General features: G+C 37.5%; 1 protein-coding gene and 2 long non-coding RNA genes across 14 annotated transcripts; 2 read left to right on the top strand and 1 right to left on the bottom strand.

Moving 5' to 3' along the window:
• Positions 1-311,227: 311,227 nt before the first annotated feature.
• CDH18 (cadherin 18) lies at positions 311,228-853,887 on the top strand. Of its 12 annotated transcripts, XM_030041840.1 has the most exons (16): positions 311,228-311,528; positions 444,160-444,259; positions 535,187-535,272; positions 615,862-615,960; positions 663,304-663,380; positions 683,412-683,892; positions 716,580-716,874; positions 723,512-723,631; positions 782,826-782,993; positions 795,789-795,976; positions 802,512-802,765; positions 817,773-817,909; positions 830,698-830,819; positions 837,284-837,401; positions 847,142-847,393; positions 848,960-853,887. In XM_030041840.1, exons 6-16 carry the CDS (start codon positions 683,665-683,667, stop codon positions 849,460-849,462), a joined length of 2,385 nt encoding a protein of 794 aa, XP_029897700.1. In that variant the 5' UTR covers positions 311,228-311,528; positions 444,160-444,259; positions 535,187-535,272; positions 615,862-615,960; positions 663,304-663,380; positions 683,412-683,664; the 3' UTR covers positions 849,463-853,887. The 12 variants fall into 12 exon arrangements, with proteins under 12 accessions (XP_029897700.1, XP_029897707.1, XP_029897706.1 ...); XM_030041847.1 differs by lacking the exon at positions 615,862-615,960 and having other exon boundaries at positions 663,307-663,380; XM_030041846.1 differs by lacking the exon at positions 615,862-615,960.
• Positions 853,888-1,082,257: 228,370 nt separating this feature from the next.
• Positions 1,082,258-1,083,741, bottom strand: LOC115352908. Its single transcript, XR_003927324.1, has 3 exons — positions 1,083,625-1,083,741; positions 1,083,408-1,083,460; positions 1,082,258-1,082,334 (listed from the first exon to the last, which is right to left on the bottom strand). It is a non-coding gene; the product is annotated as an uncharacterized LOC115352908 (long non-coding RNA).
• A 17,750-nt stretch (positions 1,083,742-1,101,491) lies between these two features.
• On the top strand, positions 1,101,492-1,109,052 carry LOC115353029. The gene is made up of 3 exons (XR_003927379.1): positions 1,101,492-1,101,684; positions 1,108,039-1,108,130; positions 1,108,889-1,109,052. It is a non-coding gene; the product is annotated as an uncharacterized LOC115353029 (long non-coding RNA).
• The last annotated feature ends 44,381 nt before the right edge of the window (positions 1,109,053-1,153,433 follow it).

Raw genomic sequence — 1,153,433 nt, 5'->3', positions numbered from 1 at the left:
AAGACAGGTGTTTCAGGCTTTAAAAAAAAAAAAAAAAAAAAAAAATATATCTATCTATCTACAAAGAGTTGAGAGATTTTACAGCACCAACAATGTTTTGCTTCAGGGAACAGTGGACTCAAAAAACTGAGTATATAGCTTAATGTATTTATTTTCAGTGTAATGATCAGTCCCTACAATGACCATCTCTTGTCCTCTGCTTATTATTATTTTATAGCATTTGAAGTATATGTGCTTGTGCAAGAACAAAATTAAAGTTTGTCTAATATACTTAACATATACTCCAGATACAGTATTTTCCATAAAAATTCATTGCAGGCATTTTTACTTTGAAAATGTACTTTTTAATACCTTAGGATCATTCCATCACACATGCACAATATTTTACTCCATATGTACTTGTACTGAAACCAGTAGGACTACTCATAAGCAAGAAACTGAGCAGAGCCGGCCAAATTTCATCCTTAGATGACTCATATACACTGTCAAAATATTGGTTTTACTAAAATCAGCAAGACAACACCCTCTACCTTCAGTTTGGTCAGCCTTACAGCTTAGTGAAGGCTGTCTGGATTATTCCAACCTACATCTGTTTTCTTTCCTTTTTCAACATCTTCTCACTCCATTTTCATTCCTTTTTTCTGTTTCTGAGTGTTTTAGACAACAATGTATTTAAAACAACATTTTAAAAACCTGACTGTCCTTAAGATGTCATGTTATCCTTTTTTTTTCCTTCCATAAGGCTAATTTCTCCTTCCATATCTCCCAGAAACTGCCTGTTTCCTGTTCTTTATCTCTTACTTGCAGTTTTCTCCTCTTCTGGTAATAATTTTTTTCCATTCTTTTTTTTCCCCTCACAATAGACCCTCAAATTATTCAGACACAAATTCTTTCCTTCCTTTTTCCAGTGCTACACAGCATAATGCCACCACAATTGCTGTGCACACATTCTTCGCCAAATAATGACCATACCCAGAGGAATTTGCTAATCCCAACAGACCAAACTGAGTATAGCACCAGTGATGTTCAGAATACAGATTTACCAAGATTGTCCTAAAATAAAGGGAACAATGTTTGTGCCCTGCACCTGGAGGATTGAAAACAGAATCAAAAAGTGTGTACAGAAAAAGGAAAAACTGGTTCTGAACAGTACTCTGGACTTCAGGAGAGCAGACTTTAGCCTCTTCAGGGATCTGCTTGGTAGACTACCATGGGATAAAGCTCTGTAGGGAAAAGGGGCCCAAGAAAGCTGGTTAATATTCAAGGGTCACCTTCTCTAAGCTCAGAAGCGATGAATCCCAACAAAGAGGAAGTCAGGCAAAAACACCAGGAGTCCTGCATGGATGAACAAGGAGCTCCTGGACAAACTCAAACACAAAAAGGAAGCCTACAGAGGGTGGAAGCAAGGACAGGAAGCCTGGGAGGAATACAGAGAAATTGTCCGAGCAGCCAGGGATCAGGTTAGGAAAGTTAAAGCCCTGATAGAATTAAATCTGGCCGGGGACATCAAGGACAACAACAAAAGCTTCTATAGGTTTGTTGATGGTAAAAGGAAGACTAGGGAAAATGTGGGCCCTCTCTGGAAGGAAATGGAAGACCTGGTTACCTGGGATACACAGAAGGCTGATGTACTCAGTGACTTTTTTGCCTCAGTCTTCACCAGCAAGTACTCCATCCACACGCCCAAGTTGCAGAAGGCAAAGGCAGGGACTGGGAGAAGAACCACCCACTGTAGGAGAAGATCAGGTTCGAGACCATCTAAGGAACCTGAAGGTGTACAAGTCCATGAGATGAGTGGGATTGAGTGCACTGATGAGATCCGTGGATCCTGAGGGAACTGGTGGATGAAGTTGCTAAGTCACTATTCATCATATTTGAGAAGCCATGGCAGTCCGGTGAAGTTCCCACTGACTGGAAAAGGGAAATGTAACCCCATTTTTAAAAAGGGAAAAAAGGAAGACCCAGGGAACCAGTCAGTCTCACCTCTGTGCCTGGCAAGATCATGGAGCAGATCCTCCTGGAAACTATCCTAAGGCACATGGAAAACAGAGAGGTCATTGGTGACAGCTAGCATGGCTTCACTAAGGGCAAATTGTGCCTGATAAATTTTGTGGCCTTCTATGATGGGGTTACAGCATTGGTGGATAAGGGAAGAGCAACTGATGTCATCTACCTGGACTTGTGCAAAACATTTGATGCTGTCCCATATGACATTCTTGTCTCTAAATTGGAGAGACGTGGATTTGAGGGGTGGACCACTCGCTGGAAAAGGAATTGGCTGGATGGTCACGCTCAAATAGTTGCCGTCAACGGCTCAATGTCCAAGTGGAGAGCAGTGATGAGTGACGTTCCTCGGGGGTCAGTATTGAGACCAGCGCTGTTTAACATCTTTGCCAGCGACATGGACACTGGGATTGAGTGCACCCTCAGCAAGTTTGCCAACAACACCAAGCTGTGTGGTTTAGTCAACACGCTGGAGGGAAAGGATGCCATTCAGAGGGACCTTGACTGGATTGAGAGGTGGGCCTGTGCGAACATCATTAAGTTCAACAAGGGCAAGTGCAAGGTCCTGCACATGGGTTGGGGCAATCCCAAGCACAAATACAGCTTGTGGCGTGAGCAAAAGTTCTAGTGCTCACTCTAGCACATCCCCACATGCTTCAGGTTGCTGCTAGGTACAAACTATTCTGCTGAAAGCTTACAACCTCACTTAAACAAATTCCTGTAATCCAAAAGAAGGATTTTATCCTGTCTTCGTTTCTGATTTGGCTGGCTGGGACTCAAAATGCAATTAGCTCTATTCTTCACTCACAGTGGTAGTTATGAGATCTTTTATGCTGCTGAAGCAGTCAAAGAACAAGTTTAGGAGGGAATAGTGAAAAACAGTATCATTCAAAATGTACCTCTGGTCAAGATCTTCCCAAAATACTCACGAGGAGTTTGGATTTTCAAATGATATGTCCTATTCAACAGAACAGTAGGCTAATGATTATATCCTGAAGCCAACTTGCTGTTTCTCTTCTGTCATTCTGGTGATACAGATAACTGGGAAAGTGGTAAGGGCGCAATTGCAGCAGACATATTTTTTAGTCTCTGTTTTTAAATACTGCTGCTTCACCCAGACAGTTTTATATTTTTTGGAATTTAGACCTTGCATCAAAAATTGAATGGATATATCAGTCCTCAGGATGAACAATTTCATGCTTATTTTGCAAGATACTCATATGGTCTGCTCTGGGTGAAAAAATAGTTTGAAAAAAATATTCTTCCAATATTTAGGTTGATTTTTTTTTCTATCCAATACATATAGCAGAAGTATTTTGAAGGTAACTATTTTAAGGTCCCCATAAGAAAGAACTATGCAAAATGAACTTTCAGGAAACACCTTTTCATTGCCATAGAGATGCAGTAGCACCTGTGAAAATTCAGTGTACTGGTTTATTAATGTAATGTATTGGTTAAGAAAATACAAAACAAGCATTCAAGGATAGAGTTACTTGTTACAAATAACAAGACTAATCCCATTCATAACCTTAAGATCATATTTTAATATTTTTCCTCATTTAGTCTGTGTCACCTCAGGACCCCATCTTGACACCTTACTTGCCACTGACAATGTACCTGTGTTTTAGCAATTGCTGATAGGAAGGAAAGGGAAGCTGGGAAAGCAGAGAGATAAGATACCTCTGCACTGCAAACAAATTACATGCCATAAAGCACGATTGTTGATGGCACAAGCTCTTGCTTAGAGTAAATGGAAATAAAAAGAGAACAATTTTGCAAAGTTTGTTGTCTGATTCAAAACTACGGTAGAAGGAAAAAAAACCCAAACCCATGACTGAGTACCTACTCACTGTTTCAAAGACAGACTGTCAGCTGTGTAGTTTTGATTTGGGCTGTGGAAAAGATGCAATCTCTCAATAGGATATTGAGAAACAATCATTCCTTGTTTCACTAGAAACATCTCTTTTTGTTTCTGTTCACACTAAGCAGGACCACATGCTGTGGATCATGACTTACTGTGAATGAGGAACAACTCCTTTTGTAGTTCTCTGATTTGTTTCATGTATTGATGTAAAATAATGATGGAACTATTTCCTTCTTGTATCTTCCCTGCGACTTTAGGAAATAAGTCCCATGACACCACAAGTGAAGGAGCAGTAAGTGATCCCTCATGCACAACCACTGCCACTGTCCTGGCATGCAAAGGGCACAGCGTGAAGGAGCAAGGAAAGTCAAGTTTTCTTTACCCCTGGTTTCTCCTTTGTTGTCTCTTTCATTGCTAGTTATGGGCATACTTCAGCTCAAAGAGAATTGAAGTTAAAATACATTTCTTGGCATCCTAAACACAGCATTCCTTTCCAAAGTCACATAGTTTTTATTTAACATTCTTCCTGACAGAGCCCAAATATTATCTGTGGCAATTCTGACTCCCAATCTCAGTTCTTTTTGTACTTGTACCGGCTACAGTGACACCAGAAATTCAATGAAAGTATAGACAAGATGAAACCACATACAGCCCTAAATTATCAAACAACTGAACAGTGAAATTGCCAGAATCTTTAGAGCAAAAGGAAACTTCTGAGAACCAGACAGCCTTGGACACAGGAAGTCAAAAATCACATCCTCTGAAGCTTATAAAAGTCAACATTTATTAGCTCAGTGAGGGTATACCACACTAAATATGAAAGAAAATAATTTGACTCCTGCAAGTCTCCTGTAAGAAAACATAGCTACATAGCAAAAGAATTCAAAGCATTTTCCTGAGTCTAAATTTTTCTTCATGAAGAGCAAATAATATAAATTCATATAAACATACCTGATTTTCAAATAGGTGACAGAAAACTGTGACAAAATATTATGAAAGCTCTTGCATTTATTGAATCAAGAGAGTAACAGAAGGGCAGTGTGAACTCAGTCTTTTCTGGGTAAAAGGGACGCTTCATCATATCAGATGTAGTTTTCATCATTGTTTAGTGGCATAACCCTTTGGCAGCCCTGATTTTAGCCAGACAGGCTACCACAACCAGAAAAGAATGGAGCTACTCTAAAATCACTTATTCTAAATACTTGCTCTGAATTACAGATTATTTTATTTTACCAGATTTCAGACAAGACCACCAGTAATCTATATGCCCAGTTCAAAGCAGGAGACTGATTCATTTTAGAGAAAGAAACATGTAAATAGCATTTAAAAATAAAATTTTCATTTGGAATAATTATTTTTATGTATGAGTTAAGTCACTTACCCAGATCTTCAGACACAAACATTTACAGAAACCTGGCTCTCTTCACTCAGAATGCAGCTTGCAGTGAGCATGATCCACTCTGCAAAACACAGTTAAAATAAAGTTATTCTACATGCTGGTCTAAGTTCAGGATAGCCTGAACACAAGGCTGCACTCCCTGCTTAGGAGTTTGAAGGTGATGCTTTATCTCCAATACCTCTTGGAGGCATTATTACTCTGAAGCATAATTTATCTTCCATCCAGTGTCATCCTATTTCTGGATAAATAATAACATCTTCCCCAAAGACAGTGCTGATGTTCACTGCTCTATCTCCCCACTCCATGTCTAAAAGTAAGTGGTCAGGAAAGTCATCCTCAACACAGACCTTTCCCTCTTCTGTTATCTTTGAGCTACCTTCTAGATACGGTGTATAAAGCCAGGATGCACAGAAGAAAAATGTACTTGCTTTTGAAACACTGACAGAATCTGAGTCTTTAATGTTATGCAACAGGGTAAGTAGAGTCAGAGACGACTGAACAAAAATGTTCTAATTAAAATAAAAGGTTCTGCTGGTAGTGATCAATGAGCCAGCAGAACCATAACACAGCAGGTGACCAAGTATCTCAGGTAGGACTTCCTTTATTTATTTTAGGAGTCTTTCTATCTAAATCAGTGCACTATCATGAACCTTTGAATGAACAGCTTGTAGTTTGCTAAATTTGGTAAGCAGTCTATTTCTTAACATGCTACTTTAGATGTTTTGACCTGCTATGACATGAGAAAACGTCTGGTAATTTTTCAGTGCAACTTAGTATCTCCAAATTAATGGGTTTTTAATAAAGTAGGGAAAAGTAGAAGTTATATTTCCTTAAACAGCAAGTAAAATGGCAGATACTAAGCTCTCATTAGAATATGAATTAGATTACAGTTTGATTGATAAAACATAACATTACTTACTAGATTGAGTCAAGTGTCAGGGTACATTAAAAAGATCTTTTAAAATATAGAAAACAGTGTTAAAACTTGCTCCTTAGCTAATATAGGGTCATTACTGCTTAATTTCAATGATTACTTGGACATAGCCTTTTCTTCACTGTACAATCAGTCATTTCTGTTTATTGTATAGTCTTCTCAAAGACATGGTAGCCTATAACTGCCTGGTATGTTCAATGCTTCACTGCACACTTACACACAAATGGATAATTCCAGAACAATTTGAGTTGCATGCTACCTCAAAGTACAAGATCAAGCTTCCCAGCCCTCTTGGATGCATGAACCACAACGGCAGAGCCTGGTGCTTTGACCCAGTGACAGTGAGTGTCCTACACTACCGGCAGCAATTTCACAGGTCAACTGAGTTGATGAATCTTGCTTGAATTTAAATCCAGAGGTCGTAGACTTAGTCCTTGCCATCTTCTAGGAGGCCATTCTATGTAATAACTACAAATGTCTGTCTTAGCAAGTAGCAGAAAACTTGTGTTTGATCTCAACCTGTAACTCTATCCTCCTCCCTTTCAAAATAAGTAGATATTAGCAACAAAACACCACACTGTAAAGCTTCTAACTTGCAGAACAGAACATCTGCATTTGAAACTTCTAGGCATTTGTAGAATACATTCAGACAACTTTTATTTTCAGGAAGGTAAGAATCTACTTTGTCTCAATTTTTGAGTTAGGATACTATCCTAAGGTTATCCAATCAATAGCTTAAGAGGGGCTAACAGATACAGGCCAAAAGCAGGGTCTCATTGCAAACAGTAGCAACTGAAAAGAATTGAAGTACAATACAGGTTTTTTACTTCAGAATTTGTGGTCCATTGCACTCAGCTAGTAGCAAAGATAGAACATGTATTAGAATGCATGTATTCAAATAGTCTGACTTCAGAATACACGTGACTTCATGCACACAGAAGTCACCAGATATACTTAGTGTATGCAGGAGCAGGGTCTTAATCACTAACTTAACTTTTATTTGAGACTTAAACTTTATTTGAAACTTGTTAACTTCACAGGTTTTGCTAGGCTTCTGTGGCAGGCAGGCAGGCCAAGATGGCTTAATGTCAGTTCACAGGCCAGCAGTATAGACTTTGGCACAGGTAGAGTAGACTATACAAATATTTTATTGCCTATTATATAATAAAAATCTTGGAATAAGAACTGAGTAAACAGCTTGCTTACAAAGATAATCATTCTCTTCCTACGTAGTAAACTTGTGTAATGATACTTTCAATACAGTTCCAATAATGCTCGTGTAATAAAGCATGAAAAAATAAAATAAAGATATGAGGAAATCTTCATTCTATATAGCAAAATTAGTGGTTAGATGACAGACTAGAGGAGGATATAACTGTATTAGTACATTATATATCGTCTGCACACACAAAACCATTAATAGTGCAATGCATTATAAAGTTTTTGTGCCTTGATACCAGTTCTTTGAGACACAAAACTGTTTGTAATTACCCAGTATATTAGAGACAAAAGGTAACAATAAAAGCTATACAAACTTTAATACTTCCATGATTTATAAACAAATATTCGAAGTTGACACTTGTCTCTTTTATATTTGCTTTACAGTAAGTAAAAGAAGTGCTGCTTAAGCTCATTAATATAAAACTCTAAATCAGATCACTCAGATCCTTTGGAAATCTTGCCTTGACTTAGGAGATGTTCACAGTAAGGATCGGTTTCACAGGGCAGACAAATTAACTGCTGTCTCTTGGATAACAGGATTAAGATCAAATCTGCTTTTCTAGCATCAATATATTGGTTTATGCTATTGAAGACCAATATAGAAAGCTTCTCACCAACTCACATTCTACTGATAACAGAAGTCTATATGAAGACCAAGTGAAACAGTGCAACCAGAAAACTCACTTGAAACTGCAAAACCACCACAATTAAAATTTCTAGCTAAATGACAGGTAGCATTTAGGTCTTACGGAAATGCCAGTTGTTGTGCAAAATAAGTAGTATACTGCACAAAGCAAATTCTGCTGGCTTTCTCTTGCACATGCAGAGATTTCCACAGACAGACTATTGATGTGATTCTGCATCACAAGTACCTAAGAAGGTCAAGTCTTTATATACAAGGAAGTTAATACCAGCTGCGTTGAGTCAAATTAACAAGTAGGAGGACAAGGCTACTTTACTTAGGGTTACAGTTTTTTCTTCCTAGTAGAAAAATCCTTTTTATATAGCCCCCTGTGAAAAGACACATTGCGGAGAGTGGGTATATTAGTTGCACACTACAAGGACAGGTTTTACACTGTACCTACTGACACAATGATAAAGCTACAGCTATAGCAACTTATTCAAAAATCAATTCCTTGTTACAGGCTTTTTACAAATGTGCTAGAAGCATCTTGAAAAGATTTGCTATTCTCACTGCAGGTGTAAAAAGTACTGGCAACTATTCATGTACCTTAGAAATGATAACTAATAAATCACTTATTGCAGTAGCAATAACATTCTTTGCTATACTGACACATGATAGTAGTACCTATCTAATAAGGTAGAGGAACTATGATCACTGTAGGAAAATGGGGTTTAGTATTTATTTTAACAGATTTTCAAATCTTAAAAAAACCTCTGTTATTTTGAAGCCAAGTAAGAAACTCAAGAAAGCAACATGGCAGATGTTACATATTAACAACAACCTGCTTTTAAAAAAAAATTATTATTATAAATAATATCCTATTCTGTGAAACTCATAAGCTTGGTACATTTATATCTTCAGAGAAAACTTCAGCGGTGATAACTTAATAAGAAAGACTTCTAACTGGTAAGGCAACATTCAGTGAAAATAGAAGAATTATAAACGAGAATTTACATCCTGAACCTTTTCTCATATTTCATATTTACACAACTGGTTTTGTATTTCTAAGGAAGATGTATTTACAGGAAAATGTGTGATTGGGTGGGCTTTTTTTTTTTCTTTTTTTCCCCTCTTATTTTCAATCTCATAGCTTGCTATGGGTAAGGAAGACTGTGGCAATAGTATTAAGAAAGAAGATCATAATTACATCAGAGATCATAAAATTATAAATATATTAACTTGAAGTGGATAGTGTAAGCTGCAGGAACTACTACTTGGTAAACTTCACAAAAGATAACACTGAAGAACTGAAGTTGCAACTCAAAATTGTGCTGCTTCTCAGGTGAAATTTTGGGAATGGACTGGGAGAGACGTGCTAAATGCAGTCTGAATGCCAAATGAATTAAAAAAAACCCCATAGCTTTGTGGGGTCATAGCTAGGGGCAGGGGAAGATTTTGAAAGACTACTAAAATTTCAAAGCTGCACAGCAGAAGAGAAATCCCTTTAAAAAGAATGTGTCAATGGAGAAAGAAGCACCAAGAGAAAGGATAGCCCTCCTGGTTTTATGAGCATAACTCTGTAAAAAAATTCAGCCAGTAAATTAACCGTACCTCCAGCTGAAAGCAAAGATAAGGCCAAAGTGAAACAACTCAAATGGCTGTTTGCTAATACAATGAGTTAGGCATTGGTAAACAACTGCTTTCAGAAATTGTTGTGAAAGATATGAAACCATTCATTATAGGAATAATAGAAATGCAAAACAAGTCCATTTGTAACTGGGATACAGCTGGCTGAAAAATTTTACTGTTTAGAAAGGATGGAATTAAGATTAAAGATGGTGGTACAGTACTGCATGCTCATAAAAAAGACTGATTGAAGAAAGATAACGTTCCTCCCCATAGGTAAAAAAACACTTCCTAGGAAGACTTCATGGGGATATGTTAATACGTCTACTGCATCAGGGCTGCAGAATGGTTAAATTTTTTTGTAAGATTATGTGAGATATATGAAGTAGTGTTACTTTTATAATTCCTACTGCCTCTTAGCATTTATCTTCTGATCTGTATCAGTTCACAAAGGTAAGTCTCAGGCATGCTTGGATATGAATATGTAGTAAATTCCTAAATCAATTAGTCACTGGTGCAGTTCTGGTAAACACTGAAGATGCCATGAAAAAAATGTACAAATATGATTCATTTCATTTCAAATTGGCGCCCAAGACAGAAACATCAAAATCTAAGGTACTGGGTTATAGGATGGCAGACAGAAAAATTAGGAAGATGGTTGATAAAATTGACAGAAGAATCCAAAGATTTGAATGTGAAGGTGGAGGCACTGAATTTAAATAGAAGTGCAGTATCTGGAGTCCTCACAAAGAAAAGAGAAAATCAGAAGGCTGACAGTCTGCTTGGATAAGTAAGCAGAAAAGACAGAATTTTAAGAGTAAGTGAAAATATCTATAAACATATGGATAAAGGATCAATGAGTTACATAAATCAAAGTCAGAAATACAAATGTCTGTAAGCTTATTTGAACTGCACTTTTCTAAGGAATTTGAAATAGCAGAAAATTAGTTATCTAAAGATAAGGTAATGGAAATGACTGCATCAAATGTAGAAGCGAGTTTACTTTGATAAAATTGAAGGGCAATAAAATCCACAAACTGGGATATTTATAGAATTCTGGTAGCGAATTTTCAATTAATCATTCAATGTAGAGGTTGTAACCTGGGACTAGCAGATAGAAAGCTTACTACTATTCTTACTGTCAGAAGTATGTACGGAGGAAAAAAAGGAAAGCAAAATGCCTCAGCTACTACAAGCTCATTAGTTTGACTCCTGTTCAGAAACGACTCAGAAATGAAATTACAAAGAAAAGGTAATTGTACATGGAGGGAAGTGGACTAAAATCAACATGGTTTTATCAAACATGAAAATGTGCCTTTGTTGCCTTATCACACTTCTCAGACAAATGCAATGCATTCATGCTAATTCACCTAAATTTAAGCAGAACCTCTGATATAAATGCCTCATAGGAAATTATTATTTAATGCAGAAAAGATCAGGTTTTAGACATGGTCTGTAAAATGAATAAAGAATTGACTAACAGCAAAACCCCACACGCAAACAGAAAAACAACAACAACAAAATCCCAAAACCAAACAACCAAAAAAAGAGTTATGTTGAAAGGTGGGTTATCAGGAAAGAGATACCAAAGATGTTCTTCAATAACTGATCTTGAGACTGACCCCCATTTATTGTTTTCACTGGTAACTTTAGTACAAGGAATTTTGGCAATGACAAATTTCAGAGGCAGTATCACTACTAAAGAGTGTATTATAATCCCTCAGGAGTAATTAGATGACTTCGGAGATTTAAAAAAAAAATGAAAAAAAAAACCAAAACAGAAAAGAGGTGAAATGTAAATGTGCAAGCTGTAATTTCGTGCACTTAGAGAATAACGAGAAGAATGTTTCTCCTAAGATGAGAGAGGCTATATTGGTTGATCCTACTATTGTAGGTGATCATATGACTGGACTGAAAAAAACCAAACTGGTTTCTAACACGCAAGAACTCGTAAGTCTCCAGAGATGGGGAACTAGGTGTACTTATCTAGGTACTTAACTAGGTGCACTGAAAATGCCTCATGGACAACTATTTATACATGTCATACATATTTAAAAATACAAGATTTATCTAAACCAGGTTGGTGCAGAGAAGAGCTTCTAGGCTTATTAGAGGAAAAACATGACATTAAAACAATCTAGCTTTTTCATGCTAGGAAAATGAAATCTGAAATGATGTATAGTTACTCACCAGGATATGACATCAATTTATGTAACTTAGGAATATTAAGCTTTTTTGTATTCAGTAAGAGCCAGCTTCCACTGCTCACTATAACTGTAATTATTCTATGATTCAATGAGTTATACTGAGAATCTTCTTGGGTGATAATGGGAGCATACTATGGTTAGTCTGCTTAGATGGGGTATTAGCAGTTTTCTAACCATCAGAGGTTGAAAGTTCTTGAAAAGCTCATCAACTCAGAGGCAAAGCATTTTGAGACTGCATTCTACAAGTTCATGAACAGTAAAGGAAGAGTAAGGGAGAATATAAGGCTAAATAAGGAATATTCTGGCATGAAATTTTGAGAAAATTAATTGCTGGTGTATTTAAGAAAGTGGCAGTGGATTGCTGTGCATTGTCATTTTGTATTCAGTAGGCTCTAAGCTTCTATGGTTACTGATAGTACTGAGGAATTCTTCAAGTGACAAACAACTATAGAAAAGGAGAAGCTGTGCAGAGATAAAGGTTGGGAAGGATCCCAAGCCCTTACCTCCCCTTTCAGATCAACAGCAGCATTGCAAGTTGGGAAGAAAAGTGCACGTGTATGTGGCTGTTAAGCTTTCATGAGAGCTGACCCATGTCTGAATGGTTCATAGGGTAGAGAGAGGAGTCTGTGTCTGTATACAGCTGCCTAGGTACACACAGAAAAGAAAAATGTCCCAGCAGAACTAAAGATATATGCATGTCTGGAAGACAGGGAGGAAATTTGTAAATCCTGCATCAATGCAATAATATCAATCATTTGATACAAGGCAGAAAATCCGTATCAGACTCAAGACAGTTGCCTGATACTTTCCAAAAAGATTATCTGTAAAAAGCAGCTAATGAAATAGAATCCCTATCTACCAATGCCTTCAGTATTTCCTCTCACACGCATTTCCTTCTATCATTTCTGTAAAACAAACTTACATACATAATACAGTTCATGTCAGTACCAAAGAAAGAGGAAGAACATTCTGAATTCTTCAGGTACTATTGCTACACAGTTCAGAATCTGATTCACACTAGCACAATACTGTCAAGTCTATAATTTTAGGATGACTCTTCATGGTTTTCCTAGAAACTCAGGCTCTGGAGTCATGAGGTAATTATCATGAAGAAAATACATCTATGTGAAGGATAAAATGTCATTAACTTTTAATTGTGAATCTGAGCACCTATGAGCTATCAGTTGTGCTGGTTGCTCACCTCATCACCAACAATACAAGCATACAAAATATATTGACCCGGTCTACATAACAAGATAAAAAAAGGTAACAAAATAATAAAAGCCTATTCAGTTTATCCTTAAAACAGTTCCAAACACACTCACCCAATAGTTCAGGTTGACAAAAAGCAAATTAAAAAAAGAGAAACACTATTTTTCTGGTCAACTTAAAAATAACAGTGAAACACACAGTTAACCTTAATTCTGCCCCAGCTCTTTGCCTACAGTCACTACTGAATAGCAATCCAAGCAAAGATCTTTATATGGGAAAAGTGTTGTATACACCAAAATTTCAAAACCACACAGACTACGGCACACATACAAATCATGTTTTTGAAGCTCAAATTATAACCCTCAAAGTACAAAAACTGATAATGATAGGTTTCTCACATAGTTATATAAGACCTATATGCCCACTAGTGGCTGAATGTACATTAGACCTTAAATTCCACCAGTGCTATAGAAAGTATTTTTATGTAGGATGCAGTGCTATGCTGAAGTGTAGTTCTATTTCTCTTATGCTCCAACTTTACACTTAGCAAAGGCAGAAGGTACAAAGTCTCAAAGTAATTTTAATGGTGTAATTATTTTAAATTATTTGTTTCATCAAGACATCTACTGCTGCTCTAAAGAAATAGAACAGTGAATTTCATAATGCCAAAGTGTTTTGACAGTGAGTAGTCTACCTAGTTTTACACCTTCTGTGCTCTTTTTGCTCCAACAGCTATAAAACAGCTATAAAAATCCCACGCCTCTCAAAATAAGATGTTCATACAGCCAACACAAAAGCAGAATCAAAAATAAGCTTAGGATAAACTCTGGGGTGCCTTTTTGGCATATGGATTTGTATGAAAAAGGTTAATACCTATAGGTACCACAGAATCACAAAATGACTACGGTTGGAAGGGTCCTCTGGAGGTCATCTTGTCCAACCCCTCCTGCTCAAGCAGGGACACCTAGACCTGGTTGCCCAGGATCATGTCCAGATGGCTTTGGAATACCTCCAAGGAGGGAAACTCCACTACCTCTCTGGGCAACCTGTGCCACTGCTCGGTCACCCTCAGTGTAAAAGTGTTTCCTGATGTCCAGAGGGAACCTCCTGTGTTTCAGTTTATGCCCACTGCCTCTGGGCCTGTCACTGGGCACCTCAGAAAAGAGCCTGGCTCTGTCCTCTTTGCACCCTCCCTTCAGGTATTTACATACATTAATAAGATCCTCCCTGAGCCTTCTCTTCTCCAGGCTGAACAGCGCCAGCTGTCTCAGCCTTTCCTTGTAGGAGAGATGCTCCAGTCCCTTCATCATCTTAGTGGCTCTTTGCTGGACTCGCTCCAGTATGTCCATGTCTCTCTTGTACTGAAGAGCCCAGAACTGGACCCAGTACTCCAGGTGTGGCCTCACCAGTGCTGAGTAGAGGGGAAGGATCACCTCCCTTAACTTGCTGGCAGTATTTTGTCTAATGAAGCCCAGGATACCATTAGCCCTCTTTGTGGCAAGGGCACATTGCTGGCTCATGTTCTGCTTGGGTGTCCACCAGGACCCCCAGGTCCTTCTCTCTGCCAAGATGCTTTCCAGCTGGGCAGCCCCCAGCATATACTGATGTGGGGGGTTGTTCCTCCCCAGGCGCAGGACTTGTGGAACTTCCCTTTGTTGAACTTCAGGAGGTTCCTGTCAGCCCATTTCCCCAGCCTGTCCAGGTCCCTTTGGATGGCAGCACGAGCCTCTGGCCTGTCAGCCGCTCCCCCCAGTTTTGTGTCATCAGCAAACTGGCTGAGGGTACACTCTGCCCCGTTATCCAGATCATTAATGAAGATGTTGACCAGGACTGGACCCAGTACTGACCCCTGGGGTACACTGCCAGTTACTGGTCTCCAACTAGACTTCATGCCACTGATCACCAGCCTCTGGTCCCAGCTGTTCAGCTAGTTTTCAATGCACTGTCTGCTCATCTAGCCTGTACGTCAACAACTTGTCTATGAGGATCTTATGGGAGACAGTGTCAAAGTCCTTACTGAAGTCCAGGTCAACTATATCGACTGCTCTCCTCTTGGCTACCAAGCCAGTCACTTAATCGCGGAAGTTTATCAAGTTGGCAAAGCATGAGGTCCCCTTGGTAAAGCCATGCTGACTACTCCTGATGATTTTCTTGTCCCTCCAGGGCTTTATTCCACAGGTCTCTCCAAGCTGATCTTTGAAGAAGCCAAAGACTTCTCTCCTGAAGTCCAGGGTTGTAAGCCTGCTTTTCACCTTGCTCCCTCTCCTCAGGATTCTGAACTTCACCATCTCATGTTCACTGCAGCCAAGGCTACATTTAACCTTCACATTCACAATGAGCTCCTCCTTTTTGGTGAGTAGGAGGTCCAGCAGAGCACCTTTCTTCATTGGTTCCCTCTACCGCTTGGAACAGGAAGTTGTCATCAATGCCCTCCAGGAACCTCCTGGATTCCTTATGTCCTGCTGTGTTGCTCATTCAGGAGATACCAGGATACTTAAAGTCCCCCATGAGGACCAAGGCCTGCAAATGTGAGGCTGCTGCTCTCTGTCTGTAGAGGCCTCATCCAATTGTTCTTCCTGGTCAGATGACCTGTAGCAGACACCCACTATAATGTCACCTCTGCCAGTCCTCTCTTTAATCCTAACACATAAACTCTCATTTGGCTCCTCATCTATCCTCAGGCAGAGCTCGATGCACTCCAGATATTGTCACATAAAGGGCAACTCTTTCTGTTCATCTTCCTGGCCTGTTGTTCCTGAAGATCCTGTATCCCTCCATTACAACACTCCAGTCATGAGAGCCATCCCACCACATCTCCGTGATCCCAACAAGATTGCTGCCTTGCTACTGGTATTACCAGGAGTCCCTGTGGATCATGTCTGTTACTGTCAGGCATTGAACACAGTCTGCAGGATGAGCTACCTACTTTAAGGAAAAAAACAAAAGTTGGTGAGGGCAGGACGGGAAGATCAGCAAAACCATTACTGTGTTTGGTGACTGTTCCTTTTAGAGAGGATAACTATAAGCGGCATCCTAAAGAGGGAAAATCTGCACCTGAATGAAAACAATCTGACTGCATGAATTCTTCCCTTTCAGAACACACCACTTCATTGCAAGAGGCTTTGTACAAAAGCACTGTCCTTAAACCAGCCAGCCTTCAGAAACTGGCAAGCATGGAACTCAAATCATCACCTTTCATGTGGCATTATGCTCTGAAACCATGTGTGTCACAAAACTATAATTTCACTATACAATACCTCAGAGAACTTCAGTTCAGCCTCTCCCTACACCTACTAATAGTTTATGATTTATGCCTTATGGCCTATGCCTTTTCACCATGATCAGAGATGATAAAAAGATGATCATGAACATTTGCAGATGCTTCTCTGCCTAGAAATCCTTTTTGAACAGACTTTTATAACACCTCTCTTTCTTCTGCAACCATTTAAAAATCAGAGCTGGGTCAAAGTGCGGGTCTCATTTTCCTCCTCTGGGATCTTAGTAGATTATTCCCATTTGAGTCAAGGACCATGGGATGGAGGAAAGCTCAGAAAGAGTTTGTAGTGCCTTAGTTTCCCTTCCTTCTTCTCTTCCCTGTGATTTTTTTTGACTTATGACTTAATTCAGACTATGAAAAAAAGAAGATACCCTGGTTAATGGTTGTCAAAAAAATGACTGAAAATTGACCAAGTCACTAGTGTCTTACATTATTCTAAAGATACACAGAGGAACATGGGTCGTCAATAAATATCAAGCAGATTGCCCAATGTAAACTGATGATTTATGATTTACTTTCTCAATTACCATTAAAAATAACCTAAATTAAGTTTCACAAGGTACCATTATTTGAAGCAAGTGATGTCTGTGTTCCAACTTAACTGTTCCAAGTAAATTAAAGGTCAATGTGACTGGAATCAGATTGCTAGCCTATCTGCTTTTTTTGAGTATGATGTTGAATATACAGCCACTAGTATTTTGGAGAAGTCTATTGACATGCTTTAAAAAAAAAAAAAAAAAAAAAAATTATGCCAAAAGGCACTGTTAGCTCTTGACTCCTCAACATTTATAGAATTCTGGCTATTTATTTAGGTGCTTGTTAATTTATTAGATACTTATGAGTTTATGGGGATTCATAAACACATTCTTCAATCCTTAGCTCTTTCAAACACTGAGCATTGTTTTTTACACCATTCGTGACATTAACCCAGAAATGAAAGAAAGCGTGTATCTTTGTGGTTTAATTAATTACCAATATAAAGATCTAAAAACTTTCACAACTGTTTATTTTTTGTTAATTTTAAAGAACAATGTTACAGTTAGGTATCAATTCTTGAAAATTCCTGAAGCCATCTCCTAACCATTTTTGTCAGGAAACTACAAACTCCTACTTTCCTACACCACATTATGTATTTAACGTGTCTTTCTGGTTTGGGGGTTTGTTGTTTTTTTTTTTTTCCCCACAAGTAATTCTATTTTTATCTTCACTTCTTCTGAATTCATACTTTAAGAATCACATATTTCATTTGTCAAATAGGCAAACAGGAAAAAATGTTCTGAAATAAAGCTTTCTTCATATTGTAGCAATAAAAGAACAGTACATGCCTTGCTACAGCTAACTGTTCATCTTTCTGGAAGTGAATAAAAAATTAACATTGTGCTTCCTTATGTGACAGCAGCAGACAGTTGTTGTCTTTCACCAGGCAATAGCACTGAATCCTGAAATCTATTTCCTTATGTTGGTTTTCTGTACACATGCATATAAAGATGCTCTTCTCCACAAGGTCAGATTCTCCATATAATTGCAGAGGCCAGCCTCCCATAGCATTATGTAATAGAGAGGCGGTCTCTCAAATATTACCCCGTTTGACGGTTCAGTGCAACATTTTCATAGCATAAGCCTTAATGTAGCATGTAAAGGTGTAATAGACCATTACTATATTCAGGCAAATCTCCAGATCAGTGATCAGGGTAAAGCCTTAAATGGAAGGCTGCTCAAATGTCTATAACCCTCTTGACTCTCTGCAGCCACAAAAATACTAGTGCGCCTTCAGCAAACAGTTTCTCAACTCTTCCCCTTCAGGGGTATATCTGTCACCAGGGGCAAGCAAATGAACAAACATTGTTCCAATCTTCATTTGGACCCTGTCAGATATGACAGCTGGGAAGGATTTTGAAATGTTGGGGTTTTTGTTTGTTTGTTTGAAATTATAGTGCATGCATATATGCTGTTTTCCAAAAATCGTGCATCTCCAGGTTTCCTTCACCTCATCAAATGGGAGTATGAATGATGACTAGAAGGTTGCTTTTAAATAAGTTGTGAGAGAAAGCATTTTTATTTTCATCAAGGGGCTTTTGCACAGTCAAAGATAACTGCAAGAGAAAGATTTTCTTTTAAGGGCAGTGGACTTGCATAGTCTTGGGAATCGCATCTAGTCACACTTTTTTCTCAGTTCACAAATCACAGTGGCGGAAAATAGAATCAAAGGTTTAAACAAAAATACTAATGAAAAACAAAAGAATACATAGATCATTCACAGTCTAAATGCTACACAGAACAAAAGGGAAAGAAACAAAATTATTTTCTACCAACTCTATTAAGTTGGTAGGAAATTGGACTTCTGATTTCAAGCAATACACTTCATCATTTTTTGAAAACACAATATGTCAGCATATAATTATATTGACACTATGTAACTTGGAATACTGTAAAATAACACACATATAAAATTGATCTTAAAATTAAAAGATTAGTTTGAAATATTTGGGGGTTTCCAGTAGTAAATGTGAAAACCTGAAAACATGTTTACCTACTCTAATACACATATATGCACATAATTTTTAAATTATTATTTGTAAAGTATGTCAAGGTAGCACAGATGTGTAATATAAAATATACTGTAGCATGCTTCCTCTAATTGTAACATATTCTAGTGGCATTCAGATGGCATAATCTGATTCTTACTGTGTGTGAAAAGTAAGAAAGAAAGCAAGCTAAAAGAACGGCTTTAGGTGTGAAAGGAAGGAGTAGGTACAACAGTATAATTAATTCTAAGATTATCCATTTCATCATTCAAAATTCTGAGTCCTCTATGCCGTATATGAACACGACTTACAGTAATTAAGACAATGAATAGAATTCAAAAAAATCATATGGGGAAAAAATTGGATCAAACCAGATTTTTGGTTTTTTAAAATAAGAATAACCAGTACCATTTCTCTTGCTGAAAAATGGTTTCACATGAGGGCAGTTGTAAGAAAACCACACACACTCACAAAAAGGGATCATTCAAGAGAGGTAACTTAGTTACATGTGTAATTTCCTAGATATGATTCCCACAGTATGCAGTAACACAAGTCCCTAAATTCTTTCTAAGTTCTGCAAAGGACTAATGGGCTTCTGACAACTGGCTGTAAACTAAACAATAGTCTAAACCTATTCTGGATTATTTGCAATTATTTACTTGAGCTGGAGTATGCTACACTGAAAGCTAGCTGAAACTAGTATAGCTCATTTGAAAAACATGAAAGGTTGATTGAGACACTGTTATATATTCTTAAGAAATGAAATCCACAGAACGTGTAGCTGTAATAACACTCATGCCATGTATAACGCTGTAGTCAGCCCAAACCAAACTGAAAGATATGGAAGTGGAGAATGCTATATTCTGCATTCCCCTGATCTGAATGAGCAACAGAATGCTCAAATAGGTAATATCCAAGAGTAATTTTGGGAGTATATAAACTACCTAGATAACTAAGTTAATACAATATCTCAACCATACTGGCAACTGGAAGCCATGAAATGTATCTAATAATAGTTTCATCACTTTGTGGGATAGTTGAAAGCAAAAATTTTCTCACTCCCAGATTTTGAATAACATCAAGGAAGACACAAGGGATGTTTTTAGCAGTGATGTAGTTTCTTTGTAAATCTGAAAGAGGGACAACGGCTGGAGTTGTATCCTGGGACTGATCAATTTCTGATTGTTTCAAAATATCCTCAAGTTACACTCTGAAAATATATGAAGTGAAACGTATTTGCTCTGAGAAGATTTTTGGCTCTTAGGTTTTGCATCCTCTCTGAAGTAAGGCATCAAGAATTACACACACACACACACCCCCCCCCCCCCCCCCAGCCCCCAATCACTTCAGGGCAGTGAGGTCTAGTCTTCCTTCCTTTGTTTTGTTCCACCTTTCCTCCCCCCCCCCCCCACATCATCCACAGGGAAGCTTAAAATGGATTTGGGATAGGGTACAAAGATCGCCTCACAAAAGAAAATAATCCATGTATTTTATAATTTCTGCTAAGTTATCTATGCTCTTTGAAAATTTAGTGGAAAGAATGTAAGGAAGGTTACAAAAAGTAATAAATGCATTTGAGTACATACATATTTAGAAATAAGGGAGAGTTGGCAGGAATGCCTGCAAGACAGAAGTGTTGTCTTAAGCATCTCTAGCCAATATGAACGTATGAAAGTGCTTCTGGTATCTCAAGTAATGCTCAAGAAACATTTTTTGTTTCACACACGCTTTGTCCAATCAGGTTTTTGAGTTGTTCACATCACTCAGAAAATCTCCCATTGGGACCCTCCTGAAGGTGACATGAGGAAAGTGCATGAGTTAAAGTGAATGTCTTGAGAAAAACTGCATTGAATCTTCTGGAAAATATATCTTGAAATATTCAATTTTTTGCTTATGATGAGGAATTAAGAATCAAAGCATTCTTCTAGTTCTGCTTACTTGGTAAGATATTAGGGAGGTAAAACCAGAAAATACCTAATACATTATGAAATAAGTTACCTTCAATCAAATAATAACTGCTAAAAGTTAGGATTTTTCAAACAGGGAAAGTAACATGAAAACAAGCATATTCAGATTATAAACCAAAGAAAAAAGGCAAACACTGAAATATATATACACAGGAGATTACTACAGGAGATCATAGAGAGCAGAGTTCAGTGCAGCTACACAGATTTAAGCTGTTTCAGCACATTTTACAAATCACAGTATATGTTAGGCTCTTACATACCTACACAGGTTCGGGCTGAGATTCCCAAAACAGTTATTGATGACTGAGTAAAAATAAACAGGTATGTGTATTGTTTCAGGAAATCAATGCTATCACGAGAATTTATATCATTGAAAGTCTTAAAGATGTGGCCACTGGCTGAATCTCACTTATACATAAGATATTCTCATCAACTGCTTCAGCTTATATAAACAAGTAAACACATCACTGCACTATCAACAGAAATACTGGAAACAGACTAGCAATGTCTTACTAGATATGGCATGGGATTATTCCTCAAATGAAAGCCAAGCAATGATGGTCTCAGCAAGCAAAAAAAAAAAACCAAACCAAACCAAAACAAAAAAATTGGCAGATGTGACTGTAAACTACTTTGGGAAAAAAAAAAAAAAAAAGTATAACATTTCTTACAGTCATTGGTGCTCTTAATGCATCTCAGCCTGTAAACAATTCAGCAGTAGTACAGAACATTAAGCAATAGCTAATTATACTGAATTATGGTACACGTCCTTGAGACACTTTCCCCCACCATTTCTCAGCCTAAAATTTCCAATAACGACTGCATTACACAATTCCTAACATGGCTGGGAATTTTAGCCACATGGATGTCTTCATTAAAAACTCAGAGTCACAGATCTAGTTTTGGTACCTCTAATGGATTACCAGGAACCTGCAATGACTGGAAACCTTTGGATTCATGTTCCCCTGAATGCAAAATATATTATGAAATCTATCTTGACCTATTTATGGGTAAATCTCAGTTTTCCTATCAACTGCGTATTTCCCCCCTTTCTTCCTAAATTTTTTTCAAGATAATTGTTTACTTTTATAATGTCATTTTGTTGTTAAAGAACAATTCAGTGTGATCTTCAAAAACACCAGAAGAAAAAGAGAAATTTAGCCTATGTGGGAAACTCCAAGCCATGTTTTGCTATTATGAGAGACATCTGATGAACATCCATGACATGACATAGACAGGACTCAACTGCCTAGGTACAGGAAGCATCTCGTTTCATTTGAGGAGACCTGGGACATCTCACCGGAGCTCCCACTACTGTTCCCCAAGGGCTCTTGGACTCCAGGATTTCTTGTGTCAACCCACCAGTGCCATGGCAAGTATCTCTGGTATTCAGAGAGACTAATTGAAATACAGTGTTTCAATTCAAACCTCACGTGCTTCATAGCATTGACACATTATTTATAACATAAAAGGGAAAGGAAGATCTTTTAAATAAAATTTGAGTTTGAAATAGTCTGTAACTAAGTTCTTCAGACAAACCTTTTAAATAACTTGTCACTGCCTTGCAGCTGAAAATACGGGCACGTAAGGAGAAGCAAATATGTGAGAGCTAACATTAATACACACACACATGTATACATATTAGCGTAGTATCTCCCCTACTCGGAACTAAGAGGACTTGCTCAGTGCTTGGAGAAAAACAGAATAAAAAGCTTCTGCGGAAAATCTGGGTTCAGAAAGGAGTTGTTCAGGCAAATTGAGAAGTAGTACTACTGTTTAGGACTGTTAATTCTATTTGACTGTTTCAATAGCAAACTTTTCTATGCCTGGATACTGTCTCTCAGACTGGAACATTTTACAGAGTGTTTCCTTCACCTGCTGAAATTTCTGGGCCATCTTTAGATGGAACAGTGGGGGCAGCAGCAAACAGATGGTCCAACATTGTCTCCACATATTAACACTGATTGCCTGATGTAGCTAAGCTGCAGTTTTCTTTGGAAGCTGTCACATGAAACTAGACCAAACTACTTAGAATCTAAGCCATTAGCAACTAACAAGGAAACAATGAAAAGTAAGTGTAGGTTTAAAATTATAAACCAGGACATTATACTCATCACAATTGAACTGGGTCAAGCATTTATATCTGTATTTTCAGAGCATGTCATTTCATATATATTATGAAGCATAACTTAATTTCCCAGCATCATAACAGATCTATTAGTTGTTAGAGAATGTATAGCAGTTTAAGAATTCTTGAATAAGAATAAGAATACCTTATTGTTGCTATATTCTATAACATTGATTTGTAATCTCTGCAGATGTACGTGAGGCAGGACAGTAGCATGAAACCCAGGCTTATCTTTTTGACATTCAGAAAAATGAGGAGACCAGAAAGCAAGCTGTTGAGTCCTCCCTAAGTTGACAAATACCATTTCTGCTGCATTCAATCACCTTGCAACTGATTACAGGCTTCTGTAAGACCTGACATTCTATAAAAAGGAAAGTAATCCTGAATCTGGGATATGAGGGTTTAATTAGAAATCAAACAGTTTAATACTCAAGCAATAGTGTGCTTATTCAATTTATAGCAGCCACTAGTTTGAGTGTCTACAGCTGCACATACCTGTTTTGATATCTGTTACTACAACACAAACTGATATAATCCACACACAAAAAAATCCCTTTGTCTCTTTCCCATTTATATTAAAAAAAATGAGTATGATGCAAGTTAAACACATCTTCATATATTTCTGAATTGCTGTACAGTACTGTTCATGTATAATCCCTCTCACCTATAGCTTTGTATTTTCTTTTAAAAAGACACATGATGAGTTTATTGCTTCATACACAAAATATATTTTTCTACAAAACATACGTTTCTGTATAACCCACATTCACACCAGCACCTGAGCATATGTGATCAGCAGTCTTTTAAATGGGTTTTCTATACAGGTTTTTCTAGGAGAAGGAAAAAATCACCCTAATTATTCTAATGGTAAGCCTGAAACAGTGTAACTGGAAGTTATCCTTCCTTGGCTGAATTCTCCGTGATGAACTCTGAGCCATGAGGTATCCTGTGTTATTAAAAACAAGACAAAACAAGAAAAAAAACAAAACAAAACTACCCGCTTTTTTTTTTTTTTTTTTTCTTTCTTCTTAAGGGTCCATGTTCTCTTAATGATGCTTCTTCCTTGGTGAACACTGCTTGCCTTTGGGGAAGGACTGTTAGAAGCAGAGCCCTCAGTAGTCTAGGATTTACTAAATTACATTCCCTCCTGATATTTCAACCTTAAGTGAAAAAAATTTCATGCTCAGAAATGAGACCAGATATTGGGCGGAATTTTTCTGAGTCCTTCTATACCACGACAAATTTAAAATGATATAAATGTGTATATCAGGTAGCTAACAGTTGTCATGTTTTAGATGTACATCAGCTAAAGTCGGATCATCATTCTAACTCCACTGAGTTGAGTATTCAGTATATTCAACATTAAACTACCCTCAGTAATTTTTGCATTGCACAGTGAAACACAGATTAAACCCAATGCTAAGACCAATTCAAGCTGGTGAAGTCTAGATGGGACAGTGAACTGGGAAAATACTACCTCTGATTCCTATAGCAACATAACTCCACCAGCACGGTGCAAGTCTTGGGCTAGTTATACTTGCCACTCATGGTTAATCAACTACAGCACAGTATAATGCTGCTGTTAACTTCCAATTAGAGACACAGTTCATGTCAAGAGACCACAAACTGAGTCTCTTTATTGTATTGTATGGTAAAGTGCAGATGTGCTCCAATACAGTAGTAGAAACCCACAGTAATACAAGATGCAAGAAACAGCTGCTCTGTAAATACATAGTTAGAGTATATACTATATATGAAGAGTATCTTTCACAACCCCAAGAAAAACTCATGTAAAAGAAAACTAATTCTTTATTAAACTCTGAATTATCATAAATCATTTCCTTACAAACTGAATGAAAATTAGTATGACCTTTTCTAATACTTTAACTTAAACACATTGGAACTGAGAAACAAAACATATAAAAATCAAAATGATTTTCAGAAGCTAAAATGTTTTAATGACTAGGCCTTCATTGAATTTCTACAAACAACTACTTTATTTTTATTGAAATAACTTGCTTCACTAAGAGATTTCAATTGAAAACAATTTTTTTTTTTATGTTTAACCAAATTTAGTGTTTTGGTTTTCAGTTTGTTCCCTTTAATTAAAATGCACATTGCAGAAGAAAATATAGACTACTTTCTGAATACTGATTATAGTTCCCTTGAAGTCTCCTAGGTCATTAAAATATGATTAGCTAAAGGCTTTTCTTAGGAAAAATTCTTAGTGGAATGAATAATACACATCAAATATACAGATCCATTTCAAAAGTCTACAATGATTATCTTATTGGGATTCAGTTAATGAGAAAAATCCATCTCTGTTGGTTCAGTGACATGGGCGAATGGTTCAATTCCCGAAGATGCACAGCATGACAAACACAATTCATGGCACCTGGACTATCAAGTTAGCCACCTCATACTGAAGGATCTGTAAACTACTAAGAAACACACAGGTATTCCTGCTGAGTATATTACCTAAAGTCTCCTCTTCCTTAATTATTTTTATCAGATTACTTTAAATTAGCCCTATGCTGTGGCTTGTTAAAAAATTAATCTTGTTTCCATGGCAATAAATTTGTTTTACCAACTAGTAATAAATGGATATACTAAAACATTTGCAAAAATGGATTTGCATTTCAGTTTAGATGTAAGCAAGCATCACATAAATCTGTCTATGAAGAAATGTGATATGCAACACTACATCACCTATTTAGTATTGTCAAATTCTCCTTTTGGGGGTTAGCCATAGTTCCAGTTCAAAAGAAATGCTGTAATCGTCATTATAAATCTGTATGTAGTTTTAAGGGACATATTTTTATAGTTATACTCAATTAACACCATCAGGGAATAGGGAAGTATTATATTACCCACCATCCAGGGAAATCTTCCACCCAGAAATGGTCTGAAACCATCTCGCCTTCATGGAAATCAGACCACAGCAACACCTCCAACAGCTCAACTTACGTGATGGCATATTCTGAACTATTCTGTAAAATCCTGGTGCTGTCTTTGTATCAAATGGTAAGAGAGAAACCTGAGCATTGCAGCCCCTCCTAATCCATCTCTTTTGGTCCAGCAAGTTGCAATGAAAAATGTTTTCCAGGTCACGTATATGTCCCAAGAGCTCTAAAGGTAATCACAGTAGCTGTAGGATGAGATGGCACATCCCTGACTGTCAAGGCTAAAATTCAGGTATCAACATCAACCACAACTGTAGCATCTGTACTGTGCTGACCACAAGACACTGGGCAAGTAACTATGACAGCTGGGACTTGTATTTACTCTTTCTATAAACCATTTATGGTCTGATAACTGGATCTGGACTGTGCCTCAATAAAACCAGTATACTGAATATTTTTTTATTATGTTCCTACTCTATCTATATGTTGACAATTACAAATCCTCCTCTACTTAGAATAGAATAGAACAGAACAGACTATTTCAGTTGGAAGGCACCTACAACGATCATCTAGTCCAACTGCCTGACCAATTCAGGACTGACCATAAGCTAAAGCACGTTAAGGCCATTGTCCAAGTGCCTCTTTTAGACGCTGACAGTCATGGGACATCGACCACCTCTCTAGGAAGACTGTTGCAGTGTTTGACCACCCTCTCAGTAAAGAAATGCTTCCTCGTGTCAAGTCTGGACCTCCTGTGGAGCAGTTTTGAACCATTCCCACGCATCCTATCACTGGATCCCAGGGAGAAGAGCTCAGCACCTCCCTCTCCCCTTCCCCTCCTCAGGAAGCTGCAGAGAGCAATGAGTCGCCCCTCAGCCTCCTGTTCTCCAAACTAGACAAGCCCAAAGTCCTTAGCTGCTCCTCATAGGACATTCCTTCAGGCACTGTTGCCAGCTTGGTTGCCCTCCTCTGGACGCGTTCAAGGACCTTAACATTCCAATATTAACACATCTACACACACACACCTTGGGGTGTCCTGAAGCTCTCCATGCAGTGCAAGAAGAATGATCCTGATCTGCTCTGTAAAGGCCACAGGATGGACACCACGTAAGGATCTAGGTAAAATGTAACAAAACCCCCCAAATTTACTTTATTGACAGGCAGCTCAATGAATTATACTACGCGTTATAATGGCATGAATGACTAAATATCCAGAAAGTTCTTAAAAACAACCCCCTTGAACTCCATTCTTTTTCAGATTAACACTGCATGTGTGGTAAGAGTCTGCCCAAGAGCCCAGACAGATAAAGCATGGATAATCCTCTAGGCTGCCACGGGTATTCCTGATGAGAGTAGTGTGGGCAGATAGGAGAAGTGTGGCTCTATTTTAGTCAAAGACAGCATTAAAATAGACTGTATAATCAGAGTAGATACAGGCAGTAAGCTCCACACAATTGACAAAAAAAAAAAGAAAAAAAAAGAAAAAGGAGTTGAAAATACTTATCTGCAGATACTTATCTCTCAAGTAAATAAGGGATGAATAAGGAACTCCTGTCCAAGATCAAACATGGAAAAGTGTACAAGAGACAGAAGCAGGGTAGAGTAACCCAGGAGAAATATAGAGATGCTGTCTGAGCATGAGGGATGGGCTTAGAAAAGCCAAAGCCCACATGGAGCTGAATCAGACTAGAGATATGAAGGCTAACAAGAAGGGCATCTATGGATACAGCAGCAGCAAAAGAAGATCAGGGAAAACACAGGCCCACTGCTGAATGAGGCAGGGCACCTGGTGACAAAGGACATGGAAAAGGCTGAGGTGCTCAATGCTTCCTTCACCTCAGCCTGTACCAGTAAGATCAATTTTCAGGAATCCCAGGCCTCTGGCACCTGTGGGAAAGTCTGGAGCAAGGAAGATTTACCCTCAGGGATACAGTATCTGGCTATGGTACATTTAAACAAACTGGACGTAGACAGGGCAATGGGACCTGACAGGATGCACCTTGTAAACACAGAGAGACAACTCTCTCACTGCAAGCCATCGGATGCTTAATCCTTTTTTTTTCCACCCAAAAGTGGCACGATTCTGACACAATGTTTGCATTTTGTCATAAAAAATATAGTACAATGGGCACATATTCAAATACCTATTTTTAAGCAATTCTATCATGACCGTTTTCTGTGGAAAATTAGACAATTCATTCTGTTAGAGAAAATTTAAGAAAATCAATTTTTTTATGGATGCAGATGAATAACAGATGACTGTATCTAAAGCAGATACTAGCAGTCAAGAGAGTAAATTGCAATTCATCTTGCACTTCTGCCATAGCTGTTTTGAACAGCTACTGAGCTAGATAAAGATCATACCTAGCTGCTAATCATTATGTCACTCTAGGTCGAATCTCCCCACACGAGCACACACGCGCGCGCGCGCGCGCACACACACAAGCAATCACTGCAATGTGATTTAAGTTTCAAGTAATTACAGCCTGAAACACTTTGAGAAACAGCAACTACATACAAGTAATTAAGTCTTCAACAGAGTATCATTATAAGTTATTAGATGCCTGCAAAGTGCAGGTGGTTAGTGCAGGTGTCCTGGGCTGCAGAAAGCAGAATGCAAACAAAGCAGCCAGATCAACAGATAAGCAGATACAGACATATAGCACATACACTTACACATGCAAGAAATATATATATTCTCTATCTCTTCAGGCTGAAAACATGACGCATGAGAAATCCACCTATATACAAAATACATCCCAGAACTACTAGTTACAAATCATGAAAGTATACCTTCTTTTTATACCTTCTTATACCTTTACTCATTCTATGAACTGCAAAGAACATCTAATTAAGTCCAGTGATATAACTTACTCTTTTCAATGCTAAAGAGAAGGAATAGTAAGTGATAGGAATAATAAAGAAGCACTAAAGTTCTGATGTTATTATGGTGCATAGAAGGGCTGATAGCAAAATCAATTTTTTAAAAATTTTTACAATACATGAGGAAGTTAGAAGAAAACAATATAAAAAAAAAAATAGTTGGCCAGAATCAGAATCATATAAGAAACTTAGGGGATCTCCAAAGTGATACATCACAACATATATCAGGAAATATAACAACAAAATACTACAGGATATTGAAAAATTGTACTTTTTTTTTCAAAACTGCAAATGAAAGGCTTGTTTTTCTTCATTGTAAACATTGTAATTATGGGCCAGACTCTGACAGTCTTGTCTGAATTCTTTCTTATGTTGAGTAGCATTTTATTCCAAAAACTAAGTCTCATTGAAATAAGTAGCTCCTCTCTGAAAAAAAATCTTAATCAAACTAAGGATGTCAATTAGTAATCAAGAATATCTTGATCCTTTTCTAAAGAAGCTCAATGTCCTATTTTCATCTTACTATGAAAAGATCTACTCAAAACCCTCTGTCCATAAAAAGAAGAAACTCTGCTTCCCCAAGACCACATAACAATATGGCACATCTCTCAGGAGCTTACAAAGCACACAAAAAAGGCTACAATACTTTTTATTGACAAAATGTGATTTTTTTTTTTTTTAAGCTATGCTCATATACTAGCTTTAACTTTCTCAGTAGCTGTCTAGTATACCATAAAATCCATAATCCATAAAAAATGGAAAAAATACATACTTACAATTGAGTCTTGACATCATAGCAAGACAAAAACAATTAGCAAGTGAATTTTGTTAGCTGGGCTCTGCAGGCATTTGTGTTGATGTTGCCCACTGTCATTCAAGCCTTGGTTAACATAAAAATAAGTCATCTGTGCTGGTGTCTCTTTCTGAAAAGGACTGTAATTTGTCTTGACTTCAGCTGTACGATAAAATCTGATCCAATTTCTATGCAAGTTTTTATAGAATCAGATAGCAAATGGCAGACAATAAATGTTCCACTCTAAATTCCTGACATAAGGACGTTGTGTATCAAATCAAGGGACAGAAGGATACAGAACTGGTAGGAAGAAATTCTGTGCTTAGTGAAGTTGATGTACTTTGCCACTGATTTCCCTGGGGTCAGGATTTCATTCTTGGACAGGGAACAGCAGAACGGAATGGCCCAGTGATTTACACAGACAGCACTAGGAGTGGTGGTAAATGAAGAAGAGGTATGAAAAGAGTACTCAGGATTAACAGAGAAATCTAAATTACAAACAATGGTGGCTAACACGAACAAATGTGAAAAGGAGGGAGGTTATCACTTATGATTTTAGACGTGTAATCAAAGCCCTATCTTAAAATGGTTAAGACAGCAGGAGGAAGCAAATACGGAAGATATGTTATCAGTGTTGAGGCGTAACACTGAACCTCAGTTTCTTTACTGTAAATGCTGTAGTTGAGTTCAAGCCATTTAAGCAAGAACAAGAAAAATGCTATCTTTATCTTACTGACAACTTCACAAAATGGTTTCCTTTAAAGAAATGCCTGACATTAACAGTAACCTCTAACAATGCCCATAGGAACTGCAGCTGGACAACAGTAAGTCCATGTAAAAATATATATGTGTGTATGTGCGAGCTTGCGTGTTTATAAAACACATACCACTTGTGTTATTTATATAACCTATTGTTTAAACACCTACAAAATATACATTTAAAATAGGTATTAAAGGAAAACATTGTAGAAACTTGTCAAAAGAAGTATAAGGCTGTTATTTAACACTGTGCTACTTAACATGGAAGGGCTTTTGCAACAGAAATGGAAGCAAATAAAGAGCCATCTGACAGGTAGATCTCCTCAAGTCAAAATTAGCGGTGTCCACGTAAACAGAAGTACATTTAAGTGATAATGTAGGTACACCACCACCCCCCCACAAAACACTAACAACAGTGCCAACAGATTCTTGATAGAGCAAGGAAGTCAAAAACTACACAAAAAAAAAACCTACACAAAAAGAGTGTTACATATGTTATTACTAAACACAGCTCAAAATCACTGACAAAATGGAAAAGACTGAGCTATATACTAGAAACAGTGAGTTACTGGTAATGACAGTGCTGCTCACAGCAGACAATCAACATAAAATCTGACTGCCAGTGCACCTGCAAGTGTGAAGTATGACTTTCTCAGAGACTGCTAAAATGTCTTCCTTAAATAATCTTTACAAGTCTGCACAGCATGTCCTCCTCAGTTTACAGTCTCTGCTGCATCCTAACTCTGTTACTGCTTCCAGTATGTGCTTCCATCTACTTAAATCTGACTTCATGAAAACAGATGTAAAAAATTGTATGAATTTTTCTAACAACAACAAATCTAAACAGAAAGGTATTTTTTTCAGCTTGCTCACATGGTAACAAACCCAACTACCCCATGAGCTGGTTGGAAGCCAATGATCCCAGAACCAGGGATTTGACACAGTTGGCCATTTAGAAGATAGCAACATCAAAGCTTTAAAAGCAAGGAGTCGGTTATGGTCTGGCTCCCTCAGCCTTATTACCTGGACTGAAAGGAAAGTGAGGAGCTGAAGTCCTTGTGTTCTGGCCGCCTGACTGAAGGGAAGGTGAAGGGACAGGTGATGTTTCCCAAATTCCCCAACCTAGCTAGTTAGCGGGCTGAAAAATTCTTTGTCAGTTCATAAACTGACACATAAACTTAACAGATTAAACTTGCCAACAAATCTAGTTAGTCTGACAGTGCTCATACTCAACGTGCAGTCTGATAGGAGTAAAAATTGTGACTACTTCAGAGGGCAGCTGTACAACTTCCTTGTTTACAGCTCTACTGCAGCACGCCAGATTAATCTAAACCTCCATTTCTGTATCTATAATTTTGCGAGAAAACTCCTGGGTAGACAGGTATTTACGTGTGTGATTTGCAGGCTCCTGCAATGCACATATAAGCCCTTCTGTCTACAGGGGTTTCAACAAGATTTATGTAGGTAGCAACCACACAGATTTAGGAGTCTGCCTGCACACATTGCACAGTATAATCAATGCCTAACATATATTTAGACACCATATTGGTCATACAGATAAGTGGGGAAAAATGTCTATTATTTCAGAAAGTTTGATCCTGAGTGTCAACATTTAAAGCAGCAATATCACAGAATATTCACACAGCTGCAGAACCTTCATTATTATTAAAAATACATCCCAATGAATATTATTATTATTAAACATTCATACAAGCCATTACCTTTGCATGATCCTTGAAAGAGATCGTAAAAGGACAAAATCCTTCCCTGGAAGATTTTAAAATCCAAATTAGGCAAAGAGGAGTTAGAATATGCATAAAACAGAAAAAAAAGAGGGATTTAGAAAAGAAGATTAATACAAACTGTGCATATTTTAGGGACAAAACCTTATTAATATATTTCATTGCACAAAGTGACTTAATGTAAGACATGAGAGATGGCACAGAAGGGGAAAATCATGAATATAACTAAGCAGGAAGAAGTGGATTGGTAACCAAAAAAGGACTCTCAGAGAACACTATTTCAAAAGAGGATAGCACAAATACCAAGATAAAAGATACACTCTGAAGAAACAAATACAGTCAGAGCAACAGGAAAAGCAAGACAGCCTGAAAAGTTCAAACAAAAATTAAAAGTAGTTAAACCACTCAGAATTTCCAATGCCTCTTCTTCTGCTACAAGAAGCTGTAGTTAGAAGGCTGATTTTTTTTTCCCCATAGACGTTGTCCTAAATTTAATCCTCCCAAAATGAGCAAACAGCACCATGTTTATCAAATGATATTACAGAGACACTTCCTTCATTCAAAAACCACCTCCTTAGTGCGTGTACCACATAGATTGCTTTTCGCTGACTTCAGTTTCAGTGGAAATATCATTCCATGCTTTACCTTATGCTTATGATTTCCCCCAGGCGTCTGACTTGCACCAGATGTCTGGGAAAAGATACAGGAGTGGAAGAACCTTCACCTGGATTGTACAGAGTTATTCTTGTGTCAAGTCTAGAAAGGAAAAATGAAAGCAGCCATCCAGTATGAACATTAAAAGGGGATATTGTGAACAAGAATTTGTTGTTGTTGTGCCTCCTTCACTCTTCAGAAGAATAAAGGAGACATTAGATTTATTTCTCTAGCCTGCTGCAGGGAAGCAAAGGTTCCTCAAAAATCATGTGTCACAAAAGGATAAAGGATGTCAGGATTTGAGTGAGTATCTAGTGTAGAGGGTAAAGGCCTTGTAAATTTCTTCATCTTGGAAATCTCTTGATTTTTGGCTAATGTAAATTGTTGGAGCTGTCTGGTTTACCACGGTATGTGATTATAAATTAACCACCAAGGCTGCTCACAATGAGAACATGCTCTAGTAGAAGAGTCACTGGAACAGTCCTGAAAGAGCAGAGATGATGACACAAATGCACACAAGTTCAGGTTTGTTGTAATGAATTGCATTTCTACTTAAGTTCACAAATGTGCCCTTACAGATTGACTCATAAAGAGGTGGGGAAATAACTGAATGACTCTCAGGTTAGCACCAATATTCTCTAAATAGTATGAAAGGCATTTCAGCTTCTTTTTCATCACAATTTATGATCATTTTTGCAAGTTACCAATCAATGTAAGAGACACACTTTACACATGGGTGTGGAATGGAATTCAAGTTAAATAAACATTGCATACCCAAAGCAGCTATTCAGAGCATATTCCTGCAGAATACGCTGCAATGTGATGTGCTTGTACAGGAGGTATCAGAAGGAAAAAGAGGGCTGCAAAAGCCAGTGGCAGAGGTGGGGTTTTTTTGGTGTTTTTTTTTTTTTTTTTTCGTTTCTTTCTTTTTCTTTCTTTCTGACCAGTGAGGCAAGGAAGATGGCAACAGCCCCAGGCAAAAAGTGGCAAAATGGGAGAAGCAGCAGGGCACTCCTACTTTCTCAAGGAAGGCTGAAGCTAAATGCTTCGATATATGTTCTTTCTAATGTAACAATGATTTCACCTACCACCCAAAAAGCCTGTGGAAAAGACTTTTACAATAAGTGCTGAAAAACCTTCATATCATTCATTTTAATGTTGTTTTTAAGCAACTTGCACTGTTTAGCAGGGCTGTTAGTATTAGAGACATCAGTGTGGTCCAAGGTTTTCTACAACTTTTCTTTAGGTAAGGTAAAGCACAACTTCAGGTATCATTTAGAACTCAGCACATTTCTTAAAGCTCACTGAAGCATGTGCTTGCTTTCATTTTCAGCTGTCCTTCACTTATGTTTATATTGTTTTGCAGGCCCCCCCCAATATATTTTAATTTGAAGCCTAAATGTTATGATCTGTAAAGTTTATCAGTTCTTTCAAAATATGGGCTACCTTTTCAACAAAGATAACAAATATTTTTGGTAGTAATGGATCTTTATTTTTCCTAGATTCCTAGAATATATAATTACCCAAATCTGGACCTCAAGCAAATCAGCTGCATAAGTAGCCCCTTAAATTACATTGTTTACATTTACAAAAGCTTATACATAAAAATACCCACCAAAATACGAAGACTTCTAAACCCTTGCAGTTCGAAACATTTTACTTGCTACTGAGTTTGCATAGAGTCCACATATCACATTCAAACACCAGAAATCAGTGATTTCTAGGTGGATTTCTCTGACGATGGACTTGTCCCCATCCCTTACTAGAATCAGAGAAACCCTGTGACACAAGGCCTTCTAAAACATACTTGCCATTTCACTGGACTGAGCATGAACAGGCTGATAAATCAGGGCATGAGACAACTGCACTTGCACTTAATTGCCCTGCAGAATACTAGAGAATTAGACTAACTATTCCCTAGTCACCAGCTGGATTAGATTTTTGAGGAAGTGGTTTATTTAATGTATTCTAAGGTACGCATATTACATGTTGACATGCAGCAAAAAGGTTGTTTTTTAATTTAAAAAATGAAAATCATTAACATGTAAAAAATCTATTTCCAATTAAGCAAGACAAGATGTACGTTACTGTAAACCAGTTAGTTTTTTCTCCTACCAATGACTCATAAATCACAGTGCATTTGTTCCTCTCTCTAAATATATATTTATTAGCACCACATGTAGGTGGAACATTATGCCAAGAAGTCTATAGTTTCAGAGAAGCATACTAAGAGGTACAATAACTTGTTAAAAGTGAATATGCTTTCAGTATATTTTTAGCATGTTACATATTCTTAATTACACAGAAGAAATTTTATACACGTAGTCCAGACCTCTGAGCTGCAAAACCCCAAAACTAGTTGGGGGGTGGGGTGTGGTAGAATATTAAGAACTTAAGAAAATAGTTTAGACACTACATTATTTCAATTAGTTACATTAAACAGTATGAAGAATATTTTTGGAATGAAGGTTTGGACTGTTCTTTTAATAAGTTGTTTGTAATTGTAAAAATAAACAAATAGCAGATGTGCATAAAAAAGGGGGCAATTTCATTAGCATATAATGGATAACCCTCAAAGTCCAGAATAATGTAGGTATGTAACACAAATTCCTATCCTATTAACCACAGGAATTATAGCTCCTCACACCAAAAAGGACTTTGAGATTAATCCTAACTGACCTTCTGCAAAGGATCAAAGAATCTCATCCCAAAATTTTTGCATTTACTATCTAGTCTCTAACGACTGCTTCTCCAAGACCTTTCATAAAATGTGAAATTTTTTTTTATACATCTGTATGTTTTTATTTATTCAGGTAATATGATTTGCTCATAATACACACACAGGTGATCTAAATTCAAAGTTCTAAATTTAACCTTTCATTTATATAACCTGCACAGCATGTCATTTGGGGGAGGAAAAAAATAAAATAATCTTTTCCTTTTTAAGTAGCAATGTATTACTAGCAAGCCAACAATCTGTAGCAGTCATTAGCATAAATATCTATTAGTGAGTAAATTTATTTCAAAGGATGTATAATGTATAAAAAAGTCAAATGAAAAATAATCCTGAATATTTATACCAAGCTGCACTATATACCCTTAATGGTTCTTCACCTGGAATGCATATTCCACAGTATTTAACTGTTTTTCCTGCTGTAAAATGTGTGTGCCTCACAGCTCTTGATATATGTATCTTAAACACCCTAGGCACACAGAGAAAAAGCCGTTTCTTACATCCAGCAATGCCCTGTGACTCTTTTAAGCTTTCTACAAGCCATAGGGTTTAAACATATTTCCCCGTGTCTTGCCAAATGCCAGAAAGCCCTGAGCTGTCACCAGCAGCCACTAGAAGACACTCCTGCTGCCTCTGGCCCCCGAGCCTGTAGCTGGCTCATACGGCAGAAGCCATGGTGGGCAGCTGGGGCGCATGTTAAATTTCTTCAGGCAGGACCTACAGAAATCCAATATGTCTTTAAATGGGGAATACCTTCCTTTTATAAGCAGTTACTTAAATCATCAGTAACTTAAAAATGGCTAATATAAACCACAACAAGCATTCATCTATAAAATCCACATCAAATAAAAGTTACAAAGGATACAGGTGAAGAAATGACAGGAGAACTATACCTAAACTACTTACACCAGAGTTACCTCAAAAACCCCTTTCTGTTCCTGGTTCAGCTACCTCGCTGTCTCCCTGTTTCTCCCCCTTTCTTGTGAAAAAGCAGTAAAACGTTTCAAGCTTTGTGTCAGCTGTTCCTACTACAAAGCCTACCAGAAAGCCTACCCACAGGAAAAAATCATCTCCTGGAACACTCCCGTTAGAGGACACCTCCAGTAATACTTATCTCATCCAACTGCCTTGTGGTGAAGAATATTAGTTCTTGTGGCAAATACTCCTTTTGAGATTTTTTTCCTTTGAGACGGTCCTTGCAGACTTCATCTTTCATTCCAAAGTTTTTTCAGCCTCATGCTTATTCAAGGAGAGCCTGGCCAATCCTTTACTTAAAACAAAGATTGCTCCCCTTCCTTAGGAAAGGGTGTTGGCTGAGGACTGAAGTGCAAGACAATTCCACCACACCTCCAAGAAGCCTGGAGCAGAGGATACTGAAAAGTGAAGGGGCCTACTTATGATAATTAAGCAAGCAAAGGGAAGGCAAATGGGAAGGATCAATAATCAAGCCTAAAGCACAGTTACTTTGCACGTGTTGTGTAATGTTTGAAAGGCATTTTTATTAGAAGGAGCGTAGGAAAGTTTTGTGTTTACAGTAATATACAGTTCTAATGCCTGTCTAAATATATCTGGGATACATGGTAACAGAAATCTTTGTTAATAGTTTCCAGTGTTGCAATACAAAGGCTAGAGAAAGAAGAACAAGATGCTTTGGAAAAAGAAAAGCTCTGGCTTTAACATAAGAATTTCTTGTCAGGTAGGAGATAGAGTATTAGGCCATATGGTGCTGTGCTTTAGACTTGTGAACAGAACAGTGTTGATAACACTCAATGTTTTAGCTATTACCAAACAGTGCCTGCACAGCACCAAGGCCTTCTGCTTCTCTGTCTGCCCCCCTCCAAATAGGCTGAGGGTGGGCAAGAGGCTGGGAGGGGACACAGCTGGGACATCTGACTGAACTGACCAAAGAGATGTGCTTTGCACCATGTAACATCACACTCAGCAATAACTGAGAGGGAGTTTTTCCAGAGCAGTCATTGCTCAGAGACTAGCTGGGCATCCGTGTGCCGGTGCTAAGTGATGACTTTTGCATCACTTGGGAGTTTTGGGGTTTTTTTTGGTTTCTTCCCCCTCCCCTTTTTTTTTTCCTGTCTACACCCGCTCTGTTCCCCCTTCACTTATTAAACTGTCTTTATCTTGACTCACGAGTTTTTCTTATCACTGTTCCAATCCAATTCTCTCCCCCGTTCCTGCGGTGGGGGAATGAACAAGTGGCTGGTGGGCACTTAGTTGCTGGCTGGGGTGAACCCACCACACCAGCAAAGCTGCTGAAGTTGGCTAGAATGGCTAACACAGTGAAGAAAGAGATGAGGTGAGAAAATAGGGAGAAAAGCAGCACGAAGCACAGCTAGCAAGACAACATACATAAGGCAGAGGCAGTGGGAGCAGTGAGCAGGGGGAAAAGTTGTGTGAAGCATGGCTAAAGGGATGAGAAGCAGAGCAATGAGTAACACAGAACAGTGAGCAGTGGGACTGGCAGCATGAGAAGCAGCAGAATCAGAACCAGGTGAGATCAATACACTAACTCAGTTTAAATGCAGCCTTAGCCCCCATCAAGACTTCAAAAACCTGGAACAGTGAGTGCCAATTATTACAGGAAAGAAAAAGCAACTAGCTGACCTAGCAGTTGCTTCCTCTGAAGAAAACACAGTAAAATATTATTGGTGTAGTTATGCTTTAAGAATTAAGTACCAGTACTGTGTTTGTTCACAATGTAGGCAAAAAAGGGCAAAATTAACAGAAAGCCATGCCTATTTAATTGGCCTACCAATCTGGTGCTCAAGGCAATTGCCTGCTTTGCTTATGTCAGTCCTAGAAACTGTGATACGGTTATGCAAATGGTAAAAAATCTTTGGATATATCTAGCAAAGCTTTTCTAGCAGACCTACGTCTACCAAGACCATATGACTGCTAGGTGGAAAATCCCATTTACAATGCTGAGTGTAATTCTGTCACACATGTTAATCTTTCTTGAATTTGTATTGACAGATGAATTAAAGAAACTCGGCTTGATTAACCACACCAAAAGCCAAGAAGGAGCAGAACCATTCCCTGCAAATAAATCAGGATGCAAATACTAGGGAGAAAGAGATAATTCAGCTAAACAAAGCGGCTGACAGAAGAACAAGCTAGAAAAAAACAAGCTGGTGACTAGAAGAAATCTCCCAATCATTGATGGTGTGAGGGTCCGAAACAGCTTCTCAATAGGTGCAGCAGGACACAGGCCAACTACAAGCCCAGTCATTTATTGAATTACAGGACATGGCTCCCTATGGAATGTCTTTGTGCACTTGACAGGTGCCGTGGTTTAACCCCAGTCAGCAACTAAGCACCACACAGCCTCTCACACTCACTCCCCCCCACCCAGTGGGATGGGGGATAGAATTGGAAGGAAAAAGGTAAAACTTGTGGGTTGAGGTAAGAATAGTTTAATAGAACAGAAAGGAAGAAACTAATAATGATAATGATAACAATAATAAAACGACAATACTAATAAAAGGACTGGAATATAGAAAACAAGCGATGCACAATGCAATTGCTCACCATTCGCTGACCGATGTCCAGTTAGTTCCCAAGCAGCGATCCTCCCTCCAGGCCAACTCCCCCCAGTTTATATACTGGGCATGATGTCCCATGGTATGGAATACCCCTTTGGCCAGTTTGGGTCAGCTGTCCTGGCTGTGTCCCCTCCCAACTCCTTGTGCCCCTCCAGCCTTCTTGCTGGCTGGGCATCAGAAGCTGAAAAATCCTTGACTTAGTCTAAACTCTACTTAGCAACAACTGAAACGTCATTGCGTTATCAACATTCTTCTCATACTGAATCCAAGACATAACACTATAGGAGTTACTAGAAAGAAAATTAACTCTATCCCAGCTGAAACCAGGACAACTGGTCAGGCCCATCTTGTTTCCTGGTCATACAGGATAGATTAAATCTTTACCTGAGACTGTCCAGCTCTTTTCTTGTCTGGTGTACTGGTTTTGGCTGGGATAGAGCTAATTTTCTTTATAGCACCTGCTATGGTGCTATGCTTTGGATTTGTGACCAAAACAGTGTTGATAACACAGGGATGTTTTAGCCATTGCTGGGCAGTGCTTACACAGCATCAAGGCCTTTTCAGCTTCTCACGCTGATCCACCAGCAAGTAGATTGGGGGGGCACAAGAAGTTGGGAAGGGACACAGCTGAGACAGCTGACCAGAAGGATATCCCACATCACATGGGCATTGTGCTCAGCAATAAAAGCTGGGGAAAGAAGGAAAAAGGGAGGGATGTTCAGAGTTATGGCATTTGTCTTCCCAAGTAACTGTTACACATGATGGAGCCCTGCTTTCCTGGAAGTGGCTGAACACCTGCCTGCCAATGGGAAATAGTGGATGAATTCCTTACTTTGCTTTGCTTGCACACACAGCTTTTGCTTTCCCTATTAAACTGTCTTTATCAACCCACTTTACCCTTCAGATTCGCTCCCCCATCCCAGTGTGGGGGGAGTGACCAAGTGGCTATGCGGTGCTTAGCTACCTGCTGGGATTAACCCAGAACATCTGGTCAGTGACTGAATATTTATTATGTATTCCTGAGCACTGTACTACAGGGCTGGCTTGGGAAGGAAGGGCGGGGGGGGGGGAAAGCAAAACCCAACAAGAAAACGGCTAAGCATGCCTGCCACTAATGATTCCACAATGCTTTATCTTCCACCACCCATAAAGAAATTTTTGAGATCTAGTATTACAATAGCATCTCATTGGCTTGCCACCACACAGGTTCCACTCAACCAAAGCTCTTCTTATTTGCTGTGCAGAACAATGCCCTGGACTACTTGCACCATCAAGGAAACTACCAGGAAGGTGTAGGGGATCCAGCAGCACAGCCTCGTTGGTCAAGGGAAACTTCCAAAGAACACCAACAAGCTTAAATAGCAGCATCCACCAGCTGCCCCTTTGGAGACCCTGGCAGGGAAAGTGCCCAGAAAAGGCCAAGGTGTTCTTCCCTATCGAAGCGATTTTAGCTGTGTGGATTTACCTTTTGAGGTTATTCACTGAATAAAAGACCATCTCCCCGGTGCCTCACATATCTATTTACACATAGATGTGTAAAACACATCTATGCATTCTCCTTCCATCCTGTAGCTGTTGCTCTAGCTGGCCTATCACATGGTCTACATAATATGATAAAACAGGTTTTAACTCAGGAGACCAACAGAAAGAGGAAACGTGATTTGTCATTGATATTACAAACCCTGAACAGAAAGTAATAGCCTAAACTACCTACTTGCAGTGTTTTAGTCTGCATTTCTACTGAGCACAACTTGAAAAATGGTTCTGTTTATTTTATCTTATCACGTTAGCCTGGTATTACTTTTTGCTCATAACTGTTCAGACATGTTTGGCATTTAACATATGCTATTTTAGAAAAGATTTTAATCTGTTAAATAAGTTTTAGGCTTATCTGACAAGGCATTTTTCTTGCATACTGCTATCTGCAGATGGTGTGATGAAAGATAAAAAAAGTCAGAATCTCTCCCTTCCCTACAAGGAGCTCCCACTCCACTAATCTTAGCAGTTACAAGGAAGGGTGGCAGACACCTGGCATAAAGGGTTTTGTACTCTAAATTACCAATTTTCTATTAACACTGTTAGGTAATTTTTATTTTGAAGTTATTAGTATACTGATGCATGAGCAACTGAACTGTAAATTACAGTTCCAATTAGTTTTTTAAAAGAGGGAAGCTCTTCCTTTAAAGAAGAGGGGAAAAAAAAAAGAAAAGCAAAAGAAAAAAGCCTAGGGATATTGTGACCATCTCAGGCAGCAGGCAGCCCCAACACTTCTAGTGATTAGGCTTGTCAAAATCCCCTCTCAGAAACCCCTGCTGCTCTAGCAACAGCAAGTGCCAGCAGGCAGTTGTGTTCCCAGAGACTGCAAACATAAACCCAGCAGAAGACAACTTGGTAGTTCTTTGTGGGAGATGAAGGAAGCCAGACAGACATACTCCCTAATAAACAACTTCTGTGAACTGAGAGCTGCAGGGAGCTTAAGCTTTTATGTTTTTATTTGCATAATGACCAGCATATGTTCTCATTTCACAAAAGGAAATGGACTTTCCTGCCTGGAGCCACCACAGTCTGCATCAATCACCCCATCAAGCCCAGCCTGCTTAAAATCATCACCCCTTCAGAAAAGAAATGCCTTGACAGGGGCTCAGGAGAACTCAGCAGTAGAGCAGATAGACTTGCTATAGGTTAGCTAGAGATTTGCTGAGGTGTGAATCAAATTGGTGAGGTTCTTTAGGAATTAGATGTTAAAACATTAAAAGCCCACCTGAGTTCTATTTATCCAGCACCTTATTTAACTGTCCCAAAGCACAACTGGCTTAAAATAAGCTGAATTAGGAATATGGGCACAGAAATGGATGTAGCCAGAGTATTAACCTAGGTATGAACTGAGAACATCAGCTATTTCCCAACAATTGTTTGTAACCATACTCTGAACTCAGTACAAATACAAGGTACTGGATTTTTTTTAAATTTTTTTTTTTTTTAATTTGAATTGCAATTCTCTGTGTTCACCAGGAAGCAAGAAGACACCTATGGAATTCAGCCCTATGTGTACATGCACTAAGGCACAACTAAGACACAGTCCAATTATTCTTTCTTCCCAATTCCAGCCCAAGAGTCACTGCTTCATTCAGTGCAGAGGGTGAAGCAAGTTTTGTGTATGGGCCACAGTTGCTGCAAAACCAGTCCTTTTCACATTTTCTTTTTGCAAAATTAAGCCCTCAGGGCCCTCATATGCTTCATTCTTATTCTACAGAGAAAGTGGAATTTCTTTGCCAATTTTTGCTTTGCAATCAGAAATATATCATGGTGAATTCACTGCTTCAGTAGTCATTTCTTCACAGAGGTCTATAGTCAAGTACGATAGGTTATTCAGATTTCTATTTCTCACATTAATGGCCCTGACATTCATTACTTCATGGCAATAATTACGTGAACCACCACATGATTCCGAGAAGCTGATGGAAAACAGGAAGATATTCTAGGAAAATACATGACGCTATTTGAACACATGGTGAACAATGCACCCAATGTATTGATAAGGGAAATGATTTTCAAATATTAATTTACAGACTTAAAAACCCCCACCATTGTGATTCAATTACATTCATGAATTCTTTTAGGTTGCTTCTTGGAGGAGTGTTCATAGATTTGTTCTGTGGAAATATTATGCTTCAGGTAGATCTGCAAACACTGGGAGAGTATATGTTGCAGGAACATGCTGCCAAAACGAGATGTTAACCTGCATTCAAGGCTTATCTTCTTAACAGCTGTAAAACAGCTTACAGTATCCAGAAGTTATTCTCAGGTAGGAGTGAAGCTGCTTTAATTTGCTGTATCAATGAATAATATAAGTAATTCAAACCTGGGTGTCATTTTCCCCTTCCAAGGCCTCTAATTTATTCCTCCTAAACAGGCAGGAAACACAGAAGAGAAAAATCTATCCACTAATAAAAGCATCACCTCTTCTGAGAAAGTATCCCTAGAGCTATGTTCTGGTCAAAGGAGTTTCCCCTTGCTATTAGTGGGTGATGAAACTGCCACCCAGACCTTAGGAGATGACACAGGGGCTCCAGGCTCATGCTGAGAGACAGAGAAGAGAGGACAAAGAAAAGACTCACACCCCACTAAGTCCAGGCTTACAGGATAAAACAGTCACCAAACTTTTAGTTTCAGAAAAGATAACAGAATGCCTAGATCTTGATCTGAGTCTTAAAGTGTTATCACAACTATGAATTGTGAACAATAAAACTTATCCTCATTTTGTCCCCCAAAGGGCTCATTTTACTGTAATTTGCAGATGAAGGCTGTCACCAAATTATAGTCACAAGCTCTACTGGTTGAGACAACAGTCGCAGCACATAAGCTTGTCATATTTCAGGTGTCTGCTGGCAGAGAAGGAAAAAAGCCTGAGGTTTTCAAGACTTTTCTGCCCATCATGTTCTCTATGCTCTGTGTACACTGGTACCAAAATGGATGATTCCCCCTCACCCTTCCATTCCTCAGGCTCCTTTAATTCTGCTTTCTGCAATTAGAATTTGACAGGCAGAATTAAAACAGACACAGTATAGTGGACTCTCAAAACAAGCATCATGGGTGTCTACCTCATAATCATCATCCTTCCTGCATATGGCATTATCCCACATAAAGTCTGATAAAGGTATTGGTTTAATCTTTTTGCAATTTAAGCAGTATGATATTCAACACACTAAGTGTGACTGAAGTCACTAGGTTTTTTGGAGGGTTGGAGGGCACATTGCTTTCTTTTCTTTTAAATCTACCATCTTCAACTGATATGGTTCTCCTAACCTTGGGGGGTTGGGGGGTGGTAGGCGTTAATTGTTCCCCCTGGCATTGGGATCAACTGTTGCTAAGCTTTCTATTTGGCATCAAAACGTCACAGAAAATCGCAATTTATTTCCCATGAATCTTGTTAGCGAAAGCCAGTGAATGGCTGTCTTATATATCCTTGAGTTGGCGGGGAAGAACAGTCCTCAACAACATGGAGTGTACTACAGAATGCATCAGCTCTAAGGTAGGGCATAAATACATGAGATAGATAGCAACAAAATGCTGCAACCTAAGGGGTCCTTTAGACTCTAGGAAGAGCGTAAAGGCTGTGGCCAAACAAAACAACTTACTTAGCTATAGTAAGTACTAGGTATTCCTTTAAGGATGGGAAAGGAGCTTACAGCCACTTCAGGATGGAGGGCTTGCAGCCAAGTCTATTTAATGTTCAATCAGTAAACACATATCAGAAATTCTGAACTGTCGGAATAGGCCAAGTATGTACAGGAAAGTACTAGCCTTGGCAAAACACCCTGTGCTCAAGTCGAAAGAAAATGAGTGCTTTTTCTTCTGGAAACTGCAGGTAATTAACCAGAGTCATTCCACCTTGCTTGCACTATTCACAGCACTCACACAGAAGATCAGCCTACTGAAACTAAATCTCAACTGAAGTGGATTTAAGCTTCTAAAAAATCTTTCTGGACATTCAAGAGTAAGTCCTGTACCTCTCCTTTGATTTCAGATAGTATTTTTTCAGATGGATGCCACAAAATGAAGTTTGGGTGCACATCATCCCAGAATTCAGTGAGGAAGAACATTATTTTCTGTTTATAAGCTGGAAGTAATTTCTCTGCGGGAAGGGGGCAAACTTGCTTAAAGGGAGCCTGCCACTTAAATAGCGAGTAGACGTATTAGTTCTTAGGAAGGAAATTCACCATCATTGCAATTCATACTCCACTGCAGTATCTAAACATGACAAAGGATAATAATACAGGATCATGCTGTCGAACCACTACGATCACAGTTTTCAAGTACAACAGATTTGCCCACCAGGAAGCATCCATCAAAGCAGCTTTAATGATCTAAATGTCACTGCAGAGCAAAGAAACTCCAGGCATGTTCTTGTATTATGCCTGGAACAGTCGTGCCTATACCTGCAATATTTAGAAAAGAATAAGAAGAGAGGCTAGGTTCAGCCAAACAGAAAGCAGCAGTGCTTTATAATGAAATTGAGTATTTGCTCAGCAGGTTCCCTTGCTTGTTTCATTTTTTGGTTTGGTTTGGTTTGGTTTTTTAAAAGAAGGTGTACTTGTTGCTGCCAAAAACAAATTTGCACAGAAAGTCCTGAACGCTGACTGTCTTTACCTTTTTGTGAGGTTATATAAGCAATGTATGTCAACATGTACTACCAACACTGCATAGTTCAAGTAAGGTGATTTTACCCCATTTTAGGCTCTAATATCCATTAATAGCAACGGAGATATCAAGTTCATTATTTAACACTGAATTCTTTTTGGAAGTAGTAAAAACATACAAAATATAACAAAGTTGGTTATCAGAAATAAAATGTATGTAGAAATTAACAACAGGGAAGTTCCATGAGTTAAATATAATAATATATAATGTATACTAATACACAAATATTTTATTGTATTATACAACATGCAATCACATATAATATGTGTAATAATAAATAATATATTACTAATATGAACCATTTATTTTAAATTATTGAGATCAACCGGATCATTGCCTCATTTCCCCTTTAGTGACGTGTAGATCTTTCCATACATTCCCAACAGTACTGTTTTTCCGTACAGCCATCCCAGAACTCTGAACTGATATCTATTGAGCACTACAAATGAGTCACCCGCCTAACTCACTAGCTTAAAAATTCAATTTATTTCATTTACTTTATAGCTAGGCATCAGTATGGACAAAACAGGAAATGCCTCTTCATCTTTTAAAAATACTATAAATTACAGACATTCAGATACATTACATGAATATCTAACTTTTTCCCCTGTAAATTTGTTCTGCAATAGTTTGCTGAAGCTGGAGGAAACCATGAACAATATTCCAAAGTCAACCATCAAAAGTACAATAAAGAAATTGAAAACAGTTAAGCAGAAACCATTATGTTCTAATCCATGAAAGAATTTCCTCTTTTTCTTAAATTTAACATGAAATAGAGACCAAAAATTTGAGTTCACTTAAATTTTTTGTTAAATTAATTCAATTCTCTTTACCTAAATATTCTTAAAATGAATTCAGTAGAAAATATATACATATAGCATCCAGCTATATCGTCCTACATTTGAAATATAGGTTTTGAGCATGCATTCTGTGCAGCTATTCAGAACAAGTCTTATGATGGCCAAAATTTCAAGATAAAACTGATGCCACATAGGTTGTTTTAAATCTTGCATTTTTCCTGGTCAAGAATACTTTTCCTAATCAAAACTGCAAAAATAAGAAAATAGTCATGTTTTTAAAGGAATTTAAAGGTAATTTATCTTGCTGATTACAATTTTGCCATCCTGCAAGGCAATTTAAGATCAAGAGCCTAAATTTAGACAGTGTTCCAAGTCCTTAATAGAACTATAACAAAGGCAATAAAGAAATTAGGATGATCATTGTTTATGTTTTACTAAAAAGGCTACATTTATTAATTTTAAAATTTCATATACCATCAAAACCCATTATCCTATTACAAAGCATAGAATACCTTCATATGATTTTTATCTCATGCCAAAATGTTAGATAATTCCAGTAAGTGCCTCTATCATCTGTAATCCACATTGAAATTTAACATCAGCAAACTAGAACTTATATTATTTTCTAAGACAGACATAGATTAAGATTTCTGACATTCTGCGGGTTGTTGGGTTCTTTTGGGAGGGTGGGGAGGGGGCAGCTTGTTCAAGAAATTCTATGTAAGTCATGATTGACATGGACTAATACTGGACAGCAGTCCTAGGAAAGTGGCTTGAGTTTCACATACTTACACATGAATATAGTTCATGTTGTCTTTTTTTTCTTTCTTACTTTATTCTAAGGCAATTCTCCACTTTAGCTGGTTTTCTTCCAGCAAAAAGTGTAAAAGAAATAATTCTGAGACAGGAACGCATAAAAATGACATGAATTTCCCTACATTTCTTCTCAATAGTTGAAAAAAATACACACCAGGGAATTGCATCAATTTAACTCTGTTAAATCAGTATAAGTGAATTATATTGATTTAGCTTAATTCTCTAACAAGCTAAATTAAGGCACTCTAATTCAGGAAAACCAGAGTTGTACCAATTGAACAAAGTCAATTGAGAAAGAGATTTAGTAAAATTCAGTGTAATTTGTGTATGCATGTAGAAAAAGTATATGGGAAACTGTATGCTGGATAGCTTTAGGAAATGGCATCACATGTTTCCCTTCCAGCATGGAATACAGCACCCATTGCAGGAGTTCAAAAGTTCAAATAGGAAGTTCTATGAAGTCATCACTATGAATTCATCTTTTACCATATTGTTACAATTCATAAAGTGCAAGTGTGTGTGTGAGGAGGAATCATGTGGTGCATTAACAAAAGAAAGAAATACTTTTGGATATGAAATACAGATTGTTAATATCACTCTTTGAATACTAAGTATCAAAATACCATGTTTAGCATGAAAAAAATACAGAAAAACTAAGTAGCATGTGTATAATGAAGCACCAAAATGAACAAGAAATCAGCAGCATTAGAAACTACAGAAATCAGGCTTTGGATCTTTTCCCCCCCTTTTAATCTTACTCACAAGAAAGAGGTTTTGTTCTTACTTATTCTAGTAAAAGTAAATAACTGAATGCAGTTCCTGTTAGAGAAATTAACTCATTCCTAGCACCTAAAGTATTGCTTGACATTGCTTAAAGATTGCTTTACACTTCTTTACATTGTTTTCCATGGAACACTTGCAGGGTGAGGTGCCTATCTTTGAAGTAATGGCAGCAGGATACACCCTGATTTGGCTAAAGAGGAAATTCAAATGTGCATTTCTACTATTCTAATTAAGTGACTCAGCAGGACTTTATTTTTTCCAACAATTATGGAAAAAAAAAATAATTATACGATGCTGGTCTGTCCTCCCCCATAAAAATCCAAATGCACCCCCTCACAGAGGAAATTAGTTCCACTAATTTTGCTATTTCCCAGCTCACCTAAAAAGCAAGCAAATGAAACGTGCTAATGTCCATGTGATTCTATTTTAAATGCCCCAGATATACTTTCTTTCATCTTTTTTTGCTTTGGCCACAGAAAGAACTGTCCAGTTTCCAGCTACATCATTGGACAAATGTGTTTGAGCAAGCACTTATTAGCCTATGAATTGTCCATCCTTCAAAATACGCCTTAGAAGTTTGAAGGAAAGAGCTGATGGTTTGTATTTTTCCTAATAAGTTTTTCTATTGTTTTCTATGAAAGGCACTCACACAATCATCTCCTCACTGAAGGAAAGAATAAGAGATACTGTCTTTCTGGAAAAGCTTTATACAGAATTTAAGTCCAGATCTTCAGTGTTTTAATACAGATCAAATTTATTGGCCTACTACAATGATAAAGAAAATAGAGTTTGAACATAATGAAAAAAATGCACAAGCTTTCAGAACAACTTGGCTGATACTATATTTAAAAAGAACAGGGTATGCATCTACAGACTTTTAGCTTAGTGCTGCATTGCAGGTACGTATCCAAACAACTGTGACTTTTGATTCACAAAATATTTCTGTAGTTTCAAATTCTTTCTAAACCTTATTGAAGTGTTTCGGAATAGGCATGCATATGCACACTTCCAGCATCTTCTAAGAAAGTTCTGATTGTGTGATTCATACCACAGATATACACATTAAGAGAAGTGAGGACATGCTTTTTTAAAGCCCTAAAAATTTATTAGCATTTTCAGGGATGCTTGGCAAGCATTAAAGCAGAATTTGGCTGTAAAAATAAATTAAAAAACCTACATACAGAAACGTGCTTACCATGATGCTCACCAGCAAGTCATTTAAATTCAATGATGCTGTTTAAATTCTAAAAATTTAAAAGCTCCAAGTCCCCATATTCACATCCATCCCTGCAATATCCAACTTCCTACCAAGACAAAGGACAACATTTTTCATCATAGAAAACTGACACTGCATGACAGATCATATGCCACAAATAGTAGTGGGACTTTTTTGAAATTACTGACTTGCTGACTTAGAATACTTAGAATATGCTCAAGCATTTTGCTGGCCTGGGATATGCAGACAATTGCATTAACCGTATTAAGCTTACATAAAGCCTCCAAAACCATAGGATTTATCTTGACACTTCTGCGATTAACAGTCTTAAACGGAAAGAAATAACTCAGATGTGCCCCGCACACTGCCATATTTCAGAGAAGGTAAAACAATTTATAAAATGGTCTCTAACTATATCATTGCTTTGGGGTTATGACAGGGTTGAATGATTTACCTTCTTGGTTTGTTTGGGGGAGGGACAGGAGGATTTTATTGCAAGCAGTGCTCTTCTGCCAGGGATATATTTGCTTCCCTTTATTATTGCATACAGAAGAGAAGCCTCCTATAGTCCTGCTTACAGTAAGCAGAACATAGATCACTACAAATTCAAAATGGGTTACACATGACTGGATGTCCAATCCTGCAAGCTCTTGCTTGTGAAAGTAACCCAATAATTTTGAAAGTATCACACAATAATGCCTACAGTAATGCATTCAGTGAACATCTGTATATCAAGCATCCCCAAATTGTATGCAGGGGGAGGAATTTCCAAAAGACTTCAAAGCATAATTCCATGAAGTGTAACTACCATGTTTCATGTCATTTTCCTATCTCCCTTTTTAAAGTGTTTTTATCTTCAAGTAACTGACAAAAAAACCCCAAATGCCAGTAGCAATTTGGCTGGGTAGAACACCTTCACCACTCATTTTTCTAATCTGAGATTTATCTGATTTATTCAGCATTAAGTAACTGAAACTTTCACAGAAAAAGCTTTTATTTGTACTTTCTGTGACAATGTACTGCTGTTATGAATTTTCATAACAGCAGTACATACTATATTTACTCGTAACATTGCTACATACGTTAAAAAGGAGAAACAGCATAGGGTCAGATTTAAAAGCATTTAAGCACTTAATGATGCCATAGGGTTTTAGTAAGATTTTGAGAAAAGCCTGCAAGTTAACCTACCATTGACTTCAATATAAACCAAGCTCTGAGGTATTTTCAAGAAGTTTAAGTATTTAGTTAAATCATCACAGGCTTGAATATCTCTGAAAATCTCACCCTTAATTTTTATTTTCCTTTCCACAAGAGTTAGCTTTGTCAGGGATTTTAAGATTTAACCTACCAAGTCATGAAGTTATGTAGCAGACGACTACTTCAGATACTTGAATTTAACAGTATTCACACTGACATTTCTCTATGCCTATAATCTTTCCTGTCCCATACCTTGTGTGTTTTCTTTTAGCAGGTGGGTGCATGTTTTGGACAGTGAGTTCATTTGTTCTTCTATTGTACCTCTCTTCAGCAAACCTCAGAGATGTAAAGTTTCCTATTCTAAAAAAGGAGGTCTGCATTTTAAAAACAAGAAAAGAACATTCAGTGCAACGCGTCTTGTCACATAATGGACTTGCTACAGTCATTTCTGCATTCTGCAATTCTACTTTAAAGTATTCTTTCTTTTGTCTATATATTAACCCAACAAATAGGCATCATTACCGTACAAGTGGCTCAGCAAGGACAAAACACACTTTTGAAAAAGAGGTATTTGTACAGTGACACTCTTCTATGCATGGTTTCCTGATTACTGAAAAGCTGCCTAACTAGTATCCACTGCCACAGAACAGTGAGAGGCTGCCATCATTCAGTCTGATTTTTCAACCCTTCCCCCCAAACCCCCAAAATCGACGCCCCCCTCCCAACAACAAAAACCCAAACACCCACATTCAAACCCCCAAACCAACCAAACAAAAATTTATTAAAAGACAAGTATATTATCCCATTTATCCACTTCTAAATTTTTGCAATTTATTTTATGTACAGGAAATCAGTGGATGAAAGGACATCAAATAAAGCTTGTGCTTTTTTTTTTAATGCTTTCTGTCACTTATGTGATGCTCAACATGATTTGTTTAAAAGTCTTTGAAAAGACTATCCTTTTCTCTGCCTGGTTTTTTTTTTAATTTTTTTTTATTTATGAAATGGACATTTCTTCTTAAAAAGCGATCAAGCTTTGCAAGAAATGCTTTGTACATAATGTGTTTTGCTCAGCTCCAGCAGTGTGGAGAGCACTGTAAAAGATATATTGACAGTATCTTCCAGGTCACCCTGACTCTTTGAGATAACGAGTAAATCTAGAAATTGTCTGTGCTCCCACTGTGGACACCAGAATCCAGAAACGTCGACAAAAATTTGGCAGCCATTAATGTAAACTGGTAATTGCATACACAATTATCTGATATTTTTGCACAAAAGCAAGGGCTTTGCACATGCAAGCATTTTTTGTCCAACACACTGATTTTATCACTGTCTGAAACATTGCTATTTTCCTTACCATGCTCTCTCCATTCAGCAAGCAACAGAGGATCCAGCTCAAGGCACAGGTGGGCAACAAAAGAAAAAAATTATCATAAAACCAGTAAACATACTTTTCCATTCAGCATTTACTCAACATTTTAGTTTGAAAGAAGATGCAAAACAGCAGCTTAGGAGTTTGTAAAAAGTCTTTATGGAATTACTTGCTCTTCAGTCTACAAGAACTTTGTGTCTGAAGAATACTGTGATGGTAGGAATCAGATAAAATCAAAACTTTGTGTTATGCTATGTCAATACTTCCTTTGTGACCTTGCCAACGCTTGCCGAATGTAAGCCCTTATTTAAAAAGATAATTACATCTGTTAACCCCTCTGGCACAATAGTTTGTAACATATTCTGTATATGACCGTACATTGCCTTGATTTTCTCAGTCTACAAATAGGTACTTTGAACCTAGAGAAGATACAGATTTCCTTTAGCTCAGCAAGTTGCCAACTAAGTTGGTATCAACTGTTGCCCAGACAGTGACTTTGGAACACATCAGCTTCCATCTTCTACCCTTCCCTCTTATACATGAGCCTCCCATACTTCAGAAGCAACCTCATTATTTTCATAGTGGGAGAAAACACATCAACAATACAGACTGACACCAAAAGTGACAGAAGTGAGCGGTCCCATTCTATAAAGTCTTTAGGTTACTATTCAAGATGCACTTGACAGCTGAGAGATTACACATGGCCAAGGGAGTTTTGTTTGGTTTTATAACAGATGATGCCAGCAGGAAAGTCTGTTGATATGGAGGGCTTTCAGTGGGGGCTTGGTTGGTTTTGTTTATTTTTTTTGAGGGGTGTGTTTGTGTGTTTGGTTTGGTTTTGGTTTTTTTTCACCTCCTGCATCATTTCACAACAGCTGATAAAAACCCCAACCAAACACACTATATTAAAGATGGTTATTTAGAAGACAACTATGTAACATGGCTAATAAAAAAAAGTTTGTCTTATAAAGTATCTCAAGTCTGACTATCTGCCCTTAGCTGAAATATTAAGAAGTATCAAACTCCAACAAGAAGTTATTACAAAGGAATCTTGGAGTATGACGGGGGTACTTTTTGCAAAAAGTTTGTTGAGAAACTAGAGCAAGATCAGAGTAAAAAGAATAACTGAAGGACTGAAGAACATGCTTTATAGTCTTTTAGGAGCTCAATCTATTTAACGTCAGAAAGATTAAAAAGATAATTTGTTTACAAGTGGGAAATACCTCCAAGGGAACAGAAGTTTGATAGCAGAGAGTTGGTACAAAAGAGTTTTATTAAGAGCCAACAGCTGAAAAGTGAAGCTAGACAAGCCCATTTAATCAAAAATGCAAAGCAGGTATTTTGATATTGTAGAGGATCAGGGATACTTGAACATCAGCTATTAATTTTACTTGCACAAAGCATCAGCAGATCATTTTTACTAACAATTAGACTTCTGAGGCTTCTCTCTGGTAAATCCTCAAATGCAAAAAGAGCAGACCAAGCTAAATGTATGTCTGTTGCTGTGATCTACAGCTATACTGTTCTCTAGCTTTATACTTCATAGTAATGACATCTGGAGAACCATCTCACTTCATATTTGGGAACAGCATAGCTATTATGCATCATAATGCATTTGGTTAATAACAGGTTACATAGCACTATATAAACAACACAACTCGGTCAAGTAAAGGACAGCTACTCAAGCCAGAAATGTTACTTCCACAGAAATGTAAAAATAACTGGAATTCTCATACTCTACAGCAGTATATTACTTAGTATGGCTAAAATAAAAAAAAATGGAATTGCAGGGATTAGAAAAATGAGCCACTAAGTAAAACTGAAAAGTTAATGCAATGTGCCAGTGCACATATAAATATGTAGATACACATACATATGTATACACACGCACAGTTATGTGTATAGAAAGCATAAAATTAGTCCCTTTCACACTTGTGCCTGAAACAGCACATGTAACCCCATCCTGCAGCAACTCAGAAACCAGAGTCTCAGAGCTGGATGCAGAGAAATGGCAGCTTCGAAAAAGCTGAACACTCACCTCCTACTCAAAAGTGTCCTCTGATGTTGGAAGAAATACAAATTCCACATACTGAATTAACTACTTCTGAGATGCAATACTCTTTCCATTACTAATGAACGCCTGGAATCACTAGCTGCACTGACGGATACTATAACACATGCTTAACATCACAAAAGCAATTAATTTATATGGCTCAAAATGAACATTGCACTGCAACAGGTTAAGACGGCAAAAGCCTTGTTGGCAGCCATGACCACACTTCCACTTACTCTAAATAGCGTCCTCCTTGCCCCAGTGTGCAGGGATACGCCACCTTAGTGCCCTCCCACTGGCGTGGGCTTTCCTTGGGCAGCAAGAACCCAAAGGCGCAATGCCCTTACTCCTCTGACAACGGCTTTTAATGGACTGCCAGGCGGAGGAAGATGCTGCTACCCTCGTCTCCGTCTCACAGAAGGATAAAATAGGACTCATGCAGATTTTTAATCCAGCGGCCCCACCGCCGGACACAGCTGAGCCCCTCAGCTGCGGGCAGGCGCCTCACCACAGACTGGAATTATGAAAGAGCTAGAGCAATGTGTAGCAACATACATACATTAAATGAAGGCTAGGTCCTACTAGTGTGCGATGCAGTATGAGAAAGTGAGATCACCAAACTCATCCCTAAATTAAGACTTCTTCACCATGCACGGCTGGTTTGCTTTCAGTTAGCGATGCTGATCGACAGAACGGATGTAAGGGCATTTATCAACTAAGAGCGAGCCTGAGCTGCAAAATCCTGATCACATTCAGAGCTTTCTACAGTGCCCCTATGGTAGGCTTATGTTCTCAGGCTAAAGGAAGGGAGGATTTTGACATATATCTTAACTTTCCTATTGTATGCAGCTAACAGCTCTTGTTGTACACCAAAGCTAGACAGACACTGGAGATACATAACCTAGTGAAAAACCCATAAAGTTTTTGCAACGCCAAGGAGACAGGCGTACTGCTGTACTTACAAGGTTTGGCTGACATGGTGTGAGAGGTGCTTAGATATAATAATGACAAGTTTGATATTCAGATGGAATTACTGAAAAGGAATTGTAAAAGAGATTCTAGAGAAACAAAGTATTAAAATATGTTGTTATGTACCAGTGGGGCAAAATTAAAGCGATCAATGGATTTGGGAGCTCGGCATAAACAACCAGTACAAACGTAAGGCTTAGCCAGTTGCCTTCACAGACTTTTAAGTGAAGGGGGAGAGTATGAGCTGCTGGAAAAAGTACTGCGTCTAAAGGTAAGCGGAGCCATTTCCAGTAAAGGCAGGCTCAGCTGAGCTCCAACTGGCCCCACCAAAACATGGCTCCCTGGCTCCAGGACAGGCTCCACAGTCCATGGCTAATAAACACATGGCTTTGAATCCCAACCATTCCATGGGTGTATTTAAAAGTAGAAAGATGCAAACTCTGGATGAAATTCCAGAGAAACACACCTGGCTGATCCACACAAGTGCAAATTCATACCTACATAGAAATGCAGTCTCTCTTTATAATGTCTTTCACCACTTCCTAGGCTATTTAAATGAAAGCATTAAACAGACTAAATTAAAACATTCTCTTCCTTGCACTTCTCAGATAACATCCCATATAATCAGAAGACTAGCCCATGGAAGAACTTATCACCTACTCCTTGAAATGTCTTTGTTAGGAAAGAGAAATTTAATCCCTTCACAATTAACATTTTATTTGGGTCATTGAATTTAGGCAGCTTGCTTTTCCCTTTCTCCTGTATATGATGCTATATGACATGGTGTTTCTTCACAGTAATGCTTTATAGAGAAATATAGTAATTACATCCACTCACCTTCAGATAATCTAGTTCAAACACAGATTGTCTGTCACTAATTTTGCAATATACGAAGTCTTTGGAGTTGGCGGAAGTAGTGGGATTAATATTGATTTCAAACTTCTCACACAGCTTGTTTCAGGAAAACATCACAAGCATGCAAACTAACCATTTGCTTCTAAATTTTCAATTTTTTTCAGCAAGTTCACTATTCAAGTCCTACTGACATCACTGGGACTTCACTGGAAGAATTAGCCATTGCTGGCATTACCCATTTTCCTGCAATAGAAGCAACAACACTTGTGGAAAAACGTGTGTGACTGAACAAGACATCACTGATGAAGAGAAAGCAGTGTTGCCGCTGTGGAGTATATAACCCCCCAAAATTGTTCTAGCAGGCTTTGAAGCATTACAGGGCGCAAGGTAGATGAGTTGATTGATCTTGATAAACACCTAATATTTGTAAAGGATGGAAATTCATCACTATGAGAGAGAACAGTTTACAAGACTGACAGAATAAAAGTGTTTCATTCAAGCAGACATTCTGAGTTACAATGGATTAAGAGAGTGAGTCTCAGGTCTGCAGAAAGGCAGAAGTTGATATGGGGGAATAACAGATGAAAGGATGAACAGATGAGACCTAAATATCACATACTTATTATTTAAAAAAAAATAATCCAGAAAGCCCAATAATAAAATAATCAACAGGGAACAAAGCAGTTGTCTGAAGTGAAATATTCTGTCCACAAATCATGACAGCTCCCCTTGAACTAAGTTGATTTACAACGCAGACCTAACAAAAAAAAAATAAATAAATCTGGAAAGGAAAACAATTATATAACTAAAAAGTAAGCCACAGGTTTACTAGAAACACAAAAGACTTCTGACAATCTTTTAAACAGCTCCAAGGAGAGCTTCAGTCTTCTGAAATTGAATTCTTAAGGGTGAAAATGAAAACAATCAACCCTGAAACTTTAGCAAATGGTTTTGAAAAAGGCAGTTTCTAGATTTAATAGAAGTTCTTCCCTGCTTCAGTTTATGACAGCAAGATCACTGTTTAAGTAAAAGATGAATCAACACTTAGATATGCTTTGGAGACCATTTAAGTCAGTAACTGGGATGAAAGTTTTACATATAGCCATATATTAAAGGACTAAATATGTCAAAAGTAAATTCTACCCTAAATATATTGGCTATATGGAATTTTACTTCTGGTCATTTCACAAAGGCATCTTATACTTGTTATGTCATTAAAAAACAGGAATAAAATAAGAGATCTTAATTTTTTAAATGGAAAATATTTAAGCATCTGATTAGTCACTGAGGGAAAAAAAACCAGACAAATTTGCTGAAAAGATTTTAAGATCTTCCCGGTGGGGGTGTGTGTGGTATAAATTTAAGTTAATGACTTTTCACAAGACTAAAATTTGTGAGTACAACTTCATGATGTGTCCGAAGTGTACTTGTAAAGTAATTAAATTTTTCATCTAATAGCATCTGCCGCAGTCCCTGTTTGAGTACTTGAGAGGCACAAAATCTTCAACTATGTGGAGAATAACTATATCCAGTTCTAGTAATTCTCAGATTTCAAACAACCGGCTTCTGTCTTCTTCCCCTTAAAAGGCGGCTGCTTAAAAGAACAGGTAAATACAGAGAACAAATTTTTATGCATCTGAAAGGTATATTCTGTTTACGTGTACACTATCAAATAGCTTTTTATCTCTGTTCTCTCCCCAATCTGAGTTCCATTATCAAACATACTGCATGCATGTTAGTTCACTCTTAGCTTCCATCCAAGGGAACTCACTCTTCCCCTTTCGCCCCAAGACAAAAACTAGGTGAGGCATAGAGCATAGCTCAATTGAGAGACCCAGCCACCAGCAGGATACCACTAAGATTTGGCTCCTACAACATCTACACAGCTCTACACTATTGTTCCAGCAGGTTTTACACACCCAAACTCTCTGTTGGGGGCATACGTGGAACCTAGAGGAGATTGACACACTGGACTGCTCATTATTTATAACTGCTTCCACTCACAAACCCTTTTTAAGAAAGTAAGGTGGAAATTTGATCTGAACGACTGGTTTTGATTTTTGGCTGTTAGAATTTTATATGCTATTCTTAATAAGCACACTAGTAGTAACAACATGAGATAAAATAATATCCTGGTTGCTATTACTTGTTTCACACATTTTTTAATACTTACATATATTCTAAAAAGCCAAATTATATTACATCTGAAACAAGAACAGTTAGTCCAGGAGGAATAAGCCTAATTATTTACCACGTAGGCAAGTATGAACAAGTAGGTTTGGAGTATAGATGTGGAATAAAGGATCAGAACGGGCTACGTTCCCCCCCCAACCCCAAAATGACAAACAGTAACATTAATTTATTTTCTTTATGATCTCAGAAACATAATTGTTTCAAGTGCAACATTAAGGAGTTAAGCCTATTAGTATAAATATACAGGTAAACCTCAATTTTCTACTATTTTTAAACCAGACGGAAATTTATTAAAAGAACACATTTTCTGGAAGAAGGATTTGGCACAGTATGAACCTGCATTTCCCCTGGGTTCCCAACATCAAAAATACAATATTTTTCTGTGTGGTTTCAAGGATGAGCTCTGTTCAGCTTGAGGGTAACCTCTACTTTACACCGAAGGAGAAAAAGATTTATCCCATTTCTGCTCCATCATGCTCTCCACTAGCAAAACCAGAGAGAGTTGATTATCCCTCAGTATCATTTTCTCCTTTGAAATTGAAAAGGAGAAACACAATAAAAAGGAGACAACTGTGGTATATTAATCAAAGGAAGGGGAAAAATTGGTATTTAGGGAGAAGAAAACAACTATGAATAAAACCAACAGAGCCACAATGAGCTAGACATTAAAAAAAAGCAATTGGAAGATCAACAGATAGACATTACCATAATATAAATATGCATTTACATAGTGGACTTTCACACACACAGTCTGACAATCCAGCTGTACTGATAACAAGAATATCTTTTTTCCCTCTGCCCATATTGCCTGGATTGGCAGTGTAAAGTAACATCAGCCAGTAACAGCTGTGGAAAAGTTGGCATCCTTACATTTTGGAATGCAACAAGTGTAATCTATGGAAGCGTATTTAAAAACATAAGACCAACAGAGGGCAAACCCACCTGGACACCAGTTAGCATGTTTCTTTGTCCCACTCCCTGCCAAACTAGAGTTTTATGATTTGATCAAAAGTATCCATCTATTGATACTTGATTTGGATCGAATATTTTTTCCCCAAAATAACTTGTTTACAAAGGGTATCGATAAATCAATCTCCCAAAATTCAAGATCGTGCCATTTTCTTCTATGAAATCTAAATATTTCTATTTGGAAATGGCAGCAAGGCACGCCATGAAAGTTCCAGTTTGTGTGCCTTATGTAATATGACTAAATCTTTTCAGCTACTTTCAGGTCTGCTGATGCACAAAAGACTGAAGTAGGACACAGGATTTGTAGAGGTACTCTTACAAGAATGCCCAGACAGACATGATGGACCAGAAAGGTGTTTCCTTCCTTTACAAAAGAATTTCATGCTGGATATAGAATAGTATCCAATATCTCTTCACAAAAATACTGCTCATAGCTTACTTTTTTTTAAAAAAATGCTTAATGAGTACCTCAGATTTCCTCCTACTGATATTCATGGGCACCATGAACTCCAACTGGCATAGTATTGGGTTCATTAGTAGGTTGAAACAATTTTCAAAACATGTACTTTAATAAAAGACCATTGTATCCAGACTGGTTATTTAGAGCCGATGGGCATATCTGGGGTCTCTGAAGAGCAACTGTACCATCAGACGTGTGAAGTGTTCCCAGCCATTCTCTCTAGTGATTAAAAAAATGAGTTTGCCTCGCTTTATATCTGGAGATTATAAGTTTTTCCTGCATGAGAGCGTTACAGAAACCTATTTATCTATGCCCCCCTAGGGAAAACCAGCTAGCCACAAATGGTGGTTTAAAGGATTACATAACAGTAATAGCTATAAAACCCACAATGAAATCTTCTGACATTCAGACTGCCTTTTATTTAAAGGCAGAGATTTTTACCCCTTTGGAAACCACTGCATTATTCAGCAATATGAAAAACACAACTTCTGCAAGCACTGGGTCGCTTTGTCCTCTTTCTCTAAGACTTTGTGGCTTGCTGAATTAATGGTGAAGAACCATCACCAGAAGCAATTAAAAAAACAAAAAACAAAACCCATGGTTTTGCTTTTTCAACATTAAATTAATTACATGTAAACATATATCTGAGATTCATACAGAGAAATCTCATCAAGAGGTTTCTGCATAAATACTAATTAGGCCTCCACTGTGTGGATTTTATAAAAAATGAGCCACTGAAAGTACTTGTCTATTAGGGTCTGAAATGGGCACGTTAGCATCACTCTAGATTTTATTCTTAGAAATATTTGGTTTTGACCTTTTCTTTACACAACATTACCTAGAAGTCAGAAGCAAGTTCGAGAAGTAGAAATGCTGTTTCCTACTTAAGCAAAGATCATCTATATTGATATCTGAAACCTTAAAGGTTAAAAGACTCTTAAGGACTGCAGGTTTTTGTTTTAATATCCCTAAACATGGACCCATTTAGAGACCAATTAAATGAACACCATTCCCTTTCTAAACCTTTATTACCTTTCTCCATTGTCAATCACTTCTACACAAAATGTTGACTTCTGAATTTAGCAGTGATGAGGTTAAAAACAAGGACACACTTACTGTCTTGAAACACATTCAGCCGCTACTGTCGTGGGTTGGAAATGTTACAGGCTGCAACTTAGCTAAATTTCAAGGATCAGGATTAAAAAAACACTTCATGGAAAAAAAAAAAAAAAAAAGATTCATATATAAAGAAAAAATCCATAAACTGTTATAAGATATGAAGAACCACTTAAAAAATACAACACATTTGCATTTGAAAAAACTAGTTTAGTGTTGTTGTTTATTATGTAGCTATAAAACCCATAATAAAAATCTAATCTTTTCACCTCTGTGTAAATAGAGATTTTATTTTCAATATTTTGTTTCTATAATAAATATTACATTGTTTTATGTAATGATGTGCATAACGTATATGTAATCTACATGCAATGTGTAATGTAATATTTAATTTATTCCATTGTGAATTTTGCAGACTAAGGAAAAACTTAGAATTAGTTATTGACATGCAGTCTTTTCTTTCCAGGCAACATTTTCTTTTCCACTATTTTACCCTTTTTCACTCATCTCAGTCTGAGGATGTCAAGTTCTCAGATGGACTGGGACAAATGGCAAGATGCATTGTTTTCTTTTTTTCTCAAAAGCAGAAAATATGTGAATACATGGGTTTTTTTCCAGCCTTGCTTTGGTCCAAAGAACAAGAATGTGAAATTTTACACACCTGTTATTGACTAGTGACTCCAAAGAAATTCACCATATATCATTCTCAGAAGAGATACATTTGGAGTACCCTGCCTTAAACCATGTTTTTCTTAAATGCAATTTTAGTTAGACAAAAATAAATTTTTTACAAGTCACTTCATTTTACTTTAAGCTGTCGTAAGTTTTGGTTACTGTATAAATCTACAAGTAAGTGACATTTGCAAAAATATATACTTAACTTCAACTCTTCTTTATACTGCACCTAACTGCAGAATCATAAATGAAACTTTATTTTAAATACTGAATATAATACAGTCAGGGGTTGGTAGAAAATTTCAAATCTACTGTAGACTTTAATTGCATTGCCTTCTAATATCAGGTTGAATCCTAAACTAGCTGGACATTTGGTTGTACAATTGTGAGGAACTTTACCATTTTTAAAGTCATTTACAAATAACCCAAAGATATAATCTTTATAATTAAGTCTTCTAGCTGAACATCATTGCTATTTAAAGAGCAGAGTCATACCCACACTGAGAGCCTGCCTGCCCAGACCTATGGGGGTTTGGGAATACGAGCCTCTGCCTAGAGCCATTCACATCTATGTCAGGAGCAGGCTCCTGTTTCAAGCACGGAAGCCTCTCAGCAATCTTTCTATTAGCAAACATGCCAATTTCAAACTGGATCAGAAGTCATCTGCAGATTTCTGAGAATGTTTAATACCTACATTGTCAACTGCAAAAGTTACCTGTAGCACTGTGCTGCCAGTGTTTCCACCATCTCACCAGCTTTTAGTTTCAATGGTATTTTCTCATAGGATAATAACTAGCAGCTCCTATCTGGTCTTTTCTTTCATGATAGCAAATCTCATTTTCTCTTTATTACCAGGAGACCTTTCAGGCAACTTTTACCCATGTTATTTTTCCATTATACATGTATTATTTCTTCCTTCATTTCTGCTCACATTTCTTCAGACAGACAACTCCTGATTCTGACAAAAAGTTATGCCCGATATAGGCTCCAGTTAAACGGGAATTTTTCTATTTTATGTAATATCCTATTCTACTACATGTGAAAACATTTAATTGTATGATTACTGACCTCATTCATCATTATGATAACTCTTATACCTTATCCGTCTCAGCAGGTCATTAGGGATATGCTGGCTAAGACTTACATCATTCTCTTCAGTTAGTATGTATCATTTCATTAACTGCCTTTGTGCTGATGACACAAAACTGGGGGGAGCGGCTGACAGGCCAGAGGCTCGTGCTGCCGTCCAGAGGGACCTGGACAGGCTGAAGAAATGGGCTGACGTCCTGAAGTTCAACAAAGGGAAGTTCCACAAGTCCTGCGCCTGGGGAGGAACAACCCCACACATCAGTATATGCTGGGGGCTGCCCAGCTGGAAAGCATCTTGGCAGAGAGAAGGACCTGGGGGTCCTGGTGGACACCCAAGCAGAACATGAGCCAGCAATGTGCCCTTGCCACAAAGAGGGCTAATGGTATCCTGGGCTTCATTAGACAAAATACTGCCAGCAAGTTAAGGGAGGTGATCCTTCCCCTCTACTCAGCACTGGTGAGGCCACACCTGGAGTACTGGGTCCAGTTCTGGGCTTCCCAGCACTGAAGAAATATGGAGCTATTGGAGAAAGTCCAGCAAAGGGCCATGAAGGTGAGGGACTAGAGCATCTCTCCTACAAGGAAAGGCTGAGAGAGCTTGGACTATTCAGCCTGGAGAAGACTCTGGGAGGACCTTATCAATGTATGTAAATACCTGAATAGAGAGCACAAAGAAGACTGAGCCAGGCTCTTTTCAGTGCTGCCCAGTACCAGGATCAGAAGCAAAGGGCATGAACTGAAACACAGGCAGAACTCTGAACATCAGGAGACACTTTGTTACTGTGAGGGTGACTGAGCACTGGCACAGGTTGCTCAGGGAGGTTGTGGAGTCTCCAGCCTTGGAGACCATCTAGACTATCCTTCAAAAGACACCTGGACATGATCCTGGGCAACCAGGCCTATCTGGCCCTGCTTGAGCCAAAAGGGGTTGGACAAGATGACCTCCAGAGTTCCCTTCCAACCTCAACCATTCTGAGACCCTGCAAATTAATTTGGAGATACGAGAGAATGAATTCTTCTGTCTAGCTTTTGAGGTCAAATATGTTACTCCAGAAGGATTTAGTAATATGGATGCTTATTAATTGCAAGTGATTAGAAACTATCAGCTTATTAAAAAGCCTTACCAGTCAATAAATTAGCCTATCAGCATTATTATATTTGTTTCTGTTCCAAATAGCTATCAACTTTGACTAGATACTGACCTGAACTTTCCCCACTGTTATAAATGTAAAAAAATATAAATAGTAATAACATCACTCATTAGGCTCTCCATAACCTTCATTTGCATACAGCAATAAAACAGGTTCTTAATTATTGGAATAAGGCCTAAAAGTCGACAGTTAAACTATACGGAGGCACCTTTTTTTGGTCATATTTCTCACTGTTGCACTTCTTTTAATAGTTTTGAACAGAATCAAGTTGTAAAACAGGCAAGCAAGAATATTTATCCACTACAGACTTAGGTTTTAGTCTTACAAGTGTTTTTCACTCAACCCTTGTTTTTTACCTGTTAACTTCACTATATGGTTATTTCACCCCAGGCACACTTGCTTTCAGCTATATGTATGAACTAATGCCTTTTCTGTCCTTTAGCTTAGCCCAGGACCTGTCTTCGGATACAAAAGAGATGTGGTGAATGCCCTAGCACTGTCCTAACAACCCTTTCTGAAGGCAAGACATTTTCTCACAGTTGACTCAGCTGCATAGGAACAAATCCCAGAGCACCACAGCACAAAGCAGCAGGGGTAAGCTCCCCCAGGCACACACATACGTTGGTTCGGGGAGAGCAACACACAGAAGGCCTTGCTGTGGGAATACTTATACTCAGGTTAGGTTAAATGGAACACTCTGATCCCAGGACTAATTAGCTGAGATAAGTCTGCAATGGAGATATTCCCTATATAGATGCTCACACCATCAATGTATCCCCAATGCACTTTTTATATTTCCTCTCTGGGACTAATGGGTATTGGATGGCCAATGGTCACAAAACTAATTCTGACTGCTGCGAATGAAACATTACGGAACATACATATATGAATGGAATTGCATTAGGGAAGAGAATTTGAATGGAAAAAATAATGATAAAAATATTAGCTTTTCACCTCTGGCTACCAAGGAGGACAGAATACGTGAGCAAAGAAAGATGAAAATTCACTACAAGGAATGGAGGGGCCAGGAAGCAACTGCCCAGTGCATTGAAAGGGCCAACACAGGTAGTACATGAAAATCGCTTTTCTGTCCTAAGATATGACATGAATATGCTAGTGAAGTTGCTACTAGAAAATGTCTGTTACCTATGTAGCCTTTTAGGGTTGAAACCCTCTTGCTGTTCTTTGAGTCATATTAAATGATTTAAAGCTCAAAACAAAAGCACTGAAGTTACCAATTCAATTTTGTATCAGAGTTTGTCTCTTCTCTTTTGAAAAAAGTGAAAATGGAAACTGGCTTTAGTACAGTCCATGGGAGACATTACAGACACTGCTATTGTTTGAGGGGCATCCTGCTTTGCTCTGTAGTTTTGCTCTCCATCCATCACATCAATTGCAGAGATATGACTCCTGGCATTTACCTACAGAACATTGTGACATTTTGTGGTGTGTTGACCCTGGCTGGATGCCAGGTGCCCACCAAAGCTGCCTTATCACTCCCCTCCTCAACTGGACAGGGGAGAGAAAATATAACAAAGGCTCGTGGGTCAAGGTAAGGACAGGAAGAGATCACTCACCAATTACCCTCATGGGCAAAACAGACTCGACCTGGGGAAAATTAACTTAATTTATCACCAATCAAATCAGAGTAGGGTAACAAGAAATAAAACCAAATCTCAAAACCCCTTCCCCCCACCCCTCCCTTCTTCCCAGGCACAGCTTCACTCCCAGATTCTATACCTGTCCCCGCCAGTGGTGCAGGGGGACGGGGAATGGGGGTTGGGGTCAGTTCATCACATGTTGTCTCTGCTGCTCCTTCCTCCTCAGGGGCAGGACTCCTCACTCGTTCACTGCTCCAGCGTGGGGTCCCTCCCACAGGAGACAGTCCTCCATGAACTTCTCCAATGTGAGTCCTTCCCATGGGCTGCAGTTCTTCATGAACCACTCCAGCGTGGGTCCCTTCCATGGGCTGCAGTCCTTCAGGCACAGACTGCTCCAGCGTGGGTCCCTTCCACAGGGTCACAAGTCCTGCCAGCAAATCTGCTCCAGTGTGGGCTCCTCTCTCCACGGGGCCACAGGTCCTGCTGGGAGCCTGCTCCAGCCTGGGCTTCCCAGGGGGTCACAGCCTCCTCCGGGCATCCCCCTGCTCCGGCGTGGGGTCCTCCCCAGGCTGCAGGTGGAGATCTGCTCCACCGTGGACCTCCCTGGGCTGCAGGGGGACAGCCTGCCTCACCGTGGTCTTCCCCACAGGCTGCAGGGGAATCTCTGCTCCGGCGCCTGGAGCACCTCCTCCCCTCCTTCTGCACTGACCTGGGGGGCTGCAGGGTTGTTTCTCTCACATGTTCTCACTCCTCTCAGGCTGCAGTTGCATAGGTTTGTTTTTTTTTTTTTTTTCTCCCTTCTTAAATATCCCAGAGGCACTACCACCGTCGCTGATGGGCTCGGCCTTGGCCAGCGGCGGGTCCATCTTGGAGCCGGCTGGCATTGGCTTTGTTGGACATAGGGGAAGCTTCTGGCATCTTCTCATAGAAGCCACTCCTGTAGCCCACCCCTGCTACCAAAACGTTGCCACGCAAACCCAATACACATACCCATATGGCAGTCAGCTGCAAGCACAGTCTCCTTTCATCTCATTTCTATACAGGCCAAAACCTGTACAGGTTCTCTGCTCAACAAGAAATGCAGTCACAGGGCTTGGACCCTTCAACTAGAAGTCTCAGATGTGCTAAATAAACAAGGTCTCCACTAAATCTTACTCTACAGGAAGCAGTTGTGGAAAATGAACTTGCTTATGCTGGCCAAGCATATATAGTTTCCATTCTATAAAAAAAAATCTGGCACTAACAGGAGTTTCTTTTTTGGTAGCTTGCACTTCGCTTATCTTAGAATTTCTTCGTCTGATAAGAACATGCAATTCTCCACCTTTCGTTTTGAACTCTAGCATGATGCTGTGTTTTCCGTTCACATCTCACTTGTATGTCCCTTGTCAAAAAAATTTTTTCAACCATGTCACATTCAGTTTGCAGTGCTATTTGTTTTCTGCTTGTTTACTCATCTACCATGTACTGTCCCTGCTGACTTTGCAGCTTTAGAGGTACTGTGGCAGTACGCTTTGCAATTACAGAATAAGGTTTGTGATGACTCTTCTGAAGCCCCATTTCTATGATCCTCATGTCACCACTCCAGGTCTCCTCCGTCTCATGTTTCTGTTTTCCTTACTACTAGATTTTTTTTCTTCACTGTTTCTTTAGATGAGTCTGATTCAGTACTGCAATCTAACAGTTCTGTGCCAGCATCTCCCTATTTTTATACTAATCATTTCAATGAAGTCACATAATGAAGGATTTTATTTTGAAAAGATAGGAGAAGATGACAGCAGTTTAATCTTGTTTAAAAAGATGAAACATATTCTGTTTGAAAGTATTTGCCTTAATTCCTCTCATTCATTTGTTTGCAATGAATTTCTTCAAATGCGTACTGTTTTCTTTTTTACTTTCTATTTTCTTTCTTCCATTTTGGAAGATGGAATTTCATGTAACGCAGCTTAACTACTGAAATGCTTATATATAAAGTAATTCTCCTCAGATTGGCATCCATTGGTAAACCAGATACTAATTTTAGGTGATGGTACTCACATGAACATCTACTGTTGAACTCTTGATAACAATTATTCTTAACACCATATACCATTCCTATGAGAAGCTTAGAAAAGTACAATAATTGATTAATGAAAGCTTTATTTGAGATAGCAAGTATAACTACCTAATGTATATCTAGTTTTATTCTAGTTAGAATTGTCTACAGAGCACAAAAGAAAGAGCCACAGAGCTACTGGGACTTTTATCAGATAGAAATAAAGAATTTCTTTTCATTTGTCCTATACAGAGCCTACACTAAAGTTTTTACTTTAATGTGACAAACTCACAGCAATTGCACAATGTCCTGTCAGTCAATAAAACGTTAGTTTACCCAGTAAGGGTGTTATGAGAAAGAGGACAAAATTGCAGATAAGACTCCACAGCAACCTGAAAAGCCAATTTAAATTTCACAAGTTAGGACCCAACTACAACAGCACATAAAGGGGATTACTTGGTCAATGCCAAAAATGTTCTGCAGGATAGCTCAGTAGATGGCATTATTCTCACAGAAATTAAATTGAAACACTATGAAGGTGTCAGGAAACTCAGGTGTCAGGAAAATTGTTGGAGGTGTGATCCTTCAGATTATGAAGGCAACCAACAACCGGCTCCGAGATAAGCCTTGCCGACTTTAGTAGTCTCACTGAACTAAATGGGACTGTTCAATGCAGTTATTTGGGTGCATTATCAGGTTGAGTAGAAGGCTCACATCCAAACACCTATCACCACTACAGATCTACCATTTTATCTAAGAGAAATATTTTAACCATGAAGTGAAAAATGTATTGAACAAGAAATACTTGCTTTTTGCACACATTTAAGTCCTACATAGTAATGCTCTTATAATTTAAATGTATACTGTATTTATTATAGTCACAGTTCCATCCAAAAGCAAGAATAATATTACAGGGTGATATCAAAGTAGCATAGCCAGATGGATGCATCATTCTGATCCAAACTGAAAAAGTCTTTATTCCTCACATATGTATCAACATCCAAAGGCTACAGTCTGCTAAAATAGTTCATACTTTTAAAAAGTCATCTGAAGGGTTGATGACTGTAAGATATGTTTGATGCAATCTATGTAGACATCTACAGAAATTTTCAAAAATATATGTCTTAACATCCTGTGGAGTGAGATGCTGTAATGAGATAATATACTTCAATGCAAGTGGTAGAAATTTAAACAAAACAACCATGAAGATGTTAATCCCGAACACAGATCCAAGCTGAGATTCCTTCTGTGCTAATTTACTACTGCAAGCTAATTATTGTATCTTTAAGTACGTTCTGTACCCCCTATTATAGCACCAATACTGAAAGAAAAAAAAAAAACCCCACCAACAAAACAGTTGTTTAATTTGAAGACACGAACACCTGCTTTAAAATTAGTCTCACAAGTCTCACTCACCTGGAATAGCATTGCCTTCAATTAGTGCATATAGTCAAGGGTGAGTCATTTCAAGAGTTATTATAAGCACCCCAGTAGCTAATAGAGAAATGAGACTAATTCCCCATTTTGAAGGACAGATTTTACTTCCATAGCACCCAGGTGCAGAAACAGATTGCTATTTGATGAACACAGTTAAACTAGTTAGGAATGAGAACACATCCCGAATACAGGAAAAGCACTGGCATGGTTTCACACCATAATACTGAGTCTTTGAAAAGATTGTGAGGTCATTCTGACCCTACTGAAAGACAGGGAGTTGCATGTTGCCACTGAAGAATGGGACCACTGTATAGAAACATGTATTATTGTTCAAATTTAATGGAGATGTGAATTAAATAAAAGCCTTCTTAGCAGATTGCACTGTTTTAAAGATTGTGCTAGCTCTCTCTCCTTCCTGAATATTATTAGTTGGGCACATCACAGAACCTGATCTTGATAGACCTTGACCAAGTTAATGGAGGCTACTACCACTATTGCTAATGGTAACAGAAACTCCTTAGGCAAAGTTCTGTGTTAGTGAAGTTAATGGAAGTCTTGTCACTGTATTCAACTGGACCAGGATTTCACTGTCATAATTAAAGCCAAAAGTAAGAGGTCTTACTCCAAGCACAGTGATTACAATGAATATCCTTGTTACGTAGTTGATATCAGAGCACCGGTGGAGCCATTCTTCAAATTTCAAATTTTCAATTATTACTAAAACATTTTCTCCCAAATATTTTACAGATTCAGGGATTTTTTTAAATTTTATTTTTATTTTTTAAATGAGACCTGCCAACTCCCAATAAAAAAAAAAAAAAACAACCACTCATTATTATATCACTAATTTTTCCCTTCCTTCAACTATCACTATGTGCATCCAGCTGGAATATATGCTCAGGAAGGTGCGCAAGTGAGGCAGGAAAAACAAGTATGTTGAGCAGTCTGATTTACAGCAGAACTCCAATATACTTTTTCGAGAAAGAACCGAAAGAACAGAAGTGCACATACAGTCTTAACTGCCCCATTTATCAAAGGATAGGCATTGTTTAGAGCCTGTACAAATAAACACAAAAAGAAAATGTAGCTACCCCTAAGGCAGCAGTACCCAAGGAACCTGATTTGTTTTTCACTCATCCATAAAGCAGGATTGAATTCCTGGGAAGGAACTCCCCAGTACAAAAGAGAATTTAGAAATTTCAGACCTGGAATAAGAAATACTGCCTGATGCTTCTCAGAGGGCAACACAGTTTCTTCCACCTGACCTCAATTCAGCTGGCTATGAGATTTGCAAGGGGTAAGCATTTTAGATCTGCAAATACATCTCCACTTTGTCCTTCTGCTGATTATTTCTCTGGGGGAAAAATGTGACCACTGTTGGGGTAAGCATTAAAGCCAATGTTAATAGTTTAATTTCAGTACTGTTCAGGATCCAGAGGCAGTTACAGATTTGAGTGTTATCACCAACTGAGCAATTCTATTAACCTTTATACCCAGGCTTTTGCATAAAGTAATACTAACACAGCAGAGGGAACAATAAGAGAATTGAAATCTGTAGAACAGTAGCACTAAAGGCATATTCAGAAAAATATCCTTAGAGCTTAACTCAAGTAAATTTCACCAAGTAAAGTGCATTTTAGCATCATATCCACTTTGTTTTCCTTTTCTATGTTTGTGGATTTTGCTTTGGTTCCTCTCCTCCCCCCCCTACCCCCCAACAGCTATCCTTAAAAAGGAAGGACTTCACTTAACTAGAGACTTAAAGATACAGAGAAACATGGATGTTTTACTAAGGCACATTTTACATTTTTTTCCACAAAGATTTTTTTAACAAGATGTTTAGTTTCATCAGTAGTGGACAAATCTCACAGCTAAAGCTTTCAAATCCTCCTGTCTCACATTCAAGTCTAAAGGAAACTGAATGACAATAGCCAAAAAATTAACCTGTAAACCTTTACCCAAAAGTAAACTCCTGACTACTTTGCAGTAAGTAATGAGCAAATTGCAGGATATATTTTCCACACTTAAATGAAAAACCTAAACGTGGTGTAGAGAGGAGGAGAAAATAGCAATTCTTTACTAATTACTGTGTGGAAAATCTAAGCACTTCACACTCTGCTGTCATGTTAATCCTGATGAGAAAGAAATCAACTCTTTCTTATGCACATTGCAAAAGGCAACTTCAGTCTAACATGTACTTATATAGGGAGATTTGTTCTTTATTCCTTTATATGCTGTAGCACTTGTGGCTTAACCCCAGCAGGCAGCTGAGCTCCACCCAGCCGCTCACTCAGTCCTCCCCAGTAGGATCCAGTAGAGAATGGAAAGGGTAACAGTGAGAAAACTCATAAGTTGAGATACAAAACAGGTTTATAGGGAAAGCAAAAGCTGCACACACAAGCAAAGCAAAATAAGGAATTCATTCACTACTTCCTATTGGCAGGCAGGTGTTTAGCCACTGCCAGGACAGCAGGGCTCCATCATGTGTAATTGTTACTTGGGAAGACGAATCTAACTGAACATACTGCCTTCCTCCTTTCTGCCAGCTGTTATTGCTGAGCACGACATCATACGGTGTGGGATATTGCTCTGGTCAGTTGGGGTCAGCTGTCCTGGCCGTGTCCCCTCCCAGCTTCTTGCGCACACCCAGCCTACTTGGTGGTGGGGCACCCTGATAAACAGAAAAGGCCTTAATGCTGTGTAAACACTATTCATCGTGCTTACATTCCTGTGTTAACAACCCTGGTTTGGTCGCCAATCCAAAACATGGCACCATTGCAGCTGCTATGAAGAAAATTAACTTTATCCCAGCCAAGGCCAGTACAAGCACCCTTCCTACTGCAGGGAATTTTAAAGTTTCCACCAAAGTAGTTTCACAGTAGTTAATAAAACTCTCAGTATTGACAGAGGAACTATCTGAAAGGTTAAGGACAGATCCTGGACTTTAATTGATTAGTAATTCAATTTGCTTTTACTGTAGCCATTAGCAACCAGCATACTTCAGGGCACTGTCAGGCTGTTGCAGCCCTACTGCTTTCGGGTTGCCTTTGGATGGCACAGGGACAGAGGAGATCAAAGGCAGATCAGCTCAGTCCCGCAGCCCAACTCCCTGCAAAGTTACACTGCTGTCTCCCTGGCTGCACGCAATTATTTAACTCTTAATTCTCTGCTGATCATAGTAATATGTCTGAAGAAGAAGGGGGGAATGTTTTGTCAGACCTGTAGGAAGAACAGACACTGTTAAGAGTTCCCTTCTCAGTGGCTCCAGATAGAGCATGTAGGAGAGGAAGGAAACATAGGAAGGGATTGTTTTCACCTGTTGTCCTGTCTGGCAACTTTCAGCTCATTCTTTCTTTACACTATGTTTTTGCCCCTCGAAAGTGAGAGTAAGAAAACCCTGGCTGCACACTTAAAAGAACAAGAGCACACTTCTAGGATTATTTCATTTAGAGAAATATAGTCATCATTTTCTTACATTTGGTGCAATACAGTTGGGAGGGAGCAATTTCTTTACAAGGTGAAATGCATATAACGTATATTGTGATCAACAGTGGCAAAAAGTTCTTTGTAGAATGAACTATCTAGGACCTGAGAAATAAAAATGCAGCATAAAGGATGGGATAACAGCAGGGGCTTTGAAAGCACAGGCACAAAGAACCAGGCCTGTAAACAACCCACCAATGACCAATTACCAGGGATTAAAGGAATGCCTCCTTGAGAGCTGGAGCTTGTTTGGGGTGTAAAAAAGGAACAAAATGAACCAAGGGAGAAAAAGAGTGTTCACTCATTCAGGATGACCAGAAACAAGAGAACTGAATCAGCTCAACTGAAAAGGGGGCTCTTGTTATCTGACCAGAAACAGAAAATACCTGAGATTAGTACAGTACCTGTGGGCCTCCCCCTTACACCTCCAGGCAGCACAGGCACCCACTGCTGGGAAGGGATTGCTGCTCATCCATGCTGAGCTACTGCTACATATATCCATGCGATAGCTTACCCAAAACAGGAAAAGCAATAACAGCCACTAGGAAAAGGCATAGGACTGAGCATTACTATGTAGTTGTAATTTATGTATATACACATGCATACTTAAACTAGCAATATGAGGATTAACCAGTAAACCTTAGTTAAAGGAACTGCATGGATTGGAAATTCTCTATGGTCTACATATACCTTTTGGGTTGACCATTGCATTGTAACCTAGTCTGGATCTCAGGGGCAAACAAAGTGGTAACACTTTTCTCTTGTACTTCACAAATACTCACTGTCCTAAATCAATGTACTCATTAGCTAGCCATCCCTGCAAAAAGGACGGCTAGGGGACAGCCCTGCTCCCCCAAAGCCATTCAACCAAGCATCAGCATCCACATAAATAGCTTCACATGTACTCCTTAAGATTTCCTAATATAAATAACACTATGCAAGGAACTGCTATTGGCTTATTTTACTGAAAGGAGCAGTCTGGTACTAAACAGCTATCGCTTCATCCTGAGAGACTTAGTACCAGGCCATTATTAACTAAAAGGGGAAAAGTGGATTTCTTGAACCTTACGGCCTGTGCCAACGATTGCTAACTAAACGGAGAGAAGGCAAAGTACAAACACCACCAGAGAAAACTCATCTGCATTCACACTAAAGCCTGTAAGTTTATTTAAGCTATGACTTTGTACAACACCTGGCAGCTCCCATTCCATTACATACACATGGTGAACAATGGGGTGGGGGGGACTGGGGAGGGAAATAGAGTTTATCATCTTGAATTGCTTGACCAAAGCCTTAAATCTCACGATAGCTGGTTTCCTGGATTTTCCATGCTCCTTCACAATTATTTTTGCTCCTCCTCTCACATGTATATAAAATGCCAATATTTTCAGCAAGAGCTTTGAATGAGCACACAGAAGTACTTCCAGTATCTCTAAGGCTCAGATCCCAGAAGTATCAGTATTTTTGTGTTGACAGCTATGTTCAAACTCCCTCTCAACTTTTACTTCTATATATCTGTAAGAACATGTTTAAAAACTAGTTGTTTTTTTTTAATTGCAGTTTTCTAACCTCATTTTTCTCTTTGAATTTGTTTGATATGAGACAAGGCTTTTAATAAAGTCTCTTTCATAAAGAGCCCTGAACTTGATTTTAAATAGACTTAGTCACTAAATTTTAATAAAACACATAAAAGACAATTACAATTGTTAAATGCAAAATATTTAAAATGTCATTTTGTGAGGAAATATAAAAGACAGTGGAATGAAAAGACTGAACTAACAGAATTGCCCCCACAGCAGAAGATCTGATTCCTGCAAAGTTTAATATTTATGAAAGGAGTCTAATAACATTAATACAGCAAGGTGAGATATTTATAGAAACATCCTCAGTGCGTTCTTCAAGTATTGATACAGCACTTTAATAGACAGGCAAAACATACAGAAGCCCTTAAATGTGTTTTTTGCTTGTTTGCACTTATTTCCACATTCGTGATTATGTTTTCAAAAGACAGCAGTAGCAATTTAAGTTAGAAAAATAAATAGTAAAAACTGTAAAAACACAGCAAAAACACAGCCTTTTGGATGGGATTTCCTCCAACTTCTACTTCATCCCTTCTTTTTCTTGATTTAAGATCAGTAATCTTGTCTTCTAAACTGAATCTCAGAAGCCCAATTCCATGTGGCCACATATTCCTTTGACCCTATCAGTTGCCTCTGAAGCAAGATCCCTTATTCTCTTGCCCTCCCTCAGCCTGCTTGATTTCTCCAACAAAACATAACTTCAGTTACTGACCAGTGGGTCACTTACCTCCCTCTCTGCTTTCTAAACTCCCTCCTTTCCAAATGAATGAACTTTTAAGGTCCCCAATGTTAGTGACAAATGTTAGTGATAAGCACTCCGAAGTGGGGAAAATCTTATGAGATGGGGATTAACACACTTGCTCAAATATTGCTCTAAAGCTCAAAGCATTTGACAAATCCACCATATGCATTTTTTGGTCTCATCTAGTCATAACTTAAAAGGATAAGGTAATAAAACAAATTTTAAGAACAGCAAAGTAGCTGAAGAATGGTTTCTGGATTTAGCATATCACCAGTGGGCACTTTGGCTGTTCTAATCTCTCTCATTTGTACTGCTTTATTGTGTAATGCAAAGATGCAACCCTTGACACCACAACAAGTTTTAGCCAGGATATCCCTTCATAAGTTATTCCCAGTCTTGCCCTATTCCAGTCTACAGAAAGAAAAATGGAGCTAGAAATCAGGAATAAATGTATCCTTCTAATTATCCACAACCATACCACTGAAATAAAATCAGCTTAACAGATTCAAATGTACTTCTACTCTGCAGATCTTATTGTAGTTGGAGTTGCTTCAAAATACCTAATTGACACCGAGGATTTGGGGTTTTGGGGTGTGTAGTTTTCAAGGTGGGTTTTTTTGCACGCGTAATCACTGTGGCACTGCCATGCTTTTCAAATCTTTACCACTCTCGCTCTGTCTTGAAGTCACACAGAAGTAGCATGAATTGAGTGAATTAGCATAGCTATATGCCTCCTGCAAGTAACCATTACAGAAAAGGATTCCCTTTCCCCCTCTTTGTTTTCTTACTTCAAAGTCGTCACTGTCCATCATTTCACTCTGCTACAGAGAATTGAGAACCACACTGTGTAGAGCTTTGCCATTTTCCCATTAAAGCACACCAATCTGTATTATGAATTTATTTCTCTATATATTTCTCTATAGGAACACAGTTATTCTTGGGGCATTCCAAAACTATCTGGTCAGCTGAATGAAACTTAAGTTTCGTATTTCTGCAGCTGTGATAGCAGGATAAACAGCTGGCAAAAGTGAGGGAAGTACCTGCTAAAAGACAATACCTTTTCTGTTGACTTATAAAGCAAACTGAAAACCAATAGCTTTATGGGGTTTTTTTTTGCTTCTGCAAGAGCAGAGAGGGAAGATACACAATCTCATTGAAAAAAAAAAAAAAAAAAAAAAAAAAAAAAAAAAAAAAAAAAAAAAAAAGGTCGGCCAAAAAGCATCTTAAGATGACAAGTATCCAACTCTAAATTTCGTTTTTGAAGACTCCTTTATTCAAATGAAAGTAAACAAACCCACACAGATAAGACTTCAGTTCTTTTGTTAATAATTTTCTGCTCTCACTTGAGAGACTATTTCCAGAATCCAATTGTAAGTGGTCAAGTTACCACAGCATAGTTATTTTCTTTACAAAACATAAAAATCACTAATTCCTCTGTAAATAAATATTCATTAGCAGAAATTATATGTATGAACGACAGCCTTGAAGTGGACAATCTATTAGCACTCTCATGATTAGTTAGCACAGTTCCACTAATAACTTCAGAAGCTATGATATCTTGCTTGCCACCATTTGACAGACTATCTGATTTGGGGTGCTGTCACATGAAAGAACCCCCATTATAACAGATGGAAGGATATTACATTTTTAAGATAATTAGTTCTTTGGTGAATAGAATTGTGTCATCGACCATGAATTTCTGCACTGGACTTAATTCTCCAAGACTTTTTGCTTTGGGTTTTTGGGTAAACAGTCTAGGAATAATTATGTGATGTTTTGGAATTTACCTATAAATTCCTCATTCAGGAAGGATACAACCCTCATGTTAAAAATGATCACAACAGTATTTTCCAAGCTTTAGGTTAGTGTCTAGTAGCAATTTCTAATAAGGATACTTTTATCAACACCACACAATTCAAACTGCAGACTTAAGTTTAAATTGAAACAGTAGGTGTATATAGCTCAGTGATCACATGATATGGACATCTCATCAGTGACCCGGTGGTTCCAACTCCACCTATTTTAGGAGTTAATTCAGAATTACCCCATAGGTGTTGAGAAATAACTCACTCAGTATTAGCTTTCAACAGAACATAGAGTTTAAAAACAAAGCATAACATAAATAAATGCAATAAAAGTTGATGTTCAGCTTTATTAATTACTACACAGATAATTTCTGGGATCTGTATTTGGAAGATGCTAAAAAAACCGGACTGGTTTCAGAAACAAGCTGTAAGAATTGTCAATGATTTGAAATAGCTAACCTTTGGTAAGACAACAAATAAAAATCTGTTCACTTTAGTGAAGACTTCATCCCAGTCCAAATTTACACAAGACTACTTTAATAGAAGACCACATAATTTGGCAGATGAGGATATAATGAGATACAGCAGTAGAAAGCTGGGGAGACACCATTATAGAAGCTTTTCTTTTTGTCTTTACAGGTTGTAATTAATCCTTGGAGCTATATACCTGGAGTTTTGTGGATTCTCTGACACTGCAAGTTTAAGCAAAGACAGAATATCGTTCAGAAACACATGCTTTACCTTCATGTTGTCACAGACCAGACAATGCAGAGACTCCCCTCTGTTCTACTACTTAGCAGACTACTCAGTGTCTCTGCAAAATTTAAGAGCCAAGTCATTTGAACTGGACAAGTAATTTTTTGAGGATGTGTTCATTTGTGAGTTTCCTAGTGATTTTTGTCTCCAATAAATGGCATGGGATCATACTGTTCCCAAACACGTTTAGGTGTTTGCTGAATCTTATGTGTATTTCCTTTTAAAATACAGTTCTAACCTCTGAAGTCCCAATCTGGGTAGGTAATATTCCCATTTAAACTTAGTCTATCTGCACAGGAAGGACAATGAAACCACAGACTTTTTCTTTGTCCAGAATCTTTATGAGAAAACAAGCATGGGTTTGTTTTTCTCTTTAAGAGGCAGATTCAAAGGTGATTCAATTAAGACATTGGTCTTTAAAATGCTTTTAGGAAGTTGAGGTTTTTTTCCCCACCTGGAAGAATAAAAAAGTTTATTAGCATTTATCATAAATATCTCTTGCTTCCCCCCCCCCCCCCCCCCCCCCCTAAAATAAGAAAAGGTCTTAAAAGCAGCAAAATTCTAGTACTGTCATGCCAAAGTTCTTTGGACCACTCAAAATTGAAAATATTAATAAAATCAAAGATCAAAATCCCTGAAAGTAGTTCATTTATTCAAGGACTTGCATACTTTGCTGTTAAACATTCTAAATTAGATTTAAATTTAAAATGCAGGCCTTAGGGGGCTTTGATTTTACTAAATTCCGGGTTTTACAGAGAAGTTCAATAACTCAATGTGATTTTTAAGAGAACCAGGTCTCATTTTACAAATCCAATTACTTTTGTCTATGTTTTAGAAATCATATTCTCTAAAAACAGTCACTGCATACTCTTTTCAGTTGGGTTAGCCACAGAATAGGAAACACTTTTTTGCGTCTACATACACATTCTTTTCAGACTAGAGACATGGCGTTATTCCCATGGATGACAGAATTCCCAGAGCAGGCGGTACTTTCTTGTTAAACAAATCTCTCAACTAGTGACAGTGGTTGGTTACAAAAAGGCACTTAATGATGTTTGATATTCTCTTCACTTGTCACCCACATTTCCTATGGCTGTGTTGTGTAGAACTACAGCCCTTAGCAGCACCCTGTTTTTTAAAAAAAAAACAAACTAAAAACCTCCCCTGAAATAGTCATACTCCCAACTGCAGTGGGAGCAAAATATTATTAAATTAGTTCATTGAATCATTTAACTTATGACCCCATATTATAAAAAAATTTCTCTAGCATGGGTCCTCAAACCTGTTTGTCCATTCCTACCATACAAAGCAGTATTGCTATGGCAACAACTGAAATTTCTGGACAGAGAGCATACACAGCCTCCCAACATATTGGCCCTTAATTTGAACTTCATTTGAAGCACTGCCCTGTTCATAGTCCTCTCTGAAGGTCTTCACTAATGAGTGTAAACTACTCATCTCCCAGCCACAGAGCATGAATGAGCAGTCACGAAAAAGCCAATTTTAATTTAATCAAACAGCCCACAAGAAAACAGGAAGGCTGCAGATCAATTCTGTATTGTATTTACAAGCTGGAATGTCAATCAAGCCATCAGCAACAGGCAAATTACTACAAAGATTAACCGACTTATCTACCAATGCAGTATCCATGGAAATGGGCAAACCACAGCATTTGAGGAATCGTTGCTTTGCACTGTTTATAACATGTCATCAGCTTTGCAGTGCTCTTGGGGTGCGTCATTCCCTAAAGCAACAGAGGTAGCAGAGCTAATGTTCCCTTGACGTCAGAAGTAACAGACTTCTCATCAGGGAAGTGTAATAAGTTACTACTTCACCCTGAGAGGAGATATAGTTTAAAACAACAACAACAAAACCCACTCCTCGCCACTCAAAATCACACCAAACCAAAAACTTGTGGTGAACTTGCAAAACAAATGACAATGAGATGCGTACAAAGGAAAAGCATTTTGTCTGGAAATACAAACCTAATAAATTTTCCTGAGGATTACTTTGAGACCCTGTATTCAAGTGCTAGAAAAATAAATATGTGCAAATGAAATTATAGGAGCCACCAGTACTAAAAGGGTCAGACTATCACAGAAGTGTTGGATAACTTTGAGAACTTGTGTAATACAAATCACGATTAAATGTAACGTTCTTGTGGGCTAACTCCAAACACCACCTGTAAGATAATCTTAGAATATACTAGATATGCATAATATTTTAAGCAGAGATAAGGAAGCACTAAGCCAGGAAACTACTAACAGAAATGCAAAAATTGTAGGTCTTGGAACACTGTGCACAATTCTGGTAATGCATTACTCAGGAATGATGAACTCAGACTGGAAAACAATCTGGGAAGAGCTAGGAAGATCATCAGGGACACAAGGGTTTAATCACATGAGAAAGGCTAAAAGACCTTCTCTTGATTAGCTTAGGAAATAGTGGGTGTGCAGTAGCTTACATACAGAGAAACATGAAGGAAAGTAAGCTGTACGATCTATAAAAAAAAGACATGCAAACCCTTGACTGATACTTTTATCAATGTTTTATCTAGAAATTTCAAGGACAACTACTGGTTACTATCAGCCATTAGGGATTCTGAGATATGCTGCCAATAGAAATAAAAGGGAAAAGGAAATAATTTTAAAATGCAGCTTGTTATGCATGCTTTCAAATGCTGATCCAGTAACCTGTATCATATCAAATGAAATAACTCTAAAAAAAGACTAGTAGCCCTAAATTTAAGCTTTTGTCCCAAGCCTTGTGTGGCAGTACATTCCACACCCCCCCATCCTGCCAGCAGGAAACGAAACTTCTCCAGGAAGGAGAAGGGGAAGGAAACCCTGGAGGCTGCAGGTTGAAATTTGAACTGGCCAATCGAGATGCGCCAGGTACACCGAGGTGACCCTCCTGGCCAACAGAATTAAATGACCACAGGTCAGATTCGATGGGTATAAACGGGGTCCCGCCGGAGGACATGTTGGCAGTCCTCCTCGGAGCAGCGGGTCTGCAGTCAGGGACTCCCCCTCGGGCCGGGGCACCGCCCGAGGTAACTCCTCAAGGGAGAGCCCTCAGCTTTTAGGCGAGTGATACGCGCGTTTTGAGACATCACTTTACATCTTGGGGATTCTTAAATCGGCCGTGTAGTATTAATTCTCTTTACATCATTGAGCCTGTGGTTTTATAAAATGTTACCGGACTTCTAACTAACTTTTGCTGAAGAATAAATCTGAGTCTTAACACCTGTTGGATTTGGTTAGTCGTGCATCCGTAACACCTTGTTACCATTAGGGTGCCTTTTTGTAAAAAAAAATCCATTTTCCCTACCTTAGAGTGGAGTGCAAAAAACTAATCCCAATAAGGAAATTCTAATTAGCCCACAGCTTACTTCAGTGTTTCATCTCCCAGAAACATGAGGAGCTGTGAGTGGCATCTGTAACTGTCTAACACCTAATTAAGCAGGCATGAGTCTGCTAGAACCTATGTGAGATGCTAATTTATTAGGAAATGAATAGAAGCAGCTCCAGAGAGCTGTGGCAAGATATATCACTGGTTTATTGGACTAAAAATCTACACTAAGTGCCTTTTTCACTAAACACACACATTGCAGTTTTAAAAAAAGGAAAAAAAGAAAAGAAAAGAAAAAAAGAATGAGGTTAAACTGCAAAGTAGCTGTCACCTACTTAAAACACAAAGGCTAAATGTAAAGAGCAAAAAATAATAATGAAAAACCAAGTAAGACAAATTACAGCACATTTCTCTCCTCACATTCATAGATTTTAATCTGTTCTTTGCTTATTTGATTTTTTTTGCTATAAACCAATATGCCGTTTCTGCAAACATCTCAGACGTGAAAGTGCTCATCAGCAGCAACAGTTTTCAATAAGCTAGGGTTTTTCATTGAAATAAAACACAAGTCTAAGCATTTTTTTCCCCCAAACACAAAAAAACTTCCTAAAATAACTAGTTAATTATCTACACAACACAACTCAGTGTGCAGTATACACCTTAGATTTTTCCAGAAACCTTAACAAATTTCTAATCTAACACACCTAAGAACTAAATTGAATGAAGATGGTTTCAGAAGCAAAGTGGGTATCTTTTGGAGTTCAGTATGTTCTTGAAAAGGAAAAAAAAACCAAAACAAACCAAAACCCACAACTCTTTAAATTAGAGTCCACAGGTCATAAATGGCTTTTCCTTCCCATCTCAAGTCCCTTCTATAAAGGGAAGCTTGGAAAAAAAACCTAACAACCAAACAATAAACAAAGGTACTTCATTTGTTACTTGTAAAAGTTACAAAAAGGCCAAGAACGTTCTTACAGTGAAAATCTCTTTTGTAACATTAACTGCAGAGGTCTTGGCAGGCCTTCATAAGAACATAGGGCAAAATAACACATTTCCCAGGACAGGAATACAGTGGCTGTAGGAAAATAAACACTGCAGGTGTGCATTTACATGATAACTGGATTAATGGATGTGAATAAAAGGAAGCCTACAAGCTGGTTGAACTCCTCTTGCAATCAGAAAAATATCACTGCTTAAGCATAAAGTTAGCTGAATGGTAGTAATGACATGACGAACTTTTAGCTGAGCTTCTGATCTTCCTATACATACCAAATCTCCTTCCAGGTTATTAGCATTTAGTGAGTAGTACTTTCAACATACTAAAGTGTCATGGTCCCTTCTAGAGGGAATAAAGAAGAATGGCTCTGGCTGACATACCAAAACTGTGCAGGGCAAGACTACTAAGGCATTCAAGCATGTTATAGGAAAAATACTGTCTTATTCACAACAGCTATAAGTAACTTTCAGAAACCTAGGTTTAATAAGTATGCACAACTTCAAATTTAAGCACCAGTGTAACAGATACACAACTACTTGGAAACTTACAGTAGCCAAAATCTGTATGCATCACTCAGTGGAGTAAAGGGGCTGGAATTCAATTTGCAAGTATGTTCTAACATGACAGCAGGTTGGTTGAGTGGGTATATTCAACAAATCATTACGATTCACATCAAATATAACATGAAATATGTCCAGTAAGCATTAAATTTAAAAAAAAAAAAAAAATCTACAAGTGCCTCCAAGTCATCCTTCTAGAGAGCAATAAGAGAAGACAAAGCACCCTAGCAGATCAAAAAGACATGACATCCACTGACCTGAACCTATCAGAGTTGCTCAAGAATTAAAACTGAAAAGCATGTGCCTCCTGCAATAGAACTGCTTAACAAAATATGAAATCCAGCCCCAAACACTTGGCGATGGAACAGCTGAAGGATTTGAAACAAGCATGCCAAAGACATAGGACTGTTGGTCCTGCCAACTATTGTTAGAGGGAATGAAAAAAAAAAAAGAAGATGGTCAGAGAAAACATAAAAAGAAATGCTTCCACTGATTAAAAAAAAAAATGCAGAATATGTTTTGAAGATATGCACTGATGTTCTGATACAGACACTAAATTCCCAGACAATTCTTTTAAGTACCCATTTCTCCTTTTCCTGTCCTCATAAGTCTTTCTCCTTCACACCAGGTGAATGTAGTTTTAATTTCTCACCTTAGCTATGCAACACTAGTCTTTCTTCTGCCCTGCCTTGTACCCCTTGGACTTCTTTCTGTGGAAACCACTTATCCTTTACTTTTAGCACAACAGAGTCTGTTGCTCTCCATGCTAGATCTCAGGGATCCTTCACAGAGTGTTTCAAAGCACCCCAGGGGAGGAGGGGGAAACGGAACAGAAAGAACCGTGACTGCTAGAGCTCACTTTCTAACTTGCTTGATTCATCCACATGGCACACAGGACAGAATGATAGCATCTCTCATATTAGTGTCTGACGTTTTATGGCTTCCTTCAGCTCCACCCAGAAAGCCACCAAGAGCAGAGAGGTTTTTTCTCCTTACTAATACAGTGTCCCTTCGAGGGCAGAACACCAATACACTAGCACTGCCACAACTCCCCGCTGTGACCTTGGATGCTCTTCCTGACAAAAACCTACCACGATTGTAAGCTTCACCACTCCCGCCTCTAGACCTGTCTATAATATTCAATTACAAACTATAAAAGCAAGCATGGATCTTATCTAGAAGAAATGATTATAGGAATTGTTTAATGTCCTTTCACTGTGCTAAGAGATCAGTTGCCTTTGTTTCTCATTTTCACCAGGTGGATGCTGAGCCTAGCCGTAATCTTTATATACATTCACACAAATTCAGACGTGCTTCCAAAAGACTTGAGGATTTGCCATAACTACGTCTCATTACAATTTACTGTCTTATTACTGTACAATTAACACTAGCCCAGCTGAAATGAAACATAAATTTTACAGATTATTGGTAAAATACCTCTTAAAAAAAACCCCAAAACCAAAAAAACTCCCCAAAACCAAAAAGAATGTATGCTGACAAATACTAACAGGTAAGCATGGAAAATGGTGAGGCCACTTCTTATCGTACAACTAGGTTCATATAAGACTTAAACTTCTGAATATATTCAGCATGAGAATGTACAAACTCCAAACAGCACAGATAAAATTTACTTGCCAATTGATACCGTCTCAAGTAAAGGTCTGTGAGATATAAAGTGTTAATGTCAATATTTCTATTTCTTCTTGCATCCTTTGAGAAATTTTAGGAGAAATGCCAGGATTATGATAGTAAAATTTCTATTTTTTTATTCCTTCTAAGATCATTAAACATTAATATAAGAAACAATAATTTTATGAGCTAACCCAAAATAAGTGCAGGACAAAATAATCATATGCAATATAATCTGCCCATTTATTCAGTTCTTTGCTCAGTGACAAAAGAAAACATTTTATGAACTTCCAGTTTCCTTCACTTACTATAGTTTTAAGAAGAAAATCCTTATTAGCTGCTTTTTTGCACTTAAAAGGAAAGTCACCCTGCCCATGTGAATGACTGCAGTAGTGAACCTATGTACCAAAAAAATGCATTGATTTTCTTCTTTTTAATTCTTTAAGAAAATGAAGAATCAAGATTCATCATTCTTTGAGGAAGAAAATGATCTAATTTTATCATTGGTTGACATTTAACTCTTAACTCAATAAATCTTAATATTAAAAGTCCATACTGGCTCATTAAAGAGATTCTGCAATTCTGGATGATGATTCCACTCTTCCTGTATTTCTTTCCATGAAATACACATTGTCCTTGACATATAGGCTTCCTGTGCCTAACCTAAGCACCAATTCAACATGTTATTAAACGCATGTCTGATATTTCAGCACGTGGATTAAGCACTTCTTATATAAAATGCTGTCACTTGTACTTGTTTACTGAATCACGGCCCTAGTTTGGTTTCTGTTTGGAGGCAGTCGTAGTTTGCAACATGTGATTTATAGTTGCTAGACAGTAAGACCATATGTACATAATGCAGTAACAGTAATGAATGATAAAACTGCTAAAAGTTTCTGAAAGAAAAATAGTTGTGTGATCTTAAAATTTATTACTGCACTGGCAATTACTCTCATAAGTATTTACAAGACTTTGTAGCAACTGAATCATCACAGACCCTGCGTCACTATTTTATATTCACTGCAAAAGCCTGTAGACTGTGAAACTGTGAATATCACTGGCAATTTGATTGTGTTTTAACCCTGGTGATTAAAGCAATTAGAATGGAATTTTGCTGGCTCACCAGGTTTTCATGTTTGCTGATGCATTCCCTAAGCCCAAAGGGAACACTGGTAACACTTTGGGCACAATGCTTTAACCCTTACTCATGCATATGACAGGAATTACTTGCACCATGGATTATGATTATTTATATGCAATAAGGACTGACTCTACAACACTTTCTCAGGTATTCCATATAGAGATTGCAGATCCAGGTTCTTTTCCCAGACTGGAATTTCTTGGATTCTTTTAAATGACAGTTATGTAGAAAGAAAGGAAACTAAACTCTGTAAGGAAGGGAGTGATATCCTGGCTATTGCCAGGATGTTAGATTTCCTAGTTTATTTAAAATAGACAGTATTTTTAATTGCCCAGACAAGGCTATCAATATGAGGTAATCAATCTATAAATTAATGGAATACATCTTGTAGGATTAACTCTCTTCACTTATACTGCCATGCTTGAATTTGTTGTCCTGAAGAAATAACTTAATTAGACAGTAGGAACCAGAAGTTCAATCATTGCTAATTAGTTTATTGGCTAGTAATAAACATTAACAGTAACATACATCTCATTCTAGTGTTTCAAATTTGGCATTTTATATAACTCTTTCCCAAATCCATAGCTCTGCAGATTAATTCCTCCCTTCCATTCCCCATGCTTACATTTACAGAAGCTAAAGAGACTGCATGCACTTTATGGATTCTATACTGACACACAACTCCTGGCTATGTGGGTTAAAGAAAAGGAAGAGAAGAGACGAAGCAGCAGCAATACCTTCCCCTTGTTGAGATTAAAAAGAATCTTTAAGCATGACCAGAACGAGTACAAACACTATCCTGTGGTCCTCCTTGAGGATGTAGCACAGCAACAGAACCTGCTGGGAGGAAGAGCTATGAATCTCTTAGCTACTCTCCTTCCGCAGCACTACCGTTACAGGGATCCAAAGGAGGAAAACAGTTGCTCAGCTACTCTGCCTTTTTAGGCAAAAGGGACACCGCACCAGCAGAATTCTGTAGATATTGCCTGAACATAAATGAACAAAATAGATACATAAGATATATTGTCCACTAGGAAGCTTGTATTTTTGCATCTGCACCACAGAAAAAGCTTTCTTTTCTAGGGTATGACTTAAGGCCATGAAGATGATGAAGGGCTTGGAGCATGTGTCATACAGGGAGGGGCTGAGAGAGCTGGGATTGCTTAGCATCAGAAAGAGAAGGTTCAAGAGGGATCTCAATGTATTTAAATACTTCAGAAAGAAGCGGGACCGAATCGTCTCATTGGTACCCACTGAAAAGACAAGAGGTAACAGGCACAAACTGAAATAATGGAGAACTGCATCTAAACATTTCAAAAAACAAAAATGAAACAAACTAAAAACTCCACACCTTTTGCTGTGACGGTGATCGAATACTGGAACAGGTTGCCCGGAGAAGTTGTGGACTCACCATGCTTGGAGATACTCAAATCTGAACGAGAGACAGTTCTGGACACTCGACTCTAGCTGACCCTGCCTTGGAGCAGGGGCAGGGATTAGATGAGGTGATCTCCAGAGATCCCTGCCAACCTCAGCCATTTTGTGACTTTGCAAAAAGTATTTGAAGACACTTCTGGAGTAGCAACTCATAAATAAAAAGCAAACTAAAGAAATTTAGTTGCAGAAGGCCGGTATAATATCTTACTTGTCTATATTCCTCACTGTACAATACATTCAGTACAGTCCTAAGTATCCTTTATAAATATTTCATAATAGAATACGTTATTACGCTGTTCCGTTATCACAAGATAGTTGGGAGAAACAGCTGGTTATAGTCACTTTTTTTTGTGTGACTTCTTAAGTTACATACATCCACCAACATCTATGTAAGAATACAGAAATACTGTATTGCAATGAAGAAAACAATAAGTTTGTTTTCTTTTGATAATCCAAAAAGGTATTTGAAAAGGTCTAGCCAGTTCAATGGGAAAAGTAAGGCACAATGAAATTGCATTTCTACTTTTGTTTGTACATGGAAAAAGTAAAAATGTCACTTTGGCTAAGTTAAAAATGGTTTCTCATATTGTAAAAATCTTATCAAACCAGAATAAAAAAAAGGTCAAGTTCATGACTGGATGCTTCACTGCATCTGTTTCCACATGGACTTGCCATTTTATTGAAAATATCAAGCACATAGATCAAGGTTCCATAGAAGTGAATTACTAGACCTGATAAGAAAAACCCGTCTTAAAAAGTTTGAAGGTTGTTGCAGCACAGGTTAATTGTTTCATTACCCATGAAAAAGGGCAAAACCACCCCAAACATTTTCTCCTCAAAAAGCATTATTGACAGCACTGAACAAAAATGTGACTTGAAAGCCACACAGGGATGTAGAGAAATACTCAGAAAAACAATAATAAAATAGAGCAGTGTCAAATACAACAGTTGTTTATAAATATCAACCCTTTGGCTTGGGAAGTTTAATTAGTGTATTCAGATCTCATTAGATTTTGCTTCTTTGGCTTTTTTTTTTTCTGGCAGTATGGCCTGAAGTCAGTGCAAATTAAGTACTCTGAATGCCCCAGGAGATTGGGCTCATAATTATTTCTCACCTTAACATTAGCTAGTTCAGCTCAAAACAACCAAAACATGAGAAAGAGAAGAACACGTTTTAAACAGTCTCATTTGAATGCATTAAAAGTTGTTTATGGGCATGCTTAAAGTGTCAGGCATCTGGCTCAGAAGTTGTAGATAACATATGCTTGCTATAAGTCGTATCAGAAGCACAATTTGCGATAAGGCAGAAAAACGATAATTTAGTTTGTGAAGGGCTTTGGTGTATACTAAGACTCAGACTATGCAAATATTTAAAAATAAGGAAATTTTTGTAATAGTTGTGCTCTACTTCTGCATTGTTTTGGGGGGGGAAGTCTTGGTTTTGGTTTTTTTTTTTTTTATTATAAACTGCAGCAAGTTATCATACACTACACACTTTGGTAATGACTAAATGCATATGAGGAAAGTTTAAATTATGTATTTCTGCTTCATAGATTACTACATCTTGTAAGTAGTGCTTTGTGCATACCTTACCCATTTGGTACATGAACAATGCTACAGTATTACTAATAGTTTTTGTTGTGTATGTTCTGCTGCAGCCACTATAAATTTAAACACATTTTGTATTAATTTTTCCTTTGAAAATTAGATACCCAATACAAAATGCTACTATACTACCAAGATGAAACAGGAATAGAAGGCACTAACCTTGAGTGTTTTAGGATGGGAGATAATAAACTTTTACTTTGCTTGATAAAAACCAACAAAACCCCTCAAAAGACTATTCCACTCCAAGTTATTCTAAATGGGAATGGCATGGGATTTGTCCCTTGGGAATAAAAAGAGCAGAACAGCAAAGGAATGGCTTACGTCCCCTTAGACAAGATGCATTAAGCACAGCAGAATATGAGGGTGAAGTTCAATTCATCTGCTAAGATGTGTCCAAAACAGATACATCTACATCAGATACGGTGCTGGGAAAAGAAGACATGTAGTGTATTAGATGTTGACATTTAGCCTCTGCAACAACATAGTAGTCGAATTTAGTGCATTGCTGCTGAAAACACTGCTGCTGCTTGTGCTGTTTTTCAGGATAGCATGGATAGCCATGCTACCTCATTATGCAGAGGCACAGAACTGCACTCAGGGTCCACAAAAGGGCATCTAAAGATTAGCAGCAAGATTATCTTACCCCAACAATTTGTCCCAGCTGATGAAGGAGAATACTGTGATTTGCTAAATCTTAATTTGATAACCTGAATAAAAAATATGTCAACTATAATTGTTTTACAGGAAGAGGATAGGGTGTTGTTTTCTTTTTTTTTAATACCTGATAGTCTGGGTTTCTCATAATGGGAAAAAAAACATGGAATCAAGACTAAAGTTCTTTCTCCAAGAGAGGAATACACTTTAGGTTGCAGAAAACTTGTCAACAGAATTACAGATGCATCTCATGCCTGCATTAGTCACAGAAGCACGCACATAGATGACAGAAGTTTGCATTGCTTAATTATTTAAGGTAGGATAAGAAGAGCCTAATATGGAGAGATCAAGTCCCACTAAATTAATCGGGAATCTAAGACAGAACAGCTTACAGGATCAACTCTTTCTCTTGTTGAGTACATCTGAAGAAAAGTCTGTTCAAATCACAATAAAGGAGTCAGGAGAGCAACTATTTAGGTAGTAATGACATTTCATCTGTTTTAACCAAGCAGTTTCACCATGCTCCACATGAATTGCAAGTATCAATGACAATATAATTAGTCATCTTTACATCTTTTCCAGCTGAAATGGGTCACCACACAGGAAGGATGCACTAGTACACGAGTTTGATTGATTACTGGACACCTATTTCTTTTGGCCCATGAAGTCTCAGCAGTATAGTACAAAGGGTTAACAAATCACACAGTTTTGCTAACTTGCTGAGCTTGAAAGCTGCTGAGCTGGAGAGCTGCCGATAAACAATTAACAGAACCTTTATTTAATGAGAGCTACAAAAATGGAAAGAAAAAAAAAAAATACCTGCACCTTCACAGCACAAAGCTGTAAGCAAGCTTAGGCCATGCGATACAAAAGCTTTATTGGAGAATTAACAAAACACAAGGTCAGAGCACTAACCGGAGTCTCTCTTGTGCATACATGTGGGCGCATATACATGGGCACACACACACACACACACACACACATAATTAAAAGAACAATGCTACTTACTGAAAATAAGGGGAGTGCTCCCCTGAGACCCTCGTATGTTAACTTGAGGAAAAAAGTGGATAAAATGCTGCAACAGTTTTGCAAATACAAATAATGGTTTTGTCTCCTGCTATACAATTTCTACTATATACGAGACTACAGAAAACCTTATCTCCTTTTATCTCAAAAGAAGCTAAACAGGTGAGGGAGGGAGAAGGGAAATCCTTCACCATTATTTCTTCTTTTCCTAAAGAAACAATGAACAAAATCTCAGAAGTCTTGCTAATCACGTAAGCCAAAAGGATGCCAATACCTTCTTCTGAGGCACACACACACACACCCCCCAAACAAAATAAAACCAACAAAAACCACACAGATTATCCCAATTTACTAGTTTCTGTCAAAAACTATGATATATTTCTGACATTGCAAAGACTAAGCTATGTATGGAAAATTACTCGGATTTCATTTTTACCTCAGTCAACATTAATCTCTCAGGCTTCTGTATAAATCAATAATAGATTATTATTAGCATCAAAATTTCTCAGGTTGTTATGAGGTAAAGTTTTGGTAGAAATAAAAAGACTTTTTGGATGGAAAAATAACTTAGATGACCACACTAAAAAGCACTGTGAACAGTTTGATTAAATATTTTAGATAAACTAAAACTAGTTCATAAATTCTTTGTTATACTGACAGCAGTAACAATTCTGCCTCTACTTCAGATATCGCTCTAGCATAAATGCTCTAACATTTTCATAAATACCAAAAAAATAATGTAATATAATTGGTCTTGAAGCCAATCATAAAAAATAAATCAGACGTGTGGACCTTTGCAGGACTTACAACCCAAAATTAATCGAGATCACCAATACTATACATAAGAATCAAGTGAAAAGAAAATTAGTGGGAATTTTCTTGTTTCACATATAAAACTCTAAGTTCATCTTTGAAATTCAGGTTTTTCTGTAAGCTGCATGCTATGCAAAGTTAATCCTGAACCTTAAGATTGACTACTAAACACATTCTTCACAGTGAAAGGAAATAATATAAATTACTTGGCTAAATGCAATAGCACTAAAGAAAGAAAAAAAGAAATCCCAAACCAAAAAATCAGGATAAATTAAGAAAGAGGTTTAGCAGATTCATTTGCACTGCTCTGAAGGAATAGCCTTTGGTATGGGCTGGAGGCCAAAGTTATCATCCATTCACGTCAGCTCCCTCTGGAGCAACCACACACCTGGCCGCAAGGAAAGGCAGCTCTGAATTGAATATGGTTATCATGGAACACAGACATGGGCATAATCCCTACGGATGCATACCCTGCACATGGACAACTTGACACCCTGTGCTTGGTCTAGCACAGCCACCGATCCCACCTACCTATGTGTGCCACTTGTACATCGCATGAGACAGACAGGATGGTGCAAGGTCTTCTAGTTAGTAGCCCTGTTATGGTTTGCCGTAAGGCGAGATGGGACTTCTAAGTGAGCAGGACTCAGTCTGCATTTATGCTGCCTCTAAGGAAAGTGGTCTGTGAAGCACACTTACCCTAAAGGCACAAACTCCAGGGGAGAAAAGTCAGGAACTACCATGTCCGACTCTTAAGTTAGACCACGAGTGACCTACCCTAACTAGATGGCAGGTATTTTATGACCACAACGCACAACTTCTTTATGAGGGAATAGCAAAGTTCTATGTGGATTACTAATCCATTACAACTGTTTTATAACTGCTTCCTTCTCCCCTTTCTTTTTCAGAGACAGACCACATAGTAGGTACATGATTGAGACAGAACAGGGTTAGGTCCTCAGCAGAATTAACAAAAAAAAAAAAAAACCCAAAAAAAAAACCCCCAAAAAAACCCCCCAAAAAACCACAATTTAGAAAATATCAATGTATAAGCTACTATTCATTATTTCATTATTTATCCACCTCTGAATTTAACAAATATCTTTAGTAATAATGACTAGTTTTCTATATTTATAGACCAACAGCAGTCCATACATATTCAATTTTACTGTTTAGCCTATGTATCCCTAGTTCATATACAACACATGTAAAAAATAGGTAATTATCACTAGACTACTTTACAGTCAAAAATATTCAGAAAGACAGTTATTTACCCATTAAAATGCAAATAACTAAATTCCTTTACCCTTCATGTTTTACATCCTTCTAACATGTGAATAAAAGGACAGAAATGATGGGTTAATTCCAGTGCTAACTGGAGAGTCATCTTTAATGGCAATAAAGGTATTTTTGTTTACATTTCTAGATCACAGTGTTAACAGTAAGAGACTACCAGTTTAAATATTTCATATTTGATATAAAGTAGATATATGTAAACTGTACAACATTACGCTTACTGCTCAGGTCTCTCCAATAGAGCTGCAAAGCTTTGGCCACCCTCCCTTTCTTTCATCCTTTCCACACTTCCCTAACTGCAGGCAATGTTCAGTGGTTTTTCCTCAGAGCCCTGTGGTTTTTGGTTCTGCTATTTGACAGTTCATGGTAATTTCATATAGCCATAATCTAAAGACTGCCACTTACATGCACCTGTTAGAACCATGCTATTAAATAACCAGTTATTTCCACTACTTAACATCGGATCCTATCTGAAATGAACACTCTGTATGGATCGTCAGCATTTAAAAACAGCCTAAACATCCCAATCCTATATTACTGAGTTTTACATCAAATATCTGCCCACAAAGACCTCAAAGTCAGTGCACATAAACCTGTTAGACCTAGATCAGGCTCCTCATGGACAATAACATCCCTATGAACTGTACTGTTCATATGGTTTTCATGTATTGAGCCCACACTGAGAAGGAGTAAGTCTGGATGGTTTAACAGCCACACACTTTGAGTTTTTTATTGCTCAAAACAGCGAGACAAAACCATCCATAGGATGCACACTAAGTGCTCCAGAACATCCCAAGCATCCAAGCTGGAAAGCTGGAGTCCCTTTATAGCGAGGTAAAGGCAGACCCTCTGCAGGACACTTCAGACCCTCAAGTCAGAAACCTGCCTCCCTCCTCCAGCAACAGCACAGGAAGCCTAGCTGCCTCCTTTAGGCACCTACACTGGACAGAGAGTAATAATACTTTTTAGCAACTAGCAGGTGACATAGTTTAAGAGTCCCACCAGTACTTAAGTACAGATGTATTCACTCTGCGGATCTGTGAGAATTGAACTGTATTCATGTTGCTTATAGGAAACTAGATAATAGTTCTCTTAATTCATGAACTTGCATATTATCTTGCTACTAATCAAGAAACAAAAGGAAAACCCCTATTTTTTCTGCTAGTATTGCAGCACCTATCCCTGAAGGCTGTTCTGGACTGTGTCTTATGAAAGACATTTTTAAACATAACCATCTAGAACCAAAGAATAAGTCAGCTTAAAAGTACTCAGTCTTCCGTTTAAAAAAAAACAAAAAGAGTAAAAGGAAAAGAAAATTCCATTTGTGCGGTGACACAGTCAACAACTCCATCTGGGCTGAAACTTCACAGAAACGTAGGAGCCGGAAGCATTCAAACATCACCCAGTTTTACATTTGCAAAGAGTAGATGCTGCCCCAGAATGTGACAGGGAGGAAGGGGAAAGACGCCTTTAGAATCTACTTTGTATTTAACTCCAGTGGTTCTGCAGCTTAGGAAAAGCTTATAAGTTTTCACGTGGTACCTTTCTATGCAAAAGGTGCTTCCCACCCTGCCCCAAGAGATGGAAGAGAAGATAAAGATTTGCTTAAGGGCTGACTCTGCCCTTGCGAGAACACCCTCTTTTGGCACTAGGATAGAATAGACTAGACTATTTCCGTCAGAAGGGACCTACAACGATCATCTAGTCCAACTGCCTAACCACTTCAGGGCTGACCAAAAGTTAAAGCACGTTATTAAGGGCATTATTCAAATGCCTCTTCAACACTGACAGGCTTGGGGCATCGACCACCTCTCTAGGAAGCCTGTTCCAGTGTTTGACCACCCTCTCCGTAAAGAAACGCTTCCTACTGCCCAGTCTAAACCTTCCCCGGTGCAGCTTTGAGCCACTCCCCCACGTCCTGTCACAGGATACCAGGGAGAAGAGCTCAGCAATCACTGATCAGGTTCATGCACAAACACTTCTCTGCACCTAAAAAAAGTAAGTTCTTAGAGAGACTACCAAAACCCAAACCCGTATCTGGTCCTTACCCTAATCTACAACCATGTGGGCTGGATTCTGAAACCTTAGCGTGGAATCTGCCAAAGCTCAAAATGTCCTTCCTAGATAAACTAAAAGGGATGCACATGAATAGTAATCATCTAGTTGTCTCCTAAATTTGAATTCAAACTGAAAACTTCTCTTCAAGTGGTTTGAAAAAAATGATTTGTTAAGAAGCAATATAGACTATTTCACTAGAGTTTATAGAAGGTATTGCCTATGCAACAACAAATTAGTTGGATAGGTGCAGAGGAGAATGACGTTTCTCTGACGAAGTCAGAGAATACAACAGCCACGCAAAGGCTTCTGTAAGTATCATGCTTCTTAGTGTCTTAGATAGTTTTTGATGTATTTGCAGATGATATGATAGTATAACCACAGTGTTCTTCGACAAACTTTACATGAGACTACAGTGCAATAGAATTTGGATTTTAAATCATTAATTTCATTTCAGTCTAAATAAAACAATATTTGACTTGAGAGAAAACTATGGAAGACTCTCTTCTCCCGTTATATTTTTTACACCTATTTTTTAATTTAGTGAGTCATATTCAAACTTCATTTACAACAGGCAAAGTCTGTAACAATACAGAGATGGAAAGGAGAATAATCTACATTTTAAAATAGGAATATTTCTGTATTTGGTAATAGCATCAAAGAACAACTTATCTCCCCAGGAGCAAAGGATAAAGCACCGGTTTGTTCTTTTGAAGAAGTTTGCAATGTAATGACCTCTGTTACAAGACAAGAAAATCAGTGAAGTATAAAATATCTACTAATTGTTATATTCGTCTTGTCAATCTGTTGCCTTAAACCAAATCTCACCCTTCCAAGAAACTACTGCTTTGTGGTGAATATAAAATATATGCAGTAAATGTTCTAGCTTATGGCACTGGATTACAGGCTACTGAGTTTCCTGGTGAGCAAAAAAATAATGGGAGGGGTGTTCTATTTCACAAGATGATAATCCAGTTTGAGCAATAATTTATCAAACAGCTAACACTACATTTCCAGGATGAATAGCTTTCATTGACATGAACTACAGTCTAGTCACATAACTACTGCCACAATTAAAATTACATAATTTTAAATAATTTTCCACTGATTTTCTTTCTTCCTTAGTTTAAAATAGACCCCTCTCGCTTTTACTTCTTCAGCCTATAGCTGAAAGAGGAAAACAGAGGAAAGAAATGCTGAAGCTCAATGTCATCAAGGAGAAGATGATTTTAAAACAAATGTTTTGGGATCCATGTTGCTTGTAGGTTTTTATTTTATGGCAATTTACATGTTTAGACAGAAGAATAGACAACATGTTCCCATATCAGTTCATTTTTCCCCACTTCTAAGGCTTTAGATTCAAGTTTGAGCTATGCTTTATACAAACGCACCAAAACATGATACATTTTGGAACTAAACCCAACATTCTCCATTTGTCCTAGAAAGAAAACTTCACTCCATCATGATATCAAGCATCTTTAATCTTTTCAATATGTCAGGTTCTTAAAAGGCCCATAGCAGCTCTGTGGAAAAAAAACTCCACACCTACATTTCTGCATAAGAGTAAAATGATCCCATATTATATACCATGTGCTCCACAGAGAACACACTGCTGTGGTGGATGTGATCACAGAAGAAGGGAAGGTGGACTGTGGCCTCCACAATGTCCTTAGTTTTCCCTTCCACTCCCAATACAGACTTGCTTTACAGAATTGACTGTTAGTAGAAAGAAAAGATGAGTCAATGAGTTCATTTCAGTCAGTGCCATGCTTGAGAAAAACTTTCATGGCTATCACTTCTGATTTTAACTCCTTCCATAGATTCTTCTCGTTCAGCCTGTCAACTGCACTGTCATTAGAAAATCATGTATTAGATACTATGGGAAACAGGACTTCATGCACAGAAAGGAAGTCTCTGTGGGACTTTGTGGAGCTGTCTAGTCATTAGCTATCTGTCTAGTCATTACCAGCAACTTCCAAGCACAATTTCACGACTCTTGTAATACATGGAAGAACTCAAGATAAATGTTGCCAGTGTGTCTATTTGTACTTTCATTTTCTGTCAGTTTTTTGGATACTGATATTTTATTGCTTCTTATATGCTTTTCTTTTCAAGTTTACATGCATCTTGAGTGTTTTAAGTGTCTGATTAATGAGACAAAATGCATATTAATACCTATCAAAAGCTCAAAAATAACAGCAGCTAAAGTTTCCAGTGTACTGCTCTAGTCAGTGCTCTTGATATGCAATGAATCACTGAAAATTAAACCATTGTAACATAGTTTATCAGATGATCAAATGTAAAGTTGTATTGAAGGAACAAATTTCAAAACATAATACTACACTAAGCTGTTTCTTTATAGGAACATGTAAGGTGACACTTAACATTCAGACACAACACAACCTTTAGAGATTCTATCCTTTCCAAGGGACATTCAAAAAAATGCTGCAGAACTCAACAACATTGATCCAACAAGAAAAGGAAAACTAATATTGGATTGGAGATACAAAACGCTGTCTGAGAGCAAGGAACGATTTACTTTGCTGTAGAGATCTAGCAAGATCCATTTGTCACGCATACCTAGGTTTAGTGGAAACAATCTTTATAACAATTCAAAAAAGTCTTAGTAGTATTAAAGAGCAGCTTTAGCTGTTTTTCCTATAAAAAGCAGCTAGATGCATACCATCCCCTTATTTTTCAATTCCCTGGTACGTAGTCATTTATACAGCAAAGACATTCACCTTCTTCATTTCTTAGTTTCTTATTTAGGTATCAAAATTTCCTGTCCTATTTCCTTCCCATGCTGACTCTCCCTATTTATTAAACTACTTTGCCTTCTTAATATGAATGCTATGAAATAAATACTCTTACACTATTTGCCTCCAAAAGAATTAAGTAGAGTTTTCAGTATGGACTACATGCCAGATGGCACACTTGAGTTCCTAGACACACACAATATATGACATTGCTGCAGTTTCAAATAAATAAATAAATAAATAAAACCAGGCATGAAAATCGTATCTTCCTGTTGTTAAAAAGTTTGTTTGAATTTTGGGGTTTTTTTGATAATAAAGGATGATACAAAATCATTCCTAACTCAGAACATCATAGTACTACCTCAACACATGAAGAAACATTTCAAAAGGGCCGTTTCCTTTTCGAAAAAACTTCTTTTAGGCATTGTATTTGATCTTCTAAAAGCAACCTTGGCTTAACATTGTTAATGTCACTAGGCTAGCTTGCAAAAATAAGATAAAAACTATAAAGATTCTTTTATATTTAGAAAGTGTTAAGATAAAACTATAATACTAGATTATTAGTTCCACAAATGAGCTCTGTAACAAAAAGCCCATTGATAAATTATTTTGAGCCAAATTCAAAGCTAGTAGCTTCGCAAACATTGAGGAAGCTTGCTTCCCCTTTTCAACTGTTCCAACGCAGGATTCTTCCAGCCCGGTGGACCTGCTCACAACGAGCTTCCATTTCATATTCACCATGTCACATTTAAGGGAAAAAAAAAAAAAAACCAACGTATTTTTAGTTCCTCAGCATTCTAAACAACCCTCTCTAATTTTCATAACTTGTTTTATATCACCATATAGTACAACAATATTTGTAGTGATAAACTGTCCTTGCATAAAACTGCTTTTGTGATTATAATAAACTTCAGCATTTTATCACTAATAAAAGTGATTTATTGCTTCCAGTACTCTGTGGGTGAAGCAATTCATGAAAGAACCCTAACACCACTTCCCAATGTTTGAATTTAACCAGCTGTAAAACGGAGATACTAAATTATACTGTCTTGCAGGTTCGAAGATTATGTATGTCCAGTGGTCCATGAAAAATCTAAAAAAAATTTATTTGGTTCTTATTTTTTATTAACCATCTACCTCACTTACATTGCTAAGTATTAATCCAGGAGAATGATGCTCTGTTTGCTTTACTGTGCAAAACCCTAGTTATAACTGTATAAAAATTAAACAGCTATAATTAATGCAAATGCAGCTTGAATGTTAAATAATTTTCTCTTCCTTATTCTGAAAAGGATTTGTGGTCCTGAACTTCATCAGGACTGTTACCTTGCTAGTTAGAGACAGCATGCTGCTTTGCTCTGCTTTCATACTAATTTTCCCAGCATTCTAGGAATAATTCACTGACATAAAGATGAGAAATATCGGATGTTTGAATGCTTGCAAACCAATGAACGTCTAACATGGCAAACCCATTAACAGACTTTTTGTCCCAGGAACTGCTTTGCCATCAACCCACAGTAGTCACTTGTGAGTATTTACTTAATCAGCTACCTTGCTAATACTATTGCTTATAGCTAGAAGCAGTAAGTACAAAGGATCAGAAAACCAGAACATTTTTACTAGAGAAATGAAGACTAGGCAAACTCTATCAAGAATTAGTAAAAATATGTAAAATTCCATATTACTTTTAAGTGGTGGATGTTCAGAGGCATACAGGTCATATTCCAACAGCATCATCCACTTTAGACAGATCTTTATTTTTCCTCTCTTTTCTTTTTGGGATAGCATCCGTATTCCCATTCCAAGTTCAGTTACAGCACTTTGCTCACCTGATGCTGGATCTCTCCTATCCATCACATTCTACACATTTTTTCACCCTACCAGTTTTTCCCCTGCAAGTCCTTTCACTGTAGTTTTTCTAACCTACAAATTTGATCAACTGATTCAAAAACATTTCTCCTCCCATATCTAGGGTAACAGTCCATAACACAGACATTAGAGAATCATTAAAACAAATAATAATTAAAAAACACCACACATAGAAAAATCCCTAAAGAGAAACCAAGTTTCTTCCTCTCATGTGAAAGTCTTATAACTATGCTCACTCTTCCTTTTCTGGCTCAGTTAATCTTGAATTGGTTTTGCACGGTGGAATAGATTGGTGAGGGACATGTTGCTAGGACATGAAAGTTGGGATTTGAGTTACATTATGAAAGAAGTATTTTTCACCCTTAGTTTTCTAGTCCTATTAAAACTGTATAGAGAGGAAGAAGGAGAAATCTGTTGCTCAGCATCGTGGGAAAATGGTCACAGTTTGAAGTTGTAAAGGAATTCTTCTGTCAACATATATTAAGCAATATTCAGAGCATGCCTTTTACCATGGCAGCAGAAAAAGACACCTTTTGTGAATCCCAAGGGGCTTTTAAGTGCAGGATTATCCCTGGACTACTTAATGAAAAAAAAAAAAAATTAAAAAAGTTTAAGAGGAAACACTTGAAAAAGCCTACCTAACAGCAGCCGCTTCAGTTACATTTGAAGTTATGCTCCCAAGTTGTTACATCTTTAAGTGCTTTTTTGACAGTAGCATCACAAAAGTGAAATGAACAGAATTAACACATATTCCATGGTTTTATTCTCCAAAAGCAGTAAAATAAATCCTTAGTTCCCGACAACATCTTCAATAAAATAGGGGTAGCTGAACAAATGTTTTATCTTAAAAAAGGTTTACTGCATATCTAGATATCAAAAGTCAAAATACAGAGGAAAACAAAACCAAAACACATACACAGCACCACCATTATGAGGACAGAACAATGCAAGCAGGCAAGAGAGGCAATGATTTTGTTAAGGGGATACTAGGATATCAGGAGTATGTTTACAGCAAGATGAGTTGCAGTGAGCCATTGCTGAACTACCTCAGCTGGTCTTCCTTACTACGTATGGATAAATATTTTTTATAAGTCTAACTTAAAATAATTGGCAGGTATTTCCTTTCCTTTGAAGGAAAAATCCTATGTGTACTGAAGTTTTGCAATCAGTTTGAATATATGCTAGATGAGGCTACAATAGGTAAGTCTTCTTCCAGTGCACATAAATACAGTAAGCGAGGCTTTTATGTGTGGAAATGACAACGCATATTGAAACCCACCCCTGCGCTGCCAGGCCATTTAAAGAACTTTAATCCAAAGTCTGTTGCATCATGCACTCATAGTACTGCATTTGACACTACTTAAAATAAGTACTTAATAACAGTGTAGGAAATTCTTCTGAATTAAATGGGATAAGCAGTTTGTTCCCATTTTTTAGTTATAGAAATAGTTTATCCATGATATGCAAGTCAAAGACTATCTCTAATAAATGTATTTTATCAATTTGCATACATTCCACTATGCACTTTAAAACTCCTTGATAACCTTGTTCATACAACAAAAATATCCCCAAAAGAAGATTACCAAGACATTTCAAGGGTATCACATGACAAAGTCTGCATTTTCTTTTGTGTTCAGGTGACTCAGGTGTGTCAAGATGATTTTGACTTAATTACCTCAGAAAAAAATATGGTCTATAAACTATGCATAAGTTCTTGTTCAATAAACTGAAAAGGCTGTCCTTTCTTCATGCTATCTCATATTTTCCCTATATGGCATAAATATTTAAAGCTACCAAAAAAAACCCCCACACCAAAAACTGTAGAGTTTTAGGTTGGTTTTTTTTAAAGGAATCTTACGCTTACTATCTTAATTTGAATAATCATTTGCTCTCAGTGTCTACTGAAAGAAACCCTGGTTGATTAACTCAAAGACCATCATATAGCTGACACTCTCAGTTCACTATTAAAATTAATGTTTGATTAGAATTATACATCAGTCATGATAATTTGATGATGAAACCACAGAGACAGAATTATTTCTTATTCAATGGTCTTGTCTTAACTATCTCTGCAAGTGATCTAAATTGACATTCTTGTCTATAAAGTGTAGCCTTCTGCTGTGGTTTAACCCCAGCCAGCAACTAAGCACCACACAGCCGCTCGCTCACTCCCCCCCCACCCAGTGGGATGGGGGAGAGAATTGGAGAAAAAAAAAAAAAAAAGCTTGTGGTTTGAGATAAAGACAGTTTAATGGGACGGAAAGGACAAAAGCAATAATGATAATAATAATGGTACTACTACTAATAATAAAATGACAACAATAATAATAAAATAATTGGAACATACAAAACAAACTATGCACAATGCAATTGCTCACCACTTGCTGACCAATGCCCAGTTAGTTCCTCAGCAGTGATCCACCCCCAAGGCCAATTGCCCCCAGTTTATATACTGGGCATGACATCCCATGGTATGGAATACCCCTTTGGCCAGTTTGGGTCAGCTGTCCTGGCTGTGTCCCCTCCCAACTCCTTGTGCCCCTCCAGCCTTCTTGCTGGCTGGGCAGGAGAAGCTGAAAAATCCTGGACTTTGTATAAACACTACTTAGTAACAACTGGAAACATCAGTGTGTTATCAACATTATTCTCACACTGAATCCAAAACATAACACTATACCAGCTACTAGAAAGAAAATTAACTCTATCACAGCCAAAACCAGGACAACTTCAAACATGTACATAAGAAACATGCATGATTTCTAGCTGCCCCAGACTGTAATAAAGTTTTTTCAAACTAATACTCCCATCTAGTATGGCAGTCAAACTAATGCTTAGCAATAAGAACTACAAAATGGCTTGTGAGAAGATTTTTTCCTTCATTCTTTGGGATTGCTCTAGCAGGATGCTGAGACTGCTGTAGAGGGAATTATACTGTATGTAGCAAGATAGGAAAACTCTTGATGCTCAGTGATGAACTTACTGGTCTGACTCAAGAATAAGTGAGGAATGGTAAAGTTTGGTTTGCATCACACACAAGAACTCCAAATTGTTTTCCTTGGATTTATATGAAATGAAAACAGCAAGAACTGACACATTATCTCCTTTTGCTAATGGCCAAACCGAAATGATTTTTAAAAAAATACCTAGTGTCAGATTTATATCCATGTGTACCTCTCCTGTAATTTTGTGAATGTCACTACATCTTTTTACATTAAATAAATAGCTGTCATACTATGCTCCAACTACTCAGTGTATCAGTAGAATCTAAAATCTGCTTACATCCTGAATTAAAAAAAAACCAAACCAAACCAACAAAAAGTTAAAAATCTTTTGCCATTTCTTAGGAAGTTATTTAGTATTATGAAGCTCAGGATAAAATGGGCAAAATTTAGTATATTCTTGAAAGTGAAATTAATTTTTCAAGTTCATTGAAGAACAGAGGGACTGTACTAACATCTTTCATAATACAGATGACCATCTCCCATAATATAGCTAGTGGTGGCTCTTCACTAAAGAGACCACTTTGTTTCACTTAAGTTTGGCTTTTGCAGCCGCTTTAACATTGCTCATCATATCCATCAATCTGAAGTGAATTGTTTATTGGTATGAGTTAAATGCATTCCCATAAAATTGAAGACAGAATTGTGCATATCAAGAAAATGGACAATTGGTATCTCTGTAGACATGACAAACAAATAAAATTTTTGAATGTTCTTGAAGCGACAACTGTATTTAATAAATTTTTGGGTTCTGCAGGTTCTCTCAATTGCACCAATTATCTAACAAATAAACACCGCTCCTTCAAGAAAGATATTAAGGTGTCCAGACTATGCAAAAGTTGCTGAGGTACTTCAATTTTTCTGGCAAGATATCTGACAAATAAAATAACTGTGTTCATTCTTTGTTATAATTGAGAAGCAAAATTATTTGGGACATACATTTTCAAAGCAATACACTTCCACAAGGAGATACAGAATAACTGCCTAGATTATCATATATTGCTGTGACTCCGTATCCCACCTGCCTCCCTTGAGTCTTATAAATTTTTTAAAATAAACACTACTCTGCGGTATTTGAAAGTAAATTTGTACCATTCAGGTACGCATGTCTTAAAAAAAGAAAAATACTTAGTTTGCTCTGCCCTAATGTCTTTTAATCCCAGATATCAGTGATATTCACATCCTTCTATAATAAGCTGTCAGGATCTAGTTAACTGCCACCAGGCAGTAGCAGAATGACCTACTATAAAATAAATCACAAATCAACCGTATCTGGAGAGTCTATTGAAACTTTTCTAAATATCATGTAAACTACAAAGGAAACCACTTTGTCTTTGCATCCCCTGATCTTTAGGACATGGATGAGTTTCCTGCTGGAGCATAGCACAGTTCTGGCTGTGCAGATCTGTTTCAGCTGGACTCCTCCTGGTTACAGCTGTGCCTCTAACTGAAGAGCAAGATGCTTGCCATGGGAGACCTACCATGCTAATAATAATTTTACTGCAAACAAAGAAAATATTATTAAAAATGTCTTCTGTACACTCTTGGATTAGCTCATCAGCCCACTGATGATATACTTTGACATGATTCCGGTCCTTCTCTCAGGAGACAAACAGAAATTTTGGCTAGATCCCCAAACTTTATACAGTTGTTCTATCTTTTAGATACTAGAGTTCCCAGGTATTCCTTTATTACCAGTCTTCTTCCCCTTAAGGCTCTGACTTGTGGACACCCAAAGACCTTTCTGCATTTTCAATTTTCACTAAGCAGCACTTCCTCACAGCCTCTACTTGCCACATAAAAAGCTGCATTATTTCCTCCACTCCAGAGACTACACCCTCCTTTTCAGTCTCTAACATTACTGAGCTCCAGCCAGCATTTACAAGGCACAGATGGGTTTCTGTCCCACGGACACAACTACAGAAAAGACTTGTTCATAGGCCCAGGCCTCCTGGGACAGATCTCTTAACTTTCTCCTTAAACACTACTGGCTTTCAAGGTATTGATCTTTTCAAATTCTTCTAGGTCAACGGAAACTGTTACCACTTGCTCCTCAAAATGTATAACACTAGTGTAACCATTGCTCACCTCTAATAAATACAACTGCAACCAAAAAGATGCATAGTTTCATAACAGTTTTTAATGAGTAGATATATCCCTTTGGAAATTCCACGTACAAGGCAAATCTATATATACACACTCTCCAGTGGTCTTCCTTGGCTACTGTCAATCCCTTGGGAATATGCTGTGACATACAGGATGAACACCACTCATCAAGACTTCCCAGTACTTGGATATGACTTGTCCTGAATAGGCTGCACTGTATCTGGGACTCAGTTCCTGTATTTGGAGCTTGTATTTTGCAGGTTTTGAGTCTATGGAATGAAATGACACACCTTGGATTTTATTAATACAACTATGTTTGCTAAGTGGCTTAATAAGCATATGCTGAGTATAGTTACATTCCCATCAGGAAATGTAAAACACTATTTAAAACAGTGAAATTACCATAATTGAAAGAACACAGATGCTCTTTAATAATCTAGTAGATTGCGCCCTCAATGGAAATGCTCATTAATTCTATTTTAAGACAGTGTGATTCACCTGTATGTCAGATAATTATCATTGAAAGCTAGGTAAGCAGAAAGGTTACATATTCAGGTTTGATGACTCCATCACAGAATATGCAACATTTTCCATTTGGCAGCAATATGCCTATTCACTCACTTCTCCCATATCATGTCATTTATAAGTAGCAAAAAAAGTTGGCAGGAACATTAAATTCTTCCTCCACAAAAATCACTTCCTGAAGTCAATCTGACTCCAAAACCTTACATTAATTAGTACAATAAAATATCTGCAGTCCAAAGGAGGAGGTTACGATCCCCATAACCTGATTTCCAAAATCCAAAAGTGACCTACATTAGTAGCAATAAATAAGTGCTGCTAAATTGCTGCAATCATGAGGAACATAAGAGTAGCACGCAGTCAGCAGCATACAAGGATAGAACATGAACCAAGATTCTCATTGAGATCTTCCATGCTATTTTGTACAGGCATGCTACGCGGCTCTTCAGTAGTCAAGATCCTTTAACAGATTCTAATGCAACATGGTGTAAATCCATGTTTCAACATTGTTTAAGCAATTACTAAATTGCTGCCAGAGACGACATTTAACCTGTGTTCCTTTTACCTTATATACGACTTGCATATCCATGCTACAAAAATGTTCAAGTAACTCCTTAGTTGTTGGTTTACAGAAATTTGTGAAAACTCCACAATCAAACTTCTGAAGTCATTGGGTGGGGTAGCTCAAACTCATTCATTGCTCACTGAAACAACCAAGTATTTTTCAAATACTAAATCTTTTTCTAACTTGCTTTTGCTTTTCTACATTTCCTACTTCCTGAAAGGAGTATCTTAAGCCTGCACACAATCTGCAGATATGTGCCAAACACTTAAACAGTAAGTATTCAACACCACACACACATACTATTTGTCGCAATCTATTAAAGCAAGTTAACTGCAAACACAGAAGAAACAGAATTTTCCTAAGTTTGTTTTAGCAAATATTTTATATACTTTTAGAATATATTTTAAAATATTTTTTAGGTATATGTAGATATAGAAGAACCTGAACTTTAGCATGTTCACAACTTACTTTGTGCCTCTAGTTAATATATGCTTTGACAAAATGCCAAAGATAAATGGGATATCTCCACTTACCAGGGAGAGTAAAACTCATTCATCTGCCATTTCAACAATGTAGGTGTATGTAATACTGTACTTATCAAACACTCCTAGAGAAGCTGCTTAGACTGTCTCAAAATAGTCTCCCACATTCCCATATGCCAGTTCAACAAAGGTGGTTTTGAGAAATTTATACTTTTCTCTCCTAGACCATTGTTCCTTGCTGGTGTTCAAAAGGGAATACCTCTTGAAGGTCAGACGTTCAATCCACCCCCACAGAGCACCTTCCCAGCCTCCTAATGAAGCTAGGATAATCCGGAGATTATCCAGGAAATAAAAGCTTGTTTCATTGAGCTCTTGCTGTTCCTCACACTCCCCTGCAAATGATACTGGCCTATAGCAACATAGCAAAAGAACCAAGCATGCTCACAATGGAGTGAGAATAATCTTTCTGCATAGCTCAGTCTGATACAGAGCTGGGGATCCAATCATGAAAAGCTTTGCTAGAGAAACTCAGTGATACGTTACAGTTGTTTCATGATTGTAAGCACTCCCTTTAGTTTTTCATATAAAAGACTAATTTTATTCAGATACTCCACTGCATCACAATGTTAACTCTATGCTTAAAAGGCATAAACTATCCAAATTTAATAAATGTGAAAAGATAAGGAAATACAGCAGAGTTCCATCACATTACCCCCCCTTTTAGGTAAAATTAAAAGTAAAATTCAAGGTGAAATTTAACAAAGTCAGAAGTTGTAACCTCATTGATTCCATAAAGAAGCCTCTGAACAACTGGAACTAGGATTCTGGAAAGTTGTTAGAAGGGTTTTTTTTTGTTGTTTTGTTTTAATATTTGCAGTAGTGCACTAAAACCAGGAAAAAACAGAAATATCTGCTCTTTACATAGCAAAGCCAACCAAACAAGAAAATAGAATGCATCTATTCTATGGTTTCATGATCGCATTCAAGACATTTATAATAACGTATAATGGGTTATGAGCCTGACTGAATATACCTGTGGCAATGGTATGTTTCTAAATTCCACAGAGAAGCAAAGTGAAGGGGACAAAAGAAAAAAAAGGAAATTTTTTTCTCTAGCAAAATAAAGACATTTGCTAAGATCCACTGAAGACCAGAGCTGTAGGAAAATGTAAAAAATTCCCAAACAACCCCAAAATAAACCCCCAAACCCCAACCACAAAAACCTGAAGAGCAGTAATTTCAAAGAACAAAAGCTTACGCAAAATCATAAAAGTTTTCAATTTGCTTCTAAAAGTGCATATAATGTCTATGTTAAAGTTGTGGAAACTGCCATACTGTACATGAAAAGATAGTATGTACCAAGGGTACATCAATAAATAAAACCCTTTAAAATATAGGGCATTATCATTAGCTTTAATTAAACTGAAAAATTTTAATTAAAAACCAAATATGAAAAGATTGTGTAATTCTCATTCACTGTGAGAAAATACAGTATAGAATTACATGCCTGAAACCAGGACAATGCCTCAAGTCAGTCTCCTCTTGATACCTCCTGGTTTACTAAATATTTTATAAAATGCAATATCAAAAGTAAAAAGAGTGACTGAACCAATTACTCTAGTATTCAGAACAAAGAAATAGTTGTTTTCAGGTTTTGCCAGTGATCATGGATAACCTAAGCACATTTTACTAAAGTAAAGAGAAACCAGAGAATATGTTATTGTTCTAGGGAAAAGAAGTTAACTCTAGAGTTGCTCAAATACAGCCAAGCATTAACAACATCTGTAGACCATTTCCAAATATATGGGTTTTTTCAGTATCATATCTGAAAAACAGAAGGGAAAAAAAACCCAAAACCCCCTCCTCTGAAACAAACAAACTTACATTCTTCTAGCTTTTATTCCACTTACCTTTCCAAGATGCAAATCTAAAAATATTTAGAATCTTAGTAAATCTTTCTAGCCTGAAATCTTTTTCTGATCCTCTTCCACTCCAGAAATAACATATTCAGAATCTGTAGAGTAGAGTACTAAAGCCTAGAGGTAGTCCTCTTTCTGTACCAGTAGGAAGAAGGGGAAAAAAAAAAAACCAAAACCAAAAAACAACCAACCCACAACCAAACTAAAGACTTTTTTTTTTTTTTTTTTTTTTTTTTTTTTTTTTTACCATAGGCCCACAGGTGAAATTCCTCCTTTCTATCATTTAGCCAGGAATGTGAGACAGAGTGAGCACACCTGTGCAAATGGTGAGGGTCAAGGACAGATCCATTGTTTAGTGTCTACGACCTGTAAGTGACCTAGAAAGGATCAGGCAATTTTAATTAACAATCTAACACTCTTGTGTCTGAACACAATACTACTGATGACTGCAAAACATTCTGTCAAATGCCCTAAAATAAACACATAACTGAAAAACAGCTACTGTCCAAAGAGATTACACTTTTGTATTAAAACAAAAAACAAACACGAATGTTTAGATTTTTCTAAAATGAAGATATGATTCACATCTTGTAGGCTTCTGCCTAATTCCTATGTGGTCCTTAGTTCTAGCAAAATTAAAAGAAACAGCAACAATTCTTTTAGCCCCAATCCTGCTTTGGTAAAGCAAATGTAAAATTTACCAGCGGATATTAGGAATAGCTTTTGTTCTGCTTATTACACATATTTAGGTATGCTTGTTTAATTTTAAATTTCCTGGTTTGTTAACAGTGTTATCACTTTATTAGTATGGCTAATTTGCAAAGCAGCCACAAATGTGAAGCCACAGCTGGGCTTTCAAAAAATAAATATATATACAAGAAGTTGGTCTTTAAGAAAAAGAAGTTCTTCTTATAAAAAGGAACTTTGCAATAATATCATGACCTTGTAAGCTCATTAAAAGAACATTTCTTTTTCTTGACAAAAAGTATGAACCTTACAAAAAACAACAGAAGACTCAGCAGAGACAAAACCACAGGCTTAATATCTCAAGGAGATATTAAACTGTGGCATCACTGAGGTAGGATTCCTTAATAATGTCTGTAAATCAAAATGAAACATGACAGCACTAGTTACAGGTTTTTCTTTATAAATGCATTGCCTCGGCTTCCGGCAGATTTCATCAATGCCCAACAGGACTTTACCCCTCCTAACTTCTTGACCAAGTTTTACTTTGTTGTTACTGTTGGAACAGTACAGCAAGCCAAGCTATACTGCCTGTACTGACCATTACTGTGCTTCAGCATACCAGATCATGTTTAGATAGGAATTCTCCTTTTCATCATTTAAGCTTAAATTGTGAACTTAATCCATTTTAATATATATCTCAAGATAACCGCATCTGTAGGAGCTTAAATAATGCTATGGGGTGGCAATACTTGGTACAACTGCAACTTGTGGTACAGTTGTGTGCAGGGGAAAATGTTTGAGATCAGTCCCTCGGGCTCAGACATTCCAGGAGGAGAAGGTACCTGCAATGCTGTTTTTCAAGACCCTGAAAGTACTGTGGAAGTGTAAGAAAGCACTAGTGAAGGGGCAGCACACAAAACTGACAGTGTAACACTCCTTTCTACCAGTGCAGCTGAAGAAAGAAGTTAAAAAGGCTGTCACACATAAAAAACAACTTTGGTGGTTAACTGTAATCTTACCTGAATGTCTATCCCTCTTGTCTCCAAAGTGTAAGAAGGTAATTTTCATATAAACCCACCCTTTCTCATAAAATCCTCTTGATGAACGCCACACACAACCATGCAACTCAAGTTCATACAACGTTTTTTGAGGCTAAAGGTTCGCTAAAACAAACAACAAGGAAATAGTTAATTATATCCATCCCTGTATTTGTTGGTATTACACTTCTGTTAAGAACACCCCAATTTCAGACCCCTATTGTCTATTTGTTTTAGGTTTGTGTGGCAGGGTTTTGGAAAAGGGGCCACAGGAGTGGCTCCTGTGAGAAGCTGCTAGAAGCTTCCCCGGCTCCAAGTCAGACCCACCTCTGGCCCAGGCCGAGCCCATCAGTGACAGTGGTAACACCTGTGGGAGAGCAGATTTAAGAAGGGGAACCCCCAGTGAGTTGGGGGATTGGGGTGTGAGAGGAACCTCTCTGTAGATACTGAGGTCAGTGAAGAAGGAGGGGAGAAGGAGCAGAGGAGGAGGGGGGGATGCCCACCTGCAGCCCGGGGAGAGAGGAGCCCATGCCGGAGCAGGGGGGAGGGATGCCCCCAAGATGGCCGCCGCTCTGTGGGAAACCCCACGCTGGAGCAGGCTGGGACTGAAGATTGGCCTGTGGGAAGGACCTGCACCAGAGAAGTTTGTGAAGGACTGCAGCCCATGTGAGGTACCCTGCGGTGGAGAAGGGGATGAGTGAGGAGTCCTCCTTCCCCTGAGGAGGAAGGAGCGGCAGAGACAAGGTGTGGAGAACTGACCCCAACCGCCATTCCCCGTCCCCCTGTGCCTCTGCAGGGGAGGAGGGAGAGAGAACCGGGAGTGGGGCTGAGGCGGGAAGGAGGGAGGGGTGGAGGGAAGGTGTTCTAAGGTTGGGGTTTACTTCTCATTATCCTTGTTTTGTTTTGATTTATAGTAAATTAGATTGATTTTTGTCCTTTCCTGAAGTTAAGTCTGGTTTTTGCCTATGACTATAAGTGGTGAGTGATCCCTCCCTGTCCTTGTCTTGACCCACGAGCTTTATTTATATTTTCTTCTCCTCATCCCACCATGGGGCAGGGAAGGAGTGAGTGAGTGGCTTCATGGTGCTTTGCTGCTGGCTGGGCTTAAACCATGACACTATTGTCTTGAAACTTCCAGTTTCAGGCTGTTTGTTTCAAGAAGGTTATTGTCTCTCATCTCCTTAGTTATGGAATGACTAAATCACAAGGCAGTTAGGCAGTCAAGTTTGTCCCATAAAATAGAAAGCTTACATACTTACAAAACACCAGGATCTGCTAAAATTCATAGTGAAACTAAATAAATGGATTGTGTGAAAACTATGCCAATGGATTTCTAGCGCCCCAGGGTATACACCGTAACACAGTGTAGTCCTCTCAAATAAATGGTAGCTAATAGAATAAATGTGTTTAAAATGAGATTACTCATTTAACAATTTTATACTATGTGTTCATTTTTCACATAGCAATTACTTGCAACTATAAAAAGGAGAATTACAGAAAAGTGAATTTAAATTGCCCTGCATGGAACAAAATGCTAATTCACTGCTATAAACAAACCCAAGAACTGTAAATAAATTGGCTTTTTTCATTCTATAAAGGAAGACTACCACTACTGTTACTTCTGCTCCCACCTCATGTATGGAACAGATCACCAAGATGTTGTGTGAAAACTCACTCTGTAAACAAATGACCTCCTAAATTTTGGAAAGGTTGTCAAGAAAAGATGGCCTAAAATGTGGAGTATAACAAAGTGCTGAGGAATTCAAATAGAAATAGCAAGGCATGATGAGTGCTGTATTGTGTGTATTAGATGATTTGACAATGTTGAGAACCAAAATGAGTAAATCTTGTATAAGCAGTAATCTCAAAACACTATACTCAGTGCTGCTTCAGACTATCAACAACATTTTAGTAGTATTAATTATAAAATTCAGTCATGCTGCTATGTGTTCATGAGTCACTGTGTTACCTGACTACCAAAACCAATAGTTTCTCAACATCTTTTAAAATTGACATAGGAGAAGGACATAGAAGGTGTCCACTTTACTGCAATAGTCATTCCAAATGCTGCTCTGTGTCTCTTTCTCTGAAATTTTAAGAATAATCATGGAAGAGAAATGCAAAGAGGAGAGCTATTGAAAAGGAAAGGAGTATATGGCAGAGAGGGAAGAAAGCCTCCACTGAATAAAGTAGTTAAACATGCATATATTTTTAGGCAGATGCTTAGACTAGGTTTTCCAGAGTTTCCCGCAAAACCAAGTTAGGCACAGGCTGTACAGATACCAGATTTTACTTAGTATGCTATTAAAAGTTTTAGGATTACCAGTAACATATACTGTAATGCATTCACAAGATTTACAAACTATTAACGTGCATTGTTAGTCTTTAAAGACTGATTCTCAAATTATAAAAATGGCAGTTAGTCAATCTACTGATAATGGGTTTTTCAAACACTCACCCCACCCATCCCCATAAGGATCAGGCTCAAGGGAGGATTAGGTCAAGATCAAAGGAGATGCCAGTAAGGGTGCTGTTGTGGTAGGAGACTGTTACGGACCACCTATTAGGATGAGAAAGCATAAAAAGTCATTTCCAAACAACTTAAGGTGGTCTCTAAATCATACACCCTGACTCTTAGGAGGGATTTTCATCTTATTGCAATCTACTGGAATGGCAACACAGCTAGAGCCAAGCAACTGAGCAGATTTTTGGGGTGGTGTCAGGGCTAACTCCTTGATAAGAGTAATGGATGAGGCAATTGCAGGTGATGCACAGGTGGATCTGCTATTCACTAACAAGGACAAACTTATTGGGGAGATAATAATTGATGGCAGCTTTGGCTGTGGTGGCTATGAAATGGAAGAGTTCAAGATCCCCAGGGGAGGGAAGAGAAAGTGGCAAGTAGCAGACTACAGACCCTGGGCTCTAGAAGTGAAGAATTTGACTTATTCAAGAAACTGGTAGGAGTGACCCAGTGAGAGGCACCTCTGGAGGGCAAAGGAGCTTGTAAAAGCTGGCAGGTCTTTAAAAGCAATCTCTTCTTAGCTCAAGAATGGTCCCTCCCAATAACCAGGAAAAGAAACAGATTAGCAGATCAGTTTAACAGGGAATTCATGAGACTGTTTCAATGCAAAAATGCAGTGCGCAGGAAGGGGAAGCAGGAACAAGCTACAAGGGAGCACTATAGTAATATTGCCTAGACACGCAGGGGTGGTATGAGGAAAGCCAAAGCTCACCTAGAGTTGATACTTGCAAGGGATATTAAGCACAACAGGACCTTCTAGTGCTATGTTAATAGCAAAAGCCTGGCAAAGGAAAACACGGCTGTATTGTTCTATGGGGTACTTGGCTGGGGTGACAGAAAACGCAAATAAGGCTGAACTAGTTGATGTCTTTCTTGTGTCTTCACCAACAAGATCTCCCAGGCCTCTGTGTGTAGTGAAAGCAGTCAAGGAGGCAAGGAACTACTGGCAGTGGGTGAGGACCATGTGTGGGAACTCAACCCACAGAAATCCTTGTGACCTGACAGACTGCATCCAAGGGTGCTGAGAGAGCTGGACAATTTCATAGAGGCCATTATCATCTTGGAAAAGTAGTGAAGATCAGGGAAAGTTAGCAGTGACTGAAAAAAGGTAAATGCTGAGCATGAGCCAGCAGTGTGCCTTAGGTGGTATTCACTGTGGCACAGCCAGGATGTCCAAGGGAGAAATTATCCCCCTCTACTCAACACTCATGAGAGCACATCTAGTAACTGCTTTCAGTTTTGGACCCCCCAGCACAGGAAGGATGTTGATTAACGGAAGCGAGTTCAGCAGAGAACCCTTAGGGTGATCAGGGGCTGGAGCATTTGTCCTGTGAAAAGAGGCTGAGGGAGCGGGACATGTTCAGCCTGGAGAAGAGAGGGCTTCAGGGTGACCTAACAGTAGCTTGCCCATACCCGTGTGCTAGTTACCGAGAAGGTGGAGTTGGTCTTTTCACAGCAGTCCCTGGAGGAAGGACAAGTCACGGCTGGTAAGGTGTGGACATAAGACAAAAAAATTGCACCTGAGGAAAGTGGAGTAGGCTGCCCAGAGAGGCTGTGTAGCCTCCATCCTTGGAGGTTTTCAAGACTTAACTGGATAAAGCCCTGAGCAACCTGTTCTAACCTTGTATCTGGCCCTCCTTTGCACTGGAGGTTGGAGTAAAGAACTCTTGAGGTTCTTTCCAGTCTAAATTATTCTGTAATTACATAAATTTGTACAAGGAAACCAGGAAGAAATAAGATTGATGAAGGCCTTACAATGTAACAGAAAGAACATTGTGCAAATAAAACTGTTCTCCTTATTTTAAAACAGTTTGTGTGTGCACTGCTGAATGAAAGGGGGTTCTGATCAACTCCACAGCTGTGCAAAGAAATGAAATCTGAAGATTCAGAGCTCTAAAGAAATACCTTTTAAAGTAATTTCTGAAGTGCAATGGGAGAAGACAAATGAATAACTGCATATAAAATTTAGAGTTGTGGTATACATTTTTTTAAAGTTCAATAGATGTAATAAATAGCTTGTGAACAGCTTATATAAGATGAGCCTAGTTGCTATAATAGATGTTTTTCAATCAGACACTTTTGAGTCAGACACCTAAGCAGCTACTTCCTCAAACAGATGCAATTTTTCTAATACCCAAACTAAAAATCAATCAATGGCTATAAGACCTGACCTTGATAAATCATTCTTTCCCCCTCCCTGAAGACATTGTACAACACACACACTATTGTGGCAGTTGAGAAATTTAATAGTATGGTAAACACCACTAAGACCTTTCTGTGCCTTCAGGGAAAGCTGTAAATATCAGTTCAAAAGGCGCTGATGGTAAGCTATTAGGAACGCCTAAATAATTTCTACTCTTAATACCAATTTGTAAAAAATTTGCTAGAATGACAGTGATAAAATTCTCAGTGAAATTGGCCAGAGTTCCTTGGACAATATTAGTGGTAAACTATTCCAAGAGAAAAGAGAATGAAAAATAGGGAAAAAGATGAGTAAAATAATGTATCATGAAGGAAATAATTGATTAAATCTTACTGAAGACATTAATAGTACATATAAACATAAATACCATTGAAATGTGGAAAAAATCTATAATTAAAAGACAATTCATCAAGTGCAGCAGTAAGCCAAGAATATATTGCTTATCTGGAGCATATGTGACAACCAGAGCCAGGTAGTAACTTTATGTAGCACATGATATTGCTCTGAGGATTTGCCAAGGACAGGAAAGGATTGATGGAAGAAATATTAGGCCAGGTGTCTGAAGCCTGTGCTTTTGGAACTAACAAACTGCAAGTTTCAGCATCAGTTCCTTATACAAATATGTTTGTTGTCTGTGTATTGGCTTCTTAGCAGACAAATCAGCATTTTCAAATCCTAGGGACGCTAACTGCCTGACAGGAGGGAAAAAAAATAAACAAGCTATCCAGGTTCGTGATTTCTGTGCTCTATTCCGTCCATGACAAGTAAACAGGTCTTACTCATCTGGAACAGAGAGAGCAGCAGCAGAAATGCATATGCACAGGTAAATGTAAAATGAAGCGCAGGGGAAATGTGCATACGTAAGTGATGTACAAATTAAATGATGGGCCCCGAGCTGATTAGGTGGGGACTGTGGGATTGTGATAGCTCTGTAAAACCAGAAGCTCAGTACTGACTAGCAGTCAAAAACCCAAATGAAATGTTAGGGATTATTAGGAAAGGCATAGAGAATGAAGAAGAATATTATTATGCTGCTATTTAAGTCCTCCAAAGTAAGATCTAATAAGACAGGAAAAGGCCCAGAGCATGTTGGTAAGAACGTTCAGTGGCATTGGACTCTTCCCGTATGAAAAACAACAGACTGGCTCGGCATCTTCAAAAGACTCTTGTCTCTCGAAAAGAGAGATAGAGATAACACAGGACTATAAAATCAAACTGACACAGAGACAGTAGATATGGAGAAATTGCACACTGTCTCTTCCAATATAAGAACTGGGAGCATAATATGAAACTAGTATAAGCCAGATTCCTAACAAAGGAGGCAGTTGCTCAGACAATGCAGGAGTGCCACAAGATGTTGCGAATGCTAAGAGTTTGCAGAGCCTCCAGGGTAAACTGTAAAATTACATGCAAGCAAAACACACTGAAACCCCAGTGTGTTTCAAAAAGTCTTGTGAGCCAAAACCAGTTCAAAATTGACAATCAGTCAAATGAAAATCATTATGTGCTCTGTCCTTATTACTAGACATTTGCTCTATAAGCTCTGATGGGCACAGGTTAGTAGGCTAGACGAATCTTCGGTCTGACCCACAACCACCTTTTTTTCTCTTATATTAATGCCATTTTCTGAACCTTAGTTAATGCATCACCTTTGTGCTCTTAAATTTTAGTTGAGCAAAATCAACATTGACTATTCAAAGTTCACATTACATCTGCCATGTGAAAATTTCCTCTCTGTACCATTGCATTAATGAAATGAAACAAGAAATCCCCACACACCTACAGCTCAGAAATTACTGTTTTACCAGATACACTTTCTCAAGAGTGTAGGGTAACCTTTGTATACTTTTTTAACCTTTAATTTTTTCTTACACAAAGACAATGAAATCCTATTGTGCTATATAATGTGCATATATACACCAAAGGATAGTTCCTCACCTGAAAGGGTTTGCCAGCTGAAAGAAGTCATACAGCAGGTGTGGGCATGTGTATAAAAGAAATCTCTATCTGCATAGAGATGGAAGCAGATAACATGGGATGTAGTGGATAACAAAGCAGATGACAAAACCAAGCTGATTCTAGTTCTATATGCAATTGTTAGACAAAAAGTGCCAGTACCCACAACTAGTTTCTTGTGAACAACTGATTTGTGGTTACAATAAGAACTTACGTTTGCTTTGGAAGAAGGAGAGGAGTTAAGGAGAAACTGCTACTAAATGGGAGGTAATTCAAGCCACTGTAGCATGAAAAGTGTCCTTTTTTTTTCTTTCTTCTCCCCAAGAGGTCTATGAGGTTCCTCTACGGGGGATTTTATATAAATGCATCTATTTATAATCTGTTAAGGTTACTCCTTCATGAAGATCACAGCAGGAACTCATTTCAATATCTGTGGCAAATAAATATCTTTACTATAACAGTATGTTTCCTGAACCCAATTGATCCATACTAAAGACAGTCAAAACCTGAACTACCATTTTTTCCTATGTGGGCTACACATACCACATAAAGTAACAACTGGATTTTAATGGATTAATTCTCAGCAGGTTTCTCCCTATCTGCCCCACAATGGATGGAGAGAAGAGTGTGATGATGCAGAGAGAGTCAGGACTTTTTCCACCCGAATATAAGAGGTCATCTGAAAGTAATCAATTTAGAGACCATATGTACAGTGTTTGTACGGTTTTGTTTGCAGTTTGCTTAGTGCAGAAAGCGCTCAAACAGGCACTGTGGGCTTGGGTCAAATGAGCTATAAGTGAGATACACTATACATAGCATTTCAGAGATGTCTTTGTGACTTTGGTAAAGAAAGATACTCTAGTCCTTGGAAATCAAATTTCAAGGTACATGGTTAATTTGATCTGAGTTATTGATTTGTCAGGTATATGAAATCTCACCTTAAACAAAGTCCATTACCCATACACACAGTGGAAGGGTGAGTTTACTACCAAGAAGATAAAAGAAATTGCACTAAGCATGGTTGACTAAGTTCAAATTGAAGATCCATTTAGGGATTCAGGTTAAAGGGATATCTACTTTTGCATAGGCATGGATAATCAGAGAATCCACAGGAAAAAAAAAAAGGAGTTTGAGAAAACCAGGCATAAAGATCTGTGATGACACATTTTTAAATGGCTTATAATCAAAGTCTGACCTGCAAACATTTTTAGCTTGTTTTCCCATGGAAAACTTGCACTATTTGCCAAAAGCACAGAGATCTGAAATGCATTAGGGTTCTAGCAGCTACATGACAACAGGAAACCTGGCAGAGAAGAGAGACTGTATTGCTGCTTAATGCTCAGAAGGTGGCTGAGCTCATGTGACAGTTTCTCTTCAGACATCAAGTACCTAGCCAGGAAAGAGCTGAATTGCCCCAAAGCATGTTTAATTCAGCATTACACCTTATCAGACATTAGGAGATATAATCATGCTTTGTTTCTGAAGGACAGCGGGCCTAGTAAGGCCCACCACTAATGATAGGGTTTCTTACTTATAGATGTTTGTTGTTAACTCATTTTCAGGTTTTGAAGTTCTTGCTATAAAATTGTCCTGGTTTTGGCTGGGATAGAGTTAATTTTCTTTCTAGTAGCTGGTATAGTGTTATGTTTTGGATTCAGTGTGAGAATAATGTTGATAACACACTGATGTTTCCAGTTGTTGCTAAGTAGTGTTTAGACTAAGTCAAGGATTTTTCAGCTTCTCATGCCCAGCCAGCAAGAAGGCTGGAGGGGCACAAGAAGTTGGGAGGGGACACAGCCAGGACAGCTGACCCAAACTGGCCAAAGGGGTATTCCATACCATGGGACATCATGCCCGGTATATAAACTGGGGGCAATTGGCCTTGGGGGTGGATCACTGCTGAGGAACTAACTGGGCATTGGTCAGCAAGTGGTGAGCAATTGCATTGTACATCGCTTGTTTTGTATATTCAAATTATTTTATTATTATTATTATTGTCATATTATTATTATCATCGTCATCATTATTACTTTCTTCCTTTCTGTTCTATTAAACTGTTCTTATCTCAACCCATGAGATTTACTTTTTTTCTGATTCTCTCCCCCATCTCACTGGGTGGGGGGGTAGTGAGTGAGCAGCTGAATGGTGCTTAGTTGCTGGCTGGGGTTAAATGATGACAAAAATCATAAAATCCTGATAACACACAGTTCTGTCACTGAAATCTTAAGAGGTGTGAGTAAATATCTTTAACCCTGAAGAAAAAGAAGGACAAACAATAAAATCTTTCCTTCCTGAAGATGTTTCATCTCCCTCAAGGCTGAATACAAAAGCAAAAGAGATAAAGATACCGCAGGGTCAACAGGGACTTTCCAAGAAGAAAATCATCACAGACTCTTTTTTTGTACTGCACTGTACGACGTGGTGCCATGAAGAATTACCCGAGAAAAGTTGAAACAACTTTTCTCAGGTATCGAAAGTAATATAACTATGCTTGTGTGGAGATCTGTGCAGAATAATTCACCAGGTTTCTCAGTGGCATAGATCTATAAAGTTGGTGGCTGCAGTTGAATGTTATGGATGCCTGGAAGGAGTATTTGCTTTAGTAGTTCACTGACCCCACTAATGGCTAGATAGTACTTCCCAGCTGTTTGGAAGGACAGAAGACATCCACTGATGTCCAATGACTTTGGCAATTTCATGAGATGTAGGAGTTGCCTCATTTCATTAATGTATTACATTGGCACTTCTTTCCAAAGGCATTCAGATTTCTTGGGAAACGGTTGCACAAAAACCTGAAGATAAGGGAGTTAACATGTTATAAAAGAATTCCTTTCAAACCTCAAATGAAAAAATGTGTTTTCACTTGACAGCATTAGAGTTTTCAGCCCTTCCAAAAGTCATTCTAACCATAGCCACCTGTCACCTATGCATGTCTACATATACGTATCTTTTATTCAGGCTAAAGTCTTACCCTTCAATTATCTTTGACAAGCAGTATCAAATATTATTTAAATTCCATGGGAAAGTTTTTTTTTTTTCATTTATCACATTTGAACCAGTCATATCTAAGTTCCATTACGCCTGTCCTGACTAAGTAGAGTAAAAAGACAGGCTTTGTAACTTTGTTATTGTAAGCTTTTGGTCTAATGACACAGCATTTACAATATTCTTATCTTGTTATAGTTTTGTTTTTCATATCCAAACTCAAACAGTCTTTATTAACAGCATCTGCACTGATAAGAAATTCTGGAGACCTATCATATGTCAAGTAACTTATCACCTATTTAAGTCTACCATGTCACCTTTGATGCATGTGACCAAAACAGAAAAGAACAAAAGAGATTAACAATATGCAGAATTTTACATAATCTGAGATAGTATACAAATGCAAACCTCTTCTATAGTGAATATTCCATTTCAAATGGAAAGGAAAATCTATAATTTTACTATTAAAATTACAAGAACAATAGAAAACAAGACAAATTAACACTGAAAAGGTTTTTACTCTGCCTACAGACACAGCTGGCAAATATCTAGGGAATTGAATACTATATAAGCAAAACAGTGGAGAAAAAATATGCATGGGTAATCTTAATGAATCACTGGAGACAGCAATGGACCTTGAGAGGTTATCCAGTTCATACACTTCCCCAAGCCACAATTAGTTAGAAAAAGAAGAGAAAAATCACTCCAAAATTTCTGAAAACTATCAAGACAGACTTGCATGAACAAATATGTTTTCTAAAAGACAAAACTATCAAGGTTAACGGTGCTGAGAGAACAAACAGGAAAGCTGAAGAAGAAAAATGTGCAGAAGATTTTTGTAAATAGTATTTTTCTCAGTGTCTGGAACTAGTATCTTATTTCTGGCAGTGTCTGACTGGATATCAAGTATCACTGAAATAGCATGTCAGAGCACTGATAGGAAAGCTATTTTTTTTTTTTTTCTTTTCCCTGTGCACTGTGCAGGTAGGAATATTTGATTTCATACATCATTTGCAAATTGCTGTGGGGATTCCAGAAAGCCAATTTGGCTTCACAAAATTGACGAATGAGAAAAAAATACTGCTGGTTTTGTGTCTGTTGTTTTTGAAAGCTGCGCACCTGGGACTTTGGCACACTGGGCATCACTAATGATTCATTGTCACAGCGCTACAGTGAAAATGCTGAAGTTTCTTTCAACCTTCAGGGAACCTGTTCATCAGAACACGTAAATTATTTGCATTTTACTGTTCTTTTACTGGTCACCCTTACTAATAGCAAAAAAGAAACACTACAAAAATGACCTATTAAATCTAAGAAAGCTTCTAAATGAACATGTTCAAGCAGCAAAACATGAGGGAGGATGCAGTCCAGGCTGAGCAGGGGAAGCAAACAGGACTGCAAGGGGGCATGACGTGCAACTGCTGCTGCATCAGGCACGGAGAGCTGGTTCGCATAGCACTGTACACAGTGCTGATGGGAAAGGAGACAGCATGAGACACTAGTCCACTTTGGTTTCTAATGACTTTAACAGAGCTACATTAGATCTAAGTTCAGAAGGAATTTAGAAGATCATCTGATCTATTACATCCACAAGACCTGGAAACTAATTCATTTACATTTTGTTTGAACTGCAGCAATCACCATTTAGCACACTAAATGAAACAGACTTCCATAAAATAGTCAGTGAACTACAAAGCAATCATTCACAATTCAAAAGAGCAAAAATGATAGGCATCCTAAACTGAAAAGTGTTGCATAAAGGTTTCTATGTGCTAAAAATACTGAGAGAATTTTGCAAACCAGAGAGGGAGATTATTTTATATAGAAAGGTGTGTGGTTTTACCACTTCACTGTAAAATTACGAATCTATGTTCTACAGACAATAATCTGCAGTAATTAATTAAAATACTTAAATACAAATTAAATATCTGATATATGTCAGTTCCTTCAACCATAAGTTGAAAGAATAAATTTTAAAGTTATTAAAGTCATAAGGAGAGAGCGAGCAGTGGTGATCATCACCAAGTCACTATTGCTGCTTCCAGCTCAGGGGAAGCTGGTATGGTCCTGCTTGGCAAAAGGAGGCACCTACAGATGTTATGAGACAGACGCTTCCAAAATTGCTATTTTTTAGTCACATCAAGATGAGAAAGGAGCTGCCCTACTACACGTCCATTGGGAAGTCAGTTGCAGGGGCCTGAACAGTTGGTGTGATCATGTGGATTAGCCAGGATCAAGAAAGGATTCCTTTGCATAGGACGTGCAGGCTACTCCATAGCCTCCATGGAACAGTCAGATAACCTGCGGGTTAACACCATAAAACTGTCACGGCTCAGATACACTGTGCACCTCTGTCCCAGTAGGCAGCATTCAGTAGAAGAGAGGAGGACAAGACAACAGGGAGCTCATTTCTGAACAACAACCAGGGCTGAGCCTTCACCAAAGACCGTGTCAGGTTAACCAGTCTCGTTGCCCAGCAGAGGGACAGGACAGATGCTTCCTGCTCAGACTGGTCACCCTTCCTCCCCCATCCCCATAAAACCCCCAGTTTCACTGGGGAATTATCTGGGAGTCAAAAAAATCTTCATCACTTACTGGTTAAAATGCATGTCTGGTTCTTCAACACATGCATCTGAAATTGAAGTCTTTTGGGTCTACTGAAGTGTCTGTGTCCTTTACCTGTACTTCTAAATCAACAGGTATAACTCAGGCCAGCTTCTAACAAGAGTAAAATGGGAGTGCAGCATTGCCTAAGCCTATGCACTGGATTCCGAAGAACAATCCTGACATACAATCAATTAAGTTCGAATACACCTATTAAAACGTACTGAAATACCCATGACAAATTGATAATTATGTAAGCGGTGAAGAAAAACCTTCAAAAATCTAATATGGGAGTTCATGCAACCCTGAGGGTATATCAAATACAATGCCAAAAGAAACCATCACATTACTCCTTAAAAGTTATGTGATTTTCATTTTAAATCTGGACACTATCTTGATATAAAATACAGGAAATGCTTAAAAAATTACTACATGAACAGATATCCATCATCAGATATATCTGCATTAGCAGAAACATTCCTAACTACTTTGTGTATCCTTGAAGTAAACAAAAAACATGAGTGAAAGAATACCACATCAGATTTCATGTCCTTGTTGCACAAACAATAAACAAATAAGTAAAAAAAAAAAAAAAAAAGAAAATACACAAACATCCCCCAGGCCTCAGATATCAGAAAAAAGCTCCTTCGTTCAATCTCGATTTATCCAAGACAACCCCAGAGTGCTAGAAAGTGAAGCTGGTGGGAAAATACATGTCCTCATTCAAATAATATACAAGCTTTCTGTTAAGTCATAGGAAAACAGAAAACCAAGAAGAAGCCCCCAAGACACAAAAGGGCAGCGTCCCCATTGATTTTGCTTCTCCTACCATTACCCCTTTCCCCAAAAAGCTACCAAAACTCTCTCAATAAGCAAGAATAAGTATGAGCTGTGAGTGTGTATTAGGTTTGTGTGGCAGTGTTTCGGTAGCAGGGGCGGGCTACAGGGGTGACTTCTGTGACAAGATGCCAGAAGCTTCCCCTGTGTCTGCAGAGCCAATACCAGCCGGCTCCAAGATGGACCCGCCGCTGGCCAAGGCCGAGCCCATCAGCGACGGTGGTAGTGCCTCTGGGATAATGTATTTAAGAAGTGAGAAAAACAAAACCCCTGTGCAACTGCAGCCAGAGAGAGGAGTGAGAACATGTGAGAGGAACAGCCCTTTAGCCCCCCAGGTCAGTGCAGAAGGAGGGGAGGAGGTGCTCCAGGCGCCGGAGCAGAGATTCCCCTGCAGCCTGTGGGGAAGACCACGGTGAGGCAGGCTGTCCCCCTGCAGCCCAGGGAGGTCCACGGGGGAGCAGATCTCCACCTGCAGCCCGGGGAGGACCCCACGCCGGAGCAGGGGGATGCCTGAAAGGAGGCTGGGACCCTGTGGGAAGCCCGCGCTGGAGCAGGCTCCCGGCAGGACCTGTGGCCCCGTGGAGAGAGGAGCCCATGCTGGAGCAGATTTGCTGGCAGGACTTGTGACCCTGTGGAAGGGACCCACGCTGGAGCAGTCTGTGCCTGAAGGACTGCAGCCCGTGGAAGGGACCCACGCTGGAGCAGTCTGTGCCTGAAGGACTGCAGCCCATGGAAGGGACCCACGCTGGAGCAGTTTGTGAAGAACTGCAGCCCACAGGAAGGACCCATGCTGGAGAAATTTGTGGAGGACTGTCTCCCATGGTAGGGACCCCGCGCTGGAACAGAGGACTAGTGAGGAGTCCTGCCCCTGAAGAGGAAGGAGCAGCAGAGACAAGGTGTGATGAACTGACACCAACCCCCATTCCCCGTCCCCCTGCGCCACCCAGGGGGAGGAGATAGAGGAAACTGGGAGTGGAGTTGAGCCTGGGAAGAAGGGAGGGGTGGGGGGAAGGTGTTTTAAGATTTGGTTTTATTTCTTTTATTTCTTTTGTTTATTTGATTGGCAACAAATTAAATCAATTTTCCCGAGTCAAATCTGTTTTGCCCATGACAGTAATTGCTGAGTGATCTCTCCTGGTCCTTATCTCGACCCACGAGCCTTTTGTCTTATTTTTCTGCCCCTGTCCAGCTGAGGAGGGGAGTGATAGAGTGGCTTTGGTGAGCACCTGGCATCCAGCCAGGGTCAACACACCACAGAGTGAAACCTAAGATCCAGTTTTAACAACAGGTTAATATGACTGGAACAAATCCCTCAGATAGATAAATCCTAAATTTGCAGTTCTAGGAACAAATGCTTTGTATGCGTAAGAACTCAAGCAACAACTGTTACAGGCTAGTACCAGAGCAATTCCTAATGCTCAGCAACTGAGAAAAAGGAATATTCAGCTTCACAAGCCACCTCAACAAGGCATCAAGCATGCTTTCCACTTCAAAGACTGTCAGAACCAAGCACTAAATTAAAATGAAAGCAAAATCCACTCACGCATATCCACTCACACAAGCAATATTGTTCCCCAAGCTCAGCAGCAGCAGCTCCCACTCCTCAGTAGCAGAGCAAATAACAAAACCCCTTAACGCTCAGTAGGCCGGACTGGCACCTGAAATATCAACGTAGAAGTTGCTGGCATGAACAAATCAAAGAAAACAATAGAAATTCTACAGGTCCCCACCACAATATTAGCACAGAAACAGACTACTTTAGCACAACCAAACATGCAAAATTAAGTCAGATAAAATTCAGACTGACCTATCTCAAAATAGGTGAGGGTATAACCAGCCAGCAAATACTGGCGAAATCCTTGTGCCCCTTTCTTAGCTTTAATAAATGTTTTTATGGCTTATTATTGCAATATAGTCTTAATTGCACTGAATAACCTATACTCAAAGACCAAACAGGAGAGACAAGTGTTAGTCCAGTTTCCAGTCTTTTGGGAAACTGGATGGAATTGTAGCACTTCACAAAAAATTCTGCTGTTTCACATTGGTTTTTACACTGAACGAGAAAAGCAGATGTCACTTGAAATGTACCAATGAGCAAAGTTTCAGAAAAAGTGTTTTATATGAGTAAGTCTATTTTTACTAATTAAATATTTTTTCTTTGTTTTATTCCACAGTACTTAAACGAAGTTCCAATGATTATTAAAATAAATGCCCACAAAAATAATTTCACACTCTAACATTAAAATGCCTGTAATATTTGACTTCTTTTTTTTTAACTTCTGCCTTCCTAATTCTGTTCTCTGCAGCTCTGCAAAAAAACCCAATCCAAAACCCCAACAGTTTTTAATATTTTTCTGATTTGTATATTTCAGGACAGCTTACTAATGCCAGGCAAGAAAGGGAAGTGTATGCAAATCTGTTTAAAAAAAAAAAAAAGCCTGTGAATTTTGAATTCCAGGAAAAAAACAGTTATTACTAAGTTTCAACTCAGTTTTTGGCTTTGACAGTATTCATTAAAAAAGTATAAAAAGACCCTTGACTGAACAAAATGTTAGTATAAGTACATGCAACTCTGAATACGGCTTTAATTAAATGATTTGTGGCAATTTTAAATCATAGGCATGAATTTAGAGAGCACGACTCATCAGTCAGAGCAGCAATGGCTACCTCTGCCACACTATCATCCTAACAGTAATAAAGTACAGTCTTGAAACTCAAGATTTACTTTACCTCAAATATGTTTTTTTAAGGATTTTTTGACTAGATGAAAACATTACTGAACTCAGAGGTTAAAATACAGGAGCACTAATGAAGGGGAAAGCAAAAAATAACTTTGTAGACCAGTATCAGCAGAGTTTGCTAAACAAAACAATATGTTTGAAGGAATAATTTTATTTCAATCTACAAATTATCAATATTATTACATGTAGAAACACTGCTCTGAGTCACCGGTGCTTCATAATGACTTTATAATCCATCATGTAATTTAGAAGAGTCTCTTTTAAAATTAAGAAGTGCTGTTATGGCTTACAGCACATGTTAATTAACAACCATATTTTTTCATATCAAAGGTAGTAACAGCTGGATTTTAGAATGAACTGAGGACAAGAAGCATTTGGATTAAATAAACTAGCAAAACTTCTCTCCCTGTCAAATCCCTGACTGTTTCTTTTATTTGGTTCCATTTTGGCTGTATTTCCCCCCGCCTTGTATATGTTAAACTTCAACTGTTGCAAGCAAAGTTTATTTTATTTGCTTTTCATCTGAGTTTCTTTTTTTGGGGCAATCTTATTGTGTTTGAGAAGGATAATCAAGACACACATTAATACACATAAAATAGAAAATTCAGATCTCAGGGCATGTTTATTTTTCCAAGAAAAGCCCAAACTGAAATATGTCATCACATTTGTTAGGTAATTGAAATAGGTAATAACAATGGTTTCTGTGCTATGTTTAAATTTAGATTACTAGAACTGTTAAAAGATGGAAAATACAGTCAGAGAATTGCATAGGCTTTTCCGTGTGTGTTCTTTGAAGGTAAAGCTTGCAGAAAGAAACAGAAAGTTTGTTTTTTCTTTGGTTACCTAAGAACGTTCTAATAATTTGCAAAAGTCTGTAATAAGTAATTTGCAAAAGCAAACAATTTGCAAAGGTTTGCTCTCAATGCTCACTTCAAATCCTTTCTAGAAAATCAACTATATATTTCAAGTCAGAGCTCAGTTCGCAAATCAGTCTGAATAGTCAGTGAGTTACAAATGCTTAGCTTGTTTTAAAATCATTCAATTAATTTGAATGCCAGAAATCAAAAAGCACATTAGAAAATGTTTTGTAACTGCTTTGGTCTTGTCTCAAGTCTTTGTATATTTTTAGGAGCCACAATGTCCTGTGGCTACCAATTCCATTGCTAGACTAACTGATACATAAGGACCTGCTTTCTTTCGTTTATTGTGAATGTGACTCCTAATAACGTAAATTGTTAGGCCAGGTTCTTCTATCAGGAGAGAGAGGGCATAATCATTTCTTTCTGCTCTTCCTATGTAACCCATATGAAACCTCAATAAACCTCTCAGTCACATCCTTTCTGAGACATCTCTTTTCAAGACTGAAGAGTCCTAGCTTACTTAATTCTCAGGTGGAAGCTTTTTCCATATCTTTGATCACCACTACCGTGCTTCCCTAAATTTTCCAACTTTGTATCATTCTTTTCTCTCATGCTAAGGGAGAACTGTACAAAGCGTATATCCTCTGGAAAAGCATGCAATTATACAGTGGCTTAAAGATTTTCTTTGCTCTGATCTCTATTGCTTTTCTAATAATCCCTAATTCTTTTGTGACTGCCAGTGATGAGCAAGCTTACCTTTTTGAGGCTCACTCCTTCCTAACTGAAATCTACCATCTGACTGCAATTATTGGGAATCTATTTTAAATGGCAAGTTAGGTTTGTCCTCTGTCTTTGCCATCAGCATCACCTTACATTTATCTATCCTGAATTCCATTTTATTATCTGGTCACTGAGTCTCATAAGATTTTTCTACAGTTCATCGCAGTCAGCCCTTGTCTCACAAGCAAGGTTTCACTGTAGACAGATTCACAAAAGTCTTCTGCAGCACACCACAAGTTGCAATGCACTTTACATAATCTATGGGATGCAATGTTATTCACACAGTCCTTCAGTGTCCAAAACATCCCAGGCAGCCAGTCCTATGTAATTTAGAAAGCACCCACTAGCTTATAGAAGTCCTTGACGGGGTAAGCAAAGTAGAGAGAGTAACAAAAGGTCTTGATCTATTTGCATCCAGGAAGAACCTTCAGAACTCAAGATATAACATAATTTTCAGTTCCCTATGTTGTGCATAAGATTGGGTCAGATCTCATCTAACCATCCTGTTACTTGTAACATGTCATTTTAAGATTCTTAACATATTCTGTAGCTGCTGATAATAAATTGCACGTTAGGTGACTAGTGACATAATGAGTCACCGTTATTTGTACTTGGGATTGTCACGGTAAACTGGAATAGCTATTTACTGTCATTGTAGGGATTCTTTTGCTCATTTTGTTATCATGCAGTTTCCCTTTTTGAAACTGAGTGGGGATGCAGTGATTTTTGATTGAATCTGCGGGGACATTGAATATAAACTCATCATGCTTATTGTTATAGAGAGACCCTGTAACTGAAGATTTCAGACCTGTTGCATCTTTGCTCAAGGATACAGAATTTCTGTGATTTCATCAACAACAGATACTCTACACTGAATTATGCTCTTTCACTGTTGCTGACTTTACCGTACTCTTAAATTTACATATAAGCTAGTCAGTTTTCAATTTCAAAAGCCCTAGTTCTTCATTTAAAGTAAGTTAACCTCTTTTGTATAGGCTTTCTTTATTACAGAGGCATCCCCAGTCTCTGGAGAATCTGAATTCCTGCTTACCACCCCTTCGGCAGCCAGGCACTAAAAATCTGCCTTTCAGCCAGTTTCCAAACCAACATAGAGTACTATGAGAATTTAAGAGAATGCTACTACAGGTATCCTGGTCTTCAACTGCCTTCCTAAAGACCCATATTATGCTTCTGTAATAAAATGACTAGGGGAAAGCTGTGGATGCCAACTATCTTGACTTTATCAAGGCTTTCAACACTCTTTCCCAAATTAAGGTCTGGATGGTTGAACTGGTAGATGCACAAAAAAAAGGGTGGATGATTGGACTCAGAGTATCATGGTTAATGAATTGTACTCTACCTGGAGGCTTGTAACAAGTGAAGTACCACAGGGGTCTGTATTGAGACCAAAGTATTTGACCAAAATAAAGCATAATTCACTGTAATTGATTAAGCTTGGGAGACCTGCTCTCTTAATGAATGCCCAAAAGGAGAAAAGAGAATGCAAAATGAAGAAACTTACTTGGCAATTTATGTAAGTGGTCCCACACCTGTTTTTCTTATGTCTTTTTCTTTCACCCTTTAATTATTTGAATTGCCTGTACTTTTCTGTGCTTATGGATTTCTCTCCTGATGCTATCTATTGTTTCCAGTTTCTCATTCAAGCCTCTTCTCACTCTATTGCTTTCTAAAAAAAAAAAAAAAAAAAAAAAAAAAGTATAATTTGAGTCCTTCCTTAAAATTGAGATAAAATTTCAAGGAAGTAATTAGAAAAAGAAGCAGAAGCCTCTAGTAAAATGGTCAATATATGAGATTTTATTCTAATACCATGCAGCTCAATCACACTGTTTTGTTTGTTTATTACTATAAACCATATTTCTCATCTGGTTTGATTTGATTATAACTTCTTATGGCAAGACTGTCTTCAGATTTACCGGTCATATAATTATCTTGTTGCTGATAAGTAATTATACTGATAAAACTTTAACTGTAATTGTGGCAATCATCTTCTACTACGGAAAGACTCCCAATGATCTCAGTAGCACTGGACTAAATGGAAGGAATGGAAGTTCTCTCTGTACAGAAATAAATGTCTAGTTTCCTAATTTCCTGATTTGAGAATATATGTTCTTATTTCAGAAGACTACAGTCTATTCTGATGAGATACCAATTCTTCTATTCACTTCAGTAAATTTCTACCTGCTACAGTCACATTTAAAAATGTAAATAAACATTATGGAAAAGAGTAAATAGATTTTCAAGGATTTTGCAAGGTGAAATGCAATAGAATGCTTTACTGAAATCTTCTATTTGCTGGGTATTTTTACATAGTATATTCTGAAAATCCCTCATGATTTTTACACTGGTTTAGCGACCAAGCACATGGCTGTACTTACCTGTCAGTTCGATGTTGTCCATTTGTTTTAGTACCTCCCTATATTTTAAACACAATTTAATTTGACAGGATATCTGTCTTCTTTTCTGATAAAAATGTTTGCAACAAAGTATCTCCAAGGCTTTCACCTAAGTCTCTTATGTAAGTACAACTCCCAGGACTAGTAAAGCAGACCTTTTGGAATTATTTTACATACTGTAGTATTTGTTTCCTAAAAACCCCACACATATAGCTGGTAAATACATCTGTTTTCCAGTTTGCTATATTAATAATAAATCATGATCAGATTTAGTTGCTACAAAGCCGGTAGTAAAATGTAACTGCTGTACTAGCTCCCCATGTAATTTCAAGCTGGGGTAAAGCATGCTATTAGCAACACTTGCAATTTCACATTAAACCTACACAGTACAGCAGAGATTATTTATCATATCTGGTGTGATATGGGAAAAGAAAAAGTATTGTCAACAGTATTAGAACCAGGACTTGGTATGTTTCTAACCCTTAGATGAACTGGTTTACATATTATTTTGAAAAAAATTTACAGAGAATGTAAAAGTTTAAAAGAGAAGATTAAAAGAATTTCACTGATGGATTCTAGATATGGTAGCATTACAGATGGTGGTGCAATCGGTCACAAGAACACAAACAGAAACTAGTTCTCTCCCACTGAAATGCAGTGCCACAACAGGGAAGAAAAACCAAGTATTTCTCATATTATGTGTTCAAATCACATACATACTCCCCAATGTGAATGGGCTGGCTATCTCCACCAGCCCCCTCAATGGGAACATGCATTTTGAATCTTCTGGGCTTGCCTCATAAAGTATTGATTTGTCAATAGCCAGTTGCAAACAGTTTTGGTGCAACCATTCCCAGAAGCATGCTTAGTACAGATAGCCTAATATCTGTAGGCTAACCTCCTACCATGAATTTTCCTTGAATTCCAGCACCCTTGGGAGGTCCAGCAACTGGAGCTAACTTAGATCACAACTGCAGCAAATTGCAAACTCTTGGGAATTACCCTTCCCTCACCTTTACGTGTTTGGTAAAGGTAACTTAGAGCCACCCTTTGGTTTAGAGCCAGATTTTCATCCGACATTTCCTGTAAGAAGGAACAGGTTTTCCGGAGCCGCAGTCTCACCCAACGAGCGGAGCGGGGACCTTATCTGCAGAGCAAAGCCTCCTGGTGCACTCAGGGACTGAAGGTTGATTTCCATTTAGATGTTTAATTAAGGTGAGCTGTTCTAACTAGCTGATCCCTAGTCTCCTCTGTGCTCAAGTCTTTTGCAATGGACAACTCCTTTGCCCACGAGCTGCAGCCTGGACCTGAATGGGGAGGGCTGATCTCATCTGGAAGCTGGTGCTTTCTGCTGCCCTCTGTGCAGCTTCCAGTTCTACCTATTCACCAGCAACTGGGCGCTGAAAACAACCCTGCCTTGAATGAAATACTCTCGGTGAAGCGTTCTACTTAAAAAAGCTATGACAGCCCTTCTTGCAGCTTCTAGCCGAATTTAGGATGGCTCTGTGTGTGATCTCCTGCAATAAAGAGAGATTTTTTTTTTCTCTCACTAAGAGACATACACTTGCTGAGAACACTTCCTTTTTCAGTAAGGTTTTGCAAATGTATTATTAGTTAAATGTGCAGTTTCATACCTGTACGAAAAGTTAACTAAATCTTTGACGGTGAAATTCTATTTAAAAGAAAAACTAAAAACATTTCTGTTGTGATATTTTCTGTCGTGGTTTAACCCCAGCCAGCAACTAAGCACCACGCAGCTGCTCGCTCGCTCCCCTCCCCAACCCAGTGGGATGGGGTAGAGAATCGGAAGGAAAAAGGTAAACCTCATGGGTTGAGGTAAGAACAGTTTAATAGAACAGAAAGGAAGAAACTAGTAATGATAATAATAATTAGTTCAACATCACATAAGTTTTTAAGAGTAACAAATAAAAACCAAATTTGAAACAATTTCAATGTTTTATTTCAAGTAAAAAATTAATGCTTTTTCCCCACAGATTTGGTCATTCACCATGAAAAACTTTCACTTCTCATCAAGAAAACCCAGTACTTCTTTCTATAAATTATATCCTAATTCACCCTTTGAATGAAAAGAACCCGTTACTGCACATCTTTACCTACATACAGTGTCGCAGGCTAGGGTGATTCCATATTTCAAGAAAGAAGTACAAGTAAGTAAAAATTGCTCCTTTCATATCCTCAGCACCCATGCTGTTATGCAGTCAGCATTTCACAGATGAAACAATTTGTCTATTTTCTCTACAAATCCAAATGCACATACAAAAGTCAGTAATGCACAGTCTACTTATAATAAATAACTTAAAACTATTGCTGCTGGCTAAATTGTTCATAACTAAAACACATATATGCTATTAACATCAGCAAGTGATTATCTACTCCAACAGGCTGTGCAGTAGGAACACAATAAAGTAATCAAACAATTATAGAAGCCCTTACAAAACTTCAGTCTTAAGAGTTACAAATAACAATAAAGTCTGCATAAGTTTTGATGACGTTTCTTAATAAGATCCACCTCATGACGTTGTGATCAATCAGACACATATTATGTTTTAACGAACAGATTCTGTATAAAGCATTTCTGTTGCTGAAGGCGGAACAGGAACTTTTTAAGGCATCGCTGAGAATATTGCATTTATTTTTTAAATTGTATTCGGAATGGATTTCACAAGAATCATCTGGAACATGCCCACAAAAAGCAATTATAAAAACAGGCTGTTATACCATCAGCTTCACATGCCAGGCTTGGGGTTTTTTTACACAATCCCCCAGATCCTGTGAAAATTTTCTCTTCAGCACTGTCCTTATAAATTAAAAGATCAGCTAAATAAAATACTCTAGAACACCTAAATCTCAGAGAAATTATGTTTTACCTGCATGGCAAATTGGATTCGCTTAAAAAACCACACCATAATAACAGTTAAAGTTTATAAATGTAAATATTCATAAATAATCATGACAAATTATGATAAAGGTGGTGATCTTCATGTAAAGAAATGATTATAGCAATAGGATCCACCATAAGGCGTATACCTCTTTTGGAGACTGAGTTGTTCTTATGAAAAGAGTATGCTAAATGATTTTATTTTTCTCTTTACACCTTCTTAGCAGATTAGAAATCCAAATCCAATTCAAACTAGCAGGAAGTTCTTTGTTCTGCTCAGCAATCACCCCTCTCCACATTAAATATAAAATGTTATCTTTTTAAAACCCTGTAGACTTTTACTTAGTATCAGTGGCAAACTTGCACAAAGTTTTCATGAATAAATGTATTTCAGGGTGGTTCATACTTTGAATGCAACTAGGCTTTGGTAATTAAATAGCACAAAAAATGCAACATCCCAACAGTGTATTACACAAGCTCAATTAATATATTTTTAGTTGCATATAATGTTATTCTATCTTTTAAATGTTAGTGGAATAAAGGAGAAATCTAATATATGTCTAGATTAGTGATGAAGTTTCTTCTGAAATAACTTTGATAAAAAACTTGCAGTGTTTGTATTTTTCTGCAATGCCTTCTAACTCCCAAAGTAATTTTCTTCAGGAGACATTATGGAACTCTAGATTAATCTTACTGGTTTTAGGCTTCAGTGATTAAATCAGCACGTACTGCCCAGTTACTCAACAGCTCAGCTTGTACGAATGTATTCGTATCTCTGCACCTGAGTAAGGATTTCTAACTTATAATATGTTTTTGTACATCGATACCAAGTCAGAGACAGATTTAGCTCTATGGAAGAGATTACCACTTTCAAACTGTTGTATATAAGCTATGGTAATCTTCAAAATAACTCCAGGTCTACCTCCCTATTTTAAAGATAAGGAAGTAAGAAACAAGGAATTACAGAGATTTGCTCAAGATCCCACAAAAAAACTATGTCAGAGCACATAACACATTCAATCCTCTTATATCTCCACCTCGCATCCCAACCTTACCTCCAGGCTTCCTGTCACTGCTGCGGATAAAGCTGTAGGGTTTTGAGAGGAAAAAGGCTTTAAGGTCTGGAATATAGTCCTGCACAGGTAACAGCTAGAAACAAGTACTCATTTACAAAATAAGCAAAGCTGGAGGGAAGACAGAGGGAGAAAGAACAAAGGGCAAGCCTAGGAACCTAATTTAGAAAGGAACATTTTCAGAAAGAAATATTCAGTCTGTAAAATCATTCCAAACAAGCTTCAAAAACCTTAGCTTAATCAAGTGCTTTTCCACAAATGAAATTCAAAACAGAATTAACTGCTTTGTCCTCAGAATAGACGATCCCCAGGCCAGAGCATCTCTTACCATCTCTTATAAAGTTCAGTGAGAAACTCCTGCTAACTAGCAGCTCCTTATGACGACCGCTTCCGCCGAGCCTTGCTGTACAGGCGAGACAGCAATCTTTGCCATCCCCACGGTCAGGCGCAGGAAAAAAGCACCCAGGTGCGCCTAGGAGATATTCCCTGTCCTGCACTGAATTCGGGCTGGCATCTGCTGAAGTGCACTTTCTGTTTTAAGCACGGTATTTTTCTTTTGAAGTGTAATCTCTATGCTTTTAATACTTTGCAAAAATTTATTTTCTAAAAGAGTGAGATTAATCAGTTGCCCAGAAGTTGCTTAAAATTCGAAGGAAAATGACACTTTGAAATAGCAATAACTATGGATATGTATCAAACACAGGCTACTGCAGCACTGACTTGCCTCGGACTACCTGTAAATTGCCTCCCTGCCAACAGAGAGCCAGCGGAAAGGCGTGTAGCGAGAGCTCCCCAAAGGCGGGGAGCTCTGAGGACACCCCTCTCCGGCTGGCTGCACCCAGGTAGAGGTGCCTGGGCTGTCAGGCACCCCAGCATATCAGCACAGGGCAGAGCTGGGAAGGAAATAAATACATACAAAGCCATACTCAGAGCAGCTGTCTGAACAGGAGTTTGGTTGGGGTTTGTTAAGATTTTTTGGTTTAAGGGGTAAGAGCGTGTCTACAGTCTTCAACTTCCCCTTCAACTGATGCTGAGTTTTGCTATTCTTCTTCTTAAGGGCAATGCTGGATACTAAGCTTTCCCCAAACAAATATCAAGAACTGGATACTTAAAAGTGAGGAAGAAAAAATAAGTATATAGAGCAAATATGATGACATACACTCATCTCTGTACCAATAACACATATTAAAACTTACAGACTGGTAACACTGTGTTTTTTATAACACACTATTAAGATTAATGAGATTTACTAACATAAAATATTTGAAACCAACAAAACACCAAGATTAAAATCAAGATACATTTCTGAACTGTTTTCCTAGCTGCCTTTCTTTCACCTTATTACTGAAAAACATGTAGGTCCCAGCTGTACTTATATTTTCAAGGTTCAAAAATAATTTTTTTTTAAATCAAGATTTCTTTAGCACACTGCTTTATCCCCAGCACTGCCTAACATGAATAAATAAATAAATGAGTAAGGGGGCACTAGATCACATTTTGAACATAATGACTATGCAAAACTGACATGACTTCTCTATTAGATTAAAACATAACATCTGATAGGACTCTTATTCCACTAAGGACTTAAATTCTACCAAATATATACACAAAAGTATCAGCAATGGAGTGGAAGAGGTTCTAAACTTGGCTCTTCCAGGACACATTACTGACAATAACAAACACAACTTTGATGACAATTACATAAGTTATCCTAACAGGATAAATGTTAATGGCTAACTAACAACCAAATATCTTTAAATACAATGCCATTCTATAGTTATTAAGTATATACCATTTTTTAAAAATTTCAAACACAGATGATCAACATGAGTTTCAGATTAAGATGATAAAATCATTCACTGAGAATGTTCAAGAGGCTTCACATTCTAATTGAAATTTTGCATTTATTCTGTTTACTTATTTTCCCCAAAAGGCTCTGAGATAAAACTGAACAGTCAGAATTAAATTGCAACCTCCATTCTAATAATTACTTTTGAATGTAGCATTCAGTAATATAGTAAATTGCAAGCATCTAATATGTGACAGGATAAATATAAAGCATCAGACTGAGAGTGGGGAGGGGGGAAAGAAGCAAAGTCAATTTGCTGATCTGATAGAAGTCAGAAAATTATGTTATGTAAAACATTTTGAAGCTAACCACCAGTAAGTTTGAATCTTACAAAAGATGTCTTGCAGAAATAATAAATACAGGAATGCTGCATTCAGAGAAAAGTATGGCAGCAAAAAAAGAAATGCAAAGACTATGCTGATCAGGAAGGATATCCAAGTGCTGCTAAGGAATAGGGTCCCAAAGTAAAGTGTGTACCCTAGATAGACTTAAAAACCCCACTTTCAATGAGGAAAACAGAATACTGTTCTGTAACCTTGCACTGGAAAGGATTGAAATACTGCTGCTCACTGAACCAACTGAAAGCCAGATTTCTTTATTCTAGAAAGGGAGAAGAGCTTGATTCTGAAGAACTTGAATCAAGAGAAAACCCAGCTACAAATGTCCTCCACTGGCTTTGCTAGATCAACATGATAAACTCCTTTTTGCTATTAAAAAGCATTCCTTACTAGGCAGAGCTTAGTCTTCTTACAGGAAGAGCTACTGTCTAATCCTAGGAAGCATCAGCATCCTGGCACTTAGATGACAATCACTGAAATTCAAGTGAAATATTTTGCTGGTGTCACAAATAAATTTATTTTAAAAAATATTTATCTGTCAGGGAGTTAGAGATTGCTGTGTTGACAGTGTCTAAAAGACTGAACAATCAGGTCACTTTCATACTTCAAAATACTTATTGGATTGACATTCAGTAACAATACATGTTGCCAGTGGATAGTTCCTATTCACTATCAGTCATTATCAGTACGTATTCAAAGCAACTAGTCATTCCAAATGGATTATAGAGCCAGAAAACATAACGCTCTTTGATGGACTCTGACATGAAGAGTGTGACTCCAGTGATACCCTAGTCTCAAGCTCTCAGTGTCGGGACATTTTTCTGTACATCAGTTACTGGAATCTGCAACAGCTGAGGATATCTGCTGGACTGCTAAAAGTCTGAGAGGTAGATTTGGATCGTAGATGATGTGGCCCATGCACCAATTCTGAAGAGTGGCTCTTTAGTTGCAAAATAAGGGGTCACCTCATTTATTGCTGCAATAACAGACAACAGCAATGCTCATTGTCATGAGTACTTGAAATTGCAATGTCTGGAAGAAATGCAGGATACATGTACCTGGCCGGTCTGAGTTTCTGAACACTACTAACATACGATTGACAAGTCTTCACAGTACAGAGACCTTGACCTATACATTCTTCTGGCTGTGCTCCCTGCCCAAGTATGCATGAAGGAAAGATTATGCTGTGGTTGAAGGAGATTCCATGAAAGGACATACTTTCCATACACTGCTTAGGTCTTCTCTTCCAGTGCATGGATTTATGAGTGAATTCACATGTCTATGGAGCACATATGTTTAAACTAGAGCCAAATTTGAAGGGTCACTTTCTTGCACCAAGGGGTCATGAAACTACATACTGCCATGTAGACAAGAGACAGGAGAATCTTTTGTCAATGTATGGTGGCTGGTGTATACAGACAAGATGAGACTGATCAAAGTCCTAGCTGCTGTAGGTTTCGATAATGCTCTTAGGAGTTCTGCCTGCTGAGTGTGCTAGATGTGATTTTTGAACATTCAACCTGCGGTTCAGAGAACTCAGGATTCCTATGGTTTTGTTCATGGAATTCACTGTTTTGGGGAAAAAAAGACTCATCTTCTATCAGCCAGTTATCAAGATAGGGACGTAGCTTTAACATCTGACATTTAGGAATCATAACCTTACCCGCTGTGTCACTCTTGTTCAGGCATCTTCCACATCATGCGGCAAACCCCTGCTATCAGGATATATATGGTGTCCCTGGTGGCCAGCCAGTCACACACAACTAGGGAACGGTGGCCTCCACTGCTTCTCAGAATGGGCCGACCCTCATTCTTGTCAAATTGCTATCTTCGGGCTCCCTGCTTTTTCCTTAGTGTCTCATATATTCTTAGTTTTTCTCTTGAATCCTCGAGCTGCTAACTGTCACCATCTCAACAATTTCAGTTCTGTCTGCATTCTTCCTTTTATTGTCATACATGCTTTAGCTCATGTCCCTTCTCATGCCTTAGCAACAGCCTTCATAATAAAATTGATTCAAGACCACACCGCTGTGCTGCACCAAACGAGGTCTGAAGTGACAGGTTGAAGGTTACAGCATGCTACCACTGGAACTAGGAATGTCAGTGAACACCTACTCATTAAACACCTTCAGTGCCATGTGAAGACCAAAGGCCAGAAGCATGAATGGGTAATGATCCCGGCCTATTGTGAATCTAAGGCACTTACAGTACAAAGAGATGGTAGAGACCTGGAAATAAGCTTCAGATTGAGAAATGGGAACCAGTCTTTTTTCTGGAACAAGGGGATTATCCCCACAAAGTCACTATCCTGAAACTGAATTTTTCAGTACACGTGGTTCAGGTTGCTCAAATCTGAAATGGTTCTTTAATAACAGGGAAGTAGTTAATGTAAAGGGTTCTACTCAAAACACTGCTATGGGCAAAAAAGAAACACATCTCTCATGAAAAGCCAAGATTTAGTTAGTATAACTGAAATCCTAACAGTTTGATCAATGAATTACTAATAGTCCAGTTCTAATTATAGAAAAAGAAAACTAAAAGAAAATAAAATAATACTATTCTATGAAAAAGTCTCAATAATAATACAGTTAAAACTACACACATTTTCCAGTAGCTACCCCTTTTTTCAATGTTATAGTCACTGTCCTGCTCTCCTGCCAGGCCCTAAGGTTGATATCTTCAGTCCAGACTGGGGGGAGCGGGTAAAGCCAAAACACATTATGTCCTTAGTTCTTTGCTGGGAGGTCAATGTCTGTTTATCATGTTGATGGTTTCCTCCTCACTCCAGGATCTGCTTGCGGTCATTTTTATATGTTTGCTAACAAATTCTACACTTTGTTTTCCTCACTGTCTGCAAGTCCATGTTGCATTGAAATTTACCATTTGTGCAACATTTATGTATGTTAAATCTTGTTCTTCATTGTTACTCCTCTAACTGCTTTACTCCCACTCCCAGATCTGATTTTTTTGACTGATCTTTACTGAATGTTTTACAGCCCTGGGTTCTCCAATGTAAGCATGGGTCTGTTTTACTTATCATCCTACATCTGTACACCTCTACACTGTCCCCCCAATTTTAAGACCTCTGCTATTGTATCAAGCATGTATTCCTCTACATCACTGAGTTGTAAATATTTACTTCTACACAGAACTACTTGTTACTGCTATCTATATAAAACCCGTGGCTACACTATGCAAAGCTAAGCAAAAGTAAAACAAATTGGGCATAACCACCTGGTCATTACGTAAACCGCCAGTACAGCTCAACAAGCTAAAACAAAGCTCCAGGAAGGCCGTGGTGAGTTCAGATAAAGCGGTCCTGGCAAGCCTCAGTCCTGACACCTTGCAAAGTCAGTACAATTCCTGCAACCTGTTACTAGCGATGATAATATTTTATTTGTTGGGCTACAAGACACAAAGGACTTTTCCCAGTCTGTTTTGTTGGCTTGTCCATGACAGCTTCAGCAAGAACTGAACTTTAGCCAAAGCCAGTGGAGGGTCCCTGAGAGGGATAGAGTGGGAGACATAGACATTGTTAACCTACGTAGTTGATACAGTTAAGAGGTATGAGCTATAATGCCCACGTGGAGATGAGAGCAAAGTTAGAGGGAATGATCTTGGAAGTAAGGGTGATAGTGACAATGGTGACAGCACAGTGACATTCAGCAACAGTGATGACATTGGCTGTTTCTCCCCCTCTTCCTGGGGAAGGGAATAGGGAGCAGGAACAGATGCTGCTGATGTGGCAAAGTTAACAATGGTTGGCCACTAGTTGTTTTATTTTGATATGCCAGATATGGTCTTTCCAATAAAGATTATTATTATTAATAATAATATTAATAAATAATAATAATTGGAGAAGGCTATCAGATTGGTTAAACATTATTTCCCCTTTTTAAATCCATGCTGACTACTCTCAATCACCTTCTTGCCCACCCTTTTAGGGATTGAGGTGAGTCGGACTGGCCTGTAGTTCCCCAGATTCTTGTTCTTGCCCTTCTTGAAGATAGTGGTGAAATTTGCCTCCTTCCAGTCCTAAGGAACCTTTCATGATCGCCATGACCTTTCGAGATAATTGAGTGGCCTTGCAATCACATCAGCCAGCTCCCTTGGCACTGTCGGTGCTTCCTGTCACATCCCATGAACTTACACATGTCCAATTTGTTTAAATGTTCCCTAACTGGATCCTCTTCCACCAAGGCTGTTTTTCTTGCTCCAGACTGACAGAAAGAAGGCATTGCAAACTTCAGCCTTTTCCATGTCGTTTGACACCCTGGCCCCTGTCTCATATAGAAGCAGATTTTCCCTGGTTTTCCTTTTGCTGTGGATGTACTTGCGGAAGCCCTCCGTGTTGCCCTCCACGTCCCTCACCAGATTCAATTCCAGTTGGGCTTTGGCTCTCCTGAGGTGATGACAGCATAGTGTTGGCAAGTGACAGTAATCACCTTGGACTAAAGTTTACAGAAACTTCTTTTTGTGTTCCCTACCCTCACAGCAAGTGGGACTGGGTGGGCTTGGCCACCGGTAGAGAGAAAATACTTCGGAAACTGATTTTCTGGTCTGACCCAGTATGACTTCCGTCACGTTCTCAGTAAGTTGCAGTGGGTAGTCCATGTGTGAATTCCAACAGGCATGGTGCCTCTGTGAGATGAGGTGTTTCTAGAAGCTGCTTTCAACAGCAAGCTCTTTGTAAAAGATACAGTTTAGCCCAATGCACAGTTTGGATGAAAGGAACAATAGAGATAAAGAAATAATATGTAATATAGCTCCTCAATTCAGAAATATCTGTTGTACAAAATGACCAGAAAGGCAGACTCTGCCCAAACTGGGAGGATAGATCAAACTGACAGGAAAAAAATATGATAGCAATAATTGCTATAAGTCTCCAGGGCTCAATAACGAAACTGGTCAGAGATTTGGGACTGACTTATGAAGAAAGCAGATAAAACATTTATCATAGCAAATTTCATTTAGCTTGACAGTCAGGAGCAAATATGAGATGTGGAAATGTTAAGAGATGGAACATAATTTATTGTCTTCACTGTCCAGGAGAGTATGCAAAACAAAGAATTCAGCCTTTCTTGTTTTTAATGAGAGGGAGATAGAGGGACATTGTTGTATAATACACTGACGTTTATGAATCTTTGCATTTTAAGAATAATTGGAGCTTTAGTTGTATGAAATGCTAGCCAAAGTGTATTATGTTCAGGCCTTTCAAACGAGAAGCTGATTCACACGACCAGATATATTGTCCACATGTAACAAAGCTTCTATTGTAAGATGGTGCCTTACATCAAAATCAGGAAAAAATACATAAATATATAATTATAGTAAAGGACTTACACAGGAAGTATAATAAAATGTGTTTCACTGACTGAAAGCTTTATTTCAATTTATGACATCATTACTAAAGCAATTATATTTGTGGATGAAATGCCTGTATATACTATACTGACTGCCCATTTCTTTCCAAAACTTGGTAAAAATTCTATTTGCATAACCCCTCCCCCCCCCCCCCCCCAAAAAAAACAAACCACCAAAACACTGTAGCAGTGCTACATATCAAGGTGCCGCGATTAGATCACTGGTCGGCCCGGACCAGGGAAGAGACAGATAACACACATGGTGTGAGTGCCAACTCTGTCCTTTATTGCGCAGTTAATTCCTTTTATACTAACAACGGTAGGTGGGATTACTGATATGTCATAGGGAGGCGACAACTAGCCTTCTACCTTTCCGTGACATCGCGAGATCTTCCGAACGCCATACCCTACAACCCACAAAAACCAAAAACAACAGAAGCAGGCAACTCATGTAACTCTTCTGAAAACCACTGTCAACCAGCAGAAGGGGCATGATTTCTCCCAGGAAGTTACCATGTTCCTACTAAAAACCAATAAATAATATTTTTAAATAAGATTTTTAAAGTCTGTAGCTATAGTCCTTATGTGGGCAGCCTCCTTTGGGATCAGCACCTATACATATCTTGAAACCTTTTGTCACTCCTACTTACACTAACCAGTAGTGAAGGTACTGAATTCAACTGGAATGTGTATCACACAAGGTCAGATGTGAAAGAATAGTGAAAGAATAAAGAAAGCAGGCAACAGTAGATCTCTTACGAAAGAGAGTTTTTTGTTGTTTGAGTCTTCCCAGGCATTGAGTTCCACCTTGAGTTAGCTGTATAATTCAGCATCTTAAGAAAATGGAAGCAATCAGACCCACCTACTCTGGCTTAATGGTGAAGCAAGACAAGGGGCAATTGAAAGTTGGTGAAAAAACCCCCTTCTAAAATACAAAATAGACACACACTATTTCTGATGTTTTGTCAACTCTTTTATTTCCTACCAACATTCAAAGATAAATGAAGCTGTGAGTTTTTCTACACTGCTGACTGAAAAAAAAAGGAATCAATGCTTTCTGCTGTGATAGAAATGGATAAATGGATTTTGTAAAAAAAAAATATCTCATCATTTTAGTGGCAGTGATTGTAGGTTTGGTTGTACACGGAATTTTGGGGGTAATTTTGTTCCAGTTTATACAGAAGATAAAATGTAACACAATGTAGTAAAACTGACAATTTTTAAGGTTTTATGTAAAATTTACAGTACAACTGTTAACGTGGTTACTTAATGAAACATTCCAATCACTTGCAAAATCTGTTTGCAGAAAACTATTGTCCTACTTAAAAGCTATTTTGTGCAATGTGATTTCTGTTAATGGATAATAATTATTTAATAATAACAATCCTCCTTAGGGAAGAAATATTAATCATATCAGATAGGTGAAATGCAAGCAATTAATTGTACACCTTAGTGATCTTGTAAGTCCTACCTACCTAATACTCTAGGGTTATATGTGATATAGGCAACTGTTACTCGAAATACATGATGTCATTACAAAATTCAGATATTGTGCTTTGAAATGTTCAGTAAAATAGAACAAAACCCAGATTTTTTTAAACAGCCCACTAAGATTTGTCAAAGTAGTCTAGGTAGCCTAGCAGTAGTCTACTGACTTGTGTTGTAGAAATAAGGTTATGCATCAGATATGTGTTCATACAGCACACTGTTTCATAACTCCTCTTTACAAAAAGGTAGTGAGGGACAGAACTGGATTTCTAGCCCTAACTGTGTATTTTAACTAGCCATATGTTAACAAAAGACTGCAACTATCATGCTTAATTTCATTTCTGTTTTATCAAAAGCCTTCGTTCAGGGTATTTCCTGTATCTATGCAATGTGATGTACTGATGTACCTTTAAATTTTAATAATACATAACATACCCTCCCTCAGGTGAACCCATCTCCAGATGCTTTACATGGCAGCTGCATTTTTATGTGGTAGAAAGAAACATCCTCACAGACTGTGTAAAGTGTGTAAATTTTGAGAACATACCAGTGATAGTGTCATAACTAGTAGATACTTAGATTGAACTATTTATTAATGACCTTCGAACAAGGGTCTATGGGCAAATAGATTTGGCTACTATAGTATTAGTCCTGCTGTCAGGAGACTACAGCTTGAAAGCTCCAGAACTGGGAGTTTTAAGAGGACCACTCAAAAGTACAAGCAGAAGATGACACCAGACACTCTAGGACTTTACACACTGATTACAGGTGGTCAATTACTAACAATTACTACTGATTCTAGGAATACAACTTTGGGAACCAGATAAAACTGGGTTTAGGGATAACAAAGAAAACTCTCCAATGTATCCATAGATAGTAAATTAGGAAATGACGTAGTGTTACGAAGCAATTAAAAAGAATCCCACTTCCTACAGAAGACTTGAAGCTGTCAACCTTAGAACCATACGAGCACTGGAGGGGTAAGAATAACACCAGCAAAAGAGGCAGGCACTAAAAAGTCTATGTAATTTGTGATTCAAAACCAGACTACAAACAAAATTCCTAAAACCTTGAGAAATTCCAAAAGGCAGCTGGGGCTACACTCCACCATTGCTTACTTACATTAAAAAAAAAAAAAAAATTATGTTGCATTAGAAGGCAAAAAAATACATATCTTCTCCCTTTAATGCAACCAGTTTTTCTTGCTTAGATCTTTAATGCTGTCTATGGCCGCCTTCTTTGTAAGTTTTAGTATTAGGCAATCTTTTTGCTTAATAGTCTTCTACATTGTAAATTTCAGCAAAATGCTATCATTCATGCAGTCCTATTCACACCTAAATAAACAAAAATAAAACCTACTTATATTTCTTGGTGAGTTAATTCATTACACTGGACAATAATGTACACTGGTTAACATTTTAAAATGTCAAGCAGATTTGTCTAATTGCACTAGTATCTTTGCAGATAGGAACATGCAATTTTGACCTTCTGAATGGTCATATTAACATTTAAAACAAATCTACATATATCAAGCTATGTAGAATATTTGTTGTAAAGTTCAAAATATTTTGAATCAATTCATGCAAGATTAGATAAGAACATGCAAAGGGCAGAAGGAAGATGGAGAACTGCAGATTCAGCTAACTGTTAATTACCAGAAATACAGAGGTTTCAATCTGAATTTGAAATGTTAATAAAGCATTATCTCGTGTCAAAAATTTACATGCAAGTGTAAAACCAAAATATAAACCAAAACCAAAACCACTAAAAAGAGCTGTTACATTACTCTGTGTAATCTATTAAAAAAAATTGAAACACTTCACCATTAGGTAATGTTAAAAATTGAACTGGTAGGTGTTTTAAGGATTGCCTTTGGCAAAATAGACCATTAACATCAACATGCATTCTTAATATCTGTGCTTGTGCATTAAAATATAAATATATACACCTTGAAACTTCAACAAAGATTATGGAATTTTCAGTGGTTTTATTCACACCAAGTTTCCCAAGTGTATTAGCCAAATTGATGAAAGCCAGTTTCAAAATTTACAGGCCTGGAGGAATAGAGGAATTCATTGAATGCTGAAGCACAAATCTAAACTGAAAAGGAGTAGACAGTGTGATATAAATATTCTAAGACTAAGATTCACAAAGAAGGCTGCTTGTACCTAACAAAGCATGCATCATCTCAATGGTCATGTTATTTTCTATAAGCTTTCATTTTCCCCTTTTTTCCAAAAGAAAATTTTAGGAACATGCTTATCTTTCTTGTTCAGAATGCAGTATACGTGAATATACTGTGAAAATATATGTAAGTATATGTACTATAGGTGTATCATATGTGAACATATAATGTGTTTCTCTTGTAAAAAATTCAGCCCACTGTTATTATATGTACCATGTAAGATTCATCATTATTTACTTTTTTAGCTTGTAGAATGGTAGTCCCCAAAGGCTTTAAGATTTATACTGGGTATTGTACATACTAAAGGATAAGTCCTTACTCTACAGGCATTGTTACGTAAATAAGCAAGAAACAATAGAGCAGGGAGACTAGAGAGAGGTGTAAAATCATTTGCCCACTCACACAGCTGCAAGTTAAAGATGTACTGTGGCATATACCCACACGCCCATCCATAAATCAGTTCTGGGGATTACCTGTTCTAATACCTGTTATTAGGAAAATATGTTTTCCTTAAAAGCTGTAAAATTGTTTGTCTGGTTTGTGTTGCCATTTATGAAGATTTTCTTTCCACCCAGCACCTTTGCTCTCAGTAGCAGATTCAAAGCCAATGCAGATAATAGTGACTATGCCTGTGCCTACAGCTGCCTACACTGCCCATGAATTTGGTTCAAACCAGAATGAATCTCTGCTTCCTGGAACCTCCATTTCACTCCATTCTGTTTAATTTCTTCTAATGCAATATAATCTTTAAACCTCTGGAAAAGCATGCAAAATGAGTGTTTCCATCCTCACCTTTTATACAAATTAATGGCAATCCCAATCTGGCCAGACCAAAGAAACCACACCTATTCCATATTCGCAGTAGCCTGCTGCCTTCTGTACTTACACTGTAACTGTTGAGTATTGCAAGAAGTAGGGACTTGGTTCATCTCAGGGCATAATACAGGGCTGAACAAAGATACCCGAGATAGATTACGCAGTGACAATATGGAGCTCTGCCTAGACTGATTAGCCCTTTAAAAAACAGGAGCCTTCCACCAGACTTGAACACCACACTATGAAAAGACTTAAACTGCTTCTACCATGAGAGCCCTGAATCTGGCTCTGAGCAAACTATTTTTGGTACAGCTCTTTATTGTGCAACATAGACATATCCTTTCTTTTAATTGCTGAATGAAATCCATGGATGTTTACACCAGGTAAAGTCCTGACCATTTGGACAGTTACATTACGACCATAAGAGGAAAACTAAATAGAAACGCAGTTGTCTATACCAGTAGATGATTAGAGCACTCCCTGCTATGATTTTGGCCCCATGTCAACCAGCATTCTCCAAACCAGCTCCTGGGTGCAGTTTAACAGCGAGACTGCTCCAGGAAAGACATCCAAGAGACAATTTCCATGCAGCCTCTCTGTTCTGGATGTTAATAGCATAACTCATGCAGCTTTGGGGTATTTCATCCTGAGGTCCTAGAAACATCTGTGGCATTCCTTAGTAGATGTAATTATATTGCTTCTGTTAGTCTTTGCACCAGTCCATCAATGAAAGTTAATGGAGGCTTATCTGAGGATTCTAAGGACAGCAGAGTCCATACTAAGGAAACAGATTTCCAGAGAAAGAGTATTTGGTGAAAATAAACATACAACCTTAATTTTGCTTCAGTGTTGGTCCCCAAAAGGTGTTTGATTATACCTGTAAATTCAAATTAATTGAAGCTGAGGTTAAAAGCACCAACAATCCTTAATTTGACAGCCTCACCACAAGAGAGGGTTGAGACTGGATAGCTGCCTACACCAAGCATTATTTTTCTTAATCTAATGGGATTCCTTTTAAAACTTATCCTTTAATTTATTGAGTTCATATTACCTAGTTTTGGAGTGTGCATAAGATTAAGGGTTTTTTTTTAAATCTTAAATTACCCATGCATTCTATTAGCAATAGCATCTTAATTTGATTTTCCAGAAATACCTGTTACACTGGAAAACTTCTATGCTCACATTATGATTAAGAGCACTTAGTGAAGAATTCAGATTTAGAAAGTGGCATATTAGGTAAGCAAGTTATACAGTATTTCAAGTAATATTTTCTGATCTCTTGTCTTCTACTTGATTCCATCTATAGGTTAAAAACTGCTTAGGGAATGAGGCAGGTCTTCATATTTTATTTTGTATTTGCATCATTCAGTAAGTACAGCCAGACCTTACTATTTCCCATACTGATGCAGGACCAGGAATAGAACTAATAATTTCCTGTTGGGCTTTTCTATAGTACTGCTTATTGTTGATCTAGATACTCATTTGAGGAGTTTAATATTCACAACACACCCATTATGCAAGAAGGGATTATTGTTCCCACTTCACAGATGGGGTCTTTGTGCACTTAGTTGAAAATACGTTATTTGAATGCCATGAGGACTGAATTCCAAATTCAAAAAGTACAGGGTTTTTTTCAGAATTATTGGTCATCCACAGCTCTCATTCTCAGTGGAAGCTGTGACTACTCATAGCTATGCTAATTAGATCACAGGTATTTTCAGTCAAGAAAGGTTTTCATAATATTCTTGTTCAAGACAGAGAAAAGATCTGCTTGAATGATGCAGGACTGAGTCCAAAACAAGAGAAATAAATATTATGTCCCTCTATCAAATCTTGCTTTAAGCAATTTCTCTTACTATTCAATGGAATTAGAGAATAATTTAAGTTGGAAGGGACCACAGGAAGCCATCTAGTTCAATTCCTTGCTTGGTTGTCCAAGGCCTTGTTCAGTGAAGTTTTAAACATCTCCATGGATGGACAGTCCACTGTCTGTCTTTATAACCCATTCCAATAAGTTTGATTACCCCCATTGGAAAAATTCATTCTATATATCTAATGGGAATTTCTCTTGCTGCAGCTTGTGTTTGTTGACTCTTGTTCTATTACCCTGCACTTCCAAGAAGTGCACTTAGGCACTGAGGTAGAACGCTTCTAGAAATATGGTATGTGATCATTTGCTGAGCAGTGAAGGAGGGGATGACAGAAGTTCACCTAAGAAGCTCTGAAGCTGTTTTGCAGATGAAATGAAGAGCAGATAACTGCTTTCTATCTGTTGTGTGAATTCTAGTGTTGCCTGACTCGCAGTAAATTACTGAGAAGAGATTTAGATTTTCTGAGATAACAAAGTTCCAATTCAGCTGATTACATATCAAAAGATTACAAAAGACAAAAATACAGTAACTGGATTAGACCAAATTTATCCTTCCAAGTTGTGAGACCTGGAAACTAGAAGAATACAAGACCAGGACTCAGAACTCCAACAGTAACGTGGTAGCAATATAGCCAGAATAGAGAATAAAAAAAGAAAAGTTGTCTCTAGCACGGGAGTGTACCTTAGTTGTATATTTATGTCATGAAGGTGAGAAGGCTTTAGTTATTAATTATTCTATTAGTTAGACACAGGTTTGATTTCAAAATGGCTATGGTTTAACTGTATTATAGCTTTAATGACTATAGTTACATTAATCTAGAAAATCACAAACCAATATAAATAATAGCTCTTTAGGAGCCAATAGACATGAAGTATGTAACTATTTTGCAATTCAAAATATTGTCAGAAATAACCACTGTGCATAGCAGTACGAGAACATTATCTTAGGAATGGAAAGTTTCAATTAAAACAATTTGCTCTATAATAGAAGACAATTCCATTGAGAATATAATTTTTAGATAATTCCTAAGCCAAATGATTTAAAATGGGACATTTAAAATTCATGAAAAAATGTCTTCATAATTACTATTTCCCAAATATGGAAATGCCCTTTCATTTAAAAAAAAAAAAAAAAAAAAAAAAAGCATTTACAGTAAGCATGTTTCTGAAAAATTATGCAGAAAATGAATACTGATTTGCAAAGTGAACTATCACATGACACTAACAATACAAGAAGATAACATTTATTTGTATTGAGCTCTGGGAAACAAAATCTCAGAAGATGTAATCTCTGTGAAATTACTTTGGCCTCCAATGCTTTTACCTAATGAGCATGAACAGATTCATTTTAAACTTAGAAACATGTACATAGTAATGGAAGATCATAAGAGATTCTAACTTTAGGACTGCAATACTAATCTTCACTAACTCACTACACACTGATTTTACTAGTAAAGTGATAAAAAGACACCCTTGTACCTAAACTCTGCTGACCTCCTCTTGGTGTGCAAATAGAGCAATTTTAAAAATGGGAGAAAAGTTCCTGAAATAAAGTTTTTTACAACATGGAAGTTAGGCTAGCTGGAAAACCTATAAAAGAGCTCAGAAGTGAGTTTTTTTCCTGCTCTCCATGCCATTCTTTAGCTTCAGGATCTCAGTGTCTACGTAGGAGCTCTTAAATGTTCTGATTCTCACACAGTATGAACAGGTATCCTGGACTGTATGTCCTCATCTAATTTCTTAATACACAAGCACATTTGTGGTCTTGCTTAAACTAGAAGAAAGGCTGTGGTGTTTAATTATGAGAAGCTCTGCATAAAGGAAATCATTACATTTAACAAGAAGCGGTCCTTCTGCTAGAATAAATAGTCATCTAATATACTATACCAGCAATATGATTTCTACTGGAAGTATGATATTTGCGAGATAATATGTCATTTATCCTCACTGTGTTCTATGACTTCTATATTTGGGTATCAGCGATGAAATTTAGAATATACATACATTATGCATGACATGTTTTCTCTCTTCTAAATAGACTTTTAAACCCCTAGAAATTCATTAAAAGGTAACACTGTTGATATAAGAAACAGAAACCTCTAAAAAAAGGAACAGCAATGTTTCCAGAACAACATCATTGTGGATGTTTCCACAGATGAGATGGAAACATTTTATTAAATGACCATGCCGCAACTGATTTTAAGCCTTCCAATTAAAGTTCTTCCTCAAATTATTCCCATGTTTAACCACTGGGGTATTATGAACACTACATTTCTTGAGATTTATAATCCAATCTGTCTCATGAGGCTTCTGATTATAATTCAAGCAACTGCAGCACACACAAAATATGAAAGGACAAGCTTAGTTTGCAAGAAAGTGGGAGTAGATACTAAGCATGCATTTCTAGGTAGTGTATATTAATGATTCCAACAACTTAGCATAGCAAAGACCTTAGTACAATTATATTATTATACCACAGTATCTAATGGACTACCCAATAAATACTAATATCATACTCCAATTCCTATGCTAGGTGAGACCATAAGTATCATTATAGCTGAGTAGTTACCCAATAAAGCTGAGTAAATGATACTGGTCATTGTGGTGGCCATGTTTCATTGCATGCTCATGTTCAATCTGGCATTCCACTCTCTTAGCCTTCACCACTGATTTAATGATAGAAATTTCCTCATAGTCTGATTAGTTACTGGTATGATATGTCACAGTCTGATATGTTAACTAAACATGCACTTTCAATCTCATTCTGCTGATAGAAGCCAGAACACAGGGCAACAAGATCACTGGCTTTAGCCAGCAGGATTTTTATTCATATATACATATATGCATATATATATATATATATGCACACTCTTATGTTCTATGAACCTCTTTTAAGAATTCATGTCAGAAAAATCATTCATGGCATTCCTTCCACACCAAGATATTCTAGTGCCATCTTCAATGTATTAATACTTCCCTGTATCTATGTAAATGTTTTACAAAGACTAAGACTGTGTTCTCACTCTTCATGGCAGCATGACATTGATGACCTAGATCTATGATGTGGTACACAAGAACTCCTTATTAAACACCTCAAGGTCCCAGTCTGCAGTCAATACTCTTGTTATTCCTCTGTAAGTGCTATAGTGCAAAATGTTATGCCACTTGTACTATCATAATTCTTCAGGCTATTCAGTTCTTCCTTGCTAATATTATTATCTCCCTGCTTTGGTAGAGCTTCTCACCTTTGTGCCTGCAGGTATCTTTAGCCCATTTCTACTTTTCCCTCTGTGATGATTCTAAACTGAATATACACTTCCCAAAGAGTCAGTTTTTTAAAGATATCCATTAGGAACCTTCCCCACTAGTTTCCTTTTAGGTGCAAACCCTTGTTGTCTCATATAGCCAGTTCTTCAAGCTGAGACTTGCACAGCAACTGAGTAAGTGCTAATTTTTCAGTTTAATCCATTACTTCCCATTTGACACTATACCAGATGCTTTATGGATGACCAGATTGCCTCTGCTAAATTTAGCTTGGTCAAAGCCAGAAGAAACAGTAGAAGAGGAGAATCTGACATGATGTCTCTGGTATATTTGATTTGTACCATTTACTTCCCTATCCTTTAAGATTTGAGATTGAATTTATATGTTCAAGCCAATCCAATAAAGTCCAAATAATAAAGACATGTGGTATAAAACCCATTAATGCCCTGTCCTACTTCAGTATGACTGCATCCTTGATCTTGTATTTAACACTGGATTTAAAAAACACCTTAGAACATTAATCTTCCCCCTTTCTAATAAAAAAAAATAATCCATTTTAGTTGATTCCACCTTTTAAAATAGTCCATTGTATGAGTTTGGTTACCCTTCGATGCCTTCTTCCTTTTAATATCTTCCTAATGTTGTGTAATTGACCAAAGGCAGCATCAAAGTCAGTCACTTCACTGACTGAATTAATTTCTGCAGATAATACAGTTCAATTTCTTTCCTCTGCTATCGTTATTGTCAGTAGTAATATATGCCAACAAAATGCATATGATTTATTTTCTTATTTTTACTTCAGTAGGCAGGGAAGTCATATTGAATGTTCAGAATTTAAGCTTTTATGTAATGCATTGCAGCTTAGTCCATCAGCAAAGAAGATAAAACACATATACATGCAGTTAATCATTGCCAGTGCTATTTTTGCCAAGTTGTAAACTTATTCACTCAACTTGGTGAAAACACTTGTTGATTCTTACAGTGACAGTTCACTCTTCCCATCAAGAGCAATCCTACAGTCACAAACAAATGCAAGAGAAATGAGGAAGTTCTATGTGGGTATGTTTGAGACGCAGGCAAACTGGAAATCCAAATCAAATCTTAATTTCAGTAAGTTTGCCATCTTACTTGGTGAAAGGCTAAATATACTTAGTATGCCCAAAGTACTTCATCAGTTTTCTCTGGAAAAAATCCACATCTAGCTTCTCTGAATCCACACTTTTTTCACTTCTTCTGCCTCTCATCCTACAGGCCATATACCTAGTTGAGCAACAGAATCCATAAATAACAATCCTGAAGACTGCAGTTGACTAAAGTTCAATGCAATTCCTTTAGCTGTACTTCCTGCACTTGACACAAACCATACTGTTCATAAGGCATGTTATGTACAATATGAATGTAATTCCCCTGAAAGTCTTTTTACTTCCTTTCATTCTACTCTTTTCACTTTTTCTTGGATGCTGCCAACATGAAGGGCTTTATATTTTGAAATTGTGTCATTCTATACTTGATCCTTTACAGAACTTTGATGTATGTTACTCTGTAGTCTGCTCATTTTTTTAAAATGCTATCTGTAAGTGTATATGACAGCTTGCACCAGGTGCAAAAATCATTATTTGAACAAAGGTGTTCAGTAAAACTACTGCCACTGCTCAGCTTTGCAGAACCCATCTTGATATGGCTAATTATAATATTCTAGCTTCTTTCTTCTAGACAGCTTTTGACCAAAGACTCCATCCCAAAATTAATACTCACACTTTTGACCTTTTAGATTAGGCTATGGGACACTTTAATCAGTCTTTAATAAAAGCTAGACTACATTCTACTGTCTCCCTGAGATTTACTTTTGAAAACCTTTCAAAAAACCCTATCAGAAACTTTGACAAGACCTGTTCTTTGTAAACCCATGTTGGCAACTGATTATCTCATTCCCAATTCTTTTTCAAACAGCTGGTCTTTATATCACTGTGGATTATAAGCCTTCTCTGATATTGAAGCTCTCAGCTCATAAATAAAGGAAAAACCTCTTGCTTTTTATGACTTTTTTTTTTTTCCAAAATAGAACTTCCAGTAGGTTACAGATATTTTTTTAAAAAACAAAATTGCTGTATAGTACATGACATTAAAACCTTCAGTAACGGAACTGTATACTCAAAATGTCGCACGTGTATTAAAGCTAAAAATGAGAACATATTCATTAGAACTTAAATGTCAGGGAGTGGCACTTCTCCACACAGGAGGATGAGACGGAAGCCATGGGTGATCCCAACTCAGACAGTGCCCTCACCAGCCAGGACACAACGGCACAATATCCGAAGGCTGTGGGCAGAGCATGGCGCGGGTAACAGGCTGCACTGACAGTCCCAGACAAATCAAAGCAGTGAACTGGGTCCAGAGTGCATCCAGTGAGCCCAGTCAGAAGATCGGGCCAGAAGCACGACTGGAAACAAGACTACATCATAGATCCAATGTTCATCCAGAGGCTGGGGCCAGAGATAAAACTTGAGAGAGGCGCACCTCTAGCAGGGCTCTGACAAGGAGGGGGCACCCAGCCTGACCTGAAGTGGGCTCCTGGACCCGCAGGCAGAGGGTGAAGGGTGCGCCCAGGGGAGGCTGCTCAGGACAGGTAAGGTCTCGGGGTGCACTCAGGGTCCTGAGACTTAACTAAGAGACTTTTTCAAGTTTCTGTATCTTTCTTGGTATTGTAGCCTAAAAGTTCTACCATTCTGGGTTTAGTTAAGTAGCAGATTTGCACTAAGGAAAACCTTAAATGTAATAAATCTTGGACCTCGGAGCCAAATTTTGAAAATATAAGAAGAAATGAAAAAAGTATACATACAAGTATGTGAGTTTCTCTTGATCTCATTCACCAATCTTTTCCACATAGCTAGTTTTTGTACTGCCTTCTAAAACATTCTCTGCTACTGAAGTTCTCAGCCAACAAACAGAACATAATGACATTAATTTATGCCATTATCCGGCTGAGCATTTGTAATCCCACTTCAATTGTCTCTACAGCTTGAACATTTTTTTCTCTGCTAGAGATCTGTTTCATCTTATGATTATAGTTTATCTTTTAGTTAATTTCTTTAAACTCATCAAATAATTATCCCAAATTTTATTCAAATTTTACAACAATCACTGACTACATTTGTGTGCTCTTAGCTTTTCATTTTTTTAAATGCATCCATCTTACCAATTTTGCACCACTTGGGACTTTGCAGTCAATAAAGCTGTTACAAAGGGAAAAGTAGTTGGGGGTTTTTTGTTTGTTTGTTTGTTTGTTTTTCCCCCTGCAGAAAAAATCATGGGCATCCTTTTGTATGAAGGAAATAATTCCACAGAGTTTTAAAAATTAACAGTTTGAAAGTATCTACAAGTAGTATTTACTTAACTTTTGTGACTGTGGTTTTGTTTTTAGGTCTGTTCATCAGCATTTTTTTCCCCTGATATTTATGTGAATAAAATTTTCTTAATGGAAGCACTGTGGAAATAATTTTGATTACCAACTCTCCAAATTACTCTAGGTATCAGGAGGCAAGACCACCAAGTAGTTTTGTACCTTTGACTCTACACAGCTTCCGAGCCATGCAGTGTCATCATTTCTAGATATGTGTAGAAGTGAGTGAGGCATCTGGACAGTATTTTTTCTAAAGAGATCATCTAATATTAAGTATATAGTCTTCATCTATTTAGTTGTCTAAACAAAGGCCAAATGTTTCAAGACTATTAGCTGGTTACCTCCCTCAACTGCACAATCCTGTGCAAACACTGGAGAAACTAGGGAGACTTCTATATTCATGAACACGGAAGTATACTTGCTCTATACTTTGGAAGTGGGAAATTTTTAAGCATTGTACCTTAAGAATGAGGCAGAGACTGGTTTATAGAAAGGAATAATTTAATTACTTTCCATTGGTGTTGCATTACTTGCAAGATCACTGAATTGACCCAGTCTCTCATGCAATCACGAAAGGAAGAATGAAGCAGCACATCTGGCATATTCACACCACCACCAGAGCTCTGTGGCCAACTAGTAGTCTTTCTCTTGCTATCTAACACCTATTCTCAACCTTAAGTCATATTGTTCCAAGAATACCTTGACTCATTAATTTAAATGAATAAGCATTTCAGTCAAATGTCACAAATATGCAGTCGTCTTTGATATTAGAGTTCAAGAACTGCCATATGGCTTCCTTATCAAAACAGAAAGGAAGATGGAAGCACAAATAAACTAAATTAAAAAATTATATTCTTTAGTCATCAATGACATATCATTGCAAGAGTCAGTTACAGCTCAGCCAGAAACAATTTTCTAGTACTAACATTCAGTAAAATGGGCACATTTCTGCTACTTTTAATGGAGCTATGTTATCTTCCTTAGGAAACTGACATTTGTTTCATGAAAAGAGCTTGTAAAATAATATGCTCCTCCATGACTGTTAGTAGCACAAGCTCGATCCAAATCATGAAAAATTTCATTTTCCTCCACACTTAATAACATATACTCTCAGCTCTCCACCTGGACATTAACTTATCAACATAAATACCCAGTTAACAGAAATGAATATTTAAAACTATAAATCAGATCCATGTGACAAGGCCCTGTGATTTAAGCAGGGCTGAACATTAAAATTCTGCTAGGGAAGCTGTAGATTAAGGGAAAAAGTAAGAAGAAAAAAATGACAGAGATTTATGAAAGAGATATAAGAAAATTTGATTTGAAATTCAAAGTGCAAAGCCTCAAAACACAGTTTAGACATCTTAAGTTTCTCTCAGAGAGGGTATTTACAACACATTTCTCCTTCGTAGTCTTCTTTCTCAGGAATGATACATCAGTGAGAGAGCATGACCTGGGAGGGACCACAAGCATTTGGCAGCAGAATGCCTTCATTAGTCACAGATGTGCTCCTCATTTGGGACTGCTTGCCACCAAGGGGATCCTCATGAACACAAGATAACACTTTAATTTCTTTATCTACCACCTGGTGACCAAGCACACAGATAGTCTAGCAGACAGATGAATACAAAGACATGCCAAAAACCCAGTGCCCACATCAAGTTGAAGTACCACATGTGGAGTCTGTAAACAAGTGTATCAAATGCAGGCTTCTGATAAACTACAGCCTTGACATATTTAGGAGTATTACAGATTAAATTTACTTTAATCGCCAATGACTGAAATAATTTAGAACTATAGTTTTTTAATACTCCCTAGGGAAGAGGGCAATTTAATACATTCACACAACTATCCAGTTGTTTATAAGAGCCTTCTGCAGATATGGAGACCTCATTTAAAAAAGAAAGCTAAAGGCAGAAAGTCTAAAAGACACAGGCCATTTTATATACATAGAAACATTGTAATGCTAACAAAGATGTAGCAAAGCTCAATGTAAGATCTTACAGGAGTGGAAGGTGAGTTTATTTTAAAACAAACCCAGTTTTATTCACTCACACTCATGCTCTCTCATACATACCAGCAACCACCAAAACAGTTGAGTCCAAGGAGTCTGGCCAGCAGTTTGGCTGCAAGATGCATGAACCCAAGTGGTCTGGCCAGTACTGAAGCACCAAGACATATATCCAGCGGTCTAGTCAGGATTAACAATGACACTAATAACAAGTGACAAGAGCCATGCAGTCCTGCTAATCTAGGTGCTATAAAAATCCAGCCATTCTTGTATCTTTGTCTGCTGATCTCACAACTAGACATTCCCCTTCTTTCTCTATTCATATCAATCTAACATTTCTATTACAAATGTCTACATAAAACACAGACACCTGACATTTTAGAATTATAGTATGCTTAACAGGGTCCTAGCTACCATGACACGAAATTCACATTATTCTCACAGTTGCTCAACGTCTTGCTTAAGAACATGGATGATCCCAGAATTTTGTGTTCTGTCCAGCTGATGGCCTGACCTGTTATTTCTGAATCACTGATAATTTTTAAATATAATTTTGTTTTATGATGGTTTTAGAATAGCCATAATTATAAAAAGCTCATGTTTATGATAGGCAGTTCTAAGCATTGTCATTAAAGGATTAAATGCTATTAGACTGTGATGTAGTTTCATAATGGGACCATAAAAATACATGATCAGAAAAGGCTAGTAGTGCCAGTCAGATTATACAGACGGACATATAAATTAAACGAGACTCTGCTATCATTGAAGCTAGAAAGAGAATTAGGGTATTGTGTTACTACACAGAATTTATGAAAATAAGTGACTGCACTGATGCCAAAACAAACTACACGTATGTTATGAGACTGGGAGTGTACTGAAGCTAACCATGGTCTGTATAGTTTCCAAAACCTTCTTGGATGCATCCCTGCTACTGATAAAAAAGGAGAGGAAAACTAACCTCCCAACAGAAATAACAACACGAATTTTACTTCCATGGGCTAATGACATCACTGATACAAACGCCAGCACTGGTGTGCATATCTTTCAAGGAACCATTGAAAATTTATACACATTTCCTTTGCGTTTATGAAGTCAGCAGAGAGATCTGTGCAGCCATAGGGTAGTTATATGACCAAAAAAAAGGAGCCTCACAGTGCTAGTCACTCAAAATGCCAAGCCCTCAAATTCTGTCCAGAGCTGATCCATATGCTTGGCACAAATGCAGTCTTTTATAAGTCTTCCTAGCATTCATGCTCTATGGCATTAGCTCTGTAAAACACAGAACCCACTAGTACAAGGATGCTGAGGATTTTTACTTTGAACACTTTTGTGGAAGAATAAAAAAGGAACCATTTTGGTGCATTAAACTGTTAGCTTGACTTCTGCAGCACCATTTGTTAGTGGCATGAGCACTCATCTCCAGCAGGCTAAAGGGTTCTGCTGCTTGAATGGCTTCTACTGAAACAGAAAGTTGTAAATCTCTTGCTATAATACATGTCACTGTATACATTGCAAGATCCTTGACTCCTCCCTAAAGATTGCAGGCTGAATGATGAAACACCTACAATTCAGGTAGGCAGTGCATCACAGAAAACGTTGAAGCAGAATAATGAACAGAGCCATTAAAAACTGTATTATTGGAATGCAGCTTGGCTAGGACTCATTTTGTATTCTGTATTGAACTACAGAAGTGCACGTATTACAATGTACAAATTGCTCTGAATAGCTCTTCTGTGTCAATGCAATCCATTAACACTGCCTGTAAGAGGGTTTATTATAAGCAATTTCTTTTAAAATATTAATTTCAAAGCATCTATTATACTCTTGTTAAGCTTTGACTATATTACTGTTGATAACCTTCCCTCGTAACTAACTATATGGGTTATTTCCTTTACCATTTTCATTCTTTTGTAATTCCATTCAAAGCCTAGTCACAAGGGATACTAGAAATGCAGCACAGCTCAGTTCTTGATCTTTCCTGAATATGTCCCAGAACTTCAGAGCCAGAAAAAAAAAATCTAAATTCTGCAATGATTTCAACAAAAATTAGAGAAAACATTATTTCTGCCCAGGAGTATAAAGAAGCAAAATCTATTTATTCCTATCTTAACTGTTTACACAAGCTTTTAAATCCATTGTTAGTTTCAGGCACTCAGAAGCTGGGAGAACATACTGCTCCCTTTTTCACCTCTTTCCTTCTTCCCTCACCCCCAATTAAAAAGGAGAAGGCAGGTTGTTCATGCCACAGACTTAGTCTTCAAACCTCTTAACAATGGGAACACAACCTTTTTCCAGCTTCACAAATAATGAAACTGCTTTCACCTACTGATTAGTACCACCATAGGTTGAAAGGTTGAACATGCTCCAGGTCACGTTTCCTTTTTTTTTTACCTAGTAGTTCACACTGTTTACATTGATAATTTTCCCGCCCATCCCACCCCCTGTAAATACTAGTTAATTTTTTTCTTTTTATTCCCTCATGGGCTTGTATTCTAGAGATCTGACAAAAATAGATTTCCAGTGTTGAGAACACTTAGTGTTCTCAAGATTTCAAATACCGCTTTGACATTGTTCTTCTAGCCTGTCTCTTTTTTTAGGATGTGTACATTACGGAAAAGGAGTCTCACAAAACTGAAATCATCTACCTGTAATTTCCCCCCAAATAAGCACATTTGGTATTTTCAGAGCTTTGTTAGGAACATTCTTGTTACTTGCACCTCTTGCAAGCAGCTTTTGAGAAAAACTGTAAAACACTTTCATCTATGTTTAGTCAGATTTGGTGTGGTGGTATCAATCACCTTGTCACAAGGGAAGGCTAGCGCAGACCACACATGGATATTCCTCTTTAAAATTGTCATTTGCTTCACCCAGTAACATTGTGAAAGATAGAATTTTATTTGTGACTGTTAAGTCTTTGACAGCAAAAGGTATGAGTCGAAAAAAACACCCGCAAGAGGCAAACTGAAAGCTGTGCTCTTTCTTTACCAAACATGAAGGGGGAACCTGCTGTTATCAGCAGTGATGGGAGGCAGTGTCATTAAGCACAGGAGGCAGTGTGTGAAAAACCTTTCTCTTCTTTTTCTTCCTTCCTCCTGTTCTTATAGAGGCTGCCACTGGCCTTTATACCTTCTTGTTATCTCTCTTTTTGTTTTCACTAAGTCATATTTTACATATACCAGCTATATTTTTTTCCTCCTTGCTGTGTCTGAAAACCAGTTGCACCTAGTTCTCAAGGCTCTATTCCCTTAGTAAATGGTAACTGACCATTTTGTGGTCTCATGCTTTTACGCCTGGGGGCCTGTGGCACCATCTTGGGCTGGTACTCAGAAGCCCTTGTTATGCGCCATGGTTATAGTACAAGAAACAAAGTAGGTGCATCAATGTTTAAATTAAGACTATAACATTTTCTATACACAATAGTCATTAGAACTAATCTATATCAAAGTTTTTAATAAGCAATGTGATGTTAAACTCAGAAGGATTTGAAAGCTGCCCTTCCAGGCTCTCTACACTTGTAACTACTATAGCTTGTCTCTCAGCAAGAAGCATTAGCTTCTGCTTAGTACTGCATGCAGTAAATTGCAGAATATATGAAGCTTATATATTTCACCAGCCAGTCCACACAGCTTCTGTTTGGACAAAGCAAATTCCAGTATGATTATGAAAGGGCATACCCTCAACCTCTTTCTACATTGCACTCCTAGTTCAAACTTAATGTACAGATTTGTAGGTTCACTCTTCTTCCCTCTCCCAAGACAATTATCTTGCCCTTTTTGAGTTAGGAGAAGTTAAGCAATAGAAATTGTGGCGGTGAAAAGGAGAACTCTAGGAAGACTAAGTAATATCCTGTTGAAAGGAGCTAAAAAAGCAAAATTTGGTTGCGCATGTATCTACTAAGAGGAGAGCAAAACCAGCTTTCTGGCAGTAACTACACCAAGCTGGTTTTGGGGACAAAACCTAGTTCCGATACATGTGAGCTGCGAATGAGATGATTGAAGTTCTGTGATCAACAGAGTTCTTGCCTTAATGAACTCTAATCATGTAGAAGAGACGTGAACTTGCAAGCAAGCTTCAATGAACATCTGTAATTGTTTTGAAAGGACCTTCATGATAGAATATTTCAAAATTTAATTTAAAAAAATTCAAAAACTTTCAAAACCCAGCATATTTCAAAAGCTTATTTAAAGTCTCACGCATTTTAAAAACGCCAACAAAACCATAATGAAATAACTTCTCTTTGTGTTAAGAGGAAGTCAAGTTTTAACATGTTTAACAGAAGAAAAAATTATCATAATGTAAATTGCTAATCATCAGAAATGAAATCTTATTGAGTTTCTAAAATGCTACTTTTGAATCATGGAAACATGACTATAATTATAGTACTTATTTTCTGTTGGACATTCCTAGAATACCTCCAAAACTATAATGGCCTACATATTACAAACACCAAACTACTTCAAATTTTTCAGAAAAGGTCTTGAGTTAGCTCAGAGTTCCATCAGTCTCATACAGAAAACTGTAACAAAGCCTACATCACATTTATTTAGGTTGTGTATCTCCACAGGAGGAATGTTGCCCTGCATTCAATGGATTTGCTTTCTCCCCTACCCCCATCTCCCAATAACTAAAGTAATAGACTATAATTTTGTCACAGTTGGGTGTTAAAAGAGATTAAAATTTTCTTATAACTTTGCTTCACTGCACAATTGCAGTAAATGTTCTCTTATTCTAACAGAGCGAGCTGTTTTGTTATAAAACCACTTAAATGACAAAGAGGGAGAAAATGTTTTTTCGCCTTTTTCACATTTCTTATAACACTGAGGAAGTCATTCATCACTGCTGAGATTACTGAATTTAGCTATGTGTCACAATGTATGTGATATCCTATAAATGAAAACAATGCAGAAAGTAAGACCTCTAGATACTCACTTTTTAATACGCAGTTCGGTCTGTAGATTGCCCAAGAGATGAAGAGTGCATTGCAATGTGAAAATGCATTCTTCTCCAGAATTCCCAGAGGTCTAAGGAAAAAAAAAAATCTGAATGAGGACAGTTTGAGACAATATATAAGCACAGAAACACAAACTGGAAGTGATTACAAGGAGCTATTTGCCCCTTTAACACTCTTCAAAACCAGAGTGTTTTATTAAGTGAAGTTGACTTCTTTCTGGAAGCTGTTGAGAAAATTGCACTCACACTACAAATGAAAATCCTCACCATACTTATCAAAAAAAGGAGTTCAATCAAAATTACCTGACCACACATACAGAAGTATATGATATCTGCAATCTTAGGATTTTTCATAGACCTTGATCTTTTTTTTTCCGTTCCTTGTAATTTTCAATCACGCCAAATTGTACACAAGAAATATGTAAGATATTAGTGTTGCCGAATAAAGTCTGCTTTCCAATAGCTGAATAAGTCACTTTACAACAGTCACTAAGTCAAAACTTTTTGGCCTATTGATGAAAAATATTCTGTAAATATTTTTATTATTTCTGAGCAAGTCCACAGTCATCACAGAATAGGTGGCAAAGTAAACTTTGGATATATGACAGCAGTAAATTCACAAATTCAGTTAAGTTTCAGGTTAGCTAAATTTCAACTACCATACTACACTACCAGATACAGACAAATTATTATTTTTTAAAAACAAGATCACTATATCACCTTCAGTAAAACACTGTTACAGTCTCATCTGGTAACTATGAAAAGATGGAGTATATAAACCTGTTATTTCATGTGAAGTACACAGTTTTACCTCCTCTTTGTTGCTTAAACATCTGCCTATATATATATATATATATTTAAAGGTAGACATGGCCCATAAGGCAATACAGATAATTTGCGTAATGGAGCCTGTGTTTGATCTAAATCTACTGGCCTCAGAAATACTTGCAAGGAGCATATAATTTTTCAGTGTTCTCACTTTTAGATTTTAATGCTGCAGCTTCATGACTCTTGTTACATTTAAAAAATTATTTTTGTTTTGCACTCATTTGCAAAGATTAATACCTGAAATCTGCTATTTGCCAGAGGCAGCTAAGAAGGCAACGTAAACTGAAACTATTCCCAAACTGTTTAGACAAAGCACAGCTCTCTCATCTGAAGTGGTCTGGTTCTCGTGGTAAAAGGAATCAATAGCGTTAGTCATGTCCCATTGCTACATATCAAGTTAGGCCTTTGAGGTATAATGAAACGCACTCACACTGAAAATTAATATCCTGTGAGGTGTCATTTTAATGGAATGAATAAATAAATACAAAAACTTAATAAGAAAACTTCATTCCTATTCACCTGATCCTGCTTCTCTTCCAAACAATCTCTAAACTTTTTGTGATTTCAAGACTATCCTGAAAATGGAGTAACTACAGAAAAGAACTTCAAAGATCTGTGATCAGTCTTTTTGGCATATCTTATTATATGTAAGGGGGAAAAAATGTCAGCTGCTTTTCAGATGTAATCTATCAAAACCTCAAAGTTCTACTCTTCAAAACACTTTTTAAGAAGAAAACAAATCAATAAGATAACATTATTCAGAAAAGGGACTGAATTCTAGCAGCAGGACAGTAAGACAGTGATTCAGTTCCCCTTCTTTTGAAACCAAAGACAGGCAATACAAAACAAACTATTACTGAGAAAAATATTTCCCTGGGACTTAACCTTTTAAAAGTATAATTTAGTATAATTTAGTTTGTGTATTGCACACCTTGCCTTTACTCAACTCTTTGACCCTACCTACACACCTCAATGCATTTTACTTTGGTTATGCTTTCCACTTATTTTTTGAATCCTCTGATCTCTTGCTTCTACTCCAACACTGCAAAAAATCACCAATATTGTATTGATTTCTTATTCAAACATTGTCTTCCCTGTTTCTACCAGGTCTTTCACTTACTCCCTGTATTCAGGTAGTCTTAGAACTCCCCTATTTGAAGTCCCATTTGAAATCCCATTCTTCCATCTCTAACTCACTTGCACATTCTCTTCCCCCAGGGCATATAGGTCATCTCATTATATCAAAGAGTTTAAGGTGAAATTAAATCAGTTTACATGGGAAACACACATGAGAAAGCAAAAAGACTGATTAACCCTTTTTTATATCACAGCTGTCCCTTCCGCTATTAATATTGTCAGATACAGAAAGGCATACTGCAAATTCAGTACACACTCAAAAACTTCCGTAATATATCAGTCACATCCTATACAACACATTTCCTTTCCCTGTATTTCCATGTGACCAGGCCACCTTATGGTAGTTATTAACGTGCTATTTTTAGCAGTCATTTTTATTTTCTATTCAGATGGCTCAGAACTTCACTCCACCTCTCAGCATAAGGTTGCTTTACTTACAGAGAATAAGGCAGATTTGTGAAGGCAGATATCCCTCTCTTTGCTCCAAGATAGCTTGAGGTAAACTGCACCAAGAGCCACATCTCTTCTGAGTCTTATGTAAACTCTTCAAGGGCCTGATGCATTTAAAAGATGCATCCTATAAATCCTTTTATAACACACCAAAATGGTAAGGCTACCTAGCTACTTGACATACATGTGGTTTTACAGCATGATGCTGAAAGTGCAGCTGCTTGTTGATTTGTATTGGAGGACTGCAGTAGGCAGAAGGAATGAGATCTGGTATAGTTCTGCCCTTTAAAGTAGCTCCTAGACCAACTGAATCACCCTACATTTTGTCTGGGGGGAAATCTCGCTGCTAGACTGCAGAAAGTATCCTGGGAGTAATGGAGCATTCACACAATATGGGCACCAAAACAGAGTGATCCAATTTGAAAAAAGAAAATACACTGGAAGAGTAAGAAAAGAGCAAGGAGAGAAAGTACTTGTTAGGCATTTGAAACCAGCCATTTTGCAGGCAGAACAGGGTACTGGTGTGCTCCTTTCAGTGAGTATGACAACAAATATTCACTTTTGTTAAAAAAATATGCTCATAGTATTACAATATTGGTATTGACAAAGGAGAACTGCAGTGGGTATTGATTGACATACAGACCAATATTAAAAGTAAACAGGTTAAACATGTTCACAGAAAGTACAGTTTAAGGCTCGGAAATGTAACGACAGCAGATGTAAATTATCAGTGAATCAAGAAAATGCAGAAGAGCACTTTGTAGCCTGAATTCCCACATCCTACTTGCACAGGATTGGGGCAGAGAGGGAAGTTTTGTGCATGACAGAGAAGCATCATTGGGATAATTAGGCAATCAGAAATGCAGGGCGTATCACAGAGGGCACCTGCTTTGAAATGTAGACATAGCCCTTATAATAAGAGAGCCCCATGGTATCATTCTTTTGACAGTTTCCTCATCTGACAGATCTGCTCTCATAACTTCTCCCAGAAGAACTCCTTTGAACTAGCAGATTGACATGGCAACAATACAAACCACTGGACAAATATTTAAGAGTTTTACCAACCTGTGCAGAAATATATATTCTGTGCTCTGTAACCTATGTTTGTGCCTGGTTTTTTGAACAGAGCATGCAATGAAGCCATGTGGTTTACTTGGTGTGCCCAATCAAACTAGTATATCCTGGGTGACCAGGAGCCTTTCTTTGTATTTCAGATTAGCTTTCATCAAAACACTCGGACACACATTACTTCCCTGTTTTCGTAGACACCTTCCTTTGCATTTTATTATCTCCTGTAACTTCCAAGTCAGTGAAAACCACTTTTCATTTTGAATCTTAGTGATTCTAGCCATGTAATGTCCAAAGGCCCAACCTGTTGTTGCATGAAGCACTGATGACTAAATCCATCCCTGTCTTCCATCTCAACACAGCAATTCAGATCAACTTGAAATCCTTGCAGTCAATCTGTTACTGACTTGATAATTAGAAAACAGAGTTCACCGACTATTCAGAGCCTACTAAGAGGTTGTCACAAGAACAGTAACAACAATAAAAGGCAGACACTCCTCACTCCCCCACACCAGTCTTTACGTATCTTTCCTGAAAGAACCAAACTTGAAAAAAAGTAGAAGTCTGTAAAGTCCTAACAATAGCCCTTCTTTTAGAAGTAAAAGATGCAATGCTTTTCATTCAGGACACTTGAAAGACACTTTGGTGCAATACCTGATTTTCTGCAATGAACAGTCTGTTCAGTACTGTCATTTAAGTCCAATGTCTCTTCAAATCTTTCTTCCTCTAAACACCCTGGTTTCTATGTCACAGGCATCCTGTAAGCCTGTAGCAGACTGCAGTGTCCCACCTGAAGTGCAGTCTTCTCTGCCAACCAAGAACATTCCTCAGCTGCTATTTTGTAGGCCTCAAAACCCAGCGTTTCTAGGGAGTCCATTACAGAAGAATTATGTGAATAGCTTAAAGGATAAAATTTTAACTCCTGAAACTTCATACATTTTACACAGCTAGCAAAGTTTGAAACAGTTTGTAGACAAGGAATTTTTGGCCACAGAGTCCATATACCATGGAAAACATGCTGTTTCCAGAGAAGAGTAAAAAAAGGAAGAAAACCCCTGTACACATTAGAGTTCCAGATCAGTTCCAGTTCCAGTTCTAAGAAACTATAGGTGCAGAAGTCTCTAAGTGTTGGACTTCTTTCCCTAAATACATCTTTCATCTGTACCTAGTGCACTAACAAAGAGCACAGCTGGAATCTCTCCTGGCTCAGAACTTGTGAATACAAGCAGAACTGCCTCGCTCTTCAGTGCAACTCAAAACCAGGAAAACCGGCTTAGAGGTATAAACTGGTGTAGGATGTCATGGTTGCTGCCAGTTTTGTTTTCTACCTAAATGATGTAACTGTCAGTTATAAACCGGGATGTTTTCAGGCTATGTGCACAGAGTATTTTGAGGAAAAACAGAGCAAGCAATAATTTATGATCACATAAACATATTCAGCCTGTACTAAAGGCACAGGCAACTACCTCTAATTCATCCTGTTCACCTCATTAAGTTAATTCAGCCTGGAAAAAAAGATCCAAGAAGAGAGCCCAAAGTCATATTCCTACTCAGTCTGTTTTCTGGAGAAAAAACCACTCGTGCTATGTTTTACACAGATATGAATCTTGCACCCAAATATGACACCCATCAATTTTCATTACGAGTTGTGTATTTTGCTAGCTAATGTTTAAAGGGGTTTAGTTCAAGTAGTACATATCTAAAGAATGTAAATATTTCAGAGTTAGAAAATGCAATATTTACAATTATCTCTGCGACCCATGCACTTTCCTTTTCAGATATCAGTTTGTGAACTGAAAGAGACCAGGAACCTGTGCGAAAAGTGTATTATAAGATTAAAAAGTGTGTGTACAGGTGAACTAAACAGAAATAACACTATCAATACTGTTTGCTTACTTCTGAGCGGTTGGTTTTTCAGCATATGTAAGTTTTAGCCTGCATAACATTTTTCAGCATAGAATATACTCTTCTGTTTCAAAATATTTTCCTCATCTAACACTACTAATCTCAAATGACCATTGACTGACCATATGACCAGGCTTCGAACTCTGAATTCATTTGCAGCTTCCTGGTTGAGATACATAAGTGGTAGATGATACAAATATACTGAACAGGATAAAACAATCTCTTCTTTTACATCACGACTGTCCCTGCCAACAATTCTAGGTAGTCTCAGAGCAGAGCACTTTTAATGCTGGAGTGGGACCTTGAGCATTGGAACATCTGTGTTGTGTGGTCATAAACTGCGAACAGTCCCAGCTCTCTCAGCATTTCCTCATAGAAGAGATACTCCAATCCCTTAATCAACTTGGTGGCCCTTGACTCTTTCCACTAGATCCATCTCCCTCTTGTATTGGGGAGCCCAGAAGCAGACACAGCACTCCACATGTGACCTCACCAGGGCTGAGTAAAGGTGAAGAATCACCTCCCTTGACCTAGTGGCAACACTCTTTCTAATGCAGCATCTCTGTATTTCTCCTGGATCCCCTGATCCTGCTTCCACCTTTTTATAATTGAGTTTTCTCAGGAGCCTCTTATTTATCCATGCAAATCTCCTGCTACCTTTGTTTTAACTCCTGCACATCGAAATGGAATATTTTTGTGCTTGGAGTGGTTGAATGTTGAAAATCAACTAGATTTCTTAGACCCCTCTTCTCTTCAGGATTGTATTCCATGGTATTCTTCTAAGCAAATTCCTGAACAGGTCAAAGTCTGTTCTCCTGAAGTTCAGGGTTGTCATCCTGCTATTTGCCTTGTTTCCTTCTCTCAGGATCCTGAGCTCTGCCACCTCATGTTCACTGCAGGCAGCCAAGGATACCCCTCCCCTTCACATCTCTGACCAGTTCTTCCTTATCTGTATGTATCAGGTACAACAGAGCATCTTCCCCATCAGCTCCTTGATCACCTGTGTCAGGAGGTTCCTCCTAAGGCCCAAGGCCTCCAAACACAAGGTTTCTTCCAGCTGTCTGAAGAAGACCTTATACATTACTTCATAATCAGGTGGTCTTACAACTTTGCACATGTTGGTCTGCCCTTCAATCCTGACCCACCAGTTCTCTGCTGGCTCATCATCTGTTCCCAGGCAGAACTCCACGTATTCCAGCTGATCTCTCTCACACAGAGCAACCAAAGGTATTTCACTTACTGTGAAAAGTAGCACACACGTACATACACATACATGACACAAATACCTCTGTATTGTTCTGCAAAAACAAATACAACATTTTAATAAATTCACTCATTTCAGTTTCAATAGATAAAAAGTTTATAGCATAACCCATTAATTGATATTTTTGCATTCAACATATTTTCATCATGAATCATTCCTGAAGTGAAATATCAAACAAAAAATCTTCCACTGAATAAGAATGTTTATAACAAGAATAAATACAAACCACAAGTCAAAATCCCATTGTTCTAGCTAACAGTGAATATCATCTTGTTTCAAAAGTAACTCCAGTGGCTTCAAAACTACTGCACAAATGGCTCTACATGAGAGCCTTTATAATGTCTGTAGCAGGTAGAACAACTTCTCTTTCTGCACCACAGAACACTATTCAAAGCTAGTTTTCCTGCTTTGCTGGTTTTGACAAGCAGACTGTGAAACAGATTTGCAAGACAATATACAAAATCAGGGAACTGCAGAGTTATTTCAGCATCCCTAATTACAATGCAGAGTTGGAAATGCAAGGACTGTCGACGCTTTTCTTCACAGAGCTCAACTATCTATCAGCTGAAAAAAGCCTTGTTATAGCAAAAGTCAACTGGATAATTACAAGTACCTCCAACACCACTGCACAGTAAAATATCTCATGTATATTTCATAAGAAAATCTACTCAATTATACTATTATTCTTAGTAAATCTACACAAGAAGAAAAGATTTAAATTTCAAATTAAAGAACCGATCTAAAGCACGAAAATACACTGGAACTGATTTAATATATGGGAATTTGGTGAGGTCCGACGAGCAGACCACAGACTGAAAGCAGTTTGCCATGTATTTCTTAGATGAAATAGCAAAACGCTGTTCAATTTTACTGCCTTAACAGGCAAACATCTTCCTAATGTGCCTGCTCATAACAGCATTATCATGAGCTTTTATGTTTAGCTGTTGCTCCAGGTAGGACTGTGGACATCCCAAGAGATGGTACATTCTTCATGGCTGCTGAGAGTAGATAGCTGCAAACTTCTTTCCATACAGCAATGTCATTGTGCAAGTCTGGCTAGCTGTATTGGAGATATATCAAAGCAAATCTACGGAGTGTTTGAAAGCTCCGTTTTTGCTGACTACTCCCTTGCTATGAATTTGGGAAAGGACTTAGGCAGAGCACAGCAGTGGAAGTTTAAAATCAAAGTGGCTGAACAGAAATCAGAAAAATGGTACAGTAAAGTTTAAGAGAGGCATATAGAGCAACAGAACTACAGCTATCTCAAAATGAGTGAAGGCCCTCAGCCAGGGTCTGTACTGAATGCACAAATATCTTCCCATATTTGTGAGGGATAATAATAGATCTGCTAAGAGTTATCAATAGAATTGAATATTCTGAAGAATCTTCAGAATTAAATAAATCTCCAAGTCATAACAAAAAATGACATACCTCATCCAAAGTCATCTGAAAACCAAAACAAAACAAAACAAAAAACCAGTAGTCCTCCCCTGAGACAATGGATCGATTTCCTTAACCAATATGCTGAATGATCCTGCTACTGCTTTCCAAGAGAACTCCAAGTAGAGCTTTAAAGTGTTAAGATGCATTGGAAGAAATCTCTATGTGGTGGTGTCATGATGGCAACCATGAGCACCTGAAACACAAATCTTGATAGAAAAGAGGTTTCCTTCAGAGTGCTTCTTTGGATGGGGGCAAGCAAAGACTAAAGGACTGACGTTATAACCCTCCACTTTTTCAGGAACACAACTATCAAGGTTCCCTTGAAGTTCTTTAGTTTTTACTCTTCTCCATCAGCAATTTCCTCTTCACTTCTGTTTCCTGAAAAGTGAGATGAAGAAGCTACCTCTTCTGCTATCTTTTCCTTCTGGGGCTTTATCTTAGTTTCCATATTAATTGATAAACAAGAATTTATGAAATCCTACATAAGAAGGTATTACATCTATTAAAAAAAAATAATAAAAGCTTTTCCTCTGTAAGACTTATGTCTCTCTAGGGATCATTTGCTTTTCCCCCTAACTTGACCCTTATCCATACTAGAAAAAAGTAAGACAAGTTATCTGGATACAATCTTTGACTGACTCTCACTTCCAAAAAAACAAACAACCCCCCCCAAACAAGCCCTTATTTTTTAAAAAAGTCCTTACATTTTTTCCATTATATGTAAGTTTAAATTGATACAAGGCTGCCCTGTCAGAAGCTTTCTCTTCTATCCTTCCTTGCCATCCCCTTGATGAAGCACTGCATCAGGGAAAAAGGGTTTTCAGAACGAACTAAAAGTTGATTGTGAAAAAGTTGGAAATCCTGAACTGGCAAGATTTCTTATATCTAGTGAATAAATACTACAAACTGGAATATTCCTGGGTTGGATCTGTAAGGATCAAGTGATCTGGAATTGATTTAGCTGAGAAACGGAATCACAGTTATACACAACAAAAACAGTAAAGAGATGCTCTTCTCCGAGCATCTGAATATAGCTATATTTCAGGTGGGCAGGAGAGTCTAAAGAAAAATATGTCAATACAGTATGTTTAGTTTATTGATTTCATAAGTCAAATCACGAACTACAAGAGTCACAGGTGCTTTCCAGCAGTTGGTAAAAACATGCCAAGAACTGACCTCCAAGAGATGCTTAGCATAGAAGATGACTATTGTATGGCTACTACAACAACAAATCTCTTCTTACAAAGGAAGAGGTAGAAGAGGCAGAACAGGTGTTCCTTGATGGCTTTCAGACATCATTACTTTAATCATGGCTAAGTATTCAATAAGTAAAAATTAAACACTTCAGGCACAGGAAGAATAAAAATATCTTCACTGAGAGCTAGAGCATAAACCCTTTTGTTAAATAGAAATGAGACAACACAAAAGATTTTACCTAGATGTAAAAAAAATTTCTGTAATAATGCTCTGCTTCTCTTTGGATTTATTTACATCTTGTGATTATTTCCAAAAGGTCACTTGTTCGACCACCATAAAGGGATTCTATTCTTTACTCTATATAATCATGCCCAAGGAGAGGGGTGTCATGCTAACACACCCTTATTTTGTTATTTTTTATTGACTGTGATCCTATTGTCCTCTTTCCAGCTTTATCAGGGCCAGATGACATCATCTCCTCCCCTCTAACTTGAATTACAGACTGGATTGTTTCTGAAAACAAAGTATGAATTTTGGTGCTCCTTTGAAAAGCTGCTTCTATTACCATTAATCATCAGATTTTTCCCACTGCATGGCTATCAATGAACAGCAAAGGAGACAGAGACACTGTAAGGGTGACTGTGGACAGGTGGGCCTAGGTAAAGTTTAATCTCTCCCACTAAACTTGCCTTCTGTATGAAAGGAAAAACTAAGCTTTATATAAATAAAAAATTATCTTTAGTTCCAAACATTGCAACTATTTTCCTTGCACTTATTCCATTTCTTCTTTGGTAGTGCCATGAGTTCCTGGAGAATAAACACAACACTACAGGAAAGCAGAAAAAATATTAATCTCATGTGAACACTACCCAGCCTGCTTTTTAGAGTACTTAAATTGTGCTTTTGCCTTCACCAGAATGGAGAAACCTATAGTAAAATTTCTTCAAGCAAAATGATCAAGGAGTTGCCCGAATTTAGTTCTATTCTGCTGGGTCCTTCCAAATGCAAGGAGCAAGCAGAGGAGAGCTGAAGCAAACAAATGAACAAAAAGTCCTCTGTTACTTCAATCTTGAACAAACAGCAAAGTCCAAATCACTGGCTACTGTATGGATTGTTCAGGTCAATTCTCCTGACATGTTCCTCTGTTGTGAGCATCTCAGCCATGTATTACCCCAGTTCCCTCTTTTCGCAGTAAGAAGGATGAGTAAGGGAGAGAGACCTTAATGCTGTATTTCTCACAACAGCTTAGAACAATTACCACCCATTTTTCATTTCATTTGAGATGCTTGCTACCTTCAGTCTCTATAAACATAACCCACAAGTTTTCTTATACTTTATTGGAGGGAGAAAACTGAAGGGGTTCACTCAGTCCTCCTTCAGTTCTTCTCTAGCCACCCAAAATGCTGAAGCCCTCTTCAAGGGTGCATTTGGCACAATATTTTTATTGTTTTTTAATGTCAAAAGTTGCATCAGAATGGATAACTTTCTGTAAGAGAAGACAAACAGTCTTGTGTTCAGACCTGTGAACTCAGCCTGGGCTTTAGCTTCTCAGTATTGTTTCCCATGAGAGTGAGTCGGGATGTTTTCCACTGAAGACGCAGAATAGGTGTGGTGGGTTGACCTTGGCTGGATGCCAGGTGCCACCAAAGCCGCTCTATCACTCCCCTCCTCAACTGGACAGGGCACAGAAAATATAACGAAAGGCTTGTGGGTCAAGATAAGGACAGGGAGAGATCCCTTAGCAATTACCATCATGGGCAAAACAGACTCGACGTGGGGAAATTAATTTAATTTATTACCAATCAAATCAGAATAGGATAATGAGAAATAGAAACAAACCTTAAAACACCTTCCCTCGACCCCTCCCTTCTTCCCAGGCTCAACTCCACTCCCAATTTTCTCTATCTCCTCTCCCCAAGCGGCACCAGGGGACAGGGCATTGGGGTTGCGTTCATCACACGTTGCCTCAGCTGCTCCTTCCTCCTCACACTCTTCCCCTGCTTCACCATGGGGTCCCACCCATGGGAGACAGTTCTCCATGAATTTCTCCAGCAAGGGTCCTTCCCACAGGCTACAGTTCTTCATGAACTGCTCCAGCGTGGGTTCTTTCCACGGGCTGCAGCCCTTCAGGAACAGACTGCTCCAGCGTGGGTCCCCCATGGGGTCACAAGCCATGCCAGCACAACTGCTCCACCGTGGGCTCCTCTTTCCACAGGGCTGCAGGTCCTGCCTCACCATGGTCTTCCCCATGGGCTGCAGAGGAATCTCTGTTCCGGCGCCTGGAGCACCTCCTCCCCCTCCTTCTGCACTGACCTGGGGGTCTGCAGGGCTGTTTCTCTCTCATATTCTCACTCGTCTCTCTAGCTGCAGTTTCTGTTGTGCAGCAACTTTTTTCCCCTTCTTAAATCTGTTCTTCCAGAGGCACTACCACCGTCATTGATGGCCTCAGCCTTGGCCAGAGGCAGGTCCATCTTGGAGCCGGCTGGCACTGGCTCTGTTGGACATGGGGGAAGCTTCTGGTATCTTCTCGTAGAAGCCACACCTGCAACCCTCCACTACCAGAACTTTGCCACACAAACACAGTACAGTAGGAATGAATATTGTGAAAAGGTTTGAATGCCTTATCTTACATTTGAAATATGTAGTTACCACGGATCAGCTAGTACTTTGTAATTCTACAAGCTCTGGTAACTTAGCAGGTACTTGAACCCTCTTAAGACTGAACAAGTTAATTCATGTTTGGGTGCCTCTCTTTGTTTTTCAAACAAGGAGACGTGAAAGTGTCGAGAGGATATCTTCACTCCTGCTTCAAACTATTTACGTATAAGAAATATTGGCAGCAATAATATTTATTTTTAAAGTACTAGGTTGAGAAAAGTTAGAAACCTTTTAGAAAAGGTCAGCTTTAGTTCTTTGCAATTGAAGATAAACATCTGAAATGTCTTTCCTTCTTGTTCCTTCAAATCTGGTTTGAAGAACCTCTATTTAAGTATCTTGGCTTAAGGGAAAAGTGTACTAAGCTATGCTGAGATAACACAGGTTGTCCAATATCCATTGCTGTTAGCTTATGCATATCACAGCATCAATTCTGCTTCATTCTAGTGCAGTATTAATGACGAATGCTACAGCTGCAGAGATACTGAAGCTGAATGGCTTCTAGCAGGATTCAGATCCTCTACAATAGTCAGATGAAGAAAGGAAGAACTATTTATTCCTTGCTTTAGAAAATTGACATGCTACACAGGCCTGGCTAACATATTCTTTTTATTAATCTATATATAAAAAATATACTCCTTCTGTTCAGCTTTTCCTTCTGTAGAGAAGAAAGGTATTAACTCCCTCTAATTTATTACGGTATCATCCCTTGTGCCAGCATTCTGTTGCTATTTCCTATGATGTTCAGTCTTGTGAAGTCTGAAGAATTTTTTTTTTTTTGTTACACTGAAAATGTTGTTTAAAATCTATTTAGTTAAACAATCACACAGCACTCCCACAGCATTCTCCTGGAGAAACTGGCTGCTCATGGCTTGGACGGATGTACTCTTCACTGGGTAAAAAACTAGCTGGATATCAACGATATGGATGAGGGGATCGAGTTCATCCTGTCTGAGTTTGCAGACAACACCAAGGTGGGCGGGAGTGTTGATTTGCCTGAGGGTAGGAAGGCTCTACAGAGGGATCTGGACAGGATGGATGGAGGGATCAAGGCCAATTGCATGAGATTCAACAAGGCCAAGTGCCGGGTCCTGCACTTGGGTCACAACAACCCCATGCAGCGCTACAGGCTTGGGGAAGAGTGGCTGGAAAGCTGCCTGGTGGAAAAGGACCTGGGGGTGTCGGTTGACAGCCGGCTGAACATGAGCCAGCAGTGTGCCCAGGTGGCCAAGAAGGCCAACGGCATCCTGGCTTGTGTCAGAAATAGTGTGGCCAGCAGGAGCGGGGAAGTGATTGTCCCCCTGTACTCGGCACTGGTGAGGCCGCACCTCGAGTACTGTGTTCAGTTTTGGGCCCCTCACTACAGGAAAGACACTGAGGTGCTGGAGCGTGTCCAGAGAAGGGCAACGAAGCTGGTGAGGGGCCTGGAGCACAAGTCTTATGAGGAGCGGCTGAGGGAACTGGGGCTGTTCAGTCTGGAGAAGAGGAGGCTGAGGGGAGACCTTATCGCTCTCTACGACTACCTGAAAGGAGGTTGTAGCGAGGTAGAGGTCGGTCTCTTCTCCCAAGTAACAAGTGATAGGATGAGAAGAAATGGCCTCAAGTTGCACCAGGGGAGGTTTGGATTGGATATTAGGATTGGATATTAGGAAAAATTTCTTCCCCTAAGGGGTTATCAAGGACTGGAAGAGTCTGCCCAGGGAAGTGGTTGAGTCACCATCCCTGGAGGTATTTAAAGACATGTAGATGTGGTGCTTAGGGACATGGTTTAGCGGTGGACTTGGCAGTGTTAGGTTTATGGTTGGACTCAATGATCTTAAAGGTTTTTTCCAGCCTAAATGATTCTATGATCACAGAGGCTCAACACTTATTCCTAATTAAGCGGTGTTTGTTTTGGTTTACTTTAAATCAATGAGGAATCAGTTGCAGCTAAATCAAAAGAAGCACTCCGTATCTGGACAGGGATTTATAATGTTTAAGTTCAATGGATTCAAAAGCAACTAGTCACGGCCTAGGTTCAAAAATATTAGCAAGGCTTTAAAGTTAGTAAGCACTAACACAATAGTTTCTTAGGCTGTTCTATGTGAACAGCAATTTTGCATAATGAATTCATAACATTCAAAATTTGAAAGGGAAATATAGAACATTTACTTTATACTACTCCTAAGAACAGCTAAAAAGATACAACTGCTTATAGCTACTGTCTTTCAAAATTGTCACGTTGATATTTACCTCCTGAAATAGCTGAAAATAACCCTGGACTTTGGACACTACTGAAATAGTTAGACTGTTGTTTCTTAAATATACATAATTTTAATCATAACTAAGTTGAATGAAAGTATAATTTAGATGTATACATAAGGGCACATACAAGCTGAATTACAGAACAGAACACACACCAGTTAAGAATACTGTTTGAAATTATTCCTTGAATTTTTTCCCCTAAAATACTGTGTGCTATAGACTGTTAATGCTTGAGACTTTAGACTATTTTGCCTTCTTATTAAAAAATTTAAAAATAGGTATATTCAGAAGTCTAGTAACATCCTAAGGAAAGCATTTTTTTCTTTTTCTCTGTGCTTCTTGAGCCTGTAACAAAAGAATAAGGTATAAAAGAAAAAAACCTGAAACCTTTGTGAAAACAGACGCCATAATATAGCACAGAATAAAATGTGTAACTGCTTAACATGAAACCTCCCTTCAGACAATTTATTGACAAAACCACCAGAAATTTTTGTTAGTCTCAGTAAATGCCATTTATGACTGAAGAGCAAGCATACAGATTAAACCACGTTTTACTGAAACAAGACAATGCCAGCGACACAATGTAATCTGTTATGCTAGTATTGTCTACTCATCTTTTGAAGTCAACTTCCACACCTTTTGGTACAATGGTCTATTTTAATATACTTGGACATAAGTAATTCAGTAATAGTTGTCAGATCCCTTAGAAATGCACTCTTCCTACTCAAGCCAGTGCTCAAGGGACAGACATCATAAAATAAATTTCAAAGCCTAATAAGCTTTATTACCTTAAAACATATTAATGGGTATAGTTTCAGACAGCTCTGTAGAAATTAAAACACACAGTACTCTTAGAATATCAAGTTTAAACTTTCAACTAGGGTAAGGATCAGTATCCTTTATCACAGTAACTGTTTGTACTTTGCAACTGTATATCCACAAAAGAGTAAGGAAACGCTAGGACTCATTGTTTTTAAGCACCAAGAGCTGGGAGCAATCTCGAGCTTTCCAATAGATCTAGGCATGCAGACAATAGTCCCAGCTTCTTTGTCTTCACATGCCTCTCCTGTTGTCCAGTTGTTTATTACACTACACAAGTTTTAGGGGCTTTATAAATATGTACCACAGTGAGAGATCAAGAAAGGGAGTAACTGTCTTACTATAAAGAAATAGTAAAAGGTATTAGCATTGTTTTCTTCTGTATTCAGATACTCTGAGAAAAAAAGTACTGCAACTTGCGCCTGCCTGAAGTTCTGCAATTGCATCTCAAAATTTTCAACCACAATTAAAAGGGCACAAGCTTTGTTTACCTTTGTACCATATAGTTTCCATCAGTTCATGACACTGATTCAAATAAAACACATACAGTGCAAATGCAGCAGTAAGGGAACTCAAAATAGTTTGGATAATTCATCTTCCTTCCTGGAAAGTATGTGCATCTTCCTTAATCTGTGACACACTTAAGACAAAATACATTGTTTCTCAGGGGTTTTCTATATAGATTTTAATTATACAGTGCTTAGATTTTAAATTACAATAGAAATTTGACAGAAGACTTGCATGTGGCTGCCATTTTTGATCCATCTCTCAGAAGGAGCAAATCCCCATGAGCCTTCTTAAAGAATAATTTTCTTGAGTTGCAAAGAAGTATTTCAACATCAATAATAAAGCCAAGTCTGTCACTCCAGCTGAGAACAAAGCTTTTCAAGCTTCAGAACTGCCACAGGGACACACTTCTTTTGAGGAGCAAATCCAAAGTGGCACTCAGGATTTCATGGCTCCTGTGGAACAGTGGTGATTGCTGTGCTTGGTTTTTTTTGGTTTTTTTTTTTTTTTTTCCCTCCTTCCAGCGGGGATGCTGCATTTAAAAAGTTTATTTTTTGTTTATTTCCATGTCTCATTGGAAATAGGAAACCATGGGCATTCTTTTCCTCTTCCCTCCCCCCCAAATTCAAGCTATCTCCCATAGGCTTTTTTGTGTTTGAAGAGATTTTTATTTTAACTCAAAAAAGCACAATCGAGTATGGCTGATGCCCTGCGGGGGAATCAAAGTTCTTTCCTAAGTTAAGGCAAACAAGTTACTTTGTCTATTTAAGGGAACAAGGTGATGTACAGTTTAAGAGTAGCAAAGCCACAAAAGTAAATGTGAAGGCTGCACTTCCACCCAGAAACAATGCATAAGAATACCCAAACATTGAGATTAAAAGATATATGTTCTTTAGCTGCATGGCAAATCACAGCACACAATATAAAAAAGTAGCAACATTTTGGTTGAAGTTGATCTCTTACATGACTCTGTTGGCTTCAGCCACATTACAGCAGGATAAATTCATCTGTCTATTTGGCAATCACTAACGTCAATTCACCTTGATGTCTCTTTAAGATTTATGTAGGAAATAGTCAGACAGTTTTTGTTGCATACAAGGTGTATAATAATTTAATACTTAACCTGCATGGAAAGCATTACTGTAAAGCAGACACCTTTTTTTTTTTTTTTAAAATAAAAAATTATTAAGAAGAAGATACAGTGCAGGAAAGAAACTTCACAGGCTGCTTGCTCAGACATAACAGAAGTCTAACTGCACCTCACAGGTCCCAGCTCCCAGCCTTGGCAACTATTCTGCCAAATTCAGCAGAACCTTCCTGATTTACATTAGTTAGAGACCTCATCTCTCTCTTCACTTGTTTCTCCTCTTATTTTTATGAGGAGACATTTTCTGCTACCTTCAACTGAAAGCAAGTGAAAAAGCACTATTTTGCCAGTAATGAATTTTATAGTAAGAAGAAATTTCAGCTGCAATTGATTAACAGAAGGAATGAGTCAGAGTTGATGTGCAACATTTTAAAATATAACTGTAGTTGTGAACACACATAATCACAACCATAAAACCAGATCCAGTGTCTTCCACTGAGGCTTGAAACTTACTAAAAGGTATGAAAGAAGTCCTTTTGCCAGTTCCTCCCATACACATTCTCCCAATCATGTAACTGGGACACATCTCCTCTCCATTTGTATACAAGCTAAATACAGCTGCATTCTTCACTGCTCATGCCCCCAACAGCAAAAACAAACATACCACAAAACAAAATATACCACCATCAAAAAAAAGAAAAAAGAAAGAAAAAAAAAAGAAAAAAAACCCAAGCAGTTTCCACATGTGGTTTGTTTGATTTAAGCCTACCAATATTCTCTGTTGAAACTGAAGCTCAATTATTTTCACAGCCCCTGCTCTCTGTCTTTTAATAATCTCATAATTTACTCCAACCCTGAAGTGGTTGTCGTTTGCTTTACTTCTCACTTCTGACACATACGGACAACGCAGAGGAACTCAATAAAAGTGACAGAGGCACCCTAAATGTACACCAAGGGTCACACTTCTCAGCTTTGCTTCTTGGGAAGACTAGGGCCCTCAGCACGGATCAGTTACATTTCCTATTCTCAGCACATTACAATTGATTTCCTCTTAACATCTTTCTTCCAAGTAGCTTTATCCCTCTCTTGCTACAGGACTCTTTGCCTCTGTGCACGCTTATATTAGCCTGCAGACTTCTACTCAGGCTGTTCAGAGCTTCCAATTTCTTTTCTCTTTCCCTGTTCATAGTTGTAGCTCCCATAAGAGGATGATACTTCACCCTCGCCCCTCTTTTGGATGTATTCAAGAGCACGGGGCAGTGCTTTTTTCCTCCAATAGCTCTATGAGTTGCCAGATTCGGAGCTCTTCTACCTTTGGCCCTGGAAAATGGCTGCCTTAATAAGGAGCTTCTCATGTGTCGACTCTGCTCAGAAGTGAGTGACAAGAAAAGCAAGAAAGAGACAACTAGGCTTTCCATCTTGAAATAGCATAATTGGAATATTAATGAGGTTATGCACCCAGTGCATGTTGTGCACCCAGTGAAGACACAGCCCACGCTCTAAGGCATTCAAGCCATAGTAGACTTAAATGATCCTCTGCATTGAGATTACGTGGCGAGGTGCTGGCAGCAGTGAGGTGCTGCAGGGGCGGCCTCTGTGAGGAGAGGCCAGGGCTGCCCTGTGCTGGACACAGCCGGTTCCAGCTGCATGGATAGGCTGTATTACTCACATTTTAATGTATCTGGAGCCTTAGAGCTGCACAGTCAGCCTAGGGATCTTCTATTTCACAAAAAAGATGGCAACGCTTTCTAGCATTTTATTCTGCAGTATTGCAGAGTTTGTGGCTACAACCAACTTTATAGTTTGACTGCACTTAGCAAGCTGGAATACTGCTGCTTTTTGATTCATTTATTCATGGAAGAAATGGTCCCCAAACAATCTGTCCTTATACTATGCAGTTGTCAGTCCAACTCGTAATCTGCTTAAGATGTCTCTCTATTCAGCTATTCATATATTCTCTGCAGATTCTGTTGACAGCCACTCTTCCTTGCTGATCAAGTTCATGAGCCCTCTTAATCTGCACATATGTTTAATATGAACTTTGAGACTTTCTATATGCTTGGGGTTATTCATTACTGAAACATGGAGTTAATTGAGTGGATCTTCTTCAGCATAGGTGACAGGAGGAATTACAATTGCAAAACTGAGTATATACATTTTGGTGATACTTCTGTTTTTTACTCTTCTTCTTACAGATACCAAAGAATCTCCTTTATTATGTGTGTTTTCTAACACTGTTTCTACAGTTCCAAAACCACAGTGTAATTCACTGCATTTCACAGAAATTCGTACCTTCTGCACAGTGACATTTTCATCTGTTACTAATATACTCAAAAGTACCCTTCTTAAACCACTATCATCAGTTTGCAAAAGAATGACATCTGTACGACAGTATTCCATGATGTTGCAAATGTGGGGATTTTAATAGCCCTCCCTCTCTACTTGAACCCAGCTGAATTAGAAAGAAACAAGCGTTCTGTGAAAGAAGTTTCTCAGAAGCACATCTTTTTTAGAATCCATTCTTGAACATACACTTTCTTCGTGCCTTGCACTTTCCCAATGAGTTAGTTCTTCCATGATAAAGCTTGCAGCTGGAAGCAATTAAACACTATAGAGCTACTTCCTATCAGAAACTATGGTTTTAAAGGTACCATAAATAAAAATAAGTGCAGTATTAAAAAATGAAATATTAACATAATACACAGAGACCCTTTTTATACTTGAAATAAAGTTATCCTTGTTTTCAATTAACTGCCTCTCCTGAGTCAGGATATGAGCATTAGATGTATTATGCCTTCAACCAAAAGGGATTATGATTAAATTTAGATTGTTAAACCTACAAATTTTTTCTTTGTGTATTCTCTGCAAAGTAAGTTCTACTGAATATCAAAAATTCATTGCTCAAAATAAAAACATCAAAACCAAATGCTTGATGAGGCTGTTTGAAATCAAAGCTTGAAACATAGGAGTCAGAGATGGAAAAGGTCAGCTGCCTTTTCTATTTTTAAATGTCTCAAGCAACAGGAATTCTGTATTATTCCTTAGGAGATGAGTCCATTGTCACTCAAACTTTTCCTTATTAACTCTAACTGTAATCTTATTTTATAATCCTTTAATTATAAAACTTAGAGTCAACAAGGCAATGCCATGCATGTATAACATCCTTCTAAGAAGGACATTAGGGATCAATATTCCTTAATCCACTGGCACCCCAGAGTGATTAATTATAACCATGTCTGTGTTCTGTCAAGAGCTAGTGGTAGGTACACATATTTATCCCATTTATAAATTAAGTAAACTTAACGGACTGATATAGAATGCAAGGCCTCATGCAAGTTTAAGACATATTTCCCACTGAGGGGTAATGTCCCAATAGGGAAGAAGAAAGGCTTTTCAGGACAGAAGCTCACTGTTAGCCAAGTAAATTGAGCAGCTGGCTCCTTCTTTAACAAAGATGCATCTGCATACTTAAGAGAAACAATTTAAGAATAACCAGGCTGCCTCTTACAGTAGGGCAGAAAAGATTAAGCTTCAGAAAGAAATGTTCTCTTGAACTTCTTAAAGACTTCACAAGGAGACTGGCAGTATGAACTAATATGTTTGATTAAATAGGAGTAATCTGAGCCAATCCTAGAAATCAGAGAAGTTAACTGAAGGCAAGTTGCAAGGGTTTTTACTGAGGATATCTGGCAGAAACAGAGTCTTCTGGGAAAAACCCCTGACTGAGGCTCCCAAGTAGGCTGTCTGCAACAATGTGAACTAAGGTTTAAGGTATGCACACAGACTGAACTTCTGTTCTTTTAAGGATCTGGTTCAATAAAAGCAATGACATATTTCTAATTTTCTTACTACCATAGACAACATTGGACTGCATTCCAAAACCAAGTTAAAATCAGGGATCTGCTACAGTTAAGTGGAGGTCCAAAGATTGTCAAAATGCAACTGATCAGAACAACAATAAATAGCAGATGTGAAAGCGTGGCAGTAATCCCTGGCTGATGTATCAGTCTACATGAGTCATAGTAACAGTGCAGTGCAACTATGAGAGGAGTCACATCAGAATTCTGCCATACTCAGGCTTTCCATGACTCCTACTAGTGCAAGTGGTAGGATGGAGGAGCAGTGAAATACTGTTCTGATATATTCAATTCAATAGTTTCATAAACCTTCTAAGAGGTCAGTTCACAACTAATTTTGAAAAAGTCAAATCTATTGACTTGTTCACTAAAATAGTGGTCCAAGTCTTATGTATAACAAACATCTTCCTTCAAACATAAACTAGCTAATACACTTGACAAAGGCTGTAAGAGTCACCTGAAGACTGAGATGCTCACACATTTTACATCATATTGTTTGTAGCAGACACTCACTCTATGTTGTCATTTTAACATCAGTTTATACCACTTCTAGTTAGACTAGAAAATATTTGAGGAGCTTTGCTGATATCACAGAGCAGTGCAAACAGATTCTCAGCTGGTTACTTTAAGCACAAATGTAATACAAGCAATAGCATCAGGTTTTTATACACTATTAATAGCTATTCACGCAAGGAATTCCCCACCTGAAACAAAACCAATCATTTAAACTAAAAAAAGAAAAATCATGAAAACAGTAGAACTGTATTCGAAAGCTTAAGTTTTTTCAAAGCAACTCAACATTCTTATTTCCCAGTTCACATTTTTATGAGAGCTTTCAAAATCTCACTTTCAGTAGGTAAATGCAAATTTTAAACAATTTCCCTTTTAGCGTCTTCTCCCTGGACGATAAATCTGGGAATTAATGACTAACTCAAAATATTACTGTTTTCACAATGGTAAAGGCTACTGTGCTCTTACATTTCCTGATTCAAGAGACGTTGAGAATAATCACTATACTCTTTTCCTCTTCTCTTGGCAACTGCTCAAGGCCACTGTTATAAAGATAGTAGGCTATGTAGGATATGGCTTGACACCATATGGCCATTTGAAGATTCTTGTTAGATCATTTCTCTAATTGGGAGATTGGGATGAATTATCTAAATTATTAACTGACAGAAATTGTTGGCATTTTAAAAATTCATCTTTGACTTGTTAGGGCAATATAACTGAAAGATTGGTTTTTGACTGCCAATATGCATATGCAATTGAGCTGTAGAGAGCTCAGTTCCTTCCCTAAGCAAGACAGAAATTTAAATCAAGAAATCTTACTGGTTTCATTTAACTTTATAAGACTGCCCATTTAAATTTTACCTTCCTGTGTCTTACGTATGTCTAAATGAATACACCAAAGGACAGAATCTCTTATGATGCTTTACACTGTTGAATTAAAGAAGATATACCATCCTTCATCAGCTGAGGAGTTAAAGTTACATTTTTAGTGCTAAATTTTACAGGTGCACCACAAAAGTGGGAGTTCATCAGATGGAAGCCTCAGTGCTTTAGGGACTGAATATGATGTCTCATTACTAAGAGACACGGTGATGAAGACAGAAGGTATTAGCAAGGAGATAGACCCAAGTTAACATCATAAACCAGCTGCCAACCACTGTAGAACTTAGACACAGAAGCCTACGGCTGGCTCCCCGCCATCTTTCAGACTTAACCGCAGTCATCTGACTGAGGAATCTGGATTCCACACGGGGAGCCAGGGTCCTGAAATTCAGCTGGGATAAGACTGAGTGTTGCCAGCCCAAACTCCTTTTTTTCTATGTATGGCTTGTGCATTCTTGAATTATAAACTGAACACTTGCTTACAAGTTGTACACATAAACAGTGGGTAGCATAAACACATGTTGAAACCAGTACTCTTAACAGTTCTATTATTGGGAAGGGAAGTAATTATGAGGTGCCATATGAATAATACATATGTAGGGACAACTTGGATGACAGCGCATCTTAGATTATGTGTGATTTAGATGACATAAAATATGACTTAGATAATACAGTGATTCACTGGACAAGACCACTGGGACTAGATTCTCTTCTTAGTTCCAAGCGCTCATGGATTTCAGCAAGTCACATAATCTCTTCATGATTCAGGGTATCCTGTGAAATAGGGTTCATTATACTGGCTCCTTCCGTAAAGAACTTTGAAATAAGTCAGATGTAGAAAACCTCCACATTCAATAGCTTTAGATGCTTTTAGCTTACATGATTTTGGTCAGTTCTCTGACCTCACTTTTAGTAAAACATAATATTCTGCAGCAAGGAGCTGCACAGTTTCATTAAACATATTGTAAAGAAACACTTTCCTTTGTTTGGTATGTAAGTTTCTCCTCATTTTTCTCATGTTCCCTAACTGTCATATTCAAAGAGACAATGGGGTTGATTTTGTTTTTAACAGGATACACACATGGAGACACGTTGTCTCCAAATGTGAAGCAGATGTTCAGTGGGAAAATCTACTCTTCCGATTCAGGATGCAAGCAGATTATTTCAGTAAATGTGTGAGAAATTTGCTACCATTGAAGCCTATCTCATGTGTCTCAGCTGGGCTTTGCTGTGCATGAGGGAACAGAAGCCCTGCTGTAATAATAATGGAAAAGAACATTATTAATGTATCAGACTCCACAGTGAGTCCTATATTCTAGTAAAGGTAGGTTTTAGACAGCAGAGATGTAAATCTCTAAGCAAGCCTACAAATACTAGCCTGCAGATCAGATTTCACTCTAGAAAAACACAATGCTAATTTTGCCAGATTTTGTAACACACTGACAGAATGGATTTAGACCCTCATGTACCATCAGATCTACTCTGACAGTCCTTCTGTTTCAAGTTTTCTCTACAACTTTTGGCTATCCCAAACCCAGAAACAATGATGATGTCATTCTACTGGCAGGAAAGCTACACAGGTAACCCCACAAAAGCTGCTAAATACAAAGGACACAGACCCCCAAATGATGAAATGAGTACCTGCCCTCCAGTACTGCTCACACCAGAAACAGCAGGAGGTTTCTTTCAGGAGTGGCTGCTTTCTCAACAGCCGGCCTTGAAGGGTCGTATGTGCCAAAGCTCCAAACTTTATATTGAAGTTAGGGGAAGCCTTTAAAAATACAGAGACAGATGCACAGGTCACTGCTGCCAGCTGTATTTTGTAGGAGGAAAACCAACACAGTAATAGCTGCAACTTCTAAGATGTATAGCCAAATGTAGATTTAGCATCTGCACTTCCATCTTAGCCAGCACGGTCAGTTCCAGATACTCAAGGTTATACAAGCCTAGAAAACAGACATGTCCTACACAAACAAAAATCCTCTCAGAAAGAGCAGGAAGATTGCCAGTTCCTCAGAAGCAAATACAGTCAATTATATAGCATGGAAAAAGTAATGCAAAGGAGCTGGAGGCTTTGAATATTTGAAGCAACCCAAAACACAGTGGAAGTACACCATATAATGCAGATAAGTAAATGGCAGCTTAAGTTAAAGACGGTGAGATTTCATAGATGCAGACTGGTTTTGTACCTAATTATGGATTTAAAGTATGTGTACTTTGATATAAAAACACCTTCTGAGGGCAATAGTTTAACAGGTAAGGGAAATCCACTTGATGTATGAAAAGCTTGCTGAGCCACACGCAGTGAGGGTACAGAAACAGCCAAGGAAAAACACACCTGGCATTCCTCCCTAAGCAAAGCCAAGGTCCAAGGTGCCGCACAGATCCTGTTGTGCTCAGTAACCAGACACAACACTTGCAATCATTTGTGCTGTGTTACTGGGGACTGGTTACATCCACCTACAGCTACTGAAACCAATGAACTACTACAGTTAAAGAAGAGCTATTATGTTATTAATTGTATCTCCTCAGATACTGGAAAGGTTTTACACTAGTTTACTTTCTGTCTGCAGTAAGACAGTGAACAATTACAACCACTATGTAAAGTCACGGCAAATTGAGAAGTTAAACTCAATTTCTAACTTTCTTAAAGCTTGAGATTCTGACTTCAATTTTATTAATATAAATAATCATCATTGGTACTTGTAACAGTGAAATAGAATAGTGTAGGTACATCTGAGATCTACTGAAACGGTCGTAGTAAGAAATAACACTTCTTGCAAGCACATTTTTGACATCAAACTACTTACAATGAGTTGCCAATTCATGAGATAAGTTGGGTTGTTAGATTTCACTTGCTTCAGTGAAAGCTAGTGGTACTAAAGACTCATGAGGACCTACTCTAATATTTTCAATAAGCAAAATCCAAACAATACAGCTTAACCCTTAAACCTCACTACAGAAAACAAACAAACAAACGTAAAAAAGCCATTACAATTAGAAAATATATTAAAACTAATTGCAATAAGTCAAAAACCCCTGTTAACACTTAACTTTACACTTAATCTAGAAAAGTTACATTTGAAATCTGTTTTTCATTAGGGTTTTTCACATGTTCAACTGCACACACTCAGAAATGTTTCTGACTTCTGTGCATGTACAATCTTTACATATGAATTATAAAGAGATTTACTGAACTGTGTTGAGTAAACGTTCTGAAGTTTTCCAATTTGATTTTTCACGTTTCAAAACTGTATTGGGCAAGAACAAAAATTGCACCTTCTGAAAATCATAGCTTCTGACTTCAGTGCTGAAAATTCCCCTGCATGGAGCTTAAGTATTAAAATTTCACTTAAACTTCCACCATCTTGCACACATGTACATAGAAATTCATATTAATGATAATTTTTCATTATTAGAAATTAAAATTGATACCTGGCAATATCAAATTAATCTGGGGTAATAATACTTTTATTTCATTAAGGAATGACTGTATTAGGTGTCTGGAAGTTCCAATATACATTTAAAACTACTATACCAGAACCACAGTTACAAACTATGCAACATGCAGCCCTTTTTCCTCCTGCCCCATTGCACCTGATATACTCATCATTTGACATACCTTTATCAACAGCTCTCCACCCACAAGCTGCTTCAGTCTTCCCTTTCGTACACATTCAATTTTGTATATTCAGTGGCATGCAAAGCTGAAGAACTTCAAACTGGGCTCCACCAGGAAAATGAGATCTTTCTCCGGCTCAGAGCAAATTTGGATTGAAGCAAATCTAGAAATTCATATGACATTTCACTCACTGTCATTTCAAGAACTTGCACATTATTGAATGAGGCTACAGTTCTGGACCTAGACTGGAACTTCTGTGCAAGCTGATCTTTACTATTTCCTTCAGCTGTCCAATAAACCTTTAGAAGCTCATAAGTTTGAAGATAGACCACAAAATTTTCAACCATGCCCTTTTCTAGAAGTGTCCCTATGAAACAACCATGCTGTTTTCATCTCAAACTTTTTTTTTTTTAAAATGAATGATGAGGTGTCAGTAAGCACAGGGATAGGTATCTGATTTAAAATGAGTTGCTGCAATTTACACAAGACAAAATAAACAAAATACAAGAGAAATTATGACCTAGCAATAGCAGAGAGGGCAGAAAGGCATGGGTGCTTGCTGTCAGGCTTTTAAAAATCCATGGGGAAAGGCTGTAATGCTTTCCAGCAGAATGCTGGGGTTTTGGTTTTTTTTTTTTTTTTCCATCCACAGGGAAAAGATTTTCCTCCAAGTTTTAAGGATATGGAGTTCAAACTTCCAATACTGCAAAAAAATTCAGTCCAAAATGATCACAGAGCCCAAGACATCATGTCCCTATTTGACACACTAATAATTCCAGAAATAATCCGAAGACAGCAGGAGCGGGGCTGATATTCTGGTGTCAATGTCTGTACTGCAGACAGCTGCCCAGACTACTCTTTGACCAATGGAAAGAAATAAGTATGTTCAGTGAACAAGTCACATAACCAAGTAAATGCCCCCATCCTGCCTCCCCAACAGATAAATTGCTCTAAAATTGTTTGTATATGCAGATCCTATAAACAGAGTCCAGATATTTCAGATGTGAAAGTCTGTCACACCTATCTAAAGTTCATGCATCTTACTTGGAAGGGAAACATGGCAAGACTAACCCTCTAATAAACCTCATGTCCACAAGAAAACCATGTCAGCCACCAGCACCTCTGCTGCCTCCTCTGCATACCAAAGTTTGCCCAGCTGGAGTTGCAGCCTGACAGCAAGACCAAAGCAAAAGCTGTCTCTTCCTTTTCCTCAGCTTTTCAATAAACCACACACACACACACACACAAAAAAAAAAAAAAAAAAAAAAAAAGGCGGAAAAAGTACAAGAGTACTTGAAGCACATATTTTTATTTCCTTAAATCATACTGATGTTCTTAACAGTCCTGTTTCTACACACAATGATTTTCAGAGAGATGTCGTACATGTAAGTAATCCTCCTAATTCTCAACTGAACTGAAACCCAACTAAAGTATGGTAGAAAGAAGCAAATAAATCCTAGTAAACTGATATAAATTATTCCTTATAATTTACAATTTGTATGCAGTCAACAAGGAAAATGAATACTTATTTATCAAATTTGATTAGATGCCTCATATCTGTAATTAAAGGTAAGTGTTTTGGATTTTAAATTTGTACTCTTGTTAATTTTAAGAACCATACATCAAGGAGGATATAACCTGGTCTGTGAACTTTGAATATTCTCCAGGGCCTTCACAGAGACAGGAAACTTTTGCTTGGGATTGTGTGTCAGATCAGCTCCCCCATCCACCTGCTTCACAGTGCATGGGCATGAATGCTTAATTTGGGTTCAAACCATAATAATTTTTTGTGGGTTAAGCCCAGCAGGCAGCTCAGCCCCACACAGCCACTCGCTCACTCTCCCCACAGTGGGATGGGAGAGAAGAGGAAGGGTAACAGTGAGAAAACTCATGTGTTGAGATAAAGACAGTTTAATAGGGAAAGCAAAAGCTGCGCACACGAGCAAAGCAAAACAAGGAAATCATTTAGGTTGGAAGACACCTTTAAGATCATTGAGTCCAACCATAAACCTAACACTGCCAAGTCCACCGCTAAACCATGTCCCTAAGCACCACATCTACACGTCTTTAAATACCTCCAGGGATGGTGACTCAACCACTTCCCTGGGCAGACTCTTCCAGTCCTTGATAAGCCTTTAGGGGAAGAAATTTTTCCTAATATCCAATCCAAACCTCCCCTGGTGCAACTTGAGGCCATTTCTTCTCATCCTATCACTTGTTACTTGGGAGAAGAGACCGACCTCTACCTCGCTACAACCTCCTTTCAGGTAGTCGTAGAGAGCGATAAGGTCTCCCCTCAGCCTCCTCTTCTCCAGACTGAACAACCCCAGTTCCCTCAGCCGCTCCTCATAAGACTTGTGCTCCAGGCCCCTCACCAGCTTCGTTGCCCTTCTCTGGACACGCTCCAGCACCTCAGTGTCTTTCCTGTAGTGAGGGGCCCAAAACTGAACACAGCACTCGAGGTGCGGCCTCACCAGTGCCGAGTACAGGGGGACAATTGCTTCTCTAGTCCTGCTGGCCACACTGTTTCTGATACAAGCCAGGATGCTGTTGGCCTTCTTGGCCACCTGGGCACACTGCTGGCTCATGTTCAGCCGGCTGTCGACCAGCACCCCCAGGTCCTTTTCCACCAGGCAGCTTTCCAGCCACTCTTCCCCAAGCCTGTAGCATTGCATGGGTTTGTTGTGACCCAAGTGCAGGACAAACTTCCACTCAGGAACTCAGGGTTTTCACCACCACTCATTTCCCACAAGCGAGACCACCGCTGCCTCCACCAGGCAGTCCCAGCTGCTCTGGATCCAGAGAGCAGTCACCTCCTCAGGAGCTCCAGCTGGGTCACAGCCTCCCATGTGCCCAGGTATGGCGCCCAGCCAGGGACCCAAACCCTGTGGGGCATCATCCCTGCACTCCCACGTAGCCCGGAGCAGCCTCCAGGCACTGCTGCCTGCTCAAGCCTCTGGGTGTCACCAGCCGCTCGCCCAGGCCAAGCTCCCCCACCTACTCACCAACCCCTCCCCTGCAGGGCCCTTTTTACACAGCAACCCACCGATCAGACAACAGCTAACAAATCAAGAACCCACCAATTAGGAAGGAGCTAACATCAATCAGAGGTGAAACTTAACAAGTGGAAATGCCAGATTCTGCTGGGTCACCCACCCACCCACCCTAAAAACATCTGCAGGGGGGTGGGGGGGAATAAAAAGCTACTGAAAAATGAAAATAAAGTAAAAAAAGCCAAACAACAACCCTCCCAGAAAAGTACTGCATGGTCATAGCTCAACTTTGTCCCAGATCCATAATTTCTGAAATAATCACTAGCACACTCAAGTGTAAGTAAGTTATTTCTTCATTTTGACCTCAGTCCCATGGTTATTTGATGCTCATTTAATGAGTTTTAGTTGGCCCCAGGTAGAGTGGCCTCATCACATAATAACAGCATAGGTCCAGTTGGGTTAAAGTACTTTTAGACATCATTTAATTTAGGCTGTGTTTGTCTTTTACTGAACACATAGCCTGGTATCTTTCCTGTAATTCTAATGGTTTCTATGGTGATAAGAAGATTTGGTAGAAATTAGTCACATTTTCTGAGCACATGGGTTGGTACTTACTTAACGCAACTAATTTTTTATTTTTCTCTGTCATTTTCCTAAAGCTGACTTGAAGCAACATTATTACTAACTCTTCTTCAAACAGATTTTAAATATGAAAGGCAAAAATCCCAATATTTAAAGCTTGCTGTGAACAAGCTATGAATATGTTCCACGTTTTTTCTACAGAGCAGATTAAACAGTAGTCCATTTCTTATATTCATACTTGAACCTGCACTGATTTTAGTTTTATATTTTCAATTTAAGCAATACTAAATATTCAGGGTTGAAAATTCTTGCTGCAATTTACCATGAGGTTTATCCAGATCAAAGTTGGTAGTAATCTGTGAAAACATATGTACTCTTTCAGTTTCCTCTGGGACAAAAATATTCAAGATAAAGTCTCTCTCTCACAGTGAAATAATTTGTAATGAAATACTGCTTTCTGTCTAGATCGCATTGCAGAGTAATTGCCAATCACAGAGTTTCTGAAAAATTGTGCCATTTTATAGTTGTCTATAATATTAAGACAACTCTGCATAATTGAAAAGCTAATTCTAATGTAATTTGAATCATCAATCTGAGCTACAGCTGGGAAAAAACTCGGTAGTTACCGTGAGCAGAGAATATGATGAATTTTTATCTTCTGTTTTGCTTTCCCCAAGTTGGACCTTCATCTGGAGTCCGCAGAAAAAAAATCTAAAGCAACCCAAACTTTCTGAAGTTATTTTGACATTTACAGAGAAACTATGTGCAATATGAAAATGTTTCCTTTGGTGCAGACACTCAATTTAATTTTAAATAAAATTTTAATTTCCAGGTTTCTATTGTCATCTGTTTTGTAAGCTTAGGCATTATGATACAAAATCTAAAATTTGTGGTTTTTTCTTGTATTTTTATATATGAACATGTGTTGATTTCCAGACAGCTTAAAAATAATGTTTGTTGTAAGCCACATTTGTGTGTGTGTGTATATATATATATATATATATATACACACACACATATATATAAAATGCTCAGAAGTCTCATAATGGCCTGCTTTCCTCCTCTTGCTTTTGGAGTAGAACTGGTCACTGTGGGTTGGAATTTCACTTACCCAGGTAAATTTTCAGAAATTTAACCAGTATAGGTTATAGGGGTACTATTAAGCAAAATGATAATTTCAGTTTTGAGATTATAATTTGGTCAGACACCAGAAAATACAGAAATACAGAAAGCTGCCATTTGTTGATGTGATGTTGTTAGCCTTGTTTGCTAATAAGGTCTCATGTAAATTGTTGGTGGTTGTGCAGTCTCACTGCTGCTATTACTGAGTCAGTACCTACTGCAGCAGAATCTACTTGGCCCCTTGACAGCTGTTTCTTGGGCACCCATGTCAGCAAAGTCTCTACAGCCACATAGCCCTTCATTGTTGCCTGAGCAGCACAGAGAAAAAACACTTTTTTCTTATGCCTGCTATCAGGAATCTTGCTAACATTGTCAGCTGCTGAGGTTGAGTACAGCTACCAGTACCCTTTTACATGTGCAGGATGGGGTGATGCACTAACCCATGCTATTGATTGAAAGCAAAAATTCAGCCTTCCAAATGGTCTTGCTTCCCTTTCTGAGTTTAACCCTTCAAGTATTGCACAGGAACCGACATACCCTTTCCAAAACAACTGCCAGCCTTTCTTTCACTCAGTACTTGGAGTGAGTTACAATCCGCCCAAGTTTTCTGAATTCAAGCATCTTTAGGTAACTGTTTACTGTTTGACCTACTTTCTCCAGAAGAGTTCAGGTAGACATTCGGCATTCACAGGAACGTCTTCTGTCCTCTAGTGTCAAGATATCGAACATTGCCTAAGGTGTCAGTTGAGCTCTGACCTTTCTAATTGTTTACCCAGATCTGATGGTCTATAGGAAAGGTCTACTAAGCCAGACCCACAGGAAAACCTAATCTAATTTTGTCTTGAAGGACTTTTATGAAAGCTGTCAGAGGGAACTATAGATGCCACTGGAATGCATGAAGCTTATGTGCCATTCTCAACTGAAATATAAATCCAGTTTACACAATAAATTTGTGTCTGTAATTATCCTGAAACAAACTCTCTCTTTTATAGCTCTTGCTTCCTCTGTAGTCTAGAAGACTCTCAGTCTCTTTAAAGCTGTAAACTCTCAGGGCAGGGGATGTCTCTGAGTATGATCAGATAAAAATGAAACAGAGTTTTCATCATTAATTAAGACTTTTAGTCATTGCCTTAATTTACGTAATTATGCGTATGCACCTACAGATACAAAGAATCAGTACTTCGTTGGCATGAATGGAATGGCCACAGACTTCAGCCACTTCAGTAAGAAGTGCTACACAACACTAAAAATAGTTCTTATTCAAAATTTTAATCCAATTTCCATCTTATAATGTAAATGTACTAGAACATTCCGGTTGTTAACATTACACTGTCTTTGAAAGTAGTTCTCACTCAGCTAACACCATCTGTTTATACCCAAATATTTTCCTTCCATTCAGCCAAGTTGAAAGTATCAGTAAAAACAGTCTGCGTAGGGAAAAGAAATGTGCTGATACACATACATATTGACACAAGAGCCATTTTTAATACTGCTTTACTCTGCAGCCAAAAATTGAGCTGTTGCTTTTGAAATTCAGTAAAGGGAAAATTGAAAAAATCTTGTGAACATCTGGAACTGGGATGAAAGCCAAAGGCAGAACTTCCATTTACTTCCACATATAAGCTTCAAGACCCTGATTCAATTCATTTGCAAAGAAATGTTTGCGAAAGTAGAGAATAATTACTACATCATACACACAACATTCATCTCCTCTGTGATAGCAACCTTATGTTTCAGAGCTCACCCTCCATGAACTGAAAAGGAAGAGTCATTTGGTTGGGTCCTTTCTTTTCCTATTTATCCCAATGCAGTTTTTCATCCTCTGCAATCCTACCTTGCGGGGGGGCGGGGGGGCAAGCACTTCTTTCTTTGCAGAACTTTTTATTCTTCTCTTCCATTTAAAAAATACTGATCCAAGTGATCCCCATTCACTGTTCAGCTGCTGCCACTAACCCCAGCTATCTGCTGTTTTGGCTAATCATGATTCTCACAGAGTAATAGACAAAAACCAACAACCAGAAGGATGACTACAAGAAAAGGCATTTTTCTTTGGCAGAGGAAGCATTTATAAATGCTTTTTTAAAACTATTTACATCAAGAGTTTTAATATATCACTGAGGGAAGGACCAGAAGCTCCCTCTGGAACTATATAGACTCCACTAAAGTCTTTTCACGTGGCTTTGCTGTCTGTATTGATTTCTGGTCTCACTTGCATTCAGCCTAGAAGACAAACAGCCCCAGTAATCAGCAGCTCTTTACATCAGTTGCCCTTTTACAAAGTCTCTTTCCAGCTGGAACCAGGAAAATTCTTTCACCTGCAGGTCACACAGGGGAACCTATCTATGCACGGGTGGCTAATAGAACAAACATCAAAATTTATAGCCTACCTTGTCAAAAAAGTGTGTGTTGTGACTAGGCAATTTTCAGAGAAATAGTTCAGGATTTATAGGCTAGTTGGTGTTGGAGTGTTCTTCTTAAACGTCTTTCTCTTACTTATGTACTGTTGAGTTGGTGACAATAAAGGAAGCTGAAGTGAAATAATTTTTCCACTGTTAGAGCACTGAACATCAGCTCACCAGTTATATTCCATGAAACCAGGGTTCTTATACTCTTGCTCCCATAAATTGACTTTTCTATCAGTTTTAGGCTCAGTGCTTTCTACTAAGTTCAGTTAGAATATAATCATTCAATTTAATGAGCGTTTGATTGTCTTGCTCTTGTATGTACTAAATTTATATTTCAGTGTTGAAAATGCTGACACCAAGGAAAAAATGAACTTTCAGTTTAAAATTAAAAGAACATCATTTGAATAAGCCATCACTACTCAGAAAAGGGATACTTTTGCTCCAGTGTTACACATGGCTTTCTTTTAGCATCTGAAAATCACAAATGTGTTTTCAGTGATATGGCTTTGTCATATAAGCAACACCATGTGAGTGACTCAGATTAACTAATTACTCAGGTTAATACACCCTAATACAGGTGTATATTAACATGATATTTGCATATGATAAGATCTGAAAAATTGTAATGATCTGTATCGTCAGACAATAATAACTTGCATTCTCTCACTAATTATGATTTTATAAATAGTCATTCTGTGTGTATAAAGATGGCATCAGTCAATGCTGCAAATTTTTGAGGAAAACAAACCAGAGATACCAAGTGCTTTGGAAAGAAATTCTCTCCTAAGGAAAAAAAAAAAAAAACCACACACATAAACACACATTTACATATATGTATGTCTATAGATATACATATAAAAACCCATCCTAGCTGAACACCTAGCGGGAACATGAAAACTAATACTGACTTTTGTGCTGTTCTTTTTCTAGTTTTCATACAAATGAATAAACAGATGGAAGTGTTTCTACAGGGAGTTTAATCTGCTGATAGCAAAGGCTATGAAAAAATATATGGCAGTTTCCCAGTTTCCAGCTGATAACCAGATGACTCTTTTTTCAGATGCATACAATGAGCTTCAAGAGGCAAAGGTATCAAATAAAAAAATAAGCTGCAAAGTGACAGGACATAGAAATGTGACTGTTCTCAACAATGCGTTGGTATTTATTGACTGGCTCACCAAATATGCAGCAACAATTTATCGAATGGTTTGGAGACCAGAATGATTTCTATGCAATGCTTTGGTTTAAAAACCAATTTTCTTTCCAGAAAGGTTATTTTTGAAGTGTCACTCTGAATTCGTGTATCACTGCTTGAAGTTATTTTAAAATACATTTCCGTGTTACCAGAAACTAAAGGGGCAATATAGCCAAAAATGGAGCTTGACATCTGCCGTTTATAAACAGAGATATTGAGACAAAGCTCTTTGTCCATACCATAGTTAAAACCCCAAACAAGAAACGAAACTAACCGAGCTTTGATTTAAGGCATTATTTTAATAAGTAGTGCTGCATCACATATGTGAGATCACATTCTGTGTGAAGCCTGCTATTAAGAAGAATCTATTTATGGTTGCAAATCTCTTCAGTCAGCTTATGTTTATGAATGACTTAAAATATATTAAGATAAAAACTGTGTAATTAGAATTTGTGTAAATATCTTTGAAGAGAAAAGCACCGCTACTTTAGATGTTACTAGAAAGAAAAGGTATGTATTTTGTAAAACCCCTGTTCCCAGGGATGTACAGATGACACAGACCTTTCACTGAATAACTGATACATTTCTTTACATTTTAAATGGCTTAGACAATCTAGTTTTCAAAGAAAATATAATTGTTTTAAAGGACCCTATAACAAAATACTTTGTTGTCACAAGGACTCATTCTTAAGATTTCTGATAAAGGTTTTCATTTTAGCGTTCAGCACTGGTATTCTAAAGTAAGCTGCTATCAGTTGTACCTGATCAGTAGTAGAGTCAATCTTGCCAGATGTTACACGAATCTTTGAAACACAGAGACATTGGAGGGCTTTCTTTGGGATGACTGGATCAAGACAGTTCTTAGAAATACAGGGGGGTTTCTTTTTTTTCATTGCATTTCAAATAAATGCTAATTTGACAGAACTTTTTGCAGATGAATTCTTCATTATTGCATTTTATGGTCTTCGTTTTATTTCTCAGCAAATATTAATGATTTCCAAACAAGCAAAACAGGTAGCCATCTGGTATATTTACAAAATTGTGTTAATAGAATAACCCTCCCCTCCAAAATGTCAAAACTGAGGAGGTTCAAATAATCTTCCTCTCTTAAAAAAAAAAAAGAAAAATTGGTTAAGGAACATAACAAATTTCCATATTACATCCAATTGGGAAATGGGAATATTTGCAAACTGTTAATTTTACTGGACAGAAAAAAAGGTACACTTGACTAGTGGAGTTGTATAGCCAAATAAATGCAAAAGAGTTATGTTACATTCGTCAGTTAAAGTTTCAGTAGTAATTCAGAACATTATTAAGCTACAAATGAATTTGTAGCACTTGAAGGCAAAACTAGTTATTCACATTTTGTATTTTTAGATGAAGGCAAAGAATATCTCATACAGTATTCAAATTTTTCAAAAAGCTTTAATTACTAAATTTCTATTGAGGTCTTAAGTTGTGTATTGTCTTTGGTTGCTCAGAGAAAGCCACTATTACAAGAGAGCTCCTGTGCTAGTTAGTACATGTGGCATTCGTCTGTTACAATGAAGACTCAGAAGTCCAGAAGCAGCTACTAATATGACATATTAATCTCTCTCTGTCTTGGTAACAAAGATGACTAGAAGAAAAAACACGTATTCGTAGGAATGAACACAAGGACACTTGAGTCTCATAGAGAAGTCATACATTTCAGAGCCAGGATCCTTGCCATTGTAAAACAAAAAGAACAAATTGAGCTGTCCCGTGAGACTCAGAAGGTCTGTTGAGAAAGCAGTTTTTAATCTGGAGGTAGAGCTACAGAGTATATCCCCTATATATGTCCTTGTTCTCCTAGACCCATGAAGATAACGCATTCTACATCCCCCTGAGCTGTTAAAAAATTCAGGGTATTCAGTCCTTTTGAACAGCATAATGAGGAGAAAATTCATGTTTTTCTACTTGAAGAATAATCGTTGATTAAACTCTTCCCAGTAATCCAGCTAGCCAATGTGTACAAGGCTGCACAAGGGAAAAAACTTTCTTGCCCTAGAAAATTATCATCTTGTGATATGAAGCATGAACTTTCATTAGCCTTTATTTAATTTGCACTATTGTGATGTTAGACATACTTCAGGTCTGTCCATCCTACTGGACTCGATCTCTTGAAGAATGAATTAGTCATTCACAGGCTGCTGATGAGGTAAACTTCCTTTTCCCCCCAGCCCCTCCAAAATGACTGTCCATTTGTTTAACCATCCTTTGTTCTTTTATGCTGCATCAGAATACAAAGGATATACCAAAACCAGTCACTATAAACTTAGTAATTCTGCACAGCTAAGTTAGGTCTTCTTGATTTATTTTTATGCTATCACGTGACCCTAAATTTTATCTAACTTTAGATACAAAATTACTTCCATTTCCATGCTCTGAGCCATGTCACATTTTCAAACTGATCCTTCTTAAAAGTCAGGGACTAATTAGGTACATTACTGAATGACTCAGTGTCTTCCGGAGGAAAATACAAAGTAGTTATATTTATGTATATGTTGCTTTCTAAATGTATGTAAGCAAGCATCTAAAATTTTGACAATTACTGTACACTGCACATTTTTATTGAATTATTCACAATTACTCTTTTGTCTTTTTTTTTTCTTCAAAGCTTCCTATGCATTCAAAACTCAGAATATCTGAAAAGTTTAGAAAACTATTGTAAAGGTACACTGGCTTTATACTGACCCAACTGGAGCTTCATCCGCCACTACAGAATGTATATTCCTGTCTCTACATACTTCTTAATGTTTTAATAATACAATAAAATTTAAAAAAAAATAGAGTTAGCATGCTTATAGACATTTCTTCCACTTTTTAATCTAATGATCATGTAACTAATAACATGATGTCAGCCACAGTTCCTAAAAAGACCAAGTAAAGGTAATTCTTACACAGACATCTACTATGGTTGCTTGCACATAATTCTCCACATTCTACAATTCTTCATCATGTTGGTATTAAAACGTGTGTCTATCATACTATTTGCTATAAGAATATAATCTGTTAGGAATGTAGACCTTCTAAACCTGCTCTGAAAAGAGGTGTGTGTGCCCCTGAATTACGCTTCCAACGAGACCGCTCCCTTATAGTCTTCACTGACTATGCAGATAGCAGAGGTTCCTATGTTAGTTTCCTAAAAGAGACTATGCCAATAAAGTAATATAAAACATTACCAAAACATTAGAGTGGGAATCAGGAAACTTTAGAACTCCCAGTCTGCTTTCTAACCCTAGATAATTCTGTTTTCTCTGCAGAAGTACTGGAAATGCAGATATATTCCCAGGCAAAAACTCTATCAGTTAAAAGTGCTATTAAAAGTTTTTGCTATAATAAAAGCATAACCAGGTAAGTTATACAAATTTTCCAAAGCATTTAACACTAACCTAATACTGTTCCCACTCAGGCCACTGACCATAGGAGTAAGGTTATAACATAACTGAGTGCTTCATAAAAAAAACCCAAACAAACAAACAAACAAACAAAAAAAACCACGCTTAAGCACAAGCAACATTCTTCATCTTTTTGAGGAGCTGGAGACTGTTGAAGAGGCACAGATTTTCTGTAGAGAAGTACCTTATACACATTCAGCTCTTAGTCTATTCCATGCATAATCAGATTTCTTTGTCATTGAATCAAGGAAGGCTCATGAGAACAGATTTAGGCAAGGTCATACCTTACAATACTGGAAAGCAGAAAAAGTTACAGGGCTTGGAGCCTCAACTGAGGTTAAATGCATTCTACAATCTCAAGGTAAAAAGGTCCGTATTACTTTACATCGGCTGGTGATCTAGGGCCTTATTTTTGATGTTTACCCATATCAATAGTATTTCTTCCTTCCTCCTGAATCTTTACAAGAATAAAGTAAAATTCTGAGTCTTACAAGAGCACATCTCCAAAATCTGAGATGATTTCCAGCAGTTTGTTCAGTTATTCCAAAGCATCCCCCTGAAATATTCCAGTCATCATATCATTTACACACTAGTCAACAAGCATCTTTGTAAGTAGGAACTTGTTCTATATCCTCTATGCGTTACCCACAATTCAAAGGGAAGATGGAAATATGCAGTCATTATGGAAAGTGTGCAAGGATGAAGTAATCTAAGTTAAGATTTACTTCATACCCAATCTGATCTTTCTAAATTACTGAAGCTCTAGCTGAAAGCACCTAACAGCCCAAAAGACATTAAGTATAAAAGAACCAGGCATCTAGCCCTTGATTATCTTAGAGTAGTGCCAGAAGAGAAAAAAAAAATTACAGCAGCTATCAAATTTATTGTCATCAGCTCATAGCATCCAAGACAGTATGACACAATTTTCTTCTGAAAAAAATAATAAGTACAGCATTTACATGGCACAAATTTTCACAAAAGGACAGTTTTTCCCTTCAAATAGGATAGACCTTACTGTATGAGATAAAGAGGTGCAAACTTGTCTGCTTCAGCAATGTACAAGTACACTGTGAGATCCAGATCCTGGGTCTGAATCTCTGGCAAAATAGAAATTTCAAAAGAAAACAACTACTCAGCATCCATTTACGTACAAGGATATGCTCTGGAGAGTTGCAAGCCAGACCTCTTCACCTCAGGAAAGCGTGACCATCCTCAGCATGTTCGAACGAGCCCTTCATGGAGCCTGCGCAGGCTGGCTGAGGGCGCACCAAATATGCTCCAGCCCAAACAAGTATCAGAACCTCATCCAGGCTTCTCTGCAGCATAGATCCTCTGAACCCAAATGCAACATGGCTAATAGCTAGCAGGGTGGAAGAAAAAACAAAACTCTCGCGGATCTTAGGGCTTTGTTTCCTATCTTGATATTCAGTTTCAACACACACATTTCAAGCAACAACTTAAAAATAACTGATGAGGCTAAGACCTGTAATGAAAAGTGCACAAGGTATTTATATCAGTGGAAATTCAGCACAAAATCACCTGAGGATCTGGACTGAAGTGCTCCCTACCCCCAAATCCTGTAAGAAATCTGTAACAGAGCAGGCACTTTAACCTAGCTTTGAGTTCATACCCTTTTGTTCAGCAAGTAAAAGTATGCATCTTAATTTATAAGCTGCAATTCAGCTTTTGCAAGTGAAATAGCAGCAAGAGTAGAGCCATAGGTGATGGCAATTTTTGACGTAAAATTGGTTTAATATCAGCTTTCTTAAGCAACTGGAATTTTGAATATTCAGCATATAAGCAATCAGTGTTGCTGTTAATTCTTCAGAGATAGGTCCTTTCTGTAGCAGAGGAACAATGCACCATCTGTGCATAAGCTTGACACTAATTGCTAGTACAACAAACATTAAAGTTGATTACCCAGACTTACAAATTATAATAAATACAAGTAAAATTGAAGACAGCCTTCTCATCCCCCCCACTACCTAATAAAGCACAGAATAATTAATACAGAATGAAACATTCTTTTTTAAACATAATTGGTCACAAGTATCTTGAAGAAACTCAGTGTGTTATTGGTCCGTATAATCCCTCCCTGATTATAACCAATGATCATGACGGTATTTGAAGGGCAACGGATTTTGTTTCAGGCTGTGGGAAATGAAAGGCAGAATATGATAAAACCTTTTAATAAAAAAGAAATTCTGAAGGCATTTAAGAAAAAAAATTAACCACGACAAGACTTTTGCATTTTCAAGTCTATCACTATTATTTTTTTAGGGTGGTAAAAAACAATAGTGAAATTTTTGTAGTCTCAGGCTTTGCTTATTCTAGTAAAGTATATATGGCCAAGTCCTAGCCTTAAGTGATGGCATATGATCATCCATACTGCCTGTCGGTCTGAGTCAACCCCTGTACACAGACTGGGGAACTTCATGAGCCAGGGACTGTTGTCAGCAGGCTTTCTGGAGGACATCACCTGGTTTTTAAGGGAAGCGAGTTAAACTATGAGGACAGCATTATGATTTCCCTGAAAAAGAAGTTGTTTGGAATCCGACTCCTGAAACCCACCGCTACTCAAAGTGGCTTGCTGGCATCAAGGTCAGTCTCAGTTAAGACAGGGAAACAGCAACTGAGCTGAATGAGGAGGAGAGTAACCTTTCTTAGCGTAAGTAGATGAAGCATAGTTTCTTCTTTCTTTTTCTATGCTCGTAACAGACATTTGTACCTCCTGTCTGGTTTTATATGCTGTCAACAAATGTTTGCATTAGGAACATTTTGAGTTAATTTAGTCCAAGTGTGATTTAAGATGCCTGGTTAACACCAATGCACTTCTTCCTCAAAGGCTTGCCAAATCTATAATCCAAGACTCTGGAATATTTTAGTATCTCAAAGGGCTACAGCTTCCTATTATTCAATGTATCCAAAGGATAGGTGGGCCAGGTGAAGATGTGGTGCCACTGGGGGTCAGGGAGGCAGACGCATCCCCCAGTGAGTGACTGCTGCTGACATGGACAGGTCTTCGGCATGCAGTAAGATATGAGGGTGCACACATGAACCCCAGGGAATGCAGTGTGGAAAGTGTACACACAAAAGTGGTAGCACGTCACTTGCTGTCACGGCCAGAAAATGAGTTCTAGCCAACTTCATTTACTAACAGGATTGTAGCCTCAGTGAAGTGGAAAACCACTGAAAAAGCTGACTGAGCAACTAGAAGTACTGAAGTATGATGTCAGCCTTAAAATTAAAGCCCCTAAATACTATTAAACTACCAGGTATTATGCTAGTCAAATTTTGGATTATACGATTTGGTCACTGTCATTAATACTCAACACATTTCATTTATCAGTAGTGATATTCAAATAGGGATAGAAATATTTAATGCTAATGCCTGTGTCACAAATATTTTCCACTGACATTGGAAAATAGGGCTGAGAGATACTACAATTTTTGAGTAAAGCATAGGAAAACATCTATTTAAAAAATGGGTGGTCTTTTCCTTTGCTAATGTCTGTAGATTCAAGCAATCTATTTTTACCTATGTGAGCATCTAGAAAAATGAGATATAATTTAGCATCCTCAAATATTCGAACAGATGGGTTATAATGTCAAAAAGAGTTCTAGGATAAGGGAAAGATTTTCAGAGGCACAATGGGCATTAGATGACTAATTACCGTCTGCGTACTTCCAGCACTCACTACTAACTTGTCTTCTCAAGCCTACCCAGATCAGGGCCCATTTTTGTTATTTGAGGTCTGCAGTTAGTATCAATGACAGACCACTCAACAAATGTTTGATGGATCAGTTTAATTCTCTAACACAGCATAAGTACTGGTTTCTCTGAATAATGGTCTCTGTCAAGGACTGAAAATACGGGTGAGCCAAAGTCAGCGATCTCACCACACCTAGGCTATAAAAGCTAAGATACTTGACCAAGCAAAATTATAGAGAAAGGCTGAACCTTTGAACTACCAGCTCTCAGAAAGAAAACAGCAAATGAGCTTAAAGAGTGCGGGAAAAAAATCTCTGTGATGTGTCCTTACAGTACGCAAAGTTGGCACGGCTCTCCCTCCGCTCTTCCCCTAAGCGGTCCCCCTGCCGCTCTCAGGGACAGAAGCGCACACAGCACTCTGTGGGTACACTGCCGCCCCGCCACAAAGCCGTCATCGCCCAGCTGCCCCGAGCAAAGAGCCTGCGGGAACAGGCCGTGGCGCTCTGTGGCCCTGTATGCAAACTCCCCTTCCTTCAGAAATCCCTGGCTGTAACTGGGTCACTGCTGCACCGTCAGTAAGGAATAATATTCAGAAATCCATTCTCATGGGTATCTTCAGCAAGGCCTTTTCTTTGCTCCTAACAATTTCCTGCTTAGTGTTTTGCAGTTTTGGTTCGCAAATGGAGAGCTGCTCTCACATTTTACTCATTAATAAGTCATCACACTCTCAATCTCATGAGCAGTTTATGAGGTGGTTTCAGGTGTATTTTTCCTCCCTGTTTTATTGCCCCCTCTGGTGTAAGGGTGAGGCACTGCACTGAGACGGTACTGTATTTCAGATCAGTTGTAACAATAAGGAGGCCGTACAGTACAAATTCAGAAAAACGTCCCATCACAATATTGTCAGTATTGTCAATACTCTCAGCAAAAAATAAATATTAGAAAATAGAAATAACTACCATGTTCTTCCAGCATGTTCACACTAGCTATTTTTAGTCTCCAAGTAGAATCAGTGTTTATATTAGCCCATTCCTCAGTCTTTTTCTGTTACTATTTCCTGGAAGGTTCCACATAGTAAATTTAAAAATCACCTGGTATTGTTACACTTTCTGCCTCAATAATATGACATAACTGCTTTCCCAGAACTCAAAACATGATTTCTGCAGTGAGCAATAATATCATGTTGTTTCTTTCATATTTGTGGCCATAGGGTTGTTTTACAGGAGTGTGCTTGAATTAATAGGCAATTTCACCCATTGTAAAACGTTACCAATAAATGGATTGTTTATTGTTCTTGTAACAGACGTAGCCTGAAGTGTATAAATGAGGTATGATTTCTGTATACTGCACCTCAACCATCAGGGTCTATTTTTAAAATCTCTGTGTGGCGTGGGTTGCTATTATAATAATTTCTTCTTTAGCTATATTTAGCTAAGAGTTAAAGACAACATGGGTGTCTCATCTCCAGCACCTCTAGACAACAACCCATTTATTTATGCATTGTGTCTTTAGATTTAGTTTGAAATAAAAGTGTGTTTGAACTAATAAGTTATTTCTCCAGATGTTAAAAATCAACAGTAAATCAAAATTCATCAAAACCTCAAATGTCTTTACAGTACAGACTGCATTTGGGAGGTGATGCATGATTTCCAACCTTCTGAAACAATACTTTTGTGAGAACAGGATTGGGTTGTGCTGCAGTATGCAAAAAATACTGATTTTGTTTTTAAGTAAGCTCTTGTGCTAATAAAAACTAATCTATCAAAGACAAATGATTCAGAAATTATTCAACCTGTCACAGCATAAACTTGTTACAATGCAACATATTCCTGAACTATAGCAAATCTTTCTGTTTTAATTGGAACTTGAATCACCTTGACCTTTCCTAGCACAGAGCAGAGTGCCCCTCTGAACTAACGGCAGCATCTGCATCCTCATTCCATTTTAATCAGAGCTCAATTTGGATTTCTATGTCTCGGCAATCAGTGCATTGCAGAGCAAGGAAACTGCAGAAATAAATGAGATGTTGCCTTGTTCCAGCTGATTAAAACATGATTCAAGGTGACTTTTAGGTGACACTACAAGTTGTCAGAACAGCAGTGTACTTTACTTTATGAAGGAAAAAAAATGTGTGAGGGATGTTTATTTCCCCTATCTAAGTGACAGAATTGAAATGCGAGCACTGGTGTGTCCATGAAAATATATCAGTGTTTAAAGAATCCTATTATTAGACACAGTGGAAACTACATCTTGGATAAGCCTCCCACACTGTGGGTAATTATCACAAGCCAGAATGCTAATTGCTTTTCGATCTGCTCTGTGCCTCCAATGAGTCTTGTTGAGGACTACTGGGGCTGTACCAGACACTAACACTTAATGACACAAAGTTTATCAGAGTACAGCATCGGCTATTGCTAAGTGAAGAACAGGAAAAACACGCCTTAAAATGAAAAGAGAAAAAAAAAAAAAAAAAGAGGAAACTAGGGAACAACAAGAAGAATTAAACTCAAAATTGTTTTCATTATACTTTCTTTTCAGGTGCTAAGTAACTATGTCTTCATCACAGTAAGAATGGTAAAAATTTGCATGTTATGGCTTTGTTACCTGAAAAGGTGACCACTTATTCTGTGTTTAAAAATTTGTGCTTTGTTATTCTATTTACAAGAGAGAAGTCCATCCATCAGCTAAGAATTCATAAAGCATTTTTTTTTTTTGACAGTTCCGACTGTTCCAGTTGAGAACTATCAAGGGTGGGATTCTACACATTTTTTCACTTTCTTGTGGAAAAAAAAAAAATTTAAAAAAAAAAAAAAAAAAAAAAGGAAACTATCTTCTGGATAATCTACCATGTCTTCCATGGCAGATTTTAGTTTACCCCCTGAGACTCCAGAAAATATGTGGGATGGGAATTGTACATTTTGCAGAAAGCCTAACGGAATAAAAATGACCTTGCTGAAGAAAAGCGGGAAAATTCCAACATTTCTCCATTTTAAAATATTTCCTTTCTTACAATTAGAACCTTTCCATATACAACCATCAGTCATGAACTCAAAGAACAAGTTAAGCAATTTCCACAGGAAGTATTCCAAGTATCATTAAAGCATGGTAAGATATATTGACTGCTTTAGAGACACAACAATAAAGTCACCCAAGTTTTACTGAAAGTCTGCAGGAGAGGGAGAAAACACAAAGGTCACTGCTTCCACTCCTATATTAAATGCAGAAGCATTCTCCCCTATAAAACAAAGCTAATGCCTCTGCAGAAAGGCAACGACAACAAAATCATGGCTGTACCACCAGTTATTTATTGCATTGATTCATACTTTGTTACGCCTCTTTTTCTAAATCTCTGATTTAGGCAGGGTAAGAAGAAATAATTATAGTAAGGAGGCAAAGAAAGGAGTCTTTGACTTTTGTTCTGCAAAAACCTGTCAGTTGTCTGTGCTGACAGTTTCAAGTGTGGAGGTCAAAAGAGCAACAATGGATAACACAAGTAAGACCAGTAAGCTAAGGACCTCAACAGCAGTAACACTAAATATGAGTCACAACACCTGTGAAGATGAAAGCAAACCTGAGTAATTCAAGTGAGCAGACTGTGTCACAAAATTTGAATGCAGATATCAGTATTTCTGCATGCATGTGTGTGTGTATTCACTCACCTTTAAAAGAAAATACTTTGCCATTCTTAAGTTACCATTTAAAACAGTAAGACAGACTACCTCAAAACAATATTTTAAACCTACTGTTCATAAAGTCTTTAAGTCCTAGTGGTTCACACAAGCTGATGAAGAAAAGCTAGCCTATTGTCAGTAGGCTGCTTTGAGCCTACAGCTCTCTGGACTTCAAAAGAAAAACTTTTAAGGGTCTAATCCAAGCGAAACAGAACAGTAAATCACAGAGCCCACCGATTTACATACAGAAAATAAACATTAAGCTCTTCATCTGGCTTGGATTCTGTTTCTCTTGTAATCATAACTGTAATTACACGATATTATAAACCCTAACCTCTGCTTCTCATAATAGGTGCAAACTGTATTTCTAATAAGTATTTTTAACACCTGAATCATTGTCTTAACCTTACACTGCTCCATCTCTAGGGCAATCTCATCCTTCCACAAAAAAGGTGACCTACTTCCAAGATGAGGTCTAACAACTGGGTTGTTCAGTGACAATACTGCTTTTCTTTTCTTTTGCTTTTCCTTAGAATAGTCTATTTGCCTTAAAAATCCCTTGCCCTCATTCTCTAACTCTTTTGATCCAAGTAAACTTTTGACAGCTTGTCTTAATATCAAGTATTATGGCAAATAAGATAAATATGCCTCAGCAGTGACTATAACATTATTCTCTGAATTCTCAGCACAATCAGTCAACAAAAATGTTTCATTTCATACATCATTTACCACTTCTATAGGAATTGCAGAAGATACTGTGAATGAATTCTAGAATGAAAATTTCATAGTAGCAGGTGATGCATGATGCATGTATAAGATTACCTTTCACCAGTTCTTTCCACCTTTCATCATTATGATCTTTACAATGCCTCCCCTTAGGGATAAAACTTTGGAATGAAAACTACAGAAAGCCCACAGAAAGGAGAAAGAAAACATTCAGAGAGAAAAGATGGCTACATGGTAGATCTTTGTCTACTGCATGGATGAACTCTAACTCATGAGTTCATGACAGGATTTGGGTAAAACAACATTTGAACACTTTAAAAAGAAAAAAAAAAAAAAAAGCAAGCCTCCTCTACTTGGTACAAACACTGCAATAAGGGTATGACTTCAGCCAAAACATTAGCTACCTATTCAGTCATTTTCTTCTTCCATTTTATTCTTTTATGAAATAGAAGCTAACAGCAGTATGGCTGAAAGGCAACAGAGAGACCTTTAAAGGCAGGTATCACACTGCAACAAGAATCTGTGAAGTTTAGAAAATCACCCACCAAGGAATTAATCTCAATCTGATGGGAGCTGTTTTTACCTGCTTACCCTCTAGTTGTGCTGAACATGGCGCCAGGCAGAGAGATGATGAATCTGCTCAAAATTGAAATACCAAGTTGGAAGAAAAAGGCAGTTTTCTCCATCTGTCCTGTGTTCCTCCCTTATTTTCCAAGAAAAATATTAAACAGAAGTGAAATTTTTGTGTATCAGGAGTGATATTTCTTGATATCAGGAAAAATTACAATTCTGCTGAATTCTGAAGGCATATTTTCTTTTATCAGACCCCTGTACATATTTGTCTTGGAGATACTCATATTAGCATGTAAGCATTATAGCAGCTTTTTGGTAGTTTGATTTTTGAGGGTTTTTTTTTAGTATCTGGACAGTGTTTTGGTCATGCTATTCTTTTGGTAGTTACAGTAGCAGCTCTGGTTTGTGCTGTGGACTACTGTCCAAATGCTGTGGGCAGCAGGCAGCTCAGCCCCACACAGCCACTTGCTCACTCCCCCTCAGTGGGATGGGGGAGAGACTGGGAAGGGTAAAAGTGAGAAAACTCCTGGGTTGAGATAAAGTCAGCTTAACAGAGAAAGCAAAAGCTGTGCATGCAAGCAAAACATATGCACTGCATATTACGTGTGTTTCTTTAGCCTACATAAATTACAAGGGGAGTAGTAGCCACGAAGATGATCAGAGGGCTGGAGCAGCTCTCCTATGAGGCCAGGCTGAGAGAGTTGGGGTTGTTCAGTCTGGAGAAGAGAAGGCTCCGGGGAGACCTTAGAGCAGCCTGCCAGTACCTAAAGGGGGCCTACAAGAAAGCTGGAGAGGGACTTTTTACAAGGTCATGTAGTGATAGGACAAGGGGTAATGGCTTTAAACTGAAAGAGGGTAGATTTAGAGTAGATGTAAGGAAGAAGTTCTTCACTGTGAGGGTGGTGAGGCACTGGAACAGGTTGCCCAGAGAAGCTGTGGATGCCCCATCCCTGGCAGTGTTCAAGGCCAGGTTGGATGGGGCTTTGAGCAACCTGGTCTGGTGGAAGGTGTCCCTGCCCATGGCAGGGGGGTTGGAACTAGATGACCTTTAAGGTCATTTGCAACCCAAACCATTCTATGATTCTAGTGCAGTAACAATAAGGGTCTAGCAGTTGTTCTCCTCCTCCTTGTACTCCATAAAGGAGGGTTTAAATACTGTGCACCCTTGCTCAGGATCTCCCTCTGGGTATTTCAGGCAAAATTTCTGTCACATAAGGTGCTTACAGTGTGCTACAGTAGCTATTACTACTATGTAAAGATTGCAGCATAAGAAAGTGAATGAACTCCAAGAAATGCTAAGAGAAATCTTTTAATGCAACAAAACATCATGTCCCTTATTGCCTACTATTTATTAACCACTGGCACAATTGATAAACACCCACAATGTATTTTCCATCATCCAAAATGTATGTACTTAGCATCAGCTGCTTTATTCAAGGCTTTCTGTACTGCAGCAGGACAAAGGTCTGTCGAGATGAGAACTGCAGTAGAAATGGATTTTTAGGAAAACCGTGTAGGAAGCAGAGAGAGCAAAACCATTTTTCCCTTCTATTTCTACCACAGATCCCTTCCTTCCTCTTTTCCATACATCTCCATCCAGAAAATGTTCCCAAATACGTGTCTGTTAGAATTCTCACAAAATACATTGGCCTGCATCATGCAGAAGGTAAGAATCAAAACTCACACCAGTCCCTTCTGATATATGAATATGACACTTACATGCATTTACCTTGAAGAGACTGCTTGAATAACTAGTATTCTGCCTTTTAAAAGGTATTTGGCAATGCTAGCAATGGTGACTATAAACACATGAGGGATATTAGTAAGGTAATATGATTTTTCTAATTATGCTGCTGTTACCCCTCAATATTTGTTTTTAGAGCACCACAAAGCCCTAAAACAGGGTAGAAAGACATCGTACACAAACTATATGAGGTGGAGATGGAGGACAAGGCTAAAATGGCTGAAATTTGTGATATCTGTGTGAATTTGAATTATACCTCACTATCAGCTATGAAGAAATCAGAGGTTTGGAATGGATTTGAAGACTTTGGCAACTTTAGCAGAAAAAACAATTAGAAATTAGTTTACATATTTTACTGAAAACCCTCCAAGAATACCCAAAAAGTTTGCCCAGTTTTTCTCTTTTTGGTCATCTGATAAATGTGATACATTATGATGTCCCTTTGCTTAAGGAAGCCAGTGTTTTGTAGAAACACAAAGATTGAGTTCTGTTACTGTGACCAGATCTACCAGATTCAAGTTACACAAACTCGGAATGTAAGGGGCCACGCAGCCCACTGCAGTAACTTAGAGTAGTTCAGCATGTTTCAACAGAAACACTCTTTTCTGCAGCATCTCATAAGATGACCCAGCAACTAGGACTTTATTTCCCTAACTAATATTGTGGATTTCTCTGTCCATGAAGGCATAACCTCTCAAGTTCCCATATAAGCATTTATTCTGCATTTTTAAAAACATTTAAAGTGTGACAAATGAATAGCTAATATGGACAAGCTTAAGCAATTATCAAGGTTAAAAGATAAGAAAAGTGAAAGGAAAAGTAAGCTAGCACTACTTTGAACTTTATATGTCATGAAATTGTTCGTGCTTTCAGAAATGATAACATTTTGAAAAGGAAGATTGTATCTCTTTTTACACTTTGCTTTTTGAATTCTCTCCAGTGTCCAAGTTTACAAAGGTTAGATGCCAGTATGATCTAGAATAAGACCATTTGTGACTGATTTTGAAAGGTTACTGAGAGGGAAACCTGTGTGAGAAGCCTCAGGGAATGCAGCTGACTCCTATTGTTTCCTAATAGATCTGGTATCCCAACGAAAGACAAAATTGCTGAATTCTTGCCTGGATTTCCAGACAACACATCAGGATATCTAAGCAGTCAAATTAAGAACACATTTTGACCCCTCCGTATTGTGACAGATTTTTGTCAAAATCTGATGCTTGTCAGGGATGCTGTGAATACTACCTGGATATCATAAACAAAATCAAACAAATAACGTGCATTTATTCTCTACAACCACAGAAAACAGTTTAACCTTCACAAGCCCTGCTTACTAAAATAGGCAGTATAATACAGTAGAGAAGCAAGGCCAAAATTGACATTTGTCCCAGTATTTCTGCAACTTTCTACCCTTATACCGTCAGGCTGCACTGATAATCAGGAAGAGAAAATGTTATCCAGGTGTCTGACATAGCATGGTCTAGTCCCATAAAGGGCTTTGAATATTAAAGTCAAAATCCTCACCAGGGTCCCTGTGGGACACCAAAGCAGAGTACAAAGAGCTTCTACCATGTATCCACAGTAACCTGACCTGCTAAACAATGGGGCTGGTGTGCTTGTTACCCAGCAGTTTCCAAGGGAATGTTTATAATTCAAAAGGTACAAACCAAAACAATCAAGCTTAATATATTTGGACTTCAGGAGTCTAATATTGTGCGGTGCTAATCAGGATTGGGAGAAAATTTTCAGATGAATAATTTCTTTGCCCAAAGTGGAAGTGAAAGTCATCTGAACTGTTTCTGAATAGAGCGATTTACTCACAGAAGAAATATGGATATAAAACATCTGCTAATTTATGCATTTCATTTGGGTCAAGTGAGATATTTTGTGTGACTTGCAACAACCCCCCCCCCCAAAAAACAGGTCAATTTTTTATTTCAGCCACCAAACCAACCAACCATCCACAAAGCACAGTTGACATCTGGCAATTTGCCATAAAACACACATACTTTGTACCCTTGATAAGAACAGATACCCCCAAACCACTGTGGAGTCCAGACTAGCAGCATGTAACTACCATTTAGACACAGAAGGGTTTTGTTGCAGGGATCTCGTGTCCAATTGCTTCTTCCTTTCAAATATCATTATCTCCACCTTCCCCGCCATTCAGTTTCAATGAAGCTGCAGATTCTAGTGTGACTTTGGGAAAAGTGGGACAAGATACACCTATACTTGATCTAAGGGAAATACAGGGATGTCATCTGCACAGAAGTAATGGAAACTTGCATTCTCTTACCCCACCTCACAATAGCTTCCTATAAATCAGGAACAATAGAGAGGAAGAAGACTGACTTCAAGAAGAAGAAATATTGCCCAGAATGAAGTGTATTGCTGTTTGTGCAGACTCTTGCAGAGAAATCACATATGATTTTGAAACTCACAGTTCTTAAAGTTTTAAGAATGTTGTTTCTGTACCATCTTTTCTCCCCCATTATAAGGAAAAATATTTTTAGTGAAGCTTTGAAATAGAGAAACTTTTAACTATGATTATTGAAATTGATATCCCATAATAGGTGTTACCTTTAAATTTCAAGTATCAATTTGGGCAGGAAAAAAAAAAAAGTGATGGTACTTCAAGAATCTAGAGACATGTTAACTTCTTGATTTAATTACTATTTCATAAGTTATACAAATTTTCATGATTACTTGGATCTACATAAGTATCTATTTTGGCCATCTAGGAGTCTAGACTGGCAAATGCAAGGTTATGTCAAGCTCCTCTTATCACTGTACCAAAATGTTTCTTGCACTGTGCCTGTCAGTCCAGCAGAGAATGAAATCCCCAGACTTTTCATCCCTAATCTTTAAAAGTAAATTATTTCTGGTAACCATTTTAAATTATTTTAGATAATGCATGATTTTGAAAAGGCTGGAACTTCTTGTTATTATCCTTTCTTACATGAGGAACTTAAAACTACAGCAATAAAATGGTAGTCTATTTTCATGCAGTTTCTTTTATCAACCTAACCATATTTGAGTTTTTACCTTCTGTCTGCCATTTCAGCAACACAAGGGAGTTTGGGACAAGCCATTTTACTTACAGTTATTTCAGCATTTTATTTAGGCTCAGAGGAAGATAAATTAGTTTGAGAACATTCTGAATATTTTATTTTGAAGACTGGAAATAATTACATCATGCCAAATGATTCACCCTCCTGAAAACTGAATTGCACCCACAGTTCTTAAAACAGAGAGAAAGTAAAAGAGCAGAGAACTGAATCTCTGGTTTCCCTGATTTCTCCAAACATTTTCTGAGTGGCTGTGCTGCTTCTGCTGAGAAAGGCTTTGAATTTGAGTATGTCATCTAACCAGGTTACTTGGCAAGATTAAACAAAACCCACAGTGGGCTTATTGTTGCCCAGTCAGGCTTGAATCAGACCAAGATATATCAGCTAGTAAGGTGTTTTGTTAAGCTAACTAATCATACAGACAGGCTGTAGCAAGTGGCAATCTTAAGTGTAGCGCATGAAGAATTATCATAGTTTCCTTTAAACATAAAAGATAAAAAAGAATAATCACTTTGCTTCATATAATAACATAAAAACAGAGTACTATCTTGGTTTTCAGTAATGCATGTGGTATATAAGTCATTAACAGGCTTCCAGATGGCACAATGGTTACATTTTAGCATCTTCGATGGTGTGAGGAAAGCTTTTTTGGGTGAGGGTTTGGACTCCATCTCTCGCTTGGATCTCTGATTGCTGATGCAAAGAGACAGAACAAAATGAAATAAAGCAGTATGCTTCAACACAGTGTGCCACTATAGGGAATTTACATTTATACTGAGTCATAACTTTTATTTTTGTGCTGTACAGAATTCCAGGACATACTGCCAAAGAAAGTCTAGACCACGGTACAACCAAGCTGGATGCAAGCCTGAATGCTACAGGAAGTTCCAATTGTAGAAAAAAGCAAATGCTTTCCATGTAAAGGACCTGTCTATATTCCAGATTCTAAAGAACTTTAAACAAAGATTGATATAAAACTGCTGTATCTAGGCAAAACATTTTGCCTGCAGTAATATGTACTGTGAGCTGCAGACCTATTTCTCTGCTTGTCTTTTTCTGCAACTTCTGAAGCATCTTTTTTGTTCATCATGTAAAAGTACGTTGATGCTGAAAAACTTGGTGACTGAAATTTTGAGAGTCTAGTCAAAACAGGTTTTGGCCCTTAAGGTCCCTTGCCATTTACTCTGATTGAGGGTTTGGTAGTAGGGGAGAATGTAGGACAAAAAAGCATTAATAACAAGAACATTTACATTTAAAAAATCTAATAAATCTAATGAAGAAACAAGATATGCTGCACTTCAGGTGTTTGCTGGAATCACAGGCAGAAGAGAAGAAGCAACAACTAAGGCCATCTAGTTAGAAAACACTTGAAAGAAACAAAGACCAGAAGTATAAGCTCATCAACTATATCTTCCTGGAGACAGAAAATGTTGCTCCCAACAACACAGTGACTTGACAGGAGCTCATGCCATCACAGCCAAAAGGTGCAGTGGTCATGTGTATACATGAGACAAGCTTATGTTACCCCAGAGTTTTCGCACAGCTATTATTGCCAGCTAAATATTACCTGGTCTACTTTTCCTCACCAATAATCAGCAGAGGGCAGTGGCAATGCTGATTAGCACACTGAAGGGAAGGAGTTTTACCTGATATCACGTATTTGCTTTATGGAGTTGGCAACACTAATCTAGATATTATTTGTTAATAAACTAGATTTCTTGGTGATAATTTTCATTTGAATTAATTCCACTGTGGTTTGAACACATGTAGTTAAACAGGACTGAAGATAATTGTATCCATTACTCTTACTTTTCAAGGCACCTGCAAGTTGGTAGGTAGTCATTTGATGTGCTTAACGTGTATGTTATGAAGACAATAGAAGGACTGAATCTAAGGGAATATAGGTTAAACTTTAATTTTAGTTAGGCTTACTCTGCTTATTTTGAAAAATGGTTATGCAGAATTTAAAGTCCAGGCCCCTGTTTTAATTTTTCAGGTAATTAGAAAGTTACCATGATCTGAGATGAACACTACCTAGTGTTTATCTTCTTGCAGCTTAAAAGAACAACTTCAAGTAATGCAGTTATGTAAAAACCAGGATAAGAAAAGAAGTTTCAATTAATATGCAAAGCTACTAATTTTTGGTTTAGCTGTTCCACAGCTACAAACAACCATTTGCTGATGTGTTATGAAGCCAAAGAAACCTGCACAATTCAGTGACAGTAACTTACTAAATAGTTCAGAGAACATTTAGGCATGGTTTGTGAACTTACTGACTTCCACTGACGGTTGAAGAGAAGACATCAGTATGCTTTCATTTGATGACTACTCCAAACATAGTTGTAGAGACTGTATTCAATCTAGAGCTCCTCAGCCATACTTTTTAGTGATATGAAAACCTTAAGGTTATTCTTACATCATAATATGCATATTCATAAGAAAAAGAAAAGCATCCTATTATAACTTACTTATTCAAAAGATATTTGCTTTTTTTTTTTTTTAGTTTAATGTAAAATTCTGTGGATTCATATAGATGGATAGTATGAACAGATGTAGTAGAGACAAGGAAAAGTTGTTTTATGCAACTTGTTTTAGTACTTATTGAAGTTACCTAAAATTAGAAACAATAGCAAATTGAATATAGAATTCATTCTTAACCTTATCTACTTCCTTTCTAACTAGAGACAGACTGTAAGTCAAAGTGAAATGTTCATCCCTCATTTAGAGCTTCTCTTGATGTAACCTCAGCCGGCAGCTGAGTCCCAGTTAGCCACTCACTCCCTGCAGGTGGGATGGGGGAGAGAATGGGAAGGGCAACAGTGAGAAAACTCGTGCATTGAGACACTTTAGCAGGGAAAGCAAAAGCTGTGCATGCAAGCAAAGCAAAATAAGGAATTCATTTACCGCTTCCCATCAGCAGGCAGGTGTTCAGCCATCTCCAGGAAAGCAGGGCTCCATCACACGTAACCATTACTTGGGAAGACAAACACCATGACTACGAATGTCTCCCATTCCTCCTTCTTCCCCCAGCTTTTAATGCCGAGCATGGCATCATATGGTGTGGGATGTCCCTTGGGTCAGTTGGGGTCAGCTGTCCTGGCTGTGTCCCCTCCCAACTCCTTGTGCCCCCCCAGCCTCCTCGCTGGTGGGGTGAGGAGCAGAAAAGCCCTTGGCTCTGGGTAAGCACTGCTCAGCAGTAACGAAAGCACCCCTGTGTTATCAACACTGTTTTCAGCTCAAATCCAAAACACAGCCCCATACTAGCTACTATGAAGAAAATTAACTCTTATCCCAGCCAAAACCAGTAGAGAACTTTACTACAAATGGAGTTTAATTCACATCTGGAGATCCAAATTTAACTAATTGTTTAAAAAATGTAGTGGCAGATCTGCTATCAGCCATTTTAAAGGTCCTGAGATGAAAGGTGAGCTTAGGAAATTAAAAATGATTTAGCTTATGCATTGTTCTAAAATCAATCCATCAGTATAAAATTTTTAGACGTTTTTCCCAGCCATGCTGCACCGATAATAAAAAAAGCTAACAAGAAATGTTGAACATGAGTATTATGAAGAAAATAAAAAGTTGTATTTCAAAAAGAATTAAAAATAATGCAGAAGAGAAAGCATGTAAAATATATAAGAGATGGCCAACTCCAATCTGACCCGAACATCTAACCACTGACAAATTCATCATGTTCCCCAGCTGCTGAATATTTCTTAATAAGGTACATTAAGCTGAAGTACAAAACTAGAGCTAATATAAAGTATGGTTCATAAGTCCACATTAAGGAGGGGGTACACTCGGTGAAGAGGACACACTGAAATACTTTAAAAAATAGTTTTATGAAGTCAAACTAATTCATGCGCACTCTTTTTTATATTATAATAAGGCCATTGTCAAATGTTATATATTTTTAATCTTCAACAAGGTCAGCAGTCTGCCTTCTACTTATTGTAACTATTCCTTTGTGCTGCAAAACAATTTGCATCCAAAGAATTCAGCATTGGTGTGGAGCTCTTATTATAGGACTTCTGAATACATTACCCCTCTCTGTTGTAATTAGTCTTTTAATTGCTTGATACTATTTTGGCAGAAAGAGGCGGTCAATTAATGCGGATGCACAAGTCTCTGTCTACTGTCTGTGCCTGCCAATAGCTTTCCTTTTGAAGCTGCATTCATGAAAACAGTTTTAGTGATTCCTTTTTAGGATTTACAGTGCCTCCATCAAGACACTGATATTTTCAGTAGTAAGACTGCTTTATCTTTGTTTTGGTAAAATTTGAGATTTTGGTTTATTTTGCTACTCTGAAAAAAGTTAGTTTCTCCTTCCATTTACCTTTTGTCTCTTTCTTGGCTCCCCAGAACTAACACACATTCTACATGGACTCTTCAGGCACTTCTGAGTGCCTAAGACATGAAAATGAAGGAGTACAGTGCTCACTTCTTGTGACCTATGACATGGACAAATTATTTTCTCAGGAATGCTGTGTATCTTGATCAGCAAAAATAATCATTACTAAACCCCTACTGGTTGCATGGACTCGAATTCAGTCTGGAAGTAACGTATTTGAACAAAAATAGCAGCAAAAGAACATGTGGCAGAAGGGCACAGTCCCCACTGAAATGCACAGTTAGGTTTTGTGGTCATAAAAAGTGTGACTAAAATGCTACCCATCAAATTTGAAATCAGCTTCCAGGTCTGTAAAAATCTGCAGAAAGTGCTTGAAATCAAACAGAAAAAACCTCTTAGCCCAAGTTCCCAATACTAGGTGCCAAAAAAGAACTATTTAAATTCAAACATGCAGTATTTCTTCAACTTTGTCGTATCATTTGAATTTACTTATCAATTATGGGATTAAGGTATTAATTTTCAGTCACTAATTTGAAATGTCCTTATGGATTTTATTCAAGGTCAAACTGAAAAAGGAATTCTCACTAAATGAAATGGTAATAGTGTTTTCAAAAATAGAAGCAATGAAGAAAAAGAGGAGGTAAAAGAGTTCATTAAAAGTTTTCCACCATGCTGCTTGAAAACTCTCATAATCATTGAAACTAAGTAAAACAAGGATACCATGTAAAGTAAGGTTTCAGTATAAAAGGAATAAGTATATGACTTCAGTAACTAATTCTTCAATATTTTAAATTCATATTATAAAAGAAATAGAAAGAATTTGTGTTCTAACGTGTAAATAATGGCTGATAAGAATGCAATAGGTCTATTTTTATCTAACGGACAGTTAAACAAAACCACAGAATTTTGAAAAATTCAAAATCTTACCCTTCAATCACATAATTTTGCCAACTTTTACAGTGCTCCCTTCTTACTAAAAAGCTGTTCATAAGGAAAAAAACCCAAACAAACCCACAAAAAGAGCTTTTATATCAAAAGAGTTAGGCTATTTCAGTCAACAAAGCAAGCAAATCAGGAATTTGAGTGGCTCATAGGAAAACACCTTTCTTTTAGTTGAGCTCAGGCTAAAGAATCTCTTCTGATTGCCATTAATGATAGCATGTTATTGGATGTGAGACTTTTTTTTGTAGCAGGCAACTCAAGTATTTCTTTTGCTTTATGGAGTAGAAACAAACCCCATCATCTTCACCCAGACATTGCCAGGGCCAGTTTAAATTAATGCTGACGTTTGCAGTTAGTCAGCTGGCATTCTTGCACAGCCGTGTCCTCCAAATACACATCAGATTCCCCGTTACCTGATTTTATACTGACAACAGACACAAGGAACCATCAGAGGAAGCCATATGAAAGGCACAAGAAGCGCCTCTATTTTCCCTTTCTATATATTAGACAGTCTAAATGTAGACTACTACAATATTGATGCAGGAAAGACAAAAATAAGAAATAAAGCTCAGTCGCAGCAACCATAATTTGAAGTATGCCTTGATAACGTACCTATTTTGATCTAGTACAATATTTCTAGGTATCATAAATAAATATGACCTACCAGCCCTTAGGCCTGACTTAGAGACTGTGACATATGGCTGTTATACATACACAGTCCCTTGGTTTCTTACTAAGGCAGACAAAGGTCAAGCAGTCCTGTGCCTTCCATCTCTCATTTACATTTTAGGCTTCAAGAACAAGAGGAGGCCCTCTAGACAGCTATTGCCGAGTAACACAGTGGATGGCTATGTTACAGATCATGAATTAGCGGGGTCAAGAAGTGGTCTAACTCACCCAGATTTTGGAGCAATTGCTTTCATAGATACTTAAATTATTAGGAAATAGCTTAAGGCAGCTTAGCTCAACTTCAGAAATGCCTAGTACATCAAAAGTCGCTTACTTCTTTTCTTCCACAAGAGGTGATCATAGTATTAGTAACACTATTATCAGTTCTTCAAGTAGTGCACAACTAATCTTTTCTGACATATTCATCATTTGCATATTTGTATTGATATGGCTAAGAGCTGTTTTGGTTTTCTTTATGACATATTTCTCTGCCAAAGACAAAATTCTGACCTGTGCCAGTTTTTAGTCTATCTGTGCTAAAACTGAAATTCTAGACCTGGAAAGAAAAAGTAATAACAAGAAAATACCTTTGCTAAATGTGATCTGAATTGTGAGGTATGTTCTTTGTTGTCTTACAGAATCTCAAATGCTAAAATAATGAGATAATCTCTGGCTCAGGCTTGGATCCTAAAGCTTATGGACCCACAGGACTTCATGAACTTCTACAGTCTCACCAAAATCAATAGGAGTATTCATGAGATGAAAGTTATTTGCATGCTTAGGTCTTTTCAAAGTCAATGCCTTTATTATTTGGATTCAGGCTCAAAGTTTTCAGTGACCAACCATGTCAATAGCTCACTCGAAGAGTAACAGACAATTTATGCCTGTCGTGCTGGGTTACCAGACAAAATACTTCCCCTCACCTTCACTTCCTCTTCTGTGTGCCTTGAATATATCAGCAACCTGATACACCAAATCAGCATGCCAGTGGTTTATGAACATTGTTAAAGTATGCTTAAACCAGTATTCAGCAAGTAGAGATTTTTTTATTATTGTGACATTGTTTTATGACTGCTGAAGTGCAAAAACATCATAGATTTTATATGTAAATCATGCAAAAGCACAAAACTAATACAAAAAAAAAAGATCTAGTGTGATGAAGACATCTAAGGTTCAGAGTACAGACAGACATCTAGTAACCTCAATTCACTGAGCAAGAGATGGAGGATGTAGAACAGAGAACATGTCTGTTAATAGGACCATCAGTGACAATGCACAGAAATCTGACCCTGATCTTTGCAAACAGTCAGCAACAAGATGCTGCAACTGGGTAAAGCAAAACCAGAAACATGTCGTTGATCCTTTGTTAGAGAGTCAGCGCCAGCAGAACCATTACAGAAGCACCAGTGAGATGGCAGCGTCTATTTTCTTACTTCCTAGAAATCAAAAGGCGGCTGTCCCTCTTACTTATCTCTTCTGTAACAAGAACTTGAAAACCTAGTGCTCCTGTCTTCTTCAGCTAGGCGTTCCAGATGAGAGAGAAGGACGATAGGAATGCCAGTCACTCTGGTTTTTTGAGAACTTATTCTAGTTGAGACCTTCCAAGGTGTCAGGTCCATCTCTGGACTGAAAGGTGGCTGCTGGCACTGGAAGAAGGGGATCTAAACACTTTCATATCTACAGGTAATATGCTTGTAATAATCCAATCTTTACAACATCAAATTAATAAGACCAGGTGTAGGCTATTTAACTAAGTGTAGCAAAAGCCTTGCATGGGTAGTCAATGTGGTGTCTTCATCACAAGTAAACTTTTAATCATCTCAGTTCTTGCAACAGTGAAATAACAATCCATGATTTCGTACAACCATCCCAGTAACTTCGTAGTTCCTTCATAAAGGAGTAGTTTATGATCACCCTTAGAGAGTGTGAGTCTGCACACATACACATACATTTACTATTGTATAGGAAAAGTAGTAAAGCCTGATCCAATGTCCATAAAAATTAAATTTTCTGAATTCAGTAAAGGATTTCTTGTGTCAGACTTACTGTCAGTAATTTCCCTATCACCTTCCTATCTTTCTGCACATTCTTTTAAAAAGATAATGAGTTTCTTAACTTAAAAAAAAACCCCAAAAACCCACTGAAAAATAGCTTGTTTTTTTAAAAAAAAATTATAGGCTTTTCCATTTTAAGTAATTTTGAAACGTTTACCATTTGCCTGTGTTCAGCCTTTCAGCTACTAGACAAATTCTCTCCAAGTCCCAAAACACGGAAAGTTCCTGTTAAAAAGGTAAATAAATTTACCTTTACTTCCATTGCAGCACAGGAAAATGTTTACATATTTCTAACAGTAAGATCCCTAGTGCATTTGCTCTGCCAGAGTAAGCAAGAGAAGTCTACTCTAAATCAAGAATGTTACCCTTAATTCTCAAGATCTAAATGGCAGGTTAATCTATCCCACTAGGCTTTAACAACTGACTCAAAGTTGGATCCTAAGACCTTTAAAAAAAAATCTTCTAATTGAAAGTGCTGGCTATTGATAATATGTTGCTGTCATATAGTCATTTGCTACTGTATACCATAAATTTCAATTCTTGGCAGTGAAAGAAAGAGTTCCCTTAAAACTCCCTGCATTCATGCCATTTTTTTAAGCTGAAGTATAATATACAAAACTAGTCTTCCATGATTTACAGAACTTTTCTCTTTGTGTAAAGAGCAAAACAAAGTTAAATAGAAGATGATTTAAATTATGCTATTTACAATTTCTCTCTTTTATATAGATCTGCTTAGTATTGGGTATACCTTGCTCACTATTTTACGAAATTACTCATTAAAGATTTTGACATTTAATCCTTAAAGAGCAAAGAGAAATACAGCTATTATAGGATTACTGAATTTTAAAAATTTACTTCCCTGACTTGGATGAATTCCTTTTGCAGGTGAAAAACACAGGTATGTGTATTTGTATGCTTGACGATACCAGATAAGATTATCCCTACTAAATTGCATAAGTAGCAAATAAGAAATACCATAAAGTTCAATGAGCTCATCTTCCCCCTCAAAAAAACAAAAGCAATACCAACAAGAATAGTATATGCAATGTTCTTTGCGTTAGCAAAATTGTAGATTCTGAAGTTCCCAAAGGTGATACAAAGGTGATACATCTAAGAATACTGTTACAGTTGTGTTAACCTCAGTCCTTTAGGAAAGCTGAATACCAAAAAAATGTGTTAAAGAGCATCTCAATGGAGTGTGCCCAAAGCATTTCACAGTATGGAATCAGATTACCATTTATATATATAAACATACAGAATAGCTTAAATCCGTATTTTTGTTCATGCTGTGTAAATCTATATTTCAGCTTTTATCAAATCCTGGTTTTCAATTAAAACATTGTGTATCTATCTTTTTCTCTAAGCTCCAGCAGAATTTTCCTCTTTATTTTCAGTTCATACAGGTTTGCCATGACACACGACTCCATTTCCTGTGACTCTGTCACAATGCAGCCTTAAGTAATCTCTCTGCCATTTGCTCAAATTCCAGTAACTGTTATTAATGCTACTTTTGTACCCAAAGCAAGTAATTCTCACATCAAATGGATTGAGAAATATTCTCTTAATGCTTACTAAATTTCACTGCAACGTGTACATGCACTTCAACAATACAGGCAATAAATGAATTGCAAAATTTCCTTTCCTCAAAAATGACTGGGGTTAATTGTAGCTTCTCCTTATTCTGAGAACATTAAAATCTAGCATGACTATGCAAAGGCTGCATCCAATTCCAGTCCTGATAGGGAAGGAATTTTGCATGGGTCCCTGAATGGCTGATGAAAAAAATGTCATCTTGTTCCTATAGGAGATCCTGTATTTCCTGTTATTCTCCTTCTTTCTCAGAAGTAGTTCCAGCACTTCACCATGATTTCTAGACACAAAAAGCACATGCAGTATCTGGCTGGCTTGTAAAAGCTAGAGCCAGCCGAGTGTTTCCAGCTGAGAAAACCCAGTACGATGACGCACCGAGCCTCAGACAAAATACCACAAACCAGTAGTCTAACTAGATTACCTAGGATTTTTTTGTGTGGCTACCTAGTGAGTAGAACATCTCTACAGCCATTTCTTCACACCTGGGGGACCACAACGGTGTTTCCTCTGTCTCCCATTAACAGCATTAGCTATAGTCCCATAGCAAAAGGAAACACATAAATTGCAAAGAGACAAGTTTGCCTTTGAGAAAAGCTGAAGTACTTCATTCTCCCAGGCATGAAGCACTCATTGAAGACCATGTGAAAGACATGGGTTTTTTTGGAAGGCAATATTAAGTCTGACTGCCTTCAGGAATGTATTACTGAATTACCTTTCCATAAACTATTAAAATCAAAGTTTGCTCAGTTTAATTGAGGCCTCATGCTCTTGTCTCTCTCCATAAAACAAGTATGGGATAGGATACCAACTAACACAGCAGAGTAACCAAGTTTCTGACTTTACTTGCCAAGGTCTTCACAGCAGTCCAGTTAAAAAAAGCTGTGCTGCTCACAGCTTGTGCCAAGACCAAGTGCCCACCTCAAAACCAGGTAGAGTAGCCAAGTGTGAAATGTGAGAGTAAAATCCGTATTCCTATTTCTTCACATACTTTGATCCAGCACATGCAATTATGCCTCCCTCCCATGGCTGGTTGAAGCAGCTACTGTGACCTACTATTGACTTTGAAAGCAAGGAGATGACCTATAGATAAAGGGGTAGAAAGCTATGCTTTTGATTTTGACAACTTCCTCTTTGAGGCACGTTCTTTTTTCCTCCAGGAGTGATACATTACACACCACTGTTTGGCTCAGAAAGGAAAAACTTTTAAAGTACATAAAATTCCCATTTTGGTTCACATTATTCCTTCTTCAGATGTTCAGAGGCCAAATGCTCTTAAGTATTCTGAATATTATGAATGATGAAACTCCGGTCAAGGAATAGTAAAAATCCTATGCAACTTTCCTGAAGAATTAGAGCTAACCAGGCCTGAAATAACCACAGTTCAATATTCTCTGTGAAATATAGTTGGTCAGTTCCAAGATTAAGAGACCTGACAAAACCTTATATGAATAAACTGAGCAATAAATAAAGCAATAGGTAGGCTCAGCTAAACTGACATTAGTGCTAGATATATAGGTAGATAGTTGTTGATATTTTTACGGAAAAAAAATAGTTCACTGCAGAAAGACAGGAAACACCAAATTAACAGTGTTGAGAGAACTGTACACTAATCACAACTGAGGAGAGAATATAGCAGATATAGAGTAGATTTGCAGACACACTTGACTTCACTTGGGTGCTCATACTGTATTTTGAATGTCTCATGTCTTACTGAAATAGTTTGGGTTTAAGAATATAATTACAACTGGTATCATAATTGACAGATGTATATTAGATCAATCTAAGTTCGTGCGTGTGTGCAACCTCTAAAAGTCTGCTCAGAAAGCAGAATTAGGTTTGGGAAGGATACTGAATAATATCTAATAATAAAAACAAAACAAGTTATTTTAGTAGGTTGTGTAATAGGAAACTTTATTAATGAAGTGTCAAGGCCTGTGGCTATCTACAGAAGATACTGAAAATAAATTAATTTAAGCCATGAAACAAAACGCAATATCCTTTGTTAAGCATTAACACTGCATAACTGTGGAAGAAATCGTGGTACAACCAGACAATCAAAAATTTCTCATATAGCAAAGACTTGGTTGGCAAGTGCAATTTAGCAGGTATGTGTCCAGAAAGCATTTTGTGTGGGAACGTGGCTGGGACAAGGAAAAAAGTAACACATTAAACCTTGGGAAATTGGTACTGCGCATAAGCTGAAAGGGTTTTTCTTTATGTCTACCTAAAGGCCTAGAATGACAAAACCAATAAGATCTCGGTAAGACTGAGAAGTTGTATTTACAGAAAAGAGTAAAAAAAACCCACTTTCATGTAACATTTCCTAATATCAAACTGAAAACAAAGCAAATGAGCAGCTCCTTTGAACTGACTGCAATCTTGTCTGGTGTTTTACCTGCATCCAACATGAGCATGTATAAAACATAAAGATTCTGATAGATTTTGCAGCCAAGGCAAAAGGGTATGTAAGGCACAATTACAGTATGAGGTGCATATGTTCTTTAGAAATATAAAGCAGATAACCTCATGGAAAGCTTATCAAGCTGTGATATGAATAGGCATTGCCAGGAGAACACAACTTGTTACAATGTACTCAGCGGTCTTGAAAATTAAGACATGTCAAAGTGGGCACACAGCGCATTGCAAAAAAACTGGGTCCAGTTCCCTGTATATGACCACAAAACTGAGCCTTGAAGCATTTTTTTCAGATTTCTGAGGAGAAAAAAGAACCTGATAGAATTCATCAGGACCAACTGCAAAATACTATATTCAAGCAGAAATCATCAGCTGCATAATTATAGGATAAGGAACAATATCCTAGGCTGCAGCTGTTCAGGAAAAAGAAGCCATGAATGATAGCAAGACATAAGATCAATTGAAGTCAAGATTGCTATAGTGTTCTAACCAAGACAGATGCTACACTGGGAAAATAAACAAGACTGTATCTCATTAAATTCTCAGGTATAATACTGTGAATAGTTCTGAATGCTAAACTTAGAGTAAAATAAACCTATTTGAAAAGCATCAATAGAATCATGTTTCCCAGAACTGCAACTAAAGAAAAGACTGAATGAAGTAGCCTTTCCACTGAAGACATTGGTGGACATGCAACAGATAACATGATGATCGTATTCAAATATGTGAAAGGCTGCTGAAGACAGGAAAAGGAGAAAACAGATACTGAGTGCACTAAGACAGGTGATACGGACCTCATGTACTGGTACCCAAGAGCTTCTTTTTAACAAAATACTTCTAGCAACTGACAAACCATTGCTCAAACTGATTTTCACATCAGATAACAACAGAACAGTGCTGATTAGTCTTAAATAATGTAAGTGGCTAGCTGACCAAATGGTGTAGCCCATCTGAATCCATAATCATGTTGAAAAAACTCTACCTGTAATACCTAGTATTCCCAAATTAATTTAGCTGTGGAGCTGCTAAGATGCTTGCTCACCTACCTAAAATTTCATTAGGTCAGGGCATCAGTTCATCTTCTGCAAGATCTTAAAACACTTGTAAAAGATTACAGAATTAAGATGCCCAAGTTAAGTAGCATTCCTTTCCCATTCTCATTATTTTGATAGCCCTCCCCTGGAAAACACATTGCAAATCAGAATTAAGAGAATCAGCCACCTGAAGTCAACAGATGTGTTTCTCTGGATTTCTAACTTTTAGAATTAATCCTGAAAAAAAGGAAAGGATATGACAGAATACAGCAGAAGCTGTAGAGAAAAGATCCCTCATCAACAATACTGATACTGTGAAAAATTATAAAAAGAATTATATCAGCTTCAGGGAAAAATAACCAAAGTAGCTCAGAAAATAGGCATATATATGAAATGAGCCCTACAGGGTTTAAAAATCAAGAATATAAGGCCAATCCAAATAGAAGTCTGCCTAGTCATTTAAGGATAGACATGACAATGTAGCTCTTCTCTGGCTTTTTTCTAATAGGGAAGTCATATTTCTAAAGGTCAGAATGTACTCCGACTCTAGTCTTCATGCAGAAAGGAAAGACAACCACTCTCCTTGCAGTCCCCAAATACAGCTTTTTTTTCCAGCAGTTTACTATGTGTTTTAACTGGTTAAGAGAAGAGATGTAGACTATAGTGAAGATGAATAAATGTGAGGGTGTTGAAAAACGAGAGCTGTAGCGCAGGCCTGTAGCCCACAAGCGACGGCATTGCCACTGCTAGTAACAGGCCACAGGCCTTGTGTCAGGCTCATGGGCCTCAGGTGGTGTCAGGCCTTGCTTGGACTCATCTTAGTCTGTCTGGAGCTATGCGTTAGCTTTTCTAGCTGTAACAGCAATTATCTAACCATCGCTTGATGGTTATACCCTTTTTTATTTCTAGCTTTTGCTTAGCTTTATCAATTATATTATGGTTATTGTTGTACATACAGCTATAGTAATAACTGCTGGAGCAGCCCTGGTGGGACAGGGGCTGGGGCTCTGACATGGCTCCCAAGCACACACTTCTCACAGCTCATTTGCACAATTAGCCCTTTCACCAGAAGCCTGACTCAAGATCAAACAACTGCATCAAAATCTGGCCCTGACCCCAGACCACCAAAGCCACGGGGTAGGGGGGAAGAGGTTGTTCCCAGGACCTTGACAATAACATAATTAATCTGTGTAGAATGAAATATCTATGACCCTAGAATCAAATGCAAGATAGAGAAGTAGAAGCAAAGGAGGCCCAATGGTCCAATGGACAATTCATCAATGGTCCTTTACTGCTCATTAAAGGAATGAAACCATGGGAGCTGTCAAAAACAGTTTTAAGGGTAGCAAAAAAACCAAAAAGTACCCAGTATCTATGTAAGACACTGTATATAATAAATCTGGATGCAATGGGGAATTATAAACAAAAGAAGAAAGAGTAAGGTGTTAACAGACAGATAAAAATGACCACAAGCAGACTAAGCAGTGAGGAGGAAGAAACCTCACTTTTCTCCTGGTGAAGGACTCTGGATGCTGATGGCTCCCTCTAACCCCATCAGCAGAGTGCAGCCACTGACCTTAATGTCCACAGGAGCAGTGGAAGTGGGAGCAGAACACCACAGAAAGGGGTAGATACCAGGAATTTTGTGTCCCCCATTTTAATGGTATACAATTTGAATGCTAAGTGTTATCATCACTGCAACTAGACTAACAGTAATTCTTTGATTAGAACTTTAAAATGTTAGGCTAACACTAAATTCTTGGCTTTGTATGTAGTGTGTGTTCCTTTGGCCCACAGAATGCACAAACTGTGGTGCAATAAACTGAATGAGCATTTGAGCAACCTAGTCTATAAATTGGGTATTAAAGTGGTAACAGGAGTATTAAGCTTTTGCTGACACTATTTCTTAAAGATACTAACAACTGGTAAGAAGAATGTATATCTTTGGTTTCCTTCTTTCTTCAGTCTCTGAACAAAAAGTTTTCAACGGGTTGCACCGCAGCTCCCCCAGTCCTTCATATCCTCTAGCTTACAAGATATGTATTATCTCATCTTCTTTTTTGTTCATTCTGAAGAATCTTGTAAGGAGCATAACTGAGTGGTTCTCAAATTAACATATTTTCTATCTACACTTGTGGCCACAGAAAATTCACAATGGCTGCCAACTGTCTGATAAATAACTTGTGGTTTTTGAGAACAGTGCCACAGTAAGTGCGAATGCCTCTTTAAACTCTTGTGGTTTCAAGCAAGTATTGTTAAAAACTCCCTGAGTTTTCAATTTAAAATAATTAGATTACTTCCATACCAATTGAGGTACTGTTCTACTATATACTGATGTAGAGCATTCAGCATATGCTTGCATGAGCATCTTTACACAGTTTGTTATAGGGAAAAAGAGGACTATACTAATGTCTGCCACAAGGTTCATATTACTATATATAGGGTTCTTCCTGAGAACTATATAGCATCTAAGACTGTACAACATGTAGCTATATTGCTTACAGTAGAGTAGATCTCTACTGGTAGACTGCCAAAGCAATCTAATTTCAGCTGAATATTGTTCCCATTTCAGTCACGTTTTACTGCACAAGGAATTTTCCTTCTTTGGTACCTACAGTATTTGCTTCTGAGAGAAAATACCTGGATGAAAACATGACAATACTTGACCACATCTATTCTTCATAAAAAGTTTGGAGACAGGCTTCAGAGTTAGACTGAAGGCTGAAATGAGTTATTCTAAGTCTCTTCCTGCCTGTGTTGGCATCCAGTAGCTGAGAAATATCAAAATTTCACTTACAATACTCTGTCATACTTCACAGGTTTTGGTAGGTAAGGTTCCTAAGTAAGGCACTGGAAGCCTTACTTAAAGTAATCATGATTCCAAACGAAATGCAACTGTACAAATATCAACTCTATTGATAACTCTGCTTTGAACATCTATCTGAACAGTTTGTTCTTATGCAGCTTTCAAAACTAAAAATAAGAAAAACTCTACATAAGGTGCCTGAAGCTTTCCTTATGGAAAAAATGCAGACTTATAAATTAAGCATTCCTCTTTAAAAAAAACAAAAACCCAAACTTACATGGTCTGATTCTTTCTTATTCAAACATGAAAAATGTGTGAGTAGAACATGTCTCTCAGCTGTTACAATGAAGAATAGTTAATCAGAACTTAATATGTTGTCATTAGCAAAGAGATAGAAAAAAACAGTGTAAATATTTGTTCAGTAAATCACTGCACTTGACATAATGAGACATTCAAAGCATTGCAGCAGACATAATTGTGCAAAAGCTGTTATTTGTTTAATGTTTTGTCTAGTCTACACTCCCCCTCCCAAGAAAATTACTGTTCCTTTATTTCCTAGTATTGTTACAAGAATGTAAAGTACCTCAAGACAAAATTCTTAAGATCTCTCATTTACAAGTTTGTTCACTGAAATGTAGTATTTCTGCCTTAGTTAGTATAGTACTTACAAATGCTTGCAATAGTAAAACAAAGTATATCCTGAAAGCTGTTTGATCCAATTCAAATCAGAAATTGAGTACATTATGTGATTAGAAGAATATTTATATTTGCAGCAAATTATTTACTTTATATGAGAGACTGCTAGTGGCTGTTTCTCTCTATCCATGTAACTGATGCTAAGTTGTTTCCTTTCATCATCATTCTTGGAGTATAAGGCTATAAAAAAACTATCCATTCACACAGTTTTTCCTACATAGCAAGTAAAATCATTCTACGCAAAACTAAAGTTTGTATGTAGTAAGTAGAGAACTGAAGAATAAATTTAGTTGATGCAAAATTATAAGAAGCTTGTGGACACTGATACAAAAGCTGCTTCTTGAAGAAAACCATAATATTTTCACCCTATACAGAGATTACAGATTGCAGTTTGCTTTTATTACATTTTATTATTACTAAAAATTGCAGGTTTTAAATATAGTAAATATTAAATGCATTTACCTTTGATGAACACCCTCCCCTAGAATTGTGTCCCTTTTGTCCAAGCAAATTATTGAGGCTAAAAAACCTTTACAAAACCCACAATTTATCAATTAGGACAGAATCCTATTCTAATTTCAGCTCTTGAAAATTATTCCTTTCAACAGTAATGCTGTTTGCAACTTAATACCACTGAGAGAGAATCTCTGGCATGTCACATTTCTCCTGGAGTTCATTAAAAGAGTGTGAGTGTCTCCCTGAGTTAGCCAGACCAGTATGGGAGGAGTGAATGCGTGGCCCAGGCTACCACAGTGTATAAAAACTAGACAACTAGTAAAAGAATTTCAAACAGAGCAACAGGCTTGAGCTGGCTTCAGCCTTCATATTCCTTCCTGGTGACTGGAGATGCCCAGCATTGTGACAGTGAATATATTATGGTAATGGGAATCACATTGGTATTGGCATTGAACTTAATATTGCAATTGCTGTATTTTTCTAAGTGAAACTTACATTTGTATTGTGTTTTCACTATATTTTGTATCACTCTGCTAAATCAGAGATCTCATGTGACATCGACTATCTTTAAATAAGTAAATTCGATATTAAATATTACAAGCTCCATGCATGGAACATCTAAAAGAACCCCGTCAGAGAGTATTAGACTCTGACAGTGCCTTTCACTTGAACCTGTGTGTAACTACCAGGTACAATGCTGTACCAGTCTAACGGCAGGTGACTCACAGGAAGAACAGACTGTGTAAATCATGAAGCTCAGCTCACAAACAGACTGGTTGCCCATGTCTTCTGCTTCGGTTATTGACTTGCAGGACGTTTAGCTAATGATTTCACAGTAGAAGCAGTTACCCAGGGTCTGGTTTTGGAAACTTCTATCAGGGAGCAGCAAGAGTGGGGCTGCACTTCAAGGGAGGACAAGGCAGGAACCAATGGTGCCAGCACAGGCAGTGCCTTCACTGCCAGGGCGCCCTCCTGTAGCACCTGAGCAAAATAAGCAGTGCTGGATGGTGACAACAGCAGGTTCCAGTGACAGTCCTGTGATCTTCAGCCAAAGGCAAGGTTAACAAGTCAGGACTGAGGTTAATCCATGAAAGCTCAATGACTGTTCAGGGACAGCTTGAGACAGGACTAGACCCTGGCACAACCACAGTTGTGTTACGTGCTCATGCCTGAGCACCCTGGCCTGAACTGAAATGGAACCTTTTAATGAACTATTTTTTTTAAAAGAGACCAGTAATCCAGCCTCTTAAAGGTTTGATCTTTATCCATAAGCAGATTACTTCATAGCTTTGGCTTTTCAAGAAATCAAGTGGATGGAGGGATAGGTTTTATGTGGTATGAATATTCATAAGAACATCTGCATTTGTGTTGCTACTTTCTGGTAATAAACTGTTCATATTATTTTTGTTTTCTTTCTTCTTTTAACAGAGTTATGGATGTTTGTTAACACATTCTGTAGCTCCATACTATGGCACAAGCTAAGTCCACCACAGAAGATACAGAGACCACTATCCTTCGTTCAACATAAAGGTGTTCATCTTCTGAACGGGACATCTCTTGGCACAGTCAAGCACATTACAGCTGGCCTTATTATCCTTGGCATTTCTCACAATCTGAGTCTACCAACAGATTAAACTGTAACACATAGTTTTTAGATATAATTAGTGACAGAATATTGCATTCATATCTAAGAGGGCAGGAAATCAGCTAACACCAGTAACAGCATCACTGAAGAGAGTGCTGAATGGAGCCTCTGCTTGGCTCTTTCAATTAGATTTGGACACAACTTAAGATTTCAGTTCTGCAACACACTTCTGTGAAGACAGATCCTTAATATTGCACAAAGTCCCACTCAAATGGATGAGGCTTAACCCTGAAATCCATGCAGAGTTCAAGTCTTCTCCTGTTGCCATAGGGAACAAAAGCACAGTCACACAAGGTTGAGAAATTGCACCACTACTGTTAGTAAATACAAAAGGTATCGTGAGTCCCTTTTTATTTATAGATGGCAAACCTTTTATGTTCACAGCTCTTTTTAACCAAACTTTTCTCTTTTTTTTTTAAAGGGAAGCAGGGGAAGAGGCAAATGTTCTCCTATTAGCAGCTTTTCAAGCTCGGCTGGAAAAACCATACTTGTTTCATTCAAGAAAATAAAGTTTCAGTTCACAGGACAGGAATAACAACAGACAATACAATGTCATATTAGGGATCAAGCAATACAAGACAAGAGATTAAAGAAGAACACAAAGCACCTAAAAAAGGTTAGGTTTAGTAATGAACTTCTGTGACAGAACGAGGTGGAGCTTTGTAATTGATCTGCCCAAATCTTGTCCTCAGAGCCAATACACCACAAAATCATGAGAGCTCGTGGAACTAGGCTCAACTCTTACAGGAATTGGAAGAACAACCTTTTTAAAAACATACATCTCCAGTCTTATCAGACAGAAAAAATAAATGGAATTGAAAATCACCCTGCTGTGATCTCATATGCTACATCCTGTCTTTTATCCCCACAGACCACTGGATTTCCAGAAGATTCTCCTTTCTTTCCATAGCCTCACTATGCCAAGACCCTACTTTTCAGAGCAATCTCTCCTCCACAACTCATTACATTGTGGGTTCTTGATGACATCTGCCCGCCTGCTCTGCACACAGCATATGCAGTTAAAGCACCCTGTCCTCATGAACTCGCCCAACATCAGAGCTTTCCTTGTTGACACCTGCAAGCAAAACTTAAATACTAGGCCATGTGTAACAGAGTATAGCATTATGGAGAAGGAAAACAGGGAGAAATCTCAGGCACAGACTTTTAGTGGAATATAATGTAAGCTACAAAGCATACTGTTTCTGCTCTGTTCTCTAAGCAACAGATTAAAAGAAACATTTGGGTTGATTTTTTTTTAGCTAAAAATGACTTAAAAATTTGAAGTTACTTATAATACAAAATAAAGAGTAAGTCCATAGTTAATAAAATTGTCTTTACAGTTTTTCCTGTAAATAAGTAATTTTTAATATTAGTTTATATTATTCAGTATTCTGTCTAAAGAAATACATGGAGCAATACTGTCTCTAAGTGTTAGGCAATCTAAGCCTGCATGTGCTTTCTTTTAAGGCATATTTTACTGAAACTGAATAGGCTTGTTTTTCAGTTGCAAAAGCCACTTCTACTCAAGTGAAATCAATGAAGTATCACAACTTACTCTAGCTAAGGAATTAACTTCATAGCCTATTTATACTAAGGAAGAGTTTTTTTAAAAATATATTTTATAGTTACAATAATTATGCAGCAACAGTACCAATTAATAAGTAGGACTGATAGTCAACCATCACTAAACAATGAGTGCATTAAACCAAAAAAAAAGGCCAATAAGTAGCTACTCTCTCCTTTGATGTACATAACTGCCATTACAAAAAAGGGTTCACATCAGGAAATTTTATATATTTCTCTCTCTCTTTCTCTCAGAAGTTTTATATGTATATAAAAATGATACAGATATCCTATTTAAGAATAATTGTTGAATAACATTTTCTTTGTACAAATAAATAATTCTGTGGATTAATGGAACACAGTACAAAAACCCCTGAAGAACTACATAAGAATAAGGTCAGTTAGATGTTGGTTAGCAGAACTGCCACCTTGGACTTCCAGAGGGCAGACTTTGGCCTGTTTAGGGGCCTGGTTGACAGAGTCCCTTGGGAGGCAGTCCTGAAGGGCAAAGGAGTCCAGGAAGGCTGGACATTCTTCAACAAGGAAATCTTAAAGGCACAGGAGCAGGCCATCCCCATGTGCTGAAAGATGGGCTAGCGGGGAAGAAGAGTGGCCTGGCTGAAGAGAGAGCTTTGGCTGGAGCTCGGGGAGGAAAAAAAAAGAGTATATGACCTTTGGAAGAAGGGGCAGGCAACTCAAGAGGACTACAAGGGTGGTGTGAGGTTATGCAAGGAGAAAATTAGAAGGGCCAAAGTCCAGCTAGAGCTTAATCTGGCTACTGCTTAAAAGACAATAAAAAAATCTTTCTATAAATACATTAGCAACAAAAGGAGGGCGAAGGAGAATCTCCATCCTTTATTGGATGCAGGGGCAAACATAGTGGCAAAGGCTGAGGAAAAGGCTGAGGTACTTAATGCCTTCTTTGCCTCTGTCTTTAAGAGTAAACCCAGTTGTTCTCGGGGTATCCAGCCCCCTGAGCTGGAAGCCATGGACAGGGAGCAGAATGAAGCCCCCATAATCCAAGAGGAAATGATTAGTGACCTGCTTCACCACTTAGATGCACACAAGTCTATGGGGCCAGATGGGATCCACCCAAGGGTACTGAGGGAGCTGGTGGAAGTGCTCACCAAGCCACTTGCAATCATTTATCAGCAGTCCTGGCTAACAAGGGAGGTCCCAGTTGACTGGAGGTTAGCAAACGTGAACGCCCATCTACAAGATGGGCCAGAAGGAGGATCCGTGGAACTACAGGGCTGTCAGCCTGACCTCGGTGCCGGGGAAGGTTATGGAGCAGATCATCTTGAGTGCCATCACATGGCACGTACAGGACAACCCAGTGATCAGGCCCAGTCAGCATGGGTTTACAAAAAGCAAGTCCTGCTTGACTAACGTGATCTCCTTCTATGACAAAATGACCTGCTTAGTGGATGAGGGAAAGTCTGTGGATATTGTTTACCTGGACTTTAGTAAAGCCTTTGACACCGTTTCCCACAGCATTTGCCTAGAGAAAGTGGCTGCTCATGGGTTGGAGAGATGTACTCTACACTGGGTAAAAAACAGGATGGATGGCCAAGCCCAAAGAGTGGTGGTGAATGGAGTTAAATCCAGTTGGTGGCTGGTCATAAGTGGTGTTCCCCAGGGCTCAATATTGGGGCCAGTTCTGTTTAATATCTTTCAATGATCAGGACGAGGGGATCAAGTGCACGCTCAGTAAGTTTGGAGATAACACCCAGTTGGGAGGGAGTGTTGATCTGCTCGAGGGTAGGAAGGCTCTACAGAGGGATCTGGACAGGATGGATGGAGGGACCGAGGCCAATTGCATGACATTCAACAAGGCCAAGTGCCGGGTCCTGCACTTGGGTCACAGCAACCCCATGCAACTCTACAGGCTTGGGGAAGAGCAGCTGGAAAGCTGCCTGGTAGAAAAGGACCTGGGGCTGCTGGTCGACAGCCGGCTGAACATGAGCCAGCAGTGTGCCCAGGTGGCCAGGAAGGCCAATGGCATCCTGGCCTGTATCAGAAATAGCGTGGCCAGCAGGAGCAGGGAAGTGATTGTCCCCCTGTACTCGGCACTGGTGAGGCCGCACCTCGAATACTGTGTTCAGTTTTGGGCCCCTCACTACAAGACAGACATTGAGGTGCTGGAACATGTCCAAAGAAGAGCAATGAAGCTGGTGAAGGGTCTAGACAGCAAATCTTATGAGGACCAGCTGAGGGAACTGAGGTTGTTTAGTCTGGAGAAAGGGAGGCTGAGGGGAGACCTTATTGCTCTCTACAGCTACCTGAAAGGAGGTTGTAGCGAGGTGGGTGTCAGTCTCTTCTCCCAAGTAACAAGTGATAGGATGGCAAGAAATGGCCTCAAGTTGCACTAGGGGAGGTTTAGATTGGATATTAGGAAAAATGTCTTCACCAAAAGGCTTGTGAAGCACTGGAACAGTCTGCCCGGGGAAGTGGTTGAGTCACCATCCCTGGAGGTATTTAAAGACATGTAGATGTGGTGCTTAGGGACATGGTTTAGTGGTGGACTTGGCAGTGTTAGGTTAATGGTTGGACTTGATGATCTTAAAGGTCTTTTCTGACCTAAATGATTTTATTATTCTATGTAGATTGACCAGGTCTCTGTAAATTAACAGATTTCTTCCTAAAAACAAATGGTTTCATGCAAGTTTTATCCTCACTTAAAGCGTCAAACAAGATGATTTTTTCTTTCTACGCAACTGTCCTGGTTTCAGCTGGGATAGACTTCATTTTCTTCTTAGTAGCTGGTACAGTGTATTTTGTATATAGCGTGAGAATAATGTGGATAACACACTGATGTTTTAGTTGTTGCTAAGTAGCACTTATTCTGAGAAGGATTTTTCAGTTTCCCATGCTCTGCCAGCGAGGAGGCGCACAAGAAGCTGGGAGGGAGCATGGCCAGGACAGCTGACCTGAACTAGCCAAAGGGATATTCCATACCATGGAACGTCATGCTCAGTATATAAACTGGGGGGAGTTGGCCAGGAGGGGTGGATCGCTGCTCGGGCATTGGTCAGTGGGTGGTGAGCAATTGCATTGTGCATCACTTGTTTTTTTTCTTTTTTCTTTTTTTTATTATTGTGGTGGGTTGACCCTGGCTGGGTGCCAGGTGCCCACCAAAGCCGCTCTATCAGTCCCCCTCCTCAACTGGACGGGGGAGAGAAAATATAATGAAAGGCTCGTGGGTCGAGATAAGGACAGTTTAATAAAGCAAAAGCAAAGATCGTGCGTGAAAGCAAAGGAAAACAAAAGCTTTTATTCTCTACTTCCCATCAGCAGGTGATGTCTGCCCACTTCCTGGGGAGCAGGACTTCAGTACATGTAGTGGTTACTCCAGAAGACAAACATAAATAATGAATGCACCCCACTTTCTCCTCCCTTTACTTAGCTGTTATTGCTGAGCTGACATCATATGGTATGGAATATCCATTTGGTCAGTTTGGGTCAGCTGTCCTGGCTATGTCCTCTCCGAAGATCTTGCCCACCCCCAGCCTGCTGGTGAGTCGGGGGCAAATGTTGGAGAGACAGCCTCAATGCTGCGCAAGCACTGCTCAGCAGTAGCCAAAACACTGGTGTGTTATCAACACCTTTCTAGCTACCAATACAGAGCACAGCACTATGAGGGCTGCTATGGGAAGAATTAAGTCCACCTCAGCCAGACCCAATACAATGACATTCTTTTTAATTACAATTATTATTGATATTATTATATTTTATTATTATTGTTAGTATTACATTATATTTTACTTTCGTTATTAAAGCATTCTTAACTCAACCCACGAGTTTTACTTTTTTTCCAATTCTCCTCCCCATCCCAGTGAGCGAGCGGCTGCGTGGTGCCTAATTGCTGGCTGGGTTTAAACCACGAGAACAACTCCTTCAATACAGCACACTTTTCATACTGAGGGCTATATCTACACTGAATCAACTAATAGTTTAGGTGAAGTGTATCCTGGCTGAGTTGCTACAAGTTGCGTAACCACACCAACCTCAAACTCATTTTTCCGCTATAATAATCGTGAAGGCTTGGCTGCACCAAGATGTATTGCACACAAAGACTGAAGGAATTTGGAACTGAAACTTTGTGCCCCTATTCATTCAAGCCTTTGTTGTTTCTCTTCTGAAAAAGAATCATGACTTCTGCACAGCTCTTAATTAGCAGTAATTCAGAATTTGGAGGCTATATCCACTAGATTATTTGGCATTGATTTGTATTTGTGACAGGTGAACACTAATTGAATTGCAAGGGCTTTAAAACCTCTCACCAAAAAAATGACATTTTTTTAAAATGGCTAGATTTATGGAATTCTATTTCAGGAGGTGAACTTATCCTAAGCATTGTACCAAAGACCCATGAGGCAGAGTAGCTATCAAAGTCTTATTTCTAGCTGTGGGAGGATTCCCTTGGTTCAAGCACTGAGGAAAACAGCCACAAGGCAACCCACTAATGAGCAGCTGAAAATCTGGCTAAAGGCAGAGCTGGTGAGCCACTAACATGGCTGAGGGTGAAAAAGGTACTGTGGGACTCCAGAGCTTTTGCACAGCATATTGGTACATAAGGCATGCATTACAGAATGAGTTCCCAGGATTGTGTTCTATGTCACAGGCAGCAGAGTAGCCCTGGATTAGAAAATGTAAAAGGGAACTTAAAGCTGCCTTAACTATTTGCCTTCAGCTTCAAGGATGTCTTTCTACATTAGAGCATCAGTAAGTTGTTTAACAGCCTCACAAAACAGTATCCGATGAAGAACAACCCTTGCATATCATAGAAAGCCTTCTCTTGGCATTAGAATGGTTGAACTGAGCTGCCATCATCAGTGGGTACAAAAAGAAAAATATTTTTATTTTATTCCACGGAAACCAAGTTCCTCAGAACACTTTGAAATTAAATTAGTTAAATTTGAGTTTGTGACAACTGAAATAAGCAAAACAAACAATAGTAAAATTTTAAGGACTGGTACTAAGGAGCAATAGATGCTGTTTGTCAACAATTTATCTTACAAAACTATTTGATTAGAAATTAGTAGAATAATTGTATTGGTTTTATTTAAAGTGTTGTTCCTGCCTGTCTCAGAGGTCCTCTTTCCATAAAAAGATATATAAACTGTTTCTCATAATGGTATTCCCCAAAAAACCACTTTTTTCCCCCTAATCTAGGTTGTGCTCTCAAAACAGAAGAGAAAACCTGGAGTGGATTCGTGATATGATGAAAGATGATCCATGGAAAAGAGGCAAAACTTCATGTCTTCTCAGACTGTTCTGTATTCCAATGAGTTTCAACTCACTCTCTTATCAGGTGCCTAGGTGGACTGGGATCCTTCTCTGACTTGTCTTGCATAGTTTACTCTAAGGGATTACTTGTGCCTTTTGTGACTTTGCCCTCTGACTTCCATCAGCTACTTCTAAGGTAACCAATCTTGGTAATCATTTATATTTTTCTTCATTTCTAATCCCTAAGAAAGACCTTTCCACTCCTTTCATGAACTAAAACATAACAAAGAACATATAAGAAAGCATTAAGTTACAATGTATGCTATACACTAAGCTGAAAATAATGTAGTGAGAATTTGCCTTAACACTTATTTCTTATAAGTTGGCACCAGTACATGTTCCTACTAAAAAAAAAAAAAAAAAAAAAAAGTCTTCTGGGTATTATAAATTTATAGATTGCAATACTAAGATTAACAGGGAACACAGAAAAGAAAAAGCAAACCCCAAGGAACTTGAAACTCAGAAAATGCTATTGAACATACTCACTATAAAACAACTTTTTTTTACCATAAAATAATTTCATTATTATATACACATTTGAAACAGAGCTTAAATTTTCACTTCCATGTAATATGACTGAAATGAAATGTTCTACACAGAAACTGCTATACATCTATTCTGCCTCATTTTGATGGCAGACAAGAATTTAATATTTTCTCCCCACCCCGCATTGTAAGAGTTAGTGTCAGACTGCATGGAAAAGAATAAAAAAGCAAAAGACTGTTGGTATGATAAATTTATCCAGCATTTATCCATATTTCATGCTGTCCCCCTGCATACGAATACATGTTCAAGGACAGAACCACTTAGAATCTCCCTTGCAGCACTGAAATGCGATGTTTTGTGAATAGTCTATGTACCTCAACAAAGAATAAGGAGAATGTCTTCTCTCAGGCCTAAGGAACATGACAAAAATGATATCTGGATTAATTACTGCGAAGAAAAAGAGGGCAAGGGTAGATTGACAAGAAGGTCTTAGACTATAACAGAAGACATCAGTGGGAAAAAGAACATAGTGCTGAGAGCTGGACTGGATTGGCTGGGGTATTAAAATGTGCAGGGAAGCAAAGGAAATATTTGTTTAATGAGACCAGAATAAGGAGCATAAAAAGTTGAGAACAAGAACTATCAGTGAACAATTAGATGAGCAATTTTAGGGAAAGCTTTTATGGAACGGGGGAGAAGGGAAATATGTCAAATATACAAGTGTTCAAACTAGCTTATGTGAGTAAAGAAAAAATGGACAAGAAGTTGGAGGAGGTGAAATGAGATATCCATAGTCTGGTAATTACAGAGACAAGGAGAATGAGCCTAGGATAAGAACTACAGATGAAAAGAGACAGGATGGAAACCATTTGGAAAAAGAGCACACCAAGGTAAAATAGGAGGAAGCTTACATTCATCAGCACACCTTCTCTTTCTCATACTTGAAGTAAAAAAAAACCAAACAAATTAGTTCCCTCGAAACCCCCTGTAACTTCATTAACTTAAATGGCAGCAGTCTGCAGTTACTCCCCTGGCTCAGCAGTAGGGTTCCACATGGTGGAGTTTCAGATAAGGCAGAGGGAAGGACATCGGGAAGAAAAGCAAACTGGAAACCACCTCCTTTTTAAAGACTGCATTAAAAATGACAGAATTAGGATTCTAGCCTTAGTTTAGTACTTTTAAAATGCAAGCTATATTTATAACCACAAATACAAAATTCACCTTCACCCGTGTCATGATTTTCTTCTCTGTGGAAGGCATACAGAAAGAAAAGCCATTCACCTTAGCTGTCAGGTCCTTAGACTAAATCATGCAGTCTTCTTCCTTTTTTGCTTCTGTTTCAAGGTATATGGCCTACCCATTTCCCAAATTTCTTTCCGATTTACTGTCACAGTTAGTTTGGAGGTAAGTGGCTGGATTCATCTGTACTATTTTCCCCTAGTTCCTGGTAGCTCTCAATGCTCTCATTAAACTTAATGCTTAGTCAGCTGTTCACTAGCTTCAGATGACTCTTCACATTCATTCCCTTCACCCAGCAAGGTGGCAAAATAGGGCACAAGTGCAGCTGAAGTACAAACTCCTGAGAGAGGCAGCTCCCTTCCTGAACATCCTAACTGAACATATGGTTTACCATTACTTGCTTGCTACCAAAGTGGCTGGAGATAAAAATGATTACAGCTTATTTAGCCTATATTTAAATTGTTGCAACAGAGAATGAACAGAAGCTACATCTTGATTTCTCTTAGTAACAATAACAGAAGTTCCAGCTGCTTATACTTTAACAGCCAATGAAACTATTATGACAATTTAATAGGATATTCCACATAACAGAGAAAATGTTCAACTAGTAATACTTTTTGTAACTTCTAATTGAGTTAGAATATATTGTTTGCAAGAAAACCAGTAACAGTTTAAAGAATATGTCAACTTATTAATGTCCTTTCAGGTTTTACTTAGCATCTATGGCTGCAAGCTCTGTGTGAACTAGAACTTCCAATCCATGGTGTGAAAAATAGCCTTCCTAACTGAAAAGCTGAATAGGACCATGCAGAGGCTATCTGTATTAAAAAGATCTTTACAACTGGAACAGTGGGGCTTCCTCCAAAAGAATCATTGCCTTTTAGCAATGTTTAATCTCAGAAATCTATTAGGGGGATAACTGTGTGAAATATAATGCTTGTGATATACTGTGAAAACAAGTTAATGATCTAATGATTTCTCCCAGCTTTAAAATCCATTTCCTTTGACAATAACTCAATGTAGCATAAAGAGCACCCTAGACTGTGCAGTCTGATTCTCACAGTCATAAGTGTACTATGGATCAATGGGATGATTCAATAAAGATAAAAATAATGTCTCAAACATTCACAAGCACTGGCCTGGAGACAAACATTGGCCCTGAAGGGGAAGGGTGATTTCACAAGATTTCACTTTGGAGAGACGATAGCCTACTAGGCATGCAGGATGAAGACAGTACCTTCATACAGACCTGGTGTGAGGCATTCAGAGCAGGCTAACGGCAGCGTGTGTTCTCAACCAGCACCTGCCTGACCAATAAACTTTTTATTTAGTGCCAACATTGTTAACTCCTAGAATAGAGACCAGAAAAGACCTTCCCTAAAATTTATTCATCCCCCCAAAATATCATGTAGGAGAAGGAGTCTTATGCACCTTATTCTTAATGGCCAAGGCTAGGCTAGTTAATGGTCCTCCTATGTTTGTCAACCACAGATTTGCAGACTGATGAGTATTCAATTACTTGGTTTTAGGAGGATTTTTTCTTTTGTTTTAAAATTAAACCAATATTACTGAAAGGAATATAATGAATATATCTATATTTCGTACAGATATATGTATATACACATCATTAGAATTGTCTAATTGTTCTAGAAATCCCCCCCTTTTAGTGTCTGCTCCTTCTGCTGTGTTACACTGAATTTGAAGTCTGAAAATTTCTGTATTCTCCTCATATTTCAGCCATCTACCAGTGTATATAATAAATGAACCTCTCTGAGCACACGGGCTCAGGAGATGATTGTTTCCATTTAACAGGAAAGGGCAATTGCACGAACACAGAACTGAAGCAGGACAGAGAACCAGGTCAACCCTGGAAGCACAGCAGGAACACTCACTCCACTCCTCAGGATCTTGCTCCTCTCATGTAGGAAGTTTTGGCCCAGATTCTAGTATGTGGATCCATGATTCCACTTTTGGGCTTTCTACAGGACACTGGTAGCAGCCTGGCTCTCATGCTGAAAGCAGCTCCTGCCACCAGACATCTGGAAATAAACATGAGAGGGAAAGAAAGGGCAAAAATTGAAATGACTGTTCAAGCACCTGTCCTGAAAGAACCTATGGTTCTGTCCTAGCTTTTTCCTATTAAGACATTTATACTAATCATTCCACTGACTGCACTTTCCTGATCCAAAATGGTCTATTTCTCAAGTAACCAGTCAACAGAACCACCTTAAAGAATATGGAAGAACAGTCAGGTGATAGACTCGAGTATATTCAGCAGCTGTACTTCCAGGATTAGCCTCAATACAAAACCTACAATCTTCAGTGACTGCAGCTGAGACCACTAACTCCTGTGCTCCTATACTTTCAGCCTAATGGTGATTTAAGCAGAGTATCATTACATGGATCAGTACAGCTTTGCACAGAGAAGTGAGAAATATAAGACAATCAAGCGATCACACTTCTTATTTCTGAGAAGATGGAGGAAAATCTCAAAGGTAGTTGCCAACCACACTCAGAAAAAACAATTTAGCAGATAAGATACTAGGAAGGAAATGAAACAAAATGAATTAATAGAATTAATGGAATAAGAATGAATGAAATGAAAGCCAAGGGGTTCACAGCTGACATATTTAAAATAGGTCTATAATCCAGGGGGGGGCAGGGCGGAAATAAAAAAAAAAAAAAAGACATACTTGCCTACTAAAGATAGCTATAAATAATTTAAGGAAAAAGTCACAGGTCATTTTCAGGAACTTCTCATTTGTGATTCACTCATTTACTTAAAACTATAGTCTCTCAAATTCTGCAGATGGTAATAAGCTCCTGCCTACTGTATGACTAGCCATGTAAAGGAAATACAATTCACATGGCTAAGTAAGCAGAGTTAAAAGGGCAGGGAGATTGTTTAATTCAACTGTCAACATTAAGGTGTTTAGCACCAGCTAAAAAGTCTCTAACAAATTAAACTGAATGAAGGACTCTGAATTCATCCTATGTTTCCTCTTTCCTTCCACCTTCATCCTCAAAGAAAGTTTTAATTCACACACTTCTTCAGATAAAAGAAATACAGAAGAACCTTTACAAAGCTTTATTGACTCACAAAGACGATGAAAGTGAAAGGCACCTCAAAAAGTGACTTTCAGGATTTTTTTTTAAAGGAAAGAGGTTGTATGTACTGGAAAAAACACTGTCAAAAAATTGTGAGCAATAAAAAAAATAAACCTCTTCTCATTTCTTATTCTCTATTCCTACAGTATCTGTTAGATTTTCACTTTGACTGAAAATTCTGTCACTTTTCCTCTATTAACATTTGGAGTTTGCTGCTTAGCCTTCCTTTCTTTTACCGGTTTGTTGGCATGCCAAATCTGTGAAATCTCAGTGACTTCAGATTACACAAAAGATGTTCATCTCTCTGATTCTGACACTGAAATTATGTGAAAGTTTCCTAGTTCTATGGAAGAAATGTCTATATATACTACAGTAACTGATAAAATATTTGGTAAAATGTACCTGAAATTTTATTTTAGACAAGTAAATTCTAATTAGAAAACATCTTTCTAACAGAAAAGAAATTAACTTTCCTGAATCCATGCCATTTTTGAGTTACAAAGGAAAAGAGTCAAGGCTTCTCATTTTAAGTATCCATTTGTTTCATGCTAAGGTGTTAAGAATTATTGATGTCTTACTAATGAAGTTTTTAGCTGCATAAGCATTAGTCACAACTATCTTGAAAGCATTCCTGTTGTGCAAATTCTAACTTACTATTTCAGAAAAAAATCTTAAGAATTTTTAATGGCTGTTATTAAGCCTAGTGGGCTGCAAAATGTCATGAATAGTTTCATTTAAGCTCCTAGCACATCCATCCGTATTTGCACCTCAGAAATGCAGTTCTACTTGCTTGACATTTGAATTGCTTTGTCAGTCAGCGGAAAACAAATTCACACTTCCAAAATAAATAAATAAATAAATAAGTCAGCTTGTACTATTATGTTTCTCCAAGGGTCAAAACATGGAAAAGTTACAACAATAAAATTGTGTTTCATTTATCATACCTAACCACAGCTCAAACCACCAAAGCAATGTCCTTAATAGACTGAATATAAAACATAAAAGTCCTCTTATACCATAACAGAACACTATATTAAAATTAAATATTTACTGTTATCAGGAAATATTACATTAGCTTCCAAAAATAAATGCGATAGGCTATTCTAAGATGCATGTGATAGCTAAATCTTGAAAGCTGCTGTAGTCTTTCTCCCAGCAGATTAGCTTTTTAGACTGTTACATTGTATTGATCATCCTCATCCCATCTTTCATCAAAAATATTACAACAGCTTCTGATCTCTCAGGAAAATAGTTTGATTCTTGTATTTTCAGACACTTGCACATTGTATCTTAATGATAAGACAACATATGTGATGAAACTGTGGAGAGGACTACAAAGTTTAAAGATGCCTGATTGTTTGGGTTTTTTTTAATTTTCCTTGCCAGGATGCCAGATTTCTCAGATTTACCTGATTCCATGGAGTTTTTTTTTAATATTATATTCAGAATACTGTTTTCAACAATAGCTTTAGAAAGCTATTTTGGCTCATTCTAATATTAATTTATGATTACTCTTCAGTGCTGAAAAACTATACGCTTCTGTAAGAAAAATGAACATTAGGACCCTTTATGAATGTAACATTAAAAAAAAAAAAAAAAAAGGAAATTAAATTTTTTAGTGTCCAGTTTCTGATGTCTGTTATACTATAGTATTAAAATAAAGGCATTTCTCTGAAAAAATTTATTTAGACAGATAGAAAGGAAATCAGATTCTCATCCAAAATACTATTATGAAATTAACTAAAAATCCTGCTACATTTCTATGGAGTCTTGGCAAATAAAATGCTGAAAAAGTTGAGAAGGTTATAATCACTTAATATCAGTGCAGCATATGAAACAAACACACATAGGGAAATAATGAGAGATCAAACTGTATATGGGAAATCTTAAGCCTTACCATTTAATGCACTGTTTAAACCCACTGAAAGGTTATGGCTATGAAAATGGGTAAGACAATGTCTGGAACAAAGTAGGAACTGAAAATATATGCCCCTATCTTGTTTGAAAAATTGAAGAAGTTACTGTGGCTCCACCTTGGACAGAGACACAGTTTTATCTACTGTGTAACTTTTTGGTTCATACCCTTGGAAAATGAAGCTATAAATGGTTTCAGTGACCGGTAAAATGGATTCCTGTGCTGTTTTACGACTGCTTGAGTCATCAGTTCTTTTCTTCTACTAGGAAAGAAAATTAATATTCTGTCTGTTTTCACAGCTGTTCTATTGCTTTGCAGAACCATTTTTATTTCAACTACTGTATCTTTCTTTGAAAGGATTTTATTCTCAGAACTGACCATTCTCTAGATGTTTGATTTTGAGGTCAATCTGTTTTCACTCCTAGCTACACCAGATTTTCCTCTGGATACCATCTAGTACAAGATCCCTCCAGTTCCACTCCAAGAAAGCTTTTAATGTTGCCTCCTAGGACACTCTTCATGTTCACACTCTTTTAACAAGCCACATTAATGCAGAAAACTGTAATAAGGTGAAAAGTTAATCTGCATAAGTGGTAAAAACTTTTTCTCCCATAAACTTTTCAGGGGAGTACACAGAAGACAGCAGCAGAAGCAATACCTTGTTTCCAGTCCTACAGAACAGAACAGAACAGAATAGAATAGAATATTTCAGTTGGAAGGGACCTACAATGATCATCTCGTCCAACTGCCTGACCAATTCAAGACTGACCAAAAGTTAAAGCATGTTGTTAAGGGCATTGTCCAAATGCCTCTCAAACAGTGACAGGCTTGGGGCGTCGACCACCTCTCTAGGAAGCCTGTTCCAGTGTTTGACCACCCTCTCGGTAAAGAAATGCTTCCTCATGTCAAGTCTGGACCTCCCCTGACACATCTTTGAACCATTCCCACGCATCCTATCACTGGATCCCAGGGAGAAGAGCTCAGCACCTCCCTCTCCCCTTCCCCTCCTCAGGAAGCTGGAGAGAGCAACGAGGTTGCCCCGCAGCCTCCTTTTCTCCAAACTAGACAAGCCCAAAGTCCTTAGCCGCTCCTCAAAGGACATTCCTTCCAGCCCTGTCACCAGCTTTGTTGGCCTCCTCTGGACACATTCAAGGACCTTCACGTCCTTCTTAAATTGAGGGACCCAGAACTGCACACAGTACTCACGGTGAGGCAGCACCAACGCTTCCTGTAAAGCTTCCAAAACACTGTTCTCTCCTTCTGGAATTTTTCTTTAACTTCCCCCCTGACCAGGTACTCCAAGCATGGTCATGGAACAGCCCAGGTTGGAAGGGACATCGAAAGATCATCTGGTCCAACCTTTCATGGGAAAGGGAGCCTACATGAGATTATATAGCACACTGTCCAGTCACATCTTGAAAACCTCCAGTGATAGGGACTCTACCACATCTCTGGGGAGCTTGTTCCAGTGAATGATTGTTCTCACTGTTAAAAAAATTCTTTCTTATGTCGAGATGACACCTCTGCTGGTGCAACTTGTACCCATTGCCCTCTGTCTTCTCCATGTGGCTCCATGTGAAGAGAGAGCCTCTGTCCTCTTTGTAGCTCCCTTTGAGTACTGCAATACTGTGATGAGGTCCCTCTCAAGCCTTCTCTTCTCCAGCAAAAAAAGACCTACCTCCTTCAGTCTTTCTTCATAGGGCAGGCTCTCCAGCCCTTTCATCATCTTCATGGCCCTCCTTTGGACCCTCTCCAATCTCTCTGTGTCATTTTGCATTGTGAGACCAGAACTGGACACAGTACTCCAGGTACAGCCTGAAAAGTACTGAGTAGAGCGCTTGTAGGGACATACTCTACCATGTCCTCTAGAGGAAAATGTCTATTATACTCTGCCAGCTTCACGAAATACATCTATGTTTTGGGTCTGTCTGACATTGTTTTTTGGAAGAATTTACTTCCTTAACCTCAGTGTTTCAGAAAAATAAAATAAATGCAACCAAATGTAAAACAAAACCAAAAAAATGATCAAGACAAAAAGCATTTCCTTTTCCCTGGTTTTCACCATGGCACTTAAATGCCTCTCTAACCCACAATTTTTTTTTTTCCTTTTGACCCTATCATCTAATAAAGAACAAACAAACAAAAAAAGAAAAATAATAATAAAAAAAACCTCAGAAAAAACAAAACTCAGAAACAAAACAAAACTAAGGGTAAAAATATTCCACAGAGAAAGGATGCATGTTGTGTGCACACAGTTCACTCTGATCCATCAGAGCATGTCTTTCCTCCCAAGACTTGAATGACCTAATCAAACATTTACTTGCTCCCTGAAGCTACAGGATAATAAAAATTCCATACCTCAAGAAGATCCTATGAAAATGGAGAAACACAGGTTAAACAAGCAAACAAGGAAAAACTTCTTTTCGTAATCTACTACCCATTGGTAAAAAAGAGCTTGGTTGGTTTTTTTTTTTTTCCCCCTCTAGTTACTAGACTATGCCATACTGAATGATACCCATATGCAAACAGATATACATGCAAACACAATCATTTTTCACACAAGCACAGACAGACCTCAAATGCATTACCAGCTTCAAAACCAGCAACAAGACATTCTGTTACTAAAAACATCTGAGGATCCGTTTTTTTTGCTTTAAACAGCTACTGCCTCTAAAATATCCCTCAGGTTTCCTCTATTGCACCTACAATTCACTCTAAAATGCCTACAGTCATTGACGAATATACTGATATCCAAATGTATCACAGTGGAATTTCCTTCAAATTCTGATACTCTTGGGTTTCACACTAGCCAGAAGGTAATTTCAGTGCAGAGGTGCAGATCACAGAATGTGAGTCTACTTCTAGATCTAATACCACCTGTTAATAAAAGCACATACTGCATAACTTCTCTCAAAGATTCTTAGCCGAAAGATACCGAACCTCCTCATATGGCAAAATGATCCCTGGAATGTAGTTTACTATTTTCATATGCCTATGTTTGATCCAACATCAGGCTAGTAATACTGATAAAAATTTCTGTTATTTCCAAAGACCAGTCTATTTCATGGAAATGATCTAGGTTGCCCTAATGGAAGCTTTTACGTGAATATGAAAATTTTTAACACAAACCCTAAATTCTAAAATACAGTTACGAGGGGTATCAGCTCTGACAAAAAACACCTCTCTGTGGCCTTGCCAGGCAATAATTAGCACTAGTCTAACTTTAAAGTCCTTCTGAGGTTTAGTATTAGCATTAGAAGTTGCGGTATTAACCAAGATATATCCAACAAGATCACGTTGCTAAAATATAAGGTAGCCTGGGAACCAGTAAGATGATTATAGCTTGCTCTATAAGGGAATGTGCCAAGTTTCATGCATCTGTTATTTTTCAAAGTGATGATGTGGAACAGGACCTTGTCATATGTCTCTTTCTTCCATGTGTCTCCTTATTTTACTATCTGTGGACTGGCAAATCAGATGATGAAGATGAGCTTGCTCTGCATACAGGCTCACACTGATCTCTGCCCCCTACCCTTTGCTTCTGCCTGCTCTATGCTTTATTCTTCAGCCACTAAACAGGTATTATTCTTCCATGTTTATTATTACTTTCTGACACATTAAAAGATACTGCTTTTAGTATGGCCAGGACAATTACTTTATTAGGAAGTGGTCGTAACCTTCATTACAGTAAAATGACAGTGGTGTATTATCCAGGAAGAGGAATGCAGGGAAAGTGGTTGGCCAAATCTAAAGATGCCCGTGTGTCTTATAGCAATTATCAATATGTAGTAAAAGGGGAATCACATTAGAACACATGATGTCTTCATGTATTATTATAGGAAAAAAACTTAGGTTGCATGTACAAAAGCATACTAAAGCTGGAGGGATGTCATTAAAGAACTGCTGGATTTTTCGCCTGATAACTTTAGTTCTGAGCTTTGTACTGAGAAGTAGCATGGTTTTCTTAATACACATCTTAATACACATGTTTAAAGCGCAGCTTTGTAATTTATTATATATTCATGCTATAGGATGACGCTTCAGAATTTTCTTAGGATTCACAAAAGGCTGATTTTTAAACGAGAAGCAATAACCTACTGATCTCAAAAGAGAGAGAGGATTCACAGGCTGTCAATAAACACATCAAAAGAAAGCTAAATCCACAAGCTAATTAAATAAGTCTCTACAGATGAGCAGAGATGGACTAAAGTATGTTTCAGAAGACTCTACATAGTGTACTCATTACTTGGATGTATTTGTTACCTGAATAAATAAAACATTCTTCAGACTCCACTGTTCAGTTCCATTCATCTTCTGTCTGACTAATGAAAGTGAATCCGACAAGCCGAGTAAATTATCCTTGCTCCATACTAACCTTGTAAGTATCCCCAGGAAAGAATATGAGATTTTCATTCAGTGCCTGGGTACCACAGAAACTGGGTTGTTAGAATAACTGGTTTCTGATTGCTGTCAGAAATACTTTGACAAATCAAAGCATTAATCCTGCTTATTGCTTTTCAATATAAGGCACCACATTTCACCTCTGGATGAAGATTTGATCCATAGTCTTTTAAATACCCATTAATTCAAACTTACTTAACTTACTATCATGAAGGTTTTCTGTCTGATCCTTTGTTCTTTTAGTAGAAGCTTTCTCTATTAGAGAAATTTTGGAACATAAGGTTGCCTTTGGGTCAAAGGCTTTGGGTCATGCCTCTGTCTGCTAGCAAAAAGATTTAAAAAATTGTATTTTTCTTCAATAAAGGCTAATACTCACATGTACTTAGAGGAGTCCAAAAGCTAAACCTTCAAAGAAAATATAGAGCATCTTTAGATTGGTGATAATGTTACAAAAACCTTCAGATTTAATATTACAATACTTCAAGAAGAAAGAGTTACTGTGGCTTTCAGCACAGTTCCTGTATTTTTTCACAGAAATGGGCGCTGCAGAGGAGAAGGAAAAAACGTATACAATGCAAGTGGTTTTTGGTTTTTTGTTGTTTTTTTTCCTCATCACTCCTTGACCATTTCCTTAAGACCACTTATTCCCATTTGTGAAAGCTCCCAAACAGCACTTCGGCCATTCAGAGAAAAATTCCAAATCGTCACTTGTCCATTCCATGGCATAAATTCATAAGCCTGATATTTAATAGAAATACAAATACTTTCTGTTATATTGAATACAGCTTCAGTACATGGTATTGAATGCAAACAGAAGACACGCAATGATAACAAATGTAGCATATATTCAGAGATGAACAATAGTAATAAAATATTTCTGCACATTCCAAACCTGAATATAGACATGTCTCCTGTTTTTATAATGGTAGGAAAAGGTAAAAAAAGCTAAGGAAAAAAGCTCTGAAATAAAAAGTATAATAGTATTCTTAAGCTACTATATAAATACATCTGTATTTGATGCAAACTTATCTTTAAAACTTAGAATAGTAGCGTAGAGCAGTAACCCAATAGCAAACAGGGAGTGAAAGCCAAATCAGTGTTGCCAGGTTTTGAAATTACTGCAATCCAATGAGATTCCAGCAGAACTCAATAGATTTATGGAAGCATATACTGGTGAGGTGTACCAGCAGAAGAGACAGAAACAGTAGTCATGGTATGCAGCAGTTAGATAGCATCCCCATTCCAAAGAAGCTGCCGTGGACATTATTCTGACTGAAAAGTAATTCTGTGGGTTTGATCCAGCTCCTTCTTAAGTGAATGGAAAAGGAAAACCTTTTTTTTGTTTTGTAATGTGTTGTTGGTCTCTTAGTTAATGGCCATTTTTGAAGATTGGTCACTGATTGCTTTGCATGTATTACAGCAGAAAATGAAGGCTGGGTAACACATATTTTTTTCTTTCAAACCCCTCCCTGCAGTTTTGTCCCCAGTTCTGCTGATATACTGATGTGCATTTTTGTGAATAAGCTTTATCAAGCATCAGTACAGCTTTTCCTAGGTCACATATCCTACTGCTCTTCACCTATGTGAATGGTGCTATCCAAATTTACTCTGGTTGTGGTTCTGGATGATTGTAAATACTGTACTATTTTGTTATTTTTCTCTACTTTATTGTGTTGAAATGTCAACTGCTGTGTTTCCAGGCTCAGAATTGGTCATGCAGTTGTATTCAGAAAACAAGAGAGGCAGCAGACATCCACAGATCTATATCCGTGACATACTGATGGCATGGAAAAGCCATGCCAGGAGACTGATTCAGTTACTTCAGCAAACTCTAAGACTTGAGTTCAAAACCATACAGTAACAGATTTTAGTCAAGTAAATTAAGGAAGTATTCATACTGCACATGAAAATACCTGATATTACAATGAAATTATGGGTATTTCCTCACTGGAAGAGCATGAAAAGTGTCACAATTTGTACAGGAATATTTATCTGCATATGTTACAATTACATAATCTAACAACAGAGAAAAAAAGAAAAGCTAAAATGTTTAGCATGTCACATCAAAGACTGGCAAAGAGAAATTCTAATCCCCTCCCCCCAAATACTTTAAAAAAAGTGCCTTGAATGAAATTCACTTATATTGGAAAATGATTCTAAAGTGGTGTCGAAATGTTATACCATAAATTGTATTGACTGCAAACTTCACCCTTTCAGCCCTTCCAGACAGCTAAAAAATTCTTATTGTCAATATAACTGGGAAATCTCTCCTACATACAGTAGCACAGGAAGGACAGAAAAAGAACCCAAATACAATTTTGTTGACATATGAGAAACACTTCCTTATTGACTGTAATAAGGGCATGCTTAAGAACAGCATTCAATCAGACCGAAAGGGGAACGAAATCTGTAATACTGCTGTGATAAAGTGTATTGCCACTGTTTCCCCATTAAATATGTTGCAAACATAACTCTTCCTCTGTGATATGAATTTGAAAATTAACTTCCATGTCAGTGGTACTAAATCAGTGTAGATTTGTAGCAAGCATAGAATGTCCAAAAACTTAATTAGTTCACTCACTATTAATTGAAAAATATCAAAGGGAATGGTTTTCCAGTGACACAAACCTATCTTCATCCACTTTGTAGAAAATCTAAGTAATTAAATAAAATTTGAAATATGCCTTGCAATAACATCTGCTGTTCTACTGTATTGACAAGTTCTGCAGAGTTCTGCTGTGCCCACAATTCAAAACAATTTCAGATAGAGGGCCTTCTTCAGGATAAAACACTGGCTATGACAAACATCTGCTCTTTAGGCATAAGACCATCACGGAGAACAATCTGAGTACCATTAGCCAAAAGGAATGGCCTATCAAGAAAATGAAAAAGATACAGAGAAAGGTGAAAATATGTTTGATTTTTGTATTTAACAAAGAAAAATTGGGAAATTACTGCACTCATTTACAGTACAACAATTCATTAGGAGAGTGCTTATTCTTCTGAAGCAACTACCAGTTTTCAGGTAATAATTCACAAATGAGTAGAATGCAGACTGATAAATCTACATTAAGAGAAAGCAGTTAAAAGTGATGCAACGGCACAATGGTTTCTACAAAAGAACAACAATATTAGCATGAGATAATAATGCGCTCTGTGTGATAAAAAAAGAGTTGAATGTATTTAAACCTTTTAAAACCATAATTAGCCCATATTAAGATACCTTGTATTCTTTTGAATGTCAGTCTTCCTGTACCATAAATCCAAACTGATGGAAGCAATGAAACAAAGTTGTTTGAGAAGACAGTATTACCACATAGTTGGAAATGAGAGAGACTTTTCAGTACTGTTTCAGGAGTATGCCCTCTCCCCACCTCCAGCACTCCTCAGCATGCTGTAAATTGTAAGCTTCTTTTTTAAGTCCTTTAGCCTTCTACAAAAATCTGGAGAGGCCACTAATATTTTTCTGTCTTCTAACAGGGTAAATGTGAACTTTTATATACATATCCTGACCCTAATTCATGATTTCATGCAAGCTTGCACTTGTTGCTAATCTTCTAGTACCTGCTTAAATCTCTCCGAAGATCAGAGAGATGCAACAAGTGCCTTTAGATAAACATAGCCTTAACAATACAAACATAGCTGGGATATCAGTCATCTTCTGAATTAGATTCTGAGTTGAGAAGCAGAGGTGTCATGTGTCACTTGAACAACTAAGAGTTAAAAGGTCAAATTGCATATATAAGTTTGTGAGTTATTTTTAATTCTCAGTACTTTACAGGGTGTGTGTGTTTGCATTTACTCAAAAAATATGTAAGCTATGGACCCATATACAAGTATTATAATTCATTCACAGATAGCTTATTAAAAGGCATTGATCTCAGCATATTCATTGACTAGTAGTTGAGCACCATTTCCCAGGTTCAAGTGCACTATTATGTATTTGGGAATGTTTTCAGAATATTGTTGCACTCCTTCAAAAGAGAAAATTCTTTTAGAATTCTTATTATGTTACAGTAACATGTATTTAGTTTATTTTGAAACAGCATGTCCTCTAAAGAATGCAGTTATTCGTCCTCATTATTATAATCTATTATGTTCCATTAGTCCATCATGTGGTTATTTCATTTTGATACTATGAATATGGACCAGGATTCTAATTACTCTGAAATGTTTGCAGTACCATATATTCTATTTTATCAATTTAGCAATGACTACACTTGTGGAAATAAAGTGTATTGTTTATTTCATGTAAAGCTTAGGGTCTCAAGTCAGCGATGTTCCAAGAACTCTGCACCAATTCAACAACAACAGCAGAAACCCTCATTTGGGAATATGTAGGGGTATGCAAAGCCTAATTAAACTATGAACTGGGAGTAATTATATTTAAAATGAAAGCTTAAAAAAGAAACAATTCCTTAATAACAATATTAGATTATTATTTACATAATATTTAGGCAAATATACATCTTGACTTCCTGAGACTTTTAATTCAAGTCAGTCAAAAAGAATTTCAGTATTTTCATGTCAGTTTATTTCGCAGGGCTGAACTGTAGCTCTAAGGAATGCTTAGCACAAAGATGTGATGTCTGAAGGGCAGTTTAGGCAACCTTGGATTATATTATGATTCTGAATCTCTTTGGTTTTTAGCTTCTCTTTTGCTGCAAGGCTGTGAAAGGAACAAAATGTCCTTAAAAGATCATTAGCTTGGTAGAAATTACAGAAGTCCTTTTATAAGTGTTTTGGCTATAATGCACACAAACAATTCACTTTCACTGTTTCCAGTGCCTTCATTTACCTGGGGAATCTGCTCTTACAAATTTAAAATTCTACCAACCATGTTATGCATGGTGAAAATAATTAGACTCCTTGCACTAATTGTACACGTTAATATAATTTTCAGTAGTATTAATCTATGCACTGGTTTTGTAAGGCTAACTGCTTTGCAGGGTTCCTCATCTGATTTATATTTCACATGGAAGCATACAGGTTTTTAGCTTCTGCTTTAGGTATTATGCAACTGGAATGCAAAGAGGAAAGGTGGGGTTGGTGCCAGGAAGAACAGCCAAGTAGTTCCAATTCAGGTAAATTACTCAAGAGGAAACAGCCCTGTGGTGATGTTGCTTTGAATTCTTCATGGGGCTCCCAAAAGTGACAGATGCCTCCCTGCCTCCAAATCAGAAAACCTCGATCTGCTTCTAGGAAAAGCACAATATGTGCTTTTTTGTAGTCTGGTTTCAATGAAAGATAATGCATATGAACCACAGCTACTCAGGTGGAAAGTAGGCTGTTTGTTAAAGGACTACACCACGGGCTGCAGCGACTACCACGTTATTTAAAGCTTCTCTGCTCTATAGTCACCCTTCAAGCTTGCTTTTCTCTTTTTCTTGTCATTCTGAATATTGAATTAAGTGGAACAGGTAACATTCCAAAACCACTTTCATTGAATTTGAACTAGGCTTAAACATGACTAATGTGTACAACTGGTATATGCAAAGTTTTGCCTTATAGGAAATATGCACAAAAATAAATTAAGGTGATTCTACTTAAATATTTTGAAGATTGTATGAGAATGTGAGGCATAATATCTCATTGCAGTTTCTGAAAAGTTGCTTAGACCAACCTGGATGGCTTTGCACCAGAGCATACACAGAACTATTACTCCTCTGAGCTGTAAGATCGAATTGCCAAATCTGGGTCTGTAAGACAGAGGCAGATAACAATTAAACTTTGTCTGTGAATACTGAGAAAAGTGCCCTCAGCGTTGGCCCTGCCCCAGCCACACCAGCCACACTGTCCCCACCGCCTGGCTCGAGCCTGCACCAGCCTTGTTGCTGCTGCCTCACCCGGACATCTGTATTGGGTCTGGCCTGCAGGCCCTAGTTCTGTTAACTTCTGTATCTCTATGTTTTTCTTTGTGGGAAAGGACTTAATCTACCACACCCTTCCTAACTTTACTTGTGAGTGTTTGGATGGGTGAACCTAACAGACAGCTCAGAAATAATAATAGAATTCCACTACCTGTTGTCACAATTTCGCAATTTTTAAATACCAGCAGCATATAAATGTAAAAAAACATAATAAAATACCATTATAATAGAGCTCCTGTAAAGTAAGCCACTTGAAAATCCTAACACATTTAGTGATGTTTTACACCCATTTTTTTTATTGCCAAGTAAATCAGACCAATGAGAATGCCTACCTTTGCTCAAGTCATTGAAACATCAACAACTTTAGCTGAAATTTTGTCTGACCACTACCTAAAAGATTTGAAATTCTGAGGAAAAGTACTTTAGCTGTCTCATATAAACTAATTGTTCAATAAAAATATTCTTTAATGAAAGGGCAAGTGTATTCTTCTAAGCCAAGCATAACAAGGGATTAATTCTTAGCATAAATATCTCAAAACTTCTATCTGCACTGAAAGCATTTCCAACTTGCCATTTCAAAAGCTTAAATATAAGCATGAAATACACATTTAAAAGAAGAAGAAAGAAACGGATCTATGGGGTACACACTCTTTGGAACCAATATAATAATTCTGAGGGAGTTAGAATGACTCCCCTCTACTGGAAAGGGAAGTATGATAAGTTACATTGTCACTCTATTAGTGACGGGCATATAATGAGGTACAAAAAAAATTTGTTAGATCTTCCAAATATGAAATATGGAAATTGTAGTGTCATTTGCATGGATATACCCTAAACACTGCTTATTCCACTACAGAAATATTCATTCTAATTAAATTTTTATTTTCAGAATTTAAGCATTTCTAGGCTATTTTTCCAGTCTTCCAACTGGTAGAAAATACCTCAAGTTTTTGTTTTCTGTTAGTGTTTCAAAATACTTTAGTGAGACTTCTCCATTCTGACCATGCGGTATTATTAACAATTCATTGTAAATGCATTGTCATAAAATACAGAGATCTAGTGTTAAAGGCGTAAGTATGAACACTTCCAAATTTTTTACAACAGAGTTTACAAGAAGTTAAGCAGATGGGTACACGATGAGCCATCACTTTCTATTCCAAACAGGGCAATGCTAGACTTTAATTTGTCTTTCATTCATTCTACATCTGGACTCCAGATTTCTGCTTTAGGAAAGGAGCCAGCTGTACCATGGAACTCTGCATTTATTGATGTATTATTTTATTTTAACATAGAACAGTAACCAGACACAAAGCTTAGCAGTGGCTTCAAACATAATTGTTGAACCATTTTGGTAAAAAACCTGAATAGCTAGCCTGTAGTCATTATACAATAGCTGTAGCTTTTCAGAAAACATGGAGGTTTGAGGAAGCTTTTGATGGCTTGACTTATATTAATTAAGAAGCTGCTACAACTGCAAAAGACAAGACTGCCAAACACAGAAGGAAGTATGTAAAATAATTAGAATTATTAAAAGAGCTGAAATAAAAATTCTGAGATAACGATCTTGGGTTAGAAATCTGAAAACAACTGTCACCTCAAAGTTGAAAGAATTATCAGTATGCAATGACATATTCTGAGAAAAATAGGTTAGATTACAAGATTTCAGAGAAGGGTCTTCTAAACAAGATCCACTCCAGTGGGATATATTCAGGAAGAAACTGGAGGACATAAAAGGAATCCATGAATTACAAGCTCATGCATGTTAAATAAGCATCTTCACTCAGGCTTAGCACACCCACCATACTACAAGGAAAGGCCAAGTCCAGGATTCCTCCAAATTCCAGTTGTTTTGTAGGCTTGTGATTATGGTGCCACCCAAGCATCGGCCTTGTACCAACACCTCAAAACCAGATAGAAAATGAAAGGCTAAACTAGATGTTGTGTTGCTGACAGCCCATACTAAACAGTTAGACAGGCTTATGTTTCTCTCCAACATACCCAGGATTCAGCCATTCCCTTGCACTAAACATGGAAGCAAGACAGACTTAGATTTAAACCCGAATTTAGCTAGATGTGCACAAGGGCCAATGTAACAATACCAGCGTTCAGAATAAAGCAAAGACTTTTTCTCTCCTGGACGTGCAAAAGGAATGCACAGAAGTTTGAAATAACAACTGTAATTCATCCCCTGCCTTGCCCCACAGGTGGTAAGCACACCTCTGCAAGAAAACTGCTCCCTATCCTCTCTGGAGTAGTACCTGCATAGGTACTCCCAGAGCTGTTGCCACAAGTGAAAGCCAGCTGATGGTGGCAAGAGTGGGAAATACTATGAAGAAGTCTTTACTTTAGGTAAGGCTTTAATCTCGTATCTGCTTCTCAGTGACATTATATGCTACTATATACTTATCTGGCCATATAAAGGACTACCAGACAGATGCTTTAAAACACCAAGAAGCTGAGGACAATGTGTCTCCTTGTACTGGGATTGTGTGGCAAGGTTTTGGTAGCGGGGGGCCTACGGAGGTAACAGAAGCTTCCCCCATGTCCCAAAGAGCCAATGCCAGCTGGCTCCAAGACAGACCCGCCGCTGGCCAAAGCTAAGACAATCAATGATGGTGCTAGTGTCTCTGGGATAACATATTTGAGAAGGAGAAAAAAACCTGCTGCACAAACAGCAGCTAAGAGAGAGGAGTGAGAATATGTGAGAGAAACAACTCTGCAGGCCCCCAGGTCAGTGAAGAAGGAGGGGGAGGAGGTGCTCCAGGTGTCAGAGCAGGGATTCCCCTGCAGCCCGTGGGGAAGACCATGCTGAAGCAAGTTGTCCCTCTGCAGCCCACGGACATCCACAGTGGAGCAGATATCCACCTGTAGCCCATGGAGTACTCCACGCTGAAGCAGGTGGATGTGCCTGAAGGAGGCTGCGACCCCGTGGGAAGTCCGCACTGGAGCAGGCTCCTGGCAGGACCTGTGGACCCGCAGGGGACCCACACTGGAGCAGTCTGTGCCTGAAGGACTGCACGACGTGGAAGGGACCCACGCTGGAGCAGTTTGTGAGGAACTGCAGCCCATGGGAAGGACTTACGTTGGAGAAATTGTGAAGGACTGTCTCCCGTGGGAGGGACCCCATGCTGGAGCAGAGGAAGAGTGAGGAGTCCTCCCTCTGAGGAGGAAGGAGCAGCAGAGACAATGTGTGATGAACTGACCCCAATCCCCATTCCCCATCCCCCTGCGCCGCTGGGGGGGAGGAGATAGAGAAAATTGGGAGTGGAGTTGAGCCCAGGAAGGTGGGAAGGGTGAGGGGAAGGTGTTTTAAGATTTGGTTTTATTTCTCATTACCTTACTCTGATTTGTTTGCAATAAATTAAACTAATTTCCCTGAGTCAAGTCTGGTTTGCCCGTGATGGTAATTGGTTGAGTGATCTCTCCCTGTCCTTATCTCGACCCACGAGCCTTTCATTCTATTTTCTCTCCCCTGTCCAGCTGAGGAGGGGAGTGATAGAGCGGCTTTGGTGGGCACCTGGCATCCAGCCAGGGTCAACACACGACACTTCTAGATTTCTGTAGGGTAATGGTAGGATAGTCGGATCCCGTAACAATTTGTGATCTGTGAGAGATCTAAATTATTACTGTAGGTTGGTGAACAGTTAACCTTGTTTCTCCATCTGAAATGGCTTTTAAAATAAATACAGGAGTGATTTACCTCTACAGAGTAATATGCAATCATTCAAGGTGTTTCTTAAAGAGTGTATGTAAAATACTGCTAAATATTTGTGTAACAGCCTGTTTCTATCCATCCTACAGCTTACAAATAGAGAATCTGACAATGTACTGATAAATCACCAGTATGTGTCCTTTGTTTTTTTCAGAAAGCAGTGCAAAGAGGCAACAGTAATGAGGGAACAAGGACAAATGTGCATGGAAGCTGAGAACAAACCTTAATTTCTTGTCAGATATATTTATCTTTCCACTGATTATTCTTTTAGAATTTACAGACATCTTATTATCTGGCATTATTTGTCATTGTTATCTGGCTGTAAACTGCAATTTAGCACTGCACCATTACTGCACAGTAGCCCTCCAGCAGACCTAGCTGACAGCAGATACCAAGCTCAACAAATCTAGCAGCAACAGAGAAACAATAGTAACTTCCAGACCAAAGTGATCCCTGTCTCAAAGACTGTGAGCAACAAGCTACTCTCAGAAGCTGAAGAAGAGTAACAAGAAGAAAACCAAAGCCAGTAAGGGAATAAAAATACTGTATTGCATCCAGTATGACACCTTTCCAGTATGGTTGCCCATGGACTATGGCAGATTAGGAAATACTGCTTATTCTGCTGTGAGAAGCAGGGGACATAAAACCTACATAGTGTTTTATTCTCTCCCAGCTACTATGATGGCTCACTGGGATCACAGAAAATCTCCTGACAATTGCCCTAATTTACATTTAAGGGATCAGCCCTGCAGATAGTCTATAAAACTTATTTGTCCACCTTCTCCATAACACTCATATTACCTGCTACTCCTCCAGAGCAAAGAAGGATAGCTTTTCTGTTACAACTTCCTTGATGCTGGAACTGAGATATGTGCGTAAAAACAGGTCAGTGTACAGTATCTTAGCAGGGACATGCCTTCTTGCTACCTTTCATTCAAAATGCACATTTTCTCTGAAAATATTTTACTGTTGAAACTTCTTTTGCCACATGCGTAACTGTCAGGCAGTCAGCAAAAGTCATGGTACTGCTACATTCAAACACAGAATTTCATCGTGTTGGAGGTTTCAATCCATCTGAAGAAGTAGGCATCCGATTTGAATATTCCACACAAAGCAAAAGATTTTTAAAGAAGATGTGAGTCAGTGGTGTGACTAAGAGTGACACAAAATTGCTTCCCCACACCTCTTTCCCTAGTACATTATGAATAATTTCCTGCTTTTACTGTGTGATGCATGATCCTGTGCTTGGACTATTGACTACATCTGAGAGACACAGGAAGAAAGAGGAGTATGTAAATAATGATGAATTTAATATAATATGAAATTAAGAAAGGGAAAAAATCTTTTGAGAGATGGTTTAGGCTATGTCATAGCAACCAAAGAAATGAAAGAATCTTAAATTCAAAGCACAAAATTAGAAAGAATAATGAATAATCCTGCAATGACAAGAAAATCAGTGGGTTAATCCAACAGGTCTCTTACTGTTTGTTTAAACTTAATTATATTCCACTCTCGCCCTCCCACATTTCATCTCAGAAAGGACAGAGATCTTGTTCAGGCCTCAGAAACACTGGCATGAATCATAATAATCCTTTGTATACTGATGATGCACAGCTTTGTATCTCATTTAGGGTAAGACAGTCTGTTACTTTGTCCTGATAATAATATCCAGTTGACATTCCTCCTCATAAACTCTCTGACAGAAGGAAATACATGTAGTGGCATTTTGTACAAAAAAAATGGTGTAAAAAAAACTCGGCTGACCCTGAGAAAACCTTTCTACATTGGCCCAGCTTTGAACACAAGAGTTGGACCAGATGACCTCTGGAAGCGTCTTCCAATCCCTTCCATTCTATGATCTATGATTTCACAAGTCTTTTTTAGAATATTTCAAGCTGCTCACATTCTTTCAAAGAATGAAGAGCAACACTGGAAAAGGAAGAAAAATGAAAAAGGTAAAGATAATGTTCAGATTTGGTTATAGGCAAATTATCTGAACTGGTCACAAGTCCTTATTTTAATCCTTAGTATTAAGCGTGTCACAATTTATTTCACTGGAGTTCAACAGATCTCACAATGACTGCACCACAGAAATATCAATCTTACAGGAAACAAGGCAAAAATATTTCTCTTTCTTTTTTCTACCTTATCATTGAGCGTGTACTTGATGAGATGGAGACAGAAGGGCTAAATATGATATCATCTGTGATGATGGAAAAGTTAGCAAACCTCTTTATGGACATAATGACCTGAAATAACGTCCCCACTGATGTTTCCTCCACTGAGTGATATTCCTTTCACACATATGATGAAAGAAAATATTTCTTCTTTAGTAGTCTTTCCGTTCTCTTTCTCCTTTGGCAGGAAGCTTCTGCTTCTAATCTGTTTGCCACTGGGTTTTGACAGTGAGTTAATCACCAGCTGTGATGCAGTCATCTGCAGTCTGTGGTGCAGACTCAGATGGCCTAATTTCCACCTAGGGCTTTTGCCAGCAGTCTTCTACCAGCTTAGTGCTTCTAAAAGTCTGAAGCAAATCAATAGCAGGGCACTGCAGCTGGGGTAGAATCTAGACCTCAGTGCATTTCTGCTTAGAGATTTCCTTGCTACTTGATTTCATTCAGAGCTGTGTTAACTTTAACGTCATTGAACCCACAGCTCCTATTATGTAATTTCAAGAAACCTGAACCCACCAGAAGCATGGTTCCTACTCTAAAGTATGCTTCCAGAAGAGTTTTTTTTCCAAGGCCAAACTCCCTCCAATGTGCAGCACAGTCTTCCTTCGCCAGGGACATGAAGAGATTTTTTTTTCACTTCCTGCTATTCCCCCTTGTCTGTGACAGGATGGGAAGTATATTTAATCTTGTCTGAGAAGAAAGTTTGGTTTTAGGTAAAAATTAAATTATTTTCTAAAGCTTTCAGCATTTGATTTCCAGTGGCTGAATTGGAACCCTCACACTCCTCTCAACTCCAGGGTTTATCATTATCAAGTTGGTACTTTTTTGTGTAACATTTGAAAATTTGTAAAGATTTTCAAAACAACAACAACAACAAAAAAAACAAACGTGCAGAGAAGAATTATTTTACTATGTGCATTGTACTGCCTGTAGAATTCCACAGTTAAAACCAGCTTCTGAATTTCCAGGGTCTAAACATCAGAACAGAAAGGAAAGAGAGGCATTTTGGTGAGACTGTGACTCAGTTTCTTTCCTTAACTAGCTTGAGGATATATTTGCACTGCCATACCCAGAAGTTTTCTGAGTGCCCTGGATTCCAGGCTTTTCATCATGTGGTGTCCCAGCTCTGTATCAGAGCCAGAACAGAGCATTTTTTATGCCTCACGCTTGAAAGGAAACCTGAGTACACAAACCAGATGCAGGCTGTTACATGCACTAATTTCAATGGAATTCCAATTCTGATTTCCAAGAATTAACTGGAAATATGATTCCCCCAAAACCTTAACCTAGTGCCTTGAGTGGTTTCTAAGCTCCCTCTTTGTATGAGGAGGAAAATACCATTTTTCCCCTTGCTCTTTATCTGTCTTGTCTATGTGGACCCTTACCTTGTAAGTGTAAATGTATTTGATTACGTTGACACCACGCACAACATCAGATGAACAATGAGACTACTGGGAAGCTTGAAGTTAATCTCCTGCATAAGTGATTCTGGGATGTAGGTCTTAGACTGTAAAAGAGTTCAAGGCAAGAATGCTCTCTTGATAAGGTGCATATTTGTCCAAGATCGAGGATTTGATTTAGTCTAAGCATTACTACAACCAGTCACTACTAACAATGAATCTTACATTCATAATTACATGGAACCAAAACCTGTGCAACTGTATTTGGACAAATCTAATTTATTTGATAATCAGCTCTGTTAGTATTATTAAGTAAGAGTTTTTTGCAAAGGTCAGGCAGGACACAAACTCATTTAAAATGCCTATCTACATTCATTTCTTTTATTTCCCCAAAGGCACGAACAAGTTGCTTGAAATTTTTAGCTTTTCATTTTGCCTGAATAATATACAGAGGACTCATGACAGCATGTTTTATTAATTCTAGAGGTAAGCATGAGTCTAATGCTCTCTCACTTGCTGTTTTTTTTTTTAAACACATATAAAGCTTTATTAATGTGAAATACATGTTTTCATTCTTCAGTATCTGAGGTGTATCAGCTAATTACTCGGTTTAAGTCAATTTTTAAGTATGACATAAGTTCCATTTCACCCATTTGGAGCCTTGCAAGTTGTTTTCTCCTGAAATAACAAATGAGATCTTTTTTCCTTCACAGTCATTGTTCTGATGGTTAAATTGTATGCATGCAGGACACTCATGTTTCTTGTTTGAAGTTTCTTGATTGAACCTGGGTATTTCAGATCCTTAGTATGTGTTCTAACTACTACATTACTCCACATTTTAAGGTCTTCGTCCTTCCTTCCTTTCCATACAGAAGACAGGTATTTCTCTTTTTGTCAAAACACATCCTTATTTGGGAAAAAGTTCAGTTCTGCTATATTTTATTACAATTTTTCATTAACTTTTACTTTTCTCTTTAGCTAAATTTTAATTATGTATTATTTTTCCTATATAACTATATATTATTTTATCTGTTCAAATTAAGGAAAACTTCCTTAAAACTTATGAAAACCAACAGATGTACAGTGAATGTAAAGCAGTTGCATTAATGAATTTGATAAATATTTCAAAGACAGGAATATAATATCTTCTCCCTCAGGATGCCTTGACTCCGTCCCCTTCGTACTTCATACATTTTTTTCTACATATTATTATCAAAACCAAGTAGTGTCACCAGTGGTCAGAGGAATTACTACTATCGGTTTTTTACAATTTTCTGATTGCACATGCTTTAATCATTAATCAGTATCCACTAGCTTACTTTTTTAACTTCCATCAGTCTAGTCTGTGGTTTTTTCTATCCTGAGTCATTTTAATGCTCCTTTTCCAAGTTTTCTATTCTTTACACCTCTTCTCCATTACCTTTTGTGTTCGCTTTTGTTCTAGCCCTGAGTTTTAACAGTTTGAGAGACACTGTATCATTTTTACTGTATCTGTGATGAATGGAGTCCCTGACATACATATCAATTTATTGATATAGAACAATATAGTCTTTCATTTTAAACCAGTGGTGCATTTTATAGTTGACATGTACTCTCTGTGGAAATGCTACTCCTGCCAGTTGTCTTAAGTTTCCCTTTCTAGTGCAGATAAAACTGTTTTCCATGTAAGGTGCTTTGAAGAGCAGTGGACTGCTGCTTTGATGTATGGATGCTCTGCAGTCTCTAGACACCAGAAGACATAAGCACCTACAAAGGATTTTTTTTCAGTTTATACCGGTACCAAACAGTACTCACTTTGATCAAGTTTCATATTCCATCATCTCTGCCCATTTTTTGTCACTCTAGTCAGTTTAGGTATCCAACTTCATGGACAACAGAGTTCAAGTCCAAGCCCAAGGTTTAGAAGGTTGTATGCTATTAGGGAGCTTTTTCCCTGTGTAGGTTAATGAGTCCTTAACCCCTTCCACACAGAGGTATTATTTCTATTTCTGCAGGAAAAGGCAATGCAGGAAAATACAGGTGCAGCTTTTCCTTTGGGTTTCAAATATGTCCTTTTATTCAATAATCAAAGACTGCATGTATGGAATCTCACCCAGTTCTATGGGATGGTTCTTGCTTTCTCAGTCAATTAGCCTCCTTCATTACATTGGTCGCTTTATAAAGCCTCCACAGTTCGGCAGCTCTTTCCAAGGTAACCTACAGTTTCCTCTATTTCTCCACTCACTATATCTAGGCTGTAGGCTTTTACAACAGATGTTTCTAGCTGTCTCTTTGGTTACATAAGGGAAAATACTTAGCTCCTTCATTGCTATAATTGAAATGAAGTTTGACCTGGTGACTCTTTTTGTTTGGGTAACCTTTATTTTCCTTGTTTGTGTCCACCACACCTGCTTATTTCTGTCTAAAATAGGAAAAAATGTTCCCAAAATATTGTGTGAAAAATTTCAGGAAATTATACCTACATTCCCAGAAATATTCAGGTATTTCAGGATCTGTTTTCACCATTGATCAGGATCAAAAGCCAAATACTGTCATTTTTATTCAAGGTGAAAAAGTGAGTTTACACATTCGTAAACAAAAATTGTGATATTAAATATGTCCACATCGACTTGAAATTAGGATGTCCACTTTAAATTGGCATGTTGCTTTCAAATTATATCTAAAGTTATCAACTTGAAATTAAATATCTAGTTCAAATTGAAATTAGAACAAAACAATTGTTGTCAATTGACGCATAACTTCAGAATATCCCACAGAAAATCGTAGTGTTTTACTACAGTGGAAGAAAGGAACTGGAACATAATTCCATGATTTGGGAAGAATGATATTTTGTACTTTTTTCTGATTATCAAGGCATTTCTTCAGCAATGTCATGGCTTCTATGCCAACAAAACTGGACTGCGTAAAGCACACTGTGTTTAGTCTTGACTGAATGCTGTGGTCCCCATCTATCAGCAGGGAATTCATGGGAATTCAAGGTACCCAAAACAAATAGACCAGGTTTTCACGAAAACAGATAAGAAGAATTTACTCAACAGCTAAATGGCACAATACGATAAATAAGCGAAGAAAACAAAGAACATTGCAAAACTCATATGATATGGCAATTTCTTGTGCTACAGTGCTATTTAGGAAACTTATGTACATGATGATTATATAGCTGTGTTGTGGTTTAGCTGCAGCCAGCAACTAAGCACCATGCAGCTGCTCACTCACTTCCTCCCCCAACCAGTGGGATGGGAGAGAAAATCGGGAAAAGAAGTAAAACTTGTGGGTTGAGATAAGAACGGTTTAAGAGAACAGAAAAGAAGAAACTAATAATGATAATGATAACACTAATAAAATGACAACAGTAATAATAAAAGGATTGGAATATACAAATTATGCACAGTACAATTGCTCACCACCCACTGAGCGACGCCCAGTTAGTCCCCAAGCGGCGATCCCCCCTGCCCCCACTCCCCCCAGTTTATATACTGGGCATGACGTCCCATGGTATGGAATACCCCATTGGCCAGTTTGGGTCAGCTGCCCTGGCTGTGTCCCCTCCCAACTCCTTGTGCCCCTCCAGCCTTCTTGCTGGCTGGGCATGAGAAGCTGAAAAATCCTTGACTTAGTCTAAACACTACTTAGCAACAACTGAAAACATCAGTGTGTTATTAACATTCTTCTCATACTGAACTCAAAACATAGCACTGTACCAGCCACTAGGAAGACAATTAACTCTATCCCAGCTGAAACCAGGACAAGCTAAAGAACAAAATTTAAAAAAAACATACTATGGAAAAAGCATGGGATAAAGATTCTTTCACAGAAAAAATAACAGGAAAGTTATTAATTAAAGTAGAAAACTTACCTAATATAAGCACCTGAGTTTCAATTATTTGGGAAGCTGCAGATGAAACCTCTTCATTAGCAGAAATTTAAGAGTAAAGTAATGCAATTGGAGTGTTACACCATCTTTTGCTCTTTTAACAGAAATTATCTTAATCTATGCAGGATAATTAGATATCATGTCTTAATCTAAATAACGTTACTCTTTCTTACAGAAATTCACAGTATGCGCTGTTCTGAGGCCTGCCAGAGAATTAGGGCTGAATGATAGATCTATAAAGCTATCTATTAGTTTTGACAATCAGATAAATACCAATGACTCTAGAAGGAATGCAAAGTGCTAAAAAAGTCTTATTCAGCCCTAAATGAAACAAACATCAGTCAACAACAGGATTACAGAAGTATGTTTGCCAGAGTGTGAATCTGGTTAACAGCTTGCAATAGTTGGAGTTCTAACTGAACTTATTCTACAAAACCAAAACCAAACCAAAACAGAAAAAGGAACAGTGCGAAGGGTTGAAATGTGTATTACAAAGTGTATTACTTATATTAGTATGTCTTTAGGGAAAAATCAATTTGTATTCCAGTCAGAATGCCCTCCCTATCAAGCCTGCAGCCAAATTCCACCTAAAATATCAGTGTTACTAGACGCTGTATTTGCAAAAACTACATGACTGCACAAGCCTGCTACATTCTGAAAAGCTGCTGGGAATGTCAAAAATCTCTGTGTTTCAAATGTTCTTTAAAATTTGCTAGCAGCTGTATTATAATATGGGGTTTGTATCTTTTTCTTATAGTCCACCATAGTGCTGAATTAACTTGCAAGGTTGTAATAAAACAATTCGGCAAAGTATGGAACCTTTGTTATTACCAGTGCAATTAATATTTACTTCCTCATTGCTACAGAAGCTATAGTGGCATCAATACCGAGACAGATTGAGTCGTACTTGTGCGTACCAATATATTTATCTAAACAGCTCAAATACAGGTGAGAGGGACGATTTTTTGAACACATAATGCTCCAGATAGATAAAGGCTGCAAAACTGGGAACTTCAAGAGAAGACTTTCTGAAAGTAAACGTTTTGGACAGCAGGAAGATATCCATTTCTTCCAGCCATGAAGACAACATTATCTGTGTTAAGGATTACAGGTATGAGTGTCCTAAGGTAGATGCCAGGGTCCAAATGAGAGTCACTGTGAACTCTTTAAGAACTGTCTCACAACAGAGGATACCTAGGTATACAGAGATATTCCAGGTGACAGTAGGAAATCCAAGATGTACAGCTTAAAGTGAAAATGGAAGAAAAAAACATAAGAATGGAAAAAAATCCACCAAGACTTCTGCATGCTAGAACAAACTTCACTGTCAGATTCCCCATGGAAGGGATAAAGGGTAAAAATGACTTACTGTGGAAGACAGACATAGCAGGGGCTGAGTCTACATTAAGCGGGGTAGTTCTCTCAAAATGTACTGCAAAGGTAATGAAGATGAACAAATGTGTCATTTCAGTGTCTGTAGTAGTGAGGTGGGTGATATCATTAGTAATAAAATGGTCTTTCAAACCAGCTGGGAGATAGGATGCAGTGATTAGAAAAAAGTAAATGAAATTTGTAAATGCTAAGTCCAGGATCCTGGGTAATAAACCAGACAGAACTACTGCTGCAAGGTATCGTCAAGTAATAAATCATAAATCATTCATCAGATCAAATCACAAAATCATAATTGAAACACAACTATGGAATAATATGTTCATTTTCAGAAGGAAAAAAACAAGGATAATGTTTTTAAGATAGAATTGGGCCATGATTAGTTTAAAAGGCAGCCACAGCAACACACTGCATGTGTTGACCATCAATAAGACTAAGCATTGTGTAATTTTTTAGATCCTTATATTCTCGGATGAACATATGAGAAGAAATGCTTTGAATAATAATATGGCCCAATGTTAGACATGATTGCCAACATTTCTTTACCAGACAATTAATGACAACAACGTTGATGCTATTTTAGCTTATTTTGGCAAACCATGGAAGTTTAAGAAAAAGGAGACCATAGAAAACAATAAGCTTGAGCAAATTGGGCAGATTTGGAGCAAACTAAAATTACCATTAAATAAAATTGGCTTATACGTAAGGGGGTTTTATTATTGTTACATTTAATGGAAGACTGTGAAACTAAGGGATGAAACTCAAAGGCTCACCAGCACTAAGACAAAATCTCTCTGTTAAAAAAGATAGGGTTTTGTACTGCTAGCAAAAGGAAACAAATTCCAGGGACAAGGCCCACAGTTAACTGTATTCCTCACAACCTCAAAATCAGATTGCATAAATGTAGTAGCAAAAGATCAGAAACAAAACTTGTATTTAAGGGGTTAATCTAGTATGGTCACACACAGTCTTGTCTCATATGATGAGGTAATGGACACAGAGACATGCAACCTTCTTCTCTCCTACCTGGCTTGGTGTTTCTTGAAAGAACTAATTTAATTTAGCAAACACTTCAGCTGTACTGCTTCTTACACCTAAATTAGTTTATTCAGAACTAGATTGCACATCTTACACAGTACTAGCCAGAGATTTTTGAAGTTTCCATCTAGACAGTACCATCCATACATTATTTTTTTCACAGAAATTCCACAGGAAATAGTTAGACTTTTGACCTCTGAAAACTGGACTTATCCTAAGATCTGCAGAGCCCTTTGGAAATTCATACTGGTCAGAATCATTCTGAAGAAGGGCCCATTCGCTGTTTCCTGTTCCACAAGCAGAACACTGGAACATCTTTCTCAGGATCATACACACAGGAATTACCACAAAAACCCCACCACCAACAAAGAAAGCATTTTGGTTCAAGCAATAGCTTTTCGTAGAGATACTACAAAAATCAAAAGGGAACAAACATGAAGTAGATGCTGTCTATACTAACTCGGCCATGTAGTTCACTGAAACTGTAAAATAAAAAATGTGTTTCCTATCTGGAGGCAAAAGAAGCACATATATTGTTGCTTCACAGTCTGTCACCTTCTGTACTGTGCATAAATACTTTATGTATTGTCTTTTGGAAGATGAATGAACTCAGTTCTTTCAATTCTATATAAGAAATCATCCACTTAATGGACAAAATCTGTCTGGGTACTTTTCCTCAACTGTGTATGACATAAATGTTCATTCCTTCTAAGGAAGTGGTGGGTCATGTGGTATCCCTGAAAGGAGAAGAAAATACATCTTTCCCTACTGCCAAATTTAGCTGTTCAAAGCAGAGAAATTTCCAGGGGTCCTAGGGTCTGGTAGTTAAAGGGAGGGAGTCAGATGTCTGAAGTTCAGACAGAGACACTTGGCCAGACAGAAAGTTGCAGAAGATCTGAAAGCTTGCATTCAAGCACAGTCTTCTGCAGGCCACAGATGGCCAGACTTGACTGACATTTCTCCTAGGCACCAAAGAAGGCTCTACAGGTTCTGCTGCAATTTAGGAAGCCATTGAGCTGATTGAAGGAAAACCTGGAAACAAAGAATCATCCTATAAAGAATTCTACATTAAATCACTGAACTCTCCCATAATCCAGCAAGTAAATTACTGGCACTGAGTCATCAGTGTAGGTAAGTATCATACTCAGCGACAGAGAACACCTTCCTATACTGCACAAGGGATCAATTCCGAAGAATTGAGGTGTAAAATATTACATGCAAAACATGCTGCTTAAAATTTTTATATTTCATGTTCATGAAACTTTTCTGTAAGAGAGCGAGGCTCGAGGACAACAATTACTGCTTGATTTACACTAAAAGGAATTTGACTTAGGAATTTACATCTAGAATATACAGTTAAGCAAAAGTTACATATTTGGAGAAAAAATTATTAACATTATGAAGAGGTGTTCAGGAGATCTTGGCTTATTCATTGTTTTGATACTGTGTACAGTTACACAAATCATTCAAGCTATGTCCTCAGCAGTTCCAAGACAGAGAAATACTTCTGACCTGGTACGTTCAACTGAAGTTGTTGCCTGCAGTATGCCTCCATACAGGGTTAGAAATGTATACAGACACACATGTCATTTGTTAGAATAGGGTGTCTTTCCTCATTCTGAGATCTACAGAAAGCTCTCTCCTATCTATTTAAACTGAAAATCTGTTTCTGGGAGAATGTAATTTCATTTGGGATATTTAGGTGCCACTATGAATAACGACTAAAATTTATTTCTCTGCTTATACTTGGGTAAGTTGTGAAGGGGGACAATTTGCAATTATTGTTTTGTCCTTTGAAGTATATTTTGTCACTATGCTGCTCTTATTGCTAAACTTTTATCACAAAATGTATGAAAAGTAAAACCAGGGAAAATTAATAAAATTTAATTTTTACTTTCTGAGTGACACTTCAATTTATACAGATGCAGAAAAGGCAGAATTGAACATTTGCAATTTTCAGTTAAGCTAGTTAAAGTAAATATTCTTTCTGGAAGCAATTTATTACAAACATCTTTGAAATACACAGCATTTCAAAAGGTATTTTATTTCTAGTACAGTTTCTTCCACTGAGGGAAGCTCAGGGTCTTAGTGGTATAGTAAATTTTTTGCTGGTTGAGAGGAAGCCAGATGTTCAGAAAGCTTTTAAGAGATAATTTAGTTATGTACTAGAATTAGCAATTGGTATTCAGTAAGCCACTCTTCAAACACCAGTGGTATAAATGTATTTGCTCTAAAAATTATTCATATATGAGAGAGAGGTGGAAAAACATCAACTAATCCCTAGTGTTGTGGAAAAGAAACTTAGTTAGTTAGACTTTAATTAGCACTTAGCAGTCATTTAATGAATGTGGCCTCAAAGCCTAATCCATCAAATTGTAACTAGCATTATCACTGGTTTAAAAAGCTATGTATTAACAAACAGGTTTGGAAAAATGCTACAGAATAGCACCAGGGAACCATGGCATTATGAGTTCCAGGTCTGTGAGTCTGTCAGGTCTGGTTACCTTGGGAAATCAAGTTCTGTGAAGACAACTGTGGTCTGACTTACTATAAGTGAGCTGGGGGTTGTTCTAATTCTTTGGATTCTGAGAACTGTAAGATGAGATCTTGAGTTATCACAGATAAATTTATGACACTTCAATTAACTGTCTGTTGAAGTTCATAGAATAGTTATGAAGATTACCTGTTAATTGTTTAAAATATTTCAATAATTTGTAATTAGCCCTCAGAGCCTTAGTAAAATCATAATACTGACATACTGAGTACTGGAGTCACTGACACTTTTAAAAGTAACTGAAATTACAGCATAAAATTATACAACAGACAAAAAAGATGGATTTTGCAGAGGAAAATCATGCTTTTCCAGTCTACTAGAATCATTGGAAAAGTCATTTAAGAGAAGCATTCCAGAGAATTACTTTCAGAATTTTAGGAAAACAGATAGTGCATTGGGAACAGAGATAATGTGTGTCAATTGCAGCAAAAGCATAGATAGATCTGTTGTACCCATAAAGTAGAAACTGACTAAGCATACTGTGATTAATATTAGCTTGTCTTAGACCCAGACATAAACACACTAAAAGAGCATAATCCCTGACAGTGTTATAACGCTGTAACACTGCTAACACAATAATCAGCAAGAAGCACTTCATAACACTACTAAGTGTAAGAATAATAGGTAACCATGATGAAGTGAAGGGAGACTTCAGGCATAGTTGCCCAAACAGGGTACAGGAAAAAAGTGCAAACTAAAATTTGCAAGATAAGGATGAAGGATGTAAAACAGGCAGGAGAGTCGCATGGAGAAAACAGAACAAAACTGCAGAACAAATAAGGAAGATGCTCATCATCATACACATGCTGGGGTAGTCACACAAAACCATGCTCAGCTGGATTATAAGAACTAAGCAGAACAGTGGTTCAGGGATTCAGGATGATCTCTTTAGATCCATTTGTATCATGGCCAAACATGCTGCAAGAGTATACTAAAAGAATATGCTAAAAGAGATTAATGTAATGCTATGTTAAGAAATTGTACAAATGAAACAGTGGCAAGTTGTGAAAATGAGAAAAACATTAAATTAGTCATGATTAAGAACAAAATGAAACCTAGGGCAATTTCTGAATACTAGTTATGGATCAGTACAGATACCTACTTCCTGTTTTTTTAATATTGAATTGTAAATTACAGTAGAATAACTGATGTCAATTACTCATACATAAGAAAGGATTATGCATTTGTCAGTTTCGTTTTTTCCTAATGCAATAGGAAAAAAATGTCAGTGTGTATAGCTCAAAAATATCTATCTGTACATGAACTAGCTCAAAGAAGGCATCTGTAGCAATAGAAATTATACAACTAGTGGAAAACAAAATAGAATGTAATGCAGGTCCCACCTTACCTCCTGACATGAACATTGTACCTCTAAAGTTTTGAAGAACTAGGGCAGAAAAATAGAGAACAAAATAGTCCGTTGGAAGTCAGAAGAGCATTACCATGATAGATGTTGGAAAAATATTAAGATTGTGGGGCTAAGTAAATTGTATAAGTAACAAAGAGCATGACTGAGACAGATAAATTAGTTAGTAGTAGAGCAAATTATGTCCAACACAGCTAACTCAATTAAAACTGACATAAGGAAGTACTTAAATTAAATTAGTTAAATTAAATTAAATAACAAATAGTTAAATTATGGATCTCGTCAGCACTTTCAGTTATCTCAATCAGAAGTTTTAGGAGGTTACTTACATGTTTAAAATTTCTATATCAAAAGCAATTACTTGAATAAGCTAATATACAGCAAAAATATATAAGAAATACATATTCCCATATGAAGTTATTAATCAACTGCTAAAGATTAGGTGTTAAGGAGTACCTGCAGAAATACACATGGCAATGATTGGGCAGAAAACTTCTATTATTGTGTCTGTGGTATCATACAGGAAAAGGCAACAGGGAGAAATCAAGAGGCTCAGGGTTGCAAAAAAAATCTTTTGGAAGATGTGAAAATTCAATCTCAGTTTTCTAAAGCATAGTCTGATGACTGAGTTACAAACCTACAGATCCTTGAAATGGATCACATGGAAATCATGCTTTACTTGTGCACTTTCCTCATCTCTTCATCATCACTCTTTCTAGTTTTTGGATTGGAGACTAGTTTTAAGCTGAAGCAGAGTTTTTATTTTTAATCACTATAGTCTCGAAACAGACACACACTGAGATGGAAAAAACAAAGAAGAAACAATGTTGGAATTTCATATTTGGCAGATTTGACATTTTTGACAGTGGATTATGCCATAAGCAAGCAGATATTTATCCTGAAGTCTACTTTAGGTACCAGGATAATATATTAGAATTCTTTTTCCTTTAATCTTGATTTTTTTTTCTTTCTTACCTTGAAGCTTGTTACTAAAACAAGATAGGAAGAGTCTGCACTGTAACAAAGAAACTGGACTGGCAGAGACAGCAAGTGTTTTACTATTCTTGGAAGAGATCTGGGCCATTCACAAGGAAGAATATGTATATTCTAACATATTTACTCTGGAAAGGTCTTTTTGAAGATTATTCTGAGGATAATGCAAGGGAACACCTGAATCTCTCTGCTGAAGAAAAGGAATGGCTTAGCTCTGTATTCCTGAGGTATCATGTTAAGCTACTTCTCCTATCAATCTTGACACTTCTTTTCCTTATACGAATGCTCATAGAACAATCGTCACAATGTGCTGCTGTACTTACAGCCTGCACAGCACTCAACAGATATTTAAATGGAATACCACTCTTTCACTAAGCTCACATTGATTCAGCAACCATGGGCACTTTGCAGTACCAGGGTCATAAAATAAAGTATTTATTAAACCATGTTTGCAATATAAAGTCATGGCTACAGGTATGTACTTAGATTCATTCCAAGTGCATCCATCCTTGCAGAACAAGGTGCCACCTATCTATCTAAAACCCAGAGAAGTAGAAAGAGGTGGCACATGCACAAATATTTTTGGCCACGTGTGAAAATTTTATAGAATTTTGGAGCTTATTATATAATAGTTTAGTAAATCACTATTATGAGTAAACTACATTATTTCCTGTATTGATTAATTTTTTTTAAGATCAGCAAAACCAGTACATGTTGACAAAACGTTGTTTTTTAATGAGTTTTCATAGGCCTGATGGTAAAAATGAGAAGATACATATCTTTAAACTTTCTGTCTTGTCTTGCTACACTAGAATGGCGGCATCCTTATCAAAGTCTGCTAACGTTGTCAGTGTTTTGAATATACAGACTGTATTGCATTTTACTTAAACATTTTCATTTCTAAGCTATCTATAACATTACTACTGTATATATTCTTATAGCATAATATCCTCTTAAAAAAAACAAACAAACAAATCCCAAAGAAAACAAACCTGCTCTTAGCAGGAAGGACAGGAAGAAAATATTGGCACCTGGAATGTAGGTTTGTGATAGTGTGAGAATATAGATGACACTAATATGGTATTTGGAAAGAATGGAGGAAAAAATGGGATTAGATATCAAGAAACATCTGTTCCAAATGGTCACTGTTCTCATGTTTCGCTTAAAAACAAGAAAAAATCTAATACAGCCATCTGGCTTTAACCATCTTGAGAATACCTTAAAGGGGCTGAAAGAGGTAAGTGTAAGAGATGCTTCAATGAAGCTCTGAATACTTCCAGTGACTAGTGGCCCCTGAACTTTTGATTCACTGACTAGGATCCTTGCTAAAATCCTCTCTTCAAGACTGCTTCTCTGTCTCTGGATAGGAAATTTAGGAAGATCAGAAGATTATCAACAAAACAGAAGACAAAATATCACTAATCCTGCCTTCCCTTCCACATGCACCTGAATACAGAGTTTGAAGTTTCAGTTTGAAGTATACAACAATGTAGACATCAGGCTAATCCTTAAGGCTGCCTTTAGCCCATCTCCATGCCACACTGAAGACGTACTTATAGTTAGTGTGACAGTTTCATGTGGTGCTGTCTCCACAGCATTCTCATGAGCTCATCTGTCTGAAAAATACTGTGTAGACTTACTGAGTACAGCCTAGAGAGTTTGACCTATATACCCTCCCTTTTAGAGTCTTCATCTAACTCTTATGATATCTAAAATTAGGCTTTTATACACCATCTGGGCAGAATCTCTCCACTTTCACTTCTACAGTTGATTTTTTAGTTCTTTTGGATTCTTTCAGCCCCACAGCTCAATGAAGCTGAGCAGCATAGTGAAGAACTCACCTCAGTATAATGTCTCTTTGAACGTCACTGGCATTTTGGCTCAAGCACCTTAAAAGAGCAGCTGTGTAAGAACATTTCCAGAAAACTTTTTATTTAGTCAAAATCAGAATTGTTTTTCTTTAAATGTGCACCTACAGTGTCTGCATGCATTTTAAAGTCTGAAAACCTATTATTCTTCTGCCCCTGCTCTAAAATCACTTAAGTGGTTGCACACTGCTCTGAGAACAAAGATTTTCCTGCAACTGCTCAAGTGGTATGTCATGTCCCAGTAAACCACAAGGAATTCCACACGCTGAAGGCTGGAAATAAAAGCAAGAAGGGTTCCTGTTGGTCTGATATTTATGGCAGTGAGGGTGGTAAGACAACGTTGTTTAGCTTTAAGAAAAAAAAAAAAAAATCACAATAGCACACATGTTTCTTGATGTGTTTGTGCAGAACACCAGAAGCCAAGATGGTACCACAAGTACCATGACATCACTTCAAACACTGCTTTATCAGAGACTAGTGCACAATCAGCAAAGGTTAGACTTTTTTTCTAAGATCAAGATGAACAGACAGATTTTCTTGCATACATATGGTGTGGACATAATTTGAAGTGTAAAGTAGGGTATATGGCATTATGAAATAGTTAAATAATGCCCTAAATATTACTTCATCATTTTCAACCTGATTTCATCTTTTGTAATTTCTGTTACAGGAATAATCTTGATAACTTCCTGCTGACTTCAGTGGGATGAGTGGTTTTTAGAGTTTACATAAAACACAGTGGCTTTAGCCATAGGTGAGCCCTCACCTTCATACCAGAATCAGGCCACAAACCAGTTGTTTTTCACCTTCCCCTTTCATTGTTTTGTACATGTTGATCATGGAATATACTTTTCTATTTCTTTTTGTCTCCCAGTTGCCTTACACTCCCAACGTACATTTCTAAGAACAATTAAAGTGCTCCCTGAACTAGGTTATTTCAAGTTTATAAAATACCATATAAAACTGCCTCCCCTAAGATCATGTCTGTAGTAGAACTTGGAATGGAATACCGAATCCTGACTCTGAATTCACTAATTTGTTCATTAAACCACCTTTATCCAGAGTATTCAGATTTTTTAAATTGTAATTTCTCCAAATGAATAACTGTCATTCACTAAAATTAACCATCTATAAAATGATTTTATATATAAAAGTTGTGACAAAGCAGTTTTTCAGTACGTATCTGCTGCATGATGCATCCTTCTGTTAGCAACATTCCCATGTTGAAACTTAAATGAAATGTACACAGAGATCTATTGTATTCTTTAAGGACACTTTAAGCACACTAGTTGTAGGCAAACATAGTTTTAACAGTGCGTCTGTTACTAAAGTTAATGAAAGCCCAAAGGACTGCAAAGCTACATACTATCTTGAAAATCCATTCCGTAAAGAACTTTCTTATTAAGGAAAACTACCATGACAGGATGAGCTGCCCAATGAAAAATGAATGCTGGTTTAACACATGATGTTGTGGCAATCCAAAGATACAGCGAGCCTCTCAGTGTTGGACTTTGTGAGTATACTTGTGACCCCTATTATCTGATATTCCCAGTTAAACATTTTGAAGTCAGCAAAGAATTTTCCTGTGCATACCATAACTGTATGGTACTTCTCAGCTAGTTCTTAGATGCAGATTGCCACATGTAAAGAATAGTCTGACTGGTTCATGTTTATGGATTAGCCAAAGCAGACTTTAATATTTAATTGTTTGCTTAAAGCTATTAGACAAGATGATTATTCAGCAAACACCTTCCAATCACATATGCAATTTGTGAATACTTACTGCTTGATGCTTTAACTTTTTTGTAATGATTACATTCTGGTTTGTCACCAACCATGTATTCTGAACACTGGACAAAAGATTTTTGAAATTTCTGCTTTTTTCATGTTTAAAAATTAGAAATAAGTAGGAAAAAGTAATAGTCTATTTAATAGTTTTAAAATATTTGCTATCAAAGTGTTCTGCTAATCTAAAACCTGGAAGAGGGTCTTAGAGCAAGACAGAGGAGAACATGGCACAGCTAACACTTTGACAAGGTAAAGGCACTGCGGTCCCTAAGCAGTTAACACAATCAAAGCAGTGACATGATTTTCTGGAGCATAGTAATGAGAATCTAGGAGGAAATCTGCCTTCTCTTATTTATGACTAAAGTAGTAGTAGTCTACAGAGATTGTTTTGTTTTGGTGGATTTATTTTGTGGATAATACAGATGAAGCCCTTGGAAAGATTCTGAAAGGCTAGTACTTGAACCCTTTCTTTGGCTGGGGAATGTGCTTGCCAGGCTGCATAAAATATCCCCCTCATACCTTTTGCCTGTGATATTTCAGTTTCACTGCACAGAAGGACATTGTGAATTGAGAAGGTTTTTTTATGATTCTGTGGGTACAGCTGATATCATAGAATCATAGATTCATAGAATGGTTTGGGTTAGAAGGGACCTTAAAGATCATCTAGTTCCAACCCCCCTGCCATGGGCAGGGACACCTTCCACTAGACCAGGTTGCTCAAAGCCCCATCCAACCTGGCCTTGAACACTGCCAGGGATGGGGCATCTACCACCTCTCTGGGCAACCTGTGCCTGTGCCTCACTACCCACAGAGTGAAGAACTTCTTCCTTACATCTAATGTAAATCTATCCTCTTTCAGTTTAAAGCCATTACCCCTTGTCCTATCACTACATGACCTTGTAAAAAGTCCCTCTCTGGCTTTCTTGTAGGCCCCCTTTAGGTACTGGCAGGCTGCTCTAAGGTCTTCCCAGAGCCTTCTCTTCTCCAGACTGAACAACCCCAACTCTCTCAGCCTGTCTTCATAGGAGAGCTGCTCCAGCCCTCTGATCATCTTGGTAGCCCTCTTCTGGACTCAATCCAACAGGTCCATGTCTTTCCTATGGTGGGGGCCCCAGAGCTGAATGCAGTACTGCAGGTGGGGTCTCACGAGAGCAGAGTAGAGGGGAAGAATCCCCTCCCTCGACCTGCTGGCCATGCTGCTTTTGATGCAGCCCAGGACACAGTTGGCTTTCTGGGCTGCAAGCGCACATTGCTGGGTCATGTTGAGCTCCACTATAATTAATAGTAATACCTAAGTTTAAGCCATTGAAATGATTAACTGTATCAGTCTGTTCATACTTCTCTTTTTATATAACAGATTTTGTTTTGTGGAGACCTATGACATATAAATCCATGAAGACCAACAGATAACTGTGGTGTTTGAACTGGAAGTGCTGATAACTGTACACCTCAGAGCTGACATGTGGAATAGCTGTCAAGTAAAAGATTATATATATCTCATTGTGCATTAGTTGTTATGTCAATCATCCTCAAACATAACCACAAGATCTAACAACCTAAAGCAAGAATACAAATGATGCCTGCACAGCTATTTGTCTCTGTCAGGTCACTGGTTACCTATATTGTATTTTTTAATTTGTTAGGAAAATTATGTGATAATCTGTTTTCATGTTGCCAGCTTGTGCTGAGATATGCTTGAGATATATGTTGCCTCTGATAACTCATTGCCTATAATGGTCCCCATTTTGAAAGTTAGTGGCTATTCTGATACTTTGTCCCCATAGTTCAGCAAATCTATTGAAAGCGACTTTTCTGTCACATGGCAAAATCCCCAAGAAGTGCTTCATAACATTGCTTTATGAGAAATATTATCAGTTGAAGTGTTTTTTTTAAAAGAAGAAATTGCATAGAAGTATTCCTAGCTGTCCATTGAAAAACCACCACTTTGTTAATCATGCATACATAACTCCCATTTTTCTTAACTAGAATTTAAGCCTATGACTAAGATAAGCATCCTTTTTAAATATGGGTATCTTTCTAATTCAGATTTCCAGTGTTCAGTCACATCAGATTGAATTTCAGGTATTAAGTAGTCAAAACAAACTGCTCATTAACAAGCTCCTGTCACATAATTATTCATACAAAACATCTGGTAAGTGTTTTTGAGAAGCAAATTCAAGAAAATAATATATGTTGGCAGTCATATTCTGAGCAGAGAAAGAGATGACGCTCAGTGACTAAACCATATTCGGAATTACTTCATTCAATCTTCTAGTTATTCTTCATCATTCTGCCATACTATTCCAGGTGAGGTATTAGTGTTGTTCATCTTAGAAGCATGAGTTATTTAATTAACTAATCAGATATAAAAAATACAGAGGAAAAAGCTTGCTAATATTGGAGAGATGTGCATATTCTGAATTTCTATGTCGCTTCTCTTTTTATAAATTTAAAAAAACTTCTCAGGAGAAGAAATATTTGTAACAATACTGGTGAATACACAATGCAATAAACGATACAAGACAATAAACAAGGTTGGTTTAAATATTCCTTGGAGAGGATTTATGGAACATACTGTAGTTGTATTATACTTCTCCAACAATGCCACTGCTGCCTCAGTTTCAAGCTTCAACCCTTATACGTAATACTGTAATTCTGTTGAAATTCCATTTCATAGTATTAAAGATTATGAGAAATAAAAACAAAAACAAAACCCCAACCATTTCAGATGTCAACTTAGATTGGACTTGGCCATAAGGAAATAACAAATCTGATGTAACATTTGTTGGCAGAGTGGTAAGGAAAACATGATGAAGCCAAAGAATTATTCTCTTGGAAACCCTTTAACTTACAACTGTCTCTGCATTCAGGCACAGATTTCTCTAACACTGAATACAAATAAATGCTGATTGCAACTTTGGTAGAGTTAAAAAGGAATCTATTGTACACTGAATAACTGGGATGATGATGACACACTTAGTAGATAGTGGCTTCTCCTTCAGTGCCTGCCATTTACTCCAAATTGTTATTAAGCAGATGGAAACTTTATACTTGTGATCTCAGAAAAGTGTATCTTGGAGCTTTTATTCAAAGCTAATTGAAACTGTAACGATTTGTTGCACATGTACAGCAGCTTTCTCCCTTTCTAGCTGCTGACAGGCAAGATGGTTATTTGAGAGAACTTGCTTCTCCAAGGGTTACAAGGAGAAAAGAGATACTATCTACCGCAGAAAATCTGGTTACAGAAACAGTTAAAATTGCAGCAGATTCATTCTTTCTCTGTGCCTAAGCCAAATCAAAAGTTGCAGAGAAATATTAAGTGTTGGCCACTTGCTGTGAGAAGTCAATGATTGAGGGCAAATTTCAGAGATGCCCCACATTGAACTTGACATGTTTGTGCTGTGCATAGCCTTTATGTTCTAGGAAGCGGTGCTGGTCGGGGGTTGTCCATAGCTCTCTAACAAATAAGGTGTAGCATACTCGTCGCAGAAACTACACAATACATGGTTGCATATAGTAATACTACTTAACACATTACTAATTCAACTCATAAGTCACAAAGACACTTGCCTGGTCTTTGCAGGCATGGGACGCTTGCAGCAGAGCCAGGAAAAATGATCTTATTTTGGCACTGGACTAACAAATGATAGTGATGCTCACAGTCTTTATCACAGAGGGCAGATCTGGTACACCTAGCTTCTTCTGAACAAAGCATGGGGAAAACCCATTTACCAGGTCTTTACACTGTAAGGAAACATGTTCCACATGCTTCTGTGATGCTCCAGTGGATGCTGCTATTAGCGGATCATTATAGGAAGCTAAGGCATGACAAATTCACCTATGCAATAACTTTAAAAAAGAATCTTCACAACGTGGCTACATCAAAGATACACAAGTTTGTAAACCTTTTGTTAACACTAAATTAGCAGCAGTAGTGACCATCTTCAGGTTTTACTGGTCAGTAGCAATTACTAGCTGAAGCTCTCATCCACAAACCTGAAAAATTTAACAAAACAGTATACTCCTATCTCACATATACCAAATCAAACAATTCAATAAAACAGAACTTTACTGAAGAAAAGAAAAAGATAACAAGGGAGATGAACAGACAAATATATAATTACTCATTCCCCAATGTACAACAACAAAATTTATTTAAAGCTCATTAGAAAATATTTAAAAACTCAGTATTCTCTTTGAGGTACCTGCCACAGCACCTTGCTGTGTTCCAAATCTTGCAGTGGCACCTCACTCTGTGATAGCTGCTGTGCTCTGTCGTTGATACTGCCCAGCAGCAAAACCTTGCCAGGCTGCAGCAAGAACCACCACTCCTGCTCCACTAGCTGCTCTGCCTAATCACTAGCTGCTCATCTTGGTGATTTTTGCTTTTTAGCAACAGTAAGCAGCATAGAAAACATAGTGCCCTGCCATGTTTATTTGGTTTTTTTGTTTGGTTTCTTTTTTGTTATTGTTTGTTTGTTTTAAATGACTTACCTCTTCTGCTCTCACAGTCTATGGCTCTAGGCTCCTTTTTTATACTGATGCCTCAGATTTGGGTGCATTTCACCTCAGGTGTGCTTAGGCGTAGTTATTTTCCCAGACTTTTACATATTGTCTCAGCTAGGTATTTTCCTGGACTTTATGGCAGACCTACTTTTTAAATAGAATTTTTTCATATATAAATACAGATGTTCAGTGCAAGTTGGACATGTTTAAGGCCTATCAGCTGGTCCCTTTTCACTTATTTCTCAAACAGGTTCAGAAAAAACACTCCTCTCCTTAGCAGCCATCCCTCTGGAGCTCTCTGGGAGGGTTTACTCCTCATTTTTAAAGACTCCACCACCAGGTTGATGAAAACAAAGCAAATATGTACTATGAGCTTGCAGTGAGCATTCTAGTCAGTGGTGTTAGTTGTCTTGTGGTTATGGAAGAGATTTAGGTGCTAATCAGATCTGAAGTATATTTAGGTCCCTAGCCAGCTTTGATGCTTTGGAAAAAAACAAACAAAAAAACAAACAAAAAAACCCCAAAAGCACCACCACCACCACCACCCCCAACAGTAAAGATTCAGCTGTTTCTTTTTGGAAGTCTTAATTTCTTTGCATCTTGGGTCCTTTTTTGCTACATAGCACTGTAACCATTTCCTGACTTTGTGGATATTGTGAGGATTATTTCATGTGTACTGCAAACATATGGAAGTACAATGAAATGGGAGCAGTATAAATACCTAAAAGGATTACAGACTGGTACAACCTCATTAATGAATCATGGTCAAGTAACTTCTGTGCTTAAACTGGTGATGCCTTGGTTGCTAGCCCATTACTGTCACTGCTTTAGGTAATAAAATAATAGTGTATGTCTTAAAAATCAATGCCAGGTTACAAGGAAAAAATAGTAGTGCCTTGAAATACTGCAGTACAATCCTATTATGTACATGATTGGTTTTGACAGTTCTGTGGGTTCAGGAGAAAAGCCTGAAACTGTCTTTCTCTGCTAACTGTCTTTGGCACTAGGCACTATATGCAGTGAGTGAGCAAAGCTGAATTATGTGTCATGCTATTTTTTCTCTGAAAAATTCAAGCAGAGGAAGCGGACTTATATCTCTCGTAAGCAGCCGCCTTTAAAAAATATTTTAAAATTTTCTTTATGAAGCTAGAGAAAATGCACTGATTCACTGGAAATTAAAAGTAGGCCTTATAGAGAAATCTCTGTAGAAGGGGGTCCCAACATTTTTGTTATTGTTCAAATAATGTCTCTAAGCTAAATGCAAGATAAAAACAGAAGTTTATGTACTAGCGCAGATCCAACCTTCAGCACTATTCCCTGTACCTGCAATGGGTCGTAGGTGTAACCTCGAACTTTGATAAAATTCCAATCTGGATCTGAGCAGTGCAGTTCAGGCCCATGTCTGATTTCAAATATGAAGAACAATCTTCTGTGTATACCCTTTCTAACAGTTTTGTTGCTGTGTCTATTTTTTTTGCTTTCCTTCTTCTTTGAACATGAACAAAACCCCAATATTGCTTTTCAACATAGCTCTTGTTGCAACACTTCCTCAAGAATACGCAATTTGACTTGGATTTATTAAATATCCATGCTAACAAAAAAAAAAACCAAACGTTATTTGATTGGGTCAAGAAAACTTGTGGGGATGGTTTAAAGATAGATAAAAGTTCTCGTGCTAAAGATGAAATCTATTTTGGAAATGTGAAAAAGAAATAATATATGTAAGTACTTGAAATGTGTTAATTTAAAACATGTTAGATCCATCCTAAATATATATATTAGTCTATTTAAAAATACTATGATTGCTTTACTTTTATCATAAGCAGACTGAAGAGGAAGACATGAGGACCACAAGGAATCAGGCATATATTGCTTTACTACAGAGGAGCAAAGAAAACAAAGAATATCTAATTTATAAAAACATGAACTGCATTTTTATCAGGAAAAACAAGCATAATCTACAAATTCATAGAGGTTTCAGATATGCCAGTAAGTATATATTTGCCTTGTGAAATGCTGTAAGACACTCCAGACAAAAGCCACAATGTGAAAACTAAGAAACAAAGACTATGAGGAAAGTAGTATTGAGATTTTGAAAATGGCGGCTGTTTATCCAGATTAGAACACAATATGCCAGTGTTCATATATCGTTAACAGCAACTGAAACACCTGGCAAACGAAAACCAACCTGAGGTATACACAGTTCATTTCAGGCACTGAAATTACTTCTTGAAGTAACATAATAAAACAAGCATCTTAAAGACTACAAAATGAACAGTATGCCAAAAATTATGAGAGTAAATTTGAGAGGCAATAGCTATCGGCAGCTGAAGACAAATACAGACAAGATTTATGTATATGCAAACCTTATTTTGGAACGTCATGTTAGATGTCAGTATGTCAAAAATGACAAAACGCAGGCCTAAATTTGCCAAGAGCAGTCCATTTAATTTTAGGGAGTATGACTACAGGGTATGGTATTCCAACACTGTGGATCTTTAAGGATTAATCCTAATCAGTCTTTTTGCACAGTTTTCCTTCAATAAAGCTATTAGCAGAATACTGGAAAAAACTGCAGATTCATTTTTCTTTACAGTAAAACATAAAGCTTTGGAGAACAGACATTTCCTTTTGCAGCTCATCTGCAATGTGCTGGGCATCTTAAATAAGCACCAAACAGCAAACAGGGAAAAACATCCAGATACAGCTGAAATTAAACCTTGGGTGAATAGAGTTTCAGATGCCATTATTAATGATAGAAAAAAAGAAAAAAAAAAGTCAGAATCAAGCCTGGAATTTGAACCATCCACTAAATGTAATTTAAGTGTATCACAATCCAGGTTTGCCATAAATAGCATCTTTGCTGACCAATATCTTTAAGAAAGATGTGTTTACAGGCTTTTGAGTTTTTTACATCAGACTAAGAATATCATTTAGCAATTTAATGAAAAATCTTCTGCTAAATCAATAAAAAATGCATGCAGGCAGGCGCGTTTCCTCTCTTCATTGCAGAATGAGTTTGAATGATGACTTTTCATTTAGTAGAAAGAAATGAGTGTTACATTAGCAAGCTTCTTACAAAGAAAAGAAATCCAAATTGAAAAAAATCATACTAATTTAGATTCTCTTGAGCAACTTTGAAAATCTAAAAGGGAAAACATATCTCAGTAGTTACAGATAAACAATTTCTCTTGTTTGTGGCTAGCAATGACCTTAGCATACTGCCAACATATTGAAGCAGAAGTCTTAGATTGAAAATGCATTAGAAAATACATAGCTAAAGAAATTAACTGTCTTGACATTTCAGGAAAATCAGATTTGATTCCATGGGGAACACATTGTTTGAAAGAATTCCATTTGTTTAGATCTGTGCTGACTTCAGCAGAACTTGATTTGAAAGGGAAATTAGCATTCTGAGTACAAAGGAGATAAGCAGGAGGTGGATGAAAATGAAAGAAATTATCTAAATCAGGAAATGAATTAGAAAATGAGCTGTTAATGATTTCCTATCTGGTAGAAAATCAGTAGTTATAGTGTCACCTGCAAGAATAATGCATGAGGGGAACTAGATCTAGGAAATATGTCTTCCATATAGTCCTATTTCAAATTGGGCTTGTGAGACATACTCTCTCTTTGATGCGTACGTGTATCTCACCTTAGTTCTTATAGAAACTACACATTTGCAGCAAGGGAAGAATGTGAATTTGAGCACAAATATGAAGCTTCTCAAATGTCAAAAGGTACAGAGCAGGAAACTGATGTCAATTCCTCTCAGTGCCCTTTGTGTCCTTTGCTCTTGACCCCACTGGGAGGGCAAGTAAAAAAAGAACTGAGGACCACTCCCAACTTATGCTGTACATACCTGTAAGAAAATGACTATCACTTGATATTATTTATAATGTATTTCCCTTTTCTTTTAAATTTATCTCAGTGTTTCTCTTGCTTTTAAATTTACAACTTTAGTGTTTAATTATGTTTTCTGTATTCATGATGTTTCAACACATGTAACCACAGAATGTAAAAGAGTCATCCTATAAAGCACAGCTGAATGTAAACCTCTTATTTATTTGTTTAGCCATTGTACCAAATAAAGACCACACAGCCTTTGATTTTAATAGTTGACATTTAACATGTACTTTATCAGGCTGTGAATATGCAGGAGTAATCACAGAATCCATTTCTTTTGATTTTTTAACTTAAAAATTTTCTGTGTAAACATAATGCTTCCTTGTAAAGGAATATATTGAAACTTTCATAGCATTTTGAGACCATCTCCCCCTCCCTTTTGTGACCCAAGGACAACTGTAGAGCCACTACTTTGTAGGACTGCAAAACTACGGGTTCTCTCATATTTCCTTACCTCAATAATGAGTGATATCATTGGAAAATTTTTCCCTACACAAGCATAGCCAACTTTCTTGCTGCTGGAAAAACTGATACCAGCTTAATATTTGAGGATATAATAATCTGATCAGTTCCAATAAAACAATGAAGATGTCTGAGGTACTGTGTAAACCATAATTGTCTTCAACATTTTATTTTGACTGGAAATAAGGTTATTAAATATCATAATTATGTATTAAAAATCCAGCAGCATACTTCATTTGTTACTGAAGGAATCCTACTTGGGAATAGAATTTAAGAGATCGCAGAACTGTTTGGGAACACATGCAGCCATGAGTAAAGCTCAGGACATTAGTGAAAGATAATGCAGTGGCATTTCACAAGGCATATACTTCTACAGCATATTGGTGAAATCTTGCCACATTTCAAGTTGTAGAGAGATTTGTCATAGATTTTAATGGAGTTAGGATTTCAGTTGATGATCTTAAAACATGAAAAAAGACTGAGTGCTCTTGAACTCCAGAGTCAGTAGAAAAGACAAAGAATCAGAGGGTAAGAAAACAGTTTTTATCTTGCCAATATTTAATGTAAGGTAATTGGCTTTCACCCATGAGAAAGTGAGTAGTTGGTACATAGGAAGAGATCTGTGGAGGGAAGAAGGAAATAAATTTAATGAGGTGTGCAACTAAAGAAATGGTATTGTAGGTCATGAACAGAAACATGCCTGCCAAAATAGCAAGCATAAAAGGAAGAGTGTAAAGGAGCTGAAAAAGGGACACTTGGACATATTTATCCTCCAAAAGTAACTGGGAGAAAGTATGATCATCATTTCATGGAAGTTGTAAGTATGAGTTATTCACTACCCTGCTCTGTTAAGAGGAGACTTACTGCAGTGCAAGAGGTACAGAAACTAAAAAACAGCATTCATATTACAAGAAAGGTGCTCTGTTTTGAAATTTTAAGGTTTTGGAGTTTAAGTAGAAAGAAAATAACTTGGATGGTTAAACACAGACTCCTCATACCAAAGTGTGAAGAAATTATGAATGGAAGAATAACTTACGAATGGAAGTATGACTCACTTTTGAGTATAACTGTTAAATGTTGAAGGCCAAGGAGAGGAGTAAAACCTCTAGATGTTGCCAGAACCAAACCATCAGTAGTCCGCAGCTGAAGCCCAGAACAAACTAAGTGAAAATTAGACTGGAAAGATGTATTCACAGAAGGCTAGGGAAAAAAAAAAGGAAGTAACTGAGGACATACAACCCATTTCCAAATGCTACCAAAATTCTGGACAAGATGACCACAGTGGTAACTAAACATAAACAAAACAAGAAGAAATGCATTTAAGATACATTTTGACAACAAAAAAATGATTAATCTAAGCAGGATAAAGAATTTTTCAGAACAGTGATGAAAAGGAATCGAAGGACATTGAAAGTAGCCCTACACCTTCACAGCACCAAGGAGGCCTTGCTCTGTCCAGGCACGGCAGCAAAAAGTCTTTCATGGGAGGAGTAAAATGTGGCAGGGAAACTGGAGCAAATAATTATGTCAGCAGTCACATCACAAAACTGGCCACGTTGGAGAGATAACCTCCTACTGTCAGCCTATTCGGGTCTCCAAACTAAAGCTTAAATTGTTCATAGCCCTGAATCACAGTCATTGAGGTCAAAAGTCCTCTGGAACTGGTCTAATCCAGCTCCCCTGCTCAAAGCAGGGCCAACTACAGTAAGTTGCTCAAGGGCCATGTCCATTTGGGTTTTGAGTATCTCCAAGAACTCCACAACCTCTGGGCAACCTAATCTACTGCTGGATCATCCTTACAATAAAAAAGATTTTTCTCATATTTAAGTGGAATTTCTTGTATTTTAATTTGTGCCTGTCGTGGTTTTACCCCAGCCGGCAACCATGCACCATGCAGCTGCTCACTCACTTCCTTCACAGTGGGATGGGGGAGAGAATCACAGGGGTAAAAGTGAGAAAACTCATTGGCTGAGACAAAGACAGTTTAATAGGGAAAGCAAAAGCCACACATGCAAGCAAAGCAAAACAAGGAATTCATTCACCACTTCCCATCAGCAGGCAGGTGTTCAGCCATCTCCAGGAAAGCAGGGCTCCAGCATGTGTAACACTTACTCGGGAAGACAAGTGCTGTAACTCCAAATGTGTCTTCCCCCCAACCCCCCTTCCTTCTTCTTATGCCAGCTTTATATGCTGAGCATGATGTCATATGGTCTGGAATATCCCTTGGGTCAGTCGGGGTCAGCTGTCCCGGCTGTGTCCCCTCCCAACTTCTTGTACCCCCCCAGCCTCCTTGCTGGTGGGGTGGGGTGAGGAGCAGAAAAGCCCTTGGCTCTGTGTAAGCACTGCTCAGCAGTAACCAAAACATCCCTGTGTTATCAGCACTGTTTTCAGCACAAATCCAAAACACAGCCCCATACTAGCTACTATGAAGAAAATTAACTCTGTCCCAGGTAAATCCAGCACAGTGCCCATTGTGTCTTGCCCTATTACAGGACACCACTGAGAAGAGTCAGGCTCCCTGTTCCTTACTTTCTCCCTTCAGGTATTTACACACACCGATATCCCACCTCTTCCAGAGCCTCCTTTTCTCCAGGCTGAACAGTCCCAGCTCTCTCAGCCTCTCCTAATTTGACAGATGCTCCTGTCCCTTAATCATTTTTATGGCCCTTTTCTGGACTTGCTCTAATATGTCCACATCTTTCTTGAGGTGGGGAGACCAGAACTGGACCCAGCACTCCAGATGTGTCTCACAAGTGCTGAGTCTCGACCTGCTGGCAACACTCTTCTAAATGCAGCCCAGGATGCTGCTGGCTGCCTTTGCCATGAAGTCAAAGATTCATAGTTTATCCGCAAGCTCAGAGCCTGAGTTTTATCATGGTCATGTTTTCAAGATTTTTCTTCACAATGATTAATGGAATGATAACAAACAATTAAAAAAAAAATATCTAATTCATCTACAGTGAAATAATTCTGTGAGTTTGGACCCAAAGCATGGGTATTAAATGACCAGAATTTTAATCCATTGTTGATGAAATTGATGTCTCAGAAACATTTTCCACAAACGTTAGCCTTCTCTCTCTGATCTTGAACTTAAAAAGTAATTTCATCCTGAAACCACAAGACTTTCTGCCACTGATTTTAAAAAAATCTATAATAATAATTGTAATTTTCCTAGAAAAGTCTATTGACCAAATATATACTGCCCACAATTTCAAAATATATCCTGAAATCTGAAAGCATATTTTTAACTTCTTTTTACAGTGTCTTCCTCCACCTACAAAATTAATACGGAATCCCAGTCTGTTACTAGAAAATAGATGATGTTTTGTATTTTTTTCTCTCAACAGATGAAAAAATGACTAATTTCTAATCCTATGATGCTCATCTAGTCTGATAAAAAGCAAGTAAAAAGAGTATTATAACCTTTAATATTTTTTTCCAGATAGAACCCCACAAATTTTATAGTCATAAAGTTGAAGGTACTCTTAAGCTCAGTGATTTCTTTAAAACCTACTTAAAAATTGTTTTTATTAATCAGTCTGGCTATTGCATTGATATTCTAATGTTCATTAGAATTCACAAAATATTTAATCAATTACGTGAAATGGAGGTAGAAATTCAGATTAAATTTAGGTTATCATTCAAACACAAGCTCAATGTTGGGCAGAAAAAGTTCACATTGAGAATGATCTTAAGAGTAGTAAAAGATTCTACTCTGAGCTGGAAGTCAAAGAAAGGTAAATAACCTGCTTCGATTTACATCACTACAGAAAACATAAAACTCAGATTTTTCAAGCAAGTCATTCTGTTTCAAGTATTGAGCCCAAAGATAGATCCTTGACAGGTTTGGCCTACCCCCATATCTAAACAGACTGTGCAATGTCATGTTTTATTTTTTCCATCATACACTAAAATAATTGTTTGAATTTGACATGCTCCTGTTTTGATCTATATTTTGTAAGAAATCCCTCATCAGTTCCTCACAATAAACATAAATGACTACTTTTTTCTCCCTTTTTTCCTCTCAAAGCCATGTCTTTTACAGTCATATCATATTTGATGAGTAGATTATCAGCAATATTTGAGCTCTGTTCCTCAAGAAGATGGAAAGAACATTCAGGATTTCTACCCATGCATCTAAACACCTTTGCTCTTATTTCTGAAAGATTTTTATGATTAAATGATCTGAAAGATTATACTCATGCTATCCAGATGCCAAATACTTGCAACTTTTTCTGATTTAAATTAAGAATTATGCTTAATTTTAAAAATGTTTCACAGTAAAAAATCAACACTTTAAAATATATTAGTATGTGTAAATTAGTCTTTTTAGATGCATACTGATGTACAAATTGACTGCTGGCTTGAAGACATTTGATTTAAAATATATACTGCTGTGTTTTTAATTCTTCCTATATTAAATACACTGGTCTGATTTGTGTGGTGTACTGATTTGAAATCCACATAGCTAGAAAGGTAAGTACTGATCAACTTTATAAATTAGATCGATAAAATTTTAGTTAAAAAAAAAAAAAGTTAACTACTACTGATATGTACAAATTTTAATTCTCTACTTTCATATTCTGGTCTTCTAGAACAACCTGATAAGTAACGAACTAAATCTGCATGAATAACATGGGTAACATAAAAAATGATTTGAGAAAGAAACCCAAGTGTGACTTCTAAAATTATATCTTCTTCAAAACATATGTCTCTCCACTGTTCTATCAGAAATTTGTATCACACAACTGATCAAAAGGGTACACACAACCACTCAATGGTTTTGTCATGACACAATGATTCCACAGCCATTCTTTCATTCCAGTGCTTGGGAGTCCAGACAAAAGCAAATAGGAAAGATACTAAATAGCACTAATGCCTTAGTACACAAATACGAAAATAACACTTGTAATCAAAGTCAATGTTTTTAGCTTGAGGAAATAGAGTTTTTAGCCCTATGAATGGCTGCTGACCACATTTTGTCTCAGCAAGATGTACTAATTATGCATTTTACCACCATCCATTGGAGTTCGGTGAGAATTTAGCTAATAGCTACTTGTACTTCCAACTCCTGCCTTCCAAACAGCTTGCAAATGCATGTGATGCTGCTAGACATTCCTCTTTTAAACAGCTCCAAGGCAAAGGTTATATCTGCCACATCAAACTTGCTGTCATCTCTGGAGCACTCAGCAGTTTGGGCTTTTCATGTATTTATTTTTTTGGGCTCTGCTATTGCTGCACTTCATGTCTCTCTGTGTCTGCAGTGCAGCAACTGTACCCTGAGGTCCAGCCAGCTTTATACTGCTGAACCTCAGCCTGCCTCCTTTCTGAGGACAAATGTATTATGAATGCTTAAAACTTGTCTTGCCTCCAGTTTCTATTTCACATTCCTTTTCTGCAACACTTGAGCAAAAAATGTGAGAAACTGTTCCAGTATCTGTTTGGGAAAATGGGTTACTGCTTCTCTCTTCAGCTCCACCATTCTCTCAATCAACATCAACATATTTATCAATCAGTTCTGGTGCCAGTACTGTCCCACCAAACAACAGACATACTGTAAGAAGTCTGATCCAAGTTAAGTGAACCAAGAAAAGGATACACTATACCTAGAAGCTATGTAATATATTCAAATGGCTTTGAAAATCCCTTTATTTTACTGAAAATGGGCATACATACACATGACTATAAGCATGTTTTCAAAGAATCACGACTGCAGATAGTTTGTTCTGGACATTCCTCTACTTTGCTAAGCTCCTGAAGTAAGTAGCAAGTTCTATGGGAGAGTATTAAGTGAAGGATGTTTCCTGTGTGCACAGTCACAAAAAATGAATTCAAAAGTAAAAATGTTCAACCTTTACTTCAATTCAGAGAGAGAGGATAAGTTTCACTGACACTTTAAAGCAATTTATTCTGAATAGTTCACACAAGTCTACATTTAATATTATTCCCAGAACATGTTGCACTGTGTTAATCAAATACGTAAGTCAGATTTTTATTGAATGGGCTTTTCTGCACGCTCTGTACCAAACCTATTTCTATAGCTGAGGTATTTTTTGCTTACTGAAACGTACATGATGAAAGTTAACAGTATCAAATGAGATATATGCATATTCAATATACGGCAAGTGGGCAAATGTGACTGTTACTCTCAAATTCCTGTCTGCTATTATGGTCTGTTTCCATCTGCATATCTAAGACTGTTTTTTCCTTTATTTTTCATCGCATTCCTGAGCTGAGATTACTAAGAGTGAAGGCAGCACCTCCACCCTTAAATATATCAATAGTAAAACATTATGAACACAAACAGATTTTACCTGGTAAGAACAGAGGAATAAGATGGATTTCTCTTCCTAAGATGGGCTTCCCCAATTTCTTTGCTGACGGCTACAGGTTAACGAACCAGGAGCAAATTAAAAAGTTCAGAAGCTCATACCAGAAAATGACAAATCCTTAAATATTCAGCAGAGAAAATCACAGTGATAATGAAATCTTTACCAGGAGAAAGGAAAAGAAAATTACATGCTGTGGTATAACAGTCCCTTTTTTTTTTTTTTTTTTTTTTTGTATGTAGAGTTAACAAACTCAGAAGGAAAAAAAATATGGCTGTAGACAAAGCTCAGCAGATTTAATGAAAATCACTTTCAGAATGGAGAAACCTACTATACTTTTGGTAAGGAAATGGTGGCTTGGAAATGAGTGTGTGTGCTTTGTCAAGATCATTGTGTTCTTGTGTACCTTGAAGTAATGACTGATGGAATTGTGGAGTCCATGATTTCCACAATTCAGTGACCTGAAGAGGTCCTATGTATCAGAGAAAGAGGATACCTAGGAGGTAGGACATGAAAGTGTAACTGTGCTGTTTCTGATGGTTAATATTTAATCTGGTGGTCAAGAAAAGATGGACAAGGAAACTTCATTTTAATGAGGATGCAATAGTCCAGGAAATGAAGGTATAATAGCCCAGAAAATGTTCCAGAAAAGATAAATTTAAAAACCCACCCTATTAGCTGACTTAGCATTCTGGACCTACTATGTATCTCACATTTTTCAGGCAGCTATGACTATTGGTTCTTTATATGTTCCTGGGGGAGAAGCTGAATTTAGTCTAGAAACACTAGAAGTACAGAATGAATATATAACATCAAAATCTTAAACATGTTTATACAGTCATTCTTATAGACACTAACTTTGTTCTGAGGATCTGTACTTTTTCCTCTCTCTGTTTTTTTTTTTTTTTTGGGGGGGGGGTGTTTTCGTTTGTTTTTTTTGTCTTGGAAGACTAAAGGGGAATTTCTTCATTCTCCTTGATACAGGAGAATGCTCTTTTGGAAGATCAAGTACCTCTTCCTTTTCAGGCTGGAGTACCCCAGCATTGCTTTGGTGTTCTTCATGCTCTCAGGGAAGCTCTTAGGAAAACCTCTACATGCTCAATTTTTTCTTAAACAACAACAACAAAAAAACACATTCTTTTTCCTAAAAAACATACCTAATTCTCAAATTTTGGATCCTGAAGCTACTGCTACCTTTGAGGATATGTACAAGTTCTACAGCACCTGGTCCTTTAACAATTTAACTCCATCAAGGAATGCCAGCAGCACTCTGCTTTCTCTGTCTTTTATTTTAAGAGAGAATCTTTTATACCCTCGAGGTCTTTCCATTACACTCTATGGTATACCCTCTACCTGTAGTAGGTAGTGCAAAAATTACCTGACAAAAATATGTGAACAATGCTCATCCAATGACCCCTCTTTAAAACTTTAAAAAACATGGTAAGTCTTACTACCCTAACCACACCATTCAAAGTGTAGAACTGATTGGTTTGCAAAATTATTCTCAGTTTTCAGAGTATCTTCCCCTGCTGTGCTTTTTCACCTTTCCTTCTTTCCTCATACCACTCACAGAGACATATTTTTTTCAAGAGTTCTTGTCAATATTGTCAGTGTTACATCTGTGTCACATATTCTTCAGAAAATAAAGATCCTTTTTTTTCCCTCATGGATCCCTCTCAATACTTTTGGGACATTTGCCACTGAAACACATTAAAATACATTCACCTTTTTCCTGTAAGAATAAAATGTTGCACTGTGAGTTTGTGCATTGTTACTCTGCCTCAGTTTTCTTTGAAAAACTAGCATAATGTTACTGCCTTATGCGTAAAGCACTGGGCAAACATTTAACAGGGCTCAATTCTAAGGCTGCTATTCTGATCCAATTTTAAGATGAACTCTCTACAGACAGAAATATTCTCCCAAGAACGTAGGAGATATTGAGTAAGTAATTTCTGAGATACATAACCACAGAAATAGTTCTGATATTCTTGCAAGTATGTTATTATTCCTATGCTTCCCCATCTGAAAACCATGTGTTTCTTTCATATCACATTTGAAGCAGCTTCTGCCTAACCATAATCAAATGATTGTAAACTGCCATTATTGTAATAGTATACACAATTCTCATCATCTCAATAGCCCAAATAAATCTTCACTTTCTTTCTGATTCATTTTTCCCCTTCATTTTATAAATTGCAGGTAGAGAGTTCTTTCATTATTCTGGAATTAACTGACCTCTCTCCCTCTTTCTCACTCAGTCTCTTACCCCAGTAAAGAACTGGTATCTTCCTAATGTCTGAAGCTTACGTTATGGAAAACCACTATTTTTCTAACATTTATTCCTAACATGTTTCAATATTTTCAATAACCCTTGAAAGACACAGTTCAAAAGAGAAAGTCTTCTGCTTTTTGTAAGACATGAAGAAATAACATTTTTTTCTCTTCTCTGCTAATGTGTTTAGACACTTAATACTTCTGTTGCTTCCTTTGATTTCAGAAATAGGATTTTCTTAAACTATAGAGAATATGAATCCTTTCATATGAAATCTTTTTTATGATCTGATGATCTGAATAAAAAGTTTGTGCCTCTAAAAAGTTCTTTTAAGGAGCCATAAATTTATCCAGATTAAGTACCACTAATAAAAGATGCAATTTTACATTCAAAATCTTATTTTAGAATGTGCCTATTTCAAATAAATTACTCCCAGAATAAAATTATTGTACAAACATTTCACTTTTTCTACCAGATTATGACAAGTAAACAAAAATGTCCCTATAGTGTAAATGTAAATTCTTCTCACCAGTGTATTATTAGGGTAAAGCCAGAAAAAAGTATTGGGAATAGAGAGCTTGGAACAAGACACTGGGAAGATGGGGACGTGGAGACTTCTAACTACTGCATGAAAGGTAGCAAAGTACATGCTATTTAATCTTAAAAAGTAAACTGTGTATTTTGCTGGGGTACACTAGACTATTTTAGCGTTTAAGATGTTTGCAAAATTTGAACTGCAGTGGCAATGAATGGAGAGAAACTGGGAAAAACCCTCCTGCTTATTTTCTGTAAGATACTCTACAGTAATGTCCTGGTTTTGGCTGGGATAGAGTTAATTTTCTTTCTAGTAGCTGGTATAGTGTTATGTTTTGGATTTAGTATGAGAATAATGGTGTTAACACACTGATGTTTTCCGTTGTTGCTAAGTAGTGTTTAGACTAAGTCAAGGATTTTTCAGCTTCTCCTGCCCAGCCAGCGAGAAGGCTGGAGGGGCACAAGAAGTTGGGAGGGGACACAGCCAGGGCAGCTGAACCAAACTGGCCAAACCCCAAACGGGGTATTCCATACCATGTCATGCCCAGTATATAAACTGAGGGGAGTTGGCCTGGGGGGAGGCTCACTGCTCGGGAACTAACTGGGCATCAGTGAGAGAGTGGTGAGCAATTGCATTGTGCATCACTTGTTTTTTACATTCCAATTCTTTTATTATTATTATTGTCATTTTACTATTGTTATTATTATCATTATTATTTCCATCCTTTCTGTCCTATTAAACTGTTCTTAACCCACAAGTTTTACTTTTTTTCCCCCTGATTCTCTTCCCCATCCCACTGGGTTGGGGGGGAAGTGGGTGAGCAGCTGCGTGGTGCTTAGCTGCTGGCTGCAGTTAAACCAAGACAAGGAATTATAACATGATGGTAGGGTAGGGGACTGTTAAAGGATGTAATCTAAAAAAACCCCAAAACTTTTGAGTGTTGTTATGTGTGTGCTTTATGTCATTAGCAATATGACATATGTCTGAAGTAAATGACCCAAAGGGGAAAATAATTCTTGCAGTAAAGAACAAGTAACAGAAATTTTGACTAGCCTAAACTGAGCTGAGAAAAAGCTGATCTAATAACACTGGCATAAAAATGTTTGTATGAACACTGGAGCATGAAAGCCAGTATGAGATTTTCCATGGTACTGAGTTGCTATTTTTGTCCAAATCTATAAAGCAGTAACACCATGAACTGTGATAAGTAACAACAAATGTTTCTGCTACCTCTCAATCATGGTAAACAGCAACAGAGTCCTTTCTCTGCTGAGCCTTCTTCAGTAAGTTTAAAAAGTGGAAATACTTTGAGAAATTATCTTAAAAGATGCAGTTCTCTTTCAGGAGAGATACCCAAGTGAAATGGTGGTATATATAATACAATATGGAAGTATTCAACCCTGGCCTGCACAGAGTCTCAAGGAAATAGGTATTTTCATAAAGAGAACAATGAGTCCCCTTTTTTTTTTTCAGTAATTCTCAAGATTCTGGAGGGAATTCTGCAAGTTAGAAAGCACATACATTACATCCAATACTTACACTGTAAGAAGCTGCAGGTAGAATTCCTTTACCTAAAGTATACCCATATAAAAACAGATGCCAGAATTACTTAAACATAAAAAGGGTAAAAATCATACATCTTCCCCCCGCCCAAACCCCAAGATGTACCCTTGGTGGAAGAGGATCAGATCAGAGAATAATTAGGCAAACTGGACATACGTAAGTCCACAGGCCCTGATGAGATGCACTGAGTGCTGAAGGAGCTGACAGATGTCATTGCAAGACCACTGTCACTCATCTTTGCTCTATCATGGTGACTGGTAGAAGTGCCCAAAGACTGGAAGAAAGCAAATATCACCCCCGTCTTCAAGAAGGGCAGAAAGGAGGACCCAGGGAACTACAGGCCAGTCAATCTCACCTCGATCCCCGGGGAGGTGATGGAGCAGGTAACCCTGGAAACCATTTCCAGGCACATTAAGGATGACAAAATCATCAGTAGTACTACAGAAGGCTTCGCCAAGGGCAGTCATGCTTGACCAACTTGATAAACATTTATGATGAAATGACTGGCCTGGTAGATGAGAGGAAAGCGGTGGATATTGTCTACTTGGACTTCACTAAGGCCTTTAACACTGTCTCCCATAAGATTCTCATAGACAAGCTGTTGACATACAGGCTAGAGGAGCAGACAGTGAGATGGACTGAAAACTGGCTGAATGGCTGGGCCTACAGGGTGGTCATCAGCAGCGCAAAGTCTAGTTGGAGGCCAGTAACTGGCAGTGTACCCCAGGGGTCAGTACTGGGTCCAGTCCTGGTCAACATCTTCATTAATGATCTGGATGACAGGGCAGAGTGTACCCTCAGCCAGTTTGCTGATGACACAAAATTGGGGGGAGCGGCTGACAGGCCAGAGGCTCGTGCTGCCATCCAAAGGGACCTGGACAGGCTGGAGAAATGGGCTGACAGGAACCTCCTGAAGTTCAACAAAGGGAAGTTCCACAAGTCCTGCGCCTGGGGAGGAACAACCCCACACATCAGTATATGCTGGGGGCTGCCCAGCTGGAAAGCATCTTGGCAGAGAGAAGGACCTGGGGGTCCTGGTGGACACCCAAGCAGAACATGAGCCAGCAATGTGCCCTTGCCACAAAGAGGGCTAACGGTATCCTGGGCTTCATTAGACAAAATACTGCCAGCAAGTTAAGGGAGGTGATCCTTCCCCTCTACTCAGCACTGGTGAGGCCACACCTGGAGTACTGGGTCCAGTTCTGGGCTCTTCAGTACAAGAGAGACATGGACATACTGGAGCGAGTCCAGCAAAGGGCCACTAAGATGATGAAGGGACTGGAGCATCTCTCCTACAAGGAAAGGCTGAGACAGCTGGTGCTGTTCAGCCTGGAGAAGAGAAAGCTCAGGGGGATCTCATCAATGTGTATAAATACCTGAAAAGAGGCAGTAGAGAACATAGAGCCAGGCTCTTTTCTGAGGTGCCTAGTGACAGGATCAGAGGCAGTGGGCACAAACCAAAACACAGGATGTTCCCTCTGAACACCAGGAAACACTTTTTTCTGTGAGGGTAACCTAGCAATAGCACAGGTTGCCCAGAGAGGTAGTGGAGTTTCCATTCTTGGAGGTATTCCAAAGCCATCTGGACATGATCCTGGGCAACCAGGTCTAGGTGTCCCTGCTTGAGCAGGAGAGGTCAGACGAGATGACCTCCTGAGGTCCCTTCCAACTTCAACCATTCTGAGATTCTGCGATAAGTTATCAGATAACTGAGTAAAATATCCGTTGATCCACCATGGTTGACTCTCTAATCCTCTCCATTTTACTTCCTACCTGTACTCAAATTGACAACTGCTCAACAGAGCCCGACGAATGTCAGAATTTCATTTGCCTTTTGTAACGCCTGTTTTCAACAGAAAACACAGGCGTTCCACTTTCCAACTTAAAAGTTTACAGAAGAAAAAATTTGAAAACATGCATGTTAGAAATATGGAAATAAACTTCCATCTGGAATTATGATGTCTGTGGAAAGAGCCTAAAAGATGGAGAAGCAGAAGTCCTGGAGCCTCCAAAGGGATTCCCTCCTGCGAGAGTCCTGAAGCCTCAAATCTAGGACTGTCTATGCAGGCAAAATGGCAAAAAGATGGAACAGAAAGATGGCAAACCTGGCATCAGGTTTCTGTAAACGGTTTTTCTGTTTAAAACCTCGTCAAAATCAGTATGATCTCACAAAACATTATGATTTCAACACAGGAACTGATCTCTGATAAAAATCTACCAGCGAAAAATTAATGTTCATTTTCACCGTTCAGTATTAAGTGTCCATGCATACAATGATGACAACACTGCTGCTTGTACAGCCTATCCAAACATAACACAGATCAAAGTCAATATTTATTAATAGTTTCCATAAAATTAGGATAGATCTATCTTATTTTACAATGAGAAGACCTGTGACAATGCAGACAAGATTATTTGGTAAATATGAGAAGTGTTTATCACACCCAAATGGTTACTATAACCCCGATGAGTAAGGCTCAACCTTTGCCATCATTAGTTGTGCTGCAGTTTATGTTAGTAGGTTCTACTGTAATAATTGTCATTTTTATCATATTACTATTTAAAATACTTATTCATGTATATTGCGCATAACATCACATAAAAGGGACAAAATAGTTTTTAGTTCTACACCAGTAAGTGAATCAGAATCAGGCTCAGTTTCAGAATTTTTTTTTTCTAAAAAAAGCTCTTTTTCTCACACAAAAAAATAAGTGTGCAGTTCTGTGCAGCTCTTACATGAATATAACATCATTTCACAGAAGCCAATGTGCGAGCCAATGACTGCTTTAACAAGAAGAGGTGCTGGTGTATGGATCTGGACAACCAAATTACTGACCATAGTCACTCTAAGTCACTCAGCAGATGTGAAGAAGATACTACATCTTCTGGTCTTACTCTAATGAACCTTTGTTTAGCACTTCAGACAATATACTGTAACCTGATGCAGCTTCGGAAACATATCACATTTTCTATGGTGTAATGCATACCATCAACCTATAGGTACACACTGCTATGTAACGAAAACCTACCTTTCCACTAATCAAATACCTGTGTAACTCTGCCAGTCCTACTGTTAATTTTGGACATGCTTTAGAATTAACAGATGTGTAAGTCACTACAGTGAATAAGAAGGTACTGAATAAGACAGCCCCTGGGCTCAGAAGAGCAACAAAGCCAAGTAGCTTTATTAATTCAAGTTAAAGGCTTAGCTATTTGTATGACTTAATTGTATTTCTTCATTAATCCTACATAATTTTCAGCACTGCAAGTTTCTGTAAAAAACATTCTGAGGCTGCTGTAGATATTTCAGTTCATCAAAAGCCACTGACATCTGCAGGTGTGTGGATATTAGCATCATGCTGAATGAGATGGGCTGCTCTGAATAAAAAAATGCATCCAGGTATAAATTAAATTATTTTTAATGCCAAATAATACATTGACTTAAAGGCATAACATGTTACTGAAGGTTAGTATTTTTATTTTACACAGTGCTTTTGTCACTACATTGGGAGTTAATTACAGCAGTTACATATAGTTACATATATTTCTGGAAAAATATTATTTCAGTTATGTGCATACTGTGCATATGAAGGTTATGATTCTGCAAGACTTACACAAACATCCAACTTTTTTACTATGTAAAAGCATGCTAGTTTCATTGAGCCTGCCCAAGAATACATAAGCACGTAAGAAGTACATCCTCATGTCATTGTAGAAAAGAATGTAGAGAAAAAGTTTGCCAAAGTATTTCACCTACGAGAATAGTTCCTCCTAGCCAACTGGTACATAATGGGTTGTTTCCAAACAGCTTACAACTAGCTCCTGTAGCACGCTGGCTGCATGCCCACAGTATGACATTGAGATCACTGTCTCTAAGATGTCATCATCATCATCATAAGTTTTTATCCCCTAGTCCAAACTGCCAAAAGTAAGGCAGGGCTCCACTGCGGCCCATCAGGCTAGTATTTTTCATGGCTAGATGTTCAGGTTCTGTATTATATGACCTGATACAACACAGGGGGATGTTTGAGAGAAATAGTCCAAGGAACTCCAGGACAGAGAGAAGTATATAGTGCATGAGGAGCCAAGCTAGTATCCAGAGCAGTTCAGGAGAGAATCCTCCTCAGAACTGCACCCAGACTTCATGTCTGAGGGAACTGGTTTCTGTGCCATGGAGACTGGTAGCATGTGTACAGTTTAGCAATCAGGTACAGTGTAGCTGAGAATTCTTTCACAGTGCAGATGTACCTCCAATTATTGCACTTCACAACCATATCTATATTAAAGCTGGACTAGTTACTGCAAATTATCAGTGCCTTAGCTAAAATCAGAACCAAATTATTTTTGAAGTGTCTTTCTTTCTTTTAGGAACACTTCATATTTTATTGTAAGACTGCCAAGAAAGATGTCCCTTTTGAAATAAAAAAGGTGCTGTCATGAAGGTCACACAGGAGACATTTAACCCTGTTTTTGTGTATCATCTTGACACCTAAGTAAAGGGCTGGGAGAAGGGGGAAAAAAAATTGTTGTTTGGTTTTTACAGCTAGAGAAGAGAGAGGGAAATCATTAAGTAACCATTGGCAATAAAGAAAAGAGACTATCCCGTGAGATTGATCGTATATCGGGCAAAGACAGGCCCTTTCCCTCCCTAACGGACCAGGATATCAGAGGGGCTTAACAGCCCTTTTTTATAGGGTCCTGCATACTCAGAATTTAGCAGAAGTAGATGCTCTTGCAATAGAATCCCAAGCGCTCTTTTTTCCCTGAAGCTTGCTAAGCCCTTTTTAGTGTTAAGTCACTAACCGGCTTTTTATCTCCAACCTCCAGGCAAAACAGTAAATTCAAGTTTTTCACCGTATCCTCCTCAATGAATTCAAAAGGTCTATCCTGCCTCTTACATGGGGATCAGCTGCCTCACGCTAAGATAAACTGCATTTCAGCACTGTCAAATACCCCTTTCTTAGCAGTACCATCTCCATCAGAAGAGACACGGAGAGTAAACACAAGACACAATTGGCAGGCCAAGATTTTACCTGTGCAACATTGAAGTAAAGTATATTTTAGCCCGGCAATATTTTTATTCTTGTATCTAAAGCCCCTTTACAAGAAACCAAAATTATATTTAACTATCCGTTACTTCTGCATAGCTAGGTGACAACAAGCTTTTCCAAATCAGGAAAAGGAGCATCATTCCTACCAACAGCTTCCAATGACTCTTTGGGAAGTCTTCTTGTATTATGACTGAAAGTCACCTAGGAAAAACTGATCTAAGACATGAAAAAATAATCAACAGAGCCCCACCAATTTTAGAGCTGGGCCATGATCACAAAAGCTGGCTTTAGCTGGAGTTACTGGTTAGCACAACAAAATATCTCATATAACCTTGAAAGACAGGGAAAATTATGGAGTAGGTGGGCTGTACTGCTTCTGCTTTAATGAAAACATACACTGATAAATGCCAGTTTCTCTTACTCTCCACTGGCTGCGTTCACTTCTCCCTCATCTATTATGTATTTATTTCTCTAGTTCTGCAGTCTTGAGGTTTGATTTCAGCTAGAGCTGCCTGTTGAATGTTTTTGCCTCCACAATTAATATGCCAGGAAGCAACAGCTCAAGGATGACTACAGACATATCTACGGGAGAAAAGAAGCGAATGAACCTGTTTTTCGGGTAGTTCCTAGGGAAAACTTCCAAAGAATTTTGGTCTCTGAATTATTTTAAAGGAAACAAACTTGCCCCCAAGTTCTCACAGCACAGTATAATATTCAGTGTATTGTGACTCCTGGGAAATGATGGAGACCCACGGATACGTGAACTTTATTCCTCTGATTTAACTACGTATTTTGCTCTGCTACAGGGAGATGGTTTTGGTGCATGCGCTATCCATGGTGCAAACACAATGTTCTCAGGCAATGAGGCAAATCTGAAACACAGCACATATTATATGCCCAATCCTGTTACCTACCCTGGCAAAAATTTCATTAGTTTTAGTGGAAGTACTGCCCAGACGGAAGTAGAAAATCAGAATCCAAGATCATTTGTGAACAATTTGTCATTAAATATGACAGTTCAAAAACTGCTCCAGACAATTCTGTTACTCATTTAACATACTACATACCTGAATTTTAGAATATAAAAGCAATGGACTGCACAGGGATTCTACAAATAGAAGGCAACATTTTATTCGTAGGTAATTAAAATTCAATTATTGTTTTTTTGTTAAAAGGATATTTCATTACACTGAATCTTAATTTTACATCATTTACTCCTGTATTGCTATGTGGCACAGGAGAGGACTTGCACATTTTGTTTCCTCCCTTGAACTTCTGCTCCTCTCTTCCCCTTCCCTATTGCTAGCCAGAGCCTTGATCCCATCCCCACTGGCCAACCCACTAGAGACACTCTGAATGTGGGATTGACCTTCAGCTTGGAGGATACATGCAATGAAGTGCAAATCACAGACCTCTCTCCCTCACAGAGGCAGAGTTTCCTCCACAACATCTGAGATGGCTGCAGTTACAGCTGTGGCAATGCTCTGGAGAAAATCCAGTTGATGCAGGCAGCTAGAGTTCTACAGGCAGACAAAAAGAAAGCAAGGCAAAAAGCAGAACCACAACCCTAGACTCCAGGAGAGCAGACTTTGGCCTGTTCACACCTCTGCTTGGAAGAATCCCATGGGATACAGGCCTGGATAGAAGAGGGGTCCAGAGGACCTGGGTGCTTTTCAAAGATCTCCTCCAAGCTCAAGAATTCATCCATCCCAATGAGCAGGAAAGCAAAGGCAGTAGGATGTCTACATGGATAAATCAGGGGCTCTTGACAAAACTCAAACATAAAAATAAAGCATACAAGAGGTGGAAGCAGGGACATAACTTGGGAGGAATATAACTTGGGAGGAATATAAAAACACTGTTGAAGCTTGCAGGGTTGAGGTTGCGAAAGCCAGTGTACCTCAGAGGCTGATATAGGGGACAATACAGTTTAACATCTTCATTCATGACCTGGATGATGGTCAAGTTTGTGGATGATACAAAACTGGTGGGAGTTGTTCATACACCACATGGTTGTGCTGCCATTCAGAGGGACCATTCAAAATAACCCCCTGCACCAGTACATGTTGGAGGGCAATAGTCTGGGAAGCAGCCTTGAAGAAAATGACATCAGGGTCCTGGAAGACAACAAATTGAACATGATCCAGCAATGTGTCCTAGCAGTAAGAAGGCCAACAGCATCCTGGTCTGCATCAGGAGTGTTGCCAGCCGGTCAAGGGAGGTGACCATTGCCCTCTACTCAGCACTGCTGAGGTCACACCTAGAGTGTTGGGTCCACTTCTGGGCTTCCCAGTATAAAAGAAGACATGGACATACTGGAGTGTGTCCAGCAAAGGGCCATAAAAATGATTAAGGGACTGCAGCATCTGTCATATGAAAGGCTGGAAGAGATGGGACCGTTCAGCCTGGAGAAGAGGAGCCTCAGGGGGAAGGAGGAGGAGGAGGAAGTAAGCAGCTGATAAGACTGTTGCAGTGATTTTCTTCCTTGTTTTTCTTTTTTTTCCCCCACTTTGGTAAAAAAAAAAACAACAACAAAGCCCATACTTTAATACCTTCAAGGTGATCCTAACTGGGAGAATGGAAGAAACCTTTTACTAAACTCCATGAGGAAAAATAAATAAAAAATAAACTGCAAAAGACATGCCTTTTGAAATTGTAAGGCAAACTGGAAGAAGAAAAATCAAACTTTAAAAAAATCTTGGTAAACAAAATACTTATTTACTACTGTCTCCAGCATCTGCTCTGAGGAAATACTGACGTGACACATATTGTCAGGGCCAGAAGTGCACTTTCCCCTTCCACAAGATGACCTTGCTGTGCTCAGGGTCAGCTTGTGGTAAAAGCTGTTGGGAAGAGCCAGAAGAAACCTCAGCATCAGCTCTCCTCTCCCATGCTTAGGAGCTGCTTTTAAGCTGAGGCCCTTGCTCCTGGCTCCCACCTGAACTACTCCTCAGGCAGCAATAAGAAGGGCCTGGTCTGCAAAGGAAGGTGAGCCAGGAGCAGAGAACCACTGCACACCCAGCAGGACAGTGACTTCACCAACAAGAATGCAGACCCACAGTGCCTGAACAAGGACAATGGTTCTGTGATAACATCCAGGGTCAGCAATCACCCAGTAAGATTGCAGTGAGAAGACAAGGCCAAGATTGAATCAGTATGTCAAGCCTACAGTTTAGGATCAGGGAGGTATAAAGCCAGGTGCAGATGCAGCACCAGTGCAGGCATAGTGTAGCTTACATGGCGGGGCTTGCAGGTACGTCCCAAGCAAAGGTGGTGGAAGGGGACACCTGGTGAGGCTTCTTCCAGCTCTTCACAGCAGCTCTATCCCCTCAGCAAGCTGGCCTTGGAAGCAGCTAGCTGAACTCCTACGAGGAGGGAAGTACACTCCAGGTCTTGACACATAACATAAGAGTTCCCATTAAGATAAGTGCTTCTTCAGAGAAGGAAAGAACTCTCCTAGAAAACATACCATAACCTGCTGAAGGCAAAGATGCAGCCAGCTGGACAGCATTCAGTTGGACAAGCTCCAAATCACAAAGCTATCAAATAAAAGTAAGCAGTTCCATTCTTTGTCTCCAAGGAAGAAACAAAAAGTCTCGCATATTAGGCATTATTCCTACTTTTCTGTCTTATCTCTTACCCCTATTACTGTTCTGGGTTAGTCATTACTCTTCTACCTTCCACTGCACAGAACAAACATTTCTGTTTCTGATTTCATAAAAATTTAAATCCATCATAACTGATTAGGGTTTAGACCCCAGAGAGACTTCTAGGCAGCTTAGAAACTCTACTAAACTTCCATCATTTTTCTTGATGGGCAAGTATCAATCTTCCGCTATGTCTTCCTGATTATCTAAAAATAGGTCCATTTGACTATAAACATACATGATGATTAATTAAAATTCAAATGTAGCCTATTAAGCAAAATCCTATGAATCTTATTTTCAATACTATTAACAATTTCAGGTTCAATGACAGAAGTCACTGGATGTGGTTCAGAAATATTTGCAACATTACATTTGTAAGTTTCTCAGTATTAAATACATTTTAAATATGTAGTTACTACTGTATTGAAATATCACCTCACCTATTTAGTAGGTAAATTCTACTCCATTTGGTAGGTGGTTCTATTTAAAATAAGACTGGTTTGTTACCTTTTTTTTTTTTTTTAAATTAAACTTCCAAGGAAAACTTCAACAAACTAGCTTAAATCAGAAAGATACTGAAAATGAGTCTCAGAAATGAAAAAGTCAGTGAATACTTGCAATGAAGGATGGCTGTCAGTTTCTCCTGTGTCCTTTGGCTACAGCCTTCTCCGCTACATAGCACACATCATTTCCTGCAGTAGGAAATACACTGGGCCACTGTACATGTTATCTTTCACTTCACTATAAAGTGGCATTCACATATTAAGCCCTATTTTCAACAGTAGTGTAACTCTGCCATCCATTAGCAATTCAGGGTAAAGTTTTCCTGGGCTTGCTCCATGCAAGCTAGAGAAACAAACTCAAAATCTATTTTAAAGAATTACATTGGTTTATAGTTTGTATTTACATCTTTGATATTTTTTTTCAGGCATACACCAGGAAAAACATATATCATATTCAAATTGATGATATAATACAGAGCCCAATTCTGAGTATTAGCTGTGTTTTGTCAGCTTCTCTGACTTTTGTGCCTGAAGCATTTGGATATTTTCTATTGTCTTCGTTGTTCAGTAGAAAAATATTTGGATATTTTGAGTCCAAATATTGGATGACAGGAATCTCACAGGCTAAAGCTAATTCTCTTTGATAGGCCTGTTTGCCAGACTTTGAAACCCCAACAAAAAACTCACAGGAGATCTGTTTTTTAAATATGTATAGGCCAAATTCTGAAGGCCTAATTCACTGGCAAATTGCAAAAAATATTTCACAGAAGCAAAGGGAGAGATATTATTTGTGCTACAACACTAATTACATTTTGCTCCTCATTGTGCAGTAAGCACATGTTCAGTTACAAAATTATTTATGCTGTAAATTACTGCGTAGTAATTTAGCATTGTATGGTGCATAGCATCTAGACTCCTGAATGTTACTGCAATACCACTAATAATAATAAAAAATAAAGTTAAAGCAACACTTTCCTCCATATACATTTTCTTCTGAAATTTAAGCTTTACACATGTCTCAGAAGAAACAGTGACATCAATTTAAAAACCAGTACAAGTTGTAAACTGACAGCCACATAATCTACAAATACAGTGTCATTAAAAATTTGTTGTGGAACGGTATGAAAATGGATATAATACACTATTCACAACAAACTCATAGTTCTTACCAAGCACCAAATAATACGAATTCAATCAAAATACATAAACCTTCTTGGACAACACAACCCTAACATAGTAAGGAGCGGTTGAGAGTGTTACCGGTTTGTATCTTTTAAGCTTTGCAAGGCAATGCTGTTTAGCATAACCCCACCAATGGAGCCTCCATCTTTTGACCCTTAATGAAAACAGACTTTTCTCCTCATCAGAAGTGCACAGTTTTCTGAGGCAGCTGGACTACAGTTTGTCTTAGAAAAAGATCTTTCACTATGTGTCTCTTGCACTTGGGAACTGATACTGAACACAACGACAGCACAACTAATTTACCTCTATTTTGCAACACTTCAGCATCAATAACAATGAAACTACAGAAGTATGGGCTGTGAGAAAAATTCTGTAAACTGCAGACCCATCATACAGTGTTGTCATTGCTAGTGACAGGCCTCAGACTTTGTATCAAATTTGCTGCTCCTCAGAACTGAGGTTTGTCAGACTTGCTCTGTCTGAACCTGAGCTTTGTTTTAGCTTGTTTAACTGTAGCAGCAATTTTTTGTGTTTGGGTTTTTTTTTTTTTTTGACCAGGTGGCTATGGTTTATTTCTTTCGCTTGTCTTTGTATAGTGCAACCTTAGTTTTATAAGCATAGTAGCAACAAATAGTTACTCTGCTTAGAATTATGTATTTTTGACCACACCATAATAATGTAAGACAGCCTGGTATGACAGCAGAGCCCTTGAGAAGTGGAGACCTAGGAGGCTGTAAAGTACAGGCATGGGATGACAAGAGATGGGGCAAAGACTGGCATGGGGGCAGAGCATTTCTTTTTCACCCTTTATCAACATTCTGAACTTTAAAGAAAAACAACACAACAACAAACAAACAAAAACCAGCTGGCATGCTTGGATCTGCAGTCAGTGGCTGAAGGTCATACTGCTAGATTAAATGTATCTTAGAGATGTATATATGTTACTGAAGTCACCTTCCGACTTCATTACTGTCAGTGTTTTAGGGAACAGAAACTACTTGCAATGAGAATTGCGTCTCCATGCAAATATTTAATTTGTGAAGCTAGAGGCTCTACAGCAAGTGTGAATTTTCATGAAGATCCCATTCTTGCTAAATACAGTCATTATTTTTTCTGTGTTTTACTGAAAAACTCGAAGTTTAATTGTATCATACTGGGAATCAGGAAATTTGCATAAATTAATTCAGTAATTGCCTGTATTTTTAAATGTCTAAAAAAGTTTTGGCCTAGGCTAACTCTTCCAAATAATGCTTATGTAAAATTCAGAAATTATCACAAACACTTCCAAGAGGTAGCTTAGATGTGGCCATGGTGCTCTAAGGAAGAACAACCTTTAGCTCTATGGATGTGAGTTTTTCCATTTCAGCTGGCCTTGAGGCTAGTACAGCCCATTTCATTCACTAACATCAGTGTGGCCCTTTGAAGGTTCTGAAGTCTGAGAAAGAGACCAATTCCTATTGTGTTAAATACATCATAGACAGATATAAATTTAAAGTAGATTTGGTAAATTCCAAGAGAACATTTCTAAACTTGGAATGGATGATCCTAATCTTTGCATGGAGAAGCAGAAGATAAATATAGCCCTAGAAATGCTACACATTAAAATTTGTTTTGTAACCATAAGTATGTTTCCCCTAACAAATAGAGTATCACTGCCTTTTCTAGAGAATTATTTGTCTGACCTAGAAACATCGTAATACAATAAATATTAACAGTGATGATAATAAATAATTTCAATTATATTAGTTTGCATTTTCATAGCAATGTTCATCCTGAAGCTCACTAAAGCATTCAGATAGAAAATAAGGTATGTTGTGTTTTATGGACATGTATTCCATTATCTCAGGTTCGTATACATAACTTTCATGGCTAAAGTCAGTCTTTAATAAATGGAGATTTACTTTCTCTTATTCTCCAGCATGTTTACAGAAACTGAATTGAGTACCTACACAACTTAAATACTAGCTTCTATAGCTTGAAATAAAAAGAAAGCTTTCAAGCAAAATTGTAACATATTTACCTTCTCTATAAGAAATAATGAGAAATACTATATAGAATGCAAGACACTATTTATTGTTATTTATCTGTCATAGCCTGTATCTTGGCTTCTTTCCTAAGCATGCCCTTCATGATCTGAAAGGGAGTTTTTCTAAGGAAAAATGAAATAAAATTGACAAAATCTACCTTCAGTATCCTTGTATTTATATTCAAGCATTTAAAACAAATTTTAAAGACAGCTTTGTACCCCATCAGTGGAAAAAGACTTTTCCTAAGTATCGGTAAAACTATAAATAATGTTTTAGGTTTCTACATTGCATACCTGAGTATGCAGTACTCAATTTTAAGCGTATGAACAGTCTGAGCATTTTAAAAATATGTTAAGGCTTGGCAGGACTTGAAACCTGAATGATACCTATATTGGTAAAATATCACCCAGCAATTGTAAAATTAATAGAGCCAGTGTTTAGGTTCAATGTAGAAAGCTCATTTAATTCATTCTTTTGAGGGAAAGGTGTAAAATGTTCAACCCTGACTTTAATTTTTATTTTTGTTGTGAGGGAATCCATCAAAGGCACCTCTATGAATAGGCAACATCTGCTATTCCATCATTAGATGTTCAAAGATTTAGTCTTACAGAGCTGCGTATTGTGGTTTTCCTTTGATTACTTTCTTACAGAAGAACTACCTTGATTATTGTTGGAATCATGAGGTAGGAAGCATATATATTTCCTCTTTGTTAATTGAAGCTGAAATAGTGAGAAACAATTTATCATAGAGAATTACACTTAATAATATATAAAAACACAGCACTCACAAACAGAAGTGTTCTATGACATAATTGCACCTTATCCCCCCCCCCCCCCCGCCCCCAGCAAAATAAAATGAAGACCAGGTGGATGTCCAGGGCTTCTTAATAGAGTATATACAGTACGCCTTTTATTCTAAACTACTTTGACATTGTTTAGCTCAATGTTTCAAAGTTTCAAGCTTAAACTCTGGTCTCAATATTAAACACTGCCATTTTAAACATCTGTTTATCTAGATAGTAACCATTTATATTAACCACTGAAGATTACATCTGTGCAGTCCTAAATCATCATGTTGTGATATGTTGCATCCATACATTCTTAAAACAATTTATCATACTCCACTAGACATGAAAGCCAAAGAGATATTTTCACATATATTCAGTATGAACCTGTTCCAATACACACAAGTTCCATACAGCATATATAGCATCTAAAGCTACCCTGTAGACAAGTGCATGTCAACATTTGTATTTCTAAAGTACAATTACAATTTCAGTGATATTTTTTCAATCATTAATTCAGTGTTTGCATAAAAGGCCAGTTCCTGAGATTTACACAGTCATCCTCTTTTTAAAAATGTGACCCTGACAGTCCTGCCTTCAGTTGAAAAGCAAAGACCAAACACTAAAATACCAAATGGCACAGCATATAATTTTGTAATAGTACCTCACATATAACTACTGTTTGGTTTGCATGGGCTAGATTAGATTAGATGCAGAAAGAAGTTGGGGCTTTGTCAAGAAGAAAAATTTCAGAAGGGTATTTGGAAAGCGAGCTCCTTCCACTCTGAATTCTGCAACAGTGTTCCTCCCACCTGTACTATGAGCCTTGCGGAAGACATTGTATTCCATACTGTTAGTGATCCTGGACAAGCCATGCCTGCTCTATTGGGCCCCATGCTTAAGGCTTTAGCAGCCCACATGTTAGCACAAGCAGCTGCTTTAAGGTAACCTGTTGTCGTGCCCCATGCCAGCCTGTGCTGTGCTGGTGGGTGTTACGACAGAGATAACATCCCAACCTGTCAGGAGATGGTTTGTGATTCTGCTTGTTACACAAGATAAAGGGCACAACAGCATGGGAGGGAGAAAAGAACCTCTCCATGGATGGGATCTGCACAGCATGCTGTAGGAAAATCCACCCATGGTCTGTGCTGCATGAAAGAAGCGTTGCAAGCATTTGAGGCATGCAAGATTTACTCCCTATCTATAGTCCTCTTTATTCTCTCTTATTAAAACAGCTATTTTATTACACCATTTGCTATTGGGCCTTCCTCACTGAGATCTGGAATGAACTTTGCACTGCCCTACCCCTCCCCGCTCCCACACTCTACCTAAGGGCAGAACACCATCCACCCTAATTGTCCTTCTTCCAACATATAGGACTATACAGGCTTTACACACTTTCACTACCAGATCTTCACTCATACAATTGTATGATCATAATTCTATCCATCTTCATTTTTATTTAGTCATTTTAATCTTTTTCTCTACCCATGAACATCACTTAGCTGATGCAGACCACTCAAAACACTCCAGACATCTGTTACATGTGTATTGTAGGCTGCAATTAATGAGGTATTCCATATGCAACTGAGGAATCAGAGATTATTAGTTGATACTGTGATATTTCACATTAAGAATGGATGAGCTGAACTTGTTGTTGATACTGTGACTTCATTGGTTGTTTCCTGGATTTTTTTTTTGTATGTGCTTTAAAAGATATTCAAGTGCATAAACGTATTTTCTGCCATTAACTGACCTAACACATACTGTTGTGTAAACACTCAGACTAAATGAAATGTTTTCCTGATAGCTCTGTATCTCTGAATAGGCTTAGAGGTATCCCTTATTGTTTATGAACACCGTATATTTCTTTCTTGTGTTGCAAACTCCAGTCTAATAGTGGGTCTTTTTCTTCCTGCTGTCTTTCCCTTTCAGTCTTTGACTAGAATTTTCAAGAGACTAATAACATAAAATTGATGACTTGGTAGCACTAGCTTGTGTTTATCCAAGAAGTTTGGATTGCTAGGTAGGTTATGTAGACTATAAACCATCTGACAGGGCTCTGTAACCGTATTTAACGGGGGATTTTCTGATAAAGGTACTGGAAAAGAACAACCCTTTTTGACCACTCCTAAGAGCTTACACAAGAAATCCTGTGAGTCAAGCAGAAACCCCCATCAGCCAGGTTGTCACAAGAAACTGGTTTAATTATCAGTACATCTACTTGCTCACATGCCTATGTTAGATTCTGATGTTAGACTACAGTGCTCATACTTCAGTAAGACGTTTGATGTATGCTAACTCTCTAAGGAGGCAATTTTAGCCATGGAATAAACAGTTGGACTGCAAATTCCAGTTCTCAGGACAGGATCCCAGGCACAAGGTCTTAATGCAATGAATGTATTGAGAGATCCTTAGAGTGATGGACAGTCCAAACACCGAAGAGGCAGAAAATCAAAGCTCTCATTTTGTTTCTGGATTCTTTGGCAGCAATCAGGTGAATTTCTGCAAGAATCATACAGGAGGGCACTACCAAGAATGGGTTTCTTTAGAAACCACCGAATGCATTGTACTCATGGTGTTCTTTAGTTACAGTTGCTGTTTCAAATGATAGAACAGCAATATAATAGCATCAATATGCTGTGATGTGGAAGCACCTGTGACTGATGAAACCTACCCTCTGGACTCAGCAGTATAGTAGGTACTTTCTCACAGTTTGGTTCAGCATGAAAGTTGGTTCATCATTTTGAACTGCAACCAGAATGGCCAGGTTACAAGTCAATGTTCTTATGATTTAGTGCCTCTAAATAAAATAAAATAAAATTAAAAAAAAAAAAGTCAGTCTGTTGTGATAAAAATACTCACTTTGCACAATATCCATCCTGAAGTTTTGTTTTTAGCTACTAAAGGACAGTCTATTGTTTGCAGACATGGGGAACGCAGTGCAGTACAAGATAGGGTATGCTTTTAAAGTACAACAGCTATTTGTTGCTAACTCCCATGTTTCAGTTAGTTCTGCTCACTGTTTTAGCAGAAAAAGCTGTCCCACGTGAATCTGTTGCTGAACAGATATTGTATCTCCAATTCCTCCTGTATCTGAATCTACGTTGTTTCCATACAGACAAATTCTTAAAAAAAAAACCAAAAAAACATACAAGCTGAAACATAAACAGTGTAGGAAAGAAGGTAGTTCATGATGACAGGGTTAGAAGTACAGTCTGTGAAGCACAATTTTCCTGCTTCTTCATTTATGCTTAATTTCTACACTTGCCATAAACAGGTCTAAGTTACAAAACTTGCTACTGAATTTTTCAGAACACAAAGCCTGAGACTTGCCATGCAGGTTCATTTCTAGATTGGGGGGTGGGGGGAGAGTGTGTGTGTGTATTTTCTTTTCTTTCTTTCGTTTTTTTTTTCTAATATGCATTTTAAAACACATAGAATGGATAAAAATTTAAAAGTGTTCAGAGTGCTAGTGCTGTACAATGTGCATGTTTATGTAACTCTCATGAAAAAACACAGAGAGAAAGATAGCTTTGAACCTGGGCTCTCCTAAACAATTTTTCTTTAAGGGAGATAAAATAATGAAAAATACTTGGTTAAACTGCTGGCCAAGTTCTTATTGTTTGCACCACTCCTGGAAAAGACCCTGGGGAGCAGCAGTGGAATCTGTGCTATTGATTGGCTGGTTAAATAGAGGCCTATTAGATTCAGACAGGCTAGATTGATTATACAGCAGCAGAAGGAGCTCAGACTCAGAGCTGAGTGAACGTCAGGGTGAGAGAGGGAGAGCAAGCGAGAGAAAGCGCACAATAGAGGGAGACTGTACACACTATAGCATCAGTATGTGACTGCTGGTGCCTGATAATACCGATATCGAGCTCCTTCAGTGGACAACTTGCTGAGCTACCTTTTTTCATTTGCAAGAGGATGCCAGCTCTAAGCCAATGCAACTGATAACAGACTGGACATTGGAATAGTTCATTTAACTTGTAATTACATCTCTTACGTTCTGCATCTCTGAAGAAAGGCTTATTACGGAAGACAAAAATTCATCGTGTCCCCTTAGCTCACATAGTACTGATGATATACAGAGTTTGATCTTGCAGGTAAGGAAATTATCCTTTGCTTTTCTGAGCAGATAAAAAAGGAATTATTCTTTTTGTATCTTGCATGTTAAATACAAGCTTTGGCATCTGTTTACAGAATGCATTTATTGCACTTAAATTTCTTTCACTCACAGATGATATGTATCAAATATTGTGTACAAAGACAACTAAGAACAGGACATGGTTTGTGCATTGTATTTATCATGTTTAACCCTTCAAGTAAATGGGAATGAAGCAGCCAGAAGAGATTATTTCTAACTATTTGTGTGATGTTTTAATGTAACTTGTCCCACACATGCTAAGCAGTCTGGAGTAATAACAGCGCACAAGCTCTCTCATATTATTAATTTATTATTGTACATGTTGTAAAGCTAGGTAGAGAGACATTTACCTGGAGGATTTCTCAGTGCTTGTCAGTAGTTTGAAACAGTATCTGTCTTTTGACTGCAAGCTTACCTCTGCTGTGCAAACATGATCTGCCTTAAATAATATGGCATTAGACTGCCATCTTTTTATAGATACAGTAGTTATTGCTAACGTTCTGCCTGCAAAGCGAAGATCAAGGCTTATGACCTGAAATATGAAACCTAGGATGTTCTGTTACGCTGTGCTGCATGTTTGAAGCAGTCAACCCATGGACTGATTTCTTGTTTTGAAGTGACATTGACACTACTGTCTCCTAAGTGCCCAGCTCTACATAAACTTTCTGCATATTTCCTTCGGCTGTGTTGGAAATGGTTTTGCTGTGGTAGGTGATAGGTTGTGATAGGTTGCTGTGATTTTGAAGGTGGTAAGCTAAAACTGAAATAACCCAGCTTTTGGTTACGTAGCAAGTCAAGAAGTTGATTGACTTGGTGTTTACAGGCCATGGGAGCATAACGCTATGAAGACAGCGCTGTCACTTCATTAGTAACACGTTCCTTCCAACTGTGATAATCTGCACCACCTTCCTCATCGGTTTGTGCGCTCTGCTCTTTGCTCCAAACTGAAAGGATTTTTTCATATACCAGCTATTGTGAGTACTCCCTCTGAGTGCAGCAGAGGCATCAGCCTATTAACCCAAGCATTTAAGCAGATTTGCAGCCAGCCAAGTACAACTTTCCAATGCTTTGTCCAGTTAAGAAACAGTCTAGCAGCAATAGCCCGCTAGAGACAATGCACCTAACTGTAATCCAATGACAAAAACATCACAAATACAGAAAAGGACTTTCTTCTCTTCCTCTATCAAGATATTTGTTATAAGTTTCTATAAAGCACCATACTCAAATACTTAATGATGTCTCAAAATCCCAAATGTGAAGTGAAATTCCCACAGTTACCAAAATGATTATTTATAATTTGTAAAAGACATTATAAATGTTGGGGACCTTAGACATATATAGATTTTTTTTTTTTTAAAACTAACAATAATTTGAAGGAGTGGCTAATTGACCACAAGAACAAAATATGCAAGGCTTAAGAGACAGCTTCATGTTCTATAATGTATTATATGAATAAGCACTAGCAAAACAAGAAGTACACTGATGAGCCAAAACCAAAGGCTTATTTAAACTATAGCATCTGTGCTGTTTTATTTCTTTATATTTTCTCTGTGAATAATGTCTATGTTGGTTTTTTTATGTACAAAATTGATCCATGTCAGCAATTTCAATGTTTTCTTCTGCAATTCTTTCCAGGTAGCAAGAAAATCACTTGGGGGCACATTTTGCCACCTTAGCTTTCATTGAGTGGTATTTTACTCCATAAAATACTGCCAGAGGTGAGGACTGCATACATTGACTATGGAGTCAGAGTGTCAGAATCTGACCATAAATAATGGAAAGAAACCCTTTACATTTTAATTAACTGTAAGACAAAGACCTGGGTATGGGGCATTAGATCTACCAAATGTAGCCAGAATTTTATAAGGAGCTAAGATAATTGGACACCTAATTCACTTTGGCTCCTTACAAAACTTAAGGCCCGTCTGAAAACATTTCATGTGCAGTTTGACTTGCAAAACTAAACCTTTACGTATGCTCAAAAGCTTTCTTACAGCTCTTATTCATTTCTCTCTTTTCCTTCTTTAAAGCCTTGTTTACTATATCTGTGCTCTTTAAATATACCTTATAATTTTGTGATTGAAATCAAAGAATTAGCATGATTTTATTTCCAAAGACGGTGATATGATTCCCTTCAGATTAGTATCTGTTAATATTCAGGTTACATCCTAACCATGAAACTCCAAATAATACTAAAAAGTATTTATTTTTGCAAAAGGAATGTTCCATTTGAACATTATTTTTTTAAAAACACAAAAGAAAATCATAAGCCCAAACAATTAGTTTAAGCTTATACTCATGAAATATGTTATTCATTTCCACATTAAAGATTTACAGTGTAAGCATCTTCTTTTGTAAGATTCAGGAAAAGTAGCTAAAAAAAACTCAAATCAAAAAGATTTTAAGAGTGTACATATTACAAATTGTGCATTTTCTTTCAAGTCTATAATGCTGTTAATCTGGAACTTTTTGCAACACTTTGAACTAGTTCAGTTGCCAGGTTAGTCTTCTTGAGAAAAAGGTGATGCCTTTTTGAAACTAATTTTGCATTGCTTTCCAGCTTGAACTCACAGAAAGTGAAATTTATTTTTATTTTCCTAGATAACTTGAAGCCATTAGGGGGCTCTTTCCTCCTATGATATCACACAGAAGGCTGCATTAAACAGATATAGCTGCTTACTAGACTCGTTACCAAAAAAAATCCTGCTTGAATTTATTCTGGGTGTAGACCATTTTAATAATACAGAGCAAATAATTTTTTTTTTTTTTTTGGTGTGTGGAGGGGGACTGTTTTCTTATGCAGATAATTAAAAGAGGACAGTTCTTCCACTGCCAGTCAGATGGCTATGTTTTGAAGTTATCTTGTGCCCCATAAAGGGGAAGCAGGGAACATGTTCAGCAAGAACACAGTACTTTGAAGCAATCTCTGGGGTTACTAAGTCAAGTTAGCAGTCTGAACAGACTGAATATGAAGCACTACTAATGTCCAAAAAGCTTAAGTTTACTTATTCCAGTAACTGTGACCAACAGTGCAGCTAGCATTGAAAAAAAAAGTTATCCCGTTGAGTAGTTATATTGTACAGATAGGAACCTTAAGTATATAGAACAGACATACTGTTCTCTTACACAGCTTTCTTTCAGAAGGGCAGAGTATGTCACCAGGATCTTTGGATGACTGTTCATTGCACAAAGTGAGAAAGGTAGTTTCAATTTTGCAAACGTTTACTCATGTGAGCAGCTGCACTGAAGTCACTGTGGACCAAATTCTAGCACCCTTTGTTCTGCCTATTATGCCTTCAGTAGTTCCTGTAAATTCATTGCACCACCGTACCTGAAATCAGTTGTGAAGTTTGTACTATTCCTTGTGGGAGTTAGAAATAACTACTGAATAGTCAAATGCAGATTAAGAAAAAGTAATAGATTTGTTGTAAAGCACAGCAAGGTGGTTGCAAGCACTGCAGCAGCATGCTGAGGTTAGGCCAGGAGAAACATGAGTGTCAAAAGACACGCAAAATAGTTGTCTACCTGTTCTAGTCTTAAAGAATTTTCTTATTCCTGCCAACCTTGAAAGAAGAATCCCATGTTGGTAGATGACTTTACCCACCCTGACCAACTTGCTACTTTACATTGTTTAGCTTGGAGAGATTCCAGTACTACCAGCTCCATTCAAGAAAAAAAGAAAATAAAAAAAGGACTGACACCCTTTCTGGTGCTCTACATTAATGACATAGGAGAATAAGCTGGCCAAGTTGGAATTTTTTATGATTTTTTTTTTTCTAAGCTAAAAAAAATTATGTCCTTTCTTGGTTTTACTACAGATGTGAATAGACTCTCAATTTATGCACAAGCTTATAGCAACTATCTTATGATAGCAACTATCTTATGACATGCAAGGAAGAGCTTTGTTCTGTTAAACTGCATCTAGAAATTCCAACTAGGATCTGAAGACATTGTGTTTACTGCTGCATAGACAGGGAAACAGCCTTAGTCTGAAGTTCATGCAATATAATCAGAATTGTCAAAAACTGGAATAAAGCAAGTATTATTTCGGAGATACGTAACTGATGGTTCAGACTCATGGTAGATGATCTTCAGTAACTATGTTATTAGCACATAGCAAATACAGTATCATACAAATTAGCTTACTGTCAGTGCAAGAGGGCTTTTTCATTGCTAAAAGGTGGCTAAAGTTAACTGTGACTCACTTGTATTTCAAGTAATTAACTACGTACATGAACAGTCACCAAAGCTTAGCTGGTATAATTCTTAGTTATCCTGACTTTCTTTAAGGTCCAAATCAGGCTAAGCAAATTGCCTGAAGATGACAGAAGGTGTGTGGCAGAAGCCATTAACAGAGACCACTTCTTGGTTGGAGTCAAGTACCCTAGCTGTAAGACTCTTTTCTCCTCTATAAAACACCCTTTAATTCAATTGTATGCTCTGCTTCCTTGAAATCAATGACATTTCATTAAAAAAATAAAAATTACACCCATACAAGATTCTTGCCACAAAGTTTCTGCAGAGCTTCACTCCAGAGGTAACTCTAATTTACTGGTCGGTTAGTTTATCCCTTACATACACACACTATGCAAAGCACTTGGAAATACTTTTGAATGAAGATTGTTGTATAAATGTAAAGTATTATAATGGCAAACAGAAGTCACTCAAACTTCAGCTAATGAAACCTGCAACAGACTGGGATGCTCTATTAAGCATGAATAAATCATTTGTCTCTGATGAATGTTTAAAGATTGATAAAAACCAATTCTTCAGACACGTACTCAAATAAGAAATGCTTAAGTTTTTTTTTCCTGTTTCATGCTTTTCTGCAATATATGCAGGGAATCATTCATATGTCTAGATGGTAGAAGTAGCACAGTTTATAAAAGCAATTCATGTACATATTGTCAAAACACTTTAAAGACAAATAGTAACAGCACAGACTAAAATACACATCGTAATGTAATAAAAAGCAAGAGCTCTTAATCTTAATTGCTTTTAGTGGAAAATAACATAACTTAGCAAGTGGGGATCTTTCCCAACTCCTCTTTATGTACCTTGCATTGAAAGAACAGCCTGCAGCTTCATCGTATTTGCGTACAATCCCTGGGTTAAACCTAAATATATCTATATGTGCATGTATCTCTACATCTACCTATATTCAAGCTTATCCTTTACTATCTGTATTCCACACAGATGTATATACACCCATTATAGTGAATTTGCAATTTTTAACAATACAGCCATGTAGAACCCAACCATGTTCTCTGTGTTCCATAGAAGAAAAGGGTTTATCACTTGTGAGCTGAAGCCCCGCTTGAGGGTACAGGTTATGAGAAAGGTGCCACCAGGAAATGCAGATGAGCAGATCATCAGATGCCAGGATCCTAACAAGAAAATTTTATTTTCCCTGATATTGAAAGTATTTGGTTAACATCATCTGTTTAGTACCTTATGCCAATAAAAAGAGTATCAGTGGCCAGAATTATAGCTGTTATGAAGCTGCTTATCACTAGCTAAGCTGGAGCAAAGCGTGAAAGCTCTAGAGTGTCCAGTAAAAAATCATTCCTGGATTGCATGGCCAGAAGCCTCTTCCAACAGATGTGTCATGCAGACATTACTTTGAAGGTCAGAGAGAACACTCTGGGGATAGACACGTTCTTTTTGCATTGTGTGTCCATGTACTATTTGACTGTCACAGCATATCTAAGACCTTGAACAACTGCTTATCAGTTATCTGACCTGACTAACTCCCAGATACATGGGACGAGGAAGACAGGATCAGTGAAGTGGTGCAGGAATACAATTAATAGACCTTGTCACAAGTTATTTTTGTATTGTTGAGGAAAATCATTCAAATCAAAGTTGTACCTTACTGTAAGATGGCACAGTAAACTGACTTTACTTTTCTAGGAAACAACTAGATAATTATACACACCCCACACCCCCCCCAACAAAAGGGGCAACCTCCTCCCCACTCCAGGTCATCTTTTCAATGTCTTGCCCAAGTGCAGCAAATGTAAACATGCCTGGGACACATCAAATTTCTTAAAACTTAAACAATTAGATCAAATGGCACTAGGCAGAGAGAAAACAGTATGTACAAATCCTATCTAACTATATACATATGAATCTAAAACAAAACAACACCCCACACAGTTATTAGTTATTAGAATCCTTAGTCTGATGGTTATATAATTCTCTAAGGCATTTAAATTTCTACCAATTTCTTTTGTTCATAAGTATAGAAATATATGAAACCCATGAACTTCTTCACCTGTTTTCCTATCTAAGTGTTCCTGCCAAAACTTTGGAGAAGCCCCAGTGCAAGAACTGGCATCAGTTTGTGTTGTTGATACACACTGGTGAGAAGTGAATGTCAGGAATTACAGGATGTCAAGATTAACTCACCCACAAGCTTTTATCATGCAAAACAGTTTAAACTCCTTTCATTGAGGATAGGTATTTTCATTACTTAGTATAAACCTTGGCATAAGAGTATGCATATACACAGTTACCAAGAAATAAATGACATACTGTAATTCTCCATTCTGGTTTACCTTCATGTATTTTCTTTGACTCTGTCATGGTTTAACATTCTCAAGAGGAATCACTCAATGCTTCAGCCACCAGCATTTTTCAGACAGTAATTCGAAGCCCAATCTTCTGGCTATGCAAATCGCAGCAATATCACTACAGTGTTTCCTACTTCTCTAACTACTCATCATCTTTATTTTCATAAGATATCTGGAGAAGTTTTAGATCTACACCAAAATCCAGAGAGAAATGCTGTACAATATGTGAAAGTATTACATATAACAAATATGTAAGTATCTGAAAGTAAAAATGAAGAGCAAAAATCATACTGAAGAAGTAATACTGAGTTTGACAGGAATTACCTGATACAGGCAGCATCACTTATTTCAGCCTGCATGGTATTTGGATCTCCTGTGGGTCAATTATGCTTTTGTTTCTACTGCAGGACATGGCTGCACTTAACATATTGAGCAACCAGCCATAGATCTTACACAATGTTGCAAGACTAGAACTTATGCTGAAAAACACTGGCATTTTCTTGGATGGTATACTGCAAAATCAGCTTGAAGTGTTCTCTGCTGAAGATAGATAGGTGTTTTAAAATAAAAACTTCTTTGCAAGTCTCTCCTGTACCTAGGACCAGAAAGCTGCTAGTGTCTAGATGTAACTTGAGCTGCTTTTTTTAAAATTTGGTTTCTCAACATCTGTATCACTTTTCTCATGTTTTCTTCACATTCAAGAGGGATTTCTGTCTTTTTTTTTTTTGGGGGGGGGGACGGGACACAGAGTGGGTAGTGCAGGAAACAAATACTATGTTTTATTGAGAAAATAAGAACATAAGGTCAGCCACTCCAGCCTGTAGCAATACGGAATTTCTTATTTTGGGGGATAAGAATTGTTGAAGGCTTTGTGGTTTTTTTTTTGGTGGGTTTTTTTGTTTGGTTTTTTTTGGGGGCCAGGGGGAGGATGTTGGAGATGAACCTCTAGCCACTAAGGTGACAGGTACTCTATACATCAATTAGATAGATATTTCATGTGGGCAGAAAATGCTGTGATCTGTTTCTCTTCCTGATTCTTCTGCCTTTTGTAAGAGAGTTTACTTTAGTTATAAATTTGTTCAGTTTCATCACACTTCCATAAATCTTGAACTTGGGTATTAAATTAAATCCAATTAGGTCACCCTGTAGCATGCTTTTATTGTAGATGACACTTTAACCATTCTGGATTTAGCTGCAGTTCTGTGCTTTCTCAGTATGTGTCAACTACGAAAATTCAACATTAACATAAGGTGCCCTACTCTCAGTAATGATAATATGTATCTGGAAATACAGACTGTGAAGTCTTATGGACTTCAAAGAAGAATCTTTAGGAAAAAAACCACTATGTTCAAAACCACAACTAGTGGTCGAACCAGGAGACGTTACAATGTTCTACTTCTAAAAATATAATTCAATATTACCTTATTTTTATACTTGTTTCAGTAAGTGACTCATGTTTTTTGTCAGTGTACCAATGTAAAAGAGATATAGGAGTCTAATAGGTCTTTTACTCAAAGGCAGCTCTTACCTTGGGCATAGTGGAACGGATCCCTACCACAACTTTATAAAACTTCTTTAAATCTTTCGTTGTCATCCTGTCTTAATACTGACACATAGTCATGCCGTGTTGTGGAGGTTTAAGGGAACAGCAGTGTGCAAAACAAGAACATATTTAACAAATAATCTTGTCTTGGTAATATTGTCTTGAACATGAATAAGCTACACAGCTGTTGTTTTATATGACATTCTTTTAAATCTCTGTTCCATTATAGATTCATATGTATGCACAACTGACTCTACTACAGAGTTTGCTTTTGAGATCTCAATCAGCCAAAAAACATTAAACCCACCACTGTTAGTTTTATTTCAGATAAAATGCAGTATATGCTCAAAATTTCACTTTTTTCCCCCAAATATTGTGAATACTTGAAGTCACTGATTAAATGACCTACCTAAGTCACTAATTCTAATGCACAGCCTACTACTTTTGAAATCAGACCCTAAACATCATTTGCCTCCAATGTTCCAAGAACCAGGATGATTATTCCTCTGAGCCAGCAAAACTGTTCTGGCGTAAAGCAGCATATAAATTTTGGCTAATGTACCATACATCAGATGAGACATTGTCATTATAATTACTATGACTTTTAATTATACTTATTCCATCATATTTTAAAGTAGTGAAGCCACCAGTAATTTAAGTATATGATTTTGCACCACACTGAGATATCTTCAGTGTCTTTTTTTCATCATGAATACAGGTTCTGCTCCTTGTGCCTATCACTGTGAACTATTGAGCACAATATTAGGTACCAAAAAAGATATTCTCAGAGATTTTGAACAATTTTTTAACAAAGAAAAAAATACATCTCCAAATAAAGTGAGAATGAACTCCTTGTTTAGGAAATGGAAAGCAAGATGTAATGAAGGCCGTAATTTTTATTGCTGTTTTACCTTACAATTCTTTCTCAAAAAATAAATCAATACTTTCACATGAACCAGACACATAGGATTGTTTATCCTGACAAGGACCAAAGAAATATAATACCACCTTTCTACCCATGTTATATTTTCTGACAAATCTCCGTGTTATTCTTTTGCATTAATGGACATTTCTACCCTCTTTCTCCCCTTCCTTTCTCAGGAAGGGGATAGTCCTAGAGGTATTATGCTTTTGGAAAATAGCTGTAAAACCTATTCTTGTAGATATAATTCATAAAATTCAGAAAGTCCAGGAACACTGTTGAAAATGTTCTACAACTAAAATGTAAAACAATCTTTCATGTGTACATGTCATCAGGGATGCTAGCCTTATTTCATACAAATAAGTATGGATTAAATCAACCAACAAAACACTGGAAATCTAAATTTGATATATTGGAACCATGTAGGGATAGATGCACTCCTCTTTCACAATGCAGTATTTGCTTCTCATGTTAGTGACTTAAATCAAAAATTACCCAAGTTAGTGACTTAAATTAAAAATTACTCAGAGTAAAACCAGAAGACTCCTCTCCTTACTTTGAATTTCCTTTGAACATTGGTGATTTTGCCAATTACAGAATGAATAATTCAAGGATAGCACTAGTTACCTCGAAAATACTCCCCTTAATGTACTGTGAGAAAAAAAAATATTGAACAGAATTCAACTCAGTTTTCTAGGTGTCTTAATTTAAACTCTGCACTGAAAGCATTCATTTGAGGCAAAAAGCAAACCTATTTCTACTCTTCAGATATTGCGGTGATGACACAAATATATTTAATGAGACTTTTGCCTCTACAACACAAAGTGCTCCTGTCCCATAGTTTGTTTCACCAAACTGCACGTGGGCGCAGTGACCCATAATGAAATATACTGGATGATTTATATTCAGTCATAAGTAGGTGAACAACTTATTTTCTTATGCATTATCTAGACTGAGAATCATATTTGACATGCCAGGATGTGATCTCCACGGGAATTACAGCTACAATTTGTTTATGTGTAAACACATACAAACAAGTGCATATAGATACCTACAACTATACAACCCGTGTCCTAACCACAATCCAGAAGCTTCTGTTTGAAAACCGAAAAGTCCCAGTTGGTCCAGGACTTTCAAAGATAAAATTTATGCACCAGAGAAACTGAAATGGAAATGAACTGCGCATCATGATAAAATGGCATGCTTGTTCAGCAGTAATATTTTGCCGTGAACGCCCCCCCCCTTACCTGCATTTAGTGTTGATTGCTCGGTTCACTGAAGCGCAGGATGCTGAGCAGAACATGGGTCAATAAAATAATTTATAACGATCAACCTTCTGGGCAAACTATGGGATGAACTAGTCTTTAGTGTTTTCTTCTAGCTGAGGAAATCTGTTCTGCCGTTGATAAATATTCGCCAAACCATCAGAAAATCCACCAGCCTCTGTAACTTTTACTCCTTACAGAGAAGGCAGAGGGTGTATGCAAAACCGATACATTGCACTTGAATACAGCGTAACAACAACAAATATCTATTTTTAACCTACGTGACTCTGATAGACACATTAATTAATAACAGGACTGGTTTAACAATAACAGAAGTTGACGTCGGGGTGACTTCAAGTCAGGGAAAACGACTTCCCTGAAACGTGGCGAAAGCAACGTACGAACCGTTCACCGCCACCCTGGCGAAACGAAGAGCAAAATACCCACGTACCTTCTCACAGCTTTCCGCTGAGCGTCACGGAACCCCCCTCACAGACGCGCGAAGGGCCGGTCCCCCCGGGGCCGTGCCCCGATAAATGCTGTCCCGCCGCGCTGGGGGGGAACAGCCTCCCCTCAGCCGCCCGCCGAGGCTCCCTCTGGCGGCGGGTAACGCCCCGCCGCGCGGGGCCGCGGAACCTTCTGGAGCGCGGCCCCCAGCGCGGGAAGGAGCTGCCCACAGAGAGGGCGCGGGGGGCGGGGCGGGCGGTCTCCTGTCAGCGTCCGTCGGGGGGAGCAGGAAGAGGCGCCGCGCTGCGCGGTGAGGGGCTGCGGTGAGTCCCTGCGGGTCGCTCCTCTGTCTTTCTCCGCTTCTTCTGTTTGAGTTAGCGGGCGTGCGGGGCCCTCTTCTAGAGGACCGCGCTGTGGCGGTCTGCCTCTTTGCGTGGTTTGCCCCAGCGCCGGGGGGCGGCTTGGTTTTCTGTTGTGTTTGCTGGAGTAGAGCCTGGGCGGTCCTGGGGGCGGCTGGTGAGGGGGCAGCCAGGCTCGGGGGGGGGGGGGGGCGAGAGTGAGGCCTTGGCACGTCCCGGGTGTTAAATCTCAGGGAAAGTCGCCTGGGACACTTCAGCCAAAACCTGTTTGCCGGAGGGCGGAGGGTGGCGGTGGGTGAGATGCGAGTTGTCACGGGTGGGTTTAGGAGAAAGGAAGGGGCTGGGGAGGAGGTGGGGGCAAAGCCTGGGGGGGGGGGGGGGGGGGAGGCAAGGTGGGTGCGGAGGTGCCGGAGTGCCAGGCTTTTAGTGCAAGAGCTGTAACCGGTGGTACTATCGGCAAAATAGGGCAACATCGTTGATCCTCAACTCTAGAGCTGCGTTCTGTCATGGGCGCTCCGGAGGGAAGGGAAGGAAAGGAAGTAAAACAGTATTCTGCTCTGAAGGCTAGGATCGTGTTTGGCTCCACTTTTCTCTTTTTACCCTAATCTTAAATCTTGTAGAATCACGCTCTCCTACACTGCTGGTAAACCAGCCTAATTGGAGCAAGGGTGAAGGTGTTTCAAACTTTGGGTGCTTTATCTGTGTTCAGCACGCAAATCCAAATGAAACAACATTAAGAGTCTCAGAGAGATGTGCAGCTGATGCTTATTTCAGAGACTCGTGTGCTAGGAATTAATTCTGCTATGCTGCTGGCAGATGGAGGGATGCTCTGGCCTTTGCCTTGCTTAATCTTGCCATCCCATTGACAGTGGCCAGAGTAGCCCTTGAACAAGCTGTCGTTACTCATTGCTGCCAGACCTGTTGCAGGTGATTCCCACGGCACTCCCTTTGCTATCCATGACCTCCCTGTTGCAGAAGTCTTTGGTTTTCCAAAATGGTTTATTCAAGCTGTCACTCTGTTGCGAAAAAGTAGAAAAATGATGGGCAGTTCATGAAATGACAATGACTCCACGGCATAGGTTCCCTTTCAGAGATTAATTTTGCCCCATGTTTCAAGAGCAATCTGTCATACTGATCCCAAAATAAGTTATACCTGAATTGGAGATAGGTGTTTCCTGCAATTCCCAAGTTCACTGGGAAAGGTGCGTCTGAATTAATGGAATTATAACTGATCCCATTTGGACTGCTGTTGTGAAAATACTGTTTGCAAACATGTATTGTGGGAGTGAAAACAACCTTCTTTCTGTCCTCCCTCCCTAGGTGTAGTGCCTAAGTCTTAAATTTAGTTGATTAGTTAACTTCAGGAGTTCATTAAAATATGTCTGCTTAATATTACTGAGTGATATTGGCTTAACTCTACCACTTTTTCATATGTGATAACTGGAAAAAAGAAGCCTATGTTGCACCTAAGCTTTCATTCATAGTACCAAATTCAGCCCTCTTCTTTATCAAATGTTAAACTGGGGGAAAAAAATATTAAAACAAAGATTTAAAAATTAGCTGGGGATGGTTCTCAGTGGAATTTAGGATTATGATTAATATTTCAGTGGGAAAATAAAATTTTGCTGTCCTGTAAAAGAGCAGTTTCCTTCTACCTGAAGATTTATGGCCTGTTGAAAAAGTCAGTTCAAGCATGCCCAAAATGCATTACTGTTCTTGCTCTCTGTCTTGATTGAGTCACCCACAAATGCATGTAAGACTTAGAAACAGTTAGCCTCTAAAATTTTTCTTCTGAGTCATTGCAATTCTCTCTGAATTTTAGAAGGGCTTTAGAAAGTGATCTGTGAAAAACAAATCTATCTGGGTTTTTTTTGATGGGACTGGAAGAGAAGAGGCAGGTGACTTCTGGAGGTCTTTTGGTGGATTTTGAAACTACTCTGGAGATTGGAAGGTGAAAAATAAACAGTATATTTCTTTGGAAGCACAATTTCTTCACTCTGCTGTTGAGGAGTATGGTTTGTAGGTTTGTGAGAGGTTTATTTCTTCAAGTACACATTAAGATGGATAATTTTCTAGGATTATTCTTTCAGATGGATTCAGAATTAGTAGAAAGGAGCATGATTTAGATAAAAACAAAAAAGATAAATTACTTGCTTTGTTTCAAGAGCAAAAAAAAATTTAAATTTCGGAGCTTTTGTCATCTCTGAACTTGGGTTAAATGACAAGTCTGCTACATGAAGACTCTTCTACAGTTGAAGTTCTTGTAGCAAAGGGTCCATAACTTAAAAATAAATTGTGACTGTTAGGTTTTTATTTGACAAGTGAGAGCAGAGCTTTTACTGCGTTGTGGTGTTCTTTGCAGGCTGTTGAAATACCCATATGGGTTCAGTATTTTTTCACTAACAGGTGCTATTATATACAGCCATTCACTGAATTCAAATTGTTCATGGTCTTGGATGTTTCTGGGAGCCAGCTGATAAAGGACCTTATTCTTAAGAGCATTTCCATTCCCTGCTGGATTTTAATACAATAGCCAAGCACTCAAATTATAATTTTCAAAACTACCTTGCAAATTATTACCAAATGCTGATGAAATACCCAGCGCTCTGCCATCTGTTCTTTCAAAATCACCAGTGGGACATGGTCAGTGTAGGAGCAGTTACTTATCCATATGACTTCTTATTTTATAGGGCTGCCTGGTGTTTTAATTTTCTTCTGGTCTGAAGTCTTGCCCACATTTTTGACTTGTAATACAATACTTTCTTTCCTTTCCCAGCTAAGTTGTGGCGTATTTTGATAACACTGCACCCCAGGTGGTGTTATCCTGTCAGGAATACAAGTGGTAGTCAACAGGAGAGAATCCCGAATTGCATTCATAGAAGAAGTCTTTGGGGAAGATGAACAAAGGCATTCTTTGCAAGTCAGTAGGAAAGATGAACAGTTATAAGGAAGAGCAGTGGTTATTTAGAAAAATTCCCTCAATGAATCTGGTTCTCTGTTTTTTATGTGCTCTGCAAAGAAAATTTTCTGGCTGTGTTTGTGGAATATTCTCTTCTATTGAAAAACCATTAGACAATAGCTTACAATTTCCTACAGCTAATGGAGATATTCTGATATAGTATAAAATCAAAGTTGGTGCAGACCGTGTATTTAAATTCTGATCTAATCTATATCAGAGTATGATGTAATTCATGAACTATGCTACATGGATTAGGGGATCTTGAGTAGCAGCTGATTTTTATTTAAAATTGGTATGGTAAGTTTTAACATTTGCCAGTTTGATTGCAAAATTTCCTTTTATCAGAGGGTATTGTAAATTTGACAAATTAACATTGATTCTGAGGCAAAATTGCGCTATTATGTCACCGGTAGAAGCAATAGTGACACGTACAGCCATGTTACTCTGTAGGCACAAATCTTGTCTGAGTTGTGTGTGGAATACAAATATAGAAATATGTATTGATACTGGAACTATAACACTAATTACTATTAACGTTAAGCTACTTCCTAAGGGAGGTGGTGGATTATTTATAACCTGACAATTTTACATAAAGACTGAATACCTTTCAAGGTTGATAGCATAGTTTAAATAAATATTGTTTTTTTTTTCACGTGGACCAGAGTAGATGAAGTCCTCTTTTTTGTTGTTGTTGTTGGTTTTTTTGTTGTTGTTGGTTTGTTTTTTTGGGGTTATGTTATGCAAGAGGATCAGTCAAGGTCTTCCTCAACTTACTAATATTTTTGAGGACAAAATAGTTACTCTCATGTCTTCATAGATCAGATCCTCTAATTTTTTTAATCTTTTTTTTATGTCGTAGTGGCTTTGTCTCAGCCCTGTGTCATTCAGGATTTTTTTTAAAGCATCATTGGATCAGATAAAATTTTCACAGCTATTTTTATAGTGTTCTGCTATTTGTCTTGGTGCTTTTCTACCTGAAGAAAGGAAGAAGATATATTATGAACATGTGAGTTATACCTTGCAAAACCAGGAAGCTTGGGTGGGGATTTCAGATTGATAGGTGGCTCTGGGTATTTGTCAAATGTAGATTTTTTTTTTTTTTTTTTTTTTTTTTTTAACTGTGTGTGTTTTTCTGGATGAGGAGAATAAATGTGTCTACACTGTGTATTGAACACCCTAAAATTTTGGGGAAAAGGAGGTGAAGATAAGTGCTCTAGCTATTGATCTTAGTAAAGCCCTAGAACACTTCTGTACAATGTACAAGCCCTTGCATATCTCTGTAGGCAGGAAGACCACAACTGTTAGTCCTCAGGTCCCTGTTAGTTATGCCTTCGTAGAAGGTAGGCAATGCAATGTACTTGCAATATTATTATCTCATACCATTTTCTTGAAAGTGGAGGGCAATTAAAGATGTATGCAAAGCAATCGTGTGCCTTTCTGAAAGTAGTTTTTTACTTGTTTATGCCTTATAGGAATTACTTGATGTCATCTGCAAAATTTTTATTTAGTTTTTCTCCTAAATAATGAGAATATTTGAGAAATATTGTCTCTTGATTGTTGAGGGACTTCTTGTGAAAATTATGATTTTTTAAAATTACTTCTGTGCACTTCAGCATTAGTAGGCATCATGTATTTGCCAGGAAAAGAAATGTATTTTGAGTTGATTTCCCTCAAATCAGGAGTTTTTCAAATCTAAACAAGTTCTGAGAGTACACTATAAAATTGTTATTTTTGTGCTTGTAAGGCATGGAGCATTGAACTAGCTGTTTTATATGTGATTGCAATAAAAACAGTATGTTTTTTCTACTTTTAGGCTGGATGTGAATATTACCTGAAGTTTGTGGTAGGTTTAAGGTGATCATTGGGGGGCAGGCAGGAAACTACATTTGCAGTCATGTAGAAGGAGCACAGGGTGATGCCCTATATTAACCTATAGGGTGGAGAAAAACACCAGTTGTACCAGGTGCCCTCTGTAGATGTGGTGAGTCTGTAGAATTTTCTTGAAGCACTTCTCCCTCCCAGGTGCAGTTATACCACCAGAAAAGACAACGCATGGGAGGAAAACTTGTAAGATGCATTCAGATGCAGCAGCCTGTTCATAAATTTGATGTTGTGTGTTTCATGCTTAATTTTTTGTTTTGTTGTGGACACTTATGCCATCAGGAGTAATTAAGAACAAGCAAAAGAACTGTGCACAGTGAAACAAAAGCTTAAAAATAACTGTACAGCTGTTGTACTGTGACCGTTGTAATGGTATAGCTGGGCATTTGTGCATCTTAGGAATGTAGCAAGTATGCTACAGCAGCTGTTGTAAGGGAGAAGGTTTCTTTTCCGGTTACCTTGTCAGCTCTCAAGAAAGTGACTCGCAAATGGTGAATGAGTAAAACAGTCCCTGTGTTTGTGATCCCTTGACTCATTCCACAGGTTTTGTTTATTTTCTTCCATTTCAAAGATGTTTTACTTCTTCTGTACAGCAAATGGTATCTGCAACGTAAAGGAACAATTCTAGGTTTTACAAGTCTGGGGGTCAGATATTCCCAAGACAGTTTGCTTTTCACAGGGACAAATCTTGAGATACTGAAATTCTGGAAACACAGAAAATTATTAGAGGGGAGTTGGCCCCAGGTGACAAAGGGAAATTGGAAGATAAAAGAAGAAATAAAAAATAAATAGAATCCTATTGCTGCAGAGTACCAGCAGCAATAGTTGTTTCCCCACCCCCATATGTTTTGTGAGTCTTGGCCTGTTTTGTTAAAGATGGAATTTTTGTCTAGGAAGAGCTTCATAAATACTTCATGCACATGTAGGGAAAGGTGACTTGTGGTGTCAGGGCAATAGTGTGGAAAGGGATTAGCATGGCTAGATGAGAATAAAAAGGGGAGGAGGTGTGAAAAGTGCTGTTGACCTGTATCTTTTAACCTACTTTTTCAGCTTTCACTTACAGTAACATGTTAAGGAAAGCAGAAGGTGGCCACTAAAATCAGAAATGTGACTTCCTGCAATTGAATAAAATTTCCTACTTGTGTTCTATTAGTAATTTTGCTGACACTAATTCCTTTGTTGCAAAATCAGTATTGAGGTGGTGGGGTGTCATTTTTTCAGAGTAAGCGACTGAACCTTATGGGTAGTGACTGAAGGGTTAAAAGTGGCTATTGTGAATCTGAACATTATTAGAGAGTATAAATTATTAGTGCTTTAGTGACAAGGAACTCTGTAGTAATTTCTTACCTGTTTACTCTTCTGCCTTAACTAGTGTATAAATATGATCAATTGCAAGATACTGATTCAGTATCTCTCAAACTGGGTATCAGTTTAGAGCTTGGCATAGATCTGACAAAGGAGAATGTGGCAAATAGAAGACATGGGAGATCCTCAGATGAGTTGTTTCACTTGTTATGAACTAGCCCTTTGGAGCTTGTGATCACATCTTAGCTGTCATATGGGCCTTGCCATCTCATCCCGTCCTGTGGTACCACAAGCAACAATGCAAGAGATGCTCAGCCTAGCAGGGTTAATGAATGACCACTGAATACTTTTGAATGCTCTGGAGCAAAGTAGTAATCAAAATAAAAGTACTGTAAAGGGCAGCTCTAGTACTTTGTAGTAGAGCTCAAACATAACATGTCCCTGTCTTAGATAAAATTCTTATATGATTACAGGAACCTTATGGCACAGGTGAAAATTAAATTGCTTAAAACACACTGTCTGTCAGATTTGGGGAGAGTATTCCTTCCTAATGATGAATCTGGTGACAAGTCTAATCATAAACTTTTATCAGTTTATCTAAAGTTTATGTATAGACTTAGGCAACTGTTTAATTTTTCTATTGCAGCAGCATGCTCTTAGATTGTCTTCATCTAGCTACTGTGATTTTGAAAGTGTTGGGAAAAGGTGGGGGGAAGCACTACGAGCTCAAATTATTGATGGATTGTACGATGGGAAACCCACATTTCTGCCCCACCTTTGCAAGTGTCCAGACAATGCCATGTTTTTTAGGATGATTTCAAAGAAACAATGAGCCTGTTCCCTTTCAAATCCTTTGGGAAAGAACATACTGGATAATCAAGATATTCTGATACCTGTTACTTGAGCCTTGTCTTGCAAACCTAAACTTTTATTTTGTTGAATGTCCATGTTTTGTGGCATGTACAGTTAACGGAAAGTTGTTAGAAACCCATTAGAATTTTTTCTTGCAGTCTGTGTCATGTTTTGATGTCAGCAATGACATTTTTAAGTTGTTTTTGTTTTGGTTTTTTTTTTTCTTTTTAACTCTGACAAACCCAAAGTGCAGAACAATTCTATTATGCTTATATTTGCCTGTTGCTCAATGGAACTGTTCACTTGGCATAAATGTCTCCATGCTGAGAACTTAAACATGTATTCTGAAATACTATCAAATTTTCTCTTTCTGTGAAACTCCTTTGGAATTTCTGGAAACAGACATCACTGGCATCCTCAAACTGCCTTCGCTTAATCCGCCTTTAACTTTTTGTTTTATATCTCTTCCTGTGTGTGCTTTATACAGTAATTAGACTAAGATTTCAGTAATGTAGCAGGAATTCTGAATTTTTCATTTGCTTTTCTTTGCCTTGTTCTGAAACTTCCCTTCCTCCACCCCCCACCTGTGATTGAAATAGTACCAAACTGGAGCAGTAGAAGTCAGTGTTGAGGAAGAGATGTTAAACCTTTTTTTAGAAGGAAAAAAAAAAAATAAGAAATTGTAGTAATTAAAGTAATAATGAAGGAATTTGAAGAAACTTAGAAATCATCTGCTTTTATTCTAAGTAGTTAAAGACAAACTAGCCATAGATGTAATAGGTTTGTAAGATTGTCATCTCTCTTCAGACCTCACATAAACATTGCAAAAAGCTAAATATGTTTAAGATGTCATAATTAACGAATGACTTCTGATCATTAGTGGTGTAAGTCTTTGCTGATTTATATGATGGCTTAAATTCCATAGAAACTATAGATCCAAGTAGTGTTTTGTCCTTTCTCTATTTATAATTTTTCTTTAGAAAGGTCTAACAAAGAGAAGAGGACTGCAGGCATCTTAGTCTTGCAGGGTCTTTAGCCAATTCATGAACAACACCTATTTTCCAGGAAAAAAAGTGTTGTCCAGTGCTAAAAGGCTACTAAACGATATTTAAATCAGAAGTAGTAATGAGTATCTGCTGGCAGAATTCAGAGTACTCTACTTTTTAAAAAAGGCAAAAACTTTACGTTCTGCTTTGCACATCTAAACACTGGAGTTTTTCATTCCTAGCTAGCTGTCAACAGAAGCACTAATGCTTAACTTCATCCGTGAAGATAATCTTGAATCCTCCTTCAGCCCTTCTCTTAAGGGCACTGCTTAGTAAGAAAACAATAGTCCTACCAAGTTGATCTACTAAGAAAGTATGCTGTAACTTCAGGAACATTAAGGCAGAAGTCACTGTCAAGGCAAGTGAAATTTTGGAGTGAAACACTCATGACCTTTTGAGGGTAAGAAAAGTGAACTAACTGGGATTTCAACAGCTCATTCTTCACTTACAAACAACAGTGTTACTGATTCTTAGGCCTGACCTGAAATTCATCAATTTATCTGAAACACAGCCACACCGGTGGAGTGAAGACCCGCTTCTAGGCAAATACATTATTCAAAAGCATTTTCCTAGCTCATGAAATGCATCCACAGCTAGTTATTTGGTTGCTTAGCTCTGTGCACTGGTTGGAAAAAAAACCCAACAAACAACAACAAACCAAACGACAAACACACACCATAATCCCTGCCACCAAACCTTTTCTGAAGGTGTTCACAGCACATCTCAAGCTTGCAATTGCCACTGTTGGTGCAATGTAATTAATGGTCATCTTCATGCACTTAAAAAAATAATAAATAAAAATCTCCCCTCCTCTTTTGTAGGTTCCACTGCATTCTGCATAAAATAAAACCTTTCAAAGGTTAAAATGAAAAGAAAATGCCTTTTAAAAACTGCATTGATATTACAGTATTAAATTTTTAATTTTTTTTTTAATTAATACAAAGACAAATCTTCTTACTGTTTAGAATGATGTATAATTTTTTAAAAAAATAAATTTCTGGTCTTGGCTTTAAGTTGCAGGAATGAAGGTGGTTGGCAGGGATGAGAAATTGTAAGTCTGGGTTATTTTTGCCATGAGAAGATAACATGCAGCTTATTCCTTTTGTCATTTACAAGACGGGATAGCAAGAGTGATGACAACTTAGTGTCTCTGTACAGATAGTTCACCCCTGTCAAGGAGAATGTGGTGACTACCATTTTTATTCTTCCTTGTTCTCTGCTGCTTATCATAAGAATACGTAGGAAGTTAAAGTATATGTTTGTTGACTAGGATATCTTTTTGTTATGACCTGGATATTCATCACTAGTGTTGCTTTAGAAGTACTGAATAGTGATAAATTTGGGTGCTAGCTGGTCTAATCTGGCTGCAAACCAGCAACCATGAGTTGAGAAGCTCTTTTATCTTGTGAAATGTCCAGGTTCATGAGACATTCAGTCTTCAAATAAAGCCAATTATTTAACTTCTCTTTCCAGATCACCAACAAGGTATGACAGTGTTTTGAACTTAATTTATACAGTAAACAAAAAATGAAGTCTATTTTTATCAGCACTTCCATCTTGGAAAGAACAAAACAAAAAAAGAATGTGGTGCAGTGATTAATGATTGTGATTAACTCTCTGCAGGTTGTGGCTTCATGCCCCAGTGATTCTTCTGTCATTATTCTGGATAAGATGCTACATTAAGCACATATGCTTTCATCCATACGGTTTGATAAAACCCTAAAGGTTAACCTTTAGCTTTTTATTTTTCTCTAATGCACTTTTAATGCTGAATGTGTAACTTGTGGTTTATTCTGTTGAATTACCCAAGATGCTAACATATAAGAGCTGAATTAGCTTTATTTAAAAATATTAATTCATTCTGAAAGGGGGAATAAAGTAATAGTAGTAAAGAAGAAATAGCTGTACAATTAGATGCTTCAGACTACTTTTGGAGGTGCTGCCTTCTTGCTTCAAAGTAATTTTAATGTAGCCTTTGTTTAGCATCAGTTGCACAAAGGAATTCTATAATTGAGTGATATAATACTGGTTGAAACCTATGAGCTGTTAATGCTAAATATTGGTATTTGTTATCAAGTGCAAAAACTCTTCAGTGGTCTTCAATAAATAGTGAAGATCACATTATTTTTGTACCCAAAACATAATAACTTCTAATGCCAGACACTGTATAAATTACATGTTTACTGTACATTCCATCAAATACGTAGTATGTCCTTCATACCGTATTACTAACTGGATGTTGCTGAGGTGACTCAGACTTCTTCCTATTACACTGTGAGGAAAAAACTGATAAAGGCCTCACTGTAACCAAGATAATTAAGGTAGCCAGCTCCATAAAAGGCTTGTTTACATGTTACTGTCTAACGCAAGGGATTGCACCACTGTAGAATTTATATTTTGAGAACATATGTGATATGTAAATTGCCATTAATTATATGTTAATTGGGGAGGAGGGGAAAGGGAGGCAAGTGCATTAATCATTCATCCTAACTACGGTGACTTAGCTAGCCAGTTAGTTACAATAGGAGGGGAAAGATGATGTGCTCTCAACTAGGTTCAGGAGGCTTGTGTTTTATTTTTGTTGCTTTTCAATAGTAAAGGACTTAGGCAGACTATGTATCTGGAGAAGGATTATAAAATAGTTTACATTCTTTCTCCCAAGTTTCCTTATAAGCTACATACTATGTCAAATTTGTGACCAATGAGCATCTTAACATGTCTGATGTAGGTACAATTCCTGTTACAGAATACTTGAAATTCTGTGATGCACATCTTAAAATATAGGACTTTGCGTGTTTTGGTGAATGGTGGAGGAAGGAAAATGTTTAACAGTTTTTTCCATTTATGTTTAAACAAAGTTTTATGAATGAAACAAAATATTGAAGAACAGCTTCCATTGGAAAAATGAACACTTATTTCAAAATTTAGAGGGTATTTGTCTGTACAGAAGTAAGTATACATCCTGTATACTTACTCTTAACCTAAAATTACGACCTAGTATACTATAGTCATGCTCCTGCTCCCTCTTGTCAAATAAGTACATTTCTGAAAAGATGTCAAATAAAATGTAGATATCCCATAACATTCTATGGGCCGCTCAGGTGCTGAGGTTCAGCAAAGGAAGTGCAGAGTCCCACACCTGGGGAGGAAAGGCCCCATACACCAGTATATGTTGGGGAATGACCAGCTGGAAAGCAGCTTGGCAGAGAGAAGGACCTGGGGGACACCTAGAATAAGAAGAGTCTGCAGTGCATCCTTGTGGCAAAGAAAGCAAAAGGCATCCTGGGCTGTTTTAGGAGTGTTGTCAGTAGGTTGAGGGAGGTGATCCTTCCCCTCCACTCAGCACTGGTGAGGCCCCACCTGGAGTACTGTGTCCACTTCAGGGCTCCCCAGTACGAGAGAGACACGGACATACTGGAGAGGGCCCAATGCAGGGCCACAGAGATGACAAAGGGACTGGAGCATGTCTCCTATGAGGAAAGGCTGAGCAAGCTGGGACTGTCTGGATGTGATCCTGGGCAACTGGCTCTAGGTGGCCCTGTCTGAGCAGGGTGGGGGTGGACCAGATGACCTCCGGAGGTGCCTTGCAACCTCAAGTATTCAGGGATTTCCCCATCCCCTTGTGCCACTTGGCAGGCAGGAGGTAGAGGAGTTGAAGAGGAATGAAGCTGAGCCCTGGAAAAAAAGGGTGTTGGTGGGGGAAAGGTGTTTTAGTTTTTCTCCTTGTTTCTCTGCATCCTTCTTTATTTTTAGTTGGCAGTAAACTAAATTAATTTTCCCCAAATTGCATTTTTTTGGCTGTGATAGTAATTGGTAAATCATCTTCCTGTCTTTATTGCAAACCATGAGCTTTTCAGTCTTATTTTCCCCCTCTCCTGTTGAGGTAGAGGAGTGAGCGTGGCTGGGTGGGGATCTGGTGGTCTGCCAAAGTCAACCCACCACAGACATAAATAGAAATAAAAGCTTTTAGCTTGATTAAAGCTTATTACATTTCTCATTTTTAAAAATCAATTAGAGTGTATGTTAACAGGAAAAACAGAGAACTGGGGTTCGTGTATGAATTACCACAGAATGTGTCTAGAGAATGATGATTTTTTTTTTTATATATTAAACATGTTTTAGGAATAAAGAAGATGAATCTTACAAGTTGTGAATTCTTGTGTATAGTCCCATATATATTACAAATATCCTTAGTACTCCCTTTACAGAGATCTTAAATAGATTCTTCTATTAAAAGTTACTCTGTTTAAGAAAGCTCATTTTTCATATTCTTTTATAGCTATTATGAAAATCAAATTAATCACATCTTTACTATAAGAAATCATAGAATGGTTGAATGGTTTGAATGGGAGGGGACCTTTAAAGATCACCTGGTTCCAGATCCCCTGCAATGGCTGGGGACATCTCTCACTAGACCAGGTTGCTCAAAGCCCTGTCCAACCTGGCCTGGCTGGCGTTAAACCATGACAGTTGGTTTGGTATAGAGTTGTTCTGCAGTTCACTCTCAATTTTTTTTTTTTTTTTGTTAGCTTTCCTAAACACAAGTACATTTTATGCTAATTTGAGTTACTGTCACCATCAAAATGTGGGGAAAATGTATTCTTGTCCTGCTTTGCAATGTTACTGCAATTATTACATTATTTTATTTTATCAGTACCTTGTTTTTCCTGTAGCTTTTATTACAAAACCAAGAGAATTTTTAGCTCTAAAGACAATAACTATTTAGATCCCTAGTCAAATTTTGGGAAATAAACAAGTTACCATTCCGTAACAAAGGAATTGTCTATTCCAGCCACTGCTCCACAAAATTTTGGGTTTATGGTAAAGCAGACTTTTTCCTGGAAAAGTAAACATTGGTCTCTAAATGCACAGTAAAAAGATGGTTTCATGTACTGTTAATCAGGTTATTAAACTCTTCTGGGATACACTGAACTACCGTTATTTCCAACATACTGTAGCTGGCATTTGTCAGAAGATAATGGGGTTTGGGTGTCATGGCTTTTTTTGGTATAGCCATCTCTCTTAAACTGAAGATGACAGTGCTTTTGAAATTATATTTCTCTTCATATAGTATTGATCAATGTTTTTAATGTTTGAACAAATGGCACAAATGTATTATCCAACTGTAGAATTATTATGATAATTCTGACTTTTTTAATACACTCAGAGTTTTATAAGATACTTTATAAAGAATATTGTAACAGTGAATGCAGTTTTAATCCTCTAGTAGAAATTTATTATTGAAAAATGTCCTGTCATTAGAGCTTCGTAGCTTTCGTTAATCAGCATTATTGTATGTAAGACTCCAGATTAACTTAAATTAATTTTATAAGAAAGTGAAAACTCTTTGTATTGTATTGACTTATGTTATTGATTCCTTTTTCTCCATTGTTGTCATGGTTTAACCACGGCCAGCAACTAAGTACCATGCAGTCACTCGCTCACTCCCCCGCCACCCAGTGGCATGGGGGAGAGAATCGGGGGGGGGGGGGGAAGGTAAAACTAGTGGGTTAAGGTAAGAACAGTTTAACACAACAGAAAGGAAGAAACCAATAATGATGATAATAACAACAATAAAATGACAATAATGATAAAATGATTGGAATATACAAAACGAGTGATGCACAGTGCAATTGCTCACCACTTACTGACCGATGCCCTATTAGTTCCCGAGCAGTGATCTTCACCCAGGCCAACTCCCCCATTTTATTTACTGGACATGATGTCCCATGGTATGGAATACCCCTTTGGTCAGTTTGGGTCAGCTGTCCTGGCTGTGTCCCCTCCCAACTTCTTGTGCCCCTCCAGCCTTCTTGCTGCCTGGGCGTGAGAAGCTGAAAAATCCTTGACTTAGTCTAAACACTACTTAGCAACAACTGAAAACATCAGTGTGTTACCAACATTCTTCTCATACTGAATCCAAAACATAACACTATACCAGCTACTAGAAAGACAATTAACTCTATCCCAGCTGAAACCAGGACAATAGTATAACAGAAACCCTTCCCCACCCCCCATTAGTAAATTCTACCCATCTTGCTAAGATTTTGCAAATACATTTTGAGCATTTTTGGCTCCCCTTATTTCTGCTTGGTAGTTAGGAACACCATTCAGTCTTTGCAGAGTCTTACGTGGCAGAAAACTATTCAGGCTTTGTTATCCAGAAGAAAAAGAGCTTGTTGCTAATGCTGGTATTGTCAGAAACAGATCCAGGAGTACTGGTAAACTTTTAAATGTGTAAAGCCTATTTCTAGAATTCCTTTTCTTCTCACTACCTGATGAGCTGTCAATTCGAGTAAGCCCAACAAAGTGCTGCACCTAAATCAGAGTGTTTCAAAGTGACATTCCAAAAGTTAGTATTCAAGCTCAAGTTTAATTGCTTGAAGAAGCAGTCTGATTTCAGAATTCATCATCTTCCAGGGACTCTCAATAAAAATTAGACCACTTAGTTTCCTAATACAGAAGCCTGTAAATATATATCCATCCAAGTGAATTTGGTTAAGTAGCACCACTTGCGGAGAACATCACCTAATTTGCTATAGATGATTGACCTTTTTAAAAATAATTTGTTAACATAAATTTGACATAGTTTTACAGTGCTAAGTGATTAGAGAATCAATACAACTTGCCATGTGCCATAATTAATGTGTGTTTCACATTGCTGTGAGGATGAGAATATAGTATGAAATGTGCTGAACTCTGCTTGGTTCTGTTTAATGCACTTGGTAGGTCATAACATAGCATGCAGTGCCCCTGGAATTCATCTGAACTGAGTTAATGAAGATTGGGACAACTTACAGTAAATGCTGTGACCCTGGAAATAGTAAAACCAAGCTAAATGACTTTCTAAGCAGATACTCTAGATAAGTCACCAAGCTTATCAGCTTGGTCAATAGTTAATTTAGAGAAATCTTACTATCTGTAGTATATACGCAGGTTGATCAGATAATAGACAGTATTGAAATGTTGCCAGGTTCCTTGTGAATGATGCTGATGAAGAAGGATGAACTGAGTGAGAATAAATGCAAAAGTTCATACATACAAACTCTGATGTGAAGGTTTGCATATGAAACACGTACTTGCAAGTTCAAAAATTTTTATCCATAGCACAATAAATTACTTTTTCAAATATGGGGATGTCCTTTATAATGCACTGTTTACAACTGCGTGTAGATAAATTGGAAATAAGTTTCTTCTAGTCACAGATAATTGTAATAACTTTTAAGAATTTTTTAGCTTTTTGAAGAAAGTATGGTAATTTTATTTTATCTTTTTTTAATTTTACATAAGTTAATGTTGTTGAAAACTTGGCATTGTAGCCTGCTAATTTCTTAGTTTCTTACACAGAACATGCAGAGCTTATGCTGTTGTAATTTAGATATTCTTCAGCTCAATAGAAATATGACTTGGAGAAGTTTGGTCAAAATAAGCAGAAAGTTGAAAATTTTAATCCTAGACTTTCTTGCCTCTACAGTTGACGGTAGTTCTAGAAAGTGAAAATGGAGTCATTGTAGGACCTATAGTTTATGTTCTGGAAACCTCCCACATTAATCAAATATGCTAGTCTATCAGTACTTCTAGAAGTTAATAAGTTAGTCATGATAATGACTTAATTTGTGAAATAATTTCTTTGGTTGTTTGCTGTATTCTATAAGTACATGCGAACAGTCGATAGTCTTTCTATTAGTATAGCAATCCACTCTTCAAATATTCCTTTAAGTCTCTTGTATAATAATCTAGAAAGTGGATTCTAGGCAACATGGTATTCTTGATATCTGCAGGACGTGACTTTAACAAAATAATTTTAGTTCTATCCAATTGTTGTGTTATCAGTTAATAGACAGTTTTGGCCTGTAGGTAGAGTGTGATTTGCTTAATGCTTCATTCTTAGTTCATTTCAGCAGTTTCATGTGACTTGTTGTATTCAACTTAAGTAAAAAAAAATAATAATAAAAAAAAAAAAAATCAGTGGGATACATTCCTTAAAGTTCACTCAAAGATGCCTTGTGAAAAGGAACTTTACGCATAGGAGGGTTTGGAAAACAACTTCTTTTGGTTTGGTTTTTGGGGTTTTTTTTGTTGTTGTTTGGGATTTTTTTTTTTTTTAGTAGTCTTGAACCACTAAGCTCAAGTTAGGTAGTTCTTTTACTCAATAGCACTTATCATATAATAATAACCTGTGGAAGAGGTTAGAATGGAGTTGAAAAAGTCAATGAAATCTGCTTTATTTAAGCCTTATGTGCATTAAGATTGTGAGGAAAGAAGGCTCCAAGTGAGAACTTTAAGATTCTTGCTCCTTCTGGACAGTTACCCTATGAATGATCCTTAGTGGTCCTGAAAAAGGGATAGTCACAGAAACTCTTATCCTTGACACAAAAGTGAGAGCTCTTACTGGGAAGCTTGTGTTTGCTGAAATATTGGAAGGAAAACCTTTTTCCTCTCTGACTTAAGATTTGCATGACAAAGTAGCTATATTCTACATTTTTAACAGTTTGAGGGATTTTTTTTTTTTTTTTCCTTGAAAGCAGAGGGATATGCAGCACTTTGACAACTCTGTGTTAGTTTAGCAGTGATATTCTTGCATGACATCATGAGGTGAACTCCTGACATTTCCTAATGCTTCTTGAAATAAAAGGCTGCTGTCTTTGAAGGAGCAAATTCTCGTCTGAAGTGACTTCATCAAAAAGCTAGGAAGTAGGGGTAGTCACCCACTTTTTCTCAGTTCATTTTGCTGGGCACTGGACACCAACTGAGGAATGATCTTTACAAAAATCATGCAAAGTATTGCCAAACTGATCAAGATAGATATAATTTGCGGTGGTCATATCATGCAATTAGTAAGTCGTGGTGTTTCAGTTTGAATTGATCTTACCATTTGCAGTCCAGCCTAACTCGAATCTTAAGAAAGGTCATCATCTCTGGAGGGCAAGTCCTTAAAATTAATGTAGAGTGTGTTTCTGTGTTTTAGTCATTGTAGGATTTAGAATTTTTTCCTGTGCTGTGCTATTTAAGTAGAATTTTATATTTTTAATTCCGTTGAGTATTGTGACTAACACGGCTATGTGTTGTTCTTTCATTCGCCTGTCCTCTTGGGAGAGGAAAATTATGTAAATGGTGCTGTTACTAGCTTTGCAGAACTCTTCTAAAACTCTCAGATTTTCCCAGTCTGAGATCTTTGGTGTTACTTTGATGACGGCAAAAAATAAACTTGAAAAATTGACTGCAGGAGCCTTATTAACAAATAAGGTTGTACCAGTCAGCACCCAGTAGTAAGCATGCATGAAAATTTGAAATGCTTTGGAGAAAAAGTTGGTGGGTTTTTTTTCTGTGAAACATGTGAACATGGTGATTTAAAAAAAAAATAAAATAAATAAATTGGTGTCAAAGTTTTTCTAAGGGAGCTTTTTGCGTGGTTCTGGAAGCTTTTGCATACATAGGATTGTTTGCAGCTAGTTGCTCTCCCATAGTATTTTATAGTGTAGCTCTTTGTATGTTAACTGAAACCCTTCAGTATTGTCCTCTCAAACATATATATATTTGATGGTTAGGGGAAGCAAAATAAAATTCCTCTGAATTCTCTCTATCAGCACAGCTGACAAATATGTCTTTGTTCAATAACTGACTACTGGTCTGCTCTGAAAAAGTCTATAATTTGGTTGAACTTAGCTTTTACAATAGATGACCCAAGATTTCAATGTTCATACTGGTGGAAGTTGCTGAGGTTCTTAGTGCTAGGGCAGGCTTTGCTAAAAATAGTTGGGGGAGCAACCCATTCAGATCTGGGGCTAGTTTTAAATTGCAATAGATACGGAATACCCTGGTTAACACTAAGTTTGAATTTCATCCACAGTTTAGTACTACCAGAACACCTCACAGACCAATAAAGTATCTCATGGTATTATGTTATGATATTATTGCTATTATGAAGTGCAGAATAGGGCTATCAAAAACCTTGTGGGGTTTTTTGGTTTGGTTGTTTTTTGGTTTTTTTTTTTTTTTTTTAATTTAAATGGATTGGCTTGTCTGTGGCAGAAAGGAAACTGTTGTCTTTCTGTAAATGTAGAATTTTTTCTTCTGTACGTGATGTCTGCATTTAGAAGAAAAGTTCCAAAGTGACTGGGCACTGATGTGGAGCTTTAAACTACAGGTAAACTTCAGGAACCTTCCTCCTTTAACAGTTCCCAGAGTACACAATTAGGTATGTTTTTCTGAATCGCTACAACCCCCCCCCCCATAAACCTGTGTTAGAAAGTATGGCCTATTTTGAAATGTACTTTCCTTGTAGTAGTTGCTGAATCAAGGCGACAAATTGGAATCTAATACAGCTGATTCCAAAAATTGAGTATCAAACCCAAGTGATGTTGTTGCCAAATCATTAAATGACAATTCTAAGCATACAAAGGGAGGAAGTGAATTGCGTGCCTAGGTCCTTTGCTGAAATGCTAGGACTACTTTTATGTTTAGAATTAACCGCAGGCTTGAAATTATTCACTGAACAGGGGATTCTTTGTGGCTTTTCACTAATAATTATTTCTAAAAAGCATAGGTACTTCAACTTTCTGAACCACCTGGCAGCTAGATTAATAGCTGCTTGGCAGCAGATTACAACCACCAGTATGTAGTGGCTACCAGATGAGCATTAATTTAGTTTTATATTAAGCATGCAAAGCAAGTAGAAAAAATATAATCATTTATTATTATAATAGTTCTAAGTTATAACCAGCTGCATGATTTATGCTTCAATTAAACTATGCAGCTTGTACAAAGTCTTCTTCCTGTATTAATCATGCAAACTGGCTCATTATTTATGACTAAAAAAAAAGCAGATGAGCCAGGGTTTCCAGAGATGATTGGGAAAGGTTTCATATTCGCAACACCCCACATATTAAGCATGGCAGGGAAGATGAAGCATTTCATATGAAAGAAAAATTTGATAGTGTAGAATTTTCCAGGTTTGCATTACAATAATCTCAATCTGCTATTACTCTGTAAAGTGAAGTTAAATACTGCTATGATTTACACTACTCAAAGCCCGTAGACTGCTGAAAGTCAATAGCTATCAGTGAAGCTGTTGTTTGGTTTACAGTTTTTTCAAATTTGGTTGTGATTGGTAAATTATTCACTAGGAAAGAGGTAGTGAATATCAGTGGATATGGCAGCAAAGAGAATGTGACAAATCTATGGCTTTACTTTCCGAGTCCATTTGTATCTCGTAGGCATACTTGATTAAGGTGGTCTTGATGAATAGAAACATCTCAAGATGGAAAATGTTTCTTCCATTTTACAGAACTTTTGTGAATTTCCAGATATTTTGCCAACTATTGGGATGATTCAACTTTTCATGTTTTTCAGGGAGGAAAGGTGAAGTGTGGGATTACTGAGACTTTGTCATCTTAAAATTATTTGTTGGCACCAGAACCTGTCTTGTTCTAATTTTAGCTACAGACATAAAACACCAGCTCTGTCAGCTGTGTGAATGAATACCCTGGGTACTTGGTGAGTGGCTGTTTGCTGAAGTATTTCTCCTGCTTTGTGTCTCTTGGACACAAAAGATTGAGGCTCAGACCAGATTGTTTAATATGTGATGGAGGAAGCAAATCCATCCAACCTATGTATTTTTTATAAATTGAAATAACTAAAAGTCTGCAAGGTAAAGTATAAGAATGAAGATTACAAAACATACTTATTTCTTCGTGTCCCCCCCATTTTTTTTCCTTCCTCTTCCTCATTCTTCTTCTCTTTTCTTTCCTGACCTCTCGCTTTCATTTAGCAAGCTCTTCTCTATGTGTCTGGGGTGTCTTAAGCCCAATCATGTGGTTTCTATGATGGAGAGAATAAGCCATGCAATTGACTAAAAAGAATGTGTTTTATGCGATGTTGTTATTAATCTGTAATAATATATTATATACTATTAAATAAATGTGACACATACTCAGAGTCATGGTGCCACAAAATGCCTAATCAAATTGGTCCAAGGCTTTGTTACAGTAATGCAGTTCAGTGTACGAACTCTGTAACTTAAAGTTCTGAAACATTTTTTTAATTGGTTAAAATAGAAGTGATGTGTTTTCTCCCTATTACAGGTCATTGAATAAAAGTATTTAGGGAAGAAAAAAGGTCTTCAGGAAAAAACAGTCATCTTTTCTTTGTTTTTCCAACCCCTAAATATCAATAAGTACTAAATTTGGTGACAATGTTGTAGGAGCTGATATTAAAACTAAATTGAAGTTTAACTTGACTATACTACAAGAGGTCTTTCTAGGGGAGTCACGAGAAAGAATAGTGTGGAATACTACCTTGCCTCTACAGGCTATTATGCAATTCAGTGTTTACACTGTAGAACTTCATTGTGTAAGTCTGGGTACATTTCTGCTTTACCCCACACCAAATTTACTTAGTGAAGAAATACCAAAACTCATAGGCCACCTGAACTCCTGGCATAAGGCAATAGACCTTCATGGCAGCAGGTTTTCCTGTTGATGAGAAGACAAACACTGAATCCAGGAATGCCAGTTGACACCTTCATAAGGGTATTTTGAAAGGAACCAAAGGAAATGGTATTTTGTACTTGAACATGTAGTTGTGGGGTGACATACAGTATAGGAAATACAATGCCCTGTACTCGGAAGAAAATTTGACACCAGCTAGGGTTATATGTATATGATTATTTCGGTAATTTCTCAAACCTGTTGTTAGACAGAAGTGTGAAAGGTATAAAGTCTAAAGGATTGTATGTTAGTGTTGGTGAAAATCTATTGACTTAGTCAATGTGAGTAGAATGGTGAACTCACACTAAGCTGTGTTTTTAAGATAGTTTCTTAGGTAGATTTCTGACGTAAGAAGCTATTCTTAACTTTAGTACTTTTCATGTACCATTTAGTATTTTTCATGTACCAAGAAGATCTGAGATATGTAATTTTTCCCCCACTCTTGAGTCTCAAAAAACCTAACAAAATATCCTCTAAACTTATTTCTTAAGATGATGTATTTTCAGTGTTGCTGTACTGACTATTTGCTAATCAAATTATTTATGTAAAATATGACATTTGTCTCTTCTTTGGCCTCATAATTCTAGCCGCTCCTGGATGTAAAAGTGTTGGCAGTGTCTAGAACAAGTAAAAACCACTCTTTAGGGGCAAGTGAAAAGAGGGTGAATTCTAATCTTTCTACTGAAACCTCTAAATAATTTAATTTTACTGTATTAAAAACTTCCATTCAGCAATTCTTTTGGTACAGGCAAGCATGAAAATCTCTGGCTGACTTAAGAGATGTGATTTGCAAGATACGTCATAAATATGAAGGTATATGTGGGGGGTGCTTTTCAATTTTCTGCTTTTAAATTATGGGGAAAGTCTCACATTCATCTTGATAATTTTGTTGTCAAATAGTTTTGCTACATGTGTCTTATGGAAACTTGTAAATTAGCTCGAATGTACTCATATTTTTACAGTCCTCCTTTCCACTATACATACAAATTTGTTTGAACTACCGTGTTTCCAGGTTACCAGGTAATAATCAAGAAAGACCAATGTGTAACCTTGACTGGCAGAATGCCTACTGGATATGAGGCACTGGATTCAAGTTCACTTCTGACTCTTTGGAAATTAGGTTTGAAAGTGTTTTTAGTTTAAGTACTCTGAGCAGAAGATTTTTGGCCTTTCTGGAATTGGTTTATTTTCATTTAGATGCCCTGTAGGCATCTATTCTTTTGACATTGTTTTATGCCAATATGTTTAATGCACTTTTTTTTTCTATCACAAAGTTTTTAGGATGACAGATTTTGCAACTGTTTCTTCCATGGTTTTAGTTGGATGGTTTGTGAGAGTAAAATGGTGTCTCATCTGTATTACACATTTGCCTGAGTAGATACTTATGATTGTTGCATAACTGGATCACATGCAGCTTAAATGCAGTAAATTTTTTGGTGAAGTGAGAAGGTAATTCGCTCCTGCCTGAGGCCTGAGGAACTGAACCCTCCTCCTGGATCTCTGAGTCAAGGCTTCTGATGTGGTAGGTGTAACTGCTCCAGTTGATACTGGAGACCATGCTCAGATCTTTCTGGCTCAAAACAATTTTTTTTTTTTTTTTAAAGAAACATAATGTGTTTTGTTTTGTTTTGTTTTTTCTTTTGAGAAATGGATTCTGTCCAGAACTCTGCTTGCAGAGAAAAAAAAAAGATTGCTCTGAAATTTTATTTCCTCCAAATTAAGTTTTGTGAGATGCAGAGGTATATTCAGGGATGGATGGAGTTGTCCAGCTGGCTGCTTCAACCAGGATGCTGTTGGTGGTAGTGTGGCTTGGTTCAGTAGAGCCACTTGTTTAAAAACTGACTCTCGTTGAACACTAGCTCCTTCTGCTGCTTTCCCTCCTTTCTTCTTTCAACAGGTTACTTTTTGTGCTTGATTGGGTTGACATCTCATCTTGATTACCCTCCTCCAATCTGTTCAAGCTTTGACTGCAAACACCATAGATAAATTCTACATGATGTCCAAACACTGTGGTGGTCAGTGAAATGAAAGGTGAATTTTGAATAAAGGGTTTAAACTCTGGAAGTACTAATTTGAATATGGGAAATACCAGAACAGGTATTTTCTTCTCTAGCAGCTGAAATACAGCTGCTGTAACAGCTATACATTATCTCCCAGAAACAAATAGTAATCTCTTTAGAAAACAGGAAGAATATTATGGTGAAGGAATTACTACTTTTCAGAAGGTTGTGTGCATTTTGTAAACATTTGGGCCATATTTAGACAGTGCAGTCTGTTTATGTAAGCTCAGCCATAAATGAGAAGCTGAAAAAGAAGAAGCTGAGAAGTCACTTAGGCAGGTAGAGGCAATAGCAAAATAGTTTTTGCTAAAATATTTTAGGGAATTGCATGATGATGACTGTGAGCATGCCTAGAAATAAGTCACTGTTTTCAAAAAATGCAGCAGTGCATATTTCTGCATTTAAGGCACATATTTCCAGTGAGACATTTTTTTATATTTTGTGTGTGTGTATATGTCTCTAATAAAATAACTTGTTGTCTTAAAGTATAGGTACGAATAGACCAAATAGCCCTTTGTTTGGACTGAATTAATTACAAGTTCCTAATATTTTGGGACCTGACATGTTTTAAGATAGCATATGTGGAGAGTAGGATTCTTGCAACATTGGCTTTGAACAGAAGAATGTACACCATCTTGTTTTGTTTTGTTTGGCTTTCCATTTGAAGTAGATGGAAGAAAACTAAACAACAACATCTATATGAAGAGAAGTCTTAAGAATTGCTGTTTTAGTGTAGTGTTAAATCTTTTTCTTTCCTGTATGGCAATATATTTTTTCTGTTCATAGTTCAATCTAATGAATAAAAGTGAATTGAAATACTCTTAGAGGATAAAGGTATTAAATCATGGTCTAAATGAAAACAAACAAAGAAAAAACCTGACTAAACCAAAAAAAAACCCACCCTGCAAAACCAACAAATGAACAAACATGAATTTGGTTTTTTCTTTCCAAGTTTTTATAAGTTTGTTTGTTAGAATTTTTCTTTCTTGTTTGTTGCTGTTAATGTTTCTAATGTATTTCATTAAACAGTCATTATTTGACTAATGAAGTTACTTAAATGTGTTTGGAGTTAGTAATGACTTTTTCCAGGCACTTATTTTCTAATTCTGAAATCTATCAAAATGATCAAAGAGCTAGAGGAAACAGCACGCTAGTGTTTTTTGATGCATTTTCTTTGCACAGTATGTAGTTTCTGTTATCCTGTGATCAAAGACTACACAGTGAGTGCCGTAGTTATACGGATGCCCCATGAGGGGAGGAATAAACAAAGAGTGCTTATAAATTCTGATTTTCATGACAGCTTTGGGCTATTGAAATTTGTGGTATTTGGACAGAGTAGAATTTACCAAAGTATGTCCTGAATTGTGAAGGAGTCTGTGTGGGAAAGGAGGCCTGTATAGGAAGACTGACTTAACAAGATACCTGCAGGAACAAGATAGTATCTATTAAGAACATGTCTAGTAAATAATGTAAGTCACATACTATTTTCAATTGTTTTTCCTGTTTCAATCTTAAAGGAAAAGGATGAAATCTGAAAACAATTTGGAGGATGCTTTATGAAGCACCGGGAGAGTCTTTTGTCTACTGCAGGGGTGGAAGCTCTTGGCTTGTCATTGATTACAAAATGGCAGCATATTTTTTCAAAGTTGAGGACCATAATCAGAATGTGTTCTCAAAATGTATCAACTCAGTCTTGCTTTCTACATCTGGAATACCTGATGTGGTTTGGAGCAAGACAAGCTATTTTGAGCAAAATAGCGTTATTTGTAGTTAGAAATAAGATCAATAAGGGGACTACGACTGTTTCTTTCCACTTCTAGGTGGCTCATGCTACATTTGAAGATTATCTGATATTTAATACAAGTTTTGAGTGCATTATCTAGATGTAAATGTTAGCATTTGCATTAATATCTGTTACACATTTTTATGGTGTAGTTATTTTTTTTTTTTTTACTTCCAAATGTTAAAAAACTTTGTAATATGAGTTTCAGTAGTTGTAGGCCTGCAAAGTTAGAGTTAGGTTGTTGGCCTGATCATGCTGTGTTACTCAAATCCCCTTCTGCAGAGGAGGTATAGGTGTGTGTAACTAATGAAATAGCAACAAGCCAGCTAACATTTCTATTGAGTAAGGAGGCTATTGTGTAGATACTAGGTAGAGGGCTGCCTGGTCAGTGAAAGATAGGGTGGTTAAGAAAAATCTCTGGGAACTGTTTGACAGTTTTGAAGTCCCTGGTGAATTGTAGTCTTGGCACCTCAGGACAGATGTCCTCTGCCTGTTCCATGGCAGTGGTTCTCAATGTTTGAAAGTCCTGTAGAACATCTTGGCTGCTTACTTTCACTAGCAATTAATATATGAAATTAAGACCTTGGGAAGTCCATTCAGCTTATCTTTGATTCTGACAGAATTCTGTGATTTATATATATATTTGTTTTGGTTTTGGTTTTCCTTTGTGGGGTAAGCAGATGTGCAGTGAAGTTCTTCTGTGTTGTCCAACGGAATAACCTAGACAAAAAGTTGAGAAATTGAAGGAAATGCCCTTTAATTTTTCTGATTCTTGGGCAAGGTGGTGCACTGAAAATTAAAACTAAAAATTTGTGGAAGCATCACAGTCTGCTGTCTGAGCAACCTTGATGAAAACAGTAAGTGCAAACTGTACCGTTGCAGGGACTGGATTATATTTACTACTACTAGTATTCCCTGTTGTTTTGGGATATTTGGTATTAATTAAAATGTTTTCCAATCAATACAGATTATATTTTATTTACAATTTCTCTTAGACACGTTATTTTGAAAGCTGTTTTTTTATATTAACTGTTATGCAATTAAATTATTTCTTTTCCCCACAATTATTTTCTGTTCCGCAATGAGAAGAAAGGTACTAGCATGTTTTAATGGATGTTTTACTAATAGATCTGCCAGTGCTACTGAGTACTATGATCCTTCAGATAAGGGGTCTTAAAGTACCGATCATTATATGACTGCTACTACTGCATACGTACTACTGCATACTACTACTCAGTCGCTGAGACGAGCGGCTCCAATGCCAGCAGGATCTGCAGCGGAGCGCTCCAGCGCACTGCACAGGGGGGTTTCCTGAACCAGGGAAACCTCAGGGGAGCAGAAGGACCCTCCAGGAGCCCACAGCTCGCACCACAGCGGCTGGCGGGACCTGGGCAAGGCCAGGAGCAACAGTGGGCAAGCCCCCTCCCCCCCGCCATGTATAAAAGAAGCCCCTGGGCAGTGCCAGCGAACAGGGCGGGCAAACAGGGCATGGCACGTCAGCAATGGCGCAGGGCAGCAGTTCGTGTGGCAGTTGACGCGGGAGGGGTGTGCAGGGAGGGTGATGAAGCCCTGCCAGCTCGACCAGTGAGCAATGGTATCCACCCAGCAGAAAGCCGTGACCTCTAAGCTCTGCACCCACCATGACTGCTGTACCTTCCCAGATAGAGCTCTGGTGGGAACACACTGCCACCGGGGTGTCGGGCTGCAGGCTGTGCCCTGCTCTTATGCTGGTACAGGGCGGCAGCGATGACCACACGTGTGGGAGGTGTGCCCAGGGAGGGGAACTCCTCTGCTGAGTGACAGCTCCGGGAGGAGGTTAGTGGGTTGAGGAGTATCAGGGAGTGCGAGAGAGTTAGACTACTGGAATCGCACCCTACCTTCCCTGGGACAGGCCCAACAGGCAGACAGTATGCATGATATGGAGAATTCCCTATCCTCTTTCTGCCTGGCTAAACACAGTGACTTAAGGGATAGGGGGCAATGGTGACAAGTTTCTGCCTGGCACAGCAAGCGTGTCTCCTCTCTTGACTACCCCACCTTCCCAGGTGCCCTTGCATAATAGGTACAAGGCTCTGCAAGTGGAACCAAACAATAACAAGGATGATGGTCCATCTAGGTTGGAGGTGTCACTGAAGTTGTCAGTCTATGCCCTGTGTCAAAACTGCTTCCATAAAGAAAAAAAAAGATGGGTAATTGTCATAGGAGACTCTCTTCTGAAGAGAACAGAAAGGCCCAATATGCAGACTGGACCCACTTCTTAGGGAAGTCTGCTGCCTCCCTGGGGCCCAGGTTGAAAAGAAAACATACTACCCTAGTACGGCCCTCAGATTATTACTCATTAGTGATTATTCAGGTAGGCAGTGATGAAGTTGCAATAAGAAGTCCAAGGACAGTCAAGAGAGACTTCAGGACCTTGGGATGACTGGTTAAGGGATCAGGAGCAGAAGTAGTATTCTCCTCTGTCCTTCCAGCTGCAGGGAATGATGAGGGAAGAAACAGGAAGAGCCAGCAGATCAATACCTGTCTCCAAGCCTGGTGTCACCAGCAGAATTTTAGGTTTTTTGATCATGGGCTGGTCTACGTGACACCAGGCCTGCTGGTGACAGATGAGGTACACCTGTCTCAAAGTGGGGAAAGGATCTTTGCACAGGATTTAGAAGGGCTTATTGAAAGAGCCCTTTAAACTAGATTTGAAGGGGGAAAGGGATAAAACCAGGCTTGCTAGGCATAGGCCTGGGGGTGGCATGTCCATGTTTGAGGGGTGGTGTGGTAGTGAGGTCCTTCGGTCTGCCATCTCAGTGGAGGTAGGGGATGGAGATCCATGCGGCAGCGAAGACACAAGGGTTATTGATGTGTTAGAAACCATGGAAGTACCTGAGAATGGTCACATAGGAACTAGGGCTTCTCCCCTCAAAGAGGTGGTGGGATCAATAGCCCAACTGAAGTGCATCTACACCACTGCACACAGCATGGGCAACAAACAGGCGGATCTGGAAGCCATAGTACAGCAGGAAAACTATGACACAGTTACCATCATAGAAACATGGTGGGATGACTCGCACAACTGGAGTGCTGCAATGGATGGCTATAAACTCTTCAGAATGGAGAGGTAAGGAAGGAGAGGTGGTGGGGTAGCCCTGTATGTTAGGGAGTGTTTTGACTATCTGGAGCTTAATGACGGTGATGATAGGGTTGAGTGTTTATGTGTAAGAATCAGGGGGAAGGCCAACAAGTCAGATATCATGGTGGGAGTCTGTTATAGACCACCAAACCAGGATGAAGAGACGGATGAAATATTCCATAAGCAGCTGGGAGAATTCTCACTGTCACTAGCCCTTTTTCTTGTGGGGGACTTCAACTTACCAGATATCTACTGGAAATACAGTACAGCAGAGAGGAAACAGTCTAGGAGGTTCCTGGAGTGTGTGGATGAGAGCTTCCTGACACAGCTGGTGAGTGAGCCAGCAAGGGAAGGTGCCCCACCGGACCTGTTGTTTGTGAACAGAGAAGGACTTCTGGGTGATGTGATAGTTGGAGGCCATCTTGGGCATAGCGATCATGAAATGATAAGAGTTTTCAGTTCCCATGGAAGTAAGGAGGGGGGTCAGCAGAACTGCCACCTTGGACTTCCAGAGGGCAGACTTTGGCCTGTTTAGGGGCCTGGTTGACAGAGTCCCTTGGGAGGCAGTCCTGAAGGGCAAAGGAGTCCAGGAAGGCTGGACATTCTTCAACAAGGAAATCTTAAAGGCACAGGAGCAGGCCATCCCCATGTGCTGAAAGATGGGCTAGCGGGGAAGAAGAGTGGCCTGGCTGAAGAGAGAGCTTTGGCTGGAGCTCGGGGAGGAAAAAAAAAGAGTATATGACCTTTGGAAGAAGGGGCAGGCAACTCAAGAGGACTACAAGGGTGGTGTGAGGTTATGCAAGGAGAAAATTAGAAGGGCCAAAGTCCAGCTAGAGCTTAATCTGGCTACTGCTTAAAAGACAATAAAAAAATCTTTCTATAAATACATTAGCAACAAAAGGAGGGCGAAGGAGAATCTCCATCCTTTATTGGATGCAGGGGCAAACATAGTGGCAAAGGCTGAGGAAAAAGGCTGAGGTACTTAATGCCTTCTTTGCCTCCGTCTTTAAGAGTAAACCCAGTTGTTCTCGGGGTACCCAGCCCCCTGAGCTGGAAGCCATGGACAGGGAGCAGAATGAAGCCCCCATAATCCAAGAGGAAATGATTAGTGACCTGCTTCACCACTTAGACGCACACAAGTCTATGGGGCCAGATGGGATCCACCCAAGGGTACTGAGGGAGCTGGTGGAAGTGCTCACCAAGCCACTTGCAATCATTTATCAGCAGTCCTGGCTAACCAGGGAGGTCCCAGTTGACTGGAGGTTAGCAAATGTTACACCCACCTACAAGAAGGGCTGGAAGGAGGATCCAGGGAACTACAGGCCTGTCAGCCTGACCTCGGTGCCAGGGAAGGTTATGGAGCAAATCATCTTGAGTGCCATTACAGAGTACATACAGGACAAGCAGGTGATCAGGCCTGGTCAGCATGGGTTTATGAAAGGCAGGTCCTGCTTGACTAACGTGATCTCCTCCTATGAGAAGGTGACCTGCTTAGTGGATGACGGAAAGGCTGCCTGGCAAAAAAGGACCTGGGGGTGTTGGTCGACAGCTGGCTGAATGTGAGCCAGCAGTGTGCCCAGGTGGCCAAGAAGGCCAATAGCATCCTGGCTTGTATCAGAAATAGCATGGCCAGCAGGACTAGGGAAGTGATTGTCCCCCTGTACTCGGCACTGGTGAGGCCGCACCTTGAATACTGTGTTTAGTTTTGGGTCCCTCACTACAAGAAAGACATTGAGTTGCTGGAGCGTGTCCGAAGAAGAGCAACGAAGCTGGTGAGGGGCCTGAAGCACAAGTCTTATGAGGAGCAGCTGAGGGAGCTGGGGCTGTTCAGCCTGGAGTAAAGGAGGCTGAGGGGAGACCTCATCGCTCTCTACAACTACCTGAAAGGAGGTTGTAGTGAGGTGGGTGTCAGTCTCTTCTCCTGAGTAGCAAGTGATAGGACAAGAGGAAACAGCCTCAAGTTGTGCCAGGGAAGGCTGACATTGGATATTAGGAAAAAATTTCTTCATTGAAAGGGTTGTCAGGCATTGGAACAGGCTGCCAAGGGAAGTGGTTGAGTCACCATCCCTGGAGGTATTTAAAAGACGTGTAGATGTGGTGTTTAGGGACATGGTTTAGTGGTGGACTTAGCAGTGGTAGGTTAACAGTTGGACTCGATGAACTGGAAGGTCTTTTCTAAGCTGAATGATTCTGTGATTCTAAGAGAGAGGAAAGGAACAGATGTGTATTTCCAGGTTGCCTGAGTAGTCTCTTACTGAATCACAGAAGAGTTGAGGTTGGAAGGCACCTCAGGAGGTCATCTGGTCCAACCCTACCCCTCTTAGACAGGGCTACCTAGAGCCAGTTGCCCAGGATCGTATCCAGACAGCTTTTGAATAGTTCCAAGGAGGGAGACTCCACAACCTCCCTGGGAAGCCTGTGCCAGTGTTTGGTCACCCTCACAGTAAAAAAGTGTTTCCTAATATTCAGAGGGAATCTCCTGTGGTTTAGACTGTGCCCATTGCCTCTGATCATGTCACTGGGCACCACTGAAGAGACAACCAGGCTTAGTCTTCTTTACACCCTCCCTTCAGGTATATATATATGTTGATGAGATCCCCTGGAGTCTTCTCTTCTCTACGCTGAACAGTCCCAGCTCTCTCAGCCTTTCCTCATAGGAGACATGCTCCAGTCCTTTTGTCATCTTTGTGGCCCTGCACTGGACTCTCTCCAGTATGTCCATGTCTCTCTTGTACTGGGGAGCCCTGAAGTGGACACAGTACTCCAGGTGTGGCCTCACCAGTGCTGACCGGAGTAGAGGGGAAGGATCACCTTCCTTAACCTGCCGGCAACACTCCTCCTAATACAACCCAGGATGCCTTTTGCCGCCTTTGCCTCAAGGACACGTTGCAGGCTCATGTTCTACTTGGGTGTCCACCAGGACCTCCAGGTCCTTCTCTCTGCCAAGATGCTTTCCAGCTGGTTGTCCCCCACATATACTGGTGCATGGGGTTGTTCCTCCCCAGGTGCAGGACTTGTGGAACTTCCCTTTTTTGAACTTCAGGAGGTTCCTGTCAGCCCAATTCTCCAGCCTGTCCAGGCCTCTCTGGATAGCAGCATGACCCTCTGGCCTATCAGCCACTTCTCCCAGTTTGGCATCCTTTACGAGCTTGCTGAGGATATACTCTGCCCCATTATCCAGATCATTAATGAAGATGTTAAACAGGACTGGACCCAGTTTGACCCCTGTGGTACAGTGCTAGTTACTGACCTACAACTAGACTTTGTGCCATTGATCACCGCTCTCTAGGTCCAGCCGTTCAGCTAGTTTTCAGTCCACCTCACTGTCTGCTCATCCAGCCCATATTTCATCATACTTTTTTACGGGGTTCTTATGGGAGACATTGTCAAAGGCCTTAGTGAAGTCCAGGTAGACAATATCCACTGCTCTCCCCTCATCTACGAGGCCGGTCATTTCATCATAGATGTTTATTAAGTTGGTCAAGTATGACTTCCCTCTGGTGAAGCCATGGTGATTTCTCTTGATTATCATCTTCTTGTTCATGTGTCCATAAATGGTTTAGGGGATTTGTAGCTCCATTACCTTCCCAGGGATTGAGCTGAGGCTGACTGGCCTGTAGTTCCCTGGGTCTTCCTCCCTGCCCTTCTTGAAGATAGGGGCAACATTTGCTTTCCTCCAGTCTTCAGGCACTTCTCTTAATCACCTTAATAGACCAAAGAAGCCAGTACTTGTGGGTGCATCCCATCAGGGCCCATGGACTTACGTATGTTTGGTTTGCTCAAGTATTCCCTGACCTGATTCTCTTCCGTCAAGGGTATGTCTTCCTTGTTCCAGTCTTTCTTCCTGATCTCTAGGGCTTCAGATTCCGGAAGGCTGGTGGTCCTGATTGTAAAGACTTAGGAGAAGGCATTCAATACCTCAGCCTTTTCCAGGTCCTGTGTCGACAAGTGCTCTGCTCCATTCAGCAATGGGCTCACATTTTCCATAGTGTTCCTTTTGTTGCCTATGTACAAGAAGCCCTTCTTATTGTTTTTAACATCCCTGGCCAGATTTAATTACATTTGGGCTTTGGTTATCCGTACGGCATATCTGCAAGCTCAGACAGCACCTCTGTATTCCTGCCAAGTTACCTGTCCTTCCTTCCACTTTCTATATGGTTCTTTTTTGTGTTTGAGTTTGGCCAGGAGCTCCTTATTCATCCACGCAGGCCTCCTGGCATTTTTGCCTGACTTGCTGCTCATTGAGATGGACCGCTCTCTAGCCTTGAGGCAATCCTTGAATATTAACCAGCTTTCTTGGGCCACTCTTCCCTCCAGGGCTTTATCCCACAGGCCTCTTCCAAGCAGATTTTATTCTACAGTTTTCAGTATGTGTCTAGGTAGCCTATTACTTAAACTGAAACTTCAGATACTATTAAATGAGGAAGCAACAGGTAAATGTTGGAGTACTTCACTGCATTTGCAGAAGATTCAGGCAATGGAAACATTGAAGATGGATTTTGAATTCTCCCTCCAAAAGAACCTAAGATCCTAATACTCAATCCTATTAAGAAAACATAACTAGTTTCTCTGATTTTGGCCTGTTTTTTTTCTTACGAGACCTTTCGGGTTCAGCTGTGTTTCAGGATGGCATAACTTTGCTTCTGTTTAGTTCCACTGGGCCTTTATTTTGACATGAAATGCAGTGTCCAGGGGATTCCCTGTGTCAGAATGAACCATAAACTGTTACATTTAACTTTCCTAAGGCTTTAAAACTGCTTAATAATCCTTTAAATCTGTTGGCAGCTTGCCTATCAGAGGAGGAACATGCTATTTTTATCATGTGAGTGCCTTAGTTCAGAATAATCTCCTGGCTTCTCTTTTGTTGAAGTATTATCTAGTTATGGGAAACACCCGGTGGACTTGATTAATGGGTACAGACTTTTTTCTTCTGTTTATGGGGTAACAGATATGATCATGCATCTACCATATTTTTTAGAATATTAATCCACTATATCTGACTGATGAAAAAGAGAAAGAAGGCAGTACATTTTGTAAGCAACCTGACTGGAAGAAATTGAGCAAATGTGACTGTAAAAAGTATTCTATTAAAGCCTGCAAAATGATTTTATTAGCAAGGTGAAGGAGGTGGGAAGAAACTTAATCACTTAGATTAAATTGTTCATTTAGTCTTCAGTTCTGTTATTAAAATCAACTGGAGCTCCTAGCTAAACCACTGGAAATGTAAATAAGGCTGAAGCAATGTTATGTCTTTTAGAATACATAAATAGTAACAGGGGATAAAAATGTGCGTATTGCAAGATAAATTTTTGGAAGTTTTCACTAACTTGAAGTATTGTGTTCGAGAATTGAGATGTCTAAGCATTTTTCAACTTGGAGTCTTTAAAAAAAAAAAAAAAAAGCTAAAAAAAAAAAAAAGCACCCCACATTACCAAGCATTTGGAAACTGGTATGCCTGTGAGTCTTCATTTGTATGTCAGAAATTATATTAAGAAAATTATAGACACTATTGTGTATAGTCTGTATTTGAGGTTGCTTAAAAAAAAAAAAAAAGCCTGTTTGTGGATGAATTGACAGAACAGTTGTAACATATGGCTGTCAGATTCAGATCTCAATCTATAATGTTTAGCTTCATAATCTATATGCTAGTTGGTCAACCTCAGCAGATTTTGATGTGCTAATTTTAACAACAGGTTTTTAAAAGAGCTTATAAAATGTCAGAATTGTTAAACTACGTGCTTTACCAAACAGTTTTCTGTGCAACTTCAGTTTGTCTTCTTTCCCAAAGAGACTGCACTCTAATTCTGTATGTAGATCTTTAGTTGCTAAATGATATACTAAGTAAACTTGTTTCAGCAGAGAACACCATCAGAGGTGTCAGCTGTCTCTGTGCCTCTTTTGTCAACATTTTCAATCTAAAACCAATGAAAAACTGCAAATGTAATCCATATCGGTTAATTCATTTTACTGTTTATCTGGACAGGATTTGAATTTGTGTTGTAGCTTTGAGAAATGTTGCTCACAATTTATGTTCTCGTATGGTTTACTTTTTTTTAAACTATGTAACAGACCAATGTGTTAATATTCAACAGTTACTTCCAGTATACCCTCCAGCTCCAAGGTGAAACCAGCAGCTAAAAAGATGCAGATACCTTTTTGGTTTGAATATTCTTAGAATGGTAACAACTGATTTAGGAAGGGGGAGAAGAGTGTTTGCCCCTCCAGAACTACAGGTGACCTGTTGTTCCTCATTAAACTCTGTATTATTGCCTTGCTCAGAACCACTAGGGAAGCTGTCTTTTTGTAGGAAAGTGTGGGTTAAGTTTGCCAGTGTAGTGCAACATTTCTGTAAACCACCAAATAATGATTACTAAATGAGGTTTCTTCTTCTTTTGCTTCCAATTATAAATCATCCAGGCAGAGAAAAAATACTATGCTTATGCCGCTCTTTCATGTATTAGTATTGTTAGAGGGTATGCTGTTTAATCATTAGCTTCCTTATGTTTGCATACGATAGACTGTTGTGTTGTGGTGCTTCCCTGGGCTTGGTGTGCTCAGGGATGCATGCTTCAGGGGAAAATCAGTTGTGAAAGCATAAAGGAAAGCTGTAACTTCACCTTTTATAGAGGTGGCTGTATCTGTTTGATTCAGTGAAGAATTCTTTGTGGGAAATATTTGGCCAAAAAAATGCATTTGAAAGGACAATGTTGGTGGGATCTGTTTTAACACGTATACTTTGGGATGATTTTTATGATGAATGTAAAGACTATCTCAGCTATTCTTTCAAGTGTAAATTCTGTTTCACTCTGACTCGGTTCTTCAATCCCATGTGGGAGCTGTGTAACAGAAAGGGTGAAAGACAAGTCACTCCAAATGATAGCTTCCTGAAAGATTCTTCTTCCTTTTAGGACCTGCTTGATGTCAGTTTTCAAAGCAGTCTGACTTCTACTGAGCTATGCTGTGTTTTCTGTGGATACTCTGGAATAATTTACTGGGGAGCTGAGCAATAGTTTATGTCCCACTGGCCCAATTGCTAGGGATATTCACACCTTGGGAAAGGGAAAAAAAAAAAAAAAAAAATTCAGGAAACATTTGGAGTTAGCATACTCATCCAACCATATTAAAGATAAAATTAATGCATTTATTTAAAAGCAGCAATGGAAGAGTTATATAAAACATTCCAGTATTACTGTTGTGCTTAGCTATAAATACAACTCTTGGTTACATGAAGATAACTTTTCATCTCTTTTCTTTAGGCAGACCATCTTTGCTTAATAAGAAGGGTGAGACAGGGTAAAATGAAACTATTCTGTGCTGTCATAAAATAGAACTCAGCAGTCTGGTTTACTTTTTGTCTCTATGATTGGGTACCATATAATATTAAGTGGGGAGGGGAATAAATTTCCTTTGCTTGTTTCCAGCTACCTATTTAATATTATTTAACTAAGTATTTAACTAAATGCCCTAATGAGCACATGCCTGGCTTCAAGCTGCTTTTTTGTTACAACCTTTTGAAGCTGCATTGTTCATAATTCAGTGTGTAGTTTTACCTTTGTTATACGCTGTTTTAACCAGATTCTTCCACAGTCCCTCTTCCCCCTTTTTGTTAGGACATAGATGCTTTCAGGCAAAATCACAGAAAAGTGACCAGTGCAGTTTCACCTTAATGTCATTCTGCAAGTATCTTGTGAGCTCAGCCTCTTTGGTTCAAGTAAGCTTGCATAGGCAGTAGTGTATCATCGTGGATACATCATGTATTTATTTTTTTGTGACTTGACAGTGTTGGAAAAATCTGTGAATGCTGCCTTTAAGTTTCACTTTCTAAGCTTCCCTTCAATAACAACAACAAAACCAAATAGAGCAGACAGGTTGGATGAAACACACACCAATCTTATTCTGAAAGACTGTTGCTTGTTTGAGTCCTTCCATTCCTTGGATATGGGGAGTTGTATCAGCTGATGATTGCATTACCATTTCCTTATCCATATAACTGCATACATGGTAAGAATGAAGAGAGATTGCTATACCAGTGGTTAGTTTAGGTGCTGTAGGAACTTGTTCCTGATGCCCTTGATTTTCTATCTGGTGTCTGGTATAAGAGAACCGTGATCCTTACTCTTGAACATAGTGCCAGTTCTGCATTACACTGTATTAGCCATTACAAAATTGTAGTTATACTAGAATAAATCCCAAGGAAATAGCACAGAAGATAGCCCATGACTTTAGTGGTTAGTTTTAAAGCTTGGCATATGCAAAGAGGCCCAAAGTGATACGCAGCAATAGAAAAGGCCTACAGAAGGAATGAAAGAAAGAAGTTTCTGGGGCAGGGGTGGGGAGGGAACCCTTAAATATTTCTTTGTCTTGCTACCTTTCCAACCAATTCCTCAACCAAACATTAAATACAAGCAATTTGACTGGAGGGGGGGGGGGGGGGAAGAGAGGTGCCTTTCCCTATGAAAAGGAACTAATTAGAAATTTGCCCATTTTTATATATAAATAGGTATTCAAATGACATACATTTAGTTAAAATTTAAGTTTACATAAATGCGTGAGAATCTGGCCCACAGTATGTGCTGCAGATAAATCTTCACAGTGTGACATGCTCTGTGTGGCTCATGGGGATTCAAGTGTGTACGCCACTGTTGTCTTGCATACTGGAAAGCCTGTGTCCTTAGTTATTACAGATTCCTACACCACTTGTTTTCTTTCTCTTGACGAATGTGGTCAGGCCAGATCAAATATTACTCTTTGGAGGGAATGGTAAGGAGTTAGGTCACCTTTTAAAGTGCCTCACTACACCTTATAAATCTTGTCACTCTCTTGAGTGAGGAATGGCTGTTTATTCCTGCTTAAGACATGTTGAATTAAAATGCAAGTAAAGTACTTAAGTCTTATCCAGAACAGACAATACCATTTTATTGTATTGTCAGATGTTAATGGCTACAGAAAGTACCACGAAGGGGGAGTGCTATGTTTAGATTACTTCTCTAAAATAAGTAGCAGGGTAAACTAATTCAATGAAGTATAAAATATGTATCATATTTCATACTTTCTATACTTACCAGAAGAAGAGAATTTAACTTTCAACTACAGCTGCATATACAGCCTGTGTATGTTTTGAGCTGGTACTTGCTGGATTTCAGTGGGTGTAATGGGTGATTATGTAGTAAATCCATTTCTTTTTCAGTTGTCTTACATACTTGGTAGATAGAAGAGCCCACACATTCTGACAAAGCACACCTAATAAAATTAGGCTAAATATTAAGGTTATTTTTATTTTTCACCTTGAAAGTCCAGAAATCATGCCATGCTTGAATTGTCTGTCTGTGTGTTACAGCCTCCCATTATGTCAGGCCCTGATCCTATAAAGGGGAAGAGGGTGGAGAATTAGAGGGATGCAGATGCCTGAGCTGAGAGAGAAATAGGGAACTTAAATTGTGAGTTGGCATTTTCACACTGAATGGGCAACTAAGAGTATGTTTTCTTTTTTTTTTTCTGTTTATCAAAGATAAACAGTTGAGCAGGTTCTAAGTAACTAATCCAACTTAAGGCTGAGCCAGACCAGGTGAACTTTGGGAACTTTTGTATTATTTTCCTGTGGTTTAGAAATTAAAGCACTCCCTGACGCAGAGGTTTATAAAATTCCTGGCTGTCTCTTTGCAGACTTTGGTTGTAATTTCTTAAACAGTGCATTTGAGAGCACTCCTTAAAAGCTTGATACCTGTTTTACAGTGCTTGTTTTATATTTATTAATTACTGTTTTGGCGAAGAAAAAAAAATCCTCTTTGTTTGGCTTACAAAACAATAATAGTTATAATATAGGCTTGCTGTGTGGAAAACAATTACAGTGTGTAAAAATAGAGGATGGACAAGGAAATGAGACAACTCTTGTGGTCTTTGTTGACTCATTTTAATCCATAAACTGGAATGCAGTTTAAGATCAAAGCATGACTCCTAGAAGTTAGAGCTTAGGAGTGATGTTTGGAGTCTTGTATTTGAATCTAAAATTTGGGTTTGGGTTTTACAATGGTGTGCTTGTAATTACCCCAGTGAAGAAATACCTTCAAGCATTTTGCATTGAGTTATAATCAAAGCAGTGTGTTTGTAACTTGTAGGAAGCATGAAGAAACTCTTGATCTATGAATTACTGAAAAATGTGTCAGTAAGATTTCATCTCGGGATTCTGCTGGTTTTCAGGCTCTGATAGTATTATGCCAGGGAAAGCCTGTCTGTGACAGAAAGGTAAGAGTTTGACTTTATCAGTCAGCTATTACAGCCTACATCATGGGACTGACAACCGAGGGACACTACTGGCATCCTTGCCTCTTCCAGGAGAAGAGAAAGTGGGTTGAAAGGAGAGACAGGCTGGTTTTCTCGCATGGTAGATGACACTGATTCTTAGGATATTAAAAACCCAACAAACCAAGAAACATCCTTTGCATCCTTGCATTTTGTTATGTAACTCCTTACACCTACCTGTATGAGAGGGGGAGAGTTGCTCTTTGCTGTGTGAATCCACTTGCAAAGGTGATGCCAGAGTTGCTGGGAAGTTGAACAAGCTGAATTGGCCGGGCATCATTCTTCTGTTCTTAAGATCTTGAAGTGCTTAAGTAATTCATTGTCAAAAGGCTTTGTAATTTCAGTTGTTCCTTAATACAAGATAACTTTTTGTGTGAGCAGTGAAAGGGAGGGGGGAAAAAGCCAAATCCAAACCTAGGTGTCACTGCAACAAGACATTTAATTGCATAGTACACCTCACAAGTTTGTGTCACAATAGAAGTAAGATAGAGGGTGTGGGGAGGCTGCTTTTAATCTTGTAATCTCTTTTTCTACATGGCGGGTAGTCTAGAACTAATGGGGAACATAATGTTTACACTTAGAAGGTTTGTTAGTACAGTTATGTTTATTACTATTAAGGACAGAGTATTCATAAAATATATTTACAACAGTTTGGAAAGAACATTTTTGAAGTGTCTCCTGTGCTAGTGGCAAATGAGAAGTATTTCAGTTTGTAGCTGTTCTAGGTGCAATAGACTTGGTGTATAGACTTAAATGAAATGAACCCAAGTGTTACAACTCAAAATGCTTTTGTGTTTGTGGCTAGTGGTCTTGCTGACTGTTTATGTTCTCCAGTCTGGCACTGTACCCAACTTTTGTGTCCATGGCATGCGACCAGACCCAGCCAACTCTGTAGTAGTCACATCAACATGCATCATTTCCACCCCATCAACTTATGTTGTGGCTTCCACAAGAATAAAACTGGTCCCTTCTGTTCTCAGGGTTGCATCGCTCTCTGAACAGGCCCATGATATTCTAAATGTAACACTAAGCAAAGAACACCTTAATTCTCATCAGTAAACAAAAATCCCATACTGGGATATTGTCAAAGTGTAGTGAAGACTGCAGAGCATTAAATTATATTAGCATATCACTGGGTTTTGTCTATTTTAGCTACTTTTAGAATTATTTTTAAGGAAAGTCACTATTACAACATTGAGGTATATTAAAAAGATTCTTCCCTTATCCCTAAAAATAATGAAAAAGGGCCCTATTGTAACAAAGCTCAAAAGTAGTCAACTAGAGATCTTCTCCTGTTTCTTCCAGCAACCTAAACAGTGTATTTCAGAATGAATTAACTGCGGCATTTTCATTCCATTTGACTAGAATGATCTGGCATGTATGTCTCTCTTTTTGTTGTTAATGTTATCCCTGTTTTGTTGCTGAATCTTTTCCTCACCAAGTTTTTTTCATTTAAAAATTACAGAAATCTAATACAATGATAATAAAGTATACATCAATAACTGCATGGGTAATTTAGAATTCTTACATTCCTCACTTCCTTGAAGTTCTTGATCAGTTAACTTTCAGAACACAGTTGGGTTTTACGTAAGTTGTTTTGCCAACCTTTGACAAGAAATGGTAACACCCTGTCTAGCATTAACTTGTAGTTTAAAACAGGTTTCAGCTTGAGAAGAAAACTATGTTGTGTGGGGCTGTGGTTTGGTTTTGTGGTTGGGTGTTTTTCGGGGGTTTTTTTGGTTGTTGTTGTTGGTTTGTTTTTTTTTTTAATGGGCTGATTCACTTCACAGTTTTGGCTGACAAAATGTTGTGCCTTGATTAAAATTCCTCCTTTTATGTCTATTTTTCCTCTTTTGCAACTGCAGAGCAACAGACAAAACTCTTCAAGACGAGTAAATGTTGATCTCTGGCACTTTTTTCTGTAATAAATGTAAACCTGGATTTGTATGATTTTCTCTGGTGATGTATTGCATTTCATTGGATATTGCTCTTGAAAAATACCTTCTGTTTCTTCAAAATAAAATCTTCTTTGGAAAAAAACCCATAAAATTATGGGTGATAAACTTTGAGGATAAGTGATAAGGAGAACAAATGTTCTGTGCTGTAAAGTGGAGGTATTTTGAAAGCATTGGGTCTGCATTTTTATCATCTTAATAGTTTCATTTTGGGTGTTGAGTCCATGAATAATTATAGCTGTTAACAAGTGCAGCGATGCTACTTATTGATACTGTTGCATCCTAGGTGTTTTTAGGTTTTTCATGTGCTCAAAGTGCATCGCATTCCATCAGTTTGCAAGAATGGCTAGAAAACAAAACCAAACCGTGTTTAATTCATATGCTTAGCCTCGTTCAATTAATTTATTTGGCTCATGGTAAAGAGCAGATTAAAGGTCACTAGTAACAGCAGCCACATGGTGAAAGATTACAAATTTTCAGAATGCAAGTGTGCAATAGAACATATTTAGGTTTCTAACAGGTTTGAAGTTTTATTATTTATAAAATTATAAAAAAGTCTAGCACTCAGTCAAAAGAGGGAAGAACTAACAAAAACATAAAATATATTCAGTGTCTTGGGGCCAAGTGAACTTGAGTGTGAATGGGGGATGTAAACCTTACAAATGTAATTGGCAGAATCTAGTGCTGTTTCTTGGGCTTCATCATGTCTCTTCTCCCTAGACTGTAAATTCACTGCCACCTCCTGGGGAGAGCAGGTGCATGAGCTGTTCTGCCCCTACACACATTCTATTAGAGGAAGGGATGTGCACTTACCATCTCAGTGAATATCACTTCAACCAGGTTTCAGGTATATTAGGGAGCCTCAGGAAAAAAAAAAAAAAAAAATCTATTTTATGTTTCAGTGCTCTTCAGGGCTTCTTAGAAGCAGGGAAGTTAACCTGCTGTTCCAAACCATGCTGAAGGTGAGAAAATGGTTAGATGGAGGACAAATGCTAAAAACAAAAATTATGTCTTTTTTGTGGTATTCAGGTAATCCTCTGGGTTTTAGGACTAGGTCCACTGGACTCATTAAACATGTGCTGGAAGAATGTTCAGTGTGTAAAAATGTTAGAATAACTGAGATTTTTTATGAGCCCACTGATAACTAAGAGAACCAGGCACTATTGTTAACTGATCACAGTTTTACAGACTTGCTTTCCATGTCCTCTTGGTTGGTTTTCCAACAGAGGAGTAGTTATTTCAGTGGTATATGTCATTTTAACAATACATGTAGGGACCTCAGCAACATATTCCCATTAACACTGTATGATTTTTTTAGACTAGAGTGTTTGAAGGCCAGAGAATTTAAAAGGAGAATAAAGTATTGTGATGTTGGTATGCATGTATACCTCTAGAAGGAATTAACATCTGACTCTCTGTGGACCAAGTTGCTTAGCCCAATAATAGAACTAACTAAAGCCAGAATTTTCATTTTTCTGGGTTACTCTGCAAATTGGGAGGGAACAAAAACATTTAGATTAAAAAATCCATTGTGATGTAATGGACATTTCAAGTTACTTTATGTGACTATAAAGTATGTGTTTATCATTTGAAACTGTTTTTTTGTAAGAAAAAACCTTTTAAATTGCATTTCTCTTTCTCTCTGAACAAGTAATACTGTTGACTTAGTGTGGAGTGTTGCGAATTATGATTGTTTATAAGGAAAAAAAATCACATTTATGTTGATAATCTTTTAATTAAAACTTAAACCAAATTGAATTATTACTAAAAATTTGCAAACAATACATGGTTTTATATTGTTGCAATGGCTTTGGTAATATTTTTGATATGCAGATTTACCTTCCTTTAAAACATCACTTCAAGCATATGTAAGAGCAGTTCTTATATGAAATTCATGGGGTTATTTACTTCCAGCTCTTAAGTGATCAAAGCTTTACATATTTTTGGTGTAACGCTCACAGTTGGGATTCTATCTTCACATAATAGTATCAAATATATAGCTCAAAAACATAGGAAGAAAAATTTTCTAGTTGTAACAAAACCTTAAATTAGCTTTTTAGTCCTTGGAATTTGATGTCTTATTTAACAAGGGCAGAAGGTGCTGGCGTGTGTTCAAACTCTTTTACATTGATTTGTTGGTTCAAAACAGAGTAAAAGATTTCTAAATGAGCGAAGTATAGCTAATTTGCTTGCTAATGCTGCCTCTCGTGGATTGTTGATATCCAGATAAAATGGCTCTGTACTAAAGCCAAGGCTGCCCTACCGGAGACTGGGCCAGTATCCTATTGTTCTTAACACTGGTGGGAGAAGGCATTAAGGTGATTTGAGGCACTTTACTCTATGAATACAGACAAGTTTCTAGTATATTGTCCTCTCCTAGGTATACTTAAAGGATCACTTTCTTGCTTTTTTTTCTAGTACCTGTAGTATTTACTCCTGGCAAAGTTTAGTGCCTGTGAGTTTACCTTTCTTTCCCTCATATTTCCTGACTCTTTCTGCTTCTGGACATGCCAGAAACTTAGAGATACTGGGGAAGATGGTAATACGGCTACTAAATTAGCAAGAAATATAGAGCCCAGCATGGAGAAGGCAGCATGCCAATAACCCCTTGCAACAGGGATGATGTTATTCAGATCAGGACCCCGATAGTGCTTTGAGGCCGGAGATAGGACAGGTAGCTTGCTCTTTGAACGATGGTCAGTATAGAGCTAGAGTTGCAGGATTCATTCAGTCATGTCTTGGAGTAACTGCAAAGTACCTCTACAGGGAGTAGGAACTAGAAAGTGTCTCGGGCTTCTTGTTGGCATCTTCTAAGTCAGATTCAGATCCATGTGTGTTGTGTTCCCTCTGCAGTGCTCTGTCTTGCTTTTGGTCTAAAGGGTTGCCTGACTAGTGATGGATCTCACGTGGAAGGTTTTTTATGATCCCATCAGGGATTTCAGTTTCTGCTGCTTGTGATGCACATGATCTTGTGGTGAACGGAGCTACTGAACTAATCCATAAGAAAACTCTTTTTTTTTTTTTTTTTTTCCTTCTAAAGCAAAGTAAATTATACGTCTAGTAGGAACTGTCTTAATGCATGGAGTGAAGTGCAAAGAGCAAATCTGAAAAAGCAACATCAGTGGTAACAATGGAAGGATGTGAACAGTGGGGAGTAGGAAAAATACTGTTTCATAAAGAAAACATGGATAGTGCATTATATATTTTGTTGTATGAGTACACATTATTTCGCAGGCAGTAGCCCTTCATTCAATGAGAAGAGCCTTCTCCTGGGGTAATTACTATCCTAAGGAGGAGGCTTGAGTATAATAAGAATTCTGTAAATAAGGTGAAACTGCGGCATGCAGGAGTGAATGTTCTCATTTATTATTCCTTTAAAGAATAGCATTCTTTCATCAATAATTCAGTTTTACAAATCACAATTATGCTGTAAATTATTAAGCTGCATAAATTATTCTTTGTATGTAATGTGTAAGTTTGAAGGTATAATAGAATTTTATACTTTTCACTAGATGACAGAAGCCGTTCTGCTCTTGTTATTCATTCATTTGGAAAGACTGCAGTTCTTAATTTTTTATTTTGTTTTATATAACTGAATCAAGCTTTGACCTAAGAGTTATTTTGCCATGTGAGACTTACATCAGTGAATAGCAGAACTTCTAGAAGAAACATTTTTCTGTATATTGGAGGGGAAAAATTATAGGGCATTAAATATGTTTGTAAAGACTAAAATTCTGTTGTGCTGGTAATGGTGTTTGATCACCACCACCTCCAACACCCTCTTTCCCCCCCGGTCCAATCCCAAACCCCATTAAAACCAAAACAGAACCCTGTAACCAAAAAAATCCAACCCTTGGACTGAGTTTAATCCCATACAGATAAATCATGGGTGGTATTGTTAATCCAGTTGGAGGTAGGCAGTATACAAATATAGGTAGTATTTTTAGAATAACCAGGGAGACTGTATTTCCTTTTCTGCTGAAACTTGTCAGCTAATATCTCAAGGATAATTTGTCAATGTTAGGGTCTTCCCAGTATTAACTGCACTCTCATACAACACCGGCTAATTTAAGGCTTAACTGTAAGACTGCCTTTGGTTTCTAATGGATGTGAGGTGTTTTCTGTGACTTAGCTGGCCAATGTAATCTTGCAGAATGTCATTTTGTATTAATTTAATCCATTTATTTGTTTCATTGTTATATTTTTTTCAAGAGCAGTATTAATGCATATGCCAAAAGAGAAAAATAATCTCATGCGCTTTGTTCTGCTCACAGATGCTATCTTTGTCTTACTGTTAGTAGTTATACTGCAGCCTGACGGACCACCTTTTTCTCCTTGTTGAGCAGCAGAAGGTATAACATTTTACATACAGTTTATTGTCTATTTTCAAAATGATTGTGAAGTATTTCCAAACGATATGAAAGTAATATTGATTGTAACCTAGCATTCTTCTGAGGCAAAGCATGTCTGTGGTCCTTGCGAGTTAGGAATAACAAATTTCTTAAATTAATTCGTCATGTTCATTTTACTCTTCTGCATGGTTTTCTTTCATTCCTCTGTATTCTCTTTGCTGTAGTAAGTGCAATGGCAATATTAACTTGGACAAAGGAAAGTTAAAAAACCTTGACTTGTAAAAAAAACGATTGCAATTGTCTGTGCATCATTCAGTTTCCAGGCAGTATCTCATTACAGTTCTTTTCACTGTAGACTGCAGCAAGTATTAATAGATAAGAGAGAAATATAGTCCATATCGTGTGGAAGAGTCCACTATTTTTTGTTCTTGTACATAGGAAGAAAAGCAACAAAACCATATTTCTCTCTGTCAGGTTTTGATCACTTGAAATAAGTTGTGAGTTATTTCCCCAGATTATTTTCCAGGAGTGTGAATCCTTTGAAATCCAAGAACTTGCCTTGAATATTTACAAACTGAGCAATTAGTTTACCATATGAGGTGGGGCACAGCCCTAAGATTAAGATGCCATTATTGAGATTCAGATCTTGGTTTTATTTTGGCTGGCAATGAGCAGCTAGTAGGAATAGTCCAGCACAAAATTGATGTCCCTTTCCGAAGATTTAGTTTTTGTAAGAAAGAAAAGTCTTTAAAGAAATGTTGCTCTAATGAGAGGCAGGCAGCAAACTTGGACTTCATCCTTGGTTTGTAGTTCCTCTCTGAGTGATTTGCCTTCTCCTAACCCTTTTTCCCCATCAGTCACCCTCTTGTCTTTCCACGGATAGGAAAATGGAACACCTGGCATAATTTTTCTTTGTTCACTAAGGATCAAATACTATTCTTGCTAGGGCTTCCAAAACAATTCTATGCAATCTCCTGCTAGTGAAAAAGAACATTTTTTTTTAATGTTGTCTTTAAGTACTCCTCAGTAAACAGTCTGTGTACATCTTGTTAACATTTCTTAGCAAACTAAAGAAATCTTGAGGCTAACGTACTTGCATTTGGTATTTATTGTGGTCTCTAGATTAGTGTAATGTTTCCTTTATTTATTCTTAAGATTCTCAGAAGTATTCTGGAAAGGTGTTTTCATATGTGGTTTGACTATAGCATATAAAATTGTAGGAACTTAATGAAAACAAATTCACATTCACTTCAAGATAATCATGTTCAACATTGAGAATACCAGCAGTATAATGCAGTATACTGGTTTTGAAGCTTATTGGATACCCAGGAAAGACGGGGAGATGGGGTTTTTTTGTTCGTTTGGGGTTCTTCGTGGGTTTGGTTTTCTTTTGACTGATCTGAAAGCCTTTACAAAGTGCCTCAATTGGAACTATGCCCCATCCCTCCCCCCAGTCAAATGAGAACTGCTACTTTTTTTAGCAGTACGTCAAGCCTGATACCATCAACTGTCCATCTGACCCCATTAGTCTGTCAGAATTGGGAAATTAATTTAGATGAGTTTTCTTTAAAATATGGTGACCCAAGGGTAAAGCCGTCTATTAACCCTGTAGGCTTCTCATTAGGCCCATGCTAAGTTACTAAGGATAGTTTTATCAATTTGTTCACCAACCAAGGTAACTGGAGAGGGAAATTTGGATTCTAAAAGGACTGTTCTTGATGTGCATGGGTTAAACTCTGATCCAACATTGCTTAATTTTTGATGCTTGGTGTCTTTCAAATATTTTGGTGTACTTTGGGTTTCAAGGCATCTCTTCTTGTCTTTACCTAATTAAATAAATAGGTAAATCTTTTGTTTCTAAATCACAGTACATTTAGTTATGAGAACAAGAAACAACAGACAGCATACTAAAAGAAGTATTTTGATAAAGCTGGTCCTGCTCATTACAAAAATTAGTAGCAATGTCTACATCACCTGTCATCTGTGATTTGATGGAATGGTGAAGTAGGCTAAAGATTATGTAAAGGAATGACATTTTACTTTAAGGTTCGTCTGTTTTATATATTTGTAGAATGCTAGACCCCGTTCCATTTCGGTACCGAATGTGTAGTTTATAGAGTGCAGCATGGGGAGCAGCTGTCTAACATCAAACCCAAAATGGCAGCTCGACACAAATCGATCTGATCTGACTGTAGTAGAGTTCTTGGGTCACTGTGTATACCCTTTCTTCCTTGGCAGCAAATGCAGCTTGCTGAACCCAGGTGTTTATTTGGAGAGACAAGTAGTCTGTCTGACTGTGTAGCCTAAGAGTGAAGCATGAGGGTGGAAAACGGTGTTGTAATTAGAATTTAATAAACTTGATATTGGGAAAGAAAAGAATTCCTGTGTGATTTTAGGGAAAGGGGTATAATCTCTTGGTAAGAAGGTGGAAAATCTGTTAGAGACATTAGTCACCCTGTAGCGTAATGCCTAAAATGATGTTAGTCTGTAGGAGTCTTGCAAGTCGTTCTTTAATTCAAACTGTCTTATAATAAAGAGAACTACTGTTTCAATGTATTGTCATGTCAGTCAAGGCACAATTATATATGTCAGGATATATAGGAAGATAAAGGAGTGAAGAATATGTATACAGACACATGAAGCAGTATGTCTGGTAGAAATCTGTTTCTTTTAAATATGACTTGGAACCTTTTGTTCTTGTCATACTCAAATGCTCTCCATATCAGAACTTGAAGTGTTCAGAAGTGTTTGACTCACACAAGCTTTTCAGTCATGTAATCCGTGTAATTCAGTGGTTGCTCTTTTCCTTCTTGAACCCCTCTTTCAGAGGATTCTCACATTTTCATAGCATAATATAATACAAAATGTCTTTAGATTTGATTATTTCAAACCATGAAAATACCAGTTACGCAAATGGTAGAAGGTGAATTTTGTGAGTTGTTTGACATTGGTTATGTATTTGTTGGCATTAGCTGAAGTCCACAGTTGTGGCTTAGTGATGCAGACAAGTCACAATAGCTATCTCCTACATAGATCCAAATACTACAGAATCTGTTGCCAGTTAGTGATATTGTATACGACAGTAACCCGCATGTCATGATCTCAGAACTGTGAGAGCATTGTATGAAAACTGTTTCTTCCAGTTTGCGTGGAATTCGAACCCCTGTTTTTTCTGGCCCTTCCCTGTTTTATGAATAGATGGAGTACTCCAACACTGATAAATTCGCACATTTTTGGAGCTCTTTAAAAATGACGATTCAATAGTGAAATGCCAAATGAAAAAAAAATGACCTTATTATACAATTTGATGTGCACTGCAAATTTCCATATAATAAAAAGACTTTCTTCACTATAGTGCTTCCTAAGGCACTATAATAAAAGGGAGAAGTATGATTCCTTGCATATGTAGATGTGTGCATTAAGAATGTCTATATTTTTAATGACCATAAAAGATAAAAGCCTGAGTTCACTATAAAAGGATTTTAATAGTACGCAGTTCTAATAATGCAAACAAGAAATGGCATTCTCTGTAAAATTTGATAGAATACAAATAAAAATTTTATATGATAGGACACAAAAGGTCAAGTGCAATGTTATACAGTGAAATAAATTCAGGGAAGACTTACTTTAGCCCCTGCAACATTAAAATATCATAATGTTCTCTAATGGGTTTGGAAGCCATTAACAGCCACTGATTGAGCACAGGGATGAGGGTTTGTTTGTTTTTGTTGAAAGGTTTCACTAATGCTGTCAAGTATGAGCTCTCTGGATAGAGAACAAGGTTTAGATGTATCAAGTCATCATTGTCTGACTTTTTTTTTTCTGAATATTTTGAAGTGAAAAGTCTGCCTAACTAGAAACAAATGGATTATACACATCTATTCTAAAGCTGGAAGATTTAGCTGAAGGGCAAAAGGTCTGTAGAGGATTTGCTTTTACTTATATGCACTGTAGAGACATAATTGAATATTTATGTGTGTAGCTATGCTGGTAACCACTATGATTGTTTTAAAAAGTGAAGTTTTAATGGCAGATAATATAGCCCAGAGTCCAAAGGAAGAATCTTTTCCTCAGTACAGACTGTAAAAAACTAGTAGTATTTTAGACAGAAGTGACATTTCCTAAACCAGACTTTTATGCAATCATGCACTAAAGCACATTTGTTACCATAGATCTGTTATTTCTAAAATACACAATCTTAAGTTTTCCAAATACAAATGACAATCAGAAAGTTGTAACAGTAAGACACTTTTTTAAGATGTTTTGCAGCTAGAGGCAACTCCAGTTAAAACTTTGGATTTCTAAAAGGCCTGTTGAACAGATTGAAATCCTGAAATGAAGGAGAAATATGAGATATCTTAAAATTCAGTAGTTTTCCAGTTGACGAAACCTGTTTTTCAGCAGAAAAGAAAGTGATTGTATCTACCTTGCTTAAGAAATACCACAGTGTGGAAGTTCTCTATATTTGTGGATGATGTATGTCTTGCTTAGGTGTGTCCTACATCAAGCTGAGTGAGAATGTGCTGGCCTGTGTCAACCAGTCACCACCAAGGACACACAGGCATACTTTTCAGGAGGTTGCCCGTTTTTACATGTTAAGCTTTCAGTAGTGATTTGAAGATGGCTGCAGGGTTTTTTTGTGAATGACAATTTGTAAGATCGTTCCTAAACATGGTATGTTATTTTGTTCTTCAGTTATTCTATTACATTATTGCAGTTACTATTTAGGAAAAAATATGCCTCCACGCTTTCTATAACTAGGGTCTTGTGTTGCCTTTTTTTTTTTTTTTTTTTTAAAGAAAAGGGGGGGGCATTTTGGAACTTCAGAACCCTAAAGTAGAAACCTGTTTTCTAATTAATCACATGTGTTATGCTTGGCATTCTAAGGGTAGAAGCAGCCTGTTCTCCTTCCTTTCCCTTATATTGTCTCTGAACAGCATTTCACAAATAAAATGAAATACTTCAAGAGAATGATAAGAAATCAGCTTAGCTGTTTCAAATGAGTGACTCTGAAGATGTATTAGACTCCTGGTCTTCTGTCACTGCAGTGTGACATTAAGCCAGTCAGTATGTCGTTAAAGCTTTGAGTAATTTAAACTAACAAGTTTTTGCATTTTGGTGTTTGTTTGGGTTTTTTAACTAACAATAAAATGTATGTTGCTCTGTTTGTGGTTTTTTTTTTTCTCTCTTGAAGAGCTGAGGTGTAATCAGATAAGAACTAGTTTTGCTTTTGTTTAAAAGAAAGTTGGAAAGGCACTTGAAACTTGAATTTATAGGTTAAAAAACAGAAATGAAAAAGTTCTTTTCCACTTATGTTTTCTTTATTTGTTTCTGTAATAATTTATTTTTGAAATGAAAAACTTTCCTTAATTGATATATTAAGAATGTGAGAAGCTACTTGAAGTATAATTGCTTTGAGAGAATAATGTCTTTTTATTAGCTCCCAGAAGTGGTGGTCAGAACTTCTGGGTTCTCTCCCATCAATCAGCTGGTGTGTCATCTTAGATTTTGTATATATCAAGTAATGGGATAGGAATAATAAAATTGTTTCACATGGGCATTAGTAATGAGAGCCTCAGATGAAAGATGCTGTATGGCTGTCACGTACTAATGTGTTTGATGTATGTCCAGAGATGCTTGGTTTTGAACATGTGAATATTTTTGTAGCCCAAAACAATTCAGAAGGATCTTTATTAAGATAAAGGATGAACTACATTATGATACATTCCACTGTTTTACTGCAATAAGACTGTCCTTTTTTTGTATTGTAGGATTGTGAATGGTTCCCAAAAGGATGAGATAGTTTTCCCCATTTTATGATAAAGGATGATGCAGTTTATCATTATGTTGTTGTCTGTTACAAGACGCTGATAAATCAAGCAAACTAGTATCCTTTGTTTTTAAAACAAACAAACAAAAGAGTTATTTGAGGCTTCATAGGGCTAGTAAAAAGAGTCAACAAAAGGCCTATTTTTGTGCAGGGCTACGAATATACAAAAAAGATTAGCTACGAAAGTGTAGAGTCATAGTTTATTAGATTCAATGGATTTACATTTCCTATTCTCAAATTTTTTATGTGTTAAATTTTGTATGTGACTTTCAGGGGACAGCAGCCCTGTCAGCAGAGTATGCAAAAGCAGCAATATTCTCAGTATGGTGAGCACGAGATGACTGCTTAATCCTGCAGAAATACCTCAAACTACCTCAGCAGTCCTGGATGATGCAGGGAAATGGTGGTGCAGGAGTGCCCATCATTCTCATCTCATTCCCTGTCTTTAGTGGGTTAGGTCATTCTACTTCCAGTTTCGTCATTTGAGGAACACTGGAAGAGGAACAAAAGTAGAACACAAAATAATGAGACAGCGGTCAAGAGGTAAGGATGTAGGTTAATGAGGGAAAACAGGAAATTAAAATGGAGACTACAGATTGTTTTTTGCAGTTCAGAGGGCATTCAGTTGTACCAAGCAGAGAATTTTAAAGATTTTTTTTTTTCTTTTTTTTTTCCTATGCCTAGTACACCATGCAGAAAACAGTAATGCTGGTTCATCATTTTATCCAGGAATACAAGTTCATGTAACTTTTACTTAATTAGCTTTAGGAGATTCATTTTGGATTTAAGGCTTTATAACAACTGACTTTCTGACTCACTGGATTATGCTTGAAATGTCTTGAAAACGTCATGTTTGGGATTCCATTCTTAATAGAAGGCTGCCTAGTTTAACAGCACTGGATCAAGGTCAGGGATTGAAGAGCAAACTCAGGCTACATATTTCACTGGGAGCTTTCAGCTGGGAGCTTTAATAGATAATGAGGCACTTGATCAGGTCAAGACTTTTTCCTACACTTGCTTTTTTGGATTAATTTAAGGTTTTGGGTTTTTTTTTTTTCCTTGCTTGTTTTATGAACTTTTTTAATAGCAAATCTAGGTGTGCCTAAAATGACAAGTCAGTTTTCAGTAACACTGAAATCTGATGTTGTAGTACTAAAAGCCCTTTAGCACCCGTGTTCACCTTCCAGCATGTTGATGGCTTTTACTGCTGCCTGAAACAAAGTAATGACAGTAGTTGGCCTTGGGCTAGATGAAAATGGCTTCCCAATTTTGGGCTTCCATCTGTCCTGGATGTGTTTGTCAATAGTTCATTCATTGCTGATTTTAGAAGTCATATCTCTAGTGACTTTTTAAGTCACTGTAAGTAGAAGTAAAAAGGGCTGCTTGCGTACAGTTGTACTTTAAGATAAACTTCAAAAAAGGAATGTGGTCCGTAGTCAGGAAGCTTTTTGTATTCTTGAACTGTTGTGTCTTGTAACATTTTGGCATTTATCATAGCTAAATAATTAAAATAAGAACATCTAAATTCTTGCTAAACTATTTCAGAGAGTTCTTTTATAATGTAATAATTGAAGACTGTACAAGGAGAACTGTCGATAGTGATACAAGATGAGTAGGACACTCCAGTAGCTGGAAATAAGCTGGGGGAAAAAAAAAGCAGGAACAGTTGCAAAGGAGATGGGAAAGATATATAAGAAGAGATGGCAGCAGGAGGAGGGGAGAGTGAATCATAACAGGAACAGAAGTATGTTTCTTGCCACCTTACAAAAAAATTAATTACATCAGGATTCTGGAATATTTTTGCAGAACAACTAGATCCTGATGCTGGTTTCTTAGCTATAAAATGTATCCAGTGGGTTTTTTGTTTGTGTGTGTTTGTTCGTTTTAGTGTATGATGTCAGCCATTTTAGTAAACTTAAGATTTATTTATTTAAACAACAATACACTGATAGGGGATTTTACACCACTGCTTTTGTAAACATAGCTCTTTGGAAAAACTTTGTCTTTAAAACTACAAGTAATTCACCCTTCTTGAATGGCTGCTGTTTCATATTAGAAAAACCTCACCTATTGTGTATGCTTTCTTGAGGAGATGCTACTTTCATTTTGTCTCTCTTAATATGACTTAAATGTTCAGATGAAAAAATTTGTAGATGTTTACTAGAGGAGAATCATTATTCATCCAACTCGTTCAGCACTGCTATAAGTAACGTTTAAAAGGAGGGAATGGGCTGGGTTTGCCTTCGTCTAATTATGAGTTCCTTGTAAATTGTATTTCACAGGACAGAAGCTGCCACTGTGTGGGTGGGGGTCCCCTAGAAGTCATGAGTGGGACTCCGTGAGAGGTCTGCCCTTGTACGTAGTAAGAGGAGCTTGTGTGTGGGTCTTCACAGTCCCCTGGTGCCCGAGGGTTTTGTGGGACCGGGCTGTGAATTATTCTGGCTCTTATCAAAGGGAAAGCCCCAAATGGAAACTCTGAAAATGTCAGTGTTTTGCTGACAGACCCCACCAATGAGCTCAACCTCCTGTTTCATCCAACACCAAGATTCATTGATGTCTTTTGGAAAATGAGTGAAATCTAGTAACTTGGTTAAATTCTTTTAAAATAATAGCTACAACTAAAATCTTTTGAAGTTATAAAGTGCAGTTAAGAATCTATCTTCATACATACCTTTTGTGTACCAAAAGTTTTGAGTAAACTGAATCCCAACCACCAAATTTAAAGTGACATGTAACAAAAACATTATTCCTAGCATACAGTCATTATTAACTCTGATCCTGTAATGCAAAACTGCAAGCAACCACTAAGTGTAGATTAAGTTTAATCACTAGTTCTGCTTGTGCATACTTCTGTCCACTTAATGTGTTACTTTTCTTTACAGAACCTTTAATACACAGAACAAGCCTAGGAAGGAAATCAGCAAACCACCAAAGTAGACCCATGATACTGAGAGTACCAGAATGTCACAAGAATAGTAATCTTTTAGAAGGAAGATAAAACCTCATGCATTCAGATTTGGCAAAATATGTTTTTATGTATTTAAGCATATCTGTCTGCAAACATTGATACGAAAACTGAGAAATCAGTGTAGTTAGTAGGCCAATCTATACAGTTGCAACCTCCCAAAAAAGTTATTATGTACTTAATTGAATGCCCACAATTTTCTGATTTATTTTAAAGCTTAATGTTTTTAATAATGCTTACTATTTTTTCAGTGAGGATAAAAAAAACCCAACCCAAAACAAAACAAAAACCCAGAACCAAAAACCCCATACAAACAAAGAAAAAAAACCCCACCCCACCCACCCCTCCAAAAAACCTAAAACACAAATCCAGAACAGAATCATTCAATTTAAATACTTCTAGTAAGCACAGTTTATCTTGCAACTTGTATCATTAAACAGATATTGATTCTAGTCACACACACAAATGCACCATAATTGCACTTATGCACTTAGCCATTATTTAGGAAAAAGGCAAAATATGGACAACTGAGAAATCTTTCTTGCTCTGACTGACAAGAAGTACAGGACAATATGAGAAGTTAAAAGCTTTTATTATAATGTATGGAAGTCTCTGTATTTATGGAAAACATGAAATTTCATTCAAATGTCTGAGGTGGCTATATGAAAATTTCTGTGGACTAGCTAGATCAGGACGTGTTCCAGTGCTCACCTGTGTATTGTGTTACCTAGGATATCAACATTGTTTCTCTGCATATTTGGGAAGCAGGTACTAAAGTTTTATAATGCACCTTTGATATTAAGTTTCCAGTCAATTTGTAATATTGCAAATGGGAGTATAGGTGCCTAATCTTAAACAGAGTACAGCATATAAAAAATGTTAGTTTAATGATGCTAAAATTAAAATCTAAGTGCATTGGTGATTTTTTATTACATACATTTTGTGTCTGAATGAAATGGTTCTACTGTGAGTTTTATAGTGTCAGAGAAGAATCTGGAAAACCAGCTGAGCATCTATGTCAGTGGGACTGCCATAAATACAGACCTGCAATGTTTTATATGTTTAGAACCATCTTCCCAGAGGTTGTAGCTGTTTTTCAAAATGTTTTTGCTCATCATTTCCCGTCAAGCTAGTTTTGGACAAAATGAATCCTATGCAGAATTGCAAGTCAAACCTTCTCTGTCTTTTACTGAGAGGAGATGCAAAAATATATGACTAAGATAATAATTACGTTTAAAAAAAAATAAATATTCAAGTTTTTCCATTTGCATTTGTAGCTTAAAATATTCTGAACAATACCTATATATGAGTGAATGAATACTATATTGTTTTACAGTGCAGCACACCTTTTAATGCTGTGAAATGTTGAATTCTGCCACTCCTGTTTCCTTCGTTAGTGCTAGTAATCACAAGGAAAAGAACGTCAAGCTCTTTTTGCATCTCTGCATTCTCACCTGCAAGTCTGCCCATTACCATGCAGCATATGATGCAGCATGAAAGCAATTTTCAATGAGAAATGTAGTTTGTTGTTAAAAGCATCCAAAACTAGTCTCATCATCAGTCTGCTATTTGTAGTTACAGAGCCTACCTTTTTTTTTTTTGTTTGTTTGTTTGTTTGCTAGCTTATTGCTCCCAATGACTTGGAAATCTTAATTCCACAAAAAATTCATGTTGTTATAATTTCAAGGCACAGATCTTAATATTATGTTGTATTAGTATATGTAGATAACGAGTGTTTCCTGTGACTTACATTCAAACTCTATGAAATTAATTTTCTTATGATTTAATTAAGAAATATTACATTGTTTCATATTTACTTGAAAGTAATTTGGAACGGTTTAAATATTTATGAACTTCAGGGATTATTTTTCCTATGAATAATACAACTTTTGTTGTGGTGTCATCCAAACTAACCTACCTGATTAATTTGACCAATTATTCAGTCATTGTATATATGTAATAGAAAAAAATTACCAGCTGTAATGTAATAATTATATATAACTCTGCATGCAGATCTATTTTAAAGTATAGGATGTTTGTTTTATTTATAGAAGGTAGATTGTCAAGGTCTTTCAAATAGTGTTTTACTTCACAGTGATTTTTAGAAAAGAATGCAGAACAGTTAAGTGTGGAGTTAGAGAATTTTTTAGATGTATGAATTGTATTATAGTTGATTACCGTTTTAGAAGGAAGAAGAATAAAGGGATGGATTTTCTTTGCCTAACTTAGGCTTGAATGACATACAGATTCACACTAGCCACAGTTTGAAAAAAGATTTTGAATTTATGATGGGAGATAATTTAAGAGGTCATATAGGACAATGAACTAGCACTAGCTCCTTGCATAAGTTATAATATACCACTCATTCCATGTACTAATTTTCACTATAATCTATTTAAATATCTCTTGGGCATACTAATGCTAGTTAATGTACATTACATGTAAATCATCTTTAAGTCTCATTTGAAAATCAGTTACTTAATTTTGTTCTGCTGGATAAATTAAGCTCGTTCTTTGGTGTGAGGTGACTATGCTGTTGAGACTTCATGGTACTATGTGGTATGTGTTGCCAGCCTTGAGGAGATCTACCCAGTTGAGGGAAGAAATCTTTTGTCTGGGAAACAGAAGATACTAAACAATTGCTTCTTTCTTTGTGAGAGGGAAACTTGGGGAAAATTTGTGTACTGCTCTCATGAAGGTGTAGTAGTTGATCAATAGAGGCTGGTCAGCTCTGTGCAGGATTCTGCATAATGAGACTTAACTCTTTGCAGTCATTGTCTTCACAGTTTATAGCTCACATCTAGACTTCTATTTCCGTCTGTTTCTTCTAGGAGTCAAAGGCCTTCTAGGAAGTGGTTTGGAGACTTTTTAAGATTTCCTCTGTTTTTCTGGACAGTAGAGACAGTGTAGGTGAGGAAAGCAGAAATAGTCTTTGGGAGTTACAGCTAACTAGTTTTACGTGAAGATGGAGAGTGTGCGCAGGTTCCAGAGGCAGAAGGGATCTGTGAGGCTGACCAGCCATGGGCCAACTCTATGCCCTGGATTTTGATGGCTCATGCAGAGTTTTACTGAATGGCCAGGTGAATTTAAATTGAGAAGTTGAGATAAGGGTAGGGTCTTAAAGTTTGCTTCAGATTAACTCTCTGTCTGTGAACATACCTGTCAAGGTGTGTTGCAGCTCTGAGGGCTGGCAGTCAGTGTAAGTAAAAGCACTCTTAGTCCATTCTGCTTGACATCTTCCACAGTGACCCATGTTCGTAGCAGGACTGTGGCTGTGCAACATTAGTGATGTGTAGCTAGCACCCTTACAGAAACATGCTCTTCCTTTGAGCGAGAAGCTGAGGGTAAACTGAACAGCTACAGTTTGCCTGCTTCCTTCACGCTGTCTTACAGAAGAATGTGTGGAGGAATGATTTAAGGCAGCAATGGATACTTATTCTCTATTATGTGATGATGATGATGATGATGGTGCTCTGGAAACCCTACTGTGAGGATGAGGATTTTGGAAAGAAAGGAAAAAGACCTACAAATTCTTGACTATACCTATTGTCTCAGGTAAAAACAATAGATATATAATCTGACATTGCTTGGTAGCAGGCAGCTACTTGCAGAGCCTCTGCAAGTATGATGTGCTTTACATGTGGAAGTTCTTGAATGTATGTAAATCTAAGAGGCTGCCAAAGAGCATCTTTGAATTTTAAGGCACTTCAAACTGCTGCATTGGTGATTACCTAATCAGATAACTGGTTTCTAAGTTTTGGAACCATACATACATTGGAAGAGTAGTTCAGTAGAATGTTTTCACTTGCACATAGATGTCCTTTTTGTCTGTTGCATTACTATATTTGATCATTAAAGGTAGAGGACAAAATAAACAGCAATTCAGAAATCTGCTCTGGATTCAACTTGTTTGTATTTTCTTCTTACAGATGATAACATGTAGAAGAAGGCAACCTGTAGTTTGCCTTTAAGTGGGTTATCTACACTGGAAATCTCACAATAAAAATAATGATCAATTGAGCCATAAATTCAGACATTAGTGTTTTGTACCAGTAAATGTTTTACATAATGTGTCAAATCTTCCTGAATGCTCTTTGATTCTTGAAGCTTGAGATGAGCATCAACACCTGCTTGTTTTAGTGAACAGCCAACACTGAATGCATGTGTATCATAATTTTTGATTCCCCCCCATTTAAAGCTATGAACACCACATTCCTGCACAGTTTTTAAGTAATAAGTTTAATTACTTCAATAACTAGAGCATACTTGACCAAATACATTTACAGTTATAGAAGAACATCATCTTTTAGCATTTCTTTTATAGAAATTATTCCATGAACACTGACAATGGAATCACTGGTTTTGCTCTAGAACATGACTGGGAAAATATTTTGGTTTTGTTATCAAAACACAACTATTTTTGGGACACAGTTTCAGGTTCTAGCACATTTGTTAATGTGAAGCAGTGATGTAGTAGACTAAGGATATTATAATTCATCAAAAAAGGGATGCTGGAGAGTGTTAGAAGGCTAATCCCTGTTCTATTTTTGAGTTACTTCTTACTAGAAATTATCCTTATATTTTATATATATTCAGTATTTTGTCTCACAGTGATAAGAATGGAATATTTTTCAACACACTTTTCAGTCTTCTATATTGGAGAAACAAGTGAGACTGTTTTCTATGCTGAAAACCAGCTTTTTCTTAACACTTGCCTGACAAATGGCCGGAGTGCTTTGGCATGGGGGAGTTTATTGGGAAGAGGATAGTCAGGAGGATTGGAGCTGTTACCCTGGGAGACCCTTTTGTCCCCCTTGCTATATGTAACAGGACGATCTTTGTACTTAACCTTTTGCTAATTGCAGATATGTTTTCAGAGCCTTGGCGTCTGGTGAGCCACTCTCTGATGGGAAAGCAGAGTTTCAATGACATTTCAAATTGCATTTGATTGAGCTGGAGCAGTCCTTGTATATTGCAGGCATTAACAGCAAATCCAGTATTTGATCTTGTGAAGGAGCACTGTGTTGTATCGGCTACCTTTTTTTTCATTTGTGCATGTATGCTTTTTTAGAAGTGGGATAGGTAAGGTGGATCTTTTTTATAACTTTGAATTGTTAGTGGTGTAAAGGTGGTTGTCTTTGGATTATGCTATAATTTTCAGCTAACGCTGTGCAAATGAACAGTAACGATACCAGGAACGCAAAGGCTTCTGTTTAGTGAGTACTGCTCAAAATTCTCTGTCACACAGAGCCATTGACTGAACATTTATGAAGAATGTATTTTATGGGGAAATGTAGGGATGGATGGGAAACTGTATTGTGAGATCTGCATGGAGCGTAGCCCATTTCTGCCAACTCTGGAGTTACAGGGTGGAAGTAGAAAGTGTAAACACAGAGCACTCAACTGATTCAGTGCTGGTAAGGCTTCCTAGCTGTACTGCAGACCTTGTACTGTAATAAGACTTCATTTTAGCCAGTTTACTAAAATGATCAGTAAAGCTCTTGGGCAAGAAATTTCAGTTTCTGATTTAGGTAGATGCAAAGCTCCACAGTGGAAAACCTGATAGAATCTTGCTCAGCCAGATGCTGAGTACTTCAGTGGGTATCTCATTATTTTACATCAAGTACTAGGAATTTTCTTTCTGTAAGTACTGCCCTGTCTGATCATGTTAGCCCTTAACCCTTGCCTATACAGAGAGGGATCAACAGTTTGCCCTTTAAGAAATTCTGTTAGGAATGTAAGTAAAATACAGACTACTCTTGTTGAGATGCAAAGATGGGGTTGGAGTGGAGAAAGTACCTTACACTTATGTCCTAACCTTTTGGTTAGGATATTTGACCAGGAAGTTGGGAGTATTGGTTCTATTCATATTTTGCACTCAATTTAGTTTACTTCCCATGTATCATTTCCTCTCTCCCTGCTGAATATAATTGCCCTCAGGTGGTAGATTAATCAGCAAGAGACACATAAACCTGTTTTGGTGATGTGCACTCAGGGGAAGAGGGGGAAGTAAGACAGGGAAAAAAACCCAAACAAAACCCACAACACTGTGACAGTGTAAGTGGTGGGAAGGATACCTCACCATAGAAATGTCATGTTCAGGTTAAAGCTCTTCCTTCAGATGTGGGGGGAGACTATGTGCCTGGATATTCTCTGTTTGAAGGATGGATTTGCATCCAGAATTTTTGCCATCTGAGTAAGTGTATAAGCCTCTGTATAACAGCTTCTGACTATATTTTAAAACATCTCTTTTAGAAAAGCCAAATTGATTCCCAAGGTAGAATTTAAGACTGTGTTTAGAGGCAACAAGATTCTGAAGATGGGGCTGTTTTGGGACTTGCCCCTTTTTGCTTCATGCCTTATTAGAAATCTGAAGGTAGCATCTCCATTTATTTATTTTTAAAATTTTTGTTTCTTGGACTGCTGTTCTGAGAAATTTAACACTTCATACACCAAGAAGGGAATCACAAGTAACCAATTTCTTTCTTTTTTTTTTTTTTTTTTTTTTTTTTTTTTTTTTTTTTTTAATCATGCTGTATCATCGGTATAAAAGATCAGACTGTTCGATTCTTCGGTGAGGTAGTTTAAGTAGAGGGTGTCTGGGGATTTTGTCCTAAGCTCTGAGGCATGTCATCAAAGAGTTATACTATATAGTGTCTTCTGACATGGGACATCACAGGAACTCAAGAGAAGCAGCAAACACGTGAGGTATTCCGGAAGCTACAGGGATTGTAAAATACAGCAAGTATGTAAAAATTAGTAATGTTTGAAGTTCTGAGCTCAATTACTTTGTTTTGGGGGATTAAAGTCCCCCTAGGAGTGGAGGGATAGAATGGGGAACAGTTAGTAAATAAGCATTATACATGTCTAGTATGTGTGTTGAAATGTTAAATCTGTTACAGTGTTGAAAAAAAAAAAAGTGTTGAGGAGGACTTAGAATAGCTGCAGTGCTTTTGTTATCCAAGCTTGTATTCATGCTACTTACTGCAGTCTACTTATTCAAGTAATTAAAGCCCTGTTAGAGCTAACGTCACTTCTTAACACACAGGTATATTTTTGTGTGATAGACCAAGGGACGTTTTAACCCTTAGTAGCAGAAATGTTTTTTTTTTTTATAGTTCTGTAAGAATAGAAATGGATGACACATTAGAAATGCTTCTGGAGAAGGGCATGTTCATTCCATTCAAAATCATTGTTACTATTAGATGCGACCTGAACTTTCTATAACAAATCATGTAAATTCTGAGATGGCTGATGAATGGATAGCGAGAAGGTGTACGCTAACCGTAGTTCTTCTCTCTTTTGCTGTGCTAAGTTTACGTTATGCTTTCCGCTCAACCTTTCAGCTGCTCTTCTCTGTTAGAGCAGTCACAAGCACAGCGGTTCATGACCATAGAATATGAGAAGCTGATTATAGTACCAATATCTAGGCTTCCTGGGTCTCGTATAGCAAGCATACATTATTTTTGTGTAATACCGGTTTTAACTTACCACAATGTATTCTGTGCATTAGCTTGTTTTTTTACAAGTGTGCAAGAATGACACCGTACAGGCAGTCTGGAACATTGAAGTTCATAAAATCTTATGTATTAAACAACTGGGAATATATTTTCTTTCCTCACAGAAAAGTAAAGAAGGAGTGTCGTGTATTTTTTTTCCACCTAGAATGTTGGTGGCACTTTTCTATTCATAGGAGACTGTTTCTAATATTGATATCTGTAAGGCAGACACTTGAAAATTACACTGATTTTTTATGTGTTGTAAATTTCCTTATTTTTGTGACCTTGTGACGTGATGATGTAGTAGCGGAACTCTTTGGTAATAAACATGTGTTGTTGTGCAGTAGAAACGATGCTCCATTGCTGCAGCACAATTTAAAATGGGAGAACGGTGTGATGGGAGTGATCCTGTGGTTTCCGTGGCAACCAGGGAGCGCTGGGCTGTTTGCATTGTGGAAGGCAGTGGGTAGTGGGCACTTCGATACATGCCAGTATTTATTAAGACTGTTAGGATGGCAATTTCTGTCTACTGCATTGCAATTTATGCCTAATTTAAAGTTCCAGTCTTTCGCAGTGCCAGCTGCTTTCAACTTCCATTCCCTCTAGTGGAAACATAGATAATTGGCAATGGTTAACAATGCATCCTGACACCAGCAGCTCCGAGTGCATCCATTATTCTGTAAGGATGCATGATGCATACAGGGAAGGCAAAGAAAATTAGCTGTTCTCCTGAGGCTGCAGTGGCTTTCTGTTTTGTTTGTGTTTTGGTTTTTATTTGTTGGCTTATTTGGGGTTGGGGTTTTTGTTATTGTTTTGGGGTTTTTTGTAGCAATTAGAGTGTTTCATAAGTAATTTTGGACACTTCAGGAAGAACCACAGTTAAAATCTCTGCGGTTAAGCCAACACACCCAGAACTTGTTCTCTGCAGGAGTTTTTATTTAATGAGCTTCAGAAACAATGTAAGACTCCTTTACATGATCAAAAGTTCGGCAGGTTTGTGTTTAGTTATTAGCAGAGCATGGAGTTTCCTTTTGTGTAGAGCGTTCTTGCCTTCTGTGATGAGGAATTTTTACTTTATAATCAATTGAGTTTTCAGAATTCCAGTCCATCATATATATATATCAATGTAAAATTCTGAATAAAGATATGCTGCCTTAGGAAAGGGATCCATAATGAGATATGAGCTACATCACAATCTCTGTTCATATATACTTGGAATTTGGGCCCATTGGCTTAATGGAAGCACCTATCATGTTTGCTTCAATTTGTCTGATCTGGAAGATGACTGGAGCTATGCCACTGAGCTTAAAAAAGCAACTATGTTTTCTGTGCCATGATGTCTCAGTAGTTTTGTGTATACGTTTTTTAGAGCTGGGTTGGCTGGTGTCCTTCCTGCTAGCTTGGAATGTGAGTAGAGTAAAACAAACAAATCTTCCTGAAAGTGTCTGAGAAGACAGCTCTGTAGCCCTCCCTGAAGGGTCTGGAAGGGATGCTGGACTCAGGTTTTTTCTTGGTGGTTGTCTTACTCAGTGGTCACTCAAACTTTCACTTGCTACAATGGGACAAGTCTAGAGTCTCTTTTGGTTCTTTGTGCCATTCCTCTGTCTCTAAAATTCCATTCTTCAGCTGTTAATGTAAGTATGTTTAAAACTGTATACATAAAAAATGTTACCAGGGTGATTTTTTTTTTTTTTTTGCTGTTCTTCATTACAATATTTCTCTTTAATTTTGCTAAGTGGATTATAATCATAAGTATCCAGTCTGATAATATGAAACGTATATTTTGAAGTTTAAAGAGATAAAAGCAAGACGTGAAAAGACTGACCTTTGCTTAGGGGTCCGTGGGCTTAGAATCTGGTCCCTAGTGCCAGTCATTTTACTCTGACTCTGGAGTAACCTTACTTTTCATTAAAGACTTATACTGTATTCTTGAGTGAGTTCATTAATATCTGTTCATCCTTTAAAATTCCTGTCATATCAACAGGCATTACAGAGTTGTGAAGTGCTGAGTATGAAAAGTCAGCAAATGAAGCAAGTGGGTGGCAGTAGGCCAAAGCTGATTTTTCAGAAGGTTGATTTATTCAGGAAATGTACTGGGGGGCCGGGGAATAAATCACACTTAGAGTGGATTTCTTAGGGGACTAATAAGAATTCCCATAATAGTAATTTCTCTGTTTCCATGTCCCCTACCTCCCGTAACTGCCCTTTGTATGTATTATGTTTTTCTCCTTCTCTCTTTCATTTTATTTCAATATCAATGCATATTAACCCATTGAAATTATCTGCTTGGCTACATGTTTTGGTCATTGTTTTTCTTCTAGAGTAGCCTGTGTTTTTAGCAATCTTTGAATATCATGTATTAAATTAAATATCTTTATTTGAATTGGTTTGGAGTAGGAAGAAGAACTCCATAGGTTTAAACTAGATCTCTTTACTCCAAATGTCTTGATTCTGCATGTACACAGTAATGTGAAAACTTTCTACTTTACATAGTTTTCCAAATTCCTACAAACTGGACATGCAGATTTTAAATGTAGGTCAAGATTCTCCCCCAATACAGTATGTACATATCACTATATCCTCCTTTTCAGTAAAGGATTTCATTGTCAGTTCCGATGCTGAATCAGCAAAGTTAAAGTATTCAAATTTTATAATTCATGATAATAGTATTACCTATTATAGTATTGTTTTCTTCTAATCTCTTTCTAGAAAAAAAAATACTTTCCTCTCTATGTAGTTTCAGTATGAATTCATCAAGTAAAAAATAGCCTATATGTTATCTGAAGACACCCTCTAGAACATAGGTGTCTTTATGATAAAATTCAGTATGAGATTCTCAGTAGTTGGTATCTTAGCAGTCATTTTCAGACAAGAAAACAAGCATGAAATGGGTATGGGGACTGAAGTTTGTCCTAGTTTTGCTCACACTGATGTTCAACAGCATTGTAGGAGAACTTTGGTTGTATGGAGTTGGTAGGATTACTTGGTTTTGACCGCCATTCTTGTGCCATTCTCAGTTATTTTAAGAATCACTTGTCAGTAAACCGGTCTCAAACAGTAAGCAGAAATGATCTGATGGTGTCAAAATGCAAAAGAATCATTTTGGCTTGTTCCTAGAATTGTAATAGTAGTGTAATATGCAGGGATTGTTATCCTGGAGGGTGGTGGTTTTTTTGTGGTGGTGTGTTTTTTGGGGGATTGGGGTTTTTTTCTTTGGTTTTTTAAGCCCTTGAAGTCTATCAGTGCTGTTGGTTGTGAGGAGCCATACCTGCATTCTGTTAGGACTGCACATGCTGCAAAGCCGACCAACTCAACCCCTTTAGCTGTCAGAAAGATGCCTACCACAGCTGCTGCCTTCCTCTTATTGAAGAACTTGATATATTTTGTACTAATTGTCCTCTCAGAAGTAGCTGCTGCCTCTGCTTTTAATTTGGACGATGCAGGAGACTTGCCGGTCTACTTTCTTATGCTGCACAATTTCATTTTTATGTGCCTAGTGTTTGTGTAAAGCACAGTAATCAGAATTGGCAGTTTTTCTTGCTAGCTTTTGAATGACGGTTTTAGTGGCTCAGATGGCTATCAGAGGAAAGTACATGAGAATCAAGGCTTATGGTTTTATTCCAGCTTTTGCTGTAAGTAAACTACATTGCCTTTGTTTCTAGTAAGAAATAATCACAATGGAATAGAAGTTGGTTTTGTTAAAGAAGTGGGGTTTAATTAGGTTTTTTTTTTTTATTTATTTTTCTATTGGAATGTTCAGAGTCCCTGACTTTGGGTTTTCTACTACAGAGTAAGGTAGGTCATCATGAAGTACAGCTGGTTACTGATTCATCATGTCTCCTCTTATCCTACTACTTTTTTGTAGTTAAGCGCTCTTATGGTACATATGAGATTACTGCTTATGCATTCAGAAGAAGCATTAAGAATAAGTGATATTTATGAAACTGTGTAAAGAGAGAGCTTATATGTCTGAATTCTATCATGATGTGCATTCAGCTTCCATAGCACTGAAAATTCTTGCTTTATCTATACATTTATTTATTGGATTACCTGCTCATATGGTGAGAATGTGAGACTTGTCTGTCTTTTTTTTTTTTTTTTTTTTTTAACTTTATTAGTGTTTGTGTGTGTGTTGAGTCATTTATATAATAAAAATCTTGGATCTTCCATATGATATTAAATTGGTTCTATTTACCATATGATATTTTAGATACTGAATTGACATTTTATGAATAGGTAAATGTTTTGATAAGCAGTAATTTACTATGAATCCTACCAGTGGATGTGGAGAGCTCAAAGACCTATTAGCATTTTCCAGAGACGACATTGTGACTAGTAGGAGTGGTAGTGATTTGGAGGGATTGTTTTCTTATCAGATTCTTCACTTGGAGATACTTCAGTGCACCTTCCCTTTTCTAGAAAAATTGAAAGGAAGTTCAGAAACTCAAACAGGATGTGCGTACATGTATGCCTCTGCTGTGTGCACTCTTCTGAGGCAGAGATTACTCACTTGTGGTAATCCATCTAAACCAGTATTTATTATGGTATTTGGTCAGAGCTTATTTAGCTAAAAACTTAGCAGCTCTAGAAGTTTGGAAGTTATTACATTACAGCCAAGTATACCTTCTGGTAGACGTGTATGGGAAAATAAAGAAATGGCAGTATATTATGTTTATATAACAATTGTATGGAACAATGATAGACTTTTCTTTGTGTCAAAGCTAATTGAAATTTCCTCAAATTCTGGATTTGGTAAACTTCTTTTGCCAAACTTCTGCTTTTCAACAGAAACACCTTTTCAAGTATAATCTTTTCACGAGTTTCAGTTCTGTCAGTTGATTTGCAGTTTTTCATGATCTAAATAATATTGGCATCTTTAAAATCTGAAACAATAAGGGAAAGATTCTAGCAAACCTGGCCTTTATTTGGAAAGTGGTAGGCAGGAACCCCACTTGGTGTGTGAGGTGACCCAGGAGCCTCTTCCTGGGTGTTGCTCCAGGACGATGGGCCGATTGATCCTTCTCCTCTGACAGCCCTGGAAGGAGCCAGGTCAGGGGCTTCTGGTTGCTTTGACTGGGTTACTGGCGTTCCTCAGCCTGTTGCTGTTCTTCCGTGCTCCTTTGTGCTTATGGAGATTGCCCTTTAATCAAGCAACTTAAAGCCTTCTGCAGTTAATGCACTAACCATGTTGAATCTGAAAACATGTAATTGCTTATGACTTCAATCTGGAGGGGTTGGTATACACTGTAACACTAATATCTCTTTCTGACACTTAATCCTTTTAGATATAATGTACATGAGCCTAAACCCATGGGGTTTTGATGTAGAAAGTGTATGTACACACTTGAAACAGAAGTATTTCAGGCTTTTGCATTGTTGAGGGTTGCTTTGTGAAGCAGTATCAGCGTGATGGCAAATATAAGCAAAGGCTGAACACAGCTTTGTTATTTATTTCCTGCAAGCACTACAGATGTGCATTTATGGTAAGCTGTTTGCTATCAAGTCTGCTAATGTGAAGCTCACTTCAGATGTATTTGCATCATTGTTTGGATTTGAGACACTTCCTAAAAGTGTTTGAGTTCAGGGAGTGGCAAATACTTTAAAAACAACAACAAAAGATCTTTTAGGATCTAGAAGCATTAACATTTGGTTTTTAACATAAATGTTAAGAACAAAGTGCGAATGCATCTGCTACCAAAAGACACAGAAATCAAGCACTACAGTCCAGCATGTTAGTTTAACTAACTGGAAGATATTATCCATTTATTAAACAGTGTGTAAAAGTGCTACTTCACTAAAAACAGTATTATATGTAATTGCAAATTACTAATACACATTTTAGATGATATCAGAGTACCTGAATTTGCCCATCTTGATAGACTGCAAATTCTTATTGATTCTGTAATAAGGCAACTACAAGTGTTGAATAACAATGACAATCATGTACTGAGCAGTTTACTCAGAGTAAAAGTCATAGACTAATAATCCAGTTTACTTTCCAGTAATTACCTGTGGACTTTTAAATTATTCTCTAGCTTTTGATGTTCATTAGTCACTGGAAATGAAAATGGCAAGGAAACCAATAGTGCATAATTTGGAACATTTTTAATGTTTATGGATTTCTTAGCATGATTAGAAAATATAAGTGGTACTGCTTTTCAGATCAATAGAAGCACATATTAAGTACTATAATAATTGCCTTCTCAAGGACAATGATTTAACACTGTTGGAAGTGATGCTGAGACTACTGATTTCTTAAATCTTCATTAGTGAGCGATGAAAACAGCAGGTTAAAAAAAAACCTCAAGCAGTTTTTTTTTTTACTAAGCTCCTCTTGGCACAGTTAATTATCAATTTAATAGAGTTATCTACTGATACTTCATAATGTTGCTTTAAGCTTTCAACTGTCCCTGAACTTCAGTTACAGTCATGACACTGGTAGTGCAAAATATCAACTAGGAGAAGCATTTAAAATACCTTTGATAGAAGTCCTTTCCCTCTTACACTGAACCAACATTTATTTATGAAATTTCACTCTGCCTGAGTAGACTTATTATGATGTCCTTGGCTTGACATATCAATCTGCAGAAATGTATTAAAATGCAAATTCATGTATTTCAGCCCTTGAGCTGTTTCGTTCCATCCCTAAAATAAAATAAATGAATCTTAATAGTCTACAAGGTATTAAAAACAATACTCGTATATCTAAGAATAATCAGATTGAGCTTGTTTTATTTTCAAATTAACAGTGCTTAAAACATAGCTTATTTAATTCAGGACCTATGTAAAGTTAATGGAAAAAATACAATTTAATTGTGGGTTTAAATTCAGTTTTTAATAGGACAGGTCTTCTTATTTTAGGCAAGTTTGCTGGAGGAGGATATACTGTTAGCATGTTTCTGTTGCATTTAGCAAGAGAAGTAAAGCTGAAAGACTACAGATAATGTGGGCTCTAGAACTGTCCCTCAGAATAAAATGTGATATTTGAGTTCTCACAAGCTTGATATTACATATTCCTTTATGAGAGCAAACAAAAAGAGAGTATCATAAGAGGGAAGAAGTTGTAGCTCTCGCAAAATCATTAATTTGGTTAAGTCTGGAAAAGGCTAGGGGGAAGGATGATCCAGGAAAGAAAACAGGGTGGTGGTTGTCTTTAGGGTTAACAAGTGGAGTGCAGTTTGCTTCAGAACAAATAATTTCAGTTAATTATATATATTTCCAAGTTGTAAGTTAAATTTAATTATAATCATTACGCAAAATATCTGTATGTTGAAGTGGACAGTTTAGTGAAGGAGCAGACAAGAAATATTAGGGTGGAAACAGAACGATTTGGAAAGCAGCTGTGAAAATAAATGTCATAGAGCTGATGACAGGACTTCATCTTGAATACCATGTTTATGTCAAAACCCATTTTGAGATATAAAATGAGTGCACCGTTTAACAGAGGTAAGTTATAAGATACAGAAAAAATCATGTGAAAGAATACCATGCACACACTCACTTGCTCTGTTTAGCTTGGGAAGGAAATTGACCAAAGTGCACTTCCAGCTTTGCATAATTCTTCATGGAGTTCTGTGGTATTGACAGTATTGAGGCAAAAGTTTAGGAAAGGAATATGTGAAGACATTTAACATCTGCACGTGTGCTATACACGTTGGCCACATTGGTTTGATTTCAGCTGATCTTGGAAATGAAGTAGTTCTGGATCTGTCTAGCAGAGTCCTGGGAGACTCTCTGGAAATCCTGGGAAACTGGCAAACAAGCCAAGGTATCATAATATGGAAGAGAAAACAGAAAACAGAGGAGTGAAAGGCTCCATCTGGCTCTGCTGTCACTGCTGAGCTGACAGCAAACTAGGAGGGAGTACATTGCTTCATATATAAGATAGTGTGTGGCCTGCAGAGGTACCCAGGGAACAGAAACCTGCCATGGTTAACTGGGGAGCCCACAAAGTGTGGGGATTCCCCAGGTGGTTACTATCAGGCGCAGTGGTGCTTATATGCCATCATCCACCTCTACCATGGAGCATAAAAATGGGGGAAAAAGGAAGGCATGCTGGAATAGTTCTTCTTTGTTGGGATATTCAGTGCATGTCTGATTAATCATAAAGCTTACTTGAAATTAGTTCCTGGAGTTTTAAGAAAAAGAATATAATATTGTGGATTACACTCTTGGACCCTGCGTTGTGTACCTTTCAGATATAAATCCAAGAAGAACCCTGTGATTTGTTATACTTTGTGATTAAGTAATAGAAATTGAATCCAAAATAACATTTGAATCACTATAATGCATCAGAAGAAAACTACGAAATTTAATATTAGATGAATTTAATATTAGATGAATTTAATTTTAGATGAACATTCAGATATAAGATTCGCTCAGAGGAAAATTAGCCATCTCTTTTTAACTTGATCTGTTTTGCCTATGTGATCAATTCATGCATTTCAAATGTAAACCAAGATGAGTGAAAGACCTGTAGTACTGCTAAAATAAGAGTTCAGATGTTTGAGCCAGTCTCTCTTGCATTTTCTCAGGTTATTCCTATTTCTTTAAGATATAAGCCATTTTTTTTTCTCTTAAGATAAAAATGCGGATAAGGCTTTTGAAGCATTACCTCAAACTTTTAATTGGATTCTGAGTTTTATGACTAAGCCTTCAAGTTGTGTGAGCATTCATTTATTTTCAGTGACTAACATGTAATGCTTTAGATATTCTTCATTTAGGGGTTTTGTTTCCAAACAAGTCAGTATACTTGCTCTGTTTTCTAAAACATGCCTGCTTCTGCTAGAACAGTTGTCGTCTGCATTGTAAAATAACAGTGTTCTATGGGAAGCTTTTAGGCAAAACCACTGTAATTTAGTTTGCTTAATGTCAGACATGAGTCCACACTACAACAGAAGTGCTCTAAATGTCAAAACAAATCAATTTTGCAAATGTCAGACCGACATTAATGAAAGCTTAGCTCTTTCACTAAGGGTACTCTCCTAATTCATAATAAATACTACAGCATCTTATACCATGGCCATTTATAACAGAAGAGATACATGCAGTTGCCACCTTTGTTATGGATTTGGTTTCACAATTCAGGTATATTCTTTAGAAGCCTCTTTATTATACTGACAGAAGTTTCAAATCACAGAATAGTCTAGGTGGGAAGGGACCTCAGCAGGTCAGCTTGTCTACTCAAAGCAGGGCCCACTTCAAAGTTTGGTCAGGTTGTTCAGTCATATTTTCACTGTCACCAGTGATGGAGATTCCACAGTCTTCCTGGACAAAGCTGTTTCAGTGCCTAGTAAAAGCAGACAAACAAAAAAAAAATCTCAATCAAACAAAACAACCAAAACCCAAACCAACCAAACAAAAAAACCACCAAGGTTTGCCCACCTTTAGGTAGCAGAAGAGTGCAGTTAGATCCCTACATAGCTTTCTTTTCTTGAGGCAAAACAGAGCTTCCTCAGCCTCTCCTTTTATTTCATGTGCTCCAGCTCTCTTACCATCTTAGTAGCCCTCTGTTTGATTCTCTCCAGTTTCTTGATCTCTCTCATGCACTGGAGGACCCCAGACTGGACATAATGTACATAATATTCCACGTCTACCTTCATGTGTTTCAGATAGAGGAGAAGAATCACTGCCCTTGACCTCTGACTGTGCTTTTGGTAATGCAGCCCAGCAAGTGGGTAGTTGTCATTGCTGCAAGGTTACACTGATGACCCATGTTGAATTCATGGTCCACTGGAGCTCCAAATCACTTTCTACAGGGTTGCTACTTATCTTGTTGCCTATATTGCTGCATGTTTTGTTTGTCTGTTTTCTTGTTTTGGTTTGGTTTTGTCCTAGGTGCAGAACTTGCCTTTTTTTTTTTTTTTTTTTTTTTTTTTTTAATATGGCAAGAGGCTTTTGTCTGCCCCTTCCTCCTGCTTGTTGAGGTCCCCCTGAACCCCACCCTGCAACACATGGACTGCTTCCCCACATTTGGTGTCAGTAGCAAACTTGTGAAGAATGCATTCTGTCCCCTTGTCCAGGTTTTAATAAAGAACTTACAGATTTTTGGCTTTAGTATCAGCCTCTGAGGAATAACACTAGTAATTAGCTGCCAGTTGAATTTCCAGCCACTGATCATTATTCTTTGAGCTCAGCGATCTAGCTGTTTTTCCACCCAACCTTCCATATTCAGCCCAGATTGAATACCAAGGTTCTATAGGAGATGGTATTGAAGACTTTCCTAGACTTAAGCTACACAACATCCAGTGCTTACCCCTTGCCCGCAGTGATTTAAAAAAAAAAAAACAAACAAAAAACAAACAGTCAAGCTAGTCAAGAGTGATTTGCCTTGCTAAATTTGTGTGGCTGTTCCCAGCCACCTTCTTGTTCAAGTGCCTAAAAATTACTTCCCATAAATGGCCTTGCTCCATAACCTTCACAGGGACTGAGGTGAGCCTGACTAGCCTGTAGTTCCCTGGATTCACCTCCTTTTTTTTTTTTTTTTTTTTTTTTTTTAATTTTTTTTTTTTTTTTTTTTTCCCTGATGATGGGTGATCCCCCTGATTGTTATGACCCTTTGAAGCTGCTAGGGAGTGACCTTACATTAATTGAGTGGCTCCCTCAGCACCTGTGGATGCATCCCATCTGGCCTCATAGACTTCTATGTGTTGGTTCCTAAATTACTCTTCCCATACTACCAAAGTACTTCTCCCCCTGGAGCTCAGGCTCCTGGTGTGGAAATCTGGGGGACCTGAGGAAAACCTCGGCACTGAAAACTGAGGCAAAGGTGGCAGTGAGTACCTCAGCCTTTTCCATGTCACTACTCTCCTTCAGTACCAGGACCACGTTTTTGGGATCTTCCTTTTATTCATGTTAGTATAATATGTATATAAAATGTACACTTAAGTACTTTATATTACATGGAAAGCTGGATATTTAGCAATTAACTTGACTACTTTAAGCAGGTGAGTCCTGTCACTGAAGTGAAAACTCTTAAGTGTCTTGATGAATTAGGAAAAGGAACTAGTGCTATGTGACTCAGTAAACCAAATGTAGCTAAATACCACAGCTGCTGTTTTGAATATCTGTGGCTTGTCCTTTGAAAAGATGGTATTTGAAGAACTTGGAGATAGTGAAGAAACTTCAGACCACCAACAAAAGACAAATTCTGCAACATGGAAGAAAAAAAAAATCATGATTGTTGCTGTTTAATCGCTCAGCTGTAATGGAGTGAAGTATAAAACACAAATACGTGCTATGTGGTTGTGCAGGGCATAGCCACTTTACCTATAAATGAAAGGTGATTATACTCCTCCCAGGCACAATAGACAGTTGTGCTTAGGCATTCCCCAAGGGCATTCCCCTTGGCCCATTGTCTGATACTGCATAAAAGGTAGTTACTTAGAAAAAGTGTTCTGTGGATACAGATGATATTTATACCATTTGGAGACCTCAGTAAAATTCCTAGGAATGTATTTCCTTCACCTAAACACTTACTAAATTCTCATCAAAACAACAACAAAAAAATGTCCTGACAGGTTTAGGTATGCTGTTAGGTGATTACACTTTCCTATATATGTTGTGAATGGCTCACTAATCTTACAGTTACAGTCTAAAAAGTGACAGTTTTCAGAGAAGTTTGTAGAAGAAGGCCATGTGATGTTTTTCTAGAAATCATGAGCAACTTTAAGTGCTGTATTCCCAGATGTGTGGCTACATTTAGACTCTGAGACTGGGGAGTACTCTACAGTTGCTGAGTTTGACTTTGTCCTAGCATGTTGGGGAAAAAAGCCAAGGACTCACTTACTGCCCCCATTCCTCACCGCCTTTCTTTGGAAAAATTTGGCGCATGAAAACTGGAGGGGCATCATGGGAGGCCAGGGCTCATTACAGAGTCTTCAGGACACATATGTTCTCAAGGGCATCTAATTACAGGGCAGCTGCTTTATGTGGTGTCTTCTCTACTATGTCGTGCTTCATGCAAGTTGTCACTAGTATTAAAGAAAGTGTAATGCCAAGGCTCAATAAATGGAAGTAAACATTTTTAGGGAATGGACATGTCTGTTTCATACCAGTCTGCAAACAAGAAAGGGAACCACAGGAAGTAGGGCTCTTGCAGTTTTGACTAAAACTACTTTGGCTGTTAGTTTGGCTGAAATTATGTTGTAAACCTTTGTATGCTTAGTTGACTGAAGTTATTTCCAAGGAATGATGATGCATAAATGTACAGCAAAACTTAACAGGATAACAACAGCTGAAAAGAACATGAATGTGACCCTGTTTGTTCTTTCAGGTTTGAAAAAATGTAATAGCAGATATGCTGGATTTATCTTACCAGGTCAGTGTATCTTTTATTTCCAGTTCAGCCCACTGCCAAGTATTTGAACACATATATGCTTTGGACCTGAAGAAAATTACACATCTTAGTTGAAGAATATGTTTCAGTTAAGAGAGGACAACAGAAATGGTCCAGCCTTTCAAAACAAAGGTACTAGGAAAAGAAAACAGCTTTAAGATTTCTTACATGAACAGTGATTTTCATATATATCAGTACAGAAATGTAATTTTAGTGGGGTCCGAATGTCAACTGTCTGGACATTTGAGCTAGAAAAGTTAGTGGGGCTGTAAATTTATACATAATAAAATTACTAGCGCTGTCTTCTTTCATCAAGGAAAGTTTTAATTTCTTATCCTTTGAAATAAATGCATCGAGGTGTGAATCAACTGTTGCGTCTTTTGAAGCAGTTAAGGCACCTAAGGAAATGAAATAAAACTGTAACTTGTATTTGTTTTTAAGATCTGTCTATTTTGCTGTAAATTATTGTATATTTTCCAAGGTAAGTGTGTCCTGAAGACAGAAGGAATCATATGTTTCAATAGTGAAAGAAAACTAATCTTAACTTTTATGCTGAGACTGGCTTTGCCACTTTTCTTCTGAAAGTACTCTTTGCTCTTCCTGACACCCAGTTTTATCTAGTAGGACCATCTTCACATTGAGCTATTCCTTATCCTAGGTTTTTGTTAGGCAGATCAGCTCTTTACTTTGTAACGACTACATAGTTTTCTTAATGTTCTTTGCTCTTTAGAGAACTACTCAGTCTTAAAACATGTTCCCATTCTGTCTACTTAGTTTTTCTCTGTATGGTTGGATATCTGTAGATTTAGAAAATGCCTTTGATTGTGCAGCCTGTTGTGCTGTTTACTCAGCTGGTAAAATACAACTTGAGAGGAATTATCCAGCATGGAATCAGGATGTGCATGTTTAATCAAAAGAAAAGTCAGAATACAATGTGGCTTTGTCACAATTTTTTTCATCTGGGATAAATAATAATAGATTATTTGTATCGAACCAATTGTTTACTTCAGGATTGAAACCTGTGGATCAGTACTTCAATTATATTCCAGGTATTTGAATAGTGTACTGCAAAGTCAACAAAGAGCAGAGTTGTGCTTTTAAGATTATTCCTTTTGTTGATTTCGGAATTTGAAACATTCACCTTTACAAGTCTCATTTCATTTTTAATTCGGTATACAGTGTGATTTCTTTAAGGCACCTCACTTGATGTAAGGCTCAAAGCAGACAGAAAAGTTGAACTTCTTTAAAATGTTCAGTTTTGAAAAATATTTGTTGGCTATAATCCTCTTCCTTGAAAATGATTTAGCCTTTTGTGAACGCCTCAGCAATAGCTGGGTGTCTCACAGGAGTGATTGGTGGAAGCCTCTAGTTCTGACTGAGCAATGCGTTCTCTCAGGTGAGCAAGTTGCAAAAGGAGCGTTTTGGACTAGGTGAGGACTATTCAGTATGCTTCCTTAAAGGCAATGCAGAGCCTAAAAGAACTTCATCTCACTAATCTGTTTGATTATGTGGCCCTCTGCCCCAATTCTGTCTTCTCCAGTTTTTAGTGAACATTTTTTAAAAAGTCTGCAGAACAGGAAAAAAAGCATTTCACAATATTTTATATTCTAATAAGTACATAGTCTTGAAAGTAGGAGAACTCTTCTGAAAATTAGCAATCATTTCTGGAGGACTCATCTTTCACAGAGTGTTTATCAACATGAATAGCTATCAAATCTCAGTATAGTAAAGGAAAATCCTGCCTTGCAAAACAGAGCACTTTTCTCTACTCAAACATTGTGTAACTGGTAAAGAATTCCAGGCCGTAACAGTTTTAACCTTATGTTATCTTGTTGATGTGTTTCAAAGTTGATACATCTTTAAACTTCAGAGGATACACACCTATCACAGTGTTTAGTCCTGGGGCAACCTCAGCTCACTGCTGGAAGTCTTTAAATCCTTGTTGGGGTTATCATTTGAACAACTCACATGTGCCACTGTAATGACTTTAGAGTAGTTTTAACTGAAATAGTTTGTTCCTAACATTTTATTCTACCACTCCCAACCGGAAATCATATTCATAAACACAGACTACTTGATACATTACTCTTTATTCTCCCAAACCAATACATTCATTTCCCAGTTTATCATGCATCATATTATGAAATGACAAGGTAAAATACTCCTCCTTGACCTAGTGATAATGCTTTTGTTCCCATATCTTTAACAAGGGTTGGGGAGCAGTTTAAAAATCCACTTGAAGTTATTTATAATGGTTTCACCCAAGAAGGAAGTTCACCCAAAGTGAAGTTTGGCAGTGTAGTTTTAGAACTGTGGGATCTACCTCTTGCAGCTTATTGTAAAGGACGTATTTCAGTGTACTGAGCACAGAACAAGTGTATCACTTTTAGTGCTCATACCACTTCTGGTAAGGCATATAGGTCGTAGTGCAATATAATGCACTTGCTGCTCAGAACTGGTGTTACTTCTAGGAATGTTTGTACCATGTCTATCCCCACTGTTTCAGTGGTTCTAGACTATGTACAGTAACAACTTGGTTAGGAAACATTAGAAGTTTAAAACAGATATATTATTCCTACCTAATCGGTAGCATGTATGGCAGTAATTCTAACATTATTGGATTGACTTCTTTTTCTTATTCAGTGGCAGAGCCACATGTTTTGGTGGTCCCCAACAAAATGATTTGCATTGCTTTTTAAAAATAAATTTGGCACCAGACAACAGAAGGTTTTATTTTGTTATTCTAATCCATATCCTGTTCTGTACTGATGGTATCTAGAGCATCAGGCCTCACACTTGCTATTCAGTCCATGCAGTATGATGTCATACCCTTGCAAAATCACCCTGCTGTGGGGGACTGAAGTGATTATAGCAGAGAGGTCTCTGCTCTCTCCTTGAGATAATTGACTCTGCATGGCCAGAAAGGTATCCACACTTGAGGAAGACTTGCTGGCTGAAGTTTAGTGGTCTTGAAATAAATGCTTTTATATTAACCAAAACATTGCTCATTCCATTTTGATTAAATAATCATTGGCATCTATGCTATTTGGTTTTGGTTGTTAGCTGGTTTTGGGTTTTTTTTTGTTTGTTTGTTTGTTTCCCAAAAAAATCTCAAGCTGATTTTACACCCTTACTGTTACACAAATTCTGGAACACCCTTGAACTTTATTGGTGACAGCTTAAAAAAATTGAGTGTGGCACCAAGAAGGTAGTTTTTTCTGAGTTAAAAAGAAACGTAACCATACGATGCTGGCTCTAGGATATGGTAGAGGTTATGTGTGCTCTGCGCAGAATTTTGTTTCTGTATAAAATATAGAGAGAAACTTCTTAGAGTTGACTAATTTCTTGCTCATTCATCAGCTGCACAGTGCGGCAAATTTCATGGATTCTGCCAGCTTTCTGCAGCCTTGTAATATTTTTAGGATCTACAAAATCTGTTTTAATTTTATTAAAATACATGTTTAGATGCAGTTTAAATAATATCTGTCCTTTTGACTATATAATGCATTTACTATATATTAACAAGTATAAATTTGTAAATATACACTAGTATTTTAATTAGTGACTGATAAATAACTTTTTAGCTTTTATTTAATTGCTGGTGTAAAGAGGAAATAAAAGCAGAAATTACTGGAATACATCCTACAGATAGTTTATAGGACCAGAAAGGAAGTGTGTGTGTGGGGGGTGTCTCTGGATTTGGTTTCTTTTAACTTTTATTTTGAATGTAGTATATTTATCTGTTTTATAAACACAGAACTGCTAGCACATATATTTAAAAATATTTGCAGTGCTTTGAAAAACAGAGACTGCAGATGGCTGGATTTGTGAGTTTCAAGTATTTTAGATATGAATTATAGTACATATTATGCAAAAGAATTGCAAAACCACTAAGGTTTGCAGAAAATGACTGTCAAACAGAGAGTGAAATATAATATGGAGAATGAAATTTACTTTCTGTAACACCAGTTAATGATGGGGAGGGACAGAAAGCACAGAACACTGTATGAAGACATTGGCACTGGGAGTATAGCAGGATGCTTTAGAAACAGTGGCCTTTTAATAGAAAGAGAATTTTACTCATGCTTTTGTATGTTGTAAATATTTAGGATTTATTCCAAACCAGCTCAGATCTCCAAACACCATTCTTACTGCTCAGATTGATCAGCTAGAACATTTCTATCTGCACATTTGTTTAATCTCATTATTTCTCGTCAATCAAATATTAAATAAGTAGAAGAAGGTAACTTTCTTAGTTGTAATAGGGGTCTGGAGAGAGGGACATAATTAGAAAAATTTTCTCCCTCCCTTCCCACCAGATTTATCCTGTGTGGGATATGCCATTCATATGCTTTTCTTCAAAGTCTGTGAAACAGCAAGCTGTGCTTTGTCTGCAAATTAAGCAAGGTTCTCTTACAAATAGGACAGGGACATGAGAACTGAGTCTTTGTTACAGAGCATGATCTGCTACTTACTATATTCATTTGAGCATAACGTGCTGCTGCTTGACAGGATGCCCTGTTTGTGCTCTTCCATGTGCCACACATCTTTTACTCTTTGCTGAGCCCAATTGTGTGCTACCTTGCTGAAATTCCACCTTGACATTTGCCAAAATGTTCTGTTTCAGGTCACTGTGCAACTATTCTCTTTTTGATCATGTAAAGATCTCTCTCCCTTGCTGCCCACAGCACCTACGTACTGCTGTGTTTGAACTATTAATCTCCTGTTGCTGTTACAGGATCTGCTTTCCAGTATGTCTCTGCAAAGGTGCTGTGCTTTTAAGGAGGCCTTCTCAGTCTGCTCCAGCAGCGGTGTGCCCAGGACAGTGTGTTCAGTCTTGCAGTTACTTTACAATTTTAACTTTAGTTGTGGCACTTCGGTCTCTGTGAACTGTATTGCTTGGATTTCTTTGGTACTGCCTTGTAATTGTTTTTTATTTTGTCTCTCTGTGCTATAAAACCCATCATAAAAAAATACAGCACAACATGCAGTCCTAAGGCTGCATATAGGTAACGGGCATGGTCAGTCCAACTTCATTTCAGTCTCAGTTCCTCTTAGGAAAAATGTAGGAAATAAGAGGTGAGCAAGAGGAATTGCTTTGTTGGTGGCAGCACATTGGGCCTCTGTGTTTCCTTGGTGCTGTTAGTCTCCTTATATGTGTGTATGTATATATATATAAAATTGCAGACACTTTCCATTTGTTTATCCTGGGAGAGACCCCTTGGAAAGATGAAGATCAGAACTAAGTTGCTGTAGTGCCACATGAATTATTCTGGCGGCAACAGGCCCCACTTGTTTGTTGCATGTTCTCAAAACAACTTTGGATTACAAGGAGACTCCAAGGGATTGAGGTCTATACCAAAAAGCAACATGTAAATGGAACTGCTGTGAAATTGAAGGTAAATAAAGAAGGCTCACTTGCAAGACCTAGTGGGAATTCCCCCAACTTATAAATGTGGCAGGCTTAGGACATATTTTACCATTTCTTTTATTTTATGTTTCTCTGGTTATATATTAATATTTTCAGAAGCTGGTCATTTGATATGATGAAAGGTGTAACTTACAAATTGCCAGCTGTGTGAGGACAGTTTGTGCCTTCTATTCTAAGTCTTACCATAATGTAAGGCTTTGAAACTTTTCTGTACTGCCTGGTTAGCTTTCCTTTTTAATGCTGCAAATTGCTAAGCAAAGTTACTTTTCTTCTGTTGTGCGCTTTCATTTCAGCTTCCTGCACAGAGAGCATGTCTGATTAATTACAGAAGAGCATAACGTAGTTAAGTTTGTGTCAAGAAATGGGACAGCTACCACTGGCTTGTGATAGCTTATGGCCATGTTTTTGGTGAGCAGTGTAGTGTATGTGTGCTTTTGGCACTGAGGCGGTAATGAAAAGGATGCGGCTTGTGTTCTTCCTTCAAGGAATAATGGATGAGCAAGGAGTGGAGTCCAGGCTGTCTGTTGACTAGGAAGCTTATTTCACACCAGCCTACAACAGTACTTCTCAACCTGTTGGAGATGAAGGTATTCTAAAACTTACTGAGAAAGCCCACATACTATTTTAAGTCTGTATTGCCACATTTCACTTGGCAATGAATTAAAATTTTTTGTTATATACTGTCAGAATTTCATAATGAACTCTTGTATGATTCATGAAAGCATGTTTTTAATTTCTAAAGAGATATTAAAGCAAATAAGCTTGAATATTTCTTTGTGGTGGTTGTGTTTTGTCCTTTGTGGCTGTCCACCTGTCTGTGTGCATGATTTGCTACCTCCCAGGTGCAAAATGTTTTGCAGGGCTGACTTTCATCAGTCTGTAGTAGCCCCTGAACCACAGGTTGAAGACTGTTGGCCTAGAATGTACAAAAGCTGTCAAACATAATCTTCATGGCAGCAGACCTCTATAAGGAATCACAGATTAACATGACTTATAACAGTAATTTAATCCTTTGAAGTTAGCTATTTATTGCTTTTATTAAATAGAAAAAAAAAATCTTAATTTCTAAACCTACATGTATCTGGAAATAATCTGATCCCAGCCTTCTGAACAAGATCCTTCTCTGGAGGTAGCCAATATGTAAAAAAGATGTATTGGGTTTGTGTGGCAAGGTTTTGGTAGCTCTGGGGGCTACAGGGGTGGCTTCTGTGAGAAGCTGCTGGAAGCTGCCCCCATGTCTGATAGAGCCAATGCCAGCTGGCTACGAGATGGACCCGCCACTAGCCAGGGCTGAGCCCATCAGCAACGGTGGTAGTGCCTCTGGGAGAACAGATTTCAGAAGGGGAAAAAGTTGCCACGCAAGAGAAACTGCAGCCAGAGAGAGGAGTGAGAATATGAGAGAGAAAGAGCCCTGCAGACCCCCAGGTCAGTGCAGAAGGAGGGGAGGAGGTGCTCCAGGTGCCAGAGCAGAGATTCCCCTGCAGTCTGTGATGAAGACCACGGTGAGGCAGGCTGTCCCCCTGCAGCCCAGGGAGGTCCACGGTGGAGCAGATCTCTACCTGCAGCCCAGGGAGGACCCCACGCCGGAGCAGGGGGATGCCCGAAAGGAGGCTGTGACCCTGTGGGAAGCCCACGCTGGAGCAGGCTCCTGGCAGGACCTGTGGCCCCGTGGAAAGAGGAGCCCACGCTGGAGCAGATTTGCTGGCAGGACTTGTGACCCTGCAGGGGACCCACGCTGGAGCAGTCTGTGCCTGGAGGACTGCAGCCCGTGGAAGGGACCCATGCTGGAGCAGTTTGTGAAGAACTGCAGCCCGTGGGAAGGACCCATCCTTGCCACACAAACCCAATACATCTTTTTTACATATTGGCTACCTCCAGGGAAGGATCTTGTTCAGAAGGCTGGAGAATTTTGTGGAGAACTGTCTCCTGTGGGAGGGGCCCCACGTTGCAGCAGGGAAAGAGTGTGAGGAGTCCTGCCCCTGAGGAGGAAAGAGCAGCAGAGACAACGTGTGATGAACTGACTGCAATCCCCATTCCCCATCCCCCTGCGCTGAGCTGGGGGAGGAGATAGAGAAAATTGGGAGTAAAGTTAAGCCTGGGAAGAAGGGAGGGGTGGGGGGAAGGCATTTTAAGATTTGGTTTTATTTCTCATTACCTTACTCTGATTTGATTGGTAATAAATGAAACTAATTTCCCCAAGCTGAGTCTGTTTTGCCCTTGACAGTAATTGGTGAGTGATCTCTCCCTGTCCTTATCTCGACCCACGAGCCTTTTGTTCTCTTTTCTCTCCCCTGTCCAGCTGAGGTGGGGGGGACTGATAGAGCAACTTTGGTGGGCACCTGGTGTCCAGCCAGGGTCAACCCGCCCCAAAAGAATAATAGGATGTTGCTTTGTGTTATGAAACTGTTAAAAAATAGGAAATCACTTAGGGGGAAAAAAACCCTAACAAACCAAAACCCAGACATTTCAGACCCAGTAGCTGTATTCAGAAATTTTTAATTGCTGACTGACTTACTCTGCAAAGGAGAGAACAATAGTATATGAAAACAGATTTTTCCTTGGTATCATTTTTATGAACTGTAGTTCTACAAAGGATAGCTCACAAAATGCAGCTTCTGGAGTTATATTAGGGAGAAATATAGCCATATGTTGAAATATCAATAATTGCTGCTAGAAAAGCAGTGCATGATTTACAATTATTCTAATATTGTTTGAAAATTATGGAAGTGGAAGCTCATCTGGGGACATAAATCTCACACTTTCCCTTTCCCTCTGTAGTGGAATTTGGTGGTTTTGCCCAGAAGGAATCTGCAAGTGGAGAGCCAAATGAGGCCGATGAGTAAGGTTTGCATAGAAATTTGAGAGGAAGTACACAGGAACAGCTCCATCTAGCTGGTCAGAAATGCGAGGTAGAGGAGCTAGTGCCACACTAGAGCATGAGGATCAGAATTACGGAGATTGTTTTGCCTGCTTTTGTTGTGATATGTCCTGTTGAGAATGCTCATTAAGATGGGCAGGAACTGTTAACTATAAAGGGCTTGTCTAGAAAAGGCCAACTAGGGAAATCTCACATTTAGGACTTAGTGTGGATGATGTCTCAGCCCTCTTGAGAGAGGGGTAAGCATGGTGAGAGGAGTGCCACAAACCTACAAATGGCGTTGTTACAATTGTATGCTATAAATCAGTATAGAGCAAAAGAACTCCTGAGGTGATCTGGAGTTCATTTAGGTCTGTTGGGCTCTGTGCAGGAACAGCTGCAATCACTTAGTATCAGTCACCTAATAAATGTGTGCTGAAAAACTAACAATTTATTTTTATTTCTGTACTGAACTAAATTTTAGTATGTGTATACTTGATACAACACAACAAAATGTTTTGAAGTCCTATTCCCAAAGTGTAGGAGCATTACCAAAGAATTTTCATTAGCTAGAAGATGCATTATCAGGTACCTCAAACTCTTGCAAAATATGATTTTGTTGTCATGCCCTCAAATGCTGCTTAAGCCAGCACTTTTAAAAAATGCAACTTAGTCTCCTATAGCTTCAGGACATGTGACTGCAGAGATGTAATAAATTGTATTATCTCAAATGTCTTTGTTTCACTGACAGCTTCAGTGTGTAGCCAGATTTTCCCTTGACTGTCTGCATTGCGTATACTTACAGAAATTATACTGCTTTGTTTCTTTACAACAAACCTTCCTTACTTTACCCTTTACGCTCAAGCCCTCTACATTTCATTAGAGATCAGCAGTTTAAACAGGAAAAGGAAATTTGCTGAAGAGATCTGTATCTCATTTCATCATTGTAAGTAGAAGAGACAGGGCATGTACTTAAACAAATATTACATATTCTAATCCTGATTTTCCTGAATAAACCAAGAGCTGTAGCTGTGAAATGTGTTGTTGGGTTTTCTTAAAACCTAGATCATATCAGACAATGAATTTTATACTTCATGACAGCAGGCCCTTTTTTCTTTCTCCAGGTGATAAAAGGAAAATTAAAGTTTGATTCCTTTAGTGTTTAGAGATTCCAGACAATGCATTCTTTATTGTGCCAGCTACATAATAACTGAATTTTAGTGTCACCTGTTCCATAGTTCAGTACAAATACAGGGGAGAAACAACTGCATTCATAATGGTGAGAACTCATTGTTATTTTATTATCCTCTACGCTTTTTGTAATGGAAGGTAAAGAGGTAATGACACTACACCAGAAAAAATGCCTGTGTAGATGCACACAGATGGGTTATGTGGTTGGTTTTGTGTATCAGAATGCTGGAGCCTGAGTGGTAATGAAATTGATGGAAATTGAGCTTATGTTGTCTTTTATTAATTTGTGGTCAATATGCTTTTGAATAACTTACACTGAAGTGATTTAACTGTTTACAAACAACACTCCCCAAACTAAACCAAACAAACCCTCCACATTACTTTTTGTCCTTTGCAAATTTTTGGGGGGTTTTGGTTTGGGTTTTTGTTTGTTTGTTTGGTGGGGTTTTTTTTGTTTGGTTTTTTTTTTTTTTCATTAGTAGCTTTGGTTTTATCTCGGTGTGACTATTAATTGTAAAGATGAATTCTGTGATTTGCAAAACTAATGGAACTTCTTTTGGTACAGATTGTCTCCATTTCACCTCTATCCTGTGCTGCAGCAACTCCAAGTTCACCCAGGTATCTTGTGATGTTCTCACTAAGAAAAAGACACAACATTGAGAATTTTGGAGTTAGGCACGTACTTTATGACAGGCTGACTGCTAGCTGTAGCCTAACTCATTAACCAGCTACTACTAAGAACATAAAACAGATGTGTTTTTCCTGCCTTTCCTCAGTAAGGACACTGATTTTTAGCTCTCTCCAGTATGTGGCTACCAGGTGTTTTTTCAAACAAATTGTGGTATTTAAATTATCTTCCCACCCTTGAAGTTGATTGATAACCACCTGAAGGATCAAAAATTATTGAGAAACTTAACACTGGTAACACAATCGTGTGTCTTTCATTTACTTGAGAATCTAGGCTAAGAGCAAGAGAACACTCTGCCTTCTTACACCACTGTGCACAGGAATTAACAATCAGATCTATCTTTTTTTTCCTCTTTAATTACACCTGTCCTGGCACTGACAATAATTTGTCATGTCAGGAAAGTTTGGTTCAGCAATAGACTGCAGCTTTCATTTGCATGCTTGTGTGTGAAGCAGAAGTACTATATTATACTCACATAACTGAAACTTAATCAATTCTTACAGATTTCTGCTTTACTGATACATATGTCGTGACTTTTTTTTTTTTTTTTTTTTTTAACCAGAGAAACTTGGTAAGACACCTTGAATCTTATAGTGGTATTTATAGTGCAAGTCTGACTCCCTGAAGCTGACTAACTTAGTCTGTTGAAGCTAATGTAAGGGTATGGGGTTTGTCAGAATATGTATTTGATAGCTCTTCACCGTAAGGGGCAAAGACAAGAGATGGTTAAGTAATAAATTAGGGTTTACGTGTCTGGGTTTCTAAGGAAGAGGAGAGAACAATAGAGAAAATAATAAAGATCATATCTCTCTGGTCACTGATCAATGTACCACTGAAGGAACTACTTAGAGCTTTGAAGAAGTTCAACCAGAACTTTGTAATTGCTAAGAAGGGGAAATAAGATTATTATTGGACCTCATGGGAAAGAGCAAATTTTTTATGGAATCTTTGAGGGGGCTTGTGGGATTGTATAAAACCTCAAGGGATATTCTGAGGGGATTGTGTGAATGTGTAGAACTTACTATGGGATATTTAGGAGAAGGGCCAAAGGCAGGGAAAGGTAGGGACTAAGGTAGATCCGAGAGGAGCAAGCAGGGGAGAGCAGAGAGGAGGTGAGATAAAAAGTGCCAGCTGCATGTAAGCAGCTGCTCAGTACGCTCGTGGGGGCCAGCCCTGTGCCTTACACAGCACAAGCCTGGGATGACTTTAAGTGTAATATGGATCACCAGCTCCTTGATGCGCAACCGTCTTCTGGCCAGGGTCACTATGCTGCTCAAAAAGAAAAATGCTTGGAGTGACTGTGGCTTTCCCGCTAATCTAGAAGTAGTTGTCCTGGGAGAGCGTGAAGGCACAATTAATGTAATAAATAACAAAATGAGATTTCTTCTCCACCACCTTGACTAAATAAAGATAATTAAAGCAGATTAATTATAAAATACTCTTGTGATAAGAGCAAGCGATGGTGCTGTCTTGAATGTTATGCCAAATTCTCTATTTTAGCTACTTTTTAAGAATGGAGAGGGGAATCTAAATTAGTAATGAACTAGGCTTGAGATATTGGCTGCTGATTTCATATCAAAACCTCAGAAAATACTTGTGCTTGTTGATAGATAGAAGTATTAGTGCTTACAATTCATTGTTGCTATATAGTTGGTACTCCAGCACTAAATGGTAATTTTTGACCAGCATAATTCTCAGTAATGTGAGGTCAGTCTGATAGTCATCTGCTTTTTTTTTTTTTTTTCTCTCCTCTTTTCTTAACTTCTCTGGAGACCCAGCTACAGTCTATGGTGTGAGCTGGAAGGTCACAGCTTGTTAATTATTACAATTAACAGACTTCTGCTGACTCAGTTCAAGAAGTCTAATACAAAGATACGAATTCAGCAGGATTCCAAAGTTAAACTTTAATTGTATTAATATTACACTGACGATGTCCAGCTACCTCATAAGCAACACAAACTTATGAGCAACATGTTAAGGGAATTGTCAAAGTTCCAAGTTTTTTAGATGGAAGGGAAAAGTCAACTTGTTGAATATAGTTATACAAAGCTTTAGGTCATTCAGCATATATGAATGAAAAGAAATGTTCAGGCTGAGATACAACCATTATAAGCAAAATATCAATCATAAAAAAAATCAAACACTTATTTTTGAAGAGTAATTTTTTTTTCTTTTGCCTGTTTTTGCTTTTTAGGTTTTTTTACTTGTTGGAAGAGTAGGAAAATAAAATAGGTTAGAATTTTTTTTTTTTTTTTTTTCCTCCAAACCAGATTTTAAAATCAGTGACACCACTGTCTAGGTCAAAGCCTGAGTCTTATAATCAAAAAAATAGGTCTGCAAAAGATAAGTGAGTAATAATGGAGCTTAAATTTCTAAGAGTGTTTGGACTTTTCATGTGAGTATTTAGGAACAACAGAAAGGATGTTATGATGTTATGTGAAATGTTACAGTGTAATCCATTTAACCTGTGGTTGTTTAAGCATCATTGATGCTTACAGTTAGCAAATAATCCTTAATAATGTTTCACTAGTTAGAAGGGTGGAAGTTACAAAAAGGCAGCACATCTCTCCATAGTGAATATAGTATCATAATACAAAAAACATGTACAATGTTGCTGGTATTGAACCTAGATGCAATTTTTAGCTTGAACATGGTAAGTCTGTAAAAATGTTTATGATAACAGAAAAGAACCCTTCTTAGGAAAGAACCCTTTAAGATCCAGTGTTGGTGGATTGTAGTAAATACAAGCTTGATATCATTACTATGCAATGGAGGAGAATGCAAGGGATAGGCATTCGGGCAACCTCCAGTCTGACAGCACATTTAAAACCTGAAGTCTAGGAATGCTTGAGATTTTGAGCAGAAATAAAGATGATTTTGCCGTGGCAATTTATGTCAGCATATTTTGCCTCAGGTAATGCCACAGTATTTTCAACTGGTCTTTTTTTTCTGTACAGGAGGGGAAACAAAATTTTAAAACCAAAGACAAAACATTGTTATTCTTATCCCCTTCTATTCAAGTGTATATCAGGTGTGAATTTAGTACTTGGCATAAAATCCAAGAAGTGTCTGAAAAGTGAATTGTATTTCTTCTGTGACAGTAACAGACTGCTAGATGGTTCTACTCTGAACTGCCTGCAGGGAGAATTCCCTTCTCCCCTATGTCTTCTTTTAGCTGATTTCCTTTTACTATGTAAAAGTTAACATTGCATTTCATGTTGAAGACAAATTGTGGCCATTCTCATCAACTCCAAAAGTAAATTTCATAGCGTTTTGCCAGATTTTATACTCAGTGTTAATACTGAGCTGGGCATTCTTGGGGAAGCAAGTATATTCTTGTCTGGGATGGGAACGGCATGTGTACAACAAGCAAAAGGCATAAAGCTGTAGCTTCAAATACATTCTTTGCTCCTCATCTAGGATTTGAAGAGTTGATGAAAAATGGAAGAGTGTTTGGAGATGCATGTAAGACTTCCCCTCACAAAAGGGTAGGGCTATGCAGTCATGGTGTTAACTTCCCCACGCTGAGATTAGAAGACATGCTGTGCTGGTTGCTGCTGGTTGTGGGATGATGGACTCCTAAAAAATCTGGAAGCTGAAATAATGGGGGTTTTGGTGTTTTGTTTTGTTTTGTTTTTTTCTTTCTTTCTTTAAGGAGAAATTGAGCAAATTTGCCTGTTGTGGGCTAATCTAGTTTAGTTTGGATTTTTGTATTTTGCAAATGAAAAATCATAATGTATAGCAGGATCTAGAATGTAAACTAAGGCAAAGAAGCACTTATCCATGTACATGCAAAAACTCACTTCTGGAAGAAATTACTGATGAGATTTATTATGGATGTATAAGATATGGATATGGCTGTTCCTAGGAACCTCACAGATTTTTGTCCCCAAGGCAAAGTTTGCCTCATAAAATTAAATAGTAGTAGTAGTTGTTGTGTTGTATGAATCTAGTGTTTCTTCTAATAAAACAGGAGTATGCCTACTGAGAAATTTCTGCGTGGAGTCAGTCCATAGAAACTGTTGAAAGAGGCAATTTATTTAGAACTCGCTTTTTCAGCTTGTTGGGTGGATGGCACATGCATGAAACGCTACGCACAATATGGGTAATTCCAGTGGAGATTTGTTCCCCTCTCCCCATTCTCTTCCCTCTTCTTCTCCCCTCCCCCTTTCCCCTTCCTTTGATTGTATGGGCACTTGCTGTAATAGATGATGGCGAAGTCTACAGAGCAGTTGTCTAAACTCAGACAGTGCAGGTGTGCATCCCAACAGATTCTTAGTTGCATAGCAGGTGAGTATAAAGAGGATGCACAGAAAATAGGCTATAAGAGCTGTACAGATACAGCAATTTACAATATAAAATGAAGGCGCACTGAAATGCACTTAAATTCTCTTGTGGTCTGTGTTATACCTGTTATACCTGCTTTGCCCTGAAGGACATCAGATACTTTAAGGACAGATAAACTGCAACAAAAAATTATTGATTACAGAGTGGAATATAGAGAAAGGTGATAGTCTGTATCATAAAGATATAATGGTATTGAAGATATAATATTGCTAAATAATTCCAAGCTAATGCTCTGGGATCCATGCTTGTTACTTAGATTTGCATGCAACAAGAATGAAAGGTCACATTTGTCTAGGATAGCTCCCAAATGCTTAGACAAGTGTCAACTTCTGTCGTCTTTTCCTATTTGCAAGAAAATGCTAACAAGGTATTGCTTCTTTTCACTCTCATAAATTACAGGAGCACCTGAGGGACAGGCTTGCAAGTCTATCTGATACTGTGCATCTCAAAAACCTGTAGGAAGGTGATTTTTTTAAGTATAATTATTGCACTATTTTAAAAACTGCAAAAATGTAGTTGCCTTGCCACGTACTAGGCTCAGCAAAGCAAAAAAAAATAAAAAAAAAATATCTCACAAACCTATCTAATCTGACCAGAGTGAAAAAAGTCATGCATGATAAGATAACTGAATAGTTGAGTGCATGGGATTAGCTTGAGTATCACCAGCAACCTCTGTCTAATGCAGAAAGTAGTGTCCACCTAAGGGTTTCAGCAGCTTCTTGAGTTATAGTACTCTCATGCCCAAAACAGTCTTTATCCTCTTTTTTATTTTTCAGAGGAAAAAAAGATCTCAATGACCTGAAAAACCTCAGCCTGTGTGTATCTACCTGTGTGCACTCCTGAAAATGGGATAATCACTGTTCTTCTAAACCGTATCCTATTTGTTTTTCAGTGAGGATGTTGAGTTGGTTTCTTACAGTTTAACCTCAGCTGGAGTCTTTTCATGTTTAAAACTAATCTTTATCTTCTGTTTGCTTTTGTAGTGCAAGGCCAAGGAATTAATAGGACTAGGGATCAAGGAATTTTGAAATTCAGGGAACATCCATAAAGTAATTTTAGGTACGCAGTATCTTCAAAGCAGACAACTATTACGTAGGTTTTAATGGGTTTCAGGATCTTAAGGGAACCCTTCTTTCCTCTTTCATAACAGGAGCTGAATCTGGAAATGTTCGTAGGCATCTGATAGAAAAATGGCCTTTGTAAGTGGTTCTGGTTTAGTTCTCTGGGAACTGGAGAACAGACTGGGGGACTGGGGAACTGGAGGCTACTCAAAAGGTTAATAGGCTGCATCTCACAGTGGTGAAGAAAGGGAAAGGAGCAATACTGTTTTGCTAGGTAGTTAATATATGTTGCCCCACTTCTGCAAATTCTGTGAATGATTTTTCCAGCACTCTGGCAGTATAGTTGTTTACATACTCAGGAAGAGTGGAAGGGTTAAGCAGCTGGGAAACAAGGGTTACTGTTTCATAGGTATATAATTTAAAGAAGAAAACTCTCATCTGTTATGTTTAAATCCAGTTTAACAAAGATTACAGCAATCTTAAAATATAAGGTCTTAGTCTCATGTGTTTCAGGGAACTATTAACATTCCCAGTGTTAAAAATCTACATAAGTCAGTAAAAAGAAGCTAGGATGCAATTTTATTGAGGAGAGTAGACAGCATAGGGGATGGCTTTTTTAAAATCACAAAGATGTTTATCTGGATGTACACCTAGACACTTCTTTACAATGCTAAGAGAAAAGTAAAAAACTCTGATTTGAAGTTTACATGTTAAAAGTCAGTGTTAAAGTAAGTGAAACAGAAGTCTGCTGAGGGAGCTGTTGGGCAGAGTAAAACAGAAGCACTGTTGCTTCCACTTTAATGAGGTAGTTGGTCATACACGATGTCAAAGTATCTTGATTTAAAGCCTCTGGGGGAGCCTTCAGGTGAACCAGGAGAGCTGTTTTAAAGGCATTCAGTGGCTAAGCCTTCATAGTTGAATTGAAAAAAGTATTTTCTCAGTATATGTTAGTTTATTTTACTTCACCATTTAATTTGCTTTACAGTGTGTCTAAGTAAACAAATTGTTAGTCTGCAACCACTCAATTATGTGGTAAGTAATTGTATTTAGTGGCTTCTTCTAAGCTATCAGTAAGAATATTGATTGCTTTTACGGGATTGGGCCTTTTATATGTAGAGAGTGAAACCAAAAGCAAAAAATAAACTTTGCATAAAAAGAGGAAAAAAAACCTTTCCACTAAGATTTTTTTTTTTTTTTTTTTTTTTAACCAAGAAATGGTATGTAGTGCAGAAAGGAGAAAACTGCTATGGATCTGATCCGAAGGCCACTGAAATCAGTAAGAGTACTTCCATTTACCTCAGCTGGCTTTCACTGTAACTTAATTGGGCTAATAAATATTTTAAAATTTAGCCGCCTTGCAAAAGTAATCTTAATCTAACTTTTTATTAAACTTGTAATAAAAGCTGTAATTTAGTTTGTGTGAAAAACCAGGACTGGTCCTGTTTTTAGAGAACAAGGAGTGTTAGCCAGTTCTGTCTCTCCCAATCCATGTGAACCCTTTTTTCCTTTGTGCTGAGTATGTGAAGCAGCTCCTTCTCAGGAGTACCAGAAAAAATTGCATTGTTATGCTCTAGTATGAAGTTGAGAGTATGGGTTATAAAATTGCGAAGCTGTAGTAGGAAGACGGGCAAAAACCCTTGAGAGTGTGGGTCCTTAAATTGAGAAGTTGTAGTAGGAAAATGGGGCAAAAAAACCTGAACAGGTCTGTGGAAGTTATCTCCCCAGCATTTTTGCGGTTTCTCAGTACCTGCAGAGGGTTTCAGACTAAACATAGCTTCATTGACCTTAGAAACCACAGGATGAATTTGTTAAATATTTGTTGAATATTTTTGGACATTATTGAAATTTACTGATACACAATTATGCCATATTATCTACGTTCTGAAAAATGAAGCTGAGACCAAAGTTCAACCTGTTCCTGAGGAGGCAAAGACCTTTAAAAAAAAAACAAAAAACGTAAACTGGAATCACAAAAAAGGTGTAATAAGGGCCCTTTGGCACATGAAACTTTGAAAGGAGCTTTGACTCAACCTGCTGGGATCTTTGTTCCAAAGGTATGTGTCATCTGGGTGCAGAATTAAGTGTGTGTGTGTGTGTGTGTGTGTGTATATATAAGCTAAATCATAGATGTTGCTACCTTACAAACCTGTGGGTAGTGCAAACCTGGGGTAGTACACTTTAGGCTGGCTTAACGTGAGCATCTGAAAAGCATATGCCATGATAAGGTGCTGCTAAAACACTATGCTAGGAGCAGTCAGTGTGTTGTCCCACAAGCGGGCTTGGGTACCGGGTGTGCAAGGAGCCAATCTTACACACAGAGCAAGGTCTTTCTTTGTTTCACATCTGCACAGAGATGGATGCCGGGTGGTAACTCCACAAAGCTGGCACAGCACACCAGAGAACTACAGTGTATTTATTCTGTTACATGATTAGTAAAAACCTGCCTAAATTTACATTCATTGGTTAGTAGTCACCCTCTCCTCTACTATTGGCCAGTTATATTTAAATTAGCCTCCCTTGTTATGTAAATTAGCATGCATGCTCCTTGCAGGTGCAGGGGGCAAGTTCTTCCAGCCTGGAATTGAGTCGGTGGTCGGGATCTCCCCCTGCTGCCTTTACCTTTCCCTTAGTTCATGCTGCTTTGGCAGTCATCCGCCCTTCGGTGCCTTCTGGGGCAGGATGACTCCTTTTATCAGTCTTTAGTTCCCTCTTGAAGGACATAGTCATAACTCAAACATATGGCTACAAGTGCAGAAGAGTCTTTCGCAATGGCTCTGGTCTCTGTGATCACTGATTCTCATCTCAAGTAATCTCTTGCATCCAGGGGTCCAGCTGGAAGCACCCTCAAGTAGGGTGAGTTTGGGTATCGGAATCCGTTGGCTCGTGAGCAGAATACCGTACCTTCTCTTTCTCAACAGTGCTTGAGATGTGGCTTTCCTTTCGATTCTGTAACAGCCTCCGATTTTGTGGGACTGCGGCTTGCACAATACAAATAAATTGCTACTGAAGAGTGCTTTATTTCAGTCTGACTTTTCTTTCATTGAAGTCAATAAGAAATTGTCACTAGCTTTAAACAATAAATTTATATCTGTTTCATGCTTAGCTCTCCTGAGCATATGCTTCATAGCTGAAGGCTAGGTTGCTTCGTACTAGGTGTATCTGACTGTGCCTTTCTACCGGTACCTCTGGATTATTTTAAATTTGGTTTCTCAGACTGATGTTGAATTGCTGTCAAACGTAATTTGTCAGAGTGACACCCTTGGCACAATGGGTAGTTCAAGTGAAAATACTTTTATATTAGCTGAAAAGAGTCCAATTACCTGCAAGTCATTCTGCATAAAAGATAAATGGAAAGTGTCTCTGATATGCTTGATGGAGGTTAGCAACCCTTTCAGATCTAATCAAATGTTGTGGATATTTTCATTCTTGGCGCAATTTCCTTTGCTTCTAATCAGAGGGGAAACAGATGTTTAAATGCAGGTAATACGATTAAATTGGCTGCAGGTAAAATATACATGCCATTGTTCCATGCTTGAAGGCTCACATTGTGTATGCTCAGCAAAATTATGTATGTGTATCTAAGTACGTATGTGTATCCAACCTGTGTGCCAGCTGCAATGAAGGGAATGAAGATTTGGGGTTTCTTGGGGGTCTGTGACTGAGTTAAGGCCTTTTCAAGTTGGTGAGAAGAGTGAAACCAGATTAATAGTGGCTACAGTTCATTGATACTTTAGGCTAGTCTTCAAATATTTATCCATTTAGAGATGCATATATTTAACTATATACGGAGGAAGGATGACCTACTGATTAGCCTGTTATCTGGCCTTTGAAAGTCAGTTCTCTGTTCTGCCAGCATGCAGTCTATATAGCAAATTGTATAAAGCACATTTTCAAATTGTAAAATACAGTTATTAGTACTGCCACATTTTAGATCACTTTTGCACAGATTTATTTGTTACTGTGAGATGCTCAAGTCATGAAGCAGAAGAGGTCATGTAAATGGCTAAAATACATAAGACCAGATCATCCTGATTAAAGGGCAGAAATAACCTAGACAACAAACAGAACTGATCCCAATCAGTCTCTAGTTTATCCCTTAATATAGGGAAAGAGTATATTCCTTCAGCTTATTTTGTGGAACATACTGCTCCTACGCATTTTGTTTAGCCTGTGGCTATAGCTGGAAAATGTAGCAAAGCTATTAATTTTGCCTTTTCCCTACTCCCCTTTCTCCCTGCCCCCCATCACTCACTTCTTCCCATCAGTAAGACTGCTGCCTTCCCATGATTTAAGCTGGTCTGATGGGGATTAATTTTCTTTTTACACATTTGCATAATAAAAAAAAGTTTGAAGCTGTCCAGTTGTAGTTTCTGTTTGGAACTTGGTGTGTCAAGTTACTATTAAATAAAAAGGCAATTCAAATATATTAGAAATGTAAAGAAAAGGATAGCACCTGAAGCCATGAGTAAAAATAATGAGATTATCAACTTTGTGTTCCAGAGATTAACCTAGACTCTATTCCCCAAACCACAGTCAATGAATAATTCCTGCTCAAATAGGTATGTGTTGTTAATTCTTGTGGCAGACAGTTCAGTCCCTGGGTGGAGTTAAACAAAACATCTCCTATTCTGTAGAACTACTTAACTATGCTAACAGCAGCCAGTGGGAGCGACACTGTTCCTAACTGGAACATTGATTATGGGAGTGGTGTGTGCTCTGAACTGTGTGTATATATATAATATAATATATGTATTTTTACCTGTTTCTACATTTTGTTTTCCTTAATAGGGGTAGGCAGTAGGCGCTGGGGAAGGGCAGATTACAACTGATAATTCTATAAACATCTTTTATTTACAAAGCTGTTGTTATCAGTGGAGTCAAGCTGTCATTAGTAACATAGCTAGTCACACAGCAGTCACTTAAAATGTTTGCTTACACATTAACTCATGGGGCAACAGTTGGGAGGTGAACCCCAACTGCATACTCTGAAGCAAAGCATTGGACTCGGGTAGGTGAGGTTGGATCTAGAAGCCACCAGTGACTTCTGGGGTAGGTATTCATAAAGTCCCTAAGTCTGTCCTTTATTTCATCAAATGTATATATAATCCTGTAGTCTTTATATGCATATAGAAGCCACCACCCTCTTGAACGTGGTCTGAGCTATACAACCTTTTGCTGGTACTGGGTGTGCTGTGGCCCTCTTGGGTTTCAGCAGGTTCTTGGTGACCTCAAATCATTGGTACGTGCAGAATCAACAGGTCTGCTACCCTGCGGGATTTATCAGTCCTTGGATAACTTTCACACACTAACTTCTCAGAATGTATTTTTCCTAGGGAGGCTTTTCCATCCAAATATATAGTAACCCATTCATAGGAGATTTACACCAATGAGGCCTTTTAGCATCACCACTCTGCCCATCTTTATCAAAGTTCATTTTACAGTATTATCAATTTACATGAACACTGGCACTTCATTAGCTCTATAATCATTACATTTACTTGTAAGCATAAGCTTCTTATGCTACACTATGACTGTGATTATCATGATTAATAAAGCAATACATACAAATGCAATTAAGCATAGTGCAAGGTGCAGTAAGAGGTGCAGAGTAAAATTTCCCTTTGTGTTCCATTCCTTAAAAGTACATCTGTGATGTCTTCCCATGAAATGCTGATAATGGTAAGATGTTTCCGAGTCTTCATATAATTGTTCTGTTAGCCAATATGTTCTCTTTTTTCTGTTAATGTGCGTGAGATTATATGTACAACAGATCTCCAGTTCTTTTATACAAGTACATCTTGCCCTGATATTAGATACCATGACATCATTGTCCTGTAACTTAGCACAGGTAAATTATTAGTCATTACTGGCAATGGTAATATATGATAATGATTATCAAAACATTCTCATGCAGCTCTCATTGTTCGATATTGGTGACTTAGTCTGACTGAAAAGTCTCAGCTAAGCAAAACTGCTTTCAAAGTAAGATCTGCTTTAAATGTTTTAAATATTCCCAGACAATTTTGTTCCGAAATACAGGAATCAACACCTTTACAAACAAAAAAATAACACCATCTTTAAAAAAAATCAACACATTTTCACATAAAACAGCATTTTATAAGGATTGCATTACTAGATTCAATGATTGTAGCTGCTTTGTATGTTACAGAATGACCTAGAAATAACATTTTCCTTCAGAGGAAACAGACCTGTGCAGTATCAAAACAGATAAGCCCATATTCATTTCCTCTATCCTAAGGCCAGGAGCAGCTAATCTTTTTGGTCACTGGTGCCAAAATTACTTAAGGAACACTGTAATTTATTGCTGTTTGTGCCAGTCCAAATCTGTGTCACTGCCAAAGTTGGTACTACTGTGGAGGGATCACCATCACTGCTGTAGTCATTTATGAGGTGTTTAATTCAAGCTTAATTATTCTATATTCATTACAGTAACACATCCCTTCCTGTATTAATTGCTTTTAGGAGATGCTTATGTCTTACCTTTGACTGTATAAAGATCTTGCTGTATTTAGTATGTAATTTTTTTTTTTTTTAAATCATATGGAAATGTCTTCAATTTGTTTATACATGTTCTCTTACAAATTAAGAATAAGATTTTTTTTTTTTTTTTTTTCCACTGTGGCTGCATGATCTACTCATTTGTTAATAAGAACATTCTACTGCAGTATGTTGTACAGCATAAGCCAATTTTAACTCTGATTATGAAGAAAAGTTTAGCTGGTATTACCCTAGGCCAATGCTTTAAATTTTTTCATGAGCAATGCCCTGAGGTAGAATATCTATTTTATATTATATGAGTTTGGTCAGTAGTTAATGAAGCTGAAAAGTTAATGTGTAGGTAGATTATCACACTATCACCTGCCAATTGCAATGAAACAGAGAAAGTTCTGCAATACAGGAGGAGTCAAAAAGAGTGTGTCTGATCTGTTTTCCTGACAAAGGAGAAGGCAATACAAGAGAATCAACAAGTCATCTTATTTTATGCTAAGTCTTTCAGAAAATTTGTTAAACATTTTTGAGAAGTGAGACCCAGTGATCTAAGAAGGAACAATAGACATAGGTCTTCATTTATATGGTACAAATCCATTGTGTTTCAATCTTCTATCTTGTCATAAAAGAAAGGCTCACTTATGTGGCACCTAGAAGAACTATAATTCATTGAATGTTTTTTGTTTTTTTTTTTCTTTGTGTTTTGGATAAGTAATCTCTTAAAAAGGGACCAGTTGCAATGATGGTAAGCAGCACAGCTGAGCAGAATCAGTACTTCCCCCATGTATAATTAAGAAAGAGAATCTGTGCAATCTGTTAATTCAACTAAGAACTAAGGGAAAAAATAGTACACCTAATATAAATTGTCTCGTAAGTATAGCTGATCTGTATATGTGATATTGGAATATTTTTCAACACATTGGTCTTTGGAAATTAATTTAAACTATATTCATTCTTTTCTCTTTCATGGTTTCTGTCCACCAATATTCAAATGCTTTTGCCTTAGATTTTTTTAAATCAATGTTAACTATTTATTAGTAATGCATGTTTTGTAGTATCAATTCAACTATAGTTTTAGTGGAGTATGTAGATATAGGTGATCACAAAGTTCAATGTGAACGTTAACTGCATTTTGAGAGAGCAACATGCAGTCTAGGGATGAACAATAGATCTTAAAAAAATATAATCTGTGTGCAGACAGTTGATGAGCAGAAGAAGTGTAATTTGTTGAATTAGTTTTTCATTGCAAATTATTCAGCAAGGGTCTAATATTTACATTACCCTTTTTTTTTTTTTTTTTTTGTTAAAAATGCATTGCTTTGGATTTGAAGCATTTACAATGTAGTGCTGAGGTAGCTTAATAAATTATTGACTGTTTGCATCCAACTGAAATTTGTTCCCAAGGTATTCTGAAGCTTTAGACACCAGGAAAAACTAAAGAAACAGAATAAGAAACAGTATATATTCCAGCTACATGTTTTAAAGTAAGAAAATTATGTATTAATTTCTTTTTTAAATTAAATCTGATTCTGGAAAAAAACTACAGAGGTATTCAAGGTACTGTATAACAAATAATACCTTACGAAGACACCTGTCTCTCCTTTCCTCCAAAATGGTTATATTGAATAACCTTTCCTTGACCTGAATTATATTCCATGCACATTAACTTATTTTGGGTTTTTTTTGTTGTTTATCTGTTTGTTTGTTTTTAAACACAGTGAATACAGAAAAATGATTCAGACTTTTCCCACAAATTAATTTCTCATTTTTAAATTGGAGTAGTCACACCGGGATTGTGATTCTCAGAGTTACTGTCATTCATTCAGAGAACAGACTTCCCCTGTGGACTTCTATCCAGACAAAAAACCCTTGAATTAAAAAGTCAGTATTCAAAAATGAGTTTTAGTAAAGGAATTGCTTGTAGAGAGAAAACACTGACAAAAATGACGTCTGTAGCCTGTTTACTAGTGGATAAAATGAAAGATATGTTCCATAATATATAATGAATTAATTTTCAGCCTCCTGTATTAACATGAGCTTAATTATACTTCTCTACTCAATATGAGTAATAACTAGGTCTATTTTAAGAACCAAAGGAGTTTCAACTTGGTGCAAGCCAGTTACTCTTCTTGTTTGTCATGTTCACTGAATTGAAACTAAAGCAAGCCGAGCTAAATTTTTCCATTTCCAATTTAGGAGTTTTATTGAAAGAAAACAGAACGAAGAGTTGTGTTTGTACACTACTCGTGAAACTGGGAAGGAAGGTATTTTGTTCTCACTTTTTATTTAATATTAGGATTTAAAATCTCAGTAAACTGTGGAAAACCAATTTATTCTTTCTCCCTGATGGACTTTAACCGCCCCACACCCCCAATTTAGATGCTGTAACTGGTTGTTCTCTCTGTCATGGTCCCTTAGGACTGAGAGAAGGGGTTAGAATCAGATCTGCACTTCGCTGCCACTCTTCCGTAGTTAATCTAACACTCAGCTGTCTCTGCGTATGTGGGATTGCGCACAATCTGAGCTACAAAATAGTAGGGTATTTCTTGTAGCATATATTTATGGTTTTGTATCTGCACACACACAAAATACGTTTATACTGTTTAATTATGGTATACATAGATGTAATGCAAAGCAAGAGTAGATTCCATATGAAATCTTTTAATCTGATGACCCTAAAATGACTTATAGTAAACTGGTTAGAGCACGATAGTCTGAGATGTAAATTCAGTTCCCTTCAAGGAGATGAAGTCGTCTATCTGATTTGTTAGTAATGGAGAGTAATTTTGTTAGGAGTGAACCACTGTTTGGCAAGTGGACAGTGATGGTACTGTTAGTACTGGTACCTTGTATCTGCCACTTTTCCCCCCCCCCCCCTTTTTTTTTCTCTTTTTCTTTTAAACCTGCTTGCATCACAAAAAAAACATTCAGGTCTGCTGGAAAAGGCTTTGAGGCTAGAAAGTTGATTTTTCTCCATCTTCATCATACTTCTCAGAGTGACCTCAAAATAAACTGTTTAACGTAAACCCACTAAAATTAGTAACTGAACTTGAAAGCTTCCTGTACTACGAACCAGAATCTCTGCAGTTCTGAAAACAGCAGTTCTGGAAACATGTAAATATTTGAAATACACAATTGCTCAGTGTGGTTAGTAATGAAAATACAGTGCAGAGTCTTGTAATTCTTACTAAGGTCAAATTCATTCCAAGTCATTGAAGACTTGAGACACTGCTGAACTTGGGAAAGCAAGGCAAAGTGTGCCAACCCTTTTTCTGGGATGGCCGTGAGGCTGCCTGACACGATCCCCCTCTTTGTGTGCTGCAATGTTATCGTGTTCCCAGAGACGTAAAAAGAGAACAGGTAGCAAGTGTAATGGTGAAAGAACGTGTTTGAGTGGACCACAACACTAATTTTACATAGTGCCTGGATGTTGACTTCAGGCATTGTTCTGGCTTACCATCATCTTCACTGTCACAAGAAAGGTAGGAATTGCTGATACGCGATACGAGGACAGAACTGCTGCCAGCTGCATTCACGCTTGTCTGCTACTGTTTGTGATTTAGTGAGACAGTGATTAGTATGTTTAAAGCACACCTACTACATTTAGTACACCCACAGGCTGGGTGTGGATATATCGTGTTCCATATGAGACAGTTTGGTAGGTGTTAGAAAGCATGACTGCCAGAAAGACAGTGAGTGATATTTATGCAAAGGTATTGATGGAATTTACTGTGACCTGTTTAAGCTGTAATAGGTGAGAAATCATTGTCCTGAAGTTAGGTATGTTAAACAATAAGGTCTTATAGTGTCTTGTAAGAATTACAGTGCATCTTTCTCTTTCCCTCCTATCTTAGGAGACACGGTGTATCAGTTTTACAGGATTAGAAGGATAAAAGGGAAAACCAGATACCTGGATAGATGGGCAACAAGTTTTTTCATATAGACATTTGTTGTAATTTATTTATTTTTATGACCATAAGAAACAGGTGTTTTCTGTGCCTTTTCAATAAAGGCTTTTATTTTCTTCAGCCTATCGTTAACAATGTGTTCTCCTTCTTATCCTCACTTTAGTGAAGTGTGTGCATAGTATGTACATTCTTGTGGGTAGTTATAAAACCAGACTGATGTTTGTTTCCTGTAGGATCATATGGGGGGAAAACTTCAACTTCAGAACATTTATAGTCACCCTAATTGAAAAAAATATACATAAATTTCACCAGTTCTGTCTTTGGACAGGAAACAGATATTCTTCCACTTCATTCCCATCTTTATCTCTTAAAGTTGGTGTAAACATTGAAGCTTTGTAATGTACCGTACGGGTCACATAATTTGGTCAGTCTGGAACCCACAGAGAACAGGGGGGTTTAAATAAGGATGTACATGAAGAGTGGATTTATGCTGTGTTGTGCAGCTGAAGCTAAGACAAGTAAACAGGTATAAATTAAAATAGGGAGTAATAATCATAGTACGTTTGATATTTCTAGTTTGATAGTTCTGGCTCTTAATTTGAAAATAAAAAATAGTCTTTTATATTTGAATAATAAGACATTTTAGGAAAAAACCTGATACAGTATCTGCGAAGTCAGTAACTACAGTGAATGGACACAGGGATAGGTTTTCAATCACAATAATCTGTATTTTGCATCTTTGGTGTATGTCTATCCTAAATTTACTACTTCACTCTACTTCCTGGTTAAATCAGCAAAAGCTTGCATTTACTTCAGTGGGAGCTGGATCAGGGCCACAGTTAATTACTAACAGCACTTGATATACTGTAATTTGACCTTAATGTATTAATATAGATATGCAGATATGCACATAAAACTATTAGTGCTAGTTTTAGTTTAAATGTGCTATGGTACCTCAGGGGCACTGTACAAATTTGCTAAAGAATCAAGAATTATTTTATTCAGGAGCTAAATCCTGAATTAATGTTTAATGAGAAATTTAACCTTGTTCTTCTATGTTACAGAACAGCTTTTAAGAGAACTTGCAGTACAGCAAGAAACCAGGGAAAATTTTAAATTTCTCATTCTTCTGAAGAGCTAGGGAACAGTTCAGTACATGGGTTACAGCTCTATGTCTGGTAACTGATATGTCCCCGTTTAAAAATAAAACATTTTTTTAATTCTTATTCATGAAGCATGAATTAAGATTCATTTCCTCTTAAAATGGGAGACAGGGGGGTTTTGATGTACATAAAAAATCCCACATCTTGAAACACAAGCTTTGAAATTCACTGCTACTAGTAAACCAGACATTTCTTATATATCCAAACACTAAAGGAACACTGGATTTAGATGACTAAATTTAAAAGTCAGGGTGGCACTGACTAGCTTGAAAACTGCATTTTCCCTTGCATGCAAATGGTGTCCTTGTAGTTGTGTCACAACGAGTTCTCCTATCTCTGCAGCTATTTGGAAGTCCTAAGCATACCTACTCAGTTATACTGGTAGTAGGGCAACATTTCCATTTACTCTGGAAAAGCAAATGTGGCAGTGGCACTTTATTCTTTATGCTGACAAAAATTAAATTAAGTATTTGTGCATTAGCAACAAAAAGTGAAGACACTGAGGGGACATCTGCAGTCATTCAGTCTATGGAGTGTGTTTCTGAATTAAAATACTGTCCTGGTTTAATGATGCTGGATTTGCTGTGTGTCTGTGCACTGCATATACAGCTTTCTATGTGATACCGTGAAAGCAGAAGAGGAAATGCTAGCCTGGGGTCAAGTTATTTAATAAGCATTGAGTTACTTAATCTGTACAAAGGCTGTGTTTGAGGAAGGTATATCTGCATGTTCTGATTCCTGATGAAGACAACCTGGACACATACTTATGCTACCTTTGGTGTTAAAGGGGTAAAAGTGAAAAAAATGCTTCACTGTATGACTTGAGTAGGATTGTTTAAATTGGGATTCACATTTTTCTATGCAACCTTTATTCATTTACATTTAAAGTTTAAAGTCCATACTAAATTTTTAGGGTTTTTGATACCGAGTTAAAATTGCTGAAGTCTAATAACCTTTATGGAACAGGATGCTTTCCATGCATGACAGTATGATAATTTAACAAAGAATGAGTAGGTTAATCCAGTCCTGATTAAGTCCTCTGTGTGAAATCCTAACTTTACTGAAGAGACGGCATATTGTTGCGTCAGGTTTCATGCTTTGATTCCCTCTTTTCACAAAGTGTTGCATTCTAAGTATTTCTTGTTATTTCTGAAGCCATGAGCTGAAAATCTGCAATTCTTAATATGTTTCAGATTAGGCTGGAGAAGAGACATTGGGCTCTTACATATATACAGATATTTACAGCAAAAGCAACTTTGGTGATTTTAGCGTGAAATATCCGATTTAAATTTATCACTGCCTCAGCTTGATGAGTTGTCTTCCACCCAGTAGAGCCACGAAGTTAGAAGCTATGCTTGTACCCCAGCACCTCAGTGCTAATCTGGAATCCTTCTTCAGCTGCTAGAGGAGATAGATGATTTAAGTGTGCAACAGCTATGTGACATGCCAATGCCAGCACTGAGTTGGTGAGAAATTTTAAGAGAGAAGAACTTGCTAGAGATAATAGTGGTTTTAATTATTCTGGAAAGATATACCAAAACTTGCCTGACTTTGCCCTGAAGCCAACCCACCCTGAACTAACAAAGGTCAGCATCTATGTACTTAGATTTGTAACAGATGTATGTATTCTTGTACTTTAGAGAAATATGAGACAATTTTTACTCAAATATTTGAAAAGTAAACACAAGTTTTTCACTGTTAAAGATGGCTATAAGTTCCCAACCAATATTTGGATCAGTATTTGTATTTCGCGCCTCAGATACTCTGGAATACTAGAATTGGAAGTGCAGCCTAATTCTGAGTATTTTTAATGAGATTTATAAAACATTTTTTTTTTCTGATTTCCTTTCTATTTTCAGTCTTATCATGGAAAATTAGACTTATTTTTAACCTCTGCATAGGAAAAAATAATACTCAGTGTTTGCAGTCTTCAGCACTCCCTGAATTGACGTTGTCTTATTTTGCAGAATTGGATCTAAATGTTACGCATTTTCTCTGTAACTATGGTAGGTTAGCAGTTGGATGTGCACCTTGCCTAGGCACCATTCCTTTACTCATGTGTCAGTGCCTCTTTTTATAAGTTTTGCTCTGCTTTTTGTCTGCAATTCAAGAATGGATTTCTGTCCAAGTAGCTCAGCATGTATTTAAATGCCTTGATAACTGACACTGCAATGTGCTCTGTTTGCACAAACATGTTCCATATAATGATAACATACTTTGTGTGAATTTTGCTTCAATTGTAAGAATCCTGTAAGTTCTGTTTGCTTTATTGTATATCTGTTGGAGGTTTTGGCTTTGGATACATATCTAAATTTCAACTCAGTAACTTCTTGTTTGTCAGAATGATCTCTTAAAGATCTTGAAATTCACGCTCTGCCTCAGTTGTGCGTTAACATATTCAGAAAGTCCCTGAGTGTGTAGTACTTCTGACATCTCCAAGTCTATCTTGTTTCTAGAAATCAAGCAGAAAAAACGCATTACAGTCTTCCAGTTCAGTCACTGTTTAGTAATAAGTGAAATCATTCAAAAAATTCAAAGCAATTTTCCACAAAGAATAACATTCTTAAATGAATGTCATTACTGACTTGTCAGCTTGTTTTGCCGTAGGCATCAATCTTCAGGGTGCTTCAGAGTGTCCCGGAGAAAGGGAGAACAAAATGTGTTCCTTTTATTTTCACTGGTGAGTTATTCTAAATAGAAATAGCAACATTTGTTCAAGGTGGGTGAAGAGAAGCTAAATAACTGGTTAAGAAGACCTGAACGGTGGGGTAGGCACAGGACATAGCTGTTGAAAATGTGGGGCTCAATTTCAATTTAAGAACGCATGAATCAAAGCACATCTCATTTTACAGTGCTGCTGAGTAACAGAGGAGACCTGGAACACAGCCACACAACTGAAGTGATCAATAATGGCAATTAACAACAAGTGTTTTATGGCAATTTGAGGTGTTGCTTCACTTTCTGGAAGTGAAATGAAATTGATCTTCTTCTGCCTTTTACTTCACCTTGCCTAGTTTTAACTTCCTTGTAAATGGTTCACAGCAAGAGAGAATTGTCTCTAAGCTAACTTGTCCTCCCAATAATTTTATTGCCTTATTTATTGTAGTGCTTCAACTGCTTTTATACACTGTCTCTTCTTTTCTACTCTCCTTGGTCCTCCTTATTCATTCACAGATTTCTGCGATGCTTCTTTTTGGTCCCCACATATAATCTCATGGTTCAAATTTTTTATGTTCACTATGCCCACAATTAAATGTGTCCTTCTTGAACCTTGTGTCTTATTTCAAATCTCTACAAGAATTATCATGTTAGGGTTATCCACATGCTGCAGAATAAAAGATAATAAACAGAAAAAGATAGTGACTGGGACTAATTCATGCTGCTAAGAAGAAACACAGTTAAGGACTTTACAGTGAAAATGCCCTGCAATATTTCAAACTTGACACTTCAGATTATGAACTGTTTAGCTGGTTTCAATGCCGAGAGCAGTTAAGGAGATAGCCTTTCAGACAGGCAGAAGGCATCCTGGGCAGGTCTCCTTGGCTCAAACGCACAGAAGGAAAGGAGGCTGCAGGAAAAAGAAAGGAGACTGTTATTCACACAGTTAATTGGTGCCGTAGTTTTTATTGTTTGTTGTGTTGTAAATCCAGGTGCTTTTTAGGTTTTTATAGAAGAACCTCGTAGCACCCTCGTAGTACCTCCTGGTACTATATACATCTAGTGGGGAGGCTAGATGCAGGAGAGCTGCTGGTCTTCAGTGCAGCAGAACTGTAACTGACAGAGTTGCCTTTTGGTTTTGCAAACTCAGTGAATGGAGTCTTGCATATGTCTTTGAGATTTGTTGCATTTGGTGTAGTTATAAGAGAATAGCTGTCCACCAGATATACCTGCAGTTTGCTCCAGAAATAGTTTCTCATTATCTTCATTGTGGATTTCATGCCAAGTCAGTTGTAGCTGACAGTCACAGATTACCAAGATGAATTGTGGATATCCTGTGAGCTCAGGTTTTGTTGATGGGGAATATATTCAGGTTTGGGAGCACTAGGGATCACTGTGAAATGTAGACTCTTTTCAGAGACCTGCCCACCACATCATCTGTAATTGCAGGAGTATTTCCAGTTCTCTTTGATTCTGCATACTGAAGACAGCTCCTCATTGTGTAAGAAGATCCAAAATTAGCTGGGCTCTGTGTGTGTGAAAAAGAATAAGCTCTGGCTTTTTCTAATGTAACTATACTTTTCTTGGAGCTCTTATGTAAAAATATAGAAGCATGGAGGTAGGAAAGGTGCAGTATTTAGCAAGACAACATGAGTTTTGTTCTTCCTCCAATTTGCAAGATTTTAAAATATTTTTTTTAATTTATTTTGGCAGCTCATTTAGATTTTAGTCTAGTCTTCAGTACTGTGGCATTAACTGTACACTGTATAGTATAACAGATAATTACAGTAATATGGATAATTGTGGGATATGGATATATCCCACTGATGGGTAAGTTTTATGACTGAAACCTCCCCAACACTTTTAGCTTAGTTATGTCAGTTAGAACTCTAACAAAAAAAAGATGAAGAGAATACATGTTTGAAAAGTTAACGGATTGTGCAAGTTTACATCTTCATTGCTTTTCTTTTTTATGAAGGCATATTTATACAAGACTCAGTCTTGTATAAATATTAGGTTTAATAGGAAAGTAGGTTGATTTGATTTGGCAAGCTGCTGTGTTCTTTCCTGATATTTAACATTTATGTACTGTGTTTAGGGGTTTGGATTTGTTTGTTTTGTGGTTTTGGTTTTTTGTTTGTTTTTTTGTTTTCTTTTGTTTTTTACTAATGACTCAGCAGTCTATCAGGTCAAGAAGATTGCAGAGATTTGTGATGTTGGTAAAAATGGAAAGGTCTCTAGTAAGTGCTTGACATGCTTTATTTGATGTTGTTGGTTGATGTTCCTCAAAACTCTGTGGGTATTAGTATATTATCAAACTTAAGTGTTATTCAAGAAGCTTTTATAAGAATTAGGACTTCAGTGCTCAAGTTTTGAGGTTTAAAACTTTTTTGTAGTAATTTAATATTAATATAGTGCAGTCTGTCATATGCTTCTCCAAATTATGTCATCAACAGACATCTACACTTATTTTTACTCTAGATTTTTGGGGGGTTTATTTCACTAACTTAATGCAGTTTATTTTTCCTCTATGCATGTTCAAATTATAACTAAAATTGTATTTACAATTAGTTTTTATGACCACTAATTGTCTCTTTTTATCTGTGACCAGGGCTTACTATTCTCCCTCCTGTACTAATATTTCACCTAAGCTTTAAAAGTTTTAAAGATTTTTTTTTTTTTTTTTTTTTTAAGTCAAGTCAGGTTTTATAGTATTAAATCAAGAAATTGACCTGACAATTCAATTCATCTTTGATTCTGTGCATTTCCAGGGGAAAATTGGGATAATCTTGCTTATTATGAATCTTTGAAATTTTAAATTTTATACTCAAGACTACACTGTCATTCTGATGCCATTATTCTACTCTCCCTTTAATCCAGTGATGATGCCATGAGGCACTCCTATTCTCTAACCTCTCCTGGGGGTTTCTTCCTTTTTTTTTTTGTCATGTGAGCCAATCTATGCATTCACATGACTGCTCTGTGAACTAAATTGGGATTAACTGATGGGAGTAAAGCCAAACTTTTTTTTTTTTTTTTTTTAATCTCAGGTGATAGGGAGATTAGAGAAAAGGTTGCCATATTAATTTTAGAGCAAGTTTTGCCTAAAACCTGCTCAGTCTGGTTTATCACGTGTATCACACATACTTACATCAGCTTAAATTAGGGAACATTATAAGGGAGCACTATAAAGATCAGACTGAGACAGGAGAAGGAAGGCAGCTATGCTGGTTAACATCAGTTTAAACTGATCAGATACTGGCGATAAAATAATTTGCAATAAATTAATTTCAGGATATTACACATCTTTAAGTAGTATCTTTCAATCAAAGGATCCCAAAACTGTCACATAAAGGTGTTGCTTTATCTGCTCTCTGTAATAAAATGCAGTAAAGCAGAGGGAATATATAATGATGTAATTTGTTAAACCAATTAGTAATATATAGTAATAGATAATACTTTAGGAGCTGATTATGATTTTCATGTCTAATTAAAAGTTTAATCTCTTTGTTCCAAAGGGATTTTAATCCAAACACTAATGTTGGTGTTCAGTAGCTTACTGGAAGGTGAAATGATGGCTACTGGAAAGAGAAGTGTAGAATAGGCAGTGTGTCCACAGCCCTACATAGTAAGAAATTGCACAGTTTGGACATAGACCTTTTAGTATCCAGTTCAGAAACAGGCACTTCATCTAAACTTAAACTTTGTTTGATGTCACATTAGTATGTCAGCTGAAGAGACCACAGCTAGTAAATACAGAGGTTCTTCTCAGCACAGTTTTATAAAAATTCAGTATGTATTGCCAGCTGAGCTGTATGAAGCATCCTAGGCAAGATAGAATGACAAAGGTGGTTTTGAGGAGGAAGAGAAGTCAAAAGGGTTTTGGATGGTGGATGAGAGTTCCACATATTGGAAAGAAATCAGTCATTATAAATGGACTTTAGCTGTTGCAGTATTTCCTTTGTTAAAGAATGAGAATGATTTTGTAAATGGCTTCTTTACATTCATTTATGGAAAAGAAAACTAATAAATGTATTATAGGTGCCCACACTGTAGGGTTAACTTGGTAAAAGTAAAAAATGCTGGGGAGCGACGGCTTACCTGTGAGCATCCTGGCATTTGGGAAGTTTTCTGATGCGACTTCAATTCACTTGGCCTTCTATCTCAGACCTGAACCTCCCACTAGCAGTGGTTGTTGGGAGTGCCACAAGTGAAAGATGGGCTCCTCAGGTAAATACAAACTGTGCAGGGAATAACCTGAAGACACAGAAGTGTTTCCTGTTGTGATATAATATGTAGGAAATGAAGCCAGTATGTATGTTAAAACCTATCCGCCATACGTATGTGGGTCAATAAGTTGCTTTAGCTTTATTTTTCCTTTTTTGTTTTGGAACTAGGGACACGTACTTAATGTGTTGTATAAACTTGTTGCTGAGGCACAGGCATTCAAGATACCCCATATCTGGAGCACAAGTCTTATGAGGAGCGGCTGAGGGAGCTGGGGCTGTTCAGTCTGGAGAAGAGGAGGCTGAGGGGAGACCTTATCGCTCTCTACAACTGCCTGAAGGGGGGTTGTAGTGAGGTGGGTGCTGGTCTCTTCTGTCAGGTGGCTGGAGATAGGACGAGAGGAAATGGCCGCAAGTTGCAGCAAGGGAGGTTTAGGTTGGATATTAAGAAAAATTTATTTACTGAGAGGGTTGTCAGACATTGGAACAGGCTGCCCAGGGAAGTAGTTGAGTCACCATCCCTGGAGGTATTCAAAAAGTGCGTAGACAAGGTACTCCAGAGCATGGTTTAGTGGCCATGGATGATGGTTGGACTCGATGATCGTGAAGGTCTTTTCCAACCTAAATGATTCTATGATTCTATGATATTTTAGAGTTCATGCTGATGCAGAGAAGAGAATAAACAGTGCAATTTCAGGAAGACTGTTAGCAGGTCACAAGCCTTGTTGATCAGCAGCTTACGGCACCAGCAATCAATAGGCTTCTCTATGGCTTTGTACTGGAAAGGCCAGCGAGGTTGTCCATCCTGACGGCCATCCTGGAAAGCAAAAGCCAAGGCAGTCTGAAAGGAACACTGTGGTGACATAGATTTTGGTGCCAGCCAGCACTCTCCCTAGGCTTTAAAATAAAACCTGCCACAAGGATTAGACCAGGCGAAGACCTCTGGGGACCTTCTGTGTGCTGATGAAGCTGCTGTCTCAGCAGTTGTGAAGCAGCTGCAGATCTATCTAAGGAAAGAGCAGCCAGTAGATGTGCGTGCTTACAGTGTGAGTATGATCTTCCAGATGCTCTTCAGTTGTTAAGGAGGATGCGTTAGCATTTTTCTCTTTGAAGAAGGTGTAACACATGTTTTCTGAAATACTGTCAAATTAATTGTATTAAAATTGATGCCATATTAACATTTATTTTGCCTAATTTTAAGAGGAGCTGAATGATGGCAGTCCCCACTGAAGTCAACTCGAGTTTCTGCCATCAGGACAGTATCAGTACTGTGGGAGAACCTTCTTGTCTCATTTTCTAATAATTTTGATATCTGCATTTTAGTCTTTTAATTCTTTTGCTTATAATACTCTCTATGCTGATGGACTTGTCTGCTTGCTACACAGAGGGACTGTTTTAGCAGTGAATTTTTCATTTGCAAAGTGAGACAAAGAGTGGTCATTGAAATCTTACCAATTAGAGAAAGAAATTTAGAAATTATAAGGGAAGTTGAAGGTTAATATAAAACTTTAAAAAATCCAGTTAGAAATATACTTGACCTGACACTCCTGAAGATAATTGTCATAGCCAGAATGGTAAGGAATAAGGAAAAGCAAGATCTCGCATTACTCTAGGTGCAGTTTAAATGAAATTCTGTATTATTAAATGATCATTTGATAAAATTTACTTAGCTGTACATTTCTGATTTTACCTAAAATGTTTCTTTTTTGAAAACATACACTGCTTTATCATATACTTTTATGAAGGAAGATAGCACTGGCTAACAAAAGAAGTAGCTGCTTTTGTTTCCTTTTAAACCTGAGCCTTCAAAGGCAGAAAGGGACTCTGGGCATGAGCCGCTTTCCTTTCCCCCATCAACACTGTTTAACAGCTACCAGGTTAGTTTATTTTGTGAAAAACAAGGTAACCAGATCCCTTTCCAGGACAGCAGGAAGGAGGTGAGTTGGAAAATAATAGTGAAGTTTCTTTTCTTTACATTTTACGTAACTTCAGTGTAGGATCACTCAAGTTGCTTTCTGCACTATGAGTTGCTAATCAATAATATTTAAAATGTCATTTTAGTTTACTGAGTCTTGACATCTAATCAATACTACTTTTGATTTACCTAATCAGGTTTGCGTATTGTAACTTGAATAATATATGGATTGGCATTTAAAGAGCAAACACTTCTCCATTTTCTTTTTGAGGACTACACCTGTGTGTGTGTGTGTATATTATAGATAATAGGACTGTAGACTTTCAGCTACGTTCACTGCCAAAAATAGTATTGCAAATACAGTTTTGTTTAAAGAGGGCTAGGTTACCGAAGGTTACAGGACTTTTTTTTGCAGTTATTAATATTCTATGGAATCCTAATAAGAGGTTAATATACTTTCTTATTAAAAGTATTTAATAGTGTAATAGTAACAGTGTGGAAAAGCATTGGGGTTTTTGTAGTTGGTTTTTTGTTGTTGTTGTTGGTTGGTTGGGGTTTTTTTTGTTTGTTTGGTTGGGGGTTTTTTGTGGTATAGAAAAACATGTTGTGTACCGTGCAATGTGTGATTCCTGAAGCTACAGCATTCTGTGTTGGCATGATCATCGCACTGAAATCAGTGTTAAGAATCTCATCAAACTGAAAGAAAGCAGACCTTACTGAGGAGCTCAGTTTTCAACCCATACTGCCAAAGCAAAGCTTTTTCATTTTTTTCATCTGAGCCATTATGGTATATTAGCACTTCTTCATGTTTGTTTTTCTTTTCCATATGCCATTCTAATGACTTGCTTTATCTAATATTTTAATGAATTAATGACGATTCTTTTTGGTGCTACGAAGAATTTGTAAGCAACTATAAAGTTTAAAGTAAATGGTTGCAGTTAACATTGTAGGGAACTGAAAATGAAGCCATATTTTTATGACATAGAACAAACTTGAAATTTTCTTGAAAATAAATTGTTTTTCTTAATGCTGAGCACAGATGTAGGTTGGTAAATTTATTTAAAATGTCTTTATTTTTTTGAACAATCAGTAATTGCTCAGTCAGCAAACACTATACTGTATGTTAAAATGTGGAGGGCAACCAGTTGCTGTTCTTTCAAATCACAGGCACAGAACTATTTTCCTTGCATAGTAAATCAAAGAAAATATCCTACTTTTTCCAATAGGAAGAACTCTGTAAGCTTTAACGGTCTTTAGCAATTTAGGTTACTTTAGCTGGTAACCTATATGGGTGAATTGTATAAGAAATTTATTCATGAGGGACTCAAACCACTTGCCTACTCTGATTAATCACTTAATTTCTTATGGCCTGTTGGCATTAGCATTAATGTGAGCATAATGTGAACAAGGAATGTTCAGTCAGACTCATTACTTCAGTTTCCTCCTTGCAAAATGAGTGCAGTGTGTTGTTTCTTTGCATCGGGAAGCATTTATGGAAACTTATCGGACTCTGACATTCCTAGAAAATACAATCTTTGAATTCATGAGTAAGTACCTTTTGTAGGTGCCTGTGTATTCTGACCACAATGTTGTTTCTTTCAGCTTTCCCTTTCAGTGACTGTTACTTGCTTGTTTACAGTGAACTGAAATGTTGTGTTATTTTTAGTAAGTTCCTCCAACCTGAGTTAGTCTATTTTTATGATTATATTCTCACGGAAGAAAACAGTCTCTAGATGCTACAAGAAAGTTTACTGTGATCACTGATCTTCAAAAATAATAAACAGACTATAAATAATAAACAGACTTTTTTTCAGTCTTCCAGTCATATTGAAAATGATTTTTAATGAAGGATAAAGATGGCAGGTAGCAAAATCAGAAAGTTAATTGAAACACTGCCAGAAAACAGGTGGGTTTAGTACCTCAAAATAAATATGTCTATAGTTTTTACCAAAATAGGGACTGGGCTTAATCAGTAGCATACAGTTTTCATAGTGTTTTAATAATTAGCATATTTCTGACACAGTTGTGCCAACACAGTGCCTGGGAGTGGCCGAAGGATAACATGGGCCAGAGACCATTCCCAGCTGCCGGTCTGAACAAGGTCTCTCTAACTGTGTGTGAGAGGGGGACAGTTCAGTTTTATGGATATGAACAAGGCTGTTCCATGGGCCTTTGTCCGTTTTGTGTGTTAAGATAAAGCCTCAGTGCCTCTCAAAAACCATGGGAGTATTTTGCTAACAATGTGTTCCTATCATACTTACATCAGCTGTGAATGAAAACAGATTGCAGGTGTATGGGACTAAACTAGGGGGGTTGGTTGGTTGTTTATTTTTTAATCACACTAGGAAAGAACTGCTTGAACTTATTTTGTTGATTGTAGAAGGCTGGTCTGCTGGTCGGGGATTGTTGGTCTGTTCTGATTCTCCGGTCAGCTTCCTTGGCTGTGCTGGTTGAAGCCAGGGCAGGGCTAAACTCAGCCATGAGCTTCCTGAGAAGGTAGTGCTTCATTAGCGGAGGAAAAAGTCAAGGTTCGTTTTCTTCGTTCTCTGCGCAAGCAGTGTGGCACAGCTTGTGTCTGTACAGCTATACACCCCTCTGAGGACAAGGTGGTAGTTTCTCCACCTGCCTATTGGAAACAGCTGTCGCTGAGCTCTCGCACAACTGTGCACAGTCAGCGTCAAGGTGGGACCTACTGAGCATGAATTAAAAATATGCTGAGAAGGGGTGTCAGGAATCAACCAGTGTGGGCAGCTGTGCAGCATTGCCCAGCCCTGTGCACTGGTACTGTTTAGTTCACTGGTGTAGACGTAACCACACAGTACATTTCAAAAGCAGTATTTTCTGGTAACTATATAAACTCAATTTTCATTCTTTTTGCATAGAAATATGCAGTGATCACAACACCAAGAGAGAAGGAGAAGCAGAGAGAAGGAGAGAGAGAAAATCAGTCCCCTGGCTCTCTTCTGTAATAAGCTGGTATCACACGTAGGAATCACTATTAATGCTCTGTCTCTATAAACTAACAGCATGAGGAGCACTTACTCTCTCATATGCTACTATTTAGTCAGTCTATTGAACCTTAATTTAGCTATACAATGAAAAATATTCTTGGAGAACGGTGCTTTTGATTTTGGATAATACCAACCCTCATCAGGTTTTCAGCTATTCCTCCCCCTCTGTTTAATCTCAGATTCCTGAGATTCCTTTCTTTTGCTATCAAGAGCTTTTAATATGGAAAATTTTTCTAGGTTTCATTTAAAGGCAAAAGAAATAAAATTACTGGATTGCTCAGAAACTGTGAGGTGTGGGGGCTTTTTGTTTGTTTTGTTTTGTTGTTTGTTTTGGTGTGTGTGGGGGGGGTTAATAAGGAGGCCAGATCTGTATTTTTTAGGATACAATTCTTGGTAATTTCTAAAAAGTGAAAGTTTTGTATGTACATGGAAATAGATTCAGGTGATGTAAAACATATATAAAGAGAATATATTTTGTAACTTAGATCATGCACATTTGTTGGCTACTGAAAGTCTTTGTATTACAGTTCTAGTGACTATGACCAAGAACTGTAAACAAAACAAATGATGTTAGGTTCTTAAGAAGGCACTTCTGTACTTGCTCAGGAAATGTCTTTGCTAATAAGATATACTGATACTCTTTTTCTGATACAAATTTGAGTCTGCAACATTTTAAAAGAGGTAAGTTTGATAGGCAGATATTCACCGCATTCAACATTTGCCTCCTTTGTCCTTGAGCAAGAGCTGCAGGTGTTCATTGCTGTTCCTTTCTAGTTGAGATGAATATTGATTTTTAGATATAAAATTAAGTACAGTTTTCTGCACCATGCAGCTAAATAATCTGGTAATGAAATTAATCATGAGCTTGCTTTGCTGTTACTCGTAACTGGCAGTTTTACCAGAAACATTTCAATGCCATGTTGAAATAAGAGTGACCAAATGTTTGGTTGGCCCAAGTAACTTAATCCTGCAACAACAAAAGATATTTAATAAAACAGTGATGTCATGCTTGTATAGCATCTCTCTTGAAGTTTTTTTTCAAGTTAATTTTATGTTGTAAGGGCATGCCAAATGAAGTGAAAAATGCTGTTGACAGATCTCCCCAAGAAAATGTACCTGTCATGTTACCTATTTGGTACCTGTGTACTCTGTGTAGTACTGTGGATTAAGTGTCGTAAGTCTGGAGACATTTCATTGCTGGAGAAGGAACAGCATGGGTTCTGGTATATAGATATATGGAATGTGAGTAATCTCTTGGGGGTATATGGCAAAAATGGAGATAGGATTTGTAGAGGGGTTGTAAGCCAGTTGTTGGGGGTTTTTTTGTTTGTTCTCATGCAAGATTGGCAAGCTGAAGGTAAAAACAATGAAAGAAACTAGAAAGCCTGTAGTACACAGCAGTCTAATACCTTTTTTGAGGTTGGATAGTTCTCCAGGTATGATATTCCAGTCCTCTGACAGTAACTCCTGAATATATCATTTGCAATTTTCATTAAGACAGTCCTGCATTTTGAGGCAAGGTTAATGAAAAATACAAATCCCAGTAGAAGTCCTTGAGGTGCTCTAGTAGGAATTTTTCTCTAACCTTAATTTTCACCACCAACCCATTATTCTCTTTTTACTAGTACCTTACTGATTTTAAAATTCTTGCACCAATTCACATATTCTCTCATCTAAGTAACAGTTTCTAATGTCATATTGTATCACATGAATTCCCGAAATCTAGATAGGTGAGACCAACTGTATTTTTTCCACTTAAAAAATTAATTGCCTTATCAAAGAAAGCTATCAGGATAAAATAGCACAATCTACTTTCGAATGTATTAGTATACTACTTATTTCAGAATTCTTGAATGGAAATAGGACAGCCTTGATAATTTTAGTACTCTCTTCATCTTGAAAATGATAGTTCCTGCTAATTCCTGTTACTCATGTTGCCCTGTTGTCTGCTTCATTAACTGGATTCAAACAGACAACGTGCAATCTAGTTTTGGGAACACATAGATGGCTTTTAATTTCTACTCTGCTGTCATTATTGATGAGCCTCAAGTTTTTTCCTCTGAATCTTTGTGGATGAAGAACATTTGTTTTTATTTTACTTGCAAAATTTATCTCTGTTTTTGATAATGCTTACGTTAGACCTATGGTTTCTGATGCCAGAAATGCATTTTTTTCGGATTAATTACGCAGTTAAGCTTTGTTTTGTCTAGTGTCTTTCTCCACAAATACATAGTTGTTGCTTGGGATGTAAGGATGTTTGACTTGGAGATTGGGTCTATGTCACTGGCAATGTTAGGCTCTTCCAACTCTCAAGACAGCTGTGGAATTATTTTTCATAATCAGATCTTCCTTAGTGTCCTCATGAAAACCATTTATGAAATAATGTCCTATCGATTCATTGACTTCCAGGTGAATATAATGTTTGCTGTTGTTTTTGGAGACGAAGGGGCTTCGTCCTAATTGTTACCGTTTGTGCAGTGACGTACTTCAGGAAATGACTTTTCCTGGGAAAGGTTAATATTCACTTACTAGAACCATTTCAGATATGTGTGGTGATTTTTAGCGTAACCACGAAAAGCCTGCAGCTGAGTCTAAAGCTATCCTAGTGAGCTACTTAGTGCTGGGCCGGGTGCTGGGCCCTACTTGCTTTGGCCAGGCTGCACTGGGCAGCTGTGCCAGCCCAGCCCAGGCGGCTGCCTCCGCGTGGGCTGCGCCGCCTCCTGCGCCGTGCAGGACGGACGTGTGGGGAGAGCGCTCGTTGAGCAACGCGAAAGTTTGCCAGGGAGGATTTCAACAATGCAGTTGCCAGTAAAATGTTTTAGGTTTGGGTTTGTTTTTTTTTTTTTCTTCTTTCCTCCCCTCTTCTTTCTTCTGAAGTTATTTTGACTCACTTGGACTCTTCTGTCCATATGACCTGTTCTCATTTTTATAATCCATATATCTATATGACATGTTCTTATTTTTATAATCCTTATTTACCTTTGTTCTTCCTTTCCTTAAGGTATTTATCATTGAGTAACGATGCTGTAGTAACATTACCATTTCACAATGGGTTTTTATTGTTCCTCTTGCCTTTTTTTTTTTTCCCCTCTTCTTTTTTTCCCCCCTTTTGCGTGTCCTGCACTAGTATTTCAAGCCCCTACGTTATATTGCCTAAGCTGCTGGTATAAACAACCCTTTAGTTATTTCTCTTGGCAATTTTTTTTTTTTCTTAAAAGAGATTCGCTTCAACACTTTCCCTAAGTGTACCAGTGACCTAAACCCTTCGTTCAGTATTAGTACTTTCTTCCTTAGTGCTGGCAATTAATCCACTTCTAGATCCATGACTTTTCCCATTAAGCTTGTTAAACTGCCTTTCTTCTTCTAGTGATTAAAACTAGATAGTCAGATCATTTCAGACTCTGGCAAAATTTTTATCCTTATTTGTTGATTTAATGTTCTTAGTACTCATACCTGTCTCAATCTCTGGTGGAATCTGTGTCTGGAAAAGTCCTCTTTTGGTGATTGCTTTCTGTTGGTTGATGAATTTTAGATATTCTTCCCTGGATGATATTTCACTTCTTTTTTTATTATATTGTGTGCCTCATTTTTCTAGAAAGTACTAGAACTCCACCAAAGTTCACCTTTTATTTATTTTAGCTGCTTCTTTAGGTAAGCGTATTGATCTTTTTCTGTGTTTTGCTAGGAAAAGTGGGAGAATTTTGTCTGCTCCTTTAAGAATCCATTTTCTTAGAACTGATTGTATCATTTGTTTTAACTGAATATATGTACATGTATACGTGTGTATATATATATCATTTAGGTAAATGGCCATTGCTGTGATAAGAGTGTTAAGAACACAGTCAGTTTAAAATTTTTAGAACAAAACTACCAGATTCATTCAATGATGACGCTCTGTGCCAATGGTTAGTTCTTATGTAATATTAAACATTTGTGCACGCACAAAATAATCTTTAGCAGTCATAACATAAATCAACTGTGAGTATAGAATAGCACAGAGGTAATGGCTACAGTGCTTGATGGTGTTAGTCAAGGTGAGCAGGCCTGAGAGGTTTTTGAGAAATCTCAACTCAAGCCAGCTTCTCATCTGTCTTCTCCTTCTTTCCTCTTTATGCCTGACTTTTTTATGCTACTTGTTGTGTCCCCCTCCAAAGGAGATCTCAGCTGCTCCTTGTGCTGCTTAGCTTGGTTTTGGTTTTGCCAGTCATTCCTCATAAGTGGGCAGGATGTCTTGCCTATTTGCACTCTTGTGCTTAGCTGCTTCTTAGTTCTTTATCTTGCAAATTCTGTCACTTGCGTGGCTCACCTGCTGATCTCTGATTTCCCTCTGTTGGTCACATTAGTCACTTATGCAAAATGCTTGTACATTTTGTGGTTATGCTATCATAGTGTTACAAAATATTTATATACTGTTGTTGGTTGTACCATTTTACTGTGCTCATATTCCAGTTTAAGGCACTCTTTTATTAATCTTTTCCTGCTTAGAACACTTACAATTTATAGGAGTCCTAGACCTTTTTTTTAAATTTTTTAAATTATTTTCACACATTCCTAGTAGAGCACATGCCCTTCTGCTGTCTGGATTTACTGTGTTGATTGTCCCATTGCTACTTTTTAAACAGGACTTGCTTTTTCTGGAGCTACTGTGAATCTGAGGGTATCTCCCTTCTGAGTGTGTGTAAATGATTATATGGGCTGTTCTTTTACAGTATTCTTGTCCTGCGTTGGATTCTTTTTTTCCCCCACCTTTTGGGGAGAATTCTTTCCTCTCTTCTTCTCAGTTCTGAGCTCCCTATCTGAAATACTCTCATGATAATATTGATGTAGTCATATCTGGTATGTAGGCTTAATCAGCTTCAATTCCATTTCTAAATAATTTTCATCAGGTATCCACTGAAGGAGAATGAACATGTTGGAGATGTAGGCAGCTTCTCCTCCAACTTTTGCCATTTTCTCTGGTTTTAGGGCCACTTTTCCTCTCCCTCAGTAATCTTTCCCTGTTCTTGTAAGTCTTTAAAAAAAAAATCAATCAGATATTCCAGCAAGCTTCCTGAGCACGCCTGCTTTGTCCTGTTCTGATTGTTGAGCTGTCTAATGCTCTCCACCACACCAGTTCTGCACTATTTAAGATGTTAAGCAGACAGTATTGCCCACATAAAAGAATTATCTTGAAGGAGAGTTAAAAGGTAATGAATGCAGAAATCCGTTACAGAAAGTTTTTGTTTTAGTAAACCTTTGACACTGAAGGTTTGAAAGATGGCAGAAGGTGCTTTGTACAAAGTGTTAAAGCTAGAAAGGTACTGAGAATTCCTTCGTATACCCCGCAGATAGAGCAGCTTATATTCTGGCCTGTTCAGATCTCAGCTAGGAAAGAAAGACCTCCAAATGAGATTTGAGTTCTAATGTTGATTTAATAGATGACTCACTTTTGAGATAGTAGAAACAAAAGCCCTAGTAAAGCAGTATTAGATGTAGCTGTCAATGACTTTTTTTTGTCCTTGCTGACTTTTTCGTAGTTTCACTTGTGATATAGAATTGACACCAGAAGCATTTGAAATATTTCGTGATATTACTCACAAGGTGACACCTCTGCTTTCTAGTCAAATTCCCTAATATGAACCTATATTTAAACATTAAACTTCTGAATCATCTGCTGCTGAAACTAAGCTCACCACATAGCTAATGCTGAGCATGCTAGCAGTCCCTCCTATGGTAGGCACCCACGTGCTTCAGTGTAGGCATGTGCTTACACGCTTTAGTGCATATGGGAGCATTTGCTCAAAATCACAGCGGCAGTCACATGAATGCATGTGATCAAAACTTGAGAGTCCTGACTTCCACTTCTGCTTGGTAACCACTAGACTTTGTCCAATACATACAGGACAAAAACTCTCCACATGGAAGTCACTGGGAGATTTCCCATCCAGTTTCATGGCATCAAGAATTCAGCCATAATGTTTCAGAAAACAAGAAAAAGGAATATATTTATGGTTTTATTATTATCCCTAATAATGAAATAAGGACAAAGAAGAGACAATATGTGGTCTGGTCTATGTGTACATTTTATTTGTATTAATATCAATGGAATTTGAAGGTCGTGTAGTCCAACCTGTTTCTCAAAGCACTTGGTTGACAGCAGATGGCTGAGGCCTTTGTTCCTTCAAGACTTGGGTCTTGAAAACTTTTAGGATTGGAGACTGCACAGCCTCTATGGAGAGGTTATGGCCTGTTAATAGCAATGGCAGCACTGCAGTACAGGGCCGTGTGGTTAGAGGTGCAACTCACTAACGGTAAATAAAGTTTATGGTCAGAAATGTGTAATTGGAATTTGCTACCACAAATATTATCATTTGCTTCTGACCTTGGCTTCCTAGCGATTTTTGAATATATCACGTTGCATTGCTTGATGAGTAAGTTTGCAAGATGACGAGAGTTGTTTTGCTTTTCAGAGGTAAGATTTGAGGTATTTTTTCTTTGAAAGTCTGGTAGGTTTTTTGCAGAACGAAAAAAAAAAAAAAGTAATGTGTGTCCTGTACTATTAATCTCAGTTACTTCATGAATAATGTTAAACAATCCTGGAATGCAAGTTCTCTGTAATTAAGCTGTCTTCTCCAGAGTTAGCTACTCCCTTTAAGATTAAGAACTCTAGGAGCAAAAATATCTTCAAATATGTATTACTTCAAAGTAAATGAAGAGGGAGTGGTTACAAAGGCTATGATTTCATACATCCTCTCAGGCCATCAGTTGTTTTGTATGTTTTATTGAACTCTGATCTATCTAAGATAATCTTGTTGTGTGCCATACTCTCAAAAGGGCAAGGGCAGCTCACCCGAAAGTTGGAGACCTGCATTCTTCACCAGGGTGGGAGGTTGGACAGGCAGAGTGCAGAGCTGGCTGTAGGGCTGAGCATATTTTTCAGTTGAGTGATCAAGGGGAGGTCAATCTGGGAAAGCAAGCTTGCTATGCTGATATCCCTTGGTTGGTATTTTTTTCAGGAAGTTCTTCTGTTGAAGCATTTCACTGCCATTTCTGAATTCCCTCTAGACAGTCTGGTGATTCTCCACCTTCTAGAGCCATCCCCTGAAGAGGACAGGTTCTTTTCTAGTGATTTCACTTCACTATTCTTAGCATACTCGGGACTGATCTCAACTGAAGCACGCTAATGAAAGGTTTGCATGTTTTAGCTGCCTGTACACAAATCTAGTCTGAAAACATTACAGCATAGCTGAGTGGGATTTAGCAGCCTTAATGCCATGTTAGATGTCCCGTGATATTTGTCCATGGGCAGAAGACTGCTTCGGAAGGTCTACTATAGAATCCAGTTTTATATCTGACTGTCCCATTTGTATGTCACTAGATACTTATATTTAGCCAATCTCACCCACAACATTTTCTGGCTCTGAATGTCTGTCTAAAAGAAGATGGTGGCTGACCACTAATGTCCATTTGCCCTTTCAACCCAAACTCTGTAATTTCTCATATACTGATAGCTTTTCTCTATTATGATATGTGTCAGAATTTATTATTCATGTTGGGCTTATTTTTTATGCCATTGAGCTGAGCACTTGCAAGCCCAGAAAAATACGGGCTCTTAGAGATCACAACCAGTCTAATATCAGGTAATTAACTACACATTGCATTGAGAAGAAAAGTTGGATCTTGGATGTCCAAGAAACAGTGTATAGGAGTAAGAAAAACTCCTGGGCAAATTTGGGATCTTAAGAAAATACATGGACAGAAATAAATAATAAAAATATACAATGGCTTAATGTATTGGTTTGTGTTCCACTGCATGCGAATCCTGTAGCTTAGAGGAAACAAGCTCTGAAACCAGAAGCAGAACAGGTGACAGAATGAACTAACAATGACAACAGAAATTGAGGATTCATATGGCAATAATGATAATAATGACTTCTACATATCTCACTGTATGACCAGAACCTTAATACTAGTCTGGAAGTATAATTCATAAAGCTATCAATAACAGTTTGTCTAAGACTAGCCAGACACCAATTATCCCAGTGGGATATGGAAAGCAAAATCTATCCTCTAGCTCTGTGACTGCAGGAGAATTGGTAAGGGTGAGATCAGTGGAAGTGACCCAGAAAAAGTTAGCAAAGGTGAAACCAGAGAATTTAACAATGAAGAAATTTCCTAATTCTGAAGAAGAGCATGTGAAAACAGAATGGATAGGACTGTGAATCTTATAATAATTTTAAAGGGTAAACTCAACAGAACTGCTTCTGTTTCTGTTGTACGGAAGAGTTACAGGCCGATGCAGAAAAAGTCAGGTCATTGAAAACACATCCCAGGTGCTAACCAAGAATCAGCAGTCTAGTTCTAGGGCAGCTGACACTTTACCTGTAATTAGCTTACACCGTACAACATGGGTAGTGCTGGTTTGTTGTTGTTGTTTTTGGTAAAATCTAGCTGTTACTGTTTGTAGTTCCTCTGGGGTGACTAGAGATCTCTGATACTTACTACTTACATTACAAGGAGGCAAACGGGGAGCAGTAAAAATGATGTATTTGTGGAGGCATTTCTGCAACTCCTGCTAATACCTTAACCCAAACACTTGTTCAAGGGCTTTGAGGTATGTTTGAGGACTTTACTGTCAAAAGCAAGGAGGTTTCTTGACTTAGGAGATGATATCTTGTTGTGGGGAAAAACAAAACACCTGAGTGTGGAACAGAGGACTAGGCTTGCTTGTGGTTTTCATGTTTCTTATCATGAAAGATTCATGAGTAGTTTAATGCAAACAGTGCGTTTTAAGAAAGCTAACAAAGCTTCTCTGTAAATGAAGTTCAAACACAACTATATTTTACTGATGGAATTTACAGTACACTGAGTGATGTTCTATCTCACATGCTTTTTTTAGCTCATTAGTCTTCCATATATGACATACTCTTCCAGTGTCATAGATCTATAAATACTAAAGCTGAGCAAGTTAAAAAAAAAAAAAAAAATCAAATAGATAAGTTTATTTGCAGTTTTTGCATGGTATACCTACATTCTGTTTCTGGTTTCACATTAATTAAGAATCTGCATACGTGTCATTGGATTTTTCTGGTAGGGTGCTTGCAGGAATAATGCAAAAAATATTTCTTAGTGGTCTAATATATCTTTATTTAACTTTTTATTGCTTGACTTATTCACTTTTATTAGGATGATTAACTGTGAGATTAGTTAGGTGACGATAGCTATGAAAAGTCAAAATATTTCATGAGATTATATCAATATAGTGCATACTTGAGAATGCCTGGTAAATAATTAACATATATAAATGAAGAAAAGTATTCTCTAAAACAGATTTAGTTCTAAATTTGTGCAAGATCAGGACTAGATTATCTTTGTTGTTTGAGTATTTTTCATGTGTTCTGAACAGTTTCTCTCAGAATCAATACTTCCTTATTTCTCTATGGCAGTAATTAATCGTTGTTCTAAAATCAAAAGGTTTTCAAATTAGTTCATTTTCCTAAATTTAGTATGAGATATGAAATCATGAATTACTAACAAGCTAGTTACAAGCCTTGAAAATACCATTGCTGTACATTTAATTATTTCAATTAGAGTTCCAATTTTGAACAGTTGCTTAAAAATAAAAATTCATACAATACTGTAGTACTGACTTTATAGATTTGCCAGAATAAACATCTTAACATTATCTTGTCCTGCTGCAAGGGGCAGTCCAATGCCTATGATGTTGTCTGTTTACTTAAATATCATGCAAAGGAAAACATTATTATCTGATCATATTCAAAACTTTGTCGTTCTATTTCAGTGAAAGCTGCTGAATTGTCATGCTTCTGATATCTTCAGTGGAGACTTGCAAGACTATTTGACAGAAACATATTTGTAAGCTTCTTGTTAGTCATCAACTAGTAAGTAGCTTCTCATATTTTCATAGTTTTCATTCAGCTCCAATGAAGCGTTTGGGTTGTCTTACGTAAATAACATTGTTTAAAAAATATTTCACCATTATTTTCCCTTTCTTTTCTCTAAAAGCATTTTTCTCTAATGTCTGGTGCTCCTTTAAAGACTATAACACATTTAAGTTAGCATTTATAAGTGCTTTAGCAAAAAAAGGAGCATTTTCTTAGTACTCCTGTTCAGCGTCTATCAGAGTGCTGTTCAGTGACTTGTATTAGTCCCAGACCACGAAGTGTAAGTAGGAATAAGAATTCAGTGGATCGTCTGTAACAAATATACGGCTCCATTAGCCTAATAGAGGTGGTCAAGAATGGTATCTAGCAATCAATTACTAGAGTTGGTAAATCCAGTTAAGTGGTACCTGAACAGCTAGGTTCTATCAATATCCACCTGTTTGATTTTCAGATTGTCTCATTTTTCTTACTATTTTACATACTTTGTTCCTCATACCAATATTGTCTTTAATTTTTTTTTAATTCCTTTCAGAAAATTGTAAGCCACTCATTTAAAGCAAATGCTCTTGTGGTCTTGCTATACCCATTGTCTGGCATAATAATTTTTTTCATTCATATTCTTTTGCTTTGTTTCTAAACCCGAAGAAGAAAACTGGGCTGATGGGAAAGCCAGAAGTTTAAGATTTGAAGTAGGGAAATTATAGGGAAAAAAGCCCAAAATGTAAAACTTCAAAATGAGGGGAAGCTAGCTGTAACACTTCAATTCAACGGCTTTTGCTCAGAAAGCAGACTGAACCTTTTAAGAAATGATGCCGGTGGAGATGAGAGAATTGATGCAAGGTCTAGGTTACTTCTCATCAAAACATAGTGGGTTCCCGCCCCCTGAATATGTAAATGTTGCTTTAATTTTTAGCAAAAAAAATAAAAAATAACTAGTTATTTGACAATTACCTCAGTCTGAGTTGCAATATTTGAACTGGTCTTAAAAATACGTATTTGGATGTGTTTACAAAATATTATTCTGTTCTTAAATAGTCACAGTCCATGAAAACTAGCAATGCTTATTTTTTTATTTGCTATTTGGTGAAATAGAAATTACAATTTCACTGGTGGAAATATTTTCTAATGAGTCAATCCAATAATATAATCTAAATTCACCACTTAGTAATATCACAAATAAGATGTATTTCTTTGTAGGGAACAAGTGCCAAGATTATTTATTTTAGAATTCGATAGCTCAACTTGATCATGTCATTCATTACTGTTTAACTTATAAAGTAACAGAGTGAGAATTATGTCCTCATTTTTAATGCTGTTTTATTAATTTAAACCTAACAAAAATAGAGCTTGATTGAACTGATTGAGTTGGTGGGAAGGATGGTGAAATTCAAATGTTTAATTCAGTGAGCTTTCATAGAAGGCGGCAATATCTAACCTGAAGTTGGAAAGCAAAATTAGGCTTAAATTCAAGTGAAAAATAAAACAGGAATCAAGTATTAGAAATCAAAGAAAGAAAAATGAAGCTTTTTATCAGATAAGCTATCTAACCCAGGGTGAGAGTAGCTGTAGAAATTTGCTAATTTGGGATGTTTGGGGTTTTAAATCCCTCTATATCTAACCCAGGGTGAGAGTAGCTGTAGAAATTTGCTAATTTGGGATGTTTGGGGTTTTAAATCCCTCTGAGCCTTTAAATGCAGTCTGAATGTATAGACTTATAAGTTAAAATACTTTTTCGAGTTTCATAAGAAGTTAATTAAATTTACAAGTGCAGAAGTTACAACCTGAGTGTGCACATCTGTGTCATTCAAAAGGTTAGGTGAAATGATTACATGTGCCCTGCCTTCAAACATATACAACAAGGGAATGTATCCAGTCATACATCTGCTCATAGCCTGAGAAAGTTAACATAAATCATATGAATGGGGTTTTTTTGTTGGTACTACATCTAAGTAACTGCAGTGCGCATTGTGTCAGGTATGTACGACTGAGTTAAAGGAGAAGAATATTTTCAGCATGGGAATGCTACAGGTGTTTTTTCAATGTCACTGAATGTCATGAATTTTTTTCAACACTTTGAACAGTTGAATAATTTTGGTGTGCTTCTGTATTTTCTTTTATCGTATTAACATAAAAGCGAAAAAGCTCTTATAGGGAACAAAGCCAGGTTTTTATCTGGTGTCCTAAAAAAGCAAGAGGGTGATGAATATCAGTGAGCCACAGCTAAAGACATTGCTGCTTGAGTGGTGTGACACTGTGCATGATATCACCGAGTAGGTGAAAGTATAACATGGAGAGGCGGAATAAAGGCGTTCATTTATAAAGGACTCATCAGATGACACACTCACAAATTCATGATCTTTTTGACGACTATTACAATGGTGTACCTCTTCAAAGCCTTTGAAGAGCTTTAGCTGTGCAGCTTCCTTTTATGTCAGCAGGAGACATGCTTTGCTGCGATAAGATTTAGCTGACTTTCTTTCACATACTTTGTTACTGAGCAAATCAGACCTTGATCACTTTTATTATGGCACGCTATGCATTCTGAAAGTATGTTTAAGCAAGTAATAGATTCCTAAAGTAATGAAGCAAATTATAAGTAATCAGTGTAAGTTTTCATATTTTCTTAGCAGTTTCATTTTCATTTGTAGTTTTATGTAGTATCATTCCGTGAACACTCTTAACAAGAGTTTTTCAGTATCTCATTGATGCTACTATTTTATCCTTGGTTCATATTTCCTTTTTCTTTTACTTAGAAGAAAAGAAGAAAATTTGTTTTCAGGACCTTGGATTACTAGTTACAAAGGGAACAAAACTACTTCCTTCTCAGCTGGAGTTAAAATTCTATTGACATTATTAGTTTTAGGACTGGATTCTACAGACCTGATACTGTCCAGTGAGCTGAGAGCGCGTTGTACATGCTCAGTAAATACCCGTCGTATGTGCTTTTAGGAAAGAAAAAAAAAATAAAAATTCATCTCTCACAAATATTTGCTGTTTTAGTAAAAGCACTCTTGCATATAAGAAAAAGATTATACTGACAAAAAGTAGCATGTTGTACTATAGTATGAGAGAATAAACCACCGGCTGTACTACAGCAGGACTTGAAGCTCCTGAGCTTAAAGGAAAAGTAGCTGTTGACCAGCATTCAGTCATTTTAGTTTGAAGGCAAACTGGGCCATGGAAGAAATTCAGACACGTTTCTATGGTGTTGGTTTCTAATAATATCAGAAGGGTTGTTATGGTTGTAAGAAATGTGATATCACCTTTGTTTGAAGGACCTCCACTGACCAGGGAGGATGAGTTGGTCCGGACACAGCTATATTGGCTTTAAGGTATAGGAACACTTTCCTGTGGCAGGGAATGATCATCTTTTGATTCAGGACAGTTTAAGATTCTCTAAGATGTATTGACATGAACTGGGGTGCAAGCCAGCTGCTCTGCTGTATCCTGAAGAAATGTAAACAGTCTAAAATGCAAGATGAATTTTAAAAAATGCATGGGTGAATTGTGAATAGGTAGCAGCACTTGTAACAGGGGTTTTCAATTAAATTTGTCACAGGAGTGTGATAGAGCGCTAGATTAGGAACTGGCACCTTGTATGTGAAAACAAATGAGGTGAAGAGGCATATGTCTAGAAATGAATATGTATCTTTAAAAATGTAGTAGCTTCACAGAAACACGGTGTGCTAAGACTTAATTGACTGATTTGTGATTAAAGGTTAGGAGAGCGCAAGTATACATGTAACAGTGATAGAAGACAATTAATTCCTACCCAGACTGGAAAACCAGTTAGCTTTAAAGTGATGCAGGGAGGGGAGACTTTCTGTTTTGTTTCTTTCTGATGATTCACTGCAAGATCCAGGCACAGTCCAAACCTGATTGGTTGATTTTACAAAATGTATTCAGCACATGAGCTTATGAAAAGTAGCTAGTAGAAATGTATTTCAACTCTGAAGAAATACACCCAGTTAACCTCTTTTTCAGTCTGTTAAAAAGTAAGTAGTCTCAACAGAACACAGTTTCTGATCAGCATTTGGACCCAATGCTCTCTTCTGCAAAAGTGGTAGATAGCATCTCTTAACGCTTGCGGTCTAATAAGTTCTGCCACTTCCCTAAGAATCATACTGAGAAATAATTAAGTACAATTTTGGATTTTGCCAAATTTGGATTATAACCATTTATAAAAGGACTGAAAAAGATGCTAATTTCTATCATTTATAAACCTATAGATATAAAAAAATTACACGATGAAATTATATTTCACTATTTGTAAATAATTAAAAAAAAAAAATTAAACACCATCAAATTTCCCAGTCATAAGGTATGCTATTCAGGTATTGCAAACTTTAGATTTGACTGCTAAGAACGAGCTGTTTAGATTAATGGTTGGCTTAGTGTTGTTTGCTTTTTTAATTAAGCAGAAAAAATAAAAGCTGTGTATTTAGGAAGATGCTTTCATGCTTGGAGTTTAACTTTTCCTGCAGAAATATAATGTGAAAGGAGTGTTTGAACAGTAAATTACAATAATAAATACTACAGTATACGCTTACTGTTTGGCATATCATTCCTTTTTCCTTTTGAATGACTCGTGTTTAGACTTAAACATCTTGATTCAGGTTATACAATTCTAAATAGATGCAAAAGGAAAGGGATTTGAGGTAGACATGCTATGAAAACTGGAGAAGATTTTGGTTGCAATATGAAGACAAACTGTGTGTGTGATTAATATTCAGCGAGGCCGATGAAAATTTAATTCAACTAATTTAGGTAACAGAGCATCTCATTTTCTTTTGCACTCCCAGTATAAATGCTATTTTCATCTCTATGGTGGTTCATATCAGCTAATTCCTGCACAACTACAGTTGCTGACAGTGGAAAAAATGTTGTCTTTGCTCTTACAAGTACTCTTTGAAGCCTACTGAGCAACATTGGCACAGACTGTTAGTAATAATTGAAATTACTTTTCTGAAAGTAACTTATCTCATCCTAACACACCTTATATTTTTGTCTGCTGTAATTTTCTTTCTTGTGGCCCTTTCTGGAAATACAAAGAAAGCCATAGTGAATAAGTATAGAATGCAGGATTCATTAAAATCTGTTTGAACATTGTGCAGACGATGTGCTGGGAAAAACACACAGAATGAATATTGATTTGTAATGTGTGTTGGGAGTGGAAGAATGATGTATTTCAGAAGAAGTTTGCCTTTGATTATTTAAAATATTCCTTCTGGTTTTACTGTAAAAAAAAAAAAAAAAAAAAAAAAAAAATCTGTGTAGGACTGTGAAGAATCTTCTATATTTTTAAACAATTGTTAGAAATGGATTAGCAGGAATCTGTGTGCTTATTAAAGGATGATAAATATAGTGTCTTTTCAGTAAGAGGGCAGCAGGCAGAATTCTGGATTTTGGGCTCTTTTTTTGTTTTGTTTTGGGGTTTTTTTTTGAGATTAAAAATGGAATGCTCCTGTTAGAATGCATGTTCAACAGATGAAGAATATGAGGGGTTTTTCTTCACTTTTTGTGGTGTGTGGTGTTTTGGGGTTTTTGGGTGCATATATACAAATCTCAGGTAAGCGTGTCTGAAATCTAGTTAAAATAAGGCTATCCTTTTTGCGTGCCCCGGAAGTCCACACAAGGACTGTGCAAATTTCAACAATCAGAGGAATTACAACTGTTAGTAAAATAGAGCGGCGAAGTAGGTGAATAACATACAAAATCTGTTACTGTAGTTTTTTTAAGCTTCTCAGGAATGTCTGTCCCTTTTCTCTTGCTTTGCCCCAATAACCTGGGAAACAAGTTTTTTTTAAAAATTCACAGAAAGATGAAATTCAGTTTATTACCCCAGAGTATAAGTCAGTATATTTTTCATTATGTCCTTGCTCTTTCATGCTCTCTCTGGCCCTATGAGTCTTTGTGTTCCGGGCAGAATTTAACAGAATTTCAGGCAAAGAGGGGCCACGATTTTCCCTCCCGGCACAAGGTGTGACTGCTGATCCACGGCTGGGTCTCTTGGGACATCAGGAGGAGTCAGCTGAGAAGAATGGAACTGAGCCAGGTTACTCATGTTTTAACTGACTGCTCAAATCGCTGACCTACTATAGCATGGGGAGTACCCCATTACCACCATCATATCTTAAAAATTAAGGGGTGGCTTCTACTTTTTTCTATGCAGCTTGGTCTGATGGATCTGCTTAATAAATTCATTAAACTGTGCTTTGATCTTATTTTAATGTTTTCCTACTTTTTTGTCAGAGTTGAGCAGAAAGAGTGAGAGCGCGACACTTTTCTGGATTTTTTTGGCAATGTTTATTGTTTCTGAAGGAGTACATAGCATGAGGAATCATTGTAAAATTCTGTAACTTTCGAAGGATTTCCATGCCATTTTTGTATAAGCAGATGATAAAGGTGAGGTGCACAGTACAGACTAATGGGAGACAGCTGACTGCAGATTTTGTTGATTATTAATTATGTGCAGGCTTTATGATTAACTCATTATTTAAAAACAATTAAGTATCCCTTGACAGACTCCTGAATTGTACATAGTTACAATAATTGCTGAAAATATTTTTGAGAGGTTGTTCCAGAATACTTACTGTGATATGTGCTTAACCTTGTCTAAAAGTTGTGAAAAGAAAATAATTAATGTTTAGTTATATACATACACGTATTAAAGATGTTATGCTTTCATAAAGTAAATTGGGACCATCCAATGCTTAAATACTGGCTGCAGATTTGAAGAAATAAACTGCCTTTGCTCTGTGGACAGTAATTACAACATGTGTCTAGTGTACTTACTTTTCTGATTTGGAATATGAAGCGCTCTGGTTCTCAGAAAGTGAGGTTTCAGTTATGGGACAGAGAATGAATGGACAGAAGTACCAGGATTATTTCATTATGTTGATGTGCTTTTTAGTTACAGAGGTCTACCTCATGCAAAATATTTTTAAACAGTATGGGATTTACTAAAAGAGACACTCAATCCAGGTTGCATGTACAAGTCCTTGTGTGTGAAGATTCCCTAACCAGAGTCCTCTTGGACATCTCACTGGATATCTGCTTTTCTTCAGAGTCCAGAGTCTTTTTCGCTGTAGAGATTGCCCTTTGAAGGCAACATACAGCTTTAAGGCTGTGATTTAAATTTCAAACATAGTATATTTTCCTTAGCCCTCTATGCTTAGTTTCTCCCAAATGCATGTTAGAATTGATTTTTTTTCCCTGTTCTTAGTAGTATGCTTTAAGAGATACTCTATGGTAATATGTTGACCCTGAGCAGTAGGACGGGAGATAGTCACAAATGTGAGTACTTGGCTCTTTGACATTATTTATCATATATTATTTTAGCCCTTTTAGTTTTCCTCTGCAAGCTGTGTAAGGCAAGCAGCCCACTCTGCTTGCATATCCTTGCTCTGTATGAAACGCTTCTACATGCTGCCATTTTTGCTACTAGCCAAAATGCAAACATGAATTTTAAAGACTGGGATCTGTACTATCTTACTCTTGTTTGGACATTTATTCCAAAGCAAACGAGAACAAAGCTGTACTAAATCAGAATGATAGCCTTTTGTATGGTTGTAGTTCACTTTATAAAGTGCTGCGTGGTGTAGAGTCATTTGGTAAATACCGACGTGCTCTAGCACTGACGAGCCCCTCTTTTGACTCCCAGAAGCAGAAAGTGATTTATATAAGCTGTCACAGTTTTAACAGTAGAAATGCTCTCTTCCTCAGTGCTCTGAGAATTGAGTTGCTTGGCTTTTGAATATAAAATCCAATGAAGTAGGAACTGTATTGAATGGCAGTATGAATTTTTAGGTAATGAAAACGTTGTGTCAGCAGATAATGGTTGGAAAGCAGATTCCCTCAAACCATTTTAATGTGTTTATTCATGTTTTTTCCTAGCCAGCATTATGCCCTTATAATTTAGTTTTCTCTCAATTGTATACACGTTCATTATCAAGAGGTAGTTTAACCTATCTTTGTATTCTTTCCAAAAAGAGAAGACTCATTTTTTTCCCCCTCATAAGTTAATCACAGTTATGCTAATTCAGTTTATTACCTGTTTTTGTCTGGAAGATGCTAAGACAGAAGCAGTGGAAGTAGTTCAGGACTTTTGTCAACATCATAGTCTTACAGAATTAAACAGGCCACATTGATGAAAATAGGAATTTTATATATAAGGAAGAAAGGTACATTGCTCACTCTGCAAACTTCATTTTTTACCATATACTCACTGAAACTATAACTTCGCTCCATGTAACTTCAGTGGTGAATTCAGACCTATTAGTTTGTGGACAGTGTAATGAAAAAGTTCACAGGCAGATTCCTGCTTATTTTGGTTTCCTCAGTTTTAGTTTACTGAGTTTATTTTGAGACCCTGCATTTCTAAAATGTTTGGGAATCTGTTTGCTGATCTCAGGTTGATTACACAGATATGAAGGAACTTAGAATATCAAATTCATTTATGCAAACACTGATACTCAGATGTTTTCTCTGGAGAATATCCCTTGTCTCTAGAATAAAGTTTATTTTCTAATGCTATTTGCTGTCATAGGATTTTACTTGCAGAGAGTGCCCTATCATATTGATATGTTCTTATTTATATCTCTTCTCACCAAAAGCGGTTATTGTTATTCCCTACAGTGCCACTACAACAAAACTTACCAGCAGCAGGCCTTTTATTTCTCATTACACGTTTTTCTACTTTTCAGATACTGCTTTCTGAAACATACTTTCTCAGTGTGCTAACTGAAGTATTTGTGTCAGTGGTTTATAAACAGCAAAAAAAGGGCTTCTGGTAGAAGGGGAAATCCTTGGCTTATTGTTCCTGTTGCTTGCTGTGAATACTCTAAGGAAAATTTCCAATCAACTTGTGAATGGGAACAGTGCCCACATAGCAGTTGGCTATGAGTGTAAGCATACAGAAGACCATGTCCATGCATTAAATCTGTTTACCTAGGGCAGAGTTCCCAGGCTAAAATTTCGTGTATCTGCAACTTTTGTGCCAATGATTGAAAGGATATGCTGCTATTAGTCATCTTCTAAAGAAGTCTAACTGTGAGAAATAGTAACATTTTTCTTATCTGCATAAAAAGTCTTCCGTAAAGATAGAACAATTTTTTTGTTGTTTTGTTGCATATGGGATTAACAAGGATGTTTTAAATTTCTTTTTAAAATTGTTAAGTGGGAATTTTAAATAAGACCAACAAGAATAAATGTATTATCATCTAACAGAAGATGAATCGTTACATAAAATTAACATAGTTGTGTCCAAATTGTCATAGCGTTAATAAATGAAAGTGAGATTCATTGGTTCCCCAGATAATTTTTGTTGTTGTTGTTGAAAGACTGTTTTATAATCATATCCTCTAATGCTTATATGTATTGTTAGATTGCTGCAAAGGAACTTGCTCACATGGACACATTTGCAGAATGTCACCATTGGTTTGCTTCATTAGAGTCTGTTCCTCTGTTGCTTCTTATGGGAGAGAATTATCATTCTCATTTATTTCACAACACTGTTGTGTGTGTTGATAAAATCAGCAAACAATTCCAGGGTAATCTGTTCTAGATACTTGATCTTGAATCGCATTTTTCTTATCAGCTACACATGAATGTATAATTTGAAAAAAATATAGATATTAAATCTACTTAGCAGTCCTGATCAAGTGAAATAATCAATAGGTGGTCTTAAAAACCTTGAAGAAAAGAAAAATGATGGAAACTGACTACAGTGTTTGAATGAGTACAGAATTATTATTTTTTTTTTAAACTGTAAGTAGAACTAGTGTCCCTATACTTTAAACTACATGAAAATCACAGCTAGGATGATTAACTGAAACTTATTATCGAATTATTACTGAGGTCAAAGCTATACTATTTGAATAACAGCATTATTGAAAGCATTATTAAATTAAGAGATTTTTACTATTAACATCAGTGTAATAGAAAGACATAATACTTTACAACTTGATTTTTGCTATTCAGCTCTTCTGTATTTTAGAACTTTTTCAGCTTGGGCTCTTGCAGTTTTAAAATACATATTTAAATATAAATTTAAAGATATTTGTTATTCAAAAGATTAGATGTTGAAGGCTGCAAACCTTTGTTTGATGGATTGAAGTCTGGAGGAAAAAAAAACTGAAAATATGATGTCCATTTATTCCTTTGGGAAGAGGAGGTAGTGTCAGCTATTTTCTTCTGTATTCAATATTATTTATGCTGGTGAGAATGTAATCTTTTGGGAAAACGGAAATCTCATTGCTTCTTCAGGTCTAGTATTCTTTGCAAAACAGTCAAGTAGCGATACTGAGACTCCAAAAAAGCTTGGTTCCTGCCAGGATGAGATTACTTTATTGTCTAAATGAAGGTAATCTGTGGGAGGCATTTTTTGAAAGCAGCATTCAAAGCACAGACTGGTTTTATTTTGGATTACAGAAACGTCTGCAAACATTCCACTGGGCGGAACATTTGATTAAAACTGTTATGTTTTTTGGGTCTGTTACAGACACTGGGCAGAAATTGGTTGACTTCAGAAGGCAGGTCCCTAGGCATAAGGTACTACCATCTGAGTAAAGATAGTAAAATCTTTTATCTAGATAAGTTAAAGTAACTTAGGGAATGCATTATTTGTTTTAAGACAGGGCTTTCCATAAACTTATTTGAACTTCAGTATTGAAAAACATGCTTACCGTTTGAATTTTGCAGAATAGTGTATGGTATTTCAAGAGCTAGGAGGGACGTGATTTCAGGTACATAGCAATTCCATTTTAGGCAGGATATGGAATGAAGGATTTCTGACTTAATTTTCTTCTCCTGCTTGCAGCATATATACATTGTGAACTGATTCCATCATCCTCTCCCCTACAAAAAAAAACTTGTTCTAAAAGGCTCTTGCAAATGATTCTGTGTTCAGTTGCTCCATAGCAAGCAACATGTTCTGCATTTTTACATTTTATGGTTTGGAAACTAACAGAAACAATAGCAAGGCTCTTTTTTTTTTTTTTTTTTTTGTTGTTGTTGTTAATACGTTAATCATTAACATCTGATTACATTATACAGTGTGTAGTCTGGACTACAACAGAATTACTTAGCTTCAAATAAAACTTTATCAGTTTAGCAAGCTATGTATATTTTTGCTTGGTTTTAATAAATTAGCCATATCTGCTTGTTTACTTTGTTATATTTACTCACAAATCTTTGTCTAGGCAGTGAATTAAAATATCTCTATTTAAGATCTTAACAGCATTCAAAATTAATTTAATAAAATGAACAATGCTTAGTACAACTATTATAGCCTAAAGTAATTTGAATAATTGAATACCACTTTGTCTAGAGAAAACCATTTGTAGCAGCACTTGCTTTTCTAAAGGAAAGCAGAATGAAAACTCCAAATGTTATGTTGATAAATGTTTTGTAAAACCTGCTGATCCCATTGCGTATGTGTGGATAAAGCATCTAGACACTGACATTCTCTTAATGTTATTTATAGCTGCAGCAAAAAGCAAATGATAAGTGCACTCAAGCGCACAGAATGTTAAGTGTTTAAGATGGCAGCTTAAAAAGAGATCTACATACTCAGAGGAGAAATAGCCTTTAGGGTGTTCACAGCAGGAGGAACCCCAGAGAGCAGATGAAAGCAGGTGTAGAAATGACAGAGTAATTCTTCTTTCCATTGAAGATGTTGAGAGTTTAGTTCAAGGGACTGCAGTTTCAATCTACTCATTTTTCAGTTTCCTTTCTTTGACTTCTGCTGTGATTAGAAAGGATTATAATAAAATATTTAGTTGGGAGAAGATGCAAATTAGGTCATCTGCCATAGTGACCTTGTAGATACGATGAAAACTTCACAAGAAAATACCCAACAAAGGGAAAAAACCCCAAACCTGCAATTATAAACTGGGGGGGAGGCAATTCAAACCAGACAGAAACCTAGAACATCTGCCAAAATAACACACTTACACTAGACCATGACGCTTTGATGAAAGGTTAGTAAAATGTATACAGTACATGGAAAAGGAAGACATTTGTATACCATATACACTGATTAACAATGGCTATCACATTTATTTGCCTGAAGAAAACCAAGCTGAGGGACACCAAGCTGAGCGGTGTGGTTGACATGCCTGAGGGATTGGATGCCATCCAGAGGGACCTGGACGAGCTGGAGAAGTGGGCCCACGTGAACCTCATGAGGTTCAACAAGGTCAAATGCAAGGTCCTGGACATGGGTTGGGGCAACCCCCGGTATCAATACAGGCTGGGGGATGAAGGGATTGAGAGCAGCCCTGCCGAGAGGGTCTTGGGGGTACTGGTGGATGAAAAGCTGGACGTGACCCAGCAATGTGGCTCGCAGCCCAGAAAGCCAACCCTGTCCTGGGCTGCATCCCAAGCAGCGTGGGCAGCAGGTCGCGGGAGGGGATTGTGCCCCTCTGCCCCGCTCGGGTGAGACCCACCTGCAGTCCTGCGTCCAGCTCTGGGGTCCTCAGCACAGGAGAGACATGGACCTGTTGGAGCGGGCCCAGAGGGGGGACACAGAAATGGTCAGAGGGCTGGTACCCCTCTCCTATGAGGAAAAACAGAGAGAGTTGGGGTTATTTAGCCTGGAGAAGAGAAGGCTCCAGGGAAACCTTACTGCGGCCTTTCAATACTTAAAGGCAGCTTTCAAGAAAGATGGGGACAGACATTTTAGCAGGGCCTGCAGTGATAAGACAAGGGCTGACAGTTTTAAAGTAAAAGAGAGTAGATTCAGACTAGATTTAAGGAAGAAATTTTTTACGATGAGGGTGGTGAAACGCTGGCACAGGTTGCGCAGAGAGGTGGTAGATTCCCCATCCCTGGAAGTGTTCAAGGTCAGGTTGGACGGGGCTCTGAGCAACCTGAAGATGTCCCTGCTTGGTGCAGGGCGGGGGCGGACTAGATGACCTTTAAAGGTGCCTTCCAACCCAAACTATTTTATGATTCTAATCTATGTTAAAAATAATCTCTCATACTCCATCAGCTACTTTAATCACTTCACTTTAATCATGATGTGGCTTAGAAGTTCAGCTTTATTTAGTCCACCATTTCAGCTACTCTGATGTGTCACATGGAGAAAACAAATATATCAGCCCACAGTAGCTACTGTTTTGACCTAAGATGTCAGGGGTAGTTTGGGGGAATAAAGATAAGAAAACTTTCCAGTACAGTTCTCTTCTAAATACTTAAATGTATTTACAGTAAACTTAACCTCATCTAAGTGAATTGTTCTGTGTGCACATGCAGATTTTAACATAGTAATTGAACTACCAGTATTTACAGCAGTGTGCCAGCAGAAATTCTTCCAGACATTCCTTTCGGAGATACTTTAAATCCATTGTATCCTTTGTCTCACATTGGGTTTATTTTTAAAAATATGTGTTTAGATAATATTATGTATGTATTTTTCACTAAGTTCGCCATTAGTAGGAAACAACACATACACGGGAAAGCTGTTTTTCATGTTTTGGGAAAGGTCCATCTTCCTTGTAATGAAGAGAAACACTTAAGGCTAAAGCTTTTACTTCTCTTCTTCTGCTGACTAATGACAATGTCATGGGGAATAACCCGATCTTGCTGCTGCATTATGTTACCAGGGTTGCTTGTGTGAACATGTGTGTGATACTGCCTTGTGGCTGTTGTAAGGAAGGAGTGAAGGTATTGGCCAGTGAACGAATGGTTCTTCCAACAGAGTGTAGTAATTGCATTTTTGAAGTGGTCCAGAATCCAAGCCTATGTCCTCGTGTGTGTTTGCTGTAAATTGGAATTTTTGTTATTGGCATCTCAGAGATTTCCTACCTCAGTATTTTCAACACTGGCAAAATCCCATTTCTGTCTGTTTTCAGCCACACTAACAAATGCCATAAACTTTGTTGAAAAAGGAATTGCATTTCCTAAGATTTTTGTCAATGCTTCCCTACATTGTACATTATAATAGCAAACAGAGAATCATCATCCACTCTGCAGGGACCAGGCAACTCAGCAGCAGGAGGAAACTATAATTTACTGTAAGGCAAGGAATGAAATTACCTAACAGTTGCCAGGCTTATGTCTTACAAGTACAGCAAGAAGAGAAGAACATGGTTTGGTTGGTTTTATTTTTGTATAATTTGTGTATAATGCAGAAAAAAGTAAGCTGTAAGAATAGATTGACAGTGTTAATGGTTGAACTTGATCTTAAGGGTCTTCTCCAACGAAAATGTTTCTATGATTCTAATAGATTGCTACAAATACAAATAATCTTGTACCAGAGCTTAATGAAATCAGTAAAACTCTGATGTTATTTGGATTTCCCTGCTTACAGAGATGATCAGCTCTGAGCTTTCTATTTAGTATACACCCAGAGAACAAGTCTGGTCAGTAAAAAAATCCTCATCCAAGCTAGTGGAGAAAGAGTTATCTCTACTTCCCGTGTGGCTGCTATGAATGGCTTACATGCCAGCATGCAGTGCTGTAACAGTTTCTTGGATGTTTTGGGTTTTTTATTATTATTATTATTTATATATATTTTCACTGCTGAAACATTGGTGGCCATACATATGCAGATGGCCTTGATTAATTAGCCCAGTGACTTTGATCATGCTCTGGTTGTAGCTTAGCCACTGTATTACAGGGTTTCTGTGATATAAATAGGCAGAAGCATTATTGCTGAAGGCATGAGAAATATTTACTGATTTTGTTTACTACTGTCAGTTAGAAGTGTCAGGCCTGACCTAGGCAAAAGCCTAAAAAAGGCAAACAGTAATAGCTGGCAAATGCAAATAAAAAGGAGGGGAATTTGCATTTAAGCCCGTAAAAGAGGAAGGGCAAGAGGAAGAAAGAGAGGGAGACCTCTTGCGGTTTTTAAAGATAGAGAGTAGGAAAATATATTAGTGGTAATTGACTGGAAGCAATGAAAAATTAAATGTAAATGGCTGGAAAAATTGCTTTATTCCTTAACATTGCCCAAGAACCTGTGTGGAAGAGAAGAACTGGGGGGAAAAAATAAATAAAAGAATGATCACAATGGTAAGAGAAAGGGAAAGACAGAGCAACCTCTAGTATGTAGCAAAATAGCATATAGCAACAGTAAAAGACAGGTGAGCTTTTTTTTTTTTGCCTTTTTTTTTTTTTTTTTTTTTTTTTTTTTTTTTTTGATGAATGGTAGCAGAGCATAGCCAGAAAACAGATGTATGGGTTATATTTGAGAAGTGGGATATGTGATATAAACCAGGTTGCTTCCTGCATTCAGATTGTTTCAGATAATAGAAAAGGATAGCTCCACATATACCACTCGATATATATATACTTTGTGTGTGTGTTTATGTGTGTGTGTATATATATGCATATATATACACATACGTGTGTGTATGCATGCATATGGAGAGTTGGCTATGGGTCCAAATCTGCTGCGAATGTTCTTTTTTTTTAATATATATATATTTAATTTTTAATTGTACACGTTTATTTTGTTTGCCATGGTTGTATTTCATTTACTTAGGTTGCTTCGCTCTTCTGTGTCCTTACTTTGATTATGTTCTTAGAATAATAAGGGAAACAAAACATTTGTAGTTTAAGATGAAATTTAATCAGTTTGTTGAAGAGACTGACATAATGCTAAAACAAATAAAGGTGTATGCTGGAAGACCAAAGAGCTCTTTCTAATCCTGGATGTTTCTTAAATCCCATCATAAGATGCTACTGCTTCCCACAGCCTGCTTTCCAGCATTAAACTGGCAGAAATGTAGGCATGATATTCTCACTCTCTTCTCTTTAAGAATGTAAACCAACACCCCTCAGAACATACACATGTGAAACTCCTGTGAGTTAATTGCTCTAAGATTTATAATGTAGGCCTGATAGTGAATCTCTCACAAATAGACAATTACTTGAATGAATAACATGTTTAAAGTCAACAGCTATGTAATATCTGTATGCTTCAAAGAGCTTTACTGAGTTAGAAAGTATCTCTGCTAATTTCAGTAGAACTTAAATAAAGCCCTTGTATACTTGGTCCATATGTTATTATAGGTGGTGACGTTTCCCAACTTGTCAATTTTTAGGTCTATAGCTAGAAAGTTGCAATGAAAGAGTTCCTTTTGTTTTGCATGCTAAAGAGAATCAGAAAGGGAGCACAATGATATTCATTGAACGTGGGATGCTTCAATAAAAAATTATATCAACAAAGACAAATTTTGAGATTAGTGGAATATTTGTATTTTTATTCTGCCTCTTGGCCCCCTATTATAAGTTGATATAAAGAAATAATTCAGCCATGCAGATGTGTGCAACTTTCAAATATTATCTCATTTGTTGTACTTGAGTTTTCTGTTGAATATATTGATGCTACTCACCTTCTCTGAAGCATCCACTGTAAATGTGCCACCTTAAAATAACTACTTTAATTGAAATATTCTCCTCCAACACATAAACACCTGGACACTGCTATGCCTTTTCAGAACTTTGTACTATCTGCCCTGTCTGCATAAGGTCATCATCTTCTTTTACCTTTGATGTCTTCTTAACTGTCCTACCGGTGGTGTGCCTTGTTCTTGTCTTTTCCCAAGTTGCTTCTGCCTCTGTTTTTGAAGAATTCAGTGTGGACTGATAACCTTTTAATTCAGATTTAAAAACATCCTATACAATTATTTTGTTGAAACATAATTATGTGGATTTTTTGTTTTCTGTAGAATGACTTTCAAATCTTGAATATAATATACTACTTTTTATTGGTGATTGGAAGCATTTATAAGGGAATATATTGTCTACTTGCTGGTAAGTGTTGTCCACAGGAAAATGACCTTTGGGTCCTGTATGACAGTCAGGATGATTTCTGGCAATCTTTTGTTTCTCCTTAGGGGCTTCTTGCCGACTATATGCAGTCCACCATAAATGCATTCTCATCAGAGTGTGTTTATGCATAGCGGTGTCGGAAGTAATAAGCACTTGGTTTGGTCTAGCGTATGAGTCAGTAAATACATAAACAGGTACAGATTTATGACTCTACACTTCAGCATATCACAGTGCTTGATATACAGTGCAGTCAACTTTATCTGAATGTCACAGAGGATAGTGAATGTATCTGTAATATCAAGGTCATTTTTGATGTAATTAATAGGTTGGGATTTCTTTGGTACCAGAGTTTCAAATAACTTTAGTACTCCTAATCAGGCTTATTGCATATGGAATGGGTGTCCTTGAAATATGTAAATTATCCTGTGAAATACAGTCATGCAGATATTAAGTATAGGCTGATGTCTTTTTACGAGTGTGAATATTTTAGTGGATAGCATTCCTCTTGGAGACATATTGACTCTTTAGCAAGTAACACAAATTCCAAAGTGTTTATTCACATTACTAGTGTTAGTGAAGCCTTCTTTGGTGGAATCAATGGAAGAAGTCTCACTGCTATCAGTGGATTAAATATGTCAGTCTGCAAAACTGCCAGCTATGACTGTTCACAAGTTTACTACATTTTATCTCACCTTTACTATTCTCCATCCTATAGCTTTGCCAAGTATACTTGAGCTACACTTCATTTTTTTTATCTGCTTTGTTTTGTGTCAAGGGAATATGCCATGATTGTAAACGCTACAATAGCAGACTAAGACTTCTTTTTTCTTTTTAAATGGGAGTGATCTGCTTAGATAATATTCCAAGAACCTTCATCTACATATCTACCTTTTTGAAAATGTAAAAGGATCAAGATAACTTTTCTTCTCAGTTGCACCTCACTTCTAGAACAAGAAGAAAAAAGTGACTTATACTGTTTCTGATCAGAAAGAATGCCTTGTTCTGTTGCATGTGTGGGGCTAAGGCATTGGAAGAGATGCCTTTAATAAGCATGCAATTTTTTTTAGCATTCCATTTAAGCAAATGTGAAACTTAAATAGCAACTGTGGCTATATAACAAATGAAAAAATGAAGGGAAGATCCATCCTGGGACAGTGTGTGCTACATTCTGCACAGTTCTATTAATCACGGAAGAAAAGCCTGATGTCTGCTAAAACAATCCTTGTGCTTCTGAATTTTAGTCAGTGCTATTGTTCATGATCAGTCTTCAGCTGCTCACGTGCCAGGTGAGCCATTACAAGCTATTTTAGTTAGGGACTCTTACGATGTAATGTGTGGATGTGATGGGGTAGTCTGAACTTGGTTTGGGAATTTTACCAGAAAGAAACCTTACTGAAGGAAAGATTAATTCTATTTCATTTAAATGTTAAGTAAACTTTGGATTGTGTATAGTTAATCAAATTTCAGGATTGTAGAGCACAGACAAAGAAGCTCTTGTGGATACCATAAGCATAGATTATCATCTGCTCTGGCCATCGTGCTTGGATCTCCTGGGGAAAATTCCCTAATGCTTGGTAATTTGTAAATTAATTTAACTTCCAGTGTCTTTTTTATTTTTGGACCAAATAAGTCAATCTAATCAAATGTATTACCATATCATTATTTTTCTATTCACTGGAGGTTCTGTCTGAACACAAGGAAAAGCTTCCTTACCGTGAGGGTGACCGAGCACTGGCACAGGTTGCCCAGAGAGGTTGTAGACTCTCTAACCTTGGAGATATTCCAAAGCTGACTGGACATGGTGCTGAGCAGCTGAGCCAGCCTGAGCAGGGACTTGGACCAGATGACCTACAGAGGTTCCTTCAAACCTCAACTAGTCTGTGATTCAGTGATAATGGAACTGTAAAAAAAGGGGAATTATTTTTAATATTTGGATTACTTTGATTTGTCAGTGGAAAATGTTTCTGTTGTAATCATCTCTACACAAGAAATTCCCTGGTTCAGCTTTCTGAGTCCCTAGTAGGACTGCATTTCACTATCAAGATCTTTATATAAACTAAGCTATATTAGCAATAGGTATTTGGCTAGAAATCAGTAGAAGTAACAAAGTCTGTGTGGTGGCAGAGTTTGAATTTTCTAACAGCAAAATCTTTTCCCAGGGAATTTTTTACTATACACTGTCTTGTTTTCTTCATCCTAAATAGTTAGCAGTCGTCTTAGTGGAGAGTGTCCTTTTCCAGCAGCCTGCTTGTTTGCAAAGCTCACATCTTCAGCAGCTTTGTTTTTAGTAACTCTCCCACTCTTAAGCTGTAATGCCGGCTGGATTTTACTAGGGGGATTTGTAGTCACTGTTATTTCTGCCGGCACAGGAATAGTGGCTTGTAGATGCGAATGGGTCTGTAACTCCTGGTTGTGAGGGTGTGGCAGAATACCAGTAACAACATACCCCTATATACGGTGGGCAGTTTGGGTTACAAGAAGCTAGAGAAACTTTCATTTTTATACTTTGACTTACCTCAGTTTATCTATGCATCATACTCAGCAGTAGGATAATTTGGACGTAGTTTGGCTTCCAGTCAGTCGTAACAGAGGAATTCTATAGAAAGAAGCCTGTATCTGTGCAAATTGGTGAGCAGTATGTGAGTGGTTCCAGGTAGGTGCTGCAGCATCAGAATAAGCCCTCGTGTGTGGAGGCATGAAGGGCACTGCAGGAACGTGTATGGTCTTGCCACTTTGCCAGGGAGACTGAGAACCGACGCTGTATCTGAGGTAACGATGTGCAGCAGAAGCACTGTGAGGGCTTAGCTTTGTGCCATTCTCATTTCGATTAAAAAGATTTCTTGAATTTTGAACACTGTGCTAATAAGAGCTGGAAGGTGAAATAATACTTGATTAAGTTGAAAGGCTCAACAGTGAATAGTTGTAATGCGTACCACAAGTCATGATTTCACAGACAGATTTGTATTTAACTGAACTATAACAAATGAAGCACTTAACCTACATAAGGCTATAGGTTCTGCCATGGGTGATTACAGCAGTAGCGTCTAGTGCTTCGTGCCTTGTTGGCGTATCACCCGGCCAATCATCTGCCGTAAGAATGTGCCACTAGAATTAAACTTACTTGGGGGCAGAAGCAATCACACAGTTAGAAAAGCTGAATATTAGGATATTTGGACCACTTATGATCATGACAGTCATCGTTCCTGAGAACCGCTGTGACCGTGAAGTTGTTGATTTGATAAATGTGGGAGATTGAGGCATTGCACAGAATACATACTAGCATTTTTACCTAGCAACCAAAGACTGAGTGTCTAGCTATGGCATGGATCTGATTAAGGGGAAGTTAGTTTTTCTGAAAATTTGGTTTAGGAAAATTGCAACTTCTTATTCAGGTCTCTCTCCACTTTTTCTTCTGCTAGCTCACTTGACTCTTTTGCCTCCTCTTCCCTATTTTTCTGTTAGACTTTGTTTCTGTCACTTATATTTATCTGACTTTATTGATTACCATTAAGATTCTTCAAAGTTATTTTCTTAGGTATGTTGCCATTATATTGTATATGAATTGTTTCCATGTTTTCATGATTTTTATGGTATCCTAATTTTATGATGTTTATAATGTGCAGCTAAAGTTAGCTTTCATAAATGGGTGTTGATACAAGAAAGAACAAGCAATTTAACCACCTGAAAATTTTCAAGATAGGTCTGAATGTTGGAATAAAAACTTGTAAATACCAGTTGTGTAAGCAAAGATAAAATTAAGACCATATACTACCAAACCTAAAAGAAACAATGTAAATCAAATAGGAATTACATAAATTAGTAGCAGCATTAGACTGTGATCAAATCAATTCCGGTAGACCAGATAATCAAATTTTAAGGGCTTGATGACATATGGAGTTTTTGCTGATTAAATATCTCTGATTAACTCCATGCATAATGCTCTTATTCGAATATAAAAGAACCTTTTTCTTTTAATCTCAGCTTATTTTGATGGCAGTGGACATTCTATCTTTATGACATCTGCATATAGAATGATCCAGTGAGCACTAACAAACTATATTGTAAATAGAAAAGAATTCAAAGATTTAGCTTTCTGTTGACTGTAATCACAATTAAGTGGTTCATCCGGCTAAGTAAAATGTGTAAGTTGGAACAGGTGTTACGTATTAATAGTTTATCTGAGTGAATTACTCAGCATCTGAAGTCAGTCACAACTTTAGAGCATATTTGGAATTTCAGTGATGTAACAGAAATATTCAGCCAAATCTTTCTTTTCTTTTTTTTTTTTTTTTTTTTTTTTTTTTTTTTGGTATTATAGACTACTGAGGCTTTCTAAAAAGATTTGATAGTACCTACACGACAATTCCAGCACAGAATCTGAACTAAAACTGGTAGTACTATGTTTATCTTCTTAGGATATAAAAATGCAGAATACTCTTGTGTATGAACACTTTTGTGTCATAGTAATTAAGGCAAAGGAAATATGCGTACATATGCAAAAGTAAAAAACGAAACAATCTAACAAGTAAATTTTTTATGAGTTGGAACCAAATGTCTTTTCTCCCTTGAGCTGAAAGACATCAAGAACAGAACTTTCTTATTGGTCTTTTATACACTGTTCGCTGCTTTATCTAACTGTCAGCCTTATTTTTTTATTAATCTCTTTCCAAGGGGGGGAAAAAAAAATTTCAATGTCTCTTCAAATGAGCATTTTATTTTTTGGTAAGAGCACATCGTTGTTTTTTATTTTTATTTCCGTTTTCTATGCATATCGGTTGCAAAATAAGCAAGACATTAAGTAACTACTCCTAAACTCAATGAAGTCAATATCCTTGGATCATGTTTCAAATTTTTGTTCCAGTTATTCCAGTTATACAAAGTAGTCCTTCACTTCATACTTTTAAAGGCTTTTGATTAAATGCCATTAAGATTTAATGCACATATGTGTGTTGAAAAGGAACTAAATAAAATTCAGCATCTCTCAGTTAAATCTTGTGTACACAATAAGGAAAATAAAATTATTTAATAAGAATGTTTAGTGTGGAATTAAGTTTACTAAATTTATGTCAGCTAATTCTTTTTAAAAAGTCTGGTAAATAAGTTCAGGGAAGGATCATCTACCTGACATTTGTTTTGTGGGTCTTTTTTTTTTTTTTTCCTTAATTTTTTTCTTTCCTCAATGAGGAGTCCTGTTTGGCATAACTGCTTCAAAATCTGTAAGATTTCAGTGGGCTGTATCGTGCTCTGAGATGCACAGCATGGATTTCTACTAATCTTTGTCTACTTCCATACAACTGATACTGATATATTTAAGTTCCTGTGTTCATATAGTCAAGTTTTGGTGATCCCATGTTTCAGCAATGGAAACAGTCTAAAAACCTAAGGTGTAAGTGGAAGGTTTTTTCTTTAAGTAGAACAGATTATTGGACTGGAATTATATTATTCTCAGAAGTTCTTACTGTAAATGGAAAATAATGTTAAGATCTTTTCACGCTTTCTTCAGTTGATTCTCTCCACTTTGTTTTTCTTGATAGCTGGGCTGTGTCTGACAGCAAACAAGTAGTACTTGATTAAGTCAAAGAGTGCTAAACAAAGGTTTTGCTTAATTTAAATCTTTGAATTTCTAAGATCTGTTAAGCTGTATTCCTACAAAATAAGACCACATTCCCTCAAAAGTTCCTGTTGGAAGGACTGCTTCATTTGTAAGCTGCTTGGATCATCTGCAGTATGATGCACATTGAGTTTCAGCTGAGAACAGTGTTTTTCCAGATAAAATATCCAGAAGCACATTTCAGGATTTGTGATTTTTAAATATTTTGACAAAGAACCTCTTGACTAATTGTGCACTCTGTAATGATCCAAAATTATTTTAATAAATGTGGAAGTAACATGCAGGGGGAAATAAAATTGAATGGCACCCCAACCATAATAAGAAATAAAAGCTTTAACCATTACACCATTTTAACGAACAGTGCGTGCAGCGCTAACTATAGTTTTGAAAACCTCCTACTGGTTATTGTCACTGGATGAGGCAGAAGGCAGGATTCTCACAGTGTGATGAACCATTAGTTTAAGAAGTGTCAATAATGCAGATAAAAATTGTTTGTAAGGTGGTGAAGCTAAATATATTCGCCCTTGATTTGGCATCAGCTTGACATTCAGATTCTCCAACATGACACACAGGTGATGATGAATGAACTTCTTTTTCTGTGTGTTCATGTTTGATTTATTATAGTTGGACAGTCTATGAAGTGTGGAGCTATATAGAGAAGTGAGCATTACAAATAGAAAACACTCAAATACGTGTTCTGTGCATGTTTATACATTTTTTCCTCAATGATAACCTAAACTGTATGTAACTGTATAATCCCTTTTAAGACTTAGAGGAATCTGGTAAGATTGTCTTTCTGTAATTCTGTTTATTTTACTGATCTATATACTAATTGCAGTCCAATTACTATGCTTGTTTCTTTTGAAATTCATAGAATTGTCATCTGGCCTATCCACTAGGTTTTTTTATTTGGTTGTTTTTTCTGGAAAGTGAATTGATTGTGATTTAGTGGGACTCCTAGATATTTTCTGGATCTGCTCAGAATAAGAAATTTACACTTCATGATTTTTGTTAGATACGATAGTTCTAGCTAGTAATTCTGGAATTGATATGCAAATTTTTTTTTTTTTTTTTCCCCTGAGATAGACCAACAAAATCACTGATTCTTCTTGGCACTAAAGATTGCTCACGGACAAAAGGTTCTGCACAATGACACAGAATCAAGCAGCTTGCAATCATGAATAAACACATATTTATTTATTAGTTTATTTTTGCAGCATTCTTAAGAACTTCTACATCTATAGCTGTGGCTATAATAAATCTGACCTCAGGATTAATCCTGTATCTATGAATAAATGAAAAAAGTTGCACTGTGACAGAGTATTTGTGGTTGCTTGAGTGGTGTGGGTTTTTTTGTTTGTTTTTTTTAAAACTTATGTTTAATAATAGTGGATTTGAGCATCCTGAGACGTTAGTGGTGTGATCTTTACTTTCTTTTCTTCCTAGTTGGAAACCCAGTGATAATGAGTGGGCTCAGAGTATAGAGGTGGTAGATAGGTATTGTGTGAGTCTTGGCAACTTTGTAATACTTTAAAATATATTTCTTTTTCTGAAAATGAAGAACAGTGAATCGTTTCCTGTCTTTCTCTTGTAAAATACGTGCATTCTCATTCTCTATTCTACAGGGAATAAAAGGTATCTCTCGCCAGGCTCTGTTACTTTCGAAAACTTGAAAATAACTGTTACCTGGAAGTCCCAACAGTACATAAACAGCCAGTGTCTTGGAAATTTGTCGAGTAGTTTATTGAGGCTAGCATTGCAACATCGCCTCTGCTAGCTGATCTCTGTCTGCTGCTAACCCAGAGCATTGCATTCTTCTCCACAGCAACCGTCCAGAGAAGGGCTTTACCTGGGATTGGGGGTTTCAGGCTTGAGTTTTGAGATTAATTGGGAGCCTCTCTGTTCAACGTCTGTACCATCCGTGGAGAGGCTAGGGATTATTTCATTCTATCTTTTGTAATCTTTCAAGCCTTTTCTGTTTTTACTATGCCATCATCATGTCTTACCTAGTCCCACTGTTCTCAATTCAAAGGCACATGCAGCTCTTTTCTTTGCTTGTTATTGCAGGGAATTAGTTTTTACAGCTGCACTCTCAAACAGGTCTACTCTCCTCCCAATAATTTTGGGATCCAATTCAAAACTTCCTTCTTTTCTTTTAAAAAAATTCTGGTGACTTTGTTGCAATTTATCTTTTTGACTCAAGCCAAATTCAGTATTAGCATAAGTAGATATCTTTTTACTGACTCTTCAGTTTAGTGATAGAACAAGGTGCAATAGCGGTCTGGATATTTTCGTACAAAATATAGGCTTCTAGAAATATCACAATTTAAAATGAAACTTAAACAACAAATGGAGTTAATGTTATACTGAAATTGTTCTTTTTTCTTCTTTCCTGTACTTACATTCAGTACGGCAATTTGTTTGGCTGAAAGTCCTCTAAAAACTCGTGGTTACCATTTCTGGAACAATCTTTATTCTCATTTCGTCAGCTCTGAAGCTCATATTCAGGGGAGGGGTGATGTGCTCTTTTCTCTTTGACTACTTTCACAGCAACACAGAATGTCTGGGCTTCGAGGGGACCTCAGGAGATTGCCCCAGGCAACCCCCCTGCTCAGGAGGGTCGGTTAGAGCAGGTTGCCCAGGACCACGACCATTGGGGTTTGCCTGTCTCCAAGGATGCAGACTCCACAGACTCTCTGGGGAACCTCTTCCCATGTTCGACCCTCCTCGCAGCAAAAAAGTGTTTTCTTGTGTTTAATAGGAATTTCCTGTGTTTCAGTTTGTGCCCATTGCCTCTTGTCCTGTCACTGGGCACCACTGAGAAGAGTGTGTCTGTGCATGTGTATAGTAAGATGGTGTTGATGAAAGCACAGAGATCATTTACTCAAGGAGAAATCTTGAACTCTTCTTTGGGACAAACAGAATTTTTTTTGACCAAGTCTGCTTGTCTTTCTTTCTCCTTAAACCATTTTTTTTTTTTTTTCACTCCCCCTATAATGGACAGATTAATTGGTAAGATTTCTAATTAGATACAACAGAATTCTGGACACAAATTTATTTTAACTTTCAATGCAGTAGTAATGTTTTACAACTGTTTGAAAACTAAGCATTAGGGTGATTAAAATGACATCCCTGCTTCTTCAGCCTCACCATCTACTATAAAAGCTGTCCTTAAGGAGCAGTAGCAAGAGTAGCTTGTGTGGTTCTTTTTAATGTGATACATACTTTCTTTTACGCTTCCTTCGACAATGAAAGAATTAACAAGGTTAATGATATTGACATTTAAGGTGTAACTGGCATCTGATTTAGTGTCCGTTAACATGAATGAGGCTTGTTACTTGAAATTATTCACTCATTTACCCTGCAAACCTACATAAATTTCTGTATGATTAAACTAAGCATGTTCAGGGTTTCAGTGTTTCTTTATACTCCTAATTCATACAGATTTCATGTTCATCGGACACTAAAAATGATATCTGACTATTTCAGATGTCTGCCCACATGCATTTACTTCCCAAGAAATGTTTTTTCATGTATGCAATGATTCATAAGCTTAACAAACATTACTGGTACAAAATTTACCATTCTGGTTTCATAAGCATAATTTTGTAATTTTTGTTTTGTTTTCTTTCTGTACTCTATAGTTGAGTGTCATTTTACCTAAACTTTCTAAAAATACTTACGTAATTGCAACGATACTGATTTTTAGACTGTTCCCCCCACGCTCATTGGCCTATCCAGGTGCGTGCAGTCGGGAAATTCTTACGTTAATAAACGTTTTGTGGTAATTCTGTCCCGAGACCAGATGAGCGAGGGTGTGCAGCATGAACGTAACTGTTAGCATTTCTGGTCAGCCTGATGCCGGATCGGTGTGTCGCCTGTGTAATCAGCCAGGTGATTAGCCATCACGGAGCTGCCGCCTTGCCCCAGCACTTCGCTGCTTGCCTCCTCCGGGGAGCCACGGTCGGTGGAGGAAGGGGAGTCCGAAGGGAGCCAGGGGACCAGGCGTGGGGAATGCAGGAGGAGAGCTGGGAAGGGGAGGGGACTGTGGAGATGTGGAACACAAATTTGTAGAAAATTAAGCTTTATTAATTCATAAAATAACCTCTGTTTTCTTCAGAAGTATTTTCTGATATAATATTTAGCGTTAATTAAAGCCTTGGGTGTCTGATTTAGTTTGAAATGGTTGTTATAAAGTGTGAGAAGTCTTACAAGGAGCAAAAGCTATGTGTTGAAGATAGATGGGGTTTAAGTAGATTAAAAAATTAGGTAAATTAGTTTTGTTTGTCCCTCTTGCATGAACTGTATCTGCCAAGGATGTACATTTCCCTCTGTTTTAAAATAACTGAATTTCATAAAGAGTTTACAATAAAAAGGCTTTGATTTCTATTCAGATTTTCAGACTACATATACTTATCTAGCAAAAATATATTTGCCTGTGAAAACTAGCAGAATGTTTCTCTGTGGCAAATAAAGTTTCTGTATCTAAATGGCTGTTGGTTTCAAATTAAAATTTATGCTTATCTCCACAATGCAGACCATGCAAATCAATGTTGTTTTACACAAATATATGTGCTACTATCTCTCTTATAACTTTCTCTGACTTGTCGTTTACTAAAATTTAAAAACTCTGTGCAACCATCTGTCGTGGTTTAACCCAGCCGGCAGCTAAGCACCACGCAGCCATTTGCTTACTCCTCCCACCCAGCGGGATGGGGGAAAGAATTGGAAAAAAAAAAAAAAAAAAAGAAGTAAAGCTCGTGGGTTGAGATAAAGACAGTTTAATAGGACAGAAAGTATGAAAATAATAATAATAATACTAATATAATTTAAAAATGACAATAATAATAATAAAAGAATTGGAATATACAAAACAAGTGATCCACAATGCAACTGCTCACCACTTGCCAACTGATGCCCAGTTAGTTTCCGAGCAGTGATTCTCCCCCCCAGGCCAACTCCCCCCAGTTTATATACTGGGCGTGACGTCCCATGGTATGGAATATCCCTTTGGCCAGTTGGGGTCAGCTGCCCTGGCTGTGTCCCCTCCCAACTTCTTGTGCCCCTCCAGCCTTCTTGCTGGCTGGGCATGGGAAGCTGAAAAATCCTTGACTTAGTCTAAACAACAACTGAAAACATCAGTGTGTTGTCAACATTCTTCTCCTACTAAATCCAAAACATAACACTCTACCAACTACTAGAAAGAAAATTAACTCTATCCCATCTGAAACCAGGACACCATCCATTCCTACATTTTAGTGTTTCATGGAAAGAAGGATGTAAGAAAAAAGGGAGGAACAGTAATAAAATGCTTTCATCTCATTCAGTGTAATATTAGCAAATGAGAAGGGAAAACTGTTGCTATGCACAGAAGAGAGTTATTTTAAATATTAAGAATGCAAAAATATTTCTAAATTTGAGATTAATTTTATTTCATCAAATTGGTATGTTTCATTCCAGTTTCTCTGTACTAAAGGAACACATTATATTTTACAAACTCTTCAACTTTTAAGTCTAGGTTATGAAAAAAAAAAGAGTAAGTATTATACTAGTCTTATTTATGAAAAATAGTTTAAGGAGTATAGTTCAGAAAATGCTTATTTGGAAAAAGGTATAATGAAAATCTTTATTGAAAATTTCTTAATGTATCCACTGAGACTGACAAAGAGTCAAACCAGTATTGTTCAATCATCATCTTCTGCTAATGAAAACCTGAATAGAGAAATTTTGTGCCGATAGCTACCAGAAAATGGTTCATGTTATATAATTCCTTGACACACAGTGAAAAGTAGGGATGAATAAGGAGTTTTAGAAAGTTGTATCTTCACGTTCCTGAGCAGTGTGATTCCAACCTCTGATTTCCATTCTCCCAGGGAGAGCTTCCCATGCGTTAGCCCATGGGATAAAAGATGTGAAGAGTAGGTAATATGTTCTCAAAGCTCTTTTGATTCACTTGATAAAGAGTGAAAAACATTGAAGAAATAGGAGATGACCATTTTTCCCATTTCTAAGAACTATAAAATGCTGGGGCCCCAACAGCTACTGTGAAATTCTGGAAGCAGGAATTCAGGAAGTAAGAAGCCTCTCTTGATGAACACAGTAAGAGTTGTGAACAAAAAGATTCTAAGTTCCAACATCACTGTATAAAGCATTAAAGTGAAAGGGGCTTTCTGAGGGTGAATTCTGAGCAAGTTCCAGAATGGTGATAACTACACAGACAGCTGTGGAAAGCAAAATTAAGTTACGGCAATCGGTATATTTTCAGATGTCAAAAACTGGAAAAAGCAAAATACCTTCTCTTCTTCTACAAGTAAAGAAGATATAAAAGACCATCAGACTTTTCATACTTTTCCTCTAAGGACATTTACCAATGAAGATTATTTATAAACTTCAATAGGGGCTTCTGATGTTACTTTTAAATAGCAGGTTACCACGTAACTACTTTGATAAGTGCTCTATTTGCTTCATAACATGATAGTAAATAGATGTATTTTCAACTATTCTCAGTATCTTACTACTTACAATGAGGCTTCAGTGTAATGGACAACTGAGTAACAAAATAAAACTAATCAAAGTAATTTTTCATCAGTATTTAAGCTTAGTACATATGCTGATGAAAATATATGAGTAAAAGGCATTATTTATATGAAGTGAATTATACTGTATGTAAAATCTTTCTTGTACAACTTTTTTATATACACAATCTCCATATACCTTAACTGAACGATGCACAGTTGTTGGAGTGTATGAGGAGGATAAATATTGAAGTGAGGAGTGTGTGTCATGCTAACTAGAGTGGGGTTTTTCATAGTGTTAGAAAACATATTTTTATAGAAAATTACCATTGCATTGCAACTTTGGTCTCGTAATAGGGCATGTAGCTTTTAGTGAGGCTGTATTACATTCATCATTTCTTTGCCTAGTAACAGAGACAACATCTAGGTTATTTTGTTTTGGTTTTCGCAAAATATAAATTCCATCTTTTTTGTTTTTCAGAGTGTGAATGGAACTAATTATTTTCACAATCACTGTCAAATCAGTTTAGAAAGTTCTTGGCTATCATTGCCACAGTATTACAGCAATACTTTCATGAGCAACCGAACTGCAGACCAGTCACTAGAGCAATGCAAAATGTTTATCATTTTAATATGCTTGGATGTAAGAAATTGTTTTGTTTTGAACTAGTAGTCTTTTTGTTGTTATTTATTCTAACATATCTTTGTTAGCTTGACAAGTAACAAGTCTTAATTACAATGGGCAAGCTAACTTTCTTTTTCTGGCAATATTGTTATCCTCTCTGTATTTCATGAACTCCTACAGATGAGTATGTATGTTCCTTTTGTATTTATTTTTTTTTTTTTTAATGGCTAGTTTTTTCCGAGCATCCTAGCTTTACAAGACCAGTTAATGCAGGATTGTGACGTGTTTGGCTTCACGGACAATACTAAGCTTTGATGCATTCCTTTTAGTCTTTGGAAATCATTAGATTGTTTAGTGGGCCTTTTTTTGCTTGTGTCTTTGTGAATACCCACAGCACGACGGGGTCATCTGCAAAAGAAAATCAACGGCATCTTTTCCGAGTCAGTTATTGTGTTTTATATTGTAACCGCCTTACTTAGTATAGAACCACCACTCCATTTAATACTATTTTTGGAGTTGCAAATAGTTTGCTGAAAAATAAAAATTCATTTTATGCTTCTTAATTTATTTTTTTTAAGAAATATTTGTTTGATCTTTTTTTTTCCAAGTAATGATTCTAGTCAGATTGTAGATTATCCTAATTGCTGTTATGATCCTCATTATTGTCCAGTTTATAATAATAAAACTCTACCTTTGGTCAATCCAGTTCCTTGGTTTAAATAAATTTCCAATAGATTGACTTTTGGGTTGAAAGAATTAAGCCATTTTATGTTGCATAGAGTAAAAAAATTAGCTGTGAATAAGGATCTACATAGTATCTTTTGCCATTGTTTTTTTTTTTTGAGGTGAGAGGATTTTACAGAAAGATTCTAATTGTGTTCTGGGGTCTGCTCCCAAACATTATTCTGAAAATATTAAAGAAAACTCTAAATCAAAATCAGTCAAATGAAGATGTGAAAGCAGAGATGAAGTGTGTAGTCATTCCAGGTATAATTTCTTTGGTCTCCAGGGAGTCACCAGTGACTAATTCAGCCCTCTCTACACTGAAATAATACTGCTTAACCTCATAAGCGTCTTAATTTATTTGCTGCTTAAAATGCTGGTTTCTTCATATCCTTAGTACAATTTAAAAAAATCATACCATGAGAAAAGGACAAAATGAGTGCTATCTTTACCTCACACGTTGTAAACAGTCAAAATTTTGGGCCTGAAAAAGCACAAACTGCAAATGGAAACAACCTAGAACTTTGTACGATTAACCCAGAGGGAGACACCGATCCGTTGTGAAAGCAGACGACAGAGTAGGCTGGTGAAGTGTGTAGCTACGAGCTTATATGTGACGCTGAAGCATATGTTCTCTCCTGACTCAAGTGTCCCCACCTGCCTAGCGTGATGACCTGAAGCACACCCTCCTTCGCAGTCTCGGGCCGGAGACAGGGCAGTGATTCAGGATTTGAAGCAGGAGACAAACAGTCACCAGCTACTGAGCGCTGCTTCCTCCTCTTCGCTAACTCGCGTGCCAGGTGCAATTGTGGCAGAGTGACAAACTGCAGTCAGGGGCCGTAAATGTGGTCAAGGATCTGGAAGGATTGTACAGCAATCTGCCGACTATTCGTGTGTTCATTGATGATAATTTATTGGGACAAATCTTTGAATTTGATGGCTAGAAAAAGTCACGTTACTGGCTATGCTATTAATACATATGGTTTCATTACTGATTCCCTATCAGATACAGAGCTGCATACCTATATATAAAATCTTCATTTAAGCATCTCGGGAATTTTCTACAGTAATAATGATGCTTTTGAAGATAAAATGGGTGTTATTTCATTGCTGTTTTCAAGCTTCTGCTATAAAAACATTAGAGAGTGAAGATGGAAGAGAGCAAAAATGAATTAACTTTCGCTTCAAGTTTGTTATTTTTTGCACTGCCATAATATTTTAGTGCCTTGCATAGTATAATAATGTACATTGAAGGTGTGGTGTTAATGCTGATTTGAATCACCTTTGGAACTAGGTGTAAGTGCATAAATTGTCTTACAAAGAAAAAAAAAGTAGCAGCTTCTATGACTTCTTAAGAATTAGGCTTTACTTTCATTTGCTAAGAGAAATATTCCAAGAACATTCTACTAAAGGCATTTTTGGTTTAATGTTTAGTTGTTTTTAAATTAGGTTTTCTTCTCGACTTTTATTGTGCAGTTGAGTTTTGCATTGACAATTTGTAACTGGTTTGTAGGAGCTGCAAAGAAAGGGAAAATTAATGTCTGGCAGATGTAGAGTTTGAGTATCCAGTGAAGTCTTGAAAAAAAAATTGGTCCTAAAGGAAGTGGCGAACAGGTATATTTATGCTCAAATCAGCACCATTTAGCCTATTCAATAACTGAAATAACTTAAATCAATATAAAGCAGATATTAGGATACATGGGACAGACCACTGGTGACATCATTCTAGATCATCTGCAGAACGAGATATCTGGTTGTCCGGGTTTTGCTTCCATTTCCTAAAATGTCTTTTAAAATGGCTGAATAATAATATTCACACAGTGAGAGCTTTAAATGAAGAACACATTTCTGGTGATAAGAAGTAGCTTTCTGCACAGCAGAGCTAATGCTCCAGTAACTGGAGGGGGTGTGTGTTTTGTTTGGGTTTTTTTGGTTTTAAATATGGCTTCAACCTTGTCTATATGAATGAGGGAGGAGATAAAGTTGTCAAGAGCTTGTTGCTGCTGTAAGACTGAATATGCCCACAAGTTGTGGTGTGTTGAGCAGAAAACAAGTTTCCTTTCCTAAACATGGGCACAGATGTGTGAATGCACCTCCCTCCCTCAACAGAAAAGGTGGAGGGCACAGAGATGAGAAGTTGCTGCTCTTTTACTTTGTCTGGAAGGCCCCTGGTTGTATTTAAAAAGTGCTGTTACTAGCAGACACTGTTCTTTTGAACTTGGTTACAGATGTGCTTCTCCATTTACATTGTTCTCTTGGGCTTCTTCTATTCACTTAAGCCTGGGGGATTTATCAGATATGAAGCTTTCTAAAACTCTAAAATATGAAGGGGACAAATATGCATTTCTTTTATAAATTACTTAAATACTTAATACTCAATTTAATAATTAAAATGCTATTAATATAATCTCTGAATAGGTCTAAATTGCCAGTTTTAAATAGACTTTGGAAGACCAACTTGGCACTCATTTTATAAATCTTGTTTGAACTGCAGATAAAATTAATTCTACAACGTGACCTCTGCTTACTCAGAAGTGACTTTTTCCCACTTTATACTTCCATCAGAAATGGCCACTGAACAGTGCCACAAGGACCTCGATTGAATTTCCTGAGGCTCTGTCCCTTGAGTCCTGATTGATTTATTAGCATTTACGTTCACAGTCAGCCACTAGACCTTATTACCATAGCGGTTGCAGCAGCACCAATTACAGTAGCAGAACAACCATTCGCACAAAATCTCCCTTCTTCACAGATCCAACACAATCTCACTGTACTTTCTGGGTAATGCTTCACACCAGCCTGGAGCTGTTTTCAAAGGTAATGCTTTTTAGAGTTGTGTCCCAGTCTTCTGTATGTTTTTGACGATATAATTTCTCATGTTTGTGCACTGAGATGTAAACTGCGTACTTGTATTCCGCGGGCCAGGTAGCTTTGAATATCCTGTTACTGCCATCGGTCTCCACTGTTTGCCAATTACAATTGTTTACCAATGTGGTGGGTTGACCTTGGCCGGCTGTCAGATGCCCACCCAGCTGCTCCCTCAGTCCCCTTCCTCAACAGGATGAGGTGAGAGAAGAAGATGGAAAAGTTTGTGGGTCGAGATAGAAACAGGGAGATCACTGACCAACTACCATCACAGGCAAAACAGATTTGATTTGAGGAAAAATTAATTCTGGATGTTGCAGGGTTGACTGTATGGAAAAACAGTTCAGAGAAGGCTGACATTAGCTTCAAAAATGTGTGTTATAAAAATAAAACACATTTAAAGCTACTGATATCAGGAACATCTACATTACTGCAGTATTCTGTGGTGAACAAACATATACATTTACGGAGTAATTAAATACATAATTCCTTTTTTTTCTCAGGGCAGGAAGGAAGCAACCAGTGGGCTCTCACCTCCCATGAATGATTAAAGTCACCCTTTTTTTCTCCATGTGGGAAAAAGCAGATGAGTATTTATCTTCATCCCAGTAGCAACATGAAAAATTTATTGAAGACCTTTTGTTTAAATTTGTAGCAAATAAAGGAAATAATATATTCTGAGTTTTTAATGCTGTAGGCTAACACCACAAAAAAAAAAAAGATAAAATATTTGTAGGGGTAGTAGTATGTAATATCCTCTTTTACTTTAATGATTTATCAGGTCTGTTGTCATGTAGTACATAACACAGTTTGGCCGAAACAACTTCACACTGCGTTTTATGAATAACTTGAAGTACTTAAGAGGGAGAATATATCTAGAAGATTACTCTAACATTGAATAGGAATGAACAAAACAACATGTGGGACATCATCAAGGAAGTGTACAGGAGAGGAAGGAGCATGCTTGGGAGGAAGACAACATCGTTTTGCATCTATTTCAGATTTTGGTAGTTTGACATCATAACTATGGTGTGCAGTTTTGGACTGCACCTGAAGAATCAAGTGGTGGAATTAGAGTACTAAAATGTTTGAGCAGAGCCCACGGCGGAGCAGGGGGGAAATGAGAGAGGGAAAGAGCAGCAGAGAGACTGCTACGTACTGACCATATACCCCCCCAACTCTCCCCTGTGTCACTCAGATGGGGTGGAGGGGTCAGGAGTGAAGGAGTCAAGTTGTGTTTGGGAGAGAGGAGAGGAAGGGTGCTGTTTTAATGCTTGACTTTTGCTTCTCACCGCCCACATCTATTATAATTGATAATTAATTTAATTTTTCCCAGGTCAAGCCTGTTTTGCCCATGATGGTATCTAATGATCAATCTCTAATGATCAGATACAAGATAAGCTGAAACTCACATCTGTGTCTATTTTGGCATATAGGAGAAGATAGATAATGTGTAAGCAGGTCTCCCTCTCTTTATCTTGATCCACGAGCTTTCTCATCCTATTTCTCACCCTGTTCTGCTGAGGATGAGGAGTGTGTGAGTAGCTGGGTGGGAGTTTGGCCCTTACCCAAGGTTAACCCACCACAAATGGAAACAGAGCCCTAAGCTAACCCTGAGCTACAGGAACAGAAAATTAAGGCAATCAAGAAACCTAGAAAATGGCTTTGGGCAATAGGTCAAACTGGTTTTTTTCCCCTTGAGATAGGTTAGTGGGTTTTTGTCCATTTTCCTATCTGAAAGAAAGATGAACGTGTCTTTTACTTTCTGGAGATGAGGGAAAATGCGATGAGAGGAGGATAGGAGGAGGAGGGTACAGTCCATCCTCTCTTTAAAGTTGAAAAAGGAGAGATTAATCTCTCTGCTGGAATGGGAAGTATCTCCCAAGTCTGAAAGAATAGGTACTTTAAGTACTTTACTGCTAAGACCTATAATACACTGTTGATACTTCTTCAGCATATTGCAATACTAGAATCATCAAGGTGGGTAGGTTGATACAGCATTTATTTTCATGGTTAATTCCACACCAACCATAAATATTCATGATTAAATGATATCATTCACCATTAATAATGTATATTCATGGTTACACGTGAGAATAATTTGTGGATATTTGTAATCTGTTGTCTTCTAGCAGTGAAATTTGGAAAAAAGTAGTGTTTAATTTGTATGAGAAACACAAAAACCATTATGAAAAATTATATATTGGTAGTCCAGAGTCTTATAGTCTTCTTCAAGTCATGTTCTCAAAGTAAAACTTACTGTTATTTGCTACATTTTCCACAGTATTGATAATTCATGATTTTTCTTAACACTGTGGAGCTTGTGGATCTTTCTTTAACAATCAAAGAGTGTGCTGTTGAGCCTAATCTCAGCTATAAATAACGAAATATTTATTGTGGCGCTTTTTTAATTATCTGGACTAGGCTTGTTGTTGGGAGCTGTCTAAGTAACACAATCAGAATGTGGGTATGTTTAGCTGAGCATAACTAACATAAGATAATGTCGAGCTCTATGGTCTATGAGAAGCATAATGCACTTGAGTCTTAATTGTTTCTAGTTCATAGTTGGCCTTTAGGATTTATTACTACTGTGATGTTTAAGTAGCAAGCACTACTGTACATTCAGAATCAAATAAGAATATTGAAGGAATTCAATAAAGGAAATAATTACCAAAATTAATGAAGTGCTTAGAGTAAAATATAACTTCATTTGGACATTTAATTCAGGAGGAAAAAGTAAATCTTCTTCTTGTAATGTTTTGTGAAGTAAAGTAATTACACTGTTGTATCACAAATATGCTACATTCATCATTTTGTGTTTCCTGCATGTTTTGTCCCTGTTGAAAACAGTAATTATTTTCAGTGAAACAGATGCTGCAATTCAGTTAATTTTCTGAGAAGACAGTAAACAGGTTACATTGTCTACTCAGCAACATTAGACAATTTTAATTAACATGCTTTGTAATTCATTGAAATTAGCAAAATTAATACAGAGGACAATAAGTGCCATTCAGAGGTAGTCAGTTTACATGCAAAATATGAGTCACATATTGTAGTAGAAAAATAATGAAAATAACATAGCTAAAATAAAATAAAATATCTTCTTTATAGCTGAAAGTGTTCATTGGAAGTGTCATATGCTTTCTTTAAATAAATTAATTTTTATTAATTTACAAGGTCACACATAAGACACAGAAACACAGAAGATATTAGTATTAGTCTACATATTTTGCTTATGGCTTTCCATTTAGATGATGACTGTGGATTGCTTTAGGACTTTTATTCCTCTTACAAAAATTCTTGGCTGATAGCCAAGAATTGTGAGGGGTCTATAAAGATGACAAGAAAATGCTACTATCTGCCAGAATTTTTTTAAGAGTTTACTTTATAAATAAAGGATATATAAATGCTAAGTATTTTTGCTATTGATATATGTGCTGTCTTCCAACTTTTATGTATCATGGGAAAAATTTTTTCCCACAGTGTGATTTCAATTTCATCAGTTTGAAACAAGTTTGCCAGTATCATGTGATGAACAGTCACGCGTGGCACCGTCCCTTCCGAGCTGTAGTTCTGATTCTGCTTTCCAAAAGTACTTCATCCCACTGTTTCTGGACCTGTTTGACTAACAGCACATACCAAGTCTCAAAGGCATGCATCTCTTGGGACTAGACTACGTGTGGCTCCACAAAGCCTCCATTGCTTGGGGAAGGATGACTCTTCTTCCTTTGAGTAATTAGTCAGTAGACCATTTTTTTTCCCCTGTGGAAATTAGTTTGTGATTATTCCTGAAGTGCATTTTTCTTCACAGTGTTTGTTTTTTGTTTTATTTGGATAAGAATAACACTTTATCCATTACAGCTTTCCCTTTCCTTGAATCATTTTCATATTATCTTCTTCAAAAGCAAAGCTGCTTTTGAATTCAAACTCTGTTTCTGTAGACAGCAGCCCTGCTGGATTAGTTAGTCCCTTTATGTATGAGACTCTCAAAGAGGAGTACCAAAGCAATATTAGTTTCTTGAATTTAAGCTTATATTTCAGCCTATTATAGTTATATAGCCAGACCTTGTGTGTTACAATAGTAAAGAATCTAGTATTCTATACAGTCTGTGAAGTAGATTTGACCTGTAATGCCCCACTGTTTCAAAGGCAATTACAGATAAAAAATATATTTACTTAAGAATAATATAATTAAAGTGTACTCAACATAAAGCAATATGCTCTTAAGTATATGCAGTTACCTAGAACTCCTGTCAAAAAGATGAAGGAATGGCAGGTCTTGGAAGATATTAAAGCAAAAAATATTCCTGTGTATGTAGAAAATGCTGCTGTGGAGAGGACAGAAGTTAGTCTGTGTCTGGGGATGCAGATTATCCATGGAATAACTTGCTATTTTGTACTGGTTGATCATAATTTGGCACTATTGGGTAAAACCTATGTTAGCCTGCAAGAAGAGCATGGTAGGTCTTTTACCTTTTTTCCTGTACTTAAACTTAGCAAACTTTTTTCAGTAATGAAAATGGTAACGGGTTATTTGTATTTATTTGCCACTATGGCTAAACTTCCGTGGTCTTTTGGTTGTTCTTACTCAGTGGTGCACTTTGTTTTGAGTCTGGACTTTGCACAGCATTGAATAGCTTCTCTAAAGCAAGTTAAATTCTAGTAGCATGAACAGCCATAAATATTAATAACTGCACAGATAATTCCCCTTTCAGTTGTTCTGAAATATTTTTTATGAATACTTTCAAAGAACTTAAAAGCCTTACATTTTATTTTCAAATTGTAGCTGGCTTCTATATAATTTATGCATTACTTGTTTAGTTGTTTATTTATTTATTTAAAGATTGCATTTAAATAAACATAAAAGAACATTTACATTAAGCCCACTTGTACTAATGTAATAATGCATGTGGGCTTAAAATGGTGTCTAAGTCACCTTAAGGATGCTGGCCAGTATGGTGGTAAAAAAAAAAAAGACTTGAAGTAAATAAAAATCAGGCCCAAAGTGGCTGTGAATAATAATGAAAAGTTAATAACAGAATGGACTTCAGTGCAATCGTCAGCAGACATATACTAAAGGTTTAATTTAACAAAGTTGCTAGGTCGGTCACACACCATCAGAGAACATAAAATACTCTCCAATGATATTACTGTGGAATTTCTTTAACAAACTTAATGCCGGTAGTAAAAGAGAAAAAGTCGTGGGTATTATGTGCTATAGAAAGGAAGCAGCAAGAGCTGAAGACGTTGTAAATGTACCTGATGCACTAAGATCTTGCACTGCCGGAAGATTTGTTAAATACAAAGGAAGGTAAAAATCATCCACACATCTCTATGAATTGCATCTGAAAGAGAAATTCCTTTCTAACCTCCAGTTGTCAGATCTGAAGTTTACTTTAACTTCAGGAGGAAAGAAACGCGGCGACCAAACACTGTTTGTTTAGAAGTACCTTTAGGAGCTAAGTTGACTCAATAGAGAGTAAAATTCATTCCAGATTTAAAAAAAACCAACAACTGACAATGGAAGCCATGCATCCTTGTGTAATACAAATACAGGACATTGTATTCAACATTCAATTCAACTGAATAATGTAGCCAAGTATTTACGCCTTAAATTTTGGCAAGTGGATAGTACAATTCGGACCTTAAATAATGCAGTTAAATATTAAGTATCTTTGAAGAAATCATACGGTGCTCATCTTTTTGTTTTTACTCTAATGATCAGATACAAGATAACCTGAAATTCACACCTGTGTATCTTTTGGCATATAGGAGAAGATAGATAAGCATGTAAACAGGTCTCAGGTATTTTCTTTGTTTTTGGTAGGGGATGGGGAACATTTGGGATTTTTTTACCATGATGGTAAGAATCCCTACTTAAAGGTGCTTTTAATGACAATCCTAAGAGTACTTGGCAAGAAATTCTGGCTTTATTGAAAGCTATGCCAGAATTTCATTGCACCTTTTTGCATGAGAGCATCATTGTAGTCAGAGTGTGATGCAATTTTTCCTAGCATAGAAATTGCTTAAATCTAATGTAATTCCTTTCTAGAGACTTATGAGTTGTGTACTTTGGGGGGAATAATTTAAATCGTTACTGGTTAAAACACTCTTGGAGCTGCTACAGAGTACAAACTGATTATTGACCAAGAATGTGTGGGCTTTATTTGTTTTTTGTACGTGGCAAATTGTATTTTTAAATGCAATGAGCCATGAGGATAAGTAATACGTGGTTGTATTCTTGAATGTAATAAGACAGACATCACATACAATATAGCTGCGAGATGATTATTTGACTCTTCTTATTTCTGGTAATACTTCAGCTGGAGTATTACATAGAGAGTAAGGATTACTGTTGCTAATAGCTGGTCACAGGCTTTTATGTTAAGTCTGCAAGGTCTCCAGACTAGGACTTGCAGGTTTGCTTCACCTGGACTTGCTTTATGCTTGCCTGAAGCTTGGTTTAACTATGTTAGTAATTGTCTAACAATCAGATAACTGTTATGTAATCTGTTCAGTTTTAGTTTAGCATTACGTGATCATGTGATGCAACATCTACTGTTAATAATGTAGTTACATTCCTGCAGTTAATAAAGAGTGGTAACGAGTAGTTATTCCAAGCTGAATGTCCTTTTTGTGGCCTGTGAATAAAAATGCAGGATAAAGGAGTACAGGCATAAGATGATAGTAGGAGCCCTCCAGTAAAGGTACAGAGTGATACCAGAGTCCCCAAAAGCTACGAAGAGCTCACCAGTGGGCCATTACTGATCATTTAAGGAATGTAGCCTTGGCAAAACCAGTTTTGGGAATCAGAGAGGGAACACAGGACAGGTAATGAGTGTATGTAAAACATGCTTTATAGCATACAATTGGATATAATGCAGAATTGTGGATCAGTGGAGAAATCAAGGTGTATAGCATGTTAGAAGTCATACACAAATAATCCCAAGAGTGTCCTAGAGTGAGGAGGAAGAAGCCATTCACATAATTCCAAGAGGGCCAGGGGAAGGATGAGCTTAATATCAGACACTGAGGGATAGAATACAAGGAAGTATCTGTATATGAAGTTTAACTGTGTTATTATTTTGGGGACGTTTTATGTAACAGAAGTCTTTTCTTCATAATAATAATAAAATCTGGGCTAGTAATAGTTAGTCAAACTGTTAAGATTTCAGTTCATCTACTATTAAATTCTTGCCTTGCACAGAGAGAGGATTTCTTTGGCCCACCTACACTGCAGGAGTTGGAGTGCAACAAATTGGTGGAGAATGTAGGCAAATTAGGCTATAAAATTTATATGAAACAGAGCATTATACTTCAAACAGTTGAAAGCAAATTGGAGAGCATAGAGATGAACACAGTGAGAATGATGTTTACAAACTATCAGCTGCTAAGAAAAAGTTGGAGGAATTGCATTTGTTTAGTCTGAAGCAAAAAAATCTGAAAGTTGGACATCATAAGGATGTTTTGAAATGTAGGTATGGAATTAGTATTTCCGCTGTTGGTGCGACTGGCTGCCTGTATGTGTGCTCATAGTCACAGCATGTTGGTGCATAGCAACCCACTGAGACCTGCTGATGCAGAAGAAATAATGATCAGTATTCTCCACGTCTGCTGGTAACAGAACAAGAAACAATGAACTCAAATTTCAAGGGAAAAAAGTTATGTTGACGTTAGGGAAAACTTTCTAAGTGTGACAGTAATGAACATTCATTCACATTATCTAGAAGCTGGCTGGAATCCTCTTTCGAGATCAAAGTCTACCAAGTAGGCTCACTTGTCCTCCCTTGCCTTACCCAGTAAGCATGTTGACTTCTTAAATTCATTTCCAGTCCTATATTTTTTAGATTTAATGAATGCATCTCCTTTGACTCTGTTTCAGTGAATTTTATGGTTGATTACGAGTGGTGTTAGGGTTATATGGGTATTTTATTTTTAAATAGCATTTTAAATATTAGATTTTTTTTTTTTCCCCGTCAAGATGTTACTTTTACAGACACTGTCTTTGTCTCATAGGCAGAGAAATGTAAGACTCTTTAAGTCACATCTGCATTTAGGTAACCAATCAACATTTTTATTTTTCTTCGTATTATTTGATGATAGACTTCTGGTGCCAGAGTCTCGTATGTTGTACCTTGCTTGTCTTTTGCAGATCTGTAAAGCTTCAAAACCTAAATTGTATCCTTACCTTATAAACTTGTCTTGCAATAAGGCAGCTTGAAACCACAGGTAATACTGCCTTGAGACATATGCTTTTCAAAGTAGTCCAGTGTTCTAAGTTGAAGTCTACTTAGCTAAGAAAAGAGCAGGAAAAGTTACTTTGTCTTTTTTCTACTGTCTGTAATGTGACTCTAAGTCGCAAATTAAGTCACCCTAGTTTAAATAGTTCATTAATTCAGAGTTTTCAAAACGTCCTGCACTCCGCTCCCGAAGCTGGCACTGTTCAATGATTTTCTGTTGGTGCTTAAGCTTTTCAAAGCATCCATGCAGTTAATTATACAACTGTGTAAAACATCACATAATTTAGCACCTATCAGGTGACAAGCTGGAGAACCATGTGAGATACTGTGATAATTATGCATGTTGAAGCATTTCAGCTTCACTTTGCCCACTAATGTGTCTCCCCAGGACTTTTGTTGGCTTAGTTTTTATCCTTTCTACATCTGCCAGAGATTTTGTTTGCTTTTTTTTCTGCTGACAAAATTCAATAGAACTTTATTTAATGTAGATGTTTTTCTTTAATTTCTAATGACCTGAAAGGTACTATGTGGCATAAACCATCTGGTATGTTTTGATCCATTTAAATACAGAGGTTTTTAAAATGTGAGAAAAAGGAAATACAGCAGTGGAACATAAAAAATATACTAGTAGTGTCCGGTAGGTCTCATTCAATGACACAATGAAATTACACTACTAGTTATCACATGGGCAGAATTAAGTTATTCTAATACTTTAAAAGTGTTTCTTTTTTGTGTAAAAATGCCTAGTGACTCATCACACTGATTCAGACTATCAGAGAGGTTTGCGCAGTTATCAGACAGATTATAGAGAAATGTGCTTACCATAAGTAGGACGAGTTGGTTCAACTGCGTGAAAAAACAGCGGTGAAATAAACTGTAAAAAATGTCAGTGTCTTCCTCCTTTAATACATACTACTTGTGTATCAGTGAAATAGAATTGCTTCCATTCTTGCTGTATATGATGGTTATGAATAATTAAAGCATATAAGAATAAATTTGTGAACTGAAAGTTGTCTCTCATTCTTTCAGACAAAGTAAAAAGATTTTTTTCACAGCTACAATGGCAGACACATAAAGGTTGCATCAGAAGCTTGCATCAACATCCACAAGGTAGCTTTTTAGTCTTGTTTATGTTACTTTTTCAAAAAACTACATAGAAATGTCAAAATTCATGTCACTGTTTACTTTTTTTATTAAGATTATTTTGTAGGACAGGAAGCACTGTGCAGTATGAAAAAAGTACTTCCCTTTTATTCCTTGAAAGGTCCCTCTTTTAATTATTTATCTAACCATTTGTTCCCCCTCATAAGTATTAATGTTATTCTGGATAGTGACACCTCTTGAGAAATGCTATGGTGCAACCAAGGTTCTTTGATACTGTGAAATCTTCTTGTGTATTTCTGAAATAGCCAGAAACTTTCCTATGGGATGTGGGTAGGGGGAGATTTTATCTAAAATAAAACTGATCATCCCTAGCACTTAGGGTCCAATTGTGATAAATGCTAAGGATCTATTTCTACAAATAGGAGCACCAGGTTTAATTGAAAAATGATTGGGTAGAAAATGAGAAATGTATGTATATGAATATATATGTACTATATGAAAGCATGTTAAAATTATTTATTACTTTTATGCTTCTTCCTGAATAAATTACAATGAGGTTGTTTCTTCAGAAATCCTTTAAGATGCTGGTCAGAAGTAAGGCATTGATTGTTCTCTGCCATATATTAGCAATGTATCTGGCCCATGAAGAAATACACTTTGTTAAAAACAAAACAAAACGCACAAAACCCAACACTACCAGTACCCCCAAAACCCAGCCACATCACTATTTTAAAAGTTTCTCTATTTTTAAAAGTAAAGAAAGGATTTAGTCATAATTCAGTTTTTGTTGTGTGCTATTAGCCAACAATACCAATGTGGTGTGGAGAGATGGTAGATGAGAATCAGGTGGATGGAGTGGAAAAATCCCAAATCTACTAAATCTAGGTGAAATTTGAATGGGTGCGTATTCCAGAATTACACAGATTGACTGTAATTTTGTTAGGAGGGCTGTTTTGTTTTTTTGTTTTTTTTTTTAAATATGCAAACATTCTCTCTGTAAAGAATTCTAATGAGAAAAATGAAGAAAATAAAATCAAAACATGCTTTTGGTATATCTCTGCTTTCAGGGATTCTTTCCTCCTTTACCTTTTAGTTTTGTATTCATCTGTGATTTCTGCTTTTAGTCCATTGCTAGATCTGAGTTATGCCCATTAGTTATGGCAGGTGTGTATCTTTCAATATGATTCTGAAATGTCAAGCATATTAAAAAAAAAAAGCTAAGTGTTCAGTGTGGTCTAAATTTATATATATGCATTCATTAATACTGAATATGTAGAGGCTGCAGATGTATAACAAAAAAAATTACAACTTTGTCTTTAAAACAAAGATTAATGATAATTCTCTTTCATCAGTAGATACATTCCCATCCATATCAATTGACCTTTTTGTAAGTATTAAGACTGGTATGTAATCATAAGAAAAAAAGGACTGAAAATGATGCTGTTCACATAGTGAATAACAGGTAACACAACTGGGGATGGTTATCGCCACACATTTAATTTCAATGTGCAATTGCAACATACAGAGGATAGTTGGCAGCAATGGGTCAGTGACTGTATAAAACTTGTAGAATTGTTATAACTGCCTGAGCCCTAAAATCAAATGCAGACCCAACTTCACAAGTTTTCCAGACTGCTTAGAAAAGCTGTGGGTATGTAGAAGCAGTAGTAGACTCTACATATAGGAGAAAGTGATTGGGACCCCTTATTTGTTAAATGTACATTGGGAGTCCTAAGGAAGATTTTTATGACCACATGAAATAAATATTTGAAAAAACAGGACCCTTTGCAATCACTGCAGTGTTCACGACTCCAGGTGTTATTTGATGATAGCCATTCAGTTCTCTTTTAAGGGTGAGGCAGATGATGTGCTTGATTTCTGGGAAGCTGCCCAAGATCCAAATATTTTCTTGGTATACGAAGTCCATTGACAGAAAAAAGTGTCTTTACAGTCTCTCCTGTAGTTAAATCTCTCCATCATGAAGGTGATATTTTGCAAATACTACAGGTGGTCAGTTAAGACAGATGAACTTTGTTGTATTATTACAGTCTCCATTGCTTCAGCTTATGGAATTTCTGTGCACTACAGCTTTTTTTTTTTTTGTTCACTGTTTCATTTATGTGAACAAGCTTGTAATTATCTACTAGAAAGGTAATTTATTATGATAAAGAAATAATTACATACTTTCAAGCTGCATGCACTCAATGGTAGTGAATATCATATTTCATTTTATTCAAGTCAAGTATTTGTCTTCACTTATTCAAAATTCATGTCTTTTGTGTTATTTTACAATGATTTGTGACTCCAAATAGTAATAACATTTGCACTTGAATTATATACATGGAATTTATTTTCTTCTAGCCTTCATATCGTTTTACAGTTTGGGCTTTTCACTGGCAGAGAATAGCTATACTTCTCTATTATTGATAAAAGTAATTTCAGTTTTTCCAAATCTTTGTTGGCTGAGGTTTGTTTTGGCAGAATTGAGGGTAAATTAGATCTTGGTCTTATTTTAAACATCTCCCAAAACTGTCAGGTGCAGATTCTGTGCCTGGTTTTGGGTTCATTAGGGGGGGGGTTGTTTGTTTGTTTTAGTCTTGAGTCCTTTTTTGTATTGAAATATTTATAATGCTGTTCTGAGATCTCCTGTATCAGTCCTATCAATGCTACTTTCTCTGAGTGGCAATACTGTATGTCTGCTGGCTCTGGTGTTCTCCGATGATTTCTTTGCTTCTCGACTTCCAAGTATTTGTGAGACTATGGGATGAAAACACGCAAAAATGTCTCACCGTCTAAACCCATTGTGTTACTTTCAGTATACATTGCAAAAGATAGAATTATGAAACTTGAAGTGCAGTTTTAAATGTTTTACAAGTTGTCTTTTGCTAACTTGATTATCTTAGTGCTTTGTGCTCTGGACACTTTGCTAGGCCACTTTGCAACTGAGTATAGACATTTTGATTGTTAAGCTGAAATGTTTAAAATAAAAAATAAATGGGTAAGCCACTCCTCTATAATGAAGTGAAATTTTGTTTTCCCTTTTTTCCTAATTTAAGGAACTGTCATTATTTTGTGGGCTTCTCGAGTAATGGTGTGATCAGTGTTAAAAAAGTATTATTAACACACCTGTTCCTTGTCGACATCTTTTTTTTTTTTTTTTTAAATAGAGCAATAACTTAATTTTTCTTGACTCAGTATTCTGCCAAAGCTTATTCAAGCCTTTGCCCAGAGTTGAGAAAAATCAGCAAAATTCATCCATATTTTAGAAAGTAATTACTTTTGGATGCAGGTTAGTTTATTTTGTTTTGCTTTGTTTGAAAAGATTTATTTAGCTCTAATTCTAGTGGAAGGTGTCTTAATGCAGTCTTTTACAAAAAATGAGAATACTTTTTGCTGTTCAGCAAGATCTGTGAAGTATAACAAGGATGAAAAGCAAAACCGACTGAAGACAACACTACTTTGATCCATGAGGTTATATTTGTTTAGTTTCATCTTCCAATTTAAGTGGTGTTGTTTTTGAGCTCAGTGGTTTGACCGTCAGCTGGGAAACTTCTAAGGGAATCCAAATGGATACATATTCCTACAAATTACCTATTATCTCTGCAGAATTTTTACTTTTTCTGTGTCCCTTGTGGCTGTGCCAAGCTTTAATGCAATACTCAATTATTGTCTAATAATCACTATTGGATGGTCCCTAGTCAAGCCCAAATATACTTATACATTACACTTATAAAGTTAACTAACAGATTGAAATAAATATATGCTATTAAGCACTTTACCTTAAAGTTGGACTTGCATTTGATCATGTCATTTACCTAACAACCACATTCATAAGAGGAAAAGATTTTTAAGGCCTTGTAAGATATTTGTATCCAACTATGAAAGAACTGAAAGTAACTTTAGCTCTTTTCTAGAAATTTCTTATTGCAAATAGCAGATATTCAACATGAAAATATTTTCATTTATATTTAGTAGTGTTTAGTGTCCCTCTGTGACAAAATTTTAAAGACTATGGGAACAAAGTATCAGTTGCAAACTGTTCAGAAATACCTGTTTCATATGCTTAAAATTTTTAAAATTTCCCTAAATATGAATATAAACAAAAATGTCAGATATAACTGGGAGCAATAAAATGAACTCTTGGTGGGCAGGCCGGCATAACTCCTATTTCAGGTTAAATGTAGCAAGGATTTACACAAGGTTGACTTCTTTTCTGATAACTAAAAAGAAATTCTAGAGATCCATTTCTCTACTTCAGCAGTGCGCTTGATATGATGCACCATAGGAAACAATTAGTGAAAAAAAAATGGATAATGGCATGGTGTTATAAAATGGATAGAAGCGGCTAAATATGAGGCAACATGTTATGCTTAAAGAAGAAATACTTGTCTGGAGAGAAGCTAATAGTGTTGTTCCTTATTTAGGAGGTCATTAATATTTTATTTAATGACTTTGTCTCCAAACCAAGAAGTGTGAACAAGCGCTGACACAAAATTTTGAGACATTTTGGCTAGAAATGTGGCTTGAGATATCATTTGAGAAGTGATGACCCTGAGGCTTGAAACAATTGAAGTGTAATGAAATAGGAATAAAAAAAAATGCAAGTCCTGCTTTTTGAAATTAGAAACAATCACATTTTTATAAAAGGGAGTTTTATCAGCAGATAAAGGTGGGGAAAGATGATGCTTACCTGCCTGTCCAAGTAAGGTGTTACTGGCGCTATATTCAGGAGAGCTGCATTTATAAAGATGATAATCAGATTAATAGAAAGTCTTCCTTTCCAGTTGAGACTTAAATTACCCAGCCTAGAAAAATGATGGCAAAGGGACAAAATAATTGCTCTCCTTTCATATCTTGAGTATAAGAGAAGAAATACAGTAAGCAAGAAGCCTAAACTGGACAAGAATACACTACAGTTTAAAATTAAGACTAAGGTCCTAAAGCAGCTTAAATAGGAGAAATAAAGGAAAGTAGCTCAAGTAGTTTGAAAACATAGGTTTGTAATCAATAGAACAGACTGGGTTTCATGACCAGAGAGATTCCTTTTCCTGCCATGCTACTAAGTAAATTCTGCTCTTTGTGACCCCTACCTTAACAAATCAGTGTGATTTTGATTTTATCCTGTTTTATTCATACATTCAGTGTTTAAGTTTATTAACACATTTCTTCCAGTATATTTAGGAAAATAATTATCTCAGTTAAGTATCACTGCAGTAGAAATGGACATCTGTTGTTACAGACTTGAAGAATTTCTAGTTGTCATTATGGATGCAGAATATCATTATAATGGCTCAAATTTAAAGACTTTGTCTATTGTAAATCTCTTTAAGAGGTAAGTTATGTGCAATTTGCAGTGGCATAGATCCACTGCATTGGGTCTGCTACACATAGGGGATTTAACATCCAAATCTATAGAAACAGTAGGTATGACCCTATATGTAGATTTATGAGTACTGGTGCATGTATAGAAATAATCAAAACCAAAGAACTCCAAAAGCTTAGAAGTTTTAGTGGCTCTGTGACCACTTTTTAATCTGAGTATTACAGAGGTGGGTAGAGTTTGGTTTTCAGGAGGTAGCTCTGAGGACTGCCTTTTTCCAAAGCTTTCTAAATATGTGGACAGACACCAATAATTCTCCAGCTGCTTTTGCTAACTTTTGTGTCTCGTTTGAGTTGGTCACCTAAACTGCTCTTTTGAAAACACATTTCATTCATATTTTCATCTTAAGGCACATAGACACACTTAAAAGTAAGGTCTTGAGGCCCAGTAATAAGAATAATGTTTGTAGCTAGGAAGGTAATAGATATTGAACTTGCTTTCCTTTGGTATTAAAAAATAACTTCAAAACCAAATGTTACTGATATCAAGACAAGATGGAAGGCTTGTTGCAAGGAAAATACTGATAAGAATTACTTGGAGAAGACGACGATGCTGCTGGAAGCGGGAGTGCTGTGTTGTAAGTCACTAACCTGAGAGCCCTTGGGATGTGTTAAGATGGTGAGTGTCCCGCTGACTTCTGATGTCCTGTGGCTTTCTCCGAAAACAGGAAGGAGCTATGTCTGATTCAGCATTCAAAATCTGATTATTTTTTTTTTTAAACACAGAACTATTTAATTTTGCTTCTCTCTCAAATAAAATCATTTACATCCTAATGCAGTTTCACACATCAGGATATATTCAACGCCAAAAAACCCCAACCACAAAAAGTAATTCATTTGACTTTAAATGATCTCCCCTTAACAGAATAAACCTGAAGCATTTTCATAGATGTTCATAGATGTCCATACAATTTGGTTTATGTGCATGAAGAAAGTCACCGTTACACCAAGGCAGGGATCATACTTGTGCAATTCCAGGGTTCTTCGGGTGTTCAGGGGTTTGTTTGTGGTGGGTTTTTTTTTTTTGGTCAACCGAATCAACTGGTTAGGTTGCAGCATAAGCAAAGTCTAGTGTTTATTCTTATAACAAGAAGACCTTTATGCTAATAAATTGTTGTTTGGTTCTTATTTAGTGTGGCTATTGCCCTCTAACAAATAACCCAGGGACATACAAAGCTAGTGTCCATTTCCTGAAGTTTTCAGCCACTGGCAATTACTGCTTTGTTCCATGACTGGAACTTTATTTTTCATCTACAAAATTCAAATGCAAAAAGAGATTGTGACGTAGAGGGAATTACGCCGCTTCATTCTGTTTTTCATTTTGGTGATGTCACTGGTTTTACGCGGCGCGGTGCCGGCGGCTGTGAGGGGAGAGGCGGGGCTGCCCCGGGCCGGACCCAGCCGGTTCCCGCCGGTTCCCGCCGGCTCCAGCGGCCCCACCGCCGGGCACAGCTGAGCCCCTCAGCCTCGGGGAAAGAAAGCCTGGGGAAGAAAGGGCAAAAGGGCTGAGGGAAACGGGGTGAGAAGCAGCCCTGCCAGCCCCGAGGGGAGAGCGGGAGGAGGGCAGGAGGTGCTCCGGGCCCCCCTCCCCGGCAGAGATGGCCCTGCGGCCCCGGGAGAGACCGCCCCCCGCTGGGGCAGGGGTTTCCCTGCAGCCCCGGGGAAGGCCCCAGGCTGGAGCAGGGAACAGCCGGAGGAGGCAGGAGCGGCAGCGGGGAGCCGGGACGGGCCGGGCCGGGCCGGCCGCAGCCCCCCGTTCCCCTGCGCCCCTCGGGGGAGAGGAGGTGGAGGAGGAGTCCGAGTGAAGGAGGGAAGGTGAGCCTGGGAAGGAGGAGGGTGTGGGGGGGAAATTGTTGCAGCTTTCTGTCTTTGTTTCTCCCCCCTCAAGTCTATTTTAATTGGCAATAAGTTAAAGTTACTTTTCCTCAAGTCTAGTCCGTTTTGGCCATCGCAGGAATTGGTCAGTGATCTCCCTGTCTTTATCTTGACCCATGAATTTTGTTTTCGTCTTATTTTCTCTCCCCATCCTATTGAGGGGTGAGCCCTAGCAGCCGGCCAAGGCTGACCCTTCACAGGTCATCAAGATAGAAAAATATCTGATTGAATTTTCCAGCTTTGGCAACACTTTGAAATATAAGTAAACTCAGAAATCTATATTGCATAAAGTGTTCAGGAGAAACAGAAGTGTTAGGCATTGTGATATCTTTAATGACCATCAAGGTCAGAGTTTGCTTTCCTTTGTTTATTAACTATCTGAAGGAAGCATAGTGAACTTCTTCCCACTCACTGTTACCTTTTTCTCGGAAAGCTCAGCCACTTAAATCCTTATCCGTACTAATGATGACAGAGTAGATTAACTCTTCCAGGCCTTTAAGGTGCAACTGCCTGGGAGTAGCACATGAAGTCAGAAGCTGGTTTTGCTAAAGGAAGTACAGTGAATAACCCACTGAGAGCCACTGGAAGGTCTCCTGAGTGAAGCAGCGCTCCTCTTACGGACAGCTGCCGCTTTGTGACCTCTGCAGGCTTTCCTGATTTATCTGAATGAGCTATGCAGCCTTTCACTTGAGAAAGAAAGTACATGGGAATCTACTATTAGAAACGGTTTTTAAACACAACAAAGGACCATTCACATAAGAAGCAACAAAATATGACCTGAAATATAGCTAAACTAATACTTCTTGAGTAGAAATGAATTCAAAGTAACTTCAACAGAGGACAGAAGCTAATCCTGAAGGTGATGAGTTTATCACCGGTGACAAATGCGAGTCAGGATAGTATTCTCTACTTTAAGTAAGCAGAAGGAATACAGTAACAATCATGACTTGCTTTGTGGTTTTAGTCCTGTTTGTGGAAAAGACTTTAGTCAAAGGCACAAAGATGTTTGTAAACGAGATATCCACATTGATTGAGATGGATCATAATGTACCATTACTTTAAATGCTACTTAATGAATATTTCAACACGCAAATTCATTTTTATTAAAATTTCTATTGCTTTAAATGTTAATGTGAATAGTATAAGGATATTTACTGTTATCAAGTAATCTGGTCTCATTATCTAATAATCTGTTACAGAACACTAATTTTCTTAATGTGACAAATGTTACACTCTACTGTATTTGAAGAGTCACTTTGCCTACAAAGAAAGTCCTGTAACAGGCTTGCCCTGTACACACACTATTGTATTAACATTGTATACAACTGTATTAGTACCAATATAATGTAATAAAGCTGTCTTTGAAACATTTTTCATGTTACAATGAAGGTAAACACTTTTAAAAAGGGGCACCTTTTTCCTTTTGTATTCATGTTTCTTTAGATTGTAGCAAGCAGCATAAAATAATCTCTTGCCATAATTTCAGCCCTGCAAGAGTTACATTTCATTTAGCTGTCAGTTCTTGTTGTTGAGGAGCAAAGATATTTTCAAAGAAGCTGTTATAATCCCAGCTCACATGGAAGAATACAAAATCAATAGCAAGAAAATCTGGACATAAATGAGACAGGGCATAGTGAGGTGAGAGTATCTGGTCTGTTGGCCTTTGAAAAGAAGATATCATTTGTATTGGACAAGACTGACAGCAGAAGGGGAGTTGTGAGTATCAGATGTACCTGGGAAATGATATAGAATTCTTTAAATACCATCAGTAGGATGGGCAAGTTGGGAAGAAGGAAAAGTGGGAACTCATTAACTAGACTTTTTTTTTTTTTTTTTTTTTATGAGGACATCGGTGTAAGACTTTATATGTGAGAAGATTGAAAGATTGATGTGCTGGGTGATTTTTTTGTTTTCTTCTATTAGTGAATCAAGACATGCATTCTGACATCTTCCTTTCATCCCAGCCCTAAGATGTGCTGAAAAAATATTTTTCTCTGTGGTACCTGAGATGGTCGTGAAATCCTTCAATTCTATTAGGTGTCCTTTATTTTTGAAGACAACCCTTATTTAATTCATCCATTACACACATAAGGGAAAGCTGTATTGAGTAATCAAATCTTTGCAGAGTGACAGTGAACACTGTAATTGTTGATTGAGAGAGGTTTTCTGCATATAATTATGTGTGAAGTAACTTATTTTTAACAAAACATGCAATTCACAAAGTACAAATTGAAAAAAAGAGAATGTTCTCATTTACCATTTCCAAAACCAAACAATTTTTACATCTGAAATAAAATTGTGGCAGTGGCTTCATGTTTTACTCTCCTAAAATGCTTTTTTTTTTTCCTCCAAGTCCCTCATTTGGTGCTTTTTACCTTGGACGGACATGGCGTGCCAGGAAAACAATTTCTAGAAGATTAATATATATGTAACCAACAAATACTTTCCTATATAAGGACACAAAGCTCAGTGAGTAGTGTGTACGTGAGAGGAATTTTAAATGTGGGTAGCAAGTCAGCTCTTCTTACCAGACCGTGGAGGTTTTTAGGTAAAGGTCTTATCAGAGTTCTTTGCAAATTTTCTTCTAGGCTCAGCAGCATATCAATGAAGAGGGATGCTACCCTGTATCGCTGTTACATGATCTGAATGTTTTCCAGGTACTGAGGAGAATGTAGGAGGGTGTTAAAGCCATGCAGTAGAACTGGGAAAAGAAGTGAGCTTCCTTTGAGCTTAAGATAGGGACTTGGTGAAAGTATCAAAGAATGAGTGAGGTGAAGGACTCTCTCCAAAATTGGTGGAGATTGATGCATACTCTAAACTGGGCACATTGCTTGTGAACTGAAAAAGCTAGCTCATGATGCAGAGCTAGGAATAATGGAGGAGGGTACTAGTTTTTTTTACCTGTGCTGAAGGACTTCTGAATAATTGACTCTGAGCTACTTTGCTGTTTCCCAAGAATCACTTTCTGACATTTAGATCGCCTTGTGTCCTGGACCTCAAATAGTGCTTACAAAGTAGCTTCAAACTGAAAGAATCCTTTATGTCATCAGAAACTTCAGGGGAAAGTGTTTTCAACCCTTAAATGAAATGAAAAATTCATTTGAAGTGTATTTTCCAGTATATTTATTATATCTAGAAGAATAGTAATTAGGATTGTTTTTTATGATCAGGGTTTTTATTTTATACTGCATGTTTTACACAGCTAAGTATTTGTGTGATGGAATACAGACACACAATATGTTTTATATTATCCTGCCGCATAATAGATGTTCAGCACTGTGATCCTAAAGTTGAGTCTAAAACTTACTCAATTTTAGTTGGTTAAGTTGTGTTTCCAGGTGAACCGTTCCTCCCTCATCTTCTTTTCCATCTGTCTGCCCTCTTTTGCCTCTACTTTTATCCCCTAAAATGTAACAGTAAGAAACTTTGTGGGTTGGTTGTTTTGGGTTTTTTTTTTTGTTTGTTTTTAAATTAGTGCAAAAAACACTTTGCATGGATCAGTTGAGAAAACAGTAGCTTCTGTAAGGCTTTTTCTGTACTTTGTCCAGAAGAAGTCTGTATTGTGGGATCTAAGACGGAATGAGGTAATAAAAATAATTTTGGTGGCTCTTCTAAGATGCAAAATGGTGAAAGCTGCAATTGTTCCTAAGAAATGTGAAAAATACAGAAAATAAGGTATCTTCTGCAGACACAATAAAACCATATGATAGTGAGATCTACAGTCACTGAAACAGATTGTTTAAGATTGCAAAACAACTAGTTTTGTTTTCTGACATTCACCTATGAAAGAAATACCTTCTGGTGGTGGTGGATGTGGGAGGAACTGCTTTGTGTATTACCAACAGCATGTTGGCTCTTCTTTTAGTTACAAAAATTGTGATAGATTTGGCTGAAAAAGAGCGTACTTTTCTTTCACATCACTGATGCTTCCAACAAAAGTATCAAAATAGTAGAGACTATTTTATGTTGGAATATAGCTGAAAAATTTCAAGAGAGCAATGAAAGCATGGAGAAAATATGAAAAAGATTTACAGTCAGAGTATCAAACTTGATACGTTTGACTTTGTGAGAAATTACTCCGTATATAAATTATTGGAGAATTATAATGAATATTTGCTTACAGTTAATTGCTCAATTTCTGTACTGCACAATACAGTGAAGTATAATAGAGATAACTCATCATTTAATCTTGAAGGTTGTGTAACTAAAGTTTTCAATCATTTTTCCCCACCTGCCAAAACAGTTTCAGGATTGCAGGAGATATTTCATTTTGTCAGCATTGAATGCCAGGAAATAATGAGGCATGCCCCCACAAGATGATTATACTTTGCAGTTGAGAAGATCTTAAAATATATTTCACATATTAGAAGTTATATTTGTTCATTAAAAGGTACTTGCCCAGAGACTGTTTTGGCAATGGAGTAATTGTCTTCTCAATTTTTTTATGCTGACTTCTAAAATTAGGAAAATTTTACTTTTGTAATTATTACTGAAATGTTAAATACTCTGGGTTTCAGTAGAGGTTGTAGCCATGTTTCAGAAGTTAATGTATTACCAAAAAAACCCACAAAACAGCCCTCCTTTTTACACTTCATAGATAGGATACTTTCCAATAAATACATCACATTTCAAGTGAATGAAAATATTTCTTTAGGTAGCATGTAAAATAGTCTGTGGGAGTCACCGTCACAGGTAATAACACCTAGTAAATTTCTAAGTAGTTGAGTTTTTTATATGAGAACATGCACATGAGTTAAAACAAAAAAGCTCTGCCAGTCTTTGTATAGAGTGATAAATTCATGCATCACTGGTATTTGGAAGAGATTTCAGCTGTAGGACTACGTGTGGTTGTTGGATGCATTATGGGCTCCTCCCAACCATTACCTTCTGAAACCATCCTGTATTATTCATTTTCACAGTACTATATGTATTATTGATCTTTCCTATATGGCATGTCTCACATCCCAGCCTTTATGGAAATTATGGAAATAAGTGTTAGAATTGATGTTACTACTGAGTGAACTAGATAGCATCTTACATGAAATGGGTTGTTGCTCTGTTAGTTTATTAATAGATTGAAGTTCTTATAAACAGAATAAAAAATGCCCCCTAAAAGAAACTCTGCACATCTGACGGTAGTGATTCCTTACTATAGCCTTACACAGATGCAGAGGATGATGATGGTTTTAAGAGAATTAACTGATTTTTGCTCTGTAACTGACAATTTATTTGATGGTCACAACAGAAAACCTAGGAATGAGCTTTCAACACAATATGTGCAAAGATGGAAAATCATAGGACAAATATTGGAAGATATATTTTCTATTTTAAGAATACCACATCATATTATCAGTCTTTATTCTTGTTTTGTAGTTTGTCAGATACCTAAATTCAAAAAGATCTAGCATTTACATTGTGCTATAAGGTTGTAAATTACCCAAATGGATGACTTTGTGAATGTTAAATTGAAATTTAGTAAGTTAGAGATTTACACTTGATTAAATGCCCAACAGATAAATTTACCAAATATGTCTCTGTAATTAATGGGTTTTGGAAAGATTTGCTCCCTGCCTGTCATTAATTTATCTAACTTAAAGATGTAAAGGGCATCTAGAAGTTGCACTGAAAAGGACATAAGTACTATAATAGGTACAATTTTACACTCTCCAACTTCTGAGTCACCCTCCTTTCTTTGTGGCCCTGATGACCAGAATTGAGTTTGAAGTTTAATTGCTTCCTGCTTTGAAAAAAAACAAACGTTAAGACACTCAGTAAATGCAGACTATACACCTTCTGCATCAATGGCCACATGACAGATGAGGACCTGACCCATGGGCCAGCAAGACCTCTAGATCACTGTGCGTTCATATGTTGCGTTTGCATGACCTCCTGAGACACGCAAGAGGCCAGAGCATGGTGTACAGTTGAGAAATACTGCTTTTATGGGACTACTTTAAGTCTGCAACTCACCTCATCGACGTGCTGACAGCTGCAGCACAGCACTGGGGTCACCTGCCTGCGCCTTGCCCCGGCACAGCGGGTTCGCAGGCTGCACTCGGTTCAGCCAGCACTATCCAACACGCTGGGTTGTGGGACAGGAGGGTGTAGCAGTGGAGATATGTGAAGTGTAGAGACTATCTGGTAGAAATGCATACAAAAGGCTTGATTGCAGTTCCCTTTATAGCAGGAAACAGGATCCTCAAATTTCCTTTGAAGAGTCATAGAATGGAGAGTTTGAGAGATACTGTCAGTTTATGGATGAAAATGTGGTATGTTTCAATACCTATTAACATTTCAGTTGAAAGACTGAGGAATCTCATTGTTTTCAGTTTCACCACTGTGTTTGACATCGCTTTGTGTATAGCTGCTTCTTTTTGTCCCTTGCCCTCCTCTTTCATTAAGTAATAGAGTGGTAGACAAATAAGAAATTAATTTTTAAAAAATGGAAGAAAGGTAGCTTCTGAGGGTTTATCTTTGATTTTCAATGTGTATCTGACTTGTCTTCCATTGGAGCAGCTCTATCAGCAGCTCAGTTTCCACTGCCGTGAGATTTGTCTTCTCCTCCAAAGTCCTAGATATGCTGGCCTTACAGTGTCTCTTGATGAACTTGTCCATTTGCTCTTTCCCTCTTCCACCAGCACTGCCCTGCCCAACTGTCTGTGGTTGGACTTGAGTTTGCTTACTTCCTTAGTTAGCAGCTCTCACTTTGCAAACGATTACTTTGTCTCTGTGGACCATGAACTCCTTGCACCAGGCATAGATGCGTGCCATTTGCCCGTGGAAAAGTGTTCATATCTGTGATCATTGGTTAAATAAACAGGGAGGCCCCTACTTCTAGCTGTACCTGCATTTCTTTTGCCTAAGGGGCTGGCTGGTTGCTTAAGTGTCCTGTTTGTGTTCAGGAAATCCACTTAGCCTCCCCTTTGTAGCTTGGGAGAAAAGGTGTAGATTTTTGCATTTCTTCAAGTAAAATTTAGAAGTGGGCATTTTTTTAATTCTCTGCAAGAATGATTGCATTTGCATGAGCAAACATTGTATGAGTATATAACTGGCTTTTGTGACAAAAATATCCACGTAGCATTAGAGGGTGTCCTTTGGAAATATTACCCTTACTATTTTATCATATATCTCTGAGTGTGAGCTATATTCTGAATTAATTTTCCAAAGGTAAGTTGAATAATACCTGTGCTTCATGATATAGCAATGCAATATTATTGCAGTATCTTCTTTGCATAACTGCATTTTGTTAAATTTAACAAAAAAAAAAAGTAAAATATCTATTAATCTATGCTTTTGTTCAATAAAAGTAACACCAGGAGAGTTTACTTCATTAGACTTCAAAAGATTTTATTCAGAGCCTCAAATAATCACAATTTAAAAGATGGAGGCAAGCCTTTAAAACCATTTTGTGATATTAGTAAAGACAATTATGAAAAGATTTTGCTGGCCGTTCTTACTGTATAGAAATAAAGAGAGCAGTATATTCACAGTGAACACTTCAAGCCTGGATACGCTGATCATGAAGCTTTCGATACACAGCAAGAGTAATTTCTTTTTTAATTAGAGGGTTGGAATTGGTGTCATAATTGTGTATTGTTCTAACTAAATATTGACATTTTTACTGCCTCCTGAAAATATAATAATAATAGGTTTAAAAGGAAAACTTCTCAAGTGATTGAGAGGAGGACTAGGGGAATACCACCTTCAAATAAGTACGGAAACCTGAGTTCCGTTGATTATAGCTTCAGCTAAAAGCAGGAGCTAACTCTAGGCTTGATAAAAAGTTCTGTGAAGAATTCATGATCAAACTGAATTCAGGGACAGCATTCTAATTTAATTCATCTGTGTCCAGGTTCCTTTTTCTTTCCTATATACCAATTGAAAGAAAATGTGATATAGTCATCTTTATCCTATTGTTCGTAAACATAGCACTTTGAGAGAGCTAATAGAAATCAGTAGTAAGTGCATCAACAGCTTTTAATGACCAAGAAATTTTAATTTTTTAGCCCATTGTTCATGTCAGGTTTAATTAAATATATAAGAATATATTCTTAAGGAGAACTGAGTGCTTGGGAGTAGCAAGAGCAGGGCTGCTCCACAAGGGAGGACGAGCTGGGCACCAGGGGCACCCACAAACACCAGCAGGGCCATCACGGACAGGGTACAGTCCTGCAGAACCCAAGCAGGCCTGGGCTGGAGATGGTGACAGGACCTGTTGGCAGTCCCAGGCAGGCAAGGTGATGAGCCATGGCCAGGATTTGGTCAGGAACAGCAGGAGGCACGGCTGGAGACAAAGCTGTCCTCAGTGGAGGTCCAGGGTCTTTACAGGAAATCCAGTCTGCGAGCCAGAACCGCAGGAGGCAGGAGCAGGACCAGGCACTCCTGCAGCATCACTGGGGCAGGGACTGACAGCCCCGGGGGCTAAAAGGGGGTCCTGGGCTGTGGGCAGGGGCAGTCAGGGCTGGCGGTGCCCTCAGGGTCATGGCACTAAGCCCGAATTTCTCTGCCGGCTCCATTATTGTGTGTGAGGCTAGCCAGAGTAGTTTTATAAAGGTGCAGTTAAGTACTTTTCTTTCATGAAAAAAATACTCAGAATGACATAGGTCCACGGAATCATTTATATGACAAACTACTGAAGAAACAGAACGGTTTAATTAAGGTGTCATATTGCATATACTGCTTCATGTGTTTTTTGATAAAATATTCTGTCATCTTTTGTAATGGGAAATATATAGTCTCAAATTCAATCAGATACTTTCCCATGGTCACTAAGATTTAAAAATGGAATTTTATGAGAGTAATAGCTGCAACAACATTTGCTTCTAGATTAGTATTTCTGCAATACAGATGTTGCTGTTTCAATTCAGTGCAGTGTTAAAGTCAGTAATTTGAAACTTGGTTGATTGGGGGTTTTTTTGTTTTTCAGATGCACACTTGAGTATTTGGAACTAACGCTTGTATTTTAATACAAGAAGTCTTGTTTAAATTTTGTCTTTAAAAAACCCAAAAAACTTCTGTTGTTTTAGGTTATGCCTGACTGTTTTCTTTATCCTCCTTTTCCCCTGTATTCAGTGGGCAAATTGGGGGGCAAAAGGCAGATAAAATAAGTAGATGGGAAAGGGTATTTAGTAGTATGAAAAAGGAGAGAGACAAAATTTGGTTTTGTTGGAAAGATTTATTTTTTTTTTAGGTTGTAGATGGCAAGTCACCCCCCACTAAAACAGTCAGTAATCAAGGCAGGAATCTTGAAGACATAGTTTTCAAGTTTTCTACTCTGAGTCAGCGAGAATGAGAATTCAAACCTGGTTTTTTTCAGTATTCCATCAATTTCATTTTTCATATTCTGGTTTTCATATTGTGTGCCCTTTCCATCAAACTGTTCTTGTTTCTGGCTTTTTCATTTTTTATAGCATTTATAATAATTATACGAAGCAAGAATGAGGAAAAAGAAGTAGCTTAATGTTCTGCTGATTAAGAAATTCCCGTAGGTAGCGAAATGCCCGTTCAAATTGGCATACCAAAACAGGCAGACAGCTGTTTGAAATCGGACTCTCGCAGGACAATTTACTGTCTCAACCTCTGTTAGTTTCTGGAGTTGTTTCATTTTTGTGCTTATTACAAATACAAAGTTCAGAATCTCAAATATTTTTTCTTTGTTTTGTGTTTTCTTCTCCCTTTTGAAACAAAATTATTGGATTTTGGAGCTACTTCAGGAGATGGCCAATGGGTTTCTTCTTAGTCCTGAGATGTATTAGTTGTTTCCTCTTGTCATGAAATTATGTTACAACATACTGTACTTTAAACAAAACACACCCCCCTGTAATGTGCCTACTTCATGTTGTCTTCCTGTTCTAGCAAACCCGCTGTTTCTATATAGAACATTTTCCATTGTGTAATGGAAATATCTCTAAAACTATAATCTGAATAACTAGGAACCCTTCCTCCTCAATATTTTTACCTTCTCATACTTTTCGTTAAAAGCAACTCTTCCCTGCCTTGGTCAGTACATCTGACAAAGGCTGTGAAATCAAAACCGGTTTAGGAGTAATCACTGCTTCCTGTGCTATTGCTGTTCATTAGATAGTTTGCTATACTTAACCATCTACACACTTAAAACTACTGAATTCTTTTATTTATCCTACAGAGCAACAGCTGAAAAGAATATCAAATTAGCTACTTTACTAATCATGACAGCAACTTGTGAATGGGGCCACAGTGAATTAAAGGTCATTGGTAATAAACAGCTCATCCTGAGTTGTTAAATATTTCCAAATTTTTTCATGATGACACTTCAATAAAGAGGGGACATCAAATACTTTCCAGTGGAGCTAATTTGTTAAAGGAGCAAGGGGATCTATTCTTCATAAGCTCTCTAGGAAAATTTATAATCCAGAAGCCTTTTTCTGCAGCTTTTCTTTTTGGAAAAATATTGAAGTTCTTTTAACCTTCAACTTCAGTAAGTTACGCCATTGTGCCTGTCCTCCAGTGCAGCAAGAAAACAAACATACGAGGAGCATGAAAACCAGCCTTCAGCATGGCAGCCAATGAAAAGAAAATGGCTTATGCTGCCAGAGGCAGGTGTTTGGATTGCTTGGCTCTTCATTGTGAGGAGTTTGGCAGTTTTTTGCATGGCATTTTTAAAGAAAAGTACTTCCTCTTAAGAATGAACCAATTGAATGAATATAGCACCTGCTGGCAAGTCAACAATGGGTAGTAGCTCTACAGGCAGAGCACAGTTAAGTAGATAAGCTGAAATAAGGCTTTGTGTTGAGCTGTTTTTGTTTGCTTGGAATTCTGTGCATGTCTGGTTTTGTTTCGGTTTCTAGGAGACTTATTTTATATAACAGAACTTCTGCCTGAGGAATCAAAGATCATAGAGTAATGAAACTTATAGATCATTTGTGATAGGAAGAAAAATCACTGAGTTCAGAGTCTCAAATTGGCTTGTTTTCCAAGCTGTGGCTGGAAAACAATAGGCATTTCTAACCTTTCTTTATCAGCAAAATGAAGAGATGAAAATCAGCTTCTGACAACATTGAGGAAAGCCAATTTAGTATTTCAGCTCTCCAGTTCCTGTAGGGTATTTTATCTTGCTGTTGCTGCAAAACCCCAGTCTTTCTGGAAAATTCAAAATAGTTTGGTTGTTGTTGCTTTTAAGCTGCTTATGTTTTTTAGTTTGCTTTCTGGAATGTATGATCAGACTGGAGTTACTAAAATTAATCATCACCCAGCTAATCAACCATTTTATGCCATCCCTGTCTTGCTATCCTGCCTCACCTGAGCTGTTCCTTGCTTTTTTGATTCATGTAGTTCAAAGTACCTTTAAAGTGTTCTTTTCTTACCTGTTCACTGAGACCAGCAGTACTTTTCATCTCTAAATGAAATTTACCATTAGAGCAGAGACTCAGGAGGGATCCTTGGCCAGTTACTCATCATCGCCGATATGTGGAACTAGTGGGTTACACAGCAAGGGTCTCTGCGTGGAGTGGTACAGGTTATGACCATGGAGGGCTGTGATAAGGAATAGCTACTGCAAGGGCATTGAGACTCACCTGTAAGTTGCTCCAGTGCGGCCTCCATCAAAGCATGGGCTTCTGCTGCAGGAAACAAGGACAAATTGTGTACAGTGCTGGGGACTGAGTGATCAGTTTCTGTGAGGGGCATCAGGGCTGCCTGTGGGGACAACATCACTCAAAAAGGTAGAGCTGTAAGAAGGTAGCTGCTGGTATAACTTACTTCAGTTTCCTGCTCATAGTAATAGAATTCAAAGACAATGAAGGCCATCTAGAATGACGATGCAAAGTGATGGTATGCTGTAGTAGTAGGCAAGATTATGTCTAGAAAGGCAAGTATTGTGGAATTAAGGGCTTCATGAAATTAATACTATCCTGTTTTAAAATGTCAGTTTTCTCTTAGGTCGGTGTTGACACGGTTCGGTACCTATTTAGACTCTCAAGTCCACGTAGGTACACTTTCAAAGCAACGCAAATCCCTGAATTTCTAGAAAAACCCATGTGTATTCCAGATTGAAGATACTCTTACTTTCCATAGTGCACTTGGATTTGCAATAAAAAGTTGTATATCCTCTGAAAGTTAATGAAAAATCCCTAGAGTGTTCATAGCTGCTGGTCACAAAAGATATTTATTGGATTTGATTTGGTGGCTTTTTGCTAACTTATTCTATGTTTTCTACACCATTTAAAGTAACTAAAGAAAAGGAGAGGGGAGGAGGAAAAAGCAACTTTTTTGACATAATGTTGCTTTTTATCCATGCTTTGTAAAAGGATTTAAGCTTTTCAGGAAACACTGAAACAGCAACCCTGGAGACCGGTCTTTCAGGAGAAGTTTCCATTCTGTTCTACAGTTTTCCTTTTTTTGATGAGTAAAATACAAGGAACAGCAGAGGAGTTTTTTTGGTTCGTTGTTTTTTGTCGTGTCCCCCCCCTGCCCCCAGCCACTTGTTTGAAGTCTTAATCTTGATAGTTGTCAAAGGACTCTAAGCACAACTGCTGGAATGGGTCACAGGTTAGAGATACCTATTGTTAGAGTTGATAGGGACGACACGCGTGAATGTGTCAACAGGCTCATAATAAAAGGGCACTTTGATGGAGTTTGAATTCCTGACAGACTGCCAGCTCTTGTGCATGACCTTTGCCTAGGAAAAAGCTCTTAGTCAGAACTAATTAATTGCATTTGATCATGTTGTATCCTGGCCCTCTCTGATGATAAAATCCCCGAGTCTCCAGAGATACTTCCTTCAGTTTGAACTGTGGAGGTTTAGTGCTTTGTGGCAGTGACCGACTTATTCCCTGTGATGATTTGTGGAGTAAATGTTTTTGTGATCACAGGCATAGTATTTTGAAAGTCACTTGCTAAAGACCCTTGTGGAGGCGAAGCTTAGTTACGGTCTTTCTATGATTTAGGCAGCACTTTGTGTGGTTCCTTTCTTGAGGAGACAAGAAGAATGTGTTGTGATATGGAAATTTTTTTGTAGGTGTTCCATTAAATTTGTAAGTTATCACACTGCTGCTAGGGAGTGGGTGATGGCAACAACTTTTAGTCTTTCCTTGTAATCAGGCTTATACAAGTAAATTAGGTTTCTGCTTCCATTTTCCTGAGTCATATGTGAGTTGAAATAACTTTTCTCTTAGAAAATGTTCTTTCTCCAACAGGGTGGTTAGCCTTGCCAATTCTGCGAGGTTTTAGTCTCTACAAGTAGGCTGGTGGCAATATTCTGTATATGTTGCATGTTGTTTGGCAGCAGTAATCAAGCTTTGGTATTTCCATGTTGAAATGTGAGACTTTTAGATATAGATGCTCAACACTGGTGCATCGGTTTTCACATTATTGAGCAGGGAGGTTTTTTTAATTGTTAATTAAACTTTTGTCCTTAAAAAGAGATGACAGTAATTTAGCCAATTTTTCCCTCTATCTACTCGATCAGTAACATGACATGGTAATTGTAGTGTATCTGAAGCAAAAGTCACATCAATTAAACAGCTATGTGAAAATGATTCATCTGAGCAAACAATATGTTCATGGTGCTAGTACATTGTTCTCTGTGTTCCAGACTGTTAATTATATTAATTACCAAAGATCAGTTTGCAGTTGAAATCCTGATTGTCAAACCTAATTTGATTTTAACTGCTGACAGCTCTGACAGTATAGTCTGGCAACTGCAAATGATATTGGTATTTTCTGTCTATAATGGGACATTTTAGCAGCATCATTGAATGTCTATTGTAAATTATTTAGATTGAGTATTTCTGTAATAATATTAACTGTTCTGTGTTGCTTGTAAAATCTGTGGATTTCTTCTGGAAACTTTGGCTACTTTAATAGTGAGGACACTTACTGATCACAGAGCATCTGAGATGGGCAATTTTTATGGACTAGTAATCCTGTTTTTATAGAGCTGGATCATGATTAACTTTTCAGTGCTGAAAAGCATTGAAAAGTGTTTTTCAGGAAAAAAAAGCATATCCCTTGATTGAATCATAGTCTGATTCCCTGTGAATGTGTCCCTCTGCAAAGTTAAAATATAGTTTCAACATGTCTATCTTGTGCGATAGGCTTGCCTCAGAGATCTCTGAAGCACTGGAGAAACGCAAACTTACTAACCTAGGGAAGACCTAAACTGGCTTACATATATGTAAGCATTCCTATGCTGGACTCCTGTTTGTGGGGTTAAAATGATGCAGGGCTGTCTCTTCCTTCGGCATGGAAATAACCTTTGAAACTCAAATTAAAATGTATTCCTGCAATGGCAGGTTTTATTACTATGGATGGAGTGCATAGAACAAAGATTTCGCTGAATAACATTTGTAAGAAAGCAACATGACATAAACACAGGAAAAGGATTACAACATAAGTCTTGCCAGCCACTGTCCAACTAACATCATGTGTAGGCAACTACTGTATCTCTAGCAGTGACAGATAGCTAATGATTATGGAAGAACATAAGAGCATGGACAAAGGGATCTTCCTCATATACCATCACAGTTTCTATACTCCATACATTGTTGGATTTCTGTGAAAAAGGTCCGTCATATTAGTAGTCACTGACAGTGTTGTCCTTCTGAACTGGAACCCATTTATAGTTTTGGCCTCCAAAACATCTTGTGGCAATGAGACCTATATTAGCAGTCTCAAGTTTATTCTGTGTCTGCTGGGGTAGCTTCATTGTTTCAGTGATTTCAGTTGCTGCTTCATGAAACTAGGATAAACCCAGTGTGAGACTGATCTGTTCCTGTCAAATCTATTTTATAAATTCCAGGATTTGATATATATGGTTTAGCGTATGTGTTATAATGGCACAATTATTCAGGGTGATCTAACACTTAATAAAACAGAGGCATAAATAAATAATTAGTGCCGGCTACTTCACTTCGGTCACAACAACCCCATGCAGCGCTACAGGCTTGGGGAAGAGTGGCTGGAAAGCTGCCGGGCAGAGAAAGACCTGGGGGTGCTGGTCAACAGCCGGCTGAACATGAGCCAGCAGTGTGCCCAGGTGGCCAAGAAGGCCAATGGCATCCTGGCTTGTATCAGAAATAGCGTGGCCAGCAGGAGCGGGGAAGTGATTGTCCCCCTGTACTCGGCACTGGTGAGGCCACACCTCGAGTGCTGTGTTCAGTTTTGGGCCCCTCACTACAGGAAAGACACTGAGGTGCTCGAGCGTGTCCAGAGAAGGGCAACGAAGCTGGTGAGGGGCCTGGAGCACAAGTCTTAAGAGGAGCGGCTGAGGGAACTGGGGTTGTTCAGCCTGGAGAAGAGGAGGCCGAGGGAAGACCTTATCGCTCTCTACAACTACCTGAAAGGAGGTTGTAGCGAGGTGGGGGTCGGTCTCCTCTCCCAAGCAACAAGTGATAGGACAAGAGGAAACTGCCTCCAGTTGTGCCAGGGGAGGTTTAGGTTGGATATTAGGAAAAAATTCTTTACTGAGAGGGTTGTCAGGCATTGGAACAGGCTGCCCAGGGAATTGGTTGAGTCACCATCCCTGGAGGTATTCAAAAAGTGCGTAGACAAGGCACTTCAGGACGTGGTTTAGTGGGCATGGTTGATGGTTGGACTAGATGATCTTGAAGGTCTTTTCCAACCTAAATGATTCTATGATTCTATAATTTTCTGAAGTTGAAAAATTCTTGAAACAGTAAGGGGATAGCTTTATAACAGGTGTAGTAGTTAGGACCTTAGATTCTCATAAAATGCAGTTTCTAGTTCTTGACATAAATGTGTGCTGTATGAGTACCTTACAAAATTTGTATATACTTTCTTCTTTTGCTTTTAGATAAATATTTCTAAGGAATGAACATCTAATAAGTATAAAACAAGGGAGGAAGATCTGTAGAGTTTTGCAGAACTCCCATGCAGTATACTTGGAAAGGTGTTACTGAATGAAAATAAATGTGCTGGAAAGGAGGTCTTGCATCTCAAAATTAGCTTTGGCAAAAAGAGAAGCAAGTAACCCAGATGAAAGTGAATCCATCTATTTTCTTTCATTCAAGGTTTTATATTGAAGAGAAAAAGCAAGAGGATTTTTTGTTATCTCATAACTGAGAACTTGTACAATTGCATTGCCTCAGCTATGAATAGTTGTGTTTTCCTCTTGTATGCTGTATACTTGCTATTGCAGGGACTAAATAAACCCAGAATACATGGACACACCCCTAAGGGCCTGGCGCATGTATTTTAGGTTAAATTCTCTCTGCTGCTGCTGTGGTTCATTTTATTTCACAGTGAGTTTCTTTGGGCAGCAGGGCACCTACCTGAATTCTTGAAACGTCTGCTATCAGTGTTACCAGCAGAAGTGCAGTTCAGCCCGTGCAGTGTGGTATGTGGGCTCTGCACGGGGTGAGGGGGGGTGTGTGTAATAATATCCTCCTGTGAATTTCAAGTGAAGCATATAAAATTATCTCAGCTTTAGTGCCTAGTCTTTCTATTACAATTTGTGGGTTTTCTCCCAAACAATCTTCTTGAATACTAAATTGTAATAGCTGAATAAAAAAGAGTTTTGAGAGCTTCTTGTAAAGTGCCTAGACTCACATGAAGAAAGCATAAAAATTCATCTAGTCAGTTAAGGAAGGTATTTATAAAAAGAATGTTTAGGACTACGTGCTTGTGTTAGTCTACTCCTCTGTGAGTGTTTCACAGATCAAGGCTGGGTTTTGTGTTCCTGGAATGCATCTTCATAATTTTTATTCTAGTCAGATTGTGATTCTAGTTAGAGATTGCAACAAAAGCAGAAAGGCTTTGGAATAATTCCGGATTTTATTGCTTTGAGGACAGATTATTGTATTTTTAAATGGAAAGCCACTTGGATAAGTAAGTGGTTCAAATAAAGATAACAGATTAATTTTAACACCGTATGTTTTAGGGGTTTTCTCAGTCAAGACAAGATCTTTTTTAATTAATATTCAACTTCAAATAACTTTTAAAATGTATTGAAAAGATTCTGTCAAATACAGCAGATAATTGCTGTCATAGAATAATAGTTGATAAGTAGCAAAATGAAAATATTTTGTCCACCTCTTATCAGGTTCTTTGGCTTCCTGTCAATTTAGGATGAAAACCATCTTGACGCAGGTTCAAAAGAAGGTTTAAGCTCAGTGAAGTGTAAATACGAGTTGTGATTTCATGTAATATGTACTGGCAGTATGTATTGGATTGGAATTCTTGTTGAACATGAGTCAGTGTGTAGGAAAAAGGAGCTTCTTCCAAACACAGCAGCACAACTGAGCTGTCCTTCACTTTCCATTTTATTAAAACATCATACATGTGCCATTGAATGGCTGGAATACCAGTTCTGCAGATGCTATTTTCATCAATTAAGTTTGATTTTTGTCGCTTTCATGTGCTTTCTATCTTTTACTTTTTACTCCTGCAGTTATATTTCAACATGAAAAAGAGTTGTTGATTGAACATTCTTCAATAAAAACAATAAATGTAATACTAAATTATCCTAAAGTCAAGCCACTATAAAGAAAAGAACTTTCATCTGAACTAACTCATATCAGAGAAGGGCTATTCACTGGAGCAGAGAAAATGCGATAAGCACTATTGTTTCCATTACAGAAAAAAATGAAGATGACTGTTTCAGTGGAACCTTAAATGAAGAATAATGAGAATAGTGTTAGCCATAAAAGTGTCCTATTACTGATGACATTTCAGGCAGGATAGGATATTTTAAAGATGAACTCGCAAAACTGCAAGCTTTCCTTTCTAAGTACTACCATTAGCACATTCCTGTATATTCCTGAGAGTTCTGAACAAGGAGTTAAAACGAAAATTGTTATGGCATGCTGCAGTTAAAAACTATCCCAGGTTTTTTTTGTGAATTATACTGAAAATAATGTCTCTAAATAAATAAACTTTGCACTTACTTTCTAAACGCTGCATTTGGTTCTAGAAGTAACTGTTTTGTACCAAAATTGAAAGCAAGTGTACAGTTAGTCAAGTACTTATTTTAAATGTATCTATGGAGAATTTAGTGCAAACCTTATAACATAATTTTTTAAAATTAATATATTTATCGTTGTTTTTCACTAGAAATTGTGAATTTCTGTTCCAGAACCAGATGACCTGTGCCCGTTGCAAGAGTTACTGAGAATGTCTTCATTTATAATTGTAATAAAAATATTAATACATTAAAAAGGCAAGATAAACTGCCATCTGGTCCAATGAGTAATACAATCTCCCTTCCTATAATATATACTTCAAAAGTAGAAACAAAAGAGAATTTGTCTGGATTTGAGTATGCTCAATTTAGCTTTGTACGTTGCAAACACAAACTACCAAAGGCAGAGGAAAAATCTAAACTTCAGAACCCAACTATTTAAAGCCGTTAAAGGAATAGCTCAGGAAAGAAAGAAATATTTCCATGAAGGAAAGAAATCATATGCCATTTAAAAGGAGAAATATATTTCTGTTTGGACAGGGGAAAAAAATCAACATTGCAACCCAAACTGCTTTTAAATCTCCTGCCTACATGTGCATATAGGAAAATAAACTGCCTAGTTCAACAGATGTGAAAGAGTCACAACTTCTCAGGGGCGCTAATGCATTCCTTTAGTTGCAAATTTATTGAAGTCTCTAACGAGAGGCCACTCTCAAAGGAAACAAGAAGCATTCATATTATGAGGCAGCAGTTTCAGAGACATTTGGATTTATGGAGTTTCATGGAGTTTAACTAACATTCTGTTTATATAGTCTGTTTTCACTTCCTTTTTTTTTTTTTTTTTTTTTTTTTAATCCATCCTAGGAAACCAGTAATTTTGATTCTGCAGTGAAAAAGTCTGATTTTCTGAGTTAATGGCAGCCAAAGAAAATTTCTTACGTTATGATTTCAGGGGACTGCAGCATTGGTCTGCCACAAAGAGCAGGTTGCAGCTACTTCATTATGTCCCTGTTCCTATGGTGCCTGACCATACCAAATTCTATTTGAAGAAGATAACATGTAATACTGCCTTGCAAACCTAAAGCACAGTGTTGGCTTGGCATGGTGATTTTCTGTTGCTTAAATATTTTCCTTCTTTAACTGTAAATGCACCCGCTTAACATCTGGGTTTCTCTCCACAGGGATGGGGAGTGAGGCTAGAAAACCTGTATCCCCAGTAAAGCCTTGCAATAACTGCCGTTACTGAAGGATTGACATAACATATCCTTTGGCTTCAACCACTTTTGTTAGAGATCTCAAAGTGGTACCATCCCGTAATTTGAACAACCCAGTTCTCACATTAAAACTCTTCACTTTGCGGCATTGAATTAATCTCTTGTGTTTTAGTAAAGAGGATCTATTTCTAAAAGTTAATCACGTCTTCAGGCTGTGAAATTTTATGAACTTTTTTCCCTTGACGTTGAAATTTGCCTGGAATATTCATGAGCATTTTCATAATTTCATTTGAGCAGTGCGTTCGGTGTTTTTGCTGTTAGACATTACTGAGTTGGGTTTGTGTTTTTTTAATTAGTGTGAAGATACAGGAATCTCCCCCAGTGAAGAATGCTGGCATTTACTGAGATAAATTGTCTTTTTTATAGTAGTCTGATTGTTTCTGAAAGCAAAAGAGAAGAGATTTTGTACTTATGTGGAGTTGTGAGCTAAACTAAGCAAGATGCACTAGATGCCAGATAAAGTTTGACCTCAGTGAACACTGATACTAGTCTTTTTAAAATATAATAAGGACGTCAGACAAAATTAAACTTGATTGTATATGTTGTGTATATGTGTACATACTTACAGTGTTTGAACTGTGGCCACATCATCCTTTCTTCTGGGTTTTTGTTTTGTTTTGTTTTTTTTAAAACTTTAAACATGACTGAAATTCTGTCGGTCTTTTGATTACTTTCCATGAGGAAAATAGCTTCCTCATTATGTCTGTTGAAACTCAACAAGAAATGTTGCTTCCATAAAGTTCCTGCAAATGCTGAAGAACAGTCTTGTTCAAAGCAGAGTCTTTGAGCTGTAATATTTGGTAATGGTCAACGGCAGGGGGGAACTCTAGAACCAAAACCTGACCTTTCTGAAAGCTGCCTGACCCTTAAGAAAGGCAGCTTTTCCAGCTGACCGCAGCTTGTCCTCAGGTGTGTCCCAGTCACCTCGCTAAGAATTTCTTGCTTCTGTCAGGCAGCAGTTCTTGGCTGCACATAGTCCTGACGATTTCTGGACTCAACAGTGGTTGCCCCTGCGCAGTTTCCAAGCTTTTGCCATTCAGCTTATTAGCAGTATCCTTCCCCTGTGTAAGTCAGGAGTTCCTGCCAGTTTCGAAACCAAATCCTGGCTTTGCCACTTCCCTGTATAAGCACGTATTTTGTTCCCTAAGTGGTCGGAGCTGCTTTGGAACAAATATGTAAGAGTAACTGTATGATAAGACAATTAGTAATGATCAACATTTTAAAAGTATTTAAATTAATTTGCTTATTTCAAGCTATCACAAATCAAACGTGTCCTTAGCTTATCAGAAGGAAAGGGTCTTCATTAGAATAGCATTGATACAGGAAAATAACTTAAGACAAAAGGAGGAGTTATCAGATACAGATAAAGCATTTCAGTATTGTTATTTTATTACTTAGTTTAATTATTTTTTTATCTCCAAAAGACGACGGTGGAGTGGGAAGTGAAAATGATAAGTATAAAATTGTTACCAATTTGTTGCATCCAAATTTCAGATTATCTTATGTGAATTCCCATCAGTTTCAGACACAGTCTTGTTGAGCACTATAGTCTTAATTTTTAGCCTAACAAGCAGATTATTATTAATCCAGTTACAATGAGGCTGATACTTGTAGTTCAGTTCAGTATATTCCGTTAAAATGAGATAAATGCAAAATTTCCAAGGATCTTACCCCTTTTTCTGATGTTCTCCTCACCCTTCCCCTGCCATTTGGGCACCCAAGGCTCAGTCTAGAGTCCTGAAGAAGGGCTGCAGACCAAGAGGACTTGCTTTGTGATTTTTCCCAGGGACGAAATTGAGGTTCACCAGCCTGTAGGGTTCACAGACTGTTCTTTTGGCCATTTTTGAAGATGGTTGCAACACGTGCCTTTCTCTCATCCTTTCTGTGGATCTGTGTCCCCGGTGATTGTGGCCAGCCCCAGGGACTGCTCCCTTGCCCCAAGCACACTGGGCAGTTTCCAGCTCCCGCAGTTAACCCAGCACGCTTCATGCACTGCAGGGCAGGGCTGCAGAGTCAGAGGCAGCGTGCGGCAAAGCCTGCCTACCAGGCCAGTGGCAAGAGGGGGAAGAGATGCTGAGGAAGAGAGTGCTTCATTATTGTACTGGGATGGGCAAGTAGCTAGGCAGTGGTGGGCGACATGCTCTGGTGAACACTTGGCCAAAACTGTGTGAAATCAGTGTTCGTGTCTGAATTAGATGTGGCTTTGGGTAGATACGGGAACATAGTTTAATCAAGAACACCAATATGTTATTTGTAGGTGTTCAGGTGGTTTCTCTAGCCAGTGAATTACTTGAAGTGTCCTGCTGTGGTGGGATACCTGACATTAAGGACTGCGGTAATATCTAAAGAAATTCTTTGGAATTTCTCCTAGTCAAGTCATAGAAATCCTGTTCTGGTTTGCAAGTTACTCACCTTTAGCAGATTGAAAATTTCTGTCCCTAGAATACTTAGAAAAGAGCTTTAGGTGTGGTAAACTGTCAAGTGAGAGTCACTTGAAAGGTGGGAGAAAGTAAGTCACAGTTATTTGGGCTATAGAAAGAAAGTTTATTTCATACTTTTGTTGTCTTCAAATATCAATGAAAGTGTAAGACAGATTTTTATATTCATGTATTTGTCAGGGAATTAATTTAGGTTCAGAAAATTGGTTGTGTTGGTTGTTCCCCCTCCCCCCCCCTTTTTTTTTTTAAATTATTAAGTCCAGATTGATTTCAAAGATCATTTAGCAGCCATGTAAATTAACCTGTTAATGAAAACCCATGTGACAGCAACAGCAGCTGGTGCAACACCCCCTCCCTCTTGTCCTTCATAGAATGTATAAAAGAGGGTAGTTCAGGGGCATTTCTTGCTTTGGAGTTGCCCTAGCTTCTGGGAGAACTCTGTATTAGCTTTCAGCTTGCTCAATGGGGTGTTGGATATTTATTAAATCAGCTTTTAGTATCGACGATGAACAGGTAAAAATACACTGGTCTTCAGATTAACCTATTCTGGAGATGTAGATTCCCAGTATCTTTGAATATATGTAGGAAATTGTGATATGCAAAAAGACAGCTATATGAATGCAGTGTTTCTTAAAATACCCAATTTTTATAATGAGGAAAGTTAATGATACTAAAGATATAAAATTGGGACCAAGTAACAGTATCAAGCAGGTGTTATTTCTTCCAACCTTGAGATTTTGGCTGGAAGGGTAAGAATCTTCTTAAGTATGTAGAAGACACAATAAACAAAGCTCCAAATAGAAAATTGCAATTGGTATTAAAAAATGGAGGTAATAGTTCCAAAAACTGGTTTGAGGTTATATTTAAAAAAAAAAAAAAAATACACCCATCTTAGGTATTAAGGATTTCAGTAAGCTATATGTGATTTTTTTTTTTTTCCCTAAAAGGATAAATAAATTAGTTAAAGCTAAAAATAGCAACTAATTTCATTGTTCAATAGCCAGTATTTGTTACACAAGACTGTATGAAGAATTTTTACACAGCTGAATCTTGTGTGTAAGGGGCTTTGGAGTAATGATACTCAGCTGTGTGTAGAAACTAATTCTGTTTCTAGTTAAGCAGCTGAAGAGCTGAGAACTGCCAGTGAAACCTGTTAATTGGAAATTAAGGATAGGCGTACTTATCAAAACTTGGCTTTATGTCTTTTTCCATTTGTCTCAAAATTGGTATTGAAGTGTTAAAATAAGTGTTAATCGCTGATTTTCAACAAACGTTCTTCAGTAATAGGTCACAAAATTTAGAAGTGATCAGAACTGTGTGAAGCAGCAGCAATAAATGCAATGGCAATTTTTGCTGTTATTTGAGTAATATTCTAGATTAGTGCTGATGGGGTAGGAAAGTGGAGTTTGCTGCTACCCACAAAAGTAATGACATTCCATTAAAATTTTTTTCAAGCCTTTTTTTTTTTTTAAGTGGTGTTTTCTAGTGAAGAATATTTCTTAAAAAAAATAAAAAAAAATAAAAAAAAAAATCTTGCCCAGCAGGCTACTTTTCTACTAAGTAATGATCTGGGGAAAGTAATCCATCAGTTCTGCTCTGACTCAGCCTTACATATAACCAGATGAATCACAGGTATTGCTGAGAATGTCTTGCATATCTTTTTCAAAGGCCATGATGTTACTTGAGTTCCAGTCCTTCACAAATTGGCAGTCATTAATGTTTCCTTCATGAAACTTCAGAATGTAGAACGCAAGATATTGGGGTTAATACATACAGGAACACAGACTTTTTGCTGAAAACTTTAGAAACTCAGATTTAAGTCATATAGTACAAAATAAAGAATCTAACTGTTGCAGCTGGTTAGATTGTAATCATGATTCATCTGGAAGACAAAGTCAAATCATGTTCTGTACCGTTTAGTTGCAGCTGTTGCTAATTCTTTTGCCAGCTGTGTATCATTTGTAGCATAATGAGGATATGTTTTCCACACCTTGTATGCTGTTACTTACCTGAGCCACAGATTTGAAGTTCAGACTACCTTTGAATATGCACAACTGTGTATCACATCTTAGAAAATGGAGTACTTGGGTGGATAATAAGATGGATTAATTGCATTCATTATCCTTATCATAGTTTGTCTGTGGGGAAAAAGCTAGTGTAAATTTTCTGGATTGGTTTCAAGATACGAGTATAGGTGGGTTTTTTGGGTTTGTGTTTGGTGGTTTCTTTTGTGTTTTTTTTTGGGGGGGGGGTGTTTGGTTTTTTTGGGGGGGGGTGTTTGGTTTTTTTGTTTGTTTGTTTTTTGTTTTTTTTTAAACTTCAGACATTCTTAATAGGTGTGCTCCTTGGTTTACTTATTTTTCATTTCACCACTGAAATTCACTATTTTTTTCACAACACTACTAAGTTTGCCTCCCAATGCTTAATGGTAATGCAAAAAAATAAGATTGCTAGCTAGGTACTTCTTGAATTAAGACTGCTGTCAAAAGTGTCTACCTTCTATTTAACTTCTCTCTGTATTGCACTTATTTGAGTACAAGCTACCTGAAGAATGCAATTTTAGACCCAAATGTCAATGCATATTATTTTTATGAGTTGTTTGTTTGTTTATTTTAAGCTTGTGGGATAATGGCATAGGAAATATTCTTTCCAGTGGAAAAAACAATTACTAGCTTTGACTGAGAAGCGGCTGAAGATAGTTGTAGTGTGAGGGGTGCTGCAGTATTGACACTTAACAAGTTGATATTGGTGTATTTGGAACAGGAAGAGAAAATTTGCTTAACTGATAAAGTCAAGCATATCAAGATTGTTTGGCAAACTGTATGTATTATGATAGCATCAGAATGCTACCTAGGATATTTTGTTGGTTTTCAGTGAATTGACTCATCAGTCCAGGGAGAGAAACAGCTTTGAGTATCTTTTGGAGGAGCTGTGAACTGGAAGGAGAAGAAAATAAGCCAGTATTTCACCTTTGGTCTAATGACAAGAAGTTGGAAAGGGTTTAGAGAGCAGATTTCCTTTTGCAGGAAGAGAACAAGAACAAGAAAATGCAGAGCTGCCTTGTTTTTCCAGGGTAGGACTGCTGTCATCACATAGAAATGAAATCTAGTAGGTCTTACCGGTTTCTGAAACAAGCTGGTTATTCAGTGGTTGTGAAGAGTAATTTTCATTATTTGTTATGAATAGGATAAACTCTTTAAGGAAATAGACCAGTACATTGAAAATTGTGTGAAACTTTTTAAACAATTGACTGGGATGTTCTTTGCACACAGTCTACAAATGATATTGAGAAGTAATTAGCATTTACTTCATTACTGTAATTGAAAATATTTGTGTTGATCTCAAAAGTATTTTTTATTTAAAAAGAGAAGGAAAAGGTTGGCTTTTTTTACATTTTCTATTATGTCTTGAAAATTTATTTTTGCGTTTATGCATGTTTCATTCTACCGTGTGTTTCAATAATCAAGATTTTTTTTTTCCCTAGATTTCTATTTTAATTGTCATAGCTTCAGCTCAGTCAACTCTTTAGTTTCACTTTTATTGTTCTAAATAAAGTTGCGTTTGCAATGATCTTCTCCAGATAAATTACCATACTATTGCATAGTATTAATATACTTTTGTTCTTTGATAATTTTTAATGAAAAACTTAACTTTCCAACTCCATTTTTATATTTGATCTCTCTTTCTCCAAACTGCTAATCAATAAAGAAGTGATGTATTTATTCTTGAAGAATTCAGACCAGATAAAGCTATAGTCTCTTAAGATTGTGCACTTGATACTGGCTTAAATAAAGACAATAATTTGGAAAATATTCAAGTGAAAGAACCATTCCATCTTTACTTTTCAATTTCTAAGTGAATATAGCTTTCTTACATTGTATGTTGGAGTATAAAATGAGAATGCTGTTCCACAAAATTCATCTTCCATTATTTGAAAGAACTCATTTTACTTAAAATGTTTATGAAGGAATACAATTCAGCTAAAGTTGGTGATGGGGAAAAATAAATTTTGAACAGATGACTGAAGAGATAACAGGAATAATTGTGATGAGTTCCAAATTAGAAAAGTAGATTTTATTATCTCTTTTAAACCTTTGTGGTTTATTACATTTTCTTTGACATACACTTAGATTTGTACTTGTTCTTTTGGGTTTTGTTCTGTTACTTTAGGACATTGTATTGATTTATTGTATTATGCCTGTGCTATTTCATACAAATAATACTGACTGATTGAAAGTCAAGTGATAAATGATTAAGTTTATTTTTCAAGCTAATGTAAGAGTTCTGGAAAAATTTTGGACTACCTACTACATCTACTCTCCCTATGTATTCCATGGTTATGACCATATGGTCATATGGATGCAATCATAGGCTTTGAATTTGCATTCTGTTTTCAAGTGTGCTAAAATTGTATTGACACCTCATATAGCTTATTTAAGCAAAAGGCCTGCACATATGGCAAGCATAGTGTGAAGAACAATTTTGTAGCTAGTTCTCATGCACAGTGCTGTACTGAGCCCAGTCAATCAACACTGGCTTGGCAGAGCGGCAGAATAGAATCTGCATAGCTATTATAGTCCATCAGTGTGTATTGTCCTACAATTTAATTTATGACAACTTTTTTACTACTTTTACATAAAATAAGTTCTTCATCTGTATTTTCAATACGTGCTTAGGTTGTTCTTGGTCTGTTTTCCTTTTTAAATGTGGTTTAATGAGGCTGCCTGGTTCTTTTTAGCAGTCCCTCCTTCCTGACTTCTGAATTGGTTTGCCAGTTTCTATTGAAGGTGAAAGTAAGGAAGAAGTCTCAAAGGTCATTATGTTTGTACATGATTTGTGTGAAAACTGGTTAAGGAGTTGAACTTGAGAGCAGCATTAGTGTTTCCTTGAGGGGAGGACAGGCAGGACAGGACTTGAGCATCACACATGCTGTTTGTAGCAGCTAATCAGCCAGTCATTGTATTTGTTCTAACTATCCTTCCAGTGGGCAAATAGCTGCAGGCACAGCACTTGCAGTCTTTTGTTTAGTGGGGCTGTGATAGGGATGTTGGGGAGCTGATGTCATTGTCATAAAAATAGGACCAAACATAAATATGTAGGAAGAATAATTTAGATATTTTTCTCAGTGGAACAACTTGCTCGTACTGTGTTTTTTAGTGATAACTGGTAATGTACGGGTATCAAAAAGCCTACTGTGCTTTCATTGGGCATGCCAAGTATTTTTTTAAGAAGACAGGCCTTAGAAATGGTTTGCCTTAGCAGATTTGTATGCCCATCTAAAATAATGGGACTGATGAGCTACTTCTTCTTCTGAAAGACCTTTCTAAGTATGCATGCAAGATTTTTAGAATGAGGTATGTTTTGCATTGTTTTAATTATACTTTGAATATCACAAAAAAAGTAGATAACATAATGCTAGACAGACAGATTGGAGCGGGGATCAGCACTCATGAAAACCTCTAGGAATTTGTGTCGTTTAGAGGCAGGGCAAGGTATGTGATATTGATGGAGTAATTTGTCTACATATGGTTTGCCTTCCAAGACTGACTTCAGCTGCAGTAAAGCACATGTGATAGAATATGTCTCAACTATTCAGTTCTGGAAACCTTTAATCGGTTGTGAGGCAGTACAGAATACCAGAACTATAAGCATAACATTGTTCTGAAGTTCCTGGGAGGCAGAGCTAGAACTTAAGCTTGACATGTTAAAAAGGGCTCAAGAGTCTAGCATGAGGACCAGAATATTTACCTAAAAATAATTTTTGATGGTGAGGCTGGTCATAGCTTTTATTATTGATGGAAAGAAGTAAGCAACTTGTCTGACCTGTTACAGACATCTAGATTAGGATGAGTTGCACAGATATCTGTTTCCTTCCACTGACCCTAAAAAGAGTCTAAGTGACGAGCTGATGAAGACATTTTAAAGGTCTAAATTTTGGCGGATTAATCCATTCAGTCTGTTAAGATACTTCATAGAGACTGAAAGTTTGTGTGTAAACATAACCCTTACCAGGTTCTATTTTCAACACCCTTTGAATGTGCTAATGCTAATAAAGTTATGAGTAAATTCAGATATTTAATATTATGATATTAAAAAAGTGCCTTACTAAGAGAAACACTACAAAATGTAGGAACTGCAATGACAAGGAAACATATTATTAGAAGAACCTGATAAATTCACTCTAATTTTTTTTCTGGTTAAGATTTGTACGGAACTTTTCTGTCGCTTCAATGCCAGTGAGAACTCTGAGATAACTCAGCTGCCACTGACTGTAACAAGTCTTTATGGTGCTGAATATGTGAAGGGCAGAGTTAACCCACAAACAAGAGGTACTGTAATGTAGCCTGGGAGATCTACATCCTTAGTAAAATGAGAATGGATCTAGAGTTTCATCTTTTTTAACAGGCACACAATATTTTAATGAGATTTCATATATTTTGTTTACATTTTCTACCTACTTGCAATTTTACTTTTTGTTCCCTTTCAGGTTCTTGGGGAGAGAGGGCGATTTCTAGTATTTTACTGTTTTTCATATGTTGTTCGCTATCTTTTCAGTCAGATGAAAAGCATCCCATTTCCCCTGTAGGTGGAAATTACTCCGTATTGCTGTATTCTTCCCTCATAAGTTCTTACTCCATTATGAAAAATGAAGAGCAAAACGGTAGCAACCTCTCAGCCTATAATTTCTGTGTTCTTCCATAGAAAATGAAAAAGTACTTCAGCAAGAAAGTTGTGCTTAATAGCTAACCTAATTTCTGTTCCTATCAGCTAGTGGTATTCCGGGAGCACAGGAGGAGAAAGACAGGAGCTATCCTAAGTAGCAGTCTCTTATGACAACTCAGACTGCTAAATGAAAGGGAAAACCAAATACGTTCTCTCTCTACAGTCATCATCCCTGCAGAATTATTTGGAATTACTGTGAGTGGAAGTTGCGTTCTCTTATTTCAGAGAAGATAGGACCAACTTCCAGGGTGCACAAAGATTTTATGGGTACTGTGCAAAAGCAGAATTGTGGACGTCAGCAATGGCAGATAAATTTGGACCTAGTAAGAGAATGTGCAAGTTGCTTAAATAACCTAAATATTAATTTGAATCCTTGTTTCAATTCATCACTTTTTAAAATGGGGGAGAGAGTCTGTCTGGTGCAGCAGGTGGTGATGATGATGATGACTTTTTTGCTGTGCTTTTTCCCAAGTTTTTATACTTTCCACTTTATATAAGATTTTTAGTAAAATTGGCTGCTAAACGCGTTACCTACATAAATGAATAAACTAAGTCGTCTTCTTATGCTAAGAGCACAACAGTTTCATTCAAAATTACCAAGATGCTCTCTATGTAAGTGTGGGAGTACGTGGTACAAAACGTGTGTGGATGTGTTTGCACAGATAACAGTTTGTTTGGCTTACTTCTGTTCATCATGTGATTTCACATGGGCTCCAAGAAAGGAAACCTTAAAATGAAAAAAATGCTCTCTGCTAGAGGACACTCACTGGCTGTATTCTGTGCCCCTCTTGTACGTGTATTTTGTCCTTCACAAAATGGACTTGGTAGTCTGGCTGAGGTGCTCATTCATTACTGTACTGTAATATTGTGTATCCCTCAGGAGCGGTCACGTAATCGGCTCACAACAGAACAATCGGGGTAACTGCAATTGTTGCAATTACAGTACTTAATGAGTACTGAAGGCTTGATGTTTTACTTCTTCCTCACGTTGTGCAGTTCTTGCACTTCTGCAAAATGTGTGTAAAACATCACAGTAATTGAGAAGTGTCAGTAACTAGCTGGGTACAGGACAAGTTCTTTATGTTTTGAAGTTCCCTGAGTGCTGGTGCAGCACTTTGAAAAATTCCTTAACAACTGAGTAGCAGTTCTTAAACTAGTGATTTGGGAGTGCCCTGCTAGCACACTAATGATCCAGACAGCAGCATTAAATCAGTTGCTTTAGTTTAAGTACTTCTTGAATGTACATAAAGCCTTACTTTATTGGGAATTGAACTAACTACCTGCAGTCTGAAAAGCAATAAGTTGGGTACTTAAGCAAAGGTGAATTACTAATAAAGAGCAAAAGTTTTCTCCTGTATATGCTCTCTGAAAGCCCTTAGCTGATTGGGTAGAAGGGTGGTACAGCTGTTGTTGAACCTTAACATGTTGAACCGTACCAGTCCTTGGAGAGATCTTCTTCTAATACTCCTCGGAAATAAGTGATTCACAGAAATACCATAATAAATGCTTTTGGAAGATGGAAGAGGCAACACTTCAACACCATTTCACAGATTCATAATATTCCCTTAATCTGTTTAGCAGCTACACCGTTTTTTTTTTTTTTCTGTTGGTAACTTTAGAATAAAACGAGAACAATACTATCAGTATAGAGCCTACTTACTGCCTATGTTGATTTCCTACGAGTTTTACTTAAATATTATTAAATGCACTTTTTGTATGCATAGATTTGTGAATTTGTCTCCCATGGGTTACAGTGGTGAGAAAACCATTTGCTAAATACTTTAACAGTTTTATACTTTATTGTTGTAAGTCCATCCCTACAAGCAGAAGGTCAGGCAAAAATACCAGGAGCACTGCATGGGTGGATGAACAAAGAGCTCCTGGGCAAACTCAAACAAAAAAGAAGCATACAGAAGGTGGAAGCAGGGACAGGTGATCTGGGAGGAATATAGAGGAATTGTTTGAGCTTGCAGAGATGCTGTTAGGAGGGACAAAGCCCAAAAGGAATTGAATCTGTCCAGGGATGTCAAAAGATGGCAAGAAAGGCTTCTGTATTCACATCAGTGACAAAAGGAAGACTAGGGAAAATGTGGGCCCACTGCGGAATGAGGCAGGGGACCTGGTGACATGGGACATGGAAAAGGTTGAGATTCTGAATGCCACCTTCTCAGTCTTTGCAGCCAAGACCAGCCTTCAGGTATCTCAGGCCTCGACGACAGGAAAGACTGGAGCAAGGAAAGTGTACCTGTGGTGGAAGAGCATCAGGTCAGGGAATACTTAAGCAAACTGGGCATAGATAAGTCCATGGGCCCTGATGGGAAGTCATGTTTGACCAAACTGATAACCTTATATGAGAAAATGACTGTCTTGGTAGAAGTGTGTAGAGCAGTGGACGTCAGCAAGGCTGCCTAGGCTTCAGCAAGGCTTTTGACACTGTCTCCTGAAAGATCCTCAGAGAGAAGCTGGTAGGTATGGCTTGGACGAACAGACAGTGAGGTGGACTGAAAACTGGCTGAATGGCTGGGCCCAGAGCGTGGCGGTCAGTGGCATGAAGTCTAGTTGGAGGCCAGTAATCCTAGGGGTCAACACTGGGTCTAGTCCTGCTTAACATCTTCATTAATGATCTGGATGATGGGGCAGAGTGTACCTTCAGCAAGTTTGCTGATGACACAACACTGGGAGGAGTGGCTGACAGGCCAGAGGCTCGTGCTGCCATCCAGAAGGACCTGGACAGGCTGGAGAAATGGGCCGACAGGAATCTCAGGAGGTTCAACAAGGAGAAGTGCAAAGTCCTGCACCTGGGGAGGAACAACCCCATGCACCAGTATATGCTGGGGGCTGACCAGCTGGGAAGCAGCTCGGCAGGAAAGGATCTGGGGGTCCTGGTGGACGCAAAGTGAAACACAAAGGCGGCTGATGGTGTCTGGGGCTGCTTTAGGAGTGTTGTTACAGCCGAATTGTGTACCCTCCACAACAGATTTGGACAACCCAAATAAACAGATCAATAGAAAGAAGTATGTGTACAGACAGGTACAAACCAATATGAAGTCAATAGATAAAAGGATGCAGGGCTAACAGGTAAAGCTCATCTGGGGGAAGGGAACACATAGAAGATTCCTTTGGTCACAGAAGCAGACTGGATTCATCTGGCATGGAATAACAGAGTGTTCCTCTAGGAGTAAAAAAAAAAAAACTATCTTAAATGTAAAGATGAATAAGTGTGGGGGTTTTTTTTCCTCTCAAAAAAAAATCTCATTTAGTGTGGGTGGTTTTTTTGTTTGTTTTTTTTTTTTTAATTTAGGATGGTTTAAGTAACTTTGTTTTAATGTTTGATGTATATGGACACATATTTTCTTTTTGTATAAAACTAGTAGCCTCCTAAAATTTAAATATTGCTTCTCACCTTCCTTTGTCTGTTCTAAAATGTCCATAGTGGTACTGAGAATGCTTTCTTAACAATTACTGTGATTTTCTTGAAAAGCAAGTCAGAATGAAGACTGACTTTGTGTCTGCAGACTCTGATGTATACTGTCCCAAACTGAAAAGAGAAAAGGTAGGCTAGAAGAGGTAGAGTCTCTGTTTGTTTTCGTTTTCCTTGGTCAGCTGGGGAAATAACAACGCATGTCTGTCCTGTAATATTAGAGAAATCTTTCTTCCCAGAAGACTGTTTTCTTTATTAAGTGCTGTGTTCCAGGTTTTTTGAAGGAGACATTTGTAAACTTCAGAACTCCAAACCCAGGTCTTTCAGATCTTCTGAATAGTGTGCTACTCCTTTGCTGTAAAGAAGAGAAAGAAAATTCCAAACTGAGCAAGTGAAGCAAGTGAATTTGTGTTTTTTAGAGGAATTTTGTCCATCGTTCACCTTAATTTCTTCCAAATAAGACAAGCACTTCCCAATACAGGCGGGATGGCATGCTCGCTATGTTATACAAAAATCTCACTGGTACCGATTCACTTACTCTCATTTTTAGGCATTATGTGATGCCCCTAATGGAACACTGTACCACTGCAAGATTGCAGTTTCTTGAACGGGAAGCAGTCAACAGCAGTACTGTGGTGTTTTCTAGTTGCAAATCTTTTCTGTGTTGGTGCTCTTATCTTAAAAGTTTGAATACATCAGATTGAAGGAGAGCATTATTTTTAATCAGTTTTATGAAACATTCAGATTTGGCTTAATAAACATTTAAGCCTTGAATTCAGCCTTTTTATCTGTCACAAGAGATAGTCATCCTTTGTTCGTAATATATTTCTGATTGTGGTATGCTGAAACTCCAAGGGTAGTTCTTTAGCTTCACCCTGTGCAGGCCCCGGCAAGTGCCTGACCCACTTGTGAGCCAAAGAAAGGGAATAAAAGGTAAGGAAAAAAACATGCTGCTATTCACATTTGATAGGTTAGAAAACTGAAGCAAAATGTGCCTAAACTGCTTATGATCGTACAGCAGTAAGTAATTTATCAGACTCTTAATTAGGGAGTTCTCACCTCAAAATTGTGTTCCAGATGACAGAGAAGTCTTTTAATTTCTTCTTTATTTTGTTAGTTACTGTATTTTTAGAATTTAAAGAACATTGTAGTGGCAGCTAAAACTCAGCTGAGGAAAACAAAGCATTTCTCTGACGTTCTCCTACTGCAGGCGCTGTTGTATCCCCATCTCTTCCTTTTTGCTCCTAAGCCAGACTAGCTGGCTGCTGTGCTTTCCTGACACACAGACAACTGCAGTCAGCACTGTACACTCAGTAGAGCCTTCAGTCATTTCAAGTCGTTTCCTCTCCCTCAAGTCACAGATTGTTTTCAACATAGAGTCACAGGCTGAGACCCGATTATACTTTATGAAGAAAAGATTGTATGCCGGTGTGTAATTTAGAATATGCTGTGAGACCTTCTGTGAGCTCAGAAATGATCTTCTAAGTGGTGGCTTAAAAATAGTGTTTGCTTCCTTTATCTTGGGATGTCTCTTTTTATGTGAAGAACGTCATCAGACTTCAAGCAGTCTGAAGGAAGGCAGAGCTTTTACTTTATATCCAAGGGGAGCTATCTGCTATCACTCTTGATTGTTTGACAGAAAAATAAGCTCATACCAGTCTTTGCTTTCACTATCATTCTCTGAAGAAAAATTATGATACTGCTATGGTGAATCTAAAGCTGTTCCTCTGCTTTCTGTTTTGTCCTATTTCTGCTTAATACAACTGTATTCCTCTCTCTTGCCTATTTGCTTTTTAGTAAGTCTGGTTTTCTCTTGGTGTTAGACATTTAGTTTTGTCCTTTTGGTAATATAAATTAAAATGTCACTGCAGCCAGAAGTCTGAGACTGTTGTCTGAATTGAGAGTAAGTCATGGTTAGACTCGTCTGGAATTTTAACAACAGACTATATTTGTGTCAGAAAACGCAACTTTGCTAAAGGAAGCTACGCTGCATTTGATCAAATTTTGTTTTGGGAAGCTGCGCAATGTTCTGATGATGGCAGGATTGAATGTTCTTAATTTTTTCTGACTTTCTTCTTAAACACGTAAGGTATATGAAAATATGTAGTAGTTATCCGTATGTGTGTGTGCTTGTATCTATAACATACACAAGGTGTAAATTGAAATGAAGCCTTCCAGTAAAGTTCCTATTTATTCAGAAGTTTGCATTGCTAATAGATTGGTTGTCCCTTCCCACTGACAGTATTTTTTTTACTGGGAACTGCTACCTTAGTTAATTACATAAGAGTAAATAATAGAAATTAAATTCTATTTAAAATATTAAAATATATTCTAATTTATCTCTTTTCCATCTCTTTTTACAAAGAATTTTTCTTTTAATTAATTGAGATCAGTGTTTGAGTTGTACTGCATGAATGAGAACACTTTCCACTTACAATGAGTTGGAAACAAAATTATTAGAAACCATTTGGGTTTTTGTGCATTGAAAGGTTAATTGGTAAGACACAGCTATGATAAATTTCAGCCAGAGATTTTAGCTAACTAATTTATTATGGCTTCCTCGTAAATTGGATGTAATACTTTAGTAAGTGAAGGGTCACTTTTTCCAATGGAATTCTAATGTGATCTCTAAATGTTGTTTGTTAATGTATATACATGAGTAAGTGCTAGTGCAAATGACCATAAGACTGTTCTAGTAAATTGTCATCATTACAGATACCTGAACACTGCTGTCTATGCCCACATTATGCTTCCAGTTTTTCACTCCCAAGCGATGTTTGGATAGACCATTAGGATTTGTTTTGATAGTATGGACTTAAGTGGTTGTGGAATTTCTTTTAAGCAAAGTGTTTTAAGTGAGAATGGGATTTAGCACACTTCATTCTGGTCTTGAAATCATATACAATTTAAATGATGAATAAAGTAAAATACAGATGTCTGTAAAACTGGAGATAACATTTTTAATTCACTGTTTAGAATTCATCTATAAACAGTAAAATGCTATTAAGCATTTAACACTTCTAAGTTTCTAAAACTTCTGTCAAGTTTTGCCTGCTTTTGTTGAGAAGAAAAAAACCCTATAACAATCATGTTTAATTGTTATTTTATTAAATATTTATTTGCATTTCCTTCCTTCACCCTCCAATTCCTTTCTCCTTTGCATACCTGTAAATATAAATTTAAGCCTGTGTATGGGAACAAAACAGAAAAATCAATACAGCTCCCCTCTCCAGGAATAGGAGTGGTAACAGAGACAAAATTGTGGCCCAAATTTGAAGGCAGGATTCTGGCTGGGGTTTGTTCTTCTGTCAGTGAATAACTGCTTTGCTCTTTACTCAAGGAGGATTGCCTGGTGGTAAACTGCTTCCTAATAATTCAGATCTTATTTTAATCCAGTATAAGGAAAAAGAAGTATATCAGAAATTGGAAGAAAGCAAGGCTATGTGTTTGGCAACAAAAGAACTGGGTTCTAACAGATCTAATTCAGGTAAAAAGAACATCCTAGAAAAACTGTAGCACTTCCCTAACTAATTTTTATGAAACAAGAGTGGTGGCTTAAGTATGTGAGGCTGTAGAGTATAAATAACGTTTTTCATACTTTCATAGTTTTGATTTCTAGTCAAAATGTTTATTTGTCCACTTGATTTCCAGATTGGTTTTCTCTTGAACTTCTGTATACATGATTTTCAAGAGCCTCTTATATTCTTTTGAGTCGTATATACACACTAGTGGCATTTATGTTCACCAACATTTTGACCCTGACCTCCTATACTTAAAGCTTAATTGGTGTAGTGGTATAGTTAATTTTCATAGTTTCTGAGTATTTCTATGGATCTTTACAGAAGCAGGTATATGAGGAAAAACTTTTAAGAATGCCTATTCAGAAGTGAGTAGAAATACTAGATATGGTGAAACAGGAATACTTCTTTCCTTGATTTGCTCTCCACAGTGAAGAGTAATTCTGCTAAATATTTAAGGATTAATTAATAGGTACAGGTAAGAATCCTGAATGCTGCATTCATTTTCAGTCAAGAAATAGGAGTAATGGCAGTTCTCCGTCTTAGAGACTTCTATGCCCATACAAAAGTTAATGCCTTATAATGATCAAATGATAGGCAAGTGGGATTTGCCCTATATAGTAAATGTCCTTAATTATACCATCTAAAATAAGAGGGGAAAAAAAGAAAAAAAAAAAAAAAAAAAGATGCATCACAGGATCACAGGTTATTTAACTTGCAGGCCTTTTGCTCAGGAAAGATAGGTATCAAGTAAGGCTACATTTTATAGTTACTTATGCTCTGTTGAACTAGAACTGTAAGAAATAACTGCAAATGTGTTCCTAGGTCAAAAGAGGTGATTATCCCGCTGCATTCAGTGTTGGTGCAGCCTCACCTTGAGTACTGTGTGCAGTTCTGGGCCCCACAATTTAAGAAGGATGTGAAGGTCCTTGAATGCATCCAGAGGAGGGCAACAAAGCTGGTGACAGGGCTGGAAGGAATGTCCTATGAGGAGAGGTTAAGGACTTTGGGTTTGTCTGGTTTGGAGAACAGGAGGCTGAGGGGCGACTCATTGCTCTCTGCAGCTTCCTGAGGAGGGGAAGGGGAGAGGGAGGTGCTGAGCTCTTCTCCCTGGGACCCAGTGATAGGATGCGTGGGAATGGTTCAAAGCTGTTTAGACTTGACATGAGGAAGCATTTCTTTACCGAGAGGGTGGTCAAACACTGGAACAGGCTTCCTAGAGAGGTGGTCAATGCCCCAAGCCTGTCAGTGTTTAAGAGGCATTTGGACAATGCTTTAACTTTTGGTCAGTCTTGAATTGGTCAGGCAGTTGGACGAGATGATCATTGTAGGTCCCTTCCAACTGAAATAGTCTGTTCTATCCTATAACTATGTTCATTAGTTCTGTTATTGTCAAGTAAATGAGTGAAGTAAAATATAATTTAAAATCTGGCAGTTTTTACACTAGAAATGTTTTAACATTTCTTCTAAAATCACAATCTCATTATAATGGGAATTTAATGGAAAATATCAGCTGAAAAGTGACAAGAGAAATTAAGTCCTGAAAGCATTACCGTTTGGAGTCTCAGGTACCCAGTGCCTCAGTGTGCATTTGGGTGTAAGAAAGTATTCATTAGGTTTGCTGAAAACTTATTTCTAGAGTGCAAATTGAAATATTCTTTAAGTTCTTCTAAAAAACCTGAGTTGTTCCATGAACAACATCAGGATACTCTTTGTTCTAAGTAGAAACAGAAAAGGAAAGAATCAGTTGCAGCATCCCTGAACTTTGGAAATTGAAGGATTTTAAGTGCCATCATACTCCTTTGTGTCTAGTTCAGCTCAGTGTTTAACAAAGAACAACTTATAATGGAAAATAAGAGAAAGAATAATTATGCGGCTAGCAGAAAAAAATTGGGGATATCAGGCACATTGATCCTTGTTTTCACATGGAACATTTTAATATTAGCTTTGCTCTCTTTGGCATTAATAAAAAAATTAATAAAGAATTCAAGTAGAAGTCTATCTATTTAAGAAATGTAAAGGAAAAATAACAGTGGGAAAAGTGGGTAACTAAGAAAAAGAGCATATACAGTCAACTAGTGTTTTCTTCACACTACTTCAGCTTAAAATCCTCCACAGATCTGTGAGGCTAGTGTTTTGAACATGGACTATAGTTCGGGAGATAATCCCGTAAATTGATTTAGGCTGAGTAAGTGTGCCCAGTAACTCTACCTGTCTTTGCCTTGGTTAGCACATGGCTTTGATCAACAGGTGTTTGAAGGGTCTTTCATTCCCTTTTTATTATTTTGTCTTCTCTTTAATGACATCAGACTTTTTTGTTTTTAAGATGCGTATTTCTTTGTTATGTAGACAATTAAGTGATGCTAATGCCGCCTGTACAAACACAGTTCCTCTGTGTTCGTACTTAAGCTCTTTTTCTCTTTCCTTTGTTAAGTGGTTGCAAATCAAGTATTTAGGAGCAAAATTATTTAGCTCCTTGTCTCCAGAAAGTGAATTATTTCTAATTGTAGCTTGAATTGTTTGAGACCAAGTGATTGATTTTTAGATCATAGGTAAGCCATAGCTGAAGACTTCAAATCTAAGCTGAAGACTTAAGTCAACTTTGACTCTTTAGTCAACAAAGACTTTAGACAACTCACTGTTGTCTGCAAGTTTATTTTTTCTGTAGGTAAAGATATGCCAAGATGTTAATGAGGTAAAAAAAAAAAAAAGAGTATTGATCTCTTTTGGAAAACCAAGAGAAAATCCAGGTTTTAAAGCTGTCTTCTCTTTTCTAGCTATTGTTAGCTTGGGGAACTCATTTTTATCTGGGTACTCTGACACAAACACAAGTAGTCCGCATTCACATTGTTTTAAACAACGTGAGCTTTAAGGCAAAAGTGGATGACACTAGTAACTAGTGACACTAGTAAGTCCTCGTGATCTCAAAATAATAAAAAAGTAGTTAATTGTACTCCCATAGTCTGATTAACTTTGTTATCTTCTGTGTTTTTTTCATTTTGTAGAGATAGATAAATTTATTATGAATTTAATCAGCCTGTCTTTATTCATAGTAGTGTTTCTCACTTAGAAGCCATAACTTGGTATTTCACTTGAAAGTGGAAAACCTGTAAGGAAAGTTTTTTGAGTTTTGTTTTTTGTTTTCCTGAAACCTGCAAATGCTGATTTTCCAAGAATACAGTCACTACCACAATGACAAAAGTTGAACTTACATGTGTCCATACTTCATAACACAACTGACCCAGTTCTGTGTTTCATGAATAAACTGTTTTGTTGTTGGTTTTCAGGTTGGTTTTTGATTTTTGGTGGGTTTTTTAAATCTTTTTTCTTAATATGGGTTTCATGGCAGGGATTTTCCTTAAGGAAGCTAGGTCTCTAGATGCCACTAAAGTTCAAGTTCTCTGGATATTAGGGTACAAATTGATCAGGGATTCTTTACAACCTTGCACACAATTGTACACTACAGGAATAAAATGACTGGAGAAAGCAAACCTAAGACTGTCGGTTTGCAAGAGCAAAGCCTTTCTGATAGTAAATACGGACCTTCAAATGTCCAGAGGGACTAGACTAAATCCATGGGTTTCTTTCAATCTGACATCATTAAGAAGAAATACTTTATATATTTCTTAAAGTGTTTGACAAATGCAGATACATATAGTACTGAAATGGTGGATCTTAAAGCACAGTAGAGAAGAAAACATGACATCTGAGAGTTGTGAACAAATACATGAACAACAAAGATGCCAACTGAGGAGAAGCCTTTAAAATACCAAAACAAACAACAAACCCCGACTGACCAAAGTCAGGAGAAAAAGAAACAGGAAAAAAAAATAAATTAGCAGGCTGAAAGAATTGGGCATTTTCTCAAGTCTCAGCGAACACCCTAAAATTGATAAATCTGATTAAATACTCCACCTAATGTAGCAATACAAAGGTGTAAGGATTTGTGTGTGAGAGACTACAAACAACTTTTAAATGTGTGCTCTTGTTCCATGAAACAAAATGTTTGAAGACATCTACTTACTTAATGTATCTAAATAAGAAAAAGAAAGATGTCTGTATGAAAGAAAGGATCTGTTTTGTTGCCACTTTTCACCTAACCATTGACTAAAAGATACATCATTCAAGCAAGAGTAACTTTTACCGGTGTCACTCCATTATCTTATTTTCAGTGTACCATGAAAACGTTATAGCACTCAGATGAAAAGAGCCCTTGGATGAAGACACATTGGTTCAGTTTGAACCTTGCAAGCATCAAAAATTGTTATCAAAAGGAGCAATATGAAAAATGGTATGAGACTCCATTATATTACCATTTGAAAAAGTAATACAAAACCCTCAAGTCAAGGCCACTTTGACTTACAAATATTTATAAATTAAGATTTGGCCCTAATGGTAGCAGTATGATTATTTTAATTTTGTGAACCTGAAACACACAGTCTCCTAGCTCTTAAAGAATCTTACACGATAACGTAATATATGCCACTTCTTGTATCTCATTGTGAATGCTGGATGCTTTGTTTTAGTTTCTGTAGCATGCATTGGCTTTCATGTGGTCAAATTCGTGTCTGTATGATTATATACTTTTTTTTGAGAAATACTGAAGTACAGGACTTAGAACGAGCTATTGTCAGAAATTAGTCTCCTGACTTCTTTATGACTTGCTACTTTGCTGGCTTGTGGGTATAAACGAAACTCCAATGAACCCATTCTAGGTGTTTTTAGTTTCTGTTTTGGCTTTGTCTGACTTTTATTACTTTCATTTGAATACCATCTTCATTAATATTTTCCACATTGTATTACGGTTTCATATGACACAATCATCTTCCAGAGGTTGGTTCACTTTGTTTTGTTATCCTTGCAAACCCTTCAAGAAAGATGTGTTCTGCGTTGTTTTCTTTTAAAACAACTTTATTGTGTTGATACAGATAGACAAAGTAATTTGAAGTAAGGGGTAACTCAAAGGATGATTAAGAAGAGTATTTCAAAGTGAAGCTGAGAAGTTGAATACTAATGTAGCTAAAAATACAAAGGGCAACTTGTTCCTACAGATATCTGTTATTTTCTTTTAATAATAAAGTTGTCACTTCTTAATAAAAAAATCTTTGTTGTAATAGTGTTGATTTTTTTATTTTTTCCAAGGATCTGATAACCCATGTTTTTATTTCTAACTAATATATCAAAAAATGCTTACAATTGGTAAATATTTTTTGAGAAAACTTACAACGTTCTAACAATGATAGTGACTGCAGCAGTTTGTCTCCTATTTCTCTTTATAGCATGCACTACTTCACTGCTTATACAGTCCACGTGCACTTCTAAAAATGTGTAATGAGTGTTGAGATGCACCTAGGGGCTATGCCTCTTGAATTTTATATGGTTATAGAAATAAAACTGAAACATAATAATCTTTTTTGGGTTTTTTAAATTTTTTCTTTAAGTTGTGCTCATTAAATCAAACATGATGACATGCAAGAGTGAGAGGTATGACAATTCAGTAGATACTCTTGCTACATTTTACATATCTTTATAATATTGTTATTTCTGTAGAATCTAAATGAGTACATTTTTTTAGACTCTTGGAAGTTCGTGGTAAACGTTGACACATTTTATTTTAGGAATTTGTGAAATCATAGTTACATACACATCTGTTGAAAATCTGCTAAGGATTGCCTGATAGGAACATTTTTATATAGTGCCCTATTTATGAGCTTCCTTGCTGATTGCATTTTAAGAGAATGTCTCCCTGCACAGATGACATTCAGTTTTCTAATTCGCTTTTAATAAGGCAATCCTTTTCAGAGATTTATTTGCTTAAGATAATGAGGTAGGATTACAGAGGAATTAACTGCAATGCTATTAAGTTTTTTTTTTTTTCCTTGTGTCTAGCCTTATGCTTTCAGTTTGAAAGTAAGCTGAGATTTATTTTTCCTAGGCTACACAACAAATTCAAGACCAGAAGACCGAAAGGCAGCTGAGGTAATAATTCTTCGGAAGAATTAAGGCGCCCATGTCTTTGAGGTATGTTTGTTTTGGAAATGCTGTTAATTATTTATTAATCTTGCTGCTATGCATAAGAGTAGTGGTGAGTGCTTTTGAACATTAGTGACTTTTTCACATCTTCTGATGTAGCTCAATTTGAAAGGAAACTCCAAAATATACTTTTTTCCCTCTCTTTTTTGATAAGTGTGGGGAATTAGTTATAAATGTGCTTCTCTTTTATCTGGCACTATCTTTCTGCCTAGAAAACTAGATATAGCCAGACGCAAAGCTAAAAAACCTAGAGGTTCTATGTTCTTTCTGACTTCACAGTTACAACTTGCTTCATGTGCCATAGTTAGTGTGAAAAATTTCCAAATAAGAATGTTCTGGAAAAAGCTGTAAACACTTCTCATTTTGTATGCAATATTGATTGCTATGTTTTAAATAGGTACAGGAAACATTTCTATCAGCTAGATGCAAAAGAAAAGTGTGATATAGAAATAAATTACAAATAACTCAATAGGGGAGACCATAGTAAGTCATCAGTAGGTAGACTAAGTAATGGAGGATACACTAAGGAAACTGCCTTTCCACAGGTTTAGAAATAGCCTGTTTAACAATGTTTCTCAGTTACAAAAATTGTTTGAACTCAGTAAGTTGGATTCCACTTTCGTAGATGTACCAGCAAAGCTTGTGGGGTACTAAATGAATGGAGTTGATGCTAATTTCATTTTAGGTTTAGTTATCACTTAGCATGTTCAGGAGCTTTAACAGAGCAAATTATGATCTTCATACAGTCAGAAACGCTGGGGCCCAGAAAGCATTATTTCTATTACACTTGGGAAATATTTGTGTTTAGGTTAACTCTTCTGGAACTCCTTCAAACCCTAGTTTTCTCTTTCCTTCAATATACTGAGTTTCAAAGAAAAAGGTTTTTTTTTTTCTCTTAAAAGGAGGCATTTTCTCACAACAGTAATACTCATTCAGGTGAGGATTGAAGTTATCAAAGATAGCTGAAGCTCCCTTCTTTTTGCAGGAGCTGTATCTCACCAGCATTGACTGTTGTCTTTTCCACATTCCTGTCAGATCTGTGCAATTTTGTTCATGTTTGACTTGATAGAAAGACAATGTAGAAATTTTGGCTAGCGACACAGCCGTCTCATGGCATGTTAAATAATGCAAGCCTATAGCGTGATACATACATTTTGTCTAAAAATATATTTTCCGCTTTAAAAAAAACCCAACTGTTAGTTTCCTTCTCCGTCACAGGCTATATTTATTTGAGCTTTCTTTAAAAACTACCTACCTGCCCAGGACCACTGGCCTATAGGATTCTTTCCTTTTCCTTTTGCTTTAGATGTTTAATAACAGGTTTGCAGCCTTTGGGGTTGGGAAGTTGAGTTCTGTAAACTATCTTTGTATAATATTATTCACAATTAATACATTCAGAGCACTTTTTTTGCCTCCTAGCATTTTAACCACAAATATGTCTCTTTTAATGTCAGTCTTGTTTCTTTGGAGAAGCAGTATTTGAAGTACTGTAACAAACAACAAGAGAGAAATCGGCAAATATATTTAAACATGTTTAATCTATTATTCTCTTACCTGACAGTGTACCTAAATTTTATATTGGAAAAAGGAATTTAAAGCTGTTGTTGAACTTTTGATGAGGCTCTACACATGTGCCAGTGACATCTGAGAACAATGCTTTTTGATAAATGAAAAATCTCCATTGCCTTTTCATGACTCCCATTGAGATACATACTTGTTCCTCAGGGCACAATTTGTCTCATGGATTGTATTTGATTTGTATTCTAACGATGGAAGCTCATAGTATCAGTGTTAAATACATGTAGCTTTTCAGAAGCATGGAAAGGCAATATTTTTATATTCAGCCATTAGAAAAAATGTTTAAAGAAAAAGGGATCTCATTTTACTGGGTCTGCTGAAGCAAGACACCAAGTAAAATAATTAATAATATTTAATCAGTATGCTTTAGCTTCATATGTATTTGTGAAGTTGATATATTTTTGCCTAGCCTGATCCCTCAAAGTTCCCATGCAGTCTTTGTTATTATATAATTTTTTAAGCCTTTGTAAAATCTTTACCTTCTCTCACTTGTGGAGACATAATTGTAAAGCACCAGGCAAAATGTAATATATTATGAGGGGAAACAAAAGAGGCAAAACATGTCTGCCCTTTCTCATTCATTCTGCCAGATTATTTAATCTTGTTCTGTTTAGTATTTCTGTCATTTCATAGAGCTATGTAATGGCCAGGTTACCACACGCTGTTATGGTCAGGTTACCCATGTGACTTCAAATTACTCGGTAATGGTAGTATCCGTGGTAAACATAGTCCTTGGTGGCAGAGATGACTCGACTTTCCCATTTGAGAGCCTTTATGTTATATAATAGAGTAAGGGAAAGAGAGTTTTTGTAGCCTAGAATTGTTCTTCCTGTGTGTGTGTATATATATATATCTGTCTCCTTCCTCAGAGTCTTCACATTAGACTTTAAAAAATTATTTTACTTTAATATCTCCTCCTGGTGATACAGGCCTTCTTTAGCAAGCAGTGCAAGGAACTACTAAAAAAGTTCATGCTGATGCTTTTGAAATAGTCTGCCTTACTGATTTAATAAACCTTAATGAAATAAATAAATGGAAACTTGCAAATGCATTTAAACCATTCTTGTTCCGAATTAACCTGAAGTATATGTTACCGTTGGCTTACAGAGGTTCTGTAGCAGATGTTGAGTGAAGCTTTCGTATGCAGCTTATGTATCTATGTTAGTTTACTCCATGTGTAATGCTCCAACTTAACATTTGTCTGTTCCAGGCACTCAAAGAATGTAAGATGTTCTCTGAAATGTAAAGCTCAGAGACTGTCTGAACCCTTAGGCTCCTCTTTGTGTGATGATTTTTGATGTCCTGACAACTGTTAGAGTAGAACTTGTGGAGAACAGAAAAAAAAAAAAAACAAATTCAGTGATTTAATTTTGTTTCTCTGATTTAGAATGAAGTTACCTGATCTTCCCAGTGGTCCTGTGCATATATTGCATGTGTAGTTTTGCCATAGTACAAAATGCATACTGCATTCTTTTGATGTATCTATCTTTTAAAAATTAACACGTGAAAATAGTTTATACATGGAGCACCCTAAATTTTGATAACCTTCTGTATGTCTGTGTGAAAACCTGACTTAATAAATGCAAATGGAAGTTTCAGAGCTACCTTATCACAGACATGTATTTATGATGAGGCTAAAGAAGCTCTCACCCTTCATTCAAGGTTGAAATGCAGAACTGAGATTCAATGTTGCCAGTTGCTGGCCTCACTTTTCAAGATATAAACCGAGAAATGAATTGCCTAAAGAAATGGACACTTAGTCAGCATTGGATATTAGCCTCCTTTAGTACCATGAAAATAATTGGCATTTTACTTCCCTGAAAATTCAGAAACTTTGCAGAATGATTTGAGTGTTTTGTCAAATTAAGTTGAAAAACATTTTAAAGCAGAAAGTTCATTGAAGCTTACAAAAAAAGCCAACAAATTTTGAATCTATGAAAATTAAATATTCTCAGCTTTTCAAGGTTTTCTACTCTGAAAGTAATTTTAGAAACTGAAATAATGTTGGAAAAATATTTCACAAATTCACATTTCTGGCTTCAAAATAAGTATAAACAGATCAACATTTTGCTCAGCTTTAAGATGATTTGATCACATTTGAGCTAATGATGTAAAAGGCAGAAGCAGTTGATCAAAAATTTATCACCCCGTATGTCTTAAAAAAAAATTATTTTGGGACCTTTTCAGAATGATTATGGGGGTCAGAAATTTTTATTAGTTTGCTTAACAACCAAAATACATAACTGTTCTTGGAAGTCATGAAAACAGTAGATAGTCAACCATCTCATCCAAATATGTTAGGAGGATTTTAAGGTAAATTTCTAAACATAAGATCAAAACTTGTCTGTAGTTTTCGTTTGTGCAACCGTTCTTGTTTAAAAGTACAAAACCTAGGGATTTTGTATGTCTTTTGCTAAATCAATCTCAGCTTCACGAAGCCTGTGCTTTTGAAGATGTAAAGAAAATCGTTGGGTACTCATCAGATCGATTTCCTACGTGAATTCAGTGGCACGTATTTTCTACTCTAGGACTAAAGCAGTGGAACTACAGCTGAGGATTGCACGTGAGATGTAACAGCACGAGGAATTAGGAAGAAGGGGAAGAATTAATTGCATTTATCACTTCAGCTAAAGGAAGTGACTTAAGATTCCTAATCGAAATGGCCAAGCTGCCAAACCTGCCTGTGCAGAGGTGGTGTATCCGCGTGCCGGGGCAGTGGGTGACCACCGGCCGGCGGGGCCGTGCCCTCCCATCCTGGCAGGCCCAGTCCCACCGCACCGGGGCTGAGGCAGCCCCCGAGGGCAAGGGCAGGTGAACCAGGGCCCTGGCACCCGTGCACGGCTGCAAGGTGGGCTCTGCTGCAGAAGCCATCCCCTTGGAAGCAGCTTCAGAGTGAAAGGTGGGTTTGTTTCTTGCGTGCAAAGCGTGCGTTAGGTGTGATCTATTCAGCAGAGGGTCAGTCGTTTTGTATACAGGAGCTTGATTACCATGGGCTAGTTCTGGCACCTGCTAACCGGCTATTGGTATTTGCACAGTGTTTGATTTTGTTCATAAGAATTTACTTAAAATCTAACAGATCCCAAAAGACACTGCAGTTCAGATTTCTATTGCCAGTTTTCCCTGGATCCTGTATAAATCAAAATGGTTATTGTTTTTACCCTCTCCAGTGAAATTCCAGGAAGTGAACAAAAATACATAGATTTTTTTTTTTTTTTTCTTTCAGAATACATGGGAACACAGCTTAACACATGTCACTAACAGCACTTGAAAACTAGGACTTGGAAATGCACAAGTGTCAGTTTTTACCCCAAATTTTGTTATTTCTGTGTTCTGTTAATTTTGTAGGTTTGCTAGCAATATGAATTATTTTTCCCAACAAATGTTTGATTATCCTTGTGATTTTTTATTCCTGCTTTTTCCAGGTTTTTGTTTGTTTGTTTGTTTTTTTACACAGAATCTTTATGAAACAGCTAAATAGCGCAGTATAACTCCTTCAAAATATGTATTAAGAAAGAACATCTCTTCAGCAGGAAGGAGTAATTGGTATTTCTGTTTCTTACAGTGAAATGAGTTTAGTTTTAAAAGGCAGACAAGTTCAAACAAAACAGTGGTTAAATTAACCTATAAGGTTACCTGAACAGGAATATGGACTAGCTTTATTTCTTCCAAATACTCTAAAATTACAGTGTCCTGATCTGGCCCACAGTCAGTGGATTTTTTTCTGCTTATTTTTAATGGATCAATTTTCGAATGCTGAAGCTGATCAGTCCCTGCTCTTGAGAATAACGTTCCAGCCATCTATAGATAGCACACAATTAACTTGAGGGGAAAAGGGGAAAACCAGGAAGGAAGTATGTGCAATGCACAGAGCATCTCTCTATGTTCTGTATTCTGTGTCAATTTTAATGGGTCTGTAATTAGGTCACAGGACTGATTGATATCAGCACTTAGCTTCCTGGGTGACATCACCCTCTCCTTCATTCCCTAATAGGGATTAAGATGTTGACACATAGAAAATTCTACTTCTTGGACAGATAAAAGTAATTAAACCAGTTGTAGACTTGACACTGGCTGAATTATTTACCAATATAGCAATGAAATGGAGACTAACAGGAAGGAAGAGCACAGGGAGCATGTGGAAAGAGCACAGATATGCTTGCAGCCCATGTGTGTGAAGGAGTTTGGTTTAAAGAAACAATGACAGGACTAGGCTGGGACAGGAACAATCATGAGCAAAATGATGGTGGATTTCAAATCTTTAGGCAGAAAAAGTAAGGCAAAATACTGGCAAAAAGCTTTGAGATGAAACAGGACGATGACTATTATAATGCATGGCCAAATGCTCAGATATCTTGGCATGAGAGGAGAGCAGTGAGTGCCCAAAAAGCATGCTATTCAAAGAGAGATTATCAGATGGAAAGGAAAAATGAGAAGGGTGCCTTATACATATTTCTATACATAGAAAGCTCATAAATGCAGCAAAGGACACAGCTTAGAATGGTGCTTCTTAATTTAAAAATAGCTGTCATGTTTCAGACTGAACATACAATGTTGTTTTTGTGTAAAACTGTACAACCCAGCAGTAACTTTTAACTCGTCTTTATAAAATGTATTACAATTGAGTTGCTGTATGGTACAGCTGAAAGAGCTTGGTGCCATCGTTAGTACTTTTTGTTATTTTGTTGTCAGGGAGGCTATCCCTTTTTTCAGACTTTCTCTTACTTTTTGGAGATACTATTTGCCCAACACTGACTTTAATTTATAAGATGGAATACTTAAAAACATGACTTTTGAGATTTTAGGATTTTTGTTATTGAAAGAATGAAAAACTGAGGAAGTGTATTTTTCTGATCTCACGTGTTAAGATATATTTATGTTTGAGAGAGACTGCTGGCTGGTATAAGATGACCTTTAATTAAGAGAGGGCTACAAGGAACCAGGTCAGACATGGCTGTAAGAACTCGCACCTGATCATAGGAACAGGCTGCAGCTATGAGAACAGCTTAATGCCTGGCTATGAGAACAGAAGAAAAGAAACTTATTTTGTGGTCGATGATACTAGTGCAAGAGTTGAGCCTCAGACATTTCTGTTACAGTTATGAGTTGGAATTTAGTTCGTGTGTGCTATGTGTAAAAGGTTTGCCATCTTTTTGATGCCCTTTACTGCAGGTGGAGAGAAGCCTCATACATACATCTGCAGTAACAGTTGACTGTTCCATATATGCTTTCAAATAAATTAGGAAGGGTGGTGTATATAATATTTTGATGCCATTCCATACAGGCTTTCATCTCACATATCTATTTGCCATTTGTAATTTCTGAGCTTCATGAAATGCACTAACATTTTGTTTTAACAGCTATGTTAGTTTTCAAGTTATTTCTGTTGAGAGGTCTTGATGTCAGGTTTGTTGTAGGAAATAGTAGGGATGTCCTATGAAATCCTGCTACAGTACTCCTGACAAAATGAAAATCAAATACACAGGTTTGATTTAGAAGCACTAAGAATAGGCTTAATCCAAGTCTGCAAGCTCTAATCCAAAGTGATACAGAAGCTGTAATGAACAAAATGAATGGCTTACTGGCACCTGATCTGACAAGAGGAGAAGCAGAAATTAGATACAAAGTGTATCTCAGAGATTTAAAACAAGTGGCTGCATCCATTTGCTTGTTAAGGCTGGAGTCATCAGAATATTTTTTTTTCCTAAGTCTCTCCTTTCGTGCTCACCTTTAAAATAAGATTGAACCGTGTTAGCTGGTGACTCAATAACAGATCTGAATGTCTCAAATCTCATGAGTTGTAGATTTCCTCAAGTACAGGGAGAGAAAGCAGAAATTAATTTGAGTAAAACACCCATGCTTCACAAAACAGTCTCTTCTAAAATTGCATGTGTTTCTGAGCAATATGTTTGTCTAGAAATTGTTGGTATTATTGAAATAAAAATCAGTGGATGCTAACAACCATTAACAAATCATCTTACTGGTCATTAGTCAGAGGTTTTTATCTTACTTGCTTCCAGAGTTAAAATTGTGAGCAGAAATTGAGTTGTGAGTGAGAAGACAGCTGCTGCCCAGAATTTTCAGCCATACGGTAGTTTGAATGGATAAAACAGAGATAAGCTTCAAACTTCATACAGTCTATTGAGATGAATATAAATATTTGGACATTTCTATTTTATGCTGTCTGTGAAGAGTTCGACTAATACGTCATCTTCACAAGAAGAGCTAGGTAGGTGTCACCATTAGTTCCATTCCTGTGGCTTTCAGGATTATACAGGATCACTTTACAACCCCACCTGCACCCCAACCCAAAATAAAAACCCTGATGTTTTTCTCAAATGTTTAAAACTTGTGGATGGAGAGGTGTCTCACTCTCCCTTCTCACCTTCCTTCAGTTTTGAAGCACATGTGTGCTAATTGAGAAATCATGGATCTTTGACAGCCACCAGTAAATATCTGCTGGTCTGCTCAGGCCAGGTTTTATTCTTCTCTTACAAACCTTTTATTCAGGAGACCTTGTACCAATATTTCAGAAATGAATGAAGCAGTCTGTTACTTTTGGGTTCGCTGCAGACTCATAGAGGCGTTTTGTTGTCTGAATCTGCTTGTCACTTTTTTTAACCACCTTCTACAGCAGTGGTTCCCCACCTTTTTTTAAAGGGATCTTCACTACCCCCTTCCTGAACTCCAGGCTCCTCATTGGCTCCCCTTCCTTCCCCCTCCGGAGGACTCTTTCTGATACCCCACCCTCACTCGCTTCTACTGACGTTTCTTCATCGTGTCCTTCTTGTTGGCTTTGGCCAATATCAGTGCAGCTCTCCAAAGTGCAAGTCTCAGCACAGAGTTTTAGCTCCTTAGGAGCTCTTAGCTTTTCTGGACTCACCTTGACTGACAGCACACTTTGCAATGGTTGGGACTGTTTCTTCATATTGATTTTTCATTTTTTTCATGTAAGGGTAGATTCTGAAGTAATCGTATAATCCCACAAGCTGTGCTTCCATTAAGGTCCTGTACTACCTATAGCTTAATTCATCTGTCCTTGTTGCAAAGAAGATTTTTAAGTTGAAAAAAGTGCATGCCAAAATATTCACTGAATATTTTAATACCTTTTTTTAATTGAATGAAACCAGTGATCTATTAATGAACAGTTTGGTTTACATTTTTTGTAGATAGTTGCGGTGAGGAGCTTCTTATTCTCATGTCATGCAGACTTTTTAAGAGTATGTAGGGAATTTTAGTTTTTCATATTTTAGTTCCTAAAATTCCTCAGGGAGCCTGAATTGGGAGACTTTCTGTTCAGCCCTGCAATATACTATAGGGTGCCAGTGAAGTAGTCCTTGGTATTTGGAAGGTAGAAACCAGTGACCCAATTGCATGAATTCTTGCCCATCTTCTTAGTCTCACTGAATTCAACTGCACCTCATGTTTCAAGAGGAGCAAGTGGATACACAAAAGTAATTGTTTTCAAAAGCAGGCTCATACATCATCCAAATTTGAAAAAAAATGCATTATGCATACAGGGTTTAATATTCTGTCCTGCCATTGATAGACATGTGTAATCCCTATTAAAAAGATTTATGCTGAGCATTGGCAGCTGATATGATCCTGTAGTGTAAATCTGAATTGCTAAATTTCACAATAAATAATTATTCTTGGGTTCTTTCCTAATGTGATGCAAAATTGTTTTTACTCTGTATGTTTAGAGTAAACTAAAAAATAAAATTAATATGACTTACCAATGGGTAAAGCACATGTGTTTTATACATCATCCAAGATGATTTATACATCATCTTACAATTGTGACTCTGTTTTGGGGGAAAGGTTGAGTGACCGTATTTTTGAGGAGCCTAACTAGTCTTAATTTTCAAAGGTAATAAAGGAGTGGGTTTATAAAGCAAAAAGCATGGATAATAACACGTTACTAAAGGCTTTAAGAATAGACATACAGGATTTAATTGAGAAACAAAAGGTCAGTGATGCAGATGAGGGTAGAATGTAAACATCCCCAAGCGAGCACCCACTCAAGGCTTTATATATATATATATATATATATATAATTTTGCTGTAGAAATATAACTACAGTGCTTCTGTAACCAAGCTAGCTTATGTTTTTAACAATAAATGACAGCTGATAATTGACAGCTGACTGAACATTGTGGCTGAAGCATTTGAAGGAAAAAAAAAAAACTCTGTCCATCTCAGAAATCTTTCAGTAATGTATTTATTACTGTTTCCAAATAATATTCAAATAGTGTTTTTAAAGTGACTGTATCTTATAGGTAAGGTTCTTACTAGCAAGTGATGATTGAGAAAGGGGGATCGTTTACATCCCCATTTGTTTTTGTTAGGTTTTTTCCCTTAGTTTGAGAACTTGCAGCTTGTTAGTATTCCAGGCACAACGCAAAATCCTTCCTAGTCCCCACTCTCCCCACCCTGCAAATTGCAGAACGGTGTTTGGTTTAGAAGAGAACAGAGTTTGAAGGAAACGTGTTGTGATATGTTTGTTTATATTAAATTTGTTGTTTATGGAATGTTCTGAATACAGATAACTCCTAATTGAGAAGAACAACAGATTTATTGTACTGAAACCTTTTGGTTAGTATTTGTGTATTTCAGGAGGTTTTTATTTATAAGGTCATTGATTTTGGAATTTGACAGTAACTATGATGTTCCATTCAACTAGATTTGGCTTTTTCTGTGTGTAACATGCCAGGTATGTCTGTCTTCATCTTATTTTTTTTATAGACAGGAACACCTATAAATTGCAATGAGAAAGTGATACGGAGTTAAATAATTACCTTACAGGTCATAAAACAAGTGAAATTAATTGAAGAAATTGCACTCAGCAGCACTGTTTCATTCTGTCTCATCTGAGGTACTTTGGATTGCTTAAATTCTGGTCTTTTGCTATGTTTACTGCAAAGGCAAGAAAAAGGGAAGATATACACATCCTAAGGAAAACCTCTGAAACTTACATCAGCTTAGTGAAATCACTTCTTAAAAATTCTTTATTACTCTGTTATTGGAGAGCTTTCTGATTAATGTATGATGTCCAGGCTTCCATTTTCATTGGTATATTTTGGAACAAGGTAACATTATCCTTCAGCAAGGGCTTCCTCAGGTGATCTGAAAATTCTGCGACATGAGACTTTTTAATTGCCTGCATATTTTAAATTTTGATAGGTTACATGGTCAACGATCTACCTCTTAGAGAAGAGCAAGTAATAATTTGGTCACAGTTGCATAGTCTTCCAAATCCTAACAGTGTTTCATTGTGTTTCTTCTTAATAGAGTGACTTTAGCAGTTCTAGAGGAAGAAGGTTGAAGCTTTGAACACTTATTATTCATCTTTGACATCTATGGTTTTCAAGCGGTGTTAAGGTTAAATGGGAGTTCATTTACACTCTATTTCATTTAGTAAGTGCTCTCATAATTAAATGCAGATCCATGTAATTTAGTGGTAGAAAGAGAAATTCATTAAGATTCCTGATTAGGAAGAAGTGTTAACAGAACTGCAAAGGTTATAGAAATTTAGCTCCTGTTTAAGGTAAATTAAGCACAAACCACATTACTGTAACATGAAAGAGATTGCTTAAACTGTAACTGACAAGAAATTTCAAAATTCATTTTCATCATCTGTGTATACCAAAAGCAAATGTAAACATACATTTATTAAATCAATATAGGTGATAAAATTAATAGATTCCATGCCTTTTGTAATGTATTTTTTTGTTGTATTAGGCATAAAGGTTAATATTGTGACTACTGATGAAACTGTCATGGACTTTAGGTTATTTAAAATATTACTTCTTAAATGAAATTCCTAAAGTGAACTGAATTAAAAGACATTTGCTTAGTATCTCTGGAAAAACAGGTAGCCTTTGATTGTTTCTAGTGCCCAAATTGGTATTTCATCTAAACTATCACTTTCAGGAAGTTATAAAAAGCAAAGGGCCAGCAAGCTTTACCTTTGACCTCAGTGGAGCTAAAAGTTCACCATCAATTTTAGTAATAATTGCATAGTATAATGATCTGATAATAAGGAAACATAGAGGCTCTGTTTACTCTCTTAAAGTTAAAAATGCTCATATTTGGTTTTGGTTTGATTCTGTAACATTAAGCATATACTTAGATACAGCTGCATGAAAGCAACATGCTTTTCACCTAACCCTTGAAAATATTTTCTTACCATTCCCATAGCATTTCTCTCATGATGACGTTCAAATGTGTTCTGACAAACAATTCCTAAAAGTATCTGATGCTTCCCCTGTAAGGTGAAAAAGGGTGTTGAAAATCTGCAATAGGATTCCACTTAAACTGCTACAAATTTACTCTGTTCAATGATGTCAGTCCAAATTGAGGACACTTTTATGCTGTCCTTACATCTCAATTACGCTAACCCTTCGGTTAACCGTTTTTCTTGGTCATTTTTATATTAGCTCAATTTGTAGGTTGTTCTTTAACACAAAATTGCTGTCAAGTGTAGGTGGTACGAATAGGTGTAGACTTTGAGCTCCGCTGTATTGTCTCAGATGACCTGTTCTGCCATACTGCGCCTGTGCCCATATGCCTGTGCAGAGGTACTTTTTGCCCTTTGGCTGCTATGATGCAGGTTGAGGGGGGGGGGCATTGGAGGTTGGACTAGGTGGGCGTCTGGAGGTCCCTTCCAGTCTAAATGGTTCTATGATTCTGTGGAGGTTGATGTCTGCACAGTACACTCTCTTAGGGTGTGCACAGTCTCAATTACGTGAGGCTACAGCATCTGACCAGCAGTGGAGCGTTCCCTCCTCCCTCTGCTGTGGTCTGGGCCGTGTTCAGCTCTGAATGTAATGGCACTGAAAAAATCTGGTCAACTTTCTGTTCACCACTATTGTCTCCAAGGTATGTTTCATTAGAACAGCCTTCCATTTCTCATTAAAAACAAACAAACAAACAAACAAAACCACACACACACACATGAAGAAAACCGAGCTGAGTTCAAATTTCACTTCTGTACTTGATTTTTTTAAAAAACCTGCTGGATAACGGAAAATTTTCCAGATCAAGGACAGGCGATTTTCCCTCCCCCACATTCCAAACTTCTCTGTGTTGTTTGGAGTGTAAGGCACCTTCCAATTAGATATGTGAATCTCATTAGCATGTTCTTTATACTCTTTTTCAGATCACTAATGAGGAATTTAATTAAAACATGACCTAGCACTCATCCCAGCAGCATTCACCAGACACCTCCTTTTGACATGATACATTGCTGTTTTTCACTGATCCACGTTTTAAATACTAGCCAGTTTTCAAAGCAGTGGTGAGCAGAGGTGGAATACCGCTTTATTAGTGACAAGTTATTGAATCCTAACAAAAATGAAAAATGAAAAGCTCTTCACTGAAACAAAATGAACAGAATTATTCTGCCCCTCTTTGTGCAATAGTCTTGTTAATAAGCTACCAAAACGTATTGCCTCATAACTCAGGACCAAAACAATGACTTTCTATTTTTTGTATTAAGGAGATAAGAAAGATTAAAGGCAAATATTAACTGACAAGCTCATGTCATATTTTTCAAAGAATTATGTCATCAAGGCCTAAATTTACAGCTCTTCACTCTGAAGAATATTACGTGGTAGCAGTGCTAGGGAAATTGGTCTTGAAGAAGCGATAAAACATTGTTTCGCTGGTTTGACCAGCTCCTCTGGTAGTGTGATTAAGCTGGCTACTGTTCACATACTGCTTGAGGAGTTCTCGTTATGCAGGGAATTGCCTTCCTTTTTTTTTTTTTTTTTTTTTTCCCCCCTCACATCAGCTAGTCCCCAAATCTCCTTACTAGTTGCAATAAAACATAAAGAGGATAAGGAGAAGAGAAAGTGTAGTAGAAAGTGTAGAGCAGGGTCAATGAGGACAGGTTGCCTGAGGCTGTGTCTACTCAGGTTCTGAATATCTCCAAGGATGTTGGTAGTTCCGCAACCTGTAACAGTGTTCAATCACCCCTGCAGTGACACCCCCCCCCCCCCCCCCTTAGGTTTAAATGTAATTTCTTGTGTTTCAATTTGTGCCCATTGCCTGTTGGCCTGTCACTGGGCACAGCAGAGAAGGGCCAGGCTCTGTCTTTTTTATTGGCGGTCCCCCCCAGGTATTGAGGTGCACCGATCACTTGAGACTCCATTCAGCTGTTGATGGGTGTCATTCACGGGCACCCTTAGTTGTCCACCTCCACACAGGGCACTGAGGGACCAAATTGACAAAGGGTCTGTGTGTGACCGTGCCCCTGTTGGAGCGGCAGTTCTAGGACACACTGGGTAGATGAAATGACAGTAACACCCCTGCTTTGGAACTTTAATTGATCCTGAAGTATTGGTACAAAAGATTTCATGAAATATTCAGAAACGTAGTGCATAAAGTTGATCAGTGTGCTTATCCTCTAATTACTCCACCTAACCGTATATAATGAAGCATGAGTTATTTTTACTGCTGCTGTACATCAGAACATGTCTGATTAAGTTTATTTTTCGATCTTCTGCAGGAGCCATGTTGATCATGTGCGGTGGATTTTGTATTCTGTCAAATGTTGGTAGACCTCAGGGAATTTTAAAATTGGCTATCAGCGATCTTAATGAATGCATGGACCTGTTGTACCATATCTTACTAGAGTTATACCTACTACATGTTTCCGGTGCCAGCAGTCCTTTGTCTTAAGTAGACATGATATAAATAAGGATGAATTTAGGCAATTATATTTGGATAACACATTGTTAATGAGCGGTCATTTGGAGTACTGGAATGGTAAGGTTGGCGTTAACCACTGAGGCACACTGCAAAAATAGGAGGTACAAAGCTGAATATCAAGACATACTTCCCCCAAATAAAGGCTGCTGTAGTATGTTTAAGGGAAATAGATGAAGCCCTTCTACTTTGGAAGTAGAACAAGTGGACAGGCAATCTGTTCTATGGTAGTTTTGAAGCTTTTCAAGTATGTTTTCAGAACTTGAATCTTATGGTATGTTAGAAGCCTGCTTTATTAACATTATCCCCTAAAATACGTAAAAAAATTTCTGTGCAAAGATGATCCAGTGGCAGAAGCATTCTTTTAGGAGTAAGACATATCTGGAACATTTACAAGAATATGAATGATAACATTTCATAAATGCCATTTAAGCGATGCACTTGAACATCAGCTAGAGCGCCAGCTTGCTCTCCTTTAATGAATAAAATTGTATAAGAGAAGAGTAATTGAAATGCGTCAGTGTGAAGAATATCTAGCTCTTTACATCTCTTATCCCATTTCAGTTACCTTCACCTATTCTTTCCAGCTGCAGTCTATATTTTGGAGCTGCTAGTCCCTTTCATTCTAATACAAAAGTTGAATCACTGGGATCACACTACTTTTTTTCTTTCCTTTTTTTTTTTTTCCCTTAACATCTAGCTTAAGGTTTTGAGTTTCATCTTTCTGTCTTTCTGTTAAATAAAACTTTTTTAGAAGATACTCTTCTGGCATCATTCTTCAGGAAAGGTGCTGTGATGTGTGATGAGGCTAGAATTAAATCTGGATTCTCCACTTGCGGAGAAGCAAATTGCCTGAGAGTATAGAAGTTTGGCCAACTTCGTAGCTGCAGAAGATAAAGGTCGGTCTTTGAGTTCAAGAAATAATACTGCCAAATCTTTAAAATGCTTGAATTAATTAATCCCTCCTTAAAACATCTTGTACGGATTATCAGTATTATTTTACAACTCATCTCAGGTTAGGGCCTATGTTTAAAAGTAATGATCACAGTTTGAAATATTGGAGGGATGACTTTTACTTTGTGCTAGGCACCCCAAAAGCTATGTACTTCAAGAGTGATTGTGCATGTCAGTTTCAAAAACTAGGCTGATCTTCCTCAAATTAGGCAGTAAGAGTAGAAATTCTTTGAGTTTAGTTCAAGTATATTTATTTGGGACGAAAAGGATTTTATGTTAACAAATATATTTAGAAATTTTGTGATTCTTGCTTTGTCATCCTGCGTCTAAAATAAGTAGGTCACTATCTTCATTATAATGTCTAAACAGTAATCTCCTTAGAAAAGACAAAGTTAGTGTAAGATATTCTTTGGTGACATAACCCACTAGCCTGGGCTGAGGCACAAGGTATTTACTTCAAGTCAACAGCAGTACTGGTCTGGGGCTTACCGTGCTTGTTTTCTATTTCCTCTGCCAAAAATGTTTGAAATACATAATTACCTGCAGTTTTATTTCATGGGATTTTTTTTCCAGATGCTCTTAAAATAATCAGCATATTTGTTCTAATTGTATGTGTGTTTGTTTTAAGAACTGATTTGATCTTAAGTATTTCACTTAATGTGTGTAATACTGTGCCATTATTTGCATCCCATGATATGTAGTGAATGACAGATGAGGAGATTGGACATACTGGGTCAGTTATGTTTATCGTCTGCAGTGTATAAGCTCTATTGCATCTCATGAAAATCTCCTTAAAATGCCAGTTCAAATGTACCATAACATTCGCTGATAATTGTGTTAGCAAAAACACAGAGAAAAAGAGAAAATGCAGTTCACGTACAGATTCTTCATCATTTTGAAAGACATTTATGTGTAGAAGTAGCTAATAAAAATAAGAGGACTTTGCCATTTATCATAAACTCAGTGTTGTGCTGTTCACCAATACGTAGTGGACTAATTGAGGTGAACTTTCTTTAGGAAGGCTGAGAAGGTCAGGTCACGTTCCTGCACAAGTAGAGTGCTGCAACTGCTACTCGTTTCCCTCTCACACTCTAATAATCACAATGATAACTCCTGAAGTGGGTCTTCCCAGTGGTCATTTGTGATGTTCACTGGGCTTTCACACACTTCGTCTTCATTGATAAGTAATATAGTGAAGACATATAGCTTATTATATATTTTGAGTGTGATAAAAAAGATTATAGTGGGCTTAGGACAGCAACTTGATCATTCTTCTTGCAGGAAAATATTAAATGAAAGAGCAGTAAATTTGAGTGCTGAACTTTCATTCAAACTGGGCTATATCTGTTGACAACGCTTGTCTTGGTTTTGTTTTGGGATTTTTTTTTTTAAGTAACTGTACAGGTGAATTGTTACTGTCTGTACAACTTTTCCCATCGCGGGTGCAGTTCCTGTTCTACTGATGTTATAGCAATGAATATTGGGAACCATTGCTGAGGACGGAACTACCTGATTCGAAAAACGTTCCATTCTGGGTGAATGAGCTAAATTTAAAGGAGTTATGTGCTGATTTTGTGTAATATCTAAGATGGTGGCATTTTCTAAGGATGGGTAATGAAATGGGGCCAGTTGATACAAACTGGTGTGGCAGAATCATTACTGAATCAACAGTATTAGTTCATGTAAGGATTTCGTGCCAGATTTTCTTTCTTTCTTGGTGCTTTATGATCTGTGAAGGGGGAAAAAAATATTGAAGAAATATATATGAGAAGCTGGATACCATTCCTATTGTAATATTAAGAGTCCTCTCAATGGGTGTTGTATCTGACAAAACATTACAGCAATTAATCAGCAAATTCCTTAGGTATGTGCGTGATTAAAAGTGTGAGCTGTCCTGTTTATTTCATATCTTTACATTTCACAGGCTTCAAAATAATTTTAGGACTTGGTTTATAAACAATATTGCTAAATAATATAATTAGTAATACTATTAGTAAATAATTAACCAAATCTAAAAGTTAAAACTGAATCTTATTAATCAGTAACCCTAGGATATGGCCCACTTCTCTTTCTATTGCCAGGTGAGGTTACAAGCAATATTTTTCTCCTCCAAATCTAGTGGGTTTCAATGTTACTATACCTTTTCATCTGAAACGTGTGGCTCATTGACAGTCTGCACTGAAATCTGTTTTCACAATATCTGCAGTACTATTTTGTTAACCTAGCTCTTACATGCTGTCGCTAAAAGAAGATTACATTTCCATTACATGGAAAAAATATTTTACCATTCCCTCCTACTAACCTCCTGCCCAAAACCCTGTTCTTAAAAAATTTGCTTTTACTGGAGATTAGACCTAGAAAATGTGAGAAAGAGTAACTCTCTGCCTTAGCAGTGAGCACAATGGATGTGTGTAGGTAGTAAATTATTGGAGGAAAAGAATTTTTCTCGATCATTCAGATACTTAAAGCGTATTGAAAAGTCATTGCACCAATAATTTGCCACTCAAATTAAGACAAAGGCTGTATTCTGTTAGCTGGTACAGCCTCACTTACTTCTCTACTATCACACCTTTTCAGCTTGTGTCAACTCTTCAGGCAAGATTTATGAGATGGCACAAAGAGCTATAGTAGCTTAGATATAGAGGAAGTCAGATGGCACACCCTTATTTTTAAAAAGGTGCAGTTTGCCTTACCTTACCTTGGTATGATGCAGGTTATTTCCAAGTGGCCTGTATTTTCAGGGCGGATGTTCTTCATCATGTTTGAAAGATGTAAAACAAAATAAAGAAATAATCAGCAATGTTTTGAGAATTATATTTAAATAAGCTTTGGCATCCTAGAGAAAATTGATTTTTTTTTGTGAATATTAGACTGATATGTGAATGATTTACCTAGGAATTACTAATAAATGATCCCCGGTAACCTAAGTATATACAAATTCCTCTTATAGCAAAATTACAGAACCACTAGGTTGAATATGAGCTGTGGAAGTATTTGGATGTCATGTTTTGAGATCCTAGTTGCATGTGCACCTTTTTGTGCTTAAAATATTGCCTTCTGCTTATTATTGTGATGGAGTCTTATTTTGCAGCTGATACAGAAAATACTGTGTGTTATAATGGGGAGCTCTCACTTTCATCTTAGCTTGACTGAAATCTGAATACAGTCACTACATGCTCACGGAGTAGTGCCTTTTATCTTTCTAACATATTCCTGATGTTTGTCAAGTTAATCATCGCTGATAATCAGATATTTGAATTACTCTTATTTCTGTGACTTCCAAACAGTAGCGTGCAAACTAAGCAGGCATATTGTAATGATGTATTTAAAATGTAATTTAATATTGAACCTATTTACATAAGCAGAGCGTATGGTAATGTTGGGATACTGTAAGAAATTTAGAAATATTTTTTTATTTTATGTAAACAAGCTTGAGTGGATTAGCATGGCGTGGACTACTACATGCAGTACAGCCAGAATGATCTGCATTTTTCACCTACTTGGCTTTTAGTCCTTAATGATTTATTTTTGTATCTTAACAATTACATGGCCTCTGTGGAAGTTGTTGGAATGTGATTTAAGAATAAAATCAAACTTCTCTAGGTGTGCTGTTTGCTTTCTTTTAATGGGTAAGTTCTTTAGTGACCACTCTTTGATTTGGTCTAGTGAGGTGCAAAACACCTTTTTAAAACTTGTTCTTCCCTTTTTAAAGTATTAACTTTGTGTGGACTTGTTTGCCTTTTCATTATGATTGTAGTTCATTTTTGTCATCAATCTTGTATACAATTACTGCGACAGTAAAGTTTGAGTCACACACACACTAGAATAATTGACTAAAGCTCACAGATACGAGCTGGAGAAAGGAAGCAGCCCTTTCTGCATTTGCAAAATAGAGGCACAGGTAGGACCAGGGGTGTGGTAGAAGACCAGACAAGTTGTCCAAACCACTTTGGTCCCTAAGATCAATGTCTTTCTTCCCAAGTGAATGATCTCTGCTTGGAAACAGTGCAACTAAGTTGTAACGTTTTTATGTTGTGATTTAATATGCATACATGTTGTAAATGTACACAGAAGACAGATATGTGTGTATGTGTGTCTATGTATCTGCATGTATACGCATATGTAGAAATATGTAATGGGTATGTCAAATGTAGTGATAAAAATTTAGCAGAACTGAGAAGTTCAGGTCTAAGTCCTCGCCTAGAGACACTTGCTTTCATTCTCCCCAAGTCATCATCTCCTCCATACAAAGCAATTTGACTTACTTAAGGAAGTACCCTCCCCCCATTAACTGCGACTGCTATTCATTTCAGTGTTAGTCTGCTTCAGTGTCTTTTTGCCCTAGTGCCAACCTCTGCCCAGAGAAGATTAATTCAATCGGTGTAATACTTGAAATTCCGTCTCGGTGTCGGGACTCTTCTGTAGTTCTGGGCCTCGGGACTCCCACCACCAGGAGTGGTTCCAGCTGCATGACATATTTAATATTTTGAAGTTTTTTAATATCAGTTTGACCCCTTTGAGAGCTTACTCTCCTTAGTGAGATGATAGATTTGTTCTCTGAAAATTTTAGAACACCTTAAGGGTTGTGATGGAGAGTATGAGCAGAAAATGAGTCTTGCCTGCCTTAGTTTCATTTGGTTGGAATTGTTTATAAAAATAGCCGTAAAGTCTGGAACATTACACAGTGCATGGGAAATAAATAGAAGACATAGGGGCTTATATGTATTCTTTATTCCTTAATCTCAGCACAACTCCTTACTATGTAGTGTGACAAATTTTATTTGACCCTGAAATACAGATTTTTTATAAGTATTCTTATCATCGTACATTTATGTTTCTATCAGTTTCAGCACACCAAGTTAAAAGAGTGACATTGAGTACTCCTGACATTATGCCTGTGATAGTTTTTATTTCCTAATGTAAACATCATTCAGTTCATAATTACTTTTCTGGTACGTACCAACTCTTGACATTCTGTCTTGCCATGTGGCTAGTGTTTTATTCCCCACAAATCTTTCTCTCAGCTGATGGTTGGGGTTTTTTTTGAAGTATGGGGCTTCATAATTCAGTGTGTTTATCTATGATTTCAAAAATTGTGTATTTGTGTTTTAAAAGCTTTGTAATATTTGTGCCAACTTACGAAAAGGCTGGGACATACTGAAATTTTTAAAATTATAGAAATAGATGACACTACTTAAAAAATGGACCAGGAACATTAGTTTTATCTCTACTGCTGAGTTTCTTGTACGATAAGCAGCTATGTCCTTCAGCCTGCTTTTCTGAGCAAAGTTAGAGATAATCAGCAGGAATTAATAATTTTATGGATGCAAAAAGCATTGAATTATCAGCTGATAAAACAACTACATTTTGTGCATGTGTCTACCCAAATTATAGGCAGTACATGTCACCACATAATTTTAAAACTACAAAAGCATTCATCAAGAGCTGCTTTAGAGTTATTAATTACTCTGTATCTGTATTAGTGTTTGTTAAACAGAGGTGTGGTTGGGGTTTTTTTGGCATTCACATGAATGCAAATATGAGCTGTTAATTAAAACTCTTACTTGTTCATTTTTATATACTAATAGAATGCAATAATACCAATTAATTATTTCTGGTTGTCTAAACCAGTAAGAGTTTAGAGTAGTATCTATAAACTGAAAATAAAATGTTGTAAGCTATGTTGTACCTTTTAATGGTGGTCATCAGTGCTTTTAAAACTGTATGATGAGGGCTTACATAGGTACTCAGGGACATTAAACAGATGGAGGTTCAGCCTATATAAATTAAATTGTAAAGCTGTTAATTAAAATGGAATTTAAAGCATTATACAGAGAGACCACAGTCTAAGTTATTACATGAGTGAAATTTATTTGTGAAGAACTGAATCTTACTTTCCTGTGGTGTTTCATTTGAAAACTGGTTTTCATTTTGCTTGCTTCAATGAAAGAGATTAAGTTATTTTAACAGGGCTTTGTGAATGACTTGAACAACTACTTGCAGACTTTACCTATGGCACTTCTTATCATTCTTCAGGGGGAGGGGGGAATCTATGGACATCCCTAAGGAAGAATATTCCTGCTTTGGCAAGAGAAAAAGTCCATAATACACAAGATGGCACTGTTTCACTTGTGAAAATGTCTCATATTCACAGATACCAGTGAAAAGTGTGATATGAGAGTGCAGAATTTTTTATATTTTTGTATAATTCAGAATAAGATATTTGCATAGTTTAATAGTTTTATTATAGACAAAGCAAAGCGTAACTATATAGATGCAAGACCACATAACCAAGGGGAGTGAAAATGCCTCCAAAGTCACTGTTGACAAAATTGAATTAATCAGGAACTGGAAACTAAATCTGATCTGAAATTCTTTGTGACTTACTCTTTTGCTTCTAAGAATTACGGAGAATTTGGAATTTAGCTTTCAGATGGTAGTTTTTCCCTGAATCCTCAGAGCTCCTCTGACATGCGTAATAAGCATACCTTGTAGGCTTCAACACTTCACTTTTAAAGTTAGCTTGTTAAGAGCAAAAGGCATGTGCTGAAATGCATGGGAATTTCCTGTAGAGTAGAAGACTTCATTTTTTAATTAGGTCTTAAAGTCTAATGCAGATTTTAACTTGTCATTGAAAAAAATTCCATCATAACAAGTATACAGTGTATTTTCAAAGATTTTTTTTCTACTGTAGACATTTCTGACCTTAAGCAATATTCCTATGTTCAGCATGTGTGAAAACCCAGCTATGTCTATGGATGTGCCAAACTATGTTATAGGGAGATAATTTTAAATATTTCTTAATATTTTGCCAGGATTTGTTAAATAAATTGACAGTGTTTCATTTGTTAAATAAATTGACATTGTTTATATATTATATTATTCTTCTCAGGGGCTGAGTAGAAAATCTGCAAGCCATCAACCAGATTAGATGCAGTCATTGCAATAACATTTCAACATTTTCAATCTCAGATATCTATATTTAAGTACATATGTACTGATAATTTGGTAGTCCTTGATCTGCTCTTTGCAGTGATAAACTTCCTTAGGTGTTTTGACATAGAAAGGTGTTATTAACTCTTGCATCCTGAAGTTCTAAAGTTTAAAACTGTATATATAAAAGAAATAGTATTGTATAAGGAAGCGTATTCAGAGGAAGGACCACAGAAAAGGAAGGCTTGAAGTTCCATTTGTTGTTTATTGCGATCGTTACTGTCACTTCTAGCTTAAGGATGAAATTTTTTGTTCTTAAGGAAATGTCAGAATTCAGCCCCTCTACTTTTAGATAAATTTTGTCAAGGTAGATGTCAGCTTACTTTTCACAAATTTGAGCTCCATTTAAAGACATACAGAAGTCAGTCAATGAAGGCACCGTTCTTACCTGCTTACAGATTTTTTTAAGGCTTAAATCTGTTCACTCTGAAATTTACAAGGTTTAAATATGTTCACTCTGAAATTTCAGCTGTTAGTCATTTGCAAAATATTGGTGGGAGTGTGTTTGAAGCAGGTCTGTCATTAATAACTGTCACTTTCTGTTTTGCATCACTGAGCAATTTCAATGTTATTTCCTCTTTGAGAAGAATAAACTGGAAGATGTGCTCTGGAAGCACATGTCCCCGTGTTTTCCAGCTGTTATGTGGTACTTCATTCACAGGACCAGATGAGAAGCAGATCCCATGAATTGCGTATATTGTGGTTATAGGGACCATAGTGCTTATAGCTTCACTCTGTGGTCTGCTTCTATTCCACTTTCTAACATAGCCAGTATCTGTAGCTATTGCTACTGTACCCTCCAAGCAGGAGGGCTTAGAACTTAATTAAGAATCTAGCATGCAGTCTGTAAATCGAAAGCTGACTGTTTATTTCCCTTTAAAACGTTTGTGAATTTTCATCGGCCTTAACATTCACATTTTTTCCCTGCCATAGCCGTGCTATTGCTAAATTGCTATAGAAAATGCTTCTGATTTATAGACCTCAGAGTCCTTTATAATCACAATGTATGTGTAATTTGGGATAGTCTTATTCCTGTTTCCTGGATACAGGAGTTTGAGTATAAGAAGACATGGTGCTTTGACCAACAAGCCAGTGACTGGGGTGGTAAAAAGACCACTTGTGGTAACTACTTTTTGTAGGCGTTGACTGTGTACTGATGATAGAGGACATTGTGCACGTGCATTGTAATAAAATGCTAGGGACCAAGTTTTTCTGGGTTTTGGTTATGCATTTATCCATTTACTATAAATATCTAAAAGGCCTGTGTTTTTCTTCATGTTGACCTCTTTGCAGTGATGAATTTTATTTTGATACTACTGCTTGATAACAAAAGCACTTCAGATCCTCAGCTAGAGATGTATATGGCTGTGCTACAGTAGAAGTGAACCCTCTTTGATGTACACTCATTTAAAGTTTTTATCAAGAACAGCAACAAATAACTCCAGTTAGTCTTCTGCATTAAATAAAATGGTAAACAAATCTTCAACCATTTCTGTGCAGACACATTGTCTAGAACCTTATTTCAAATAAATGGATCACAATTTTTGTTCATATTACTTTGTTTTAAATATTGGTTGTATTTTGCTGACTTCAAAGAATAATTTTGGTATAATTTTGAAACTAGTAAGTTTATACTATAAGTGGTAATCATTCGTTTGCTAGAGAATAATAACATCTTTTACATTTTCTATTTTGAATTTCTACTGTTGCTACCACACAATGAAAATTTCAAGGCGTTTTGGGGTGGGGTTTTTTTTTGGTTGGTTGGTTTGGCGTTTTTAACTTTTAGTTTCTCAATAACTGTTTTGGATACTAGGACTAGAATGGTCACTATAAAATAAACATTCTAATTTTGCTGTGATGTTGCATCCAGTTGGGACTAGACATATTTTAAAGAAACAAATCCCTGAAATGTTTCTCTGTTCCCAGTATCATTATTCTGAGGAATGCAAACAGTGCTTGATAAACGTTTATAATGTTAAACTTGTTTCCTAAAACACCTTAAGTGTTTTTCCTGAACTTGTTCAAGAGTTTGCATAAAAAATTGGAATTTACATTTGGTTTTGTTCTTGCTTTAAAGTGCATTATCAAGTAACAGAAGGCAATTCTTCAATAAGTGAAATAAGCTTGGAAGGATACCAGCAGTAGAGCCAGTGTATTAGCACTTGCCAGATTTCAGAACTTAAATGAACAGAAAAATAATGAAGAAACTGAAGCATTAGCTGCCTCAAAACATCCACTTAAGACTGGAGTGTGTTTTAAGTGCTGGTAGTCACATGACAATGTCTCATTGTCTATTAGTGAGGAATTTATGCTTTTGTTTTTAAAAATAAACTATCCATTAATCATTACGATGCTTTCATTTAATTTCAGTTAACCAACAATAGATTCTATATCCGAAATCAGAAGCAGTCTGAGCTGGGAATCATGCATAAATACCAACAGGACAACAGGAACCTCATTTCCAGTGGGATTATCTTTCTTTGTTTAGCTGGCTCTGGTACTCCAAGGAAGAGTCAGATCCACTCTCTATTCAGTTCTGCTGGAGATGCACAGTGCAGTGCACTCTGCTTTTACACTCAAGGTTAACAAGTTAATGAGATAAAGACTAGGAGTTTTATTTCTCGATTCAATTAGCAAGATGAATTTTACATTATTATTATTATTATTTTACTTCTGTGGAATACAGCATTTTCAAAATTAATGTCTAAATGCTGCATTTTCCCCATTTCTATTATTAATTGTGGTCATTTTATGTTGCTTTGGGCTGGGTGGTTGGACTTGATGAGGTCCCTTCCAACCAGCATTGGTTTATGATTTTTTTGCATCTAGCGACTGTATGACAATCGTGTCCTGCTTTCCAGACTGATAGAAGTGTGAAAGTGATGTATTCTGTAATTTTTCCATTAATCAGTTGTTGAGGATAGTATTTGTGGTCATGACTGACAAGTTACTTTCTGACAGTTACTGGCCAGCTTGACTTTGGAACATCAGGTACTCTTGCTGATCACTCACTGCTGTGGTACAGTGTCATTTTGGTATGCTTAAAGCTAGAGAGACTATAAATTGAAGGAATCTCCTAGGCCTTATGGTGCTATGACTAAGTTAATTTCTTACTGAATTCAGGACAGCCTTGCAGAACAAAGCATGCTTTGCTTGTCAGATTTCTCTTGGAGGTGATATTGGAAAGATCTTGCAGAAATTCCTCAACAATTATAAATACGAAAGGAAAGTATGGATTTAAAGGAAGAAAAGATTGAAGGTCGAAGGAAAGGGTGACTAAGAGGGCTTTTTTTCCACTTTCTTCTGCTTCCTCCCAGTCATACTGACAGTTCTTGCACTTCCTTAACTTCTTTCTTCCAACTGAACACTACCAATACCAAAGTAGAAGAGAGGACTAAAAGGGACTGATGCTTCTCTCCGTAAGTGCAGGACTCCCAACACTCCTACTATTTCAAAGCTACAAGATTCAGTTCCCTGTGGTAGCTTTGTGCAGAACCATGGTTTGGGGCTTTAAGGAACAAGCATGAAACTATTGCATGACCTGAGAAAGGATATTCTCTTTATTCAGGCACTTTTGACCATCTCTATTTCTCTCACTTTTGATATTCCAACAGAATTATTACTGAAATTCTAATTGAAGAGGGATAAAGCTACCAGAGTTTGATAGGATGGTAATGGATATCACTTAATTGAAGTTTTGCAGCCTAGCAGAGTGGTGATCTTTCTCTAATCCTGTAGAACACTCTTTATATCTACAAAGGCAATAAATAGGAACTAGGTGCCTAGTTGCTGTTTGTGCTCTGAGAGACGTCCCTTACCATTACCACAAAATATGATTCAAATGACTGACCAGGATGTTTTTAAGTGCCCATTAAATCTTACTGAAATTTTACAATCCTCAGCATGCTAGGCATGCCTGTTCGTAAAGAAAGCCCTAAGGTATTTAGACCATCTGTGAAAACATAAGTAGACCATAAAACATCGTCTTTTTCTAGAGTCTTACGTGTATTCCTTCATTAGCAGGTAGAGAGGGGAAGATGCTTCACTTCTGTCATCCCCAAAAATGTAAGCATCACAGTGCATACATCTCTTGTATGATGTATCTTTTGCCTACTTAACCCACGCTCTTTTCCTGCAGATATGAAAGTTTTACTTTTACTATGAGATACTGTCTGTCTGTCCATAGTCACTGCTGCAGGTTCTTCACTGGGGTTCTGACTGCACTGAGAAATTGTCTTGGGAAGTTGGAGACAGTGTCTTCAAAAGATTGATGCCAGCCTTCTGCCTTCCACGAAATTGCCCAGAGAACCACACAGGGGTGTTGGGAGTATTCGTAGGGAGTGCAGTGACATCAAACTTGAACTCTTGCACGCATGTGTTCCCTTCTCCTTCAATTTCTTGTAAATTGTATGAAGTTAGTGTTTTTTCGTTAAGAATTAAATTTGTTGCCTTTTTAAGAAATATATTTACACGGACTCATGGACTGCATTGTCTTTATTAGCCTTGACTGTAAGGCGATATTAAATACTTGTAATATGTGAAAGTAGGACATGAAGAGTTTTCAAGTTTGGCAATTCTTAATAGCATTTTCTTTCTTTCGCTAGAACCCTATTCATCATGTTAAAAGTAGTTTAGATGCTAGAATATAGAAGTTCTTAAACTATCTATTAACATGCACTTGTAAAAAAATTCTAAGTGATGATATAATTCTTTGTAACTTCTATGTAGTTTGCATGAAAACCTTTTAATACACATTTGCACAAGGTCAGCGATAACTTACTATATCTTTTAGTATTGGATTTATGTGAAAATAACTGAAAATCTCTTTTGCAATTTCAAAGGCCTTAAATATGATATTTTACTGTCAGGTACTTCATCAATATTTTATGTAAAGTGAGGATGAAAAGCACATTTTAACAAACCAAAGATTTCAAAAATATTGTATAGCTTCCTTTCTTTTTCTGAAAGGATTTTTTTTTTACACAAAAAGGTGAATAAGGAGCTCAAAATCAAGAAAGGTCACATTGATAACGCGATGCATAATAAGAGTTACACTGGCAAAGCTAAAATAACCTTGTGAGACAGTGGCCAAATAGACTATCTGTACTGGAAGGCCAGTTAGCTCCACGTTGCTCCAGTTTGGGCTTTGGGGCTGGTCCACAAGGGTGGGGAATTGGGGGGCAACCCCCACCCGGGCCGGGCAGGGCCATCACCAGTGGGGCACCATCCCACAGCACCTGAGCTGGGTGGACAGAGCAGGGTCGGTGGCAGGTCCCACCAACCGTCTAGCTGTCAGCGATCCAGCAAAAGGCGAGCTAACAAGTCGGGTCTGAGGTTGGTCTGGGAAATCCCAGTGACGGTGCAGGAACAGCTAGGAGCAGGACTGGGAAGAGGTGTACCTCCAACGTAGCTCAGGCCAGGTCTGGGTGCCCCCGGACCCATGTGCATGGGTGCGTGGGTGGGGGTCCCTGCTCAGGCTGCTCAGGGCAACTAACGCCTGGTGGTGCCTGCGGGGCTCTGACGACAGGTATCTGCCCTGATTGCAGTGCAAAGTTTTGGTCCTCTGGTGGAGACCGCAGTTTCACTGCAAGATCCCCATGGCAAGTGGATGATGGAGAAATGTAAGCCAATTGCAAAGATCAGGTTGGCATATTCAGCTGTAGATTTATAGGTGTAATTTCATCAGAGGATGTGGACTGACATAGCTTTGTGGATCGCAAGACAGCAGTGAAGGCACCGGTTACCACTGGCATCAAACTGTTTTACGTTCAAGCATGCAGGAAGCTGCTTTCTGACATTTTTCGTGTAATTTCATGGGAGAAAGGCTGTCATCGCAGGAGATCCCATTTCAGCAATCATCTTTTAAAAATCCGATTTGTGATTTGGACAGGAGAGGTGGAAGAAAACGGACAGTAAAATACACTTCAGTCCTCTCAGATGGCATTGGATTCATGCTTATTACATTGTGTAGGGTATTTTTTTGCCAAAGGTGGCTGGGGTGATAATATCCCCTAGGATCACATTCTAATCCTGTTACAGCAATACAAGTTTAAAGAAATGCCATTGACAAAAGTTTTTCTGATCTCTGTTAGATTGGTATAAAATTCCTTGATAGTCAGAATCACTACCTTGATGGAAATTGAATAGCTTGCCTTTAGAGCTCAGCAAGAACAGACTTTGGCTGGTACATCTGAAGTCAGTGCTCTTGCTTTCATTGAAATATTCAGCAAAATGTTATAAAACTTTTGAAAATGTTTATTTTTATGTGAATTAACTGTGTCAGATCACTAACATTTTGTTAATGATTTAGAAGGCACCAGAAGTCTGAAGTGGTTTGAGGCAATTTTGTGGGTAATTTGTTGATAAAAAGCCCTTCTTTATTTCGATGCTTGAAGTTTAATCTTTTTGGACATCTTTGAGCGTAATTATTAAACAACATGAGAGTGGTGAAAATGAACTTCTGGTTTCTGGAATTTCTTTGAACATGTGGGATTATAATTTAGTATCTTTTGGTCTTTTTTTTTTTTTTTTTTTTTAATTTTGTTGAAAAACAGTGCAATTGAATCGGCACATCTGCTGTATAGGCAGTCATGTTGCTGAATTTGCTAGTAAATTTTTTTTTCATTGTTTTTTTTCTTACATTGCCCCCTGCAGACTAATGGAGGTGCAGGATAGATATGAATGCCTCCATTTCTACTATGCAGTTATTGACATTGCTGTTGTCTTGGGACATACAGTAATGGAGCAGATTTTTCTATATGGGTTAACCTTATATAGAAGAATACGTCCTACTTCAATTACATTTTCTAGGCTTTGTCTTTGGGCTTCACGGTTTCCCAGCGTATTTTCTTGAGCACCACAGTTCACTCCAGCACAGTGACAGGGGAGAAGAAAATATATACAGAAAGAAGGTTCAGCTGTTCAGCTATTATTTGTGGTGATAACTTCCATCTCATGAGTACTATTTATGACACAGTTTGATTGTCATAGTTTCTATGGTTTCATAGAAATTTACATGTTGCAACTCATGCAAGAAGTGTACCCTATAAAACAGTGCCAAGGATTAGCTACAGAAATCATTCTTAACCTATGGCAGAGTCCTTGAGGTATGCGGATTTGGAGATAGATAGTCTCTAGGAATATTACTGGGGAAGAAGGAATGGGGAAAAACCCACTTTCAGTGCGCATATTCAATAGATACTTCAGCAAATACAGAAACTACATTCTTGGAGTTCCGGCTCTTCAATAGGTTGTTCTGTCTGGGCTAAATTCATATTGCTGAGCTAACGGCTCCTAATAGTTATGGAGTTCCATTAAAGATTTCATTGTTGTCAAATGAGTCAATTATGGCAAGAAAACATAATTTAACATTCTGTAGTTGTACTGAATATAAATCATGTTTCAGGATTTTTACTTTTGTAATATATTGTAAATTGAAAAGCATACAGACTGTGCAATATTCCTTTTAAGAAACAAAAATATAGTTGTGTTTTCATGTGCCAGGTATTTTAGACATTAGGGTTTATAAGAAAAACATGATTAATCAAATAAATAGTAACTTATCTTTCCTTGTCCTTTTTGTCAGAGCAGTACATCATTTATTGGTGTGACTTCTGCAGTGCAGACCCGTTCCAATTGCTATGTTCAGGTCCTATAGTTGTTGAGAATTCCATAGACAAGCTAAGCAGAAAAAAATGTATTAGAATCCTTCTTAGTAGATTTCAGAGGCCTTTTTTGTAATACTTTTGTAATACATTTCTGAGTATTTCTGGAAGACTGAGAAAAGTATCCTCTAGGTAGAAGGTTTGATACCTCTCCTGTGTTTGTAGATGGAAGGAATTTGGAATAATGTGTTTGGATCAGGATGGGAAATTGAGCCTTATCTTTGTATGCTTGATGAATTGCTCTTAGGACAAAATTTAGAAGTAGAAAATTCTTCATTTTTAGCAACTAGGATTACCTAATGATTCAGCTGGGAGTTTTACCAAATCAGTTGCTTCAAAGGCAGCTTCAATTTAGTAGTGGATAGGTATCTGTCATTTAAAACTACCCCCCTCTGGAATGTAACAGTATATGCTGTCCCAAAAAATAAATGCAACCCATTTTCTATTAAAAATTCCCCCAAATATAAATAGGCAGATCTATTTTGTAAACCTAGAAATATACTCCAGCATATCATGGTCTAATAGAAAACCACCAGTGAATGAATAGTACTGTACAAGAATGTATATTAACTTTGCAAGATGAGTAATTTAGATATGTCCGAAAACAGTAACGGCATTCTAGGTTTGTATTTTAGAAGGTGGCGTCATATCTTACAGCAGTGGAAGAGAGTATTGGTTCTGGGCATGGCATTGCAGTGTAAAACAGGAGGTTATAACAGTCCATAATCTGTCAGTCTGTAGCATTGTCTTATCAGTGAATGAATATAGGAAGTTGTTTAAATGAACGCAAATAGGAACACATCATGCAGTTGTGCTGGCCTCTCAACTTTGCAACAAAATGTTTTAATTTTATTTTTGACTTAAAAATAAATGTAACTTTCTTTTTTGTCTGTTTCTTCACATCTCAAAACATTCAAGCATTATGGCAAAATTAACAGTTAAAGAGTAATTCAGTGCTGTGGCAAGCACTGCGGGGCAGGAGGAGAAAGCAGGATGTGCTGTGCTGTGTCAGACCAGCGCTCCCTTGTCCCCAGTGCCTTGCCTCCTGAGGACGGCCCTGTGACCAGCCAGAACGGCCAAAGCACTGTCCTGCACTACCGCTCTCCCAGTGACAGCGGGAGAGGGTATTTGGGAGGCAAGAGGGGAAGGCAGGAGAACTTGGCCGCTTTCTGTGGGCCAGTCCCCTCCTAGCATCAACACTTGTTGGCTTGACCTGCCAGTTCCGTTGACCAGATTCTCTTTTGAGCTTGCTGATACGACTTGCTACCAGGGCCTCCCACGGCTTCAAATTGCAGCCATTCTGTCCCCGCTGTGCAGAGCAGTACGTTCTTCCCTTTGTTCAAAGCTATTTCTGACCAGTTTGTCAGGCATCACCTCCTTTTGGTTTGTCGGGATGGGATGATTAACAGTTGTGTGTTCAACTTAGCCACTGTACTTGTGAGCTGGTAAACTGTGGTTGTTCCCCCCTTGAGTACCTGCAAGCTGAAAAGTCCCAGCCTGTTCGTTTTCTCTTCACAAGGCGCCTGCTTCATCTTACTTACTATGCATTTTTTCTTCTTTGTATGTCATATCAACCAATTCATAGGGAAAATGAAGTATTGACATGCCTGTCTTTATATGAAACACCTTAGTATAAGACCTTCTTCAAGCCAGTTATACTTGTGCCTCAATACTCAGAGCATTTAAAATTTACTTAGCCTGAAATAATTAAACAGTAATATAGATAATGTTATGTTCTTAATACTGTGATGATTTGTAAAACTAAAATTAAATTGCTAATACAAAGGTGCGGTAGCCTAGTGATAAAAAATGAAAGAAATACATGATAAAATGTGGCAAAATGAAGTAGTGAAAGCATGGGAATTAACATGAGAAAGTTCTTCTTAACACTTGCTCTTTATACACCTCGTGCTACTTGACCATTCTCTGGTGTACTTCTACAGTACAACTGAGAGTAAAACGTGAGCTGCCACTGAAAAAAAAGCGGTTTACTATTCTCCTTCCCTCGTACTCATTCTTGCCTTGCTTTCCTCCTTGCTGACAATGGTATTCCTCTGGCACTACACTGGAATGGTTTGAAAAGCTGAACTGAAAAGAAATTAATCCCCCCACCGCCTTTTTCTGTTATTATTTCCACAAACTAGGTCACCATGGTTCAGATAGTGTCTGTTGGGTGTTACGCAAGAACAGAGAGAGAACCGGATAGCAGGAACTGCCCAACAGCAGCAGAAACAGCCCAAAGATAAGAGTTTCTTTGCTAGAAAAAAAAATGCTGTATGTGATTATGGACTCTCAGGAAAGGAATTCTCTAAATCTTGAGCATCTACGTTAAGCTGCTAATTGGCAGCTTAGAGTGATAATCAGTATATTTTATCTCAATTACAAAATTGCTGCTTTGTATTTTCTTTCGATATTTTCTTACATTGGGTTAGGCATTTAGTTTTCTGAGCTGAAAATGGATAGACTGTGGGGCTGCCTTAGAGCTCTAAGCAGTTGAAATGGCTAAACTCTTATTTGAAGTCCAGATTTCACTAGGCACAGCTTCACCATTCTGATATCTCTGAAGAGCATTCCATAGGTGTAATATGTGGAAATTTAGAACCATATTTCACATCTAGTGCTTAATTTTGCAGTTGTGGCACTGCATCCAGAATTTGGAATGCTGCTATTTACTAAATCAATGTCTATTAAAATTAATGCCAGTATTATTGCTTTACTTGATACAGGAAACTATTGCTGTATCTCAAAGGGTATACACTGTTTTTTGGTTTTTTTTTTTAACTATCCAGTTTTTAAACATCAAAACTGTTTTTATTTGGTTAAATAAACACACTAGGGAGATAAATGTAAAGGAAAATTAGTTGTGTAATATCTTCATAAGCCACTATGGAATTCATATTACGTAGAAGATACTGCTCTACACTCTAAAAATAGATGATTTGCAACATGTACTGTGATTTTGACATACATAATTGTCTGAATTTTGTTGTTGCTTGTAATTCTTTCCAGCTCTTTTAATATAAACAGTGACTGATGGTCAAATTGGCCTGAATTTATTTAAATGTGATTAAACCAGCTAAACTGAATGGAGATTCAGATGCTCTAATTTTATTATTTAACATGCCAACTTCTTTGTGTTTATTTGATATGATTTTTCAGGTTGTCAGCGCACATCTAATGGTAATGCCACATGAAGTGTAGCGGATCATTTGTGGGAGACTACATTAATTGTTTTTGTTAATAATTCCTTCACTTCCAATTGCTGATGGCTAATTTGTTGGTTTCTGCTCTTCGGCAATTGAGTTGTGTGATTATTTTTTTATCTGTCATACAAATGGTGTGGTAAATTACTATTCCTTGTTTGGAGGGCTCCTTGAGCAGATTTCTTAGGATAATGCTTGAGACTTCAAATTTCATTTTCTACAGATGTCTGCCATGATTAACACTAAATTTTCTTGTCTATATAAACATTGTTAATGATGCACAGTTTTGCAATGCAGTAGCAACATGAGTTTTAAGATATGATATCTGGGAAATTATGCTGGCAGACCATTTTTTTAAAGGGTGTGATTGGTACAGGGTGCTCTTAAATTCTCAGAACTTTCAGAATAAAGCTTACTGCATGCAACTGCAGTTCTGCTGCCTTCTGAAGGTGTCTTCTGAGCGATGAGCATATGCTGTTTGATCCATCCCTCCACGTTCTTAATCGGTGTCTTTGGCATGGAAAATATCCACAAGAAGACTATTGTTAGTCAACATCTTGAATAAACTGGAAGATAATAGGAAAAATCAGATGGTCTCTACGGGGAGGAGCATTATTAGTCCATCCTAATATGTACAAGAACGTTCCTTCTGGCAAAAGAAAGATCTCTCTTCTTGCATTTTCTCAAACTCATGCAGGGGCCAGTGATACATGTGACTGGTATAGGGCTTCAGTGGGGTGGCTTCTTTCCAACTGTTTATTTGTACTAAGAGAAACTAAAGATAGGTATCTTTTCTAGGTGAAGAACTATAGGTGCCACAGCAATGCTATGTAAGTGGAGAGTGAAAGCAATCCTGTGGATGGTCAGGGAGCTAGCAATAACAAAATCTTTCTATGAAGAAATGGCTAAAAATATTTAAAAATTCAAAAAGTCATAGTCAAAGGCAACTGCAGTTGTGTTTGTGGTGTTTCCTTTTTCTCAGTAGTTCCGGCAGCACTGCACTAGATCTGTGACTTAACACAAGCAAGTGATTGGAAGCATCACTACAGTTTGGCTTTTGTAATGGGCAATGCAGGGCTGTGCATCTAAAGTGGAGAGGGCAGGCGCGCGCCCGGCATGTGGTAACAGGTGGACTGATAGTGTCCATACCCCTACACCTGGAATTACCAAAGAATCAGTAAATGTAGTTGAATTATTTTGTACTTTATCGAGTTATTTGGTGGAGCTGATACCAGAGCATGATGCGGCATTCTGGGGACAATCTTAGTGAAGTAGTATTATTCAGGATATGTAGGGATAGCTGCTAGTAGTGAAATTAAGCATGACAACTGTGGTCTGCTCTGGAGTGGAGAGCAAAGCCAGCAGGCATGATTTGCTTAATTAAACTGGTAGACAGGGTTCATTTTTAATTTGATATTCTCATTCATCTTGGAAGTAGACTGCTAATACCTAAAGCCTATTGTGAATCAGCGTTCCTTTTTCAAACTGGAAAATACCTGTAAAGTTACTCAATTTCAGGAAGAAGCTCTTGGTGGTAATGAGTAATACCATTTAAATTTTCATAGTAGTGATGTCAGAAGAATATCACAGTTCCACTAAGTGTCAAAAGATTGTTAAACTGATTTGAAAAACACTATGATAGGCTTAGCATTTTAGAAACCTAGACTACACTTACAAGACTAGAGGGGGGAGAAGAAAGGAACAGCGGAATAGCATGAATAAGCAGAAGAGAGATGCAAAGACATGATTCCTGCTGCAGTCAGTTTCTCACAAAGAAATGCAGAATAAGGGTAATCTGAAGCTTCGTTAAAAGCGACGGTGTCTGGATGCAAATTTCGTGGAGTTTAGTAGCCCCCAGCTCTAAAAGTAATAGTATTTTTGGATACTCCATCCCTTTAGAACTGTGGTTCTAATTAAACACTCTAACAGCATTTGCCTGTATCTAGAGCATAAATGTGAAAATAGTAGTAAAGAGTTGTATGCCTAACAACATAAAACTGCTTATCAGAAAAAAAGATTAAAAAAAGGAAGCGTCTCTTTGGCTCTTGTTGAGATTGGATTGGGCCCTGTGTAAACTGTTACATTTTGTGGGAGAAAGAGAAGTCATTTGATTTTGTATTTATGGCTGTTTATAGGTAGGAGCTAATGCGTGTACTTTATTGGTCAAGTGTTATTTATTCTGGCCGTTAAAAAACAATTGCTTGAATTTGATCTACAGGAGTGAGAGGATATGATGTCGTCCTCTTTAGAGGAATTAAATAGAATATAAATAGTTACAATTTTCCTAAATGAAAAATCACTTCATAACAACAAATTTTTTATTTTCTTTACTTAAAGACACACACACACAAAAATACTTGATTACACGTTAGCCGACTGAATATAACCTGGTAATATTGTTTTGCTCTTTCTATATCATTGACAAACTGTGATAAAACTAAGACGCTTTCATCTTCAGGTGTGAAGGTTGTTGGTTTTTTTTCTAAATGCCCTTTTAAAGTCCTGTATATTTCCATTTTTAACAACAGAGAGAGAAATCCCACAATCCTGTTTTCCTACCACCCTCGGAAGAAAGAAAATCTCCCTCCCAGCAGAATGCCAGATAATGTTTTGGTGTTTATAAGGGGGTAGGGGTGGAAGAGAAGAGAGTTAATAGTGGTTACAGCAGTTAGTTTTGTCTTATTTGGGGCATAATAAGAACATTGTCATCATTCTGCTTGACTGGCACATTTTTAATGCTGCCTTGGGCTGTCAATGGGTAAACATGAACTTCTAGTTACTCTTTTTGACCTTAAACTACACTGTCAAATCCAGTATAAATTTCAGTGTCTTTGCATATACTTGGGGGAAAAAAAAAAAAAGGAAATTCTTACAGCTCCCCTTAATCATTAATTCTTGTAGAGCTTTTTTGAATATGATAACAATGTGGTAAGAAATTTCAAGTTTTTTTCTTATCATATTAGGAAGAACAAAACATTAAAGGTAAGCTTTTTGTAAGGGTCGCAGAATATGTGGCTATTCTAAAGAGCAAAGCAAGTTAACATGTCCTCAGTCATAAGAACTGCTCACACTCAAGATTCACTTCTTCATCTGGGAAATTGGGGGGTTTGCCTGAGAGGGAATTGCAGACCTTCAGAGGAGCGTGCAGGTGTTGCAAGCAGCAGTACTCTCCACACATTTTTTGACTAAGTCTGCAGGGCTGAATCCATCCCATTAATAAGCATAGTTAGGAGTGTTGCCAGGCAATGGAAGATTTCCATATATAAGCCCAAAGAAAGAAAGAAACAGCACCCGAAGGCAGCTTCCTCAGCCCTTGGTGGTCCTTCCCATGCTCTGGGTTTCTTTAAACCTTTAAGTCCTTTTCTTTAAAAAAGTGCTGAGGAAAACTGAGCTCTGTGATCAGTCAGCTTTACACCCAATATTAAGCTTGCATTTGAGTTTCCTCTTCACATACATTTTTCTTATATAGAATAGTTTTATCTTGAAATGTGAATGGGATTCTCTTATTCTTCAGCAAGAGCAGTGTATGGATGTGTGCGTATGCTTTAAAGCTAGAGCTTGCACTAAGAAACTTAAGAATTAAGTTCAAACTAGTTTCCTGTTTTCACCATCTGTATTAAACGTTGAAAATCTCTTGCCTTCTTTGAGGCATGAGAAAACATCAGTGATCTGAGCTCATCATTTTGCTTTCGAACAGATAAGGTGTCAAAAGGCCAACAGCAGACAGAATGGGCTTTCAGCAAGGGAAGGCGATGTCAGCCCTCCTGGGTGCCCCCCCCAAGGGACACCAAGGAGTGTATTGAATTAGTGTGGTTTCCCTTCTGTTTTTTTTCCTCTTGCCAGCTGCTGACCCCAGTGGGCTGGCTCTGCAGGGAGTCCTCTCTGGGAAAGCAGGTGCTTTATGAGGGCAAACATCAGTAAGGGTCTACCTACGTGACAGCAAGACAAAACCAATCTCAGAGAAGTTAAAACCAGTAATAAACATTTGCCTTAACTTTCTTGCCAACAGTGAGAGCAGTATTTGTCTCCTCTAAGAGGTGTTTACATCAAAACTATTTGCGGCTCAGTGTGTTGTATTGTCTTTACATTTATTTGAATGTTACTGCTGTCAGTGTGGGCAGGGCTTTGTGTGAAGCCTACTGCTTGCAAGAGTTGTTCCATTGAAGTTACCTTCTGTGACTTGTCAGAGTAAGGATGATCATTTGCTTTTGAGAATCAGATAGAGTAAGAATTCAGGATAAATTCTGAACCTCAGTCTTCAACACGTAGCCGCTTACCGATGAGGCAATCAATACGTGATGCCCGCAAAGAGTTTTGGGAACTCTTCCCTTGCGCACTTCTGAGGTAGGACTTGCAAAACAGGATTTTGGGTCCTGGGAATAAAACACGCTTCAGTTTCCCTTATAAAAGAGCAGCTGAACAATGGCTGTAAAAATGATCCTGTGGACAGTGTTGAATAGAAAAAGGAAGAAAATAATTAAAATTAACCTCTGTAATCTCCTTCCAAAATAATGATGGCATATTGAACCTGTTTAAATTCTGACAGATTTCAGTGCTCAGAGAGACCATTTAATAAATCATGCATTTAATTCACTTAACACGGAGAGTGACCCGGTCCTCCAGGAAGAAAAAGATTGTTGCTTCTAGTTTGATTCAGACAGTTTGCATTTTAAAATGTATTTGATGTTCACCTTGAAAAAAATAGAGTAGTCTTCTCCTGTATTTGGCACCGGTTAAGTTTCAGCTCTCCCCAAAGATAGCAGAAACAGGCTCAGTCCAGTGAAGAAGTTTCTGTGCAAGCAGAGGCATCACAGCTTCTACATGCTGGTTTTTATGGTCCGATACTTATCTGCTGCCAGTGGTACTTCTGAGTATTAGTGTGCCTAAGTGTACTGGGTATGAGCCTCACAATTTATACATCAAATGGGACATTTCTAACAACTTGAGGACTAGAAAAATCACAAGAAAATAGCAAGAGGATGGAAGAATTTTCTTGTAAATTTTCAGACTCTGATTCTTAGAAAATTCTATCAATTTCTTTGAACTCTTTCCAAAATCACATTATTCGGGCATAATTTGTGGTTTTCAGTAGCTTTGAGAAAAAAATTGTGAGAAGGGAACAAAGTTTTAAATTGTAGGTGATAGATTTGCTGAAGTCTGCTACCCTCTTGGGAAAGAATGTGGCAGTTATCTGGTGTTGATCTCAGGAGTGTTTGGGAGCAAATCTGGGTAATATGGTATAACTTTGTTCTTCATTTTCTCATGTTTGAGTTTTTGTATGCAGATGTGCATTTACTGAACAAGATAATTTAAGAAAGAGCTATGGGGATTTTAGCCTCCCAACTTCCACCTCTGATCTGAACATTAGCAACCCATTTATTCCCAACACAGTTCAGCAGCCTTCTCTAAATCCTCAATCCGAGCTGTCATATGCATCCTGTCTCCTCAGCTGCACCATAATTGTATCAAAGCATAGGGAATGCATCATTATCATGTGAAGGGGAGATTTTTTTGCTCAACATTTTACATCACTGAGTGGCACAGATCAGCGTGCATTGATGTTTCATTTACTGAATGTGCATACAGCAACTTAGGCATCCTTGTATTTTTGTACAATAAATTCATAAGGATTAAAAGCCACTTCCTAATTTAGTGACATGAAATAACCTGCATGGCTATCAATCACATTTTGTTTGATTTCGGTTTGTTTTGTTCGTTTTTTTTTTTTACTCAGCTAAAAATCAAAGTTATCAGTCAGAGGAAGCAAGAGAAGCTTAAGGTTAAATTGATTCTGGATAGTACCCGAGGAACACTAAAGCCCCGGCTTTCCTGCAGGAGGGGAAAAACATTTGCCTGCAGAATTCTGTTCTTTAGCAGGAGCATGGCACTGTTGAAACACAGAGTACTTTCACCCCAAATAACAGAAAGTTAGTACTTGGCGCTGGTTATACTTAAGAAAACTTTAAAGTGTAAGCCAACATTTCTGCAGCTGTCTGTCTTGGGAGGTTCTGAACAGTCTCTGCCGAAAACTGGACAGCTGGTGGCTAGTGCGCTAGCCGAGGGATTGATAAAACAGGCTTCCCTTAGGTTTTCTTTTTGACCTTTGGGCAAATGCTTCACCTTCCTGTGCTCCTCTGTCTTCTTGTTCCCTATGTACCAAATAGAACAGGCAAAGCTTCATAGGCTGGAGGAGTCTTGTTCAAATGCAGGTACACAGAGGACTGTAAAGATGATACCTTGTGGAACTAGGGATCATGTACATATCAAGACAGGTGTGTTCAATGTCAGTGAGTTTTTGGCACCTTTGCAAATTGAGATATTTCTGTAAATATCTAATTGTAGTTAATCAGTTTGGGCCATGATAGCCAGGAATGGAATCTCAATTCCACTGGAGTTTGTGTCAGAAATAACATCAACTTAAATAATGCTATAATTTTGGCTGTAATTCCTTGGCATCCTCTTGCTCTCCTAAACTCTCTCATTTGCTGACCTCTTCAAATTCCTAATCTTCAGGACATTAAGAAGCTATAGGAAGCAGATCTGTTCTTCATGGGTTACCCCAAAACATAAGGCTGGACTAGTCATCCATGAGCATAGAGAAGTTTACGTGCTCAAGTCATTACATCTGAATTTGAGCCTCCTTTCAAGGCGTGCGTTCTGGAGCCGAATGCAACTCCTTTCATTGAGCCTTGGCAACCTAGCAGAAAGAGAGGCTGTTAGCAAGTGTTAGCAAGTCCCTCTGTCTTTGGGATCAGGGGACTTAAAGGCCTGCTAGCTGGCTTCTCCAATTACCTGAAGTTTTCTTACGTCCCTCTAGACCTCTGGATAATTGGTGTTCTATGCTGTATTGTTTTCTTTAATTTTGAACTCGTGCTGTTTAGCTGAGCTTCAGTGCTTTGATAGCCTTTGGTCTTTTGTTTTTATTTTTTGATGTCTGCACTAGTGCAATATTTAGCTACAACTTAGGCAGATTTTACAGTTTCTGTGCCTATAAGTAGTATAAGCATTAGATAATGCATTGGGTTTTGATGAAATAAATGCATAAAAGATGGTCATTATTCTGTTTGGGTTTATTTCTAAAATTGTATTTACTTTGGTTGTGTTTTGCTTTCGATTGTTTCCAAGGGAGTATCTGCTGAGCTGTTAGAAATTAGAAGAATCTTGCTTCATAAAAGGAAAGTGGGAATAGCAATTGTAATGTGCTATCAAAATCTTTTTTGAACAAAAACCTTCCTTTGTCATGTTAGTAACTAACCAATCAAACCCGAAGATCCTGTGCTCCGTTGTTCAGCAGGTTTTTGACATAGAACACAGTCCAAATCAATCCAGAGTAGTATAATTAAAACCAGCATACTCGAGTCTTTTTCCAAACTACCATGTGTTTACAGCTGTTATATTAGCAGCAGTTTTTGCTTTGAGATGACATATTATACTTTTTCCTCACCACTTCCTACATTTCCAAGATAGCAGAACGGAGAGCGTATAGGAATTTGGGAGAGGAAGAGAAGGAATAAACTTACATTAGGAATGTTAGGAAGCAAACTGGGCTTGTAAGGTACAGACTCACATCTGAGATGCAGTGGAGGCCCATTGGTTTTGTAACACCTCTGCAATGTGTGCAATATTACACCCTCATCCTTTTACAATGTATTTCTCTTTGGCACATTTCAGGAAAATGACGAAGTGGTAGCAGCTGTATTTTTTAAATGGGGAAGTGCAGCATAGGAAAGACTGTGTTACTTTGGTAAGAATTTAATCTTTCTCTCTCTCTTTTTTTTTTTTTCTTTTTGTTTTTTTCCCTTAATCCTGAAGTCACTGTCCAGCAAGATATCCCTTTCTGCTTGGGTCAGAACAGTTTAGTCAAAGCGCTTGACTGGCTTTATGGAGATTTCATCATGTCTTCTCTCTTTTCCACTTAAATGGGAAAGTTTGAAACCTAGTGTCATTGTTTGTACGGAGCTAGGCACTGCTGTGATAGACAGCCCTTGTGCTGTCTAGGGAACCAGGGCTGCTAATAACTTCTCACTCGTCTACAAACATAAAAGCCAGCTACCATCTGGTACTTAGCAATATATAACAACCACCTTTACCTGTGCTGAGAGGTAATTAGCCTGACTGCTATTGCTTTTTCACATTAATAATAATAAGAAACGTTCAGCCACTAGGATGAAAACCCACAGGGTTTAAAGGGCCCTAAAAAGTCATCTAGTATAGCTATGTTTTCTGTTCTTAAAAAAAAAAAAAAAAAAAAAAAAAAAAAAGTTGGCACAGAAGAGTTATGAAAGGTAAAGATATTTCGGATCATAAAAATCAAGCTGAATCTACCAAAAGAAATCTCACACTGAAGCCACGAAACAGTCAGTATTAGAAACCCACACCATTCTCCCAACTGATGGTGTAAATCTCACCATATGGAATAAACCGAATACAACCAAATGGGCCTGAAAGTATTTATTCCTGCAAGACACAGAAAATCAAGAAGTTAAGAAATCTGAAACTAGAATGTGAGAGAGTATCAAGAAAATAAATTACAGGAAGGGACTAACGTATCTTAAGAAGTGCTGGAATAAAATAGAACTGTGGCTAAAATCCAAGTACATACGTACTTTTTTTTAAAGTTTTAGTTTCTCCAACAACTGAGCCTGTACTTAGAAATATGTAAGTCAGCACTCTTCTTGAGATGTCCGCCATGTATCACCATTTGGATTTGGCTGCTTTTTATTTTGCAGGCAGAAATTGGCCTATAGGAGTTGAATAGGGATAAGAGAAATCCTGATAGTTCAGTCAGATACATCCACTTTTTGTAGTGTTTTTGTAGCTATAGTACATATTTTCATACTTCATATCTTTCAAAATTGGTACATACAATCTTTATCATGTGGAACTTAATTATAATTTCAAAATTACTGCATATCCTACCTTTAAACATCGTTTAATTGACTGAAGACTGAATTGAATTCTACTGCCAAAAATGACAGAACTTCTTGTATTAAAAATATTTTGCTTTCTGTTACTAGCACAGGGGACAGTCTCTTGACTTCAGTAAATTTCATTTCAGCTTCTTACATCTCTTCTTACACCTTTTGCATTGACTTCAGGAGCCTGTGGAAGAAAGACTCTATAAAGTGAATTCTGGATCAAAATATGTTTTACCTAAATGTAGCATTTATACGTATGGAGATGTCAATTTTGTAATTTCTACATTCAAAGTGTCAATGCATTTTGAAAACAGATGTGCCATTCAGAAATCTCTCCTAACTGTATATGCTAATTGCATTGTTTTGTTGCCTACTTAAATTTGTATAAAACTGTGTTCTCGACTTCATACGATGGCTCTTCTTAAAAATTATGCCATGTATTCTTTGACAGAATTATATTGGACTAGGATATTTTTATGGCAGTCATCTTCAAACAGAAGAGGAACTGACTCCCACTTAGAAATGATTATTTCATGTCTGTAGTGACAGCTGTTCTTGTTCCCTGCCTTAGGGCCAGGATTAAATTTTGCCTTACTACACTGACACTGGACAAACCAAGGGAAACCCAGAGGCTGCTCTCATTCTGTAATTGTTATTACTAGACTGAGTAGTCAGATGTAGACTATTCCCCTTGCCCATTCTTTTAGGCAGAAACATATGTGAAAAGAAGCACAGGCCTCCTCTTTGTCATTTGACTGAAAAGTTTCACCCTGTAATGAAGTAACACCAGCTAAAATTAAAGGTATTCAGAACAGGAGCCCATGAGAAAGTTGAGATGACATGTCTTTCAAGAGTGTTCTGAATGTTGTTAAACTGCTACTATTAATTTTTTGAACAACGCTGAATACTTAAAAGATGGGAGAGTATAGAAAGGCATAAAGCTTTAGGATCTGTATAGACTAGTTGGTCTGATGCAAATCCCAGGAAATTATTTATGTGTCATACTACAGTTTAGAAACTGCTGTATGTAATTGGTGTGAACCCACCACAGCTGTATAGAATTAAGTCTTCATAAACAAGGATTTCTGCTAACCCTGTCAAACATCTGATTCATATGTGTGTGAGTTGATATAGCATACTCAAATTATCTTGATTATTTGCTTTACCAATGACACTGTGGTTCAAGTTATGTAGAGTTATTGTCTCATGTTAGGCATATTGAAAAATTAAATAGTAAAAGCTTTTCATTAGAGAGCTGACTTCAGGACTACCTAATGGGAAAGAAAGAAAATCTACCTAAGAATCAAGAAAACTTTATAACTTTTATTAGAAGTCTAAGTAGTTAAGGTTTGTGCATAATCTTGTAGTTTGCAGGTCAGACAAATACTGGGACAGTACGCAGGTGAAATATATATTGGTTATATAGTAAATTATGAGGAAGGCAAGACACAGCTTGTAGAGTGATCCTGTATCTTCTAATGAAAATAGAAGAATTAAAAAGAAGGAAATTTAATACTGCAAAGTTAAGTTCCTTTATGATCCAGTTTTCCCTTATGATGGCAGACCTTTTTCTGAAGACTCAGGAAACTGCTAATGAATCATCACAGAAAATTGCCTCAAAAAGAATTTTCAGTACCCTACTATGGCAAAAAAGACTGAATTGGCCCCTGAAAGTGTAGGAATGGGACCAAGGAAAAGAAGGAGAAAGTGATCTTACATCTGTGCACACATAGAAAGGCCACTATTAAAATACTGTGTATAGCTCAGATGATTTTATTGCCAAAAAGATGTGAAGAGAGCTAGGCAGTACTTCTAAAAAGAAGGCAAAAGAATTATCCAAGATGAGAAAAGTTAACTCTTCTGAAATGAGAGTTGAAGAGTTCAATTTATTCCACCCCGATCTTCAGATATAGGTACAATATCGATAGACAAGATAGCTGAAAATTATGGGGGTTTTCAGCCTTGGTAACAGAAGTGTAACAATATGCTTGATTGAAAGTTGTTAAAAATTACCATTTTACTAAGTGTCATCCTAACTGTCAGGATAATTAATGAAGCTCAATTAACAGAGGTAGGAAAAATAGAAAGCATATTACTACCGTAAAGATGAAGTATGTTTCAAAAAGAGAAGTTTTAATCCTTTTTTTTTTTAGTATTTCATTCATTTGGGGGCAGGGGGGAGGCTTCTGTGTTTTGGTGGGTTTTTTTGGTTTGTTTTTTTTCCCTGTGTTTTTTCCTTTTTTTTTTTTTTTTTTTTTTTTTTTTTTTTCCTGAAAAGGCTTGTCGGATTGAATGGTACAGATGGTTGGGTTGGGTAGTGCTGTTTATCCTTCTAGCCTTAGAACTTCTCAATATCTGAGTTACCGTAATCATTCTTCAAAAGCCCAGGTGAAAACAGGATCACTCCATTCTGCCTCCACATGCTTGTCAAAACACTTCCAGCTCATTAGATAAGAACACCATAACCACATGTCAGGGCTCCAGCACTTCAGCCAGTTATTTGCTGGCTTCAGGGAGGATTAATTTCCAAAGCACAACCGATGAAAGACATTTTTTCTGAGTATGGATACATGTTTTCCCCAAGACTTTCTCTGGTTTATCTTGGACTGAATATGGGACATGGAATAGGGTTGTCCAGTACTCTGAAGTGGCATGGAAAATTCTCTATTTCTGTATCTGACTGACGTATCTTTTTATACAGCCAGGATCACGCTAATAAGCAGATTTGCAGCTAGAAAGCGAAGATGATTTTATTTCATCTCATCTTGTGTAAGGAACCTTGAGGGAGTGATGAATAGTTGTGTTCTTCAGCCCAGGATATGGATTACCTTCGTGGGTCGCCCAAGCATATCTAATCAATTGCCTCTGCCATGAAGTTCTCAAGCTCCTGGTAGAGCCCAGGGCTCTCCCCTTTTCTGCTCTGTTTTACAGGAGTTCAGTCTCATGTGCTTTGTCCTGCACTCACTGGCCTGCAGTTTACAGCAGGTCAGATTAGGAGATCTAATGGTTCTTACTGGACTGTGACAATGCAGATCTACAAAGCAGCCATAGTGTGCTCAGAGTATACAATTCAGTGTGCATTTCATTGCCTGTTTGCACTAGTTATAATTTGTTTATTTTTCCTATTGTGCTTTTGTTTACTAGCTTGAGCCCATGGGTTTCAGCTTTTCCACCTATAGTCATTACAGCAGCAGCATAAAATATGGAATATGACTGACATCTCTAGTGCCTAAAATCTGTGTGTTCTCTTTGCTTTTCTGCGCTTTCTCCACTGGGGCTTTTTGCTTGTTAAAGTGTTTTAACCATCTGTTAGAAGACAGGATAGCTTTCCTAAGGAACCACTGCTGTATTTCAGGTTTCCTTTCAGGTCGTGTGAAATTCACACTCTCTGAATTGTTCAGAAGCTGGGTGAGAGGGAGTGTTTGCAACTGGAGATTTTGTGAATAAGCAATCCCTTTTTAACCTTCCATCCTATGTCTTGTTTAATTTTATTGTTTACTGTCCTTGTTCTGTCACAATGTAGTAGCCATAGAACTACCTTTAAAATGTTTAGAATTAATAAAATTGGATACAGAAGGTATGAAAAAGATTGTGGATTATATTTAAAGATTAGAAGGTAACTGACAACTTCACTGGCAGTTCAGTACAAAGGAGTCCGTAGCAGTCCTGAGAAGAGAGACTAGGAAATACCTGCACCTTGAAACAAAACTGAAACTTGGAGAGTGTATATGTTTCTCAGAACCTTTTGCTGGAGTTTCTTAATACCAGGTCAGTAGGGCAGAAGGGAGAATATGGAGGATAAGCTCACAATTAGGGCTTCACCTCTACTGTTCAGGTTCAAGCTTATGCTTCACTTACCCAGGCTTTCAGGAATTGCCTTGTTTGTCTGTGCCCTCCTTGCCCCAGTGCAGTAAATAGTGCATTACTTAATACCGCATGCAAGAAAAGTTGATGGATACCCACTGTAAAATAACTTCTGTATTGGCATTTCACCTACAGTATGGGAACTGGTATGCTAATTTGATTAAATTTCAGGTTTTCCTATTATGTGCAAGTGACCTGAGAAGAAAGAGAGAAGGGAGTGGCATTTTACAGGGAAACTGATGAGTAAGTGCTGCTGGAAATGGAGGAAGAAAAAAAAGAATAAAGGCTGGATAGGAGCAGTGATGTGCAAATGCAGTGAAGAGAGTTGAGGAGTGTCAGGAAGTGGTAGCGGTTACCGGTACCCAGTGGAACACTTGCTGAAATTTTTGCCTCGCATATTTGGGAAAGAGGGGAGATAGTATCAGAACAAGGTGGGGAAACAGACACAGACCACACCGCAGCTGCTGGGACTGTCCCAGAAGAGCATAGTCTTTAACGTGCTGATGACTGAAATTCATTGAATAAATAGAATATTAAGATTCATTAGAGTGGATCATTGTTGTGACAAACAGAAATAATGTGTTGTAGATCAAAGGAACAGAATCTCAGAGTCACAGCAGGGTTGAGGTTGGCAGGGACCTCAGGAGGTCATCTGGTCCAGCCCCCCCTGCTCAAGCAGGGCCACCTAGAGCCGGTTGCCCAGGACCATGTCCAGACGGCTGTTGAGTATCCCCAAGGCTGGAGACTCCACAACCTCTCTGCGCAACCTGTGCCAGTGCTCGGTCACCCTCACAGTAAAAAAGTGTTTCCTGATATTCAGAGGGAACCTCCTGTGGTTCAGTTTGTGCCCGTTGCCTCTTGTCCTGCCAGTGAACACCACTGAAAAGAGCCTGGCTCCCTCCTCTTTGCACTCTCCCTTCAGGTGTTCATATACATTGATAAGATAACCTCGGGCTCTAGTGCTTTGGAAGCATGGAAAAGGGGATTTACTTATAAAAATACAACTGTATCATCTTATTGATCACTGTATCATTTAGCTGTTTCATCTAGCTCATGTTGTATATAACTAGTTGTGAGTTAACACTCATTTTGATAAAGAAACTTCCTGTAGATACCTTTTCTTTTCCTTTTCTGCTTTTTTCCCCTTATATGTTTAAAAAATACATATATGTAATTGCGTGATCAACAAAGAATTTAAAGAAATACTTAAATCCCATTTACTTCAAGCAGTGAGCTTCAGTATTATACTCCAGAGATAAGAGGTAATAAGTACCCCAAACCATCTGATTTGCATGCTTTCATCTGAAGAACAGGGTAAGCCACAGAATCAAAGGTCACACTCCTCAGTTATTCCATTTAAATTGGAATGATTTGTTATATTGTAAACTTTTTATCCTTTCTGTTATATCTGTGTAAAGTGGGCAATAAATGCTCAAGCCTGAGTGGTCAGTCAGTCATAGAAACAATAAAACAATGTTTGAGGGGGCTGGGATCTTTGGTTTTCTGGGTTTTTTAGAGCATGTTTCATATGGGATGAGTTAATATGTTTCTGTCTCCTTAGATCATCCTAAAAAAATTGTCTTCCCTTTCTGTAAAACAAATATGTATCATTCCTGCCTCATCAGTCAGTTATTTCCCTTGAAAATTTTTATTTGATGTTTTTTGAATTTATGGAAAATTTTCTGTGCTTTTCTGATAGGGAAGCGATTAGAATATTTTCCAAAAAACAGCAGCCCTAAACCAATTTCACAAGCATTTATGTTTGTATTAGCCTGCACTTATGCCAAAAAGAGCAGTCTTTCTTGCTGTTTTGTCACTCATTATCTTGGAAGCATGTGTGTGATATACTACTTTGTGTAGAAATGCACAAGTAAATTTAGGTTTATGTTTGCATTAGAGAAGATGCGGCTGAAAAAATACATCTTGCATTTGAAGTGCAATGTAATGAAAGTAGTAGTTCACTTTATGGTCCCCATCAATTGTCAAGAAAGCTCTGTACAGACCACAGAAAATCTGTTCTACTCCGGCAATAGAAAGGGCCATTGTGTTTGAGGAATAAAGTTGTCAATCACATTTTTCCCCTCTTCAATATAGGCAACTTTAAAGAATCTTGGTATTCAGCAATAATTGTTTGAAGCCAAAATTACAAAGAGGGAAAAGGGACAGAACCTTCTTTTAACTTCTTAATCTACCCATTCCTTTGAAAAGGAAGAGCATATGTAAGAAGCTCAAAATATGAATTTTATTCTGAGGCAGCTCTTATAGCAAAAAGAGGTCTTTTCTTGATCTCCTAAGCATAAGATAATGTTGTAGAAGTCTTACTCAGGCAGGAAAAAAATGGGTAAAATATGTACCAGCAGTGCAAATGTGTTGTAAGAAATTACATGAATTTAAAAATGTGAGAGCAAACAAAAGAAATGGCCACAGCCAAAACCAGTAAATATTTTGAAATTTGCATTTCCCTTACTGAGAACAAAGGGGAAAAATGCAAACAGGAAAGAATGAAAAAATAAAGATACAGAAAAAAATTCAAATCTTTTTGAAGTGACACTGAAGATAGACAAACAGGGTATATTATGAATGAAAATAATACCTGAAAACTCTGAACCTAACTTTATTTAACACCTATTAAAAGCATCGAAACTGAAAGATACAGATGAAATTCTAATGGTAAGGGCATATGCAGTACACTGCTATTCTGCAAGAGCTAGTGGCAGACAAAAAGGGTTAAAAATAAGGTTTTACAATTTCTGTCAAAAAGAAACCGTTATAAGAAAGGCTAGGGAACTGAATGAGAATTTTTCAAGGGAATAAAATACAAATATATCACAGGATCTCTGTTTCAACCCTAGAAATGAGACAAAAAGAAAAAAAATAGCAAATCCTGAGAGATGGAGAGGTCTACTTCTGTGGTTTCCCCAACAGGCACTTTTTTGTATATTATGGGCAATCTCACAATATGAGGGACTTGAAAGACAGAGAAATTGCAGAGGGAAAATTCTAAAACTATTTTCCCTGGTTGTATGAAAGAAAACCAGAGGAGGTAGTAAGTAGCTCAAACCAGCAGTTTCAGGATGGAAATTTCAGGATGGAAAACCCCACAATATTTTATATTGCCTAAGATCCTTTGACAGAGATACAGAGAATTTACCTTAAATTTGTTCAGTGAATCACTTGTGTGAATGTGTCTAAATATCTTCTTTTTAGCATGGTGTGGTTCCCAGGTGTCTTTTTCTTTATGCAGCAGTCAGATATATACATACATATCCTTGCAGAGCTACATTGAATGATGGTTGTTTACTCCTAGAACATGCAGAACATTGTAATACATTTCACACACAGAAAATAAATCTCCGTAGTAGGAGTATTTTGCATCCAGACTGTATGCTGAAGACATAATTCTTGTTTTGTCTATCTTTAATCTGCTAGCAAATTGCCGTCTTTCTGTAGTGATCCAACTGCTGGATGGCCGTCGACTGTAACGTGAATTTGTAAATGGTTTGTGGAAACAGTAGTGAAATTTGTTAACAGTAGCAGAATTGAACTCCCAATTCTCATTCCATTTATCTCTGTATTTTTAAAAGGTCCCACTAATGAGTTCTTTATGTAATTAATCATGCTGACACAGCTCAAAGCAGATTACTTGAATCTTGGTTGTGAAGTAAAGGGTTGGTAAACTCTTGCTTCTCTGAAGCTACTGTAGCTTCGGTGAAGTTAGTGGAGGGTTGAATATGCTATGGAGCTTCTCAGTGTAATACCTTCCAGGACTTGATCTTGAGTTTGTAAAACATTTAACAGAAATTATTTTAGTATACCTCTAGTGTTCACTGCTAAATGATCTCCAGATTGCTGCTGGAGAGTTTATTACTTATTCTCTTAGCATTGTAGGAAATACACATATTCCAACCAAAACTTTTATTTTTTGTCACAAGTAATTCCTACTAAATATGAAAACAGTATTTTAATTAATTAAGAAGTAGTGGTATGTTTCTGAAAGTTGAAGTATGTGATAACATTTGTAAAATCTGACCTATATAAATGTCTTAAAAGTGTACTATTGCAAGCAGATCAGCAGTAACATTTTAAAGATCCCTCAAGCACACGGAGACCCAGTTTTGCCCATCATAATCATGGAAGCTGCTCACTGTAGAATAATTAGGCTATACATACGAATCTTTGCAGAATCCAGGGACTAATCTGGTATGATCACAAAACCTAAAACTATATAAAGCATCAGTCTTGTAAAAGTACGTGTCTCTTTTCTGGTGCATGATGGCATTGAAATCAGTGGAATGCAAATAAATTTGGTTTATTGCCAAAACAACATAAAAAAACTCTAAAAAGTGACAAAAGTCATGACCATATGCTCCATTAAACAAATTGATATTGAAGCTCACATTTGCTATTAAGCAATGGAGTACAGGAGATACCAAAGATACTCTGATACTCTGAGAAACCAAAGAATTCCACCAAGAGTGGAAGAGGGAAAGAAGGAAAGGGTGATAATGAAGCTACAGATACTATAGAAATAAGAATTCCATAATTGGAGTTTTTACAGTGTGTTTTGCCTTATTCCTTAATCAGAGGAAAGAAAGAAACCGATTTCAGAGAGTTTATCTGCAGACTGCCTTTATAAGAAAGAGCAAAAGGGTATACGTTGATGTTCATCCATCTTTCAGCTGGCAGCTATGAAACATGGGGGAGGGTGTCTTAAATTTTGAGGATGATGTCTTTGACACTGACTAAACTTTATTTTTCAACTGCTATATTGACAGTTATATCCAACTTATCAGGCAAGCCAGGAGTGTAATCCTTGTAATCATTTTTGTATGTTTTTGTTCTTTTAAACATTGTCAATTAAGAGCATTTTGATCGTTCTGTCTCTAGAGCCTCTCACTCAAAACATTAGTTCAACATGTTACTCTTCACAGAAAATGTGCTAGCTGAAAAGACAGACTAGTGCTTAAAATGTATTGAAACCTGCAACATGTCATAAAGACATTTTCTCTATTTTAAGGTAAGCCAGAAATTTCTTTCAAGAAATGTTTTGGGTTTACCTAAGAGCCACATGGGATGTCACTTCAGTGTGCACAAAAAATGGTGGTATCTCTGAGGCATTAATGAGATTTCAGTCTCTAAAAATAACAACGACTGCCGTGTATTTATTGATATTTCTCTGGCATCATGAAATACTGTCCATTTTACAAGTCAATCAACAATTTTTAATAACAGTACACTGACATGAGTTAGCAGTTTAACAGTCCTAAATTTTGGCATATTATGTATCAATAAACATCATTTCTCACCCATTTTTTTCATAGTTTGGTCTGTTCTATAAAGTTTTTAGTTAACTTAAAAGATAGTATGAGCAATGAAGACATGGGATACTGTTTTGATAAGCCATGTAACATACAAGACATTATAACAATACGACACTAAAGATAGAAGATAGATAAGGAGATGGCAAATTCAAAACCAGAACCAATTGCAGTATACAGATGATTGGCTTGCTTTCCATTACAGAATAAACCTAACATTTGTCTTGAGTATAACTAAGAAGGAAATCTGTTTTTCAGGTATTACTGTGAATTTTTTTTTGGAAGAACAAATACATTTTTTAAAACTATTCAGTGTTTTTTCCATTTGCAGATTTTTCTGTGTGTGATTACTGTGCAGTTACTACTATGCTTTAGTTGCATTTGAGATGCTCTAAATGCTTAAATGATGGTAACTAATAATAAAATAGTTCTTTTACCTGTATCAGGCACTAGTGTTTGGTTTTTATCTACAAATTTTTTGCATTATATACCACTGGTTTTGTTTGAGGGAAGAGTGTAGTGAAAGAAGTGAGACATTTTTTGCAAAAAATGTTCAAATTCCCTCTCCTAACTCTTGTCAAAGTTCTACCAAGGCTTTTTAAGTTGACTGTAGACTTCTGCCATACTTTGAAATTCATCCATTTACATGAATGCTTATCAGTACTATCAGGAGTTTAAAGCCAAGGTATCTGTCAGTTCTGAAGCTGGTCTCGGCTGCTCTGAAAGCCAGATGGCTTTGCCCACTGTTATTTTCCCACCCCGAGCTGTCCCCAGTGCTTCCTCCCTCTTCGGAGGTGCCAAGGGCTGCGTGTTTCCCTGTCCTGTTGTGCTGCTGGGCTCACTGAGTAAATCTGACCCAGCAAGGGTTTCTTAGGAGTTTTTGCGCATGGTAACAAACGAATCTTGGAGCAAACCTACCCACAGGAGGCAGAGGTGTAACCAGGGGGAAAAAAAAAAAAAAGAGAGAAAAAAAGAAGAAGAAAAGTTCTGTGTGTCAGACGATTGTGTTGCAAGTCTAAGCCCCTGACATGGGTTATAGGTCTTCAAGCTTCTTTCGCTTGTGTGCTTCTGCTCCTGGGTTAGCATGTGATAGCTGGTGTAACGCATGCAGAGCTAGCGGTTTGTCTGATTCCTGGGTCGCCCGCTGCCCTCAGGCCCGCAGAGCCCCTCGGGATCAGCCCCGCGCAGCTGCGTGCTGCACCTGGCACATCCTCCGGCTTCCCCCTCTAGGCTTGGGAAAGAGTTTGGACAGCCTTGGAAGGCAGCTGCTCTCGAGCAGTGTTCCTGCTTCTGGAGCCTTCTTCCTTCTCCTTAGCAGTATGAGGATTTGAGAGACATTTTTCTGCTGTTTCCAGACAGAAAAGTCTGAGTTGTCCCCTGACTCTTTTTGAAAATCTATATTCTGTAACAGGCTCTTTGGACTTACATTTCCATAGAAGTAGCAGAAGCATGTTAGGAACTGTAGCGTTAGCTAAAGAGTGGTTTATCTTCCAACTGTGGCGATACTTAGGAACTTTTTACAATGGATAGGGTTAAAAAAAATGCACTACAGTACAAGCAACGAAATTAGAAAATACATTATTAATTAAAAGACATATTAAAGGACTTAGGTCTTGGCCATGGAAATAAACCCCTAAATTTAATAATGTCTGTGTTGGAATTTAATAATGTCTGTTTATTAATACTGATATTGCATTGGGACAGAACAGGACAATGCTGGAGATCAATTTTTGCCTATTCATTTAGCTTATGGTGATGTACCGATTCCATTAAATGCCACTGATAAAAATAATTTTAGATGTGGTATGGTATGATGTAGCGTGCAAGTAAGGTCAAAATCAAATGAATATTAAATGAAATTAATATTAACTGGTATTAACTTGAATCATCTGAACATAAAACAGTCCACATACTGCAAATGTTAAAATACAAGCAGTGAAATGTTAGATGCGTAAATATATGCATACTATACACTGAGTTTTCATTTACAGCAATGAACTTTCACTTTTATTGAAGCATTTAGAAGAATGAGAAAGGATCAGTAATCTATAGCCCTATATTATAAAGGACTGGAAGGAAATACTAAATAAACTTTTAGCTTTGAAAAACTTGCTCTTAAATATTTCTGTTTTAAAAATTCTTTAAAGATCAAATGGTTCATTCTCCCTTATCAATCATAATTCTTCCTTATCAATCATAATTTTAAAGATTTTTATAGGTTTAGATCATGTTTTTCTGCTACACCAAAAATGAATATTATAAAAACAGAACTTCTCGAGTATATCTGTTCTCTGCATGCATATAGCTATGTCTGTCCCTTTTAGTAATAAATGCAAGTTTCTGCTATTTTTTTCCTTTTCTCATTGCTGATCCTATAGAGCCAGGAATTTGACTTCATTGTCTTCAGTACAGCCAATTGAAAACAGAATTTCTTACCACTCGAGAAATAAGAGACTGACTGGTTCCTTGTGTGACTCTCTTGAATGCAGAGGTATTGCAGGTGCCTAACTTGGAGAATATTTTTATTATTTTCAATACTGGAAAGGAAAAAGAAAGGACTGGTCTGTTTTTAAGATATCTAGCTTAGTTTTGCAGATTCAAAGAAAAATTTAGATTGAAAGCCCTCCTCGAGGCATGTCTTACTTCAGAAGTAAGTTGGATTGCTTATGACCTTGACCAGTTGGGTTTTGAAAATCTTCAAATCTTTTGAAAATCGTCCTGTAGTATGTCTCTGAGCAACCTGTCCCTGTGCTTAACCTTGCTCCCTGGAAAAAGCTGCCTCCTTATGTCTAATGGGAGTCTCCTTTATGGCCACTTGTGACCACCGTCCCATCCTGTTGCTGCGCACCTCCCAGGAGAGCCCAGCTCTGTCTCTTCTGCTGCTCACTTTCTGGTACTGGCAGACTCCGATTAGATCCCTGCTGCGTCTTCTCTCTCTTGTCCAGGCAAAACGGACCCAGCTGATGCAGCCTCTCTGTGTGTATCAGATCTTCCAGGATCCAAACCACATCAGTGGCCATGCCCCAGCTTGTTGGAGTTCCTCTGAATGTCATCCCACCCCTACAGTGCATTAACCGCTCCATCCCATGTGGTATCATCTGTCAACTTGCATACTGTCCTACTGTTTGTGTTGTTGACGAAGATGCTAAATAGTATCTGGACCAATATCAACTCTTGAGAAATGTGGTTCCCAGAATCTTACAGTCCAGTCAGACTTCCACTACCTTGTGATCCATCCAACCCGTAAGTCAATAGTTTGGCTATGAGGATAATGTGGGAGACTGTCGAAAGCCTTGCTGAAGTCAAGGAAAGATGCCGGCACTGCTCTGTTGGTCTACATCTCGTCATTTCATCATAGAAGACAAGTTGGTCAGGCAGGATTTGCTCTTGGTAAATTCATACTTGCTATTCCAAGTCAGCTAATAACTGTCCATGAGCCTGGAATTTTTTCTAGGATGATTTAATCTATAAATTTGGTAGGGATTGAGGTAAGGCTCAATTACAAGGCTGACCAGTCTTGTAATTCTGTGAATTTTCTTCTTGCTTTTTTGGAAGATGGGATTTTTATTTTTTTTTGGTTTTCAGTTGCTGGGCAATTCCTCTGCTTGTTTAATAGATAGCAGGGGGTATTTCCCCAGCGATGGCAGTCACTGCACTCCACTGCTGGATGCATCCTGTCCCATTTCGTATTTCTCCAGTTTACCTACATCTCTCTAGCAAGTTTGAAAGAAGGAGATGGGAAGAATGAGACATTTTATCAGTAGATTGAATGGATTTTCTTAAAAACTACTGTAAGTAAGTGAAGATTACCAAATACAGGAGCCATTAACCATTGGAATAAACTACCAAGGGAAGTGGCTGATTATCCATTTCTTGAATTCCTTAAAGCAAAAACTAGTGTCTTCCTGGATCATATGCATTAATCAAACCTCAGTAGTTAGGCTTACTACCAGGGAAAGTGAGTGGAGTCTTTTGTCTTGTCTTGCACATGACTCTGTTATTTAATTGTTCCTTCTTGGTTAGAATCTATGGAGTTGCGATTGCAATCGTTTCCTCAGAGGGAGCTGCTCTTCAGTAGTTTTGATTTAATGGTAGAAAGAATCGGAAGAGTAAAATAATAACAATAGTTTATGTAATGTTATATCCAAAGAGAACTGACAAATTCTACTTTGTGAAAAACTTCTTTCATTTTGGGAGATACGGGATCAAAAGTGAAGTACTTTAGCAAGCGTTTTTATGGGAATAAGGCTTTATATGATGTGTCTTTCCTACACCTTTAGTGAACAGATGGGCAGTAATCGATTATGTGTACAATTTGGGCACTAAAGAAAATGTTGTCATTTTTTCCCCTGCTAGCCATTTATCTATTTAATTATTTGACAGAACAGAGGAAATGTAACTAAATGTTCTGTTTTAATTAAAATGAAAGTAAATTTATTAGTCAGGGAAACTGTGTGTTCTGTTTATGCTTGGGGAACAGAACAAACATATGTCTCTGCTTCATTGTTTGTCACTGTCTAGCATGAGGTTATTTCTTGTTGCTTATTTGGCCTATGGAACAGATCATACTAGTGATATTCTTCATTTTTATTAATTATAAAGAATTCTAGTGAGCAGCAGTAAGTAAATGGCAGAAGAAAAGCATATCCTGAGAAGCATTCCAGTAGGTGTTGTTTTTAAAAAAATCTAAATTAATGGCAGTCATGACATTTCCTAAATGGGAGCATGTAGTTGGCTGGTGGAACTAGAGTGTTTCTTCAAGTGAAAACAAGGAGTGAAAACAAGGAGATTAAGAATCGGTTTGTTTCTTGACTGATGTTTCCATTTCTTCAGCTGTCTCATTGCCTGGCTAGAGGAGTACAAGGCAGGGGGCTTTTACCTTGGTGATCAGAGATTTATCTCCACTGGAATTTTAAAACCTTCGGTAAAATCTTATGATTTCCCACTTGTGCTAAGCACACTGGAGGGGGACATACTAGCACCAGGCCTGGCACTGCAGAAAGGAGGGATGCTGTGCCGACACAGTAGCCCTTCCCATCGGCTACAGTGCATTAAGGCTGCCGCTGTGGACTACGCTATATGTTCTTTAACCTTGTTTTCTCATTTGACACTTCGAAATGAAAATGCTGTCAATCTAAGCTTCCAGAATTTGGAAGTGACCGAGAAGTTTATCCTTTGTTTGACTTCCCCTCAGTTTCTTCCTCTTTTCAGAAATCTACTCAGATTTATCCTTTTTCCTGCTCTAGTCGGAAACTAGGTTAATCCAGTTAATAGAAGCACCGGGATTAGACATTAATTGACTCTACAACCCTGTACTAAATACAGTTGTCCCACAAGCTGTAGGTGATTCAGCGACTAAGAGCTCTGCTAAATAGTTCAGTAATTTTCAAAATTCAACTTTGGTCCTATGTTACCGCTCAATATAATTACAAAATATAACTACTACAGATATAGTGCAAAGTTGTCCCCTTGCGGCAAAGAAGGCCAACAGCATCCTGGGCTGCATTAGGACGAGCGTCACCAGCAGGTCAAGGGAGGTCATCCATTGCCTCAGCCCTGGCGAGACTCATCTGGAGTGCTGAGTCCAGTTCTCGGCTCCCCAGTACAAGGCACACGTGCATGTACTGGAGCGAGTCCAGCAAAGGGCCAGGTAAATCATTAACGGATTGGAACATGTATCGTGTCAGGCGAAGCAGAGAGCTGGCATTGTTTGGCCTGGGGAGGAGAAGACTCTGGGGAGGTCTTACCAATGTGTATAAATACCCGATGAAGAGGTGGGGGTAAAGAAGAGGAAGCCAGACTCTTCTCAGTGCTGCCCACTGACAGGGCATGAAGCGACGAGCACGTATCGTTATACTTAAACATGTTGTGGATCCTGTACATTCTTGCAAGGAGCAAACAGGATCTGGGCGCATCCTCGTATTGGCAAGAAGTGGTAAAAAAGAATAGCCTGTACGACATGCAGATATAGTACAGGGGAGGCATGGAGGACTCCTAAGTTCCAGTGAAGATTCTATATCAAAAATTACCCAATCTTTCCTTCACGTAGCTTCAGCATGTTTCAGCATTATGGTTTCAGTGGAAAGGATACTCTCGCTTCAACAGAAGTCTCATCATCATCTTGTAACATTTTAGTGTTCTCTTTTTTGATCTGCTGTTAGCCTACTGAATGCTGAGTCTAAAAGAAGCAATTTAACTTAGTAAAGATAAAAAGTACATAATATGCCCCAGAAATAATGTCCTTTAGGATGATATTATGAAAATCTGTCTTTAGAATGTCCCAGGAGCTTTTTGCCTGTTAGTATTTACCTACCTCTAAGCAAAAATTTATTAAAGCTCCTGTTACAGCGGGGAAGAAGGCTGTATCTCATTACCAGCTATAAGAGCCATCAAATTCCACCAGATACAATGTTCATAATTTGAAATCAGACATCTTTGTAATCATCTGATATATTATCTAAAAATAGAGTATCTGAATAACCATTTGCAACAATCCAGAGAGAACCTTGACCTGTGAGGATTTAATATCAGCCTGTGAATGAAAAAAAGATTATTTTTGCCTATATTAGTTTCAGAAACATCAGGATACTTTCCTTATGAGGTTTAAACTTACAAAAATGATGCCTATTGCATGTAAACTTTATATAGTTACCAGGAAGCATCCCATTTTAGAGTGGTCACTGCATTCTATACAGTACCAGGGTTATATTGGTTTCCTAGGAAACATCTCAATTAAGCAAGTTTCTTGATTGAATGGTGTCTATTATATATGCTAATGTGAAATTCCACAGGATGGGCTGAAAGATCTACTGATGTCTGAGTCAATCACTTCATTGCCTTTAGCTGAGTCTTCTTTCTTGTCTTTCCCTTGGTGTTGTGATGCAGAGACTGAGACAGTGAAACACCACACTATTCTTTTGTTGCCCTTTATATATTTTCTGTGCTTTCCTGCATTTGGAGAGGGACTAATTAGCTCAGAGTTTTATGGTAACAGGTAGCAAAATGCCAGGTATTATGTTGTTTTCTCCAAGTCCTGTCAGTATGTTTTACCTGTCATTTCATGCAATACTAAAGGCAAATGACTGTATTATCACAAGTTTTCTGTGACTGGCAACTGTTACTGGCATCATATATCTAGGAACAGCTGTTGTTGTTTTATTAGAAAATACTCCAGTGATGCTTAGTGTAGAAGGAGCCAAGGCAGTATCAGCAGCATTGCCATTCCCTCTGCGGTTAGTATTGTGTAGAATTTGCTAACCTGTATTAAAAATTTATTTTTTCTAATCGACTATTTTAATTTTTTAGAGGCTTAAAGAATATTCAGAGAGACCATATGCAAAATGAATTGCCTTAATCCTATTCGCTCTGAATATTTGTGCACATTACCAAATTAAAAAAAAAATAAAATACAATATGCAGTAGGCATGATCTGGGAGCCCTGCAGAGAGTCTTCATGAGCAACATGAAGATGGCTCAGTTGTGTGTTCATCCACTAGACAGAGTTAAAAATTTCTGTCCCACTATTTTGTATCAGAAAATGTTGTTCGGCTAAAAATGAAAATTTTGACTGCTGTGATCAATTTTGGTATGATTTTCTCTAAGAAATCTAAAGATAGAGAAGCAACAATATTTTGAATGCATCTGGTTTCAAAATTATTTTTGCATTTTTATGGTCTGTTTCTTTTAGGTCATGTTCTACCTAGAAATAGCAGTGATATCGTGAGTCAATTATGTCCAATTGCGATGCATCATCAAATGATATACATTATTTTTATACCCTACTTGACATATTTTACTTTTAAACTCTTTAGGATCAATTGTTAATTGCATTTATTGAAATATTTTTAGATTATAGTTTCTAAAGAACTGTCATTAGTAGATCACATACCAACTTCTAAGAAAATTCATTTCTGCATATATTAGTAGTTGTAAGAATATTTATTAATAACTCTGAATAAAATTGTTTATCAAATAAGAAGAGAAATAGCAATTGGAGGGAGTGTCCTTGTTCTCAGGCATATTGCTGGGACTGGTTCTTATGCACTGCAGCTGAGAACAAAAATAATGATTTAATCTGGTAAAAAAAAAAAAAAAAAAGAAAGAAAACACAAGCAGTTACACAGCTAGTGTTAACTGCTGTTTGTTTTCAGAGGTGGTGTTATTCCTCTTCGTGCATTGTGAAATTGGTAGCATGCAATGGTAGAATACTTTTTTTTTATCCTTTCACTCTAGGAAAAAGGGAAGTGGTTTGTAATCTGTTCATAAGACCGGAAAGTTGCTGCTGGGGGTGGGGTAACTGGGATATTCCCTCGTGCTTTTGAACAACGACATGAAAAATCCCAGTACAATTGTTCTCAGTGTGTGAGCAGAGGTTCTTGGCAGCGACTTTGCTCACTTTCTTTGACTGCAGCTATTAGAGTGCACGTGCGTAAGAACAAGGAAGAGTTGGACTGAACTTGGCAACATCCTTATCCCAATACAAACGTAGCCATTCCTAATGTATCTAGGGTACAGGAAATTTGTAATCTATCAATGACCTGGATTTTCCATTACTTTATGTATTAATCAACCACTTAGTCTTTTAATAACTTGTTGAATGTTAGCTGAATGATCAGTTCTCTAGCAGTTACCTGCAAGATGATCAATACATGTTTAACATATTAAGCACCAACAAAGAGAGACTGGTTTTGCAGGCATATCCTCTAAAGGATTAACTGGAGCTGTTATCTAACAAAGAGAATTTCAACAGCAGCAAAAGAAAAACTTTTCTTTTTTAAATCTGTAGATACTTGGTTACTTTTTGGTACAGCTATATATGCTTCTTCATAACTAGTCTACCTCCTTTTCAGTATTGCTCTTAAACATGTAACAAGTCCACAAGTTAGAAAAAAGCCCCTTCTTTTTTCCACCCCCTGTAATCATTGTCACAAGCTCTCGAGTCTAGGAAGAGAACTTTCTGAATGCAATCTGCAAAGTTCTGCATTTTGATATACTGCTAGAATTGTGTAAGTCTGCTGGACTCCCGAGGTAAACCGTATGCACACAATGACTTCACGGGTTATACCCAAATTCCCCTGGAATTCCTCTGCCAATACCACTGTAGTCCCAGACAATAATTTAATTTTGAGGTTCTTTTCATGAGGATTTTTTTCCCCCATGCCAAATGTAGATTCTTTTAACATTCAGACTGATGAAAGGATCGGCCTAACATCAGTAACGCCAAATCTCAGTATTTAGTCTTGAAACATAGGCTTACAAGAAATGTCAGAGTTCACTGAGGCTAATGTTTTCCAACTGTCAGCTTCTTCCTTGAAATGGCATAATTTTAGATTGATAAGAAAATCTTTGACCATTTTATACCAAATTAGTCTGCAATACTGGTTATAATCTCTTTAAACTGGTATTCTTTGCTCCTGCCTGAGAGAAGTCTCTGAAATACGTAGATATGAATGTATATGCATGTATTTATTAGATATATAAAAAAGAAGAAAGTTCTCTCTCAATTTTCACCTTTTAAATGCTTTTCTGGAGCATCAAGACTTCCCTCTGCTTGTCATACTTCTTGTTGCAGAAACAAATGAATTGATGACTTATGCTCTGAGTATCTGGTGAATATTCATATTTCTGCCTTATTCACTGAAAATTGCTGAAAAAAGACCTTAAAATAAAATATTTTGTTTTCAGCTGTATCCTTGGGTTGTTACACCTAAGCAGCATTTCATCAAATGGTTGGTAGGCTGAAAGGTAACCCCTATGTTTTGCCTCTTTCACTTTAAGCAGCGAGGAGGGCATCTTTGGAGGGTGGCTTGGCGTGAATTCTTTTTCATGTGAAATTGTGTGGGCCTTCAGAGAATGAAAGGGGTGGGGGTCTGTTCATTTCTCCCCCCCCCCCCCCCCCCCTTTTTCCCTCCATGTTACTAATGTAACTGCCTCCCCGACAAGGAGATTTGAAATTTGCTTCTCCCATAGTGCAGTAAAACGGTGAAAGCATCTGGATAAAAGCAGCCCCTCCCCCAGATCACGAGATCCGAATCCGGAGCTATGCAAAACCTAACAGAAGTTGCACGAGAGAGAACATTCTGAAGACTCTGTATTAAAGCATTGATTCATATGTGCTGCAGTTGCAAGCCAGAGGACGTATAAATAGCAAATGGAAACAGCTTCTATTTCATTCCCTCCAAGAGCTTACATCTCCCAAATTCCAACACCTAGCTGCCTCTTGCCTTCAGTTCCCTACCCTGCTTGCAAGAGTGTTTCTACTGTATATCGCGGAGCAGCTCAGAGTGATTTTGTTTGAAAAGTTCTCAAAATCCAGCACTGGATTTTATCCCGACTTTAAGTGATCTTAGTGAGCAGTGTTGTTCTTTCCATCTAATCTGGTGCAACAGCTTCCCTTACGGTTATGTTAAATCATAGAATTACTCTTTCCAGCTCTCCTTTTCCAGTCTAGATCCTTTATACATGGGGCGCCTATCATTTATACTTGGGATGCCGCTTCTGACCCATAATACCGGTAACCGGTAGCTTTCTCTTGTTCTGTCCTGCCGTTCCCTGCCGGGGCTTTGGGACCGGAGCGGGCTGTGGTTCCACGGCTCGCTCCAGAGCGCGCGTCCTGCTGGCTAGAAGCGAGGTTCCTCTGTGCCAGTGGGGTATGTGCCAGGGCTTTCACTTCTATGTTAATTACATTTTTAATACACTGCCTTAGCAGGTTGGCTAAGCAGAGTCTGACACGTTTGCTCCGTTACCGAAACCCTGAATGAGGAGAATGCCATTAACCTTAATTCCACATAAGGTGTGTTTGGAGCAAAGCTGTGATACGAGGTCCGGATTTCGGAATGACTTTTGCATCAGCCAGCCTGCCTTGATGCAGACCAGCCTGCAAGGACATAAATTACCCACCAACTTACAGTTTATGGCGTTAGTAATACGAATACAGGGGCGTCGAAGGGCGGGAAGGCTTTCCAGGACCGGGGCTGATCTGGAAGGGGCCGGGCGGCCAACGCGAAAGCTCCAGTGCCCCAGCAGGCTTGGAAGGAGGCGTTAAGGGGCAGCGTTCGGTCCGAATCTCGCAGCCGCCGCCGGACCGCGCCGCGGCTGGCCGCCGAAGGAGCCGGCCGTGGAACGCTGAGCGGGCTGCGACGCCTTTGCACAGAAAGCGGACAGTTCACCGCCGGCTTGCCGCCCCGGCGCCGTCCAGCCCGCTTTCCCCGCGCCCCCCGCCCAGCCCTCTCGGTCCCCCGTCCCCTCCCACCCCTTCCCGGCACCGAATTTGGGGGTTTGCCGTCGCCAAGGCGGAGCCGTCCTCCTTCGGCAGCTCTAGCGCGGAGCGGGGCGGTTGGCGGACGCAGAGGTGCCGGCGCCCGTTCCACCGGTAGGGAGGGACGGAGGGAGGGGACGGAGGGAGGAATCGCGCTGCCTTCCGAGCGCCGGCGCCGGCCCGGGTCTGCCATTTGCTGGCGGGAGGCTGCGTGCGGCCCCGAAGTGCCGGAGAAGGGGGGAAGCGAGGGGAGGAGGAGGAGGAGGAGGGAGCGGAGCGGGGGCGGGCGGCGGCGCAGCCAATCGCCCGGGCTGCCGGCGCTGCAGGAGCGGGGCCGGGGGCTCCCGGGGCCGGGGGCTCCGAGGGACGCGGAGCCGGGGCCGGTGCCTCTCTGAGGACGGCGAGCAGCGGTGCCGCCGGCCCTGCGAAAAGTCCCCATTCGCTTCTTATAAATTAAAGTGCCTTGTCACCAGTTAGGGCAAGTCAGCCAAGGTAAGGCTTAAATGAAATGACACTTTGGTGCGGGGCGACAGGGCTGTTTCCGGGCAGCGGTGCTGCTAACACAGCCTTGCGAGCAGGGCGGAATGTTTCGTGCGCTAACGCTATCGCAGCGGGTCCACAACCTGTAATCTGGCCGTCTCAAAGTTGCCGCTGATACGTAAGCCTTACCCTTGCGGTGCTGCAGAATCGCGTTCGCTTATCCGAGGCAATTACAAGGGGACCCGCAGAATACAGGCATAGCAAGGTAGCGGCGGGCTGTGTGCGTGTGTGTCTGTGTGTGACCGTGCTCGGAATTCTACGGTTCTGCTGCTTAACTTGCGGGAATAATGTGCAGATGCGTTTTAGTGGGGATGGCAGGCAGATTCTTTAGCTCAACTCGCGTATGTGAGCGTCTCTAGACAAAAAGCACGCCATGTGGAACTGTACGTGGAGAACAGTAAGCTTGATATTTGAATAGCAGTCTCAGTTGTGGGTTTTGGGTTTTTTTTCCCCCGTGTCTGTAATATTATGTGATAACTGAGGATTGAAATCGCGGGAAAAAAAAAAAAAACAACAAACCAACCTCTTTCAGATTTACCTTTAGCTGCTCGTCAAGGCTCAAGCAGTGACCCAACTTTACTTTGTGTAAAGGGCACTGTAAATAATGGACAGCCAGAAATGAATCCTCTCTTCATTTCTTCCAAGCCCACCCCCGTGGTATCCTTCTTAATGAACAGAAACTACTGCGTGCCTTTAGTTCACACCACATTTTCACCAATTGCCCTGCCAGTGGTCTGGAACTGAGTGTTTTTGCAAGCAAGGAGTTCCTCAGGATGACTTCACTAACAGGTACCTTTGCAAACAAGGTAGTCCTGAACCCCTCTCTGTGTGCGTGCGTCTGTGTGTGCCTGTGAAAGAGAGAGTCTGGTTTGTGAGTGACGAGATACAAGGAGGACAGGGTATGGAAGCCAGTGAAACGTGGCAAATGTACAACCCTGCATGTATTTATCTTAGTGGGTCTCTGTAAAGCAGTGTGAACATTTCTTGTATTTTAATGTAGTTCATCATTCAGATTAGGGTTTGGGATAAATCCAATTTCGTGAGCATCAATGCCCCATTAGTTTTTAGTGATCAAAAGAAATACGAAGGAAAACACAGGTAAAATTATGATTTCAGTTAATACAGGTGATAAAATCACTGCCTCTATTAAAGGTAAAGATTTTATTTTTTATTCCAAGCCACTAAGCATAGCTCCTCATTTCCAAAGCTTTACTTCTGTGCTGCAATCCATCATATGCAGTTGTGTGAAAACACTGAAGCCTTCCTTCTGCAATAACTGTCCTTCTCCTGGATGACAGTAAATGTTTGTCTTCAGGGGAAATATTAAATTAATTTAAAAGTTTGGCGTATGTTTGGCATTTTGCCTAACTGTAAAGGTAAGAAGACTCATACAGAGAAATAACCCAAAGGCTTCCCTAACCTACTCCACTGCCTTTGGCAGAATATTTCATTTCAGACTTTTCTGAAGAAGACATGGTATGTTATAGTTACCTAATGGAAATTAAGGTTTGGCTCTTTTGTTTTGTTTTGTTTTAATGTGAACCTATGGAAACAATGTAATAGTTTTGTAGTTAGTTAAAATTACTAATCATCCTACTTAGGGACACCAATAGATAACTTTTTATTTCTACTTAGGAAAACAGACAAGCAAACTGAAAAAAAACCCCAAACCACCCCATTCTCTGTTACCTTCTCCCTCTAACAAATGACAGGAGAAATAGTGTGTCAGACAGCACTTGCCTTTAAATAGGAGCAGATCCAGTGCACAAGCGTGGCTTAGGGGGCACTGTGTTGCTGACTGAACCATTTACAGATGAGATTCAAAACTAAATTCCTTCCACTTGTAGGTGCTGAGGATCCTGTAAGGCTTCACCAGGGTAGGAGTGCTGACCCCGCTATTAGGACAAAATGCCAATTGAAGTTTTTATACTTTGACCTGTTTAATTCCTCAGGTAGTTTAATTTGAGAGCAGCATTCTTTACTACCTACATTAAAATTATTGTTGTCTAGTGTTTTTGTCCTGCAATGCAGAGACTCTAACTCAACCACTTTATTGGTGCATGCTGTGCTGGCTCGTGGTAATAGTTCCGATGAACATATGCAATGTTATAAAACAACTGGGGATAAATGTCTTCAACATCCAAAATAAGTGTGGGAGAGTGTATGTGTGCGTGCCAGAGAGGTACAGTTGTTATTGTGCTAGTACTGACATTCCTGTTGTGCGTAACATTTATGTAATACCCTTCAGGGAACAATCTGTATTTAAAAGTGATTACAAAAAAATAAAAAGAAAAATCATCTCTGAACTCAGTTTAAGTTTAATCACTGGTTTTAATAAGGACTGGATATTTATCAACAACTAGAAATAAACACATTTAAAATGTGATTGAGTTGTTAGTTCCCAATATGGTTATATGGAGGACTTCAACCTACATCTCAGGCTGATAAATGAAATTTGAAGGGTATGAAAAATCCTGTTCTAGGTCTGGAAGCTCCTGCTCTCCTTAAGTACTACGTTTCTGTTAATACAAGTAGTGCTGAAAATTATCGGTGTTATCAGATTGAATCAAACCAGCTAAATACCAGTGAGTCATCTGTGTCATGCAGATGAACATGAGCTCCCGCTTGGACAGTTAACAGCTAGTTAGCTCTGGCAGACCTGTCCTGCAAAGGGGCCTAAGCTAAATCAGCCAGCAGGACACTTTGGGGCACAGTTTGCTTGTAGGCAATGCAAAACAAAGGTGGCAACTGACATGACAGGAAGGGGAGGAAATACATAGCAAAAAAAAAAAAAAAAAAAATCAATATAAAGTGATTCTATTCATAGAATAGATTCTATTCATCTTCTCCTAGAGGAAGGAAATGCATATACGAAGGTCATAAGCGGAAATAATATGAAAACCCCAAAATTGCCTACAAAGGTTTATATAATCTAGCATGTAAACCTCGCTAGCATTAATTATAGTAGAAAACTTATTTTCCTTGGTCAACAGTGTTCTAGTTTCAAGAGAGTACAGTCCAGTGATAAATCAGGGTGAAGTGCTTTAATTTCACCACTTACTTGATGGGCAATCTTAGACAAGTCCCTGAAGCACTCTGTAACTTCATGTATGACATGAACATTGCACAATAATTACAGAACGAATATTCTACAATGTTGTTTTAAAGAAATATTGCAGAGCCTAATACTGAAGTGTTAGTGTCTCCATTACTCTGTAAATTGGTTTTGATCATAAACACAATTTGGCTATCCATTTCCGGCAAACGAAGCTGCATGGAATTTGAAAATTCAATATAAGAACTGAAGTAGAATTTTTAAGAAGCTCCTGAACTGGGAGCCAAAATAATCATGTCTCCCATAAGGGAGAAGGAAGACTGGCAGAATGAGATTTTTTTTTTCCTCCAAAACAGGCTTTTTCAGACAAACTACTGATACTGAGATGCTTTAAATAATGTACCATTACTTTTTGTGCTGGTCTTAATATGCAGGTGGAGAACCAACAGGAATTTAAATGAAACCAGTTGGGGATTTGAAGGGAGTGAGGTAACTCTACACTTGCTACAGTTACTAGACCCCCTTCAAATCCCCCAAGTCTCATGCATAAGCCTCATCTCCTATTTGGTTGTTCTGGTGTTGTTTGGGTTTTGGGGGTTTTATTTTTTTTTTTGGGGGGGGGGGGGGGTTGTTGTTTTGGGGTTGGTTGTTTTTAAATAATGTTTTTGTGCATTGAGCACAACCAGAATAACATAGTCATGTAGCTCTATAAGTAACTGACAAGCAACTTGGTGGCGTTTGCACATCTGCAGTTCTTGTATACTGAAAATACATTGAACAGATGCCTGAGGCCTGTAAGAATCGTGATTTTGCATGATGGTAATTGCCATTTTTATTTTTGTGGAATTACTTCAAACCTGAGCAGAGTTAAGGCTGGGTTTGTTATCATAGAAAAGGCAGAGAGTTATTTTACAATTACAAACTTGGCTCCCCACTCTTCATGAAACTATTTGATTCTTTTAAGCAAATATTCTTGCAAGGGGGAATATATTCAGGTCACGGACATATTTTTCCATCCTCACTCCACCTTACCTAGGTTTCAATTTGTCCAGTGCTTAAATGGACAAATTTTAAAGGGTGTTTGTGAAGTGTCATATAAAAATACCCAAGCTAGCTCAGGTGCTGGCTGCATTTCCACCATAGGACTGTAGCGACCTTTGAGATTTTTTGGTCTGTGTAGTACTGCATAGTCTGTAATATTGAACCCTGAAAGTCCTTTACAAGAGGGATCAGTCACATCATCTTGACTTAGCAGATGGAAGGAGTGAGGCGGTAGGATGGGCATGCTTTTCCGTAGGACAGTTTGCTGGAGGTGGAACTGAGGACTGCTGTGTGCTCAGCCAATCCACCCGCGGGGGCGGTGGACTGGGCATTGCAAATCAGCCAGCTTCAGGTTTTTCATGCGCTGTGGTGGGGTCTTGCATTTGAATAGTTTTGAACTGTTTGGTGGAGAAACCTGCCTCTCCCTGCAGGTGACATAGGTAGCTTGAACTGAAGTACATGCCTAAATGCAGGTGGTCTAAATACTGCCGATCATGTCTTCTCCCTGTGCAGTATTCCTATTGAAAACAACCAACTCTGTGTTTGGTTGACTCCCTGTTTTGGTATTTCCAGGTGTATCATAGAGTCACAGAATGGTTTGGGTTGGAAAGGACCTTTAAAGATCATCCAGTTCCAACCCCGCTGCCATGGGCAGGGATGTCTTTCACCAGGTCAGGTTGCTCAAAGCTCCATCCAGTCTGACCTTGAACACTTCCAATGGTGGGGCATCCACAACTTCTCTGGGCAGCCTGGTCCAGTGTCTCCATCGTGCACTGTATTGTTTCCTAATTAATTGCCATTAAGCCCTAATAGCCACAGTTAGGGATGCATATATGGTTACACATGCACACACATATTTTTTGGGAAGGTACAAAGAAATGGAAATTGGCTTTTTAAAAAAAGAACGATCCTTGGTACTGTTAAAAGCATGTAAAAGTTATTGGACACATCGTGTGGTGGTACAATGAACTATTCTTTGACCCCAGTCTGCCTATTTTCACAGATGGGAATGTGCATTTCCACAATTATATTAAATGATTTCTTTTGAATAATATTCTATGATTAGACTACTTAACCAAATGTATAACTTTGTTATTAAATATATTACTCATTTGGATTTGAATTATGTTTAATTCACACTCTTATTGGGTGGTGGGAGAGCTGTGACTGAAAATCTTTTGGTCCAAGAGACTATGAAGTGCCTTTCATTATCAGTAATTATGCCTTGCCCAGAGGAAATATTTATGTTCTGTCTTTTCTTGTAAACACTATTTCTTTATAGGGCAGTTGTTGGAATGAGGCTTAAGCTGACGCTTGGAATTGGGGCAGGGGGTGAAATTTCTCAGGCTTGGATTTCTAGCTGCGATTCAGTCAAACTTTCTGTCATGTTCTGCTGTTGGTGGTACTCAAATGGATAGAATAAATAATTAAAAAAAAAATCAGCAACATAGAGACCATCTCCATAGTAGTAGGGCAAGCATCTGAGATATTCAGAACCAGGTTTGAGACCCTGTCCCAGTGAATTCGGTACTATTTGTAAAGTACAAGTGCTCCTTCATTAGACAACCTTCCTATAACTAGTAAAAATTTTAATAGTTTAGCAATGGTGGCAGTGTTGTCCCACAAACGGGGTTCATTTACCCAGTGTGCAAGCCAGTAACACACAGAGTAGAGGTGTTTTCAAATTAATTTCATTGATGCGCATGAATGGGTGCCTGTCTCAAGACAGCACACCCTTGTCTCAAGAATTCTCACATTTACACACTTAACTAATACATATTCATTGTTATTTTCCTTAGATTGGTTCTTTCTTCTTTGCCCCTCATGTAAATCAGTGCACAGACTCTGTCTTCTTCCTTCGTTGTCTTCTTTTGAGTAGGTGGTATCATTTGAGTTGGTGGTCACAATCTCCCTGGGTAGGAATTAACCTTTTACCTACTTCTTCCCTAATCTTGGCAGTTCCAAGCGGTTCTTCAAGGTTTATTTTCCAGACCACAATCCATTACCTTTTCTGACATAAACATAAAGCCCCATTGTCTAGTAGTTAGTTCCTAAACACAAAATCATGTCTAGTTATTGTTTCCCTATTTTAAATATTAACTGATGGGGGCTGTACACAGGACTTCAGCAGCTCCCTGGTTATTTCAGTCGTATTATACATATTAAATGATAACAGCAGGACAGGAACAGTGTTGCTATTAATTTTGAGGGTGTTGGAGTGTATATGCATGTGTTCGTGCATATTTGAAGGAAAAAGTAGCTGCTAAAAGGGAGGTAGCTCCTTTAGTTTGTTCAATAGTGAGAAGGATTTCATTTGACTGTAGGAAGGTATTTTTAACACTGATATATTGTATTAGCACCTGGGAACTGCTGACTCTTCTAAGCGTAAAATCTTGGCTTTCAGGAGAGGTGAAATAAAACTAGGGCATATGAGCAGCACTCTAGCATGGCAGCTATTAACTGCCCATGGGAACTGCCAATATTTAAAAATAAAAAGGAAACTAATTTATGTCTGGATTACAGTCCTCAATCACTTTCTTTTATGTTTTACATTTTGTTCTTTCTCATAAATAATAAGCCTTCTTACTGGAGTCACAAAAAAAAGCTACACATCATTTATTACATGCAATTTCCACACACTTTGCTGATGAAGAAAATTTGTTATGTATTTACCATTCATTAAAGCACAAATTCTTGCATTCATATTAGGGAATTTGAGCTGAGAGTTATTATCTTGCCTATTCAGCCTAGAGACATCTTAAATATTTTTGTATTTGCATGGCAGAAGGTATAAAATAATCAGTTCATTTAGCATTGTATGTTAAATAGGGTTTTTTTCTGTTTGTTTTTTTTTTTTTTTTTTTAAATTGTGAACCGTCTAAGACTTCTTTTAAAAAACTGCTGAAGAAATGTAATGTTTGTTCTTGTGCATTCATGGAAAATGAATGAGTATAACTAGCGCTTTGAAATCCAACATAGCTTTGTATTAGAAACCCTTCTAAGTGGTTTTGGAAAGTGGTAAGACAATCTGCAAGCAAACATATGTTTTCAAGTGGCACTCAACATTTCTGGCTGGTTGAGCTGCTTTCAGTGTCAGGTAAAGACTGCAAAGTATTCATGGTACAATTGATTCATACGAGGTCTAATGTTTCCTAAATAAACTGGATTTATTTGTTTTTCTGTATATTCTCAGGATAGCTATCTAGGCATGAGGTTCACAGTGCATTAACATGGTGGGTGCCCCAGAGTTGCCCCAGGAAGCAGTGTGGTGGGAAGGTGGTTACTGTTTGCTGTGGTTTAAGCCCAGCCAGCAACTAAGCACCACGCAGCCGCTCGCTCACTCCCCACCCACCCAGAGGGATGGGGGAGAGAATCAAAAAAAAGAAGTAAAACTCGTGTGTTGAGACAAAGGCAGTTTAATAGGACAGAAAAGGAAGGGAAAATAATAATAACAGCAACAATAACAGCAACAACAAAAATAAACAACAACAATAATAATAATATTATAATAATAGAATATACAAACCAAGTGATGCACAACACAATTGCTCACCACCCACTGACCAGTGTCCAGCCAATCCCCAGGCCGTGAAGTCCCCTGGCCAACTCCCCCCAGTTTATATACTGGGCATGACATCCCATGGTGTGGAATACCCCATTGGCCAGTTTGGGTCAGCTGTCCTGGCTGTGTCCCCTCCCAACTTCTTGTGCCCCTCCAGCCTTCTTGCTGGCTGGGCATGAGAAGCTGAAAAACCCTCGAGTTAGTCTAAACACTACTTAGCAACAGCTGAAAGCATCAGTGTCATCAACAGTCTTCTCATACTGAATCCAAGACATAGCACTATACCAGCTACTAGGAAGAAAATTAACTCTATCCCAGCCAAAACCAGGACACTGTTCCTGGAGCAGATGATGTGACCTGCTGCCAGAAGTGCCTTTACGCAGCAGCACCTTCTTCCCAGGTGTTTACCAGGCACGTTACGGGCATGCAGGCCGTGCATGGGTTATAGATAGGGAGCAGGTCGCCAGTGCCAGTGGAGTACCATGGATCAGTCCCCAGCTTGCTGCTGGGATATAAACACGTTGGCCTGGCGGTGCCTGTGGCTTGTGTGCTGTAAATTGGACACTCTAGGTTTAGAGGGTTTGGAGAGAGTGATCCTGTTACATGAATATTGTCCTAGAGGAGGCCTTTCTGTTTCTCAGATCCAGCTGAAACAGTTGCATCATGCTAATACCAGCCATGTTTTATACTGTACGTGAAAAAGGTAATGGATGTGTGTCAGTAGATGGATGTGCGTTACCAGAGAAGCAAGCCTGAGAGCACAGAGCAGCTTATGGAGAATTTATGCAAGATGACTCAGCCAACAAGTTGCTGCTTTTTGGTAGGGCTTGGGTTTTGGGGGGGGAGGGGTTTGGTTTGTTTTTTTTTTTTTTTTTCTTGGGTTAACTTTCTGCAAAATGAGAGCGCTATGTCATTTTATATGAAGGTTTGGGAAGTTCTGGATCTAATGTAGTGAAAATGTGGGGACTAACAGGCTGTACATGGGGAAAGAAAAATAGGGCACCTTTATTTCGATAATCTTTCTTTAGCCATGTGGCAGATGAATGGAAAAGATTACCAGAGGGATGTTCCTTTGTACATGTCTTTGAAAAGTAGCCTCCTAGACAGAAACCTATTCAGGAGGTTTGTAAATACCTCTCAAGCAAAGCCAGCAGGAAGAGCTTTGTTGATTATATAGCCTTGCATTGTCACTTGAAGGCTAATGAACTTGAGCTGTTTCAGACTATATAAGGTCAGGTGAGGACTGATTTCCTAAAGCTATTAATGCCCATTGTGCTACTGAAGTCAGTTTGGCTTCTGTTGTTACATTATGGTAGTGTGTTTGGTCAAATATACTATGTCATGTCAACATGCCTATATGTTTCCTAGTTCTGAACAGAGATGGGAGAAGCTCCCATTTATGCTTTTTTTTTAAGAAAAAAGGTATAACATTCTCGGAATGGAATGAGTTTACTCCACAGGACCATTGTGTGATAATTATTGCTCATTACATTATAATGAGCACTTGCTCTATTCATTGTGGAGCTTATTATATTTTAATGAGTGTTGTGACTCCCCTGCAGAGCAACACTCAAGAATGTCCCCGTGCATGTGGCTCATTTAAATGGATGTGCACGTTTTGGGACTCGTGTGCTCGTACTTGTTTGCAACATATAGTTGTAATTTTGATTTAACCAGGGTATTACTTTTCTTAACTTTGCAGAAATCCAAAACCATGGATGCTTCTATACTTAGCATTCATATTTCATACCAGGTGAAAGATGAGTGGTTTTATTAAAAGACTCTTGTATTAAAGGACAGCTTGTAAATATTTTGTTCTGGACTTCAGTGTATTAATTAAAATTAAAACTTGTGAATTAATGTGATTTGGTACGCAACCCCCTCCAAATCTACAGCTTTCAGATTCAGGTTTATGTTTTTTGAAAAATATTAATAAATATTTAAGTAAGTTTATGGCATCTGTAAACTAAATAGAGGAACTTTAAGATAGAATTGGGTTTTGTCTTCTGAGGATCGTGGACACTCTGGCATCACTGTATTCAGGAAAAGGAGAACTAGAAACTGAATGCCATACAAATTGATTTGCAGACAAGGTCTTAAGCCTGTCAGTCTGTCTAGTCAATCTTTGTAGATTGCTGGTGATCTTGTTGTGACACCAAAGCTTTTGATAATGACATTCCTGTAATGTCCACATACAGTGTTAGCCCTAAAGGGAAACACTTTGCTCTTCTTTATCATCTCCTGATGTTGCCACATAAGCAGCTTCAAACCGAGGCAAACTGTTTGAAAAATACTGTTCTATCAACATTCAGACTTAAAAATATGAGCTGATTTCCCAATGTGGCGAAGTTGTTTATCCTTTGTGAAACCGGAAGGCCACCTTAATTTTCTTAGTTTAAAAAATTGCAATATTAGTAAATTCAAACTGATAGATAGCTCTTTAATGAAACTGTACCTTTATTTTCTGTACCCTTCCTCTACTGTGTCACTTTTATTTGAACATCTTTTACCATCCACAGAGACTTGCAAGCAGGAGTTTACTGAACTGAAAAGTACACAGCAATTACTTGTTGGCTGATACAACCAGTAGATAGGTAAGGGTAAGGCTAACCTGCTCCTAGGCAGAATATTGTAATGCCTGCTAACTCAGATGTGGGTTCCTGCTGAGTCCCAGTGCACCAGACAGTTACCACTCAGGTGGGGAAGCACGAACCTCCATTGCTGTTGAGGATGGGGCAATCGTTGTTCTTGCTGAGTTTTTGTCTTCCCAACTCCCTGCTTTTTTTCCCTCATGTCTTTATACTTTTTCATGACTTTTTCATTACTGCCCACTCTGTATTTTTACCTCTGTCTGTATTTTAGCTGTAGCTACATTAGAGGTCCAAGTTCTTTGCTCCATTTTGGTGGAGTCCTCAATATACCTGACATTAGAGAACATTATATTTGGAACAAAGATGGACTTTGATTAGTGGCAGAAACAAAGGACTTTAAATGGATAGTTTAAATCGAATTTGGCAGCATCCCTGCTATAACTGTGAACATATTTTGTCTGCAGGAGATGTTAGCTTATGGACTGCACATAATGACTGGCCTCTTAAGCTCCCATCTCCCATATATCTCATGCCAAAGACAGGAAGTATTGTATACCTGATGTGCAATTCTGCTGAGTAATTTTAGCAATTGCTTAAAAAGAGCAGAAAGGAAAGGATAAAAGAGATTAAGTAAAGAATTCAATAAAGAAGTAAAAATACATCATTTAAGAAAGATTGAAAACTTTTTTTTTATATGATGCAAGAAAAGGCGGCCATGACTAAACCTGTTTTTTGCTCCTCTTGAAGTATTGTTCCAGATTATTGTAGTAAAGGTGTCAATTAGAGTCAGCTCCTTTATGCCTCCTTATTTTTCTCTTTTCACAAGATGTAGTTAGTTTTACAGGTTGCCACATAACGAAGTTGATTTTTTTTTTTTTTTCCTCAAGAAGTTATTTATGCAGTAGGTATCTTACTCCTAAAGAGGATTACAGGCTCAGCCCAATAATCAGTGTTTATAATTATTTTTAGGATATTATGAGCAATATACTAGATACTGAAAATCATACATATCTTCTGCTTAATGTTGGCTCACCAGGGCAAAATATATTTGCATACTGAGTTGGATCCCAGCCTTGAGATGTGTTTAGGTCCTCGGCCAAGGGCCTCAGCTTTTTATTGGCACTCTTGCTGTCATGGTTTAAGCCCAGCTGGCGACAGAGCACCATGCGGCCACTTGCTCACTCCTCCCTGGTGGGGTGAGGAGGAGAAAATATAATGAAAGGCTCGCTCATGGGTTGAGACAAGGACAGGGAGAGATCACTCACCAATTACCATCACAGGCAAAACAGACTCGATTTGGGGAAATTAGTTTAATTTATCACCAATCAAATCAGAGCAGAATAATGAGAAATAAAACCAAATCTTAAAACACCTTCCCCCCACCCCTCCCTCCTTCCCGGGCTCAACTCCACTCCCAGTTCTCTCTCCCTCCTCCCCTCAGCGGCGCAGGGGGACGGGGAATGGGGGTTGGGGTCAGCTCACCACACCTGGTCTCTGCTGCTCCTTCCTCCTCAGGGGCAGGACTCCTCACTCTTCCCCTGCTCCTCCGTGGGGTCCCTCCCACAGGAGACAGTCCTCTACAACTCCTCCAACGTGAGTCCTTCCCACAGGCTGCAGTTCTTCATTAGCTGCTCCAGCGTAGGTCTTTCCATGGGCTGCAGTCCTTCAGGCACAGACTGGTCCAGCGCAGGCTTCCCCATGGAGTCACAGCCATCTTGGGGGGCATCCATCCCTCTGCTCCGGCGTGGGCTTCTCTCTCCCCGGGCTGCAGGTGGGCATCTGCTCCCCTCCATGGGCTGGGGGGGGACAACCTGCCACCTCACCACAGGCTCCGGGGGTATCACCTCTTCCCCCTCCTCCTTCACTGACCTTGGTGTCTGCACAAGGGTTTCTCTCATATTCCACCCCTCTCTCCATTGCAGGTTCCCCTTCTTAAGTCTGTTCTCCCAGAGGCACTACCACCGTCGCTGATGGGCTTGTCCCGGGCCACAGGTGGATCTGACTTAGAGGCGGATCTGACTTGGAGCCAGGGAAGCTTCTAGGAGCTTCTCACAGGAGCCACCCCTGCGGCCCCTCCCCTGCTACGAAAACTCCACCACACAAACCCAAAACACCTGCTCAACAGCACAGGAAGAACTTCTGCAATGGAGATGGCTTCTGTTGGTATTAACCTTCCCATCATACCAACCAAGGGGCTTCTCCACAGCTACCATCGTTATTGTAGCCTGAATAAAATGCACAGAAAACATGTAGTCAGGAAGCAGGTCTTTGCAGCAGGGTTGACACCAGGCTTACTCAAGAAGCCTTGTTAGATGTGTACGTCTCATTTTCGGATGTTGGATACCACCCTTGTCCCATCTACAACAGCTGTGACAGTAGTGCTGGAATCATCTTTACAGATTTAGGAAACTGTTCCTCCATCCAATTACTTGCCTCTGCCTTTTTTATGAAAAGGATGTTTCTTTTTGCTATGAGGACTAAATGAATTCTGCATTTCAAGTCTTTGCCTAAATTGAGCTGTTTCGGGTTTGTGTGGCGGGGTTTTGGTAGCGGGGGAGGGGCTGCGGGGCCGGCTCCTGTGAGAAGCTTCTGGAAGCTTCCCTGGCTCCAGCCGGAGCTGCCTCTGGCCCAGGCCGAGCCCGTCAGCGACGGCAGTATCGCCTCTGGGAGAACGGATTTCGGAGGGGAACCCCCGGCGAGTCGGGGGGTTGGGATGTGAGAGGAACCCCTCTGCGGGTACCGAGGTCCGTGAGGAGGAGGGGATGCCCCCGCAGCCCGCGGTGAGGCGGCAGGCTGTCCCCCCCAGCCCACGGAGGGGAGCGGGGGAGCAGATGCCCACCTGCAGCCCGGGGAGAGAGGAGCCCACGCCGGAGCAGGGGGGAGGGATGCCCCCAAGATGGCCGCCGCTCCCTGGGGAAGCCCGCGCTGGGGCAGGCTGGGACTGAAGAGCGGCCTGTGGGAAGGGAGTCACGTTGGAGAAGTTTGTGAAGGACTGCAGCCCATGTGAGGTACCCTGCGGTGGAGAAGGGGATGAGTGCGGAGTCCTCCTCCCTCTGAGGAGGAAGGAGCGGCAGAGACAAGGTGTGGAGAACTGACCCCAACCGCCATTCCCCGTCCCCCTGTGCCTCTGCAGGGGAGGAGGGAGAGAGAACCGGGAGTGGGGCTGAGGCGGGAAGGAGAGGGGGTTGGAGGGAAGGTGTTCTAAGGTTGGGTTTTGCTTCTCATTATCCTTGTTTTGTTTTGATTTGTAGTAATTTAAATTGTTTTTTTTTCTTGCCCAAGTTGTGTCTGGTTTTTGCCCATGACCGTAAGTGGTGAGTGATCCCTCCCTGTCCTTGTCTTGACCCACGAGCTTTTCTTTATATTTTCTCTTCCTTATCCCACTGTGGCCAGGGAGGGGAGTAGTGAGCGAGCGGCTTCGTGGTGTTTTGTTGCCGGCTGGGCTTAAGCCACAACATGAGGGAAAGAGCCCTACTAACCAGACTAATTTTTCAACACTTGAAAGATGCTAAGTGGAAAACGTTAATCTTTTTTGTATTATGGTCCAGTTGAAAGTTACCAGTTTTTTGTTATGTTTTGCTTTGTTTTTTTTCCTTTTCAGCTTACCTTAAAATGACTGGCCTGTTTATACCTGTTATGTGGTCTCATGCAGATATTTCCTTTGTCTCTGTTCCTTAATGCATAAACACATCCTTTCATCTTTATTAGCTTACTCTGCAAGGTGTAAATAACTATAACAAATACACCATTCCTGTGTGAGACATCTCAAAAATATTGTTATTGAGTAGGCTCCCAAAGGCCCTGTGAGACTGGCATCTTAACATTTATTCAGTCTGATCCCTTACAGTTTGCACTTTTTCAGTTCAAAAGACCACATAATTCTCTACTGCCTAAAGGCCAGAGGATTCGTTTTTCTCAAAAGCAAAATGAATAGGTATTTTCAGCTACCTCCATTTTGTTTAAAGTTTGTCTTTGAAAGCTTAGCATGATGAATTTGAGATTTCCTTTCAGGCACATACCTATTTCTTTCTATTACTTGTATTTTAAGGTTATAGTTCTCACTTCTTATTGCTCAAGTGCAGTAGAGGATTATTGAACTCTTCTTTGTCAGGTAGCTCCGACAGACTGCAGTACTACTTTTCCTTTTGAAGACCTTTTTATACCTAAAGTGGTTTGTGGTATCTTTGATGTTGCCTAATTGGAATCTCAGAAGTGAAAAAATAAATAACTGAATGAAGAGGTGAGCTGCGTGCCTAAGGTTGTGCATAATCTTATTTTGCTTTCAATCGTTCTTCTATTCATGCGCCTTACGGCCAGGTAACACTCTAATACTATTGCTTTATTTATCTGTATCACCCATTCCTGGATTTGAGTCTCTCACTTATCTGTCTCCCACACCTTGAACAGAATCTCCTGAATGTGCATTTGTCTCTATGCTCCCTCTGAATCCTGCTCAAAACTTTTAACTGGCCTCTTTTTTAATGGCTTGCCCTTCTTGAGCAGTTTTTTTTCATCCTGTCTCATCTACTTGTCTCACCTAATTTAGGCTTAAGTTTCTTAGGACAGGACTACTTGTCGTGAGACTCTATAAATCCTGTTCACAGAGACAGCTCAGCAGAAGTCCTGCACTTGGTTTGGCGTTACCCAGCACAACACTATGGCCCAGCTGCCAACTGTCCTGCAGAAAAGGACATGGGGATCTGGTGGGCAGTGAATTACAGGCAAGGCAGCCACGCGCCCTTAACGGCAAGGAAGGCTTCCCAATGGCTGGGCACAGCCGGCGGGTCGGGGCAGGGGATTCTCCTCTTCCATTGCAGCGGGACAGCTGTGCCCACTTTGCAGTGCTCCAAAGCAAGAAGGAGGTCAAGAAAATGCAAAGTGTTAAGTGGGAGGCCACTGAGGTGCTGCAGGATCTGTTTTGTCAGGAGACGAGAGAGAAGGCACTGCAGGGAGCTGGTTGCAGGAGCAGTAGAGGAGCCAGATTCAGGCTCTCCTGGGCACAGCAACAGGGCAGGGGACAGTGGCCACAAGTGTCAATGAAGGAAGGTCCCATTGGATGTAAGGAGACAGCTTTTCACAGGGAGCGAGGTTAAGCACTGGGACAGGTTGCTTAGAGAGGGACCTCATCCCTGGAGGTTTTTAAAACTCGTCTGGAGAAGGCCCTAAAGCAACCCAACCTAACTTGGAAGTAGCCCTGCCTTGAGGAGGAGTCTCGACTAGATGATCTCCAAAAGTTCCTTTTAACCTACATTTTTGCTGTTATTGTCTAGTCTTTAGTCCTATTTGCAGTAAGTGTTTACTTTATCATTTGCTATTTTTTAAAAATAATAATGTGCTGAGGTCTGTGGATTTATATGGCGATTTCTCAGGGATCAAATCCAATTCTAAGTCTTTAGCAGTATACTTCTTTAATAGTCTTGACATAGAACTGTATTGCATCTTTTAAGTGCTCATTTCTAGTCACCTTGGATGTGAACTCCACTCCAAACTTCAGTAATTGGAGAAACCAGATTAGAGAATTAGACTTACTTTTGGAGGATACTTTTTTACCTGCACCAATTATGAAGCAAAGTCCCCTTCTTCCAGAAATATATATTTTTACAGAGAGTTAACAGGAGTGTTTGTGGAGAGGTAAGAGCATTAGTGGACGGAAAAAATTCAAGACTTGGAGCCACAAGAAGGATAAGTAGGGCTTGCTTGTCATAATGGCAAGAGCAGAATTGATTTATAGAGTTCGATGTCTTTAAGGCCAGAGGAGAAGATGAACCTGCAGAGGTGAAGCAAAATGTTTATGACATCCTGGGGTAAGATACAGAAAATAGAGTCTGATTACCAGGAGGACCAAAGATCTGTTTGGCACTGGAGTAGTACCTGAAGGAAAGAAATTGAAGCCCTCTGAAACAAAATGACTTGGACAACAGAGCATTCTAGAAAATAATGATGAGAAAAAGCTTCTTTGTGCGCTTAAAATATTACCTTAAGTTCTAAGATAACCCTCTTATTTAATCCTCTTATTTAGGAGGGCAGAATTTAAAGTCCTTCTTCTGATTTCTCTGAGTTTAGAATTATTTTTTTGCCCTTGAGCAGCATGCCACTACAATTAAGAACGTTAATTTAGAGAGTGGCCTGGCAGAAAATACTAATCTGTAGTGCTTTTCTCAGTGGGTTGGGGCCTAGCTGGCATTAAGCAAAAGGAAGCACCAACCACCCTGAAGGACTGAGTCTACTGCTTCACTTCTGTGTATGTTCAGTATTTTCCTAATTTCCAATGCAGCTGCATTTGATAATCCTAAGTAAATGCTACATGTGTAGTTCATTGTGCAGCCTTTGGAGAAATCTCAGACAACCTTATTATTATCTCCCCCCAACATATGCTAAATAGCGTAGAGAAAACAGGCCTCTTGCAGATGGACACAGAAAACACTGTGGACATTGCATTTGCCAAGATACCACCTTTTTCATTATTTGTGATCTTTTTCAAGGAGAATACCATGTTATATGTTTGTCTGCTTTAAGTTCTGTGGGCGTGTGCTTTTAAAACAAAAGTATTTTTAAATTATTTTGCTAAGTTGATTTCATCCTTTAGTTTTAATGTTTTAAATTTTCTTTATCTGGAATGTGAGACCTATTCTTAGGCAAGGAATGGCTTGGTATCAGCTTAGTGAGATTACTTTCTGTTATGATTTGCATGGTCTACTGTATTTCATCTTCTCTCAAACACTATTGAATGTATCAGCTGGCACCTGATGGAATCGTAATTGAGTTCAACTGCCAGCTCTGGCCGGCTACTTCAAAATAATCAAATGTTTCTACTTCTTAAAAGCGGCAAGTATACTGTATCATTTTTGCTGTTGCAGTGTCTCCTAGAAACCCCTATTTTTTTTTCTACTTTTTTGAATGAGAAAGGGTAATGTAGATTTTTTTTTTTTTCTTCCCAGCAGAGAAATCAAATTAGAGTGTGTTCTATCCAGACAGAAATTATGAAAGTAGCTACTTCACTCTTACCTTTTCTTTCTTTTTCCATGGAAGCAGTGTGTCATCTGTTTGAATTTATTACAGGTTGCTGACCCTGGAGTAAGAAAACATGGCATATCTCTGGTGTTTATTAGTGACTACCTGTCTTTTTTATAATTTGAAGAGTTAAAGATGCAGAGTTAGCATCGCAATAACATTGCTTTGCAAGTGCCTTTGATATTCCCATCTGAAATTTATTATCTCCTGTCTAGAACCAGGCCTACAAACACCTCCTAATCCAGCTATTGAAAAGGGACAAAATTAAATTAATATTTCCCATGCTATCTCAGTAAGATCTTCTTTTTCATTTCTAGGTGTTGTGAAATGAGCAGAGAATGAATTTTTCTTGAACTAAGCGGAGAGGAGAAGCGCAGCCTTCTGGCTAGAGCACTGGTCTGGAGCCCAAGAAGAAGGTGAATTCACTGTTTCCTTACTCGGTGCAACATAGCAATTTTTAGCTTGTGTAGCAGGCAACATTTACTTGCATTTAATGATCGATCTTAGTTAGATAACGTATCCAAAGGGGCTGAACCGCTGCCTGATTTTGACCGCTGGGTCTGTAGGACTTGGCAACAAATGGGCTCTTAGAGACAGGCTTTACATGTACCCAGCTCATAAGCCTTGGAGGCAGCTGTTGTGGCCATAAGATGACTGAGGAAGGGGAAGAATTGGGAAGCCCCGAGGTAGAAGTATCTGGACTGTCTCCTTAAGGAACCCTACTCACAGCACCATCTCTTGGTTGGATAGTAAATTTTAAATGCTGCTGGGTTCAGTAAGAGCTTCAGTCATCTACTTCCTTGTATGCATGTGGCCAGTCCTGGAATAAGCCTTATCTTGTAAGGATATAGTTTTAGTAAATGCCGCCACCTGCCCTGTGAGAGTCCTCCTGATTTCATATTTTTACTGCTTTTGGCTATTGCATAAACATAAGATAGCATAGAAAACTGAGGAGTTTTGTTCTCTTTTTTAGTTCCATGAGACAGAGTTTTTTCTTATAGCGATAGCCAGTCTCTAAGAGAGTTTACTGTTGCGTCACTGGTATTCTGCCACTTCTTCCTCTCATCTGTCCTCCAAAACTTTAACGCTGTGGTCTGAAATGCTGTCTTCGTTGCCGCTGAGCTTGGTGGAAAGATTACAGCTCCAAGCCTACCTCACCACATCCTGCCAGAAGTTATTATATCCTGTCTGACAGTAGAATTGCATCTGTAGCCTCTCCTTAACTTGTCTCTGTCAAATAACCTCCATTTAAAAACAAAATTTAATCTGATACTAAATGTTTTGACTGGCACCAGAACTGGCTATGCAGGCAGTTAAGCTAGCGGATCTGAGGAGGCAGCAACATGTGGAGAAGAAAGATGTTAATGAGGAACTGGGGCAGGTTGTGGATGGTAACTTTTTCACTTAACTCACTGTCAGCCAAAAGATATCTAGTAACAACTGTGTAGTTTTAGAAGTGTGAAATGATGGGTGGAAAACTAGCAAAATATGTCATAGATTTGATGATAAAAATAATTTTTTCTAGATTTTCTTTTTTGCTTCTTGACTTGCTGTGATTGGCCCCAAATGCAGGTTTTCCTCCTCATAACATTATATTTTTATCTGGTGAGCAAGTGGGCAGTGATGCCTCAGTATGAGATTAGTTTTTATTTTAAATGCTTAATTTCAACTTAGAGAATTGGGGAATGAACCCTGCTTAATAAGCAGGACTTACTAAAATTAACTTAAGATAATGATCCAGAAGTTTTGCTGATTAATGCCTGATGCATCATCAGTGAAGTCAAAACTATTGCATAGAGTGTAACTCAGAAATAGCTTGTGAACATGTGCAGCAATCTTTCTTTGGCAATTTTTTGAATTATTTTGAGTATTTCCTAGTACCTGAAGGTTTGCATAATTGCTGTCAAAAGTCATGATTGAGCCTGCAGGTAGTGTAGTTGATGTAATGTCCACTGAGTCTGAAGATTTATTTTTTTCTCTCCTCGGAAAACTTCAAGCCAAATGTTACTCTGGAAGTTTTGAGGCATTGATCGTGGTTGTTTTCAGTACTGTTGTAGTGGCAATATGGTTAAATATTCTTTGGCATATATCTCAGAAATGCGGACTTACTTAGCAAGATTGAGTATAAATCTAGGTGGATGTATGTTTGTATGTGTCCGTGTGGTTATCTGTGCTCATATGAAGGCTTACTTTCTGGTGAACACCCACAAAAAACATACATGTAGAAAGACACAGGCGCTGCACTGTCTCTATCTCGCCATATTGTTATTTTTTTAATAATAATAATAGCCCTTTTAAATTAATGTTCATCATTTATTTAGTAGATCTGTAGGAGTACTAAATTCATATACATAGTTCCCATGTTCTAATGGGCCTAGAGGTGACTCATTAAACAATGAAATAGAGGTGGTTTTGTAGCTAGATGTACCAGTCTAGTTATTAAAGAAAAAAAAGGTTATGGCCTACATAGTGCACTTTTGAGACACTGTTCTGCTTTCATTTATTTTGTCAGTAGGTAGTGGTAACTGGTTGGAGCTGATAAAATCACAGGAGATTTCTTTTCTGGATCAGATCAGTTTTGTGCCTCAGCTAGCTACAGCACTGCTTATTTTTGCTCTTAGTTTACAGCTCTTCAGAACACAAATACTTTGCAGTCACTGTAATCACAGAAGTTTAATATACAGACCAAGTTAAGTTTCCTAACAGAGAGCTTTTATAAAGAAAATCTCAAAGTGGTTACTGATGGTGCTTGTTTAGTGTAACAGCCTTATGAAAAATTGTAGAGGGAGGAGGATCAAGGCATTGATTTCTACTTTCACAGATTTTTAACTTTACGTAGTGTGACTAATTTCTGTTCCAGTGGTGGGACGACTTGGTCTGTAATGCTGGGCATCCAGATAAACCTGCAGAGAATTGGAATTGGGCAACGTGCTGGCAAGTAGGTGACAAAGGCTGAAAAAGCATCTAACACCCAGTGTTGTACCTTCTTTCCTTACAATATATGTGACATATTTGACATGATATGGGAAGGTTCAGTTGTTAGATTTATAAAAGTACCCACAAAGCATGACCAAGATGAAAGGCACGCGGAGTAGAAGGTCGTATTTTCTTCTCAGATGGATGGTTCTTGGGCTGTGAGTGGTTTAGCAACTAAAACTCATGGAAAAATATTTCTGTGAAAATCTTTCATTTTTTATGTGTTTAGAAGAAAGATTTTTTTTTTCCTTTTCTATTATCACAAATGCTGAAGTGTGGCTAATTACTATTGCAGGCTAAACTTGTCTAACAAAGTAACAGCTGAAGTGGTGAAGCAATGCTTAAAGTAATGCCAAAGAGTGGAAAATGTCAAGGTGTCAAAAATGTCTTCTGGCTAGGTTAAAAGTTATTTTTAGGAGTGCATAAGTGAAAGGGAAAGAGATTAGGTCTGTTGGGCCTAACTCCAGAATACAGGTTGGCTGTGAAAACTAGCAGTGCTCCACAATGACAGGGTTTTGTGTGAGAAATGCACCCAACAATATAGCGAGAGACTAAAGCAAGTCAGCTGGCTGTAGTTCAGATTTAGCCTTGTTGTAAACAGTTAAGCATTTTTTCTTTTACAAGTGCATTGTTTATACTTACTTTTAATGTTACCGTTTTTTTGTGGATTTGGGGTTTTTTTGTTTTTATTTAAAAAAGCATAAAAGGAATCTGGATTTGCTGAGTATGTTGCCTTGGCTCAGGATTGCTGGTTACCACAAGCAGGGGTTTCTAGCACACTCTCTAGAGTTTTCAGAGGTAAAAGACTTCATGTAGACTGGTTTCAGAGCTTGTATGAAAACATTAACAGAAGAAAAAAATGTCTTCCAGTGATCATAAGAGGATGCTTACGTATGTGCAAAACACTCAACAACATGTGGGAATATTTGGGACGTAGAAAGAGGTTTTTACATTTCTGTAGAAGCTTCAAATGCTTAACAAATACCAAATTCCTCAGTCACCATTTTTTGGTCAAAGTGAGCACGAAGGAGGAATGTAACTCATTATACTAGGACTTAGGTTGTACTGGGTGCATTTTGATACTCCTGGGAAGCGAGATCTGTTGAAGAAAAACAAATGTCTTCATTAAGGTTAGCACTGAAGAAAACTCAGACTCCCCAAATTCCTGAAATCTGATACTGTGTGAGGAGCAAAAAAGAGAAGTATGTCTCAAAATCTGAAAGTAACTAATAAACTAGAAAATATTTACTGTTTAGGTCATTAATCTAATATGTATCGTACTGTATCAATAACAGCAACTAAGTAATCCAAGAAAGAAAAGGAGAAAAATGAACCTCAGTGTATACTCTCACCACTGCGAAAAAGCAATTTAATACATGGAAGAATTCTTTTGGTAGCACTTTAAACTCAGTAATTATCTCAGGATTTGGCTGCAGTATATATCTATTTTTGGTTTATTTTGTTTTAGTCGTAACTGCAAAAATAACCTTTGTCATAAGGAATAAACTTTTGGCATGACATTGTAGTATTTTAGTTAAAATTTTAGAGTAGGCCTTAGGACCTGCTATGCAAAGCTTTTCCAGGGGAAAGACCAATGTACAACTTGCTTCCTGGTATCTCTATGAAACACTTGTTGTGTTTAATAAAAAAAAAGTAAATTAAAAAAAAGAAAAACCAAAAGCACCTCTTGATGGTTCAAAAAAAATTGAAAGGAATTAATATTTTATATTAATAATAAATTATTTGATTACATATTTAACTATTACAAGGATAATTCTTCAATTACAGATCTCCTTTATTGTGCTGGTAAGTCAGACCAATGCAGAGAGAATCTAGAACTGGGAGATTTAGCCCAGCTGTGTGATTACTTTTTTTCAAAGGTCTTGAAGTTATGTTTTCAAGTAATTAGCACCTACCACTGGTTTTAAGATTCACAAGAGTTCTCATTAAGATACTAAATAAATGAGTTAGATATTTCTAAATAAGGGATTTCACCTAATATTGTAGAATGCAACATCTTGATTTGCAAGTCAGAGATGTATTTTATTTTGTAGTTACATAGTCAATAAACCTTAGCTTACGGTTTAATAAGGTTCACTTATGAATAATGTTGGTTGTGGACATTCTTATCCATTATTTCCATTTTATGAAAGGAAGGAAACAACTGATGGGCATAAAGATGACTGTATTTCAGATAAGCCTGAGTGATAGGCAGCAGGCGCCTAGCTCAGCACTCTCAGCTGTTGGTGTCACCCTGCTGTGATGCAATTCAGTAGCGTATGTCAACACTTCTGTAATCTTGTGCAGTGTTTGTTCATTGTATGGCTTTACTCCGTCATGTAAATGAACAGAATATGGAGAGAAAAGCAGTCAACATTTATATAATGAAGTTGTTCAGATGTTTGACACTACTGTGAATTGTCATGGTTTATGATGTTTCCTACCTCTCTGCTTGAATGTAAGTCATAAATACAGTTCTTTTGGATTACATACTGTACAGCTAAAGAAAGACATTTCCAATTGCACCTTGCCTTCACTTTTGAAGAGTGAGAACCATTTTATATCATGAGATGATTTACTAGTTGACATTTGGAAAGGATGTCTACCTAAATTCAGTCTGTTGCTTTTTAACGACTTACGTGGTTTGCTAGTACATTGTTACCTAACCTGTAAAACACATACTGGATTCAGTTGACTTGTGTCTTCTCGAAAGTGCAATGATGTGTTCATATATCTAAAACCTGTGCTTTTTAAAAGTTGCAGATAATATATTTTTGGTTTTAGATCTCATGTGTATTTGAACTGCTAGATCTTTTTACTTTTTTAGTTCATCTTACAGTAAAAAAGTATATTTTAATGTACAAACTAAGATTTGAGTTTGTGCTTTGAGGCAAATTTGTGCAAAATGATGCAGTCGTATCCAACATTCATAGTCATCTCTGTTAACCACTCAATGTTTGTTTGTATGTTTTGGCTTCTGAAGCTGATTTTAGTATGCCTTAAATATTTTCTTTTTTAATACAACTTGTATTCTTCTCATTGCCTAATTATCCTACATGTTGTCAGCAAGGTCTTTAACTGATTAGGATGGCAGACCTGTAAAGTGCATAGATTTTTCTCAGCCCCATTGATTGCTGGTGCTAAAGAACAATCTAGTCTGTGTATAAGTGATATATTTTCCATATATATAAAACATACCTTTTTTTGGCAAGTACCATATTGAAAGGTGTTGACATTCCGTGTCATACTTTATCTGTTTTTACCACAGAATGGTGTCTGAGATACACTGTTTCTGTACACACAAAAGGACAGAAAATAAGCACATAACTTGCACTACTCCGATAATTCAGCAAGTGTCAATTTGTGCAAGTATGTCTATAAGCAGTAACTTAAGCAAGTTGTCTGTTTTATTTGATTAATTTTTTCCCCCCAAGAGGAAAAACTGGTCAGCTTTGAAGTGGCTTTATAATAAAACTGCAGCAACGTAAAGCTTTTATTATAGATTCACATGCTTAAAAATGTTAGTCATGGCAATGGTGTGGAATTTTCTTGTCCCTCCCATCTAGTAAAACTGTAATTGAAATGAGTATGTTCATGATCAGAAATGTCTGGGACATGTGGATTTACCCACTTCAACAGTATACAATTTGCATGGAATCGTGAATCAGCTTCTGAACCTCTTGGCTGTTTTTGCTTGGTACAGTAATAACAGAGAGTGTTAGATTATGTCAACAACTGCATGGAATTTCATATATACAAATATTGATTTACAGAGACATTTATGCTAAAAAGAATGTTTGTTTAGTCATAAAAAGTCTCAGACATATCTAGCCACAATTCTCACCATCTTCACTGGCCACTCACTTTATTTGACGTATTGTCTTCTTTTGTTGTATCACTTACCCTTACTGCCCAAACTTTAAATCAGACTTCATTGTCACCTGATAAAAATGCAGTCTAAGTCTTCCTCTAAAGAAGTAGGAGAGGAGCTGCAAGTGTGAGCCTGAAATCTAGGAGCTGGGATAATATAGAGAATTTGTAAGTCAAACTCTCAAATGTTCAGGTTCCTTGAGGCTGTAGACTTTAGTTTTCCTCAGGAACATTTTTCCTCTGAAGAGTCAGGCTGATCAGAATGATTATTCCTTTCCTGTTAGGCTGGGATAGTATTCATCAGTCTCAGTGCAACTGCTTCATAATGTCTAACAGGCTAATTATACCGAAGGCACAAGCTAATTAATTACCTAGAGCTCACTGTGAGGAGCTGTTGTTCATGTGTTCTTTATCTGTGGTACAGTTAAGTATTGTGCAGAAGTACACTTCTAAAACCTTATCTGTGAGGCTTGAAAGACTTCTGACATGTGCCAACAAAGCTCAAAGAAATCTCACCTGGTTTCTGATAACACTGAAGAAATTTTAAGATTTTCTTTTCTCTTTTACTGTATTGCATCTTCCTAAACATTGGATCATTATTGCTTAGAACCCTGTAGAGGTGTGGTACAGAAAGAAGAAATCTTAGATGCAGCATAAAAACCTGCATTCATACACTCTTGCATCTGTACTCTCACAGGCAGATGGTAAACTGGCCAAAAAATGAACTTTTTAAAAAAAAAAATCTTTTGCTTTATTGCCATTAATACTATCTTTCATATATTATTTGCATTATGATACCACCTACAGGCCATTTTTAGGATAATGCATGGGGCTGGGTATTGCACTGATAGAATTAAAAATAAAAAGTCTTTGTTGGAATTGCAGTGTCTCATAGTTCTTTATAGTCTAACGTTACAGCATTTGCTATTTAAATATAATTACTTGTGTGGTTTTCTGTATATGGCTGCCTAGAAATACTTTTATGTATATTTGGTAGAAGACCCATTAAAAATTATAGAGTCACAGGATTGTATAGGTTGGAAAGGACCTCTTGAGATCATCTAGTCTGACCCCCCTGCTCAAGCATGGTCAGCTCCAGCAGGTTGCCCAGGACCATGTCCAGTTGGGCGTTGAGTGTTTTGACAGATGAAGACTTTACAACCTCACTGGGCAGCCTGACTACCCCCAGTAAAGATGTATTTTCTTGTGTTCATTTGGAATTTCCTGTGTTTCAGTTTTTGCCTGTTGCCTCTTGTCCTGTCACTGGGCACCACTGAGAAGAATCTGGTCCCCTCTTACTCATTCTCTCCCTTCAGGTATTTATACACATTGATAAGTTCCCCTCTGAGACTTCTCTTCGCCAAGCTGAACAGTTCCAGCTGTCTCAGCTTTTCCTTGTAGGAGAGATGCTCCAGTCCCTTCATCATCTTCCTGGCCCTTCTCTGGACTCTCTCCAGTATGTCCATGTCTCTCCTGTACTGGGGAGCCCAGAACTGGACCCAGCACTCCAGGTGTGGCCTCACCAGTGCTGAGTAGAGGGATCACCTCCCTCAACATTGCTGGCAACACAGTGACATAACAGTGACAGGGATGTGACATTAGAGGGTTTTATCTTGTTTTTTCCAGTAGGGCTACTTTAGACATTACAAAGCTGGAAATGTCTGCACACAGATGTCACCATGTTTTCAAAGTCAGGAGAAATCAGTATTTAGGAATTTGAACTCGCCCAGTTGGTTAAGTTTTTCATGCTGTGGAGCCCATCACTCAGTAAATATGCTTTAATGGAGTAAAGAAAGAAAATAATTTCTTTTATAAAGCTGTGAAAGACACCGCTTAGACTGAATTCATACAAAATTGCGAACAGAATTTTGCAGTCTGAGTAAGTTTATAGCTAATTTGATCGCACACCCTCTTAGTATTGAAACTAATGAATGGCTTATGGTGTCACTATTCATAAACAGCCACATTACTGCTAATAAGATCTCTGAAAACTTGCAACATATCCTTTGTAAAATGACTTATGGAAAGCCATGTAGTGGTTTCTTGATACTTTAATTTCTGTGTGTCACATTGCATCACTTGTTAACTTTTCTTTTGCAATGAAGATAAAATGCAACCTAAAAATTTCATTGGTTTCCTCTTGTGGATGCTTTCATTTGGTTTTGATATTATTGTAATAATTCCAGCACATAGCTCAAAAGTCAAAATTCTAATTCTCCTGGGTTTGAAAGAAAATTTATGAGTAAGGCCAAGTCACCAGCAAGCTGGTGTGGACAACAAATGATTGCTGACGCAATCAGGAGTGACAGAAAATAAAACATATTTGTCAGCAGGATGCATAAGGCCTCCATTTTTAGCATGGCAGTAAAGGAGAGATTTAAACTGGAGAATAAAGTAATATTTATGGAGAAATTGTGCATGTGAATTATGACACGAGAGAAAGTTCAGAGAGATTTATTTGGAAATTCAGCAAATAAATGATGGATGTTGGACCTAGACAGATATTAAGCTGAATGTAGTGCTGCTCAATGGAAGAGAAAGAGTAGTGAGGAGGCAAATTTTAAGTGAAAAGAAAGGATGAGGGTACCTTTCTCTGATCTGGCAAGAGTTAGTGTGAGAGAAGTGTCCTCTGAAAGGGATAGCCACTTCAGACAGATCTTACAAATCTTTGTAATACTCGGAAGGGAGAATTAGCTGAGATGATGGTGCAAAGTTATTTGTATTTTTGGTTTTAGTTAATAGAAAATGTTTGCTCATGTTGTTGCCTCTGTTCAGGGGTGGTACATGTATAACATTTGAGGGACGGGCTTGAAAGGTCATCGAATCATAGATTAATTTACATTGGAAAAGACCTTTAAGATCAAGTCCAACCATTAACCTAACACTGCCAAGTCCACCACTAAACCATGTCCCTAAGCACCACATCTACAGGTCTTTAAATACCTCCAGAGATGGTGACTCAACCACTTCCCTGGGCAGCCTGTTCCAATGCCTGATAACCCTTTCAGTGAAGAATTTTTTCCTAACATTGAACTAAAACCTCCCCTGGTGCAACTTGAGGCCATTTCCTCTTGTCCTATCGCTTGTTACTTGGGAGAAGTGACTGATGAGTTATGAAAAGATACTGAGTTTGTATTAGAGGGTATGCGGAGGCTATACTGCTGTCTAGTACTTCATTACTACTGAGGAGCAGATACCAGAATAGATCGTAATGAAAACACTTAATTTACACCTTTTCAAAGTTGCTTTTCTCCATTCCTTCTGTCCATTATGCCTGGGAAAAGGGTTTTGTGTTGTGTCCTGTGAGTCATCAGATCTAGGAAGGAAGTGATTTGCAAAAGATTTTTCACATGAGATATCCTGTTATTTGTCACACAGACTGGAGGGGTTTTTTTGGCTGAAAAGCTTGTAATCATGACAAATACTGTTGTATGAAAAGAGATGCAGACAGGCTCTCTGGCAGATGAGGTTTGCAAATGATGTCAGTTTTCAGAGGTGGAAAATGAAAGAGTAAACTTGAAATCATTTACAGTGTGAGGAGTATCCTATTTATTAAGTGAACTCTGCAGTAGCTGCTATTTCTGCAAGTTTTTAGATATGACCCTGTACAGAGTTTATTCCAAAGCACACTGTCTCACTGAGAGCAGATAGAAAATATCAGTGAAATGGCATTTGAAAGGGAAAGGTTTAATCTCCTTTCCAAATACTAATTAAAACCAGTACTCCTGACAAATGGTGCTACCTAAACTCCTACAGAATCTGGGAATCCAATATATCTTTATGTGGAGAAATTTTAAAGGCTAGGCATATCTTGATACCTTTTAAAAACATTTTATTTTATAACACTGCTTTCCTTTCTCCATAGTTCATAAAAATGTTATTAGACTAAAGCAGTCTAATTTGTGAAAAGGCTGTATTGTGGTTATGTACCTGAACTGTTGGACTATGACTGATGAACCATGTAGTATTGGTTGCTCTTCTTCCTCTTTTTCTTACTCTCCGAACGCTAATTTATGTTAGGCGTGCCAAGTCACTCAATTGTACATCTTTATGTATATTTGAATTATGAGGAGCATCCTACATACTTAAAATCCTGTATTCCTTCATAACTTTTAAATGATTCCATTTATGTTATTATGTTTGCTCTCTTAGTATAAAAAGGTGCTGTCAGTAATATGGTGCCATGTATGTACAATATGTTTCTATATGTTACTCCCAAGAAACAGGAAAACGGTAATCCCTTTATGCTATGATCTTATATTTGTCCTGGAAATTAAAGAACAATAGAGTTTGTCTCAGTGTATTATGATTAATTTTTTGTGAGCCCGCACTATGAAAGGAGACAACATTATTCAACCAACTAAATTGCCTGGAACAGAGAAACTTCTAATATCTAGTAGATAATTATAACTTGAAATAGTGTGTACTGTTTGCTCACATAGCTGTATAAAATTTATGGGGTCTGTACTGGCTAATGAACAAGGTGAAGCAGATAATAATATCAGTTGTTCCGACTATTTTGCAGTACTGAAACACAATTTCAGATAGTGTTTCTTCTACCAGTGGAACCTGTTTCTTGGCAAGGACTTGAATGAGTATTTCCTAGATATCCCAGTTCCAAATGTCACTTATTAGAAGCAGCTTGTGCATAGTAAAGATCATGATCAGGTCTTTTACTGGATAGATAACAGACTGGTTTAGGTACTAGTCATCCTTGGTCCTTACTGAGTACTGCTGTGTGCAGTGATACTCTGATCACTTTGCACATATAATGATCAGATAGCATTTAGCTGTACACAGGAGGGTGTTTTATCAGTAAAGGGAATGAATCCAAAAGACCTGATCTGAATTCTAATTCAGCCAGTGTGAGTATGAATATCTCATTTGCAGTAATTTCTTCTGTAAAACTCTTGTATCAATGTTTGATTGATACCTGAGCTGAGATGAATTAATACAGTTAGATTCCTTTTATGGTCTTTATTTTGAGATTCTTCTGCAAGGGGGGGACAACACACCTGAATTAGACCACGTGTGTTAGCAGTGGTTTTATTTCTTGGAACTTTTGCATGTCTGTTAAGAATTATCTCCATATGCTAATAAAAAGTAATTTTAACTGGAATACATATTGTATCTCTTGCATCTTCCTAGTATCATTGTATGTATGTTTCTAGTCTCTTTTTATAAAGAGCTGATGCATCTTCAGGTTGAATTTGGACACATTGCCGTTTAGAATAAACAGATACAAAATTCTTGATGTATTCTACACAGTGGAAATTCTGAGTACGGACTGACTTCATATATGTCTTCAGAAATGTAACTTTGTGTTTGTGTTTGAATAATAAAGGAATTGCATAGATTTTCTTTCAGTAAGTTCCAAAATAGAAAAAGTCATCTCATGTGTAGATGCTTCCTTTACAGGTTGTAACCTGGAGGACACTTTCCTTGTGTTTTAGATTTAATATTCTAAAGTTGAGTCACGTGTTCAACATTCATACATCATGTATGCCATACTATGAATTCCATCCCTGCTAGCTCAATTGTAAATTTTAGACAGAGTAAAGACAATCTGGGATGTATATTTAAATATCTTTTACGTTAGTACACTGCTGCAGCATGTAAAGGAAAAGGAACTCAATCTAATAATACATACTGTCTGTGTATGTGTATCTGTTATCCTGCCCTCCTCCACTGCTAACAACTTTTGAAACCATTGGCCAGTTCTTGCCAAATTCCACAGATGGTTAGAAGTCTCAAAGATGTAAAGTTTCCTATAAATTTTACAAAAATAAGTACTGTTTCTAGGGGGAAAGACTGCTGTGTGATAACACCTTCTACTGAATATCCCACAATCAGGAAACTACTTGAGTTATTTTGATTTTGTTTTTATGATATAGCTATGTATTTCTAATCTTGTAGTGTTGTGAAGTGTGTTTCTTTCTAGGGCTGTTGCAAAAGAAGGTGCTAATTGTATCACAAAGGGACAGTCTTCAAAGTTAAAATGGTTTGCAATTAAAAGGACTTCAGTTGATGCATTTTTGTCATTTCTGCTGTAAATATATGATTGGATAAAAATCTTCTATACTAGTTAATAATTTAATTTTTGCAAACTTTCTAATATACCAGTGGAAAATTGTGCAAGGAAATTTTTTTCTGATTCATTCCTGGACTATATGCTATTCAGTGTTATACCAAAGTGCCTCACCAAAATGGGGAAGTTATTCCTGAATTATCCTAGTATATCTGAAAGGAGATTTTTTTATTTGATTTATTGGACTTTATTGAAACTTCTGGGGGATTATTATGATTATTTGCTTGTTCTCTTACAGTATGCTTATATATGAGAAATAGCTGAAACTGCTATGTATCAACTTTTAAAAATGCAATTTGCAAAGCAGAATTAGAAAATATCACCAAGAAGCCTAAGTAAAATCCTATCCTGAATGAAATGCTGATAATTGAAAAATAATTCTAGATATCTAAAGTATTTCAAACCTCCAGATATGAGAACACAGTAATAATGTATGCTTTAACTGTAGGAAAAAATCTCAAAATTGAGCAACAGTAGAATTGCTTTAATCTTTGACTATCAGGTGAATTCAGTAATACTCAGGAACGTGGATATAGGAGAAAGAAACTGTCAGAAGGATGACAATTTATGGACTGCTAAAATAAGAATTTTGGAAGCTTATGGAAAATAATATTAGGAAAACATTATTTTCATCATGTGGAACAGCAGTTTACTGTCAAATATGTATTTATAATACATTCTTTTCAGAGGTATTACTTAAACAGTTTTGTGGTTAAACAATGGGTGTTTTCTCAGATACAAACAAAAGGTGATGCTTCTGCAACTGTTGTTCAGTATGGTGAACTATAAATATTCTGTCTTTATATAGGCAAGAGTCACTTAACAATGTCTTGATAGCATGCATAACAGTGCTATCACTAAAACACACTAATGAAAGACTTTGTCTGATAGTCACTTACTAAAGACCAAATGTGGGTGACCCAAAACTTAAAGATAGTTTAGTTTAAATAGGAGTTAGTTCACCAGAGTGGTAGATGGTGTTTGAGCAGGAGATGGAGGACTGTGCACACTACGGAACTGTGATTCACAGACTGACTGCCAAGTAAAGAAAGACTCAGTTACCAGAATCAAGCTCTGACAACAAACTCATTCTGGATATAGGATGAAAAATGAATAGATTTTGTGTGTGTGTGTGTGTGTGTAGGGAGTGGATTTATATATTTTTTAATGCCTGAACACAAGTATTGGTGAGAATAGAAGAAACCCTGACTCGAAGAGCTGGAATTTTGTCCTGTAAAGGACCTTGATTTAGGATTATTTGAGTGAATAAATATTTGTAAGGCAATAATCTGAATTTGTTCTTACAGTGAAGAATATCAGACCTTGAAAAACTTTGAAGTTTTCAAATGATAATTTAAAGTGATTAAGCTCTTGCTACTTGTCTTTCAAAAACATGACTGAAGGACCTAGGTCATTTAGACATTGTTAAAAAACCTTGCACCACTCGTGCTATTTAATTTACATTACCTAACCAAGATTAACACTATGGGTTTTTTTCTTTGTCTTCATCACTAGTGGAGGAGCTTGAAAGTTTCCTGTTTAATGTAAACTTTCATGATTATTTATTAATTCTGTACTTTAATTAATTAACCAGGAAACTCTCTATGGTGAAAATTTAAACTTTTCAGTGAATTGGCCCATTGGTGATGATCCTGCTGTAACTACTTTCAGTAAGCTAGTACTTGCTGTAAGCCAGAAGGTGACTGTGATGCTTATTCTGTAAGAACCTGAAAACTTTTCCATTTTGGATTTCACTGTACTTGACAACAATTACTTCTTTCTTTGGTCACAAGTGGTCTGTGTTTTCAAGGGAAGAGAAACCTTGAATAAAAAATGTCCTTGTGACCATATATTTTACTTCTACATTTTGGGAGTCATTTTTCATTAGAATGTTAATGGAATATCTCCAACTAGACCTCTGCAAAATGATAACACTTCAGTCTCAATGGATATGGAACAGTTGTCTGCTTTCTTTTCTAACCCTGAACTGTATGTGTTGGTAAATAAACAATTTAAACCCTATAAATCATCTGGTAAAACAATTTAGCATCTGAGAATATTGCTTCAACAGCTGTTGTTGGATGATCCATTCTAACCAAACATATCAAACTTTGTTATTCAGGAGGTTTACATAAAAAATAAGATTATTTCTGCAGGCAATCACATAATGCATAAGAGATGCCTTTGATTGATCAGCTGCACTCTTTATCACCAATGTAAACCAGCAAATGAATAAAGCAATAATGAACTGTGTATTTATCAAGAAGCCACTGTAATAGCATTGATTTCAATACCTTGTTTAGCTGATGAACTGATTTTTCTCCATTCCCTCTGGGGCGCAATTTATATAAACCAATAAGCTTCTTTGCAGGCACCCTGCTAAATGCATTGCTTGTATGTATTTCAGTATTGAGATGTTTCTTAATACCCAAAATGGCAATGAATTATGCATCTCAACACCAAAATATTTTGTTTTGCCAGACTTCTGATAAGAAAGCTACTGCTTTATAAATAGATGGACGCAACTTGAACAAACATAGATAAAAAGTAATATACTTTTTGCGATTTAATTTGACCTGTTGTGTTCCATATACTGAGTGCATAAACAAAATAAAAATTAGAAACTTCTGTTTACAGAATGGGCTTCAAGTATATTAAAAGCTAAAGGCCTCTTTTTCCATTCTGGGTTTTGGGTATGCTATTTGCTGTCACTTAAAGAATATATATTTCTTAATAACCTCTTCAGCCTTCTTTGCACACCTACTATTTGGTATGAAAAAGCTTCTATTTGTGAAATATGAAAGTAGTTTTGTATTTCTTTGTAATGGAAAATTATTGCCGCATGAAAATATCTTGCTTCCTACTCATGTGAAATAACACCCTTTTCAAAGGTATTTAGGAAAAATGTATCTGAAAAAAACCAACCTAAAGTCTTGAGACCATGGGTTTTTATCAATTACACAATGCATTTTAGAAAAGGAAGTGTAAGTTCTTGAAGCCATTATATTTCACAAAATCATAGAATATCCTGGACCCACGAGGATCATCAAGTCCAACTCCTGACTCCACACAGGGAAACCTAAAGTTAAACCATATATCTGAGAGCTTTGTCCAAATGCTTCTTGAGCACCGAGGAGCCTGGGGCTATGACCACTTCCCCGGGGAGCTGTTTCCAGTGCTTCACCGCCCTCTCAGTGAAGAACTTTTTCCTAATATCCAATCTGAACTTCCCCTGATGAAGCTTTAAGCCATTCCCTTGCATCCTGTCAGTGGATACCGGAGAGAAGAGATGAGGACCTCCCTCTCCGTTCCCCCTCACGAGGAAGTTGTGGACAGCAGTGAAGGCACCCCTCAGTCTTCTCTTCTATAAGCTGAACAAACCTGGTATCCCCGGCTGCTCCTCATAAGTCATGGCCTCTAGGCCTTTCATCACCTTTGTTGCCCTCATTTGGACAGATTCTGATATTTTTATATCCTTCTTATATTGTGGAGCCCTAAACTCCACACACTATTTGAAGTGAGGCTGCACCAGTGCAGAGCATAGTGGGACAATCACTTCTTTCAGCTCGCTAGCTATACTGTGCTTAAGGCACCCTAGGATACGGTTGGCCTTTTTGGCCGCCAGTGCACATTGTTGACTCATATTGATCTTACCATCAACCAAAACCCCCAGATCCCTTGCACAAACACTGTGCAAGTAGAGTATTTTTTTCAGAATATAAACAGCGAAATTTTTCAGCTTTTTCCGTGAGATAAATGGTTGGGTAAAGACTCCATAGTTCATAACTTTCTCCTATTGCCTATTGTTAATGCTGCTCATTATGCATTAAGAGCTTACTGCACTGTACAAGATGCAATAGCTTCTGCAATTGGGATCATCTGCTATAGAGGGAACAATGAGTTTTATGTAGAAAGCGTTGGGCAGAATATATTCATTTTCTATTAGGCTTACCTTAGTAACTTGGTTTTCCGTGGGTTTATTTGATCAGCAAATCTCTGTATTGCTCCACATTTTTCTATTTGCTAAAGAAGTAGCAACAGCGGTATGGTCAAATCCATTTTTAAGCCTTTTATTATGACTTTGATATACAAATACTGAGCTGGTGGCTGTGTAGCTCTGTTGCTGCCCATACAGTTATAGATTTTGCTGGTTGTGGTTCTGGTTCCTGAAGAGTTGATTTAAATTAAATAGCCTTGACAAACATGATACAAGTATTTGGAGAATATAAGATAAACAGAGTTCTTGGTAGTAGGTACATTACAACTGAAATCTTCAGTCTGTCTCAGTAGGGTCCGACTAACTTATTAAGCTCACACCAGAGCACACTGCTCTGCTCTAAAAAGAGCACCTGCCCTTCTTTTGCTATATGGAGCAAGTAATTTATTCCAGCTCAGATAATAACTCAGCTTATTTTCTCTGCTGTTCTCTGCACAGTTACTTGCTGATATACTGAGTGGAGAAGGAAGCATGCAGTTTTTCACTCCATATTCTTTCTAGCCTGCTTGATAAGGGGAAGGATGCTCTAATAAGTTGAGACCCTATGAATTTCATATTTGCTTCCCTGATCCAAAAGTTACTCTGGGGTTGCGAAGTTGCAGACCACGCAAATAAATAAGATAAAATTTATTCTGCAACAGGAGCGGTTTGAACTCAGTAGCCAAATCATTCACTTGTGTCTTAGACTTCTGCCTCCTAGGGCAGCAACCGCATTGCAGGGACAAGGGACGGACTCCTCAGAGTTGACCTCTGCAGAGATAGTCCCCGCTTAACCACAGAAGGTTAGTCCAAATCTCAGCTTAGAAGCACAACTGAAGGCTTAATGCTGTACCTCTGCAGTTCAGGTTTCCTCAGGTTTCTCCACAAGAAGGAAGATCTCATTCTCACTGAGCTAAATTGTGCCCAAGGGTGAAACATGATTGTAAACGTTATATTATCACTCTGCTGATGTGTTTAACACATGCATTTAAGGCATTTGAAAATGATTTAGGTATAATATACTTGCCATGCTTTCAGTCTTCATATTCTGTGACTCAGGAAAGAACATGGGTTTATGTAAATCATATTTTATGTTTGCTTTGTTAAGGCCTCTGAAACAAAAGTTCTGATGACTGTGGTTTTCATATATATATATATATATATATAAAAAAAAAAATAAAGTAGCCTTATAGCCTGTTTGGGATCTATGTGTGTGTATGATTTCCCAATATTTCAGAATGCTATCTAGCTCTCATTAATCAAATTATTTTTTCATTTGAATCTTCTTGTGAAATACTTTATTGAGCTTACAGTGTTGAACTTAATGCCTCACAAGGCTTTAGCTACTGTTATTTAAACTACTGTCTTGTGTACCCTGCACATTTGCAGTGGACTGCAAGGTGTTACAGGAAAGGAGTTTTTCTCCTAAGGAAGATCTTTCTTCCTTCTAAGGAAGATCTTCCCTTGCTCAAGAAGTCATTGATGTGTCTGTAGCCATCATAGCTCTTACGAGACTGTTCCTCCTTCTTCAGAAAACAAAGTCATTTATGCAATTCTTGGGCTGTTGTTTTTTTTTTCTCTCCATCATTTGAAAGCATTATAAAGCTCTCAGTTTTTTCTTTGCCGTTATTAAAGGATCTGTAGATATACTCGACCGAATTGACTAGTAGTTGTTGGTTCCTTTACAGGCAGTAAGAAATGGGTGTTTGATTTGTACTTGCACACTATGTTAAAGGCAGAAGTTTCAATGGGTAGGAAAAAGGAGGTAAATAGAAACATCTGATTTAGCAAGTGAACATGATCGGGGGATGTGTGTGAGTATTAGGCTGGTTTGATATAAATATCTGGGACATAAGAATAATTAGTATTCTGACAAATATGTTTAAGAATAGTCGTGGATATGCCATCTGTATTGTCCAAGATAAGTAGATAAGACATGCTGAAACAAAGAAATAGGAAAGTTCTTTCTATCAGTTACTTGCTGTAACCATCTGAAAGAAAAATACCTTGCAGAATGATTGTGATAATCAATTTTCTTATTAAAGTAGAAAAAAGGGAACAAACAGAAAGGACTATGGAATGAACCTTCCACTTAATTTCCATAGCAACCAATAAAAACAAATGTTTGACTGCAGTATGTCATCTTCGAGGTAGGCAATTGCAACTTGCAAAGTTTAATTTGAAAGAAAGGTCAAATTCAATGCTTTCCGTTTAGAAAAAAAGTGAGAGAAATCCTCGTATTCTAAATACTAAGTGTGAACACCTTTTCCTATACAGTGCATAAAAATAAAAATATGTGAAGTATTATATTTGTGTTCCGAAATAGATACTTTTTGTTCATTTCAGGAGTATTTCTTGTAGTACTGTTAGCATTGTAGAAAGATAAAATTATTCCTGCTTGTATGAGGAGTTGTTGTGCATGATTGTGGAGGTGAGAGAACAGAAGATTCAAGTGAAAGTTTAAGGTATTGGCCCTCAATTACCTGAAACATGGTACCAAACATTACAAAACAAGGAGAATGAAGTACAAGGAGTGGTTTAGATACATTTTTAAGATCATCAGCTACTCTGCCTGAGTATGTAACACTTCTACCAAGTTTTGAAAAGCCCCTGTCGTCAATTTACTGATATTCTGCTGAAAGACAGAGTAGCCATGTTAACACTAAGGCAAAAACGGAATCTGCAGGACGTATCTTGTAGCGACAGTGGAAACTTTAAGTGAAGAATAGATCTCAGGAAGGCGATTTTTTTGTGTGGTTTGTTGTTTGTTTTTTTTTTATTTTAATGTTATATATCACACCTTCTCATAAATATGAACGGATAGCTTTTAGTTATTACCTTTAGCACATTCTCTCAGGCTTTTATCAGGATTGCTTATCCACACAATCTGCAGCAAATACCCAACAGTTCATATCCTTCAAAATTCCCAAAGGTTTGCTGTTTTGTTCTTTTATTCATGTATTTATTTGGGAAGAGTTATGCTAGCATCTACCTTTGCATCTAGCTTTACATCTCTTCTCAAGTTTAGACAAAGTTACAGTCTGGGGTATCCATTTAGTACTGTAAGTGAACTCTTCATAGTGTAACACATTTTTGTCCATAGCTGATTTGACTATTTACTATGACTTTTAGTATGTTATAGGAAGTGCAAGGTTTTGTACGAACATGTTTCTTTTCAGATCAGAATGGGTGAGTGGGAAAAGAGGCATAATGCCATATATAATTATTATTTTAGAAAATGTGAAATATATCACAGTAATAAAATTAATCTGCCTCCTCAATGAATGCACTAAAGAATCTGTTCTATTTTGGGGAGGTTTTTTTCTGCAATTAACTGAGTACTTTGAACAAATGGCTTGTTCTTTTCTGCATCCTGTGCATGAAATAATTCACTATGACACTGACACGCTTTATCTTCAGAGCCATCACAGAATATTATAATTCCATTCCTATAACATTGTGGGAGTTAATGCATTCGTTTAGGCAGAGCTGGAGCTATACCTTGTGCCAGATCACACATTTCATGATGCCAGCCAAGAAGATAATTTAGTAGGATGATTTTTGCATACTAAAAATCAGTCTAAGAACATTTTCACTCCTTTAGGTATTCAGTTCATGCCTTGTCACTAATTATGAAGATAGAAAACAGATACCTTAAGCTCCTGGCGTTTATCCAGCTCAGCCATTCATTTTGGAGCACTGAACAGTGTGGGTTCTGCTAGGGTGCTCTGATTACTATCAAAATCCCAAGCTATAGTAGAGGTGCTTAACATTAATGTCAGAGTCACGCATAGAAAAAGCAGGTGTTTTCTTATTACCTGCCTGAAAACTACAGATGCATCAAATTTTTGCAGCCAATTTTATCTCTTAGCAGAACAGTAATATGATTAGTACCATTCTTACAATGTTAGATCTCAGTTTTGGCAGGAAAAAGTATCGGAACATGATTTCTTTCTCTAAGTTTATATATGTCAGTATAATGTTTGCCCCACATACAAACACCTATGTAGGTGAATTGTCTTTTGTTTTCCTTTCTTTGTCTCTTAATAATGAGAGCTTAACTTTGCAGCAATAATTTTTTCTACAATGGAATATGTTTCCCACCTTGTATTATTATATTGCCTTTGTTAACTTCTCTGACTTTCAGTGGTCTAACAGAATGCAACTATTTATTTTGGAAAATAATGCACTTTTCATGCATTACTGAAAAAATAAATATAACCTTGCTGCTAGTCTGTGACAAAAGTACTACTAGGTATTATAAGACTCCAGTGAGGAAGAGCTTTCCCAGTATAAGAGGTTTGACCCTTATAGACTATTAGATATTTGTTTGTTGTTCTTTAATATTGCTGATTTCTTCTTTTTATTATATTTTGTCAATGCTATACTTTGCATTTTCAAGTGTGGTATTAAAGCTTGTATATTTTTTCTATTTTTCTAATTTCTGATGGTCAAAACTTGGGAAAAGATTGCTTTAGAACAAAACGAAAACTTCCGGAAAATGTAGTAATAAATCACTGAAATCACCAAATCATTGGTTTTCTTTTTTTTCTTTTTTTTTTTTCTTTCTTTTTTTTTTTTTTTTAGAATATGACAAAATATATTTTCGAATATTTTGAAACAATAATTTGAAAATAACAAGATAACATGTTTGTTTTTCTGATGTAGATGTAGTCCACAGCAATTTCCTGTGGAATTTAAGCATTCTACAACAAAAACTTTCTAACCTGGTTCAGCTGTAGCAATATATATATTTATGCCAATGGCTCTGAGTAGAAAACAAAGAGTTTTGTGACCTGGGACCAGTTCTCTGGAGTAATTTTCTTTTGAAGATGGTGAGAGTTAATCTTATCCTTGGCAAAATGCATAGGGTCCTGCTCATGAATTTACTCTTTGGCAATGACTCTTCGTGGTTATTAGAGCTGTTTCTCCTCAACATCCTGAATTATAGAATGGAACAAAACTTCTTTCATGATTAGTATAATAGCCTTAAAAATTACTAGCTTATTTAAATAAAAACCTCTTCACATTGGTGGTATTCCATGTGAATGTTTAATAATTACAAAACCCCATGTTAAGTTGACAAAATTCAGAATCCAGGCCAAATTAAGAGGAAACTAAAATCTCCTAATTGCATGGAGCTTCACAGGTGTGGCAGTCAAATTGTCTTAAGGTCTGCCTCCATAAAGACTCAATGCTAAATTTTTTTTACTATTATTAGAGAATCTTGTAATCATCAACATACTGGAAAGATAACACAGATTCAAGCCAATGATATAAGCATGTGCGTTCCTAACCATCTTTTTTTTGTTCCTTCTAAGAAACAATATTCTTTAATTTCAGAATAGTCTTAATGTATAAGTAAGGAGTGAGACAATTGAAGGAGTGGTTATGAAAATTGAAAGTTTGCTGTCTTGTAAGGTACATAGGTTCTCTGTTTTATAGTTGAATCATAGTAGTGCTTTGGGCTTCTTTTCTGGATTATGTATGACCTTATAATTAAAATTGAATCAGAAATATTGCAAGGCAAGTAAGAGTGACAAAGAAGGTACAATACAATAAAAAAATCTCTGAAGTTACTATTATATACGTGTGTGTGTGTGTACGTATGCAAAAATTTTATGTATACTGGAGAGTTATGTTTTAAGTTACATTCTTTGCAATTCAGGGGACCAAAGGAGTAAATATTATGGATTAACATTTGCAGATCACAGGACAGTTGAATTCAAATGTTGACTTCAGCCAAGAACTGAAGTTCCATCTGCTCAGCTCAGTTTCATCCAAGTGCTCTGAGCTCGTTAGAGCTAGCTTGATTGAACACTTTTTCTTTTTTAAAATCAGACAGTGTGATAAAGCAGTTGCAGGACCTATTTTAGAAGAGAAACAGCTAGGCAGGAGGCCACCTTAGTAGGCAGAGAACATTTGGTAGTAGTGGGTTTTGAGTTTTACTTGTAGAATGGCTCCCTTTTATCTGTCCACCAAGAGTAATTTCCAAAATTGCTGGGACCACGGGGCAGTCAGGCATGATTCCTGGCATCGCAGGCACAGCCACCTTTAACCTAGAACCTCAAGGGACCATACATTGTATGAAAATTTTTGCAAATAAGGAGTTTTACCCTTGTTTTCCCTCCCTCCCATCCCTACACCCTCCTCAGTCCCTTTGGGGGTAGGGGCATGACTGAAAGAGAAAGTAGGGATTTTGCCTGTGCAGAAGCCCCAAAATTGTCACCATTATAGCCAAAAAATATGTGGGACTTCAATGGCTATCTGCAGTTGTAGTATATTTTCTGAGTTCACTGAAAAATTTTCTTCGACAGTACACTGACATCAGGCTGGGAGTCCTCCTTAACTGCATGCCTTCTTTCTCTGATGAATCAAAGAGTTTATGAACTAAGTCACATATTTCATTCTGATGTGTGTTTTCTGCTTCATTTATTAAAAAGCTGTGAGCTATTTCTTCAGAACTTGTTTGAGAGGGGGAAAAAACCCAACAAAATCAACAAACCTTGCAGGAATCAGGGATGTAAACCTAATGTTATTGAAGTCAATCACACAAATCAAACTGTTTACAATGTGACAAGCATTTATGCCTGGTTTTCTCCACCAACTCATAAAATTGAAATTAGTTCATTTTTTCTATTTTATAACATGCTCTTGTTTAATATAATATTCACAGAAACATCTTGAGTGCCTTGGAATTCTCAGGTTATATAAAAAAACGTGACAGAAGATGCTTCCTAAATTATACCCATCATAATGCTTAAGCATACACATACCCTTTAAACTAATTGTCCCAAAAGGACATTTTTTCCCTGTATTACAGCTGTCAAAACTCCAGCTGTTACCTCAGTGTCTCTGTGATTGCTCTTCCCCTTCAGTAAAGAGGTGCTTGTCTCTTTTGGCAGGGCCATCACAGGAATTATATCTACCCTATTTTGACTTAATTGATTGTCCAGAGTTTGTGGTTGCACACTTGCATCCAAGACACTGTGGAAATGATAATGATATTGAGGCATGAAGAGGCTTACTGATCTTGTGTAGGAGCCTGAGTCTTACAGACCTTTATTTATTACCATTTTTTCCCTTCATCCTATGCTACTATTTACATGACTATAGACAGACTCTACCATATGTATTTGTATACAGTGAAAGCCAAAGGATTAATTAAAAAAAAAAAATCTGTTTCCTGTGTGGTTATCTTATTTTATTTTAGATCAGGTATTTAAAGAAGCAAACAAACAAACAAAACCTCTTCAGCACAGAAAGTCGTCAGAGATGTTTTTATAGGATGTGGTTAATACTGATCCTTTTGTAGTAAGGAGAGTGTCAGATACTGAGTGATCCCGTGATTGAATTTGTTTACTTCACTACATTTCACACGTGAAGGGTTCATTTGAATGACCTGAGGAGAAGGAAGATCTTTTGTGCTGGACTTCGATTTATACTTGTATAACAAGGATCCTAAGGTTTTAATTATTTTAAAATGTTAAATCATGAAAAAAAGAGAAAAAAGAATAAGCCTTTACATTTTCAAACCGATGTGAGAACAGCTGGAATTGTTTTGTGTTAATGGAGAGGAAAGACGGAACATAGGAGACGACTTCCCTGCAGTGAGCATGAACTCTGTTTCCTGTGCCTCAGTCTGTGTTGCACCACGCTGCCTTTGTATTAACGTCTCGTACGCCCTGATAGGAAGGTCACTGCTGAAGCTGGTTAAGGCTTTGTATTGCTCGTTCAGCTTCCTGAAATGAGTAACGAAGGACAGGTTTTTAATGGCATAAGGTGGATCCCAGTGAAAGGAACCACTTCTGATCCAGGAACCTGATTTGAAGACCTGACCCCTGGAAGAAGCAGGAGTAACCTTCGCTGTCTTGAATCTTCTGATGTGAAAACTGCAGCAGGGTGTCTTCTGAGCCAAATGTCATTCACTGCAGATCAAACACACTACTGCAGTCCCAAGTGAATCTCATTAGGATTAACTGGAAAAAGTGTATTTTGTAATATAATTTCATTTTGTTACAAAATCTACCTGGATTTCTTACCCAGTAAGTGAGCCATCCAACCCAGACACAGAGTGCCCTTGCATGGTCTGTTCTATCTGAATGGAAGAAGTAGGAGAGAACCACTGAGGATAATATTCTATGGCATAGAAAAGCATGCTGTGTGCAGGAGTAAAAATACAGTCTGAAGCCAAAACCTCATTAAAACTGATGCAGGATATATCATGTATACATACAGATAGATAGAAAATTATGCGTATTATAGATATAAATAAGTGGCTTATTAAAAAATGTATGCTCTTTCCTTCTCTCGTGACCTTTTCCCAGTTTCATGTCTTCCACAACTGTGTGTTTATACAACAGGGAGACAGGTGCTGTTGTTTGTAGAGAGATTCCAATTTTAGTTTGACCTAATGTTCTCTGTTCTGTACAGCCAAATTTGAAGAACTCTTTCAGCCCATTCAAGTAATGGGCATAAAGTCAAACAAATACAGTTGTTTATATTTATGTGTTGTAACTTTGGTGAAATATTCTTACACACAAAAGACACCTTGCTTTGTCCAAATGAGCCCCAAACCCCACTCTTTTTCATCAGTAGCATCACTTTTGAAGATATTTCTGTAATAACCTTATTCCACAGCAGCTGTCAAACAAATTAAAGACATATATGCTGAATGTACATAAGGAAAGCTGTAGAGAGGGGATGGGATATCTGATGGAGGATATTTTTGTCTTGAGCTCAGTTTTTTGAGCTGGATTTAATAGATGAACAGAAATCTTTTGTGCTGTTGTATTCTTGAGTGTTGTCTTGCAGCATGATTATTTGCTTTGCTGTTATGTAGACTTAGATGATAAAGAAGTATCTTGATGACAAAATAAATATTTATTTCTGGTACAGGGGACACTCTGCAGAAAAAAAGAAAGCAAAAGAATGGGATTATTTACCTCTTGAAAGAATTTTCTTATTTTACAGACATATATCTTATTTCTGGAATTACGACAGCAGCAGATTAGGAGCTTTAGTTGTTCTTAAAGAAGTCTTGAACACTATCGTTCCTAAACTTACCCTTAGTGGTGAGCCCTAAGAACAGGAGACAATTTTCTTTACTGATACAGATGTGATCACGCCCAAGTCTTTCCACTCTGGAGCTTATCTAACTAGGGAAAACATGATTAACATTACACCTTTTTATTTACTATTGACTGTTTCAGTGAGTATGTAAGGGACCTAAAAATAAAATAAAATGAGTATTTTTGCATTTTCTTTTGATGCTTTCATTAATATTTTATAAACCTTTTCAAAATAAAGTAAACCACAAAGAAGTGCATACTAGCTTAGTGAATGAGAACTTGTATTCTTATATAGGTACAATAAAATATTATTTTTTATTTCTGTAATTGAGTGTGAATCCAAAGCAGCAAACAAACAGAGGTTTAAGCCTACATAATTTGACCTCTCTGCATAGTTGTTAGACTTTACATATCACATTTGGGGAGCTTCCTTATTATTTGAAAAATAAATATCTTTCATCAAGGAATCTATATGTGAGATAATTTTATATCCTGCTGTGCATTTACTATTGCACACTGCTTTCTATTGCATATATAAGTTATACAAGTTATGTGCATTATAAATGGACAAGATGATCTGTGGACTCTTAATAAAGTGACTGAGGTGTTTTGCTTATGGCCCTGTCTTTAGCAGATACAGTAAAAAAGGGCACTGAGGAACATGGAAAATAATTTCTCTTTTATTCTTGGCTACACTGCCAGCTTTATTTGAGTAACTTGTAGTGACCCTTCTCTCCTTAGTTCACACTTTCTGCTCAAACAATCCAGCTTCCTCAGCTGTGATCTTCATCCTTCTCATCCACTAATGATGCCCCTGGAGGTATTGGACATTCCCAGAGAGGATCTCTATGCAGTTCACCTGTTAAGTATTTAGAATTCAGAGTAGACTCGTCTGTTCTAAACATGCATTTTGGGCGCAGTTAAAACTGCGGCCACACTCACTGCCTTCACCCCAGTTGTAAAGTCCAGTTCAGAGACCAGTTGGATGGCAGGAAGTTGCAGGTCTGTACACAGAGGGTCTTGCTTGTCCAAGGCAGAATGCAAACAAATAGCAAAGACAGAGACTGTATGTTCCAGCCTGCACAGATGAATGAACAGCAAATTAAGTGCGGGGCAGTTGTGAGAAGAAAGAGGAGGAAACGATGTGTTTATACACTTCATGTAAGCTTTTTTTCTCTTTGACAGCCTTTTTCCATGCTGTCGCTCAGTTCCTCTTGCTATTATTTTAAAAGACCTTTTTGGGAATAATCATTTGGCCTATGGGCTAGTCATCTCCTCCTAAAAGTGTGTGAGAGAACAGCATTCCATCAATGCCTTTTTCTCCTTTTATATGTGCTTTCTTAAGCTGCGGTTTCTGGAACCAAGCAGTTTATTTTGGAATTCCAGGTTCAATTTAAAAAGAAAATAATCAGGATTCTGCTTACTTTGGCATGTAAGAAAGATTTAAAACATTATCTCCCTGTACCCTCCAGGCTCACAGAGCAAATTAAAAGAAGTCACAATTCATTATGTTAATTTCCCCCCTCCCCAAACTGACCTCTAGTAATTTAATGCTTGGGGTTATCAGTATTAAGCTTCTGTAAGAATTACTTAAAATTTCCCACAGATAGGGCAGAAGAGCATCATGGATGAACAGGAGAATCTTGCCTGAAGATAAGCAAAACCAGAAAGTACACAGAAGGTGGAAGCTAGGATGGGCTTCCTGGTTACTTCCTGCAGAGGCATTGCCCAGGCGTGTAGAGGTGAGGTTAGGAAAGCCAGAGCTCAGTTGGATCAAGGACTGTGAAAGAAACAAGATGGGTTTTGTAAGTACATTGGCAGCAAAAGGCAGCCTAGGGAAACTGGGCCCACTGCTCAGTGGGGCAGAGGATCTAATGACAAAGGACATGGAAAAGGCCAAGGTCCTCAGTGCCTTTTTTTGCCTTGCTTTTTACTACTAAGTTCTGTTCTTTCAGACCTCCCAGGCTCCTGAGCTTACCAGCAGAGACTGGGGCATCAGGTATTGCCCTCCACAGGGGTGGACAGAGCTAGGTAATCTGAAGCCGGTTGAACGTAGCCCAGTCTGTGGGACCAAGTGGGCTGTATCTGCCTGAGGGTGCTGAGGGCGTTGACCACTGTTGCAGTGAGGCTGCTCTCTCTTGTCTTGGAAAGGTTGTGGGGATCAGGGGAAGATTCCTGGTGGCTGGAGAAAGGCACACACCTGTCTTCAAGAAGGATCCGGGTTAACTTGGGGTTGGTCAGCCTAACCTCAGTTCCTGGGAAAGTTAGGGAGTTTAGAAGCCATATGTAAACACATGAAGGGGACAACAAAGTGGCTGGGAGCAATTGGCATAGATTTACCAAGGGCAAACCGTGGCTGACCAACCTAACTGTCCTCTGTGATGGCTGGCTCTGAAGACAATGGGAATGGATGCTCTTTACCTTGATTTTAGCAACACTTCCAGTGCTGTCTCCCATATTATTCCTATAGCCAAATTTGTTGAGATACTGACTGCAGATATTGACTGTAAGGTGGAAATTGTCTGTACCACCAAGATCAGAGGGTTGTGATCAGTGGTGCAAAATGCAGTTGGGGGACAGTGAGTAGTGATATCCCTCAAGGATTGCAGATAGAGGAAGCACTGTTTTCATGTCTATATTAATGACCTGGAAAATGGGGCGTACTACACTCTCAGGATGATTGCAGAGGAACCTTGACAGACAGGACAAATGAGCTGACAGAAACTTCATGAAATTCAACAAAGGCAAATGCCAAGCCTTGCATCTAGGTGGGAATAATTTACCACGCAGCAGTACAGGCTTGGTGCCAGCAGGACAGAAAGCATCTTTGCAGAAAAGGCAATGGGCAGGTCCTGGTAAAGAAAGCCATGCAAAGAAAGCCAACTGCATTCTGCAGTGTATTGGTAAGAAATTAGCAGCAAGTTGAAGGGAGTAATTTTTCCCCTTTATTAAGCACTTGTGAGACTGCATTTGGAGTATTGTGTCCAGTCTGAGCACCCCTTGACAGGAAAGACATTGATGTAGTGAAGTAGTGAAGCGAACTCAAGGAGGAGCTGCTGAGATGGTCAGGGGACAGGAGTACATGATGCATGAGGAGAGGTTGAGAGCTGTGTTTGTTTAGCCCTGAGAAGATAAGGCCACAGGGAGGTCTTACTGCTGTCTTCAGCCACTTAATGAGAGAATACAAAGAAGATGAAGATTAATTCCTAGTGATGCATGACAATAAAGCAAAATGCAATGGGCACAAGCTGAAACATGAGAAATTTTGGTCTGAAAAAAATAATGAGAGCAATCAAATACTGGAACAGGTTTCCCAGTGTCATGTGGAATCTCCACCTTGAAGATATGCTAAACTTGACTGGACAAGTCCCTGAATAACCTGATCTCACTGTCCCTGGTTTGAGCAGAGGTTCCATCCAGCCTAACTAATTCTACAGTTCTATTATCACTGCTTAAAATAATTTAGATCATTACAAAAAAAAAAAAAAGTGGTGTGAGTATAAATATTTACAGTACTTCACTTTTAATCTTAAAGTTTCCTATATTGCTTGAATGTATAGCTTTGTTGTATTTCTGAGCAACGAGATAGAAACTCTGAAATGCAGCATTGCTGCTTTATTTTTGGCAGAAATGGCAAAAGGCATATGGGAAAGCTCTTGTTAGGAGCTCCTGAGTCTTCCCTTCTCACTTCCAGAAATGCTGTATTCAAAAGTGTCATGGGTAAGCATTGCAGATGCTTCTGACTTTATCTGAATTGAACTCTACTGTCAAAAAAATCAAGATTTGTTCATTATTTATGACGAGTTCCACAAATAAATGGAAGCAAGAACAATCACACAGTGCTGGGTTTGTGAGCGGTTTTTTGTTTTTCACACGATTGCTAAAAGATTAGTAGAGCTTTTTGTATGACAAATATTTTTGTTACATAAGAACATTGTTCAGTGAAAACTGTTTTCTGCATTTTTATTAAAAGTATTCATGCCTTTATTGGAAGTAGAGCCAGGACCTTAATATCGCTTTGTTATTTCACTGCAATATTTGAACAGAAAGAAAAAAATCCACAAAAACATCCCTGGTTAACCTGAAAGCAAGCCTGCAGTAAGCATTCTTAGTCATTAATATTTCTAGCAGTAGAAGCATATTCTGCTTCTAGTAGAAGCACCTGAATATCTGAGGATATAAATAAACTCCCAGTGGTAATTAAGGCTGACTTGGATTTTAAAAGAGGGGTTGGGTTTTTTGGTTGGTTTGGTTTGGGCTTTTTTTAAAATCCATTGAACTGAGAAATGTGCTCTCATCTGGACAAAATATTCCAATTCTGTTAATTTGCCAAGAATTCTGGGCTCTGAGGAAATATATAACTACGAACCAGAGGTTTATATCACTGTGAAGAGCAAAATGCTTACTGTAAGTTTTGTGAACATCTTTGTTTAACTGTAGTGATTATACTGTACTTAGTCTCCCGGCCTTCACAGTTATGCAAATTAAACTTATTTTCTTTTAATGTGCCTGAAGTACATGAGCAGTGATACATACTTATATTGTGTCAGTAAAGGAGTATAAACATTATTTATGCTAGCTAAGAGAAAGAAGTATTTATAGAACTTTATTGATAATTCTTGATACTAAAGTAGCGGAGACACAAATTTTTATATGTTGTTAACTGCAACATAAACAGCATCCTGATAAACCTTACAGGGCCTGACTGTCAGAATTATAGCCACGGACACATTGATAGCTGTGTTGTTGTTGTTTTCTACCCAGAGATGAACTGAAGGAGGTAACCCTTCTGTGGGATTTATTGTAAGACTTTGTTGCAGGACAGAGGATCAGACTGTAGCTATAATTTTACTTCCCATTAGCTGTCAGTTGGAAATCTGTTGGGAAGATGTCCTATTCACAGATTTCTTTATAAAAGGGCCTAAAATTACATATTTGAGCATATTCAGTTGACAGTTACATGAAAGTAATGACACAGGGGAGAGAAAATAAATACTTTGAAGCCCATGAAACTTAGTTCCATGAGTGAATGCAATTTTTCTTAGAACATACCCTCCATGGGATGAGTATAATTTAAACATAGATGAAACAAGAAAAAGTCTTGTAATTATACATATTAAAGGACTAGTCTAACATTAAGCAGCATGTGATAATAATTTTTTACACTTTTATTCTTCCGTATTCTGCAACTGTCAGTTTGCACTACTTTGCTTAGAGCGTTTGCAAGCAAATGACTTTCAGACATGACAGTCAGGGTGTGGTGTACCTGAGACTCCTCTAATAACTTCTTATAAAGTGGTTGTTTCACAAGTACTAAACTTGATTGATTGACTCAGCTACTTTGCAGTAATCATCAGGGGCTGGGGGGAGTTAGTTGATTGCTGGGAGGATTTTGAGCTTGGCAGGTGATTGTCTTACTGTGCTACGGTAGTTACATCCTGCGTGAACCAGTAGCCTCTCTGATTTTTGCAAGAAGAACGTGAAATTCTTTTGCTGAGCAATTTCAGTCACAGATGCAAAAATCCGGCTGTACGAATCCAGGGCAATTATCTTTGAGTTATACTGAGAAGTGGGTATGTCCGGCTCTGACGTGGATGTTAAGCTGGGAGAAAGGAGTGGTTTTCTGGATCAGAGAGAATTACATTTCTGGTGGAAATGGAGAATGCCTGCCTTTAGAATCTGCCCTATGTGGGAAATTAGATTAAAGTTTGTTTATTCTGTTGAGCTATAAGGCTAAACCCTGAGACTTGACATAGAACATATGATGATTTTCAGTGATCTTTACGGAAAGACCCACCCAGACTGGGAGAGAAGCTGGATCAAGCTCTGTGTGTGTCATTTTGTTCAGGCTTGGGGGTAAACTGTTGGTAGAGTTTAAAGACTCTGAAGAGAAATAACAGTTCCTGCCTGTAGCTTACAAATCAGCAAACCAATTGTGCATTGCTACTGAATATAAAGGATTAGAAAACTAATACATTTTGCAGGGTAGGTTTTATATTGTTTTCTACCCCCTCTCCCCCCTCCTTTTTTTTTAACCAATGTGCATTAATTATCAGGGGTATCTATGTAGATATCTCTCTTCTAAGCACCACAAAAGTTGCATTGGGAAAAGCAACTATTTTCTTTTTTTGTATATTCTTTCCAACACATCTCCTTAGTGGCTATTCAGGTCTTTGGTCAACATCTTGTCCCTTCTTCTTGGTCAGAAATTGTCTATGTAATAACTTAAGACCATTATTCAGGAAACCTCTTAAGCAAATGCAGTACGCTCATGTGCTCTTTCTGAAGGCTGGTGCTGCATTAGAACATATCCTGGGAGGGAGGACAGGTTAACTTCCAAGGGTGCAGATTTAAACTGAAATCCCATTTGCATCCCAATTGCAACTGTATGTCCAGGTAAAAAGAAAACACTTTTGTCACAAGTCCTCCTGATTTGTACACTGTTTAAATAGGAACAGGATGTGGCATGTCCATCACAAAGAAAAGAGAATTGATACAATGAATATATGAGGAGTCTCTTCTGTTCTTTGAAATAGCAGTTCCCTAACACTAAAATGAGAGCTTCTACATTTCCACATCAGTGGGATTAGAATACTAGCAGTCATTGAAGAATGCTATGTCAAGTCACTGAACCATCTTGCCTTGCTGATCCTTATTTTTCATGTGATTTTAGGACCGTGTGGAAAACACTAAACAATGAATGGAAATTACAGTTTGATGGACAAATCTCCAACAGTATGAACTAACAAGAAAAAAATAAAAATTAAAGCAGCACTCGGAGAACTTAACCTCTTTAATGACTAATTGAGTTAACTATCCCAGTTAACTACCCTTGCCAGTTAACTATCCTTGCAGATGTTCTTTTCTAGTAAGCAGGCAAGCACTTCTTTAGCTTTAGTTTATGAAATGTCATTCAGTCATTATCTAAGTAATCTTTATTAACATAATCTTGAATTATTTCAGAGCCTGTCCCCTAATTTTTCAAGCCTGAATTGATGTGAATAGTCCTTTCTTTCTGCATTGCAGTCTTTGTATATGAAATTTGAATGTAAGAATTTTGAGATTTGAGGTGTACAATTTGTGCATTTACACAAAGCAGTTCTTTGAAAACTTCAGACAGTTGAAGAACTTTTTTTAAAAAGATCTGTTTCCAGCTATATAGACAAAAGTGATCATATTTCATTTCCAGGTATCAGATCAACATTTTTGTACAAAATACTTCTTTCAACAGAACGATTGTGCATTTGAGATTGGAAGAAGTTTAGAAAGCCAGCTTTGACTGTGTGTGTTAATAAGTCTTTGCTCACCGTTTTCTGAATTCTTTGAAGTAAAGCAGATCTTCTTTTAAGGAAAGTAGAGATTAAGGTAAAAAAATAATCTATACAGCTTAGTCAAATCTCTGCTGCCATTTAAACAAGTTATCTTATGAATACCTTATTCAGGCCATGTGTTTTTACATTTGCAAATTGTTTGTAAGTGACTCGTGGATTAGTATTGGATATGAGCAACTCTAAGCATATTTTGGTGTGAATCCTTAGATTTTTATAACTTTTACTTGAAAATGGTATGTGCTGTTCTGTTGGTAATAATTTACTTATTCATATAGATTGTACCCCTTTAGTATCAATTTACCTCTCAGTCTTTTATGGATATCATATTCATAGCTCTTTGAGGTAAGAGAGGGCTATTACAGATGGAAAAAAAAACCACAAGTCTGTTGCTGAGGTGGGAAGGAAACAGAAATTTTCCTAATCCCAGGATAGTATCTCTAATTTCTGAGACACTAATTTTTTTTTTTTATTTATCCACCCCTCTTCAAATGTTGCTCAAAATGATGGGGGGGGGGGGGGGGGAAGAAAGATTTTTATAGTTTGTAATGAGAGAGCGAAGTTCTCTTAACAGAAGGCCAGGAATATCTATGGCTAAATCCTCATGCATTTTGGGGGTCTCTCCTGATATTTCACTGGGAACTACTGTGTGCATAACACCTGAAAGTCAAACCAGGGGTTTAGTTATCAAAATACAGACTTGAGAAGCTATAGTTTGACATAAATAAAATCTTGGCAAAATGTTCCCAAGGGGTTTAGGTTCCTCCGATAAGAGACCTCAGCATCCTTAAAAATTCCAGTTTATCCACTGTCTACCTACAGTTATTGACCTTTCTTAGTCTAATGAAAAATTGAATCATCACTGCATCGATGAACATGATCTATACAGGAAAGAACCAAGCCGAATCCAAAAAATTAGTTTTTTTCTAAAAATTAAAGTTCAGGAAGTATCTTGCCACCTTCTGCTAGTCCAAGGGCAAAACACACTTGCCTGACTTTGCACTTACACTTAGAAGGCCATAGAATATAATTCTTCCAATTCTTTCTCTCTCTAACAAAAACAAAATACTGTCCTTGAGCTAGTTTTCCAGTTGGGGAATGATTAGTAAAAAACAACCTGCAAGTAACTGATATATTAGATGGAGTTTTGAAAGAAGCTCCTTTTACGAATAAAATAGTTTTCTTGCATCTACATTGTCTTCATCTCTAGCATTCAAAGCTTTTTGTTGTATCCTTTTTTTTTTTTTCTTCTCCATCTTCCAGTTTAATTGTCTTGGATGTTTCTTGGCGTTCAGGAGAATCTCAGATTTTTCAGAAGAACTAGAAAGTCCAACAGAATGGCTGATTGTGTTGAATCTTCCATTAAAAGAAAAGTGCCTTTCATGCCTCAGCAAATATCCCCATAAAGTGAATAAATTGATTTCAAAATAAGAGAGCTATTTAAAACCATTATGCTTAAGTCTGTTCCCTGATAATTTTATCTGCAGTAGAGACTTGTACCTTTGCAAAGATTATTTTTGGAAAGGTAGCACTTGGCACCCCAGGTGTATTTGTTAACACAAAAATATTCTTGAATGTTATTAACTAATGGCACATCAGTTAGCACATCCTTCTCCTATAAGAGGAAAAAGTAGAAGGGAACAACTAAACATTTTAGTCAAAATTGCTTCAACTGTTTTCTTTAAATCTTCAGAAATTTTTGCAGAGAGGAATTTTAATGTTCATCTTAACATTTTAAAGCATAGCCTTCTCTTTTTCCTGGTGTTGATTACTCCTCACTTCTGGATATTTTATTAAAGCTCAGGTCAGAAAAACAGTGGCAAATTCACACTTCTAGGTTACACGTGTATGTGAGTCCCTCATAACCTTACAGGATTGCTGCTGTCACTTTGTTTCTAGGTCTGCCCCACTTGTGCCATTCTTGGGGCTTATTCAGACTTTATGTACACCCAGGAAGCTGTGTTGCAGAGAAAAATGGAAAGGATTTAGCTGTACTTTGCACATACGTACTGACCCTGGAGAAAGAGGGAAATAGGTTTTGGATGGTGGTTTTGAGCTAGCCTGTCTCTGTGACATTGTAAGCGGAGTCGTTCCTTGTTCAGACTAGTGACTGAAGGCACGATATATCCCTAAACCTTGTTGGCAGCAGACCTTTTTAGAATATATATTGAAGGAGTCTTGCTGACATGATGATTCTCTTTTTTCCCACTAGGATTTCAAAATTATTGAAGAAAGATGCTTTCTGAGGAATATAAAAGGGAGAATGTTTTGATCCACTTAATAATCTGCAGCACTAGCTTTTACCCCAAATTATATACAGGAATAAATTGGTTTTATTTGGAAAGAAGTAGGAATCAGCATCAGAAAAATCCTTTTGCCATGTAAATAGAAGATTAGCAAAGATACTTAAATTTGGATTTTCTAAAGTAGTTATTATTGTTGCTATAAATCACATTCCTCAAAGACACTTACAGGCAAGACAAAAATCATAGCTTAGAAAAAAATCCCATATTGTTACGAATAGGTCTTTGCTAATTCCTTACATTATTGTATTATGGGCATTAATATTGCAAGAAAAAAAACATATTTTTAAAAGTTTTAATGCTATGGGTGCTTTCACCCCTTACTTGCAAAAGCAGGGCAGGTTAGATAGTCATGAATTTATCTGTTAGGATTGTTTCAGGATATAACCTTGTTCAGTTATCTTTGTACAACACTGAAGTTAATGTGTTCCGTTTCAAGTGAAGCTATGTTTTCACTTTGAGTTTTCAATTCAGATGTGTTCAGAACCAAACAAAATATTTGTATATGTGGGAAACAAAACTTCAGAAATTTACAAAGGTTCTAAGGGTTGTTTGTGTTCAGTGTGTGGATCTGATGATAGCAACTCTTGCTGCAAAAGCACACTGAATAACTCCTAGGGAAGGATGTTAGAGCTTTGAAAAAATATTTACGCCCTGAAAGGAACAGGCAAACATCCCTAAATCACATAACAGTAGAAATCCCAAGAAATAATAGTTTGTGCTTGGTCCAATTACTGTGAAGTTGCATAGTTTCATTCTATTGTATACTATAAAACAGCCAAACGTCAACGTCAGTGCAAAATCCATCACGGTTATATTCCTGTAAAGCCAGAGGTTTAAGTGTGTGCCTGAAAAATCTTACCGTGTCCCAGAGATCCCTCAAGGTCCCAGCAGTCACCAGGAGACGGTCCTGCTTCCATTGGCCCTGTAGTATCAACCTCCCGTGGCCGTCCTCCGCTGCAGCTCCAGAGAGGCTGGAGGAGGTTTGGGTCTGGGCTTCTTGTTAGGCTCTTCCAGGATCCAGTTTGTAGATTTTAGACACAATTAGGTAAGGAATACTTTATTATCCACTTGGCACTAATCAAGCTCAACTAAAGCAAAGTTAAGATAAAATTCAAGTACTAGCATTTGTCTATAGCATTCAAAACAGACCACAGAGTTTAAAATATTTTTAGGCTAAATAGATGAAATGAAAGATGTTGCAGTTAACCTTGCTGCACAAGCCTGGTGTCAAATTATCTGTTCCTCCCTCATCGAGTTGACTTTATGTCCATGCTGTTAAGATGGCAGTCAGGGTTGTACTCTTTCTGCTTGCCTTAAACCTCAAATTACACTTGCTCAGAAGCTTGTGTAAGATAATTTACAAAGCACCCTTGGTGGCCTCTTACATTTCATTGCGTAAGGTCTTTCATTAGATGTTAACATTCTATAGCAACCTGTACTTTAAAATTGTGTGTGATACAAAGATCTCTGTAGGATAACTGAATGATAACTTATAACATTTGACTGAGACCAGATGCATAGCATGCTGAGATCACCCATTTATAATTTTTTTCCCCTCCCTAGACACAATGTGAAAGTACACTATCAGGAACACAGGAAACAGCAGCAAGTGGTCATGACACATGAAAATTTGTTACAAAGTTGGTAAAGAAATTACCAGTTTGTGTATCATTATTGGCATTACTGCTGAGGAACTTCTGCCTGAAGAGTGTTAGGATGTTTAATTCTGAAGAATTTACACAGACGGATTGAAACATGTTGGTCAGATTACTGTCTAACTGTACTATTAAGTATCAAATCTGTTCACCTATCACTTTGCTGGTGCAAGATTTTCTTGAAGCTCTAACATCTGTAATACGGGGAAATCATTCAGTTCAGACTTACAGTCAGTTTTTCACTAAGGGTCTGCATCATCAGAGCTATGTAGAACATTTTCCCTGTGGAGGTAGGCTGCACTTTCAGTTTACGATTTCTGTATCAAGAGAGCGTATATGCTTAGTCCCTAAATTGAGCAGCACTGGCTCTTGAAAGGTAAAGCTAAGTGATAGGGTTACATGAATCATTAAATCTGTAAGCATTCATTGCCAGAGGGGTTCTGGTCACTTGAAAACTTTCAATATGTGACAGAAACCCAAAGAACAGCAGGAGCCAAGATTATCTGCCTGTCTTTGAATTCAAGCAAGATAACAGTTGACTATACAAGGGACCAGCTAGCAGAGTTAGTTGCAGTGCATACTTCTCTGCACCTGCCCCAGTGAATTAGGCCCTATATATTTATTTCTGTGAATGCTCTGTCATTGGTGTGGACATACTCCTCCCCAGATGCAGGAGTTGGTGTCTCTCCTTGTTGAACTTCCTGAGATTCCTCTCTGCCCATTTCTCCAGCCTGTTGAGGGCCCCCTGAGTGGCAGCACACCCATCTGGTGCATCAGTCACTCCCTGCCCCCAGTTTTATATCATCTGCAGAATTCCTGAGAGTGCACTCCATCCCATTTTCCAGGTCATTAACAAAGATGTAAATAGTACTGGCGCTGGTATGGATGTTTGGGGTACAGCACTGGCCTCCAGCTGGACTTTGTGCTGCTTATCACGACCCTCTCTGCCTGGCCATTCAGCCAGCTTTCAATCCACCTCACTGCACCTACCTAACCCATACTTCAGCTTGTCTCTGAGGATGTTACAGGAGGCAGTGTCAAAAGCCTCCCTAGAGCTGAGGCAAACCACGTCCACTGCTCCCCCCTCATCCACCAAGCTAGTCACCTCATTATTGAAGGCAATCAGGTTGGTTAACCATGATTTCCCTTTCGTAAATCCATGCTGACTACTCCTGATCATTTTCTTGTCCTTCATGCCCCTGAAGATAGTTTCCAGGATCAGATCTCTATCACCGTCCCACTGATTGAGGTGAGGTTGACCAACCTGTAGTTTCCTGGATCCTTCTTCTTGTCCTTGAAGATAGGAGTGACATTTGCTTTCTTCCAGTCTTCAGGAACTGTCTTTCCTGGTTGCCACAAGCTTTCAAAGGTAATTGAGGGGCCTCACAATGACATCAGTCAGCTCCCTTAGTACTCCTGGGTGCTTCCTCTCAGGATTCATGGACTTATGTATATCCAGGTTGTTTAGAAGTTTCCTAACCTGTTTCTTCACCACCAAGGGTGTCTTCCTTACTCCAGACTCTGCCACTGACCTAGGATTCCTGAAGACCAGTCTTTCCAATAAAGACTTGAAGTGAAGAAGGCATTGAGAACCTCAAGTCCAAACACTTAATCAGAAACATGTTTGGCTTGATTCATTTGGTAGACAGTTTTTGTAGACCTTTGCCTGAATTCACGTTAGGGTGCTGTAGATCAGAGTCTTTCCAGACCCTGTGGACTTTATATCCGTGGATTTGGGAGTCCGCCTACACCGTGTGTTCATGCTTCAGTGTCATAGCAGGAGGCACCAAAGTGCCGTTGAGTTTCAGGACTTTAACTTTCCAGACATCTGCTGGAAATACAACACAGCAGTGAGTAAACAGTCTAGGAGGTTCCTGGAGTGTGTGGAAGATAACTTCATGACACAGCTGGTGGGTGAGCCAACCAGGGGAGGAGCCTTGCTAGATCTGTTGTTTACGAACAGGGTAGGACTGGTGGGAGGTGTGATGGTCGGAGGCCGTCTTGGGCTTAGCGACCATGAAATGATAGAATTTTCAATTCCTGGTGAGGCAAGGAAGGTGGTCAGCAAAACCACCACTATGGACTTCCGGAGGGCTAACTTTGGCCTCTTCAAGGCACTGGTTGAGAGAGTCCCTTGGGAGATGGTCCTGAAGGGCAAAGGGGTCCAGGAGGGATGGACATTCTTTAAGAAGGAAATCTTAATAGCTCAGGACCAGGCTATTCCCATGTGCCGCAAGTCGAACCGCCAAGGAAAATGACCGGCCTGGCTGAATGGGGAGCTTTTGCTAGGAGTCAAGAAAAAAAGGAGAGTTTATCATCTCTGGAAGGAAGGGCAGGCAACTTGGGAGGAGTACAGGGATCTTGTTAGATCATACAGAGAGAAAATTAGAAAGGCAAAAGCTCAGCTAGAACTAAATCTGGCCGCTATTGTAAGGGACAACAAAAAATGTTTTTACAAATATGTTAACAGTAAAAAGAATCCCAAGGAGAATATCTATCCCTTAATGGATACAGAAGGGAACGTAGCAACCAGAGATGAGGAAAAGGCTGAGGTACTTAATGCCTTGTTTGCCTCAGTCTTTAACAGTGAGTCCAGTTATCCTCAGGGTACTCCACCCCTTGAGCTGGAAGGTGAAGATGAAGAGCAGAACATACACCCCTTAATCCAGGAAGAAATAGTTAGTGACCTACTACACCATCTGGACACTCAGAAATCTATGGGACCTGATGGGATCTATCCAAGAGTACTGAGGGAACTGGCAGAGGTCCTTGCCAAGCCACTCTCTATCATCTGTCAGCGATCCTGGTCAACAGGGGAGGTCCCAGAGGACTGGAGGCTTGCCAATGTGACTCCCATTTATAAGAAGGGTCAGAGGGAGGATCCGGGGAACTACAGGCCTGTCAGTTTGACCTCGGTACCGGGGAAGATTATGGAACAGTTTGTCTTGAGAGCACTCACATGGCAAGTCCAGGATAAGAAGGGGATAAGGCCCAGTCAGCATGGGTTTACGAAAGGCAGGTCCTGCTTGACTGACCTGATCTCCTTCTATGACCATGTGACCCGCCTAGTGGATGAGGGAAAGGCTGTCGATGTTATCTTCCTTGACTTCAGCAAGGCCTTTGACACTGTCTCTCATGGCATACTCCTTGAGAAACTGGCGTCTCATGGCTTGGATAAGTGTACTCTTCACTGGGTGAAAAACTGGCTGGATGGACGAGCCCAGAGGGTTGTGGTGAATGCGGTTAAATCCAGTTGGCGGCGGGTCACAGGTGGTGTTCCCCAGGGCTCGGTGTTGGGCTCTGTTCTGTTTAATATCAATGATCTGGATGAGGGGATCGAGTGCACCCTCAGCAAGTTTGCAGATCACACCAAGTTGGGAGGCAGGGTCGATCTGCTTGAGGGTAGGGAGGCTCTACAAAGAGATCTGGACAGGCTGGGTCAATGGGCCGAGGCCAGTTGTACGAGGTTCAACAAGGCCAAGTGCCGGGTCCTGCACTTGGGTCACAGCAACCCCATGCAACACTACAGGCTTGGGGAAGAGCGGCTGGAAAGCTGCCTGGCAGAAAAGGACCTGGGGGTGCTGGTTGACAGCCGGCTGAATATGAGCCAGCAGTGTGCCCAGGTGGCCAAGAAGGCCAACGGCATCCTGGCCTGTATCAGAAATAGTGTGGCCAGCAGGAGCAGGGAGGTGATCGTTCCCCTGTGTTCAGCACTGGTGGGGCCGCACCTCGAGTACTGTGTTCAGTTTTGGGCCCCTCACTACAGGAAAGACACTGAGGTGCTGGAGCGTGTCCAGAGAAGGGCAACCAAGCTGGTGAGGGGCCTGGAGCACAAGGCCTATGAAGAGCAGCTGAGGGAGCTGGGGCTGTTCAGCCTGGAGAAGAGGAGGCTGAGGGGAGACCTTATCGCTCTCTACAACTACCTGAAGGGGGGTTGTAGTGAGGTGGGTGCTGGTCTCTTCTTTCAGGTGGCTGGAGATAGGACAAGAGGAAATGGCTCAAGTTGAGGCAAGGGAGATTTAGGTTAGATATTAGGAAAGATTTTTTTACTGAGAGGGTTGTTCAGGCATTGGAACAGGCTGCCCAGGGAAGTGGTTGAGTCACCATCCCTGGAGGTATTCAAAAAGTGAGTAGACGGAGTACTTCAGGACATGGTTTAGTGGGCATGGTTGATGGTTGGACTCGATGATCTTGAAGGTCTTTTCCAGCCTAAATGATTCTATGATTCTATGATTGAGCTTCTGTATGTGGAATGCAAACACAGCCTGGAGGTTATAGGGCACTTTCCCTGGATCCACTGTTTTTTCCTGGATCTGAGAGTTTAGAAATACTGATGTCAGGTGGGAGCTAGTTCTCATTATTGAGCTAATTTTGTTTGCTCTGTTTTCATGGTGACTGAACGCTGCTGAAAAGAGAGTTGAGTGGCTTATCAGCCAATTTATTTTGCCTACTTCTTGCATGTTAACAATTATAAGTTGTGGCATAAGTATTTAGTTAACGTTGGTTACATGTAGACCTCAGTTACGGTTTTCTAAAACCTGTTACACATTTGCTTAGTAAACAGATTCCATGAAATTATTTATATTTATTCTTTTATACTTTACATGTTCTTTCTTTCTCCACAGCCAGTGTCGGGAGAAAAGTTGTCATACTAAAAGCCTGATTTCGTTCTGCTCTTGCACATGCAATCCATTTGCTCAGTGGGATTCCAGCTAAGTATAGAAACAAGAACAGCACACTGGGGAATGCATGCACCTAACAGAGACCTGAAAGCTTCCAACCTTAAGCTTTGCTAATGGCAAATGATCTTAGTGACCTTACTCTGCTGCATCTCAGGCAAGAATTAGAGAAAAGCAAAAAATCTGCCTTGCTCACTTCAAACTTAATTGATAATATCTGTCCTATTATTTTAAATTGCTATCTGTATGTTTTATTTGCTTGAAGACATAGAAGGCAGTGCTGAACTTTACTTCTTTTCTTAATCTGCCGGGAGCTTTTCTGTTGACACAGTTGGAAAATGAGTTAAAACATAACTGCTTGCTCTGATCAGAAACGTGTAGCAGTTTACAAAACGTAGTGCTGTGTGTTCTGCTCTGTACAATGAGCCTTGGTCTGTTCCTGCTGTAAGCCCACTGCAATTACTGGAGCCACACAAGGGATGAAGCCTCCTCACACAGTTCAAGTAAAGGCTTTGATTACACACTCTCCATTTTGTCTAATGCTTGGTCAAAAGATGTACTACATTGTTTAGGACACTTTTTCTTTTTTTTTTTCTTTTTTTTTTTTTCATTTAATCACAAGTGAAAGGAATAACCACATACAGTGTTTGTTCCTCCCTGGTAATAACTACTGTACAGTGGCAGAGGTGACTTTAGAAATAATTTAAATAACCATTTCAGAACCAGCATTTCAGCACTTCAATTTGATTCCCAGAAGTTGTTTCCTAAAGGTTTGCTCTGTCAGTCACTGTCAGGACTGATGAATATATAAGTAGCCTTTCCTTAGCAAGTACAGAAAATGCTTCTGTTAATTGAAATGTATTCTTTTTTACTGTGCCCATGTTTTATAAATACTTTAGATTTCCAGAGGATCATCTAGGGCCATTCTGTTAGCAGAGATTATCATTATGTGTATTGTAATTGGACTTGTGATGCTACACTGTAATTTCATACAGAAGAATTGCAAATATATTAATAATGATACAAAGCAGATGGTTAGTTCATACTAACTATATTCTTTATTAAGAACTACCTGAACTGTAACATTATGAAGGACATCTGTAGGAATCCAGAACATTCAGCAGCTTCTAAGAGATACTATACATGGATGGTTTGAAATAAAGTAATTGATTTCTGAAATCACTTAACAGGCTCTTTATTTCTGCCTGAGAATAAAATTGACACAGGTAAAACTAAGCCATTTCTGGAGTTTGAATTTCTAGTCTTAATTATAATAATATCAGTAAAACTCTTACACAACAAAGAAAAGATGCAGGATGAGAAAGGCAAGCTTGAGAACTGAGAGGAATAAGCGAAGTTAATGAGTTGGTATGATAAATAGACACACTACATTTGGTATTACAACAGTGTCTACTAGAAATTGTGGAGCATATTTTCATTTTAGAAAGAACAGATAAATCCCAGACCTCAACCCAAAAAACCAGCAGGAATTACCCTGATGTTTGTAAACAGAGTTATGAACTCATATCTCTTGCTGTCACTGTGAGTAGTTGAACGTTCCTGTTTGATTTAAATGGGTGTAGTTGCAGTAACTCTGATGGAATTTCTTGTGCTTTATTTTGCTGGAGCTCAAGAACGTAAATACATTCTTTCTATTTTTAATTTTTTTTTTTTCCGATTCTAGATCAGTTTTGAAAAAATAAATTTCCGAATACACCTTTTGATATGTTGTATTGAACTGCTGAAGGAAGAGCAGGTTATGTAGTTTGAAAATTGTTTAAAAATACTCATTCAGGGCCTTTTAATACAAAAGATACACGACACTATTTGGAATATAGAAGGTAGCAGACGTAGGTGGCTGAGTTCCAGCCATTACAGATTGAGTGTTAAGGGCCTGGTACTATCAGGTAGATTGTTTAGCCCACTCTGTTTTCATCATTTAGTGGTGAAAAGCAAGCAGAAAATACCAAAATGCTGAATAGAGCCTTTTCAGATTGTCTTTCGACAATTTAGTATTCAGCCAATTTGTCTTGGGCTCCTAAATCCATTGAGGTGACCTAACTTCTTACTGCTCCAGGTGCTACGGATGTCCTTGATAACTCATTTTTTTCATTCCCTGACCAGTTCCGTAGCTAACTGTTTCCTTACACTAAGCAGTTACTCCCACAGCGATCACACTGAACAGTCACCAACACTTCTTGCAGCCCATCACTTTTCTGTAGAAAGATCTTTATTCAATATGCCTCAAACTCAGTTTGTTAAATACGTAAGTATGAGCAAGTTCACTGCTTTAGTTGCTATAACGGTATTGCTTCAAACTGTAGGTTTTGGGAGGTTTAGAAACCTTTACTACAAAATTTGCATAGCAATATATATATATAGCATCCATTGTGTTCTAGTTCCTCTAGAATCTTATTGGGATACCAGTAAGAAAATAGATCTGTGTAATATTGATCCCACCTATAATTTCAAGGAGCAATAACAAGACTAAAAATAAGAACAGTGGTAATAAACTGGTTTTTACTGTTTTGAAAACAGTGTCTGATTTCTATATATGACTGTGGTTTTTGTCTGGTTCTTATACTGCAATCCAGAAAGGAGAAAAACAATTTCTTATTTATTAACAGTTATTTAAAATTTTTATTTTATTAAGTATTGGCAGATGTACTCATTTCCCTTTTCTGTTTATCTTTAGATGAAAATTCACTGGTGCAATTGATTTTGTGGGATGCAAAGGAAAACTAAATAAGAAGCAACAACTCTTCTTCTCCAAAAGATATTCCATTGTAATCCTTTGCAAAGGGATAGGGGAAATCACAATTGCGGGAGAAATTTACCTTTTTATATATAGCAAGTAAAATCTGGTTAGCTTTGAATCCTCTAGTAAATAAAATATGGAGTTTTGACATTCCTTCTGTCTAGAAAAAGGGGGTTGGAATTTCTCTTTTCTAATTAATGCACTTATCAGTTGGAACTCTGCAAAAGCACTGGGACTGTACAGCTCGGGATGCTAACAGTATGGTACTTCAAACTATAAGTTTCTAATTTTATTGTGGAGATTTTTTAATCTTTATTATCCTGTTTTGCAGAGTAATCAGTTCTGAGTATTGTCTCCAGCTTCATATGTAATCATTCAAATATTCTTCAAAAGGCATTATTAATATATTTTTAAAATATTTTTCAATGAAAAACATTTAATATACAAGTTTAACTCACTGCAGCCTTTTTACCTTACCTTGCATAGTTCCATACTGCACTTTTCCCATAAAAAAATTTAAACACACCCCGTATTTAAGAGTTGACATGAAATAATTTGGATTGAACCAGCAGGGGAAAGTGAGCAAGGGAAGAATTTGAGGCAGGCAGCTGTTCGAGCAAGTACTGCTTGATGTTTCTGTGGAAGAAAGGGGTCTCATAGCAGCTCTCACTTGTGCTTTTCCCTGTGATCTAATGGCAGAACCGGTTGGTAGCCGCATGGCCTTGCTTTGCCTCTTCTGCTTTTCTCTTGGTGGTTTGCAATCTCCTTACCCTTTATCTCTCTCTCAGTTCTAAAAAAGAAGATAGAGAAGTGTTTTGCCCTTTCTATTCCTTGACCTTTCTTCCCAGGTCTCTTCTGCGAAGTTTGTAGTGGTAATATTTTATTTTTCGTGGATTAGCCTTGGGAACCAGAGCAGTGGAACCACCACGCCGGTGTTCTGGTTTGTGCCCCCCCAACATTGTCCCCTGATGCTGACTCTGTTTTCATTCTGCAGGACTTGAGCACACACAAAAATGCCTAGCGGAGCAGCTGCACTGGCAGGTGTCATTCTGGAGATGGGAAAGATGAAATTAATTTGAAATAGGTGTGGAAGGGAGATTATTTAAGCACTTGATAAAGTACTCTGTCTTCAGAAAAGAAAGGTTATTTTTTGTTACAGGATCTCTTATCTCTAACCGGAGGTTTCCTGCAGTGCGAGAATATAAATGACAATAACACAAATTTTAAAAAATACTATTCCCTAAGAAAAGTAAATAAAAAGTTATTTTCCTGATAAAATTTTAATTGTAGCATTGGTAAGTTTAGAAATAATACTAAGGAATATTTTTCTGTGAAAATAAAGAAAAACCTCTGGGAAGTAAATTGGTGGCTGAGGTACTTGGAATGCACTGGATGGTAGAAAAACGTATTTCACGTTCTGCTACAGCTGTCTCGCGGTACTTCTGCAGGTTGGTTGGCGTCACGGGGACTCTGTGGGTGAGGCAGCTGCAAGAAGAGAACCACGCTGCTCACTGACACAGCTTTTTATTTCTGCGTTGGCTGGCTGTTGCCAGAGGCCAGCTGGGGCAGGGCGCGCTTGGGGCGGGCGTGATAGACGTGCGTTTTCGGTACAGCGCGCGGGTTGACACCCGCCGAAGCCGCGGTGCCCCGGCTCACGGTCACGGCCAGCGCTGCGGGCTCGGGGGAGAGGCGGCCAGTGCCGGCAGCGGCGGCGCGCTGGGCAGCCCCGTTCCCCGGCGGTGGTTAGCAGGGGCCTCGCTGATCCCATCACCCCCGGCCGGTCTCTTTGACTTTCTGCACATCTAAAGCCAAAAAGCGGTTGTTAGCCGCTCGCTGCTGCCTTCTAGGCTCCTGCCCCGAAGGCGTTGCAAGGATGTGAAGTCCGTAGCAGTTCATCCGCGCTTCTCTCCTGCGCGTACCGACACTCGTGGAGTGGGCAGATGTTGTTCAGACCTCGTTTTATCTGAGCGCTGCTTTCAAGTAGGTTTTACCCCATGACATTTGGCACGCCTCATATTTCTGTTTGTAAGATGGAGATAATGGCTGTTTTCATTCAGAGAATGTTTCTCTTCAAAAATACATTTTTAACGCATTTTCACCTATGCAGCACAGGGGCTGTCTCCTAGCAGTGTGTAAGGAGCGGGCGTGCACAGTGGAACAGGGCTCTTCACGTAGTCTGTCAGCATCACCACCCACTGGTATGAATAGACAGAAATTCTGTAACTGGCGGTGGTCATTTAAGAGCTGTGTCTGGTATTGACAAGAGGTATGAGAATGCCGCTGACCTTTCTTTTAGAAAGCAAAATGTTCTTACTTCACGTTTTAGTCGTCGTGAGTTTTGTACTTTGTGAAACAGAACTGTGTTTAACGTGGCGACATCTCTACCATACATTGGGTCTGAAATGACTGTTTAAACTAATTTTCTAAAATGCTATCTGGTGTCATGTGAATGAGGCTTACTGTAAATCATAGATGCTTCATCATGCTAGTTTTATAGGAATAATTCCAGCACATCTGACTTGTGCTAGCATTGCAATTATTAATAACTCTGTTGAATGGCCAGCGCTAGCACCGCACTGCTTGCTGATACTGATACCTTTGGGGAATGTTAAGTAATCAGCAGCTGTCATGTACTTCAGAAAATATAAGTTTCTTATGGCTGCCTTTTTTCCAATTGCATTTTTTCCAATGGAAATTTGCAGCTTTTGAGTTAAAAAAAAGTAAGAAATCAAAGGCTTCTTCAAAGTTTAATTCTGTATTGAGGGGGAAGCATATTTGGACATGATAGATTTGCTTTTTTAAAATTTATTTATATATTTTTAATATCACTGCTTCTGATGTTTTTTTTTTCTCTCTTGTTGTCTACAGATGGTAACTGTATGCCCTGCAACAGTATTCTTGTAAAGGGATTTCATGTTCAGAGATTCTTATTAGCTGTTATCTGTTACACTGCTTTTTACTTCCTCTGAAAGATATTTTTTTAGTAAAATACCCTCTTCCATATTTCCTTGAATTCTGACATGTGTGGGGTTTTTTTGTTTTTGTTTCCCAGCAGCTAAAGAGGCAGTAGGTTTGATTTGGCAAGTCATTTGGAAAAGGAGGAGTGGAGAGCCCTGTAACCGCTGAACAGTAAGTGCCTGTTTTACCTGCTATTTTAGCTGCAGAAGTAAGTAGGATACGCAGATGGATTGGTATGAAACTTTTATAATACAGAGAAGCATAGAAAAATGTGCACACATGGAAGTCTAACTATTCTGAAACTGAAATACTTTAAAAAAAAGACCAAGAGATCTGCTTGGATGTAATTATGGATCAGGTCACGAGCAGTGTTGAGGTATACAGAGTAAATTATTGAAAGCCAAAACTGAGAAGTACATTAAGTGACATTCTGTTAAATTGATTTGGATACTAAGTAGTTTTAAATATTCAATATTGAAAGTCTCTAAAATTAGAGGGTGCAGTTTGGATGTGTGCACACAACTCTGCCCTTGGAAACTAGGAACTAATTGAATAAAGACATGCTTGTCAGCTCTATTTGCACGCTACTAAAAATGCTACTCTGTTTTGTACTACAAATGACTGTCAGCTTTATTTGCAGCATGCTTGTCTGTTAATTCAAATGCTTTTTTGAATCATGTCAGATTAAAATTTCTTTTTCAAAATGCAGGTGTTAGCTGCTTTCTGTTTCTCCCCAGGAGAAAATATCTCTCCAGCAGAAAGCAATATATAATAATGAATCTTACAGGGTAGATTTGGATGTGAGAACCTAAACTCGAACACGAATGGATGAAGCTCGGACTTAGAAATGTTTGGACATATTTGCAAGTGTATTAAGCACTTACGCTGTTGTTTGAGGACAGTCACACAGGAGAAATATTTAAACTCTGCACCTAATATACAATATCTTTAAAACCTTCACTACTTCAGCAAATTAGTTTAAAAATGAAATTTTTGCTTTTCTTAGAATTGAAAATATGAAAGCAGCTGAGGCAGAAGTTCATAATACTAGGTTGTAGTTATATTAGCTTAGGAATTATGAACATGGCTTTAATATATTGTAGTGTCTTTTGTTTATACACAAGTGCAGGGAAGGAGAATGCCGTAAGATCCCCCTGACTCTGGGACAAGCTGCTCTCTGCAGCTTTTTGAATACACAGAATCTTGATCCTTTCAGAGCAACAAACAGGAGGCTTGGGAAGCAAAGGAACTGTGTCGTGTTTTAGTGGAGTAGGACTAGCTGGAAGGAGCATGGAGTATTTTTTTGTGTGGCTATAACTGGGATGCAGATTGGACCCAGTCAAACCAGTCTGCTTACTCATTGCTACCAGATGCATGGCTCCCAGCTGTGTTCCTCTCTCCTTTGTGGTACTGTGTCTGATGCTCATTCATTCCCTTGGGAAGCCAGTTGCAGCACAGTAACCAGCGAAAGACTAATGCAACCAAAAAGCTGAAGGGTTTTCTGTCCGTTAAGTGGGCTAGATTGAAGGAGCTGAGAAGAAAAGCGGAGGAAGTGGACTGCGTATTTCGATAGCTCTGGAGTGTTGGAGGAAATCAGCTGTGTTGCCTAGCCACAACCTTCCTCCATCCATGAACTTTAGATTCACTGCCTCTGTCTCTGAGGTACTGCACACCTTCTCCTGCCATCTCCTTGGGCTTTGGGTGGAAGCTAACTTCAACTGCTGAGTAATGAATGATGGTTTGCTAGAAAGGAAAGAAGGAACTGAGAAAGTGAGAGAAGTGATAGATTACACAAATTATAAGGGTTGTAGGCTGATAATAGAAGATTGGTTATGTATTTTAGGAATGACTGTAATAATATAGGCCATCTCCTGTGGTTGGTAGATGTATGGCTTGAGAAGTTATCTGAACACAAGTTGCCATGGGGATATAGTTGCACTACTGCTTTAGAAATCAATGCCAAGGCTGTGCGGTAGACAGCAGTCACTGAGTTGTAAGAACGATAGACGTAAAAATGAAAGCTTTCAACAAAATATTAGAAAGAATGATGAAGATGATAAGACTTCTGAACTCTTTGCCTGAATTTTGGGGGAATAAGATAGCTGCTGACCTTATTGTCAGAAACAGAGATTCTGATCTTAGGTTACTGGTACAAATCCTGCTTAGTCCAGCAGGATCAGAAGAGTTGCTACCTAATGATTTTTCTACACATTTGGCACTAATTATTCTCTTGTTAAAGATTTTAATGGAAGAGATGGGAGGAAGTACCTGCGGTGTGGGTATGTAGGATGTTTTCTCTTTTATTTCCAGAAAGGCTCTTTTTCAGGACAGAACCACAACACATTTGAGTGAGCAAAAGATTACTTTGACATTAGCTATCTGGGGCCTTGTCTATGCATATGAGAAGGTTCATGGTTTCTGAGAGTGTTAAATGAGTGATGAACACTTGTTCTGATGGTCTGTAATTGTGCAGAGTGGGAGTATATTGACACCACTAGTACATAACTGTCACTGTGTTTATTTAAGAAATACTGATAAATGAAGATGAGCTGTTGTTATTGTGTGTTGATGTTATTCTGGTGGTTGATGTTATTCTGGCATGTGCATTTTTGACACATTGGATTTTATGCTTGAGTGTCGAAATAGAAGTACAACTGTCTCATAAATTGTTTGCTTTCAGTCATTTATTTTGGTACGTATCAAAGGATTGATGCCTTGTGGGTTGTGTCTTACTACTAGCATGTGTAGTCAGCTCCCCTGGAGTCCCATTTCCTTGCTCCCTGGTGAAAATGCAGTAAAAAATGAATAAGAAAAAAGTGTGGTCTCTGGTGCATTACTTCCATAATGCTATTACTAAAGCAGCAGTAGTGGATGAGATGGAGCTCCATCTGTCTATGACTTCCTTATTCTAAATTATTGGATATGACCATGGTTATGAAGAAGTGATTTTTATCTTTGCTATCAATGGAAGATAGATATCCAGTAGAAAGTGGATTTTAGAAATGCAGAAATAGATTTCCCTGTATTTAGAATGCTTGTGTTTAGAATAAGATAGTGTATGTATATAACCTATGAGATTGATTAGTTACAGTCCACACAATAAATATAGTGAAGGATAAAGGATGAAAGGGGGAAAAAAAACCCAAAACCCCACAAGATTTTTCTGTTTAGCTATATAATTGTTTTTGGCAAAATTTACTTATTGGCAGAAGTGGATTAGTTTTCTCTCATGTGTGTAAGACAAAAGACCTAAAGGGCATGGCAAAGTGAATAGGATGTATGCTAGAAAAAAGTATGGCTAGACAGTGTTATGGACCTAATATTATTGAGATGGATCAGTGCTTTGCATGTTTTTATCTATTAGCTAAGGTAAATTAATTGTTGCTTTTGGTAGGTTATGGAGATTGCATATTTGAATGATTTGCTATCCAAGGTATCAAGTTTATCTTACAGTGTATATATTTATCCTTTAATAATTGAGTTTTCAATAGGAAAATCATGTAGCAAATGCCCTTGTTCATGCATTAAAACTCTTGAATTGTCATAGCAGGCCAGATTTCTCAGACACTTGTTTGAATATATGCTGAAATAAATAGGGTTGAACTCTGCCACTTAATAATGCGTTGGTCTGTTCTTGACCTTTTTTACGGAGCTACATGTCACTGATCGGCAATGTCTCTGGTATACTGCAGATACAGCTAAATGAGCTCTAAGAAAATTAGCTTACATGTGTATCAGTGTACATGCAGTGTCTGAGCACAGTGCAGGCAGCCATTTGCATTTTTACCCAGACGCCTGGTCATGTTGTGCAGCCCAAACTGAGTCCTTTGCTGTCAGAGCTGGAGAGCTGCTGTTTACAAAAAGTAACTGCTCTGATATGTATTCCCCATTTACAGACAGAAGAACTGGAAATGTGAGCATGAAGGAAGCAGCTATCCTAGAAGCATTTTGGGTTCCTGTTCATTTTTTCCTCTTTTTTTGGGTTGTTTTTTTTTGTTTGTTTGTTTTAATTATATACACCTTATTCAATTCAACTGTTTCTCGTTTGGTTTTAAAGTAAAAATAAATTCAGATTTTCAAAGATAACATCTAAAAAATAACCAAGCTTAGATTCCAAACTGACCAACACATTTAATTATGAAAACATTTGTAGAAGGTAACACTGCAGTTCAATGAATAATTCTCCTTTAAATCCTTTCCCCAGTGTTTTCCAAGAGCAATATTTATAGTATAATCTAATATTGAACTCCTCTTTATTATTTCCTCTCTATTGATTTAATTAACTGAGGTGAAGAATATCTGTTTTCACAAAATGTTGTAGAAAGTATTAGGTAAATTGTTACAAAAGCTCATGTAATACTATAAAACTTAGAATTACAATTTTCTAAACTTCATGCCTTATAATAGAAGGCTCTCTAGAGGGGAAAAAGGAGTATTTAACTCTTTGGAAAAGTAGAACAGATGAGTGTCATTTTTTATTCTCTTGTTTAGGGAAAATACTATAAAATATTATTACTCTTAAATCATCGGTGTTGATTCAGAACTGTGTTAATTCTACAAGAATCCTATTTATTTTTATAACCTTTGGATTAAGCACTGAATGTGACATTCTTTACTGGATGCTTACATCTATGTGTGTATGTGTATCTTTTTTGTGTCTGTTTACCTTTTCATGCATAAGAAATCTGCATTATTACAATAATCACATAAGAGCCGTACATCTTCATGCAAGGGGCGTGTACAAGTGTTAAACACCAGTCAGTGTTGCTTAAATCTGACATAAGTATCTTTTACAGACTCTGTTCAGTCTCAAGACATGTATAATTCCAGCAATGTCAGCACCTCACAGTTCAGAGTTTTAGAAAGAAAACTAATATTCAAGTTTTAAAATTACAGCATGCTGCATGATGGTGTGTAGGAGATGACTTCATAATCATGAAAAAAACCCAGCTTTGTTCTGCTCCTTTAAGAGAGGGGTCTGCTCAGAAAACAAACACACAAACTAACTAGCAAAACATTTCACTGTAGTTTCTTCAGTCTAGAGTGGGGTTTGGGATGGAGCATGGGTGCTATGCTAGCTCTTACTCCATCAGCCTTTACCTGGCGATTAAAGATGCTCGTGACCTGTCAGAGTAGCTCCTTAGTCTCCTATTTGCTAAGTTGCTTTAGCCTCCTGTGCAAACAATTTCTCTATCAAGAAGGAATAAGCCTGAAGCTTCCTTAATGCTATTATATCTGCATTAGATCGGGATCATGAACTTCTATCAGCTTTTTAAGCTTTTCTAATCACTGTGGGTTATTTATTTTCTTGATACTGCTGTTCTGTTGTGAAGCTTGTGGCAGTTCATTTTGATAACCATGTACTTCTTTTAATTCTCAAAGGGTGATGAGGGTTTGCTAGTAGCCTCATTAAGAGCCCAATCCCTTTCTACTTATAGTAGTTATAGTAAATCTATGCTAGAATATATGGAAATTTATGTATCCTTATCAATGAAATACCAATTTACTTTCATAAAAAGTAGCAGATAACCTGTGTGAGAAACACGAAATACTGAAATGTGAGAGAACAACCACCAGTGAAAAGCTTGAATCTCACTTTGATTGGTTGGTTAGAGATGAAATTATAGGTACACAATTTTGAGTTATTATTTCTCTTGATTGTTTTCATAGCAGGTATTCCAGGCCTCATTAAAAAAAAAATCTGGAAGCTGTTGCACTTTTAAATTTCTTTTTCATTAAATTATGCTTTCCCTACAAGCTCTGTTGAATGACTGCTTTCATAAATGGGATATAACTTATTGCAACTTATCGGCAGATATTTTACATGTTGCATTTAGGTACCTCAGTCTACCACTTTTCACAACTTGAATAGAGTACTCTGGGAACAGTGTAGTTGTAAGCACTGTCGAAGAAGGCTCAAAATGAGACTGAGATATGAGGTTTTGCTCAGAAACTGATCTTTCCTATGAAATGCTTTCCCTCTTCAACTGAGAATGTGATTTTTCTGGCTGTTCAGTCCTGACTGTGGTGCTCTTTTAATGATGCTGGATGAGTGCAAAACCCTCATTCTGCTCACTTACAGAAACAAAGCTAAGCTCAGAAAACATGTAAGTTACAGTTTGAGGTGCCCTCTGGGTGCAGAGAATCCTTTTTTTTTTTTTCTATTAAGCATACTGTGAATGATTTCTTGAAGACCTTCAACCCACACTAGAAAGCCTCTTATTTATGAACAATATGAAAACAGTCTTAGAATGTTTCACTTGCCATTAGAGTATTATTAATGGAAGACCAACATATTTTGAAACTGAATGCTGCATTCTTAAATTTTCCTGGTGGGTTTAAGTATATAATGTTATTTGTCTACAGAAGCTGTTCTTCCAGCTCCTCCATTAAAACACCAATGACCCAATCTTTAAAAAGTTCAGTTTTAAGCTTAGTTTTAAGCAGACAATCCCATTAATGTGAATGAGCTTTTCATTAATAGGCCTAAAGTTAAGTCAGTCTTTTTTTGTTTGCACAATCAGAACCTAAGACGTGATCCTACTGATTAACCTTGATTCTCCTTCCCCTTCTGTTTCTGAGGATTTGCCGGTGTTATGGCTTGAACATTAAATCTCAATTTATCTACCTGTTTATCTGTTCTGGGAAGTTCCTTGGACAAGAATGGAATCTAAAATTTTCACAAGAATGCAGTAAAGTTGCATATACAAAGTCTATGGCAGTTCAGTGGGATTAGTGTATTTAACACATTTTGCTATTTAAACCTTAATACAAACTAGTATATGAAAATCGTCAGCTGTATAAAACCTGAAGTTATCTTAAGACCATTAGTAAGGTTTTCATGATGTGTTTAACTTCAGTTCAAATAAAAAAAATCATATACACTCACATTTCTAGAATAATGGAGAGCTATTCAAGGAAGAACATTGAAGTGATTTATATCTAGACAAAAATAATGGAGGAATAACATAAAAGTTACAAAAGACTACCTTGGTTGAAATGAAGGACAGGATCTCTTCCTCAGAAGAGAAGCTTAGGAAGAACAATAAAGAACAGTCTGAGATAAAAGCGTGGAAATATGTCTTCCTGTTCTGAAAAGATGAGTGAGAATGAAGGTGACTTTGTATGTTTCAGTATTAGCACACAATTCATTTTTTAAAAATTACTTTTATATGCTGACATTCATGAATGAATTTAATGAAATACTGTGTGTTCAAAGATACCAATACATGCATCAGGATTGAAAGAGTTGGATTTTTTCTTTTGTTTTGGTGTCTTTTTGTGACAAACAACTGTTCTGCTTTTCTGAAAAAGAAAGTGGTGATAATATGAGTAGCTGTTGAAAAAAACAAGGTATTAGATACTCTCAACAACAAAAAAACATGTTACCGTCTTCTTTGTGTCCGTATTGACTTCCACTGGTAGTTGGACATAGTTATTTACCAAAGTACACTGTTATCTTTATATATTTTTTTACCTGTTTTTCAAATACCATGCTATGTAACACAAGCTTTCTCAAGACAGAAAAACAGTCCATTCATTCTTGGTACCCATTCCCCTTCCCTAAAGAAAGGAAAGGAAAAAAATGCATATACATCTGAAATGCAAATAAGCATATATATAAGAATATTTTTACTTTCTGTTAGAAAAAATGCAAGATTAAAGTAGTTCTCAGTTATAATGAGTTCAGTCGTTGAACTGAAATTCATTAATCGTGCCTATAAAGAGTTTTTAATGATTGGTTTTGGGGGGGGGGGGGGTGTCATAACTTAGAGCAATGGAAATGGAAAAGTGAGTAAAAATGAATTTGTGGGGGAACTTTTAGTTAGAAATTGTAACAGACCAATGCAACTACTGAGAAATGGGAGCTTGTGGAGATTTTGTTCACATAGGTACACACATAGACATACAGATCTACGTGGAGGGGGTGTGTGTGTGTGTGTGTGTTTACACAGCCTTCAAAAATCAGAGTGTTTTTAAATGGAAAAAATATTTCCTTGATCTTTTTATAGCTATAGATTCTAGTGTTTAATTAGAAAAAATGAACTTCAGAACTACAGAAATATTAGTGGCAAAGAACGAAATTGGTTGCCTTTTCTTAAAGTCACTGTTTTCCTGTTGATTTTGGTGGATTTGTAGAATTTTTTACTTACAGATTATTTGGTCCTGGATTATGCTTTAGTGTAAATTTCTGAAAAATACGGGATAGATTTACTCAATTAATAAAGAAAGAGTGATGACAGCAAGAGTACTTCAAAGTATCTAAGCAGATGTTAAAGATGTTTTGCTATTATAATAGCAGAAAGGATAATTCTGATAATATAATATTAATTGGGAGACACTGATGCACTTCCAATGTAGCCATGCATAACTATTTAAAGACACTCTCCTAAGAATTCATGTAAAATACCGCAGTCATTTCCATGTCTTTTCAAAACTCACTTTGAGATCTTTTTCATTTAACTCTTCTGTTTAGGTTTCACCTGAATTTACTACATCATTCCTTTCCGAATTTGCAATACAGCAAGCTAGAAAACTTATGAAAATGTCTTCTTGGGTTATTTTGGAAATTTTCAATATTGGTAGTGACTGCACTGGTGGAAGATACAGAAATTATTTCTTATATAGTAGAAATCATTGCATGTTCATGTTGATGTCCCATGATAGAAAACCTAGTTATCTGGATTTTGGGAATCCTCCAACATAAGAAAGAACGTAAAAAATAAGATATTCAGAAAAAATCCATTCCGCTAGTGTAGCTTACCCCTAGGGTGAAAAGTACGAGTAAATGCTTGATGCTTGTGTTCATTTTTTACTACAAAGTGACAATAAAAATACTGCTACAAACAAAGCTGTGATTTCTTTCAAAGTAAAAGAATATTTAAAATGTGACATGCAGAGTTGTATTTACTCAGTCTGTTCAGACAGCCTTCTGTATGACATTTGGTATTTTTCTAATTATTAGAGATTCCTTTCTTGCCAAGATAACAAAAGTAGGTGTCTCATATATTTCTGTATTTGCAACAGTAATTATCCATTGAAAATTTCAACACCAAATTACACTAATTTTCTTTTGTATTTGTTTGTTACGTATAGGCAGACACTTCCTGTTTATGTACCCACAAACACATGCATGTTTATCTGTATCCTCTTCGTTCATCCGTCTGGGCAAAGCTGCCTTTGCAAGTTATGTGACTGTTTTGTACATCAATTCTGACTTGTGAATACTTTGCAAAATGAGTTGCTAAGTTATATTGTTTGCATTTAACAGATAACATATTTTACTATAGATATCTATGAGGAAGCTGTGACATTCCATTTGAAGAATTATGCATAACTCAGTCTAAAACGGAACCAAATACATTTATTGTTGGAAGTGATAAATTGAGAAGCCTGATGGTTTAATACTGGCTGAGCTGGAAGAGTGAGAAAAGAAGACAGGAAGATAAGATTTTGGAGGGGAAAAAAAAAAAAGTTATGCTCTGTATGTACATTTCAAGAGAGTAGAGAAAGCTAAATATAATGAAGGGATGAGTGCAGCCAAAGACAAATCTAGTTGGTACTGTGTAGAAGAAAAACATTTTTAGGGAAATGGTAAGAAAAGAACATGCTAGCAGTAATGCTGTGTGGTTGACAGTGATTATAGTACGTTTGGCAGAAGTAATGTCACAGGAGAAATCAAAGACTTAAGGAGATCTCAGTTAAAGTGTGATGAGAAAAGGCATGTTTTTAAATACAGACTTCAAATTTAGACTCAACTTAGATGGATGTCTCCTTTTCTCTTTACTTATAGTTATTTCTATAGCTGCATAAGAGAAATCCTGGAACTGCCAGTGACCATTGAACAGAGCTCTTATTCACCATTGTGCCGTTTAAAATTATTCCTTTTCTTTAGTGTTGGATTCCTGGGTAATAGTTTTACTTCTGAAGAGGATTTTCTTTTATTGGGGTTTTTGTGACTTCCATGATTCCTTTTTTATTTGAACTGAAGGGTATAGATCCAAGGAACGACCTGGATTGTTGCAGGAGTTGATTCACTTCGTACACCTGTGAAACAATGAGTAGGGATTAACCGAACTGGTATCACTTAATTACAGGCTTCATGAAATATATTTGTAATAATAAAATTAATCTAGGCCTGCAGAAACTCTAACAGAATCTACGGAGGTCTAAAATGAAGAGAGGGCCCCTGGTGTGTGTTACAGGAGACCTGAGAGGGAAAGGTTGTTAGGTGGTACCCTCCAGGGGTTCCTCCATCATTCCAAGGAGAAGAGCTGCCAGCCGTCCCTCAACAGCTCCAGGGAAGATATGTCCTCTCCGTCTGACTGCAGAAGCAAGTCAGACACTAATACAGTGCAAAACCCATCTTTGCACTGTTACTGCCCTGCTCCAAATGGCAGTGGTCAGGCACAGGGCTGCTCTACAGCGATCTCCAAATAACATTGATCACATGATTGGCTGCCTTTTATATTTCCTCCCCCCCATTTCCTCTTTCAGGTTCTTCCATTTTACCATCTTCTTGTCCCCTCCCAAATACACAACTTGCTCATAATTACCTTTTCCTTGCTTATCTTAGCTTTTCTACAAGAACACCCAAACTCGGTATTTCTGGTAGTGTTTCCTAGGTAGTCTCAACTTTAAAAAGTATTACCGAGATAGCTACCTAGGCAGTGTGGATCTTGCAAGACTTGACTCTCCAAAAGAGCTCCCATATACTTCTGGAATGGTCTGTGAAGTGCAGCTGCTTCTCACTTCAGTCTCTGTGAAATCTAGCCCTTCCTCATGGCTTTGTCTGTAACTTCTTACATTGTCATCTGTTGCATCCAGCAAGTTTAGTCATATCTGCTGGTTTCTGACCTCCTGTCCAGTTAGCTTACCCCAGGCCAGTTCATGCATCCTCTTTCCCACAAGCTTCTCTGCAGGTAAACAGGCGCTTCCAGCCCAGAAGCTGACCCTGCTTTGAGCAGGGCGTTGGACTAGGTGGTGCCCAAAGGTTCTCCCCCAACCTGAGGAGGAGTCTGCGACATTACACACATGGTGTCAGGATGTTGTAAAATAGGTAGATAAAGTCTTCATGCCACTTTCACTGAAGCCAGGAGCAATTTGTTTTGGTTTCATGTAGTGCTCAAATTCAAACTCAAAATAGAATTCAGGTTACTGTTGCTTCTTTGCAAAGAACAAGAAAAAAACCTTTACATTTTTTATTATTTTGCCAGTAACTGACCCAAAGAGATTGTCTTACCTGTCAACAGTTGGGCACTATTTGACCTCTTAATGCTGATTTCTTAAAAACTGAAGTCCACAAAAGGCATTCTGAACACTGAATTATTTTTTCATAAATTCCCCTTTTTGTATATTGCTGTAATGAAGGATTTTTTAGTATTTTTATTGTGGTTTTTTACTCCTAGAACATTTATAACTCAAAACCACATTAATAGAGATTTTAAAAAATTAAAAGAAAAGCAAGATGCTCTCTTACGGAGGAAAGCAGTTGATGCTGAGTGCCACTGAACTTTTAAGTAAAAGCTTACTTTTGCCAAACTTGGAATTTTGTAATTTGCCTAGTGGGAGTTGGAGTTTTGTCATCTGAATCCAGCATACAGAAAGTGAGCTCAGTCAGTCATAATCGTGATGGACAGTGATAAATAAAAGTTAATCATGATTACTATTTGAGGAAAAAAATCTGTAAGTTGAATGCATTAAATGAAGAGCTTATTGGGAAATTTCAGTCAAGAAGCTATTTAATTTATACTATATATATGTGATTTTAAGGAGTTTCAAGTACAGTGCTGAACTGGTAGCAAACTATGGGAGGTAAATGTCTTTACCTCTTTCTTAAGTATCTAATGTCTACTTTGCACTTCCCTTCCCATTCTTTGGTTTTTACCAGTCATTTGGGATGCTACCATACCGCTCAGTGTAGCTCTTGCTATTCATTTTTGAGAAATAATTTGTTAGGACAAACAGTACCTGTGGATTATACACAAGTGGGCTGTTGCAAGTTCTTCCTATTTAAACTGGGTAATTGCTCATCAGAGTCTCATGTATTTGCTTTGTTCCCTGATTGGGTGACCTGACCTTTATAAATGGGAGGAATGACTCAAGAAATCACTGAAAGCTTTTTTCTGCTAGCAAGTTCCTTGGGAGGAGAAACAGCACAGAAAAAAAAGCCTCTGCTGCTTTGGGAATGTAAAAGGACCTTTGTGCCATCTTGCGTATCTATATTATCCTTGACTAGTTACATGGACTCCAGATATAAATGTAGATGGATTGGTCTCTGGTTGAGAAAAAGAGAAAGACGTGAATCAGATTCATGAGTCATCTCCCTGTGTTTCACAGTTGTTCCTTTCACAGCAGGTAATGGCTAGCATGACTGTGTGTGCAATTATAGAAACGGTGGCTGGATTTTACCTGACTAATTGTGTTGTTACTGTGTCGTGGTTCTGATGGTCACTCTGTGTGCAAATCATATAGGTAGAGTTGCAAAAAAACATTTCTTCAGTTGTTGATTGTGGCAGAGCACTTCTGCTATCCTGAAGTTGCTATGTGCCTGCTTATCATGTATGAATTAGTTTTGTGTGCCAACTGAGGACAGGTATTGAATCCTTTAATCTTGTTTTAATGTCATATTTTCACTAACTGTTCGTTGCAGCGTTAATTGCCTGTCTACATGCAGTGCTGTTTGCAAATTAAGTACTTTTTCTGTTTTGTTTGCAAACTTTGCAGATCTCCCTTTGTTCAAGGAAGATCATATATTTCTTTACTCATTTGCACTCTCTTTCATAAAATGTATTTGCTCAACGGGGTAACAAATCCATTGGTTTGTAGTGTTTAATATTTTCCTGTACCCATTCATGAATATAAGAATGCCTTGTAATAACCCTCTTCAACATATTTTCTAAAATCAATGAGTCTTTTAAATCATCTCTACAGTTAACCACTCACTGGAGTCATTTATTGCTAAAGGCAGCATAGCAGATCACAGCTCATCTTGCACATCATCTAACCAAAGCATCAATTAGATACACTTTTAAAAATCCTGTTATGACAATAAGACTTGAATTCCATAGTGGTTCTAATGTATTTCCAGTGTAACAGTGCAGGTGAGGATCTTATGTGACCTGCCTATTTGTATTCTGGCAATGAAAACCCCTTTTCTGATGGGAATTTCAAGGGCATTGATGGTTTTTATGTAAAATTGAATTTTTTTGTATATAAAGGACTGGGCACCCCCCAATCTTTTAAAATTTTATTGTTGTTGTTGGTGAAAAGCAAATTATTCCTCTTTGAAAAGCATTTTTAAAAAATAGTTAAAGAGGTTATGTTTACTTTTGTATCATGTTGGGTGTCAGCGTGCCTGGAATCCTTTATTTGGGCCATGTGGTATCAATCTCCTTTGCCATATAATGTGCTGGATTAGTTGCCTAGCTGTAATGTAGCTAATTTTTACTCGTGAGTGGTGCCTCAGTTGATGCTATCCATTAAGAAATCCATTAAATCTTGTGTTTAGTGATAAGCTACACATAGGACCAGAAGAGAGTACCTTGGATCACTAGTCCACATTGCTTTTTATAAATTCCTTGAACTCCTAGTAAAGCTGATATTTTAAGAGCTTGGTACAAGACAGTCTTGACAGCCTTGTTTATTAAGAAAAAGCAATGATAAAGCAGATGCTAGCCCAGTAACTATTCAGGAGTTTTCTTTTGCCACAAGCAACATTAAAACCTTTTGAATGTTTCTTGTGACTATTTATCTCCTAAGGCTGTTTCAGCTTTTCACGCTCTCCGTTCATCCTCATGGTGCTGTTAGGTAGGGTTCCAGTGGGGTTTTGTCCTCTGGGGAAGCCCATCTAGATATAACACATGACTAATCTACTTCAACCTAGGTGTTATCGGGAAGGAGCTCTGCCCAGGGCTGTTTGCACTAGCACAGCATTTCTGTTCTCTTTTAATTGCAGGTGCTGCTAGGCTTTCCTTCCAACTTTCTTCATAACAAAATCTGAATTCCAGTTCATATGCCACGTTCTGTAAGGAATGTGGGGCCTCTTCTATAAATAATCTCAATAGCTTTTATTCATACCATGTCTGTTCCATTTTATGACCCCAGCTAGTTTAAATGATGCAACATATTGTAGGCAGCACTGTAACTTTTTAAGGCCTGTTAAGCTAACAGGGAGTCTGGATTACGAACTGTTTCAATACTGGAGATAAAAGTCAAGGAAAAATGAAAATGAACTTTTATCTAGAACTTGAATCAAACCAATGCTGGCTAATTGTTAGGGGTGAAGTCAGGATTTTAAAGGAAAGCTTTGAAATTTTTTACTCCCATCTTGCCAAAATAGAACCAAAAAAGAAAACTAGAAATGTCAGCGTGTTAATGCTGGATGAAAAGTCATCTCTGGCCTTAGCTTCTTCCTTTTTTGGTCTCAAGATATTATTAACATAATTTAATAACGTTTACAAAGGAAAAGATGAGACTAATCTGTTGTGCTAGAAATAAAGAAGAGTCCATACTTGTGCTGTGTTGAAGGTTTAGGTACAAACTGTCTAAAATCAAACCTATAATGCAAATACAACAAAACCACAAACTGTTTCAGTTAAGCCTCTGAAATCCAAATTAATTTAAAATTAAGAAGATACTCAGCAGTTATTAACCCAAAGGGATGGCTAAGCTGTATTTTTTGCTATCTACACAGAAGAATAATAGTATATTGTTTTCTATGACTTAGAAACTACTGAAATTTTAGAGAGTTGAGTCAGTAAACCAAGAAATTTTAATTAATCAAAATTAGCAATAAACCTCATGAAGTATATCACTGAGGGTAAAAGGAATATTTGGAAATAATATCTGCCTTAGATGGAGGAAGAATTGGAGAGAGAAAAAGAGACATTCTTAGATTTAAAAAGTAGCCTGGATTATCAGCATTTAGGAAGAAATCTTATGTGATACAAACTGTAGAGTTACTGGAGGCTTCTGATATTGTCTCTGTGGAATTCCAAGCCAGTAGGAGGAATGGAGCCTCATAAGTAGGAATTGTTTGATGTATGTCTGTCAGTCAGAATACTGTTGAAAAATTAATCACACATTACTATCTGAAATGATTTTATGAATTTAAAATTATCTAATGCTAACTCTGCAGCTAAACGCTACTGTTACCTTTAAAAAAATCAGGTGGGAAGAGTAATTTATTAGTTCCTGGGCAATGACTAATTTTGGGTATCTGGTTACAACATTAGGGCATGTAAAGCCCATATCTGTGCTGTCAGATTGTCTTTCTGTTATGTAGTATAAGAAGTTACTTTCCAGAGGACCAGCTAGCTTGAACTATATTAACTGGACTTCTTACATTTCACAGAAATTGTACTACATTTTTTACACACACATGCTTGCAGATCTGGGAGAAAAATCATCTCTGATAGCTTCACATATTAGCTTGCACAGCTTCAGCTGTTTCCACTTGAACTTTCCAATTTGCTTCTCTATCTTGATTTTTTCCCAGAGATTTTTCAGTGTCTTTGTTGTATCTTATTCTAAATTTTCTTCTGTTATTTATCTTTTGATAATGTCTGACTGCTTGTCAGTTTTAGATCCCTTTTATTTTCTCACTTTTTCCTCCCCACACCTTTCTCCCCACAACAGAATTTCTGTTGCCTTATATGGAAGAACAATCTTTATTTTTCCTGGAGGCTTTGTTTTGTGGTTATTTCTATTTATTTTGTAAAAGGGAGTTTATGTAAAGTAATTTACTAGGTGAAATAGAAGTCAGTTCTAGATTAGCATAGACACTTTTTGGTGATTAGGCATGGTCTTTACCAGAAGACTGTGTGTAAGTGTGAAAGAGAGGTACAAGAAATAACACCCCTTGACACTTTACAGCCATCAGCTGGGTTTGTTGGCTTAAAGAGGTGAGGACGGAGATACCCAATGCTCTTTTCTCTCTGTTTCTTTAGGAAACTGTTTGAGTTCCAGGATAATAAAGATTAGCTTCCAGAATAGTAATATACTTACACATAAATTCAGCAATAATTTAGGAGTTCAATATCTCATGCAGTTATCTTACAAATTAAAGAAAATTTCCTTATGCTATTGAAGTAAAAAAGTAGTCCAGTTTCCCATTTCTAGAAGATCTGTCAATATAGAACAATAACAATTTGTGGTTATTGAAGTTACTATTAAACTATTAAGAACATTTTATTTAATTACTTTTTTCCTAGTTTTTAGTCTCATACACATAGCTACAACATTACAACAAAGGGGCAAGACAACAACATGTAATACAGTTTTTAAATGCTTTCCAAAACAGTTTTGACACTACTTCTGTCAGATTGACTAGCATGTGCAGAAGGCACTGTTTGTTAGAAAGCACTGATGATTTTATATTGTGTCTGTATCGCATAGGCTGAGAAAAACTCAGTGCCTCATTTTTTCATGTAAAGTCCCATAGCTCAGCTCTACCAGCCTTGAGAAAAGAGAATAGAGATCAACTATAGATGAACCATTTCACTTCATCTACCTAGAAATTCAACTTTTTTTTGCCAATTACCAGAGGTCCACAGGAGTACTGTATATTCTCTTGGCAATCTATCAACCTCTTCAGAAGGATAGAACAAAAAATAACATCCAATTTTTCTTTCTGATACTAGCCCATTATTTTGTCTTTGGTCTCCAGGTCAATACACCGTTATTTCTGCAGGGCTGAAGGATATAGCATTGGCAATAGACTAAGCACAGGCAACGCAGGAAGGAAGAAACATTCGCCTGCCTAATTATTTATATCTAAATAATTATGTTGATGCGAAGCTGGTTGGATTTTGATAATGGAAGAATTTGTTCTGACAGGGAGGACGCCTAGAGGGCAGAGTGCAGAGGGAGAAGTCAGAAAGTATACGAGAAATGCAATTTATTACAAGTTCCTTAACTAATTGCCACTCTGTCACCATGGGACTGAAAAGGGTCCCCCAGGCATGTGACAAAAGGTGTGTAGAGCTATGCTGAATGTGCATCTGCAAAATTGAATTATTCAGATGAATTCAAATATGTGGTCAATTTGATTATGGAAGATGGGGGACACTGAGATTCAGGACAGGTCTTCGCTACTAAGGATGCATCTTCTCATGATGGTAAAGCATACACATTTTTGCATCACTGTGCTCATACTCGTTTCCTGGGAATTCATTATAGTGACTTGCTGCCACACTAAGCAGTAACTACTCTGCTGTAATGATTTCCAGCAATGCTGGTGGAACTTTTCCCACCTCATCTTATTTAATTATTTATTTTAATTTTAACTCACTCTGACAGTCTCGTGAGATGCACAACTCAGTTTCATGAGGGCTCCCAGGAGACAGCAATAACACAAGTCTACTCTGCAGTTGCATACATCATTATAACAAAAACCATAAAGCAGGACACTTAATCTGAAGCTGCAGACAAGAGCACTGAGCAGTCAGCATCTCAGTATGTTAGCTTAAGGCAACAATTTAAGGGATTTCCGAAAGTTCAGTCCTTTTTTTTAGTCACTCACAGTTCAAGTTCGTCTGTTCTTTGCTTACTGCCTCTTCTGTGTTAACCTCTCAAGGTCCTTCCATCTGTACTTCCCCCTGTAGGCAAACTTTACTGTCTTCATGGCAGAGTTGAGGTGGGTGGGGCAGGTTTTTAGTGAGTGTTTATGCTAGACCTTTAGTAGGAGAGTGCTGAATTTGTCGCAGGCTTCACCCACAATGCAGGAACAGCTGAGGCCTGAACGTGATTATAACAGGAAGTAGATGCCATTGCAATCTCTCTTTTTATTTGCTCAGAATAAAGAATTTTAAAACTTTAATTTTGGGGGCAGATGCTTAACAGTTAATCTCTGAATTGAGTTAAATAACATAGTGGTTATGGCAACATGTCCTAGTTAATGTTAATGCTAAGAAGAACAGATATTTTTGAGATGAAGAAGCCCTTCATAGTTTGCCACTTTTTTCTCATACTTATTCTAAGTCATATATGAGCCAGACTGTAAAATAACACTGTTTACAGGCTCCATTTTGTTTTTTTTTTTTTTCTTTTTCCTATGGATGACTTCTGACAAGGGGGAGAAACAGGTTCTGTATAGTAAATCTTGATTTGTTGGTATCTTCTGCACTTACTTATATTTACTCTTTTATAAGGCAAGAATTTTCCACCACCATCTTCCCCACAGTTTTTATAAAGGAAAGTTCAGTAGTAATGACTTCAAATACTTTTTAAATGTGCCATTCTTAGAAATCTCAATGCACTTTATATACCATTTTTAACTTATTATGTGCTGCTTATAGTCTTACAAACTGCTCCCAGGCATTTCCCAAGATGGAAACAAGGGGAAGAAAAATAATACTTGAATGGATAAAACTGCAGCCTTACCATTTTGTGAGGTACTGCTTAATTTTAACATGCATCTGAAGTATAACAATGACTAATCTATTTAAATAGCTCATCTGTAAATATAGAAATCTTTAGAAGGAAATTGCATGCCTCAAGGCAAAAACTGATTTCTAGCAAGAATCAGGAAAGAATGCAGAAAGGCAGGGAAACCAAGGAAGAAGAATATATAGTTAGAAACAAATGTGAGACCCAGAATGTCTAGATTCTGTCCCTGGTATAACTCAGACTTCAGACAACATTTAACTGTGAAAAATTCCTTTTAAATCACATTTTTACTTAAAAGAGTACATACATCATGTTGTATGAATCTGTTCTGAGGTGGGATGTGAGGCTTTTAAGAGACCAGTGGCTTGGTCTTTGTAGGGGTTGAGGGGAGATTACATTGATATGGAAATAAGAAGCAGGATAATACTAAATGTCTAAAAATTTCTTTCCTCCATGGAAAATACCATACAGAGTTTCTTTTTGAACTCCAGCCCAGCTGCAAGAGACTGGAGCTCTTCCTTCAGCATAACCCCCTGTCCTGAACTGAGTAATAGCAATGGAAAACATGTCCTTTCTGGGTATTTCTAATGTACAGCAGTTCTGAAGTATTCTTCCATTATTCTGATGAGAAACTGTACTTAGATGGATACAGAAGAATGTATGGTTAGGCTTCCAGTATTATTATGGATTTGAAAGAAGCATAAGGGAAAAAAATCTGCAGCCAAAAGACAGTTGATGAGCTTCCTTCCACTGCAGTATTTTTCCATCTGATTTCTAATTTCTTGTTTGGTGCTTCTTTAGAGATTTTGAATTTGTTCTGCTGGGTTCCCATGAAACTTAGAAACAAAATTAGTTTCGTTGTGCTTCTGATTACATAACTTGTAATGGCTTTATGATACTCAAAGCAAGCCAATATTGGAAAACAGTTCTAATTTTTGTAGATTTCGTTGCATGTTTTGAGACTCGTGATTGACTCATCTTTGATATCTTCAGATAACTGAATGGTTACCTTAGGGTGACTGTTTATCTGACTTTGGAAGAGTTATTTCATTTCTTTCAAGGTACTTTGGTTTAAGCACTACATCAACCTCCATGCGCATTTTCACATTTTACTATTGTACTAGAAAAGGTTACATTTTCCTTTTTGAAGTTGAGAAAATATTCTCACTGAGAACTTAGATGCTTTTATAAAAATAATACTGATCTTCTAAACAACAGTACCTGAACTTTCTGTCAGTGTGAAATAATTTTGTGAGGTTCCAGTATGATATTGGTTGGAATTTCTGTAAAGCACACAGTGTAAAAGTGCACATTTTGACTGAAAGTTCCTGTCAGTATGCTCTAATATTAACTCAGAATCCTCAAAGCCCAATTTGGAGGCTTTCTTTTGAAACCCATCATAGCCTTGGTATTTTTCACCATGTTGGATCTCTGTGTGGTGTACAGAAGATCAAGAACTCATATGAAATGAATTACTAATCAGTATCTATCTAATGACACTGTAGCAGTGATTTTATTTTACTGCCAGACCAGGTCAGTGATTTGCAGGTAAAGGCCAAAGGAACTGTCCTGAATCCAGTTTTTAATAATGTGACTGTTTTCATAGCTTGGAAGAGCCATGTTAATCCTTAAGGTATTTTTATAAAAACAATCAGAAAACACTTTTACAGGAAGGACTGAAAAGAAATTTTAGTTACAATGAGAGTCTTTGAGAGACTGGTTAGTATAGCTGTGAGTGTAATCTAAGGTCAGAAACCTGAAAATTGCTGGTTTTAGTGATGAGTAAGTGGCTTTCTTTTCTTTCCCTATTAGATAGAAAATGGTCGGCTGTGGAACTCTATCGTGAAGACCTCAGAAGAAATATCAATTTTTCCAGTCAGCTTTTCATAATGTAAATATAATTTGAGCTTTCCCAAATGGGCAGCTAAACCATGAGCAAGCAGAAAAACCCATTTTGGACTGTATTTCTGAACCAGGCTTCACCTTCTGTCTCGGGAACTTATTAAAGGATTACAGCTGAAAAAGACAAGAGAAAGAAAACCTTGAACAGGAAGCTTATCCTACAATGAGAATTACAAGTACATCTTGTATCTGCCCAGTCCTAGTTTGTCTCTGTTTTGTGCAGAGGTGTTATGGAGCTGCTCACCATGGCTCCATCAAGGTGACTAGAAATCAAACCAAACACGCAGAAGGCGAAACAGAAGTGCATCATCGTCCCAAGCGTGGATGGGTGTGGAATCAGTTCTTTGTTTTAGAAGAACATATGGGACCAGATCCTCAATATGTAGGAAAGGTAAGGCCATTCTTTGTCTTCTTTTTGGTTTTGGTTTTGGTTTTGGTTTTCCCATCCTCTGAAATGTGGCATTGATAGAGGAAAACCAGGTATCTCCTTAGACGGCACCTCCTTTTTTAAAGGACGACTCTTGGATTGCTACATACATGCACAGTGAACTTGCCAGTTGTCTATGTATACTTTCTGTGTTTATTATAAAGAAAAAAGATAAATAAAAGTAAATAGGATGAAGATATTAAAATATGAAAAAATAGCGTTTCTTCTGAGCTCAGCTAAAAACAGAGTGAGTGCAACTGATCCTCTTACATCAGATTCTAGAACCCCAAATGCATGGGGCTTAAATACATCACTGCTAAAGACTTTTCCAGACTATTTCAGAGTAAGATTCGGTTCTACTTCAGGGAATAAGTGCAGCCCAGGGTCCATAGGGTATTCATTCCACTCTGAGGGTAGGGTGGAAAAGGACTCCTCCAAAGGGAAATCCACTGTGACTTTCTTCATAAAAAGAGGCAGGAGGTGTGTTACTTGTTACAGGTCCTTAGAAGCCTGTGAGAACAAGCCCTGCATTTATGTTTTGACATATATAGTGAGCTTCAGGCATAAGGTTCATGCTGATGCAGTTGTAGGCTGGCCAACTGAAGTCTGGTTTATCATGTGTAAAGTTGTCTGTATAGCTTGGGTTTTAAATTTGCATTAAAATAACACAAAACTGTATATATAGCTTTATTGCAAGATGTATGACAGATGGAGCTTTTCTCCCCCTGAATACTGCCTTTCAGCATTATGATACAATTTTTTATTATGTAATCTAGATGGATCTTAATTTCCTTAATGAAAATGGAGAAAGATGTTGAATATGAGGGGTGAAGAAAGATGGTTAACAGAGACAAGGGCATGGAAGAGGAATTATTTCATTTTAATTTGCCTTCAAATTGGGAATCCTGAGCAGTATATCTTAGAGTATGAAAAATATCCAAGGAAACCAGTAGCTTCTGAAATCACAGATGTCTGGTAGCAAGGGCGTTCAAATTTGAACAGTATCATCTTAACTAAAAACAGCAAGTGGAGCATCTGTATTTAAGATACTGTTAACACAAAGACCAAAAAAAAAAAAAAATTCAGTTATGCCAACCTTAGTAAAATACCAAGTATTTTAGCATACAGAAAATTGTGGAGATTTGTGCAGGAAATGTAAACTGGGGAAGGACCTTTCTAAGTGGAGATGGTTGCATTGAAAGAGAAGCTTTTAAAATGAGTAAGGGGATGAGGAGGTGTGCTTCCAGACCCATCTTAGGCTGATTATCATTTTCATGAATGATTTTGGAATAGAAGAAACATTTTACAAACATGTTGCTGATGCAAAGCTATGCAGGAGAGTCAAAATGTTGTCTGGAAAGAGCTAGGTAGCATGAATAAGATTTGCATATGGAGATACAGAGTAAAGCTCAGGACCACAACGTGGTAAGGCTCTTACAGAACATCATCATGAATTTCTGTTATACACTACTGGTTTGTCAGCAGGTGTAAGTGACAGAGGAAGAGAAAGATCTGGTCACCAGATCAATTATTGCCTCTACTGTCATACCTTAAAGAAGGTAAATATGATACTAAGCTGCAAAAGCTGAGATAATCAAAACAGAGATAAAATGGTATTGAAGCCATTGTGAAAAATAATGTTAACCTGTTTACTGCTATGATTACTTTTGGCCAAGAAAAATGAACTTATATATGAAGCTATACAGAGAAAATCGAACACTATGGTTGGGGGGGGGGGTGGAGAATAAAATATGTTTGTTTAATTACTCCCACAAATAATAGTGGTGAGCACGTATTATTCTATAAATACATTTCAGAAGAAACCACAAGGGAAAGACAGTTGCTATTTGATTCAGCTTTTACTTGAAAAAATGAGGTTTTAGAGGCCACGAGTTAAATTAGAATGGAAATAAGAACACAAGTGAGATTCTGGAAGAGTCTACTAATAGGAAGAGTGGAAACAAATCTAAAGGGATTTCAAAGTAAAGCGTGCTTGTCTTTATGAAGGCATTTATAGACACGATTGCATTCAAGAACAGAGTCCTGGTCTCAGTGAGCTAAAGGATGGTCCTTTTCAATTTTATGTTCCTATGATGGCATTATATATTTTCTTTCATCCTCTGACCACTCTATTAATGCTACATTTACAGAGATCAATGAATAGGATTTCTTTTAATCCTTTGTGGTCAGAATGTGACTACATGCCCTGTTTGAGGACATTTCTTCCTCTGTACTTACCAATTTTTCTCCCCTTTTCCTCAAAGAATTCCCTGTGGTGTTCATCTTTTTCTACCCTGAGAACTTCACAACATTAGTAAGCTCATCTTTGCAGAAGCTTTGTGGGACTTAGAAGCATCTGTACTCTATTTTCCATTTGTTGTGATGGTTCTGATGACCTGATTTACTGCAAAGATCAATCACATTAGCTCAGGCATGTATTTTTAATTCAAAAAAAAGGAAAGCCGGGCTGAGACTGACATAATATTAGTAGCCAGCAAAATTTCAGTAGTGGTCATTGCGCATGAGTTCCTTTTCATTTTGAAAAATAGATGGTTTACTGATGTTGCGTTTAATTGTACACACCTCATCAAGGTCTCATTCTACGTGCCTTTAATTTAACAAGAGTTTTTCATGCAAAGCCCCTCAGTTTATGAAGGAAGGCTATGTGACTGGTGCCCTTTAATTCCAGGCTTCTGTTCGGTGGCAGCACGCTATCAATTCTGTCAATTATTAATTCTGTAGACTACTCTGCTTCACTGGTGAGAGTTTTGCCATTTGAGATCTGTCCTTTCACATTTTTCACACCCAGTTTGGGAGTAACATCACAGAAAGCAGAGTCATTATGTACAATGCTGTTATAATGATTACAGTCATTGTCATGGAAATGCACACTGAGGACAAGAATAGGGTAGGCCTGCAATGAAAATGGTAAGGTTTCTCATTCTTATCGTGAAATGACTGTCAAGAGGATGGATTAATTTACTGCCATCATCTGTTATACAGCAAGTTCTAGGACAACAAGTCATCATTATATTTTAATATCAAGCATATCTCCATTCCTCAATCATTATTTCTTTTCTCTAAAAAAATTGTCATTTGGAGACTGGAAATCTGTATAAAATTAATCCATATTAGCCATACTCAGAAGGTTTTTATACAAACATGGCAAAACACAGGTTCTGGAAAAATGAGGTTGTGGTAGAAATGAGAAATGATCCTTTCATAGATGTTAAGTATTTTCTGTGGTTCTGGGATTATTGAACTAGTTCCCTGCTGTTGCACTTGGGCTAAGTCTTCAACGTTTCAGGGTATGTTATCCTGAGCAAACAACTCCAAAACCAGTTTTGTATTAAAAAAAGGTATCTTTAAAGAATTTAAAACCACAGTGACTTCTTTTTCTAAAATGATGAATTATTTGGGGAGGGTTTCTCGAAAACTTCCAAATTATCAATACTGTCTAACAATGTTAGTTCTGACAGACTGCTCATCTGTGGGTGCAAGTAAGTGTGTGTGTGTGCGTGCGATAGAGAAACGGTGGAAATTTGATTAAGTGGGAACAAATATCCTTGTCTCAAATAAGCAGCTTGAATCCACAGAACTCAGCTTTCAGCTACATGTGACTTCTTGACTTTTGCATCTCTCTGATGAGAACTATTCTCATGAAAACATAGCTGTGAGCACTGAAAGGGGCAGGCTAGTGAATGCACCATGGCCTGGTGAGGAGTCAGGTACTGACTGCACCAGCTCAGAGGAATGAAGATTCTCCTGAGGAAATCTAGAAAAACTTGTGCTGTAGGGCTGCAAGCTTTAATGTTTCTCAGTTGCCATGGCTGATACAGTTTACATTTCTCTCATATTTTCTGCATGATTCCAGGTTAGATAATTCATGTGTCAGGATATGGAAAACAAATAACAAATAAAGAATTTCAGGAAAGAAGAGAAACAGAGTACATGTTTCAGCCCATAACAGTCTTCATTTTGAACCTTCACACTGCTTTGTCTCCAGAAGGTCTGCTCCTTCTGATATTTCTTAAAAGTGAGTTGCACTGGAAACAGGTCATAACTACACAGTCACTGTCCTTTATAGTTTGAAGAGAGAAGTAAATGTGCAGTGGTAAAGGGAAGATCAGTGTTGGTTTGAAGCTGAGTGAGTCATGCTATTAGAGGGAATAGGAGAGGAATTTAATGAACAAGACTGACGCTTGATTTCTCTGTGACCCTTTGGATCTCTGAAATACCAAATGTATACCTCTTAATCCACTTCAGATGTCCTCTCAAGGGTAAATAGGAATGGCTTTTCAGGTATTCACCTCTGTCGTGTTTTTCAACTGCATTTTTCTTCCCAAATTTGGGGGGTAAGGGGAGTGACACCTTACTTAGTTCTTACTTTTTACCTGTAATTCAAAAACACTTTCAGATTTGTGTTGATGGGGGAGATAAGGAAGTATGGAACAGTGAGAAATGACTGTGAACACAGGAAAGGGAAGAGGAAAGTAACAGCTTTTAAAATGTCCTGAAATGATTGAACTGAAAGTTAGATTAGGAATGAAATACAAGGTGTTATACTGGATTTTCAAGGTAGCAATTCTATTAATTTGTTATTTTACTCTTGAAAACAGAAATACAGCATAACAGACTTGTCATTCAAAACTCTTTTTCAAAGTAACATGGTGACATGTCATTGCAATAAATCAGTTCTAATACAGGAGAGTGAATCTAATCTTCCCTGATCATATCAAGACAATTTCACATCTCAGATTTAATAACAATAAGGGGAAAATACGTATACTTTATAATAAAAGTGGAGTTTAACAATTAAAATTCTTCTATTCAATGTTAGAGGTTTACATAAAATAAGGCGTATCAGATGTTTCAGCATTTTAAACATAAGCAAACAGTTCCAAAATTTATTCTGATAAACAAGTGTTTTTCTTTTATGATAAAGAAAACGAAAGTGTAGATGTTACAGTCTAGAGATTTTGCACATGGCTTGTTCACTATTTTCATACCTCTGTAAAAAGGCATGCAAGTGACATAATCAGCATCTACAATAACGTGCATCTCATTTTCTCCCTTTTAGGTTGCTAGTTTCACAAATGATATATTTAGATAAAAGATAAAATAATTTCCCTCTATAGCTAGTAAAAATGTGGTAGCAATAACAACGTAAATATGCAACCACAGATTTTTCTGTTCTTTTATGGACTTTGGTTGCTTCTTTAAAATTTTATGCTAGAATATACCTATGTAGAAAATAAAGGAAAAAGAAAAGGAGAGGGATTTTGGCTCAGCAAGCTTTAAAATCACATATTTCATGTGTCTACTGTGAAAGAGATTAATTTTTTAATTCTTCCAGGGCTCTTAGGAGGAAGACCAACACTGAATGAGTACGCTTAGTATTTGAGCAAAGTTTTTAGCTTCACAATGTTTAATTCAGTTCAAGACTGAAATGTCTCCAGCTTCTTCCAAAGGACCTCAGGAAATCTGTGAAAGATTGAGATTATAGATGTTTGCACTTGTTTTGCATCCGTAACAGCACTGAAATAGTAGAGGTTTGTATTTTTAACACTGTCCTTTTAATTAAAACAAATCTTCCCTGTTACAGTTTCTCCATAGGTCACTAACCGCAGATTTTGTACTTCTTTCTGTTTACTTCAGTCTTTATGGTTTTCTGCTCTTTCATTACTCAAAATCATCTTCTTCCCTGTTACAGCATTTTCATTGCATTAGGTCACTAACCTCAGATATTACAGCACTTTTTATCTATTTCGATTTTTATGCTTTTCTGCTCTCTGATTACTCAGGTCCTAATTCTTGTCACCCTTACTGTTGCTAAATAACATTTTGATTCAGTGCCATTGGAGTTGATAGAAAGCCAACACTGATCATATAGGACAGTGCCTATTTCTTTATTCTCCCATCTGTCTCCCACTGTTGCTCAGGGAGCAGCCTTACCAAGAAACAGGAAATGTGCCCTCTTCATCTTAACTGCTGTCATCAAATCTGAGGTCAGTATTGTGCAACATTATATGGTCCTATATCATGTTAGCCATCTCATTTTCTACTGTATTTTTACAAAAAGCTAACTCAAGACTGTTGCCAACCCAAAAGGTTTTCAAAATAAAAATGTGCACATGTGTACTTGCCTTTTTTTTTTGAGTTCTGTTGGCACAGACAGCCCCCTTTTCTGCCTCGATCCTGATAGTAACCCTACCTTTATGCAACAGCTGTTGGTTTCTTTTTGAGAGGTTGAGTGCACATTACTCAAATTCTACAAGTCATAGAATGCTGTGGACCTTTAGGTTTTATTTATTATTTTTAAAGTGGAGTCTCTAAACATTCAAAGGTTATTTGGGGGAAAATCAAACTCAAGGGAAGAGAGTGCTTTCATCAGCCTGATCAATCTGACTTTCTTCCAGCGTGTTCAGCCATATCTGAGGTTTCCTGAAGCTCTTGCACTGCAGTCCTTTGATAGAAAATGGCTATATACAGACTGACAAGGGCATTTTGACTTGACAGACCAACCGAACAAACAGAAAAGCATGAACATATTGAAGTTCAGTCCTAGTGCAAAGACATGGGATAAAGTGTTTACCTGGTTTAACTTCATTTAAGTCAATGTGGAATTGCACCAAGAAGTTTGGTCTTTTATGTCAAAACAGCACCATTGAGTCTAATATGTCAAAGTAATAACTGTTTCTGTGAGGAAGCTTTATACAGTTTGTCAGTTCTATATTGCAAAACATCAGTTTGCTATGTGGAGACTGTTATTTCAATTAACGGTTCAAAATAATTTTGTCAAGGTGATCTAATCTTCCCCAAGATTCTTACAGACTGAAAAAGTCTGTGCAAAACTTGACCTTTTTTTTTTTTTATTCTTTACCCTTTCGTGATTTCGACACACCAGCAGCTGAAGTTCTGTGGCTTTTACCTGTTCTTTACAGTGAACGACTACGTTGATGAAAACAACATCTTTTCGGTGGAACTGCCATTTCTCACTTGAATGTTTTAGCAGTAATTTTTTTTACTTATAATAATATAATAGCTGGGGGAAGCCAGCCTTGTACCCTAGCCTTGTTCCTTCCTTCATTCTGTTTTTCATTTTGGTGATGTCACTGGTTTTACGCGGCGCGGTGCCGGCGGCTGTGAGGGGAGAGGCGGGGCTGCCCCGGGCCGGACCCAGCCGGTTCCCGCCGGTTCCCGCCGGCTCCAGCGGCCCCACCGCCGGGCACAGCTGAGCCCCTCAGCCTCGGGGAAAGAAAGCCTGGGGAAGAAAGGGCAAAAGGGCTGAGGGAAACGGGGTGAGAAGCAGCCCTGCCAGCCCCGAGGGGAGAGCGGGAGGAGGGCAGGAGGTGCTCCGGGCCCCCCTCCCCGGCAGAGATGGCCCTGCGGCCCCGGGAGAGACCGCCCCCCGCTGGGGCAGGGGTTTCCCTGCAGCCCCGGGGAAGGCCCCAGGCTGGAGCAGGGAACAGCCGGAGGAGGCAGGAGCGGCAGCGGGGAGCCGGGACGGGCCGGGCCGGCCGCAGCCCCCCGTCCCCCTGCGCCCCTCGGGGGAGAGGAGGTGGAGGAGGAGTCCGAGTGAAGGAGGGAAGGTGAGCCTGGGAAGGAGGAGGGTGTGGGGGGGAAATTGTTGCAGCTTTCTGTCTTTGTTTCTCCCCCCTCACGTCTATTTTAATTGGCAATAAGTTAAAGTTACTTTTCCTCAAGTCTAGTCCGTTTTGGCCATCGCAGGAATTGGTCAGTGATCTCCCTGTCTTTATCTCGACCCATGAATTTTTTTTTCGTCTTATTTTCTTCCCCCCCCCCCCCCGTCCTGTTGAGGAGGGGAGGGAGAGAGCAGCTGGGTGAGCTGCTAGCAGCTGGCCAAGGCTGACCCACCATGAAGTTGGTGTGGTACAACTGCCTTCTCTGTAATTGCATCTTTAACTTATGGCATACTTTGTATGCATAGCTTCTGTCAATCATTATATCAAAATTATGTAAAATGCCAGAATACTTAGTTTCTGTATTTAAAAAAAACACAAAAGACATGGTGTGTCAATTACATCCATAAGATGTGGTAGTGAGGAAACAAAGACAGTTCTGCATCCTTTTATATTTATCTTGAACTTGGTAACTTCGTTTTTAAGGATACTTACCAGTTAATCGTAAACCAATAGGTGATGAAGCTGAAGACAGGCTGACAAACTCTAGTGTGAATTAACATGTCAATTACTTCTCAAGTACCTTCTCAACCTTATTTTAAGAGAGGTGCTCATTCATTTTCATTGCCTGTGTAACTTTTCATGCCTACATGTCTTGTTGTCTTTTTAAAGTTGCTGCTGCATCATTTGGCTATTGAGTATATTTTATCAAATTATTCAAGATGTATTTATGAAAGGAGATGTTAGCTGGACTTCTGCTTAACTTGTTTATACAATGACAGGAACACTTCTGTTGAATGATTGAAACTCTAGATGAAATAATCCTATTTATTGTATATCAAGCTACAAAGATTAAAAAAAGTCCAGGAAGTCAAACATGATAATTACGCAAATAGAATGCATATCACCACAGTTGGGTATTTTCTCCTTTTTTCATCTGGAAGGATGTGACAAGTGAAACCGTGCAGAACATGCTTTAGTAGGAAGAGATCCTCAAAGCACCTGCCACTACTGCCTGTTGTGTGAGGAATGTGAATCAGGAATGATTTTTCACTTTCCTTTCCTTCCTCCTACAAGCAGTAGGAGTAATCCAAAAAAATAGCACAACAGACTAGAAATAAAGAAAACAACGCGGTTCTTCACATATGAAATCGGTAAAACTGCTTGGTATAGGATGCTTTGATGTTTAATGCCACATCACTGTTCCTATTTAGTCTCTCAATAATGAATTGAGGTTCAGCAGGTAAAAACTATGGCACATTGAAATTAAGAGTAAGCCACAGTTTGACAGAAAATCCATGCGTTCAAGATGTCAGAGCTGCATGTCCATAAATACAGATAGCTGAGCTTTATTTAGCTCAAATAAATGTTAACAAGAATCATTTTTGCCTGTCACACACCTATATCACAGGGATTTGTTGTCATATTAAATATTATTCCAAACTTGATTGTGTCAGAGGCTATTACCGATGAACTCAGCATTTCCAGTCCATCTTCCTTTCTTAGATAAATTTTCCTCTACATGTTTCTAATAGCATGAGCAAATCTTGGTTTACATTTTATTTGGAGGAAGTCGTTTCTCCATTTTTCCTCTATATGGTATGAAATCATTGTGACACGTTTCTTTCAGAGCACAAGGAATATATTCGTTATAGATAGTTTTCATAGTTAAAGCAAACTGGCAGTTTAAAGTGACTCATTCAAGGTTTGTTTGTATTTAAATCATTAATCATAAGATCACGTAAAATCGGGATGTAGATTCCAGGTAAAAGCTGAAATACATGCATGGTAGTATCACTTATAACATTAAGCACTGTGGAGAAAAAAAAACAAACCTAAAAAACCCCTTCCAGTGGCTCCAATTTAGTGCACCGTTTAGGAATTGAATGATGTTGTCGACTTGTTTGATTTGTTTCTTTCCAGTTTTGACTTCAGGGAGTAGATATTTGGTACTTCCAGAAAATCAGATCCCACTGAGAAGCCTCCATGTATGAACCCTAAACCAGCGATACCCAGAGTTCTCTTCCTCCTATATCTTAGTTTAAAAAAAGCATTGCTAGATGTGAAAATTCTGTAATTGCTCTTAGTTGTGGCCACTTTCTTACTAATACAGCTATTAACCTTTACCTTGAGCTATGCTGTCTTTTATCTATTACGTATCATTTTGCTCTTCGTGAATCCACTGCAGAAAGCAATAGTTTTTATTAGAGACACTTCTGTGTCCCTCAAATATAATGACTTCTCTGACTTCACTATGGATGTTGACAGCTATTATAGTGGTTAATAGTAGCAAAAAGAATGCATGTCACCTAATTAGCATATATAAATGTACTTGACTGGAAATCAAAAGTGAGAGTAATGTTCCTGGTTCTTTCACAAAAGAGACATAATATTAAGTAGCAATGCACAACGCCAGTATTAATGCACAGTAACTTTACTATGATTACTTTTTCTTTTTATCTTCTTAGATGTAACTTTTGGAGAAGAGATGTGATCTTACTATGTATTGTGTACCATATCTGAAAAAATGGGACCAATGAGGTCCTACAGTAATATAAGTAATTCTTATCTCCGAAACTGCTATTTCAGCAGAAGTTAAGTAGTTCACAAGTCTTGTACTGACCACTTACACAGTAAAGAGACATTCTGCTCCGTGTCTTGGAAGTGTTCTGAGCTATAGGATATTAGCATTTATTTGTGTTGATTTTATTTTCTATGGGAGAAAAATGTTTTTCTCTGGCAGCCTTTTGTAGCAAAACATAATGAAAATAATCCTTAGGTGGAAATGTGATACAAGTATTAAACCATATAGCTACCCTAGGGAGAATGTAAAAATCTCCCTTCTGGCTCAGTAGTTACTGAGTAGTAAGTTGTAACTTAAAGTTTCTTCAAAATTGCTAGAACCATTTCTGATCTCTAAAACCAATATTCTTCCCCCACAAAAAAAAAGAGAATTTAAAACTCACTGCTATTCAGGAGCTGTCTTCATCAGTGTAATCTCCTAAATACATCTGTAGGTGCAATACTGGAAACATCTAAACGACAATACTCTTCCTCCAAGAAAAATTGTCTGCAACATTTCAGTCTGTTCAATACTAAGTAAGTGCAGAAAAGGAATCTTCTCAGTGTGTCAGTTTACAGGGGGGAGAGCAAGAGTGTTCCAGGTTGTCACACCTTCTGTTTTACCTTGAATAATCTTCATTTGAAATGCTTCTCATTTCTCATGGTATTCCCTTCTGCTGAGTTGTTTCCAATCAATAGTTACTGTGTTTTCTAACACCCGCATCCCTCCCCCATCAGCAGTGCTATTAAAGAAGTGCAGACAAACTTTTTAAAATCTGTTGAGATTCTGCAGAAATGCTTTCTCCTCACTCTTCATTATTCAGCTGGATTCCATTCACTTATTGAAATTTCTAGGATTGCAGTTCCCAGTTTCCAGCAGTTCGTGATTGGATTTGCTACTTCTAATCTTTCTTTGTGGGGTGGTGTTCCTGTGACTCTGAAAGATCACCTTGCTCTGACCTCATGTGGATCCTTTGGAGGCTAAAGGATAATTCAGTCTTCATATTACCTCAGCTCCATGTGGCAGCTGATGAAAGATCATATTAAAGTGTGAACAGAATAGTGGATGTATGTGGGCACTAAAAGCTAAATGAAAGCTGTTTGATGCACTTTTCTTCAAACCTCTCTCATCCTGAAACATAGTAAATAGGAAGATATGTTTCAAGTCTACATATTACAGCTACATGAACTGCAAAGGGGAAGCAAGATAGAAAAAATGGGAATGATTTTGGTTTGTATTGCCTACAGTCTAGGGTCCAAAGATTCTTGAGAGATATTAGTTAATTCACCTTCACAGCATGCTTCTGAAACTTAGTTTTATGAAAAGTTCAACTGAGGCATTGGGAAGTAAACTGAGTCCCCAAAGAGTACATAACAAGAAGCCCGTTCTTCCCATCCCAGCATTTATTTTAAAAAAATAGAAAAAAGTAATTTCAAAGTTTATTCCTCAACTTTGATTCAGCTGAGTTGCATCTTTCCAAACCTCTTGCTCTAATATATACCCCCTGAGTATGTATGGAGTGGCAGTCAGTTTTCCTGTCTCTTGCACCACAACAGGCAAATGCTTTTTACGTCAAACAGATGCAGACTTGTTACTAGTATCTACTGAAATACAGCTGAAGGCATAATCCAAGAACACAGAACAAGGGAATTAACAAGCAGTGTTGTACTCCGAAATGTTCATCACTCCACTGAAGCCTATAATTAACAGGTAGTCATGCAATGTAAAAGAGGGCTCTGCACCTACCATTTCCTTGTTTTCTTCTTCTATGTGCAGATATCGTGCAGAGAGAAATCTGTATCTCTACTGTCTTGATTTAGCAGAACATAAGCACTAAAGTGTTGGAAATCTGCAGCTTACTAGATGGTAGGTGTAGCATCTCATATGGTAATTAGTAACATCTAATATCATATTAACATATTAAAGAGTTTTATGTGGTTCTACTGAGTTTCTGAAGAACTCTAGCAAACCATGCTAATGTGACAATAATCTGAATTTCACAGACTGGCTTCTCAGCTGATGTAAATGGCAAATCATTGCATTTGTTCTCTGAATTGTATCTGAAGATCTTGCCACATTTCTAGAGAATTAAGGAGAATGGTATACAACATAACTGCATGTTGAGGTCTGTGTCCTAGTTGCTGTTTATTTCATGTACTCGCTGAAGAGTTTCTGACAGAAACCAGTTACGAGTTTAGTCTGTGAAGCTCTCCCCGGGGGATATCATGAATCAGCTTCATGTAGTAAGATGTTTTGGGAAGCACGTGTGGATCTAAGATGATGCATGAAGAACTTGGTTTCTCTTCTGTCACTTGTTGGAAAAATATCATGTGGAGCAAAAGTGTGTGGGAAATACAGAACACAGGTTATAGTAGCAACAGAAAGTGCAAATGTTAAATGTTAGATGTAGTTCTGAAACATGAAATTAAACTACAGAACCTTTGGGCTTCATCATAATCAGTATTTCTACTTTCTGGGAGTTTTGCAGAACCCTGACTGACCTCAGAGGTTCCTGAGCATTGCAGCAATGTTTTATGTTTTTTATTAACATTCAGCTGACAAGCAGAAGCTAAATTTGGAATTTACTTTTGTTTGATAGGTTTTTGTTATGGGGAGGCAGCAGGACCTGGGTGAGGTAATGGGTAAAAGAATCGGTGTTACTCATCCACTGGGAATTTCAAAGAGTGTAAAGGGTCAATTATCCCCCATCCTCCAGAGCTGGGATGCCTATCAGAGGACACACTTAGAAGCTATGTGGCTGGATTAATCATGCATGTGAGATGTACAAGAAATACAACTTAATTAATTAATTAACCATCATGTTTGTTGATTAGGTGAGTTGTGAGTGTCTTGATTTATGGCCTTTAATAGTGAATTTAGTTTCCTGACAAGGAGGGAAATTGAGCACCAAAGACATTTGTTTGTACATATTTATTAACTTCCAGATGAGAGAGAAGAAATTATTCCCAGTTCAACTCAGAATTTAAGTATATGACTGGAAAATAAAATGTGCATAGTAGGAGAAGAATTATTCTTTTCCTGCTTAAACTAATTAGAACTGCGCAACAAGAAGACCAGTGTTATATTTTGTATAAATGTCACTGTTCCTTTTTAATTCCTGTTCTGTCAGAGATGTCAAGAATATTTTTCTGGGTCAGATTCTCACATGATATTTTTTACATTGGATCTGAATATTATCGTCTGTAGAGCTACTTTATTCTCTGTGTTAATGTCTTTAAGCTGGAGCTGCTTACTAATTTTTTTTTCCTGTTTTGCTTTCACAAATACTTATCATGTTAAAATAAGTAAAACTGGCTATTAATTTTTTTTTCTTGAAAAGGAGGGGAAGGCAATGCTCCGCCTTGAGGAATTGGATAGTGTTCTGAGGGCAGGGTGGCAGCCGGGGGAGACAGCATCTGGAGTCAGGAGGTGGAACAGCAGAGAGCACTGCTGAAGGGTACTCCCTTCACTGACAACAGTGGGTTTTTTGCCTGCTCCAGCATACTGTTAGGTCTCAGTCTCCCGTGAGGTGCAGTGCAAGTCGTGCATTCTCTCATAGCTCAGGACAGCGAGAAGGACCATGCATGGAGCAGGGAGAAAGGATGAGGCACAGTTATGCTCAAGAGAACTTGATGAGATGGGACTGACAGCCAGAGCTGGAAGCATGAGAACTGTGAAAGGAGGGTAAAGCTTCAAATCAGTTTTGGTGTCACCGTTTATTTGCATTAAATTACCAGCTGGAACTATGAACCAGAATGAATGATCGTGATTTAAATTGCACTATCACCTCTCTGAGATCTTCAGATTGGCAGAACAGTGGAAAGGAGTATTACTTAAACAAGAGTCAGTACTGTTACATTTTTGATAGTATCTATGAGTTGTGTAATTCTACTGACTGACATTATCTTTCGCAGTTTTAACATTGCCCTTTTAAAAATAATAAAAAAATTAAAATACTATTTTTAGGGTATCCATCAGTGTACAGATGCCTAAGAGCATTAGCGTTGTTCCTTTCTCTCCTGCCTGATAACTGCAAAAGGGAAGGGAGAAGCTTTTGTCATGCTTTGCTTAAAAATGAGAAAAAATGAACCCCTATTAATTGGAGGATCCCCAGGCATTTGGGGACATCTCACCACTCTGTTGTAATGATGGGGAAGAGATAAAAGGACACACATAACAAAAAAGTATGTAGCCCTATGAGTTCAAAATATGTTCTTTTCTTTAAATGTTCCTCCATAATTAAACCTCACTTCAGTAAAAACTTCCGTTTTCAAAAGTGATGAAGTTGTTTTGGTGAGCTTGTGTTGTGCATAAAGTATGTGTGCAGAATACAGCAGAATATTGTCCTGTTGTATGTATGTATATATGTTATTAAAAAAGACGAGTAATTAAAACTTGATAAATGCTCTAAATACTAGCATTAGTGGTATGATCACACATTATTTTTGTATGTAAGGATATTCTTATGGCGGCTAATCCTAAACGTAAATATAAATAGGTCTTGTAAGAAACATAAGAAAATGGATAAAGCTATTATTTGTCAAACCTTACACCTCTTAAGAAATTTGAGCTAGAACAACCTCTCTTAGAAGATGCTTGGTTTTTTGCAGATTTTGTTTGGCTCAAGAAAAATGTGTTGTGGTAGTATTTCAGCACTCCTGCCTGTAAGATAAATTAAGTGTTGCCGGCGTACAATGAAATAATAATTCCCTGAAAAAGTGAGACCCTTCTTCAGCCCTTCATAAATGCTACCTTTGAATGTTAAGAGTCTGATTTATCATAGAATTGGACTAGTTTACCTACCCTTATTCAAGGCAGGATCACAGATTAGAAGGAGATTATTTATACATGAAATAGCTAAAATGCTTTTTTAAAAGGCCACAGAATTGTAAGGCTGGGAAGAAACCTCAAGAGATCATCCGTTCCATAACTACAGCCCGCTATGGGACCAGCTATGACTAAACCTTTCCTAACAGATTTTTGTCTACTCTGTCTCATTTAATCAGTACTCTTTTGCATCATCTCCGTCATTCACTCATTCATTTTTCTCTCCTGCTCTCATTTTTTTCTTTTTTTTTGGTCTAAGATGTTTGTCCACATGTCAGAGTTACTTGTATGTTAACTACTGAAACTACATGCACAAGTTGGCAATGTTGGAGGGAAATAACTGTAATCATCACAAGCTAAAATGAAGTCATATCCAGAACTAATTAGCTAGAAATGTTCGTCTAGCTTAGCATGATCGTTAAGTACATAGTAAGTGCATAGGACATCAGAAAATGTCCCGAGTCCCCTGTGTGGTACGGTCCATGCTGGCCATTCCAGGGCCCAGTTGATTGTTTTCTGGAGTCCCTGAGCCGATGCAGCTTTTGCAGAGAGAGGTACCTCTTCCATGCAGAGGCTCCTTGGAGAGCACATATGTAGACTATTAGAAAAAAGCTGTTTCAAATCTTGGGTTAGTAGGTAGTATTTCTGATAACTGGGTCCAGTTAACCTCACCAGCTAAGGTTTTGAAATATGACCTCTCTTTTCTTTTGCATGAGGCAGGGGAGCACAACCATGAAAATAATTTGTTCCTCTACTGTGAAGAATTAGTTTTTTATTGTCTAAAGAAGTGAACAACTAAAGGAAGCATTTCAGGTTGGGGAGGAGGAGGAAGGTGTCATGTAGGATACCTTTATAGGTTATTGCAATAAGAAGTTGATTTTTTAACAAGCTTTTTTAACAGTGGAACAGAAACATTTTTCCACTCCCTGCTATTGGCAGTTGGATAATATTAACAAAAATGTTAACATCATTATTATTATTATTGGAGACGATTGTCCAGAACAGGAGTAAGAAGAATATTTTTCATCACCAGACTAGTTTGGCAAAAATCTTCTATTGGTTACTGAACAGATACTGGAACTGAAGTTGAAAGCTAGCTGAAAATCATTTGTTGGATGTATTCATATACAGTAAGCCATGCTTGCTGCTGGTCAGGGGTAGGTATGAAAAATTCATACGCACGGGGAAGAAATGAGCTGGTTTATTGTCAGGTAGTGTTTTGTTTCTATTTCACAGGCTTTCATTTTTACCGAGGACATTTTTAAGACCAAATGAAACTTGAAAAATAATTATTTTATATGAGGAGAAAAAAATTGCAGAACTCACAAAACATAACATGAGGGGGGGTGCGTGTGTAATGTAAGAAGTAAAATGACACAGATGGAGGTAAAGCTGTAGCATTACTACTGTAAGACACAAATGGAATTAATCTGTAACTAAGTGTGCTAATCCCAATGTATTGTGGGCTATGAAACTATTTTCTGAATTTTTATAATTAATTAATTTCTGCTTTCACAAGGCTTCACCTGTCCTTGAGCATTTTGAGAATTTCACAAGCAAGTATTCCCTTCAAATGCTAATTTTCTGAATAACGGCATGATACTGAAAGCACCACTTCCAGGGAGGAAATAAATAGCATGCAAACTCATACTTCACTGTATGTCTTTGTCCTTGGTGTCTTTCTGCAAAGCTGTTATCACAGCCATATCATGTGCTTTAAGCTGACTGCCGGAAGCTTTGTTCTTTATATTAGAAATACATGTAGAATTGTGAAAATTGCGTTAATGCTCTGTTCAAAAAAAAAAAGGCAAAATGGGAGTTCAGTGTACTAAAATATTTGTGTTTCTAATTCTAAAATATTTGTATTTCTAAGCTGTCTTTCTCAACTTGATCAAGATTGCATGTGTGCTATATGTGTAAATAGGTGTGCACCTGCCTTCACAGAATTAAATACGGATATTTTGGTGGGGAGGGGCAGGGCATGTTTTTAAACTGAAAATGTATTTGTTGCCTGCCCATAGAGCCTTTAGATGTGTTTAGGAAAGGCTGAAACACAGATGGTCCTGAGACAGAGACCTCCTTAACTTTGAATTATTTACTTCAACAAAAATTCCACATTGGCTACCTTAGTTCTAAAAGCAAACAGTTTTGTGGGTTGGTTTTTTTTCTATTTGAAAATTTCCTGTTCAGTTGTACAGGAGTGATAAGTGCATAAATTATTATAATTATTAATGAATATTTATATATTGCTACAAATGTACACTTTTTTTTGCCATATATTCACTCTGTTCACTGCAGATTTTTGCACCCAATCATCCTCCCAAAATTGTCCATGTCATTTAGCAAAAATTTTAAACACCAGAGGCTGATGTTTAAATTTTCATGTGTCCTTGGCATCACAGTTTATCAGCGCATTCCATGTGAATGCACTTGGAGGTGTGCTTTTAGGAACTGTAGTGCATGTGGAGTGTACAGATGAGTGTTACAGGCTAGGATGCATAGGAGAACACAGGCTGAAGAAGGGAGAACCGAAAGAAAGTGAAGAGACAGTTTTTGAAACATAGAGATTTGTGAGATAGCCTGAAAGACTTGAGGGGAGAGTTTGATCAGATGGGGATGTGATATCTTGGGCTGAGTGGGACTTCCATCTTTTGGAGTAAAGGTTCAGTACAACAAGGCACCTGCAGCTTCGGGGGGGGGGGGGGTAATTCCACTCTGAAAACTCTGTGGGAACTCTTCACTTCAGAAAACTTCTCCCTTTGATCTCCCATACCACCAAGTACTCTGCAGCTCAGAATTCAGCTTGGTTGAGAGGTCTCTGCTACTGCCCTGACCTTGACTACGCAGACAGCTGGGCCTGAGCAAGCAATTAATAAGGTAATAGCCATCTAATGTTCTGAGAACCATCTTATCCTGCCATTCATGACCCAGTGTGAATTAACACTACGGAGACTTGTAGTACTTGGTGCCTAAGTAGTATTTTAGCTATGTAACATCTGCAGATGTTGCTGACAGCAGAAGGATTATAATTTGTTAGCTCAATAGGCCTTCATCCTCCGAATAGGACACGTTATCTCCTTTTGTTCCTTTTTCATTCACTTTGAATTTAGTCCTGGGTCTGAAGAGGGAGCAACTCTTTTTTTTATGTCTGTGTCCAGACAATAGCTTGCCATTACTTTAGCAGTATCTGAGTAGTGTTATTTTGACATGGCAAAATGTTGCATACCCATGTCAATGTAGTTGGTTCCCATAAATGCCAGATACTTCAGAGGCAGTAAAACAATCATATTCTTGAAAATATAATCAAAGAATGAAATAATTTAGTGCTCTCTTCCAGGTCATCTAACTGCAGATATAGGGGATTGTTCCACCACACCTTTCCCCCCCCTCCCCCGCCTTCAGTTCTGAAAGTCTGAAGTCTGAAATCACAATTTTCTCCCTTTATGATGTTACCTAGGTTTATTTTAAGATTTATATCTTGTCATGCATTATATATATTTATAAAATATGTAATATGTGCACTATAAACCAAATCAAACATCTTTGAAATTAATGTTTATTATTGAAACAATAAGTATTTTCCTTAGTTTTATCTACCAGCATTAATGGCCTGATCCAAAGTCCACTGGCATCAGTGAGGTTTCCTTCATGTTCTGCATTTCATAATTCAGAAGAAAGGACAAGTGTCAATGAAAGTGATAAGCAGCAATTCTGAGCTCACTCCAAAGGAGTAAATACTTCTCCATTACGTAAATCATAAGGTCCTGTGGAATTCAGACTACAGGATATTTGGAAGGAAAAGTACTTAGTATGATTTTTTTTTTTTTTTAATTATTTTTAAAGAGCAACCATTTGATGATTAAATAAAAAGATATTTAAAATACAGTCATTCTTCCCTTTTTCTGATTTTATGCATCTGTAGGAAAAGTCAGGCATCAAATAATGAAACTTAGAAAATTTAGTTTTGAAGCGCATTTCCCGCACTTTACAACAAGTGATGTAAGACATTTGTAACATTTTTAATATTACTTCTTTTGGAAGTAGTTGTAAGACAGATAAAAAGTCACTCTAAAATAAAACAAAACTGATTCAGTGCTAGTGTTACCGAAGTCTAATGGAAATTATTAGTGCCTGTTCTTCAGAGTGTAGGGTTTTTTTTTTCCTACAAGTTAGATCAACTCAGGAGTTTATCCTTCTTGTAAGACAAAATGTGTCTCATTGGCATTTACAGAGGAGTAGTTCTGATACAATCTTTCTTGTTTAACTTCTCCCATCAGCATCTGTTGTGATGCTGAATACTTATTCTGTAGGTTTGCTCCTCATGCACACACAGGAAATTCTCCACGGTGTCAAATTTGCCTGAAAAAAGGTTTTATTTATATTAACAGAAGGGGTGGGAGGCAGGAGGCATTTCTATTTTTCTCCAGAGTTTTCTTGAGCACACCTTTAGCAAATGTGATATTTACTACATTTCTGACATTTGTCTCAGTTTTCTTTAGTTCTGATAGTACAAAATTGTTAGGGTCAGAAGGAACATATTTTCAGCTGATTGAATCATGTTAAAAATTATCATTTGAGGAAAAAAAATAATTGATCTCTTATCAAAATAAAATTTGTATTTCTGCTGCCTAACCAGCAGTCTGCTTTGTTGCCATGAACTCTGGTGTTAGATCTGTACTGCACCAGTGAACATAGTAACCTACTAGATTATTACTTCTGTGGAATAAATCAGATTTTAGTAATATGAGTAATGTTTACTCACTTCAGGACGACTGAGTGAAAGCTTGTATTCAGTGGGTGTTTGAAGTATCAAGCTAAATATTTTTATTTTTTCCTGAAAAAGAAAAAATATTTTTGAACTTCCTAGTATTGGTGAAATTGTTAGAAAAAAGACACTGGGAGATCAGAATCAGACCCCCAGGTCTTCTGCTAGACCATATGGGCACTTCCTCCTGGGCTTCTTAAATGTAAAGGAGACAGTCTGTTATGGAAAATGTGTTAATGTATTAACTGTACATCCAAAGGATAGGATACTCTATATTGACTCCTTCTTGCACTGCTAGCAAGAATATCTAGTAATAGATATATTAATGGTCATTTTAATTACTTCCTGAAATGAACTATTGTTATATTAATTTCCCTATCATGTTATACATATTGTTCTAAAGCATCATTTCCACCTAACCGTTTCTTGGCATCCAGTAGCTTTAGAGATTGTAATCCTATTCTGCCTGAACGTTTTTTTGAGAGGACAGAAGGTGTCAGAGAGTCTCTGGGAAGAAAAATCACTGAAATGTTCATGATAAATGACAACTGTATCGATATGTCAGCATACATGTAAGAAACACTAAGGAGAGTAATACATTGCCTCAAAGTGTGAATAGTTTATTTATGGCATTTAATGTACTTGGAATACTGGTTCTGGAGAAAGGTCAAAATTTAACAGGCTTTTTTTTATCACTTATTCTAACAAGTGATAGCAGTGAATGGAACAGCATGTCTGGGATTCCTTATATGTACAGAAAGAGAACATTAGTGTTCCCTCTTGAATTAGATGATGATGAATATAGGACAGTGCTTAATGAGAAACATAAATTTAGTGTTAAATGTAACATGCAGATATATTACTGTTTGGTTTAGTAAATTGATGAGGTTCTGAGTTGCTTTCTTGAAATACTTCCTGCTAAACACCATGAAAGGGTAACTATTGAAGAAACTGGTTCTCAACTAGCTTTTTCTTGTGCTGAATTTAAGATAATTCCGTGGTCAGGATATGTCTGTCCTGCAGACAAATGAAAACAAGTTCAAGTATGAAACATATGTGACTTTACAATGGACAGCAAAGAAATATTTTTTCAGTGAGAAATTTAGAACTTTGAGGAGAAGGTTTTAATTGATTTTTATATAGCCAAATATCTAAAGCTATGTAAGACAAATTCAGCACACTTTCTGTGTTTTTCAACATATGGGAGAATTCTAATGTAAAAATTATTGCTCAGAAAGAATATCAAATGTTACACAATTTTACATCACAATTTCATCTGCAGATAACTGATTCATGGACATAGATTCTTCTTGTATATCCTGTTATACAAAAATATACCAGAGCTGCTTTTAGAAACAGGTATTTCATGGATTCAACACAGGAACAATTAAGCATATTTGGAATTTAAATGTGGCTTTCTGGAAATTTGGAGGGCTTGGTCTTTTTGGTTGCTATTTCAAAAGTCTAATGTAATTTCTTTTCGTCATTATTAGAATGTGTGTTGTCAGTCACAATGAAGAATGGTTGCCCATGAAAGGATGGAAATGCTCTGTACTGCGCTGAAAAGATACAATGCAGGACTTGCAATTACATTGTCAGGTGGAAAAAGTAGCAAAAGATTACATGTTACACAAGGCCTCCATAGGAATGCTGTTCACTCAAAATGCCAGTCAGTCGTAAATTGTGATATAAAATTGGTTGTAAACACTTTCAGAACTTATGTTTTACTTGTCCAGAAGTTGTACTGAACTAAATGTAAATAATGAGGGGTTTACTGTGTCTTACAATCAAAGCTGTGCAGTGGTGGCAGTACAGATGTTTATGGACAGGTGGGGGTCCTGATGACTCTGAGAGGAATACAGAAGCAGTAGCATGCTCATTGGTAAGAATTACCTGATCAAAAAACCTTGAGCTCAGAAATTGTACTACTACTTGATGATGCATAAGTGAAGTAGGGAAATACATGAAAAATATTCTTAAAATTTGCCAGTTTACATCCATACGATCCAGAAAGCTTTTGTAACAGTTCATAAAAAGCATGCTAAAGTTAAGGACAGTTGTTTACATGCCCATTCACTGGAACTGATATGTTCCCATTTCTTTATTCCTACTTGTAAAAGCAGAGTCATCAGTGTAACAGTCGTGACCACATTGTCACTTTTTTATTGCAGTCATTACGTCACGTATCTCTGGAGGAGGCTATTGATAAGCTTCTGCTGTGAACATGGATTTTCTGACTTAACGAACAAAGATGTCGCAAGTAGCATAGTTTGGCATTCTCCATTATCAATGGATTTTGAGGCACTAGTGACCTTTTAAAGAAATTTGTGGAAACATTTCCTCATCATGATGATGCAGGGCTCTTTTCCTGTGTCATGTAGTACTTTTTGCTTCTAGCAAATAGCTGGAGTACTACACTATAGGAAGAAGAAAAGTATCTTTGATAGGAAAAAAAATCATATTCTCAGGGAGATGCAGAAGAAGAGTGATCACTTGTGAGACTTGTAATGGAAACTCTATATAGAAGCATTTTTTTTACAAATCTAAATTTCACCCAACAGGAAGACAAGCTATAGGCCATATAAAAGAGATTAAATGGCATTCCAGATGCAAAACCAAAACATGCTTTTAAGTGTTACATACCGTAGAAGCAGTGAATCAATACCCTAATAAATCAACATTCTGATATTCAATATTGTCATACCACTTTCTAATATTTAAAAAGTATATAAGAACTGTTAAGAAATAAAATCACCCCCCCCCCCCCCCCCCCCCCCAACAAAAACATGCATTTGTTTTACCTGGAAATGTGCATTAACATGGGTTGATAAGGAGCTCACAAAAATACGGAGATTAAATCCTTTTGAAACAATGATCTCTGCAGTTCTTGATAATGCGTGGTAGTGCATTCTTTTCAGTTTCTTCAGAATGAAACAACTTCTTCACCTGAAATAGAAGCCATTGGACAGTAGCTAACCTGTTCTCTTTCCACAGTCTTATAAATTTCTCAGCAAATTAGCTTCAAAGACATCAAAACCAAGAATGTGTGAAAGATTTTTGGAAGGATGGGATAAAAAGAAACTGGTAAATTAATTATCTCTCCTTGAACTTTTCCACATAATATTTTTTTCCTAATCAAACTCTGTAATTGAGTAAGTAATCGAGTCCCTGGCATAAAATTTTCTCTTGTTGACTTTACATGGCTCACAAATACTACATCAGAAAATCACACATTTATTTTTATCTTAATAATATTATTTAGGAAGAGCAAAGGAGAAAGAAGTAATTTAGAGTATCACATGGGTACACTGCAGAGTTGTTTTTCCAGAGCTTAAAAATGAATATGCTGTTTTAAGATCTTTCATAGAGTAAACAGTATTTGCTGTAGCACTCTCCGATAAATAAGTGACCAAACAAATAAATCATACTTTCCATAAGAGTTTGAGTACTGTTGCACTTACAGCTCTGTGCTCCAGTGAGCTATTTTTATCACTCCTGTTAATATCAGGAGAAGCTATATACATGGAGATCACACATAATGTGGAATTTGTTGATTGGGGTTTTAGAGAACTCATAGTTCTTTCTTGTTTGGAAAAATCTGAAATAATCCTTAGGTTGGCATTCCTGTTAGTAAGGGCAGGTATGTATTTTCTTTTTGGAAGACCCTGCTACAATGGATGTATTCCCTTTTTTCCGTCTGTACTGCAAATGGAAAAGAAAAGCAGAGTTTGAGTCTCTGTGCACATAGAAACACCACCCTGCAATGAGAGTAGCTTGACTGAGCAAGCACCAGAAATGAAGGTCAAGAGCATCGGTAGAAAGTCTACAGAAACAGCATTTACAAACAAAACAGTGCTTCAGTGATGTAAGTAAATTAGAAGTTTGCAAGGCCTGTGCCAGGGAGTAGTACCATGAACTGAAGCACTTTGATTGTATGCTTGTGCCCATTTATAGGAAAGGCATGATTTTTAGAAGTGCTTTATACTGGCATAGCACCTCCTGACTGTAATTTAGAAACAACACAGACTGAAACCAAATATTCTTCTTCTGATGGTGATGTAGTGTGGCCAGGACTTCTTTTAGTAAGAATGTGTCATCAGGGCATGTGGATTCAAACTTAAGTCAAATTTATGGTCCTTTTACATGGATCTAGGAATCTAAGTTATTACCACAATTACAGATTTATTGATTGTAAAGTGAGTTTTTGGTGACAGTGATTGTGAGGAGATGCTGAAAACTGAAGACCACTCAATTTTATAAATTTGTCTAGAGACCATGAAATAGTTTTCTGCACATTAGCTTAGTAACATACGACCTCAGAGGGGAGGAGTCATGTATTGCCAGAGCAGAATGCTATGAAGTAATGTAACATCGACCCATGCGTTAATTACTTGTTCATACACATTGAAGCCAGACTTCTGACTACCATACAAACAAACCTGGTAGAAATCTGGCCTCGATCTTGAGAATTATTTGGCTGAATGTAACAATGAAGCATTCATTTAAAGTCTAACTTTCATCTCTCATAGTTTAATTTACCGTTTTTTGTTTGGGTTTTTTTTTTTTCCTATTGATGGTGTTTTCTGATGGCATGGAAAAGATGAGTTTCTAAATGTTCTGAAATTCTGTAGCCCTCCAGGAATATTTTTTTTTTTTTTATATATATAGCTTCAGGAATCCATTCCCTCCCACTTTTGCTGGGAATTGCAGAGTTCAGCATTGTCTAATGATATCACAACTGGATGGACCAGAGTCTGGTTGGGGGCTTTTAAAATCTGAATTGTTTTCTTATTTCTGGGTAAATTTGGTAATTCAAGTCTCTGAAACTCAGATTACTCCTTTTTGAAAGAGAGATGATGATACTTGCCCTTTAAGGAGTCTGCAAGAGCTAAAAAAATAGAAGCTCTGTAACTAAGACCTTTTATGATTTTCCTTACTTAGAATTAAAGGCGATATGATACGACAGAGTCAAGCGCTTATCTTGCACTAATATCTTGTGGCCGTTCTGCATAAGTTAGCACTGCATATGAGCATTTCATGGGTTAAAGGCAGTGTGCTTCCATTCTGAAACAACTCTCCTGGCTATAGAGCAGCCCTGGGAAATGAGGAGTCTTGTTTTGTTTTCTGTTTAAAAGTAACCTTTTTTTTCAAGTAAGACCCAAACAAAAAGACCAACTTAATTTCAGGCATGTTTTAAAGTAATGGTTCAATGAGCTGTAGTCACAGCTGTAGCCCTGAGACCTGCAAACAAGTATATTCCCATAATTATACTTTTAGAAGACTTTGGTTAACATGTTCTGCAACAGGATGCCTGTCCAGCTCTTTAAAACCTGTAAGACAAATATGCTGTGTAAATCCTGCTTTCTTTAAAAAGAAAAAAAAAAATAGTTTCCATGTCCATCATAGCATTTGCCCAAGTAAAAGATGTCTGGAATGAAAGCTTACTGCTGTGAAGTGAGTTCAGATGAAAACTTCAGCAGAGTGGAAGTATTTTTCTTCTATATTGATTTAGACACATAGTACACTGAAAGTATAATTTTGGATTCTATTTTTCTTAAAAATATATAGTGTTCTTTGAAAACAAAACAACAGTTTTATACATAAACAATTATTGTGGTGTTTTAGGATTCCATTTTCTATTTTCTTGTCATTCACTGGAGTCCTTTTGTACAGAGAGAAAATAGAAGCTAATGTTGACCACTTGTGTCAGCTTTAGTACACCTGATGGTATTTCAGATGTGATTGCTTATGCACCTGCATGCTTCTGCCATTACCCAGTCTCCCCAAAAGCAGCAGCAAAGAAGCGGACTTCAGATAAGCACATCTTGCAAGAGCAGATGTTTGTATGCTGTAGTGTTATACTGTGAAGTTAATATTGTTTCAGTTGTGTCTTTCCTGGATGATTGCAATCCAATTATTTTTTTCTATCTCAGAAAACCTATTCAGCAGATGGGGGCAATTGCAATTCTGTATTTTCTTCCTCTGTTTGACAAGGGTGGGGAACAGCTTCTTCTCGATTTGTGGACACTGCTATGGATAATACAGTTATCTCCTGGGCTAATGATTCCCTCTGAGAATTCCATCAAAAGGTGTGACATTGCCCTGAGCAGTATATTTCATTAAAACGTATTTTATAGCTCAGACCAAAGGAATCAAGTCTGCAACAAATCTGAGGATGTTTTTACTGCATAGGCACAATGAACATTTCAGTAGTATCAGCTAGGCTCTGATTTTGCAGTGTGTACCATTCAGAATAATTTTATATGCGGTTTTTACTACTACTAAATTATTGTATCCTTTCTTTTAAATTACATGTTGTGTCTACATAAACATCAAAGGAAGTCAACATGATTGCGGTTCTTATTAGAGAGAAGATTAAAGTATTTTTTACTCAGTGTTTTAGTGTGGTACCATTAATTCTTTATACGTATCTACATTTTGATGTTTTTAGTGAAGCATTAAACAGTTCTGCGTAACAAAAGTAAAGTAACATGCATACATTCTTTTTTAATATGTTCTCCTATGCTTTACTAAAGCTCATAGCTCATGTTGTTGGGAATAGTTTTGTTATTCCTCTAGGTTGGGCACTCATTGGTAGACTTCGCTGTGGTAGGGTTGTGCTGGGGCTCTCTTGTCTGGTTAAACCGGTTGGCAGTGACAACAGAATTGAGAAGAGGAGATTCTGCTGCTCTTCTTGTAAGAACGTGCTGCTCCCCAAACAGACGATAATACTTTATTCAAAAGACATAACGGTAGTATCACTACCAGAACTTACGTTTTGCTTTTGGAATTCTGTGCATATTATTTTTATTCTTTATTATTTGTCAACAACAAGTTTTAAGTTAATTCTCTGCAGTTATTTCAAAATAATTTAGGTCTATATGTACATAGCTACTTCTACTCTGATTAAATTCGTTAGGTTAGTGCAACAGCTCTTGATTTTTTTCAAATCAGCCTTGGATTTGAATTTAGCACATGTATGAGAATCTCTTACTGAATTTTTTTTTTTTTCAGCAGAACAGCACGTATCTTATATCCAGATCCAAGAATTTATTGGTAGTCCAATTAAAATATTGTAAAAGTCATTAGTAGTCCACTTAAAAGCCACCCACACAACACACCAAGAATCCAAAGTGTTCAATTAAAGCAAACGGGTGGAAGCAGTCACACAATTAAATCACTAATAGTCAACTCTTCTACTTTAGAGCTGCCTCTCTTATCCAGGCTTCTTTCTCATTCTTCTGTCATGCATGGTTTCCTGGTAGCGGCTCGTCTTCCTTAGGCAAGCTCAGGGGAGCGTGGTGATCACTGTGAGTTGTTAGCATCCCACATTCCCAGCAGGAGCAGGATGTTGGCTTCCTCCTCAATTTTTTGATTGGTTTTATAGTACTTATTAGCGTGCTTCTTTCCCGTTGTCCCCGCTTCTATACTGTCCAGTAATTTCTGCCTATTTGTGCTCATTTGCTTGACGAGTATGTATGCTTAAATGTTTGGATGTATGATGCGGCTAAGCATTAGCTAAAACAATTAAGTACAAGATGTATGAAGATGAAGGCTAGTGAATAAGGCCAGTAGCTAAGCAGTAGCCATGTGACCATTTGGTTTTGCGATAAGGCTTTAGCTACCCGATTGCTTTGCAGTTACTAGCACTAACAATACTGTATTAGCTGGGCAATAAGCCTACAATCTGTGCATTCATTTTACAGCAGTTAATATGCTGATACATCAAATTATGAGTATTTAAAGACTCATAGTATCAAAATTAATATAAGAATATAAAGAAAACTCATTAACTGAAATGTTTGGTATACCTCTTCAAATCATGCCCTTAGAAAATGTAGCCCTTCTACAGTTTCTGCAGGAATACTAAAAGAAAGGTAAGTATTGAAATGGACTGATGGAAGAAAAATGTTTAAGTCTTAGCAAAACAAGGACACCTTGGTTGCTATTCTGCAAAATCAGTCATACACTGCTGATATGGGCTACTTAAAGATTGAGGAACCATTATAAATCATCCTGAATGCAACCTGTTATTAAATATGTCAAGAAGTGGTGCCCACAGGGTTGATAAAGGTGACATTCCAGATACGCTATTATTTTCAGTTTCTTCTTTTCCTAAAAATTCAGAGAAATAAAGACAGGAATAATGCGCAACAAGGGATGAAAATTAAATCCTTTCTGGAGGCTTCTGCTTGTGGACAGATTCAGAATATTTAACAGATATGTTCTTGTTAGGAGCATAACCAAATCAGCAGTGATAAGTAATGTTTTCAGAAGCCAGCCCATCACATTTGTACAAGGAATTCAGAAGACTGCACTGGCTGGAAGTTGGGAAATCGGAGACGTTGCTGTCGGGGAGCAGTAGAGTGAGACAGCTCCCTGGGGCTTGGGCCACTGGGGGCTCCCCCAGGTGGGTCATGGCAGGGCCAGCCAGGGGCCGCTGGGGCAGCCCCAGGCATCGGACACCTCCCTGGGGATGGGGCCAGGCCGAGGGGGGACCCGGCTTGGTGGGGCCCGTGGCCGGGCAGGGCTGCGGCATCGCTGGGGCAGAGGCTGGTGGCCCCGGGGGGCTGCAGTGCACTGAGCCGTGGGCAGTGTGGGGGGAGCCCTGGGGGGCTGGGGAGGGCTAAGTGATGAGTGCAAGCTGTATTAGTCTCTAGTGGTTAACTAGGCAAACTCTTGGTCTGCAAAGTCGTTTTTAAAATAGGGGTTTGGGTCTAAGGTGAGATTGCTTAGGGAAGCATGTTGAAACAATTTAAGAAGGAAAAAAAAAAAGCTTCTGTAAGTAGCAGTTAAAAAGTTAATATCACAAATCAATATATAATCATCAGATGAGGTGGACTATCATAGAAACTAAGACCTACTGAAAGACGTTTTCACTAATGTTTTCATAGTCATAGTGAAAACCTCTGATACAGAAATCAGAGAGCTATGCTATAATGTTTGGCATATTTCCCTTGTATTTCTTTTCAGTGCTCGTTACTCATCTCAACATTATGAGTAATCATGTTTCAGTTTGCAATGCGTTTGTATTTCTTTTTAAATTAAGAGACTCCTGCAATGTTTCAGCTTTCAGTCTCTGACTGGCACAGCAGGGGAAAAAATAACACCATATTTTGTGTTTATCTAAGCTATTTATTCACATTACTACAGCATGTGAGTGTCTCATCCTCTAGTGTATACATGTTCTCACAGTAGACATTGGCAGAGGTGGTGGCATCTCATTGAAATGAAATGTCTACACCCTTTTGTGGGATCTGGGTTGAGAAGACTTCTCCAGGTCACACAAGTTAGGTCTGAACTGGTGAACAGAACATGGGTTGGCTTGAGTCTGCATTGCTTAGCGGCATCCCCCTCTCTGTCAAATTAATCTGAAAGAGAAATAGTTACAGCAGTCCCAAGTAGAGAGAGAGAGTCCACTATTGTCCAGCTAGATTTTGCTTCCTTGCTGTCTTTTGTAAGTCATTACGGACATAGCTGCAGAAATAGTCTCCCAAACCATGTATTTGTAACCTAAACGGTGAATCGCATTTATTCTAATTAGAAATGCTTTTGTGGAATAAACCAGCTGTTGTGGAGATGATTTCATAGTACGCAGGGAAAAAGAAGGAAGCGCGCCATGCTCAGGGACATGAATCTCTCATTAATCTGGTAGGCATGGTCTTAAGCAGGGATTCCCAGGGGCTCTCTTCAGCACAACACATATTGCAAATAAGTGTTTGAGAGAAGCCTTGATATTTTTCTACTTGGGCCAATTTGTACTGAGATGGAAGTATTAAAGAAGACAAACAGTCATTTAATCTTTACTTTACAGAAAAACTGAAATATAAACCAGCTGACAAAGGAAAGGCTCTTTTATTATGCAGTAGAAATGCTATGAAAAATCCTATGTGAATTTAAAATTCACCATTAGAAATTAAAAGGTGTAAATCAAAAGTGTTATATTTCAAACAATATAAGAAATACTAGGAAGTAGGGAAGCAGGAACTTCTCTGAGCTTTCTCTTGTTTTCAGTTGTTGCCTTACAACTGCAGTGTAAAAGACCCAGTTGCAAATTGAAGGCTTTCAGTATTTATTAACACTCAGATAATTTTCTTCTAGTGACACTCCTGCCTGCATTTTTCAGTTGAAGTTTGTTGGGTAACATGATGTTTAGGAGGAATAACAGATGGTCAGTTGGCTGTGCAATCAGCTAGGCATCTTTTGTGTTTCTCAACTTTTATCACTTGTTAGATGTAAAAGCCCTCTGACTCAAAATGTACCTGGATTTTCTTCACTGATGATGAGTACAAATAGTTGTTTCTTCACAACAAAAATATCTAATGTTATTAACTTTTCAAAATGTTCCATGCATTTTCTGCTATCACAGTGAATTTCTGAATGTGCCTTTCTGCAGTATGGTATTGGAATGCCATGGCTATGATGATATTTGGGGTTTTTGAGGAAAGCTTACTTCTTAAATTCTACAGCAGTTCCTTACTCTGTTGATTTCTTACCCATCTATGTAAGCAGTTTCTTAATTGCTTCATAATTTCGTAATTCCAGTTATGAATGCAGTGATTTTTGCTGGGATGTCTATATGGTATACCTGAATATGCTTTTACATACACACATGCAGAGTTAAAAGGAGAGAATGAGGATGGAGATTCTTGTGATCTTCTTCAGCTTGGGACAGTGTTACCTTGAGTTCCTTATAGCATCATAAAGTCAGCAAATTTTTCATTTTCCTGGGCATACAAATTTTCTCCTGGGTTTCGTGGGTTTTTTTCCCCATAAATTAGAGACAATCCTTCTGAAGCAAATGTTAACATTTGCAAACACTAACACTTAGGAATCATTTTATCAATAAAGGAACCTGCAGCAAGAGAAAAACAATTCTTATTGTTTCTGAAAAATTAGAATACCAGCAAACCAGGGTTAGAATACCAGAATACCTACTATTCTTGGTCGTAGGAATAAATCACTTCAGAGAACATTTTGACTTTATAGGAAGTTTGGATGCCTGGCATTTTACATCGAGTGAATTATTCCTTTGTTAATAGAATACAGTACTATTCTGAGGATAACGAGATGTAACTAGAATTTTGCCCATCACTACTCTAAAGGAAAGGTATAAGACTGTCCTGCGGGCCTATAAAGGCAAAGCCAAGAAAACAGACCCTTTCTCTGCTACTTTCTTTCTTCCATTTTCAAAGTAAAAAAAAATGGGTCCACAGCAATGATCCAGTTTTGTTTGGGTTATTCAGTAAGATCTTCTTGTGGCTCAGGTAAGTATATGGTGCATTGAACAAAGTCACACTGAAATTTATATGAGCTGACAATCTTAATTTTATTAGACTTCCCCCTCCCAAACCCCCCTACAGGACAAGACATAAATTATGTGCAACACCATAATTTCATAGATTGAATACACGAGATGAAAAATGTTAAGAAGCCCCATATGCTTGCTCCTCTTACAAATAGCAAGCTAGATCATTTTAAAGGCAAGAAAAAGACTTGGCAAAAAAGGCACAAGGAGAGAGTGAGAAAATAGCAGCACCTCTGTATCTTATGACTTAAGTCAGAAAAAAGATGATTTGTACCTCCAAAAGTCTTACTTTCTCTCTATCCAACCCAAATGGTTTCTAAACTGAGAATGGAAAGTAGTCTGGAAACTGACACCTTGTGTTCTGTTAATAAAAAATATCTGGCATTCTGCTCCTGCTTTGCTCAGATTCTGTATAGAAACCTGGTAATGCCACATTGCAAATGCTGAGATAGTCAGGGCAGTGGGATAAGAGTAAGTGAGTTCTTAAAATTAGAAAGTTTCCCTTCTGATTTAACATCACAATATAACTGCGCAATACCTGAGGCTGTTCATTTCTGCATTATCACTTTGTTCTCATTATGCACCTCAATAAATACATTCTGTTCTCAAAGTTGTTTTAAAGAAAAAAAACCACAAAGCCTCTTAATCTGTCAAGAAATCACCCCTCCATCTCAGAGAACACATGTTCATTTTTAATCTAAACAGGCAATTCTTTAAAGTCAATTTAGAAGCACTGAGACTTAATGGGTAGCTGTTTCATGTTATCTCTTAATACAACAGGGTACTTAGTGACTTTACCTCCCCCCCCCCCCCCCTCCAAAATAAGCTTTATTCTACTCAAGGAGGGGTATAACATACTTAACATGTATTTTACAGCACAGAGTGTGTTAGGAACAATGAAAATGCTGGCAGTATCAGTCAAAGTTCATTACTTCATTATAAGTAATTTAAATACAAGCAAATTAGATGACTTTCTAATTAAAACAAACAAAACCCAGAGAAAATGGCTTTGTTTTGTTGAGGGATAGAGTAATCCTGGACAGACATCTGTCACTGCCATACTACGCAGTTTCCTTTTACAATGATGTAAATGATGCTGTTTTTGGGGCCACAGAAGATAACATAGGTGGTGGGACTGAACTACAATCATTGAAGCAAACAATCCTCAGTGTGACTGCTTCAGGCTTAGTGCTTAAGGCAGAATTTCTAGCTATGAGTGCTGTAAGATAACTACTAGAAGGACTAAAATCAAACCCACCCCAGTTACTGGAATATTCTTAACTTAAGGAAGTTTTCTAGAATGGACGTAGAACCCAAGAAATCCCAGCTTAAAAAATTAACTATGCTGGGTGGAAATGACCCTGAACAGAATGATTGACTTGCTAGAAATAGCACATGAGGAATTATGGCAAGAGGTGGGAAGGTTAAAAACTTAAGTAGAATTGTGCTAACAGTAGTATTGTAGTTTTTATATCTTATGTGCAATAACCTTTTATGAAACTTCATATGTCATTTTATATGATTTTATGTGTATATATTCTACAGCTGCACTCCAATTCCGACAAAGGTGATGGATCAGTCAAATACATTCTTACTGGAGAAGGGGCGGGGACTATATTTATTATTGATGACACGACTGGAGACATCCATTCCACCAAAAGCCTAGATCGAGAGCAGAAGACACACTATGTGCTTCATGCCCAAGCTATTGATAGACGGACAAACAAGCCACTCGAGCCTGAATCTGAATTTATTATCAAAGTGCAGGACATCAACGACAATGCACCAAAATTTACAGATGGACCATACATTGTTACTGTGCCAGAGATGTCTGAAATGGGTAAGGAAAACAAATTGTTCTATTCAACAGTTTTAACAAGTGAAAATGCCACATACTGTTTGACAAAGTTGTGACACATTATTGTATTGCTGATTGTATGTAAAAGATATTATAATTGAGAAGAGATGATAAGAAGACGTCAAATGCAACTTTGTATGTTACTTGGCACATTCATATTAAGAAAACAGTACACACACACACACACACACACGAACTGTAGAGGAGAGTCACTCTTATTCTTGAATGCCTTAACAGACAGTCCTGGGCAACCTCCCATATTTTAATATCATTATTTATTAACGTTATTATTTCTAATAGCCTGTTCTGGGTCTCTACCAGAAGAACAATCCTTATTAGCCATTCTTGTTCGGTCAGTATCTAGCTACTAAAGATTTTCAGATAATAGGTCAAATATATTTTCATTCCTTAAAATAATTTGCAAATTGTTCATTGTTCTCTTAAACCATAGCTTCCTCTCAAATACTGACTTCCTTGATCTCATCTTTTACTTCTCAGAGCTATGAACATGTAGATCTCCATTCCATCTACGCAGTGATGCTAGTGCATATAATAGGACATGTTTTTAATGTAGAATTCCCTATTTTAACCATCTAAGCATACTATTGCCAATATCATTCCCAAGAGAAATTTATGGAAGTACGGAAGGGTGGTATTTCTGTGAGTAATGTCAACACCAGGACTATTTAAGAAATACACCTTTGTGGGAAGTACTACAGTGAAGGGATAGAGCTTCCAGTAGGAATATTGTGGGCCTGTAGAAAACCTGTTCAGTTGTCTTTGATAATTCACTGTGGCACAAAGCTTTACTGTTAGAGTTGCAGTTCATTTCAGTAGCATCTAAGCTCTTATCTCAATTGTCTCTCGTCACACCACAGACTGTCTTGATGTGAAATTTGTTTCTGTTATCGACTGCCTCCAAAAATGCATAACTGTTCCTCTTTCTTCAGTTTCCTTTGTCTTTAATGGAGACCATTTTAGGTAATTGATTATTTCCTTCCCCTGTGGAAGCCTTTTATTTTCTGCATAGGAGGAGAGACAGTGGAAAGGAAATCAATGTTATCCTCAAAGTCAAAAGCAGCCAATATAATTAATTTTTATTTGCTCATTCCATTTATGAAAGTTCTCTTTTTTTTATCCTCTCAAAATGTAGTATTCTTACATAGAAATTAGTCATAATTCTGTAGTAGTCTGAATCTTGCTATTACTGTACAACTACATTATACAAGTTACTGTTTTCCAAAGAAAAATTTGAATAGTTAGTCTGGGATGGTATTTTGCGTTATAAAACAGAGTGGATTATGGTAAAACAAGGAAGTTTTAGTGATAAAATAAAGCATTAATGCATATGTTTTATAAATGAAATACTTTACTGGTTGTACCTGAGTCTATTCCACAAAGCTTTCCTGTTGTGTGAATAAAACTGAATTTTCATATCCCACCGTATAGGCAGTCTGCTGTAGGCATACATTATGTTTTCATCGCAAATTTATGATGATTATTTTCTTTTTCCCTTATTGATTTGTTTGTGTTTGTTGCATACTGAAAGCATTATATTGTCTGCAGTCTCAGGAAGACTAATTCTATTATTGCTTCCACAGGATACATTCTTTCTGTCAAATAATGGAGCTCCCTATGCCATTTTTATTAGTTCTGTAATTAGCACATTTTTTGACATTTAGCTGCGGAGTCTATACATAACTGAACTTCTTGTTGTTATTTTATGAATTCCTAAGGCTACTTCACTACAAAAATTTCTTTTGCTTTTTTTCATGGTCATTTAAAGAACTTTCAATGTTACTCTCTCTCTGCAACAGCCCTCATGCCTAGTGGCAGGTGGTATTTTTGATCTCTGCTATGCTGTTCAGTTTCAGCAGCAGGTTCCTGTCTGTCTCCTCAAGAAGTTAGCTGGTATTTTTCCCACAAGTTGCATCTTTCTTGATCTACTTGTAAAAGCTTGTAGGACCTTTATGGCTTTTCTTTTTTTAGGTCACTGACAAGAAAGTACAGGTAAGTTTGGTTAAATTATTTGCCAAATACTAGATCACAGTGTTTACTGTGGCACAAAGTGAACATATTATTTATGCTTTATGTACTATGCTGAAAGAGCTGAAAGAAAACACCTATTCCTTGCCTTCATTGAACCTTTTTCCTAAAAGTTGGCTCAAGAACCGAGGTTTATATCTGAAATGATTTCTTCTGCAATGTAAAAAAACTCAAGTTTCATTCAGTGCTATAACTATGCTCTATTTTAAGGTTTATGAAAGAGTCATCACTATCTAAATGTAAAAGGAAATAAAAACATTTTTCAATCAGTAAAAGCCTTCCATATCTGCTCATTTTCAGATGGCTTCAAAATGAGTGAAATACTGCATATTAAATTTTCTAGTGTGAGGTCATGCATAAGAAGAGTATTCCTGATAAATTCTACTAGGAAATTAATAGACACACTGGACTTCCCTGAACTTCTTTCCAGTGTATTATAATATGAGGTAGTCATAATTTCCGATAATCTGCAAAACAATATTCATGGTCTTCATAAATATGATTTGTATGAGAAATGCCTATTTATGTTCCTGTGTTGTTTGATTTTTATCTTCTAATGAAGATAGCTGACAAAAAAAAAATTGAAATTTTCTACAGTGAGGACTTGGATCAGTATTACAGTCATTGGACTTGAAGTGTTGATTTCCTGGTGAAATCACTGTTTTCTAATGTAGAATGAAACTAAAACATGTTGTGTTGACTTAGTGTTTTAAGACAATTGTAAGAATTAGTTTAGTTAAGCAGGAAATCCCTGTGTTCATTAAACTTCACCTTTTTTTCACTTGTTTTACTTTTTATTCAATATTGATCCATTTGAGATTCTAACAGTGCAGCAAACTATGGAAAGTCATGCATACAGATTTGCATTCTCAACAGACATGTTTTATTGAACTGCCTCATTAAACATTAAAAGTTTGTCTTCAGAGAGACAGATTGAAGTATTTCCCTTCAGCTTTTCTTTGATACATAACTTTACAAAATTTTTATTGTAAACATATATTTAAAAAAGAGAAAAACAAAAGAAGAGATTTTGAAATAAAACTACAATTTGGAATGAAATGATCCTTATTTTTGATAGCAGAAAAAAGGCAAAGCTTAGAGGGTGGTGTTCAGAGCATACAGACGTATTTTCCAGCTCTGTATAAAGCATTAGCTAAGAAAACAGAATTCCCAATATGTAATCTCTAAACTGTAGTGGGAAATCATGTGGAATGGTACTTGTACTCTGAATAAGCAGAGCCTCCACTTTGGGGGAAAAAAGTCTTTTTTATTGCCTAACTGGAGTGTCAAAATGCTTTCATAGCAAAACTTTGAGGTTTTTCTTGACAGGCACTTTCACAGTAGGTGAGTGAAGAACGTATGGAAGATATGCCTCTGGGTCCAATGTTCATATCTGTTCTGAGGTCTCCAGGGAAAATAGATCCTTATTTTTTTATTAGATTATTTTCTTCAGAATTGTTAACATTAAAAACGGCAAGGCAGCTGTACCATATACTTTTCCATCTAAATCGTTCATTACACATAGCTCAACAGCAAAAAATGATGCTGCATCTGAATGGTACAAATATATTCAGAATTGTGATTTGTCTGTCATGTTGATGAGCTGAATGATGCTAACTTGGAAGGAATAATTGGAAGGTAAAGGTAGCCTCTTTACCTTTTCTCTCGCAAGGCGTTCCAACCCACAGCTTTCACAAGCTGCCTTTCCTCTGAGCTCAGCAAATCGGGCAAGAGTTTGGCAGAAGGCCAGTATGGGTGTATCTTATAAGATGCTGAGCATGCTTGTGTAATACAGTGAAAAATTAAGCATCTGATGAGCCACATTGCACTGAATGAGGGTTTGAGAGGTGGGGTGGGGGGTTGAGTTAAAACTTGTGACTCTAAGTGTTCCTTTAGATGAAAAGAGAACACTTTACCACTATTCAATACCGAATTACTATTATCTGGTGTTTCTTAGGAGAGACACACAGATGTGTTAGAATATCACTGTGGTGCATTTTAAGGTATAATAGCGTTCCATTCATGCGTAAATGACCTGTCCGATGCTTATGTGAGATACCGACTTTCACTAGCCCCGTTTCTTTATCCCACATCAATGAGCAATACAAGCACTCCTCTTCTATACCCTACCTTTTAAAATAAGGATCGGCAAGAAGGAAGTCTCTGAAGAATGGGAGAACCATGAAATCTCAGTATTTCTGGTATTTTCTTCTGAAATAGCCAAAATCTGTTCATCCATTCCATAACCTACCTTGATTTTCTAGAACCCTGGGAAAAAGTGCAAATGGGAACTCAACCTGTTAGATGAGTAGGCAACTGTTGGTAACTTTTTTCCTGGAAGCAGGAAGAATCTATAGATGAAAAGGTACAGAAGTTGCCCAGCACTCTGGGTAGCAAACTCTGGTAGGTGGCTGTACTGCTTGGATGGATATGTTTTTGTTGTATGCAATTAAAAAAAATAAAATCATTGTGTATGAGTAACGTATTAATATTTAGTGATTCCACAAGATTCCAGCATAAAATAATGAAGCCATGAATAAAGGAAAAACAACCAATTAGTGTGGACAGGCCTTCACCCTTGAATACAAGCTTAACTAGAAGACAGAAAGGTCACAGCTTTTCCACTTCAAGTTAGAATTTATTGCCTGGACTACAGAAATATATCATTACAGTATTTAGACTGTAGAAGAGGGGAAAAAATGCATTTTCTGTTCTTTGAAGTGACCTGATGTGGTTTGCAGGAACTCTTCTTCTAAGTTTAGATAGCAAATAAATATGACTGAATAGATTCCTAGAACATTTTAAGAAAATTACACTATCTTTAATTCATATTTGTTTACCTTGCCACATAAACCCAAATACAGTAATTTAGTCAGTTTTACCATTAACTCTTGAATAACTATGAAGAGATTACTAGCTCCAGCTTGATTTTATTACAATATTCAAATTCATCAAGGTGTCCTTATATCTGCTGCGTGAATATATTTATCTATGAGATTGTATGTATTTGGCCTGTTCAGAGACCAGGAAACACCATATTTAAGTATGCAGACATGTTTGCTGTACCTTTTACTAAATCACCAGTAGAGATAGAAAAAGCAACTTTTGGTGTCCAATTTAGTGTGGCACAAATGAATTAATAGTTTCTCAAACAGTGAAGAATCCAAATCTGTGAAGATTTGCAAGCTTACTTTACTGAACTTGAAGTGAGACTCCATGATTTTAGGTATTTCTGTTGCCAGTATACACTGAGGGTGTGCACAGTAGCAAACAGTTCTGTGCAATGGAAACCAATCTATGAAGTTAATCAGTTGGAACTGAGGATCTGATGTCCGCACCATATGTTTTTGGGAAGTCTTATTTCAGATTAGCTCTTGTCTGGTCTCTGAGACTAAATGCCCATTAGCAGTCAGAAAAAATCACATGTGCTCCTAAAGCACATCTGGTTTAGTTTCATCCAAAGGAGTCTAGTTAGCATGCTCTGAAACTGTTCCGTGAGGCAAATCAAAGTACGACAAGTGAGGGAGATCAAGGGATTCAGTTCAAAAGCATACTTCTCCTTACAACCAAGATGTGAAATTGAACACCCCAGAGCGTAGGTGATGCCTCAGTGGTTAATTTAACTGAGAAGCCATTTTCAGATGCAGAATTATGTGAGAGCAGCCTGTTCTGTTATTATTACCACTGTGTTCTAATAGTAGGCCAAAGAAGTCTGTTGAAAGCAGTGTCTGTAGAAGGATAAACAAGTGGGATGAAGACTGAACCTTTATACTCTTGCCAATCTTTCATTTACTCGTTTCTTATGTGAAGTGTCGGGCAATGATAGCGAAAAAGATTCATCATTAAATGTCTTGAAAAATACAGTAAAATGTAAAATCACTTGTCTCTATTCTATCTGTGAAGTACTTACGCATTTTATTTTCTACAAAGTGTTACTCATAAGTTATGCCACTTAGTGACGTGCTAAAAACTGATGTTATTTTTCTAATGGTATTTATTAGCAGCATACGAATATTGGTCGTTTGAACTCCTTATCCTTCTAATTTGGATCCATCATTGGAATCCCAACAAGGTTCTAGTATTACTTCATTTTCAGATCTTTGAAGCCTTCCAATAGCTAGATTTTTTGATGCCTCTAGTATCTTTTATTGATATGGGGGTGTTTATGCAAATTATTTTAAATATGCACTTCAACATTAATTTGTATTGTGGATGAAGATAATCCTGAAGTCCATAAATATGAGTTGTTCAGAAGTCTAAGCAGTATCCAAGTTTGGGGCCTGTATGCGTGAACATGCATAAATATGCATGCTATGTAGTTACTATTTCTGTTTTTATATATGTATATGTAATTAAGTTACATATACATATAGAGAGGGAAAGAGAAAAAGTTTTTTTCAAATGAGTATAGTTTTCTTTAAAAATATGATAGGATAATAACATACAGAGAAAATGTTATTAATCCCACAATTGCAGAATGTGGGGACTGTACAGGTTTTAAAAATGCGTCTAAAAATGTTTGTCCAAAAATTATATTTATTATCAATTAACCTTTCTTTTCCTGTATATACAGGTACATCTGTTCTACAGGTGACAGCCACAGATGCAGATGACCCTACATATGGAAACAGCGCCAGGGTAGTGTACAGTATTCTTCAGGGACAGCCATATTTCTCTGTTGACCCTAAAACAGGTGTGTATTTTATATTCCTGTCAATGTGATTTGGCTAATGTGTTGCAGTTACCTAAGTCTGGTAGATGAAATCCAATGTACAAAATGCAGGTGGGTGGGATTTTTTTTTTTTTAATTCCTATTATATCCTACTTCTTGGTTTAACACTATGAAATTTAGGAGTTGCTATGTTTCGCTGAGTACTAAAATGAGCCTACTGTGTACAGAATTAATTTTGCATCATGCCATGATACGAGCTGTTCAGCCAAACTGGAATAGCATTTTTTCATCTTTTCAAGCCTCTTGTTTAGGAAGTGAATCAAGTGTGCCTAATACATTATGATTTTAAATGCTTTGTTTTGCCTGAAGGATAGGCTTGGGAGGATTATTGAATGTGTGCTTCAACACGTATACCATAATAAATGAATATCATTCTTGTATTTATAAAACTGCAGTATTGCAGTTTCACTGAAAATTTGTTCTATGATTCAAGAAGTAGAATGAGCTGAAATATTTATGCTTAAGCTCTATGCGTTGCCCTCTCCTTTTTTTCTACAAAGTGTAAGTTATGTATAATGAATCCAAATTGGTTTCTTTAAAGAGAGAAGAAATCTCTTTTGGGAAAGGGGGTTGTTACTAGTTTTGGATTTTCTGAAGAGCATTATCTTAAATATTAATATGAAGATATATTTTTAGTATGCATTTATAGACCTTCATAATGAAGAAATACAGTTTAAGAAAGTACTTTTTTCATCTGAATTTTGTAACTGGTTTTCCCTATCTATATCAAAGCTTTAATACTGAGGGGAAGGAAGGAAATATAGTGATCTCTACACTTAAGTATAGGGAAGAATGATGATTTTTAAAATGTGCTGAAGTGAAGTAAGTATAGCGTAAATAGTTTTCATTGTAATTTTTTTTACATTTAAGTGTCTTTGCTTGTGTACATTAATCTCTGTGAAACTTGGAGGTATACGCTTGCTTCATTACAAGAGAAGTGTATCTGTGCCATCTCAGCTAGCTTTGAGGTTTGCTTTGAGTAGGAGGCTAGACTTGAGGACCTCCAGAGGTGTCTCTCAACCTAAATTATTCTATAAATTTGTGAGCTCATGTTAGAAAGGTCTAAGAATGCAAAGCCTGACAGGATCCTGTTGGAGGACTATATGAGGTGCTGGGAGGCAAACCAGATGCAGGCATGTTCATACATACTGTGTTTTGGGAACATCTGCTGGCGCACACCTTACCCAGCTCTGTGTGAATAGAGCCTAGCAGAGTCCTGGCTGGCACAGGCTAAAACCACTCTGGGGTACATGTTAACAACTAAGAGGTATGGAAAATTAGTGGTACAGTGCTCAAGCTCCCTCTGCCCTTGTTTTTACTTAGAAATACAACCCTGGTCTACATTTCTATTTCTGTTTTAGCACTCCGAGGCAATGGCCTATATTTTTTGTTTTTATAATGGTATGGAACTTGCAGTCTGGAGCTGCAGTTCAGTCAATGAAGAATCACAATGGATGTTCTCAGTATTGGGTCTGTATCACAAAAGAAAATACTACTGTTGTATCGCTGTTTGTATGTTATAAAGAAAGCAGATAGGAGTGTATTTTCACTCCCCAAGCCTTAGGCTTTGACAGTGGTTTAATAATACTTTATGAACTTAAACTGTTCTTAATATGTGTATAGAATATGAAAATTCTTCTGATACCTTAGTCTATTAAAATGGCAAAAGAATAAAATACCTTATGAGGTAAGTAGACAGTGAAAGAGTGAAAAAAATGGAGAAAGCTTTTTGATTTACTAAGTTGTCTTTTTATAATTGCAGAATAGCAGTTAATTTAATTTGGCATGATATAATGGGAAGAAGTAGAATATTGGAAATGATGGGAAAGTCTTGAAGAATAGAGTGTTTCACTATGAAATTTCACTTTGAATTTCTGGGTTTTAAGACTCATTTTCTAAAAACATCACTCTTCTGAATTTGCAAGCATTTCAGTGACCTATTTTTCCTAAGGCTTCAATTGTTCAATTCCATCTTAATTATATTTTATCTGGAAGTTTTCTGAATTTACACTGACATGCACAAACTCCCTTTACGAAAAAGAAGGGCCAAAACGGGGAAAAAGAGAAAGAGAAAGGTCCCAACATTCATGACTGAATGTAATGTTTGTGAAGCCTAGGGATCTTTTATGGCTATCAGTAAAGCTTCTTGTAGCTATCAGGTGCAGACAAGAAGCTATTCATAGCTCTAGTGCGACTACTCATCTTAAGAAGTCTTCTGCTTCTAGCTTAGTGCTGCCTGAACTTGGTTTTAAACAACTTACTATCTGAAGACTTAAAAGATACGGATTTTTAGGAGCTTAGTTTGGGATAGTTTAAATAGGATTTTAGAACTTGTACATCTAAAACATAATAGTGGGCCAGCACCAAATTACAAACTTTGAAGTAAAAAAAGCTGTGGTTTTGGCAAAAGAACATCTTTGTTAGCTTATCTGATAAAAGCTTGTCTTCACACAGCCAAAGGAGGGGAGGTGCAGTGCTGGAAGAGTAACCTCCCTGCCCTAATTAGAGACTTGAGCCTGGACTTCTCCCAGGGCTATCCCAGGAGAGCCTCAGCCCCATGGGCTGGGGCTGAAACCCATCATGAGGAGTCAACAGGAGATGCTACCCTGATCACCCTTCAGGCTGAGGGAGCTACTGCCTACAGGGGAACGGGACACATTATGGGATGCAGGGAGGAGCTTTATGGTATTGTGCTAGACTTATTCTTGGATGTTTAGAGGAAGGACCATAGGCAGGGAAAAGGAGGGATTGAGATGGATTAGGGAGGAAAAAACCAAGGCAAAAATAGAGGGCTAAGGGGATAAAAGGGGCCAGTCATGTGTAAACAGGCTCTTGCTCAGCACCATTGTCTAGTTATGCCCTGTGCTTGATCGGCATAGTCTGTCCTGTATCTTACTGTGCTCCATTTCTATTTTCCTGAGTAAAGGGGCTCTCTATCAGTGTGCATGTGTGTGTGGAGATTTAAGTGCCAGCAACTGGAGCTGGACCATGCGTCAGAGGGGCCTGTGGGTCTGTGGTGCCAGCAAACTGGAGAGTGCAGAGTGTGTGCGTATTGCATGGGTGCCTACGTCAGAGTCTCAGGCTGGAGTAGCCAGCGAGTCAGATGAGTGGCTCGGGTGCCAGGTATCCATGTGGCCAAAACTCTGGGCCAGATACTGGAGAGACCAGAGGTCTCAAGTCAGCTGTTGGAGCGGCCAAGAGGTCCAGACCAGTCTGGAGCGACTGTGTGGTCTGCGGGTTGACCGAGAGGCCTCTTTGCATCTGTGTGTCTCGTGAGTGAGGCAAGGGGAGACTAGGGAGCCAGGAGCCAGCTCCTGGATAGTGCGGGTGCCAAAGCCAGCTACTGGGGGCTCATAATGTATATGTGGAGGTGTCATTGGTTACTGGGGGTCCAGGGGGTCTAGGGCCAGTTACTGGATATGCTCAGTGTGTGAGGCCGATTACTGGGGGATCCATAGTGTGCTGGGGTGAGTGGGGATGTGTGAGTGTGTCCAGGATTAGAAGGGGGTCTATACTTGCAGCTGGAGGGGAGCTGTGGGCCTCGCACTTGTATGTCCGGGTGCCAGCAAGTGTGAAGACTGGGCATCCAGGTACCAGCTACTGGATAGACTTGAGTGTCTAAGGCAAGTTGCGGGAGGGATCCATGTTGAGTATGTGCATGTATTTCCAACTATAAGCCATCCTTCCTCCTGATGAGCTGGAAAAGGATGAGGCTGTTTGTGCCATTTGTGTTTGAGTGCTGAGTGTTTCTACCTGTGTGTCACCCGCTGCGTGTATGTGTTGCATCTGTGTGTGTGCCTCTTGGGAACACACGCTTGGCCTCACTACTGCTTCTAAATAGTGGATTAAAAACAGGGAGCTGCAGAAACCTCATCTCCATCAGGCTACCAGATTTGGCAGCTCCCAACAATCTTTAGTTTTTCAGTTGATTGGCTCTAGGGCCTGTGTTTTGTTTTGTTTTGTTTTTTTTTCCCCCTGGGAAGGAAGAATTGTAAACTGTGTGTAAAAATTTGCCGCAGCTATGTTGTTATGACTGTGAATGTCAGAACTACTGTCTATGCATAACATAAAACGAAAGATTTTCAAAATCCTTTGAATTTGAATGACTTTCTAGGAATTGTTTTGTATTTGTGTTTATTAATTATTTTTAGTAATTAGCTACGTAATTAGTAATTAGCTGTGACAGCCTGCACTGGTTCCTGTTTGCTTTCCTCCCCAATTGCAGCAAAATATACTGCTGAATTTTTATAAATAAGTATGTATTAATAATGTTGATGAAAGAGAGAGAAGTCGATGTCTAGATCCTAGGTGTATTTGCAAACATCAGGTGTATAGGATTATATGATTTTTTTTAATCAAAATATTCAGGGAACCCCAGAAAACATGAGTAGCTTGGCCTTTTAGGGTACCATTAACCTCACTATAAAAATAAAATAAAAAGTTAAGTTACTAGTGAAGAGTAGAGCAAATAATTTGTTAATATACTTAGTACTTTAACATGGTTCCCCCTTCCTCCTCTCCCCTCCCTGTAGTACTTTGAACATCTTTTGAAATGCCCAAATATACATGAAGACTTTTCCTGGGAGTTTGAGTTACAAATTTAATACTCCACCTTTCCCAAACTGTGAGGTTTTTTGATCTATGAACTTGATGTAGGATCTGTCCCTGCTTGTTCTTTCGTTATGTCAAGTGTGGCTCATCAGCAGTCAATATTTGACTGGTAACCCAACCCCAGAAGCTCATTTTTTTCTGAGGAAACCTCAAATTAGACTGTATGCTTTTTCTAGCAGCTATAGCAGCCCCCTTTCAGTTGCCACATGCTTTGGGAATAAAAGTGAAACCCGTAGTGCAATTCTACTGCTTACAGAGTAAACGCGTATCTGGAGGACGTTAGCTACACACAACTCTTCGCAGATGCATCAATCTTTCTGAACAGAACATACAGAGTGAATTAATCTGTGGGGCATTTGTCCTTTCAAATCAGCAATTCTGGCTGTAACTGTGATGAAATAAGAGATTAAAACCTTCATTCATGGCAGTTTTGTATTGAAATGTAGACATTGGTGGGATGGGAGAGAAACACATTTATCATTGAATTGAATGTGAAAAAACATTAGATATTTGTATTTAGAATGATCTGCTGTTACAGCAGCAATATTAGAAAGATCTTAATCATGGATCAACTTGTCTGCATTTTTTTTACTTGAAGATATTAAATAGTAAAGAAATATGTATGCCTATTTATGAAAGAACATAACTGCAAATTAGTACAGACTAATTATGAAGTGTGAGGAGAGTGTCAGCCTCCTCCTGCTTTCTGTCTTCACAATAATATGAACAATGGCTTCAAGCATCCCTATAAGAAATGACCTATTCACTAATTATTTAGTTTGGTTCCTGACTGAGAGCACAATACAAATAATAAACATAGTCAATGGCTGAATAGATGCTTCCAAATACAGAGATGTGCCTCACAAACACCAAATGAGCAACCCCTGAAGTTCAAGACTTTTGTCCTCATCTGTAACTATTATTCTTATCCTTTTCTAAAAGTTCTTGGCCATAGTTCATATGGGAATGGCAGCTTTTGTGGCATTATAGTATGTAGAGTGTAATTTTAAAGTTGCATGTGTATTCCTCTGCAACATGAAGAAAAAAATATTGATTGCTTATCAAGTTATTCACAGATTTGGTACTGCTAAATAAATACTGATACTTAAAAAATTCCATTAATTAATGGAATCTATTAAAATGAAGTTCTTTAAATACTGAGGTAATAATTATGGATTTAATGGACTAAGGTCTACCTCATTTCCTTATTTTAGAGAAGATAACTTAAATTGGCATAAAGAGGAGTTGCATAGACTTCCCAGTACAAAAAGGAAGAGCACTCGCTGCATGCTTTAGTAGAACAGTTTGTCGTGGTATCCCAGATAAGAATCTACTGCACTAATTCGAGTAACGATAAGGTATTTCGTGACCCTATGTCTGCCATACATATGAAATCATACTAGTTAGTAAAATCATTTCAGAAACCGAATTCTGCCACTTATTTGAATGAGCATCCTTATTTTTTATATTAAGAACTAATACTTTTTTTTAGTTGAAATACCTTTCTTAGTGACATCTGTTTAAAATAAGCGTGCTTACTGGGGTTAATGATCCCTGGCTGATACGCAGGTTTGTTCATATTAAAGTGCTAACTGAAACAGGAAAGTCCTGTGTTTAACTCTGTTTGCTTCATGCTGAGAGGCTCCAATATAATTTTAATGACCTTACAGGGCTATGGAAGTATCTTGCATAACCTGAATGCTTCTACTATAAAGGAATACTTTATGACATCCCCCTAACTCCACAACTAAGGCACCACGGCTGATGCCCAGGTTCCTGTAGTGGCCTTAAAGTAAACTTAACCTCCTCTATCACAGTTTTTACACATGGGCTCTTAAACTGTTATTGTTCAATAATTAGATCTTATAAAACCAGTCAGGGCGATTGCATTAATCATAACATTTTGCTAAGGACACATTCTGTTTTAGTTAGGTAAGGAAATACCTATGGTGAACCTTAAAAATCTCACTTGCGCTTGCATTGCAGTCCACTTATTTAAAGCTATTAGTAAAAACTCCAACTTAATTATATGTGATTGGTTTCTACTTAGTATCAAGATGAGGTCACAGTGAAGAATCAGTCTGAAAGTTATTTTTATTAGCAATACATCTTTCTAACATTGTGTAGGATTAAAATAAATTTATTTTGTGCATGGGTACTGTAATTTTATCTTGAAGTTGTAAGAACTATATTCCATATTCAGGCTTTCGTACATGTAGTTTCCCTCAAGGAATTTCTGAAATGTTGTAACAGAAATAACATCTCTAGTGTATATCATTGCCAAAGTCTACAGTTTGTTGTCAAGAGAATCACTAGAAATTCAAACTCAAAATTTGAAAGTCTTACCTTGTTCTTCTAATTCTACCACGTACTGTACAATGCGCTCCTCCATTCCTGAAGGAACAGAAGTACGTGCTCCATCTAAAAATATTGTCATGAATACTTGTTTGAGAGTGTCATCTGCTAGCTCTCAGCTAAGAGTAATGTAAATATTGTAATGTCCTTTGCTTTCAATTTTAAGTAAATATTGAATTTTCTACACCTACAGTTTTCACACTTTTAAGATAAACTCTAAACAATGGACTCAATTCTCACAGTTTTCTTGTGTGTTCAAAATATTGATACACTATTACTGTTTTCCCTAGAGTTATTCAAAGGATAACTCAGGCCACAAGACAGATGGGCAGAGAGGTATGAGCAGCTGAACACTCCGCTGTTTCTTTTCATTTTCTAAGGGCTCTATTTTGGTACAGTTGAAGATTTTAGGAGGGCATTGGTACAACTGAAAACTTGTTGTTTAGGCCTTGTTTTCCACTAGCATGGAAACTGCATGGAAGGGTCCTTGCTAATCAAAAGTGTACAAAGAGGAGGGGCAAAATGGTAAGGTGCAAATGCATAATAAGAGTAATACCAAAGCAGCAGCACTGCTTTGGAGCAAAGGTCTGTACAACCTAGATCAGTGTTTCTAATAGTGACTGATATTTGCTGGGCCATCCTCTTGCCTGTGTATCCTGATGCAATTTTTGCCATCCACCCCCAGGACATTTTGTGGTCTGGCTGCTGGAGCAGGACTTTGAGGAGCATGAGATGGGTTGATCACTTGTCAGGACCAGTGTTCTGGCAGTGTACTTTCTTTGCTGGTTACCTACCCCCACTCTCTCTTCCAGCATCAATCGTATAGTTAAAAAGGAGCGGCGTAGGAGGCAGAAAAGCGAGGGCAAAAAGACTGCCTGATGTTCTAACCTTCTTTGTCCTCTCCTATGAGTTGGACCATGTGTATTGGAGGTTGAATTCAGAAACAGGGAAGAAACTATTCCTCGGTTGTTCCGCTCTTGTTTGTTTCTGTGTTTGTTATTCCTTCATCATTTGGTGTTGTGAACAACTACTGTGGAAAATCTGTGTTGTCCAGCCACAAGTTATCCTTAAAGAAAAATTAAAAAACAATTGGCACATGCTTCTGTAACCACTGACTGGCAATTGGCAAGTTCCCAGATCATATTATCATCTTGGCTTCCTAACCAGAACTCCTGCAATACGGTAACTGCATTCCTTTTGTTGTTAGACTTTTTTTTTTTTTTTTAACTTTTCATCTGTAAATACACAGATATATTTTTACACTTACAGCATAATGCCTGGTTATTGTGGGCTAACCCCAGTAGGCAGCTAAGCCCCACACAGCCGCTTGCTTACTCCCCCCACAATAGGATGGGGAAGAGAATGGGAGGGATAAAAGTGAGAAAACTGGTGGGTTGAGACAAAGTTTAATAGGGAAAGCAAAAGCCACACACACAAGCCAAGCAAAATGAGGAATTTATTCACCACTTCCCATCAGCAGGCAGGTGTTCAGCCATCTCCAGGAAAGCAGGGCTCCATGACACGTAATGGTTACTTGGGAAGACAAACAGCATAACTCTGAACACTCCCCCTTCCTCCTTCTTCCCCCAGCTTTATATTGCTGAGCATGATGTCCTATGGTCTGGAATACCCCTTGGGTCAGTTGGGGTCAGCTGTCCCAGCTGTGTCCCCTCCCAACTCCTTGTGCCCACCAGCTTCCTCACTGGTGGGGTGGAGTGAGAAGCAGGAAAGACTTGGACTCTGTGTAAACACTGTTCAGCAGTAACAAAAACATCCCTGTGTTACCAGCACAGTTTCAGCACAAATCCAAAACATAGCACCATGTGAGCTTCTATGAAGAATATTAACTCTGTCCCAGCCAAGACCAGTACACTGGTGAAGCACTCTGTTTTATTTGTTCAACCAGATTTAAAGTCCTGATGCAAAAGCAGTGAGACATACATGATCATGTAGTCTGGATTCTGTTGCCACATCCTTTAGTCTTTCTCTTAGGTGCAAAATTGCTATCTGCTCACCATTGCCAGGCTTTGCTTTTACCTTGTATGGGACGTTGGAAAAGGTTCCTGATGTTAATGTTTATTAAGCTTGGTTTTCCACACATCTAGACATTTGCATCTTTTTAGATGTACTGAGGATAGTAAAAGGCCTGCTGTTTTGTGAAAGTCTAAAATACCATGCTGTATCTATTACAGAAGTTAAAGATGTTGGTGTGAGAAAAGCATTCCATTGCAAGTGTCTGTAAAATGTCCATTTTTCCAGAGTAGAATTACTTCTATGAACAGGTGTTTCTCTCTGTGTCTTTGAACTTTTCACAAGGGATATATGAACAATTAATTGTAAGTTCTCTGTTTTTAAACAAGGAAGGCTAATGTTCCAGCCAAACAAAGTGTGGAAATTGCATGTGTGATAAAATGTGTTTAACTTCAGGGAAAGGGAATGAATAAGATTTCACCCTAAAGCCACAAATACATTACTGTAATTTTTAGCTCAACTGGGATGAGAGCCAGGACACTGACTCAGAAGATTAATGCACTAGACTCTTTAAAGACTCTGCCCCTAAGGACCAGTCCACATGTTAGCAATACTTTTACAGATCAGTCTTTATTGTTGTGGAAATAAGCAGTGACTTTATTGCCTTTAATTGAGCTAACAGGTGTCCTTTTTCTAGACAATAGGTTATTATTGGCATCTCTAGTTCTACAAGAAAAAATTACTGGGACATTGAATCTTTGGGGTTTTTTTTCCCCCCCTTAAATGTTTGGCTGGTGAACTGAAATGAAGATATAGAGCAAAGCATTAAGTTGAAATTTGTAGAGGTGCCCTAATTCATACACAGCTCTGGTTCTTGATCCACATTTCCCTTTTCCAATTTAATTTTCCCTTTCACAAGCTGTTGTGGGTATTGGTATTGTTGAGGATGATAATTTCAGAAATGCAGTTAGAGTGTGGCAATGAAACTTTGCAGTGGCAATGAAAATGAGAGGGAGCAATATTGAGGTACTGTTCCAGGAGATACGTTATCTGCCAGTTCGGTAATGCTAAGATGCCTGCTTATGGTTGGAGACACACTGGTTATATATTTGTTAAGTGGCTTAACTTCTTGTGTCTCTATTTTATGAGTATTTTTACAAATATATTGTGTTAATAATGCTATTGCATTAATAATAAGTTTGAGTAAGTTCACATTTTTGCCTTTCACATTTTGAGAAATTACATTTAATTCACACTGGAGGCGGGGAAAAGACCAGTTGTGGTAGACTTGTGAAAAGGAAATGCATATAGAATTGATTGAGGATACCGTTTCCTTTAGTAGTTGCATATAAATGGAGATTTTTATAATGCACACAAATCCTGTGATTTAAAAACGTAGCTACTCTCAGAATTAACGCATCATCTACATTAGATCAATAAATATGCATGGATCTGGTTTCCCATCATTCTTCATTTTTTAGAACAATGCATACGTTTTCAGTTACAATCTGAAAAAATGTGGCTGATAACATTTTGTCTTGTAATAAACCATACAGAACAACAAACCTAGTACAATGGTGATACTTTTCCAAAGATTATGCATCAAGACAATGCTTCTCAAGAGCTATTGTCCAGCAAAACCAATTCAACTGCAGTTGAGATACCTCCTAAGAAAAAATGAACAAAAGCTTTATAAAATTAACACAAGCTCCGTATCTATTGACCAGCTACTTAAAAAACCAAACAAGCACAAGGTATTTATGAACCAATTTTACACCAGTTTTAAATACGATAACAACAAAGATGACATTTGGGGAACCTCTATAATTCAGTTCTTATCTGAATAGGAAGGGAAAAAGAAACTGCCTGTGGAAACCACCAACAAACTTGTGATCTGTTCAGGGAATTTGACCTTTACCAGCTGTATGTCAGCATTTGTCCTCCCTTCAATATTTGACTTTGCAGCCTGCACACCATCACTGCCTGTGTGAACGGGGAACACAAAGCCTGACAATAAGGTTTCCCGGTTTCCCTTAGGAGGTGTCCATCTTTTCTGAACTTGCCCCAGAGTGGGTTTTCTTTCCCTTGCAGACTTTGTCAAGCCCAAAAGCAGCAGCAGAAGCAGTACAGTGGGGTTTGTCTGGTCTTTAACACTGCAGATAGGCTCTGTTCAAACACAGTAACCAACAACTTTACCTCATGTCTTTGTAACTGTCTTTATGATTTGCCAGCATATTTGTAAATTCAAAATTTAGAAGGGACTATAACCAGACTTCCTGAGACTCTGTAACTTTACTTCCAGGAGAAGATACTGTTCAGTACTCGTTTCTTTTTACTTGTCTTTGCTTGCACTTGTGTTCTGTGACTTAACTGGTGCATGATAGTAGGAGTTAGGTCTTTTTGTCTGATGTCAGATCAATCAGCGTTTGTCGAGCACCATATCTGGAACTGGAATGTTTACGTGACAAAAACACACAGATATGTTACCAAATCAAAGGCTCTGTCTTTATATGGAAATTTGGAAAGAACAAATGGACTTGCCATTCTGCTTGTCAGGGTCCGGAGTCCACTAACAGGACCCCCCCACCCTAGCTGGGGCCCAGGACCCCAGGGCAGCCCCCCGGGGCGCCCCTTGCCCTGCCCATGGCCCAGGACCCCAGGGCAGCCCCCTCAGGGCCACCAGCCCGTGCCCCAGCAATGCCGCAGCAGGGCCGCTCTCCAGCTCCCCACAGCCCTGGCCTGCCCAGCGGTGGGCTCCGCCGAGCCAGGTCCCCATCCCCAGGGCTGGGGCTGCCCCGGTGCCCCCGGCTGCCCTGCTCCTGGCTGGGGCTGGGATGGGCCCTGGGAGCGGGGCCCCGCCGTCACCCACCCGGGGAGCCCCCGGGCACCTGGCCCCAGGGAGCTGCCAACCCCTGCAGTGCCCTGCCACTGTTGCAAGTGGTGTTGTCAGCAGAGATCTGTAAGGTGGATGTTTTTCTTCACATCTTTAAACCCATGAGCGAAACCCATCCCTCAGGCAAAAAAAAGGTTTTCAAATTCCCAGCCACTGCGTACCTTCTGCAATATTTTAAACATTAGATTAAGCCCCTGTCGTTGAAGATTGTCACACTAGAAGAGGGAGAAGTGGAGCTCTGTTTGCTACCCATTGCAGAGGAGTGCGGCCCAGTCTGCAGCCTTCAGTTTAGGTCCCCAAGGAAGTCTTTTGTTTTCTTTTCACATAGTTTTGCCTTGTTTTTCTCTTGGAACACATTTCAGGAGTAAAGCATTAAATTTTTAATATTATTTATGGTCATGATTACAATATTAAAATATTCTAAAGATGCTGTTCCTCTTCTTTTTCCTTACCTGGTCCATAAAATTCTTAGTATTTCTGTTACATACTATTTTGAGAGCATGCTTACGATGTTTGCAAGGAAAAATTCAATTCCATCTGTAACATTGGGAAAGGTGCAAGAGTGGAAGCCTTCCTGGAATTTAGTAAAGCAATTGAAGTCCCAGAAACAGATATAGCCATCATGGGAGCAGTCCTGAGGGAAGAGGGTAGATTAAATGAGGTTTTTCTCTCTCCCAAACTGTTCTTTCAAGAAATATATTTTAGATCAGTAGATTGCATCTAGAAGCGTTGGGGCAGAAAATGCAACAATTCCCTATGTATCTAACCACCATGTGAGTCAGGCTTCACTTTACTCGAGTGGAAGATGAAAATAGAATGAGGGACTTATCAGCTAAAGCCATTTCTTCTTGAGAAATCTCTCCTTATGATGAGGTTTTCTCTAGGTTTTTGTCTTCAACATGAAATGGCAAGGACCAGTAACACAATGCAGGTCCTTTCGCTTGAATGCATTTCCTGACTCTTGGCTTTAATCCATTTGTAATCAGTTCTGTTAAAAAGTTAGTGTCATAGTGAAATGGATTAATCATCTGAGCCATAATGTTCTGTAAAAGTAACTGAATCACTGAAAAAACATATGAGTATGTTTACTTGTCTAATCCTTTGCATTTGCGTAAATATAGTACCCTTCTGTGCTGTAGAGAGGAAGCCTCCATTTTCAAAGTGAATGTCTTTGTGGTAAATATCTAGCTTACTTTGTACTTTGGAAGAAGAGAAAAGAAAAACTGCTTTAAATTAGGAAAAGCAGACAAAACTCATCCTGTTGTTTTTTTACAGAACTTTCTACTCACATAAAATGACCTTTCTGGATATTTTTTATAAGCTTCTGTTTTATTCAGTAGATCAGATTTAGTTCAGGTGTGATACTATCTCCAAGGGATTCTCAGCGGTGTTGACAATATATGTCAACAATTGCATCTTCTGATACTGAAAAAATTGACATAAAGTACTACATAATTTTTTTTTAAATTACTCCAAGAATTTTGCTTCTAACTTCAAAGTTGTGTAGTGTAGCACGTTCTGCAAGAGTTTCGGAATGCTCTGGTAAAACAACAGTTGCAAGGTATACTGAGATAATAAAAATAATACAATACATTACAAAATGCTATAAGGTATATCTGCAAATTATTTTGTGTAAACACTGCCTTGACAAATGATTAATTATAGATATATATGTCCTGGTTTCAGCTGGGATAGAGTTAATTTTCTTTCTAGTAGTTGGTATAGTGTTATGTTTTCGATTCAGTATGAGAAGAATGTTGATAAGGCACTGATGTTTCAGTTGTTGCTAAGTAGTGTTTAGACTAAGTCAAGGATTTTTCAGCTTCTCCTGCCCAGCTAGCAAGAAGGCTGGAGGGGCACAAGGAGTTGGGAGGGGACACAGCCAGGGCAGCTGACCCAAACTGGCCAACGGGGTATTCCATACCATGGGACATCATGCCCATATAAACTGGGGGGAGTTGGTCTGGGGGGGATCACTGCCCAGTAACTAACTGGGCATCAGTTGGCAAGTGGTGAGCAGTTGCATTGTGCATCGCTTGTTTTGTATATTCCAATCCTTTTATTATTGTTGTCATTTTGTTATTGTTGTTATTATCATTATTAGTTTCTTCCTTTCTGTTCTAGTAAACTGTTCTTGTCTCAATGCACGAGTTTTACCTTTTTCCTTCCGATTCTCGCCCATCCCACTGCGGGGGCGGGGCGTGAGTGAGCGGCTGCGTGGTGCTTAGTTGCTGGCTGGGGTTAAACCATGACAATATATAAATTGTTAATGTAAAAATCTTACCTGTAAACTATCACAGAAGATGAAAGAAGGTAAAAACAAATTACTGGAAATATACAATTTTTTCCAAATATGGTAGTCTACTCTTACACTAGCTATTGTTAATAATTTTAGCAGTTATACATTAAAGTACAGAAAACATTCATTTCATATTCACCATGTAGATTTGTTTACTTTAAGCCACCATCTCCTTGTTCAGTTAATACCCTATTAAGTCAGGAAATTAAGAGCGAGTGCAGTGTAATATAAAGTACATGTGTAGTACAATTGAATTTGGCTTGTGTAATTGTTTTTAAAATACTGTTTCTTGACATAACTTTTGGATATTCATCGTTCTTGTAAATTCTGTCTTTCCACTTCTCTTCAGGTAGAACCTTCTTTTTCCCTGGTATTATTTCCATGATACAGATCTTGCAAGTGGATATTTTTTTAATCTGGACTGCTGAAACAAATGAAGCAAATGTACATAAAGTCAACATCTGATAATTTTAAAAACTTTTGAAACATCCATTTCTGGAGTTCCTTCTTTTCAGAGAAGAGCAGATGCAAAATGAAATCTTAAAAAAATGCAAATTTAAACAGAGATGATTAGGCTGTAACTTTTTGGTCTGGCTTGAAGAGAGGGTGATACATATTTACCCTCCATGTGCTTCTCTCAGGATGTATTGTTCTTTAAAGATACAAGGAACAATTCATGTCTTGTTTTTCATAGGAGTGGCCTCCAGGGATAATAATTTTTCACTGGCTTATATGTCAGATACCCGTTACCACCTACCTTCTGTTGGAACAAACACTGAAATAAATGGAATTGACTGTATTTGTCTTGATCAGCTAACCATACAAGACATGAAAGTCCCACAGATATCTTTCATTTGAACGTGGTTTAATCTGACTTTGCAGGAATTTTGTCCTGCTTTGAACAGAGACTCCTTGGCAAGACTTTAGGAACACTCTAACCTCCGCAAACCTTAGTTGTGGGGTATCTACTACATTCACCGAGCACGGCATTAGGCAGCTTGTCAAAATCTAATAAGATTTTTTTCTTCTTGATTCATTTTCGATTAATAATACAACTAAGAGCTGTTGCCAAATGACAGCCACAATGTTGCTGTGTTTTTCATATTTTCTTCTTTTGACTCTGAAGATCCTTTCTTTCTGACAGGAGTCCTCAGGGTGAATTTCAGGGCCTTGAAATTAAAAATGATTCATGTAGCTGCTGACACATATTCCTAGGCAGAAGCAGAATAACAAATCAAAACCAAACGTCCTTTACGTTTTCTGTCAAGTCAGCTATTTTACTTAAAATATTCTAAATTATTACTGAAAATTTCATTTTTACTAGGGCTGTACCACACAGGAAGAGTATAAGAAGTAATAGGTGAAAAAGGAGCAGTGCTTTTAAACTCATGTGAGGTGCTAGGATTTTTTAATCCACCTTACCTTTTCGTTGCATTACTATCTCTTTTTATCGGTAATTAAGAATTTTGTACCATTTGTTGTATGACAAATAACTCCTCCCTGTAGAACACATGAATTGAAATGCTCATTGGCGCAAACATATAGAGGAAAATAATTTTCTATTACAGGAGGTAGGACTCGGAAGAATATCCAGCCAGATGGTTTTTCGGTACCTGCAGCTTTTGTCGTACTTTTAAAAGCCAGCCCATGATGTTGGCTGTGCTGCAAGCTGCCTGTGGCTCATGAGGATATTGGAGCACCTGCCTCTGTAGTGCCATAGTTAGCTCAATTCACTTCATATCTGGGGTCTTCTCCAGGACTTGCCCAGTTTACTTGTGCAGAAGGACATTCCAGCGTATTCGAACCCGTTGGTGTCCCCTGCCTGCGTACGTGCTTCCTGTCCTCAGGAGCAAGCAGGGGCTGAGGGCAGCTGTGCCTTCCCAAGCATTGCTGGCACTCATGAAGGGAGCAGCCAGCCTTTGAACTGGTGTTTCCTGCAGCTGTGAGCCGCTGCAGATGTGCTCTGCTGCTAGACCCTGCCTGGTACTTAGTGGACAGAAGAATAGAAAAAGGCTTTGTTGGCATTTCTCTTTTTGACTAGTCGAAGTGGAAAGAGACAGGCATGTTCAGTGATCTTAAACGTCTTTTCCAGCCTGAATGATTCTGTGGTTCTATGTTAGCATTTCCTTGTAACATGGACACTGAAACACCCATACGTCAAATGGCAGGGAAGTCTATCTGAGGATCACCAGTCCTCATATTCACGGTGAAAAAGGTCTCCTATCTGGTGGCAGTCATCGTGGTGCCTGTGTGACATTGTAATGTCATCTGGTTTCATAGGAAGTGCTTCTGATCTTCCACTCCAAATTGGTTTCATATAGATTTAATTTTACAAGCACAGCAATATCTATATCTATATCTATATATATGTAGTGTTTCTGTTCTGAGAGAATGGCTTGGTGGACCACAGTAGACCATAGTGCAATCCAGAATGTAATATGATGGCATTGCTACTTTTTCATTGCACAGTGATGGGCTACCTAAGTGACTTAGAGATAATACAAGTCAGTTTTAGAAAATGTGATTGAACTCTGTTCATTTCAAAGAGATTTTCTTTTACTATTCAGTGAAATTTGTATTTAGCTTCTGAAGTCTAGCCTTTCAGTACTGAATCACAAATTAAGACAACAGCACAGTCTCTAACTGTACTTATTGTCTTTATGTGAGGTTTGTTTTCTTTGTTTCAAGCTGTCTTCTTTTTCCCATTAGAAAGACCAACAGGTAGAAAAAAATATCAAGTCTATTTGAAATAGAAAGGAATTTAAAAAAAAATCCATATTTTTTTTCCAATCTCTCTTAAAATATCACACGATAACATATTTAAAGGGTCATTATGGAGGTTTTTTATTATCCTTATAGTTTTAACTGAAAATAACGAATTAGCGCTGAGGATACTTTGAATTACTGTCTTACAAGAAATAGTGAAAAATTACATTCTTATTGTATTTCTGAATCAAGACAAAATTGTCAGTAATGTAGTTTAGTAGGTTTAAAGTTTCAATTAGGAAATAATGAAATGAGGCACCGCTGATTCAATATCAAAGCTCTGATTTGCAAGAATGGCTGTAGTAGTCGCAATGTTTTTTAGATTGTTTAGTGTTAGTTAAGGTATTCCTGTCTAGTGGAAAAGTGAGGAGGAAGAACTCCTCCCTGCTCCTCCCAACAAAAAACGCACAAACCCCCTTGTGTATGAGGAAACTGCATTTATCTTTGAAAAACAATTTCTACTGAAAATTTTCAACCAAACTCATTTTGTCTTTTGAATATATTGGTTTTGCTACTTGTCAGTTTAGATAATCCATTCCCATATATATTGATAGTTTATGTTCCATGATTCAGTAACTGTTTATGAAGTAGTATATATTAATCTTATTTTGCTATTCTGATTGTTGGAAATGGGGGTTTAGTACTGAGAACACAACATAAGAAGTAACATGTTAGAAGTTAGAAATTGCAGTTGGCAGGTGGTAGGTTAGACTGCTGATAACTCTCAATTTTGTAGAGCACAAATTCTGCTAAGTGGAAGAAAATACTAACTTTCAGAAGTTTGGGGTTTTTTAATATCTTCTGGGAGAGCTAATAGCAATGGCTATAGTTAAGGTTCAGTAATAATTTCCATTATAAGGCATATAGACTTTGCCAGATTTTATCATTTAAGCTGAAATGAACTCTTATGTAACTGTTGTTACGCCTGGTGATTATGTTAGTTCAGCAAAAGCAGTTTGTAAGAATGTGACCAGTGAAAGAAATTATTTTTTTAGTATTATTTTTCACATTTTGTAACCACTTCTGGTTTGAAGTGAGAGTGTAGCAATTGAGAGGAAGGTATTTCTGGAGCTAAAAAGACAGATTTTGTTTTCATAGTAAGATTACATAAAGGTTTGACAGAGTTATGAGCCTCTGAAGAACCACCATTGGCATGTGTCCAAAAGCACTTCTAAAAAGATTGTCACTAGATTTCCTGACTGGGCTCCAGCCATGTTAAGCAGGGCTAAATATAAGTGCTAAGTCATTGTGCTAAAGCTGTATAAGGGAGTTACAACAGTACAGTAACTGTTGTAACTTTTTTGACCAGGAAGGAGGAAATGGTGAGTCCCAGTTTTAGTTTTTTACAGACATTTAGTAATTTTGAGCTCCAGAGCCTTACTGTTGAGAGATCTACAAAAGGCTATTCTTGGAGGCCTTTATGGATGACATGGTTGAGAAACTGCAGTGGGTCAGCTCTGGAAATCTTGGAGATAAATCTAAGCAATTGACAAACTCTGCCCGATACGATCAAAGCCTAAGATGCTCAGAGGATCTCTCCTGCCACTGTCAAAGAGAAAGAAAACAGGAAGGACGCTAGTTTAGAATTATAGAATCATTTAGATTGGAAAAGACCTTTAAGATCGAGACCAACCGTCAACCCAACACCACCATGCGCACTAAACCATGTCCTGAAGTGCCTCGTCTACGTGTTTTTTGAACACCTCCAAGGATGGTGACTCCACCGCTTCCCTGGGTAGCCTGTTCCAATGGCTGACAACCCTTTCAGTAAAAAAATTTTTCCTAATACCCAGTCTAAACCTCCCTTGGCGCAACGTGAGGCCATTTCCTCTTGTCCTATCTCCAGCCACCTGACAGAAGAGACCAGCACCCACCTCATTACAACCCCCCTTCAGGTAGTCGTAGAGAGCAATAAGGTCTCCCCTCAGCCTCCTCTTCTCCAGACTAAACAGCCCCAGGTCCCTCAGCCGCTCCTCATAAGACTTGTGCTCCAGGCCCCTCACCAGCTTCGTTGCCCTTCTCTGGACACGCTCCAGCACCTCAGTGTCTTTCCTGTAGTGAGGGGCCCAAAACTGAACACAGCACTCGAGGTGCGGCCTCACCAGTGCCTAGTACAGGGGAACAATCACTTCCCTGCTCCTGCTGGCCACGCTATTTCTGATACAGGCCAGGATGCCATTGGCCTTCTTGGCCACCTGGGCACACTGCTGGCTCATGTTCAGCCGGCTGTCGACCAGCACCCCCAGGTCCTTGTCCACCAGGCAGCTTTCCAGCCACTCTTCCCCAAGCCTGTAGTGTTGCATGGGGTTGTTGTGACCCAAGTGCAGGACCCGGCACTTGGCCTTGTTGAATCTCATGCAATTGGCCTTGATCCCTCCATCCATCCTGTCCAGATCCCTCTGTAGAGCCTTCCTACCGGGGAGCAGATCAACCCTGCCTCCCAACTTGGTGTCATCTGCAAACTTGCTGAGGGTGCACTCAATCCCCTCATCCAGATCATTGATAAAGATATTAATCAGAAGTGGCCCCAATACTGAGCCCTGGGGAACACCACTTGTGACCAGCTGCCAAGTGGATTTAACTCCATTCACCACCACTCTTTGGGCTTGGCCATCCAGCCAGGTTTTTTTACCCAGCAAACAGTACGTCCATATCCGCTATGAAATCTCTATCTGGAGCTAGTCTCTCAAATGAGATTGTGTGTTTATAATTATACTCAGCATGATAGAATAAATGAAGAAATACATTCAACAATAGCTCTGATTATTAGTAATACATAGTCATAGTTCATGACTTTCATAATCCAGACCAATTTGAACTGGTAGATGTAGATTTTTCCATTTTGTTATTGTTTGTGTATATTAATTTCTGCAACTCCAAGATAAAGCCCTGATCTTGTAAACAGTTGTATGGCTGCTTAGTTTTAATACTAGCATGTGTCTACATCGGCTAATGCCCTAATGTATATGAAATGGATTAAGATAATGCAACCAGATTATTTTAACTGTTGCGATCTGGAGCATCAAACATATACAGAGCCCTGATATCTTTCCAGGAAAAAGAGAAAGATATTTTCTTGTACATTAGACTTAGAATTTTCTGCCTTCTTCATTACAAATAGGAGATGAAGCACTATGCATGGGTTTATAAAATTAAGAAGCCATGACGTACAGAAGCATGCAAAAGCTATTTCAAAAGGATGAAACATCAGATACTGCTAGTACCAGGATGACCATATTAAAGAATAAAAAGGAGTTTGGGCAAATAGGAAGGTAGAAAAAACAATTAATGTACTTTTTGAGAAAGTTAGGGAGCTATTATTTTCAAGATTGCAAGAACAATAACTAATTTCAATGTGATGTTGAAGAAGAATAAGAATTATCTCAGGGATGGATATGAACTGTGTATATTTCAGGTGTCTGCATTAAAAAAATGGCAATTTAAGAAACCATAAAAGAAAGTATTGCATTAGTCCAGGTGAGGCAAGATGAAATCATGAATGAAGATCTTAGCTGAAGTAAAATTGAAGTATTCCATTATAATAGCTATAATCTGTTGGTCTGTGAGGCTAGAGACACATTCCCTTAGGACTATATTTATGTAAGCAATACCTGTCTTTGAAATTTATATTCTCTTTTTTTTTTTTTTTCTTAAAACCACATACCCTTACAAAAATCTTGCTCGTCAGATCTAGTGCAAAAGAAAAAAAGTCACTGGAGCCAAAAATGTTGTTGTCCCTGTTTCTGGGTTTCCTCACTGAGGGGCATGAAGTGGGCTGTGGATCAAACCAAATGTTCTGGTATCATATTTTCTGACAAACTCTTATTCTATGTTGACTGGAAGTTCATTTAATACATAGCTAAAATCCAGGCATTCCTTTTTCATTGCTGCTGTATGAGTGGATACTGTTGTGTTGGTTGTGTAACATGGGTTGGCCCATGCATTCATCCATCATTTTAATGCAGACACTTACCTTCTGCATTATTGTTGACAATTCCAGTACAATTTTTGTTGAGCAAGTTATATCAATTCTCCCCTTTTCTGTTATTAATAATTCAAACGTTATATCTCCAGAATTGGTCTTAGTTGCACATAACATTCGTCTGTAATGTCTCTTTGGTGATGAACACTTACATGCTTTGTCACATCTCAGAAGGTCATGAAATGTTTCAGTATGGTTGGCTGATACAGTAGATTACATAAATGATATCTTAACCAGGTAGAGATTTTGTCTGACATTTTAAAAATGCACTGACTATTGACTTCTTGGAAGATGTGTTTGCACATCATCGTTCTCACTTACTATCAATTTTGTGGGTTTTTGTGTCAAGTACAAAACGGTTTTATTATTCTTGCACTAAAAATAGTTGACTTGGTTTCCTTTTCACATGGACAAATAGGAAAAAAACCACATTACTACTAAAGCCAATGGAGTCATGCTAATATATCATAAGCAGAGTCTGACTATTCAAATTTTACAATATTTGCTCTCAATTATTCATGGTATGTATGTTCCAGTAAATTCTTGTGTCAGCTGTCATCTTTATCATTCATGTTTTGTGTTACTAGTAGGTCATGTCACCTTAGGACTCTTCTTAATGAGACTGGTGAATGTCTGTTAGTCTTATAAATCTAATGAAAACAATGAAAAAAATGAACAACCTGGATTTTCAGGGGTTTTTTGTAGTTTAATATGGAGATACATGTGCCTTTAGCTTGCCAGTTTGTTAATTCTTATCTCGCTAACATAAAGATGTAAATGTATTGTGTTTGAACTTTTGCCAAATTGTTTTTACAAAATAGAGGATACATTTGGTATTGATACCTCTAACAGGACAAAAGTCTCCCCCTCTGCTGTGGAGCACTTTGTTCCTCACTTAATCTTGCCTGCTATCATTGCATGTTGAAGAAGCCTCATTATTTTGAGATGTGCATACCGGGCAAGGGGTGGGAGGGGGTTATCATACTGACAAAACTTCAGCTTATGTGTTAAATAGCAAGTATTGCACCAGTACAAATCAGAGCCAAATCAAACCTTTTCTCTCAGCCATGAAGTCACCTCACTTTTGAAATCCTGTGCAAATACCAAATACAGAATTGTGGCTACAGGTGTTTTCCAGAGAACTGTTCTTTCTCCTGCTGTTGGAGAGTGGAATAGCACTTACCTTTTTTTTTTTTTCCTTTCTTTTTTCTTTTTTTTATTTTCCTCTTAAGTGTAGCAGGTTCAGATGTTTCTGTATATAGATGAATCCGAGTACAGGAGGTGATTGGATCAGCGCCTCTGTGGCTCTTTGCTATTCCAGATGATATTACTGTAGTATTACAGCTTGGAAAATCCTCAGATTTTCTGAAGAATGCTGGTGCTCTCCTGTATGACCCTTTCATGGTCATAATCTGTAAACCATTCAAAGGCAGGGTTTTGTTTGCTTGCTTAGAATGTGGTGTTTGTGTATAAAAAAATGAAGTTACCTTCAGGTATTCTGTAGAAATGCATGGGAAGAAAAAGTTTATAATGTTACTTAATGTAGACATTGCTGATTATTTAGTGCTTAAGACTTCCTTGGGAAACGCCATTTAAATTGAAATTAGAGTTCAGAATAAAATGTCACTGCTTTTGGGGGGGAAGATACTTGTAGTTTTGTTTTTGTTCTTTGGGTTTTTTTCTCATTAGCTGTTGGTGTTTACAATCCCTTCTCACTTACGCAAAATGACAGGATCAAGAATGCTTTTTCTAGACAGTCTCACCCAATACAGAAATGGCAATTTCTAGTTCAGAAATGTATCTATTTCATTCAAAACATGTGCAAAAGTTTATAAAACATGCAAAATTACTTGTTACTATTGTAATTTTTACTGAGCTCATTCAGGGGAAATTAAAGGATATATTCTCTTAGATAAATCTTTGGGATCCAATTATTTTTTTCATCTAATAATACTTACTGAGAGTATTTGTGCTTGTTCCAGATGATTATTTAATGATACTGTGAAAAAAAAATAAATCATAAGCACATTGAGGTAAAAATGAGGAAGAAAAAAATTGAGCAGTGATTCCTGGAAGTAAAAAACTGGAAGGCTACACTAAACTACACTGGGAAAAATGAAATGCTAGAAATTGATACTGGCTTTCTTGGCATTAATTCAAATTCATGACAATATGTCTTGAAGCACAATTTAGTGCATTCATTGTATGCAATTTTTACATTTCTCCTGCATTTCTTACAGGTAATTACAGGCATCTGTATTTGTTCAAACAGTTCATGAATGCTGTTGCTTATTATTGTCAAAGCTTTGGTATATTTCTGTGCTAAAACCTGAGAAATAGTTGTTATCTTTGATATATTAATCATGTTTTTCAATTTATATGGCCATTTTGAATGTGTAGGTTCCAATATTATTAGCGTTCTTTAAAGATTCTTTTTTACTGCCACATATAGGGCTTGATTTTGTATTTTTATACCTTCCTTATCTTAGGCTGTACCATTGTGGTCTCACATGGCAAAAAAAGAAAGGTGAGACACAGAATAGTTCAGCAGGAAACCTGTCCTCATTCTGGAACTTTTTATTATTATTACAGTGGGTATGTGCCATATTTTTTATATTCAGAAAGAGTAGCCAATCATCTAATATTAATTAAATTGATAATATTTGCATTTAAAATGAACAGTTTGATGGAAATAGTTTCAGTGCTGTTTTCAGTAATTTAAAAAAGTGGTGAGGTATCAATAATTTATTTGACACCACAATAATAATACAGCAAATTGGAAAACTCTTTTTTTTTACACAAGTTTAAAAAAACCCAAACAGAAATACTGTGGCATGGAACTGCAAATGTATTTATTATTTTTAAAGCCTTCCATCTGAAAATGTTCTTCTCTTTATTTGGGAACTACATTTGCTTTGTATCCTTAATGGAATTGTTTTCAAATGGGTAACACTTGTAACTTCAGAGTATTTTTCCTTGAAAATATATCCTCAGATAAAACATTTCTTCTGAAAAGTTACCCTCCCCAGGTAGACTGTGTAAAACAAAAAACAGACATTTGGGGAAGTGGGGGCATGAAATCTACTGAAGGAAAAGAGTAGAATGTGGGCAGTCAAAGGAAGAAGGCAGGGGCACGGACTATAAAGAATACTATGGAAGAGAGGGGACTCCAAGGTTATTTCTATTCATGTTACCTTCATAATGCTTTTAACATATACCACTGCAGAACTGCAGTTTGTTTGTTCGTTTGAATTAAATAGAGAACTCAAAGGGAGGTACAAGAAAACAGTAATTCACATACAGCCTGGTAACCTGGGAGTCTGCTGTTAAGGGCTTAGGAGTCTACGAGTGCTAGTCAGTCTTTAAGAAGCACCTTTGAGAAGCACGGGAGCAGGCAATTCCGCTGTGTCTTAGGTCGAGCAAGCAGGGCAGAAGAGCAGCCTGGCTGAACAGGGAACTCCTCATGGAGTTCAAGAGCAAAAAGAAATTGTATGATCTCTAGAAACAAGGTCAGGCTTTGCAGGAAGAGTACAAAGCTGTGGTTTGTTTATGCAGGGAGAAGACACAAAAGGCCAAAGCTCAATTAGAGTTGAAACTGGCCAGTGTTGTTGCAGATAACAAGAAGGGCTTTTTTAAGTATGTTAATAGCAAGAGGAGGTAATAGCAAGAAAACATTGGACCAATACTTGTTGAAGATGGTCATGTGACTAATAGAGGTGAAGAAAAAGCAGAGGCATTTAATGCTTTTTTTGCCCCAGCCTTTAATAATACTGATAGACCTTGGGCTGCCTGGTCCCCTGAGTCGGAGGACCATGAGTGTGGGAGCAGTGACTTTTCCATTTGTGGACACTGAAATTGTAAGGGACCAGCTGTATCAGCTGAGTGTTCACAAGTCCATGGGGCCTGATGGATGGAATTCATCCCGCAGTTCTGAAGGAGCTAGTGGATGTTATGGCAGGACCCCTCTCTATCATGTACCAAAGGTCTTGGGAGTCTGGGGAGGTCCCTGTTGACTGGGTTAGAAGGGACCTTTAAAGGTCATGTAGACCACCCCTCTGCAGTAAGCAGGGACATCTTCAACTAGATCAGGTGGCTCAAAACCTTGCCCAACCTGACTTTGAACACTGCCAGTGATGGGGCATCTACAACATCTCTGGGCAACCTGTTCCAGTGTTTAACCACCCTAATCGTAAAAAATTTCTTCCTTCTATCTAGTCTGAATCTACTCTCTTTTAGTTTAAAACCATTACCCCCTGTCCCGTCGTAACAGGCCCTGCTAAAAAGCCTGTCCCCACCTTTCTTATAAGCCCCCTTTAAGTATTGAAAGGCCACACTCAGGTCTCCCCGGAGCCTTCTCCTTTCCAGGCTAAACAACCTCAACTCTCTCAGCTTTTCCCTATAGGAGAGGAGTACCAGCCCTCTGATCATTTTTGTGGCCCTCCTCTGGACCTGCTCCAACAGGTCCATGTCTTTCTTGTACTGAGACCTCCATAGCTGGATGCCGTACTCCATAAACTGGTCATAATCATCATAAACTAGTAAATAACTAGTAAATAAATCATCATAAACTAGTGTTTATTCTTTATAATAGTCATAAGCTGACATACGCAGTTTGCAGTATTTCTCAACTTGGTGTTGTTAACCCATTTTCTGGACTGTAGAATGAGAGGAATCCTAAGTTTTTGCTGCTTGAAAAGATGGATTGCTACTTCAAGTTATGCTTTTAGTTGTCCCCGGTATCAAAGGGAAACAACTTTAAGAAAACACAGTTTTGAAAATCCAGTCTCTAATAATAGGACTTTAGTGTACTAATTAATGTAAATAGACAAATGTGGATAGATGGAGGAAGTACAATTTATTTATTTTTCTCCAATTTAATATCCTTTCACACCCTGACTTTCACCTCCAGCCAAATTAATTTCTTTCTGACTAAACTGGTTGCTGCCTTTTGAGTTGATTATTGACAGAGTGAAGACTTAAATACAAGTGAACAAAATGAACTAATCCCTTTAACAAAATTCATACCTCTCTGCTGCGTTTAAGTCCTGTTTAATAACCCTGCTGTGTTTATTGTAATTTTGTGCTGCGTTTTTATTCTCAACTACTCCTGTACCAGCTGCTGTTGCTTCTGGAAAGCAATGTTCCTGGCTTATCATTTCATGAGTAGTAGCTGCCCAAGGGAAATGGTTAGATCAAATTGGGTCTACAGACTGTCCTCTGTTTCTAGTTCTCTGTCCTTTGTTTCCCCGTGTGTGACATACAAATCTTTAGTTGTTGTCTCTTCGTGTGTGTGTGTGTTCCTTAATCTCATAGCCTGTTAGTATTATTTACATTACTGTAAAACATCACAGTATTTTGGATTCCTGAGTGAATGCAATTCAGAATGTGTGCAACTCTTGCCTTCGGCTCATGTTGCCATCTTCTCTTAGACCTGAACTTTCCTTTCAGACCTAAGCCTGTATTTTATTAGATGTTTTTTTATTATTATTATTTTACTTGAATGAGGACATGAATAATTCCGTCTTGATTGAGAAGATGGAAAATAGAAAATCCCCATGACTTCTAGTAAACACTATTGAACAAAGAAGTCTTAAGAAATCAGGGTACAATAAAAGCCTTCCGGGTCAGAGTAGCGGTCCATCTAGCCCAGTATTCTGCCTCTGACAATGTCAGTGGGGAGATGCTGTTTAGGGAGAACACGTTAGCCTGGGCACTTTCTGTAGTCTGCTGCCCTAATACTTGACAGCATGCACAACTGTTGCATTAGGGTTGGAAGGCAGTGGCACCTTGCCTAGTCCTTACACTGTCCATTTATGAATCGGTTGTCCGTGAGTTTATCCTCTTCTGAACCTGCTGGTACTATCCTGTGGTAACAAGTTCCAAAAGTTCACTACCTGCATTTTAAAGAAGTACTTTCTATCTGTTTTAAACCAGCCTCTCTTATGAGTTTCATCAGTTGTCTTCAATTCTAGTGTTGTTGGGTTTGGTGAATAATAATTCTGTGTTTATCTTATCTTGCATTTCATTGCCCAGAAGAGCTTACTGTCATCTACTGACTTTTGAGATTTCACTTAATACTCCTTTGTCTTTGACAGAAATACTGAATAAATAGTACAAATTAAACTACAAAAATAATATGATGTAGCAATCCTACTTTTCCTGCAGCAAAATGCATTACCTTCCTGATTCTGTAAACCTTAAGCATGTCTTCCTGCAGTTCTCAGTCAATAGATCGAAGAATGTTAGCCTCTCTAGTCCCTCCTCATAAAGCACCTGCACCAAACAATCAATTTACTTGTTCGTTTCTGTACCTTACTTAACTCTGCTTGGACCTTAAGACATGTGTTCTTACACTCTAAGGCCAGAACTCCTCTCAGTACTCAAGATGTGGGTACATTAAGTTTTAATGAGTGGCACAAAGTCATCCTCTGTCCTGTTCTTCATACCTTGTCCAATGTGCCCAACATTTTGTTGGATTTTGTAGTGGCCATTATTCCTGTGATCTAGAACTGCCAGCAGTAACTAAAAACTTTGTTTCACTTACTTGTAACTGCCTGTATGCATAGGTGGGGTAATTTTTCCCTTTACGTTTCTGTACACTTAAGCTCATCTTTACCTTCTGGCTAGCGTTTTGATCTTCTTAAGGAATTTAAAGAAGATGGTGTTGGTGTTGTAGGTGGTTTGAGTTGTCTTTCTGATATTTACTGTTATTGTGCTGATTATTTCCTTCTTGGCCTTTTCAGAGGCACAATAAATGATAGCTGTTTCTCCCGTGACTTGCATCAGACTGAATAGGGTACTTTTCTGTATCTGTCAGCTTTCTTCCCACTCCTAGTTTAAATACTTTTCTGTGACCTTTTTAGTTTTCAGTGCCAGCAGCCTGGCTCCATTATTGTTAAAGTGTAGCCTGATGGTTCTGTCCAGGTTTGTCTTGTCTTGAAAGGTTCCCTGGTTCCTGCTTTGCCAAAATTCTTCCTCTCTGCACCATACTCTCATCCATGTAGTGAGACTGTAAATCTCTACCTGCATCTCAGGTTATATATATGAACCTGGCAGTTTTCCATGGAGATTCTGGACTTGAGTCTCCTCCCCCTGAAGGCATGAGTCAACCACCAGACCATCCCTCCTGCACTTTTTTACATCACTGACAGCAACATGAAGTATGCTTACTGAGTCCTCCCCTGCACCTCCCAGCTCTCTAGACATATTAGGAGACCTATGTAAGCTTTACACCTAGCAGACAAGCTAATCTGTCCTCTCAAATGTCACAAACTTAATTACCTATGTGTCTAATAGTTAAATCTTTCCACTGCCACCACCTGCTTGTCTCCATCTTTGAAGTTCCTCTCTGTGGTGGGAGTGTTCTTGGAGCATCCTGCAAGAGAGCAAAGCAGTTTCAGTGTCAAGGCAGGTCTCAACCAATGGGTTAGATCCCTTTTTCTCAGCTAGGTGCCCTCCTTTGTTGAGACTCCTGTACTCTGTGGCAAGAACTTTTGTCCACTTCTGCTGTGGAAGAGAAATTGTTCTACGGTATTCCTGCAGACCTCAGCTATTGACCTTTCAGATTTTTTTGGCAGTTCCAGGGAGGTAGAATAGTAAAAGAGGTGTTGTCAGGTAATCATCATTGTGGTAGTGGGTCTTTATACAATCTACTTGCAGTACATTAATAAAAATTTATCAGTAGACTGAATAAATTGTGTGATCACTACTAAATATCACTTAATATTGACAAACTAAGTGGGAAATGATGGCAAGGATAGACCATGGCACAGAGTGATCTGGAGCATTTGAGAAATTCGCATAGGCTAAAATACAACTGAACGTAAAGACTGGAGCATTACATTCGTATTTTAGACTTCCTAATATTTGTTACCAACTTTTATGCTCTATCAGTTAATGGTACCTAGTTAACCTCATTGGTGAGGTTGGGCTTCATCTGTTCAAATACACCTTTCTGTGTCTGTGCTAGTCAACTTCAAATTCTTTTATGGTTTATTGAGGGAAATGGGAATTTCTGTGACTACTCATGTCATTGAAACTTCTAAAGCATCCTAGAAATATCTAGTTCTCTTAGTTGGTTAGAAGGAAGATCTAGACAACCAGCTCAAGCTTAGTTATTGCACATATTTAAAGTTAAATCAGAAGAGCACACAAATACCCAATTAATATGGAAAGAGGAATTACCATTGGCTTTAGCATGCACTGGTCCGTGCCTTGTTTGGATAGCAGGTGTATTTTTACTTGAATAGCAGATGTATATTTATCACTTCAGAATTTCCTGAAGAAATTAAAACCCTGTTTGTAAAGACAATCTTGGCGATAGCTATTAGGCCATAATCCTGTACTTTTTCCTTTAGTAGTCTTTAATGAGCTTTGTTTAAAAAAAAAAAATTAAAAATTGAATGTATTATTTCCTTATAGATTACTTTTTACTGGATCTCAAGGATGGGATGAGTAACATTGATCTCCAGCCTGCTGCTGTTAATAAATTGTGTTTTAGCAAATGAAGCTCATACATTCTTTTTTCTGTGGCTTTTCTAGAACTGTACAGCTCAACTTTCTTCAGTTTTACAAATTTTAACATAACCTAGATGATTACAAAATTAAAAGATTTAATTTAATAATTTTGCTATGAGAGCTCCTTGCCTATTCCACATTTGCTTGTTTTACTTAGGGGAGTGTCATCTTTTGAAAGGCTTTAGAAAATGCCCATTAGCAATGCCAAGGGAAAAAAAGTTTAAAAGCCTAAAATCTGTTCTCTTTCACGCCCAAGTGGATGCATCAGTGGAACATCCAAATCCTTAAAAATATAAGTCTTTTAGTATAGCTTACATTTTTTACTCTGAATTGCTTTTTTTCTACTGTCCTAGAAAGTTTTGTCTTCTGAAATTGTGTTACTTATGTATGTCCATCTATTTAAATAGACCCTTCTATGTCTGTGCTAGTCAGTCTCAACTCTTTTTATGGTTTTTTGAGGGAACTGGGTACTTCTGTCACTTCACATCTCATCAGAAAGTCTACAGCATCCTAGAAGTATGCAGTTCTCTTCATCAGTTGAAAAGATATTTTATTGTTTAGAAGGCTGTATGATTTACATATCTGAATGAGATACAGAAGTTACCTCTTATCACATCTGTATAAATATCTTCCAAGATGCTACATTTTATTAATAAAACTCTAAGTTGAAAGTTATTGTTTAAAACAAAAAAAATGTATAATCAGAGTTTGAATAACATTCATAGGGTAGAAATTTAGAATATAATGGTGATTGAAGGATAGCTAGGACACTGTTGGAAGTGAAACATAGGAAAAGTTGCCCTATCAAAATCTTTCATTAAGTTGCTATAAGACACATGATATAATCTTTCTACTTTATTTGACCTTGGTGTTTCCTCAGCTTGAGTATTGTGTCAGGTTCTTGGTGCTCAAAATATGATACAGACTGTTTGGAAGAATCCAGAAAAGCTAACAAGAATGATAAGGACTTTGGGAAAAATTTTCTGAAAAGAAATACTGAAACCATTGTCTTTGCTTGGTCAGAAGGAAAAAAAAGTGGCTGGGAAAATTATGAGTCCTCAAATATCACCAAAAGGACTGTAGCAAAAGGAAAAGAATTCTTTTCTGTGTCTGTTGCAGATGAAAGTGTTAATTAATTTAGATTGCCAGATTTCATATAATGCCATCTTTTATTTAAATTTAAAACAAATAAACAAAAAACCAAAACCCACCCAAAAAACCCCAACACCTTAGGTTTTACAGGGAAAAAAAAATCCTATTAGCCGAAGAGTTACATACTGGAATAGGTTATCCAAGAGGGTTTGGAACCTCTTAACCACTGGAGGTTCTAAAATCAGGTTAAATAACGTCCGGTAAGAATGCTGGATGTGAGGTTCTTGAATTTGCACGTGGGGAGATGGGGCCTTACAGGTGTGTGGTGGCGTGAGGAGAGGGAGGGAGGGAGGGAGGGAGAAAGAGGGAGAGGGCTGGAGTTTGAGGCTGCAAGTGGGAAGACCAAGCGCCCCCTGTGGCAGGGCTGCTTCCAGCATGGAAGTTGAACCTTCATCTGCTCTGTTAGTCGAAGCTCAAAGTGATGCTAGTGGGGGAACCGCAGAGCAAGCCACCTAGTGCCTGGAGAATAAAGGAGTAGCTAAGAGGCACTGTGCTCCAAATGTGAGAAATACAAGAGCCTCAGTGGGAAAACTATGAAGAGACTTTATGGATGTATGTCTTGTGCTGAAAGGGGCAAGCTCTTTATGGCAGTATTTTCGACTGATATTTGGATAAACTTGTTTAAATTAATCAATGAATATGACAGTAATGGCAGCATGAATAGAAAAGCAAGACTAAGAACAAAGTTCATGAACAAATTATAGGATAACATTTTAAAATTCTAAAAGAAATCACTGAGAAGAGAATAGCAACTACATTAGTCAATTAATTTAATTCAACAAGTACATTATTTGTTGTATGCAGTTTGCATGAGCCTTGTTGATAGAGGTGCTTTTTTTTCAATGATGAAGCGACACATGAAATGACAGCACTGGAAATGAGAAACAGGCTACTCATATGTGTAATGCCCACAGTGTACCATAGCTCCTCCAGCCTTATCCGAGCTGTCATAAGGAATGTACGGAATATTTACTGTGAATAAGCATTTCAACACAGTATGAGTGATGTCACTGTACAGTGGCGTTTTCTGAAGATTTGCAAAAGCCTAAGTTTGTTACTGCACAGACTCTGAAGCCCATCAGCCTACAGTGTTACGCACCTTACCTATGTTGATACAGCAGTAAAGGCAGGATACGAGGAGAAAGCTAAGATTGTTTATGCTCTATAGACTGCATTTTTATTTCAGTTCTACAGTATGGCTGCGTACATATTTGGATAGATGGCTTCTAAGAAAAATCAGTTTATTCTAATAATAAGCATTTTAAAAATAGTTCATAAATCTGTGTTTGTTTCAGCTTGCTCAGTAATGTTTTGTGTTCACTGTAAAAAAATAATTTACCATCAGCATGATCAAAAAATGAAAGATCCATGAAATGATCTTGGTGAAAATGATCATGGTGAAAGTACTTTTTCACCATGAGATTGTCAATTTGCTGATTATCTACTGGAGAACAGACCTTCATTAACAAAAAGAACAGGACCAGTAAGGTGTACTGTCCTTTTCAGCTTATATATCCAAGATGTATGTATTTGCCAGTCATAACAACACAAAAGCAAAGAAGAACCTAGTATTTTAATATGTGAGTTGTTGCTTCTGTGCATCAAAGGAGAGCATTTAGATTCAGATTTATTGCCTGCTTTTTCAAGTGGACATCCCTGTGTGTAAAGAATTCATTCCTGGCCATGAATGTGTCAAGCAGTCAGTTCTTAAAAAGATTGAGCCTCAACTGACTTGGAAGAGTGTTTTATTAAGATAAAGTTTCTCACTGTGTCAGTTCATATCTTATCCTAGCTTAGAAAATTAAAGGGAAAAAAAGGAAAATAAAAACAAACAAAAAAAAAAAAAAACCAAAAACCTGAGGGGCATTAGTTCTCTGTAAACAAGAAGATCAACGCGGTACAGCGCTTGCCTACCCAAGAAACAGCCTGACATAAATGTGACTTGCATGCTATTTGTACTAAGAATAGACTTACTAGCAACTGTTGACGTGGGTGGCATCCACTTCATAGTTAAACAATCAATCACATAAGACTTTTCATATCCTTTTCCTTTGCATACCTGCAGATGTTCACATAGAAAGCACAAAAGAATTAAGAATTTTAATCCTATTATAGTTTTTCACAGTTACCATTTCACACTTCTGTGCTTAGGTAAAGGTTTATGTAGGGTACTTCTTAAAAGCATCAAAAGGAAAGAAAAAAAAGGATGGTACAGCTTGTGTATATATGTATATAAAGAATAGATACAGTGGCTCTAAATAGAATGGAATTACAGGATTTGCATGCGAGAGTGATTGGTACTAAAGTGAATGAACAGAGCTTATGTATAAATTGAAATGCATTATTTGTTTTACTACTTCTTTCAGAATAATGAACATCATTTTTGACAGAATATAAAAATCCACAAAAAAGTCGTACCAGCATTTCTTTCCTCCCCGTTCCGCTGCAGCAAAACCCCTTTATATAAATATTCACTACTGCAGGAAAACCAAATGTACCCTTGAAGCTTGGGAATACTGTGTGTCATTCAGAAGCATCCTTTTCTGGCAGACACCTGAAGTTTTATCCAAGCTCTTTTAGCTAGGAGGATGGTCACAGTCATATGAGGCCTCTGGGATAGAAGGAAGGAGAATGAAGGGAGAATTAAAGACTTCCATAAACCATTGCTTATTTTTGAAGTGAGCCAAAAATGGCACACTTACACTTCCTTTGGATACTGTCCTTTTTTTCCCCCCCTGTGATATTTTTTAAGACTATCTAATGTTGCCAGAATTTTTAATTTGTGTTTTGGCTCTGAAGAGATTCCATTACTGGGGTAGTAATGTACCATCTGCACAGGGGGAAACTACACCAAATGCACAAATAACATATTCAAAATGAAGATAATACAAAGGCTCCTGAAATCCGCTGTCTTTTCTGTGTTTTTCCATCTGCTAAATTTGTAACTGTTTGGATGCTATGTATTTTTGAGCCATATGAGGATATTTAGATGTGAAATACCTTTGTTGTTCATAGTTTAGACAATGCAGGTCAGGTAGCTGTCCTTTTAAAAATAGTCAGTCAAAGGTGGACTGGTTTACTTCCTTATTCAATAATGAAATTATGCTTTGAATTTAAACATACAAAATGTGAGTGGATCATACATTAAAGCTAGCCTCGAGTCAAGTACTTAGGGGCCCAGCAGGAGAAATGGATTTTAATTCTATTCTTTGCCCTGACTCCCAAAATAAGAAATGAAGCAGTGGTATTTCTTTCTGTTTATTTAAGATAGAGTGAAGGTTGAAGAACATCACCCATGAAACCTGTTGATGACAATCTCAGAAGTGTTACAATATAGACTGACTTCAGGAAAATGGCTTCTGGCAAGAAGGAAAAGCGTGGGCCCTGTTAGGAAGAAAGGAAGGCAAAGAAGTCAGTGCTCAGATTTCTTATTTCCCCTTCCACACAACATAATACTGGTCTGCACAGCATAAACGAGAAATCAGTGTCATAGATCAGTTATCACACAAGGGAAGTTTATGTAAAGAGGCATTGCAGCATTTTATATGCATCAGCAAAGCTGCATTTGGTTCATGCAGTTTTCAGTCAAGGATCTTCTGCTGAAAATTGCCAGCTTTAAACTCCAGATGTTCATTCAAATTAGTGAATGCTATCTTAGATCATTTGGCTAACTGAAATGGTGAATGAAAGCAAGGTATTCTTTAAGACTGTCAGTACCTGCCTTGTGAGGAGTTACAGCTAAAAACAGACTGCTTGATTTCCATTCAGAAGCAGGTGAGAAACAAAACCTTCTGACAAAATTGAAAGGTAAATGGAAGTACCCTCATGTTCAGAGGGAAGTTGTGTCTAAGCATCTGATAGAAGCCTACAGTGAGAGACCAGTAATACAGCAGGAAAAGGACTTTCCTGCCTTTTAGGCAGGTTTTTTCCCAGACATAACACCAATCCTTTTCCACTTACTCTGAAAAACACTATTTTTCCAAACTGACAGAGGAAAGGGAAAAGGGTTTATTGTTACAATGTGGTCTGGACTGTGAAACTTGCATACACTGTCCGGTGAATTTTGGCAAAATACTGAGAAAAAGGAATCAGACATCTACTTGATGCTGATTACTCACATTTGGGAAACCAAAACAGAGAAAACAAGAGATACTGAACATGGTAATGAAATAGCTGTGCAAATTTGTTTACTTGAAAAGACACTGTGTGGGTTGACTTTCTCTTTAAATCCATTTAGAGGCAAGGTCAATTCCACTGTTTAAATTATATGAAGCACAAATGCATCTAGGGAAAGTTACTTTACATAGAAATTACACCTCAGTTAAATATTCCTTTGTAAGTCCTTCAACCAGAATTTCAATTACACCTTGGTTTGTCCTAGCAAGTCATTCAAAATCTTTTTGAAAGGCTTGCGGAAGGAAAGTGACCTGTTCCCTTACACTGCTAACATGTAGAGAAAGGGTCAATTTACTTACATTCTAATCCTAAATGGAAGAAGAAATTGCTTTTTGGAATATCTGGTGTAATTTGTTGCAGGCTGCCTGTTAGATAGCACTTTCTGAAGATGATAGAAGACATTAATTGATTTTGTAGTTCAGTGACACTAGGATAAGTGATTCTCTCAATCACACAGCTTGGCTTTGAGACTTGTTTTCATTTTTCTTCTTTTTGATTTGAAAGGTTTATATCAAATATGTAGGAGGCACTTGATGGGAGAAACATTCCATGCAACACATAATTAGTATGATGAATGTATCAGCCAGTGTCTGCCTTTGGTTAACTTACTGGATTTTAGAGTAAGTGCATTAGTGTCCTAGGAGGAAAAACAGAGTGTGGATGAGAGAGGGAGAGAAGAGTAAACAAAAATACTCTTCAGTGTAAAGGGTTAGTTGGAAACTAGCACTTAGGTATTACAAAATGAAAACCAGTTTGTTTTCTGAGCAGTGTTAGTGTAAGCATTGTTTATCAACCAGTAGCTGATATCACGTACTATCCAAATGATACATGTAATAACTCATATAAGATCTAACATCTGTTTAAGATGTTGTATATTCTGTAAACAAATACCAAATTTTTCTTGCCCAGGAATTCAGTCTCAGCAACTTGAGGTCTAGTGGAGAATGAATAAACTCACTACATCAGCCCCTTTTCCCTTATCTCCTTTTCTCTCACAAACATGCACAGTTAACTACACTGTACTGAAGGCAGTGCTATGATGTGATCCTTGGGGAACCAGGGGTGGCTTATTTCTAGTGGGTTTTAAAGAACACCTTCTCTTTCTGTGTGTTGTGACATTTAGCCAATATGTATAGTCCCTTCATCCCTGCCCCTATATTGAAAGGAAAAAAAAATGTTCTGTAGATAGAGTTATCATAAGAGAGGTGGGGGGAAAAAAACGCATTAATTTCCTTGTTAGTGTTTCTCCAGTTTCTAATAAATAACATGGGCCAATCACTATTAAAAGAAAGAAAATCCTGACGGTTCCTACCGACTACACGTACATTAGCAAGGAAAGTTAAAATAAAGCCAAATGTTGCTGAAACTAATCATTATATAATGGAATAATCAAGATAAGATGGCTTTGCAAGTCTGTTCCCTCACACTTCAAACCCGTACATGGTTTAGTTTCCACAGACTGTATTTAAGTTGATCAGAGAAGAGTCGTCTTCTGCATTTCTAATGCACTTCATGGCCAGTTCTGCAATAAGCTTATGCAGTCCTTGAATTTTATTTTGTTTCATTCTTTCCAGACTTATATAGCTGTAAGTATGTGCACTTATACTGAATTTATTCCTGATAAGAGTCACTGTGAAGGGTATTGCACAAACTTTGGTTTTAACTGTGTCTTGCACCTCTGGCTTTAAAGTGTATTTGTTACCAGAGACAGTAATAGGATCTAGCTGCAAAATTAACTTCTGGTTATATATTGATACTCCTCCAATATTGCGTGTTCCAATGCAATTTCTATTTTATCTGATCTTTAGTAAGAACAATACTTTTTATTGACAACTTATCTCTACTTGGGCTTACTGGTGGATGAAAAGCTGGACGTGAGCCGGCAATGTGCGCTCACAGCCCAGAAAGCCAACTCTATCCTGGGCTGCACCGAAAGCAGCGTGGGCGGCAGGTCGCGGGAGGGGATTGTGCCCCTCTGCTCCGCTCGGGTGAGACCCACCTGCAGTCCTGCGTCCAGCTCTGGGGTCCTCAGCACGGGAGAGACATGGACCTGTTGGAGCGGGCCCAGAGGGGGGACACAGAAATGGTCAGAGGGCTGGAACACCTCTGCTGTGAGGACAGGCTGGGAGAGTTGGGGTTGTTCAGCCTGGAGAAGAGAAGGCTCCAGGGAGACCTTACTGTGGCCTTTCAGTACTTAAAGGGCGTTATAAGAAAGATGGGGACAGACATTTTAGCAGGGCCTGCAGTGATAAGACAAGGGCTAACAGTTTTAAAGCAAAAGAGAGTAGATTCAGACTAGATTTAAGGAAGAAATTTTTTACGATGAGGGTGGTGAAACGCTGGCACAGGTTGCGCAGAGAGGTGGTAGATTCCCCATCCCTGGAAGTGTTCAAGGTCAGGTTGGACGGGGCTCTGAGCAACCTGGTCTAGTTGAAGATGTCCCTGCTCCTTGCAAGGGGGGTTGGACTAGATGGCTTTTAAAGGTCCTTTCCAACTCAAACCATTCTATGATTCTACTGTTTTACCAAAAAGTTTAAAAGCCAAGCAAAACTGGCAATCAGGACACTTCAGTGTCAGAGGCTTATTAAGAAATACCGTGGTCAGTAAGGAAAATCATTATAAGATGGGAAAGGTGAGTGGAAATGGAAGTGATAGGAGTGATAAATCTAAGCAAATGTGGCAGCACAGATAAAATCACCTATTGTTTTAAGTAGGAGATTTAGCTATGATCTGTAAAGAGCAAGTTTATATAAGCATAGTCACTTCTCAGGACAAGACTCAAGAAGGAAGTCTGACAGATAGCTAGGGGCTATGCTATCAAAGGCTTTTAACAAAAAATAACTTTAACAATATAAAGTTAATCTACCACCTTCTGGGCAGCCAGCCTGAAAGACAGGGATGATGATTGAACAGTTTTTCAAGCCAGCATGCTATATTCTGTACTAGCTATAAAAACTACTGTAAAGCTGCCAACAGCCACCTCTGGCAGGAAATTGCAATACTCAAGCATTTTAGTTACACGCATGCATGTTTTTCTCACAAAGTCATCAAGATATAAAAATACAAATTTTGTGACTGAAAAAAATGCCCCTCATGCTTTTGAACATACACAGTTTTCCATGACAGCCGACAATGATTCTGTTAGAAAATATATTCTTGTTGGAAAAGCCTGGATAACTGAAATTAGAACACTTCATACAGATGAATCAGTTTTTTTTTTTTAAAAAAGGTTTTTGAAATACATTTTATTTTTATAAGTGGGAATTCAACTCAAAATAAAAGAACTTAGCATTACTAAAATAAACATCTTCAATATTAATGACCTTTAGAATCTTTTTTTCATAAAGATTCCTGAGGTTGTCTTACTTTCATCCTGACTGTGAATGGGGAAATATTTTGCTATTTCAAACTGCTACAGACAAAGAAAAAGATGTTCAAAATATACTTGAGATATGTCAGAAATAATGTCAAGAGTCATAGTCAAAACACTTTTTGTCCATGTCCCTTCAGTGTCCATGAAGGAATAGTATTAGCAACTGAAGTACTCGTAAGGAGTAAATAACTGTAAGTGATACTGTGTTTTAGCAATAAATTTGTTTTCACAACTTTCAACATACCTAGCTAATAACATCACGCAAACATACTTCCATAGTTGAGAACAAATTTGGCGGTTTTAAGAGAAAGGGAGATTGACTCGCCTCCATGTCTGGGAGCAAACTTTAGTTTTTCTACTGAGAGAAAATAATGAAATTGGACAGAATAGAAGACAGCTCCACTTGTATTTTGCAATTATCGTTTAAGGAACAGGAATTAATTTCTTAGTTCCTAAGGGAGAGCTGTGGTCATAGTTGTGAAAAGCTATTGAGAAATAATAGCATGTTTCACATGGATGTCTGTTCAAATGCAAAACAAGTTGGAGATCATATCTGAAACTAGCAACACCTTCTCTTTGAGAGAGTAAAATCCAGAACTATGGGGCACTGAGGTATGTTATATTTTAACAAAAAAGTGGGATTTGTAATTGAACATTATCAACAGAAACCTGTGACTTAAAAATCATATATTTAAATCATATATCATATGAGTTGTTTCCCATCAGATCGTAAATACATTATAGTAATGTGATGCACAATTCATACACATTTGCATCAAAGATGAACATAAAACTTCACTGGTTAAGGCTGTCCTTTCCCATTAATAAATTGCCAGAAATTTTATTGCAGCAAATACTATATAAAGCATAAGACTGGGCATTTTAGAATTTATTTCTTTTTTTTTTTTTTTTTTTTTTTTAATTTGTAACTTTAAGCTTTACAGTATTCCCTGGAAATAGGCCATTATTTTTTGAAACATTTTATGGATAAATTGTTAGAGATGGACAAGTCCTTGGACCTGTATAATGCCAATTCAGTGTAGAACATCCTTGGCTGGATGAATTTGTTTTCTACTTTTTTCCTCCTTGACTCAGAGATTTTGAATACATTTCTTCAGATTTATTCACCAGGATTTTATCTTTCCCGATTTCATGTAAGATAATACATGAAATCGCGAAAGATAAAATGCCTGACAAATCATATGTGTACCCACAAATTAAAAACTACTTACTTAGTAGGAGTAATCTGTCTGGTCAAAATGAGCAACTTCACTGCTTATTTTAGTTTTCAGAAACTTTTATAGTCTTTTACATTTTCTCAACCCAGTCAATGTGTAATTGTAATGAAAAATATTTGTAACTGAAGTGTTTTCACTTTTAAAATGCACAGTATCAGCTTGCCAGTTCAGAGCACAAACCGTTATGGAGAAGAGGGATATTTTGTCCTATATGTTGAGACAAATTGCAGTTCCTTTGCTTCTTTCCTACAATAAGTACATCATCTTTTCTTTGGAAAATACAGAATATTTTCAAACTGGACAGAACTAAGCTACTGGTTGTGGGGGACTATGCTGAAATTGTAACCAAGTTCTGTTGTGGTTCAGAATTGTATGATCTAAATGTGAGGCTTAGAAAGAATAGTAAACTGATGTGATGGATGCAAGACGAGTTTAGGAACTGCAGCGTTGAACTGATACCCAGCTCTCTTCTTTTGTAGCACTGCTTAGCTGTGCTTCTTGTAAATAGCACAGAGTTTAATAAAATGGAAATATACATAGAATCATTTAGGTTGGAAAAGACCTTTAAGATCATGGAGTCCAACTGTAAACCTAACACTGCCAAGTCCACCAGTAAACCATGTCCCTAAGTGCCACATCTACACGTCTGTTAAATACCTCCAGAGATGGTGACTCAACCGCTTCCCTGGGCAGCCTGTTCCAAAGCCTGACAACCCTTTCGGTGACGACATTTTTCGTAATATCCAATCTAAACCTCCCCTGGCACAAACTGAGGCTGTTTCCTCTCGTCCTATGGCTTGTTACTTGGGAGAAGAGACCAGCACCCACCTCGCTACAGCCTTCTTTCAGGTAGTTGTAGAGAGCGATAAGGTCTCCCCTCAGCCTCCTTTTCTGCAGACTGAACAGCCCCAGTTCCCTCAGCCGCTCCTCATAAGACTTGTGCTCCAGGCCCCTCACCAGCTTCGTTGCCCTTCTTTGGTCACGCTCCAGCACCTCAATGTCTTTCTTGTAGTGAGGGGCCCAAAACTGAACACAGTACTCGAGGTGCAGCCTCACCAGTGCCGAGTACAGGGGGACAATCACTTCCCTGCTCCTGCTGGCCACGCTATTTCTGATACAAGCCAGGATGCCATTGGCCTTCTTGGCCACCTGGGCACACTGCTGGCTCATGTTCAGCCGGCTGTCGACCAGCACCCCCAGGTCCTTTTCCGCCTGGCAGTGGAAACCATAGTACCAGACACGGGTGTTATGGCTGCAGTCATTCAAAACAATTTAATTTTTTTAAATTTACACATTGGAGGGATTGTTTTGGAAGTCTCAAACTAAGGCTTCTGCATAACATTTTCAGTATTTCACTTGATGTGGTATCTGTTGCAAAATAATGATTATAATGTTTTGCACATGAATTATGAAAACCTTCAGAAATTTGAGGGAATCTGTAATTCCCTCAGTTTTAAAGACTTGAGTAGGTACTTTCTCTGAGAACACTTCAGAGAAGTTAGGCCTTTGGGCATTTCTTACTACTTATCTCAGGCATACCCAAAGTTGAGCTCTGCTGCTTTGTTTTTTCATATGTGTAAATTTCAAGACATTGTATTTCCTGTACATGTTTTGAATCACTGCAGGCAAGAATCGAGGTAATGGCACAAAGCCATTATTGTGCATGAAACAAATGATTGTCATTTCTAGTTGAGTTCCTTATTCATTTATACATGTAAACATATTCATATGTTTTATACCGGAGAAACCATACCATTTAGCTTTCAAAAATGTGGTGACTCCTTCTTCCCTTCCCTCCAGAATTCCTTGATGAAGTCAGTTTATTTAACCAGAATTTGGTATCATTCTTTTGGCTCTGCAAATTCTCTGTTATTGTGGGGCAAGAATATGCCAGCTGCACAGGAGAAATATATACCAAGCACAAACATTGCATTCAAGTAGAGGATTATAAGCGATGACTGAAAACCCATTATCCTTGCAGTGTTTTGCCATTTGACAGGTTTGCACCTGTGTGTACTTGTTTGAATTATCTCTGCATTATTATCAGCATCTCAGTCTTTTAGGTGGGGAATGCACCTAATGGTCTGGAAAATTATTTCAGTGTTGCTCAACAGCTGTATGTGAGAATGTAGTGTGTGGTACAGTAATCTCTTGTCAGTTAACACCACTGTGAAAAGGGTGAAATATAGCTGGCACACTGCAAAATAAGATATCAAATTAGCCTTTCTTCTCATTAAATCATTAAAAAAAAAGATAGTATCCTATGATCGCATGTCTGTACATAAATTTCTTATTAAGGTATTTTTCTTAAACTTGGGTTCTGATTAGAAATAATCTGATAGAATCTCTGCTTAAATAATATATAAATAAATAAATAGATGAAAACCAAAAAATATATTTACAGTCAGTGATGTGTGTTCTGGCCCATCTGTGTCTCACTAAATTTCAGTTTTAAGGAAAATAGAACCAGAAACAATGAATTTGTACTGTAGCTAGAAAGATTCAGGCTAGTCATTAGGGAAAATTATAATAGGATTGTTAAAAGGACTGGAATAGGTTGCCGAGTTAAGAAATGCCAGCTTTCTTAACAGATGTCTTTAAAACGTGTTAGACCAACATGTGTCAATAATATTTCAAATATAGTTTATCCTTCCTTAGGACAGGAAGAGTTGTTTCTCTGTGATTTTTTTTTTACTTTGTACTTGGGCAGATCCATTTGTGGCAGTAAGACTTGGTGTTTGAAACTGATATTCTTGTAGATTGTGTCCATGTAGAGATTAAAGAATAATTCAGGCTGGTAAAAGTGTTGGAGGAGGGATGATAGAGGCTATTTTATTTTAATTGCTGCCACAGTGATTTATGTGGTGGAATACACACTCCTTAGCTCACAAGAAAAGTGAAACTACTTTTTTTTTTTCCTGGAAAACATATACTGCTTTTTAAAAAAATGTGAAATTTAAACTTTTCTATTTTTTAAAATCTGTTACATAGCAGACAAAAAATAACCCAGACCTGTTGAGGTGACTGAATGAGTGTTGTCTTGAGATGCAGGATTAGCCTAGCCCGGAATGAACATGCTTGTTCCTGAGCTGTCTTTGGATGAATGGGCTGAATGGATTGCTGGGAAAACTAGGTAAAGAAGAAAACACAGAAACACTGGGAGACAGGAAACACAGAGTTCACTCAGTGGAGGAAGGAGTCTCATGTTTCCATCAGACATTTCCAGAAATACATATTCATCTGTGTCAGGCACCTACATACACAAACTGTAGTTTCCCTGAGCATGGTCAGTAAGTTCATTACTTTCAGGATGCACTAAACTATGGAGCATGTAAAGATTTAATTTACAGTGGAAGGTCTCTTTACTCCCTGGATGCATGAAACTGGCTCTGTAGTTGCTTATCCTCTGTGTACTACACATCCGTAATACATCCAAACCAGGATGTATGGGACATCCCATTGGAAGCATCAGCTAGGTTAGATTTTATGTGTGTCTGGAAAACATGAGAATTCTTAAAGCCTGTCTGGATAAAATTTCAGACAGGTATGCAGAACATACCTGGAAAAAAACCAGGATGGATGGCAGCCCTGGTGAGAAATCTTTTCCTTTTTTTCTAAGTTTTTGGTTTAGTCTTGCAGCAATGTTTTCAGTGTAAGATTCTGATCTATGTTAATTTGAAAATTAGAGGCTAGAATATCGTATGATGTGTTCCTTTCATGACCCTTCTTTCCACAATTCAAAAGGAGGGAGGAAGGAATTGAAAATAGGCACACACACATGTGCCTACACAGCGTGAAAGGAGCATAGAATATCCTTGTATTTTCTTGCCCTCTTCCTGTTTTTTTGGATGAATCCTTTTTGGATGAGTTATTGATAACTCTTGCATTGTATGCTATATCCAGTATTCCTGTTGCTCAAAGAAGCTCATTGTATTAAGCTCATTTTAATGTTCGTAAGCTGGGAAGTGGGAACGTCACCATGCTGCAAACTAAGATAGGTAACCACAGAAGAAAACAAACAAGAAGAACAAGTGGTCCTTTTAACAAGGCAGAAATATTCACAGTTGTTGACCTGGTGCAGTGTTTAAGTAATCTAAATATGAGTTCTTACATGAAGAAAAATCTGTAGTAAAGTGTTTCAGAATATTTCAGTGGATTTCTTGAGATGAGCTGTGTTCCTGAATAAGCTGCTCACAGGTGACCCTCTATTATTTAGAATTGCTCAGAGTAAAGCTGAAGGACATCATAAGTTGGTGGAAATTCTTAAGCATTTGCATAACCAGACAGCATCATTTGGTTGGTACAGCTGGAAATAGTTTAATGGGATGATTCACCAGGAATCTGAAATATTTTTGAAAGCAAAACTGGAAGTTTGGGCCGGTGGTTACAAAGGAGTACTGGTAGAATAGTTTGTGTGTGTAACTTTGACTTTTTTGGAAGCTGATAGCCATGCATCTGCAGGTAGTTAGGAAACGTTCTTCTACTTCAGATTTGAGTCCTCTGTAATTACCAAGATGCTCTTCGTGCCATTATAGAATACGGATTTAATTCATAAATCCCAGGTGCTGACAAGTCAGTCTTTTTATATGCCTTTATAATAACAATAGTCTTAACAACAGAAGATGAAAAATTCCACTTTAACAGTTTCATGAGAATTTTTGTTGTTTATGCAGGACTGTCATACACAGACATGTCTTCAGTCCTTTGCTAGAAATAGCTTTCAAAAATGTCTCCAGGAACACTTATGTGGAATAGGCACGACACTAAAAAAGTTCCTTCTGTGTTAGATACATAAAGCTCAAATAAATAGTGAGAACTTGTAAAACGCACAGAGTTACAACCACAGATTTTGCAAGGGAAGACATTGTGTATCTCTGGACTCTAAAGTGCAGCACTTGTCTTGAAAACAAGATGTGATGGTATTCTATGTATGAACTGCGGCAGTCATACTCTGAGCAGCACCTTTCTAGAGCTTGAAAATAAGGAGGAAGAATAGCTGTGGGTCAGAGGGGTTGCTCTGGAGTCAGCTGGCCAGGGCTGCTTTCTGATTATCACTAAGTATTTGCTGAGCATCATCACTGTACTGCACGTAAAAATTGGAAGGAGCTCGGGGGCAGAAGCATGTGCAGCAAATAGTCGGTTCATCTAGTGCTCTGTGAAGCACTAGGTCTGTCATGGGCATCCATTCAGTCCCCAGGACAGGGAGATCCCAGTTCATGATTCTCACCTGGCACTGCTGGGGAAGATGGACTGACTGCCAGATGGTAGGCCACCACTGGTCTGTTTGGACTGTGGCCCTGAATGTTCTGCTAACCATTTGGTCGATGTTATTTATGCAGTCATAAATTATCAATAGTTAATAAATGGTAACGTTATCCAAGATACGACATAATAAATGATGGAACCCCTGTTTCTCCCATTTTCTACTGTAGGGTTTAGCAAGGCTAATCGCTTCCGCTGTTTTACACAGCAAGACTGAATCTTTAAACATGGCCCTTGTATTCTTCTGAAAATCAGGTTTTTAGATACAAGAAACTAATGGTGAAGTCAGTATTTTGAAATATTATTGCCCAGTGTTAGGTGTGATTTCTCAGGGATAAGTGGGCTCACTTAATTGCAGGCCATGTTTTTAAATGACTGTTTTCAGGCATTTATGTTTGAAAATTACACCTTTCATCTATATGGTCTTGCTATCGTGTAAAGAAAACTATTTTGCTAGGGTTTTGGGGTTTTTTTTTCCCAGAATGAGACCAAAAATAGAAGATTTAATGCTTTGAGACAGCTTTTAGAAACTTCTAATATCTTGTTATTAAAAAAAAAATTAATTTGTTCAAAGCAGAGTGATATCGCCATGTCCTTTGTAAACTATATATGTGTAAACCATTAAATTATCTTAAGATTTTGAGGATATATGTGTCATTGTCCATTTGATAAATGACATCTTTTGTAAAGGGTAATAAAAGTCTGTTCTCCAATCTTTCTGTAAATGGCTTCTGCAACACAGTTCATAAAAAAACCTAAATGATACTATATTACTGTAATGGATCACCATGCAAAAGTTTTATGCATGTCAAAATTAGTTTTTAAGGTTTACTTTTCAGACTCCTAACAATCAGAATACAACTTTTTACTAACTCTTTGAAAGTATTAAAAAGAATTTATTAGGGTAGTATATCCTCTGAGGTCAAGCTGGCAATTGTCCTATATACAGGAAAATGTTCCTCACTAAAAGTGAGTTTTACAAGTGTACAAGAAGTTCTAATCAAAATTAAGAAGATATTGTTGACATAAATGGGCAACCTGTAGTGGTGCTAGAGCAGCTACCATTGCCACTTTCTGGTCAATTATATATTGGAAGTTATGTTTTCTAACATCACCAGCAGAGCTACTCAGATACAGCAGAAAATAACCATATCATTTATTCAAATACAAAATACTTTAAAGTATGCATGCTTTATTTTCATTTTCACTTTCCTGAGAGTTGCAACAACTAAGTTTTGCAAATAACTGTACTAGCTCCAGGAAATAACATTGTTCTTTGTAGGTATTTCCTGTCTTATTTAATTTTCAATGTTTGGGTTAATTTACAATAGCTGAGCTTTAGGGAGTCAAAATTTTATTTCAGTTATACTCCCACTGTTGGTTTACTTACAGCTTGTCTCAGAAGATGCAGTTCTGAATTTCTCCATGAGAGTTTCGTTAGCAGAAATACGCTGCTTATAAAGTCTCTTTCTATAATTATTGCTTGTTGTATATTGGGGCATCACTTTGTGCCTGTAGCAGATAATAGTTTTCACTTGTAAGCTGGGCTTTCTCCAGTAAGACAAGATCGTAAAAGACTCCAGACAGTCTAACATTTAAACATGAAAGAAAATGTAGGATTGGAAGTAGAGCTAGAGAGATTTTAATTGAATTGCCTGTTCCTAAGAGGAATCGAATAGCCCAAATAGGCATGCAGTCTGTGTTTCCTATTCCTGACCTTAAAGCACAGATTCACAAATATATACTCTACTCTTCAGCTATAATTTTAGAAACATTACAGTATAAACAAAGTGTAATTATTGGCCGGATTCTCGGGAGCTGTAACATCAACTTTGCTCGTATAAAAGTCTTCCCTGATATGAGCTCCCCTTGCCATTAACACCCGCAGAGCAAAAACTCATCAACTAGATTACTAGATCGACAACTTAGCCCTAATCGTGGTAAGAAGCTTTTTGCCTAAAAATAAAAGATAAGATTCTTTACCAATGTGAATCAGCATAGCTTCATTATCTTGATTTGAAGTATGTGGATTTATACCAGATCAAGATCAATGTGAGGTCCTGCTCACCTTCATCATGTATGTACTTTAAGAAGATCTTAAGAAGAGTGGACGAGAAAACCACTTGACAGTTCCAAACATGGCAAGCCATATTCGCTGCATTTTCTGCAGAAGGAAAACTCCTGTCCACTCTGATTAGGATTCCCTATGGCTAGCCTCCTGATACCATGGATTTTTATAGGTTCTTGCCTGGTACATGAGATGAAATGCTCTTTTTTATTTACATATCAGATACTGTATATGTAGGTACATATAAATTGCTTTAGGTATACTGTTTCATATTACCTCAGCTCATTCTGGAGATTTAGAAAACTGAGCTACCCACACAGAGAAATGTTTGCTATTGTAGATTAAATTTGGAGGAAAGACTTCCCCTACGGACATATACAAAGAAAACACCGGGCAAATAAGTTTCTGTGTTTCATTTTGTTTAAGAAAAATAGTGAAAGAAATTCAGAGTGAAAACTGGTATACTGCTCTGAATCTTTGTTTTATTTTGTCATAACAATTAGAAAGAGGGGATACTCTTAAATAGCCCGTGACATAGTGTTCAAGAACAATTAGGTCAAGAATAATAATTTCACCTTGGGATAGGTACTTAAACAAAGTGAAGGATTGGATTTTAAATAGACAGCCTACTTCCTCAGGAACTTTTAAAAGCATTCTTATTCCTCCTAAATGTTAGCAGAAGAGTTCATAACTTTTTTATTTGTCATTCGTATACAAAAGGTACAGTAATAGTCTAATTTAAGGTCAACAATGTTAAGGAAGGCAGCCTTGCTTGTTTTTATTGAAAGTTTATTTTCTAGTGATCGTCTCACAGCTTCATTTGGGTAAGTTTGAATGAACCTTCACATCACTAGTTAGAACATGCATTTGGTAAACAATCACTGACTCTTTGTACCAAATTGTAAATCAAGGTAGCCCTATTACCTTTTGTCTATATTATCCTCCTGCGGATTTTTGATATGAAATGGAGAAATTAGAAATAATTTCAGAAAATTTTATGTCCTTGAGAAAGGACAGAGAGTATTGAAGTCCAATTTTTTATTCGTTCCAGGTCCTCATGAGGCAAGTATTTGCACTAGATAGAACTCTAGAGAAAGGAAAAAGCTCTCTGACACAGCTCTTGGTCTGTTTTCTTGCCATATGTAGATCACAAATTCATTATCCAGACAAGTAAACTTATTGAAAATATAATTTTTAGGAAAACAAACCTTATTTTAAAAAGGTAGGTGGAATTTTGCAAGTATTTTTATTTCATTTGCTAAAATTTCCAAAATATTTTTATCTGTAAAAAATCTATATTTCAACTCTTCATCTTTGGTCATGCTGGTTTTCAATACTGTCTTTCAGTAGTACCCTAAAATACTTTGGCATGTCATTCCAGTCAGTAAAAAATTCCTTTTGAAAATTCTCCAGAAGATTTAAACAGCTAATGTTGGTTCAGTGCAAGTTTGAAGTACTACAGTATGTTATGTTGCGAGTGCATAACCAAATTGTGTAAGGGTCTGAGACACTTGAAAGATCCCAGTCACACAGGCTCACTTAATCTTTAATCAAATTGATGTGTTTGTAAACTGAGCTTGAAAAGGCGCATTTGTACATTTGTTATGCAACTATATAAATATTGTGTTCATCAGAAGGGGTCATGTAGATTACTGTAGTTTATTAAGCTGGTTGGTGATTGATCAAGGAAATCAAGTTGTAAGTTGATAGGTTTCCTTATTTTCTCAGAGAAATAATGGAAACCTGAAGGTACAAGACAAAGGCTATTCTTGTATTTTTCAGTGATTGTAGATGAGAATGGTAGGTAGGAAGAGGAAAAGGCAAGAGGATCTTTTGATATTTTTTTTCCTTTTTTACAGAACCCAGCATAGAAGTTTGTAATACATGGTGTGTATAAAATTGTGTTACTTGTAACTTAGTTCATAAAGTTGTGTAACTTTACTCACTGTGTGTGGGATCTGTGACAAAGTCCTGGCTTTCCCAGGGCTGACGACAAAACATATGTGGAGTTATTCCTAAGTAAGTCTTGTGCAATAAGAGCTTTTAAGAGTCAGCACTTGTATTTTCAAATCTGTGCTTTGTCTAAATTCAGAATAATTTTAACTGCAGACAAGCTTCAGTTTCAAATCAAGAGGTGTTCAATGCTAATACATACAGCAGAGGCTGACTACCCTGCAGAATAACGTATTCAGTCAATCAGAAACAACTTTATAAAATTGTGTCCTGTCATGGAGTGGTCATATTTTATGTTTTGTGTGACCTTATTGTGATGCTTTTTAGTTTATCGTAGTGTGAGGGTGCCTCTTTTCAACAAGCTACACCACTTCACTAGTTCAGTAGTCATTTTCTTGATAGCAGTCCACCTGTAACAATGGAATAACTCAGACTTCTGTTGTCAGCCAACTGTAAGATTTATTGTACCTCTAGGTGGAGATTTATCTTTTCTCTGACTAGATCAATATCTAACTCTCAGGTCAATAAATCCTGATTGAATCTCAACAGAAGTCAATAGCTACCTATTATGTCACCTAATAGACAAAGATTTTGTGGTTGTTGGGTCTAAGAAAGAAAATAACGTTTGTGAATGCACATATCAGAAGTTTTATTACAGGATTTCTTTGAATTTTATCTATATAACATCATCATCTTTTTTGTGTGCATCAGAAAGTTGTGAAAACTGTGGTACACTTAATGCTACCATGGTCACATTTTCAGCATTCAGAAAGTATCTACTGTCGTTTCTTAGTCAGCATTCTGTTTATCCAGAGTGCAGTTCTTAGACATCTTTTCTCCTATGCGGAGTTTGAACTAATATTTGTCATTGTGTGAATAGATTGGGATTTTTTACAAGTACTAAGGTTTCAATGAATTTATGAATTTTTGTTGGTTAAAGTGTCTTTTTCCAGGAAACATTACAATAATACTTTTTTTCTAGGATTTTTCTTTAAAGGACCTGTAAGGAAACTAATTAATCATATTTGTAAGGTAGTTGTTGTAACATAGAAACTTATATATATTTACACTCTGATATACTAAGTCTAGCACAAAAGCACATTCCAAAATGAAGACATTTTGCTGATGGTATTTTGCTCATTTTTAAATTTGATGATTTGCTTCAAACAGACATTAGCTTGCATGGCCACTATCATAACATGTCAAGCAGAAATGGTTTCATTGTAATTCAGGTACCTAGGATACATGGAGAAAGTGTTTCACATTTCCATATTGACACCAGTCTCGTATTTCATTTGCACTTTACAAATAAGCATACTTAAATGCTGAGTAAGGTTGCGCTTTATGTGACTTATAACAATTACAAATTATGCTATACTGCTGTCAGGTCCTTAACATGTTATGCATGGGTCAATGAAGCATCGAAGTTAAGTGGAATGCTCATGGGTATGTAATGAATATGTATCACAGGGAGAAAAGAACACAACAACCATGTAAATGCTTGGTCTGTGGCTAACCAGGCTTTCTTACTAACAGATAATCTGAATTATATGTCTCAACCTTGTCTGTCTTGTAATTAAATTAGTCAGCACATGACATTTTGTCCAAATGTGGAATCTTTTCAAGATTGTATGTTGCATTCAGTTTTTTAATGAGTTGGACACTGTTTTGACCCTATTGGAAAGATTTTTTGTCATGCCTGTAGTCATTGTCTCTCTTCTTGTCCCTCTTATCAAGGTGATCTACTTTGAAAAGATCAATGCCTATTATTCAGCATAATGGGCAACTATATTAATTGTCTCAAATTATTTAGATAGGTTATCATATACTTATTAAAGACAAAAAGTTTGGTTTGTATAAGAGTCTAATTTAATAGTAGTATATGAGAAATATGAAGTCAAGTCTGTGGCTCCATCTTTATTTTTCTTTCCATTATGAAGGAAGTAATAAGGAGCTTTGGACTATGAGCGAAATATTAACAGCTTTAACCTTCAGCTGTCTATTATTTTGTCATTTTCATTCAATCTATAGATTAAATACATTTTTATGTAGGCCAGAACATAAGTGAGATTACAAGAAGCAATGTTTGATACTGGCAGTCAGTACTATTTCTATTTTGAGAGAGGGGTATTTCCAAGCTTGTGAATACAAGTAGTTAGTTTTCAGATAGTTTTAAGCTCTTTCTTGTCAAATGGGATTTCCTTTGAGAAGATTCCTGTACTTAATTCCCATCTGCTATGTTCAGAGGTTACTGAATGTATCCCCTTTTTACATAATTGTTTTGTTCATCTCGTGTCATAAGGTTATCCCTCCGCACCAAGGATTAAATACACCTATAAGAAGTTTATATCTGAAGAAATCACACTTAATGAGTAACTTCCTCCCTTCTGGTGTTCTTTGCCCTTGCCTTATCTTCACACTCACGTCATTTGCTTTGTTCCTCTGCTTGCCTACCTGACAAGTAATCTGTTATGGAGAAGTCCTTAATATCTAAGCAGCTTTACGTTATCTGTTAGTCATGTGTATCTGTATCCAGGTATGTTTCATCACTGTCTTGCACGTAATACTTTAAGTATTAATTTATACAACCAGCAATCACTTGTTACCAGCTTTGAGCAAACAATTATCTCCCCCCCCACCCCTAATTAGGGTACAGATTCTTCTTTGTTTTTTAAATACATTTTTAACTGAATTGTCAAAAAAAGAAAAATAAGTTTTCAACACAGCAGTAGCATCATAATTCTGTAGGCTTGCCTCATGCTGCTTTACTTGAGGCACATGCCTACTGCATTAACAGGAACACATCAGAGTTTGACCACTGTATTGTTCAGGTTGGAGAATCCGACCATTTAGCCCTGTTTGCTCCTAACTATATGTTTCTCCAGAACTATAGAAATGCCACTAATTCAGATTCAGTTCCAAGGTAATCACATGAGTGAGTGCAAAACCACTGAAGTGTCTTCTGTTATAAATTGCATTGTTTCATCATGCACACTTATGCAGAGAAGTAGTATATAGTGGCATGTTGCTTCTAGACACAAGACTATTTTTATTCAAGTCAAAGTCTGTCTTTAAGGCTTTCTTCTAGTCCTCCATATCTCATCTCTAACAGTTTTATTTTGAAAAAAATAAAATCTTCAATAATGGAGAAGCAATTTCAGGAGAGGTCAAAACCACTCAGATATGGGATTTGTTTGAAAGAACGTTTAATCCTATTTTGCTGTCTGAAAATTCATAGGAACTTGTGTGCAATTTATACTTCAAAAGAAACAACCTGCACATTTTCAGGACATAACATATTGATAAACAATTTCTGATAATGGAGGAATTAGCCCCTTTCTGAACTCTTTTCAGAATCTGCACATCAGAAAAATTGGCAGAATTTTCCTATTTTTCACCCTGAAATGTTGACTCTTCTAGAAGCAAGATTAGATTAATGGAGAACTATAATTATTGCCCAGTCACAAAACTAGGAAGGGTGATAGAATCTCCCTGAATAAAGAAGTAAATAAGGAAATTTGCAGAATGTAAATGTGTATCAGTTTTCTGAAAGGCCAAGCAAAAGGAAATCTATAACATGAAGCTGGCAAGTTTAGGCAAAAAGAAAAAGGAAAAATAGAGGACCTGAGAAAGAATTTAGCCAGTAAAAAAATAGAAATAGCAATAGTGCCTTTCCACATGTTTTTCTGGAAAATAGGTCATGGTAAAGAAGCCTGATTTTTTTGTTTTATGCAATGGCAAGTCGTATTGAAAAAGATAACTGCCATGTCACATGCCATTCTAGTTAAATAGCAGTAAGTAGTAAGGAACAAAGTACATACTAAATGGCTATGAACTGGCTACCTTGGAGGTAGCAAAAAGTTGTCATCAAGGCAGAATCATCATGAAAGGAAGAGATTCCACCGGGGCTCTACAGGGATTGGTGTAAGACCAACTTTATTCAGCTTCTTTCTGTGCATGTAAACTCAGGTTTATGGTCCAGCCTGCCCAGAGGTCCTCAGACAGTAGAACCACGTCTGTACAGCTTAACAGAACAAATGAGAAGACAACTGTACCTTTACAGCCATATAGAGCCACACCAGATATAGGTTTGTTAAAAGAGTTGGGGTTGTGATTAGATAATGAGATCTGCACCGAAAAAAGTCAGTTTTGTTTAAATGCTAAATTACCTGAAAAGTTTGATGATGTCTAGGCCAAAGTGAAAAGTTGATGTTTACAGGAATGACAACAATCACAGTGCAGTAAACCAAGAATCCACTACCACTAAATCCAGAAAATATCTCTTCCATTGCATAGTGATTTGGAAGTAGCAACAATCTGAAGACAAGACAATGGGACAAGTACAACACCTCAGTGGAAAACCATCCCTGATAATAATATGTCCTGCTGATTAAACCAGGCTACATGAGGCTGAGAGAAATGTACTTTAAAAAACTGTGAACCATACTAACTGAAACAGAGCTGGCAAACCTGCCATCCATATACATATAGTTTAACTTTTAGCAAGAGAAAAAATGACAGCTTCCTGCTCAAATAGGGTGGCCATTTGCAATGGTGTTTCTATAAAAGATACTCCTTTGATTTGCAGCAATTGCAGATTAGAGTTTCTTGTCTGCTTTCTGGGAGCAGCATGGCAGCAAATTCTTAATTCATTGGAATATGCTTTGCATTATGAAAACAGTGGAAGGTGGTATGATTACATTTGGCATCCATGCAATTGCCACATAAACTGGTGTATTCTCCACTCAGTCAGTGAAGCTTTCTTCAGATTCCTTAATTCAGGAGGCTTTGGCACAAGACTTTTTTATTTTGTAAATTCAGGCTGTTACTCATTAAGATTTTTGAGAAGGTTTTATTTACTATTAGTAAATTAGATAGATTATTTTTTTTTCCCTGGGGGGGTGTCCATTGTAATATAATCAGTCTGGTTAATCCCCCCCTTCTTTTAATACCAAATGAACACTATTCTAACCTACTATTTAAAAACCCTTACTATTTTCTTTTTCAAATATACTTATTTTTCAGCAATTTCTATTTTATTACAGCAGTTGTCTTTCAATGTTGGATTCATGTATTTTATTTCAATGATAATTCTCCTTAAGAAAGGGCATAGTGTCTTTCAGTACAATAATCATGACCACAGAAGAAAACTGACCACTAATTGTCATTTCTATAGTGCTTTGACTTTTAGCCATGAAGTGTCTAGTGATGTCCCTGTAAAGGAACAAAATGTATAATGTTAGTTATATAAAGCAGATCTGACTCAAAGGACTAGATTAAAAACATATGTCATAGAAGCATTCAGAATGTGGAGTATGACCATAATCTCTGTATTGCACCTTTTGTTTACAGTTATAGTTCGAACTAAATCACAAATCCAAGTCGAAGTCTATTGGGATTTTGAAATTGGAAGTTTATTTTGAAGTTTTAAGAAAAAGGAATGCATCTACTGACTTGACTTGCTCAGTATTTGTCTTAAAATGTAAACCCTACAAAAAAAGTACTTCTTTCTCTTACAAGGGATGTGTCTAATTCTTTAGAGGTAGAATAATACTAGATTTTGAGATGTATTTTAATATATACAATATATTCAGAATATTAAGTTACAATAAAATAAGCTTACTACATATCCTAAAGCAAAGCAGTGATAAAAATAGAGCTTTTATTCACAAAGTAAAAATAATATTAATGAAATTACCATCTGCAACAGTTCACTTCCCTCATAATTGGTAAAATCACACATTTCAATAGTTATTAAATAAATATTTAAAATTATATTTGAACCATTTAGTGGTTGTGATCATGACAGATATATAAGAAAATAGAATATGGGGGATCTAATATGACCTACTGGCCCTTCATAAAATCTCTAGTGACCAGGCTCATGATCCAACAACAGAATGGAAATTTTTCAAACAAAATTAACTTGCCCGTGACAAACTAGTCTGTCATGAAAGTGGAGTTGTTTTGGTTTTGGTTTTTTTCCCACTAGATAGAAAACCTTTGAGCTTAAAATGTTAAAATGAACCATGGTTTATTCTGGGAAGGTTCTATTCACACATCATGCAGGAGTAGGCTGTAAGATAAAGCTGGCTAAAATTCTGCAGTGGTTACTGAATCTAAAATAAGTTCTTGTTTTGTATAAGTAATAAGATAAATTACTTCAAGTGTACCAGACTGTCAGGTAAGTACATAGTTAAATACTTTGGTAAATGCATAGTTAAGCACTTGGCTGTGGCAGACATTTTCTTAATAATTGCCTGCACTTGAATTAAAAAGTCTTGATTTTTACAGTCTCAGTTACAGCTGAGCCTTCTGTTGTAGCTCTTCTTACATGCAAGCATGCAAGTAAAATGGTTCCTCACAGAATGCTAAAAAAGACAACATAACACGTTGTCAGATGCTACAGAGCATAGAAGTATCTTAAAGAAAACTTGGAAAAAAAAATAAAAAAGGAATTGACTGCAGTTCAGTATCAGGAATGAGTTCAGAGAGCCTTAGTGGAGAAGGAAGTAAAGCTTGCCAGAAATAAACTTATTTTCAGGGCTTTCTCAAATCCAGAGGCATTGGGTAAAAGGAAAGAAAAGGAGCTATCCACAGTAGTAGACATATCAATCGTTGATCTCAATGTTCTTCTCGGTCAGTTTTGTCTGAAGTTTTGAGGATAAATGCAGGACCATCATGAAGAAATTTCCTGATTGCAAAAAGTTGTAAGGAATTGTCAGTACAGAGGAAGAAGTTTATGTCTTCAAAGACAAGAGCAAGAAGAACATAATGAAATTAAATAGTATTATATAGTAAAGGCCATGTTGTGGGACTAATTATAAGACTATCTGGGTCATGCTCTTAGTCATATAATTCAGTTTTAGTTAGTCCTGTGAGGAACAGGGCGTTGGACTTGTTGGCTCTTATGGGTCCTTTCCAACTCAAGATATTCCATGAGTCTGCAGTAACTCTGGTCTCGTTAATTTGTAAGTGTCATTGGAGGAGAATGTCCTGGGTATATTAGTCAATCACAGATGAATCACGAGTGTGATGTATTCTGGAAAAAAAAAAAAAAGTTGTAATTAGGAAAGGTGGTGATAAAATCTCATCTGGAATGTAGGTAGATTTCTGGTCATCCACAGTCAAGGAAGATAAATTCAAATTGGAAAATGGGCTTTCCAAGACTGTAGAAATTGTCAGAGAAAAAAACAAACAAACAAACAACACCTGGTGTGATTTAGAGGTGAATAAATGTAGACAAGAAGTTAGAAGAAAAAGTGTGTTCTGGGAGAGCCTTCCATGTGGGAAAACACATCTCTCATAATTTTACGATGGAAATGGGTATGACTAAATTCAGCAGGCCAGAGGTCCAGAGCTATGTGTCCTTCTGAACTCCATTCCAATAGATATAAACCTCCATATGTTGTACGCAATTTTTGACATAGCAGTCAAACTTTGGTAAAAATTCTTCACTTAAAACCAGAAACAGGGTGGGGTGTCCCCGTAATGATGTCTACATCTTGCTTTTTTTTTTATTGCTTTCCTTTCTTAGTAAAGATGAATAAATATTGGAAACATAGCTGAAAAGTACTCAGTTAACAGGGTCGCAGTGCTGCCTAACAAATATGAGGCAAAATTAAGGCTGTGTTTAAATTTAAAAAGCCTGTGACAGTTTTCTTTTTCAGTTTCTTTCTGCACCGTTTTAGACAGGGAGATGTCTTCCTTAATGTGAACTTCCTGTCTTCCTGTGGGATGTATAGGAGCCCCTGCCAAGTGTACTGAAGATACTCAGGGCAACTCCTGCTTTAAAAGGAATTGCTGGAGCATTTCATATTACCTTATTGGAAAAGGCGACCAAGAAAGTTCTCCTTACACCTTTTGGGCTCATTGAAGAAATTTGAAAGTATGTATGATTTGCTGAAAGTGCTGTACTGCCAGAACAGTTGGTAGAGCTGCTGGTGACAAGGACAGAGCATCAGGGTCCTCACAGTAGTTACATACATCATACCAATGATATAATTTTAGGATGTATATATGTATATGCAACCGAGAAAAGAGAGAGGACTAAATCCTCTGTTATCTCCTGTCCTTCAGCATATCCTAAGCTTAAAACCAGTTTTTTTATTCTAAACTTTGGATACAAGTTTTTGGAGTTAAAAACTTGCCCATTTTCATTTACTCATTTTTCAGAAAAGAGGAATCTGATGCAAGTGGGAGATATGAAATGATTAGTCATCCACAAATCCTTATTAACTGCCTACAAGCATTGATTCAGTACCATACCCCTTGAAGCAAAAAGGAAGAGGAAAGTAATTGTAATTCAGAGGAATTTCTGTTTGTTTAAATCAGTTTAAAAATGTAAGTGACTAGTGCATTTATGAGGATTGTACAGAAGACAGATGTTCCACTGTGTAAAATTTGGTCTGTTTCAAATTGAAATTGAAGGGTTTTTTAAAAAACGCAATATTCCTTCCACGCATATACATAAACATTAAATATTCCAATAAATTTCATTTCAATGTGAAAAAGTGAAGCAATGTATTTGAAAAACGCCAAAGCAGGGCATTTTTAATTTTAATACTTTTCTATCTTCCTATTTTTCAGTAAAATGAATTTTCAGAACAGTATTACCAGATTTTGTGAACCATATTGATTTTGATGAAACTTCATATTTAAGTTATATCAGTGCCTTTTATCCAAATGTCTCCATGCCTTTCTGTTATAGTATGTATAAAGTGTGGTTAATTTCAGTATATCATGGTGAAATTTGTGAAAAAAGGTGTGTTTGTAACTGTGTCATTTAAAGGAAAAAACCACTGATGACCTAAACCAGACTGGTATACTATTTTTAGCCAGCTTGTCCAGAATCTATGCTTCTGATAAAACAGAGCTTACAGTGCAAAACTGTGTTAAAATAATTCTGAATCTTCATGGATACTTTAAAATGTTATTCTTTGTGGATAGTTCTACTTATTTATGCGTGATTTGTTTTCAGAATAGAATGGAAACAATGGTATAAGCTACATGAAAATTTCTGTTTTGTATGTAATAATGGCTAAATGGTTTTACTAAAGAAATCAAGAGAAAGTAATCTTAAAGTACAAGAAAAATAGTGTTCTGGAAGTCACTTTTTGCATCATCTGAGACTGTGGGAATCAAAAACCTTGAGAATCATGCTGTAGAGCAGGTTGTGTAGAAGAGCAAGGCTCTTCTTCTGAAGTTGCTTTGTGTTAATGGCTATTATATATTCAAAATTTACCCAGAAGCAACATCTGATCATGCTATTATATATTTTCTTACTAGGTATAACAGCCACTCAGTTTAAGAGTCCAAAACCAAGTTATGCTAAAAACGTAGTCTTTTGAAAATTTAATGTTAATAAATTTAGCATTTCACATATTTCTTTACTTCTGTGTAACTCACTCCAGTCTATCAGTGTCTTACATGTACTGGTAAGCCCAGAACTGGACCGAGCGCTCCAGATGTGGCCTCACCAGTGGTGAGCAGAGGAGAAGGATCCCCTCCCGTGACCTGCTGGCAACGCTTTTCATAATGCAGCCTGGGATGCTGTTGGCCTTGTTTGCTGCAAGGGCACACTGCTGGCTCATGTCCAACTTGAGGACCCCCTGGATCCTTTTCTGAAAAGCTGCTTCCCAGCTAGTCTGTCCACAGCATGTACTGGTTCCCTCACACAGGACTTGACATTTCCCTTTATTGAACTCCATGAGGTTTCTGTCAGCCTGTGATCAAAGAAATTAGCAGGGCCTAATTCACAGGCACCATCGTAAGTGAAAAATGTCCCATAACTGAAACTGAGCCCACGGAATTGACTGTTCCTCCTTTGTTGTAATCTTTGCTTCTGCGTGTGTAATTGGCTACATGTTAAAAAAAATTCCGATGGTGATGGATAGAAATACATAGAATTTTAGGATCACTCAATTTTGGTTTTCTCTCTGTGCTGTAGTAAAAACAATAATAGCTTATCTTTCACTTTATGGACAAGTGTTAGGTAAGTCACACTTAAGAACATAAATGTATATGATTGACGTATCAAATACAAAAGTGTAGTTTGAGATCTGTCAAATAAGAAATTTTAGCTTTTGGGTAGTTTTAAGAGGTATGTCACATTTTAATTCAGAAATTAACTTTTATTAAAAAGGAATTTGTGTCTTCTTCAGTGGGGTAAAAGTTTCCATTCATTAATATTTCTATTAATAGCTATTTAAACAGTTATATGTTATATAAGTTGGATTAATTATTTATTAATATAATAATTGTTCTAATATATGATTTTAATTTCTTCACATTCTCAAGCAAGTTGATTGTCTAGCAGCATCTGGCATTGTTTTTTATATATATATTTATATTTATACATATATATAAGACACAAACAACTAAAGCCAGCTTATTTTGATTGTAGAAAAGCTTTGCATTTCCAGAAAATCTGCCATTCTCCACCTTTCCTGAAAAGAAAGGTTATACCCAGCCTTTCTTCTTGCTTGAACAAGCTAATCTTGATCTTTCTTTTGTTTGTTTGTTTTCTTTCCATCACAGGAGTCATCAGGACTGCCTTGCACAACATGGACAGGGAAGCCAGAGAGCATTATTCCGTTGTCATTCAAGCCAAAGATATGGCTGGGCAGGTCGGAGGGCTGTCAGGGTCAACAACTGTAAATATCACACTCACTGATGTCAACGACAATCCACCCAGGTTTCCTCAGAGTATGTACAATTTCAGCATATAACTGATTTGAAAATCGTGTTGATTTTCAGTGAAGTAAGAGGCTATTAGTAAAATCCAGTTAGTATTCAAATTCGTGGGGAGAAGGCAGCTTGAGAAGTGTTTGGATTCACCAATATTTTTCAGTTCTCCAGTGATTTCAGATGAAGCACAGAGATGGCATATGCTAGAATATTGAAACCAATGAAGATTTCTTTCAATTAAACACTGAGTAAGAGTGAGATGGGTGACAAACCAATACTCTTGTCATATGTGGGCTATTCTCCCGTCCTTTTTGAATGTATATTTCAATAACTGTGTGATTTTGATCCACAAGTGAATTACATTGTTCCCATGGTAGACCACAACAAAAAGTAACACATTAAAAGATTTAATCCAGCATGCCTTTGGCTGCTTCCATTCACATCTATCAATTTTTTTCTTCTGTTTCTTTCTCTATACCCATGCAAACTTTTAAGATCACTTTTTACATTACAGATGGTCAAAATCCAAGCTGTTTCTCACTGTTGTCGAGCTATGGTGGCGTCTGCCTTTATCCTAGTTAAATGAATTGTTGATGTTGATGTCAAACTGAATGTTCTCACATGCATGTATGAAAAGTATATGCTAGAATACTCTTAGAATATCTTAATATGGCCACTAATAGGAAGTTCATTATTATGCAACTCATTGGGTGCACATTGATCTGACACAGCAGCTAGAGTCTTGTAGGAATTCTGAATTCAGTCAACAATTTATTTAAAAGTCTTCTGGAATGCAGTTGCATAGCTAAACCCGCTTCCCTTTGCAGATTGGCTCAAGGACAGTAAGAATATTGTAATCTGGACTCAAGACATTGCGTGAGCCCTTGTAGAACATAATGGACTGGTAGCTATAGGTACCTCCACCAGGAAACACATTAAGCTGTTTGAATGAGAAGATTTATAAACAATAATAGAGATCACAAAGCTCCAGGGAAAAACAAAGCTCCCTGGCGATACACGTTACGTAAAATCTGGTCAAGCAGTATTTCTGGCTCATTAGAAGTGTTGTAGAAATGAATATTTTTTTCTGTGCCTCGCAAACACATAAAAACATAAAGCCTTTGAAACACAGCCTTAAATAAAGTATATTTGGTTTTATGTTCCACAGAATTGTCATTGCATCCATCACTCTATTTAATACTTCCTAACTATTGGAAAGGCAAAAGGTAAGGCATATCTTTGAACAAATATAACATCTAAAATAGTTAAAGTAGAAGAAATGTCCTAAGTTTCCTGCAAACTCATGAGACAAATGGATCCCTACATATCAGGTTTCAAAAATTGGGCTCTTTTATTTTGAATGGAAGGTTTTGGATATTAAGCTGGCTAGCAGGCAGAACTGTACATTGTCACATACATTTCTTTATCTGTATTAATATTTTTTCAGAAATGGAAGAAATATGAAATGTTCAGGTTCTATTCTATACATGCTAAGAGATTCTGATAATTGCAAAAAATAACACTGAAAACGACAAAACATGATTTCACATTTAATGAAAACTCATTATTTAACAAAGCAAAATTAAAAATGTATTTTATTTAACATTATTGTTTTAAACAGAAAATACTAATCCTAAAACAGGTTTTGTAGAGTACAAACACTTGCTTTATCTTTCCTTACACAGGATTCCTATACCACAGTTATGACTCTAACATTGCTTTTTTACTCCTTTTCAACAAGTATAATTTAAACACTTTGCAGAAGAGTGGTAGCTATATGTTAGTAATACGGAACAAAAGTGTAGACCATCTAAAATCAGGCCATATTAACATCATGAACTATTACAATAATACATGAGTATTGCACTAACAGAAATAAACTTCACTGTTTATTTTTCTTTTCTTTGAATGCCATGATTTTCAGTTAAATTTCTCTTCAATTTCCTTATTAGACGGAATGCTAAATGAGACTTACTGAGGCTTGTCACATTCAGAGTTGAATTCAAGGGAAGTGCTAACCAAAACTGCATATATCGAGTGTATAACCATTGGGACAGGCTGAGCCTCAGCTAAACCACAGACTTTCTTTTGGTTAGTTTCCTTTTCTCCGTTACCATACTTGTGAGTTTTGAATCTGACTCTAACTGTATGAGTACTTGAGAACATGCTGGGTAGCACATCTGATCGATGCTTTTATTATTTGTTTTACTTAGAAATATGCTCTATTGTATATATTTAAAAGATCGTACCTTTCTGGCTTTGGTAGATCAGTGTTCAGTAGAGATGCATATGGAGTAAGTTATGCGGGATTTGTCCCCCTTGAAACACTTTAAAAATCTATTTAAAACTTAGAAATAGAGGTTGTAAATATATCTGCTTAAATGAATTTACTGTGGTTTTTTCTGTACTCACTCTAAATATAGCTGGCTTTCTTTCAAAGAAATTACTGACAGAAGAGCTACAGTTTTCCAAAATACCAAAGAGTCTAGGAGGAAGAATAGGAAACATTACTGCATAATTTTATCAGTCTGATGGTTGCAGTTCTGAAATACATGGTGATAATAATCTCTGGAATAGGAAACATAGCTGAAGAATTCTGCATGCAAAACACAGTAATATGTCTCAGAAGTAGGCAAGGGGTTGTGAATTCAGTGGGAGAACAACCTGAAACCAATTCAGTATTTTGCTTACCAGTTACTTCAGTGCATCTTGTACAACACTGATTTCTTTTTCTTCATCACTACAAATTTTGTTTCTTTTGAGAGTCCAGTTATAAATGAACTATCTGTTTAATGTAAACTGACAGACAATGCTCTGCATGGGAAGATTTTTGCTTTTCAGTAATCAGCATCTCTCAGTTCTTGTTAGTTTTACCACTGATGGATCCACTTGGTTGATGGCTGAGGGCCCTGATTTCATAGTCATAAATTTATTTCAGTAATCTGATAGAAAATGTTCCGTCTACTGTTGACACTGTTATCAGCCTTGAGTTACATCAGAATTTTCTGTATAGTTTTCTTCTATTAATTCTCTCTGGTCTTGTTTAGGATGAATAGATTCTGCATGTTTTGCTTTGTTTCGGATGAACAGATTCAGATTGAATCAAGATCATCACACTAGGCAGATGCTTCCACTGACATGTTTTGTACATCAAGTGCTAACGATTACACTCTGGACAGCGTGTAGGAGATCTGTAGTTATTGTGTGTAGAGTCTAATTTTACAAGGAAATTACTTCCCTGATACCCCATTTGTAGATTTTGTCGTTTGATACATCTAGCTCAGTTCTTTAGAATAAAGCAGAATTCAAATACGAGTCATGGCTTAAAACATTTTTTATAACACTTGATTGTTGAGTCTTGGTTGTTTCATGGCAGTATATGGATATAATGTGAAATTACATATGTGCATAATTAGTTTGGCCTCACTTTTTACAGTGTCATTGTCTGAAAAGTACACAGCCATATTTAAGTAGGAATGCTGTATGAAGATACTCCAGTTAGTTCTGGGAAAGTAAGCTCGCATCCCAGAAGTAGACATTAACTCTGTTCTGTGCTAGTAAGGTGTCCAGCCTTGTTAATATAACTTAGCTAATTAAGTGCAAAGGTATCTGCTGTTGATTTTCTTTTGAATTTATACTCCAATATGGTCCTTTCCATATCCCCAGTTCCACATAGTACATCCAGTTCCTATGATGCCCATACATAACCATCGGCATCCTCTCACTCCCCACTGCCGTGCACTGTAGACTGTCCTGTCCTCCTGTGGCGGCTAGTCCGGAGCTCTCTGCCTGCTGGTTGACCACTTGGCTGCTGCCAAATGAGATGAGTAAAGCGGAATTTTCTCTGATTTTTTTTTAGCAAGTCTTTCTCTTCTATTCAACCAGTAATTGTTAAGCAGCTTGCAGAATCGTAACATCTGTGAGGCCTCTGCCCTTCTGTTGGATTTGTGTGAAATTGGACAGGGGTTAAAAGTTACGGGAGGGTATTGAATTAAAATGATTACGGAAGTTGTGTGTCCTTGGGAAACTCAGATTTAAAACAAAACAAGAAAAGGACTCGATAACTGGTTTGGCTTAAGATTGCTGAAATCTGATCAACTACACCTTTGTTAATTAGATTTTGTTCATACCTAGTAGTCTAGTTTCTTGTTGATTGTGTTGTTTATGTGATGATGATGATAAGTCCAGCAACGATCCAGTGTCCAGGGAGCATGAGGAAGCATTTCATTCCAGAAATTGTTCTACATTTAAATGTTGCTTATTTAATAAGATTTTTTTTCATTATATTTAGAGGAATGCCTTTTTCATATTTCACACTACAACACTTACTACCTTTGTGGCTATTCCCAATAGCTACTAGCTATAATATACTAAGGGTAAAATGTATTGCAATTGAGTAGTCCCAGGTATCAGTTATTGCTGAAGAGATGCTTAGGTCTTTTAGGAAGACCTTAAATCAGAGTAGAGGGACATGTAGAAAGTTGTTTTAAAACCAGATTTGCACAGAACCCTAATATTTTGTTCTTCAGAAGATATATTCCTGCATAGAACTTTATTCCCTTTCTTCAAAAGTGAAGTTATCATCCTGGAAATTTTATTTTATTCTCATTTTTCTCATTCCTGTGTTCCACAAATAAGTTTTTTGTACTACCATATTCACTGTTTGTTTCCACAGGCGGTTCACAATTTAGGATATGCTTTTCTAGAATTATAGTTTATATATTGCCAACAATTTTTATCATATATGTGTTCCAGGATGTCTAAAGAAATGTAGATTATAATCATATGATTTGATTGTTTTTTCCATCTGTAAGATTTAGGGAGGCTCACTCTTCCTTCCCAGTGGTTAGACAAAGTCAGCTTCAGAAACAGCTCTTTGTGTAAATAGTAGGCAGGATGAGCCTGGTGTGCATGATCAATCTACTGAAAGGCAATTATTAATATCTCATTAAAAGATAAAATAAGTAACATAAATGCACATGCCAGGGGAAATGCCAGGAAATTAGATATTTCTAGGTGATAAGGAAATACAGCAGCCTATCTTAACATATTTTATGTCCAAAACAGGTATTAAAAATTAAACGTAGCTTCTTCTTATTACTGTTGTGAAATTGAGTCAACATAATGAGATTTAAAGGGTGGGTTCTCATGAGAAAATTTAAGGGCTGTTCAAAGAGAATTCTTTTTGCTGTGCTCTTAAAACACCTCTGGTTAATACTGAGAGTTTTCTGCAAAACTGAATTCTTGCCCAACATGCTAATCTCAGCTAACTTGAGACATAAAGATTAATCCAGAACATTTTAGTATATTATTGGGAAATCATAGAATCATAGAATCATTTAGGTTGGAAAAGACCTTCAAGTCTCAATTTGTACTCAAGTACAAATAACAGGGGAACTTTGATATAAAAAAAGACATAGAAATAATTACTTGTAACCTAGAAATTATATGTGTTAGTGCTGATAAAATGTAAACAGTATTTCAGTACAGACTTATAAAATTATAATGGTATCTACATAAATCAGGTTTTAGTTATTTGTGTAAGGAAAGAAAGGTAGCAAGATTTTCTTTTGTTGAGAATGTTGTTAGGACTGTGTTAAAGGTTGCTGTAAAAATCTGGCAATGCAGTTCATGGGGTGTATACATTTTAGAAGCTGTTTTCTTTGTCAGAGAAAACAGCTATTAAAATTGGTTATAGTACATGTTCACATAATAGTCACACAGCATAATTCTGGTGCTAACGAGTGTTTTGCTTCTCTCATATTCTTAAAGGCGGAGAATTTTTTCAATTAATTGTGTTTATAAAGGGTGTGATCAGGTTCCAGAGTGAATGACCAGTGAGTGACATGTCCTTTGTGAGTACAGTTGGTGTTCAGTATACTGATTTTCTGCCTTTACAGAGAATGATCACAGGTAAATCTCCAGGCCCCCTGATCTTAATTGTTCTTTGTTTAGAAATGGCTAAAGTTCACATCAGAAGCTGAATGTGGGGCAGGTAAATATGAGCTAGCAAGCTTTTAATTTCTATCAATTTTCAGAACCTGAGTTTCCTTCTGACTGTGACAGCCAGGAGCGCATGTAAAGGGTAAAAATGCTATTATATGCTTGTATTACCTGATGAAGGCGTGTGACTTGAATGTGTCAGGCCAAGAGACAACAGCTGTTAGTCTTAAACATAAGAGAAATATGGTGCTTTTTTGATTCTCCAGAAGAAGTATTTAGAATCACCTGCCTAGCAAGGCTGCTGCACAAGGACAACAGGCTGTTTAAAAAGCAGCTAGCATCAATAATGTCCTGAGGAAATAGAGAGGTAAAAGGGACAAGCCTCAGTGATCTGACTGATTTTCTAAAATTTCTCTTATATTGTGTCTTTCTAATGTGCTAGAAACAATCATTCATCTATGAATTCAGCTTAAAGAGATGGACATGTGAGACGAGGAATACATTACTTAAGAGATGATGATGTTCATTAAGTACCAAAGAGAGTTAAGAGATAAGAAATAAAGTATATGTATCTTTGAGTGCATGCTTCCATAGACTGGAAAATACTGTGTAAAGTGATTTGTTTAATTGTCTTCTTATTCTGTTAGTTTGTGATAAGATTGATATGTTCTTCTATTTGCATAAAATTTGAAGTTAAAGTTACCAAATTGTTTCATTTGTCACTGAAATCTGACATAAGTTGTTTAATGGTGTTTGATCGCATAGGAAGTCTCATGATATTCTATTTCCTGAGCAGAATAAGTGTGATTCCCATAACCAGATTTTTACTGTAAAAATTGAAGGAAGTAAGTATAATACTTTTCAAGAATATTTAAGTATGGGATTCAAAAACTTCTTTAACAAGAATTCATGACAGTAAAACTTGATCACAGAATTGTTTACAGAATTCAAATATAAAGGGAAGCTGGGAGGGGCAAAAATATATTTATGTCAAAGTCTGACTAAATATTTGTAGAAAATATGTGTTCTGTATACTGAGCTTTAATGCCAGCTATGTGCATCAACTTTACTCCTAACTAGGATGGAGTCTAGCAGTTGGTTTTATTTCACTTAATTGGGTATTGTCTATGAGAATTTCTATGTGCAAGGTAGATTATTCATTACATACATCATACATATCAAAATAATTTTGAAATACTCAAAAAATTCTATAAGGGTTCTGAATGAGGCAGTAATGATTTTGGGAATGAGGGCGGTTGGTTGGTTGTTTTGTTTGTTTAGTGATGGAGAATTGGGAGCAGGACCACTCCATTTTAAGGGTTAGTCTTCAGATCTCCCTTCATTTTCGTATCCTTTATAAAGCTAAACCGCAATGGGAGCACAATCCTAGCTGTGGTAATGCCAGGGAAAAACAAACAAACAAACAACAAAACCAAACACGGTCCAAATGGAGCGTATCCCTTTTACAGGTGTTGCTATTGCTCTCTGCTGACCCAAGCTGCCTGATGTAGCCGTGGTCCTCCTTTAAATGGCATAGAATATGCTCAACACAGCACAGCTCTAGAGACTGCTACAGATCATGCCCAACTGTTAAGTTGCTCATTAGTGATGATTATGGAGTGTATATATTGTTTTCCCACACCATTTGCATAAAAAATGTGTATTTGGGTATTCAGTACCTACAGGAAAGTACTGAATCTGAAAAGCCAGGAAACACAGTTTTCTTTCTGTTTCTGAAAAAACTTCACAGTTTTTACAAGAAATCAGAATACTTTTGATGTCTGAGAATTAGTCAGAAAGCTCTCGGGTACTTGTAGTTACTGTCTGAGTTGTAAAAAGCAGGGGCATGGGGATGCACAAGTCTTCTTCCAGCCAAAGGGGTCTGTTGCATCTAAGAAGAATGGGTTTTTTCTAAATTGTCCCAAGAGTGTTGCGTTCTCAGAGTTTCGAGGCAAGCAAAATGTCTGAGTTTTGAAGATTGTTTTAGTGTCATATTTGCAAATAAGAAATAACTTCACTTACACTTTGAATATTTTTAGAAAGTGAAAAAGCATTGTTTTTTTGGCAGGGAAGAAGAATAAGCCAAACGCACATCTTTAAAATTTCTTCTTTAGTTTAGCTGTGTGAAAGAGACGTTGCCATCAAAAAGAATATTCAGAACAAAGACAGTAGAGAGAAAATTGACTGAGCTTCTGGAATCATAAAAGTTACTGTATTCATAATGATGATTGATTAAAATTGGTTTTTTTATATTAAAAATAAGCATAGTAAAGAAAAATGCAACAAATGTCCAAGACATACCGTGAGAAGTGGACTTCTAAAAATCTGCAGTCTCAAAAGAGAAATCCAGACTAATCTATTACATGTAATGAAAACAAGCAGCTCTGTGAATGGAGAATAACTTCGTAACAGAAAGCCGCCAAGCAAGGTTGCGCACAGTCCACAGTTGGAGCTGCACGTGAATTTTATCAAAGATGGCTGGTAGTAAAACGTGAGACATAACTTCATGAATGCCAGGAACATAGATTCATGTGGGACCTCCAGAAGGTCATCTGACCCAAAGCCCTGCTTAAAGCTGGTTCAGTTAGATCAAGTTGCAAAAGGCCTGGGTTAGTCAAGTTTTGAAAGGTCCTTTTCAGGTCCTTTTCTGCAAAGCTGCTTTACGGGCGGTTGGCCCCGAGCGTGTACTGGTGAATAGCTTTATTCCTCGGCCGGTGCTGTCATTGAACGCCGTGAGGTTCCTGTCAGCCCATTTCTCCGGCCTGTCCAAGTCCCTTTGAACAGCAGCCCTGCCCTCCAGCATATTGACCACTTTTCCCCAAGTTGATACTGTCCACTCGCTTGCTGCAAGTACATGCAACCTGTCATTCAGGTCATTAGTTAAGACATTAAATAGTTTTGGCCACAGTTTTGATTGTTAATTGGCTGCCAGTCTGAATAATCAGACTTTGAGCCTGGCTCACTGTCCATTTATTCTCCGTATGTTATCAGTTCGGCTCATGACTGAGTACTTAGCTAGTTGTGGGTTCAAGCAAACTTTCTTCACATAGCACTTTGATATACATTTAGGATGTGGTGATATTTTGTGTTAAAGCAATCAGTTGCTGTGTTTATCAGTTTGCTAGTAGATAGAGAAAGGTATCGGTGTATGAGCTGTGATGTGTGAACGAATGCATCCATTGCTTCGTCACCAAGCAGTATTTATCCTTACGTTACTAAAACTATACCTTGGATAAACAAATAACAAGCAGGCCAAATACTTGCTTATTTCTCTACTCATTCAGTATTATGCCTCTCCTCCCTTCCTTTGTTAAGTAAGGTAATTCCTGCTGTTCAAGAGGACATTATAACCTATAAAAGTAAGTCAAAACTATCAACAAAATAGATTAATGAATAAAATAAAGTAACATGCTTATTGAGTTGCATTAAATACTGTCATACTTTTTTTGAGAGAGATTCAGACAGAGAAATTGCATTTCTGAGGGTAAAACACAGCATTATAGGTTGCCTGTAGGCTAATTGAAATGAGAAGTAAATTGTTCTACAGATCAATAAACTTTCTGTACTATAATGACAGATAAGCCATATAGTTTATTGAAAGAAAGATGAAGATCACTTGTATGCATTTGAACGATGTTTCAATTAACATAGATTAAATCCTGCAAAGTGATGTGACTATCCTATACAGTACATTAACTGGAAAAGAGTATTAATTTACTCATTTCATGAGCTAAGTGAATGCATCTGAATGAATGTTAATATAAAAATTGAGAACCAAATCAACCTCTACAAAATCTTGATCTATAAGCCACTGGGCAGCCCCTCTAAAACAATTCAGAGCATCCCCAAGACTGTTTGATATTTCTGCTTTACAACAGCTCCTGGAAGGCTGTGATGCTGGGACCGTAGGAACAATCTGTTCAACTTGGGCAGATTTGGTGAAACAGTTTTAATACAGACTGGTATCTGTTCCTCAGGGCTCCTAACTTCCCAACCAATTTTTAGAGGGTTGAGACAGACTCATAGCTTACCATAAAGAATCATAAATTGACAGTATATGCATCCCATATTATTTTTAATGTCCTATCAAAATTTATTCAATGCCCAAGGAAATGTTCAGTTCAGCCTTTAGTTGGTTCCTCTACTTTCCAGTAATAAAGTTTACAACAATTTAGTGTTTAGTAGAACATTCCCAGTTTCCACCGCTAGTCTAAATAAATGTCTATAATATATTTTATCTAACCATGTTGCTGAATTTTATCCTCTTATGTGTTTGTTGGTTTTAGATAGTATTGTTTGTAATTATCTATTTGGCTCACGTCTGTATGAGACATCTTCAGGCTGTCTCTGAAGCAGTGGTTAAATACTTGTTGGGAGACATTCCTGACCTTATAATCTAAGAGTTTTTATTTTTTAACAGTTTTCTTTTCACTCCATCCGTTTTTTTGAAACATGTCAGTTCTACAAATACTGACAGATAATTAATAAGCTATTTCAAATATTTGTTTTGCTTGAAGTTTTAGTATTTCAGAATGTTTGAAGCTGGTATCAGTAAAATGATTTTCTGAAACAGATGGCTAACACTTGGGGTGTGATTATAAAGCAGAGTGTAGTGTCATGAGGATATATTTGAACTAGCTTGACTATTTGGAAGTCTCTAATTAGTTCACCCTATCATATGGGTTATAACACTTCCAGTTCCTGAAGTGGCTTGATTATATAACACATTCTTTATGGCCTCTACATAACATATTCTTTACGGTCTCAACCTTTTCCTTTTTGGAATGCAATAGAGCAAAAGTGTCAAAAGACCACATTTCACACTTATTTTAACAATAAGTAAATTCCAAAATGGATCTCATCCGATCACTATAATTTTATGTATGAAATAAAGCAACCAGCAATATGAAAGTGTCAGTTGACAGCATCTGTAAGCACGAAGCATTGCAAAAGAATGCATGGCAGAGCATTTATTTGGAAATTTGTGAAGGTGGCTTTTATATGCATATCAAAGAATTGCGTCAAAGAATTAACGGTGTGTTTTAATTGAATCAACTACTAAGCAATTTTCCTGCTACATCAGTGTTGGTATTTTCTTCTTTACATGGTAAATTATACTTTTTCTCTTGTTCTACTGGACATTTCTTGTTTCCCTTGAGCTTTTTTAATGCATGGTAATTTATTTTTTGTTTTCCTAGGAAACCTCTCTTTCCTTTTGGACTAACAAAGTTTAGTGCACTCTTCCATCCTTCTCACACTACCATTTGTTTATTAGTATTATGGGCTAGTATTGCAAAAACAATTTAAGACTATAAGTAAGTTTAGGAACCATTGTGCAAGGAATTAGAGAAATCTGTAATAAAATCTTCTAAAAGGTGTCTAAAGTTAGTTGTATTTTAGTGATAACATCCATTCCCTCTGCAGTTGCAACTTCTGTAGATTCATAATTTCTTCATCCAACAAATAGTGTTTTTCTGCCATAATGCAGGTTTTATCTCTGAATTCAATTTAAATTTTGGCTTCCTACCTGCTTACCGAGAGCAGCTCTGCAGTCATGCTAGCGGGTTTAAACTCAGCAAACTGTAACAACACGTTAGCTTCGATACGTAGCATCTTCTGTTCCACTGTCCTGCACCTCAGTGTTGCACTATTGCATTCACTATCGCAGAATGCCCAAGAGGAATATAGAAGAAACTCTGCAGAGTTTCAGAAGATATGTAATAACAGAAGTTGTTATTTTGCTCTTTTTTCTGTCTTGGTGGTTGGCCTGTGATGTAAATTGTGCAGACAATTGTTGCGGGGGGATTTGGATGGGGGGTTGTTGGGGGGGAGAGATTTGCTATGTGCACACCTTCTATTGAATGTGTATTCTCCTTTTTAGTGCTGGTAGGTTTCTGCATCCCTGCTGTGTTACAACACTAGCATTATAGGAGAAAATTTCTTTGAGCTGTTTTTGTGGCCTAGTTTCAGACGGAAATTGAGGTTTATGTAATCACATTGTGTCTGTTTGCCACTTTTTTCTCCTTGTGGCACCTTCTTGTCCCCCAGGCAAGTTTGCACCTGTTAGGATATTTAATCCAAGAGGATAGAAACAGTTAAGAAAATTACCTTTCAAAAAAATATTTCATTTTCTAATGATTAACCTAACAGGTTATAAAAACACTGAAAGGAGGTCATAGTTGTTACGGGTGCTTTTTATGGGCACAATTGTGTAAAACTTTTATGTACCCATTATGTTCATTTTCCTTTACCATGGATACCAATTAAAATTTGTGTGCAAAGGATTTTGTGCTGCAACAAAAACACTATAAAGTGGTAATGGTAAAATATTAAGTTTTACTACATTTTTCTGTAGAAAAAAATACATGTTAATTCAGTGTTGCAAAATATGTGCTGATTCAGTGTTGCAAAATGTTGATGTGATGTTGCAAAACTGATGGAATTTCAGAAAAACAAATTATACGAAGATTTTCCAGTTCAAGAGTAGCCATTTGACTACTCATTTGATGGTAAGTTGGTGGAGATAAATATATTTTGGTTATGGAGAAGATAAACTTAAAAATACTGGTTTGAAGTAAGCTTCAGAGTTAATTCCTCTGTTATGTGATGAACAGCAAAAATAACTGAAAACCAAAATCCTGCATTAGGTAATTTGGATTTTGAATAGGGAACGAAGGCATCACAAGTAAAATACAATTCCCTTTTGAATTCTTTCAGGAATTTAAATAAGTTCATAGGTTTATTTGTCAGTTTTGCATATGAAATACTCTCCCGTTACTCAGAAGTGTATCAAGCACATAACAGTTCTCTAATTTAGTTTGGCTAGAAAATGTCCAAGCTGTTGTGGTTTTTTTTTTTTCCTCCCCTCAGAACATTATCAACTCTATGTTCCTGAATCAGCTCAAGTTGGATCAGCAGTTGGCAAAATCAAAGCAAATGATGCAGACACTGGTTCAAACGCAGACATGAAGTATACAATTATAAATGGTGATGGCTCTGGGGTGTTCTCCATATCTACTGACAAAGAAACAAGGGAAGGAATTCTTTCCCTGAAGAAGGTGAGCAATAGACTTTGAAAGTTACCTGTGTATGTAATTAAAATGTAATGATGAATGCTGAATAAGCAGATACCATGATGAAAATATTTTACTGTGTAAACCTATTGAACCATGAACTTCAGCAGTGTAAGCTTCTCCACATTGCTTCCTGAGACTTTAAACCTTTGCAGGAAAGGCAGGGAGAAAAGAAATTCAAGGGAAAAAAAAGTTATTTAAATCTTCTGTGCTTTTTGAATGGTCATATCTAATATTTATAATAAACTAAATCTTACTGAATTTTTTATTATGATGGTTTAATTTTTCTGAATGATGGTTTTGCACATTAATTTCTTTCAAAGAAGTAAAATTTGGCTGAAAGTTGTACAAACTGCGTGAATCTTCACATAGAAAGTTTTATCTGTGGCAATGAATGTATAATTCAGTTTTCATAGGGTGTTATTCTTTGACTTGCTAGCTGGCTTCTAAGTAGTCAAGTATTGTGCACTGTGTAATGTAAATACTGAATTGCTTATAAAGAGTCAAAATGTAACTGGTCAAGCCATCACACAGTTATCATATATATGAATTTTCTATATTTATGCCAGTCTATTCAAACTATTAATTATAAAGTGTTCTTGCAATTTAATTTCATTCTTAACTGAATTCCATGTACAAATATAATTCCATAGATAGTTTCGTCTCCATATTAAGTCCTCTGAACTGAGTTCATAGTGAACGTTTCCTGAAGTGTCTGCCAACTTACGGTAATATTCTATGGCTAGATTTAAATTTACTTTTATAATAACCCAGAAAGATGGGTTATTCTATTTAAGTAACATTTTTTTAAAAACCTTTCCAACAAAGGGAAATAATTCCTTGATTTCAGTTATTACTTGGACTAACAGACATCAGTTGGCAATTCTCATGGGGATTTGTTGTTATTGAGTCTTACAGGCATCAATTATATCCGTACAGCCTAAAAAACAAAAGTGAATTTGTATTCATATTTCATTATATGTATTCTGGGCCTGATTAACGGTAGGAGGAATGAAACCCAGCAAAATGTGGGAAAAGAGAATAAATAAAAACTGTCATAAAGAATGTTACTTTTTTGCATCTGAATAGGTATGTATGTATGTATGTAAATTTTTATTTAACATCTTAAAAAAGATTTTGTAACTGAAGGAAATGTTATTTTTATAATTCATAATGATTTAAAAACGGTTCCTATCTCTCCCAGTATCTTAAAAAGCTTCAATTCAGTCTTTTATAAAGGTTGTGTAATACCGACCTCGTTCAGCCACATAAAAGTAAACTCCATCTTTTTTATACCACTGAACTTATTTCTTGGTGGCTTTGATGTAGCTAATGCCATAATCTGTTATTCCTTCTTCAAAATGAGCGTTGTTCTCGTTTAAAAGTTCACCATGACTATTGTTCATTAAATTTATGCCTGTTGAGAACATGAAGCAGAAAGGAAGAATTTGCAACAAAATGAAAGAGTCCATACATAAAAAGTGTAAAATCACATTTCTTACTGTTTCTTGGCAGACAAAATAGCTTCAGAGAAATTTTCACTATGTTTTAGAATGTGACAAAAGCATATGTTGCCTGTTCTTACACATACACATGACAGTGATTTGAGTCATTTTCCCATCAAGACAAGAGGGGATACATTTTGCTTAGGTAATGTTATATTTCAGTTGAGCAGAAATTTAGCTTTTAGAGCTACGTAAATTGGTGTGGAATACCTCCAGTCTTTCCTCAGAGAAGTTATAGTATCCCCTTGTACAGTACAAAAAGGTAATCTCATTTTTTAAATTGTTTTTTTACTCAGATCATGAATGCAGTTTAACAAGTATTTCATATACTGTGTGCTGTAATTACTTTTGATTTAGATGTTTGGGTTTCAAGCTGAATTAGTTTGATAGCCTACCCAAAACAGATAATCTCCACTAAGAATGGCATGGGTTTTGTTTCATATATCAGATGCCAGTACCGTCTATAAAAATAAAATAGAATGATTTGTCCTCTAATACGTCTCTAGAAGAATGTATAGTAGGCACATCAGAAAAGCCAGAAGTAAATATATCATTGTGTCCAAAGATCTGAAGTTGTTCTCAAACCGTTTGAAACTTCACTTATTTAAGGCTCTGATGCAAAAATCAAATTTCTCAGTGCCTCCGTGCTAGGCTGTTCAACAGGCATGCAGAGTCTGTGAGTGCTGGAAGGAATCTTTTCTGGTCTTACTCTGGGCTGACCCAAAACATCTGGTGCTTTCATTATCTCCTCTGTTGACAAGCCCTGTGGAGCCACCCTTCAGCATCAAAGATCTGCTACAAAGGGTTGATTGCAAACTGGCATGAAGGATTTCCCCTTTGCCTCGTGCAGTTCCTTGTTTGAGTGGGAGACTAGAGAAAACCAAAACAAAATAGCACAGTGAAAGCCATTACTGTCTGGATCCTTCAGAGAATGACTGGTCAGCATGTTCCCCCCTTGTTGTGATTTTCGGAGAAGTAAGGTAGAACTTTCCTCACCTCAGGTCAGCAAGTATCATTCGGGCTTCCCAGACAAAATGGTATGAACAGACCATATCTCTTCCATTTTGTATAATGAGACTGGAAATGTTCAGGAAACAGCTATTTACTTCTCATAAAATTCTGCTGTCCTTTTGGGAGTCGGATATTAGAAAAACAGACTGCAGTATAATGAGCAGCAGTATTTTCCAGTAAGCCCTGTGACTGGTCACTTGAGCTACATGGAGTATTTTCAGTTTTGCATGAAAATCATAATAAACAATGAATACACACTGAAGATATGTGGGTAATTGTCATGGAAAGACATTGTTCTTTGGGAAAAGAGGAAACATGAACAAAAATTCTGTTTAGGTCCATCTAAAATCTAAATGTTTTGTTTTCTTTCCAGGAAAGAGTTAATGAACTTCAATGTTGGGACAATTTTAAGTAAATCTAGAAATGATCTAGATTTCTAGAGAGACAGGAAAATGCTATAGCTAATGACTGAGACAGGCGACTGATATTCAAGGCCTCTCTGTGAGTTAAATGAGGGAGAATTTAAACTTAGGTTTTACACATTACAAGTGAATGTCTTTACAAGTAATTTATTCAAGTATTTGCTTCTCTTGGGGAGAGCAAGGGGTCAGACAGGACAGAGCCACATCTTTCTGTTTGGCTATTTGGACTTAAATGAGTCCTATTGTGAGTTTGATGGGACAGCTGAAATATGTCCTTTGTAAATATAAATTATTTTGCATTATCATTTTTATGCCCAAACTCTTGCTGAATTAGAATAGCGTAGGTATTTTAAGATGAACGTTATGATCAATAGATTATTAAAAAAAAAAAAAAAAAGAGGGGAATAAAAACCTCCTACTGGTAAACAGCTCAGATTACCTGAAATAATGGATGAGTCTATGAGAAATTTCTTAGCACACCATTAGACAGGCTATAAGTGGGGGCCCAATTTGTTCTTCAAATGTAATATAAATGTTAGTTTTAACAAATGCACAGTGTTTAAGCGGAAGCCCAGCAAAATACAGTTCTGTAAATTCAGGTTGCCTCCAGGTTTCAATTTTTTAATATTTTACAAAAAGGAAAAGAAAAAGTGATGTAACAACTGGACTTGTGAGTTGTTCAAAGATGTGGAATATCACAGGGCTTGCTTTGCTTTGTAAATTTCCTTACTTCTCCTCAGGAGAGAACAAGGAAAATTAAAAAAAAAAAAAAAAAATACTAATTGTGATCCCTGACAATAGTAAACCTTAGTACAGTATGTGTCTTTTCTGTCTAAAATAGCTCAATGTTGAAAATAGTGTTGTTTTTTAAGCTCTATGAATCACAGTGCAGGAGAGTAAGCTCTTTTTCTATTATGTCCCAGTATCTGATTCCTTAATTCAAAGATGTTGTGGGAAGAAGGAGAAAGAAAATGAAAGTAAAAAACTGCTTTGGCTATGGTTGAAATGTCAGCTTTTTCTGATTATCTGAATGGATTATTCTTATATTTCTAGACAAAAAAAAAAAAAAGTGTTGGTATTGTCTGATTAAGTAACTACACAAAAGAAAGAAAACAAGACTTTGTGTTATTCCTCATGTGTTTTCTGGGAGAAATTAATCTTCCTATACAACCTAATCCAGTCTTTGTCAGTAGAAACTTATTTTTCCAAAAGGCACAATAGTTACAATTTGCAATCCTTTTGTAAACTTTTTTAATCTTAGAATATTCTATGTGCTGCAGAGCAATGCAACTTACTATTTAATACTTCCCTGCTTATAACATAAACACATCATAAATTAATGAACAACAGTTAGAATTTGCTAAACTTGTATTTCTTTATTAATTGATTTAATTGAGTAGATGACTTAGCTCTTTTTTTTAACAGTAATAGATTTATCAGACTATGGTAAATTTCCATGCCTTTAATATTTTTATTTTTACATTCAGGAAAGGGAGACAGAGAAAGCAAAATACAAAAAAGTCTCATCCTATTAGAGTTAAGAGAATGAATTAATTGTACTTCAATACACACAGGAGAAATCAAAGAAACATAGTATATATAAATCCTGACTACCTATTTTTCTTATACATCATCAGTCAAATTTACCATAGATTTTATCTACAAAATACACGCTGACATTGACAAATCACACATTGCCTTGCTCATATCTCTTGTCTTAAGTACTACTTTTCCACTCTTTGGGATGATACAAAATACCAGTTTAGCCTTGATCGAAGGCTTGAATACTTGTACTGAGTTCTCTTCAGGCAGGCTGTCAGGTCCACACAGGATGATACCGGTTGTAGTGGAATTCTGCCATCCCATAATGTCATCATAATTTCAATTCTAAAAAAAAATTCTACATGTATGCATCTTCTTTTAGTGTTATGCCTGTGTTCTGAGATTGTTGGAAACTTCGTGGTAGTACATATACACCTGTACAAACTACCTGCTTTGCTCAGTGTGATAATAAATATTAACCTACCTGTCCTTCTTTATAAATGGGCTGAAGCTAGAAATTTGTAACGCAGTAAGTATTGAGGTGTCTATTATAAGGAATGAGTGCTTTTGCTCAACATAGAAGCACATTTGAAAAATGCCATTCTGAAACTTGAAATCTGTCCTATGACTGCCTGGACCTGAAATGGTATTTTTTAAAGCCTTTTCAGTAATTAGATCCAACAGACAATATATAGAAAAAACAACTTCTCGCATGAAATTCTCGATGGGCTGTCTATGAAAAGCAGTCAGTTACTTTAGTTACACTGAAGAAACCAACTCAGAGTAGTTGTGGTCCTGTAACATGGCTTCCAGTAAAAACATTGCTTAATTCTGTATCTGCTAATGGAACTTCATTACTTGTGTACTTTTAAGTTAAATATCCTTTTGGTCCCCTCTACCACATAACTATCTGACACTGGAAGAGTTGAGAGTTGGGTGTGTCATGTTTATTTTAAATCTTGCATAAGACAGTGTAATGGCATGGTAATGTAGGGTTAAAATAAATATATCAGGTCAGTAAAATTAGTTCATGATAATCTGAAAACCAGCTGAACTAGAGAGGTGAAATTTTCACGTGAGTAAATAGCAAGCTAGAAATGGGACTCTTCAGAAAGAAAGTATCCATGCAGTGTGATACACGAGTCAGACCCCCAGCTTCTTCCTTCCTAGCAGAGAGGTAGGATTCCTGGTAGGAATCTTGATTTAAATAATAGAACAATGCTGAAGTGGCGGTGGCGCTTCTGGTGAATAGTGCAGCTGGGGATGAGCCTTCTATTGGGTTTTATTGGAATATTAGGCCCTGCAGAAGGCATATCCCTAGCTGCAGAATTTCTTCCCATTTATGACGGCATAATCCATGTGCAGCCCAGCAGGACGTGGTGAGACAGGCTGAAGAGTTGTCTCTCTCATTGTTGCTGGTGAAGAATTGAAAAGAAAATGGTCTAGAATATAGGGATGCACCCTCTCTGATTAGAAAAGCACACAAGTACATGTTTAGGCTATTCTTAGACATTTAAGTTCCTGTCTCTTATGATACCAGAGTGTTTTTCTGCAAGGAGTTCCTCTTTTCAGTTGAGGATCTAAGAGAAGAGATGCCCAAAAGAATTTTAGTATCCCTATCACTGTCTATTAAACTTGTTAATTAAATATGTGAAGTTAATTTAGTTTGGGATACATCAGTCTCTACCTTTTTCAGTATTTAGCATTGACCAATAAAAATCTAAAGGTGATAAAATCCAGAGACTTTACATTATCACGGACGAAGAATCTGAGGCTCATTCTAAACCCTGAGTTTTTCCAAAACTGGTACCTTGCCCACAGTTCTGTTGTAGAGAAAACCTGAATCCATCCTGCTTCATGTATATCCTTCTACTTACAACGTATGGCAGTGGCTGCTAGAATATCTATCACAGAATATTGTCCCTTTCCAGTAACATGAAGAAATGTGGTTTAAGTTAAATGGAAAAGATGTGGTTAGCTTGCTAGCAGGCTAAACTGAAGCACAGAATGGCATTGATAAATCTTTTTTTCTGCCAACAGCCGCTCAACTATGAAAAAAAGAAATCATATACACTTAATATAGAAGGAGCAAATACTCACGTTGATTTCCGTTTTTCGCACTTGGGACCATTCAAAGATGTAACAATGTTGAAGATCATTGTTGGCGATGTGGATGAACCTCCGCTCTTCACTATGCCTTCCTATGTCATGGAAGTTTATGAAAATGCAAAGATCGGGACTGCTGTTGGCACAGTAACGGCACAAGATCCTGACACTGCCAACAGTTTAGTGAGGTATAGTATGTCCAAATTATACAGGATTGAATTCCACCAGCTAAAAGGTTAATGAGATCTGGGATGTATGAAACTATCTCTTTTATTTTAGTACATAAACGGAAACATAGGTCAGAACAGTGTCATGATCAGTCTGTATGGATTAGATTTAATAACGTAATCTTCAACCTTTTGTTGGTTTGCACTAAAATTGCCGTCTAGCCATTGGTCTGAGCAAAGGTCTGTATGCACTAGTTCCTGTAACAGCACCTCTCCAAACGGCCCACAAACAAGGCCAGTATATGTTACCACATCATATGAAATGGTGCGCTTCGCTGCCCTACTGCCGGTCAGTATCCTGCCACTAGTTGTAAATCTGTTCAGGATCACAATGCTGGTTTTCCCCTGTCGTGCCAGTATTGTGCTGGCCCTCTGCACGCTTGCCCCACCATAGCTGGCCCAGGTGCTTGTGCAAGACAGGAACTTGTTCAGGTACACCTTTCCTCACAGACAAGCAGCATAATTTTTGCAAAATTGTGTTTGAGGAGGAAGCCATTATTTTATAATATGCTTCAGTTTTAGTGGGGTATCAAAAGAATAGAATGGGTGTAATAGTGCACCCCACTGATGTTGCTAGGGATATGTCATGTTATCTCCAATTGTGAGGTCTAGAGCAAAGAGAAGTGCTGAGAAGCAGAAACTTGCAGCATCAGATACATCATTGGAAAACTAAATGAATACGTAGCATACTAGGAAGGAAAGATTTTGATAGTCTTTATAATGAAATTCATTCTTAAAGAAAACGTTCTCATTAAAAAGAAAAGGGAAAAAAAAAAAGGAAGATTTCTGTGTTACTGCTCTGGCCAGAATACTTCTTGTACTAACAGAACTGGCTTGGAAATAGGTCATGGTCTGAACTAAGGAACTGAAATCAAGCTGGAAATACCCCCGCAACAAGCTTGAAAAAGCATCGATGCCAAAAATACATATATGGATGTTAATTTGACTTCTTCCCAATTTAAGAGCATTTGGATTTAACCTTGAACACTCTGGAATTGGGGTTTGAATTCATTACTGGTTTAGAGTAAAGTTTTCAGTTAAATGTTTTCATCTATGATAAGATAACGTGACTTTTTTTACTGGCTTCATTTGTAGAATGAGTTACTTTCTAAACTGACGTGCAGTGTGAGAATTTTGTGGAACAATGCATGAATGTTTGTCTTGAAGATGGTAGTGGATTTAAGATGTTTCAGAAAAAAAAATTCTTCGTGAAAACATATTTGATGCTACTCCTTTTTATGACATAATGATACAGCCTTTGTGGAAATCATGTGACTATATACTTGAAAAACAGTGTTTCTTAAGCTAATTGGGCATTTTTAGTCTCCTGACTGGGTTGAAATCTGCTGGGTACATGTAATAGTCTTGGTAAGACGAAACCATTTTTGCAGAACAATGAAGGCATCAGATTTTTATGGTTCTCTTGTGCTAATAGCCTAAGATTCAAAATGTTTAGTGTCAGACAATCAATATATACAATTTCTTCATGGCAAGTTATTGCCTTTGAAAAATTGCCACTATGGTATTTGTGTCTAAATCATAACATAAATGAGAAAATTTCACTAAAAATAACTGCCAAGTGCCTGTAGCTTTAATACTATAATTCTGAAACAACAGCTAACACAGTCAGACAGATTAGCCATCATGGTAGTTTGGGAGTAGGAAGGGCAAGTACAGATTTGACTAGTTCCTCCATAATTCAACTATCTGTGGCACCTAAGAGTTTTGTCTAGAAAGGGGTAAGACAACCGTTGTAAAAGGGAAGCAGCAGCAGTTTGTACAAAGGCTGGGAAGGCCAGAAATAGATTTTCTGGGTGAATTGGGCAATAATTTGGAGATAGAGGGATTGGAAGGAAAAATATTTCCAAATATTTTGCTTTTGTATTGGCCTTTTTTTTTTCCAAACAGGAATTTGTAACCAGTGATTGAGGCCAGAATATTGAATATCCATATTATGTCCTTATCTTTGTCTATCCTACTTTTCCCCCGCATTGACATTGCTTTTTGCATTGTTCCTTCCATCTCTCTCTGTTTCAATGGAGAAAAAAAATAAAGTGCTAGCAAAACATACCAAATCGTGAAGCTCTGAAAGCAGCCAGCCCTCAGTTACGTGTTGGAGGGGTTCGGCAAGGGCAGTAGCAGCTCTGATATCCTTGACAGATCATTATATTGTGACCAGGTCCGCTCTCCAGCCAGGCTTTATCCATGATGGTGGAACTGACAGTGAATGTAATTTGTGAGCGGGCGGGCTTTTTATGAAGACGCTGATCCTCTGAGGCCTGGAGTAACACGTTGGCGCATGGGTCTCTGAAGAGGCACCAGACCGGGTCGGTGTGTCCTTAGGTTCTCCTCGACCTTCCTCCTGCCGGAGGAGAAAGGCTGCTCTGGGAACGGGCAGCTTTAACCCCCGCTTCCCTCACCTCACTTCGCCCACAAACGCTGACGCGGTGCAGAAGGGCTTTGTGTGGTTTCAAGATTTGGTCACGGCTTGGGAAACTCTGGGTTAGAAGTGGTGTGTGGCCGGAGAAGCGGGCCAGGCCGGCCGGGCTGAGCTGCTGCTCCACGGGAGGCAGGTCCTGCCCCACGCTCCGCTCGCAGCCGTGAGCAAAGGCTGGTTTTCTCAGAAGCGTGCCCACAGTGCGCTTACGTCCTTCCGTGCGGGTTTGCAAGAAACGCCTCCGCTGTTCGTCTGAAACCCTGATGAGTCTGAAAGGTAGTCTGAGGGTGATGAGATCACGTCTATCCTTCGTTTCCACACAATTCCTAGTTCATTCAAAATAAAAATAGCGACTATAAAAATAAACCAGGAAGATTCAATGTCACTTTTTTAGAAGGCGCAGATCCCACAGTCTCCGGGGAAGATAGCTACAGATAGGACTTGCACAGCTGATCTGTGGGGAGCAATGGAGTAATGGTTCCTCAGCCAAATGGCTCAGATACATCTCCAAATGCTGTGAGTCTACAGGACAAGCTACGGAGCAGCGATTTGCTTAACAGTTTTTCCTAATCCACTTGCGCATCCTTTCCACTTTATGAGGACGCTCATTGCTGTGTGTGAGATTGATAAAGCATTAGGCACACGCAGTTACAACCATATCACTTCTCTACTGTCCAGCTGCTAAGAGAGATACAGTGCTGTGATTTGGTCACTGCCCAATTAAGTAACAGTTTATTTTGGTGGCAGGAATGATTCTTATAACCAGAATAGTGGTTAGAGGAGTAGTTACAGTAATTAAAATGCTGAAGGGAAATCTTTTTTAAAAAGTTATTTGAGCTAAACCCCAAAATAAATAAGAACCTCTATTGTTATCAGTAGAGAGAGAGCTGAAAGCTTTTTTGTCCTTATTTCCTCACTGCAGTTTCATCACAGTGATTTCAGCTTGTTCCTGAGCTGAACAGTCTTCAGAGGGCACTGACTTTGTGCCAGTGCTTGTACTAGCGTTTTTACTTTTTCAACCCCAACAAAAGAGCCTCTGTAAGAACAAATGTAGCTATTAGAGGTTTCTTTTATTCAGACGTTATCTGGTTGGCAATTTGGGCTGTTTTAAAGGATTTTTCTTTCTAAGGGTTTGTTGGGTTTTTTCCTTCAAATAGATAGAAATGCATTTTCAGGGAAACTTTTTAAAATACTATGTTTTGAAATAAAAGATTATTATTCTCTTGAAATATGAAAAGCAAACATAATCATAGAAAGCATAAAAAAGATATTAAAACTCCATCATGTATTAATTCTAAAGATAAAGATTTTTTGAGTGGTTTGAAAAACAGCTATTTACTTTAAAAACTGTGTTATAAATCAACGGAAGACATCCTAAATTGTAATTAATTCACAGAGATTACTGCCTTGTTGGAACATTTATGAGAAACTAATCCCCTTTCATTGCATTGTGTCAAGTAGTCTGCTTCCATACTAAAGTCTTTTGTTGCTTGAAAAGATTAGGGCTAAGTCATGTCTTATAATAATATCTAGTGCGCAAGCAGGTCTTGAAAGTTCCCCGTACAATATGAAAGAAAGTATGACTATTAAATGCTCTAATTATAATTTTATTTTAGTATATTATTCATTTTAAATCTCTCTATATTTACTTAGAAATGATCTTTTTTTCTTCCTGAACCCATACACAGAAGACTTCCCTGGAGATAAGGGGTGAAAACAGCTTTTAATTGGCAAGTTAGGTATGTGCATTGGGAGCAGCCCTAGGCTGCTAGTACTGCCTCAGGGCTGCAGTGGTGCCTGTCGAAACCCTGCCATCTTCCTGGAGGTGATTTTTGGGTGGCGAGTCCATCTAGCTACAACGCATACTCCCGATGATCCTTGGAGCTTTCTGACTGCATCTGGTCTGTTTTCAGTGGAGTGGTTTTCAGAAAAACAATGTTGCTGCTGTTCTCTAAGCCTCCTCCAAGTTAGTGATTCAGAAAAGAGCAAAGGCATAGTTTTAAGACCATGATACTTTCTGAAACTCTCATATAATAGTGAAAATAGTTGAATGACATGGGCAAGTTCCCTCATATTAGCTTGATCCCAGTTTGATACTGTCCTATAAGGAACTGAAAGTCTTTATTAGCATTGTACCCTGGTAAGAGTAGTTTTTGAGAAATAAGTCATAGTATTTTAGAAATACTCTAACATCAGCTCACTCCTTTTGTTGCTGTTGTGCAATCTTTGTCATGCACTGGTACAGGAGGCAGATCACTGTTTGAGCACTAATGATGGGGCCTCTGTCCCCTCTGGTAATTTTTTACTCCCACTTACTATGTTTGACTTAGGTTGTTTGCATTTCTGGGCAGGAATGGGCTCTTCCCAGCTATTTAACAGAAGACTCCTGGTGAACAGGGTACGGGTACTGATCAGCACTTTCCATGTGATGGTAGTGTCAAACGATAAGAAATGTAAGCACCTTCCCTTTTCAGAATGATATCTATTGTGGCTTGGTTAAAAATAACCTTATATTTTGTTGGATCCTTGGAAGGTTGAGTAGGTTTTGTTCTATTAATACATTGGAATTCAAATCATTTTTGTGTTGGACTGTAACAGTCTGTAATCTACCTTACTATAATGAATTTTATTTGCTAGAACTGAAATTGATTAGCTATAGGAAACTGAAGTAGTCCTAGTGCCTTCCTGATGTCATTAGAAAATTAACTTCTTCCTTCACTGTGCTCTTGACACTACTGCTAAAAAAGCAGTAAAACACAGAAGAAATAAATATGAAACATAAAAGTGCACATGGTTGTCTTTTATAGAAAGCAATTGTTTCACTTCTGGGAAAGGCAGAACCAGTCAACCAACAAAAAAACCAATAAAAAGACAGTAGCAGACAAAAAGAGCAAAGTCAGAAAAAGCTTTTTCTTTTTTTTTTCTTTTTTTCTTTCTTTCTTTTTTTTTTTTTTTTTTTTGTGAATATCAGACTGTTAATTTTGTGCTAAGTTAGTGAAGAATACAAGTACAATGTCAGCCCTGATTCTGGCTTCTCACTTTTGTAATGGTTTTATGGTATTGCCTTACAATGGATGATGTATCATAATGGTTATGATACACATTACACTAATGAGTACAAAAATGTGCTTTCCAACACCATACCTGGTATCTAGAAGCTATAATGAATTCAAAGTTGCCTTCCCCAAGTTTGATTTAAACTGACAGCCTTTTCTTCCTTTCTTTCAGATCGAATACTGAAAAATTAATGAATGACAAGTACATAGGATTATAACAATTTATGTGGTGTAGGAAATTGTTCTTCAATTCCTGCATCAGGCAGAGAAACTTATTTTAACTTTTTCTGCATTGGTAGTAAAAGATAGAAATAAGTTCAATACTTTCTGGCATCAGCCTTTAGAAAGTCGTGTTAATTTTCAGTAAAAGGTATTTTAAGAGGCATGCTCATATGTAGATGAAAGAACATACCCATGGAGTTTCATGTATTCCTGTTGTTATTTCTGAGAACCTTAAAGACATAAAGTGTTGTGGAGCCATAAAGACACTGTGTTGTGTTCTGGTTGTAGACTATTTTTCTGGTGTAAAGTTTATATTTACTAGAGGTAGAATAAAACTTGAACTTCTGATTCAAACTCAGTCACTCAAATTTTGGTCGCACAAGATCAGCATATTAAGTGAAGGGAGGTGCAGGAGAGAGCTGTGTGAGGGGATCTGGGGGCAAGGTTGCAAATGAAAATTGTATTTTTAATATTTTTTTTTCTTCCTGTCCTCTGAGCTCAGCATCAGTTTCTATGCCGATCCCCCCTACTGTCAGTAGGGAGAGGGGATAAGGTTGATCCCCTGCTGGAAAATATAAAAGCCTCTTCACCTAGTTGTACTCGCTTGTCTTACTTGCTCTTTGAGTGTCATATAAGTGGAATAAGGTCAATTTGTTTTCTGCTATCCTGTGCACAGGATGCTTTGTTAGCTGTACTTAGGGCAGCCTGCCGAGATCAGTGCCATCGTGTAGAGTTACCGTCCCTCCCTCACATGCCCCATGGGGGAACACCCCCCCGGGATCTTGCTCGCCCTGCGCTTGTGGAGGCAAAGGCAGACATCTGTCCTGCACTCTTCTCAGACCCTCAGAGCGTGACACTGGCATAAGCCTGTGACCAACACCTACAGAGACAGACTAATACCTTACCAGGGTATGTCAGTGGCTCACAGCTAGCAGAGAGGAGCTGTGTCCTCCTCCTCATCTCACCTCCTTCATTTGTTTGCTCTCTGTATTCCTCTGGTATTATTCTTCTCTAAGATTGTCAGTAAAACAAAACAGAAAAAGGACACCCTATTTTGAACGGCTGGAGACAGAGGGGAATTTTTCTCCAGTTTCTTCCCTGATTCTCTTGTCTGTCTTCACAGGAAGGAACCATTTTAAAACATTTCTTTATAGTGTTGAGGTGGGAGATCTGTTGCTGACTTTTCCCTGAGGCCTCAGATTATTTTTGATTCTTGTCGAGCTATGTGTCCCAGACCTCCCACTAACAAAAATGTCCACCTCTCTGTGGAGGAACTGGTAAGCTGTTCTGACAGCTGTTCTGAGTAGGAAGCATCCAGCTCGGGATGGTGGTCAAAATCTCACAGCAACCAGAGCCACCTCCATCCCTCACTTAGAGCTGTGAGAGAAAACACTGACAGATCATCTTTATATGGTGACTCTGAGAGCCTGATTTTTCATGCCAGGACATCATCTGTATGTTTCTATAATTTCCACTGACTTCAGAATGCCCCCAGTATTTAAAATTCTTTTATGGTTTTAGGAGTCAGCCTTCATATCTGAACATCTCTGTAGTGTAGGCTTTTGACAGGGCCATTCAACTCCAATAAATACGCCTAAATCTATCAATCTTGGTTTTATTTGGTTTAGTCTTTAGTATGAGGAGGAAAAAAAACAAAGAAAATATGTAAGTAGAAGACCATTCTTCAGCTGGTAAACCTTTTAGGAACAAAAAGTGATTCTCATGTGACACTGACTGCACTTTATTTCTTAGCAGCATTGGAATCTGAATGTTAATCTCTCTGAATAAAAAGCAACTTCGATATAACAGCTCTGCCATCAACACATCTACTTGAAATGCATTTGGACAGTTGTAATCCTCTGAAGAGAAGTCAGGAAAAGAAGACAAACCTTTATCTTGCTTTGACTTCTGAATTATGCCTCTAAGGGTGTGGGCTGTTCTTAGCCTACATTTACTGGCAGAATTAGCTAGAAAAGATGATCAGTGGTTAACACATGCAGACAGAAATTGTCAGCTAGAAAAGATGTGTATACAGAAATGGCTCATTTCCTTCAAATGAGCAGCATTCCCATTTTCCAGTGTCCAAGGTGAGCAGTGAGCTAGCAATGCATAGGGGATGGGAATGAGAACGGGAGCAGGAAGCCAACTTCTGCGTGAAATGCAAACCAGTAGCGGCTGCCTCTCAGAGGCTGTGCTGGGAGGCAGCGGTTCACTGCTTGCAACTCCCCCGTGCCTCCCGGGATCTGCCACCTCACATCTTCAGGACAAGGAGAGGGAAGGCTGCCACTTCCGCGGAGCTGAGATTTCGGTATGAGAGGTGAGCCGGGAGTCCCGTATGGAGACAGCAAGGTACTGCTGATCAGCTTGATGGATGTCAGCTGGCAGCCAGCACCAGAGCTAACTCAGTGGGAACAGCGTATCAAACCCAGTTCCTACAAATGCTCTGAGGAGCAGTATTTTTCTCAAAGTTATGCTATGCCTGTCTGAAAAAAAAGCAAAGGAATGGTAAACAGAGGGATTACCTTCTCCGGGCTCTCTTCAAATGTATTTCATTTTCACGACTGGAAAGCACAGTTGAAGGCTGTAGTTCTCAGTAGTAGTCTTCTGCTGAGGAGCTCTGGAACTTCCAAAGTCTCCTTAATCTACCAGACACGCTGCAGGGAGAAAATTGGTTACCTGCTGTATTGGCAGCCGACTTCTGAGTCTCACTTCACAATTGTTTTTCTCTCCTGGAGAAGTTTGTTTGAACTGCAGGGAAATAGATTGGCCCTGGAAGGGAGGTAGTGTAGTGCAAGACAGTCATGGCAACAGAATGTCTCCCCACTGCCTCATTTGGCTTCAAGGGGATGCTGCTGGTTCCCACGTTCATGAGGAGTGCTGCTGTGAGGAGGCAGAGAGAAGATAAAAGGCATGCACCAGTGTTATGTCCCACTATGGGCCATTTCTTGTTGCTCTCCAGCTGGCCAAACACAGAGAGTTGCAGCTGATCAGTTCTCTCACTGTTCATCCTGGTATACCTCCCTCCCTCACCCTGTGCAGTTGTTGCTTACGCTTCTTTCTCGAAGTTACTTTTTAAAAGAAGAAAAATATCTCTATACTTTGAGTTGGAGCATCTCTTTCTGAGAAAGTTGCTTTGCTTAAATTTTTAACTAAACAAGTTTCCTTATAATGGCATTTGATTTCTGATTGATAAGTCTTTAGATGGTGTAATTCGTTTGACAGAAGATCTGTCCTCTTCCCATGACCTTTTTTAAGCGCTTCTTTGTAACCAGTTTCACTTGTTATTAGAGAACTGGCTATCTACCTGTGTCTCATTAGGAAAGCCCAAAGAAGTACCATGACCTGTGAATCCATATCTGGTTGAAATGTGGCTTTGGAAGTTCATTAGCAATAGCGGGTTTATAGCCAGAGTGGAAATTTGTAACAGATTTCTTCTTTGCAGTTGGTAAATAGGGTAATAAATAAAAACAGCATAATGAAAGGATAAGCTAAAAGACTTGATTAAAGAAAAAAAAAAGACAAGTTAAAAATGCAAAACAAAAACTCGAACTCAAGGCTCTTCCTTAAAACACAATAACTGGACAGAGACATACTGGACTAGTAACAGACTATGCCACTTGTCTGTCAAGTGACAAACTGATGTTAATATTATCTTAAGACTGAAGAATTTAGGGAGAGAGATTCTGAAAATGCTTATGGGTTTTAGCTTCAGAAGCCCTCCTAGAAGGTTTGGAAATCATTAATGTTCCTAAACTCCTTTAGCACCTTTTAAAACTTTCTCCATTTTTAAGCAGTCTGTATTATTAGAGGCTGACTACTTTAATACCGCAAACTGATATACATGTGTAGAGTGCCCTTCTGCCTAAGGCCCATCTTGCATATATATTTCTCTTTAGTTCCTAATTCACACAAACGCTTTTAGTTTTCAGTAAAAATGGTGGGAATATCTGTCACCACTGAAGCACTGCTTTACTAAAAGACAGAAAGTGAGGAAGGACGTCACAGGAGCCAGGGGCTTGCTTTGGTCAGAAGAAGGAAAAAGGACATGGGTGGAAGCTGGGAACACCCTTCTCTTGAGTGGCTCCCTAGTAAAAAGGTGGCACATGTTGCATTTCTCAGTGCTAGCAGGATTGAGTTTTGGTATTTAATTTCCTTCAGATTCTCTTCAGATAGTGTGACTAATAGGTTTTCTATATTCATGATCCTTTTTAGTGCAGTTTCTTTAAGATTGGTTTCTGTTGCTGGTTTGGACGTAAACAGTTTATGGAGAGCTGTTTATCTAGGCATGTCTTGTTATTAAGTCTCTTTATTAACCTGTGCCATGCAGTTCAGATGTGCTGATTTAGTGGTTAAAAGCATGCTAATTCACACAGCATTGTCGTGAGTAAATGTCTAAACAAATATCTGCAGTGAATATTATAAATTCATTTTTAAATGAATGCATTCTAAGTAAGAAGAAACAGTCAACTGAATTAAGGTGAAAATTCACTTTTGAAGTAACTCTTTGAAATTCAAAACTTGCAGTATACCTTTTTGCAGTCTAGAAAAGGCATTGAAAAGCAGCTCAGTAGAGGTGGAGGGAAGGGTAGGAGGGGAAGGAAATTACAACCTTTGCTGCAACCAGTATCTAGCTGAAAGTAAATTTTTTACTAGATGAAATAAATTCCAAAGACTAAGTAAAGCATCATTGGCTCTGGAGCATGCTATATTTATGGATATACCTGGTCTCTGTTCTCAATGTGTAGATAAATCAGTGGCTAATATTTATAAAGGCCTAAAATTTTAAGCACTTTGTAAATACAATGAAACTTGTTCTAAATGTCCTTTTACATGTGACAAAAAGGAGTGGCTCTACCAAGGGGGTTTCTTGTACAAAATATTCTTAGAGCACTTGGGAGCAGTGATTTAGGCAAGCATTCCTAGTTCTTCTACTGTGTGGGAATATCTTCTGTAACGTGTTTTACTGAGGTACTCATGAAGGTTGGGAACCACAGCAGTGCCAATGGCTGCTTTAGATATGATACACAAAGCAATTTTAAGGAAGAATCTGGAGTAATGGAGGAGAACTGAACATTATAATAATGGGAAAGCATAAGAAAGGGCCACTCTTTTACTTATTCATGATCAAGAAAAATTGCGTCAAACTGTGAAGGTTTCAATATGTCTGTAACTGTATGCAAAAGTTAGCACACTAAGGGGAAGTGCTACTGTGGATAAATTAGAAACTTTTTTCATTATTTTAGTATCACTGGAAGTAAAAGTGGTAGTACAGTAAGTTACCTCAGGATCACTTTATTTCCATTAATGACACAGAAAATACAATTGAAATTATTCATCCAGTACCGAGTTCTTTAAACTGAGAGCTTTGAGCTTCTATAGAATACATTTAAATAACTGATTTAGAAAAAGGTGTTCATTTTTTAAAAAATAAGACCATCTTTTACTATATGTCTATGAAAATGAAGTGTTAGTTAGTCACTAACTAACACAATTCATAACAGAATCAAACTTCAGTTTTTCTACCCAAGCTTCATATTTGGGACAGATATTTGTTGGTTTTAGTTCTGTACTTTACTCAGAGGGAGAGGTAATGATTTGTTATAAGTCACCCCCCCCAGAAGCCACTGAGTTTTTGTCCTGGTTTAAGCCCAGCCAGCACCAAAGCCCCAGGAGGTCACTCGCTCACTCCTCCCCGCCTCCCTGCCCCCTCCGGTGGGCTGGGGAGGAGAGCTAGAAAGGAGAAAAAACCAGAAGGCAGAACCTCATGGGTTGAGATAAGGACAGTTTACTGGGACAACACAAGGAGAGAAGTTACAATAATAACAATAGTACTAATAAAAGAATATACAAAACGAGTGATGCACAATGCAGTTGCTCACCACCCAGAATCCGATGCTCCACCACTTCCCCTGCTGTGATACCACCCCCACCCCCCAGCCCGCTCCCCAGTTATATACTGAGCATGACATCACATGGTATGGAATATCCCCTTGGCTAGTTCGGGTCGGCTGTCCTGGCTGTGCCCCCTCCCAGCTTCCTGTGAAAATTAACTCTAACCCAGCCGAACCCGGGACAGTATTCTTACTGCTTTAAGTTTTTTTCTCATTTAAGCCCAATTTGAAATCCTGCCTGTTTTTAAGCTACTGTCTACAAATACTAAATAGCCCTATTTTTATAGTTCTGTGGTCCGCAGAAATCTGACTCACATAGTAGTCGCTGTGCCTGATGTTGATAATAAGTAAACAATGTCCACAGTAATAAATGTTTGCAGGGAGAAGACTCTTGTATTATAAATTGTTTTGGGTTTGCAATACATAGTCCATAAGAACAAGTCAGTGAAGCTTTTTTTTTTTTTTTTTTTTTCTGCAAATAATTCTTGTCATTAACAGGAGACCCTAGAGTCAAGAAAAACAAGGCTGTAGTAGGAGAGAAGGAATTAAATTTTATCATGGCATACCTGATTGTAAGCTCTACCAGTCAAAGGTCCTGCTAAGGTCTCCAAGAAAACTGAGGGACAATTACGCTTCCTATGCTTCCTCTGTCAGCATTCCAGTTCATCATGTAAAAGATGTTTGTGTATATGTGCACTGTTCCACCTTGCCCAACACAACCAAATGATCATTATTTCTGCCTTAATAGTAGTATAGTCAAGATGGTCCCAACTATTTGTCATAGCTCATAGTTTTCCTACACTGCCAAGCATAAGGTATAAGGCATGGAGGGATTTCTCCACCTGAAGCATGTATCTTCCATACAACGTTCAAATCTCAGCACAATTCCATGGCAAGCGTGGCAGCTTTATGGAGTTTTAGAGGTTGATACCACTCTGTCTCCAAAGCTTTTGTAATTAGTAAAAGGTAAGGCTGTCTGTGTGCATGGGAGATAGAACTTCTTCACTGATTTTGACACAGTCTTTTAAAACATTTCCATGACAAATAAACACTTGGAGAACCTGAAAATCTGTGCTTCATGGAAGACTGAGACGTGCAGAGACACTGGAAAAATCAGTTGTTCTGAAATTGAAAAGCAAATCCTGATTCCCAAATAAAGAGGTGTGTGTAGCCTGGACCAATACTACCACATAAAATAATGGCAACAGGATAGCTGTGTGGTCCTTTTTTGTGTCTTTGTTTTGTATTGGGTCCTCAGAGGATTCCAATATTCCTCAAAAGCAACACAGATTTTCTTGGATAGCTGTAACATTCAGCGTGTCATGATCAGTGACTGATGAATGTTGGTCAAGAGTTTGCTTTTCATTCATCTTCTGAGTCTACTGAGCACTGAGAAGCATACCAACTTTCGGAATTGTGTCTGCAATGCCCACTGTGATTCAGCAATTAGAAATTCAGCATTTTTTGTTGTTGTTGGTTTTTTTTGGCAACATGACTTGTTTTGATTTTTTTCATCCAATTTGGGACACACTGATTAAATGAGGTCCTCTGAAAAAATATTTCCTGACTTAAATTCTTAAAAGTGGTTGCCCCATCCCCTACGTCATCAAGATCTTGCCAGTCCGCTTTCGGTATGAAGGCAGTTTGAGTGTGTTACTTGTTTAAAGCAACTTCAGCTGCCATCTTGCACATCCAAAGTGTCCTTACTGAGCACTTCTGGTGTATTTTAGAATGAGGTATTCTCAGGCTTTGGTAGTTAATGAACCACACATAGGTTCTGACTGTAGCTCAGATAGAGACAGCAAGTTAAATCCTTATTCCAGAGAAACATAAAATGGGTGGACACTGAGGTCTGCTGTCTCTCCAACAGCTCCCACACTCATATGGGAGCTGTTTCGCTCTTCGTGATGTCGAAAGGAAAGACGAAGAGCGGGCAAGAAGGAATGATTTTCTAGCCTAGTTTTGGCTGCTTTGATTTCCAGTGCCTGACCTACTGTTCTTTAATTGCTGAAAATACTGGAAGCATAAAAAGAAAATCTTGAGTGCCACAAGCCAAAATAGCATATTGTAAGGCAGACGTAAAATACTTCTTGCAAGTGAGAGAGGTGGGTTCAGGTTCTCTCCAACAAGGAAGATCTAACCTAAGTCATCAAATCTTAGCTGGCTTTTCCACTGCGTGTCCTATCCTTTGACCAGTTAAGGTGACTCACTGAAATTGCTGCATCCTTCTCTAGTGCTTTATTTCTTTTGCTTTTTCACATGTCATATCTTACTTTAATATATCATTCAATGAAATGTGTGTTTGCTTGTTTGTTTTTCCTTCCCACAAATAGTTTAAATAAGTACATTGTGGGAGAAATAAAACTGAAGTTATTTTTAATTTTTTTGAGCTTGGCAGCTCTTATGTGCACCACTTTTTATTAGCTGGCAATTACGCTTTTGGTGATATAGAAATAAGAGCAATTGGATGGGACAAATAAATCATTTTGACCTATATATAGCTTCCATATATTAAAAACTTCACAGAATGAAAGCAGGACTGACAAATTATCAGGAAAAACAATTATGGTATATAAAAGACTTAGAATCTTTTTCCTTATGTTTTTCATCAAGTCTGAAGTTAGTGAAGAAGGCTTGATAGGGATCTGTAATTGCTTCATTTGTTAAAAGCTGTTGTAAATTATTCCGGCTTTGAGAAAAAAAGGTCTTTTCAATCTCTTCCTCTGTGTTCCCTCCCTCTGCTTCCATTACCCACTTCAAGGCTTTTACTTTCTCAGCTAGGCGAAGTGCCCAGAAGCCAAGGGAGTTAAGCAGGGCTGCTTAGTTCTGCTTCTGGGCTAGTGTCAGTTGCAGCTCTGGGAATCGGCCCTTTCTGCGACTGGTCTGTAAGGGTTATGTTCAAAATGACTTATGTCATCATGTCATCATAAGAGACATGCTTCAAAACAGGTACCGGGACTGAGCACATTGGTTTGCAGTGACAAGCAAATAAGCAGAAGAATAATATCTTAATATCTGTTTTCTTTTCTGCCTTTCCATTTTATGACTTTTCAGTCAAAATAGATGTGTATCTTACCTTTGACAGGATTGTATACTGCTGTGTAAAATGTCACCTGTTAGCTATTTATATCTTTGTAACTCACAGTGGAAACCTTGTTATGTATCAAAAGAAACGTAACATTATGAAAGAAATGAAATATGGTGTTATTTTGGGTGTCTCCATAATACAGAATTTTTCTTAGGGTGTTTTTAAAAATTTCTGTGATTTTAAAAGCTTGAAAGTAATGTTCTTAAGTAGTTTCTGTTACTTTGGATTATACATACTACAATGAGTATATATTTATTGTTTTATTTCTTCATAGATATTTCATTGATCATAACACAGAAGAAGATAGGTATTTCACCATTGATGCTAGTACTGGGACCATTAAGACTGCCAAGATCTTTGACAGAGAGGAAACACCTTGGTACAACATCACGGTGGCTGCTTCTGAGATAGGTAAACAATATATTTGGCACATAGCATTAAATCAAAAAATTAGAAAGGAAAATAATAATTTTCAGATTTTAAGAAACACTATCTTGAGATGTTACATTCTTTTTAACACCATTGGGTTTTTAGCTAGTTTGGATAAAGGAGTGTTTACTCTGTGTGTGTAAATTCCCTAATTCCACAGAACAAATAAACAAAACGCCACATGCCTGTGTGATTCCACGTATGTAAATGTACCATGCTTTTCTGTACGTGATAGAAGGCTGCCAGTTTTACCCAGGAACAGTTCCAAGCATTCAGTGTCCTAAAATCAACATCTTGTCCCATTTGTGTTTCATGTATCTTAGAAGATAACACTATATAGTACTGTCTGAGAAATTCATCCTTCCTTCTTGTATCTGCTGTTAACCTGTTTTAGTAAATTGCATGTTAAATATGCCAATATTAATTTATATCTGACAGGTGCCTAGAAGTTGCTAATGATCAGGGTATACCTCTGGCCCTTTAATAGTCAAATTGCCAAGTAAAGGTACAATAAGTACTTGCCTGTGCATTTGAAAGACCTCAAAGTCTGATGAATTTCCATTGCCTCAGATAAGCCTTGCAACAGTCAAGAAATGTCTGACTGAGTAGTCCCAGATAAATATTTTTACATGAGGCAAGGACAGTTTAAAGAACATTTCAGTTAACCTTTTTATTACAGGGTCTTTATTTTGGCAGAGTCAAAGTTTTAAAGTTAAAAAACTCAACAAACCAAATGAAAAAAAAAAAATCCCAACCTGGATCAATAGATCCAGTCCTGCTAAGTACTCTTTTTGATATGGTCTTTCAGTGGCAGTGATTTTGATCAAAATTGTGAACTATTTTTATGTCTGTTCCTTTCCTTTTCTTTTTTTTTCCTTTTTTTTGGTGTATTCCGTCATTGCCAGGTAACGCAATACAGGTTTTACCTGTAACGGGTGCCACTGACATTATTGAGCCCCTTCTGCTTTCATCTGTTTCGTCTCCAGGTTAAAATGGAATCTGTTCTGCCGCTACATCACTAGTACAAGCTATAGAATTAACAGCACGTACATATTTTTATAAGGACAACAAATGGTTTCTTATCGTTGTACCTGCTTTTGCAACTAAGTTGACATTTTGAACTAAGTAAATTTCTATTGTAAATAGTAAAATCTAGAGGTTTATGGTTAGCCTTTTAAAAAAGGTAACCACTGACACTTCACTGTGCTTGACAGTGTCTTTGTATATAACGTGTTATTTCAGTGCAGCGTGAAATAAAATACAATTTAAGCCTAATCATAAGCAGGTGCATACTAAGTGTTAATTTGAATTAAGATTTAAAAGCCACATTGGGACACACTGAAAAAAGGAGTAGTAACTAGTCTTTTTGGGAAGCCATCCAAATGTAATTATTTTGCAGAAATAAATCTCAATAGCATTAAACTTAAATGTAGCTTGTTGTTGTAGCACCGTACCAGCTACTAGGAAGACAATTAACTCTATGCCAGCTGAAACCAGGACACTTCTACACAATATTTATTTCACATAGTCAAATGAAGTACACATACCATGCTGTGTGTACCAGTACTATGGAGAATGGAGAAGGATTATGTTTATAAGTAAAAGAGAATAGAACAAATAATGAGGATGAAATGCCTTTTTTTTTTAAGACAGCCTGCTTAGAATTCTCCATTCCAGGTGCAACTTGTTACAGGAAAACAGATCTTTTTTTTCCTCCCTTGCATTGCCTTTCTTACTGTTAAAGTTGGGATTGGAAAGATAAGTAAATCTATAATGTCAGTTTGAAAAACAATTCAGTTATGAATAAAGAAAGAGACAGCAGTGAAGAAGAGACAGATGGCAGGCAGACTGACAGGCAGCCTAAATGACGGGCAGCCTTTCCTTGTGTCTACTTCTTTGGCCATTTTCTTACCTACAGCAATTTGAAAATTGCAACACTGCTGTGAAATCAACAGTGAAATCCATTGTGAAATCAGTAGTTGGATCTACAGTGGAAGAAGGAGCTTATGTTGCATATAGTGCATCAAGGCCAAAGCTCTTATGTTAAGTGTTATCTATCCCATATCTACAGCCTTTTATGGCATTCACTTTCAAGTCAATGCACAAGGAATTGCAGAACTAAGACTAAAGCTGAAAAACAAGTGGAAGGCTATGACCAAAATGTTATTTAGCTGTGAGAGTGGCAGTCTTCAAGTTCATCTGACATGGTAGAAGGCATTTGTCGCTTCAGACACCATTTGCTTAGCCGGGAACATAGCAGAATCTGCAAGGCCCAGAGAGATCGTAGTGCTTCAACAATAAAAGGTGCTCTGCTGAAATAATGTTACGGTTATAGTTAGTTTCTTGAAGTGTTTTCCTCTCTTGACTTTACGCTACACTTCACTGACAGAATTCAGTTTCTACTGATCATCCTTTGGGCAGCTATTTGTAGCTGTGCTTATTCTATGCAAAAGAAATTTAGAATCCACATCATATTTCTACCCTCAAATGTATGATATCCTCATGCTTCAGCCTTATTGTTTCTGAATCTTTCATAAGACATTTACTTTCACTTTTAGTCTCAGCATGTAACATACACTCTGCATTGATGAAATGTCCCCTCTGAAATCAGTGGAAGTTCTACCACTTTCCATGTTGATGTAATGATCAGTGTTTTTTTCTGGTTTTGCAGATACTTCCTAAATCACACCAGAGTTCATTGCCATGAGAATGGATGGGGCAATCCTTTTTTTCTTTAACATGCACTGTTCTTTAACAGCAGCATACAGTGAGGAAGAGTGGGATTTTGGTGTCCAGGGCACAGCACTGAAGCTGCTGCTTTGTTTCCCTACTAGTACTTCCTGAAAACTCCTTGTGGTATTAGGGAATAAGAAAGATGATAAAATAATACTATATTTTATATTGAAGGATCTATAGACTATGTTTGGGGCAGGGGGAAGGACTACAAATTGATGGTGATAGGATTTTAAAATACGGTTTCACATAGAATTATTCACATTTCATTAGCTTGTTGGAATTCTTTGAAAAAGTTTATAAAAGAGTATTTGAAAGAGGAAGGAGATAGAATTTGCTTGGCTCTATTAAAGGCTTTTGACCAAGTCTTTCACAAGAGTAATGGAAATAGGAAAATACAGAGCAAGTGCACAAAGTTTTCTAACAGATGAAAGACTGATTTAGAGGAAAGAAATACAGTCATAGTGAATGGTTGTTCCTTTGGGAGCGGAAGAAGTTAAGGCTGAGCTATTTTAAGGACTGCTGTAGGATCTGTCAATTAGAATTCTTTGTAATGATAGCACACAATGATAGGAAGTGATTCAGATTCCCAAATAACCGCTCTAGCTGCTGAGAATTAAGGAAAATTGAGAGAAACTCATGTAAGAACAAGGCAGATGGAAGTATGGGCTAGATAAACGAACAGTGAAGCGGATTGAAAATTGTCTGAAATGGCAGGCTCAAAGGGTTGTGATCAGCAGCCCAAAGTGCAGCTGGAGGCCAGTCATTAGTGGAGTACCTCCAGGGGCTGATACTGGATACAATACTGTTTAATCTCTTCATTAATCACCTGGTTGATGGTCCAGAGTGTACCCTCAGCCAGTTTGCAAATGTCACAAAACTGGAGTAATGGCTGATACACCAGAGGGTCATCCTGCCATCCGGAGAGATCTCGACAGGCTGGAGAAGTGGGTGGACAGGCACCTTGTGAAGTTCAATAATAGGAAATGCAGTGTCCAGCACCTGGAGAGGCATAATCCCATGCACCAGTACACAAGCAGGGCCAACTGGCTGGAGAGCAGCTTTTCAAAAAAGGACTGGAGGTCCTGGTGGATGCAAACCGAGCATGAGCCAGCAATGTGCCATTGTGGCAAAGAAGGCCAACTGCATCCTGCACTGCGTGAGGAAGAGTGTTGCCAGCAGGTTGAAGGAGGTGATCCTTCCCCTCTATACAGCACTGGTGAGGCCATACATGGAATGCTGGGACCAGATCTGGGCTCCCCAGTACAAGAGAGACATGGAGCAACTGGACTAAGTCCAGTGAAGGGCATGAAATCAGTAAGAACTGGAGTATGCATCATAAGAGGAGAGGCTGAAAGACCTGGGACTGTTCAGCCTGAACATAAGAAGGCTCAGAAGGAGCTTATCAGTGTGTTTAAATACCTGATACGGGGAGTAAAGAAGATGAGTAAAGATGAGCAAAGATGAGGAAAGACTCATCTGAGTAGTATCCAGTGAAATGACAGGAGGCAGTGTGCACAAATTGAAATACAGAAAATTCCATTCAAACATAAGAAGAAAAATGTTTTTCCTGTGGGATTGGTCAGAAATTGGGACAGGTTACCTAGAGAGGTTGTGGAGTCTCCGTTCTTGGAGATACTCAAAACCCAACTGGACATGGCCCAGAGCGATGTACGCTAGTGGCCTCAGCTTTGAGCAGGGGAGTTGAACTTGCTGATCTATGGATGTGCCTTTCAATCTCAGCCATTCTGTGATTTTGTGACATTGGGAACTGTGTGTTGAACGGGGAGAAGAAAAAGGACAACTATTTTTCACAAATACTGATGTATTCTCAAAGAAAATAGGTGGCTGTAAAAATAATTGTGGGCAATTCAGTTAAGGTTCTCTCGCATGTAGTAGTGCTGATAACAAAAGCAATGGCAGCATTAACAGCAAACCCCCAAATCACAGCCCCTGCAAGAGAAAGATGGCACTAAAATATAAATGGATTGACTTCTGCCAGTTCCAGAGTCAATTCCAGTTAGAAAAATAAACATGTGCTTCAAAGTTTTCAAAACAGTAGGCAAATTGGACAAATCTTGAAGTCTTTGTGCTCAATAAGAAGGAATAAAAGCTGTGGGGAGAAATAAACACTGATAATTGAAGGAATCGCAGAATGTCTTGATTTGAAAATCAAAGTGAGGATTATAGCTTTCACTAGAAATTTCTACTTAGAAATACAGCAAGGAAGACTGTGTCAGGAAACTTCTAGATATTAATTCTAACAAGTGAACTGACTGTGTTCGGTATCTGCTCAATAGGCACAGAGCAAACCAGCTTCTAGATATGGCTTTCAGATGATGTTAACATCAAGAGATTACTGGGATTGATAAAGTACTGGACATTTAGATGGATAATAAAAATATCTGTGGCTGTAATAAGAAATGTGATTTTCTGAAAGCAAGATAAGTGCTTTTTCAGGACAGATCTAAAAGTTTCCATTTCAGAGATTTAGAAGATACTGTCTATTGGGAATTTTTCATATATTTCTCGTATGCAGCTGGTAAGTATACCAGTGTGTAAAATAGATTTCTGGGTTTACTCGATCATCGATCTTTTCGGGATGAAGTTGTGGTGTTCTCGAGTATCTCCAAAGTGCTCTGCAATGGCTGAGAATGGAAAAGCAGATCATTTCCCACTATTTACCTAAAGGACCAACTTGAATGCAATGAATGCGCAAACTTATTTTGAAGGGTCCGTAAAGAGTTCCTAATCCATAAAGCTGTGGAGAGGCTGTGGAGAACAGGAGAACTGAAATAATAGGGTTCCTGCCAGGTTCTGTCAGATCCCCCAGACTTTGAAGAACTGCTAGCAAGAGACAGTGAAAAATGACCACATGAAAAGATACTGCACATACAGAGGTTTGATACCACAGTGTATTAGAAATCAAAATACTTAAAAGACATCATTATGCAATCGATTTTACAGACAAAAATCTCCAAGGCTAACAGACACAATCAGATGTTGGAAAAAACCCCAAAGATATTTGTCTTTGTTTATATGTCTTCCATATTTGCTTCTCCATTCATATTTTTCATACTAGCTTCAGGGAATAAGATACCGAAGTGTTGAGTTAGAGCAATAGCTCATTGACAAAATATGCAATACCCTGTGATGTGGTATTGAAAGGATCCCAGGAAAATACGGTGATTACAAAAACTAGACAAAGAAATAGCTTTCAGAGATATTTTCATGGAGGGCCAATAAACCCTGTTCAGAATTAAAACATATGAAAAAGCAGGACAGCTCACAAGAATAGGAGTTTGGAACAGTTACCTTGCAAGAATTAGGGTAAAAACATTAAAGTGCATGTTCTGATTATAACATAAGCAGTTTTTTCATCAGTAAGTTTTGGTACAAATAGAAACAATAACAGAAAGATACAGTTACACAATTCAGAGGAAAACAGGATGCACTGAGGGAAATAATATGTTGCAGCACTGACATATAAAACCCCTTGAGATCTTGAATAAATATTGACAGCCCTATAATTACATTAAATAAAGAGATAAAAGTATATAATTATAGTGAGGTGCAGTTATATCTTTTCTTTAGGTGCACAGGGATATTGTCACCTCATATTGCCATCAGTGAACAGCAAGTTATGAGAAGAATTTGCCAGTTCTTTTTCATGTTTTATGGTTGCATTGCAGCAGAAAAGACATTCCCAAGATTTCGGTAGGAGATTAAAATATATGTTACTTCTGATAGCACTAAATGAGACTGTCATACTGAGAATGAGAACTGAAGATAGAGTGGAGATGTAAGGTAAACAGAATAAACTGTTAATGCTATTAAGAGGCACACAGATTTATTTTACAAAAAGTAAAAAAAAAGGCAAAAATACACAATTCATTTCTCTTTATTTTGAAACACATGAAAACAACATGTGCATTGCCTGAAGGAAGTAAGTCTATGGAGTAATATCTTCCTGGCATACAGCGTTGAAAGATTTAGGAAAGAACAAGAATTGATGATATTTTATCTTCTCATTTTGAACTTTTTCCCATAATCAAGAATAACTTTAATGCCTTGTGTCAAATAATTAATTTTTAGAAAAAGAACCCTTTTCAAGATCTAAAAGAAAGTAATCTAAATCAGAACAAAGTGCTGTTACAGTGTTATAATCTCCTAACCCTCTGTGTCTGGTGGACAGCAGGATGATTGTTTAATACCAATGAGTTTGTTGCTAGCTTTGTGTCTTAGATTTTCCTTAAAGTGAATTTTTTCTTACACTAAATATAAAAATTTCTCAAAGTAATTTTTGGTCTATAATTTTTTCTTCAAAACTAATGTTTTTTTAACAATACAAAGTACACTTAAATAATGAAATTCACTCAATTTTTTTTAACATCAGTACAGGGAAATTTCATCTTATCTATTGTTTTGCTACTTTTATGATTATCTCTATAGCTACATTACAAAACCAGACATAAAAGTGTTACCTGAAACCCTGTCCCCACCAAGAAAAAAATCCCATTTATTCTTCATCTTTGACCTCACTTGCACTCTGCCTGCCAGCTCAGTTTCAGAAAGAGTTTTGGTATTGGTAACAATTACTTTATTTTTCCAAGAGACAGAATCTGCCACAAAAGTGTTTCCCTAAATGTGGACCAGATGAAAGTAGATTTTAAAAACTACAAGGTCTGAGTTTTAAGACTCTTTTGTTCATGGAGTAATGACAAACTGGATATACGAAATCTTTTTAATGGTGAGAGCTAGACACAATACTGGTACCCTGTCCAAACTTTCCAATGATACACAGTTTATTTTCAGCCTCGGCAAGTTGCTTACTAATGGACCATAAAATCACAATAATATGATTTGTAGCAGAATCTACCATTCTTTTAAATGTACTTATCAATGCAATAAGGAAAGCTTATACAAAACTATTAAAAAAAACCCAGTTGTTGAAAGGCAGCTAGTTCTCCATCCTGCTCAAGAAGTGATGTTTCTAATTCCAAGTTCGGTGCTTATTTCCCTGTTTATCTTGGTTTAGTCATTGGCTTCTAGGCATGATGGATTTTCTTCTCCTTTGTTTCTCTGGGGAAAGGTATGATGAAGGTACTCCTACGTTGTCATCTGAAGATGGTGTAGGGTATGGCTCTTCCTGGCTGCTAAGGTGGGTCCCCAGAGAAGAGGCAGTCTTGGGTTCACTTGGCATTTCCCTGCTCAGGGCTTTGTGAATCAGTCTCAGAATCTCAAAACAGACATTTCTGGCCACAGAACCAGTATATTTTGTGGTGCCCTGATCTACTTAGGAGCTGAGCGCCAGCATTGTCTATGAGCTGCAGAATTTTGCTTGCATTAAGGCAGAAGGAGTTGCCAGCTTGAAAGCGCTAAATGTTTTAAGTCTGCTGCAGTGCTATTATTCCTACTATTGCTCCTGTTGCTGCTACTGCTACCACTACTAGCATGATCCAAGAGAGGCGATCAGCGCCTTCAGCTTTGTATTTGTCAGTGAAAAGTCAAATTTTGCTATAAGAAAAAATAAAACATTTTCTAGCCAACTTCAGGTAACAATATTTAAAAGTACCCACTACTAAAAAAGCAGAATAGAACATTAGACTTATTACTAGTTTCTGCATAATTTTCTCCTTGCCAGAAAATTTAGTTTATCACATATACACCATCCTGAATTAAACCCAGTATTTTCTGAATATTACCTCTCACTTACATACTAGACATTCTTTCATCATTTTAGTTCTGTTTCTGTAGTATATTTTATCCTTCCTGGATCTATGTTGAGTCTTCTAATGTGTCAAAACTAATCATTATTAGAGAAGTGTGATGAGTGATTTCTAATTCTCTTTAAAAAAGTACCAGAATAGATAGTTGGTTGAACTTCCTAGGTATTGGCTTGCCTCATAAGGTCTTGAAAATATGTCAAAATGAGAAAAAAAAGTTGTTCTGGTACTGATTAAGATCAATATTTAACATTGACAATTCATTCTAATCCTATGCTAGGTGAAGATTTTTGTTCTAGATCATGAAAACATGTAAAATTATTCCATTTTTTTGTAAAATCCTTCACTTTTAAAATAGTTCAGGCTGTCTCTGGGTTAAATTATTCACTCGTCTTTCATAACAATAACTGTTTAACTATACCAGTCTAACTTCTAAAAAAAAAAAAGAAAAACAAGCAAAAAACCAAAACCACAAAAGACTGTTGATGTCAGGACTGTTATTCTGAATGTCATTCAGGTAGCATTTATTTTCATAAAGCCCGTGGGAATATTGTTAAAATGACAAGGAAGTCTCAGACAGCAGTAGCTGTATTAGCAAGCTTTCTTCTTAAATAGGGGTTTTAAAGTTTGCCCACAGAAATTAATGGAAGAGAAGATTCAAGACTTCAGACTGGCTGTTGATAGGGACTTCTGTAAGCTTGCAGAGGACTTGCTGGTGGAGGGGCTGATACTCAATGAATTGATTCACTTTACTGATATTTAGTATTCTGGCAGAAGAACTACTTATTCCGGGAAAAGCCTCAAGCATAAGAAAGCAAGTCCCTAGCGTAGGTGAATCAGAGCAATATTTCTGCTTCAGTTACCCCTTAAAACAGTGAGCATTCACTTTGAAAAATCTACTCTTGAGGCATAATGCTAATAGGACACAGAATGGATCTGGCTGTTTTATAATACACAGGCCTGAAATATATGTCAGCACTGATTATCTTAAAACTAGAAATCTGCCAAACTGCTGCAAGAAATTTGTCTAATTAACAAAAATGTACTACTACAAGGACCGTTATTAGAGTGGTTTGGAGATTGCAGGTGAGTTGTACACCTGAAAAAAATTGGAGTTTATATTTATTTTATTTAAAAAAAAAACAAAACAAAAAAAAAAAGCTTGTAAGGTCCCACTTGATTAATTCTCGTTCTCTCTTCCCATTATAAATTATGCTATCGTCTTGCATGCACAGCTATGTAGTATACACAATCTGACAAACTTCAAGACTGTTTTGGTAAGTGGTGTTAATACTTTCCCTATTAGGATTTTGTAGTGAGTAGGCTGTCAACGTGGAAATTTGCCTGCAAATTTCAACGATCCCATGAGGTAACTGCTTCCAGAAAGATAGTGATAATACCTAGTGCCTTAAGAACTCTTTTGAACTGGTAAGGTATTTATGAATTCTTTGTGCTGCAAAGCAGCTGCAGAACAAATAAAGGTAAACTCTCTCAATCTCCATTATATCTCTGTGAAAATAATGCTAGTTTAACAGACTAGTGTAAGACCACACTGGGTAATAGTGACAGGCGTATAAGAGGACACATTAAAGATGGGGCAAAGAGGCCTGATACACTGTACTGAAAAAAAAAGTATTTACCTTTTTTTTTTTTTGCCACACATTGGAATAAAAAGTTTGATTTTCCTTCCCCAGTAACTATTCCAAACATGCCAGACCTACAGAATCGTTCTCTATCTCTGGTACCCTCTGCCCTGTGCTCTTCCTGCTTTTTTGCTCCCTTCCTTCTAGATGTATTATGCCCCCTTATCGCTTTGAGGATGGCCCTGCTTTGAGCTGGGGACTGGACCATTGACCTCCAGAAGTCCCTTTCAACTAAGATTTTTCAGTGATCCTCTGATTATCTGATAATCACAACTTTTTTTTTCCTTCTGGCAAGGGCTTCTGCAGGATTTCTCTAGTATTAAAATCTTCAATTCCTTCACTGTAGTTTATGAATCCACTACCAAATGGATTTATTCATCCTTAACCCTTTACTGTCACCTGTGCCTACCATCTCCTTTCTATGCTTTTGTGTGCTCTCTCTTTATCTGCTTTGTGTCCTTGCTTTAATTTATACCACTTTCTAGTCCACATACCTCACAAACTATGTGCGAGAGCCTCCTGAACGAAGCCTCAAGAACAAAGCTCCTTTGAGTCATAGATCATCTCTAGATCATCTATTGCTAGATATTATGTCCTGTAATTGTATTTACAGGATTTTTGCAGTTGGATTGTCTGATGATATTGACAGAGGAAGTTACCTAAGTGTGTTTGTAAGCTGTATTTCAGTGAGCAATAAGAAATATTCAATCTCTAGTGCTTGTGCTGTTCTGCACAATCTCATGACCTACTTCCAGGGAAGGACGAAACATCTTTTTGTGTTAATACTCATACTGCAAAGGGTTTCCTGGAGAGATGATTGCTTCTTTCAGTAATAAGAGTAAAGGTAGATGAATGGTTCCTTTCTCCCAATTGCTTAGTGAACAGCCAAGTGTCATTCTTCCTCACCTTCACTTCATATATTCCTAGCATTTTAACATTCCTCAAAGTTTTCCATTAAAGTGTTTTCCAGATAGCAATGGAAAGCCTCAGTCTTGCATGAATATAATTGAGAGAGCCTGCTTTTAGTCCCTTAGTTCAGCTGTTACAAAGATATTCATAGTTTCAGGGTAAAACTGAAAATACTAACAGTCAAGGAAAATTTCAGGAAGAAAATGGAATTTGCAAGTCTAAATGTTTTCTGAGTGTGTTCTTCTGACTTCTAATGCTAATGTTAATTGGGAATAGAGGTTCCTGTATTATCTAAGTTAAATCTTCCTTTTCTGTTGACTTTTTTGATCTCCTTTCTATTCCTGTTTTACGGGGATAATTAAGTTCCAAAAGTGAATTAAAATCATCAGGTGAACATAGCCATATTAGTTAAAAAGAGGATGTGAAAAAACTGGAGAGAACTTCTAAACCCCAGGCTCTTTGACTAGTATCCCAGGTGAAAACAGAAGGATAAATCTCTCGCTTTGTCAAAAGAAACTTCAACTTTCTCAAATATTCTTTCACTGGGAGGCTACATTACTGGTGCCTTTGAAGCCAAATATGTGTCTAATCAATATTTTTCAGAATTCTGACCAGAGGCCATTAAAGATGTGACAAATCTAAGGCATTTTACAAATGACCCTTTTTGACAGAAACATGATGTGGATTAAGATCAAAATAACCAATGCGAATGAGGTTTAGACTACTAATGTTTCTCTTTTTTTCTTCTCATAAGCACACACAGGGACATGCACTTTTAAAATGTCAGTCTGTAAGACCCTGTTCTTCCATGTTGTTGTGTTTGAAAGATTGACTTTGCTGTCTTTTACAGATAGTTTCATTTAATTGGTGAAAGTAAAATGAAGTTTGTCATCTAACCAATTGATACTTACAGAGACATCAGAAGCTATATTTTAGCTGATTATAAGAAGTTTTAATATGTAATTCTTTCAACACAATAAAATTTTCTTACTAAGAACAAGGGGATTATGGATCAAAAAAATGGGGGGTTTCTCCCATTTTATCAGGGAAAGTATATTCTCAGTGAAAGGATTCTATTTATTGTGCTTTTTGAGGGTGAACTCTTTGAGAGTGAACTCTTTTTGAGGGTGAGCTTTCACGGAAGTATACATCATAGCCTAAGACACTGTTACTTAAACATTGTTTTCTTACTGGTACGTCACTGCTAAAGCAAGACTCATTAACTACTTTGTGTAATAGCATAACTTGTGAGGAGGCTGAACTCAAGCTTGGGAAGGATTTATATGTGCCTATGCCTTCATGTTTTCTTATTATTTTGGTATTTTATCTCCTAAACTCTTCAAGGGACTGAGAAAAAGAAAAAGGTTTTAATATTTTTCGTATTAGATTTTATTCAACACTGTGATGACACTTTCACATTTATTACAAAGCAGTTGATCATTTCTTAGTGTACAGTGTGAGAGTATGTGGTAACTCCAACAGCTTTCTCCCACTTCCGTTCCAGAGTAACTTGCATTTTTATTGCTGTAACAGTGACTTAAGACTCATACCATACTTTCTACTCTCTTTTTTTGGATTATTTTTCAAAACAGTTAATGAAGCACAGCAAACAACATCTTTTAGTATCTTGCGACCTAAATTTCTGCAGCTGTATCTAGTTCTCATCCAGTTATTTTGTTAAGAATCCATGTTTAAATTGAAGATGTCACAGAATATTGAGTATTTCAAAAGGCTTAATACCCCCTTGTGTATTTTGCAGACAATCCTGGGCTAGTGAGCCACGTTCCAGTTGGTATTAGAATCCTGGACATCAATGACAACCCTCCGGAGCTCGCCAGAGAGTATGATGTCGTCGTCTGTGAGAATGTAAAGCCTGGTCAGGTAACTCTGACAGTTATCTTTCTCGCAGTGAGAAAGAAGAATTACTTTATTTGTTAATGCCACTATGTAAGAAGTTTGATTTTGGGAACACGCCATAATTCTTTCTGATTTCATTTTCGTATTTCACATTTGATTCAACTTCTTAACTGTATTAGGCGGAAGGGAGAAGATTTGGGAATTTGTTCAATATATCTTTCTTGTTGCTGAAAAAAATACCCAAACTATTTTCAGTAAAGACAGGCAAAACTTTAATCTTGTCAGGTAGGTGATGGAATTTGACAGGCCACTATCCTGAACAAAATGGATGAAGCAGATTTAGCATCTGTCATCTAAGTAAGTGCCACATGGTAGCAAGGTTTCAAATACAGCTCAGTGAAATGGCTGGTTAACATGGCTGCCATCCTCACTTTTTGCATGTTGATTGCCCTTGTCTGTGCAGGGTCATTATGGAAAAGATGTTGAAGGGTTTGCCACAGCTATGAGCGTGGGGAGGGTCAGAACTGAGACTGAACAGCTGAATCCCATTCCAGCCACTGCTCCTGTGATCGATGCACTTCATTGCAGTCCGTGGTTTGACAATTTTACCAAGTGCCTTTGCTTTTCTGCATAGATTGAGCTTTTACCCAGCACTCTATACTGGTTTTGCGTTATTACACAGGTTGCAAGTCGCAATTGTGAGGTCATATCTTTCCTGAGGAATATATTACTAGTAATAACAGTTTTCTCATCAAATCTTTAAAAGCACACATAAACTGTACATAAATGCATAATGGCATTGTTCTATTTTTAACATTAAGACTATAAAAATGCTGTACTTCATCAGACTATAGGCTAACTAAGTTACCTTGGCTCTAACAGTGGCCGAAAGCTGACATTTAAAGAGCAGTGTGAGAACATGGCAAGCATGTATGATACTTACCCCATGTATTTCCTTGGTGTCAGATCATTTGAAGATCATTTCCTGATCCAAATACGGTTTCTGTGTTTTTAATAATCCTTTAATAACCAACTCATATGAATCTGTCTAGCTTTTCCTACAACAAACATAAACTTTTGCTATCTTCTACCTCATGCAACAAGGAATTTTACAGTTTAATTGCATGTTTGTGGAAGACATACCACCTTCTTTTTTTTTTTCTTTTTTAATCTTCCCATGCTGCCTTCAATCGATATTTACCAGTTCTTGTGTTGAGAGAGCGAGCGAGTGAGCACAGTTGATCCCTATTTATTATATCTATGCCATTCATAAATCTCTAGCACATTGCCCCTCAGCCGTCTCTTGTCCAGACTGAAGAGTCCTACTTAACTTGGACAAGCTGTGATAAAGCCCTTCTAGGCTTCTGATCATTCATCTTGTCCTCCTCTAAACTTTCTCCAATTCTTCTCTGTTCACTTTGAGATGGGGAATTAAGAGTCAAGATGCAGGTATGCAGTGGTTTATAATTCCTATTGTAGTTTATGCTTCACAGTATATGATGATCTCTGCTTTGTTCTCTATTCCTTTCCTAGCAATTTCTAACAGTGGCTTCGCTTTTTAACCACTAGTAAGCATTGAATGCAAAAAACTGCCTGCCATAACACTGATATCATTAGAAGTAATGGTCAGCTCAGAGATCATCATCATGTATGTGAAGTTAAGACTTTATGTCTATGTGTAACAAATTTCACGTGTCTTTGTATTGCCTGGCTACTGAGTATTGGAAGGTCTTTAGTCTCAGCCCTTTCTCTTTTCTTCCTTGAAGAACTCAGTATCGTTAAGTAGATTTGGTGGGCTGATTATTCGTACTCTTTATAAGACATTTATTATTACAGTGACCAACAAGTGGCCCAGCATAAATCTGTGTGGAACAGGAAATCTTTGTGACTTCCTCTCCTTGTGGAATAGCCAATTTACAGAAGAGACCCTATTTCCTGTCTTTTGAGTAATTATTTGTGCAAGGACCTTCCCTCTTATCCCATGACTGCCTAGTTTTCTTCAGTGCTGTTACTGAGACACCTCACTCAAAGCCTTTGATAATCTAAGTAGGTCTGTCTATCAACTGAATCTCTCTTATTAACATGCTTATTAAAGTAGAAATAATGTTCTGAAAACCTCAAATAAAGCCAAATATAGAAGAATTAGAACTTGTAAAAGACTAATTTAAAAAAAAGAAGATAAAATCTCTTAAGTGTTAATTGCAATTGCATTCAACATATTCTGATACTTTTATATAATTTAACAGTAATTGTTACATTTTTATAATTAATAATAAGCTAAAGCATGCAGTGAAGTTAGCTCAGAAATGCTCTGTTTGCTGGGAGTGTTGGTGGTGGTGAGTAGCTGATGTTTCTTACTAGCAAAGTTTTAACTCTCCAATAGTGTAGCTTTGCACATGGAAATTTATGAGATGTTTAAAGGATAAAATAAGTTTTACTATAACAGCATTTGCTCCTGATTTGGGTCAGTGCTGTATTTCTTTCTGAGCTCCTGTTGCAAGCGTGAATGACTCCTGACCTCTGCAGCATTGCAGTTTAACACCCAAGATTAATGCTACCATGAAGGACTCTACAAGCAGTAGTTTAATATGAAAGGCTGGATCAGCATGCTGTTGTATTCTTAAACTAACAGGACTCCAGTACGTACATGACATGCACTAGTTTTTATTTGCATTGCACAAGGCTTCAGAAAAGATTGTGATACCATTGCACTGTACAAAAAGCAAAAACAAAACACAAAAGTGCCTGGCTCTTACTCAGAAGATCTTACTGTCTGGTTTAAGCAAGAAAATGACAGAGTTCAACAAATATTAAGGAGGGACAAATAAACAAGGATTACAGAACAAGACAAGTGTTCCATATGCTAAAAAGTGTGCCCAGCTGGATGGTTCTGAATCACTGAGAAGGCAGTATTTACTCTGAGTTATCCATGATCTTGTGAGAATGATTCATAAGATTTACCACTAAAGAAGAAATCCTGTCACATACTGCCGGGTACTCCTGCTTGGCTAGTGCTTTGAGGTTGGGCTTCAGCCCTGCACTGCCCTGTAATAGTCCTTGTTTCTTTCCTCAGCACATCTATTTTGAATTTATTATGCGCAAAATAAACTAACCAATAGTTTGTCATTGGAAGACTTTTTTTGTTTGCTTGTTTAGTTTCAGAAGAGGCTTCTATGGAAAGAAATCACACTATCATTTAATTGCACAGCCTCTGTCTCCTGCTTCTTTTTCCCTCCACCGTTCAATTTATTTACTTTAAAAAAAAAAAAAAAAGCCAATAAAATTCAAGGACTTAAGTGCTTAAATGAACCCCCCTAAGGCATGTCAAACAGAAAATGCTTGTGAGATGATCATTTCCACACTGAAGCAACAGCTTTACTCCCTTAGCAGTCACCTTGTCGAGAAGATAAACTAAAGTAAGTATCTCCAACAGCTTCCAGGTGAAGCCTGGTAGATATTAAATATTAAAGTAGATAAAGCAGCTGTGATTTGATCTCAGATGGTATCCAGTCTTGGAGAACTCTGACTTCTAGAAATATACTGATTTTGTGAATGATTGTGAAACTTAGCCAATGTAGGAAAATGAAATTTTGCAATCTTCCACAAAGTGTATTTACAAATGAAATTTTCCTCTGCTTCAAATGCAACTTGTTTTATTATTTTTAAGACAATGGGAGCAAATAGCAATGTAAAAGAAAGTTTAAATGCTTTGTTCTGGAAAGTGAAGAGTGAAGCATTGACAGTTTTCTGAATGTTTCCAAGTTCAGTGTTTGTCCTGGCAGAGTGCTAACCTATTAAAATATCTGACTAGATCTGCTAGTCATATTTGCTATAGCTCTCCAAAGATAACATTTTTTCTGTGTGCTTTTCAGAGGAATAACAGAAAAAGTTGTGATAGTAGTGAAATGTCATTTCCCTGATTCTATCCATCACTGTAAACTAACACACAGGTGTGTGTATGTGCACATGCACACACACAAAGAACTTTTTCAGAATCGGGGTGTATAAATATTGTGCTGCCAGCAGGAGCTACCTCACTCTGGATGCTGTTATTTCTAATAGCCAAAGGAAATAAATGTAGCTGGCAAGGAACACCTCTGCTGTAAGTTTGTCATGTGTATATTTACTTGTTTATTGATTCAGTTCTGAAAAGGATCTGAGTAGAATTTAGCACCTGCTCTCTATCCTCTTCAATTAGTTCTCCTCCATTCTTGAAATTCTTTCTTTTCTCTCCAACTCTTGCCTTTTAAAAAAATAGCATAACCCTTCATTTTCTTCACTTCAGTGCTATCAGCTGAGCTTGACAGCAGCTGTGGTTCTGTGTCTACATTTTTATTTTAATCAGCTTTGGTAAGGTGCATGTTAACATCTGCTAATAGGCCATTAATTAGTTGACCTATTAATTAGAAAAGGGTTAACAGCACATTTGGGCATCAAGAGGACACACACTTTTGTTCCTCACCTCTGAATGAATGTCCTAGGAATCTTTTCCTTTTAAAGCAAGAGCCTTTTCTGACAGAGTGTGATCTTTCTGTTTAAAAACAGTTCTGTCAAAAATATTTTGACCTGTCCTATTACACATACAATGTCTATTTTCCACATGGAAAAGCATGATTTCTATACCATTTGCTGCTATACTTTTTACATACATTGGTGAATTCAGGGGATACTTGAATTTCCATGTGTGAAAGCAGGGAATGTAGACAGTATATTTTGTTGAGTTTTAAAATTAGTCTTAAAAACAAATAAATTTTATACTAGTCTTGAGGCACTGAGGCCTTGATCAAAGGTATTTTTGTTGCAAAATGGCATGTTCTTGAAGCAAGATTCTGTAAAATGTCACTGAACGTTTTATGTAAGAGAGGGCAACAGGATGAAAGTTTATCTACTAGGCTGTCAAATAAAAGCTGAAGGTGCATGGCAAAATGACTTATATATCACTGATAAACAGCACTGAGGATTTACAAACAAGGACATTAGTAAATTCATATCTTTTTTTTAAGGTCTTACCTGAATTGTTTACAGCTATGTATGGTATTTAACAGTGTTTTTAGTATTTGAGTAATAACAGAAACTGATTCTCTTGAAAATATTCTTCCATCAACTGTTTTTTTTGTCTTCCTTTGCCTCATACCATTTCAACATTATTAACTAAATATATCTAGCTAAGGTAATCTTATATTTCAGTTTTTACATGGTAGTTGTTTCAATAACAGATATACCACCTTTGCAAAATTCAATAGTGAACAATCAGCTTTTGCCAGACTTTTTCACCGATATTGCCATGACTTTGGTAGACTGCATGATTATAGATGTTTCAGATTGATCTTATTCTGCTACAGTTCAGCAAACTTTTAAAATACTCTTAGCAGTTTTCATCAGTATTGTTAATTGTCTTAGGTGTGTATAGTCAATATAATGTACTTATTGTATATAGTCAATGGAATAAGCATTGTACTCTATTGGCTTTAAAATGTATTTGTCTTGCTTCTCTTATGTGAATGGAGGTAGAGAACTGTGTGCTGTCTTTTAGTTTTAAAACAGACCAAACCACTTGAGCCCGCGCTGTTTATGCTTCAGGTTCAATCCAGACAGACTATAGCTGAACACGGAACAGAAAAATCCTCATGAAAAGAGCACTTTCCCTCCTCCTTTTACATTTCCCTCAGGATATCTATCAGCTCTGTGCAGCAGTCTGTGTGGGCTTCACTGCCTATATCACAAGAACAACTTTTATTAAATTCTACTTTAGCACTTGAGCTTCCAGACCCAGCATGAAAATGAAAGCAGAGGTAGAAATATTGCTTGGTCACACATTCCCAAAGCTTAGCTCAGTTTTAGTTGAAAGTAAATTTTAAAAACCACCAGAGCTTTCGAAGGCAAATGTCCTACCTTTCAAAAATACTTCCTGCATACATGGTTGCTATGTCTAATTCTGTTCCTTTCGAGCGAACCAAACTAAAACCAGGAGTGGCTGCTGTTCTTCTTGTTCTGTTCTCCGGAAATTTAAAACTGATTCTTAAAAGGAATTTTAAACAGAGAGCTGGTATTATATACCTGCCATTTTTTTCCTAGCCAGTATTGAAGTGCATCTAATTACTGGGACGGCAAGCAGATGATGCTCCACATAGACCATCCTGGTTCAGCCTGAATTTTGTCTCCATAAAAACAGATGTTTAAGTAAACGATAATTCTGAAACTCGCCAGGATGCAATGCAGATGGTGAAAATCTCTGTACCAGGTCCTCACCATATCAGAGTGTCAGAAAGTATAGATGCTTTAGATGCTTTTATCTAGCTCTGAAGTGTGGTTCCTAAAATATTTCATGCTAGAGGAATCAAGCTAATGGCCCAGTCATTTCATCGGTTGACTTTAGCAGCAGTCAAGTAGAAAATTAAAATAGGCTAAGTTTGAGCATCCTGCTGAGGTCAGGTACTCTTTGGGCCAAGTTAAAATTTCAACACATTCACTGTTGATTTTTATTTCAGGTAATTCAGACTATCACTGCAACTGACAAAGATAACTCTGCAAATGGGGCAAGATTCCATTTTTCCCTTGATGAAGGGCTTTCTTTGAATCCCAACTTTACTCTAAGGGACAATGAAGGTAAATCAAACACATAAATCTCAAAGAAATGGGTCTCTCTTTGGTCTGGGATGTCTCATTGGACAGAACAATTTCCATGTGTTTCTTGACAGAGGGGAAAATCTGTAATCTGTCATCACTGAACTGGCTGATATCAAGGACATGGTGTATACAACGTATTGCAAACTATGAATAATCAGATACTCCGTTTTATTTTTATATTCCATTTTATTTTAGCATTTATACTTCATACATTCAGGAATGTTTTTAAAAAGCAGATTAATGAAAAAGATGTTGGCAATTTAGTCTATTTCTAGGTGAATAGCACTGAGTGGGTACTGTCAAGGTTATTGCCGGTTAATTGCTTAAAGGAGAAAATAAGAATTTAAGGGGCATAGCAAGTTGAATTCTTGCTTACTTTTACCTATATGATACCAAGAGCAGGTCCTTCAGTGCTTCCTTGATGATAATCTGTTGCTTCATGCCCTTCCTAACAAAGTGTGCCTAAAAAGTACAATCAGAAGTTCATAGCAGATAGGCCCAGAAGGAAAAGGGCCTTCAGAGTCACCCAGCCAGGTGTTTCTGAACACTTCATGAATCAAAGAACCATACAGCCTTTCCAAAAAGACCCCAGATCAGCCTTACTATTGGTTGAGTATTGCCTAATGGTTTCCATTTTACAACCTGATGAAAATGAAAGTAAACTTTAAATGCTTGTCTGTAGCTTTCCTCTTGAGCTTTTGCGTATGTGTGTATTATGTGGTTTTCTTTGTATGCGGGGGGGGGGGGGGGGGGGTGGCTTTATTTTACAGTTATATTTTTGCAGTAGTGCCATGGAACACCTTCTGAGATCTTACAGATCACTACTCATCTGTAATGACTGAGAAGCATTAACTCCATCCTTGGTACATATGGTACATACAGTGATGTTTAAACTATTCTTTACAGATATTTTTTTATCTGCTTGTAAAACCGTTCAGGGAAGGAGACTGCATAATCTTCCTAAAGAATCTGTTCCAGTGTTTAACTATAATTACAGGAGAAAAAAAAAAACAAAGTCATGCAATTTGTTCGAGCTAGATTCGTGGCCCTCATATTCTGGTTACAAAAGAGATCAATACAATATCTATCAATATTAAAAAAATAATAATATTTGAAGGAGTAATTAATAAATTAAAAATATTCCTTAAGTAATGACTCCAGCCTTTCACAGATTAGTATATCAATTCCACTCGGATCGTGATGGAGCATTATAGCAAAAGCCAGAGGGTTGTTCCTGAAATAAAGGAAGTGTACTGTTGTGTATTTCTGTATTTGAGTCTAAGATTCAAATAAACTCATTGAGTATTGGACTGTGATCTCATGTGGGAGACCATGGCCGTGTTCATTTCAGTGCAAGATAGTTACATCAAGACATGCTTTTGAATAACTCTATCAAAATTGTGGTTCATGATGAAGTAGATGTTTTATGGTTTTGAACATATTTTAATCGGGATCTGTATTACATGTGTTTATTACCAGTGGAAAATACTGTATTATACTTTAAGGACTGCATGTCAGCGTAAGTTATTTACCTACACAGATTTATAAGACAGTGAGAACTTCTCATAAATCTCTAATGGGGCAGTGCCACGCTTTGGATATAAGTATGCAGCAGTAAGTACTTGCTGCTTTCTTATTACCTCCCCAAGAGCAGTGAGCAATAACTTCACCAACAGCAGAAGGCAGCGTTTGGACTACCCTAAGTTGGATTTGGCAGGGGAAAGTAGGGGAAGAAACTGGAAAAGGTGTCCGTTAAGGTAAAGGCCTGTTGTGCGTTATGTTTTTATTTTACCTAAGGAGATACAAAAAGTAAGTATGCACTTCCTGTAGCGTCTTGCATAAAACTTCTGTACATAGAGACTCCAGAAATGCAATTTCCAATTTGCCCATATAATTCAAACAATGACAGTTTAACTAAAATCATCACAAGAAATCTATCTTAAAGACAAAAGCATTGTCACTATAAATACAGCCCTTTATTGGGACCTTTTCTTTGTGATACAATCTATATGTAAAATATCAGTGAAACATGTATAAAGTGCATTCACAATATCCAGTTATCTAGATTACAACTTTCCTATTTATCATCTATTCCTATTCAGAAATAGAATTTCTTTTGCTTTCTATTCTAGGAAATAGCTGAGAGATGGTAGGCAGAAGAGGCTTTTCTTATGTCTGTGACAAGTTTGCACTTTCGAAAACTCATGTTTTTGAGCATCAGCTGTTAAAAAGAATCAATGCTCAACGCAAGATAGCTGCTATTTTTACCTCTGGATTTAATAATTCTATAAAGGCTGGCATTCTTGGAGGGTTTTATTTGTTTATTTGTTATGTTATGTTTTTTAAAGAAAAAAACTACACCAGTTGCCTTAAGAGAGTTTTCAATAATGTTTTGCAGAATGATAAAACCCCAAATCTCAATGTCACATTGAAAGGGGTAGTCAGTGGTAGCTGTATCTGTCACTGCAAAGCTATATTTCTCTTGCAGGCATCTTTGGATCCAGTCATCCTCTCCCCTTTTATTTCTTCATGACAAAGGTTTCATTTCACAAAAATCTCAGTAGATGTTTTCTTCCCTTGTTTTCATAACACAGAACAACAGAATTCTGCTCTTTGAGCCCAAATACATTATTGCATGAATGTTCCCCTACTCCATTATCATCAGCAGAGCTACAAGATCAAAAGACTACAGCAGTGAATTGGACCTTTAAATATTAACACTTATATCTATTCACTTTGACTGAAATCTAGAGGACCTGCACAAGCATAAGATTTCATAGTTTGTACCCACCTACCTGTATAGACTGCAGCAATATACAGTCTCAGCATGTGTGTGATTCAGGTCAATAATATTCTATGGCTTCAGAAGAGGAAATAGATATTAAAGTGTCAGTCCAGATAATTAATCATGTGACCAGTTAAACTTTTATTTCTTGGGCCTGAACTTGTGCCTTTACTCAGTAACAATCCAGTGTTAAAGCTCCAGCCTTTGAATATGCACCCTTATAAGGCAGAGCTTAAAACCCTGAGGGAAATGTAGGTGAGGAGACAGCCACAGGGCTATACCAAATATGCAGTCCAGCAGAACCTAAGAGTTGCTTGGATCACCTTCTGGATTCTGTTGGTGTTTACAGTTTTCATTTTAAAGAAAAAAACGGGAAAGGCAGAATATTACACCTTTTTCCCTACTGACTGGATTCTGAAGCTACAGTAGATTCTTTGTTGTTATTGGAGTTTTTTTTATATACTAACAAAGTACTAATCAGAGAGAAGAAAGGCTTAAGAGTATGAACAAGCGGACAGCCAACAAAATGATGCAGTATCTGTACACATGTAAGCAAGACAGAACAAGAGCTGCAATAGAATTTCTTTGCTATACAAAGAAAACACATTATGTTGTAATAATTTCCTGCAATTTTAGAAAGCAAACCTAGGGAAGATGCCTTTTTGTTTGTTTGGGAATTGTACTTATGAAGGCTTTTTAATGAAAGCGGGGCTGTTTACAGTTTATTCTGTCTAGAATAATGTTGCAATTTCTATGAAAACCTGAGCAGCCAAATACCTTTTTAATCTGGAGGTGCTTTCATGTTGCAGTTCAGATGCTACATAACTTAGTTCATTGTTGTCTGTGTTCTCACTTTTGTTTTTTAGGATGTTACCATAGATAATTTTTAAATGTTTTTTTCACTTGTATGTAATATCTCAAATTTACACTTTTTGCCTAATCAGAAATACCTGCTTTTGGATGTCCCATTAAAAATTTGCCAGGGCAATATGAAACTAAAACCACCTTCTGTTGGGGAATCAGAGGAAAGATGAAAGAACTTCCTCACAATAGAGCTGTTTCTAAGTACTGAATTTTAAAAATGTCCTTTTTTTATCCTGAAAGAATCATAATATTAATCCAGATGCTTAAAGAATGGTTGATATATTTGTCAAAATTTGTTAGTTTTATGGAAAATGCATGAGAGCATGTGTCATTGTTACGATATTCCCCACTGTTAATATATAGATGCACACATTTGCATAGTTTGTCCCTCTCTCTCTGAGGTTACAAAATACATTCCCTCTTTCTGCCTATTTTGTTATCTGTTAGAGACCTCTCTCAGAAGTTACACAGCACTTTTCAGGGAGCTGGCAAAAGATTGAACCCTCAGAGAACAGTTCACGTAGGTGCGAGAGAACATTTATGAATTTTATGCACTGTAAAGCACTGTTTTGCCGGTGATATTTTTTGTCACAAGATCTACAGTCTACCATGGATGCTCCAGCGGGTACTGTAAATTTCCTGGACGGTAAGGGTTTGTGCAGAGACTCTGCACACTCACCCAACACTGCCAGTAAGATTTGTACATTCTCTTACTTTAATAAATTGAGACTGCTGACTCTGAAAGTAGACAAAGTTTACCTTACTTTCAAGGAAGAACAACTCCCTAGAGAATGCTTAGCATTTGTTCTCCTTTTATTTCTTCAGGACAAAGGTTTCATTTCACAAAAATATTTGCAGTTTTATTTTTCCCCTCTGCCCACTTTTCTCAAAGATCTGGCCTTTTGAAAATTGCCCAGTGATGGAGAATATTCTGGAGTTGGAACAAAGGTAGGACATTTTTCTGATAGTACCCCTTTGGAGATTCCTTTTTCTTAGTGTTATGCCACAAGATATTTTAATACCCACAGAAGCAGAGACCTGGTTTTCTATAGATCTGGAGCACAATGAGTTTAATGGCATCTGTATAAAATGAAAGTTGTAATGTGGTCATTCACCCATGCCTATGATACAAATTAACATTTTTCCTGTGTCACAGATCAAAAATGAGTAAAAAAAAAGATCAGTTTTTCTTGGCATTGCTGTTATTTCGGAAGAGAGCAACCTCCAGAGAGTAACTCATCCCGTCCCAGTGTGAATTCCCTTGCAGAAGTTTCTGTTTATCTCTCTTCCCTGTTATGTGCAAAATTCATATCTCCAACCATATTGCACAAGATGTCTGTAGCAGGCCAGTAAACTGACTTTAGGGCTTTAACGTTGCAAATAAGCATGCCAGATACCAGACCTTGTCTGAGTTGCTCTAGTGCGTCTGAAGTGGCATTAAAAAAGGTCAGGTTGAAACCCCCGCTTTGCAACCCAACATGAGTGGAAAACAGCTACACTGAAGTGGCATGCTTGCTCTGGTTATGTAGTATTGCAAGTTACTCCTGCCCTTCCATGAAATATCATCCTGTAAAGAAGACAAGTTGTAACTTGAGAGAAATGATATCTGAGAAAGTGCAAAGTTAGCATTGTACATGGTGACTGTAAGTGCAGTCCGTAGAAGTGCTGTTATTGTAAATGAGTTGAATGCCTGAGCAGGTATCACTGAATCAACATATGAAAGTAAAAAAGGAATTCTTACATGCGTACAAAGGACAGAACACCAGGACTAGCCACCATAGAGGGAGATGTTTTTCTTCCTCAGGGCTCTGAACATCTTCAATAATATTTTGATTTTTAAAAGTTGGATCTAAGATTGATCAGATAGGTAACAGTGCATAGTGTATAGGTTAGGTTCTTCATGCATTTCTTTTCAGTGCTGCTACCCGTTGGTGTTTCACAAACCAACCCATAAGCAAATAACTTATGTTTCAGGCCCCAAAAGTCTTCTATGTTGCTTTTCATTTTTGCTACCCACTGAATTAGAAATTGGCAATAGCTTTTTGCCCATTGGCAACAGCTTGAAACCAGCACAAAAAGAAAAAAATATTTACAAGAGTTACTAGTAAAGAAATGAAACAGAAATGGCTATCAATATAGTCCCACCTAAACAAATTAATTGCTCTAACTTCAGAAATATAAGAAATGCAAATCATTCCAATATATTTTCTTTAGTTTTAATTAGTTATGACTTGTCAGAAAATTTATAGAAGTTGAACTGCTGATATCAGCAGAGCTGAAAATTAAAACACGCCTTAAGCTAGAAACAGGTTTTTACTCTATTTTTTTATTTCCATTTCTCTGGTGTCCGCCTGTAATGTATAACGCGTCAAAGGAAATCTCAAATTGTGAATAATAAATGAGTATCCTCCAAAGTGCTGCAGTAGTCACCTTCCATGGTGTTATCATTGTATCTCAGCTTCCTTGATTTTCCTGTGCCCTCCTTTCTTTTCTGAGCTCAGAAGCTCAGTGTAAATGGACAGAGATGTTAGAAAGAGGAATGTGATAACAGCCTTGTATACAGTGTGCAGTCTGGCTTAATAAACTACCACATCTTCAGAGTGTGAAGAGCTGCTGCCTTAGAACCATGCAGAATTTCCCATGTGTAGCCTCAAACCCACTTGAGATGAATCTTAAGTTCTAATTGCCATGTTTGCAAAGCACAGCCCAAATACGAGAAAGTTTAGATCATGAAATGGGGCAATGTGCACCACAAGGAATCAGGTAAATCTTTCTTTCCCTATGTTGCAGTTGTTAGCCCAGCCCTTAGCAATCAGCCCTTTCATCTCCAGCAAGTCCTGGTGCTTATCATACTTCTCAGGGGTGAAGTTCACAGTTTAAATCTATTGAGATAAAAAGGTCTTTCCTTCCAGGCCTAGAAGAATCAGATTTGTAGTTCTCATCATCCTAGTGCTGTTGCTGCTATCCTATACACTTGTCTTCCCTGTCTATTTGCTCTATCTGTTTTCAGGTATCAGAGGAATTTCTCAGTCCATGACCCCTCTCCTCCCTTGCAAACTAGCTTTGTTGATATAACTTTTTATTTTATTTTTTTTCCCCTCAGTAAATGCTTTCCTAGGTCATCAGCATCTGTCTTCATACTTGGCTGCCTGTAGCTTTCACAGTTTGTGGGATTTTTTCCTTTCATGCTAAGATCCTTCTCTTTAAAAGTTGCTGTCTTTCTAGCTCTTCTCTCAACAGGTCTTCCAATAGTTTTTGATAAGGAATGTAAACAAAACATGGAAACTCAGAACATCAGAATAGTGATCAGGATGCTGCAGTTGGTACTGCAGTTTGGCTAAACTTTTATTATCTATTCATTTTGTTGGCATACTTTTACATACAATTGTCCTCCGGAGTAGAGCTCTGCCTAGAACATTAGAGATATCATTTCTGTATTATGCCAAAATCATTAGCTTTGATCATTTTCTACTATCCTTGATTCTCAGTGACTTCCGGAAAATCAGTTCTTAGACACAGTTTCCTTCTCTGTAAAAATGGTAGAGATCTCATTTGTAAAATGTTCTAAAAGATTTAATGAGAAAGAATAGTACATGAGAGCTGAGTTGCTTTCCAGTGTTTTATTTATATGTACACACAGGCATGGACTAAGAGTTACTATATATACCTCTGTAATAGTGAGAGTAATGGTAGTAACACCTCCCATGATACTGGGAAGAGAAAATTTCCATGCCAAAAGATTATGATCATACTTTTTATTTCTGTTCAAATTTGTGAAATTGCATTGAAGGAAAAGCTTTGCATTGTTTCTTTGAGAATACTTATAATTCTGTATGATGTTACAGACTCTCCTGGGTATATGTCAAGTAACATTTGTTTCTACAGAAATCTAGTCATTACTCAAGAGAATACAAACAACATAAATTCACGATGGCAAATATTTGAAATTAAAAATTTGGTTCTGGCTCCTTCTTTGCCTAAAATTGGTCTTATACTAATATTTAATTCTATGATGTTAACGATACAAGAAAAACAACTTAATGTTGAAAGAACAAATACAACATTAAAAGAAAAAATGTCTATTTTTTTATTTCTGTTTATTTTGTGTGGTATAAAAATGTCAGTTCCTTGTTTGGCAAGACACCCCAGAGAAGCATGGTTTAATTACAGCTCTTCTCAGATTTTTTTCCCTGTAACATTTGAATTGTCTAGTTTGTCCATTTTGCCATTTTGGTTTATTCTTTTAATTTTTTTCACATTTTTTATTAATTGTCCTCATGATTTTTCCCCCATCTGTCCACAGTTACCCTTACAGCATACATGCTTACATCTCAATGCTCTTTCCTGAATGTCTTTGCCAGTAGTCTCTGTGCTTAAATCCCGCCATTACTGCTAAATCCCTGCTCAGGAATCTTCGGTTTTTCTTCATTATATTCAGTCTCTGATGCTTTTCTTTTCAACCTGCATTTTCTTCGCTGCTTCTGTAGCTGTATGGTGATACTGGATCATTCACTCTTTCTAGATTTATGCCAGAGGATGGAAGGAGGCGGTTTTGCTTTCCTGCTCAGATTTGAACACTGGGCCTTCTTCAGGTATAGGCCCAGGAAGATTCACATGGACAAAATTTTGTAGGATTTTCTTACTTATATGGACAAGGTAGCTGAACTGAAGCATCTGGGGCTTGTAGACACCGTAACAGAAATAAAGTAGCACATTAAGCAGAAATGAAAGACTGTTCTTACTATTGGTAATAACATGTGCTGTCACCTTTTGGATTTAGCAGTATAAGATCTGAAAATTTTTTCTTTTGGGATGAGAGACATGACAGTTGTTAATGCTTAGCTCATGGATATAGTGTCACTACCAATAGGGAATTACATTTCAAGCTGAGTCCTTGAACATATCCTTAGGTTTTTAAGGTATTATCTCTGGATAACTTTGTTGTGTGATTGTCATCTTCTCATTTGTTGTAACTTGAAATATAATTGTCCTTAGAACTGTCACGTCTTTGAAATTGCTTTCTCTTTCTGTTGATAAGTACATGTGCTAAAAAGTGCATATGGGAGTGTTGCACTTCTCTAGTGACTTCATTGGGATTTCTACGTGACCACTCAGACTTTAGTTTATTGTGGCATTATTGGTGCTGAGGGAAAAAATTATTTAAATTTTACACATACGAAAATAAGATATAACTATATATTACCATAGTGTTTCTTCCCCTGCGCTCTCTTTATGCCCCTTAATTTCTTGGGCTTAAAGGGATATGGGTGGCAGCTTACTGTCTTCATTAGTGCCTATAAATGCTCTTGCAATGCGTGTGTAATAAGCTTTAACATTCTCATTGACTGTAATACATGCCAGATGGACCTGTAGGTAACATAATACTGACAAAATCTTACATCACTATCTCCCCTGTACTTACTCTACCTTTATCCTATACCAGTTTAGAACATGTAATATCTGTTCTTTTCCCCTTCTTTTCCTTTCCATTCCTCCATCCCTCTTCCCTTCTTCCTCCTGACCTCTCCACAGCATGAGTCTTTGGCCCCTGTCCTTTCAGATGTTTTCTGAAAGCTCACTTGATCTATAAAACCTGTCACAAACAGTAGAAAATGAAAGTCTTATTTTAACTTTCACTAAAGACCTTTTAACATTCTTCTGAGAATTAAGAGGAATTTATGTTCTGGATGAATTCCACAACAGATATTCTCAGAATTCCAAGTATTCACATTTACAGATGTCCATATAGCACCAACAGCATGACATGGGATTAAAACACTTGCAAACTGGGCACAAAACGTTTGTCAAAGTCCATTTAGACTCCAAGAAAAGTACATGAGCTTCACTAATTGTATTTATGTAATGCTAATTACTTTCCCCTGCCTCCTCTTCTTCCTCCGTTGGCCACAGATGCTTCCTGCCAAATTTTAATTCTAGATTGGGCATTTTCACAGAAAAGGACTGTCTAGTTTTAGGATGCCCCATGCTTCTACTCGACAGGAGACAGAGTGTCAATAACATTTTTCATTTTTTGCTTCATTAAAATGATATTTTGATTTCGATATTGTAGATAATACAGCCAGTATCCTCACAAGACGAAGGAGATACAGTCGAACCACTCAAGATATCTATTACCTCCCCGTTTTGATTTCTGATGGTGGAGTGCCCCCTCTCAGCAGCAGCAGTACTCTCACAATTCGGGTTTGTGCGTGTGAGAGAGATGGACGAGTGAGAACCTGCCATGCTGAAGCTTTCCTCTCCTCCGCTGGCTTGAGCACCGGAGCTTTAATCGCAATCCTGCTCTGTGTTGTCATTCTTCTTGGTAAGCCATTTTCGCTATTAAGTAATGCTGTCCTTCCACTGGCTCTCTGAATGTGACAGGGCAGAAATTTTTAATATGATATGTTTTTGAACCAGAGGCTGCCTGGTAGTAGGAGGTAATTAGAAACACATAGCTGTGATTAGAGGGGAAAGGTTTAGCTAAAATTAATAGGGAAAAATGCCTTTAAAGTACATTCATGAATATCTAGAATCCACTAGAAATTATTTTTCAGAGGTTATCAAGTAATTAGCACTGCAGATCTTTTTTCTGTAAATTGGAAAGATTTCAAAAAGCCACTGACTCTAATTCCATGCCTAGAACAGTGTGAAAAATGATAGAAAAGAGATGAGGAAAGCTTTTTGAAATGCATTACACTGTAAGAAGCACCATTAGCACTGTACAAAAGCCATTTCTTAATTACCTTTGTGGGATAAGCTGGTAGCAATGCACAACATAATCCACAGGGGCAAGGGACATATGAGACTATAAGATGACTCCATTAGATAAATGCCATCACAAGTGCGTTTTCTCCTGACTTTTTTTTTTTTTTTTTTTTTTTTTTTTTTTTTTTTGCACAGGCCAGTTTGAATGTTACCCATTAGTTAATATTCTTTTATTTTTTTTCTGGCAGAGGCATAACTTTCTGGGTGCATACCTCTGTACTACTTATGTGCCTTTCTGCAGTCTTTTAAAGTCAGCAAGAAATAATGGGAATTGCAGTGTGACGCACATAGGAGATTTTGAGGCTTTTTTTCCAAAGGCTCTACATTTTCTAAAGACTACTTTCCTCACAGCTTACTTCAGAACTTCCTTGTCAGAAAGCTGTTTTAAAATGTATAGTAGTACATGCAGTTTATAATCTTGTATTTTATCATACAAGATTGAATATTCATAAGAGAAAAAATAAACCTTTTACATTTTAATTCAATATATATGCTAAATATTGGGTTTAATGAAGCACTGAAAGCCCTTAATAATGCTTCTGAAAAATGTCAGCCTTAGTTACTCATTTCTCATTTAAGTGAAAGAATGTTATCCCCTTTTATGTCCTTCATGAGATCCATAATAATCTGACTAGCGGATTTCATTATTGGCTGAAGAAACCCCAGCAATCCCCACAAAGAAAATACACAGTAGAAGAGTGCGAGTGCTCTTTACTGACCCTTTGGAAGACCAGGCTGTATTGGAAGTTTGTAGTTTCAGTACAGCATTGTTAATTTTCCCCTAATTTTGTGGTCTCAGCCTGTTGCATTTTGGCATGTTGCTGTGTCAAAACACAGCTGTATGGATTTCATGGGTGCTTTCCAGGCATATGGTAATCTATCCTGAGGTAACACGTTACACAGCAAAGGCATTGCTTACTTAGGAATATAAGTATGTTCTTCTCCAGATTGGACAGGTTTGGTGACCCTTTGTTATGGACATGTGCCTGACATAATGATCCCAAATACCAGTATTAGCCTGAAAATATTACACCTCTGTATTCATGACTTAGTATCTGCTGTTTCTTTAGCATATATCTACTTACTTCAGATGTAAACTTTAAACCTACTCTAATATCTGCAGTTTTCTCTTTAGCAATTGTGGTCCTTTTCATCACCCTAAGACGTAGCAAGAAGGAGCCCTTGATCATTTCAGAAGAAGACGTCCGGGAAAATGTTGTGACATATGATGATGAAGGTGGTGGAGAAGAAGACACAGAAGCATTTGACATTACAGCACTGCGGAATCCATCAGCTGCTGAGGAGCTAAAATACCGGAGGGATGTTCGTCCTGAAGTGAAGCCTTTGCCCAGACATCATCCCTCCTCAAGCCTTGACAGTATAGACGTTCAGGAGTTCATTAAACAAAGACTGGCAGAGGCTGATCTGGACCCCAGCGTGCCCCCGTATGACTCCCTACAGACATATGCCTATGAGGGTCATAGATCAGAAGCTGGATCTATCAGCTCTCTGGATTCAGCCACAACACACTCAGACCAAGATTATAATTACCTTGGAGACTGGGGACCTGAGTTCAAGAAGCTAGCTGAACTCTATGGGGAAGTAGAATCAGAAAGAACAACTTAGTTGTAATTCCCAGAACAGAGAAGTTCCTAAACAACTGGAGATACAATGACAGCAACGGTAACAAAAAATGAATACAGTACTTGGAACTGAGCAAGTTGTATGCAGTTACTGTAGAACAAGTGCCCTTTTCATATTTGAAACTGGGTTCTCCAATTGGAAGAAAGTCAAATGTTGAAAAATACAGAAAACAGAAGCTATTGTCCCTTGTGTATATTTTTTAATTGCTCAATAAAGTCCGTGGTACCGTATCTGTAACAATACCTAAAGTAAAGCCAAGCAATGATATTTTTATTGCAATACGCTTAACATCTCCAAGCTACAGTAAGTTTATGGTGATGCCTGTTTAGGAAGATAGCTAACAGAGGAGCAAATCTCTTGCAGGTGGTTGTGATGTTGCATTTCTAGCTGTGCTCTAGGCCTTGTGATCCCAATGTGAGGTAGCCAATGGGGTTTACTATCAGTGTGAGAAGTGCTAACAGTCTGTTTGCTTTACAGAAGGGATAAGCCACACCTGTCCTCTTAAATAAATGGTCCTTTGATGATTTAATCTTACTGAATTAGCAGGTTGCATTGAGATTATGTCATTTCATTATGTCCTTCATAATCTTTTCATCCATAACCAGCTAACAGAAGGAGGGCACCGTTAGCTGTTAGCTCAAACGTGGCTCTAGCCCATAACCCCAGACCTGCTCTGCTACTATGTGCTAGAGGACCTGTTGCTTCCAGTGTCGTGCTTTTTCTTTTTGTCTTTTCACAAGAGCATCATTCATTTAAATGGAATGGGTCCAAAGTACTCTTTATTAAGCAAAGCAGATGAAGCATAGGCTCTTTCAATAAAAACAATAATGGGAGCACCATTAAACTACGCAGTTGTTTGGTTCACTGTGCTTCACTTCTGTCAATAGATGAAGCTTTTCAAGTCTTTTGCTGATCTGAGTCCAGGAGCTACAACAGTCAGTGTAAAACACAGAGTTCTTAATCATAATGTCTCTCTATTTCTGTGTTCGACTAAAAGCAAAATAGAGCTGCTGGTAAGGTATTGGGATAGTGAAAACTGAAACAAAGAGAATACGATGATGATGCTTTTTCTTTTTAGTTCAATCTAGTGATACTGAATTTCTCTTAGAGTAATTTCAATCTAAGCAGAGCAAGCTTTTTTCTCCCTATTTCAAGCATCATGGGAACAGGAACATTTTAAGTCAGTGGAGGAAGAAAAAATTACAATGTACCATTATTGTGGTTCCTATGGATTAAATAAATTGATTTCTTATGTAACTTTTTAGCTAAACAGTTCTGCCTAACGCTGCAGGCTGCTTAACACCTAAGCCAGCAGATTCTTATGTTTTCCTTTGTTTTGTTTGAAACTTTAACCTTTTGTTTGTCTTTCTTGTGATAATACTATGAGAGTACCAGGAGCTCATAATACCTCGTGAAAGATTATGGCCTATAAGGCTCACCGTCTGTTACAGTCGTCTGCTAAGAAAACTGTAGCTCCACTTAGGGAAGTGGACTTCTTGCAATATGCATTTGATAGGGAAACTGCCCAGAGCAGAAGCTGTGTACTGTTTTTTTACTCTCTGGGCTGGTGTGGAGAGCGATACAGATCTGTACACTCCACTAGATTCCTCCCTATACATTTTAGGTGCCACTTACCTTCAGCTTAGTAGAGAAGGGTCTGTATTTATTGCTGACCTACTGTGGGCCACACAGGTGAACCAGACTATTCAGCCTTCCCTTCTTTACTGTATGGTTGGGTAGGTCCGAGACATGACTGAAACTTCTGATCAGTTCTACTTTGAAGATATTTTTTTTTTAAATTAACCCCTTCCTGAGATGTAGTTGACTGCAAATTGGCAAGTAGCTTTGTAAGAAACTTTTCAAACTCTAAAAAGTATTAGTTGCACTGTAGTTCCAGAATTGGTTCTTACTACACTGTTTTGTTTGCAACTTGAAAATTGTAATGTTTCCCTTTCTGTCAATGTTTTGGTTTTGGGTTTGGTTGGTTGTTGTTTTTTTTTTAATTTTTACCAAATACAGAATCTTCTAGAAATGCACTTAAGGAGACATGCTCATTGTAGAGTAAAGTTAAACAGATGCTTTAATACGGTAAGAGTTACACTCAAGCTGAGAATGGTTCATGTATTGTCTTTTTTGGGAGTAGAGTTAGGATGTTTCAGTTTCGTCCCAAATGAAGCAACTAGTAGTGCAGGATTTTATGAGGAGAAATTTTCTTTTGATTTAAATCGCACTTGCTTTATGCCAACATCTCAATTTTTATATTGTATGAGTAGAGTGCTAAGAAGAAAATCTTTCAGCATTAGTAGTACCAGGGGCCATAATACTTTGTACCACATCTGCATGAAAACTGCATTCATTGTTGTATTATCATTTTGAGAGCCAGGTATTAGTTATCTTTATGTCTGTTCCCTCTGGCCCTACACCGAAGCAGGGAAAATCAGTTGTATTTTGTGCTTTAAGCAGTGTTCCTGCCATTGTTTTCTTTTTATTTGCTTCATAGAACATTCAGGCTTAAAGCAACAGAACTGCAGTGACATAAGCAAATAATCACTCCTTATGCTCATGTTCTGATTGAGGTAATGAGAGAAGGAGGTCATAGAGAAATAAGAATCCCCTTTTCACTATTCCTGGTGCTCTCTTTGCTGCTGTACAGCACGTGCATCATACCCACAGCCCCTGGAATTCTGAATCCTTTAAAACTCTACAGGGTTATTCAGATGCTGCTTCAGTGATGCTGCGGTGTGTCCTGTTTGGTATGTCCTATCCACAGTGATCGCCAGATGTGCTTTTCTATCATGATACGTCTGCATGCTTGCTATGCTTACTGTTTTTTACTCAAATACGCATCACAGTGCCGTGTTTTTTGCATGACAAATAGCAGAATATTAAATCTTCAGGGCCACAGAAGAAGGCCTCATGGTGCAGAAAGAACAGGTTTACAGATTTCTCTTCCTGATCCCACAAATTTTTCCTTTGGTCCTTTGTGTCCTAGAAATGAATTTAAACTATATTTGAGAATGTCTATGTTAACATTGATTAAACTGGAAAAAAATTAACACTGTATGCTATGGAGGGCACGATCATTTTGTAGCATTGCTGATTTAAACAAAGTATACATTCAGTGAAAGTATTGTGGGAAACTCTTTCCTAGTTTATGGTTAAAGTCTGATTGTATAGACTTTGCTTAAAGCTTTCATGGATGTTTTGTGTACTCATATTCTCAGATATCTTCCTATTAGCTTAAATAGTAATCCTGTTGCCGCTTAACAGCTAAACACTGAAAACTGCCAGTTTTACTTAAACTGGAAGATACTGAGTAAAGTTAAATGGCACATACAAAGCGGTGCTTAAGGGCTTTCCGATTTACAATTTTATTTCTGCAACAGCTATTCAACTAATAGTACATTTACACCAAATTAATGAGTTGCATTCCTTCAAACAAACCCTCTTTCTTGTAATGGTGAGGGCACTCAGTATGCTGTAATCTTGACATATCATCTGAGAAAGTGGTCTGTTTAAGTATTTTAAAATGTGAAAATACATTGTCAACCTAAAACCAGTCAAAAATGTAATTTAATACCCTTTAAAGACAAGTAAGAGCTTGAATTCAACTAGCATTAGATTAAGATTCCTGCATTGAAAATAAATTAGTTTATCAGTGTCACCATTTATTACATACGCATAGAAGACTGTAGAAGTTGAAAGTAATTTCACTCTCTTATGCACTTTATTTTTTGCATTCTTCTTAGAAAACCAAAATAATAGTAAACATTTTTGGTTTTGAATTCTAATTGATGCAGTTGTTTCAGTTGTGAATACTGCAAGAAAATGTCTATGTGAAAATATTCTCACTGGTATTTAAAAGGAATTACAAAATTTCTGTGGTCTTAAGGCTTTGTAAAATCATCCTTTAGAAAAATCTAAGTATTGGACCAGTCTGGAATTAACCAAACTCCTAGACTTACACAAAGGGTAACAAAGGAAATACTCTAAATGCAGAGAAGAATATGAAATTATGCTGCCTAGGGTTACTTTGTGGATTATAAAGTGCTAAGACCTTGTACTTGCAGTACATATAAACGGCACAGCGCATTCTAAGGAACATTAGGAGCGTGTTGCAAGTATTGGGCAGTCCTTATTTTTCCAAAGTCTCCAAAAATATATATATTTTTTTTAACAAAAGAGTAATGTAAAGTATACCTCCTTATGCAAGTGTTACTGATAGAAATTGTTACATTTTCTTTTAATAAACAAAAGGGACAAAATCTTTTATTCGTATTTTTCAAATAAAATATGCTCTTTGCTATGGTGATGGGTTATTGTATTCCTCATCACAACTAGAACGGGTTATTTTCTTTTCACTCCTGTATTTTATACTCACCAAAGAAATACAACGATCTAAAAACACTCTGTCTTTAAGAATCAGATGTGATACAGCAGTATTAATGAGGTCAATGTCAGAAACGGTATGGTAACTTTAACTAGATTTTAATGCCTGGTATAGTCGCTCAGTTGTATCACTATTTCAAAGACTGTCGTACATGATTATTGCTACAGATGGGTAGGGAGAGAGAGACACACCAAGAGATACTTTGCAACAGACTGCAGTATGACTGCTAAATGGTTCATTGCTTTTACTTGTGGCAACTATTCCACTCCAACCATCACTGTCCTGAAACTGAAATACAGCGTTACAGGATGAATACATTATCCACATGAATGAGTTAGGGAATTGCACATCTATGAATCCAGATTGGTGGTAGCAGCCGGGGTTGTTATCCTAAGCTGACACAGAAGAGAAAAAACAAGCAAGGACATTCACAATAATCAAGCTCAGGCACAGGCAATGCAAGTGCACGGGAATCACTCATTCTTTCTCAAAGGAATTAACAGGCTTTACCAGCAAATTACATCTTAGAAAATATCGGTACCATGGCTCACAAGGAACTTGTTGTATACAAGACCTTCTTTCCCAGACTGACATAAAATTCAAAAATAAAGCTAAGGTTGACAGGAAATGAAAATACAATTTTGTTATAGTACCCTACTTGCTCTACTTTATTGCTTACAAGCCAATTTAGATTGTCTGCCACCATACTATGCAATTCCCACATGTGCCTCAGCACAGCCCCAGAAAAAAATTATTATGGTAAGATAATATTTGCAAGACAAATATTGTCAGGCTGAATCTGAATGCAAGTTCAGGAGAGGAACTAGTGGTTTTGTGGGTTTTGGTTTGGTCCTCATTTGAGGTGTTTAAACTTTCTAAAGAATGTTTATAAATATTTTAGATCATCTTTCATATCTAAGATTCATTGGACCTTTTTTTGTCTTAGCAAAGCTTACTATCCTCTTACATTATTGTTAAATTAAATTTTAGGTTGCTTGAAGTCCATACTACTCCTTCTATACGTGGCAAATGTGTTATCTATATTTAGTTACAGAGTCTTCAAAAGCTAGAAAGCTTAGCTTGTGAGTTTAGTAGACTTTTTCTGTGGGCTTCATGATTCCGTCTAGCATTTTTGTGTTGTGTAACTCCTCACAAATCCATCGACACAGCTCAACCTTTAATTAATCAAGAAACTCCTGAAGATCCAACAAACTCTTTCCACGCTAGCTGCCTCTAAACTTGGGTTGTTCTGGAAGTACATGCAATAGAGCATATTATAGCTGGTGGGCTGTCAGTACCTGCAGAAACATCCTCATCCAGCAAAGCAACCTTCAAAGGGACAAGGGACATTGGGATTCGGACTCTTAGAGGATCATAGGGCACACAGAGGTTGAAAGGTGTTAGATTCCTAGCCAAGCCTGAAGCAATTCAGGGTCCGTGGGACCTTCATAGTAGACCTTGTCATCATGTGTGTTCAGTGTCCAAATAGCTGGTGAGCTCAATGGAAAGCCCAATAGAGGTACACGTAAAAAAGTGAACTGTTCAAATACCTGAACTGCCACGTCTTCCGCTAGAGTCCTGGGTAGGAATGGATCAGTCTTAATCCATTTGCCAGGCTTACAGTGTGAACAAAATTCTGAGGTATGCTGCAGTTCTAACACACACTTTTACCTGCGACATTACCTGTTCTGAAACAAATTAGATTGCTTTTGACTTTATTCTGAAGATTGTACTTTGTTTACTTAAAATCTGAATTAATATCCATGATCCATGTTTAAAAGTAATTCTTTCCTGTATCTTCTGGAATTGATCTGGAGACAAAGCACCTACAAGTAAAATTCAGCCCTGTGTTGGAAGTCTCAAGCACAACATACCTAACAATCAATTTCATGATAGGATTTGGGTTGGGCAAAAATCAAATACTGGTTGTGTACAAAAAGTAAAGTTCACTCTTGCTAAGCAAATTATTTTTTTGTCAGTTTAGGTCTATTGATTTAAAACTATGCTTGAAGTGTAAAGGTATATGAAAATATACACATCCTGATTATGTCATGAAGACCACATTTGGATTTCTCAAAAAGAAGTAAAAACAGCTCACAATCTGTACTATTTGCAGCCTCTTTGAACTTAGTCTTTTTGATCAAACTTGTATTTTCCAGTTAGTTTCCATGCTTTGTGCTACACCAGTTTTCAACTGGGAAATGGTAATGTGGAGGAGAATGATTCAGAGATTAAAATCTTTTTAATCTCTAGCTGCTATAACTATTAAAAAAAAACCTAAAATTGAAAACATCTTTATGAAACAAATGGGTTTATCAGCTCTGAAAAGCAAGTCACTTGCATATGATGTTGGTAATAATAATAATAATGTTCTTTCTTACTTGTTTTTATCATAAAGCATCGAATCAGAAATTGTGGTGCTATTTGTTCTCTTGTATGTTTCTGAAATGTTTCAAACCTGACATATAAAGGGAACATCCCTGTGAATGGAGGGGTCTGTTAGTTCTGTCTATCCTGAGACTGAGATTTTTTTTTTAATAGTTTCATACAGAGAATTTTTTTGATGTAGGATGCCAAAGTATGCTTTAAGTGTTAACTAATTGAGTTCTGTAACTGCAAATATATCATCCAGTTTTCTGAGAGAGAGAAGGAAATGAAAGGCAAAGTAAACTCTCAAATCTTGTACGTGGAACACCAGCTTAGTCTTTTTAAGCAGATCTGAAACCACCACCTTATAAGCATATTCTATCCTATGTAGTGTTATTTTAAAAATGAAAACAAAAAGCCCTCCAGCGATCACTTCATGTTGTGTCCTTATTTTCCAAATGAGCATTTCATGTATCTTTATCATGCTTTTTCAATAATATTTTACTGTTTCAGTAAGACTCACTAAAATTTTTTTGACAAATTTTCTTCTTCTAATTTTCTCACAACATTAAGAAGTCAATTCTGTTGAATTTGATGGCAAGTCTATCAGAAGGACTGTTCTTTGACCAAGTTCAGGATAGAACTTCTCATCAAAACCTGCAAAGACTAATCAATAACTGACTGGTCAAAGCACTTTATCATGGATGTGAAAGATTGGCTTCAGAGCAGGACATTAGATGGGGATCTCTCACTTCAACTATTCTTTTTTCATAATCCCACATCACAAATTTCAACGAGTTTTTACTGATTGCTTAATGAGTATTTTTGGGTAAAATAGCATTCTTATTTTCTGTCAAGCTCTGTGGGGGTGAGTGATCCTGAAAACATGAGTTATGTATTGTTCACTTTATGTCCTCCTTTATTGTTTCATGTTGTTTTCTTTCTTTTCTACCCCCACTGGCCCTCTTTTTGTGCTGGATGCTTGAAGCCCTGTAGTACAATAATTTATCTTAAGAATGTCAGGGGAATCTAGGAATAAAACTTCATCTCTCTGAAAAATGGAAATACTTATCAGTGGTATCTGATGCCAAGTGTACTAATCTTTTTTTACTCTGGGTCGAACATTTTAATGGGACTTTATCACAGCTGAATTTCTTATCTTTTTCCCATGCATAATAATAGGAAATTCAAATCACCTTCTATGATAGCTTAAAAAATCTTGGTTTTATTAAGCATTTATATTGGCCAAGACCCTAATGTCCTAGGTCACATAGACAATGACATTATTTGCCTAAGGAATTTCTGGCTTAAAAAGCAAGATTTCTGAATCTAATGTTACAAAACAAAGACTTGTAAGGGAGGGAAATGGATTGTAGGAAGCATGAAGAGCAATGAAAGGGTAGTGGACAGCAAAAGTCACAAGGCAGATACAATTACTGGTGAAATGATCAGAGGTAAGTCATACAATCAATAAAATACATAGTGATACAGGACAGATTTTTCCTTAATGTATTACGATTATTGTAAAGTTTTATGAATTAATACTGCAATATTTTATGACTGTCCCGACTACAGGTAATAAAAACCTAAGTTATATGTGATATATAATGGGGATAGACTATGGAATTCAGAAAAAAATTACAGTGGAAAAAGGAGCGTATTAAAAATTTATTTATTTGTGTTTCTTTACACTACTCAACTAATGCTAATTTCTATTGCTGATACTGTAAATACCCTACATAGCTGGGTCAGTCATGTACATGCAGATTCCCACTGATATGCTTAGGTTTTTGGCTTGCTGGTTTTACATACGGATTTTGAAAATATTTAGTTTGTTCCGCAGGTTTTGGGCTGTACTTTTGTAATGAAAAACTGCTACAATTTCCTCACTTCTGAAGCAGAATTTTATTTTTTCTGATAAAGATTACACATTGCAAGAACTGTGACAATAGCTACACAGAGGGCTGTGGGTGAAAACGGTCATGTGTCTACTTAAAGGAATCTATTACTTTTTGCCTGATTTACTATCTAAGCTATCTCTACCAAAGAAAGTGAAAAGGGGCAAACTCTTTGGCTAGCTTGGACCTTTGACTTCTACACTGGATTCTCAACTGTCATGTCAATGAGATTATAATTTTAATGTGTACATACACAGATGCAGTGTGTCAATTGAAAAGTGAGTGACTTTGGACAGCAGTTTAGACTTGCACTCAGGCTGCCTCTTGCCAAGTTATATTTTAGAAGGAAAGAACGCCTTGTGAGAAAATGGGTCAGATGATAGAAACATCCCAATTTAAGTGTGCAGAAGGGGTGCTTGGTGTCTTGTAGAGTTTTACATGATTCTGACAGCCAAGAAGACACTGCTATGATTTGTTCCTGTGGAAAAGAAAACTTTTGCCCTTTGAAAGTGAAAAGCTTTTCCTTGTTTGCAAGGTGTTCTATGTCAGACATTATCACAACTTGAAAGGATTCATCCTGAATGAGAGAGGTTGTGATGGGCAGTCTGTCTCTTTGCATCTTGTACAATTGCTGCTGATGGAGCAGTCTCTATGGTCCTTGGTATTGCTAAGGAGCATCCAATTCTTGATAGACTTTTTAATAAAAGTATGATGGTAAATTTATTTGGTTAAAAAAATTAATATGAAATACAGAGCATTTCAGTTCAAGGTCACTAGTTCATATTTGAAATGAAAATGAGAATTGCAAATGTGATTAGCACCAAATGACTGCTTCTTTACATGAAATTTGTTTGTAATCTCACTTCAGTGTTAGTACAGAAAACCTGCGCAGTGCCAAAGAGATAGTCACTCAGCCTGATCACTATATTCCTGTCTGCTTCTAATTATATTCCAAGTTTCTTGTTTGACTTTGAGGATCTGACAAGTATTCCTGTAAAGAGACCGATCCAATTTTCAAATAATAGCACTGTGGCTGTATTCAGCACAGCATTCCATCTCCAGCTTCCATCCTTGCTGCATCACCAGTAGTGTTTCCAGATTGGAATGGGACACCATCATGCCTCGGCAGCTCTCAAAATCTGAATAAATCTTTCTACAGAACTCATCAAAGTAAACTTGTTCTGTCTGGGTATAGAATGGCTATTTTTGTCTGGTTTGATTTATGTAAAATACAGCTAAAATTCTCACCTCCTCTCATCGTGCAATTAAAGTTTAGCAATGTTGCTTCCACTTTTCTAAAGTGAAACCCGAGCCAAGACATTTCACAATTAAAAATCAAAGAAAATGGCCAAATAATATAAAGATATGGTGACAAAAATATCAGCTATGTAAGGGATAAGGAGCAAATGGTAGAAATGTTTTCTAAGCAGAGGACCATTAGTGGCAGCTGAATGGCCACTGATACTATAGAATGATTATAGATCTGTTGTAGAAAAAACTGAACAAATCATACTAGTGGACCCTCAGCATACAGGACTTTTATGTACTCTAAAGGCCAGAAATAATAATTGCTTTGTTAAATGGGAAATTCCCAGAAAATTATTTATTTGTACTGCAGTATCACCTAAAGAATTTCTGGATGATCAGGACCTGAACTTCTTGGTACTGATTAAACACCAGCTGAGATTTGCTACCTCAGGGACCTTAGCGTCTACAGGAGGCTGAGGAAAGCTGTCATCCAGCTGATGACAGAAACAATATGAATAGAAATAAAGGATAATCGAGGATGTTTTTATAATTGAAGTCCAAGAGACAGCCTAAGGGGAAGATAAGATTGAATCATTTCTGAGAGCAATATGATAAATAACTTGTTGCTTCTGGGTGATTTAATATGTCTAGCTATTTACAATGGAAAATTTACAGGTGAGCAAAAGTCCTTGATACAGTTTTTTTGAAACATGATAAAGAATAACTTCGCAATACACACAGGAAAGAGGAATAGCCATATGGGATCCAGTAATAATGGACATGAAACTAGTTCACTTAGTGATAAGAAAATACTTTGTATCTATAATGATGTAGAATCAAGGCCAAATATTTTGCTAGTAAGAAGAGTAACAGTAGAAGAAAACTTGTTCCTTGAGCTTAGTGTAATAAAAGTGAAATTCTATTCCATGAAAAAGAAATGTTGATGCATCCATAAACAAATAATCTTTTCCTCTCTCTGCCATTGATTCCCTATCTGTCCTTAAGCAAATACCTAATTATATGCCTACTACCAAGTAACTTACTCATATTTCTTCCAGTGTGTAACTATTTAGTCCCAACTGTTCAAATATGCTTGCCTGAAATCAGTTCTCTCCATATATCGATATACACTAAACAGAAGATGCTAAAATGAAAGGTGCTGAAGCTTCCTGGTGATGATTTCTACTAATAATCTGGAACCTTAAAGCTAGGTGATTTAGGAGCTCAACTTTAACATCCAGCTTTGAAAATCCCTTTTTGTTAAGTGCTTTAAGAACCTGGGTTGGAAGTGCTAGAAAAATTCAAAATCTGCCTGTTCTATTCTTAAAGTATTCTTAAGAAGTGTCTAGAAACTGTAACAAACAGCAAAATCAAGCGGACACAGCAATTCATAGGATATGTGAGGGAAAAGTAAACCTAGTTTATTTAGAAGGCTAATCTACTAGAATTTCTTGAAGGTGTCGACAAGCCTTTGAATAAGGATAATCTGACTGATTTAGTACACTCGGATTTCCAATAAGCTTTGACAAGGTCCTTCATCAAACCTATTATGGAATGACATTATCTTAAAAACTGATTTAAGAACAGGAAACCAAGTACAGGAATACTTTGTAAGGTTTCTCAGTATAAAGAGTACTATTAGACATTATACTAGGACTGGAATTGTCTGATAGAGTCAAAGATAATCTAGAAAAGCAAACTGTGAAGACTGGCAAAGCAATCAATGGCTACTTAGTGCATGTACTAAAATTGTGGATGAAACTGAAATAAATGCAAGATAATGAACAAAGGCAAAACCAAGCCAAAATGCAACTGCACCATAAACTCAGAATAAATTGTTACTACTCGGGGAGAATATTTTGAGTTACTGTTTCTATCTAAATATCTGCTAAGCAGTCATGCAAACCAACATAAATAAATCTGGTGTTAAGAATTCTTAGGCAATTATAGAAAACCAATTAGAAAATGTCATTATGCTACTTCAAAAACCCAGAATGATTCCACATTTCAACTACTCAGTAAAACAGTCTGGTCCCATAGGAAAACTAGAGAAGGCACACAGAAATCAAGAACAATATTCAAAGGTATGGAATAGCACCCATCTCAGGAGATCTTAAAAGTTAGGACTCTTTAATATGGAAAAGAAATGACTGATGTTAATAATATTTAATAAATTATAAAAATTATAAAATTAGAACTGTCATGCAGGAAATAAACAGAAAATTACTGTTTTTCACAATAGAAGAAGTAGGAGCTATAAAATGAGTTTTTAGTTAACAGATTTAAAATAAACAAAAGTAGATACTTTTTCACATGGTCTGCAACTGAGTGGTAAAAGTCATGTTGTGGATACAGAGCTGATAGAGCCTTTTTTCCACGCCAGGTGTAGCTTTGGAAGTCACACAGCTGCAATTTGTTGTTAGGTACAGGGTTGCTGGCCTGCACCATCCTCCTGGGGTTGTTTTTAAAAACTGTTTCAACTCAAAGAAATTTTGCCTAGAGACAATGGAAAAAAAATCTGGCTTCTGGCAAAGGGAAGAGATACTAAAAATGAGACCAAATGACTGTAGGGTTAAAACTGGTTCCAGTGTTTCGTGCCTAGTGGTCTGGAATACAAAGAAACCATCAAATAATTTCCAGCCCTGTAATACTTACCTCCATCCCCTCCTGTGTCTTTCAAATTTGCCTGTCACCCAGTTACAGATGTAGTTCATGAACCTTCTTAAGATGACTTGGTTCATGTCTAGATAATGCCATTCAGGAAAATGAACCCACATGTCCATTTAAAGTCCAATGAATTATGAAACTGAAGTCAAAGAACTGCTGGCCTCTACTCATCCTATATTGTCCACAGGCATCTATTATCCCATTCAAAATGCTCTGAAGTGAGTCATTAATTAAATTACTGAGAGCTGAGATTATGGACCAACCACATAAAATATTCAGAGTATCATTTTTAAAGAGAAGTAGAAATGTGAACCATTATATTTCTCAACTATTTATCACATCACCTCTTACATTCATGGGGTTCTTTCATATTATGTTTGAGATTGTAGCTGAGAAAATACCTGGTAAGAAACTAACTTAGCTATGTGCTTTATTCAGTATCTGGGTAGGTTAAAGAAAACTTTGATATTAAAGATTCCAACTATATATGTTAAAACTTAATAAATTCAAAGCAAACCCAACCAACTGCTTAAATGCATCTATTGTTGGAAGTGGTAATTGAGAAGAATCCACTGAACTATCACATCTTTTGTTACAAAGGCGACAATTTGAAAGAAAGGGAATTAATATTTTAAGCATACAAACTTATAAATTTTACATTACCTATGTAATAAGCAAATAAATTATTCATATTATGCATAAGAAAAGGCATATGTCACCAAAACACATTTACTTCTTACCTGTAAATTAGTGAGTGGCTTTATTAGAATTACTCCTTTTTTTTCCAGTACCTAAACTTTTTAAAGGAACTACTCTTAAGTATATTACCTGATAATGTTTTATACTGTCTATGTAAAAATAGACTGCTTTTCATAAAAAAAGTCCAAATGCTGCTTACTGAGAAAAAAGTCATGCATGTAATTTAACAGAACATGGTATAATCATATTGATTATAATAAAATACATGTATGGGACTTGGATTATAAATGGCTCTATGAGGGTCTTTCTCTGTGTATACATATGTGCAACAATACATACATATAAAGTAAATACATTGTAGCTTATAATTCCTACCTTCCTGTTGCAGAATGAAGACTGCATTCTACGCATACTTAGAGTTTATTGATAATACACTAAGATTTTGGGCGGGACTGATTGTATTGCAGTGAGCTATGTATTCTTGATAGGCAGAACATTTGTTTCTTGTATTTAAAATTCATCAGGATACACAAGCTTATATCTAAATTACAGCATTTTATTAGTTCTGTCAATGTCATTTGCGAATGTGACAGCTACCACCCATGGTTAAAAGCTCAATTATTTATGCTGAACCCACACCAATATACTGGCCACAATAGTTATACAACCCAGTTAGGTATGGGCATTTAACATGCTTCTGCACAAGATGTGAGAAAAATCTTGCTCATATAATAAACAACTCTGCCTGTTTTATTTAGAGTGTTCTAGGAACACCAGAAAAAAAATAAAATCCTATATTACAAAGTTCTGCTTATAGATCCCCTTTTACTCAGAAAAGCAGATCCACACCTTCCACAGATTCGCACCACACTTACACACCCTTGATATACTGTTTTATTTTAAACATTTTAAATATACGGTGAAATTAATAACTTGGTTTGAATAAAGAGTTTTAACTGCTGAGAAACAGTATTTTAAAGAGAGAAGTAGCAAGTCACAGCAGAACAACAAATTCCATACACTTGTTTTAAAACTAGATAGCTTTTATCCTTGTACTGAAAAGCTTCAATACATCGTCTTTGCTATTGTGTTTATTTGATAGAACCAAGGGGGTTTGTTGCATCAAACTGAAAAAAAAAAAAAAGCTTTCTATTTGGTGATCTATACTTGCCGACTGGGATATTCATTCTTAGTCATTTGGGGTAGCACTGGAGCTAGATTATTTCTGTATGATGTCTTTATATTTACGTGTCTGTGTCTGTTTTTTAGCATTGTTGCATGAACCGCAGGACTGAAGGGACCACTTCATTCTGGGGTGGCCCGCCTGCTCTGCTGCTTCTATTTGAAATAGGCTCAGGTTGTCTCTCAGTTCAAAGATGCTACCATGATAGTCTTCCTGGGGGAAGATTGCTTTGCATTCCAAGATGTCGGGGGCATATTAGAAGAGAAAGGGCAGTGGGTGGTATGTGCTAGAGGCATTTATTTTTCTGTTTCAAAAAGCCTGGGGCAGACACAGTTCTGATCTATATTTTAGCCATGACTGATGCCTCTACATTACCTAAGGGCCTTACAGAGCATTATAGAATATTATGTATACGAAAAATATGACTGATGTGTGAGATTCAATGTCTTTTATTCAAAAATTTCCTATTATAACCACTCCATATAAGCCAAAATGCAGGCAACTGCCTATAAATCAAGGCTGTGGTATTAGAAGAGATAATGATGGATTTTATCCCTCTGTCCTGCAGAAACACAGTGGCAGGCTGACCTACATCAGGATATTGTGGCTCCTAAAGGCTAAATTTTGTGCTACTAGGCATGATGAGCTATCTTACGTATATTGCTGGATGGAGTGCAACTACTTCCCAGCAGGGCTTCCTAAATGAATTTTTGCTGTAAGTCACACATCCAACCGCAGTGCGTTCACACTGTTGCCAGACACGCAACAACAAGAAAAGGTTTTTTGTATGATGACTACAAAGAAGTCACGCAGTGCAGCACTTGGGAGTCACGGCTGTTAACTTCTTATCGTGTTTCAGGGCAGGAACCTTGGCATGAGGGAATCAGGAGCTCTGCTTTCAGCAGCCTTCTCCCTATCATTACTTCTGGGAGCTGAAGTACTCATTTAGGATGTCTGGCACTTAGACCTCTGTCTAATAGGAGACTTGATTTCATCTGTTGGCCTCAAGACTGAGGGGACAAAGTCCAGGCTCCCCTTATGCGACTCCACTGGCTAGTTTTATTATTTGATTTTTATTTGTAAGTAAATTTCATTTGAACTTATTGCATTTTCTATGAGTTGACTCTCAGACATGGCAGAAATACAATAGGAAATCTAGAGCAGAAAAACATTTCCTGAACTTCTCTGGTTTTCTTATGTTCTTCAGTTAGTGGACAATATCATTAGCAACTCAAATGCTTTCAAAAATCTCATGATTCACTTCTGCTATCAACTTTGGGCAGACAATAAGATAATGATTTATGTTAATGCGTTCTTGTGCATTTAACTTGAGAGCCACACACCGGGGTGGCCCCCCGCCCCAGCGACGCCGCAGCAGGGCCGCTCTCCAGCTCCCCGCACCCCGGCCCGGCCGTGGGCCCCGTCGCAGACCCACGTCCTGTCCTGTCCTCTGCCAGACCCCGTCCCCAGGGAGGTGCCCGGCACCCGGGGCTGGGGCTGCCCCGGGGCCCCCGGCTGCCCTGCTCACGGCTGGGGCTGGGGCTGGGACGGGCCCTGGGTGCGGGGCCCCGCCACCACCCACCCGGGGAGCCCTCAATGTCCTAAGAAAGAGAAGAGCCCTCTTAGATCAATGAGGGAATTACTAGCTATATCAACTTCTATCATGTGGTCCTCTTCACAGACTTACCCAGTTCCTTCTTTAAATTCCTTCGTTTGCCTGCCCAGTCTGTCCTCACGTCTTGGTAGGCTGCTCTGGTGGGTTGACCTTGGTCGGCTGCCAGACGCCCGCTCAGCCACTCTCTCAGTCCCCCTCCTCGCCAGGACAGGGGGAGAAAATGAGATGGAAAAGCTCGTGGGGCGAGACGAAGACACGGAGATCACTGACCGATCGCTGTCACAGGCAAAACTGACTCAGCTTGGGGAAAATTAATGTATTGCCAATTAAAAACGGAGAAGAATGGTGAGAAACAAAGACAAAACCAGGGCTCCAGTCAGCCCATCGCGGCTCCCCGCTGCCAATCCCTTCTCCTCACGCTTTTTCCCTGCCCCGGGGGGGGGGGGGGGGTCTCTCCCGGGGCCGCAGGGCCATCTCTGCCGGGGAGGGGGGCCCGGAGCACCTCCTGCCCTCCTCCCGCTCTCCCCTCGGGGCTGGCAGGGCTGTTTCTCACCCCGTTTCCCTCAGCCCTTTTGCCCTTTCTTCCCCAGGCTTTCTTTCCCCGAGGCTGAGGGGCTCAGCTGTGCCCGGCGGTGGGGCCGCTGGAGCCGGCGGGAACCGGCGGGAACCGGCTGGGTCCGGCCCGGGGCAGCCCCGCCTCTCCCCTCACAGCCGCCGCCGACCCTGCAGCCCGGCCTTGCTGTCAAAACCTGGACAGGCGGACCCAGTACGGCCGTGAGTCTGCCATGATTTCAATACATCTCACTGACTTTTCTTTTACACTGGATCGTGCGTGAGTTCCAAAAGGCTTTTTTGTTTGTTTGTTTTCTTTTGCCCCTAATCTCAGCCCTAGCTTGTCCAAGCTAACCTGTGTAAAAGCCAACAGGGGTGATACCGCCCTTTGGACTGGGCTTTGCATAAACTGCCTCCAACCTGTATTCTGTAAACATCAGAGTATCATCACCTCATGTTTAGTGGTCAGACAATAAGCATTCTCTGATGATGCAATGTTTACCTTATTATTCTTATTTTGTTGCTTTGGATAGAGCTTGAGGGCAGCTGATGTGATTTAATCCATCTAGCTCAGAGAATATATTCGTTGGTTTTCTGCTTGGTAACAAAGCCTAGTTACCAAACAGGACTGCAGAGCCAAACAATCTTTGGCATTCCCTCCATAACGCTAGATTTTGCCACTGCTATAAACTTCAAACTGAGTCTGAAGAAGCACAAACAGAAGTGTGATCCATTTCTCAGTGTGAATGAACAGAGAGGAGCCTCTAAAATGTAACTTAACATGATAAAAGCTACTACGCACACAAAAAAATGCATACCTCTGTATTGAAACAATGCCCCCCTAAGGTTTGGCCAGTACTGCAGCAGTACTGGGGATGAAAAAATGCTGAATACTACATAATATATATTCAGGGCATAGTACATGATCTACCTCCTGAGTAAGTCGGTACTGGACATTCACCATTCATAATGGTGTCTGTCGTAAGACAGTGTACTTTTTATTTCAGGCATGGCAAAGGATAATATTTTCTTGTGCCTTTAAATCTAATTGCTTAGAATGATCTGTAAAACTCCAGATAGTTTTGTGCAGAGAACAAGACAACGAGAAACAGTTTTTAGAGGTAAGTAGAAATTTTTTCTTTACTTTATTTTAATCATTGCCTCCTTTACCTCTCATTTTCCACAGCAGTGATCAAGCCTCTCAAAAAAGCTCTTACAACACTTTTCAGATAGTTTCACTCATTTTTGCTTCACTTGATGGAGATTACTATTCCCATGTGTTGTGTTAGCTAAGTAGTCATGCAGCACATTTGAAGCTTGAATTAAAAGTCCATTTTTTCCCCCTGAACAAGATTTATAAATAAAAAATATCATCTCTGAATAAAATTCAGGTATTGCACTGAAGGGAGAAGGCTTTATATGTTAACACTGTCAAGACTTGACGATGCATAGTAAAATGGCTCCACAAGCGATGAAATTCAGATTTCAAGCTAAGTTCTCTGACTTCTGTTTAAAAAAAAAATGCACCAGTTTACTTAGATTCGTAAGTATTTCAGTAAGGACCAGTTCAATTTTAGTATGCAGGTGTGCTGAATAAAAAAGCCAAACATGTAGGCTGCTTTTCTGTACCTTAAATCATCACTCAAAGGGTTGTCCTGCTGCCCTAGAGGAGACCACCTTCAGAACATTATATCTGAGACATGGCAATGTGACATCTAGATGCATCCATTTATCATGCGCACACTTTTCCTCCCCCTAACTCTAAAGTTAATTCAGCAGGATCTTATCCTACTTCATCCTCGTACACTTAGCTGACTGTCAATGATAAAGAAATGAAGACTAATACCAATCATTGGGATCTCATTAAAATGAACTATTGAATGTCATCAAATCACGTCTATTCCTGCAGCTGTCAAAGGGATGAGATTGTTCAGATTATGGATGGTCTTTCCAAGTTGGCACTGGTAGTTCTGTTAGCTCTCGAAAAAACACTGGCAACTGTACATGTTCAGTTCATATCAGTTAGGCATTTTAAGGAAGCTACCCATATTCTGTTCTTTCTCATTTGTGCGAGAACAGTCTCTGGGTAAATACGTATGTAACCCTGTTCAGTAGCAAGACATTAGGATAACTATGTGTATCCAGCTGGGAAAACTGAAATTCTTTACTGCTCACGTGTTCAAGTACCATACCAATGTAATACTCAAAATTTAAAAGTGTTAAGGGTGGACCTACTGTTTGAATGAGAGCAAGTTTATTTAAAACTTGTGCTTTTAGAATGTAATTAGTTTTGTGTGAATTTAATTGCTCTTTTTTGCTACTTTGTCCGTCTCTGTTCAAAAGACCACTACAGGTTTAAAGATAAAAAGCATATTAGAAAGAATTACCTTGATTATACATCTAGTCCTGTTGAAAAAAAAATTAATTAACCTGCTACAGAAGTTCACAACTTGCTTGATTCCTTAGACAGTTTTCCTAACAAAAGTCATATCTCAGATTCTGTAAAACATAGCCACTTTCATAAATCCACTGATTTAAAGGAGTAAAACCAGGTCAAATTCAGCTGATAAAATAATTAGTTGAACAGATTTGCACAGCTCCATTTGAGAAAAAATGGCTGTCCTGTTATATTCATCTTTGGTTCTGTGAACTGATTATATGTCAGATAGACAGAACACTCATGGAAAGTTACAGCTGCTTAAATCATGTTTCTGTGCTGAAACAACACTTGATTTCCTTGTTTTTTCACTAATGTGTTTACTAAGGACAGGCACAGTGGTTTTGCTCATTATGCCAATAGAGTTGAAGCTCTGTGTTTCCGTGCACTTGCTGGCCTCTTGTGCTTTTGAAAGTAGCTGAAAGCTTTAAAATCCTTTAGCTGGCTTGATTAGACAGTGGCCCTTCGCCTGGCATTGATTTCAGGATTTAGAGTTTATTAGAGGGTCACCAGGGTATTTTTTTTTTTGCTGTGTTGTTGGCAATTACCCAAGTTCTTGAATAACTAAATACTAAACCCAATCAGAATTAATGCTGGTCTCTTTTAAAAGGTTTCAGTGTTCCTTTTTCCTTTGTATGACTACAGAATTCTCATGTATATACTAGTACTTTAATATATTTTACATGCTTATGTGCTAGGTTTAGAATTTTTATTCTTTTTTAAATACAAGAATGCAAGTAAAAAAGAAATGGTGAGTGAGTGTGCATTTCAGTCAAAGGCTAATCCATATTAAAGGCTTTTAATGAAAAAAACAGCAAAAAAGCTGAACAAGGTATCTACTGAAATAAAAGCTCATACAGTGATTTGCAGTGTGCCATATCACTCACTCCTGAAGACAGAACCAGAATGACAGGTTATCTGTATGGTGCTTACAAGGAAAGAACATTGGATGAATAAAGCACAGAGGAAAAAGAGGGGTTATGGTCTGCAGATTGCTGGCCATAGCAGGGCTGTGTATAAAGCACTGATTGATGGCATTAGAAGCATCCAACAACCGTGTAAACAACCAAATAAAATGGATACTGTGCAACACGGCTTGCAATACCTCCTTGTTTGGTGCAGTTTGTATACTTGGTACGTATACCTGCTATTCTGTCATTACTGAGCTTGAAAATACTAAATAGTAAAAGTTTGTGGTCCAATTCCCACAGAAAAGCACTCAACACATTTTTTTTCAGTTTTGACTGTGACCTTCAACTCCTATTCACTGAACAGTTTCCTGACCAGTTCTGCATCCATTTGATTGAGGTTTCGTCCAGGTTATGTTCCCCTAACTTGCCCTGGAATGTCACATGAAATAGTATCTCAGGCTTTACTTAGTGTCTACATATATGAAACCTATTCTTTGTTCATTAGAGGCAATGCATTGCAGAGGGTGGAAATATGATTAGACAGAGAAATATCTTCACCAACTAAGCGTTGGCTCATACTCAACTTCTTTTTCTTTTTAAGATATGTACAAATAGGTTGTAGGATTATTTGCTTCAAAGTTCTGCTGAGAATTGGAACTCAGCTGAATGTTACATAGTATTTTTGAGTCCTTTGTTTGTTTCATACAGGCAAAATATTTCTAGTTTTCTGGGATGTTACGTATCTTTCATTAATTTTCAGAATGGAAATTAATGGGTGGAACTGTTAGTTGTGGGGAGCTTTGACCCTTTCCCATAGAAGTAGTCAGTGAATTTCCTAGTGAATTTTCTGGTGAATGAAGGGAATGAAGGTATTACTTTGATTTTTGGTCCTGATGCACATGCTATACTTTGGTATTTATTCCTAGTAGATGCCATTATCCACTTTTTCTGTTGTCTGTATTCATCTGAGATTTCTGAAAAAACTGATGGTACAGCCATCTTGGTCTCTCATTAATACTCCCATCTTTCTTCCAAAATGGGTATTTTGAATCTGTGCTTTTAATACAGTTTCTTTAAGAAATTGTTGGCTGTTTCTGATAATTTTTCACTCTAGCCTAGATGCATTCCTTCTGAGGAAGGAATGTGATCTACCATGACGCAGAACCTTTCAGGAAGTCTATTTCCCTCTGTATTCTGGACCTTCATGCAAAAGAATATACCCCTGAAATACAATCCCCTTTGTCTCATTTCTTTGCCTATCCTAAGAACCTGAGAAATTGATGTTCTTAAAAAAAATAATCCAGTCATGTGATTTATGCCACCAGTCTGAGGCTGAACCATTTAGGTCATAATTTTGGCTATGTATTAAGGTGTACAGGTCCTCTTTTTTTTTTTTCTTCATGATACATTGCACATTAGTGTATGTTTGCTCATGTCTAAGAAGTTGAGTGGACCAGTTTACTACCTTTCTTCTTGTTACCCTTCATTGCAGATAGCCCTTGTCCAGGCCACCATTACCTCCTTGTACACACATTTCTCTGTGCTTTGCAATCTTGTAGCAATAAGCCAAGTTTACTGTTCTTCCTTCTCAGTCTCCAAGGCAACGTGCAATGGTCTGCAAGACACAGTCCATCATGGTCCAAGAGCTGCAAATGATTAGATTTCTTACACATTTCCAGGCACTTTCTCTACCTGTTAGGTTTTTAACTTCGCTGATATTGATTATTCTCACATTATTTATCTACTCTCTTTTCCTTTTCTGCCTGTCCATACTTGCCCATATTTTTGGTTTTGTCCATGTTTTGTCCATATTTACTCCTTTTCATGTTGTTTTGCCCAAATAAAGTTCCCTTTAGAGCCTTTCCTTACAAAATGGCAAGTTTAAAGCTGCTCAGGGCAAGAAATATGTGGTAAGACCCCACAAAATACCAATGAAGCTATACTAGAACCAAAAGCAGAATAACAAACAGTGATAGGACATAGCCAATTAGTTCTAAGAAGCACAATTCTGGCAATATACAAAGGCAGCTCTAACCAAACTTGTGTTTCTACCAACTGTAGTATCATGCAGATGTAACGGTCCACTTAGACCTGGATGAGAAATATATCTACTATACTTCAGCTGGACAGGGAAAACACATCTCTGCAGAATCACAGCCATTTCTATCTCCAGATGCTTGATTTCATGCATGCCATCCATATGACTAGAAAGCAATCACTTTTATATGTGAAGGAGCCATATAGTAGTCCTCATTCAGAATATGCTTGTCATCAAATCTGATGCATACTTATACACATAATAGCAATTTCTGCATTGTGTCCTTGGCAGAAGTATACTTCTTGAGTCCTGATCTCAGCAAGTACTTTTTTGTGCCTAGAGCTACCTTTAAAATCTTTGGGAATGATAGGATCTTCTCTCTTTTCTAATTAACTTAGTTATTGTGTGGTTTGTTTTCACATGCAGTTACTCTCTTTAACATGCTTACAATGCTGTATCTGTACAGATACTGATTTAGGGGCTGGCCTTAGGAGCAGCTGCATTTGAAAAGGTGGATGACAAAAAAAAAAAAATCAACCCCCCCCCCCCCCCCCAACATTTATTTAACCATTTCATTTCCATTGTAGTTTCATGTCCACCTGTCTTTCTAGTCTGGACATCTGCAGGAGATGGCCTTCAAAATTTTCAGCTGCATTTTACTTTAATTAAGCATACACAGTGTTTACTAAATAGGTTCTGTACTAAGTATAAGTCCTAATCCATGATTATCTATTTGCAAAAAGCAGAAGTTTTTTTGACAGAAACCCCTAAACAATTAAGTAAACCAGTTGCCATAGGATGAGATTATAGTCTGTATCCACTATGTCTGACTGTGGTGGGTTGACCTTGGCTGGCTGCCGGGTGTCCACCAAGCTGCTCTCTCACTCCCTCCTTGGCAAGACAGGGGGAGAAAATAAGACAGAAAAGCCTGTGGGTCAAGACAAGGACAGGGAGATCACTCACCGGTTACCACCCAGGCAAAATAGACTAGAAGGGGAAAATTAAATTGATTTATTGACAATTAAAAAATAGAGTAGGATAGTAAGAAACAAAACCAAAATGAAAAACATCTTCCCCCCAACCTCCTTCTTCCCAGGCTCAACTTCACTCCTTCATTCCCAACTTTTCTACCTTCCCTGCTCCTTAGTGGCACAGGGGGATGGGGAATGGGGGTTACCGTCAGTTCAGAACAACTCCTCTCTGCTACTCCTTCCTCCTCATGCTCTTCCCCTGTTCCAGTGTGGGGTCCCTCCCAAAAGGTACAGTCCTTCATGAACTGCTCCTATGTGGGTCCTTCCCACGGGCTGCAGTCCTTCAGGCACAGACTGCTCCAGCGTGGGTCCCTCGCGGGGCTACAGGTCCTGCCGGGAGCCTGCTCCAGCGCGGGCTTCCCATGGGGTCCTAGCCTCCTTCAGGCACTCCCTGCTCCGGCGTGGGGTCCTCCCCGGGCTGCAGGTGGAGATCTGCTCCACCGTGGACCTCCCTGGGCTGCAGGGGGACAGCCTGCCTCACTGTGGTCTTCCCCACGGGCTGCAGGGGAATCTCTGCTCCGGCGCCTGGAGCACCTCCTCCCCTCCTTCTGCACTGACCTGGGGGTCTGCAGGGCTCTTTCTCACATATTCTCACTCTTCTCTCTCAAAGCTGCCGTGCAGTGTTTTTTTATCCTTTCTCACATTTATCAAAGAGGTGCCGCCAGCACTGGGCTCACTTTTGGCCAGTGGAGGGTCTCTTTTGGAGCCTGCTGGAACTGGCTCTGTCTGACATGGCAGCAGCTCCTGGTCTCTTCTCACAGAAGCCACCACCCCTACAGCCCCCCCAGCTACCAAAACCTTGCAACAGAAACCCAATACACTGATTCTTCTCTGTTGCTTTTGATGAATAAGCTAACAACAATGGCCTCTGTGATTTTTTTTTTCTGTTTTATAAGTTTCTGTCTCTAAATGGCAGAAAGCAATAGTCTCATTTGATTGTTATGAGAATTCATGTAATATTTGCATTATGTTTTGAGTATTTGTTTTTAGTTTGGGCATCATTAATTAAAAAAAAAAATTAACAGTTACAGCTTTTCTACATTCTAATTCTGTTTTCCTTTCCTATCATAGAAAAATATAGATTGTGTTTTCCTTCACTCATTTCTGTAACTCATTTCAAAACAAAAATTCTTTTTCATGTATTGGGGGAAATGTAATAAACTCAGTAATTGTTTTGACACATACTTTAAATTATGAGGTGAGAACTGTAATTTTGATAAATATTTCTTCTTTTCGCCATGTAAGTATGTGTTAAATGACCTGAGACAGGGAAGAGAATTAAATACTTTATCAAGAAAGATTACATTTGTTTATAATTCCTCTGGTGAAAGAGCATTCATCATTCCTCCCCACCCTCCCCCATCTTTTCATAGTGAACTATAATCCCATCATTTGCTTGACTGGCTCTCTTGAACTTTGACATTTGGTTTACTCATGCAGTGTAAAAAGAATTAAGCTGGAGCACCCACCCAGGTGGGTGCCTATACAGTCCTGGCTTCTCTGCCTCTCATTTGTCTTAATAAAACAGCCAGCAGCATTAATAAGCCTAATCAGGTCACATCAGTTAATGTACTGTCCTTGTCATAGACTGAATTTTCTCTTTAGAGGCAGAAGGGAATCATTTCAACGTTAGATCTCTTCCGGACATTATCTATCTCTATACTTCCCCCCTCCCCCGCAGCTCTCCTCTCTAAACCATCACTGGTTTTAATTAATATCTGCTCTTCCTTTCTTTGAACCAGTGAGCCAGTAATAACTTATGATATGTCATTTTCTGTTATGTTATGCCATTTGCATGCCAGTATCTTGAGCATGGCATTAGATCCCGTTGTACAGCTGCAGACCTACTGTTTATTGCTATAGACCATTGCAATGAAAGGCAGAGTACTGCTTTTTAAAGATTTTTTTCTTACATTTTGCATGTTTTGATGCAGCAAACAGCAATTAAATGACTAGGAATATAGGCCTATAGCATTTTTATTAACACTCAATTGACAATATAAAATTGTAATACATTTAGACCACATTAACAGAATGTGATCACTGATTTTAATATGAAAAATTCTATCATCAGTTGACTTTTTGCCATTGACTTAGTGGAACAGGGATTCATTCTTTAATTTTATTAAGATACAGATTAGATTTAAGGTGTCCTGGAAAGAAACATGATTGAAAGAGGATGAGGCATCTGCTCCAGCAGTGCTCACTTTTTTAAATCATTTCAGTGGTAACTCTGCTATCTATTGCGTGCTTTTTTTTCTGTATTTTTCAAAACTCTACACCAATTTCCACCCTTACTTCCAGAAGAGACAGACAACTTCATATCTGAAGTACCAGCTTCTTTTACATAGATAGAGAGGATGTTCAGAATGCTATGAAGTCAATGCCTCCTCAGAGACTGAATATAGAAGACTAAATCTAGGCAATCATTACTGAAAATCTTAACCATGGTTGATTCCAAGACAAATTATAAAAGCTTCTTTAAACTTCAAAAATTGATTAAAATTAAAAGCTGGTGTTTACTTGATAAGATCAAGATAGTTAGCAGACTAGCTGGCATCTCATAAATCAAATATTTAAATTTTGAATTATTAATTCTGTAATTCTGTGAGTTATAAAATCAAGAATTATTTCTGAAGTCTTTGCTGATTGCCAGGTTTATTCCTGGTGTATGACTGGTTTTGTTTAGCTATTTTCTATTCTTTGCTGTTAAAAAACCATGAAGGTGCCTATGCTACTACAGGGTGCCTTCCTGTATCAGATTAACAACTGTGTAAATGCATTTTACAGTCATAAATCTATCCAAAATACTAATGCTTTTCTACAGCTCAGGATGAGATATAGAAAGTTCAGGAAACTATGAACTTCTTGATTGAACATAAGCAAACTTTTGAGTGATCCAGTCCCACAGTCACTGTGTTGTTGGCACTTCTGTTTGCATCCAAAAGAACAAAAAAACAGCTATATAAAAACACATTACCAAATTAGATGGGTCAGATCTCTTCCATAAAAGCAGTCACACTTCTGAAAATCAGATTATTATCTGAATACTGAATTTTGCATGCAGGTAGGCAGAGAATTCTCATTTCACCTTTAATGCTGAAAAACTAATAGGTCGCATCTTTTGTAGATGCTAAAATTAGGTGTTGGTGCAGTTAAGCATGGATGAATGAATAGTATGGTTTTTAAAAGCGATTTAGATGTTTTACAGAAACTTAGTTTTTATATTTAGTAAGCTATAGTGCATGGTTAACCAAATGTCTTGTAGGACCAATATGGACTGAATTTACCTCTTGAAATATTTTATGTAGCAGGTCCTAGTTAATTTGAAACTTACATAATTGTAGTGCAACCAAAGGAATGCTTGTGACTGACATCATTGCAGTATCTCATTCATCCTTTCATCTCTTTTATTTTACAAAATTCATTGCCAATGTCTTTTTTTGCTGCTGGTATTGATAGTTGGCTGTTCATTTTATGTTACAGAAAAAAATCAAAATTTATGCAGTTCTTCTTTTCAACTTTAGTGATTTCATGTCTCTACCGGTTAGTGGTAATCTTATTAAAGCAAAACAAGCTGAAGAAGCAAGATTCCGTATTAGTGCTCTATAAATACTATTTATCCTATTAATTTCTATTTATTTTAACCATCAGCTAAGGAGGAGCAAAATGATGTGCAAGTGATATTTTGCACAATGTTATGCAAAACAAGCATTAATAAATCAAACGAAAGCCCCAGCTGGTAAGCAAACACCCAACAAAACCCCTGCTAGCTCTTCCTTAAAGCAGACCCTCCAGTGGAGAGGGAGAGCATGGGGGAACAGGCATAGGTAGTTCTCTTGCATTTCCCTCACAGCTGGACAATTAATTCACTCAACTTCCTGGGTGGCTGGCTGATCTTGAAAGGTTTGTTGAATAATGAACATTTGCTTGACATGTGGAAAAAAATAATGACAACTCTCATCCTTTACTTATTTTCCATCAAGACCTTGCAGCTTCTATAATTTTTTAATATGATTCTGCTTCTCCTTTTATTTCCTCCCCAGAGATTTGTGATGAGAGACTAGAGCTGCACGCAAAAAGAGAGCAACTGGTGACATCATGATGAAAATTATTCTAGAGTCATTTAAGAATACTACTAAAAACCAGTTATGAGATTGGTTGAAGTGTTTGATATCTACCTGATGCAAATTCTTCTTCAATGGGCTATAGAAGGGATAACATAAATACAGTGAAATTTCCAGAACAGAAAATAATCTTGAACATGGAGGCACATGATAATTGTTTAGAAACTTGGGGGAAAATATGATTTCAATGAAAGGAAGGAGAATATTTAGTTACAAAATTTTCTGTAACAACCAGGTTGACTGACTGCTGCATGATAATAAGAAACATTTCCATCCAAATTCATAAAAAGCTCAGGAGTAACATTCATGGAGTACTAAATAAAGTTGTGGGTAATGGATGGAGAAATACTCTTGCCTATTCCAGATATTTCTTAAAGTATCTACAGCTGCTCTCAAAATGAGGACTTCACCCCGTTCTTTTACATTTTGAAACTGTATTGGCTTATGATCACAGACTTTTTTTATTCTGTACTGCTGTAGGTTATAAAAGACTCGTAATGTCTTTGTGAAGGTAAAGCAAAATGCATCAGAAACATCTTCCATAAATGGTCTGAATAGAGAGAATATAAGGTTTGGCATTTGTGTTAAATTAAAGAAGTCAATAGAAATATTGATCATCATCATATCTCTTCTCAGAATTGAAGAGCTCTATAACTAATACATAAAAAGCACACATTTTGCAGATAAATAAATGTAGTGTCAAAATCTGTGATCCTGTAATCAAACACTTAAAATGCAAAGGTAATGCATAAAACATCCACTATTTGTGTGTTTAATTTTCTTTCATTTTAAAAGAAGTAGGACTGGAAAAGAGAGACAGAGACATTAAGTAGTACTTTAATTATGCCTTTGGCCTTATCTGTAGAAGAATAACCAAAACATTGTGTACGATGTCATCCATAACTGTAACTGTATAAATTGAAAAAAAAAAAACCCAAACCCTAGCTTGCTTATGATGTCCTAACTTCCAGTCTCCTGAGGACCAAACCAAATATATGGAGTTTTGTGGTTGGGGTCAAAAGTTATCTGGATGAAATAGTACAGAGTATCAGCAGAGGATGGTCTCAAATACTGTTCCTCGTGAATATGCAGCCTGCACACTGCAGAGCAGGTGCTCCCAGAAACTGAATGATGAGAATGTGATTATTTAGTAATAGAATTTACATAACCCCTCTTGTTTTATTACCAGCATGGCAGAGACTTTCAAATTATTTTAAGTGGTGCAAAACAGGCTGCTTTTCTCAAATAATATCAGCTGGTTTTGTCCTGGAAGTTCTTTATAAGCTCTAAAATATTATCAGGCAAATTTGCATATTTTATCTAATTCAAATTTTTTAAATATGGAAGAGCATTATTAAGAATACCCAAAATAATGAAAACTAACATCCAAAATCAAGCAGTCTCCCAAGCTGTAACGTAAAGCACATTATTTATGAACGATGTCTACAAGAATAGGTTGCATTTTTTAAATTAAAAAAATCATACACTAGTGAAATGATGATGGAATTAAAGTCAATTTTTGTGGTTTTCTCCACTGAATTATCTTCACTCACCTGGTTAGACCAAGATAATGCACTTCAGTAATTTCAGCTGAAATAGGCAACGGAGCTACAGAACCTCTTTGATAGCCAGGACTCAGTCACTGTAATCACTTTATATGGTAAGTTGATCTTCTCATATTATACACCTTCACCAGAAAGCAGTAGCAATTGCAAAGCACACATGTGATATTTGTAATAGTTGTAATTCTTTTAAAGGAAAATATTGATTGTAATTGTGAGTCAGACTGCAGAGACAGTTTAGGAGTCAGTCAAAGCCCTTCGTCAACAGAGCTCTTTCTGAAGTCCATTTCAATGCTTTTTTTCACCTTTCACACAGTATCTTATATAGTCATGAGAGAAATATAGAGAGCATTCCCAGACAGACAGACATAATGTCATCCACAACACCATATTTATTCAGAACTTCATTCATTTTCTTCAGTGTGGCCCTGCTGGGGGTCATTGGCCTGTAACTCCTGAGAGAGTACAACGAAATTTACAGCATATTTCTTTGAAGAAGCTCCACATATTTTAAACCTAAATCAAATCCAAGTTCACAAAGAGACCAACACATTATCTACATAAATGGGATATATACTCTTGTCCCTCTAACAAGCCTACATTTTGGTAAGCTTCAGTTTCTAAACTGTCATTGATAAGTTTTGCTCCAATTATCTAAAAGCTTGTTTTAGGACTATTTACCAATATGATATAAACCATCTCTGCTATAGTGATTTGCCATTCAGGACCAGAACAGAACAAAAGATACTTTAAAAAAAAAGGATCAATTGAACCATTCCTTTTGTGCAGCTTCCAGCACAGCCACTTGAACAAAAGGAAGTAAAAAAAAAAAATTTGAAAGGCCTCTTTTATAATGTGAACAGTTATTAAATCTCAGACTGAGTCAACGGAGACATCATTTAAATGGTGGTGGGGGGGGTAGAGATGGAGAGGATAAAACAATATCAAGAAATAGGTGTAGCTGAAACAGTTTCTCTGTTAGACAAGAATGATCAAGACATCTTAAAAGATTTTAGTAAGAAGAAAGGGGAGCTGATGAGCTCCACAAGAAAGATAAAGCAATTCTCCCTAGGACAAGGCATCCTCCCCTCCTACTTCTCACCCTGCATTGTGGTCTACCAGCTGTCTTCCCTCTTCTGTTCCTGGATTGCCACAGGCAGACTGATGGCACTTTGTTGACTGACCTTTTTGCAGTCCTTAACCTTCCTCACATGACTTCTTTCTGTTTGGCAGACGCTTCTGCTGCTTCAGCTGTCACTGGCCATGGATTGGTTTGCTGTCCTCTATTTCCTCAAAATTAATGTTAAATAGTAAGTGCAGTTATATAGTAAGACCTGTTGCACCTGCAAGAGCTGCCATTTTTTTCTGTTTCTTATTTAACATTACAAACTGCATCTGTTCCCCAGGGAGCCAGACAGGGGCACTGTGACATACCTCTGCAGGGTTTGCATCTGATCAAACTTGAAGTCTGTATCAGAGCTGGGAGCTGAGCGGTTGTACTCAGTTGCAGTTCAATATTATACATGCCTTTCTTTCTAAACTCAAGAGATTTGCACTAATTTCTAATGAATAAGTTATCCTGCAACATGCAGACCATGTAATAAGTTTCCTGTATTATGCTAAGTGCATTTTTTTTAATGTCGTTGGCTCAAGGGAGGCTGTGCGTGTGGCTGATATACTGCATTGACCAGAGATGTTTTCCTAGCATGTAGTCAAATTAATGATGGAAGTGTAAAGCATGCCTCACAGGGTTTATAGATGATGTAGATGTTATATCTATACTATAAATTATGTATTATGTAGAAGAGTTGTTAGAAAATAAATGCACACTACTTGTAATAGTTTCCAAAGCAATATAGAAGGAAGAAGTAATTTTTCCTGGAAATTCTCAAAATATTCACTTGGCTATCCAAATCAAGTCTGAAATTTGTTGCATCTTTCAAAAGTGATAAACAAACAAACCACCTGAATAGATGGAGGTTTCGATGCAAAGGTGTTACCCCAGGAATTCTCTTAAGAGTTCGTATTTGTGAATGCTTTGCTGTCTGTTCTGCTTCATGATAGAAAAGAGCTTTGCAGACTGTTATCTAAAGCTACAAATATCACATGTAAAATATATGCACATATATGCATACAGGATATAGTGGCATGCCATTCTTTTCACTTTCAAGAACTGCGTGTGAATACAAACATTGTAATTTTACGCACAATGCAGCAAACTTCTGAAATGTTGAAGTTCTGAATTTGCCAGTCATCTCTTCTTCCCTAGGACTACACTGGTGAGTGAAATACATTAACTTAAATACTTTGCTGTAGCTCAGTAATTATAATAAAATACAAATAAAACCACCAATTTACATATATTCACTAGAGATTAGTGTTCTAACCTATGAGACCATGCCCATGTTGCTATTATTAACTGAAGTATGACCTGAACCTGTGGGCAGTGAGAATCTAGAGACAGGACTGCAGACATTGCTGACACCATTCCTTCCTTAGGAGCTCATTTCAATGTAAAAAGAAATGAAAAGGCTCAGGTGGTAGCTCATCAACAGAACAGTGTTTTTACCCTTTTGTACTTCTCACTCTCACTTCTGCTTCTTCATTACTTGTCCCTTTACAAATTCTCTGCCTCCAGTGTACTTGCTTTCTGATCTGCCCTAGATGCCTGGTGGTTCATGGCTTATCAGCTGTCTGTCATCTTGGATTTCACAGAACAGTGTTCCAAAAACCCAGATACATTTTGTCACATGAACTATTGTTACCAAGCTTGTTTGGGTTATAACCTCCATAACAAAGCTCAAAGCAGTTAGGCGGCAGCTTAAGATTTTTGGGAATGTTTCTTGTCCTCATTTGGTCTTCCATCTTTTCACTGCTTTTTGAACTAAAGATACTTAAGATATTTTAAAAAGATTAAAAAAAATTGTGGAAATTCCATACATTTTCAGATTTTCTGGAGACAAAATAAGAAATGCATATCTTGAGAATGGCTACTTTCCATCTAAGAGCCAGAAAGACAGAGAAAGAACATATTTAGCAAGTTCAAATTTAAATTATTCCAGAGCTGCAATATGTATAGAAAAATCCAAGGCATAGACAAATTTTCCATTAAGTCCTTTCAATACTTTTCTTCTTTTGGAAATACTTCTCTTTTTATGAGATTTTCAGATACTATGCTATATCTATGTTTGTTAGACTGTAAGAAAGATTTCTGGATGTGTATGGGCAAGAGATGAGTAAATAAATGGTCTTGGTGCTTTGAATGTCACTATTAATTTTACTGACACTGTTTGCTTACTGTTAATTATGCATGCACTAGCTAGGATGTTAGGAATGTCAGACCAGGTTTGCTGAAATGGTAAGTAAAGTTGCAACAAACTCAAGGGAATGAAAACACTGAATAAGTAAAAGGTTGTTATTTATAATAGATGGGACTTCTAAAGTGATATTGATTTAGAAAAGGCTCACTTGACAAGACATATCACTATGTTGTTAACTGATCTTAATCACCAAATGGTGGTGGCCTTTTTAAAAAAATGTTCATTTGATAGTATTATTAGTAAAGTCCAGACCAGGATAAAATACATCACAGCCAAGTGAAATATTTGCAGAGACTTTCCAGAACACTAATGGTTCCCTTATAATGCTAATTCCCACCAAAGACAATGGGGGAGTTGATTTCTTTACACAGTTTCATCCAGTTGTTTTTAATTTTGAGGACAGAATATCAAGTATTGCTAGGGGAACAAAAGTCCAAGTGAACTGAAACTGAACCCTTTCCCTGTAACTCTGCACTCTCATGGGAAAGTGGCAAACATATTCAAGTAAAATTGAAGGCTGGATTTTAAGTTCATTTAAGCTGCTGCTCTTGCTCCACTGAGTGAATTTGTAGCAGTATTGGCATGGAAGGAAGACCCCAGCCATTGTACTTTCCCTTTGTCATGAACACACTAAGAAGCCTTTTTTCTTTCATTTGGTTCCTCCACTCTGTTGTAGCCCTTGTAGCCCAGCAGGATCTCAATATAGCCCAAGGTCTGGTCTTGATTTGTCTTAAATTGCTTATTGCACTAGCTGTGAAACAGTCAGGTGGCTAAAGTCTACTAGCAAAATCAAATGGTGGTTGTTGCTAAACTACAGGCCTTGTTCACTGCTATTAAGCTCTGCACTTATTCAAACTTGTTTTACTAAATTGTTAGATCTAATGCTTAACTGTTTGAGCTAATGTTGCCAATACCATATACAGTAATACTTCCCTGTATCATTTATATCAAGGGTCCAGCAAACAATGATAAGAAAACTCTTTTTAAAGTATAGAATAGCAGACCAAATGGAAAAGAAGCATACAGACAAACATCAATGTAAAAAGAGACCCAGGCAAATGCAAAAATTTACAAAAATTTTAAAAAATTTGAAGAGGACCTGAAGAAGAAGGTACCGCCATAAACACTGAGTTAACAGACCTCTATAGCTACCATTCCCTTGCACTTGCCTAAGGGAGACGGGCAAGGACCAGGAAACCATGTGTGACCAGAACAGTGAGAAAGAAGTTCAGATAAGAGTGGCAGCTGTAAGGCAGAATATTAATGATTTAATTGCATGATTGCTTTCCCTGTCCCTTTTATTTTGGTTGAGCAATTTTGATTATTGGTGTGTTTTGCAGGTAGAGTTTTACCTGGAATAGTAATGACTTCTGCCATATATCAATATGAGCCATAATAACACCACCAGTATCACTAGTGAATTTGTAGTTCTGTATATGAGATAAGTTTCCTTTTTGGTCATAACAAACTTCTGAACATAACACCAAGGAGAATGCAAGTTACACCTAGTGTTTTGAAGATCCAGAATACCTCAAAGGACTAGGATGAGGAGGTGAAATGCTTCCTCCAAGTTGCCTAGCAGAACTGACCTTAGCTCCCTTAATTTTCTGAACTATCAGAAATCAGACATGAATATCTCAGTCCCTATTTTTACCTATCTATGTAGCCTAATATGCAGCAGTCTCATTCTGGTCTTTACTGTTCTTATGTTGCTGAGAGAAATATCCAAAGCTTGACACTCCCCACAACCCAAGATATTTGCAAAAGTGATGTTTTCCACATAAAGAAACATACAGTATCTAGGAGTGTTCTCCTGCTTAGGATTTCTGTCAAAAATGGTATGAGGGTTATAGCCTACTTGAGACTACATTTTTCCTTTTTGTTTAGCTTTTATCCTAAAAGCCATCTGTTCCAAGGTTTGTGCACTGGTTATAAGTGTATCTAAAAAGTGCTGGAGGATGCTTGCTCATTGTCTTCTTTCCCCTTTCTCTTTCTCTAGTATATTTTTTCTTCTCTTTTGCTATATTCCTCTGCTTAAAAATTTTCTATTCTTTATCGTATTAGGGCTCCTCTGAGAAATGAAACACTTGTCTCTCATGCTTTCTCTAATTATTAAAAATGGTTCCAGGTATTGCTTCCTACATTGTACTTCTAAGCTTTTACTGACAACTTTGTCTTTTTTCAGATTGTTTTACTACGTACATACACACACACATTCTATATATATATACACATACATACATATATGCAAAGAGTCACATATACTTCTAGACAGAGGACATCCAAATATATACAAACTGATAAGCTGTGGCTGGTAATGAAAAAATGGACAGATTTGCTAATGATGAACACTGATGCGGCTCAGAATTTAGCCTCACTCGGTTGTCACAGCTTTATCAGACTTACTTGAACAGAGGAACTTCAGCTGAGAGGTGACCGTGTCATCCAGAACAATAATAATGTTCTAGCCAAATGTTTCTGCATTTACTGTACTATCATTTAATACGTTTGACTCACACTGAGCATGTGAACAAAACCTTTGTGCTGGCTGGCAGTGGGGGTTTTATTTTGCTTTTCCTTCTGGCCTGGCTTGCTGCTAGACCACAGCCTCTGTTCAGAAGTGCGGTCCTTGCCTTGCAGGAGTATTGGAAGTGACAGCAATGACATTCTCATCGCTGTTCGTATGCACCTAGTGGGTACCTCTCATGGCCTTGCAAGTCCTAGTTCTAAGTAAGAAGATAAAGTGATAAAAGGAACTAACTTGCCTTGTTTTCAGTCATAGTTACATGCACAGGTCCAAAGATAGAAATAAACATGAAGTTCTTATTATGAGATACATAACAGATAGATACATCTGCATCATATAACCACCTGTAAATTAATGCACTAATAGGACAGATCAAACAGGATCAAACAAAAAAAACATGCTTAAGGGAAAGCCTGACCCTAAAATCCTTTAGTGTTTCAATTTTGTCATGAGTACTGACTATGGAAATTGAACCTTTCTTTTCTTTATAAAGAGATACGGCTTCCTGTGAAAGTACTAGATTTGGGAAACTAAATTTCTGTGGTGTCATACTACATCTAAATTCACACAAAATGTTGTGTTTCAATACTATCGTGTGGCAAAGAAGCTCCAGAAAGATCAATACCACTGTATAAACCTCCAAAAAAAAATCTCTCTAGAGCTGTAGCTACAAATACCTGTGTTTCTATGTCCCAGAATTCAGTCGTACCTTTTACCATGCAAATCACATCTCAGAAACTTGATGCATTATATAGATTCTTGAGAAGATTTCCAAATGGAAAAACTCCACTATAATTTCTTCTTTTCTTTCTGGCAGTTTCATCTACTGTAGACTATAAGTCCTTTATTTTGGTAGGCATTTGTAACAAATATAATAATTATTTTCTGTGATTTTTTTTTTCTTTCTGGATTCAACTAGATTATTTACCATGAGTAAAACAGTACATTTTTTTCTTACTTTACAAATGAAAACTCAGAAAGATTGTGTTCTTTTTTTTTATATACTTCATATATATATATATCCTTCATTTTAAGTTTCATCCTTCTTAAAAAAATATATAATTCTTTAGAGGGTTATTAAGTATTAATCTATGTAATACTAATAATTGTTTTTTATCAATCTGTTCTTGTGAAGGTAAAGAATTTAGTGGGACAGAGCAAGAAATACAGTCTTATTCTATCATGTATGAAAAATTATGATTTTACTTTAAGACATTGAAAAGTTCATTAGTTACAGACTTGAATGGGTCTTTTGGTGAATATGCATATTCCACTTTCAAAATCAGCAGTAAGGTATCACAGATGAACATTTCTGATAATTCATAGAGACTATTTTTCCCCTTGGATAAATTAATGTAGTTTCTGATCTACATATTTCTGTCAGTAACCTTATGGGATCCTGCAATTAATATAAAAGCCTGCCTGTGTCATACCTGTGTATCCCATTGCTTTTCCCAAAGCAGGAAAATCTGATCTGTTGAATGGAAAAAACTGTGTTCATTTTGTAACACCATACAACTCTTTCATTTAGAAGAGTACCTAAAACCTCAGTGTATAGACTGAAATCATGATCAGGGAAGATACGTGACTATATTACTTCTTCTTAATTTTAATGAGTAAACAGCATTCATGCTCATCCTAATTAGCAGACGTGACAAAAAATAATGATATAAAAAACTATTTTACCACAGTGCTGGATATGAATTATGGAAAATGTCAGCAATTACCGATAAGACTACACATTCCTTCTAAGTAAAGTAATGAATACAGAGAATTGTTATAAACGATTTACATTTTAAAGAAATTCAGTATTCTTTTTTTGTATGTCTGTACAAATATATTCAAATAATAATGGCAGAAGGTAAAAAAATTATATATTTTATAACAGCTCTGCACTTCCACAACTCTTTCTAGGCAAAGGATTTTAACATATTTAGGGCAAATTATAAAAAAACATGTAATTGACACAGAAGTCCAAGTCTCACTTTGAAATGCCTAAGTAGCTGAGAGCACCTAAATATGCAGATGGGGCCTAACTGGAATTGCAAATATTGGCCTGTGACATGTTTACTAATTAATCACTTGGACTATTCTCCATTAGTTATGCAGAGCGTAAGAGAGTCACTTGAGCTGCATGACATGTTCCTGAAGAGATATCATCCCACTTTACAAATAGGAAAATTAAATAATATACAATATATTTTCTAAAATGAAATAATATACAATATATTTTCTGTGAGCTTTCTGGCTTAGGGCAGCATTAGCTAAGTTCTGAACTCCTGTGGGCAAAACACATGCACACATGACAGTGTATACTTCAGAAATTGGTGAAAAGACAAGTGTCATTTCCTTTCTTAAAGATGAACAATACAATCTGAATATTCTCTGAGTGGACTTCCCTTGGAAATTACTTCTATATGCAAGTTATATCTAAATTCTCTTTAGCCTGGCCTGATGTTATCTAGGAAACCTAGATGAGAAATATGTTCAACAGTTTTGCTTGACTAACTCAATGGACTCCTGCAAGGATAAAGACAAGTAGTAGACAAAATTTAGGCTGACTTATCCAGTCAGCGTAAAATTCTGTATATCTTAAGTTTTAAGACACTTTAATTTTTCTTAAATATGCAAACAAACAGACAAAAACCCCAAATCAATCCCTCCTATACAAAAATCAAATCTATGCTTTCCCCCATTATGCAACATTTCAATTGATAGACTCTTGAAGCTGAGGGGCAAACATGTGGCAGACGTTTTTGCGTTGCTTAATGCACAGCTGGAGGCACTCAGGCATTACAACAATTGTTGCATGATAAGACTACATGTAGAAGTAATTGCTCTGACCTGCAAATGCACAGCACTATCTTAGTTTTCTTTACCTATTTTTGGTAACAGCGAAACACTCACATCTAAAATAAACCAAGTCCACAATCGGGGGCAAAGATGGAATAATACTTTCTTCCATTCTCTGCAAAACATGTCCAAGAAGCTGAGAAGGACCTTAATTTATGAAGTATTGTTTACATACTGGTTTGGAAGGGCCAGGCACTAGGGAGTGATTGACAGAAGCTTCAGTGTGTGTGGAAAGACTTGTAGAGATTTTGGGAATAGAACACATTTGGCTCCGAAGCATTAAATGTGAGCAGTAGAAGCAAAACTTTGCAGGAGCCAGAGAATTAAGATGCACTTTCCCCCTCTTTCTCCCCAGCTTTTTTTTCCCCTCTTCTTCCTACCCCCAGCATCTCTGAGCAGTACAGGTGATACTCTTTAGTTAGTACTAAAGGCAGTAGGAAAAAGCAAGCAAGCAAAAGACTTTTAGAAAGAAAACAACAAAAATAAGAATGCATATAATCAGAGAAGCAGGAAATAGGGATGGCCTTGGAATGATATGATACTACAAAATGAATTATTCAGAAGAATCAAGAGATCGGGCTAAAAGCATAGATAGAAAACAACGACAGCAACAACAAAAAGAAAAGGAGATGGGTAAAAAAAAAATTGGCATTGTGACTGCATAATGATTTTCTCTGGCTTATGTAAATACTTCTATGGACCTTCTCATTTTCTGTATGAGGCCATAGTATGACCATAATACATCAAGGAAGAAGGCAGCATTTCTCTGTCACTGCTCAAAGCAGTTCTTCAATAATTAAATAGCCATGACCTGAAGCTCATCAGGCATTTAGAGCATTAGAAGTAGCTCTGGTAATCATAGGTTAAATGTCTGTGGGTGAGTGGAGACCTCACAGAAACAGTTTAAGTGCAATTCTGCTTCGGAATTGATTCTTTTGATATTGTCAACAGAAATGTAGGGTTTGCTACTAGAGGTTTTGTGGAAAATTTAACATGGAGGTAATACTGCTGATTGATAGCATTTGGTTACCGGTGGGCCTAGCAGCATTACTTCACCACCAGGCCATACTATAGCAGCTGCTGTACAAAATTCCCCAAAACAATTCCCCTGTCCCTTTCTTAAACCTAGGAAGTCACTAATCAAAAATCAGGAAATATAGTTTTGGAATTGAAATGCAGAGTTAAGACTGCATTGCTTTAAAACTCGGGGGAGTTTCATACCACCTAGCTTTAAGCACTTTGAGATTGGAGGCTAGTGTGCACACATACTGCCAAAAGGCATAGAGGGTTCTCCATGGACTAATTTCAGATAGGAGCCAAAGTTATGTGTCCCAAATAATTCACTAGGCGATTCTCTTTCTCTTGTTTATATGTAGGTCCTAGACAGACTAGCCACTAGGCATATTAATTGGTTGGGTTGTTACGCTTCCCTGATGCCTTAATTTATGCAGTAGGATGAACTACTGTTACAAAGCAAGCAGAAAATCTGTTAATACAAAGAAAAAGGGAACAGGTTCACTGCACCAGAGAATGAACACAGAAAAAATTCAAACAAAAAAATCAGTAGACCTTCTTAATATTGCTAGTGTTTTTAATGGAAGTATAAACAATTTTTATAGTGCTCTTAATGTATTATCTTTGATCTCTTGATAAGTCATAGACATAAGAGTGCAGGTATTGTTAAACAAGACATCTTGAAGATAGCTGACCCTCAAGCCAACTCTTATGACCCAGCTGTACATAACTTAAGTTTCCTGAACTTGACCTTTTGTATACCTGATCACACATAGTGAATTCTTCTTGACTCAAAGGCAGCTGTACTCTATGCTGCATGGTAGTGTTGGTTTTCTTGTTTTCGTCTATGCAGCTCCAGGTGACTGAGTAATTACAGCCCAGGTTCTGGTTGCTACTCTGCAGGTATCGTGGTCTGGCAAAAAGGATCAAGATAAGCCTGTGAATAGCAGCCAAATAGAATTGCAATCTCTAGATTTTTAGAACTGTATGTATGACTGCCTTGGGACATATGATATCTCAAATGAGAAAGCAGCAAAAACATACCACTTACTTTTTACTATAACTGGACGTAGAGGAAGATACAGGGCTTTGCCACACCATTTGGAGGTATATAAATGAAGAAATCTTTCCTCTGTGATTTAAAAGTCTCTAGAATTATTTTATTCAGTATAGCTAGCTCAGTGGGAAACCTCCAGCAGCAGCTGCATTATAGTTGGGAAGATAGGTTAAAGCAAATAATATTCATTTAAGCAACCCTATTGCTACCATTAACCTTTTCCTACAATCAGAATTCACATTTGTTCCTTTTTTCTCGATCATTGTCTATGCTGACCTAAATAGTCAGAAGGAAAGGCTGGCAAGGGCATAAGAGAGGAACTAGTTATCTTCAAAATAAGCAAACTTAAAAAAAACAGCTTGATGAAATAGTCTCATTGGTTTTGGTGTGAGATATTATTCTTCATAAATTTTTTCATCACGGTACGTTATTTTATCCAGCCCCTGGATCTTGAAATTCTACCCTTCGTGCAGCAGATTTCTTAGTCTGCACAGAAAATGTCATGTAGCTCTATTATAAAAGGAGATTTCTTTCTCCAAGAAAGGTGAATTATTATATATTTAGAAGATATTCAAAGATGCTAAAGGTTCAGACTACAGAGAAAAATCTTTAGTTTAATGTGAATGTGGCTCTTTGCTCTTCTGGGATTTCACTTCATTGATCTTTCAGAATGTTCCTGTCAAATGCTATTCTGCACAGTCTGTAAGGAGTAGAGGTAGCCCATCAGCAGATGTGTTGCTTTTCTGCGTGGCTCACACAGGATGCCAGCTGGTTACACCCTGGAGCTGACAAAGTCTCCAAGTTGAAGCTGCTTGCATGATCGGGGCTCTACTACTTGGAAGGGCGGAAGAGAAAGCGGCAATAAGGCATGAGTTTAATTCATGGCAAATAAAAGTATTAAGAGGGTATGATTTTTTCATATTATTTTCGCAACCGATGCTAAAATATGCAGCAATGTTTTCTTGGGTGGCTGCATCTCATTCTTGTCAGCTGCAGAAAATACAGTCTTCCAGAGGGGAAAACCAGAATACTTTCTGCAGTCAATGAGTATATAGACCACCCACTTACTCAGATTTCTGCGTTGGGTCTAAATCTTAATTTCCCAACTTGTCTAGCACAGAGAGCTTACTATTTTACACTTCCCACTGGAAGCTGGAAGCCCCAGGTAGACTCTCTCCAGTGGCTCTGCTGTAAAAAAGTAGCTATGAGTAGGTGATGCATTTTCTATCTGTCATCTCTCATTAGAAAAATAAGCACATAGTTCAGGGGACTATTAAAAAAAAAAAAGGCCGCTTCATTAGAAAGTGCTTTCTCATGCTAGATTCTTGTTACTTATGCAGATCTAAATTAACCTCCTGGGACCATGACTTTATCTGACAAATCAGTTCTTCATCTGCAATTCCTGTTTTAGCTTTCTTTTGCTACATGATATTGCTTGTAAAACATTTCCTCAAAAAAGCCACTAGGGGAAACATCAGATAACTCAATTCATCTTTTGAAATGAAACTATGCAATCAAGAACTGTCCTTCTGCTACAAATAATTCTGACAAGCAATGGTCTGGATTCTCAATTTTGTGTCTCTGTTTTATGTCAGCATTATCCTACTGAATTCAAGACAGGCTGACGAATGGTAAAATTCTTAAACATGGTGCAAAGAGGCAAGGAATCCAATTGTAATACTTTTTGTAAGTTCTCAAAAGTGATGTCTTCACTAAATGCCTGTCATGAAAAGCAACACATACAGTTTTGGTAGCTGATTTGTGGAGTGAAAAGGAAAAGAGTAAGGATGTCTGCTTTAACTGTAGATGAATCACAGTAATCAGCAGTCAGTGCTCTACTGGGAACACATTAAAGCTGCCTTCTGTCTGAACTAGCCATTGCTTAAGGGATGATTGTTGAAACCTGAAATCAGTGACATAACAATCACTGAAAATCATAATTTTCCTCTTCCATTTAATGCTTTCAAACCTGAACTCAGGGAAGCTAAGGATTGCATCTCTGGAGCTGAAGGAAATAATATATGTGTATCAAACCTGTTGCTGTTTTAAAGTTAACAACCTAAAGGAACAACCAGAAATTTCGCAGAGTTGTTGAAACCAAGTGTCCTGTGACTTTGTACTGCTAGTAAATATATCTGAACTGTGGAATCTCTTACAAAGGCAATTGGTATTAATGAATGTGCCTATACTATTAGCACTATACATGTAATGTAAAAAAGGTGCTATTCTCTTGTGTTGGTTTTTTTTTTCCTTACTCTTGTAACTCATATGGCCATTGCAAGATAGAAAGAGGATGCAGCTTTGTCAAAAAAAGGAAATCTGTATCCTGCTACTACTAAGGACAGAAGTCTGAGGGTATTGTGAGAGAAAAGTTACAGAGGAAAGTAGGAAGAGCAGGGATTTTTTACAGGAGAGACTACTGATGTATATAATCATATTTTGTCTATTAATTTACCAGGAAGGTCAATCAGTTATTTTGACCTACAATGAGGTTAGCACAGAATACTGAAATACTGTCATGCATCACTCAATGCAATCCTAAATAATTGCAGAAAATCTTAATATTGTGTCTTACTAATGGGAAATATCTTGATGCATAGGAATAATATGCTTTTTGGTAATTTTTTTATTGGTAAAATATTAAGCACTACATGAAATATATTAACATGAAGAACCTTGTGCTGTTCCACTATATATATAATATATACAAGTCTAGAATTTTTTCCAGACTTTTGAGATTTTGTACTCATTCTTTTATTCTTCATGCTAATCTAGAACAAAAACAGTCAGTAGCTGAAAGAAAGGCTTCTCTGAATAATATGATGCTTTGTATGCCTGGTAACACTGATGTTTTTCCTCATGGGATTTCAAAGAGGGATGCTCAGCTGTAATTAATGAAAGCAGAAAGGATGCTTCTCTCCTTGTGATGATTCTGTTTCTTTATAAGGATGAGTATCAGTGAAGAAAGTTCACAAAGAAGATGCCATCAGCTAGAAATAGGCAAATTTGATCTGTCTGGTCATAATGTCAAGATCGGGGCAAAAAAGAAGAAAAAAGTCTATTATCCTTACTATCATTATTTACTTAATTCCCTTGTCTTGCAGTGCTTAGAGCCCCAGGGATAACACCAGTAAGAGCAGAAAAGATAGATGCATTAAAGAATGAAGAATTTTACACCAAACATTTCAAACCAAGTGGTAAAACTGCAATGTGCTGTTGAAACACTCTTTTTGGAAAGCTTTGATAAATATTGATGGTACACTTAAAGCTATACAACATAGGAAACAGTAGATGAAGGCTCGCTCTTATGATGTAATTTGAACAAGAAAAAGAAGTCTCATTCAAACCCCTAGTTCTGCTCAACAGATTCAGCAACAACAGAGTAAATATGGCTTCAGTGATCCTCTATATTTATCTGGTAGAGAAGAAAACCTCCAGAGCATGGATTAGCTATGCTTAGTTTAACACATGGACAGGCAACACAGTAAATAAGGCACCAGTATTGACACCACAAATGAAAGCTTGCCTATTCTTTTCTCAGTAGGTCGTGGTTCATTTGTCTGAAGGTAATGTCTTCCAAATACCTCTGTGTTTCCTCATAAGCTGGAAACTTAGGCCAAACTCATTTTCTTCACTCCAGATGAGGAACCAAGAGTCCCAAGATGTTCTGAGTGATTCTGTTGCTCTCTATCTGTTTTATCAATATTTTTCCTCACAATCTTTCTAAAATGCCTCATAGTGCAACTTCCAGCTGCATGATATTGTATTTTGGCTAGTGTAGTGAAGCTATTTCTAACTCTGTAGGAAAAGCTAAGATGCAATTAGGCTCCTTCTGTGCTGTTTTCATGTATAAATCTATACATTTTCTTGTAATTTGAATTTTAAGGAGGGACTTGGATGCAATGATGTTAATAAAAATTGTAAGATAGAATAGGAGAATGCCCTTATGGTATATAGTGTATAGCATAGAATAGGTAAGAAGGCAAGAGTGAGAAAACTCTCTCAGACTTTTTAAACTGAGAAAAGCAGGGAAGATTCCAAAATTTGACATTTACTATGCTATATTATATTTGTTTGAAAGAATAACATAAAAAAGATACACATGGAATGCCGCCTTAATCTTAGGGTCCTTCTATTGCAGCATAATAGCAAAGAACCACTTTCAGGTTAAGTTTTACCTATCACACTACATCCTGAAGGACTAGTTGAGCTCTTTCCCTGGAAACTCCTTAAAAGTCTCTGGTTTCTGCTCTGGCAGTTGGGATGAAGCCAAACCTTTGACAGTATTCCAAAAACAAAACTGAAAAATGAAATAGAATTGAAATTCTTTTCCAGAGATGGTAAAGTGACATGGTGATGACTGTTAGCAGGTGCTGGAGGAATAGCTTCTCTTCCCTACTTATGTAAGTCATGATCACCTCTTGCAAACTGTAGGTACTTCTTTCAAAAGAAATTATTGTCATGTTTCTGAAAGAAACGTGGTGATTCTCTTTTACAATGAAATAAGACCTTACTACAGATGGAAGTATTTTAGTTTGACTAATGGCTCCAATTTATGAAATTGATGTTGGGATCAGAAGAAGATAATTATTAGGTGGCATTTGCTGATTTAAGTTCATCAAGGCTTCCTAGAACAGCTTAAAACATAACACAATATAAATTATGAATGCTTCCAATCTTTCACATGGCAGTAAAGTCATAGTCACAGCATTCATACACACATACTGGTCATGCTTCCTGCTTAGTAGGAAAAAGAACAACCATACCTAGTTACATTTAGACTTATTTACAGACTTACAAAATCACTCAGGAATGCTATTTTCCACACTCTTTTTCTTTTAAGTCTGGGCTCACTAAACAATATGATAAATATAAAAAAATACTGACTGAACAGTTTTTATATTACAGGGTCCAATATGAAGTCCTATAGCCTTCACGTGGCCAGAGATAGAAACAAATTCAGTCTGAGTAAGCATACAAAAGAGAGGAAGAGATGCAGTTTAGTTATCACTGATGTCTGTTGTCCTTAATGGTCTTAGGCACCAAGGTCCCAAGGTGGCAAGTACCAAGAGATCCTTGATGAGGGAAGCTGGAAATATCTTCCTCATTTTTTCTTTCATTCATTGTTGGTATTTTATGTTCCTCACCCTCCTTAAAAGAAAAGGGGGTGATCTTATCTGCTTCTGCCATACTTTCAGGATGAGGACTTGCTCTGGTTTCACCGAGCATGTCTCTTTACTTATGCTGAAAGTTTATTCTGGTTCCATCAGACTCCTTTTCTGCCTGCTCTACAGGCTTATTTTGGTGTAAAGAGACATTTCACAGGCCTGTTCTACATCCTCAGGTCTTATCTTACAGATTTTACTCTTTGCCCATATTTCCTCTTACCTTGTTTGTGCAACTATACCAGAAGTTTTCATTTGCTCCTTTGCAGCAATGGCTGTTATTTCGATATTTAAGCTTAGCACTGTTACCAAATGCTATTAGTGGTTCTACAGTGTTGCAAAAAGCTAATATACTATTGCCAGTTACACTATTTTAGCGCGCTCATCTGGGTTTGAGGTGAGCAAATATTGATTACCACTTGCTTTGGGTGCAACAGGCCTCTGCTTTGGCAAAATATGTGTCAAGGGGGCCTTGGTTCAAGACAGAAGAGAGGGCTATGGGATCATGCTTGGGAAGGAAGGAGATATGTATCACTAGATCCCTGTACAAGATGTTCAACAGGCATTGTGACAGGAACACCATTCCTCCTTCTAGGCATACTCCACTCTTTCTACAGCAGAGAAACTGAAGATGTGTCCACATTTCTACCCGTAATGTTGCAGATCAGAGTGCCACCTGCCAGTACCACAGATCGTGACTATTTAACTCATTGCAGTGACTATATCCTCTGAAGAAGAATGGACTTGCTGGGCAATGATATATGTATGATCCCTGAAGATCCTCTGTGCATAAGGCAAAGAACATTGGGTCACCAAAAAAGGTACTTTGCAATTCAGCACAACAAACTGTGATGTTCTGGTGCACTTTTGGTACCCATAAACTGCAACCAGGACAAGTGGAATTTAATGGCTTTTCATACTATTACTGGTATTAAGCAGTCATTCCAATAACACCACATTCTCCAATTTTTTTTGCCATCCTTTTTGTGTAATTTTTCCACCTGGCTGCAGCACTCGCTCCTTCACCACAAGCAACAAAATCTCTTTACTCCCAAAGTACCACTACTAGCCCTCTTCCCAGACCATGGTTGGCCTACCCTATGTACAACAGAAACACCGTACAACGAACACATTGAGGGGAAGGGGAAAGGGCTTATGCAGGAGCAAGCACACAGAAGAGATGCCCACTGCTCATCTCTTGACACAGGGCTGTGCCAGGATCCAGGGACAGGAGCAAGGTTTTACATCCCAGGGGAAGATCCTCTGTCTGGACTGTTTGACAGGAATTGCTTCGAAGGGTGTACATCTTCACCAGATATAATAACATTTTTAAGAAATTTTCAAATGTTAACAAAAAGAACCACACAGGCCTTGTAAGCTGAGACTTTACCATTAGCAATTGAGGGAAGCTCTCTGGGGGCAAATTGTCCTCTAGCTGCCTACCTACAGTGCCTACCTGTCCCTTTCCTCTGCGCCGGCTGCTGCTGTCCCCTACTGGAAATGGAATCCCAGTGTAATCCCATTAGAGGCTTTTCTGTGTTATGTCTGGTATTTCATCATCACTTACCAAGAATGTTACGTTCCTTAGCTTTTTCTTCCCTTTGATTGTTTTACCATAGCCTTCTCCTTGCTAACACTGGTCTTCTTTTTGCTTTCCAGCTTACTTAGGAGGAGGATATTAAGAATATTTCCAAATGTTGTATTATGAAAACATCTGAACAAACTTCATGTGAGTTTCAAAAGCCATGTAGAGTGGCATTAAATTTAAGGCAATCTTGCTGAGAGGCAAGGTATGTTAGCATGAGTGCCTTATCATATTCAGAATCTGAATGAGTTTGTCCCCCATCATTGTGAATGTGAGCAGAAAGAGTTCAAGTTGCCTGCAGTATATTGCATTGATATATTTTCACTGTAGCACCCTGAAAGATGTAGTTGTTGCTGTTAACATTACATTTATCAACACTTCCATTCCCAATCTGCATTGGCAGTTTCTCTTGATTTTTTTTTATCATTGTTTTGTCTCATCAGAAGCCTCTAGCAACTTTTGTCCTTTGAGATAGTTGTTATTCTCACCATGCCATACTATCTGTCTGCATACAGTATTTTACAGTCTTAGTTTTCTGTGTTTTTACACATAATGTTGATCTGCTGATATCCTCTATGTCCCTTAAAGGTTGGTTTTGTCACAGGTTGAAGCAGCAGCTAGAATGTGCTGAATGACTTCAAGGGTGTCTGGCATTTTAGCCTTTTTTGGTCAGCTGAGTATAAAAGTTATAATCCAAAAACACAGTTGTAAACTAAAATGAAAGAAAACCATGCTTTCATCTGTTTATACCAAGACCAGATCTGAAAGATCTTCTTTTCCATATTTATTTGATTTGTGTAGATATATTCCCAGTCCACCTGTGCAGGGATTGTGTACCCTATAACTGCTAGGTTATTTCTCTGTGAAAGCAGCCAAGTTTTAAGAGAAAACTATTTTGGTGGAGAGAGAACATATGATAGTCCTCTGCTGTCTCACGTACAGCTATGCAGATGTAGTGTCCCAAATTTATGCACTCCTACTCATTCAGAGCAGAGTTCGGGGAAATGTTTAACTAAACTAGCAACTTCCTGACTTATTTGGGAAATGCTGGCAAAATATTCTTGCAAAAGCAGGTTTGGCAGAACAGTTGTCTTCTCCTGTAGTCTCACAAAACTATTTAGCCTGGAAGTGACATCTCCATTCCAAATCCCCATTCAAAACAAGAACAGCTTTAAAGTTGAGCAACCATTTAACAACCACTTAAAAACTTCCTAGTGAGCAAACAATACATCCCTTAGTGTATGTTCTTATGAAGTGTTTCTATTTATTGAATCAATATCATAGGATATCATTCCACAAGTTAAGAAACAGATGCCATACAAACAGCTAAACAAGACAAATGACTGTAGCTTATTCTGACCCTGGAGACCAGACACAATAATCACCAGCTATGTTGGGTTAACAGTATCTTTGAGACAATCGATAACATTTTAAAAGATTTTTTTTTTCTACAGCACTGTTGCAGTTTCCTACATACCACCCAGCAGACAAGAGGAAACCCACCCTGGCAGATACAAATGTCTGTGAGCCAGCTTCTTGTCTTCTTCCATTTGCTCACTAGTATGTCTTTCTGTTGACAAGATGCCCACACAACACAAAAAGCATTTAAGAAATAACTGTGACTTCTAACATTTCTTTATACTGATCACAACTATCATTTTCTCCTAGCTAATTTATTTCTGCTGTTGCCTTTCATATTTTTGTAAACTTTTTGGGGAAGGACAGTCTTCCTTTTCCAGGGACAGCTCTTGTCACGTTTCTGGTGCTACTACTGTACCAATATTAAATGAAGACAACAGTGAAATAGTAGGCCCCTACAAAGTCCTGTGGAGCTGCAGCACAGCAGCATGTTGTGGTGTGACAGAGCAAGAAACAACCAAGAATCCATTTGTAATAATGCTGGCTTCAGAGTGGATTCAGCTAGAGAATCAAGGTGTTGCTGATGACTTGCATGTGAATTCCCCGCTCATCTGTATTCATTGTAATTCTGCACGGAAAAAGAAAGTAGTAACAAAATTAATAAAATGTGTAGCAACTTTTCTTTGAGGAAAGCCTACGCTGGCTAGGACTCTTCAGCATGAAAGGTAGATGTAGAGTATTTGTGAGATATTAATAAAAAAATGCAACATCATAGAGATCAGTAAGGAACACTTTATTAGTACATCAGAAAAAAAACCCAAACCCAACCTGTAAAGTTTATTTCCACATTAAGGGGCTTAGTCTAAATAAGTTTGAAAAGGTACTGAACACATACATAGAGGAGAGAATGAGCAGTGACTATTACAAATAAAAATCTAGGTGAAATTCAAAGTTCTAGAAGACCCTAAACTAGAAGTCAGGAGGGTAAAGCAGGAGAAGGCTCTTTCCTTAACCAACTGTAATTGTCCACTTTCACAGACATAAAATTGGGCTAGATGCAACTTTTGGTCTGATCACAGACAGCTTTTCATCTGCCACATACTCTCTATACACGTGAGACCAAATACCTTCTCATGCATGATACATACTCAGTAAGCATAAAGTTAAAAAAAAGATGGGAAAAGGTTCTTGTTTTCTTTTTTTATTTTAGCACTTTCATTCTACATTTACAGTGTCACTGACAGCAAAAGGTTGCAGTTAAACAAGCAGAGAAGTTATTTCAGATACAACTAACAAGCTATTTTCACAAATTGGAAAGCTTTGGTAAAATACCCCCAAATTTTCTGTTGGAATGAAACTGGAGTATTTTACATTTCATAAGAGTACATTTTGCTAGGTGAGTGACTGTATAGCAGAGAGTAATATTTACTCAACAGTTTGCAATTATTACTTGAAATAAAATAACTTAAACTCTTGTTAAATTTGGCTTTGTAAGCTTTCTTGAGGAAATACCGATTAGAACAGACGTATTATATCAAAAATCAAATAACTCTTAAGCCTTAGGTCAGATGTTTCTAGGAAGTGAAGTGCAAATTTCATAATACTTTATAAGCATATGATTAAAAATAAATTCTAGCATTCTAAAAAATTCTGCATTGGGCTTTATAAGAATAATAATGATACCAATTAGAACAATAGGTCTGAAACACTAAGCTAGCTTTATTAGGGGATCATGTGGAAGGGGAAACGGAAGTTGTAGGAAAAGCCACCCAACCTTTGTTTCTCCCCTCATTTTTTCTGTCTCACCTTCTCCCCACATAAAAATTCCCCCCTGTTAAAAGATGGCAGTTTACCCATTTTCCTCATGAGTGTGGCTAGTCCATTTTAGGATACATTTATATTCCTGAACTTCACAACATCCTTTGTTATGAGGCAAAAATGGTTAAGGGACATTGAGAAATACTGCCTGCATTTTAAATTTAAATGAGCTATATATTCTTGCTCTTGACTGCTTACTGGATGGAATGGGAAGCAGAGCTTGTATGCACATGCAGAAGAATATTGCCAAAAATATTAATTGGCCAAATAGCTTAGCGTTTCAAAAACCAGTTTTCTTATTCTGCCTCTGGAAGAGGTACTGTGGTGTGAATCTCTTATTCCCCAATCTAATGTTTTTATTATGCTCTGCCACAATAAAACTTAAGATTGTGTTTTACAACATTTCTTTTGGGATGTAGTATTTTTCAGAAAACTTTAAGTTCCAGTTCTTCAGAAGAGCTGTCTGCATACTCTCCACTAAGGAAAGACTGAGAAGCTTTTGAATAAAAGTAAGCTAAGGATGTGAAATTACCTTGTATTCTGTTGTAAAAGAAATCATTTAAAGAACTGAGGATAATTGCTTACATTCACCCAGAGAACTGCTTATAAGGAAAAAAAATGCAGAACCCAAAAACAGCATATAAAGAAAAAAACCCAGAGAAAGAGGGATATAAATGGATCGTCCTTTCTGCAGAAAACTCTTGAATAATAACAACATTAGAAGCAAGTTAGTCATGGGAGTATTAGAAATAGTCCTGTATTGGAATCAGAATTGAAATTTCCAGTTCTACTTAGAAACTTTTGTTTTAAAATCACTTGGGGTTGTTTTGTTCTGTTTTGGTTTTTTTTGTTTGTAATTTAGGGCCAGAAGCTGTCAGAGCAATCCGTACTGCCTAGCAAGATATATATTTTTTAGAATGGTTGAGGCAACATTTTTGATTGCAATTTTTATTTCTTAGAGAAGATGAGAAGTTCAGGATAAAGGACTTGAGTTTGATTCATTTCTATCAAATAGTACCTCACTTATAAATTCTGGTGAAATGGATGGGACTTACAGTGTAAGCCAATGTTCTATGTAAAGCTATCAGAATCTGTGTTTTGCGTAGTAAGATATCTGGATAGCTTGGACAAAAAATGACAGCTGAAATCCGGCATACTAACAATGAAGAACAGTCTAAACAGCTAGCAACAGCTAGCTCTGAACATTTGCCTGAAAAATTGATAAGAATGTTTCCTTCATTTTTCTGTGTCTGAGAGTGTCCTGCAGATGAAATGTTAAGGGTGTATACACTGCAAAATTTCTAGTTAAATTTGTAATTAAGTTAGAGAGACTTGACAGAAGTGTCTATGTGTTGTATTTTATTATTCAGCTGAAAACCAGTATTTTGCAATATAGTAATAGGTATAGAAAAGAGCTTCAGGAGAATCAATATAATTGCTTTTCTTTCTGAATGCCACAATAAGGAAGTTAGATCTTAGATTATTAGATCTGACATTTAGTATTAATTTGTCTTAATGAATTACTAGAATATTACTTGATCCATTTAAGAGTGCAAAAATCTTTGACTTAGAGATTTGGAGGATTCATTATTCCTTTCTTCAGCTCCCTGAAAGCTTTGGAGAAGACCTCAAAAGAAAATATACAAGATAAAGGAGTATATATTTTTAAAAATTGAATATACTCATAAGGAAAGGTTTGAAGATTATTCTAGAAAGGTAATATTTGTGCATCCCATTAGGTGCTTTGTCACTGCTGGGTAGTGAAAGCCAGAGTCTCATTCTGGTGAAGCAAGATGGAAAAACCTCAAAATTTTAGGCTGAATGAGGATATTAAAAACAGAGGCGGGGGGAGGGGAGGGAAGAGAAAATGAGAAAAAAGAAACATGGTGTAAGAAGCAATAAAGGTTTGGTTTTGGGTTTTTGTTTTTTTGGGGTTTTTTTTTTGTTTTTTTAAATTAAAGAACAAGATAATGAATGTTAATCAAAACAGAGGGATGTTTTGATGACCCTTTTCCTGATTCTGAGAAACATCACTACAAATTCAGTAATGTAACAGTGAACAATTATATTAGACAGAGAAGAAGCTGGACTTACCAGAGTGAATAATAAAACTAAGATGCTTTGGAAGACTCTTCAGAACCACGATGATTTGTTTTCCACTGAGAAAGCAATTTACAGTTAGATGTTCGCTCAGTGTCATGTGTGTGCCCTGTTCTCAGGTAACATGCTCACATAGAACACAGGTGGTTTCGGTAGTTTCAAGCAAAGCCGTGGCTTGCCTGGGAACTTTGGTAGTCCCCACAAAAACTGCCTGCACTGCCAGGCACAGAACAGCGAGAAGGAAGGTGGAGCTTCAGACAGTTAACAGCTTTTGTACCAAGATTACCCTGACTGACTAGGAAAGCAAGACTAGGGAGCCTGTGCTCCTTGCATGCAGTATGTGTTTGTGCGTATTTCCCTGCCTCAAAGAAGTGACTTTCATGCCTGTTCTCAGAGGACTGAGATGATAACTTTTACCCAAATTTGACAAAAGAATAAATGGAGTTAGATGCCTGGATACAAGAGGGGACTAAGGTCTCCCCACCCTGGAAATAATCTCTCCCCTCTCACCGTAGAGTAATGCTGCAGCATAAGGCCATTTTGTGATAGACAATAGAGACTCTATAGAGGAGAGATGTTGAAAGTGCAGGAGTATCCTTTGAACCATAAATCTAAATTAAGTCAGGCTTCATTTGTCCTGCTTCTCGTAGAACTGCTTCTTTCTATAACCACTGGTGAACACACCAGCAAAAACAGCCCAGCACGCTAACCAAGGGAAAGAGTCAAGCCTGGTGAGAGTCTGGCATATATCGCTTCTTCCCTGGAGCAAAATTGAAAAGCCAAGAAGTTGAACTTTGACATGCCACTTTCTTCAAGCTTACAATAATTTTGTAACTCTGTCTGAAGCAAATATATTTATGATGAGGAGACTTAATAGGGTCTCCCTTATTAACGGGCATCAGGCACTGAATTCTGGATGAATTTTTAAGCCTAATTAAAAAAAAAAAAAAAGGGCAGGGGGAGTAAGGGATTATTTCGTTGTCCACCGGTTTGTGGTTTATGAGGTTTGTTAACACGTTCTCTTTCAGTAACTAAGCATCACCATTAGGCTGGATCCTATTTGAGAGTAATTTGGCCAAATACTATCCTTAGCAAACCCACTTGTTATGTATGCTTGCAGAACTGAATCCAAAGCCCAATAAAGATGCAACACTTTTGCTAAAACATACTACCTGGGTTTCATTTTATTGTAATTTCTGACCAAAGAAGCTTTTAAAAGCAAATTTATTGCTTAATACTGAGGGAGTATACAGTTAAAGAAAAGGCAGTAGTATCCAGTCAGGTGTCCAAATTAGGATGGTCTGTCTTTTGCAGCACATCTTATTTTAATTGACCATATCTTGTACTATTTAAACAATTCTGTCTCTCCCTGTCTTTTGACTGAAAAAAAAGTTGGTTTATTCTGCAAAAACAAAGTACTAGTGCTCCATAGCACTACTAGAATTTTCTGAAGAGAGTTGAATGGAGACCTGTAGCATGGAAGTTTTTCTTACAGTTGATCTTGTGAATCTAGTCAACAGGAGTCCTGCTTTTATGCTCCTGGATTTATGCTTTCATTTCTTGCCCAGTTTTGGAAATCAGGAACTCCCAAACAATGGTACATCTCCAGCTTCAAATGTGTACCTAGAAAGGACGTAAACGACGTAAAGCTAAATCTAATGTGAAGCAACCAGTATCAGGCTGGGTTTAGATTCAATACTTTCAAGACTGAAAAACCTATGGTTCCTGTAAGACATCCAAACATGTTAACTGACACCTGCATTCAACAGATCTGTTAAATATGTCTTGGATAGGTGACACTGCGGATCTGGAAACACATTTTGTACTCCAATAATTCCCATCAATTCCCATGCAGGTACGGCAGAGTGCCCTGCTTCATGACACCCCAAGAATATCAAGTTATTTACTTTGCATCTGTACCGAGGAGGAGATTCACGGTGGGAGCCCAGCATGTGGAAGCCCCACAGCCCATGTCAGCTGAAACCTAAATGAAATGAGAACTTTGAAAATTAATTTTAAACCCCCCAACATTTAAGTGGACTGTTTCTTTTTTTAACAGCATTTTCATCTTGATATACTGTGATAATAGTATTCTGCAGCTTGTAAATAATCTGATTCACTAAGAATTTATTTACTGGTAAGTTGGTGAAATGAATACATTCCCTGGCTCCCAGATACTTTTCATAAAATTGGGATTTTTTTTATCTTTAATCTAAATATAATAGCATACTGTGCAGAATATTGACAAAAGCTAGATCATTAAGTATCTTCTACTTCACTGGAATTCAGATAGATCCAATACATGTAGTTCCACCAGGACACAGACAGAACTACGTACCCCATGTAATTGCTATAAATTGTTACAAGAAAACCAGCTTTTTTGCAGTATTGATTCCTTTCATATTTGTCATTGTATATTAAACTTCCATTAAGGAGGGATCTTTTTCAGTCACTCTGCTTCTCAAATTTAGATCAGAGGCTGTACTATCACTTTCAGTTAGGTTTACTATAGTCACCGTAGGTAATGTCTCAGAAGGAATAAACTTGCTGTTCTAATATCTTTTGGGAAGGTACTTCTGAAGTGGCAACAGCATGACTGCAGCCTCCTGTCACTGTCAACATTAGTAGGACACAGGCTTTGGTGTCATGATGTGTTTTGAAGAACTTGGTAAACAAAGATTGGCAATGTTTATCCCTGTTCTGGTATTTCCTCAAAAGTTTTGACTTTTAGACTGCTGAATTGAGTAAATCCTCAATGTTCCTGTGATCATCTTAAGCTGTCATGGATTGTCATTAGCAAAACATTATTAATAACTTTATTTGTGGATAAGCTCTTTCAGGAAAGCAAGGCTAATGTTGGGAAGAGCTAGTGGAGTGTAGACTGCATTTTAAAGAAATGTTTTATATGACATCATTCTAGTGCCTCATTTCATTTGTCATTATAGAGATTCATGCTTTTTTTAAACAGATACCAGGATGGTTTTCAGAACTTACATTTTGCCAAATACCACATAACATCGACTTACTTACTTACTAACTATAATGTTTTTTCATCTTTGTAATGCATAGTATTAGAAGTGCTCATTCCAATCTGCTTCATAAAGACAAATAAAGCACCAAGAATAACTTTCAATTTCCAGTGTTGTAGGGATAGAAACATGAATCTAAACATGTACCAACCCTTTAAGAAAATCAGAAAGTGTCAGAAATATCAAGATATGTATGTTTGTGTTGTAACGTATTCATTCAAACTTAACTTGATACACTTTTATAAATGCATAGAGAAATTAGTCTTTTAAAATTTTTTGTTTCTTTCAGGACCCAAAATAGTAAAACACCAAGAACTCTCCTAATCATGTAACTGACAATAAAAATAGTGAATTAACTGAAAATTATATCAGCTAGGGTTCTGGAAAGATTCAAAGACTGACCTTTTGGTCAATGCAGTTCTAACAGCTTTAAGCGGTGGGAGTCTGCAGTGCTTGAATTGTTCTGATTTTTCTAATATTTTGAAGGCTACTCATTACTTCTATAAAGATGGGGAAGTGAAAGTATCTTTTGCCTCACAGCATTGTGCAGAGGAGCAGTGAGATATGGAGATTATATTTCTGATTTTAGATACTTAACTGGGATACCTAAATTAAAACTCTTTTCACTATAAACTCTTAAGTAATGGAAGAGAACAGAAATGTGCTCCTGTCTGTTTTCTGAAGAAGTCTGTGGTGTCTAAAAATCTAACAACTTAACTTTTTTAATTACATAAAGTTAAGCAGCTAAATCTGGGCTTTGGTGCCATTCACTTATAGCTCTTACTGTCATCTCCTATGGTCAGGCATAATAAAATTTACCCTGTTGCTAGTGGCTGACCTTCTGAGATACCAGTTCTGAAGCACATGGTAGGGTTTTGAACATGAGGTAAAGTGCATCTTACTCTGAAAAGCTGTCAAAGACCTCTGCAGCACAGGAATCCTGACAGAGATCTGATCTGAGGCTCCCAGCAGTAGCCGTCTGGATGCCTGATGATTAAAAGACCCCTGGTTTGATCCCTCTGGAAAAGTCTTGGTTGGAAATAGTCAGGATTTCTGTTAAAAAAAAAAGGACAAAAAAGAAAAGAAAAAAAAAGGAAGAAAAAACAATCTATATAAGAATAGATTTGTTCCAATGTGCAGAATGAAATTGATGGAGGTGAGAGAGAGATACAGAATATCTGTTAGGCATAAAGATTTGCTAGTCAGTGTGGTTGTTGAAGACATAAGTTCTGCTGCAGAATTTATCAGATGACAGAGGTTACTTTCATTATTTAGTTTTTCTAGCAGAAGATATTGAGAATGGCCTTCTTCTGATTGACCAGTAGATAAGAGACTCAGCTGAAATGTGGGAGAACTTCAGAATATGATCTTCCCTGGGGGTCTTCCACATCCCACCTAGGAGTCCTTGTAGGGATATTGTCTTTCTACCTCTAGGGGGAAAAAGAGAAAAAAAAAAATTAGAACACCTTTGTGTTGTCTATCTTTTTTTTTTTTTTTTTTTCAGGACTGTGGAAAAAACCGGTCCGGTGTTTCTGCAAGCTGAGTAGACAGCTTATAGCTGCTGTTTAAGCCTACAGGTGAGATATTTTGAGGGTACTGTCCGAGCCCAGTGGGGAGTCTGGGCTGTGCTTCCCCGGCGCTGCTGCTGCTGTCAGTTATTCCCGACCTCATGACTGTGGCTTTGTGTAGCACTGAGCTTTGCTCTAGAAAAGGCACAGGAATGGCTCATCTCTCAGTTAGGACCTCACTGAAGTCTTGTGAAATAAGTGAGAAGACCCCACTGACTGTAGCATAAACTAAAAGTTAACTGCGTGATGTCAGAGGAAATTCAGCCTCCTGGCAAGAGCTGAATGGTCCCTGAGTTGTCTACGGAAATAATTTTGAGAGTCTTAAACAGCAATTAAAATATTTATGAAAATAAAAATGTTCTCACACAGGTCTTAAAAAAACGAGTTTGGAAATGTCTAAAATATAGACTACTAGATTGTTTAATTCTCTAGGTACAGCAAGATGTAAATTCTTGCAATACAGCTTCTTCTTTTTAATCTCTGTGTACTGACATTTCAAGAACCTGAGCTATGGGAAACTTTATTGAAGAGCCTATTGTGTTACCAGTGTTCAGAGTGAAAAGAACAAAGCCAAGGACATAGTTTACATTCTGCATTTAAACAACAGTTGATTAGGTGATAACAGTATTAATTACTCACTGGCAGGCGAACAGGCTAGGTAATCAAAAATGTATTTGCTGCAGTGAGATTTGTATTGTCATGAGAAAATAGATGGCAGACAGAGCACTTTGGAGAGGGGATCTGGACAAACTAGGACTCCTGACTATCTAGGTGCAGCAGCAGGACTGCCAGCTGGTAGCTTGATTTCATTACCACACCATCACTGAGTGCCCAGCTTAGGCTGCACCAAGGTAGTGCCTACATACCCTCCTACCAGAGGAAATGGCAAAGCTGGCATTATTATATAAGTATTAATAAAACATTTGTACAGGAAATGGTGACATAATAGATATTAATTCCTAGAAAATTAGAAATAAAATATTATATTGATGCTACCATTAAACTACGTATTCATAGAATTATTTTTCTGAGAGAGATTATGGTTTGTTGTTTTCTTTTAAGCATATAAGATAGAGTTTGTGGCATTGATACTGTCTGAAAATAAAGCAAAATGTTACAATGAAGCAAATCAAGCACCAAAGTAAATTGCAGCTGAATATCACAAACATTTTTAATGAAATCCATGACAAATAATACTTCACATTTTTATGAATTAACTGCAATTAAGGTATTATCTGTGGAAAGAAGCTCCAGCTCATTCACTTCCACTGGTATTGTATTTGCATTTCATTGAATTCCTCTTTTCTTTTGTGTTAAAAATATACAGTCCCAATTATGATGGCCATAGACATGTATTCATTTAGAAGCACAATCTGAAAATCAGATACTATATATTTATTAACAGCATGTACAGTTAATTTTACTTATAATTCAGTTATTACTTCCAGAATTTTTATTCAAAACAACCTAAAGTCTCATTATAGCAATGCTATCAAGAAAAAAAATAGTGAAAGTAAGAGTGTTCTGAAAGTTAGCTACAAAGTACATTTTGTAGCAAGGAGCTATTGATCGCCTCTCCATTCAGAGGGGTGAGGTTAGGTGCACCCACATAACTAGCACTTGATTCAGCCTCTTCTGAGAACAGTCCAAGAAGCTAGAGTTCTTCAACTTAGGATTTTCATTTTTTTGCCAGAAATGTAACACTGAGGAATATAGCTTCTCATTCAAAAGGATGGGAGGGAGCTCTGAATCTCCAAAGACAGGAGGAAGAGAAGTGTAATCTTTTAGGGTGCTGCTAGCACAAACTTGCTTTTTTATGGTGCCATGCATATGGTACTTCTGTTCGGTATGTTCTTTAATTGCAGTTTTTGTTCCATTTTGTCCTGCCAGGGGGAACTCCTCATTTATGTTTCATTTGTGTGTCCAGTTATTAGAATCATTACATTAATGCCAGGGTCTTGTCACAGTTTCAATTACAACAGCTGTTGCGTACAAGCAATTAGACATCTATGCAGCAGCTTCCTCATTGCTGATTGCCGTTTGCCATTCTGTTGCTGCAATTAGACTAATAATTTACACGTGTCCTGAGCCTTCCATGCTTGGGATCTTGAACAATTAACTGCTCATAACCACTTCCAAGGCAGGTAAAATGCCAATTTATTCACCTTCCTATGTGGAACAACTGGTAGAGTCTGCTTGGAGCCTGATTTGCCTGCAGCAGGACAAAGGATTGAAGGCAAGTAGCCAAGACCAGTCACACCAAACCCTGTTCGAAAAGAACAGAGGGGCAAAGAAAGCTACTCTGAAGTAGATCTTTGCTAATCAAGAGGGGAGAAAAAGTAGTTGAGAGCAAGGTAAAAGAACTTCCCTCGTGTAACAAGGTGGTGTGAGATCCTGAGGCCTTTGGGTTTGCTGTCAGAAAGCTGAACAGAATTGTGATACAAACAAGTGATATAGTCTTCCTTTCCCTTGCATGGGTATGGCGATATAAAAAACCCCATACTGATATTTTTATTCTGTACAGAAACAAAGACAGCAATCACTCTGTTAATCATGGTTACACAGCATTACTGTATACATATGGGGTTTTATTAGTGCAGATGTTTGGCTGAGAAGAAATCACGGATCAGACTGAAGTAGCTCTTCTTAAAACTATCAAGCTACTTAGCTGAGGGTTGTTTAAGATGGAATGAGGGAAATGAAGCATTCTCTCCTCCCACAAAATTCAAATTAGTCTAAACGTTTTGGTGTATAATCCCCCATTCTCTCTGATTTGTGCCATCAGTCACTGCGGGGCGGGATGAACAGATGTGTTACAAGACCATACTGTGAACTATACTGAATTTCAGCAGCGATGCCCTGGTTCAAGACTTCACAAAGTGCAGCACAAGCATCCCGGGACTGTCGTCTGCAGGTGCAGTTCGATGAGCCATGGGCTTGGGCAGTAACAGCGACTGAAGAAATTCTCGCCACTTCTCATTCCTGTCTCTGTGTTGCAGTTTGCCTCCCCTCTACCCTCTCTTGTCAGAGGCCAAACAGATACCTAGGGAACAGTAGGATTATGGTGAGCATACCATGGTAATATTAACCCTTCCCGACCCTTTGTTCAGAGTTTGTTTTTTAACCAAGATCAGTTTGGTGGTCTGGATTACAGATGAGCCCTTGTAACAGTTGTTTTGATAAAATGAGGGGCACTTTAAGGGTAAGCATAGGCAAGCCGAGGAAGAAAGGGAAGGTCTTCAGGTGAATGTGCTGCCAAACCCAGAGTCTCATTGAACTGCGTCTTCAAGTAGAGTGATACAGAAAGAATTGAGATGATAATCAGAGTTATCCTTCTGATGTCTTGGGTTCTGTGCTACCTGCTTTGTACTATACATAAAAGGTTGTACAAGGTACAAAAGTAAAATGTTTCATTTTAAATATGTATGTCACCTTTTAGAGCAGTTCAGATCTTATTTATAAACCCATTTACCTGCATGTAATATTTACTTTTTATTATTCCATTATGTTTCATTATATGTTATACTGGAACCCATATTTTACACAGCATTGAATTTTACCAGCTTGGTGACCAAGACCTGGGAAGATAGTCTTTACGCCTTAATAATTAAAAGCATTAAAGCTCTTGTAATGTCATTCAATTGAAAATCATCTCTATTTAACTATCTGTAAGTCACTTTCGCAGAAAGTTTTCAGTGTTTGAGAAGCTTGTCTTTAGCTTTGCAGAGATGAAGTAACTAGTTGTCTTAGCATACTTTCTACTGGTTATTTTTAAAAAGGTATAGTCTGTATGTAATTTTAAAATGTTTTTCCTCTGAGTTTTGAGTAGTGCAACCAGAGATAACACCTGAAATTCAAGAGGCACAGACTATTAATCCCATTTATGATCCCTAGTTTTTGTATTTGTATATGTCTGTCTTTTAATTTTTTTTTCCAGGTGCTAGAAGCTGCTGAAGCCTCCCAATTCTCTGGAAAGCCAAATTAGATGAAAATGCATATTTTTTTAGCTCCTCAGAAACTAACAATTCTTCTTGGCTACTTTCCATTAAAGGTTATTATTAACAGGGGACTTAGAGGTCTGGTCTAGTGAATAAGGCATGGAAATGAAAAGTAGAGATTTCAGAGGATTTCAGAGTCACTTGTGCCACCAATTTAATCTCTGACATCTGTCACCCACCTTTCACCTGCCTCCTTCAAGCACTTTCTCAGTTTGTATTTATACAACGCTGATCCCACAGTCATTACCTTAGCTGAAGCACAGGGGGTGGAAAGACAGGCCTTCAGAGCTCATATCGTGAGCTGCAACGGTATGAAATAAAACTTCTGTATTTCAATTCACTTTCCCAGCGTGTATTTGCTGTAATTCACTCCATGAACTGAAAAGTAGCTTCAAAATATTGAACATAATTGGAACTAAAATAGCACTGAAATTTGTTTGTTTTTTTCAATCCTGAGTGAGACTTCTGCATTTCACATCCTGAATAGTAAATAATATGGAAAGAATTACACAGAAATACCTTTCTATATGTTGTGTCACTGCCTGGCCTTCTGTTCTTGCTAGCACTGAAAGTCTGGCAAACAATACCGTACGCAAGCTTCCTACCATTCATTTTCCTCAGGTTGAATTGGAGAGTTGTGTTGGTAAGCTATGAGATGCTATCATAAGAAATTCTCCTGGCTAGGACTGTAGCAGACTACATAAACCACTTTTTCTTACATTTTGATGCATGTTAAAAAGTTATGACCTTTGAGCTGAATAAAAAGCCACAGTATTAAACTCACCTGCTACAAATTACTGTCAGAGACCTTACTTGTTTTGAGAATGAATTGTGAGCAATGAATTGGATACTTGTCTTCTCTAGCAGGCAGGGAGACTATTCCAGTGCAACAAAATTAGTTATTCCTGGTGCACTTATGCGATAGCAACAAAATTAGCATTTACAGCCACTCTTTCCTTTGAGGAAGAAGTGATTTTGATAATCTTATCATTTAATCTTCTAAACATGTCAGGGATAGGTGTCTTTGAGGTTCATGGTTGTAGAAGTGTGCCAGAATTTTGAAGAAAATTTTCATACACCTTTCCAGCAATTTAATGTACCACAAAGACTCTGCATCTCCAGAGCTAAAGATAAACAAACTAGAAGGATTTCACTTTTCTAAACAGAGACTTGGATCAGCTGGTGGGAAGACTAACAGTTAAATGAGTTGAGAATAACTATTCAGTCTACTCACTGCATTCTTGATAGGAAGGTCCTTTTTACTAGTCCTACATTCAGTTCAGCAATTTTTCTGAGTTTCAGCAAGTGCCACACACTTTTTCCAGATGTCTAAGTTTTTTTCATTCTGTCACTTCTGACATTTGTCTATTTATTTGTTCCACTGTTCTCCTGAACCTTTCTTATGCTCTCGCACTTTCTCATGCCCTTTTTTCAGTCGCTGCCCGTTCCCCTGTATGTCAGGAAAGTCGCCCACCTGAGCAGTCTCAGGCGTGCTCTGCAGAGACATTTTCCCCACCCCCCAGCTCCCTAGAGGGTTCCTGCTGGCTGCAGAGGTTAGCAGGCAGAACAAGAAAAACAGGAGTGCTCTTCTGCCCAGCCATGCTCTTTAACAGAAAAGATTAACTGCAAGCAAAACAGATATCCATTACAGAAGGCAACATTTGCAATTGGCTTTTGAAGGGAAATTAAGTGTGTTTGTTAGTTCCAAAATCTTACTCATCCTGTGCATTTAGCATTGTGGTGATTCACTGAGATGATAGCTTTTTTTTCTGTGGTGAATTCTCTTTTTGAGGAGTAGGAACAAAATGCATCTATCTTCGGTTGGATTTAATACCACAGTACAATCTGATTGCAGTAATTTTGAATACAAATACATGATTTCTATGGCAGCAGCCTGTGGAAGGTTCATTATATGAATAGTATAATCATGTTTAACATAGGAGATGCTTGTGCTGCTTAGTAGGCAATGTTTCAAAGTAAAGAAAGTTTAGAAAAGAAAAAAAAATCAGGAAACAAAACCTTTTAAGGGCTTCTTCACTTTGTGGAGAGTTGATGGGAAGAAGGAACTTCATCACATCATGTGATGGTTCATTACTTGGTAAATGAGTCATAAATGTGCCCACTTGGACAGCCAGCTCACACTGCTCTCAAAATCACAGCAAGGTTTTCTCTTGATGAGCCTCACAGGCAGTTATTTTATCTTCCTTGCCTTAACACTGGTTCCGTGCGCTGCGGGATTTTTGTCGCAGCAGATTTTTGTGATAAAAAATGGGAGCCAGCTGGAAGCAATAGCTGTTCTGGCACCAGAGGTCAAGCATCAAGTTTCTCTTTTCCAAATATCCTGTTGTTCCTCTTGTTTTGGCCAAGTGCCTCCATTTATAACTATTACCAGCCAGAATGGACAAAACGTTGTTCTGTGCTATGGAGTAGGTAACATCAAATATGCAGTGCTTTGCAGAGGTACATGCAAAAAAATTTCTAAGTGCCAGGCTTGCTGGACCTTCACCCTCCTGAGCAGCGTTTGCACCAGGTTTGAAATCAGTATTGACAGATACCCTGCCTGTAGTTGTCATGACAGGAGGATAATGCATACCACCTGCTTTGGAAACAACTCTGCTAGTATGCAGCAGCATTTCTAGATATGCTGGCATCTAGAATGTCATATCTATATGCTAATATTTAGTGGTTTGGGTTTTTTTACAGTAACTGCAAACCAGAAAAATTACCTAATCAGTGCTTATGAGATGATAGTGTTTCAGATGTTTTCAGAATGCTATGAGCAGGACAAAGAAAGACATTCTGCTTAAAATGGCAGTGCCCATAGTAATGAACATTGAATGCCTTGTGTTCCTGCACCAAAGATAACAGCCCTTACTACTTTTCTTAACTCACGTGACATGAAATATATAGTTATGTTTCATACAATTGCATGAGAACTTCAAGAAATATATCAAGACTATCGATGTACAATTCAAAAGTATGGTACGTATGTCCTAGAGTCCTTCTGTTGGTATGGTGTAAGTATATACAATTTAATTCTAAGCTTACCTATTTTAAAATGGCTATAATTCATTGGGACTGTACTTCTTTGGAAATGCTTTTTAATATACTGGATTTTATATTTTTATACATTTTTTGTGATAGATGAATAAGCCTATTTCTTAGTTTTCCCCCCACAAATCCAAGTGTAAATGGATATAAATATTGTTTTAATGGAAAATATGTAAATATTGAACTAAAATTCAAAACTGAGGTACACAAATATGGAACAACTGAAACATACAATTTCAGATCATATTCAGTTGGAAGCCCTTACTTTGAGGGTACGTCCTGTGTACCAGAAAGCAAAAAAAGACCGAAACGATACTTTTTAGGAGGAACAGCATAGTTTCTTAGAAGCAAAAGCAAAACTACCTATTGTGGAATGAGTTGCATGACAATTTTCTGCCTGTAACTTCAAAAAAGTGATGATCACATTAAGTACCTAAAATTCCATTTATACCTGCTACAGTGTACCTATTGAAATGAAATTAGTCAGTATTTCCAATTATTTATGGTTACTGGTGCTTAACTGGGCCCTCATGATAATTAACACCAGTGACAATAAAAGAGATACTTTTCCTGTTCCGTTTTCTCACATTTTTCTCCCTTTTGCAAATGCTTCAAATCCCTGTGTTGTGAAGGCTAGGTTTTTTTTGTTTGTGTATTGCTTTTCCTTTTTCTTTTTTTTCCCAATAATGTCCTAGACTGACCAGGAGATTCACAATCCCTCAACAGCTTCAACAGAACGTATTTGGTCTGGTATAGCATCACAGTGCGTCATATAGATATGGACTATGGATTACTCCAACAGTCAACCGACCAAATTTGACTGAGACCAGCATCTGAATGAGGAGGTGATATCTATGCTCACTAAAGAGCACTTAGACAAAAGGCCTGGTTAAATGCTTCTTTAAATATGTGTAGTGTGCAAAGAAACATAGGATGGCAGCTAGGCAACTGGCCAAGAGGTGTCCTTCCATCTGTTGCCAAACCAGCACTAGCATACTACTTACTGAAAAGGGAGTCCAGAATCTGCGTCATCTTGTCAGGGAATATCAGTGCAAGTCATTTCAATGTGTAGAAACTAAGCCTGGGGTAAACTGACTCTTGCAAGTCAAGCACAAGACCATCCAGAGCAAATGTAAGCAGCATGTGAAAATTAGAAGAGGCTTTTTAAAATGGTTTAAGGAACGCTACTCTTTTTCTTGAGTAGAAAAGATAGCCTAACAGTACCAGCTCTGCTTCCAAATTTTCAACCTGTGGTGGGTTTTCCTGGGGGATAATTGCATACTATTAAATTAAAAAACTTGCTATTAAAAGTTAGAAGCCTGTTTCCTTAGCCTGTTTACTCTAGGTCCTTGTCATGGTTTAACCCCAGCCAGCAACTAAGCACCACGCAGCCGCTCACTCACTCCCCAGCCCCCAGTGGGATGGGGGAGAAAATCAGAAAAAAGAAGTAAAACTCATGGGTTGAGATAAGAACAGTTTAATAGACCAGAAAAGAAGAAACTAATAATGATAATGATAACACTAATAAAATGACAACAGTAATAAGAAAAGGATTGGAATGTACAAGTGATGTGCAGTGCAATTGCTCACCACCCGCCGATCGACACGCAGTTAGTCCCTGAGCGGCGATTCCCCCCGCCCCCACGCCCCCCAGTTTATATACTAGATGTGACGTCCCATGGTATGGAATACCCCATTGGCCAGTTTGGGTCAGCTGCCCTGGCTGTGTCCTGTGCCAACTTCTTGTGCCCCTCCAGCTTTCTCACTGGCTGGGCTTGAGAAGCTGAAAAATCCTTGACTTATGCTTTACTTAGAAACCTTGCAAAATCATACAAACTTCTTAGTATATCTTAACCATATTCAAACACAATTATAATTTACAACTCAATGGAGAGGCAGAAAGCCATACACATCATTAAAAGCCATTTACTTTTCATTTTTCAGTATTGCCGTAGTTACTAATTAATCTTTTCACCATTCACTTTTGGCATACCTGGTGAAGATGTTACAGTTTTGTTCTACTAATTCAGTTATCTTTACAATTAAGTTGGAAGGGAATATTTAGAGCTCAGGATTGCCACTAAAATTGCCCAGAGGTCATACATCTCATCTGCCAGTGAGGGAGTGCTTGTCTGACATTCCCTAATGGGCCTCTTATTCATAAGATTTCAAGTAGGTATTGAATTGTACTGCTTCACCACAGCTTCCATTTCTGATATCTTTTTCTAGAGAGTTTCTATTCTTTTGTTCTTCAGAATCTAAACTTTAATTAAAAAAAATTATATTCACTGGAAATATAAATATGATTTATTTGTTGCTATAATTACCTTGTTGTGACTCACTATTGGAAACATATCTAGTTTTATCTCCCTGAAGATAGTTAATTGTTTTTCCTTCAGTGTTTTCATCTCATCTGGTGTTTTCTTCATCTAGCCACATCAAGATAAAAAAATCCATGCCTTCAAGAATATTTCATGAAGTGTGATATTGAGTTAGCTATCTCAGTCCCCAAAGACTTCTACAAATGCAGCAAAGACATAAATTATGTCTGTGCTAGAAAAGATACGGATCTAAGTGAGTGCTTCTGTTGCTTGCAAGCCAAATGAATTGGAGAAATTTGTGTCCACACAGTTCAGAGCTCGCTCTCTTCTAGAGCCAGTTGTTTTCACAGTACCCTGTATAGGGCCTGTCCCATGTGCGTGACTACGATGCCTCATTATAGAACAGATCATGTGAGCTGTCCACATTCATCCTTGACTCTTCTCTGGCACTTGACTGTATGTACACTGCTAAGAGAGTATTCAGGACATGTAAAATTGGAGCATTTACTGTAGAGTGACAACACATCCCTCTGCAGGATACTAGGGTTGCCATGGTCCATTGGAAATGGGCCAATGAAGAAAAAAGGCAGAATTATGAGCATGCTTTAGTATCTTATTCAGTAAACATCTGGTTTTGTTTGGTTTTTTTTCGTGGTTGGCTTTTTTTTTTTCTGATTGTTATTTTATTCTGCTTAGGATGGCCTTTATTGTTATTATCTTTAAGGAAATCTGCTCTGATACTCTTTCTGAGGGAGTAAAACTAGACTGAAAGCCTTAGGTAAGCAAGCTTAAAATATATCAGTGTAGGTTCACTGGGTGGCAATAACAAGTAAACTGCACCAGTGTGAATTTCCTAATGCAGACAGGGCTTGAATTCAGCACAGAAGTATTCCTGATAGACTTGCTAAGGCTTGTTTGAGAATATGACAGGTATGCTTCTAAGATTGGCTCATATTAGGAAATTTCCCCTGACATTTTACACATTGATAATCCTGCACCAGTCTAATGAAGAGGAGCTTTAAATGGAATCTTGTGGTTCATTATGTCATCTGAATATATCATCTCCTACCCTTTCACATAGGCTGCCTCGAACATTAGCTTTGAGAACAAATTCAAACCAGTAAAAGTTAAGTTTTGAGATGGAGGAAGCTGGGAACATTTTAATGAAAGGCAATCAAGTATTCTGTTGTCCCAGATCATATTCTTATCTGCTGCTTCACTGCAAATATTTTGTTATCACAAGTAGTGGTGACCTCATCAGGTACGATGATACTAAATATCTTGGGACACGAGGACAGGGGCAAGCTCTGCAGTATTTAGTTAAGAACTGGCCTTGGCATTTATTTTGAAACAAAACCTTAAGGAATACAGGATCTCCCTTCTGCTTTCCTCCTTCAAAGTCCCTAATTCTATCTTGCTCATTTTACTTGTCCCCAGGCCCTTCTGAAAACATCTGCTACTCTCATCTTGATAGCTGCAGTGTTTCTAACGTGGAATAATAAACATGCTTCATTACGGGTGCATGGCAAGGGTAGGCAGTTGCCAGAACGAAGCTGTAGATGCAGCTTTAACCCTGCAATTGCCCACTGAACCAAGACTGTTGGTTCAAAAAACCTGGATGAATCTCCTCATGAACAATAATTAAATTAGCAGGGACTAAGGATACTGGAATTGGCAGAGCTTAAAGACTTCTGTGATTTTCTTGAATCAAGCTGTCCTTTCATTTCATCAGAAAAAGTGTCTGATATTTGCAATTAATTTTCATAGCTGCTAGGTCATATCTAGTAGACCATAACCGGGAAAGTTTGCTGTCTTTGGAGCAAAGAATTTGAACATGTAAAGGAAAATGATGCATGTCAGGGATGAAAAGAAGTATGTTGCTGTGTGCTGGAAAAATAATAAGTGGTTTCAGAACTCTGACTTTTTTTTTTTTTTTTTTTTGAGGATTTTATTTCTAAGAGAAACATCTCTCAAAAGGTGTGATCCCACGCATCAACTTTACATTGCCTGCCCTCTTCTTTCGTAAATCATAATTTCACTCTCTTAAGAGGACAAATAAGATGGTTAAATCAAATATCCTTCACTCCAAAGATTTCCATTAGAAGAGGTTGGCAGAGGTGATACTGGCTCATTCAAAGGTCAGTAATAATTTCCCAGAGCTACTGCTATTTTAATTTCATAACTATTGCCACTTTCATTTTAAATAATTTTATTATATTGAGACCCCATAGTTATGTCAATGATTTCTTCTTCCAACAAGTTTTCCAGTGTTGGGATCCTTCAGTCATCACATATTTCAAGTTTGTTCTGTTTTACTCCACTGGGCAAGTGTCAGGATGCATACCCAGACGCATGACAAAGTTTTTGTATTTTTCCTTTCTGGACAGGAGAGAATACTTTGCTTCTGTTTTGCCAGTTACTTACATATCCTATAAGCTTAGGCTGTGTTGGTTCTTATCTTCACTTTGTGCTCTAAATTTTCAAACTTCAAACTCCAAGATATTTTATGAGGAGCAGAACTAGTTAAGGCCAGTTTCATGTGGATTTATTCCACATCCTTTCTAGCCATCTCCCAAACTGTTATTACTTCATCTCCAACCTTGCCTGCTAGCAGCTTAGCTTTCATCCTTACCTTTTTTCTTCCTCCAGGCAAGCTTTTATCCTCCATGTCCCTGGCAACACTGCTGAGCTGAAACTGGACTTTTTTCATGTAGTAGGGGCAATCACCTTTATACTCCTGTGCCTGTTTTCATGAAACTTGTTGGAACTTAATAGCTGTGAGACCTCTACTTCTATGCTAAATGTGGTAGAAATTGGACAGTTTTTCAAAGTTACCAGGGAAAGCACTAGCAGACCACATAATCTGTATCTCACAGAAATAAAATGGGTTCTTTATGAGAAGAACTATCATGAGGACATTAATAACTCTTAGAATTTTGTTTTGGTCAGGCGTTGAAGAAAAATCAGATTGGTAATTATTGAAACTAAAAAGATCATCATGAGTGAAACATTCTTTTGTCCTCTGGAAGGTTTGTTAGCTTGTGTCACTGATATTCAACCCTCAGCTTCTAGGCTCTTTCTGAATAACAGCCCTACTTTCCAGCATTTCATCCACTGTCCCAAATTAGGATTCACCTTCATGTTTACTGAGGTTGCATTCTTTTCCATCAGGCCATTAATACAGATGTTAAACAGTATCAGTCCCAGTATCAGCCCCTGATGAATACCACAAATAACCATCTGCCAGCTGCTAGTCATAAGTTTTTCAGCCCAGGGCTCCAGCCAATTTTCCACATAGCTCAACTCTCCAGCCAGTATCTTACCAATCTGGTGGTAAATATAAGAGATTGTGTCAAAAACCTTCTTAAAGTTAAGGTGACCAACATCCACTGCTCTCCCCTTACCCACACAACCAGTTATCTCATCTTAGAAAACACTCAGCTTCATCAGGCATGACTTACCCTTGGTATATCTCTGCTGGCTGTTTCCAGCCACTTTCTTGTCAGTTGTGCACTTGGAAATGGCTTCCAGGAGAATTTGCACCACGATTTTCCAGGGCACCAAGATAAGGCTGACCCATCCATAGTTCCCCAGATACTCTATCTTTCCCTCCTTGAAGATAGGTGTGAAACTTGGCTCTCTTTCTGTCATCACGAACCTCCTGCAGTCACTAGGATCTTTCAAAGACAAGATAGAACAGCCTCACAGGACAATGGCCAACTTCCTCAACACCCTCAGCTACAGCCTGCCTGGTCTCATGGACCTAGGTGTGTTCTGTTGACTTAAATACTATCTAACTCTGTCTTCCCCTCTGGTGGGAGACGCCTGATACCCCCAGAATCTGCTAGTAGGCTCAGGGACATGGAAGGACTAAAAACAGACCCTAGTAGTAAAAAGCAAGACAAAGAAAAGGCACTGAGGACCTCAGCCTTCTTTCATGTATCGGTATAATATTTGGTCAGCCCTGAAGTGGTCAGGCAGTTGGACTAGATGATCATTGTAGGTCCCTTCCAACCAAACTGTTCTGTTCTATTCTATTCTATTCTAATTCTATTCTATAAGTAAGTTTAGTAAATAAGCATATAAAGAAGAAAGGATAAGTGATAGAGGATGACTGAGCATGTGACCAAATGGGAGTAGGAATGTGTAAAAAATAATGTAAGGCATAGATGGAAAATAAAGAAATGGAAAAAGTACATAAGAAGGTAAATAAGGCATCTTTCAGTGCGATAAGTAGCAAAACTCATTGTAGAGGACAGAAAAGACTGAAAGATAAAATCTGTAAATTAATTTTTTTTCACGTCAGGTCTTTCAAATAAAAAAGGTGAACATATGCATAAGAGTGAATTTTTTTAGGAGGGAAAAGAAATGCTAAAGTAGAATGGGATTAGAGTGCGGGCTTGTGATGAAAACTGTGTAGAGGACTGATGCTGGAACACAATCGATACCAGCAAGTCTGATTCCAAATTATGGTCTGTTCCTGTGCTCTGAGGAGGTCAGCTTTCCTGGCCCCGTTGCCCTCCAGGACCTCTCCCATTGGTTTCCCCAAGCAGATCCCTGAACAAGCCCAAATCTGGTCTCCTGAAGTCCAAGACTGTGACTTTACCATTTGTCTTGCTCACTTCTCTCAGAATATTAAACTCTGCTATCTCATAGTTATTGCTGTCAAGGCTGCCATTGACCTTTACAACATCCATTCATTCTTCTTCATTTATGAATAACCAGTCCAACTAGGGGCATCTCTCCTAGTTGACCCAGAAATCAACAATTCATTGGCTCATTAATCATCATCAGTTGTCTTTGACAGTCTCCAGAAAACTCCTGGATTGCTTGCGCCATGTCCCATTGCCCCTCCAGCAGATACTGAGGTGCTAAGTCATGGGATTAATTGTGTAAAACAATCAGGTACTTAAATATTTTTACTGAATTCCAGCACTGATCTTTTCCCTTTAAGAACAATCCATTGGAAAAATATGCCACAGAGGACTAAGTACACTGAGTGAAAAATCTCTCTGGGCAACAACATATGTAAACCTACTTAGCCGTGTACTATTCCCTGAAAGATGATGTCACGGTTTAACCCCAGCCAGCAACTAAGCACCACACAGCCACTCACTCACTCCCCCCACCCAGTGGGATGGGGGAGAGAATCAGAAAAAAAAGTAAAACTCATGGGTTGAGATAAGAACAGTTTAATAGAACAGAAAGGAAGAAACTAATAATGGTAATAATAACAGTAATAAAATTACAATAATAAAGGGATTGGCATATACAAAACAAGTGATGCACAATGCAACTGCTCACCACTCGCCGACTGATGCCCAGTTAGTTCCCGAACAGCAACCCCCCAGACCAACTTCCCCAGTTTATATTCTGGGCATGACATCCCATGGTATGGAATATCCCTTTGGCCTGTTTGGGTCAGCTGCCCTGGTAGTGTCCCCTCCCAGCTTCTTGTGCCCCTCCAGCCTTCTTGCTGGCTGGGCATCAGAAGGTTAAAAATTCTTGACTTTTAGTCTAAACACTACTTAGCAACAACTGAAAACATCAGTGTGTTAGCAACATTCTTCTCATACTGAACCCAAAACATAACACTATACCAGCTACTAGGAAGACGATTAACTCTACCCCACCAAAACCAGGACAGATGATTATACTGAAAGTCAATTATGTCCATCAATAGTACAGTAAAAGTAAAGGACAAGAAGCAGGGTTTGCATTATAATTGTTTGGTCCACTAGTAGAGTCTGACAGAGGAATTTTCCTGTATTTGTGAGTTAGACACCTCTAACTTACATGTACCATTACTTTGCAGAATCTTTAAAAAACCTATGCTGAATTTATGAGCCAAATGCCAAAGTGAAGGTACCAAGTTTTTATATCTTTTTTTGACAGCTTAATATGTTTGCTTATGCCACAATTAAAAGCTCATACTGATAAAACAAGAGTTCCCCAAACAGGTTACTGAAACTGGACTAAAAATTTGTTCTAAAAATTATCTGGTTGTGTCACACTACTCTAGTAAAGGTAATATCGAAACTACCAGCCAGTTCATTCTCATACAAATGGCCTGTAATGCATGAATCTGTTTTATGTTAGATTGTACTGTGAATGCAATGAGTACACAAAAGGAGCCTAAACGTGTTGATTGACATACAGTTCTGGTAACTAAGTTTATCTAGGCTGGATACAAGTAGTCATATGGAAATCCATGGTTTTGCTGAGCTGTGGGATATATCTGCTGCTGCAATTGTGTGGATATATCCTATGGTACTTTGCCCTGGAGTAAGCTGAGCCTCTTTATGTGGTATCTTTTCCAATCCAAGTGTGAGAAATTTCTTCTAGCGTCACAAAGAACTGTGAGAAATTGCTGCAGGACTATGAGACTCGTGGTGATTGGCCTGTGTTCCCCTTACGAAATTAGCAAGTGGTTAGCATAAATGAGTGGTTTTGTCCTACTGAGAAAGACCACCCGGGAGCCATCAGATCTGTGGGGGAATCTGCCTCTTCCCTGAGGGCATGAAGTGGGAAGCACACGTCTCTGTGAAAAAGGTGGCAGACTCTATCTTTGAGCTAGAATAAGTCCCTATATGCTTTCTGTGACTGGAGTTGGAATTTCAATAATGACACGACTCTACCAGTGTGGAGCCACAGAATATAAAATTTAAGAAGCTAACAATATAGTTCTACTCCTGACAAGATTAACAAATACCTCATCTTTCAGGAATTATAGCCACTACTGTTGTTTACCTTGAACATCATCAAAAGATTTTCCTGGAGAGATGGACGAAATTATTTTTTTAAGTATCCTATCTCAAGAGCAAGTATGAGTAAGACCTTACAGCTCCAACTGAATACCTGTTTATAGTGATAAAAAGAAGTCCTGCAAAGAGAAGTTGTATTAAAGTGAAAGTATAGAAATTGAAGCAAGATTTTTTGTTTCCCATTGAAGTTATACTGTGTCTTTGCTGCCTAACTGCAGTTGCATTGCAACAGATGCATTTTCCCAGATCCAACCCCTGCAGGAGAGGGCTGAGCGTTTGGAACATCTGTCATTTGATGAAAATAGGATAATCGCTACATTCTCCTGGTATTCTTATTTGAGTTAGTACATGACAATTTAGAAAAAAAGATGAGGGAAATGTAGGAGACAGGTGGATGTTCAGCAAGGAAAAATCCCCCTAGACCTTTAATAAATGCCAGAAGTGTGTGCATATATATTTCTGTAAATGCACAGGAAATTCAGTTTCCTTTGGGTATGAATAGTTTGGGCTCGTCTTACAAAATAAGCTCATTAGCTCTAGGAGTGGTTATGAGAGAGACAAAGAAAAAAGACTGATGTTTTGTCTTGGAAAAAATAGGTTCTAATGAAGAAAATAAGAAAATGATCCATACTTTAGCCAAATAAAAAATCTACCACTGGATAAGAGAATGACTCATGCCATTTTGTTGTATTAACAAGGAGAATATAATCAGGCAGCAAAACAAAACCAATTGAATAAAAAACATTTCCAGGAAAATGAAAATCATTAAGGTTCTCTCTCTCTCTCTCTTTCTTTCTCCATGGAAATAAATCATCTATATGGATCATTGTTTGAGTATCTTGGGAAATTTGTTCCTGCAGAAGGAATAAAAAATTATCAGAAAAAAACAGTTTCTATGGGACTGCTTAGGATTTTGAAATAGAGAAGCCCTAACTGTGTAAGAACTGCATGTGCAAATGACATACATGAACACTGATGCCAGTGCTTATTCATTATTTTTTCTAAGATGCCTAGCATGATGCAGATTATTTATTTAAAATCTTTCAGAATTTGTTGACATTTGGGGATTTATAGGAACTCAGCAAACATCTGCTGATAGAATTGCTTCTCACAACCTTGAATACAGCATGCCTGATCACTAAAGTTTTGGTGGAAACTTCCTTAGGAGTATGTCACAGTGTTCAGCACACATCAGCTGGTCTCCACAAACCATCTCACTTATCCTTATCCCTGAGGAGCTCTCAGAACATGGACATGTATCTGATGCCTTTGATACCTTTTTCCACAATTCGTTAAAGATGCAACAATGACGTTTCACTGTATAGGGATTTTGAAAGCATGACTCCATTTAAACCTACCTTTTTGCAAATTACTTTCTTTATTAGTGCCCTCAAAAAAAAATTTTATTTCCTAGAGGAAGCATGTTAGGTCTGGTTCTTGATGCATTGGTATTCTTTGAATCCATTTTCCAACATTTTGTCTCATGAAGCAACAGCACTTAATGAACATCACCAGAAGAATGGTTCTGCCTTCCTCAGTGTCCTGCTTCTACCTGTAGATCTCCATCTGATACTTCCAGAGAAAGTGAAAAGCCTCTCCTCTTTTACTTGCTCAGTTAAGATTCTGTGGATACAAACATTCTTTTTTCAACCTTTTCAGAAAAGTACTTGGAGCTCTGAAGTGTGAGATTTGATTGTTAATCCTCAGAGTCAGTATCTCAGGAAGAATTTCAGTCTTCACTTCTGTGTAAGGGAGGAATACAAAGGTGCTGCTTATTCTGTCTCGCTCACTCTGTATTTTCACCTGCTCTCCGTCTCATTCTTTCCAGATGCTGACTGTGAATGGTTTAGAGATTGTAGGGACCTGTGGAAACCAGTGTTATCACCAGATCAAATCATTCACTTCTGGCTTGCTCTCGGCTGTACTGGAGCTCCCCTTCTCCTCCTCTGAGTTTTAAGATGAAGGCATAGAGGAGAAGAGTAGGAAATTACTACCCCCACTGTGAGTTTCGGTGATGTTCTCCCTCTGAACTGCAGCCGAATGGTAGAACAGATGCTTTAGGTTGTTCCACAGGCCCTTCCTCCTTTACTTCCTCATTTGGGGTCTATTTGTAGCTTCAAGAGATCAAATACATTTTACTTCAATCCCAACCAAAATACAACTTTAGCTGGATGATTTGAATAACATGCTGAAGCCTTTTCCCTGTCCCATCGAAACAGGGGTAATTTCATCCTTAGGAAATGATTGGGAAATACATTCCAATCCTTTCTGAGCACCTTGAGAAAAGCCACTGGACTTAGCAGACAGTGTCTGCATGAAGGACACCAGTCATATGTTATCATACGGTTTATTATGGGTACCTACAAAGTAAATTTAGGATCTTGTAGAGAAGGAATGTGTTCCACACCAAGTTCCAACATTTTTAGCTTGCATCCAGTTATTATAGCAACAGGGACCACCTGTGTAGCTGACAGGGATGGTAGAGCATCTGCTTCTTCTTCTGCCAACTTTGGACACAGAAAGGCTGGGACATGTCCTGAAAGAACAAAATGTGGAGAAGAGGTGCTGGCACTACAATACAACCAAGCAATCAGGTCTGAGCATCAGCAAGAGTCACAGCCTCCCTTCCTGCTAACGTCTCATCTCAGTACGGATCATGCTGCTTTTTCAACCCATTTTTTGAACAGCATCCTTAGGTAGTGAGGTACTTTATCTAGATTCACAGTTTTTATTATACATCCTGCTGCTCCTCTGTTCTCTGAGAATCAAGTTATCTCCCACTGTCTGGTTCAGTATTCAAAAAGACATTAGAAAAGGGCCAGAACTAAAGTGTTAGAATTCTTGAATGCGGTTTTCTTGTAAAGCTGAGTGCCACTTCCACAGGCAGCCCTGTCCTACACCTCTGCTAGTAAACATTTACACTGTAAGTGGTATACATGCAGTTGTGCCTTTATACTCAGTAAAAGAAGCTGAAAGTCTTATTACTAGAGCCTTTCTGTGCACCTGCCAGTAAACATCCTAAATGTTTAGCTAGGGATTTTAACTATACACTGTGTTAGTGTAATGGTGCAGGTCTAGCATAGTCCCTTCTGCATTTCTTAGTTTATCGTGTATAGGACAACTGAGCAACAGAACCAAAGAATGGTGATGATTCTCCATCTGTAATTTCTTTCTATACAAACTTCATGTGGATACCTCAGTGGTATGAGTGTCATTGCCAAGAACACACAGAGTACAGTGTGTAATAACTGAGGATGTCGCGATAAAATTTTTGCCCACCCCCACATGTTTGTAACAGCAGCTAAGACCTTGGAAGAAATGAGAGTAAGGGATAAGTGCATGGCACGTCCTATGAGAGAGAACAGTCTGAAATAGACACAGGCTAAGAATTTGGTAAAAACAAATGCTGTCAGACTTTTTTTTTATTCTGCTGAAAATTCAGTTGTTTCCCTCTTTTCATCAGGAAAGGAGTATGGATTGGCTCTGTGCTTTTAGGTTACTCTTCAAGATAATACTGATTATTTGGAGTTATAATATTTTAAATTTATAACAAAAATCCATAAAGAAGTTCTTATAATCCTTTAAAAAAAAAAAAAAAGTGTCTAAGTCATTGCAAGTTCTCTCAGTCTAATTTCCCATCAGGAAGCATCTAATGTGCATATGATTGCCACCATTCATCCTTCTGTGTTTGGTAGTTACTTCTTGGTACTTATAAGCCCACTCATCAATTTAACACAGATTTGACAAATAGTTAGAAATCATAAAGATCTGAAGTTCCTGTACCTCTTTTGAAAATAACAGATTGGTATAAAGGAAAGATCCAATTTAAGGCTTAAACAGCTACCTGTTCAGCTTTTCCTGCCAAGTGCCTAGTCAAGATGGGTGTAGTAGCTGTCTAATCAAATTATGATTTCTGTACCACTCAAGACTAGCTGCAATACTCACCATCTCTTTTCCCCCGCACAGTTAGGAGACACAGAAAGAGTTAAGAGATACTAGCAGGATCTGAAAGGCAGGAGCTCAAAAAAGATTTTTCATCTGGAGTTAATACAGTGCTCTAGCTAATACAGCTAACACTTAATTTCACAATTTCATTGAAAACCAGACCATTCTGTCTAGAGCTCATGAAACATGCCATTAGTTTTCTTAACAAAATCCACATGTCAAAAGTTATGTAACTTCAGTTACATCACCTGTATGTTTCAAGTTCTGTGACTTATAGAATTCCCTCAGACTTTTACAAATATCCTAATAATGCAATAGGAATTTCTTGCAGTACTGATAGGGGAGGTGACACTACCAGGTCTAATAGAGCAAGCAGCTTCAGCTAAGTTTTATCTGTATTTATCAATTTTTCAGTAAGATTTTTCTGGTCAGTTAATACAGAGTCTTTGAAAAAATTTTCCAGCTGGAAATTTGAAAAATTGCATTTTGAATCTATCTTTCTTTTTTAAATACTGAATTTTCACAGCTTTTTTACAGCTTTCCAAGTTTTGTCCCAGTTGGTATACTGATCTTCCTGAAGTTAAGAATTAATTTATTTACTTTGCTGAACTGGGGACATTTGTAAATTCAAGGTCTGGGAAGGTTTTGATATAATGGTGAAGAAAATAAAAAAGAATTTATTTAATTTCATGAAAACCATAACATATTACACTTTTTCTCCATTATTTACCTAGATCTGCTTCTCTATGAATCTGAAATCTTTTGGAAATCAGGGAGATGTTTCCTTGTAAAAGACTGCATGGGATATAAAGTAAGATTGAATTTGTGAGATTAGGAAGATGACTTTAGTAAGACTGAGTGTTTAGGTAAAATTCTAGTAATAATGCTAGTGGATTACATTAACACATCATGTAGCACTTCTTATGATTTCCCATTCCATTTGCTGCTCAAGCTAGTAAATAAATCAGCATAATTTAAAGTAAATTCAAGGAACAGAAGGACTTAGATTAGAAGTTAATTTTAATGATAGAAATTTTACCTCCTACATACACCATCAGAGAAAGTGAGCTCATGAAGAAAAGACAAATATATGCTTTGCTTGGAGCGTTGTTGTCTGTGAATGAGTTTCTCCATATTTTGTGGCTGCAAAGGTCAAGGATCTCATGATGAACAAAACAACCTAGGTGACTAAGCCACAAAGTAAAATGACTATTGCTCTTAATATTTAATGGTTAAGCAATATCCTAGGACAATGGGTTGTAAGAAACGCCAAGGTTTTTGCTCTGTTGAAAAAGGGCAGCTTCTAGAACAAGAAAAGGGTGGTCCTGGGTGTGCGTTCTGTACCTAGAAGATTGATCAGTCTCGCGGCACTTGCCAACTTAACTGTCAGTAATCCAGAAACAGCTAACCTGAGAAATCCAAGCTGTTTTAAAAAAAGCAGCCTTCATACCATTGGAGACAACAGAGGGAAAAATCTATCTTCAGGGAGAAGAAAATTCAGCTGCTATCTGCCTTTCTGTGCTAGACACTCATCAAACAGTGACCTGGTTTATCTTTTGGGTGGATATTTTGAGTGCAAATAATTTCTCATTAACTTTATCCAGTCACCCTTGGGAAAATATTTCACTTCTATAGAGCATTTTGTTATCAAAATAGAGTCCTCATTATCCCATTCAGGCAATTGTTTTGAACATTTAAGCATAGATGAATGGCAGAATTGATGGGATTAAGTTGAGAACCCTGGAGTATGCATCAACACAGGCTTTCCTAAGGCAGTTTTAGGAGCTCAGTGCATCAAAAAGAATTGCAGCTTACAGTATGTTGTGCTCAGTTTTTCCATGATGGTAAGAACTCTAGGAACTGCTTGATACAGATGTAGATTTTTGCTTTTGGAAAAACATCACCTGTGTTCTCTTATAATGTGACCTCTGTGGTCATCAATACTTTTCTATGTCCTCCATACCCAAAAAGTCATTCCTTGTTTTCAGTCCTCTCAGGAATGAAGGATCTGGAAGATAACACAGGTTTGTCTGACAACTGAGAGACCAGACCACCTTAAAACAAAATGTTCTCAGTGACTTAGGACATAATGATTTACTTGAAGAAAAGTTTCTGTTAAGTATTACTGAGTTATTTACTTTTGTCTTACGATTATTATCTTAATACATGCATACTCATTTTGTGGTAGGTCATTAAGATCTAAAATTGGAGGACTAAATTTCAGCTCTAGTATGAATAAGTGTTTGTTCTCCAAACTCATTACATTTATGATTTTTTTTCCCGGAGAGCAATTTCTGTTTGCGTATCTAAAAAATAAATAGTCCTTATAATTTCCTTCCGTAATGTATACCACATATACCTCACTGTACCAATATTTACATTGACAGTTATCTATTATCTATAAGCAAAGTGAAAATCTAAACTGGAATTCTATATATTTTGAGTGTGTAGCTTCTAATAATCTTCCTCATATCAGGTTGGACAGACAAAAGAGCACGATTTCATGTATTTTCCTCATACTTGGAAGAAGAAGACCTTATCGCTCTCTACAACTACCTGAAAGGAGGTTGTAGTGAGGTGGGGGTCGGTCTCTTCTCCCAAGTAACAAGCGATAGGAGAAGAGGAAACTGCCTCAAATTGCAGCAGAGGAGGTTTTGGTGCGCTATTAGGAAAAATGTCTTCACTGAAAGGGTTATCAGGGACTGGAACAGGCTGCCCAGGGAAGGGGTGGAGTCACCATCCCTGGAGGTATTTAAAAGACGTGTAGATGTGGTGTTTAGGGACACAGTTTAGTGGTGGACTTGGCAGTGTTAGGTTTATGGTTGGACTCGATGATCTTAAAGGTCTTTTACAACCTAAATGATTCTATGATTCTATGATTGAAAGTTTTGACACACATAAAATTCCTTTGATACTAAATGATACCACCTCATTAGCACAGTCATTGTCATGCAGGTATCCCGATACAAATCCTTAGAGAGGCCACCTTTCTAAAAGGTTTTCCTGTCAATTTTCATGTTGGAACAATTACCTTTTTTGTATCTCTGACAGAAACTTGATTAGTGGCCTTGAGATGACAAAGCTACACATATGTTCTGAACCAGAAGAAAAAAGGACTTTTCCCTTATATCTCTTCAGTGACATTCATTAGTGTATGCAGCTTTTCGTGTCCTTTGTAAAAAGTTAATGGATTGCTGCAAAGGAAATCCTTTACTTTGTTAAAATCCACTTCTCAGCACTATTTGTAAGGGAAAGACCTAACACAGTACAGACTTTAAATGAAGGTCAGCATTAGATGATAGATATAAAGCAGAGAACAAAAAGATGAAGAAGAAAAGGTAAACTACACAAAAGGGTGAGATTTGTTAGGAAGTTAAGGTACTGAACAGCAACAAAAAATAAGAAGGATTTTTAACTTTTAAGAAAAGAAAATGAAGAATATGGTCTCAGTGAGTTCTAAGGCAAGTGTTTATTTCATTAGTGTTGCATTAATAATGACGTGCTCTTCCTCTAGTCCTCGCAAATCTAGCTAATATGATGTATCCACTGTAATAAGAAAAGTACTACATAAACGTAGAGGAGTGGTGTGGATTTCCACATGAAAGACATACCAGAGACACAGGGAAATTTTTCCTTCTCATGCCTAAAATCAGTGTAAAAGAATTATCTGAAATAAGAATATAAGAGAAAAGAATCCTGCATTTAACATTCTCCCATGCTTTTAACTTTGCTGGGTGGAAACCTTTTATAACAGTGCCTGTTACTGCTGCTGTTATTCCTGGCCTGTTGTTCACCTGGATTTTCTTGGAGTTCTTTTTCCACCTCAATAAATTCTTTAATTTCCTTCATTTAGAAGCTACCAGTCCTGACAAATGACTGATAGTGTTACTTCTTGTTTGTATGGGTACTGTATGTATGTGCATGGAAGAGAACATCTGCTTCCTAGATGGAATATAGCCTTATCCTAGAAGTACAGCCTTTATATTCAATAATGTTATTACTGCATTACAAATAAGAAGAATTGACTGGAAAGTCAAAGCATGATATTATAGTTGTAACCAGTAACACTGTAGGCCTACAGTCAATTTCCTTCTTCCCACAACCTCACTTAAAATGCTTGGCTGTATTTGTTCATATTTTTTCACATTGCTCATATACATTTGTATATACCAGGCATTGGAGGCTATTCCATCAATGGTCCTCCCTAACACGTGGATGGATGGCTTTACGTGGTGGTTTTTCCTTTACAAAGAGCGGATGAAGATCTTGATTTGCTACATCTCTGTACCCAACAAGACAGGTGGGAAAAATATACTTGTTCTGGAGTATCACCAGGTCCTTGTGATAAATGAGCAGACTAGCAGTAAGGTCCACATTTTAGTCCTTTGCCAGCAAGGAATTGGAGCAGGAGGCTTACCACAGGCCAGCACTGCTGCCCTCCTCTTACCTCACTGCAGGTGCTCTAAACGTAGATGTCATTCTTGGATTTATAGCCTAGGATCTTTATTCTGAGGCACATTCCACTTCTTTAGGTAAATGAGTAAAATGTTTCTCTGGCTAGATGCTGTGGCTTTAAGTATAATTATAATGTGTGTAACAGGAAACTTTCTAGTGAGTTATGTTGTCAGGCATGTGTAAGAGAAAGAGATTGGGAGCTGACACCTGAAATCTGTTATCACCCCAGTGGTTGACTGCCGTCAAGTCTCGTCTCAGTCAAGATTTGTAGTAATGTACATACAATTAGAAAGTAGTGTTGTTTGTATTAGCTCTCGCTTTAATATACAGATTAACATAAAATGATCAGCAAAAGATCTTTTTCTGTCTAAAACATGCTAAACAGAGACCAAAGAAAGAACAAGAGTTTTAAACTTCATTGAAGCAATTAATTGTTCGCAAGCTATTAAAGTGCAGGAGGTGACTTCTAAAGTAACAAAAAGACTTCATGTAGCTACTGAAGGGCAACGACTTCAAACTAGTTAGGTGGGTGATCATACTGCTTCTTAGGTACAGAAAGAATGAAATGAGTTAGAGTTTGGAAGAATAAACTAATGATGTGGAAGGAGAAATTAACTGTTAAATCTGTCATATTCCATGGACAAGGGAAGACTTTAAATATATGACCCTATGGTAAGTAGATTAGGTTAAGATTTTCAGTCACTTATACCTATGTCTTTCCAAACATTTAGAACTGTATTGCCTATTTTGGATGACATTAATAAAATTTTGCATTCGCATATTTATCTTAACTTGTGTTAAATGAAGAGAACTGGAAAACACCGATGTCCTCCTTACTCACGAGTGCTGACCCTATACTGGAACACCCCATGAAATGCCCCGAGTGCTTTTCTGCACATTTCTGAACCTCCAAAAGGTAGCAGAAGAGCTCTCCATTTTAGCTGCATCAGCTGGGGGCAAAGGCAGCACCAAGAGGATCAGGCAAAGTAGAAATCTCTTTCAGTGACTGCTGATGACATGCAACACGATCTGGCGTACATTGGAGTATATGTTCGAACCACATGTGTCACTTGTTCAATATCACAAATTGTACAGAAGGAACAAAAGCAACCACAAAGGACCAATGTCTGTATTTTGAAAAGGCTTTTAAAATTAGGTTATATTCAATATATAATAAAAACACGGGATGATGCAGTGGCTCGTATTAAATAAATGAAAAAGGGGAACAGAAGAAAAGGCTACAGAGAGAAACAAATTCATAGCAAAATAATGTAGACGGAGATGACTGTATAATTATAAGGATTTTAAAATTAGCAATGCCCAAACCAACTAATCAGCCAGACATACCATCAGAACTGTGGCTACTACCCTGTTATCTAGTATTTGCACATTTTGAGATGAAAATGAGAAAACATATGCTCTGTCACTAGCATAAGTCTGACAGTACGAAATATCAAAACTGGAGACTTGATAGAAAACTTCAAGAGAGAGCAATGGGTTGTACAATGTGCTGCTTAGCAATCAGAATGAACCACTTGGCTAAAATGGAAAAAGATTAAACAATTCCTATTTTCTAGCAAAGATAATGGATTTTCTTGTTTCCCTTAGGGATAGGAAGTCAATTTTCCCTATTGGAGATTGAAATGCAAACCTTATGGACCCCTAGAACTTAAAGGGAAAAGTCATTTTCCTTCTTTTTAATACATTTTTTTTCCCCACCTCTTTTGTACGGTTTGTGTTATTTAAATCCACCACATAGAGAATATAGAATAGTAGCTATGTTTTATTAAGAAAATAAATCATGGCAGAAAAGTACTGGTTGCACAGAATAATCAGCTGATTTTATGGAATTTTTATATAGTTAACTTGCACAAGTGAAGGCAGATTTGTTGAAGTTTCTTCATTTTCACCTCTTTAGCACAGAAACCAACACTGAATGCTAATATTTAAGAAACTGTAGGCTAACACTGCAGGGTGCAAAATAAAGATCATTTATTCACTCAGGTTTTCTTCTACCACTTGGACTTTCACATAATTAAGTTTTAGAAAACTCTGCATGATTTCAACCTCAAAGTACATTTATCTTGTAATCATACACCTTTGGAAAAAATGCTTTCATTTTCTCTAATTTTTGTACTGTTGTATTTTAAATCATAGTTTTTCCTTCTCAATAGTAGTAATGAAACTTGTATACTAATCACAGACTGTAAAGTGCTGAGTCCTAAGTCCTTTGAACTAGAATGCAATAATATTCTATGATTTGCTAGAGTGTATTTGTAATCAAGGATTAAATCGTGAAGCAGACCTTGGTGAACTTCTAAGGATTTGGTATTCCACAGATAAGCAGCCAGTGTATTATTCACTTATTCCAATCACAGAAGGCTGCAAAACTAGGCTGACCACTTCACAATGAGTTCATTGCTAAAGGTGAACCATCCAAGAGCAGTGCATGTTTTATCTAACCAGCTTCTGCACACTTAGAATAAATTGCTTTCAGATTGTAAATTTGTGTATCTGGTAACTGAACCTGCCTGTAGTGAAGTGGCCCTGGCCAGAGGAAAATATTTTAAAGGACAAATCCGAACTTGGCCTGCCCACTGAATGCTTTTGAGTCTTTGGCATGCTCCAGAGTCTTTCAGGTTCAGGTGCCCTGGAACATCATGACACCTTTTCCAAAGTAGACCTTTGCCATATTTTCTCTCTTGCCGCGATGCCTGCCTGCCACTCAGCCCAGCCCTGTGGATGTCAGACCCTGTACTGTATGCAGGACACTATGACTCACGCTGTTATCTCCCAGAACGCTGCAGCAAAAGGCAGGGAAAAGGAGGCAATTTTGACTGGGGAGGAACTTCAAAAAAGCTTTCAACAGTGAGCTCTGAGACCACTTTGCTCTAGGGCCTATTAGTTTCCAAAGGTTGGAGCTGGTATCACTGGGATCCAAAGACTTGACCTGCCTAAATGGAAAGCAGAACAGGTTACCTTTCCCTCACTTTGTAAAACTTAAGGTTCAGGTATACCTTGAAGGCTCCAGCCATCATCTCGTTGGCATTTGATGCTGTTTGTTTAGATGCTAGTAACAAAAAGGAGTTCATGCAGTCTGGGGAATGCATTTTTGGCAGAGAATACTAGTTCTGTCTGGGTTTTCTGCTTTTTTTGTACATATGCTGATTATGCTTGTACATTTTCCTGTCCCAAAATGGCATAGCTGGTTGAGATGGCCTCTCTGCTTGATAGAGGAGGGTGGGTGGAGGGGTGTGAGGAAGTCATGCAAAGCAAGAGCTGTGAGCAGGGAGCGCTGAAGCATAAAACTATATCAAGCATATGCATAAGTGCAGACTGACCATCTAGGTGTAACTGGATGCTGTTGTTCCAGGCTACGAAGTGGTTGGCTGCTGAGAAGACTTGGGTCTACTAACAAATCTGGCACTGGCTGGCAGTTATTAAAAATTTACAAGCCACATTACAAATGGAAAATGTAAATGATGTCTACCAGCTCATTCATGTGTTTATGGTGGCAAGACAGTAGATGGTTGCAGGTTTCCCTAATACAGAAGCTGAAGACAGGATTCCTGCTGTTGGCTAATACTTGCCAGGACAGAGCTCTTCCCTTGTTAGTGGGAGATGCAGAGTCCTGTCTGTGCACTCACTGCGCGGCTAGAATGTGGTTCTGCCGTCCTGTGGGCTTAAGAGCAGGATAACACAGAGACTACTGCATAAACAGATACTGTGAAGATGGTAAACTGGAGAGTATCTCAGCAGATGGGTATCCACAAGACTTTTTCTCTACCTTTCGACAGCAGGGTTCTTAGATTGCTGCTCAGGGGCTTGAAAATAGAGAGATTGTACCTGGGCAGAAGACTTGGTAAGTGCACCCCCGAGGAGGCTGTCAAAAAGTAATATAGATGCAGACCCAAGGTTAATTCTTTTGTTTCATTTCCCTTGGCACCTTCTTCTATTTTCAGCTGAGAGTCATGATCTTGATGTTCAGAACAGGCAAACAAAGACAGAGCAGCAGCAGTAATGCTTCACTACTGCCCGTGTGAAAAGTTGTGCTCCTCTAGATCTGCACATCCTGACCCTGGCTTGCTGACTCACATTCCTGGCTTGACCTCAAAGCTGCCTCATTGTGGTGGACGCGTCTGGTGATCGAGACTCTTGGATGAACCTGACTACTATGAGCAGACTGGTTCTGCTCACCCTGCTTAGGTACCGTGAGATTGGCCCTGTCTCACCAGCCTTGTGTTGCAGCTCAGCTCCCAGTTCCCTTTTCCTTATTGAGCAGGCTGCCCTTGCTGCTCCCGACGGGGGAGAAAAAAGTCTCCAAGAAGAGAGGAATCCAGAGCTATTGGGCAGAAGCAGGAGTTAAAAACCCCACCTTTTTTCTTCATCAAGTGATTCCTGTGAAACACTTGGACATATGGTCACATTCATCTAAAAAAAAAGAAAGAACTGAAAAAGAACTGTCACATTAATTTAGTCTTATCTTAAGAAGGAGGTGACTTGGGGTAGAGTCAAACTGTTTGGCAAATATGGTCAAGTTTATCTCTGTCCCAAACCACCTTTTTCTTAAGATAATATATATAATGTATACATATGTATGCACACACACAACTACACATATGCTTGGTTTTGAATGATTAGGTCGATATAATACCTCCAGAAAAGCCTTTATCATTATTCTTCTGACTGCTTTTTCCCTCTCTCTCTGTCTTCTACTGGCTGCAGATCACTCTGTGAGGAAATGGCCCTATGCCGAGCATATTCCTATTTAATTTTGCCTACATTCCCTACAATAATAGCTCTATAGTGGACAGTTCTTGTGTGAAATGTGAGCAGAAGAGAAGACCTTTATGGCAGGCAAACATTACTGCAAAAACATTGATTCAGTATTGAGACTCAGGAGGTCTCTGCCTACTGCTGTAACTAGTTTCTTTCACAATCTGCTTGCGTATGCTTGGATCAATACTGCTCCCTGAGGAAAATGTAGTGAATTGTCTAACTTAGTTAATGCCAGTCTTACTTTGTCAGCAGATTTCTCATTGGCTTGGGGAATGCATGTAGCAATGGTCCATGTTCGTGCTATTTCAATGATATTGGATACACTCCAGTGATATTTCCAAAATAACAGGCTTAAGAAAGGTTATTTTGTCAAAAAGTGTCACTGAAGGTGGACACATGCTGTCAGACAAATATCAGGTAGCTTTTTTTCATAATCATCAATGTAACATTCACATATTGGAAACATCAGCAATACTGTTACCAGTAAACCATGCCATATATCTCTAAAAGTGTCAACAAAAAGTCTTCCATTGAATGCTAAAAATGGGGAAACCACAGAAACTATTCCAGGTTCTCTCAAAAATAAATTAATTTTTAACATAAATAAAAGAGAACTTCAATCAACATCAAAGTCATATCACCTTTATGTGAATAATAACCATTAAAATGATTATTTTAATTACTGAAATATAAAGTATGTGTGTAAATGAATAATTAATAACAAGGCATATTCGCTCAAAAATTAAACACTCAGAGTCCATTTAAACAGAATACCAACGTAGCTTCTTCACCAGTAGTGTCATGGTCTGAATAGAAAACAAGAAAATATGCAGAAACTTAATTTTATCTCTAGTAGCAGTTTTAGCATTCTTCATTTTGTTTAATTTAGAAGTTTATTGAGCAAATAGATTGAGAGGCAATATCTTTTTGGACTAAAATGGCACATCCTAAGTTTCATTGATTCAGCAGTAGCAATTTCTGCTACTAAACAGCTGTTCTATGGAGACCAATCTTCCTACCTTTTGGAGATATCATCTCTGTAAGTTCACAGTATTTTTTTTTTTACAGATAGACTAGATGACTTGCTCAGTGCAACCTAGGAGGCATGCGGAAAAGTCTTGCAACCTGTGGCACTTTAACCACTATACAATTGTGTTTTGACCGTGTTAGGGGATTTTTTTTCTTTAATTTATTTTTTTAAAATTTAATGTACCAATTCAGGCCCACTTGAATCAGTAAAACCCTGTGTTGCATCTGGGTTTCCTAATCTTTCCAGCCCTTGTGAAATCTAACCAATGAATAGTCCTTCTAATTAATGTATGATTAAACCACAACTTGTAAGGGTTCTTCCTCCCAGTGTTGCATGTGCTCAGCTGTAGAAACTATTTGACCTCATCTGTTTTAAGTCTTATAGTAGCAACAAAAGGCAACATAACATTATGGAATGTTAAAGCAGGTTCTTTTCTTCTCTCCGCTTCTATGGTACAGTTACTGTTACTTTTTGCAAATGGTTAAAGCAATATCAAACATTTTAATGTAAATATTTGAGTATAGTATATAGAACAGCTATAAATTGGACAGTGTTTTCCTGTGATCTATCTGCTATTGCTTTAAATTTTATAGCAAGTTGTCTGTGCAGCACCAGGTTATGCACACGAATAAACATATAAAAATAATTAAACCTTTGAGTGAAACAAGTCAGTTCTATCATGAACAGAGAGAGAAATAAGAGAGTTTCAGGTGTGATGCCCTATCTTAATCCTGAGCTGCAGCTGAACTGTTATAATGATAGGATCATAAAAGAGACAGAAATTCAGATAGAGACTCCACTTAATCAGGATGCATGAAAGCCATTTAACTGAGAGATCTTTCAGGGAACAGATTTTAACCTAATAATACTGAAAACCAATAATGGCAGTCTAATGTGGGACATGTTACTACTTGGTAGGCTGTCTAGGGGCATAATAGTGCATGTTATGTCTTTTGGCAGTCTCATGTTTGTACTCACCTGCTTGCTAATTTATTAACTCTGAAACCTTCTTTTGAAAGCACATACTATGTGTAGGGTTTATATTCCAGCTGCTGAGTCTGCAACTGGAAAACCAACTCTTATCAATACGTGTGGTCAGACCTAAACTCAACTATATCCAAGTGTTAAAAAAGGTGAACCAAATCATAGGTTAAAGCAACACTTGCTTGGCATTTTCTACACGTGATTAATATGCAAACTTTAAAATGGCTTAAAATATTGTTTCTGAAATTGTTGAGTATGCTTTCCATTTGTCAACACTGGTAGTAGAACTTGCCAGGGCATTGGTAAATGCACACATCACTGACATGCATTATTAATAACAGAAATATTTTTGGCACCAAGCAGGCTTTAGTTCCATGCCAGCTGCTGAACATGTTTCATCGCACTTTCATCTCACAGCTGCCTTTCTTTCTGTCAAGAGGCAAAGAACAAGCTATGTCTCTGTTCAAGTGCATACCCTCGCTTCTGCTAGTATGTTTGTGTCCCGAGGCTGCCCAGATGATCAGACTTGCAGCTATCCAAGCTTTGAGACTGTAAGCACAGCCCTAGGTACAGCCTAGATATATGTTCCAGGTCATGCAGGACATCATATGCAGAAGCACATCCAATGGGTTCACTCACTCTAAAAATACCCTTCTATATTGTGACCAGGAGTACACATACTTTTCATATGTAGCTCTGCAGATGGATCACAGATACCAGGTAGGAGACTCCAGACACCATTTTATCAGTGTATAAACTCCTCACTGTTGAAGTCTTCATAGCTTCTCAGCAAGTCAAATTATCCCATAAGTGTTTTCTTACTTCTGGTAAAAGGGAATTTGAGCTGAAGAGTGTAGAAGGGAGTTACACAACTCTCTAATTCAGAAATTTCTAGAGAAGGAAAATATTTCAGAGTGGATGCTCTTTTGTGCTATGTTTTATGCAATAACTGACTTGAATGTGGAATGTTTGTAAGATGCTCATGAAAACTGGTTAATTCTGATTCACTCTCAACTTGGTCAGCAGCACAGGCTGTTAAAAAGGGCAAAGCAGTGGTGAAAAAGGCTTTGTTGTATAGTTTTGCTGGTTGACTGAATCGTTGGGTGTTAGCTTATCTAAATCTAATACTGTCATATTTCAAAGTATGATTATTTTTCTTTAATGACTATTAAATGTGTATTTAATAATTTATTGTTACAATCCCTGCCTTTTATCTGTTGAGAAGTATCAAGTCACAGTAGTGTCTGCTATTCTGAAACTGGCTATAGGTAGCTGCAAAAAAGGAAAAGAATCGAATGGCTAAACAATGAACATATGTATGCAAAATCAAATGTTCTATCCCATTTCCGTAAATGCTCCTCCTTATTCACCTCTTCCTTTGTTGGGCTGAGTTTTTTTACAATCCTACTATATTTAGAGTTTCTCAATAAAAAGAAGACATAAGAGAAAGACAAGGTAAGAAAATTAATGCACTTAAAAAATGCCAGAGGCTGAAAGATAACCCAGTTTTCATACATCTAGGTAATTAACATGTCAACTATAGTCTTTGTGATGTGGAATTTAAAGTATTCTTAAAAGGTTAGAAGTATATATTTGCCTTCAGTACTTACTATAATGATCTGATGCTGCCATTAATATAGATGCTCTTACAGAAACCTAGACTGGAAGCAGACATATTTGGAAGTCAGGTATCTACTTTTGTGGCAATTTGCATAGCGAATATAAAAACTTCCAAGTTGAACAATTTATCTCACAGATACATTTAAAGACTGGGACATGGGTCTTAGAGAAGGCAAGTCATCATGTCTCACTTTATCCATCTGTAAATTATGGATAAAGATGTTTATCTCTTTAGTAAAATACTTACAGATCTATTAAAGAAAAGATCCATATATATATCTAAGCATATGCATATATGAATTTCTTATAAAGGGGCGCAAGAGAGTTATTTGCTGAGATGTCATAAAACTACTTGTTCTCACAGGGAAGAGATATTTTAAGAATATTCAATAAAAATGACCACTTTTAAATTTGTTATTATTTTTATTTCCATTTTAAACTAGATTCTTACTACCTGACAGTTATTTTTTATGTTGTCTCCGCTGCAGACAGTATCGTGTTTTCTGAAATTCTTAACATCTTTAATGTGACTGGGTTCAAAGTGATTAATTTTATGTTAACTAAGGGTAGCAAAAAAATCAGAGAATATTAAGTAATTTTTGAAAGTTAATGTATTTTTAAAAATGTGATGATGACAGTTCTCTGCAAATGCAATGCCTGCCATGCATCAAGAAATGTTATGCTTCTTTAGTTTGCTAGTGTCAGGAGTGCGCTGAGACTCAGATGTTGCAACGTGAGCTTAATATTTGGTATGCGTACAATTCCACTGAAATAAGTGTCTTCTCTTGACATGTGAAAAACACAGAGCTGTGTGACTACAGGGTATATGAAGAGAAAGGATGTTGGACCATACTGTCACATCAAATACGCTAGGACCGTTTCATCATGGAATACACTTTCTGTAGTCATATACACTTGTGAAAAGAGTGAATAAAACACCATCTCTCTCTTTTGGCAGGCTTTTGCAACCAGCACAAGTATAAGTAAGTGACACACACAGAAGTAAACCCATGGAGACTAGAACATCTGAATCTAAAACTTTTTCTGGTCTGTAAAGAACTACAGGAAAAAAACTACCTGGAATGCAACAGAACCAGTTTTATACATCCTATAAAACCCATGAACAGAACCACATTATTTCTGAATGTGCTGGCATCTTATCCTTTCTCTATCTAGAATAATTTCATCTTTGCAAACTTGCACAACATTTATGACAGCGAAATTAGTTTGGATTTTTTCTTGAGACAGGATGGTTATTTATGGGACTGATCCTTCAAGAAATGGAGTAGATCTAACCACACTTAATCACATGCAAAACTTCAATTACCAGCAATATTCTACTAATTTCATTATTACAGTCACAATGTTAGCCTAACATTCAGTCACTTTAAGGGCTCAACTCAGGTACTGGCCATATTGCCAGCATTTAACAAGAGTATGTATCTAACTATGAATGTTTATCTGTCTGAAGTTTGCTAATGTTATGTAACAAAGTAAAATACATATTTTAAAATAGTTTGTATATCCTCAAAATTCTGTTGCTGTTGTTTTCTCTCATGCAAGTGACAAATGTATATCCAACTTTGTGACTTTTTTCAGGGCTGGTTGCCTTACTTGATCAATTAAACATTTTTATATTTTCAGAGACTACGGTGAGCTGACAAAAGTATTGAGTATGCAACACAGTGCAATAGACACCATTCAATTTACAGTGCACTTTGGTGGGGATGGAAATATATGGCATAAATAGAAATTGAATAGGAATTGGTCTAGAAAGTATCAGAAGGAAAATCTGAGGTGACAAAAGATAGTGGACTAACTAGACATTTACTCAGATGATACGTTGTTTAGAGAAACAAAGCCGTCTACTACTCTATATCTAATGAAAGGTTTAAGGCATGAAATGAATTACACTTCCTCATAAGTGTAAGTGCGGGTAATACCAGATGATTTTTAGAGTCCCCAAGAATGCTAATGCAGAAATGAAGGAGAAGTCTAACAAAAATGACACAAAGGTGGGAGGGTGGGATATATGACTAAATGAGATCTGAACATATTAATAAAACAAAACAAATCAAATCAAATCAAGAGGACTTTGATATATATCCTGAATGTGAAGACAGGATTACAATTTGATGATGGGAAAGAAACAATGCTATCAATCCTTGTAGGGATTGCAGCCCTGGTGTTGTATCAAGCTGTAGTACATGAAAGTTGCTGTCACCTAATTTGCTGGGTAACACAAGGGCTATGGTAGGAGCAAGGCTGATAGCTCCATTTATTCTCCAATACTTTTCTTCCTGTGGATAAACTCAGCTCTCAGTGCAGTTTTCTACTTGAAACTGCAGGAGTAGTTCTATGTTAACTTTATTTTTCATGAAATGGACTACATAATTCTACAAAGTACACAACTATAACTCAGAATATATTCTGAGGTTAGGCATTATCCATATATATATATATATATTTATATATATATTAGATATGAGCTCCTAATAAAGTGATTCTGATAGATTAACATCACGGTATAGTCATCTGCTGCCACACATGTGTAGCAACTACCTATCTATACATGAGACTGAGTAGGAATAAAACACAGTACTGAGGTTTTATTACATTTTGATCGTTATGCCCTCATTTAGTCTTTGCTACAATGTTCTGCTGGTTACACTTGTAAATCTGTTTTTCTATTGGGTAATCCCATTTAACCTCTTTATTTGGGTAGGTTTTGGCTGTCCACTTTTTATTTTTTCATTGAACTGCTAATTATCAGTTTGTTTTCTTTTCCAAATATAAGCCTGTCTCCTGGTTTCTTATCATGTATTTTTCAAATTAGGTGGCATTTTGTGTTCCCTGATATTTCTTTTGTTTGCTCAGCTATCCTTTAAGTCTCAACTGGATGAAATCGAGGGGCAAGACACTTTGTTTGAAAGGTCTGTAATCCTCCCTGACCTGACTAACTAAATGAGGAAAAAATCTGGAACAGAATTCAAATGCTTTCAGGTAGTGCTTGGTGATGTGAGGTGAAAGTCTTCATGCTGTGTAGACTGGTAATACCAAATAGTTTAATCAGGCATTGGATCAGGCAGAAAATGATAGGCTTTTATGATTTTTAATAATAATCAGTGGAGAAAATGAAGCATCCATTTTAATCTTCCAACGAGATCACATAGTGTTGATCATACTTTACCACAAATTATTCGTGTACTAAGAATTTATTGAAAGCAACAAGAATTTTTTATTGGCACAAGGGGTGGCAATTAGGGGAAACATGCTCGATTAGACATGAATGGCATCTTCACCATTCTGATCTACTGTAACATCTTCCGTATTTTAGCATGGTGATTGATTCAGTGGCATGCTTAATTGTAGTTCTTATAAGTTGTCACCTTTCCTACCTCCTAGTGGAGCAAGGATGTGAGATCAGTCACAAAAACACAAACTTCCAAGCTGTCACCAACAAAATAAAGACTGTTTTCACTGCAATGTGTGAATGACTTGTTTCTTTATGTCTCTGTTTCTGGAGAAGAGCATTCATTCCTGACAACAACTGGAGACACAAAGTGCTTACTTTATCATGAGCATATGGAAAGAATTGCAAAAGCAGCAGCAGGAAATTTTTACACAAGCTGCATAAATTTGGCCTATCACCTGCATAAGAACTTGAAATCCTCACATCACCACTTTTCTGTTCTCTGTTTCTCTTCTGTGTATACTTAAATCACATTAGGAAACTATTAAATACTGTTAAAGTACTTTTAAGGAACTGTCAAAGATTCTCTCCTTGCTTTTTTTTCACTTTACTCTCTGACATCTCTGTCTCCTCCCTCCAAAACTTGTGTCTGGGTTTTTTTTTATTATCCCTTGGCACATTTGTGACCTTGGCTGTCCTTCTTTCCTGTCCCAGGTTAACTCAGTGGAGAGTAAGTTTTGCCCTAAGCAAGAAGAATGTATTTACATATACCTCTCAAGAGTGGAATAACGTTGCTTGAATAACCTTTCCCAAGATGATATTTCTTGTTGTCAGACTAGAGTAAGGCAGGAGATGGCAGGGAGAACACTGTGGATGGATTCCTTATCTGAGGGGCCTGCGAGCTAGGGATGGCAAGCGACTGGGGGTAGAACTCCTGTAGGAGTTAATCTACTGAAGTGTGTTTGACGGGTGGACAGATCTGGGAGATGTGCTCCAAATACAAGAGAGCCAGAGTGCCTCTACAAGGTTGCCCTTTGTCAGTAAAGTTTACTTAAGCATTTGGGAGCAATGGTGATCCCCTTGCTTCTTTCACAGGTGATTTCAACCCTGTCTCCAATCTTCTATCTCCATGCAGGCAGGTGTGCTCACTGGAAAAATCCATCATTTGAAATTCATGTAGTGAAATCATGTAGCAATATCCCTTGCGAGTCGTTTCTAAGGAGGGGAATTTGCCTTTTAACCTTCAAGACTTTCATAGATTGGATTACATGAACTCATCTATAATAAAACAAGTCAGTTTCTCCAGTTTGAAACTGGTCCTTTTTGTGCCTACCTAAAATATCTATATGCATCTTTCTAGATATAGATATATATAAAATATGAGCAGATACCACATACACAAACTGAAATAAAATAATAAAAATGCAAGATTTTAAGGACCTCAATGAGCACCCAAATCCTGAAATTCAGGAATTAAAATTGTTCCTACAGCTACAATTTAACGTCACCCCCCCCCCCCCCAGTGAGATGATGAGGGAAAGTGTTTTACTCACTGTACAGAACCAAATTCTCTGGAGACAATTGTGGCTCTGTGAAATGAAAGGACATTTTCAGAAGGTGAGTGTGTGTAATGAGTAAGAAGCAGCTTACTGCAAGATAAGTTTGTTGAGGTATCTTGCCCTAAGGAACTAGATTGTTTTCCTAACACTGTCATAGGGTTCCTTTGCATTGCTGAGCAATCTACTTATAATAGTTTTTATCACGGCAAAAGATTCCTCATTTCTAAATGCCTGACTTGAATTTCATAAAAAAGCCTAGAACTCCCAAGTAAGGTCAGTGGGGATATGCTTTGCATGTGTAAAGTGCTCTGAAAAGGAAGAGTACTTTGGGCTATCATATGCAAAGTGGTTCAGACAGGTCTCCAGGAACAAGTAGATGTTTTTATCTTAAATTATCTGTCCCCATCTGTAACAATGAGATAATAAATACTATCCCTTCATCTCGGGGATGTTGTGAAAATTCTTAATAAATGTGAAGCACTTTAATACTGTGTAATGATGACTGCTATACAAAACCCTGGAAGTAAATAAATAACTCTAAATTCATAGAGGGATTGAAAAGTGTGCAGCAAATACAGTATAGAACAACACACTGCACAAGGCCAAAACAAAATATTGAACAGCTGTTCGCTAACTAAACATCATCCTGCCAGTGCACAGAATTAAACACAGGGGAACAGACTATTGCAATCATATAATTAAGACTGAATCAAGATGCATATGTACCAAGCATCTGAATTAAGATTACACAGGAGATTAAATCTTGCATTTCTTAACTTCTGAGCACTTAATGTTACAGTATTAACAATTCGTGTGCAACTTCCTAGGCTTTTTTCTAAAAACTCACACTGAGAAAGCAGTTTTCATTTAGTAATATTGCATTGATACTTAACAGATTATTAGCAATGCTATAACCTTTTGCTCCATGCAGAATGTTGCTACTTGGCCTAATAAGGTACCTGATAACCGAAGTAAGTGGTTAGCTTTTATGGAGACCAGCACAAGAGCAGGACCAAAAGCAATGCTTTCCTGGTAGGTTTCCCAGAATTTGATGAGAAGAAGAGCAGGATTTAGAGCAGGACATTTTCTGGACAGAATTATGCTCTGCTGGACACAAACGCTTCTTCCTTATCTCTTCAAGTGTGATCCCATTTTGTCCTAAGGACTGGGCAAGGGTGGCCACAGGTGGTGGGAACGTGTCCTTCCCTTCCCTGGTGGGGTGCAGTGTCACCATGCTCCAAGCAGCCAAGCAGGGCTGGGGCCGAAGCCCGGACCCGGGGACAGCCACGGGCCAGATCAGGAAAACCCTAACAAAGCCCTACCCAACCAGTCCTAATCTCACTCCTGCAGCTGTTTAAGAATAGCCGGTATTGGATATTTAGAAAGAGTGCAACGAGGGAGCTTATTGAAGTGATCTTTCTTATTTTCTGCATTTCTGGCAGTCAGCTCTTCGGGGATTTCCTGAGCTAGAGAAAGCATGTTTTACAGATATTGCTAGGTAAAGTCCCCATGAAACACTCCTCCCCTTCCATGCCCTTCAAACCCATACCCACATCCAAACCTCCTTTTTATTTCTCTGCTTCTTTCCTTTCTAATACTGTGTTTGTCCTGCTTTAGCCCCCAAAGTTGTCCTGAGCAATACAGAAAAGATGGATGCTTACTCTCAGATCAGCATCCTGGAACCACTGTGAACTATAGCACCAGCTTGCAATGACATTAAAAAAAAAAACCACAAAACAAAACCCGGGCTCTGAGTTGAAGTAAGCCCAAGACTGAGAGGAAAATTTAAATTTCTAGCTTCAAGAGCCCTTTTTTATGTTTACTGAGGTTGTGATTTTTAACTTGAACAGATATCAATAGACTTTTCCCCCCAAAATATTCAAAAAAATTATTAACTTAGACAAACCAAAATAATCTCTTCTGATTTCCCTTACTATTGTTGTCTGAAATGAATGAACTGTTTTCACTAAAATTTTGCAAAAAAATCAACCTGTTAGACATGTAGCCCCAAACAATTAACATTTGCTAGGCTTTTTACATACTGTTTTTCAGCCTTTCTGGCATGGTCGTGAGGAGCAACAAATCTTCAGGTGAAAGATCCACTCTGAGGCAGCAGAGTCCTTAGGAGAAGTCCCTGCTGAATGTTCCAGGATGCTTTGGACATTTTCATCATGTGAACCTTAATGCATATGCATATCTTCTGGATGGCAAGATGTCTCTTACCTGGCCCAAAATGCAAGTCAAATGCATGAAGTTCTTCTAACTTTCTAGGTCCACTTACAATAGAAGGTAAATTAAATGTAAGATGGGATGTTCTGGGATGTTCAGCACATCTTAAAATAATAGATATGTCACTCAGGCTTAATTAAAAAACCAAACCTTTAATTAATGACAAGCAACTGATGAGGATTTATCCTGTATTATAGTGAATGCATATTCTTCTACAGAAGACACCTGAATTTCTAAGCAAGCAATGAGAAGAAGACAGAATGATCCTGCAAGATTTACTTCTGTTCAGCTGAAACGCTATCTGACATAAATCAGATGTCACCCTTTTGCCTCTTAGGAACGCCACAGTTAGCAGATGTATGAACATTCAGAGAAAGGCCATCTTACAAAGGTGAAAGGAAAAGCTACAACCTGCATAATGTCTTCTCTGGAGATTTCTGTAGTAATTTAGTAGCCTAAATAATCAAGGGTGATATAGGGCAGGAATGACTAAATCAAAGTTCTCCTGACTTTGAGAAGAATTTACAGTTTAAAGTTTGAGTTATATAATTGGGTATGGTCTGAACCTTACAAGTCAAATTATTATCTTATTGAAAAGTCTAAGGAAAGTGCATTACTGAAATAAACCAATTATTTCTATGACCTAATTAAAAATAATAAATATTAACAAAATGGAACTGACAGGCATTTTACCTCCAAGTTTATAAAAATAACTGAACAAATAGCAAAAATAATGTAACAATACAAAACACTGCTGTTGAACTAATCTCACGTTAAAAACCTGTCAGGAACATGATAACTGGCCCAGATTTGCATAAACTATTTTAACACATAGATACATTTTACACTTACTATTTTAACTAGGAGTCCCAACGTTTTGCTGTTTTTTAAAACTTCCGTATTTTTAACAGCACTTTATTTTTCTCCCCAACTTTTTTTAACTTATGCTTTCTTCGTTTCCCCAGGAGTCTTCTTTGGTCCTTCACTCCAAAAGAAAAGAAAACAAAAAAAAGTGTTATTTTCATGTTCCCAGCTGCTTGAAGGAATATTTGCGTGATACAGTGTTTTAGGTTATATGATAAAGCTCATCTCTCTGGGTGTGAGAGCAGCTGTGTGTCTCTAGGGCTGAGAGCAAAGGGGGGTCGGCTGTGGGACCAGGGGAGTCCCTGCCAGGTCTAGGTGAGTGTGTGTGTGTGTGTGTGTGTGTGTGTGCACGCACAACAGTCTGTACCGGCAACTGGAGTGAGGATTTGTGTGCCCCAGTGCCAGCACAGCTGGGGAGACTGGGGTCCGGGAGCTAGCAACCGGACAGACTGGGTAAGCCCAGCTGCTGGAGGGATCCATCTTGTACATACGCATATATATGTTCTCACCAGTGGACTTCCACCCTATCCAGGCTGAAAGGGGAGCAGGATGAGGTCATTGGTGCTGTCCATGTTCCTGCGAGTGCTCTGAGTGTTGATGTTTTCAGTTGTTGCTAAATAGTGATTATACTAAGCCAGGGTTTTTTCAGCTTCTCCTGCCCAGCCAGCGAGAAGGCTGGAGGGGCACAAGGAGTTGGGAGGGGACACAGCCAGGGCAGCTGACCCAAACTGGCCAATGGGGTATTCCATACCATGCGACAGCATGCCCAGTATATAAACTGGGAGGAGTTGGCCTGGGGCGGATTGCTGCTCGGGACCTAACTGGGCATCGGTCAGCAAGTGGTAAGCAATTGTGTTGTGCATCACTTGTTTTGTATATTCCAATATTATCATTATTATCATCAATATTACCATTAACATTTTTATTGTCTTCCTTTCTGTCCTATTAAACTGTCTTTATCTCAACCCATGAGTTTTACTTTTTTTTTTTTCCGATTCTCTCCTCCATCTCACTGGGTGGAGGGGGAGTAAGTGAGTGGCTGTGTGGTGCTTAGTTGCTGGGATTAAACCACAACAAGGTTAAATCTAAATTAAATTCCAATACATACTGTGAAGGGATAACTTCTACAACATTTATTGGTATATGGTGGCACAAACACCCCATACCAAACTTGTAAGGAGTAAAATAGGTTAATACGCAAGGAATGGTATGGCAGAACATCAAAATGCCTGAACAGTTAGGGTTTAAATTCACAAAATAGCATGTATTCCGACTTCCAAGAATTACATTTTTAAGGTGTACATTAATAATAGCGATGTTATATGGTTTAAAAGGGAAACAGTTAATTGCATTACTGAAGGTGAGAATTTTTTACTTTTGGTTACACGGGCCTGTGTTATATGGGTCTGATTTGACTGCTCATGAAAGGATGGCTACAAGATCCTAGAGTGGCTGTTTAGACGCAGTTCCAAAAGCAGTTGTGGGCACAGTTGAGAAGTACTTGAGGAAACAGAACTGGCACAAAGTGTCCCATTATTTTTAGAAACAAGCAGGCGCAGACAGGTAGAACCAGGCTCGGCATGCAGCAGGTCTGGTAGAGGGGAGTACTACAGAAAAAAGTATTGTATTCTTTTACTCTTTTTGAAACAAAAAGAAAGCAGAGAGGGATCATTCCCGCTATGCTTTCAAGGGCAAGCAGCCATGTTCTGTTTCTTGCTGAGTATAAGCCGGGATTTACAAAATGTAAGGACTGCTGCACTAAATCAGATCACCATTATCCTACTCCCTACAGAGGCCATTAGGGAGAGAAGCACCGGTCGTACTCACTCGAAGAAACTCTCTGGACAAAGTGTGCTGAACAAAGTGCTGCACTGAAAGAGGTAGTGAAGAATAATTCCCGATTCATACACCAGCCGAATTCCTGCCTATGTAAAAGGAACTGTGGAATACAGTATTTGTTCAACTCGGCTCTTACACCAGTGCTACTATTATGATGAATATCCCAACAAAACCAGTTAAAAGCTGACAGCATTAACTTAAACAGTGGTAGATGAACTGTGTTAAAAGCACGTTAACAAGTAGAAAGATACATTTATACATTGCTATGTTCAACCATTTCAGAAGAAAATAATTATTTCAGGAAAAAAATCACTTTTCTTTGCAAGGTGAAGTTGATTTACACCTGATCTTTACTCTGAGGCATTTCAGCAAGCATATTAGGATAGCAACTGCCAGTTGTAACTCAAAATTGTCAACATCCATTTTCAGGGTTCTGCATTGAGCATCTCAGGAAGAATTATATGAAGACAGAATCACATTCTCAGGAAATAATATCCTTTCAGGCAAATTACAAGCAAGCCCCTTGACAGGTTCATTATAAGCCTTTTTGTACTTTAGATTTATTAAACTCTTTTAACTCATACTGTGAAAATTATACGAGAAAAGGGAAGAAAAAAATAAGTCTAGGAGAATTCTATTACTGATCTAACAAACAAGTGACTCAATTTTTAGAAATAGATCTTGATCTGGATGTCTTGGCCTCCAGTAAAGGAGCTTCCATTTATTTCTTCACAGGAATTAGTACTGATATTTTTCTGGGAAAGAGATAAAAGACAAAAATGTGTCATGATTTCTGTGTAATGAAAAGTGATTTGAAAAGAAAATGGAATAGGAGTAACAGGGCACTGAGACTTCTGGGCATGTTACTTGACAAATCTCCAACACTGCAAACACCTAGGAAAAGTGATGTCTTTGTCTTTTCCTGTGATCTACTACTTCATCGTGGCTTATGGTATTTGACCATGTCTAGGTTTCGTTTGGAAATGTCCTGGTACATCACTCAGAACAGTCCAGGTTTAACCCAGGGAAACACAGGTCGGCTAATGCTAACTACAGTTTAGAGTCTGCATCATATACGTCACCTGGACTGTCATATATGGAGATACTGATACTGCATTGCAATTTGTAATGGAGGATGTGTCTATAGCTCTACTATTTCCTTTCTTCCTCCTCTCCTCCCTTGCCCAATAAATGAGCACCGGTGATTATCAATAAAGTTTTAGAAAACTCCCTTTCTTTCCCACTGCCACATATAATATCTATTTTATAAAGTTCATTTTGTTCTGAAGAACCAAATAACAGGTACCATTACAGAAAGGAGCAAACAGCACGTATGTCAAAACTTCATGTAACATGGTGGTTTCTTTATGTTCAGTAAGTCTATGTACTTCTATAAGATGTCTGAATGTTCAAAAATGTCAAGGCTTAACTGAAGGAAATAATATCCCAGTTACTTTAATTACGTTCCTTATTTATTATATTATTGGGTTGTTTAATTTTTTTACATGCACACACATGCCTATACACGTATATATGCATATGCGGTGGGCAGAGGGAGTCTTACTGCCTAGTCCACAGTTTGTTTTGTCTGCCTACATATTTCTGCAGGCAGACTTTATGTACTTAATCTCAGTGAAGCTATTGGAAGTCAACATTTGTAATATAGCCGGAGGAAGAAGTTTCAATTACATGTTCACAAATGAGTCTTACAGGAAACAAGTATCATTATAAATGCACAGATTGATATTTGGGATGATATATATTTGTGCACAGACTGTTTGGTATTGATCAAGAGGACAAAAGCATCAATTTCTTAAGAAGAACTTTTCATGACAATGGTTCAGAACAAAAATACTGTGTAAAAAAATGCAACTTAAAGAATGGATGAAAAATGAAAACCCTGGACTTCTTAGTGCCTGTGCAAAGGAGATTTTTTAATCACTGTTTTCTGTACGATTAGCACATAGTGCTAACATGTTGATTTTTTGTCCACTTTTTCTTATGCAAGTAGGGAACAAACTCCTTTTGTGTATAAGAGGGTAATATTTGAAATTTAAACTCTGGAGAATAAAGCAGCTGTATACTGCTGTATCCTTTGTTTAAATCATTAATTTTAATAGATTGCTTTCTGATAATTATTTGATTTGTGGTAATCCTAAAAAATCCTTGTCAGGACTTTAAGAATGAGGTTCCCAGTGTGCTAGGGAATGTGTATAGAAAGACTTTCTGATGTAAGCAACAAATGACTTAAGAGCAATACCCACTATTAACTGAATCACATAGAATACCACAGAAAGTTTAATATAGTAAATACACAAAACAAATGGGTGGGATATTAAAAAATACTTCTGAAATCAATGGAGCATTTACTGCAGTATTTTGCAGGCGTGGTATGAGCTGAACTTTAAGGCAAGACCTGAAGGAAAGCAATGTTGTTGCTTTGTAATATTTGTTGTGCACTCCTGTGAGGAACATTTGAAGACACCTGACTCATTAGTAGTGAGAGCAAGTAGAATTTAACAAAATTTTTTTACAAAAGATATCATGCATATGTATTTCGGGAAAATGTAACTCATGGAAAGGCCACAGAAAGTTTATATGTAACTGCAAGACTGCAATATTTGAAGGATTTGAGGTTTTTAATCCAGGTTTTAGTACAAGTCCAAAAAGAGACAACAATATGTGTGCTCATTTGCATGTGACTTAAATGCTAACTGTATTTGCACCATTTGTAGAAATAAAGAATTAGTTTTAGCAAATAAGATCTTTTTTGTTCTTACCCAAAGTCAGGTATACACATCTAGTAGTCTTCAAGGTAAATATTCTACTTTTTATTATCTTAAAAATGCATGTGCTCTGGTTAATTATATTTTTGTTTTTTGATAAGGTACTTGATTTTGTGACCCTTGCTAGGTGCTTTTGTGAACTGTTTTACTTGAGCGTGGCAGATGATATCATCCAGAAAGACCATGTCAATCCTGCATCCTGCATCCTCTCTTGCTGATCATAAAGAGCACAAAATGTGGTACATTGCTGTGGTAGCATTTTCTAATGAGACTGAAATGTTATTGTCTCCAGTGAGAAGTAACATATTACTATTTTATTAGAAATAAAATACTTTATTTGTTTTGAAAGCTTAAGTTCACATGAGAGTATCTCTTGAAAATAGATAGTATAACATTTTCAAGAATCTGATTCTCATAGACACGTGGTGCAACCCAATTTATGTTCATCATCTCTTTACATTGAAGCATAGGAAGTAAACAGAAGGGAAATCGTACGCGTGATTCTTAATGGTTTGATGGTAAGCCTTAGCTATTCTGCATATTCCCAGCTTTCCCATGGTGACAGATGAAGCTTGAAGAAACAATCAGGTAACCTAAAAAGAAAGCAAAGCTTTCTCTTTAGCAATTTCTGTACTTTTATCAGGGTATCAGAGTATTTACAAAATTCAAGCTTATTGGGTTGCTGTCAGGAAATCTTAAAATTACTATTTGAATAGCACAGAAAGAAATATAGAAGAACTACATTTCTAGGCCTTTTGGGCAAATTTTCCTAAAAAATATGATAAACTATTAGCTGAACTGTGCCTCCTAAAATTCTTACTAAGTGATTTATATTTAGAATTCAAATGCATGCTTTCTGCCATACATTTTATTTTCTATAACACTCTCTTTTCTTTCTACAGACAAAGATAATTAAAGTTTATTAACTATATTTGTAAGGAAATACTAAATCTCATTTTTGCTCATGTGTGGGATTTCCACATGTGACTGTAGTAATTTAACTTAATGCAGTTTTGTATTTATTTATTCAGCGTGTAGGTGCTTTCAAAAAATAAAGATAAATCATGCACTGCTATGACCTACAACTGCAGCATCCAGATCTATGTCTCCAGCAGGACTGCTCTCAGAAATAGGGAAGCAAAACTACAGCTAAGTCAAACAAATGTAGCTTGTCACAACACTGTGCAAGTTCGTAAACCCAGGTGACTCCGAAACGTAGGCAGTCAATTCTTCTTGCCGTTGAGAAAAGCCACAAGAAAAAACCACCACACAAACCCTATAGCATTGACAGACTCATTTTCAGGGTACTTGCTTAAGTTATAGGAAGATCAAGAGTCAAACCCTTGTTCTGAACCTGTGGGTCACAAATTGTAAGGGAGGGCTCGCAGTTAGGGACCGGGGCTCTCGACGTCCCTATGGCTGCCTGCAGAAGAAAATACAGAGCTGCTGCTTTGAAAGCACACCTCAAAGAGGAAAGGGAAAAACATGCACGAGTGAAAAGAAGCTGTGCTGATAAAGCAGTAAAAAAGGTGGCAAGAAGTAACTCCAGCCAGAAAGAAATCTGTAGTTAGGGATCGCATTTAAACAGAAAGACTGGGTGGTTTCACGAGCAGTAGAGGGAAAAATGGGGCAGGCAGCTGAAAACCCAGTTGTTGTCTTCGAGAGGGCTCCCAAGCGCTCTGCCGGCCAGTGATGCTGCTCCGGCTTGGCATCGTCTCGGAGCGACTTCTGCGGCTGCTCTGCGTAGGTCAGTGTCCCCTGCCGCAGTCGTACTGGGGGTGACGAAGAGCTAAAGCAGGGTACGGGGCTCTGCGCAGGTCTGGCTCACGCGCACAGCCCAAATTCTCACGCGTGAATTGTTTCTTTCCTATACTGAGTACAGTTTCAGTCAACAGGAAAAGAAGGCAACTAAGAGAGCAAGGGAGCCATAAAATCTGAGTGACGCCCCAGGAAAGCAAAGCAAGCCACACTTACAGTTTTCAACCATTCTCTCAGTCTGGAAGGGGTCTTATTTTTCTCTTCAGCTACTTTGTAAGATCAGGCTTTGCAACTCTGGAAACAGGAGAATTGCTGTCACAGACCATTGTATTAATTTGACCATCCTCCATTAATAACTTTAAAGTAATATACCCTGGCTCTTAGTTTATAATGCTTTTTTTTAATCTGACCTATTTCCAGCTAAATCTCTGGAAACCTTTCATGTGTTAAACTTTACATATGGCTTATCCCATTGTCCATGTTTTTATTTATTTTTAGCTTGTTTTTATAAAAGAAATTGCTATAAGTGAACGTATAAATAGATGAGGTAAATTTCCAAAAAGTCAGACATTGCAGTATGGTCAATGCCTTTTCAAGTCGTGTCTCCTTGGTGCTGAGGTATAGAGGTCAGAATCATTATTAAACAGAAGCACATATGTAAATGAATCTGTGTATCATATGTTAAACAGTAAAGAATGACATTATATAATATATTATACAGAGATCTTGTTTGAAGTTCTGATTTAAACTTATGTAAACGTATTTAAACTTGCCCGTGGGCAAGATTTTCATGTTATAACTTGAAAAAAATGAGGATCTAAGTACTGCATATCTTTTAACAAGAACATTTATTGCAGAAATAGAATGTTCCTCAGAACAGTCATGCTGCTTACTTCTTATTAAATATACATATTAAGGAATATGTTTTAATCCTTTTATCTATGAGTTTCAGAAAGCTGTTCTGAGTTATCTGGCAGTATTCTTCACTTTTAAGTTCTGTGAAGAACAAGCATTGAATAGCTTTTGACATGAACCACCATGCGGCATGTGTTGTCAAACTGAGCTTTCTGGAGAAATTATTTTCTGAAACTAACAGGTTGAATGTTGTGGATTGTTATAATGATCCTCGCTGCTGTCAAAAAGTACAATAATAAAATTCTAAATTTAGCATTTCAATTAGAAGTGACTGCCAAAAAATCCTCATGATCTAGCCCAACATGTCTTGCTTTCAGCATGATTCTTCTTTATTCTTATTTTGGGGTTTCTCCAGTGAGGAGTTCTGCCATTCCAAACTGAAGAGAGGCAGTGGGTGAAATTCAAAACTCAGTTTAAAATTAATAAAATATTGATGAATCCTAGTCTTATTAAAAATTAGCATAAAGTATAATCAGAACTGATGAGTGGTGTGATATTTGATATTAAAATTTATCAAAACTCCCATTGTCTTTCATATCCATTTAAAAAGATCTTTCCTTTTTTTTTCACCTTCAGGTTACCTCTTCTATGTCCCAAATGCTTTACGTTCATAAGTTTTTCAAATGTTATCTCGGAACAGTTTAGAATAAAGGTCATTCTATCATTCAAAATGCTTTGCAAATAAGCTATTTCTAGAATTTGCCATTTCAGGTGAATGAATTGATTTTTAGACAAACCTTTCTTTTAAAAAATGGTAATAAGCTGGCACATTTCATGGTGTGCTCCAACAATGGCTAATGTTTAGATGCGAGAGAGGTTTTGACTGCTACTTTTTGCATCAGCTTTTAAAATTTCTGGTATAATATTATTAGTAGTAATTTTCTTTTTTATACCAGGAATCTCTTTTGCTGTGGTGCAACCTCTCAGAAGCATCACTTCCATGTTCTGTCCAGCACCCAAAAGAAAAATATGAAAACTTAGTTAGTACTGAATCAGTGTTAATAACACAGATTTGAATACCAGATATGAACTATTGGTGCTTTAGAAGGGAGGTACTGATGCTGTCATGCTGCTTACGAAACTAGGAACGTAAACAGCGAAAATGTCTACATCCTGTGCCAAGGTAGGAAAGTACAAACCTTGTATAATATATATTAACTTTCATTTTAGAAACAGAAGAGACATCCAGATAAACAGTTTATGTACAGTTTATCTGCAGGGGTTTTTTTTATAGCTTTACTATTTCCCTCTATACGTTAGAGGTGGTTTGAGCTAGAAAACCTAGAAGAAGAATATGCATTAGGAAAACAGTCTCGAACTGTAACATAGAGAATAACAATCAGGAATGTATTACGTTAGTCCTTCTTTATTCCTTCATGACTTAGGCTTTGTTCACTTTTTTCAAGGTTATTTAAGTGTTAACAATATGTACAAGATGATCATTAGTTTGACAGAATGACAAAGATACTGTCTTTATGTAATATTCTGTCTGATTAAAAAAATAGATTTCTTTTCCAAAGTGAGATCAAGTAGGTAGGAAGCTGCCACAAGGTTGGAAGCTACAGTTGCTTGGAGAAGGGAGATACTCCTTCACTTTCAAATAATTCACCCAAATACATCCTTTCGTTTCATACCTTAGAAACTAGTGTGCTGCTTTAAGGAAGGGGAAAAATGTTGGAGGACCCACAAGGAAATGTGTGAAATGAGTCACCAAAACATTGTTTTGATATAAGAGAAATATGAAAAATCCTTCTAATGTTCCCTCAACATAGGTGAAAAAAGAAATAGAAAACAATAAAGTACATTTTGTATACTTCTTAATTTTGAGTGTTGGGTGTTGATTAATTTTCTTCATATATATTTAGGATTATTTAATGAAAAATGTGTCTGACAAGTTCATGGTGGTAATAACTAGTGTTGACTGATTGTATATGGCACAGAACTGAATTAATATAACTTTTTAAAGAGTGCAGTAATTCCGCTAATATATAATCCTTGCCACCTCTTTATCGTGAAGGGCCATGGCTAGCTAAGAAAGGCCATTAATTTTTAACAGTTAAGACAGACATATTGGTCCTATTAAAATCAATCTTCAGCATTGTTATAAAGTTATATCTTTAATGACTGCCACTGTATAATATTAGATACCAGATTAAAATGGAGATGATACTTTTAAGATAAGATCTCTCTTTTCTTATGAAACATATTTTTGATATAGCAGTGTACATTTCCTTCAGATTTTTTGAAGATAAAAATAATCATATACAGAGATAGCTCTTGTAATTATAGAATTTGATGCCCAGAGGTATAAAGTGCAGATTTTGGATATCTTCTGTAACTCAGATTACTGATATTATTAGAAGTGGGTATTGTAGATTAAGAAGTTATAGAAGAGTAGATATTGATTTAAGAGTTAACAGAAAAGACCTTGTAATGGATCAGAGTACAGAAGATTAAAGTTCTGTTAAAAGCATTCATTCCCTTCAAATAGTTTTCCTCTCAGCAGAAATGTGAATGCTGACACTAAAAAATGTAAGGTTGCTCTATATCCCAGTTTTACAAAGCAGATATTAATGAATGTATTTGATGGCATACTTGAGGTCTTTTATGAAAATATGCAAAATGTTCAAGATAACGTGTGATTGCTGTGTACTCTTTGCAGCTAGCGTACAAATGAGAATGAGAAATTTCATTTCTGTAGGGGGTACTCTCAGGAGAGCAAATTTAAAATCAATACTATAAATGAAGAAAATTGCCTGTCAATTAGTAAAAACAATTTTGTGGATAAATCAATTGTCTGTATCAGTATCATGTCATCTGATGATCTTGGTGTGTCAGAATATGTTTTATCTAATAAGAAGTAAGAAATTTAAATTATTTGAGTGAATGGATTTGATTTCTATAATCTTTTTCACTATCTTGCTTTAGCGGTTGAATATTATAGGAAGGGAAAGGACGGGGCAAACTCAGATAAAATTCTGTTAAAATGCAAATGACATGAATTTCAAGATAATGAAGTATGCGTTAAGCTTGGAACACTAATGACCGTGGTAGTAAAAAGTATATGGCATATTTTATGTAGCTCTACCTCTTCTTCTTTGTACTCACTTAGATGAAAGTATTGAGATAATTATAGAGGCTTTATATTCCTTTTGCCACAAAAAAGAATTAAGAGCTTTAGAACCCCATTTTCTTAACTGCATTCTTTGTTTTATTTTTTCTGCTTATATAAAAAAAAAGATTTCAGTTCAGCAGGTAACATTCTCAGATATCAGCAGCCACTTTTGGAAAGTGAGTTTGGGGAATCGTAAAAAATATTTTTTTTACAGAGTTGAGTGCAAATATTTTAATCACTCCATTTGTACTAAACACATAGTTTGACCCTATTTGACTCATGTTTCAAGTGATCACTGCTGTTACTTTTTTCGAAAAAAAAAAAAGGAGGCAACCGCTAAGACACTACAAAGACATCATTTTCTCTCTGGCAGCTTTTCTGAGTTTTGCAATTTCTATGGTCTTTCAACTGGTTTTGGTCCCTAGTTAAGCAGAACTCTCCTGTCCCTAACCACTTTCTCAATAATGAGCTTGTTCTTTACAAAAAAGACTTTTTTTAATTCAGTCCATTAGTAAAGAGTTAACTAAGACAGAAATATTCTTTGCTAAGCAGGCTAAAATTTTTGGAAATGGGAGTATATAAAGTTACTCTCAGAAATGTATATTTAGAAACCTGGAAAACTCTCTTCATACAGTACTTCTGACCTACCTCACATGGATCACATTAAAAAAAAAAAAAATCAGCATAAACTTAATGGATTTGGACTGTGGAGCATCTATTAACAACAGAATTAAAACCTTGAATAGCAATTACCTGCAAGGGCATTTTGTCAAACTAAAACTAGAATAGCCAGCCCTGGGGAACTGTTAGGGCTATGTGAGAGCAGGATCAGGGAAGAAACATTCTGAGCATACTTGCTGTGGGGTCATCTAGTTTACCAAATACCATTTTTAAGAAGCATTTTGGGAACTGGCTGTAGTTGGAACAGCCAATTCTTCTGAATTTTGTTGAATCACTTTCGGCAGAGTCCTATATATCTCTAGGGACTCATATTGTAAAAATTAAAATAACTTTGAAGCTTTTTGATTGGCTATGTCATAGTGTTTTCCACAAGTCACTAAAACTACCTTGAAATATTTTATGACTACTTTCTCCTTTTTATTTGACATGATTTATAACTGTAAGAATTAGAACAGTAAGAAGATAATCAACTATACCTGTATGCACCCTGCTTGGGATAATTCATAGATTGCTATTATCAATAATGTGTAGTTGAGAAGCACTGTGCACTTTGGTGATAGAGCACATTCTTCCCAAAATTGCACTGAATCAGAAAAATTACTGCAACATTGAATTTGATGTAACTAGCTTTTGGAAAATCTAGACTGAGAATAGCCATAGGACACCTGCCTACATTTAAAAAATAGACCTAAAATGTCATCTAACTTAGTCTTTGACTTTTTGAAATCAAACTCTTTTGAAGGTTGTTTGGTAAACGCTGTTACTATTTTTTAGTTATATAACTGATTTTAGAATGTGGATGCTTTTATTTTTATGAAAATTAAAGTATCGATTATCTAAATCAATTTGTCTTTACAAAAGAAAAAAAAACAACAAAACAAACCACCATGAATTTTGAAATGTTCAGGTTTTGTTCCAGCTTGGAATGAAGACTAATTTTAGAGCAGAGAAATTCTTCCATTTGAAGTACAATTTTTGTCCCCTGCCCAATTTTTATTTCCAATGCATTGAATAGGAATACAGTTAGTCAGTAACAGAAAAAACAAAACCCAGCAACAACAACAAAAAACCCAAACAAAAATCAAGGAGTTTAAAAATGTAAATAATATAAATTTGAGTTAAAATGTAGGACACTGAGGTAAAAGAAGGTGTTTCTCGCCTCAGAACTTTTCATCTAGTTTTAAAGAGGAGAGTAACTCTTGTAGACTCCCAGCAGCAATTCATATTGTACTGAGTTGCTCCCACTTGCTGGAAACATGTTATTTTTTAAAGGAGAGTGAGGGAATCAGGAGGCAAAAAATAGAACTGAGGGCATTAACTTGTTTAGCAGGTAGGAATGGTACTTTGTTAATAAACTGGAGAAGTGCTTGGCCTTCACTTTGAAAATAATGTGGTCTTGTTTAATTAACTTGATGCTCAGGATCCAAAGGCAGTACTGTGAAGTAAAAATTCCAAATAATTAAAGAATTTTAAAGATACTACATGTGGCCAATTGGTAAACACAAAGTTAAAAGTATTAAATAAATATTAAGACAACAAATATGGATGTAAACACATGCTAACATGTCTTTGCAGACAGCTGAACCCATATATCAAATGGTATAATTTTTTCTAGTAACCTGCTTCCTTATCTAAGTCATTCCATGCTGTAACTTAAAGCACAGTGATGCACAACTGGTCTGCTACATCTGTTAAATTGATCTTTTATTAATGAATTAGTGATTTGTTGAGTCAAATATTCCAACTCTTGCTAACTAAAAATGATTTTGCTTGCCTTTTCACTAAATGCTAGTCCTATTCAGGGTTTATGTTGATAAGTTCTATATAGAAGATATTTAGACTTAAAAGCAGATCTAAATAATTGCATTTAAGATTCTATTGTTTTATTTAAAAGGCCATTAGAAAGTAGAAATTAGATAATTAATTCCTGACAACTGACAACTGACTCCTTATTTTAAAAGATTTACTCTGTTTTGTATCAAATAAACAAAGTCAAATCAAGGAATCAAACTTATTTTGCAATGTTAGGCAGCAACCTTTGATTAAGTCTCTTTTTTCCATATACATTTCAGCACAGTTGTTTAACAAAAAACCCCAAACCATAAAACTTTAAAAGGGTGGGTGTATTGTCTTTTTATGTTATCCCAGCATCATCCCTGAAGCAAAGCCCATTGATACAGCTACGTATTTGTGACTTTGCATTTTAAAGATAAGAGTCTCCAGGTGAAGTATGAAAATGGCAGGCAAAGAATAAAACTTGCGAGAAAACTGGTTAATGGCTATGCAAACAGAAAATACTTGTCACCTTGGGCATTACTATGTCTTATTGCAAAAGTCCAGGGAAGTCTGCGTAAGAGGTTAGGTCTTTGAAACAAGATAACAATCCAGCACCTACTGTGAGCATCTGGCCTTTTCTAGATAGGGGGCATGGCTGGAGTTCCTCAGAAATTTGTCTCAGCTACTTATAAACAGAAAAATTTTCCATCCCCTAATAGGCTACATTATTATGTGCTGTGAGTATGTACTGAGCTACTGGGGAGACTGAAGGAGATTTTGAAAGTTATTTGGTAGAAACTGGAAAGATAAATTGAGTTTAGGACAAAAATGGGGTTGAGAAATTCAGAGAGAAACTCTGAAGTATGAGTTCCTGAGAAAACTGGGGCAGGGAATCTCAGTGAGTCGCTTTCTCCATCTGTCAGGTTGCTCCTACCTGAAATTTATGTATCTAACTGAATAGCAACCTCTCATATTTAATTGTGTTGATTTGTTTCTGGAAACAGGAGAATCAGAAACCATTTAGCCAAGGAGTGCTTAGGGCAGATGTTTATGATGTCAACAGGGATATGAAAATATTAATTAGAAAATACTAATCAAGACTAAATCTAGTAAGAGGTGTTTAATCCTCTGACTACTGTTATTACAGCTTTCTCTATTAATCTTTGCACCAGAAGTACTGAAGGCTTAAATGTGAAGGGTGAAATATGGAACTGCAAGGAGAACCAGGGGAAAAAAGAAGGCATTCACTTCATAACCTTTCAGATCAGCAATTCCCTAAACCACATAGCACAAAGAGGAGCTGACTGAATTTCTGCAAAATATTCTCAAGTTATGGTGTGCTGGGATTAAAGCTGGTGAAATAATTCCTTTTATTTATTTTGTGATTTCTTTTAAACGTGCTTCTATTATTTTTTTATTTTCAGAGCTTATGAACTACTTAAATAGTCTGTGAATCTTTTTATCAAAATTATTCAATGTGTTGCAAAATTCAAATACAGCTTTGAAATGTGCTTTTTTTGTCTCTATTATTAATTCAATTTTCAAGGATCAGTTTTAATTTTGTGATGATAAATATGGTTTCCACAGTAACCATGAAAATATGAAGTAGTTCTGTGGATCTTAAACATCACTGTCCTGCTATTCTTACTATCACATTCAGGTACTGAAGGAGTGTAAAGGGGAACAGAAGATAATTTGGGACTACCTCAGGAGAAGAGCAGGTTTACAATTTCTGGCAGTAGTAAGTCAAGATGCTGTCACTAGAGGCTACCTTGAATGAACAGGGAGCAGTAGCTGAGCTTGTGGAAGCTGGTGATTTTTTTGGTTGCATTTTATCTTGTCCTCTGAGTTTTTCTCTCTGGCATTGAACACTTCCTCCTAGTGACTTGGGAAAAAGACATTTCCAGGACAGAGACTATAAAAGACCAGAGATCCCTTGGGGAAGGTGAGACGGAGTTTCTTCAACATTCAAGAGATTTAAACAGGACAGAATGGCATCTCTTCTCCAGGCCCTATTGCCAAATTAGAAAGTAAATGGGATTTTCTTCTCTGAATTAATATCAGAATATGGATGCCTCCAAAATGTATATGTGTCTGAATGTGGACTTGTAATCTTGTCAACTTCTACTTTTCTCCTCTCACAGTCACTGAAACCACAAAATATCCTTCTTAACCGAGGGAGTTATATGATAATAGGAAAGTCTATCCTTTCAATTCTTCTTACAGGGTTATAGCAATCTTTGGATTCAAAAGCTTCAGCATCCTTGATTTGGAGAGAAATTACAGGTCTATAAATGGGACTTCACAGCAATTAAGCAGTTAATACGAGCTTTATGCTCCCAATGGTCAGGTTTTCTTATGTGCATATATATAAATTGATATGCAAATAGCTTAAATCATTTGTCTGTGTACAGAACATACAAAAAATATAGTTTCTGAGGCAAGGTGTATAAACTTGACTTTAAAGCATCTTTGTCTTTTATATGTCCAGATGCATTAAGTCACTTCAGTTTTATCTGATATAGCATTACTATAATTTGATTTTTTAAGGTTCATAACAGAAAGCATGTTCACATGTGATCACTTCCTCACAGGAAGTATGCAGAAATGCAAAAGCTCCTGTCTAGCCCAATGATCATAATTGTGCTTACTGAATGAGATTCAAGACTTTCTTTCATGACATTAAAACCTACTAAAATCTAACCCTACGCATGAACAGTCAGGACTAGAAAATAATTTTGTTCTAAGTTTCTTCCTGTTCTCTTGAAAATAAGTCCAAGGAAAAATAACTTTTTCAAAACTGGTGTGGAGTCTTGATCAAATTATTTTGGTGGGTTAAGTGAATGAGTCAAAGCAAAAATTGAGATTGGTGATAACTGAAAGCACAAGAAGGATTTCTACTGAGAAATTTGAATTCAACCTCCATCTCAAATTCTGAGTATTTGGATTTAGTGTCCTGGATTTGTGCTTTTTCTAGTTCTAAATGATATAATATGTTAATAACTATCACGTCACTAAATCTGATAAGCAGATGCCATCACATCTTAGTCACTCTGGAATGAAAAGGTAGAAAAGAAAAAGGCACATCTATAATCTTGATTTGATTGCATATCATGTAATTTACCTGGTTTTAACTCTTGTCATTGTTTACTTTCTTGTAGATATGGTTTTTATTACTGAAAAAAACCCATTACAGTAAATAGTCTCAGCTATGGTTATATCTGAAACTGAGTTGTACCTTTTATTGGAGCTATGGACATGAATGATACCGAAACTGGATTTTCTACTTGAAATATAAATTAATTATAATACTCTGGCTAATCTTGCAACTACATCTATTTCTATATACAAATGTCAAGGATATACCAGAATTTCTGCAAAACAGCAGTCACTTTCTGACTAAATGAAAGCACAAAGAACTGTAGAACTAGAAGCCATCGAAAGAATCTTCTTCTACATGTTAGTGTTTTAAACTGGAACTGGGGCTAGAATATCCTGCTTAGTGTGTATATTGAATAAAGTGAGATTGCTGTATTATTTCATGTAAGTCAATTAGAAGGATCTTTCGACAGTTAAGGATTCTAAGTGTTCACCTGTGTGTTGAGGGAAATCTTCTAAGTGGGATTGCCAAGGCCTTTTGCAAAGAAGTGAACCAAGCTGGAAGGGATAGCTAAATGCGATGCCAGTGGTTTCAAGGCAGCTGACCTGATGATTGCCCCTGTGCTGCTCTTGATTCATCCAGTCCTGAAATTAGGGTATACTTTTCCTGCATAGTCAAACTTGCCGTGTGGCTCTCCAGCAAGTCCTGTTTCAGGCTTATCTGCAGCACCCGACAGAAGGTTTTGTCTGTAGAAGAATATTGTCATGGTTTGGCTCTGTGGCTTAGCTCTTACTCTAGCAGCTATGATTTTCTACTTTCTGTTTCTGGTTGGTATTAAAATGTCCTGCATTTCCTACAACTCAGAAAGTAGCTTTCCTTCTTTCAGCCAGTTGTCTTCCTGTGAAGTACCATCTTTTCTCTGTGATTCTTCTTGACAGTGTTAACCATTTCTAGTGAGACAACAGGGTACAAGGCATATTTATTCCTGTTGGCGTCTCTTTTTTTAAGGGTTTCCCCTCAGCCACGGAAATACAATGGCTATCAGTGATCTGTCGTACTTTTTTATTCTGTTCAGCCTCAATTTGGGAACACTTTCTGCTGCACAGTGGAGGTTTGCTGTACACGTCCAGTAACACAGTTGTGCCACAGACCATGCAAGGCACCATATTAATCCTCGTGCGGGTCGACAGCCTGTACCTAATGCTTTCTGGTCATACTGGATTCATAGGCCATGCTCTGGAAGGAGCCATTGTATACTACGCTCCATCCTGTCAGTGGCCTGGTTGCTGGTTGTATACAAATTCTGAACAAGTGTCTAAAGCCCATTTTTGACACCCCCCCCACCCTCGAGAACTTCCTCTACCCCAAAAGTTCCAGGCTAAAACCCCCATACTTGGATGTAGGTCAGCACTGTGCCTGTGGGACCATTGACTTTTTAAGTGTGACTTTGAGTGGATGCAGGACGTGTGCATATATTAAAGTTAGTACTTAAGTGAATGTCGTGGCCCCAAGAGTGGCTGCTAATGGCTGCCAGGCCCTGCCGTCACCCACCTGGGGAGCCCCTGGTGCTCCTGGCACCTTGACAATAAGCGAAAAGGGAGCATGTTCTCGAGAGATTTTGCTGATCAGGATCCTTATCCATTTCTTATTTGGAAATAAATAGAATGAAATGTTTTATCTCAAAGAGAAAGCATTATTTCATCACAGGGATAATAAAATCATGCACTTGTTGTGTTAAACTCTTAGACTGAGAAGTTCATACGGTGGGCAATGCAAACATTTTAGCATGACATGCCTTAGAAAATATTTGTAAGTAAGGGCTGAATTCACACCACATGCTTTGAGATAGCTGTGAGTTCAAACTGATATATCAAGTGACTGAAGTGCTTCTGATAATGTTGAAAGGATATGAATGTGTCCAAAGTTTATTAGGTGCATACGTGACCATGAATGAAAATATAAATTGGACAGCTGAGCTGGTTTCAGATGGTGCTTTTTTTCTAATGATAAGATCTTCAGTATTTTTTCTGTTTCATGTTCATTCCAAGCCAAAGAAGTTGTTAATATAAGACACTGCTGGGGGATTTGATTTGCTGGTTTATTTGGTTTTAGCAATAGGGTATTAAATATTGTTCTTTTTTTTTTTTCCTTTCCTCTTTTTCCCTTGCGGAGCAAGCATCCCCTATAGTTAATTTTAGCTGTTTAAGAGGGAACAATGTAGCAAAGAGATAGGTTATAGCAATGTCTGTTTTTTATCTAATAGTATTTTAGTCTAAAAAGCTTATACCTTGCTTGGTATCCCTGCTGCCTTTCTCCTTGTTTTTCTGCCATTGTCATTGCACATGACATGCATAGATGCTTTATGAACATGCTCTCTACCAATTGACCCATTACTGTACTCTTATAGAGCTGTTCATACAATCATTGGTGTACATGAACGCAGTACTTTTAGAATAGTTAAATAATCAAGTGGCGATTGTTTCGATTCAGAGAAGCGTTCACTCAGTTTGCTGGCAAATAGCCATCTCTATATCAGGTCCTGGTCCTGTGAAGTAAGTCTCTGTTGGAAACAGCAGCTGCATTTTTTTCTCCATAGTGTTTAACTCCATAGGTATGAGACTACATTGCACTTGACAAGTAGCAGAAAAATGAGAACATTCACAATTTAGACACCACTGATTAACTGATCCATCTCCAGCGGTTGTGAAGCAGGAGCTGTGATAAGTCTGTCAATGTGGAACAGTTTCACAAGGAAGAAACAAATTATTCCACATTGCAAGGCTATTCAAATGCTAATTTTTCCAATAATAAGTCTGACAGTGAATTTGGTACCCATGAAGATTTGCAGTTTTTTATTTTCTCAGGGCTAGAACAGCACTTCAGATTTTTCACTTAAAATATGTCTTTTGAAAAAAAATCCTGTACAAAAGTTTTTATATAATAACTGTCATAGAAGTATCTACAAGCAAACAGAAAAAACCCAGAGTTTTCCAGAATTCAAAGCTATTTCACTTGCTTATATGGTTGCTTATGTATTTGTCCAAGGATAACAACCGATAAGTTTAATGTCTCATCCATCATTTATGAAACAAATAATCAGTTCCATGTATTTTAACGTATATGTGGAAATAGACAGGGATGGGCAAAGGTAGTCTTTTTAATGAAGACCAGAAATGAAAAAGTGTTGGTATTAAAATTATTGCCAGTGGGAATGAAAGATTTGGAAAGAAAATGGAAATCTCTACTTAGTATTTATGCAGTATAGGTGTCAAGATAGACTGTATGGTTTAAGCAATCCAGTCTTTTTGTGAATGATAGTGGCTTGTTATTTTTATGTGATGACAAGGATACGTTTAAGGTACTGCACTGGCATGTCAGTTCTGCTCTGCTTTTGCCATAGACTTTCTACATTATATCTATAGCTATTTGAGGTATGGCTTCCAAAGCATTGTCTACCCGCATCTGGGGTTTTGTGAGGATAAATGTATTAGTGTCTGAGTCATCAAGATGCTCTGATGGTAAGGCACAAAGTAACTGTGGAGATAAAATCGACATGCTTTTGCTTCTTTCTTGTACACGGAGCTTGCCTTTGTTACCTACTAAATTAATCTGGTATTAATCAGTCCTATCTTTACCTCTGTACATTGATCTATGGCTTTCCTCTTCCTCTGCACAATCTCCTTATAGGACTCCACAACACCAGCAAGTCAGGTAAAATATTCCTCCCCATATTCTGTTTGAATAATTTATAGAATGCTGGTAAGTCCAATGCTGTGTCAGGCTCTCCATCATGTCAAATGATTACACATGCACAGCATGCATGCAACCAGACAAGAGAAGAGCAAACTGTTTTAGTGAGACACAGGTGCATTTTGAGGGAAGATCACTACGAAAGTCAGCGCTTATGTATTTCCACCTTTCTTTCATGATAATATGTTGCATAAATTTAGTCTGAGAAAACAACAGTACCAACAACACTGTCTTTTCTTTATTGCAGGTTTTTGTTCTTAGTGGCATGCGAAAATGTTCTTGATTTAAGGGGACTGCTTATGGATTGAGTGGGATTACTGTTCTTCATTTATGACAGTGGTAAGAAAATAATAGAGCCTGATGACCCTGTTCCAAAGAGAAGTGCAGGTCATCATCTAACAGTGAATCTAAAGGAAAAAAAAAAACTTTTGCTGGCCAGTATTTATGTAACTATTCCATGAAATGAAAAGCCAAAGCACCTTGGAACGTATCAGGGAAATGTTTGAATTGCCAGCAGCATGACTGAGAAAGGAAAAAAGCCAGACATGAAAAACCTGTCAAGTGCAAGTTGAAAGGAGCTTGGACTTGTTAGCAAAGATATAGTTTCCTCTTGCTAGGTTCCAGAGGATTTTAGATATTCTTTTTAAAAAAGGCAATTATATCAGAGATGCCAGATTCTTTCATTTTCTCTGCAGAAAAGCAACCCGTGGGGCCCTGAATTTTGGGTAGCAGCTTGTTTTAGAAGACAGTCATAGATACTTCTGAAGCACACTGATTTACTTCACCAGCACTAACTTCAAATATTTGCTTTCAATTTTATCATTCTGTCCTTGTATGTGTCTTTTGGGTGATTAATATGGTTAATTGCTTAAAAAAAAGTTTTAAATAATTCCATTTCTAGTGATAGAACAGAATAATACCCAGTTACATGCTTTTCTCTGGCTACTCTACACTTTAACACAATCGGTTCTGTAGGGTTAGACATATTCTTCTAAACCTGTGCACCATGATACCTGAGGTTCAGAAAGGGTCACGTGTTTTAGAAAAAGCAGAATTAAATATTGACAACTTAGTTCCTATACAGCAAGAATTAAGAGGAACAATTGCTGCTATAATTTTTCTTAGCCAGGAAAATACTACCTGTTGGCAGTGGTTCAGTTTCTTCAGAGTGCAGATACACTTCTTTGGACTGAGCTGATGCTGACTTGGGGTTCTGAAAAGCAGATGAGAAAAATAAGGTAATATTCTCAGATTTTTGAAGATCCACTCCTTAATGAAAGTACAACAGTCTACCTCAATCCTGATACCACAGTTACACATTCTGCCAGTTCTGTTGCAAATCTACAAAACATATCTGTTTCCAAATATGCATGCTACATACCCAGTTATGGCTGATGAAGTGAATAGAGTATATCCTTCTGACAGAAATTTTTTGTGGGCATTTACCCTGGGAGCTCTTAGCATAAAACATAACCTAAATATTAATAAGGACAAATGTTCAGAACCCAGAACAGGTGTTAAAGCATGCACCTTGCAGATAAAGCCAGTAGTAGTTGCTAAGCTAAATCCTCTTAAACATCTCTGAAATGTTACCTCTTAGCTGTTATGTTTGACTGCTCAAAAAGATGCCAAGAATTTAGTGCTAAGTTTCTGTGACCACTGTCGAGTTTCCTTGAAAAGAGCAAGCAAATGATGTTGGACTACCGCTAAATTATACTGAAAAATAATGCTGAGTTTTATAATATTAATAGTGAAGAAAATACTGGAAATTAATAGTAACAGCAGTTCTTTGATTCAGTGTCAGGGCGCTGCAAGGGCTGGCTGGTCTCTGCAGGCTGGGAGCCACGAGGGATCCCTGGGCTGGCAGAGCAGGGGCCCCGTCAGACACGACCTGTCCCATTGCCCCCAGCAAGGTCATTTATTCGGCTATTGAACTGATGGTTTGAAACTGCTAATATCTGCATAGTTTTGAAATACTTCTGTGCCAGACTTTGAACTAACAAACCATCTCATTGAAGAAGGCCTTTATTGTACTTAAACTCTGGACCCAAGTACTCTAAGGAGGATTTTCTAGTCACAGAAACGATGATCTTCTTTGGGGTTGAAATAAAAGCGCTGAGTTTTTCAGGTCAATTTATGTTAATCGCTGGTAAAAAAATTAAACTATTTCTTTTCTTCCTTTGCATACTTCCAGGAAAACAAGAAAATCTTTCCCTTTTGACAGATATAGTTTCTCATAAGCACTGATTTATTTATGAGATGATTACAACTGGGAGCACCAGCAATCAATCCTGTCTATGTCAACAGGGGGTAAGTTGTCACAACAAACTCTCTCTCTTTCAAGCTCTCTGGAATCTGGAAAAGCACACTGCAAAGTCTGAGTGAAGGAGAGGAGAGGAGAGGAGAGAAGAGAAGAGAAGAGAAGAGAAGAGAAGAGAAGAGAAGAGAAGAGAAGAGAAGAGAAGAGAAGATTTGGATTATATGCCTAGTTTGAATGTCATTAAAAATGTGAACCATAAGAGAGTTGTCACAAGTCCTTTCCCCGTTTCCAACATGGTACATAGTCAATGCGCTATTGCTACTAGTGTTTGTAGAAGACTAATCAGCCAAAACAGCCTTCTGAAACCTGTGTGGACTCAGCGCTTTGTCTTTGAGTTCAACAGCTGTAGCACAGAGGCTTGATTAATATTGCTTCCACTAACAGCACTAAAAAGTAAAATATTATGTCACCAGGAAAGGTGCTGCAGTCTAAAATATAATGGTAAATTGGTTCATTTTCCATTTTTGGGACTGTATAACTGCAAACCAGAAGCTGATTGTGTCTATAGTAATACTAGGACATTATCTAGAAGTGATAATCATCTGTATGTAGGGGAGCGCCAGCAGAAGAGCAATAAAACCACAGAAATTGATACTAAATTTTTCCTTTCTGGAAATAAGCTATTAGTCAGGTGAAAAGTACTAGCAGTCAATTGATATTTTTTTTTTTGCTAAAGGCTGTATAGTATGCTCCAGTGAAACATTGCTGGAGCTCCAGTTAAATTGTGTTAGTTATTTTTTGTTTGAATTGATATATAGAGGAACTTGACAATATTATACCACACCTTAATATCAATCAAGTCCTAATTTTTTATAGACTTAGTGGTTGTAGAAAACCAAACAGAATGCTGACAAGGCAATACAATGTTAAACGTGCAAGCACTTGATAAATAAAATTCAACAATATGAAATATTAATCACGCATTTTCCTGAAGCTGTTAGCAAGACAAGCACTTTTAAACCTGAGTTTCCCATGTATTAAAGGCAGACAGCAAAATCTTGTCCTGATGTCCTTAATTCAACCCTAGCTCTATACACAGAACACGTACTCCTTTTCAGTTCTACTTCCGCTATTCCACTTGAAACCAAGCACAAAAACACAGTAGTATTGCACACTGGAGGGAAAAGGTCTTTCAATGTTCGTAACAAATCCAGAAATACCCATAGAGTAGAACAACATTGATTTCTGAAAACACACTAAGTGATTGCAGTCAATAAATCATCTTAAAGGCATAAGCAAAATTGTCAGGCAGTTTACAGGTGGATAAGTAGGCTGACATAACAGCAAGGTACATAACCTTGTGCCTTACTGGACTCTGAAGTCACTGAGAATACTTATTTAAGTAGCTCTTTGAAAGTTCTGGTGCAGATGCAGAGAGGAATAAAAATCAATCTGTTTAAACAGTTGCCACTCATATATTCTCCTCTGCTTTGTGGCACCGACCAGGGAAAACCTGTAATAGTTCCTGAACGACCACGGTTTTTAGCTTGGTGCACTGACACTAATGGATCCTTATTTGAATCTCATAATGTACAAGAAAACTGTGATGATTCAGGAGCTGCTTCGAGAGCCATTCAGCCCTCCTTTTACGAACAGGCGCGAGAGGTGGGAGGCGGCGGGCCTGGGTGAGTAGCCCGTTCAGTCATACGGGTTTAAGGTGGGACTACAGGTGAAGCAGAACCTGCTGTTGTAGCTTTGGTGCCCAGAGTCGGTCATTCCTTCACGCACGGGTGGACACAGCGGTCTGGGGAGTTAGACTTGCAGGCCGGATTTGTGACGGTGAGATGGAAGAAGGAGATGGAGGTCCTTTGGAAGCAATCATCATCTACACATTACAAGAGCGGCAATTAACGCATTGTCTCCGCAGTATCATGATGTGAGCTGCCTCTCTACAGTCAGAATGCTCAGAACCCATGGCCAGTAATGTTGTCTCTTTTTATAAGATATTGCTGAAAAGTATTTTTATTTTATGAAACAATTTTTGGAGTTTAACATAAAATTCAGGTTATAACTTCTAGTATGTTTCTACCAGCAGAAATACATATTTTGCTTGTTAAACTCTCAGCTTGCTAGTGTTTCTAGACGCTTCTTACAGCCTAGTGTTTCAGTTGCTATAAAAATGCTATCCAGATTATATAAATCTTTCAACAAAAATATAAGAACTCCCTGATGATATATCATGCTGGAAAGTCCTGAAACTTCTTTCTTTGAAATAATTCCAGTGTCCTCCTGGTGCACAAGAATATGTCTTTATCTTGAATATTTTTCCAGGTTTGTCCTTTCAAAGTCTGTTCTCATTCTCTTTTTCTGCTTCCTGTCTTTCACAGAAACTTCCTCCTTTCTCTGGTAAAGGTCTATAGTGCAATCTCCTGTAAGGATGCAACATGCTACCTTTAATACAATTTCCTTGTCCTTGCGGTAGTAGCTCACTGTAGCCAATTATGTAAATAATAATAATGATAATAATAAAGTATTAACAAGATGTTTAAAGAGTCGAGGACTGCAGTTTTACCTATAGCATTTCCCACTTTGAGCATCCTTTCTTGATAATCTCACACAAAGAATACTTTTTTCTGTGAAATTTTCTTTTATCAAAGCTAAGATCTTTTCACTAAAACTTCAGCAGGAAAATTGAATGTTATGATTTGGAAGTGCTGCTTTGATGTCTCAAAGGAATTTTCAAGCAGATATGCTCCCATTTTTCTTCTTTGGGCTGAGGTCTTTGTTGAAATCACACTGAAGCAGCAGCATCTCTTCCTTTGATAGGAGAAAGAGTTTGTTATGGCAGTCATCACACACAGTGTTTCATGGACTCTGAGAAAATAAATTACAACCGTAAGGTATCCTGGGAGTATTTTCAATTGAAAAGAGTTGACTTTGCATTGGGAAAGCTAAACTTTCATCAGAAAGTGGATTTTTTTTTTTTTTTTTTGTGAAAATCTTGTTTAGTTGAAAACTTAGGTTTCCATTAAAAATAAGCTTGGTACATTTTTTCCATCCATTTTATTCTCCATTATATTTCACCTTGTCCCTCCTCTTCTAAAATGCATTCCTTGTTATAAAGTTCCAGTATTTGATGTCTGTCTGATAGTATCCTGTCTTCATCTCCCTTTCCATTTTTTTTGTGTTTCCTTTGCTGGCTTCTTTCAGTTTGCTTTTCACAAGTGCTGTATTTAAAAGGAGGGATATGGGAGAAAGGTGGTTGGGGGGGAAGAAGCAATGGGAACTCTTAACCCTTTTTCCTTTAAAATTGTTTTGAAATTTTTACAATAATTAACTGAACACCCAGCTAGGGTATCTGATGATATAATGTTGTTGCAAGTGCTGTCAGTTCAGTCTGTTGAACTTTCACAATGGCTCTCCGAGAACTCTACTGAATTGCTTTCATTAACCACAGATAGAATATGTGTAATGTTTCTTTATTCCCATTCTCCTTCACTTAACAAATAGCAATTAAATATATTCTTCGCAGCTTCCCCTAAGAATACGACCAACCTGTGGGATGCCTGTTCCAGTCTGTGCCTTTTACATTAGTAAAATGTACATAAATAACATTTCTATTTTTAAAAAATTAATGACAGAGCGTTTCTTTCTCCGTTTGCATCCCTGCAGTGAGACAGTTTTGGATATGCCCCAGGTTCCTTTCTGGCTTGAAGAAATCAGTTTTACAGCTACTTTGTATCATTAATATGAATTAAAGTAACTGAAGCAGTGTCTTGGTAAACCCGGACATCATTTGGGTATGTGTATGTTATTATGCATGCAGAATGTACAAAGGACCTGTGGTCTGAACTTTTAGTATTGAAATATATTGCCATTAATGTTTCGAAATGTAGAGATAATTTATTACAGGTAATGTAAACACAAAAGCAACTCTGATAATTTTTTTCATGTGTGCCTGTCTTTAAGGTCAAGCAGCAAAAGTGTACTTTTAAAAGAGATTTCCATGGCAACAAAAGAGAGTCAGAGAAAGAAGACATTGTTAATTCACATGTGTCTTTTTAGCCAAGAGTGTTCCTGAGATGCCTATATTTGATTTGTTTACATGACAAGCAAGCAAACAAACAAAAAATCAAGGATATTTTTTGATCAAATATTCTACATTTATTAATGTGAATGAAAGTGTCTTACTCTGTCAATAGAATTTACCAAAATCAACAAGGTTACATGAATAAAAGAAAAATGAGGTTTTTCCAAGACCACTCTAACAAACCCTTTATTTCTTGATGGTGACTGCTTATCATTACTAATAATCCTGTGGTCTAATCACATGAACGATGTGGAGAAGTGAGCCAGGAGAATTCCAGTGTATCTTCTAAAATATATTTGTAGCAGAGTTCAATTTCAGGATATGTTTTGACCTCTGGTGGTGGTTGTTTTCTATTTAAATAAGAGGCTTTTACAGGTATGCACAGCAATTAACACAGGGACTGCTATCCTTGATGTTAATCTATCAATCAGCGTGACTATCAAACTTTTAAGACCCTGTATATGTGGGATACAGGGTCAAAAGTCTGCAGTTTTAGACTGCAAGTGCCTAGTGAGGTACTGTCACAACCCTCGATGCCAAAAACAAGAGTTCTGTATTGTGTGGGCATATTGTCAATCATCTTAGCAGATAAATGACAAATGCAAAATATTAAAAAAGCTTGGCTAAAAAGTTTTGTTTGGAAGGATTCTTTACAGCAAATCACATTCTTAATTTGTACGCTGGTAGAATTGTTGGCATACCTGATGATATCACTGCAAATTAAGTTTTTCTGATGTGTTACTTTAAATTCTGTCTCAGCTGAGTAATAACTAAAAGGAGAAATGCAGAAAACCAGTATGTTTCAGAATGCTTCAAATAGAACCTTCAGTTCTTTTGGGGGTCTAAATTCTTCAGGTAGGCAACTCTCTCCACCCACCATGCATGTACACATCCCTTCTTAGGATGTAATTTAAATTCTTTTAGATTAGGAAGAATAAATGCATCTTGTTAGTGATATTTTAGAGTTGGTGTTTCTGTAAGTTGTTGTTTAGGCATATATGCATATTTCATGTATATTTCACATAATTAATTGTACTTCCTTTGTCAATGAGTTCCATTTACTAACATAAACTACTGTTAAAAATTGTACTGTGGCCCTTGGTCACAACTTTGCATCACGTCTTTAAACCTAGATGCTTGAAATAGTTCAGAAAATGTTGTATACCACGCAGTGCTGGAGAAACTGTTCAATGAATTAAGGCATAACCTCTCCCTTATATATATCAAAAGATGTATACGGCTTTGACTTCCTTCTCAGCATATCTTGTAGAACCCACAAATCATTTTCTCCATTTGACCAGCTCTAACAATGTAAACATTTGATGCACCTATTCATGGTTATTTGTCTTTAAAGAATTGTATTTAAAAATATGGTACTGTTATCCAAACCATACTCACTTGAAATGCTGAATTTCCTCTGTTGCAAATAGTTAGTTCAGGTATTAGGAGTCAGAAAAAGAAAAGGGAAAAGCAATTACCACTTTGAAGTCCTTTTTGCTGATCTTGACAGTTCTTCATGATGAGAGAGCGTCCAAGATGCCTACTTGTCTGTTTAGTACAAAAATAAAATTAGCAACTAAATAAATACACAAGTCTGCCACTAAAGAGAAATGTTATACTAATATTAGAGTTATGTTTTCATGCTGATGTTGTCTCTATTTCTTTAAGCACGACAACAAGTATTTTCTGTTTACATACCCAATATGTTATACTATGTATAAAAAAGAAATGAACCCATCTTGTGTTTTTTTTGAATTACACTTATTGGTGAATTATTTTCCTATTTGTGTCAACATAAGTAATTGCTCTAGGCATGGGGAAAAGAGGAACAGAATTACATGGCGTTATTAACACGACTAAAAACTGGATTATCAAAATGAAAGGTAGCATTTCTAACACTAACACCTTAAATAATGATTTAAAAATAGAGATATGAAAGAATGCTTGAATGGTAAGTTAATTTCCCACATTTCTCTTCCTGCAGATTTCCAGTTAAAAAGTTGTTCTTCTTGCTGATGCTAAAAAATGTGACTTGACTAAGAATGATTATTTAAATAATGTGATATTACTGCCATCTTTTTCCTGGGCATCTTCTCTTCTGATAGCTTTCTGTGTGCTAATCATTCACAAGCAGGTGAGATGTTGTGGTGTCTTCATGTGTACCATCTGTACAGAATATGAACCTGCTAGATTGCTGGTGTAGCTCTACTGGGCAGGAATATACTGAACACAGGGTTGCATAGCATCTCAATGTCCACTGCCACAATTTGTCACCTGCCTCCTTAGAGTGACATTTTTCTGCATATTCCTTTGCACAAATCTTTGAAGACAATGAACAGGTAATAACAAAAGATAAATCATAGCATTTGAGCAGATCTCTGTCTTGAACACTCACCATACTACTAACAGGAGACTCTTTCAGTACACTAATACTGGAGATTAGTGAGGCTTTTTTATCCCATAGGTTCAGCCTTTCCTCCTCCCATCATGCTAGATAAAAACTACACAAAAATGGACACCAACAGTTAGAGAAAGCAAGTTTGGGGCAGGGGGGGGCGGAGAAAAAGAAAACATCTATCTTCACCCTGAAGCAATCATATTCAGTAGAACAACTACAGTGCAGCTGCCTAAACTTGTCTGGTAAAGATTATATTTTGCCAAGAAAATCTCAGCAAATAAATCTTAATTATGGTGTAAGATACCTAAAACTATGTATATATGTAACTTTACAAAAGTAAATTCAATAAATGTTTAAATGGATCCAAATAATTCTATGGTGATTGAAGTAAATCACAAGAAGGCTGGTAAAACATCAACAAAAAGTGTGTGCTTATTGCAGAGAGAGAGGAATGCAACTGCAGAATAAGCACTCTATTTAATTCCACAACATACTTAGAAAGAAAGATTTATTAACACTTGATTCTGCTGTCCATATTCATAATGAGTAGTGTGTGAGACCACAAAGTTTCTTACTTCAACTGATAGGATTGTTTCTAGTGGAAACGTGGAAATTTGGTGGTATCTGGTGACAGATATTAATATCAGATTCAAAAAGATTTGACCTATTTAGATATTCAGCCCATGGACATTGGTCTGAATATATTACATACTGTCCCCAAAATTCATTTTCTGTACATTGGTGTTGCTCTGTACCTTAGGTACACTGGCCCCAAATCCAGACCATCATTTCCTTACTGAATCATTTTAATGCAACACTCTGCTTCTGACAGCAAGGGATGGGCTGAAGGAGGGAAATCCACCAAATATATTTCAGTTTTCCTCCCTGTCTCTCTAATATACTGCTATGCATATGCTGAGTCAAGCACACACTTTTTTCATCTCTTAACTCAGTGAAGATAAACTGTACATCAGTTAAGGAAGAAAAAAAACCCAAACGTGCTGAAATGCTGAACTTGCTTTTACTTTAAGTAGAACAAATTACTTCCCTGGTTGCCATAAACATAGAAAAGGTTTTTTAAACTAGAGCAGGTTTTGTAGTACAGGCTCTAGTTGTTTCTTCTTGCAAGCTTTCATCATCTGTGGCAATGTAATTTCTGGGTCATAAATGTGCCTTGCTAACCAAGATGCTGCAGGAAACTGTGGTCTCTGTGAAAGAGAGAAGACATAGTCAGTTGCAACATGTAAATGTATGGGCTGAGTATTGTTTCATTACATGAAAATGATGTTAAGAAGAGAGAACAAAATAAATAAGCTTTAATAGTTGGTGTTTTTTCTCCTTAATGGAAAATAATGCAAAACAAAAGCCAATCAAGCTCCCTACTCTTTAAAAATAGTTGGGCAACTGAAAGCTAATTTCCCTAGGAAATTATAATTAAAAAGTCATATAAAAAATATCTACTACAAACTTTTGAAAGATTTCTTTAACTTTGTAAGGCTGGTACCAAATCCAGCAGTGGCCAGGTATAAGAGCAGAACCAAGAAGTTTCCAGTAGGAAGATATGTCATTGAAAGAAGGACTCAGATACAACCACTGCATCAAAATTTCTGATAAATCAGAACAGCCACAAGAGATGGTTATGTTTTCCATGTTTTTTTAACAAAATGATTTTAAAGATGCTAAGTAAACATCAGCAAATAGATTAATAAATGCCAGTTGGTATTGCTTCTCTGTGAAGTGATTTACCTAACTGTAGGCTATTTGTTAAGTATTAATTAAACTAAAAACTCACTGTAAGTTTAAAGCCCTAATAAGAACTGAATTAGTTTATTTATTGCATTTACTGCCTGCAGGTAGGCAAATTAATTGCATGTCATCAAAGTTTATTTCATGCTGCTATGTTGTGCTTTAACAAGCACACTGCTGAATATTAAATATATAATGATACTCCCATCTACCTCATTTAGCAAATTGTTTCTCTCAGCTCCATTGCCGTCAAGTACATACCAACGTGTCCGAGAAAGAATGCAAATCCGTATCTGTTTCTTTTACCATATCCAATGCAGTATGTGATTCATACTGGAAAACAGAGAATTAAGAAAGGGGAAGGTCCATCAGCATGGAGTGACAGCCAGGAGGAGACTGTAGCCCCATTTCCCACTTTCCTGGAGGACCAGCACCGGTACTTGTGTCTCTGCCTCACCAGTTCCACGTCTCTTCAGCTCCCCAAGGCATGTGCCACAGAGCAGCAGAAGACCTGAACTGCTGCTTTGAGAATGCAAGGAGGAGATTTCGGTGAAAAGGAAGGTTACACTAAACCCCCTCAACCAAATTTTATGCACATGAAAGAGGGAGCAGAAATGGACATGCAGATATTTATTTGCAGCACAGCCTATCAGTGGGGAGACAGGAAAGAAGAACACGCTAATGGTTCCAATGGGTGCTTTCCAGATGCAGCTGCCAGCAGCGATGCCATGTTTTCCAACACAGAGGAGTCAGAATTAAAGATGTAGCTGCTATCTCTCCCCTATTCTCTATTTCTTAAAGGAAATTTAATTCAAGTTTAGTTCAGGTAGGTACAATTCCCCCTTACTGAATATTTACATCTTGTCTGAGGTCTGTGATGCTTCATGTTTCGGATGTCGGTATTTATGGTGGTGATATGGAAATCCCAGTGGATCATGTGCCAAAGGAGAGCAGAGGGAACAGCTGAAACACTTCACAGACCTTAGTAAGTAGTGGGTGCACTTACAGTAGCATTATGGTTAGGACTGGGAGAGGTAAAAATCCCAGTTACCCCTGTGAACCGCACTTTGGGCAAAATCATGAAATAGAGTTTAAGAGCATGGCCTCGATTCCGTTCAGGTGAAACTAAACAGGCAGCTGAGCCCCAGGAATGCACCTAGTGCACTCCCTCTTCTATGGGGCATTTTGTCCACAGGTCTAGGCTGGTCTGAAGTAGGTTTTAATCATGTAAAGCATGTGCAGTGTCAATGTCAAGTCCTCAGTGCCAGCTGTTCAGGTCACAGATGCACATTTATTGCTCCATATTATTTCATAATGTAGACACGGTAAGAGTCCCCTTATGGACACATCCTCCCCCGGGGGGGCTAAGATGTCAGGTTTCCATATAATTGTTATGATTTACCGGCAATGATGAATTCTTTTTTATTCATATCTGGTTTAGATTAAAAAATGCTTCAAAATAGCTCACACTCGGCTTTGTTTTAAGAAAAGAAAAAGCCCTTCTCAAACCATTTTTCAGTTCAGATTTAGTTCAACTAATCTGTCTAGCTTTTGCAATTAAAATCTACCTCATCCAACTTAGTCAGCCAATGCTGCAATAGAGAAAAGTATTGCCTTTGGTCAAAGTGAGTTATTCTCATCTTCAGACAATGGATCTTTCTTGTAGAAGGTACTGCATGATTAAGCAGTTTAAGTTCAAAATAATGTTTTAGGTTCAGCTATTAGTCTAGGAAGAAAAGCTCAGAATGGGTTTTTGTTTGAGTTCCAGCTGACTTCCCGATTCAGTGTAGGGGCTCTTCTGCCAAAAGCCCCAAAGAGAGAGAGGAAAGCAGTGGAGTGACTTTGGCTTATGTAAGGAGAAAATGCTCTCCACAAAAACACGACCACCCCCCCCCCAAACAACTCACCCTGCCCGTTTGTTTCAAGTTTTAGGTCCCTCCTTCAGGTAGGCTATGGTTTCAGCAGCTTTCGTGACTCAGTCAGCCTGTCACTTCTAAAGAGCTGCCGCGGCAGTTGAGGAAGCCTGCTGTCTTCACGTAATCCTGATGAGTCACCCCGTGACACCCCGTGAACCCGATATGCCAAATTCTGCAGTCCTACGTCCTAAGAGTCCATGCAAATCCTCTGTCAATTTTGATCTACATGAACTTGCAAACTGAGAGTTCTGCTTTGAATTTGGAATATAATCGTACGCTTACAGGCAAAACAAACCTCTAAACAGCAGTGTGCTTTCTGTTTCATGTGTAAGCCGTGCAAAGCTGTGAATTGTGGATGGGTTTGATGATAATGTATAAAGAGGCTCACATTTGATTCTGGGTTCTTTTGAAAGGTCAGTGAGTCATGAAAAATTCTGCACTGAACAGGAGTCATAACTGAGATTTTCAACAACGCATTGGAGCCCTAGCGAATGGGGCTGAGGTTTTGTACTGAAGTTTTGTTAGAAGTGGTCTGAAGCTAAGAGAAAGACTTGCTTGATTTTTACTGCTTTTAACAAAAATGTTGAAAGCGGCATAGCTTTAGTCTGAGAAGGAGTTGTGAGTCTAGTCAAGGCATCTTATGGGAGTCTCTGTTTTGAAACCAGAGCCTGAAGCTCGTGGCACTGCTAGCCTCAATAATGCCAACAGGTAGGAAACAGTGAGAATATGTTTAATATTTCACTGTAAAGGAAGGAAAAAAACCTGAAAAAGAAGTCTCTTATGGCTGGGTGAACTACTACCCCAGTCCCTAGGAAGAAAAGGTTCATATGTCTAACTGTGTATAAAAGCAGTGCTATGAAACAGGAGGGACTTAAACTTGTTTAAGGCCATCTTTAGCCTATCCTGCAATACAGAAGCGTCAGTAGTGGAGCTATAGCATAAATCAGCATTGAAATATCTGACATGAAACTATTACTTATTTTAAACAACATCTGGTGTGTTTGTATTTCTAGACAGGCTTTTGCATGAACTAGAACTTGAGGCCAGATTTGTCATGCAGGTACAAATTAAACTCTGTCTTCTGCTCTAGGACACCTGATAGCACCTCAGCCTAAGCCTCTGGCAGGACGAGGTGCAAGATTAGAGTCAGGCTTGAAAGCTGAAAAAGGGTGTGGGTAGCTACTGCTTCTGAGGGGGGTAGGATTGGATGCACGAATACTTGCTTTTCAGAGCTTAGTCAAACACGATCTTTAACAACTTGAGGGCTCTGCACTGGGGCAATCTGGTGGATGAGAGCTTGTGCTATTTTCAGTTGGGAGGTGGCAACAGGGATCACTGTTTTACAGCTAAGTCTGGTGTGTGCCACCCCCAGGGGAGGAACATGCCTGACTTGAGCTTATTTTTGCAGATCAACAGTAGCCCACGAGCTTATTAAGCCAAGGTAAAGGCTCAGGCTAAGAACAGACATGTAGGCAAGAACAGACATGGGTGAAACCATATGTACTTGGAGCCAGATGGCTCTACGAAAGGTCTTTTGGGAAATATTAAGAATGTCTGAAATAATTAGAATTTAGATATGAATACAATGAGATCTAAAGGTGTAACTGAAGCTTATATAGATGTGTGTGATTTAATGTTAAGCTAACTACATCAAGGAATTTTAATCGTAATTTGTGGCAGTAGGGGATTCCAAGTAATATGTAAAATCTGTCCAATGTCGTGGATAAACCTTCAGGAAACTATGCTATACTCTAATATTCCCTTGGCTAAATTGTTAACAGGACCCAAGATACCTATACTAAATTTAGTTGAGGCAAATAACTTTTTTCTTTTTTTTAATGCTGATATAACCAAAGTGGGTTTTTTGGGGGTTTTTTGGGTTTTTTTTTCTTTGCTGTTTTTTCATTCAACTAGTTATAATTGATGATAGTTTGGTTTTTCTAAAGTTTCTTAGTTTATTGGATATTATTTTCTAATAGGGCAAAGGTTTTTTACCCCTCTTTCTTTTAAAAAATAAATCTCCACATTGCATTTTCTTCAGTTTAGTCAAAGAGTGATATTAAGGCACAATATTGTTACCTTACCTATGGTGAAACATGCAATTATTCAGACCCTGGATCAAGTCTGAATACATGAAAAATTAAAAAAGCAGAGAGCAGAGTAATATAGATTACATGACATTACTAAAATGTCATTTTAAGTCAAAAGTCATGCTCAGGACAGAATTAGTTTTCACTGTGATATTCAAGAAGTATATTTTATCTTTATCATGTAGTTACTGCTTTTAAATATATAGTGCTAATCAAATTAAATGTCATGTAAAGTCAGGAATTATTTAATCTGTGTAAATTATAAAGGGAATAATTATTATAGTCTGTATCACCATGGTCATTTGCAGGCTAGCGGTATTTTGCCTTATTTTTTAAAGTGTATACCAGAACATTTTAACACCAGGATTATAGAAATGATAGAGTGGCATATTTTGCTCATTTAGATTGTGTAAGAACTACCAGGACTATTTGGATATTTTGGTGACCAAGTGCACTGATTCCTGGAATTAACAGTGCTCTCAATCTAGAGTAATGGCACCTGCTTTCCCTGTCATCATTCGTTCTCATTTTCCTCACTTTCCTTGAAAGCACATAAGTAGATATGCAAGGAAAGTAAAACCGTGATTTGCATTTAGGCTGCCTTACTTTTCCTCTCTGTATTCCCCTTTTTGCTGTGAAACCACAGAAAAGATGGACCTATAAATAAAGCAGCTAATGATGTCTCATTTGGCATTCCTTTTTTTAGGCCATAAGTTAATATGTCATGTTTATTTGAACTTCTAGGATTATTTTAATTAATGTACTTTGAGTTTCTTTTCCAAATTGGTGGAAACCTGACATCATAATGCCATTGGCATAGTACATGGCGGATACAAGCTAAATGATTCCCTGATTTAGAGGCAAGAGGGCAGTACAATGATTTCTGCAAGAATGCCTGGGATAGACCTTCACCCCAGACTTGGAATAGTTCAGATCTGATAACTGTCAAGGCATGGTTCTGAGCATGCCTGTTTCACTACTGAGGCCATTGCAAAGGTTAGTTTTGAATTGAAAAACTGTGGAAGGAACTTTGAGAGCTGGTGAAAACTCAGTTCCATTTCTTTTGTAATAGATGGCAGGTGTCTTTTTAAAATTTGTATATTAAAAAAACCCATATAAATGTACTGCTGAAATGCAACATTCTGCTTTTGGTCATCAGGTTTTCAAACTCTCTGCATTAACACCATTTTATGAAATGCCATTATGGTGCTTAAGATTGGTGTTAACCTTACTGCTTGTAACTTTCTATATTTACAGATGTGTTGAAAACAGAAACATTTCTACCAATTAACTTTAGTGTACTGCAGAAATAAGCAATATAACACTTGATTTATGTCAGCTGGTGTGTTGACTTGGGTTTATTGTTTGCTGCTGATTCAGTTTAGCTTGTTTAGTCTTTTATTGAAACATGTTTTTTGGTAGACTTTCCTACCATTTAATCATTAAAAGCAATTTAAGTATTAATCTTAATAATTTAGTAGACAGGTTGCATTATTTGTTCATTTCCTTTAATTCATGTTGTCTTAGCAGATCAACAACTGTGTTACTTCTTAATGAGGGTTACTGTGTGATTGCAGGAGAGAAAAATTGCCTCCCTCAGTCTGCTGGAAAAGCAAGTACATTCTCATACTGGCAGAAACGTTCAGCACCCTGTCTCTCTCTCTGTCCCCCCCTCTCTCCCCCCTCTCTTATCTCTGCCTTTTTTGTAGTTGCTAAATTGTACAATAAAAAACTTTGTATATGAACAATAAACTGCATTGCCTAAGATCATTTTATTGGTCTATGTTTATTTACCACAGAGAAATTAACAAGGAATTAAAAGTGAACGTCAGTATATGTCTTTGTTTCCATTTCTATGGAAGATTGCAATGTACTACAGTTGACTGAGATGCTTTTGAAGTACTTATTCCAGCTAATTAAGTTACAATGGTTAGTCATATTTGACTAAATGAAATCACCATATTATTGTTTCTTATCCCATATGGAATAGGTATTAGATTTTTTTAATATAGGTTTGAAATTGGATGTTTACCAAAACTTCAAAATTAACCTTCCACAAACATTCCAGATGTTTTGAACTAAAAAATTGACCAAAAAAAGGCACAATTAGATTGTCAAGGGAATTCTTTTAAAATGTTATAATTAGAAAATCATGATTTCAAACATTTGCCAATCTCTAACTGAAATTGGAAAGCCATACTAGTATTTTAGATTTACTTGGAAGAAACTTGATAGTGTTCATAGAGACAAAGTCAAACAAACAAACAAACAAATCTGTGATTACATTTTTATTTCAGTTTGTGGAAAAAAAAAGTGAAAAATCCCCCTTAACTTGCTGAGAGACGTTTAGTGGCCTTGAGACCCACCCTTAAAGACAGCACTTACTTCTGCACCTGAACGATGTTTTCCATCTTCTTTTATGCTCATTAAGCTGTGTTGAGTGGTCTCTAATAAATATGACCTCCAGAATACTGTAATCAATGAGGTATTAGGACTCCATCCAAGAGGTTTCTCTACTGTTATACTTTTACACAAAACAAAGCACAGTAGTGCATTTGACCCCATGAACACTGTATGACTGCTAACACTAGGAGTGGTTTGTTTAAATTTAAAATCCAGACCATAGAGTTCAATATGAAAGCCTACTCACACTCATACATTCTACTTATCTATTGTAACAGGAGAAAACTTGTGCGAATAATTCTCATTCTTCCCATACTCTAGTTAGAATATGTGTATCACGCCTTAGTAGAAGATGCTTTCATACCTAGCGGAAAAATCCCAAACATGGTTTCTTTGTTTGAAATGATAGCAGTTATAATTCCAATTTACTGGAGAACAGCAGTTTTCTCATCTATATTTAGTCATTCACTGTTGGTTTACAGTAAAACAACAAACACATCAGCGAACAAGGGGTTGCTATGACAAAGTTATTGCCATAACTAAGAGAAACAAGAGAACCTTCCCTCAAATTAAACTATTTTCCAGTGAAATGATATATTGCAGTAACAAAATCAATGTTTGAAAGCCTTTTTCTTTTAATTGACAAGTTTCCAAAGTTTAAGTTAAAAGAATGCTTATGTTTAAAGCTGCCACAAAATAATTCTTCAGAAAAGCAGCTTGTAATGAGAAATATCTAAGACTGTAGAGATCTGCATTCAGTTTCAATGTGTTGGTAGTTGCCCTACCTCATTACATCCTCTTTGTATCTGTTGAAAACATGTTCCTTTGCTGCTTCATCTTCAGTTGCCTTTCTGTAAATTGCGACAAACTTTGCTTGCTTTTTTTTTTTTTTTTTAATATAATGGATTTTAAGCTCTAAGCTTTAAGAACATGGTTCTTTGACTTCATGTCAGTGACAACTTGCATGTCTGGTATTTTTATATATCTGTGAAGAAAGCAAACACAACTACAGCTATCAAAACCATGTTCAAAACATTTTGGTGTAACAAAGTATGTTTGTGTTTCTAAAAGCAATGGAATGAGCTAAACAGCTGCACATGTTAGAGCATTCATAAACCAGAGATCTTAGGTGCAGTTTTATACCTGTTTATGTTTAAAACTATCATAAAAATATCCACAACAGTCCTCCATCACAGTGTGTATGATATGTTTTTCTGTTCCTTGTGATGTTCTCTGTATAAAGTTCCTCAGCTCACTATCAGTTTGAATAAGACACTTAGGCTTATGGGGGTACATTTACAGCTTGTGCCAGTTATTTTAAAAAATCAATACTGATTTTTTTTACCACTCGCCATGTTTCTTCTCCCAGCAACAATGAGAAAGTCCCCTCAAAGATACAATTTTCAAAAAATAGTAGTTTTGAGCTGCCAGCTTCTCATCTTCACTGATATGTAATACAAGAGAGAAAATTTGTTGAAGTATTTGTCAGTCTACAGTCACGTGTTTGATAAAACTCAAACCTTTTTGAAGACAAGTATATTTTGTTAATAAGCTTCTACTTTTTTTTATGCTGTGCATGACATTATAGCCTATCCAGCCACAAAGGCTAGAAACCCTCTGGACCAAGATCAGTAATTCTTTGCTATGTTTTCTAAGTTATGTTTTCTATATTGCTGGAATCCTGTTTCTTTACCAATCTAAAAATGACTGAAATGTGTGAAAGATGGGTATGTTTGTCTAAGAGGCCTTTTAGACTTCAAAATTCTAAAATCGTCAGCTCTCAACAGCTGGGTTATAAATAATTCTTTTCTGTGGTAAAAATGACAGTTCCTAAATGGTATGTGACTTTACTGTTATAAAGTGACATAAATTCATATGGTGAAAATAAACAAATAAAATTATTTTCCCTTACAATAAAATTATAAAAATGGGCAAATTAATAATGACAAATTCCAAGGAAAAGTTTGTCTTTGCATTGATGTCAAGTCTACCTCCAGGAAAATTCTTTCATGTCTTCAACATTAATTGTGGACTTCTGATATGCAACACCTTGATATCAAAGGGAGACTCCATGATTATGTGTTTTGTGAATGTTTTTAATGTCTTTAGTAAGAAATAATGATAATAAAACCCACTGCCCCAGTCATTAGCTATTCTAATTTTGTGTAACACCACTTAAACCAATTGAAATTGTAAGAGAAGGCATCACTGCCTGTGAGACAGGGACAGTTCCTCTTCCCATCGAACTCTGACTTCAAGACATGTACGACTTGGTCTGAGATGTTGACATCATGCTAAAATTCTGTCATGACTAATATTTCTTGGCTCTCAGCAAGAAAAATATATTTGAGTCTTCACGAAAGGTGAACTCATATCGTTCCTGGAGTACTGATGCCTCCAAGTTAAGATAAAGGAACAATAGTTTGGCAGAGAACTGACCAGCTGTGGATTAGCATGGCACATTAAAAACCCAACCAACCAGACATAGAAATAGGTTAAAATTAGGACATATGTGAAGACTGTATGTATTAGGTCAACCACAAAGATAAACACTCTCTCCACAGGGCCAGAAGTCCTGCCAGGAGCCTGCTCCGGCACAGGCTTCCCACGGGGTCCCAGCCTCCTTCGGGCATCCCCCTGCTCCGGCGTGGGGTCCTCCCTGGGCTGCAGGTGGAGATCTGCTCCCCCGTGGACCTCCCTGGGCTGCAGGGGGACAGCCTGCCTCACCGTGGTCTTCCCCACGGGCTGCAGGGGAATCTCTGCTCCGGTGCCTGGAGCATCTCCTCCTCCTCCTTCTGCACTGACCTGGGGGGCTGCAGGGCTCTTTCTCTCACATGTTCTCACTCCTCTCTCTGGCTGCAGTTTCTGTGCCCCAGCAACTTTTTTTTCCCTTCTTAAGTATATTCTCCCAGAGGCACTACCACCGTCGCTGATGGGCTCAGCCTTGGCCAGCGGCAGGTCCGTCTCGGAGCCGGCTGGCATTGGCTCTGTTGGACATGGGGGAAGCTTCTAGCAGCTTCTCACAGAAGCCACCCCTGTAGCCCCCCCACTACCAAAACCTTGCCACGCAAACCCAATAGAATTATGAAAACATATTAAGGAAAACATTATTGTGTATCTGTCAGAGTGCTGAAAACGAGGACCAGACTCAGACACTGGAGCATTTCTGTTCCTAAGGAGTGATAGATTACCTTTTTCCACATTAATTTTGTCTCTGGAGGCAAAATCAATGCTATTTTAAACAGAAACACAATATGGGCTATTACAATTTGACTTGTTTTGGGATTCGAAGGGACTGAACCATTACTTTTGATTTCTGAGGCCTGGGTATTTGCTGAGGTGTTAACTATGTTTATGAGTGACTGGGACAGTTATTTTCTGAGCCCGTTAGTGCAATATAGCATATATGCTCTTCTAAGAGCAAATAAGATATTGAAACCCTTTTGTGTGACTGGGTTATCAGAATCATAGATTAAAATGGATCTGTAGCTCATCTGATTATTTTTAAGCTTATTAGTTCAAATCATACTTGAATTATCAGAAATAACTCCATAGCCAGGTGATGACAGAGAACCCCTTTGTTAACGCTAACAAAGGATTTCTATTTGATGGGCACTGCGTAGCACAGCAGTTTTTGCACTGCAGCCTTTAAAGACAGAGTTCCCAACAATTGTATAGGTATTCCAGGAGACTTTTTGATGGATATTCCAGGTGTTTCTGGAGACCTTTTGATGAATAGTCTGGATTATACAGCATTAAGCAAAGATGACTGAAATGCTCCCATTGCAGATATTTGTTTTAGCTTTTTAGTTGCTTGCTCCTTGGAGACTGGATGAGGTTGAAGAGTGTGGGGGGAATTGAACAAGTACTTCTGCGTTCTAACATGGGTCCTCTGAATCTTCCCTGGGAGCATGTGTTTCCGCTGACAACTTAAAAAAATCAGGTCATAACCTTCATACTCTGAATCATATTCTAAGGTGACTGCGTAATGAATACCTCTTCTCCACCAAAAATAAATAGGCCACCTTAGTCTTTGCCTTCTTTCTCAAATAAAAATATTCATCATTTTCCTCTTCTCATGCTCCTCTCTGTGACTAGTGTATGAAAAAGGGGGGGGCTATCATTTCAGAATGCAAACCTCACCCATGATAGAGGTTTTAACCCAAGATACTGATCTTGTATAGTGAAAATTAAGTGAATTTGATTGTGTTTTTGTAGCACATAGAGCCCCTAATTTTGTACTTTAAAGAAGATAGATTTCTAATTAATTAACTGGTATATATTTGATTTGCAATAGCTCAGCAGTGGGCACTTTGTTTCTCCTTTTACGGTTAAAAAACAGATGGATTTTCAGAGGTGCAGCATGCTTGCAGCTCCTACTGAAACTGTAAGTCATTTTCATAATATGCTGGCATAGAAGCATATGTTATTAAGATCACAGAATGGATTTTGTTGTTCAGAAATAACTTCTGTTGCCAAAGAGGGAAGAATTTGGAAGAGGGAAATGAAACTGTTATTGCTTTGTGGCTTATTGCATGGTATCTCTTCCTAGCACAATAGCAGTTCATAAAGAATGAGGTGAAGAATTGTAGAGAGATGGTTTGTTTTTCTAGCTTTCCTGAGCTTTATAATTTATATAGATTTATTTATCTTTTCTAGGCTAAATCATAAAAATGGAGTGAAATGTACCTCACATGAACATTATTTTCTCATTCTCCCTCAACAGGAGGGACTCTACCTTACTCCTAAAAGCTGCCAGTCCAAATTGTCCTCAGAAACTTGCATTGTTAGAAATTCAGATACCTTCCTGAATATTGCTTCAAGAGAGCTAAGCACTTCACAGACATTCCTCTCTGTCTTGAAAACAGAAGTGTGCCCTTGATCTCTTTTCAATAACAATGCCAAAATCCGGGAGTCCTCAATTCAGCACAAGAGACCCGTGTGGGCAGTAGGTGTACAGCTAATAGAAAGAGCTGAGCTTTACTCTACACCCTGCTGCCAACATCTTCTCTGCGCCTGCTCTTCCTTCTCCCACCTCACTCTCTTCACATTGCATAGAAGGTACTTGCGCAACCATCTGGAAGTGCATTTCCCTGCTGGTTCCCCTGAGCCTAAATGATGAGGACACTCACTCTCAAGGGTACAATTTCTCCAACTTTTTGGTGCTGTAATCGGCAGCTTTGTTGCACTTTGTTTCCTACCTGCAAGACGGTGAGATAGCTTTGTGAAAACAGGTACATATAAGACTGCAAAGCACCCAGATGCTATGGGGGATGTAACTTGTCCACATGGTGTTGAAGAAAACACCGTGTAGGGGAAGCCTCAGAACACCACTTACAAAGAGGAGAAGACACAATACAGGACGCTGCTTCCACAGTAGCTCTCCAGCCTCCTCTCTTACCAGAACAAATTCTGAGATCCAAGCAGGTTTGTCTCATTTGTTGTCATTAGGGACAGTATCATAATTATTCTTTACATATTGATTACTTCTTTTTTTTTTACACTTTCCTTTTCTCTCCCCACATAGCTTCCTGACTTTCATAATGTTTTCTGCTTGATATTCAAGTTTTCCTTCCTTTCTTCTATTATCTCAGTTGTTATTTTTTTATCAATTTTGTTTTAACTTCAGTGGAAATAAACACACTAGGAAGTAAATTCTCTGAGACAATCACCATCCTTTCTACTTGTGTAAAAAGCCTAGCACTTATTATGTTTTATGTAACCCAGTAAGATTGATTTACTGGAAGTGAAAGTGAAGGGTAGGGTGAATTGTATTAAGGAAGCAATGGCAATCTTCCTTCCCCCACTATTACTGCATCGCATGACAAAAGTAAAATGAAGCAGTTACACAGCTCTTCTTTCCCCCATTCCTTCCACTTCCTGCACCCACTGAAAATGGAGCTGACATTGCAAATAGTATTGTGAATTCTTATTATACCTATTTTTGCCACCAGGACTACCTTCAGATGTGAAATATTAATATATATTTAAAAATGCAATGGACTTATATTCAAGGAATCCTCAATTTTTTTTTTTTTTTTTTTTTTTAGATATGACTCCCTCCTCTGCTCCAAATACTTTCATGGAAGAATAAAAATACATCATATTTATGTAACAATATTTAGCTGAGGAATTGTGGATGAGCAGTACCAAAATGACTTCTTAAGCTACCCACTATCAATCATCAAGCTTACATCAAAAGAGCAAACCAGAATCTGAATATTGGAAATATTCATTCTGAGTGTAATTAACAACACTGATTCATGCTCAGCTGTAAGAGATCACGAAGATTTCTGTTTTTCAAGGCTAATCCAATAATAGCCCCTTCCTGTGAGATAAAATTTCTTAACACTAATGTTAGTGTCATTGAAAAGAGTTGAACTTCTGGAGCCTTAACCAGTATTTTGAAATATTCATACAAATCTTGTCAAAGTCAATAGGCATTTTTCTATTTGCTTCAATGATGTGGAACCTGGGCCCTGATTTTCTGATAAGACAGATCTTCAGGTGCTAGATAAAGCCTGGGAATTTCATGGGCTTATAACTGCCTTTATGAGACTAATATAATAGACTGAACAGTTGTTTTAATATACTAGATTCTGCATTGTCTTACTCTGTGTTGCATTCTTAATGTTGAATAAAATGTACATCTATATATAAATGTGCTAAACAGCATCATATAGTGTTAAGAATAACTTGAAAGTGTGTATTGTTGCTGGAATTAAGCCACCTCAGTAATAACCCCCTGTTGTTTCAACACTCCACAGATCACACATTGTTTCTATTTCTGACTTATTTTCCATAGTCGTCCTTCAACATCTTTAAAAAATAGATTTGTATGATATCTTTTGGGGGGCTGCTGTTACAATCAGTTACAGTGAAAGCTGTGTAAGCAGTGTCCTGTATAACTGCCCCAACGGCTAGCAAAGTCTAACTCTCCCTAATTGCTCGGTGATGTGAATCACACTGCATTATATGGCCACCCATTGTAACAGACCAAAAATCACAGCCCCTCTCATACTTGCTGTCATCTTCCAGCCAATATAATTTAAGCAGTATGCAGCAAACTTTAGTGACAAGAACTGATGCATATTTTGCCCCCTTAATTTTGAAACAGTAAATAGAGAAAGATGTTATAGTGTGACCTACAGAGACTTCCACAACTTCAAGAAACATGGTAAAGCCATGTATAGGGAAGAACTGTGTTTAGTCATCTTGGCCTCCAAGAAGACAGGAAGGCAGAACCACCAGGCTGAATAAATACTTCTCTTTATTCCTGTTCTCTGATGTTTTCTCAGTCTTGAGGAACTTTGCAGATGCCATGCAACAAATGTCTCTCCTCCTACTCTATGTAGGTTGCTCATGAGAAAATGAGGTTATGTTTCTATTTCTAGAAGTCTGTCTGTGAAACGTTTCCTTTCTTGAGACAGGACATTGCCAAGGATCTTTTGCTATCTTTCTGTATTATAATTGAGGATGATGGATGATACATGGTCTTCAAAAAATGTTCTTTAAAAACCTTAGTGATGGATATTTTTATTGGTTTTATGTGGCAAGGTTTTGGCAGCAAGAAGGCTGCAGCGGTGGCTTCTGTAAGAGAGAGCTGCCCCCGTGTGGGGCAGAGTTAGTTCCAGACAGCTCCAAAACCGACCTCCTGCTGGCCAAAGCCGAGCCCATCAGCAAAGCTGGGGGTGCCTCTCTAATAACATATTTAAGAAAGGGTAAAAACCTCTGGACAGCAGTTGTGAGAGAGGAGTGAGAAAAATGTGAGAGAAACAGCCCTGCAGACCCCCAGGTCAGTGAAGAAGAAGAGGGAAGAGGTGCTCCGTGTGCTGGAGCAGAGATTCCCCTGCAGCCCACGGAGGAGACCATGCTGAAGTAGGTTGTTCCTCTGCAGGCCGAGGAGGACCCCACACCTCATCAGATGGATGTGCCCTGAAGGAAACTACAGCCCATGGCAAGCCCACACCGGAGCACGCTCCTGGCAGGAACCGCAGCCCATGGAGAGGAACCCACGCAGGAGCAGGTTTTTTGGCAGGAGTTGTTACCCATGGGGGACCCACGCTGGAGCAATCTGTTCCTGAAGGACTGCAGCCCGTGGAAGGGACCCACGCTGGAGCAGTTCATGAAGGGCTGTACCATGTGGGAGGGATCCTACGCTGGAGCGGAGAGAAAGTGTGAGGAGGAAGGAGCGGCAGAGATGAAATGTTATGAACTGACTGTAACCCCTATTCCCTCCTGCCCGGTTCTGCTCAGGAAGGGGAGGAGGTAGAAGAGTCAGGACTGATGTTGAGCCTGAGAAGGAAAGGGGAGTGAGAGGAAGGTATTTTTAGTCTTGATTTTATTTCTCACAATCCTCTTCTATTTTTAATTTGCAATAAATTAAAATATTCTTCCCCAAATTGAGTCTGTTTTGCCCATGAAGGTAATTGGTGAGTGATCTCCCTGTCCTTCTCTCAATCCATGAGCTTTTTTCACCTTTTTTTTCTCCCCCTGTCCTGCTCAGGAGTGGGAGTTAGAGCATAGCTTGGTGGACACCTGGCAGCCAGCAGGTTAACCCACCACAATATTCCATAACCTTCCTAGGCAGCCCAGTTTAAGATTATGATGGAGTCTGGCTGTGCCATTTTAATTCACACTCCATGTATAGGTATGATTATACCTTATTGCTTCATTCGGTGAATTAATTCAATACTTCTTTCATGTTCCTTATTCACTGTGCAGTCCTATGTGTTTGTTTATCATCACCAAAATACAACATAATCTCTTCCTTAGCAATCATAATATACTCCAACTCAAACAGTAGAGTGAATCACGAACTTTATTGGTGACGATTATCAGACTGGGTGACTGAATTATCCTCGTTTTGCAGAGAAGACAGCAAGGCACAAAGGATGTCAGCCTCTGCAAGTGTTATCTAATTTGAGTGCTCAGCTTCAAAATCTTGGCTTGATTTTTCAGAAGACTCATTTTTTTTTTTTTTCATCAGCTCATCAACCTCCAAGTTACACATGAATGTGTTTATTTAACAAGTCATAAGTAAATTTCAAAAAAAGTTTAAATTTTTTTTGTGAGACCTTTCACTTTTGAAGGAAAATAGAACTGGAATGCAGTAATATATTTAGTTCCAGGGTCCATTAATATTACTATTATTGCCTACGCATTTGCCTACATAATTAGTAGAAATGTGTGTCTGACCCAGACATCTCCAGAATTACTTTCGAGACAGCTAGTGTATTTGCTTTAATTTAACTGATACTATTTACATTGGAACACAGTGTCGAAATTGCCTTTTTTCCCCAAATCTTTCATCATATAAGTCATTTCACTCACATACAATCTTTTTGGTATTCATTTTGGGCAATCACTACAGCATTTAGCTAATTTTATTCTTCATGTCTGAATCCATGCCAAATTGCTTATTAGGCTGCAACCATTGAAATTTCTTGGGTGAATTTGTCAGTTTTGATGCTGTGTCAGATGCCATCATCACTCTTGTTCCAGGATGTGTGCAAATCCCTAAGCCTTTTATTTACCTAAGACAATATGTTTCTGATGAGAAATTTTTGCAAAATTTTTATCATTCTGCAAATCAAATTTTACTGACAGCAATTTCTGTGTCTTTTCATACCTGTGTAGCTATTCCAAAGGCTTTGTAATTGCTTTATTGATTCTTCTGAGTACACCTTGAATTTCATTCATTTAACTCAACTATTAGCAAGAAAAAAAAAAAAAGTTTGGGATACAGACTAAGGTATTTGTTTAATCTTCTTGGAAGAGCACTGTTAAATTAATTTTATTGATGTATAGACTGCACTTTACCAATTAAGACTATGATGTTTACAGGCGGCTTGCTTTTCTTCTGGCATGCCTGCTTTTGGGAAGATGTTCAGAAAATGCTGAGATTTCAAGAGTAAATTCTAATTATCGTGAACCTCTCTATCAATATGAAAAAGAGCTCTGCACAGCATGGAAGTAATAAACCATTACCCTAATAGTCCAAACCAGTTCTGTGCAGATCAAATTTCTTGTTATTTAGATAACTTGGGACATCTCTGTCTGAAAGTTTACTAGTACTAGTTGGGATGGTCCTGGAACTATATTTTCTTTGAGTGAGATTTTCACAAGGACTCCACATTGTCATAATTTTCCTTGTACTACATCAATGGCACTAACTTCATTGGGAGGAAATCCAGCTACCAAGAAGTTGGGGAAAAAACTTTCCTTTTCCTTTTCCTTCCTTCCTTCCTTCCTTCCTTCCTTCCTCTCTTCCTTTCTTTCTTTTTCTTACTTTCTTTTCTTTCTTGCCTTCTTGCCTCTCTCCATCTCTTTCTTTCTTTTTCTTTCATTTTACATACGTATTTTTTGAACATATGTAATAAAATGCTGTTCTGCAGCATCTATCATTTAGCAACGTCAGAGGAATTAAATACAAACCCAAGAAAATCCTGGTATAGTTACCAAATAGCTAACATCAAAAGGTAAAACAGGTTTAGATTTGTGTTGTGTTTTAGTGACCATTTCAGCCTAAAGCCAGAAATCAGTGCTTTTGCCAGTATACATGGCAAAGACAAGTGTGTGCTCCTTTAATTTAGAATGGCCAGCTGTTCTTAAACAGCAGCACAGAATTTGAGTGCAGAGACAGAATTAAAGATAAATATACGCAGAGGATCCCAAATTGAGCAATGCTTTCATAAGTCATAAAAGCAATTTTAAAATCAATTTGGCATTTGATCAAATTCCACTTTAGGTTTTAGAAGATGGAATTGAAATGCTGAGACCACTCGGTGAGTTAAAAACCTGGTAAGAACAGCTTTGCAGTTTGAATCCTATACTACTTTTTTTCCTCAGAACACACAAAAATAAGTCATATGGCTCTGACATACAGGCTGTGCACCACAGTGCTTTGGCTGAGCTTGCCAAATAATTTGTGATGATTACCTTTCTGAATGTGTCTGGTGGTTTTGTTTTTGTTTGTTTGTTTTGTATTTTGTATGGGAATTGGTTATGGCTTCAGTTACTTAGATGCGGGTTTCAGCCTGCCACGAAAAAAGGGTGAATACATACCATTATTGCCACAGGAGCGTGTGACTCTGAATCCCAGCTGTGGGTGCTGGTCCTGGTTTTGGCTGTTTAGATTCCCCACATCCTATTCTTGCTTAAGTGGCACATGTAATGAGGTATATCAAAATTCATTCTGCATATTCTCCATCCTTTGTATAAGAAGAGCAGTCACCGTTGCTTGCTAATGGTTACCCTGTTCGTATCCACTGGAGGTGTAACCTCAGTTTGTGGGGTTTGGAGGCTGGAGTCCTGTTACACATATCTCCACACTTATACTTTGAATCAAGGATACTAGTTCAGAACCAACCTCTTACTTACAGGCATTTATTCTGGACTCTTTGGGTTATAGAGCTATACCTTAAGGGAGACCACAGGAGAATTTCAGTGGATCTTTATACAGTCTAAAGGGAAAGATCCTCCTCTGTCCCTGTTTCCACATGGAAAGGTAGTTTGGTTTACAGTGTGGAACGGGAGCTTCTCAGTAAAATTTAAATAATTTTCTTGAGTAGGTACACAAATTCGCTCAGCCTCAGAGACAATACAGATATATTTTCAAGAAAACTTTGCTGAATTTCACCCTTGATGATTTGGTCCCTATTGCACGCATGTATAAATATTTCAAAACAACAAAGTAGGAAGCTGACGAGCATGAATATTGCTGAAAGTTACTGCACTGCAGTATTTTTCCTTCTACTCAATTAATAATGCATTTCTTTAACATTGTTGAGAAAAAGAATAATTTTTTCATCCATATGCTCAGTATTAACGAAATTCCATTCTGGAACTGTACTTCATTTTTTATATTTGGCATAGGAGAAAAAGAAATTATGCTTATACACATTAAATGAATATGTTCTCAATGAATAAAATTAAGATGTTTACAGTAAATACCTGTTTCAATGAACACTGTTAAAATTATTAGAATAATACGATTTATTGCTAAATCAAGATATCCCAAAACTAATACAATCTAAATATCCTTAACACTGCTTATTTTTTGTATTTACTGTAATGGCATGTGAATGACTTCATAAGCCATGGAAAAGAACAGATTTTTCAGTATACTTGCAAGATAATAACTCACTATTGTCCAATGCCTGTATCATTACAGCAGTAAGACAAAATGTTAAATCAATTCGTCTGTTTCCAGCTGGCAAATATGTAAAATACCCCTACTCATGTGACTTCCCTGTTATGACTGTGTCCAGAGACACAGGGCACTTTTTGTTTAAAAAAAAGTGTCTGAATGTGTGTTTCATTATATGCTAAATACTTTAGGAAATACCTTCTAGTTCCTAAGGCTGTTTCTCTGTTTATAAAAACAATAGGTCAAGGGGTGTTCTATGACCGTGACATCAGGTGGCACATCCAAGTTCGTGTCTGTATGCCTACAGTTCTTATTTTGTCTTTTAAATGGGATGGCTACACCTAAACCTGACCTTTGGGAACACGCTATTCCTGGCACACCCTAACCTCAGCTGTGTCTGCTCCCACCCAGGTTTTATGTATTATATGGATACGATCTATATGATATTATACAGATGGTATCCGAAATACTAATAAAGATGTAAACCAATAAATCTTCATTCCACATTAACAAATGACATACAAAAAACCACTTTTCTGGATTCTAAATGACAGGGAAAAACCCCCACTTTTCTGGATTCTAAATGGCAAAAAAGCACTTTTGATTTGCCTGATGACCCAGAATTGAACTTGGAATAAAAGTGAAAATGCTGGAGAAAGAATAAGTTCAAATTAAGTGCATGTAGCTTTCCATCAAAATATATTGCTATTGACCTGGTGAACCCAATCTCTCTCCACTGCTGGACCCATAGAAGCTGAAGGTGGGGCATGCACATCCTTGTGGGGGACATAAATTGCATTCTTTGTTCTCTCTAGCAGAGGAGGAAAACAATGACTTCATCTCTCCCTGCAGTAACTGCAGCTCTGCTCACTGACTAATGTTTATAATCTCAGAATTCTGTTTATATTTGAAATGGCTTTTCCTCTTGCCAAGTTTGGTTGAAGCTGGCCAATAAATTAAAGAGAGTAGGTAGCAGGGATTGGGTGATAGGTAGATGAATGAATAAACAATGCAAATGCATAAGCTTCGTTTCCTCAGAAAACCAGAGTAAAAGGATGTCTGCAGATACTTGTTTAAGGGGCATACTAGCCAACGGTTTTAGTAGGAGGATGAGCATTAGTTCATGTTAGAGAGTACCTGTGTCTGCAGAACAAAATACTTGACAAAGGCCATTAAATTTCTTTCTGTGAGATGTTATTCTGAACTAGTATCACCCAGGGGACACACTAAACAGGTACAAAAAAAATGAGAAAAGCCCCAATGCTGGAACAAATGACAAGGCATGTGGGAAGATCACAAAGGCTTCCACCTGAACTTACACTGAATTTACTAATGCCTGCTTTAGAATAGTAGAACAACAGGATTAAATGTCCAAAGCTTGAATTTTCAGAGAAAGAAGTCACTAGCAGTTCCTACTAACTTCAGATGAAATTGTGTATTAGGGAAATCAGGCTCTATGTACATGCTTTACTCTTTTTATTTGTTAGAATGACAAATTCTCATTTGCAAAATAAATTCTATGCAAATAGATCCCAAGATCTTCTCCAAACTTTACCAGCTATTCTACATATGCAACACATATAATAATTCTCACAACCTGACACCTCCAAAGATGTGTACGGATATTAAATCAAAACATTCATTTGAGATTGGAAAATATTTTTTGTGTCATCTTGTTAATGTGAAGGATATTAGACAGGTTGACTGAAGTTCAGCACTACCATTTACTTACAGGTACTTAAATTTAACTCCTCATTGAACAAATAAGTTGTAAAAAGAGACTGAGCTGCCTTTCTGTTTCAAAGAGATCAGACAATTAGGATAAAGTGCCTTATTTAAAAGCCTAGCTTCATGCATACCAGGCTTAAAACTCTACTTGGTGTAGCTTGTCCAGGGACACAGACAAGGTGTGAGCAGTACATCTGTGGTTAGTAGTGTCCCACTGCATAGTTACAAAATGGTAGTGAAGACCACTGAATGTCTAGCTCCTGATGACACGCAATTATTGTTGATAAACTGTGACACTTCCAGAGCAAGAAGCAGAGAACTGCATACCCAAATGAGGTTGAGGGATGGTAGAAAGAAACCATGTAAATTGACCTTGGACCAGGACACTAGAGTTCCCATCTATACTGTCAGAGCAACTATATCACTAGTCAGATAAGACAATAATTCTATGTCTTGTCTTGGCTAGCCTCAAACACCTGGCATGGGTACTACTGCATTAGCAGCTCAGTGGGAATGCTGCTATCTGCTGAATTTCGACTTGAGTGTTCCCTAAAGGGCTCTCATCAGAGCACTGAGTCAGCCTGATGCCACATATCTTTTGAGATCGGAACTCACAGCTTGAGGTGACAAAGGTACAAGCTTAATAGTCATGGTTAGGATGTTCTTTCCATTTTAAGTGCTTAATTTCTGCTGCTTATAACTTTCCAAGCCATTAACTTCTGGAAGGAAATTTCTCAGACTTGTGCTCAATCCAGAGGTGAAGTGCTTAAAAAGTTTGATAAAAATCCATTTGGTTGTTACTGAGGTATCTGAACATAAGGCTAAAGGGGAGTGAGAAGCACTTCCTATTACACAGGCTATGTATTCCAGATACTTTCTTTGTTTCTGGAAATTATCGGTGTAATTAATTTTCATGCTGACACAGTTCAAGCTGTCACAAAGCTGCCATTTCTCTATCAGGTAATATTCACCCCATATACATTTTGGCTTATCATAAGAGGCACATTTTTTGATGTCTTATATTCCCTTTGTGTTTATTTATAAGGCTCAGTGGAAAGAACAGAGAACATCTACTTTGGTAGAGGGGATGAAAATAGGCTTAGAGACCACAAAGGTACTCTGAAAAAAGATGACTGGGAAAAGATTTTAGTCCTTCCTTTAGAGAAATGGTAAAATCAATTTTGCACTAAGTTTTGGCATTTTCATGCATACTATCAGCAGGAGAACATGAGGCCAACTTTTTCTGGAGTCTCAAACTGAATCTCCAAAAATTCCAGGATTTCCCTTAAACTGTTCTGAAATTAAAATGAACGTGTAAAATCTTATTTTTACTTCAAAATTTTTGAAGGCAAGCTATTAACCCCAAACTGGACACAGCAGACCAAATCCAGGTTTGAAAACATTAATTGTTTCCCAGGCTGCTTGAAGACGTGAACACTTCTTACGCGCTACTTCTCCATCTGATGCCCTCTCCCATATAATTCGCTGTATAGTCTGCATTCCATCCTGCCCCGGTTTTTCTGCATCTCCTTGCTCTGCACATGGCGCTCATGCTCCTGTCAGAGGTGTTTTTCTATCCACCTCATTGCGCTGTAAACTGACAATTGTTTTGCTTGTGGGCATGGCGATGGTACCTTTAAAACACCCAGGAAGTCATGGCACCTTTTTTATTAGCAGCTGCACTTCCACATGAAGATACTTGAAATGGCAGTTATCCAGTTAGCTTCAATTCTATCAATATTAACAGGAAAACCGTTTTGGATAAGGGAAAATTCTCACACAGCTAGCCTTTAACCATGTTTCCATGTAGCAGGCACCTAAGACTCATTAGAAATGCAATATAAAATCATTATATTTGACAACACTGCAGGTGTATTCCAGGATCTGAAAAATGCTGCTATTTAAAAGCTACCGTAGCTTAGGTTTTTGTTCATTGCAAAACAAAGATGCTTCTCTTTAGCTTCTAACTATTTCTTGCACTGACAACACAAGACTATGGACTTTAAAACCCAGTCACTTATAAGGTACAAATTAACTGGACCTTCTGGCATGCTGGTGTCTGTATCTCTTGAAAGGCCACAGGTTTATACAGAAAAGTGTATATAGAGGAATCACAGCATCCTACTGCTTAGGAAGGTGCTTTGAAAGGTACAGGCTGCATTTAAAAGTTTTCTGGGAAGGAGAAGCTCACAATTTTATTACAGCTGTATATGATGGAGAAGCTCTTTGTCAGGCTACCATGCTCCAGAGTAGCAGGCTGATGGGAAGAAAAGGTGTGAGGAGTCAAAGAGGTAACTTCTACTATCTTCTGGGAGGGAGAAGAATAGAGAAGCAAATTGGAGACCCAGAGGAATATGAATATCCTTCCTGCATCACATGTGTACACCGCATTTCTCCATCACGACTAGACTTCTTGATATGCAATGAAGGGAGAAAATGAGTCATAGAAGATGCTAAAGAATTGGTGCAGAGGGAGTTCCTAGCAACTCCGAAGAGAACACAGGGTCGGAGTCATTAGCTAAGGAAAAAAAGCTGTTAAAAGTCCTGGGTTTAGTGGTAGTGTGCATGGGAGGAACCCTTGTTAATTATGCTCCCCATGAGGTAGAAATGAAAGATCTGATATACTTACCTCATGCATGCAGGAAAATTTTCTTCTGAAATACATCCAAACTTATGTACAGGTCAACTTTCCCTCAGATTTAAAAATTAGAAAACAGATCTCAGAACCCACTGGCTGCAAAATCAGAAAATGTTTTCATGTTGTGAGATTTCAAAACATATATAGGATTACTATGACTTAGTTTCTTATCCTGCTGCATAGAGAAAAGAGAAAATTATACTTACTATGACTCGTAATCTTTCTGTAAATTGAGCAGCACATTGAATGAAAATTTCAAGGATTTTTTTTTCTGAACTACAGGATTTGTTAACCCTTCAATGGCAGAATCAGTCTTGAGATACACCCTCAGCCACGATTAGTGTACAGACTGAGTGCTGCAAATGAGTGGTTTGGACCGCTTAAAGAATCACCATCAAAGATAGTAGCAAAAGTGATTTAATAGGAATTTATAAAAGTTTGATGGCAAGGTTCACTCTATTACTTAATACATGGATGAAGCATACAAAGGAAAATCAAGTTAGAATCAAACTAGAATGATTTATACAGAGACCGAAGATGCAAATGGGTAAGGGGGAAACATAAAAAGGAAAATCAAGTTAGAATTGATTTTTCATGACTTGTACAGATATTGGAGATGTAGAAAGGTGCGGGAGACCCTCCTGTTGAGTTATTAGGTTCAGAGAAGACCCCCTTGCTTTCTAAACTCCTGATGGAGCTTAGGTGCAGCTGGATCTACTCCTAGACCCAGACTTAGTCAACGGTTTATGTCTAAAGGGATTTTATGTGTGTAGCAGCAGTCTGAGGTTCATTCACAGTTTGAGGTAAATCACAAGATTTAGCAGAACTTGATTATTGACTAATTTAACATTTACAAAGTGATTCAATAGAATTTACTACAATCACAACAGTGACTTAATTATAGATTCGAAAGGGCAATATTTATACTGTCTTTGCTGTCGGGTAACTGGGTCAATTCACACACACATGTACACAGACGTATATATATGTTTATATATATATAAACAAAGGTATATGTATTCAAAATTCCCCTTGAGTTCAGTGAAATATTCACGTCAAATGTCTTAACATTTCTCAACAGGCAAAGGGTTGAGCCTCAAGGAGTGAAGTGTCTCACTTTGCCCAGGTCCCGTTGTCAGCTTTCAGCAATGGTCCTCCAATTTTCACAAACTGGAGAGTTTGTGAGCTCTGAGAAGCATCCTAGTCAGAGGGAGATGCTGGTCGCAGCCCGCTGCTGTCCAGGAGAACTCAAAGCTCCCCCAGTTAGAACCTCTGTTTATAGGTTCACAAAATGATTGACTTGGGTCCGTGTAATTTCATTCTGGCCATAGTTCGTGTCAGGCAACCACAAAGTGAGCCATGACCCAAGCAGCAGGAGTTTCAGGTACAGTTCCAGGCAACAGGAGTTTCAGATGTGATTAGGGGGTGCCTAATTGTCCTGACTCACTGTACCATAGCCAGGATAAGAAAGTACTGTGTTGTCTCAACTCACTGCACAAGAATTTTCTTTGAAGAATATTCTTTCCTATTTTTAAACTCATGTTTATGATTTCTTTTCTATTCTCATTCCTTTGTAACCTAAACATATCATTAAATATAAAAGAAACAAAGCATGCAACTTTCCAATGGTTTTGAAAAAATTAAAATTTACACAAGACATTTGTGAAACAAGGATTTATTCAACAAGGAAAGCAGAAAAAAATTTTCACTATTCTGTTCTTTCACAAGTCTTTAATTTGCGCAGACAAAAAGATGATTGAATGTTATGCTATTACCACTGATGCACATGATTATCCCCATGTGTCTTTAAAACCCAAGGGAAAAAGCAGACATACTAATTTATTCCTTTCTTAAGTTCTTGATTATATTAATTGGAATTACCTCTATAAAAAAACAGATTGACTAGCCCCAGCATAATTTTTGCTTCTGTGGTTAAAACTGAAAAAAACCCATATATGTTGTCAACAAAACTTTACTGTATAATTTAGTCCATTCATTCTTGGTAAGGAGCAAAAAGTTCTTTATAAACAGTGAAGAATATTGATGTTCAGAACACATGACCATTGGCAAATTACAGAATTTTCAATTTCTATAAAATACCATAAAATTCTGTACTCAGTCTAACAATGATACGTTCAGAATCAACATGCTGTAAAATGTGGGTTGCAAGCTTCAGGTCCTTTCTGCCGAAGGGGGGATATTACCATAAATATCATGATAGGGCCATAGATAACACTTTTAGAATCTGATGATAAGTTCCACAGCAATTTGAATCTGACACTGTATTTAAAGCTTTTCTTTAAAATTTGCATTCTCTTTTATTATTATTATTTTTTATTTTATATGGTAGGATGCCCTACGTGTGGCCTGAAGACTAGATACTTCCTTCTAAAGGAATGCAATTAGATGTTGGTTATCCCTGACGTCTCGCCTCAAGATCCTCCAGATGGGGTTGGTCCCTTCTTTTCCTTTATTACCTTTCTAACTTAGCATCCCTGGACATGTATAAAGAGTCACCCTTTTTGTAACTGGACAGCGAAGTCAAGAGGAGCCTATACAAAGTTACAAAGGTTCATCGCAGTGAGGAGATAGAGCAGGTCTGTGTTTTTGAAGAGAATTATGATGTCCTATGCCCATAGGATCTGCATGATTAGCTGTCTTAAATCAGATTATCTTGATCTTATACAGGTGACTCTTAGAATAAGTAGTGATTATGGTGGCGTAAGGATTGAGTAGAAAAACAATTTTACTTATATTTCCAATTCTTGTATCAGTTGCTATTTTCACATGTAGACAGTACTGTTTGTTGGAGAAAGAACTGAAGAAATAAGCCCAGAACGAACATTTTAGATCTGAGACATTCATGGTGAATAGTCATAGGGAGACACTTCTCTGGGCTAACCACTGATTTTAAAATGTTGTTTGCTGTTAAGTGCCCTGTTCCTGAGATTTAGGGAGAAGAGTTAAGATTTTCAGGCTCTAGGTAACATTTAGGAAACAGTTAAGTTTCCTTCTGAAGGCACACTCCTGGTGTTTGGGAAATGCTATAACTGATTTTTTTCTGATGGAAATATTTTTAGCTTTGAATTGTGGTACATACCATGTAAGAGATTTATTTAGCTTTTTGAAGGTGGCAGGACACAGTTGCACACCAGAAAGGTGTTAAAATATAATAGTATTGAAAATGGGAAAATAAAAAGGCTTTTTTGAATAGTGTCAAACTCTTTTAAAAACAGCTTGTGCTTCATCAAAGTCTCTGTTTCCCCTTGACACTTTTTGAGGTATCATTTCTTGCTGTTAATTGCCAGTGAAAACATGCTGGCAGTGAGAAGCTTTGGAAATTGTGGAGCATCTCTCTTTGTGTGTTAATTGCTGCTTACAGATACTATCATATATACTGCACATAGATTTTTCTGTGTGCACCACAGGGAATTTTCAATATAGCATTAAAAATTGGCTTGTTCTTCTGTTTGTATTTTTGATCAAAATTACAAAGTTCTCTTGCTTTGCTTACAGAGATGCATAGAAGGAGTCCCCAATGTGTAATCAGTGTGAGACCAAAACTCTTACAAACACAGAACTCTTGGGTGTCTGTAGTAATGATAATAGTCATTAAAGTTTATATTTGTGCCTAAAGGGTATTTATATATGCTGCTTGAAGTAGTTAACTAATTTGCCTTGCTGTACAATTTGCTTTGGTTTGTACAAAAGTATTTTTTGAAAGATAGCTACCCCAAGGTTACCGAGAAATTGCTGTTAAACGAGAGAATTTTATTTTCTCCCTTGGTCCTTTTATGCAATTAATAAATTGTGACACAAAATGGAGTTAAAACTCTAATGGAAAGCTTAAGAAATGACTGCAATAACAGGCTAATATTAATTAAAAAGTAAAATAATTGTTCTCAGCCACTAGGCATATTCTAAATATTATCTTCTGGTTTAAGGCCAGATTCCAACAAAATTTTCAAGTTCCAGTTACTTTTCCAGCTGTTCTCCTAAAAAAAAAAAAAAAAAAAAGAATAAATTGTTTCATCTTCTTCAGTTGGTTTGCTGCACCATTGGCATATATGTTACCACTTCTGGATTTTACCGGTGGGAGTTTGTATTGTTAGGAGAGTGGCTAGAGCCTATATGATGCAATATTTTCTGGGAGGTTTTTTGCTGGTTCTTTCATGGGTTACATACCTTCCTGGCCACTTCCCAATGGTCTTGAACAAATCAGTTTCCTTAGCTTCCAGTTTCCTTTGTAAACTAAGTAACAGTCTGTATTTTAGAGGCTGATTGGCATTCCTGTCATCAGATCCTGGAAATTACTTTTCTAGTAATGGTGAACAACAGCCTCTTCCCCTATGTAGCAATTATAATTGTTTTGACCACAGAAAAGCTGATATAACATGCTGCCAAACTGGATGATAGCTATTTTTTTCATCCAGTTGGCAACTACTCTTCCTTTGTGGAAATGCTATGTAAAATGCTGGGCAATGAAGAGTAAAGCCCACTAGGTTTCACCTAATTCGTATTAATTTTGGGAGGGAGATGGTTAGCTAGAACATGACTAAGTTCTAATCAAGTGTGTTCTAAGATTAGAGTGTTCATGAAGTAGAATGACTTGCAATTAACTGCATTAATTGACAGCTGAATTTCTAAAAGTGGCAAAATACAGACAGCATCCATCTAGTATTTATCTAAAAAACACCTTTTCTATAGAACCTGCTTAGCCTGATTGGCTGAGTGAGCTGAAATGATGTCATTTAGAGCAGACTGCACACCCATGTGTTTAAATGTATCTTTACTTTTTGGTAAGACAAAAGCAGGAGTCAAATTGTAGCAGACTCTTTCTTGCATTGAAACACAAGGTTGAGAAAGAAGATGAAAAATTATTTTCCTTCTGCAAGATATCATCTCTCTGAGTCACAGTGCCCGTTTTCAGGAGCCGAATTTAAGGCAAACTGTTCTATGACACTTCCCTTCCCCTGCTTCCTTTTCTCTTGCATCCTACTCTCACCCCAGTCCTGTAGTGGAAAATCAACTTATTCTGTTCTACCAGATTACAAATTTCCCCTGTACAAGATGCATCCTCAGTAGTAAAATAAGTTTTCAAACTGAATATGAGGTTCCCATTTGCCACATTAATAGATGCCTTTCTAAAGTAATTAAATAAACAAATTCGAATAAGTGGTATGCATGAATATTTAATAGGCACAAAGTTATGTTTCATTTCAACTTAAAGCTAATTAAATGGCTTGCAGTCAGTGTTCTTAGGATGACATAACTCTGGAGGAAAAATTATATTAATCATTCAGCAGTTACTTCTGTTATAAACTGATTCATTTGTTTTCTATCTTTGTGCAATTGTTAAAAGCATCTAGAAACTACAGTCTTTATTAAAAACATTCAGAGCTTAAATATCCTAAGACAGTCTTGTAGAAAGAAAAACTTTGTTCTCTTTTTAATAAAAATAAAGCTTTTAGCTAGACAAAGGTAAAATAATTAATTCACCCAAAATAAAAGATTGATCAAAATCTTGTGGTACTAGCTGAAAAAATGAATCTGTGCAACTTTGTACGGCTGTTTTGAGCCACCCGTAATTACTTCTTTATATGCAGGTGGAGCATGACTAATCAGCTTCTGGGATTTCATTTTGTTTTAGGATTTAATTTAATTTTAGGATTTCAATCAGTGCAGTGTCTAGGCAAGATCATGGGATCCAGTGCTCAGCCTATTTTTCAATGAGAAATCTCTTATTGACTTCACCAGTATATATTTGTATCCATTAATATTTCATATTTATAACATTTATCATAAGAGTAATAGTACATTACACTGGCAGAAATACTGAGCTCTGATCCTGAAGGGTCTTACGTGGTGTAGGTTCCTGATGCCTGGACAGAATCCATTAATCAAATGAGTGTTAAAACTAATAATTCTTGATATAAAATTGCTTTCTTAGAGACAGAGACTTTATATACAGAGACTGTAAACAGAATCCCCATGACTTCAACAAGCAGAGTTAGAGTATGTGGAAGCACTGGTAAATAGCAGATGAAAATCCCTTGTTGAATAGTTGAAACAGTTGAAATCCTGTGTTTAAAATTTCATAGTCAAATGTTGTGATAAACACAGAAGCATTTAAGAAGCAGCTTGGAATCTTCCATACCATGCACGTTCTATATTTAAAAACAAAAATCCACTATTTTGTGAGAAGTCATAAGGGGACCATTTTTAACATGGTGTACTCTCCATGCAGGGTATGAAAGACAACTTTCAGCTGTTTATAGTGACAACACTAATCCAGCCAGTCCATTTTTGTTGTTGTTGTTTATATATATTTTCTATAAACTCTTTTTATCGGATAAAGCAATTGCAGTGTACTTCTCGCAGTATTTGTTGTACTTACAAGCACCCAGCGTAACAGTAAGAACAGTAACTCGCCCAAATCCCTGAGAAGGGAGGATGGTTTTCTCAGGCTGGATTTCTGTGCTGTAATGAGGGTTAACAAACCAACTGATTTTGCACGCCTATACTTCAATTTTATAACTAAGCCCTGTTCATAACAATATCAAACACAAATTGCTCCCCAAGCAGCAGATGTAACGAAGCTTGGTTTCTTACAGACTTATTTTAAAGTACTAATGTTTGCTCTCTGCACAATGCTGTTGTCATTAGACCGGTCTTTACTCCTCGCCCTCCGTGTGAAACGTACCTTCCTGTGGCCCCTAAACATGCCACAGTAAACACCGGTCCCTTCCACATGTCCAGCAATTTCAGTGCCATACCCCAGCTGCTTCCCTACTCCTTATCCTTCTTTGCATGGCTAGTCAAGTAAGTGCCACTCCTTGCCGTCCTTGATGTAAAGCTACTTTCCAATTTCCTGGCCTGGTAAATATATCCTGGTTGCCTAGGTACTGGCAGTCAGATGAATGAGGATTACAGATGAAGTCACGATTTAGCTGTTCCCACATAGAAGCATTGCAAAGATGTCTCTCTTTTACCCTGGTGTCAATTTTCATTCAGCTTCTAGAGGGATAATCTTTTGAAAATTTTGACTGCTTTGTTTCCTGCTACTGTGATTAGGTGCTGGGTTCAAAATACAGTAGGATAAAACTGGCAGACGAACAGACACTCTGTATGAATATGTAAGTTACTTTTCCTTAGTAAAACAACCTAGAGAGTAAATCTAAGGATTAACATTTCCTGAACCTCAGATCCTCCATTTAAAATTTGTTAAACTGAACTGTCACTTACTCAAACCCAAATATACCTTCCTTTTTGTAACTTCTTTTTATTTCTTTGAGTCACAGTTAAACAACTATAGCACGTGCAATTTCAAAGCCAAAGAAACTCTGTTTTCTCTTTAAAGATGAAGAAAGACCAGCTTAGGCATAATTATTGACTCAAAACCCTTCATTCTCTTCAATTTCTTTTATTTGATTTCAGTAACATACTATTGATTTCCTTTAACATCTTTGCACATGAAATCTGCTCTACTATGAAAGGCTAGTATATCATTTATGTTCTATTTTTAATAGAAACTAGGCCTGTGTGACTTTCTGTACTAGGAAGGTATTTTTTCTTTATTAAAAGGGCCTGCTGTAGTAAGATCTACCAGAATCTATACCAGCTGGTATATATTGTTTGTGCATCATTGGTGCATATTAATATTGCTGTTATACTGAAAATTTGTTTCTGAAATCGGTATCAATACACCCTTAAACCTCTAAAAACCTTATGAATACACTTCTTCTCCACTCCTTCTAAACTGTTAGATGAAGCAGATCTACTGTATCACCCAAAGGAGTCAGATTTGAGCTATTTTGAATGAAGAGAGACACATGATGACACATGAAATCTTAATTGCTGCTTCCTCCTGTTTATTCAAAGTTGATTTTTTCTTCTGCCCTGAACCGGGGGAGAATGGTGGTGGGACAGAGACTGCTGCTCACAAGGTTATCTCATGAGCCCATAGAGTTCTAGAGGTCAAAACAGCATCTTGATCTGCACGTAGATAGCTACAGAACAACAGTAAGTAAAGGGACATCTAATAACCAACTGAGAAGCCACATTCCACTTTTCCACAGGTTTTTTGTAATTTCCACATGTAGCTCCATATAGAATAATATATGCAGAAGGTTAACAAGGAGATTGGTGATCTCTACAGACTCTAATTCTGAAGACAGTTAGAATTTTCTGACTACATTTCAACAAGCAAAACCTGACTTCCTTGTTATTTGTTTATTTAGACAAGATCAATATTGGTATATGTGCACAATATAGAATCATAGAATGGTTTGGGTTGGAAGGGACCTTAAAGATCATCTAGTTCCAACGCCTTCCACTAGACCAGGTTGCTCAAAGCCCCATCCAACCTGGCTTGCAACACTTCCAGGGATGGGACACCTGCCACCTCTCTGGGCAACCTCTTCCAGTGTTTTACCACCCTGATCATAAAATATTTCTTTCTTCTATCTAGTCTGAATCTACCCTTTTTTAGTTTAAAACCATTATGCTTTGTCCTACCACAACAGGTCCTACTAAAAAAGTCTTTCCCCAACTATTTCTGGCCTGTGCTAACTTCCCAACCACACTCAGGAATTTCTTGCAAGGGCGCTAATTGGAATAGACCACAGTCATACCATGGACCATTTTGATAAATTAAAACCATAGAAAGAACTGATTTCCTTTCCTTAGGAACAGTACCTGGGATTGTTTAATTTCCTAGTATAGATACAGCCTATACCAATGTCCAATCAGACTTTTCAACTGCTGACCTCAACAACTAATTGTACATAAATCTGCAAAAAGAACAGATTTTCCACCATGTCCTCTACTTCCCCTCATACAGTTCTCTGACTTCATAATTTTTTTTGTCTGGAGAGAGCTTTGGTCAGCTAACCTTCATAAAGCACACCGTATAAATGAACCTAGCTAGAAAAGTAAAAGAAAGACTTCTCATAAAGCATAGAGAAAATATGTTGGTCCTTTTATCCCTTTCTGGAGAGTTTTAACACTATCAGAAATAAGGGGCCAAGGCACACTTCTCAACTGGGGATGTGAGTTCATAGATCAGTATGGGTTTATAAATTTTAAATGTCACTGTTGCTCCAATCCACTATTTTCAGTAAGGTTTTCACCAGACAATCCCCTAAATGGGGTTTGGAGCAAAGGTTTGTAAACCGTCTGTGATATCAAACTGTTTTAATGCAGCATTTTCAGTCTAGTTTCTTGAAGAAATGAGATGTATGCAATCATACTGTCTCTCCATCTGTATATTTGTAAATGTCTCCTAATAACTTTAGAATTTGTTGGTCATTTCAGTTAAATTTGGCTGAGAGTAGAGTTGTCAAGGGCATTCTATTACTTTTAATCCGGTAAAAATTGGTAACTGAGTAGAGAGACATTAGTGAAAGAAAAGCAGTTGTAACTCTGTCCTGTATTTCTTCCAGAATGAAGCAAACAGCTACCTAATCAATATACTTGCAGCTCTGAACTAAACCCAGCATTTTTTCCATTAAATGTAAGGAGAAATGGGAGGGGGCCTTGTGCAAGGGAGAAAAGAGAGGGCTTTAGGGACATGACAGGGAATGGGGCTCCTGGAGAAATGAATGATTAGGAAATATAGAACACTACCTCACAAAAATTTGAATTTCATGATCTCTGCTTTTCAGGCAACAACTTCTCCTTACTAACCATGTCATAATAATAGCATCAGCAGATCAGCAAATGGCAATGACAAGAAAGAGGTGCTAATACAAAGTTCATTGTTTAGGTGCTTTTGAATATAAGGGAGAGAAAGATTTCAAGCAGCTGACATAGCAGGGGCTGCTGACAGGCAGTGTAGGTGCCAAAGAACAGAGGGATTTGTCTGAGGCAGATTTTTAAATGACAAGCAGGGGGTCCATCACTGAAGCATAATATCTGGAGAGTGGCATCCATGAGAAATAGTTGTTTTTTGCTGATTTCCACTGAGGTCCAAACTCAGCAAAAAAACCTGGGAGCTGCTGCCTCACCCAGGGACGAAGTACAGCAATTGAGATACTCGGACACTTTTTCCTCTGACAGGCAGCATCTTCAGGCTGCCACTGCATTCAATCTCCAATCTGAGAATGAAAAAACACAGCCTGACACAGCAACCTTGAAAGATTGCTGACCCTGTGTTGTAGCTTTTACTTTGGGTGCGATCCAAACCAAAATTTGCTTTTTCTCTTGTTTGAGTGGTTCTGCTGTTTCAGGAAGAACCATTCCTTTCTTAACTTGCTGTAAGAGAACTGAAAGTCTGGAGGGAAAAAGATAAGCTTGTGAAATGGGCGTTTTTTTCAAACCATTGTTTTAATGAAAACTATTGAAACTGAGTCTAAACCAGACTTAGACCTTGATTCACTCTGATAACTCATCTACTACTTGGTGCCATTCATTTTGCATAGCTGTGTTCAAGGAACTTAAATAACCGTCTGGCACCTTAGCTTTGAAGCCTTGTGGTAAGGCAAGTGAATAATAATTTTGAATATACTACCACTGCATACATGAGAGCTGAAGCAGATAGACAAATGGATAGATAGACAGATACAGAGAGAGAGAGAGAGTTAGCTATCACCAAAATAGCTAGTGAAGAGGGGAAGCTGTGAAAGACTATGTCTCCCCTCAAAGAGCAGGCTTTATGGAAGGATATGTGTTGTTTCTGCTCCTTTTCCTTTAATACCTAAGAATAGAAATTAATAGCAGAGATTTTATAGTGGTGGGCATGTGCCAAAGTAATCACCATTTTTATTTTTACAAGTGTAGATAAAAGAAAAAATACTGTATTTATGTGGAAGATGCTCTCTCTGCAAATAGGCATATAAGTAATACATAAACATGCATTGGCATATATATAGTAAATGTAGGCAGAATTTCCTTCCTCTAATCTGCATTGCAGATATCTTATCTACATTGGGAAACTGTGTTGGATATTCTGTAGGCTTTTTGAGCACAGAGCAACGTGACAAAATTTGCATTAGAGTTCCACAATTTATATGACGAGAGTACTTTTTCTTAGGTATCTAGAGTGACAGATGTTTGCTTGTATAGGTACCCTGGTTTTTTATGCAGCTTTCTTGTTCTCATTATTTATTTACTCATTCATTTATTTACTCATTCCTTAATTGTAACATTTATAGGATATGGAGTTTTGTTAGTTGAAACTTTCAGGATTTGGTCATCAAAATAAACCTCATTGATTCTGCTTCATGTGAAAAAAAAGAAAGAGAGAGACTTTTTGCCATGTACTTCAATGATGGTTTAGTCTATATCTGAAAGAGTTTGCAGGATCATGACCTTATATTCTAATGCATCTTTTACCCCATTAACACTTTTCAAAGCTAAGTGAAAAATTACAGAAATTAGATTTTTGTGTGTGTGTGATGTCGCTAATAGGGCATTATAATTTCATATAGGATTTAATTACATTCTTGAGGATTAAGAATCTTCTTTATCTACATAGCAACATTTCAAATATCTAAAGGAATGATTACACATTAGCATGTTCATGAACAAACAAGGATATCTTAATGTCAATTGATTTCAGGGAAAGTTAATGGATTAGTTAAACAGAAAGTATTTCAGTGGGATATTGGTGGCACCCTTGTGTATAGCTAAAGTTAATGATGCCTTTGACTTTGTACCAATTATAACAAATCTTATTGCAGGCAGAAGATTTGACACTTTTAATATTTTGACGTCTTCAAGAATCCCCAGGCAAATAATCCTTTTTCCTTCAAGGCAAACTGCAATGCAATCCAGTGCAATGAAAAATGAAGGTCTCAATTTTCAGAGCGCTTTACGATATTGGTTTGAATCCTTATTGTTTTAAAGTCACTTTGGAATTCCTGCAAGTTACAACTTTTAGTACAGAATGAATGTAGGAGTATGCATATTCCTTGTCTCATAAGAATGTTCTTTTAATTTGTTTTGTTGTTTTTTAGTTCTTAAAAGAAAATATATTCTGTAAATCTATTATAAGAACTACTCTTTCGACATGGACCTGAGGCTTATCATTTACATGTGCATCAATAAATGTATTGCAATTACATCAACCATTGCCTGCCTGAAAATTGAAAACAGATTTTTTTGCTCTACTGAAATGTTTTGCATTATGTTAGTTGTTTGTTTTTTTAAAATGTAAATTTCTTGACTGTGTAGTCTGCCATTTCCTTGCATTTTGATTTAATATTATGACATGAACCTGTCAATTTATTTTGCCCATACTTTATACGTTGTTTGCTACAAGAAGTTGCTCAACATAAATTTATTTGTGTAGAAGCTAGCATTAAAAATTGACATAGCTTTTCTCCACATGATGTTGTAAAAACTTGTTTTATATGCTGTCCTTAATATACAGTATCACAAGCACTTTTTATGAAGAAAAAAATAAAATACAATTTTAATGGGGGATATAGTGAAGATAAAATTCTTGTCTCCATAACAAGGGAAGATCATTCCAAAGACATGAAACATTACTAAAAGGTGGAGACATGAAATTGCAAACAATAATTGAGAAAGTCCAAAGTTTCATATCTTAAAATGAAAATAATTTTTCCTACCTGAATAGGAGAGCATGACACACATAGGATAAAATTAGAAAGAGATATGAATAATACATGGGTATATTCTATATGTTACTGTCTTTTGTTTGGGGGGATTTGCCTTAAAATCTCTTCTATCAATTAAAAGTAGTCTAAAGAAGAACATATTAAAGAGAAAATATTATCTTGCTCTCCTGAGCTGGTTAAAACTGTTAAAGGCTGTCTGCATGAAGGAGGAAGAAATTAGGACCAAGTTTGCAAAATCCAGAATTGTTTTGGCTTTACCAGAAAGATTTGCCTTTGCCATCACTCACTTTCTGTATGTTCTTTGAATAAAGCTCAAGAGTTACATAGGAAGAATGAAAAATAACTCTTTCATAAAAAGGATTTTATCATGATCCTTCCATAAACTGCTGTTTAAGTTATAGAGCACCACTAAATGTGAGGGGTATATATAGATTATAAAGAACTACTAAACAGAAATTCAAACTTTGCACTCCTTCACTTGATTTATGCTGATAATTGGAGTTTTCTTTATGAACTTTGTTAAAGTTACTCTGCCTTTAATGAATTTTTCATTTTTCAGATTGGGAAACAAAGGCAGAAAAATTAGAATGGGAATATTATAAATAATAATGTAATGACAAAAATTACTTTCAAGACAGAATATGGGAAAACATGAGAAGTTTGGATTTTTCATTTGTTGAAGACCTGATGATGATCATGAACTGTGGCTAGCAGGTTGAGGGAGGTGATTCTCTACCTCTGCTCCACTCTCATGAGACCCCACCTCGAGTACTCTGTTCAGCTCTGGGGCCCCCAGCATAAGAAAGACATGGACCTACTCTAGCGGGTCCAGAGGAGGGCCACAAAGATGATCAAGGGGCTGGAGCAGCTCTCCTATGAGGACAGGCTGAGAGAGTTGAGGTTGCTCAGCCTGGAGAAGAGAAGGCTCTGGGGACACTTCACAGCAGCCTGCCAGTACCTAAAACGGAGCCTGCAGGAAAGATGGGGAGGGACTCTAACAGGGAGTGTAGCAATAGGACGAGGGGTAACGGTTTTAAACTGAAAGAGGGTAGATTTAGATTTCATATAAGAAATTCTTTCCTGTGAGGTGAGATACTAGAAAAGGTTGCCCAGAGAAGTTGTGGATGCCCCATCCCTGGCAGTGTTCAAGACCAGGCTGGATGGAGCTTTGAGCAACCTGGTCTAGTGGAAGGTGTCCCTGCCCATGGCAGGCAGGGGGGTGGACTAGATGATCTTTAAAGGTCCCTTCCAACCCAAACCATTCTATGATTCTATGAATTAACGAAGATTGACAAAGCATTGCGGGTTTTTAAGAATGCCTTCCAGTATTTTAATTTTAGTCTTCAACGGAAGCAATGACAATGATGTTTGACAAATTGCATGATGGATCCAGGGTTTTCTAGAATCAACAGTTAAAAATTATAGCTAGCTAATGTCTGTTCAGGGTCCGATTATGTTTTGTACTTCCTCTTCATTCAGTTTCATTTCATTCGTTCTTTTGCTGTATAAATCAGAAAGAATTCCTCCTTCACAGTTTTTTATTTTACAGTTCTCTTCAAGACAGTTTTGTACTGCACTGCACTTTTCCCAAATATAAGATTACTGTTCTTTGCTAGTTGTGAGTGTTCCCTGAAGACTACAGATAGCACCTGAGGCGGTAAAACAGAATTCATCTGACAAGGGAAATATCATTCAGCAGACAATGTAGGTTATGATGTTCTGAACATTTAGGAGGAACAACAACAACAAAAGGCAATAGTTGCCATTCCTGTACAAGTCAGCTGTCCTCATATTCAGATGCAGTAGCAGCTGTCTTCCACTCCTGAGCTGCAGGCAAAGTGTATTTTTCTAAGTCATCCTGCATTTGCCCTCTGTCCTGTATCTAACCTAGTTAGACTTGATTGGCATCAACCTTATTTGAGAAAAAACCTACACTTAGTTTAGATTTGCTGCAGGCCAGGCCAGGCCAACTACAGACTGTCCCAGAGCCTTCCCTTCTGAAAAAAGCACAAGTCAAAACTGGAGCTTCCAACTATTATTCTAAAAATGTTCATGGACCTGTTTGTTGTTGGGAAGGAAGTGCTGGACGTTAGCTTGTGGCAGCTGGCAAGGAAGTTTATTCTTTGAATGACCATGGAAAACTTAACCACAATTAAAAAGGGATTAAACTATATGTACTAGTATGTCTTTGGTAAAGCAATCATTGATGATAGCTGCTTTTGCTCTCCTTTGGCTTCCAGCTCAGTGGTAGCAGGAACAGCACAGCACAAGAACATGTGGGCATAAAAGAACAGTGGGAAAGATTCAACAAAGGAAAACAGCAAGTAAACAATACCAAAGCTAAGCAAATAAATGAAAGGAGGTATAAAGCTGGCTGAATAAGGCAAAGTGCTAAATAAAATATACAAGAAACCAGAAAACAAATCAAAAGCTTTTAAGAGACTCAGTTACCATGGGAGCATTTTCTAAAGTAGACACTGCAATGGAAAAACGAGTTTCAGACTTATCTCTGGAACAAGTCCATAAACAGGGCCTTTTTTTAAGAGCCACAGCCAGACAAATCTTGTAGAGATCCTTCTACCCATTTCACCCATCCATTTCCTTCAGTGTTTATATGCATTTTTCTACCACAATAAAAGCTGGTCACGAATATTTGACTCAGAATAGAATTACAAGTAAAACAAGAGAAGCACACCCAAGAACTGCCAATAGACTCAGCTAAGGATCACCAATAGTCTGGTGACTGAGGCAGTTAATGTGAGATAAGTGTGACCTAAGCAGGCTCCTAGAGCTGGATGTTAACTTGATGATAATAGATCTCCCCTAAACCAAACAAACATACCATTAAAATCTTATAAAGTCTTTGACCGTCTCCTCCTTTGAAATTTCCAAACTCCATCTAGGGTTGTGTATTGGGTCTGGCTGAGATGGAGTTAATAGTCCCCATAGCAGCCCTCATAGAACTGTGCTCTGCATTAGTAGCTAGAGAGGTGTTGATAACACACCAGTGTTTTGGCTACTGCTGAGCAGCACTGGCACAGCATCAAGGCTGTCTCCCCAACATTTTTGCCCCCTCCCTCAATGGCAGGCTGGGGCAGGGCAAGATCTTGGGAGGGGACATAACCAGGACAGCTGACCTAAACTAACCAAACAGATATTCCATACCATATGACGTCAGCCCAGATATAAAAGCTAAGTAAAGGGAGGCGGAAGGGAAGGCATTTTTTGTCTTCCCGAGCAACCACCACGCGTACTGAAGCCCTGCTTCCCAGGAAGTGGCCAGACATCGCCTGCTGATGGGAAGTAGAGAATAATATCATTTGTTTTTCTTTGCTTTCGCGCGCGACCTTTGCTTTCATTTTATTAAACTGTCCTTATCTTGACCCACGAGCCTTTTGTTATATTTTCTCCCCCCTGTCCAGCTAAGAAGGGGGAGTGATAGAGCGGCTTTGGTGGGCACCTGGCACCCAGCCAGGGTCAACCCACCACAGGTTGCCTTGTAAAAATATTTTGTAAGTTCACAATGAGCATTGCAATACTCCTAACTGAGCCATATTTCATGAGTATGGTTATGTACCAGGTACACTGCAGAGATACTGATGCTGCATTGCCTGAGGAAAAGCAGCAGTCGTCTTCCCCTTGACCTGGGCAGTGCTGATACGCTACCCGAATGGCTGCCTCGCACAGCAGTCAGTATGTGTGATTCTCCAAAATGCACGATTCTCTGCAATGCATGTGCCACAGTCACTACTGTGTATTTTCTGAAGAGACTATTTTCTCCTCACAAAGTGAGTAGGCATTATGTTTAAGGACTGTACCTTGTGACACCACTGAAATGTATACTTGTCTCCTTCAGTGCTTCTGTTGTCCTATGTTCCTAGCAGGACAAGCATCCGAGGAATACTCTTAAGAATTCACTGCTCAGTTCTTAATATTGCTAATTCTAATGTTTTCTCTTTAGTCAGCTGTGAGACTACAGAGAAGATATCTCTTAATGCAGAGAATTTTCCAGTTAAAAAATGACAACTAATTTCCAATTTCACTCATTTTGTTCAGAGAAACTTTCTAAGTTCCTTTACTGATACAGCCAGATAAAGGACAAATAATGTTTGGATAATGACTACAAAATCAGTGGACCCTGTATCTAAGTGAAATGTATTTAATGTAAGCACATGTCAAAAATTAAAAAGTCTTACTTTACAATCTTCCAAATATTTGTTAGTGAACTAAATGATTCTTAGACAAAATGCAAGCAATGATGTGGAGACTTCTTCTGAAATTAATAATGCCATGACATTTCTCAGAAAAAAAACCCTAGGAGTAGAGGTGCTCTTGCAGAATGTTCCTTGACACAATGTAATGTTAATAGGTTTGATCAAATTGTATCAGGACTGTCACCATTATGATGTGTGATGGATGGAGTTATGATACCTAAATGCAGGACAAGCAATGATAGTTTTATCCACTAGTGTCCCAACTCTTGCCCTAGAGCCAAACACTGGGAGGTGTGAGGTAAAGCCAGTTTATTGAAGCTGTCTGTATTGGCCCCATCCTTTTGGACAGAGAACATATTATCTAGACTATAAATGATATCTTGTAACATTGAATTGCTTGAAAAATTTTAAAGCACCCCTATATGTGAAATTTTGCTGCCATCTGTTATAAAACATGCTTCAAGAGTCACAAGGGATATTTGAGAAATAATACATCCTTCTGAAGTGTCTTTTTCACCATAACCAAAGGACTATTGAACTGCTTATTTAGGATGTGGAATTTTCTTCTCTTTATAAAATACCTTTTATTCTGAAGGATATAGAAAACACAAAACCTACTGACAAAGACTGAAGTATATACCAAGATTTCATCTATCAGTCAGTTCTTTAAAAATTTCTTCCTATTGCACTCAAACACTGGAGTTCTATAGAGGGTATCAGAAATGCTGTAAGAAGAGTAGGGCAATTATTGGTAAGAAGTTTGTAACTGTGAAGGTAGAATGTAAATAACACATTGAAGCTGAGTTTTCATAAGTTAGGAAAAATCTTTGCTTTTCAAGGAAGGAAACTGAATTAAAGCCATAAAGATTTTTTGTGGAAGAATTAGTAGGGAATCACATGAAATTCGGCAGCAAATTGATAATGTTGCTGATCGATTTTAGTTATTAAGGTTTAGCTTCATGCATTTCAATAGTCAAACTGCACTGTGTTTAAAGACAGTTTAGACAACCACATTTATCTTAACATCAGAAAAGGTGAATTGGTCATCACCTTGAAGAACTATCTATATGCAGTTTTGATGGAGCTTGGAAACTTGGAAGAACTGGGAAGGAAAGATTTGTGCTGGTTAACTCTAACATTTTTAGAATGCTAACAGTGGCCTTTATTTCCAAAAAGGCCATTTTTCAAATTTACCACTGTCTGAATAATACTAGTGCAGAGTGACAACCTTGATTATTTTTTCTGTGCAACCTTTCTGTGACACTTCATAGTGCCTGAGATAGCTGAACTCACGGTTTCCGACTGAACTTCACCTCTGTCCATAGTGTCTTCCAAGTTTCTCAAGGCTGAGATACTGTTCAATCCCTACCAAGGGAGGAGTTCACATGATTTTATCTTTCTCATACCACGCCTTGGGTTTCAAATCATATATACAATACCCATAAACATCTCAACCAATTTCGCTTAAGCTTAAACCATATCTTCCTCTGCAAACCCAGGGCAACCTATGTTGAGGACATAATCAACATATTTAAAACAAAATTATTTCCAAAATAACTAGGGCCACGAGCACTGAAATAAATGGAGCTTGGTTTCCTCTTGACTCATATTCATCATTATCCATCATTGTCGATGGGATTCAGTGTCCAAGAATTGATGTGTACCAAATAAATGTTCTCTGTGCTGGAAAGTCTTTCTTTTTCTCTACAAACTAATTTTCTTCTGCTCCTCTTCCAGAATGGATTACCTAGTAGCTAACAAGGAATGCCCTCATACTGTTGCCTCTCTATCAGGTAACATTCCAAGAGACAGGTCTTTCCTTTATTTACAGAAAATTTTCAAGGAATTTTTAGAAACTTTGTTACCTTTGAGGGCTAACAAATGCAGTTGAAATCGACTGACTAGAAGTTTAACAGAGGCAGCAGGGGAATAACACACACACACATGCACATACACACTAGTGGAACTCTTTCTTCCACAGGAATTCAGTTTGACAATCCTTGATTTCATTGTTAAAATAATGAAAAGGACTAAATTCCTGTCTACCTTGCTAGTACCTTATATACAGAGAAACTCTAGATTCTAAGACATCAATTTTTTCTTCATCAGCATTTTTTCTTGTCAGAAATTGACTGCTTTTTTAACTTTCACTGAAGTATCAAATAATTCAGAAACTGTTTTTTTTTTTTTTTTTTCTTATAATCCCAAGTCTCTAACATGCTGGAGACACATGTGCACATAAAATTGCCTTTGCAGTACCATCTTTGCATCTTTTAAATTAAATGCCACTGTTACTTTTATTCATTTATCCTTTTAAATTTGATTATGATAATGCAAATATTATGAACTCAGTTACACAGGAAATGAAACTGAAATACCCTAGATTGTCCTAACAAGACACGGTTGAATACAGATTTAAAATCATTGTATATCATAATTTATCATCTTATTGTTTCTCCTTCGCTTGACTGTGGCAGTTTTCCAAGCTGGCTTGACATTAGCCTTGCTCATCGTGTTATTTGCTATTGGCAACTTGAGCTGTCATGAAGGTGTAAAGAATGCTGATGTCCATATAAACTTTTTTAATAAACTCAACATTACAATTGCCTTTAAGCTTCATTTATTCAGGCACTGCGGCAAGCATCTAAGCCTTGTTGATTAAAGAGCAACATGCTAGAGTTCAGGTAACTACCATCAATATGTAAGGATAGCAATCTGTAAAGTCTTTTACACATATAATATTACACACCTGTGGATATAATTCCTGTTTGTCTGGCAGAAGTATCCTTTGTTTGGAGCTTGTAAATAAGATTTTGAAAAGAGTTACCAGAAAGAGCTTTTTGCAAATCCAGTAAGATTCATATGAATTCCAGGCATCATATTCACTATGCAGTCCTAACGACATTAGCACTATTTATCATTTAGCTCAGTACAGAATGCTTGTTTTTATTTTATGAGCTTACAATCATATAGATCTAAATTGTTACATTATGTGTTTTCTTCTTTCCTTTTGTTTAGCTTTGTTCGTGTACATGGAGGGAGCCATACAACAGCCTGTAAAGCTTTGTTTTTCTAAGTTTCTTCCTCACAGACTCTGAAGGCATTCTAAGGGGACTGCCTTGCTAGCAAAATCTGTAAAACCTGCTTCTTAACAAGGCACATGTAAAAATGTTGGTAAAGGGGATGATATATGTTTTACTTTGACAATACCACTTCTCAATTTGATAAAAGCAAGACAGTGCACTTCCAATTGCCTTAGGTGCCGTGAATAACCACACAAAATGAGAAATATCACCTCTATTCTTAGGTTCATTTAAAAAAAAAATAATAATAATTTTCTTTTATTAAAAATAAGAGTATCTGCAGATACACAAAAGCACTGTTTCAAAGCCCATTGTTATATAAATCCTGTGTTGTGTAAAGCTTTCTGCACTGTAGGACAATCGGTGAGTGCAATAAAATGTTCTCTATCAATCTGTGTCATAGCCCATTGCTTGTTGTCTTGAGTATAGTGTATAAGCCAGCCAGAAGGCAATCTTTTTTCCCTTAGAAAGATAACAGCAGCGATACAGACTGTGTATTGCAGCTGTCAGAAGTTCAAATAAAATGTGGATAGTAGATGTCACCTACCACATTTTGGGAGGAGATGGCAAATCCTTTCTAGTTATCTATGCTTTCTATGTCAGTTTTCAAGACTTTAAAACTATTCAGGGACACATGTATGAGTCAATTTTTTCCTTCACCATTGTACATTCTTGTTGTCATATATGTGTAACCCATATGCAGAATTTTATTTATGATAATATATTTGTACCTGCAATCCTCATAGTTATGTTTGTAGTTTAGACACTTTTTTTCTCATATTCTTATGGTTGTTGGCAAATGCAAAATCTTAAAAATGTCATATAATAGTGTCCAGAAATGCTGTACACTATCTCCAGCTGTTTAAACAGACCTAGAAGATACCACGCTTCTCCACAGAATTACTTAAACTAACATTATTTTTCACTTAGGAGTCAGATATAGTGCATTCACTGCACCAGAATGGGAGGAATAAGGCAAGTTAATTCTGCAGTGGGTATTTAAAGTTTTATGAGATAAATAAATATTTTTGCTGATAACAATAAAGGAAAAAGGGAAATTATTTGCCAATATGCCTCACATTAAAAAATGTGTAAAACAGTACATACACTGATTGTTGTTACAAAGACCATTCAAGTTGTCAGTTTGTAGAATTTGATTTAGCAGGCTCAATCACACAAGTGGAGCACTACTGAGGTGAACTCCGACTGTGTGTATCCATAAAAAGTTCATAAAAGTTTATAAAAGCCAAATTCCTGCTTATGACAGAATCATACAGGAGTTAAATGGTAAATACATCTACAGATAGAGAAGCAGTTTTGATTACAGTTCAGAAAATTAAGCTATGATCTAGTAAAATTAACTTTTTCACATCATGCTTTAGTAGAAGAAAAAGAGAGTAGCCTTAAAATGGAAGGACTCTCAAATAAATTTTTCAAATTACAATAATACTCATAATTTTGATTATGTAAAATAAGAGAGAAAAAGGGTGAAAGAGGACAGATACATACCCAGAAAATGGTTAAGAGGCTTTGCATTCTAGGTAAATTTTATGAAAGCACTTTTGGACATCCAGCTGCAGTATGTGAACTTCAAAAAGACAGGAAAGGATATTTACTCATAAGACAATTTTAGACAAGCGGTACACTGTACTTCAACAGTTACACAGATCAGATGACTTGCTCATTGTCACTCAAAGCGACTGTCACACATGAAAAAAAGAACTCCGAAATCATATATCAGCAGTCCTAAGTTCCCCCCAAAGCTAAAGGTGGATGACTTTTTCAGACTGACAGAGATCAGTAAGATTTTTGAATTGTACGAGTGACTTCACTGGGGTCTGTTTAGATAGCAATCTAGGGAAATGTCTGAGGATGACAGTAATTTCATCAAGGTCAGCTGAACACTTCTGAATTTGCTGAACTGGAGCCCTAAAAGACTTCATCCCAGCAATGTATTGTCAAGGTGATGCTTTTTGTAAGAACTTTTTTCCCAGTGCTTCTAAGGAATTCCTTTATGTTTACCTGTTTACTTTTCATCTAGGGCCTGACACGGCACTTAGAACACATCATGCATAAACACTACAAAGGCTTGGTTAAATACAATTCTTCCTTTTGCTCTGAGTGATAGAAATCCCAGGCAGATTGACTATACTTTTCAATTAACTTGAAAGCCATTCTGTTGACACCAGTCTGAGAGGCTTCTGTGCTCCTCAGGCAAGAAAGTATGAGCAAAGCATAACAACATTTTTCCCAGTAGCTGCTGATGAACTGCATGTCTTAGAACTTCAACAGACACAGAAAAACCTTTTGCAAAGGCCAAAGCCTATTCTTCATTTACAGGCTATGCTGACACAGCTTGGAATGAGAAATAAACCTAAGAATGCAGTAACATTAAATCTATACTTACAGCCTGTCAAGAGGGCAACTATGTTTTATATACAAACATTTCTCTATATTTATGTGCATATGCTTTATGAAGCTGCATTCAATGGAAGTATTAAAGTACACGAATATTTTCTTTTTTAAAAATTATCCAAATTTTAAAGCATTATTTTCAGTTATGAATCTATGATTAACAATAATTCGTGCAGAATTGAATCATGGAAGATGCATGAATTCATCTCAGTAAACGTGTTTCCAGAAGCGTGGAATCAGTGGTATTTATTTCATAATTTAACATGTTTGGAATCCAGGATAGGATTCTTGTGCGTGGCTCACTTTTTACTAGTTAGTACTTGCTCCAATGGACTTTTCAAGGCTGAATGCAATTCTTTACAGGGAAAGGGTCACGGTTAAGAGAGCTATGTTTACATTCGTGTTTATTAGGAATCATATTCCTACCACAATTCAAGTGTGCCAAGAAGACATCCACCAGTTACTGACAGTTCCTCCTTAGTGCATGGGCATTCAGACACCCATTTAAGAAGGATTCAATAGACAGTATGTTGTTAATACCATAAGCCCAAAGCCAGACATATCAAAGTTACAGAAGGTGCAGCTTTAAGTAACAGAATGACACAGGCTCCAGTATCATTCCACCACCAACGGAGACCCCCTTTGTGAATGAATGAGGCTGAAGCCTTCTCCCCTTACTTCAAAATGTCAGCTTGTAACTGAAAGAAGAGCTGTTAAAATGGAAAAAAATTAACCTTTTTTTTTTTTTTAAGTTTCTGTTATTAGGAACACATTTTAAATGACTAGTGGGAAGTTGAGTAGGCTTTGTTAGTTTCATGCTGTGTAACCACCTACACAGGGAGAGGAACAAGAATGAAAGAGGTACTCATCTATGAAATACCTTTAATTCTAGTTTGCTTTAAACTTACTTTGTAACTACCATAATTATCTTTGAATATTTATTGATCACTTCTAGTTTTGGTCAATAGGATTACAATACATTTTACAAGTAAATAAACTTTACAAAACATCGTGATTATGTCATATTCAAATTTCTGCTCTAAGTGGAGGCTGAACTAGATACGGAGGAGACCTGCGGCTTGCTGAGCAAAGGTACCAACACTGCTCCTCACTCTGTTGACTTTCCTGGGCTGTTTTTCTCCCTAGATGAACAGGCTGCTTTTAGGACAACAAAACTTTCTTGGGTGCACTCATGATGTGATAATGCAAATGTCAATATGTTCTTGCATGAAGGGTTTTCAATCACAACCTCGGGCAATCCTTGCGAGGCCTTTCTAAGCAGCATGTTTCCCCACCTGCCCACCCCACCTGCACCGCGCTGCTGTCCACATTAGCCGAAGAAGCAAAACATCCACCTTGAGCAGCCACAAATCACAACCCAGGATATCTGCTTGAACTTGCGTTCGTTTCATATTACCTTAATATGCTGAACCGTGAGCTGCTGCAGCTGAGGAACAGCCATGGCCACCCATTCTGCAGCCTGGGGTGCGATCGTGTAGCTGAGAGCTGGGAGTGACTGTCTCTTAGCTAGTGTGTGGCACCAATACCGCAGGAGTATCAACCAGTACACTTAAATTCATGATACCGTGGTTTGGTTCACCTGAATTAATTGTGGCTTATTCAGATCAGCTCACGTGTTTTTTTGAAACAGTTCATTGAGCTCTAATTTTTATGATTTCAGCCTCTGTCCTAAAATTACATTCTTGGATCATTAAAGCCCAAGAAGCTCAACAAGCTCTCCAAATAATTGAACAAGATAAAATTCCCTTTGTGAAAGTAAGAACTACCTTTTTTCACTAATGAATTTGCTGCAGTAATAACAATAATGACAACAGGAATAACATAGTCAAGAAAATGGCTTTCTGAAGAAAAACCTCCACAGCTGCCAGATACCTTTTTCTCTTTACCTTTTTCAAAATAGTTTGAATTTTGCTAGAACAGCTTGCACAGACCAGCGTGACTTTGATTTTCACTAAAAAGAATACTGCAGCCTTCAGAGCACCGGAAGGCTTCTGCACTTTAATCATTCTCCTCATATGGGGAAGCTTACTTTTTCCAAAGTTTGGAATCCAGCTCACTGAGAGCAACATCAGGCCCAGCAAGGCAAAAACCATATAAGTCTTCTGTGGAACTATTCACTCTGTCCACTTAAACATCGGGTTACTTCTTACGAATACCAAGTAAATAAAGATTTACCAGGAATAATGGGCCAAGGTCTTCTGCTTTATAATGTAAGGATTTATAGTACTTGAAGAAATTTCTAATTTTTACTAACAAGAACTTATCAACCTCTGTATGAAAAGTGACAGGTCCCTGCCATTATTGAGAATATCCACACCTGTAAAGAAACGGGGAAACACAATCACAGATTCTCTAGGAGACAATTAAAAACCACTCGTCAATACATGACACAGTACAGAATACATTAACAACTTGTTGCTGCTAGCTTACAGTTTGAGGAGACACTATAATAGTCTGATATTCAAATACATGACTGGGAAAGCTGTAGACAAAACATGTGTTATTCACTGTTTGTTTTCACAAACAAGCAGACCTTCTTATTCCCCAAGAATCTTCACAGAAGGAAAAGGTATTATATCCCTATGAGTATTACACAAGCATAAGTTCTTGTGTACCTGCATATGCAGAAAACTTTCCTAAAATTCACAGGTGCCAAAATAATGCTAAAGAAAGTATTCTTACTACCATCTTGGAAACAGATCATGAATTCAGAAATAAATTAGTCAGGCTGGTGTAAGAAATAATTTATTACTCTTGAACAATCCAGCAAGAAAATGTTTGTCAGAAGCTAATTGAGAAAGTGAAGTTTCCTTGGTTTGCTTTTTCTGTAAGATAAATTGTTAAACAAAATATCAAGATTGTGTATATATAGATTTGTTCATTTATTCTTTGTAAACAGCTATGTGTTGAATACAAAATTTATTGAGAATAGTTTACAAAGGTGTACCTGGGAGATGTGGAAAATACACTTTTTTTTAAAAAACAACAATAAGAGTTACAGAAACCGATAATATATTTTCAACTAGAACTGGCAGGTTTTTTTCAGATGATGCATTTTATTATCCTTTCTGGATGCTTCAGGGAGCTAGGGAAGTATGCTTTTAGTGAAAAATGTATAGGAAAACAAAAAAACACATTTCCATAAAAGAAAGAAATGAAAAAAAAAGCATGCCCTGCTCTATGGAATTAATGTGTCTGTGTGTATTTTACTGTCATGTCTATTTGCTTCCCAGATATTATCAGAAATAATTTTTACCCTTAAAAGTACCATCAATAATAAGCCATAAATAAAGCAGGGATAATTGCTTGTAAATAGATTTTGCATTTGAACTTTTCCTTCTAGCTTCACTTTTTTTCACTTTCTTTTTTTTAAGTCCCATAAGGAACAAGAACACAAAAATACATAGCATTTATTTTAACACTGTATGCAAGGTCTGCTACATGTTTCAGTCAGACAGTTGCAGAATACGGAACTGAATTCCAGCATCGCAAGCAAGATTTGGGAAAGGTGAGAAAAAATGAGTGGGACAGAGCGAGCCCTTCCACACACGCTCAGAATCCAGGCAATCACCAGCCCTTGATCTCTCACAGTTGCAGGTCTCATTTTAACTCTCTTAACATGCAGAGATCTTTGAAAATGGACCATCTCTTTCTGCCACAAGATGTGCTGCATCCCCCCCACCATGGAAGTCTGAATGTTTGGAGAGCTTCTCTAGAAATACACTGGCAGTAACTAGCTTCGGCATGGAAGCAGGATAGTATTTGCATTTTATACAGAGAAATAGCAAAATAGCTTTGGTTTCCTGAAGTTTTATCTTTTTTTCCTCTTATGTGGCCATAGTGACATAGAAAATTAAAGGGGAGCTTACTAATTTGAAGCATCCAGAATACTGGTCTTCAAGAAGAATGCTGGAATCACAAGATTCAGGATAAGGTGGTAAGATCTGACAACACTGATTGTGGTACACAAAAGAAATAAGTGAGAACTTGTTATTTTTAGTGAAGAAATAATGGATTCTTTTTTAGCTTTGTTTCCATGGGAAGTATTATGGAAAAAACCCATAGCTTTATAACTATATGTCCTGAACAGCTTCAGCATCTTTCAAAAACCTCAAGAAAAAAAAAAAAAGCTTCTGACTGTGCCTTAAAACATCTACAGGGAAGAGTGTCCAAAAATATTGCTCCAGTCCTCAAAATCAATTTCCCAAAAGTCAAAAGGCAAAAAAGGTGTTCAAGATTCAAACCTTGAAAAAAAAAAAATACACAGTGTTTATTTTAAGACTGTTTACAGTTCAAAATTCAAATGTTGAACAAGGGCAGACACATCCTCTGATGATAATTTTTAGATATTCAAGTCAGTTTAGGTAGTAGTGGTGGCCATGCTAGTTTTCTCTGGCAGTAAGTTAAAATAATGTCAGCAAGCACTTGCACAGCAGTAGTCTTTCCTCCCTCCTGAGCACAGGGTGTAGGCAGGGAAGGAAGATGCTTTTCTTACCAGTTTCAGTCCCTTTTGAGGAGACTGTACTGACTCTATTTTTTTCCTCAGCCTTTTATTTAACAACAATTTGGATAAATCTGTGTATCTCTTGTACTTTAAAGGGACTGTCCAGCAGATTTGTGGGCAATTTGCTATGTAGGCAGAAAGGAAAGGGATACATATTGGGTAACTGATGTTAATGTTGGAAAACCTTTGCTGTCTGGGCTGCATTCCATACAGTAAAAAGTAAGATTTGGAGGCAGTTTGTGGTACTTGACCTCAGATCTAGACCACAGTCTCCTTGCACTTACGTTTGTGCAGGCATAGCCTGGTGTGTACAGTTGTCTCTGTCTCTGAGCTCTTTCCACTAACTTTTTTAATTGATGAAATGTTTGAGAAAAAAAGGTGTCAAACAAAGTTATGGTGTTTGGGTTTTTTTCTGAAAATAAGAGGTAAGCAGAGGAGAAAGACTTCATGTGTCCGGTTGATTGTAGAGCTGCTGCATGATCTCTTTATTAGCCACAGAGAGTCCTACAGAGTGCGTGGATACATACTGCAACTGCAGAGGAACATTTTATATAAAGCACGCTGCAATTTCTGATTATTTTTGTTCATAATTTCACATTGCTTTGAGGAAAATATGTTTAATTAGTTTTGGGACTAGGAAATGGGAGTATATATCTGTATAGAAGAAGAGTTTAACTTTTTTTATTTCTGGAGTACACAAGTGTGAGATACAGGCGAGGATTCAGGTTATATATAAGCTATGGTAACAAAGACAGATCTCTTTTATGCATAGGTCTTCAAAAAAGAAATATGCAGCCTCACTTAAATACCAGAAGCAGTCCAGTTGTAGTAGCACAGAACTTGATGAAGGCACATTTATTCTAGTAGCCTCATGCTGCATTACACCAAATAACTTCTGACTGCATTTAGGCACGATGTGATGAAAAGTGAAAGCATTTTGCTGTCTGTCCTTGCACATTTTTCTCCTTGAAACTATGAGAATATCCAGTTTTGTTTTTGTTTTGCTTATTATTCTTCAAAGGTTGAAGGAAAACATAGTCTCTGTATTGGCAAGAGTTATCTGCAGAGCTCCATGTAAATAGTTGATCTATAAAATGCATGGAAATCACATAGGAGGTGGTCAAATTTGGGAAAGACAATGAGTTGCATAGCTCTCTATTTTTTAAATTTACTTCCTCTTCCACAATAAAGTTTGAAATTGAATTGTGAGGCTGTTCAAACTGAAAAGGCAGTATGTCAGCAATATTTTGTCTCCAAAAATAATCACCAATTTAATTAGAAACAATTTGGTTTGTAGCCATTGAAAGAATAAACTTACTGCCATACAAACATGCGCTGTATGTTTTAGACAGCAGACATAGTCTGAATATAGTTACACTGGGTTTATAAAATATTTTGCTTCAAATTTTGTTGTAATTATGTTTTAAGGATGGTAATGACAACCCATGAGTTTTCTCACTTTTATCCTTCTGATTCTCTCCTCCATCCTAATGTGGGGGGAGTGAGTGAGCAGCTGGATGGGGCTGAGCTGCTGGACAGGGTTAAACCGCAACAATATACTTGAGTCATTTCCATAATTTCTATTCATTAGTTAAATGAGACTCTGACTTTCACTTCTTGCTCCACAATTCAGCTTCTAAACTTATCAGAGGGCATGTAAAATTCACTACCTTTCCCCAGACAAATTAGAATAACAGGAAACAAGGATGGGTATCAACTGCTCTAGTGATTTCCTGGTGTCCGTGCTAAGTCAGCTTTGGCTTTGGATGGAAGAGGCAATACAGTGTCTGCCACAAAGAATTGAAAGTAAAGTAGCTTGCCTTAGAAGTTTCTGAACAGCATGCATTCTTCCACAAAGACCACAAGATCGCAAAACCACATAGACATTATAACACAAGAAACCACAACGGAGAGTTACAAAAGGAAGAGGTGGCAAATCTGAAAGACAAGCAGATATATATGGGATATACACATAAATAGAAAGGATATGCATCTTTTCAAAAACAGCAAAGTAAACGAGCACTTTCTGCTCCATTGAGCATACATCAAATTGTGCATCCATGGAGAAGAATAACTGGGAAAATATTGATGTTATCTCCTGTGTATGACACATCAGTAAGCTATCTTGTTCCTTCTACAAACAGTGTGCATTGCATTTTTTAGTCTTTTGAGATTTGTACCGAAATGTGAGTTTTTAAAACAGACTGTGAAGGAAAGCCTGGCTGGATAGGGCAATTTGGCACTAAGATAGATGCCGCCTTCTTTCTTCTTCTTTCTTTTTTTTTTTTTTTTTTTTTTTTAATGAGCATTGATTCCATTTTCTGTATGTGGAAAGAAAAGACCTGATTCATATCAATATCAAATTTTAACTTGAAAAGTTAAAAGTTAAGGATTTTCCTCTCAGTAAAATTTTATAATGTTATTTTACTGTCTATGTAAGTATGTCTTCTGAAATTGATATAAAAAGGAGATTTTGTATTTATGTATCTTTTGATTTTGGAATTTGTCCAAAGTGGATTTACCAAGGAAAAACATGAGCTATTTACATTAAAGCCCAGTATTGACATGAGAACAAACAGAAATATATGAAAAAAGAAATTAACTTAAGGGTCAGAATTTCCCCCATCTGTAGAACAGCTAATGTTTGGGAGAGTTCTTCATTTGGAACAGTAGGTGCAAAACATCTGACTAGGTTAGAAGTGGAGCTTGCTAAGCTTGTGAACAAAAGTACATTAGCTAAATGAGGAAGTAACTGGTGTCTGGGGTTGTCCACTTCTCATCATATGGCATTCTATAATGCAATGTAGTATAGAGATCTTGAATATTTCAAGTTCAGCAAATTGCCACTAAATCTTAAGCAGTTTCAATACGATTCTACCTGGAGTCCTCATGTTTCTGCCATAAAGTGTGTTCCCAGCTATAGGACTATAGCCCAAATTGCTTCAGAAATAATACCTTTTAGCAGAAAAAAGAGATTCAAACCCAAATAAATGGCCACAGGTTTTCAAGAGAGTAACTTGTCATGAAGTAAATGGATCTATGATGAATTTCAGACTTTCATGATTGATGAAGTAGGAGGATCACAAATCATACTTGTTGCCTGAGCATTGTTGCACATCAGCTGAGAATATTTCTAGTCTGTTCTTGGATGAGCTCTTAAGAGGTGGGCACAGCTATCTCAACATTGAAGCGACTGACACTTTAAAGTACAGTGACACGTTATTGACCAATTGCTTAGTGTTGTCATAATCAACAAACAAAATTTTCACTAAAGTTATTCCAGCATCTGCTAAAAATAAGCAAAACAATGGTTGAAGGAGTTTGAGTACAAGTTCTTTGGTCCTTTTGCCACTCTTTGATGCTAGGTCAAGACCTTCCTTGTTTTGTTTACCACAATGCTCTTCTGCCCTCACCAGTCACTTTCTGTGTTTCTAGATGATATGTAGAACTACTCCCTTCCATCCAAACAGAAGCATTATCATGTCTGCCATGAGCAGTCAACCCTCTCTTCATGTTTCCTCATTCATGCTTGTTGCAGTTTTCAATATGGCTCAGTCTAGTTTATGTTATTGCTGAGTTAGGTTAAATGCAAATGCTGCATCCTCATTTACAAAGTCAATATCTTCTGAGTTCCTTGTGACTACCTTTCCAGGGCGTAGAACCCAATCTGAACAACAGTGCTACCCACTGGCTCTGCAAAACACATTGCAACCCAGGGTGCACTGAAAAAAAATACTGGGATTTCTCAGAGAGCAGTCAGAAACTGTAAACATCATACAAAACTGGATCTTCAATTTTCACATACACAGCTATTAGATGAGGAATGATTGCAGCAAAATTTACATCATTACACTTGTATGAAACCAACAGATTAACCACCTTAAAGAAAAATCAAACAGTACAACATTTACACTGTCAACTGGGAACAAGACCAAGCCTTTAAATTTTCATCTTGTTTTTATTTAATATTCCATTTTGCTAAACCTTTGGTTTCTATTGTCTTTGTTTCTGTTTCTGTCACCATGCTTAGAATAAGTTTGGAAGTCATGTTTAATTAGTAGCCTTGACTCAGTTGTACCCACAGCTTTGCTGTACAGTAAGAAACTCTAAAATGGCTGACTTTAAATGTGACATTTAAAGTAATGATACAAGAAAAACAGTTGGTGAAGCTCTCTGTATTATAGAAGGCTTTGTCAAATTAAAGAGTTAAGATTCATTAAAGAAATTTGAAGCAGACAAAGAGTTTGATGCCTTCAGACAAATCTTTAGAAGGGAAATCTAAGCATCTTTGAACTGCAGAACATCACAGCAAAATTCAGGCTCAATAAAGATCCCTGAGATTCTGCTCAGAAGCTTAGAAATACCAATGCTGGTTTTCATTTCTGATGTTTCCATCTGCTTTTTATGTTATTTTTGGCCATTTAAATGATTTGCATAATTACGATTATTGTGAAACAGCCTAATGCAGTGATTTGATGGTTATAAAATGTCATGGAGTTGGATTAATGATAGATTAGAAAAGTCAAATTTAGTGTATTCTTCAAAGGCTGAATACACCTCAGTATTTCTCAGTGTCTTTGCTCTTTATTATGGCAAATCAAATGAGGTTTTTCATATAGCAATCAGACCTCTTGACAACCAAGTTTTGTAGATGTTTTCAGCAAATTGAAAGAACTTTTATTTACTTCATATCAAACAAAAATTGGATTCAATTTCACTTTTCATGTGGTTGACACTAACACAAATAGAAAATAATTCAGCAAATGGCTAAATTAAATAGTTGTCAAAATTAGATAAGGTTAATGATCTGTTTTAGCCTCACATTTAATGTGCCTGCTGAGACTACTTTTCACAGGAATTTATAGGGCGTTTATTGTATATACAGTAAGACATAAAACAAACTCATTAATAGCATACAAGAAAAACAAGCTTTATTTCTGAGCGTTAAATATAGCTACTTATAGCAGCAGCAAATGCAAAAGTATTTGAATGAAAAACAGTCAGACCTCAGGTTTGTTTGAATAATATATTATTACTCATTTGCGTAGATCATAGTTATGGTTTCTTGTTTGCATTTTAACAAATATGGATCCCACTAGAGCAATAAATAGTGACAAGTTTATTCACAAAGTGCAACTAAATTATGTTTATTATGGATTTTTTTTATTTCTTCTTGGAAATATGGGTTATAAAGCTAAAATACATATATTTTCAACAGCCAGTCTCAATTTATGGTGGTTTACATCACAAGGTACACCTTTATATATTTTCATGGATTTCATAAACATTTTATGGATCATTTCTTGAAGTAAACATGTTAAAATAATACACAGCACTTAACATAATTCACACTAATTTTTACAGACTTTCTCTTAGTTGTCTCCGATGACGTATTTATACTATGATCATTTAACTATTGTTAAAATAGCTTAAAGAAATTGTACAATGCAATAATAACAATGCAATAATAATGATGCATTTTTAACAATGAATTTTTCTTGCCCTTTTTTTGTGAATATGTCCAGGTTCTTAATTGCTGCTAACAAGAATACAGGATTTTAAACAGTCTTCATCTACTTTACCAACCACCTGAAAAAAATTTAGACTTAAAATTTTCTATCTGACTCTAATATCATCAAATACATTTCAACTGACTTGGCAATCTTAGAAACGGCTTGCCATAAAATCTTTATGGGTCACCAAGCATTTATATAAAACCACTCTCCTTCAAATCCTAATTCCAGTATCTTTGTATTCAGTTCAGCCCTTTACAATAACCTCACAGTGCTATGGACCTTTTGGATCACACACATATGCATATATATACCCACACATTCACATATGCATACATCATATAGATATACATGTACTTACATATATATACACACACACACATATATACATATGCCTGTACATGCACATATATATACACTCATATACTCATATATATATGTATGCTGACCAAAGATCACTCGGGAAAGGGACATGATAAAAGAGAGCAACTTTCTGAGTATTTGTGATTGGGACTTCATAAACTCCCAGTTACAAATTTCAGTTTCGTATTTGTAATTGGGACTTTCAATGGGCACAGGAGGTTCCTCCTGGATATCAGAATACACTTTGTTACTGTGAGGGTGACCGAGCACTGGCACAGGTTGCCCAGAGAGGTCGTGGAGTCTCCATCTTTGAAGATATTCAAAAGCCATCTGGACATGGTCCTGGGCAACTGCCTCTAGGTGGAACAGCGGTTGGACCAGATGACCTCCAGAGGTCCCTTCCAATCTCAACCATTCTGTGATTCTGTGATAAAAACCCATTTGATAGCTAGTCTTAAAACAGTGCCTTCCTAACCTCTTAATTTCATAGTTCTCTAACTTATGCTTATGAGTCATGGTGTAGTGTTGTCCTTCACAGAGACTTCAGATCAAAAGGAACTGTGGAGATTTCCTAGTGTCAGTCTCCTCCTGCAGAGTTTCCATCACAAAGACCACTGGTCCTCTTAGGAGTCAGCACACCTGAAGAGAAACAAAGATTCCAGCTTGGCTGGTAAAGGCCTCAACGGTTTGGAAACTATTAAAAAAAATCCTTTTTCCTATGTCCTTTAGCTTTCTCTTGCCTCACTTTCACTCTCCTAATCCACCTTAAAAGATAGAGTTCATTTAAGGAATGATTTAAAAGCATGCATTAACTGTAGTTTACATCCAGAACAAAACCCAGTCTAAAAAAATAACCCTGCCTACATATAAACACAGACAAACATGGTAAACTAACACCTCTTAACTCTATGGAAATGCGTATCAGGCAGTCCAGCAAGATGAGAAGGTAGTACCTCTGGGAAACTTCTGTTTAGTGACCAAGCATGAATAGTAGGATAAAAGATGAAATGGTACATTCTGCAACATTTCAGTTGGCTAAAAATCATATTTATTGCCTGGTCTTTTTAAATAAAATTTGTTTTATGATGGTGCTTATGAATAATAAAACAAGTACTAAAGAAAATGGCCATAAAAGAACAAATGTTTGGAACTTTGCTAGTCTTCTCAGGCAGGTTACATTTTACTTCAGTTTACAGTGTTTGTAATGCTCAGATATTACAAGCTCCATGTCAAAGGAGTATTTAAATAAACATGACCCAAATAGATAATACTTTTTTCTCTAAAGTTAAAATATGAACCAGGCCAATACCTATCAGAAAATGAAACAGAGGAGATCTATACCTGTCCACAGAATTCTCAGCAAGTATTCATCAGTTTTAAATACTTGACCATATATTAACTCTTTTCTTACTACTGTTTTTCTTAACATACCCATGAAACATTATCCGTAGGCTTTAACTATTCTGAGAAGCGTATTAACAGGATGCAGTATATTATCTGATGCTCTAACTGCAAAATTACTGTGTGCAGATCATATGAAAAACTTTCCTACTCATTCATCGTCAATTTTCTGTGAGGTAAACAGAGCGAATAATTGTATTCGTGATTCTTAATAGCGCACTATTTCTTTGTGTTTATGGAAAATATCTGACTTGTGAATTTTGGAGCATTTGAACCAAACCTTTCTTTCAGTTGCAGGATGTTGTGTGAACCCCACATATATTAAAAAAGAAATGGGTTTAAACTATCTGGAATGTGATCCTTCTACCAAACCTCACACCCATTCCCAGTTTTCTTACATTTTTATTTGAAATGATACAGTAAAATAGTATTTTCAACTTTTCAACATAAATACAACCTGTCAATTTGAAGGGAACACTACGCACCTATAAAGAATGCTTGTTTTGGAGATTTCTAAAGATAACCGGATAGCACTTCAATCATCTAGAGTTTTTCCGTGTTGTCTGTAATTCTGAGGGAGTGTACATGTGAGCTCTGACAGGTTTTCTGAATGTTGATGTCAGGTTGCCTAGAACACAGTGTTATCTTACTTCATAGAACTCCCAATATAGATCCTATTATAGTTGCTGAGGTATGTCACACTGCTTTTACTATAAATAAATAAAGTATTATCACACAGAAATCATGAAGAAAAGTGAAAACAAATTCTTTTGTTAGTAAATATGAAGGAGAGAAGAATCTCTCTGCACCAAATTCAGGATCATGTCTGTGTACTTCTTTAGAGTCATGCATGTCTCATTACACTGGAGTCAGAGAGTGATATCTGATACATGATGAACATTGGTCCATGAGTAGCCCAGTTAAGCAGACATGATCACTTGTCATATAAAATACAAGCAAATGTGAGGAGGATTTTCAAAATCTGACATCTAGGTATAAGTATTTTAGCCTACTAGATCTATTGCAGAAATCCAAGGACATAATAAAAAAATTAAACTAAAGGCATCATTTTCCACAATATTTTTCATAATAGTAATAAATGAATAAGTAATATCACAGTATACCTTGTGAAATATTATTATTATTTGAGGGTCATAATTAGCCTCAAGATTGAAAAATCACACAAGGATTGATTGTAACAACTAATTTTCCAATAACAATGTTCTGTATTTTCAGAGCAATGGTGAAAATAACTATACTTTCATGAGAAGAAAGTTAATGAAAAGAGTTCCTTGTACTCAAGAGATTTCTGAGACATTTTTAGAGTTTACTAAGTACAGTATTGCAGCATTTTACATTTTATTTTACTAGTCATCGATGTCCAGTGCTTTAAGTGGTTATTTTACTCCAGAAACTAGAGGTCAAGAGTAAATCAACACCTCAGGTTTTGTATTTAATCAGTGCCAGCTGTTCAGTTCCTTACTGTTCAAACTGAGAAAACTGCACCGCCTTCTCAGCTGATGGAAATCTGAAGAACTCTCTTTACATCAGTGGGGAAATACTAATCTACACCACTTTAAGAGATGGATGCCATTTACCATCCCTTTTTATATCTTCACGGTTCAACATTTACAGCAGAACTAAATGAGAGAAGAACCTCTGGAAGGCTTCCACGGAACATAAAAAGGAGATATAAATCTTCACAAAGGAGATCTTGTGGAGTGATCACTGGAGATGATTAAATAGTATTTAGTCTTGTACCTCCTTAGGAAGCATTTCCAAATCTAGTTCTTACAACTGGTAAAGCTTAAATTAATTTTTGAAAGGTATCTATAAATGTTTAACAAATCCCTGAAAAACAGTAGGTTTTCTCATGTATATATTTGAATGTTGACAAAAGTTACTCATGTTATTTGGTTATCATTCTTTTCCTTAGTTTGCTGATCAAAATTACTTACAAAGGAAATCAAAAGTATAGAATATATATATTTTTCAGCTATAGAACAATTACATAGAAATGTGAAAATAAATGTGAAAATAAATATTTGACGTGAATTTTTTCTCAGGGGAAAACGTGTAATTCATTGTGCCAGTGTAGTGCCTACCATACTAAAAAAACCCTACAGCCTGGTTCCTCTCCAAGAAAAGATAAAAATCAACACAAAGTGCAGCCATTGGTGAGTATATTAAGATCAAATATAACAGGATCAAGGTAGAGCTCTCCTGTTCACTAAACATTTGTGAACGTATAGCCTCACTATGCTGACACCACCTGCTAACTACATATTGCTCTGTGCTGCATGTTTCAAAAGAAGTTTGCTTTTTTTTCAAATATCTTATCTTGGAAATTGTACAAGGTCATAAAATTTTTCTTTGGTGAAGTACAAAATGAACCAGAGAGTGATTATAAAGAGACAGCTCTGTATTAACTGAAATGCTGTAACTGAACAAAATAATGGCTTATACAAACGGAACAATATGGTGAATAATTCCCATATAGAGTCACATGAACTCAGTCTGTGTTGCAAGTGACAAATTAAAGTTCTTTGGCATGAGAAGCCTCTTTCACATTTTTTTGTGCAGTGAGATTATCTTTAGAAAGACAGGATCTATGAAGAGTGAATAGCCTTTCAAATGCTTCCCTGAGTCCTGACAGCTTTCAGTCCTGATATTTTTTCTCTGAGTTCTTTAACTGACTTGTCAGTTTCCTGGCTCTTGGCAGGTGGATGCTCATACACTCATCAGCGAGTCTTTGGCATCCCATTTCTCCCTGCCCCTGTCAATAATCACTCCTAAGCTTGGCAGATACTGCTGATTTTTCCTTTACTCCTTTACTGCTGATTTGCTCGCTTTAAAATAGCTGTTCTCATTTCTGTGTCTGGAACATGTTGCATTTTGTTTAGTGCTCTTCTCCATAGCAGAGGAATCCTCTCCTCTCCCCTCATGTCATTCCCTGCTAATGTCTCTCCTCTACTGCCTTGCTCTAATGAGCTATTTAGTTTCCTGATGTGTGATGACTGTCACTATCAATGTTTCCAGTGCTTACCAGTATGCCGATTCCTGAAGACTCACACACGATCGTGAGAACTCACTTTTAAATATGAGCAGCTGGCTGGTTGCAGAAGAATATATGTACTGTCTGTATTTTCAAATGTCCTGGAAATCTACATGTACCTGAGTGGTTGTTGGCCTTAAAAATTTACGATAGACACAATATTCTATAAACTAAAAATTGTAATGATCTTTGAAACCCAGACTGTGTGTCTACAGAATTTTCCAAATTTCAGAAATGTTTACACCTCTCAAGGCATGTAATCAACACAGATTTTATTAGGGATCCCTGTCATTTTATAGCTTTTTAATTATTTTATGCAGACTGTTCTAAAATTGAAACAATAAGATATTAAATGTTACATTTATTAATTGAACTGGGGACTGATGTGATGTTCACAAAAATAGATTGGAGAATCACAAAACTCAGTGGGGAAAGTGGATGTTCTTCACCTTGAGAAAGGATATGGTTGTCTGCACTCACAGAGTGACTGTTCTGGGCCTTCTAATATGGCTTTCTTTTACAGGTAATTTAGAAACATGTAAGTTTTCCATAAGGTATAATTATAAGCAAGAAGCAGTATTGCCTTATCATCAAGTCTGAGAGCTATTTTCTAAATCATCTTTCAACTTCAACCAGGCTCAGTAGGTCAGAGCCCCCCACATGCAAGCTGATATTATTGGAAATCAGAAGCAACTACCTGGTGCAGCAGTTATTTAATGAAAAAAAGTCAAAGAAGAGGACTGTAAATGGTAAAAATCAGGAAAAGAACTCACTAGATATTGGGTGTTGCCCAGTTAATCTATGTCACTGAATTTCTCTCTCTAATGAAATGTTGTTCATTAAACGAATTGATTTGTGTTTTAAGAGGGGAAAATGAATTCACTGAGCACCAGAAGTTTTAGATCAATTTTCCCATATTCCTGTGTGGTGTATGAGGTCAGTGTATTATTATGGACCCATAAAATTGAAAACTGGCCAACCTGTAGTCAGATCCCTGAAGAAGAATTTAACAGGTAATTAGCTTACTAAGCTTCTTACTGATGGTTGTGCTTCCCTGTGATTTCTAATATTTATGTTTTGAGCTGATCTTATAATATTTCATTTTTCTTTGTACAAAATAGTTTCTTCTGTATTTGTTGTACATGAATGGTATGAATTCATGTATATGAACTTGAAGGAGAGGTTTTCAGCTGTGCATCTCTACAAAGTTTTCTTATCTATTATTTAGGTATACTTACTTGAAGTGATGTGTTTTTCAAAAGTACTGAAGACCCGCTATTTCCATTTGAGTCAAATACTTCTGTGAAACCTACGCATCGCTCAGAAACAGACTCTCACGTCACTCCCAAATCCAAGTGATAAAGGCAGCACTCATTAAAACATTTATGAAAAATCCACCTGTTGCTTTAGTATATCCGAATAACAAAGAACTGAGCTGTTTATATTTTTTTATTTTAATTTGTGAAAATACTTGGATATCAAACTGGCTTGTTACTTATTTCACTGTGCAAGACACTGAAGTTTCCTTTTATTTACATAGGCTTTTACAGGATAGGGAGCAGCCAGATCCTAAATTTGGGAACATTGTTCTTCAATACCTGCTATCTAACTTTTTCTCTAAATATCAAGATATTATAGTATACATGTACAGATTCACTATGCGTAGAAAAAACTAATTTCAAAGTAAAGCTGAGAGAATATTAAAAATTTTCCTGCCTTTTTCAGACATTCAGTTGCCAAGCTTCAGCTTCCAACAGCTCACAATTTCACTGTGCTTCACAAAGATTTCATCGTGTTGCTTTTTACTGTAATTACAGTATGTTCTTCTTTACATTAATTTTTATAGTAATTGTTTTCATTAATTTAGTATTTATATTAATTCCTCAGAAAGTGGGGTTTTTTTTTAGAATGTGATGTAATAAAAGGATCTTCTTACACTGCAATTTTTCCACCTGAGTAGAGGACAACTCTTACTTTGCATTAATGGACTAATCTTCCATTTCCCACCAGCAACTGCAACTTTAACAGCATATTAACAAGGTGCATTTCTTTCAAAAAAAAGCATAAGCAGTATGTACTGTTCTTATCTAGATGAACACAGAATCATAGAATCATTTATGTTGGAAAAACCCTTAAGATAATCGAATCCAACCGTTAACCTAACACTGCCAAGTCCACTACTGAACCATGTCCCTCAGCGCCTCATCTACACATCTTTTAAATACCTCCAGGGATGGTGACACAATCACTTCCCCGGGCAACCTGTTCCAGTGCCTGACAACCCTTTCAGCAAAGAAATTTTTCCTAACATTCAATCTAAACCTCCCCTGCTGCAACTGGAGGCAGTTTCCTCTTGTTCTATTACTTGTTACTTGTGAGAAGAGACCGACTCCCCACCTCGCTACAACCTCCTTCCAGGTAGTTGCAGAGAGCGATAAGGTCTCCCCTCAGCCTCCTCTTCTCCAGACTGAGCAACCCCAGTTCTCTCAGCCGCTCCTTGTAAGACTTGTGCTCCAGGCCCCTCACCAGCTTCTTTGCTCTTCTTTTATCCTCAATGTAATTCTACAGTCTTTGTAGTTTTCATCCAAGAAAAAATAGTTATTTCTCAAGGCATGCCAGACTGGTACCATTATTGAAGACAGTAAATTTTCATGGAGCTTTTTAGCACTGTCGTGGTTTAACCCCAGCCGGCAAGTAAGCACCATGCAGCCACTCGCTCACTCCCCCCCCCCCCCCCCCCCGGCCCCTGCAGTGTGATGGGGGAGAGAATCTGGGGAAAATAAAGTAAAACTCATGGGTTGAGATAAAGACAGCTTAAAAGGACAGAAAAGGAAGGGGAAAAAAAAAGAATGTACAAAGCAAACGATGCACAATACAATTGCTCACCACCTGCTGACCGGTGCCCAGCCAGTCCCTGAGCCATGGTGCCCCCTGGACAACTCTTCCCAGTTTATATACTGGGCATGACATAATATGGTATGGAATACCCCTTTGGCTTCATGTGGGTCAGCTGTCCTGGCTGTGTCCCCTCCCAGCTGTCAGGGCAGTCTGAGAAGCTGAAAAAACCTTGGCTTAGTATAAACACTGCTTAGCAACAACTAAAACATCAGTGTGTTATCAACATTCTTCTCATCCTAAATCCAAAACTCAGCACTATACCAGCTACTAAGAAGAAAATTAACTTTATTCAAGCTGACATGCATGTTCTTTTCCCTCAATGGGAAGACTGCTTCAGTAAAAAGAGAATTGTAATTATCAAAGAGATACACCCAGACACTGCGTAAAATGTGCAACTCCTCTAAAATATTGAGTGTTGGAAATTATGGTAACAGAAAAAACAAGACTTCAAGGTGAAATGAAAACTGATTTGCCCTCACTTTTCTGTAAGATACCAGAGCCTTTTCACCACTGAGTCTGTATTTAGCAAGGAAAGCCATATTTCATTCATTAAAAAGAGAGCTAGTAAGGACAATCCCCTCTAGAAAATGTGTTTTGTTTTCAGGGGTTCGGTCATGTCCCGGAGAGCAAATGCTGAGAAACCTATTTATTAACTGGGAAAAAAATCTTTTTGGGCTAGTTTGACCACTGGGCTACCTGAACGTAGTTTTTTTCTGCCAGACAAGAAGGCTGGTAAGATGACAGCTTAAAGAAATGATTAAAAAACCCTATAGTATCTAGCCATAACCACTTAATGACAACAAAGATAATTTTGAGAAGAAAGTTATAGTTACAAATTTACTTTCAGAGTCAGAAGATACAGATGGTGATAAATAGATGGGATTTAATTAAAAAAAACCCTAGATCCCTGGGCTGATAAAATAACATGAGATCAATTTCAGGTAACAATGTCCTTAATTGTTTATTGTTTTCTTACATCTTTAACTTTCTGGGCCCTTTTAATCTGAAATACGTGTTTACGAAAAAATTCTTTTGCTGTGTGTTTCTCAGCATTGCTATGATGCCATTTCTGAAGGGAAAGTATAGCTTCCACACTTGCGTGAGCAGTACCAGAAGCATGTCTACTCTACTGTGGCTGCATCCATGAACGCTGCAAGCCAGACTTCATAATTCATGAAAAGGATGTCTTACATAGAGCTTATTTCTGGGAAATATTGACTCAGCTATGCAGACTGGCTAGGGGCAGGTGTGAGGTTCCTGCCTGTTTGAATGTGAATCAGTTGCAGCCAAGAAGCCATTAACTTTGTCTGGCACTGTGCCTAAACTAACACAGTTTTCCTTGCAAAAAAAAGACATAAACAAATAGAGCATGCAGTCAAAAGTTGGCTCCAACTTTAATTACAAATACTAGTACAGAAAAAATAAAATACATCATTTCCTACTGTGTTTTGAAGAGAACCACTATTTTGACTCAAGCAGAGTCAATATATTTTAAAATATGACTTTAATCAAACTATTTAAGTCCACACAAAACAGTTTCATCTATCTCTGTGTTCTTTCATTAGAAGCTAACAAAATGAACGGTCCTCACAGGAATCATTCTCTAAAATGCATTATCCTCTCTGCATTCTTTCCACAGCCCAGAATTTTTATTATGTGTTGAATGTCTGCTGGCATTTAATACTCATTATCTGAAAGCAAATATCTTGAAGGATTTCAGAAATTATCCTAATGATGACCTTAGACTTTAATGGAAGCCAATGAATGTTCTCGAAACTCCGTTGTGAAGGGCAAGCATATGAAAAATACATAGAATTTCTAAAATGCATTGACAGATTGATTGATGAGATATGATCAAATTGCTCAGGAGAACTGCAGAGAATACAGTGTCATTACCTGAAAATAAATCGACTGGAAATACCAAAGGAAATGCAAGCCAAGCCTGCAATATTAGTCTAGTCAATGCCCACATTTCTACTTTTATTGATTTTTAGAAATGATCATCTGTTCCAGCTTGGGCATGACTGTCAGCATGGGACTGAACCTGTTATCTGTGATAACCTTTTGCTGAGGAAAACAATGAACTGAAAAATATCTCAGTCACCTTTAATCACCATTTACTCTTCAGTTCCTACACAGGCAGGCATTAAGCCACAACAAAAGGTAGTTCAAGAATCACTTCAGCTGTGAGAAAAGCCTGCTTTTAAAGGTGAATTCCAAAACATTTTGTTTTCCAGGACTTTATAAGATGGCATGTTTCTTTTTTTCTTTCTTTCTTTTTTTTTCTTTTAATTTGGCTAATCTGAACTGTAATATAATCAATGTAATAGAAAAAAGTTCTGTGTGTTTTCTTTAAGCAGTCAAACTAGCTATTTACTTCAGGACCTCAAATATGGGGGTTGGAATGTTTTAACTCTTAAAGAATTCATCAAATTTCATAGAAGACTTGATTTTGCAATGTTACACTAACGTGGTAGTGGTTTTTAAATCAAAATCTCTGTGGTTTTTCTTTATTATTGCTATTATTTTTATGACATTACTTATATTAATCATACTGATTCTGCAGACATAAACTGACTTACTTCACTTTAATAAGCCTTAATCTTTGCCAGGGTTCAGTGACCAGGAGATCCATTCTGAAAACTGAGAAATTGTAACAGCCCCTTGACAACAGCCTTCCTCCTACACCATGCTGTTTTATCAGAAGTTCAGTGAAGCGGAGTCTGAACTGATATCTGCAAAGAAAAGATTGGTTTTAGATCAAGTTAGAGTCAAGCAACACTTGTATTTTTCTCTGTGTAGATTTTTCTTTTTGCTTTTGAGCTTGCTCTGAATCCCACATGGATACGTTTAACTTCCTAAAATGTCCCTTCCTAGACGTTTTCTTTTGCTCTGGAGCCTGACAGCCTCATGTACTGAAAGCTTACTTAGCCATTTACTGCAAGCAAAACAGAACAAATAAGTGAAGAAAAACATAATCTATATCCTAGAGAAGGACCCAGGAAAATATATCTCTGGGAAGAGTTTAGAGGCAAAGGAGAGAAACTCAAGGGCTAAAGTGCTTACTGAGGAATAGGTCTGGTAGCCTGATGCCAAGGCCACAATATTAATTTCATTTTTTTTCCTCTTACTGAAGATTTTGGATAACAAAGCATTCACAACGTAGCACAGCCTGTGGTTGTCAACACATGCCGTAGCCCTGGTAAAGTAGCCGCTCTTAGAGCTCACGAAATGCAAGGAGACCAAGAGCCACGGGCTGGCTTCCCCTGATCTATACTGTTCATCAACCCAGGAAGGATACTGCTCTTTAAATGTGAGAGCATGGGTTGAAATTTTGCCACATTTACAAGCAATGTATCTTTTTTATTCAGTTGGCAAATTAATTATAGCTTTGAACATTGATCATGTTAATGCAGCACAGAGTAGAGCTGTGTCCGGTATTCCCATAACAAAACCTCGTTTTAAGGTTTTCTGTCTCAGGCGTTGAAATGCAATTTGGAGGCAGCCTGACATATGTGAATTTCATTTTGGGAAGAATAGTTTATGCTTGCTGTGACTAAGGTGTGATTGGTTTCTTTTTCTAATTATTTATAGGTCCATAAAATGTTTTTTGTTTCACGATTCTACATCTGCAACCACAGACACACACAAGAAACTGCTACATTCTATTTTGCAAGAAATATAACCCTTTCACTACAGAATCCTACTCTCTGTTTTTCATAGGCAGAAATACCCCCCCCCCCCAATTTATGTAACTTAATTGTTTTTCCTTAGAATAAGGATTATTGTTTTAAGACAGTTCTTCAGATATAGTTCCACATTGTTAAGTAGGTTCAAAAATCCAGGAAGCATTGAAAGGATTTAATGAAAAGTGGACTTAAAGTAGGTCTTTGTATCACAACATTTTGAACAGTGAGACTATACTTTTCTGTTCTCAAATGTAAGTTGGCATATTTATTTTACAATGAAAATATAATCTATTTCTGTGTCTTTTTGACAAATATTCAAGATATTTTTTCAAGGGAAACACAGTCAAGATGATTTTGTCCATATAGTCAAGTCCATTTTTTCTGTTTTGATATGGACAGGAGACACTATTTGCAACGCCACTGCATACCTTGTGTGAATGAGACAACTGCAAATTACAAACAATTAATAAACGTTATACCATACATCCTGATATGGATTATCATTAAATTCACAACAGGTGAAACTAACCAGTCCTCATTTGCACTGTAATTATTTTTGACTCTTACTTTACAAAGGGAAACTTACTGAAATAGATGAGATGATTGTGCATGAGCGAAGAATAAGAAAAGCATTACTCTGACTAGGGAATGTGCCTCACCGAAACTGATCTTGGAACATCAAAACCGATCTTGGAAGACAGAATGACACATGCATATTGTTTTTTATTTCTTAATCTTCCTTCTTTTTTTTGTTTTTCCACCAAAGACTTGAAAGGTAGATTTTGTTGGAAATAACAAAAAAATCCAAACAAAGAAACAAAAACCCACCCAAACCACCACCAAAACATCAAATCTTATTTTTAATAATTGCAGTTGGGCTTCTGTTTGGTCAGCATTTTTGTGATCCTACTTGCAATATGATTTTCACTGATGACAGGTGGTGTTTATATATGCATATTAAGCATTTTGCAAAGTGCATGATTTTTCAGTATAAAGTGGGATATGCTGACAAAAACAGAGCCCTCAAAGTTAGGTGCCTAGAAAGGCTGGAATTAAGTTTTTAAATTCTTAAAATGTCAATCTATGTCCTGCCTGTTAAACACGATCAGATTTTGCATTTTCTTTTAAAACAAAAAATTATTTACATAACTGAGTATAGTACATTCAGATGAAAATTTTGTGGCTGCACTGGTTTTGGCTGGGATAGAGTTATTTTTTTTCATAGTAGCTAGTATGGAGCTATGTTTTGGATTTGTACTGCATCAAACAGTGTTGATAACACAGGGATGTTTTAGCCTTTGCTGAGCAGTGCTTACACAGAGCCAGGGCATTTCTTCTTCTTATCCCACCCCACTCCCAAGAAGGCTGGAGGGGGCACGAGAAGCTGGGAGGGGACACAGCTGGGACAGCTGACCCCAACTGACCAAAGGGACATCCCACACCATATGAGGTCATGATCAGCAATAAATGCTGGGGGAGGAAGGATGAAGGGAGGACGTTTGGAGTTGTGGCATTTGTCTTCCCAAGTAACCGTTATGCGTGATGGAGCCCTGCTTTCCTGGAGATGGCTGAACACCTGCCTGCTGATGGGAAATAGTCAATGAATTCCTTATTTTGCTTTGCTTGCACGTGCAGCTTTTGCTTTATCTATTAAACTGCCTTTATCTCAACCCACAAGTTTTCTCACCATTACCCTTCCCATTCTCTCCCCCATCCCACCGCAGGGGGAGAGAGCGAGTGGCTGGATGGGGCTTCACTGCTCTACAGGGTTAAACCACAACAGTGGTATGCTGCCATTTCTATGGCTTTAAAAGGTTTTCCAATATAAACATTTTTTCAGGCAAATTTCAGTGGCCGACATGCTTTTCTAAAGAGTGAAGGAGTTACCAGAATAAATATTTGTACATGCTGAGATAAATTAGACATGTTAAACCTAAAACTGGCTAATTAAATGGGCTTTTGTTCACTTAAATACATACATTTTATTTAGACATTCAGCTTTTGAAATTTAGCTCCTACAAGACAATCCTGAGAATAAACAATTAGAAAGCACAAAATGGCAAAGAGGATGTAGACATTACCAAAAAAATCCCATCTTAATTTTAACTTTTCAGAATGATTTATTGATATTCCCATGTGGACGTGGAAATACCTAACATTATGTCTATATATATATGCAGATAACTGCAAAGTATAAGTGCAAATATTTAGATATTCTGGAACACAGATGAGGACAGAATATGTGTAACTATAGCATGTGTGTATGAAATGTTTAATATGGCTATCAAATATAATTTTAAAATTAATAGTGAAAGTTACAGTAGCAGACAGGAATTGGCAAATGTTTATCCTTCCTTTACGCTTTGCATTTCTTCTATCAGAAGAACTCCTCTGGCTAGCAAGCAGGATCTATAACATGTATACACTCATCAAAAATAGTATACATTGTATACATGTATAGAACTCATCAAAATAGTAAGACAAAAATGCAGCTGTCAAAGTAGAGCAGAACTGTTCTGGAACAGAAGCAGGATTCAGAAACAGCTGGTGCTCGTGTACCAGCTTGTGCTTCACAAGCACTCTTGTGATTCTCATCTTAAATTTCCTCAAAAAAAGGACAGAGCATCATAAAAGCTTACAGTTACAAAGAAAGCACTTGAAAAGAGTGTAAGAGAGGCAGCAATCTGCAATACACCTGAAGAGCAGTATAAGCAGTTTGTTTCACAAAAGCAATGGGATAATTCAGGAACTCAATAGTGGAAATTTAAATGTTTAGCTTGTTTACTGTTACCGCTCCTTTACTTGGAAGAATTATTACATGGCAGAACTAACACTAACACAGCGGAGCACTCTGTTTTGCTGTTCTGAACGGACCAAGGGAATGCTCCCCGTGACTCTTCCTGTGAAGGAAAGAAGCCCTGTGCTCTCGCTCAAGCTCCACAGTCACGTACCAGCAGCAAACCCCGCAGAGCTGCGCGAGGTTGTGCCCCAAATGCGACAGCTCTGCACAGTCTGCAGTGTGCAGCTCCTCATTCTGGCCGTCCTATCACTGACTACTTGCATTTGGGGCAAAACTGAAAAAACTTCTCACCTGACGATCTTAACCTTCAGGGTACAAGGAGAGGTTTTAAATACTTGCCTAGTTATCAAGAAATGCAATAATATCAGAGAAGATATAAACTCAGTCTTTGCTAACTGTTGCTCGCCTCTTGGGATGAACAGAAGGGGCTCCAACTTACCTTGTCGCCAAAATACAAACCTTTCTGCCATTAAGTGGCCTTCTTAGATCTACTTAAGCAGTGAGCTTTACATAAACACTTATTAAATCCTAAAGGATGAGAAAAAAAGCACCACCCACTGGCTAGATAAATTTGATAGGAACTTCTGTAAAAATGGTCTACTAGAAGTTTGTAATGTGCTTCAAGGAGCAATCAAAGAACATCCTAACCACAGGAAAAGCTATCTTCCCCTGGATTACCGTTTGTTTTAAAGTTGATCCATGAGTTTCTATTAAGCATTTTCCTGACAGGCTCAGCTGTGCCCGGCGGTGGGGCCGCTGGAGCCGGCGGGAACCGGCGGGAACCGGCGGGAACCGGCCCGGGGCAGGCCCTGGTCTCCCCTCACAGCGGGCCTGCAGCCCAGCCCTCAGCTGCTGCTGCCGCCGGCACCTGTAACTGGTACAATCCTGCATTCTCAAACCTGGTTATTTGTCAATATACTTGATGTAGGAAGTTGGGCATTGCCAGAGCTTCCGTAACAGATTTTTTTTGACTGAAACACGTGAGCACACCCACAAAGCTCAACCCAGAAGACTGACTGGCACTCGTCACCCTGCTGTGCCTCTTTCTGACCGTGAGAGTAAGTGGAAGTACTGAAATGTGAGGAAAGTTTTCTTTACCCACCCAGGAGGGTTGCCTATAACTTTTCCTTCTCTCCCACTCTTCCCTTGTCCCTGTCCGAAGAGAAGTCTGTTGTCTGGGAAATTTCTAACCCACCTTTCCAGGCTCAGGAAGTTTGTGAGGAGGATTTAGGCTCTGAGGACGAATGTTTGATCATCTAGTCCCTTAATTTAATCTAGATTATGGCTGTTTAATCACCACAAATTATTTCATATTTCTACATATGTTTTAAATGATGGGCTGTAAATCATAGCTCAAAATATTTTGGTCCTGTATAATTTATCATGCTTTGTATCTTTACTGATGTGGAAAGATAGTAACTCAACAGATGAACTGGCTGTGCTTTTACTGATAATGACAGTCACAGAAGAAAAATACAATTAGGAAACAAAGAACAAGAAGGAAAATTAGCCTAATATTCATTATGATTATCACAATTAAACATAATTATAACAAATATGCCAATCATATTTATGTTACACCAGGGTTTCTTATCTTACAGTTTATTATCTTTTGATGGTCTATAAATCAGTATGAACAGGTTGATAAAACTACCCCCAGAAAAACAAAGAAATAAACAAACAAAAATACCCCAAACCACAACAATCCCCTGTCCTCATTCCCCTCCATATATACATTCCTAACTTCAAACACAAAAAATGTATGTAAATAAAAATAAACTTTTAGAGATAAATCGATTAGTCTGGCAATGAAAATGTGTATTGAACCTTTTAGTAGACAATCTTTGATTTTTTTTCCGTAAACAGCATGTGATTTATTGCATTTTATATAAGCTGAAAAACAATGGACAATGCTTTTTACTCAAGGCAAGCATGAGCTACTCCCTGAATGAAAACCAAGTTAAATTACAGTGCCGTCACTGACTTCTGTTACTCAGAAGGGTCCCCAAACAGTCTGATGCAAGAAGAAGATAATAATGTGATAGGATAACTTGAAATGTGATGTTCTATGGTCATCTCATGTGATCAGGCAAGAAAAACAGAGGTTAATTTTCTTTTCTCTTTTTGGCAGTTTGCTTGATTAAAATGACTGGCGTTTTCTCTCCTTATCCCTTTCAAGACGAACAGCCTCTGCAAATTGAAATGATCAACAAGCATAAATCACATAAGAGGAAAATGCTGTGAACTTTTCAGTCTCCAGTGTTGTATCTATGTAACTACCCAGTCTGCAACTAATGCCAATGAAGGTTTTATTGCAAAAAGCAAAAGCACCGTGGATGACATGCAATAAATACTTAAAGTAGACTCCCTGAGAACTCTTTGATTATTCTTTCTAAGGAAGATTGAACTACATGTACAGCTACTGGTACCTTTATATTTTTATGGAAGGCTGGAGTGAAGGGCTGACTGGAAAGGGGAATTGAACTCTTCCTGCAGTTAATGAGACCTTCAAACTCTTGCTCTGGGATGGATAAAACTCACTCTCAAGAAGAGACTGTGAGCTTGTGCTGATCTATACTAGCAGCTGCAGATTTAGTGGTTGGTTACTCCAACTAGTGTTGCAGAAGTAGACAGATAAAGAACTGTACATCTCTCCAAGCTTCTTATTTATACTCATGGTATAAGGTAAATCTTCAGTCCTCTGCTAGAGGGTGTAATTGATGCCAGAAGTAAAACTTTCTAAGGATGGGAGACAGGAGGATTTTAACCACTAACCACTCCACTTCTACCATTTCAGTGTTAGAATAAAATTAAAACTGGGTGGTATTCTTACTCATATTTAGCAAAAGACAACATGTTCTGGAATGGTTCCCAAAGTTACTTGTGATCCTTCTCTTAGCATAGAACTGGACCCAATCTATGTCCACACACCATGGCCCATATCTCCACCCGCACTTTTCTACTCCAGCTCTCAGGTTTGGAAAACTGTAATTACAGCCAGCCATTCATTCACAGAGCTGGTTTCTGTCCAGCAGCAAGGATTTACCTGGTATTAACAGGAAATGTTGGCTGTGGAAAATAATTCAGTAGCAATGTAGCAATCTTGTAGGGGGGCCTCTTCAGCTCATTTTTGTCCTTGACTCCTAATGACAAAGCTGGCCCAGAACCCAGAGTTTTGGCTTTTAAAGATCTATCCTTTTGTGGTTCACATTCAGGCCAGTTCTGAGACCCAGATGGTCACAGATTACCAGTGATACCATGGCTTTCTTCCAGTAAAAAACTTGGTTCGGATTTGTAGATCGCAAAAATATTTCATGAGCTACCCCAGACTTTTTCTTCATCTCCTCACATTTGAAGAAGCATCAGTTTGCCATGATTCCATCAGATCCAGCAGCAGTGAGCTAACAAACCTCTTCTACTAATAAACATCTCCACATACTGGGACCTGATTCTGTGACACTGAAACATGTTCTTTTTCTTTTTAGAAAGCTTCTTAGGCTATGAGGAATGTTATGAAATGGATGGAGCTCTCTGCTCAGGAAGGCAGGGAAAGCACAGCTGACATGATGCATGTCCACAGTACTGCTAAGGAAGGTTCCCACAAGCAGAAGGGTCTTGCACGCACAACAGTGTTGCCTGCCGTGGAAATTAATCCCCTAGATGAGTTGGGCCCTGCAGTGTGAGATTCAGAAGTGCAGAACACCAAAGGCTGCACATCAAAACGAGTGTGAACATTCACATACTTTTTCTATGGCCAGCAAAAGCATCTTCACCTGTGTTTCATCATTTTACACTAAGAAGCAACTGAAATCATATGGGAGATTTTAAAATTTATTTTACCTACTAACTACACTGTTTATATATTGTATTGCCTCTGTTATGATTATGCTCTGTTATGATTATGAGGCAGTAGAAGCTAATGAACACAAGAAAAATAAACTCTTTTTATTCACACATACTTTGCAATGACCAGGAACAATGAAACATACAGAAAATGTCATATTGAATGAACAGCTGTTTCAAAATATAATGGTCTCTAAAAGAAAAAAAATTAATAAGGTACCAGCAGTTCTTTATGGAAGCAAATATTCATTTTTGATGCCATTAGCTGTTAGCCATCCCTTGATATAGAAAGCTTAATGGTGCAGAGAAGTTTACACAAGCCTTTTCAATATGCTATATTGGATCAATAACATAAATGTGGACACACATATGCAAACATACAGGTGTGGAAAGAAATTACTCCAGGTTAGAGTTGCCACAATGGAAAGCTAAGAATTCATCCAATCCTTAATCAATGCATTGCAAAACATTTGCTTTTTTTCTTTGTGGTTTATGATGTGTAGTACCTTCTGTTCTGTTAAAAAGATTGCTTCTTTGTGCTGTCCTGGTAGCTGACAGAGGTTACAGAGGTAACACAATGAAAAAGACTCCCTGGGGGTGCAGAGAGGTCTGTGTAATGTCTCCTGCAAACCAGAAAGTCTCCAAAAGGCTGCTGGCCCACATGGGAACCTTTGAGAAAGAAAGCAGTACTGATGATGGAAACACAGAAAGAGAAGGATGACCCTCCCTCACTGGGTCACTTTTGTTCAGTTGTCTTTTATTCTGTGAAAGAGATTCTGCCAGCAGGATGTAAACAATTTAAAGCGTAGAATAATTATTTATTCACTAATAGGCGCAGTAGGTAGGTGGGATGACTATGTCACTGTGCTAAGCATTAGCATAGTTTCTCTGAACATCTCCCTGCCACATCCTGCACTCAGCTCTTCTGACTGGACTCTCAAGCTGTTTAACTTCCCTCCAAACCCCCCGCCTCCTCTCAGCCCTAGGTCCTACTCCTGATCTCGGATTTTCCTTTACTAAACACCCACTAGCTCCCCTAACTCTCCATTAAGTCTGTCCTTTTCCGATGTCTTTTCCCATTTGTCTCATCAGACACTTGCTGCTTCCTCCCCCACCCCACACTCTACACTTCCTTGCTCCCACTGGTTAAAGGTTAGTTCCTTAAACCTTTTGATGACTACTGGGGCTGACTTCTGCGAGGGCAGGAAAGGAGGCTGCAGACAGAAAAGGAACAACCATCTGATAGTGCCCTGCTCCTGACCATACCTTCTGCAGCTGGGGCTGCAGAGCTACCTGAGGAGACCCTAGTCAGGCTCTGAAAGGTATTCCCTGAGCTAAAACATGGGAGGTTTCTGAGGATATATAGCGTATTTGAGGCAGACATGATGAGGGCTGCATTTGCTGTAAACACAGCTGCTGTGTACGTTGCTGGTCCTGAAGAATGAAAATCCGCTCAATGTGATTAGATGTTATCATCTGCTGGAAAAGCCTATCTGTGATATGCTTCGTGAACATGAGGGCAGCAATTCTCTTGCCCAAACACAGCCATCTAGTGCCATTTTAGGTGCTCTAGGTTATCGGAAAAATCCTCCGAGGGCTATATACAGCCAAGAGAAGACCCACGTCCTTGTGGAGAAGGAGCTGTTTGTTCAATGCCCCTACAGACAATACCCATAAATATCTTCAGTGGCAGTATGTTTAGGCAATTGAGCTGGCGAAAATGCTCCCTAGTGATCCCTGACCTATGAACCACTGCTTGCACAGTTGAGAAGAGCCTGCTGTAATCATCGAGAATAAATTGTACTTCATGAATTTTTACATTTATTGCAATTTTTATCTGTCTAGTGGTTTGCCTCTTGTAATAAATGTTATCCCAAATCTGTGTGTTGCTCAGTTGTGATTCAGGGGTTTCTATGCAATTTGGGTTTCCAAGTGATTTTTCTGCTACGTTGATAAATTTCTTATAAATAAAAATATCTATTCATTTCTTTGCAAATCCTGGATAGGCTTTTTTTTTTTTTTTTTTTTTTTTAACAAACAGGTATCTCAAGGGATAAAAAAAGAACATTATACAGATAGACCAGTTACAAACCAAACTGAACTTTTTAAAGTGTAGTGCAATGAAATGTGACAGGAATAAGCATAGGAGAAATACAATATGATGCAAAAGGAATAAAATGACCCAATGAGACTTAACGGAATCTTGCAGGCAGCTTTACTATTAGTATCATAAATTGTCTGTATTGTCCCTGTTATTGATTGCACAGGAATAAGTGTGTTGATTGCATAAAGTCATACTAGAGCTACAAATAGGAAGGAATTAGGGTCTTAAAACTGTGGTTCCATGTACGTTTCTCCTATAGTGTTAGCTTAAACAACCCCTGTCCTGTGTCAGCATGACTACTGATATGATGGAACATTTCAGGGAATTCATACAGTTGAAAAATATTGCTGGAAATAGAAGGTGTTATTTTGCAGCTAGTCTAGTTACTGTTTCTCCAGTATCATTCAGTGCATGACTGCACAAAAAAATGTTCCTACAAAAGAGTTTTAAGAGAAGTGGAAGACATGGGAGGAGGAATGAGCAGATACAAGCAGGGGATCCTGAGCAGACCTGGGCAGTTTTGGCATCAAATGTGAAATTATAGAAAAAAAGACTTATCAGACAAGAATAATTTGTCCTTGGCACATATGAATGCATGTATTTTTTTCTTTTCTTAATGGAGAAAAGGGAGGAAAAAAAAACCAACCAAAAAAGCCTTTTGCTGTTTTCCCTTTAATGTGCTGGAGGTTACAAGGAGTCTGTTTTGCTAAAAATCTATAAATTTTTACACCAATGATTTAGATATTTGATCCTTTTGACCATATTGAATATGGGAATATAAATTTATGTACATTGATGATTGCTCAGTGAAATAAGCCATCCCCAAGATGTTGTGAAATACATGTAAATAAGTAGGTACACTAGGAAATTTTGGTCACAGAAAGACGTATTTGAAGAGGGGTTCTTCAGTAGCCCACTTTTCTTTTTTTCCCCATTTGATTAAACCTTTGCATTTCTTTTTACTGTAGTATCTCCCATGCTTGCTGGATCTTTTTGTACTACTCTTCTTCCATTGTTTCTCTGCAACTCAGTCATCTGCATGTCTCCTTCATTCCCCTCACAGCTAACTTCCCACACGCTAACCCTTCTGTGCAGGAGTTAGTTCTTCTGAGATAAAAATTGCTGACAAGATTATGAAAGAGGGAGGTCTGTTTTTTAAGGAATAAAAATGGAAAGCAATTGGAAAGCAATATACCTCAGCTCAGGGCAGAGCTTTCAGTTGTTATCATTTTTATATGACTCTATTTGTCATATGTGTGATCTGATAAGCAGAAGGTAGAGGTGCAAATGTAGACAGAGGAAAGCTACTCACTGCTTGGTAAGAGAACTCAACTCTCCTTTTAAAAACACGACCATTTTAAAGCAGTTCTTTCTGAAGCTGGAAAGTGAAGTGCTCCATTAACTTCCTCATAGGGAGGGAAAATAAAGGACATATTGGTGGATCTTTACCTAATACTCTGGCCTCATGAATGAGGTTCTTAAGAGAACTGGATCTGCCTTTGCTATTGGAAACCTTTTGGCTGAATGTCCAACTAACCAGCAGCTTTAAGGAGCTATTGTAACGATATAAATTATTGGAACTATTTTTAAGATAGTGCTCCTGGGATACTCTCTCCAGGCAACGATTATGTGCAGAGTTAGCAGTTGTATCAAATCACAAGGACAGTCTGAACTATTAACATATTTTCAGATTTGCATACCATCCTATGCGATTGGGGAAACTGTAATTGTTATTGCTCTGCGTGAATGGAATATGCAGGTAGCACAGGGCAACACTAATGGGGAGATGACTGCACTCACACCTGATGGGAATAGCATCATCTTGATTCTTGGGAGCATTACTGTGTAGTTTAAGTAGCTAGTTGGTTAGTTAAGGTTTTCTGAACTTCTGAGTCCACATTTCCTCTTGTAGCAAATTGCTTCAGATAAAACCCCCAGTATTTCAAAGAGAAAAATGTGTCTAAACTATTAAGCAATATCTTTCAGTGAATGTAAAACTCTGGGGAAAATGCTATGCTCTGGATGATCTTTCCAAATTCTGTCTTATTGTATTACTTTCACTCAAGGCAAACAGATATTTTGCAGATACCAGAGGCAAAAATGCCTATGAATACTGATGCATTCAAGTTTGGACAAGAAAATAAAATTACAAAACATTCTGAATTCTCTTTGAAAATAACCTGATATTTTTGTTGCCAAATATGTCTACCATTAAAACTTTTTTTTTTCTGTATACAAATTTTATTTTTCCTGTATTATGGTATGCAAGATACTTTAAAGCAATGTGGCTGTACATTTCTCCTCTTTGAAGCTGTAAGGGAAAAAAAAAAGGGGGGGGGGGGGGGGAAATCCCATAGTATGGATTGTAGACTCAAAGCTAAATGGCAGCACTTACACCGAAGCTTCACCTGGAAACCAGGAACCAACCTGAGTTAGACAAGGCTGAGACTTGCAGCACATGTCAGTGAAAGTGTGACTACACTTATGTAATGATTTCATTCATTAATTTTTCACTGATTGCATTCATTAAACAATAATCTCTGTTTGCCATCCAAACTGCCATTTGTGACCTATACTGGTCTTTTCTTAATTCTCTAGCAACATGGTAGGTTAGAGAAGAGTCCATATAGCCTGTAATCCTGTTTATGACACTTGTGAAGAATGAGCACCTCATGGAAGAAAGAGAAACAGGGCAAACATCTAGTGATATTTCTCCAGTATACTTTGCTGGCGTCTAGTGATTTGTGCCTGAGACTGTCTGAATCCTATCCACATCTTAGTGGGTTAATAATCCTTTCTCCCCACACTCCCTGTTTTTTTGTGTTTTGTTTTTGTTTGGTTGGTTTGTCTTGTTTGGTTGGTTGGTTAGTTTTGATTCACCTTTTGAACCCTCATGCAATTTTATCACGTGTAATGTCCTTTTGCCTGACTATGGCTACTTATTAGATGAAAGGAGCCTCGTTTGTTACGAGCCTTCCCTCCCACACTTTTGTTGTATGTTTCCATTGCAAGTATAATAAATATGTGCTTCAAAATACCATTGCATTTCCAGGACTTAGCAGTACTATGAAAAGATCACAGTGTGCTGTGGGATAATTGAATGACTGTGCAGGTTCAAGTTGCTTTTCTGATTGTGTTTTATCCGATTCCACACAATTGCCATAGGCTTAGGCACAGGCACTTAGATGTCATGGTGTGATTCTGTACAGCACCTATCTAGGACACGGGGGATCATCTGCAACCCAGCATGCACAGAGATATTCAATCTATATTAAAGTATTTTACCTGCTCTGGGGACTACCACAACACAGGAAGAATGAGATCAGCCTTCGGGCAAAATAAAGGGCTACTTTAACTCTTAGTAGTAGTCTTTATTCTCATTTCCTCCAGCCATATATACTTTTTCACCAAGAATGATTCTGTCTTTTCCTTTCCCTACTAATATGCCAGGTAACAAGATGAAATGCATTGATATCTGTGTAACATTATTTAAAAAGTATCAAATGAAGCATGAGTTTTGTTAGAATGTATATATGTATATATGTTAGAATGTATATATATGTAGAATGTATATATATATGTATATATATTAGTATATATGACTATATTTTCACAGCTAACTCTCTTTTCTGTTTTTTTTTTTTTTTTTTCTTCCCTTTCATGTTCTATTCCTGAAAGCTTATGAAGGCTTGGGATTTCAGAGAAGTCTAACTTATACAGCCAGCTTGTATTTAGAGGTAGTGATAAACGTGGTTAAGCCCTTTAGGATCCTGTGGAGAGAGAGAGCACAAAAATCTTTTCTCAGATGTATTAAAAAAGATCATGAACGACCAGGTTAATTTGCAGAATATTAGATTTAGGAATTCAAAGGCACAATTTATCCCAAGATCTAGCTGCAAAAGAAGGTAAATGGGGTATAGGGAAATATTCAAGGATGTATAGAAAAGTTGCTTTTCTATTTATCTATTAACAAATGCCTAAGATGAGATCCATGGAGAAAAATGTGTTCATGAAGCTATATGGAACAATGTTTTTTTAAACACAGAATTCCCAGGGGATGAATACTAAGAGTATTTGAGGACAGAAAGTCATAGAAATAGGTTGGTTCAGCCAAGCAAAGCATGGATGGGTTATTACCAGCAAGCTAAAAGTATCATAGCTTGTATGCACTGCAAATACATTTACTGGGGGGGCAGGAGAAAAAAAAAAAAAAAAAAGGAAAAAAAAATTCAGACAGCATTTGTAACCTCAGTATTAGTTAGGTGGCTTTCTGTACTCTTCATTTTGGTGGTGTCACTGATGATATATTTTTTAAGGGAAAAACCCAGTATTATTTAAAGAAATAATCAATTTGCTGCAGACAGGAAAAAAAAGCTGCTTTTCTTCTGCAGGATTTTACTCCTGCTTGTCAAAGAAATATCAAAACAGGCTGGATGTGTCTGCTGGCATGTCAGTGACAGTGAAGTGACAGTACAGACACCTGCAGCCTATCTGTATGAGCAAGAAAAGGCTACTGCAACAAAGTCTCCTGCAAAATTTCTGAAAGCAAGCTCTGTTCCAGAGAGAGCCAGGAACAAAATCAGGTTAAAGAAATACAAAGCAACAAGAAAAGGACTCCTTGGCATACTACAGTAGATAACAATCCTGCAATAATACAGCAAATATGGAAAAAATCAAATGCAAAATGCAAGCTTCCAAGTTTAGATTTCTAAATAATGTCACAAACAACCAGCACAGAAAGGGGACAAGAATACATCTTTCTGCCAGCTGAAATATTTTTAGGTGTGCTATGAAGGTTGCCCAATCGCACTGCACCCTGAGCAATACACATTCTGTTGCTAAGCAAGAGAACTGTTGGATGAAACTCCTCACATTGTTAGCAGTCAGCAGCCCTGGAAATACAGGCCAAAAATATATTAAAAACCACAGAGCCTTTGCAAATATTATAAACCAGGAAATAGGGGGCTGTTGTGCAATGTGCTACTGGAGTATTTTCTGGCCTCAGTGCCAGCATTTGAAGGGCATATGTGGGATGGAACTATTTTTTCTGCAGTTTTCTTTTGAATATTGTACCAGTACATATCAAAATTTAGTTTGTGGAAATCCTATGCCCATTGTGAATCATTTGGACTTAACAATCGATGCTTGGCTAGCCTGTTGCATGCTGTTATTTCTTTCAAATAACAAAGAGTTGGAGTTAAGAAATAAACCTTTAAACAAAGGCCATTTATGCTGGACTGAGTTCCATTCTGCTACTTTTCCCATCTTCTATTCTGGGACTGCAAAATATACCAGGACAAAGTTTGTCATGCACCAGCTGCTGAAATGACATTTTCTCTGTCCAAATGACCATGGGGTTTCAATTAGGGAACCTGATCTAAAGCACTCATCCTTATAGGGTGATAAAGGGTGTGTATGAAGTCTGTTTAGATCAGCAAACACTAACTGTGTCCTTAAACTTCTCATACGCACACTAGATTACAGGCAATTGGTAGAAAGACATAACCTCGTCAAGGGTCAGTTGTCAGTTTGACTACTTACTGACATGTATACAGAAAGAGCTGCCTGTGCTTGTATAGAGGAGTTATCATACTTGCCTTCTGCCTTGCATACATGTCTCACCTGTCCAGAGGGAATGCATCCCCACTGCAGCCTGAAAACACAAACCAAGAGAGCTGAGTTCAGTATGGCTATAGCTCCAACAGGGAAATGACAGTACTATCAGATCAGTTCATTTTAGTCATGCTGGGAGTTGCTCCTATTAGGCAGTTGAAGCAAACCACTGGTGAGCTGCCACATATGGCTGTGCAAAGCTTTCCTGCGGTTGTGATTTTCACTGTCTTGACACAGATGTGAAGGACAGCACAAGAGCTGATGAAGTGTCTGTGAGATCAGCTTAGGCGAGTAGGAATTACACTGGTAATCAAAACTGTGATTCCAGCATTGCAAATCAGCTTTTTAAATAATTATTGGTGTGAAAATAAATCCTGTGTACACACACCCCACTGTGGGAGGGCAGATAGGGCAGTTTCCAGAGAAGCTGACCCAGTGGACAGTTCAGTGTAGTTGGGTGGGTTTCAAAATAATTATAGACAAACTGAAATCTGATTGAAAAGGCAATATTTTTTTTTTCTTGTCTCTCTCATAGACTATGTATGCAAGACTGTTCATGAGCAGTTGTTTGTAATAAACATTATAGAGATCATGAATGCTGTAAGATTTTTATTTTTATGTACTTTTCCCTTCCCCTTTCCCCTAAAGATCATCATCCTTCTGACCACGTCATGGTTTAACCCCAGCTGGCAACTAAGCACCACACAGCCACTCACTCACTCCTCTCCCCACCCAGTGGGATGGGGGTGAGAACTGAAAAAAAGTAAAACTTGTGAGTTGAGATAAAAACAGTTTAATAGGACAGAAAGGAAGACAATAATAATAATGATGGTGATGATAATAATAACAATATTACAATAATAATAATAATAATAAAAGAATTGGAATATACAAAACAACCCATGCACAATACAATTGCTCACTGCTCGCCGACCAATGCCCAGTTAGCTCCCGAGCAGCGATCCACCCCTCCTGGCCAACTCCGCCAGTTTTTATACTGGGCATGATGTCCAATGGTATGGAATACCCCTTTGGCCAGTTGGGGTCAGCTGTCCTGGCTGTGTCCCCTCCCAGCTTCTTGTGCCCCTCCAGCCTTCTTGCTGGCTGGGCAGGAGAAGCTGAAAAACCCTTGACTTAGTCTAAACACTACTTAGCAACAACTAAAACCACCATTGTGTTGTCAACATTCTTCTCATACTGAATCCAAAACATAACACTATACCAGCTGCTAGGAAGAAAATTAACTCTATCCCAACTGAAACCAGGACACCACAGTACTCACAGGCTGGAATCAGAATTTCTTGTGATACCAGTAGCAATTGTCTTCCTACGCCTCCATAATTCTGTAGGGTATGATTTCATTTTTGTACACTCAACCCATGATAATAAAGGAGGACTGGATTTGGGAAGAAAGCCACTGTTTCTTCATTTCTGAAAAATCCAGAATATTGTGCTGAGTGTCAGAGACTGGTATTTTTCAGTGGGACCCAGTAGATTACTTGAAGGCTGTAGCCCATCCGTAAGATATAGGCATCCACCTGGCTGTTGGTTTTCTGGATAAAATTGGAGCAGGTGTTTGGAAAGCAGACTTTACCCTAAAAGCCAAATCTCTTTCCTTGTGTTGGCAATGAGCTGAAAGTTGCAAGTGTAACGGAGCGGGCATCATAGGTCTGAAGACACACCTCCTCCTGTGCCTGCACACCCCAGCACAGAGGCAGTCAAGTACTGCCTCTCCTCTCACGCAGGGGATGGGAGTCCAAAATTGAGACTCCCTCCTCTCTGCTGTTGAGGTTGGACCACTTTGTAAAAACAGCGGTGAGATGCTTCACTGCAGTTAGTCAGGCTTACTGCACTGAACAAAACCACATCTCATGGATAACACTGCGGCTCAGGTGACTCAGAGACACTGCGAATGCTGGAAATATGGGGCCATAATTCAGTACATAATCCTGGTCAGCACACAGTACATAGCAGTCCAATAAATTTTACATAGTACACAGTACATAGTATCTGTGTCATTATATATAAAGATAGCTCAGGAAGCACGAGGTTTTTGCTGCAAACATGGGACCATTTAATAATCACCTCTTCCAGATAAGCCCTGTATCTTCCTTAAGAAGCAATGAGCTCTTTTTGGATACCTGTCCACTAAATGTAGGAGGTACACAATTCATACTCTCACATTTGCAGAATGAGTTGCGTACATATATATTTACTATATTTTCTATGATCAAAGACTCCCAAGCCCATTATGCGAATACAAACACACTTGGAAAATTAATTTTGAAAGTAAAGGTGTCAATGTATTAATAAAATGTAAATATTTTCATCATTTGAAGTAGGATGAAGCCATATTTGACTGAGGTTAGGGTAGCATCTAGCAGAAGGGTTTCTAAGAGCTCATAAAGGCACGTAAGGAGCAGATCTCACCTGTGTTTCAGACACTTTGGTCATTGTAAATGTACGTAAGATGTGAAATGCAACTAATCAGGTGAGTTCACAACAGCTCAGCATGTCTAAAGAGGAAGCAGAGGTTTCTAATTTGTGACTCAGAAAGAAAAAGGGCATTTCTTGAATTACCTTCTCCTTTGCAGTTAATAAATTCAAGCTCTTCAGAGACCTTCTGACTTCCTCCTAGAACTTCACATTGCATCTAGAAAAGGAATAAAATCTGTATGTGAATGAACAGACATCATTAGCCAACACTGTTCACGTGCTATCTTTCCTACATATTTAGAATGTTAAGTGCCTTCAGCATCCATAATCAATGTACGCGTTATGAACTTCACAAATATGCCCATATCAAGTAAGTCAAATAAACAAAATTGTGATATACTTGCACAAAGAAGGCTACATTCATATATTGGTGGAACTGCTGTCTGTTGGTTAGGCAAATTGGGCTCATGAATGTGGTTATGTGACTTATCCATTTATGTAGGTGTGAGTCATCTGGTTTTTTTTATGTTGAAGCAAAATATATTACAGTTTGTTTTCAAGGCAAGCTGAACTCTTCAGATTTAGGCTAAAACAATAGATTATGCTTGTTTTGTAATATAAATGTAATATCTGGAGTGAAACTTGAGAACTGGATCCCTGTATGGATATAAATTAAAAAGTATTCACTAAAACACATTTGAAACAAGCTTGCTACACTTTTCCCAAATGTTGCTGTAAGTAAATTTTTTAACAGCATAAACCTGTATCTCCTGTACTAACACAATTAATGAATTTCTGCTTTCCAGCATTGCCTAGCCTCTCATTTAGAAGGATAATATAAGTTTGGGTTTTTTTTTTTTCTTTGCAGATTGGGAATATAAATCTGATTATATTTTTCTTTCCAGATTAAGAACTTAATCAGGACTCATTACAGCTAGCAGTGATAAGCCAAGGGGAAAAAGAGCTGGATGCTGCTTTTTTTGTTGAAAACTACAATTTGTATCTTGTGCTGATAGTATGCTTTATGACATTTCCTTGGCCATCTGCACACTATAATTATCCTTCCCTCCTACAGCATTTTTCCCCTGCTTTTTTCTCTCCTTTCTCCTCCCCTCACTATCCCCACTCCCATAATATAGAAAATCTCTTCTAGTGTTAGCATTTCAGGTTTTTCATTTCTCATTTTGTATAATAAGATTAGATTTCATAGTCTACACAGGATTGGCCTACAGGAATATACTAATAAAGAATGGTTCTACTAGAGTGTACCTATTTTGCTCTCTTCTTTCCTCTTTGATTGCAGCACGCAAACAAATTACTTGCAGAAACACTATAAAATATATAATTTAGCCCTGTAAGAAAAATGACATGTATTTATTTCAGGAAATACAAATACACTGTAAGATATATATATTTTCTTAATAACCATCAAAATACTTAATTTTAAGTTTGTCATAAAATTTTAAGTATTCTTAAAATATCCTTAAGAAAAAATAATTTTTTTAAAAAATGGCCCTAGAGGTCTTTAAGGATTTTGTACATATCTGCTTGCAGGAGATCCTAAGAAATAAATAATGAAGTAAATTCAAATCTGTATTGGCTATATAATCCTGGTGAAGGCAATAGGGTTGCAATAAGTAAAGAAGAACAGAAATTGTCAAAATACAGTGCTGCTGAAACTTTTCAATATGGTGACAAATGGACACTAAGAAGGGTTAAGAATACTTCCTTTGTGTCTTTCAGAGCAGATTGTCTGGAAGTGATGCATCCCATTGCAGTCATCAAGACATCAACTGTTCATTTTACATGTCTTCACACTTCTATGTTGAGTAGTACAGTAAAAATAATAAAAGCTTACTATATCATATTATATATGTTAACTTTTCAGTTTGTTTATAATAAAACAAATTTATTTATGCTCTTTTTCTATAGAACCAAACGTAACGTGCTATTCTTTGTATCTGTCTGATTGTCCATCTGCTTCAAAAACTTTTTGAATCTGTTATCTAATTGGACAAATCTGAGAGAGCACTGGGTCTTAAGCATGTTGATTCATCTAACTTATACAAAAATCCTTGAATGGTCTTTCAGAGAAAAGCCCTAAAGAAGTGCCCTCATGAAAGCAAGAACATGTTATTTCCAGCGACTTCAGAACACTGATATCAGACTTCTTTCTAATTATGCAATATGTCTTCCAATTTATGTCTTCTTCCCTGTAACTAATGAGTCTCTTACATTGTCTCCTAATTACAGTAAAATTCCTTTAGCTTTCTGAAACATCAGATATTGAGACCATTCCAAAACATGAAGACCTGACACTGTGTATAGACTCACAATCTTAGATTACCTTAATACATTTATTTTTAATGTTATAAATCTACATAAAATGTAAGATTATGTGTACCTAAGATGAAAATTTAGTGTTTTCCTACGTAAGTACTGACTACAATCTTGTATAACCTTTACATGTATATCACATCATTTAAAGCAAATGAATTGATGAAGATGAATACTCTTGTCAAAGATGCCAGTGCTATGTGACTATGGATGACTTGATCATATTCCTTGATACTCTTTAGAATAGAATAGAAAATTTCAGTCGGAAGAGACCTACAATGATCATCTAGTCCAACTGCCTGACCACTTCAGGGCTGATCGAAAGCTAAAGCATGTTGTTAAGGCCATTGTCCAAATGCCTCTTTTAGACACTGACAGGCTTGGGGCATCGACCACCTCTCTAGGAAGCCTGTTCCAGTGTTTGACCACCCTCTCGGTAAAGAAATGCTTCCTCATGTCAAGTGAAAACAGCTTTGAACCATTCCCACGTGTCTTACCACTGGATCCCAGGGAGAAGAGCTCAGCACCTCCCTCTCCCCTTCCCCTCCTCAGGAAGCTGCAGAGAGCAATGAGTCGCCCCTCAGCCTCCTGTTCTCCAAACCAGACAAACCCAAAGTCCTTAGCTGCTCCTCAAAGGACATTCCTTCCAGCCCTGTCACCAGCTTGGTTGCCCTCCTCTGGATGCATTCAAGGACCTCCTCATCCTTCTTAAATTATGGGGCCCAGAACTGCACACAGTACTCGGGGTGAGGCCGCACCGATGCTGAATACAGCGGAATGATCACCTCTTTTCACCAGTTGGTTATACTGTGTTTAATGCACCCCAAGATGCATTTTGCTATCTGTTTCAGAACCACTGGCACTGTATCTTTCAACTGAGAAAGAGCCTGTGTACTCTAAGAAGTGTAGATAAAAGTTTAGGTTTGTGTGCTGTGGGTGTTATAATCTACACTTCTGTAATTCTTATGGGTTGCATATCAGCAGTAAAAAGAAGCTGAGCAGAATTATGCCTTGTGGAGTTCAGATGCCAGGGCACCTATAAATAATTCATAACTGGGATCTTGTCTTAAAAGAATAATAGAATCCACTTCTTACCCTGAGCCTTTAAATTTTATTTCACAATTGCAACCAAATCACAGAGCATCCCTGTTGGCCTCAGTGACAGTAGATGTATGCTTTCACTACAGAAGGCTCTGCTGTTGGTTCAGGTGGACGTAAGCAAATATTTTACAGTATTTGCACTTTTGCTCAATTGTTCACCAGTATTCAGCAATGTTCTTACCTCACGAAGTTGAGAAGAGCCAGTTTGCATGTCTTTTCCACAAAAAGTTACCAGACATAATCCTGATGAGAGTAATATGCTTAGAAATATCTTTTCATAAGTGTTAAAAATAGAGGCACATTTGTCACATTGGGATACCTAATGCCTAGAGCAAGGACATGTTTTTAACATGGTCTTAAAGGGGCTTGCAGTTGTTAAATTTTGGTATACATTGCAAGTTTTGATGCAGGGCCAGAAACAATGCAAAACCTATGGATCTATTGAAAAGAATAAAGTGGCACTAGCAGAAGAAACAAACTGATTTCTAGTCTGCTGCCTGCGGCATTGGAAGACATCTGTTAATTGCTGATGTTATCCTTCGTGCTCCGCTTCTTGCCTTGTTGCTGTGGGTTTTTTTAAACCTGTTTTTTCTAGACAACTTGAGTATCTCAGTTCTAGACTGCTTAGTTGGCTTCCAGTGCTATTCTTCTACCACTTGGTGTTAGAAGCGCAACCTTTACGTTTACATGTGTAAAAGCCAATGCTCTGTTAAGCAGAACTTGCAAGACTTGTCTATACTGTGTCTTGAGTATCAACTCAAGAGGAGATGGTAGTAGATTTGTCCTCCATGCAAACAGCACACTGGGGAATGCAGTCCAAGTCCAACTGAGGTGCCCTCTGGTGCAAAGGGAATACCAGCTGTCTGAGCGTACCCACCAGCTCAATCACTGCCAGGCAGTTAAGATGTTGCCACATACATTGAGCCAGATTACTCATCAGCATCCTGGAAGCATTTCTGAAGACTTAATTGTAGATGTTTTAGCAATGCCTAGGAGTTTAAGTCTTGCCCTGAGACTCCATCACACTATGTGATTAGAAATTAAATGAAGGGCTCTGTCCTGAGATTAGTTCCACTAATAATAAACTTAAGCTAATTTTGTGGTTCCCACCTGGACATGTAGAGAAGGCTTTCACTTCCTTGCAACTTAACATTTAAAACTTGAGCAAGATTGATCCCTACCAAGCTGGCCACGTTCAAGTTTAAAATTCATTAATAATTTAATTGTTGTTACTTTTATGTCTATCTAAGTCATTACACAAATTAAAACAACCAAATAAGCAGACACCGTGTTTGTATTTCTTTCATGAAGTACTTCTGTTGTGTTATTTTTGTTTGCTATGTTCTGTAATGACAAGAGATTCTTTTTGAATTAAATACTTTTTGCATTTCTGGAACTGGTATTTTGATCATTTGGTTCCCAATTCATGCCTGGGATCAACAGCGTGCAAGACATCATGAGGTCTCCTAACAGAGAATAAGGCTGGGGATACACCATGTTCTTAGCCACTGACAAGGTGCAAATGGTGCCTAGAGACTTCTAGAGCGAGCCCCTTGCAAGATAACACTTTTGCCTTGATTAGAGAGGAGTCCAACCTGATTAGCAAGTCCCCCTTCTCCAGCTGTTTTCTGTTAGAGCGGCAGCAGGTAGCAAAGGGTTTTCAATACCAGAAAGATTTGTCACTTTCCCTTCTGTGATAATAGCTTTCATTCTAACAAAAAGAAGCATTTCTAGCCTTCATGGTCACATGAAAAGCTTGAAAAGCTGGATTCAAAAAGAATGGACTTTTGAGGACAAATGATAAAGAACTCAACAGTTATTTTTAAAAGATTCCTATATAATTTGATGTGGTCAGGCTTCCTTCATAACTAATGAATGCATGCAATTAATTCATAGAATCATAGAATATCTCAAGTTGGAAGGGACCCATAAGGATCAAATTCCGCCAGTATTATGACTAAAGGAAAATTAAAGGCAGCTAAAATCTTGTCCTGCCTCTGCTCTAGACCAACTGAAAAGCCAGCTGTGTTTAACCGAGTCTTGTGCTAGGAACTAAGAAACATTTCATAAGCTTGGACATACTACATACTGTGCTTGGCTATAGACTTGACTTTGTACTAACATGGTTCCATCAGTTTTGGACTATGAAAGGCAGTTTGAAAGCTATCAATAGTGTCCAGCCATGCTGTCTGTTGAATAAAGGAACCTGGGAAAGGGAAGTTTTTAAAACTATGTGGAGCACAAAAGGGATGAGTTTGCATTTGTCCCCTGTACATTGAATAGATATATTCTAGATTCTAAGCTAACTCTCTTTTTCTAATTTTTCTTTTTTTTCCTATTGTAGGTACAGCAGATTGTAGTAGGTGAAAACCATGGCACCTTGCTATTCCACTTCTTTCATTTTTAGTTTTGCACACAAGTATCCACATATTACAAATGTTTAATGTTTATTTAAAATGTCAATAAATCTACTCAATACCAAGTAATAGTGTCTATAAAAGATGTTTTAACAACAAAATTAATGTTATTATAAAAATATAAAATTAAAACCAACATCGTAAATAAAATTATAACAGCAGGATGATAGTAAATGTACTACAAATATTATATTATAATCCCTGAAGATTTTTTATTCTTATTCAGCAGAATGCTTTTGCTTCTAGGAATTTCAGGTTGTCAGTTAGTCTGGAGTTCAGTTTCTTCTCTTTTCTTCCCATTTTGATAAACGTGAACCTCACTTAGATGTAAAAAATCTTTTCCTTCCATTTTTTTTTTTTTTTTTTTTGCATTTCTGGAAAAAAGTTTTCTGGAGAGGAGAATATGTTCAGTGCTTCTATGTATTCCTAACAACTGGGCTAATGGTTGTAGCTACTAGTCTGAGACCAAGCATATATAGCTAAGGCATCACGAAACAGAGCACTGTGGCAATTCTATACACAAAGGTATAAACCAAGTGATTACGACGTACTTATATGGAAAAATTACAGTCAAGAGAAAAAAAACGTTGTTAAGGTATGAGTCATCTGACCTATTTTAGACTTTTCCTTTAGGATGAGATGAACTTGCCCTAGAAGAGTCTGTCTCTTTCCACTGGAAATAACAAAGCCTGAGATGACGAACTTGCATAGAAACCTTTGCACTAAGAAATTTGCCATATCTAAATAAGGACACATTTAATCCTGTTGTAGAAATCTGACTATTTTTGAGATTCTGGGCCTTACTGCCTCTGCACCTCTCTGTGATGTTAGTGTAAGTGCTGCTAAGAAAGATGGGGAGGTGTGTCCTTTAATAGGGATACATACAGAAATATTAAATGCAAATTACCCTGAACTTTAATCCTTTTTGCTTTAAAATATTAATTTAAAATTATCTATATAGCCACTTGTGATTTTTAAATATATACTGAAATATCTTTTGGTATGTATTTTTCATAAATATATACTGAACCTATAAAAATAGATAGTTGCTGAATTAGCAACTATACAGTTTTAGTTTAATAACAGAAATCAGTTATGTGCTTTATCTTCTTGATGAAAAGTGGAAGACAATGAGAGATATTTCGGTCTTTTCTCTTATGTTTGTCAGTTCACAAGATTTCTTTTGTTATGATAATTGGATTGATGCATAATTGTCTGATATGTATAATTTATATTACTTTGTTTTTACTAATTGGTTGCTCATCCTTTCTTATTCTATTTTTGTAATTTAAATAATTACTGGGTTATGTAACAGTTACCTAAACCTGTGCTTGCAAATTACTCTGGAAACAGCTTGTTGTTTGGCAATTGATTATATGTTTTTTTCTGTTTCTGTATCTCAGCTTCTCCTCTCTATTTTTTCCAGGTATGACTCCCTATTGCTTCTTCCATCCTCAGAGGATGATTTTGTTTATTGTAAGATATTTGTTAATTCTTTTTGCATAGTCATAAATACTTAGCACTCACATACCACAAACAGCAGTTTCTTCCAATTTTTTTTGTTGTTTGCTTCTTCATACAGATTTAGTGTCTGTATTTCTGCTTTCCCCCCCCTCATATTGATACATATAAACATTTCAAGGCTGAAAGTACTTGTGGAACTCCAAATGGTACAACCATATTAGAGAAATAATATCTGATTATCTCCTTTTTATATTGCTGAATATTTGAAGGTCAATGGAAATTGTAGTGTTAATTATACAGCATGACAGAGTTCACCCTTAATTTTTGATCATATCAGATGTTACTAACCAAATAGCTGACACAAATGTTGCCTGCTTATTGGCCAACCAGTATTTAGTTTTCCCAGGAGACTGTAGCAATTTTCATGACAGTGGAGTAACTTCCATCTGCTTCCATCTGCTTTGGCTTCTGATGATGTTCTCGCAGAGGTGTCTTCTCAAATAGTTTTACTTGCAAATTATTTGTGTTGATGGAGCGCCTATTCCCCAGCCAGGAGTGAGGTTCTCCTGTGCTGCATACGCAACACGAAAGGTGTCTAACCCAAGAGCTTACAATATAGACTATGGCACAGCTGACACATTCTCTGAGGAGTTGAGAAAAGGGAGGGGATGATCCCAGTGAGAATACAAGATCATAGTCACTCAGGCCAAGGTACTTTCATGGGCTTCCTTTTTCATCTTAATAATATACCCTGAAAGAAGAAAGTGAAGAAATGTTCATTTTAAACTGATAGTTCCCAAATTCTAATTCATGGAAAACCACAGGCTCCTTATATTCATTACATTTGACATGCTTTCAATAACGTCTCTTATTTTAAGGGTGAATGGTCATTTGTAAGAAATTTTGAATGTTAGAAATTGTCCACGTTCAGAAAAAGTTTTGTAACCACTGGCCTAAGCCAGAAAGTTTCTTCTTCTTGGGAGTAAACTTTTCAACAGATCAAAGAAGTTCTAAATCAATTTTGGGGTTCAAGTTCATTTGCAAGGTTACTATCTACCAGCAATACATATTACTGAGTGTTTTGTTTATGACAAGAATGTCATAAAATTTAATCAAAGTTCTCGTGTTCATAGCAGTCTTGAAATGTACACCTAAACTTTATATGGTTTTTCGGTGACGGACTTTGATAGTAAATGGTTAAGGAAGAATGAAGAGTATATTAAGTGATATAAAACTCCTTGGAATGTAGAAGTTCTCCTAGGCTGTAGTACGTTTTCCTCTTCTGTTTTTTCCCAAGAAAATTAAGGTACATGGTGTTGGGTCGGGGTAGAGGGTGAAGGAGGGAAAGAGAAAAGAGGTATACTGCCTTAATTTATGAATGCAACTGAGACATCAACATGGTATTATTTAAGTAAATATTTGGTATTGTAAAAAAGATTGTTGACCTATAAGCTGCAATAAACTTATTTCATGTGCGTGTTTAAAGAATTTTCAGCAATACATTACATCTTCATCCAGCTTCCTCAAATTCTCATTTCCTCAAATTCTCTGTTCTATGCAGAGTCATTACTCGCTGTACTAACCTGATAGAGAAAGTCACTTCCCAAGACTGTGGTGACAGTATTTCAGAGAAAGCAGCCAAATTTTTTTCCTTACATCTTTTTATTTAGTGTTCTGATAGGAACATACTATGCTATGGAATAGGTGAGTTGCGCATCTGTCTAGTCTAGTATCAGACAACAGCAAATATTGTATGCATCAAAGGGTAAATTCTCCATACTCTATGAAAAAACAGAAAAATCTTTTGGTCTTAATTTTATTCCCTAAATGTAGGAAATTGATAGGGATTTTGTTTTCTTTTTTCTTTTTTTCTTTTTTTTAATTAGCTGTCATAATGATTGAGAATAACTGGTTATGAAACATAAATGATTCAATGAAGCTTTTTTTGTGCTGACAAAAAATCTTCAGTGGCACTGCATGATGAATGTAACACTTCAGAAAACTAGGATTAAATACTTGTTATTCTTGAAAAATTATAAGGTCCAGTTGCCTCTGATGTTCTTTCCTTCTTTCTATTTTTTTTTTTTTCTTTCTGTGGTTGGACCTGGCACAGAATCTGTTATTTTGGGTGCTGAGAAAGGATCTGAATTTCAATAAATCTATTTTTTTCTTGAATTCTCTCCAGTCTTCATCTGTTGGCATGACAGAAGGTTGTTATTCTTAATAAAAAGGGATAATTACAAGAACATTAAATTCTAAGGATCTTAAAATGAAGCAAGGAAAATTTTATGTTGAGGAAAACTGCAAAAATATCTAGTCTCACCACAGCTAATGACAACAGCACACTGGTAATGAAACCTTGTAGTCCAGTATTTAAGCTGATCTGTAACTTCCAGGGGTTAGGATGAGACTAGACTTTTCCCTAGTGGGAAGAAGCAGGGAATTGGAAGGTCAAAAGCAAGAAAAAACAAAATGAAACAAAAAACGAAGATAAAGATAGTTGAGTAAGTGAAGAAAAACCTGTGCCAGTATCAGTTGCCAAAAGTAAAACTTGTGAGTTGAGATAAGAACAGTTTAATAGAACAGAAAGGAAGAAACTAATAATGATAATAATAACAATAACAAAATTACAGTAATAATAAAAGGATTGGAATATACAAAACAAGCCACGCACAATGCAATTGCTCATTACTTGCTGGCCGATGCCGAGTTAGCTCCCGAGCAGCGATCCCCCCAGGCCAGCTCCCCCCAGTTTATATACTGGGCATAGTATGGAATAGCCCTTTGGCCAGTTGGGGTCAGCTGCCCTGGCTGTGTCCCCTCCCAACTCCTTGTGCCCCTCCAGCCTTCTTGCTGGCTGGGCAGGAGAAGCTGAAAAACCCTTGACTCAGTCTAAACTCTACTTAGCAACAACTGAAAACATCAGTGTGTTACCAACATTCTTCTCATACTGAACCCAAACCATAACACTATACCAGCTACTAGGAAGAAAATTAACTCTACCCAACCAAAACCAGGACACACAGGTTGCCCTCTGACCCTCCAGATCTATAAGATATGATTAAATAGATATGTCTTAGTACTTTGCTAATGGGAGAAGATAAAAAACCAATGGCAGTTTTCTTCATACTGCACGTGGTATTGGACAGTACTAAGTAATTAGAAAAGCAGTCTGGTTTCCACAAATTGGATAATTATGCACTTTTGGCTTCCCTGCTTTCTTCTGATAATTCTTGGAAATTCAAGTCTTATTTTATCCATGATTGTTGCAGGACATGGAAATGTAAACAACTTTGTGTTATTTATGAACTTTCAAATGCAACAGGTTTAATTTTCTGTGATGCTAATACTAAGAAACCCAGTTAATGCTTCTGATGAGTGTCAGTAAACATAAGTTTAGAAATAATTATTTCAGATAACTAAAAAAATAAATAAATTGGGATTTAATTCTGTAATGGTCTGAAGTCAATAACTCTAACAATGAAAGCAGAGTTTAGATTGATATTTGCACAAAAAGTACTGTGTTTGGCTATATCATTCCTCTTTTCTCAGCCATATTTGTTCTTATACTTAGAAATTATCTTTCAGCTTTCCAGTAAGAAAAATCCACATAGAAAAATTCGCCAGTAATTGTATTTTTGTTAAGGAGAATAAATATTGGGAAGGTTATGAATGTGGCCTTGGGGTACCAGCAACTTTCTTGCTATGGTGATTTGTAATATTAGCTTGCTTCACAGTCCAGAAAGAAAGTAGAAATGTTGACAGCTGACAAAATCTGTTTTAGCCAGCACTGAATTCATTGACTCCTAAAAAAAAGAAAATAATAATCCTAAGTTTACTACTTTAACTGAAAGCTAACATCCAAATGAATGCGTATGACATCCTTTAAAAAACACTGAAGAAGGAAGAGAGTTCATGAAGGTGATTCTTACAAAGAAATTCTATGAAATATAATGGAATTTGACAAACTTTTGTAGACTTCTAAGCAACTTAGAGAAAAAAAAAAAAGAGAGAGATTCTTGTCATCTTATTATGTAGAATGGTTAAAAAAGTATGACAAGCATCTCATTTCCTGAAAATTTTTTTGTTGTTTATGAGACCTTTGGAACCCATATTTTTGTACCAATTTTGTATGTATTCAATTTCTTGGACAAAACGGAGTTCATACAGTGCCCACCAAGTAGCTGGAGAGACTTTGTGATGATGCCGTGGTGCTGTGAGGGCTCGGGGGACCCTGGCACCGGCACTGCCAGGAGCAGGGCAGACGATTTTCAGTTGTAACAAAAAGAAAGTGGGAGTGTTGGGAGAGGGAGGGATTTAGGGAAAGTATTAGGGAGGAATGGTATCCGTGTTGATATGGACTACACCTCAGTTCAGGATTTTTACCATGACCATAGCGTTCCAGTTTCTGTGGATTCAGCAAAACTTTGGTTCATACCCACAGTGATGCAATTCACTGGCATTCAGTATCCAATGTGTCCCTCTTTTAAAAAAATTTCACAACTGTGACTCCCCAGTAAGAGTAATTGATAAAGTGTACAACAGTGGAAACTATCTGATTTTATGAAGGAAGTTAGACTCTTCTTCTATATATGTTGAAATATATATAAGGTAAACTTATAAATATATGTTTCTTTAAAAGACAACATTAATATATTTCTGTTACTGAAATTGTATGCAAAGCATACAATTTCAAAAAGTAAACACTCTTTTGTGTTTAGATAAGCCACCGGCATCTTTTAACCCCAGAAGAGAAATCAGTACATGTATTGAACAGGCCATGCTTGCAGAAGGGACAAGCGCTTTAAGTGGTCAAAAAACCTGGACCGCAATTAAGACCACATTGAGTTTTCATTCTACTATCAGTATGGAATGTACTTGATAAACCCTCTCAAACTACATGTTAGTATGCATGTATAACGTTGCATGTTTATTCGTAGGGTCAGAACCTTGCATTCTAGCATTCAGAAATATATCCACACAAAAAATATTTTTCTAGAAACTAATAATCACAGGAACAGGCATAGATGCATAGATGTGCAGCAAAAAAGCTACTATATCAGTTAGCAATGATTAATAACAGACCTCTGAAATCCTAGGAATATAATAATTTTCAGATTTCTTATTGCTAACATGGATGACATCCCATGGGTTGCATAGCTTGGCATGGTGGTGCTTATAAAGTTTGGTTACCCTAGGAACACCAGTAAAGATCCTTTAGGATTTAAAATATACATCCTACCATTCTTTTCTTTCTGAAGTAATAATGCCTTCTTAGTCATTTGATAGAATTATTACTATGAAGTAATATTTAAATTAACCAATATATTAATCTCTCTAAACCAATTAAGCTATTTTGCAATAAAGCAAATAATTAGGTTGAGAACACACAGTTTATTTATTCTTGAAATAAAAACCTGACACTATAAAAAAATGAGCAAGTGTTATTAAAAACTTTCGGTTGTGAGCTAATCAGTGTTTAACTGGCTGTAGAGCAGCAGTGCAATCCGCATTGCAATCTGTTACTGAACATGGTGCTATTAAAAAAAAGTCAGTTAAACATGAAATGCTACAGAGAGCTGCAATTATGAAAGTTAAATCAGAGTCATGCTATTCTAAAGAGTAGTCTTTTAAAAGGATATAATTCTAAGGGACTGCATATTGCACAGCAAGTATCTGTGATCTGCAAAAGGCTGCAAAGTAAACATTTAAATAAATGGTTAAGTAAGCAGTTGCATCCATGTGAACATTTTTTCCCTCTGGATTTGTGTTTCAAGGATGAACTCTGTGTGGATTGCTTGACATATAATCAGGGCAAAATTCCTAAGGCAGACTTTTCTGCAGTGTGGGACCTTCCTTTTTCCCTTGTCTGTTTGCACAAACCTAATACAAAATTAATGCCTTTCTTCCTCTTATCTTTCTGTGGTTTGGTTGTAATTAGGCAGCACATTTTAAAAATATTAGAGGGAGCTAGCAGATAATAAAACAAACAGCATATATGAAAAGACCATATGATTACTTAAATCGTATTTTCATTGGGTCTTTGGACCTATCTCCACATATAAAACATGGGTTCTGTTTATTTGAAAGTGAAATACATTGAATGACTTTTTTTTTTAAAGAAAACCCAATAAACTCAAACCAGCAGATTTTTTTTTATTCCCAAACTTAAAATGGCTATTTTGTCAAATCATTCATTATTTTTACCCTTCAGCAGACTGAAAAAGCACAGTCATTTGAAAAATTTTCTTCATAGGTGCTTCAGAGATGACATATTGATAACACATTATTTTTGCTTATTAGCAATGCTAGTTATTTATTGGTGCTAAGAGAACAGAGACATGGAACGAACAAAGTCAACTTTATTTTTCTAGGTTCCATAATGTATAATTTTTTCCTGAATGAGCAGACTGATGATTACAATGTGGAAAATGTAGAGACATACTCAAGCTAGTTTTAACCAGCTGGCCTAGGTACCAAGAGCAGTATGGACATGACAGCACACAACTAAGTGTGGACAAGTTACTCGAGCACTGCTCAGGATACCGAAGGTGGTTTTTCAGCTTGTGTTGAGTTCTTTGGTCTTTTAGCTACTTTACTATCATCACCTATACTAGATTATTGAAAGGTAGTTTGCATTTTGACAACAAAAGGTATAATCATGCTTTGACTGCAAGTTAGATTTACCTCCAGCAATACTGTCCGGTGTACTCTGTACAGCTACAGTGACCAAGCTGTACGCAATGCAGTGGACAGTATTTTGACCTTGACCAAACAAGGTGGCTTGCTTTTAAAGTTTACATTTCCTCCCTTCTTTTTTTTTTTTTTTTTTTAACTCCTTTAAAATGGCTCAACATACAGTGAAGCTACCATGACATGACGGGAACTCCTGCAGTTTGGTTATGTGGCAGAGCTGTAGTGAAATGACTTAGGAAAGACTTTAGGAAAGTGCTGCTCACCTCCTGATGAAAAGCTGGGCAACGCTTATATATATGTCAGAACATCAACATGTTCTCTGTCAAAGGTGACCACAAATTCAGTCTATGTCCTGGGTTACTATAGTAAAAGAATAGATTAGAAAACTTGAAACATGGTGGGACGCTCTAACTTTATTTTAACAGGCACTATCTTGTCAAAGCTGCCAGAACCCAGGTGACCCAGAGGAAATATGTAGCTAGACTTTGTTCGATAAACATAGGTAGTTGAACAGCAATGTTTCTTTGTGGCTTTTTATATAAAAGCATAAGATGCCAAAACAGCCCACCTGCTTTCCAAATAGCCATTGGAGCTTTTGTAACCTCTGGAAATGTTTCTACGTGGCATTCTCCTAAACCTGTGCACTGCCAATATGGGAGTGAATTAATCAGACCCAACTGGTGCTTCTGATGGATTTCACGAAACAGCATACTTGGGATTTCCAACTGCTAGTAGCAGAAGTACATAGCTCTGGCTGGTGTTCATTGAGAGTGGCCTTAAGTGAGCAGCAAAGGTTGGCAAATTTAAACTGGACCTGATGATCGAGGGCATGAGTCTCTACAGAGCCAAATACATCATCTGCAGGCAGAGGAAGGGGATCTGAAATTTTAAGTGTCTTTCCTAGTGAGAAAACTTAACATCAGTTAACATCAGTTTTGTCATTACTATATTTTATCTTCTAGGGTAATTTAGAGCTTTAAAAAATACATGTCGGAAATGGCTTTTTATTTTTTAATATTCAGGCTTGTCTAGAAACATATATTAGATATGCAAATTTTTAATATGCAAACTTAGCACTTGATAAAGACCTATGTAAAATAGGTCAACTTAGATGAGGTACAGAAATACCTCCTTGGCAAAAATACAGCTATGTGTAGTCCCAGCTTGTGCTCCATTTCGCATGCCACTTTGAGTCATTGCTCAGCTTCCTGTACAGAAAATGCCAATGATACAAGCGCTGAACTGCGATAGGGAATAAAAATAAGAAATACTGTTTTGTGGATTTCATTTTCAGTCCGTTGAATTAAGCAATATTTAGAAAAAATGAACTCACACAAGAGTAGTGATAATAGCTAACAGGCTGCTAGACCGCTGATAGAATCCAAGTTTTACGACTTTCAGCAACACACGAAATGTGTAGCTATATCGCACAGTTCTGTTAGGTCGCTTCTCATTCTTTTCAGTTTTATTAGAGTGCTGAACACCTTAATCCAACAGCAGGAATAATGCAGCAGTCTTATTTGGTGATGGTGCCTAGGTATTTCTTTTTTGTGACTAGGATCTAATCTGTCATAAATTCTAGTAATATGCTTTTAAATAAAAATAATGAAGTGGCACTACCTGAATAGTATCTGAAACATAGAGAGCAAAAATACTATACAGGAGTTATATGCTATGTTAAGTTTCTCAATCATAAAATAAAGTGATTCAACAGCAACAGAAGCACAAGTGGCATTTCGTGTCTTGTTCTTGTCTGTTAAAGACAAAGAAATAAACTCCTTTGTAGAAAGAAGTCAGCCTGGGATATGATTTCCATCATGTTTTCTCAGAAAGGCTTGCTTTCTTGTACCTGCAAATTCATGTGTGTGACTTCTAGCCAAAGAATATAATTTAAGAACATCTGAAATAAAGTGGGTAACGTATATATTTTTGAATCATTAGCTTGCCCCAAAATGTACATAAGAAGTCTATTGCAAAACATATCTTCTCGTAACTGTCTTTCTTTCTCTATTAAGTTTTACAGTAAGTAACAAAAATGCTGGCTGTTTTTCTAAATTAATTTTTCTGCTCACCATTTTTCCTTCTCTCTTCACATTGGATTCCCCTAACCACTTCCCTTAATATTATCGCCAGAGGAAGAAGGATAGGAGAAGGTAAGGGTTACAAAGGAAGTCTGCACCCTCTCTTATAGAAGGAAAAATTTTGCAGGCAACCAGCAGATTCTTCTGAAATATCAGATGCTTGTTATCTGATGCTGAATTATCCTCACAATGTAACAACTTCATTCTTTGAGGCACTTAAATATGGAAGGATTGGAGTGTAGTCTCCAGCTGATTATTTTAATCCCCTGGGTCACAGGAAGACCAACTGCTTTGCTTCAGATGTTAACAAGATCGAAGGAAGAAACTAAATGCTCATTTCCCAAATCGCAGATTAATCCCCCAAACACTGAAATGTTCCATCTTCACATGTAAGACCATAACATAAGTAGATTGTATCAATGAACCAAAAAGGACTGAAATAGTCTTTGAGGGTACTGCAAGGTAAAAATCTGTTAGTGAGTTGACATGTAGGCTCCCAGACATGCAGGAGCCCTCTCCCGGGAATCTAGCTTAGGAACTGGACAGGAATTTGTTGCAACTCAGAAGCTGTGTAATGGTAAATAAAAATAAAACAAAACCCCAACCAACCAACCAACTAAAAACAAATGAAAGAAATAAAATAAAAAAACTTGAGATGGGGATACAAAGCCAAAATGGAGCTTTGTACTGAATTAGCAGCTGCCTTTTTCTCTGCTATCTGCACACAGAAACCAGAAATTTCTGCTATTCATATCACTTATTTCCAAGTTAGTTTTGTAAGTACATCATTGTATGAGCCTAAGTCCCATCAGATGTTAGTTGCTATGCAAATAAAAGGCAATGATTCTATATTTTCAGTTTTGCAATACTTTTAGAATTGCTTCGGAAGGATAATGTATGACTTCATGAGGATTTGACACAGCTGCCTAAATCTGTTACAACAGCTTCAGAATTCAATTTACGCTGCTGCAGAATTCAACCCCTCCCTTGCATAAACTGTGTGAGTCTTGTTACTTTATGTGAACCACGTCCAATAATATATAAATGGCCAAACAGAAAAACTTTAGATTTGTATTAATCATTAAGTAGTTATTTTTGTATTTTTTAAATGAAGTTGACTGTCTGATTTGACAAAATGAAAATTCAGATTTTAAAGATGACTCAATCTCAGCAATGCTAAAAAAGTTCACAATTAGTTTTCTGGAATACATCACCTTTATAGGCACAGACCTTTCTGAAGTCTTAAACTGCACTCACCCCTGCCAGTCTTTAGAAAAAGTTTTTTACTTACTATCATAAATATCTCTGACTATTATTTTTAATTTTCAGCAACTGACATTGTAAACAATTCCTATGTGCTTGCTTCTTGTCATTCTATCCTTTATATTCTAATTAACCCTCAGATATATACAGATTGACATTTTGATTCACATGGTGGCTGAATTTGTTTGTTGATTAACTTTCAGCTGTTCAGTTACTCAGAATAGCTTTCAGTTTTTCATTGAAGTTTGGAACCAAACCATTGTGAAGAGATTGTTTAACATAGCATTCCAGTCTAGCAGAAGACTTATTGTTTTGGAAACTCACTTAAAACAACCAAAGCACTACAGACAATCTGGACATCATTCTGCTATCTACTTCTTAAAAATACCTGTTGCTCCACTCAAAATCAGTGAGTGAAATACAGTCATATCATTTTAGCTGCCTTCTCTGAATATTTATCCAGAATTGGCTTGCTGCTCTGCCATGAGTAAGTGAACAATCTCAGAAACTGTTCTTACATTACATGAGGCAGATGGCAGTAGTACCAAATCCCAGAAGACTTCCAACTGCTGTCATGACTATAATCACCTCTGAGCCAAACAAATATTTAAAAAGCTGATTTTGAGAGATGCGCTCATTTAGTACAGTATGAAGAAGAGAGTGAGAAAGTAAGTTACAGAAACCTCAAACTCTTTGAATCCCTGGCCAGCATGTTAACACAGCTTTGATTGAAAGAGTTAAGCATTTCCAATGAGGTACGCAGGGCACTAATCCAATGAGATAAGCTAAAGTAGAGAAACAATTGCTATTCCCTTCCAGATGGGAAAAGACCAAATAGTGGGTTTGTTACTCAGAAAATGGCTTTGCAGCAGATGAACGTTCCAATTCTAAAGTGTCAAAACTGCCACTGAGTGAAATGCTGCTATTTGTAGCAAGGTCTTAGTTTTGTTTGCTACCATATTTTCATGTCTATAACAATTTTCATCAGATTTTCCTCAGTTTTGCTCTGCATTTAATGAACTGGGGTGGATATTACAGTGCCTAACACTAGAGTGCTTAGAATTTCGTACTCTCTTTCATATTAAATGAAATAAACCTCTCTAGGGAGAGATTCACAGCACCTGATTTACACAGCAGGTGTCATCTACAGAAGAGGGACTCAGATTTGCCTCTGTGTACTACCCTAATCTTCAAAGGAGCAGAGTTGCATTGCTATTAAAGGAAAAAGTAGGAAGGCAGAAAAACCTCCCCTTGACCTTTTCAATGTGACCCAATTGTTTGAATTCAGTGGGGATAATAATCTTGTTAGTCCTTTTCCAGGACAGCAGTTGAGTCTCACTTTTACAGGCAACTGAAATAGCATTTGAGCAGAATTAAGGAAAAGATTAGTGTTAGCAATTTACAACTGTGATAGGCCAAAGGATACATAGAGGATAACAAAGCAGAAAGCCTGCTTTCAAATTTATATATCACTTTTAGGCATAGTCCTGAACAAATCCAGACAAATCCTAAAAATATTATTATTATTAATAATTCTCTAGAAGATTAAACATTAGACAGATGAAAAAGCAACTTGCTGCAGGCTGCAACTAGCTGAATGAAGTGACCAGTTTGCAAATCTCTGTGCAAAAGGCATCATAATACATCTTTTCTGGGTGACATTTACTTGTGAATAGTTGCGTAGCTAAGTTTGATCCAGAATGGCCTAGTTACATTTTGGATTTTTTATTCCTGCTTCCTGGAAGCTGGTCTGAATAGTCCTTCCATAAGCTAAATTTCCAGGCCCTTCTTCCCTTTTTTGTTATTTTAATCTTTAATGCTCCAAATATCAGGTCCCTGGATGTCTTTGATAAGCAAACTTGTGTCCACATTCCACTACTTTCAAAAATTAAAAAAAAAAAAAAAAAAAAAAAAAAAAAAAAAAGGCAAAATGGAAAACTGGCAACTTCTACACATTCTGTAACCATCTGACCTCCATTTATTGTTACTTCACATTATCTATATTCTGCCTTGGCCACCCCAGCCTATTTTTCAGTGTCAATGGGAAACTTACAGTCCACCTTACTGCTCTTAGGGAACATGGACTTTTGGAGGCAAGAATAAATTTGTACACAACTTTTTGGTAAAGGATTTGGAATCATCATAATTTTCAGAAGAAATGGGAAGGGATGGGCTGCCATACCTCTCCTAGGATTCAAGCCCATGATGCATGCTGGTTTCTTCTACTTGCAAAGGCAGCTTCTCTCCCCTTTAGTGGGATAGCACGAGAGTTGGGAAGTTGTAGCACCCTGTGAATAGTTCTGCCTAGAACTGTTTTACCCTGCACTTTTCATGATCTCCTGGCATGCATGTTAGATGTTCCTTTCAATTAAATAATGTTCTTTTGTTAATGTTTCTGGAGTGATGGGATATGGTGGACCGCAAGTTGATGGCAGAGGCTCTGTGGACAGAGAGGAGGCAACTGAAGTGTAATTTCTTAGGCTATAAAAAGAGGAAGTGTTAGCAGGCCCTGGGCAGGACAGTGGTCACGTTGAGACACTCCTGCAGAAAGCAGGGGCCAGATCTCAGAAGTATAACAAAATTATACTCCTTTCACAAGAACAATTTTGCAAATTACAGCTGCATTATTTTTGGCAGTTTTTCATAAAACAGAATGGCCTTGCAATGTGAGATGGCTCATGAACAGCTTTAGGAATCCAAGTATCAAGGTTTATTGCTGGTGCACCCCTGGGTGCTGGTATAATCATTCTCTTCACCTCCCAAAGAATAAACATTGAGTCCTAAATCCTTATCATCACAGGAAGAGGAGCAAGCTGTTTTAGAAACCAAGGACATCATGCATAACCCAGATGGCATGGATTCGATAGCAGTGGACTGCCCATTATAATCCACGGCTGAGATTAGTTCTCGCTCTATTGCTGCTTTTTGCACAAAGTATGAGCCCTTTCCCCTCAGTCATTATTCTGCTCACACATCCAGATCATATGCTACATCTTCCACTCATCCATCATCATCCACTAAAAGTTCTGAGGTTTTACGAGTCCCTAACCCTAGCTCTAATATTCTCAGCATGTCTTGTCATGTGCAGACCTCAAGGATAGGAAATTCTGTTTCCAGTGCAGGGAAATTTCAGTTTTATTACCATGCTGTTCTGGGAAATGACAATGTGAACAATCTGTGGTCTGGGCTGAATCCATGTGCCTTTGCAACATGTACTTTAATTTGTTGTAGTAGCGGTGGTAGTATGGTACAAGGGAATCAAATAGTGAAATAGTGGGTCTGCTTTCCAGGGTCAAGGTTTAGCCTCAGCAGCCGAAAGCTGATCACCTGAAGGAGCTCCCCATGGACATCTCACGGTGCAGTAGGACTGGCTTTCTACAAGGCAATAGGAGAGGACCAGTGGAGAAGAGGCAGCAATGCAACCTAGACTACATGCGGGGCCATTTATGGCAGCACTCAACATAATCAGTGCCTGAGGTGTTGGAATAAATTCAACAAATATTGTGTAAATATGTTTAGATACCATTGATCGGTTCAGATTTCTTCTGTCTCATTATGTCCCAATGCATGACCTTAGTGAATCTAGAGGAAAAGGAAGAGGAAGAAGCAAGCAAAAGCTGTCCTCTTCCTTTTAGTCTCCAAATATACGTTATATTTTATCCACTTTCTGGGGTCAAGGCTAGGAGACTCCTCTAAGCTTTCTGAGTTTTATGCAAAAGTAGTTTTGGAAAACTTGCAGAGTGCTCATATATTCTTTTACTTTTCTTAAAAGCATTGTGATTTCATCCAAAGTTTATGGCAGATAGTAAAGCTGATTATATACCACTCAGATGAATACAGTTCTGCTACATAAAATTCATATTTCATACACTTAGAACACAGGGACTATGAATTCATAATGATTACTGCTACTTCTGAACACTACTGTGGTTGCAGAAAGCACTTTTATATTATCTACTACTTTAATGTTTGGAGACCTTCACCCTTCTAGTAAAGTAAAACTAAAGTAATACAAACCCTTCTCTTTAAACTGAAGTGTTTTCTGTTGAAACGTTCGTAAATAGCAGAACCAAAAAAGATCACCATCAGCAAACACCATTTATTCAAGCCTTAATAATTCCTGATTCTTACATCCTCCTAATATTGAAACAATGATGACTCAAAACCATCTTGGATTCAGATGAAGCATTTCTATTTTCAAGAATTATTTCAGTAGGAATTTTTCACTGGATTCAAAGTGTTTCATCATTAAGTTTTCTCTGAGTCTTCACAGATGTCTTCAGCAGTAATGATATAAATTTGAACTTGGATAAAATAGTATTTTTGTTTAATAATTGTAAACTATTATGTTGGTTTGCATTAAAATCAAAATATGTTCCTTAAGAGAGAATGTTTTGTTAAATTAGTCACTCTTCCTTTTTCTTTAACGTAACACAGTTTGTAAAGATTGGATTGAGTTTTCTTTAAAGATTTCCATGCTTTCTCTTTTTGACCAAAGAAAATCAAATGACCAAAAGTGTTAATTTTCAATAATAACATAAAGGCAATATCTTTTTTTATATTTTCTGTTGTTAACTTGATGCAAGTTTAGAGATATATAAAAACAGTTTTGCTGCAAGGTTATGCTTGATTAGTCTTATTTCTCTCATGTCTCTTGCACTTTTCTAACCCTGCCACATTCCTGAAGCCCCTTGAATTCAATGAAAATATCTTATGCTTATTTATGCACTTATAGTTAAAGCTCATATTTCTCAGGCATAATTTGTAATGGCATATCCCATATTTTTTTCCTGATAAGAAACTTCTTTGTGATAGAACAACTTCCTTACTCTCCTTCCATCTTCTTGCTGATCCATGTGTCTTCCAGCATCACCTCTGATATTTGGATTCAGTCACTCTTCTGCTCTCTTAAAATAAATGGAAATCTAATCATACATTACAGAAGATGTAAGGTGTCAATTAGAGCATGTAAACCAGCTGAATTTAGGATTATGTGTTCTGTACCACACCCTGAGCTAGATATACATATACCTCAGTCTCCCATCCATATATTTAAATAATTGAATTGCAGCATTCAAAAAGCATTATGCAACTAGGAAAGAAACCTCCATTTTAATTACATCTGCAAGTTTGTTGGCAGCTTACCTTTACACATCTCCAAGCTCCCAAGCTAGTAAGTAAAAGATTGTGTCCCATGTGAAAACAGTATTTAATATTTATTGTTGTTTTATGAAAGTATCTGATTGAAATATCCATCTCTCAAAAGGAGGGAAAATACACATAAGAAATCATGAAGACAGTTATTTCTAATTGAAATAATTGCCATAGGCAAAGGAATATTTCTGCAAATGTTGATCTCTTAAGTGTAAATCTTCCTAATACTTGAAGTCTCATTTCTGATGTGTAGCTCATAGAGCTCAAGAGAGTGGTAAGAATTCAGGACCTTTCTTAAAAAGGCCACTATTGATTTTCTATGGGTTTAAAAGAAAGCAGATCCTGATTAAAAAAAAGAAAAAAAAGATGGAAAAAGAAAGGCTATATGTTTCAATTTATCTCTTATAGAATTAGAAAGTTTTGTTTTGTTTTGTTTTGTTTTCAAATGGGGTAGGAAGGTTTGACCCTCACAAGCTTTACCTTCTGATCTCAGTCCAAATAACATTCAAGATTTTTGCCTGAACCTCTTGTGTCATCATAAGCTGAAAATAACAGATCAGATTATCTACTAGGATTTATAACACTTCTGCTATCTTCAGGGTCACTCAGTAAAATCGATCCAAATTAAATTGGGGTGTGAATTTAAAATTGATTGGTTATCTGCACTAAATCTTTGTGTGAACACTGATTTAAGATGAAAGTGGTTTTAACTTATCTTTATTAACTCCCTAAGTTTCCAAATAAGGGATTAATGCCATTAAACTAACCAGGTTTGCCATTCTGATTAACTTTCCTGAATGTTCAGGAAAGAGAAGTGCTCACTTACAGAAACTCTACAAGCAGGAGCTGTTCCTTCACGGTATTTCAATTCTTCTGGGTCTGGAAAGCAAAAGATATGAAACACATGTGAACATTTGTTTCCTTTAAATGACTGAATTTGATTTCATTTAAGAATGGCCTCAGATTAGGGGAGATCTTATTCCGCCCACAGCAATTTGCCCATGCATTATTTTATTCTTGTCTATCTCTTCATAAGTACATACCCATCCCTTGGGGCTCTGTCAGGCATGATTTGAATTCAGTAGACTTAAAGAGACCAACAAGAGCAGAATCATTCTCACTTTTCAGGCAGAGTGGTTTAAGAGTGAATCATTCAGTCAATGCAATATCTGAGGAAACGCAACTGAAAATCCTATCCTGATATCACTCTCAAAAGATCCTGACTCAGGAAGTATTAAAGTCACTCTGCATCTGGAAGCTCATTAACAACTAACTTTTTCTTCTTTTTAAGGGTTGGTGAAAAGGTTATGTTACAAAATCTCCTACCTTTGATTCCAAATGGAGAAAGGTATAAAATCGTGTTTTTTATGGTATTTACTTCCAGCACATAAGCAAAATATGAACCTTATTGTGTTTTTAAAGATAAAAATGGAGGGAGCTTCCAAACTTCAGGTAAGGTATATCTCTTGTTTGCAGACCTTTGTAAAGCAGATCACTTATTTGCACACTGTGTTGTCAGCTACTGAGCTGCCGCCTGAAGTATTCTGTGACACATGCTGAATTTTATTTTCTATTTTTTTAACTGTGGTTCTGTTATACTTTTTTTTTTTTTTTTACATTCTGGGTTAAGGCAAAGATAAGGTTCTGCTACAGGTTTTGGTTTTGCAAATCTGCTGGGGATTATCTCCTTAGAAACATGAGATTTTGTACCATGGAGGTATAGAGACAACTGCCACGCAAATAAAAATTTTTGGAGCATCAAAAATCCCTTAAAGTTAACTGTTCTTTTAGCAGACCTAATTTTTAAATGTATTTTACTTGCAAAGGAAAATAATGTGTTACATTGGATTGAGAGTCTGAAATCAAATTATGTGGTAATAGTTCAGTTTGGATTGTCTTGCGTCCAACTGAGCTATATGTCACCTTTGGAAACCAGTGTTTTATTCACTGGACCTTTTTTATTTTTATTTTTTTTTTTGTAAGATATAAGCATCCCTAAAGAGATGTTGCCTTAAGGCAATTATACAAAGTTGAGATTGCTTGGCCCATTTTGAAGAGGGACTGAGAATCAAAGGAAACAATTCTTGTGACATTGCACTGGCCAGAACGTCCACACCACATACTCATCTGCAAGATTGTCAGGCGATGCTCTGCAGAAATCTGTGTGATTAAATTTCATATGTCTGTGCTATGTTCATAATAATGGTTATAGCATATCAGGCTGTAGCAGCACGGAGATCAACACAGAAGTTAAAACTTACTGGAGAAACTGGGTAGATATTCCATCATTAATCTGTGCCAGGCTTTGTGGATAATTTTCTTCTAGTGCCAGTTAAAGTCTAGCGCAGGTCTGCCTGCATTAGTGTAGTTGCTTGTATGACTAGCCCAGACAGAAAGTTGTAAAAGCCACTTAATGCTGGCTAAAGCTGAAAGAATTTAGGAAATATGGAATAGGTTAACAAAATCTAGAAGCTGTTACACTTTACTAACACTCCCTCTCTTCCAGCTTGTTTGCAGCATCCCAGCATGTTTGCAGCTGCTTATTCACAGTCTTTCACAAATCACTTTCACAAATACAGGTTTAAATGATAGTGTAGTGATTGAATCCAGTTTTACATCAGTGTATGTTTATTCATGGATAAAGCCAGGAAAAAAGAGAAGTGAGGAGTTAAAAGAAAAAAAAAAGCACATAAAAATTGGCTTGGTAGACCAAGCTACTTTAGAAAATAAACTATATAGAAATTTAATTTCTTTTCTATATGATTATAGGTGTCATATCACTTCATAAGCTATCTCCCTGTGTAGCACACTGTGTAATATTCTTGCTTAATGAAAATGTTGAAGCCAGCACTAATGTCTGCAGTTTTCAAGTAACTCAAATTTAGGTATTTGCAAAGCATCAATTTATTATAATTTGAATTTTAAAATTTAAAAAACCCAAGGTGTCCTACTACTTTGATACAAATAGGAATTTCACTTGCCACTGCATCAGAATTATTGAAACATCATTCCTACCAGACACTGTCTACAGACAGCTAGTCAGTTGGCTTAAGCAAGTAAGACAGGTACTTCTGAAGAGGCACGATCGCTGCAAATTGGCAAAACAACTAAAGTAAAATAAAAACTGATCTAAAATACTATTATTAAGTTAACTTTTGATTTTGCTGTAGATCTTTATAGTCTCTGGTTTTATCAAATGCTTCCTTTATCACCTCTTCCTCACAGTTGTATATATATTGGAAAGTTCTCAATTTTTTTATTAGAAACTTTACAAAATTTTTCAGCAATTCTGTTGGAAATAATGGTAATTACATAGTATTCATTTTGCTGTTAGTGCATGAGGTCTAGGTGATTTTGTAACTAATTTCTGTCATTACTAGACTTCCCACAGAAATAATCGCCAGTTAGCAGCTTTACTGAAGAGAGAGACAAGGAGGAAGGGAAGGAGAAGACAGAGAATTATTAATAATTTGACAGAGAAAGTCCAACACATGGCTGAGAAACTTGTCTATTTTTACTGTTTTCTTTGTCTCTTACTTTTTTCTTCTTCTTACCTATCGCCTGAATTTTGTGAGACTGAGGACAAATGCTAATGAGTCTCTAATTGGTCTAAACCCCAGGAGATTACTTTAGGGAATTTGTACTTCAAATGCAGGAGTTAAATTTTTGCAGATAATTAGCAGGTCAGTTAAACTAAACAATTTCCTGCTGCTGGTAGGCATATACAGTCAAACGCAACCTTAATTTACTCATACACGTACCTACTTCAAAATTATTTGTAAAAAGGCTGAGATTTAAAAACAGAGTGTGTACAAAGGAGGAAATTTAGTTATGCTCAGTAATGATTTTTTAAAAACTAATTAGTTATATAAATCTTCTTGGTTTTTGCTTTTGTTATATGTGTGCATGCTTTTCTTGGGGAAAATTTTGCACATCTCAAGCCTTTCATTCTTGCAACTAATGCTGGCACTGCAGAAAGGATAGAAGCATACATAGTTGTTATAATGCAAAAATAACTTTGCTTTCATAAAGTTGTCATTACATAATACTGCCTCCCCTCCAATTTAAATTTAGGATGTTCTAGAAAGGAAAGATTCTTTCACAAAATTTTCTCCAAGACTCAGCTTCTTTAAGGGTGAGAGATGTTGGGGAAGGGCCAGGAATGAATACATCTTAATTCAAACAACTCTACTTCAAGCACGACTCATTACAAAATGGAGATTAATAGTGGTCTTAAAAAACCCCTTTGTCTATCCCAACAGTTTAGCATGGACACAAACTCACTTGAAAGAATCCCAAACCCAGATGTTTCTCTCTCCCTGTTTCTATTGCCTCCTGTAGCCCTTGTCAAATGGGTCCAGTTTGGAGTCGAGTTTGTACTCGATACTTCTGTGTCCTCTGAAACGGCAGTCACAAGTCATGAGTCCCTTCAAAGCTGTACTGCTCAGTTTGGAGTGGTTGTAGCAGCGTGAAGGAACTGGGAATGGAGCATGAGAGGTTTCAGTTGCTGCAGGGCCTCTGGGATGGAAGTCAAGGGCAATATTAATACATCCAGCATGGTCACAGCCACAAACTGCCAGGCTTCATGCTGTGGAAGCAAAAACATGTACGGTGAATTTCCAGGCATGTGGATTCCCATTGCTCTCCATTTCTAGCAGCAAGTGCAAAGTAGCATTTCTTGGCTAGAAAAGCTGGCATGAGGTAGCAGAATATGCTATTTCTGCAAGCACACGATGATCACACAGAATTTCTGTGTGAAGAAGCAGACCCGTCTAACCAAAAAGCTTGCACAGATCTTCCAGTATCAGTGTCAGGGGACATCAAGGATAAAGGAATGGGTAACCATCACAGGGTGGTGAGTCACAAGCTCAGATTGCTACTAGACCAATTTCCTACAAGCGAGCCAACTATTGGGATACTGCTACTGGAGATTTATGTTGCCATACGGACCAAGATGTGTCTGCTAAACGACGAGCTTTTAAAATCTGAGATGTGTTTGAAGGAGCAGACGGCTCCTGCTTCTGTTCTCTGCAGTAGAACCTCAGATAGTGTACATGCAGTCTGCGCTCCTAAACAAAGAGAAATACGCTACCCTCGAGGCACAGCATTCCCTGTTTCAGCAGGACCTGGGCAACCACAGGAGAAGGTTCACGGCAATCAGAGAAGAAAGAGTTAAACTCTCCAACTGTGTATTTTTGAATGCCTTAGTTGTTCCAATATTTTTTTTGTATGAAATTCTGTAATAGTTTGTGTTAATGTATCATTAATCCACAGACTGCGTGTGCTATTTTACCCTTGTAGTCCTTTAGTAAGACCTCTTAACAAGGCCACAATTTCTTATTAGCATTGGACAGTAAACATATGCTTCTAACAGCTCAGTTATTAAGTTGGAGACATTGATAAATAAAGCATGGATGACGTATAGAAAAATTCCTAACAAACTAAAAGAAAATATAGAACTGATGAAAGTGCAAAAAAGAAAAAAATAGAAGTTTGAATTAAAAAAAATGTTATAGAGCTGTTCCTCCAAAGCCAAAGAAAATTAACACATTTGCTAATCAATTAACTATATATAAAGGAATCAAAATAAAGTAGCTATGTGCAAAGAGCAATCTTCCCACTTGCTACTAATTCCAAAATGAACGAAAAGCATAGACCTGGGGGTATGAACAAGGCGTACTGTGAACAACATTTTAAGGTGATCTCCTAAGACATAGGGCAATAATGTCTATTGAGTCCTTTCCCATCCCTTTCTTTCCTTCCCTATCTCCTTCCTGTGCGTGTTTGTGACGTGACATAAAAAGTCAAGGTAGGAATGCATTGCTTGTTTACTTGAGTAAACATGGAGTAAGATAATAATGTAGAGAATCCCACTTTTGCTTACTCTACTGCTGCTCACATTCATCCTTATGCACTTTTGTGAATTTCTTCATCTGTCAGCCGGGTGTCCTATTTGTTATCAGCTCACCTGCTTGTTGTTGATAATGAGTGCTACCATTCTCTCATGATCAAGATGGAATGAAAATTTCACAAGCCTGAAGATTTGGTGCTTCAGACTGGCGGAAGCGGGGGTGTGTGTGTTTGCAGTGGAAACACAAAGATAATATTTGTTTTATTAAACAAAATAAGTTTCTAACAGATTGATATACTGGGTCAAGTAGCAGAGGATCAGAAAGCCGTGTTTCCTAGGATGTCAGTAACTTCCATTATCAATGCTTTAAGTTGGAATACGATGAGAATAAGGGGATAAAGAAGAAACAAGGGATTCGGTAACACAGCCATCTTCTGGGTGACAGAGAAAGCAAGCATAAGAGGGAGAGAAAAGAAATTGCTACTTAGGAAATTCTTGTAAGTTAGATTTCACATTTTCCACTTTAACTAATTTCCCTGACTAGGGTTGAAATGCAGCTGGCATTTGGGCTTAAGAGTTAGGGTATGTTTGCTCAGCAGATTTGCCAAATATAAACTTTGGAGCACATGTAGGCCTCAATTTAGGCGCTGATGTCACCTTACCCTTGGGAATTCAACCAAACTGCCCACTGCAGTCCACTGTTTTCCAGGTCTGTACTTGCAGCACAGTGAAGCTGTCCAAGTTACCTTCCATTAGACACTGGTTTAAGTCTGCTCTAGACAATTATGGCAAATCTGGAACATGATAATACTAACCTACCAGACAGTCTTTTCTGCATTTAAGCATGGTAAATGTGAAAAGACTTGCTTTGTATTTATTGTACCTTTAACTATTTTATAGATTAAAAAAAAAAAAAAAAGTTACTAGAAAAGAGGACAGAAAGTGAAATGAGGAATTCACCAAAGATTGAAACAACTTTTATAAATTTTTTTCCCTAATCTCAGAGTCACTATCCAACCACAGATTAGTCTTGTACAGTCTTTCTCATTGATGCTGTCTGTGGCCACTTGTTAAGTGAGCATTTGCATGGTAAAATCACCTGGTTCCTTCTAAACCTAATCCTCCAGTCCTGGTTAGTAGTCAGCTGCTGATGCGAGTGACACCTCATCAGGTCAAAATCAAATGCAGCAGTAACATGAAGCTGAAAATATCAAGGGTATGCTGCTGGTTACAAATGCTGGCGTGCTTTAGCCACATGAATCTGATGAGCTGTGCAGTCGAAGGTAGTTGTGTTTGAGGGTTCTCAGCACCTCACTAAGCAGGATCATTAGACTACAGATGAACACCCAGTTCATTTTACTGGGAAGGAGTATGCATGTGATTTTATTTTCACATGATTTGGCACTTAACAGAGCTTCAGTCTGAACCTGTATTTCTGCTGTGTCCAACCAGAGCTTTTTATTTGATACCTTAACCACTGAACTGCTAAACCTTCTGTGCAGTTCTACAGAAGCCCTTCCCATGGCCACATCCTCTGACAACGGGCAGCAGATCTAATCTTTATTGTACATCAACATACATCAAATACATAAGAGAGAACTCTGTGGGATGGGAAGCTATTCTTGCCATTCTCCTCCCTATATGTAGGCTGAAAACACACTATAACATCTCTATAACATTTCCCACCCTTGCCTTTTAAGAATATTCGAAACCAGGGACTAATTCTTAAATGACACCCCCCCCCCCCCTCGTTAAAATATATATTTAAAAAAGCCATAGATAAATATGTCAGCTTTGGAGAACTGAAGAGAAGACTGCAGGCATGGGAAGCAATTGAGCAAAGACAAGTCAGGCACAATTAAATAATGAAACCTTACAGTTAACTTGATGTGCTAGCTCACCTCTAGAGGATGCTAAATTTACTCAGGTATTTCCAAGCCCGGGGCACACAGCACACAGGCAACCTTGCAGTTGTAGTTTGAAGGGAGTTGAGCACCTGGAGATTACTTGGTGTCAGGAGAGAAATCATGTTGAATGTCTTTCTGCCACAATGAATTTTATAAATTAAAAATGTGTGCCTTGGGCTTACTCTTTTCAGACTGTAAAGAATAAACTTAAACTTTCCAAGTTGGTTAATTTTAAGTTATTACTTTGCATTCCTTAGGATGCATGTCTTCATTCTACTCCCTTGACTTCATCAAAATTACTTGGTATAGTCATATTTTACCTAGTGATTATAATCATGACAGAATAGCAGTTGCATCTAAGGTGCAATAGTAGCAGTACAAAAATAAAAGACAATGGAAATGGAATAGCTTTAAGGAATGTTAGTCTTTTTGATACACAGACTGACTCCACAAACAATTGCCTGTTGTAAAATGTATGAATTACTAAGAGAAAAACACTGCTGAAGTTGATCCTCAACGGTAGAATCTTTTCTAAAATAGTTTTGGTTATGCTGTGAAGTTTTGTTATGTATTTTAAAATAGCACGAGCCAAGTGTGGTTGTTTTGAAGGAGACAAGAGGAGAGGAAATTTTTGCTCTTGGGACTTTCACTGAGCAAACTCTTAGGAAAAAAATATTTCTTAAAAGTTAACGTTACGATCAAAAACTTTAAATATCAGTACATTAAAAAGCACCTTGATAAAGCGCTATTTTATTCTTCACCATGCACAAGGTAGACACAAAGCCTTATGTGATTCCTAGCATTCCCTCTGCAGTAAGGGATCTTCACTCTTTTTCACTCCTCTGTGACATTCCAAAAGAGTTTTCACTCTCACTAGCTAAAATAGCCGGGCGGGGATTTGAGTTTGGGGTTTTGTTTGTTTGTTTGTTTGTTTTTTGTTGTTTTTTTTCTTGTAACATACAAATGCTTTCTCTTTCATTCTTGTGACACATGTAGGAACAAGAGACCAAGAGTGTTACACACATTGCACAAATCACTTTTTGGAAAAAGTAGATGTAGCAAAGATGAAGGATGTAGCACTTAGGTTTTGTTATGCAGCACTTAAATTCTGCGTTCCGTATGAACTAGGTAACTGGGCTCCTGTGATTCTGTGGGACCTCGGCAGCCTTGTAGCTTGGGAAGAAAAGAACTAAGAGGCAGACAGAAAAAGCCATTTTCCTTGAGAAAGACAACAAACAACTAATGACTGATTATCTGGTAGCTCTTATAGGCCACTGGAGCTCAGCAGCCCCCAGCGCGTGGCAATGTCTCCTGGATCACAGCATCTGTGATCCATCTCGGAAACTGCTGAAGGCTCGTGTGATCCAGCAGTTACGGTCACGTAGAGTACGGAGATATTGCCTACCAGGGTGGCCACGTGTCCCAGGTCCTGTCACAACGAGTGCCACTGGGAGCTAGATTTTGGGTCTGTTCCATTGCATAGCACTGGCTGCACAGTGTAGAGGCAAGAGATGAACTTCACCTACCTGATCCAGTAATCTCCCTTTGTTTAAAATACAACAGATCCACAAAGAGTTGGCTGATACTGTGTGCTGGGAAGGTGAGACCTTGTGTTTCTGAATGACAGAGCTGCCAGCCATCCGCTAAGCTCAGAAGTCAGCAGGAGCTGTCAGTCAGGGGCTGCAGAAGAGCCATAAGAGTGATCAGTTGTCTAGAAACAGACTTCCATTATTAGAAGCTGGACTCACAAGGTCCATCCATGCACAGAATTCTAGCTTGCTTAATGAAGCTGACACTCCCAGAAGATAATGGGCACATAAAAGCAGTGGGTTTAATGGAAAAATGTACCTCAAGAAGTAGTTACAAAAAATAGAACACCTGAAACAAAAAGCTTTAAAGTAAAAAAAGGAGTTAAAAATTAGAAAAAAGAAAAAAAAATTACCATTTTGTATCTTGGTTCCCCATTGTAGGGAACAGAGGGTTCAAGAGCCTCAAATTAGCCTTAAAGGGGTTGCAGTTACTCGTCACAACTCTAAATTACTACACAAACACAGGTTATTGGGCTGTGTTTTTACAATGCCTAGCACAATGAGGTCATACACCTGTCTAGTCCCTAGACATTAACATAAGAACCATGATTAATGATACTCATATATCTCAGAAATTATGTTTGGCTTTCTAACTTTTTGCTACAATTAAACCATTTTTGCCATGATGAGCAAAGCTAAATAAGCTTTGGATTTCTATTTTCTTTCCAGAGGATTTAGATCCTTTCTCTCTTTCTCCATTAGCTTTATCATTAAAGTTAATAGAATATTACCATTAATTTCAGTGGATTTTGAATGAGGCTGCCTAAGCACTGTCCTGGAAATTATGCTTCTCCTTCTTTGCTTATGGAATAAACAACTCAATAACACATTATCTCTACTGAAGATTACAATATAAAAGAGATATTATTCTAAGAAGTACTTAGGAAAAAAAATGGTGTTGTACCCTTCAAGTTTAGAAAGGGTAGAGAGCTACAGGTCCCTATTACAGTCTGGTTGCTTTAGACATTGCTAAATTTTGTAGTAAGGTGAAGGCTCCTTTTCTTAAGAAGTCCACACAATTTCTTTGTAACATCAGCTAACAGTTGAGTATTTGCTGAATGATATGACTTAATGAGAACTAATTAAGACTCAAGATCTGTTTTGCCGAAAGGCATGCAAAAGCAGTTGGAGAAAGGCTGTCTCTTTCACTTTGGCTTACAGGCTAAAGACAGAAAAAGGTCTGGGAAAGACAATTACTGCTCTTTTATTTCTGCAAAAAAAAAAAAAAAATTAAGCAGAGGAAGAAATTAAGCAAACGCAAAATCAAACAAATTGCTACAGGCCAATGACAAAGTAAATAACCATAACCAGATCCCAAGTCCAAACTGTGGCTAGAGTAGCATACAGCATAGATCACATCATTTAATATAGATTAGCTAGGAAGATCAAATAGGAAGACAGAGAACAAATGACAAACAGAATGACTTAGAAAAACATGGATAACTTAAAGGAAGAAACACTAAGGCAAATAAAGTACAATTTTAAGGACTGTAAATTGTTATTAGCAGAGCAAGAACAAAACTGTAGAGATTTAGAGGAGGTTACAGGTTTGCAGATGTTGAGAGAGTGGGCTTTTCCTGCATAATGAAAAGCAAGAATGTTTTGGGGAAAAATAGATTACAGAGAGGATGGTGAAGGCTGGGATCAACTGTTGAAAAAAAAGGAAGTGGTTAATGATGCAAGATGGTCTGACAGGCAAGGCATGGGCCAAAACATTAAGAACTCAAAGGCAAGGATAATAAGATTATGCATGACTATATAGTGAACATGAAGCAAAGAAAGAGCCTAAGAGGGGAGACACAGGGACATGACCTTAACAAAGCCAGCAGTTAAGAAGGCAGTTAAGAAAACATTTCCATAAGCATGTGAGGTTTAGTATTTTGTGCTTGCAACAGAAAATATTCTAAAATCAGTGGAGTACATGTTTCCATACTATAATTCTCTAGATTACTTGGCTTGAATATATGATGACTTATTCAAAGCCTCTGAAACACCATCCTAGTATTTTATTTACCTTTATTTTAATAAGAAAATTAAATAAATATTGGTATATTACAAATAGAGATAGATGGACTTTAAATTCTGTTTTTAATAAACATTTAAACAGTGACTTTTTTGGAAGTAGCTGTCAAAATACTGTGTCCATTTTCAGGTACCTAAAAAGTTTTTAGTTCTTTGAATGCATAATGAAAAGATATAATTGTAAGACTTAAAATCCCTGTTTGGAAATCCAGACTTCAATATCCAGACATTTTCCCCCTGTTATTCTTTCAAAACCAAGGATTCAACATCACAATAACCTTGTGATAAGTATTGCTAAGCAATAGTAGTTCTGGGCTGTTCTAAAGTAATTTAAGTAAAATGACTGGCTGCCTGCTGCAAAGTTGTAAACATGCTTACTCCCAATTAATCTGCAAATTATCTAAGCAATTATCTAAAATATTTTTACACATTGTATTTGTTGAATAATAATTAAAAAGTAACTACGTGTTTGTATGGCGTATAATATATAGCAACTCAAATTCCCTAGTTTATGTAAAACAGCATCTGAAGTGAAGTAAAAGTTAATCATAATCGACACAGAAAATCCTGGAAAAAAACATTTAGTGACTTAATCTGTTAATGTAAATTAAATAAGAGAATGCAGTTTGGGTTTGGTAATAAGCAAAGATGACAATTATCTCAATGCTTTGCAACAAAGGTGGCATAACAGTGAGTAGTGAAAATTTATCCTGCACCTGTAGAAGCTGAAATGCATATTAACATTGTCAAGCTGAACAGTTTGCTTGAAGTGGTAAGTGAGATGATAATTAAAAGTTGCAAGTTAAAATTCTTACAAAGACAAGAATGAGCTTTCCCAGAATCCCTTTACAGTCTGTAACATTGTAGAGAACAGAGGTGATGCAAACAAGCAGTTTAGTTGCTGTTCTTCATTGCCTCTTGGGTCCTTGCATTGAGTGAACTGAGGATTTTGCCTTCAGGAGGCTAACATGAAACCTATGGCCTTTCTCATCAGAGCCCAAGATCTACATCGATATCTATATTGATATTGATATCTATATCTATCTATATCATCTATCTATATATAGATCATCTATATATGTCTAGATCATCTGTATCTGTATCATCTATGTCTATCCCTATGACATCTACATCTACATCTATGTCTATCTCATCTAGATAATCTATAACCATATATACACCCATATCCATATCTATATTACCTATAACAGTGTCCCATGTATTGGGTATACATGGTAAGGTTTTGCTAGCAGGGGTGGTCTCGGTGAGAAGAGATCTGGAGCTGCCCCCATGTTGGACAAAGCCATTTTCAGCTGGCTCCAAAATGGACCCACCGCTGGCCAAAGCTGAGCCCATCCATCAGTGGTGCTCGTGGTGCCTCTATGGTAACATATTTAAGAAAGGGTGAAAAACAATGCACAGCAGCTGTCAGAAAAGAGTGAGAAAAATGTGAGAGAAACAACTCTGCAGACACCAAGTTCAATAAAGGAGGAGAGGAAGAGGGGCTCCAGGTGCCAGACCTGAGATTCCCCTACAGCCTGTGGAGAAGACCATGATGAAGCAGGAGGACCTCACTGGAGCAGCTATCCACACTGCAGCCCGTGGAGGACCCCACGCCGGAGCAGGCTGATGTGCCCTGAAGGGAACTGCAGCCTACGGAGAGCCCACGCAGGAGGAGGTTTTTTGGCAGGAGCTGTGTCCCATTGGGGACCCACGCTGGAGCAGTCTGTTCCTGAAGGACTGTACCCTATGGAAAAGACCCATACAGAAGCAGTTTGTGAAGACCTGCAGCCTGCGGGAAGGACCCATGTTGGAGCAGTTCATGGAGGACTGTATCCCATGGGAGGGACCCCACGCTGGAGCAGCGGAAGAGCGTGAGAAGGAAGAAGTGGCAGTTATGGACTGACCGCAACCCCCATTCCCCATCCCCCTGCGCCAGCCGGGGGAGTGGAGGTAGAAGAGGGATGAATGAAGGAGTGAAGCTGAAGCTGAGAAGAAAAGGAGGATGGGGGGGGAAAGGTGGTTTTTAGTTTTGGTTTTGTTTCTTATTATCCTACTCCATTTTTAATTGGAAATAAATGAAAATAATCTTCCCCAAGTTGAATCTGTTTTGCCCATGGTGGTAATTGTGAACATCTCCTTGTCCTTATCTCCGCTTACAATCTTTTTCATCTTATTTTCTCCCCATCTTGCTGAGGAGGGGAAGGGAGAGAGGAACTGGGTGGGCACCTGGTAACCAGCCAAGTTTAACCCACCACAGCCTGGAAGGTATAAAGCTCCATTATATCAACTTAATTACCAAATATTAAGCATGGACACTTTGTTGTCCTTCCGCTGTGTTTGAGGCTTTCAGATAAAACTGCTTTGCACTCACACAACTCAATACACAAATATATCAAACTTATGGCTCTCTATCCACGAATGTGTCATCATTTTCCCAGACCTGTCTTCCAATACTACTGACACACTTAGAACAGTTCAGAAAATTGCCATGAATTAGCTTTAGGCATTAGCAAAATTGCATCTCTGAACCATTTTTGCCTTCCCCCTCCCCCCCCCAGGTCAGCAAACCCTGAAATTTAATAACTGCAATCCAAAACTCCAAAGAAGACATTTTCAAATGTTGACAAGGTTTTGGTATTTATCATGGAAAGCTAGCTTTCAGGCAGAATTTAGAGTTGCCATGCTGAATCAGACCTAGTGCAGTGGTGTCAGATACAGGGTCTATCAAATAATTCAAAGGATCTTTAACTACTACATGTAGTAGTAGTTGTTTTTCCCATAAAACATCCTTCTTTTTCTCTAGCAAGGAAGCAGTGACATAAGTGCAGAAATACAAGAATGCAAGCATGGTCCAAGGGAGACATAAGACTGAAGTACAGGAAAAAGTACAGAAGTTTAAACTTCTCTTGATATTTTCAATTTTGCAGGTGTTTGGATAACTCAGAATAAGTTTTGGATAACTGTGCAATTGTTTGATTTACATTCAATGTTGAGCTGAAATGATTGGTTTCTCCCTAAGAAGTCCTCTGATATTTTCTTATTTATAATGCAGAGAAAAGCCTTTCATGAAGTAGGTAAAAATGGAGGCCTATCCTGAGCCCTAGATATTATTTTAGAAATAACAACAGTGTAAGGAACCTGCACCAAGGCTTTCCTGGTAATATAATAAAACAATGTATTTAACAATTTAATTATACAATACAAAGAATAGATGAATAATAGCTCAACATAGGTATGACATGGCAAACGTACTACAGCAAAATGAAACATATGCAAATGATAATTATGTGCCTAAGGAATAAAAATTTAAAAAAATATGAAAAATCAGAAGTGAATATGAATTTTAAATCAAGTGAAATTATGTTTTATTATTCTTTCTGTATTTCTATTGTAACTATTAAAATTATCTTGACAAAGTCATAACCCTGAAAATTGTTACTGAAAATTACAGGATTTTATTATTATTTGATGATCTCAAGTCCATACACACAACAGATTATTGTTGCCTATTCCTGCAATACTTAGTGATGACTTGCTATACAATATACTCCAGCAATGAAATTAAAATAATGTTAAGCTTTTAAATAAAACATAATAATTGGATTTAACATTGTTGCTTTTTGCAGAAGTGACTTAGTGTATAACTTTGAATGAAATAAGTATTTGAAGTGGATAGTTTTAAAAGAACATTTTAACATAATTATTTTTCAATGTACATTGAATTTGAATTGTTTTGAATCAATACTAAATTGCACATGCAACTGGAAATGTGATTTTAAGAGATTAGATTGGTGAGGGAAAGGGGTAAAGGACTACCTGTGGTTATACAAGAACATTAAAAAGCATTCTCCTAGTGAAAAAACAGTTAACGAAGTTGAACTAGTTCTTTTGACAACATCTGACAATCTAGCAAATGCCACATTTAAAGTAATTTCATCTCTCTTGTCAGATATTTCACAACACTGATTAGATAATTAAACCCCTAAGGGGATGCTTTACATCCTAGTTTTCAAAATTTCACTGCTTATGTAGCTCATTTACAGTATTAAGATACAAAAATCATTATTATTATAAACAAACTTTTAAAGTTAGAAAGTGACTGGTTACTATCTCAAGCCATCTTCTACCTTTTTAGCGTTACTTATTGAAATCTATCTGTATTCAACCTGTCTAAAAATTCAGTGGTACATTATGGGTTAACCTTGAGTTAAAGCCACCTGTAAAACTCATTGCACTTTGCATTTAGATACAAGCCCTTTACCTCTATACATATTCCAGGCTTCAGTACCTTTTAAAAGTTTTCTTAGTAAAACAGTAACAGTAGAACTATTTAGGAAACCAGTATAAAAGCTAAGGTTTCCTTTGTAATTTAATGAAAACATTTCCTTGTCCTTATCTTTTCAGGTTCTGGTGTGCCCTTCCCTATTTTATGAATGTTGAGCAATTTCTCACTTGGATTTATATTCACTTTTGTTAACTTCCTTCTCTTTATTATACATCAGCCTTTATTAAATAGCTGAAATAGCTGCTTTAATTTTTCTGCAGCCTAGAATGTTGTTTATTTATCCTATGGACCTTGTTCCTAAATTTTGGGATTATGGTTTCTTAAGTATAGAACAAAAGACTCTTTGGCAAGTCCTACTTACCTTTCACATTTTTCAGTTCCACATATGTGCATCCCCAAGGACTTTTGGCCTTTATCTATACATTAACAAGTGATCATCAAAACTGTCACCGCTTTCTAGTTTTGAAGATTTCTCTCTAATACAGGTTCCCGAGCTTCAGGTTTCTTATAGTCAGTACACCCTTGGAATATTAATTACCATTTTAAAGTGTTATTTGAATAGGGTTTCCTTCTTACTTTTTTGTGTCTGTGTGTAAACATATAATTGCATTTATTCTTAGTGCAACTTATTTTACTCTGAATCCTTTGGCAAAGACAGCTAGTGAACATATATCAAATCTCCTTCAGAGATCCTCCAAGAAGGTCAGTGACTATGCCAACCCTTCAAGAATCATTTTTCCTTCAAGAAATTACTGAAAAGTATGTCATGTTTAGAATGTGGACAAGCATTAAAATAAGTGGACTAAATATGCATTGAGGCATCAAAGCATTTTGATCACAATTAGTTCCTTATGCTTTGCTGACTCACCTTAGTATTCTTTAAATAACCTAAAGCAGACAGAATATGCAGAATGCAAGACCAATTGCTTATCATTCATACCTTCTTTAAATAGAGTGATGTTCCAGCAATATCTCATGAAATAAAAGCTTTGCTCATGCGCTAAAAAAAACAGCCTTACAAATCTAACTATTTGTACCATATGGAGAACTCCTCTCAATGGTCTTCTCTTCACAGGGGACTTAATGCTGTGTGCAACTATTAGAGTGAAGCCATAAATTTCTCAGTAGGTAATTTTATTTGGTGCACAGTGTTTATCTTATGTCTACATTATTAAAATAATCCACTTCTTTCTTTGCTATGCAATAGAAGGGCCTTTTGCAACCTAAGTACATGTATTACTTTATAGTTCATAAATATTTCTCCAAAGATATTTTTTAATGTTCTGATGAAAGTTGTTTTCTGTAGGTTTTATGAATCAAGCAACATAATTATTTATTGAAAACAGCTACAGCTGCCTGCAATGCAGATGAGAACAAAGAAAAATACATAATTCAGACTACAACTATTTGCTCTTTTCTGTAGATTCAGCGTTGTCATCTATTGCAAAGACTTCACAGTAGCTCTTGCATAAGTCCCCATTCCTTTCCTTCAGCAAAATTCTGATGTTAAACATATCAGGAAATGTGTTTTTTTCTATAGTTCAGGATTTTTGTATAATCCTAGATTTTTTCTCATTATTTTTCAGTATAGATAAAACTATATTAACAACAAAAAGTTAAAAAGCTGTAATTCTTTTGCTTATTAATACTTCAGGTTCAAGATGAAAAGAACAAAGTCTTTAACACATTTCATCTATTAACATGAATGAGAGAAAGTATAGTGTAAAAATGTTTGCTAAATATGGATTTGTTCCTTTTTCCAACTTTTTTCTTAAATAAAAGGTACATAACTTCATACATATAATAAACAAGAGTGAAAGAGTGTATATATTATAAGACTGTCTTCTCAATCTCATGTTACAGAGAGGTCAAAACCCTCTGCTCTCTAAGGTCACTTGGGAAAATCCAGATTAAAGTTCCTTTTACCAGGACTACCTTGCTACTGTGCCATTAGTGTCTCTACACGACTGTTACACACAGATTTATTTTTTATATAAACGTACTGTGCATATAAATTTCATATAAAAGTACTGTGTAACTGATTACCGTGTGCACATTATGTCTAACCAAATCCTCAAATACTGGAATTACTTCCAAGTGGATTGTACAGGTCAGACTCCTGCTCAGACTAAACAAGCAGGAAGTCCAGCTGGGCTGATACAGGTTCAGTAGGCCAGAACTAATGTAAAAAGTATGTAGGCTTTGTCTAAATGACATTTCAGGGCAGGAAAAATGGGAAAAGTCCACATAAGATTTAATGTGGCTTATATCTGAACCTTGTTTTATTTCTTCTGCTACTCTAGGTGTGCCCAAACACTAGTGCTGCCAAAAAAAAAAAAGGGCTAGAAGCCACAGAACATTTTGCTGCGGGAGCCAAAACATACCTAGCCATCTGTGCATAATGAAAAAAAAGCACTCCTTTGGTAGCTATTAAAACCTCAAAGTCCAACATTTTGTTGAAATGGAAAACAAAATTAAACATTTAACATGACACAAAAATAACCTGGAAAAGGCCTCTGGAAATCTTGGTAACCCCTTCTATTTCATATCGTTTTAAATCCAGGACTTATGTGATTTCTTTCCAGTTCAGTAAGGATTATTCTCCTATGAATTCAGGCCGTTATGACTGCAGCACAGTTTCTAAGAGGTTTACACGAAAGCTATTTGCAACTATGCATTACATAGTGCAAAGGGTCATGTTACAAAGACTATACAGAGAAAGTGAAAAAAATAGATTGATTTGTTTCAATCTTTAAATCCAGTAAAAAATCAACCAACCAACCAACCAACCAACCAAAAAGACAGTAAAAAGACTAGCTAAAACTGAAATAGTTCCATCTGCCCTATCATGAATACTGTGGGCTTTATTTCACCATTAATTTAAGATTAATTTTAAATCTAAGTATTAAAAGGGCAGAACTCATTCTAGGGCTCTTAAAATTTTTTCTGATTATTGGCTGCCAGTCTAAAGCAATCTCAAGTGAAAAAGATTTGGTAAATCGTGTTCTGTCTGCAAGCAAAAGGATACTGATTACCACAATATTAGACTCCTAAAAGATCGTTTGGACTAAAAGGCATAAATTTGTAAGACTTTTGTCCCCTGTTATAACACGCTTCGTCTCACTTCTCATCTATGCAACATACGGACAGATACGTTGCCAGGAGAATCTAGTCTTGCTTGTAGTGAGCATATGCCATGACGACAGCTGTCAGCGGTCAGACTCCAGCGCAAACTCCTGTGGTGGGAAACGCAGAAATGCTACTTGCAATTACTGTGATTTCATGGAAGGATTCACTGCACTTAGGCAAAGTGTAAACAGGTCTTACTTTTAGTGTCCAACCCATGAGACGTGGTATGGGTTAAATAAAACGAACGCAGTGACACATTCACCCCCGTGAAGAACGTCGTCTGCTGTACTACGTGAAGACCGAGCGCATCTTGAAAGGTATTGGTTCGCAGTTCAGATTAATGTGCTTGAAGTAGACAGTATACAGAAGTATACAGTATATCCATGCATACATGATATTTTAATTTATCCCATACAATCTATTCTCATAAATGTGATTCTTCTGTGAAATCTATTATTTGCTCAGTCTCCCTTGTGGGATCACTTTATGCACACCAAACTGGATTTCTCATATATTTTAGCTTTGCTATGATTTTAAACAACAGAAATCCTCCAATGCAAAACAAAGAGAATGCTATGTTTTTGTCATCTAATCTTGATTTGTATGGTGAAAAATTCCTGTTAAAACAATACTGATGAAAGCTGCATGCATTAACATTCTTCACAAGTCTTATAAATACAGAGTATAGCTAGAATGCAATTTATGGTTGTTACTAGAAGATGCAAATATTTACTTAGTTCACTATTATTATTGAATCTGATGTCAAAAGTGGCAACAGCATACAACATAAAAAGAAAAGAAAAACATGTAAATAATAAGACTTGCCTCTAATAAATTATTTTTTTTCCTTTTTGTATCTACCACTCAAATGCTTAATAAAACCAGCTTTTTTCTTAGTACAGAAAGATCCTTTAGAGAAACATGAAGAAGACATATTTATTTAAAATATAAACTGCAACATGGTATGGATGCCAATATTGATCTTATGTAACCAGTTCAACTGTTGTATGAAAAAATGATATGCACAACATACCCGATTTATTTTTACAGATAAACATTGTATTTGACACTCAAATTGGAAAACAGTTACTGACATACATAATAAATTCTAGATATACACTTAAAATAACTTGTAAAAGGGCACTGCTGCTTTAGTAGCCTTACTTGCAATGACGAAGTACAGTGAGCAGATTTCAATTTCATTCACCATGGCATGAAAACAGAATAAATCTACTGACGGCAGCGTGGAACACCACTGTAAAAAAACACCAAGTCAGGTGAGGACAATAGAACTAATGCTATGGAAGACAGGCACCCAACAAAGGGATTAAATAGAACTAATCCTTAAATTTTTTAATTTTATAATAATTTTTTAAAAATAATTTACATTAATCCTGAGACTGTTTTGAGCACTTTTCATGTGTTTAGTGTAGGTTTTTTTTAAACTTTAGTCTTCTTCATTTTATAACATTTTAGCTCTGCCTATAATTTTCTTGAAAAAAAAAAAGAATAGGATTTTCAGTTCCTTGAATGTTCTAGTTCTTTAACATTATTTTATTATTAAATTTATTTTAATTTCAAACATCTAACATTTTCATTTTCTTTTTACAGGTGTAAATATTGCTCTGATTTTCACTGCTTTGATAGGCAACATTTGGGCATATCATAAACACCATGACTTAATCCATCACACTTCACACTAACAGAATCTGTTCAGTCTTCTGATATATAGGTCACTGCCCAAGACAACTTGGAGAAATCCAAAAGAGCTTCTTAAAAAGAGAACTGTTGAACATTTGTACTATGAAAGGTTTAAAGTTACGTTAATACAGTTTATCTAGTAGCTGATCTGAATCATATTTGATACTCTCAAAATTAAACAACTATACTTCTATAAAGTGATTTTTTTTGTGTAGACATTTCCATGTGTTTCAAAGAAAACATTTCATCCTTAAAGGCTGAGTCAGTTTACTGATGCTAGTATTTGTCAGAAATTATGGTTTATTTCCATTTTTTTAGCAAATTTGAGTATTGCTTATAGCAAAAATAAAAAGTCGTACAATTCAGAGTGGAGACAAAATGTCATAAATTCAAGAAATATCATGACTACCTCTGTTGAAAAGTTATGGAAGTCAGTGCCATTGTCCTAGGCATGAAATTTGTTCTTCTGTGGCATATGACTTCAATTATGTCATAAAACTTGAAAAATCACTAAAATTCAAATGAAGGGAGGAATTATGCAAAAGGAAAAAAATGTCCAGAAGAGACAGTTCAGATCTTCTTTGATACCTATAAAAAAAGAGTTGTTTTGTGGATAGATGCGCTGTCCTTCAAGGTTCTGGTGAAAAATTGTATGATTGATTGTTCCTCAACCTTTAGTCCACTCACTAAAAACCAGCACAACATATTGAAAGCTGAAAGCAACTGTTATTTCTTAATCTCACTGAATTGTGCTCTTCTTTGGCAACAATAACATGAGCCATTAAATGAACTAGTTAAGATATGGTTCCTATTTGTAATGTGACTTACTATTTAATATTGGTAGAAATCAAATTATGGGTTTCATTAGGAATAAGATGGAGCCAAGAAATTTTAGTATTCACAATGTCTACAGCAACTGGGGAATGTCACAGCATTCAGATAATAGAGACATTTGTCTTGTACTTACTTGTAGCTGTCTCCTGTGAAATTGGGAGTTGGTAGATTTTAAATCTCAACGGTAAAAACTGCTATACACAATTAATTTGACTTAACATGTAGAATCCTGCCTATGCACTAGGTTGGCATATAAATTAATTTGTAATTTTACAAAAATAATTTAAAAATCAAGTACTTTTGTTGCTCTTTCAAACACTCCAACAGATCTACTTTTTTACAGTGATGAGAAGATTTAGTAAAAAGTTATCATTTCTGTGAGAGGCAAGTTATAGCCTTTCAAAATTTCCCTTTTGTTTTATTTCTTTAGGATCACACTTCCAAAATGATGAAATTCTTTCATCTGATTGATTATTTTTTTTTTTTAATGGCTTCAACAAAACATCTCAATTCTGTTGAAGCAGCTTCCAGTATTCACACTAAAAAATAGTTCTATCAGAACATATTCAAACACCTCTACACATGAACTAGCAACCATAAAGAGGGGAAATAATACCAGGTTTCCAGGCCCTGCAGGTGAATTTCAAGAGATATTTGTCTGCAGGTTACGCGCAGGAGAAAGAAGACAGAACACCTCAACCTTTTTTATACTGTGACAATAGAATAAAACTTACCCTTGAAGCTGTAGAATTTTCCCGGGCAACTAAAAAATGTTATGTTGTCCAAGGTTTATATAAGTATAGGAGTTCTTCCACCACTGAACTGGTATTGAGAATTACCCACATGAAAAATAGGTCACACGATCAAGAAGTCCTAGAACTTCATGACATTAAGGGTGTTCCAATATTTCCAGTTAGGAAAGGTCAGACAGGTAGTAACATAGAGTGTCAGACGTCAGCAGCAGTGTCATGACCTACTGGCAGCTTTTTTATGTTAAACTGCTTTGATGTTGTCTCAAAGAGACTGTTAATCTCTGTGGACTATAGATGTATCCGTGCTGCAGACTGCATTTGCTGCAGGTAGGCTCTACGCTGTCAACATTTGCTAGTTGACAGGTATTCATGGATGAATGACCATAAAGCATACTAAAATCCCAGTCTGAAATGGGCTTTGTTAGTACAACAGTCGTAATTCAGAACATTACGGAAATGTACACTATATTTTTGTAATATGCTACATTGTGCATATTCTCATAATATGCAATATGAAGTAATTACATATTACAGAAATATGCAAAACAGGCAGCATATTGCAGAAATGTCAATAATTCAGTATATTTCAGAAGAAAAGAGGTGTGAGAAAGCAGAAGGTTTTCTTTTGCTGAGCTTACTATCCTATCTTTGTTTCTGAAATGATTTATGAACCTTATACATTTAATCCCAATCAGTTTTGTTAAGGTTTTAATTTTTAAAAGAAAGTATTATTAGGCAAAAAGTTACAAGTTGTGAGAAATTATTTTGATTTTTTGAATGTGTACCAACAGCCTCAGTCAATGCTCCAGTCCTCCTTGGCAAGACGTATTAGTCCCTAGGTATAGTCACACTGCTATAGCTAGATTGCTCCCAAGACTTAAGCTAGCTTGCTTATCTCTGCATGAGCTGCAGTCTGAACTCTCCTTTAGTTCCCATTTTAACTTTCCAAAATAACTCAGTACATGAGTTACTGATCTAACTGATGTACTGTGTTCTACGGTCTACTCAGTGTTTCTAAAACTTTGCGGATCTACCAGTGTAGAATTCCAAAAGATAGTTAGATCTCATTGTGTTGCAACAAAAGTTACAATACTTACTTTTGTGGGAGCTCAAAGTCCTAGAATGATGCAGTTAAGAAGGACTCTCAGCATGTTTTATTTGGTTTTGGTTTAAAGTATGTTTCAAATGCCAGCTATGTAAAAGGAATTTAAAGTGTGACGTAAGTCCAAATCTAAAGGTAAGGAAAACTCCCCTCCCCCTAAAGCTCTCTCTCTTGATTTTGTTTTGTTTTGTTTTGTTTTCTTCTGGGGTTGGTTTGTGTTGTTTATTTTTATTCTCATTGATTCTGTGAGGCAAGAATGATGATCTGTGAATGTTTGACTGTCATATATATGAACCAAGCTTCTGCTTATGAGTTTCAGCTGAGATAGCCAGATATGAAATTACTCAATTGTATGACAACAGGAGAGTGAAAATTGGTTCAAGCATTATAAGATTAGATTCTAGACACCAGAAAACCAGGAGCTGCCAATCTGAACAGATGACTGAGTTTTATATGGAGAATTTTCCTGAAGTAAGGATGAATATATTCCACCTCCACTGGCTTGTTGGGGTACCCTGGCTCCTGCTCTCATGCTGCTGCTTGTCTTCCCTTATGTGGCGATCAGGAAATAAAGGGGAAATAGACCTGGGTATTCCTAAGTGTCCTCTGAGTTTGGATTTGCCTGGAGTATAAGCTTGAAAACTCTTCCGAGTTGCATATTTTAAATTAAGCCATCAAATCCAGAGAGCCAACAAGGTGTATATTATAAAGAGAATAGTGTGTGTTACACTGAAAGTATTAGATGCTCAGGATGTTGCCTATAACTAAAATTGGCAGTCATTTTCAGAGAAAATAAATTAGTTAAAAATGATGGAAACAGCAAGTTTCTTTGCACAGTGAAGCAGAATTTAACTGAAGCAGAAATTCAAACATAAAACATATTTGGTAGAGGAAAGTAAAAGTTGCATATATCTGCAATAGTGACTGTAAAAAGATTCAAATATTTCCCACACAACCTTTTTGGAAAGATTTGAAAAGATGACAAAATAAAGTTGAAATCAAATCACTTACAGAAATCTCTGTAGCAGAAAAAGGCAAGCAGTGTTGTCAAGACTCTTTAGCCAGACTAGGTTTCTAATGAGAAGAATGAGAAGACATTTTTACTTTAACTGCACAGAAACAGTTTGCTCCTTGAAGTGTATCAGGAGAGGTATCATTGTTATTAATCCTATAGTTCTGATTACACCCACACACATTCTAACTGCACAGGGAAGAAATCTGACAGCAATTTAATTACAAAGATCTGCAGAAGTAATTTCTTCTTTGTTCTGTTTTCCTCCTGACTCTAACGGTATCCCCCCCACACTATGTCTAGGGAATTGGGTGGTGTCATTTCCAAGTATTGTCACCGACCATGTTTTATATAATAAATGTTCACCAAAATGATGCAACAAGCAAAGTGAGAAAGGATAATCCCAGGATTACACAACTAATGCACCAAAACCATTTATAAATGCATCTTCAAAATTTTTATGCTGGTGGAATGGGCAAATGTTGAAGAAAACAGGATGTGTACAGAAAATGCAGTTTGCACATTTAATTTGCATATTTACATTTCTTGTAGTCCTTTGATTGCCACTTGTTGCCCAGTACATATTTTTCTGTGAGCTATAAATTACTATATTTTTCTGGGTGACCATCTCATTTTTTATTGACACCATAATTCTGTCAGTGTGAAGTATCAATAAGAAATGTTACTATTTGTCTTTCATCAATGCATAGGTAGTCATATACAATATTAGGATTATGTTAAGAAAATACATAATCCTAGGAAAGTATCAATATGCCATTAGCACACTTTTTATACTCATAACAAAAACTGTGATAAAGAGGAATTGTTTCATGTTTCAGGATTTTTAGAATCTGTTTCAGATTTTGTTAATTAGAACTAAAATACTAAAATTCAATGTTATTTTCAAAGGAAGATCTTCTTCAAGTCAATTACAGTTTCATTAAGATTTTGACTTTATTTTACATTATATGAAAAAAAATCCAACCTTTATCCAAACATATTATATGAAAAGGAAAGTTTTATTGGCATTCTGAAAAAATATCAGACGGATGTGTCACCAAACTTGAACTTTTTCCTTCTTGTTTTTTTTTTTTTTTTTAAAATGCCTTTTTTTTTTTTTCAATTTTACTGATGCTTCAATCTCCATAAAACTGTTTTCATTACATTTTTCCATTTTTCCTGTCACTTAACAGCATACTCTTTGTATCCTCCAGGGCAAATTTCCTTCTTAACACTCACTCCATTAAATATAGCTTTCCTCGTACTGCAGGAGGAAAATATCAGCAGCTGAAAAGTAGAGATGAATGCTCAAAAAAAGAGAAAAACCAGTAATATTCTTGGGCTTACATGACTGACTTTTTGGTAAATGCTGTTCTCTTTTGCTATCTCTCCTCATGTCATACTGTGTTGTTGCAAGCTTTTTCCCTTCTTAGAACTTCACTCATTCTTTTCAATAAACTGCATGTTATCCTTCCTTTTTGACAGTTATTCCCATGCCTCTTCCTGATCCTCAACTGCTTTCAAATGTTTGCCCTGTATTAGAAAACATTCTTATCTTACACTGGAGAGTATTATTCTCCTCATCAGATCAATTTACCTTCTAAACAATAAGCTATGGAAAACGAGTACTGCTATGACAGAGTAGAATATGGCCATGAAATTGCAAATTCTCAAGGGGAAGGGAATGTGTTTAAACGATCTGCTAAAACATTGCTAAACTGCATTACTGTAGTTGTAATTACTAAACAACTACTTTATTATGTGTACATAATACCTGTCTACCACACAGCATTCTCGAAAATTCATATTATGTTTCCGATCATGCAATTGGCATTCTTTTGGCATGCATGTGGCAGTTTACTGGTAAGCAATTAAGTTTTAATGTTAGAATAAATTAAATTTATTTCTGACTGTTTTGATTATAAAAATCATATTCCTACAGATAAAGAACATCAACAGGAAAAAATAAAGTTCTAAACCTATTAAAAACTGCCATTGATCTCAGTTGGCTAAGTTTTTACTGAGTATTTCAGAATTTTCATTGCATTATCACTGGAAGTGAAAAGATAAACTTATTAAGTTCAAACTAATACTAATTTAATTATTTAATTGTTTCTCAGCTGCTTCTGCAAATCCTGGATCCCACTGTGAAAGTACATGGAAGTACTACTAACCGTAAGAAAAGCCGTTTAGTGTTATTTCTATTTCAAATATTAGAAATATGATGGTTTGTCACCTTATCCTATCCAAACAATCTGCAAGCTTTGGATCAGAATTTTCCACTTTTGAAGTAAGTAATGCATAGCTCTATTGAGTCCAACACAGTATTCAAAAGGAGTGAAAACTGTGAATTCTGGCCTCTAGAACTTACAACTTTCTGCAGGAACCAGTAACATCTATTCTTATTTTTACAGTAATTGGCATTGTACTAGTATTTCATGACAATGTTAATGATATTTATGAAAATATATAGTATGCCAAGAAGAGTCAATAGTAAGTCCTTTGAAGCCACACAGAAATGGTTCATGTCAAACTTCTTTTCCCTTCTCATGGGAGATATCAATCATACATGCAGGTTAGAGAGCACCTTCTCAGTTATTACTCTACTAAAAAGAAAATTACTCTTAGAGCTGGATCTGACACACAAAACTGGGAAAACAGTATTCTAGCTTTTTCAACAGTTAGAATTACATTTTAACCACCACTAAAAATAAATTGTTCAAAACAAAATTTCTAAAGTCATATTTGACAGATCGTTTAGTTATTTGAGAGTCAAACTTTGAAGTGGGATTCGAGCACTTAAACAAAGGCAGCTATTGCCATTTGCAAAGCTTTAAAGTATCCAACTAGCCTGCAGATACTTCTCCACAAGGGTGTAGGTCTCCGGGATCTTGTGCCACTTCTACCAGCCTGATGCAGATGTCTTGGTCATCCTTAGACATCTAAAATTATATCAGCTTATGATTATTCAATGGTATCCTTCATTTGCGAGGAATAAGGCAATGTCTGAGACAGCTAAGTGAGGAGTAAAACTGATCTGTTAGTTATGTAACAGTGAATCAGTAAATATTTGTTCATACTGAGAAGATAATGATCTCAATAAAAGTCAGCTGCCAGGGGTCAGGGAATTAGCAGTCTACATACCACCAAAAAACATGTTTCTTTTTTCTATCAAGCTCAGATTTGTCACATGCAGAATTTTTTGCCAGATTACATGCTTCCAATGCTTATCCAGTGCATTGGCATTGTTGGAGAAGAAGGAAATTCAGGATGTATGTGTGGGAAAAAGGAAAGTTTTATAATCTCCTTTGAACTCCATTCACCTAATGGTAACAATGCTTAGGATGAAAAAAAGAAAAAGATGATACTTACTTACTTCAATATATCAAAATCAGGAGATAGCAATCTTCTTACTGGAAAACCTTCCACCCCTCCATGACAACTAACTAGTGAGTATTTAACAGATAGCCATCAGTTGCTTCTTCAAAAACAGTAAGCAAAGGAATTATTAAATAGACACAGCAGGTGTGAATGCTTCAACGAATTAAATGAGAAACAAAGCAGAATTCGTCTGATCCAGGAAGGAACATCTCTATATTATTCTATACAGTAAGTAGCATAGTCTTTTCTGTCCAGCAATGCCTTTGAAATTAAGGATGAATGTGGTCAAGCAGCACAGGTCTTTTCTCCAGTGGCTGCAGATAATGACACCATGAAATGCATACATAGGCGTATCACAGTAACATTTGTTACCATTTGCACAGGGCAGCAAGAAGAAAGATTCCTTATTCTTTCTGTCCTTCCTTTTCCATGTAAGAACTAGAGATCATGCGGCCCTTAACAAAAATGAGGAAGCTATTAACAGCCTCCAGAGAAGATACAGTATTCATCATTACAAACTGTTGATCATGCCTTAACGCTCCTAAAATATACTTCTGAAGGAAAGATGGTGAGAGGTATCTTGGACATCTTTCTTCCAGATTTAGGAAACAGTCTGAAACCGTGTTGCAGTAAAAGAGCTCTAGGACAGTGAAGAAGTTGGAGAGAGACAATGGAAAAAAACCTCCTTTCACAGACTGAAAGCAGAAGCTTCTTGTCAGTGGAAGGGAGCTGAGGGAGTGATGGGGTTATTAGTATACTACCAAAGCAGTGTTTAAGATAGCTTTTTTTCAGCTTAGATCTCATGCCTTGAAAAAAAAGACTCTATAGGGTAGTGAGGAAGTCTTCTACTGATTGAAAATGGATGATCATATCACAAGAAGAGAGTGGTAGCATCTGGCTCAGCTTGGAAAGAACAGGAACTAAGCATATAAAAGAGCTGGAGATTATTTTGGTGAAAGGAATATGACATACTGTCTATGGGCATTTCATATTTACACACACATACTCAGAGTTAATATTAACAAACGTCTGTCTATACCTTCCATCTTTTCTTACACCCACAGGACCTTTAAATTGAGACTTCCTTAAAGCAAAGGTCTCTTTTTTTACTATCTGGAAATTTCTGGTGGAAAAAAAAAAATTAAATGTGAAATGTGTGGCTGCTGTATTTGTAGTTGAACACTGCACAAAATCAATGTCTCAAAAGTTTTCACACAAACTTAGAAAAATAGCCTAAGCTCATTCCTCTACAAAAAATATTTTAACTCAAATTTTTTTTGCATGGATAGCGCTCCTGATTATTTCTTTGTTAACCTAGGAGATTAAAAAGAAATTCCATAAATTTACCCCAATCTGTTCAAACTCTCTCACATAGTTCTGTCTTAGAAAAATCAGAAAAGAAAGAAAAACTTTTGTTTGTTAACTAATTTATCTTTTTGTTTTCAGTAGTGTCTGGAGCTGGCTGCACCAGCTCCATTTTCACCACACTGCACTGACAGAGTGTACCTGCAAAGTAATTTATCTTCAAGTTAATCAATAGGAAAGAAAAGAAGAGAAGGAAAATATATTCCCATTTAAAAATTTCTGTAGGGTACAAGTTTGGACACATTGCACAGCTGGGCATCTCAGACAATGACACCAATTTCATCTTGCTGAGAGCTTTGTAATTTTATTTTCAGTTAGCAAATAAACATGAGCAAAAGAAGCACACCTACATTCTTTGGAATGTCCTATATGACAGCACTGTCTTCACTGAAACCCACTAAATAAGGGATGTAACTACTAGACTTCAAAAAAGATACTGGGCCAAAAGAAACAAAACTGAAACTTCCAATTTAGATTTCCTAGCTCTTTCATGTATTTCTTGTGAGTCTGAGACACCTCCCAACATTCTGATGCCATAGTTTAATGGTCTGCAGTAAAACTAATCTCTAAAATCAGTAGCCACGCTTACTTGCTGGAGATGGTAGTGGTCCTTGAGAATGTGAGTGTTCTCTGGCCCATGAAGTTAACTTTATCAATAGAATCACTTCTGGTGCAGTGACATTCTGCTAAACAGTCTTTCCTTCTTTCTACCAGGAATCTGCAGTAGGCAGAATTATCCAGCCAAGCAAGGGGGGGAATAATCTCTTCCTTCAGACTCCTGGCTGCCCCCGTGCGTATGTAGCCCAGGGTGCCGTTGGCCATCTCTGTGGCCAGGGCAGGGCCCCAGGTCCCTTCCCGTTGAGATGTTCCTGGCCAGGCAGGGACCAGCCTGCGTCCCTGCACCAGAGCGTCCTGCCCAGGGCCAGCACTTGGCGGTTGTCCTTGCTGAATTTCATTAGGTTTCCTCTGGTCCTTTCCTTTAGCATTTTTAGGTCCTTGCGGATGGCAGCCGTGCCTGCAGGCCTATTGGCCATTTCCCCCAATTTGCTGTCATCTGCAGACTCGCTGAACGTGCCCTCTGTAACCTCCTCTAGGCCGTTGACAAAGACACTGAACAGGAGAGATCACAGCATAGAGCCCCTGTAGGACTCCACTTGGCAAAGACGTTGAGTACGACGCATTAACCATTACTCTCTGGGCCCAGTTATCCACCCAGATTTTTACCCATCTAGTTGTCTAGTCCTCCAGATTGTAACAGCTCTGTTAAAGACAAGGTAAATCAAAGAAGGCAATGGGTCACACGTGATTTACCCTCAGTAAATCCATGCTGACTATTCCCAGTCACTTTCGCCTTCTGCATATGCCCTGAAATGAGCTCCTAGAGGACTTGCTCCGTGATTTTCCCAAGAGCCGAAGGGAGGCTGACTGGCCTACAGATCCCCAGATCATTCTTTTGGACTTTTTTTGAAGATGGGGGCAACATTTGCCTTCCTCCATACATTGAGGAGTCCCCTGATCTCTGCAACCTCTCCAAGATTATAGAGAGCAGCCTTGGTAGCACATTAGCTAGTTCTCTCAGCAGCCTTGCATGCAGTTTACCCACCATGAGTTGTCTATGGAAACTGAGCATATACTAGTAATAAAATAGCAATTGAACAGCAGCAGATAGAACAGATACAACAGCAACAGAACATTAATACTACACAGGATTATACTACCAAACCCATTAGAATTACATGTCATATAATTGATTAATTTTCACATTTGCCAGAAGAACCCTAGAAAAACTCAATGGGAAAATGATAACAATGTGAGTCACACTTCTCTTTCATGATAACAAATCAGGCAAGGAGGTATGTTTGACACTTGCTGCCTTCTAATTTCAGAACAAGCTGCCAGAGGCAGAAAAATATTAAACTAAAAATTAAACTTTCCTTCAGTCACCTGGGTATTACCCGATTAAATCAGCCACTGGTATAGAAGTCCTGTGTGCTTGAAAAAGTAAATGTTCTTAAATAGTAGTGATGTACGGCTTGTCCAACTGTTACCAGCATGTGTGAAGGAGATGTTCAGATATCACAATTATGTAACACAACCCCTTTTTTTTCTCTTTTTCCTTTTCCCTTTCCTTTTCCTTTTTCTACAGAAAGAAACAACAGGACAGTCAATGAACACTGATCGTGCTGAATAATCCTCATAAGTTGATTGACTACTGCACGACTTACCTTTTGAGGAAGAGAGGTAAAAGTGCACACCACTAAAGTAAGCTACCTCCTTTGCAACTCTTTTGCTACTACATGATTGTATTTTCTTTCCTGGTAAGACAAAGCTACTGAAAGCTGTCAGAACACAACCAAACTTTCAGTCCTGACACAATGATGTTCATCCTGTTCTGCTACCTTTTCTAAATACAGAGTACCAGCAGTGCTTCAGCAAAGTTACACCAGGATTACATTGGGTCAACTTGGAATTTGGTTCCAGACCTTTGCTATTGACTCAGATCTAGTTAGATCAATGTGTCAACCAGCCTGACTGGCCATCGAAGTGGCCAGCTTTTCTGACTCAAAAACTTGTGTAGCTGAGAGGCGGAAGGTGGGTACCCCATGCCTCAGAGATCCAAAGGAAGGAGACACTCCAAGACAGTGCACAGATTGGACATAAGGTGCTTAGCTGGGCATAGAACTAGATCACAGAGTGACACCACGATGTAAGTCTTACAAACCATGTTGCCACCTTTCTTCACCCAGGCAAGGATTTATCCAGCAGATTTTGTGCTGCTGTAGCCTAACCCTCAATCATGTCATGTAACAGTAGTTACACCTGACCTACATTTCCAACAACATACAAACTACTGTGATCAGTAGATGTGAGTACTGACTTACTGTCTATGTCCAGCCTGTTGAAATTTCTTCTCTGTGCTGGGCTAAGCAGAGCCATTGCAAAGGTTTAGTACCCTACGCAACTTCCCTCATCTAACAATTTTTTTGGAACAGATCTTTCAGAGGAAAACATCACACTTCTTGTCATAGGCATAAGAGAATTTGTAAGCTTGCTGAAAAATTATGCACCATAAGCATTCTTTGAGCGTTAAATCTAGAAGTTCCCCTGTGGCTTTCTGGTCCTCTGCCAAACTTTCTCTCATTGCAGGGATGTCTCATACAGTGCAACAGGCAATGTGCTAGGCTTTGGGACCATGGAGTGTATGTGGGATACACCATACTACCCCAGGAGGAATTAATTCAATTTGCCTTCATTTGATGCTAATCACACTTTCATCTGTTAGTTGCAGCACTGAGTACCTGCAGCTTACAGTTTTAATTAACAGCACTGTTATAGCTGCAACTGGGGGAATATCAAAAGTGCATATTGACAATTCAGTTGAACTTTCTACCCTTCTTTAATTTTACAGGACACAGCATCCCCTTCATTTTTTAGAGTACATGAATGGGATTCTATGTTTGCATCTTCACCTAGATATAAACGACAACAGGAATATAGCTTTAGCAGAAGGGGATACACAGGGTCAAACCTAAGGTTTTAGGTATGCCACAATAAAAATTTAGTTGCAGTTGGCTACTCCAAAACTGGTCTTTTGAAATTAATTTGAATATGCCACAAATGAATAACAACTTCAGTCATTTCAGAAACTTCAGTATTTCCTCAGAAGACTACCCCTTCTGAAGTAATCATTATTCCTCCTTTTAAGTCTGTCCTTCAACTACTCACCTCAAATCCTGCAGCAAAGGATATCACTGGGAAAAGTCAGAGCAAACAGGAGCTCAGAAGAACACTGTTACAAAGCAAGAAAGGAACAAATTGTTCCATTTCTATTCTACCCAGCAAATGAATGTTCCTTTGTTATATAACTGAAATAATAGTCACACTGATGAAATGTAATGTGTATTCATAATAAACAACTTCTGGTTATTGAAAATGCTAAGATTTTATTTGCTATGTAATCAACTACGGGTGATTACCTCTCAGGAACAAATATTACTGCTTGCATATTTTATGTATAAATATCTGTTATCATCAGTTTTTGAATGTTGTTCCAGAATAGTTTTTTTGAGTAATTAAGAAGAAAGCTTAAAAATTTTTGTTTTTAAATGAATGATGTAATACTACTCCAGGCAAAATATTCCATTATGATACTCAAAAAAACCCAGTAAGAAATTTCTGACCTCTGAACAACAAACAAAAACCAAGGCTTGTTAAGACATGAAGGTAAGAAAAATTACCGAGCTGTCTGGACATTAAACTAGTGAAAAAAGCTAGTGATTGAGGTCAGAAAGTCATCTTTGTGGTATCATTAACACATTTAAGTTCAGTCTTTCAGTTTCACTGAGTTATTCAACTACATTTTCTCACATGGAAAAGTAAAAAAAACCCAGACCTAATTTGTGAAGTGAGATGTTAATAAATAAGAAAAAGAAGTCAAATTTGTTCCATGTATGCTTATTGGGGAGCTACAGTTGGGGACTCCTGGGTTATGTACGTAGTCTTTGCATCAGATTCTGGCAGTATTTTGAACCTCTTTAAAATAAACTAATTTTCTGTTTTCTTAGTGGCCTGGTCTGTAAACGCATGTATTTGTTGAAGCGGTGGGAGATACTACAACCCATGGGAACTTTTTTTAGTGTTTAAGCATTCTGCTGAACAAGAATGCCTTAATTAAATTTCTGCTTACAGAATGATGTAAAACTCATTTCTATTCAAGGGATTACAGAGGACTGTAAATAGGTGTAAATACCAATCTTGTTTGCAAATCTAGCTTCTAATCCAAGTTCATCAGAGATTCATGAGAAACCAATTTATTTTATCTAGGCTAACAGGCTATAGAAGTATTTGACAAGCATATGCACCTTGATGACAATCACAGAAAGAGTGTTGATAGAGAACCACTATTAATGAGCTCAATTGGAGGTTAATTTTGCTAGGGCATATTTTTCTGGGAAAGCAACAGCGAGAAAAGAAGAAATTATGAGATGTCATGCAATTTACATGTGTCACAAATCAAAATATTATAATATTGAAAAATTAATTCCAGAATATTAAGATGATATCAGAAGTACAACAGTTATACTACAAATGTATTATGACTTCCAGAAAGCTCAACAACTTTATTCAGAGTTGATTTTGCTCTTTTGTCTGTGGTTATCCATCTGTTGTCCTTTGTTATGGACAGTTAACTCCAGAGACATATTGACGTTGGTCTACAAAAAGTCTTTTTGCTCCGTGTTTGTTCAGCACCTTGAAACAGGGTCCAGGAATGTGACATGGATTACAAAGTGTTATGGCTCTTCAGAAGGTAAATATTAAAAAAAAAAAAACCAGAAGAATTTCAAAATGTCAACAGATATCTCAGATCAGTCTTAAAATGTTACTACCACATAGTTATTCTCTGACTGCAGAAGCCAAGTTCTGACAGATGCCCCCAACAAACAGTGGTGTTCTTTTAACAAGTTACCAGACACTAGACTGTTATTCTGCATTTGCCAGGGGCTATTGCCACCCCCAAAAGCTGGATATCTTCATGCGAATGGTACCGGATCTTCTCCAGCCCAAATCAGGCAGTATTAACTTCAACAATTTCAAGGGGCAGTTGAGCTAATCCATCTAGTTTTGCCTGAATTAGGACAGGGAGCAGTTTCCCAAAGTGCTCTCCTTTCAGAGGTGAGGGCTAGTAGCCTCCTGCAGAGCAGCTGGAACAGGCTGCTTAGGCACCGGTATTTTACGCAAATCCAGGACAGAAGACAATCACTGTATATGCAGTTCAAACTGATGCAGCTTAAATACAGGAAAAAAGCAAGACTCACCTTTTAAGTTTGTGCGCTCCCTTGAGGTAAACTGGTTTTCCCCTTGACCCTACCAGTAGGGTGACATTTCTTCATCTTTGTTGAAATTCTTCAACACTTAGCCTCTGTCACGGATGTCCTTACTTAAACTTTGCACATTCTTTCACACTTCTGCAAAACTGAGTATAAAGTGGTGCCAGTGAGAGATGCAGTATTTTAAACAATAACACATGTGTTAATGCCTTTCACTTCAGGGTATGATCTTCCATACCTTTCTTGCACAACTGACTTGTGAGGTCATTTCAGTTCTAGATAAAGTGATTGCACAAAAGTTTATCTGATTAGATGTCTTTTTCTGTATCACATCAAGTAAGAAATACTGTGCATATAGAGTAGGTACGCTTTACTATCTTTCCTCATACCTTTGTCTTGACTTTGGAAAGATAGCTTTGTATCGCAGGAAGTGATGAGAGGAAAAGTGCAGAGGAATCACAAGGCACCTGAAACCCTGAACTTTGTATCTTCTCCATTATTTATCAGATATGTTTGATATGCTACTTGTGACTGCACTTTTGTCAGCCTCCTGCTATACTGTCTGAGTCATGACAGTAGCTTTCCTATTCCCAGGATCTACTGTTCTCTTTTTTTCCCCCAAACCTGCTTAATATTTTATATTGCCGTTATTTATTGTTTCCTACTACATGTTTTGCATTCAGGGAACTTGCATGGATTCTGCCTTGAATTTATATATGTTGTTAGGAGTTTTTGTCCATTTGGATTTAATCCTTGTGAATCCAGCTCAGAGAACCTAAATACAAAATCTTCCCATGAAGTTAGGCACTCAGTGACTTCAGGAACTTTGTCCTGGAAAATTTAGGTACCCAACTGATAACACAGATGTACAAATTCTCTAATCCAAGATTCTAAAACTATTTGCTCAGATGCTGTGTAACCTCACTTCAAATGTATAGACTGAAACAGTTATTAATTTAGGAGAGAAGTCCAATGACTTAAAACTGTATAATTTCATTTCATTTGCCACCATGCAGTAGTGGGACATCAGGAATTACCTACGGTAAAAGGGTGTAATGGTTTAGCAAGAAGTGATAGAGGTACACATTTTGTAGCAGTGTCCCAAGTATCTATCAGAAAAGTTTCCTGTCTCTGAGCCTGCTCAGAACTGATTCAATATTTCCTGAGAAATGAAGCACAAAAGTAGCCAGCATGTTTTCGATGAAAACAGTTTTACTTAAAATTGCCAATTCTTCAGTATCAAAATGGTTCATCCAAAACAGTTCAGTTTTGATAGATTTTCCCCCAAAGCAAGAAAGGGCATCCATGGAAATCCTGGGTGGATTCTTGGTCAAATACATTGGTACCACAAAATTAGTGTTTTCTGATTCTGCAGTTGCAGAGCACTCAGATTTGCTGAGGCTTCAGGTCGGCTGGCCTGAAATGCAGAGAACCAGCTGCAATTGGGATTTAGTTCTCCACACTGCAGCTAGGTTCTGGGAACCTTTGATAATCCCATCTGAAGTCACAGCTGCCTGGTCATTGAGATTCCGAGGAGCAGAACTGGAGTTTGGAGCCCAGAAGTCCCAAGACAGTTGTGACACCAGGTCCCAGATGTCCCTAACAGCATTCCTCTGAAACCTGACAGTCTTCTAACACAACTGCTGATCTTTAAGTATGTTACACCTTAAAGGACCAACGACATTACTTAATGGTTAACTTAAGTGGCCACCCACTTAAGAAAATGGCTTTTGCAATTTGTATTTTCACTGAATGTGGAGTCAGTCCTGTTCCACCAAACGGAATACTGCTAGAAGACCTTTTGATCTAGTTTTACATGGCACATCTGAAATTACACAAGTTTCTATCAGAGAAAGAAATTGCATCAAGGATTCCGAAATAGTGCCTTAGTACCAAGCAAATTTTCATCTCCATAAGGGTACAGTAGTTTTTCTGGGGAAGGAAAAAACATTCTTTTTGTACCTTTTCCACATGCATTTCTTCAAAGACTCTTTAGGAAGTGAATGAACAGGAAAACGTGTGCTTCACTACAACTTTATCATCTTCACAGATCAAAATTGCCTAATTTGTGTCTAGTGTGTAATCACTGAATTGTTTAAGTATTGAAAAGACATACTTTGTGATGCTAATTAAAAGTCTATATTATCCACAACTGAAGTGCTATTTCAGCTTTTCTATGTTGTGGTAAAAGTTGTTGTTCTGAAACAATTTCTTTAAAGCAGATATGGTAATTTTTTCTGGTTTTATCTTTTCAGTCTCATTCAAACAATGTTTTCACAATATATCAAATATACATTAGCAATAGATTAAAATCAGTCTATAACATAGCACATGGCTTACTCTAAATGAATTCGGCATTGCCTGACTATTTTGCTTTTCGTGTTACATGTCTTTTCTGATTTTTCAGCACATAAGTTATGTGCTAAACCTCCCATATTCTCAAAGTTAATGGAACACATTTTAGACATAATATATAACTAAGTACCCATCTGTCTCAGGGACTTATTTACTTGTTCTTAAGACATACTAAAACTGTATTATTTGTCACCTTGCCAGAAAGGAAAGCCCTGGTGCCCAGGCCAACTAGAATTTACTGGTTTGCATCCTCACTGTATATATAGTGCAGGACCCAGAACAACCTGTTCTCTGAGTAGAACAGAAATCTGACCAGCCACCACCAAATTGTGTTTGAATGTTATTGACACTATGCAAAGATTATGTGTTTTGGGCAGCCTGTGAACACAGCGGTTTTGCAGTCTGCCCACAGTTTACAGCTGCTTTAACAAACCCCCAGACAATGAGTCAGTAGTCTTTTCTGTTTAAGTATTATATTCCTTGTAGCAAGGCTAAATTTGCGCATGCCTGCGTAAGAGAGATTTATTTTTCTCATATAAAGTCTTCATGGATTAATGAACTTTCTGCTCTGTACTAATGAATGTACAGTTAAGAAAATGCACTGGCACAAATACATCCTAGATAAAGTCCTTTATATAGTTTCATTAGAAGATACTAATCTCTGCTTTTCTTCTTTGCTCTTTGTTGCGATTCTCTCCCTTTGCCTATCAATGGGCTTAAGTGGCCTTAAGACAGATGCAAGCACTGATGGGGCAATTTTAAGAATTCAAAGGACACTAGGAAAGGAACAGATTCATGCAATGATATTTCTCTGCCATTAGTGCATAATTTAGGGCAACAATAGTACTTCTGCCCCAGTTTTACAGCCTCTGAAAAAGGAAGGGAAAACTAGCTTCCTGCTCTTCTAACCAACAGTACCCATTAAAGTGGGAGTCAGCTCTTGGGATTCCCATGCTCTTTTATTGTTTTACTCTCTTTAAAAAATGCAATTTTCTCTTGGCTCCTTTATCCAAATCTCTTCTATGCTGAAGATAAACACAGTAGCACTCAAATCCTACCTATTTGAAATAATCATATTTGGAGTGATTTTGAAGTGAAATCCAATGGAGTCTAATAAGCTCAGTCTGAAATTGTAAAGGCACTTATTTTGTTTACATTAAACCTATGTCTGTGATAGAGTCATGGTTTACAAAATGATGTATTTCAACTTCTAATAATTTTGGGTGGAATTGTTTTTACTGTTTTGCTGAATCAATTAGATTTTTTCAGAAAAGTATAAGTGAAAAGACAAAATCAGTTACTATTACTATATATTCAATACTCTGCACAGTTTGGGGAGGGGAGTTCTATTAATTTAAAGCTGCTTCAGCTAAAAACAAGCAAAAAAAAAAATCACAAAGGCAGTCCTGTGAACAGAACAGAGGCTAGCATAAGCCCTTCTTTTTCTTCTGATTTAGATTTTGACTAAATAATTAAAAATCCTGTGTGTTTGAGTTTATCTTCAAAAGGGATTCTTTTGTATAATATTGCCATTTGATTAATCTACAGCTTTTAAATATGATCTTGCATTGTCTTTGTTTTATATGCAATGAATCGGAAAGATTTTTTTTTTTCCTAATACAAACCACGGCAGTGTCAGTCCAGAACAGTTTCGACCTATCCCTGACTGTTGGAAGCGATCTCACTCATGTGTTTGTGTGCTGAAACAGAAAGGCACGCTCACAAGAAAAGCTGTTTGCTATATGCAAAAATTATAAGGCTGTTGTTGAGTTTCAAAGACTTCTAAAACAATGGAGGTCCAAAAATGATGTTAAAAAGATCTGTGGTTGCCTCTGTCAAGTTGTGATTCTTACCATGGTTCCTAGTATCCATTTGCTGAGGCAGCTATTCATGCTTTTTGGCATACCTCTCTTGATCTGCAGCCTTCTGGCATCTCTGTTTCCTTATCCTCGTGCTCAGGTAGGTGGTAGAAATGGCTTATAATGTGAATGGATTCATTTATAAGAGAAGTTATTTCAGAAACTCAGCTGGGTGACACAGAAATAATGACAAGCTACAGGCATTTAAAACCTGGCAGGAAAAACAAGTGGAAGAGAATAGCAGTGCTGGAGAAAGACTAGTAGAGATGACACTGATCTTGAGATGACCTCAATATCCCATCAGGAGCTTGTCAGATTCCCAGAGCTCTGTCTGAGCCACTTATAATATCTGCAGCACCTCTCTGTGGTGTACAGTGTATTTAGCCAACAGAGATGCTTGTGGTGAGGACATACACTGCCAGTACAAGTGCAGTCATAGGTAAGGGCTTTGATGTCTTTATATTGTTGCTTCATGTGCCTGATCTGAGCTCACAGACTTTGTACTGAAGAAACTCTTATAGCTGTGACTGCTGTTGCTATAATCTTAAACGAAATAACAGCATCTAAAAATAATAATTTCTTTGGCTGAACAGCAGCTAGATCAGTAGATCAAATATTCAAAACAAGTGACTGTTGCTGTTAGGAAAAAAAGATTACTGGTGGCTCACTGGCCAATTGGAAAGATAGACAGATGGAGGTGTGAAGCAGTGACTTTATTTTAACTTTTCTACTAATCCTTAGTGTATTGCCTAACATAATAAATATATTTTTTAAAAAACCCATCAATTTTAAGACAGAGAATAAGATACATAACAGTAATTTAGCAAACTGTGTAACAACTGCAGGCAGCATACATTCAATCTAGCTTTAATTATGATAGTAGAAAGTAAGGTGAATGGAAAGCCTCAGAGAATTCCAGACTAGTTGTTTAGCCATTTAATAGCTAAAAGAAACCTCTATTAGCAATAAAGACATAAGTCTTTCATATTAACTAATAAGACTAAAGAGATTACAATAATTTATATTAATGACAAGTGAATAAAGCCCTTCTGCTGAAAGACAAAGTTCTTCTGGCACTAAATCTATGTTCGTACAAAGGCTCCAATCTTCAAATTCCCTAAAAAAAAGGTTTTGAAACTTAGTCTTTAGATAAACTTAAGTAAGATTTCTTCCCTAATAGATTTGCCAACAAAAAATTGTTCTGTCCCATTTTTTATTTCTATAGAATTATTCTTCATTTCTTTACCAAATTGTGTGGAGTTTTGGAAATACTCTGCAGCTGTTTTTCCTTGTTCTGCTTTTATTCCATATGCACATTAATTACTTGGATGTGCAATACACAGGTATTTATTAAATCTGCAGATGATACTAGGCAGAAATGGAATGAAATAACTTTGAAGGATAGGATTAGAGTTGGAGAAATTATCAGAAACATCCAGATTGCAATTCAGCAAGTTCAAGGACAAAAGTATCACACTTATGAAGAAATGATGGAAGAATAAGGTGGGAGATGGCTTGTGTCAGCTGTTACACAGAAGATGATGTGGAGCTTACAGTCTTTCACAAATTGAACACAAGATAACATGTCATTTAGCAGAGAAAATCAAAGTTCATATTGAGAGGAATTAACAGGAAAGTTGCAATGTAGAACACAGCAAGAAATACTTCTAGTATTGGTAAGGCCTCAGCTAAAGTATTATTGTCATAAGCCAGCACACAGTTCCGTAAAACTGTAGAAAGTTAAAAAAAAGGAGGATAATCACAAGTCTGAGAAACTATATGTTTGAGATTAATTAGCTATAACTGGGGTTTGTTTAGTGTGGCAAAAAGCATATCTGAAGGGAGATACGATTAAAATGTTGTACATATAAATGACTGCAGTAAAAAAGGAAGGCAATTTTCCATGCTCATTGCGGATATGACAGGAAGCAACAGCCTCACATTATAATAAGGGGAAAACTTTGTTATTTTAAGGTTGTCTAAATTCCCTCATGGATTCCTTACAGAAGCTGTAGAGATAACTTTGAATGTTTTAAAAGCTGGTTAGGCAGATGCCTTTCAAGTATGGATTACGTACAACTGCACCTAATTTGAGACAGAACAATACTGTAGATGTCTTTTGAGATTCCTTGCAGCTCTATTATTTGCAATCAGTAGTACATTAAGACTTTATGAACAAATACATAAGCTACCATAAGTAAGAATACCAAAATTCCATTAATTTTCAGACTTCAGCTGGAAAACCAAAACATAATGTTAAGACAGTTCCTTAAAATGCTTACCTATGTGATGGCATTCCAATTCAAATCCAACAGAGAGGACTATCAGGATTATCTTTTTTTAGTCACCTTTTTAATCACCTTCCAAATCAATTTTGCCCCACAGACTGTTTTAGCCAGGCTGTTCTTTATTCTTTCTTTGTGATTTACTTCCTCAGTAATATAAAATTATACTTTCTCGTATGCCTTCCCAGGAAACCACACAATCTCTTTTTTACATCTTTCGTATTAGTGTTTCTTCTGTATTCCTCTAACAGGCAGTTTCACATCTTGCACCAGTAGTTTGTTTTGTTCCGCTTTTTCACAGGCTTTTTTTCATCATTACAGAAAAAATATCAGTTGTTTGTGTTCATACCTGCTTTCCTAGCAAAACTGAACACAGTTCTTTCATTGTCTGCATCACCTACCCAGCCCCTGCTCACAAGGATACTAATAGTTTCTTTCTCTTTCCCATTCCTATTTCTAACTTCTAGCATTCTTCTTTTCACCACTGTATCTCTTACTGACCTGATTTCTCTGTTCTCATGCTTTAAAGTCGGACATGGTAAGCATGTTTTTATTTAGTACCAAATAGGAATTATAAAAGATACCTTCTTCAAAATAACATTATGTAACTTTGACCTGAAGATAATTTTAATGGAACATAACCACATATTCCAATGGAATTATTTTCAATTTATGATTTGTAATTGAAAGAAGAATCAAATATTGTTTATAGTATTTCTCTTTGCCATACAAAATATATGTGTTTTGTTAAACATATCAATTTTCATGATCTGCCAGGAAACATAGTTTAGGAAACAAATGAAACAAAATAATTTCTTATAAATTTCAATACTTATTACTCTGAAATTGTTGTCTTTTTCATAGTGTTTTGGGGCAATTTTCCTTAAATGACTGATTCCTTCTAGACAACAGATGACTTTGTTACTCTGTGGTATATGCAATTTTACCTGAGTTGCTTTACTTTTATAGGACTTTAGTGAAAAAATAAAATTCAGGCTTCCAACATAATCCATTGTATTGTATACTCCAAGTAATTTAAGGTGCAAGTGTTAGGGACAGAAATCTGTATACATAGTAATGTACACAGTGAAGAATGTGTAAGAACTAACGATTCATTGGCAGAAGTGTCACTGATGAATGAATTTAGTAAAGTTTACTCTATAAAGTTTAAAACTGGCCTGACTTGTCAGTCTTCTGAACACTCCCATCACAATAATCTCTAATTCCCTAACTGATATACCTAGAACTGCTTCCCCCAAGTGTATTCATTCAGTTAGTACAATGGACTGTGCAATTTGTTCCTGATCTTCAGCAATTACCATATCATCACAAAACACACTGTGCAATGGAAAATTATTCATTATCACTGTTGCAGTAGACTGAAATATGCAGTATCCTGACCTGGTTCTCTTTTCCTGCCATTTTGGCAGATATTCCTCACCTCAGATTTCATGGTCTCACCAAGACTTCAATACTGGTCTTTCACTTCCCAGCTGACTATTTTAACTGCTGGAGTACTGAATAAATCCTTAATAATATCTCCTGCTGCAGCTAATCTACTGTTTCATCAACAATTATCACTTGAACAAAGGAGGAAGACTACCTCTTTGTGTACAACAATAACTTTTTACATGGAAGTATGAGATTAAAATTATTCAAGATCTGATGAAAGTCGACACAAAGAGGAGAAGATTTCACAGTAGAGTTTCACAACAAAGTATCTTGGTAATTAAGGCATTTCTGTGTACTGTGGAAGATCTGCTAAAGCTCAAGATTCAAATTATCCGTAAGGCAGAGAACAGAGCTCTGGTTTCTTAAATCCAGAGGAAAATCCTAACCAATAGGCTTTTACTGTTCTGTGGAGGATAAGTCTCTTCAGTGATTGCCAGCAAATTCTTGAAAGCCCTATTTATGCACAGAACACAGTAAGATTAAAGAGGACTATTAATATTTCAAGTGTACTTTAACCAATGACTGGTAACAACCACAACTGCAACAAAAAGGGGAATCCTAGGAAAATCTGAACTAATCACGGTCTATTTCTGATTCCTTAAACTTCTGAGAACACAAATATATCAGCTGAAATCTAAGGACCTTGATTTCCATAGAAACAAGGAAGGAATAGATTTTCACCAGCTGACAGACTATGTTCTGTAAGGTTGATATAAGGGGGAACAGGCATTCATATATTATAAGCAGTGCAACTGTTTTGTAATTTTGTTGGAGTTCTTGTCCAAGCAGCATACGTACCCAGGCTCCTACTGAGTCGTTCATTAGTAAGGTATTTCCACAAGGCAATTCACGTAAAAGCCAAATCATCCTTTTCATCTTTCTGCACTGATTAGATAGGAAATTTATGCTTCTGTATTTCTGTAGTGACTCAGTTTCAGTAGAGTCCCTGGTTTTTGCTTCAGGTATGCTTAAACTGACACATAGTGAATAAGACTACCTTCCAGAAATACAGTCTAGATGATCAAAACCACATAAAGATTACAGAAAATATTTTATGGCAGATGTTCCTGGCAGAACACGTGGTATATGCACATAAAAAAAGAGTATTTGTTTTCAAATACCTGAAGTAACCTTAGGATATAAATACAGATAACTAAAAGGGGAACCATTATTCAGCTAGGGGCTGATTGATATTTACAAAACAAATTGAAATGAAATGCTTTATTAAGAACACTCCTAAAAATAGTGTGGGAGGTGACATTTTTGAAGTGGTTGAGAACATGATATTTTTATATAAGTTTCAAAATTGCTAGTGATGTATTTGATAAATTATTTTTAATAATTTTTAATACTTAACTGAGAACAAGTTTAATTAACTATTGAGGATGAAATAATTTCATGGCACAATAATATTTTACCTTTATAGAAGCAATCTAAGCATGTACAAACTATCCCCTAATATGGTGTAAATAATTCTCTGAGGCATGTTTGTGGCTGCCTTTATTTGCTATGATGATCAGAAAGGTTCAAATAGATTTTGTAGAAAGATAATTTTACTATTCATTTTTCAGAAGGATATTTCACAAAGTGTTTTTCGCACAACTAAGGTGAGAATGGATCAACACTTTAAATTTTGACCATTTATATGCAGATAAGAGGAATTCAGCTGAAACTTTCAAGTTTGTTTTTTGGTTTTTTTTTTTTTTTTTTTTTTTTGGAGTAATCTAAAACTAATAAGTAACTTTAACATACAGCAATTTGAAGTGCCACTGCCATACCTTATTTAAAATGCCTACATTATCTTATTTACATATGAATCTTTGACATCTTTTACATGGCTCAAAGGACAAGACATTTTGAAATTGTTATGTCTTGCATCATGATCCCATATGCAATGTGTTACTAAATTGTCTGCACAGAATGTTAAAGATCTTGCCGCTGCCTCAACATAAATGTTATTCCAAATCATGCAAAGAGTGTTAAAAAGGCAATTCCTTTTGTCAGGAGGAACATTGATAGAAAGAGAGATTGAAATAGCATAGAAATTTCACAGCATTTCTTGAACGCAGCACTGAGAGAGATGGTGTGGTGCTTAGACTGGATGGTCTGGCACATGCCTCATCTTTCTTCTTTCTATCTATCCACAGAGGAAGCAATCATCCAATTCATGGGGATGGTCACTGAGAGACCTCAGTAAGTATCAGTACAAATGGCAATTCCCTAACTAAATGACTATTTTTAGACATCAGACTTCTTCTAAAAGAGGCATGAGCTATTAACTTTTTAGAAAGTTTATCTAATGATCACTTAATGAGACAATAACCAAAAAGGAAAATGAATTGGTCAATCTGAGCTGCATGTCCTTAGCATATCTGTAGAAGATTTGGTACAGAATTTCCATTCCTAGTACTGATGAAAATGACATTTTTCACATCTGGACTATTTAGGGATGACCTTTACTGGGATTCCTGCCTCTCCCTGAAGTGCACTCAATTTTACCACCTGTTCCCTTCATACTGTGCAGCTCACCATTCCCAGCATCCTGAAGATAGGAATTTTACTTTAAAAAATAAAAATGAAAAGTCTTAATGCTAATGTGTATTATTATAACTTTTATTTCCATCCTGTGCATGATAATCCTCGACAGGATAATGCAGAAATTACTGGTTCTAAGGTACTATATTGAAAGTTCAGGAAATCAGATAATTTAACTGAGTCCAGATCATTGTTCCTCCAATTTTCTCCTGAATGGCAGGGTTGTCTATGACACACCAGATACTGTCTATGAAGTTTCACCCATTTCTTCTGTCTTTATTTGAATGATAATTAAAACAGAGTGACATCACATTTTGGGTCTGAACTACACTGGGAGAAGAAAATAGCAGAGATGAATATTCAGTCTATCCTAAATAAGGAAAGAAGTCCAAGAAGCAACAGATACAGCAGTTTTGCCTTTTCTAAGCTGCCACAGTAGCATGGGCAGGTGCTTTGCTGACTTTTCCTACAAAGAACAACTGAAGTAGCAAGATTTCACTGTCTGTGCATTTCCTTTTCTCTGTAAGATTGGAATGGTTTAGCTATTCTCTTTAAAACAAAATCAATTCCCCTTATCAGACCTGGTGAAGTGATATTATCACAGACAGCTCATGAAATATTGGGAAGACTTGTGTGCATTGACATGGAGGCTGTGATTTTCAAGGAAATCTCTGGGAGACAGAGATTTCAAGGAAACCTTAGGAAGTTTACTGTCTGAGGTGTTTTGCAAGTACTGCTGGCCTTCATGATGTGAGCTATAGAACTACCAGGTTCTCTACTATCACAAAGGAATTATGTCCTGCTCTTGTGACAGATTTGACAGCTTTCAATCTCAAATGTTAAGTACCTTACTGTACAGATGAAAGCACATTATTGAAGACAATATGATTCTTACAGCTTTCATTTTCTTAGTACTTCAATAGCTGACAGAAAAAAAGTGAGCATCTTAGCTCACTTGAAAACATTTATTTTAAATCATCAAGGGCATTGTATAAAGGTCAATTTAGGTATTAAAGCTCACAGACAATACACAGGAGCTGGTTATCCAAGAGAGATAGGCTGGTATGCTGTTCATACAGCATGAATTAGGAGAGTTGAAAGTACAGTCTCAGGTGTTCTGTATATGTATATGTGCTAAGCTACAAGGGGACAGCGTTGGTATACATGGTGTAAGAAATGTATATTAATGGAATAGATAACTTTAAAAAATGGTATTGTATCTATCAATACTTTCTTTTTTTTCCCCCAGAAATGAAGGTGAAAATAGTGATGAGCATGAAAGCTACTTTTAATGTAAGATGGTGTCTTACATTAACATAAGACTAGGTCAACAGTAAATCAATAAATGACTTTTTTAAAGACTATGCTTTTAATACCAGGCAATGGACTTCCATTTGTTGGTTAAATACCAAATTACTATCTTTGCTAGAAGTCGAAGAAAATTCCTTCCAGGAAGGAAATTTCCTCTCTATGAAAAGTTAATGCTCTAGGAGGACAAATGCAGAACTTATGCATATGTGTGCGCATATGCATGCACACACACCTGCTGAGAGTTTGCCAACTTTTAGCCTGCAGCATAATCAGGCTTCTCTGAAATATTTGATAATTTTAGTTAAAAGGCTGAGACCCAAAACTGCTTTGATGGATTTATACTTTCTCCAAATCTTCCAAGGTTTTTGATCACCTTGGATTTAGTCTTAGAATAGGGAACATAATCTTTTAAAATACTACTTCTATTCCCTATTTTTCAATTCCTTCATTTAAAACTCAAAATATATAAATGTGAGCTCCAGCATAGGTATAAGATAAAATCATATTCAAGTGACATCAATTTTCTAATCCCAGAAAAATCAAATTACAAAATAGAACCCTCTTCAGAACTGGAATAACCACAAATTTAAGGGGGGGGAAAAAATATGTTCAGCATACTGGGATCAAGGCACAATTTGTGATAAATTCACAAATTGCAGCCAGCAACTGACTGTGTAGAAAAAACATAAAATGACTATGCAGAGAAGGAATCTCAGGAAGGTTAATGTGAAAAATCCACCTACTGCCATCATATACTCCAGTCTAATTTCAGTTTTCACAAGATATCGTCTCTGACACTCCTTTGCAGAATGGTTAATTTTAAAAAAATGATATAGCATTACTTTGCAGAGGAAGGCATGAAGGAAAGGATAGGCAGAAAGGCTTTTTATTTTAAAATTGTAATTTTTGTAGCACTGAAATTGCAAATGCCCATACATTGTACTCTGTGGTGGGTTGACCCTGGCTGGACACCAGGTACCCACTAAAGCTGCTCTATCACTCCCCTCCCTCAGCTGTACAGGGGAAAGAAAATATAACAAAAGGCTTGTGGGTCAAGATAAGGACAGGGAGAGATCACTCACCAATTACTGTCATGGGTGAAACAGAATTGACTTGGTGAAAAATTAATTTAATTTACTACCAATCCAATCAAAGTAGGGTAATGAGAAATCAAAACAAATCTTAAAAAACATCTTCCCCCCACCTCTGCCTTTTTCTTGGGCTTAACTTCACTGATTTTCTCTACCTCCTCCCACTGCAGCGGTGCAGGGGGATGGGGACTGAGGGTTTCAGTTAGTTCATCACACATTGTCTCTGCTGCTCTTTCCTCCTCAGGGGCAGGACTCCTCACACTCTTTCCCTGCTCCAGCATACGGTCCCTTGCATGGGAGACAGTCCTCCAGAACTTCTCCAGCGTGAGTACTTCCCACAGGCTGCAGTTCTTCACAAACTGCTCTGGCGTGGGTCTGTTCCATGGGCTGCAGTCCTTCAGGCACAGACTGCTCCAGCTTGGGTCCCCTGCAGTGTCACAAGTCCTGCCAGAAATATGCTTCAGCACAGGCTTCCCACGGGGTCCCAGCCTCCTTCGGGCATCCCCCTGCTCTGGCGTGGGGTCCTCCCCGGGCTGCAGGTGGAGATCTGCTCTGGTGCCTGGAGCACCTCCTCCCCTCCTTCTGCACTGACCTGGCGGTCTGCAGGGCTCTTTCTCTCTCATATTCTCACTCCTCTCTCTAGCTGCAGTTTCTGTTGCACAGCAACTTTTTTCCCCTTCTTAAATCTGTTCTCCCAGAGTCACTACCACCATCACTGATGGGCTCAGCCTTGGCCAGCGGCAGGTCCGTCTTGGAGCCGGCTGGCATTGGCTCTGTTGGACATGGGGGCAGCTTCTGGCATCTTCTCAAAGAAGCCACCCCTGTAGCCACCCCTCTACCAAAGCCTTGCCATGTAAACCCAATACATACACTCAGCAGGAGTTCAGGTGCTCTGATTCCTTTACAGATTGTATGTTATTTTTCATATTATTTCTATTTGAAAGCAGATTTTAAAAAGATGAGCTGTCAAACCGAAACTGGTTAATTACAAAAATATAAATGAAATATAAAATTTCCTACAGTGATACTTTTAAAAAAGGTGGATTAAAAAAAATAATTTCTTAAAGACTAGGACACTTTTTCTGGTCCTCTGTTGTTTCTCAAAGTCTTTTTAAAAAAATGTGGAAGAAGTAACTTCAGAATGCATTTCCAAATTAAAACTCACAAAGACTGTTTCACAACTGCCCACAATGGCACAGTCCTCCAGGACCTGTAGATGTGTATCATTATTTAAACAACAGCAGGCTATGCTGCAAAGTACAACACCTTTCAGGATCTCTTCCAATGAAAAGAGCTTGCAAACTCAGCACTAAAGAAAAAATCGTGTAAGGAAGTGCACAACAAAGTGAAACATGATATTTTGCACCTGTTCCCATTTTTTATTTTTTACATTCTTCACAGAAGTTCACAAAGGGATCTTACTTGCATACATGAAAAAGCCTATCAACAGGGAACAGAGTAACAAAGCACTGTGCATACATCATAACTTCAGGCCAGCATTTTGAGTTGAAAATAAACAAGTTGGTATTGATTGGATAAAGGCTAGCTAATAGTTTTGTCCTCACTGGCCTGCCGCTCTCAATTTAGTATATATTAATAGACTTTCATGGATACTAACTAAATTGAAGTGAGATTAGTTACACCTGCTGTAATGCAGTCACAACCCTCATTGTAGTACAGACATTCTCAATCTTATTGGAAAACCCCACTGTAATCCATGACAGCTTTTTGTTCCTAAATCTCAAAGAGATCCAAGCCAACTCTTTACACAGATGATACTGGATAAGCTGGAGCAAGAGAAAAAGAAAATTTACTGGTTGCACCAGAGCGCCCTGGAAAATCAAAGTAACCATGGTGTTCTGAGAAGCCAAGTTCTTTTTTAAAACCAGTTAATAGAGCTGGGTGAGATCTCAAACAAGATTTTTGGCTTGAAGGAAAACACAGTGGCTAGTTTGAAATAAGTCTGGTGTGCCAAAAGTCTCTTCCAATTATCCAACTTCTTCGGGTGATCTTGTAAAAAAAAGTCACCTCTCCCAGCCTCCCTTGCAAGAGTTTCCAAGCGTACGACACAATATAAAATGCTACTGTCAAGTAAACTTTTCATGACAATAATAAGAACAAACTAAGGACCTACTATTAACTAAGATCATTCCTACATCTTATGTCATTTGCTGTCTGTAAAGAACCAGTGTGAACACTACAGGAAAGAGGCATAGAGTTTGCATTCACTGTAAATTACAAATTTCAGTGGGAAACTTAAGGACTCTACAGCTATGTGGCTACCATTTTAAAATTACACAATGTATTAACATTTATGCTGACAAATAAAATCTGATGGTTTTCATACTATTTTTAGGCAAAACAACTTTCTGAAAAGAACATTCCTATGTCTGCTATTGATTAGTGTCCCAGTAATTTTTTTCTGTATAATGAGCTGTTGTGTTATTTGCCATCCAATGCATTTATGATTGTACTGCTGATGTAACCAGTTTATTTATGTCATGATAATTTGATCAGCTCAGTAGACTTTGTTGTAAAACACTGACTGACGTCCCACTCAATGTTGTAAGTTTTATGATCATACATCTCTCATTTTAAAGAGTAAAAAAATGTTTTCCATCACAGATCGATAGTTTACAACATGCACATGCATATTTTCTCAATCTATGCTTTAGCTTTTTTCCATATTTTAGTTGTTTCTGTCATAAACCATTAACTTACTTAGATACTTCAAGTAGAGAGAATCTCCCTAAAAATGCTTGCTAGTATAGTTGATGACGGATTTGTTATAACTTTAGCAACCTTGTTCTTTATCATAGGCTATTAATTAAGAACCTATTCATTAAATTCTTGTAGCACTAATTCTTAGGAGCTACTGCTAAGAGACAAGAATGAATCAGATTTTTTTAAAAAAATCTTTAGAGATATTTTTAGAATATTATAATAAGGAAGGGGTAAAATGTTCTGCTTGTACCTCTTTTCTTTTTATATCAGAGGTTCAATTTCCTTTTTATTTCAATGGACACAGATCCTTTACCACTAGAAAACAAATTTATAAAAGAAAGGTTGTCAGAGTAAATTAACACGCCTATCTCCAGACTTCAAACGAGAGATGATATTTCAAGAATCATTTGAGAGAGAGAGAGAAATTGGCCATGCTGTACAAATGAATTGTGTGAGTCCCTGCCCAAAATAATTTACTTTCTAAACAGAAAAAGATGAAACGTTCAGGTAAAAATTGTATTGTTAGAGAACTGAAAACCAGATTAGCAAGTACATTAAAAAAAAAATTAGGAAGAATTTAGGTGCCAATGTTCAGAACTGCAATACTGAAAACTTTTCTGTCATCTAACCCACAGTTACCTACACCACATCAGCCTCTACCCTTACCGAGACTTTGCTTCTCTGGATGTCCAGGTTATCTCCATCCTTCACAGTACTGAACACCTCCATACCACCTCCATGTCAGACGTACTGTATGGGCATTCTTCTACAAGCAACCTCCCTCAGCCTGGCAAAGCATTCCTGAGGCCCCTGGACCAAAGTCCTGAGGCCTAAGATACCCCTTTCCAAGAGGTTTTCTCTGCTAACCAAGAGGTAGCATCTACTATGCTACCAAAAATGTTATACCCCCTGCGTGAGCTGGCACAGGCAGGATGCAGGAACATCCACAAAACCACGGATAAAATGCAAAGAGCAGATTTATTTTCATTACCTCACCAACACGGGGATCCCCGAAGCAGCACCCGGGCAGAGGCACACAGGCAGGGACGCAGGCACCGCACTGCTCGGTCCTTGCTAGAGCATCACTGAACCTGCGGTTTTCACCTCTGTTGCAGGGATTGGCGCAGGCGTAGTTTACCGCTGTGGTTTGATCTTTCCCACAGCAGGGCAGGAATTTCCAGCATGTTTGATAGGGTGCCTCTCAGTCTGTCACAGACCTATGTTACTGGAACACAGATGTTCTACTTGTTCAACACACAAAGCTAAACAACAATTAATATAATAGATGTATTTTTCAACACCACACCTGCAAGTCACTGCAAGTCACTTGAGATTGTTTACAATCCTCCTCGCCAATGTTCCATTATTTTACCACACACCACACAGACCCACATGATTTTCTTTAAAGTGGATCAGGTGATAAAAAAAAGACACACTGCTCTCTCAGCATCATCAGCTTCCTGGGATCTGGATCTTGTCAGTTCACCCCTTTCTAATAACTACTTTCACCACCATATCCATCTGTGCTTTAAAAGAAAAGAGAAAAACTTCTCACTTGTCACACAAAATGTTCTAAGACTGTGAATCCTGCATGAAAATGGCATCAAAAGATATCACATCTTTCCACTTAGAGCCATCAGTTGTCAAAAATATAAATTTCTGTTAATATGGTTAATCTTTATTTTAGGATGTGCTTTCCAAAGACAATGAGAGTTCACATTACTTCAGAACAACCAACAGCTGCCCAGTTCAGTTCTATACTGTAATGTCAGTTTACCTCTAGCCAGACATTATTTTTTAGAAAATGAAATCAGTGGAACAGTCTCAGTAGGAAGAATTAAAAACAAAAGCTGGCTTATAATTAATTAATTATAATTAACTATAAGAGGACTCAGTGAAGATCAAAGTAAAAAAATAATAAAAATTAACAGTTCTAGTTCTGATGGGAAATGCAGAACTGAAATTTACTTATTTATTTTCATTAGAAGTATCTGCTGCGTTCTGTTTATAACTTATATGAGATGTCAGCTTGAAAGAACTATGTATGGTCTCTGGCTACAGAGTGGGCTTCCTTTAGCTTCTTTCAAAGTTCCAAAGGCTTTAAAAAAGAAGAAGATGAAGATGATGAAGACGACGATGACAAAGGAAAAATGAAAAAGAAGAAGGAAAAGTAGAAGAAGGAAAAGTAGAAGAAAAAAGAAAAGGAAAAGGAAAAGAAGGGGAAGGGAAAAGGGAAAGGAAAAGGAAAAGGAAAAAGAATAATTTAGGTTTTCCACAAGTAATCTAGAACTGTTTGTAGTAATACAGAATCAGAGTTACAAACCCCTTAAACAATACTGTATCAGCATGGGTTTTCACTTTATGATTTTGATTTACATTGATTTGGTAAGCATAGAGAGAGCTTAATATTCCTCAATGTTTTCCTTACTGCACTGTGACACTGCTATTTACTTCTCTATTCCTCTGCTGTGTTTATAAGCAGGGAGGGAGAGTGACTCATATGAATTCCTGTCTCTCATTTATATTGTTCAAATAATAATTACTTGGTAAGAAAACCACATTTAGTTGTGTTTGGATGATAGGGTGTTTTTACTCTTTGAAACTTCATTATCCCTGTACATATTAATAGCACTTCTGTTTTTACTTCTTGTTTCACACAGAAGAAATAAAAAGTGGGAGTTGTTCACCCCGCATTACACTTTGATATCAGCTGTGTTTCATGTAAAAATCTTTCAGATGGATCCAGTCACACCAACTTGCTCACTAGTCTGTTGAAATGCTCTAGCAAAGCAAGCCAAAGAACTTGGAAATTAGACACCCCATGGAGTGTTAGTAGTTCTCATGGCCTTATAAATATTGATAATTACAGAAACGTTAAGAAGATGCATCTCTGTTGCAAAAGATACCATAGGGAGCACTGAAAGAGATTTTCCCCAATGAAAAAAAAAAAAAAAAAAAAGAAAGAAAGAAAAGAAAAGGAAAGGAAAAAAAGAATCCTACAGAGATTATGATACCTTGCTGTGAAATCAAGGAATTTTGCTGAATAGCTCACTGCTTCCTGCAGGGAAAAAATTTTGCAGAAATGTGTCAGGCACAGCCTGGTATTGGATGATAAAGAAAATTAAAGACTGAGATTATAGTTATATCTGTCTTTCAAAGTGAAAATAAAAAGACATGGATTAAATGCTTTGATTTGAACTCATAGTGTTCAAAAAACAGGAAAACATTTATCCAGTAAGTCGAATAATGCCAGATAAAGGAGACTCCCACACCAAAAATACAGATTTTCATGAAAAAACTTAGCTGATCCCATCTGTATTTGGGAATCAATGACAGGAATTGTACCAGGTAACATTTTCATCCCCTGTGTTTGCATTTCTGGCTTTGATAATGTACCCATGGATGCTTTTGAACTTGCATAGTGAAACTAGCGCTACGGCACCATGGGCACTGTCAGCTCCCTGAGGCCAGGAGCCCCAGGGCGTCCCCTGCTTCCATCAGGGCAGGGCCTGGCAGTCAGGACCCGTCCCACTACCCTAACTGGGAGCAGAATAGCTGGGAGGCACTGGGACAGGCCCAGCCCCAGGCACCGGGCACCATTCTGGGCATAGGGACGGGCGGAGGCTGGGCTGGGACACGGGCCTGTGAGCAGGCCTGGCTCGGTGGGGCCCGCGGCCGCGCGGGGCCGTGGGGAGCGGGAGAGCGGCCCTGCTGCAGGGTCGCTGGGGCAGGGGCTGGCGGCCCTGGGGGGTGACATGGCGTCCTGGGCCGTGGGCAGCGCAGGGGGAGCCCTGGAAGGTGTTCGACAGGGACAGGCAGGGCTGGTGGGGCTCTCGGGGCCGTGATAGGACATAACCGAACCGACCTACTTGGCTTTTCAGAACTTTTGAAGTTCCATATTTGCTTTTGTACCACGTGCAGATGCCCAGATTCTAGCAAGGAGGGCTGCAGGGGCGGCGGCTGCTCCTGTGAGGAGAGACTCGGGGCTGCCCCGGGCTGGACCCAGCCGGTTCCTGCCAGTTCCAGCCGGTTCCTGCCGGCTCCAGCCGAGCCCCTCAGCCTCGGGGAAAGAAAGCCCGGGGAAGAAAGGGCAAAAGGGCTGAGGGAAACGGGGTGAGAAACAGCCCTGCCAGCCCCGAGGGGAGAGCGGGAGGAGGGCAGGAGGGGCTCCGGGCCCTCCGGCACAGATGCCCCTGCGGCCCCTTGGAAAGTAGAAACTTTCCAAGAATAGAAAGAAATAGTAGAAACTGTTGTTTTTGCAAAGCTGTTCATCATCTAATTGTTTGTAGGCCTATTCTAGTCTGGGAACCTTCTCAAATGAATAACAAAAAAGTTCTAGGCATACTTTAAGATTTCTGAAATTTCTGTGAGATACCATCAGGTATGTTAAAGACTATAACAACTGAAGCACAGTTTTTAAAAGGTGCTGATATTCATGTAGATGATATGACCCTTGGAGGGACTCTACAAGTTCATCTACACTTAAAGCAAAAATGTATTCAGGGGTTGCTACTTCTTGTGACAGTGAAATGCATTGGTGACACTAGACAATACAAGTAAATTAATGTAGAAAAATATTTATTTCACTCGCATGAAATAACTTGCAAAATTGCATCTCAAATGTATGTGTGCTTCATTTTACAGCAATTTAAAAATATATTTAAAGGTCTTTTTAGTACTAACATATCTTACTTGTTTTAAAACATAGAATTCTATTTTTGCCTCAAGTATAGCCTAATTCAAAACCTTTTGCTATGAAAAATAACTTGTACAAAGAATTGTAATGAGTATTCAAAGCCCTTGAAGCATAGCAGCTTAATCCATTTTTAGAGCCAGTGGTATACTTTCCTTGGAGAACTGCACTTTCATTTTACTTATTTCAAAATGAACCACAGCTCCACAATCACTATTAGTTCAAATGTCAGTTCCATGAGATTTATAAAAAATTACTTTACTAAAAACATATAATGCAACACCAATTAAACTGCATGTTTCTAGAGGGAGAGTGATCTCAATATCAATGAGAAAAAGCAATGTTGAGGTAAGACTACTAAGGAATTTGTTATATTTTGGTATGCTTAGCTGCTATGAGTCTCTAAAAAAACACATTGCACAACTGTCTTCCAAAAATAATCAGAGGGAATAAAATCTGAAAAAAGCATGGTATGATAATGTATTTCTTTCTAGTCTATAACAATAACATGATTTCTTTGTCAACTTCTATCAGATTAGCAAGCTGGAAATCACTACAGTACAGGTATTTTGTCGGGTAACAAGCGAACGTCTGATGGTAATAACTAGGACTGTTAGCACTGGGTTCCCATCTCTAGCTCCCTCCCCAGCATCTTAATTTTATTTGAGGTTGTTGAGGATTTGAGGAGGAATTTGGATAGAGAGCTACTATTTTCCTATGCTTGGTTTCAGAGAAAGAGAAATATTTTTGAGATGTTTGAGCAAAACTGTCATAATCATTGTAAGTGTTAACATGATGAACTTTCCCTCTTACACTTTAACTGAAACATTTGCCTCTACATAGCTCACAAATTCCTCCAATTTTTATTAAAGAACTGGAGTCAAAGTTCATAGAAAACTGATTCTACAGCTATAAAGAATGCTGAGATTAAGTACCCAGGATTTTGGGACTCCTTCCCTCACTGATATTTCTGATCAAAGCTGAGTTTTCTAAGGTATACTACAGTTTATTATCATTGTTGTTATTATCATCATCATCATCATTCTTCCTTAATATTTTTCTTTATTTTTCCTTTTTTCTATAAAAGAAAAATTTAAAAGATGATCTGTTCCTGGGAGATTCAACCCCTGAGATAAGGAAAGATGTTTCTACAAATTCTACAATACCTTCAATCCTCTCATGTCTCCACTGCAGCCCAACATATATCTTCCCAACATAAATCTAACTTTGAAACTGGATCAACCACTGCATATTCATGTGTAGGAAAATAACAGAATACAGAATACCACAATTATAAGACTTGTCAGCATTTGATAACAAGACGCTCACAGACATATCCTGAACCATTGCTTCATTTTCAGGTAGACCACTATCATAACAGACTTTCATAATTACATAATACACAATGGCTGAACCCACTAATAACCTAAGTGAATAAAGGAACAAGATGATGTTCATTTAATCACTTCTATGTAAGTGGGCAGGAAGGAGAATAATTATTTACATGGGAGTGGGAGACACAACAATGAAGAGGTTGCTTCCACAGATCTTGCATAGACAGCACTGTGAAACTAGCTTAATAACACTCATGACCATCATTATAATTTTTTATTTCCTTCTATTCATATAAAAAGAGTTATCCATTTCAGCTCCTGTCCTCTAATCATGTAAAATACACATCTCTCTCAAATTCAAAACAGAACCTACACACAAAACAAAATTATTGATATGAAGCAGTGATTCATAGCAGCAAAACATCTTATATAATTACAGTAGCATCTAGACAGCAAAAAAGATTTTTTGTCATGCATTATGACAACTGTATAGGACTTCAACAAAAAGGAAAATACTGAGGACTGTGTAGGGTAAAATAAAAGAACACACAAATAGACTGAAATAAAATGAATAGTTAGTATGATGGGATATTTGCTTTATAACACCAAAGAAAGTCTCCACATATACCAGGAACCTGCTGCGTGGGTATCATTGAAACTTATGGCAATCACTTTATCATTGCCCCAAAATTCAAACAGCTAAACTGTCAGGGGAAGGAGAGGATCCTCCATGTTGGGGGAGGAGTCAGGAGCCAAGGGTATGTTGCAGTTTAAGACCAAATGACCCTGTGGAGACTAAATGGATTTGAATACCGAAACCCTTCAATCATAGATATATGTACAGTTTTAAAAATTGCATGACTTCCCTGTTCTGTAGCAGAGATGACGTGGTCCAGGAGAAAAGTTGGGTGGGTTGGCGTAGCGCATTCAGACATGGGGTGCACAGTCAGGAGCTGGGCTGCAGGGTCCCATCCCAGCCACGGTGTGTGCAGCCACGAGGCCCTTGGGGTCCTCACCTGTTCCCTGGCTCCCCATGGGTGTTGCAGTGATGGTCCCAAATCCTGGGGCAAGGTAATGGGGGCTTCTGGGTTCCCCCAAAGTCTCTCAGGTTTTTTATTCTGGATTCCCTCCACAGCCTCTCTTCTTGGAATCTCCCTTAAATTTCTTTAGTTTCCCAAGTTATGGGATTGGGTAGAGAATATTTCCTTGGTGACTAGGGTATTTAACTTGTGCCATTGTTTTCTCATGTGCTGTTGCCATTGTTGGTACCATAATTGAGGTGGTCAGGACACTGCTGGGCATGTTTAGAGTTGAGAATCAGCAGGTTGTTTGCATAGTTCACCTTTCTATTTCCCTGAACACACAAAAACTATTCAAGGTTGTTTGGGAAAAGGTGTGGGTCACATTTTGTCTCTTCTGCTAAAACAACAAGTTGGTTAGAGTTCCCAGGCTTATGCTAACAGCTGTGTTAACTTGGGTCTAATTCATGCAAAGGGCTACACTATGCCCACGGGCCAGTGGGCCCCTGCCCTCCCCTCCCCTGGTGAGTGTAATCTCATCATGCCCCAACAAGCCCAGCTGAGCAGGGCCAGGGGTGGCTCTGGGCTGGTGATGTCCAGTCGAGGCAGCAGCAACGAGGCAGGTTCTGGGGCAGGGCAGGCGGTTGGGTCAGTGGGCTGGGAAAGCGAGGTGCACAGTTGCAGCATAGATCAGTTTAAGAGCGAGGCTGAGCATTCGAGCTTCTGTACAGCTCCCAGGAGATGGGGGTAAGCCCTTTCTTCTCACAGCTCTTGCCCAGAAGTCAGATCCAAGGTGCCACAGCTGCACCAAGTCAGAGCTAGTCTGAAGCACAGGTGGCTAAATCCACAGTGGGGAACGGCTACAGAGCCTATTGATACTCTCAGGGCTCTGTCTCTGACTTCACTGGGGAGGTAGAAAGAGGAAATATACGCTGTGGGAGAGAGTTTCCCAAAGGTCATCCAGGAGAACAGTAACAGGTATGGGTATCCTGTAGTGCCTGAAGTACTGTGGTCCAAAGTGAATCTGATTTATACTTCAACATATGAGACAAAAAAATCTAGATATGAAGGAAGCCATATTTGGAGATACAGTTAATAAATCAAAGAAGATCAATCATTTCAGGAATCTTAATATATAAAAGCAAAATAATTCAACATAAGATAGCAGGAAATACAATTTTCCAGAATTAGTACTGAAGGAATTCCTGTGGACATGCTGGTGATGCTTTTAAAAGTCTGGTAATGTTATACAAATGTTTGTAGCTCCTGTGGAAATGCTAATATTTTGTGAGAATGAAGCTGCATCTCAAATGAAAATGCTAGCTAATAGTATGCTTTTTTAAAGAAAAGGAAATGGTTTTGGTTTTAATGCATATAAAGCTATAAAGCTGGAAGATATTTACCATGTGAGATCAACACTGTTAAGCATTCAGTTCCCAGATGGGATCTAAACAGGAATGTGAGCTTTAGACAAAACCATTTTATTTTATTTTACATTTTCATCCACCACTAGGACAAGTCTTGTCTTATATTCTCTATATGCATAAAATTTTATAAGGAAATGGTAAGGATTCACTATAACAATGCAGTTATTTTACGTTCAGAGAAGATATTTACTGTGATGATATTATCTAGGTCCTTCCCTCACCTATACCACTATAGCTGAGGAATAAATCACTATAAAGCTCAACATACTCTACAGTAATTCAGATTTAATGTGTTGAGTGTAAGACTGAAGGTCAACAGCTACAGCAGTCTATAGGCATAAATTATTACTTAATAAATTCACATTTAGGAGAATCTTATTGTATGGCATAGGACTGGGAACATGGAAATAAAAAGGCCTTTATTGGCATAAATTAGGATGACCACATTTCTTACAAGTGAATGGATAATTCTGACCTTTTAAAACATCTATGAGAGTGGAGTGAAGCATTTTCTGCTCTAAATTATGATGACATGACTCTGGATTAACTTCAGAGATACCCCGATGAAGTAGCACAGTGCTCAGTATAATTTCTACACCCTGAGCAATTTTATGTGTTTAACCGAACTACACTGAATCAGATAACACAAAAACCTATGCACCAACTTGCCTTTGACAAATAAGGTTGTCACTCCTTTCCTATGGAGAAGGAGCAGAACATTAGTAACAAAGGCTTGGTCTTTGGCAATAGGTGATGCTCCAGTATTGACTATGTCTACGTTGAAAATGGCTGAAAAGTACAAGTATCTGCTGCGTTCTTCATTCCCTAGACAAGGAAGAAACACTACATATGAGAGGGGAAGCAGGTATATTCACTCTTCATCTCTCCCCGGGGCTTCTCCTGAAAACAGAGTCTACAACATTCCAAGTGGAGGCTTCTGTCTGAAAAAGAAGTCATACCCAAAGCCTGAGTCCTGACAGACCTATTCTGAGTCTATTCAGTCTCAGTCTATTCAGACCTATTTTCTGATTCTGAGATCAGAAAATGTGGTGTCCTTAGGCTTGGACTTATTAGAGCCTTGCTTTTCATTTCTAATACTTCAACAGCGGCATGAGATGTAGACCTTCAAAAAGTGACTAAAATTTAGAATTGTTCTTCCTCTGACTGATTATGAGTTGTCACACCAGCCACAGGGCTAAAATCACTGCAAATGTGTAACAGACTGAAGCATGCACCACTAGAAGAACATGAACCCTTGCAACTATAAGACTAGGTCCTTGAGCAGAATTCAGCTCTATATCCAGACACCCAAGTTAAGTAACTACAATATAAGTTTTAGCAGGCTAGTTGCTTTTAATGGATGAAGATCTAGTCAACAGTGGACTATAGGGAACTGTTCATCTCACCATAAATTAGATGCCTACGTTTGAATAGTTCTCCTTACTTCATTGACTATATTAACTATCTATTGCTGCTGGACTTTAGCAGGAGCTTAGACACATAGTGGACATGCAATTGTCTGCACTGTAGACACATAAACATAGGTAACTGGATCTGGAGCAGAATCCCAGCCACCACGTTTGTGTCAAAGTTGACCACCATCTACAAAAAGACAAAATTAAGTGAGATATCTCCCAGGCAAAGTAGGCTAAGGAGCAGAGCAGATATTGAACCATTTCAGGTTTGAAATATAGCAAATCTTCATCTTTCTTGTGTGAACCAAAATTATTTCCTGAACACTTCTTCAGGTGGTATAGTTTTATTGACACAAGCAAGAGACTGTTAAGCACAAGAACTGACAATATCATATTTTCTGTTCTGTAGCAAAGCTTAAACCAAAACTTGTCCTGTATTTTTTGACTTCTACAATATTTAAGGTGTTCCCTAAACAAGAAACATTACATGAAAAACTTGGGTCAGTGAAACTGAGGGTATTACTTAAATATGAGAACACAAAATTATACTTTAACTCTGCAACAATTACTGCAACTTTGCAATTCAGAAAGTGATCTCAGTGGTTCTCTTTGAGACAATGAAGGATCTGTGTAGCTGCCTAACACATTTCTCATGGGACACATTTTGACTTTATCCTCTAAATAGATTAAAAGGTGTGTATGTAATTTTTTTTCATATGTACCACCATTCGTTTATGAGGTTTCAACAGGAGACTTTCAGTTAAGCAGTGTTATAGTTTAAAAAGCACTAATTTCAAAACCACGCAGTAGGACAAAAGATTACATTCTTCAGAAACAGAACATGGTATGTCTCTATTATATTTAATTTTTGTCTTTATCATTGTTCAGTGATGTTCAGACATGTTCAGAAATGTTTCAGAGCTGGGATCATGTTTGTATGTGCACAAATGCATGTGTGTAACTATCTGAACTTATCTCAATACTACATTGTGCAGTATTAACAGAAGAACGTTCATCTGCCCAGTGGCTATTCTGGGACATTTAATTATCTGCTGTAACATGGATTTCCTGTGCAGCTTTGGGCAAGGCACTTGCCTCTGTGCTTCAGTGTGCTACCTGTAAAACGGAAATAATAGTTATTTCCTGCAGAGTAATTATGAGGCACCAAAACTGTGAGGCTTTCACATGGAGGATATTCTTTCATGTTTGCTCTATGGCCACCTGACACTTCCCAATGTAGGACACCCTTTTCAGAAAAAAAAAAAAAAGTTATAATGCAAGAATGTACAGATAACTTTATATCTCAGCTTTAGAGTGCTTCATTGTCTCAGCATTCTTTTAGGACAGATTTTTTAATGCAATTTCTTAAGTTTGACAACACATTTCCAAAACCACCAGACTCCAGTTTGGGTTGTTATCAAGGTTAAGATTTTAAGTGCAACAACGCAGACTTTTACAATGCAAAAACTTAATACCTCCAAGCATTGAAAGATTATTACTTTCTGAGTAATTGGATTCTTGAAGTTGGCACAAGAGCAATGCTTTAGAAGAGGATTTCACAGCTATTTCCTGGACAACAAAATAATATGGAAATCCATTCCAAGTGCGAGAAGAGCACAGAAGGATAGATTCAAATCTGCATACACATTTCACATCCAAGACCGCAAATATGCATACTACAGCAGTCTATGCTAAAGGCCACTTAGGATGAGGATGGAAGGATATACTGTAAAAGAATTAATTCTTGGTGAATCTTCCTAGGCTATTTCTTGCTGTCATACCAACCCACGCAGCTATATCGTTGGCTTCTGTACATCAAGCCACACAACTACCTTTTCCTTTCACACCATCTTAAGTTCCCTCTTCTTGCTCCTCAAACAGTGACTGCCCATAGCATCCAACGGCTTTCCTATGGTTCTGCCTTCCTTCTCTTTTTTCACTGTTTCTACCTCTTGCATTTACTATTTTAATCTCTTCCCACTCCCACATTTGAGCTGAGGTTTTTTTTTGCTTCTCCAGCACACTCTCTTGCCATAACCAAAAGATAGACCTGAACTCATTCAGAGTTCAACAGTGTCATGGTTTAACCCCTGCCAGCAACTAAGCACCACACAGCCGCTCACTCACTTCCCCCTCCACTCGCCGGTGGGATGGGGGAGGGAATAAAAAAAAAAAAGTAAAACTCATGGGTTGAGATAAGAACAAATTAATAGAACAGAAAAGAAGAAACTAACAATGATAATGGTAACACTAATAAAATGACAACAGTAATAATAAAAGGATTGGAATATGCAAGTGATGCACAATGCAATTGCTCACCACCCACCGACTGACGCCCCATTAGTCCCCAAGCGGCGATCCCCCCCACCCCCACTCCTCCCAGTTTATATACCGGGCATGACATCCCATGGTATGGAATACCCTTTTGGCCAGTTTGGGTCAGCTGTCCTGGCTGCATCGCCTCCCAACTCCTTGTGCCCCTCCAGCCTTCTTGCTGGCTGGGCATGAGAAGCTGAAAAATCCTGGACTTAGTCTAAACACTACTTAGCAGCAACTGAAAACATCAGTGTGTTATCAACATTCTTCTCATACCAAACTCAAAACCATAGCACTGTACCAGCTACGAGGAAGACAACTAACTCTATCCCAGCTGAAACCAGGACAAGCAGGGAATCATCTATATCAACAGAGGGGAAGTTTTGCTCAATTCCTGCCTCCCTGAAATGCTCCCTTTCTCCGTGAATCTGCAACTTCTGTTTAAAGGGAGTATGAGCTTTGGTGAATTAATTTACCAAATTCTGAGAAATGTGATAATCCGTGTACTCAGTAGATACTCCTTTAATTTCTCTAAGCAACTGAAAATAAGATTTTATCATGAAAAATGTCAGACAGACTTTACAACAGACATTAGTTCCTGCAGTGTCTTTTAAGGTAAAGTAGTATGTAATATGAACTTTGCAACTTTAAAGGAATTAGGCCCTGTTTGGCAGGTGGAGGTGGGAGTGTCAGCTTGCTGAGGACTGAGTACACAGACTAGAAGCATGTGTTGTTGAATAGCACTCGCAGGACTGCAAGTAGGCACAAAGCAGTCTGAAAACTGCTTCTGCTTTGAAGGAGAGGGAAACAGACACAACCAGAAGATACTACTAATGATAACAATAAAGAGAATAGTAAGTATGCCTGTGTATTTGTCCATAGCTTTTGAACTTCTACCTATACGAACTCAATTTAGTTTTTAATTGTGGACCAAAAAGCAAAATTTAAAATCTTTGCATGGAGAATTTTTATCAAGTTTGTGATAATTCACCAAGCAAAAGTATTCCAGATTCCAACATTACATTTTATAATAGCTGTGTATAGCTAAAAGGCAGCGATTCAGTTGATCAAAATTTATGGAAATCTTTAGTCTGTTGATTACAAATTTGTATGAGAGGCCTTGAAAAATCTTGTGGGAAATCCATCAGAAGGTCATTCTTTGTTTAGAAGAATGTGTCTAATAGTCTTTGCAGACTTCCTCTAAAGTAACGAAGCTTTCTTCTGTTTGACATAGTGTTGTCATCATTCAGTGAGGTTTTAATCACAAAATATTTTTAAGATACAGCACTCCATTCAATCAAAGCACACAACCCATGTCCATGCATTCATCACAAGTATTTGATTTCTTTTTATTCCAGACTTCTTTCTAATGGCCTTCATCCTATCTGGTGCAGCAAAGATGTATCAGGCAGTCTGTTAAGATATTTTTTTTAATCTCATATTTCTTCTTCTTCTCTGTTTTATCATTGACAAACTGTCAAGCCATTAGTTTTCAGGCTTGGAACTTGGCTTACTGAAGTTCATGTACCCCCTTATTTATCAGATTTACTTCTTACTCACATATTAGCCACAGCTCTGTCTAGCAGTTTTATGCTCCCTCTCCACTCCTTCCTCCAGGTCCTTTTCTTCTGAGTTTAATCAGAGATTTGCAGTACCTGCAATACTGGAAATGTTCTACTCCCATAACGTTAGGTGAAATTACTCGATTGAAGTAAGAAAGATCTCCTCAGAGGCATGTAGATGACCCACATAGCAGTAATTAAACCATATCATGTACATCAGAAGGCAGAATCTATCTCCTCCCAATGTTGACTTCAGTTTCACTTAATGTATCTTATAGTTCTGAGGCAAGTATTAAGTGAGATGATGATAGTGCGAAGAACAACTTTTGTACATGATTCAGGAAGTATACTTTCAGGACACACAGCTTACATGATGTGAAACAGCACATGCAAATGAATTCATAATAGATATTCAATTTCCTGCCAAAATTTTGACTTAAATTCCAAAATCCAAGTTACAAGAAAACAACTCAGTTGTTTTCCAAACCAAAACAAAGATACTGTATGTGTTTGGGTAAATCATATTTGTATAGGGGAGTCACTTATTTAAACATTTACCAATGTGGCTCATATGCATAAATATACACCTGTCCTCAAGTTTCAGTATTTGGTGCAAACACTGACCAAAAATACTTTAAGCAGAACTAGTGTCTCTAGTACTTAAGGAATGATTTTGGCATAGGAAAAGGTTATGACACTCAAAGGCATCTGATTAAATGTTTTTTTTCCTAAAGAGAAGGAATGTACGCATACAGAAAATGTATTATTTAACTTGTAAGACTGAAGCTGGTCTGTAACAACCATTGGTCATTAAGCCATGACATCAGACTATGAAATTCTGCTGCTTTTTGTTTTATGTCTGGGAATGTAAATGTGTTCTTTCTATGTTTTTAATCAGGGCTAAATGCTGTCCTTTTTTTGCCATGCACCAAAGAGGACCTTTAACGTTAAGCTTTCTTACACCACACTGTTGAATTCTTTTGGGGGCATTCCCTTGTGAGATTGAATAAAGTTTTTAAAACTATAAAACCTGATTATCTCAGTAAGAAATCTAAAGATTTATAGTACAGCTCCAATGGTGTGCCAGCAAGAGTGAGTTCAATCCTAATTTGCAACAATAACGATGTCAAAGTGATTTTAAGGGGACCATTATTCTTCTACATTTTCTGTCTATTGTACTCAGAGATTCCATTTTTCTGCTGCTCAGTAACTTCTTTAATCATTATTAGAAAAGATGATGTTATAAACTACTAATTTTGACCAGCTGAAAGAGTTTCTTTTTAACAACTTCCAATTACTCTTTACTCCTCTCTCTAGCTGTAGGAGATAATGTATTAATTTCCTTTTATCCCCAGTGATAGCAAGACTGTTTTATAGTGCTTAATAGTTAGACTGAATCAAAGAAGTAAAAATGGTGGAGATCCACTAAATTCCTCTATCTATTTCCAAGCAAAAATATAATTTTTAGGAACAATATAGAATCATAGAATGGTTTGGGTCAGAAGAGACCTTTAAAGATCATTTAGTCCAACCCCCTGCCATGGGCAGGGACATCTTTCAGTAGATCAGGTTGGTCAAAGCCCTGTCCAACCTGACCTTGAACACTTGCAATGATGGGGTATCCACAGCTTCTCTAGGCAACCTGTTCCAGTGTCTTACCACCTGTATTGTAAAATATTTCTTCCTTATATCCTATCTAAATCTACTCTCTTTCAGTTTAAAGGCTGTCTCTAATCACCTCCTGTGTTTCAACATGTCTTCCAGGAAGATCTGTTCCATGATGCTACCGGGCATGGAGGTGAAGCTGACTGGTTGGTAGTTCCCAGGGTCCTCCTTTTTACCCTTTTTAAAAATGGCTGAGATGATATATTGGTGAATATTTTCAAAAGCCCCATCAGGAGGCATGAACAAAAAGTTTAGCTGATCATAATAAACTCATCATCAACCTTAAATCTCTTTCTCTTGTTCTCAATTTTGAAATGTATTTTTGGATGTCAAATGAGGGTAATACATTTAGGAAAAATAAATCATAGATTCATAGAATCATAGAATTGTTTAGGTTGGAAAAGACCTTTAAGATCACCGAGTCCAACCATCAACCCACCACCACCATGCCCACTAAACTATGTCCTGAAATCACATGAAACATCTGGCTACAGAACCCCCTCAATGACCAACTTCTTCAATTATGTAAACTTAAATCCATTCACTTGATTTTCATTCATTTATTTAATGTTTGCCCACCTTTAGTTTTATGTTTTTCATGCTTCTTCACTGTCCTGTAAGAATGATAGATATGGGTTATTAGATATGCTCTTCATCTCTTTGAGACTTCTTTTAATAGTCATAACGTTTCTAAATGTAACTTTGCTGTTTACTATTAAAAGTTCCATCAATAGAATAGCTTTTGCATCACGGATCATATGCTCTGCTTGAACTTTGAATATAGAATAACTACCATACTTAGTGAAATCTATTTTAGATGCAAATGCTTGTCATAAAAAGTAATGCAACATGACCAGTGGACTACAAGAAAATCATTCCACTGTGCCCATAATTACACTATGACATTTGGAACTGAAAATCAGGAGTGGGCTGGTTTTAGCAAGCAAATTGATTGACATCCAAACATTTCAACACAAATTATTTAAATAAAATCACTGTTCTTCATCAGAAACAAAACCAATGAGGTATGTCTCAAAACACTGAGACATTCCCTGTTTTCACCATCTTCTACACTTTTACTTTTTCAACCAAAAGACTTGTCACTGTTCAAAAGTATTTCTGAGCATTTTAGCAACCTTGCTATTAGTGATTTCTGCTAACCTATACTATATTTATAACCTGCTCTTGAGAACAATCCTTTTTCTTCCAGCCAATTAGCTTACATCATCATACTCATGGCCAGCCTCCTCTACTGTGGACTGATTGCGCCCACAGGGCACAGTAGACAAGGTCATGGTTGGGTCAGAATCTATTTTGCAGGACTCTGGGTCTATTCACACACACACTGGCCTTTCAGTCATGCCACAAAATCAAGATTGTATTTCTCCCACAGGCATGCTATGTGAATACATCAATTTTTAGCATGGTCTTTGATGTCACAGGCTGCACTTCTCTTCTTGTGAGAGGCACTTTGGGGGGGCATGAAGACCTTGGCAGAGCTCTTCTGCTATGTCTGGAAAAGATGGCTGGGCAGATTCTTGGATTTAGGGACTCTTAACCCCTGTCTGAGGATACAGTATAGCTGAAAAATTATTTCTAGAAAGGTCCAAATCTGCTCAGGGTACACTCTATAATAATTAGTGTTTTCTTATAATATTCCCAAGGTAACTTTAGGGCTGTTGGACAGCACAGCATATTTGTGTTTTAAGGCATGATGCTAAGATTTTTTTTTTTTTTTTTTTTTTAATGCAATGCACAGCAAAGAAGTTGTCGCTGTGGAAGAATGTAAGCTCTGTTAACCAAATGCTGGAGATGACTGGGGCTATGCAGCTGAGTGAGATGTGGCTTGGTTCTGCCAGTACTGTCTATCAGAGTGCTTGCTGAAGCAATCCAGTCCATCAAACTGCTTTTAGCTTTTGCTTAGAGATAGGAAGGTATAGTTCTCCTCCAGAAGGGATCCTGGGCACAACTGTTCATATGAACAATTTGTAAATGAGTACTGGGGGGCAAAACAGGGAGTGATCCAAACATAGAGATTTTTATTTACTATCTGATAATCATTTGCCATTACTATTATACTACTGTATATACTAATATACAACTATGGTACTACTACCATTCGCATGTTTATTAATCCAAAACATCCTAAAATATTCACATGGTTTTAAAACAGTAGTACTTAGGTAAAAACCCTATTGGAACACAAACCAATTCTGAGATACATGAAGTACTACGGTTGGAAATGTATTAGTGGAAAATTGTTGTCACATATGATGTCCAATATTGCATGTATAATTCACTACAGTAAGGTTATCTCTGAAAACATGTTACCTTCACATCTGGGCTTTTCATCAGACAAATAAATACTTGCATGTAAAGGTATTTGTTACACTCTTATCTTCACCTCCACTGAAATGGAAAACAGAATTAATTCCCTAAGATGTATTGTATTCTGCCTGGCCTGTAGCTGCTGCTCCAGGGGGGTCTAGGCCTTCCATGGATTCTCTGTTATATCTGCCAGTCCTGTGCAATGCCTTGGATATCTAGTGCTATTTCATACTCCTAAAGTAGAATTAAGCCCCTATGCTTAGGCACCTGAAGCACTCCTTATAATGTTGAGATCCTGTGGTTTTTTTCTCGTTATAATCTCAGAAGCAAGCAGAGTGCAGCAAAAATAATATTTGAAATTAAAAAGGCAGCCCACAAAGGGGAAATTTAAAAAAAAAAAAAACAGAGGTGATAATATGTGCAAGAGAGATGGATTGTTAAAAAGAAGCTTATTAGAGGTTTTGAAGGTACTGAATACCTGTGTCTCCATCTGTCCTGAATGATCTCCATCTGCCAACCTGTATTTTTCAGAAGATGAGTTTCTTGATGGCAGTTTTTGCACTCTCCCAACAGATATTAAGGTTTCTGTGCACTGGACAATGTAAATTGGCTTCTCAATTAAACTAATTTCACAAAAGAAATCTATGCCATTGATAATATCAGATGCACACAGATACACTAAATTGAAGTGGCTTTTAAAATTTATTTATTCTATTTTTTATGTGGAGTTGTTCTGTAGAAAACAGCAAAAAACTCTAACTAAAGGGCTTTGTCTCACAGGTGTGTTTTCACCAGTGTCAAAGGGCTTGGGTCAGGTCTTCTCTTAATGCAGTGTGTTAAAAACAAAAAGAGAAAGAGGGAATGTTACATACGCACCTCTATATACACATGCTTATTTGAATGAGGAAACCCTCTGGAATTCTTGAAATCTCATAGCTCTCCTGCAAAAACAACCTCTGTCCATTATACATCTGCTATTGCCATCAAGAAAAACATACAATTACAATCTAAAGTGGAAAACAGTGACTTTTTCTATGTGTCTTCACTGTAGAAATAAAATATTTCGATGGGCAAATCTCAATTTATTTTTAATGGACGCAATTTATGTGATGTCCTGCCTTTCTAGTCCAAGCAATGAGAATGGAATATTTTATAAACATAGTATTTAAACAGCCAGTGAATGTAGGGCTTATAAAAGCAAGACTAATGATACTGACTTTTGCATGGATTGAGAGGACAGGTGTTATACAAGTTTACCATGTAAAACAGCAGAGCGGAATCATGGTTTTGGCAGTGTAGTTATTTAAGTTCTATTAACGTCACAGAATAAAGCATCCTGAATGAAATGTACTGTGCCAATTTACGTGGCTGTTCAGAGAGGTACACAAATGGGACAAAACCGGAATGAATTCCATTATAGAATTTATAGCTAAATCACAGACACAAAGAGCAGTATCTATCCATCCTAGGCAGAAACTGTTGCATTCCTCATCTTCTTACTTTTAACAAGAATTCTAGCACAATCTAGAATAAGAAAACTTCTCTGGTTAGTGGAAAAGGCTTTATGCTTAACAGAAGGGGCATGGTTACAGTACAGGACCTTAGACTCATCTAAGTATCTGGTGACATCTTAGAAATTAAGGTCATTTGAAGAGCATTTGCTTTCAGGAAAGCTGAAAGAGAGGATGTAGCCAAAATAAAAGTGCACAATTGAAGACCCATCAATTTCAGAAGAGTTCAGATTCAAGTTTTCATGTTACCTAGAGTATGGAAGCTAAGAGGAAAAACACTGGGAGATGTGAATTCTACCCTCTAAGCAACAGCTATATCCTACAAAATGGTTGTCAAGATGATATGTGTGGCTCTGGTATGTAAACATATCTATTAATAAATAACTAAAAATTCTGAAAAGCATAGTTGGCAAAACATGAGGTAAAATATGCTAGTTATCATCATTGTTTATCAGCCATATAGAAAAGAAAAACTGTCAGATGGGTAAAATGCATACTGCAGCTAACTAAGATTTATCTAGAATGCTTTAGAAGTTACTCATGCTTAATTCAGCTTTTTTAACAAAAGTAAGTAAGTTGGAAATGAAGACTGGCATGTCATCTTCTAGGGGGTTGTCTGTGCTGTGAGCTCTTTGATTTTTTAGAAACCAATGAATGTTGAGTGTTTTCTTAGTTTGTTAAGTGGTAGTGAAGCACTAGCAAGCATGGATATTATATTGCCATGTCCTATTTCTCTGCTGAGATTCTTTCCTTTCTTGAATTCTTTCCTCCCTAAACAAATCCACATTGTGTTTTGACTTTCTAGTCATTAGTCAGATAGAGCAAAAGTAGTGATGAGTGCATGCAAAATAAGTGCATTATAGCAGGGTTTGCCAGTTTAAGTCTTCCAATTTTAAGTATTTCATTCCAACACAGTTGGGGGGAAGGTATTGGAAAATAAATCCCTTGGTTTTTAGAGGTTTTGATGAATTACTAGGTAAGTTCAGCGCAAGTCAACTGCTCTGCACAATCTATGCCAAATAGTTGTCTTGTCAATTGGGGGCTTAAAATTTCTATTTTCATTCAAGTGATGAGAAGCAAACAATTTTTGTAGAACTCAGTGATAAACTGCATTGTTAAATGCTTTTTACTCCTACAATTGAACAGACGTTCACAAATTGCACTACGGTAAACAGGTAAAAAATCAATACATTGCTATCCTTCATTACA

Source organism: Aquila chrysaetos, chromosome 18, assembly GCF_900496995.4.
Source record: "Aquila chrysaetos chrysaetos chromosome 18, bAquChr1.4, whole genome shotgun sequence".
Classification (NCBI taxonomy): Eukaryota; Metazoa; Chordata; class Aves; order Accipitriformes; family Accipitridae; genus Aquila; species Aquila chrysaetos.
Note: the sequence above shows the minus strand (reverse complement) of the source record. Positions and strands in the feature narration are given on the sequence as shown.

Excerpts from the sequence above, each read along its gene's own strand:
- CDH18 (XM_030041847.1), top strand. The coding sequence starts at position 683,665 with ATGAGAATTACAAGTACATCTTGTATCTGCCCAGTCCTAGTTTGTCTC. Across the intron at positions 716,875-723,511 it reads GCCAGAGATGTCTGAAATGG|GTACATCTGTTCTACAGGTG; the intron begins GTAAGGAAAACA and ends CTGTATATACAG. Across the intron at positions 830,820-837,283 it reads AGAATGTAAAGCCTGGTCAG|GTAATTCAGACTATCACTGC; the intron begins GTAACTCTGACA and ends TTTTTATTTCAG.